Source organism: Moschus berezovskii, chromosome 16 (genome assembly GCF_049115385.1).
Source record: "Moschus berezovskii isolate FMDL1 chromosome 16, NW_MosBer_1.0, whole genome shotgun sequence".
Taxonomy (NCBI): domain Eukaryota; kingdom Metazoa; phylum Chordata; class Mammalia; order Artiodactyla; family Moschidae; genus Moschus; species Moschus berezovskii.
In genome coordinates, this window is record NC_142475.1 from 20,499,663 (window position 1) to 21,556,172 (window position 1,056,510).

General features: G+C 38.9%; 7 protein-coding genes and 3 pseudogenes across 49 annotated transcripts; 6 read left to right on the forward strand and 4 right to left on the reverse strand.

Annotated features, from left to right (window-relative positions):
* Nucleotides 1–12,396: 12,396 nt before the first annotated feature.
* FZD6 (frizzled class receptor 6) lies at nt 12,397–45,771 on the forward strand. Of its 2 annotated transcripts, none has more exons than XM_055432060.2 (7): nt 12,397–12,572; nt 13,709–14,039; nt 34,594–34,790; nt 37,590–38,607; nt 41,242–41,390; nt 42,792–43,226; nt 44,249–45,771. In XM_055432060.2, the coding sequence occupies exons 2-7, from the start codon at nt 13,863–13,865 to the stop codon at nt 44,415–44,417; spliced, it is 2,145 nt and encodes a 714-aa protein (XP_055288035.2). In that variant the 5' UTR covers nt 12,397–12,572; nt 13,709–13,862; the 3' UTR covers nt 44,418–45,771. The 2 variants fall into 2 exon arrangements, with proteins under 2 accessions (XP_055288035.2, XP_055288036.2); XM_055432061.2 differs by having other exon boundaries at nt 13,734–14,039.
* A 28,335-nt stretch (nt 45,772–74,106) lies between these two features.
* Nucleotides 74,107–89,148, forward strand: CTHRC1 (collagen triple helix repeat containing 1). The gene is made up of 4 exons (XM_055432085.2): nt 74,107–74,403; nt 79,520–79,741; nt 81,436–81,652; nt 88,511–89,148. Exons 1-4 carry the CDS (start codon nt 74,254–74,256, stop codon nt 88,651–88,653), a joined length of 732 nt encoding a protein of 243 aa, XP_055288060.1. The 5' UTR covers nt 74,107–74,253; the 3' UTR covers nt 88,654–89,148.
* Nucleotides 89,149–97,100: 7,952 nt separating this feature from the next.
* On the reverse strand, nt 97,101–98,125 carry LOC129560136 (cAMP-dependent protein kinase inhibitor beta pseudogene; annotated as a pseudogene).
* A 12,291-nt stretch (nt 98,126–110,416) lies between these two features.
* On the reverse strand, nt 110,417–138,919 carry SLC25A32 (solute carrier family 25 member 32). The gene is made up of 7 exons (XM_055431933.2): nt 138,383–138,919; nt 117,530–117,680; nt 115,391–115,476; nt 113,705–113,865; nt 113,240–113,353; nt 112,790–112,935; nt 110,417–111,821 (listed from the first exon to the last, which is right to left on the reverse strand). The coding sequence occupies exons 1-7, from the start codon at nt 138,537–138,539 to the stop codon at nt 111,683–111,685; spliced, it is 954 nt and encodes a 317-aa protein (XP_055287908.2). The 5' UTR covers nt 138,540–138,919; the 3' UTR covers nt 110,417–111,682.
* Nucleotides 138,920–138,965: 46 nt separating this feature from the next.
* DCAF13 (DDB1 and CUL4 associated factor 13) lies at nt 138,966–169,089 on the forward strand. Its single transcript, XM_055431934.2, has 11 exons — nt 138,966–139,139; nt 142,119–142,318; nt 143,510–143,617; nt 148,230–148,319; nt 150,713–150,868; nt 154,678–154,755; nt 156,392–156,474; nt 160,192–160,356; nt 165,117–165,252; nt 166,706–166,869; nt 167,846–169,089. Exons 1-11 carry the CDS (start codon nt 139,070–139,072, stop codon nt 167,931–167,933), a joined length of 1,338 nt encoding a protein of 445 aa, XP_055287909.1. The 5' UTR covers nt 138,966–139,069; the 3' UTR covers nt 167,934–169,089.
* A 75,552-nt stretch (nt 169,090–244,641) lies between these two features.
* Nucleotides 244,642–820,670, forward strand: RIMS2 (regulating synaptic membrane exocytosis 2). Of its 42 annotated transcripts, XM_088844709.1 has the most exons (35): nt 244,642–244,908; nt 349,190–349,222; nt 349,626–349,712; nt 367,017–367,227; nt 376,313–376,324; nt 427,356–427,666; nt 521,231–522,156; nt 541,580–541,788; nt 543,259–543,378; nt 545,471–545,570; nt 546,483–546,606; nt 548,842–548,888; nt 552,194–552,306; nt 558,375–558,422; nt 562,048–562,178; nt 565,876–566,047; nt 569,640–569,793; nt 585,401–585,427; nt 599,296–599,364; nt 601,964–602,120; nt 604,369–604,485; nt 614,922–614,987; nt 632,121–632,300; nt 633,203–633,312; nt 634,137–634,169; nt 657,134–657,166; nt 670,990–671,090; nt 693,177–693,349; nt 694,229–694,480; nt 735,439–735,680; nt 813,281–813,422; nt 817,629–817,741; nt 818,059–818,160; nt 819,533–819,672; nt 820,452–820,670. In XM_088844709.1, exons 1-35 carry the CDS (start codon nt 244,733–244,735, stop codon nt 820,668–820,670), a joined length of 5,250 nt encoding a protein of 1,749 aa, XP_088700835.1. In that variant the 5' UTR covers nt 244,642–244,732. The 42 variants fall into 42 exon arrangements, with proteins under 42 accessions (XP_088700835.1, XP_088700834.1, XP_088700840.1 ...); XM_088844708.1 differs by lacking the exons at nt 376,313–376,324; nt 585,401–585,427; nt 657,134–657,166; XM_088844714.1 differs by lacking the exons at nt 541,580–541,788; nt 558,375–558,422; nt 585,401–585,427; ... (1 more) ...; nt 634,137–634,169; nt 694,229–694,480 and adding an exon at nt 541,391–541,458.
* Nucleotides 820,671–887,066: 66,396 nt separating this feature from the next.
* On the forward strand, nt 887,067–932,411 carry DCSTAMP (dendrocyte expressed seven transmembrane protein). Its single transcript, XM_055432533.2, has 5 exons — nt 887,067–887,368; nt 909,681–910,722; nt 914,949–915,257; nt 916,308–916,544; nt 932,051–932,411. Exons 1-4 carry the CDS (start codon nt 887,343–887,345, stop codon nt 916,500–916,502), a joined length of 1,572 nt encoding a protein of 523 aa, XP_055288508.2. The 5' UTR covers nt 887,067–887,342; the 3' UTR covers nt 916,503–916,544; nt 932,051–932,411.
* LOC148775228 (large ribosomal subunit protein uL1 pseudogene) lies at nt 924,391–925,094 on the forward strand (annotated as a pseudogene).
* An 11,397-nt stretch (nt 932,412–943,808) lies between the features above and the next one.
* On the reverse strand, nt 943,809–1,032,473 carry DPYS (dihydropyrimidinase). The gene is made up of 9 exons (XM_055432009.2): nt 1,032,210–1,032,473; nt 1,013,742–1,013,900; nt 1,008,376–1,008,555; nt 1,006,665–1,006,854; nt 992,425–992,581; nt 991,468–991,609; nt 988,381–988,523; nt 954,993–955,200; nt 943,809–944,229 (listed from the first exon to the last, which is right to left on the reverse strand). Exons 1-9 carry the CDS (start codon nt 1,032,471–1,032,473, stop codon nt 944,134–944,136), a joined length of 1,539 nt encoding a protein of 512 aa, XP_055287984.1. The 3' UTR covers nt 943,809–944,133.
* LOC148775229 (ATP synthase F(0) complex subunit C2, mitochondrial-like) lies at nt 1,004,009–1,006,597 on the reverse strand (annotated as a pseudogene).
* Nucleotides 1,032,474–1,056,510: the final 24,037 nt, after the last annotated feature.

Here is a 1,056,510-nt window from a genome sequence, read left to right on the forward strand (position 1 = left end):
CCACCTCATGTGAAGAGTTGACTCATTGGGAAAGACTCTGATGCTGGGAGGGACTGGGGGCAGGAGAAGAAGGGGACGACAGAGAATGAGATGGCCGGATGGCATCACCGACTCGATGGACATGAGTTTGAGTGAACTCCAGGAGTTGGTGATGGACAGGGAGGCCTGGTGTGCTGTGATTCATGGGGTCGCAGAGAGTCAGACACGACTGAGCGACTGAACTGAACTGAATATATGCTCTATAGAAGTCCCCTTTGCACACCAGCCACTGCCTTAGACTTGACTATTAGCTAGCCACAAGGGACCCAACATCAACAATCTCCTATACCTTCTAGAAATACGTCTTTTTACCTCTCTTCTGAATCTCTATTCCTTCTGCCATGTCTTTTTTAAAAATAATTTTATCTATTATTTATTTTTGACTGTGCTAGGTCTTTGCTGCTGTGTGGGCTTTTTTCTAGTTGCGGCAATTGGGGGCTTCTCTCTAGTTGCAGTATGTGCGCTTCTCATTGCGGTAGCTGCTCTTGTGGAGCACGGGCTCTAGGGTGCTCGGGCTCAGTAGTTACAGTTAGGGCTCTAGAACACAGGCTCAATAGCTGTGACACAGAGGTTATGTTGCCCCATGGCATGTGGGATCTTCCTGGATCAGGGATTTAACCCGTATTGCCTGCATTAGCAGGCAGATTCTTCACCACTGAGCCACCAGGGAAGCCCCCTTCCACCATGTCTTCATCTCACCCAACTCAAGCCTAGATCTGTCAATGTGTTTTTGTGTTTAAATAATTTTATGTAGGAAAACGTTCTGAATTTATCTTCTAATTACAGTAAGCCCAGAGAATTGCTTTTATAATCTCTGATATCTCTGGTTGTTGAACTGCCCAGGTGATTCTCTTATCATTTTTGCAACAGTGGATTTATTTATCAATTAAAATAAAATATTTTATCCAGAATTTTTACTAAAATAGAAATATTTTATTCACAAAATTCCTGTTTAAAGCTTTCTCTTTTTAAGATAATCCATTCAATTTGAGCAAAAATATAGTCATTTAAGTAAAAAGTATGTGTTTAAATTAAAAGTGAAAGTGATCATCTGAAATTATATTTAAAAGAGACTGAAATCAACTCAAGTTTTTATTATGGTTTTGGATGTTCATTAGTAGGTTTTTTTGGAGGCTGAATCCACCTTGAGTGTGAATTCTACCCTCAGATAAGGCAATGTGGGAAAGAAAATCCAGCCAATGGAAGAGGGTAACAAAGACCACCCCCGCCCCCCACTCCACCGCCGTGGGAAGAAATTCTCATCACTAATGGAGAAGGTGAAGGGCCAGGCCAAGCAATGTGGGAGAAGAATTTCCTTTCCCATGAACTCTGCCTTTGGCAGCAAGGACTTCTAGATTGGAAGAAGGGCTGGAGGGCCAAAGACGGCCAGGGCTTTCCCTGGTTCAAAGATTTCTGCAACAAGAATAGACATGTATTGCTCAGTGCTCCATTTCTTCTCAAATAAAATAATTCAAGTTTTGAGTTTTGCCAAAGTTGTACAAACAAAACTTAACTAGTTCTACAAGTGGTGATGGTTCAGTCACTCAGTTGTGCACTGTAGCCTGCCACAGTCCTGTAGCCTCCTCTGTCCATGGAATTTTCCAGGCAAGAATACTGGGGATTGCCATTTCCTACTCCAGGGGATCTTCCTGACCCAGGGATCAAACCTGAGTCTCATGGCCTCCTGCATTGCAGGCAGATTCTTTACCACTAAGCCACCAGGGAAACCAGGTTTACTACTAATAAGAACATAGGTTGGTACAATCTCACCTCCCATCATTTCCCCTTACCTAGAGGAAATAAGTTAGACTCTTAATTGTTATTAACTTCCTGAAAATTGGGTTTCCCAGGTGGGCTAGTGGTTAAGAACCTGCCTGCCAATGCTAGAAGACATTAAGACACATTAGGTTTGATCCCTGGGATTCCCCAGAGAAGGCCATGGCAACCCACTCCAGTATTCTTGCCTGGAGAGTCCCATGGACAGAGGAATTTGGCAGGCTACTGTCCATAGGGTCACAAAAAGTCAAACATGACTGAAGCCTCGAAATCCACCTGAATTGCTCCATTTCTCTGGTCTCCACACTATTCTTTTTCTCCTTTCAAGAGGAGTGAACTCTGATTCTAAGTTTCTTGAAGTTTACAAGTTTTAGGGACTCTTTTTAAGAGAAAGTTGGATTTCAAATAAAAAATTAAATGGAACTCTAAGGCTTAAGCTTCATTAGCTTCATGGTAAATCTGCCTCTGCCTTCCAGTGAAAACACACAAGGTCTATTGTTTGAAATTACCCTGTCTCCCAATCCACATACCATGTCCGGAACAACAAATCTCTCAATAATTTATATTTAAGTTGTTTCCAAAAGTCGACCTCCTCTATAAAATCTTTTCTATTGAACAGCAAAAACAGTAATATTTCTTTCATTCCATTTTCTCTAAAATTTAATTTTGTATTTTCCTTCACTTATCACCCTATAACACATACTCATCCCACTTGGTTTGAGGCAATTTTAGAAAATGACATATAGTCATGAGCAGCCCATGAAGCACAATTAGGAATACAGTTGGCTTTTCATATCAAATGATATTAGTTATTATTTAAATCATTAAGTTTGAGGCAGAAGTCCTTTCCTAGGTGCAAAAAGCTTTAGGGAAAATATAATTTCTAATATTTGACTTAATATAGCTGCTTTGCTATAAAAAGTGGTAAAATACTAAATTCTAAAGATGACCAGATGGTAGGTAGTGAAGCCACTAAGAACAAAACCAAGTAGAGTAAAATCATAGGCACAAAATGTAACTTAAAGCAGTAGCAGAGCTGAAGCTATTTTTCTTTAGCATTATGAATCTCTTTCTTTGCAAATGACAATTCCAGAGCTCCAACGAGGCAATCTTATACATCAAACTGTCAGGAAAATATGTGGCTCTCTCCTGCAGTGTCATGTTACTACTGAAATTTTTATTTTCCAGTAATATGGGAGGTAATAATTAGAAGGTATGTTGTTTCTGGCCAACCATAATGGATACAACCACAGAAAAGGTTAATTGTTTTGCTACAAACACTGCAGTAATTAGCTTTTAAAGCAGGGCTTGACAGGCAATATACTTCAAGAGAAAGCTTTTAAATAAAGGTTATGCTCAATGTTGTGATCATGTACTGTGCTACGTCGCTCAGTCGTGTCCAACTCTTTGCGACCTCATGGACCATAGCCCGCCAGGCTCCTCTGTCCATGGGGATTCTCCAGGCAAGAGTACTGGAGTGGATTGCTCTGCCCTCCTCCAGGATGTTGTGCTTGTAGACTCCTCTAAATTAAGTTAATAAGCCATCAAATTCACACATATCACCTGTAGGGATTGGAGCCACGGGTAGCTCTTCCAAGGGTTAGAAAAAGAAGAGTTTAGGCAGAAACTTCAGGAGGGAAAGTCCGGTGCAGCCCAAGTTCCTCTCTTTCCCTCTGTTCTCTTCTACACCTCTGCTCAGCCCAGACTCCTCTCGCAGGAATCCCCCTAATGCTGTTTGCTCCCCAGTCCCTTAACATCTGGGGGGCGGTCACAAGCAGGCCTATCCACATGTCTGCAGGCCCCAGGCAAGAGTACAAAGGAGGGCCCCGTACTCTGTTTTTTATTGGAATACAGTTGGTGTACATGTTGTGTTAGTTTCTGCTGTACAGCAAAGTGACTCAGATATACATACTCTTTTTCATATTCTTTTCCATGATTGTTTAGTACAGGTTACTAATATGGTTCCCTGTGCTATACAGACTTTGTTATCTTTTATATACAGTAGTTGGTATCCACCAATCTCAAACTCCTAGTTTGTCACTCCCCAACCCCTTTTCCCTGCTGGTGACCGTGTAAGTTTGCTTTCTACGTCTGTGAGTATGTTTCCGTTTCATTAAGTTCATTTGTAGCATATTTCAGATTCCACATATATGTGACACCATACAGTATTTGTCCTCTTACTGACTAACTTAGTATAACAATCTAGGCTCACCCATGTTGCTGCAAATGGCATTATTCCATTCTTTTTTATGGCTGAGTAGTATTCCATTGTGTATATATATACTTCGTCTTCTTTATCCATTCATCCATTGATGGACATTTAGGTTGTTTCCATGTCTTGGCATTTGTAAATAGTGATGCTATGAAAACTGAAGCGCATGTATCTTTTCAAATTATAGTTTTCTCTCTTAACTATACATTCAGGAGTGGGATTGCTGGAACATATAGTAACTAGTTTTTTGGGAATCTGCATACTGTTTTCTATAGTGGTTGCACCTCTATGTTTACATAGTTAAAAGTTATAAATCAAGCTAACAAACTGTTAAATAAAACATGTTTTGTCTTTCTACATTTATCCTAAGATAAAATTTTTTATTATGTATAAAGCTATATTTTAATGAATATGGGCAGACTCATGGGCATTTTAATGAGTATGGGCAGTGATGAAAAGATTTAATTATTATTGTGAGTGCCTGCATAGCCTGATGATGGGCTGTAGATGTTTGGATACGTAATATTAACAAAATAAAAACTCATACAACTTACTCTATGAAATTTATTTTCTCCCCTTCATTTCAGCAAAATAACTTAATTGCTATAACTACACTTTTCATGTAGCTAGTGTTCTATTAACAATAATGCCAAACAACATAATATTGTAGCTTTGGAATTTTTAAATTTAATTTCAACTTTTGGAGAAACTTTTTTCTGCTCAGTAGCAGTTGAAATTGCCAATAAGATTCTTTAAAAAATACTTATTTTAGAAAATAAAGAATTGGGGTTTCTGTCCTGGCACGTAAAGAGTATAGAAGCCATCACTTCATCCTAACAAGTAAAAAGCTGAACAAACTGAAAATCAACAACTCTTCTTAGATTTTTCAGGGAATTGAGATCACAAAACAAACTGCTGCTCCTAAAATTGGATAGACAAATGGGTAGAAACAGAGAATCACATCTTACCGGAGCAGAAACCCATGGGCAGAAACCTCCAGGGGAACCAGGAAGGGGTATGGAAAACCTGAGCTGTCACAGATGAATTCCTGGAGACTCGGTGCCAATGACTCTGGGAGTTAAAAACATCATGGAGATCCAGTGTTTGCAGGATACCCACACTTCTGGGAGTTTTATCTTCTGAAGCTCTACCAGATTCTCATAGTGAATATTAGGAAAAAAACAAAAACAAAACCCTCACATTTCTGGTAGGATGGAAAGAAAAGGTAAAATTTTGAAACATGCTAGAAAATTCTGTTCTTAACAAGTCCTGCCCTCTAGAGAAATTATCTTACCAGAAACTAACCTTTGGGGTTTTTAGTTCAGTTCAGTCACTCAGTCATGTCCAACTCTTTGCAGCCCCATGGACTGCAGCATGCCAGGCTTCCCTGTCCATCACCAACTCCTGGAGCCTACTCAAACTCAAGTCCACTGAGTCAGTGATGCCACCCAACCATCTCATCTTCTGTCATTCCCTTCTCCTCCTGCCTTCCATCTTTCCCAGCATCAGGGTCTTTTCCAATGAGTCAGTTTTTTGCATTAGGTTGCCAAAGTATTGGAGTTTCAGCTTCAGCATCAGTCCTTCCAATGAATATTCAGGACTGATTTCCTTTAGGATGGACTGGTTGGATCACCTTGCAGTCCAAGGGACTCCCAAGAGTCTTCTCCAACACCACAGTTTAAAAGCATCAATTCTTTGGTGCTCAGCTTTCTTTATAATCCAACTCTCACATCCATACATGACTACTGGAAAAACCACAGCTTTGACTAGATGGACCTTTGTTGGTAAAGTTATATCTCTGGTTTTTAATATGCTGCCTAGGTTGGTCATAGCTTTTCTTCCAAGGAGCAAGCATCTTTTAATTTCATGGCTTTCTCAGAGCCTAACTGAAGTTTTTAATTGTTAAGAACAGAATTTTCTGGCATGTTTCAAAATTTTACCTTTTCTTTCCACCCTGCCAGAAATGTGAGGGTTTTTTTTTCTTCTAATATTCACTGTGAGAATCTGGTAGAGCTTCAGAAGATAAAACTCCCAGAAGTGTGGTATCCTGCAAACACTGGATCTCCGTGAAGTTTTTAACTGACCCAGGAAGTGAGAAACACTCCACGGCAGCCCAGTCTAGCTATACTATCCCACCTAATGGGAGTATTAACTGAGAAGTTCATAGATCAAGATCACAGGCACGCTAAAGACTGAGACCTAATCATAGATCTATAGGATGCTCCCCCCCACAACCACCTTAACATCACAGCACTAAAGCCTTGCTTACCCAAGTTCCTTTCACCCAGTACATCATGTCTGACTTTCAACAAAAAGTTATATGGCATACCATAAAGCAAAAAAGAACCCCAAAAAACAAACAAAAAAAAACCCACATTATGAAGAAACAGAGCAAGCATCAGAATCAGATAAGGCAGGAATGTTGGAATTATCAGACTAGAAATTTAAAATAACTATGATTAATATGCTAAGGGCTCTAAATGAAAAAAATAGACAACATGCAAGAACAGATGGATAATGTAAGCAGATAAATGGAAACCCTAAGAAAGAATCACAAAAACATGCTAGAAATAAAAAAAAACAAAAAACAGTGTAACAGAAATCAGCTCTTTAGTAGACTGGACACAGTTGAGGAAAGAACCTCTGAGCTTGAGGCTATATCAATACAAATTTCCAAAACTGGAAAGCAAAGAGAGACAAAAGATTGACCAAAAAATTGAATAGAATGTCCAGGGACTCTGGAATAGCTACAAAAGTATAACATACATGTTTTCAAAATACCAGAGGAGAAGAATGAGAAAAAGGAACAGAAGAAATATTTGAAGAAATAATGACTGAGAAACTACTCCCATATTAATGTCAGACACCAAACCACAGAGTCAGGAAGCTCAGAGAATACCAAGCAGGATAAATGTAGAAAACAACACATTACACCTAGGCATGGCAGATGCAAATAGCAGAAAATTAAAAACAAAGGAAAAATCTTGAAGCCACAGTGGGGGGAAAATCATACTTATGGAGGAGCAAAAATAAGAATTAAATTTTACTTCTCAGAATTCATGCAAGCAAGAAAAGACTGGAATGAAATATTTAGTGTTAAGAGAAAAAAGAAAACCCACCAACCTAGAATTCTGTATCCTGCAAAATCATCCTTCAAAAGCTAAGGAAAAATAAAGACTTTTTCAGCCAAACATTGAGGGAATTTGTTGCCTTGTAAGAAATGTTAAAATAAGTTCTTCAGAAAAAGGAAAATTATATCAGTCAGAAACCAGATCTAACAAAGGAAGGAAAAGCATTAGAGAAAGAATAAGTGAAGGCAAACTAAAACCTTTATTTTTCTTATTCTTAGTTGATCTAAGAGATAATAGTTTGTTCAAAATAGTAATAGCAATTACTCATTCAATGATTATAGCTTATGTATAAGTGAAATGAATGATAGCAATGATATAAAGGGTGGAAGAGAGGAATTAAGAATACTTTGTTATTATAAGGCATTTGCACAACTCCTGAAGCAGCATAGTGTTATTTGAAAGTGGACTTGAATGAGTTGTAAATATATATTGCAAACTCCAGGGCAACCATTGAAAAAATAGTAGGAAAAGAAGTTAAATTTATATGCTAAGAAGAGAAATGGAATTATAAAAAATGCTCAGTTAAAATTATAGAAGGCAGAAACAAAGTGGAAGGCAGCCAGAATAGCAACAAGACCAAGGTCAATCAATAGAAGACAGCATCAAATGTCAGATATTAATCCAACCATATCAATAATCAATTTAAACATCAATGGTAGAAATATACTAATTAAAAGGCAGAGGTTATGAGAATGATCAAAACTCAAGCCTCAACAATGTGTTGTCCACAAGAAATCCAGCTGAAAAATAAAGACACACATAGGTTAAAAGCAAAGGAATGGAGAAAGGTATGCCACACTAATCCTAATCAAAAGAAAGGCAGGGCTCCCCTGTGTCTCAGTGGTAAAGAATCCACCTGCCAGTGCAGAAGACATAGGTTCAATCCCTATGCCGCGGAGCAGCTAAGCCTGAGTCTGAGCCTGTGCTCTAGAACCCGCTGAGCCTGTGCTCTAGAACCCGCGGGCCGCAACTACGAGCCTACTGAAGCCCACCTGCTCTAAGAGCCCATGCTCTGCAACAAGAGAAGCTACCACAATGAGAAGCCCACGCACCACAACTAGAAAGTAGCCCCTGCTTGCCGCGACTAGAGAAAAGCCCTTGCAGCAACAAAGACCCAGCACAGCCAAAAATAACTAAAGAAATAAATAAAAAGAAAGCTAGAGTAGCTATTGGAGAAGGCAATGGCAAGCCACTCCAGTACTATTGCCTAGAAAATCCCATGGATGGAGGAGCCTGGTAGGCTGCAGTCCGTGGGGTCGCGAAGAGTCGGACGCGACTGAGCGACTTCACTTTCACTTTCACACATTGGAGAAGGAAATGGCAACCCACTCCAGTGTTCTTGCCTGGAGAATCCCAGGGACAGGGGGAGCCTGGTGGGCTTCCGTCTATGGGGTCACACAGAGTCGGACACGACTGAAGTGACTTAGCAGCAGCAGCAGCAGCAGCAGAGTAGCTATATTCATTTCAGCAGAGCAGACTTCAGATTTATTTCAGGTAGGAAAGACTGATTCAACATTTGAAAATTCATGCAATCCATCACATCAACAGGGTAAAGAAGAAAAATCATGTAATCCTATCAATATACGCAGAAAAAGCACTTGATGAAATCTACTACCCATTTAAGAGTTCTACTAAAGAACCTATAGCTAACATCATATTAAATGCTAAAAGCTTTCCTGCTACCATCAGGGACCAGGGAAGAATGTTCCTTCTCACTATTACTTATCAACATTATAGTGGAAGTCCCAGCTAATGCAATGAGACAAAAAAAACAAACAAAAAAAAGTAATGGGAAGAAATGAAACTGCTTCTGTTTACACATGACATGATTGTCTATGTAGAAAATCTGGAAAGATCTACTAAAAACACCTGTAACTAAGATTACAGGTAAGGTTTCAGGATACAAGTTTAACATAGATCCCATTCCCATCCTATGTACCAGCAATGAACAAGTGGATTTGAAATAAAAAATATAATACTGATTAAAAACAACTCCAATACCATTTATAATAACATATCTAAAAATGAAATACTTGAGCATAAACCTAACAAAGTGTAAATAAGATTGTTATGAGGAAAACCACAACACTGTGATTAAAGAAATCAAAAAAGAAATAAAGATACCTTATGCTCAGGGATAGGAAGACTCAATATTGGCAAGATGTTAGCACTCTCCAACTAGTGCTTCCCAAATCTCAGTTCTGTTCATTTCAGTCACTCAGTCGTGTCTGACTCTTTGCGACCCCATGGACTGCAGCACCCTAGGCCTCCTATCCATCACCAACTCCCAGAGTCTACTCAAACTCATGCCCATTGAGTCAGTGATGCCATCCAACCATCTCATCTTCTGTTGTCCCCTTCTTCTCTCGCCTTCAATCCCTCCCAGCATCAGGGTCTTTTCCAATGAGTCAGCTCTTTGCATCAAGTAGCCAAAGAATTGGAGTTTCAGCTTCAGCATCAGTCCTTCCAATGAATATTCAGGACTGATTTCCTTTAGGATGGACTGATTGGATCTCCTTGCAGTCCAAGGGACTGTCAAGAGTCTTAACCAACACCAGAGTTCAAAAGCATCAGTTCTTCGGTGCTCAGCTTTGTTTATAGTCCAACTCTCACATCCATACATGACTACTGGAAAAAAACCAAAGCTTTGACTAGACAGACCTATGTTGGCAAAGTAATGTCTCTGTTTTTTAATATGCTGTCTAGGTTGGTCATTTCATGGCTGCAGTCACCATTTGAAGTGATTTTGGAGCCCCCCAAAATAGAGTCAACCACTGTTTCCACTGTTTCCCCATTTATTTGCCATGAAGTGATGGGACCAGATGCCATGATCTTAGTTCCCAAATCTACTGAGATTCAATGAAATCCCAATAAAAATCCCAACAAGTTATTTTGTGGATATCGACAAAATGATTCTAAAGTTTATACAGAGAAGAAAAAGACCCAGAATAGCCAACACAGTATTGAGGAAGAACAAAGTTGGAAGCTGGTACTACCAACTTGGACTCACTACAAAGCTACAGTAATCAAACTAGTGTGGTTCAGTTCAGTTCAGTCACTCAGTCTTGTCCGATTCTTTGTGACCCCATGATTGCAGCACGCCAGGTCTCCCTGTCCATCACCAACTTCCCAAGTTTACCCAAACTCATGTCCATTGAGTTGGTGATGCCATCCAGCCATCTCATTCTCTGTCGTGCCCTTCTCCTCCTGCCCCCAATCCCTCCCAGCATCAGGGTCTTTTCCAGTGAGTCAACTCTTTGAATGAGGTGGCCAAAGTATTGGAGTTTCAGCTTTAGCATCAGTCCTTCCAATGAACACCCAGGATTGATCTCCTTTAGAATGGACTGGTTGGATCTCCTTGCAGTCCAAGGGACTCTCAAGAGTCTTCTCCAACACCACAGTTCAAAAGCATCAATTCTTTGGCGATCAGCTTTCTTCACAGTCCAACTCTCACATCATGTGGTACTGGTGAAAGAATAGACAAATGCATCAGTGGAACACAACAGAGGGCCCAGAAACAGACCCATGTAAGTAAAATCAACTCATCCTTGACAAAGTTGAAAAGAGCTTCTTTTCAACGAACAGTGCTGGAACAACTAGATGAGTACATGCAGAAAAAAGAAATCAATGTCACAAATCTTACAGCTTTCACAAAAATTAATTAAAAATGAATCACAGACCTAAATTTAAACACAAAACTATAAAACTCCTAGAAGATAACATATGAGAAAATGTAGAAGTCCTTGGGTTTGGTGACACCTTTTTAGATACAACACCAAAGGCACGATCCGTGAAAGAAATAATAAACTGTACTTCATTAAAATCAATTAACTTCTGCCCTATGAAAGATGAGGTCTAGAGAATTAGATGTTAAATCACAGACATGGAGAAAATATTCGCAAAAGATATAACTGATAAAGAACTGATATCCAAAATATACACAGGACTCTTTAAATTCAACCATAAGAAAACAAACAACCCAATTAAAAAATAGGCCAAAGACCTTAATAAACACCTCATCAAAGAAGGTATTCAAATGACAAAAAAGCACATGAAAAAATGTTCACATCATATTTCATCAGGGAAATGCAAATTAAAACAGAGCTATCACTAAATACCTATTAGAATAGCCAAAATCCAGAACACTAACAATAGCAAACGTTGGCAAGTCCTGAAAAAGCAGGAACTCTTCAAGCACTGCTGGTGTGAATGTAAAGTAGTATAGCCACTTTGGAAGACGGTTTGGCACTTTAAAAAAATATATAAAACTAAATATACTCTTACCACACAAGCTGGTTCCTTGGTATTTACTCAAAGGAATTGAAAGCTTACTTCCACACAAAAACCTGTGCACAGATGTTTATAACAGCTTTATTCATAAGAGTTCATACTTGGAATCAACCAAGATGTCTTTCACTAGGTGAATGGATAAATAACCTGTGGTCCATCCACACAATACATTATTATTTATCACTAAAATCAAGACACAAGAAGACACGAAGGAATATTACTCTGTGAAAGAGCCTGAGAGGCCAGTCTGAAAAGGCTACATACTGTTTGACTTCACTGGACAAAAAGAAGGGTATGACAGTCTGCAAAAGACCAAACTTGGTGACAGTAGGATCTGGTGAGTTTCAAATGTTAAGAAGGAAGGAGGGATGAATAGGGAAGCACCATGAGATGATGTGTGGCACAGCTGGTACCAAAAACTGGGTTGACTTCTAGAGCAGTTCAACTTTCTAATACGTTTCTGCATCAATAAACCACAGAACCTGCCAGGCCTGAAATCTCATTGCCACCTGTGCCTCCAGTTAGTGACCAGACACCCTGCATTAATAAAAGGGTTTCTATGTTTTTGTTTTTCTGTTTTTTTAGGACAGATACCCAGGAAATTACCCACCCTCCGTCTAAGGTCACTTGGGCAACTGACTTTACAGAGCAAACTGGCCCCGTTTAAGAATACTTGGCTCCTGAAATTCGAAATAAATTGGGTTTTTCTGAAAGAAGTTTTATCTGGGAATCAGTAAGAACTTCAAAAAAAACAAAAACCCTTCTAGGCTGCACCCCTGCGGAGGGCACATAAGAGACGGCGAGGTGGAGGCTGGAACTCGCCCCCGCGACACCGTTCGCCCCTGCCGGGTGGGGCGAGCCCAGAGCCAGACCCGGACGGCGCGGCGCGGGTGGGGCCCGGGCGGAGAGCCAGGTCCGCCGCCGCCGCCGCCGCGAGCCGGGACCTGCCCGTCCGACCTGGCGGCGCTGTCTCGCGGGATTGCTCAGCTCTCGCCCGGCCGTGCGACTCCCGGCTCCCGTGGTGGCCGGAGTCCCGGACGCTCCCTGGAGCCGTCGCTGGCCGCGGGGGGACGGTGGGCTGGACGGGGACGGGGAGGAACGGGCGCCTTCGACCGCCGCCCGAGGTGAGGTTCCTCGGACGCCAACCGGGCAGGAGGCCGCGGGCGGGCGGGCTGGCGGGCGCCAGGGCGAGCGGGGCGGGCCTCGAGGGGTGCGGGGTGGGCGCGGGGCGCGCGCTCCGAGCCGCAGGTGCGCGAAAGCCTGCGGCCGGACGGTCGGCGCCGGCCCGAGCTTCCTGGGAAGCTGCGGCGCTGCGAGGTTGGTCCCCGCGGGGCCGGGGACGCGGAGCACGGCGCTGGGCCTGGGGCAGGTGCCCGGGGCTGGGCGCGTTGCCCTGCCAGCGCTGCGTGTGTGTGTGTGTGTGTGTGTGTGTGTGTGTGTGTGTTGGGGGGATGGGGTGAGCGGGTGCGACGATTCGTGGCTGTGTGTGTGTTTTGGGGGGATGGGGTGAGGGGGTGAATTGCCCTGCCCGGTGCTGGAAGCCGGGACGTACGTGTGTGTGTGTGTGCGTGTGTGTGTGTGTTGGGGGGATGGGGTGACGGGTACGACGATTCGTGGCTCAGTGCCCACAGCTTCCCTCCCACCGAAACTCCGTCGGCCTCCCGGGACAGCTTTGCTCATTTTTCTTTTCTGTCAGATCGCTACTCCCCCCGCCAAACTCCCTCACAACCCCAGCCTTTTGAACACTCGTTTGGCTCCTCCGCAGTAGGAATCCTAGAAGTCTCCCTCTGGTTGGCCTTTTTAAAGACAAAAAAGTTCGTCTCCAGAAGAGTGCCACAAAAGCTGGCCCTTTAGAGTCTTTAAAGAATTTAAGAACTCGTGAGATCTTAAGGAATTTCCCTGCAACTCAGTTTTCTTGTGCGTAATCAGACACCCAACAGGGCCTTTTAGATTTTACAGTTGTGTTAATCCTCATTAACTTGTTCCCAACCCCACCATTTTCTCCATCTCACTCATCCAGGGCCCCGCTTTTACCCTGTGTTCCATACAGCGCTAACCGCCAGTCATCCGGTCCCTAGAGATGATATTTCCTCCGCAAGTCATAGATTCTGTGCCAAGGCAGGTGGAAGAGTAATTGATGGGACGAAATTTTCCGTCCTTTTCCCGGTGTTAATTACCTAGCATGAAACGGTGCACTTTGACGTTTGCATTTGAGTCGATAACAAAAGTTGCTGATACACCCTTTTGATTGTTTTTACAGTAATTGACCCAGAACTCATTTTCAGGAAAAAGAGCTTCCTTCAAAATGGTAAAATAATCAAATGAGGAATTTGAACATTTTATCTTTGGCTGGAAATCTGAGAATGAAGAGTGATTAATCCAAGCCATGTGGTAAAATTAGGAATTTGAAGAGAATGGAAACATTTACGTTTTTGTGGACATGTATTTTTCTACCCCTGGTAAGAGGGCACAGTCTTTTCACCTGTGAACCAATTACTGTTCCCAGATGTATGAAAATGGCCTACAACATGACGTTTTTCCCTAATCTGATGGGTCATTATGACCAGAGTATTGCTGCTGTGGAAATGGAGGTGAGTACTTCTTCATATCTGTATGGAAGAATAGTTTATGGTCTGTTCTGGAATAAGCTATAAATGCAACCTTTTTTGAAAAAGATAACAGTAAGGGATTTCTTCAAGTTGTAAATAAGTCCTACTTTGCATAAATGCCTTTGAAAATTAAATCTCCCTACTGGCTTATATTTTATGTACATTTCTGGCTTTGTTTAGTGGATAAGATAGGGTTCATTCTCTATGAATTATAGTTGTGAATGATTTTGAAATATCATGCACCTGGCAGATATTTTGCTCTCCTGAGTCAATTTGGTAATTCCTCATGGTAAAAAATGTGAATTCTGAATTTTTACTAATTCATTGAATATATAATCTTCTATTGCCTGGACTAAAGTGTTTGGACTACATATATTTTCATGAGTAGTTGTTATGTTCACTTGGGCCTGTTTGTCTGAAGCAAATCGGTGACTAGAAGATTTTGGGGATTTGGGGGCTGTAGATAGTGTTTTGCTAAGAAGTGACTTTTTAAAGTATAGTGCTTAAGTAGTCTTTGTAAAAAAAAAAGAAAGAAAGTGAAGCCGCTCAGTCATGTCCAACTCTTTGTGACCCCATGGACTGTGTAGCCCACCAGGCTCCTCTATCCGTGGAATTTCCTAGGCAGGAGTACTGGATGGGTTGCCATTTCCTTCTCCATGAGATCTTCCCAACCTTAAAAGAAACCACACGTCAGGGGAGGAACAGAGTGACAGTAAAGATTGCCCCAGGTGCCTCAGTTGCCTGCCTCTGGTTTAGAGATATGCAGATGGCTAGGGAGGTGTGGGAAGAAAGAGTTACCTGTAGAGACAGGAACCTGTCCTCTCCTACAGATCTGTTAGGATGATAAATTTTGTAAAGCAAAGAAGACAAATGTTTTTGTAGATTTTCTCCAGAAAAGCTGAGAAAGGTAAACGCTTATTTCCCTCAGATTGTTTCTAAGAGTTGAAGCCCCGGCAATTTTAATATAGACACAGCTTTAAACACGACTAGGCTTGATTTTGCAGTCTTCCCTTGTTATTTAGTTGAATAGTTGTCCGGCTACCTCACTGTCGACTCGTGTCTGAAATAGGAGGGCTTTTGATTACTGAGTAGAAGTACTTTTAAAAGATACGGCAAATTATCAATGTATTACTGTAATCTTTCAGTAGATTTCCAAGCCAGTGCAAAGTTGTCATTTTGAGCACTGAACAGATGAGATTCCATTGGCTAATCAGAACCATTTTGATTGTTTAATCTGATTAAATCAAGTAGTGGTAACTTCAAGGAATAATTATAACATTAATTCGCATTTTCTCTAATGTGTGTTTTATAACTCATTTCTTATAGCATTCTTAAAAATTTTTTTAATCTGGTTTCCTTTTTGTGTAATAGCTATATACATTTGAAGTTAGAATGCTGACATTGACCTTAAAATTCAGATTCTTTAGAGTTCCTTATCATAGAGAAGTACCATTATGAATATATAGAGAGATGCCTCCCTGCTATTAGATACTGTAGTTTTAAGATGACAAGAATGAGGGTTTTTTTTATGCATGTCTTTTTAAAACCAATTGTTTCTGACCCCCTGAAAGATTATTTTTTTATTTACCCAGGTTCTTTCCCAGGTAGTTTCTGGACATACCCAAGAAATGTCCTCCTTTACTTGTTTGGTGACAGTACTGATTTCTCCATTATATAATCTTTCTCATGCACTAAACTTTCTCCTACCCCTTAGTATTGAGTTTTATTCCATAAGTCACTTTTCAGTTGATTTAAGGATGTAAAAGAAAGATATCAAGCAGTCATTTAATGTTAGCATTAACCTAAGTCTACAAAAGAAGAAAGGGAAATGGAAAGGCAAAATAATATCAACCTAAATCAGTCTGTTTTACTTGTTCAGTCGCTAAGTCCTGTTCAACTCTTTGCAACCCCATAGACTGCAGCATGCCAGACTTCCCTGTACTCTGCTATCTCCTGGAGCTTGCTCAAACTCGTGTCCATTGAGTCAGTGAATTCATCTGATCACCTCATCCTCTGTCATCCCCTTCTCCTCCCACCTTCAATCTTTCCCAGCATCAGGGTCTTTTCCAGTGAGTCGGCTCTTCACATCAGGTGGCCAGAGTGTTGCAGCTTCAGCTCTAGCTTCCCTGGAGGAGGGAATGGCAAACCACTCCAGGATTCTTGCCTGGAGAATCCCCATAGACAGAGGAGCCTGGCGGGCTCTGTAGCCTCCATGGGGTCACAAAGAGTTGGACACAACTGACGCAACTTAGCATGCACGCAAGTGACTTAAATATCATGCAGAGTTTCTTATCCTCTTTTGTGCCATTGATGCATTCTCAGAATTTTAAATAAAATGTGTAGGATTACAAAGGAAACCAATTATATTGAAATATATATCTGTTTATAGCACAGGTTAGGAAGCTTTGAACCTGTAATTATATAGGTGAAAAACTGAAGCCCCAAGAAGTTGTGATTTGCTTGTGATTTGAGCACTATGAAGCTAGAAGTTGTGATTTGAGCACTGTGGTCTGATGCAGTCTTCTCTGTCACCATGGACCATAGTGTCATTTTTTTAAGTATTTTATGTATTTTTTTTACCCTTGACCTTATTATATAACAACAACAACAAAATACTTCCTAAGATTAGGATATCATGTGTTAATTTCAGTCTTTGCTGCTTCTTTATAAACTTCAACAAAAATTTAGCTGGGAGATTTTTTTTTTGACCTCTAATCAGTTTTACCTTTCTCTTTCTCATCCATTCCTTGATACAAAGTCTCATCAGAATTTTTAGATTGAAAATAAAATCTTTTGGCTTCAGTCTGTCCCCTCTGGTGGTGCCAAAGTCATTTAATTGATATGCAAATATGTGCAGTCCTCTCTGGGGTTAGAATTCTTTATTTCCCTAAAGCCAGAAGAATACAGACCTGACCAGAATGGCACCCAGCATTCTTTGTATGTGACCCAGCCTTCCTGTCCAGCTTCCCATCTCGCCCCTTTCCACATTACATGCTCTGCTTCAGCAGACTGACCTGTTTGTAGAACTCAGCTTCATATTATTCCCTCTCACTTCCATACCTTTGCATATATTGTATCCACTGCCTCAATACCTACCCTTCTTCAGCTGCTCAGTCTTTTCAGGTCTCAATTAAAGTAACTCTATGTCTAGTGAAGCCTTCCTTTCACTTTTCTCCCAAGCATATTTAATCAACTCACTGTACACTCTGATAGTACATAATATACCCAAGTGTCCTTGTACTTAACATGCTGTAGTACACTTACTTATGTAGCTCTCTCATGAGCTTGTGAGCTCACTGAGAGGAGGAATGTTTATTCTTTTGTATCTCTAGTGCCTAGTACAATGCCTCTGAGCCTGGGAGATGTTCAATAAAGGCTGACTAAAGGAAAAGGAGAAGTTTCCTATTGTAATAAATCAGCAAAGAGAATTTTCCCTCCACATCTTTACCTTCCACTGTATCTTCTGCAGAGTCTAAGTGAAAGGCACTGATGTCTTTCGGTAGCTTACATATCATCCACCTTTGATCTCTCTGAGCTAGTTCTAATAAAATTCATCTGTTGTATCATTTGTGTTCATTCACATACTAGCTTGACATGTATTTGTTTTTAAAGGATTAGATTTTTAACTAACCCTTTAACTAATTTAAATTTTATATTTATATGATGTGTAAGAATTAATCTTTTGATTGGACCATTGTATTATAAACCTTATGTGTCAGATTTCTTTTCAAATGTTGTCTTTGAGTATTTATAGTCCAGTCAAGTATTAAATTATAACTGAATATAAAGGGGCTTTTATTTTTAAAAAGTGTTTTATAACTTCTCTGAAGAACTGATGGGGTTTTACACCTCCAACCCAATTGCTTTGGATTCCTGCTGGTCCCTGTTGAATTTCCAGTGTTCACTGTGAATTAATGTTAGGATGCTTCCCTGGTGTAATGTTAGGGGCTTCCCTGGTGGCTCAGACAGTAAAGACTCTGCCTGCAATGCAGGAGACCCTGGTTCAATCCCTGGTTCAGAAAGATCTCCTAGAGAAGGGAATGGCAACCCACTACAGTATTCTTGCCTTGAGAATTCCATGGACAGAGGAGCCTGGCAAGCTCCAGTTCATGGGGTCGCAAAGAGTCAGACACGCTGACCTACCAACACTATCACTATCACTAATATTAGGATGAGGGGGTGAAGAATTATCTGTTGACTGTGGCAACCAATTGTGCCTTCATAGCTATTATGACTTTCGTGTAAGTCAGGAGCTCTATTTCCTTCCTCTTTTATGCCTTAGTTTCCATTATGTGTGATGACTATCCTGTTTTATAGAATTTGTGGTCATTGCTGATCTGTGATTATATGAGATGGTTTAGTGCAAAGTGGTTTCTCAAAGTTTAGTTCATAGACCAGCAGCTTGTGAGCTTCTTAGAAGTACAAGTTCATGGACCCCATCCCAACCTACTGAACCATAATCTGTGAAAGTAGAGCCCAGAAAACTGATAACAAGCTGTTCAGGTGTTTCTTATGAGCATTAAATTTTGAGACCCATTGGTTTAGAACAGGGGATGCAAACTTTTTCTGTAAGGGGCTAAATAGTAATTTTGGCTTTGAAAAACATTTGGTTTCTGCCACAGCTATTCAACTCCTCAGTTGTAGCAAATAACAAATGGGTGTGGATGTGCTTCAGTAAAACTTTATTTACAAAAACAGTGCATCATTTTTGGCCCACAGGTTATAATTTGCTGAACCCTGGTTTAAAGTACTTGAAAATCTTCTTCAGGATTACATACATACAGCATGTAATAAATAATCATTATTGTGCATTCTTATTAATGTGTTACTATATGTGCTATATGTTATTTACTTTCCAAATAAATTTTTTTAATCAAATTTATCACAAACCAAAGGATCTGACCAAGATATCCTGGTCCTTTAGTTTTGTTTCAGAGATCACCTGAAATAAAGGACTTTGATTTTTTTTCCCTTATTTTTTTATCTGAGGCTGAAGTAATTTGTATTACAAAGAGTTAATTTACAATTCTGAGTAGTTACTTGGCTTTATGATGAAAAGGATGTTGTACAGTGTAACTCTCCAAGTGTAAAAACAAATGGTTGCTGATTTTCCATTGTGTTGCTTTTTGTTTCACATCTAGAGCATTGTTTCTCAAATTGTGAGGTTGATGTCCCTTGAGAGACTGATTTCATCCAAAAAGAGCTGAGACTGATCTAGGGAAAATGGAAACCGGAATATTGTATTTTTCTTTTTGAATTGCCTACATGAAGGCCTAGGCAAAAGCTTAAGTCAAGTATTGTGTTTGGAACAGCATGTGGTTGTTCCACTTTTGAAAGGTCTAAAGGGAAGTGAGCCAAAAAAACCCTTTCCTTTCACCTGTTAATATGCACTATTAAAATGTCTCTATTCAATTAGAAATAAGGGGATGGAGAAAAACTGTATAAACAAACTTTTAAGAAAAAAGCTTCTTTTGAGCATTGGTTTTTAAACATGTTCATCTGCTTTTTGATGAGTCTAGTGGACCCCACTTCTATCCCATGCAAAAGGAAATGTTTAATATGACTAACCTCTGTATTTTTTTAGGGAAGACTTTCTGAAAATAAGTGTAACTATTCTGAAAGTCATGTATTGAGTCATTTAAAGTGAAATAGATATGGAAAAGTATTCCAGATCAGTTGTGTGTATAATGGCCACTGTTGCATTTTAAATGAAGATAAAAACTTGCGTTCCTTCCTGACGTTGTTCTGCATTAAAAGAGAGCACACCCTGACTACTTCTGAGTCGGCAGAATCAAGGTTAGACCTGTATGGAAACAGGGGACAGTATTTCTCCTGGGAGTCTCTGCTGATAGGCACAAGATTCGTAGGGCCATTCCTTGACAGTCCACAGTCTAGGATGTTAGTTATGATTTCAGGAGAGCCTTCCACAAAGGGATGTGGTTCTTTTAGACCATGGGAAGACTGTTGTATTGTGGTTATCACTTTTCCTTGAGAATACAGCATGTAGATATTAAATTTTTATTACTCTAGTTTGTATATTTGTTATGTATCATTCATTGGTGTTTGTTCAAAGTGTACCTGAATGTGAATTGTAGTCTTTCAAATTATAAGTTTTCTTCCAGTAAAGTCTCTGCCCCTTTATCTCTCTCCTCCTTCTGGGACCCTTATAACACAAATGTTCGTATGCTTGATGCTGTCCCAGAGGTCTCTTAAACTATCCTCGTTTTTAAAAATTCTTTTTCCTTTTTTCAGTTCAGTTTGGGTTATTTTTACTACTCTGTATTCCAGTTCACTGATCTGGTCCCCTGTATTATCTGATCTACTGTTTACTCCTTGGAGTATATTTTTTTCTTTCAGTTATTATATTCTTCAGTTCTGTTCAATTCTTCTCTATAATTTTAAGCTCTATTAAACTTCTCGCTGTGTTTATCCATTCTTCTGCATTCATCTGAGCATCTTGTGGTCATTATCTTGAACTCTATCTGGTAGATCGCGTATTTCCCCTGTACTTAGTTCTTATGAGGTTTTGTCTTGTTTCTTCATTTGGATCATATTCCTCTGTCTCTTCATTTTGCCAAATTCCTTGTGCTTATGTCTGTGTATTAAGTAGGTCAGTTATGTTTCCCAGTCTTGGAGAACTGGTCTTATGTAAGAGACATCCTGTGGGGCCTGGCAGAACACTCCTCTCTCATCACCAGGGCCATATGCTCTAAGGGTGTCCACTGTGTGGGTCCGCCTGATGTGACAGGGCTGACTACTGTGGGCACCCTGGTAGGTGGGTCTGGTCCCTGGCCCTAGTGGCTGCCACATTCCTGCCTTGTTTGGTGGCCACCAGTGGTAGTGGACCCCCCACCACTAATAGGCTAGAGGGAAGACTCAGTACCATTGCCAGTACCATTGTCCTCGTGGTAGAATGAGCTTCCCCAAATGGGTGCCGCCAGTGTCTGTTTCCCCAGGAGGAGTCCCTTGCCTTCTACCTCTCTGGGAGGCTCTCTAAGATCAGCATGGTGGTCTTACCCGATCACATTACTGCCTCTGCACTGGCACTTGGAGTGTGGGAAGTTTTGTATGTGCCCTTTGAGCGTGGAACGTCTCTTTCTTGCATCTCTCCAGCTCTCCTGTGTGCAGTGCTGCTGGCCTTTAAGGCTAGGCATACTGGGCTCTCATCTTCCCGTGTGAGACCCCCAGGTTAGGGAGCTGATGTTGGGCTAGGGCTCTCACTCCTTGGGGAAAACCTCTGCAGTTGTGATTATCCTGTTTGTGGGTTGCCTACCCTGGGGAGTCGATCTTGACTGTACTGTATCACTACCTCCCCTACCTGTCTCATTGCGGTTCCTTCTTTATGTCTTTAGTTGTGGAAAATCTTTTCTGCTAGTCTTCAGGTCGTGTTCATTAGTAGATGCTGTGTACTACTACCTGTAATTTTGGTGTGTCTGTGGGAGGAGGTGAGCTCAGAGTCTTCTTGCTCCACCATCTTGGCCACACTCTCTAAGTTATAAGTTTATTTATTTTTATTTATTTGTTTGGCTGTGTCGGATCTTAGTTTTGGCATGTAGAATCTAGTTCCGTGCTGCTGCTGCTGTCACTTCAGTTGTGTCCAACTCTGTGTGACCCCATAGACGGCAGCCCACCAGGCTCCCCCGTCCCTGGGATTCTCCAGGCAAGAACACTGGAGTGGGTTGCCATTTCCTTCTGCAATATGTGAAAGTGAAAAGTGAAAGTGATGTCGCTCAGTCGCGTCCGACTCGTCGCGTCTGACTCTTCGCGACCCCACAGACTGCAGCCTACCAGTCTCCTCCATCCATGGGATTTTCTAGGCAAGAGTACTGGAGTGGCTTGCCATTGCCTTCGCCCTGACCAGGGATCAAACTTGGACTCCTTGCATTGGGAGCACCAAGTGTTAGCTGCTGGACCACCAGGTAAGTTCCTCTAAGTAGGGGGGACTTAAGTAACAAAATTTGTTACTTAATTTTGCTTAATTTTGTTACTTAAATCCCCTTAAGTAACAAAGTTTAAATTTAAAAATTGACTCTTCAGTGGATAGATTATTTTGCAGTGCCAAGAACTTAATATCTATTTGTCTAATTTCCAAAGGAAAGCTCATTTGGAGAAATAGATTACAATTCATAGTGCTCACTGCTTGGTTGCTGTGGTTATGGTATACTCAGTCGTGTCCAACTCTTTATGGCCCCATGGACTATAGCCTGCCAGGCTCCTCTGTCCATGGGATTCTCCAGGCAAGAATACTGGAGGAGGCTGCCGTTTCCTACTCCAGGGGATTTTCCTGACCCAGGGATCAAACCCATGTCTCCCGTGGATTCTTTACCACTGAGCTACCTAAGTACCTTAAAATAATGCACATTTCTGCTCATTATTCTTTTCTTATATCCCAGGCCCTGCTTTGCATTTTTAAAAAAGAAGTTGACTTGCCTGAGATTGGTCACATTCTTGATAATAAGTGGCAAAGTTTGTGCCACTTGATTATATACTAGTCAGTCAATTAACATTCTCAAAAATTTACTCAAGACTCTTGTAACCACTTTGAAAGTATTTGCTCTGTGAAGTGTAAACAGTTGAGGACCCCTTTAACTCTTTAGTGAGTCTGTTTCCTAGCTATGGCGCACCACTTTTGTTTCAATCATTTTTAAAAACTTCTTCACTTTCTCTGTTTTCATTACTGTCACTGGAAATTGGATTTCTTTTTGGTGACATATTAAGGTAGGGAATAAAGCTCTTACTACTTCTTGAGTTACTGTGTATGTCACCAGAAGTAGAAAGCACAGATCCTAAGCTCAGAATCAGATGCTTGACAGTCACTTGGCCTTGGTCACTAGCAAAGTGGCTTCTTCCACGTACCAGGGGCTTCAGAAAAGTGTCAAATGTTCATTTAATCTGCAGTTTTAGTACAAAGAGGCAAGGTATAGACAAGACACTACCACAGGAGCACTCTGCAGAGGCTTAGCTCTATATATTTTTAAAAATAAAAATATTTTTCCTCTTTAGATTCCTCTCTATTAGCCTTCTAACCCAGAGTTTCTCTTCAGGATCTTACAGCAACAGCAAGCCCAGGTCCATGCTATGTTCTTTCCATTATCATGTCATTATAGCATGGGGAGCTAGCCAGTGTGTTTTAAAGAAAAGGTGTAGTATGGCGGAAGTAGGCATTCTGAGGGTATAAGCAGTAGCTTTTAAGTTCTACTCCAGCCACTTGAAGAAGGAATGCTATTGGCTACACCTGATGTCAAAAGTAGGTCACCAGATAACACCCAGTTCATGAGAGGTCTTGGGCTGATTATGTCCAGGTGTTCCATAGATGTGTCCAGTGTCTGCCAGGAACCGTTAGTAGAATCAAGGTGGAAGGTCCCTTTTATTTATGTAGGGTTAATATCCTTATTGGAATGTATCTATGGCCTCACCGGCTTTCTGTCCTAAATAAGATGGGCTAGTGTGATGTGCTATGAAACAGTAATATGCTTAGAGTCTCTAGTCTCTGGTCAAATGAAATTAAGGCACAGAGCTGAAGAGCTGATGTTACTCTAAGGTGGTGTTCCTCACCCTCTAGTGTGCATCAGAATCGTCTGTAGGGCTTGTTAAAACACAGATCACTGCCCCCACCTCCCGAATCAGTAGGTCTGATGTGGGATGGAGAATCTGCCTTTCTAACAGGTTTCCAGGGGCTGCTGCTGCTTCAGGGAGCACTCTGAGGCAAGTTGGTGAAGACCTGTTACTCTCCGTGCTAGGGTGAAAGGAAACTCCTTTTGGAGGAAAAAGCATTGGCCAGATTCAAGCTGCATATGTGTTGCCAAGGGTGTACTGATTTGTTGCATTAAAGAGACCACACCTTATACATTTGATTAAGGTTGCTCAGGACAATATATTAATAACATATCCAGTTAAAATGGACAGATGCCAAGAATTGCTACCCATGAATATGGGCATTACTTATCTCTGAAAGCCCCATCTGCAGTATTAGTTTTGATTTCCGGCCACGGTAGAGGGAGATCTCTATTTTACATTTGGCTACTTCAACCATAAAAATGTTTATCCAGGAAGCCAGTATGGTACTTGGGCAGACTATGAGTCTTGGGCAGCGTCTAGGGCTGGGAAAGCCAGTGAACATAACTTCCAAGGACAGGAGAGGGGATGAGAGACCTCCAGTTGCCAGGGTCCAGTTCATGGGTCATGTCCTCCCCGTTATCTCCTCCAACAAGATCCCACCAAGCCCCTGTCAAAAACCCACTGATCATCTGACCCGCAAAAGACCAGTCTCTGAAGCTACTACATTGAATCTAGAATCAATACATTTGTGTCAGTATATCTTAGCCCCGCCTAAAATTTCTTCCTTTCCTCCATAATCTAGCACCCTCAAACCAATGTAAATGTGTAGTGTCTTATAAACAATATATAATCCTTTTTCCAGATTTAAGTTTGACTTGACCTTTCCAGAGCATGGTGGGTAGAACTCTGCCTACAGATGAAGACATTGAAGAATGGTGGGAATGGGTATGAGGCTATTTATTTTCTTGTTACAAAGTATATCTTTCAGAGGAGTGCCCCAGCAGACAAGGGATGAGGGTCTGCCTTGAGAGCTGTGGGTTCAGAATCCTGTGTGGGTACTCTAAACCTTGTTGTGTACCCCCATGTCACATCTTGAGGTCCCACTCATCACAGTATCCCTCTTTATCACTATATCATTAGATCTCTTATACGAAAGGGAAGCAAATTTAACTGATGTAATTTGGCAACCTGCAGGATCAGTCCGTACCTTTGGTTTTCAACTTCAGCCTTGAGACAGTAAAGCAGTACTGAGGCCAGTGGATGGTCTGTGTGACTGAGCCCAGTTAAGACCTCTGTATAAACCTTTAAGATTTCTGGCGGGCAGGTGTGGAGATCTCGTCATCTTGTAACTGCCCAAGACAGGCCTCATGTGTATGTTTTCTTGCTTACTAAAGGTGGCACCCACCAGTCTGGAGTGGCCTTTAATCCTTCTGTTGCACCCCACACCTTGAACTGAGAATTCAGGGGTGCCAGTTTGTCACTTTCTTCCTAAGCCGAACAGTGCCCTTAGAAGCTCTCACTTCAGCCCACGGGCCTTTAATACATGATGCTCTTTATAGCTTTCTCGGCTTCTCTGGTAGCAGCCACTCAGCCTTGTCTCCACTGGGCACATCATTCTAAGAAGTTCTTTGAATCTGAGTGATTATAAGATAACACAGTTATTGCTTTTCTGCTATATACCATGGGCTTCCAGATTTCCATCTTTAAACACTGATAGAATGTTCACTCACTTTTGGCCCCAGTTAGGCTGGAAAACTAGTTCTAGAATTCTTCTCATTTCACTGAGGTTGTTTAAAACTCATTCTTTATATCATTGCCATGCTGGCTGGTCTTGGTTGCAAACCATAGAACCCCACTTTGACTAACTGAAGCAGAAAATGGATGGCTTGTTGGATCATTGGAGAGGCTGGAGAACCAGAGAGAAGCAAAGAGGAACAACACACACTTAAGATCATGCCACAAGATCACCCTGTCCCCAGTGCCAGTGGGCACTTCCTGAACCATTGTCCCTGCACACTTATTTTGGCCCCATGGATATTATTGATCCCACTGCAAATGCATCAAGTAATCTGACTGTTCTTTTGTACAAGAATCTCAACACCTGGAAGAATGGCCTAGCTTAGATTTCGTGTCTGTATTTTTGTTGTCAGGTTGCATCCATCCTTAAGTTTGTGCAGCATCCCACCTACTTTGGGATTCCCCAGAATCGTACTGCTGGGCAGATGGAAATGAACATGTTCACTCTAGAGCTTAGTACAGAGAGTTAGTTAACTGACAAGGAGAAATGTTCATCGTAGTACCAACAGTTGCTTTGAAATGTGTGTCCACCTCTGCTATTCACGTCTTTGTCAGCTTCTTCATAAACTTTTTGAGACACAAAGTATCCTTAGAGGCCATCCTGGAGTTCGTGACATTCATTTACCTGATGAATGTTCTGAGACTCAAAGACAGAAAGTTACCTGCCAAAGGTGACACCAATAGTTAATGGCAGAGCTGGGACCATAACTACAGCGCTGGCATTATTTCCAGCAAGGAATTAGATAAAATCCTGCCATGCTAAATACTAGTTAAATAACATGATGATATTCTGAGTACAAGATTAAAGACACAGGAAATGTCACAGTGAGTCATGCTAGTAGTCTTTCCGTCTCAGTCAAGGTTTGGTTTCTGAGACTGAAACCCAGGACATTTTATGGAAGAACATGGATGATTTCTATCAAGAATTTGATTTAAAAGATGAGGGAAATATGCTCCTTCTGTTTTTTCAGCCATTTGGGATGAGTTCAATAACAGGCTGACTACCCATTATTTAACGTGCTATTATGTGTTATAAAATTACCCATTCCAGAATTACCAGCTTCAAGAGGTGCATGTATCATCCAGAATATGATAAACATAGTTTAAGGTTTTGTTGTCTTTGAGTAATGTGTCCTGTGAACATTGGTTTGGTTTTATGTTAGACGACTCAGCCCTCTTTTGATATACTTCTTCGCCTCCACTCACATTGGCATTCCTGCCTGTGTCGTGCTTTGGGGAAGAGTAGTTTTCAGGGAGAGCTGGGTGGCAGCTTAGCATCAGGGTTACAGAGGACAAATCTGGAGTCATATGGACCCAGGTTCCTGTCCTGGTTGCTGCTTACTACTTATTGACTCTATAAAAGGTGCTTTTAGAGTCTCTCTTTCCCCATCTATGAGGTGGAAATAAGAATGTCCTTCTCACAGACTTGCTGTGAAAAGATCTGATATATGAAAAAGCACAGTGCCTAGTTTATGGCAGGTGCTGAATAAATCAAAGCTCTCATTTATTATCAGTAACATTAGCTCAGCGATGAGGCCCTTGAAGTCTGATTCAGACTAGTTGTGGGGATTGCAATAACAATTTCAATAAGAATTGGATTCCATGTTCTCACTTGTAGTCCGAGGGTTTGGATTAGGTCAGTGCTTTTCAGACGTGATCTCTGGAGGTGCTCTGAGGTTACTGGAGGGAAAGGGGAACAGTGAGAGGTGTCTCAGAGGGAGGGCTTCCTGTTCAGCCAGTGCAGCTGTGCTTTTATTTACTGAATGTATTATGCCTCTTTGTACCTCTTACTTAGACTATTCCTTGGCAGAATGCACACATACATACACACGTTTTCAAAACAAAGTCCCTCCCAAGTCTAAAATTCTAAACGGCTTGTAACAAGCTTCTATTAGCTTGTAACGGAGCGTCAACATTAGCAGTCCACACTGGACTGGATCTGGAGACGTGCTTTGTTTGTCCTGTACGTTATTTCACATGTTCACATTAAATTTTCTTTTCATCTGGAGACTTCTCATACAAATCCAGATTCTGTTTTCTTATAAAAACTTGAAATACCGGAGAGTTCTGTGTTCCCACTCCCTGATAACAGTCCACTAGAAGTGAGTAGCAGCTGCTACCCAACTACTCCTACCCTTCTGAATTTATCTGCCTGGCCACTAAAGGTGTCTTAAGTTGTCAACATCTGATTTATCCCTGTGGATTGCATGAACAACAGCATTATTGGATTAACCAATGTTGACACTGTAGAAGGATTAGACAGAGGATGTGACTTGCCTTGTTTGCCCCATAAGAAAATTGTTTTAGTATAGCAAAAGATACATGTGTGAGTTTCATTTTGTCCACCCAGGACAATAATAGTTGTAAAGCGCTGACCCTCAATTTATTTATAGCTGTTGGGTTAGAAGACTTAAACACAGTGTGTTTTAATTTTTTCCGTCATAATATTCAATTTCCAGAGACTCAGAATTTGTAGGAACTAGGCTTTCTTGGGACAGCAAAGAGGTAAATGCTACCAGTTGCTCATGCCTCCCCTGTTCCACCTCAGTCCCAGAGGAGGATACCCACACAAGCTGGGCGTTCTCCCCCCTCGGGACAGAAAAAATGGAAAAAATACTCTACTGTGTGCTCTCCAGCAAGCTCCTGTTAGGTGGTTTAGGCTTCAGCATCATTCAAATAAGTATCAAATCCAGCATCATTCAAGTAAGGGAGATGCAGTGTATCTCCCTTATTTCCCTTATAGCTCAGTTGGTAAAGAATCCGCCTGCAATGCAAAAGACCCCGGTTTGATTCCTGGGTCAGGAAGATCTTCTGGAGAAGGGATAGGCTACCCACTCCAATATTCTTGGGCTTTCCTTTTGTCTCAGCTGGTAAAGAATCAGCTTGCAATGCGGGATCCCTGGGTTGGGAAGATCCCCTTTAGAAGAGAAGGCTACCCACTCCAGTATTCTGGTCTGGAGATTTCCATGAACTATACTGTCCATGGGGTCGCAAAGGGTTGTACACGACTGAACAACTTTCACTTTCAGTGTATAATCATGGCAGCCCTCTCTTTGCTCAGTCACTTGCCCCATCAGGGCAAGATGAACTCTGCACTGGTCCAAAGTCCTCCACAGCTCTTGTCCTCTAATAGTTGGGCATGCCTTTAAACCAGACTTGTGAATTGCAGTGTTGTAATCACATCTCATATTTACTCACTTATTTTTTTGTCTGCTTGGTCTTTCATTTACTAAGAACTATGCATTGAAATTTCTCATTTTGATCATGGAATTATCCACTTCTCTTTGTAGATTTGTTGCTTTGTGTTTTATATATTTTGTGCCATTTTATTAGGTTAATTCAGTGCTCAGCAGTGTATTTTAAAGTTTGTCTGTTGCAGTTTGTCTGGAATTTGAATGTTTTGTGGCCGGAGATGTTTAATTGGTCACGGTGCTGAAAGTAGAAGTCTTCATTCTCCTTTTTATTTTTCAGAGCTGTCTCAGTGTTCATAGTTCAATGTTCATAGTTCACTGATGAGACCCTTTCGCTATTTTTTTGTGTAGCTATAGATTTTCTACAGATTTTCTTTTTTATCTTTAAACATTTTCTCACGTTTCAGTGGCATTTGGAAAGAAAGAATATGTTATGTAAGATCAGTGCATTCCCCCTTGAGTCAGATTTTTCATCTTACTCTACATGTTCTCTTTGGATAATTTCATTCAACCATTTTAGTTACCATTTTTATAATGATGACTTACAAATCTGTAGCCTTAACCTAATCTCTTACTGCAGAGGTCTACTTATTTAACTTCCTGTTAGTAGATACAGACACTCACACGTCCCATGAGCAGTTCTTACTGTCCATCAACAGGAGAATGGATAAGCAAATTTTGATATAGCCATGCAATAGAGTGTGTGTGTTAGTCTCTCAGTCGTGGCCAATTCTTTACAGTCCTTTGAACTGTAGCCTGCCAGGCTCCTCTGTCCATGGAACTTTCTAGACAAGAATACTGGAATAAGTTGACATTCCCTTCTTCAGGAAAACTTTCAGACCCAGGGATCAAACTCAGTTCTCCTGCATTGCAGGCAGATTCTTTACCATCAGGGAGTCACCAGGAAAGCCTAGTATAGTCGAGTACTACTCAGCAGTTGTAAAGAATGAGGTATTGATATACAGAACAACGTGGGTGAATCTCAAAATGATGCTGAGTGAAAGAAGCCAGACAAAAAAGAATATATACTGTATGATTCCCTTCATGTAAAATTCTAGAAAAATACCACTCTATGGTGATAGAAAACAGTTGAGTGATTGCCAAGGAAGGTTATGGTGGGAGAGGGGGTGTTGATGAGAGAGGGGATAGGAGGGAGGGATTACCAGTATGCAAGAGGAAACTTCTGGTAGTGATGGATACATTGGTATCTTGATTATGGCAATGATTTCAAAACCTATCAAAGAATGCACTTTATACATGTTCAGTTTATCATACATCAATTATAGCTGAATAAAGCTGGGAAAAACCCTCAGAATTAAGGACTTTAAACAGGAAAACAACAATCCTCGCCAACTGTTCGCTGTCTCTACCCAGTCCTCCTCCCTCGTGTCAGGTACTTTGAGCTCTTTTGGGTATCCCCTGCTACATAGGCCATATTCTACATAATATGCTTAGTTTGTTATTTATTGATTTATCAGTTTACAACTTCAGGCAGTATCTGTTCAGTCTTTCAGCCTTTCCTCCATTATGGTAGCTGATAATTTATTTATCTTATTCTTCCACTTTTATTTCTCTCAGCCTAATACAATGTGTTACAGTGCTGAATCAAGTGGTATACTTTGATTACATTTACTTCTGTAATATCTATGCCACCGCCCCCCCGCCTCCCCAGTTAATGCAGCATTTGCATCTTTCCCCTGTTTCCTGTGTACCTATGGCTAATTTTTTTCAGATATTCCAGAAGACTTGTTAGACATACAGCAGTAATCATCCCAGATGCTCAGAATATCTCGTAACCTGTCAGTCCCAGTCCCCCACTTCCAGCCCCTTGGAGATCTTCCTCCTTCAGCTGTCTGTCTGTCCTCTTATCAGTACGCTCTGGCTGCTTCGTTTAGATTCTCAGTTGTACTTTGGCTTCCTCTTGCCATTCTTAGTCTTGGGTCAACTATTTCCTGAGTCCCATGTCATTTTCCTTCCTGATTTATTCATATACTCCTTCAGTTGGTTTTAGGAATACTATATCCTCTAGTTGCTTCCTTAAAAAGGCATTTTTGAAAGTTAAAAATTTGCTTCCACACAGGGCACAGAAGGCCATTATTTTACTGTCACCTGAACGTTTGGTTGGGTGTAGAATTCTAGATTGAAAGTAATGCTCCTTCAGAATTTTATAAATTATTTCTGCATTGTCTTCCAGCATCTGATATTATCAAATATTCAGAATTTAATTCCTTTGCATGTGGGCTATTTTTTTTCCAGCTGGAAATATTTATGATCTTTTCTTCATCTTGATGGTTTGACATTTTTTGACATCCCTTGTCATTGTTCATTCATTACTCTGGATAGTTATCATTTATTCAATAAATATTTATAGATAAATCACTCTACACTCACACAAATGGTTCTAGGCACTATGGATACAGCGGTAAAAAAACAGACGAAATCCCTTCCCTTTGTGGAATTTACCTTCTGACAGTGAAGGCGTAAATAAACTAGAGAATATATCAGTTCAGTTCATTTCAGTTGCTCAGTCATGTCAAACTCTTTGCAATGCCATGGACTGCAGCACGCCAGGCCTCCCTGTCCATCACCAACTCTCGGAGCTTGTGCAACCTCATGTCCATTGAGTCAGTGATGCCATCCAACCATCGCATCCTCTTCTGTCCCCTTCTCCTCCTGCCTTCAATCTTTCCCAGCATCAGGATCTTTTCCAATGAGTCGGCTCTTCACATCAGGTGGCCAAAGTATTGGAGTTTCAGCTTCAGCATTAGTCCTTCCAAAGAATATTCAGGACTGATTTCCTTTAGGATTGACTGGTTTCATCTCCTTGCAGTCCAAGGAATTCTCAAGAGTCTTCTCCAGCACCACAGTTCAAAAGCATCAATTCTTTGGCGCTCAGCCTTCTTTATGGTCCAACTCTCACATCCATACATGACTACTGGAAAAGCCATAGCCTTGACTAGATGGACCTTTGTCAGCAAAATAATGTCTCTGCTTTTTAATATGCTGTCTAAGTTGATCATAGCTTTTTTTCCAGGGAGCAAGTGTCTTTTAATTTCATGGCTGCAATCACCATCTGCAGTGATTTTGGAGCCCTAAAAAATAAACTATAGAATATATGAAACTAGTAATATAATGAGATGTCTGATAACGATAAGGACTATAGGAAATACAAAACATAATAATGAACCAGAGAAAGACAGTGTAATTTTTATGTAGGGCTGGCAGGCTATGCCTCTCTGAGATAACAGTTGAGCCAAGACACAAGCTCTGTGACTACCTGGAGGAAGAGTGTTCCAGATGAAGGGAAAAGCAAATGCAGGATCCTGAAGCAGACATATACATGGAATGCTGAGAGGCAGAAAGCCAGTTTGGTGGCAGTGGAGTAAGAGAAAGAGTTAGAAAATGAAACTGGAGACAGAGCCAAGGGTCAGGGAACTTAAGGCCTTATAGGACTTAATAAGGACTTTGAAATTTTTTTCCCTTGGGATAAATTTGCATTTTAAAGAATCAGAGAATTGATTGTAAGATTAGCAAGAGTGGTAAGTAGTGAGACCTGTTGTTGTTTGGTTGCTCAACTCTTTTGCAACCCCATGGATTAGCACACCGGGGTCCTCTGTCCCTCAAATTTCCCAGGCAAGAATACTGGAGTGGGTAGCCATTCCCTTCCTTTTCGGGGGATCTTCATGATGCAGTGATCAAACCCTCCTCTCAAGCTGGTTCTTTACCGCTGAGCCACCGGGGAAGCCCATTGAGATCTGTTAGGTCTATTTCAGTAGTCTAGGTGAAATATATACTGGCTTAGATGTAGTAACTTAATAACAGTGCGTCCATATAGTCAAAGCTATGGTTTTTCCAGAAGTAATGTGAGAGCTGGACCATGAAGAAGGCTGAGCGCCAAAGAATTGATGCCTTCAAACTGTGATGCTGGAGAAGACTCTTGAGAGCCCCTTGGACTGCAAAGAGATGAAACCAGTCTATCCTAAAGGAAATCAGTCCTGAATATTCTTTGGAAGGACTAATGCTGAAGCTGAAACTCCAATATTTTGGCCACCTGATGCGAAGAGCCGACTCATTGGAAAAAAACCCTGATGCTGGGAAAGATTGAAGGCAGGAGGAGAAGGGGACAGAAGAAGATGCGATGGTTGGATGGCATCACTGACTCAATGGACATGAGTTTGAACAAACTCCAGGAGATGGTGAAGGACAGGGAGGCCTGGCGTGCTGCAGTCCATGGGGTTGCAAATAGTTGGATACAACTGAGCGACAAATGGTCACATTTGAGATATATTTTGAAGGGAGAACCAATGGATTTGCTGATGGATTGGCTATGGAGTGAGGAAAGGAGAGGGGCAGAGGATGAATCTTTAGATTCTTGGCCTGGGTAACCTGGCGAACGGTGGCACCAGCTCGCCGAGATGGGGAGACTAAGGCAGTGTTTGGCAGATAGGGTGCAGTGGGTTTGAGTTGTGTTTTCGATGTGTTAGGTTTGAGATGCATGTTGACAGCCAAGTAGAGTTGTCCAGAAGGCAAATGGTCATTCAAGTCTAGGATTCACAGGTGAGACAGAGGCCAGAAATTGTGAATCCTTCCTGGAGAGTTGGTGTTTAATACCGTGATTCTGGATTTGTTTCTCCTGAGGAGTTGGGTATACAGAGAGTAGACCGAGGTCTGAGGAGTGAGCCCTGGAGTGCTTCAATATTTCTAGTTGGGAAATGGAAGAAATCAGAAGAGGAATGGAAGAAATCAGAAAAGTGAGATACATAGAAATTCAGGAAGATTCATATTCTAGAAGTCAGTTGAAAGAAGTGTCTCAGGAGGAGGGCAGGGTCTACTGTGTCAAATGTTGAGTTGAGTAGAATGAGGACTCAGAATTGACCACTGGATTTGACAGTCTGAAGCTTGTTGGTAACTCTGACAAGCAGTTTCACTGAATTATGCAGACAAAACCAGATTGGAGAGTGGGCTCGAAAGGAAATGGAAGAGCAGAATTGAAGAAAGTGGGTAAGTTCAGTTCAGTTCAGTTCAGTCGCTCAGTCGTGTCTGACTCTTTGCGACCCCATGAATCACAGCACGCCAGGCCTCCCTGTCCATCACCAGCTCCCGGAGTTCACTCAAACTCATGTCCATCGAGTCGGTGATGCCATCCAGCCATCTCATTCTCGGTCGTCCCCGTCTCCTCCCGCCCCCAACCCTTCCCAGCATCAGAGTCTTTTCCAGTGAGTAAAGATGACTATTTTCAGGGTTTTTTTCCTATAAAGAGGAAGAAAAAAATGAAATGATACCTAAGTTGCTAAAATTCTCCTAGTATCCCACTCCTTCTTTTATCATCCAAGCAATTTAGCGTGTCATCTGTGCTCTCTGTGATCAGGTCAAGGAACCTCTTCAGTCTCATCTCTGTCTACTCCATCCTTGACTTCAAGTCTTTGACCTTGTATTCTAGTCATACTGAACTTCTTCCCCCGAATCCACCATATTCTTATGATCCTCATGCCTTTGTTCATGCTGTTCCCTCCACCCCAAACATTCCTTTACTCTCAGTATGCTCAGTGTACTGATAGGATATTTTAGTATGTTCTTGCATGCATGCCCAGTCATGTCAGACTCTTTGCAACCCCGTGGACTATCACCCACCAGGCTCCTCTGTGCATGCAATTTTCCAGTCAAGACTACTGGAGTAGGTTGCCATTTCCTCCTCCAGGGAGCATATACTTATAAATTGAATATTTGTATAATTTATTTCATCTAGCAATCAACTCATACTTCTGATTTAACCCTAATGTCTGCTTGAAAAATGCATAATTGTATAAATTAATGTTCCACTGTGTGTGAAGGGTTCTTATGTCTAGTTAAACACTTGTCTCCTCAGATTTGATTGTATTGAGAGTGAGATTTAAAATTCTTTTGGAGTCTAAGTGAAAAAGTATATGCTAAAAAGTTCACTTGTTGTAGTAAAATGTTTTCTAACCTTCTCTTATTGTTTTTTTTAATAGCTTTTTCTTCCTCTTGCAAATCTGGAATGTTCACCAAATGTTGAAACTTTCCTTTGCAAAGCTTTTGTGCCAACCTGCACTGAGCAAATTCATGTGGTTCCACCCTGTCGGAAATTTTGTGAGAAAGTGTATTCTGATTGCAAGAAATTAATGGACACTTTTGGGATCCGATGGCCTGAGGAACTTGAATGTGATAGGTAAATATGTTTTCAGCTGAAAGCTACTAATGATGTTTTCATATTGGTATTAATTTTCAATAATGTTAGTGACAAACTTTCATTATTTGTCAACAACTGTTTATTGCACACTTAGTATATATTAGGTACTTGTATATGAGCACTGTACACAGTGGTGAGCAAAACCAGACTTGGTTCTTGGTTTTAGAGAACTTACAGTGGGGTGGGAGGAATAGAGAGTAATCAAATAAGCATAAAATTAAGTGCACAATTACACCTGTGCTAATACAGTGAGTGAGGGTGCAAAGTTCTTTTAGAATGAATGAAGATACCTTTGCTCTAAACTGGGGGGAAACGGGCATTATTATCAACTCATGGACCTTTCTGCATATGTCTTGATTAATTACTTTTATCTGCTAATCTTTAGACTTGGAAACTTGTAATTTGAAATATTCTACTGACATAATGAGACCTCATGTAATCTGGGAACAATGGTGACGGTTCTCTTTTTGTTTCTTTATCCATAGACTAAAGAAACTTTAGAGCCTTTGTGGAACTCATACACTTCTGCTAGATGCATAATCACTTTCTAGAACAACTGATAATACATAGTAAAAGTGAAGGTGTTCTTACTTTACATCTTAGGAAATCCCCTTCTATGGCAACTTTCCCCCAAACAAGGAATCATGTGCAAGAATACTTATTGTAGCATTACTCATAATTTTTTTTAATGAGAAAAAGTCTAGGGGCTTCCCTGGTGGTCCACTAGTTAAGAATTTGCCTTGTAGTGCAAGGAACATTGGTCTGAGAAGATACTCTATGCCATAGAGCAGCTAAGTCCATGCACCACAATTACTGACCCAACACCCTAGAGCCCTTGAGCTGCAACTACTGGTGCCCATGTGCCCAGAGCCTCTGCTCTGCAGCAAGAGAAGCCATGCAATGAGAAGCCCCCACACCAACAAAGAGTAGCCCTCACTCACTGAAACTAGGGAAAGCCCTCGCGAGCAACGAAGAACCATCACAGCCAAAAAAAAAATAAAAGATTTTTTTAAATGAGAAAAAGTCTGAAAGTCCATTGTAACAATAAGTAAATTGTGATGTACTTACACACTAGAATACTGCCATACAGTTATGAGTGTGGTTGACCTACATCTGTCAATATAGATAAATCTAAAAGTTATAAGTGAAAAAAAAAGTATGATATATATAGCACTGTGTCAGAAAAGTTCAAAACCTATAAAACAATGCTGTATAACATAGCTGGGAAAAACACAGTAAGGGAGGAGAAATAAAAATCAAACTTGTAATGATGAATATTTTTGAAGAGAGAGAGAAAGGAGAATAGGACCAGAAAGGGGTTCCAACTGTATCTGTAATAAAGTAAAGCTGATATACTACCTTTTGAAAAAACTAGTAGAAACATCGATGTTTTTATATGGGCACACATTTTATTATTTTCTATTCTTTCTAAGGCATATTTAAAATGCTTTCTTCTTTAAAACCTCCACTAATTTCTTTTTTTTTAATTTTTAAATTTTTTGGCCATGTGGTATGAGGGATCTTTTTTCCCCGACCAGGGATCACATCCATGCCCCCTGTGTTGGAAACCTGAATCTTAACCACTGGCACACCAGGGAGGTCCTCCACTAATTTCTAAACCATGTAGCTCCTCCAAAATAATTCTGGTGTGTAGGAACTCAGTGATAAAGTTCTGCACAAAACAAAAATATCACTTGTATCTTTCTGGACTTCCCTGAACAAGGGAGGCAAACCACCATACCACAACAGAAGGGTGACGTGAGTTCAGCTGGTCCTCAGCCTCCCTCTTGGTGATCTTCTTGCCCTTCTTTATAAGCTTAGAGACTACTTGAACTTTGTCTTCTCCATATCTAATTTCATTCATTTTAATTGTCATTACCTTACTATGTGGCTGATCTACTTTGCTGATGGATGTTAGAAAATAAAAATTGATTTCCCCAAGACTTATATTTCAAAATATTTCAAACAGATAAGCCACCATCTTTTTGTCTAGAGACTACCAATCAAGATAAATTCTTTCTTAAACACTTAGCCTTGAAATCAGAATTTATTTAACAGTTATTAATTGATTGTTTTCCAAGTAAGGGAGTTTTCATGTTCACTTGCCTGATACTTAATATATATGTTAGTATATTGGGGCCTCATTAACAACTAAAGTTTTTAGTCAATTTCAAAACTTCCTCCCCAACTGTAAACCTGTATTTGCTTAAATTTGTATGTCTCCCCATCAGTTATGAATGCATAAGATACTTCCTTGGCAGCCCAGTAGTTAAGAGTCCATGCTGCTAATAAAGAAGGAAAAAGCAATGGCAAGCCAGTCCAGTACTCTTGCCTAGAAAATCCCATGGATGGAGGAGCCTGGTAGGCTGCAGTCCGTGGGGTCGCTAAGGGTCGGACACGACTGAGCGACTTCACTTTCACTTTTCACTTTCACACATTGGAGAAGGAAATGGCAACCCACTCCAGTGTTCTTGCCTGGAGAATCCCAGGGATGGGGCAGCCTGGTGGGCTTCCGTCTATGGGGTCACACAGAGTCGGACACGACTGAAGTGACTTAGCAGCAGCAGCAGCTGCCAATAAAGGGGGTGTGGGTTCAGTCCCTGGTCAGAGAACTAAGATTCCACTTGCCGTGTGACTGGGCCAAAAGATTTTAAAATGATAAGAATAAGAGAATTTTAAAATGAATGCATAAGGAATATTTTATAGTTGTGAAGTATGGCGTTAAAATAGTAACTCAAAAATGTTGGCTTCTTTTACTTTTTTAAAAAATCTTTACAGATTACAGTACTGTGATGAGTCTGTTCCTGCAACTTTTAACCCCCACACAGAGCTTCTTGATCCTCACAAGAAATCAGAACAAATCCGAAGAAACATTGGATTTTGGTGTCCAAGGCATCTTAAGACTTCTGGGGGACAAGGCTATAAGTTTCTGGGAATTGACCAATGTGCACCTCCATGCCCCAACATGTATTTTAAAAGTGATGAGCTAGAGTTTGCAAAAAGTTTTATTGGAATAGTTTCAATATTTTGTCTCTGTGCAACCCTTTTCACATTCCTTACTTTTTTAATCGATGTTAGAAGATTCAGATACCCAGAGCGACCTATTATATATTATTCTGTCTGTTACAGCATTGTCTCTCTTATGTACTTTATCGGGTTCTTGCTGGGCAATAGCACAGCGTGCAATAAGGCAGATGAGAAACTGGAACTTGGTGACACAGTTGTTCTAGGCTCTCAAAATAAGGCTTGCACCATTTTGTTCATGTTTTTGTATTTTTTCACCATGGCTGGCACTGTGTGGTGGGTGATGCTTACCATCACTTGGTTCTTAGCTGCTGGCAGAAAATGGAGTTGTGAGGCCATTGAACAAAAAGCAGTGTGGTTCCATGCTGTTGCGTGGGGAATACCAGGTTTTCTCACCATTCTGTTGCTTGCCATGAACAAAGTTGAAGGAGACAACATTAGTGGAGTCTGCTTTGTTGGCCTTTATGACCTGGATGCTTCTCGCTACTTCGTCCTCTTGCCACTGTGCCTTTGTGTGTTTGTTGGGCTGTCTCTTCTCTTAGCTGGCATTATTTCCTTAAATCATGTTCGACAAGTTATACAACATGATGGCCGGAACCAAGAGAAACTGAAGAAGTTTATGATTCGAATTGGAGTCTTCAGTGGCCTGTATCTTGTGCCATTAGTAACTCTTCTGGGATGCTACGTCTACGAGCAAGTGAACAGGATTACCTGGGAGATAACTTGGGTCTCTGACCACTGTCGTCAGTACCATATCCCATGTCCTTATCAGGTAAAGGCTATCATTTGTGTTATTTCACTATTTAATTTTAACATGGCATTCCCTGGAAATATCTTTGAATTCGTCATGAAGCTAAAATTAGATTTCAGGTGAGAAAATCCAATAGAGGGAAATGTTGCCTAGGCATCAGTTGAAACTGGGATGAGCGTCTTAAGAGTTGTTTCCTCAAGTTTTAGCTTTAGTTACAATGATAGTAAAGTGCTTCCTTTAGCTGTTCTTTTAAAAATAAAGTTTGCAAAGGCAGATGAATGGTAATGAAGAATAGAGTCAGAAGAACAGGTTCTTATCATATGGAGAAGAAAAGTAACTTTTGCTGAATTGGGAGTAGCTTTTAATTCTTTAGTTAGTTGAGAAAACCCTTATTTGGGTTTATAATAAGATGATATATAATATATCATTTTATATTTTACTCGTATATACTTTTAAAAACAGAATTTTTGCCTAACTATCCTATGATTTCTTATGACAAAAAGCACAATTGAAACAAAACATGATTCATGTGTTTCTTATACTTCAAATTAAAGTTGTGATTTTAAGATTTAAATGTATCTGAAAATAGAAAATCTCTTAGAGCAGTTTAGTTGAGTTTTTAAAATAAGCTTTGTGCTTTGTTTTAAATAGATTTTATAAATTTTTATTGAATATCTATATATAGTACTGACTAGTGTTGCTTGTGAGTGCTATATCATCACAGTGTATCAGATCAAGCAATGTATGGACTGAATTAATTTACGTAGTAATTTATATTCTAGAAAGTTACTGCACTGTAACAGTGAGACCTGTTTTACATACTGATATGTGGGGATAATGGTTTTACCTGCCTTACAGCCTGTCCATAATCTGTTATCCATCATCTGTTTTTACTATATAATCACTAAGGAAGTACTCTTAAAGCGATCCTGCAGTAAAAGCTAGGGGGGAAGGCAACCGTTACATACTGCTAAAAAATGTAAGATATATGATGTTTTAAGATTATATTTCATGTAAAGAAAAACTGTATTAGAAGATAAAGTGAGAAAATTCTAATCTTATAATGGGGAAGGACTTTATGATATAAAATTCAGGAGCTATGAAAGGAAAGATTGCTAAATCTGACTAAGGAAAATTTTTTTTTCAGATTCTGCATGGCAAAAAACCCCACCATAATCAAAGTCAGGAGACCAACTGGGAAATTTTATTCACACTTCACACCATAATTAAAGGGCTAATTTCCTTATTTATAAAGGGTTCCTGTAGATCAATAAGAAAAAAATCAACAATCTGGTATAAAAATGACAAAAGGATATGTCAAGAGGTCACAAAAAGGGAAAATAAAACAAGCTATTCTTAATAAGAAAAATGCAAATTAAAATTATAATAAAATCATATTTCTGCTTCAGTTCAGTTCAGTTGCTCAGTCATGACCGACTCTTTGCGACCCCATGAATCACAGCACGCCAGCCCTCCCTGTCCATCACCAACTCCTGGAGTTCACTCAAACTCATGTCCATCGAGTCGGTCATGCCATCCAGCCATCTCATTCTCTGTCGTCCCCGTCTCCTCCCGCCCCCAATCCTTCCCAGCATCAGACTCTTTTCCAGTGAGTCAACTCTTCACATGAGGTGGCCAAAGTATTGGAGTTTCATCTTTAGCATCAGTCCTTCCAATGCTTCTGCTTATGACATGGCAAACGTGGTTTTATAACCACTGTATTGATGAAACTGGCAGAATGCACATTCTAGACTTTGCTGCTCAATTAGTTCAACCTTCTGTGGAAAGAATTTTGATAATATCTGTTATTTAAAATGCATGTACTCTTTGATCCTGTCCTTCTGGGACTTTATCAACAGATCTGCTCACAGATGTGAGATATTACATACAAACAAAGATAGTCACTGTAACATTATTTGCAATGGCAATAGGAAATAACCTGAACATCTATTAGTAGGGGTAGTTGAATAAATTATAGTTCATTCACACAATGGAGTGGCCTTTAAAAAGAATGAAGTGTTCTACTTACACTGATACAGAATGGTCTCCAAGAAATATTAGTAAGTGTAAAAAGAAAGATATAATGCATAATGTATTTTGATATTGTATAACATTCTAAAAATATTTGAAAGTTTATGCTTGAAAGAAAAGTATGATTTAATTTTTACAAAATTTCCACATTTTTTTCATTTTACCGATGCTTACTTTGTTCTCACTAATCTAGTTTTTATAACATAAACATCAGTAGTGCCTAAAGACTCTGAAATAGTATGCTGTTAAAAATGAGTTTAAATGTATTTTTTTATAGAGTGTAGTTAAGGAAAATAGATAAATATTGAGAGGCACATATTTTGGGAATTATAAGAGGCTGCTATACTTACAGGGAAAAAAAATGCCAGCTATCAAGCCAGGATGTAAAGACATCCTTCCTAAATGTATTTAATGTGTCATTCCCTTTATAGTTATATATTGTAATAAAAGCTCTTTGTTCAGAACTTTTGTGAGGGATGTATTACTTTATATCACTATTCATTATGGCATATCAAACATTTCATAAGACCAACTGATTTATACTTTTGTTCAAGTTTTGCATTAACTGTATAGATTTCTCTTTACTATAAATTTATCACTGAAATTCTTCTTATCTTTTTGTAGGCAAATACAGAAACTCGACCAGAATTGGCTTTATTTATGATAAAATATCTGATGACATTAATTGTTGGCATCTCTGCTGTCTTCTGGGTTGGAAGCAAAAAGACATGCACAGAATGGGCTGGATTTTTTAAACGAAATCGCAAGAAAGAGTAAGCATCTATTGAATTATCTGACATTGTTTTAAAATAAATAGATCAAATACCAAGGAACTATTCAAATCATCACTGTACCGGAGTTTCATTATACTAACGGTTTTTTCAAAGTCTTTTGAAAGTCTTGAAGTCTTTTTCCATGGAGAGAGATGCTTTATGTTAGTATTTGTTATAGTAGTCTGTGACATATACTATTCTACTGAAATATAACTACAAAGTTTGTAAAATGTACATTTTCTTTCCATGACTTATAATATATCCAGTGTTATTACTGCTATCATTGAATTCATTGTTTTGGGTTCAGCATTGTAAATAATTTTATCCTTTTTTGTCAATAATAAAAGATGAAATGGGTCAAATATCAATACATATTAAGCAACATAGAATATGATTCAAATGTGGTATATGATCATTACCTTTAAATTTTATTACACATAGTACTGCTTAACATGTCACTTATTTGCCTTGTTTAAGATGGTAAAAATTTCAACTTATGGAATATTCCTTAACAGCATAGTAGACTTATATTTATGAGTAAATAGTTAACTTCATTATTTATATATGTTAATCATTGTGTACTATCAATGTAATATAGAGATTTTTAACTGTTTCCAAATGGTTTGATTAGTGAATATTTTTGTGGTAAAAATTTTAGAACCTTTTTACAAATTAATTTTTGAAGTCTGAAGAATTCATTTAACTGGACTTTAATTTCTTTGAACTATTATTATATCTCTATCCCTGGTGGCTCAGACGGTAAAGACTCCACCTGCAATGCGGGAGACCTGGATTGGATCCCTGGGTCAGGAAGATCCCCTGGAGGAGGGCATGGCAAGCCACTCCAGTATTCTTGCCTGGAAAATTCCATGAACAGAGGAGCCTGGCAGGCTACAGTACATGGAGTCAGACAAAACTGAGTGACTAAGCACATCCCATATTTATATGCCCACACTAACTTCAGAATAACTTGCTATAACTTGAATATTAGAAAGAAAGCAATTGTATTTAAACAAAGACCATTAATTATATTCTATATTCTCTCTCTGGTTTACTTTCATATTTTATATCTTTGTTTATGGTATACATACAGATAATCCCCTACTTTATGCCAGTTTGAGTTTTTTTGCCCTCATCTTTTGATTTTGCATATTTAATTTCTTTTACTATTTATGCTGACAAAAGCCACTGACAGTGTATGTACAAAAGATTTCACTTCATGGCAATCTACTTATATCTCATAGTATTTATAATCCTAGATTTTTATAAATAATGTAAATCATATAGAATCTAACTTGAATGAATAAGGATTTTTGGCACAAGATGTATGATATGCTTTATGGTTTCTATTATAACACTTAACCTTTATCTGGTAAACTCTCTTCTTGAATTTTCTTACAGTCCAATCAGTGAAAGTCGAAGAGTGTTACAGGAGTCATGTGAGTTTTTCTTAAAGCACAATTCTAAAGTTAAACACAAAAAGAAGCACTACAAGCCAAGTTCACATAAACTGAAGGTCATTTCCAAATCCATGGGAACCAGCACAGGAGCGACGGCAAATCATGGTACTTCTGCAGTAGCAATCACTAACCATGATTACTTAGGACAAGAAACTCTGACAGAAATACAAACTTCACCAGAAACATCAGTGAGAGAGGTGAGAGGGGATGGAGCGAGCACCCCCAAATTAAGAGAACGGGACTGTGAGGAGCCCGCCTCCCCAGCAGCACCCAGCTCCAAACTCTGTGGGGAACAGACGGACAGGAGAGGCCAAGGCCGGGCAGGCAACGTGAATGACAAGAGCAGTGTGTCTGAAAGTGCGCGGAGTGAAGGAAGGTGAGCTTGGACTTGCTTCTCTTAAATCATATGACTGTTTCAAATACTGCCTTACACATTTTTCATTAAAGCATAACATTTTCATGCTGGAAAGAACGCATTCTTTGAGATGACAGGTCTATACATTTTTAGTCCAAGTCAGTTTGAGATTAAGAAGTCTGGATTCTGCCTATAAATGCTGTTTTATAGTTTAATTCTTAGTATTGGGCAGAACCTTTCATGTATATTGTTCAAATAGAAAAGTAATGTTCATTTCTATGGTAATTGTTAAGAGTTGCTTATGAATTTAGGGAAATGTTTGATTCATGTAAAATATAGGCTATTAAGTTTCAATTAGCCCTACATTATAATACTAAAAGGTATTTGTCATTTTATATGAGTTTTATTATAAAATGTTTTTATTTTCTGAGCGTGAAAGGATATTGACATTACCTTTAATGAATTTTTCCAAATGATCATAAGTGATCCAAACACAGGTAAGTATTGAATTAGCCAAAATATTGACAGCTGACTACTTTAAGTTCTCAAGACTGTCTTACCTCATCCTCCCAAACTAGACCAAATGTACCTCCAACAGCTTTTGCACACTAGATTATGTATTATTAGATAAATGCCTTTATCGTCCCCTAGATCTGTAAACTCCTCAAAGGTGAAGCTGAGGTCATACTCATCTTTGTGCTCCCAGCCTCTTACACGGGGTCTGCTCCATGGGGGAGAATCAACAAAAGGTTTGCTAAACTAAGGGCAGGAATTCTGTCTTATTCCCCATGAGATACCATGTTTAGCCTGTATAGGGGTGATGCTTGATGAAGTTTCTGAAGTTAGCAAAAATTGTTTTTGAAAGTAAAGTATTTGTATTTTGAGGTGTTAAGAGTATACATAAACAGTTAATTATTTTCTGATAAAAGTGGTTACTGATTAGGAGTAAAACTCATGGAAAGAGAAATAGCAGCTGTAAGGACATGCAGCATCACGTCTATGCTTTGGTGTGTATGTACATCAGCTTTTGTTGTTTTACCTAGGGTAACCCCAAAGAGTGATGTCCCCGAAAGTGGCCCAGTGCAGAGCAACAGCATGCAGGCGTCCAGTTCTCCAGAGCCAAGCAGCCTCAAAGGCTCAACATCACTGCTTGTTCACTCGGCTTCAGGAGTTGGAAAAGAGCAGGGCACTGGCGGTCATTCAGATACTTGAAAACCAGGTCCTCGTGTTACTGAGAAGTGGATTCCTGCTACACTGGAGATGACAGTGCACTGTCTTACAAGAATCACTGTTACAGTCTTCTTTTGCACTTAAATCTACATCGCCTCTTGTTACACTGAAAACAATAGATTCTGAGAACATGATGCATTTCACACAGAGGTTAATGGCAGCAGTATACCCCCCCAAACGGGAATGTGCAGGTTAATAATATTTTTCAAGTTGTGTGGGAGGAGAGTCTGTTAGAGGAATCTTCCTTTTCTATTTATGAAGATTCTTCTGTGTCAAAAGTGTTTTAAGTTGTACAATGCTGTTTCATTTTTGTAGTATAAAGTCAAGATTTTTCTCTGCTGAAGTATTTAAAACTTATCTTTATATCATTTTTATATATTTGAAAATGAGTTTGTTTGAACTTTTTTTAGAAATCCTCAAGTCTGTTCAGATGTTTTTATTATGTTATTCCAATAGCTAATTTTAGCACTATTTTGGTAGCTTTTACATTGAATTTCAAAGAAAATAAGTATTCTTTTGTAGTATGAAAAATAGTTGATACACTGAAATTCATTTATCATGGAAATTCAACTTTAAAAATCTATTTACCTTATCTTCAGTGTGTGAATTTTATGAAGTCTAGTTGTTTTAGGAATTTCATAGATCTATTATGCAACTGAAATAAGGTGCTTACTGAGTGTCCAATGTTGATAATATGCTGCTGACTGATCCTTCTGATTTTTTAAAATGAAATGTTCTGAAGTATTAGTAGATGAATTGTTACTCTTTTATAAATTAAGCCAAGTGCAAGATGAATTGTTACTGTTTTATAAATTAAGCCAAGTGCAATTGATTTCCTTTTTTAATATATCATGACTACCCGAGATTGTGTTTCTGTGACCATTTACAATTGCTTATACATTTAACTTTTGTTTTTTTAACATTTAGAATACTACAGACTTTTTGCATTTTTGCAGTATCTTTCTCGGACATAATGTAGAATTCATCTGTGCGGCTACATAGGATTTTGCTGAATATTCAAACATGTGCTAGCAGTATTAGTGCCAAACAAATGGAAAATATATATATAGTCCTGATAAACAGAATAAAATGTATTTCATGTAACATACTTTGAAATATTAAAGAATTTTCTTAATCTTGTTTTCAATGAATATCTTTCCCTGAACGAAACTCTTATGCTTTGGTTTTTTTCTCTATTTAACATTCTGTTAAAGCTTAAAAAGAAAATCATCATGTACTGTATGAAAAATGTAAATATTAACTTTTCCACATTTTTTAAATTTGTATACAAAAATTTTGTGTGATCTTTTCCGTAATAAAATATTCTCTATATATGAGGTTATAGAGTAATCTATGGTTACGCACAGTGTTCCTGGCCCAAGAAATGGTATAGTTTTTCAGATTGGTGACTCCATGACTAATAAGCCAGAATAGGCTCTTTTTTACCTGGAGAATCAAAAGACAGTCAAGACTTGTGTTATTTCTTCTCAAAGTATATTTCCTGAGTCACATCCTACTCATTGCAACCCCACAGACTGCAGCATGCCAGGCCTCCCTGTCCTCCACCTCTCCCGGAGTTTGCTCAAGTTCACGTCTGTTGAGTTGGTAATGTATAGTATAATTATAGGAGAAGGCAGTGGCAACCCACTCCAGTACTCTTGCCTGGAAACTCCCATGGACGGAGGAGCCTGATAGGCTTCAGTCCATGGGGTCGCTAAGAGTCAGACACGACTGAGGGACTTCACTTTCACTTTTCACTTTTCATGCATTGGAGAAGGAAATGGCAACCCACTCCAGTGTTCTTGCCTGGAGAATCCTAGGGACTGGGGAGCCTGGTGGGCTGCCGTCTATGGGGTCGCACAGAGTTGGACACGACTGAAGTGACTTAGCAGCAGCAGCAGTATAATTATAGAACTGTTTCTGTCATAACTTTTTAAAGCCAAATGTAGACCTGGGATATGGGATAAAGCAAAGGGAACCCAGGACCCTGCTTTCACTCCTAACAATGAGAAATAAAACAAGATCATCCTGAAAACATTAGAAAAACCTAATAAGATCATGTGAAATTGCCAGGTTAAGATTTGGGAGAAGAGAAATTCACACTGCGAAACCCAACGTTTGGAGCTTCTTTTGCCTAGGAAGCATTTGACAATTCGGAAAACCTGGCTGAGACATTGAACGGTGCCGTTATCAGCCTCAAACTCTGGAGGACGAGGACGAGGAGAACGGAGTCAGAATTGTGACCTCAAAGGGATGCATCCAAAGGTAGGATGAACTATAAGGAAAGCAACTCTGCTGTTATCTGGGTGGACTAGAAAAGTCTCTAACCCTGAAATTAGAATAAGGTGGTTTTGGATAAGTGTGACCATCAGGCACCAGGCAGAAGCAAATGAAAGTTTTCTCTGGAGGAAGAAAATGTCATTTTACCTACTCTGTGGATACTTTTCAAATACAGTATCCATCATATACTCATAGTCAGATATGCAAAAACAATACATGAACAAGAATTGGTACAAGCATCAGACGAGAGAAAAATATTGAGAGATACTCCTAAATTGCCAGGCATAGGTTCACTAAACTAGTATAATTTAAAAATAAAAGAAAACAATAGTGAGATACCACTGCATACCTATTAGAATGGTTAAAATCCAAGAAATTGACAATTCCTGCTGAGGATGCTCTCATTTGTTGCTGATGGGATGCAAAATGGTGCAGGCACTTTAAAAACATTTGGGCAGTTTCTCACACAGCTAAATGTGTTCTTCCCATATGATCCAGCAAACACACTCCTAGGTGTTTAACTGATTTATAAAGATACACCACCCTTGACATGCAGTCCTGCACTCCTTCAGTCTCATCAGCACATGGTGACTTCCTCCCTTGACACACACTACCTCCACCAGGTAGAAAGTATCAACAGTGATAAGTCATACTGAGAGTATGTACCCTTCATATGATGTGCTGACCTCTGTGGTCTTCCTCCCCCAGATTTCTAACTTCACTCTAGTCATGACTTCTGTCACCTAAATCTAGGCAGATGGAGTTTTTACAAAATACCTGACCAGTAGAACTCCTCAAAACTCTCCAGTTCATCAAAACCAGTCTGAAAACCAGTCACAGCCAAGAAGAGCTAAGGAGACATGATGTAATGTAGTATCCTAGAAAAGAAAAGCTACATTAGGTAAAAACTAACAATCCGAGTAAAGCATGGACTTTAGTCATTCAATTCAGCGGAATATTCATTAGTTATATATGCAGTAAGTCCCTCCCCTCTGCTGGCTCTATGTCAGTGGCATTCCTTTTCATCAGTTGCTGGACATTGTAGATGGAGGCTCCGATTTTCTTGTTTTTCCTCTCCTTTTGTTCATGTCTGAGTTTTTGTTCTCTAAGAAACATTTGAAATATTTCTAAGAAAATGTTTCTCTGAGAAAACATTTCGAGCTTATCTTCTAAATTCCTGTTGAATTTTTATTTTGGCTATCATTTTTTAATTTCGCAGAGCATTTTGTAGTAACTTCCTGATTTCATGACTCTTTTTGAAATTATGTATGCCATTTTTGAAATTATGTATGCAATCTTCCTATATTGGAAGATACATAATTTGCTTTTTAAAGGTCATAGAAAATATATTAATGTTGAATTTTTATTTTGTAACAAATGACTCATTAAAGCTGCTGCTGCTGCTGCTAAGTCGCTTCAGTCATGTCCGACTCTGTGCGACCCCGTAGACGGAAACCCACCAGGCTCCCCCATCCCTGGGATTCTCCAGGCGAGAACACTGGAGTGGGTTGCCATTTCCCTCTCCAATGCGTGAAAGTGAAAAGTGAAAGTGAAATCGCTCAGTCGTGTCCGACTCTTAGTCCATGGATTGCAGCCTACCAGGCTCCTCCATCAATGGGATTTTCCAGGCAAGAGTACTGGAGTGGGGTATTAAAGTCCTTTAGGCCCTAATAATTTTGTAGTTGATTTTTCCTGGATTTTCTAGGTAAGTGAGCTTTTCGTCACAAATAATGATAATTTCATTTCTCACCTTTTAACTAACTTGATCTTGAAGCTATTAATCATTAATAGTGAATAGCAGCAGGTATTCTTGTTTATTTTAATGAAAATGCCTATAGATAACAATGTTGGCATTTGATATAAGGTAGAGAAGGAAATGGCAACCCACTCCAGTGTTCTTGCCTGGAGAATCCCAGGGATGGCGGAGACTGGTGGGCTATTGTCTATGGGATCGCAGAGTCGGACACGACTGAAGCAACTTAGCAGCAGCAGCAGGTATTTTTAACAATAAAAAAATCCTGTTCCATTTGACAATTTTTTTAACTGGTAGTAGGTGTTGAATTTTATCAAATGCCTTTTGCTACCAGTGTTGGTCAAGGGGGCTGCTGCTGCTGCTGCTAAGTCACTTCAGTTGTGTCCAAATCTGTGCGACACCATAGACAACAACCCACCAGGCTTCCCCGTCCCTGGGATTCTCCAGGCAAGAACACTGGAGTGGGTTGCCATTTCCTTCTCCAATGTGTGAAAGTGAAAAGTGAAAGTGAAGTCGCTCAGTCGTGTCCGACCCTTAGCGACCCCACAGACTGCAGCCCACCAGGCTCCTCCATCCATGGGATTTTCTAGGCAAGAGTACTGGAGTGGCTTGCCCTTGCCTTCTCCGTCAAGGGGGCTAAATGCTGTCAAACAATCCTCAAAATTTTAGTAGCTCATACATAGGAAATAGGTAAACAATAAGGACCTCCTTACAGCACAGGGAACTCTTACTCAATGCTCTGTAATGGCCTATATAGGAAAAGAATCTAAAAACTGAGTGCTGAGTCGCTTCAGTCGTGTCTGACTCTTTGTGACCCTGTGGACTGTGGCCCGCCAGGCTCCTCTGTCCATAGGGAGTGGATACATGTATAAATGATTCACTTGGCTGTACACCTGAAATGAACACACACTGTAAATCAACTATACTCCAATGATTTTTCTTTTAAATTTAGTATTCTAAAATCTGTTACCATACTTCCCTGGTGGCTCAGATGGTAAAGTGTCTGCCTGCAATGCCAGAGACCTGGTTTCGACTCCTGGGTTGGGAAGATCCCCTGGAGAAGGAGATGGCAACCCACTCCAGTATTCTTGCCTGGAAAAATCCCATGAATAGAGGAGCCTAGTAGGCTCTAGTCCATGCGATCGCATGGACAAGACTGAACGACTTCATTACTTCATTACCACTCACATGACAAATGCAAATGTTCTTGAGGTAGCCTGCCAAGTGAGTCCTCAAGCACCCATCACTTCTGTCTGGTGACTCTGATGTCTGTTAGGGCTTCAGATTCTCCTCCAGATTTCTCTGCACCCCGCCAGCAGGTGGAGGCAGAGAAAGAGCAACCACCTGCACGCAGGAAAATATGGCTTGAGTGGGGAATTGGCTTGCTTCACTTTCAGCTATATTCCATTTGACAGAACTCAGGCACAGATCCATACCTAACTCCAAAGGAGGCTGAAAAATGTGGTCTAGGTGTGTATCTGAGGGGGTGAAGAAACAGGCTCAATGAGCAACTCAACAGCAATGTTTTAGTCTACAATTGTGACATAGTCAGTACTTCCTCTAATACAAGATATCCTTTCATGCTTTGAATAACTGATCATAAACACTTTCTATATCCACCTATGTTCTAAATGATGTCTCAACTATGGCCATAGTGTTTGTAGTCAGTAGCTTGAATTTTTTTAAGTATTCATTTTTAATAACAAACTTTAAAACCATCTTCTTAATTCAAAAGAAAAACGCAGTTTCTCTTTTTCATGGGACCAGTGTCTCTGACGCAAAAAAAAAAGCCTGCTATTTCAGAGTCAGTGATATACATTTTTTTAAATCTTTATTGAATTTGTTACAATATTGCTTATGTTTTGGATTTTTTGGCTATAAGTCATATGGGATCTTAGTTCCCCAACCCAGGGATCAAACCCACACCCCCTGCCTTGGAAAGCGAAGTCTTAACCATTGGACCACCAGGGCAGTCCCAGTGATGTTAATTTTTATAAGAATTTACATAACCTTTTTTAACCAAGAAAGTTGACCTAAATTACATACTATATTTACGTTTACAGTAACAAAGTTGGCATGAGCCATGTGCAGCTAAATTCGACTACAGGCAAGATGTGATAAAGCAGCATTTATCACTAGGAAAATCAGCCACAAACCCTCAACAGAACTTGGTGGAATGCCATCTTTCAAAAAGACAGTACCCCGTTGGGATCCATCATGGCTATTCATGGTACTGAAAGAATCTTCCCTAGACTTTCCTCGAAAAACTAGACCAAAAACAGCTTGTAATTGCCACCCATGATCAAAATCACAGTTGTAGTGCCTCTTTACTTCTCAGAAGCATACCACTGGCGGGTGTTTCCCACCAGTTCTGCTGGAAAGTTTAAACATTGCCAAGGCAGTTAAACACCGGTACTCTCAGGAAATGAAAGATGTAATTTTTTAATAACCACAGGAGCCCTGCTGTTACTTTTCTGCCTGAATATTATCATCTTTAATACTTTACTGCTCACACGTCGAAGACTTAAAATTCCAGATGCTAAAGGTTTTAACAGTGACCACTGGAACTTACCACATGCAGAAGAATCACATTTTCATTAACTCACAATGGTAATGAATCAACAAAGAGAAAAGAGAAGAAAAGATTAAAGGGCTAATATAAGGAAAGATTCCTCAAAGTCCCTTGCACAGCAAGGAGATCAAACCAGTCCATCGTAAAGGAAATCAACTCTGAAAATTCATCAGAAGAACTGATGTTGAAGCTGAAACTCCAATACTTTGGCCACCTGATGTGAAGAGCCGACTTATTGGGAAAGACCCTGATGCTGGGAAATATTGAGTGCAGGAGGAGAAGGGGGTGACAGAGGATGCGATGGTTGGATGGCATCACTAATTCAATGGACATGAGTTTGAGTAAACTCCAGGAGATAGTGAAGGACAGGGGAGTCTGGCGTGCTGCAGTCCATGGGGTTGCAGAATCAGACACGACTTAGAAACAGAACAATAAACAGCTCATACAGCTCAGCATCAGGAAAACAAACAGCCCAACCAAAAAATGGGCAGAAGACCTAGACATTTCTCCAAAGAAGACATACTGAAGAGCAGCTTTGAAACATATACACTACCATATGTAAAATAATTAGCCAGTGGGAATTTGCTGTATGACACAGGGAGCTCAAATCTGGTGCTCTGTGACAACACAGGGGTGGGGGGGTGATGGGGTGGGAGGTGGGAGGGAAGTTCAGGAGGGAGGAAACATGTATGCCTATGGCTGATTCATGCGGATGTATGGCAGAAACCAACACAACATTGTAAAACAATTATCTTCCAATTAAAATAAAAAGAAAAGATTAAAGGGCTAATCCCAAAGTTCAGAAGACACAGGGACCCAGAGCTAAACAGTAATGAAAATGGCATAATAAGTTTGTCATGAACATAACCAGAGGAGCGGAAACCAACGGAAACAATATGAAAGAAAAGGAAGGCAGAGGAACTTCCCTGGCAGTCCAGGAGTCAGGTCAGACTTCGCCTTCCAGTGCAGGGGGTTCGGGTTTTATCCCTGATCAGGGAGCTAAGATCCCATATGCCTTGGGCCAAAAAACCGAAACGTAAAATGAAAACAATACTGGGACAAATTCAAAAAGACATTAAAAAAATATCTTTTTAAAGAAGATACAAAAAGAAGGCAGAACTGGAACTGGTAAACACCAGTTAGAAATGAAAATAAAAGAAAAAGTAGTTGCTAGATGAATACATTTAGCAGCCAAATCTGAGGTTTCTATTTTCCATCCCAAGAAGAAAAAAAGGGAAAATTAGGAAAGTGTTCTAAGAATATATTTTCTAATTCTCCATCACAAAAGGAGGAGGTGAGAAGGGGATGGAGCTGAGTTATTTCCTTGGGGGCCTATTCTAGGATCAAGTTAGTTTCACTGTCAGGACATGTATGAATCTGAATATACAGAGACTCCAGACTTTATCTGGGAAAAGTCACCAACAAAATACTAGCTCCCCTGGTGGCTCCAGTCTTTCTGAACAGCCGGTCCAGTGCCTGAATGAAAACTTTCGTAAAACAGGAAGCTCCAGAGCCTGTAAACCAAGCTGACCACTGGCAAAACCCCTTGCTGGCATTTTTAGCCTCTCAGCTGCCACCTCTGTCAGTGCAGAGTCCAAGTGAAAAAGAATAGCATGCTGTGTTTCTAGAGCTGACCTTGTTGGCAGGCTGTGAGCAAATAAAAAGTACAGTAAAACAAAACAGGAGGACTGTGTTTCCTCGACTGACAGTCATCACTGCCTCTTTGTCACTGGTTCTGAGACTGCAGGTAGGGCTTTCCAGGCTGGCCTTGCAGATGCTGAAAAGTCCACAGGTTTTATTTAGGAAAGCCAAGACCAGGAGAGGTGCATGCAGCGCACCCCAAAGCGAGGAGTTACCAGTCAGGGTTCTGAGTCCTTAATCAATAGAAATGGCTAAGAGGCAAGACGAGAAGTTCAGACAAGCCTTTATCAAGACACACCCTGCAGCACCAGCCAGGGGAAATCAAGCAACAGGTGCTCCTGCTTGCTCTCTGAGTGGGGTGAGAGTGGTGGCGGACTGGCGGGTTGGCCCAAAGGAATGGCTTAGGTGGTCTGGGTGGTGCTGTGTGCAGAGACCACAGTGCAGTCCTCTGCTTTTGTTCCCAACAGCTCAGAAGTAGCAGCTGAGTTTTGACACTTTGTATTTTATTGTTCATTATTTGCCCCATCTGCGCATGCACCGGGCTTCCCTGCTGGCTCAGTGGTAAAGAATCTGCCTGCAATGCAGGAGACCTGAGTTCAATCCCTGAGTCGGGAAGATCCCCTGGAGAAGGAAATGGCAACCCACTCTGGTATTCTGGCCTGGAAAATCCCACGGACAGAGGAGCCTACTCCCAGGTGACTGGGAGCGACAGTCTATCCGGGTCCCAAGGAGCTGAACACAACTTAGCGACTGACCACCATGCACGTGCACGTAGTCATTCGTAGTCCATTAGAACTTTGTGGGGCTTCCCAGGTGGCTCAGTGGATAAAGAACCTGCCTGCAGTGCAGGAGACAGGAGATACGGGTTCACTTCCTGGGTGGGGAAGGTCCCCTGGAGGAGAGGGCACAGCAACCCACTCCAGTATTCTTGCCTGAAGAATCACATGGACAGAGGAGCCTGGTGGCCTACAGCTCATGCGAGTGCAAAGAGCTGGAGATGACTGAAGCAACTGTGCACGCAGGCATAGCTTCTTCGTATTCCACTGCTCAAGGAGACATTCCTTCTGGTGCAACCATTGCAGCAAAGGGTCCTGGGTTTCAGCCTGTCTCAGGGGAGGGTACCTCAGGGACTGTGGAGGCAGGGCCCAGCCTGGCTACCCTGGACACCCTGAAGAGACTGCAGATGAAGCAAGCTCCTATCCTCTGATTCAGCAAGTGTATAGCCTGGAGGAAGAGGCTAACTCTGCACAGGCAAGAGGTAAGAACATTTAAGGAATTAGCAGTTAGTTACAAGGCATTAAATCTAAATACATTGATGTGGAAGTCTTCCAATAGATTGCTTAGCACACAAAAACAAGTGGCAAAACTATGCTTCCAGAATATCACCATGTATGCAAACAACTGCCGCCCCAAAGGACAGTGTATGTGTTCCTCTCGTTGTACTGACACGTATCTAAATGCATAGAGGTACCATGTACGTGAACAACCCTCACCTCAGAGAATGATGTTTTCTCCACTTACATACTCAGGGTCTCTGGAAAATGCCATAACATGGGTTACCTCTGTGGAGGGGATCAGCATCATAGGTGATGACCAAAGCAGACGTTAACCTGATCTGTAATGTTTCAGGGCTTCCCAGGTGTTGCTAGTGGTAAAAAGAACCCACTCGCCAATGCAGGAGACATAAGAGACCTGGGTTCGATCCCCTGGTCGGGAAGATCCCCTGGAGAATGCAATGGCAATCCACCCCAGTATTCTTGCTTGGAGAATCCCATGGACAGAGGAGCCTGGGGGCTACGGTCCATAGGATCACAAGGATGTGACTGAAGTGACTTAGCACGCATGTTAATGTTTACATTTTTACAAGGAGTACCCATTAATAGGTCACATGTTATAAGCATTAATTTTTTAATAGAAGATATGTCAAGCACATTTCTAGCTAATGGTGATACAGTGGGTCCAGCCACATCTGGCTGCAAGGGTCTTTGTGTCACTGATGTGCATGCCTGCGGGCAGGGGAGGGGCAGCCCACACCACCGAGACCTGGAAAGGCCACCAGATCATCTGGTTCTGATTCCGTTTGCTTCCTCCCTCCTGTGCTTCTCTGTGTCCCCCAAACAGTCTTCTCTTTGGCTGGCAATCAGTACATGGGCTTTGAGAGCGCCCATGCTTCAGTCCCTTCTCCAGACCCTGCTTGCATCCCCACAAATAAAGCTTAGGCCTGCTGACTTGACCCAGCACTGGGAGATGGAGGATGTCCAAGGACCCCAGCCACCCAGGATATGATAGAGGGGGACACGAGCAAAGGAGGAGAGGCTGCCATAGGCTGGATTCAGCTGAACGACCACGATGGCAAATCCTTTCTCTCCACCTCCCCTCCACGCCTCACCCCCAAACACAGACACTGCCGCCTCGAGGGCCCCAGCAGAGGGTAGTTCCACATACCGTTTGTTTCTGTGTTCATGAATTTCAGGTTGAGAGGCAGGTCAATAGTGAAAGCCAAAGTCTGGGATCTGAAGGTCCAGGCGAATCTGGGGTGTATGTGACTTTCTGATGAAGGCGGACCCCTGCTTTTCTCTAGCAACTCCACCCTGTGTGTTCACCCACCCCTTAGAGCCTGACGTGCTGCGGTCCATGGGGTCGCAAAGCGACTGAACAGCAGCAACACAGAGCCATGCAGTCGGCCCAGGCTCCTGAGGCAGAAAAGTGTTCTAAGCGACCAAGCGAGGGAAAGAGGCAAGGAGAGGGCCAGAGGTGGCCACCTCCCCGACATTCCCCTAGGCTCTGTTGCCTCATGGAAGGGATCTAGAAATGTCCAAGAGCTCCTAGTAGTAACAACAGATAATATTCACTGTCCTGGGTGCTAGTGATATAATGAGAAACAAGAGACAAACCCTTGCTTCATATCCCAGGGGTGTAAGGCTACACGCAAGTAACCGAATAAACAAGGTAAATTCAGACAGGGATAAGATTTATACTAGAATATCAGTTAATGGTGTTAATTGAAGTATCTTTTATAACAGAAAACTTCCCTCATAGCTCAGTTGGTAAAGAATCCGCCTGCAATGCAGGAGACCCCAGTTCGATTCCTGGGTCGGGAAGATTCACTGGAGAAGGGAAAGGCTACCCACTCCAGTATTCCTGGGCTTCCCTTGTGGCTCAGCTGGTAAAGAATCCACCTGCAATGCGGGAGAGCTGGGTTTGATCCCTGGGTTGGGAAGATCCCCTGGAGCAGGGAAAGGCTACCCACTCCAGTATTCTGGCCTGGAGAATTCTTTGCGAACTATACAGTCCATGGGTTCGCAAAGAGTCGGACACGGCTGAGCAACATTCACTTTCACTTCACTTATAACAGAAACTTCAGTTCAGTCAGTTTAGTTGCTCAGTCGTGTCCGACTCTTTGCGACCCCATGAATCACAGCACGCCAGGCCTCCCTGTCCATCACCAACTCCCGGAGTTCACTCAAACTCATGTCCATCGAGTCGGGGATGCCATCCAGCCATCTCATTCTCTGTTGTCCCCTTCTCCTCCTGCCCTCAATCCCTCCCAGCATCAGAGTCTTCTCCAGTGAGTCAACTCTTCACATGAGGTGGCCAAAGTATTGGAATTTCAACTTTAGCATCAGTCCTTCCAATGAACACCCAGGATTGATCTCCTTTAGAATGGACTGGTTGGATCTCCTTGCAGTCCAAGGGACTCTCAAGAGTCTTCTCCAACACCACAGTTCAAAAGCATCAATTCTTCAGCAATCTGCTTTCTTCACAGTCCAACTCTCACATCCATACATGAACACTGGAAAAACCATAGCCTTGACTAGATGGACCTTGCAGGTGTCTACAAATATGCAACTGGTTATATAATTCATTCCATTCAATGGAATATGTGAAAATATTATAAAGAACAAGGTGGAACTCTAAATATTCATAGGAAAAGAAGTCCAGGAAATATCACAGGTGAAGAAAACAGATTATAGGAAATATGTGTATATATTTTCAATACCACTAAGCAACTAATTTAATTCTGACACCATCTATTAGGAGATGGAAACAGGTTAGGGGTTCAGTCCCAGACGACGCCTCACACCTTCAGCTGCTAGTCAGAAGTCCAGGTGGTCACTTCCAATGTACCAGCTATAGATTGGAGGTTCCCCTGATCCTTCCTTGGGTTCAACTGATTTGCTGAAGTGGCTCAAGAACTCCAATAAACATTTACTTACATTTAAAATGTCCTCTGCAGAAGGAAATGGCAACCCACTCCAGTATTCTTGCCTGGGAAATCCCATGGACAGAGGAGCCTGGTGGACTACAAAGTCCATGGGGTTGCAAAAGAGTTGGACATGAGTTAGCAACTAAACAATGATAATATTAATATAATAATTTATATTATCATAAAGGATTCAGATGAGTGGCCACAGGAAGCAATACAATATATAGAGTGAGGTATGCGGGAAAGGTAGTGAGGCTTCCAGACTCTCTGAGCAACCATTCTTCCAGCATCTGCCTGTGTCCGCCAACCGGTAAGTTCTCTAAATCCCATTCTTTTGTGATTTTATGAAGGCTTTATTATGTAGTCAGGACTGATTAAATCACTGGTCACTGGTGTTTGATTCAACCTCCAGCTGCTCCCCTCTCCTCCAACGGAGGTCAGGGGATGGGACTAAAATGTCCAGCCCGCCAATCTTGTGGTTGGTTCCCTTGGCAACCAGCCCCTACACTTAGGTACTTTCTAAAAGTCCCCTCATTAGCGTAAACTCATGTGGTTGAAAGGAGTTTGTTATGAACATTAAGACACCTTTATTGCTCTTAACACTTTGGGAAATCCTAGGGTTTAGGGGCTCTGGGTCCGAAATAGGGACAAAGACCAAATATACACTTCTTAGTAAAAGTCACAATATCATATGTGTATACAATTATCCTATTTAGTTTATATTCTCATCTGTCGTGTGTGTTTAACGACTGATAGAACTAGGGCAACAGGTGGACACCCCTGAGGGAAGAAGGTGTCTCTGCTTAATGGCTCCCAGTGGCACCAGGGCTGAAGGTTCAAGTCTCCAGGGAGGTGCTGGCTGTGCAAGGCTGCTGGCTGGTAGGGCGGCCCCAGTGAAACGCCCCGCCTTTGGCTCCCTGACTCCTCCCTCCACTGGGGAGCAACCCTGTTCTCCGTTCCACACCTAGACTGAGCATCTTGAGGTCACCACTGTACCTCTGTCCATCTCACACATGTGGCCCCCACCCCGTACCTACCCAAGCTACCCACCACAGGGCAAGGACCAGGCCAGAGCCAGGATGAAGTCTCCAAGGCAACTGGGATGACAGACCATCCCTCCCCACCCAGACACCAGCAGCTGTTGCCTTGTGGTTGCAGAAAAAAAAGAAAAGTTATTTTAAAGGAGTGAGATTTGGGTGAGGGTTAATAACAGGGAAACTTTGACTTTCTGCTTCAGACACTGTATTGTCTGATTTCAAAATGAGCATATGCTATCTCCCACCCACCTGCAAGATTGGTGAGGGGGTCCTCCAGTTGGTAAGAAACAATAGCCAGTTTTGCTAACTTTTATTACCTGTTTAACTACTTTGGCATTTCAGGTAAATAAAGGTCTATTGTATTTTAAGATATGCATGAATACAAAAATAAGAAGCTTTATGAATTTTATTATCTCCAATATTATTCTAGTACTTTCCAAATTACTACTCACCATATATATGTTTATTTTTTTCCAATTTTGTAAAAGACACAATATGCTTGTTTCTACATGCATAAAAATTCCCAATAGTGTATAAATTTTCATGTATTCCATGTGTAATATTAATGTATAAAATATACAGTTGGTTGGTTTTACTTCCTACTGTAACTTATTTTAGAACTTGACTTGATGAGTGAACCCTGTCTCTGGATAGAGATTATTAGAAATAATTGACATGTTTTAGTCCTATCCTAAATTCAAAGTTAAATATTTCAAGATGGCTTTGGTCAGCCAAGCCTGATGGCTGGTATGCAGACATGAGCAAATCACTAAGAAAAACAATTAAAACCCTAACTTTGGATATTCAGCTTGGAGACCGGAGTATCTGTTGAATGTATTAACCATGACTCATAACCACATGAGTTAAATATATTGAGGAATTAAATGTTTAGCTCATAGTTCGGCTTGTGCTGAGGTCTAGAATTACTGTAACGCCAACAGAAAACTGGAATTGAAATAGATACACTGGACTTGACTCCTAACTTCAAGGCCAAGAGTTTGCTAACAATGCACCCTGTTGGGCTGACCCTGGAGGGGAGCCTCCCTGTCTCCCTGTGCCTCTGTTTCCCAGGATTCTGTCAGGCAGGAGGGGAAAAAGTTCTTTGCAGCAGCCCATGGTATAACTTGGATTCTTGCTCCTCACGCAAAGTCCAAAAACCTTAGCACAAAAGGAGCCCTGGTGACAAATTATAAGGAGAGGGAAATCTTTTACTTTCTCACCGTGTTAGGGAATCCCCAGGAGTCCCCCAGGGTGTGCGTTTGGGCCCCTTCACTGGTGGAGGCAGCTCACTGGCACACTTGTCGGCTGGCACACTGTCAGCTGCTCTCAGCACATTCCTGGCCTCTGCAGTGGGAACACCCCAGAGTTCCAGCCTCTAGGGCCAAATCCTGCTCTCTGGAAAGGAGCTGATACACTCACTCACTATTGTTGTTTAGTCACTAAGTCGTCTCTGACTCTGAGACCCCATGGACGGTAGCCCACCTGGCTTCTCTGTCCATGGGATTCTCCAGGCAAGAATACTGGAGTGGTTTGCCATTTCCTTCTCCAGGGGATCTTCCTGACCCAGGGATTGAACCCAGGTCTCCTGCATTGCTGCCAGATTCTTTACAGCTGAGCCACCAGGGAAGCCCCATACTCACTCAGCGTAAATTATAAATGTTTATGGGGAGTAATCTCTGATAAATGGATAAACAAACCATGCAATTTTGCTCAATGATAAGAAGAAGCAAACTACTGATTTTGTAATAATAGGTGGATCTCAAAAATATGCTCAGCAAAGGCAGCCAGAGCCATGAGTACACAAAGAGCGTGCTGTCTGAAGCGGTGAGTATGAGGCTAGGCCTGCTAAGGAGTCAAGTGTTGTGCTACAGCATTTCTAGCATCTCCCTGTAGACGTGTGGGGGTGTGCCCTCCACTCAGACTTTATCCAAAGTTCTGAGGAAAAGGGAAGAGTCATCTTTAACATCCTGTTTTACACAGCTGTAGGCTTCCCTGGTGGCTTAGATGGTAAAGAATCCGCCTGCAATGCAGGAGACCTGGGTTCAATTCCTGGGTTGGGAAGATCCCCTGGAGAAGAGACTGGCAATCCACTCCAGTATTCTTGCCTGGGAAATCCCATGGACAAAGGAGCTGGGTGGGCTACAGTCCATTGGGTCGCAAAGAGTCAAACACGACTTACCAACTAAATCACAACCACAACCACATACATACTTGCATCTCCAACCAGAAGCTGTTGACCACCAACTCAGCATTCATTCCTCCATCCATTTTCATTACCAACTACCCCTCCTTACTCACATAGCAATTCTATTCTACTTGGAGATTCTTCTTGAAGTGCTGAAGTCTGTGGTTATCAACTTCCCCTTGTTAAAGATTATTTTAAGGTTGAGTATGTAACACCCCAGTCTTCTGGTCAATGAGATGTAAAAGGGCTGGAAGCTACTGGAAAATATTTTCTTCCTCTTAAAGAGGGGATATCACAAGAATATGTCCTTTTCTTCCTCTTGACGTCATTGCATCCAGCAGGGATGCTTGGACCAGCTGTCTCCCCTTGGTGAGTAATGACATGAGAACAAAGCCAAAACCCTAAGAGCAGAACAGAAAGATGGAAAAAAAAACCTGAACCCTTGATGATGTGGTTGAGTCACATGAAACAGTCCTTGCAAAAGAAATTTCCTTATTAAGCCGCACAATTTTCTGTTACTTGCTGCTAAAAGCATCTTAACTGATGTAAGGGTCAGTTCCTTGGGGGTGATACATAGCCCCCAACATAGAGTGTTTGTCACACAAAAGATGTTCAATAAACGTTTATGGAAATATTATAAGACTACATATGTCAGACCTCTGACGATCTCCACTGGAGTTATGTCATTCCACCTAATACGACTCAATTTGAGCTTGTTTATACTGCAGAATGAGTTGTAAAGTAAGAGGCCGTGGCAGGGTTTATGCGGAGTGAGCACATCTGGGCATCACTGATGGTCAGGAGTCAGCGGGGAAGGCAGCAGTAACCAGCTGGCTGGGGGAACGTGGTTTACGTCTGCAGGGACTTCAAACTTCAGTACGAAATCCTGGGAAATTCTGCTATAAACATGGTGGGATGATGGCAGAGCAGAATAATTAGTGATGAAGCTGAAAGCTTATCCAAGTCTGAGGCCTGTGAGAACAAACAAGATAGATACAGAGCCTTGGATGAGAGATTTAAAGCTTTTGGCTCTGCCCTACGTTCCTGTGCTCTTTTCTGCATTCTTAGAGAAGAGCCACTCCATACAGATCTGCTTTGCCTATTGCTATAGTCAAAGTGATTTTTGCAGTGGAGGAAATGGCAAGTCTAGGAAGCCTTTGTTCAAACAATGACCTAGAGTCATAATTTCATGGGGACCTTAATCAACACTGTACTAGTCTACCCAATTAAAAAAAAACAAACAGACTTTTTAAAGGACAGTTTGAAATTCACAGCAAAGTTGAACAGAAAGTACAGAGGTTTCCTGTATACCACCTGTCCCACACATGTATAGGTTTTCCCATTGTCACCGTCATTCACCACAATGGTCTATTTGTTACAACTAGTGAACCTACATGGTTGCACCATTGTCACTCAAAACCCATACTTCTATTTAGGGTTCACTCTTGGTGTTGTGCATTTTATGGGTTTTAACAAATAGTGTCACGTAGCCACCATTTTAGTATTAAACAGAATAGTTTCACTGCCCCTGCTCAATCCTCTGTGCTCGGCCTATTCACCCTTCCCTGCTCTAACCCTACCATTCCTGGAAACCACAGATCTTTTTACTGTTTCTATAATTTTGCCTTTTCTGGAATGTCATTTACTTAGAATCACCCACTGAAGAGCATCATGGGTGCTTCCAAGTTTTGGAAATTATGAATAAAGCTGCTATAAGTATCTATGTGCAGGATTTTGTGTGGACATCAAGCTTCAACTCATTTAAATTTGTATAAATACCAAGGAGCATGATTGCTTGATCATATGCTAAGACTCCATTTAGTTTTCTAAGAAAAAACATTATCTTCCAAAATGACTGAACCGTTTTGCATTTCTATCAGTAATGCATGAGAGTACTAAGGCTCCACGTCCTCATCAACACTTGGTGTTGTCAGTGTTCTGGATTTTGACCATTTCAATAAGTATGTAGTGGTCTCTTACTGTTGTTTTAGTCTGCAGTTCTCTGATGACATAAGATGTGAGCATCTTTTCATACACTTATTTGTTACCTATACAGCTTTGGTGAGAATCTTTTGCCCATTTAAAATCTTCTCCCCAATTTAAAATTGGGATATTTGCTTTCTCATTGTTGGGCCAAATTTTAAACGTTACTTTGGTGACAGATTTCAAAACAAACTGATCCTCATCCATCTATTTTGCTTACTCTACAACTCATAGGACGGCAAAGTTAAAATTTCAGTTCGATATACTACACATTATTTAACATCTACTATGTGCCCTCACACAATGTTTTAAGTACTGTGGAAGATACAAATATATGTCAGATACAATCCTTGCCATCTTGGCAATCTTTAGGGAAACCAAAAATGTGGAAACTAAAATAACTAGACAACACTGAAGGGTATAAACTATTAATTGCCAAATGTGTGTTACCCCCTTTAAGTACTTACTGTGGAATTTTTGATCTAATTAAAAATCAAATTTTCTATCTACATACATTTAAAATACATTTTATGAAAGATGATGATCAGTTGGGATGGTATTTTACTGAGAACTATTACTCTATAAACTTGTAAACTGCATATACATATCATTTTTACTGGTGTAATGAACTACAAGAAAACAGAATAGAAGAAGGAACAAAGCAATAATTTGATACCTCTTTCAGACAGATAAATTGGTGGAGAAATTCTATAAAGTGGAAAAAAAATCACAAGGATTCATAGTTTCTTTTTGGGTTTGGAAATAAAAACCACATCATCAGTGGGGGGAAAAAAAGACTAGTGTGGAAATAATCAACCAGTGAGCCACAGTACAATGGTAATTATTATAGCAGAAGCATGATAACCATCTTTGATAGCAATTTGGAGACCAATGCCTCATAACTGAGTTTCTACCAGTGGACCAGCCCTTCCGGAACATGGAGACTGTAATGAGCCAAAGAAAGAATACAAGCATCAGGAAGGGGCCCAAGTTTCATCTGAGGCTTTATCAGGAGCCAGCAAAATCCCTGTGGAAGAAGAATCGACCAAAAAATTCTCACTCATTGGTGACATTTACCAGATTTAACAGGCTTTTTGGAAAGTGCCCCCCACCCCCACCGCCAATGCTCACACCAGGAAAAAAAGGCACATTCCATTGAGATTAGAATTGCTGCGGAGGCGGAAAGCAAATATTATAGACAAGACATTGAGTAACCAGACCAAGCTTCTTGGATTTTGCATAAAACACTCATAAAAATGGACCTTCTCAGGAACTTTCTATTGCAACCACATTCAGATAGTGCTATTTCCCTAAAACTTGAGCTGGTTTCCTGATTAGCCTTTGTATACTAGAAAAATTACCAGTTCAAGAAAAGAGTAGGTACCATGTATTAATATCTATGAATGAAACTTGGGGATACATCCTTTGAACTTAAGGGTTTACTTACTCTGGTGTTTTGTCCTAAGACTATGCACTTTCACTGCAAGGGGCACAAATTTGATCCCTGCCCAGGGAACTCAGATCCCAAATGCTATGCAGACAAAAAAGATAAAAACAAACAAGCAAAAAACCTGTAATCTAGAAATCGCCCATTTCCAAAAGGCATCCAGAAATGAAATGACTGATAGTAGCTTGGATAACTAAACCAAGGACTTTCCAAAGGTTGACAGGAAGGGGGAAATATTAACTGTGAGGATTTTATTTTATCTTATTTTATGGCAGATACTCTCAGGTCTACCCAAAAGTCAACCAACTATGCCTGCCACTCACCCTTCTTCCTTACTAATAGACCCCAAATATTGTTCCTTGTCCTCCAAGAAGCCATATTATTTAGGGGAGGCAGTCTCTTTCCAGCCCCAAGGAATTAATGTCTCTTGCCAAAGAGATTTGTTTTAGACAACATGCATGCGAAACAATCCTGGCCAATGAGACTGGAAGGAATTCTACGTGGAGGAGTCCAGAAAGCATGTTGTTACCCTTGAAAGGGAACACGTAACAGGGTCATTCCACATTTTTGCCTCTGTAAGAATGTTAATCTATATTTGGTTATTCAACTGATACATCTTCATTGCCCAGCATGTGTCCTGAAATCTAAAGTCTATCTGTCCTTGAACTGGAAAGGACCAGCTTTTAAAATGTAGGTGAGTTTCAAAACACAGTCTAATAAAGTCATGTACTTTAGAAATAGAGTGGGAATGTAAAGGAAATAGCAGACCAGCGGTAAGGACTGGGTCTCCAGTTAAGACAGTTCTGAAAGCCTAGTTCAGTGGAGAGGTTGGAGGCAGGGGAATTTCTATTTCTGGAATGTAGTCTTGATCTTCCATATCAACTGCAATTGCCCTACATGAACCAGCCCCAAAAGAAGGTCTCACAGAGGTACCACAGCACCTTCTATCAGCACTTCTTCTCCTGCCTACTCACAGCCAGGACACCCTGATGTCTCTTGCAATGCAAGCATCATCCTCAGCGATCACTTCCACTCTTAGCATTTCCTGGAACTTACTCTCAAAGAAGTTTACTCCACCCTCTTAGTACAATAGACCAAGGTTCTTCTCTCCCTTTTGTGACAGCCCTTCGTATTTTTACATCTTGTCTGCTCTTAGCCACAAAGCTCTGATTTTCAATTGTTCCTTCTTTGAGGTAGTTTCTAAATCCCCTTACAATCATGCTCACACTATATAAGAACATTCCTGTGCTGTATTTGCCAATATTCCTCTAAAAATACTGGGTTGGTCTAAAAGTTCATTTGCGTTTTTGCGTAACATCGTAGGAAAAACCAAACGAACCTTTTGGCCAACTCAATATGTTGCCTAGAAGAGAATACAGTACTCCAGCAAGTCTTTCACCATGCAGGACATGTATATCTGTCAATGAATTTGTTTCTTATTGTGGTTATAATGCCTGTAAGTTTAGCTCACCTGGTAAAGAATCTGCCTGCAATGTAGGAGACCCCAGTCCGATTCCTGGGTTGTGAAGATCCCCTGGAGAAGGGATAGGCTACTGATTACAGTATTCTTGGGCTTCTCTGGTGGTTCAGCTGGTAAAGAATCTGCCTATAATGAGGGAGACCTGGGTTCAATCCCTGGGTTGGGAAGATCCCCTGGAGAAGGGAACAACTACCCTCCAGTATTCTGACCTGGAGAATGCCAAGGACAGAGGAGTCTGGCAGGCTACAATCCATGGAGTCGCAAAGAGTCGGACACAACTGAGTGACTTTTACTTTCATTTTCAAGGTTACCTTGGTAGTTCAGTTGGTAAAGAACCTGCCTGTACTGCAGGAGACCCATGTTCAACCCCTGGGTTGGGAATATCCCCTGGAGAAGGGAATGGCAATCCACTCCAGTATCCTTGCCTGGAAAAATCCCATGGATGGAAGAGCCTGGCAGGCTATAGTCTATGGTGTCACGAGTGTTGGACATGACTTAGTGACTAAACCACCACTGTAGTAGCCATATCATCCTGGCCTTGGATAATTGTGAGATATGAAGCCATATAATTATAATCAGAGCAGAAATTCAGGACATCACCTTTGCCTGCATGCATGACTATGAGCTGGGGAAGCAAGGTAACTAGGAGACCGCCAGGAATCTAATATTCCAAACACAACTTTGACATGTCATAGGACACTTAATAAAGGATTACCAAGAAGTAGATGCTGAGATGTGACTTGGCTCTCAGAAGTCTACCTAAACAAAAGGAGTAGAAAAGTCTAGGGCACTAGTACAAATTTCCTGAGATACTCAAGGGAGCAATCACTTAAAAATTAAGGTCCATGCCAAAGACCCCAGTCACCTAATGAAGAGATTTCACAATGAAACCATGAGGGGGTCAAGCTTCCAGGCATTTCTTATCGCTTCTGGTATGGGGGTCACACACAGCTAGTGGCAGCATCTAATTGGTGGATTTAAGATCCAAAAGAAGGGATCAATAGACGTTTCTATCTGTTTAATGAGTAAGTGAGACTTTTTTCTTTGGCCACGCCACATGGCATGCAGGCTCTTACTTCCCCAACCAGGGATCAAACCCTCATCCCCTGCAGTAGAAACACAGCAGAACCGCTGGACCATTAGAAAAGTCCCTAAGTGAGACTTTTTATTCTCTCTTATTATTCAGTATCAGATGACTTTCTTCTGTACAGTTTTTTGGTTTTCACTTAGCATTAGTTGCTCAGTCATGTCTGACTCTTTGCAACATCATGGACTGTAGCCCGCCAGGCTCCTCTGCCCATGGAATTCTCTAAGCAAGAATACTAGAGTGGGTAGCCACTCCCTTTTCCAGGGGATCTTCCTGACCCTGGGATCAAATCTGGGTCCTCTGCATTGCAGGCAAGTTCTTTACTGTGTGACCCACCAGGGCAGGTACAACAGCTACTCTGCTCCCCTCACCCCTAGAACTAACTTCCCTGTTCTTTTTCTCAGAATCTGCTACAAGTCAGATCTTTCCCATCTGGCTTTAGTGCAAGCAGCTTCAGCTATCTTTTCTAGCTTTGGGTCATCTACACATTTCAAACATGCTTTCTACAGAATCCATGAATAAATGGGGTGTCCATAAAAATAGGAATCTACCTAAGAGTTAAAAGGAAACATGGTTAAGAGGATACTATTGACAATACTGAGAATTCTGTAGTTGTGGTGATTCTGCTAATACTGCCAAAGATTATCAACATTGCCAAAGGGTTATTTTCAAATCATGGTAAGAAGCGTGGGAAGAAAGTTTGCCTAGACTTAATTTTAAATTCTACACAGTGGGTAGTAAGTCTAATAACCACTAACTTCTATTAAATATGTCATAACTGACAATGAATTATTCCAACTTTTGTTTTTTCTTTGGACATTTGCGTTTTGTATCCAAACTTCTTGATCTCTTTCTCTCTCCTGTCACCAGTCAATTTCCATTTTATCACTGTTTAGCATCCTCTATTGGTAACTTTGGGGACAAGTCAAACTGTATTCAGCTTGCTTTGTCATTTGATAAAAACTCTGATAGTTAAGGAAAGAGATGAATATTAATGGCTTATTTCAATTTAATGACCGGCTATGGTCTGACTTTATATCAACAAAGCAATTATATCTGTAGTTGTCAGGAGACCTGGAGAAGAAAAAACAACCAGAAACCACATTTTATCTGATAGAGTTTGAGATCTATGGAGGGAGACAGGAGACCTGCATGTATTTTGTAAACCTAAATGTTTAAGTTGTAATTCCAAATATCCTGCTTACTTTGGCTTTCTTTTATCATAAAACAGGCAGTTCTTTGTGCCTTGAAAGAGACACAGGCTGCAGAGTCATCTGAACTGCCCAGAAATGTCTTTAATCTTGACCATTTTCAAACACAGATCTCCATGGTGAAGAATTTTCTGAGGAATTCGTACAATGCAGAGTCTGTTCGGAGGATGCTGATCTCAAAACCTCTGTACACAGCATAACGAAGAGGAAAAGAAAACGCATAACTTCCGGTAACTTAAGAAAAGGAAGAAAATTGGACGGGAATGAAAGACTACCCAAGTAGAAAGCTTGTAGCAGACTATGACTCAGAATAAATGAAATGTAACTCGAAACGTGATTTAACCTCGTCTGGTCTAACGCAGAGCAGTGCTTGCCCTCAAGCAGTGCAAAGGTGCCAGCTTCTAGTTATATATATACATTTGCACAAATAAAACAGGATGCATGTAAAATGTACTTGCCATGATCGCGGACAAGGGACTCTTACTCATCTTTCATCAGTGACTTTTAGGTTCTATAATTTTCCATCAACTTTTATTCTTTTAGAACTATAAAAATTCCAGTCACTCATGAGCTGGTAAAGGAAATGTGTATTCAATGTCTATCAGTGCAAGATGTGGGCAGATTAACCATTTAATACTAATCTGAACAGTTTGGTAATCGAGGGATTTAGGAATGCAGATGAAGCCACTGCATTGCTGGATTTTTTGCTGTGTTTGCACATGTGAACTTGAGCCAGTGGAGGGAGGAATTTAGCCCCCTAAATTAGACATCACTGCTGCTTGCCCTCTGTACCACTTTTTGTGCTTCCCCTGCCCTGGTCTATATCCCAGGAGGGTGGCCTCTGCAGGATGTTTCCAGGCTCCTCTCTGCTTCCCAGATAGCATGAATACCACTACTTACCGATACATTTCTCTTTCTTCCTTCCTTATCCCTACCTTTCTCTCTTTTTCTTCCTTCCTTTCTTTTTTCTCTAGCTGCATTTAGTCCATCAGAGATTGGAGGATGGCAAGAGGGAAGAAGCCAGGTACTGATCGTCTTTCCTCTCTGGTACTGGCTTTGTCTCTTTCTTGGCTCCAGCTTCCAATGGACAAGCCCAGTATAATCCCAGCTTTGACTGGGCACCTACGTCTCTCCAGCTTAGGGGTGGTAGCAGCTTACAGCTATGGCCAGTTTGGGCTTGCTTCACTGTCCCCTGTTGAGCTTCTAGACTTTGTGGTCAGTTTCCTACACTAAATTCCTTTTCTTTCAAATACTGAGAGTGGGTTTCTTTTTCCTAATTGGATCCTGAGTGGTAGAACTGTTTTGTAGGTTGTGTAATCTGTTAAATCATGATTTCCTTTAATTTTATACAGAATCTCCTACCTTCTTAAAAAAGATTTAGGAATTTATTTATTTTTTGGTTGCACTGGGTCTTCCTTGCTGCATTCAGCCTTTCTCTAGTTTCGGTGCGTGGGCTTCTCACGGCGGCAGCTTCTCTTGTTGGGGAGCACTGGCTCTAGCACACGAGCTTCAGCTTTTGCAGCCCGCAGGCTCCGGTAGTTGTGGCTGATGAGCCCTAAAGTGCTGACCCAGAGGTTGTGGCACACTGGCTTAGTGGCTCCGTGGCATGTGGGATCCTCCCAGACCAGAGATTGAACCCGTGTCTCTTGAACTGCAAGGCAGATTCTTAACCACTGAACTACCAGGGAAACTCCAGAATCTCCTACTTTTATAATAAAATAATAACAGCTAATGTGGGAGAAGGAGATGGCAACCCACTCCAGTATTCTTGCCTGGGAAATCCCATGGACAGAGAAGACTGGCGGGGGTTGGACACGACTTAACGACTAAACAATAATAACGATGGAAGTTCTAGTCAATATGTAAGGACAAAAAGTTGTAAGGAATTGGGGCTTGGGGCTGAAACAAAAATCCTATTGTTTACAGATGTGATTGTCTATTTAGAAAAACCAAAATAAACTGCAGGGGAACATTTAAAGAAAAATAATAGCTAAAGTGTATTGAGAACCTTATAAGTACCAGGTGAAATTACCTAGTAAGTAACTCAGCTGAGGATAGCTACAGTTTTAGCCTCCAGCTTTCCTTGACCATGCTACACTCCCTCAGAGGTACAAGCACCAGTTACCCATGACCTCCTTGGTGGTCCAAATACTATGAACTCAGTGTTCCAACCAGAAGTCCAAGAACCAGCCGTGCACCCCTGAGATGCGGTGGCCACTTCCTCTAAGCTCTAGCTTCTAGGACCTCCCCCAGAGACTTCTGTTTTGGATTACAGCCCTAGGGGTGGTAGCTGCTTCCTTCAGTCTGGTTTACCTCCACATCCTGGCTTTCCAACATCTAGGTGACCTGTATTAAACCTCCTCTGGTTGAAATATCTAGTATGGTTTATGCTATCCTGACTAGTCCTTGACTGATAACTAAGTTCTTCTACCTCAATTCCAGTAAATGTCCCATTGATTCTAAAAAATAGGCACTTTTAGACCATTTATTTCTATATTTATTTTGACTATACTATTTATGAATGCTTAATAATATCACTACTTTTCTTTTTTTCTGCTCTTTAGAAGAAAATACCAAAAAAAAAAAAAGTCAAATAATTGCACAAATAATGTTACAAAGATAGAAATGCTGCTGAAATGAAAACCTTGACTGGCAGGGAGTGATCATGTGATACTTTGAAATGCTTGTCATCAACTGATGCATCAAAGATACACCTGGCATGCAAAGAGTGATGGAGAGATATGTGAATGCTTAACCAATTTAAAAGCTGAGAATTGCCTGTATTTGTTTCCCTACAAAAGAAATATAGAACTCTGTTGGCTGACTCCAACCTCTAGTGTGATTAGAATACTCTTTTTTTTTTTTGAGATTTTTTTGATGTGGACCATTTTTAAAGTCTTTTTTGACATTGTTGCAACATTGCTTCTGTTTTATGTTTTGGTTTTTTGGTCATGAGGCATGTGGGATCCCAGCTCCCTGACCAGGGACTGAACCCTCACCCCGTGCATTGGAGGGAAAGTCCCAAGCACTGGTGCACCAGATACTTCCCTGGAATACTTTCATTGGCCTTTCTGACCTTGCCATCCACCAGGCTGGTTGCTTTCTATACTTCCCTGGAATACTTTCATTGGCCTTTCTGACCTTGCCATCCACCAGGCTGGTTGCTTTCTATAAGTGTAACTGAACAGGACCCTATCGGGCTTTCCCTAGGTGGGCCCTTCCCCTATATCCTCTGCTCTAGCTCCTCTTTGAAGTACCAGATAATAATATCTGATGCATATTTCCACTGTTTTTCAGGTGCTAAAACCCACCACCAAATAGAAGAAACTAACTACTTGATGATTACAAGTACATAGCCCCCAGACCTACTGGCACCTAAGAACTGATAATGTTCGTTAACCACTCTGTTACCTAAACATCAACCAATCAGGGAATTGTGCATGAGCTGACCACATACCCTGGAAAGCCCCTCCTCACCTGGCCTTTATAAAGGCTTTGCTGAAACCCTTCAGGGAGTTCAGGGGGGTTGGGGGCATGAGCTACCCTTCTCCCTGCTTAGCCCTGCAATAAACCTTTCTTCTCTCCAAACTCCACATTTCAGTATTGTCTGGCCTCACTGTGCATCAGGCACAAGAACTTGCTTTTGGTAGCATAAGGAGGCAAGTGATAAAAATCAAAAGCTTCCAGCTATAGCCAGTTGATACACGTGGTAGAGAGAAATAAAAAATGACCACTGAGATTTCTGTCCTATGGTCTATAATCCCCTCTGCTTGAGTATGAGCTAAACTGTGAATATGATGGATTTCACTCCCTTGTTACATTATATGGCAGAAGGGATTTTGCAGGTGGAATTAAATTCCCTCATCATTTCACTTTGACTTACTCAAAAGGGAGATTATCCTGGGCAAGGATGACTTAATTGTGTAAGCCGTTAAAAAAGACTATACCCTTCCTGAAGTCAGAGATTCAAAGCGTGACAGAGAATCTGTGAAAGGGGGCCATATGGCATAGACCTGAGAGTGGCCTCTAGAAGCTGAGAATGATCCCCAGATAACAGACAACAAGGAAGCAGGGACCTCAGTCCTATAACCACAAGGAAATAAATTCTGCCAACAACTTAAGGAAGCTTGGATGTGTATCTCTCCCCAGTCAAGCTTCCAGATAAGGACTCACTCAGCTGACACCTTGACTTCAGCTTTGTACGATGATTTCAGCTTTGTACGATGCTAACTTGTGCTGGACTCCTGACCCACAAAAATGGGAGGTAATAAAATTCGCGTTAAGTCACTAAGATTGTGGCAATTTGTTACATGGTAATATAACAATAATATAATCAGTGTGGAGGTGTAGATTCCCTTTGCAACAGCAGCAAAATACATAACAGCCAAAATGAGGAATATATAACACCTATATAAAGAAAAATTTTATCTATGCATAAATGAGGATTTGGAAAAACAGGGAGCTATATTATGTCTCTAAATGGGAAGATTAAACGTTTTAAAGATGTCACTCTTAAAGGAGTTTTTATGACAGATAAGAAATCCATTAATAGTTCAATAGAAAAATATTTGAACAGAAAATATGTAGAAATTTGGAAGTCTTTGGGAAGGATCACTCTGGAAATAGCACCTAGGACTCTGAACTAATCCATAATCCCCACCTGGAACTAAAACCTATTGAGTTAGAATGGGTCTAAGTTTTAAACCAAGGAAACTCAAATTTCAGAGATAGTAAGATAAATGACTTTGCAAACCCATGGAGTTATAGGATCTGGGAGATCAGACATGTGAGAGCTTTTTGTTTTCTGTAAGGCACTTATACATTATGATATATTATCTTTGAAAAACAGACAGTGATACCTGGTTTACTTGTCTTACAGTGTAACTTAATTAGCTATGTGAGTGTGTAGATTAAAAAAGCATAGATGTTGGGACTTCCCTGGTGGTCCAGCGGTTACGACTTCACCTTCCAATGCAAGGGATGTGGGTTTGGTCCCTAGTCAGGAAGCTAGGATCCACATGCATCATGGCCAAAAAAAAACCAAAACACAAAATAGAAGCAATATTGTAAGAAGTTCAATAAAGACTTTAAAAATGATCCTCATCCAAAAAAAGTCTTTAGAAAAAAATGCATGGATGTTAATACAGTATTAGCTAATTGCTGAAACCCCAAACTTGACCTCAGATTTACGTGGAGAGGGGCATCTGAAGTCACTGGGTGGTAGTAACTGCAGCAAGAATTGTGCTTGAATAGAAGCCAGATTCTATGGTGTGCTCATCTCTCCTCTCCCGCCTGTGGACTGCTGCCACCACACTGGTTTGGCTACATAACGGCCTCACCTTTACACAGGGCTGGTTTCATGGGTAAACAACCCATGTGGTTGCATTGAGAAGGATCCCATGCCTAATGGATTGCTCTGTTACCACTATCTTGAAATTCTTAATAATTTTTTAACAAAGGACCCTGCATTTTCAGTTTGTACTGGGCCCCACATAGGCAGCCAGTCCTGGCTTTAGAACCCATTTGGCTGTTTGCTTCTTCTGACAAACAGGAATGGAACTTACCTGAGATTAGTCACTGGCCCAAGATGAGCAATCCTAGAACTGCCCTGAACTGCTGCTCTGCTAGACTGTTCCTTCTCATTGATATTCATCTGTTGGGCCCACCATAACTTCCCAGAATCTGGCTGGGTATGCAAAGAGAACCCTGCTGCTGAATCTGACCTCAGTAGCATCACCATTCTGTTGGAAACTTCCACATTGTTATTATTGGTATAGCAACACTTCTGTCCTGCCTAACTCCAGCCAGAGGTGAGGAAAGTTGCTCATACTCCAGCCTGACCCTAGCTGGTGGGTGACCAGGGTATCTGAGGACGCTTTCTTCCAGAATGCACAAAGGAGGACAGAAGAGGTTAGAAAAAGATAATTATCAATGAGAAGTCAAGAGGGACTCCTACCACTGAATGTTGCTGAGCCTCCTGAACCTCAGTTTTCTCATCTGTGAAAGGGGCAAGCAGTTGTTGCTGTTCTGTTGCCAAGTTGTGTCCAGCTCTTTGTGACCTCAAGGACTGCAGCACGCCAGGCTTCTCTGTCCCTCACCATTTCCCTGAGCTTGCCCAACCAAGTTCATGTCCTTTGAATCAGTGATGTCATCCAACCATCTCATCCTCTGTCGCCCTCTTCTCCTGCCTTCAGTCTTTCCCAGCATCAGGGTCTTTCTATTTCCACAGGATTGCCAAGAGGACAGAGCGTGTGTGTGAAAGACTATTTGGCTCCTGGAGTTTTGCAAGTTTTACCACTCATTAGGAAGCAGGGGTTCTTAATTTTTGAGTCATGGGTCCCTGGGATGATGTATTCAGAGGTAGTAGGATAAATGCTTTGAATCCCATGATACCTATGATTCCTTCTCATCTCCCTTAACCCCCACCCCCAAATGTCATCTCCTAAAAAAGAACTTGTCCACGGTGCCAGGGTTTGATCCAGGTGTTTCTGGACCCAATGTCTCTACAATGTTCAGTTAAGTCGTGCCATCTCCACGCAGTCCTCAAAGCCTCCACCTGTGTGGTTCACTGACCTCGGCAACACCCTCCCCTCCCCACCTCCCCCGGCTCCGCGGGCGACTGATCCACGTGGTCTGCACAGCCCCGCGAGGGTCCCGGCGGGCGGGGCGGCCGCAGGACGGGGCGGGCTCGGCTGTCGGCCCGCCCCACTTTGGGATCGGGGTGGGGGCTCCGACCTATTACTGGATGGAAACTCTGGTGTCCGGAGGGGCGGGAGGGAGAAGGGGGAGAGAGAGGGAAGCGTGCGAGTGAAAGGCGCATTCATGCAACCGGCGGCGGCGGCCTCGGAGCGCGGCGGGGCCAGACTGTGATCACGTCGTCCGGGCTCCCGGGTCTCTCTTCTCCAGCTCCGTGCATCCCGGGGCCGCCGTGCGCCATGCGCCCCCAGGGCCCCGCCGCCTCCCCGCCTCGGTTCCTCGGCCTCCTGCTGCTCCTGCTGCTCCAGCTGCGGGCGCCGTCGAGCGCCTCCGAGACCCCCAAAGGGAAGCAAAAGGCTCTGCTCCGGCAGAGGGAGGTGGTGGACCTGGTGAGTCCGGTGGAGGGCACAGAGCCGCGGAGCAGGGCCAGGGAAGGGGGTGGGGGCCCTGCGTGACCCTGGGGGTCCCGCTTTGTCTGAGTCTGCGGGTAAGAAAGGACCTGGACTCTGCGGATGGTGGAGTCCTGGAACTCGCAAGGGAGAATGATCTGAGAGGGCCATCGTGGACCACAGATGCGCCTTGGGTTGGGTGGGACGCCGGGAGTACAAGGAGTCGCCCAATAATTTCTGACTTCTGTGCCGCCCCACCTCGTCCCCCGCCCCCAAGGACGGAGAGGGTTTGGGCTGCAGTGAGAGTAGAATAAGGAGCTTGGGAGGTTAGAACGTAGGCCAAGGAGCTGTCAGCGAGACCCTGGATTCGCTAATCCCCTGGGTGGGCCTGGGCCAGGGACTTGCAACGTGTCCTTTGTTGGGGCTGGTGGCCACATCTGCCAGCGGGATAGAATAACAACCCTCACCCAGGATCGGTCCAACTCTTTTTGTAACTTGATGATAGTGAGTCATGTTGGGTCATCTTCCTAGGGAGTATGTGCTGCAGTTTACTTTGTCACAGCTGGGCCAGGAATAGCTCAGAGGGTTTATGATCAGAAGAGAAAATGAAGGGGCCCAGCACCAAGCCTCCAAGGACCCATTTCGTTGTTTTATTTAGGCAGATGGGCAGTCAGTCCTTCCAGACAAGCTGGGTCTTCAGCCTGTGCCACCAGGTAGGAGCATGACAACTGAACTGAGGGATCAAACAGTTTCCAGGAGAGCAATAAATAGCCCAAGTTCTTTCTTTCTTTGGTGGCCCCCATGGCATGCAGTATCCTAGTTCCCTGACCAAGGATGAACTCATGTGCCCTGCATTGGAAGTGGGGAATCTTAACCACTGGACTGCCAGGGAAGTCACCCAAGTGATTTCTGAGGGGCTAATCTATAGGCAGGTCTGTTTGCTTAAAGCTCTTTCCTTCTAAAAGTCAGCAAACCCATTGGAGGGCAGAGTGGTTTTCTGCCCTTGTAGCAAGAATGATCCTTTCAAAACTATCACATTCCTTGGCATGTAATAAACTTCAGTCATTGAGCAAATATGGGTTATACAATCATTGCAGGACATAAAAGGGGCATTTAAACATTTTTTTTAAATAAAAACAAACTGTTTTGAATTTTTTAAGCTGCCATTGTAAACTGAGCTAATAAACCAAGCTCCCTGGCAGCTAGTTCTATGCCAAATTCAAAAGCTCAGGAAAAAAATTCCTGCCATTCCACACTGCACTTTTTGGTGATGTAGTATGTAATTTTCCTCCACAAAGCAGACTATGTGTTCAGGGCTATAGTTCTATTTTGAGTGTCTAAATTGTTTTAAACTGTACCAAATGAATGTGGTTCATGTACAGTCTGCATTTTAGGAGTCTGTAGTTATGATACACAAAATACCCTTTTTCCCTATAAAGCGAGCAATTTTTTCCCTTTCCCTCCAAGGATTTACAGAACCTGAGGTTTCCCACAACTCTAGCCCGACTTGGAAAAGTTTATTGTGCAGCCAGGCTCAGGTGCATCCTGTAGATTGGATTTGGTTTTGCTGGGGGAAAAGAATCCTCGCAGTCATTAAGGTTTCAACAGATTCTATAAAGCAGCCTCTTTGTACAGGGTCTTTCAAAGCCTTCCTTTCAAGCGTCCAGCAAGCTCTGCCCCCTGGTGGCCAGTGAAGGAAACAGGGGTTCATTCCGCAGACCTTAATGGAAGCCCTGCCTGGTACCGATCATGTGCTGGGTTAGCATTTCAAAGTGAAAGAAGACAGATTAATACCTGTGGAACCGAATTCAGTAAAATTATGCGGTCTCTCAATGCAGTTTTTTAGATTAAAAAGGTGAATAAAAATTCTCAACCATAGCACAGTTGACATTTGGAGCCAGATGATTCTTTGTTGTGGGGACAGTGCTGTGCATCTGGCATGCTTAGCAACATCCCTACCATCTTGGGCTTCCCTGAAAGCTCAGTTGATAAAGAATCCTCCTGCACTGCAGGAGAACCCGATTCGATTCCTGGGTCAGGAAGAGTCCCGGGAGAAGGGATAGGCTACCCACTCCAGTATTCTTGGGCTTCCCTGGTGGCTCAGCTGGTAAAGAATCCTCCTGCATTGCAGGAGACCTAGTTTCGATCCCTGGGTTGGGAAGATCCCCTGGAGAAGGGAAAGGCCACCCACTCCAGTATTCTGGCCTGGAGAATTCCATGGGCTACTGTATAGTTCATGGGGTCGAAAAGAGTCGGACACAACTGAGCGACTTTCACTACCATCTACCATGTGCCAACAGCAATCCCTCCTTCGCAAGTCGTGACAACTAAAAATGTCTTCAGACATTGCCAGGTAGCCTCTGTTATCCAGGTATACAATTTTGTCCCCTGTTGAGAATTTATACATAGAAAAATAAAACTTTGTGTAACATCTTGCTCTCAGGGAAACAATAGTGAAAAAAAAAGTTTTAATACCAGAAATGTTATTATTTCTCCCTTCCCACTTGAAATCTGTGTCTGAATATTGTATATATCTGCTACTGAAATTAACATATCTACTAAATGAAAATTAAGTATATCTACAAAATAAGATTAAAGTATATCTATGAAAAAAATGAAAATTAAGCATAAAAAAATCAAACTATAATGTTTTGTACTTTGGCATGTCTTCAGATACTTTTGCAATTTTGTTAAATACATTTCTTATATCTCTGGCAGCAAATACATAGAAGTGTCTCTTTTTTTTTCGCTTAAAGTCAGGAAAATATCAGTGGTTGAAGTCACAAAAATCATTTAGCAAAGTAAAATTCAAATTGGTGATGTGAGGAGATTGATCGGCAAACATTAGATAATAAGGACCTTTTCCAGGTAGTGTCATTACTGACTTTTTAAAAACATGTTTATTTATTTGGCTGTACTGGGTCTTAGTTGCCATATATGGGATCTTCTATCTTTGTTTTGGCATATGAGATCTTTTGTTTTGGCATATGGGATCTAATTCTCTGACCAGGAATCAAACCCAGGCCCCTTGCATTGGAAGCTCGGAGTCTTAGCCACTGGACCACCAGGGAAGTGCCTGAATTTTATAATATGACCATATCCAATCCTGGATGCTAAAATTCAAAAATAAGATTTGAAGTTATTTTAATATGTAAGGAATCTTGATTTTTTTGTTCTTGTTCTCACTGGACAATAGATTTATACAGAATGATAGTATCAGATCATTTATACAAATAGGGATTGTTAAAGTAAAATATTAAATAAACTGGGTTTGGGACTTGAAGGGTCTAATAAATGGACCGATTCAGGGATAGGCATAGGAATTAGGCAGATGGAGATCCAGTTTTACCACTGATGCATCTGTTTTGCTGTGTGTGGCTCATGGCTTATGTGTGTTAGCTGGCAAGTTTGCTAATGCTCTCTTCCCAGGTCTGTGCCCTGGGCAACTGCCTCACACAGTCTTGGGTGAATAATAAGAAAAATCATGGCTGCAAAATATAATATTTACTGTGTGCCAGGCACTGCTCTAGCACATTTTATGTATCATCTCACTGAAGTCTCCTACAAAGTAAGAATCTTTATTATTTTCCCCTGCATTTTAGATAAGGAAACAGGCGTTGAAGTGTTGAATGACTTGTCCTGTCTCACATAGCTTATAAGTGGTGGAGCCAAGATTAAAATCCAGAGACTATGACTCTGGAATCCATCGCTCAACCTCTACATCATATTACTGCACCACTCCCCAAGAGAAAGAGAGAGAATCATAGCATAAGAGTTTGATAGGGGCTTCCCTGGTGGCTCAGTGGTAAAGAATCCGCCTGCCAATGCAGGAGACACAGGTTCGATCCCTGATCAGAGAAGATCCCACATGCCTCGGAGCAACTAAGCCTCTGCACAACTTTAGAGTCTGTGTTCGAGAGCCTGGAACCCACAACCACTGAGCCTGTGAGCCACACATACTGAAGTCTGTGCACCTGGAGCCGGTGCTCTGCGACAAGAGAAGCCACTGCAATGAGAAACCTGTGCACTTAACTAGAGAGCAGTCCCCACTCGCTGCAACTAGAGAAAAGCTTGCACAGCACTGAAGACCCAACACAACCATAAATAAATAAATCAAGTTACCAAAAAGAATTTTTGATAGATTACTGTTCCCCTCTTAAAGACTCATGGACACTTGCAATGAAGTCACTTACTCCTACTCCTTGGCAGCGTGGGCTAGGTGGATTTGGAGGCCAGAAGTGTTCCCCTAGTGACACCTCCTCCACATGAAAATCAGAGGAGAAGAAGGTTTGCTTATCCAGCTATTTTATAATTATATCTCTAAGAATTTATGTTAGGGAAATAATTCCAAAAAAAGAATAAAGCTATGTAGATAAAGATTTTCATTATGATAGAACAAGTAGAAATAACTTGGCAATCCCAAACTAGTGCAATGTTTGCATAAAACTGTAGTTCTGAAATCTAAGTCCCTTTATAATATATAGGGTTAGAAGAATAAGCATTATATCAAATTATGTTCACTCTGGAATACAGCCATTTAAAAATTATGTATACTTTCAATGAGCAATTGGAGAAGGAAATGGTAACCCGATCCAGTATTCTTGTCTGGGAAATCCCATGGCCTGGTGGGGTACAGTCCATGCGGTCACAAAACAGTTGGCCACAACTTAGCAACTAAAACAAAAATGACAATGAGCAGTAGGAAAAAGCAGACAAATGAAAGCATTTTCTCTTCCTTGTTGTTTGGTGTGTGTGTGTGTGTGTGTGTAAAGTCTGTGCAAAAAAAAAAGAATAGGAAAGAAATTGCAGTATTTTAGGAATAACTTTAAAAATCAGTTCTTTATGTATATGGACTTCCCTGGTGGTCCTGTGGTTAAGACTCTGAGCTTCCAATGCTACAGGTGCAGGTTTGATCCCTGGTCAGAGAACTAAAACCCTATATATATATATATATATATATAATGTATATACATATTGACTTATCTGAACACTGGCAACTGGTTCCTGTTGAAGGGATTCTTGACTCCTAGGGCTCAAAATAAATGCAGTTCTAATCAGACTGAGTCTTTGAATCTTAGGTGGTGAGAGACTTTTCCCCTTTCTTTTTCTGCTGCAGTACAATGGCATGTGCTTACAAGGGCCCGCGGGGGTGCCTGGGCGAGACGGGAGCCCTGGGGCCAATGGCATCCCTGGTACCCCTGGGATCCCAGGTCGAGATGGATTCAAAGGAGAGAAGGGGGAATGCCTGAGGGAAGTCTTCGAGGAGTCCTGGACGCCTAACTACAAGCAGTGTTCATGGAGTTCCCTGAATTATGGCATAGATCTTGGAAAAATTGCTGTAAGTCTAGTCTGAATTATTTTAAAGTTGAAATAAAACTTAAAGGTTTTCATAGTTGAGTGATCATTTTAGGTGAGATTTTATTTTATTTTTCCGAAAAGATAAAAAATATTAAGGAATGGGTACCATGTCACTTTCAACTTAGAATTAATGAAAAAATTGATAACTTCAGAACTAATCGTATAAAGGTATTTCTGAGACAAATATGTCACTGAATTATTTCAACCCTAAGAACACTTAAAATAACTTACTCTTTTTTTTTTTTTTAATGGAAACTGTCTGTGTTGGACAGTAAGTAACTTTCCAATCTTGTCCTAAAGTGAATTTAAATTAATTCAAGAAATTCTGCTGTGGTTCCAGACATAAAGGTGGAAAGAAATCTCCAAGAAATTACTGCACGATTGGAATTATCTAAAGGTGGGAAGTCCAGTGGTATTTGTCCTTATTCTGGGTAGCAAACACAGCTTAAAATTCTTTGGCCTAATTGGAGTAGAATGGACCAGAGATGTAATACAGTGATCATTTAAAATTATTCAGCAATATTTAGGGAGAAAAATTACTTTGTTTAGTGTTTGCTTCCAAAGTAACTGGCAAGTCCCTTGGGTGGCGTAGAGTTGAACCTGGTGCCATTTCAGGCCTCTTTCTTCTTTTGTTGACCAACTCTATGCATGGTTCCATATCCACAATATATCGTTTCTTGATATTAACCACTACTACCACCAGGAAAATAGAAGAAATTTTATTTCTAAAAGCTCTCAGGTTCTAAGTCGCAGCCTGTATATTATCCTTGCTCCTCATCTCAGCTCTTTAATGTCTGCTCTGTTACTTATAAAATGTTTGAAATGGTCTTGATTTGACTTCTGTGTGACAGAATATCCATTTAACTTTCATAGTTTGGTGACTATGTCCAGTTAGACTTTCATAAATGATTTCCTAGAAAACATTTTGTTAAAGTGTTGCCTACTTCTTTAAACACTTGATATTATAGATTGGTTGCTTTTTTTTTTTTATAGTTCATCAAAATTAAAAACTTTCCCTATGGACTCTGAATTATTAATATGTTTCCAGTTTCCTTTTGGTGGTCAGACTGGGTTTGGGAGCCTTTTGCAAGTAAAAGATAATAGCACCATGAGTCAGCAGACAAATTTTGCAAAGACCAGTTAGAGGCAGAAACCCTGGGTCTTATCCTTGTTCATAGAGTTAAAGACTAAAAACCCCGCCTGCACTTTACTCCTGATACTGTTTTCTGGTGCTTGAAAAGAAACAGGTCAGAGTAATATCTATGGGCAGTGTAGTCTAGAATGTAAGTTCCATAATGGCAGGGATTCCATTTTCTTTACTGCTGTTATCTGTAGCATCCAAAGTATAGGAAATAATTTTGGAAGAAAAAGAAAAGTAAATATATAGATTGGTTTAGTCTAAAATTCTGAAACCTGGCTGTTTTTGTAAAACTGAGAAATACTCTCCATGGAGTGAATAATTCTAAGAAAGCCATCATTCAGTTTTCCTAGAGTTTCTAATTTCAGTGTCTCTTACCATCTTGCAAAGAACTGGTTTCCCTCTGTAAAAGCCAAACTTTTTAAATGTACTTTGGGGAAAAGAATAGTTGAATAAAATTCACGAAACAGTTTGAAAGCATCTTTTAAATTAAAAATGAAACTGCTAATTAAACCCTATTTCTGTGTTTGTGATAGGAATGTACATTCACAAAGATGCGTTCGAACAGTGCCCTAAGAGTTTTGTTCAGTGGCTCACTTCGGTTAAAATGCAGAAGTGCATGCTGTCAGCGTTGGTATTTCACATTCAATGGAGCTGAGTGTTCAGGACCTCTTCCTATTGAAGCCATAATTTATTTGGACCAAGGAAGCCCTGAACTGAATTCAACAATTAATATTCATCGCACTTCTTCAGGTACGTAGAATAGTGACGTTGCACAATGTGCCTCAGATCTTTAGAGAGCAAAGGTTAGTTTTGAGTCCACTATGATGGTAGGTCATCACAGATTTTCTATGTATAGTTCTCCACCCTGGTTGCACTTCAGAATTTTCTGTTCAGTTCAGTTGCTCAGTCGTGTCCGACTCTTTGCGACCCCATGAATCACAGCACGCCAGGCCTCCCTGTCCATCACCAACTCCCGAGGTTCACTCAAACTCATGTCCATCAAGTCGGTGATGCCATCCAGCCATCTCATTCTCTGTTGTCCCCTTCTCCTCCCACCCCCAATCCCTCCCAGCATCAGAGTCTTTTCCAGTGAGTCAACTCGTCGCATGAGGTGGCCAAAGTATTGGAGTTTCAGCTTTAGCATCAGTCCTTCCAATGAACACCCAGGACTGATCTCCTTTAGAATGGACTGGTTGGATCTCCTTGCAGTCCAAGGGACTCTCAAGAGTATTCTCCAGCACCACAGTTCAAAAGCATCAATTCTTTGGCGATCAGCTTTCTTCACAGTCCAACTCTCACATCCATACATGACCACGGGAAAAACCATAGCCTTGACTAGACGGACCTTGGTTGGTAAAGTAATGTCTCTGCTTTTTAATATGCTATCTAGGCTGGTCATAACTTTCCTTCCAAGGAGTAAGAGTCTTTTAATTTCATGGCTGCAATCAGCATCCACAGTGATTTTGGAGCCCAAAAAAAATAAAGTCTGACACTGCTTCCACTGTTTCCCCATCTATTTCCCATGAAGTGATGGGACCAGATGCCATGATCTTTGTTTTCTGAATGTTGAGCTTCAAGCCAACCTTTTCACTCTCCTCTTTCACTTTCATCAAGAGGCTTTTGAGTTCCTCTTCACTTCCTGCCATAAGGGTGGTGTCGTCTGCATATCTGAGGTTATTGATATTTCTCCCAGCAATCTTGATTCCAGCTTGTGCTTCTTCCAGCCCAGCGTTCCTCATAATGTACTCTGCATATAAGTTAAATAAGCAGGGTGACAATATACAACCTTGACATACTCCTTTTCCTATTTGGAACCAGTCTGTTTTTCCATGTCCAGTTCTAACTGTTGCTCCCTGACCTGCATATTTTTTAAAAATATGTGGATGCCTGAATCCCATCTCTGATCAACTGCATCAGAATCTCATAGTTAGAATCCAGCTGCTGTATTTTTTCTAAAAAGATCACAAAGTTGAAAATCACTGAGTTAGATGAAATGGCAAAATAGCCAGTATTGCCATAGAGCAGTGGTTTTCAACCTTGTCTCTACCTTGTGTTCAGCTGGGAAACTTTGAAAAATCGCCCTGCCTGGGTACCACTCTTCTATGGAGTCTGACTTAATAGGTCTGGTTGCATCCTAGGTGGCGGAACTTCCCAAGTCTCTCCTGGTTATCCTAATGTCCTCCAAGGTTGATTACCACTAGCATATATTGATAAGGAGGCTGATTTCTCTGCCTTGTTCTTTAAAATAATAGGTACAGTCTGCTGCATTTGTAAGAGAGAACTTTTCTATATTGTTTCTGTATTCTCTGCTTGCTTCTACTGGTATGAGAGAAGGGACATTCAATTAAACCAGTGGTTACTTAGGCTGTTAAAAAAGAAAACAAAAAACCTTGGACTTCACTGGTGGTCCAGTGGTTAAAATGCCATGCTTCCTCTGCAGAGGGCACAGGTTCCATCCTTGGTTAGGAAGATCCCATATGCCTCTCGGCACAACCAAATAAACCAAACAGATAAACAACAACAAAAAGAAAATGTAAAACTGTTGGGGTTTTATGTTTTTTTTGGGGGAAGGGTTGATTTGTTTCATTGTATTTTAAGGTTCATTGAAAGAGTTTAGAAGCTACGAAAAAGTAGAAGGGGAAAAATACCTATTAGGTTGGTGCAAACGTAATTGCAGTTTTGGCTTGTGAATTTTAAACCATTATACCTAGGCTCAAACACATCTTTATTAATCAAAATAGGGGCCATTATAATCAACACATTTTTGCCAATGAGAAATAAGTTTGTTTGTTCCTTTAGTGTAAAAATCTGTGCTTTGAGACTTGATGAACTCTTAGAAAGCATTTTTTGCTTCTTGCTGGTTGTGGAAGTGTTTACTTTGCAAAAATTCTGGATTCTTGAAGAAGTGGTAGTAGGTTGGCAAGAGGTAGGTAAATATGGCAGATGAGGCAAAACTTTGTAGGTTGTTGTGCAATGTGCAATCAGGCATTGTCGTGGAGAATTGTGCCCATTCTGTTGACCAGTGCCAGCTGCAGGCATTGTAGTTTGCAGTGCATCTCATCAATTCTCGGGCTTCCCAGGCAGCTCAAATGGTTAAGAATCTGCCTGCAATGCAGGAGACCCAGGTTTGATCCCTGGGTTCCAAAGATTCCCTGGAGAAGGGCATGGCAACCCACTCCAGTATTCTTGCCTGGAGAATTCCATGGCCAGGGGGGCCAGATGGGCTACAGTCCATGGGGTCGCAAAGAGTCAGACATGACTGAGTGACTAACACTTTCACTTTCATCAAACATACTTCTCGCATGTAATGGTTTCCCCAGGATTCAGAAAGCTGTAGTGGGTCAGACCAGCAGCAAACTACCAAACAGTGACCATGACCTTTTCTGTACTGCAAGTTTGGCTTTGTGAAGTGCTTTGGAGCTTTTTCTTGGTCCAACCACTGAGCTGGCCATTGCCAGTTGTCATATACAACTCACTTTTCGTCCCACGTCACAATCTGATTGAGAAATGGTTCATTGTTGGTGCCTAGAATAAGAGAAGATGACACTTCAAAAATGACAATTTTTAAAATTTTTGGTTAGCTCGTGAGGCACCCTCTTATCAACCTTTTTCACCCTTCCAATTTGCTTCAAATGCCAAACGACTATAGAGCAGTCAACATTGAGTTCTTCAGCAACTTCTTGAGAAGCTGTAAGAGGATCATTAATGCTGGTCATTGTCAACTTCGGATGGCTGGCCACTACACTTCTCATCTTCAAGGCTCTCATCTCCTTTGCAAAACTTCTTGAACCACCACTGCACTGTATGATCATTAACAGTTCCTGGGCAAAATGCATTGTTGATATTGCAAGTTGTCTCCGCTGCTTTATGACCCATTTTGAACTTTAATAAGAAAATCACTCGAACTTGATTTTTATCTAACATAATTTCCATATTCTAAAATATGTATAAAATACACTACATGTAATAAGTGATTACTCAACATTCAGAAAATTAAGATCATGGCATCCAGTCCCATCACCTCATAGCAAATAGATGGGAAAACAAGGGAAACAGTGAGAAGCTTTATTTTGGGGGGCTCCAAAATCACTGCAGATGGTGACTGCAGCCGTGAAATTAAAAGACACTTGCTCCTTGGAAGAAAAACTATGACCAACAAAGATAGCATATTAAAAAGCAGAGACATTACTTTGCCAACAAAAGTCTGTCTAGTCAAAGCTATGGTTTTTCCAGTAGTCATGTATGGATATGAGAGTTGGACTATAAAGAAAGCTGAGTGCTGAAGAATTGATGCTTTTGAACTGTGGTGTTGGAGAAAACTCTTGAGAGTCCTTTGGACTGCAAGGAGATCCAACCAGTCAATCCTAAAGGAAATCAGTCCTGAATATTCATTGCAAGAACTGATGCTGAAGCTGAAACTCCAGCACTTTGGCCACCTGATGCAAAGTGACTCACTGGAAAAGACCCTGATGCTGGGAAAGATTGAAGACAGGAGGAGAAGGGGATGACAAAAGTTGAGATGGTTGGATGGCATCACCAATTCAATGGACATATATTTGAGTAAACTCTGGGAGTTGGTGATGGACAGGAAAGCCTGGTGTGCTGCAGTCCATGGGGTTGCAAAGAGTCGGATACGATTGAGTGACTGAACTCAACTGAATGTCATTAGCAAAAAAGCTTAAAATGAGAAATGCACATTAAAATGATGTCTAACGTAACCACATTTATTTAAGAATGTATTCCAATATCTAATGGCAAAGTTCAACAATGCAAAACCCCAACTACTTTTGCATCAACCATGGACAGGGAGGCCTGGCGTGCTGTGATTCATGGGGTTGCAAAGAGTTGGACACGACTGAGCAACTGAGCTGAACAGAAATGAACTGAATATTAATGTCATCACCCAGATACACCACGATCAGTATTTGGCTGCCAGCTGTTTTGCTTTCTTGAGTTGTTTTTTTTGTGTGTGTGGCAGGTGAGCTGTGGGGGTGACCTACCTTAACAGCACATACCAGGAGAATCACAAGGTGTATATATCACTAGCTTCATTTCCCAGATTTCTTGAAAAAATTTCTCTCTGATCTTATACTTTACAATGGAGAGGGAAGAGGAGAGATACCCTCACTGCTAATCAGAAGAAATATTTCGTCATTCTTAGGGACCCAAGCCAGATACTGATCCCCAAAATTAAAATAGCACATTTATTGCTACGGAATCAAGGGCATTCCTTCCATTTTCTTCTTCAAATCCACACAATATCCTCAAGACATAAAGAAGATATTTTAACCTCTTCTCTTTGCACATAGAAAAGGCCCAGGGAAAGAAAGTACCCTGAATAGGAGAATCAGTGTCCTGGTGAACAGAAACCAAGCCATGCTCTCATCTCCCAAGACAAGGTTTGATCAGAATGAAAAGCCTCTTCACTAAGTTCTGTGCTGTAAAGGAAGACGTGCTTTCCATCTGAGAAGCAGTCACTAAAATTTAAAAATTTTGGTATAAAATCTAAAATTTGATTAGAAAGTGTTGTGTGTTTAAATAGTAGTCGAATGCATCTAGAGATTATCAGACTAAGTGAACTAAGTCAGAAAAAGACAAATACCATAAGATATCCCTAATATGTGAACTCTAAAACATGGCACAAATGAACCTATCTACAAAACAGAAACAGTCTCACCAACATAGAGAACGGACTTCTGGTTGCCAAGGGGGAGGAAAGGACTGGGAGTGTGGGAGTAGCGGCTGTAAACTATTATATATAGGATGGATAAACAACACGGTCCTACTGTATAGCACAGGGGACTATATTCAGTATCTTATGATAAACCGTAATGGAAAAGACTATGAAAAAAAGAATGTGTATAACCGAGTCACTTTGCTGTACTGCAGAGACTGGCGCAGCATTGTAATTTAACTATACCTAAATTTTAAAGATTTAACTATAAAGTTCAAAAGATATGTATTTTCATCTTCCAGTGCTCTTTTCTTCGGATGGAAAGGTCTTTCTTTAAAGCTTACATATCGCATCAACATCTTTTTTTTTTTTTTAAGAAAATACAACTTCCCTGGTGGCTCAGACGGAAAAGCATCTGCCTACAATGCAGGAGACCCGGGTTTGACCCCTGGGTTGGGAAGATCTCCTGGAGAAGGAAATGGCAACCCACTCCAGTACTCTTGTCTGGAAAATTCCATGGACGGAGGAGCCTGGTAGGCTACAGTCCATGGGGTCGAAAGAGTTGGACACAACTATGTGTTAAAAAACAACAACTTTATTTAATTATATATATATATATATTTGTTTTTGTTTTTTTTTGCTGAATTGAGTCTAGTTGTGGCACACAGGCTCTTCCTTGGCGTCATGTGAGATCTTCTGTTGAGGCGCACAGACTCTAGTCACGGCATGGGCTCCAGAGCATGCAGCTTCAGTAGCTGCGGTGCAGCAATTTACTTACCCTGGGGCGTGTGGGATCTTAGTTTCTTAGTGAAGGATCGAATCCACATCCCCTGCATTGCAAGATGGATTCTTAATCATTGGACCACCAGAAAGTTCCCTTGGTGCAGTGGTTCAGACTTGGTACTTTTACTCCTAGTGGCTAGGGCTCAGTCTCTGGTTGGAGAACTAAGATCCCGCAAGTCACATGGTGTGGCCAAAAGAAAAAAAAAAATGTAGGCTTTCTTTATTTAGTCATAAATAAATTGCCTTTTTTTGTTTTAGGTCATCTCTGTAAGTAAATAAATTCTACTTTTATGGCTGAAACCTCAAAGAAAATTTCCTGTGAGCTTATACCATAGAATGGATATGTATACATCTGTTTTTTTTAATTTTTAAAAATTTACTTATTATTTTGGCTATGCTGGGTCTTTGTTGCTGTGTGGACTTTTCTCTAGTGATAGTGCATGGGCTTCTCATTGTGGAGGCTTCTCTTGTTGCAGAACACAGGCTCTTGGGACATGGGCCTCAGCTGCACACGGGCTCACTAGTTGCGGCTTGTGAGCTTAGGTGCTCTGTGACACATGGGATCTTCCCAGACGAGGGATCATACCTGTGTCTCCTGCATTGGCAGGCAGATTCTTCACCATATATATATATATATATATATATAAAGCCAAAAAATAAATATTATTTTGGAAGAGAGATTGTTACAAAAAATTGGAAAACATTGTAAACATCACAAAATCTGGAGTTATAGCATAATATAGTTTTCATTAGGTAACTAACAATTAAACTTCTCTAATACATCTCCCCTTTATTTTTGACTATATAGTCTTTCATCATTACTTCAATTGTGATTGACATATAAAAATCAATTTCAGATATAGGTCATGATGATTTGATAGATATGTAGATACACACATTGAGACTTGATCACAACAATAAGTGAGACGCTTTCTCCACATTGATTGAGATGCCTGTATATATTTTTTTAATACTTATGAGCTAGGAAAATGAGAACTTATCTTTATGAGACCCTTATTAAATATTGGCATTTTAAATTTACTGTGCATTAACTTGATTTAATCGCTAGTATGTTAAAATGATAAAATGGAGCTGAAAGTTTTCGCCTCTTTATTCCAAAGAGGTTTGTAACTCTCATCTTTGTTTTGCAGTGGAAGGACTCTGCGAAGGCATTGGTGCTGGACTAGTGGACATTGCTATTTGGGTTGGTACTTGCTCAGATTACCCAAAAGGAGATGCCTCTACAGGGTGGAATTCAGTGTCTCGCATCATTATTGAAGAGCTCCCAAAATGAATCCCTTTGTTTTCGCTCCCTACCTCTTCTTTATTATACCTTTGAATGGTTCATTTTAGTGACACCTTATATAATTTTTATGTATACTTGGTTGTTGTTCAGTGGCTAAGTCACGTCCAACTCTTTGCCACCCCATGGACTGCAGCACTCCAGACTTCCCTGTTTTTTATTATCTCCTGGAGTTTGCTCAGCGTCATGTCCATTGAGTCGGTGATTCTAACCATCTCATCCTCTGCCTGTACTTTTCCTTTTGCTGTACTTCTGAGTGAAAGAACATGACTAAATGTGTTTACAGACCAAAGTGTGATTTCACACTGTTTTTAGATCCAGTATTATTTGTTTTCCTTCAATCAAAATTGTAGTTTTGAGATTTTGTAGTTGATTAAAATACTTTCTTCATTTTCCCATTCCTTGAACCTGTAATTTGAAATGTTATTATGGTCTTCATTTCTTTCCTGTTCTCTTAATATAACACTTTTTAAAATATAAACACTACCAGTCTTTGTACAAGTTGTAAATGTTCAGAATTGTTTTATATCTGTGAAATAAAACTTATTTCAAACAACCTTGCTATCTTTAATGTAATTGCTACTAAAAGGAGGGCTTCTGGTACTTTCTATCTGGAAAGTTGAAGATAAGCCCGACTTTCTATTTATCCATTTAACAATCTTATTTTCAATTTAGTACATGTATAGTACTATTCCATATTTTAAGAGATTCAAAGAGAAAGGAGCATTTATGTGCCAGGAAATATATTAGTACTAGCACCTTAGAAATCTTTATTTAACAAAGAGTAAAGGGCTCTGGCGATGACATCAATGACTGATAACATTCCAAAATAAGAAAAAGGCTATGTGCCCCCTAAGGAATGCACGTAGCACTATCCAGGAAGTTGTTTTGCAAAGAAAAAAATCAAGCCTGGACCTGATTTAGCCTCCAGATATAACCATTAAATTTTAGGAAATACAGGAGATAGAAGAATATGTTAATTGACATGTCACCAATCAGGCCTATGGAAAACTTGAAAGGCAACTGGGTTTCTTCAAGAAATGTATTGCAACAAAAGAGAAAAAGAAAAACATGGATTGAAAGAGATTTGAGCAATACTAACTCATTTCAATGTTTGGACTTTATTTGGCTACTTGGGATAGTAATTTTGTGGTGTAAAATAGTATTGTGATTATTTTAAAATAGTGTTTATCATTTAGAGATACTGAAATATTCAAGATAAAGTGATATGATGTCTGGAATTTGCTTCAGAATAACCTTGAAAGGAAGAGTGGGTGACAGGAGGTCTAGATGAAATAACGTTGAAGATAGGTAGAAGTTGACCAAGGTAGGTAAAAACTGTGACAAATGGAGGCTGGGATTAAGGACATTTTGAGTGGAGACCAGAACATCAGTTAAGATCTCTTTGAACTGGCACAGATTGTGAAGACATTTGTATCCCATGTGAATGCCCACCAAAGGATACCCACTGCAGAGGAGGCTCTTAGTGACAAGGTGGACACAATAACTTGCTGTGGATGTGAGTCAGCTTCTTTCCCCAGCACTCCATTGCTAGCTCAATAGACCCATAAACAGAGAAGCTGTGGAGGCAAGGATGGAGGTGATGTATGGATTCGACAACATGGAATTTCCCATATTAAGGCTGGCCTGGTTAGTGTCAGTGCTGGGTGCCTAATGGGGCAACAGCAGAGTCCAAAATGAGTCCCTAATATGGCATCATTCCCATGGGGGACAAGCCAGTCACCTAAGTGCGGGCAGATTACACTAGACTTCCATCATGGAGAGGCAGAGATTCATTCTCACGGAAATATATATTCTGGATACAGATTGACCTTCCCTGCTAGCACTACTATCCATGGACTCACAAGAATGCCTTATCTACCATCTTACATTCTGCACAGCATTGTTTCTGATCAAGAAACTTCATATCACAGCAAAGAAGTGCAGCGATGGGGCTTGCCGCATGGAATTAACCACATCCTCCCACTACCTGGAAGTGACTGGCCTAAGCAAAAGGAGGAGTGGCTTACTGAGGTCTCATTATGGTACCAGTTGGTAGACAGCATCCTGCAAGAATGGGGTTCTGTCTTATAGGTGCAGTGTATTCTTTGGATCAGAAAGGTATTCTTGCTCCTTCAGCCAGAATACAAGCAGCAGTAGTGGGAGTGGCTTCTCTCACTGTTATAGCTAATAGCCCATTTTCAGGCTTTTTGCTTCCTGACCTGACAACTTTGAGCTCTGCTGGTCTGGAGATCTTAGTATCCAATAAGGGAAAGCTTCCACAGGGGACACAACAACAGCTCTGCTGAATTAGAAGATGAGAAAGTGTTAGTCACTCAGTTGTGTCCGACTCTCTTAAGACCTGTAGCCTGCAGATCTCTTAAGGATCTGTAGCCTGCCAGACTCCTCTGTCCATGGAACTCTCCAGGCAAGAATACTGGAATGGGTTGCCATTCCCTTCTCCAGGGGATCTTCTGGACCCAGGGATCAAATTCAGGTCTCGTGCAGTGCAGACAGATTCTTTACCCTCTGAGCCACCAGGGAAGATGAGACTATGTATTTAAAATGACAGAAAATGTGTTTATCCCATGGCTTCTATTGATCGAGGACCTAGGTACAGGTTAGCTGAATCCTCTGCTCAGGGTGTCACCACTCTGAAATTAAATTGTTGACTGAGGCTGCAGTCTCATCTGGGACTCAGGGTCCTCTTCACAGCTCACGTGGCTGTTAGCAGAATTCAGGGCCTTGCAGCTGAGTAGTTAATGTCCCTGTGTTCTTGCTGCTGCCTGAGGACAGCTCTCAGCACCAGAGGTCACTCTCAGGGCCTTGCCATGTTCTACATTTCTGGGATTGTTATGTTTGCATTTGTCTCCAGGTATTATTTCCTCTTTGATGTCTTCAATGACCTGTTGGTTATTCAGTAGCAAATTGCTTAGCTTGCAGGTGTTTGTGTTTGGGGTTGTTTTTTCCCTTGTAGTTGATTTCCAGTCTCATAGCCTTGGGGTCAGAAAAGATGCTTGCTATGAAGTATGGTCAGGCCACTCAAGATGGCTGTTCTCTTGCTCTCTGTACGTTCTCTGCTCAACTGGTCCCTGCTTTACTTGTATGACTCTCCAACCCTCTTAATTATAGGGCTTAATTAGTAACTGCCCAGGTGCTTGCTCTCTGCCCCATTTGCTGGTTTCCTCGGTAATTGATGAGCCAATCTGACATCATTTCCCCCTATAACTAGTAGCCTCTTTCTCCCCGGAGTAGTGAGGATTGCTGCCAGCTAGCCGTCCTGTCTGGAGAAGGCAATGCAACCAACTCCAGTACTCTTGCCTGGAAAATCCCATGGATGGAGGAGCCTGGTAGGCTGCAGTCCATGGGGTCGCTAAGAGTCGGACACGACTGAGCGACTTCCCTTTCACTTTTCACTTTCATGCATTGGAGAAGGAAATGGCAACCCACTCCAGTACCCTTGCCTGGAGAATCCCAGGGACGGGGACGGGGGAGCCTGGTGGGCTGCCATCTATGGGGTCGCACAGAGTCGGACACGACTGAAGTGACTTAGCAGCAGCAGCAGTTCTGTCTGCCATACACAGTGGTGGTCTAGGACCTTCCTTCAGATTGTAAGTTGCTCTGTCCAGTAAGTCACCGATGTCTCTGTTGCCATCTCAGGACAAGGAAACCCCCGGAAGCTGAGATGTTAGGACACAAGGATGGGGGAAGAGAAAGCTGTGGGGGTGATTCCGAGGAGGCCATCCAGTAGCATGTGGGGCCCTGTGGCAGCTATGTACTATGAGAGATTTCTTTTTCTTCTATCATGTTGATAATATCCTATTAACCTCAGTCTTTTTCCAATTTGAAAGTAGCAGCCCTGTGCTCTTGGTTCATCTGACTGCACAGGGGTGGTTGGTGAATACGGACAAAATGCAAGGGCCTGGGTTATCAACAAAATTCAAGGACACTCCTGACCTACCACCCCTAAACAATTACAGATACAGGCTTTAGGGATTTTAATTCAGAGACAAATCTGTGAGTTGAACATGGCCAGTTACCCAGAAAAGTTTGGTTGGAGCCTATAGCAACAGCAAAATAGCAAGAGTGCCCTTGGGCTTCTGGTTCCAGGTGGAGTGTGATGGAACAACAGATATATGCCGTCTATGATGTATTACAACAGATGGGAGACATTACCAAAAAAACTACTTGATTCTTTGAGCGACGCAAAAAACCACTCTTCATTTATGTGCAACATATAGAGTCCCCATGGACATCAACAGTGACCAAGGACATCAATAGTGACCAAGGAATCTACTTAATTGCTGTGAAGTTCAGGAATGAAAGTGAAAGTGAAGTCGCTCAGTCATGTCCGACTCTTTGCAACCCCGTTGACTGTAACCCACGAGGCTCCTCCATCCATGGGATTCTCCAGGCAAGAATACTAGGATTCTCCAGGCAAGAAGTTCAGGAATGGGCCAATATAAAAGACATACATGGGCATTTCCACCTGCCTTGCAACTCCACTGCTGCTGGCCTTTGAATAGACTACTTAAACAATAGTTGAGATGGGCACATCCCAGCAGCAATCATCTCAGTGCCAAGGCTGCGCTAACCCAGAGACAGTCAACACCACTCAGGTTCAACTGTTGACAACTATAGGTCAGGGCAATAGCTCAGTTTCGCCTTTGCCACAGGATCTACCCCCAGAGGAACAGATTATAAATAGCCCTTGGGACTGGCAGATAAGTCCCCAGTGATTTGGGTTTACAACCTTGTTGGCATAGGATCAGAAAGCGACTTACACATTTCACCTGTCCTCTACCTGGTCCCACCTAATAAGGTAATTCCAGGCCCCTCCTGGAGAAAGGCACTATTACACTAACTCTGTGGTCTGGTCTGCTCAGTACAGTACTGCCTCTTCAGTATCTGACACTGGTTATTGGCACTAAATGTAGGCAGGTGGTCCAGTATTGCAGGCCAGGACAAAACCCTCAGGTAGGGGTGCCATTATCTCAGAATGATGTTACTGTTTTTATTTCCTTAGTAGTTAGTAGTCATGATCTTCCTGTATTGGGCCTGTTAAACATCTTGCAACTCATCCTACTTGGAGTGAAGGGAATCTGTTTGTGAACTGGGTGACAATGATGGCCTCACTACAAAATGAGGTGATCGGTGAGCCTACAGCAAAAGGAGTTATTGTCGACCTCTGAAGTTCCCCGAAAAATTGACTTGATAAGCACCTGACTCCAAAGCTTGCCCGCCTCTTGGATGGTCTGTATGGCATTTGTGGTATTTGGTTGCAATGCACCTCTATCTACCTGTCCTCAGGGATATTGCAGAAGAAGGATGGGCTGAGATTTTAAGGGTCATACAGGGTACGTATGGGTGGAATGTATGACTAGGCAATTCAGGATGGCTGTTTTGCTCTCCATACATCTCCTCCTCAACCAGTCCCTGCTTCACTCACATGACTATCCAATCCTCTTAATTATAGGGCTTAATAGTAATTGCCTACTTGCTTGCTCCCTGTCCCAGCTGCTGGTTTCCCTGGTAATTGATGAGCCAGCCTGACATTAATTCCCCCTATAAATGGTAGTCTCCTTCTTCCCCAAGTAGCAAAGACTGCTGCCACATCCTGCCTGCTGTCTGCCACACACAATGAGGTGCTGCTCCAGGACCTTGCCTCAGATATGTAAGATCCTCTGCCAAGTAAGACACTGATGACTCTGTGGCTATCTCAACGCTCTTTCTTCAGTCCTGAGACTGGGCAACTGCAAGACTTGCAGGCCTGCAGGGTACAGCCCAATGTATGATTTAAATCTTCAATTTAGTGGGGCTTGTTTTGTGGTCTAGCATGTGATATATCCTGGAGAATAGAACTTTTGTTTTTGGAAAACTTGCCTGGTTAGATAGGTTGGACTCACCCATGATAATATCCCTTTGGATTATAGTTGACTGATTAGGGACCCTAATTACACCTGCAAAATTCTTTTTGCTATATTGTTATATAATCATGGAGATGATATCTAACTGTATTTATAAGTCCCTACAATGTTCAAAAGGAAATTATACTGGTGTTTACCCTGGGGTCAGGAATTGTGGGGTCCATCTTAGAATTGTGCATACCACATATGGCCACCTGACCCTCTTACACTCCTTATACCATGAACCAAAAGGTGAAAAGGGCTAATTTAACTGTAATGATCCCAATTATTAAAGGGAATTGGTTGCTACTATCATGGAAGCAAGGAGGACTTTGGAACCCAGGAGATTTTCTGAGGTTCCTCTCAGTACTTCCATGCCCACAGTAAAGGTCAATGGAAAGCTACAGGAACTGAAAAAAAGAAAGGCGGGATAATTGAGGAGTCAGACCCTTCAGAAGGGAAGGATAGAATCATTCTACCTGGTAAAGAATCTAGAGCTGTGGGTTCTGGCTGAGGGCAAGAAAAACAGAATAAGCAGGTGAAGGTGGAAGCTGTAGACATCAACCCTTACCCCATGAACATTTACAGAAACCAGGAAGGCTAACTGCATATTTTCTGTTATTTGTATGTGTACATATATTCTAACCCTCTTCCCATTTTAATTTGATATAAAACTAGGTGGAGGTCAACTTTAAAATGTAGTCTTTAGTGGAACCAAGACTGAGATTGAAGCATAATTAATGTAGGCAGCAATGAATTCACTGACCATTAAGGTTTCGGGTCTTACTTGGGTGAAGGGCAGGAAGGGCAAGATTTTCACTTATTACAGGGTTAACTCTTTCTTGCTTCAAGTGTAGTTAATTGTTGTGCAGGTATTGAAACAGGTGTAGAATGGTGCATATGAAAGTTGAATAGTGGAAGGGGTCGACTGAACTGGTTATAAGCTTATGCTTCCTAGCTCTAAATTCATTCTCCAGTTGCACAACCAGAATGTTCTGTCCTTCACCTATCTTTCAGCCCCAGCCCAGGAGGCCTGGTGATCACCTTGCTAAGAGTCTTGTAAGAGGCACACCACATGCTTCTGGCCTCAGGCTGTAGCAACCTTCTGTCCCCCATCACACACACTCCCAAGCGTGACTCCTGACTTTCTTGCCCACTACAGGGTTGTTCCTGAGACCTTTAAGTTACATTGTTAGTGTCAGAAGAAAGAAGAAAAAATTGACCTTTAGGGTCAAGCAGGAACTCCTGTCTTTGAGTAGGTCTGGTTAACGTGTAATGAAGGCCTGAACAGGATTTTGGGTTTAATGTTTTTTGTCCTGCATTTAAATTTGATTTAAATTTGCCAGAGAGCTTCCAAGCTTGGAGCTCGTCAAGGACAAATGGATATGTTAAGTGTCTTTTCCATAAATATTAGTAAAAACTTCCTAACACCATACACAAAGATGAGCTCAAAATGGATTAAAGACCTGAATGTAAGACCAGAAACCATAAAACTCTTAGAGGAAAACATAGGAAGAACACTCAAAGACATAAATCAAACAAGATCCTCTATGACCCACCTCATCAGTTCAGTTCAGTCGCTCATTCGTGTCCAACTCTTTGCGACCCCATGAATCACAGCACGCCAGGCCTCCCTGTCCATCACCAACTCCTGGAGTTGACTCAAACTCATGTCCATCGAGTCGGTGATGCCATCCAGCCACCTCATTCTCTGTCGTCCCCGTCTCCTCCCACCCCCAATCCTTCCTAGCATCAAGACTCTTTTCCAGTGAGTCAACTCGTCGCAAGAGGTGGCCAAAGTATTGGAATTTCAGCTTCAGCATCAGTCCTTCCAATGAACACCCAGGACTGATCTCCTTTAGAATGGACTGGTTGGATCTCCTTGCAGTCCAAGGGACTCTCAAGAGTCTTCTCCAGCACCACAGTTCAAAAGCATCAATTCTTTGGTGATCAGCTTTCTTCACAGTCCAACTCTCACATCCATACATGACCACAGGAAAAACCATAGCCTTGACCAAACGGACCTTGGTTGGCAAAGTAATGTCTCTGCTTTTTAATATACTATCTAGGTTGGTCATAACTTTCCTTCCAAGGAGTAAGCGTCTTTTAATTTCATGGCTGCAGTCAGCATCCACAGTGATTTTGGAGCCCAAAAAAATAAAGTCTGACACTGTTTCCACTGTTTCCCCATCTATGTCCCATGAAGTGATGGGACCAGATGCCATGATCTTTGTTTTCTGAATGTTGAGCTTCAAGTCAACCTTTTCACTGTCCTCTTTCACTTTCATCAAGAGGCTTTTGAGTTCCTCTTCACTTTCTGCCTTAAGGGTGGTGTCATCTGCATATCTGAGGTTATTGATATTTCTCCCGGCAATCTTTTTTTTTGATAGTGAGATTCATTTAATAGGCATATTTCATATAAACTATTCATCACAAATTTTCCATTTTAAGAGTCCACATGAAAAATCACAGTATGCATAGACTAGAAGCAAAATACATTGGACAAAAACTTTCTAGAGATGTTTGACCCGTCAAACTTCTACTATTTTTCCAAATCTGTTTAAGGTTTGGGGGGAAAAGGTTCATTTTTGGATAAAAACATACTTTTATCTATCCTTTTTGACTAATCCATCACTTTTCTCACCAAAAAACACAATTTCTTACAAATCCCATACAGTTTTAAATTAATAGTGTTTGGTTTATATTTACCAAGAAATGGTTTACCTGTTACCATAAAAATGGAATTTAAAATATATCTGGCTTAAGAAATCCAAAAGAGAACAGTGGATTTAGCTGGGTTTATAGACAAAAGATATGTATTTAAATGATTATACATTCTTAACCTCTCTCTTGGGTGCAGTTTGGAAGCAATCTGCCTTTTAATAACCTACATTGGACATCATGGTTGTAATCCAAGTGAGTAGCATCACAACAAAATTATCTAATACACACACATTGCTTAGGGCTGCAATGTTACCATAGTTACTACCAGATCAAACATCTCAGGAAAGCAGGGCCACTAAGTCTTTCACTGTGCAGAAATTCAGCACTTTTGATAGGTAATGAACCTTCATTTTCCCTCATCTTTGGGCTTCTCCAACTGATCTTGTGCTGTTTCTTCATCTTTCTTTTTCACATCTTCCTTCACGGATAGGGCTTCCAGTTTGACGGGCAACTCCTCCGAGGTCCCGCCTGCAGCCGTTGAACCCTGGATGTCTGGGACAGCATTTCGGCGACCTGCCCGTGCTGATGACGCAAAACTGCTGACCACAGGCTCCACATCCGTCATTTTGGGTGAATCTGTCCTCATAGTAACATCTTGGTCCATTTCCAAACTCTCACTGGGCACCATCTTCCTTTCAGAGCCTGTGACTGATGCTGAGTGACCAGGATGTTAGGTTCCACCACAAGCCCAGCCACACAGGCTTTCTAGGTGAAGTCATCTGATTTTGGTGACTTATAGAGCACTGGGAAGAGCGTCTGAATACACAAGGTGGTTCTTAACTGGGCTCTTTTAATTCCCTGGTAAGTTTGTTGCAGCATTAGAAATAATCTCTTATGGTAGTAAGAATCCAAACCCTGGTTTAACTTGACTCCAAAGCTCAACTTCTTTACATTACACCACGCTGCTGGAGTAGATCAGGATGAGAGCTTGGGAAAGGCTGTCTCCCGGCAATCTTGATTCCAGCTTGTGCTTTTTCCAGCCCAGCATCCCTCACGATGTACTCTGCATATAAGTTAAATAAGCAGGGTGACAATATACAACCTTGACGTACTCCTTTTCCTATTTGGAACCAGTCTGTTGTTTCATGTCCAGTTCTAACTGGTGCTTCCTGACCTGCATACAGGTTTCTCAAGAGGCAGGTCAGGTGGTCTGGTATTCCCATCTCTTTCAGAATTTTCCAGGTTATTGTGATCCACACAGTCAAAGGCTTTGGCATAGTCAATGAAGCAGAAATAGATGTTTTTCTGGAACTCTCTTGCTTTCTCCATGATCCAGCGGATGTTGGCAATTTGATCTCTGGTGCCTCTGCCTTTTCTAAAGCCTGCTTGAGCATCTGGAAGTTCACGGTTCACATATTGCTGAAGCCTGGCTTGGAGAATTTTGAGCATTAGCCAACTCCAAATTCCCTCTCGCCAGAAGAAGGATTTCCCCAAAGAGAGATTGTAGCCACCCTGAGAACTCTCCAGCTTGTTCTTTGAAATCCTGTAGGATCTGAATGCTTTTCTTGAGGACTATGAGACTTTAACTTAGCTGGAGGTATTTACCCTTAAACAACACGTCTCATTCAAGATGGTTCAAGTCCCTCCTTGTTCAGGGATTAGGAGATCTATCTCCTAGCTATTTGGAGTATAACTCATGCCAAGCTGTGTTGCCTCTTTAGAGCTGTCCTGAGAAATCGTATCCCCAGAAACTTAATTTTGGGGTGTTCATTAGAATGGCACTCATTTGTAGTCCTGAGTAGGTACCCAAGATCTCCCAGGGGCTCACAGGTGTATTGAGTGTCCTCTTCTGTTTTCTTCCATGGCTTGACTCATGAGTAGTGAATCCAGGAGTTGTGTCCTAGGACCTTGACTGCTGTGGGGGTAGAAGGTATTACAGGGTAAGGGCCCTTCCATGTGGGCTGGAGTTGAGCCTTTTGACCCACCTTTCCAGACTTTAATTAGGACTTGAGTCCTTGGAGCATACAGTGGTGGCTCTTTATATTTTGGGTCCAGTTGACACCCCACAAGCATATACCTTGTTGGAATTGCCCAATGACCATGGTATAAGACCAGAGGGTCTGAACCTCTGGATCTAGGAAGAGGTCACTGACATAAACAAAGGTCTCCCATATAGCATCTCATAAGGACTAAGACCAACCTGTTCCTTAGAGGTGTGGAGGAGAGCTATTGGTAAAACCTCCTTTCATCCCAGTGAGGTCTCTGGGGTTATATTTTTTGTCACTGATTTTAAGAATTGGTTGGCTCTTTCTACTTTTCCTGAAGACTGAGGCCTCCAGGCACAATGGAGATAATAAGTAATGCCCAATGTTTTAGAGACCCCTTGGGTGACCTTAGAAGTAAATGATGTCCCATTGTCACTTTGTAATGACCTGGGCAGACCAAATCTCAGAGTGATTTCATGGAGCAGTTTTTTACCACCTCCTCAGCCTTCTCAGTCCAGGTGGGAAAGCCTTCAATCCATCCCGTGAGTGTATCTATCATGACTAATAGGTATTTATACCCTTGAGAAACTGGAATCAGGGTGAAGTCCATGTGCCAGACCTCTTCTGGGTAGGTCCCAAGTCATTGGATGGGCTGGGCCAGCTGGGGTCTTCAAGCTCCTTAGGGGTTAATTGGCAAGTGGGACAAGAGGAGACCACTTGCCTTATAGTCATTTGGAGGCCTGTTTCTCTGAAGGACCTTCCTAGTAATCTTTGGAGGGCCTTCTCCCCTAAATGAGTGGTGGCATGTAAGGAGTTAACCAACTTCCATTGGAGGTTCCAGGCAGAAAAAGAAGTCCTTCCTTTTGGAGCCACCCCATAGGATCTTCTTGAAAGCCCTCATTCTTAGCTTTAAGTCTCACCTTCAGTATATGAAGGAGTTTCTAGCAAATTAGTCTGTGGAACTAAGGTGGCAACACCTATTAGGTCACCATTCTGTAATGCTGCCCTCTTAGCTGCCTGATCAGCTGCTTGGTTCTCTTGTGCCACTTCCGTGCTCCCTTTTTGGTGTCCTTTATAATGGGAGACTGAAACCTCAGTTGGCAGATGGACTGCCTCCAAGAAACTAAGGATTTGATCACCATACTTGATTGGGGACCCTCAGGTGGTCAAGTGGCCTCTTTCTTTCCAAATAGCCGCATGTGAAGGTAGCACCAGAAAGGCATACTTGGAGTCAGTGTAAATGGTTACTCTTTCCTTTTCCCAGCTCTAAAGCTCGAGCCAGGGCTAAAAGCTCGGCTACACTCCAGTATTCTTGCCTGGAGAATCCCATGGACTGAGGAGCCTGGTGGGCTACAGTCCATGGGGTCGCAAAGAGTTGGACACGACTGAGTGACTTCACTTTCACCTGGTGGCAAAGGTTTAGCCTCTATGGTCTCAAAATTGGAGACTATTGCATATCCAGCTCTTCTTTTTCCACCCAAGATAAACCTGCTTCCATCAATGTACCGAATTTCCTCAGGATTAGTCAGATGATCTTCTGACAATCCCTTTCAGGGTTTTGTCCAGTGGTCCAAGGTTTCTAGGCAAGAGTGAAAGGAGAGAGAGACCTCGGGGGTAGGCAGGAGGGTAGCTGGGTTAAGAACCTCACAAGGGGATATGGTCAAGCCTGGATTTTCCATCAGCACTACTCGATATCTGAGGATTCTTTGATCATACATCCATAAATGGCCTCTCCCATTCAGGAGTTGTTTCACTTGATGGCTGGTAAAAATAGTTTGCCCCCAAGAGAGAGTTTTAAAGCATCTTCTATCAGGACTGCAATAGCTGCAAGATTTCAAAGGCAGAGAGAGATCCCTTCCCAATAAGCGAGTAGGACACTCAGGAACCACCAGAAACTGATGGGAAAATATTGGTCCATTGCAGCAATGAAGTGCTCAGGTGAATCTTTTTGTAATTGCTTTTCCTGTAGCACCCAAAATGGTACAGGTTTGGGGGGAGAAGGCTCTGGAGCAGGAGGTCAGGACAGAGTAGGTGTCAACAAAGAAATTCTCGGACTTACCTGCCACATCCAGTTGCATCCTTGGCTCCAGCCCTGTAATGGTTATTTGTGACAGATGGGCTGGCTGGAATGGGCCGCTTCAGTCCTGTTGAACCATCATGAGGGAAGACTTGGCACTTGACCTTGAGGTTCTTGGGTCCCTAGGGCAGAGTGCCGCCCAATGTCCCAACTGTTGGCATTTGTAGGAAGCTGTTTTAGGAGACTTGCCATGGTTTGGACACTCTTTGGCCCAATGTCCACCTGTCTACAGATCAGGCATTTGCCTCATGCCTGTCCTTCAAGAACTTGGTGTTTGCCATATGGCTTTCCTGGAGGGCGGCCAGCATCTGGCCATGGCTTGTCTCTCCTTTTCTCACTTCCCTGGGCCTTGGCTTTCTTCTCCTGTTCTCTGTTATAAAAGGTATTTGTGGCTATCTGGACCATTTCATTTAAAAAGGCAGCAGAGTCCTGCTACCATAGCTGTTGTAACTTTATCCTGATGGATAATACACACTGGGACAGGAATTTGTCCTTTAAAATCACTTGTCCCTTTTAAGAGTCTAAGTCCAGATTGGTTAATTTTTGGAGGGCCTCTTTTAGACTTTCCAGAAAGGCAACAGGGTTCTCCTTGCACTCCTAAGTTATTGCTGAGACCAGGCACAGTCCCACACTAATAGGCTTCTTTCTATTTCCATGGGTGGACTTCCTTAGTGGTGAGTGAGTCTTTCTGAAGCTTATCCTACCCAGAACTGTTGCAACCTGAGAGCCAGGCATCCCTGGGTCAGGATGGAGATCCCCATGAGGGCTGAGGCGTGACAACCTCCTGGAGATTGAATCCCCAGGCGGGTCGAGGCATGTCAGCCTCCTAAGAATTGGGTCCCTGGGCAGGTCGAGGCAGGTTGACCTCCTGGGATCCCCGGATTGGAGTTGGGCATCCCCAAGGTCTCCAGTGTGACCAGTGCTGGGTAGGATTAAGGGGTTGTAATCTTAACTCATTGCTGGCTTGTCCACCACGGATAGGAATAGATATCATGATGTAAAGCAATGTAAGTCTGTGCCTTGAGACTGGGAACCTGGTGAAACAGCCATAAGACTTATCCCCTTATTGCTCTGAGGGAATGTAAGTCACTGATTTCCTCCCCTAGTTTTTCTTAAGGGGAGCTTAGGGTGTCTCCAATGGTAAATATTTCATTGTCATAGACCCACTCTAGGTAACAACAGCAGTAATGACAAAGGAGTGGGTTATCTGATCCTGTTTGGGGCATTATGAGTATTTTAATAATAAGCAGGGTGGAACAATGTTGCCTACAAGGGGGCAGGGTCCTGGTTGTAGGAGTTAGTAAGTGGCTTAAGAACAAACAGCCATGAAATTAAAAGACGCTTGCTCCTTGGAAGGAAAGTTATGACCAACCTTGATAGTATATTAAAAAGCAGAGACATTACTTTGCCAACCAAGGTCGGTCTAGTCAAGGCTATGGTTTTTCCCGTGGTCATGTATGGATGTGAGAGTTGGACTGTAAAGAAAGCTGATCGCCGAAGAATTGATGCTTTTGAACTGTGGTGTTGGAGAAGACTCTTGAGAGTCCCTTATACTGCAAGGAGATCCAACCAGTCCATTCTAAAGGAGATCAATCCTGGATGTTCATTGGAGGGACTGATGCTGAGGCTGAAACTGCAATACTTTGGCCACCTCATGCGGCGAGTTGACTCACTGGAAAAGACTCTGATGCTGGGAAAGGTTGGGGGCGGGAGGAGAAGGGGACGACAGAGAATGAGATGGCTGGATGGCATCACCGACTCTGTGGACATGAGTTTGAGTGAACTCCGGGAATTGGTGAGGGACAGGGAGGCCTGGCGTGCTGTGATTCATGGGGTTGCGGAGAGTCAGACACGACTGAGCGACTGAACTGAACTGAACTGAACTAAGAACAAATTGATGAGGCAACAAACCAGATGTTCCACAAAAGTGGAGTGGAGATTTGATCTGGGGGTATGTTTGTAACTTTAGGAGAAGGGTGGTAATGGTTTGGGCCCAAACGGCCTGCAGGGCTATTCCCAAAGTGGCAAACATTATCCCCAGAAGCCCAACTGCCCTTGGAAGGGATGCCACCAACAGATGACTTCTAGCAGGTGCTGTGTGCCTGTCACCCACCCTGGTGGGTCCACGGAGAGGCGCTGTTGTCGCACATGTTGTAGGAAACATGGAAGATGAAGAACTGAATATCTGGAGAGATTGGATATTACATAGTATTTCTCTCACAAGGGCCAGCTATTTTCTGGTTGTCCCTCCAGAGGATTGTAGAGGCAACATTGTGGGCCTGGAGGGGGCTCAGGAAAAGATCCTGAAACAGGAGGGAAGGGGGCAGGGCACAACTTTTGAAAGAATGACATAGCCCAAGGGCATAGCATAACTGATTAAAATCAAATGGGTCCAAGATGACAAGTCACATTCAACTAAACCTTGATCCTCATTCTGCAAGCTAAATGACACACCCAGGGCTCCGGCGGCGCAGACGCGAGAGATGCCCGGCTCCGGCGGCACAGACGCGAGAGACGCCCGGCTCCGGCGCAACCGACCACGTGCAGAATCGTGGCTGAGAGGAGCTGCCCCGCACCCAGGGTTAGGGCGGTGGCCGAGAGGAGCTGTACCACGTCCAGGAGGCGGTGGCTGCTTGGGCACTAGAGGGCTGAGAGGAGCTGCTCCACATTCAAAGCAGGAGGGGCGGCCTTGAGGAGATACCCCCTCGTCCAAGGTAAGGTACAGCGGCTGCACCTTGCTGGAGCAGCTGGGAAGAGATACTCCACGACCAAGTGGAATATAAGAATCCAGTGTTCTGGGGAGGAAGGAACAAGATGGCGGAGGGATAAGACAGCGAGACCACTCTCTCCCCCACAAATTCATCAAAGGAACATTTGAACGCGGAGTCAAGTCCACAAAACAACTTCTGAATACTGGCAGAGGACATCAGGCTCCCAGAAAAGCAGCCCATTGTCTTCTAAAGGAGAGAGAAGAAATCCAGCTCCACCCACCAGAACACCGACACATGCTTCCCTAACCAGGGAACCCGGACAAGTCACCCGTCCAACCCCACACACAGCGAAGAAACTACATAATAAAGAGAACTCCACAAACTGCAAGAAGAGGGAAAGGCCACCCCAAGCAAAGCAATATAAGCAAGATGAAGAGGCAGAGAAATACCCAGCAAGTAAAGGAACAAGATAATTGCCCACCAACACAAACAAAAGAAGATGATATAGGGAATTTACCTGAAAGAATTTCGAATTTTGATGGTGAAAATGATTCAAAATCTTGAAAGCAAAATGGAGTTACAGATAAATAACCTGGAGAAAAGGATTGAGAAGATGGAAGAAAGATTTAATAAGGACTTAGAAGAAATAAAAAAGAGTCAATATACAATGAATAATGCAATAGATGAGATCAGAAACACTCTGGAGGGAACAAACAGTAGAATAACAGAGGCAGAAGACAGGATAAGCGAACTAGAAGATAGAATTGTAGAAATAAATGAAACAGAGAGGAAAAAAGAAAAACGAATTAAAAGAAATGAGGACAATATTAGAGACCTCTGGGACAATGTTAAATGCTCCAACATTCGAATCATAGGAGTCCCAGAAGAAGAAGACAAAAAGAAAGACCATGAGAGAATACTTGAAGAGATAATAGTTGAAAACTTCCCTAAAATAGGGAAAGAAATAATCACCCAAGTCCAAGAAACCCAGAGAGTCCCCAACAGGATAAACCCAAGGCAAAATACTCCAAGACACATATTAATCAAATTAACAAAGATCAAACACAAAGAACAAATATTAAAAGCAGCAAATAACACACAAGGGGATTCCCATAAGGATAACAGCTGATCTTTCAACAGAAACTCTTCAGGCCAGAAGGGAGTGGCAAGACATACTTAAAGTGATGAAAGAAAATACCCTACAGCCCAGATTACTATCCCCAGCAAGGATCTCATTCAAATATGAAGGAGAAATCAAAAGCTTTACAGACAAGCAAAAGCTGAAGGAATTCAGCATCACCAAACCAGTTCTCCAACAAATGCTAAAGGATCTTCTATAGACAGGAAACACAGAAAGAGTGTATAAACTTGAACCCAAAGCAATAAAGAAAATGGCTACGGGATCGTACTTATCAATAATTACCTTAAACGTAAATGGGTTGAAATTTTCAAAAGGGCTAGGAAACAATTCTCATAGCCATCAATAGTTAAGTGTTGAGTTCATGAATAGTTTTTAAAGTTTGGGACAAACTGTAGTATTTGCTATTTGAAGTACTATTTGTAATTGGCATATTACGATGTAACATTGGCCTTCATTTCCAACTTAAAACGCCTAAAAATGCCTAACAGGTTTTTAGATTTGTGAATTTTAGTTGAAATGTATTTTACGATGTTACTAAACCTGCAGAAATATTGAAATATTTCAGAGAACTTATTCAGTGTACATTTAATTTATTTTATTTATAAAAGTTATAAACTGTAGAAAGTTTTACTTGTTGGGTCAAATGCTTGTTGCATTTGAAGTGCTAGTTACAAGAAAATCAAATACCTTCAATGTATAAATGCTATTAAGTTTTTAAAGGACTCTGGAGTATAAGTAAGTTTGTTTAAAGAAATTTAGTCTGTTCAACTTGAATCAGCTCTGTCAAACATTAATTAAAAGCCTCATTTAAAAATAAATAAATAAATAAAGATTCAGAAAAAAAGAGTTGGACACAACTTAGCAACTAAACAACATTCAAATGTTAGTCATTATATTTTAAGTAAACAGTATCTGTTTCTTCAAAAAAAAAAAAAAAAGTGACACACCCAGAAGGGCCAGGACAATTCCAAGTCACTGTCAAAAGATGGAGGAGTGGGTGGTTCCTCAATGGAATGTTCCTCCCACTAATTAGCATATGAAATCACCCAGCCCTCAAAAACTAACATCATATTCCATGGCCCCTCCCCTCTGTAATGGCCCACACTCTTGGCCTGTACTTCTCTGAATTTGAACAAATCCACCTCTTACCTATTGCTGTCTCTCTCACTGAATTTTTTGCAATGAGACATCAAGAGTTTGAGCTTCGTTAGGTCCTGAAGCCAAGCATTTTGGGTTGTGGCCAGGCTCAGGTCCCAGTAGAGAGGAGCTGAAGGATGGGAGGAAAAAGCAGTGGGAAAACGTGCTGAGGAATCCCTTTCATAACCTGCTGCTAAGTCGCTTCAGTCGTGTCTGACTCTGTGTGACCCCACAGACGGCAGCCCAACAGGCTCCGCCATCCCTGGGATTCTCCAGGCAAGAACACTGGAGTGGGTTGCCATTTCCTTCTCCAATGAATGAAAGTGAAAAGTGAAAGTGAAGCCACTCAGTTGTGTCTGACTCTTCACAACCCTATGAACTGCAGCCCACCAGGCTCCTCCGTCCATGGGATTCTCCAGGCAAGAGTACTGGAGTGGGTTGCTATTGCCTTCTCTGTCATAACCTGCTGGAAAATCTGCTAAATACCTGACCTGTGCTCACAGTTTTCATTGGCCTGATCCTTGGCACAAAGAAGATTAAGGACAGAAGAACCCCCACCCTCTTGGGCAACAATTACTAAGGCACAGCAGATAGTAGAGCCTTTGGGACACCAGGGGGCACCCACTGCCACTCGCCTGTTCGCAGGGGGTTCAAGGAAACAAGGAATGAGATATTGTAAAGGAATTAAGATTTTGTTAGCCACATGACCTTCCAGCCATAGGGGCAAGAACTCCCTACCCTAACCGGAGGTCTCCTGGAAACTGAGACTGAGCCGTGTGAGCGTTCTGCCGAGTTTGTTTTTGCTGTCCTTGTTTCCAGGATGCTGGGCTTCTTGTCACTTCCCCTGTGCTGGGTTTTCTTCGCATTCATCTTCTACCACAGGAGCTTTCACCCCAAGTTGGGCTTCTGCTGCGCTTGGTCTCCGCCTTGTGGGGGTGGAGCTGAGATTGTTTCAGCCAGGTTAAATCCGAGTCACAGCACTATATATGACCGGGGAGTGTGTTATTTCCTTGGTTCTCTCACCGCAGCAAAAATTTGAAGCGATGGACGGACCAGTGTTACAGCTCCATGTTACAGATTAGTTTTACTTGGCAAACAAAGGAAAATATATCCTTGAGGCATGAGGGCGGGTTGACCCAAAAGATGCGAAGAGAAGCAACCCCCCGCCCCCCTCAATTTTGGCTCCTCTTTTTATATGTTTTTTCTCCTCCCCCTGAGCCCGCCCTATGTAAATTGGGCTAGCCAGGAGGGCTGTTTGTTTCACGGGAGGTCCTCACTCCGGCCCTTGGACCTTTATTTGTTCTATTTTCACAGGCTTTTCCCTTTGTCTTTTAGCCACCACCATTTTGGATTCCTTTTTCCTATTCTAACTACCTTACATTAATAGACATACTCTAGAAATCATATGGAATTCCTAAAATTCTGATAGGTCCTAGTAAATGACTCTCAGTCATTTTAGTAATTATCTTAAATTGTTGTATGTCACAGCAGTAACCAAGTTTTTCAATTGCATTATAATCAGATCTTTAACCTTGACTTTTAAAGTTTTTTGTCATTTATAGACAGTTATCGTTGTACTTTGCTTTTTGCAAAAAAATGTTTCATCCTTAAAGAAAATTCACATAGTACTTCTTGACAAGTACAGATTTCTGATTAATATTCAGATCATACTGCTGAACTGGGTAAGAAAGAATTCTAATAAAACTGGATGGCTTCATATAACTGTTAACAGAAAATAAAGGTCAAGGATTAGTCACATAGGACTGGGTGAACTGAGTATGGTTATAATTTTTGTCTGAAATATTTCTGCTGACACACCTTTGGAACGGCTTTCCTAACCTTGAGATTTTTAAAGCTCAGAGTCTTCATGAAAGGTTCCAGCATAGCCAATTTAGAAGTCTCCCTAGTCAATTAGCCAGACTTATTTTGTGAACAAGTTAGTTTCAATTTGGCTATATTTGGTAGAAATGAGGGTACCTTTAGAAAAAAAAGTTTCAGTGAACACTGAATTCTAGTTAATTGAGGTCTGTATTTACTAAGATTCACTTTCCAGATAACGCCTTGTAAAGTTTAGTCACTAAAAGACCCTGTTTCCAAAGTTTATCACAGTAATCTAACTTTGGAAGAAATCAATATTCACCATGACCTGCAACCAGGAGATTATGCATACTGGAAAAGACAAAGGACTTGGCCACTTTTGAAGGGACCTTATCAGGTCTCTGCTGAATGAACTGCAACTCCTGTTTCCAACACTTGACTTAGATTAAGACCAGCACTACCAGACCAGGTTGAGAAGATATCTGAAGTAGACGCTAACCCAAAATGTCAGAGCAGGCCTGTATACTGACTACTCTGACAATTGCTCACAATTTTGCTAATGAGCCAAATGTATTTCTTGGGCTCAACCACATGCAAATTTCAAATATCAATTCAAGTGCTGGGTTTGTGGAAAATTAACTACATCCAGTACTCCCAGGTTGCCTTGATGGATTTCTCTTCTTCAAGATGGTCCCTAAACATTTTAAAATTAATTCTAGCACTGTGCAACCTAAAGTTACCACCAATACCACTAAGTGATACCCTCTTGTTAACTCATCTTATGACCCATGAAGTGTCAAATTTTTGCTCTGAACAACCTTCTTACTTCAAGTTTAGGGAAAATACTAGGAAAATGATTTGATTCAGGAGGATTTTGGCTTAAATCTTTGCTAATGATATTGCTACCACTATCAATTTAGTTTCTGGAACTTATAAGTTGATATTTTCCTGACTTTCAAGCTGTGTCACCTACTTGTACTAAGATAATGCCTAAATAACTTGAAATTCTAGATCATGTCTGCAGTTCTCTATAAAATCATGGATATACATGACACACATGTGAGGAAAGTGGGCTTAAAAGTCTTACAGGACAACTTAGAATTGAATGTCAGTCCTTGCCAAACATCCTGCTAGTTCAGTTCCCTGGAAAGGAATTGGGCGATTAGAACTTGACATGGAAGGACATGATAGACCCTAGGACAAGCAAGCAGTGACCCTGGTTTTGAGTGACCAAACAGTTGATCACCTAATACTTTCTAGTGAAAGATTACTTCGCAGTTTCCCCCCACTGATCATTAAATTTCCTGTTTTATGACAAGACAAGAAAAATTTAAACAATTTTTTCTCTGCCCTTTGGTAGCCTCTGTTCCCACTACTGTGCATTATGTATGTGCATTATACATCCACCAAACTTCCTCATCAGCAGAAATACCTGCTCAACCATAAAGAGAAACATTCTCTTAGCATCAGCAAGACAGCTCCTTAAAAGATAACATTCCTTCTTGATCTTGTAAGGGGACATGATGATGTTTAGATCTGGATTGTATAAACTGTCAATAATACATCACTTAAGGAACATCTCTGTCTCAACAAGCTTCTAAAACTGTGCCTTTACTTTATTTCTCAGAGCTTTCTGATATGCTCCTCCTGAGTTTAATCCTCAAATTTGACTCAAATAACAGTTTCCATTTCTTAGATTGACTCATTTTCATACATTGACATATCACAGTGACTTGCTTCCTCACGTATGTCAATGTTTCAAATACTACCTCCTCAAACAGACTTTTCCCGACCTCAACCATCCTACGTGACATAGCAACACTATCCCACTATCCCTTAGTTACTTCTAGCATCTAATATCTGAAGTTACATTATGCAAATTTTGGTCATTCACAAAAATAAGAATTCCCTAAAGGCAGGAATGTTGTGTAGCTCATGGTAGCATACATGGATGGGACAGAGCAGTAAGGGGTGCAGTAACCATTGTTCGAGTGGAATGAATTCTCAGAACTCTTGCAGAGTTTGTAGAAATCTTCCATGTTCTTAATCTAGGGCTGTAGTTATTTAATGCTGATTCGTCCTGCAAGTCTGTATGCCCTTACAGAACAGGAATTATGCCTTATTAATTTAGGGGTACACAGGAGGCATTCAAATGACACTACCTCTAATAAAATTCTAAATGCCAACCCAACCTGTCTTTCCATATTGGGACTACTATCAGGATTTTATATGAATTATAGTTTAATTCAAAAGTAGGAAAATATATCACATTTATAATGCATTCCTCTGCATATAACAAAGTAAATACAACTAAATACTGATCATTTCATCTTTATTTTTAAAACAAAGCCATTTTTAAAATATAAAAAATAGACCTCTTTTCCAAGAACCATTTAAATATGGCTTTGAAAACCACAATATTTTATTTACAACAAGTAGATGGTAGTGCAAAAAAGCATTCAAATGTAAATAAAAATTACTTACTGGAATAGCTAATAGATCACCTTATATAGATACTAGATGATTGAGGGTATATTTGTTGACATTAGGATCATTCTGGCATCCTTTTGAGCCAGAAGACTTTATATTTATAGACAATTACAATAACTCAAAAGTAAAATCAAGAATGGCCTTTAGAGTAATCTGTATTTAAACCTGACTTTGAGCAACCAATGTAGATTGATCAATTATTGGGATCTGAAACCACATATTCTGAAATCTGAAGTGAAAAGTTAAAACTTTTCATTTTCAGTTTGTTAACAAATATATCCTCAGTCATCTAGTATCTATATAAGGTTACCTATTAGCTACTGATTATGGTCAGGAAGGCTAAATAAGGGCTGATACTGCTGGATTTTGTTTTTATAAATAAAAAAGACAGTAAGTATCTATGCCAAAAAATAATAGTGGGATCCAGGATTACATTTTAAATTATGAAACCAGCCTCTGGGAAAAAAGTAGTGATGGGATGACAACATATGTCCGATATATCTCAAAGTAAAAGAAGTATATAACTTCTTGAATTTTTCAAATTTCAATTGCATTCCAGCTGAATTAAAACTAAAGCACATTTATGGAGGATTTTTTTTTTCCCCACCAAACTTTCCCAATTCAAAAATGGTCAGGATTTGGGCAATATCTTTTCCAGTAAATCCTTAATGTTTAATTTACTCTTCAAATATCAATGACATCTTTTAAGAGGCCATTTTCTTGCTATTGCACAGAGCTTGATTTTTAAAGCCAATCCAGGCAAATGAGTTCAGAAAAAGCAGCGCATTCTTCAAATCCATCCAGCAAATGCTGCAAATCAGCTTCTACTTGGACAATGAAACGGAGAAAATTTGCGAAATTCTCCACTTGGTGTCAATTTTACTGTTGTGTTGCTGGCAGCCATTTCAGGGAGAGGTAGCCAAGTCCCATACCCATGGGGAAGGCAAAAGCAGAAAAACACGGTGAAGACTGAGCCGTTCTATGACTTCTAATGATTACAGACCAAGTCTGATTACGAGCCATGTTGCTGTGCAGGAATCTTCTGAGTTTTATGTTGCTGCTTTGGGCAGATGTACTGGAATTATCTTCTCTTAGTTTATGTCGTCTTTTCTAAGGCCAAGTAAAAAATGTGAGACATTTTCATATACCACAAAGGTAATACAGCAGGCTGGAGTCACTCTAATCAAATTGGGGGCAATCCCTTTGTAAAATCCACTGATGCCTTCTTTCCTTTAGAGAGAGAGAGAGAGAGAAAAAAAAAATATATATATATATACACACACACACACACACACGCTTAATTTCCTACAGAACTAGTCTGAAGACACAAAAGTTTAGCAGACAGGGCACAGAGCCAGCATTCAAACCTCACTGGGATCTGAGTTCATGTTTTCAATTTCCTAAAATAACAGTTTATGAATCATTCGTAGGGCTTACATGCCTTTTGTGGGAATAAGGAAGAGAGGGCAGGGACACCTCAAAATGAACTAAAAAGCACTTTAATCATAACCATCTTCCAGATGCCTTTAAATGTATGAACATGTAGGAGTATTAACTGATCTAACACAAGCATTAAACATTTCATAAATAAGTGCTAGACAATACTAAATATAGCACACACAAAAATAAAACTTTATTTCCTTCATGCCTAGAGCTGGAATACGGCCTTGAAACTTTTCACTTAGGTTCTCAATACAGATTTACTGAAGTGAACTGAATTGAAATGCTGAATATTCTGTTCTGACCTTTTAGAATCAAAAAGAAATATGGCGATATCTACCTATAACAGTTTAAGGATTCCCATACCAAAGAACAAGCATCTCTTCCACATACAGAAACAAGTTATTTGCAAAAGTCCTGATACCAGTAGAGATGTGGGGCCTTCTTAATTATACTAAATTAGGTTTTTTATGACTCCCTTTGCTCAATGCTATTCAAATAGTTTACAACACCTAAAATTTAATTTGTCAAAGCACTTTCACATATCTCATTTGATTTTTATAAACAACTCTGTCAACACAGAAATTCAAATTTTACAAACGAAGTCAAGTCTCATGCAGTAAATGGGATATATTCAGGAAGGAGCCATCAGCCATGTGTTCACCACAGACATGGTCCTTGCTATAAAACTAATGTCAGTTGGATTAAGATTTGTAAGGTACCTCCTAAGAGCCATTCTAACATACATGTGCTCTTACCTCCATGTCTTTGTCATTACATCCAATACACCATTGTAAAACATGTGCTGATCTTGCAGACGAGCTCTTATAACCTGGTAAGGGTATGTTGCTGCCACAGCAAATATTTTGGATAGTGCTGCAACCGATATATATTCCACTGTGCTCTAAAATGACAATATAAGACATTTTTTTTTAGATGGAATTTCTTTAAAAATAAAGATGGGAAAACACTGAAGTGGATCCATAAGTGAAAATCAGTTTCCTCTCTTCACACAAACTCTGTTTTTAACATTTATCTGTTCTATTAACATTTATGTGTCATTAGCCTATAAAGTGTTTAGCTATAAATTAAATTAGTGGCCGAGTTGGTACTCACCATCATAGCAATACTACTAAACATGATAAAATTTCCATCTATTAAATGCACATAAAAGTAAATATCAATTATTTTTTTCAAATTCATCTTACCAATTGTGCTTCTGGTAATCTATTGATATGTTGGTTGTATTTCAACTTTAATAATTCATATGCCATAAACTGAAGGGCACCATGTGATGTTCCAAACAGCCCAGGAATAAATCCCTAAAAAAGGTAAATAAAGAAAAAAAAGCTAAACTAAGCAAGTTCCCAAAGACCACAGCTTATGGGGAGGGGAGTAAGGAATGGGTGACCTCAATGTGTGACTTAGAGAAATGGTTATTCAAAATTTTAGACAGTGCTTCTCACCTACCAGTGTCATGATACTACTTTTGGTAATGAGGACAAATGGTTTAAAGTACAATTTCAATGCAGATTTCAGTTTTCATAAATTGTTCTTTGCCCAAATTTGGCTTCTTTTCAGGACTGACTACAGGTCATTCAGAACTCAGACAACAGAGCCAAGGGTAATTACAATTGTCAGCTATTAGAAATATGTTGATGATAATTTATTACCTTATACAATCCACGCACACCTTCATACTTATATATTTTCACAAGCGTATCAAACATTCCTTTATACTGCCGCTGAGAAGCATTAACAACACCATCGTACTGTAACATAAGGCGAGTTTTTGTTACCCATAGTGGGTTGGTGATGCAGAGGGTCATGGCTCCTGAAATCAGATTTAAATATTATTATTACTCAGCATACAGGTACTTTCTCACTTCTGACAATCTGAATTAAGAACAGTCTGTTTATATAAAGAATGGGGGGGTACTTGGGGGTGGTACCTACAACTAACTGTAAGATGTGGTCTCTGAAGCACAGACCCAGGATTAACGAATGGGTAGATACAGTTTTTGGTGGTCTTAAAAAGTCCTCCATGTGGTTAGTAAGAAGTAAATTTAAAAGGAGGCAAAATGTAAAACACTGCCTTTGAAAGGTGTGAGGACAGCAAGAAGTCCTGGCTCCTAAACAAGGTGTGGAGAACAGATGGAGGTCCTGGGAAGCAGATGCTGATGAAGAGATACAGACGCTTAAGAGGAGGACACAGTGCAAGCTAGAGGGACTGAAGACTGGGGAAAAGGACCAGGAAACCAACATCTCAGCTGACTGTGCATGTGACACATATACCCACCTCAACTTTATCACAGCCTTCCTCAAACCCACTCAAAGTAGCCACTATCCCGCAAAAATTAAATAACTACATAAAGACAAAAGGAATATTTACATTCTTTACAGAGAGTGACAAGTTTATAAATAAATAAATAATCTGGTTTAGTTTCTCATTTGATGCATTTCCTAAGTAGTCCTTTATTCAACAAATATTGAGTCCTATGTGAGTCAGGTCTCTGACAGCAGTTAGGTAGGTATTCAAAAATGAGCAAGATAATTCTTGCCTTCTAAAAACCAATCAGTAAACAAGGGAGGGAGGTTCAAGAGGGAGGGGACCTACGTATACCAATGGCTGATTCATGGTGAGGTTTGGCAGAAACCAACAAAATTCTGTAAAGCAATTATCCTTCAATTAAAAAATAAATCTAAAATTTTTAAAATTCAGGAAACATTAAGAAACCAGGGTGGGGAAATTTCCTGGTGGTCCAGTGATTAGGACTCAGCGCTTTTACACCTGGTGGGGGAACTAGGTGCTCACAAACTGTGTGGTGTGACATGATGTCCCCCCTCCCCGGCCAATGCCCCCCCAAAAGAACCAAGATAACAAGGTATCAAAGCAGGACTTATAAGTCCTACTTTGTTTTAAGACCACCAAAAACTATGCCTACCCATTCATTAACACTGTGCCTAAGGGACCACATCTTACAGTTGTAGATACAACCCCTGAGCACCACCATAAGTCTGAATATTATACATACATGAGGCAATTAAACAAGGCTACTAAATTGTTTAATTTGAAGACTGAAATCATACTTTAATTGAAGAACACTACCTCAAATCATCTTAAATCAGAGTCATAAGCACTCTAAATGTTATATCCTTTGTGATAAGTACAATTCTTGAAATCTACTCAGGGTAATCCATCAGTATACCCACCTTCTAAGAAATTTCATGTGATAACTGGTGAGCATAGTTAGAGGAGCATATTTAAACTGAGATGTTCACAGGAAAAAAGGCAAATAAAGAACAAAAGTGAAAACCAAGTTGGAAGCTGATGTTTTATATTTAACACACAGCCTTACCAGCTTCAGCAGCTGAGATGAGATACTCTGTTGCCTCTAACCGTTCAGCTCTGCCTTCTGTCTTATATGACTTGATGGCATTGTAACTGGAAGAATGAAACAAAAACACTTGGCTAAATATTTGAAAGGGGGTCACAAAGCAGGAAATGCTATTTTAAACTGTGGGTAATTTAACAATATCCCAAAAGTAGAAGTCAATGCATAATCCAACTACAAAATAAGACCTTTCTCAAATAATGGGTTTACTCTAACACTACACCATCTCCACCCCAAATATGGAAGGCTGGCAATACATATGTAAAATATTTTCATCACACACCCAACTGCTAATCATAACAAAAGATAACACAGATGATACCATGAGAGATTCAGAAATTACTACTGATCAGAGAAGGCTCTGTGGAGGAGGCAGCACTAAGCCAGGAATGGAGAAACAGGTGCAGCTTCAATAGGGAAACAGGAGCATGAGTACAGTGATGGGAAGTGGATGGGAGACCTGGTTAGTTGAGCCACACTTGAATGAAACACTGACATTTCTGCTTTACTTGGCAGAAGAGAGCCACAAAATACTTCTGAGTTAAGGGACTTATCAATCTCCCTTTTTCTCTAACTCCAATTTCCATCTTCTTCCAGGAAAACGACTTCAACTAAATAAATCTTTCCAAACCTGACCAATCCATTTCATCATAAAACCAGTATATTGCTTTATTATAACATGATTTCAACACATTAAACCTTACATAGCTTGCCCTTAGAAACTCTCTTTAAAGAATCCACACAACTCTAAAGTTATTAACACAATAAATTTTATACATACAGTGTCACCCATCTAAGCATTCCTTACAACTGAAAATAGGAAAAATATTTAAACAATATTAAGGCTGGTTTTTATTTTGCTTTCACTTACAAAACATTTTAAAGTTGGTTTGGATACTGCCATAAGATTATAAGAGATCAAGTAAACTACAGGACACAAAAGAGGAAAAGGCAAATGCACCAGGACAAACAGTGTCAGACTTTATTTAGAAAGCTGAGCACAGAAGAATTGATGCTTTTGAACTGTGGTTTTGGAGAAGACTTTAGAGAGACCCTTGGACAGCAAGGAGATCCAACCAGTCCATCCTAAAGGAGATCAGTCCTGAATGTTTACTGGAAGAACTGATGTTGAAGCTGAAACTCTAATACTTTGGCCACCTGACATGAAGAGCTGACTCATTTGAAAAGACCCTGATTCTGGGAAAGACTGGAGGCGAGAGGAGAAGGGGACAACAGAGGATGAGATGGTTGGATGGCATCACTGACTAAATGGACATGAGTCTAAGTAAACTCCAGGAGTGGTGATGGACCGGGAGGCCTGGCGTGCTGCAGTTCATGGGGTCACAAAGAGTCGGACACGACTGAGCGACTGAACTGAACTGATGTTTCCCTAAAATGCCATTTATTAAACAAAAGCGTCCCCATTCATGGATTGAGTTTCAAATGTCAGAGGCAAGCTCAGGGCAGCACACGCTCCTCCACCGCAGGGTGATAGCACTTTGTTTCCTCACCCACGAACACTCAGTAACTGGAACGCGGCTGCCACAGGTGCTGCCTGAGGCTCCTTCAGTAAGCATCGACGGGCAGGTATAACAGGTGGTGATGCCAGCAAAGGAGTGAGGGAACGAATGAGCTATGAAGATGAAGGAGCAGGTCAAACAGGAGATGAGAAGACACACGCCTCAGACTCTCAGCCATGCACGGGTTTTGACTTTCTTTTCCCAAAGGGCTGTCCTGTGACACACGTTCTTATCAGGGCTCCAAGATCTGTCCACTTCTGCTCTTTCAACTTCAGTATGAATCACATGTATTTTGGAAAGCCACCTTCCTGATTCATCTCACGGAAATGGCTTCTGGAAGAGTGTCCATCTCATCCTTTTACCTTCTTCCTATTAAGAACTTTTCCCCAAACCAAATGCCTCTGATAAATGATAAAAGCTTACAGAAAATGAGACTAATAAGGCATTCTACACTTCCTAACTCTTGAAGTCAGAGAAACTGCTTAAGTGATTCATTTTGCTTCACCAACTGATTTTTTTTAAAATCATTAAAAACAAAAATTCCTTTTTATTTACAACTGTAAAATCTCCCAGAGCTACTCACAAGAAAAAGTAGAGTCCCCAGGATAAACCTGCACCCCATACATTTGGGGTTACTCCTTGGTAAAGTCCCCGTAGTCCATCAAGTTTCCAAATGGTGGTCAAGCAATGCAAAATTCCTTTATATTTTGGTCTCAATTCCAATCCATCACTCACTGCAGTAAAGGATACACAGAGTTAGGTGGAAGCAAAGTTCTAGCTCTGAATTATAAACATATGTCACACAATCGGTCATATAAAGGAGGTAAATTCAAAAGAAAATAATTTTTTGTTGATAAAATTATTTTCCATGATTTGACATTTTAAAATTAATACATTCATATATTTATCCAAGTTTTAAGTGCTTCAGTTCAGTTCAGTCGCTCAGTCGTGTCGGACTCTTTGCGACCCCATGAATCACAGCACGCCAGGCCTCCCTGTCCATCACCAATTCCCAGAGTCCACCCAAACTCATGTCCATCGAGTCGGTGATGCCATCCAGCCATCTCATTCTCTGTCGTCCCCTTCTCCTCCCACCCCCAATCCCTCCCAGCATCAGAGTCTTTTCCAGTGAGTCAACTCGTAGCATGAGGTGGCCAAAGTATAGGGAGTTTAGCATCAGTCCTTCCAATGAACACCCAGGATTGATTTCCTTTAGTATTCTCTCAATAAAAACTTGGATAAAAATATGAGCAATGATAAAGAAAGAAAATATAGAGAACGGAATAAATGTTTCTGGAAATTCTCTTGCCACCATCCCCGCCAACACACACATCAACATCAGAATAGAAAGTAGAAAATCTCATCCATTCTTTTCTCTCAAAAGTTCTAAATTAATAAAACTTGATAGGGTAAAACAAAAACTAAGTGATACAATATATATTCTATGTTTTTTAAATAAGAATTCAAATCTGTTTTGGAAGTTTAAAAGATAACACTTATTTTAAGTAACTTCTGTTTTATGAAAGATTCCACAAACCAAGAAGAGATTGAAAAGAGTAATACAAACGTAATATATTTAATTTATAAAAAAGGATTCACAAATAAGAAAATGACAAACAGTCCCTAAAAATTTTATGGGCAAATTACATAAACTGCTGATTCACAGAAAATTACACACGGTCAAATGGAATAGAATGGAGAGGCCAGAAATAAACCCACCCGCTTACGGCCAATTAATCAGCGACAAAGGAGGCAAGAATGTACAATGGAGAAAAGACAGTCCCTTCTTAAGTGTGCTGGAAAAACTGGATAGCTACGTGCAAAAGAATGGAATTAGAACATTCGCTAACACCGTGTACAAAATAAACTGAAAATGGATTAAAGACCTAAATTTAAGAATGGGTACTATAAAACTCTTAGAGGGAAACAGAGGCAGAACAATCTTTGACATAAATTGCAGCAAAATCTTTTTGGATCCACCTCCTACAGTAATAAAAATAAAAACAAAAATAAACAAAGAGGACTAATTATACTTGAAAGTTTTTGGATCTAGCAATCCCATTCCTTGGCATATATCTGGAGAAAACTCTCATTCAAAAAGATAAATGCACCTCAATGTTCATTGCAGCACTATTTACAACAGTCAAGACACAGAAGCAACTTAAATGTCCGATGACAGATGAATGGATAATGATATATATATATATACATGCAAAGAGTCAGACATGACTGTGCAACCGAGCACACACAGATATACATACACACAATGGAATAATACAAAAGAACGAAATTATGCCATTTGCAGCAATATGGATGGACCTATCATACTAACTGAAGTCAAAGACAAATATCATATGATATTGCTCACATGTGGAATCTAGAAAAATGATACCAACCAACTTATTTACAAAACAGAAACAGACTCACAGACTTAGAAAACAAACTTGTGGTTACCAAAGGGGAAAGGTGAGGTAAGGGGTAAATTAGAAGAATGGGATTAACATACACATACTACCATATATAAAATAAATAATCAAGAAGGACCTAAGGGTGCAGCACAGGGAACTCTACTCAGTACTCTTTAATAACCTATATAGAAAAAGAATAGGTACATGCATACGTATACAACTAAATCACTTTACTGTACACTTGAAACTAACAGTGTTGTAAATGAACTATATTCAATATAAAATTAAAAAAAGAATGTCATACATACAACATGAGAAATTAAGCAAATATTTTATAAATGGAGTATAACCTCTAAAAACTGTGAATTACTATATTGCACACCTGTAATATATAATATTCAATAAAAAAAGAAGCACTGAAAGAGTTTTCAACCTCACCAATAAAATACAAATTAGACAAGGTAGCTTTTCCTCTTTTTTTGCCTTCAGAATTAAAAGAGCTTTATGATTTGTTATAGGGAAATTTTCATGGCCTTTTTGAGAGAAGTTGAACACTATCTAATAAGATGCTTACTCCTTGGAAGGAAAGTTATGACCAACCTAGATAGTATATTAAAAAGCAAAGACATTACTTTGTCAATAAAGGTCAAGGCTATGGTTTTTCCCGTGGTCATGTATGGATGTGAGAGTTGGACTATAAAGAAAGCTGAACGCAGAAGAATTGATGCTTTTGAACTGTGGCGTTGGAGAAGACTCTTGAGAGTCCCTTGGACAGCAAGGAGATCCAACCAGTCCATCCTAAAGGAGATCAGTCCTGGGTGTTCACTGGAAGTACTAATGTTGAAGCTGAAACTCCAACACTCTGGCCACCTGATGCGAAGAGCTGACTCCTTGGAAAAGACCCTGATTCTGGGAAAGATTGAAGGCGAGAGGAGAAGGGGATGACAGAGGATGAGATGGCTGGATGGCAGCACTGACTGAATGGACATGAGTTTGGGTAGACTCCAGCAGCTGGTGATGGACAGGGAGGCCTGGCATATTGAGGTTCATGGGGTTGCAAAGAGTCGGACACGACTGAGTTGGGTAGACTCCAGCAGCTGGTGATGGACAGGGAGGCCTGGCATATTGAGGTTCATGGGGTTGCAAAGAGTCGGACACGACTGAGCAACTAAACTGAACTGAATAAAAATTCAAATGCAATTATTCTTTGACTTAGAAGTTCCATTAAAAATAAATTCTATATAAATATGGCTCCAAATTTACAAAGATACACATACAATGAGGTTCACTGAAGCATCTTCTGTGATGGCAAAGTGAAAGTAATTTCAATATCCAAAAACAGGGAAATGTTTAGATAAATGATGATATATCTATACTGTGGACTACTCTAAATATTCAGAAGGATTGACAGCTATAAAAGGAATAGACTGAAACACTGCATATGGTTAATAGTAGCTATCTGCAGAGAATGAGACTGGCTATGAGTAGTTACAGGGGAAGAATGATAACGACAATTCAACAATACAAATTTGACGATGTAAAGTAAACAATGATGACGTACCTTTTGTAATGACATAAAGCAGGCCTAGGGAAAACTTTTTAACTTTTATTTCTGTTATTCTTCACCCAAGAACATTTTCAGATGTTTCACATCTCCAATAGAAGTACTTTTTAAAACCTTCTTCATGTAATAAATATTAAACTAGCATACAATTGGGCTTCTCTGATAGCTCAGTTGGTAAAGAATCCGCCTGCAATGCAGGAGACCCTGGTTCGATTCCTGGGTTGGGAAGAACCACTGGAGAAGGGATAGGCTACCCACTCCAGTATTCTTGGGCTTCCCTTGTGGCTCAGCTGGTAAGGAACCCGCCTGCAATGTGGGAGACCTGGGTTCGATCCCTGGGTCGGGAAGATTCCCTGGAGAAGGAAATGGCAACTCACTCTAGTATCCTTGCCTGGAGAATTCCATGAAGAGAGGGGCCAGATGGGCTACAGTCCACAGGGTTGCAAAGAGTCAGACACAACTGAGTAACTTCACTTTCACTTTCAGCATGCAGTCATTAAAAATGGTGTTTTAAAAAGCAAAACGTGTATGCTGCAGAACATTTACAAAATATAGGAAGGCATGTGCTCAGTCACGCAGTCGTGGTCAACTCTTCGCGAACCCATAGACTATAGCTTGCCAGACTCCTCTGTACATGGAATTTTCCAGGCAAGAACACTGGAGTGGGTTGCCATTTCCTTCTCCAATAGGAAGGCATAAAGAAAATAAAACCACGCACAATGCCAACACTCCAAGATGACTGCCCTTATTGTATTATATTTCCTCCCTTTCTTGTCTGTGAATATAAATGCCAGTCCTCTACCTCTAGACCAGACCCTTTTGTTGATCTTCAAATAACGCAACTAACAAACATTGGAGCTTGAACAAATCCAAAACTGAACTAGTTTTCTCCATCCCTTTTGAAGATGCTCTTATTCACTACTCTGTGTTGGTCAATAAACAGGGATTCTCTGGTAGCTCAAACGGTAAAGGATCTGCCCGCAGTGCAGGAGACCCTGGTTTGAACCCTGAGTCGGGAAGATCCCTTGGAGAAGAGAATGGTATTCTCCACTCCAGTATTCTTGCCTGGAGAATCCATGGATAGAGGAGTGTGGTAGGCTACAGTCCATGGGGTCTCAAGAGTCAGACCTGGCTTAGCAACTAATATATCATCTATACAGATACTCAAGACAGAAACCTTGACAGACAGCACTCCTCCTTTCACAACCTCTTAACAATTAAGACATCCTGTTGATTCTACATCCCAAGTCTTTCCTGGACCCATCCATGTCTCTCAGTTCACACTGCCATTGCCCATTAGAACACCATCACTCTTCACTAGCAACAAATTAAATTAGCTTTCTTATCTCCAGTTTTGCTGCCTCGCCCCACTAGTTGCACTGCAGGTTGAGAAATCTTTCTAAGAAATGTGCATTTCAATAAATCACTTATTTATTATACTTAAAACTATTCTACACCCCAAACAATAAAGAACATTATTCCTTGACACATTACATAAGACCCTCCATTACTCTTCTGCCACAAGCCCCAGTCTCCTCTTCATTCTCTCTTTTCAACAAAGCTGCCTTAGGGAACTTACTGCAAAGTACCTGGCTCACTGAAGCCTACACTTCAAAATATTTGATGAAAATTGCTAGAATGTTCAACAGTTCTCAGTTTGTACATAGTCTCAGACCTTCACACTTTGATGGTCCGCCACAAAAATTCTCTTCCTACCTATTCCTTCACACAGGTCACTCTGATTCCTCTTTCAGGTCTCAGTTTAATAATCATTTCCTTTGGGGATCCTTTCATACCCTCTAGATGTGGTTTTCCATGGCATACCATACATTCCCTACCATAATAAAATATTCTTCGTTGCAATAATTAGTGGGGTTGTTTGTTTTGTTCAATTATCCTGGCTTCTCATTGCTCTGTGAGAGCAGAGACTACTTTTTCATTGCAATATGTACACTCCCATCATAATGCTTTGTACATTGTAGGCTCTCAAAATATATGTGCTCAATTGATATAGCCTCATTATCTTCCATTTCCTTTCCAGAACCAGAGTCCACTCTTCTCTACCGTGTTCTGCCCTAGAAGTCTGATGTTGCCTTTAGCTTCTAGTTGAGTTGGGTTGGTGGTGAGCCCAGGCAGATGAAAGGGACAGAAGAGAGCAGATGCTGATATTAACATTTATTCTTGCAGAGACTGCCTTGGGTAGGCTGCATTCCTCTACTGAAGGTCACAGTTCGTCTCAAGGTGGGCCTCTCTCAATGACTCACCCTGTCCTGGGGTCCTTCAGGTGACAACAGCCCAAACTGTTTCTAGTCCCCAAATACTGCATTATTCCTTGTGGTTTTCCTATAATACGCATTGTTTTTGTTCAGTCCCTAAGTCATTCTGACTCTCTGTGACCCCAGGGTCGCAAGGTTTCCCTGTCCTCCACTACTTCCTGGACTTTGCTCAAATTTATGTCCATTGAGTTGGTGACACAATCCATCATCTCATCCTCTGCCGCCCTCGTCTCCTTTTGCCTTCAATCTTTCCCAGCATCAGGGTCTTTTCCAGTGAATCAGCTCTTCCCATCAGGTGGCCAAAGTATTGGAACTTCAGCATCAGTCCGTCCAATGAGTATTCAGGGTTGATTCCTTTAGGATTGACTTGTTTGATCTCCTTGCAGTCCAAGGGACTCTCAAGAGTCTTCTCCAGCACCACAATTTGAAGGCATCAATTCTTTGATGCTATCTTCTTTATGGTCCAACTTTCACATCTGTGTATCTACTGGAAAAACCATAGGTTTGACTACACAGACCTTTGTCAGCAAAGTGATGTCTCTGCTTTTTAATACACTGTCTAGGTTTGTCATAGTTTTTCTTTCAAGCAGCAAGCATCTTTTAATTTCATGGTTGCAGTCACCATCCACAGTGATTTTGGAGCCCAAGTTTGCCATGAAGTGATGGGACCAGATGCCACGATCTTAGTTTTATTAACGTTGAGTGTTAAGCCAGCCTTTTCACTTTCCTCTTTCACCTTCGTTAAGAGGCTCTGTCATTCCTTTTTGCTTTCTGCCATTAGGGTGGTGGTGTCTGCATATCTGAGGTTATTGATATTTCTCCCTGCAATTTTGATTCCAGCTTGTGATTCATCCAGTCTGGCATTTTGCATGATGTTCTCTCCATATAAGTTCAATAAACAGGGTGAGACTATACAGCCTTGTATTACTAACCTGCTTACATCTTTGTAAACAGTCCTTTTGCTGCACTCAATATGCTAGCAAATGTGGAAACTCAGCAGTGGCCACAGGACTGGAAAAGGTCAGTTTTCATTCCAATCCTAAAGAAGGGCAATGCTGAAGAATTTTCAAACTACCGGGCAATTGCACTCATTTCCCATGTTAGTAAGGTTATGCTCAAAATCCTTCAAGCCAGGCTTTAGCAGTATGTGTATCAAGAACTTCCAGATGTACAAGTTGGATTTAGAAAAGGCAGAGGAATCAAAGATCAAACTGCCAACATTCACTGGATCATAAAGAAAGCAAAGGAATTTCAGAAAAATATCAACTTCCACTTCACTAACTACACTAAAGCCTTTGACTGTGTGGATCACAGCAAACTGGAAAATTTATCGAGAGACGGGAATATCAGACCACCTTACCTGTCTCCTGAGAAACCTGTATTTGGGTCAAGAAGCAACAATTAGAACCTTACATAGAACAACTGACTGGTTCAAAACTGGGAAATGAGTACAAAAAGGCTGTATATTGTCACCCTGTTTATTTAAGTTATATGCAGAGTACATCATCCAAAATGCTGGGCTGGATGAATCACAAGCTGGGATCAAGATTGCTGGGAGAAATATCAACAACCTCAGATATACATATGATACCACTCTAATGGCAGAAAATGAAGAGGAACTAAAGAGCCTCTTGATGAGGGCAAAAGAGGAGAGTGAAAGGGTGGCTTAAAACTCAACGTTCAAAAAAGTAAGATTATGGCATCCAGTCCCATCACTTCGAGGAAAACATAGAAGCAGTGACAGATTTTCTTTTCTAGGGCTCCAAAGTCACTGTGGATGGTGACTATAGCCATGAAATTGGAAGATGCTTGCTTCTTGGAAGGAAAGCTATGACAAACCCAGACAGCATATTAAAAAGCAGAGACACCACTTTTCCAACAAAGGTCCATTTAATCAAACCTATGGTTTTCCCAGCAGTCATGTATGGATGTGAGAGTTGGACCATAAAGAAGGCTGAACACTGAAGAATTGATGCATTTCAATTGTGGTGTTGGAGAAGACTCTTGAGAGGCCCTTGGACTGCAAGGAGATCAACCAGTCAATCCTAAAGGAAATCAACTTTGAATATTCAAAGGACTCCAACACTTTGGCCACCTGATGCAAATAGCAGGTTCATTGGAAAAGACCCTGATGCTGGGAAAGAATGAAAGCAAAAGGAGAAGAGGGTTGCAAAGGATGGGACAGTTATAGGATTACTGACTCAATGGACATGGACTTGAGCAAACTTCGGGCAACAGTGAAGGACTGGGAAGCCTAGAGTGCTGCAGTCCATGGGGTCCCAGAGTCAGATATGACTCAGCCACTGAACAACAACAATGCTCCAGAGCTATCCTATTTTGAATGTGTCTTCTGTTTCCTACAGGGAAATGGAATGAAAGAGAATGCCAAATTTATAACACTGATTATGTGTTTATAAAATCAATATATGGTAAAATAGGATTTCCAAAAGATACCCCCTTCCCCACCAAAAAAGATTTCTAAAGGCTTTCAAAACTAAGATCTGAACAATATGATGGTGCTGCCTCTCACAGATATCCCATCATTCGTACAAACAGTCCTCTGGTTGACTGTTTTTTTCTTTTTGTTATTCTTTGTTTTTTTTCTTTGCTACAACAATTTACACAAATCCTTATATACTTAGAAGGGGAATTAGAAGGGGTTCAGTTCAGTTCAGTCGCTCAGTCATGTCTCTTTGCAACCCCATGAATCACAGCATGCCAGGCCTCCCTGTCCATCACCAACTCCCGGAGTTCACTCAAACTCATGTCCATCAAGTCGGTGATGCCATCCAGCCATCTCGTTCTCTGTCGTCCCCTTCTCCTCCCGCCACCAATCCCTCCCAGCATCAGAGTCTTTTCCAGTGAGTCAACTCGTCGCATGAGGTGGCCAAAGTATTGGAGCTTCAGCTTTAGCATCAGTCCTTCCAATATATACTCAGAATTGATCTCCTTTAGAATGGACTTGTTGGATCTCCTTGCAGTCCAAGGGACTCTCAAGAGTCTTCTCCAGCACCACAGTTCAAAAGCATCAATTCTTCGGCGCTCAGCTTTCTTCACAGTCCAACTCTCACATCCATACATGACCACGGGAAAAACCATAGCCTTGACTAGATGGACCTTGGTTGGCAAAGTAATGTCTCTGCTTTTTAATATGCTATCTACGTTGGTCATAACTTTCCTTCCAAAGAGTAAGAGTCTTTTAATTTCATGGCTGCAATCAGCATCCACAGTGATTTTGGAGCCCCAAAAAATAAAGTCTGACACTGTTTCCACTGTTTCCCCATCTATGTCCCATGAAGTGATGGGACCAGATGCCATGATCTTTGTTTTCTGAATGTTGAGCTTCAAGCCAACCTTGTCACTCTCCTCTTTCACTTTCATCAAGAGGCTTTTGAGTTCCTCTTCACTTTCTGCCATAAGGGTGGTGTCATATGCATATCTGAGGTTATTGATATTTCTCCCAGCAATCTTGATTCCAGCTTGTGCTTCTTCCAGCCCAGCGTTCCTCATGATGTACTCTGCATATAAGTTAAATAAGCAGGGTGACAATATACAACCCTGATGTACTCCTTTTCCTATTTGGAACCAGTCTGTTGTTCCATGTCCAGTTCTAACTGTTGCTTCCTGACCTGCATACAGGTTTCTCAAGAGGCAGGTCAGGTGGTCTGGTGTTCCCATCTCTTTCAGAATTTTCCACAGTTTGTTGTGATCCACACAGTCAAAGGCTTTGGCATAGTCAATAAAACAGAAATAGATGTTTTTCTGGAACTCTCTTGATTTCTCCATGATCCAGCGGATGTTGGCAATTTGATCTCTGGTGCCTCTGCCTTTTCTAAAACCTGCTTGAACATCTGGAAGTTCATGGTTCACATATTGCTGAAGCCTGGCTTGGAGAATTTTGAGCATGACTTTACTAGCATGTGAGATGAGTGCGTTAAAGGTTATAAATTTAAGGTTACAAATTTCACATCGAAACTGTCCCCCCAGAAAGTTTATACAAATTACAGTCCACGGACACGGCTGAAGTGACTTAGCAGCAGCAGCAGCCGCAGCCATATACAGGCATACCTAGTTCAGTGTACCCTTGCCACTACTTTATTGTGCATACTGCAACCTGGCAAAGAACCACTATTTACCAATGCCAGGCAAAGGGGGAAAGTCAGTTTCTTTCATCATCAACCTAACAATGTTACACCATGAAGTGAGATTAAAGTACACTAGGCTTTGTTAGAAGACCCGGTTTTTGATATTTAACTTCCCTCATTATCTACCTGGTGTTTTCTTCCTGAGCTTTAGCATCCTCTTTTATAAAGTGAGTATAAATACTCCCCAGCTCGCAGGTTGTTTTGAGTTTTATAAAAGGTAAGTTTAAAGGGATGTAGCTGAGTAACTGGTTCTCAAGAAATGTCTTGCTACTTTAGAATCTTTCTGGTGGTTCCCTTGGATTTCATGGCTCTCATTTTCCTGTATTAAATTTCTAAGTAAGTTTTCCTTTCAACAAGCTCACAGCACAATTTTTCTTTTGAGGTTAAAAAAAACAAAACGAAAAGAAATCACACAAAATCATTGATTCATATATGAACCAATGAGTCCTTTGTTTTGAGAAGTCATTTAGTCCTAGAAATAGAGTATGAAGTATCTCAGTAATAGGCAACATCATTCTGTACCCTATACTTCACTAATACTATAACCTTATCTACTTTATCATATATTTAGTAATATTGAAAAATATTCATTGGTTCACAGATAACTTCTTGTAAAAAAAAAAATTAAGAAAACAATGTATTGATTCCTTATCATTGCCAGGCAAAGGAGGAATATAAGCCTAAGTATGACACAAACTCTGACCCTGAGAAGGGTATAATTCTCCAGGCAAAATGGACAAACAATCTCATGGCAAAGTCATATGCACTGTGGTACACCCATGAAGAGCTACAGGAATAAGGAAGAAACATGACCCCCACTATATACAGGAGCACCGGGAGAGGCAGGGGGGTGACGGGGAAAGTGAGAGAGCAGAGAAAGGGCAGAGTCCTGAAGATGATTAGAAACTTCTCTTTGGGAAATGAGAGAAAATTTGTCTGCAGACAAGTGGACAGCTCGAACAAATACATGAAGCATCACAGCACCTGGCACTGCTGAGGAGAATCCTGGGGACATGGTACAGCTAAAGTGCACAGCTCTTAGAGGGAAAGCATGGTAGGAAATTAGGTTATGAAGAAAGACAAGGGCCTCTTTAAGGACAGAATTGCATCCTTCCTCTAGTTCATATATTGAAGCCCTAACACCCAATGTGAGTGTACTGGGGATAGGGCCTATAAGGAGGTAATTAAGATTAAATGGGGTCTTAAGGGCGGGACCCTAATTCAGTAGTACTGGTGTCCTTATAAAGAGGAAGACACAGCAGGAATGCACATGCACTGAGAAAAGGTCCTGTGAGGACACAGTGAGAAGGCAGTCATTGCAAGCCAAGGAGAAAGGCTCCACCTGGAAACGACCCCTGCTGGTCCCTTGATCCTGGACTTCAAGCCCCCAGAACTAGGAGAAAATCAATTTCTGTGGTTTAAGCCACCCTGCCTGTGGTATTTTGTTATGGTAGCCCTAGCAGACTAATATAGGATAATTGCAAACATTCCTGAAAATCACAAAAGAACATGTGCCTATGATCAAACCTATGATCAAAGTCCAATATCTGTCAAACTTGGGTTCAGGTGTGCCTATGACAATCAAATATGTGTTTAGAAAGGAGACCCTGGCACCCTGGGGGGAATGCATTTGAAGGAGGAAAACCTGGAAGCAAGAAAACAAGAGACTACTGTACAGTTACTGAGATGAAGAGGGTCTGAATTTGGGCCTCTCTAAAGTCGAATTACAATTGCTAGATAAATAAAATACACCGAATATTTTGGCTAATGGCCGCATAATTGTTTCAAAAACATGTGCCACTGAGAATGTGTAGTTACATCTAAATACTTCCTGCGTAACTGTTACAGTGGCCTGCTGCTGCTGCTGCTAAGTCACTTCAGTCGTGTCCGACTCTGTGTGACCCCATAGACGGAAGCCCACCAGGCTCCCCCGTCCCTGGGATTCTCCAGGCAAGAACACTGGAGTGGGTTGCCATTTCCTTCTCCAATGTGTGAAAGTGAAAAGTGAAAGTGAAGTCGCTCAGTCGTGTCCGACCTTTAGCGACCCCACGGACTGCAGCCTACCAGGCTCCTCCATCCATGGGATTTTCTAGGCAAGAGTACTGGAGTGGCTTGCCATTGCCTTCTCCGTACAGTGGCCTATGACGGTACTAAAAGATGCCGACAGACACAGCTGTGTGCATGTGCACTCAGTCACGTGGGCTTCCTTGAGACCCCATGGACTGGAGTCCACCAGGCTCCTCTGTCCATGGAATTTTCCAGGCAAGAAATACTAGACTGGGTTGCCATGTCCTACTCTAGGGGACCTTTCTGACCCAAGAATCAAACCCAGGTCTTCTGCATTGCAGGGGGATTCTTTACCAACTGTGTCACAAGGGAAGCCCAACAGACATAACTGGAAGACAGAAAAGTTTGCTGAGCAAGAGGGAGCCCAGAGAGGGGACACTAATTTTAACTACCCTATTACAGCCTGTTTCATTTGTTGCATGTCAGTTTTATCCCTCCTTTCCTCTGTCACACTGAAGAGCTGGTCCGTCTTAATAAATAAAACCAATCCCCTCTACCTGTACTCTAACTCAGCATTTTGAAAGCTGCAGATGGGTCCAGAAACTGATTGAGCAGATTGTTTAAAAAAAAAACAACAACAAACCAAACGAACAAAACAAACACCACCACCAACAACAGACTGGAGAAGAAGACAATATAAATGACATCACAAGCAGTAAGAGTAAGTATTTCTTTATGAAACTTGTTTCAGTAATATGTGTGTGCTCGCATCAGATAGCAAAGATTAAATGTATTTCCTAGAGAATCACAGACTTAGAAAATCAACTTATGGTTGCCAGGGGGGAAGGGATAGTTAGGGACTCTGGGAAGGTCACGTACACACTGCTATATTTCAAATGGATAACCAACAAGGACCTACTGTATAGCACATGGAACTCTGCTCAATGTTATGTGCCAGCCTGGATGGGAGAGGCATTTAGAGAATGGATACATGTGTAAGTATGGCTGAGTCCCTTCACTGTTCACCTGAACTACCACAACATTTTTAATCAGCTATACCCCAAAACAAAATAAAAAGTTTGGGGAAAAAAAAGAAAAAAAAATTTCCTACTGAGAGTTGTGGCCAGAAAAGTTTTAGAGAGACTGCTCTAGATTTTGTTTGCTTAGAACCCCTTAGAAATCTCATTATCTTCTTGCCTCCATCTCCAATCTCTTCCTCATTTTTAGTTTTTTCCCAACAAAATAAAAACTCAAATATCTCATGTCCTGAGTGTCTCCTTTCAGATCCCAGTGCCTCCCTGTCAGTCAAGCTTCTGGAAGAGAAAACTACAATCTCAGCTTGGATTTTCTCACCTCCATTACTTCTCAACCCACTGGAGGCTGGTTTGGTCTCCACCTGCTACTGCAGTTTAAAGACCTCCATGTGCACTTTGGGAGTCCTCTCTTTTCATCCCATGACCAGCATCTGACATAGTTTACCTCCTAAAACATACTTCTTTGGGCTAGTTCACTCTCTTCTGATTTTCCTCTTACTTCTTTGGCCATTAAATTTTCTTGCAGTTTCCTTGTCTTCTACCCATCCTTTAAAAGCTGGTTTTCAGGCACTCTTTCCACTCAACAGGGGTAGTCCCTCAATCACTAAGTAGTTTCAATTTCTATCCTCATGTTTTGGTTTCTACAACTCCAGTTCTGATCTCAAACTGTTTTTGAACTGTGGTGCTGAAGAATACTCTTGAGAATCCCTTGGAGAGCAAGGAGATCAAACCAGTTAATCCTAAAGGAAATCAGTCCTGAATATTCACTGGAAGGACTAATGCTGAGGCGGAAGCTCCAATACTTTGGCTACATGATGTGAGGAACTGACTCACTGGAAAAGACCCTGATGCTGGGAAAGATTGAAGGCAGGAGGAGAAGTGGGTGACAGAGGATGAGATGGTTGGATGGCATCACTGACTTGATGGACATAAGTTTGAGCAAACTCTGGGAGATAGCGAAGGGCAGGGAAACCTGGCGTGTTGCAATCCATGGGGTCGAAAAGAGTCAGACATAACTTAGCAACTGAACAACAGTCCTGATCTCATTCCTAACATCCAGACCTGGTTTCCATTTTTACATGGCATAAAAGATGTGTCAATCTGGAAGCTTAACTTTCCGGAATCATTTCCTTTCAACCTCTAGCATTTTACCCTTTAGATATATCAAACTATCCATTTAGGGTTTCAGTCTAACAGCAAAAGCTATGGAATCAGACTTCCTGGGTTTGAATCCCTATTTCAACCCTTTGTAACCCCAAGTAAGTTACTAGATTACTCTGTGCCTGAGTTTTCTCATGCACAAAATGGAGAAAATAATAGAAACTAACTCTCATAAAAGAGAATTAAGTGAGTTAATACATATAAAGCAAGTCTTAAAAGCATGCCTGGCACATAGTAAGTTATTATTTATGCTACCAGGTCCTGAAATACCATATACATACAAAACTTGACTGTATGCTATTCTTGTTAAAGGCGCTCTACATTTAGGTTCCTTAGATTAACCCACACATTATTAGGATTTCAGGTTATTTTAGAAAATTACTAAATTTTCTAAATTACTAAACAAAAATTCACATTCTTTGTTGAGGCGCCCACTCACCATTCTTGATGGCTTAAAATGATATCTTGAATAAGGGGCCTCAATAATCACCTCAAGTGACCTTTCCACCCAACACAAGAATGTCTTCTAGCCACTGTCATCCAACTGCTGAACCACTAGTATTCATCGCCAGTTTCACTTCTGAGCACCACCACTTTGCCAGGCCAAAGCCTGCTACTGCTAAGTCACTTCAGTCGTGTCCAACTCTGTGTGACCCCACTGACGGGTCCAACTCTGTGTGACCCCACTGTGTGACCCCACCAGGCTCCCCCGTCCCTGGGATTCTCCAGGCCAAAGCCTGCTTCCCTGTAATTTCCACCCAACCTCTGCCTTTCAGATTACCTGCAGTAAGGCAGCTCCCTTTCTCACATGGCAGTTCTCTAAATACCTTAAGTCCCTCCCATGTCCTAAGCTAAACTAGTTCCTTTAGTTATTTCTCACATGAAATGATTTCTACTCCTTCCACTATTGTGGACACCTCTGAATTCCGATTTGCACCTGAACTCATTGAAATATTGCAGGTTTGATTTAATGGTCAAAAAAAGGGAAAGATATAAGCATCTGAATGCAGAGTTCCAAAGAATAGCAAGGAGAGATAAGAAAGCCTTCCTCAGCGATCAATGCAAAGAAATAGAGGAAAACAACAGAATAGGAAAAACAAGAGATCTCTTCAAGAAAATTAGAGATACCAAGGGAACATTTCATGCAAAGATGGGCTCGATAAAGGACAGAAATGGTAGGGACCTAACAGAAGCAGAAGATATTAAGAAGAGGTGGCAAGAATACACAGAAGAACTGTACAAAAAAGATCTTCATGACCAAGTTAATCACGATGGCGTGATCACTCACCTAGAGACAGGCATCTTGGAATGTGAAGTCAAGTGGGCCTTAGAAAGCATCACTACGAACAAAGCTAGTGGAGGTGATGGGATTCCAGTTGAGCTATTTGAAATCCTGAAAGATGATGCTGTGAAAGTGCTACACTCAATATGCCAGCAAATTTGGAAAACTCAGCAGTGGCCACAGGACTGGAAAAGGTCAGTCTTCATTCCAATCCCAAAGAAAGGCAATGCCAAAGAAGGTTCAAACTACCACACAATTGCACTCATCTCACACACTAGTAAAGTCATGCGCAAAATTCTCCCAGCCAGGCTTCAGCAATATGTGAACCGTGAACTTTCAGATGTTCAAGCAGGTTTTAGAAAAGGCAGAGGCACCAGAGATCAAATTGCCAACATCCGCTGGATCATGGAGAAAGCAAGAGAGTTCCAGAAAAACATCTATTTCTGCTTCATTGACTACGCCAATAACTTTGACTGTGTGGATTACAACAAACTGTGGAAAATTCTGAAAGAGATGGGAACACCAGACCACCTGACCTGCCTCTTGAGAAACCTGTATGCAGGTCAGGAAGCAACAGTTAGAACTGGACATGGAACAACAGACTGGCTCCAAACAGGAAAAGGAGTATATCAAGGTTGTATATTGTCACCCTGCTTATTTAACTTATATGCAGAGTACATCATGAGGAACGCTGGGCTGGAAGAAGCACAAGCTGGAATCAAGACTGCCGGGAGAAATATCAATAACCTCAGATAGGCATGACACCATCCTTATGGCAGAAAGTGAAGAGGAACTCAAAAGCCTCTTGATGAAAGTGAAAGAGGAGAGTGAAAAGGTTGGCTTGAAGCTCAACATTCAGAAAACAAAGATCATGGCATCTGGTCCCATCACTTCATGGGACATAGATGGGGAAACAGCGGAAACAGTGTCAGACTTTATTTTTTGGGGCTCCAAAATCACTGTGGATGCTGATTGCAGCCATGAAATTAAAAGACTCTTACTCCTTGGAAGGAAAGTTATGACCAACGTAGATAGCATATTAAAAAGCAGAGACATTACTTTGCCAACCAAGGTCCATCTAGTCAAGGCTATGGTTTTTCCCGTGGTCATGTATGGATGTGAGAGTTGGATTGTGAAGAAAGCTGATCGCCAAAGAATTGATGCTTTTGAACTGTGATGCGAGAGAAGACTCTTGAGAGTCCCTTGGACTGCAAGGAGATTCAACCAGTCCATTCTAAAGGAGATCAGTCCTGGGTGTTCATTGGAAGGACTGATGCTAAAGATGAAACTGCAATACTTTGGCCACCTCATGTAACGAGTTGACTCACTGGAAAAGACTCTGATGCTGGGAGGGATTGGAGGCAGGAGGAGCAGGGGACGACAGAGAATGAGATGGCTGGATGGCATCACTGACTTGATGGACATGAGTTTGAGTGAACTCCGGGAGTTGGTGATGGACAGGGAGGCCTGGTGTGCTGTGATTCATGGGGTCGCAGAGAGTCGGACACGACTGAGTTCCTGAACTGAACTGAACATCCCCATCACCAGGTATTGTAATTTTATTATAAGGGCTTAATTTTATTTTATTTTATTTTTTGGTAATTAATTTATTTTTTATTGGAGGCAAATTATTTTACAATATTATATTGGTTGGTTTTGCCATACATTGATATGAATTCGCCCCGGGTTTACATAAGTTCCCCCTCCTGAGCCCCCCTCCCACCTCCCTCCTCCCTTTATCCTCCCTCTGGGTCATCCCCGCATGAATGCATTAAAAATCCTGGCACTAATGTTGGTGGCCAGTCAACTATATAATATTTTGATTTCAGTTCAGGTACCAAGAATCCCCTTTGCTCAGGCATAGTCTGCACCACAGCACTGTCTTAAACTCAGCAGGCCAAGCACACTAAAATGATCATCTCAATGATCATCTCAATCATCACCTCTTTTGCTCTTACATAAAAATGAGAAATACCAAGTCATATAAGTCTGCACCTGCAGCCAAATCCAGAATCCTTGCCTTCATGTTCAAGTCACAGTATACCAGGAATTACTGGGGTAAGGCTTAAGTGCCAGAGGGTTTTGAGTTAGACCTAACTCAGATCTAGATTCAAATCTCAGATAACTTATGACTCGGGCACATTAGTCAACTCCAATTATCCTCATCTGTGTATCGGAGAAGGCAATGGCAAGCCACTCCAGTACTCTTGCCTGGAAAATCCCATGGATGGAGGAGCCTGGTAGGCTGCAGTCCGTGGGGTCGCTAAGGGTCAGACACGACTGAGCGACTTCACTTTCACTTTCCACTTTCACACATTGGAGAAGGAAATGGCAACCCACTCCAGTGTTCTTGCCTGGAGAATCCCAGGGACGGGGGAGCCTGGTGGGCTTCCGTCTATGGGGTCACACAGAGTCGGACACGACTGAAGTGACTTAGCAGTTAGCAGTGTATCGGGAATAATAAACTCACAGTGTTGTTCAGAGTAGTAAATGATCTAAGGCAAGAAAAGTTCTTAGTTCATTGCTCTTATTGCAAGTAAACTCTCAAGGAATGTTCCCTGTTGTTGTAATTCTTATTTGTGCATGTATGGTAAACTCCATGGGAATTACATGTCTTTGTGGGTTCTCTTCTAGGGAGAACCTGCCATAATTTTCACTAATTTTCAATGGCTTCTTATCTCCTCTCCAGCTGTCAAAATTTTAGTCCTTCTCTGGCGAACCTCAAGACTAATCAGACTTTTACAGATACAGATATATATGGCCATCACCAACCTATAACTTTCTTAACAGTCTACGACTACTCCTGTTTTGGTATTTGGATTTATTTCATTTTGACCTTAATTTTATGTTATCTACAGTTACTTTTTATTTGAATGAGTCTCAAAACTAAAATTCGGAGAAGGCAAGGGCAACCCACTCCAGTACTCTTGCCTGGAAAATATCATAGATGGAAGAGCCTGGTAGGCTGCAGTCCCTGGGGTTGCAAAGAGTCGGACACAACTGAGCGACTTCACTTTCACTTTTCACTTTCATGCATTGGAGAAGGAAATGGCAAGCCACTCCAGTGTTCTTGCCTGGAGAATCCCAGGGACAGTGGAGCCTGGTGGGCTGCCGTCTATGGGGTCGCACAGAGTCAGACGTGACTGAAGCGATTTAGCAGCAGCAGCAGTAAGACTAAAATTACAATGTAAGTTTCCTGAGGGCAAGAACTTTATTTAGGTGCTTCTGTATGAGTTTGAGTGAACTCCGGGAGTTGGTGATGGACAGGGAGGCCTGGCGTGCTATGATTCATGGGGTCGCAAAGAGTCGGACACGACTGAGCAACTGAACTGAACTGAACTGATATCCTATGCAAACGTTAAAAGGCTAAGATACAAGTGAACAGAAGAGAATCTCCTAACTCTGAGATAAACCACTTATGCATATCTAATTCTCAAGGTAGACCTTAGAAGGAAGTAAGTAAAGTAGTTTTCAACTCTTTTCGATGCCATGGACTGTAGCCTACCAGGCTTCTCCGTCCATGGGATTTTCCAGGCAAGAATACTGGAGTGGGTTGCCATTTCCTTCTCCAGGAGGTCTTCCCAACCCAGGGATTGAACCCGGGTCTCCTGCATTGTAGGCAGACGCTTTACCGTCTAAGCCACCATGGAATTACAAGGTAGACCTTAACTTGTAGTAATTAAACAGAGCAGGACTGTCTAGTCCTTCCCTTCCTCCAACTTCATCCTCCACCAGCCTTCTGTCTGCAGAAAAACTTTAGTCAAATAAGTTTAATCGAAAAAGTGAGAAAATACAGAAGCAAAGGAAAACAGTCCAACAGGACCAAATACTAATAGTTTATCATTAAGCAAAGTCAAGGACGTCTTATTTTCTTCAAGGGCTATTAGATAATATTCTGAGCCATATCCTTTAAGCAATTTTATAGATACTGAAACACCCATCCGGTGGCAGAAGATAACTACATGATGACCAAAACTGTAGCCATGACATTACTGCCATAATTCTAAGAATTGGCCTCAAAGAAATGAGAACAAATGGACCCTCAAAGTGAAGACTCAGTTCAGTTCAGTCGCTCAGTCGTGTCCGACTCTTTGTGACCCCATGAAACTAAAGACTAGCTGTACTTAAAACGATCAAGATTATGCTGCATGAACAATTTCAAGATGACTGTCGGGCTGCCTGTGCTGTTTTTACATGTAACCCGCTTCCTCCACCTATAAACGTCCTTTACCACTGACTGGCAATTGCAGGGAGGGAATTCAGCCTTGGGATAGGAGTCTGCCCCTGCCTCCAGTTCCAACCTCCAAAATTAACCAAAGTTTCCTTTCTATCAACTTTGCCTCTTTATTTGCTTTTGAGCCGAGAGCAGCTGGACCCCACTTTCAGTAAGAGAAATGAAATGCCAGAAAACAGTTTCCAAATAAAGTTATGAAAGACATTTTTTGAAGCTATCTTTTTCAGAATTTTATGTTGAGTTTAACTTTTAAAGTATTTTCTTAATTTCCATACAGTTAATTCACTTAGTGCACTTATTTCAATAAAACTAAATAAAAACCTGTACTATTTGAATTCTAGCTATTTATTCCTTCACAAGGATCCGTACCACACTACAAACGACAACAATAAACTTTCAAGAGAATTCTGTACCAACCCCATTCCTAACAATGTGATTACTCCCTACTCCAGAATTTCCTTCTCAGCCCAGAGGGCAAACCCGTGTCTAAGGTTTCAAGTACAGGTTTCCCGGCTAAGATAAAGTAAAACATGAAAGCTTTAATATAGGCCCAAAGTGCATAAAGTGAAGAAGCAATTACCTTATCACGCATTTTGCTAAAGGATGCACAAAATAAATCCAGATAAAGCACAGATGCTCACAGAAACAGTTCAAAGCTATGACTGATTGACGCTGAGATGCTGAATGTAGTTTCCAGCATAGAAGCCGGTGGTGCCATTCACGCTGCTGGCGGAGCACGCTGCCTCTCAAGGGCTTGGTGCAAAACAAACGCTGAACTTGCTATTCTCGATTCTCGCCTTCTTTTTGTAATGGCGAAAATCCTCTTCGATTTTTTGCGATTTGGAGGTGAGCGGGAAAAGGCTTTCTAAGTGAAAGCCTTTCCTAAAAGCGAGGTGGTGTGAAGCGAACTTTCGAAAAGCTGGGGGTGGGGGTGGGGGTTGGCAGGTACTTGTACCTCCAAGGGTGAACGATTTGCATGTGTGAGGTTTAAGCCCTGAAATGTGAACAACCCTTTCTTACTTTATAAAGCAGGCTTTTGAGTTCCACGTTCTATACCAATGAGGACCTTTCTCAGACTTTTATATCCACTGTCCTCATCCCTCAGTAGCGGGGGAAAGGGGACGCCGGCAGCCCGACCACTTAAACCAAACTCCCTTTCCTCAAATCTGGCCCCACGGGAGCCCGGGCAAACAGTATTCCTCTTCAGCTCTCGCCTCGCCTGCAGTACGCAAGAGGCAGGTGAGGACGAAGCGCTGCCTCTGCGTCTTTATCACTCGGTTCGGGGTGACAGCAAGGAAAAGCCCAGGGTCTGACTGGTCTCTTACCGGCGAAGCGGATCTTCACGAGGTCAAGCGGGTGCAGCGCGAGGTTGGAAAGGACCCCGCCGCTCACGCCCGCCACCAGATTCTCGTAGCGGACGTGGCGGAATATTGTGCTGCTCCACGCCGACAAGCCGGACGCCGACTGGCCCTGGCCTGTCATGGGCTCAGGGTCCGCTGACACCGCGGGCGTGGGACGAGATGCAGTGGCCGCCACCGTGGCGACGGTCGCCGCGCTGGAGCAGAAACCGCAGGGCACGAGCCCACTTCCGGCACCGGCGCGTGGAGTCACACTCGCGGAGGCGAGGGCGAAGCCGAGGGACCCAGGCGCACGGGTGACTGACTAGAGAAGCGCCGCCGCTCGCCAAGCGGACAAGGGAGGGTGGGCAGCGGGGCGGGGCGACTCCGCCAAGGCCCCGCCCCGCCTCGCCCACCTCCGCGGCCGGGCTTGGGCAGAACGGCGTGGATCCGAGAAGACGGATGAAGCACCGCCCCCGGCCAACCTTTGTCCGCACGACTACGGAGCGCCGCAGAGCCCGCCTGAAGCCGGTTTCCGCTCCGCGGAAGTCACATGACAGGAAGTAGTCGGGAAAAAGCGGAAGTAGCATGTGTTGGTGGAGAAGGCGGCCGCGGCGGCGGTAACTGGGGCCGGGAGGGAAAGGGTCTTGAGATCCCGGGAGAACTGGCAGCAAGATGAAGGTGAAGATGCTGAGTCGGAACCCCGACCACTATGTCCGCGAAACCAAGTTGGACTTACAGCGAGGTGAGACCAGTTAGTTGGGAGTCCGCCAGCCTTGGATCCGGCCTCGGCTCCACCGAGTAAAGCTGGTCGGGGAGGCGAGATTGGTGTTCCACTCGTGGTATACCTGTTTTCTTTCGCTAGGGCTCTTGGTTTATAAAGCGCTTCTGGTCCTGGGTGGCAGAACACTTGTCTTCAAATCCCTTTCCTCATAACTTTTTCCTGGTGGTCAGTGGCAGTTAGTTATATGGGGAAATGATGCCGTCTGCACCGCTTTCAGCTGCTGCTCTCTGATTGTTCTCAGGGTCCTGTTGGGGGGAACGTGGACTTCAATGAGCCAAACTCGTGGGTTGAAGGAATTAACAATTAACAGACATCTTTAAACCTCTTCTGTTACTGTAACTTTCGACAACTTTGCTGCTTAAAATTATGTACTTCGGGAGTGGGAGCAGACAAAGGTGACACTTAAAGCCGTCAGTTTTTTCTTTAAAACTCCTGTGGAGAAGTTTAGTGGGGGAATGACTAAAATGAAATTAATGGGTTTATCTGTACTGGTCTGTTCCCCCATTAACCTGCTGACTACTTATGAATTATAGCTAAGTGACCAAGCATGTGTAAATAGGCTGTTCTGAGTGAAACAAATAACAGGTGCAAAGTTATTAAGGCAGGAATAAACTTAAGGCGTAAGAGAAGGGCCATGTTTTCGGAGTTTGATGTCGGAGTAAGCCATAGAAGGTGAGGCTGGAACAATATTTCCATGATTGAGTCATATAGCATATCAATTGGAGAAGGAAATGGCAACCCACTCCAGTGTTTTTGCCTGGAGAATCCCAGAGACGGGGGAAGCCTGGTGGGCTGAAGGAAATGGCAACCCACTCCAGTGTTTTTGCCTGGAGAATCCCAGAGACGGGGGAAGCCTGGTGGGCTGCCGTCTATGGGTCGCACAGAGTCGGACACGACTGAAGCGATTTAGCAGCAGCAGCAGCATATCAATATATATTGTGAGCAGTGATAACTAAATGGTCTCTGCCCACAAGATGTTTACAGGTTAAGTATCAAAACAGCAGTGTTCTTAAAATGCAAATTAGATTATATCGCTTGGACTTGACATCATCCCTACTCCTTGAACTTGGTCCCATCTTCCTCTCTCCTTTCGTGGGTGACTACTTTTCCCACAGCTAGTGTACATGTTCTCTTGTTAGTCTGTGTGCATTTCAGGCATTCTCTTTCAGGCTAGCCATGGCACACACACCTTTCCCCAGTTTCTCTCCCCTGCAGATTCCCCCCCCCATCCTGTACACATGCAGAAACCCTCCTATGCTTCTGTTTCATATTTTTACACTAATATCAGAGTGTTTATTACATTGTCTCATTATTATTGTGACTATCAGTCTCTTTTATCAGATTGAGCTTGCAGAGAGTGGCACAGTCATGTTTGTTTCTACGTCCCCTGTGTTTAGACAGTACCTGGCACCTAGTAGTTGCATTATTAATGTCTGAATGAAGGAATGGTTAACTGGTTGGTCATAGATTTTTTGTTAAAGTGTTCTTTGTAAATTTTGTGCAGTATTAAAATACTTACTTGAGTATTCTGACTCATAGACCTGGGGTGTGGGCATCAAGGAATCTGTATTTTTAAAGCTCTGTTGGTAATATAGCTGATGACATACAAATGTATGAGAACAACACACTTGAATATGTACCGTGAGTTTGTTTGCTCTGCTGTCCTCAGTGTTTGTGGCGTATGGGAGGTGCTCCGTATATCCTTGTTGAATGTTTATTGTTGACCGAATTGAAATTAGAAGTGGGCATAATTATGGGTATTTGAAAAACTTTATAGAAGATACAAGATTTAAGCTGAATTTTTTTTAGAGGATGTGTAGGGTTCAGATGGGCTTCCCAGGTGGCTTAGAGGGTAAAGAATCTGCCCGCAGTGTGGGAGACCCATGTTCAATTCCTGGGCCAGGAAGGTCCCCCGGAGAAGGGAATGGCAACCCACTCCAGCATTCTTGCCTGGAGAATTCCCTGAGCAGAGGAGCCTGACAGGCTCCAGTCCATGGGGTTGCCAAGAGTCGGACCCAACTGAGCGACTAACACACACACAAAAAATCAAACATTGAAAGTGCTGAATAAATAGTATAATCATAATCACAACATTGTATCCTTATCATCTGCCAGTGCAGGAGATGTAAGATATATGGGTTCGATCCCTGGATCAGGAGGATTCCCTGCCTAGAGAATCACATGGACAGAGGAGTCTGGCGGGCTATGTTCAATGGATTGCACAGAGTCAGACATGACTGAAGCAACTTCGCATGCATACACACACCCAGTAAGGAGGTTAAGAATTCAGTTGAGCAAACATTTATGATGCACTTGTTTTGTGCTCAGCATAAGAAATGTAATGAAGAATGTAGCGGAAGCCTTGCAGTTGAAGGCTTATAACCCAGTTGAAGATCATAGTTGCTGCTGCTGCTAAGTCACTTGAGTCGTGTCCGACTCTGTGTGACCCCATAGACGGAAGCCCACCAGGCTCCCCCGTCCCTGGGATTCTCCAGGCAAGAACACTGGAGTGGGTTGCCATTTCCTTCTCCAATGTGTGAAAGTGAAAAGTGAAAGTGAAGTTGCTCAGTCATGTCCGACCCTTAGCGACCCCATGGACTGCAGCCTACCAGGCTCCTCCATCCATGGGATTTTCTAGGCAATAGTACTGGAGTGGCTTGCCATTGCCTTCTCTGGAAGATCATAGTAGGACATAGAAAAGGAAAAGTTGTGTGTGTGTGTATAGAGTCTAGTTATTTTGCAACATGTATTGTGTTCCATCACTTTCTGGTCATTTTGGAAAGGTTCTGGATGAAAGGTCTTCAATGTTTTTAGTTTTAGTCCTCGGCACAGACAGTGTCCCTAATTAAGGCTTATTGAATATTGAATGATTAGCTGAGGAATACTACAGGACGCATTAAATGTGAATTATTTTATTAAGAGGAATCATTCTTATTTCAGTTCCAAGAAACTATGATCCTACCTTACATCCTTTTGAGGTCCCACGAGAATATATAAGAGCTTTAAATGCTACCAAACTGGAACGGGTATTTGCAAAACCATTCCTTGCCTCCCTTGATGGTCACCGAGATGGAGTCAATTGCTTGGCGAAGAATCCAAAGAGCCTGGCTACTGTCCTTTCTGGGGCATGTGATGGAGAGGCAAGTATCACTAAACACTGACATTTTAAAATAAAAATAGTTATGTTGCAAATATTCTTCCTTTAATTGTGAGTTACTGTGGGTTTTAATTGGTTTAAATTCGTTTTTCTATGTCCTGTTTTCTTTAAATTCTCAAGACTAAATTTTCTTTGAATCACTAACTTCAGAAGTTTCTTATCTAAACCTAAGAAATGGAAAATGTAGTCGCTTTTCGCTGTTTGACAGTAAGTAATAAGGCATGTTTACAATACAGATATTTAGCTGTGAGCTTTTTTCACAGAGTATGTTATTAACAATTCAACACTTAATTATTTCCTACTCTGCCAAGGAAAGAAAAGCTTTAAAGCACTTTTACTCTAGAATCAACAGAGTATTTAAGAGATTCAGTTTCTGCTTGTTGATGTTTGTATTCATAGACATTACATATTTTTTTCCAGTGTGCCCAACAGACATTCTTCTGTGAAATTAAAAATTTTTTAAATTTATTTATCTTATCTTTGGCTACCATGGGGCTTTGTTGCTGTGTGTGGGCTTTCTCTAGTTGCCAGGGGCGGGAAGCGGGGCTACTCTGTTGTGGTGCTGAGACTTTTATTGCAGTGGCTTCTCATGTTGCAGAGTGTAGGCTCTAGGGTGCACGGGCTTCAGTAGTTGCCCCATGCCATGTGGGATCCTCCCTGACTAGGACTGAACCCGTGTCCTCTGCATTGGTAGGCAGAACCCCAACCATTGGACCCCCAGGAAAGTTTGGCATTGCATTATTTTAATCTAGAGGATGTTTTTAGCCATCTGGTAGAGTGATTTATGTTGGAGAAGGCAATGGCAAGCCACTCCAGTACTCTTGCCTAGAAAATCCCATGGATGGAGGAGCCTAGTGGGCTGCAGTCCGTGGGGTCACTAAGGGTCGGACACGACTGAGCGACTTCACTTTCACTTTTCACTTTCACACATTGGAGAAGGAAATGGCAACCCACTCCAGTGTTCTTGCCTGGAGAATCCCAGGGATGGGGGAGCCTGGTGGGCTTCCGTCTATGGGGTCACACAGAGTCGGACACGACTGAAGTGACTTAGCAGCAGCAGAGTGATTTATAGCCTTTTCAGTGTTGAACTTATTTTTCTTGGAATGTAGCACTTCTGTGCCTGAACATTTTTTATTTATACCTCACTGAAATTTCCTACTATGTTTTATTATAGGTTAGAATTTGGAACTTGACCAAACGAAAATGTATTCGTACGATACAAGCACATGAAGGTTTTGTACGAGGAATATGTACTCGCTTTTGTGGGACGTCTTTTTTTACTGTAAGTATAATACAGTTAAGTCATTAACTGTTTTCAATATGTGTAGAACTAATCTAATTGAATATTTTCTGAGTTCATTTATGTGATCAAGGCCCTTTCTGATTTTCACGATGCAAAATAACATTAAAACTCAGGTAAGTCTTGGTTGTCTTTATGTAATCCAGCCTTTCCCACACTTTAAAATTTTTTATGCCATGGCATCTGATCCCATCACTTCATGGGAAATAGATGGGGTAACAGTGGAAACGGTGTCAGACTTTATTTTTGGGGGCTCCAAAATCACTGCAGATGCTGATTGCAGCCATGAAATTAAAAACGCTTACTCCTTGGAAGGACACTTATGACCAACCTAGATAGCATATTAAAAAGCAGAGACATTACTTTGCCAACCAAGGTCCATCTAGTCAAGGCTATGGTTTTTCCAGTGGTCATGTATTAATGTGAGTTGGACTGTGAAGAAAGCTGAGCGCCAAAGTACTGATGCTTTTGAACTGTGGTCTTGGAGAAGACTCTTGAGAGTCCCTTGGACTGCAAGGAGATCCAACCAGTCCATTCTAGAGGAGATCAATCCTGGGTTTTCATTGGAAGGACTGATGCTAAAGCTGAAGCTCCAATACTTTGGCCACCTCATGCGAAGAGTTGACTCATTGGAAAAGACTCTGATGCTGGGAGGGATTGGGGGCAGGAGGCAAAGGGGACAACAGAGAATGAGATGGGTGGATGGCATCACCGACTCGATGGACATGAGTTTGAGTGAACTCCGGGAGTTGGTGATGGACAGGGAGGCCTGGCGTGCTGTGATTCATGGGGTCACAAAGAGTCAGACACGACTGAGTGACTGAACTGAACTGAATTACATATTACATGTGTGCGTGCTAAAGTCGTTCCAGTCATTTCCGACTCTTTGCAACCCAGTGGATGGTAGCCAGCCAGGTTCCTCTGTCCATGGAATTCTCCAGGGATTGAACTCACGTGTCTTATGTCTCCTACATTGGCAGGCAGGCTCTTTACCACTAGTGTCACCTGGGAAGCCCAGATAAATATTACTGAACTAATATTCTATAGAACAGTTAGAAGTGGGATTAAAACACGATGAGTCATTTGTACTTCCTTTGTCAGTTAGCAATAAGTCGTTGAAAGATTTTTGTGTATGATAAAATATACTTAACATAAAATTTACCATTCTAGCCATTTTTAGGTGTACATTTCGGTGGCATTAAGTACCCTCACATCATTGTAAAACCATCACCGCTGTCCATCTCCAGGACATTTTCACCTTCCAAACTGATACAGTGTAGCTGTTAAACACTAACTCCACATCTCTCACCCCTACCTCCTACCCTTGAGTAATTTACCTGGTAATTACTGTTGTGCTTTATGTCCCTGTATGTCCCTGTGTGTCTGATAATTTCACTTCATATAATGTCCTTAAGGCTCATCCATTTTGTACCATGTATCAGAGTTTCTTTCCTTTTTAAGACTAATGCTCCGTTGTATGTATGTACCACATTTTGTTTATTCACTCATCCATCAATGGATGTTTTGGTTATTTCTACCTTTTGGCCTTTTCGAATAATGCTACTGTAGTGTGCAAATATTGAAAGTTCATTGAAAGTTTTTAATAGGAAAATGACGGAGTCTGAGTTGAGCTTTGAGAGGATTAATTTGACAGCTGTGAGTGATCAGTTTGGAGGCAGTTTTAATAGTCTGCATAAACAATAATAGAGTCAACTCTGGAGAGTGAAAATAATTGAAAGTAGTTGTTAGGTTTAAAAGCATTTTTATTTTTAGAATCAGAAACTGTTTTATTGTAGTATAACTGACATACAGCACTATATAAGTTTAAGGTGTATATCACAATGGTTCTATACATCATGAAGTGATTATCACAGTAAGCTTCTTGAACATTCATCATTTCCTATAGATACAAAACTAAAGAAACAGAAAGTTTTTTTCTTGTGATAGGAACTCTTAGGGTTTACTCTCAGCGGTTTTCCTATGTTACATACAATCACGTTAATTATACTTGTCAGGTCATACATCGCATCCCTGGTGCCTGTTTGTCTCACAACCAGACGTCTGTACCTTTGAGTTCCTTCTTCCCATACCCTCTGTCCCAGCCCCATGCCTACGGTATCCTCAAATACCATCTTTTTTTCTGTAACTTTGTTTTTTTGTTTTTGAAGTATAAGTGACCTACGATGCTAGGTTGGTTCTTTGTGCGCAACATAGTGATAATATTTCTGTGCATTTCAAAATGATCACCACAACAAGTCTAGTTGCGATATGTCACCATACGTAGATATCCATAGTTTCTGACTATATACCCTACTCTGTACACATACTTTGCAGCTAGAAGTTCATACCTTTTAATCTCCCTCACTTATTTCTCTCATCTCCCCACTCCTCTCCCTGCTGGAAACCACCTATTTGTTCTCTATATTGATAATTCTGTTTGTATTTTGTTATGTTTATTCATTTGTTTTTTAGAGTCCACATGTAAGTGAAATCATACAGAGTTTATCTTTTTCTGACTTATTTCACTTAGCATTATACCCTCTAGGACCATCAGTGTTCTTTCAAATGGTAAGATTTCATTCCTTTTTTTAAGGCTGAGTGATATTCCATTATGTTTATATAACACATTTTCTTATCCGTTCATATGTTGTTAAGCACTTAGGTTGCTTCCCTACCTTGGCTATTGTTACTAATGCTGCAATGAATATAGGGGTGCACATATCTTTATATCTATCTAATTAGTGCTTTTGTTTTCTTCCAATTAATACAGAGGAGTTGAATTGCTGGATCATATGGTAGTTCTGTTTTTAATTTTTTGAGGAACCTCCATACTGTTTTCCATAGTGGCTCTCCCAGTTTACATCCACCAGCAGTGCACAAAGTTTCCCTTATCTCCACATCCTCACTAACACTTGTTACTTGTTGGCTTTGATAATGTTAGCTTATGGTGAACAGTGTCAGATTCGTGATCTCCGAAGAAGATTTAGCTTCAGGACCAGGGATCAGGCTTGATCACTTTTGTATAGCAGAGTTTTACTAAAGTGAAAAAGGGACAGAGAAAGCTTCTGACACGGACACAGAAGGGGGCCGGAGAGCACCCTCGCTCACTAGTCTATGCAAGGCCTTATATACTTTTACCAGACCCCCTCCCACAACATACATCTTAAATTAACAAGATTAGAATTAACAATAGAAAGATGTTACCAGACCCACTCCCATAATATATATTTCAAGATGACAGGATTAGTCAGAAGATTCTTAAGGAGAAATATATCCTGGAGCAAGATACATCGTTATATTTACTAAAACAAAGCAATGTAGAAAAAAAAAAAACATTAGTCCTTTTCTCCTTGAGATCCCCAGACCCCTTTCTCCTCCTAAAGGACTCTAATCCCCTTCCTCCTCCTTGAGGACCCTGTACTTTCTTATCAACCTACCTAGGACTTGACTGTCTCAATAGTAACCATTCTCCATTCTGACAGGTATAAGGTGAAACCTCATTGTGGTTTTGATTTGCATTTTCCTGAGGAGCAGTAATGTTGGGCATCTTTTCATGTACCTATTTGGCATTTGTGTGTCCTTGAAAAAAGTGTTTATTCAGAGCCTCTGCCTGTTTTTTGAGTTTTTTTGATGTTGTTTGAGTTTTTTGTATACTTTGGATATTAATCCATTATTGGATACATTGTTTGCAGATATCTTGGTTTTTTACTTTGTTGATAGTTTTTTATGCTGTGCAAAGGCTTTTTAGTTTGATGGAATCCCATTTGTTTTCCTCGCCTGAGGAAACATTCAAAAAAATTTAGTAAAATTGATGCTCATGTGATATCTTGATCATATCTGCCATGTCCCAAAGTCTAAATTGCCATAGTTTGTTTCCTTAACTTTCATTTGGGCTAGGGTGCCAGTAGTTCTGCCCACCATTTCTTTCACTTTCTCTGTAACCGTCAGCTCCAGTGAAAAGGCAAGCAATGCCTATACTAACATTATGAAAATAATATTATCCTTATGGACTCCTGAAAAATTCTCAGCATCCTTCAGAAGTCTACATTTTACAGTTTGAAAACTTCTGCCTTAAAATTGATAGTTTCTGGAGTTTTGAGTCATACAAAGAAAGACTTTTCCCATGCCAAGATTATGAAAATGCCTTGTCTCTAGTATCTTTATGGATTTTGTTGCGTGTTTTACATTTAAAGTTATCTGGAATTATATTTTTATATCAGGTGTCACATTGGTTCATACTTTTTAAATGACGAACCTGATCTCACAATATTGTTTTATTGTAATTAATTTTTCTTCCTGATTTGAAATGTCATCCTTATTACAACATGCAGCTTTTACTGTCTTTATGATGTAATATTATTTCTACCTTTACTCTTGTTTTGCTCTATTCATCCTATTTTATTTAAAATTTTATGCGTTTTATATGTTTATCACAAATCTTCAACAAGGTGGGACATAAATGAATCAATAAATACAGTAGTGGAAGAATGTGGTATATGTTACTTTTTAAACTAAAAATGTTTATAATTTGATGTATGTGTTGGCAAGTTTACAGTTTATAACTGTTGTTCATTATCATCGTAAATATTTCTAGGTTGGTGATGACAAAACTGTGAAGCAATGGAAAATGGATGGACCAAGCAGTGGAGAAGAGGAGGAGCCATTGCATACAATATTAGGAAAGGTACAAAAATAAATTGACCCATACTTGGGCTACTAAAATTCTTCTCTTTTACCTACAATTATTTCATAATTTCAATTTCATAAAAGGGTATAAGAAATCAGACACTTTAGGCTGCAATACTTCACCTGTTTTAATCAATAGTTAATGCAATCAAAGGGCTTTTGCAGTTAAAGAATTTGAACAGTTCTTTGGTATTCGTCGCAATAGTGTTCTGTTTCTATTTTTAGTTGGAGGAGGCAGTGAAACATTTCCTATAGCAAGAACATGGGAGGAAATCTATAAGATAAAAGGTCAGAAAAAAATAGTGCTTCAGCTTCTCATTTATATAAAGGATCTTTCCCAAAGCTCAGCATTTACTTGAAAGTCTTCTTTAGGAAATTAATAAATTTAGTAGTGTGCTTTCTATATAAATCTTATTTACATTTTTTAACAGCATTCTGCAAATCAGTTGATATAGTTTAGTTAAGTTATAGCTTAATAATTTGGATCATTTGCTCTACCCATGTTTTTTAATCCTTATGTTTTGATACTAAGGGAAATTGTAAAATTAGAATTAATCTTTAAATATTAAAATAATTTTTTTTGTCATTTTAGTATTTAGTATATATTTAGGTTCTGCTCTTTAGGCTTCAAGAAGTTCTAAATGGTTTTTTTTAAATGAGAGGTTTGGCCCATCACTAGGACTTTGCTGAATTCTAAGACGCTTACTCCTTGGAAGGAAAGTTATGACCAACCTTGATAGTATATTAAAAAGCAGAGACATTACTTTGCCAACCAAGGTCCGTCTAGTCAAGGCTATGGTTTTTCCCGTGGTCATGTATGGATGTGAGAGTTGGACTGTGAAGAAAGCTGATCGCCGAAGAATTGATGCTTTTGAACTGTGGTGTTGGAGAAGACTCTTGAGAGTCCCTTGGACTGCAAAGAGATCCAACCAGTCCATTCTAAAGGAGATCAGTCCTGGGTGTTCATTGGAAGGACTGATGCTAAAGCTGAAACTGCAATACTTTGGCAACCTCATGGGACGAGTTGACTCACTGGAAAAGACTCTGATGCTGGGAAAGGTTGGGGGCGGGAGGAGAAGGGGACGGCAGAGAATGAGATGGCTGGATGGCATCACCGACTCTGTGGACATGAGTTTGAGTGAACTCAGGGAGTTGGTGTTGGACAGGGAGGCCTGGCGTGCTGTGATTCATGGGCTCGTGGAGAGTCGGACATGATTGAGCGACTAAACTGAACTTAACTGAATTGAATGGTCGATCTAAATGTTCTTGAAGGATGTGGAGGTGGTATATTAGTATGAAACAGAAATAGTTTGCACATGGTAAAAAATTAGTAATTCCTGAAGGAAAATTTGTTTTATTCTTGTAAAATGTCTTATCGCTAGGAGTTCCAAAGATTTTTGAAATATTTAGTGTTACCCCTTCTCTGCTGCTGCTGCTGCTAAGTCGCTTCAGTTGTGTCCGACTCTGTGCGACCCCATAGACGGCAGCCCACCAGCTCCCCCGTCTCTGGGATTCTCCAGGCAAGAACACTGGAGTGGGTTGCCATTTCCTTCTCCAATGCATGAAAGTGAAAAATGAAAGTGAAGTCGCTCAGTAGTGTCCAACCCTTAGCGACCCCATGGACTGCAGCTCACCCGGCTCCTCCGTCCATGGGAGTTTCCAGGCAAGAGTACTGGAGTGGGGTGCCATTGCCTTCTCCAACCCCTTCTCTACTGGGGGTTAATTCTTACTATGGAAAAGTTTGTAGAGACTTGAATAGAAATAATTCTAAATCTGCAGATGCTGATAAGAGTTCTTGAAAGCTTAAAGTATTGGCTAAATAGTTGCCTTTAATTTGCTTCGCAGACATTTTTTACTGTCTAGTACAAAGGTAGACTTTAATCTGGCCCCGAATAGATGAGTCACATATTTTAAGTAAGTAATACCAAATTCATGAGATTTTATTGCTTTTAACAACCTCAGCATCCACGCTTGCTGATTTTGTTTCTCTCTCTAAATTTTGATGCAGTTGTTTGTATCTGTTTTTCTTTCCTGGGAATCAGTATTTCATATGTTAAATGTGGAATTAAGTTTTTTAGAAATTACCTTTTGTGTTTCATTAGTTGATTCCAAGATCCTTCAATACCCAGTGACAATTTAAAAATTACTTCAGTGCTATGTATTCAAACTTAATTAAATATATCCCATGTTAACATTTTTCTTTATTCCCAGAATGTGTGATAAGGAACATCACTTCTTATGGTTGAATTTTCTCCTTTAAGTAAGGGCTTTAGTGAACAGGGATTTTCTTAAGCAGATGAAAGTGTAGAGAAATATATTTTAAGATATTATTCTGTAGATTTGAAGTACTAATGAAAAGACTCATCTGTAATAACCTCTCTTCTTTTAAAGACAGTGTATACAGGAATTGATCATCACTGGAAAGAAGCTGTTTTTGCCACATGTGGACAGCAAGTAGACATTTGGGATGAACAAAGAACCAATCCTATATGTTCAATGACTTGGGGATTTGACAGTATAAGCAGTGTTAAATTTAACCCAATTGAGGTAATGCTCCTTTTTGAAATATGTTCTGCTTATTGTTTCTTTATTATCATATAATTTCAACTCTATTCAGGAAAAACTTGAATGTGTGATCCAAGAGTTTTCTGAATTTTAGTGGTGGTCTCCCATTTGGTCATTTTTCCAGATTATGTCTGAGTTCCACTTTCTTTGGTTAGATCTCGACTGTATATCCACAGTTTAGTCCCAGACACCAGTGTTCAGCACTGTTAGAGGCAGTGTATGTGTGTGTTCGTAGGGGTAGAACTCAAGCACATACAATCCTAAGAAACTTTCAGTTTTATTTGTACCTTCAGCACTCATGTTCCATAAAATGAAAGTGAAAGTCGCTCAGTCCTGTCTGACTCTTTGCGACCCCATGACTATACAGTCCATGGAATTCTCCAGGCCAGAATACTGGAGTAGGTAGCCTTTACCTTCTCCAGGGGATCTTCCCAACCCAGGAATCGAACCCAGGTCTCCCGCATTGAAAGCGGATTTTTTTACCAGCTGAGCCACAAGGGAAGCCCCATGTTCCAAGGATTACCTTTAAAAAAAAAAGTTAATTCTTCTTAACTCTGTTGGAGGTCAGAAGAAGTGTTGAGCATTGTATTCTTTAATGATTTGTACCTCACAAGGACATCGGTGCTTCCAAACAATATGCATGGTTATTTTTCTACTACATGATAATTCGTTAAAATTCTATTTTTCTTCACTCAGAAGACTAAATTGTGATTCCTAATTCTTTCCAGATCTAAGGGAAGAGTTAGAGATTAGCCTACTTATTGTTATTTAGGTCCAAACTTGGTAGTGGAGGCTGCCCTGAAGGCTAAGCCAGCTCCTGGACTCCAGGTCTTTCCCTGAGCTTTTTCTGAGTGCATAACAACTGATAAACTCACTGTCCAGAAGACTCAGTCGACATGTCTTTTCCTGAAGGAAGAAGAGGAAATCACTGTGTATGAGCTGGTTTTAGAAGTTATCAGGAGATTATCTTGTTAGATGGTACCAGAGAAAATTCTCATCTGCAAGTTTTGCATTTAAGAGAGTCTAATTGACAAAAGGAGGAATAAAAGGTTGAGTCAAAGTAGCAGGGTATAAGGCTGAGTGAGGTGCTTCCTTAGTGGCTCAGTGGTAAAGAATCCGCCTGCCAGTGCAGGAGACATGGGTTCAATCCCTGATCCAGGAAGATCCCACATGCCAGAAAGTAACTATTGAGCCTGTGCTCTAGAGGCTGGGAGCCTCAACTGCTGAAGCCCATGTGCCTAGAGCCTGTGCTCACAACAAGCCACCACAATGAAAAGCCCCAGCTCACCACAACTAGAGAAAACCCTGCACAACAAAGAAGATCCAGCGCAGCCAAAAGTAAATAAAATTATAAAAATAAAAGTATTTTTAAAAAAGAGTGAGGTGCGGTAGTATGATGTGAACTTGGCTTTGAAGTCCTGCTGAGAAATCAGTCAGAGGATACCGCACCTTCCTTCAGCCCACACCGGTAAACACACTTCTGGGAGAGGCTGCAGGGTTAGAGCAGGGGTTAGCAAGATATAGTCTGTGAGGCCACTGCCTGTTTCTGGGTTTTTTTTGGAACACAGCTGTGCCCTTTTGCTCATGTATCGTTTGTAACTGAGTTTGCACTACAAAGTAGAGTTGAATAAACTGCAGAAACCATATGGCCCCACAAAGCCTAAACTATGTCCCCTATTGCCCTTTACAGAAAAAGTTTGCCGATCGCTGGGACAGAATATCTGTCCTTTTTGTCTGTATCTTCCTCACTCCATCCTCCATCTCCCTTCCCTGGGTTCCCCTTGGTTGTTGAAATGAGCTTTATAGACCAGGTCACAGTGACACTGGGCAGAAGCAGGCTACAAACACAAGTGACTTGTGAGAAAATTTAATGTCTTACCTTGCTGTGGACCTAGGCTGAACTATATTTCCTGCCAGTATACCTTTGCGTTGACCTTTCACAAGTCATAACTTTCCTCTGTATGTGTCTCTTTTTAAAATGAGATTAATTATGTCTTCCAGTGTACTACTTAGGTTTGTTGCAAGTATCAAATGTGATAATATATGTAAATATTTTTAAAAGGTGCTACCCAAGTTTAAGATGGTGATGTTATGCTGTTAAAAAAACAAACAAAAAAAAAACAGAAGGAACAGATACTGATTCCTACTTCCCTAATGGGTAAATGAGATCTTTTGTTTCTCTGTTTTGGTGAATGCCTGTGTCAGTAGAGCTGATGGCCAATCCTAAAATCAAAATTAATGATTAGTGATGACCAGGCAACCATGTTTCTCAAATTAGCCTATATAAAAACTCTTTATTTGTTCAGCTGTGTGTGTATGTGTGTTTTATTAACCTTATGACCTTGACTTGGTGGTAAAAGCAAATGGTGTGCATGTCTCTTACCCTGACCCTGTATTAAACTTAATGGGGGGGCATGTTGCTGTGAACAAATAGGGTATATTTGTCTCCTCTCATCATCACTACTTAATTTTCTGTTAAAATATTGCAGCTGAGGATTCTGATAAAGCCAAAAGTTTATGCTGAGAATTGCTGCATTTTACAGCATTTAAATCAGGTTTCCTTCTTGCTAGAATTTTTTGCTTTGCTCAAATTCAAGTCTTTACTTTTTGAAAGCAGTACCTGGTCAGACCTTAGAGTGAAATAATGAGAAACTAAGAAAGGTTGAGAGAAGTCGTTCAGTAGGGGAAAAGCTTAGAGAGAAAGCAGTTTAAAAAGAGTTTGGGGAAGAACTGAGATCCTGATGGTAGCTTTGGCTTTATGAGTTTTGTTTGAACTGTATACACAAATGTAGCAGGCTACACAGCAGTTTAGTAAATAACTCTTCTGGTTCCTCTTATGGTTGCAGTGGGAATAATATAAGCAGAAGACAGGAGTTAATATCAGGAACGATGGGTGAGGAGAAACGGTGCTACAAGGGGTGGGATTTGGGATTCCATTGGTAGGTGGAGAGCTTAATTTGCATTTCATACCAAGGATCATGTAACCACTTGGCACATTTATAACTGACTTACAAATAAATATTTGAAACATCTTGAAACCACAGTTGGACAAACGACAGGCCTAGTTTATACAGAGTTAATAACCATGAGGAAATGTCTAACTGTTAATAAAGCAATAATTTATACAGTTGGCCCTCCAAATCCACAGGTTCTGCGTCTGTGGTTACAGAAGGCCGAGTATTAGGGACTTGAGAATCCTTGGATTTTGGTATCTTGCACCCAGTCACCCACAGGTACCAAGGGATGACTGTATATTTAGGAAATACTACCATAGATATAATATTTTTAAATGATACTTGTTTTGCTGCCCAGTGTAGTAAAATTAATATATTTCCACATTGCACTGCTTACTGCTGTTACTCTTTGGAAAAACCATTACCTCTAAATAGCATAAGCCATAAAATTATTCATACTTTTTGATTAGAGTGATGCCACTACTAAAATCTTACCCTTAGGAAAAGAAGATCTAAATGTATTCAAATGTTTACTGAAGTGTTATTTATAATATGGAAGAACAGGAAACAGGTCTAAGTGAAGAAGGGGTAAGTAAAATATAAAATAGAATGCAGAATATCTTCAGTATCATCTCAGACATCTAAAATACACGCATGGGGATTTAATCATGAAAATCTTTGGTTGCCAAGATTATGAGTGATATGTTGTGTTCTCTTACAATGGACTTTAGTGTTACGACTTTGTATCTTAAAGGTAATTAAATCATTTGTTCAGGAATGGACATGGTTTGCTGCCAAACTTGGCTTTTAACTGATAATTGTTACACTTATTTTTAGACATTTCTCTTGGGAAGTTGTGCTTCTGACAGGAATATAGTACTGTATGATATGAGACAAGCTACTCCTCTGAAAAAGGTGAGTTTCAATTTGTCTTTTGCTTTATACAGTTGTTAATGCATCCTTTTGTGAATCGAGTGACTGAAAATACAGAGCGAATGTTTTTTCAGAATTAAAAAAAAATTCTTTTTAATAGAGATGTTCTTAGAACCCGAAGTGGTCATAATGGCATTCCCTCAATTCCCTGTTGCTTTTTAGAGACCCGTAAATTTTCATGAGGTACTATATTTTAGTCTTCTATTTTCCATAATGCCAGAATATTTTAGACATCCAGTTAGTACTTACTGAATTGAAAATTCTTGAGTATTGCATCCTCTTAGTCAGGCCCTGTGATTATCATAGTGACACACATGGTATTTTATTCCAGAAAGTTTTATAACTAATTCACATAATCACCTTTGTTTGTTTAGTTACTAACCAGTAGGTACCAGTTTGACGTTTTATTTAAACAGGCACTATCCTGTTCAAGGTGTCAGATTTCCCAGCAGTTCTGAAGCAGTCATTCCAGGACTTAGATATCAGAGTTAATGAAACCTTAAGCTGATTATAAAGAGGGAGGAAATATTATTAGTAAAGAGAGGAGTGCCATTATACAGTTGATTGCAAGTGCTGGAATTGAGAGAGTACCAGAAGAGCTATACCTTGTTAATGGACTTCAAGTCTGTTATCATAGACATCTCTGTGCCATAGGTAACAGAGATGCTTTTAATATTTTTGTTGTTACCAATCATTTTTATAATGTAAAAATTCAGAAGTATTAGAAGTAGAATATATTGATTGACGTTTGAGCTAGATAAATAGAATAATCTTTCCAGATTTCACTCATCCATGTCATATGTTGGGAATATCATGCATGAACTTTGGTGTTAAGACTTTAAGCAGGTAACTTAATCTGTGTTTCTTCTGTGAAATGGTGATATTAATAACTACCTTACAGCCCAGTGGCAAGAATAAAACATTAAGCATTTAGCAGAATGTTAACATGGAAGTACTAGTTTTTTATTTGGTTTTTGTCTTTTTTATTGGGGTATAGATGCTTTACAGTGTTGTGATGGTTTCTGCTATACAAGTGAATCAGCTGAATGTATACCTGTATCCTCTCCATCATGGACCTCCATCCGAATTCCTTTCATCCCACCCACCCAGGTCATCACAGAGCACCAAGCTGAGCTCCTTGCTCTATGCACCAGGCGTTCCCACTAGCTGTCTGTCTTACACATGGTAGTGCATGTATATATCCGTCTCCATCTCCTAATTGATTCCTCCCCTGCACCAAAGGACTAGTTAATAAATAGTAGTTTCTGCCCCTTTCAACCCTACCTTCTCAGTTGTTAATAAAAGTACTTTACTACTTTGGGGTTAAACTTTTCTTACATATATCTTATTTTCCCAACTACACTATAAGGTTTTTGAGGTCACGGGACCATTTATTAAGCATTTTTATATTTTTCAATATTTAGCACTCTGCTTGGGTGTTCAGGAAGCAAATTATTTTCTTTTCCTATTGCACTGAGCCAAATACTGTGCACATGATCGGTGTTTACTGAATTATTTGCTTAAATCAATGAAAAATGAAGAAAAGGAAATGAAGTAGGAATTTATCCATTTTAGAGGGACTTAATTTCATAGTAATGGGTTAGTGTATGTTTCTCAGGTCATCTTAGATATGAGAACAAATACAATTTGCTGGAACCCTATGGAAGCATTCATTTTTACTGCAGCAAACGAGGATTACAAGTAAGTTTCCCTTTTCTTATAACTTAATTTCTATCAGAAGTGACTCAACTGTATATGTTTTATTAATGAAATATATTTTCCTAGGTAGTATTCCTTCATATACATTAGAAAATTACCATTTGTTTTGCTTTTAATAAAAAAAAAATTTTCCCAAAATAGAGAAGAGCTTCTTAAAAAGTATTCTTAGTTTTCAAAATGATATGGATCAGGGACAGTAAACTTTGATCTATGGACTCAATGCTGCCTGCTACCTGTCTCTGTAAAGTTTTATTGGAATATAGTCACATTTATTTATTTTTCGCTTTTTAAACTTTATTTTGTATTGGCGTGTAGCGGATTGGCAGTATTGTGATAGTTTCAGGTGAGCAGCAAAGGGACTCAGCCATACATATACATGTATCCCTTCTCCCCCAAACTCCCCTCCCATCTAAGCTGCCACATAACATTGAGCAGAGTTCCATATGCTATACAGTAGTACATTTCTCTTTTTCTGACTCACTTCACTCAGTATGACAATCTCTAGGTCATCCGTAGACACATTTATTTATGTATGGAATATGGCTGCTTTTGTGCTATAATGCCTGAGTTGAGTAGTTGCAACAGAGCCCGTATGACCCACAAAGCCAAAAATGTTGATTATTCAGTCCTTTACAGAAAAAGTTGGTGAATCCCTGACATTAACCACATATCAGTAAATAATGACTGAATCATACATGTTTTAAGAACCTAAAAATGTCTGCCTGCAAAATGTGTAGGCAGGTGATTGTTATCCATGTTGTCATGTTACCAGCCACAAGTTACTTCAGTAAGACAAAAGGAAAAACTGAAGTTTCAGTCTTTACCTTAGTATTTACAGATACATGTATCTGTGACTCTCTGTAAAAGAGTAGCTTAGCAGCCGTATGTTCTTGACCTGGATGGAATTTTATGATTTCTTATATACTGATTTAAAACTTGCTAAAGCATTTGACATTAGCTCACTTTATCTTTTCAATATCCCTATAAGGTGAATAAGACAAGTATGTTATCCCCTTCTTATAGATGAGGGTATTGATGTAGGGAGTTTAATCTCCTAATGAGGAAAGAATATCTTATTCCTATTTTTTTATCCAAGCATTTAATGTAGTGTTATGCATATGTTTTTTTGCAGAAGGTGGAAATTTGTCATTGGATTGAACTTTAGATATTCTGTATTTAAATTCTTTGTTCTTTCCACTACTATTAGTTAAAAAAGCATAAATTAGCTCAGAAATAGGATTTATTACATGATGCTTTAGTGGTATTAAACTAAAAGCATCAATTATGACTTTTCTGTACTAAAATGAAGCGCTCATCAACTCAAACCACTTAATTGAAGTTCTTTTAGCCTTTATTAGTGTTTGAAATTAAATGCCCTTGTTCCAGTTAAAAGCAATAAAAAAAGTCCTGCAGACCAATCTTACTAACATTTCTAAAGTTTGCTCTAATTAGCTATTTGGGGAAAATAGAGAGTATCTTTAGAATTTCTCAGTTTTTGCCTTGGAAATAATTATATATGGAAGCTGAAACAAAGAGTACATCACTTGTAAGAAGTGACTGTTAGAGTACCGTAATTGCTCTTACTTGAAAGTGATTTTGCTGTGTAAAATATCTTTTAACATTTTATTTCTTTTCTTGCCCTTTAAATAATCCTGTTGTGATTTAGAAATCCAAGTTCAAGTCTAGACCCAACCAGTTACTATTGTAAAAATTTAGACAAGTCATGTAAACTAGTCTATAACATAGTTTTATCAGGTAATAGGGTTGAACTATATTATCCCTGAAGAATACTATGACTTGAAACTTTGTTTACAAAAACATTTTGCATCCAGATGGGTTGATTTGTGTGGAGTTCTAGTAAGTTCTTAACCTTTTTCTCATGTAGAAATTAAAACAATTTACTAGAAAAAAACCCCAAAATTTGCTAAAAACAATCCTGGTTGAAAACCACTGCTCTAGATAGGGAATATACAACAGTTGTCAGCTCAGAAATTTAATCTCAGTGATCAGTATGACCTTGACTGACAATCCTGTGTTATGTTTGAAGATCATAAAAGAAAGCAGTGACTCATCTCTTGATGAGAATTTCATGGTTATTTGAAAATTGTTACCTTTAGCATCAGTGACTTTTTCTAATATGGTATTAGAAAATAATCTTTATAAAGTTTTTTTTTTTTAATTTTTGTTTTGAAGTAATCTTAGGCTTACTGAAAAGTTACAAAGAAGGTACCTGTAAGACAGTTTCCCCAAATGTTAATGTCTTAGGTCACCATAGTTCAGTTAGCCAAACCACGAAATTCACGTTGGTATAGTATTGTAAACTGCAGACTAGATCCCATCACCTGTCTTTTCACTAGTGTTCTGTTACTGTTCTAGGAGCCAGTGCAGGATCCTCCATTGCATTTGCATTTGATTGCCATGTCTCCTTAGTCTGCTCACTGGCTTTCTCAGTTTTCCCTTTTCTGTTATGACCTTCGTACTTTTGAGAAGGACTTACTTGTCAGTTATGTTGTAGACTGCTCTTCACTTGGGTTTAACTGGTGTTTTCTCATTATCTCATTGAGATTATGCCTCTTTGGCAAGAATACCACAAAACTGATACCCCTTCTTGGTGCCTCAAAGCAGGAGTACCCCGTGTCGGTACATCTTACTACGAGTAACGTTAACCTTCCTCACCTACTTAAGGCGGCGCCTACCAGCTTGCCCCACTGTTTTCTTCTTTTGTAATTAATGTGTATCTGTGGGGAGATAGTTTGAAATGTTGTGGATATCATGTTTCTCCTTAAACTTTTCCCCCTGCTAATCTTTGCATCTGGAAGTATTTTGATGTTAGGAACTTGGTTACAGTAATTCTGTATTACTACTGTCCGTCATTTATGTTGGTTCATTTTAAGCACTGTTCTCCAGCTGTCAGTTAAAAAATTGTAAACCTCGAAAATCATGAAGTCATTGTTCTTGCCAATTGTGCACGAAGTTTAGTTTTCTAATTTTAGTACACCCTTTGAAAAGCTGTGCTTGCTCTCATGTATCACTGATTCAGTATAAATTAGTGTGATTTCATTGGAAGTGATTTATCAACTCAGAAACCTTAAAAATGCTCATGCCTTTGAACTTAATAATTCTAATTGTAGGAATTTGTCCCATTAAATATCAAAAGTTATAATAAAACATTGGAAACTTTACTAACAAACAGATTTAAATATAAATTTAAACGGATTATCAGATTAACAGATTAATTTATTTACGTATGAAAACATTAAAAATATGTTCAGAGATTGATAAATGCTCATAATATGCTACATGAAATATCAATATAGAGCTTTATACAGTAATATCTTAATTGTATTAAAAGGCACATAATTAAACAGCATGGTTAAAAGAAACATTTACACTGTGCTGACTTTCTCTGGGTAGTGAAATTAAATACAAGTTTTGTACTCCATGGTCTTGGAGTTTGCATATTTTCTACAATGAGATTTCTGTTTGTAAGGATTAAAGTGTGTAAGTATATAATCTTAAGGAATAATAAAACTGTTGATATTTTTCCCTATCCCTTATCTCCCGTGTGAAGAATTGAGCTATTTATTTAGATGTGCTTTATTTATTAGCTAGCCCTCTTAATTTCACTAATGTCTCTTAGTACTGCATGTGCATTTTTTAATAGAAACTTGTGTCAAATAATTAAAAACTCTTTTACAGCTTGTATACTTTCGATATGCGTGCCCTGGACACTCCTGTAATGGTACATATGGATCATGTATCTGCAGTGCTTGATGTGGATTACTCTCCCACTGGGAGAGAGTTTGTGTCAGCTAGTTTTGATAAATCTATTCGAATCTTTCCTGTGGACAAAAGTAGAAGCAGGTATGTTACTACCAGTAAACATTTGTTTCTATTTGACTTTTTTTCCCTGCCTAGATCATCATGTATCTTTTTCAAAAGGTTATTTGGTGGACAGAGAAGCCTGGTGGACTCCAGTTCATGGGGTCGTGAAGAGTCTGACACGACTAAGTGACTAACACACACTGGTTTTGTGTAAATGATGGGACTCACACTCCCGTGTTGTGATGTGGGGTGCCACCTTCTGCATCAGCTGTGAGCAAAAACATCAGCCTACTGGGCAGATTCTTCATTGAACAGGATATTAGCTTTATATAATTTATTGATGTGAAATCTTAGTGTTTGCCTTAGGGCAAAACTTTTTTGAGTGTTTTATACTAATTTTTTAAAATAAAGGCTTTATTTTTTTTAAGGGGAATTTTAGGTTTATAACAAAATTGAGAGGAAAGTAGAGAGCTGCTGCTGCTACGCATGCAGAGCCTGTTCCATTATCAACATTCCACATAGGGTGGTACTTTTGTTACCTCACCAAAATGTAGGATGGACCTACACTGACCCATCGTAATCACCCCAGATCCCTAGTTTACCTTAGAATTCACTCTTTGGATCATATATTCTATGAGTTTGGATAAATGTATAATGACATATATCCATCATGATAATATCATGCAGAGTATTTTCACTGCCATGAGACAGAGTCAACTTTAAAAAAGATTTTAATTTGATAAGGAAGAACTTAAAGTTTCCTCTAATACAGTTTAAGAGCAGTTAATAATACCTTATATTTGTTGTTTCGTGCTTATTTAAATTCAACTCTGATACACTAAGGCAAAAATGAAAAAGAGTAAAATTATGGTTTAAGTGGTCAGGACAAGTCTCCCTCCATCCTCAGAGCATAGATATATGCTCTGGAATGATCAGGAGATGGGAGATCTGAATCCTCAGCTGTCCTGTGCTGTGTGTGTGTCATTGTTTCTGTGCATTGACTATAACTAGTGTTTAAGATGTTTTGTTTCATACAGCTTGACCCTCTGCTACATACATTACTGAATGTAGAGTATATACTTGTACCACCATGTTATATTATTTCACATGTTATTATGTTGAGGTAGTTTATAGTAAACTGGCATTTAAAGGTTTTCAAGAATAATTTTTGACTGCATTTGATTTTTTGCTGACTTTAAAATTTAACTCCTATATGATACAACCCCTTATATTAGTATGCTGTGATTTACAGAGCATTTTATGCAAGTAAACTAGAAGATATCTTCCCATAAAAATGATAAAGGATTATGGTGGTGTCACTCACTCTTGAAGATACAACCACCTCCATTTTGATACAGTAAAAGTAGGAAAATTAGAATTTAAAAAGAACATATATTCAATCTAAAATACTATACATATATACACATATGTCATAACATATGACATATATATATGTCATATATATACATACGTCATGTCCATCTATTTTGCGACCCCATGTACTGTAGCCTGCCAGGCTTTTCTGTCCATGGAATTTGCCAGGCAAGAGTACTGGAGTGGGTTGCCATTTCCTTCTCCAGGGGATCTTCCCAACCAAGGAATCAAATCCACATCTCCTGCGTCTCCTGCATTATAGGTGAACTCTTTACTGCTGAGCCACCAGGGAAGCAAGTTTGGGAGAGCAACCACCCAACATACACAAGACATGTATGCATACACATTTATACGTATATTTGCTTGGGTGACCTCGTCTTGCTTCAGTGTTGGAGAAAATGCACATGGTGAAAGATAACAGAATGATTGGAAGCTGTAGCAAAGGAAAGGAGAAAACTAAGCAGAATCATGGAAAAGAAAGAACAAGAGAACCTGTATACTGAGGCTGGAAGGTGATGATCTGTGCTAGAGAACAGCAGTGTGGAGCTGGTGAAACAGTTTCCCCAGCTTTATAAAGGCTGATTAGCAGTCTTTACGGGTCCCTTCCTTCACTTAAAGCTAGAGAAAGAGCATTCAGTTTGGTGTTGTAACTGTAACAGGGTGGAGAAATTTCACCATTTAAGTGCAGTGATGAGAATTTTGATCATTACTCTTAATGATAACTAACTAGCTTCTACAGTGTTGAAGGGGGCTGATCTGCCTGAGCAAGTGATGTTTGTTTTCACAGGCACATCCTACTGACTCAGGAGTCTTGCAGGTGCCGAGCCTGTATCTGCATCACCCTGAAAGTGACAGCCTCCTTAGAGTTTACACTGTAGGCACCTCATTTGCCTCACCCTTGTCCCAGTCTTGTGTTCACAACCAGAAGATCTTGCCCACAGAGCCTCTTCAGGGTCATACAGCTCCATACGTTTTTTTGGTCATAGCCAATCTGCTTGTCTAACTCTTTGGTGTTTTTTCGTGTGATAGTTGTATCTTTCTCTTCTCTGACTTGAGGAAGCCATGTTAATTCCTAAACTTTTTCATATCATCATGAATTGGTAACAGATAACTGTCATCGTCATCATCATGTGTATGATTAAAAAGGTATTTGAATCAAAAGTATACTGAGCGGGTGTTCTGGTGACTTTGATCTTCATTTTGTCATTTTCTGTTTTGGACTCTGGGGTTGGTTCCTATGTGACTGTTGAAACTAACTTGATATTATTGTCATGAATGGTTTGTTGGTAATTGTTCAGTTAGGCCCAAGGCAAGGCTGATAGTTTCTATTCTTCTCACCTCTCTGGAAAAAGTATCAAGAGAGTGTGGCCCTCCATCATGTCTTGACACCAGGACCTCCAGAGGTATTAAGTAGGACAGTTCTAACATGATGCATAAGCAGACAGATCAAAGGAGGAGTACAAGAAATGGGAAGTTTAGGCACCTGTGATGCCAAGAGCCCCATAGCTGAGTTCAAACTGATTATTCTGAAACCAGCATGGGTAATTAAATGCAAGTCTAGTTAAAAGTTCAGATTATTCCAAAATTGTATGAAGTGAGTTCTTATATCCCACTTCTCGGAATTGTCTCCTGGTGTTTTTTGAAGATTTTGTAATCACAATTTAATACGTCTTACTTCCTGTTGGGTTTAGTTATAAACGATATAAACAATACTCTCTCCGTTACCATCATCTGATGGAAAGCTGCTTCTGGTTTGTTTCCATGGTCTGCTCTAGTTTCCTATCATTACAGAAACATCAAATAATATAGGCAGTGCTTTGAATGATCTGTATTTTTTTAATATTTTCCTTTCAAAGAACTTAAAGTCACTGAAATATATTTCTAAAGTAAATTTTCACCACAGCCAAAAAATAAAAATAAATCTTTTTTAAAAAAAATTTTGAGTAGGTTTTCAAAAACTACAGTTAAATCAATATTTGAAGGTAACTTCTATGGATTTCATTCAGTATTTACTTAGCAAACAAGTAAATTCAGTTGCATTCACATGGAACAATTCTTTTAGCTTGACTATGTATGTAAAGAATTTAAGTTTTTAAATTATTTATCTCCACAAATAGTATAATTTATAATGAACTTTATGTATCTGTTCTATGTACAAGCATAAACATATCAAGAAGTTAAAACTCTGTAGTTTACCATTAAGGAGGATTCTCAGTTGGCCAAGTATCTGTCCACTGGATTTGTCTGGTCTAATATCAATACATAAACTGATGTAACATATGCAGGTTATTTTTAGTGGTTACCAAAGCCTAACTGAATTTCCTGATATTTAAATTCAGTATATTGCTATGGGGAAATGGGGATCTTCAATAGGTAGAGGTTGTAAGAATTGAGTCTTGTAGAAGCAGAGCATTGAGAGAAGAAAAAGCAGTCTGTCTGATCTACTTTTTCTTATAATAGTATATTCTAACCATCCTCTTTTTTAGAATTGTGTCATATGGTTTATCTACATGTTCATTCAAGAGCTCAAAATGTATCCATTAGAAATAGCATAATAGACTACTTTTCTGAGTGTACTTCAGAAATGTTTTTATAGATAACAAAATCTATTGATTTCATCATCCTATGTGAGTTTTCTTTTACTGTGCAGAACTGGCTGAGCGTGTTTCCTTTGTAGTCTGCATTTGAATCACTTAATCCAGATAAGGAAGTTTTACTTCTCCAGGAGTCTCATGTTTTAATTTTTTCTGACCTTGTCTTTTACTTGCTTTTTAGTGCTCTGCTTAACACTTCCTAATATAGTATCTTCCTTGAATTCACTTAGCATGTTTCACACCTTTCCAAATCGGTGTGATATTTGACATCTCCATTTACTTAATGATCCTTACCTCAACTCATCACTTCTGTAGTCCTCTCTTTCTTTTCACATATGGAAGTCATCCGCTCTCACTTTAATTAATTAAACTTTTTCAACAATTTGACCAAAACAGAAATCAGACATTAAGATCAGCGTATCCGGATGTGTTCTTTGAATGCTGTTGAGTTTTTTTCCAGTGAAATGAAACCCAAAGAAGTGTGGTGGTTGACCTTATTGTTACTCCAGCCTCAGTGTATTTTATTTGTGTTATATGCCCACAGTTATTTTGTGGTCTTTTCTGGATATCTAGTTTTGCTTGGTTTGTTTATACTTATTTTTCTTACTGGATTATAACTTCTCTGGGGGCAAGGACTTTTTTATAAGTTCCGCAGCACTTAGCGTAGAATTTTAGCAGTATGGTCCAATAAAGATACATGAAATGAATTTTAATTTCTCTTCTGTACTCTTTCAGGACTCAAAAAATGTTATCCTGATACTTGATAGGTAGTTGGTTAAAGAAAATCTGTACCAGATTACTAAATGTTTTAACGTAGTTCCTCTTCTGTAGGGAAGTCTATCACACAAAGAGAATGCAGCATGTTATCTGTGTAAAATGGACTGCTGACAGCAAGTACATTATGTGTGGATCTGATGAAATGAACATTCGTCTATGGAAAGCTAATGCTTCTGAAAAGTTGGGTGTGGTAAGAGATCCTGTTTTCTTTCATTATCACGCAACTTGTTTCTAGTGTTATTGAATTATAAAGAATTTATTTCAAGTGCTTTAGTTGTGAGAAAAGAAAATAAGCTAGCTACGAAACAGACAAGGCTGTATTGAGGTTTACTTTTTTCATGTCAAAGGCATCTTCAGAGTTCTTTGTTTTTGTTTTTGCTGTTGGCCACACTGCATGACTTGTGGGCTCTTAGTTCCCCAACCAGGGGTTGAACCTGGACCGCTGGCAGTGCACATGCTGCGTCCTAACCACTGGACCACCAGGGAACTCCCCCAGAAGCCTTTGTTAATTCAAATGTTTGATCACATTTGAGCCTTCTTGTTTCTTTGTATTTTCCTTGAGGTAGGGAGAAAAGATGTATGGACTAGAGGCTTAGAACTTGGAATGTGTATTCTGTTAAAGAAATAGTAATCAGACAAATCAAAGACTGTAAGTCTCTGTGAGGTATTAATATTTTAATATCAAAGACATAGTGAAACACTTAGAAAAATACACAGCTTCAGACTAAAAAAGATTTGATTTGATGAAAATATAACAAATATTACTTTTGACTAGCAACCTCTGGGTTGTGATTTATGCTGCCTCCAATGCGGGAGACCCGGGTTCGATCCCTGGGTCGGGAAGATCCCCTGGAGAAGGAAACGGTAACCCACTCCAGTATTCTTACCTGGAGAATCCCATGGACGGAGAAGCCTGGTAGGCTACAGTCCACGGGGTCGCAAAGAGTTGGAAACGACTGAGCGACGGAACGGAACGGAATGTTTTTCTAAATGTCTCATGTTTTCTATAAGAAATATACAGGGTGTTTATATCTGAAGCAAATAGTAAGTTTAATAAGGAAAGATTAAGTGTGGTTTATTTTCTACCTAGCCCTGGAAGGAAAAGCACGATATGAAAATAATTAAAGATAAATTTATTTTAGGTTTAATGATTATTAAAGTACTACACTATGCCTAGGTTTATGTTCATCATTAAATATTCTGCTAAATCATATCATCCTTAACAATTGTTAAACAAAGGCTGGTTATTATGTCATCACTTTTGTTTCTGTTTCATAATTTTTACAGAAAATATTTTTGAGTGATTCATTAAGTGCTTTTTCTGTGTTATGTGGACCAACTCGGTGGTCCACAGAACCTAACTCCCTAGCCACTGCTCTTTGGCACTTGATGGCATCCATCCATCAATACGTTGTAGGCACCCTGACTAAAAGGAAATACAGAGCTTACAGAACTGGTATCAATAACATAACCTTGTAATGGGTACAGTTCAATGTAACTGTACAGTTACAGTTACATTAGTAATTTTGGTTGCATGTCATAAATGTTGATAGTTTTTTGGGGAAACGTTTCTTCCTAACTCTGTTGTACTGAAGCAAAACAAACACATCATTCATGAAAACATCAAAATGTATTTTTTTCAGCTTACATCACGAGAAAAAGCAGCCACAGATTATAACCAAAAGTTAAAGGAGAAATTTCAATATCATCCTCATATAAAACGTATCTCTCGTCACCGACATCTACCAAAATCTATCTACAGCCAGATTCAGGAACAGCGCATCATGAAAGAAGCTCGTCGACGAAAGTATGTTTTGGAGCATTTGCATCTTTTCTCAGTACCGTTTTCTAACTCTCCCCTCACATCCCACCAAAACCAAACAAAAAATGTGCCCATCAAAGGAATAGTTTATGTGCTGTTGTATATCAGAGGTGGTTTTGAATACTCCTCTGGGCTTTTTCCTGATAAAAGGGGAAGCTTTGATTATCTAACATGGTGAGAATTTTCATTACCTATCTTTGGGAATATGTTTAAAGGGCAAACAATGTCAAAGACATACATATCAAAGTTAGAAAAGGCTCTACTGATACTAAAAAAACTATTGTAAATAGAGAGTGTAAAAAAATGATTCCCGATGTAGCTGGAATTAAGTACTGTGTTTTTTCTAGCTTAAAGACTGGCAAGAATATTTGTTAGATAAGAATTTATTTAATATGCTTGCTTCATCATACATTTAGAATCTAGCATTTTGGCTCTGAAGCAAAAGTGTCCACCATCACCATCATTTCCCCTGTAGAATATTCTTCTCTTTGCAGTCCTTGAATTCATGTCATATATTACAGAAATCCTAAGAAAGAGTTTTTTTTCTTGATTAGGCAATACAAATTGTTTTTTTGTTTTGTTGGATAGATGTTGGGGTTGAGTCAATTTTAAATATTTTAATAACTCGCAGCAGGTTTTTAAACTTAGTAAAGGACACTGATGTAGTAAGAGAAGCCAATAAGTTTAAAAACGTTGATTTTTAAGTGAAAATCGCTCAGTTGTGTCCAACTCTTTGCAACCCCATGGACCATACAGTCCATGGAATTCTCCAGGCCAGAATACTGGAGTGGGTAGCCATTCCCTTCTCCAGAGCTACTTCTTACCTACTCTCGTGAAAACTTTTGTTCAGTGGGTAGTTTTCTAGTGAAAGAAAATGCCTTGTAATTTTTCTGAGAAAGTTTTCTTTAGTTAAGGTGATTTCTCATAAACTTAAAATTTGTGTCTTTTGTTTAATTTCTAGGGAACTGAATCGTATCAAACATAGCAAGCCTGGATCTGTGCAGAGGGTGTCAGAGAAGAAGAAACACATAGTGGCAGTTGTGAAATGATATTTGGTATTCTTACCGGATACTAATGTGTAATTATTTGTTACATGTTGATTTGTGAACTCTGTATCTAAAAGTTCAGTTCAGTTCAGTTCAGTCGCTCAGTCGTGTCCGACTCTCCGCGATAACAACAAATGTTTTAGTTATATGTGTAGAGCTTAATTGTTGCACATTTTTGCTGTCTCTAAAACTTATCTTTTGAGGTAACCTGGTTGATCAGACTATCCAACATGTTATCCTTGATCTTATTTCTTCACTGAAGAATACAGTATTTACAAACTAACTTATTTTTTGCTGTTAGAAATGATAGATATACTTTCACTTTGATCTGTTATTTTAGACACTCTATATTTGAATTTACATCTAAAACCAAACATCTCTTTTGTTACCTTTAATGTTACTTTGGATAATTATTACAATGATTCTTCCTAGGATTCCATATGACACAGAAGAATTTTGTCTGAACTTTTCTCCATTGAACTTATTTTCTCTGTTTTATTTATATTGGGCTTTTTGAGACTGTATAGATGATCAGCCTACATTTATAGAACTTTTATAAATAATAATTATAATTTACAGATAAGATTATAAAATATTCTTTTTCTTAGCATTATGACTTTGTTCCATTTCTGCTAAATAATTTCTTTTTAATCTCAGTAATCATAAATAGCTCTGTGTGACAGATTGAGTTTTCTTTTAATCATCAGCTTAGTATTATAAAACATATAAGCCTAAATTTTAGGAAATTATGTTAAAATGAGATTAAAAATCCAAAGGAAAAAATATGTTAAGAATATATGTATATTTGTAGTAAAAATATTTAAAATACAACAGCGATGATAAATATCAAAATCTGGAAAGTGAGAAAAGGATTCAATCAGGGTGAGATACACAGGAGATTTTAACTTTTGATAAGGTTTCTTTCTTCAGCTGTGTGTACATTCTATTATTTTTTATGCTTTCTTGGATATTTTAAATATTTCATTGTGTTTTTCTCAAAGTTGACAAAGACATCGGCCATCTACCTTTTAATCCTTTGGAGCTATTGTAGGACTCAAAATGCTTGATTTATAAGGTGAACCAAGTTCTCTTGTGCATCATAACACTGCTGTAAGTTTGAGTGTAGTTTCAAAGAAAATATACTGATCCATAAACATGAGTTTTGTGTCAGTTTGAATCCATCAAGAAGCAGGTGCCTGCGGAAGACATGTGAGAGATTTCCTGGAGGGGACTGTCTTTGAAGCATTAAGAGGAGGGGAGGAGGCAGGTAGAGCCATCTGTACTGTAGGCTTGACCTCTGGGGCCGGAGAGCAGGAAGACAGGAGGACTTCCCTGATGTAGGAAGAGCCTCAGACTATAAAGGTTGGACCAGGTTGTTGGGGTGTTCTTGAGCCCAAATTGCTTGTCAGAGGAGTCCCATGTGTCCCATGTTGTGCGAGACTGGGCCAGTGCTGCTGCCCTCTCTGTGCTCAGCCAATGGTAGGGAGCAGCTCCAGGGGAGCCTGGCCTTGCAGAAGATGCAGTGGTGAGTCCAGAGGGGTGGCAGCTAGGACCCCTCAGCTGGGACTCAATCAGCTGTGCTTCCTGCAACCAGTTCTCTCAAAGGAATTCCAAACAGAACATTTCTGCAGCTGTACCTCTTGCACCACACAGACCCACTTCTTGCAGGATTGGGGAGCAACTCCATGACTTCCATGTACATAATGAGGAATTGAATCGGATCATCAATATTCCCTGTCACTGAAGGGCAATGACTGGTATTCACCCTGTCTTCCATGATCCATTTTAAATATTTCTCATCCACAGGTATCGCTTTAGCAGGTTGTGGTGACTTACCTAATCTTGTGACCCAAATCTTCATTCCTGAGGGGTCCAACCTTTGTTGATCATACCTTTATCAGACTGGGGTTGTTACACATATCCATTCACAGTTGCAGTGGAGTGAGGGAATACCAGTAGGCATGAAATGGGTCACCTGTGTTCTGCACAAGTTCTCCCATCCCCCCCCCACCTCCTGCTGATCAAAGCCAGTGACCTCTGCCAGGAGGATGACTGCTTTTCTAGATTGTTGGCCCCTGGACATAAGTAAAAAGTACTTCTAGCTTGTTGGTTCCTGGACATAAGTACAAAGTACTTCGGTGACAATGGCATATAATTCAGTAGGACTTTTGCTGTGTGCCCTAATAAGAGCGTGCCCCCTTTTGGTGACCAGTACTTCTGACCCTGAAGAGCCCAGTTTCAGGAATGGTAACCAGAGTCCTCCAGTGAGTCACTGGAAGTGATGGTAATTGGAGCCATCACGTGTATCCTCTCATCTTGTGAGTTAATGCGTATACTGCATCTAGAAGGATGGTACCCTGTCCTTTCAGCATGTTGCCTCTGAGCTGGTACTCACGTGTCTTTAGCAGGCCACTCCAGTGATCTGTGAGACGGCGTATTTCTGGATTGCCTTTATGTGATACGATCAGTGGGTACTGTGGTTGGGCCCACTCTCACTTCTTTACTGAAATAGATCCCCTGATAAAAACTGTATTGGGGGGTGGGGGACTTCTCTGGTGGTCCAGTGGTTAAGAATCCATCTCTTAATGCAGAGGATATGGGTGCAATCCCTGGTCCACAAAGGTCCCACATGTCATGAGACAACTAAGCCTGTGCGCCACAACTACCGAGCCTGTGTTCTAGAGCCCACAAGCTGCAACTACCGAGCCTGTGTGCTGCAACTCCTGAAGCCTGCACACCCTAGAGAGTCTGTGTGCCACAAGAGAAGCCACCGCAATAAGAATCCCACACATCACAGGTAGAGAGTAGCCCTCACTCAGCAACTAAAGAAAAGCCCCTGTGCAGCAACAAAGCCCTTGTCCAGCATAGCCAAAGATAAATATATGAAAATTTAAACTTTAAGAAAAATCGTATTGGGGTGGGATTGATGCCTGAGAATTAGGCATTCCATTAATATCCAAATAGAGGTGCTGGCTGAGACATGTAGCTCCGGTATCTGGGGATATCAAAATAGATGTCCCTGTGAAACTGAGTTGCTGGCCCTTCTAGAATCAAAAGGATCCAGTGTAGTCAAGTTGATGCCAAGTGGCCTGTTGTTCTCTTAAAGGAATAGTGCCATACTGGGGGCATCGTATCTCTGTTGGTGACAGATTGGATAGAAACAATAGCTAGATCAGCTTTGGTGTAAGGGGGAGTTTATCTGTTGGGCTCATTCATGGCCTCTGTCTTTGCCACAGGCCATTCCATCCACATGCCCATTGTGCCTCTTCTAGGCTGGCCATTGTCAAGTGATGGAATCATTTTATCTACTTGGTGGTTTTGTGCCGCCTCTATGGTGGATGCTTTCTTGTGGACATTAACAGGTTATACAAACATTTATTCTTTATGCCCACATCCTCATCCATCCACATACTTGGACCCCAAACCATGTCTCTGATCTTCAAGCTGTTACTCTTCTACACCCTCACCAAAGGGCCAACCATAGACCACTGCCCAGGAATCTCCCCTAAGTCCACTTCTACATAAAACTACAACCAGGTGCTTGCTCCTAGACCTGCCCATTGGGAAGATTTTTCCCTCACTACTCTCTTTCAAGGCCCACCCCTTTATATGTCTCTAATGCAGCCACCTTCACTAACAAAGATCCATATGGTCAAAGCTCTGGTTTTTCCAGTAGTCATGTACAGATATGAAAGGAAGACCATAAAGAAGGCCAAGCCCTGAAGAATTGATGCTTTCAAACTGGTGCTGGAGAAGACTCTTGAGAATCCCTTGGACAGCAAGGAGATGAAACCAGTCAATCCTAAAGGAAATCAACTCTGAATATTCATTGGAAGGACTGACGCTGAAGCTCCAATACTTCAGCCACCTCGTGCGAAGAGCCAACTCATTGGAAAAGACCCTGAGGCTGGAAAAGGTTGAAGACAGGAGGAGAAGCAGACAGCAGAGGCTGAGATAGTTCGATGGCATCACCGACTCAATGGACATGAGTTTGAGCAAACTCTGGGAGATAGCCAAGGACAGGGAAGCCTGGCGTGCTGCAGTCCATGGGGTTGCAAAGAGCTGGACACGACTTAGAGACTGAATAACAAATGCAGCTACAGTACACTTGGGTTTCGTACCCACACTGTAAGCCAAGCCAATCTGTTAGTACTAGACATTGTTCTCCTTCAGCTGTTTGTACCCCACCTCCCCATGTGGCTGTAGATAAAATGTGGAAAATAGCATTAATGCAACTGTGATTGGTGATATGTGGGTCTGTGCTTCCTGCTTGTACATCTTATTTGTACCCTCTGGTCCTACTTTATGTATCTTGGTGGATCTGACTGAACTCAACGGGCAGTTCTGGATGACATGGTTACTGGGTGCTCGTGGTCAAGCATGCTATGTCTACTAGAACTCAGCAACATATTAGAAAAGGCTTAATGCACTGCAGATGGCATGACTTTGCTTTGGAGTCGTAGAATATTGTGATTCTGCCACCGAGGATTGCCATAAACTCCACACTGCATCTTTTCCCACCTCTGATGCTTCTAGGTCTGCTGGATCTTGTGGCCCGAGCTTTCAGGGCTGCTTCCACCACAGCCAGCTATGGTACTATATCCTGCTCTGGGTCCCTTGCAAAGCTGGTAGTCTTCTATATTACCAACATATGAGCCAGAGCATAAATATTCTTAGGTGTGAAATATGTTGCCTGCACTACTGAAAGAGGTCCACCATGCTTCCTTCCATTGAAATATTTTAGAAGAGATATCATGGCAGGCCCCTGATCACTAGACCTCTAAAAAGTCACTTAACTTACATGGCACATTGCTGAACTTTCAAAGGATTAATTTTTCACCCTCTTGACTATAGGTGTCTTACCAACGTTTCCAGTGTACTAGTCATCTCTGGCTCATCCTCTCCAGGAGCAGAATGTCATCAATGTAATGGGTACATGTATTGTTCTATGGGATGTCCTGTCAGTCCAGATTTCTTTGAACTATGAGAGAATTCAGAAGGGTTAACAGTTCATGGACAAAAGTAAACGAATATTATTCATTCCATGTGAATATGAACTGTTGCTGGTCCTCTTTTTAACTGAAATAGGAAATGCATCTGCCTGATCAGTAAACACATACCATGGACCTGAGGCTTAGCAATGTATCTGCTCTTAGCAACAATACTATGTCTATCACACCAATTGTGACTGGGGCTGCTGCTTTTGACTGCTTGCATTGACATTGCAGTTGTTCTCCAGAATCCATCTGGTTTGTGCAGAGGTCAGACTGACATACAGACACATGAAAGACACCACACCTGCTTCTCTCCTTCCCACCTCCATCTTTTAGGTCCTTAATGAAGGCACTAATCTCTATCTTACCCACTCCCAGTGCAATATTTTTTATTTGCAAGATTTTTCCAGTAGTCAAGTATAGATGTGAGAGCTGGACAATAAAGGCTGAGCACCAAAGAATTGATGCCTTCAAACTGGTGCTGGAGAAGACTTGAAGGTCCTTTGGACAGCAAGGAGATTAAACCAGTCAATCCTAAAGGAAATCAACCCTGAATATTCATTGGAAGGACTGACGCTGAAGCTCTAATACTTTGGCCACCTGATGTGAAGGGCTGACCCATTAGAAAAGACCATGATGCTGGGAAAGATTGAAGGCAGGAGGAGAAGGGGATGGCTGGATGTCATCGGCAACTCAAAAGACATGGGTTTGAGTGGACTCTGGGAGATGGTGAAGGACAGGGAAGCCTGGCATGCTGCAGTCCATGGGGTTGCAAAGAGTCAGACAGGATTCAGCAACTGAACAACAACAACAAGATTTACCTTGGTTGGGAGGATGGGGTGGAATTAAAGAAGTTTTTACTTTTTTTCCTTATTGTCATAGCTCTTACCTATAGGACAAGATTCAATGTGTTGCTTACTCAAGCTATATCATTCCCAATTATGCATTTTAGAACTGAGGAAATGACAACTGGGTAAGTCCATGGACTTAAAACTTACCCAGTCTATAACTTATACCCAGACTTATAACTTACCCAGATTTTAGATAGATCTCTGTTAAGTGGCCCTCATGAGCTGCCATGCTAACAGGGTCGTGATGATTCTAGGTCTTCGGGAATCAAACTCTGGATCCCATAGTCCTTGCAGTATCTCGGTATTCCCCCTTTCACAGTTTCATGAGTAAATGGTCAGAGGTCCTTTGGAGGAACCTTTGTTGCATACACTTGCTGTGGTTTTGCAAGGTCCTTCCTCTGATGGACTCAGCCACCTCTCCAGCCTCTGACGCCAGATGTGAAAATGAGCTCAGGTCTGGTAACAGCGAGAGCTTGCATTTCTTATTGTGACTCCTCCTGGGCCCCTACTGCACCCTACTCTTCCAGTCTTGCCCTTTTCTGGTTGTGGATGTCAAGGAGTACCCTCACTGGGTGCTCATCTGTTGTACCTAAAGGACACCATGCTTTGTTTTCACAGTTCCCTGCAGATTAAGACTCTTTGCCTGCCCCTCAGCTTTGCTGATCAGTATAGCTGCCTGGCTTCACCCCCTGACCTCTATTATTGGTAAATATTTGAGGACAAGGATTTGGATACCATAGAGTTTTTAAATTTTATTTAATTTATGTTTGCCTACACTGGGTCTTCACTGCTCCTTATGCACTTTCTCTAGTTGCGGCTAGTAGGGACTACTCTCTAGTTGTGGTGTTTGGGCTTCTCACTGCTGTGGCTGTCCTTGTTGTAGAGCATGGGCTCAGTAGTTGCAGCTCATGGGCTCTAGAGTGCAAGGTCAGTAGTTGTGGCTCACAGGCTTAGTTTCCCCCACAGCATGTGAAATCTTCCCGGACTAGGGATTGAACCTGTGTTCCCTGCATTGGCAGACAGGTTCTTAACCACTGGACCACCAAGGAAGTTCCAGCACCAAAGATTTTTAATGAGCTCAGTTCTGGCCTGAAGAGGAGAAATAGCTTTGGGCATTTTGGTGATGTTAGTACTCCTCTCACCAGCACATTGCTGTTGACCTTGGTGAATGGTGTGTCTTCTAGGCTTTCCCATGGTACATCAGGTCATCTTCTAGCCTAACATATCCATCCAGCATGCCAAGTTCCTTCAGCTCTTTGTTTCTTCCTTTAGGCTACCAAAACAACGTGTTTCCACTTTGCTCGACATAGGCGATCACTTTCTCTAGGCTTCTAAGAGTCATACCTGTTGGCTCCATCTCTTGCGTCCTTGCCAGGGTGCTAAATCCCATGACAAAAGAAAGTGCCCTCAGTTAAATGCATTATTCCTTTTCCAGTGTTATGTTCCTGTCCCCTTAATCAAGTATCTTCAGAATCCAATCCCAGCAGCACTTGCCTTGCTCCTGCCAGTGTACACTAGCTAATTCTCACAGCTCCTTTGGCTTGGAATCCCCAGAAAAGAAATGCTGGAATTTAACTCTAGTTATTGGGCTGGCAGCACGCAACGTAGATGGATAGATCTCCATACCTGCTGCATGGCAGGGGAGAAGCTTGTGCAATATCTTCCCAGATGGGGAAGTGCTAGCTCCAGATAGAGTGGACCACCACTCCAGGCTCTAGGGATTCAAGGAGGTTCAGTTCAGTTGCTCAGTCATGTCCGACTCTTTGCGACCCCATTCACTGCAGCACGCCAGGCTTCCCTATCTTTCACCAACTCCCAGAGCTTGCTCAAACTCATGTCCATTGAGTCAGTGATGCCATCCAACCATCTCATCCTCTGTTGTCCCCTTCTCCTCCCGCCTTCAATCTTTTCCAGTATCAGGGTCTTTTCCAGTAAGTCAGTTCTTTGCATCAGGTGGCCAAAGTATTGGAGTTTCAGCTTCAGCATCAGTTCTTCCAATGAATATTCAGAGTTGATTTCCTTTAGGATTGACTGGTTTGATCTCCTTGCAGTCCAAGGGACTCTCAAGAGTCTTCTCCAACACCACAGTTCAAAAGCATCAGGGAGGTTTGCAGTGGCCAAATCCTTGGGACATCATTAGAGCACATCATATTTCAAGGTCCTGTCTTTTTTTTCCCCCTCTACCTGAGTCTTGTCCTCAGCATAACAGACCTACATTGGTGGAGCATTTAAATGTCCCAGGGGCTCTACAACTCTCATTATCAAATCCTTTGTCTGCTTCTCTGCTTTGCCTACACTTTCACTGCAGAAGCTGAGGGCCTCTTTGGAAGCTAGCAAAGACTTGGGTCTCTGGCTCTCATATTTACATATAATTGTCAGTGGTCCTTATTATTGCCCTGCAGGGCACCAATACATCTTTCAGATTGCTTGAATCATCACACTTGCAATGGTAGTTTCTTCTATCAGGATATTTTTCTAGGTCATCACCACTGAAATCTTCAACAACTGGGCCACTCAGGATAGTTTTTATCAGCCAGGCAGTGAACCTACTTCCAAACTCCATCCTATTGACTATGTATTTTCTTGAATGGCTCCCAGTATCACCTGGTTCTGTTCAAGTTCTCTGAGAAACAGACGCCAGTCAAGGTTAAACAAGCAAGAGATCTATTGGAGGGAACTGTGTGTGAAGGCGAAGGAGCAGTAGGCAGTGAGAGCCTTCTACCTTTATGGAAGACTTGACACGTGTGACAGGAGACAGAAAGAAGGTCTGGGTTGGAAGAGCCTCGGACTGCAAGGCAGCTTTAGGAAGGCTTTAGCCAAGCCAGAGGAGAGTCCTTTAGCCAAAGGTGTCTTCAGAGAAGCCCTGAGTCAGAGAGGACAAGCTAAGACCCCTGCTATACTCGGTCACTGAAACAGTTCAAGAAAGTATAGCTTGACAGAAGCCTGGTGGTGGATACAGGGGGATTGCAGCTGGGGTTCTTAGAAAACTATGCTCCCCACTGCCAATTCTCTTGAAGGAAATCTGAGTGGTACATTTCCATGGCTGCCACAGCCACCCACTTTCATTTTCACTGTCATGATTTACTATCGACTTGTATTGCTATATAGGAGATATCAGATCATTGCTAAGTGCATATTTAATTTTTTTACTTATCCTGATATTAAGTGCAATTCATTAGCAAAATGCCATTTAAATATTGTTCTTAAGTGGTATTCACTTAAGTGATATTAATTTAATATTGACCTTAAGTGATATTACTGTTATGGGATTGGAAATGACTGTAGAGAAAGGAGCCAAGCTCAACACTTAGCACTTGGCACATAGTGGGTGCTCAGTAAGTGCTATGGACATAAAATAAACCCAGACTTCTGTTCCTGGTAGAATATTTGCTGATGATTTCAGTTTTATATTTTCATGACTTAACTCTTTTTCCTTAATGCCTTTGTCCTCCATAAGCCTGGGAATGCAAAATGTCCCTACTTAAGAAGAATGCTGCCTTAAAATATATTTTGTCCTAAAATGTTAAAAAATATTGTCCACAAGCATGAATAAAAAACATATTGCTCAAATTTTTGATGGTTTTTATATAAAAAATATATTTGATAAAAAGTTTATTAAATTCAAGCCACTGAACTATGCGTTGTGGCAGGGTTAGTCACTCAGTTGTGTCTGACTCTTTTCAACTCCATAAACTGTAGCCGCTTGGCTCCTCTGTCCATGGAATTCTCCAGGCAAGAATACTGGAGTGGGTAGCCATCCCCTTCTCCACAACTATGCATTGTAACTGGTTAAATTCATTTTAATGAAAATATTCAAGCTATTTTTCACCCATATCACACCTCAATTTGAATGAAATAATTGATTCAAATAATTGAAAATATATCCATGTATAAAAATGCAGTCAAATATTTAAAGTTAGCCCAAATAGATGTTCAGAAAGTACCTTTCTGATGTCATTGTTCTGGGGAAGAGTGATCACTGTAACTGAAACAGAACCCAACCATGATTCCTACTGGAGAAGGAAATGGCAACCCACTCCAGTATTCTTACCTGGAAAGTCCCATGGACAGAGGAGCCTGGCAGGTTACAGTCCATGACTTAGCGACTAAACCACCACCAGCATGATTCTTAAGGGATACGGGATGAGTGTCTATATCAGGTCACATAGTTAAGAAACAAAGTCCTAGTTTTCCCTTCTGTTTGATTTCTTTTTAACCACAATATATTTTTTCTTAAATTTTACAAAACATAAAGGAGGACTACAGATTTTTTTTTTTTTCTTTTTGGAAGGGATGTGCAAGGGTCTTCAATAGTGGAAAACTACTAGTGCAAGGTTCTGTCCTATTCACAAGCCATTTGACCACTTTTGAGTTTCCGTATTTGCCATCATTCTCTCTCATTTTTACTTTGGGGGAGTGTAAAGAGGGAGAAATATTAATAACCTCAGATATGCAGATGACACCACCCTTAAGGCAGAAAGTGAAGAGGAACTCAAAAGCCTCTTGATGAAAGTGAAAGAGGAGAGTGAAAAGGTTGGCTTGAAGCTCAACATTCAGAAAACAAAGATCATGGCATCTGGTCCCATCACTGGTCCCATGGGAAATAGATGGGGAAACAGTGGAAACAGTGTCAGACTTTATTTTTGGGGGCTCCAAAATCACTGCAGATGCTGATTGCAGCCATGAAATTAAAACACGCTTACTCCTTGGAAGGAAAGTTATGACCAACCTAGATAGCATATTAAAAAGCAGAGACATTACTTTGCCAACCAAGGTCCGTCTAGTCAAGGCTATAGTTTTTCCAGTGGTCATGTATGGATGTGAGAGTTGGACTGTGAAGAGAGCTGATCGCTGAAGAATTGATGCTTTTGAACTGTGGTGTTGGAGAAGATTCTTGAGAGTCCCTTGGACTGCAAGGAGATCCAACGAGTCCATTCTAAAGGAGATCAATCCTGGGTGTTCATTGGAAGGACTGATGCTAAAGCTGAAACTCCAATACTTTGGCCAGCTCATGCGACGAGTTGACTCACTGGAAAAGACTCTGATGCTGGGAAGGATTGGGGGCGGGAGGAGAAGGGGACGACCAAGAATGAGATGGCTGGATGGCATCACCGACTCTGTGGACATGAGTTTGAGTGAACTCCGGGAGTTGGTGATGGACAGGGAGGCCTGGCGTGCTGTGATTCATGGGGTCGCAAAGAGTCAGACACGACTGAGCGACTGAACTGAACTGAACTGAGGAAGGGAGAAAATTTATGAGTCTTATTCCTCTGGCACTGAAACTTAAGAGTTGTGTACAAAACTTACTTTTTTCCCTCAAAAATGTTAAAGGAGAGTCTGGATTCACAGCTCCCAGTCAGCTGGGAGCAAGACTTTTTAGTCTTGTCCTGTGGTTCTCAACTAGGGGCAGTTGTGTTGTCCTGGGGACATTTGAGAATGTCTGGAAACATTTTTTACTGTTACAACCAACTGGGTAGGGGTAGAAGGTTGTAATAGTAGCAGGTGCCCGGGGCAGAGGGAAGCAGTCTCGCTCATCCATTGGTCTGTGTCGCAGTGGGCCACGCCCCCAAGCAAGTGACCGTTGGGAGCAACTGTCAACCAGCAACCGTTAGTGGTCCTGTTCAGCCATTGGTTGGAATGGCAGTGGGCCCCGCCCCCTCCCCTTCATCTGCATAAAAGTAACTGAGAAATTCAGACTCGAGCGAAGACAGTTTTTTGAAATACTGGTCTGTCATCTTCTCCATCTGCTAATTTTCAGATTAAAGTTGTTATTCCTTACTCCAACAATTCATCTCCCACTTTACTGGCCTGTCATGTGGCGAGCGAGGGAGCTTGGGCTTGGTAACATTGTCACTGGCATCTGGTGAGTAGAAGCCTGAGAGGGAAGCTGCTAATATCCTACAATGCATAAGGCAGCATCACCACGAGGAAGAATTATCTGGTCCAAAATGTCAATAGTGCCACTGTCAAGAGACTCTGCTTCATTTAGCCAAGCTGCTACAGAAATTCCAAAGGAGATCCTTATTTTATATGTATAATTTTATTTATTTATCTATGGCTGTGCTGGGTCTTCGTTGCTGCATAGGCTTTTCTCTAGTTGTGGTGAACTGGCGGCTGCTCTCTAGACCCCAGTGGTGGTGCTTGGGCTTCTCATTGCCGTGGCTTCTCTTGTTGCGGAGCACAGACTCTAGGTGCGCAGGCTTCAGTAGTTGTGGTTCGCTGGCTCTAGAGAATGAGCTCAGTAGTTGTGGCACAGGCTTAGTTGCTCTGAGACATGTGGGATCTTTTCGAACCAGGAACTGAACCCGTGTCTCCTGCATTGGCAGGCAGATTCTTCACCAGGGAAGCCCAGATTCTTCTTCTTTTTTTAATAAAAATTTAAAACTGCAAATGTTTAACAGTTTATAATTCATTAAGGAAAAAAAATATTCCAGGCAGGAAAAAGCCTAACATGAAAGTGCATCCTTCCCTTACCACCTCCCCAGAGTAACTAGTTTCAGTCACTGAGGCCAACTTTCAAGTGATTTACCAAACTGAGTAGAAGGGTAGCTTGCTTAACTTTTTTTTCTGTTCTTGTTCACCACTGGATTAGGGTCTTTCTCTCTGTTGTTTTTTTGTCCTGCTTGTGTTTTGGCTGATCTAAAATCTGGTTGCATCTGAGCCCAGTGAACATCAGAGTACATACCACTGAAAAAATGCAACACCCATAGTGTGCTGTTTGTCTGGCATCTTGTCAGGGCACTAGGTACTATGACTTGAAGGTAAGCACCACCTGCTGAGTCACTGGCAAGACCATCTGATACAACCTATGGTTTCCATAGTGACATCTCAGGGAATAGCTCTTAAGAGAACCTGACTGGTTAAAGAGATGAGCAATTTCCTTTAATTTGAGCTTTTTACTAATCTAGAAATGGGAGCATGATTTTGACCATAATAACTTTTCCAGTCAAAATCTTTTGGAGTGAAATGCACAGAGATGTTTGAAAAGTGAGGTAATCCGGATAGAACAGTGAGGGAGAAAATAAGAATGGTGGTGATATGAAAGTGTTGCTTAAGAAGATAGAGAAATGTTAGTAAATACAAAGGATTTACAGTAGCCCATCAGGAAAGAGAAGTTGCATCAAATGCCTTGCTATTAATTCTTCTCACTTAGTCACTGGCAGGACAATTTTCTCTGATAGAGCCAGAGGACGCAGATTGTTCTTGAATGTATTTTTTTTTTTAATAATCTCCACTCATTATCTTATTTTCAGAAAAAAGAAAGGGAAAAGAACAATTTCCCTTACTTGCCACCCACTTAACAATGTGAACATAAAACAGTCTGTCTTTTCCTTCTTTCCTTCCTCCTCCCTCCTTTCTTTCTTCCACCTCCCCCATTTCCTCCTTCTCCTTCATTTTCTTCTACAGTTTTACAATTATGGAACAGATTAGGGAGTTTTTTAATAACTAGTGTGACATCTGCATACTAAGGAGACTTGAGGACTGGTTATGGTCAAGGGATAATCAAGAAATCAGGCATCTTAAGCCCTTAGAGAACATTCATGGTCAGTTTGGATATTTGAGTAATGAATCTAGAACTGATTGCTATCCAGTGAACACTGATGATTTATACAGGACTTTAAAGACCCATGTTAGAAGGTAATAAGTAAATATTTGATTATTTGGAGAAAAGAATTTGAGAATGTTTAATTGACCAGTGTTCAGTTTTTTGGTATTATAATATTTATAGTAATGCTAATGGTATATACATTTGAAAATAAACATTACATTTACTTTGATCCTGTCCCATAAAGTTACTGAACAGCTAGAGTTAAATCAGGGCCAAGAACTCATTCGTTGAACAAATGAAAGAGCATTCTTTCAGAGTCAGCATTTATTCCAGCAAAGGAAGTGTGTGTTTTTAAGTTGCTTCACACTTGGGTCTCCTCACAAGCACTGAAGCTAATGTCTCCAAATGAACTCATTATTTTACTCCACCTTCCAAATTTCACCTCCTTTTTTATTCCCTATTTTTGAATGGCACATCACCCACAGAGATACCCAGACAGAAACCTAGGTGAAAGGAAGCAAACTTTGTAATTAATAATAATTGTAAGAGTAACAATAGCTGCTAATGTTTATGGAACACTCACAACACTGCAAATGCTTTGCATGCTTTTAAATTAATTTACTTTCCATTCTCCTAAGAACCCCCCAGAAGAACGTCATAAGAAGGAGCGCAATCTTAAAGGACATGTACATGAAAACAAATCACTGCAGTACATTTTGATGCCTGTAGGATACCATGGCAGCTCCCAAGAGGAAGAGCCTAATTTCCTGCTGGAGATGAAGAAGCCTCCAGAGGTGAACAACGACCATCCAGTGCTGCTAGTTCTGGCATGTTGCCTAATGAGTAGAAACACAGCAGGGCTGTTTTCAAAATAAATCTGTGATTCCTCATTCAGACATATCACTATGAAGGAAAGAAACTGTTACAGCAATGCTATGTTATGAACAACTTATTACCTAGGTCTAATAATATATAAGGTTTGGGCTGATATTCTCCAGGAAGATAAGAGAGTTGAGGATAGGCATTTGACTAGGCACTAAAGATTAAGGATCAGAAAGCACAAAAATATATTGGGGGGGGGGGGGTCTTAGGACACACGGCAGAAAAGGCAAGTGGCAGGGAAAGATAAAGGTGGGTGTGAGCAATAGAGGTGCTGAGCCAGAACAGGGTGCTCTGCAGGTCTGCATGGATGGCCTGGGCAAGCTCAGCCAGTGGCAAGTGCCTGAACATGCAGCTGCGTGCTCAGAGGATGAAGAAGGTTGGCTGCAGGGAAAAGGGAAGATGTCTTCAGATCTTTATACCCATAATTCATGCAAACAAAGGAGGGTGTCAGTTTTACTTTTAGGGTCAGCTTTAAAAATAGGCCTAAATGATTTTGTGGTTCTCCCCCTCTGCCCCACTTAAAAAAAAAAACAAACCCTCTTTATTGTAATTTAACACAAAGACTGAAAATACAGGGATTGGCTAATACATCGATTAAACACACTGTAGTTTTGTTGTAGGTTGAGGGTAATGTTGTTACAAGAAACAGTATTTTCCCCAAGGCAGTTCAAGAAATTCATGGAGAGGAATCTTGCAGAAACCCAAGGACAAGACCCCAATACTGCTGAGTCAGATACCAAGGCTCTGGAGCTGGGCGCTGGAGAGCCACAAGGAAACGGGACACCTTCAGGATCTGCCCTGTCTGTTCTCTACCAGCTGCCTTCTTTCTCATTGCTTGTAATTTCTGCTCTTTTGTAACTTCAACTCTTGTATGGCTTCCCTGTCCTGATCCAACATGGCTTTTCAGTGACCCATCAGTTGGCTCCTTACCTCTATGTCTTTCAACTTCAGTTCTCAAGAGAGGAAAATGCCTTAGTTGGAATCACTTACTTGGGGCCAGAGTCCTTTGTGGCAGAGTCACACCAGAGACCCTGGTCAGCAGATTTTGCCTTTGACCACTCTTGTAGCATGGGTTAGAGGTGGGACAGCTTCAGAATAAGCTCTGGGGAGGTAAGTCCCTCAGATGCTTAAAACCATTCACTTCCTTACTTATTGAAACAAATAGCAATCAGTATTTTGCAATCATATCAGCAATCATATCAAAATAAACCATATCAGTATTTCAATATGGGTGAGGAGGTAAAGAAAATAGAAAGTGAAGAAAATAAGAAGGACTTGGGAGTGCGCAGGGTGGGACAGGTCACTCCTGAGTTGATATAAGGGCACAGAAAGAGGAGATTGATGTCTACCTCAACTGACTTTGACTGCCTCTGCTTTCTCAGCCCCTCGACTCCAGGTCTCCTGGTGCTCCCCTGAACACATCCCAGTCTTGCATTTGCTGCTTCTAACTGAGGTAGGAAATACAAGGAAGGCTTCAAAGTCGGTTAAACTCTCTAAGACCCTCAATGTCTCCCTGGGTTTGGGTATAGACCTCAGCCCTCCTCCTTGTGGTTTTACCCTGAGTCCCAGTGGTGAGTACTGCCATGGAACTCTAACTAGTTCCTATTAAATTGGCCTCCCACACGGCTGAATCCTGCAAGCTGGGCCCCATTCACTGGCAAAATAGACGTTGGTAGGTGTCCTCTCTGGCTCCTACATTGAACACCATTTGGAAACCCTCCCTCCGTGCTCTGATCAACTACGAAAGAGCCCCTGGATTCTTCTCAAGTTTGCTAAACCACAGCATCTCTGAGAGCACTGCAGCATTGCCAGCCCCTGGAGCCCCTGTGTTGTCAGGTCAGACCTTCTTCTTACTGCTCAGGTCCCAGCAGGCCCTGCACCCGAGAACGAACTTTGCTAACTTCAGAATTACCTCAAAGGGAATTTTATCTTCACCTTAACAGGGATAAAATAGAAACTCTGTACAGAGGTGTTGTTGTCCTGCTAACACATTCGGGAAACCTTGCTTTGCATGATTTCTGAAGCTTTTTGTTGGCTTTAACACCTTGAACTTCCTCATGAAGAAACAGTTCCCGAAGGATTCCTTAATCAAAAATCACATTAGTTTTGTGAAAAAGTTCCCTTCAACAATTAGAATTGGTAGAGAATTTAAACTGAAATATTGAGTTTGGTAATATACATTCCTCAAAGCTATTTTCCTCATCATCTGTAATTTTAATTAAAAAATTCATTTGGACTTACATGTGTTATCACTGTACATAGAATCCCAAATATGAAAGTTTCAAGCTCAAATATAACAACTAACTAGAGCAAACACATTTGAGTCATTTCAATTCTATAAGGAAATAGGTCAGAAATTAATTTATAAAAAGCACTCTTGTTAATTAGATTCCTTCCAGGTGAAATGTGAAGCTTTGAATAGCATTATCCATTCTGATTTATAATTAATGGGCTCAATTTCTATTGTAGAGAAGAAATTTCCTATTCATCCATCAGGGATTTTCAAATCACCGTCTAGTCAAGACTATGGATTTTCCAGTGGTCATGTATGGATGTGAGAGTTGGACTGTGAAGAAAGCTGATCGCTGAAGAATTGATGCTTTTGAACTGTGGTGCTGGAGGAGACTCTTGAGAGTCCCTTGGACTGCAAGGAGATCCAACCAGTCCATTCTAAAGGAGATCAATTCTGGGTGTTCATTGGAGGGACTGATGCTAAAGCTGAAACTCCAATACTTTGGCCACCTCATGCGACGAGTTGACTCACTGGAAAAGACTCTGATGCTGGGAAAGATTGGGGGCGGGAGGAGAAGGGGACAACAGAGAATGAGATGGCTGGATGGCATCACTGACTCGATGGACGTGAGTTTGAGTGAACTCCAGGAGTTGGTGATGGACAGGGAGGCCTGGCGTGCTGTGATTCATGGGGTCGCAAACAGTTGGACATGACTGAGCGACTAAACTGAACTATTCATTTTATGAAGAAAAAATGTGAAATGTTCCCTATAGATGAAATATATATTTGAAAATAATTTTATTAATCATGTTTTACTTAGAGTATATAGGGTAGAAGAATTAATTACACAAATCTGTTTATATTGCATAATACCAATTAGGCCTATAGTTTGTGATTATAGGCAAAATGCTTTATCCTCTTTGAGATTCTGTCGTATCATATGTAAAATGGGTATATAAAATGATATACTTACATCTTCAGAGTGCTGAGGGCTTCTAAGAAGACAATGCCACATGGAGGCAATGGCAGTCTTGACAAAGAATTGTGTTTTAAGATCTAAGAATCAAAGTCAAAGGTAAACATGGGTGGTGCTTTTTATTTGAGTCAGCCAGTGGCTGACCCTTAGGCAGAACTTCTTTGCTGCTCTTACAAAGACTTTTGAAATCCTTGGCTGAAATTCGACATCTTCATTAGAATAACACTTTAGTAAATTACCAGAAGCAGAGTACAGTGTGTCCTGTTTGTGGCTGCCTGGTATCTACTCTGACGAAATCCACACTGTGTGATTATTGAAAGTGATGGAGCCAGACATTTCCTCCTCTCCCCATTCCCTTATGGGAAAAGCCAATTGGATGCTCCTGCTCATTGCTTCGGAGAAGGCAATGGCAAGCCACTCCAGTACTATTGCCTAGAAAATCCCATGGATGGAGGAGCCTGGTAGGCTGCAGTCCGTGGGGTCGCTAAGGGTCGGACACGACTGAGCAACTTCACTTTCACTTTTCACTTTCCACTTTCACACATTGGAGAAGGAAATGGCAACCCACTCCAGTGTTCTTGCCTGGAGAATCCCAGGGATGGGGGAGCCTGGTGGGCTTCCGTCTATGGGGTCACACAGAGTTGGACACGACTGAAGTGACTTAGCAGCAGCAGCAGCTCATTGCTTTGAATCTGAGGCTAGTGAAGTTATTATACAGGGACAGTTTTGAATTCACACATGGAGGTGTATCTAGCAGCAGCCTAGGGCAAAAATGGCAGTCATGTCCACTGAGATATTACAAATAGACCTTTCTTGCAGTGGGACTTTGGCCTGGTTCCTGCTACCTGGCTTTTTCTGGCTCCTCTCAAATTTCCAAGCTTGGAGTCTAGCCCTCCCATCCAATCTGTAATCTATCCTCTATCTTTCCAACAAATTCCTTTTCTGCTGAAGTTAGCAATAGTGAGTTTCTGTTTGTTTTCAAGAACAAATATATAGCTTTTGGCTAATGAATAGGAGATTGCCTTTTGGTTGTTACATTAGGAATGATTCTAATTTTAGTTTTCCTTAAGTAAATCGTGCCTTTTGGAGAATTAATTTTCTTAAAAAAAAAACAATGACAACAACAAAACAGTTGAGTGAGAACCCTACAAAGAACGGGAAGCCCTGTGTTGATTTGGGGATATGTTGCATATGAACGGCCTCCTCTTCCGACTCTTTTTTTAAATTGTGCTGGATCTTCATTGACGATCAGGCTTTTCTCTAGTTGGAGAAAGCAGAGTTTACTCTAGTTGTGATGTGCAAGCTTCTCATTGCGGTAGCTGCTCTTGTTGAAGAGCACGGGCTCTAGAGTTCACCAGCTCAGTAGTTGCTTTTCCCAGGCTCAACAGTTGTGGTGCAAGGGCTTAGTTGCTCTGAGGCATGTGGGATCCTCCAGGACCAAGGAATGAACCCATGTCTCCTGCATCGGCAGGTGGATTCTTCACCACTGAGCCACCAGAGAAGCCCTCCTCTTCTGATTTCAATGGGGATTTTTCCCCCCTATTGGGGATGTATTTTTTCCTTTCTCTTTTCATTTGTAACTCTGCTTCCCTAGTGGCTCAGACAGTAAAGAATTCACCTGCAATGTGGGATACCTGGGTTTGATCCCTGGGTTGTGAAGAACCCCTAGATGAGGACTTTGCAACCCACCCCAGTATTCTTGCCTGGAGAAGCCCCATGGACAGAGGAGCCTGGTGGGCTACAGTCCATGGAGTCACAAAAGAGTTGGACATCAGTTAGTGACTAAACAATAATATTAATATAATAATTTATATTATCATAAAGGATTCAGATGAGTGGCCTCATGAATCAATACAATATATAGAGTGAGGTATATGGGAAGGGTAGTGAGCTTTCCAAACATGACTGAGCAACTAAGCACAGCACCTCTTGCTTTTGATGCCTTTGAACTGTGGTGCTGGAGAAGACTCTTGAGAGTCCCTTGGACAGCAAGGAGATCAAACCAGTCGATCCTAAAGGAAATCAACCCTGAATATTCATTGGAAGGACTGATGCTGAAGCTGAAGTTCCATTACTCTGGCCACCTGATGGGAACAGCCGACTCATTGGAAAAGACTGAAAGATTGAAGGCAGGAGCAGAAGGGGATGACAGAGGATGAGATGGTTGGATGGCATCACCAACTCAATGGACATGAGTTTAAGCAAACTCCAGAAGATGGCAAATGACAGAGTAGCCTGTCATGCTGCAGTCCATGGGGTTGCAAAGAGTCAGACATTACTGAGCAATTGAACAACAACTTACTTTTCTCAAGACTATTTTTTCTCATTGCTCAATCACTGCCCTACTCTGCATTCCTGCCACTAGGAAGAGAGATTCCATAGACAGAATGAGCATAAAGGAATTTCTGGCAGCATCTGGGAAGGGGAGAAGAGGCAGGAAGGAAAGTCTTATCACATTTACCCTTACTAAATTTCACTCTCTTACATTCCCTGGGCAGTTTCTGCTTTTCACTCTTGGGGCAGGGAAATGAGAAAGGGGTAAATGTAGTAGAGTAAAGAAAACCTTCTTGTTGTCATCACCTATTCTCAGTCCTTTATTTCCAACTAGACTGTGAAGACCTTTGTATTGTTTATTATTGATTTCTCAGTGCATAAATAGAATCTTAACAGATGCTTGATGGAGCTTGTTGAATAAATGTGATGGATCTCTTCGACATGATTCATATAGATTCTTATTCTAGCTGTAGCAAGCAAGCAGCAAGTGAAAGTCGCTCAGTCGTATCCAACTCTTTGTGACCCCATGGATTATACAAAGAGTCAGACATGACTGAGCGACTGAACTGATCTGGACTATACAATCCATGGAATTCTCCAGGCCAGAATACTGGAGTGGGTAGCCTTTCCCTCCTCCAGGGGATCTTCCCAACTTAGGGATTGAATTCAGGTCTCCCTCATTGCAGGTGGATTCTTTACCCACTGAGCCACAAGTGAAACCCAAGAATACTGGTGTGGGTAGCCTATCTCTTTATCCAGTGGATCTTCCCAACTCAGGAATCGAACCGGGGTCTCCTGCAATGCAGACAGATTGTTTACCAACTGAACTATCAGGGAAGCCCTGATATTCTATTCTAGTTGTATTAAGGCTTAAAATAACTTTTTACAAGTTGGTTTGGGAACTCATTCAGGATTTATAACTTGTTCTATTAGAAATTATTTTCCAAGGATCAAATAGTAGTCTTATAAATAAACTTTTGTAAGGGAATTTCAGGTAAAATAGACACAGCTCTTTCAGTGCCGATGTTGGCAGTGATGGTTTAGTAAGTAAAAGAGATTTCAGCTCAAAGTTTATATGTGTTGATAAATAAAATATTAACAGGATCTTAATATACGCGGCTAATGACTTCTCTCCACTTAAAAATATCTGCTCAAATTCTACTTTCATCAGTATATCTGCACCAGGGAGCTAAAGTGAATTTTAGTAAAATATTTAAGACGTATTTTTGAAAGTGGCCAGGGAGCTTTAGGAACCTCCCCACCCACACTCCTCTTCCTACTGTCATCCTAGGCATCAATCCTTGCCTTCTCCCCCACCTGTCATACCATCATCTACATGCAACTTCTGGCTTCTTCCGTCTGCTCTGCAACTTGTTAGCATTGCTCCACTAAAATTATTAATTACCCAAATGTTAGATTTCTACCTTTGGATGTCTCTGGCTCCTCCATCTTTTTTCATTAGTGATTAAGTCCTAAATACCTTCTAATTATCTTTGAGTCTTTCCTCTCCTCTCCATCTCCACTGTCAACATCCCAATCTAGCCTACCACCAAACTTCACTCAAAGTACAATTAGGAAGCAATGGCTCCCTAATAGGCCTTTTTACATAAATTTCTCTCTCTTTTAACTTGTTCTCTATTGTTTGGCCAAAGTAATCTTTTCAAAAAGCAAATTTCACCATGATTCTCCTACGTTTAAAAACCTTTCTGTAGCTGACTATTGCCATTAGAAGAAAGTCCAACATTCTCAGCATGGTCTGCTGTCTCAACCAACATCACATCGCCATCTCATGCCAAACTCCTCCATCTCTGTGTTCAGACAACTGATCTTCTCTCAGTTCTTTGATCAGTTCAGTTCAGTTAAGTCGCTCAGTCGTGTCCGACTCTCCGCGACCCCATGAATCACAGCACGCCAGGCCTCCCTGTCCATCACCAGCTCCCGGAGTTCACTCAAACTCATGTCCACAGAGTCGGTGATGCCATCCAGCCATCTCATTCTCCGTCGTCCCCTTCTCCTCCCGCCCCCAACCTTTCCCAGCATCAGAGTCTTTTCCAGTGAGTCAACTCGTCGCATGAGCTGGCCAAAGTATTGGAGTTTCAGCTTTAGCATCAGTCCCTCCAATGAACATCCAGGATTGATCTCCTTTAGAATGGACTGGTTGGATCTCCTTGCAGTATAAGGGACTCTCAAGAGTCTTCTCCAACACCACAGTTCAAAAGCATCGATTCTTCGGCGATCAGCTTTCTTCACAGTCCAACTCTCACATCCATACATGACCACGGGAAAAACCATTGCCTTGACTAGACGGACCTTGGTTGGCAAAGTAATGTCTCTGCTTTTTAATATACTATCAAGGTTGGTCATAACTTTCCTTCCAAGGAGCAAGCGTCTTTTAATTTCATGGCTGCAATCAGCATCTGCAGTGATTTTGGAGCCCAAAAAAATAAAGTCTGTTTCCACTGTTTTTCCATCTATTTCCCATGAAGTGATGGGACCAGATGCCATGATCTTTGTTTTCTGAATGTTGAGCTTCAAGCCAACCTTTTCACTCTCCTCTTTCACTTTCATCAAGAGGCTTTTGAGTTCCTCTTCACTTTCTGCCATAAGGGTAGTGTCATCTGCATATCTGAGGTTATTGATATTTCTCCCAGCAATCTTGATTCCAGCTTGTGCTTCTTCCAGCCCAGCGTTCCTCATGATGTACTCTGCATAAAAGTTAAATAAGCAAGGTGACAATATACAGCCTTGACATACACCTTTTCCTATTTGGAACCAGTCTGTTGTTCCATGTCCAGTTCTAACTGTTGCTTCCTGACCTGCATACAGGTTTCTCAAGAGGCAGGTTAGGTGGTCTGGGATTCCCATCTCTTTCAGAATGTTCCACAGTTTATTGTGATCCACACAGTCAAAGGCTTTGGCATAGTCAATTAAGCAGAAATAGATGTTTTTCTGGAACTCTCTTGCTTTCTCCATGATCCAGCGGATGTTGGCAATTTGATCTCTGGTGCCTCTGCCTTTTCGAAAACCTGCTTGAAGTTCTTTGATAACATTGAGCTTACTCCTGCCTCAAAATGTCCACAAACTTTTTCTTCTATCCTAAGGGCTTGTCCCAAATTCTTCAGATTTTCTCAAGCACCATTTCCTCAGAGAAAACTTTCTGGACCCCAAAAGACAGGAAGGCCTCTCATTATGAAATCTCTGAGAGCTTCTCTGAGTGCTCAGGAGTGAGGTAGACCATGCTTGTTTTATCCTCAGCTGTATTCTCAGCTCCCTGACTTCTCTACTTTGTCGTATCCCTCAAAACCCCCATCTTCCCTATATCCTGAGTAGATGTTATTTCTTCCATTCTTTTCGCATTAGGACTTTCTCTAAGTAAAATGTATCCAAAAGTTATCCAACAGTTCTGAGAGTCAATGAGAGAGGTCTCTAATTAACCTATTTCAACAAGCAATTTCTCAATAAGAGAAATAATAGTACAGTCCATTCTAAAGGAGATCAGTCCTGGGTGCTCATTGGAAGGACTGATGCTAAAGCTGAAACTCCAATACTTTGGCCACCTCATGTGATGAGTTGACTCACTGGAAAAGAGTCTGATGCTGGGAGGGATTGGGGGTGGGAGGAGACGGGGACAACAGAGAATGAGATGGCTGGATGGCATCACCGACTCGATGGACATGAGTTTGAGTGAACTCCGGGAGTTGGTGATGGACAGGGAGGCCTGGCGTGCTGTGATTCATGGGGTCGCAAAGAGTCGGACACGGCTGAGCGACTGAACTGAACTGAAGACTGTGGTCCCTCAAGTTAGAATGCTTGGGTTCAAATTCCTGACTTTGCCAATCACAAGGATTATAACCTTGGGTAAATTACTCAACCTCTAGCTCTGAATGAGTTTCTTCATCTGTAAAGTGGTTGGGATGTTGGGAGAATTAAATGAAATAACATCTGTCAAAAAAGTGCCTAGTATGTAACACATACTGCACATGTATTAGCTATTATCACTTCTTAAACATGGACTCTATACTACATTAGACTAACAAAGTTAACCCTTTGAAGGCAGGGTTTATATTGGTCTTTTTTTTTAAGGTTTATTTATTTTTGGCTAAATTGTTTTGGCGCACCAGCTTAGCTGCCTTGAGGCATGTGGTATCTTCCCAGACCAGGGATTGAACCCGTGTCCCCTGCATTGGCAGACAGATTCTTAACCACTGGACCACGAGGGAAACCCTTGGTCTTGTTTACTTTGGTTTTCCCAATCACTAGCATAGTACCTAGCACTAAGCAGTTGTCCATTAAATACTTACAGCATGAAATCAAGAATGACTGAATGAATGATTGTAATTTGTTAGACAATCATGGGCTTCCCAGGTGGCACAGTAGTAAAGAATATGCCTGCCAGTCTAGGAAATGCAGGACATGTGGTTTGATCCCTGGGTCAGGAAGATCTCCTGGAGAAGGAAATGGCAAACAACTCCAGTATTCTTGTCTGAGAAATTCCATGGACAGAGGAGCCTGGCGGGCTACAGTCCATGGGGTCACAAAAGAGAGACATGACTGAATGACTAAACAACAACAAAGTATGAAAAATACTTATCCCAGTGCCCAGCATTCTTAGCTCACCATTTACAGGCTAGCTATTATTAGTCTCCAAATCTGGAAGCTAGTGGGTCTAACTTTTTTTCCCTTGTTTCCAATATTTGAGTCTCACTTCTGCATCTTTGGCTGTCCTCCTTTATTATGGAATTTGCCACAAGATGATTTTCTGTCTTCTCAACTTCTGATTGTTGTAAAAAAAAAGGTCAGCAGACTCTTGTGCCTTCAATAGTAGCCAACGCTTCCCCTGTCTGGAGCTTACTCTATTCTTACGGATATTGGAAAGATAAATGGGGATGATTAGGATGTACTTTCCAAATATAAAGAATTGGACTATAAGAGTTTGTCAAAGGGAATTAATATAACCAGATATCTGGAGAAAAACTTTATGAAGACCCTGTGTATCTCTAACCTTAATATCTGAGATTGTAGATATGATAGAAATCTGTAAATAGCATGTAAAAGCGAATTTATTGAAGTCTGAGACAACTGCATTACCCAGCTGTACACAGCGTGTTCTTTCTTCAGACAATGAGATAAATGAAGAAAAATAAAAGGTTGCCACAGAGATAGTTAAAGTATGACCTTTGGCTAGCAGATTAGAAGTGCATTTCAGCCTAGGAGAAGAGAATGTATTTCCTTTAAGTGATATTTACAGATTATTTCTATCACAATTGCCACCCAAGTTATTAAAGCTCAAATGCAAAACATATAAACATTGCACTTTATGAAGACTTTTGTTCTTTTGCTAAAACTTATTTTAACATTTACATTCAAATCTTAAAGCTACTATCTTTTTGCCTCAGAAAATGTATTTTTTAAAGTTCCTCACCCTGAGATATTATTAAACTCTTCCTTGAAATCTATTCTACCACACAGTTGGCTTCATTTTCTTTGAGGCTCATATTTTATTTTTGAATCATTTGTCAGAGGCAATATGTAGTATCACAAAGGATGCACCAGCACAGGAAATGGTTATGAAACATGGAAAGCCCACTTAATGATAACTCATAGTAATCAGTTAGCAGAAAGATTTGTGGATGGTAATATTCAGATCCTTATGCAGCCATTTAATCTGTTCTTCAAAATTAAGAAAGTAATTACAATCCATAGCTGGGAAAATCTGCCAGTTAATGCAAGCATTTGCTGCAGGGAGACAATTCATCAAGGTTAAGCTTATTTTGCCTGGTTGGGTAAGATAGGTTCTGTGGATAACAAAGAGGAAGCTGAATTTTTTGTAAATTCAATGAATTTTATGTCATTGTAAATCTGACCACTGTTCCCTGAAATATTGCTGCATAAATCCATTTTTCAAGTGTGATAACTTAAAAGAGATTTGTATTCCCTAGGGAAATAATAATTTCCCTCTTTTCCTGGCATTAGGTATTCAGTCACGACCTTCTTTTGCTCAGGCCAAGGTTTAGGTAATTGCTTCTTCTTTCCCCTATGCTGGTGGTGACTATTTATAATCTGTGTGTATGTGTGTGCGTGTGTAAGTGTATGTGTTTAATTGGGCATTTACAGGGAGGAAAAATAGTAGAGACAAAATACTTTGCTAAAATACCCTGAATTCCAGTTCAGGACCTCTTAAATTTCTAAATTTGGTGAGTAAATTGTTTCTCATCTCCCCATCATCCCCAGTCTCCATTATCTTTTTCTTAAATGTAAGAAAACCAAATGAGTCAATATGAATGAAGATCTTTTATGACTTGAAAAGGAAGGCCACAAACTACTTAAGGTAGAATATCAGTTTTCTTTTTTTCTGAAATGAAGTGGAAATTTAAGCAACTTCACACCTTCCTAGATTGGAAGAGGAGTTGTACTGTGTCCACATTCTTGTTTATTACCCATAAAATCGGTTATTTCATTTCCTCATCTAAGAATCTTTTTAATGTTTGTACAAGAAAAAGTTTGGCAAACAGTAAAATACAACCAGCCTAAATCCCATTCCCCTCCTCTTTTTCATTCCCAACTCTCTACTGGAGAGGTTAGAAATACAAAATATTTTCTTTCTACTGAGCTTTTAGTTGCGGCTGGCCATGTGACCCCTTCTGGCCAACATGGCCTAAACAGGGATCTCCTGTGAGGCTTCCAGGAAAGCTTTTCTTTCCTAAAAAGAGAGAAATTTGGTTGATGCCACCTTCTTCCTTCCTACCCTCATCCATCTTTCTTTTATGTTTTAAATGTGACTATGGTATCTGTTACTGTGGTAGACATATTATGACCATGATATGTGAGTCCAAAGTGTGAGGCTAAGTATGAGGGAACAGAAAGAAAAGGCCAAGGTATCTGATGACATCATTCAGCAGGAGATCTGACCTCCTGTCTTCTAATTCTATGAGACAAATAAATCCCTACTGGTTTAAGCCACTGTTAGTTTGATTGTCTGAATACTTACAGCCAAGAAAACATATTAATTGATGCAAGACTTGGTTTGAGTTTCAATCTAAGCATCCCCTACCCTACACCAAAGGATAAACTAATATATTTATTTCCTGGCTAATTTGGGTGACATTGTTCCATTTATATTAATCATTATAAACTTTTTTTTTTTAATTTGGTAAGTAAACTAGCAGAGAAGGCAATGGCACCCCACTCCAGTACTCTTGCCTGGAGAATCCCATGGATGGAGGAGCCTGGTGGGCTGCAGTCCATGGGGTCTCTAGGAGTCAGATACGACTTCACTTTCACTTTTCACTTTCATGCGTTGGAGAAGGAAATGGCAACCCACTCCAGTGTTCTTGCCTGGAGAATCCTGGGGACGGCGGAACCTGGTGGGCTGCCGTCTATGGGGTCACACAGAGTCGGACACAACTGAAGCGACTTAGGAGCAGCAGCAAGTAAACTAGACTCTTACAAATGGTGGGAGAGAGGCAATAGTTTAGTGTTATGGAAACATTGTTATGTTATGAAACATTATTTTATGTTATGGCAAAAAGATAGGACACTGAAAGATAAACTCCCCAGGTTGATAGGTGCCCAATATACTGCTGGAGAACAGTGGAGAAATAACTCCAGAAAGAATGAAGAGACAGAGTCAAAGCAAAAACAACACCCAGTTGTGGATGTGACTTGTGATGGAAGTAAAGTCCAATGCTGTAAAGAGCAATATTTCATACAAACTTGAAATCAAAGTATTTGTATTGCATACAAATCCATGAATCAAGGTAAATTGAAAGTAGTCAAATAGGAGATGGCAAGAGTGAACATTGGCATTTTAGGAATCAGTGAACTAAAATGGACTGGAATGAGTGAATTTAATTCAGATGACCATTATATCTACTACTGTGGGCAAGAATCCCTTAGAAGAAATGGGGTAGCCCTCATTTCTTCTAAAAGTCAGAAATGCAGTACTTGGATGCAATCTCAAAAACGACAGAATGATCTCTGTTCGTTTCCAAGGCAAACCATTCAGTATCACAGTAATCCAAGTCTATGCCATGACCAGTAATGCTGAAGAAGCTGAAGTTGAATGGTTTTATGAAGACCTACAAGAGTTTCTAGAATTAACACCCAAAAAATATGTCCTTCTCATTATGCTGCTGCTGCTGCTAAGTCGCGTCCGTCGTGTCTGACTCTGTGTGACCCCATAGACAGCAGCCTAACAGGCTCCTCTGTCCCTGGGATTCTCCAGGCAAGAATACTGGAGTGGGTTGCCATTTCCTTCTCCAATTCATGAAAGTGAAAAGTGAAAGTGAAGTCACTTAGTCGTGTCCGACTCTTAGCGACCCCATGGACTGCAGCCCACCAGGCTCCTCCGACCATGGGATTCTCCAGGCAAGAGTACTGGAGTGGGTTGCCATTGCCTTCTCCGCCCTTTTCATTATAGGGGAATGCAAAAGTAGGAAGTCAAGAGATACCTGGAGTAACAGGCAAATTTGGCCTCTGAGTACAAAATGAAGCAGGGCAAAGGCTAACAGAGTTTTGCCAAGACAATGCATTGGTAATAGCAAACACACTCTTCCAACAACACAAGAGAAGACTCTACACATGGACATCACCAGATGGTCAATACTGAAATCAGATTGATTATGTTCTTTGTGGCTGAAGATGGAGAAGCTCTATACAGTCAAGAAAAACAAGACCAGGAGCTGACTGTGGCTCAGATCATGAACTCCTTATTGCCAAATTCAGATTTACATTGAAGAAAGTAGGGAAAACCACTAGACCTTTCAGGAATGACCTAAATCAAATACCTTACAATTATAGTGGAAGTAACAAATTCAAGGGATTAGATCTGATAGACAGAGTGCCTGAAGTAATAAACTATGGACGGAGGTTCAGGATACTGTACAGGAGGCAGTGATCAAGACCATCCCCAAGAAAAAGAAATGCAAAAAGGCAAAATGGTTGTCTGAGGAGGCCTTACAAATACCTGTGAAAAGAAGAGAAGCGAAAAGCAAAGGAGAAAAGGAAAGATATACCCATTTGAATGCAGAGTTCCAAAGAATAGCAGGGAGAGATAAGAAAGCCCTACTCGGTGATCAATGCAAAGAAATAGAGGAAAACAACAGAATGGGAAAGACTAGAGATCTCTTCAAAAAAATTTGAGATACCAAGGGAACATATCATGCAAAGACGGGCACAGTAAAGGACAGAAATGGTATGGACCTAACAGAAGCAGAAGGTATTAAGAAGAGGTGGTAAGAATACACAGAAGAACTGTACAAAAAAGATCTTCATGACCCAGATAATCACAATGGTGTGATCACACACCCAGAGCCAGACATCCTGGAATGAGAAGTCAAGTTGGCCTTAGGAAGCATCACTACGAACAAAGCTAGTAGAGGTGATGGAACTCCAGTTGAGCTATTTCAAATCCTAAAAGACGATGCTGTGAAAGTGCTGCACTCAACATGTCAGCAAATTTGGAAAACTCAGCAGTGGCCATAGGATTGGAAAAGGTCAGTTTTCATTCCAATCCAAAAGAAATGTAATACCAAAGAATGCTCAAACTACCACAAATTGCATTCATCTCACATGTTAGCAAAGTAATGCTCAAAAATCTCAAAGCCAGGCTTCAACAGTATGTGAACCATGAACTTCCAGATATTCAAGCTGGATTTAGAAAAGGCAGAGGAACCAGAGATCAAATTGCCAACATTTGTTGGATCATTGAAAAACAAGAGAGTTCCAGAAAAACATCTTCTGTTATGCCAAAGCTTATGTGTGGATCACAACTGGAAAATTCTTCAAGAAATGGAAATACCAGACCACCTTACTTGCCTCCTGAGAAATCTGTATGTAGGTCAAGAATCAACACTTAGAACTGGACATGGAACAACAGACTGGTTCCAAATTGGGAAAGGAGTACCATCAAGGCTGTATATTGTCACCCTGCTTATTTAACTTATATGCAGAATACATCATGTGAAATGCCAGGCTGGATGAAGCACAAGTTGGAATCAGGATTGCCGGGAGAAATGTCAATAACCTCAGATACACAGATGACACCACCCTTATGGCAGAAAGTGAAGAGGAGCTAAAGAGCCTCTTGATGAAAGTGAAAGAGGAGAGGGAAAAAGTTGGCTTGAAACTCAACATTCAAAAAATTAAGGTCATGGCATCCAGCCCCATCACTTCATGGCAAATAGATGGGGAAACAATGCAAATGGTGAGAGACTTTATTTTTGGGGCTCCAAAATCACTGCAGTCATGAAATTAAAAGACGCTTGCTCCTTGAAAGAAAGGTATGACCAACTAAGACAGCATATTAAAAAGGAGAGACATTACTTTACCAACAAAGGTCTGTCTAGTCAAAGCTATGGTTTTTTCAATAGTCATGTATGGATGTGAGAGTTGAACTATAAAGAAAGCTGAATGCCCAAGAATTGATGCTTTTGAACTGTGGTGTTGGAGAAGACTCTTGAGAGTCCCTTGGACTGCAAGGAGATCCAACCAGTCCATCCTAAAGGAAATCAGTCCTGAATATTCATTGGAAGGACTGATGTTGAAGCTGAAACTCCAATGCTTTGGCCACCAAAGAACTGCAAAGAACTGACTCATTTGAAAAGACTCTGATGCTAGGAAAGATTTAAGGTGGGAAGAGAAGGGGATGACAGAGGATGAGATGGTTGGATGGCATCACTGACTCAATGAACATGCGTTTGAGCAAGCTCCGGGAGTTGGTGATGGACAGGGAAGCCTGGCGTGCTGCAGTCCATGGGATCACAAAGAGTTGGATATGACTGAGCGACTGAACTGACTGATGGAAACATTAGCACGTTATCAAGATGTGCATGTAAAACAGTTCAAAAATCATCCGTAGGGTGACAATAACTTTTAACTAGTTTGGGAAATGAGGCCAGGTACAGAAAAGAGCAAATTTAAAGTTAATCCCTTTAAATCAGAGGTTCAGGTGGCTCATATTAAGGCATTCCTTGGGCTTCCCTGGTGGCTCAGAGGTTAAAGCGTCTGCCTCCAATGTGGGAGACCCGGGTTCGATCCCTGGGTTGGGAAGATCCCTGGAGAAGGAAATGGCAACCCACTCCAGTACTCTTGTCTGGAGAATCCCACGGACAGAGGAGCCTGGTAGCTACAGTCCACGGGGTCGCAAAGAGTCGGACATAACTGAGCCACTTCACTTCACTTTGTGTGTAAGTTAATGAAACTGACTTCACAGAATAGAAAGCACATCTTCCCTGTTAGGTTATTAGCTTTTCTACCCCAATTCTATATCCCTGTGAATAGAACCTGCTCTCTTGGCAGACTCACCTGTTTTCGGTAGAGTGATGTATATAACTCTTCTAAAGCACTCCTCTTGATTCTCCTTGGCTCTAATTAGCACTCCTCAGAATAGGAGATATACTTCTATAGTTTCTAAGCTGTCAGCTGCACTGCCACGGATCTATCAGCTTCATCACCTAACACTATCAATTTCCCCAGGATCTCCTAGTCACTTCAGTCAGCCAGTCATGTTCAAATTGATGTCACTTGTTCTGAATCAATTCTCCATCAGTTATGGGGAAACAACACTAAATAATTTATACTGCTATTTAACAGATATCAGCTAAACTTTGAGCATAAGTGAAGTGAAGTGAAGTCGCTCAGTCGTGTCCGACTCTTTGCGACCCCATGGACTGTAGCCCACCAGGCTCCTCCATCCATGGGATTCTCCAGGCAAGAATATTGGAGTGGGTTGCCATTTCCTTCTCCAAACTTTGAGCATACACACTCACAAAAAGGATTCCCCTGAAAAGATAGCTTTTTATGATACTTTGAAAAACTATTTCAATTCAATGAACTGTGTATGTAATCAGAAATTATGGATATAAGAATGCTGCATTCTGTTGATTCTGGCTTCAAATTTGCATGTTAGATCATTAAGTAATAATCATCAATGGCTTTTGATTTAAACTGAGGTTAAATCCACATAACATCAAAACAACCAGTTTGAAGTGTACAATTCTGGCATTTAGTATATTCACAATGTTGTGCAGTCACTACCTCTATCAAGTTCCAAAAGATTTTCATCACCCCAAAAGAAAAAGGGACTTCCCTGGTGGTCCAGTGGTTAAAAATCTGCCTGCCAGTGCAGGAGACATGGATTTGATGCTTCATCTCAGGAGATTTCACATGCTGTGGGACAACTAAGCCCATGTGCCACAACTACTGAAGCCTGTGAGCCCTAGAGCCTGTGCTGTGCAACTGGAGAGTAGCCCCTGCTCATGACAACTCGTGAAAGCCCATGCACAGCAATGAAGACCCAATGCAGAAATAAATAAACTTAAACAAAAATAAATTAATTTTTAAAAATCCTATTAAAAAAAAGAAAGAAAACCCATGCCCATTAATAGTCATTTACCATTACCTCTCTTCAGCCTGAGGTAAGCACCAATATGCTTTTTGTCTTTATGGATTTTCCTATTCTGGGTATTTAATATAAATGGAATCATACAACATGTGACCTTCTGTGTCTGGCTTCTTTCACCTAGCAACATGTTTCTGAAGTGTATTTACATCATAGCATGCACCAGTACTTTATTTCTCTTATGACTGAATAATATTTCATGTATTCATGTACTACATTCTGTTTATCCATTTTTTCATCAGTAACTTCCCTTGTCAGAGAAGGCAATGGCAACCCACTCCAGTACTCCTGCCTGAAGAATCCCATGGACAGAGGAGCCTGGTAGGCTACAGTCCATAAGGTCACTAAGAGTTGGACCTGACTAGGTGACTTCACTTTCACTCTTCACTTTCATGCATTGGAGAAGGAACTGGCAACCTACTCCAGTGTCCTTGCCTGGAGAATCCCAGGGATGGTGGAGCCTGTTGGGCTGCCGTCTATGGGGTCACACAGAGTCGGACACGACTGATGCAGTAGCAGCAGCAGCAGCAGCAGCAACTTCCCCTGTGGCTCAGCTGGTAAAGAATCTGCCTGCAATGTGGGAGACCTGGGTTTGATCCCTTGTTTGGGAAGATCCCTTGGAGAAGGGAAAGGCTACCCACTCCAGTATTCTGGCCTGGAGAATTCCATGGACTGTATAGTCCACGAGATCACAAAGAGTTGGCGATGACTGAGTGACTTTCACTTTCACCGCCACTTTCAGGCTATTGTGAATAGTACTGCCATAGACATTTATGTAAGAGCATCTATTTGGGTACCTGTATTAAATCCTTTTGACTACATACCTTGGAGTTGACCTGCTAGGGGCATATGATAATTTTACGTTTAGCTTTTTGAGGAGCTACCACATGATTTTCCACAGCAGCTGCCAATTTTAGAATTTATAGAATTTATATCTACCCAGATGTCAGCATTGGCTATTTGCTTCAACCTTTCTCTTAGTGGTAAATCCAATTGAGAGACAAAATGTTGGTGTGACATTTTGGCAGAAACAAAGTAATGATATGTGTTGTGGGTCCAGGTAAGAAGGATCTTTACCTGTTCCTCATAGTACAAGGGTGCATGCGTGCCTGCTAAGTCACTTCAGTCGTGTCCAACTCCTTGAGACCCTATGGACGGTAGTCCTCCATGCTCTTCTGTCCATGGGGATTCTCTAGGCAAGAACACTGGGGTGGGTTGCCATGCCTCCTCTAGGGGATCTTCCCCACCCAGGGATGGAACCTGCATCTCTTGCGTTTCCAGCTTTGACAGGAGAGTTCTCACCACTAGTGCCACCTGGAAGCCCACAAGGATACTTGAATATAAATATTTTCTCCAAAGAGAGTCTGTCTCTCAACAGGTACACTGTTCATTCCCATCCAGAGCTTTTCTTTTGGGTGGGTTGTAGCTTGAAAAAAGCATACTTAGTGTATTGAAGAGCAATAGCTCTATCTGCCTCTCAGCTGATGTACAGTTCCTTCCATACCAGGGGAGAGCTTTCTCTTCTTTCAACTTACAGCCCTCTTACAAATGGCTACCCCATGCCTTACACTTTGAGTAACCTGGTGGTCTCAATAACTTAAAAATAAACCCCTGAGCCACTCATTAACTGGAGGAAATTAATTACATTTTTCCTCCATTTTTTTTCCTCTCAAAAGGCAATGAACTTGAAGAAAAAGTGAGTCATAACTGCATTTAGTACTTCCTTTCTTACACATTAAACCACAATATCACTGTAGACAAGCAAAATATATATATATATATATTAGGGTTTCTCAGAATAGGATCTGTGATCACCAGTTGTACACAAGTTGATTTCAGCTGTTGCATGGATGAAGAACTTCTATTTTTAAGGTTATATGTTTATGCAAATGTATGTTAGAAAATGATACAACTAGCTTATCAAACTCATGGGGCTACAGATACTATTGCTTAGGATGAAGCTAAAGTGAGCAAAAACTGTTTTAAGAATTAAATGAAACAACATACAAATGGTATGAGGATATGGCAAAGATGATAAAGGTAGGGCCCAAAGGCTAAACTTTTGAGACCCTGAACTTATTGATTGTATTAAGTAACAAAGTTTTAGCAGCATTTATGCAATGTCTTGATATCTTATTTAATACATCAAACTAATCACGTGCTATTCCCTATCTTATATGTTGGTTCTCAGTTCAGTTCAGTTCAGTTCAGTCGCTCAGTCGTGTCCGACTCTCCGCGACCCCATGAATCACAGCACGCCAGGCCTCCCTGTCCATCACCAACTCCCGGAGTACACTCAAACTCATGTCCACAGAGTCGGTGATGCCATCCAGCCATCTCATTCTCCGTCGTCCCCTTCTCCTCCCGCCCCCAACCTTTCCCAGCATCAGAGTCTTTTCCAGTGAGTCAACTCGTCGCATGAGGTGGCCAAAGTAAATACCCTCAATTGCTTGACATCACAAAGTATCAATTTCATGGGAAAAAAATGCTTACTATGGCAAGTTCTACATGGGATGTCTTCTTCCAATTTTTCTCTTCATTCAGGCATTTAGATTCAGCTGTTATCTACAAATGCACTCCCTTGTGATTATGCCTCAGCCTTACTTTCTCTTATCAGTAGGTCAACCTTGCCTTTTTCCTAGTCTGTCTTTCTTTTCATCCACTCCTGAGCTGCCTGTCCCTTAAAACTTCCATTTAGCAATTTACTTTCCTATCTGGCACTAAATGTACATTAGTTTTCCCATTCATGACATTCTTATCCACTCCTCTTCCTAGTTCACTCTGCCTCCTGCAACACATGGTGAAAATAATAACAACAAAAATAGATGCAATTACTGCTATTTTTATAAAATTAAGTGTAGTGAGCCCCTGCTCTATTCTAGGTATATTCTAACTAAATAATTGACATTGGTCCCCTGATGTCAAGTGTCCTGCCATCAGGGGATCCTGGGTGAAACTAATATCAGCGTGCTCTCTGGCCTTCCTTTCCTGAGGTCTAAGGCAGACTTCCAATCCTCCTGTTATGACAGCACAACAGAAATCTGAGGCATTTGACAATATCACTGAGTGGACTACAAGTGTTTTTTTTTTTTTTTTGAGAAGTCCAGTGAATTTCTTAATTGAACTAAGAGACAATGGCTCCATTTGGGACATCGTATTAAATTAGTGAAAGTGTGTCATTTCTACAGATGCAATCCTATCCAACTTTTTTTCTTTGTTTATCAGAAGCTAACCTTCCTTGATCTCATCCCCAAATTTTGGAGCTGTATTCTATATGGAGACTTAATGAGTTACTATACTCTCCCTTGTGGTTCCTAAGTGTCTCTGCATCGTGATCCTAGTCCATGCCCAATGATAAGAGTGAGTCTTCCTGTCTTAATCAGATGCCCGAATGTAAAGCAATCTTGGCTTAACAGGTTTTCGATAATTAAAGTTGTGACTAAAAAAACATAACCCTTCCCCAGTGAATGTGTAGATTTAAGGATATGGTTCAGTTCAGTTCAGTTGCTCAGTCATGTCTGACTCTTTGTGACCCCATTCACTGCAGCATGCCAGGCTTCCCTGTCCATCACCAACTCCCGGAGTTTGCTCAAACTCGTGTCCATTGAGTTGGTGATGCCATCCAACCATCTCATCCTCTGTTGTCCCCTTCTCCTCCTGCCTTCAATCTTTCCCAGCATCAGGGTCCTTTCCAATAAGTCAGTTCTTTGCATTAAGTAGCCAAAGTACTGGAGTTTCAGCTTCAACATCAGTCCTTCCAGTGAACACCCAGGATTGATCTCCTTTAGGATGGACTGGTTGGATCTCCTTGCAGTCCAAGGGACTCTCAAGAGTCTTCTCCAACACCACAGTTCAAAAGCATCAATTCTTCGGCGCTCAGCTTTCTTTATAGTCCAATTTTCACATCCATGAACTACTACTGGAAAAACCATAGCTTTGACTAGATGGACTTTTGTAGACAAAGTAATGTCTCTGTTTTTTAATATGCTGTCTTAATTGGTCATAGCTTTTCTTCCAAGGAAGAAGAAATTTTAATTTCGTGGCTGCAGTCACCATCTGCAGTGATTTTGGAGCCCAAGAAAAGAGAATCTGTCACTGTTTTCACTGTTTTTCCATCTATTTGCCATGAAGTGATGGGACTGGATGCCATGATCTTAGTTTTCTGAATGTTGAGTTTCAAGCCAACTTTTTCACTCTCCTCTTTCACTTTCATCAAGGGGCTTTTGAATTCCTCTTCACTTTCTACCATAAGGGTGGTGTCATCTGCATATCTAAGTTTGTTGATATTTCTCCCAGCAATCTTGTGCTTCATCCAGCCTGGCATTTTGCATGATGTACTCTGCATATAAGTTAAATAAGCAGAGTGACAATATACAGCCTTGATGCACTCCTTTCCTGATTTGGAAACAGTATGTTGTTCCATGTCCAGTTCTAACTATTGCTTCTTGACCTACATACACATTTCTCAGGAGGTAGGTAAGGTGGTCTGGTACCATCTCTTGAAGAATTTTCCAGTTTGTTGTGATCCACACAGTCAAAGACTTTGGCGTACTCAATAAAGCAGAAGGAGATGTTTTAATGGAACTGGAGAAGGGAATGGAAAACCACTTCAGTATTCTTGCCTTGAGAACCCCATGAACAGTATGAAAAGAATATGGCACTCTTATCCATATGGGAGAAAGAATAATTGAAATGTAAATGGGTTTTATGTTTTATCAAGAAGGATAGGATGAAGATTCTGTTATAACTATGAGAGGAAAAGATGGAAAAATGAAAGGTAGAATTTACTTAGAGACACTTGGCGAAAGTTCTCACTTGGGGAAAGAAGCATGGGAAACCAAAGTGGAAATAGTAGGTTATAAGGCTGCCAGGAGAGTCCACTGGGAGAAAAATATTAGCTTTATACAGATACATTATATAGAAAAGGCTTGGAAAGATGAAGAAGCAGCTTCAATCACGTCACCTGAATAGGCCTAGGGCTCTTGAGATGAGAAATTTGATAAAGAGATTTAGGATAGACTCTAAAGAGAACTGTTCAAGTCATATCCTGAAATTGCAGAGGGAAAGCTATTTTCAGTTGTGACCAAGGGCAGTGCCTAGTGGCTGGAACAGAGCTGAATCACCAACTGACCTGGCAATGAATTTTGAATAACAGTTAAAACTGAATTTAATGAGTTAAGAAGTATAAAACTGGTTTAAGTAGCCAGACTGTACTCCGATCACTCTGGATAATTTATACACTGAAATTTCACTGCAGAAGCAAACCACGCTGAAATCTAAGCGACTGACTGCCCTGAGCGAACGAGACCCAGAAAGGCGGGGAAATTAGAGACAATTAATTAATTAAAGGAAAAGCCACTGTCCATATGACAGGTGGTGATGCCAAAACTTACCTGTCAAGGAATTCTAGGAAAATACTTTCCAGGGGTTATTCTGATATATTTTTGTCCCAAGAATAAAAAGGATTATTTGGGAGTATGAGATCTTTCTAGTTACCTTCAAAGCATGCTGTGTCTAGTCTTGAGAATGAACTGAATGGATCAAAATGCATCTTTTTCCCCCAATGCACACCAAAATCCAATGTGTAACTGCAGCATAAGTGAAAAGTTTTAAATATATTTTCCTTCAAATCAAATTTTCCCCACATCTGAGGTTAAACCAAAGAAACATACGTCCCAATTCTTTATTCTCTTTCTTTCTACCATAATTTTTCTGTTCTTCCCTACAGGTAGAGGTTCATGTAGCCATTTAGGTTTGGTGAGCAATGTTATATTTTTGATTGCTTATACTTCAAGTGACTTTTTTTAAAAAATTATTTTTAATTGGAGGAAAATTGCTTTACAATGTTGTGTTGGTTTCTGCCATACAACAGTATGAATCAGTCATAGGTATATGTATATGCCTTCCTCCTTGAGTCCCAACCACCTCTCTAGATTGTCACAGAGCACTTGATTGAGCTCCATGTGTTACACAGCAACTTCCCACTAGCTAGCTATCTTACATATGGTAATGTATATGTTTCAGTGCTATTCTCTCAATTCGTCCCACCCTCTCCTTCCCCATCTGTGTCCACAAGTGGGTTCTCTATGGTCTTCATGTGACTTTTAAACTGTTTTGTCAGGGGTGTGGTTAAACTCCAAATACATTTTTCTTTGAGTTCATCTTCCCCCAAGACCAATTCTATTTTAAAATACAGGTTTTGTTTGTTTTTAAAACAAAGCTGTTAATGGAAGCCAGTGGTTAATCTAGGCACAAAATTTTGATTTTAGAATGTAGAGAAGATTTGGAAGTGTATTATGACCAAGTGACTTGGGTGGTAGAAACAGCTCTCTAAGCGAACAAAAGAAAACAGGGCATATGACACTGTGCTATCTCAGAAATGGGAGACCGGTATCCGTGTCAAGTGTCAGTAAATGATGGCATCTGGTCCAGAGACAGCCATCAACCAGATAAAGCAAACCTGAGGACACTCTCCCGCACTCTTATTTAGTGCCCTGCCCCAACTCACTGCAGTGGGATGAAAACCCAGGGGGCAGTCAGAAAAGGGAGGAAGAGATGGTTCACATTGCAGGTAATAAGACAAGAATTTCATAAACATACACTTGGCACAAGAAGTGTAGGTAGAAATTGACATGTAAGTCTAAGGGAGCAAGTGGAGTGGGTAGGGGTGATGGATAAGGCTTTTGCTGAGAAGGGAACAGCTACACAGAAAAGCTGCCACACTTTGGTCTCAACTGTTTCTCAGTCGTGATTTCACACTGCTTCTTCTGCATCTTCCCATCGTGGTTTTAACAACCACCAACTTTCATTATAGAACATTATTGAAGAAAAAAAAAGTCACAGTATAGCTGATACCTAAAACTTTCATCTCCAAGGCAAACTGAGAATTCATGTCCCTCTCCTGCCTCCTCCAATTTCCTTCCCAAACACAAACACGTGTGTTCATGATGTTCAAGCTGTTTCGTCCTCTGTGACTTCTTTTTTCCCCCACCATGGTGTCACTGATGCTCATTTGTAAATGCTTCCTGTCCCTATAGAATGGCCCCATTCAGACACCATGTATTCTCCACTCCGTGTATATTGATACAATCAGTGGGTATTCATGGAGAAGGACCTGCAGGTGGCTGTGATCTGCCTTGGTGTCTTCAGCTTCGAGGGGTTCTAAATTCTGTCACTAGCCCACATTAGACTTTAGCAGTTCCCTAAAAAAAAAAAATGATCTGTAGCCTTCTTACCTGCTTGTGCTGCACCCGGAGTTACTTCCTTTGTGCTCTGCCACAAGCGAGCCAGTGTTCTCAGCTTCTCTATCCTCGAAAGTCTCTGTCTTTGGATTTCAGTGTACTTTTTTTTTGTCCTGTGATATCAGTCATTTGATGGGCTGAAGAATGATTATGTTTATTACCCTGTTTTCTCTTTTCTTTTTATTAAGGTGGAAATAATATTCTTTTCAGCTCTCTGTCCTAGATAGAAGTGGAATTATGTTTACTTTTAAATATAGCTTATTTGGGCTGATGGCAGGATAATATGCAGATATTCCTAAAAAGTAGTTACAAATGTTAGACACACAACATGAAAATTCAGATGTCACCTGTAGATGTGGTCATCAAAACTGATAGAATAGATGATATTTTAGGGGAAGAATAAACTGGTAAAAAAAAAAAAAAAGCTAATGGTTGTAGACAAAATGAAATAATTGAACTTACTGTAAAAAGAATGTGTATCTGTGTGTATTTCACAGGAAGTGGATGGTTGAACAGAATAATAATTATGTTTTCTTTATAGACTACTACCATTCCAGTTTTATATTTGATTTTCTGCTATCTGAGCCTTTTAGTTAAGTAGAACTATTCCTAGAAAATCATCTCCAAGTTTTTCCTCTCTTCTTTCTTAGCTAGTTTATATTGATACATCTTGGCTTTATCAGCAAAAAAGGAACTCAATAATTCTTTTATTTTTTTCATTCAAATTTCATTAATTATTTAAAGTGGTGCCAGTCCAAATAGCTATAGACTAACAAGAAAACTTAATGGTGATTCATTAATTTCCTCCACCAGAGTCACATCTCAGCCCAAGGGCTCATGATGGCAGCAGCATGAGGTTAATTCTGAAAACACAGGCTGCTTGTCCAAGAATTGTTAGTTTCACTGCTCTACTCTTCTGGGTGGGAAACTCCCACTGTTCACATATGCAGTATGATAGATAAGAATTAAGCTTTCTAATTGGGAATTAGGTATTTTGGGCAAAATTAAGGATGATGTAGTAGGGTGGATTAGGTTGAAATGACACCCCCTTTCCCAACACAGCCCTTAAAATATACACACATATACACACACACTATATAACAAAGCCAGTATCCACCCTCGAAAACAAGGTAAATCGCCAAATATCTGCAGTGTCCTACTATTTTTCCAGCAATAGTAACATCGTATGATAATTAAAGTAATTAAGGTCTGGACTCTGAGTCTGAATACTGGCTGCATCACTCACTAGCTATATAACCTTGAAAAGTTATTTGATCTCCTCAAGTTTCAGTTTCCGCTCACATTATATAGGAGTTAATAATTACAACAAACATATGTCAAATATGTGCTATATACAGAGTATTTACTCATTCATTCAGTTATTTTTTATTCTGAGAGTGCAAAGAGTTCTCTATTTAGACAAGAAAGTACCTGTAAATATTTATTTTTGTTTTAACGAATTGGAAGAAAGATCAGAAGAAAGTATTCTGACTTTAGTGCCAAGAGGGATGAAAAAGATAAATGGAACACAGAGAATAGGTTTAACTTGCGTGGCTGGAGCCCTAAGAGATAAGAGAGAGAGTTTATTATTGCCAGTCCCGGCTCGAAGTACTTTACAGACGTAACTAATTAAATCCTCATAAAAGCTGTTTAAGTTAGGTACTCTTCTGGCCACATTCATTTTACAGAGGAGGAAACTGAGGCAGCGGTAAGCTGGGTAACTTGTCCAGGGCCACTTAGCTCCTAGTAATGGAGCTGAGATGTAAACTGAAGTAGCCTGGCGTCAGAGTCCACGTTCGAAACCAGTCCAAATCTGAGGACATTATATGTATTAACTCATGAAATGCTCACCCAGAAACCGTGTGAGATAAGTACTATCATTATCCTCATTCTGTGGGTGAGAAAGTTTTAGGTAATTTGCCCATGATGACACAGCCAGCTAGGCTTCCCCGGGGGCTCAGCAGTAAAGAATCTGCCTGAAGTGCAGGAGATGTAGGAGACACAGGTTCTATCCCTGGGTTGGGAGGATCTCCTGGAGGAGGGCATGGCAACCCACTCCAGTATTCTTGCTGGGAAAATCCCATGGACAGAGGAGCCGGGTGGGCTACAGTCCATGGGGTTGTAATGTGTTGGATATGACTGAAGCAACTGAGCATGCACACAAGACACAGCCAGTCAATGAAGGGCCTGGATAAAATCCCAGGCCAGCCTGCCTCTGAAGGCCTCAGTCGAAATCATCATGCAACACCTCCTCTTGCAACAGTACCTACATCAGAGCATTCTTGTGAGAATTAAATGGTATATAATATTTAAAGCACTTAGCCCATTGCCTGGTACACAATAAGATGATGTTCCTACTACCAGTCCTATTTACTGGTTGTCCTCTGATGGCCTGTAGCACAGGGAAAACTGCAGTGAGCTAGGAATAGCAGGAATGTATAGAACCGTATCTGATATGATACCTTGGCTCTCTGGGTCTCACTGCATAAGAAGAGGGTCTTTGCTGGAGAATCTCTGTATTCCTCTTCATTTACCTCCAAGGCCTAACCACAACAGAACAGGTGACCTGATGCCAGATAAACTGCAGGAAAAGAGGAAGGCCCATAAATATTCTGCTGGGAGTTTTAAAATTTGATAGAATTCCAATCTATCTTAATTGACGGCAAGGTAAAATAGAATACCATGTCCCCCTTCCCAAATGATGCCAAGGTATTTATAACACTAAGAGGTTTTGTATAATCTTTACTCTGTGCCAACTACTTTTCTAAGTGAATATGTGTTAATTTACATATTCACTTAGAAAAGCTTTATGAATTAGCCTCCAATTAAAATAAATAAAAAAAAAGCCTTATGAGGTGAGTACTATTATTCTGTCCATTTTGTAGATGAGGAAAGTGAGGCCCAGTTCCCAAGACCACACAGTAAGTGATAGAGCTGAAATTTGAATCCAGTTTGGGTCTAAAATCCAGGCTCTTTTGTTCCTCTCACATCAGTACTAGATTTAACATTCTTTCCACATTGTTAACAAAGTGGAAATGAAAGGTTAAATATATGATTTAAAATATAAAGAGGGCATTTTTTATGAAGTTTTGGAATTCTCCCAAATTAAGGATGCTTTCCATCTTTTTCCATTAATTACATTCTAATTCTTTTACCTCGAAGGCTTTCGACCCTTCACCAAAGGTGAAACTCTTGATAAAATGTTCTGGATCCCTTTGGGAGGATTTGCTTGATTATGAGGTGCTTGGGTGTTGTCCTTTCTGTTTGTTTGTTTTTTTTTTTTTTTTTGGCCAAGCTGCACGGCTTTTGGGATCTTAGTTCCTTGACCAGGGACTGAACCTGGGCCATGGCAGTGAAAGCAGTGAGTGCTAACCAGTGGACTGCCAGGCAATTCCCCTACCTCCCACCTTTTATTACTTTTCCTAGGGTAGAAATTGTTGGCATATACTAGCAACCAATGACAACCTCATTTTACCTTATTTGGAATCCTAAGAGATCAATTTCTCCTAACTTATTTATGAAGAAATATATATAACATAATATATACTGTATATTATATATTGTAGGGCTCACATGTTTCTCTTCCTTGGTGCAGATATACAGCTTATTCTTTTCTTGGAAGCAACACAGAAAAATTTACTGTATGTTGCTAAATAGCAGTAGACAATCGTCATGGTCTGCTGATCCCATCTGCTTCTCATGAGAAGAACAAAGGTCTGTGAGGAATTTGCCCACTCCTGTAGGAGGTTTTCCTGAGGGTTTTATGTAACCACATGTTTTGCTTGTTGACTTCTCAGTGGTACTGGATTGAACAATCTAGGCTTGAAATGTAACACAGGGATTAATCCATTTTTCAAACTCATTGCCAGTTCAGAATATTTCTATAGATTAGATTTTATAATATAAACTAAAATATAAATGTATTCTATTTTGTAGAATTTTAAGAGATATTCATGAAGGACTTGAAAAATTAAGGACAGTATAATGCTAAAACTTTCTCTTTGGATAGTTGTGGTTATTTACTAATGTGAATTTGTTAATACTACGTCTGATACTAATGGTAAATTCTTTGAAGGCAAGGTTTTTATTTTGTAGCCCATAGTGAGCCTAATATAATAATTTGGATGTACTAGGTACTTCATTAATATTTGTTGAGCACATGATGATTAAATAAATATAAATATAGATAGATAGATAGATAGATCCTATTGCTTCTGCTTCTCTGGAGAACCCTAACTGATATACACCCTCATACTCAGGTCCAAGGTGGCATCTGTATTTCAGCAGCAGCATGCAGGAAGGCCTGTAGGAAGAGCCAAGAGCAAGCTTCAGGTTTCTCTTGAGAGGTTCCCAGAAACTGCCAACAAGGACATTCCCACTTACATTCCATTAGCCAGAGCTTAGCCACGCAAGCCACATGAACTATAAACAGGGCTGGAAAATGTCATCTTTATGTATGCCTAGCTAAATGTTCTAATACCAAGTAAGCAGGGAAAACGGACATGGGGTTCAATTAACAATCTCTCCTGTTACCAAACCAAACTTGGGTCCACTTGCCTGAGCACGGTGAAGTCAATCTACTGACATGGGGTTGTGAGGAAGGAAAGTACAGTGCTTACTGCAGGGCGCCAAGCAAGGAGTTCAGGACAACTAGTGCTCAAAAAGCCCAAACTCCCCAATAAGGTTCAGGAAAGCATTTTTAAAGCCCAGGTGAGGAAGGAGGTTTGCAGAGTGTGTAAACGGGTTGTGTACAATGTTCTGATCGGTCATTGGTGAGGTAACAGAGTAATGTCACAGGGGTTAACATTATCAGTCCTTTGGCTCTAGGAGGTCATCAGGTAGTTAATATCTTCCATTTGGTGTGGGTTTTCAGCCTGTAAAACAACTCAGGAAATGTGCATTAGATACTATCATGCAGGTATTTCAGAGACGAACTAAATTTGTTTTTAAAAATGAAATTTTACTTCTCTCAAAGTAATTTTTTAAAGAGTTAAATAATACTGAATTCTTGGGTGAGAGATTAAGTTTTGTAACAAAAATAATGCTGAATACAAAGGCTCAAGTAAAATAGAAATTTATTTTTCTCTCATTTAACAGTCCAAGAGGGTGGGTAGCTCTGTTTCAAAGAGTCATCCAGGGACCTTTCTACCATGTTACTCCCAAATCCTCCCAAAGTATTTTTCTTTTCTGCGTGGTTGAAACTGGCTCACCACCAAGTATGAAGGAAGAGGAAGCGAGGAACACCAAGGAGCTTCCTTTTAAGCATACAAATTCGAAGGAGCCTCCCTCTCTTTTCATATCCACTGGCCACGTTAGCTGAAAGGGGAGCTGGGAAACAGAGTTTAACTAAATATTCACGTGTCCAGCAAAAATTCAGGAGGTTCTATTACATAAGAAAAAGGAGAAGAATGAATATTAGCAACAATTGTCAGCTCTGTCTCAGGTACCTGAGACCTTTCTCCAGAGGCCTGATGGCTCTCAGCCATCCATTTCTAACAATGAGCCACTAGGACCTGATTGGAAGACTGATCTGTGGTAGTGAGCAGTACGTGGGGGGCTTAAGCTTCACTGTTGGTTCACCTGATAGTTTTTTCCTTGTATGCGCTAAACTTCTGTCAATATTTGTAAGGCTTTTCTCTGGGGCTGATCAGTTTTTCCAGAAAATAGTCTTCCAGTTCTGCCTAAGGACTGATGTATTGGTTTCCTTAGGGCTATGGTAACAAATTACCATAAAGTGGGTGGCTTAAAACTGTGGAAATCCGTTCTCTCACAGTTCTGGAAATTGAAAGTCAGAATTCAAGTGTCGGACTTCCTGGTGATCCAGTGATTAAGACTCCATGCTTCTACTGCAGGGGGCACAGGTTCAAACCCTGGTTGGAAAAGTTCTGCATGCCCTGCTGTGCAGTCAAAAAAAAAAAAAAAGGCAAGGTGCTGTCAGGGCCATGCTCCGAAGGCTCTAGGGAAGACTCCTTCCTTACCTCTTCTTGCTTTCCAAATAAACTTTTTTCCTCTATCAAAGTAAAGTACTAAATAGTACTGAATTAGTAGGTGAGAGGCTAAGTTATTTTAACAGATACCCCCCAATATAAGGCTTAAGGATTAGCCATTTGTGTTTGATGGCTCCCTTTGGAAGGACTTTATTTTTGGGGGCTCCAAAATCACTGCAGATGGTGACTGTGCCCATGAAATTAAAAGACACTTACTCCTTGGAAGAAAAGTTATGACCAACAAGATAGCATATTAAAAAAGAGAGACATTACTTTGCCAACAAAGGTCCATCCAGTCAAGGCTATGGTTTTTCCAGTAGTCATGTATGGATGTGACAGTTGGACTGTGAAGAAAGTTGAGTGTCAAAGAGTTGATGCTTTCGAACTGTGGTGTTGGAGAAGACTCTTGAGAGTCCCTTGGACTGCAAGGAGATCCAACCAGTCCATCCTAAAGGAAATCAGTCCTGAATATTCATTGGAAGGACTGATGCTGAAGCTGAAACTCCAATACTTTGGCCACTTAATGCAAAGAACTGACTTATTGGAAAGTACCCTGATGCTGGGAAAGATTGAAGGCAGGAGGAAAAGAGGACAACAGAGAATGAGATGATTGGATGGCATCACCAACTCAATGGACATGAGTTTGAAAATGCTCCAGGAGTTGGTGATGGACAGGGAAGCCTGGCATGCTGCAGTGAATGGGATTGCAAAGAGTTGGACACGACTGAGCAACTGAACTGATTGGAAGGACTGATGTTGAAGCTGAAACTCCAATGCTTTGGGCAACTGATGTGAAGACCTGACTCCTTGGAAAAGACCCTGAAGCTGGGAAAGATTCAAGGCGGGAGGAGAAGGGGATGACAGAGGATGAGATGGTTGGATGGCATTGCTGACTCTATGGACATGAGTTTGAGTAAACTCCGGGAGTTGGTGATGGACAGGGAAGCTGGGGTGCTGCAGTCCATGGGGTTGCAAAGAGTAGGACATGACTGAGTGACTGAACTGAACTGACTTGATGGCTCCCAGCAATCTTTGAATGATGGCTCCAGGCAATCTTTGAAATTCCTTGATTTGTAACTGTATCACTTCAGTCTCTGCCTCCATCTTCACTTGGTCTTCTTTTTAAAAAATACTTATTTATTCAACCATGTCAGGTCTTAGTTGTGGCATGTGAGATCTTTTGTTGTGGCCCATGGATTCTCTAGTTGTGGTGCGTGGGCTTAGTTGCTCTACGATATATGGGACTTTACTTCCCTGACTAGGGATCAAACTCAAGTTCACTGTATTGCAAGGCAGATTCTTAACCATTGGACCACCAGGAAAGTCCCTTTACTTGGTCTTCTGTCCATGTGTCCCTATGTGTCCTCTCCTCTTAAAAGGACAACAATCACTGAATTTAGAGCCCACCCTAATATAGTATGGCATCTTCTTAATTACATCTGCAAAGACCCTATTTCTAAATAAGGTCACATTTTAAGGTTCTGGGTATACACACATTTTTTTGAGGACACTTTTCAATTCAGTAGGTATGTGCCTGTTTTCCTGGAACCAGGGGAGGGGAAGGGGGTCCATTAGATTTGCTTAGCTGTTAGCCCTTTGTTTTCCTACTTCACCCCTAAGCCTGGACAAAAGTCAGAGCATCTTTGGTTCAGGGTCCCCATATAGCGGTGGTATCTTGATGGAAGTGTTTGGGAAAGTGGTATGGGTGGCGGATGCGGGACAGTGGATGTGGAGTCATAAACTACACGGGGTTGAAAAGGGAACCTAGGAAGTCTAATCATTTTCTGTCCAGGTTTTTTAACAATCCTCCTTTCAGGCCCAAACTTTACTCTGCTCTTTGTTATATCTTGGACAATCAAGGAGAAGCCTTTCCATGGTTCCAGGGTTGAATCTCCTTCATTCTCTTTAATACCCTCCCTTCCTGAAGCTCTTCCTCCACCAACTTCACCCCCAGCAAGCACTTAGGTTTTGGCCTAATCCACACTGCAAAGTCTGTTAACGCTTCTTTCTTCCCCATGGTTAGGCAGATGTTCAAATTATATTAAAAGACACAAGAAAGGTTGAGTTTGTATGGGCTCAAGAGAATAACATGAGATATTCTGTCTGAAAACACTAGGCATATGATTGTCATATAGAAAGAATTTGAAAGATATTACTTGAATCTGAATTTCTTATAAAAGTAATGTTTGCAGAACAAATTATCATGTTTTAATTATCTTTTCTGTAAATCTAGATGTTCACATGTTGAATTTGTATCAAGCAGGCTAATATTATAAATTTTTCCTCTTTTATTTAGAAATTTCTCATAAAAATGTATAAATATGTTTTAAGGAATCTTTAATTTAGAATTATAGGGTCAGATAAATTTTATAATATTAATTTGTTTTTAAATGAATAATTACTTTTAATGTGACATTTGATAAATATAACATTGGAAAAATATATTGCCTGAAAATTTTCATATGCAAGGGAGTGTTGGTCTAGTCACTAAGTCATGTCTCACTCTTGTGACCCCATGGATTGTAGCCTGCCAGGCTCCTCTATCCATGGGATTCTCTAAGCAAAAATACTGGAGTGGGTTGCTATTTCATTCTCCGGGGATCTTCCAAACCCCGTGATCAAACCCAGGTCTCCTGAATTGCAGGCAGATTCTTTATTGACTGAGCCACCAGGGAAGCTTTAGCACTAAAAAATTGTTCAGTATATTTAAGATTCTTAAGGAATCAACAGATTTATAATTCTAGTTATTATGGTTATACAAAATGTACTAATATTTAGAAGACAATACTACTGCTGCTGCTGCTGCTAAGTCACTTCAGTCGTGTCCGACTCTGTGTGACCCCACAGATGTCAGCCCACCAGGCTCCCCCGCCCCTAGGATTCTCCAGGCAAGAACACTGAAGTGGGTTGCCATTTCCTTCTCCAATGCATGAAGGTGAAAAGTGAAAGTGAAGTCGCTCAGTCATGTCCGACTCTTAGCGACCCCATGGACCGCAGCCTACCAGGCTCCTCCATCCATGGGATTTTCCAGGCAAGAGTACTGGAATGGGGTGCCATTGCCTTCTCCTACTAAAGGAGATCAATCCTGGGTGTTCATTGGAAGGACTGATGCTAAAGCTGAAACTCCAATACTTTGGCCACCTCATGCGACGAGTTGACTCACTGGAAAAGACTCTGATGCTGGGAAGGATTGGGGGCGGGAGGAGAAGGGGACGACAGAGAATGAGATGGCTGGATGGCATCACCGACTCTGTGGACATGAGTTTGAGTGAACTCCGGGAGTTGGTGATGGACAGGGAGGCCTGGTATGCTGTGATTCATGGGGTCGCGGAGAGTCGGACACGACTTAACGACTGGACTGAACTGAACTGAAATGAACTACTTTAAAACTTTTAAAATGAATTAATTAAAATCTCAGAATATGCTATTTAGGAAAGAAAGATATTAATAGTAATTAGTGTGGTCATTTGAAACTTTTCATCAAATTCTCAGTTTTACTTAAGGTAGTACACTGGTATGTTATTAAAGAAAAAAATTTACTTCATATAAATTACAAGCCAATTTAGCCTTTAATTAGGAAAATACTTGGTACTTAGACACTTGGTTTTCCTCTTTTGTACACAATTTAACATTTCTATTCACAACTTTTCTTTAAAGAAAAATTTTATAGCAAAATCATTTAACTTGGGGAGTGTAATTCACCTCATTCCCACTGCTCCCCCTACTTAGGTCAGAGAATACTGTCATTCAACCATATGATATAAATCTCAAAAAAGTCTGAGTGATTATGGGTTTGTTAATCACTAGACCATTCAGGTATGACCTAAATCAAATCCCTTATGATTATACAGTGGAAGTAAGAAATAGATATAAGGGACTAGATCTGATAGACAGGGTGTCTGATGAACTATGGACGGAGGTTCATGACATTGTACAGGAGACAGGGATCAAACCATCCCCAAGAAAAAGAAATGCAAAAAAGCAAAATGGCTTTCTGAGGAGGCCTTACAAATAGCTGTGAAAAGAAGAGACGTGAAAAACAAAGGAGAAAAGGAAAGATATACCCATTTGAATGCAGAGTTCCAAAGAATAGCAAGGAGAGGTAAGAAAGCCTTCCTCGGTGATCAATGCAAAGAAATAGAGGAAAGCAACAGAATGGGAAAGACTAGAGATCTTGTCAAGAAAATCTGAGATACCAAGGGAACATTTCATGCAAAGACGGGCTCAATAAAGGACAGAAATGGTATGGGCCTAACAGAAGCAGAAGATATTAAGAAGAGGTGGAAAGAATATACAGAAGAACTGTACAAAAAAGATGTTCACAACCCAGATAATCATGATGGTGTGATCACTCACACTCACCTAGAGCCAGACGTCCTGGGATGTGAAGTCAAGTGGGCCTTAGGAAGCATCACTACCAACAAAGCTAGTGGAGGTGATGGAATTCCAGTTGAGCTATTTCAAATCCTAAAAGATGATGCTGTGAAAGTGCTGCACTCAATATGCCAGCAAATTTGGAAAACAGCTGTGGCCACAGGACTGGAAAAGGTCAGTTTTCATTGCAATCCCAAAGAAAGGCAATGCCAAAGAATGTTCAAACTACTGCACAATTGGAATCATCTCACACACTCATAAAGTAATGCTTAAAATTCTCCAAGCCGGGCTTCAGCAATACATGAACCGTGAACATCCAGATGTTCAAGCTGGTTTTAGAAAAGGCAGAGGAACCAGAGATCAAATTGAAACATCTGCTGGATCATCGAAAAAGCAAGAGAGCTCCAGAAAAACATCTATTTCTGCTTCATTGACTATGCCAAAGCCTTTGACTGTGTGGATCACAATAAACTGTGGAAAATTCTGAAGAAGATCGGGATACTGTACCACCTGACCTGCCTCTTGAGAAACCTATATGCAGATCAGGAAGCAACAGTTAGAACTGGACATGGAACAACAGATTGATTCCAAATAGGAAAAGGAGTACGTCAAGGCTGTATATTGTCACCCTGCTTATTTAACTTATACGCAGAGTACATCATGAGAAACACTGGGCTGGAAGAAGCACAAGCTGGAATCAAGATTTCCGGGAGAAATATCATAACCTCAGATATGCAGATGACACCACCCTTATGGCAGAAAATTGAAGAAGAACTAAAGAGCCTCTTGAAGAAAGTGAAAGAGGAGAGCGAAAATGTTGGCTTAAAGCTCAATATTCAGAAAACTAAGATCATATATCCAGTCCCATCACTTCACGGCAAATAGATGGGGAAACAGTGGAAACAGTGGCTGACTTTATTTTTCTGGGCTCCAAAATCACTGCAGGTGGTGATCGCAGCCATGAAATTAAAAGACGCTTACTCCTTGGAAGGAAAGTTATGACCAGCCTAGACAGCAGAGACATTACTTTGCCAACAAAGGTCCGTATAGTCAAGGCTATGGTTTTTCCAGTACTCACGTGTGGATGTGAGAGTTGGACTATGAAGAAAGCTGAGCACTGAAGAATTGATGCTTTTGAACTGTGGTGTTGGAGAAGACTCTTGAGAGTCCCTTGGACTGCAAGGAGATCCAACCAGTCCATCCTAAAGGAGACCAGTCCTGGGTGTTCATTTGGAAGGACTGATGTTGAAGGTAAATACTTTGGTCACCTGATGTGATGGACTGACTTACTGAAAAAGACTCTGATGCTGGGAAAGATTGAAGGCAGGAAGAGAGGGGGATGACAGAGGATGAGATGGTTGGATGGAATCACCGCCTTCATGGACATGAGTTTGGGTAGACTCAGGGAGTTGGTGATGGACAGGGAGGCCTGGCATGCTGCAGTGAATGGGGTCACAAAGAGCTGGACGCAACTGAGCAACTGAACTGAACTGAACGGAATCCTCTATATTGGGGCTCCAGGTTTCATAAGACAACAGCAAGGATAGACTAGCTGCTGAGGGGATTTAGATCCATGCTGAGACCTGACAATCTTGCCTGTACCCACATAGGCCACACAAAACTGAACAAGATTGAACCTCAACAATCTTGGCAGAAGGCTTGTGATTTTCCCAGAACATAGGAGCATGGGAGGTTTGCGAATTTTTTCTATATGGCTATTTCTTATTCATCCCCTATTTCCAGGGAGAGTGTCATGAAACCATTTCCTGTCACCTCCTGGTTCTGATGAGGTATGAGGCTTTCTGCCTTATCCCACCCCCTACCCCCTACTTAAGGCACAGCCACAGCCTGTAAAACTGCTTGGTTGCAAGGTAGCATTGGCTTCTCAGCAACGCAGTGTCCCATCATTTGTGTGGCAGTCATCTGGCCTCTTATGTTTTGTTGTTGCCATGAAAAAGGTCCATGGGGAGCTGGCACCTTTATATACCCTTTATTTTTCAGTCTATGTAAGTCATAAATGGTCTGAATCTAATAAAAAGGCTTACTGTTTCTTTTCTGGCTGAATATGTTAGTCAGATCTTGTTTTGTGCTCGACAGTAATAAAATAGCTAATAACACAGTTTGCTAACCTGTATATATATATATATATGCTGCATCACTTCAGTCGTGTCCGACTCTGTGTGACCTCATAGACGGAAGCCCACTAGGCTCCCCCATCCCTGGGATTCTCCAGGCAAGAACACTGGAGTGGGTTGCCATTTCCTTCTCCAATATATATATACATACATATATATATGTATGTGTGTGTGTATATATATATACACACATCATAAATATGTCAGGAAAGATGGATTATCTAATAAATCATTTTTGAACAACTGGCTCTTTAGAGAAAAATGTATATTTCATTTCATACAGTGCCCCCTTCCCCAATTCATATAGATAAAATAGTTAACCAAAGAAAAGAGAAAGAAGTGAAACCATGATAATTCCAATGAGAAAATGGATAAGTTCTTGAAAATACTTCTAGAAATGAGAAGGCATTTACTATGGAACAAAGTACAGAGTACATAGCAAAAGAATGCTGATATAGTTGATAATATAAAAAATTGAAACAGTAATATGAGGAAAATACCATATTCAAAAGAAAAAAAGCAAACTGGAAAACACATTTGCAACACATAAGACAGAAAAAGACCAGTTTCCATCACATGCAAGAATGTTGAAAAATCAGTAAGAAAAAGACAAAAAGGGAGTGGCAAAGACATTTTGCAGTAACTCTCCACAAATGACCTATAAACACTTGTTATTCATAATTAAAGAAAAGCAGGTGGACATTATTTTTCAAATACTGGATTGGCAATGGTTACAATGCCCAGTACTGCTGAGGGTGTAGGAAATAAACACTCCTGCACAGTTGGTGGGAGCATAAGTTTGTGCAATCTTCTTTAGAAGACAGCATTGGCAATTATTAAAAAAGGTAGCAAGGAATTCTCTGGTGGTCCAGTGGTTAGGACTCTGTGCTTTAACTGCCTGGGCCTGAGTTTGATTCTTGGTTAGGGAACAAAGATCCAGCCAAAAAAAGAGAAAGTAACACAAGTTTATCATTTCACCTAGATACTTGCTTTCTAAGATATTCTTGCGTGAGTACACAAAAATGTGCCAAAAGAATGTTTATAGCATTGTTTAAACTATAACATTATTATAACAAGGTTTAAATAGTAGCACTGTTTATAATAGCAAGAAAACTAGAAATAACTTTAATACCCATCAGTAGGGCATTGGTTCAATAAATTATGGAGTTTTGATATAAATGGAAAACTGCAAAAATATTAAGAATGATGGAAACATAGAGTACCAATAAGGAAAGAGTTCCAAGATATACTTTTAAATAAAAATGTAAATTGGAAGAATAGTATGTAAATCGTGATCTCATTTGCCTTAAGTACATACTGTATATGCATAGATATATTCTGAATGATTTTGGAAGAAACTGTTAATAACGGCTACCTATGTAAAGTGAAATTGGGGACAGGATGGCTGGGGATAAAAAGGAAAACTTGAATTTTCTTTTTGCCATGAGTATAGCACAATAGCTTTTAAGAAACTTTTAAAAAACTTTGCTCCTTGGAAGAAAAGCTATGACCAACCTAGACAGCATATTAAAAAGCAGAGACACTACTTTGCTGACAAAAGTCCATCTAGTCAAAGTTATGGTTTTTCCAGTAATCATGTATGAATGTGAGAGTTGGACTATAAAGAGAGTTGAGCACTGAAGAACTGATGCTTTTGAACTGTGGTGTTGGAGAAGGCTCTTGAGAATCCCGTGGGCAGCAAAGAGATCAAACCAGTCCGTCCTAAAGGAAATCAGTCCTGAATATTCATTGGAAGAACTGATGTTGAAGCTGAAACTCCAATACTTTGGCCACTTTATGTGAAGAACTGACTCATTGGAAAAAACCCTGATGCTGGGAAAGATTGAAGGCAGGAGGAGAAGGGGACAACAGAGAATGAGATGGTTGGATGGCATCACCGACTCAATGGACATGAGTTTGAGCAAGCTCCGGGAGTTGGTGATGGACAGGGAAGCCTGGTGTGCTGCAGTCCATGGAATCACAGAGTTGGACACGACTGAGTGACTGAACTGAACTGAAATAGTTATTTAATGTAAATAGTAAAAACTTATACCACACAAATACTGAATACATTTCTGCTGCTGCTGCTGCTCAGTCACTTCAGTCGTGTCCGACTCTGTGCGACCCCATAGACGGCAGCCCACAAGGCTCCCCCGTCCCTGGGATTCTCCAGGCAAGAACACTGGAGTGGGTTGCCATTTCCTTCTCCAATGCATGAAAGTGAAAAGTGAAAGTGAAGTTGCTCAGTCATGTCCAACTCTTAGCAACCCCATGGACTGCAGCCTACCAGGCTCCTCTGCCCACAGGATTTTCCAGGCAAGAGTACTGGAGTGGGTGGCCATTGCCTTCTCCAGAATACATTTCTAAACTGATACAAATTCCTAAAAAATTTTTTCCTGAATTATAATCTTCAAACTTCAGTTTCAACTTTTCTGTGAGTCAAAGCATTAAGAAGAAACAAAGGCCCAACTCATTTTATACACTATTGGAGAAAAAAAGAATTAAAAACATGGCTTTAATTAGCTTACAATCTTCCTAGTAAAGCATTAAAAAAAAAAGAAATATTTATTTGCACTAACTCTAGGGATAGAATGATTTCAGGAATAGGATGAATCTGTGTTATAAGAGCCAGAGTACCTGAAAAAGGCCTCATTCTGGAAGTGGGATTTGAACTGAACTTCAAAAATGAGACAATTTAGTGAAGAGGGCAGTAGCAAGGTCATTTCAGCAATACACTGGCACTTGCACAGGCATTAAAGCAAGAATGGGCTTGGCATTGTGTGGGAAGTGCTTAGATAAATGTCCCTGTCTGAAATGAGTATATGTTTTAGGCAGTACTGGGAAGTAAAATTTATGCAAGCAGGGTGAATTTGGATTTTGGAGGGCTCTTTATTTCTCAGAAAGAGGAACGTGGCCCTGATATCCTAGGCAATGTAGATTCTTTCATCATGTAGAAACATGATGAAAATAATTAGGAATATTAATCTGCTGGCCTTATCTAACACAGATTGAAGCAGGGTGAAATGGCAGTGGAGAAAGAGAAAAAAGTAAAACTAGAGAAAATGGTTAAAGAAGAAGGATTCAGTGATAGTATAGATATAAGGGACCCAGTGGAGGAATCAAAGGTAGTTTTCATTTCTAGTCTGTAAAAGTCTAGGCTTGTGAGCCTAGAAAAATTTATTAAAATGCTCTAGATGACACTGTCAATTGATGTATTGAAACTAATGAGGACCATATTTCTCCATCCTTTTTGTACCGCCTGAATATAATTTCTTCCCTTCAAATTCAGGAATATATAGATAAAGATTTTTTTCCCCCAAACATTTCTTATGTCATTTCCCCCCTCAATTATATTTGTAAAGACCCAACCCACAATTCCTCATGATCTCAGTGTTTTTTTACTCTTCTTAACTTTCCTCTAACTGAATGTTATATCTTCTTTTTCTATCTCTCAATATTATTTCAACTCTGTAAAATCTCATAGTTCCAATCATCACTACATATTTGAAGCCATTAGGGACTTATTTTTGTACCAGCCTAGCACAGCATCATGTGGAGTGGAAAGCAATCATCAGGCACCATGGGGATCTATAATTAAATGATGGTGATGGTACTAGTCTTGTTTTGCTGAGATTTTCTTCACTATTTTTGCTACCTCCTCCTCTTAGAGAAATGTCATGAGTTAAGAGTACTTAACTCATGCTTAAGAATTATCTTATAAAATTATAAAAATATTGTATGTCGTGTCACAAGCATTTTCTTATAAAAGCTAAAACACAAAACCTGAAGTTCTTTCAGTGAAAATTCTGGAAGGAAAATCTCTAGGAGAAGCCAAGCAAATGACCCTAATTATTTCACCTCCATTTTCACCTTCCCTTGGGAAGATTTGTGCTGTCCCACTTTGGATTATGCTGGGTACCTAACTCGAGTCCAAATGTGAACAATATTTCCTTCCTTGGTTCTCCATCAGTTCAGTTCAGTCGCTCAGTTGTGTCTGACTCTTTGTGACCCCATGAATCACAGCACGCCAGGCCTCCCTGTCCATCACCAACTCCAGGACAGAAGAAATAAGTGGTCACGTTGAAAACTTCACTAAATATTAAGACAGAACAAAAAATTGAAAAAAAAGCAAAAAACAAAAAACTACCTCAAATGTAAAAGATGCTTTTTATTATGAGGTAATTATAACCATGGGCTTCCCTCATAGCTCAGTTGGTAAAGAATCCATCTGCATTGCAGGAGACCCTGGTTCGATTCCTGGGTGGGAAAGATCCTCTGGAGAAGGGATAGGCTACCCATTCCAGTATTCTTGGGCTTCCCTTGTGGCTCATCTGGTAAAGAATCTGCCTGCAATGCAGGAAACCTGGGTTCAATCCCTGGGTTGGGAGGATCCCCTAGAGAAGGGAAAGGCTACCCACTCCAGTATTCTGGCTTGGAGAATTCCATGGACTGTATAGGTAATTATAACCATACAGCAAGCTTAAAGGATTAGATCAATTTTGCAAGCACAGTTCCCTTCTTTCATCTCCCTGCCTCCATATGACAAGGCAACTCATTTACCCTCACAAGAGAGCTCTTCTCATGACATACTGACTCGTTCTTGGACTAAGGTTTAGGAGACTGGTTTAAAAGTCTCAGACTTATTAAGATCTTCTCACACAGTTCAGGTTTTTAGCCTGAGGTATATACCTTATCTGTAGGGGATTCTTGGAATTCATACAATACCTAAACCTTTATGGCTGAGGTTAATAGATCTGCCACCTTCTAGAGTATTCTGTGACGAGTGATCTAAAGGGTTATCATCATCACAATATGACTTTAATTATATCACTATGAAAATACACACTAACAAAAGAATAGTCCTTTCATAGAAACACATAGGGATGAAGAATAAAATAAATATCAGCAATCCTGTAGCAGAAAATTAAGACCTTCTATATTCAGTGTTAGAAAAGAGTTTAATCATTTTTCTTTTTCTAAAAAAATAAAATTAAATGAAAATAAAATTAAATGAAGGTGAGTTAAAATTTGATAATGTGGTTATCACTAACCAGATATATTGATACACTTTTTTTTTCAGTATTTATGTTGACAATAAAGACTAAAAGTAAAAGGAAAAAAATTCAGCTTCTTTTTTTTAACTTTTGGCCACACTGAGGATCTTTCGCTGGCCAGCAGGGACCTTAGTTTTCTGCTCAGGAGTAGAACCCTCACCTGCTGCAGTGGAAGCTCAGAGTCTTAACCATTGGACCACCAGGGAAGTCCAAAAATCTCAACGTTTTAAGTGAGGAAAACCACATTCTTATGCTTAGATATTTTTCTTTCAAGTGTCAATATTTTAAGTCAAAACACTGTCTATCTACTGTTGGTTTATTAGCAGAGCTTATTGATTTTTAATTAGATTTAATAAGCATTCAATGGTGTAGAAGGCACTATGCTAGAGAATTTGGTGAATAATAAGAATAAGGCATTTCACATACCTTCAGGCATTCAAAATTCAGTGGGGAAGATAGAACTTTGGAACTATTACCTAAAAATCAGTACTTATTTGCATACTTATTGCTTATTGAAACTGTTTTTAGAAATGAGTTTTTTCCTTCAACATGTTATTAATAATTCTTACCTCTATACTTTGCTATGTTGCTCTGGTGAATTTAACGTTATAAAGAACTTTTATTTTATTTAGCATTATTAGGAATATATTTAGTAGAAAGAAAGCATTAGGTGAGTACTAATGATCTCAATTTATAATAAAAGATTACATCATCATTAAACAGCTGGATTTGCTTTCTTCTTTTGAAATGCAATGATCCAAGGAGAATTTTTCTTAATATTTCAGATCAGCCATATTTAAATAAAAAAAATGTGAATTAAAAATTAAAATACCAGCCAGCTGCAGATCTACAAGCAACAGTTGTACTGTGAAGCCTTTATTATTAGAGACATTAGATACCCAAATTTCAAGTCATAACATTTCAATATAACATAATGTGTGGTTTCCATTAATAAAATATTTTGTATAGAAATATCAAAATATTTTTATACAAAGCAGTGGGTCTGTCATCAGTACCATCTGCAAAAGATGAAGATTATCAATAATAAGTCTTGTTTGCAAGTGCATCTTGGGTTCTAATGGTTAGGGAAGCAATAAAGAGTTCAAGGGAGCTGTTATGAAGTAAATGAATAGAATATGTTTTCTCAGATGCCATGTGAGGAGAAACACTTCACAAGATCCAAAGGGAATAAGAAACTTAAATTGAGATTGTCAAGACTAAGAAAGCACTTGTGGAAGCATAAATATAATCATCAAACACAGCTATTAGAAAATCTGAAAGTAGAAATGGGATTCTGTAGGCTCCTGTCTTGGGGAGTAAAACTGCCTGAGTTATTTTACCCCAGGATCCATTACCTAAGTTGTGCCTCTCCCCTAGAACAGTTCTAAGAGCTGTGATATTCTTTTTTACCCACTCCACTTCTTTCAATGACCCAGTTCCACTTTCCAAATATATAGCACTGACTCCCCACCATTCAACTGTGCTATCCTTTAGTCAGTGCTCTCTGTATGTGCTTAGTGCTTGAGTAGGGATATAATGTCCCTGACTTCAAGGAACTAATAATCCACTGCGGGCGGCAAGACATATACACAGTATAAAGCAAGTCAAAGCAGCGTTTATAAAAACTAACATTGTCAAAGATATAGTATTTTACTTTTCAGTTTACAAGATAATTTTTACTTAAATCATGGCATTTCAGCATTTTAAAAATTTTGTGAAGAAAGAACTATTACTTCTAGTTTAGAAACCAGGGGACTGAAACACAGAGAAGGCAATGCTTGTGTCTAGGGGAACACTGTGAATTCATACAAGAGACAGTCTTTAATTGGGCCTTAGGGAAGGTGGAATCGACATTCTTGGCTCCATACCAATCTTCATTACTAGCTTTCTCACTATTAAGAGCATTCAGACTTCAGCTTGGATAATCGCTTCTACCATAAACTCTAGTATTTGGGGGGAACCTGAGCCCACCTCAAGCTTCAGGAAGATCTATTGTTGGTTTAAGCTAATTGTTGGCAATTTCCATTTTTCCTGGTAACATTATTGTTCTGTTGGAGCTGAGTGTGGGGGAAGGGGGTGCGAAGAGACTATAAACCAATCTGGTTGAATTTTAGGACTCTTATTTGTAATTCTGGGAAGAATTTCTCTCTTCCACAAACAACAGGAATAAAATCTGAATATATCCCAATAATCCTTATGCCATCAATTCTTTCTGATTCTGTTTCCCCCACTTTTTGTGGCTGCAGTAAAAATTAAATTGACCTTCACGCCACTATTTTCTTCCTTATGCTTTCTCTAATGTGATTTTTTTTTTCTGTGAATCTGAAACGTCATTTGCCCACTTTCAAAGTTTTTTCTTATCAAGAAAAAAATGACTTGGAATGTAAGGATTTTAAAAATAAGTTGCTATAAATGAAAACCAAACAATAATCTTCTTTTTCTGGTGACATGGTAAACATTGTTTCTTTCCCCAACATTTATTTCTGTCTTCCTCTTTTATATGGCAGTCATGTGGTTTGAGTGGACCAAGCTTCTTGCTACAATGATGAATTCAGATTAGTCAGAACTAAGTCATCAGAGGAGTCGTGGACTGCCCTGGCCACAGGGATGAATGAGAATTGCTCTAATCAGTGCACAGTTTAGAACTTCTATTGAAAGGATATGGGAGCAGACTAGCTTAGAAATGAAAGTGAAAAAGTGAGAGTGTTAGTCTCTCAGTCGTGTCCGACTTTTCAACCCCATAGACTGTAGCCCTCCAGGCTCCTCTGTTCATGGAATTCTTCAGGCAAGAATACTGGAGTGGGTTGCCATTCCCTTCTACAGGGGATCTTCCCACCCAAGGATCAAACCGGGGCTCCCGCATTACAGGCAGGTTCTTTACTGTCTGAGCCACCAGGGAAGCCCCTGCTTAGATATAAAGAGGCCCTGATTATTTCTGTCAGCTATGTCAGTGACCATAATCATTGTTAAAAATGAGTCAACACCATGGAGAGATTCAGAATGAAACTGAGTCCTTGATAAAAAATAGCTAGACTGTTGGACCAATCAATTCTGAAATCGTATCCACTTGTGGCTTTTTTGGTTAAATGAGCCAATAAGTTTCCTGATTTATCAGTTTGTGTTGAATTTGTTTGTAAACATAACAGAAAGCATCTCTTGAGGTAAAGCGTGCTTTCTCTATTGATAAACTTATAGTTGTTATGGGGAAAAGTCCTGGAACTTTCCCAGTGACTCATGGGGTAAAGAATCCACTTGTAATGCAAGAGACACAGGAGACCCGGGTTTGATCCCTGGGTTGGACAGATTCTTTGGAAGAGGAAAATTGACAACTCACTCCAATATTTTTCCCTGGGAAATCCCATGGACAGAGGAGTCTGGTGGGCTACAGTTCAAAGGGTCGCAAAGAGTTGAATATGACTAAGTATATGTTAAGCACAGGCTCTATCTTTAAACATCAATACTCAGTTTTTTATTCTTGACTAAATTAATCATGGCAATTGCATAAGGTTTTGAAACTGAGTCTTAAACTTATTTACTGTTTATATATGGGGAATAATGTATTTGTTATCATTCTCACAGACTTATTTACAAATGAGCTCATTTTCTCAAGGGTGCTATGATCTTGAGACATCTTCTGGGAGTTCCAAACCTTGATGTTGCTTCTCAAAGGAAAACGATGTTGTTGAGTCTGCCAAGATCTCCTCACCTTCAATATGGTTTTTAAATGTTACCCTTTCTTAATTCATTGTCACATTTAAAAAGTATTGAACAATCTTTCAAGAAGGAGAGGATATATTCTAAAAGAAACACATGAAGAATAGAGATAATGGGAAGTTTTTCATAACGTTGACTCCTTATACTACAGATGCCTAGCTGAGCCTCTGTTAGTGCTGTGCAATAGAAATTTCTTCTGAGTTGAAAATGTTCTATATTGATGCTGTGCAAAATGGTAGCCATTAGCTATGTACAGCACTTGAAATGTGTTTAGTGTAATTAAAGAAATGAATTTTTTAAAAAGTTTTATTGAAATCTAGATGATTTACAATGTGTTCGTTTCAAGTGTACAGCAAAGTCATTCAGTTATATATATGTGTGTGTATATGTATGTATATACATATATCCTTTTAAAGATTCTTTCCCATTATAGGTTATTACAAGACAAAGAGTATAGTTCCCTGTGCCATATAGTAGATACTTGTTATTTATCTATTTTATATATAGTAGTGTATAAATTTTAATTCCAAATTTCTAATTTCTCTCTTCCTGCCTTTCCCCTTTGGTAACCATACATTTGTTTTGTCTGTGAATCTGTTTCTGTTTTATAAATCAGTTCATTTGTATAATTTTTTAGATTCCATATATAAGCAGATACATTTGCCTTTCTCTGTCTGACTTACTTGACTTAGTATGATAATCTCTAGGTCCATCCATGTTTTTGGAAATGGCTGAGTAACATTCCATTGTGTATATATACCACATCTTCTTTATTCACTCATCTGTTGACGGACATGTAGGTTGCTTCCATGTCTTAGCCATTATAAATAGTGGTGCTGTGAACACTGGGGTGCATGTATCTTTCTGAATTATACTTTTCTCCAGATATGCCTAGGAGTGGGATCACTGGATCATACGAAGAATTTAATTTTTTTTTGTCTGTGCTGTGCTGCATGTGGGATCTTAGTTCGACCAGGGATCCAGCCTTCACCCCCTGTATTGGGAGCTCAGGGTCTTAACCACTGGACTGTCAGGGAAGTCCCCAAGAACTGAATTTTTTATGTTACTTAAAGTAATATAACAATAAATTAATAAAAATTTAAATAGCCACCTGTGGGTAGTGTGGTTATGGCTGGTAACTGCCACATTGGAAAACATAGCTCTAGAGCAACCTTAGACAATTAAAACATTAAACAGGAAAATGGTAAAAGATTGTTGTAGCCAAGCAAGTATACTTTTTCTTTCTTTGGCAATTCCACATGGCTTGTGGGACCTCAGTTCCCATGCCTGACCAGGAATCAAACCCATGCCCCCTACAAAGGAATCCGAGTCCTAACCACTGGACCGCCTGGGGATTCCCAAAACAAGTGTACTTTTACAGCGTTTTCTTATCTTTGAGATGCAGTTCAACATTGATCTAATGAGATTTTATTCATTTAAATAAAATTAATTGATGAGAGTTAATAGTGTTAGGTAGGTAGACTAGGGAAAAGGAGTCCAAAATGGCGGTGGTCAAAAGACAAGGAAGGGAAAAACCCACAAAAATAGAACAAAGGACGGTCTGAGGACCGGAGTGAGGACCTCAGGTAAAGCAAACAACACTCCTAGCTGGCCCAATTTACATAGGACAGGCCCAGGGAAAAAAAAGCATATAAAAAGAGGAGCCAAAGCTAGCTCGCTCTCTCTCCCTCCCCCACGCGCTGGGGCGCTTTTCTCCTCTTTGCATCTTTGGATCAATGCCTTGAAGATGGATTTTCCTGCTATCTTCTAAATAAAATAGAGCTGTAACACTGAGCTGTAACACTGATTTGTCTAAGAGCTATAACATGGTCCATTTGAGACCTGAGTACTATAACACTGTCCAAGACCCGAGAGCTGTGACACGCCGAGGGGGCTTTAATGTCCGTCACTCCAAATCTTTGTTGTGACGAGACAAAAACCGAGGAGCATACACTCGCGTGACAATAGCTTCCCAATTTTTCTTTTGACTACCATGCTTGTTTTTCTTCATTTCATTTCCTACATTTTTACAGGGTGTGTCCTGCTCAGTTTCCCCCGGGGCATCTTCCTGACCCAGGGATCGATCCTGCATCTCCTGCATTGTAGGCAGATTTTTTATCGCGAGCCACCAGGGAAGACCTTTATAGAGTGACAGTTCTTAAAAACAACCTCACCACATCACATCTCTACTTTAGAATACTCTTCATGCTCAAAATGGATCAGCAGTATAGGAGGCATTGCTTGGAGCTCATTGGAAATGCAGAATCTCAGTCTCCACCCAAACTAACTGAATTAGAATCTGCATTTTAATGAAATATATAGAGGTGATTTATATGTACATTCAAGTTTGAGAACCACTGTTGCAGGATGAAGTCCAAACTCTTAGAGGTTCTGGTCTAGCTCCGTTTCCAGCATCATCTCCAGCAACTGCCCCTTCCCAATCTCTTAAAACCCAAATTCAATCTTGTACAAAATGATTTGCAATTCTGGGTATTCATCTTTGCTCTGCTGCCTAACTAACTTTCTTTCTGGTCTTCAATACCCATTAAAATTTTTCTTTCCATAGTTTCTCGTAAGAGTTAGGTATATCCGTACTTTGCAGAATTTTAATACCTTTCTTACAGCATGTATCAAATGGATTATAAATATTTGCATGTCTCTCATACTACACTGTGAACTTTTTGAGGTAGACATTTTATTTTTCATATCAATAGTTCCTGATCCATGCTTGCTGTTTGAATGATGTTCCAGCAGTGAGTATTAGATAATTCCAATATTTCATAGAATGACTACATTTGAAAGGCAGAAAAAAATCCTTGTAGAGAAATTTTATTTTACAAGAGAGAAACAGAGGCCCCAAAGTTGAATGACTTTCTTCAAGTTATTAGCATGGTGACATTTTTCTCTGTATATATTAATAGTAGCACGTGTGTGTACATGCTAAGTTGCTTCAGTCCTGTCTGACTCTTTGCAACCCTACGGACTGTAGCCTGCCAGGCTCCTCTGTCCATGGGATTCTCCAGGCAAGAATACTGGAGTGGGTTGCCATGCCCTCCTCTAGGGAATCTTCCCGACCCAGGGATAGAACCCGTGTCTCTTATGTCTCTTGCATTGGCAGGCGGGTTCTTTACCACTAGTGCCACTTGGGAAACCCATATATTAATAGTAGGCACTTCATAAAATATCCAGCCAATAAACACGATAAACTGATATTTCTCTCTCTGGGTTTTGGATGAACTAAATTTCCCTTGACTAAGGTAAAGACTCTAACAAACTTGGATTATTATGTATCTCTTCTGCTAATCTTTTCCTCACCTTTCCCTTGTGGGAAATGACAGGACTCTTTTCTATCTCTCTTTCAGTTTAGTGTTATATGACGCTAATCAGAAAGATAGTGAAGTAATTAGGGATGCAGTACCATTAGTACACAGCTGATAGTAAGCTTTGCATCTCCTTTCATCAGATCTAAGATGAGGTTTCTTGAATTTCAGTGTCTGGAGGAGTAAAGGACATGGACGAAAGCAGCTGGACCAGGTACCATCTAGATAAGACCAAAGCAATCCTCGTAGGCAGAGGGAGACATTTGAAGTATACAGCAGTCAGTTCATGTTGCAAAAGATAAACCCACCCTTTGTCTTTGAGAGCCACAATATTGTAGGAAATCTTGGGTTACAGGCTATTTCTACCTCATTAGATTTTGGCCAGACTTCTAGAGTCCCTTCTTACCTGCTCTCAAATAAAAACGATTATCTTTTTTTCTAGTTGGGAAGATTCCTAAAACTTATCTTCTTGTACAGTATTTCAGCCTATGTTGATGAATTCTGTGTCATTTATTTATTACGCTTGTCTTACAAATCCTAGGCAGTTTCATTCATTTTGTCATGATTCTTTGTTAAAAGAAGGGCTCCATTTTCCTGGTATTCCTTTTAGCTATTTCTGATTCCAGCTAGGGTTAAAAAAAACAAAACAAAAAACTTGTCTGAGGGGAGAGCATTAATATTAATATTAACCAGAGTGATTTACTTTTAAATAATTTACTCTTTTGTAATGGAGAACACAGTAACTCTACTTCAACCAAATTTATTAAATGTCTAGCATATACTACGGTAATCACAGGATGGTTATGACATGGATCTGGGGGATACTGTTTGAATTTTATTTACATATTGTCCAACTGAGATATTACACTAAATATAGCATGACCATAAAATTTGGGGTGAAAACTGGAATACTTTAAAATGAGTAGCAACAACTAAACAACATGGAAAAGAAATGCAAAAAAGCAAAATGGCTGTCTGAAGAGGCCTTACAAATAGCTGTGAAAAGAAGAGAAGTGAAAAGCAAAAGAGCAAAGGAAAGATATAAGCCTCTGAATGCAGAGTTCCAAAGAATAGCAAGGAGAGATAAGAAAGCCTTCCTCAGTGATCAATGCAAAGAATAGGGGAAAACAATAGAATGGGAAAGACTAGAAATCTCTTCAAGAAAATTAGAGATACCAAGGGAACATTTTATGCAAAGATGGGCTCGATAAAGAACAGAAATGGTATGGACCTAACAGAAGCAGAAGATATTAAGAAGAGGTGGCAAGAATACACAGAACTGTACAAAAAAGATCTTCACAACCCAGATAATCACGACGGTGTGATCACTCACCTTGAACCAGACATCCCGGAATGTGAAGTCAAGTGGACCTTAGAAAGCATCACTATGAACAAAGCTAGTGGAGGTGATGGAATTCCAGTTGAGCTATTTCAAATCCTGAAAGATGATGCTGTGAGAGTGCTGCACTCAATATGCCAGCAAATTTGGAAAACTCAGCAGTGGCCACAGGACTGGAAAAGGTCAGTCTTCATTCCAATCCCAAAGAAAGGCAATGCCAAAGAATGCTCAAACTACTGCACAATTGCACTCATCTCACACGCTAGTAAAGTCATGCTCAAAATTCTCCAAGCGAGGCTTCAGCAATACATGAACTGTGAACTTTCAGATGTTCAAGCTGGTTTTAGAAAAGGCAAAGGAACCAGAGATCAAATTGCCAACATCCACTGGATCATGGAAAAAGCAAGAGAGTGCTTCATTGACTATGCCAAAGCCTTTGACTGTGTGGATCACAATAAACTGTGAAACATTCTGAAAGAGATGGGAATCCCAGACCACCTGACCTGCCTCTTGAGAAACCTGTATGCAGGTCAGGAAGCAACAGTTAGAACTGGACATGGAACAAGGAACTGGTTCCAAATAGGAAAAAGAGTACGTCAAGGCTGTATATTGTCACCCTGCTTATTTAACTTATATGCAGAGTACATCATGAGAAATGCTGGGCTGGAAGAAGCACAAGCTGGAATCAAGATTTCCGGGAGAAATATCAATAACCTCAGATACACAGATGACACCACCCTTATGGCAGAAAGTGAAGAGAAACTGAAAAGCCTCTTGATGAAAGTGAAAGTGGAGAGTGAAAAAGTTGGCTTAAAGCTCAATATTCAGAAAACTAAGATCATGGCATCTGGTCCCATCACTTCATGGCAAATAGATGGGGAAACAGTGGAAACAGTGTCAGACTATTTTTTGGGGGCTCCAAAATCGCTGCAGATGCTGACTGCAGCCATGAAATTAAATGACACTTACTCCTTGGAAGGAAAGTTATGACCAACCTAGATAGCACATTAAAGAGCAGAGACATTACTTTGCCAACAAAGGTCCGTCTAGTCAGGCTATGGTTTTTCCCGTGGTCATGTATGGATGTGAGAGTTGGACTGTGAAGAAAGCTGATTGCCGAAGAATTTTGAACTGTGCTTTTGAACTGTGGTGTTGGAGAAGACTCTTGAGAGTCCCGTGGACTGCAAGGAGATCCAACCAGTCCATCCTAACTGAGATCAGTCCTGGGTGTTCATTGGAAGGACTGATGCTGAAACTCCAATACTTTGGCCACCTCATGAGACGAGTTGATTCATTGGAAAAGACCCTGATGCTGGGAGGGATTGGGGGCAGGAGGAGAAGGGGACGACAGAGGATGAGATGGCTGGATGGCATCACCAATTCGATGGAGCTGAGTTTGAATGAACTCCGGGAGTTGGTGATGGACAGGGAGGCCTGGCGTGCTGCGATTCATTGGGTCGCAAAGAGTCAGACATGACCGAGCGACTGAACTGAACTGAACTGAGCAACAACTGATAACTACATCTGATCAACAGATTAAACAAGGACTATCTGGGCAAACTGGAACATTAACAAAACACGAGTTTCTGTTATAAATTTTTTGGCATTTTAAATATTACAGTTACTAGGGACTAGTTTGGGTTAAATTTAACTATGCTTATTGTATGTCAGACACTATAGTAAAGTGTACTCAGATTTGGGGCTTTCCCTGGTAGTACAGCAGTAAAAAAATCCATCTGTCAATGCAGTTTCGCAAGATGCGGGTTTGATTCTTGGGTCAGGATGATCCCCTGGAAATCTTCCTGGAAATGGCAACTGACTCCACTATTCTTGCCTGGAGAATTCCATAGACAGGAGAGCCTGGCGGGCTACAGTCCATTGGGTCGCAAAGAGTCAGACACAGTTTAGCGTGCACTTGCGCACACACGCACGCACACATGCGCACACACACACACACGATTTTAGTCAGGGAAACAATATATACATACCGCTATATTAAACAGTTGTATATAGAGGCATAAATACTGGATAGAAAGTCAGGATACCTAGGCTGAAAATTTGCCTTAACATTCAATCTCTTCCTTTGAATCCCTAAACCTCTCAGACTGTTTCCTTACCTATAAAAGGTAATGATATTTATTCTTCATACGTTGGTATAAGGTGTTAAAAAAATGTGAAAGCAGCTAACACAGTATCTATTCATCAAATAACAAACGCTTGATAAAGGATTATCTGATTTTGTTGATTTTCTAGTTTAATGAAGGCAGCTAGAGTGGCAGATAGAGACTTCTTTAGAAAGAAAATATTTCGAAAAACGGTTATCGTAAAGAATTTTAGTTTTTACTATATTTCATGGTCAGTTTTGCCCCATTTGTGCCTCCATCCACATTATTTTGAAGCAAATCTCAGATATCACATAATTTTATCTATAGGTATTTTAGTATGTGTCACTAAGGATTCCTTACTTTTCTAACATCATCACATTGTCATTATTAACCAAATAAAGCAACAATAATTCTCCATTATTATCAGGTACCTCGTTACTGTGCAAATTGCAAGGTCTCTTATAAAAGTTTTCCATTCATTTTTTAAAAGATGAGGTCCATGCATCCTTGCACTTGGTTGATGTTTTTTAAGTTTCATTTAAAGTATAGATCCCCTCTTCATCTCTTTTTATTTTTATTTTTTCCTTGCAATTTATTTGCTGTAAAAAAAAAAACTTGGTTTTGGGGAATTCCTTGGTGGTCCAGTGGTTGGGACTCCACGTTTCCACTGCTGGGGACTGGGTTTGATTCCTGGTCTAGGAACTAGGATTCTGCAAGTCTCTAGATGTGGCCAAAAAAAAACAAACAAATCCAAAGCCTGGGTTTTGCCCTGTAAAATATTCTGTAGAGTATTCTACAGAGTGCAATCCCATGGTGCAGTTTACTCGCAGAATAAATTTTATTTGATTCTAATACAAGTCTTATTTAAGTAAGTTTTGTCATTAACATGCACATTTGTATGTCTTATATGGTAACTCATACATTGGGTCTACTTGCAATTTTCAAAGATTCCCATGGCATTGCTACAAGGTGCCTGAGTGGAATAGAAGTACCATGCTTGTGAGAGCAGAGATTAGAATTGAGATACTTCATTGTCAATTCTGGTTCCATTACTCACTACTTATCTGAAATGTACCTCCCTTTGTAGGTTTCTGAAATGGGGTTAATATCTGAGTTGGTCATTGTTAGGATTAGGTAAGTGAAGAGCTTAGCATGGTATCTGACACATGGGATGGCTCTTAAGTGCTATTAATATTGTTTACAATGAGGAAAGTAAAATTTGGCCTTGAATTTAAAATGAGGTTGGGGAGATGAGACAGATACCAAAACCTAAATAGGTATAAATAAATATAGTCAAAGGGATACAAAAACCTAAACAGGTATAAATAGTCAAAGGGATCATGGAAACTGAGATATGGAACTTGATGGAGAAATAGCTTTGAGAAAGGATTCACTCACTTTTATTGTATGTCTCCTATTCTGCATAATGCGCTCAGCCCACTTGTTCGGTCCACACAGCTACACTGTGAGGAGACACCTCTTACCAGGTCATGTGTGAGAAGACCAAGGCTCCAGATCACCAGTTAGTAGGGGACCTTGCTATAGTTTAATATGTTCCTCTGTTCTATTTCCTTTAAATTGGTTGATATATTTAGAAGGTGTTGTAAATTTAGGTTTGATTTTTTTTGGTAGGGGGCAAACAACTTCTACATATAGTTGTATAATTTTTCTATCAGGAAGCACATAATGCCTGGTTGATTATCTTTTATGACGTTAGCAGCTGTTGCTATTTAATTGATATTTAATGCTTAGCTATATTTGTTCATTAAGGGTTTTGTGTTTATTTCTGATCTCATAAAATTCACTTGTTTTTTCACTTCTGTAAGTGGTCAGAGTTGTAATTAAGAAAAATATTTACATTAGTTATGTCTATATGGCCCAACCTCCAATACTGTCCTATTTCACTTTAAAGATGTGCTCATTGATTGCTAGGAGGGAATAAAAATAGAAATAACTTTATAATGCTATAAATGAAAGATAATTAGAATATGATTTCCCCAGACCTTTTTAATATAAATGGCTCTATCGGTTTTATGACATAATAATTAAGAAATAACTTCCTATATTGCTAGATACACAAAAAAGTAATTAATAAGCTTATCTACACTAACATCCTCTAAATTTTTCATTACTTCTTGGCTTCAAATCCTAATCATTAAACTGTTCTAATCTCTAGCTTATTTTCTAGGAACAAACAATATATTCTTTCTCTGATGCTGTTCTCTTTTGTTATCAATAATATAATACTGTTATTTTGATTTAAAATGACAATATGGTCCTACAGTCATAGCTAAGCACTTTGAGTTATTTTTCCAATAATGCTGATTAACTTTTGATGAACCAGTCATATCCTTCCAGCCAGTTCCTGGTCAAGAAATAACATGTCACAACTGGCAAAGATTAACAGTCAGCTGTGGTCACTGCACTGACTGACTCACCCAGGGATTTAAACCACGACCTTGGCCTCATTATCATGCTGTTATAATCTACTGAGCAACATAGCCAGAAGAATGAATTCTGAAGACAGGAAGTAAAAATTTCTATTTGTGTCTCCAAGCTTAAATCACCGCACATCTGTGTCCTTTCAGTAATTCTATTAGCAGGTGTTTTGGATATGCATGAAGTGAAGGCAGGATATTCTGAAAATCAAAGCTGATCATGTCAGTTCTCTGACTAAAGAAACCTCCACTGCCTAGCTATGACTATAGGAGAAGTTCAAATCCTTCAGCAGAGCATGTAAGGTTGTAGCATAATGTTGCCACTGCCTATCTTCCCAGCTTTATCTCTTGCTGCAACTCCCTGCCTCATTCTCCAGCAACAGTGATTCTTCTCATTATCTTGTGACCGCTCATGTAATCGTGCGTATATTTATCAAGAGTTTGTAACATATGAGACAGTCTGATAGGCCCTGGGGAAACTGGAGTGAAAGGCATGTTCCTTGCCGTTAAGAATTCATGGCCTACTTGAGGAGCCAGACAGGGGGATCAATGGGTCCAGCTCTGCATGACGAGTGCCATCTGTGAGTAAGGCAGTAGAGAGCTAAGGGAGCCTGGGGCGAACATGAGGAGGACCAGAAAGGAAGGGATGAGCGCACGGTGGAGACAAGCTACTGACAGGCAGGAAGCTTACGGCAGGCGGAGCAGCAAGGGTGCTTCAAGTTGAGTGAGTGGAAGAGAAAGTCCTAAAGATGAGATATCTCATACATTCAATAAAGTACGAGGCGGTTGTCACGGCTGAAGAGGGGTGTGTGTTGTTGGGGTGAGTTGCAGATAAGGCTACAGAGGTAGGCAGTAGTGGAATCCTAAAGGAACCTCGGACAAAGAGTTTAGATCTTATTTCTTTCCACCTATGTTTCCTCCTTTCGAAGCTGCTTTTTCCTTTTCTTGGACTTCCCAGGTGACCCAGGGGTGAAGAATCCACCAGCCAATGCAGGAGACACAAGAGACATGGGTTCGATCCCTGGGTTGGGAAGATCCCCTTGAGTAGGAAATGGATAACCCAAAATCAGTATTCTTGCCTGGAGAATTCCGTGGACAGAGAAGGCTGGTGTGCTATAGCTCGTGTGGTCACTAAAAAGTCAGACATGGCTGAGCATGTACGAATTTCCTTTTCTCCCACACAGCTTAAACCAATCATGACAAGATTCTCTCCCCAGAAATTAACTCAAAGAGTATTTATTTGTTGGAATACCTACTACATGCAATGTACTGTTCTAGGTCCATACGACACATTAGTAAAAATCCTACTTTGTTCATGTGCTTAAATATTCTTGTGCGGGAAGTTAAAAATTAATGATAAACATAAAATTCTGGAATATTATTCAACTTGGAGTAAAAGTTGGAGAGTAGCAAGTGTCATGGAAAAATCAGGGTAAGATAAGGGAGACTAGAGTGACCAGGGAGCAGGTGAAGCAGGCTGGAGTATTAAACAGGATGGATAACTAAGCAGAAATGTGCAGAAGGGGAGTAGGCCATGTGAATATCGGGGTGAACAGTATTTTGGGCAGAAGGAACAGCTAGAGGAAAGCCTACAAGAGACTAGTGGATGAGGTCAGAGAGGTTATGTGGGACTTGCAGGCCATTTAAGGGGTTTAATTCTGACTGAGTCAAGTAGGGAGCCACCACAGGATTTTGACCAGTAGAGTGATATGATTTGACTAATGTTTTAGGAGGCTTTGTCTTTATGCTGTGTTGAGAAAAGACTGAAAGCCGCAAGGACAGAAGCAGGGAGATCTGTCAGGAGAAACTGAAGGCTGCAATGATTCTAAGCATTGTGAGGCAGCCAGATCTGTTAGCAGAGTACTGAGTCCTCAGTAAATTTTACCAATTATTACAGTTTTGATTTTAGTTTAGATATGCCTCCTGTAACTTATTTAGTAGATTACAAGTAATTAGCCCTTGTTGTTGTTGTTTTGTCACTAAGTTGTGTCCGAATTAGTGAACCATAGTTCGCCAGGCTCCTCTGTCCATGGGATTTTTCAGGCAAGAATACCGGAGTGGGTTGCCATTTCCTTTTCCAATGCATGAAAGTGAAAAGTGAAAGCGAAGTCGTTCAGTCGTGTCCAACTCTTAGTGGAATCTTTCTTACCCAGCGATCAAACTCGTGTCTGCTGCATTGGCAGGCAGATTCTTAACCACAGAGCCACCATGAAAGCCTTTGCCCTTCAGTTCAGTTCAGTTCAGTCGCTCAGTCGTGTCCGACTCTTTGCGACCCCATGAATCATAGCACGCCAGGCCTCCCTGTCCATCACCAACTCCCGGAGTTCACTCAAACTCAGGTCCATCGAGTCGGTGATGCCATCCAGCCATCTCATTCTCTGTCGTCCCCGTCTCCACCCGCCCCCAATCCTTCCCAGCATACTTTTCCAGTGAGTCAACTCATCGCATGAGGTGGCCAAAGTATTGGAGTTTCAGCTTTAGCATCAGTCCTTCCAATGAACACCCAGGTTTGATCTCCTTTAGAATGGACTGGTTGGATCTCCTTGCAGTCCCTTATGTAAAAATCAAAGTCCACAGGGTTACAGGCTTCACAAACTTATGCTCCTATAGGAACTGAAGAAAGGATTGCATTCCTGAGTTAGTTTGTGGCCTGTCAAGAAGACCTTGAGAACTCAATGAAGGATGAAGATGAAGATGGAGAGTTACTCCTAAAGAACAATTCACTTTCAACTCAACTTCAAATGTGTTAATATATTTGAGGGACTGCTGCTGCTGCCACTAAGTCACTTCAGTTGTGTCCGACTCTGCACGACCCCTCAGATGGCAGCCCATCAGGCTCCCCCGTCCCTGGGATTCTCCAGGTAAGAACACTGGAGTGGGTTGCCATTTCCTTCTCCAATGCATGAAAGTAAAAAGTGAAAGCGAAGTTGCTCAGTCGTGTCCGACCCCTAGCGACCCCATGGACTGCAGTCCACCAGGCTCCTCCATCCATGGGATTTTCCAGGCAAGAGTACTGGAGTGGGGTGCCATTGCCTTCTCTGATTTGAGGGACATGCCTAAGTGAAACATAATGCCTTACAAGATATAACGAGCTGTGATAAACATTTTAGGTTAAATACTAAACCAGAACAAACAAAACAGAGATCAAAAGACAAGAGATCTTTGGAAGGTGTTTCAGTTCTCAGCATACCAATCTTACTTTAAATTGGTTCTACTACTTTGAAAAGTAGCCCATTTCAAATTCTATGGGATTCTGTATATTATATAAATACTGACAAATTTTTATTTTGAAAAGGTGTATGAATCAGAGTGGAAGATGATTTTAAGATACTTCCACTGCTAAGCATTCCCTTTAATAGGAAAAACACATGTAGTTGTTTGCAGTAAAGAAATGTAAAAAGGAAATACACTTCTGCTTTATCCAATCCTATAAGAAATCAGGTGTCCCAGTGATACTAGCTTATGCACATTGAGTTTTATATGCTGGCATTATCTCTAGGCAGGAGAGAGGTAGAAGGGGTTCTGGGAGACACAACTGCAGGCACTCAGCATACTCTGTGACTGGTAGAAAACAGTGCTTAGCCCAGGGTGTGTCTCTACTATAAAATAAGCCAAAATTGTTCAGTTTGGACAACCTCTTTTAAGTTCACATTTTATGTACTGAAAATAACTAAGCTATTCTAGCCTCTGGGTAGTTTCCTCTTGGGTTGATCGCTGGCTGGGGAATGGAAGTGCTGGTGCTTCAAATCTGGCTCAGAAATAGTTGAATAAGGTAGAGTGTTCCACCCATCCTTTTTGTTTTTAGCTCTATTCTCCTTTCTTTTAAAGGAGCTTTTAGTGTATTTTAGTGGCAGTGAGGTAAAGGTCATAGATATGTGTATTTACTGTTACCTGTCATTGCATATTAGTGGAAAGGAAAGTGTGGATGTTATTTAAAAACTCAATATTCCAATTTTAGGTAAAAAAAGTCTCACTAGAAGTGTTCTTTTTGTTTTCCATTTCCCAGTTTCTCCTCCACTATCTTTTATTGTAATGCACTTAGTATAGTTTCCAACCTTTGCTATGTTTTAGTCACTTAGGAATTTTCAAAATATACTCTTGACCAGAGTCCTTACGCCAGAGACTGATTCGTTTTATCTAGGGTTAGACTCAGGCGATATTTTTTAAAAAAGCAGTTAGGGTTTAAAATTGCCATGGATTCAAACAGGAGTAAAAGTATCGAGGTTCTAGCTGCAGTGCTGCCATTTACGAGCTGGCTGACCTTAGTCCTCTAGTTCCCATAAAATGACGGGTTGGATTAGAGATATATAATAATCCCCTAACTCTACAACAGAATCACATAAATTTGGAGTCATATGATCTCATCAAACTAACTCCAAAGAGATGAAAACTGAATTACTTGGGGGTGTGAGAGCTTGATTTGAAGTAGGTGAGTAATATAAATAAATGAGTAAATAAATAAATAAAAGCACTTAAGTAAACTTTTCCCTTACAAGGGGTGGGAGAAAAGAAACAGAAGATTATTTATGCTTAGAATTCACAAGAGACTTCCAGGGCAGCTTCGTGTATCCCCAGGTCTCTTAAATTGGGAGCTAGTCAGATGCTACCCGGGGAATGGGGAGCGGGAGGAGGAGAGTTTGCTACACACCAAGAAGATAAATATAATACAACTCCCCAAGGCCTTACACTACTCATCAGACGATAATCTGGCCTGATACTAAACAAAGCTAGCGTGGAAGGCGGGGTAGGGGTGTGTACGTATACGTAGATACACACACGTACACGCACCCCACCTCAGTCATCCACTGCGCTTGCCAAGAGCAGGCAGAAGGGGTGATCCCTGGCAACGAGTCCCCCTGGCCTCAACTCTACCCCTCTTCACTAGCTCCCAGTCCCGTCCCACTCCACCCCACCCAGAGGGTTGTCAGGGCGGGGCTCAGCCCTACACAGGGCAGCGGCGGCCACTGCCATTCCCCAGGAGCTGGTTTTCTGTTCACTCTCAGCCTCTTTCATCTTACCCGTCCCTGTGCTTGGAAAACCAGACTCTCCCACTAACCCCATCCCCTGGCTTCTCTGCCACTACTCTCTAGATAAGGCCCGCCAAAGAGGACCAGATAGAACGAAGCCCTTGGCCGAAGCACCGGCTGACCCTCACTCTCTCACCGAGCCTTAGTCCTTTGCCTTCACATATACAGCCTCGGGTCTCCTCCTCATCCGCACACCTTTCCCAGACAAACCCTAACTCTCCCAATGTCACCTCCCACGTCTCCAGCCACTCCTGCGCCCTCAGTCAATACCTCTCCGAGCTTTCTTCGCCATCAGGATCCCCCGGGGAACCAACCCCCACCCCCGCCCCAACACTTACAGTCTCCCTCCTTCCAGGACTCCGCCCTTGGCAGCTCAAGAGCCCCTCCAAGCGCTCACACTTTTTCCCCTCCAGCCTGACACCTTGCGCGCCGCCCCCACCCCCACCCCGCCCCATTCCCGGTTCAAAACCCCTGCGAACCCTCACTCCCGGATCTCAGTCTCCGGAACCGACACACCCGCCGCCGGTCCCTGCCTCCTAGTTCTCTACCTCTCCAGCTGACCCACAGGGCTCTCCATCCACCTCGATTCTTAACTCTTCCCCTTCTCCCGACGCCGGCTCTCAAGCTCCCCTCTCCACACCCCCGCCCTTGAAACTCCCGCTCTCCTCTTCCGTCCAGCTCGCTCTCTTCTCTTCCTTCCCTCCCTCCGACCCCCCCACCCCCAACCTCTCCCCGCCCGGCCCCAGTCCACTGTTCGCCTTCTGGAGGGTGGGCGCCGCCCGCCGGGCATCCGCGGTGCTCGGGCCTCCACGGCCGGGAGGTGACGCGGCCCCCGCGGGAGGAGCCCGGGAGGCGGAGGGGCGGAGGAGGCGCGGGCGGCGGCATCGAGCGGCGGCAGCAGCGGCGGCGGCGGCGTAGGGAGCGGGCCCTCCGCACCCACTCCATGGACCACAGGGGCGGTGGCAGCTTGAGGGACTCCAGGCGGGCGCGTTGATGTGGCAGGACCCGCGCCCGACCCTGCTGCGCGTCGGAGGTCGCTGGGATCCGGACGCTGGCAGCCGCGAAGCCCCGGCCTCGGGACTGCCCGCCACTAGCCCTTGTCTTCCCTACTCCGCTTTGGCTTCCCCGCTCTAGCCCGGAGGGGTGGTCTTCAAGGCTACCCGCCCACCCACCCTCCGGCCCTCTCCGCGTCGTTTCTGTAGGGGGGTCCTCTCTCCGCGGAGCCGGGAGCCCAGTGACGCGTCGGCCGGCGGGACGGCTCGGCAGCTTCTCTGGGAAATTCGCCCCTGCTTCCTCACTCTCCTCTGCGCTCCCGCCTCGGCGCCCCTCTCGGCTCGCGGGACGCTGCCTCCCCGGCACTAGGAGCGAGTTCCCGGGACTCCCCCCAGGGGGCTGGGTCGCAGCCACCCCTGTCTTCGCTCCCGAGCGGCGCGCGCGGGGCCCCCCGCCTCCGCCGCGGCCGGACACCCTCGCGCCCCGGGCCGGCGCGCCGCCCTCCCGCCTGCTCCTTCCAGTCACCCCACCCTTATCCCCGCCGCCTTACTCCACCACCCTCCCCGCGCTGCTCCGAGCCCTCCGCGGCCCGGCCCGGTCTCCCGCTCCTCTTCTTGCTCCTACAGCTCACTTGCCAGCCCTTCTCCCCCCGGGGAAAAAGAAACATTTCTCCGAGCGCACTCGGCAGCCCTGCCTTCCCCCCACCCCGCCGCGCTCGCCCTCCCCTCCCCTTCCCCCCGCCTTTTCCATCTTGGGGGAGGGGGGCCGTCGCCTGGGATTGAAGGCCATTGATTTGTATGTGTTTGTCCCGGCGCCGGAGGCTGCCCCAGCCGCCCGCGCGGGTGCCGCCGCCGCCGCCGCCGCCGCCGGTGGAGTTGCCTCCCGGCTTCCCTAGGGTGGTTGGACTCCACCAAACATGTCGGCTCCTGTCGGGCCGCGGGGCCGCCCGGCTCCCACCCCGGCGGCCTCTCAGCCGCCTCTGCAGCCCGAGATGCCCGACCTCAGCCACCTCACGGAGGAGGAGAGGAAAATCATCCTGGCCGTCATGGATCGGCAGAAGAAAGAAGAGGAGAAGGAGCAGTCGGTGCTCAAGTAAGGACCTGACTCCATCTTCCCGCCTCCCTCCCTCCCTGCCCTCCGCCGTGCCCCCCACCTCGGTCGCTGCCCTGCGGCCGCCAGCGCGCCCGGGGATCGCCGCCCTCCCTTCCCGCCGGCGGCGCCTGGGCCACGAGGGCTGCGACCGCCGCCGGCCGCCCGGGCTGGCGTGCTGGGGCTGTCAGAGCGCAGGGGTGTGTGTGTCGGGGAGGGAGAGCGCCGAGGCCGGCCGCGGCGAGCCTGTGGGCGTTTCAATTCCCCCTCGGCGTCCTTCCGGCTGGCCCCGCCGGGCCAGTTCGGCTGCGGGCCCCGGCGGGGCTCGGGGCTGAACGCGGGCTCCGCGCGCTCCAGGTCGCTTCCCGCCGCCCCCGCGCGGAGGCAGTGGCTCGGACGAGGAATCCAATATGGCCGTGCACAGGTGCTCCCGGGCCGGGACCCGGGCGAGGCGCGCCGGAGGGGAGGAGGGCGCCGCCGGGGGGCCCCGGGCCCCGCCTCCGCGGGGCGCCTCTGCCCCCACAGCCTCCCCCACGGAGGGAAGAGCAGCGCTGCGCACTGTCGCCCCGGGCAGGAGGGCGGCGGGGCGGGCGAGGGGGGCCTGTAATAAGCGCTGTCGTGTCTCGGGTGGGTGTGCGGCCGCCGCCATCTTCCAGCCCCTCCCCCTCGGCGGGTGTGTAACACCCTGCACTCTGCCGCTCTTCCCGTTTGCAACTAGTAAATCTGCTTAATCTCGAAGAGGCTCCGAAGGGACTCCAGTTCCTCCCGCTACTGCAGCTTGGGATGCTCCCTACCTTGTGAAGTTCTGCCTCTCGTGCTCGTAGTCCAGGCAGCGGGATCTTGCGGAGGGTGGGACAGTGAAAGCAGCACCCAGGCACCCAACACAGTTTAGTGACGGTGTAACTTCAGCACCAGGGAACTGTCCAGAGAGCGAGCGAGATCTGTAGGCGTTTGAGATTCCTTTTCTTGTCAGTCTAGCAAAGAGATGTATTTCAGCAGATTTGCTTTTAAATGTTTTACGGTTCTTTGACTTCTCGGTTACTACGTGAAGGAGATTGTGCAGAACATGTGTAACCTTTTTTAAAAAATGTTTTTCCAGCTCAATTCTTTCCTTTTTTGCTAGAAATGCGTTATTCATTAAGATTAATTTGTACAGTTTATATACCAAATATGTGACAATTCTTTCGTGTCGCTTATTTCTAAATTATGCTTTTCCCATATTCTCCACAGAAACACATAGTTGAAAGTGTAGAGTTCCTTTGGGACGGAACTAACACACTGACCTCTAATCATGTAAATTCAAAAAAACAGGTTGTTGAATTCAGTATTCTTTAGCACTTAACAAAGAAACAATTCTCTCTACACATATATTTACATATTTTAATGAAAAATGCTACTTTAAATTATATAACAAACTTATCAAATATCTTTACATGTCCAAGAAAAATACTATTTCTCAAAAAATACTGAAGGACTAAGAGAGCAAATGTGCTTCTAACATACAAACTGAAATAAAGAATTGCTTCTTCAAAACTAATTTCTGGGTTTGAATAGTTGCTTGGCAATGTGATTTATTAGTAGGCTTGGGAAATGAAAAAATAGTAAGAGATTTAAGTAGCTTATTTCAACTAGTAAAAAGTAAAACAATTATTTTAAAGAGCTTTTTGAGCATACTTCTAACTTTTGTTTAACTTTACCAACAATGTCAAGCTTTTGATTACTTAGAGTTTGATATTTGGATATATGAATCTGTATTTTCTTATAATTGTTATAAATATTGCCAAAATGATCCTCAAATTAAATGTGGTTTTATTTGTTTGACTCATATTTAAATGTAGGAAGTGTTTTTATTTTTTTTATGGCATGCAGAATTATGATATTTATTGGCTAGTTCACTGTAGTTCCACATCTATTTATTGTTCCAATATATAGAAACTTAAATGAACTTTTGAGTACTAAATTAAGAATTATTTAAGGTGAACTGTATGTTATATTAGAAAAATGTGAGAGGGTTTTTTCAGATAGGTACGTGTGAGTATTTTACTTTCCTGTGTAAACCTACATACTGTGCAAATGCATATAAAGTTTGTGCATTCATATTTGCATAGTTTAGGTAGAAACAAGCATTCTCTGAGAACATAGTCATACAGTCTATGAAATTATATTGACGAAAAATCTGTTTGTGTTTATGTAAAAATGTCTATTTGCATATTTACCTAACTTAGACTTGGAATGAGTCATACCTCAAAATGATATACATGGTTTCAGAATTATTTTTGTATTCATTTTAACAAGAAACTATTTGGAGGTTAAATTATATTTAAAACTTTTAATTTTTAATATTCTTTAAAAATACTTTTGCAGAAACCAACATAATATTGTAAAGCAATTACCCTTCTATTAAAAGTAAATAAAAACTACTTTTTGGCTTTCATAATAAAATAAGATTAGACAAGGAAGATTAGGAAAAGAATAGACTTTATAATAGAATGATAAAAATGAGACAGATTGTTTTGAGGATTTTGACAATTTACTAATATTTTCAATATTGGCTATTAAGTTACAAATGCTATTTATAAGAAAAAAATAGTACTAATATTCTTCAGTGATTGCTATTTGCCATTTACTTTTAGGGACCATTTGCCTGGTCATGACTATACTTTGTTTCTCTTTAATGATGTCTGTTTAATTGCATGTTAACGTTTATTCTGAGAGAAGGTCATGGGCAGAAAGAAATAAACTGAAATTCAAATTCATGTCTGCTGCCTTTTAATAGCTATGTTAAAAAATGAGTTTGCTGTCTGAAAAATTGAAACCATTGGATGAAAATAATTTTGCATGATCTGTGAGTTTAAATATTCCTATTAAGTATTCATACAAAGTAGGGTGTGGATACCCAAGGGCATCATAAGATGATGTACTGGATTGATTACAAGAAGAAAATAATTAAAACTTATATTTATATTTCTGTCTGTGTTTGAAAATGAAAGAAATTAAGTTTTATTGATACTTAATATATAGATTGACAATGTGAAGATGCATATAAGTAAATATACATATTTTAAGAAGTTAATGCCTGACATATTTTTAGTGAGAAAGGTGAGCGATCAAAACTGATTGAGACCACTGCAGTAAATTCTCTTCTAAGGAGCGTGGATAATTAAAAACTATTTATATTTAATCATTAGCAGTTTCTTCACGGCCTAGCTGAATATTCACATATTCTGGAAGTCTTTGGTCATCATCAAATGTTACAGTTTTACATATGAGTGAGATATTAGGACTTTGGAAGCATTTTTATATCCAATAGATCCTTCAGTGGATCAACAATTACTTTTTATTAATCCTTACGTGAATGCCTTTAACAGTTTTAGTTTGGATAACTCAGTGTATCAGTAAAATCTATAATATTCTTTTATTGATTAAAGTTTTTAAGCCTTGTCTTTCAAGACTGTAAGCATCTTGAGGGCAGGAATAAAAATGTACTCTTCTTTGGAGTTTCTGTTTTGTAGTATCCTTAACGCCTGTACATGGTAGGTATCTAGTAAGCAATGTTGATTTAACTTCGAGTAACGAGTAGTTTGTTCATTAACAAGTGGCTTACCAAACTTGTTGGAAAATGCAATTTTTTGGACAAAGTGCATAATTTATTTAAAGTTTATATTTTCCAGTGAGTTTTTGTTCTTGTTACTATTTTTTGTTTGTTTTGGGTATGATGTGAAAAAATGTATAAAGTAAACCCACTGAAATCAATAGAAAAATATTTTCGGTAAGTATTTATTGAGCTTTCTGTTATCCTCGTATCATAGTCTTTTAGATGAGATGTTTTTGAAACAAATTAGAAATTTTGTGTTTCTTATGTAAATGATGTGTTTCTTATGTAAATTATCTTTTCATCCACAGTTTAGATTTTGTTAATGTCAAAGGGATAATTTGCTCCCCTTTCCCATAATAAAAGAAAATGATAAATAAAAATTTGCATGATCAAGGTAATGATTTAGATTATATTTAAAACATAGGTAAGAAGTTTTATATTTTTTAATATTTCAATTTTAAAGTACTTTCCAAACTCAGTTTATAAACTTCTTTACTTAATAGGTAATATATACATATGGTACAAAATTTCTTAGCTACCTATTTTCCCTTTCCAGAGGCAACTCCTGTTGCCAGCTTATTTTATACTCTTTCAGAAATATTCTATGCTTAAGAGCAGATATGTGTGTATATCAAATATTGTGTGTCTATTATGTATATATATGTGTGTACGCATGTGTGGACTTATGTGTGTAGACAGAAAAGGTACAAATATGTCCTGCAGTTTAATTTTTAGGAGATCAATTCCACATCCATGAATATATAACTCCCTAATTCATTTTAATGGCTGTATGTGTGCATGTGCGTACACGCTAAGTCGCTTCAGTCATGTCCCACTCTTTGCAACCCTATAGACTGTAGCCCGCCAGGCTCCTCTGTCCATGGGATTCTCCACGCAAGAATACTGGAGTGGGTTGCCATGCCCTCCTTTCTCCAGGGGATCTTCCCAACCAAGGGATCAAACCCAAGTCTCTTATATCTCTTGCATTTGTACATATATCATTTTCCATATGCATGAATTTGTCTCTGGAATAAATTCCTAGAAATGAGATTGTTTGATCAAAAGGTCATAAAGTGTAACCTTTATATTTTTATAATGTATAAAATTTAAAAATTAAATTTTAATATTGTCACATTTACTTTCATAAAGGAAGTATGCATAAGTGACATATGCTAGGGAGATTTTCATATATCCTTGCTAACTCAGTATGTGGTAGTCTTTGCCAATGTTTTGGTGGAAAATATGCCATTCTAAAATTTAATTGCAGTTTTCTTATTATCAGTGAGGTTGAGAGCCGTTTACATTTGTTTAGAGCCTTTTGTTATTTCTTTTTCTGTTGGTCATTTTCAGTGATTTGTGGAAGCTCTTTATTTATCATTTGTTTTATGACCTTGCTTATGCCTTTTTGTTACTAGTCAAGATTTTTTAAAATGTATTTAAATTTATTATTGTTATGATTGCCTTTGGGTTTTGCGATATGCTTAGAATGATCTTCCTCTTTCTAATATTTAAAATACCATATTTTTTTCTTACAGCTAAATAAAATTTTAAGTGTGGCATGTCATCTAAATTATGTAATTTAATCATGAAGACTTAAATAAAAATCATTATTGTACATGCAGTGACCATAGTCATTGCCAAAAATTGAAACTCCATAGTTCCTAAGGATTCAAAATGCATTTTAAAACATTGACATTTTATGAGAAAATACCTAATAAACTTTTCATATATACTCTATATTTTAAAGTAATTAGGACAATTAAATAGTATCTTCTTGTTGACAATATATATGATAAAAATTGATTGTACAGTGTGATGAAGAGGGAGGTAGTGGAGGCAAGTGTGATAGGCCAGATGAATTTTGACTTGAAACCTTACTTTACTAATTAATAACTGTGAGGTCTTGCTTACGTTAATAAGCTCTCTGAGGCCATGTTTCCTCATCTGTATTATTTGAGTAATAACACCTGTCCTGAAGGATTGTTGTAATCAATATATACCAGGTGTCCTGGCACAAGTAGGTGTGCAATAAATCATTGCTACTAACTGACTATAGATAGGGACCTCTAAACCTTAATTCTATAGCACTCTTGGACGAAATCTGTCCCTCCACCCTTTCTTTTGAGAGATTCTTTTTCCTGCCACTAGGAAGTCAAAATTTGCCTGGAGGACTTTTAGGTGACTTCATTCTTTGTCAAGGGCTTCTCTGGTAGCTCAGTTGGTAACGAATCCACCTGCAGTGCTGGAGACCCTGGTTTGATTTCTAGGTTGGGAAATCCCTTGGAGAAGGGATAGGCAACCCATTGGGGTATTCATGGGCTTCCCTTGTGGCTCAGATGGTAAAGAATCTGTCTGCAGGGTTTGATCCCTGGTTGGGAAGATCCCCTGGAGGAAGGCATGGCAACCCACTCCAGTATTCTTGCCTGGAGAATCCCCATGGACAGAGAAACCTGGTGGGCTACAGTCCATGGGGTCCAAAGAGTTGGACATGACTGAGAGACTTAAGTACACACATTCTTTGTCTGGAAAGCTAGGGACAAGGAGAGGGAAGGTGAATTGGAAGCAGTTTCTGTAGCAGAAAACATTATTAACGAGCCGGATAACTAAGGTGGTGGTGGTGTTCAGTCACGCAGTTGTGTCTGACTATTTGAGACCCCATGGACTGCAGCACACCAGGCTTCCCTATCCTTCACCATCTCCCGGAACTTGCTCAAACTAATGTCCATCAAGTTGATGATGCCATCCAACCATCTCATCCTCTGTCGTCCCCTTCTCCTCCTGCCTTCAATCTTTTCCAGCATCAAGGTATTTTCTAATCAGTTGACTCTTCACATCAGGTGGCCACAGTATTGGAGCTCCAGCTTCAGCATCGGTCTTTCCAATGAATATTCAGGATTGATTTCCTTTAGGATTGACTGGTTTCATCTCCTTGCAGTCCAAGCGACTCTCAAGAGTCTTCTCCAGCACCACAGTTCAAAAGCATCAATTCTTCAGTTCTCAGTGTTCTTTATGGTCCAACTCTCACATCCGTACATGACTACCGGAAAAACCATAGCTTTGACTAGATGGACCTTTGTTGGCAAAGTAATGTCTCTGCTTTTTAATATGCTATGTAGGTTAGTCTTAACTTTTCTTCTTTTTAACTCTTACACAATCTTTATTATATATGTTGGATTTAGCAAGAACAAATTTTCTTTTTTATATATCTTCGTATATCACTTCTAATGAAGAACACTGGAGTGGGTTGCCATTTCCTTCTCCAATGCTTGAAGGTGAAAAGTGAACATGAAGTCGCTCAGTTGTGTCCGACTCTTAGCGACCCCATGGACTGCAGCCCACCAGGCTCCTCCATCCATGGGATTTTCCAGGCAAGAATACTGGCGTGAGGTGCCATCCAGGTAGCAATATAACCACGATAGTGTTTATTGATATTTAGTACTTTGGTATTGTTCAGTTGACAGATGGAGATGATGCTAACAGCCCTCTTGTTTTGTTGGTGTATGAGGTGTCTATTATAATAATTGTTGTAGTGGTTTGCTTCTCAGGCACATACATGAAAAGTCTGTTTCATCGCATATCACTCACATATAATTCCTTGTGACCAAAAGGTGAAATAGTTAATGCTTTTATTAACACAATTTTTTTTTTTTTTTTTGGTCAAAGTGAATTTTGTTGTGGAGGTAGCTAGGTGTTCCTCAAAGATTTATGTTCCTTTTTCATAGAGTTTCTGGGCAGTAGCTGTCTAGTCCTGTCTTTTCCGTCTCCCCTTGTATCTCGATGAGTTCATGTAATTACGTTCTGGCTGATGACTCTTTGTGACACTATAATCTGTAGCCTCCCAGGCTCCTCTGTCCGTGGGATTCTTCTGGCAAGAATACTGGAGTGGGTTGCCATGCCCTTCTCCAGGGGATTTTCCCAACTCAGGGGTTGAAGTTGCATCTCCTGCATTGGTAGCCAGATTCTTTACCAGTAGTGCCACATGGGTACTGAATTTTATTATCACAAGTTGATCTCTCTTCAACGATTGTCTGCTCTAAGCTAACGAAAGTCTTAACACAGCCATTGATTCTTGAATGCAGAATTTATCAGGACATGTCTTTTCCATCCTCTTGGTGACAAGTTGCTGGCAGTACCCCAACTGAGAATTTGTTGTTGAAGGTTTGAGAAAATACTTACACTGTACCTTAACAGAGATAGTTGCTCAGGGAGTTAAAATAGCGTATAGACTTGAGACAGAAGAATTCACAAGCTAAGGATACATTTTAGAACAAATTGAAGCTTCATGTTAAAAGTTTTGCAGGTTGAAGGCTAATAATTAAACTCTTGTCTCCAAACTGAAGTGTAGGAATTGTTATAGAACTGGGAGGTCAGAGGGACTTATACAATTTGAATGTTGTTGAATTTTATCATTGCATGTTACATATTTTCCCATTCACCATTCCAGATCTACTCACTTTTCCCCACTTTGCTGTATACTATAGGAGCTCACCTCTATGGATTGCACCAGCAGGTCTCCTTGTTCTTAGACCTCCAGTTGGTTTCTATTGATGTGGGACATTGGCAGATTGTATGGAAGGAGAATGACGTCAGGTTATTTGTTCCCAAGTTTCCTCCACACCAGTCTGGCGGCCCTCTTAGTACAGCTGTTTTCTTCCAGTCCTGGAAATTGCTTTCCTCTGTTGCTAGCCATCATACTGCACCGTCTCTTGTTGGTTTCCTTAAACCCTGATCACCTCTTTGTAAAACGGCGCCTTTATTAAGCTCTCCTTAGTTACTCAGTTTAGCCAGGACCCAGACTGATACACTGTGGTTCAGTAAAAGTTCATTTGGATTATGAATGTGAATGAATCATAACTTTAGGTATTCACAGCCCACCTCCTATATAATCATAGTAATCTCTTTACAAATCCTCCTCTGTGTCATGTTCTTTGATTATGCACATCCTCTTGCTCTTTTCCCGATGTGCTGTTTTGTGTCCAGCTCCGCTGCTGTGAAGAGATACATCTCTTTGATGTATTTCCACGATTTGGGTGTCTCTCCTTTCAATTTTTGTATCATTCTGTAAATAATTTTTATAATGTTTCTGATATTCAATATTAGTTACTAATCTCTATGTTCTTCTTAGTATAACTGGTTTCTTTGATGTCAGGGACCAAGTTTTTTTTTTTTTTGTAATTAATTTTTTATTGGAGGCAAATTATTTTACAATATTATATTGGTTGGTTTTGCCATACATTGACATGAATTCGCCCCGGGTTTACATAAGTTCCCCCTCCTGAACCCCCCTCCCACCTCCCTCCTCCTTTTATCCTCCCTCTGGGTCATCCCCGCATGCCAGCCCCGAGCATCCTATAACATGCATTGACCCTGAACTAGTGATTCATTTCACATATGACAACATACGTGTTTCAATGCCATTCTCCCAAATCATCCCACCCTCACCCTCTCCCACAGAGTCCCAAAGACTGTTCTATACATCTGTGTCTCTTTTGCTGTCTCGTATACAGAGTTATCATTTGCATCTTTCTAAATTCCATATATATGCGTTAGTATGCTGTATTGGTGTTTTTCTTTCTGGCTTACTTCACTCTGTATAATAGGCTCCAGTTTCATCCACCTCATTAGAACTGATTCAAATGTATTCTTTTTAATGTTTTAATCATCTTTTTATGCCTAGTGTAGTACCAGGCAGAGAGGCAATGGCAAGCCACTCCAGTACTCTTGCCTAGAAAATCCTTGGATGGAGGAGCCTGGTAGGCTGCAGTCCGTGGGGTCGCTAAGGGTCGGACACGACTGAGCGACTTCACTTTCACTTTTCATTTTCACACACTGGAGAAGGAAATGGCAACCCACTCCAGTGTTCTTGCCTGGAGAATCCCAGGGACGGGGGAGCCTGGTGGGCTTCTGTCTGTGGGGTCACACAGAGTCGGACACGACTGAAGTGACTTAGCAGCAGCAGTACCAGGTGCACAGTTGTCAGTCAGTAAACATTTGTTAATAAAACATGGTGGTCACGGTAATCATTCTAACTTCCTCACCCTTCCTCAGCCCTCAAATACAATCAGTTACCAAATCCTATCTCTATTATCTCTGAAATATCTTTGAAATCTGTTTCTTTCATCTTCATTGTCAGTGCATTGTTTCATGCCTTCATTGTATTTTCCTTAATCATTTCTAAACAAGGATCTCGAGGCTCACTTCCTCTAGTCCAGCCTCTCTGTAATAGCACTACACTCTGACACACAGTTTATTTTAATATCTTTATATTCTTTAGTGCCTTCCCAAACTTCTATATATATCATGGAAGTCCCTTTGTAATGTTTTATCAGTGTTATATCCTGGTAATCTTTCATGAGCACTGTCTGTTTGAATTGTAGTGAAGTGAGTTCCCTTTTTTTTTTTCCATCTTCTGTTGTAGTTTGGCGTATACTATTCTCTTTGACTAGAAAGCCCTAACCACTTTTCTCTGGCTAAGTCCTATTGATTCTTAACTGAGATTCATCTCAGGCTTCCAACTTTTGGAAACTGAGTTAGATGACTCTTTGTGCTCATTTAACTCTTATTATATACTTTTACTATACTCTTACTACCTTAATACTCAATAGCCAGCATTTTTTGAATGCGTTCTGTGCTATTTTATATATTCATTATCTGATTCAGCCACTACAACCATCTGAGAGATAGTTATTACTTTTCCCAGTTTTACGGATGAAAAAAAAAAAAATGAAGACTTAAGTTGGATGCTCAGAGTTTTCAGTAGGGAGCTAGGATGTAAGCCCAAGCAGTCATATTCTGCCAGAATTTGTACTTAGAATCCACCTGCAATACAGGAGACTCGGGTTCGATCCCTGGGTCGGGAAAATCTCTTGGATAAGGGAATGGCTCCCCACTCCAGTATTCTTGCCTGCGAAACCCAACTACAGAGGAGCCTGGCGGGCTCCATGGAGTCGGTCTCAAAGAGTCGGACACAACTGAGGGACTAGGCACAGCACAGCATGATAGATTAAGCCACCTTTTGCTGATGTTCCAGTAGATACTTTTTTTTGCTATAGTGTCAAGTATGTCTTTATTTGAAATAGTAGTTAGCATTTTAGAAAATTCTACCTCCCTCAATAAAGATTTCTCTGGGCAATAATAATGGTGGTATTGCAGGGGTAGGCAGTCTTAAGGTCAAAGCATCTTTGTTAAGACCAGGTTCAATGTTTAGAATATGAGATGGTAAAGTTGATTACTAGATGATAACGAATATAGAGAATATTAGCATCAAGAGTATTAATATATGGCCAGTGACCACTCTTCAAACACGTTAACAAGAACAAGGTAACATGGTAACAAATTTGAGACAAAGTGAACCAGAAGGTGTGTGTAATAGCTGTTTCATTTCATTCTATGGCTAAGATTACCTTCAATTGAAAAGACTTTACGTATACCTCATGTTTAAATCTTTAAAAAATTTCCCCCTTTTTTTGTAATTTTGTTTTTATGGTAAAATTCCAATATATTTTTGTTGGTATGATAGTGAGAGCCTAGACTACCCCTAGAAATGTGTTGTTACACCATTGATTGTCTTAGCTGAGATCTGAAAAGTAGTCTATAAACCTGGGGAAAGAGAATGCACATTTGGGAGTTGAGATTAGTGTTCAGTTTTTTTCTTTGAATTTGAATGTATCTCTACACTGGAAGCAGGAGTTGAAGGAGGGAATGAACATTTTTTTAGTGTCCATTATGTGCTAGGATTCAGGTTACAAAGCTTATGAGTAGCAGAACACAGATGTGTGGCTAGATCTTTTTAACTACAAAACCCAATCTCTTTCTATCACATTGCTGTGAGTCTCCTATGGGAGATAGTTAGCCTAGTGCAGAAGCACTTGAATTCTGGAGTCAGTCAAGCTTCAGTTTGAACCCCAGCTCTGTTACTTGGTAGTTGTGTACCTTAGTGTCTTCATCTGTCAAATGGGGATAATAATGCCTACTTCATAAGCTGTTATGAGGACTGAGTTTACATTTGTAAAGTCCTTGGAAGAGTTCTTAGCACGTAGTAAACATCATGTGGGCTTCCCTGGTGGCTCAGAGGTTAAAAGCGTCTGCCTCCAATGCGGGAGACCCGGGTTCGATCCCTGGGTAGGGAAGATCCCCTGGCGAAGGAACCGGTAACCCACTCCAGTATTCTTGCCTGGAGAATCCCATGGGCGGAGAAGCCTGGTAGGCTACAGTCCACGGGGTCGCATAGAGTCGGACACGACTGAGCGACGGAACGGAACGGAAACATCATGTAAGTGTTTGTTAAAGAAATAATTTAGCTGAAAGAGGGAAGCATTGATAACTATAGAGACCAGCAATCTACTGTATCTTCAGTGAATACTTTTATGAAAGGGGCTCCCCTGGTGGCCCAGACGGTAAAGAATCGCCTGCAATACAGGAGACCTGGGTTCCATCCCTGGATTGGGAAGATCCCTTGGAGAAGGGAATGGCTACCCACTCCAGTATTCTTGCCTGGGAATCAACCTACCTTATTTTCAGTAAATACTTTTAGGAACGCCCAATATTTTAACACCTGTTGAAAAGACATTGCTACTTTCTTTAATAAGTGAAGTGAAGTGAAGTTGCTCAGTCGTGTCCGACTCTTTGCGACCCCATGGACTGTCACCTGCCAGGGTCCTCCATCCATGGGATTTTCCAGGCAAGAATACTGGAGTGGGTTGCCATTTCCTTCTCCTTCTTTAATAAAGTATGACCTAAATCTTCCAAGGTTATAAATAGTGTCCCTTGTGTTAGTTTTCCGCTACTAACAAACTTACTGGCTTAAAACAAGTTTATTTTCATACAGTTCTGTAAGTCAGAAGTCTGACATAGGTCTTACTGGATAGAATCAAAAGAACTGGCTGTATTTCCTTCTGGAAGCTACCTGGGTTGGGGGTGAGGGTGGCGGGGGGTAGGGTGGGGGGTGGTGGGGTGGTGGCGGTTCAGGGGTGAGGTGGGAGGGAATGTTTTCTTGCTCATTTGGGCTGTTGAAAGAATTCAGTTCCTTGAAGTTAAACGACTGAGGTTCCCATTTCCTTCAGCTATCAGCTGAATGCTGTTTTGGCCTCCTAGAGACCTCTTCTCTAGTCTCGCTCATAGCTTCCTACATCTCAGAACCAGTTATGGAGCACTGAATTTTTCTCATGATGCCATCTTTCTGATCCTCTTCTGTCACTGCCTCTCTCTCTGTCCACAGCTGGGAGAGATTTTTCTCTTTTAAGAATTCCTATGATTAGATTGGGCCCACCCAGATAGTCCAGAATAATCTTCCTATCTTAGTCACATCTCTGAAATCCCTTTTACCATGCAAGGATACATATATTCACCTTCCTGGGATTAGAAAATGAACTTTCTTTGGTGGTCATTATTCTCCTTATACCTCTTTAGTAAGTGCCACTAGATATAAGTTTGGATATATGTCTTTTATAAAGGAGACATTGAGCTACTCATTTAAAAAAAAAATGTATTTTGTATTAGAGACATACATTCTAGAATATCTCTAAAATAATATTTTATAGTTTTACTTTTCCGTAGGTTTATAATACTTTATTGCCCTCAAATTACTGCCAATGTGCTCTTCACTTTTCCTTTGTTTCCTCCTGAGTTAAAATACTGTTCTAACCGCAAGTGGTGTTGGGGGCAAGCAGTGAGAATTGTTTTTGGCTCTGCACATAAGAAACACTTCAATACCCTTCCTGAATAGTCTTTTTAGTTAATACTTGGATTTATTTTTATAGATTGAGGAATATGTAATTTTGCCATATGACTAACCTAGTGAAGAGTATTGAAATCTTTCCAAATGCAATATTTTCATTATCTGATTTTAAAAGACTCAGTATCAGTTCAGTTCAGTTGCTCAGTTGTGTCCAGCTCTTTGTGACCCCATGAATCACAGCACACCAGGCTTCCCTGTCCATCACCAACTCCCAGAGTTCACTCAAACTCACGTCCATCGAGTTGGTGATGCCATCCAGCCATCTCATTCTCTGTTGTCCCCTTCTCCTCCTGCCCCCAATCCCTCCCAGCATCAGAGTCTTTTCCAGTGAGTCAACTTGTCGCATGAGGTGGCCAAAGTATTGGAGTTTCAGCTTTAGCATCAGTCCTTCCAATGAACACCCAAGACTGATCTCCTTCAGAATGGACTGGTTGGATCTCCTTGCAGTCCAAGGAACTCTCAGGAGTCTTCTCCAGCACCACAGTTCAAAAGCATCAATTCTTTGGTGATCAGCTTTCTTCACAGTCCAACTCTCACATCCATACACGACCACTGGAAAAACCATAGCCTTGACTAGACGTACCTTTGTTGGCAATGTCTCTGCTTTTTAATATACTATCTAGGTTGGTCATAACTTTCCTTTCAAGGAGTAAGCGTCTTTTAATTTCATGGTTGCAGTCAGCATCCGCAATGATTTTGGAGCCCCCAAAATTAAAGTCTGACACTGTTTCCACTGTTTCCCCATCTGTTTCCCATGAAGTGATGGGACCAGATGCCGTGATCTTTGTTTTCTGAATGTTGAGCTTCAAGCCAACCTTTTCACTTTCCTCTTTCACTTTCATCAAGAGGCTTTTGAGTTCCTCTTCACTTTCTGCCATAAGGGTGGTGTCATCTGCATATCTGAGGTTATTGATATTTCTCCCGGCAATCTTGATTCCAGCCTGTGCTTCTTCCAGCCCAGCGTTCCTCATGATGTACTCTGCATATAAGTTAAATAAGTAGGGTGAAAATGTACAACCTTGACGTACTCCTTTTCCTATTTGGAACCAGTATAAATGGATTTAAAAAGACTCAGTATAAACTTTATATTGTAATATGAATGAATAAAGATTTGAATTTAATCTTTTGACGAAAATATAATTTTCATTGACATGTTTGGTTGAAGAACTATTTCTTACCCCACAATAAATGTGCTTTCATGTATTATTTTTATTTCTTATAATTTAGTCTGATTTAAAGAAAGCACATAGTATTTGAAAATGAAAGTGAAAGTAGCTCAGTTGTATCCAACTGTTTGCAACCCCAGGGACTATACAGAGTCCATGGAATTTTCCAGGCCAGAATACTGGAGTGGGTAGCCTTTCCCTTTTCCAGGGGATCTTCCCAACCCAGGGATTGAACCCAGGTCTCCTGAATTGCAGGTGGATTCTTTATCAGCTGAATCACAATGGAAGTATTTAGTATGATTTAAATTTTATGTCAGTGGTCAAAATACAATTAATTGCTTTAACTTTGATACATAAAATGTTAAAAATAGCTATGAAATAGCTAGAAGAAGAAAAGAACCAAAGTTATCCTTCAAAACTACTAATAGAAATTCATGTTGCAGCATGAGTTTTATATGTTGGGGTAGACTAGATATCACAGTCCAATCGGAAGACAGAAACTGCAGTAATAATTTGAATAGGGAAATTTTAATATAAAGGATTATTAACTTGTAGCAGAGAACAGCCACCTTCTTTAGGGCTGAGGCTGAGTACTCAAGAAGGAACAAACTTGGAAGAGGCCCTTTCCCCCATGGCTAAGGCTGAAATTCAGCCCTTGTTGGAAGGTTGACGATATCCCATTGAGCTGCCACCCACTGGGACAGGCAGGAAATTATCTGTGGGGGTGTCGGTGGGGCTGCTGAGAGGTTGGCTAATGTGCTTAGCCAAAGTCACTGGGAAGCCGCCTATAGGGTTGTCTGTGAGACTTATTGGGATACTGCCTGCTGGGATGCTGTTGAAATTTCTGGATCAGTTCCTGCTGGGTGCTGGTGAAACGTGTTGCGTGCTGGTGAGAGTGAGTGCCGAGAATGAGTGCCGCTGGGTATCCTGTAAGCTCCTGACTGCCAAGCATCGCAGGGAAAACAACAGAATTCCCACATCCAGAAAGAGAAGCCCCTTCTTCCTTTTGCTCCAGCTCCCTCTACCGATGAAGCTTAACATTGCGCCAACTGGTAAAGGAGAACCGGTTGTAGTGTCCGGATTCAGTATTACTAAGTAGGACTAAGAAAGATGGATTAGGAGCTAAGAGGCAATACATTGATAAATTAACAGTAGGCTCTGCTGTCCTAAAATTTCAAGTTTCTTTTTCATGTTGTATGTTTTCATCTGGGTTGCCTGGGGTCTTTACTCCGTGTCATTCTCATTCCGGAATACAAGCTGATGATGAAGATGTATGGAACATTGAGAGCAGATGAAGAGAGAAACTAGTGAACTGCAGATTGTCTCTTAAAGTTTCCTCTCAGAAGTATGTATATAACTGCTGTTCACATTTCATTGGCCATAGTAAGTTACATGATCATGCCTAACTTGGTAGAAAAATGCAGTCCTACCATGGTTAGAAGGAGAATCTGAAGTATTTGTTGAAAAATATAACTACCACAGAATTGACAGGATTGGTATTAGAAAGTTTGTCAATTCCTAGGATCAGTTCAGTTCAGTTCAGTCGCTCAGTCGTGTCTGACTCTTTGCGACCCCATGAATCACAGCACGCCAGGCCTCCCTGTCCATCACCAACTCCCGGAGTTCACTCAAACTCATATCCATCGAGTCGGTGATGCCATCCAGCCATCTCATTCTCTGTCGTCCCTTTCTCCTCCCACCCCCAATCCTAGGATAATTGTTTATAATTCTCTTTTAAAATTGTTTAATTTGTTTTGTAGTGTTTAGGAATTTTAGTGAAAAATAATATCAACATTAAAATTGATGGTGCTCTTAACTTCTGGAAGAGTGACCCCAAATCTGACAATGACTTTACTCATTTGTGCAAAATAGAGAGGGTGAAACATTAATATTTAAGCAGCAGTAAATATATTTTTTGAAGATTAAATACAGACTTTGTTTTTTAATTTTTGCATTAAACTTTTTATATTAATTTATGCTTACATGATATTATGTGAAATGTGAGATGTGTCTTTTTATTCAGAGAAAGGTTTCTTTTTTCATTTATGGTCTGTCTTGGATAGGGGATAAAACAAGACTTAGGTGTCTGGATTAGAGTCCTGGCTCCACCATTTACAAGCTGTGTTATCTTGATGAAGTCACTTCATCTCCTTAAACTCTGGACATGGAGATTGAAAACACACATCCGAAATTCCTTAACTGAATTTCATGGTGCCAGATGTGGTTTAGAATTCAGTTATTTTGAATTCTGTTTTGGGGCTTCCACTGTGGCTCAGCAGTAAAGAATCTGTGTGCAGTGCAGGAGATGCAGGTTTGATTCCTGGGTCCAAAAGAGTCCCTAGAGAAGGAAATGGCAACCCACTTCAGTATTCTTGCTTGGGAACTCCATGGACAGAGGAACCTGGTGGACTACAGTCCCTGGGGTCGCACAAGAGTAGGGCACGACTGAGCGACTAAATAATAACAACAACTCTTTTTTTGATTTTAGAAACATAAAGGTGCAACCACAGAAATATGTAACTCTCAGCGGATCAGGACAGCAGCCCCTAAGCAAATGCATTTATATTTCTCTAGTGAAACATGTGAACATTTATAAGTAGGTTAAATAGAGATTACATAAAGCCTCATGCTATTAATAATTCATTTAGATTGAGAATTTTGGCGCAAACTTGCAAAAAAAGTTCTGTTTTCAGAGCTTTTGGGTTTTGGAATCATGGGTAAGGAATTAGGGTTTGTGGTATCTTTCTGACAGGGTTACGGTGACACTGTAAATGAAAGTGCCCACAAGCCATAAATTGCTATAACATGTTAATTGTCATAACTACAGTGGCCACTGATGCTCTAACTGTCACCAGCCATTTAGAATATTCCTATATTCATAGGTGCATGGAAGCTAGTTGGCAGGGTCAGTTGTAAAGGACCTTGTATGAAGGAATGGTATTCAACTGATATGTACCAGTAACAGAGACACTAGTTATTAAAATATTGAATCACTTTCATGCATATTGGTGACTTTTATTGAGAGAATGTTACATTGTCCAGTGCAATCTGTAAGCATGGTGTGGATTAACATGGTCCTTGGAAGGCCCATAGTGACTGGAGCTGGAAATTTGGAGCCTGCCTAGTACTTCAGCATTTCCTGTTGCTGGAGGTGATGGAGCAGGCTGCAGTGCAGGTAGTTTTTGTGGCACCATATTTTTGGGGAGGGGTCCTGTGACACAGGGGTTCCATTGAGGGAAACACTAGCCTCTATATGCTATGTGACAGTGACATACAGGCAGCAGGCCCAGCTGCCTTAAAGCTTCAACAAAGTGCAGTAGCAGCGACTGCTGACAATCATTTTAATGAGAAGGATGTTGGGACAAGCTTAGTATGGTTCCCAATATCAAGTCATGGCCCCTTTAGAGAGATTAAATCAGCACTTCTGAAATTTAACAAATGATTCAGAAACTGTTAAAATGACTAATGTATAATGTTGCTATAGCTCTTATTACAGTAGTCCCCTTTAATCAGCTGTGGATATGTTCCACAGCCCCCAGTGGATGTCTGAAACTTGACAGTGCTGAACCCTATATATACTATGTTTTTTCCTGTATTATATAGTTTATATATTATAAAGTTCAATTTATAAATTAGGCACAATAAGAGATTAACAATAACTAATAATAAAATAGAACCTACAACATTATACTGTAATAAAGGTTATGTGAATGTGCTCTGTCAAAATACTGTATAAATTTAATGCCTTTTCCATATTAACTTATCATTCATATGGCCATAACTTTTGAAGTTTGAGGTGCGACAGCAAAACTAGCACGCAAATTTCTTTCTCCTTCTTCACAATTTCACAGAGAATTTGATCTCACAGTAGATCTTAGCAACTTCAACCTACTGTTTTTTCTTTTATTATTAAGTTAAGAACTTTCACCTTTTCACATAAAGAAACCCTTTATGGCTTCTCTTTGGCACTTACAAATTGCCAGTATCACTACTCTTGTGCTCTGGGGACATTATTAAGTAAAATTAGGGTTATTTTGAACAGAAGCACTGTGAGAGTTGATCTGATAACCATGCAGGCTACTAAGCGACAAATTGGCAGAGTGAGCTTGGCAAAGGGATGATTCACATCCTGGGCGGGACAGAGCAGGACAGTTTGAGATTTCATCATGCAGTTCAGAACAGTGCACAGTTTAAAACTTATGAATTGTTTGTTTTTGAAATAAACATTTTCCATTTAATGTTTTTGGACTGCTGTTGACCATGTGTCACTGAAACTGCAGTCAGCGAAACCACAGGTAAGGAGGGCCTGCCTTACCCAGCAGAATTCTGTACAGTTTATTTGGAAAAAAGAAATTTATTTTTAAAGTTAATTTATGTATTGACACATATTTTCTATGGTTGTGTCAGCTGTTAAATATTTAGAACCATCTATACTTTATGCCTTTTAAGAAATTTGAATTTGTCGCACTGGCACATTTGATTGCAGTTTAAGATTTAGAAATAAGAGCACGGTCGTGCTTGTATGTCTGTACATTCTATTGGTTTACTGACAGAAAATCTAGCTAGTGTGAGAATTCTCATCAGTGTATTTCCGCGGGCATTGCTATTGTCTTGTATTCTGGGATCTTATGGTTCTTTTTTTTTTGGATCTTATGATTCTATCCGGGATTTGTCCTCTGTATAGTTCCAGAGTACCATCTTAAAAATAAAATTTAAATCATTCATCCCCTAGTCTAAAGACTAGGATGAATTCTTTAGGCTTCCTCTTGCTTCGGATAAAATCTAGACCCCCTCCTTTTGTATATAAGTTCCTTCATCGTCTCTGCCTAAGCTATCTTTACAGCTCACTGTCCGCCTTTCCCTTTCATAGATCTTGTCTTTTAGCGATAAAATTTTCACTCTGGAACACTGAAGTAGGGAAAGGGGGACCCTGTTAAAAGGGGGACGAGTATGAAATATATAATTTAGTGAGTTAATATATATACTATGTATATTGAATATTTGAAATTGGGGACGATTCAGTGGTGCCTTCATTTAAAAAGTTATGCTAAAACCATCTCTTGAAGGGACCACTCAGATACCACTAAGGATGTAAAACTCTCATTACTCATTTTCTTCAACTTCAATAGAGATCTTATGGAATTATTTTGGAACACATGCTTCCAATCTGCCACCAGATTTTGCAGCAGGAATTTATATAACCATGCCATAGCTCAAACTGTCTCACAATTTACCATATGTTTCAATATTTCCAATGTTTTCAAACACTCTCCTCTTTCCCACCCTTTCTAGTTCACATTTCTCAGCTCTGTCCTGGCTTTACCCTGTAATTCTCATTCATTTCTGTGATTCATGAAAAATCTTTGTCTTATAGCCTTCCAGTTTAGAATCAGTTCTCTATTCCTCATTTCCTGGGCCCTTTTCTAGGCTATTAGCATAAGCGATGCTTTATCCTCAGAACTCTTGATTCTTGATCTATGTTCAGCAGTCTAATCTCAGTTCTTCAGAGCTTGCCACTTGTCTTTACTTCTTTTTAAAGTAATCAGAGTCAGAAACATTATGATTTAGAGCTGAGCTGGTTCCTTTAATAATATAAGATGGAATTCTAGTAAAAATTTCTCTTATGGATCCTCTTTTCATCTGTCTAGAATTTAGGGGAATTTATGTAGTCTAAGCCAATTCAGATATCTTATTTAAGTAGCTGGATTTTTATGACTGAAAATACTGATTTTTCTGCTTATTTTAATTCTGTGTTCCCTTAGTTGGTTTCAAGGAGTTGAGGCAGTACTGTATGTAAGCAGTGTAAAGAGGAGGCTTTGGCATTAGTCAGCTCTGGGTCATATCCTGGTTTGCCAGGTACTAGTTGTGTGACTAGTTTGCCAGTTACGAGTTGTTCAGCTGCACAACTACTTCACAACTCCATGGACTGCAGCATGTCAGGTCTCCCGTCCCTCACCATCTCCCCAGATTTTGGGAATTTGAGTTTGCCCAAATTCATGTCCATTGCATCAGTGATGCTTCTCGCCATCTAATCCTCTGACACCCTCTTCTCCTTCTGCCCTCAATCTTTTCCAGCATTAGGGTCTTTTCCAATGAGTTGGCTGTTCGCATCAGGTGACCAAAATACTGGAGCTTCAGCTTCAGCATCAGTCCTTCCAATGAGAGTATTCAGGGTTGACTTCCCTGAAGATTGACTGGTTTGATCTTGTTGCTGACCAGGTGACTCTCAAGAGTCTTCTCCAACACCACAGTTTGAAGGTATCAATTCTTTGGCAGTCTGCCTTCTTTATGGTTCAGCTCTCACAACCATATGTGACTGCTGGACAGACCATAGCCTTGACTGTATGGGCCTTTGTCGGCAAAGTGATGCCTTTCGCTTTTCAACACACTGTCTAGGTTTGTCATAGCTTTCCTGCCAAGAAGCAGTCGTCTTCTAGTTTCATGGCTGCTGTCACCATCCGCAGTGATTTTAGAGCCCAAGAAGAAGAAATCTGTCACTGCTTCCACCTTTTCCCCTTCTATTTGCCATGAAGTGATGATGTGGCTGGATGCCATGATCTTAGTTTTTTTAAATATTTAGTTTTAAGCTGGTTTTTCATTCTCCTCCCTCACCCTCATCAAGAGACTCTTTAGTTCCTCTTCACTTTGAGTCATTTAGAGTGGTATTATCCGCATATCTGAGGTTGTTGATGTTTCTCCTAACAATCTTGATTCCAGCTTGTAGCTCATCCAGCCTGGCATTTCTCATGATGTGCTCAGTGTGTAAGTTAAATAAACAGGGTGACAACAACCTTGTTATACTCCTTTCTCAATCCTGAACCAGTCAGATGTTCCATACAGGGTTCAAACTATTGCTTCTTGACCTGCATACAGTGTGACCTTAGGCAAGTCACTTAATCTCCTGGCCTCTCTGTTGCTTTAACTGTAAATTGGGGACAATAATGCCTGTTTAATAGGGTTGTGGTGAGATGCAAGTATAATGTACCTGGTACACTGAAAATTTATGATAAACAGTCAGTTCAGTTCAGTCGCTCAGTCGTGTCCGACTCTCCGCGACCCCATGAATCACAGCACGCCAGGCCTCCCTGTCCATCACCAACTCCCGGAGCTCACTCAAACTCATGTCCACAGAGTCGGTGATGCCATCCAGCCATCTCATTCTCCGTCGTCCCCTTCTCCTCCCGCCCCCAACCTTTCCCAGCATCAGAGTCTTTTCCAGTGAGTCAACTCGTCACATGAGGTGGCCAAAGTATTGCAGTTTCAGCTTTAGCATCAGTCCCTCCAATGAACATCCAGGATTGATCTCCTTCAGAATGGACTGGTTGGATCTCCTTGCAGTATAAGGGACTCTCAAGAGTCTTCTCCAACACCACAGTTCAAAAGCATCGATTCTTCGGCGATCAGCTTTCTTCACAGTCCAACTCTCACATCCATACATGACCACGGGAAAAACCATTGCCTTGACTAGACGAACCTTGGTTGGCAAAGTAATGTCTCTGCTTTTTAAGATACTATCAAGGTTGGTCATAACTTTCCTTCCAAGGAGCAAGCGTCTTTTAATTTCCTGGCTGCAATCAGCATCCACAGTGATTTTGGAGCACAAAAAAATAAAGTCTGACACTGTTTCCACTGTTTCCCCATCTATTTCCCATGAAGTGATGGGACCAGATGCCATGATCTTTGTTTTCTGAATGTTCAGCTTCAAGCCAACCTTTTCACTCTCCTCTTTCACTTTCATCAAGAGGCTTTTGAGTTCCTCTTCACTTTCTGCCATAAGGGTAGTGTCATCTGCATATCTGAGGTTATTGATATTTCTCCCAGCAATCTTGATTCCAGCTTGTGCTTCTTCCAGCCCAGCGTTCCTCATGATGTACTCTGCATATAAGTTAAATAAGCAAGGTGACAATATACAACCTTGACGTACACCTTTTCCTATTTGGAACCAGTCTGTTGTTCCATGTCCAGTTCTAACAGTTGCTTCCTGACCTGCATACAGGTTTCTCAAGAGGCAGGTCAGGTGGTCTGGGATTCCCATCTCTTTCAGAATGTTCCACAGTTTATTGTGATCGACACAGTCAAAGGCTTTGGCATAGTCAATGAAGCAGAAATAAGTGTTTTTCTGAAACTCTCTTGCTTTCTCCATGATCCAGCAGATGTTGGCAATTTGATCTCTGGTGCCTCTGCCTTTTCTAAAACCTGCTTGAACATCTGGAAGTTCACGGTTCACATATTGCTGAAGCCTGGCTTGGAGAATTTTGAGCATGACTTTACTGGCGTGTGAGATGAGTGCAATTGTGCGGTAGTTTGAGCATTCTTTGGCATTGCCTTTCTTTGGGTTTGGAATGAAGAGTGACCTTTTCCAGTCCTGTGGCCACTGCTGAGTTTTCCAAATTTGCTGGCATATTGAGTGCAGCACTTTCACAGCATCATCTTTCAAGACTTGAAATAGCTCAACTGGAGTTCCATCACCTCCACTAGCTTTGTTCGTAGTGATGCTTTCTAAGGCCCACTTGACTTCACATTCCAAGATGTCTGGCTCTAGGTCGTTATCGTGACTATCTTGGTCATGAAGATCTTTTTTGTACAGTTCTTCTGTGTATTCCTGCCACCTCTTCTTAGTATCTTCTGCTTCTGTTAGGTCCATACCATTTCTGTCCTTTATCGAGCCCATCTTTGCATGAAATGTTCCCTTGGAATCTCTAATTTTCTTGAAGAGGTCTCTTGTTTTTCCTATTCTGTTGTTTTTCTCTATTTCTTTGCATTGATCACTGAGGAAGGCTTTCTTATCTCTCCTTGCTATTCTTTGGAACTCTGCATTCAGATGCTTATGTCTTTCCTTTTCTCCTTTGCTTTTTGCCTCTCTTCTTTTCACAGCTATTTGTAAGGCCTCCTCAGACAGCCATTTCGCTCTTTTGCATTTCTTTTCCATGGGGATGGTCTTGGTCCCTGTCTCCTGTACAATGTCACGAACCTCCGTCCAGAGTTCATCAGGCACTCTATCTATCAGATCTAGTCCCTTAAATCTATTTCTCACTTCCACTGTATAATCATAAGGGATTTGATTGAGGTCATATCTGAATGGTCTAGTGGTTTTCCCTACTTTCTTCAATTTAAGTCTGAATTTCGCAATAAGGAGTTCATGATCTGAGCCACAGTCAGCTCCTGGTCTTGTTTTCGCTAACTGTATACAGCTTCTCCATCTTTGATTGCAAAGAATATAATCAATCTGATTTCGGTGTTGACCATCTGGTGATGTCCATGTGTAGAGTCTTCTCTTGTGTTGTTGGAAGAGGGTGTTTGCTATGACCAGTGCATTCTCTTGACAAAACTCTATTAGCCTTTGCCCTGCTTCATTCCGTGCTCCAAGGCCAAATTTGCCTGTTACTCCAGGTATTTCTTGACTTCCTACTTTTGCATTCCAGTCCCCTATAATGAAAAGGACATCTTTTTTGGGTGTTAGTTCTAAAAGGTCTTGTAGGTCTTCACAGAACCGATTAACTTCGGCTTCTTCAGCATTACTGGTTGGGGCATAGGCCTGGATAACTGTAATATTGAATGGTTTGCCTTGGAAACGAACAGAAATCATTCTGTCGTTTTTAAGATTGCATCCAAGTACTGCATTTCGGACTCTTTTGTTGACCTCTGGCTACTCCATTTCTTCTAAGGGATTCCTGCCCACAGTAGTAGATATAATGGTCATCTGAGTTAAATTCACCCATTCCAGTCCATTTTAATTCACTGATTCCTAGAATGTCGACGTTCACTCTTGCCATCTCCTGTTTGACCACTTCCAATTTGCCTTGATTCATGGCCCTAACATTCCAGGTTCCTATGCAATATTGCTCTTTATAGCACTGGACCTTGCTTCTATCACTGGTCACATCCACAACTGGGTATTGGTTTTGCTTTTGCTCCATCCCTTTACTCCTTCTAGAGTTATTTCTCCACTGAGCTCCAGTAGCATACTGGGCACCTACCGACCTGGGGAATTCCTCATTCAGTATCCTATCATTTTGCCCTTTGATACTGTTCATGGGGTTCTCAAGGCAAGTATACTGAAGTGGTTTGCCATTCGGCTGTGGTCCATGTGATCAGATCGGCTAGTTTCCTGTGATTATGAAATCAGTGTGTCTGCCCTCTGATGCCCCCTAGCAATACCTACCGTCTTATTTGGGTTTCTCTTACCTTGGTCGTGGAAAATCTCTTCACAGCTGCTCCAGCGAAGTGCAGCCGCAGTACCTTACCTTGGACGAGGGGTATCTCCTCAAGGCCGCCCCTCCTGACCTTGAACGCGGAGTAGCTCCTCTCGGCCCTCCTGCGCCCGGGCAACCACCGCCTGTTGGACGTGGGGCAGCTCCTCTCGGCTGCTGGGCCTGGCCTCAGGCGTGGGGTAGCTCCTCTCGGCTTCGCCTCTTTGCGTGGTTCGTTGCGCTGGGGCGGCGTCTCTCCCGTCGCGTCTGCGCCGCCTGGCCGGCGTCTCTCGCGTCGTGATAAACATTAATAGGGAAAAATAGGCACCATGCTCTTCAGATTACTTTTTCTGCTACCAATCTTGTGCTTGCCATTCCTGTATGAAATTATGTTTGTTTATATGAAGGTCAGTCTTGAGGTTAGAAGATGAGACTAGAGTGAGAGGAAGCGAGAAGAACATAGGTGAAATTCACCTGGGTATTTGTCCTTGAACATTTTCTTCACTAAAGGAATTTTAGATTGTTTGAGTATAACAAATTGCCTTTTTGAGTCCGAAAGGTGGTTTAAACATTTTTTAAAATACAAATTTATTTATTTTAATTGGAGGCTAATTACTTTACAATATTGTATTGGTTTCATCTACCTCATTAGAACTGATTCAAATGTATTCTTTTTAATGGCTGAGTAATACTCCATTGTGTATATGTACCACAGCTTTCTTATCCATTCATCTGCAGATGGACATCTAGATTACTTCCATGTCCTGGCGATTATAAACAGTGCTGCGATGAACATTGGGGTACATGTGTCTCTTTCAATTCTGGTTTCCTCAGTGTGTATGCCCAGGAGTGGGATTGCTGGGTCATATGGCAGTTCTATTTCCAGTTTTTAAGGACTCTCCACACTGTTCTCCATAGTGGCTGTACTAGTTTGTATTCCCACCAACAGTGTAAGAGGGGTCCCTTTTCTGTACACCCTCTCCAGCATTTATTGCTTGTAGACTTTTGGGTAGCAGCCATTCTGACTGGCGTGAAATGGTACCTCATTGTGGTTTTAATTTGCATTTCTCTCATAATGAGTGATGTTGAGCATCTTTTAAAAATGAGTAAGATGCTGAAAATAGTTAATCAGAGTCCTTAGCTTTTCTCTACTTGCCATTAGTAACCCAATATTTGTATCTTAAAATCTTTTTATAACTAACTAAAAAGTAATAGAATTTAAACAATTGCTTTTTAAATTCTGCAGTTTATCCAAATCTAAGCCCTCTATGGAATTAATTTGTGGTTTGACAAGTATGTATTTCAAAGCTGTTAATAACTTTTTCAAATTTATCAAAATAGTAGTATTCCTAAATTTATATTAGTTCTCTTTGACCATCCTAGGTGCTGAAATCACCATCTTTTAAATATATTCACCTAGAGCACTGAGTGACTAAATCTCTGTACTTCCAATGCAAGGGGCCTGGGTTCAATTTCTGGTCAGAGAAACTAGATCCCACATGCTGCAAGTAAAGATCTTACATGATGTAACTAAGACCCGGAGAAGCCAAATAAATAAATAAATATTTTAAAACTTTACAGACTATTTGTTTTATCTCAGTTTTAATTATAAAGTGTAATAACAATAAACATTTTTTAAAAAAGGCAAAATTCTGTCTGTTCTTACTGCCCTACACAATTGTTCATTTTTTATATATTCTTGTATCATCTTTTTCATTTATATGCATAATATGTTTTACATATATGCAGTTATGGTGAATGTGCAATTCCTTTACAAATTTACTTTTGGTTTCCCTGGGTCTTTGTTGCTGTGCTCGGGCCTTCCCTAGCCGCAGAGAGCTGGGGTTGTTCCTTGTTGTGGTGCGTGGACTTCTCGTTGCGGCAGGTTCACTTCTGGCAGAGCACAGGCTCCAGGTGTGTGGGCTTCAGTAACTGCAGCGTGTGGGCTCAGTAGTTGTGCTGTGTTGCTCGAGGCTGTGGTGTGGGCTTTAGTAGTTGTGGTGCTGGGGCTTAGTTGCTCTGAGGCAAGTGAAATCTTCCCAGACCAGGGATGGAACTCATGTCCCTTGGATTGGCAGGCAGATTCCTACCCACTGTGCCACCAGGGATGTCCTGCATGTATAATTTTATATTCTACTTAGTACTTTCTTATAAATGTCTTTTAACTTAATAGGGTATCATAAATGTTTCTCCACTTGGGAATGACTTCTTTGAAACAGAGTTTACTGCTGTTCTATTATTTAACCTTCTCCATCACTATTATGTAGAAAAAGAGTAATCAATCATATTTTCTCATATGGCAAATAATAAAAAAAACCTTAAAAATTCCAAATGGCTAATAATAAAGTTATAATCTTAAGCAGATACGTATTTATAGGTTAAGCCAGTTATTAGTAAATTATGTGTATGAGAAGACTGAGGGCAAGAATTTGTATGATAGATGACTCTATTCCTTTTTGAGGTTAGTTAGCTAATGCTGGGAAGGATTGGGGGTGGGAGGAGACGGGGACGACAGAGAATGAGATGGCTGGATGGCATCACCGACTCGATGGACATGAGTTTGAGTGAACTCCGGGAATTGGTGATGGACAGGGAGGCCTGGCATGCTGTGGTTCATGGGGTCGCAAAGAGTTGGACACGACTGAGCGACTGGACTGAACTGAACTGAGCATAGTACCACAACTGAGCGACTTCACTCTCACTTTTCACTTTCACACATTGGAGAAGGAAATGGCAACCCACTCCAGTGTTCTTGCCTGGAGAATCCCAGGGACGGGGGAGCCTGGTGGGCTGCCGTCTGTGGGGTCGCACAGAGTTGGACACGACTGAAGTGACTTACCAGCAGCAGCAGCAGCGTAGTACCTAGTGCATAGTAGGTGTTCAGTAATAAAGTAATGAAGGAACTAAAGATGCCTTGTTTAGTTTGGGGTTTCAAGGTACTGATAGAATGTATGAAGGGGTACAGTGACAGGGAATTTTATAGTAGTGTTAGAATACTCCAAAAGCTGACTCTGAAGGTAAACCAGAATTAATCATTTTGGTATAGCCAGAAATGAGGATGTTGGGGGTTTGTGTGTGTGTGAGTGTGTGTGTGGGAGAGACAGAGAGACAAACATATATACATAGATACATATGGGGGAATCTCATGAAAAATGGTTTACTCTTCACCATAGAGGAGTAAGTATGAATGTCATGAATCTTCAGTATCCATTCTATGTTAATGGATTTCTGCTGAACTATACAGGCGTGCTGTGATTCATGGGGTCGCGGAGAGTCGGACACGACTGAGCGACTGAACTGAACTGAACTGATACAGGTTCCACCATCAGTTTTGGATTGAGCATTAACTTACTTGCCACCTATTATTTGTCTAGAAAAGATGTGATTGACTTTGATTTCTATCCACTTTTCTGGATGAGGGGAACATAGGGTGCATAGGAGGGTCTCGCCTGAGGACTGAAAAGCATTTTGTGCATGCATGTGTATGTGGGTGTGATGAGTTAGGGTTGAGTCATTCTGTGGCTGTTCATTATTTTCCTTATCTCTGTGCTGAATAAGTTAAGTAGATAAGTTGAGGATGGACCAGTAGGCAGGAGCCAGGCAGAGATAAGACATGGCAAAGAGTTCAGTTGTATTCTAAATAGAATGACAATTTAAGTGGATAGAGTCGAGTGGTATGATGTGGGGGAAGTGGTAGTGGATGGGCAAGAGAAGTAGCCGACTCATTGGAAAACACCCGGATGCTGGGAAAGGTTAAAGGCAGGAGAAGGGGACAACAGAGGATGAGATGGTTGGATGGCATCACTGACTTCATGGACATGAGTTTGAGCAAACTCCAGGAGCTGGTGAAGAAAAGGGAAGCCTGGTGTGCTGCAGCCCATGGGGTCGCAAAGAGTCAGACACGACCCAGCGATTGAACAACAATAAGAGAAGTAACATACTTCTCTCTCAAGAGAGAACAAATGTAAAGTTTGATTGTGATCTCAACTGATTTTTTTTCAGCTTTTCAGATGAGTTAAAATATCAAATATTTTTTGATATATAAAATATTTGATATATCAAATATTTAAAATATCAAATATAAAATATTGCCTTATCTCTATCTTCTAAAACATATACTGAGTTTTCCTGGTTTATTATTTGATAAGGATGATACATTTGAAATGAAACATGAACCTAAAGCTATAAATCATAATTTCTGTTTTAATTACGGTTGTTACTTGGCTTAAGTTTTTTGGGCTAAGATGATGTTACTCAAGTGGTGAGTTGTGGTAGTGTTTATAGAAAATATTTTTTAGGTATTGACAATTGTAATTACAATAAAAATTGGATTCTAATAAAGAGTTATGGTTTCTAGGAAATTATTGTGTTTGTACTTGTACTGTTGATTATTTAAATTGAAAATGTTCCACCTTTTTTTTTGCCCTGAGTGTCATTATATTAATGACATAGATATTATTGATATACTTAAGGAATAGGTCCAGAAGAAAGAAAAAAAAAACAATGAAGACAGAGGATAGAGAAATGGAATGAATGAGTGAGAAAGAGAAAGCGTGGACAAAAAGACTAAAAAAATGGAGTAATAGAAAAAGAGGCCCATGCCACTGAAAATTGTACAACTAGGAAAACAAATCTGCTGTGGATATTTCAAATGAAAGGAATTTAATATAGAGAATTAATTACCAAAGTATTGGCAGGGTTGAAGAAACAAAAAATGAATGATGATTTTACGAAAAGATCAGCAACTACAGGAAGTCAATACCATTCCTAGGGCTAGGAGAGAAAAAAAAAAGAAAATGATGTTAGATAGAGATCATATGTACTGTAGTGCTCAGCTTGTTAAAGTACCATCGCTACCCTTGGGAGCTGCTGCTGCTTTGCAGGAAGCCCAGGAACTCGTGCTTCTAATGATGTTTGAAAACCTATAAAGTCTGTTGATGAGGCAGGACTCACCAAAGAGGATACTGGGGCCTGCAATCACCCACTATACCCTTACCAGAACTGCATTTCTGTTGTAGTAGCCAGTATTTGCATGCTAGTTATCTGGTGCTGCTACTGCTGCCGGAGCCAGAATGATCACACGTTTGCTGAGGATCCGGGACTACCGCTGATGCCTCTGAAGGAACTAGAAAACAGAAGGAAGAAAGTAAAATGGTTTATTTTCTCCTGCCATCTGCTTTTCACCAGTGTTTCCCAGTGGTAGAACTTGATTGGAAACCAGCTATCAAGGAAATATAGTCTGTAGTCTTCTAGCCCCTAGAAGTACAAAAGGGTATGGAAAAGCAGGAATGCAGCTGAGAACCAGCAAAGAACTGGCATAGAGAAGTTATAGGATATTGATTCTTCAGTCATAAGAGAAAATAATCCTTTTTGCAACTTTTCTGAGTAATGTCAAGATCCTTTTTTTCTAGTTGAACGAAGTTATAGGGATGGTAGAAAACCTTTGAAAGTAAGAGAGTTTTCCATTGAGGTTTCAATTAGGGTATTTTAAGAACAAAAAAAAAATGGATCCTGGTTAACTTAAGAAGTTCCTGGAAAAGATATAAATTGGGGTAGCTATGGATCTGGATAGAAGCTAATGGATGCCTCTTCAAGGTGTTACTTGCTGTTTGGATGGACTGGCTTTTTTTGCTTATGGTTCACATTACCAGTAGAGAAGCAGACTAGCCTACCTTTGGTTTGCTACCCACCATTGGTCAGAGGATGACATGATACCTTGACTGACAGCTACATCAGGATTATTTGATTATTGAAGAGTAGTTTATTAAAGGAATTTTGAGATGTTAGAGGAGAATGAATACTCAGCAGATAAAACCACAAGATAACTATTAACTGGGGCTTGTTTGCATTAGTCATAGGTAGTTTGAGACAGTAGTCAAAGTTCTTGAGCACTTAATATATAATAGGCACTCTGATCTCTTTTGATAATATATTTGAGGAAGTTGTCATTATTATCCTCATTTTACAGATGAGAGAAATTGAGAGGTGCACTTCTGGTGATGGTGGATTAGGCAATTTGGACTAACTCTCCCACTGAGAACAACTAGAAAAGCTGGATCAAATATAAAAAATCATCTGTTTGAAGGTATCAGAGAGCTAACACATCAGTGAAGACTGTGGGGACAAGATCCTGGAGAAGAAGGAAGTCCAAAGAGGTGAGCGAGGCATGTGAGACTTTTTCCCCTTAGGAGAAACTTATGTTTCAGGTAGAGGTGGCTGAACATCTGAGAAGCTGAGAAGAGTTTTCAACATATTCATAGGGTGGACTAAGGGAGCAACAGTTTGAGTCCAGGGTCCACCAAGAGGGGAGATTTCCTGCTAAATCATCCATGCTTTTGTTTGGGACCTTGAAGGGCCATTCCTTATGAGTAAGGGTGAGTCAGAAGTAGAATGATCTACTTATAAAATAAAATGTAATTTAGAATCATCCATGTTATTGATTAGATTAAAGATTTCCAGGATTATAAGTGATTCTAGCCATTTGTTATAACAAAAGTGAATCTTCTCTGAAGGAAGATAACATCATCCTAAGCCTCAAATAATTTCTGTAACTTGCATAAAATGTCTTGGCATGCATACAAAAAATAACTGGTCATACAGGAGACAGGATCATATGACTGCAACTCAGAGAGACAAAGATCATAGCAACAGACTCACAGGGATTCAGATAATGGAGTTCTCAGGCAATAGATCAAGCAGACAAAAAATTAATAGTAACCTAGAACATGTGAACAAGATGATTAATGTGCTATACCTTATGACATATTAGAATACTGCACCAACAGCTGTAGAGTGCATCCTCTTTTCAAATGCACATAGAATACCAAAATTGACTATATGCTGGATCATAAGGGCTTCCTTGGTGGCTCAGCGGGAAAGAATCCACCTGCCATGCAGGAGACCCTGGTTTGATTCCTGACTCTGGAAGATCTGGAGAAGGGATAGGCTACCCACTCCAGTATTCTTGGGCTTCCCTTGTGGCTCAGCTGATAAAGAATCTGCCTGCAATGTGGGAGACCTGGGTTTGATCCCTGGGTTGGGAAGATCCCCTGGAGAAAAGAGCAGCTACCCACTCCAGTGTTCTGGCCTGGAGAATTCCATGGACTGTATAGTCTATAGGGTTGCATAGAGTTGGACATGACTGAGCAACTTTCACTTTACTTTCAGTGGATCATAAAGCAATTCCAAACAAAAATCAGACAGTTTAAATATACAAGGTATGTTCTCTGATCACAATGCTGGAAATCCGTAACAAAAAAGATAATTAGAAAAATCCCATATATTAGAAATAAAGAAATCCACTTTCAGAAAATTCAAGGATTAGAGAAAAATCAAAATAAACATTTAAAGATGTTTTACCTGAATGATAATGAAAATACAACTTGTCAAAATTTGTATGATGCAGTGAGGGTACTTTGAAGGTAATTAATAGCTTTAAGGGCATATATTATGAAATAAGAATGTTTGAACATTTATCATCTAAGCATTTATCTCAAGAAAACAGAATCCCCAGCAAATTAAACCCAAAGAAAGCAAAATGAAGTAATTAATAAAGAAAGAAATCATTGAAAGGAAAAGGAAACCGAAAATAGAGAAGATCCACAAATAAAAGGTTAATAAAACTTTTAAAGAAAGTTTCATGGATATCACTGTTAAAAAAAGGAAAAAGAGAGAAGGCAGAACTAACCAATATCAGAAATGCAAAAGAGTTCATCGCTACAGACGCTATGGACATTAAGTAATGAAAGGACACTCTGATCAATCTTATGACAGTACAGTTCAAATTAATGCATATGGTCAAATTCTTAGATTAAAAACAATTGACCAAAAGCTTACTAAAATTACTAAAAGAAGAAACAGAAAACTTGAACTATCCTATAATTTTTAATGAAATTGAATATGTAATTAAGGACTTTCTCACAAAGAAAACTTCAAAATGAGATGACTTACTAGACATTTAAGAAGGAAATAATACTGAAAACTCAGAGAATAGAAAAAGTGAGAATAATTTAAAAATTCATTTTATGAGGTAAGCAAAACTTTGATACCCAAGCCTGACATTACTATAAAGGAGTATTATAAAATATTATAGTTATAACTTTTCTTAGGAGTGTAAGTCCATAAATTATATAAAAGTGAAATCTATCAAGAAATAAAAAAGATGATGGAACATGGTTAGATTGTATATGTTCTGGGAATATAAGGTTGAAAATCACAGTGATTCACAGCTTTAGCAGAATAAAGAAGAAAAATACTGATAATGTCACTAGATGTAAAAAATATATTTAATAAGATACATTATCCATTTTTGATAAGTCTTAGCAAATTAGTAATTGATAGGAACATTATTTTTTAGGAATATTATTAAAATGATAAAAATATTACAAAAATTCTGAAGCAGATATCCTACTTATGTTAATATGCTGCAACATTCTCTTTGAGATAGGGAATGGGAAAACGATGCCCACTCTTACCACTTCTACTGAGTCCTAACTAGTACAGTAAGGTAAGAAAAAGAAATACATTATACAGGGATGGGGAAGGAAAAAAAAACAACAACCCTGGAGTTGTTAGTATGGAGATAATTAAAAAAACAACTAAAAATATACTTTTAGAATTAATAAGGATTTTAGTAAGATTTCTGGATACAAAGTTAACAGGAATCAAGTATATTTCTATATAAAAATAGCACCAGAAAATAAATCTAAAATACGATGATTTATGGACTTCCCTGATAGCTCAGATGGTAAAGAGTCCTCCTGTAATGAAGGTGAACTGGGTTTGATCCCTGGGTTGGCAAGATCCCCTGAAGAAAGGAATGATAACCCACTCCAGTATTCTTGCCTGGAGAATTCAATGGACAGAAGATCTGGGCAGGCTCCAGTCCGTGGGATCAAAGAGTTGGACATGATCGAGTGACTAACACACACACACACACACACACACACACACACACACACACACACATGGTGCTAGATTGAGTGACTAACACACACACACACGGTGCTAGATTGAGTGACTAACACACACACACACACGGTGCTAGATTGAGTGACTAACACACACACACACACACACTCTCTCTGCTAGTGGTAAAGAACCCGCCCACCAATGCAGGAGACATAAGAGATACGGGCTCTATCCCTGGGTTGGTAAGATCCCCTGGAGAAGGGCATGGCAGTCCACTCCAGTATTCTTGCCTGGAGAATTCCATGGACAGAGGAGCCTGATGGAGCCCTCTGGGGTCCATGGGGTTGCAAAGAATCAGACAACGACTGAAGCAATTTAGCATAGATTACTGTATGATATGCAATATATCAGATACTTTATCTACTCACCTATTTTTTACATTCGTTAGTACAGTTGCTCAAATGGGATCTTAAGAAGTTCTTTTATTCTGATAAAGCACCTACTTTAAGTATTCTATTAAATAACAATATATTTAATCCAAGGTGATTGTGCATTTTAAAATTTCTACTTATGACACTATAATGAGTCTCAGCTACTTAAGATATTTGGTCTGATTTGTTTATTACGTGGGCTTTCCTTGTGGCTCAGCTGGTGAAGAATCTGCCTGCCATTCAGGAGACCTGGGTTGGATCCCTGGGTTGGGAAGATCCCCTAGAGAAAGGAAAGGCTACCCATTCCAGTATTCTGGCCTGGAGAATTCCATGGACTGTGTAGTCCATAGGGTTGCAAAGAGTCAGACACGACTGAGCGACTTCCACTTCACTTTGTTTATGATGTAGTTTTCTGTTTTATTTATTATGTAGTTTGAACTCATTATTGTTTGATAGATAAATGAATAATACCAACTTAGACTGGTAATGATACCACTAGTGGCAAACTGTAAGCATGATTATTGTAATGTTACAATTCAGGGCCATTTCTGGTTAGCCAAACTCAATTTACTTGCACACTGGAAAGACAGCTTTTGTGCCTTTATATAGAAAATAGTAAAGAGTTTACACAGTCTCCTTTGAGAATTATAGTTGTAAATAAAGAATACAAGTGAGCCTTGTGCTTTAGGAATCGGATCATCTGGGCTCTAGTCCCGCCTCTTCCATCCATTAGTTCTGTGGCCTTTTACAGCTTCATTTGTAAATTTAAGAGGCTGGGTCAGATTATGATGTTTTATTCACGTCTAATGTGCTATAATTCTATTAGTAGAAACTTGTTTAATTTTTACCTGCTTCTTGCATTATGAACCCAATGAATTTTACTTTAGATTTTTTATGATGATTGAAATGTAACTTTTAAGAGTACATGTCCAGTTTCTGTTAATTATTGGAGCGTTCTGTGTTCCATGGTTATGACTTTAAAAATTGTATCTGCTATAGAAGATATTTTCGTGTCACTACTTCATGTCATTTAAATTATTTAAAAACTCTAAGGAAAAAAATGATCATGCTTTGAACAGCAGGACATTTACTACAATGTTGATTTGCTTTATTGGATTCAGATAAACAACATTGGTTTTATTTACTTATTTTTAAAAAATATTACTTATTTGGCTGTGCTGGGCCTTCTACAGTTGCTGTGAGCTGGGACTACTTTCTAGTTGCAGTGCACAAGTATCTCTTTGCAGTGATTTCTCTTGTTGCAGAACACGGGCTCTAGGTGCATGGGCTTCAGTAGCTGTGGCCTGCAGGCTTAGTTGTCCCGCAGCATGTGGAATCTTCCTGGACATGGGATCGAACCTGTGTCCCCTGCATTGGGAGGTAAATTTTTTACCACTGAGCCACCAGGGAAGTCCCTGGTTTTAGAAGCAGACAAAGCTGGTATGGAATATTTCTTCTGCCATCTATTAGTTTGGCCTTTAATAAGTTATTTACCCTGAGGGACTGTAATTTAAAGTAAAAATATCTACCCAGGGCTGGAAGAATTAAGTGATAAACTCTATAAACTGCCAAATACAGTGTGTAGCCATAGTATTTACAGTTAATAATTGTTTAGTCTTCTGTCCTTTCTGCAGTGCCCTAGGGGCTCTCTACCTGAGGTTACGTAAAGACGAGAAATATTTAGAAATGACACACTATGCAATGTTCAATATTTAACTAAAGTTAATTTAGGTATAAATATATATATATATATATATATACACACACACATATACGTGTATATATATGGTCAAGCACAATAATGCACAGATATAACTATTATGTGCTTCTAGTGTTAATTTCCAATTATTCTTCATTGAGTTATGGAGAAATGCTCAGCCAGGTGTGGCTGAAGGAAATTGCTTTATTACGGTGCCAGTCAGATTGTCTTCTTTCATATTTTGGCTCTTTATTGTCAAGAAATATGGTCCTCTGTTTCGTTCAAATTACACCACAAACTTAATGATTCATTATGTCTAAAATGTGGTCCTAGGAGTGTAGGAAAAAGTTCTCTAGACTTGCTGATTTTCCAATCTGTCGCTCCATTGTTGGGTTTTGACTAGGGGTTAGCAAAGTACTGCCATAAGCCAAATCTGCTTCACTCATTTTGTTTGACCTATGAGTTAAGAATGCTTTTTACATTTTTCAGTGTTTAAAAAACCCAAAAGAAGAATATTTTATGGCTCATGGAAAACCGTGTATGGAATTCAGATTCCAGTCTTTATAATTAAAGTTCCTTTGGAACACAGTTGTGCTGATTTGTTTGTCTTGTTTAGGGACGTTTTGCACTGTAATGTCAAAATTAGGTAGTTGGGACAGTGATTAAATGAGTGCTGTGTGTCCTGCTATATTTTGATGTTTAGTTGTATTTATTTTTTACTTGACCAGTGCATACCCATCTTGTCAAAACAAGAAGAGATGAGAAATGTGGACTTCAAATGTTGTACTCTTAAAGCCCAGTAGAGTGTGGATTATTTTGTTATCAAGTTAGATGACAAAACATTGTGTTTATTAGGTATTGAATATATGTATGCTAAAATAATACAATATATTATAGACATTACCTTACTTAGCACCTATCACAATCATCTTATCTAGAGAAAATTAGAAAATTTAAAAAATGAAAATGAGTCTTGAATCAAAACCTTTCTGAATGACTAATTTGTCAGCCAATCCATTTACCATGGTGATTTAATTAGATAACATTTGATTGCAGCAACTGAAAAAAATGTACCCACAGAAAATAAACTTATTTAAGACTGTTAACCCTTTCCATGAGAACAGATTCTCAGAGTTGAGTGCATTAGGAGCAACATCTTATGGTCAATTGAAAAACAAGGCAAATGATTTGAGTCATTTTTCTTGGCCCTTGCCAAGTTGACAGGTGTTACTGGAACTGCTGTGCTGTTTATTTGAGAAGTCAGTACTGTTTGTGTTGCAGGAAGAGGTACTGCTTCTAGGGCCCAAGAGGGGCTCGTGCCTAACTCGGAAATGAATTGTCCAGGGAGGCCCGTGCTGACAGAGCAAGGGACTTGGGGAGGTGCACCCAAGCGGAGAGCAGCAGGGTAAGGAACCCAGGAGGACTGCTCTGCCACGGGCTCCCAGTCTTGGGTTTTATCGTAATAGGGTTAGTTTCTGGGTTGTCTTCGCATGCTAGCAAAGTAATGCTCAAAATTTTTCAAGCTAGACTTCAGCAGTACATGAACCAAGAGCTTCCAGGTGTACAAGCTGGATTTAGAAAAGGCAGAAGAACGAGAGATCAAATTGCCAACATCCACTGGATTGTAGAAAAAGCAAGGGAATTCCCAAAAAAATCTATTTCTGCTTCATTGACTGTGCTAAAGCCTGTGATTGCATGGATCACTGCAAACTGTGGAAAAATCTTAGAGATGGAAATACCACACCACTTTACCTGCCTTCTAAGACACCTGTATGCAGGTCAAGAAGCAACTGTTAGAAACGGGCTTGAACAACAAATGGTTCAAAATTGGGAAAGGAGTATGGCAAAGCTGTATATTGTCACCCTGTTAACTTATATGCAGAGTACATCATGAGAAATGCAGGGCTGGATGAATCACAAGCTGGAATCAAGATTTGCTGAGAAAAATATCAACAACCTCAGATATCCAGATGATACCATTAATGGCAGAAAGGGAAGAGGGACTAAAGAGCCTCTTGATGAGGGTGAAATAGGAGAGTGAAAAAGCTGGCTTAAAACTCAATAACATTCAAAAAACTAAGATCATGGCATCTGGTCCCATCACTTCATGGCAAATAGATGGGGAAACAGTGGAAACAGAGACAGACTTTGATTTTCTTGGGCTCCAAAATCACTGCAGGCAGTGACTGCAGCCACAAAATTGAAAGATGCTTGCTCCTTGGAAGAAAAGCTACGATAAACCTAGACAGCCTAAAAAGCAGAGACATTACTTTGCTGACAAGGGTCTGTATAATCAAAGCTATGGTTTTTCTGGTAGTCATGCATGGATGTGAGAGTTGGACCATAAAGAAGGCTGAGCACCAAAGAATTGATGCTTTTGAACTGTGGTTTTGGAAAAGACTCTGAGAGTCCCTTGGATTGCAAGGAGGTTAAACCAGTCAGTCCTAAAGGAATTGAACTCTGAATATTCATTGGAAGGAGTGATGCTGAAGCTGAAGTTCCAAAACTTTAGCCACCTGATGTGTAGAGCTGACTCATTGGAAAAGACCCTGATGCTGGGAAAGATTGAGGGCATGAGGAGAAGGGGATGACAGAGGATGAGATGGTTGGATGGCATGAATGACTCAGTGGACATGAGTTTGAGTAAACTCCAGGAGATAGTGATGCACAGGGAAACCTGGTGTGCTGCAGTCCATGAGGTTGCAAAGAGTTGGACATGACTTAGTGACTGAACAACAGCAACAACTGGATTGTCTCTGGCTAATCATTCTGACTCGGGATCTTTCCTGGTGTCCTGTGGATCTCTCAGCCAAAGTGAATTTCAATGAAAAAGATGCTGGGAGGTTTGTGGGATAATATGGATTGGTATCTCCTCTCTCCTTTTGACGTTTCATGAATTCTTCCAGTTGGTGGAAGCTTGTTATTTCCAAATTCCTTGCTAGGACCTCCTGTTGTAAGTCATGAGAGTGGCTACTGTCTTGCCTGGCCAGGATGGGCGGTTTCAGTTAGTGTCTAACATTTGAAGTGACTGAAGAATAAACCTATATGAACAGTCAATGTGGAACAGCAGGAGGCAACAACAGTTTAAAAAAAAAAAAGACAAAACATGAATTCAGTTGATCTGAAGTGAAATCTGCTAAAAATGTGTTAAAAATGATGATGAGAAAAATATGTATAGATAGAAAAAGGCTAAGTTGGACACATTTACAAAGACTGAAAATAGATGATGTTTAAAGCCCATGGTTAATTTACTGTATTATTTGTGAGTGGGTACTTGGCAGAAAATATTTGAATCATCATGGATTATTGAATCAGTAGTGTCAACAGTAAACTTTATTCTGTCTTGTGGATATAAACATTAGTTCTGTGCATTTTTGTCAGCAATAGAAACTGACTATCATGACTTACTCCATCACACAGAAGTTTAATGGCCAAGTGCTAACATTTTATTATGATTTTTTGAACTAGGGCTTCCACTTGAACTGTGTCTGCATGAGATAACACCCTTAACCACTGTTATTGAACACTGAATGGCTTTGGAAATTTGTTTTTGCTGCAGAATTGATAAAGTTTCTGAGTTCAGTCTATAATCACAAGGCAGAACTGTGCTTATGTGTGGAACTTATACTGTGGTAAAGTAATTTCAATGACAACTAATATTTATCACAAATAATTTCAGTTGCTTTATATGCTTCCAAAGTTAAGATAAGTATGTTGTCAAAAGTTAAAGCAAGTAGCAAACTCTTCATTCCCATAGAAGTTTTTTGGTGGATCTGTTTTCTCAGCTCAAACTTTGGTTCCAACAGTACTTTTCTGACTTTGATGCAAATGCAAAAAATTACATATTTAAAGCTTCTTTTTTTTTTGTTGTTGTTGTTCAATTGTTCAGTCCTGTTTGATTCTTTGCAACCCATGGACTGCAGCAAGACAGGCTTCCCTGTCCTTCACCATCTCCCAGAGCTGCTCAAACTCATGTCCACTGAGTTGGTGATGTCATCCAACCATCTCATCCTCTATCGTCCCCTTCTCCTCCTGCCCTCAATCTTTCCTAGCATCAGGGTCTTTTCCAATGAGTAGGCACTTCGCATTAGATGGCCAAAGTATTGGAGCTTCAGCCTTAGCATCAGTCCCTCCAATGAATATTCAGGATTGATTTCCTTTAGGACGGACTGGTTAGCTCTTGCAGTCCAAGGGGTTCTCAAGAGTCTTCTCCAACACCACATTTCAAAATCATCAGTTCTTCAGTGCTCAGACTTCTTTACGTTCTAACTCTCACATCCATACTGGACTACTGGAAAACTGCATTTAACTATACGATTGAAGAGCTACCACTCAACCTTAATCTGCAATGTAATGACATGCTAAATGGCAAATGTCAAAAGAAGAAGCTAATTCAGTTTTCTGTGTCCTTTTAGTGATGAATGTAGTCAATTAAGTCATATTCTCATGGATTGATGTCAGTACTTGATACTTCTTATCTGTGTGAAAGACATTTTTAAGATGAAATACTTAAAATTGTATTACAGATCTAACACACACACACACACATATTACAGATCAGCATTAGCAGAAGAACATTTTCTATTAATTTGGATGATTTGGAGTACTAACTCTGAATCCCAACTAAAGTGTTGTTGTTTAGTTTCGAATTGTGTTGGAATCTTTTGTGACTCCATGGACTTTGCTCCTCTGTCCAAGGGATTTCCCAGGCAAGAATACTGGAGTGTGTTGCCATTTCCTTCTCTAGGGGATCTTCCCAACCCAGGGATTGAACCTGCATCTCCTGCATTGGCAGGTGAATTCTTTACCACTGAGCCACCAGGGGAGCTCAAATTAAACTGTTACTCTCCCCTAGAAGAATTCCATATGTTCTCATTAATAGACCTGTATTTTTGCACTCAACTGTTTGAATTTTGTCAATAAGAATACTTGGAAATATGTTTATTCTTTTTTTATGTTTGTAGTATGTATGATCCCCAATTTTGTCTTTTGACCCCAGAGCCTAAAATATTTACTGTCTGGCCCTTTAAAGAAAGTTTGCTGACCTTTGATTTAGACTGATAAATATCAGTAGATGCTAATCTGAAATCTGTACATTGTGTTGGTTTTCTTCTTTGAGGAATCAAGAGGAATTTTAAGTTTGAAATACCCAGTTTACTGTTGCCTCTTTCCGGCTAAAAGAAATTTTTTTGAGGAAACTTTGTAAATTGTTAGTTACAAGTACAGAATATAATTATATATGGTTGGTTTCAACATTATCACATCCTTGTTTGTGTCTTTTACAAAGTGTGGACTAACCAGAAGCAACTGTAAACTATGGACAGAACTAGGACGGCTGTCTTCATCATCAGTTCTGAAAGTCAGAGCTCCTTTCTCCGAGTGACGTTTTATCCTCTCATTGGGAGAATTAGCTCTAGTAGAGATTAGGCTAGTGGGAGTAGAGTAGGTGTGGAGGAGTAGCATAAGTATTTTTCCTCCCTTGTTACACAACCTATCAGTTCACCTTCAATTACATATAAATAGTTTAGCAATGAGCTGCACTGCTAGAAGAGCTTTATCTACACCATATTCTAAGTTTTGACTCTGATATTGGAAACTACCAAGAGCCTTATCAGGCTCAGATATATCTCCAGCATTTCAATATTATGTTTAACATCATCATTGAGGTGATCACAGCCAAAAGAACTGCTTTGAATGCCTGCAGAGCTTTGCCAGAATTCTATATTAGCTTTTGACTAGTTTCCAGGAGCCAGTGGTGAACCTTCGCCATCTGGTCTGTTTCTGCATTTTCAGTTCTTGCCAAAAGGTGAGGCAAAAATTTGGTGCATTTTGATGGGTAATAGGGTTAGCAAGGGGTGATGAGTTAGGCTTTTTGGTAGTTAAATGTGACAGGATGACTAGGGTTCAACTTTGACAGTCTTTTTTTTTTCCTTTTTTTAAACTTTTAATTTTGTATCAGGGTATAGCTTATTAACAGTGTTGTGATAGTTTATGGTGAACAGTGAAGGGACTCAGCCATATGTATAGATGTATCCTTTCTCCCGTAAACTTCCCTCCCATCCAGGCTGCCACATAACATTGAGCAGACTTCCATGTGCTATACAGTAGGTCCTTGGTGATTATCCGTTTTAAATATAGTAGTGTGTACATGTCCATCCCCAACTCCCTAACTATCCCTTTCCCCCATTCTTCCCCCTGGCAACCATAAGTTCATTCTCTAAGTCTATGAGAACTTTGACAATCTTCTGCGTACTCTAATCTTAGAGTGAAAGAGAGAATATGAAAAGGCTTAAGAAGCAAAGTTAAGGAAGGACTGAAATTTATAAAGTGGCAGACACTGCTAGTGCTTTACATGTATCATTTTATTAAATTACAGCAAAAAATCTGGGAATGAGATACTACCATGTGAATTTTATAGATGAAACTCAGAGATCAAGTAATTTAAAGCGGTAGCTATTATTAGTAGATTAGAATTTAGTCCATCTGTCTTAAGTACTTGACTCTTATGATACAGTTGAGACAAGTAGATACTATAGCAGGAGAAACAGCCAGAAATCAAACAGCAGTTTGGTACATCTCTGACTTCAGCTTAATCACATATTGTTTCGCTGGGAAGTCCAGTTGTGTCTGATCCAAACTTTTTTCTTGGAAATGTAACTGCAGAGAATATTTTGACTCTATTTCGGTTGTTAAACTCTGGGAGGATGCGATGCTCTTTCGGCTTTGCCTTAGTAGAAACACATAAAGGCACTTATGTGGGTATGGGATTGAAGAGAGCTTTTACATAAGAAAAAATTTAAAGTTTGTTTATGTGTTTTTGTAGACATGCTATATGTATAGAGGAGGCTTCAGCAGTCTCCAGGCATCTGAGGAAAAGCAATAAGAAAGAATTAATGAGATAGTATTAATATAGTGTATAGAAATTGTGGAATAATGTCAAGATATGCACTGGTCAGACTGACTGTGTAATGTCTATTTTTGAACTGTAAATGTTAGAAAAGATAAGAGGAAATCAACCAAAGGAAAGTCTCAGATGTTAATAGGCTGTAAAACAAAAACAGTTGATTAATTAATTCACTGATCTATTCATCTTTTATCTCCACCATGCAACAGCATCTTTGTCAGGTGCTGGGGAATACAAAATGAACAAGACATGGCCTTTGTCATAATCTTACTCATGGTTTTTTCATTCTTGAAATTAGTTCATAATACTTAACTTTAAAAGATTTTTGTATGAGTTTTGCATAAGAGAATATATTAAAATTCTTATAAAGCACTTGGTCACGTAATAGTCAATTAATAACATAGTTCTAGCAAAGGAGATCAAGAAGTCAACAATGATTATAATTATGTGTTGATTTAATATCTTGGATTTGGATCCAATTACCAAATTCCAGTTACCTTCGAATTACTTAATTTCTTTAGCCTCAGCTTTGTCATATGAAATTGGGCTGATAGTCCTTAACTTAATAGGGTAGTATTTAACATGCCTGATCTGGTAGACAGTAAAGGGGCTGTCTAATTATAATTTTTAATACCTTAGTATCAATACTTGGTAGTAGCCTAATGGTCCCTAATTTCTGCTTGATTATAGCCTTTCCCCTGGTCTCTTTCTTTAACTTTTCAACTATGGTGACATTCAAGTGTTAGTCTTCTGTGGCATGTATTTTCCCATCAAATGGTGGGGATGGGAGATGTTTAGCTGTACAGAAGTAAGCCTGTGGCTGTCTGGTGGTATATTTTGGTCATTTGCCAAAAAAGAAAGATAACTGTAGAAGTTTATGGCCAATGAAGTCAATTTCTGTTTTACAGAGAACATGTGAAATTAGCCTTATTGTATTTCTTTAAAGCAGGAAAAATAGTTATTCTTATTTTACAGATGAAGAAACAGACTTAAATAAGCTAGGTGACATCCAGTGTCATTCTGGGAGAGCCAGGACTTGATCAAAGTTTTTTTTTGAGTTTATATATGCTTCTCCTTCATGGAAATTTATGTATTAGCTCAGCCAGCACATGCTATATCCAGATCAAGTTACTCATAAAACTCAATATTCTGCATATTATCTTATTTCCTTTATGTTGTTGACAATTCATTACCCAGCAGTTAGACATGTTCTCAATATTTCTGTGTTTGTTTCCTTCATACACCATTTATATGTATTTCTGAAGGAAAAAGATGTTATTGATAAAAGTTAGGTGAACACCAACAACAAAAAAACTTGCCTAATAAACAGTGAGACTTCTAAGCAGGATTTCCTGCTCTCATTCATCACAACCTTATAGTATTTAGCAGTAGTTTAGTTTTTGTGGGTAGGTCTAGGGACCAAAAGATACTTCTATGGGAATATGAATTCTAGTTACAAACAAGTTAACAAAGATAATTTTGGAGTATAATCCATTTGAAGGCTGGAGACTGTTTGTACAAATAGAGTTTGGATCAGTGATACAGGAAATACAAATTAAGATAGAAGCCTTACCTTTCCCTGGTGAGAATAAAATGAGATAATATGTAAAAAGTACCTAACATAGTGCTTGCCTCTGTCATTGTTAGTAGATTCTTAAAAAATGATAACACCTTTCTTCTTTTTACCCATAATACTGATCCTTAATGATTACCTCCACTACTTTTATATAATCTCCATTCTGTCTCCTGACTAGGACAGAATAACCGTATCTTTTTAATTTATTTATATAATATGTATATGTTTTATTTTTTCTTTTTAAAAAAATTTATTGGAGTAAAGTTGATTTGCAATGTTGTGTTTCAGGTGTAGATAGCTGATAAGGACCTCCTATATAGCACAAGAACAACCTTATCTTAATACCAGGCTGCTTGACAGTGGGTTGTCAAAAGTTTTTCAAGGCTGTTCTTAACTGCCAGCATTTAATGGTCCATTTGTTTTGACCATTTCCTTGTCTTTCTTGAGAAAAATGTCTGTAAGTATTCCTTCTGATTTTCTTATTCTTCCCCACCTTTAGGCAAAATAAAAATAGTAAACATAGTAATATATTGGTGTTAGATGTGATATTTTAAAGCATCATGGTTTGTATATAACTTAGCAAATATTTATGTTCTAGGTATTGTTCTAGAACCATGGGACACTGTAATGGATGAAGCCATCAAATAAACCCTTCAATAATTTCTCCCTTTGTGGACTTTACATCCTATACCAGTATTATTTCCTTAAGTAATGAAAGTACCAATTTTCTGACTATACATTTTTGTTTTTTTCAACACTCAGTTATAATTCAGGCCCAACAGGCCACAATTTTTAAAAGTATATATAAATCAAGCACAACAAAATAGTTTGTATTTGCATGTATAGTGTATTTATGTATTGCAGAAGGAGTACTGGAAGTGGGTAATCTGTGCTGTAGTTCTCTCTTCTGACTAAATGTGCAGTTTGGGCAGGTTATATAAACTCCTCCAACCACGTGTAAAATTGGATTGTCTCTAAGATTCCTTCAGCTCTAAAAAATTTCTGTGATTCTAAAATTTTAATAAAGGTATATATAAAGAACAGCTTCTCTTTAGAATGTGTTATTGTTCAAATGATACTGTCATCTCATTGAGGATCCAGGATTCCAATCGTACTCTTTGTAAGTTAAAACTGTATCAGCTCCACCAGCCATACTTAATGAGAAGCAAAGAGACCAGGTAAGAAGGCTACTGATAAACCAAAATCCTTGTATCATTGGAGTTTGTATACTTCAGCATCTCTACTCACAATTTTTCCATCCTGGTTATAGGTAAGGATTTAACCAAAGATATAATCATGGAACAGTCTCTTTTATGATAAATACCCAAGAACCTCAATATTGGTTAAATAAATTTGGTAAAAGCATATAGAGCGAGACATTTTTTGGTAGAGAAGCACAATTTTAAAATGATGTTACATTCTTTAGCTTTTAAGTTTAAAGAAATCCCTTTCTCTGTTGCTGGCCATTATTGCATGTTTTCAAGAATAGGTGAGTGTGAATAGAAATTTTTAAAAAAACAACCCCATATTACCCAGTATAGGACTAAGTACATAAAAGATAGTTGATAAATACTTACTGATATTGATTCATTGGATTGTCTATGAAAGGCCTGAGATTTTTCTCTATTTACAAGTTAGCCTGCTACAGTTTCACGGCTGCTGGTAGAAAATATGACACTCTGTGTCAGAGAGGAAGGACAGTTATTACTTACAGCAATAGCGGTAGCTAGACGGTGATCATTTGTGCCAGTCTCTGAACTCCTGTTCTCACAAGGTGGTATGAAGAGGGCCAGATAATATGTGAATTATAAGAGAGGAACTCTGAGCCTTGGAGCCTCCAGTTTTTTATTCTGTGGAGCAAGCTTGCTTTTCCTTTGCTCTGGAAGGAGACGTTCTTTTCTTCTCAGGCTGTTCCCGTATCTGCCCTTGTCTTTCGAGGCAGGTCTTATCTTGCAGTTCTGTTTTCTGTACGGACATCCTTGAGAAGCTAGTACAAGAGAATGAGAAGTCAGTGCCTCTGCTCATGAGACAGGCTGAAAAGAGGGTCTCATGGAGAACTGTCTCTCAACATAAATTCTATACTAGAATTATTGTTATATAAAAAGATGAAAAGGCACATTCAGATTTCATCTCTGTCTCTATTCACTGAAATACTAGAAACTGATAAACATGTGACCTTTATATAAAAATATACAGAAGAGAGTACACTCTGAAATTAGTATTTAAGTAAGTTCTTGAATGTTGTTGAATACACATATCAAACACTTGATTATATTTACATTTTGAATCAAGGGAGGTGGAAAGGTAGCTTATATAATAATTCAAATGGTTTACATATAAAGTAATGAGATTGCATGTCACTGGAGGTTTAGAGAGTGTTCAAAAACACAAGCTGAACATATTGTACAATCATGAAATTTAAGATGTTTTAAATTAAAAAAGTTATTCAAGACTTTCACTTTTTCAAATACCTTAATGAAACGAAACCCCAGATGATAAGTTTATGTTCTTTTGAGGTTCTGTTAATGAATATAGATGTAACCCTGTGAAACATTGGCATTGGTTAGCAGCTTGACTAGTATTGCTTGCAAACAAACCAATAAAAACAACAACAACAAAAACTCTGCATCCCAAAGACCAATGAAAACAAACCAGCAACCAAAATTACTGTCTGTATCTTTAAATTCTTAAATGTGTTTTGGAATTTGTTTGACAAAGTTAGGTTGGTTTTAAAATTTAGCACAGTGACTCAGTTGCAGCTGTTCCAAATAATTGGTCATGAGCTTTTTATACTATGTAGCTTAATTTAACAGAGCACAGCTTCCTGCTGTTTTTTCTTCTCTGTGATCCCGAATCTGAAACATACACATTTTAAGGGATTATATCAATTGTTCATATTTAAGAATAACAATCTAGAATGGGCTTTATGAAGAGTAGTTTTTATGCACTTTTAATTTTAGATACTTTCATCTAGATAGATAAAAAATAGGAATTTCAATATATTTTTAAAATAAGAAACCCGTGCTCATTGTGTCAATTTAGAAAAGTTAGGCATAAAAGATGTAATGATTACACTTAGAGAGAGCTACTTAAACATTTGGTATATGACCCAATCACTACATCTCTTTAAACAATTTTTTTCTTTCTGCTAAGTCACTTCAGTCGTGTCCGACTCTGTGTGACCCCATAGACGGCAGCCCATTTTTCTTTTTAAAAATTATTTATTTATTTTACTTTTTTGGCTGTGCAAGGTCTTAGTTGCAGCCTGTGAGATCTAGTTCCCTGACCAGGGATCGAACCCGGGCCCCCTGCATTGGGAGCTTGGAGTCTTATCCACTGGTCCACCAGGGAAGTCCCTAAGTTATTTTTTAATTGAAGGTTAATCGCTTTACAGAATTTTGTTGTTTTCTGTCAAACCTCAACATGAATCAGCCATAGGTATACATATATCCCCTCCCTCTTGAACCTCCCTCCCATCTCTTTCCCCATCCCACCCCTCTAGGTTCTTACAGAGCCCCTGTTTGAGTTTCCTGAGTCACACAGCAAATTCCCATTGACTGTTTTACATATGGTAGTGTAAATTTCCATGTTACTCCCTCCATGCATCTCACCCTCTCCTTCCCCCCCCGCCCCCGTGTCCATAGGTCTCTTCTCTATGTCTGTTTCTCCATTGCTGCCCTGCAAATAAATCCATCAGGACCATCTTTCTAGATTCCATACATATGCATTAGTATACAATATTTATCTTTGTCTTTCTGACTTACTTCACTCTGTATAATAGGCTCTACGTTCATCCACCTCATTAGAACTGACTGAAATGTGTTCCTTTATGGCTGAGTAGTATTCCACTGTGTATATGTACCACAGCTTCTTTATCCATTCATCTGTCGGTGGACATCTAGGCTGCCTCCATGTTCTAGCTATTGTAAATAGTGCTGCATGAACAATGGGATACATGTGTCTCTTTCAATTTTGGTTTCCTCAGGGTATATGCCTAGGAGTGGGATTGCTGGGTCATATAGTGGTTTTATTCCTAGTTTTTTAAGGAATCCCCATACTGTCTTCCATAGTGGCTGTATCAATTTACATTCCCATCAATAGTTCTAGAGTGTTCCCTTTTCTCCACATCCTCTCCAGCATTTATTGTTTGTAGACTTTTTGATGATGGCCATTCTGACTGGCAGTCACTACATCTTGACATCTGATTTATTACTTTTGTAATATATTATTGTCATGGAAGTCAATAAGTACATAAACAAAGTCCTGATCCAGTAAGAACCATCTTCCTTAAAAAAAAAAACCCAAACAATGTACTTCCTTCCTCACATTATCAGCAACAGAAATACAAGCACAGCAACCAAACAAAAAGGTGTGCCCCTAATATATCTTGACTTAATAAATATTAGCTATTTGACAGCCATAAAAATGAATTAGCACTGACTTGACTGGGTTACGCAGGATCTTTGTGTAGGCAGATCTTCGTGTCTTCCCCGGCACTGTTTTTGTGTCCTCAAAGCAGTGTTTATGTCTGTTGCACATTCTTGGTCCTAATTCTCCTGTATGGAGAAGGAACATAGCATTTGTAATACATGCACTAAAGTTAATCTCTCTGTTCAACTCTTAGCTCTTGTATATTTATTTGAAATATGATTATAGGAAAGAATGAACTGGTTTTAAATAAATATCAGATCCTATACCTTTGAATGAATATTTATTCCTTTAAAGTGACCATCTTGGGAGACTATAGGTTTATTCATTCTTAAGGGGTTAGACCTGGGCATCTTTCATAAAAGTGAAACCCAGAAGGACAGAGTGAAAGGACAGAAGAGTAAGAGTGACAGCAAGAGAGCCCACTGCTGTGCGATTAAGCACCACCTGCCGAGTTTCAGCCAAACTTTACAGAAGCTTCGTACTGGGCACGCTGATTGGGTCCTGTCTTTTGTATCTCAACTGAGACTTGATGGACATATGGACTAATGACGTGTATGTGTACAGAAGTTGATCATATCTGATCAAGATTTACACTTAGCATAGGAATACATAGACAGCATATTAAAAAGAAGAGATATTACTTTGCTGACAAAAGTCCGTCTACTCAAAGCTATGGTTTTTCCAGTAGTCTGCATGGATGTGAGAGTTGGACCATAAAGAAAGCTGAGCCATGAAGAATTGATGCTTTTGAACTGTGGTGTTGGAGAAGACTCTTGAGAGTCCCTTGGACTGCGAGGAAATCAAACCAGTCAATCTTAAAGGAAACCAATTCTGAATATTCATTGGAAGGACTGATGCTGAAGCTCCAATACTTTGGCCACCTGATGTGAAGAGCTGACTCCTTGGAAAAGACCCTGATGCTGGGAAAGATTGAAGCCAGGAGGATAAGGGGACGATAGAGGATGAGTTGGTTGCATGGCATCACTGACTTGATGGACATGAGTCTGAGTAAGCTCTGGGAATTGGTGATGGACGGGGAAGCCTGGTGTGCTGCAGTCCATGGGGTCGCAAAGAGTCGGACATGACTGAGCAACTGAACTGATAGGAATACATAGCATCAGTGCACTGATTAGGGACAGACTAGTTTAGGTACATTTTCACAAAGTTGTCTTCCAGCAACTCTCTTTAGTTCCAGGGAGTTTTGTTAGGAGTAGCGTGCTAAAGTGAAAGAGGGAGGGAGAAGGAAATCTTGATTCAGATTTTGTGATATTATTTAGTTTTTCAGCAAATATTTTGACACTTTACAATTGTATTAGTAAGATGGCATGCTAAGTCGCTTCAGTTGTGTCTGACTGTTTGCGACCCTGTTGACTGTAGCCTGCCAGGCTCCTCTGTCCGTGGGAATCTCCAGGCAAGAATACTGGAATGGGTTGTCATGCCCTCCTCCAAGGTATCTTCCCAACCCAGGGATGGAACCTGTGTGTCTTATGTCTCCTGCACTGGCAGTTTGCTAGCGCCACCTTGTGTGTATGCTCAGTCATGCCCAACTCTTTGCAGCCCTATGGACTGTAGTCCACCAGGCTCCTCTGTCTATGGGATTTTCCAGGCAATACTGGAGTAGGTTGACATTTTCTTCTCCGGCGGATCTTCCCGACCAAGGGATCGAACCTGTGTCTCTTGCATCTCCTGCATCAGCAGGTGGATTCTTTACCATTAGCACCACCTGGGAATTCCACTTTACTTAACTCTAAAAAATAAATAATTGAGAAGACTAAAATGTAGATTTTACTAAGGGTGAAAAAAGATCAAGATTGGTGCTGTAGTCTTTTAGAGTGTCAGAAAGCAAGAAGAGGGCTCTCTTTTCCAAATCTTTCAGGAACAAACACAGACTTTTATGATTCTCTTTACATTTTCACATCCCTTCCCATACTCTTCACTCTCAATTGGGACCTGATTTCGTACTTCACTGGGAGAATGGAGTTCATAACACACGAACTGTCTCATTTTTATAATTCTATTAAATGTTTGCTTGTATATATTTACCTATATTTATATTTTGTGGTGAACATTTGTTCATTGTTTCCCCTAGGATATATTCCTATTTCTCCTGTCTAACTACCCTATGTTTCCTAATCTTACATTTTAGGGGTGATTACTCTGGAATAAGATTTAGGGAATGTTCAAGAGCAGTGGTGATCTTGTTCTATATCCTTGTTCTGTATGTTCTTTTGATTATTCCTTTTTTATACTAACCCTTCATTTTTCGGGCTAATTCTTAGTTCTCTCTGTCTGCCCTTCTCTCTCCAGCTTTATTGCAATATAATGCACATATACAAATCATTCTTTCAAAGTGTACAATTCAGTATTTTTTAGTATATTCACAGTTGAGCTATCACCATGGTCTAATTATAGAACATTTTTGTTTTCCTAATAGAATCCCTGTACCTACTAGCCCTCATTCATCACTTACCCCTTCTTAAGGGGGCACTTGCTGTTTATGGATTTGCCTGTTCAGACATTTTGTATAAATAGAATAATACAATATGTTGTTTTTGTGACTGGTTTCTTTCACTTAGTGTAACTTTTTCAAGGGTCATCCATGCTGTAACATGTATCAATACGTCATTTCTCTTTTTCCCCTATTGGGGTAAAATACACATAACAAAATCTACCATTTTAATAATTTTAAAGTATACAATTCATTGGCAGGTAGTACAATCATGATGTCGTATAACTGTCACAATTATCTAGTTCCAGAACATTTTCATCACATAAAAAGAAAACCCTGTATCTGTTAAAGCCTCACCCCATCACCCCCTCCCCCAGCCACTAACTGAATTGAACTGAACTGAAACTGCTCTTTGGACTTGCCTTTTCTGGGTATTTCATATAAACTGAATCATATAAGATGAAGTCTTTTGTGTTTGATTTCGTTTTGTAAAATTAATTTTATTGAAGTGTATTTGAATTACAATGTGTCAATTTCTGCTGTACAGCCAAGTGATTCATGTATATATATATATATAATATATATATTCTTTTTCATATTCTTTTCCATTATGGCTTGTCACAGGGTATTGAATATAGTTCCCTGTTTGTATACAGTAGTAGCTTTTTGTTTATCCATTCTATATATAATAGTTTACATCTGCTAACCCCAAAATCCCAATCTATTCCTCCTACCTTGGCAACCACAAGTCTGTTCTTGAATGTGTGTGAGTCTGTGTTGCATAGATAAGTTCATTTGTGTCATATTTTAGATTCCACGTACAAGTGATATCATATGGTATTTGTCTTTCTCTTTATGATTTACTTTAATTAGTATGATCCTCTCTAGGTCTATCCATGTTGCTGCAAATGACATTATTTCATTCCTTTTTATGGCTGAGTAGTTGCACAGAGTCGGACACGACTAATGCGACTTTGCAGCAGCAGCGGCAGTGTTCCATTGGAAAAGACCCTGGTGCTGGGAAAGACTGAAGGCAAAAGGAGAAGAGGCAGCAGAGGATGAGTTGGTTAGATAGCATCACTGACGCAATGCACATGAATTGGAGCAAACTCTGAGAGATAGTGAAGGACAGGGAAGCCTGGTGTGCTGCAGTCCATGGGGTCACAAAGAGTCAGACACAACTTAGCGGCTGAACGGCAACAGTGTGCACACACACCACATCTTCTTTATCCGTTCATCTGTTGATGGACATTTAGATTGTTTTCATGTTGTGGCTAATGTAAATTGTGCTGCAATAAGCATTGGTATGCTTATATCTTTTCAAATTACCGTTTTCTCTGGATATGTGCCCAGGATTGGGATTTCAGGGTCATATGGCAACTCGTTTTAGTTTTTTGAGAATATTCTTTTCCACAGTGACTGCACCAACTTACATTTCCAACAACAGTGTAAGAGTGTTCCATTGTCTCCACATCCTCTCCAACATTTGTTATTTGTTGACTTTTTAATGATGACTGTTCTGTGTGTATGAGGTGGTACCTTATTGTAGTTTTGATTTGCACTTCTCTGATAATTTCCAGTAAGCATCTTTTCATGTGCTCTGTACAGAGCACAGAGGACTTCCCTGGTGGTGCAGTGGATATGAATCTGCCTGCCAAAGCAGGGGATACAGGTTGGATCCCTGGTCTGGAAAGATCCCACAAGCAGTGGAGCAACTAAACCCTTGCACCGTAACTACTGAATCCAGGCTCTGGAGACTTAGAGCCACAGCGACCAAGCCTGCATGCTGCCACTACTGAAGCCCACACACTCTCAGGCACACGTGCTGTCTTCTCTAGAGAAATGTCTATTTAGATCTGCCCGTTTTTAAATCAAGTTGTTTGTTTTCTTGTTAATGAGTTGTATGAGCTCTTTGTATATTTTGGAAATTAAGCCCTTGTTGGTGACATCATCTACAAATATTCTAGTGCATAGGTTGTCTTCTCATTTTGTTTATGGTTCCCTTTGCTGTACAAAATATGTCTGGCTTCTTTTATTTAGCATAATGTTTTCAAAATTCACCCATGTCATAACATTTATATTTTATTTTCTTTACATGCCTGGAGAATAGTCCAGTTAATGGGTATACTAAATTTTATTTATCCACTTCATTTTTTATTAACATTTAAAAAGTTCAAGTGTATTTGACTTAAAATATTATATATTAGTTTCAGATATATAACATGGTGATTAGTATTCTTATCCTTCACAAAATGATCACCATGATAAGTCTAGTTACTGTCACCATACAAAATTATTACAATGTTATTGACTATATTCACTATGCTGTATAATACATCTATGTGACTTATTTCTTTAATAACTAGAAGTTTGTACCTCTTAATCTCCCTTACCTATTTCATCCATCTCTTCCCACTCCCCTACCTCACCCCTCCACCCCCCTGTCCCTGGCAACTGCAAGTTTGACCTCATTTTCTGTAGGCAGCACTTTTCTATTTTTTTTAAGTTTGAATTTTTTAATTTTTCAAACAATTATTAAAATTTTTTCTATTGTTTCTCTTTCTTTAAAAAAATTATTTATTCATTTATTTTTGTCTGTGGTAGATCTTCATTGCTTTGAGCAGGATTTCTCCGGTTGCATAGAGCGGGGGCTACTCTTTGTTGCAGCGCATGGGCTTCTCATTGTTGTGGCAGCGCATGGGCTTCTCATTGTTGTGGCTTCTCCTGTTGCAGAGCCGGGGCTCTAGGTGTGTGGGCTTCCACAGGCCCAGGAGTGGCAGCACGTGTGCCTGAGAGTGTGTGGGCTTCAGTAGTTGCAGCATGCAGGCTTGGTCGCTGTGGCTCTGTCTCTAGAGCATGGGTTCAGTAGTTACGGTGCAAGGGTTTAGTTGCTCCACTGCTTGTGGGATCTTTCCAGACCAGGGATCCAACCTGTATCCCCTGCTTTGGCAGGCAGATTCATATCCACTGCACCACCAGGGAAGTCCTCTGTGCTCTGTACTCAGCTGTGTCCAACTCTTTGCGACCTCATGGACTGTAGCCCACCAGGGGCCTCTGTCCATGGGATTTTCCAGGCAAGAATACTGAAGTGGGTTGCCATTTCCTCCTTAAGGGGATGTTTCTGACCCAGGGATTGAACCCATGTGTCTGTCCTGCGTTGCAGGCAGGTGCTTTACCACTAGCACCACCTGGGAAACCCTAGGGATGTACTCTATTCTTTTTCAAATTCTTTCCTCCCTGCTTTTAAAAACCCATTCAGCCATTACTGGTCTTTTGATTGGTGTGTTTAGTCCATTTAAAGTAATTATTGGTAGGTATGTACTTACTGGAGGCTTCCCAGGTGGTGCTAGTGGTAAAGAACCTGCCTGCCAATGGAGGAGGTGCTGGAGACACCAGTTTGATCCCAGGGTTGGAGATCCCCTGAAATGGCAATCCACTCCAGTATTCGTGCCTGGAGAATCCCATGAACAGAGGAACGTAGCTGGCTATTGTCATAGGGTCTCAAAGAGTTGGACATGACTGAAGTGACTTAGCACGCATGCATGCATGTACTTATTGTCATTTTAGTGACTAATGATGATGAGTATCTTTTCATGTACTCATTGGCCATTTAAAATAATCTTTTTCATAAAAATACTTATTCAAAGATTTTGCTCAGGTTTAAATCAAGTTATCTTTTTATGATCAAGTTTTATTAATTAAAAAATGGTTGTATATTTTGCATACAAGTACCTTATTAGATTTGTTATTTGCAAATATTTTCTCCCAATCTGTGGATTGTTTATCCACTTTCTTGATGCTGTCCCACTGATACACAAAAGTCTTTAATGTTGATGTAGTTCAGTTTATCTTTTTTTTTAAAAAAATCTTTACTTTTAGTGAAGTATCCATGAAATGCTTCTTAACATAGGGTCATGAAAATTTGTGTCTTTTTTTTTCTTTCTGAGTTTTGTTGTTTTAGCTCTAACATTTAGATCTTTTTATCCATTTTGAGTTAATTTTATCATGTGAGGTAGGTGTCTTCCTCTTGCATGTGGATATACAGTTTCTCCAGCACCATTTGTACACCATGGGGATAAAGTGGAAACAGTGTTGAATTTCATTTTCTTGGGCTCCAAAATCAATGTGTACGGTGACCTCAGCCACGAAATTAAAAGACTCTTGCTCCTTGGAAGAAAAGCGATGACAAACCTGGACAGCGTATTAAAAAGCAGAGGCATGGCTTTGCTGACAAAGGTCTGGTAGTCAAAGCTATGTCTGACATATCCAGTAGTCAAGAGTTGGATCATAACAAAGGCTAAGCACTGAAGAAGATGCTTTTTAACTGTGCTGGAGAAGACTCTTGAGAGCCCCTTGGACAGCAAGAGGTCAAACCAGTCCATCCTAAAGGAAATCAACCCTGAATATTCATTGGAAGGACTGATGCTAAAGCTGAAGCTCCAGTATTGTGGCCACCTGATGTGAGGCGCCAACTCATTGGAAAAGACCCTGATGCTGGAAAAGATTGAAGGCTGGAAGAGAAGGGGGCGACAGGATGAGATGATTGGATGGCATCATTGACTCAATGGACATGAATTTGAGCAAACTCCAGGAGATCGGGAAGGATTGGGAAGCCTGGCATGCTTCAGCCCATGAGATCACAAAGAGTAGGAGACAACTTAGAGACTGAACAGCAGCAACAACAACATAAGGTAACAAATATCACCCCCCAGTTATATTCAGCTTTTTACCATCTGGGTATGTGGAATAGCGATACTTTCCTTTTGTGTGTTTCTTCCTGTGTGTGTATGTGTATATACCCTGTAGCAACAAATAATTAAAGCCCAACTATTTGATGTGTATGTTGGTGTACATTTTCATTCATTTTGTGATTTCTGACATAAAATGTTTTAATAGTCAGTACTTTTTTCTTTGAATTAGAAAAATTGTTAGTTTAAGGGAAAAAAATTATTGCAAGTCTAGGAAGTGGTTGGATCCATGGCTTCAAAGAAATGTGTTTTCTCTTCTCCTGTATTCTCTTGGTTCTGCTTCCTTTTTTTAGTTGGCTTCAAATTTTTTTTTTTTCCTATCTGTTCCACAGCTGGCAGGGACTGATTTCTGGCATATATAAGGCATATTGTCTACACTTAGCAATCTTACAATTTGTTTATAACACTGATAACAAAAGTAATAACAATAGTAATAATAATGTCATTAGTAGTTACTGTTAACATTTATTGAATTCTTTTTGTATGCCAGTTACTGTACTAAGTTCTTTATGTGTTTCACAGTATTTAGTCTTCATAATAGGTCTGTGTTATTGTTGTTTAGTTACTAAGTTGTGTCTGAAATCTTGTGACCCCCATGGGCTGTAGCCCACCAAGCTCCTCTGTCCATGGGGTTTCCCAGGCAAGAATACTGGAGGGGGTTACCATTTTTTCCTCCATTTTCTTCTCTCTTCCCTTCCCTACCTGGGATCAAACGTGCATCTTCTTCATTGGCAGGCTGATTCTATACCACTGAGCCACCAGGAAAGTCTAATAACTCTGTGAGGAAAGTATTATTTATAAATATGAGGAAATTAAGAGACAGACCAGTGTAGTAACTTGTTTAATCATTCAGCTAGTCAAGTGATAGAGCCATGAAATCCAGGCAGACTGTATGTGCTTACTACTATGTTATACTGTCTGCTCAGTATCAACTGATGGAAAAACTCATTGTCTTTGCGTTTGTAACATGCCCATTCTCAGACCAATTACTCTGCGTAAAGGAATAATGATCCCCTGTTTACTCAGAACGGCGTTATCTTCCTGGTCCATTGACAGCCTTATTAGAACCACATAGTGTGGGGGAGGGTGATTCACTAAGGAGAGGGATCTGGGACGTATTAAAAAAACACGTGTCCACTAAACAAATATTTTATTAACCGTGCTGCTTAGCAACAGAGTTCCATATTAAACATTGAAACTTGCAACTGCAACTGTCAGAGGCCAACAGTATTGCCAGTTTTGATTACAGACTTCTTAAATGTGTTATGTTATTTTGAGACTATTTGCTAGTGGTAGGTTATTTGCAGTTAAATTATGAAAATCTTAGACTAGTGAAATTTTTAAAATAAATCACTTCACAGTTTCAAAATACTTTATTTTGTATTTTGTACAGCTTTAAAATCTGTATTTTAAAATAAATTTGATTTATAATAACTTTGTTTTGGATGGAGAAAAGGAAAATGAAGCAGATAAAATATGGACAAAAGATACTTTTCAAAATATTATTTATACTTTAAAAATATTGAAATTCAGTCTAGATAAAATCAAGCTTGTTTAAGCAAGTGACTAGAAGAAGAAAATTGAGACAAGATTTGTCTTTTGCCTTTACACAGAGTTTTTCTTTGATATCTGTATTATTTTCAACTAGAACGTCAATATTGTGTTTATGTGTTTCAGGTTTCTGTATCTTTTCCATGAATTTCCTCAATTGGTCATTGATTCCAGTGGGCTGTTTTTTTTTTATTTTTTATTTTTTTCTTCCTTATGAAAGAAGAAAGAACTAACCTCTGGCTAGTATATGTAGACTTCATTCTTTTGTGAAGTCGACTGTTCACTTTTATTGTAATCTATTTGGAACTATTGAAGAGATAGCACCTTTGGATGCTAGTCAATGAAAAATTGCATATTTGTCCTAAGCTTCCCATGTTTATTAAGTATAAAGATACTTGAACCAAACGTATTTCTAAAAACCATAGTAATAATTCTGGTGTGGAATGCTTTTATTATTCTTACAGGAGTCAATCTTTAGACGGTGCATCCCTACACCAGTCTTTCCTTATATATTTTTCACTAAAACTTGTCTCATAAAAACAGGTATCACTTAGTTGTTCATAGCCTTATCCTGAATTTCTTGGCCCAGTTTATTATGATTGAATTGTTCCTATTTCCAGAGATTCATTTTCTTTTTTATTTCCTTACTTTACTCCTCTGATGTGTAACTACTTTGATAACATCGTTAATGTTTGTAGTCACTGCAATTTTATTCTCTTTTTATAAGATGTCTTTGATTACCCTATAAAAATATGTTTTTTGTTCCTGCCTGGTTCCTGGGATTTCCTGGTACTTGGCCTGGTATATACATTTACTGGAGCTTCAGTACTTAGCTGGTTACCAGGAAGTTCTTACTTTGGAATATAAGTGAATTGTTTGCCTTTGGAGACTCTTATTTTTATGCATACTTTGTTGTTGTTGTTTAGTTGCTCAGTCAAGTCCAAATCTTTTGTGACCCCATGGACTGTGACCTACCAGGCTCCTTTGTCTGTGGAATTTCCCAGGCAAGAATACTAGAATGGGTTGTCATTTCCTTATCCAGGGAATCTTCCTGACCCAGGGATCGAACCTGTATCTCCTGCACTGGCCAGTGGATTCTTTACCACTGAGCCACCGGGGAAGCCTGTATGTATACTCAGTGTACACTAAATGTACACTTAGTGTTTAGGATCTTCAGAGGAAACAAAGGAGATAGGAGAAATTTTTAGTCCCTGCTCCAAAGTACTTCTTAATCTAGGCTTTTAGCCATTTTACAGTGAATGCTTATGTAGCAAATCACGTCAGTATTGTAGCTTTTAAAGCATTTTATAAGGAAGGATCCCCACAGAGACATGAGGATGCTTCCTTTTTTACTCTCAAAAGGTCCTAATTTGATAATGGACTCATTCAGAATATATAAACAAATCACACAAATCAACAAAACAACAAACCTCCCAGTTAAAAAATGAGTGAGGTCCTCTTAAAAGTAACAGATAAAAGAGGTTATACAAGTGGCTAATAAACATTTGAAAGGTGCTTAACATTATAGTCACAATGGAAATACAGATTAAAACCACAACAAAACCTACTGCATACCCTTCAGAATGGCTGAAATAATAATAAAATATGTGACAATACCAAGTGTTGCAAAGATATCAAATAACAGCAGTTCAGACATAAATTTTGGAAGCTTAAATGAATTCAACTGCTTTGGAAAAATATAGAAAATATGTGCTAAACATGAACATGTGATATCCTATGACCTAGATATATATGGAACAGAAATGAGTATGTAAATATACTAAAAGAAAAGGCAAGAGCATCCATAGCAGCATTATATGTAATGTTCCTATGTTAGTTTCCTATTGCAGCTGTAACAAATTACCACCAACTTAGTGGCTTTTTAAAGGAACACAAATTTATTTTAGAGTTTTTGATGCCAGAAGTTCAGAATGGGCTTCTCTGAGCTAAAATCAAGGTGTTGTCAGGCTTCTTCTTTTTAGAGCTTCTAGAGAAGAATCCCTTTCCATTCCCTTTCTAGCTTTTACAGGCTATCCTCATTCCTTGGTTTGTAATCCCATATTGTATTGCCTTTTCTCCCTTTGCTCTTGTTGTCACATCATCTTCTCTGACTGTTTTGCATCTTTCTTATAAAGACCCTGCTGATTACATTTAGCCCACACAGATAGTATAGTATTATGTTCTCATCTCAAGACTCTTAACTTAAACAGACCATGAAAGTTCCTTTTCCCACATAAGATTATATATTCACAGAGTCTGAGAATTAGAATGTGGACATCTTGAAAGGCTTATTGCAGTCCTCAAACTGGAAACAACTTAAATGTTCATTGAGAATAGAATGGATAAATGCACAGTAGTATATTCATATAATTGTATGGCAAACAGTAATGCAGATGAAAGAACTAATACTAAACCCAAAAATGTGGCTAAATCTTTCACAAACATAGTGTTTATAAAAGAATCCAGATATAAAATATATATGTATATTTTGTGGGTCTCTTTATATAAAATTCAAAGGCAGGTGGAAAGAACCTATAGCTATGAAGTCAGCAAAGTGGTTAACTTTGGAAAGTGTTAATGACAGAGAGCACAAAGAGACTCTTTGGAGTGCTGGTAATAATCTACTTCATGATTTTTGTATATGTGCTGCCGAAGCGAGCACTACTTCATGATTTTCATTCTGATCACACGGGTGTAATCACTTTGCAAAACTTAATTGACTTGTACAAATATGATTTGTGCACTTTCATATTATATTCCAGTAAAGGAACTTTGCTATGACTACACTTTATAAGTGTTTGTTTAGGGGAATTACCGATTCTTTTTCAGTCAACTTTATAGAGTTAAATGTCACTGATGTGGGGGCAAGAGAAGTGAGTTATAGAGAGTAGGAAAATGAAATTAGTTGAAAATGATGTTTAGGAAGAGAACATAGTTATGATACAAGTAGAAAAACCAATTTTGGTGGCATTGTGGCAGAATAACTAGAGAAGGAATCTTGGGTTGGATTACTGGTGAAATAGATTCTGAGACAGAGATTTGTCTGCAGGAGTTTACTGGAGAGTGCTCTTGGTAATCCTGGAGAGGGAGTGAAAGAAGCAGAACTAAGCAGAGGAAGAATTTGAAATGTGATGTAGTTGTAACAAGGTCCTTAACTGGGTCCAAGGGTTGTTCTGGAGGTGAAATGGCCCTTCAGAGTTGCCCTGACTTGAGGCAAAGTTGCTGGACATCTGTATGTCCTTATCCGTGTGTCACTGGATGTGAGTTGCTCTTGGGTGACTTGGGTGAGGAAGTTCCCTTCAACTGAGGGAAGTTTCTGGGGAGGCATTTCATTGTAAGCTGTCAACAGACAATACTCTTGAATGTATTAGGGTATTGCATGCTGGGGAGGCATCTGAACAGTAGTACACCACAGCATCTACTACAAAGAGGTGCAGAATCTGCTTGATTAAAGGTTATGTTTGACAGTTCTCATGAAATATAAGCATTAAAAAAGCCAGATAACAATAAGAGGGAACAAGATAAATTATGTAATGAAAATAGACCTGGAATTGACTAAATTTCAAGAGTCAAGTATAGTGAAGAAATGGGCATATTGTGATTTGGATAGTGAAGGGAAAATTTGAATCCTAAAATTGTAAAAGGAGCACCTAAGTATCTAAAGCAAATGTAAAAAGACCTGAAGGGAGAAATAGACATCAATACAGTAATAGTAGGGGACTTTAGTTCCCCGCTTTTAATAATAGATCATCCAGACTGAAAATAAATAATGAAACTTTGGACTTAAATTACACATTGGACCAGATGAACCTAACAGACATTTACAGAACATTCTATCCAATAGCAGCAGAATACACAGTCTTTTCATGAGATAGTCTCCAGGATAGAGCATATGTTAGGCCACAAAACAAATCTTAATAAATTTAAGAAGATTAAAATCATATCGAGCATCTTTTCCAATCACAATAGTGTGAGACTAAAATCAGTTATCAGAAGAAAACTGGAAAGCATATGAAATGTAATGATTAAGCAATATGCTATTGAACAACAAATGGGTCAAAAAGAAATTAAAAGGAAAATTGAAAAATATCTTGAACAAAAGTAGAAATATGACATATAAAAACTTAAAGAATGTGCAAAAGCATTTCTAAGAGGGAAGTTCATTGTGATAAATGCCTATCTCAAGAAACAAGTCTCAAACAACTTAACATTACACCTCCAGGAATTTTAGAAAAACGGAGAGCAAATATAAACCAAAGTTCGTAGAAGGAAGGGAAATAGCAAAGATCAGAGAAGAACTAAAATAGAGATTAAGAGACAATAGAGAAGATCAATAAACCTGGGCTCTTGCTTAAGATTAAAAAAGACAATTCTTTGGCTGGATTCACCAATTAAAAAAGAGAAAAGACTCGAATAAATAAAATTAGAAATGAAAGTGAAGATGTTACAGCTGATACCACAGAAATACAATGGATCATAAGAGACTGCTATGAACAGTTATATTAGACAACCTACAAGAAATTTAAAAATTTTTAGAAAGTACAACTTTCTGAGACTGAATCATGAAGACAGAAAATTTGAATAGACTTATTACTAGGAAGGAGATTGAGTCAGTGGTCAAGCATCTCCCAGCAAACAAAAATCCAGGACCAGATGGCTTCACTGATGAATTATACCAAAATTTAAAGAATTAATACTAATCCTTCTCAAATTCTCTTAAAAATTGAAGAAACTTCCAAATTGAAAGTACTTAGAATCTCATTGTATGTGACCAGCGTTATTACCCTAGTACCAAAATCAGACAAGGACACTACAGGTAACACAGGTCATTATGAGTGATGAACACAGATGCAAAAATCCTCAACAGTGTTAGCACACCAAATTCAACAGTATATGATGTCATACACCGTGATGAAATGGGATTTATTCATGGAATGGGAGGATGGTTCAACACATGGAAGCCAATAAATGTGATTCACCACATTAACAAACTGAAAAATCATATTATCATCTCATTGTCTGTAAGGAAAGCATTTGATGACATTTAACATCCATTTGGACTGCAAGGAGATCCAACTAGTCCATTCTAGGGGAGATCAGTCCTGGGTGTTCATTGGAAGGACTGATGCTAAAGCTGAAGCTCCAATACTTTGGCCACCTCATGCGACGAGTTGACTCACTGGAAAAAACTCTGATGCTGGGAAGGATTGGGAACAGAAGGAGAAGGGGATGACAGAGAATGAGATGGCTGGATGGTATCGCCGACTCGATGGACATGAGTTTGAGTGAACTCTGGGAGTTGGTGATGGACAGGGAGGCCTGGCGTGCTGTGATTCATGGGGTCGCAAAGAGTCGGACACGACTGAGCGACTGAACTGAACTGAACTGAACATCCATTTATAATCAAAACTCTGTGCAAACTGTAGAGAGGTAGCATATCTTAATATAATCAAGGTCATATTTGACAAGCTTACAGCTAACATCATACTGTTGGTGAAAAACTAAAAGCTTTTCCTGTATGATCAGGAATAAGACATGGATGCTGTGCTCCTCCAGTGGTCTAGTGGTTGGGAATCTTCTTGCCAATGCGGGGGACGTGGGTTCGATCCCTGATCTGGGAGGACCCCAAATGCCATGGAGCAACTAGACCCGCATGCTGCAACTACTGAGCTCACACATCTAGAGCCTGTGCTCTGAAACAAGAGAAGCCACCACAGTGAGAAATCCTTGTACCACAATGAAGAGTAGCCCCTGCTCACCACAACGAGAGAAGCCCATGTGCAGCAGCGAAGACCCAGTGCAGCTAAAGCAAAACAGAATAAAATAAATCTTAAAAAAAAAGGGCGTGGGTGCACAGTACTAGAAGTCCTAGCCAGAGCAATTTGACAAACTAAAGGTATCCATGTCAGAAAGTAAGAAAGAAGTAAAATTGTTACTATCTGAATATGACATGATACTCTATATAGAAAACCATGAAAATCCACCAAAAAACTGTTAGAATTATTCAGTGAAATTGCTGGATACATTATCAATACACAAAAATCAGTTGTCTTTCTATACACTAATAATGAAATAGGAAAAAAAATTAAGAAAACAACCCCGCTTACAATTACCTCAAAAAGAATAAATTTGGATTACATTTAACTAAGCTGGTGAAATATCTGTATACTGAAAACGTTAAGATATTGATGAAAGAAGTGGAATACAAACACATATAATTAAGAGGATATTCTATGCTCATGGGCTGGAAAAATTAATGTTAAATGTCTGTACTACCCAGAGCCATCTATAGATTCACATCAAATATCAAATGACATTTTCCTCAGAAATATAACAATTCTAATATTTGTATGGAACCGTAAAAATACCCAAAGCAATACTGAGAAAGAACAAAGTTGGATGCATCACATGTCCTGATTTCAAACTGTATTACAAAGCTGTAGTAATCAAAAGAGTATGGTATTGGCATAAAAACAGACACATAGATCAATGAAACAGAAGAGAGAGCCCAGAATAAACCCATGCATATATATTGTCAATTAATTTATGACAAAGGAGCCAAAAATGTGTGATGGGGAAAGGATAGTCTGTTCAGTAAATGAGGTTGGAAAAATGGACAGCCACATGCAAAAGAAGGAAATTAGTCATCTCTCTTCTTCTGTTTACAGCAACTCAAAATGGCTTAAATTCTTAAATGTAAAATATGAAACCATAAAGCTCCAAGTAGAAAACATAGGAGGTAAGCTGCTTGACATTGGTCTTGACAATGATTTTTTGTTTGGATATGAAACCAAAAGCATAATGACAAATGCAAAAATAAACAAGTTGGGACTACGTCAAACTAAAAAGTTTCTGCACAGCAAAAGAAACAGTTAACAAGATGGAAAGTCAACCTATGAAACAGAAGAAAATATTTGAAATGACAGAATGGATAAAGTGTTAATATCCAAAATATTAAAGAACTCATACCACTCAATAACAAAAATACAAACAATCCAGTTTAATTATGGGCAGAAGAATTGAATAGACATTTTTCCCAAGAAGGCATACGAATGACCTACAGGTCCATGAAAAGATGTTCAACATTGCTAATCATCAGGGAAGTAACAAATGAAAGCCATAATGGGATATCAACTGATTATCTGTTAAAACAGCTATCATCAAAAAGACAAGAGATAACAGACATTGACATGAATATGTAGGAAAGGGAACTCCTGGCACTATTAGTGGGAGTGTAACTTGGTACAGCCACTATAGAAAACAGTATGGGGGTCCTTCAAAAACTAAAACTAGAACCATTTATGATTCAGCAATTCCATTCCTGGATATATAGGCAAAGGACATGAAAACAGGATATCAGTGAGCTATCTGCACTCACAATTTTAAAAAATTTTAGTTTTATTAGAGCATAGTTGGTTTATAGTGTTGTGTTAGTTTCAGGTGTACAGCAGAGTGATTCAGTTACACAAATACGTATATTCATTCTTTTTTAGATTCATTTCTCATATAGGTTATCCTAGAATATAAAGTAGAGTTTCCTGTGTTTTAAAGTAAGTCATTGCTGGTTATCTCTCTTATATATATAGTAGTGTGTGTATGTTCATCCAAATCTCCTGACTTATTTCTCCCCACTATTGCTTCCCCTTTGGTAACCATAAGTTTGTTTCTGATCTATAAATCTGATTTTGTTTTGTAAATAAGTTCATTCTTTTTTTTTTAAGTTTGAGTCCACATATGAGTGATATCATATGATACTTCTCTTTGCCTGTCTGACTTACTTCACTTAATATGATAATCTGTAGGTCCACCCATGTTGCTGCCAATGGCAGTATTTCATTCTTTTTTTTAAATTGTTGTTGTTATTCAGTTACTAAGTCATGTCTTACTCTTTGCGACCCCCTCAACTGCAGCGTGCTAGGCTCCTCTGTCCTCCACTATCTCTTGGAGTTTGCTCAAATTCATGTCCATTGAGTCAATCATGGTATCTAACCATCTCATCCTCTGCTGCCTCCTTCTCCTCCTGCCTTCAATCTTTCCCAGCATCAGGGTCTTTTCCAGTGAGCCAGTTCTTCGCATCAGATGGCCAAAGTATTGGAGTTTCAGCTTTAGCATCAGTCTGAATATTCAGGACTGATTTCCTTTAGGACTGGTTGGATCTCCTTGCAGTCCAAGGGATTCTCAAGAGTCTTCTCCAACACCATAGTTCAAAAGCATCAGTTCTTCGGCACTCAGCTTTCTTTATAATCCAACTCTCACACCCATACATGACCACTGGAAAAACCATAGCTTTGACTAGATGGACCTTTGTTGGAAAAGTAATGTCTCTGCTTTTTAATATGCTGTCTAGGTTTGTCATAGCTCTTCTTCTAAGGAGCAAGCATCTTTTAATTTCATGGCTGCAGTCACCATCTGTAGTGATTTTGGAGCCCAGGAAAATTAGTCTGTCACTGTTTCCACTGTTTCCCCATCTATTTGCCATGAAGTGATGGGACTGGATGCCATGATCTTAGTTTTTTGAATGTTGAGTTTCAAGCAAGTTTTTTCACTCTCCTCTTTTACCCTCACCAAGAGGCTCTTAGTTCCTCTTTACTTTCTGCCATCAGAATAGTAGGTATCATGTGCATATCTGAGGTTGTTGATATTTCTCCTGGCAATCTTGATTCCAGCTTGTGACTCCTGCAGGCCAGCATTTAGCTTGATGTACTCTGCATATAAGTTAAATAAGCAGGGTTACAATATGCAGCCCAATTTTGAACCAATCAGTTTTTCCATGTCCCATTGCAACTGTTGCTTCTTGAGCTGCATACAGATTTCCCAGGAGACAGGTAAGGTGGTCTAGTACTCCTTCAAGTATTCTTGATCTCTTGAAGAATTTTCCACAGTTTGAGCTGGCACCACACCCCTTCCCCTCCTTCCTCTCTTCCTCCTTCCCTTCCCTTCATCATGGATGACCAGTGTAGATGACTCCAGCAATAACTGGGTTCAAGTTGTGAAGAAGCCTTAGCCAATGATCACAAGGACGGTGAAACCTTGGAGCCCACAGGGCAGGGGGGAGGTCCAGGCCATGGCGATTAACTTTTACTTCTTTTGTTGAAAATTTTTCCTTTGGTAGTACTTGTATTATTGTGGTGTTATTTTTTTATACACCAATGTATCAAAGATCCTGAGAAGAGTGGATGTTCACAAGTGAGGGGAATTTTACTCTCCTGTGGGAATGCTGTCTTCAGAACTTTGATGGAGGTCAACTCTTTCAGGGGCAATGTTGTTCATGTTTAACTACATCACTATGGTTAATGTAAATGGATTTAAGGAAGTAAATGCAGGCCAGGGATGTTGTGATTAGAGGAGAGGGGTGGTGACATTAGCAGCAAATTCTTTGGGTATTCCCTTAAGAATGAAATAATCTTTCTTTTTTATGGCTGAGTAACATTCCAAGTATATATGTACCACATCTTCTTTATCCATTCCTCTGTTGATGGACATTCAGGTTGCATGACTTGGCTGTAGTAAATAGTGTTGTGATAAACATTGAGGTCTGCATTTCCAATTTCATTGCACGATTATGCACAGTGACCAAGATACGTAAACAACCTATGTTTCCGTCAGTGGATGGATGGATAAAGAAGATCGACTTGCACTCACACACACATACACACACGTAGTGGAGTGGGAAATCCTGCCTTTTGTGATGACGTGAATGGACCTTGAGAGCAGTATGCTAAGTGAAATAAGTCATACAGATAAGGCAGTTATTGTATGCTATCACTTATATATGAAATTTAAAAAGTCAGGCTCAAGTAGAAGGCCATTACCTGGGGGTGTACATATTGGGCAAATGTTCAAGGGCACAAATTTACAGCTAAAAGTCCATTGACAGATGAATGGGTAAAGAAATTGTGGTACATATACCCAGCAGAATATTATTCTGCCATGAAAAGGAACACATCTGAGTCAGTTCTAATGAGGTGGATGAACCTAGAGCCTATTATACAAAGTGAAATAAGTCAGAAAGACAGATATAAATATCGTATATTAACACATACATATGGAATTTAGAAAGATGGTACTGATAAATTTATTTGCAGGGCAAGTGAACTCCAGGAGTTGGTGATGGCCAGGGAGGCCTGGCGTGCTGTGATTCATGGGGTCGCAAAGAGTCGGACATGACTGGGTGACTGAACTGAACTGACTCAGTGGAGAAACAGACATGGAGAACAGATGAACAGAGAATGTCCATAGCGAATGGACATAGGTTGAGGGTGAGATGTGTGGAGAGAGTAACATGGAAACTTACATTGCCATATGTAAAATAGATAGCCAGTGGGAATTTGCTGTATGTCTCAGGGAACTCAAGCAGGGGCTCTGTATCAACATGGGCGGGGGATGGGGAGGGAGACGGGAAGGAGGTTCAGAAGGGAGGGGACATATGTGCACCTATGGCTGATTCATATTGATGTTTGACAGAAAATAACAAAATTCTGTAAAGCAATTATCCTTCAATAAAAAAATCATAAATAAATTATATTTATTATATTATAGATATAAATTATGTATTTTATATAAAAATTATATTTATAAAAATAAATTATAAAAAAAGATGAATAAGTTCTGGAGATCTAATGCACAACATAGTGATTACGGTCAACAATGCTATATCATATGCTTCAAAGTTGCTAAGAGACTGGATCTCAATTGTTCTCACCACACATACACATAAAAGATAATTATGTGATGTGATCAAGGTGTTAGCTGATGTTAAGTTTGTGCTCAGTATACAAATGCAGTATATAAATGTATCAAATCAGCATGTTTTATTTCTTAAACTTTCACAATGTTATATGTCAAATATATTTCAGTTAACAACCCAGACCAACAAATACAGGAATAAAAATGGTGAAGTGGTTATTTTTTGGTAACCTATTTCCTACTACATATTATTTTTAATATTTCTTTGTTATAAACCGTGTGGCAGTGCTCGTACATTCTTGGATTGTAGGGTATTTGCAACTTTTCCTCCTTTAAGTTTTTCTAAATTGCTCTTCTGACTTTTTTTAAAATTGAATTTATTTTTATGTCTTTCTTTGATAAAAAGTTTTTGCTTGTAGAAGTTTTTGTAACTTCCTGTATGTGTGTGTGTGCTCAGTCGTGTCTGACTCTGTGGCCCCATAGACTGTAGCCTGCTGGTCTCCTCTGTCCTTGGACTTTTCCAGGCAAGAATACTGGAGTGCGGTGCCATTTCCTACTCCAGGGGGTCTTCCCGACCCAGGGATCAGTCCTGCATCTCTTGTGACTCCTGCATTGACAGGCGGATTCTTTACCAATAGAGCCATCTGGGAAGTCCTTTTTATACCGTTCTGTTTAAATAATATCAGTTGATTAGGGACAGTTTCTAAATTTTAAAATTGTTAATATTTTTAGTGCTATATAAATTTTATTTTGTGAGTCTTTATCTAAATTTGGTATTTGTTTTTATTCTGTTAGCGTGTTACTGAAATTTGACTGTGAATTCTTTGCCAGTTAGTGTAAGTGAAAGTGTTAGTTACAGAGTGATTCTTTGTAACCTCATGGACTGTAGCCCACCAGGCTCCTCTTTGCATGGGTTTCTCCAGGCAAGAATGCTGGAGTGGGTAGCCATTCCCTTCTCTAGGGGATCTTCCCGACCCAGGGGTCGAGCCTGGATCTTCTGCATTGCAGGTAGATTTTTTTACTGTCTGAGGGATTTTATTTAGTTGTCCATCAGTTAATATGATAGCTAATACCACTTGGGCCTTTTATAAAATTTGTTTTTAGAACATTTGCCTAATGATAAACCTGAGTGAATAGATTTTGGTGAATTAGAAAACAAAGATCATGGCATCTGGTCCCATCACTTCATGGGAAATAGATGGAAAAACAGTGGAAACAATGTCAGACTTTGGGGCTCCAAAGTCACTGCAGATGGTGATTGCAACCATGAAATTAAAAGATGCTTACTCCTTGGAAGGAAAGTTATGACCAACCTAGATAGTATATTAAAAAGCAGAGACATTACTTTGCCAACCAAGGTCTGTCTAGTCAAGGCTATTGTTTTTCCCGTGGTCATGTATGGATGTGAGAGTTGGATTGTGAAGAAAGCTGATCACTGAAGAATTGATGCTTTTGAGCTGTGGTGTTGGAGAAGACTCTTGAGAGTCCCTTGTACCGCAAGGAGATCGAACCAGTCCATTCTAAAGGAGATCAATCCTGGGTGTTCATTGGAAGGACTGATGCTAAAGCTGAAACTGCAATACTTTGGCCACCTCATGCGACGAGTTGACTCACTGGAAAAGACTCTGATGCTGGGAAAGGTTGGGGGCGGGAGGAGAAGGGGACGACAGAGAATGAGATGGCTGGATGGCATCACCGACTCTGTGGACATGAGTTTGAGTGAACTCTGGGAGTTGGTGATGGCCAGGGAGGCCTGGCGTGCTGTGATTCATGGGGTCGTGGAGAGTCGGACATGACTGAGCGACTGAACTGAACTGAACTGAACTAGGTGGTGACTTAGTTTTTCTCATAGGTATAAATGTCTGATTGATTCTGGTGAAGTTAAATCTGACCTCAACTTAAACTTTCCTTTGATTTGTTGCTTAGTTACTGATTCTTATTCTTTTCTAAAAAGATAAAAAAATCCAGTTATTTATCAAAGATACAACTTAAGTATTGGCAAATAGTGATGTTTGTAGCAATTGCATCACTAATTTATTGAATTATCTTGCAAATAATTTTTTTTATTAGTAAAGACTAAGAATAAGATAAATAAAAATTAGCTCCTTGTCATATGAATCTTAGACCTTCCCTGTTGGCCCTGTGGTAAAGAATCTGCCTGCAATGCAGGAGACCAGGGTTCGATCCCTGGTTGGGAAGATCCCCTGGAGACGGGCATGGCAACCCACTCCAGTACTCTTGCCTAGAGAATTCCATGGACAAAGGAGCCTGGTATCTACCGTCTATAGGGTGGCACAGTGTCAGCCGTGATTGAAGCAACTAAGCAGCAGCAGCATATGAATCTTAATGTATTTTTCCAGTAAAACAGAATAGGTATTTTCATAGCATAGTTGTATGCATGAAGTATTAAAGAAACTAGGAAGCTGGGCCTGTAAGGAATTATAAAATAATGTGGCAGAAATTAAATTTGATTCTAAATCCTGGCAGTTGAAAATTATCATGTAGATAAAGAACATATGCTTATTTACTCGAGTAAGCATTTTAATTAAAATAGGTCAAAATTATTGGTAGGAAAGAAATGCTAATTAATAGAGCATAATAAACCAAGACCATATTTTTTTGACTACACTGAATTTTGGCTGCATGGAAAGTTCTAGTTCTCTGATAGCCTGAGAGAACACACATAAGAGCACAGTTCCGTGCTTTTCTGCTCTCATGCATGAGGCAGCCAAATGCCATCAGCCTTTTTTCCTTTCTGGCATAACACATTATTTTCTGTTGGCCTTGTTTCCACTTGTGTGCGTGATTTTGCTTTCCCTTCTGGCTCTGGCTCCATTTAGCCTCCTGCTTCAGGTTCTGCTTGTTTTCCTGGCTCTGGCTGTGTTTATCTTCCATTCTTTGCTTCCTTTGTCCACCCAGTGGGTCCCACACCTCCTGCCTCTCAGCCTACTTAATGTTTATTTCCTTTTTCTCTGCTTAAAGTTTATGCCTACCTTATGGCCCTCGTAAAGCCTCCTCTTGTGACTTACCCTCCTTTGCACTTCTTTACACATAGAATTGCAATGATTTCAACCTATAGGAGGACCCAACAACCTATCATATCTGCATGTATGAGAGGTGATTATAAAGGCACCTCATGTTATTTGGCTGTTTTTGAATCTTAACCTACTCTCCTAAACTCTGGGGATATTCTGAAGGTCATGAGGAACTCAGAAGATACGGATTTGGCCTGAAGTTATAAGATATAATCAACTGCAGTTGCTGTTGTTGTTTAGTTGCTAGGTCGTGTCTGACTCTGCAACCCCATGGACTATAGCCCGCCAGGCTCCTCTGTCCATGGGATTTCCTAGGCAAGAATACTGGAGTGGGTTGCCATTTTCTTCTCCAGGGGATCTTCCTGACCCAGGGATCAAAACTGAGCCACCAGGGCAGCTAGAAGAGTGATTTTCAAACTGTGGGTCATAAAATCAATTTATTGGAAGTACAACTAGCAATTAAATAGTAGGACTTCCCTGGTGGTCCAGTGGTTAAGCATCTGCCTGCCCAGTGCAGGGGACATGGGTTCCATCCATGGTCTGGGAGGGTTCCACGTGCTGTGGGGCAGCTAAGCCCGTGTGCCATGACTACTGAACCCGCATCCTAGAGCCCGTGAGCAGCAACTACTGAAGCCTGTGTGCCCTAGAGTCTGTGTTCTGCAAGAAGAGAAGCAACCGCCTTGAGAAACTTGCTCACTGCAACTTGAGAAAGCCCATGCACAGCAACGAAGACCCAGTGCAGCCAATAATAAAAATAAATAAAATAATAAAACAAATAGTAAATTGAAAAAAATAGACAATATAATTGTGTATTACACTTAGTAAACATTGTGTTAGGGAATTATCTGCACTTATAAAAGTGTATATGCTTTGCTGTGCTTAGTCACTCAGTTGTGTCTGACTCTTTGTGATCCCATGGAGTAGCCCGCCAGGCTCCTCTATCCATGGGCATTCTCCAGGCAAGAATACTGGACCAAGTTGCCATGCCCTCCTTCAGGGGATCTTCTCAACCCAGGGATCGAACCCAGGTCTTCTGCATTTCAGGTGGATTCTTTACCATCTGAGCTACCAGGAAAGCCCAAGAATACTGGAGTGGGTAGCCTATCCATTCTCCAGGGGATCTTCTTGACCCAGGAATTGAACAGGGGTCTCTTGCATTGCAGGTGGATTCTTTAACAGCTGAGCTATCAGGGAAGCCCCATAAATGTATATACCATATGTAAAATGTATTTTTATTGTCATGTTAGAATCTTTTTGAATGTCATTGAGTAGAAAGTTTACTTTGGTCTGGCTGCTTTCCGATTATACTTATTTAAAGAGGTCAATCCATATAGTTGTGGTCAACTTCACAAGAATATATAAAAAGATTTGAAAGAGTGGATTTGAACTAAATTAGTTTTACAGTAGAAGCCCTTGAATTCTATCACAAACTTCTGCTTGAGCCCCAGAACAACATTACCGTCTCTGAGATGCCTGACTCAGCATTTAATTTGGTGACACCACCATGGAAGCTGGGATTCCAAAGTAATTCAGTGGCATGTGGGTATTTGACGCTCTGTTGCAACTCCTTTGATCCTGTGCTACATTTGGAAGTGACTAGGTTAAGAAAAGTATGCTGAAAGATGTGCAGATATTGGAGTCCTATTCATCTTCCTATTCATAGCCTTACAAAATTAGATTCATTGAGGTAATGATTTTTTTTTGTCCTGTGTTAGGACCAGAAATTTGGCTGACTCAAGTGGCAGCAAATTTCCAACAAATAAGAACAAATAGTGTTAGAAACAAAACCTGATCCTCATACTCTGTCCTGGACCAGGATGTAATTTGTCACCTGCCTGAAAGGGGAGTGTTCTTTGACCCTTACGCTATCACATGAACGTGCTTTTCAGCTTCAAATCCTATTTTCAAAATATTTCAAATCAAGAGCATTGCTTCCATAGTTTAAGGTACAGAAATCTGGAGTTTCAGCTAAGAACTTGCTTAAAACCTTAAGATAGAGCTTCTTTTAAAAAGAGAAAACAGTCCTAACGCTGACCACAGGTAGTTCTGTGGCCTGCTTTTATACTGAAATAGGGTATCCAAGATGGAGCTCTTAGATGTGGAAAGATTTAAAGTAATTTATCTAGTATTACATTACATATGGTAGTTATATGTACATGTAATAATCAATATGGACTTCCCTGGTGGCTCATTGGTAAAGAATCTGCCTGCCAGTGCTGGAGATGTGGGTTCAGTGCCCCGGGTCTGGAAGATTCCCTGGAGAAGGAAATGGCAACCCACTCCAGTATTCGTGCCTGGGAAGTCCCTTGGATAGAGGAGTCTAACAGGGTTGCAAAGGAGTTGAAACAACGTAGTGACTAAGCAGCAACAACAGTCAATATATCTAGTATTTCAGTTGAGTGATTTTTGTGTGTGGGCCATACTTTCTTATTTCTTTGCATATCTCATATTTTTTTAATTAGTGTATAATTGCTTTATAATGTGTTAGTTTCTGCTGTACAACCAAGTGAATCAGCTGTATGTACACATAGATGCCCTCCCTCTTGGACCTCCCTCCCACCCCACCTCCCACCCTTTACCCTACCACTCTAGTCATCACAGAGCACCAAGGTGAGTTTCCTCTACTTTATAGCAAGTTCCCACCAGCTATCTATTTTACACAAGGTAATACATATATGTCAATCCTGATCTCTTAACTTGTCCCACCTTCCCCTTACTCTCCTGTGTTCTGATGTCCGTTCTGTACTTCTTCATCACTATTTCACAAGCTTTTGATGAAAACTGACCATAATATATTGTGGCAGATTCAGAAATCAGATTCTCCCTCTTCCTCAGGGTTTGTTTTTTCCTGTTTACTGTTGTTTGTTTGTTTGATGACTTTTCTGAACTAATTCTGTAAAGTCTGTTTTCTGTGTTATGGATGATTACTGACGTCCCTACTTGATTAACTTGTGTGTGCTGTGCTCAGTGATGTCTTAACTCTTTGCAATCCCATGGACTGTGGTCCACCAGGCTCCTCTGTCCATGGGATTTCCCAGGCAAGAACACTGGAGTGGATTGCCATTTCCTTCTCCAGGGGATCTTCCTGACCCAGGGATTGAACCTGTGTCTCTTTCATCTCCTACGTTGTCAGGCGGATTCTTTACCACTGTGTCACTTGGGAAGCCACTTGGTTAGCTTGGTGGTCAGCTAATGACTGGACAGAGATTTCCTTAAACGCCTGTGACAGAAAAATCCCCAGTGTTTGCTAAGGATCTCTATGTGGATGTTGAGGCATGCCGTTAACATTCAGTCAAGTAGGGTGGCAACTCTGCCTTTGCCTTTTCTTTCTGCTTGCGTTGTCCCAAAGATCAGCCAAAAATGAGAGCTTAGTGCTTTCTCCAGTCTTTCCTGAGCTCAAGCTCAGGCCTATGCACATGTATGGCCTTCTAGAGTCCCTGGAATATGTTAGAACTTTTGAAGCCCCTGTGAACATGTCATTCCTTTTGAACTTTTTGGTTAGCCTATTATTTGCTCTAGTTGTCATACATTGCTTCTAATTGATTTTGACAAAATCCTCCAGGGAAATGGTTTTTTTATTTTTTTGTATTGGGCCAGCTCCAAGTCAGGTACAATAAAGACAGCCGACAGGTCAAATAATGACACTTCTCTGGAAAGGAAGCTTTGAAGGCCTCCCAGCCCTATTCTGCCCCTTCTTCCATGTTGTTGTTTTCCTGTTTGTTTGTTTATTTTAGCATGTATTTAACCTGGTTAGGTTCAGTATATGTACATCCTGGCCCACTTTTTCTGGGTTATGGTTAAAATGTCAATTTAGTTTTTGAAACCTTTCCAGTGTTCTTCTGGTTTGCCTTACTAATATGCTATCCAGAGGTCAATGTGGAACTTGGGTGGTATTTTACAATGTAATTCTCAAAGTGTTTGCTGTGTTAATTTTGGTTAACTTTATGCACTGGCTGTACAAAGATCTGGCCAGGGCTTCCTATGCTGATTTAGAAAATCCCTTCCTCTTGACAGTCTTTCCTCCACTCTCCACTTGGGAGGGAATGGTGTTCTGCCTCCTCATTACATCAAAGATACGGAGGAGAGGGCTCTTACTTCTCTGCAACAGCCAGAGCAGGAAGAAAGGTGTACTGTTTCCCTGTTGCAAAGCAAGGATACAGGACAGGCTCTGCTCAGAGCCTGTCGCTGGAGAGGTCCTGTTTCATTATCATAGGATGAAGCTAGAAGACTGGCTCTTCTCACAATCCCCACAACTGGGGAGGGGGTACCGTGGAGATACCGGACATGATCTCAGCCATGGTAGTGCTTAGTAGAGGGTGGAGAGAAGTAGACTTTTTTTTTTTGGTGCTGCTTACCTGGAGTAGGCAGGTACTGTAAATGTTTGCTCTGCGGGACTGCTTTTCCCCTGGGCCTTTGACTGGAGGTATCAGACTTTTCTCGGGACTTTTTGTCACTGTTGTGCTTGCTGCTGGTGCTGGTTCTGAGTCTCTTTAGTGCTCATGTTAGGATATAAGGACACGAGTCCGGGGGGAAAGGCCTCAGATATCTTATTCCTAGAGAGGTTTCCTTGGATCTCAAGGTCCTTATCTAGTCCATGTTCTTTTCTTTGTCTCCTAGGGTCTTCTTCAGTTGCTTTTTCAATTTTATTGGGAGTTCACAAATTGTAATTAGTAGGAGAAATAGTATGGCGTGTGCTTATTCCATTTTGTCTGGAATTAGGCATAGTTTCTTTTTTGTTCTCTCTCTCTTTTTTTTTTAAAGCTTTATTTTATAATGGAGTATTGACTGAACTGAACTGAACTGAATAGTTCATTAACAATGTTATGATAGTTTCAGGTGAACAGCAAGAGGACTCAGCCACACATATATATGAATCCATTCTCTCCAAAACTCCGCTTCCATCCAGGCTGCCACATATTATTGAGCAGAGTTCCCTGAATTATATAGCAGGACCTCGTTGGTTATCCGTTTTAGATTCAGTGGTGTGTACATGTCGATTCCAATCTCCCAACTGTCTGTTTCCCCTCATCCTTACCCCCATTCTTCCTTCCCGGCAACCATAAGATTGTTCTCTAAGCCTGTGAGTCTGTTTCTGTTTTGTAAACAAGTTCATTTGTATCTTGTTTTTAGATTCCGCATGTCAGGGATATTTCTCCTTCTTTCTCTGACCTAATTCACTCAGTATGACAATCTAGGTCCATCTATGTTGCAGCAAGTGGCATTATTTCATTCTTTTTCATGGCTGAGTAATAGTCCTTTGTATATATGTATCACATCTTCTTTTTCCATTCCTCTGTTGATAGACATTTCGGTTGCTTCCATGTCCTGGCTATTGTAAACAGTGCTGCAATGAACATTGCAATGGATGTATCCTTTTGGACCATGTTTTTCTCTGGGTATATGCCCAGGAGTGTGATTGCAGGGTCATATGGTAACTCTATTTTTAGTTTTTAAAGGAACTTCCATACTGTTCTCCATAGTGTCTTTTTGTTCTTTTTATCTTTTGTTTTCTGACTATATTTGTTTTCCCTAGTGCATTTCCATTGCTAATGTAATTTGGCAATAATATTGGATTCATTACAAAGAAGTCACAGATAATACTGGATTGTGAAATTGTTAAATGGATCTAGTTAATATGTATCCAATCTCTCTTAGCTTTGGAGAGCCAGTACCCATGGAAAGAGTTGCAAATTGAGTACCCAGTTATATTAAAAAAGCAGGTGCATTTAGGTTTTTTCAAAGGCACTAGATTAGCATAAATTTAAAGCTTTATCTAAACTTAAAGCATAAAAAGTATAATTACTTTCTACTCTGAATAAAATGACCTTACCTCATTACTGTTTTCTATTTTGATTTGACTGTCTTTGTCTTACAGTAAAACAAGTCAGTTGTTCATCATTGTAAAATTGAGAACTTCCTTTTATTTTTTTTGATGAACTGCTGAAAGATATCAATATTTTTTATATTGTAGTGATATATACTTTCTTGAATATTATTCAATTGTGTCATCTTTATTTGAAACAACTATTTTGAATGTTTTTAAACTTGTTTGTATTTTTGTATATTGTGTGCATACTACATAATTGTAATAATTTTTAGCCGATGTTCACATTTTTGCAGTTGCACTCCTTTATTTGCTTTTATTTATAGACTACTTTGTTATTATTATCTTTCTTGTCTTCTGCTAGTGTATTCTTCAATGACTACCCTATTAAGTTTCTATACAGATCAAAGAAAAACTGGCAGGAATGAATGACTGTAATCAGTTGGTAACAGAAAAGGGTGACAGCTTTATAATCGTGCTTTATTATGAATTGATTATTCTCAGTCTATGAATCAAAATTCAAGTATTATACTTTAACAACTATCTTAATAAAAATATCTGAAAGAGATACCTCTTAGGGGTTAACCCATACATTTAAATCTATCCCCTTTCTGATAATGTACTACTTAAGTATTAAAATGTAGGGAAATTAATAATTCACTCATTCCTTTAATCTTTATTTAACACTTATTATATGCTAGACTTTGTGTTAGGTTTTAGAGTCACAAAATAACTAGGACATGGTCCCTATTATTTTTCTTTTTTCTTTTTAATATTTTTTTATTTTGGCTGTGCTGGGTCTTTTCTGCAGCACACAGGCTCTTCATTGCATCTCACAGGCTTCTATTCTTGTGGAGCATGGGCTTAGTTGCCCTGTGGCATGTGAGATCTTAGTTCTACCACCAGAGGTCAAACCTGTGTCCCTTGCATTGGAAGGTGGATTCTTAACTGCTGAAATGAATTCATACCCTATTGAGGAATATAAATATTTCAACAAGAAACTCTAGTAATGTGTATCCATATGTATATATATTGTTGTTTTTCAGTTGCTCAGTAATGTCTGACTCTTTGCGACTCCATGGACTGCAGCATGCCAGGCTTCCCTGTCCTTCACCATCTCCTGGAGTTTGCTTAAACGCATATTCATTGAATCAGTGATGGCATCCAACCATCTCATTCTCTGTCACCCCCTTCTCTTGCCTTCAATCTTTCCAATCATCAGAGTCTTTTCCAATGAGTCAGCTCTTCATATCAGGTGGCCAAAGTATTGAAACTTCAGCTTCATCATCAGTCCTTCCAATGAATGTTCAGGGTTGATTTTCTTCAGGATAGACTGGTTTCATCTCCTTGCTGTCCAAGGGACTTTGAAGAGTCTTCTCCAGCACAACAGTTTGAAAGCATCGTTTCTTTGGCACTAAGCCTTCTTTATTCGTCACCCTTATGATTATACAATGGAAATGATGAAAAATATATAAAATGATACTATTTTATAAATATATAAAATAGTATCACTGCAGATGCTGATTGCAGCCAGGAAATTAAAAGACGCTTACTCCTTGGAAGGAAAGTTATGACCAACCTAGATAGCTTATTAAAAAGCAGAGACATTACTTTGCCAACCAAGGTCCATCGTCTAGTCAAGGCTATGGTTTTTCCCGTGGTCATGTATGGATGTGAGAGTTGGACTGTGAAGAAAGCTGATCGCCGAAGAATTGATGCTTTCGAACTGTGGTGCTGGAGAAGACTCTTGAGGGTCCGTTGGACTGCAAGGAGATCCAACCAGTCCATTCTAAAGGAGATCAATCCTGGGTGTTCATTGGAAGGACTGATGCTAAAGCTAAAACTGCAATACTTTGGCCACCTCATGCAACGAGTTGACTCACTGGAAAAGAGTCTGATGCTAGGAAGGATTGGGGGTCGGAGGAGACAGGGACGACAGAGAATGAGATGGCTGGATGGCATCACCGACTCGATGGACATGAGTTTGAGTGAACTCTGGGAGTTGGTGATGGACGGGGGACCTGCCGTGCTGTGATTCATGGGGTCGCAAAGAGTCGGACACGACTGAGCGACTGAACTGAACTGAATACATAATATATAAAATGTATGTTTGTATGTACATACGTACATGTGTATGAATAGAGTAATTATACAAAGTCAGCAGATATATACAATGTATCTATATATTTTTATCAATGTACACCTATACATCTGACACCTATAAATATTAATGTCAGACCTGTGTACACACAATAAATACTTGAAATGTTAACTGAATTAGCATAGATAATATTTACTTATTTTGCCTTTTGTTAAAAATCATTATACCCATTAGTAAAACTGTGATCTTGAAGATACCATTTAAACTATATGATCGTTAGCTTTCAATATAAGTTGGGCTTTGTTAGAAAGAATTAAATTAAAGCATGGGAGAACATTTTAATAAACTTTAAGGTACTATGTTAGTTAATATAAAAAATCCTATCCTTTACCTTGTATTTGAATACAAAGGCAAAAAAGCAAAGTGTCCTATTTTAAATCCGTTTTCTCAGTTTTTGCCTTTGCAGTACTCTGATCTAGAATATAACTGTTAAACTAGAATTTGAGTTCTTTGAGTAGCATCTGTTTTAGTTCTAGACAGTAAGTCATCTCTTAGGCACTAAGGATAGAGTAGTAATCAAAACAGATGAAGACTCAGAATACATCATTATCTGTCATGGTTACTACTTTATCCTTACTGCCTAGAATTATGCTTGATATAACAGGTGCTTGAAAAATATTTGTTGATTGACAGCTTTGTTTTGTAGTTAGAAGGTTTCATTATGCTCTGAAACAAACAAAATCCCTCATCCCTTTATACACTGATCACCTTATCCCTCAAAACGTTTGCATATGTTTATAGCAGAAGGAACAGGAAAGGTAGCCAAGTTGGAAACAGAAAGCATGTTAATTATATACAAAGGTGTGATGAAGCACAGACTCAAGTCCTATAGGTGTGCATTAGAATCCTGTACTTCCCTTGGCCCCTTCACATTCTTCCCCCTAAGAGGACACAGTGTTTTTCTGTATACTATTTGATTTATTTCTGTGTGGATATGTAGGTATAAATGTGTATTGCTTAAAAGTTAGAACATAAAGATAAGTATAAAGACAAAAACCGCTCATAAGACTCATCTTCAAAATGAGGATAATGTACCTCTTTTAGAGTTAAGAGAGTAAATGAATTAGTATTTGTAAATTACTTAGAACAGTGCCTGGTACATATGAATCACTATGTAGTTGTTTGTGTGCTAAAATAGAATAAAATCCTACAAGTGGATGGCTTCCTCTGTTCAGATTACTTCCTCTATTATATTTCATACACATATACACCAGAGGCTAGATTATTCCTTTAAGAATTTTCACTGTAACATTAAGGAAAAGGAATTCTAATAATGAACTCTGTTAAATAATAAAGCAGAAAAATATTCGTACCCTTGTTATTCTGAGAGTACATGGGATCAATCAGTTTTCAAATACAATTGGGTTTCCCTTCTTTTTTTATTGATTTATGAGTTCTTTGAATATTCTAGACATGAATGCCTTTTTAATGTTGCAGATATTTTCCCCCAGTATGTTACCTTCCTGTTATGGTAGGTGTTCCATGATATCCTTTATTTGACAGATATCTTTAATTTTTATAATGTCAAATAAATAATTTTTTACTTTGTTGTCATGTTAAGAAATCTTTATTCACTGCAAGATGTTAATGAGATGTTTTTCTTTACTTTCTTATGTTAGTTTTATAGTTTTATCTCTCTCATTTAGTACTTTATAACCAATTTTTTTTTTTTTCTTTTTGGTGTGAAGCCGGACTTGTCAAGTTATGGTCCACTGGCTCAAATCTGACTGAATTTTTGTACAGCCCATAGATAAAGACTGGCTTTATATTTTTAACTGTTTTTTAAAAAATCAAAGAATAATAATACCTTGAGTTATGTGAACATTATATGAAATTCAGTTTCCACTATTTCAGAAGTAAAGCTTTATTGGAACACAGCCTTGTTCTTTCGTGTATGTATTGTCTGTGGCTGCTGAAATGGTAGCAGCCATTTTTGGCTAAAATGGCAGTGTTGGGTAGTTGCAACAGGGACTGTATAACCTGCAGAACATAAAATGTTGACTCTCTGGCCCTGTAGAATAATTTGCCCACCCCTGGTGTCAAGATATACATAATTTCACTTTTCCTCTCACAGTGAGTTAGTTTCTATGATATCATCAATGAAAATGTTTCATTTTTTTTTCTTCTATTCATTTGTGATGCTACCTATTCTATGGATTTTATTTTAATCAGTATGGCTTTTGTTAAGTTTTAGCCATTTAAACTGCAGGAGTCCTTAAAAATAGGTTCCTTTTTACAATCAGCATCAACTGTGTCTATTAAATTGGTAAATTAAATAGATTTAACTGATCAATATTTTCCTGTTTGTGATCTTTTTTTCATTGGCACTGAGAAAAGTTCCTCTTATACCCTGTGCTGAAAGTCATCAGATGATGTTTATTTAATGTGATAAATCAGCCTAGAGGTCTGAACTTAGTGACCTTCTTCTGTCCCTTCCTTTTTTTTTTTTTTTAAATAAAAATTCTTAGGTGTATAACAAGGAAGGGAGCCAGCATTTATTGAGAGTCCATTGTGGCACTCAATGTAATACATGCTTTTATAATATTCCAAATATATAGAAATGTTTAGAGAATAATAAGCATGCAATTTTGCCCATTGTTTTACTTAATCCTAACTACCACTCTATGAGGTTGTTTTGCTATTCAGTCACCAAGATGTGTCTAACTCTTTGCAACCCATGGGCTTTATTTAGCACACCAGGCTCTTCTGTCCTCCACTATCTGCTGGAGTTTGCTCAGATTCATGTCCATTGAGTTGGTTATGCCATCCAACCATCTCATCCTCTGTTGTCCCCTTTTCCTTTGCCTTCAATCTTTCCCAGCATCAGGGTCTTCTCCAGAGTTGGCTCTTCGCATCAGGTGGCCAAAGTATTGGAGTTTCAGTTCCATCATCAACCCTTCCAATGAATATTCAGGGTTGATTTCCTTGAGGACTGACTGGTTTGATCTCCTTGCAGTTCAAGGGGCTCTCAAGAGTCTTCTCCAGCATCACAATTCAAAAGCAGAAATTCTTCGGAGCTCAGCCTTCTTTATGGTCCAACTCTCACATGACTAATGGAAAATCGTAGCTCTGACTAAACAGACCTTTGTCAGCAAAGAGCTTTTTAGCATGCTACCTAGGTTTGTCATAGCTTTCCTTCTATGGAGCAAGTGTCTTAATTTCATGGCTACAATTACTGTCCTCAGTAATTTGGGAACCCAAGAAAATAAAATCTGTCACTATTTCTACTTTTTCCTCTTCTATTTGCTATGAAGTGTTGAGACTGGATGCCATGATCTTAATTTTTTGAATGTTGAGTTTCAAGCCAGCTTTTTCACTCTCCTCTTTCACCCTCATCAAGAGGCTCTTTAGATCCTCTTCGCTTTCTGCCTTTAGGGTGTTGTCATATGCATACCTAAGGTTGTTGATATTCCTCCTGGCAATCTTGATTCCAGCTTTTGCTTCATCCAGCTCAGCATTTTGCAGGATGTATTCTACATGTAAGTTAAATATATAGTGACTATATTTAGCCTTGTCTTACTCCTTTCCCAATTTTGGACCAGTCAGTTGCTCCATGTCCTGTTCTGTTGCTTCTTGACCTGCTTGCAGGTTTCTTAGGAGACAGGTAAGGGAGTCTGCTACTCCCATCTCTTCAGGAATTGACCACAGTTTGTTGTGATCCATGCAATCAAAGGCTTTAGTGTAGCCAGTGAAGCAGCAGTAGATGTTTTTATGGAACTCCCTTGCTTTCTCCATGATCCAGTGAATGTTGGCAATTTGGTCTCTGGTTCCTCTTCCTTTTCTAAACCCAGCTTTTACATCTGAAAGTTCTTGGTTCATATACTTCTGAGCTTGAAGCCTAGCTTGATTTTGAGCATAACCTTGCTAGCTTGTGAAATGAACACAGTTGTACAGTAGTTTGAATATTCTTAAGGTAGCTAGCTATTTAGTTCCCATTTCTACAAGTGGGCTTCCCTTGTGGCTCAGCTGATAAAGAATCCACCTGCAATGTGGGAGACCTGGGTTCAATCCCTGGGTTTGGAAGATCCCCTGGAGAAGGGAAAGGCTACCCACTCCAGTATACTGGCCTGGAGAATTCCGTGGACTGTATAGTCCGTGGAGTCACGAAGACTTGCACATGACGCAGTGACTTTCACTTTTTTTCTACAAGTAGATTATAAAATGGTTAAGTAACTTCCATGTAGTGAACATTGGAGCCGCTATTCAAACTTCAGTGTGCTTGACTCGAAAGCCCATACTGTTCTATATAAAAACTGAAAAATTAAATTGGGATATCATGTTATTAACCTCCAAAATGTCAAATCAATATCCTTATCATCTCATTGTCTTTGAGAGCATATTGTGAATGGGATCCGACACTTAGTGTCTTTCTTTATTCAAGTTTTTTTTTTTTAAGTTTCATTATTTTAAGTCCTCTCATATGTTGTAACAGCAGGTTCCTTTGTCAGCCATCCTGTTCAGAATAAATAAACTGTGCTATGCCAACATAATTTATTGCTCCTACTTCCTTTCTTTATGTTTTGGGTAATTTTATCATAAAAGGATATAAAGTGTTTTAGACGTGTGCCAATGCCTGAGTGACTAGAGCAGTTCACCTGGCTGCTTGGCTACCTGCCTGTGGACAGTGTTTCATTTGATAGCATAGAGGCTAGGAGAACAAATTAGGATTCTCTAATAGGACTAGTGTACTGAATCCTATCACCATTTCTCCTCTGACCATCTCCACAGAGAAGTTATGGAAGGTTTCAAGGGGTCACAGGACAAATACATATGATTTATTTATGTTCTTTGAGCAATCCAAGTCACTGTGATAAAGGCAGGAAGAGCTTGTTTAGCAAGTGTCCTTGCTGAACAGGTGGTGCTGATTGTACGTGCCTTTTCTTGGGTACTTTCAAACTGGATTATGTATCTATGTGTAAGACTGTTTAACTGTTAAACAACCTATAAACACAGGGTACACTGGATGATTTCTTTTTTAAACCAGGTAATATCTTAAAAATACCATATATATATTATTATGAGCTAATTACAAGAAAATTATTAATACATTAGAGGAAATTTGGGAAATAGAAGCAGGAAGAGTAAAATCACCCACCATCTTGCCGCTCTAATAAGAATATTGATATTTTGTGCTTTTCTTTAAAAAAAATCTTATGCATTAAAAACCAAAAAACTTAGAGCTAATCTTCCAGATAATATCTTAACATCTCTTTTGGACCCAAGGATATATGACTAGTCGTAACGATGCCAAGGATTTTCAAAACGTGTATGTTTGTGTCATGGACTAATTTATTGCCTTGTCCAGTCTGAATTATTAATTCTTGTAATTTGCTGTGGAAAAATAGTTTTCATTTTTTATGAATTACCTGGTTTTCTCAGTTACAGAAGTAATGACATTACTTGTGGGCAGTTTTTAGAGTTTTGAGAAGTGTATTTTTCTCTATAAATCTCAAATCTCTAAAAATTAATGGTAGTTTTAAAAAAATGTTTGATTTTTTACCATATATTTTATATTGTTTCTTTGTATACAGCTGTTAAATTATATCATTAGGGGATCAATTATTTTGGTTTCCTTGATAGCACCACTAATTAAGTTGTCCTCATATTCTGTTATGTAATTTAGGTAGCTAGAGAGCCATTTTCAGTTTCATTTTTGCTACCATATAAATATGACCATAATGTACGTAGAGGTCTCAAGTATGCATCTATTAATCCTGATATTTTTGAATATTTATTATGTACTTAACATTGTTTAAAATTCTTGGGTTCCAAAGATGAATAAAACATAATTTCTGCTTTCAAGTGTCTCACATAAAATTATTAGGACTTTATGTGCTACATTTATTCAATAGTTTTGAATATATTGGTTTGTTATTTAATTGATTTATTTTTAATACATATATATAATATAATACAATGCAATATAGTACAAAAGTTATAAAAATATACCATGAAAAGTTTCTTTTCCAAAACTTTTCCTCATTTATCTGTTGTTCTCTCCTAAGAGAATATATTCATAGAAATGAAATGTAAATATTTTAAAGGCAGAGATACTTTAAGATTTTTGAATTTAGTTTTGAAAAGGAAATTCAGTTTAAAAAAGTGTACTTTTGTTTATTGCATTACCAACTGTGTGCCAGACACTTTCCAAATATCTTATTTAATCCTTGATCTAGTCTTGTCACAGTTTTATTAATTAAAAATGGAGGGTCAATGAAATAAAATAAGCTGATCATGATCTCATCAATACCAGGTAATATAGCTAAGAAATAGGAGCTCCTTTCATCTAAATTCTCCTGACCCATTCTCTGTTCATCAGTTATCTTACACAAATTAATGCTTTGGAATTTCAATTGCGTTTACATTAAAAGATTATCATTGTTTTTCCCTCAGACATGGTTAAGAAATAGATTTTTACCCTAAACTGATAGTGATAAACTTGAGTAGTGAAAGAAATTTGGGAGAAGATGTATGAATAAAAGATCATAGTTTTTAAATGACTCACTATTTCATTGTTCATGTTAATATAAAAGAGGAAATAAAATCATTTTATCTTAAATTTACATTCTGTTATGGATTCATTGATATCTACATATTTAAATTAAAAAAAAATTTAAGTTTGCACTCCTTGAGCAAATACTCTGTGGCAGTGAGGGAACATCTTTTGGTGTCGGGGGAGAACAATTTGGCATTGAAAAGTTGTCACATATATAATCCAGACTGATTGTATAAACGTTTGTCCACTAAACTTAGTATGGAAAGGACTTCAGCATTCATTTACGATCACTCTTTTGACTAACAGCTTGACAAATGTTCTCTTCCATTATTCATAAGCAGAGTGGCTCATTCTTACAGACAAAGGTAGTAACAGCCATGGTTCTGGAACCATCATTTCTAAAACACTGATCTGCTTGCTGTAACATGCAAAAAAAAAAAAAAATTGGTCCATTTATAGAAGTATACAAATATTAAAATATTTGGCATTATATGGACAGTTATGTGGCTATTAATGGAAATATTCATATTTTCCCCCTGAATATGTCCAGATATTTACATAGATCTTGTGGCAGAAAGGTGCCTGACCTGTTTTGGGAACTGAAAGAAAGCCAAAGCGACTGAAGTATGAATTCAGTGGGATCCGGAACGGATGTGGGCAGGTGGTGTAGCAGCTTTAAATACTGATGGGAGAGGTAGAGGCAGAGGCAACCTCTAAGTTTTTGGTCTCTGTTCTGTCTTACTTCATTTTGTTTACATTTATGTTAGAGAGTAGAAGTCTTTTGTTATTTGGTTTCTTTTCTTTGATCCTTCTCCCTTTTTTGTAATTCTGATATTATAAATACTTAGTGGCTTAATTTTATTTCACTATCTTGTCATTAGATCCTTAGCCCCCTCTTTCTTTAGGCATTGGTTCCCTTCTAAGATGTGGGAAATAGCTGGACTGCTTCCTTGAACTAGATTTCCCAGAGCAGGATCTTCCAGACTTAATGCTAGAGGACATATGCTTGGCTGCTAGTGCCATGTTGGTAAGCTAGAGTTTTAACATTCGTTTTATAAGATTATATTGACCTTCTCTGAGTTCATTGTTTGTTCTTACCCTCATCTCTGCTTGGTACCCTCTCCAGAGAAGACGCTGCTAAACTTCTGAGGTTGGGGAGAGGCATGGGTTGAGTGAGGGAGTCTGGGTCCTGATCTTGTTCTTAAGAGACTTCATTTTATTCCCAGTTTTAACTCTGTACTTCTAGAGGTACCTGGTGCAGCCAATTTTTGTGACTAATCGGGTTCCATGATGTTAATTTGCTCCTTTGCTGTCTTCACTGCTGCCTTAAGTTTCAGCTTTTTGGGGCCTGCTGAAGATGCTAAAGCTGAAACTCCAATACTTTGGCCACCTCATGCGACGAGTTGACTCACTGGAAAAGACTCTGATGCTGGGAAGGATTGGGAGGCGGGAGGAGAAGGGGACGACAGAGAATGAGATGACTGGATGGCATCACCGACTGGGTGGACATGAGTTTGAGTGAACTCCGGGAGTTGGTGATGGTCAGGGAGGCCTGGCGTGCTGTGATTCATGGGGTCGCAAAGAGTCGGACACGACTGAGCGACTGAACTGAACTGAACTGAACTGAAGTCAGTTACCAGTTGTCTGCCTGCTTTGCAACTTAATGAATTTTGCTACTATTGGATCTGTTGGGGCCTAGGGCAGGCTGCCCCAAAATATGCCTCCAGGCGTATTGATTGTTATAAAGTGACTTGAGAGACAGCAGGTAAAAAATAAATGATATTAAAAAAATCCTCTGAGCTTCTCTTTTCGGCTCAAAGGAGGAAATAACGTCCCTTGAGAAGGTGTCTTTCCTATAGCAGGAGACTAGAAAGCATCTTTATCAGTGGTTAGGGAATTCAAGGCTAAGAGAGCTGTATAAACAAATTTGTTTACATCTTCATGAGCCTGCAACTCCAAACACAAGTCCTTTTGTTTTATTAAACCTTCACAAATAATTGTTTCTTTGTTTAAGAATGATAAATAGCTTGCTTTTGTTACTTCAGAACGACCATTTCTATGGGACTTCCATGCATATGCATTAAATAGTTTTTTCCTCCTATTAATCTGTTTTATATTTAATTATTAGAGCAACCCAAAGAACTTAAAAGGCGTACTGGGGAAATTTCCTCCTCCCTGAAAGATCTGAACTCATTCCATTGATAAACAAGCAAACAAACACTATTATTTTTTCTTTGGGGTAGTTTTTGGAACAGAACGAAACCAAGTGCGTTTGTTCATAGCTTCATTCTTGGCTAATCTAGTAACTTGAGCATAATAGCTCTGGTGTATTAGTTACGTTCTATCTATCTGTCATCACCTGTATTCCTCTCTCCCTCCTTTTTTCATTCCATCTCTCTATTGTGCATTTTTGTCTACTTGTTTTAGCAGTTTCTGAGATTACTGTGCTTACATTTTGTTATAATTGATGATTTTTCTGTTTATTCTTTGATGTATACGGATGGATACATATATGAGTAAGATGGCTATGTCTTTCTTTGTTGTTTCTTATGTGGATTAAGTAGTTTTTTGTACCCTTAACTGTTTGGTCAGCTATCAGTCAGGGTCCAGTTAGGAGATAACAGGGAAGTTTTCATTTAACAAGTGAACTTTATATAGGGAAAAGTGTTAAACAGAGATAAAAGAGAACAGCCTAGGATTGAAGGAGTGCTCAAGGAAAGGATAAACTTGGAAGCCAGGGTCTCTCCTCAAGGCTGGGATCCAGAGCTTGTTGGAGAGGGTGGAGTTGTAGCGAACTGGATAGTGGGAGAGGTTTATTAGATTGCCCGAGGCCAGAGCTGGTCCACTGTCAGTAGGGAAAATGGTGGAAGGAGAATCACAGCCTAGGGTTGGTGGGTTGAAAGCTTTCCACTGAGGTGTGGGCAGGATGGGAGGGGTGGGCAGGCTACCATGGGCCAGCACAGTTGTAGGAAGGAAACCCTCCATTGGAGGCTATTGGGAGTGAAATGCATGCTGGGGTATTGATGAAATTCACCAAAAATCTGCTTTACAGGGAGTTCTGTTGGACTTTCTCGAAAGGGGGCTGGGGTACTGACTGACTTCCTGGTTATGTTATACATCATTTTAATGCACCTTTCTTGCTCTATGTTTTTTGCTAATGACTTATTACTTGCTGTGTATTTTATGTTTATTTTAGACTAGGGAAATGATGTTAGACAAAAAGCCAATTTGAGTGATTTTCTTATTCAAGTTCAAAATGGGGTCATAAAGCAGCGTAGACAACTTGGAACATGAACAGTGCATTTGGCCCAGGAACTGCTAATGAATGTATGGCACAGTGTTGGCTCAAGAAGTTTTGCAAAGGAGATGAGAGCCTTGAAGATGAGGGGTGCAGTGGCCGGCCATTGGAAGTTGACAACAACCAGCTGAGAGGATCATTGAAGCTGATCCTCGTACAACTACACAAGAGGTTACCCAAGAACTCAGGGTCAGCCATTCTATGGTCATTTGGCATTTGAAGCAAATTGGAAGGGTGAAGAAGCTTGATAATGGGTGCCTCATGAGCTGACGGCAAATCAAAATAATTGTCGTTTTGAAGTGTTGTCTTCTCATTCTGTGCAACAACAAACCATTTCTTGATTGGATTGTGACCTGTGATGAAAAGTGGATTTTATATGACAACCAACAATGACCAGCTCAGTGACTGGACCGAGAAGAAGCTCCAGAGCACTTCCTAAAGCCAAAATTGCACCAAAAAAAGGGTCATGGTCACTGTCTGGTGGTCTGCTGCCCCTCTGATCCACTACTGCTCTCTGAATCCTGGCGAAACCATTACATCTGAAAATTAGGCTCAGCAGGTCGATGAGATACACGGAAGACTGCAACAGCTGCAGCAGCATCAGTCAGCAGTAAGCGCCCAATTCTCTTCCAGGACAACGTGCGGCTGCATGTCACATACCCAGTGCTTCAAAAGTGGAATGAATTGGGCTACGAAGATTCCTATTTTGACTAATAAAGATGTGTTTGAGCCTAGTTATAATGATTTAAAGTTCATGATCCGAAACCACAGTCACGTTTGTACCAACGTAATACAAATGAAGATCTGATGCTAGGTGTGCTAATTGCTGCTGGGGGGTCACTATTTTTAGGCCCTTTCAGTGGACATAACAAAGAAATATATGTATGTAATACTAACCCATGTAGACAACACTTACATGTATTTTTTTTTCTATATGTCTGTCCATTGACATATATCATTTTATTCTGCTTCACTTTACTGTGTTTGCAGGTAGTGAGTTTTTTACAAACTGAAGGTTTGTGGCAGCTCTACCTTGAGCAAGTCTATTGATACCAGTTTTTCCAACAGCATTTGCTCACTTCGTGCCTCCTTGTCAGATTTTGATAATTCATGCACTATTACAAGCTCTTCACTGGCAAAAAGGAGTATGACTAGGACTTTCTGAAAGCTCAGATGATGGTTAGCGTTGTTTGGAAATCAAGTATTTTTAAATTAACGTATGTACAATTTTTTTTTAGATATAATGCTATCACACACTTACTAGACTACAGGAAAGTATGAACGGATGTTTATATGCACTAGAAGACCAAAAATTTTGTGACTTGCTTTATTGGCATATTTGCTTTATTGTGGTGGTCTGGAACAAATCCAAAACCTCTCTTTCTTCCTTGTATCTACCTACCTATTATTTACCACTTTTACCTATAATACATAAATATGCATGACTTTAGAGTAATATCTTTGACTCTAAACCCAGCAGGGCTGACTCCAAGCCCAGCAGGGCAGGCAGGGTTCATTCTAGCCTCCTTTCTTTGCTTATTTGTAACTTCTTTCCCTGAGGGTGAAAAATCTGGTACTCATTGCTGCTGCTGCTGCTGCTAAGTCGCTTCAGTCATGTCTGACTCTGTGCGACCCCATAGATGGCAGCCCACTAGGCTCACCCATCCCTGGGATTCTCCAGGCAAGAACACTGGAGTGGGTTGCCATTTCCTTCTCCAATGTGTGAAAGTGAAAAGTGAAGTCACTCAGTCGTGCCTGACTCTTAGTGACCCCATGGACTGCAGCCTACCAGGCTCCTCTGTCCATGGGATTTTCTAGGCAAGAGTACTGGAGTGGCTTGCCATTGCCTTCTCATTAGCAACTATTTATTTACTTATTGTTCAACGCTGGCTTACGTGTACAATAGACTCAGAATTGCTAAACTGTGCAGTGTGAAACAAATTTGCCAGTTAGACTGCAGTATTTATGTATAGTTCTTTTTAGGCTTTAGTGTTGCAGTTTTCTAAACTTTTCTTTCCTCATGTTAATTAGGTCAGCAACTTTCCCCACCCATCCTTGTCAGTAAGGTTATGTTATACATTTTCCATGCAGAGATTCATTTGTCATATTCTTCATTCCATCCTAGGATTCTCCTGTCCTGGGTGACTTAAAAAATTTGTATACATTGAGATTTACTCTTTGTCATGTTTTTGTTGGCTTTGTGTTTTTTTCCCATGTGAGTTTTGACAACTATATATTGTCATGTATCCAGCCACATTGTATTATACAGAACAGTTTCAACAGTTATCCTAAAAATTCCCTTGTGTGACCTCTTTGTTGTTAACTCCTTCTGTATCTTAAGGGAAAAGCTTTTAATTTCTCATGATTCAGTCTGAAGTTAGCTGTAAGTTTTGTTGTTGTTGTTATCAAATTGAGGACATTTCCTCAATTTCTTGTGTGTTGAGAGTTTTATCATGGATGGTTCTTGAATTTTGTCAGATGCAGATGCCTTTTCTGTACCTCTTGATGTAGTCGTATGATTTTTCTTCTTTAGCCTGATGATGAAATTGATTACATGGACTGATTTTCAAATACTGAGCTAGCATACCTGGGTTAAATCCAGCCTGGTCATGCTATACAATTGTTTTTATACATTGTTGGATTCAGTTTGCTAATATATTGTTGAATATACATTCATTGGTGTTCATGAGAGATGTTCATCATAAATTTCGTTTCTTTTAATGTATTTGCCTGGTTTTCATAAGGAGGTGATGCTGCTATAGAGAGTAAGTTTAGAAGTGTTCCCTGGGCTTCCTTTTCTGGGAGAATGTAGGGGATTGGTACCATTTCCTCTTTAAATGTTTGGTAGAATTCACTGATGGAACTGTCTAGACCTTGGTGATTTCTGTTTCGTATTAGCTACTTGTTTCGGTTTCTTTAATAGATGTAGACCTATTCAGATTATCTGTTTCTCCTTGTGTGAACTCTTGTAGATTATACTTTCTAAGAAAATGGTCCAGTTCAGAAAGTTATTATATTTCTGGCATATAATTGTTCTTAATATTTTTAGATCAGTAATGATAGACTGCCTTTCATTTCTTATATTAGTAATTTGTGTCTTCTTTTTCTTGACTACTCTAGCTCTAGGAGTTTATAATTTTATTGGTCTTTGTAAACAGGCAACTTTTGGTTTTGTTGATTTTTGTCTGTTGATTTCCTATTTTAAATTTCACTGATCATTCCTCTAATTTTTATTTCTTTTCTTCTTATATTAGACTTAATTTGCTTTCCCCCTCTGGTTTCCTAAGGTGGAAGTTAGTTTTATGGAGTTCAGTTCAGTTCAGTTCAGTTCAGTTCAGTCGCTCAGTCGTGTCCGACTCTCCGCGACCCCATGAATCACAGCATGCCAGGCCTCCCTGTCCATCACCAACTCCTGGAGTTCACTCAAACTCATGTCCACAGAGTCGGTGATGCCATCCAGCCATCTCATTCTCCGTCGTCCCCTTCTCCTCCCGCCCCCAACCTTTCCCAGCATCAGAATCTTTTCCAGTGAGTCAACTCATAGCATGAGGTGGCCAAAGTATTGCAGTTTCAGCTTTAGCATCAGTCCTTCCAATGAACACCCAGGATCGATCTCCCTTAGAATGGACTGGTTGGATCTCCTTGCAGTCCAAGGGACTCTCAAGAGTCTTCTCCAACACCACAGTTCAAAAGCATCAATTCTTCGGCGATCAACTTTCTTCACAGTCCAACTCTCACATCCATACATGACCACGGGAAAAACCATAGCCTTGACTAGACGGACCTTGGTTGGCAAAGTAATGTCTCTGCTTTTTAATATATTATAAAGGTTGGTCATAACTTTCCTTCCAAGGAGTAAGCGTCTTTTAATTTCATGGCTGCAATCAGCATCTGCAGTGATTTTGGAGCCCAAAAAAATAAAGTCTGACACTGTTTCCACTGTTTTTCCATCTATGTCCCATGAAGTGATGGGACCAGATGCCATGATCTTTGTTTTCTGAATGTTGAGCTTCAAGCCAACCTTTTCACTCTCCTCTTTCACTTTCATCAAGAGGCTTTTGAGTTCCTCTTCACTTTCTGCCATAAGGGTAGTGTCATCTGCATATCTGAGATTATTGATATTTCTCCTAGCAACCTTGATTCCAGCTTGTGCTTCTTCCAGCCCAGCGTTCCTTATGATGTACTCTGCATGTAAGTTAAATAAGCAAGGTGACAATATACAACCTTGACGTACTCCTTTTCCTATTTGGAACCAGTCTGTTGTTCCATGTACAGTTCTGACTGTTGCTTCCTGACCTGCATACAGGTTTCTCAAGAGGCAGGTCAGGTGGTCTGGTATTCCCATCTCTTTCAGAATGTTCCACAGTTTATTGTGATCCACACAGTCAAAGGCTTTGGCATAGTCAATGAAGCAGAAATAGATGCTCTTCTGGAACTCTCTTGCTTTCTCCATGATCCAGCGGATGTTGGCAATTTGATCTCTGGTGCCTCTGCCTTTTCTAAAACCTGCTTGAACATCTGGGAGTTCACGGTTCACATATTGCTGATGCCTGGCTTGGAGAATTTTGAGCATGACTTTACTAGCGTGTGAGATGAGTGCAATTGTGTGGTAGTTTGAGCATTCTTTGGCATTGCCTTTCTTTGGGATTGGAATGAAGACTGACCTTTTCCAGTCCTGTGGCCACTGCTGAGTTTTCCAAATTTGCTGGCATATTGAGTGCAGCACTTTCACAGCATCATCTTTCAAGATTTGAAATAGCGCAACTGGAATTCCATCACCTCCACTAGCTTTGTTCATAGTGATGCTTTCTAAGATTTAGATCTTTCTTTTTTCCCTAGCATATGCATCCAGTACTAGGAATTTCCATCTAAGCACATATTTAGCTGCATCTTGCAAATCTTGATACATTTTCATTTTCACTTTAGTTCATAAAATTTCAAATTTCTCTTGATAATTCATTGACCTTTGCATTATTTAGAAGTGTGTTTCTAGACATTTTGATTTCCCACTACAGTTCTGTTATTTATTTCTAGTTTAATTTGATTGTGAACTCAGAGCATACTATGTATGACTTATGTTCTTTTAAGTTTGTTGAATAGTGTATTATTGTTATTATTGTTTAGTATGTGGTCTGTCTTGGCGAACATCCCACTGAGCTTGAGAATAATATGTATTCTGCTATTGGATGAAGTATTATAGAATATCAATTATATCTACTCTATTGATGATGCTCTTCAGTTCTGCTATATCCTTGCTCATTTTCTGCCTACTGGTTCTGTCAATTACTGATTGAAGTGTAACATCTTTAACTATAATAGTGGATTTGTGTATTTCTTGTGCCTCTTGTATTTTGACATTTTATGGTTAGGTTCTGCAAGTTAAGGGTAATTCTGTGTTCTTGGGAAACTCACTTCTTTATCATTATGGAGTGCCCCTCTTTATCTCTGATGATTTTCATTGCTCTGATGGTGACTTTATCTGAAATTAATGTATATTTTCCAGCTTTCTTTTTATTACTGTTAGCATGGTATATCTTTCTTCATTCCTTACTGTGTCTATTTCAAGTGGTTTTTTATAGAAAACACATTGTTGACACTCTTTTTTGGTTTTTGGTTAATCTACTTTGACAGTTTCTATCTTTTAATTAGTGAATTTAGATCATCCACATTTAAAATTGAAATGGCAACCCACTCCAGTATTCTTGCCTGGGAAATCCCATGGACAGAGGAGCCTGGCAGGCTGCAGTCCACGGGGTCGCAAAGAGTTGGGCACGACTGAGCGCGCGCACATATACACACACGCACACACATACTACTTTGACAATTTCTATTTTTTAATTGGTGAATTTAGATCATTCACAATTAAAATTATTATGGATATAATTGGGTTAATAGCTATCATATTTGTAATTGTTCCAATCATTGCCTTTGTTCTTTTATTTACCTTTTTTCTCTCCAGTCTCTGGTTTGAGTTCAGCATCTTATATGATTTGATTCCATTTTCTTTCCTCACTTAACATATGAATTATGCTTCTTTTTTAAAAAACAGTATTTTTTAATGGTTGTTGAAGAGCTTGCTGCTGCTGCTGCTAAGTCGCTTCAGTCATGTCCGACTCTGTGCGACCCGACAGCTTGTTACTGATTGATAAATTAACAACTAATCCAAGCCTACTTTCAGATAACACCATACCACGTCAGGGGTAGTACAAATACTTTATAAAAGTGTATTCTTGATTTTTCCCTCTTGTACCTTAAAAATTGGTATTAGTCATTTCACTTATCCTTAAGCTATAATCATCAAAAACTGTATTACTACTATTATTTTGGACAAACTTCTGTTAGATCAATTAAGAATAAGAAAAGTAAAAGATTTTTTTTTTGCCCTCATTTATTCCTTACTAATGCTCTTCCTATATCTTATATAGATGTTAGTTTCCAATTTATATCATTTTCTTCTCCCCTTTTTACATTCTCTGAAAGGCAGGTAAACTAATGACAAATTACCTAATTTTTTCCTTGTCTGAGTGGGTATATTTCTCGTTTTGAAGAATAATTTCACTGCACACAGAATTCTAGGTTAGTGGGTCATTTTTTTCTTTTGACTCTTCAAATATTTTATTCCATTTTCTTCTTTCTTGCTTGCTTTTTAAGAGAAGTCCAAAGTAATTCTTACGTTTATTTCTCTGTAGGTAAGATGTTTATTTTCCTTCCAGCTTCTCAGAATTTCCTCTTTGTCTTTGGTTTTCTGCAGTTTGAGTAGCATTTGCCTAGGTATAATTTTTTTTTTTTTTTTTACTGTATTCCTCATGCTTCCTAGGCTTGGAACCTGTCATTGATTTTGGAAAATTCTCAGTCTTTGTTACTTCAAGTATTTCTTCTGTTCCTTTCTTTCCTCTCCTTCTGACATTCCCATTACTTGTATAGTATACTTTTTTTTAATTATCCCATAGTTCGTGGACATTCTGTTCCATCTTTTTCTTTTCTTTCTTCGTCTTCAGTTTTAGAAGTTTTTATTGGCATATTTTCAAGCTCATTTATTCTCTTTCAGCCGAGTGTAGTCTACTGATGAGTCCATCACAAGCGTTCTTCATTCCCGTTACAGTGTTACTTATTTTTAGAAATTCCTTTTTATTCTTTCTTAAGCAGTTTATTTCTTTGCTCACACTACTCATCTGTTCTTTTTCTAAACTTTTTATTTATTTATTTTTAATTAGAGAATAATTGCTTTACAGTATTGTGCTGGCTTCTGTGACACAGCAGCGTGAATCAGGCATAAGTATACACATGTCCCGCCCTCTTGAACCTCTCCCCCACCCTCACCCCATTCTACCCCTCTCGGTTGTCATACAGTACCGTGTTGAGGATATATTTGCAAATGAAGAAACTGAAGAGGGATTAATCTCTAAAATATACAAACAGCTCATGTAGCTCAATTTCAGAAACAACCCAATCAAAAGATGGGTGGAAGACCTAAATAGACATTTCTCCAAAGAAGACATACAGATGGCTGAAAAATACATGAAAATATGCTCAGCATTGCTCATTATTAGAGAAATGCAAATCAAAACTATAATGACCTTCCACCTCAAATCAGTCAGAATGACCATCATCAAAAAATCTACAAACAATAAATGCTGGAGAGGGTGTGCATTATTGGTGGGAATGTGAAGTCATACAGCCCCTATGGAGAACATTATGGAGGGTCCTTAAAAAATAGAACTACCATATGACCCAGCAATCCCATGCCTGGGCATATATCTGGAGACAGTGAAAGTGAAAGTGAAAGTGTTAGTCACTCAGTCATGTCTGACTACTTGCGACCCCATGGACTGTAGCCTGCCAAGCTCCTCTGTCCATGGGATTCTCCAGGCAAGAATACTGGAGTGCACTACCATAGGAAATCTTACAAACCCAGGGATCGAACCTGGGTCTCCTGCATTGCAGGTGGATTCTTTACCATCTGAGCCACCAGAGAAGCCCCTTATCTTGAGAAAACCATATTTTGAAAAGACACATGCACCCCAATGTTCACTGAAGCACTGTTTCCAAAAGCCAGAACGTGGAAGCAACCTGCTGTTCATCAACAGATGAATGGATGAAGAAATTGTGATACCTATACACAATGGAATATTACTCAGCCATAAAAAGGAATGAAATTGTGCCATCTGCAGAGATGTGGATGGACCTAGATCATACAGGGTGAAGTCAGAAAGAGAAAAATATTATATGTTGCTTGTACTGGAATCTAGGTGAATGATATGGATGAACTTCTTTGCAAAGCAGAAATTGACACACAGATTAGAGAACAAGCTTAAGGAGGTTGTATTCTTGCCTGGAGAATCCCATGGAACATTATGGAGGGTCCTTAAAAATAGAACTACCATGTGACCCAGCAATCCCATGCTTGGGCATATATCTGGAGAGGTCTTTCTTTTTATTTTTTTTAATGTAATTGTTTGTAGCTAGAAATTTCTTGCTTAGCACTGCTTTAGCTGCATCTCATAAATTTTGGTACATTTGTTTTGTTTTCACTTGTCTCAGTATTTTTTAATTTTCCTTGTATTTTCTTTTACTTATTGTTTTAAAGTGTATGTTAATTAATTTCTAAAAATTTATGATTTCTCTAGGTTTCCTTTTGTTTTTAAGTTCTCACTTTATCCTCTTGTATTTTCAGGCAGTTCAGTTCAATTTCTCAGTCGTGTTCGACTCTTTGTGACCCCATGGACTGCAGCAACCAGGCTTCCCTGTCCGTCACCAACTCCCGGAGCTTACTTAAACTCATGTCCATGGAGTTGGTGATGCCATCCAACCATCTCATCCTCTGTTGTCCACTTCTCCTCCTGCCTTTAATCTTTTGCAACATCAGGGTCTTTTCCAGTGAGTAAGTTCTTCGCATCAGGTGGCCAAAGTATTGGAGTTTCAGTATCAGCATCAATCCTTCCAATGAATATTCAGGACTGATTTCCTTTAGAATGAACTGGTTGGATCTCCTTGCTGTCCAAGGGACTTGCACGAGTCTTCTCCAACACCACAGTTCAAAAGCATCAATTCTTCAGCACCCAGCTTTCTTTATAGTCCAACTCTCACATCCATACATGACTACTGGAAAAATCATAGCTCTGACTAGATGGACCTTTGTTGGCAAAGTAACATCTCTTTTTTAATATGCTGTCTAGGTTGGTCATAACTTTTCTTCCAAGGAGCAAGTGTCTTAATTTCATGGCTTTAATCACCATCTGCAGTGATTTTGGAACCCAATAAAATAAAGTCTGTCACTGTTTCCATTTCCATTGTTTCCACATCTATTTGCCATGAAGTGGTGGGACTGGATGCCATGATCTTAGTTTTCTGAATGTTGAGTTTTAAACCAAGTTTTTCACTCTCCTCTTTCACTTTCTTCAAGAGGCTCTTTAGTTCTTCTTCGCTTTTTGCCATAAGGGTGGTGTCATCTGCATATCTGAGGATATTTCTTGTATTTTAGAAGATACTTTATATGATTTCTCTGTTTTAAAGTCTACAGAGACTTAATATAGTGGCCTGACATGTGGTATTTCCTGGAAAATGCCCCATTTCCACTTGAGAAGAATGTGTTTGATTTTCTTTTGGGTGTAATAGTCTATATATGTTTGTTTGATTTAGTTGGTTTATTGTGTCTTGGTGTGGGTCTCTTTAATTTCATCTTATATGGAATTTGATGATCTTGAATGTTTATATTGATGTATTTTATCAAATATGGGAAACTTTTAGCCGTTATCTCAACAAATATTCTTTCTTTCTTCTTCTGGAATTCCCACAACAAACCTGTGTTGATCTACTTAATGGTACCCCGTAGTTCCCTTAGACTCTCTTTTCTTCAATCTGTTTTCTTTCTGTTCTTCAGATTCAGTGCATTTTATTGTTACATTGCTGATTATTTCTTTTCCCTCTTGAAATCTGCCTTTGCATTCTTCTAGTGAATTTTTCATGTCACTTTTTGTACTTTTTTTGGGAAGGGGGAAATTTGTCTGGTCTAAAAATTGATACAGGGCAGATTGACAGGAGAAAAAAATTAATTTGTTTGCACAGAGGTCGTATAGAAATGAAACCCTTAAAGTGACCAAGTCAGGCTGTTTATATATTAATTTTACACAAAGAGACAGTTATTTTTGACAAGTTAACAAAAGGGATTTACTTGTAGTAGCAGACCAATGAAGAAGTCACACAGATTTTTTTATACAGCTTTCTTTAGTCTTGGATTTCCTAATTCTGTTGATGAGGATGCTTTCTGTACTTTGGGTATGGGGGAATACCTTCATACTGGAGATTTCTTTCTTACTTTTTGGGGAAAGAGAAGGATCAGAGTATTATTTTCCTTTAAGTATCATTTTTTCCTCATTGTTTGTCAAGTAGCTTTAATTCAAAATAATCTATATGCCATTGTGCATGTCTTGGGGCAGCCTGCTCTCAGTCAGGAAACTGGTCATATTAATATAAATGTGTGGGAAGTCTGGAAATCATATTTCTCCCTTCACTAATTTTTGTTAGTTTCTGTTATTGTTTTTATTTAATTGTTTTTTGTTGTAGGCTGTGTCTTTCTGAGGATCAGGCTGTGTTGTAAACTTGAGATCTCAGTCTTTTCTGAATTTGCCCCTTTCACTGGGCAAGTGTAGTGACTTTCTGTTTTTTCTCATGAGAAGGAAATGGCAACCCACTCCAGTGTTCTTGCCTGGAGAATCCCAGGGACGGGGGAGCCTGGTGGGCTTCCGTCTATGGGGTCACACAGAGTCGGACACGACTGAAGTGACTTAGCAGCAGCAGCAGCAGCAGCATGCAGTTACTTTAAGTTTCAGTCTTTAAAGTCTGGCTCCCAAAGCAGGGAGGAATTGAAAAATGAAAGTTGTGGGGGAAATGCACTGGTCCTTTAAATATATCCTGGAAGTCACCTTCGCCAAAGGAGAAGGGATTTGCAACAATGAGGGGATTACAAAAACTTAACCTTTTTATATGCACCTGTGAGATGAGAAGTAATAACCAGTGATCAGAGCACAAATCTTATATTTGGGGGACAGGGTCATTTTTACTCACCCTGGCCCCTCCAAACTGAGGACAGGTTGCTGCAGGAACAGGTAAACAGCTATCTTACACGGAGCAGGGTGGTATGGAATGGGTAGCTGCTATCATGCTAAGAACTCAAATTGACTGAAATTAACAGCAATGTGTAGTTCTAGCATTCTTCTGAAGTTAAAAACCCTCATGGACTCCAGATTTCCAAAATAGTTACATCAGGGAGATTGTCTAGGTTTGGGGTGGGGGGCAGGTTTCTGTTGCTTTCTATTCTTCTTTATTTTTGTCTTCCTTCCTGTTTTGTGTTTCCCCAGAGACTTCTTACTCGGGTCTACAGCTTGCAGTTCTTTTAGTTGTAATCCCGTTGCTGTTCAGGAATTCTAATGACTGGTAAGGTATTGCTCCGGGACAGTCATTCAGTAGTCCTCGTTGCTGTTGTTTAGTCACTAAGTCGTGTCCAGCTCTTTGTGATCCGATGGACTGTAGCCTACTAGACTCCTCTGTCCATTCCCAGGCAAGAATACTGGAGCAGGTTGCCATTTCCTCCTCCAAGGGATCTTCCCGACCCAAGGATCAAACCCATGTTTCCTGCATTGGCAGGCAAATTCTTTAACACTGAGCCATCAGGGAAGCCCCAGTACTCCTAGAGGGAGCTGTAGTTTGGTATTGTCCTTCTCCCACATAAAAGGCTAGAGGGTTTTATAATAGATATTTACCTTCTTCAGGCTTGTTTGATTTTGGTAAAATTTCAGTCGCTTTGTTGTTGTTCAGTTGCTCATTTCATGTCCGACTCTTTGCGACCCCATGGTCTGCATGCAGCACATCAGGCTTCCCTGTCCTTCACCATCTTCCAGAGCTTGCTCAAACTCAGGTCCATTGAGTCAGTGATGCCATTCAACCATCTCATCCTCTGTCGTCCCCTTCTCTTCCTTCTTTCAATATTTTGCAGCATCAGTCTTTTCCAATGATTTGACTCTGCATCAAGTGGCCAAAGCTTCAGCTTCAGCATGGGTCCTTCCAATGAATATTCAGGGTTGATTTCCTTTAGGAAACCAGTCATGGTTTGATCTCTTTGCTGTCCTGGGGACTCTGTCTCCAAGACCACAGTTCAAAAGCATCACTTCTTTGGCACTCAGCTTTCTTTACAGTCCAACTCTAACATCCGTACGTGACTACTGGAAAAACCATAGCTTTGATTAGATGGACCTTTGTTGGCAAAATAATGTCTCTGCTTTTTAATATGCTGTCTAGGTTGGTTATAGCTTTCTTCCAAGGATCAAGCATCTTTTAATTTCATGGCTGAAATCACTGTCTGCAGTGATTTTCAGCCCAAGAAAATAAAGTCTGTCACTGTTTCCACTGTTTCTCCAACTGTTTGCCATGAAGTGATGGGACCCAATGCCATGATCTTCATTTTTTGAGTTGAGTTTTAAGCCTATCTTTTCTCTCTCCTCTTTCACCTTCATCAAGAGGCTCTTTAGTTCCTCTTTGCTTTCTGCCATAAGGGTGGTGTCATCTACATTTGTGAGTTTATTCATATTTCTCTCTGCAATCTTGATTCTAGCTTGTGCTTCATCCAGCCTGGCATTTCACATGATGTACTTTGTATATAAGTTAAATAAGCAGGATGACAATATACAGCCTCGACGTACTCCTTTCCCAATTTTGAACCAGTCTGTTTTTCCATGTCCAGTTCTAATTGTTGCTTCTTAACCTGCATGCAGGTTTCTCAGGAGGCAGGTAAGGTGATCTGGTGGTATTCCCATCTCTTGAAGAATCTTCCACAGTTTGCTGTGATCCACACAGTCAAAGGCTTTAGCGTAGTGAGTGAAGCAGAAGTAGATGTTCAGTTGCTTAGCCTCTCTTAAATTTTTTTTCCCCTGAATTTAAGATTCTTAAAAAGAGTAGAGAACTCTGGGAGTATTTAAAAAAAATATTTTTTGCCCCGCTCCTGCTGCTGGTTGCTGGAGGAAATTTTTCTCTGATTTTCACAGCGAGCAGCTGGTAGGGCTTTGTGGAAGTGTGGTGGTATGCCTAAAACTGGGACTCCTTGGAATTTTAAACTTTTTATTTAGTCCAAGGAGAGTCTCTAACGGTTGGTCAATTATGTCAAAAGTCTTCCAACAGACACTGGCCCCATGTGTGGGCTTCTGCTCCTGGGCTTGTACTATTGGTAAACTGTGATAGACTGTATCCATTTGTCTATTTCTCTAGTTTTCAGTTTGCCCACTCTATGACCTAAATTGTTAGATGACTGAGAAGGGTTGTTGATTTTCAGTCTGTTTAGCACTTTTACTTGTAAGGATGGGAGTGATGATTTCCAAGCTCTTTATATATTTTATTGGAAACTGGAAGTCCCTCATATAGTTTCTGGAATGAAGGAATGTAGAAGTTTATTGTTAATAATGTTAAGGTACTGTCCAAGAAATATATAATTACTTTTCCATATTACCAGTTCTTAAACTATTATCTTAGCATGAATTTTAAGTGTGATCAGATACTCTTGAGGTTTGATTTCATCTAATATATTGGACAAAAGAAGGATAATTGTATACTCTTGATTGTATTTAAAGATGACAAATGTTTATACTGTTATGCTTGTGATACATATTTTATTTGGGAAGCTGATGCAAATGTTCGTATATTTCACATATATTTCACAAAGCCCATAAACAATTTCTGAATTGGTAATTTACATTTTTATGTCTGTTAATTATTTCAACTTACGTTTTAAAATTAGAAACTGATTTATAATTAATATAAATTTGTTTATGATAAAAACATTTATCACTAATTAAGAGCAAATATGATTTCTTGTAGAGAATCACCTAGGATGTCTTCTGATATCTTCTCCTCTTTCATGAGTTTATTTTGTTTTAACATACATATTATTTGGTGAAGGATAATCTTGAATTGTTCTCCATTTTGATAAACTGGTTTGGTAAATTTCTTACATAGGACCTATTTTGTTCTAAAACATTAAGAGATTTTTATGTCTTATTCTCAAAGAAATACAATGATAAGTTTTCTAGGTAGATTGTCACTATAGTTTGCTTGTATTTGTTTGCTTATATATTTGGTGCTAAATATAACCCTTTATTAGTATTCCATCATATCTCTATTTAAATACTAAATGATGTCACCTTAGCTCTAGGCTAAAACTGTTGTACTTTTTGAAGTTTATGCAGAGAACAGAAGATATTCTTTTTAGTTAATATGCTGCTGCTGCTGCTGCTAAGTCACTTCAGTCGTGTCCGACTCTGTGTGACCCCACAGACGGAAGCCCACTAGGCTCCCCCATCCCTGGGATTCTCCAGGCAAGAACACTGGAGTGGGTTGCCATTTCCTTCTCCAATATAGAGATATATAAATACCAATTATATTCATTGAGACACAAAAATGTATAAGGGTATACCCTTTCATTAAATCATTCAGTTCAGTTCAGTTCAGTTAAAACACACTGGAAAAATCAGTTTAATTTTAAAAAGAATTTAATTTAAGTGTTAATATAGTTCCCTAATGAAAGTCCTAGATTCTGGGGATCCATGTTAGTTACCAATCTATAGTCTTTCTTTGGGAAAGTAAAAACTAATCAACTAATCACTTATCACAGGTTTATCTCTCAGGACCAGTCCCAGGCAAAGTGTGGGAAACCACATTTCAGAGGCATCACTATCCTTGTGTTTTAGCTTTCTCTACTTTTAAATATCCAGCTAAACAGTGAAGCACTGAGTTGATTATAGGGTAAATGCATTTTTAGTCTTTTATAGTTTTATGAATAATTTACTTTAGCTTATGAATATTTTAAATTTAATACACATAATTATCTTCGTAGCTATTTTTAGGTATATTGGATGCATAACTCCCCAACTTCTTTATCTGCTCCTTTGTGAAGTAAATAAGTCCATTTGGAAGGCTTTTAAAATACATTTATAAAACTTTACATTTTATTTAAAATATTTATACCTTTACTTCAATTATGTTAAAGAAGAAATTTTAAAATAAGGAGGAAATCGGTTCATCTTCAGTAGACCAAATGTAACTGTATTTAATGTAATACTTGATTTTAAATGCTTCAGTTTCAATATTAATACAAATATGCAGAAAACTTGAGGACAAATCATGGAATCATTAAGACAGCAGAAGAATTTTAATATTAGCCCTCTAATAAAACAAACGATTCAACTTTTCCTTTTTGTGTCATATTAATTCAAATGTATAACTCAAATATATGGCAAAGCATTAAGCTTTTCTGTGTAGCAGACCTCAGTTTTCATTTTTATATGACCACAGATCTGTAGATAGAAATTTCTTCCTAGTACAGTGCACTCAGTTGTGCAAACTTATCTTTTTAGGGTCAAAGAAGAACACAAACCACAGACGACACAGTAAGTAAATGTATTAAGAGTTCAGTAGGCTTGACTTCTGTACCTTTGCCACATTCTGCTTTCTGCACCTTGGATGGTATTAGCTCACACTAATACTGGATAGGCTGCAGCTAGTGTGTCTTCTGCTTTCTGACTCTCTGGCTTGTAAGAGAGCTGCCCGCAGCTTCTTACTTCATTCATACACTGACTAGATGTAGTTTTTTGCTGCCTGCTTGTGGACTGGTTAAGTGTTCAAACTTAATTTCCCTATATTCTGACTGCCTGGATGATAACTGAAGCTCATATTTCCATTGGCTGTAGCTTCTGTGCCTGTGTATTTTTATTAGTATGGATAAGAAAACATTTTCCTACAGTTGTTTTATTCATTTGGTTATTCAGTCACATTATTTGCTTATTTAAACAGGTGGTTTCCCTTTAGTGGGATCACTGAACTGGTAAATAACGTTCTTCAGCCCCAGCAAAAACAACAAAATGAAAAGGAGCCCCAGACGTAAGTAAGCTGATCTGTACAGACTAAATATTATCTCTGATAGCATAACATACTGAAGAGTAGGTATTAAAATACAGCCCTCGAAATAGCATTCCTCAGAAATGAACATTGTTAGATTATGAATATGATATTTTCACCTTTTATGCTTCATATCCCATGGAAATATTAAATGAAAACAAAGATAATTTATAGGGTAGTAAGAATAAAGAGGTAATTCTCTCCCCAACTTTAATATAAATTATATTATCTATATTTATCCAGTAAAATATTATCTCCAATAATGCAATATATTCCAAAGCATGTTTCTTTCAAAAGTAATTCCTGAAGACATAAGACGTATTTACCCACTCCGACCCGCCCCCCCCGATTCAATCTTTGTTCAAGTTTATATAGGTTTTTTTTTAAAAGGCTAGGAGAATTTCTTTATTGTAATACTTCTGAGTGTCTAAATATGCTCCAAAGGTGTCAGTTAGAATACATAATCTTAACTAAATTTATGTGACTGCTAAGTCCTGTTTTCACTGAACATTTCATTAGATTATGAAACATAATTTGGGAAATGCAGCAATGTATTCTCACATTGGTCCGAAACATTAAAATATGTCAATTCCATTTATTTCAGTTATTTCTAGGTTGAAACACATTCTTGAAAAAGTTGTTCATACTTGTATCTTTTTAACTCTGTGCAAGAAATATTATTTATGTTGTAAAGTGGAAGTTACTCGGAGAATGTGAGAAAGATTGCATAGATGTAAGTTTCACTCTCCCCGTGATAATTGCCATCTTACTCAGAAATGCTGTTACCAGTCAGCCTCTGTGCTTTCTAAAAATAGGAATTATGACATTACCTTCTAGTTTGGATTAAAGGCAAAAATACTGATGTTTTTCTGAATGTTTCATCTTAAGGTTCCTGATAGCTATTCTTGTTCTCTCCTAGACCTCACGTCAATTTTCAACCCGCCCATTCCTACAACCAAACATTGTTAGATTATGAATATGATATTTTCACCTTTTATGCTTCATATCCCATGGAAATATTAAAAGAATGTCATTTTGTTTTGCTATTATTGAGGGTACTCCCTCATCCATTTTATGTTATCTTGTATGCATTTTATTTTAAATTTTGTCAGTGTTTCAGTTTCAATTGAAGTAGAAAACTGTACTGTGATATGCTTCTCCTAATAGTTGATAATGTAGATAGATGTACAGTTGAAACTGTTGCTATATTTAAGCCAGTTGAAATCAAGACCTGTGTTTGTCTTGTCTACATTTTATCTTTGACATCTGGCAGAGTGTCTGATCCACAGTAAGAACTCTATAAATGTGTCTTCACAACTGGTTTTATATGTTTTATCCTCTTATAAAGAATACTGTATTCCGAGGGATAGAAATAATTTCTTTAATCAGCAAAAATTGTGTTAAAATTGCACAAAATATTATTGTTTTGCGGATTTTTCTCTAAGGCACTGAAGCATGGTAATATAGTAAAATCAGTAGCAATGTATAATTAGATGCAACTTTGTCTCAATTTAAAATGATGTCAGTTATGTATCTTCTTTGTATGTTTTAGAAAATAATCAAGATTAAATTACATTATTTATTAGATTACAGTAGATATTAAATAAAATAGATATTTTGTTAGTAACCTTGAAAAGTGATTTCTAATACTGAAACAAAATAACATTTGATTGGCATAGGCAAAGATCAAGGCATATTTGAAATGAAATAGCTTTATTTCAAAATAAAAATAATACAATTTGCTTTGATTTTTGGCTAGGAATATTGTAGGAGAAGAGACTAGTACTTTGTGATATTTTAAAAATTAATTCTATATTAATAAATATTATTTCCATTAAAGTTTCTTAGACAACTAATTCATTTTTCTTGTTCTGTGACCTATACAGTTTAAAAAAATCAGAACTAATAGGTTCTCTTAATAGTTACTTTCTTCATCTTACAGTCTTATGGTGCTAAAGATTTCTGATACATAAGTTTTTAGTAGCTTTCCTTTCACCTTTCTGATCTACAGATGAGGGTTTCTTCTGAATCTTCTTTAATTCATCTTCTTCTCAATCAGAGTCTAGGATTTCTTATTTCCAAATCATCTCAAGGTTTCTCTCTCTGACTACCATTTGAGTGGGATAACATCCAGTCTGCTTGTTCACTTATCTATTAAATTATTTTGGAGCATTGTGTTCTAGGTATTTATTTTAATTTATAAATGTCAGAAAGTACAACTTATGCTTTTCATATTTTGTATAAACATTTTCATAGTAGAATAAGTATTCTCTCAGTATTGAAAATCTAATATTTCCTGAATAGTAATTTCATTTTAATGAATTTCTATAAATCCCATGTTGTGATTATTTAAAAGTTTAATGATGTAAGTCTATAATTTTGAATTTTGTTTATTTCATAGGTGTTTTTAAAAATGTAACAGGAATGTAATTTTGGATTTTGAATGTAATATAATTTTGACTTGGGTATTTCATGTGAAAATGTAGGTATAAATAGAATAATGTATCCAACTTTGATTTTCCACAAATGTTGAAGTATAGAAAATGGATTGAGCTGATTTTCAGTTGTCAGTTCATTCAATCTTTGCAGAAAATGCCTAATATACAAATTAAATAATTTTAAATTCTTTTCTTTCTTTCACTACTTTTTTACTTTAATATCAAAATGTAATTGTCTGTAAGGCAATGTAGTATACATTATATGTAGAGTGTAAAACAAGTCTGAATAATTAAAAAGAATATATTCAGAAAAAATATAAATGATTTTTAATGAAACTGTTATTTTAACTTGGTGCTCCTAATATGTGACTTAGTATCAAAGATACAAATTAATTAAACTAACCAATTGGATTAATATGATTTTGAACATTCATGTTTTATTCAGGTTGTGACATGTTAAATAATCAATGTACTTTTGAAATAGTAGGAAAACCTAAAATGTGAATCAGAATGAGATGGCCACTTAAAATAGTGATCGATTCTCTTTGATAATGAGGTATTTTTTAAGCTGAGGGAACATCACAGGTGAAAGTTTTTATGTAGCGAAGGGTTTGAGAGACACAAAGAAGAATACTGGGGCTGGAATGTAGTAGACAAGAGGGAATGCGAGACCAGGTGTAGAACTCAGCCAGGGCAGTGCTTTTCTGGAGAGTGAGAAGGAGTTTAGATCTGAATCTCAGTATAAAGCGAACATATTGAACAATTTTAAACATGAGAGTGATATGATTTAATTTATGTATAAAAATCAATCTGGCTGTTCTACGGTAGCGTGCGTGAGGATGGAGGTTGAGAGAGTAGCGAGGAGGCTTTTGTGAAGGACTTGGCTAGAGATTATGATTGCTTGGACCAGGTTGATTACACTGAAGATGGAGGGAAGTGGACTGGGGATACATTTGGGGGTTGAAATGATGTAATTTGTTAGTGGAGTAGATTTAGAGGAAGTTAGTAAGGAAGATGAAAGAATCAAAGAGGACTGCCAGATTTCTGACTGGAAGAATTTATTGGGTGGTGATACCTTTTACTATGATCAAAAAACAGAAAGGATGAACAGGTTAGAAGTTTTAAAACTGAAGTTTTAAATTTTAAAAGTCTAAGATGCTAATAAGTCAACCAACTTTGAAGGAAGGATATGGATTAACTGGAGGCAAAACTTTTGGAGTTGTCAGTATGGTGTATAAAGCTAGAAGAGTAGAAAAGCTGACCCAGTGAGAGAGTGTGTGATGAAGAGCAGATAAGAATATCCAAGACTGAGCCCAGAACAATTCAGGTTACTAGGAATCCACGTATAAAAGGACTATGATTCCTGTTCTCAAAGGTTTGACATTCAAACATGCTGATAAGTAATTAAAAACAATGTTGTGGAGACTTCTGGTTTCCTCCTTGATATACAAAGAATTTGGAAGCTGTCACTTCTATCCTTACAAGAAAAGAGCTGGATTAAACTGAACAAACTGAAAAATTAACTCTTCTTTGATCCATCAGAAAAGTGAGGTCACGGGACAAGTCAGTGCCCTGAAAGGAGAGGTAAATAGGGAGAATTTCTAGGAGTAGAACACACTGGGGCCAAGAACTGGTAGGACATTGTTGAAATACGGAAAACTGAGTGTAGACTAACTTAGGAGTTAAAAATTCCTGGAAGTCCAGCCTTCAGGGAGCCCCTACCCTAGTTTTATGAGTTTTACTTCCATGAAAGTAAAAGGGAAAGTTGCTCAGTTGTGTCTGACTCTTCGCAAGTCCATCGACTATACAGTCCATGGAATTCTCCAGGCCAGAATACTTGAGTGGGTAGCCACTCCTCCTCCAGGGGATCTTCCCAACCTAGGAATGGAACCCAGGTCTTGCACATTGCAGGCGGATTCTTTACCAGCTGAGCCACCAGGGAAGCCCAAGAATACTGGAGTGGGTAGCCTATCCTTTCACCAGTGAATTGAACTTGGGTCTCCTGCATTGCAGGCAGATTCTTTACCAGCTGAGCTATCAGGGAAGCCCAAGAAAATGAAAGTTGCTCAGTTGTATCCCACTCTTTGCGAGTCCATGGACTGTATAGTCCATGGGATTCTCCAGGCCAGAATACTGGAGTGGGTAGCTGTTCCTTCTCCAGGGAATCTTCCCAACCCAGGGATCGAACCCAGCTCTCCTGCATTGCAGGTGGATTCTTTACCAGCTGAGCCACCATGGAAGCCCTCCATGAACTCTACCAAATTCTCAAGCTCAGTGAAAAATTCTCTCATACTTCCAGCAGTGGATGGGATAAGTAACCATTTTTGACATATTCCAAGAGATTTTCATTCTGAAAGGAAACTACTTAACCAGAGCCCAACCAACATGAGAGTAGAGAAATGCCTAATTACAGCCCTCTCTAACCTTCCTGTTTCTCCAAAAGGGGAAAAAAAAGCTGAGAAGCATTTGTGACACTCATTGCCCAGGGGCACTAGCCCATGAAAAGATTTAAGACTTACTTATGGGATTCTAGAATTATTCTCTTCCATGTGGCAGTTTAGCAATCCAGGTTGCTTCCGTCTTGTTGGCAAGCCAATTAGAACACATAGCTGTTAGGATTGCTGCATCTGAGCAAGAGAGAGAGACGGGAGAACTCACAGTCATTCTTAATTATGTAAGACAGGAAGTGAGGTAGGTTACCTTTATTCACAGTTCATTGCCCAAAGCTTGTCACAAGGCTCTTAACTAACTGCAAGGAACTCTAGAAGGTCCATGTCCTCATGAAGAGAGGCAACTCTATATATAGTGAGCACTGGTAACATCGACTGCTTCCCAGGTAGCTAAGTGGGTAAAGAATCCACCTGCAATGCAGGAGACACAGGTTCGATCCCTGAGTCGGGAAGATAACCCTGCAGGAAGAAATGCCAACCCACTCCAGTATTCTTGCCTGGAAAATCCCATGGACAGAGGAGTCTGGGGGACTATAGTCCATGGGGTTGCAAAAGAGTCAGCCACAACTGAAGTGATTGAACCCACACAGTAATATCAATTGCAGTTAGGTTTCGTTTGATTCTCATTTATTGCAATGAGGCGTTAATTTCTGGATGCTAAAAGATAAAAACTTGCCAAAAGAATGCTGTTGTAGCAAAGATAACTCTAGTCCCCACTCTTAGAACTCTTGGGTCTTCTGAAACTGCTGTAATGACTTGAGATCAAGGCCTAATTTGTACAGTACTGAAAGTTAAGGTTAATAATGTGAAGAAAATTCAAATACAGAAGTATCCTCTTACAGGAAGGAAATTAATGGTATATAGTGTTTCAGGGAGTACCCCTACAATTTTGTCAGTGGGATTACAAGGAAATTTTTTGCGTTCTCCTAGGTGGCAGGAGCCTGGCGGGCTACAGTCCCCGGGGTCGCAAAGAGCCAGACACAACTGAGGCTGCACACACACAGATGGCAGTGAAAGGAGATTAAAAATAGATCAACAGTGAAAGTGTATGAAAGCATACCGAGAAACGCTTATTGAACGTTAGAGATTCCAGGGAACAATAATAAATAAGATAGACAACAAAGTAACTTTTAAAAGGAGGAACAGAGATACTAGAAAATCATTTTTCTGTTCTTAGATCGAAACTGTCTAGTGTGGTGTGTTATCTGCTTGATCCAAGAGTTGGTTAGCTCTTTCTCTCCAAAGACTATTTCTGGGAGATTCTTAAGACTCTTTTATTTAAGGTCTCCTAACGACGAGTTGACTCACTGGAAAAGACTCTGATGCTGGGAAAGGTTGAGGGCGGGAGGAGAAGGGGACGACAGAGAATGAGATGGCTGGATGACTCTGTGGACATGAGTTTGAGTGAACTCCGGGAGTTGGTGATGGACAGGGAGGCCTGGCGTGCTGTGATTCATGGGGTTGCACAGAGTCGGACACGACTGAGCGACTGAACTGAACTGAACTGAATAGAGCAGATTTCCAACAGTTCATGCAAAATTGTTTGTATCTTTTTAGTTGTGAAACGTGAGTCTAAGGAGCAACATTTTTGAGGCTTTTGCTGAAGTGCTAATTGTTAATGTGACTTATTACAGTTTCCCATCATAACTCAGGCAGTTTTTCTCCCCTTTCTCTTCAGAAGACACAATTTGTAGATTTCATGTCATAGAGTGTCCCTTAGAAAGATGTTTTGGAAATCCTGCTTATACCTGTTGATAAGACAAAGTGTATAACCTGATCCCTTTGCTTAATCATATTAACTTGCAACAGGGCTGATTTTAGGGTCAAAAGTGAAATTTCTTAATGTGTGGGCAGCTTGTTATTAAGCTATAGAAGAAAGCTGATAGACCTGCCTCAAAATTGATTTTATTGTTTTGAAGGCTAATGACAATGAAAATTGAAGGGTCATTGAAAGTATTGTTAATTTTACTTAAAAACCTGGAGAGGGCAATGGCAACCCACTCCAGTACTCTTGCCTGGAGAATCTCATGGACGGGGGAGCCTGGTGGGCTACAGTCTGTGGGGTCCCAAAGAGTTGGACACGACTGAGTGACTTCACTTTCACTTACTTAAAAAATTGTACTTGTATTTTTCTGAAGATTGAGGATGATATGGACAAAGATGTTTTCTTGTAAGCTATTGGTGCTTGACTGATCAAAGCAGTTGACACGAACTTGTGACATAGTGAAAGCAGTTTCTACACATAAATATGTTTCCAGGTTCAGCATAGTCATTCTTCAACCTGAGTGGTCTAAAATTGACTACATCTGTCATGTACCTTAGGTTAGAACCACCTTAAATTCCTTTTGGCTCAAAAAAAAAAAAAAAAGGGATCAGTAAATAAAGAAAAATGATGATAGATCACTTGTTCAGACAGTGCATTTAGAAAAATTGATAAAAGTACCAAAGTGCTTATTGCCAAGTAAAGTTTTTATTAAAACATAGTATATGTAGTGATAAGCACACAGTTTGAAAATATATAGCTCACTGAATTGCCAGACAGTGAATATATCTGGAAGCCATCACTGAATGCAAAAAGCAGAACATTATCATACTTCCAGGATCTCTTTCTCATGCTCTCTTCCAGGGAGGGCTCTCTCCCACCCCTGGGAGTGACTTTTAACTTGAATTTTTTTTAACACCACATAATATTTTGCCTATTTATATTTAGACTTCAAACAAATAGAATCACATGGTATATTGTGTCTATAATATTTTGTTTAATGTGTTTGTGAGATCCATTCATATGATTGCATCTAGTTATATTTCATTCATTCTCATGACTGTATGGCACTCTAGTATTTGAATATATTGCAATTTATTTATGTTTTACTATTTCTGTGCACTGGGATTGTTTCCAGTTTTTGGCTATGAGTAGTGCTGTGGTATACATTCTGATGCCATTATTTCTCATATTATTTGGAAAATTTTGCAGTTATTTGGAACAATGAAGTACTTCAGTTATTTAAAAATATTTCAAACATTAAATCTAGTTACTATGTCCATGTCTCTAGTTTCCCACTTATTTATTTGATAATACTATAGGTACTGTTTCTTTCCGTGCCCTACTGTTTGATGTTTTAGTGCCTCTGCATCTGGCCAAGAAAGAGAGAAAGGCATTCCAGGCAGAGGAACAGGATGGTATGATCATATTTGTATTTTAGAAACACATTACATTTGTAATAGTCGCTTAGGCAGCTATTTAGAAATTCAGAGGAGAGACTTGGTATGTGGCTGGGATGGCCAGCTGTATGACATATGTTTTTATTCTTTTATTAGTCCTTTGTCTCAGCTGATTATTAAAGCAGTAACTTTCATACTTTTTTTAAAAAAAGATTCCATTCATAAAAAATATATTTTGCACTATAACCCAGTATACACATACCTACATACATATATGTGTAATAGAAATAAGATTTATAAGAAATTGTGCACTCTTTCCGACACTTTGATCTCGTTCATTAAACTGTGAGTCCTGGCTTGCTAAATTTATTTTATGTCCTTGTATTGGGTTGCACTCTGCTGTTTTAAAAACACTATGTAATGTGTGTGACTGCATTTAATGATTACATTCTATAACCGTATGCCATGAGCTTATAGAAAGCACAACTTAAAACTCATCATCTGACGAAAGTCAGTGTTAGGCAAATCATGAAAACCCCCCTAAAAGATGAATGGGAAAACAACAACAGCAACAAAAATCTATGTAACTGGGCATTAAATTACCAGGAACAGCAGGATTACTGGGAACTAACAGGTTGAATAATGTCTGTTTCTTAAAGAACTCAGAATGAAGAAATTACTTTTGAAAACACTGAATTCAATGAGCTGCTTTGTTGAGAATGGAGAAAATAGACATGAAAAATTTGGGTGAAATACCTTTTTGAATTAACAAAGTGGAAAAAAGTATTTCTAAATTGATATATTATTGCATATGTCTTTTAAATATTTGTAAGAAAAGTTTTAAATTAAATGTGAGTATTCTCTTTGACTCTTTATATCAGGGATCTACAAAATATGACCTGTAGGTCAAATCCTGCCCATTGCCTGTTTCTGTAAATAAACTTTTATTGGAACACAGTCAAGCTCATCTATTTGTTTGCTTTTCTGTGACTATTCTCACATCTCTTTGGCAAAGTTGAGTAGCTGTGACAGATCCACAAGGCTTACAATATCTACTATCTGGAAATTACATATTGACCATTATATTTATATTTATAAGCTTAAATATATGTTTATATTCTTAAGATCTTTTATACCTTTCATTATATTTGGAATTTGGATTCTAACAATGTTGTTTTGGAGTAGGAACAAACCAAAAACCAATGAAACAAAATATAGACTCTATAAATAGACCGTTGCACATGTAGGAACTAAGTATATGATAGACTGCTATTACAAATCAGTGGAAGAAAGGATGGGCTATTTAATGGTACTGGGAAAATAGACTGTCTATGTGAAAAAGATTGAAATTAAATTCTTGCATCACATTACATATAAAAATAAACTTTAGATCGATTAAAAGCCTAAATGCGAGAGGCAAAATTATAATGCTCCTAGAAGAAATTATAAAATTTTTTTGTGACTGACTTAGGGGTAAGTAAGAATTTTTTATAGCCGACCACCAAACCCACAAACCATACAGGGAGAAACTGATGTATTAGAATGCATCAAAATTAAAGAATTCTGCTTAACAAAGAATTAGCAGTTATTTGTCAGACTAGAACTTTTGCTATGCTCAATTTATAAAGAATTAGCATACAGGCTATACAAACTTCTTCAAACCAGCAAAACAAACAAACAAGGCCCCCAGGAAATCCAATAGAATTTTGGTAAAGGATGGCATGAGTAGGTAGTTTATAGGTGGGACAGTCCAACTGGCTGAACTTCATTAGGAGTCAGAAAAATATGAATTTAAATGATGTTGAATAATATCACATATTGGCAAGGATAAGAGAAAACTGGAACCGTCATACCCTGCTTGCAGGTATGCTGAGTTAAACCATTTGAGAAGGAAGTTTAGAAGTATTTACTGAACTTGAGTGTATCTATTATATTCTTGCATACATGTCTCAGAGAAAAACATGTATGTGTTTGTAAATATGTCATTACAGAAATATTATAACTTTATTGGAAATACTGGATTGGCCGAAAAGTTCATTCATCTGTGAGTTGTTATGGAAAAACGCAAACGAACTTTTTGGCTGACACAATATTACAGAGCAGCGGTCCCCATCATTTTTTGGTACTAGGGACTGGTTTTGTGAAAGACAGTTTTTCCATGGACTGGGAGGTGGGGGGGTGGTTTTGCAAGATTCAAGCACATTACATTTATTATGCATTTTATTTCTATTTTGTGGCAGTCTCATGATATTCTCCCTGGAGAAGGAAATGGCAATCCACTCCAGTCTTCTTGCCTGGAAAATCCCATGGATGGAGGAGCCTGGCGGGGTCTCAAAGAGTAGGACACGACTGAGCAACTTCACTTCACTCATGATTTTCTACCTTGACTTTCGGTTTCCAGCTGATGCTCCTATGAGAGTCTAATGCCACTTCTGATCTGATAGGAGGTGGAGTTCAGACAGTAATGTGACCGATGGGGATTGCTGTAAATTCATGTTTGTTTCAGGTGTACAGCACAGTGATTCAGTTATACATGTTAAGTCTATTCTTTTCCAGAATAAAGTGCTAACTTTTAAAAAACAAAGGGATGAATAAAATGTAAATAGGGAAAATTATATATCCATTCAAGTGTGAACTTCTAGGGGTTAGCACTCTGATTCTGCAGCTGAATTTGGATCTGGCTTTACTTACTAGCAGTGTGACTGTAAGTAAAAATAGCCTCTCTGTAGAATAGGAATAATAGTAGAATATTTATAATAATACCTATCTGATACAAAATAAGCCACAGACACATTGGCTATAGTCTATTTAGATTTTACTAGAAAAATTTAAAGACTTGTTCCTGAGGGAAGGGAAGTCACATTGGGGAAGGGGAAAACAATTAATTAAAATAGGAGCCAAGCATGAATCAGCGAAGCCAACCTCATGATCAACTCTATTTTGGATACCTAAGGTTTAAAAAGAGAGAAAGAAAAAAAAAGGCATGTGTTGCAGTCTATTCTGGGAGGAGGCAGGAGGATGTATGAAATACACCCTGTAATGAGATGCACCATAGTGAGTGTAAAGGATGAGTAGCTTTAGCAGAAAGAAGGGAAAGAAACAGGGCAAAAAATGAGGTTGAAGAGGTGAATGTGTGGGCGAACATTCAAGACTTTGTAAGACTTCATTAGAAGTTTTTTCTTTTTCTTGAGCAGTCGGAAGCCATTAGAGTATTTTAAGCAGTGAGATGACAAGATAATTTTTCTGTAGTATGCAGAAGGGGAGAAGTGTGAACGTGAGTAGCCTAGCCGGGAGGCTAGGTGGGCATTGATGATAACAACGCCTATGGTATTGACCATGGATATAGAGACAAGTGGAAGGATTTAGGACACATTTAAGAAGTAAAATTGAAAGGACTTCATGATAGATTAATTATGCATTTGAAGGAGAAAGGTATATCTAGAATAATTCTATATTTCAGGCCTGCGTGATTAAGTGGTGTCACAATTTATTGAAATAGAAAATACTGGAAGGGAATTTGGCTTAATAGGAAAATTATGAGTTCACTTTGATATGCACTGAAATGCAGGTGGCGTCGAGACTTCCCAATACAGATGTGAAGTAGGCAATTGAATATTGAAGCTCAGAGGAGAAGTCTGAGCTGAGGATTTACATTTATATGTAGGAGAAAAGTGAAGTCAGGCATGGGTAGCACTGCCTAAGAAGACACAGAATGAAAAGAGAAGAGAGGCCTGAATCTCGACCTTCAAAGGAAAAAGAGCATGAAAGGCTAGAGAAACAAGGAGAAGACCAAGAAAATATAATGAATGCCAATTATATTCACTGAATATAATTTCAGGTACTGTTGAGAACCCAGTAAGATGGAGACTAAACAAATTTGTCCATTAGTTTCAGGTACAGGGAGGCCATTGGTAAACTTTGTGAGGATCAAGAGGAAACCAGATTAGGTTGGTTGAAGAGTGACTGGGATGAGGACGCAGAGATAGAATTCGGCCTGTGTATAAATGGGAAGGGGAAAGATGATCTCTTTGGCAAGGAACACGATTGAGCTCTTGAATCTGCTTGTACACCATCACTTCTACATATGGTAGTTTCTCATCTTATAGGACTGGAAGGATGACTGCAAAAAAAAAAAAAAAAATCTCTGAAAGTCCTCTCTTACCTCTTCAAACTGTTGTAGATTAGTCCTATCTGAACTTTTCACTTCTCTCTCTCTCTGCTCCCTACAACAGGGAAGATTTGATCCTATCCCGTAGCCCCAATAATGCTACAGCCTCAGGGACTGCTACAGTTCTTATTTTAAGAGCTGGTTTCAATAGCTCTTAGCTCTAATCTAGCACTTTGGGATACATAATTACCGATTTCTCTATGTTACTGACCTTCTCCCTATGTGTGAAAATGGGGGTTTCTATTTCCCTGGAGGTCCTATGTAGCACAGTTTGCTTCTATTTTTGCTTCTACAAAAAGATTTCTACTTTTCCTTCCAGTGTAACTTGACTTGGTAACTTGCCTCATACTCCAGTGCTTCTAGAACTAAAATAAAGCATTTGCTCTAATTTTCTTCTCTTTCTCCCAGAGAGGTTCAGCCATATACTGAGAGATCATGCCAGAGATCATAAGTGTATAAACAGGTATACAGTAGAAATGTATAGTCACCTTATACATAGAAAGATGATTCTTCCAAATGGTGGGAGAAGCTCTGATGCAGAGCTCATTCATGGTCCACTTAAAATCATGCTTGTTCTTGTACACGTTTTATGAACTTAGGTCTCTTGTAGTGATGCTTATTTTGTGTTACTAGAGATTCACTTAAACCTGGTGAAAGACCATCAGGGAAAATTAGCATGTTACCTGAAGTTATAGGAAAAAAAAAACTGGCAGAGCTATTTGACTTGATTAATATTAGATATGAAAATGGAAATATGCTTTTGTGGTTGCAGAGATAAAAGGACTTACATGGCTCTATTTTTAATTTACCTACTGACTTTAGGTTGGGGGCTTCCCATGTTGTGCAGTGGTAAAGAATCCACCTGTCAATGCAAGAGGTGCAAGAGATATGGGTCCAATCCCTGGGTCGGGAAGATACCCTGGATTAGAAAATGGCAAGCTGCTACTGTATTCTTGCCTGGAAAATTCCATGGACAGAGAAGCCTGGCAGGCTACAGTCCATGGTGTTGCAAAGAGTCGGACATGACTGAGTTACTGAGCACACACATTGATTATAGGTTAGCACTTTGAAACTAACTGTTTGTTAAAAGTCAAACTTATTTGAGATTATATTTATTACCAGTAAAATTCACTCCTTTGAGGCGTACACTTCAGTAAATTCTAGAAGACATACACAGTAATATCTACCACCATAATCAAGACATAGGTCATTTTCCTCACCACCAAACGTTCCTTGCATCCATTTGTAGTCAGTTCCCTTGCTCTACTCCACTCCCTAGCAACCATTGATCTGATTTCTGTCCTTGTAATTTTGTCTTTTTCAGAATGTTACATAAATTAAATCCTATCATATAAAATTAGACAATCTGTGATCCACAGGCCACATCTGGCCCACTACTTGTTTTTGTATAACCAGTGAATTAAGAATGGCTTTTACATTTAAAAAATGTTGAGAAAAAATCATTTTTTAATAATAATATTTTGCGATTATAAAAATGACATGAAATTCAAGATTTATTTATTCATCCATAAACATAAATGATATTTTATTGGAGCATAGCTATATTCATTCATTTACATATTGTCATTGGCAGGTTTCTGGTTCATGCTTTTTAAATTATGCTGAAGGTCTAGAACCTATACCTTGTCTAATCTAGCTAAGAAGTCTTTGTTGAACCCAAGGCTACACTTTTCTTCAATGTTTTCATCTACAAGTTTTATACTTTTAGTCATTTTATTTAGTTCTATAATCTATTGTTTACAGTTTTGTAATACATTTAGTTAATTTTCATATAGGTATGAAGTATGGGTTGAGGTTTAGTTTTTTACACAATGGATTTCAAATTACTATTTTTACACAGGATTTTCTGTTGTTTTAAAGGACTATACTTTATTATTGAGTGACCTAGGCATCTTTTTAAAAAAGTAGTGACCGTTTAAGTATTGAACTGTTCTGGACTCTGTTTTATTGTTTGTGTGTTTATGCTTTACCAACATTTGATTACTTCTGTAGTTTTTATAGTAAGTCTTGAAATTAGGTAATGTGAGTTCTTCAGTCTTTTTCTTTTTCAAAGTATGTTACCTAATTGGAGAGTTTTGCTATTCCATACATATTTTAGATTTAGCTTGTCAATTTGTTTAAAGAATTCTTGCTGAGATTGTGATTTGAGATGACATTGAATCCATTTCTAGAGAATTGATATCTTAACAGTACTGAAGTATTTCTCCTATTAATTAGATCTCTTTTGATTCTTATTATTAGTATTTTATAGTTCTTAATAAAGAAAGTCTTCTCGTATTTTGCTAGATTAATACCTTAGTCTTTTCTTTCTTTTATTTTTGATGCCATTGCATACTACTTTAAAAATTTTTTATTTCCAACTGTCTATTGCTAGTATACAAAAATGCAGTTTTTTTTTGTATATCCAGCATGTATCTTGTGACCTTGCTAGACTCATCTATTATAGGAGTTTTTTTTATAGTTTCTTTGGGACTTTATACATAGACAATTATGCCATCTGCTCAGTTTAAAAATATTCCTTTCCAACCTCTATGGTTTAATTTTTATTGTTTTTCTTGCTTTAATGCATTAGCTAGGATTTCCAGTCTGGTGTTGATTAGTAGTGAGAGACAACACCTTGCTTTGTTCTTGATTTTAGGGGGAAAGCACTCAGTATTTCAAATACAGTATGATGTTAGCTGTAGACCCTTTTGTGGATACTGTTATTGAGTTAAGGAAGTTTCTGTCTATTCCTAGTTTGCTGATTCAGGCTCTTTCTCAGCATATTTTGACATAATCATGTTCTTTTCCTTTGGTGGTGTTGTTAGTTGCTAAGTCATATCTGACTCTTTGCAACCCTATGGACTGTGACCTGCCAGGCTCCTCTGTTTATGGGATTTACCAGGCAAGAATACTGGAGTGGGTTGCCATTTCCTTCAGAGAATCTTCCTGACCCAGGGATCAAACATGCGCGTCTGCACTGCAGGCATATGTTTTACCGCCGAGCCACTGGGGTGTGAAATCACTAGTCAAGTCAGGGGCTCAGATAGGTTTGGATTGTGTCGTCATCTTTAGGGCACTACTGTTTTCAGATTTCTCCTACAGAGAGCTCCTGTTGCTTTTTGCTTGGGGTGAATGCAGGAGTACTGTCAGTTTGTTGGTTGGTTTATCTTTCGCTGCCCCTTCAGCTATTCTTACCCACTTACGTCACAGAGGGAGAGGGCCTCTCTCCATGTTCTTGCCCATTCCCAGGCAGCAGAATACTGGTGCTTATTTCTTGATACTAGATTTGTGATAGGGTTGGGATGTTCTGTTGTGTGTTTTCCGTCTTCCATCTTTGACAGGCTCTGTCTACGAGGGCCTCAGGGATGAGGCCTGCTCAGAGTTCTTATTACCTTTTTCCCAGGTAAGGAAGTTGGCTTGGTGTCTCTGAATGGTTTAGGGCAGGAGTTTCTACCTCTCCCTTTGTGATAAAAGCCTTTGATCTGTGGGTAAGCTCTTGGCTGGAGTTGATTTCCTGTCCCTCCTTCATGAAAAGAGGGCTTTTCCCCTCCTAAACTTTTCCCTAGCTGCAGTAGATCTTTGCCTTTGTCCTGGGGGTGACAGAGTTTACTCCCTTTTCCTGTGGCTTACAGCTTTGGCTTTTTAAGAAGAAACAGTCTGGGGAATTCCGGTGTTCTAGCAATGGCAAGCCACTCCAGTACTCTTGCCTAGAAAATCCCATGGATGGAGCAGCCTGGTGGGCTGCAGTCCATGGGGTCGCTAAGGGTCAGACACGACTGAGCAACTTCACTTTCACTTTTCACTTGCATACATTGGAGAAGGAAATGGCAACCCACTCCAGTGTTCTTGCTTGGAGAATCCCAGGGACGGGGTAGCCTGGTGGGCTTCCATCTATGGGGTCACACAGAGTCGGACACGACTGAAGTGACTTAGCAGTAGCAGCAGCAGTAGCAGCTTCTAGTCAGTCATTTCTCTTATATTTGTACATACGCACCCCCAAAAGGTTCTTTTTGTTCTTATGTCCTGCTCTCATTGTTCCTCATGAATAACCAGTACAGGTATGTGGAAAAGTGCTTGTGATCCTGGGCCCATAGCTATTCCAAATTGCCATGTTAGCCCACACTTGATTTTTACAATTTGTTAAATAAAATTTTAATGAATTTCCTCTTAACTGTCTGGTGGCCACCTCTTTCTCCTGTGCTCTGCCAAAGGTGAAATAGCGTGTCCCATTGTTCTTTGGAAGGGTTTGTCTTGGAGTTCAGATTATTTGCCCGTCTTACAACCCTCAACTCTGATGGGATCAAGAGAAGTTATGCTTTTGTAGATTATTTAGCCTTTTGTCCTTTTTAGGGTGAGAGTGACATTATTTGCAGCTTTGTAAGTCCTAAACATTAGTTCTGACTAGGAACTTTGATTTGCAAATCAAAATTATAGATTTAATCATTTAAAATCATCTTTTATAAAGACAATAATAAAAGTTTTATCACTATTTTAAAGTAGAATCAGTAAAGGCCTTACTTTTATTTGTACTGTCTTATTTGGTAGACTCCTAATATTTCACAGTGTCTTTGCAGCCAACTAATGTCCAGGCTGTTGAATAGATTTGGATAGTTAGTGAGACCACTCATCCAATGTTTTCCTCTCTGTTTTGATTCTTAATTGCATTCCAGTTGAGATTCTGTCTTGGTGATTTGAAGTTGATAGGTTTTGGTTTCCCTGTGCAAGTCATATTGCTCAGTCTATTTCTGAAGTTAAACTCTTGAAAAATAACATTATAAATATTTCATGGTATATGATTGAAAACATATTGCAGATAGTTGGTAGAAATTTTACAATTACCTTTCAAAGAAGTATGTTAATTGTACTGTTTATCAAGTTAACATGTATATCAGAAGGTAGAAAGAAGCACCATAAAAGATATTATTATCAACAGAAAGTTAAATTTTTATTCTTTCTTCTCACATGGATTTTTCAGATATAAAATTGTGTCCACAGATTGTGGTAATTATTACTATCTTTTGAGACCATCAGGAAACCAAATTTTTCTTGTCTATGTTCTCTGCAGAAAACTTCATCAGCAGTTTGAAATGTATAAGGAGCAGGTAAAGAAGATGGGTGAAGAATCACAGCAGCAGCAAGAACAGAAGGGTGATGCTCCAACCTGTGGCATCTGCCACAAAACCAAGTTTGCTGACGGATGTGGCCATAACTGTTCATATTGCCAAACCAAGTTCTGTGCTCGTTGTGGAGGTCGAGTGTCATTACGCTCAAACAAGGTACAGGATTAAAGCTGAATTTCATAATTCTCTTATACTTAAGCTCCTTGTGAATAAAATAGACAACTGAAATTAACATTCAGGTTAATCAATGAACAGAAACCTTCCCTAGTGTCTTCAGTTCATATAAAAGAATAAAAAAAACTTTGCTCTGAATTAAAAAGGTATTTATCTCATTGTTTTTGTTCTTTAGCTTATGATCTTTTAGACTCATAGGACCTTAGACTTTCAAAGATGAAGAGAATTTAGAGATCAGTTGACCTAATTCCTTATTTTATAGATGTAGATAACTCAGATCCAGAAACACTAGAGTTCATTCTTAAAGTCACACAGCTGGTTAATGTTTGAGTTGTGTCACAGCTTTTTCAATTACCTCACATAATTTTATCAACTTGGTAGATCTGCTCTTCTTTTGGCCTATATTTCCTTTCTTTCTGAAGGAGGCTCTTTCTGGCTTTGAGATTCTATGTTTCATAATTTTATGGCTTTTGAGGCTATAATACCCTTTATTTTTGTTTCAACATTAATGAAAAAAACATTAGAATATAGAATTTAAAGAAGAAATGTTAAGGCTGTGTTTCACACCTGTTCTAGATTTTTGTAGTTTATCCATCCATCCATCAAGCTAACACTGAAATTAGCAAAAGCAGTGTTTTAAATTGTCTCAATTAGTTCATTATAATTTGCATTTATCTCCTTCTTAGTAGCAGATATTTATCACCCAGTTCTTAGGTAGCTTAAAAATATGAAGCTGATGTCTTTCCATACATTACTTAGACATAATGGGAATTTGTTACCCTTTATGATTTAATTTCTCCATTTTCTCATTGCTTTCCTTTTCTCATTCTTTTGTTTTCCCCAGAACTAATAACTTTTGTTTTTCCTTATCTTTCTCCCTGGTTACCTGATTATTTTTTATTTTCCTTGACTAGTTGTGTTGGCTAGAAACTTTAGTATAATTTTGAATGGAAGTGATGAGTAGAGACATTCCTGTTTTGTTCTCATCTTGTGGAGAAAGCATTCACTATTAAGTATTATGTTAGCTGTCAGCTCTTCATAAATGTTACTAAAAGTTTTTGTTTGTTTGTTTACCTGTTACTAAAAGTTTTTGTTTGTTTGTTTACCTTAAGAATAGATGTTGAATTTTGTCAAATACTTTTTCTCTTTCTATTGAGATTGATTATATGTTTTTGCTTTCTTTGTTAATGGTGAACTACCTTGATTGATTTTGAAGTGTTAAACCAACTCTGTATTCCTGGAATAAATCCATTTGGTTATGATGGATTATATCTTTTGCATGTTAATGAGTTGGATTAGATAAAATTTTGTTTACAGTTTTTGCTTTTGTGTTTATGAGGGTTAATATCTGTAGCTTTCTTTTCTTGTGATGTCTGTCTTTGAGTTTGGTATTAGAGTAATGCTGTCTGGATAAAATGAATTGGGGACTATTTCTTTCTCTCCAGTATTTTAGTAGAGTTTCTGTAGAGTTGGTATCATTTATCCTTTAATGTTTTATAGATTTTACCAGTGAAGCCATCTGGGCATATGGTTCTATTTTGGGGGGAAAGTTTTTAAGTACAGTTTCAATTTAATAGATATAGGGTTATTCAGATTATTTATTTATTTTTCTTGAATGAGCTTTGGTAATTTGCATCTTTCAAAGAATTTGTTTAGTTCCTCGTAACATGTTGAATTTATTAGTATCATAGTATTCCATTATCATTCTTTTAATATCTATGTCATTTGTAGTGAGGCTACCTCTTTCATTCCTGATATTGGCAATTTGTATCTTCTCTCTTTTCCCCTCTTCGGTCTGACAGATACCTATTTTATTGATATTATCAAAGAACCAGTTTTTCATTTTATTGATTTTTAAATTGTTGATTTCATCTTTGATCTTTATTACTTGTTTTCTGCTGCTTACTGTGGGTTTAATTGTTTCTTCTTTATTCTGGTTTCATAAGTTGGAAGCTCAGGTTATTGTTTTGAAATGTTCCTTCTTTTCTAATACAGGCCTCATGTGCTGTTAATTTCCCCTAAGTACTGCTTTAGTAGCATCTCTCAAATTCTAACGTGTTGTCTTTTCATTTTCACTCAGTTGAAACATTTTCTAATTTTACTTTTCTTTTTTAACTTATGAATATTACATCCTATTGGGATTATTACATCCTATTAAATAATTGGGATTATTCAGTTCAGTTCAGTTCAGTCGCTTAGTCGTGTCCGACTCTTTGCGACCCCATGAATCACAGCACGCCAGGCCTCCCTGGCCATCACCAACTCCCGGAGTTCACTCAAACTCATGTCCATCAAGTCGGTGATGCCATCCAGCCATCTCATTCTCTGTCGTCCCCGTATCCTCCCACCCCCAATCCCGCCCAGCATCAGACTCTTTTCCAGTGAGTCAACTCGTCGCATGAGATGGCCAAAGTATTGGAGCTTCAGCTTTAGCATCAGTCCTTTCAATGAACACCCAGGATCGATCTCCTTTAGAATGGACTGGTTGGATCTCCTTGCAGTCCAAGGGACTCTCAAGAGTCTTCTCCAGCACCACAGTTCAAAAGCATCAGTTCTTCGGCGATCAGCTTTCTTCACAGTCCAACTCTCACATCCATACATGACCACGGGAAAAACCATAGCCTTGACTAGACAGACCTTGGTTGGCAAAGTAATGTCTCTGCTTTTTAATATGCTATCTAGGTTGGTCATAACTTTCCTTCCAAGGAATAAGCGTCTTTTAATTTCCTGGCTGCAAGCCTTACTAGGCATCAAAAAATGCATACTGAAAACAGACATAAATCCAACACATGTGGCAGTGCTATTATTCAGAATTTGAACTTTGGGGATCATCTGACAATTCATAGTAGAAAGAAACCTTAAAATGTAATGCCTGACACAAAACTTGTGCAAGTATTCAAGCCATACTCAGGTTGAGAGACTCCATCATGGAGGAGGAGATATACAGATGGCCAATAGGTACATGACGATGCACAGCATCACTAATCATTGGGGAAATTCAAGTCAAAACCACAATGAGATGCCACCTCACACCTGTCAAAACAAGTCACAGTATTGGAGAATGAGGAGAAAAGGAAACCCTCAAGCACTTTTGGTAGGATTGTAAATTGGTAGCTACTGTGGCAAACTATCGGAGAAGGCAATGGCAACCCACTCCAGTACTCTTGCCTGGAAAATCCCATGGACAGAGGAGCCTGGTGGGCTGCAGTCCATGGGGTCGCTAGGAATTGGACACGACTGAGCGACTTCACTTTCACTTTTCACTTTCACACATTGGAGAAGGAAATGGCAACCCACTCCAGTGTTCTTGCCTGGAGAAGCCCAGCGATGGGGGAGCCTGGTGGGCTGCTGTCTATGGGGTCGCACAGAGTCGGACACGACTGAAGCGACTTAGCAGCAGCAGTTCTGTGACCTGGTTTAAGATGCTTAGTCTCTGCCTCTGCTTCCTCACCTGTCAGTGGAAGTAATAATAGTACCTACCTTACAAGGCTGTTGTGAGGACAGAACGAGGGAATATTTGTGCAACACTTAGACATGTACCTGGCATGCACACTGAGTGCTTTTAAAGTGCTTTGCAGTAATTTCTTTAGTATTACTTCTTACCTAACAGGGATGTCAGGTACCATGAAAGAACCTTTCACATATGTTTTCTTATTCAGTTAAATGATCATATTTTATATTGGGTTAGTGTGTTTCTTGTTGCATACCTAAACTGATTCCGTCTTTATGAATATATATGTAAAATATATAAGGTAATTCTAATCTTTAATCTTTGAATTGACCATTTAGTCTCTTTTTTTTTTTAACACAGACTAAGTGTAAAACTGAAGTAAATATTCAAATGATTAAATTGAATATTCATTTGTAGTCATTAAAAAATATCCAAATTTTCCATTTGTTTAAAATTAAACTACTGCTCCACAGCTGGTTATTTTTTATATTTCACATAAGATTTTAATGTGTTAAGGACCTTGATAATATTTCATATTTATACATTCAGATCAGTTCAGTTCAGTTCAGTCGCTCAGTCGTGTCCGACTCTTTGTGACCCCAAAAACCACAGCATGCCAGGCCTCCCTGTCCATCACCAACTCCCGGAGTTCACTCAAACTCATGTCCATCGAGTTGGTGATGCCATCCAGCCATCTCATTCTCTGTCGTCCCCGTCTCCTCCCGCCCCCAATCCCTCCCAGCATCAGACTCTTTTCCAGTGAGTCAACTCGTCGCATGAGGTGGCCAAAGTATTGCAGTTTCAGCTTCAGCATCAGTCCTTCCAATGAACACCCAGGATTGATCTCCTAAAGGAGATCAATGGACTGGTTGGATCTCCTTGCAGTCCAAGGGACTCTCAAGAGTCTTCTCCAGCACCACAGTTCAAAAGCATCAATTCTTTGGTGCTCAGCTTTCTTCACAGTCCAACTCTCACATCCATACATGACCACGGGAAAAACCATAGCCTTGACTAGACGGACCTTGGTTGGCAAAGTAATGTCTCTGCTTTTTAATATGCTATCTAGGGTGGTCATAACTTTCCTTCCAAGGAGCAAGCGTCTTTTAATTTCATGGCTGCAATCAGCATCTGCAGTGATTTTGGAGCCCAAAAAAATAAAGTCTGACACTGTTTCCACTGTTTCCCCATCTATTTCCCATGAAGTGATGGGACCAGATGCCATGATCTTTGTTTTCTGAATGTTGAGCTTCAAGCCAACCTTTTCACTCTCCTCTTTCACTTTCATCAAGAGGCCTTTGAGTTCCTCTTCATTTTCTGCCATAAGGGTGGTGTCATCTGCATATCTGAGGTTATTGATATTTCTCCCAGCAATCTTGATTCCAGCTTGTGCTTCTTCCAGCCCAGCGTTCCTCATGATGTACTCTGCATATAAGTTAAATAAGCAGGGTGACAATATACAACCTTGACGTACTCCTTTTCCTATTTGGAACCAGTCTGTTGTTCCATGTTCAGTTCTAACTGTTGCTTCCTGACCTGCATACAGGTTTCTCAAGAGGCAGGTCAGGTGGTCTGGTATTCCCATCTCTTTCAGAATTTTCTATAGTTTATTGTGATCCACACAGTCAAAGGCCTTGGCATAGTCAATGAAGCAGAAATAGATGTTTTTCTGGAACTCTCTTGCTTTTTCCATGATCCAGCAGATGTTGGCAATTTGATCTTTGGTGCCTCTGCCTTTTCTAAAACCTGCTTGAACATCTGGGAGTTCACGGTTCACATATTGCTGAAGCCTGGTTTGGAGAATTTTGAGCATGACTTTACTAGCGTGGGAGATGAGTGAAATTGTGCGGTAGTTTGAGCATTCTTTGGCATTGCCTTTCTTTGGGATTGGAATGAAGACTGACCTTTTCCAGTCCTGTGGCCATTGCTGAGTTTTCCAAATGTGTTGGCATATTGAGTGCAGCACTTTCACAGCATCATCTTTCAGGATTTGAAATAGCTCAATTGGAATTCCATCACCTCCACTAGCTTTGTTCGTCATGATGCTCTCTAAGGCCCACTTGACTTCACATTCCAAGATGTCTGGTTCCAGGTGAGTGATCACACCATCGTGATTTATACATTACCTTTGTTTTTCAAGCAACTCAATTCTAGTTTGATTAAAATCACTTTGGACAAATACAGTGAAACTTTATGTTATTAAAATCTGATAAGAAGAGATTGCTAGTCCTTTTGTTTTGAACTTCTTTTCCTTAGAGGCTTGCCAGTTCAAAGAGAAGAGGCATTTTGATTAAGTGTCATTATCCTTACTTTTCCTTTTTCCTTTAACAATTTTCTTGGGAGATTTTATTCACTTTCATAGCTTCAGATTCTGTTATATGCTGATGATTCACAGATGTGATTTCACTAGCCAGATTATTCTTTTGAGCTACGGGTCTATCTATGTAGCTGCCTGCTGAAAGTCTATGCTTAGATGAATTAATAGTCACCTCATATTCACCTTGTCTATACTTGAATTCATTATTTTCCACCAAATCTGCTTCATATATGTTTTTTTTCTTTCAAGGAATTGCCTTCTTATTCTCCTGGTTGCTCAAACCAAGCTCTGGGAGTGCTTCTCTCTTTCTTCCTCTTCCTCAATCATGTCTTAAGGGGCCATACTTCTCAGTATCTCCTAAATTAGTTTACTTCTTCTCTTGCTACTACTATAGTTCATACCACAATCACATATGTTTCTTACCTGAAGTACTGCAACAGCTTCCTAACTGTTCTTTCCGCTTCTAGACTTTTCTTCTTCCAGTCTGTCTTCACATTTTAGCAAAGTAAACACTTTATAAAATAGTAGCAATGTTGTGCCTTATTTATAAATTATATAGTAGATTTTGTGTTGACTTTTTATCCTTATTGGAAGATAATAAAGATACAATGGTAGAGTAATATTTCGTATGTGTATTATAGCTAAGTTTTTCATATATATGTTATAGCTAAAATTGAACCTGTATTACCTGTTAAGAGGGATTGAGTGTGTGCCAGTTTGCTTCAGTCGTGGCCAACTCTTTGCGACCCTGTGGACTGTAGCCCCCCAGGCTACTCTGTCCATGGAAATCTCTAGGCAAGAATACTGGAGAGGGTTGCCATGCCCTCCTCCAGGGGATCTTCCTGACCCAGAGATTGAACCTGCATCTCTTGTGTCTCTTGCATTGGCAGGTGGGTTCTTTACTACTAGTGCCACCCGGGAAGCCCTAAGAGGGATTAACTATTAGCAAATTCATTAGTTAGACTTCATGGTTTTTTTTCCTTTTTTAAAACAATTTCTGCAATGTGAGTTATTTTATGAAAGTATTATGCTTCTAAGCTTTTGCCAGATTATTAATATAGTTAACTGTGAGGACTTTAGTCCATACATGTCAGTTATAATTTAGTCATTCCCAGCTGTGCTGTGCTTAGTCTCCCAGTCATGTCTGACTCTTTGCAACCCCATGGGCTGTAGCCCCCTGCAGGCTCCTCTGTCCATGAGGATTCTCCAGGTAAGAATACTGGAGTGGGTTGCCATGCCCTCCTTCAGGGGTCTTCCCAACCCAGGGGTCATTCCCAGCTAACTTGTATCCAAATATGCCAGGCACGTTTGTGCTTTAGTGCTTTTTACATATTCCATGTTCTTTGCATAACATGTTCTCCCTCACTGGTCTTGCCAACATTTTCTTTATTACCTTAGAGGCCTACTTATATCTCAGAAGATTTCAATTTTTTTTTTTCCTAGTTCTGTTATCTCATCAGTCATTTGTGTTTCCATAGTGTCTTATTCTTCACTTGCTTTCAGGAATCTTTCTGTTCTGTAATGATTTGTTCAGTTCCCTCTCAATACATTTAGTTCCTTGATGGCAAGGACTGTCTTACTCACATTTTATGTTTCATAAATCTAGTATAGTACCTGATACATATATGCGAGTGCTCCATAAATGATTTTTGTTAAAGTAAATGGTCACCAGTAGTTTTCCTTGACTGCATACGTTTGCTTTTCTTTTTTATAATAGCTTTTATATGACCTGTAGTTTTAACATTTGTAACAAATGAATCAGTCAAGATCATAATATAGAGGATGCATCTTATCCCTTCTACACAATATCCTGTGTTTTAATCAGCTAGAATATCAGATATAGAACTGTGTGTCAGGCACTCTATATGGAGAGCTTTTCATATTGTTTAATTCTCAGGAATCTGTATAAAGTAAATATTAATTCCCTATTTTGCAGATAAGGAAGTAAAGGTCTAGAGAGCTTAAGAAAACTGCCTAAAGTATACATCTAGAAATGTTTCAGAGAAACAATGATGCCTAAAAAGACATGATTAATTTATATAACATTATATCAGGTCATTATTATTACATTATGAAGTATTATTATCATTACTTATGTTTAATTAAAGATAAATGTAGCAATTTTTAACTTGACCCTATTTAAATATGTTCTGTTGACCAAATCATGTATCTTATTTATTTAATATTCATTTCTATTATGGTTTATTACAGGATATTGGATATAGTCCCGTATGCTATACAGTAGGACCTTGTTGTTTATCCATTCTATATAAGTTTTCATCTGCTAATCCCAAACTCCCAATCCATCCCTCCTTCATCTCCCCTACCCCTTGGAAACCACAAATCTGTTCTCTATGTCTGAGTCTGTTTTTTGTATTGTAGATAAGTTCGTTGTGTCATATTTTAGATTCTACATGTAAGTGATATCATATGGTGTTTGTCTCTTTCTGGTTTACGTTACTTAGCATGATAATCCCTAGGTCCATGCTTGTTGCTGCAAGTGGCATTATTGCTTTTTTATGACTGAGTAGTATTTCATTGTATATATATACCACATTTTTTAAAATTTTCATTTTATTGGAGTATATTTATAATGTGGTATTAGTTTTAGGTGTACAGCTAAGGGGTTTAGTTATACATATATTCATTCTTTTTTATATTCTTTCCTTAGAACTCATGTATCTTATGTATTATTTTATTTTCTACATTTATAATGTTAGTAAACTATGACCCAAATTACCAATTGTGATCAATAATATTTTATCTTTTAATATTTTATCATGACAAAGTTATAAAGTTTAGAAGGGTTAAATTAATGGGACAAATGACTTTTAAGAAGTAATATAAATAATTCATGTAGAATTATATTTTGTCAGTTTTTGATAGTATATGATGAAATTAAACAGTGATTCTGTGTTTTATTATCTTTTTACATAAAAGCTTTTTTCCTTACCATTTTTTTAGTTTTTTTCTTTGAGTTAATTGAGTATTCAATTAAGATATTATTTGTGGAAAGAACATTCTCCTTTTTCTGATGTTTGGGTATTTACTTGCTTTTGTAGAAATTGTTCTCTTTATATGCCTTAATATATTAGTATATAGCATGCTGTTGCTTGAAATGTACGGAAAAGTTTTTCCTCTTATAATGTTTATATTTTGGTCAAAATGTAGTTTAAAATTTTCCAGAATTTTAATTTCATTGTCTTAAAAAATTTATTTGTTTTAAGAATGGAATTAATTATTTATTTTTTGTTTTGTCTTTTCTGTCCTTTCTAACTTGCTTTCGTGGATATTCACACCAGGAGGACAAAGTGGTTAGAGTCTTTTTTCTGTCTAATATTATTTTTTTCTTATTGTTATTAATGCTAATTTAATTTTATAGTTATATTTAATTTACTCAAGTGTTTTGTTACAGTTGTTCTGCATGATAATTGCTGAACAGTAAGATATATTTTAAGCATGCTATCTGAATTTACTGAAAGACATTTAATTTATATTATAGATGACAAATTATTTTACTTGATTCTTAAAGAAGCTTGCCTTTTAGAATTTAGTATTTTTTAAAGGAAATGTGTTTTTATAACATTTATAACATTTCACATTGTGGTAAGAATTCCTTTAATCTTATTATGTTCCCTAAACTAATCATTGTACTGGTCAGAATTTTTAAAATAAGTTCCTGAGTTAGTATAAAGATTCAATTTTTGTAATAATGAGTCACAGTAATATTGAACATGGCTTTTCTGAAGTGTATAATCATAGTTAAGTATTTAATATATTTTAATTTTTCTTAAAATATATTTTAGTTATTGGTAAAATGCCTATTTTTTATCCTCATTTTGAATATTATATATAACTATAATTTAAAAATTCTTAGAAATATAAAATTTGATAATACATTAGATTATAATAATCTGCTGATGTCTGTCTTTTAGAAGTCTGATTTGAATTTGGATCTGCTCTGGAGCCTGTTGACTTCCTGCAAAAACAGATAAACTCTTTCTGTTTTGATTCTTTTTGATGAATCAGACTAAAACTTGAAGTCTTTTCAAGTTTTCCAAATTCAAATTGGCATAAAACCCAAAGAGAATATCCTTTAGCTGAACAGTGCCTTCTTTTTTGTCATTTGGAGCCTCTTCATTCTCTTCGGTCTTCAGTTACTAGGTTGGAGATAAAGTAGACATTGGCAAATATTGATGTGAGTTTAGAATATGAACCCTCTGAGCAAAAGAAAAGATACTGTGACTACCCAGATGGTATATAGTCTTTAACCCAGAGCAGGTCCTCTAAAAAACTTGCCAGCTTTCTACCAGTCAACTGTATTATTTGACTCTATTTGACTCTCATGTAGTACAATTCAGGCAATTCAAAGCCTTTTAGAGTCTCTGCTGCAACTTTTGTGTCTAGAGTTAACACAGGGTACATAATGGTTTGATTATTGTCTGTAGTTTTTACAATGAATTCTGACACCTATTCCAGTAATGAGACATATAGTAGTAGTTCAGCTATAGAAATTATTTTCATGTACTGACACAATTTCATAATGTAACAGTCTATATTTTAAGCCATAGACTGGCTAACAGATAAAACAATACTAATTTTATGTGGATTTGGAGCATTGCAGTTAAAATGTAACAAGTCTTTCTGTGATATTCTTTATGTACCCATGTTCAATAGAACTTTCACCGGTGATGAAAATATTTTATGTCTTTACTGTAATGCTATAAGTGCTAGTCACATGCAGCCATTGAACACTTGATTTGTGGCCAGTGTGACTGAGGAATTGAATTTTCAATTTTATTTAATTTTAATCAAATTTGAATAGTTGTATGTGGCTAGTGGCTAGAGAAAGCCCAGTCTGGACAGCAAGCACTGTATGACTATTAAACCTCTAAGGCCATTTCCTGCACTCAGAGTAGCAGTATGATGTGTGTACTGTCAGTGGAGATGTAACTGGACAGAACGCAAGAAGGGTAACTGTCATTGCCAACCTCCTGTATAGTAGAAGGATAATGGACAAGGGACATCATCCCAAAGGGTGGAACCGGGGCATATGATGATAATAAATGTAATAGTCAATGGAGAACCTAGATACCAGGTAGAAGAACCAAGGAAATTAAGGTGTTGTTTTTGTAGAGATTACTGTGTGCTATGGACAATCAGCCATGGGTATATTTCTCATTCTTCCTGTTTTTAAACGAGAGTTTTTGTTGCAGTTATATCAGTTTGTATTGGGTGTGTTGAGAACAGATTACTTGGCTTTCATTGTATACAGTGATTTATAATATCAGTTGTTTATAATAATCTGCACTTGACTGTGTACAAAGATTTGTTCTGCTTCACAGATCCTGCGTTCAAAGCTAGGTTTTATAACTAATTGAGAGTTGGGCATTCTCTCCCTTGGGTGGGGGATATGTTACATGTAAAATATATGTATGGAAATTGTGAGTATTTGAAAGCAGACTGTTCTAGACCCTGTTCAATCACTATCCTAACAGACATTTTAAAAAATATATTTTAATTTCCCTTGAGACTTTAAAAAAACATGTTTATTTATTTGACTGCCTTGGGTCTTTGACTGCAGGAGTTCTGGCATGTGCCCTCTTCATTGCGGCGTGCAGGCTTCTCTTTAGTGGTGGCACGCAGGATCTGGTGTGTACAGGCTCAGTACTTGTGGCTTGTGGGCTTAGTTGCCCTGTGGCATATGGGATCTTAGTTCCCCAACCAGGGATTGAACTCGAATCTCCTGCATTGGCAGGCAGATTCTTAACTACTGGGTCACCAAGGACGTCCCCTAACAGACATTTTCAACTTCCTTCTCTCTTGCAAGCCTCAACAGTAGGACTTGAAAAATAACAAAATTATTTAGCTTTCCTTGCAACTGGGAATGGCTTTGTGACTCAGTTCTAGCAAATGAGTTGTAAGAAAATTTATGAGGGTTTCTAGGAAGTCATGAAAAAAAGAAAGGTAGAGGTGGCACTACCTTTTAATGAAAATGTGCTGTCTTGAGAGTCATCAGTAACTTGTGCAGATGAGGGAATGTGAAGAATATGTGAGTCATTAGTTAGGACATTGTTGAGCCACTGATTCAACATCGTTGGACACATTTCCCGAATGTGAGAAAAATTCCCATTCCCAGTTTGTTTCTGCCACCAATGGTCAAATTTTCTGTTACTGAAAACCAAAAGAATTTATAAGGAAACATTACTGTAGATGCAGTATGAACATCTAGGGTTGTTTTTCAGAAGTACAGTTCAGTTCAGTTCAGTCGCTCAGTCATGTCCGACTCTTTGCGACCCCATGAATCACAGCACGCCAGGCCTCCCTGTCCATCACCAACTCCCGGAGTTCACTCAAACTCATGTCCATCAAGTCGGTGATGCCATCCAGCCATCTCATTCTCTGTCGTCCCCGTCTCCTCCCACCCCCAATCCTTCCCAGCATCAGACTCTTCCAGTGAGTCAACTCGACGCATGAGGTGGCCAAAGTGTTGGAGTTTCAGCTTCAGCATCAGTCCTTCCAATGAACACCCAGGATTGATCTCTCTTAGAATGGACTGGTTGGATTTCCTTGCAGTCCAAGGGACTCTCAAGAGTCTTCTCTAGCACCACAGTTCAAAAGCATCAATTCTTCGGCGATCAGCTTTCTTCATAGTCCAACTCTCACATCCATACATGACCATGGGAAAAACCATAGCCTTGACTAGACAGACCTTGGTTGGCAAAGTAATGATCACTGCCCAGATCTACCTACTTCTGCATGTTTGAAGAATCAGCTCACTTAACATATCTGCTCATAGGTTAGATATTAATTGCCTCAGGTTGCAAACAGTAAATTAGTATGAGCATTTTGGTCTTAGATGTTGACTATTTCATTAAATATGAAAATACTTTTTATAGAATCAAAATGAAAGGAGTTGAATTCTTTAAAAAATGCAATTTAGATGTTTCTCAGACTTTTTAGGATGTGTGAAAATAAACTTTCATGGTGAATTACTTGTTGTAGATTAGAAGATATATCTAAGTGCTCATAATAAATATTGACCTACTCATGTGTAGAAAGAGCACAGAGTGAAATTATAGTTTTAGGAACAAAATGATGTTCATTGCACTGTTTAAAGACAATGTTATCTGTTTATATAAAGACCATTTTAATGAGGATCTTAAATAATTCTGTTTCTCTTTTTACGACAGTTATTAGTTTTCTTAAGATATAGGTGTCTCTTGAGACAAAATTATTGATGGATTATTAAGCTAATGATATTGTTATTGAAATGATAATATTTCAAAACAAAAGGGTATGAAAGAGAGATGTATGACCTGTAGTATTTCTCACAGTTCAAAAGCAATTCAGTTATCTCTTGAGTTGCAACTGCAACTATGATATTCAGAGCAAGTTGCTCTTTGTTTTCACTGCTGCTGCTGCTGCTGCTGCTAAGTCACTTCAGTCGTGTCCGACTCTGTGTGACCCCATAGACGGAAGCCCACCAGGCTCCCCCATCCCTGGGATTCTCCAGGCAAGAACACTGGAGTGGGTTGCCATTTCCTTCTCCAATGTGTGAGAGTGAAAAGTGAAAGTGAAGTCGCTCAGTCGTGTCCGACCCTTAGCGACCCCACGGACTGCAGCCTACCAGGCTCCTCCATCCATGGGATTTTCTAGGCAAGAGTACTGGAGTGGCTTGCCATTGCCTTCTCTTATTTAAGCACATTATTCTGTCTTCTGTACCGTACCTATGTGTTTATGTAGCTGCCCATTGTTATTCTCATATGGAGTTGCAGTTTAGTATATATTTAAAGGTACTTTTCAAATTATAGTATGTTTGATTGTTCCATTTTATTCTGGGCAATAGTTATGAAGCTGCATTCCAGTAAATACTGCCTTAACAGTGGTAGATTAATTTATTTGCTTTTGCATTTCTATTTAATTGCAACATAACATGTATATGACTTTAATAACATTGTTCTAGAAATTGAATACAACAACTCTGTCAGGGCCAACTCTTATAATAAAACCACAAGTTAAATACTACTACAGCTATTCTGTCTCTTTTATTATAAGCCTGACAAAGACCAGAATTCTTACATATATAAGTAAACTTTGAAAATCTATTTGTCTCTTATAAAAAGGGATTAAAAACTTAACAATGTGGAAATCCTGTGAACTAAAATGTCTGTAAATTAAAATATTACACAAGAAAATTATTAAAAATATATGATAAGTGAAAATGCTGATAAAGATAATATGCTGAAGTCATAGAAGTTGACATTACTAATAATAACTCATCTAGAGTGAATCTCAGTTTGGATCTTATCGAGTTCAGAGGATGTTGAGGAGACTACAAAGTATGTTTAAAACTGCAGCATAGATAACTTCTAGAGAGAGGGGATAGGTCATAAATTTTGATTATGTATTTTGCTGCTTTTCTATCTTTTAGATAACTTTTGCTTTGATCATATTAGTTATTCTCATCATATATACCATTTCATTCAATCTGTAACTGAAAATGAGGCTTATTTCTTTAACCTCTGTGGGATTCCCATCACTACTAAATGCTGCAAATGAGATTTTTGAACTCTTGAAATAGAAAAGTGTCAGTGGCTATGTGATACGATGGGTTTGAGTTAAAATTGAGAATCGGTAGTTGTATTAAGAGCCAGGTTGATAACCAAGTTTTCACACTGAATGAGGATATTTGTGCTGAAGCCAGCAAGTATGTGAAGGATGGAGGGCATATTTGGGGCAGAGAGGGAAGGCACATAGTTTTAACTAAGGAGATAGTGAATTTGCAAAGCTTTTATGAAACCAATATAGAGATGTTTATTGATAATAACAGCTAACATTTATTAGACAATCGTTATGTGTAAAGAATACTATAGTAAACTTTTTTTGTGTGTGGCCACACCTCACAGAATGTGGGATCTTAAGGTACCCAATCAGGGATCATACCCACGTCCCCTGTAGTGGAAGTGTGAAGTCTTCACCACTGGACCACTAGGAGGGTCCCTTTAATAAACCTTTTAACATGTATGATTTTATTTAATTCTCATGACAACTTTTATGTAACAGCCAGCTGTGGGAGATGGGCTAATAGGAGCTGAAGTGGGATACAACATAGTGAAGAACACAAACTCTAGCCTCAGGATTCCTGAGTTTAAAACCAGGCTCTGTCACTTTGCTAATACTACAGTATTTGGGCTGATTACTTTATTACTTTAAGCCTCACTTTCCTCATAATTCCCTAGTAGCTCAGCTGGTAAAGAATCTACCTGCAATGCAGGAGGCCCTGGTTTGATTCCTGGGTCAGGAAAATCTGCTGGAGAAGAGACAGGTCACCTGCTCCAGTATTCTTGGACTTCCCTGGTGGCTCTGCTGGTAAAAAATCCACTGTGTGAGAGACCTGGGTTTGATCCCTGGATTAGGAAGATCCACTGGAGAAGGAAACAGCTATCCATTCCAGTATTCTGGCCTGGAGAATTCCGTGGACCGTATAGTCCACGGGGTCAGCAAAGAGTAGGACATGACTGAGCGAGTTTCATTTTCACTTTTCCTCATAAAATGAAGGTGATTTAACAACTAATAGTGCCTAACTCCAGAGAAGGCAATGGCACCCCACTCCAGTACTCTTGCCTGGAAATCCCATGGATGGAGGAGCCTGGTAAGCTGCAGTCCGTGGGGTCGCTAAGAGTTGGACACGACTGAGTGTCTTTCACTTTTCACTTTCATGCATTGGAGAAGGAAATGGCAACCCACTCCAGTGTTCTTGCCTGGAGAATCCCAGGGACGGGGGAGCCTGGTGGGCTGCCGTCTCTGGGGTCGCACAGAGTCGGACACAACTGAAGCGACTTAGCAGCAGCAGCAGCAGCAGTGCCTAACTCATAGAGTAATCAGATCAGATCAGATCAGTCGCTCAGTCGTGTCCGACTCTCCGCGACCCCATGAATCACAGCACGCCAGGCCTCCCTGTCCATCACCAACTCCCGGAGTTCATTCAAACTCATGTCCACAGAGTCGGTGATGCCATCTCATTCTCCGTCGTCCCCTTCTCCTTCCGCCCCCAACCTTTCCCAGCATCAGAGTCTTTTCCAGTGAGTCAACTCGTCGCGTGAGGTGGCCAAAGTATTGCAGTTTCAGCTTTAGCATCAGTCCCTCCAATGAACATCCAGGACTGATCTCCTTTAGAATGGACTGGTTGGATCTCCTTGCCGTATAAGGGACTCTCAAAATAGTGTTTGATTATTATATTCTTCCCCAAGACTCTGAGGACCCTCTTTCCCAAGTGCTAAAAAGGAAAGTAAAACCCACCATCATGTTCCAAAAATAAATAAGATTTATTATATTTTAACAGAAAAGATGAAATAGAACAACATATGATACTGGCTTGGTGATTGTCCTGTGATATTCATAGTCATTGGGTCCAATGGCAATCTACCAGGTCCTGGAGGTATTCTTTTGCTCCAGGCTTTGCTTGGTTTCTCTAAGGATTTGATTTTAATTCCTCTGACCAGGAGAGCCAGGAGAGAATTTTGTATGGAGCTGCTTGTGAGTCCTCTTCTCTAGCAAAATAAACTCATTTCTTATTTTCATGATCTTCTCCATTTTCTTCTCTTTTTTGGCAATCTGTGCTCTCAGATACCTGACTAGCAGTTGCAGTTCCTTAATTCTTTCCTCTGGTCCCATCCTGTCCTCCAGTTCCTATGTCTCTCCAGAATCTAGTTCTTCATCACTGCTATATTAGAGTATTTACAAAATACTGATGCTTATTTTAAAGATGATTATTATGTACTTTGATAAATAATATAGGGATATGGTACAAAATTCAAAAGATACAAGCTATATATAGTGAAAACTTAGTTTCTTTTCCATCCCTGGTCTTCAAGCTCCCAGTTTCCCAGTCCCTCAGTTCTCTTCCCCATAGACAATCAGTTACCGCTTTTTTCTGTATGTTCTAACAGATACTATGTAGACATACAGTTTTCACACAACTGTTCTGTACCTTAATTTTATCTCTTACTTGTATATCTTCGATTTTTCTATATTACTGTATATAGAATTATCACATTTATATTAACAAGCTCATTATTACTTTGGTTATGTCATTAACCAAATTATAGATAATCTTTTGCTATTATAAACATAGTTTTGTACATGTCACATTGCATATGTGCAAGTGTACCTGTAGGATAAGTTCCTTCATATGTAATTGTAGAGCATTTCAAATTTTGTTCAGTATTCCACACTGCCCTCTCTAAAGTGGTATTAATTTCTGTTTCCTCTAACAGCCTGTGAGAATGCTTGTTCCCACATCCTTAACAATACAATGTATCCAGCTTTTTAATCTTCCCAGTTTTATTATAATTTTAATTTCCATTTACTATGAGTGATGTTGAGCATCTTTTCATGTTTAGAAAACATTTGTTTTCTTTTTACTGTCTGTTCATGCTTTCAAAGAAGAGCAAGTCTCTGTAATGTGTTTAGGTTCTGAAATCATCAAAAGGTAGTTTTATTATTATTTTATTATTATTATGTATTCATAATAAATACATAGCAAGTTGCTTTATAAAAACACTAGATGTTTCACTCTAGTTGAAAGGCCAAGGTTTCAAGGTTGAAGACCAAGGGGGCTAGAATAAGAGAAAAAAAGACAATTCCTCCCTGTTTTAAAATCATTCTATATAATTTTCCATGTTTATTTTTCCTCATGACTTTAAAAATAATTTGTCTAGCAAGCACTTTGTAAAAGTATCTTAAAGAAGTGCAATTTATGGACCATTACTGTTAGCCATTTTAACTGTTTTATGACTTCCTGCATTTATTTTTAAATTGTTTCAAATATTTCTAAAAACTTAAAGTGTATACAATGTATACAATATGGGATTTATATTTTTAAAGATTAAAGACACATTCAGTAGTACATCTGAAAGCTATTTTCTTCTTTGATGCTAAATGTCAGGAAAAATAAGGGAGGGTGAAACTCATGATGGGAAATAGGATATAGGAAAATCTCACTTGAATTGACACATTTGATTTTAGTCTAATTAGTTCAGATAATGGGTATTTATAACTAATAAGGCATTTACTAAGTCCCTTTAATCAAAATCCTATTCCTTTAGTAAAGGGAGACTTCAGTTCTGATTTCATATTTTTTCTAATCATGTTGGGGCTTGCATTGTTCTTATTCTTTACTGCTTCTTTGCTCATTTGTGTTAGTTTTTTTTTTTTAATGAGTCCTTTTTATGTTGCATAATGTAATTGCATATGACATGCCGCACATTTCAGTTATTCCTTTTTCTTTTGTTTATATGTTAGAATGTTTAATTACCTTGTAGTTAACTATATCTTGTTTTTTAGAATATATATTTTATGTCATACGTGCTGCTGCTGCTGCTGCTGCTAAGTCGCGTCAGTCGTGTCCGACTCTGTGTGACCCCATAGACGGCAGCCCACCAGGCTCCCCCATCGATGGGATTCTCCGGGCAAGAATACTGGAGTGGGTTGCCATTTCCTTCTCCAATGCATGGAAGTGAAAAGTGAAAGTAAAGTCGCTCAGTCGTGTCCGACTCTTAGCGACCCCATGGACTGTAGCCTACCAGGCTCCTCCATCGGATTTTCCAGGCAAGAGTACTGGAGTGGGGTGCCATTGCCTTCTGCATGTCATACATAGTTACATTTTAAATCCAAGATTCCAAAAGCAAATTTTCCCATATTCTATCATGGCTTTTCTTGTTGGGGGGAGGTATTCAGTTTTTTTTAAATATTGAGGACTTTGACTTTACTCAAAATTCATTTTGGTGTAGGTTATATGGTATGAATCAACTTTATTTCTTATTATGATTTATTTGTCATAATGATATTTATTGTGTGATTCATTTTTTATTCACTAATATGCACAACTACCTTTTTCACATATGGAATTCCCACAAACATTATGGTCCATTTCTAGTCTCTTTAATTTACATATTGATTTTTCTGTTCTTGAGCCAGTACCAAGTACACATAGTTTAACGACTGTACCTTTTAAAAATATGTTACTGGTAGCTTGTAGCACTGGTCCAGTGGCATATTGGTGAGTGGTGGGCATGGACCGCCCTGGCTACAGACAATATGAGGTGGGGGAAGTGTCTGCAGAGAATATTAAAAAAATAATAAAACTAACAATAATTGGCCTGCTTATTATTAACCTCCGTATTCAGGCAATTCTAAACCATTTGATAATAAAATGCTCCTTCCCTTTGGAGCAGATTACATCACATTCCTAACTCCCTTCCACTGGAGCTGGTTTCCTCACTTTGCTCTTCTTTTCTTTTTAAAAATTTCTTGGCTATTCTCTATTATCTCCTTTTTTTTTTTAAAGAAAGTAAGCATAACTTGCAATCAGATGCACAGGATTTAAGTATAGTTTGATGCATTTCAAGAAGTATGTATATTCCCATGTAACCATTGTGCTCACAAAGACGTATATTGTTCCTATTCTACCCCCCAACCCCCAGTAGGCAATCACCTTCCTGACCATATCTATTACCTTAGATAGCCTGGCTTGTTCTTGAACTTCGTATAAATAGAATCTTATAGCATATACTTCTTTTTCTCAACTCAGAGTCTAGAGATTAATGCATGTCATTGCCTGTAGCAACAGTTTAATTGTGTGAATTGTGTGGATATACCACAATATATCTATCCACTCTCCTGTTGAGGCCATGTGGATTTTCTCTTTTTCTTGGCTATAATAAATAAAGCTGCTATAAATTTTTGTGTTATGGGTCTTTTTCTGGGCATTTATTTTTATTCCTTTTTGATAAACACCTAGAAGTAGAATTTCTGGGACAGAATGTTAGATATTTGTTAAAACTTTATTACAGACAGTTTTCCAGAGTTAATGTGCAATTTTACACTTCTATCAGCAATATAAGAAAGTTCTAGTTTCTCTACAACCTTACCAGCATTTGCTGTTGTTGTCATTTCATTTAAGTTATTCTAGTGAATATGAAATGGTTTGGCTTTTATTTCCATTTCCCTAGTGTCTAATGATTGAGCATCATTAGTGTCTATTGGCCATTCATACTACTTCCCTTGTGAAATGTTTGTTTAACTGCCTGTTTGAAAAGTTCTTTTTTGTCTTTTTATTATTGATTTGCAGACATTCTCCTTATATATGTTCTGAATATAAGTATCATATATATATGTATTGAGAATTTCTGCAGTCTGTGGCTTGCCTTTTCATTTCCTAATATGAAAAGTATATTTTTGAGAATAGAAATTTTTTAAATCGAAGTATAGTTGATTGGGGCTTCCCAGGTGGCGCTAGTGGTAAACAATATGCCTGCCAATGCAGGAGATGCAAGAGATGCGAGTTTGATCCCTGGGTTGGTGAAGATCCCCTGCAGTAGGAAATGGCAATACCATTCCAGTATTCTTGCCTGGAAAATTCCATGGACAGAGGAGCCTGGCAGGCTTAGTCAGCTGGGCTGCAGATAGTCGGACACGGCTTAGTGACTAAGCATACACATAGTTGATTCACAGTGTCGTGTTAGTGTCAGGTATACAGCAAAGTGATTTCAGTTTCTGTACTTTCTCAGATTCTGTTCCATTCTAGATTGTTGTTTTGAACATAGTTTTTTCTGCTATATAGTAGGTTCTTGTTGTTTATCTCTTGTTTATATAGCAGTATATATCTAACATTCCCAAACTCTTAATCCATCCCCTCCCTTTTACCCCTTTCTGTAAGTTTATTTTTAATGTCTGCGAGTCTCTGTTTTGTAATTAAGTTCACTTGTATCAATTTTTAAGATCTCAAGAATAGCTGATATATTATGATAATTTGTCTCTGTCTGACTTATTTCTCATAGTATTATTATTTCTAGGTCCATCCATGTTGCTGCAAATGCCATTATTTTAATTTTTATGAAGTTGAATTTACTAACCTTCTTTTCATAGTTAGTGCTTTTTGCAGTCTAAGGTATCTTTGCCTACCCCAAAGTTGCAAAGGTATGCCCTTAACTATATTTGCTTATTTATTTTTCCATCTATATGTTAGAATTAATTTGTTTAGTCTTAAATAAATCATATAGTTTTTTTTTTACTGAGACCACGCCTAATTATGGAAAAATTAAGAAAGAACTGTAATTTTTATGTTATTGTACTCATATTCAAAATTAGAATATGATTTTTGATTTATCTCCTCATATATCTTTCAGTATCATTACTTATATTAATTTTGCATATTAATTTATTTTAGAATTATAAATGAAATATTTTAGTCCTTTCTAAACTTATTTTTACCCAGTAATATATTGATCTTTGTATGTATGCAGTCACCTTTCTAAATTATTTTTTATTATAATTTTTTAGTTGTTTCTTTTCAGTTTTAACATTGTAAAACCATGTGACCTGAAAATAATAAAACTTAACTCCTCTTTTCTCATTTATTTTTCTTTTTATAACTGTATTAACCAAAACCTTCAAAACAATCTTAAATAAAAATATATTCACATTTATAATTATAATAATCTATATAACTTGTCATTTGTTGTTATTTAAAATTGTATAATTACTTTCAAATTGCCCCCCTGCCCTCACTGCATGTTTTCCATTTCTGGTGGAGAGTTTTTCCAGTTTTGTTTGGAGGTTTCTTGATGTACTAGTTTCCTCCTTCGTGGTCTTTAAGGGTAATAAACCATCCAACTCTTTCTTATTTTTGCTACCTTTTGGCTAGCGTCAGTTCGAATAACAGCCAATGAGACATGCTAGTTATAAGATTTTTTGGCCACTTAATGAGGAAGTGGTTAAGATAGGGTTTAATGTATGAGGATAAAAAAGCAGAATTTTTTTTAACCTGATGTAAAATTTATACAAAGATCGAAGAGGACATTGAAAAGAAGTCATAAAATATCTTCATATTGATTTTGTTTCTATTTAGGATTTGTTTTCTTTGTATATTGATATGTTCCTATGATCTTCTCCTGTAATCTGTTATGTGCTAAGTTACTTCAGTGTGCTGCTCTTTGTGACGCTATGCACTGTAGCCTGCCAGGCTTCTGTGTTCATGGGATTCTCCAGGCAAGAAGACGAGTGGGTTGCCATTTCCTCCTGCAGGGGATCTTCCGGACCCAGGGATCAAACCCACATCCCTTAGTCTCCTGCATTGGCAGGTGGATTCTTTATCACTAGCACCACCTGGGAAGCCCTAATCTGTTATGTGGTAAACCAAAATTCTTGATTTTCATAAGAGCTTTGCGTCCTTAGGACAAAATTCACTTGGTTATGATATAATATTTTTTTAAAAAATTATATATTCTGCACTTTGATTTTATTTGCTAGTAGTTTGTTAAGGATTTCTCCTTCTATGTTTGTCGGGAATATTGGTGTATAATTTTCTGTTCTTCTATGTTCTTTTCTGGTTTTGGTTTTAAGGTTATGATGAGCTCATAAAATAAATAGTTTTATTTCTCCCTATTTTTCCAAAAGAGTTTGTATTATTTCTCTCCTGAACATATGATAGAATTCACCAATGAGGCCGACTAAGTGTAGAGTTCTCTGCAGAAGTTCTAAAATTATGTGTTCTATTTTTAAAAGATATATAGAGCTATTCAGATTATTTCTTGTGTGTTTCTGTTTCTGATGGAATTTGACCATCTTATCAAACTTGTTGAATTTATTGCCACTAAGCTATTTGTAGGGCTTCCCCAATGGCTCAGTGGATAAAGAATCTACATACAATGTAGGAGACACAGGAGACATGGGTTCGATTCCTGTGTCAGGTAGATCCCCTGGAGAAGGAAATAGCAACCCACTCCAGTATTCTTGCTTGAAAATTCCCACAGACGGAGCAACCTGATGGGCTACAGTCCAAAGGATCAAAAAGAGTCAGATACCACTGAGCAGCTAAGCCTAGCAAGCTGTTTGTTATATGTACTTGTTAACCATTAATGTTGATATGATCTTTAGAGATGTCACTTTTCATGCTTGATAGTTGATAATTTGTATTTTCTCTCTCAATGTTTCTGTTTGTTTCCACAATCAGCCACGTAGTGATGAATCAATTTTGGTTTTACTTATTTTTTGTTTTGTTTACTATTCATTCAGTTTTCTATTTTTATCTTCATTTCCTTTCTTGTACTTGCTTTGGGTTTGTTTTGTTTCCTTTTCTAGCATCTTAAAGTAGAAGCATACCTTATTAATTTTATACTGTTCTTTTCTAATACAGGCATTTAAACCATAAATCTCTTACTAAAAACTGCTTTAGCACCTACGTTTTGATATGCATGCTTACGTTTTGTCATCAGATAAAATATTAAATATTTTTTCCTTATTAATTTTTAATTGGATCTTTCAGTTCAGTTCAGTCACTCAGTTGTGTCCAACTCTGCGACCCCAAGCAATGCAGCACGCCAGGCCTCCCTGTCCATCACCAACTCCCAGAGTCCACCCAAACCCATGTCCATCGAGTCAGTGATGCCATCCAGCCATCTCATCTTCTGTCATCCCCTTCTCCTCCTGCTGCCAATCTTTCCCAGCATCAGGGTCTTTTCAAATGAGTCAGCTTTTCACATCAGGTGGCCAAAGTATTGGAGTTTCAGCTTCAACATCAGTCCTTCCAGTGAACACCCAGGACTGATTTCCTTTAGGATGGACTGGTTGGATCTCCTTTCAGTCCAAGGGACTCTCAAGAGTCTTCTCCAACACCACCGTTCAAAAGCATTAATTCTTTGGCGATCAGCTTTCTTTGTAGTCCAACTGTCAAATCCATACATGACTACTGGAAAAACTATAGCCTTGACTAGACAGACCTTTGTTGGCAAAGTAATGTCTCTGCTTTTTAATATGCTGTCTAGGTTGGTCATAACTTTCCTCCCAAGGAGTAAGCATCTTTAATTTCATGGCTGCAGTCACCATCTGCAGTGATTTTGGAGTCCCCAAAAATAAAGTCAGCCACTGTTTCCACTGTTTCCCCATCTATTTGCCAAGAAGTGATGGAACCGGATGCCATAGTCTTAGTTTTCTGAATGTTGAGCTTTAAGCCAACTTTTTCACTCTCCTCTTTCACTTTCATCAAGAGGCTCTTTAGTTCTTCTTCACTTTCTGCCATAAGGGTAGTGTCATTTGCTAATCTGAGGTTATTGATATTTCTCTCGGCAATCTTGATTCCAGCTTGTGCTTCATCCAGCCTGGAATTTTGCATGATGTACTCTGCATATAAGTTAAATAAGCAGGGTGACAACATACAGCCTTGATGTATTCCTTTTCCTTTTTGGAACCAGTCAGTTGTTCCATGTCCAGTTCTAACTGTTGCTTCCTGACCTGCATACAGGTTTCTCAAGAGGCAGGTCAGGTGGTCTGGTATTCCCATCTTCTTCAGAATTTTCCACAGTTTACTGTGATCCACACAGTCAAAGGCTTTGGCATAGTTAATAAAGCAGAAATAGATGCTTTTCTGGAACTCTCTTGCTTTTTCAATGATCCAGTGGATGTGGGCAAGTTGATCCCCGGTTCCTCTGCCTTTTCTAAAACCAGCTTGAACATCTGGAAGTTCACGGTTCATGTATTGCTGGGGTTATTTTAAAACATGTGGCTTTATTTTCAAGTATTTGAGTAATTTTTAGATACCTAATTGAGTTCTAATTTAGTGCCATTGTAGTGAGAGAACAGCTCTGTGAATTTTTGACCCTTTAGGATTTACTGAGACAATGTGTATCTCTTTTTGGTGAATGTTCCATGTTTACTGGAGAAGCATGTGATTTCAGAGGACCTCAATCTATGGGTATCTTTTGCAGTCATTGTTGGTGGTATATCTCTAAACCAGTTAATTTGGTTTTCTTCCAATTTGTAAAATTGGAATATTTTTGTAAAATTTCTGTCCTGGCATCAGTTTTCTTGATGATTTCTTGGTTTGTGAGTTCCTGGATCATGCTGCAGATTACAAACCTATGTGAGGTGCAGGCAATTTTTTTGAATTCTTCAGTTCAGTTCAGTTCAGTCGCTCAGTCGTGTCCGACTCTCCGCGACCCCATGAATCACAGCACGCCAGGCCTCCCTGTCCATCACCAACTCCCGGAGTACACTCAAACTCATGTCCACAGAGTCAGTGATGCCATCCAGCCATCTCATTCTCCGTCGTTCCCTTCTCCTCCCGCCCCCAACCTTTCCCAGCATCAGAGTCTTTTCCAGTGAGTCAGCTCGTCGCATGAGGTGGCCAAAGTATTGCAGTTTCAGCTTTAGCATCAGTCCCTCCAATGAACATCCAGGATTGATCTCCTTTAGAGGGAGACTTTTTTTGTTAGTCCATTGTATAAGCAGAGACTTCATACTTCCTTGTGTTTTCCCTTGTCAGTAGATGAACTATTTGTAATTTACTTTTTCACTGAAGATACAGTTTTCAATATCTTGGATTGTACATCATCATAAATTCAATTCTTTGGCCTATATAAGCCCAGGTTTTTATTCATTTTTTTTATCCTTGTGTTTTCCATGCATGGGCCTTAACATTTTAAACTGCAGAATGTCAGTTTTAAGCATACCACTCTGGTTTGTAAACCCATTGTCTTTTTTGGCATATTGGTTTTTCCTACTTTGTGAGCCTACCTTTGTGTGCTCAGTTGCTTCACTTGTCTGATTCTTTGAGACTCTGGACTGTAGGCTGCCAGGCTCCTCTGTCCGTGGAATTCTCCAGGCAAGAATACTGGCTTGGATTGCCACGTCCTCCTCCAGGGTATCGTCCTGACTCAGGGATTGAACCTGAGTCTTTTATGTCTCCTGTATTGGCAGGTGTGTTCTTTACCACTCGTACCACCTGAGAAGCCCAAGCTTACCTGTCGACCCTTTGTAACTCTTTGCAATCCCATGGACTGTAGCTTCCCAGGTTCCTCTGTCCATGGAATTTTCCAGGAAAGAGTACTGGAGTGGGTTTGCCATTTCCTTCTCCAGGAGAACTTCCCAAACAGGGGATCAAACCCAGGTCTCCCACATGGCAGGCAGATGCTTTACCCACTTGGCCACCAGGGAAGCCCAAGCTTACCTTTCCAGTTAAAATAATTTGTGTTTTTATTGTATATTATTTTCAGATTTTTTTCTGAATCACTTTCATATTTTTATGTCCATTGTGCTTGTTTTAAGTATGAATTTTGACTTGAGTTCCTTGTGGTGATTAGAATATTTTTAGTCTTAATATCTATTTTGTTTTAGTCAAGATGGAATTCTATAAACAATGGATAATATAGTTTTTTGTTTTTTTTACATCAAAGACTTGTTACTCATAAAACCACATTTAAAAGAAGAGAACATGTTACTAGATTCCATACATATCATGTGTAAAATAGATAGCTGCTGAGAAGTTGCTATAGAACACAGGGAGCCCAGTCTGGTGTTCTGTGGTAAACTAGAGGGGTAGGATATGAGGAGGGGAGGGAGGCTCTGAGGGAGGCGATATATGTATACGTATGGCTGACTCAAGCTGTTGTATGGCAGAAACCAACACAACATTGTAAAGCAGTTTTCCTCCTATTAAAAAACAAATTAAAAAAATAAAAGAAGAGACAGGCGAGAACCAGATAGCTTATTCCACTTTGTCACTGGCATTTAAAGATCTGGCCAGAACAGACCTAGCTTTGAAATTATCCTTGTTGTGAGTCTATTCATTGAGAAAAGTGATATATTCAAGTTCTTTAGCAATGCACAGAAACACAGAAGTCTATTCTGGTACTGAAGAGAATGTGGCTTTGATTTCTTTTAGCCTTTACCTTGGATTGATTTGGGCTTCCCTGGTGACTCAGCTGGTAATGTATCTGCGTGCAATGAGGAGACCTGGGTTCTATCCCTGGGTTGGGAAGATCCCCTGGAGAAGGTAATGGCTACCCACGCCAGTATTCTGACCTGGAGAATTCCATAGACTGTATAGTCCATGGGATCGTGAAGAGCTGGACAAGACTGAGTGACTTTCACTTTCACTTTTGGATTCATTTTGATTTATGATGAGCCACTATGGATTGACTGGAATAAATTTAAGAAACCTATTTTTCTTTAGTGTTGCTCAAGGTTTGGCTCAGTTTTCGTTCTTGATTGATTTTGATTTGAGAATTGGTTTTTTTATGGAAACATTTTGGTATACTTTTGGGAGAGCTTAGCAGATTCTTTGAAGCATAATACAATGGCCTAAAATTGAGTTTTATCACTAAAAAGGACTTCCCTTCTATGAAGGTTTTTTTCTTTTTCTTTGTGTTATACTTGGGGTGATATTTAACTAGAACAGAATCTTAGGAGCCTTTGTGAACAGGAGTGTATAATGAATTACCAGGTTTGTTTTCCTTAGATTACTCCCCCATTTTACCTCTAGGATTAGCTGAATGTAAACCGAATTCTAATGATAATAGAGTGGACTATGGGACACTCCAGTGGTTTTAAATATCATCTGTATTCTAATATCTTAGCCTAGCCTGGCTGCTATGACAAAATATCATAGATTAGGCTGCTTATAAGCAACAGGAGTTTGTTTCTCACAGTTTTGGAGGCTGGAAAGTCCAAGATCAAGGTGCTAGCAGATTCTGTGTCTGATGAGGGCCCACTTTCTGGTTGTTAGGTAGTGTCTTTTCTCTGTATACCATGTGATGGGAGAAATGACCAGTCCTTCTGGGACCTCTTTTAAGGGCACAAATTCCATCCCTGAGGACTCTCCCCTTAAGACTTGGTCACCTTCCAAAGGCCTCATGTCTTAATGCCATCACCTTGGGAGTGAGGATTTCAACTCACAAATTCTGAGGAAACACAGATATTCAGTCCATAGCAATTAATGTTTTCTGAATGTATATAGTCTAGTCCTGAGTGGACTCTTGAGTCATATATCCAGCTCTATTTGACAACTCTCTCTGCTTCCTTTCTCCAACCCAGTCTCCATCTATGTGCTAGGGTGATCTTTTTCAAAAAGTACAACCAGATTATGTCCTTATTCTGCTTAAATCCCTTAAGTGCTTTCTCACAGTTTCTTTCTGGGGCACACAGGGAAGGTAATTCATGATCTGGCTTCTGCCTGTCTCTTTAATATCTTAGCATACTATTTCTTCCCTCATTGCTTTTTATCCCAGGCATTTCTGTCCCTGAAATCACAAAGCTTTTTCCCACCTGTAGACATTTACATAGGTTGTTTCTTCTACCTGGAATGCACATTACCAGCTTTTCACATGAAAGGCTCACCTTATCAGTTCATTGTCATCACTTCAGAGAGGCCTTCTCTGACCTACCCTTTGGAGGGTTTTACTCCCATTCAAGACACTTTCTCTCTGTCATGCTGCTGCTGCTGCTGCTGCTAAGTCACTTCAGTTGTGTCCGACTCTATGTGACCCCACAGATGGCAGCCTACCAGGCTCCCCCGTCCCTGGGATTCTCCAGGCAAGAACACTGGGGTAGAGGTGTATAGTTACCTTGTTTATATGTTTGTTTAGTTGTTTATTGTTTTTATCCCCCAGTAAACTGTAAGCCCCATAAAAAAAGAACTTCTCTGACTTCTTTATCACTTTTTCTCTAGTAAGCAAAATAGGATGTGGCACATAGTAGGAGGTATTCAATAACTTTGTGAATCTATGAATAATTAAGTGATTGAATGAAATAGATATTTTCTGATACCACTAAATTTTCTCTTCCCTCAACCCAAAATTAGCAGATGAAATAATAAAAAAGACATAAAATGAGATAATTATTCTGTTATTTTAAAGAAATAACAGCATCATAAAGCCAGTTGAAGTGGACAGATTTTTAAATTTCAATTACTTTGATTTAAGCTCTAGTATTATTTCACATTTTAAAAAGTGGATCAGGCATATCAAGTGAGCCTAGAGGAAACTACTGGCTGCATCAGGCCCGTGACGATTCTTCTGTTAACATCAGTTTTTCAATTTTTGGTTCAGTCATTTGCTATTAAGAGAAATGAGCCAATAAAAGTGAACAGTTCAATTAGATATTGTGACTGTGAGCTCTTTATTGTGTTTATCTCACTCCTCAGCATTGTTCCAAAGGGATTTTTTATTTATTTATTTTTTATTATTTTTTTTCATTATTTATTTATTTATTTATTTTTTTAGGTAATTATTTTTTATTGGAGGCAAATTATTTTACAATATTATATTGGTTGGTTTTGCCATACATTGATATGAATTTGCCCCGGGTTTACATAAGTTCCCCCTCCTGAACCCCCCTCCCACCTCCCTCCTCCCTTTATCCTCCCTCTATTTTTTAAATCTTTGTCCTGGGGACTGGTAGTCTCCAGCAACAAAATACAGTGCTTTTCTTTCCTTAAGTCTAATCATAGATTAGGTCTCTAGGTTCCATTGTCGTGTATCTTAGGGTCTGTTCAGTTTTTGAGGGTTTCTCTTTTTATATTGCATGGAGACACTGGATTAAAATAGTCATCGAAGAGAAAGGTTTGTTCTGGTCTGGAGCCGTCTAGCCCACCAGAGTGTAATCAACCTGGGAGCTGACCAAATTGGATCTCTAAGAATAGCTCTGCGTTCACTCTAGGCAGCCACAGAGTAACTGAACGGGGCTTTGAGTGAATAGGTAGTGATTCCTCAGGGACTTGTGTCTGGGGATGTGCATTGGGTTATTTTTAGTTATTTACCATAAAAGAATTTGCTGAGTTGTTTGTGTGTGTGCCTTTTAAAAATGCCAGCACATTTTGCTTCTTGGAGTTGAGGGTATGCTTATTTAGTTGAAGATGGCACCAAGTGAGGCTAGTGTTAATCTAATAGTATAGAATTAGAATTTATTGTGATGTTGAAAAAGGCAGGGAAATGGCCAGCTAAAAGTTAGATAATGTTCACTAGGAATGCACCAAAAGTAACCCATACAAGAGCCAGACAGAGCCTATGAAAATCTAAGAACTATTGATTTGATTAAATATATTTAGTTTGAGGAGAGGGCAGGATCAAGAGAAAGCTAGTAATTGCTACTGGGATTTATCTGCAATGGTGAATAAGACCTTTCTTAAATAGAAATTTTTTTCCTGGTTCTGTCCCTCTTTTTTAAACAGCACTTTTTTTTTTTTTAACTGTGGTAAAACACACAAACAACATTTACCATCTTAACCATTTCAAAATGTACAGTTTAATAGTATTAAATACACTCATAATGTTGTACAATCATAGACATCATTCAACTCTTTTTACTTTTTAAAACAGTGATTCTGTATGTATTGAACAATAACTCCTCTCACCCTACAACCCTTGGAAATCACGATTCTGCTTTCTGTCTCTGATTTTGAGCACTCTAAGTACCTCATGTAAGTGGAATCATGTAGTATTTGTCTTTTCGTGATTGGCTTATTTCATTTAGCATAATGTCATCAAAGTTCAACTGTGTTATAGCATATGTCAGAATCTGCTTCCTTTTTAAGGCTATATAATATTCCCTTGTATACACCACATTTTGCTTATCCACTCATTTGTTAATGGACCCTTGAGTTGTATCACATTGTAGCTATTTGAGTAAAGCTGCTCTGAACCTGGGTGTACAAATATCTCCTCAGGCCTCGCTTTCCATTCTTTTGGGCATATCCCCAGAAGTGGAATTGCTGATCATCTGATAATTCTGTCTTTAATTTTTGTCGTAACTGTCATACTGTTTTGCATATGGTTTGTACCATTTTATATTTGAACCAACAGTGCACCAGCGTTCCAATTTCTCCACATCTGTATCAACTGTTGCCATTTTCTGTTTCTAATGAGTTTCAGTGGTATCATACAAGAGTTTTGATTTGCATTTCTCTAGTGATTATTGCAGAGAAGGCAGTGGCACCCCACTCCAGCACTCTTGCCTCGAAAATCCCATGGACGGAGGAGCCTGGTGGGCTGCAGGCCATGGGGTCGCCAAGAGTCGGACACGACTGAGTGACTTCACTTTCACTTTCATGCATTGGAGAAGGAAATGGCAACCCACTCCAGTATTCTTGCCTGGAGAATCCCAGGGATGGGGGAGCCTGGTGGGCTGCCGTCTATGGGGTCGCACAGAGTCGGACATGACTGAAGTGACTTAGCAGCAGCAGCAGTGATTAATGAGGTTGATCATGTTTTCCTGTGCTTGTTGGACATTTGTATATCTTCTTTGGAGAAATGTCTATTCAAGTCCTTTCCCTACTTTGAACTGGTTTTTGTTGTTGTTGAGTTTCAGGAGTCCTCTGTAGATTCTGTACGTTAATCACTTATCAGATAAATGATTTGCAAATGTTTTCTCCCGTTCTGGGATTCCCTTTTTACTCTGTTTTTTGATGGACAAAATCTTAAATTTTAGTGAAGTCCTATTTGTCTTTTTTTTCTTTCATAGCTTGTTTTTTGATGTCATATCCAGAAATCATTGTCAGGTCCAATGTTGTGCAGGTTTGCTCTATGTTGCAGTCTAAGAATTTTACAATTTTAGATCTTATATTCAGGTTTTTGGTTGATTTTACTTAATTTTTGCATGTGGTATTAACTAAGGGTCCAACATCGTTCTTTTGCATATGGATGTCCAATTTTCTTAGCACTGTTTGTTGAAAAGAATGTACTATCCTTGTGGCAGGGTCTTGGCACTCTTGTCAAAAACCATTCGACTATATATGTGAGAGTTTATTTCCGGGCTCTCTATTCTATTCATTGGTCTATGTCTGTCTTTATTGCCAATATTGCACTATTAGACTAATGTGCTATGTAGTAATGTTTGTAATCAGAAAGTATGAGTCCTCCAGTTTAGTTCTTTTGCAAGATTGTTCTGGCTATTCAGGGACCCTTGAGATTCTATAAGAATTTTAAGATGGGCTCTGTGTTTCCGCAAAAAAATGTCATCAGGATTTTGTTAGAAATTGCATTGACTCTGTAGTCTTCTTTGGGGAGTATTGGGATATTTATCTGTATTTTTCTTCTCTTTGTCTGACTTTGGCATCATGGTGCATGTGTGGTCAGTTGCTTCAGTCATGTCTGCCTCTTTGTGATCCTATGGACTATAGCCTGCCAAGCTCCTCTGTCCATGGGAGTCTCCAGGCAAGAATACTGGAGTGGGTTGCCATGCCTTCCTCCAAGGAACTTTCCAACCCAAGGATCGAACCTGGGTTTCCTGTGTCTTCTGCATCACAGGTGGATTCTTTACCACCGAGGCACCGGGGAAGCCCAGTATTGTGGTATTGGTAGCCTTAAAGATAGAGTCGGGATATGTTCTTTCTTCCTCAGGGAAGTTTGACATCTTAATAATATTTAAGTCTTCTAATCCATAAACATGGGATGTGTTCCATTTATTTATGTCTTATTTAATTTCTGTCAACAATATTCTGTAGTTTTCATTGTGTAAGACGTTCACACCATTGATTAGTTCCTAATAATAAAAATATTTTTGGGATAAAATCATTATATTGGAATTATTTTTGTAATTTTTTTCAACCATTCTTTGTTAATGCATGGGAATGGAACTAATTTTTGTCTGTTGACTTTGTATCCTGTTACTTTGCTGAAATCATTGATTCTCAGAGTTTTTTTTTGTGTGTGTGTGTGTGAAATCTTTAGCATTTTCCACATAAAAGATCACAGCACCTGTGAACAGAGAGAGTATTACTTTTTCCTTTCCAATTTGATTGCCTTTTATTTCTCTTTCTTGCTTAATTGCTCTGGATAGAACTTTCAGTACTATGTTGAATAGAAGTGATGAGAGTGAACATTATTGCCTTGTTCCTGGTCTTAGGAGAAAAGCTTTCAGTCTTTCACCGTTGGGTATAATGTTCACTGTGAATTTTTCACATATGACTTTTATTATGTTGAGGTAATTTCTTTCTATTCATTGTTCACTGTTTTTTTCTTTTTTTTTTAATCATGAAAGGATCTCATCATTTTGTCAAATGTTTTGCTCTGCATCGTTCTAGATAATCATATTTTTTTCCCTCATTTTGTTAATGTGTGTATTGCATTGATTGTTTTTCACATGTTGAATCATTCTTCTATTCCAGGAATAAACTCTTCTTAATTATAGTGTATAATCCTTTTAAAATGCTGTGGAATTCTGTTTGCTAGTATAATATTTTGCAGAGGATTTTTTTCATCAATGTTCATAAGAGGTATTGCTTTATAGGTTTTTTTCCTTACTAAGTCTTTGGTGTCAGGATAATGATGGCTTTAAGTAAAGTGAGTGAGAAAGTGTTCCCTCCTTTTAAATTTTTTGGAAAAGTTTGAAAAGAATTGACATTAATTTTTAAAGTATTTGATGGAATTCAGTATTGAAGCCATTCTGCTCCAGGCCTTTTATTTGTTGTGATATTTTTGATTACTGATTCAATCTCCTTACTCATTATAGGTCTATTAAGATTGTCTGCTTTTTCTTGATCCTTCATTTTGTTAGATATATTTTTAGGGACTTGAGTATTTTGTCTTTGTTGTCCAATTTGTTGGCATACAATTGTTCATATTACTCTCTCAATCATTTTTATTTCTGTAGAATCAGTAGTAATGTCCCTACTTTCATTTATTGTTTTAATAATTTGAGACCTCTCTCTTTAAAGAGATACTCTTTAATGTGTCTATTTTATACATTATTTTCTCTGTCTAGTGTCCCCTCCTCTATTTTGTCCATTTAAGAAATTCACCTAATTTCTTCCAAATCCAGCCTAGATATTTCTTCTTTCATTGGGAAAGACCCAGATGCTGGGAAAGATTGAGGGCAAGAGAAGAAGGGGGTGACAGAGGATGAGATGGTTGGATGGCATCACTGATGCACTGGGCATAAGTTCGAGCAAACTCAGGGAGATAGTGAAGGGCAGGGAAGCCTGGTGTGCTGCAGTTCATGGGGTCACAAAGCGTTGGACACAACTTAGTGACTGAACAACAGCAACAGGTTTTTTTTAAAGTCTTTGTTCAGTATCTTCTGAATGTTATTATTACTGTCCTTATCAGATTTTACTATAATTTATTCATTTACCTATATCTCTTGCTTGTTGGCTTCCTGAGGGCAAAGATTGCATTTTGTTAATTTCTTTATCATAAGCACTTAATATAATTACTAAGAGATAGGAAATCTTACACAGTTGATAGTCAAATTATTTTACAATTAGCAGGCCTTTTGGCATGAATGAGTCAGACTATATAACTTCCTAATCAAAATAGATCATGACTTTTATTCCGCATTTTCATATACTGGCTGTGCATTCATCCTGGGTGCTTAGTCAGTGCCCACAGAGTGAATGAATGATGGACAGACGAAACCTTTTCCCTTTTCCTCCCCTTTTATGTCGTCATTCTCTACGATTGTCGTTCCTCCTGTATTATTAGGTGACATTGTTAATCTTCCCTAATACTGTTTTAAAATTAATAGAAGAAAGAAGCTAAGAGAAATAATTTTCTTTACTTCTATGGAAAACATTATAATTTCTCAATTTCTTTTTTTTCTTTGCATGTATTTTTTTTTTTTAATTATTGTGCTCTATAGTAACTGTGAACACAACTTGGCAACTAAATACCAACAGGATCATAGGAGCTGTGAGGGAAAGAGCTTTAATGTTTTCATCCTTATTTTGACTCAAATATGATTAAGGTTTTCTTACACAATTAAGGAACAGAATAAATATATAATTGCTTCATCAAGCCTAATGGATAGCCAACTCTGTGGGTGAGAGAATGGCCTCACTTGAGCTTGAGACTTTTCTAAGAACTGGGAGATGTCAGGAATGAAAGGTAATTTTAGGAAGCTAAGTTATTTTCTGGTTTATACATAAACTTGTTATTTTGTCTCTGCATTAAATATTACCACCAACATTCATTTTATATGGATTCAGTTTGATTTTTTATATATTTTTATGATAACAAATTCTTCCTTTCTAGAGGCAATTTTTTTTAAGTGTATTCTGTATTATATTAAAAATGGTGTTAATACCAAGTCTATTTTTTCAAATTGCACACCATGTGTACATCTTAAAAGATAAAAAAAGAATATGGTCTTGAAAAACTGTCTCTAAAGATAATTATATGTATTGAATAATTTTCCAGTGGTTTTCATTAAAAATTCAAGATGTATGTCCATTCTTAGAGTTCCTAAATATTATAGCTGTTGTAGTCTATACTAGCACAGCCATTCTGCCTATGTTAATACATACAAGTGCCAGTTGATAAGCATTGGTAGGTGAGAGCATTAGAGAAACAGTTTTTCTTTAATTGAGAATTTTTTGCTCTGCATTTAAAACACACTCCATGAATTTAAAATTCCCAAACAGTATGCCGGTATTCCTTAATAGAAAGAGTAGACTGAATTTTCTTGTATTTAAGGATACCTAAATATGCAGTATATCAACAGTACTTAAACTCCAATACTTTGGCCACCTCATGAGAAGAGTTGACTCACTGGAAAAGACTCTGATGCTGGGAAGGATTGGGGGCGGGAGGAGAAGGGGACGACAGAGAATGAGATGGCTGGATGGCATCACCGACTCGATGGACATGAGTTGGAGTGAACTCCGGGAGTTGGTGATGGACAGGGAGGCCTGGCGTGCTGTGATTCATGCGGTCGTAAAGAGTCGTATACGACTGAACTGAACTGAAGTGAACTGAATGACCAGGTTCTGTGCTCAGGATTATACATCTGGGTAAGACTCAGTCTTTCTTCCTCATGAGCTCAATTATCTGTGTATGAAAGTGAAAGTGAAGTTGCTCAGTCGTGTCCGACTCTTTGCCAGCTCGTGGACTGTAGCCTATCAGACTCCTCAGTCCATGGAATTTTCCAGGCAAGAGTACTGGAGTGGGTTGCCATTTCCTTCTCCACGGGATCTTCCCGACCCAGGGATCAAACCCGGTCTCCCGCATTGCGGGCAGATGCTTTACCATTTCAAATATAAAACAGAGCTTCAAATAGATTAAATAATTTGCCCAGAATCCCCCTACCAAGATAAGGGCCAGATTCAGGAGTTCCCTAATGCTTATCCTTTTATTGGATCTGGGGAAGCTTTAAAATAAAATTACACACTTCTGTGCACACTGGACTGACCGAATCAGAATATCTGAGTAATCTCCAGGATATTTATTTTTATAATATTACTCAGATGATTCTAATGCATAATCAAGATTCAGTTCAGTTCAGTTCAGTCGCTCAGTCGTGTCCGACTCTCCGCGACCCCATGAATCACAGCACGCCAGGCCTCCCTGTCCATCACCAACTCCCGGAGTTCACTCAAACTCATGTCCACAGAGTCGGTGATGCCATCCAGCCATCTCATTCTCTGTTCCCCTTCTCCTCCTGCCCTCAACCTTTCCTAGCATCAGAGTCTTTTCCAGTGAGTCAACTCGTCGCATGAGGTGGCCAAAGTATTGGAGTTTCAACTTCAGCATCAGTCCTTCCAATGAACACCCAGGATTGATCTCCTAAAGGAGATCAATGGACTGGTTGGATCTCCTTGCAGTCCAAGGGACTCTCAAGAGTCTTCTCCAACACCACAGTTCAAAAGCATCAGTTCTTCGGCGATCAGCTTTCTTCACCGTCCAACTCTCACATCCATACATGACCACGGGAAAAACCATAGCCTTGACTAGACGGACCTTTGTTGGCAAAGTGATGTCTCTGCTTTTTAATATACTATCAAGGTTGGTCATAACTTTCCTTCCAAGGAGTAAGTGTCTTTTAATTTCAAGATTAGACACCACTAATTTATGAGATTCTAAATGACCTCAGATATGCAGATGATACTTCACTAATGTCAGAAAGTGAAGAGGAACTAAAGAGCCTCTTGATAAGAGTGAAAAAACTGGCTTGAAACTCAACTTTAAAGAAACTAAGATCATGGCAGTTAGTCCCATCACTTCATGGCAAATACAAGGGGAAAAAACGGAAGCACTAACAGATTTTATTTTCTTGGGCTCCCAAATCACTGCAGATGGTGACTGCGTGAAATTAAAAGACACTTGCTCCTTGGAAGTAAAACTATGTCAAACCTAGACAGGCTATTAAAAAGCAGAGAACGTCACTCTGCCAACAAAGGTCAAAGCTATAATTTTTCTAGTAGTCATGTACGGATGAGAGAGTTGGATCATAAAGAAGACTGAGTGCCAAAGAACTGATGCTTTAGAAAGGTGGTGCTGGAGAAGACTCTTGAGAGTCCCTTGGACAGCAAGGAAATCAAAACAGTCAATCCTAAAGGAAGTCAACCCTGAATATTCATTGGAAGGACTGTTGCTGAAGTCAAAGCTCCAATACTTTGGCTAACTGATGCGAGGAGCCGACTCACTGGAAAATACCATGACGCTGGAAAAGATTGAAGGCAAGTAGAGAAGGGGTTTCAAAGGATGAGATGATTAGATAGCATCACCGATTCAATGGACATGAGCTTGAACAAACTGCAGGAGATGGTGGAGTATTAAGGAGCCTGGTGTGCTACAGTCCATGGTGGTTGCCAAGAGCTGGACGTGACTCAGCAGCCGAACAACAACAAACATCATGCCTTTTAAAACTTGAAGCACTGCCTTCCTTTCAGTGTTAATGTACTCAGAAATCAGTATGTCATGAATTCTAGATTTTCAAAGATAGAATATATGTGAAGAATAAAATTGTGTACAGATAGCCTGTGGATTGATTAAACCTTTAAGCAAAGATGATTTATAATTATGAACCTTGTTTCTGGCTCAGAGAGCCTGTATACTCTTTGTACGTTAATTCAGAATGGTTGGGAAATGATTGAATTAGATACCGATTTTTTTTTTGTTGTTGTTGTTAAACCTCTCAAGTTTACATTCTGCTAGTGTTCAGGAATATGTAGCTTTTCATTTCTTGTCCTAATAATCACTACTCAAATTTGGGGACAGTGAAAGGAAGGAGGGGAAGAATATATATTCTTTACATGCCAAGTTGGAACTCAAAATATATTTTGTTGAAGAAGCAATTTTATAAGTGGTGATTAAATAGAATCTTAGTGGGCATTACTGCATAAATCAAACTGACTTAACCTAGATCCCTGCTGGCTTCTTGGCAGTCAGCTGGTGGGGAAGGTAAAAAGGCCTCAACTAGCAAGGCCTGGCTTATAAGGGTTTGTTGTAGAGTATGATCACCTGCAGCCTACAGGACTCTGCTCAGAAAATATTGTGCGCCTTAGCTTGATATAAGATGACTATGATCACTATGGATTGGAGAATTGATTAGTCTGAAGTTTGGGAGAGGAGGAGGTTGAATATTATAAGCAGTAGTTGAAATTGTAGTTCAGACATTGATCTTGAAATGTGTTTATTTCAAGTCTCCAACTTAATTTTTAAAAACTTTTTACCTCATCACATGTATTTTAAGATGACATCTAACATTTTCATTATGTGTTTAAATGGTTGCGGAGTATAGTTTCTAGCGTGTTATTGATACTAATACCTATACTTTATAGTAAAGCTGTTATAGCTTCTTAAAAAATACATGTAATACTTTTAAAAATAGTGCATGTTTGACAACTTCCATTATTCTTAAAATCAAACAATGAATAAACTCATTTTCAAGAGTAGAAAGTTTTTCTTTCTTGTTTATCCTTGAAAATGTATTTACATTCCACCTCACTCAAAATAGTTTATCCTCATGTAATATATTTTCACTAGAAATCCTTAATAAAACCTTTACTTTGTTCTAATAAAAAATATATATTAAATAAATATTTAAAATACTTCAGTGACCATAAGGCTTAAAGTTTTGAAAATTTTTTGATAAAATTTAATTATAATAATTATTAATAGAAATATAATAAACTTATAAAATGATTTTAAATTGTATATCAGGTGACCACTTATTTAGTCTATTATTAAGCTATTTAAATATTTCAATATTCTTGAATTTATTGAATATTCAATAAGTAATTGACTATTATTATTACTTTTTTACTTAGAGACATCTTGTTTAAACCAGTATACTAAAAATAATTTGGAAAATATTAATTTTAGTACCTACCAATTTTAATTTATAGTGATAAAATTATTTTGCCTTTCCATGTGTTTTAAATTATTTTTATAAATATCTTAGAACCGCATATTTAGCTTCACTTCAGTTCAATCACTTAGTCGTGTCCCGACTCTTTGTGACCCCATGGACTGCAGCATGCCAGGCCTTCCTGTCCATCACCAACTCCTGGAGCTTGCTCAAACTCATGTCCATCAAGTTTAGCTTAGTTTATAGAAAACATGGAACATGTGAACTAATAGGTATAGCTAGTCCTTATCATCAAATCAGTTAGGCAAAAGAAATTTTCTGAAAAAGTCTCACATTATTTTTCAGTTAAAAATGTTAATACACATTCTTGAATAATACTAAGGTGTTTTCTTAAATGTGACAAAAGCTGTTTATGTTGTTGTTCAGTTGCTAAGTCATGTCCGACTCATTGTGACCCCATGGACTGCAACACGCCAGGCTCTCTGCCCTCCCACTCTCTCCCAGAGTTTTCTCAAATTCAGGTCTGGGCCACATTTATTTGTGCCACTTTAAAAAGATGTGAATGTTGTATATTAATATAGTAATAATATTTCCCATTTTAATGATAGCATCTGATACACAAAGACTCAGCTTTTGGGAACAGATTCTTTATGAATAGATTGTTCTCAATAAAGAGTTTAAAGTACAGGTGTTATCCATAAAGCTATTTCTTGGGGTTGCCCACTGAATCAACTCTATTCATAGAGATCCTACAATGCTAACAAAGTCCATACAACCTGAATGTTGGTACTCACAGTTTTGAAATCTCTTCACCAGCTGATTCCTGGGCAAGTTGCTGTGTGTTTTAATTTCTTCAGTTATGTTGTTTTCAGTAAAACTGTAAATGATTAGAAACATCTATAAATTAATCAGCATGTAAGTAATATCTTCTGTCTACCACAGTTATTGTCACAATCTGCTGAACAATGCCCCCTGCAATTTTATGACATCTACGATGTATGGTGATGTCTATAAAGGTCTAATGAAATTGTGCTGATGGACTTACCAGCTATCATCTTTTTAGCCATTTACTTGTAGAGCACAATAGCAACTTCTGTTGTCATATAGGATCTTCTAGTTTTAATATTATTGCTTCTGTGAGGAATGTTAATTTGTAAAAGTTTTCCAAAGTCAGTCTTGATTTCTGCTTGTAAATTGCTAATACCTTGAGTATTTTTCTAATATTAATAGCTTTCTTTAAGGTTTGAATGTTTTGCAAGTAAAAAGGATGTGTAGCAAGAGTGATGGTTTCATACTGTTGCTTTATAGTAATGTCTCAAGAGCAGAGTCTTTCTTTGTCTTTCTGGAGCATGCATCCTTTTACATTTTGGAGTCACTTTCCCAGAAGGGGTATATTAATATATCCGAGAGCATCTTTTTTGAATATTCCCATACCTCCTTTCTCAACTCTGTATGGATTTTAACAAATTGCAAGTTATTAAATGGCATTAGTTTATTGTTGGGTGGTTTATCACTAACAGGCTTTATAAGGAATGGTCTGCTTTATTAGCAATTAAAATATTTTTATAAAGAATATTGCTATTTAAAAATGATAGTGTAGTTGCTTCTTACCCTTAAATTATATTTTTTAGTATTATTGCAATAAGAATTAGATTCTTTCTGTGGCTTTTTTTGAAGTTCAGCCAGTACCTTCTTTAGTCATAGTTCTGTAACTGTAGCGTCCCTAATGTTCTCTGAACATAGAAGAAAACTCTGCACATGTCAGCTAGTATAGGCATTAGCTGTTGACACATCTCCGTTTATATCAGTATCTCTTCTGCATGTATATTACTTGTGTCCTGCCTGCATTTATTACAGGAAGTAGTCACATATTTCTTTCTTCTCAAGCTATTTGTCAGTTATCTACAATAAATACTTTACAGATTTACTGAGAAACTAGATTAAGAAAATCATGATTTCATGAAGAAAAAGATTTGCTCATCTGAAGTTTTTTTTCCATTGAGGTGATGCTAGTGTTGATGTGAAAATTTTCTCTTAAAATTGGTAACTCCAGATTATTGGCATGACAAAAAAAATCACATTACAGTATAGTTTACTTACAACTTATTCACTTAACAAGATCAGTAACAATGTGACATAACTGAACTGAGTCTCATTTCTTTCATCCTCTGTAAACAATCAGGATCTATACTTCTGGATTGTTTTGTCTTTTGGTTCTGTTGATATTTCAGAGTCTTCTGCATACTTTTATATTGCAAATGTATACTACTTTATACCCTAAGGAAGTATTGAAGAAAGCCCAGTTTTATTTGGTCAGAGGTATCTAAAACTTTTCCATTAAGTATAACCTTTGCTGAGGGTTTTTGATATATGACTTTTACCAACCTAAGGAAATGCCTGGCTCTAGGTCAGTGATCACGTTATCGTGACTATCTTGCTCGTGAAGATCTTTTTTGTACAATTCTTCTGTGTATTCGTGCCACCTCTTCTTAATATCTTCTGCTTCTGTTAGGTCCATAACATTTCTGTCCTTTATCGAGCCCATCTTTGCATGAAATGTTCCCTTGGAATCTCTAATTTTCTTGAAGAGATCTCTTGTTTTTCCTATTCTGTTGTTTTCCTCTATTTCTTTGCATTGATCACTGAGGAAGGCTTTCTTATCTCTCCTTGCCATTCTTTGGAACTTTGCATTCAGATGCTTATATCTTTCCTTTTCTCCTTTGCTTTTCACTTCTCTTCTTTTCACAGCTATTTGTAAGGCCTCCTCAGACAGCCATTTTGCTTTTTTGCATTTCTTTTCCATAGGGATGGTCTTGGTCCCTGTCTCCTGTACAATGTCACGAACCTCCGTCCAGAGTTCATCAGGCACTCTATCTATCAGATCTAGTCACTTAAATCTATTCCTCACTTCCACTGTATAATCATAAGGGATTTGATTTAGGTCATACCTGAATGGTCTAGTGGTTTTCCCTACTTTCTAGAGCCAGACATCTTGGAATGTGAGGTCAAGTGGGCCTTAGAAAACATCACTACGAACAAAGCTAGTGGTGGTGATGGAATTCCAGTTGAGCTATTTCAAATCTTGAAAGATGATGCTGTGAAAGTGCTGCACTCAATATGCCAGCAAATTTGGAAAACTCAGCAGTGGCCACAGGACTGGAAAAGGTCAGTCTTCATTCCAATCCCAAAGAAAGGCAATGCCAAAGAATGCCCAAACTACCGCACAATTGCACTCATCTCACACGCTAGTAAAGTCATGCTCAAAATTCTCCAAGCCAGGCTTCAGCAGTATGTGAACCGTGAACTCCCAGATGTTCAAGCAGGTTTTAGGAAAGGCAGAGGCACCAGAGATCAAATTGCCACATCCGCTGGATCATGGAGAAAGCAAGAGAGTTCCAGAAGAGCATCTATTTCTGCTTCATTGACTATGCCAAAGCCTTTGACTGTGTGGATCACAATAAACTGTGGAACATTCTGAAAGAGATGGGAATACCAGACCACCTGATCTGCCTCTTGAGAAACCTGTATGCAGGTCAGGAAGCAACTGTTAGAACTGTACATGGAACAACTGACTGGTTCCAAATAGGAAAAGGAGTGCGTCAAGGCTGTATATTGTCACCTTGCTTATTTAACTTATATGCAGAGTACATCATGAGGAACGTTGGGCTGGAAGAAGCACAAGCTGGAATCAAGATTGCTGGGAGAAATATCAATAATCTCAGATATGCAGATGACACTACCCTTATGGCAGAAAGTGAAGAGGAACTCAAAAGCCTCTTGATGAAAGTGAAAGAGGAGAGTGAAAAGGTTGGCTTGAAGCTCAACATTCAGAAAACAAAGATCATGGCATCTGGTCCCATCACTTCATGGGAAATAGATGGGGAAACAGTGGAAACAGTGTCAGACTTTATTTTCTGGGGCTCCAAAATCACTGCAGATGCTGATTGCAGCCATGAAATTAAAAGACGCTTCCTCCTTGGAAGGAAAGTTAAGACCAACCTTGATAATATATTAAAAAGCAGAGACATTACTTTGCCAACAAAGGTCCGTCTAGTCAAGGCTATGGTTTTTCCCGTGGTCATGTATGGATGTGAGAGTTGGGCTGTGAAGAAAGCTGATCGCCGAAGAATTGATGCTTTTGAACTGTGGTGTTGGAGAAGACTTTTGAGAGTCCCTTGTACCGCAAGGAGATCCAACCAGTCCATTCTAAGGGAGATCGATCCTGGGTGTTCATTGGAAGGACTGATGCTAAAGCTGAAACTGCCATACTTTGGCCACCTCATGCGACGAGTTGACTCACTGGAAAAGACTCTGATGCTGGGAGGGATTGGGGGCGGGAGGAGAAGGGGACGACCGAGAATGAGATGGCTGGATGGCATCACCGACTCTGTGGACATGGGTTTGAGTGAACTCCGGGAGTTGGTGATGGATAGGGAGGCCTGGCGTGCTGTGATTCATGGGGTCGCGGAGAGTCGGACATGACTGAGCGACTGAGCTGAACTGAACTGAACTGAAGGAAATGCCGTTTTATTCCTAGTTTGACTATCAAGTTAAAGGAATACTAGTTTTTCTAGGAGTTAATTTAATATTCCTGATTTTCCAATAAACAGGTGTTGAATTATTAAATGCTTTTCTTCATTGATTGAGATATGATTTTTCTTCTCTACTTTTTTTTTATTGATTGCATAACTAGATTTTCTGGTATTGCACTATCCTTATATCCCTGGAATTAAATTGTGGTTGATAGTGATATAACATGTTTTTGGCTTAGATTTTGTTTTTTAAGTTTTAGTTTATGTTTTGACTCTATATATATGTGAAGAAGTTTACCTGTGGTTTTCTTGTTTTTTGTCATAATTACATTTGCTTCAGAAAATGAGCTATATGACTTTAGTTTTTTTCTAAAATTAATTCTATGAAATAATTTATATCATAAACTGTAGAATTAAATTAATGGTCCTTTAAAAGTTTGGTGGAACTCACCTGTAAAATTGTAGCAGTTGCTCTAGGTACCCTATTCAAAAGCCTTGAGTCACGCCAGATGACACCTACAAATGGTACCTGAACAAACCAATAGCTTCCTGCATCTCTCTGCCTCAGGGCATTTCATGACCAAAGAAATAGGCTTAACATGAAGGAGAGGCAGAGAAGTGCCAGTGAGCTGACTGATAAATACGCCAGGCTCCTTGCCCTTAGTGGGATGATTTTAAGAGAGTTCCATCAAGACCAAGCTCCGTTTGCCTCCAGAAATAGCCTACTCTTTAATTGACTGTTTATTGGCTATTTTTCCATGTTGCACTTCCCCTCTCTTTCACTGTACTTCCTGGTATCACTTTTCAAGTAAACAAACTACTTTACATTCAGATCTTTGGCTTGGGATCTGATTGTGGAGAAACCCCAAACAGGAAACACCGTCTTAGCCTGAGACTTTCTGTAGAAGATGTTTTAACAATTTTTTAATGGCGATATAATTCATGTAACATTCACCACTTTCAAGTGGCTTTTAGTATCTCCACAGTGTTTTGCAATGTCACCATTACCTAATTCCAGAACATTTTCCTCACCCTGAAAAGAAACCTTGTGTCCATGAGCAATCATTTCCATCTCACTGTACACCCAGGCACCCAGTAATCCACCATTTTTTCCCCTCTAGAAATTTGCCTGTTTTGGACATTGTGTATAAATGGATTTAGACAATATGTGGCCTTTTGTGTCTGGCTTCTTTCACTTAGTATAATGCTTTTAAGGCATCTTTGCTATAGCAGGAATCAGTACTTCATTCCTCTTATGGCTTAATAACATTCCAGTGTTTGGCTATATCACGTATTTGCTCACCAACTGAAGAACATCTAAGTTGTTTATACCTTTTGACTATTGTGAATAATGTTGTTAGGTCCATATGCTTTCAAGTTACATGAACATATATTTCCAATTCTTGGGAATTGCTTAGTAGTGGAATTGCTAGGTCATATGGTAATTCTCAGAGAAGGCAATGGCAAGCCACTCCAGTACTATTGCCTAGAAAATCCCATGGATGGAGGAGCCTGGTAGGCTGCAGTCTGTGGGGTCGCTAAGGGTCGGACACAACTGAGCGACTTCACTTTCACTTTTCACTTTCACACATTGGAGAAGGAAATGGCAACCCACTCCAGTGTTCTTGCCTGGAGAATCCCAGGGACGGGGGAGCCTGGTGGGCTTCCGTCTATGGGGTCACACAGAGTCAGACACGACTGAAGTGACTTAGCAGCAGTAGCAGCAGCATGGTAATTCAATTTTTTAATTTTTAAAGAACTGCAAAACTGTTTTCCACAGTGACTTTATATGACACTTTATATGTGTACCAAGAATGTACAAAGGTTAAAATATCTCTATCTCTTCACCAGCACTTACTATTTTCTTTTTTTTTAAAAAACATTGTATCTATCCTAGGGAGTGTGAAGTTCTTTTGTGTTGATTTGCTGCCACCACTGTCTACTGTAGATGTGGCTGAAATCAGATGTGAGCCAAGGAGTATCAAAACCATCTGCAACGTGAGACTTAGGATGGACTTCATACAAAAAATCGAGTGTCCTGAGTCATAAGAGACCAGGGGTTTAAATTCTGGTTATATTCCTTACCGGCTATAAGACCTTGTCTGTGTGACTTAACTTTTTCAGTCTTCAGTTTCTTCATCCATTACTGAAGTGTAGATTAAATGAGGTAATCGCAAGAATTAACATAGGGAGAACTCAGGAAGTTCTATTTGCTGTTGCTATTGTTGCTGTCAGCAGCAGTGACATTGGTGGTGGGACTGGTTGTGGTGGTGGTATTAGTAGTAGTAGTACCAGGGGATTAGCCAAAGCCTAGAGTTTGACTCAAAGTCCAGTCTGTGCAAAGTGTGGTCAGCGGATCAGCACAAACAACATCACCTGGGAGGCTGTTGAAAATTCAGAATCCCTGCCTCTCTGCCCCCAGACTTACAAATTGGAATCTGCCTTTTAACAAGATCCTAGGTGATTGGAATGCACATTACAGTTTGAGAAGCATTGGTCTATTACATCATTTTGCCATTCTCAAGTTAACCACTGCAGTTCCCACAATTTTGTTTTTAATTTTTATAACAGCTTTTTTGCAGAACAGTTGTACAAAAACTGTACGTGTTTAATGTATACAGTTTGATGGCTTTGAACTTATGCATATAGCCATGTAATCATCACCACAATCAAGGTGATAAATATATCCGTCACCTCCAAAATGAACAGATGCATGCACATCATTCAATGTGATCTCTCCCTCATCCCCGATAAAAAACCTAGTAATATTCTGAAATCTGTTGGGTTAGATCTAAAGGAGGACATTGATTTAACAAGTCTGAATCCCCTAAGGTAAGCTATACATATTTTACTTTCATTTAAATATCTAAGAAATTTTAATACATATAAAAATATTCTTAACATACTTTGTACATTTTGACTTAAGAAAATATAAATTTCATAATAGTACTCATATTTGGAAAATTCTTAAATGTTATATAATTTTTTCTTGAGATTCATGGTATTTGGATTATAGAAATTTTTTAGGCAAACAGATTTTAAAGAAAGTAAGGTATATCTATTATACCCTTACCATTAATATATTAATTCACTCACTCATTGAATATCTCTTGGTGTTTTACAGGTAATTGGGACATAGCAGTAAACTAAAATAGACAAACATCTCTTACCTTTCTGGGGAGTATATTCTAATTAGGAGATGTACATAACAAGATAAATATTAGAAGGCGTACGTGCCCTGGAGAAAATGAAAATCTAGTTACTTAATTTTGGATGATGTTGGAATATTGATTTGAATAGCCTTTGACAAATGACAGTTGAGCAGCAACTTAAAAAACTTGAAAAAGATGATGGAGCTAGCATTGCAGGTATTTAGGGGAAAAGCAGTTTAGACTTAGGTAACAGTGGATACAGAGGTCCTGTGGTAGGGGCACGCTTGACATGTTGGATGAATAGGAGGGAAGTTCGTGTGGCTGAACAGAGCAAGTGGGTGAGAACAGTGAGACACAAAAACTCAAGTGGGTGACAGTGAGACTGCAGCGGACCTTCTGGCTCAGTGTAAGGACTGGCATTTATTCTGAGCAAAACGGGGAGTATGAAAAGGTTCCAACAAAAAAGTGACATGACATGCTCTTTGATGGTTTTGTTGGGATAGGTTAATGAGAGTGAGAAAAGAATAGCATCTAGGAGACCAGTTTTGAGGATATTTAAGTAATCTAGGCCTCTGGAGAAGGAAATGGCAACTCACTCCAGTATTCTTGCTTGGAGAATTCCCTGGGCAGAGGAGCCTGACGCAATTGCAAAGTTCATGGGTTCTCAAAGATTCAGACACAGCTGAGCGACTAACACTAGCAAAAATAATTTAGGCGGGCAATGGTGGTGACTTAGAGTGGTTGTGGTGAAGATGACGAGATGTCATCTCTGCAGATATATTTTAAAAGAAGAATTTAAAAGATTTTATGGTGGACTGTATGTGGGGTATGAAAGAAAAAGATTATTCCAGGGTTTTTGGCCCCAGGCAAACCAGGAGGATGGGGAATTGCCATTAACCACTCTGAGTAAAACTGTGAATGCAGTAGTTTGGAGGTAAAGGTCTGGAATTCACTTGTGACCTTTGAGATGGATCCAGATACAGATGCACTAAAGCTAGATAAAAGACAGTGCTTTTAATTTTGTACTGTGATAGTGTCATGATACAGTTTAGCTTTCATAGAATAGTAAATCTCCCTTGGGTGGGCTGAGTTGAACTTGCCTCATACTGAACTGTGCTTTGAAGTAGATCAGATGACTGTATGATTAGTGATGCTGTTGCCTTTTAGCAGTTACAGGAGCAAGGAGAACAGTTTGCAAAAGGAAGTCCATATAGCAGTGCGTGGCTTCTGGCAGTTTACTTGCAAGGATCTCAAATTGTTTTATCCATTAAAATTTTAAAGAATTATTAGTGAGAATCTGAGAAACTAGTAAATGAAACTTTATACTTTGAACTCTTTTCTCTGAATTAATGCCTCTTTCTTAAAAATGTCTGTTTTGCTAGAGTGTTCTAGTGATTTCTATATCACCATATTTTGTTAGTGTTTTGTTACTGTTTCCTCTAGTTTTAGACCTCCAATTCTTTTCAGTTTAGATAAAGCATCATTTTGTAATCTTCATATAATTATGTTCTGGCCTCTCCCTTTTATAATATATTCTCTTCAGAAGTAGTTCTATTCTTCATTTTAAGTGAAACCTATGCTTTCTATTTTAAGAAAAATTAAGCTTGCTTTCCATCAATTTAAGCCATAATTTGGGGCTTCCCAAGTAGCTCAGGGGGTAAGAGTCTGCCAGCAATGAAGGAGATTTAGAAGACTTGGGTTCAATCCCTGGGTGAAGAAGATCCACTGGAGGAGGGCATGGCAACCCACTCCAGTATTCTTGCTTGGAGAATCCCATGGACAGAGGAACCTGGCAGGTTCCATGGTTGCAAAGAGTTGGACACTACTGAAGTGACTGAGCTCACGTGCAAGTCATAATTTTACTTTAAATTTATTGAAATGATTTTATAGTTCTGTAATTTATGCAGCATAACTTTTAAGTTCTGCATGTTGGAAAAGAAAGCTGTCAACTGATAGATGTTTATATTTCCTCTTGAATTTTTGAGTAAGTTACCATGCAGTGGAAAATAATGATTCTAATTAATACCATCACATTTTATAATGTAGAATAATGATACTCTTTCAACCTACTTTTAATTTTATGAAAGTTACTATATTTTTAAGTGAAACTTAGTTTATTTTTAGGATAAAATTAGATTAGCAGTGTAGTGATAATATAAAACTAGTAGTTCAGATTGAACAAAGTGCTATAGCGCAGACTAGTGGGAAAACTTAATAATTGCAGAAATGTTCACTTCCCTTAAACTTGCTGGATATGCCTACTGTTTTAAGAGTTATCTTTTCTTTAAAAAAAAAAAAAAAAAAAACCACTTAGAGAATTTCAAGCTTAAAATGTGATTATGAATTAAGGTAAGATTTAAAGGTCGAATATTTATTATGAAGGAAGTAGCTACCTATTCTGATAATAATCACTATGCAATTAAATTCTCCTCAATGACTAGTTTACTTTGAAATCACTTTTCTAGTTTTTTGATAAACTTTAATTTAGAACAGAGAGTTTATAAAGTGAATCAGGTGCTTTTATGGAAAGAAAATAAAAACAACACTACAAAATATGTAATTTTGTTTATATATTTGGCTAATTGGTACCTTTTTACATAAACCTGACTTCTTTATTCACATCACTCCATAAAAAACAAAACACAACCCACTGTGTTTTAAAAACTGTATTTGTATGAAAACTCAATGATTAGTTCTCAGTTAACTAATATATTTATTTTAACCTTAATTGGTTGCTAGTCTGACACCTGGTTACATACTCCTCTATCTCCTACCACATTTTCTTTTCTCTCTCTTTTCAGTTTGAAATATTTCGAACACGTTAAGAAGTTTAGAGACTACCAAGCAAGTTATACAGATCTTAAAATGTTCCCACATTTTGTATTTTTTTTCTGAGATAGCACAATTATCTTGAGTACTTATTATTCTATAAGTTTTTATTTGTATAGTTTATAAACACTGCTTATACCTAAACACTGCTAAACCATATAAAGCATTGTTTTACAAGGTTTTAAACTTTATATTATGGATCGTACTGTATATATTTTTCTGAAACATTTCTTTATCTATTTTGAGATTTAGAGCCACCTACATCTTCTAATTCATTCATTTTGATTGCTGAATATAATTCTTCTGCATGAATATGCTAGGTTCGATCCCTGGATTGGGAAGATCCCCTGGAGCAGGAAATGTCAACCTGCTCAAGTATTCTTGCCTGGAAAATCCCATGGTCAGAGGAGCCTGGTGGGCTACAGTCCATGGGGTCAGTCAGACATGATTGAGTGACTGAACACACGCACACATCCTTATAAGAGGAGGAGTACACACATAGAGAGAAGGTGATGTGAGGATGCAGCAGAGAGAGATCTGAAGGTGCTGTCCTTACAGACTGGATTGATGTGACCACAAGCCAAAGAATGCTGATAGCCATCAGAAGCTGAATGCCAGAAAAGGCAAAGCATTGATTTTCCCTGGAGTCTCTTGAATGAGCAAGGCCCTGTTGATACCTTGATGTTGGTCCATTGATGCTGAATTTGAATTCAGACTTCTGGTTCTTCAGAACTGTGAGAGAATGTATTTCTAGTTTGTGGTAATTTGTGACAGCAGCCATAGGAGGCTAATTTACTGCTCTTTTCTGATTTTGCCGTTAAAATCTTTTTAGTCTTATAAATTGCATTGGGGAAGTTACCTTTTTTCTCCTTTCTGTAATAGTTCAAAAAAGTTTGTGATCACTTTTTCAGTGTTTGGTGGGCATCTAGATCCCGTTTCTTCTTTGGTGAGATGATTTTTTTAAGTTTTCAGTGTAGTTTTTCCCTTTGCCCTGTCTCTTCCTCTCCCCCCTCCCTTTCGCCTTTCCCCTGAGATTGTGTTTTCCTTATTAACAGTTTTGTGATTGCCTTCATTCAGTGTCTGGCCTTTCCAGTGCACAGGTCTTTAGAAGTGAGCTGGGATCTTGTTTCCATCTTGATATTTAGTGATACTGCAAATTAACATATTAGTGGTATTTTTAATTAGTGATCTTGCAAAGTCATACAGACAAACCAAAGTCACGGTTGGCTTTGTTCAGGGTCTCGTTCCAAGACTGCGTCCCATTTATCCGAGCCCACAGCTATGTGTAATCTGTAGGTTGAGGCAGTTTTCTATAGTGTTTTCCAGCTTCTTTTCTTAATGAATGCCCTGGGCATCAAGAAGTGAATCTTGACTCCCAAGTTTTCATTTTACAAGGAGCACATTTAGTTCTTTAATCCCAAAGAGCTCTGTTCTCAACCATTGGTGCCTGCTTTTTGGCTGGGGGCACAGTGGCCCTAAGGCTTCAGCTCTGCTTCTACCTTCATTTTGTTTTAATTTTACTTAGTTTATTTCTACTTTTTATAAGCTAAAGTTCTGGGTGCAGAAACAAAAATCTTTCTATACAAGTAATATCTATTTTAGCAGAAAAATGTTAAAAGTTAAGATTTATATCATGCCATGAAACAAAGTAATATATAAAAATAAGAGTTTAAGGAAAGTAGAAAGAGGCTTAAAGGTTTAAGTTAAGGCAGAGTGGTAGAGGTCACTATAGTTTTTAGTTCTCTATAATAATTTCCCTGAGGTTTTAGGGATAAGTTAAAATTGCATTTTTTCAGCAATTGGGTGTTTTGATAAAAGTACAGATACCTAAAATGTTTAATAATATTGACTGCATGACAATATAATAAATGACTACAGTTTCAACTTAATTGTCTTTCATTTTCACTTCATTTCCTCTCTTTTAAAAGAGTAGATTCCTTTTCCGTGCTCTGCAGCCTCCCACCCTGCCCAGAGTAGAGGAGCCAGCCATTTTATCAGAAACTAAAAGTTCCCAGTTTTTCCTCCTCTAGGTGTGGTTCTGGTTCATACTTTGCACTTTGGCAAATATTAATCTTTGACCATAACTGACAGTATTCAGATCGCAGAGAAATAGGTATAGTATATTCGAAGTGCCTCTTGGTTTAGATTATTTTATCAGTAAGCTGGCTTCTTTTGGGAAGCTTTGGAATGATGAAGGGGACGCCATAGTCCTAAGTCCAAGCCTGAGGGTTCTTGGGGAGAGTGTCAGGTACACAGAAAAGGTACACAGTCAAGGAAGAGTCTGCCACTTCTATCCCTGTATATGGTGAGGAAGAAGAAAGACAGTAGGAAGGCACAAATGATCAGAGTAATGTTCTAGTCTGTTCTTTCTGGTCTTTGACTCAGGATGAGGATGCTTCTTAGTTAAGTCAAAGGGCAGCTCTTACCCTTATTAACATTCAAGATTCTTGGAAGAGAGATCTTTCTGGATGCCCTTCCAGCATTAGCTTTCCAGAACTATCTTCAGTTCCAGGGTGGTATGGAGGACACAGAAGTAGCTGCATGTCCTTGCTGTGACACTCCCCCAATGGTGAGGGATGAGGGATGTGGCCACTTTGCAGTAGAGAATGCAGTACAGCCACCTTGGGCCACAACTGAATGGAGAATTGTTCAGAGACTAGGAGGAGTCAAAGAGCCTTGGGAGCTGAAGTGAGATCAAGTCAACAATGGAGCACAGTCCTGTCTGAATAGAGTAGAACCAGACTGAGTTAGATGAGCTGCAGATTTTAGCAACAGAAGCTCCACGGGACACCCAGATACTTTCTTGGAAACAGCAGGGGAAGGGGTAGAAATGTAAAACATAGAGAATTTATCCAAAGGAGCTATTTATCAGGCTAAAATTTAGTACGTAGTTTTAAAAGAAATCTGGCTAATCTGCTGTTGAGGAAAATCAGATAAATACTTAGAGAAATAAACAAGCTATGTTTCTTTGTGAGTAATTTTTCGAAGCCATTATCAATAGCCAACTAAGACTTGGAGATGTTCCAAGTAAAAATTTCTTCTGTACTGCTGCTGTCTCCTGAGGGACTTAATGAAGACACCGCTGAACTCTCCTGTATCAGCTGACAAATAGGATTGTATGTTAGCTAGAGATGCCATGCTTGTGGTTCATGGGGAATTTGGCAAAGTCTGGCTGCTTGTCTTGGGGTATCAGATGGAAGAAACTTTCTGATACTTGTTTTGTAATCTATAAGCCCATTACATTGAAATTACTTTGATCTCTTAATTCCTTAAGGAACATGTTTGAAAACCTTTAATCCTCTTAAAATATGGTCTGGTACTTCCTTGCCAGTTGTACCATGACAGTACCAGGGAAGGGGCATGTAGGTTAGTAGCCTGCAGTGCCACTGAACTCTACCTTTTGAGGGACAGAAACACCATAGATCTAATGATGGGAATAGTAGGGTAATGTTGTAATTGACTTTTCTGGATTTCCAGGCCCCTTGCAGATCTCTGCATTCTTTTTTTCTTTTTTTTTTCCAAATGCTGCCTGGGCCTGGGGAGAAGAAGCATCAGGGATTTATGGTGTGATTGTATTCCTTTTGTGGCATTTCTCATAATAGTAATCTAAAGAATATTTTTGCGGTCATTTGCAATTATTTATCTTCCATACTATACTTTAAACTCCACAGAAAAATCTATGTCTGCTGAGCTGTATTTGCCAGCTCTTAGCATAGTGTCTGGAGAAGGAAATGGCAACCCACTCCAGTGTTCTTGCCTGGAGAATCTCAGGGACGGGGGAGCCTGGTGGGCTGCCGTCTCTGGGGTCACACAGAGTCGGACACGACTGAAGTGACTTAGCAGCAGCAGCAGCATAGTGTCTGGCATACACTAGGCATTTAGTGAATACTGAGTGAATGAATAAATAATGAATGAGTTAGTGTTAATAGTTACTTGCACATCTGTAAATAAATTAGAATTTTATGGTCTGAATTAATTTTAGTAATGCATTGTTCTTCACATATAAAGAGTATGCTGGTGATGCATTCAGTAGAACATGTGCTTTAGAAAGATTTTGAATTAGTTAATTATAAACGATAAACTTAGAAAGTTTCTGCAGCTCAACATAATAGAATTTTATTTCTCACAGTGTGAAGTCCACACTGCTGTCTGTGGCTGATCATCAGGGATTCCCTTCCAAGTAGTCATTCAGATTCCAAGGCTCCTTCTTTTTTTTAATGGATCCTTTATCCCCCAGGGTCTTGAATGAAGAGCTTGATCATAGCATATGAGAGTTTTGAATGGTCATGAAATGGCACACATCATTTCGCCTGTAATCCATTGGCCAGAACATAATAATGGTCATCTCTACAAGGGTGGTTGGGAAATGTAATTTTCTAAGAGACAAAGGAAATAAATTTAATAGCTAGCTAGCATCTTCCACAGTTTTCTAGTCATGTGATAGGGTTAAACCAATCAATTTAACACTTTTTTCCTGACAAATGCACACTTGTTGATAAGCATTATAGATTAGTGGTAGAGCCTTGTCTGATTAGACTGGAGTTTAGTAAATTCTTTTATTTTGTGCAAAGTTAGCTGGTTTTATCAACTTTGCCTTGGTCTCATTAGCACCAGTCTCTAAGCAGTAATCCTTCATTTCTCTGAAATACTCTATTATAGTTTTCAGAGGTTTACATTCCTGTAAGTTATTGTATGCAGTTAACATAGTTTTGTTTGTGACTAAGAAGTTTAGCTATTACATTTACCATTTTTATGGTTTTGAAAAGATATTTCTATTTTCCTTAGTTTTTTTCCCCTTTTTAACCCTAACAAGGATGTTTGTGGAATGGAACATATGGTAATAAAGGACAAATTTGGGTCACTAGTATTTCACCTCTTATATTGCTATATTACTTTGAAAATAATGGCATATTTAGAACTGAAAGTAATAATACCTTATAATTTTGAATCTTCTGTGTCTTTATATTCTTAGAGCCTAGCTTTTTTTTTTTTTTATAAGTGATGACCAGCCAAACTAATAGGCTTTAACCTTGGTGATTATATATTTCTAAGATGTTTTAAAAGTATTTATCAAAAGGTACATTTGTTGGTTAACTTAACTGGCTAAAGGATTCCATTAACAAAAGTCCTGCTATTTTATCCCAAATTAGTTAATTTTTTCCCACAGATACAGAATTCAGCTCTAATAGACATCGTTTCATAGCCAGTTAGTGAAAATTCACTTCACAGCACATGTATGTGTTTGTAAGACATTGTTCAGTATCAGCAATTGATAAGTTGCAGTGTATGTGAAGGGATTCAAGTGAAATTGTCAGTTTCTGTATTAATTCAAGTGAGTGGGTTTAGGCTTTCTGATCCTTAAAGATTAATAGATTCTTACTCTGAAAGTAGGAGGAGATAATGAGAGAAGGGTAATTGGGTGTTAGGATGTGAGGATTACTAGAGGCCAGCAGTTTAGGAAGGAACATAGGATCTAGTCAGAACCCCCTGGTGGCTCAGACGGTAAGGAATCCACCTGTGAAGGTGGGAAACCTGGGTTTGATCCCTGGGTTTGGAAGATTCCCTGGGGAGGGGATGGCAACCCACTCTAATATTCTTGCCTGGAGAATCCCGTGGACAGAGGAGCCTGGTGGGCTATAGTCTATGGAGTTGCAAAGAGTCGGACACAACTAAGCAACTAAGCACAGCACAATGTGGATAGCCCAGTAATACATAGTGTCTTTAATAAGAATCAGACAGCATCCTTCACACCTTGCAGTCATTTATTTTATACATTAATATCCACTGAGTGTTAACAGATAAAGAAAACTAAGCTCATAGTGCTTCTAGTTCTTTTTCTTTTTTTCATTTTGCGCTACTTGGAAATGATACTGTTCGTACAATGAGTTAATTTACATTTATAAATTTGTACAAATAGTATCATACATTTACCTAGTTTACACTGAGGTGAATTGGTAGGGCTGGTTATGGCCTTCTCTAGGCTAGCCTAGTCACTCTGAAGAACACACTTGTAACTCACTGAACACAGTGAGTTGGGAATTGCTGCCCTGGTGGCTCTCTTAACTTTACCAAACATCAGAATCACCTGTAGGATTTGGCAAATAAAAGAAAATAACAGATTTCTGCGTTCTTTCCCAATTTCTGATTCAGTAGCCTGAAAAGGTGCACTTCAAAAGTTTCCAGGTGATAACTTACGCTGCTCTTCTAGGGACACTCTTGAGACTCTCTGGAAGAGTTTAAGTAACCTGCTTACCTTGTGACAAATAATGAAGCAGAAGTAAGTTGTTTCTGTAGATGATCATGACTGGATAGTTGTCTATCTCACAAAGTCTCATTTCTGTTTCATTATCAATTACAAGATGCAAAAGGATGTTATTCTTCAATATTCTGAGTGTGACTTAGTCCAGATAACTTCATATCATAAAATCATATAGATGTATTATCACTGTTAACATGAATCATAATTTTTTTTAAAAAAAGCAGAAAAGTTAAAATTTAATTTTTAACATTATTTTCTGGTTCTATATTTAGTTGCTTTCACTTTTAAAATATCTGCAGTACCTACATTTGTCACAAGATGGCATTTAAAGGCTGAAGATTTTGGTTGAACTTTGATTTTTGAGACTATTGATGAGTTAGATGTATTTATGTTTCATATGTATTCAAACCAAAAGAAATTTGAACTAAGATGTATTTTAAATTTGAATGAGATTTTGATATTTTATATCAAAATGCTTTCTTATTATAAAAATAAGATAGTAACAAAAATTAATGTTATTGATGACTAATTCTTTTGAAAATGGATGAAACATGAATCTTAGTGTAATAGCATAAAAATTTTATTATATTACATCCCCCAGAAAGATTTCAGATGCTTTCAAGTTAGCAAACATTTAGAAGGTCTTACTGTTCTATAATGTATAAAGTCTTACTATGCAAATTGGGTTTCCCAGGTGACTCAGTGGTACTCCTTCTGCCAATGCAAGGAGCGCAGGAGAACGGGTTTGATCCCTGGGTTGGGAAGATCCCCTGGAGTAGGAAATGGCAACCCACTCCAGTATTTTTGCCTGGAGAATCTCATGGACAGAGGAACCTGGTGGGCTTCACTCCATAGGGTCACAAGAATTGACACGACGGAGCGACTGACTGAGCAAATAGATTCAAGGGACTAGATCTGACAGACAGAGTGCCTGATGAGCTCTGGACAGAGGTTCGTGACATTGTACAGGAGGCAGGGACCAAGACCATCCCCAAGGAAAAGAAATGCAAAAGGCAAAATGGTTGTCTGAGGAGGCCTTATAAGTAGCTGAGAAAATAAGAGAAGCAAAAGGCAAAGGAGAAAAGGAAAGATAAACCCATTTGAATGCAGAGTTCCAAAGAATAGCAAGGAGAGATAAGAAAGCCTTCCTCAGCAATCAATGCAAAGAAATAGAGGAAAACAGTACAATGGGAAAGACTAGAGATCTCCTCAAGAAAATTAGATATACCAAGGGAACATTTCATGCAAAGATGGGCACAATAAAGGACAGATATGGTAGGGACCTAACAGAAGCAGAAGATATTAAGAAGAGGTGGCAAGAATACACAGAAGAACTATACAAAAAGATCCTCATGACCCAGATAATTACGATGGTGTGATCATTCACCTAAAGCCAGATATCCTAGAATGCGAAGTCAAGTGGGCCTTAGGAAGCATCACTACAAACAAAGCTAGTAGAGGTAATGGAATTCCAGTTGACTATTTCAAATCCTCAGAGATGATGCTGTGAAAGTGCTGCACTCAATATGCCAGCAAATCTGGAAAACTCAGCAGTGGCCACAGGACTGGAAAAGGCCAGTTTTCATTCCAATCCCAAAGAAAGGCAATGCCAAAGAATGCTCTAACTACTGCACAATTGTATTCATCTCACACGCTAGTAAAGTAATGCTCACAATTCTCCAAGCCAGACTTCAACAGTATGTGAACTGTGAACTTTCAGATGTTCAAGCTGGATTTAGAAAAAGCAGAGGAACCAGAGATCAAATTGCCAACATCTGCTGGATCGTTGAAAAAGCAAGAGAGTTCCAGAAAAACATCTATTTCTGCTTTATTGACAATGTCAAGGCCTTTGACTGTGTAGACCACAACAAACTGTGGAAAATTCTTAAAGAGATGGAATACCAGACCATCTGACCTCTTGAGAAATCTGTATGTCGGTCAGAAAGCAACAGTTAGAACTGTACATGGAACAACAGTCTGGTTCCAAATAGGGAGAGGAGTATGTTAAGGCTGTATGTTGTCACCATGCTTATTTAACTTATATGCAGAGTACATCATGAGAAACGCTGCGCTCGATGAATCACAAGCTGGAATCAAGATTGCTGGGAGAAACATCAATAACCTGAGATATGCAGATGATACGACCCCTATGGCAGAAAGTGAAGAGTAACTAAAAAGCCTCTTGATGAAAGTGAAAGAGGAGAGTGAAAAAGTTGGCTTAAAACTCAACATTCAGAAAACTAAGATTATGGCATCCGGTTCCATCACTTCATGGCAAATAGATAGGGAAACAGTGGAAACAGTGGCAGACTTTATTTTCTTAGGCTCCAAAATCACTGTAGATGGTGACTGCAGCTATGAAATTAAAAGACGCTTACTCCTTGGGAGAAAAGTTATGACCAATCTAGACAGCATGTTAAAAAGTAGAGACTTTAGTTTGTCAACAAAGGTCCGTCTAGTCAATGCTATGGTTTTTCCAGTAGTCATGTATGAATGTGAGAGCTGGACTATAAAGAAAGCTGAGCGCTGAAGAATTGATGCTTTTGAACTGTGGTGCTGGAGAAGACTCTTGAGAGTCCCTTGGACTGCAAGGAGATCCAACCAGTCCATCCTAAAGGAAATCAGTCCTGAATATTCATTGGAAGGACTGATGCTAAAGCTGAAACTCCAATTCTTTGGCCACCTGATGCAAAGAACTGACTCATTTGAAAAGACCTGATGCTGGGAAAGATTGAAGGCAGGAGGAGAAGGGGACGACAGAGGATGAGATGGTTGGATGGCATCACCAACTCAATGGACATGAGTTTGAGTAAACTCCGGGAGTTGGTGATGGACAGGGATGTTGGCATGCTGCAGTCCAAGGGGTCACAAAGAGTCGGACACAACTGAGCAACTGAACTGAACTGATCAACTGAGCATGCAACCATGCGCATTATGCAAATAGGAGATATAGATGTTGCCTCCAGTGAGCTTTGAGTTTAGTTGGAGAAACATGAAGAGTAATGTATATCCAATTTGAAGAGAGAACAAAATAAAAATAATCAAGTACAGTGTTGTTTGATATAGACTGTACAAACAATGTGAACTGAAATAATGGGCAATGAAGCAAAATTTTTTAATTGCATTTTACAAAAGCATCCTTGTATCAGTTGAAAATAGCATGTTGAATTATCTATATTATTATAATTGATTCAAACCAAGGAGAAATGTTTAGCCATCTGGAGAACTGTGCACTTCAGTTCACTTCAGTTCAGTCGCTCAGTCGTGTCTGACTCTCCGCAACCCCATGAATCACAGCACGCCAGGCCTTCCTGTCCATCACCAACTCCCGGAGTTCACTCAAACTCATATCCACAGAGTCGGTGATGCCATCCAGCCATCTCATTCTCGGTCGTCCCCTTCTCCTCCCGCCCCCAACCTTAAAAAGCAGAGACATTACTTTGCCAACCAAGGTCCGTCTAGTCAAGGCTATGGTTTTTCCCGTGGTCATGTATGGATGTGAGGGTTGGACTGTGAAGAAAGCTGATCACCGAAGAATTGATGCTTTTGAACTGTGGTGTTGGAGAAGACTCTTGAGAGTCCCTTGGACTGCAAGGAGATCCAACCAGTCCATTCTAAAGGAGATCAATCCTGGGTGTTCATTGGAAGGACTGATGCTAAAGCTGAAACTGCAATACTGTGCACTTAGAAATGGTTAAATTGTGCATTTTATGTGAAGTGTCCTAGTAAAATTATGAAATTGTTAGGTTTCTATTAATCAGCAATATTCCTAGCTTTATTTTAGCCATTAAGAGCTATTCAAAAGAAATAAAAGCCCCTCAAGAAGCTGTAATATATTTGGTGATAAAAGATTAACCTATTATTGGTAGGTAACCTACTGAAAGTCCAACATAAACCAGGCGTGCCACTATGCCAGACATTTTATATAAATTATTTCAATCCTAAAAACAGTAATAGGAAAATGAATATTACTATACCTATTTCTTATTTTATCATTCAGTTCAGTTCAGTCGCTCAGTCGTGTCTGACCCTTTGCGACCCCATGAATCACAACACGCCAGGCCTCCCTCCCTGTCCATCACCAACTCCCGGAGTTCACTCAAACTCATGTCCATTGAGTCGGTGATGCCATCCAGCCATCTCATTCTCTGTCGTCCCCTTCTCCTCCTGCCCCCAATCCTTCCCAGCATCAGAGTCTTTTCCAGTGAGTCAACTCGTCGCATGAGAGGGAACTAAGTTTTATAAACATGAAGGTTCAGTACCTTGTTGAACTTTGAATTTAGTTGGAGAAACATGAAGCGTAATGTATATCCAATTTGAAGAGAGAACAAAATAAAAATGGTTGCCAAGGTTCCTTGGAGTTGGTATTAAATCCAATTTTTTCTAGCCTCAAAATCCATTTTCTGTGTATTTTGCTGTGCCTCTAATTTAAATAAAAAGCAATTAGAGAATACAAAGAAGCAACTAGTAATTATACATTCTAGTTTGGTATTTCTACTGCCAGTAAATATTGTCTATTTCATTATAGTTATTTTGACAGAGTTAAAAGATACGTGATTTAATTAACAATAGTAGTTAGTCTGGCTTCCGTTTTAACTTCAGAAAGAATGACCATGCATATATATATAGTTAGTTTGAGTTGTTGTCTCTCTTTTTACTTGCTTTTAACTTTGGAAACGCTAATTTCTTTTCCCTGTATATTCACATGCAGGTTATGTGGGTATGTAATTTGTGCCGAAAACAACAAGAAATCCTCACTAAGTCGGGAGCATGGTTTTATAACAGTGGCTCTAACACAGCACAGCAACCTGATCAAAAGGTTCTCAGAGGACTGCGGAATGAGGACGCACCTCAGGAGAAGAAAGCAAAACTGCATGAGCAGGCCCAGTTCCAAGGACCCTCAGGTGACTTATCTGTACCTGCAGTGGAGAAAAGTCGATCTCATGGGCTCACAAGACAGGATTCTATTAAAAATGGGTCAGGAGTGAAGCACCAAATTGCCAGTGACGTAGCTTCAGACAGGTAAACATTTTGCTTAATCTTTAGGTAAATATTATTTTTAAACTTCATTCCAAACAGAAATAAAAATACACGACACGTTTAGGCAACAAATGAGTTGTCTAAATATAATGTAAATGTCCATATGTTTTATAGAAATGCTGAAAGTGATGTTAGGACTTGAGCTCTTATATGTTTGAACAGTCTTAGATTTGATGAGGGAGTGTCAGATTGTTCTAGAATAAAGAAGTGAAATGAAACAGGGAGCCAAGATAGGAGGTTATGATCCCAGGAAGGACAAATGGGCATAAGAGCAATGGGAATGAAGAAGAGATGGTTTTTTAAGACACTTTGGAGAGGCTGGATTGATGGGACCAACTGGAAGATGAATTGAGAGAATGGGGAAGATTAATCACATTTCCAAAGGTTCTACCTCAGGTTGAAGCATGAAGTGGTTTTCCAACTGATGAAAGGGTTTCATAGTTTGATTTTTCCATTGAGTAACTCGGTTATTTACTCTTTGGCTCAGTTCTGTGGGCTTCTCCATGTTCAAAGTGTTAGACTTTTAAAAATAGTTTATGGGTCTTAGATTTCCTAATTTTGGAAGGGGGAGAATGAAAAATTTCGTTGGGAAGATTATTTTTCTATACCATATTCCTCTGTTTGAACTGACAGTTTTAAAAAGATCTAGTTTACACTATGTTTGTTATCTGGAAATGGCAGGTGCATTTACATGTGAACAACTATAAAGTCATACATTTGATGAAACACAAATCTAAGTTGTGCTTACAGGATGGTCGGTTCTGAGTGTTACTAAAATGCCAGTCTGTGTGCCCCACGCACAGTGAGGCCAAATGGTACCAAAGCTTCGGAGTCTGGAACAGAGAAAGATATATTGCGATGCCATGAGAGGAGACGGGTGGCTCACGTCCTCAGAACCCCAAAAGCTTTCAGCAGAGCCCTTTATAGGAAAGGTGAGGGAGGGGTGTAGTTAGCATCAGATCCTTTGTTCTTGAGGTCAGGTCATGGTTGGGTAAGAATATTCCTGCAAACCTCCACCAAAACAAATGATATTCTCTGTTCTGACAAGAAAAGGCAAGGTCCTGAGACTCAACTTTTGCTCTCTGAGGTCCAGGCCCTGGCTGAGAGAAAGGAGCTGGTAACCCTGCCCAGGAGTGTTCACATCCAGCACCCAATCTGAGTCTTCCAACTGGGGTTTGGGCCTGGCAGAGGAGGCTGGCAGTGTTCTCAGGACTGCGTCCCCAGACCCTGTGCGGCCGTCATCACTGAGGGAACTTGGTGCCCAGGACTGCAGGCTTTTCATTTAAACTGGAGAGAATCATTGGTGACAAATACCAGTCAGATTAATTCCCAGCTCACAACAATTGCCCTTCTTTGAGAATAGCCCCAACCACAGAGGTGGACCTGAAGGAATGGTGTACAATGTTCTTGCAACTTAACCCCGACCTCTGGCCACCTCCTAGGGGTGGACAACTACCAGTTTTTGAAACTTGAATGGACAGACTGAAGCTGTTACCTTAATGACAGTATCCACATACTCAGGTGCTGAGGCCTCCATGGACTGTGCCTCATGGAGACTGCCCCCGCCATTTGGTAAAGGCCTGGGCCCAGCCACTGGGCAGACTTGGCTGGGGCTCTGGAACTTTGCAGGGCACAGCCCTTAGCCTGTCCCAGGCCACCTCAGCTCACCTGCTGGTCCCCAGGCCGGAGGCCCAGGAGGACCTGGGGCAGAGGGCACAACCCACCTGTCACTGCACTTTCTGCCTGGAGGATCGCTGGGAGTCTGACTGTTGGCAGAGGGGGACCTCGAGCCACTGCTCTAAGGGTCTTGTGCTACTGGCCACATGCTGGGCAGGTAAGAGTGGCATGCTAAGGGCTGCCTGCCCACACTGCAAGGAACAAATCTCTCCTTTAAAGTTAACAACAGATTCTGCTCAGTAGGAGTTTCTTAGTAACAAAATTTGAGTTACATTTTGTGATGTAGATCCCCCTCCAACTTGAGGGCACCTGCTGCTGCTGCTTAGTCACTTCAGTAGTGTCTGACTCTGTAGGACCCAATGGACTGTAGCCCACCAGGCTTCTCCACCCGTGGGATTCTCCAGGCAAGGATACTGGAGTGGGTTGTCATTTCTGTCTCCAGGGGATCTTGCTGACCCAGGGATTGGACAGCTGACCCCTGCCCATTTTCACAGTGACAGCTCTTAATTGTCTTTCTGCAGAGCCTGAACTTTGGCCGCTGGTCTGAGGTCTGACCCTAGGTAGGATGGTGATGCCCTCCAACCTCTGTCTGCCACCCGGTCAGTCTTCTCTGGCTGGACACCCCGCCAGGTGCCAGGAATGGAAAAGCTCAGATTGGAAATCCAAAAGAGGGGAGCGTTGGCTGAGAACTGGAGGGTTGTGATCCTCCAGTTTGTGGGGGTGGGGAAGGTGCTCAGCTGAGGCAGAAGAAGCCAAGCCAGGCTGGCTACCAGCTAGACCTGTCCCCTGGTGTCCATGACCCTCCAGGCTCATGGCTGGTTGGAGTCTGGCCGTCTCGACTCCTCTGCTAGCTCTCGGAGCCTTGCCTGCTGCTAGCAGACACGCCCTTGGAGGCGCACCCGCAGCCCCATCACCCACGCCCTCCTGTGTCCAGCTCAGCTGAGGCATGCCTCCCTGCTACATGAGCACTCAGTTATAACAGGTAAGGTCACCAGGAGTCACTTTGTTGTTGTTTTCCAGTCACTAAGTCATGTCTAACTCTTTGTGAGCTCAGGGACTATAGCCCACCAGGCTCCTCTGTCCATGGGATTTCCTAGGCAGGAATACTGGAATGGGTTGCCGTTTCCTTCTCCAGGGTGAGTCACTTTAGAAGATGCCTAAAGCCATCACCCTGGTGTATTGCTACATCTTAGGAAAGTAATGAAATGATGGCTGTGCTGGTTGTATGAAAACTAGCAAAAGTGAAACAGACAGTGTAAATCCTATCTTGGGCAAAACAGTGGTGACTTCATGGCTGGTATGCTGTGAACACGTCTCAGTGCAAAATCTCAGGAACTGAGGAATTCTAAGGTTATAGGACCATCTTAGATTGAGGACCACGGGAGCCTGGTGGGCTGCCGTCTATGGGGTCACACAGAGTCGGACACGACTAAAGTGACTTAGCAGCAGCAGCACCAGCAGCAGTTTTATATGTAAGACAATCCAAGGCATTGCCTTTAGGGAGGTAGGAAATGATCTAGTTAAGGAAGCAATACAATACTGGATGCATTCAAGACCTTAACCTCTTAGCAATTGTGTCTCAATCTTACTGGTACTTTTGGGAGACAAAGTATCATTTCCTCAGAGTTATCCCATGCAATGGGCAAGGAGGCTGGGGATATTTATCCATAACTTTCCTTTGCTATTGGATTAAGACTATTTCTTATGGGTATTAACTCTCTGGAACTCATTGCTCAAGCATATTCCTGTGCCAGAGAAAACAGTCAGGCAGAATATTACAAATACAGCAAGAAAGCATCACTGTGTAGGGAGCAGTGAAGGAATAAGGCAATGTGGGTTGAGACAGCAGCAGTGTCTGCTACACAAGGACTTCACAAATCAGGAAAAATTGTGAAATGGCAAGTATAATGGTCAAAGTATATGAACTTCGATGAAAAAAATAGATGATAGCCAATGGATAGGATTCTAAATGAATAAATGGCAAAAAAATGGATAATGGAAGCATACTCCTTCAAAAACTAGGTAGCTGAATGAGATAGTTTCCTTTGGACTCTAGAAAGTTAGGTTTAGGAAGAAAAAAGGAAACACTGGGACCCTGGATCTCATAATAGATTATTAAGTTTTGGAGTGCATATTGTTAAGAGGTTATGGATGTTAAAAATAAATCCAACAAATTTATGAGTAATTACTTCACCATTGTAGGGAAATTAGAAGCATATCTCTAATCTTTGAAGAAGGTGGTAAAAATAAATATATTTCTTTCAATATTATCCCTTGATGCTTCTTTCGCTGACAAAGTACTAGCCCAAATGAACAGTAGAATTCTGACACATTATGAGGAAGCAAGATGTAGTTGTTCTTTTTTTAATTTTTTCTTTTGCCTGGTGCCTTTGACATTTGTAACTAGTAAATGCATACTTTACTGACTCAATGTATCCTGTAATTATATCCTTGCTTTCTGAACCTCATACAGGTCAAACCAATAGCCCCTTTTGTTAATAACAATTACTTTTAGTTAGGGAAGAAGTCGAGAGTTTAACATCAGATTTGGTAATTATACCTAGAAAATGGAATTGGTTATAATTTGTATAAACTTTTACTTGGAAAGTACTTTCTCTTCAAGAACAATTCCTCTTATCAGAAGCAAGAAAGAGTGTTTATTTTTTTAATGCAGGTTCTATATTAATTTATTAGGCATAAAAGTGTGGACCTTTTGAATTTTTTTCCTAGAGCAAGGGATCAGCAAACTCTGTCGCTGGCATCAAATCTGTGCCGTTATGTCTTGTAAATAGTTTTGTTGGAACACAGACACATCTGTTAGTTTACTTATTGTATGTGGCTACTTTCAGCTAAAACTCCAGAGTTGAGCAGTTAGAAGAAACCAGTTATATGGCCTTCCTAGCCTATAATAGCTATGCTGCTGCTGCTGCTGCTGCTGCTAAGTCGCTTCAGTCGTGTCTGACTCTATGTGACCCCATAGACGGAAGCCCACCAGGCTCCCCTGTCCCTGGGATTCTCCAGGCAAGAACGCTGGAGTGGGTTGCCATTTCCTTCTCCAATGTGTGAAAGGGAAAAGTGAAAGTGAAGTTGCTCAGTCCTGTCCGACTCTTCGTGACCCCATGGACCGCAGCCCACCAGGCTCCTCCGTCCATGGGATTTTCCAGGCAAGAGTGCTGGAGTGGGTGCCATTGCCTTCTCCGATAATATCTATGACCCTTTACAAAAACAGTTTGCCTAGCGAGAGAGTGGCCAGCTCTCTTAGCAGTGTTGGGCTTCTCCGCTCTTTGCACGCTTTCTTCTGTTTCTGTTGAAGTTACTCCAGGTGAGCCTATTTCCTTGCTCCCTTTACCTCCCTCTCCTCTCTCACTGCCGTGTCTCCCTCCCCGCGTCTCTCTCCTGTCTGACTGGAATGGGTCTTCTAGCAATATTTGACTTGGACAGTAAAATGGATTTTCTCAAAGACTATAACTCCAGTAAAGTACATTTTTATTAGTACTTTGTTCTTTAATATCATTCAGAAACCAGCAGCCTCAAAAAGAGAAACTTTGGTTTAATTAATTTAAATCTATGGCATTGATGCTTTTGAACTGTGGTGCTGGAGAAGACTGTTGAGAGTCCCTTGGACTGCAAGGAGATCCAACCAGTCCATTTTAAAGGAGATCAACCCTGGGTGTTCATTGGAAGGACTGATGCTAAAGCTGAAACTCCAATCCTTTGGCCACCTCATGCAAAGAGTTGACTCACTGGAAAAGACTCTGATGCTGGGAGGGATTGGGGGCAGGAGGAGAAGAGGACCACAGAGAATGAGATGGCTGGATGGCATCACCGACTCGATGGAGGTGGGTTTGAGTGAACTCCGGGAGTTGGTGATGGACAAGGAGGCCTGGCATGCTGAGATTCATGGGGTCACAAAGAGTCAGACACGATTGAGTGACTGAACTGAACTGAACTGAACTGATGGACCTAGAACTATGCTTGCCGGAAAATTATATTTTCTTCCTTTTAGGAGCTTTAGTTTACTTTTTAACTCTATACTGTAGTGGTTTTGACCTATTTTATGACTTTTTATTTTAGCACAGATCTTAGCACAGTGCTTTACATATAGACCTTTAGTATTTACTGAATGACGAATACCAAGTTGGCTCTAGAACTTAACTAAGTTATTAATAATGAGTATTTACTTAATTTACTTATTTACAAAAATAGCAAATGTTTGTTATCAACTTAGATACAAAATATTGTTAGAGATTTTCAAAGGTTTACTTCAAAGTAAGTTTTGAAATAACCACTTTTTCTGTTATGCGCACTTTGCTTACCCTCTTCCTTCCTGTGTCCCCCAGGAGTTCCCAGTGGTTTCTCAACCTTTAATTTACATCCATATAACCTGACAATTTTATTAAAATAAAGATTTGAATTTAATAGGCTTGAGGGAGCATCAGAGAATCTGTATTTCTAACAAGCTCCCAAGAGATGCCAGTACTACTAGTGGAGACCAGTGGCAAAGCACAAAGGCCTTTAGAGACACGTCCGCGGGGGAAACACCAATGTTCTTTACTAGTTCGGCAGCAGTCGTCCTCTGTAGCTCTGTCACTAAGAGGCATACCACTTAGTGGACTTTTGTGTTTCTTAAAGGCATATTTGAGTATACTGTTCTGATACATTCATTGAGTGGGGCACATGTTGACCACGTTCATGTAGCTGTAAGTATCTGACTCCTTTATTATAACATATTGGGATGTTGTGCTTCAGCGTTTGCTTATTTAAATATATTTTATTTTTTATAAATTATTTATTTTCTCTTTATTATAGGGTTAGCAATATATATGTCTTAAAAATTATGTAATTTATCAGGACAATTTTTTCCTCTGAATTTCCTTTTCTGGGTAGTAAAGAGGATGTTACAAAGTGTTTTATAAAGAGGCTTTGGGATGGAAGAGGGTTGTGAACCACCAGGTTAGAGGATCTAAGATGGGATGTAGAGGAAATTGGGCGAAATAACTATTCTTAAAACTCTATGTTTTCTTAAAAAACTACAGGAAAACCAAAGTAAAACTGTTTTAAAATAGTTGATGTTTTTATACATTTGAGATTATTGAAAAGTTGAATGCTTCATACTTTTCATAGTTGAAAGTTAATGAAATTTAAGAATATCTAATTGTTTTTTTTTCTTTTATTATTATTTATTTGGCTGCGCTGGGTCTTAGTTGCAGCATGTGGAATCTAGTCCCTGACCAGGGATCAAACCCATGCCCTCTGCATCGGGAGCATGAAGTCTTAGCCACTGGACCACCAGGGAAGAGCCTGTTTTTTCTTTTGTGTAAAATTTTACTATTTTTTTTTTTTTTTTTAGCACTTTCTAGAACATTGGGAGAAGTTAAAAAACAAGAAATAGTGTGACTAATTTGTATGGTGAAAGAGGTACAGAAACTGGAAGTTAGATGTAGGTCCTGTTCTCACTTCTCTTTGCTGTCAGCATCTGTAGGTATATGTCTTTTTTCTGTGTTCACTTTTCTCATTTCTGAAATAGGAAAGGCACTCCCCAAGATCTTAAAAAACCCTCCAGCTCTAAAATTCTTTGTTATGTTATATTTTAAGGTCTTCTGCCATGGTATAAATTTGGAAGCATTTTCTTCCATTTATTCCCCCTCTCCTGTAATTTACAGTTTTGTGTTAAATTAGTTGAAGATTGTATTCATTCATATTATAATAACTTATTATAATAATTCATTTATTCAACAAATATTTACTGAAATTCAGTATAGATATTACTTTTTACCACATGGCTCAAATAACTTCAGCATGATTCATATTTAAAATTGAATATATTGAGAATATTAGGTTAAATCTTCAATAAGAAATTTTGACTCTGATCTTGTAATTGTCTTATTATGTAATATTTCTTTTGTTTTTCCTACTTCCTTATTTTATTGTGAAACAAAAATTTAAAAATAATAGGAAACAGTAACAGTTACCTGTTTCTAATGGACTATGAAGCATTTTAAGAAGCATAGCACAAAGAATATTTTATAGGCATTATAGATTCTTAAGTATTTATTTCTGTGTTTTACTGATTAAATAATGACACAAAGTACTGAAAGACTACATTGTGATTGGGTCTGGGATTTTAATTAGACATGAGTGGAAAACAAAAAGTCATATGACTAAATTACATTTCAGTGCATTTTGTTAGATGGTGAAAAATGCTACCAGGTGTGATGACAAGAACATAACAAAATACAAATTGATTATCTTGGATCTAAAGTGTGAAGTTTTAAAGCAAGTTAGAACTTGTATAATGAATAGTTAACAGTTTGGTAATAACCATCATTTCTTTACTGGCTCTTACTTGTGACCGTCCAAGTATTTTTGTGAGTGTTTGATTATTTTAGAGTAGTAGTAATAATTAAAATGTATGCTTAAGACTTCTGCTGTATGTGTGGATGGAGTAATAAGGCATAGATTTACACTTTTGCCTGGAGCATCTGAAAAAAATAGACATATTTGAAACAATGGTTTTTAAGAAATTAGGCATCAGATGACAAAGGAGAATCCTGAAAGGAAATAAGTGCACCCCGTGATTGTCTTAGCATATTGCTTTGAGTGTTTCTAGGATGTTGCAAAGGGCTTCCAGGTGGTGCTAGTGGTAAAGTACCCCCATGCCAGTGCAGGGGACATAAGAGACGCAGGTTTGATCCCTGGGTTGGGAAGATCCCTTGGAGGAGGGCATAGCCACCCACTCTAGTATTCTTGCCTAGAGAATCCCTATGGACAGAGGAATCTGGTGGGCTACAGTGCATAGGGTCACAAAGAGTTGAACATGATCGAAATGACTTAGCACACATGCAGGATGTTGCAAAGGAGAGGAGTATAGGCAGAGCCCAGAGGTCTTCTTGAGTTGAGGAGACAGTTCTGAGGGTTTGGGGAGACCAAGGCCACTGGAGGTCGCTAGACAAAGTACCTGAGAGTAGTGAACTGAACAGCAAGATATCCTAGAGATCTAAGGATGGTAATCCTGTGTTTTCAGTGGGGGGATGGTTGGGATATGCATGTGAAGAAGCTACTCAAGGTCAGGTAAAGAACCATCCAAAATGATCAGAGGAACACTGACCTGCATTCACACAGCATCGAGAACAGTATCTGTTCTCAGCAGCCAGACAAGAAGACCTCAAGATTCCTGGAACATTGAGTAGAGTATTTTGAAAAGTCTTGCCTCAGCAGTGGGGAATAATTAATGCTAAACTGACCATTGCTTTCAGACAGAATAACAAATCATAAAAACAAGACCTGAAAGGATCAGCCTGTTCCAAGTAATTTAACTGCTTCCCAGAACAAACTTAAAGAAGATTTATAGGAATACAAAAATACCCAGCAGCCACCAAGATAAAATTTGTAATATTTGGCATTCAGTCAAAGATAACCAAGCATACACAGCAGCAGGAAAACACAGTCAATAGAGAGAATAACCGGATGCTGGACACCAATCCAGAAGCAACGCAGGTATTAGAATGAGCAGGCAAGAACGTTAAAATTATTACTACAGTTGTATTTCATATAATTTTAAAAGTTAAGATATGTAGTATGTGAAAATAAATGCTAAAATGATCTAATGCTAAAATGAGATGAGAATGAGAATATTAGAAATGAAAAGTGCACTTGATGGGGATAATGGAAGATTAGATATTGAAGAAGAAAAGATCAGTGAATTTGAAATCAAACCAATAGGAATTTTCCAAAATGGAACACAAAATTTAAAAAATGAAGAAAGTAATTTTAAAAGTGAAAGAGTATCACAAACTGTGGGACAATATCAAGAAGTTAAATACATATCTTTGAAGGGGGAGGAGAGATGGAAAGTACAAAGGAAAATTTAGAGAAATGATTGCCAGACTTGTTTCAGATTTCACTAAAACTACAAATCTGTAACTTTAAGTAGCTCTCCAAGTATAAGCTCAGTCGTGTCCGACTCTTTGTGACCCCATGGACTATACAATATATGGAATTCTCCAGGCCAGAATACTGGAGTGGGTAGCCTTTCCCTTCTCCAGGGGATCTTTCCAACCCAGGGATTGAACCCAGGTCTCCTGCATTGCAGGTGGATTCTTTACCAGCTGAGACACAAGGGAAGCCCTTAAGAAACCTCTGTAAGATCCAAACACAAGAAACATGAAGAAACGACATTAAGGCATATCTTAATCCATTTGCAAAAAGCTAGTAATAAAGAAGCAATCTTAAAATCAGCCAAAGGAAAAAGACATGTTTATATACATACATGTTTACAAAGAAAAAGATGACAAAAGATTTCTTGTTGAAAACAATGTAAGAGAGATGACAATGTAGCAAATGTCGAAAGTACTAAAAGACTTAAAAAGAAAATAAAAGAGCCATCAAGCTGTTTTCTATTCCCAGGGAAAATATCTTTAAAAACTGAAGGCAAAAATACCTTTTCAGACATACAAATTCATCGCAATCATAACTAGATTGTAGGAAATAAACAGGGTTCTCCAGGCAGAAGGAAAATTATACCAAATAGATATATGTATCTACACAAGAAATGAACAGCAATGACAGTGATAAATACATGGGTAAATATATATTCCTTTTTTATTATTATTTAAAAATCTTTAGAAGATAATTGACTAATTAAAAATGATAATAATATTTTATTATGGGATTCATGCCATATGTGAAATAAAATATATGACAACAATGGCATAACATTTGAGATGGGAGGTATGGAAGTCAATTATTGCAAAGTCCTTTCATTATATTTGAAGTGGTATAGCACTCTTTGAAGAGAGACTATGAAAAGTTAAAAATGTGCATTATAAACCCTAAAATAACAAAACAGAGAGTTGTAACAGATCAACAAAGAAGATAAAGTGGAATACAAAACATAATCAAAAGACGACAGAAGGAACGGGGGATAGGAAACACATCAGACAAATAGAAAATAGAAATACATCAGACAAATAGAAAATAAAGAGGAAATTGATAAACAAACTTAACTATATTGATAATCATGTTATTGTTTGTCTAGCCTCAAGGCACAGATTTTTCAGATTGGTAGTAACTGAAGACCTAACAATACAGTGTCTATCAGAAACAGGCTTTAAATATAAAGACAAGCTTAGTTATAGTAAGAGAATGGAAAAGATATGCTGTGTTAAGCCTACTCATAAGCTAGCTATGTTCACATCAAAGTAGATTTCACAGCAAGCGATGTTGTTAGGAGTGAAGAATGTTATTTCATAATAATGAAGTTAGTTACTCAAGAGAACATAAAAATCCTAAATGTCTATGTCTATATTCAGTTCAGTTCAGTTCAGTTCAGTCGCTCAGTCATGTCCTACTCTGCGACCCCATGAATCACAGCACGCCAGGCCTCCCTGTCCATCACCAACTCCCGGAGTTCACTCAGACTCATGTCCATCGAGTCGGTGATGCCATCCAGCCATCTCATTCTCTGTCGTCCCCGTCTCCTCCCACCCCCAATCCCTCCCAGCATCAGAGTCTTTTCCAGTGAGTCAACTCGTCGCATGAGGTGGCCGAAGTATTGGAGTTTCAGCTTCAGCATCAGTCCTTCCAATGAACACCCAGGACTGATCTCCTTTAGAATGGACTGGTTGGATCTCCTTGCAGTCCAAGGGACTCTCAAGAGTCTTCTCCAACACCACAGTTCAAAAGCATCAATTCTTCGGCGATCAGCTTTCTTCACAGTCCAACTCTCACATCCATACATGACCACTGGAAAAACCATAGCCTTGACTAGACAGACCTTTGTTGGCAAAGTAATGTCTCTGCTTTTTAATATACTATCTAGGTTGGTCATATCTTTCCTTCCAAGGAGTAAGCGTCTTTTAATTTCATGGCTGTAATCAATAGAACTTAAAAATACATGAAGGGAAAACTGATAAAACTACAGGGAGAAATCAACAAATCCACAGTTGTGATTGGAGTGATTGGAGTTGTAACTTCAATAACTGATAGAACCAGTAGGCAGAAAATCATCAAAGATATAGTAGACTTGAAAAACAGTATCAATCAACCTGACCTAATTGATATTTACAGAACAATCCACCAAACAACAATAGAATATTCATTCTTATTAGTGGTACACAGAATAGTAAGAAGATAGACCATATTCTGGACTTTAAACAAGTCTCATTGTGCTGAAACAGTGAATACCCATTTAAAAAAGAAATTTGAAGCTTGCCTTTTTTTTTACCATAAAAATAACCAAAAATAGATCATAGCTATAATAATAAAAATTAGAAGTATAAAACTTAGAGAAGAAAATGTAGAAGAAAATCATTGTGACCTTGCTTTGGGCTAAAATTATAAAGCTTCTAGGAAGAACCAGAGGTGGCTATCTTCATGATGTAGGCAAAGATTCTATAGATAAACACAGAAAGTGCTAACCATAAAAGACAAAAAAATGACAAACTAGACATCATCAAAATAAAAACTTTGTTCATCAAAAGATACTAAGAAAATGTATAACCAAATTAAACTTTAAGAAATTTCCGGAGAAAATATTTGCAATACATGTAGCTTAAAAAGAAATATAAAGAACACTTACCTTTAAATAATATAAATAAGGGACTTCCTTGCTAGTCCAGTGGCTGAGACTCCAATCCCCCAATGCAGGTGATCTGGGTTCAATCCCAGGTTGGGGAACTAGATCCCACATGCTGCAATTAAGAGTTCACATGCTACAACTAAGAGACCAGGCACAGCCTAATTAAAAAAAAAAAAACAACACCCTAAAAGTGCAAAAAGTATTTTCTTCACAACAGAAATACACAAATGGCTGCTAACCTGATAAAACTACAAGGAGAATGTCTTATGTCTTTAGTTGTTTGAAAGATGCAAAGCAAGGTGACAATGAGACACTTTTGATGCACTCACTTGGAAAGCTACAATTTTAAAACAAAAACGAAAATCGTGATATCATTTAACATCTGTGAGGATTTAGAGCAATTGAATCTCTAATACTTTGCTGGTGAGAGTATACTTCCTATACTTCATTTACTCTGCTGGTGAGAGTAAATGCTTCCTGTTTTCAGTCGAATTAAACTTGAACCATTGTCAAGTTTCCTTCATTTAAGAGACCTATAAATAGAATTGCAATATATGCCAGTTTGCCCAGGACAGTCCAGTTTGCACCTGCTTTCCTGGCAGCCTGCATAGGTTGGCTTTTGTCCTGGATTTTTTTATATGAAATATTTCATTGAGTTGCATTATAAACTGGCTTGAGTTCGATAGGTCTCCACCTTATACTTTTAGCTTCTGACATGATTGAATTCTGTGTGGAACACATGTGCAGTTGACAAAGTTCTCATCTGAAATACAGCCAGCAACAGTCTATCTTTTCCCCAACTTTTCAGACATAAGATAGTTAACATTCCTCTTTTAAGGACAGGATGTAAAGCTCTCGTGGACAAAATGAAGTGTGGTTGAAAGATGGTGGTGGGAGAAGTATTTAATATCACTGTCCCACTTACCCTGTGGTTATAAACCAACTTTGTCATGGCTCATTCTTTAGCATTTGAGATGCAGAAATCAAAGTTTGCGTAGGCTTTGGAAAATTTACATTATAGTCTGGTTGTTTTTTATACAGTAGTGTTGTCATTTATTGTAGACTGTAAACGTGCAAATATTTATATATGTTATTATTTGGTAATTTAAAAAACTTTTGCAATGAGTATTTCATCAGCAAGGTGCTGAAAATTGAAAATGTGTTTGACTGTATAACCTGCACAAAATTTTTGCTTCACTTGCCATCCATCAGGGGCTCATAGTCACTGAATACATCACTGCAGAAAACAAAATATCTGGTGAAAAAGCAATATCTATTTCAAAAGTTAGTATAGCTATTTTAAGAAGAACCAAAAATCACAGAATAATATATATATAGAAGGTATATTTCACATGTCATTCTGAGAAACATTTCTTTCACATGAAATGACTGTGCTTTAAAATTAATTTTACTTATTTTGAATTCCAAGTTTCTTTGTGCTCAAAAAGTAAGTTACTGGCTTCATTAACATAAGAACGCCATTACACTGGTAAGTGTTGACCTTTTAAAAAAGAATTTTGAAAGTGGTGGTTATCAACTGTAAGACACTGAAATTTTTCTCTACAAAAAGTAAGGGAAGAAATGAACAAATTAAACAGATTTCATGATGTAAGAGTCATATATCTTCTTCATCAATGTAATCCTAGAGCCTTACACAGTAACTGATACAGTGTGGTTAGTGAAGGGCTTCTCTGGTGGCTCAGTGGTAAAGAATCCACCTGTCTTGCTTGAGATGGGAGTTGGATCCCTGGGATGGGAAGATCCCCTGGAGAAGGAAATGGTAACCCACTCCAGTATGCTGCTACTGCTGCTAAGTCACTTCAGTCGTGTCCGACTCTGTGCGACCCCATAGACGGAAGCCCACCAGGCTCCCCCATCCCTGGGATTCTCCAGGCAAGAATACTGGAGTGGGTTGTCATTTCCTTCTCCAATGTGTGAAAGTGAAGTCGCTCAGTCGTGTCCGACCCTTAGCGACCCCACGGACTGCAGCCTACCAGGCTCATCCATCCATGGGATTTTCTAGGCAATAGTACTGGAGTGGCTTGCCATTGCCTTCTCCCACTCCAGTATACTTGCCTGGAAATCCCCACGAACGGAGAAGCCTGGTGAGCTACAGTCAATGGGGTTGCAGAGTCGTACACGACTTAGCGACTGAACAATGCATATCAATGTGCTCAGGGAACAGTTACTGAAAACCTGAATGAATGGAATAATAAAATAGCTTAAGGAAAAAGAAAGCTGATCTATAAGAGCATGGGGATGTCTGACAGAACCCCAGGAAAAGAATGAGGATAACCTTTATGAACAATTGGAGTTATGGATTCAAATTCTACAAACTCTTATCTCAGTGTCTTTTCTCTATTTCTCATCCTAACTATTCTTTCTGTTCATTTCTCCAAAATGGTTTTTACTATCCAGCTGTTCTGTGTGGTAGGAAAGATGACCATCAATAGAAATTTGTTGAACAAATGAATGAAAGGAGTATCGTAGTAGCCTTCATATTCAAAACCAGTATATTATCATCATTTTACATAATGCTTGGGGATGTATATGGTAAGTTAACTTAAAGAAAAGTGATGTAGAGAGGTTAAGTAGTTAGGAAACAAAACTTTGCTATGAAAATGCAGTTACAAAGTCCAACGTAACACATAGTTGAACTGGGATTTATGTTGCTTAGGGTTGAGATAGAGCATGAAGTATAAAAATTCTTGCCATTTGAAACCTGTTAAAATGCCTCAACATTTAACTATATAGTGGTACATATATAAGAGTATTTTAGGAGGGGCTGCATGCATTTTGTTCTGACATTCAGTATCAAAATTGATCTTGCCAGTGGCCCATAAAAATATTACCCGGTCTTAAAGGATATAAACAGCATTTTATGTTTCAGGTCTCTTAAACTGGGTGCAAAATCAAGAGCAACTTCTGAACTCATTCATAGCATATACTTGTTAGTGAAATTAGATTAAATTTGCTTTTAATTTATCAGCAAGTGTTAGCAGTTATTTTCTCCTAAATGACCTAGTATTATTCTAGATTCATCGAATTATTCTATAGAGATAGCTTTGATAGCTATTTGAAAAATATTTATGCTAATTAAAATACAGTTTATGTGCTAATTGAAATACAGTTTATAATTAGCCACATTTTTTATTTGAATCTTGTTTTGGACTCTTGATTTTTGAGTAAATATTAACACTTCTGAGGTCATAGGGAAAGACTGTCTTATGCGTCAAAATGTGTTTCTTCTCTGTATTATGTCCCAGTTCCATACACCTACTCCATATCCTAGCCACTTAGTCTCTTTTTCTTCTACAAACACTGGTGCTATTTTCGTATGCATTTCTATACTTATTCTCTGCAAATACAAGAATATATTCTTCATATATAAATACATACATACATTATTTTACATATAAAATATATATGTGTATATCTGGTGACTCAGTGGTTAAAAGAATCTGCCTACCAATGCAGGAGATATGGCTTCAATCCCTGATTCGGGAAGATCTCCTGGAGAAGGAAATTATGACCCACTCCAGTATTCTTGCCTGGGAAATCCCATGGACAGAGTAACCTGGTCGGGTTCAGTCCACAGAGTCACAAAGAGTTGGATTCACTAAACAACAACAATAATATATGTTTTTTCCTTTAAAATGATAGCATATGTATAGTATTCTATTTCTCTTTTTTCATTCAATAACATATGTTTACCAATACATAAATGACTGTGCTTCATTATTATGTTTTTGGCTTTGCCACATGGCTTGCAGGGTCTTAATTCCTCAACCAGGGACTGAACCTGGACCCTGGCATTGTAAGCATGGAGTCCTAATCACTGGACTGACAGGGAATTCCCATTTCACCATTATTTTTAATGGATGTGTCAAAATTATTCAGTTCCTAATGATGGAAACTTAGGTTATTGCCAAAATTTTTTACTTTACAAACACTGTTGTAATAAATAATCTTATAAATACATGCATACACATATATGTGTATATATAAAATCTTGTATAAGAGTAAATCTGTAAGGTAAATTCCCAAGTGGAATCACTTGGTCAAAAAATACGTGCAGATTAAATTTTTTTTTTGTTGGCATTGGCAAATTGTTTACTATAGAGAATGTACCAATTTATACTTTGGTTCACAATTATTAGGAATCTTATTTTCTAATTCTTTAGCCAGTACAGTGTTATAAAACTTTTGACCTTTACCAGTCTGACTTATGAAAAATGATAGTGCATTATAAAGGAATCTAAATGTTCTTAAACATATGCAGAAATGCTCAACTTGATCAGGGTATAGGTTATTCTGGATCTTTGGCTCAGAGTCTCACTAGGCTGAAAGTAAAGTGTTGACTGGGGTTGTAGTCTCATCTGATGCTCAGGGACCTTTTCCAGTATCACTAACTGTTGGCAGAATTCAGTGCTTGCAGTTAGTTGTTAGACTGAAGCCCTCAACTTTTAAAGGCTACCCATTGTTTCCCTTGGTGGCTGAGATGGTTAAGAATCTGCCTTCAGTGTGGGAGACTCAGGTTCGATCCCTGGATTGGGAAGAGCCCCTGGAATACTCCAGTATTCTGGCCTGGAGAATCTCATGGACAGGAGCCTGGTGGGCTGTGGTCCATGGACTTGTCAGCAAGGAGGCTGACATGACTGAGTGGCTAACACTTTGACTCTTCCCTGCCATTTGTCCTTCCCTGTAGCATGACAGTTTTTCTTTACACCGACAGAAAGTCTATGCTGCTCTGAATCTCTCTGACTTCTCTCTCTGACCTCTGTAAACTCTCTTTTAATCTATTCATTCAGGCCCACCTTCCATACTTTCCCTTTTGATTAACTTAGAGTAGGCTGAGTAGGTACTTTATATACAAAGAATCACCTTCCTTTTGTCATATGATGTACCCTGATCACTGGAGTAAAATCCCATCATGTTCACAGGTTCTGTCTGCTCTCAAGGGCAGGGGATAACGTACCCTGGGTTGTGGGAATCTCAGGGGTTATTTTAGAATTCTGCTTACCTTGCTAAGTCACTTCAGTCGTGTCCAACTCTGTGCGACCCCATAGACGGCAGCCCACCAGGCTCCCCCGTCCCTGGGATTCTCCAGGCAAGAACACTGGAGTGGGTTGCCATTTCCTTCTCCAATGTGTGAAAGTGAAAAGTGAAAGTGAAGTCGCTCAGTCATGTCTGACTTGTAGCGACCCCATGTACTGCAGCCTACCAGGCTCCTCCATCCATGAGATTTTCTAGGCAAGAGTACTGGAGTGGCTTGCCATTGCCTTCTCCACTGCTTACCTTAGATAACAAATTCTCCCAATTTGTTATCTTATGATTATGCCTATGTTTCCCTTTTTCCAGTGTATAAACATAAATGCATCTTATACTGAAGTAGAGTATTTTTCTTATATGAGTCTCTAAACAAACGGAGATATAATTCACTTGTAAAAAATTCACCCCTTCAAAGTATAAAACTCAGTGGATTTTAATATATTTGTGAATTTGTGCAACCTTTCAGTTCAGTTCAGTTCAGTTCAGTCGCTCAGTCGTGTCCGACTCTTTGTGACCCCATGAATCACAGCACACCAGGCCTCCCTGTCCATCACCAACTCCCGGAATTCACTCAAACTCATGTCCATCGAGTCGGTGATGCCATCCAACCATCTCATTCTCTGTCGTCCCTGTCTCCTCCCGCCTCCAATCCCTCCCAGCATCAGAGTCTTTTCCAGTGACTCAACTCATCGCATGAGGTGGCCAAAGTATTGGAGTGCAACCTTTAATGCTGTCTAACTCCAGAACATTTCCATCATCCTCAAAAGAAACTCTGTACCCATGAGCAGTCAATCCCATTCTCCCCTGCCATCAGCTCCCTGACACCACTGATCTACTTTAGATCTCTATGGTTTTGCCTGTTCTGGACATTTCATAAAAAAGAATCAATATGTGGCCTTTCGTGTGTGGCTTCTTTTACTTAGCATAATGTTTTCAAGATGCATATTGTAGCATGCATCAGTAGTTTGTTCATTTTATGACTGGGTGTGGATATACCATATTTTGCTTTTCCCTTCATCAGTTGATGGACATTTGAATTATTTCCACTCTTTTGTCTATTATGAAAAATACTGTAATGCAAGTTTTTGTGTGGTCATACGTTTCAATTCTTGTGTTTGTCTTTTTGATTATAGTCATCCTAGTGAGTGTGAAGTTTTGTCTCATTGTGGTTTTGATTTGCATTTCCCGATTCATGATGTTGATCATCTTTCCTTGTGCTTATTGGCTATTTATTTATTTTTAATGGAGAAGTGTCTAAAACTTTGTTGTGACCCTCTCCTCACTAAGATTAAAAATTATCAGTATGATTTCCTCTAAAACTATTATTTTATTTTTACACTGTGAAACAGTGACCTGTCTGAAATTTATTAAAGTATGATGTGAGATGCAGATCCAACCTGACTTTTTTTCACATGATTTCTCCTTTGACTTCTATATTTATTTTAAACAATTTGTCCTTTCCACTGATTTGAGATGCCATTTTATCATATATTTAATTATATCTTAGAGTGTAGATATTCTGTACTGTTCTATTGATAAGTCTGTTCAAAGCATATATCTAGTTTTAGAAAGCCATTTTATTCCTTAAACAATTCACACTATTAGTTGTTGAAAGCAACATGAGCTTTAGTAATACTATTAATTTCATAGTTACTTAACTGTCTTATGGAATATTTAGACTATGGAGTGACTGAATTATGAAGTGGTGAAGTCCTGGAGAATTGGAAGGTTATGTTTTTGCCAATAATACGTCTTCCAGTTATATAATTTGAATGCATTAGTGGCCATGCTAAAACATGAGGAGAGAAATAGTAGTTATGATAGAAATGAATAATGAAAGATCCTTTCCCTGGAAATGCTATTGCTGGAAATGCTATTGATAAACCACATCACAAGTAATTTGAATGTTTACAAATTAATCTGTTTTTATTATTTTTGCCACCAGATGGCGCAGGTACTTCTCAAAAGCAAATCTAATTCTGTGATCCCTCCACCTGAACTAGATAAATAGCTGGTTATAGACTAATTCTGGGCTTCCCCAGTTGCTCCGTTGGTAAAGAATCCGTCTGTAATGCGGGAGACCTGGGTTTGATCCCTGGGTTGGGATGATTCTGGAGGAGGGCATGGCAACCCTCTCCAGTATCCTTACCTGGAGAATCCCCATGGACAGAGGAGCCTGGGGGCTACAGTCCATGTGGTCGTAAAGAGTCGCATAGGACTGAGCAACTTTCACTTTGGACACTTTGGACTTTTGGTAGACTAATATGAGGATTAAGTTGACATTTGAGATTGTGAGATATAAGACTTCTTGCATATCATTGCCTTTCATATTCGAATATGATGTTTATTTCCAGAATCTTTATCTTCTGTTCTGAGGTCTTCATCTACCAGACTTGTATTTTCAGCTGCAGGTTGTACAGTCTTACCTTTTGTTCCACAAATACTTTCACAATCAGTGTTTTCAATCTGTGTCTATTCCCTCCCAAAGTAGCAGCTTCTTTGTCATTCCCTTATCCTGTTGGTTTTACCACCAGGCATCCTCTGACCGAGTTAAGATACTTAGATATTACTTCCTAATCCTCTCCCTGTTGATTTTCATATTCAATGAATATTTATAAAGGTTTTGGTCAATTCCACCTTTGTTACTGCTCTATTTAGGTATTACCTGTGTCTTGCTTTCTTTCTGACTTCCTGCTTCTCAGTTTATTTGCTTTTTTACATATTCTACTTTGTTTTCAGAATTGTGTTTTTGAAGTATATATGTGATAAAGTCATTCATTTGCTCACTGTTAGTGCCTTCCATTTTGTACTTAGAGCTTCAATCCTTAGTTTTCTAAAGGAAATCAGCATTTATTGAGTACCTGCTCTGTTCTGTGCTGTGTGAAAAAATTTAAGGTGTTGAATCCTAATTTCCATGATGATGTTGTAAGGTGGGGTTTAAGAGATCCCCTTTTTTACTGCAATTATTTCTCAAGATTACAAAATTAGAAGTAAAATTTCAATTGAAACATTGATTTTTTTCTTCTGACTAAAAACCCTGTCATTCTGCTTTCTGAGGCTCACTATCACCTGTCTTTTTTAACCTCATCTCTCACCGCTTTTTTCTCTCCCCCCACAACCTACAGCTGCAGTAGATAAATAATGAATTTTTAAAAATCCTTCATTATTAAAATTCTAAGTATTTGCTCATGCTATTCCTCTTTACCTAGAATTCTGTTCCCATTGGGTTTACAGTAATTCAACAGATATTTATTGAATGTTCATTATGTGAGATACAGATTTCTAGGTGCTGAGGGTATAGCACTGAACAAAATAAAATCTTTCATGGAGATTGCTTTTCAGCTGGGGAAGACAAAGGAATAAAAAATAACTAATATCAATATATTTTATAGCAATATAGCTTGAGGCCTGTTCATTCGACTTCATGGGCTGTGCGGAGAAGAACAGTAGAGGGCGCCATTCACTTATTTGTGAGTGGCACAACCTGTAGCTGGCACCTCCCAGGCCCGGACAAGTGCTGTGGAGAAAATTAACTGGGGAGGAAGGAAGGGTTTTTTTGCGGGGGACGGGGGAGGTGGATGGGGAGAAGGTTAAAAATTTTTAATTAAAAGTGAGGGAATGCCCTGTATTGAGTTAAGACTTGAGGGAGATGACTAAGTAAGTCATGTGGATATCTAGGGGAAGAAGACTCCAGGCAGGAAGATACCCTGGAGAAGGGATAGGCTACCCACTCCAGCATCCTGGCCTAGAGAATCCCACGGACTATACAGTCACAAAGAGTTTGACACGACTGAACGACTTTCACTTTCAAAATGGTTAATTTAAGTAAGGGTGTGCCTTGGTTTATCTGCCTAAATGTTACTTTTTCTTCAAATTTCAACCCCTGTCTCTACTTACATGAGTGTGCGTGCGTACTCAGCTGCTTAGTCATGTCCAACTTTTTGCGACCCCATGGGCTGTAGCCCGCCAGGCTCCCCAGGACATGGGATTTTCCAGGCAAGAATACTGGAGTGGGTTGCCATTTACTTCCGCAGGGAATCTTCCCCATTCAGGGATCAAACTCAGTTTTCCTGCGTCTTCTATTTTGGCAGGTGGGTTCTTTACCACTGAGCCAGCTGGGAGACCCTACTTACATGAAGCCTTCTCTTATTATTTTTTTCCAGTGAGAATTATATTTTTTCTTGTACCTTTATATATATGTTGCATATTTGGTAGCTTTATATGTGTGTGTATACATATACACATATATGTATACACATATATACATCTATTCTTAATATTTGTATATTTGAGCTCTTGCCACTGTCTGATCTTCAGTGTACTTATTATCAATGTTTCCTTCCCTCTTACCTAACTTTGAACACTTTGAGGGCATATTTTCTTTTATACCTTTGTGTCCATACATGCCTAGTTTAGGTTCTAGAAATCATAGGCATTCATTGAATATTAGTTGAATAGGAATGAAGTGAAATAAATTGAATCACTAAAATGACAAGCAAATATCTATCTTTTCCATAACATTTATGTGCTGCAATTATCCTGTGTTTACAAAATTAAATTTACTGACAGAATCCAGTACTGTATTTTTCTCTGTCTCTTAGATCCCCCTGTTTTTGGTAATGTTTCTGTAAAGGCATGTTAATATGTGTAAGAGAACTAACTCTTGGTTTGACATGTAATATTGATCTCCAGAATTTTGTTGTTTTCTAGATATCTGCAATGGTGATAGGGAATTTGAAGTGCTTTAATATATTTTAAAAGAAGTTCTATGTCTGTTTGCTTTGATCTGTCACATTTTAGCTTCACTTTAGAGAATTTGATTTAATATATTGCTGTTTTCCGTGTTCTTCAATATAATTTTGAGTAGGGTGACCTATGTCCCAGTTTATCAGGGCCTATCCTGGCTTATACCTTTTATTCCAGCATAATTATTAAGAATATCCATTTCACTCTCAAAAGTATCCATGTGTGGAGGATAAATTACACGATCTCCTATTCTTGGAGGATTTCTATGTGATAACTATTGAAAATACTGTGTAGTACTTAGATTTATGGAAAGTTCCCCGTGGACCTGTATTGCAGCAAATACTACTTTGAGAGCTTAGCCTACAGTATTTATTGAGTATATACTTTATTCATAGCACTAGTTTATATTGAGAAATGCAAAGATAGTAGAAGATGCACTGTGCCATAAGAATATATTATCTAATATGTACATTAGAATTCATGATGTAGTCATATAAACATAACCATTTGAAACTGGTAAAAACAAAATATAACTTAGAAAAATATGGAAATAGTTAAGTGAACAAATCTAAATGATGGAACCAAATATGGCAGCTTAGGGGAGGTTTTGTAGATTTGTTAGAACTTCCAATAGAATTTTCATGAAGGAATTTTAAAGACAAGATAACAGCATGATGTAAAAATAGTGGGAAAACAGTTTTGTGTAATGTGTGTATTCCTAGGTCATCAGTGTCTCTTCTGCTACTCTGTTTTATTTGGTCCTCAGATGTAGTGAGTTTTGTTCATCATTTTTATCAGTTTATGGCACTCAGTCATCTGTGTAAAGCTTCTGTTGTGTATTTCTACATAAATATGTATCTTTGAATAATAAAAAAATTGTTGCGTTGTGTATGTATGTGTTTTAAATTCCATAAATGAAACTGTGCTTTCGATCTTGCATTTTAAAAGATGCTCTGTACTGATCTATGTCTTAGAATTTTATTTTATTCAAATTTCAACTCAGTTTTGTGTCTGCTGGTATCTTTGGGATAATTTCAGTCACCATTCATTCCTCTGTGTCTCTGGATGGATTTGGTGGCTTTTTACTTTTTTGTGTAGTGACGTTCAATCGTAATTACTTTGCCTTATAAAAGTTTTGCTTTTTAGTGTACTTGTTTCATTCTTCTTATTCAAAGTCTAGGGAGGTTGTTATTCACTTCCTTTAGAGTATGACTTGACTATATTGGTCACTTTTGAAATAGCTACTCTTCAGTCATACTTCAAATATTATAAATGAATATCCATTCTCCTTATCAGTGACATTTAATTAACTGAGACTCTATACTTATTACTTACTATTTCTTGAAAGTGTCGATAAATTTATTTAACAAGTTTCTTTTGAGTGCCTTTTATTCATTTGTAAAATATAGTTCTGTTTTGGTTTTTATAATATCAAGGAAAATGCTTTAGTAGAAAAATTAGAAGGAGAGGAAAGCTAAGAAGGCATTAAGATGGGGGTTATTTCTTAGCTATTGGTGGTAGTTTTGGTAGCCAGCAGCACTTTTTTTTAATGCTCTTGCTGAGAAAACAGTCGGTTAAAACCAAAATGACAATTTTTGAGACTTTTAATTCCAACAATAATATGCATCTTGAATACTTGGGTCACTCATGCATTAAACATATAAAATTTAATACATTTTAATAGAAATTTAATTATTATTAGCATAAGTGTTCATATAACAGTTTTACAGATGAATTGGCAGTCGAAGTGTGTGTGTAGTCTCCACAATCGACTGTGGAGGTATATTGCTTCTAGTCTGACTTTTAAGGCAACATTAATGTCATATACTTATTTGCTTCTAGGGAATCTCACCATCTCCCCCCTTGCCCTTTGGCTCTCCTGATACATACAAGTGAAGTTGTTCTGATGTTGGTCAAGGATGTGATAGATATGGGCTACAAAATTGTACTGCGATATTGAGGTGGGCTAGTGTGACGATTGGTAAATGTACAAGTGTCTCTTAGATCTTCTAGTAAAGTGAGTACAAAGTGGTAATCAATGAAAGTGCCTTGAGGTATGAATAAGTGCCTACTTTAATTTTTTCCCACTATTTTCATCTCTTATAGCTGATGTGATAAGACAGGCCTGAGATGAAACAATTGGGAAGTACCCTTTGCTAGATCAAAGGAGAAGAAAAGGGTGAGAATAAGGAGCCAGTCACTAGGTTTGTCTTATCTAGTACTGCTTATCTAGGTTTGTCTTATCTACTAGTGCTTCAGGAGCACGAGTAGTCTTTTTAAGGCTTATATAAAGTTTAGCATCTCACTAGAATTAAAAAATAGGGATTTGGAGTCCAAGCTTTAAATGAAGATAAAGATACATCTTCCTATTTGATATATTTAATTGTTCAAGGATACGGGCATCTAAATTCATCAGTCCATAATAACATGAATAATAGTAGTCAGCCTCCTGGTGGGGCCTTTGAATTTTTTTATACTCATTTACATTGAAATATATGTGCTCATGTTGTTTACCTTCCTGCATTTTATTATAGATAAATGGTCCCTGTTCCAGTTATACGTAGGACCCACCTATTTTTATCTACTCAAGAAGGTTGCTCCTACAGTTCCCTGAAATGTGAAAGTATGGGATTGGATGGAGAATAAACATTTATAAAAATAAATGATTATAGTTCAAAATTTCAAGCTAAATGATATGGAAAGCTAAATATCTTGAATTATTTACTCAATGATTTACTCAAAAATTTCATTTTATATTGGGATCATAGGTACTGCCTATTTGTTTTAAAATTAAAACACTGCTTGCAGAGAGTAAGTTTTCTTATCTTTGTGTTGAATATAAGAGGCAGCAAATACAAGAGGCAGCTTAGATTAAAGCAGTGGTTCTCAAACATTTTGATATTGAGATCTCGTTACAATCTTGAACATGGTTGAGGACCTCAGAGAGCTTGTTTATATGGATTATATTTATTGATATTTATCATTGGAAATAAAAACAAAAAATTAGAATATACCTTTATTAAATAATTTAAAAATAAGCCCACTGCACGTTGACTAACCATATCGAGTAAATAGAATTCTAAGTTGAGCTGTAGTGAGTTTTACCCTTCCTTTGGGTATGTATGGAACTTGTGACTTGTTTCTATCTGGTAGAGTATGACAAGAATGATGATAGTCACTTCTGTGTTACATTACATTGTGTGAGACTCTGTCTTAGACTGAAGTCAGAGATTCTTCTGCTTGCTTTAAAGAGTAAGGTGCCGTGTTGTGAAAGGGCTGTGAGAGGATCACATGGCAGGGATCTGTGGAGGAGTCTCTGGGAGCCGAGAGGATCCTGTCTGATGCATGTGTGTGTTCAGCCGCTCAGTTGTGTCTGACTATTTGCGACCCTATGGACTGTAGCCCGCCAGGCTTCTCTGTCCGTGGGATTTTCCTGGCAAGAATTCTGGAGCGCGTAGTCATTTCCTTCTCCAGGGGGTCTTCCCAATCCAGGGATTGAACCCATACCTCCTGCATTGCAGGCGAATTCTTTACCGATAAGCCACCAGGGAAATCCTCCTATCTGATAGCCAGCAGGAAAATGGGGCCTCATTCTTAGAGCCACAAAGAACTTAACTCTGCCAACAATCATATGAACCTGGAAAGGGACCCTGAGCTTCAGAAAGAAACGTGGCCTGGCCATCACCTTGAGTATACCCTTTAAATCATGCTGGGCTTCCCTGGTGGCTCAGCTGGTAAAGAATCCACTTGCAATGTGGGAGACCTGGGTTCAATCCCCATCACCTTGAGTATACCCTTTAAATCATGCTGGGCTTCCCTGGTGGCTCAGCTGGTAAAGAATCCGCTTGCAATGTGGGAGACCTGGGTTCAATCCCTGGGTTGGGAAGATCCCTTGGAGAAGGGAAAGGCTACCCACTCCAGTATTCTATCCTAGAGAATTCCATGGACTGTATAGTCCATGGGGTTGCAAAGAGTCGGATACGACTGAGCGACTTTCACTTAAATCATGCTGGAACTCCTGGCCTAAAACAAAGTGTGAGATAATAAATATGTGTTTTGTTAATAAGCCACCACCAAGATTGTGATGATGTATTTGGCAGCAATATGCAGCAACTATTTCTATGTTTTAAATGAACGTATAAATAAAAGCTAGTGTGTCAAGTATTGCGAAAAGAAAAATTTAGTGAGAAAATTGGTGTTATTTTGCATTTTCTCATATCCCTTTAATGTCTGATTTAGTGGAAGACAACCGGACACTTTTATCTCCTCGTGTATTCATTATCTTTAGATATCACATATAATGTAGCCTCTGGAAAACCACACTGTACACCCATGAGAGAATGGAAGTCCAAAAGGCAAATAATATTTTAGTATTATTATGAATATAGTTTGGCTCTGCCGATTCTCTGAAGGAGTCTTGGGGACACCCCCTGAGGTCACTAGAGCACTACAATTTTGAAAATTGCTGGACTATAATTGCTAGATTAAAGGTTAAATTTTTAGTAGTCTCCCACCTTATCACCAACAGAGTATTTAATGTGTATTGACAGGATTGTAGAAGATAAACTCTCAGTTACCTTGCCTATTATTTGATTTCTGATTTTGTCCTTGAGTTTGTCTATGCTCTGATGGTCATGATAAGCAAATGCAAAAGATTTTTGTTGAGTTTACTTTCTAAGAGGAATGGTGGGACTAAGTTTAATACACAGTGAGTTGGGATAGAGGTTTTTCTTGAAATAATTCTGGTATCTTTTGACCATAGCATTTATTTGCCGAGTTCCTGCAGCCATTGAGAAATTTAGTTTAAAACTCAAGAACAGTTTTTAAAATGTATTTTTTAATTTGTAAGAAGTTTATAGAAATTTTTATCTTTAATTATGCATATTCATTTTTGTATGCATGCTGTATTTAATAATGGCACTAATGTGTATTTCTCTTAAGTGTTTTTGTTTTAATTTTGTGCGATCTCTTTTATCCAAATAATGAATTAGTCTCACGTATCTCAAGATAGCTCAACACATGATAAATTTGCTGTTGTCCTAAGATTTGAAATACAGTTTGCTGTTAGGAGCATTAATGTAGAATCGTGTGGATTTCTTCGTTAGTAATCTGTGGCTACTCTAGTTTTTTTAAACTAATAATGCAACAAAAATAGATAATGTAGAGAGTCAAAATTGTTACTACCTATAACCAGCTTTTTCTGTTTCTGTGATATAGACCCAAGAGATGCTTGTGTATATTATTTGACACAGTTGGAAGTCTTGTGGTATGAGTCGGAGCTCTTTGTCTGGAAAGGCCTTTCAAGGTTGATTTGAAGGTTATTGGTGGAACAGTTCTCACTGTGCTTGCCTAATTACACAGTGCTTGAACTGGAAAATTAAACTTAAGGGTGACCTCCCCTCTCTACAGATGCAGCCCTCATCCATTTCTTTCTTTTATTATGTTTCCACCCGAACATTTTTGTTTGTTCATCTGTCTTTCTTAACTTGTTTTTCTCAGTAATATTTTCAAATTCTTATTGAGTTTTCTATTTATCTAATCTTTAAAACTATTTTAGTCTTCCTTTTCTCTGTATGAGAGTTGGTTTGTGTTCATAGAGCAGGATTGACAAATTTTAGTTACATCCATCTGGAAAAGTGTAGTATTTTTTCATACAGCCAAGACTGCAAGGCTGCAGAATATATGAACTCAAGATTGCTGTGATGTAAAATAACTTTTTCACTTTAGTGGTATTGATCTGAAATTCATTTGTATAAATTATTTGACATGGTTGAAAGTTTTGAGGTTCATTTATTATTTCTGTCTGGAGTAAGACTCCCATTTCTTCTGGTTGACTTCGCTTAGTAAGAATTAAGAGTCGTGTGAATAGGGAGACTTATGAAAATTTGATTTTTTTTCATTGTGTATTTCCCCCTCTGCCTAAATATATTTTGATTCAGTGCTTCAGTGCACCTTAGTGTTTTCTTCTCTCAAAAAAATATGAGGTTTGAGGGTTATGTTTATGTCTAAGGCCTAAATTGGTCTTTTACTTGTATTTTCATATTATCTTTTCTTTTTTGCATCCTGGGAACACTTATAAATTATAAAAGTAGCTTACATTTTGAATGAGAGCATCCATTGGAGTTTCTGAATAACAATGACATGGTGGTAAGTGAGAGGTGATTGCTCATCTGTCACCAACCACTAGGACCAAAAAAAAAAAAAGCATCTCCCTTTCTGTCAAGTGAGGAAGTTTAGATCTTATTTTAAATGTAATAGGATACCATTGTAAGCTTTAAATATGGGGGTAACATGATATTATTTATATTTTCATAGGGTCATTTTGTTATGTAAGAATGGTTTCTAGGAGACGACAGGTATTAATACAGAGAGAAATTAGGCTATTGAGGTAGTCTAGGAGAGAGATGTTGGTGACTCGAGCTAGAATTGTAGTAACAAGATAGATGTTGTTGGACTTGTGTTCCATTTTGAAGATGGAGTTGACACAATCTACTACTGATAGATTGAATGTATGTGGCGGAGTGTGAAAGAGAAAGATTAAGGAAAACTCCTTGGTGTTGTTCCAAGAGGGTTAGAAAAACAGGAATTCTGTTTGGCCATGTTATGTTTGAGATGACTTTCTGACTTCCATTTGTTGATGTCAGGTTGATGGACGTATGAATTTGGAGTTTTAGGACATATGAGTTTAAAGTTCTCAGGAAAGGTAAAGGCAAATGTATAATGTGTAGAAGATATTTAAAAGCCATGGGATCTAAGCCACTTAGGAAGAGCAATTACATTAAAGAACAGAAGCAACCTACAACGTAGTCACAATAGAGCCTTGGACAGTTCCAGCATTTAGAGATTGAAGGAGAGTAGTAAGAGTCAGCAAAAAAGGCTGAGGAAAAATAAAATGCCACCAAGAAGAGGAAAATAAGGAGAATATGTCTCAGGAACAAAGAGTGAAGAGTTTAAGAACTATGGATGGCATGGCATCAGTGTCAAATGCTAGAGTGAAGTTGTGTTAAGAAAAGAACAGAGAATCGTTTTGGAATATGGCAACGTGGAAGTCACTGATGAGAGCCATCTCAGTGGCAGATTAGTGATCGAAACTCTATTGTTATAGATGAGAAGAGAATGTGAAATGAGGAGGTAGACATAGCAACTGTTGACAACTTTTTCAAAACACTTTGCTGAGAAGAGGAGCATAAAAATGCTGCAGTGCCTAGAACAGAATATGACATCAAGGGAGGTCCTTTCCAGATAGGAAGTAATATATTAATCCAATCCCCGGTGACTTACTTCACACATAAAGTAATTATTATTCATTGTCATTACAAGTATTATTCAAGGAGAGTGAAAAAACTAGTTTGAAACTCAACATTAAAAAAACCTAAGATCACGGCATCCAGTTCCATCATTTCAGGGCATATAGAAGGGGAAAAAGTGGAAGCAGTGAAAGATTTTTTTCTCCCCCCTTGCGCTCCAAAATCACTGCGGACTGTGACTGTAGCCATGAAATTGAAAGACACTTGCTCCTTGGAAGGAAAGCTATGACAAACCTCCAGAGCATATTAAAAACTAGAGACATCACTTTGCTGACAAAAGTCTGTATAGTGAAAGCTATGATTTTTCAAGTAGTCATGTATGAATGTGAGAGTTGTACCATAAAGAAGGTTGAGCACCTAAGAACTGATACCTTCAAATTGTGGTGCTGGAGAAGACTCTTGAGTGTCTTAGACTGCAAGGAGATCAAACCAGTCAATCCTAAAAGAAATTAACTTTGGATATTCATTGAATATTCAGCTGAAGCTCCAATACTTTGGCTACCTGATGTGAAGAGCTGACTCATTGGAAAAGACCCTGATGCTGGGAAAGATTGAAGGCAACAGGAGAAGGGAGTGTAAGAGGATGAGATGGTTAGATAGCATTACCTACTCACCAACTCAATGGACATGAATTTGAGCAAACTCCAGGATATAGTGGAGGACAGAGGAGATTGTTGCAGTCCATGGGGTTGCAAAGGGTCGATACAACTTAGCTACTGAACAAAAGCAACAAAAATTACTAGAGCAAGAGGGTTCTAAAATAGAGTTAATAATAAGTAAGCTAGATAGTTTAGGAAGGAGTTAGTAAGAAAAAAGGAAGCTAGGTGGAAAATTGCTAGAACAGCTCTTTGTTATATTTTAGTTTCTTTTCTACTTTCAAATTTGGTGCTTAAACAGATTCACTCATCAGTAGCTCTAGGTTCTCTGATTAGTATTGATTTCTGTCCATTTCTAAGGACCAGGGATTAATCTAACTAGATTTTTTAGCTGGTAGAATTGGATCAAAATACATGTAAATTTGCGTTTATTTGCATAGTCTCCTGCTTTGGCTGAACGAAGACTAAAAATTTTGTTTGCTTACCTCTTCCAAGGGAGGAAAGAGGGCTTATGAAGGAAGCTTAAGGATGTCTGCTCTCAGTCCATTTTCACAAGCTAGGTCTGGGTCCTATAGAGCAAATGATTTCAGGTAAAAGAGCTGTTTTCCATAGAACTGTTCTGAAGCACAGCATTACAAGGGGTGAATCTTCCAATTCCAGATGACAGAATATATAATACAGAGCCAGTCATATCATTCTTTTTAAAATGTTGTCTTTTATTGACTTAGAGGCCACCATACTCTCCTGATTTCCTCCCGCCTCTGTGGCTTCTCTTCATCTTTATCCTTTGCGCTTCTTCCGTATCTGATGACAGTGTGGAAGTTAGTTTCCTGGTGCACCGTCTTATGCTTTTTTTTTTTTTTAACACCATTTGGAACTTTCTCTGGGTGATCTCATCTGCTTGCTTGGTTGAAATCATTGCTAACATGCTGATGCTTCCTGAATTTATATCTTTGGCTGAGAACTCTTTTCTGAACTCTGGAGTGACATATCCAATTGCTTACTTATTTGTCTTTCTAGCTATCTTACATGCTCCTTAAATTCAGCAACTCATCATCTTCCCCTTTCCTTTCCCTCAATCTGCTCCTCCTTCAGCATTCTCTGTCTTAGGAAATGTTAAGACTCTGTGCTTGATTACTTAAGAAAGACTTCTGAGAGTCATTTTTGATGCTTCTCTTGACCTTCATACACCCCCTCCCACCCTTGTGGCAAATCGTCATTGTGTCTTGTTGATTTAACATCTACTTTTTGTCGTCCTGTGTCTCCATTTTACTGCTATATTTAATTCAAGCCAACTATTATCTTGCTTTGGCTACTTTATTAGCTTTCTAATTGATGTTTTTGCATCCACATGTGGTGAGATAATTTTTTGGTGTATTTATGCTCCTCCTTTATTTCATGAAATAATGAGTAGAAGGAAATTGTGTGAAAGAAATGAAGTGTGTATATTCAGTATCAATATCTTATCTTCCATCATGATGGAAAAGAATAAAAAAAGAAAGAAAGGGATTGTGGATGGGAACTCTTGGAGGCCAGTATTATTGCACAGTATTTCATTGTCCCCCTTATTTTGCTAAAACACGTTTATAGTTGTGTCAATGATTATAATTTTTCCTTTTCATATAATGACGATATGCAGTAAGCATTTCTTTCATGAAGAATCTATGGATACTTGAAATTTACTAGGTAGCAGAGTGCCTTATGGAGGCAGTTTGCAAGATTAGGTTGAGTGCTTGGATTCCCAAGGCTATCATCATTTCTGCACTGTGGTTCCCAGACAGTGGAGCTATTAGAAGTGGAGTTGGACCTTATTCATATGGATCTTGCTCCCTGAAGTTGTAGTGTTGCTTCCAGTTATCCTCTTGATGGTTATCAAGGGAATATTTATTCAGAATGAACAGTCCTAAAACTGGAGGGACTTACCAGATTGTATTTTCTGAGATCTTGGTTCTCTTTCCTCTAACAGATAGACCTTTTGGGTGTCAGAGCAGACAATCACTCTGGATGTTTTCATCCTGGAGTTTAAATCTAGAATTGGTACCCTGTAGCCTAATTCTTGAATCTGATAGGAAAGGTATTCCTGCTGTTGCCAGCTTGTAAGTGTGGAGACTGCTCTGGTAAGCACTGCTTTGGACTATTGAAGCGGCCCTGAAGTCCTTCTCCTAGCTCTGCAACTTGGTTACGGCGCAGTGGCGTTAGCCCTTATAGATTTGGCCTAGACAGAGGGCTCAGGGAGATGAGAATGATGGTGGGACTTCATACATTTGTGGATGCTTTCACTGTTTTTCCTTTCCTTTCTGAATTAGATGGTAGAAACTGTTGAGTCTGTTCTGCTGCAGTGATCAAAACTAGGGTGATTGGATAGAGTTTAAGCTCTGGAAAGTATTACAGAATTTTTTTTTTTTTTTTTGTATGTCAGAAAACAACTGAAAACAACACTATCAACACATTTTAAAAAGCTGATTTTGAAAACTGCTGTAGGTATTTTGAACTAAACTCCTTTCTGATTTTTATATGAAATCTTCAGACTTTTGAACTTATTTAGATCTGGGCTACTCTTCCTCTGTTTCTTTCCTGGATGTACTATATGGTCCACCCTAAGTTGAAGCACAAGCCAGTTTACATTTATTGAACGTCTTTTCTTTCCTTTTTTTGTTAGAAATTTCATCTTCTTCCTATTTCTTTGCTTATTTGTTCTCCCTTAGGTAAATGGTTTCATGGTCTTGCCTCAGGGACATATTTACAATGCAAGACTTTTATTTGCAAAGCATATAAAGACACCTTGTTCTCTGGACCATCTTCTTATAAGCCTTAGATTTTTATCAGATGCTTCAGAAAGTCAATGGAACAAGAATATTACAATAGAAGAGATGGTGCAGTTGTTATAATTATATAGATAGAACTACAGATCTATATTTTAAGAGAGTGAAAGATTCTTTTAATGTTTCAGGGATTTTTCTTATGGATTATACATACTATATAACATAATTTCACTAATTATTAGTACTATTTAGATGTTTTCATGTGTGTAGCATTTTAATAGAAATACTTTGGTACTCTTAAACATTAAAAATAAATCCAGACATGTTTGGAACTAGACATCTTCAGAACATACAATTTAAATATGCCATAATTGTTTGTGCTTAGAAACATGTACTGTTAAGAGTATAATTTCCTAATTTTTACTTATTCATCTAATTTTTGAGTTTGCATTAAACTTCTTAAGATATCTCACTTATTGACACTAGAAATTTGTAAACCAGGATTCTTAAATATTAGTAATTTTAATTTAAGACTTCAAATATTTTTGAAGATAATGTAAAGAAGTTAGTGCTAAATTTTGTTTTCTCATTCATTTGGATTTTCATAGTAATTAAGCAGTTTTACTGATTACAGAATTTTAAGAACTTACTGATAAAGAAGAAAACAGATACCACTGCTAATTTGTTGTTGTTTAATCATTAAGTTGTGTCTGACTCTGTGAACTCATGGTCTGTAGCCTGCCAGGCTCCTCTGTCCATAGGATTTCCCAGACAGAATAATGGAGTGGGTTGCCATTTCCTTCTCCAGGGAATCTTCCTGACCTAGAGGTGGATATAGCCAATCATGTGAAAACTAATAAGCTAGTTTTTTATTTACTTGAGCATTACTAAGCAAAAGTTTATGGGCTAGCATCATAATATATTATGGTTAAAGATTTCACTGTAATTATAGAATTCTCCACATTACATAGTTTACATTTTGGTCTTTCTTGTGGATAGTGTACCAAAAGCTACAGAATAATGGAAAACAATTCTGTGATATTTTCACCCAGAAGTAGTCAGTATCAGCATTTCATTGTTTATTCTCCTAGTGTTCTCTCAGAGTTTGAGCATTTCAAAAGTTTTTGCCACATACTACTTAATATTTCTCAAAAGGTTCTATCAGTATACAGTCCTGACAATAAATGCAGTTTATTTACGTGGCCATCCTCTGACATTCTAGCCAACACTTTGCCAATTTAATAGGCAAAATGAATTATGTTATTTTTATTTGAAAATTTGAGATTGCTTTAAAAAGGTTTAACTTTTTAGTGTTGATTGACTTTTTTCCTGTCATCTTTAATGAAATTGCCTGTGCTGCTTAAAGTTTCTTAACATCTTCTATGGGTACTCTAGTTAACACTGTTATTTCCATTGAGGAGCTAAATTTTCTAATAGAATAGCCACAGAGAAAACAGTTGCTACCAACTATACCATTTGTGAGTGTTAATGCCTCTGCAGGACTAGATGTAAGTATGGAACTGACCTTACTTGAAGGACATTCTGAATTTATCTCATTTTTTGCAGAAAAGGGTAAGCATAAGCATTTTATCCCTTCAACATCTAATGAACAGAGATATAGAACTTTGCACAAAGAAATCCTATAAATATTTGTTGCATAAATAAATATGATGAATAAAAGATACTTAATGCTATTGTTGGGCTTCCCTGGTGGCTCAGTGGTAAAGAATCTGCCTGCAATGCAGGAGACCCTGAGCTGGTTTGATCCCTGAGCTAGGAAGATCCCCTGAAGGAGGGCATGGCAACCCACTCCAGTACTCTTTACCTGGCGAATTCCGTGGACAGAAGAACCTGGCGGGCTACAGTCCATAGAGTTGCACAGAGTCAGACACGACTGAAGTGACTAAGCAGCAGCAGCAGGAACGTTATTGTTAGAATCTTGGTTCCAATAATTTGATTCCTTAGTTCACAGTGAGGTTACTCCCACATACAGCATACTTTACAGTTTATAAAATACATTTGTTTTGATATAATAGTACCCTAAGTAAGTTATGTAGTTTATTTTACATTTGAAGAAACATAGCTCAGATATATAAAGTGAACATCCTGAGGTTTTATGGCTAGGTAGAGTTGAAATCAGTACTTAAACCCAGGCCATTTGACTTCAAGTGCTATGTTATTCTGTCCTTGTAGAGGCTTCTGATATTTATATTACTTGTGAGCCTTCAGTATATAGAAAATTTAAAACAAATATTAGCTATAAACATTCTTTATAATATTTAGGATATTTATAACAAATTACAAGGTCCATCCAATGCACAGTGCTTTTGGTTGCAAATATTGGTTGTTCTTGTATTTATGAACCTTATCACATGATATGGCAGGACAAAAGAAAAAACAAACACAGAAACTAACAACCAAATTAAGCCCTGAGCAGTTTCCTGTACTACTTTGTGATGTTACTAAAACATAAAATTTATAAAATTTCATAAAATTTAGGCTTCTTATTTATTAAACATCTCCTGTCTATTAGGCATTGTGGTAGACAGATAAAACAAACATGCGTCTTAATCTCATGGAACTGAGAGTGAAAGGCAGACTTTATTCAAGTAAATATATAGTTATGCTTTTATCAAACGCTGTGAAGAAAAAGTATAGGGTACCATGAAAGTGGATAATGGGGGAAAGAGTCGGACACGACTGAGCGACTGAACTGAACTAGGTTAAAAAAAGTTTCTTGAGAAAGTGACATTTGAGCCCTCAGGATGATACTAGTATGCGAAGGTGAAAGGTAGGGAAGTAGGAGAAATCTCTTCTGGAATGTTGAAGAAACCGTGAGGAAGCTGACCCGTACTGTGTGTAATGTAGTGACAGCTGGAAAATAAGGCTCCAAGGAAGGCAGCTGCTATATTATTTACTCTGAAGAAGCCATTTTGAGACTCATTCCAGTAGTCTTTCTATTGCTTAGACCATTTTTGAAACACAAAGCACAGATTTCTTTAACGACAGATTATTTTGCAGTTTAATCACCTTCTTATTTAACAGACTTGCTTTAAAATGGCTTTGGATTATTTATAAGAATTTTAAAAATATATTTAATTTACTTTTGCTTACGCTAGGTCTTCATTTTTGCATACGGGCTTTCAATAGTTGTGGTGGGCGAGCTTCTCGTTGCTGGGGCTTCTTTGGCTCCAGGCCCCTGGGCTTCAGTATTTGCAGGACACAGGCTCAGTAGCTGTGGTGCCTGGGCTTAGTTGCTCCATGGCATGTGGAATATTCCTGGAAGAGGGAATGAACCTGTGTTCCCTGAAGTGGTAGATGGATTCTCATCCACTGTACCACCAGGGAAGTCTCTTATTTATAAAAATTGAATCTACCCACAAGGCATTGGGTATATATATGTGTATATATACACACACACGCACACACACACACATATATATATGTGTGTGTGTATGGATGGATATATCACAGATACTATAAGTTTTGGAAATTAAGAACTTAAAAATGTATATTTCCACTTATAGAAACTGACCTTTCATAGATGTAAAAGTCAACTTGTAATCAAAGGCTTAACAATTTGAAGCACATCAGGTTGCTTCTGTCTGAGTTAAATGGAAGAAACCCACTTAAAATTGTGAATTTAAAAAATTTGACATGTTTACTTTGAAATGTACTTGATTGCATCACTAGGAAATAGGTTTCTTATTCATGTATTGAGGCTGATTTATTTACAAATGGGCTTCCCTGGTGGCTCAGATGGTAAAGAATCTGCCTGCAATGCAGGAAACTTGGGTTTGATGCCTGGATTGGGAAGATTACTGGAGGAGGGCATAGCTACCCACTCCAGTATTTTTGCCTGGAGAATCGCCATAGACAGAGGAGCCTGGTGGTCTGTGGTCTTTGGGGTTGCAAAGAGTCATAGCTGACTGAATGACTAACACTTTCACTTATTTTTTATTTACAAATATGTGTGTGTATGTGTGTGTATGTGTGGGTACCCATGTGTGCATGTGTATAGAAGATAGAATAATAGGCAAGAAGCATGTGAGATGGAGCCCAAAGTAAAGACCTTTATTCAAATACTCTTTTACAAGCTGTGTAATCTTTAATCCCTTAATACCTTAGTTTCTTTCCATCTATAAAATAGTAGCAATGATCACTGTTTCATAATGTTTTCTAAATATTAAAAAATTTAGAAGTATTAATACTTAATAAGCCAAAAATAGTTTATGATTATTATGTGTGTATATATTTCATAACATATTAGTATATACCTATTAAAATCTAAAATAATAAGCAAAATAGGAACACTCTTAAAGTGAAGTCGCTCAGTTGTGTCCGACTCTTTGCGACCCCATGGACAGTAGCCTACCAGGCTCCTTCGTCCATGGGATTTTCCAGGCAAGAATACTGGAGTGGGTTGCCATTTCCTTCTCCAGGAAATCTTCCCGACCCAGGGATTGAACCCGGGTCTTCCACATTGTAGGCAGACACTTTACCATCTGAGCCACCAGAGAAGTCCTCATATGAGAACTCTCTTAGTTGAGGACAAACCCATTATTGAATATCTTAATTTATTAAAAAAGTAAATTAGTTGTTTAAAAATTTATATTATTACATGTTTACTTTTTATCTTTAAAAATTTTAGTATTGTTTCTTTTATGTTGTTATTTTGTGACATGTTTATTCGCATCAAAAAGAATTCATTAGTTTATAAAAAAGTTTTAGTGTATTTAAATAGGTACTTCAGTTCAGTTCAGTTCAGTCGCTCAGTCGTGTCTGACTCTTTGCAACCCCATGAATCACAGCACGCCAGGCCTCCCTGTCCATCACCAACTCCCGGAGTTCACTCAAACTCATGTCCATCGAGTGAGTCGGTGATGCCATCCAGCCATCTCATTCTCTGTCGTCCCCTTCTCCTCCCACCCCCAACCTTTCCCAGCATCAGAGTCTTTTCCAGTGAGTCAACTCGTCGCATGAGGTGGCCAAAGTATTGCAGTTTCAGCTTTAGCATCAGTCCTTCCAGTGAACACCCAGGACTGATCTCCTTTAGAATGGACTGGTTGGATCTCCTTGCAGTCCAAGGGACTCTCAAGAGTCTTCTCCAGCACCACAGTTCAAAAGCATCAATTCTTCGGCGCTCAGCTTTCTTCACAGTCCAACTCTCACAATTGATAGTGGTATATGTGTGGCAGGGGATAGAAGTTAAGGCTAAAAGTTGAGAGAAAAAGGGCTAAAAGAGATGTATTTGTTAAAGAAATGTCATGATTTAGGAGCAGTTAAAGATCAATAAATATATTGATCATCCTATAAGTGAGTTGATTTTTAAAATTTGGTTTACACACTACTTTTAGAGCATCTTTTGTAGAAAGATGGATGATCCTGGGTTTAGAGTAACTTAAGATTTTAGTTAAACCAGGGTTACTCATTTAGAATGGATGGTGATCTGGTACTCTAAGACCATTGTCACATTCAGGAAATATCCTTCTAAAAAATACTGTGACTGTCATTATTGGAATAAATAATAGTTGATAAAGTCTCTCTAGCCTTAGTTGTATTTTTCTGATTTGTGGGAAAGTTCATATTTTACGTGTGCTGTTTCAATTTTAATTGATAAGGTACACTTTTTTTCTAGCATTACTTGAATAATCATGTAGATCATACTATGTTTGGGCTTCCCTGGTGGCTCAGATGGTAAAGAATCTGTCTGCAATGCAAGAGACCCAGGTTTAATTCTTGGATTGGTAAGATGCCCTGGAGAAGGGAATGGCAACCCACTCCAGTTTTTCTTGCCTGTAGAATCCACATGGACAGAGGAGCCTGGTGGGCTATACAGTCCATGGGGGTCACAAAGAATTGGAAATGACTGAGTGACTAACACTTTCATACTATATATGGCCTTTAAAAAGGGCCCAGCTAAACATTATTCACTTTCCTTTAAAAATAAGTAGATGAAGACATTTTAAAATTAAATAGGAAATTAAGACAGCTAAGTACATGTTTTCCAAATGTCTCTTTCGAAGTATGGCATTACAAATGCAGGCAATAAAGACCCTATTGTCTGTTGTATTTTTATTGTTTCGTGATATCAAAAGAAGGATCAGCTGCTTGTTTTTTTAATGTTTTGGCCCTATGCAGTAGCCTATACACTAATGAGACCTATATACTCTGTTGCTGGAGTTATTCATTTTTCAGGGAAAGAGAAAAGAGTTGGGGAATGTATAATTTCTTCCCCTCTAACCCAGTAGTAACATTGGGAAGATACCTTGGCCCATTTTTATTACTTCTGAGATTTTATTGCTGGCAGCCAGATGTGCTGAAACTCCTGACGACAGCATCTATTCATTGCGTGTTTTTAATAGGCTTAGAGAAATATGAGTAGAGTACATGAAAGCAGCTCAGCTTCACACTTCAGCTGGGAATGCCCAAAAAGCTTACTGCTGTTTAGAATTCTTGCTACAGTCAGGAGAAAGCCGAAAGCCGCACGGGTACTGAATCTTCTACGACTGAATTAGAAGAATAATGACTGTACAATTAACTATCAACCACTGCTCATTTAAGCACAGTTTTTACAGAGCTCAGGAGAAATATGGAACTTGATTGGCATGTTTTTATTTGATGGTGTCTGCAAATAGATGACTTTAAAGACAGGTGGTAAGGAAAAATAAGAGAAGGGAAAAAAAAAAGGAAAATGCAATTTGAGACATTGCGCCAGGTCTGCAATTCTGTTTTATCTCATTTTCATGGGGTTTTTTCATCCCCACCAAATATTTTACAAAATGAGCTTTTTGGACAAACGCTGAACAATGCAAGGTGAGTAAAGCTAAACTGTTTTCTTTTAGAATTGATATTTTTAGAATAAGAATCTTAAGTCTGTAAAATTGTTCTGTATTGAAATGTTAGTATTATAAGGGTGTCGTCTTTTTAATCTTAAACATAAAATTTTGTGTAGTTCTTGATTTTAAAAAGGAAAATGAGCTTACTTCAAAGCACAAAAGCATCTGAAATTTAACTAGCTTGACCTGAAATATAATACAGGCTGTTTCGTGATTTCATTTTCTAATGAATAAAATGATTAATTTAATTATCTGATAGGTTTTTTCCTTTCTGATCACGGCAGTGATTGCATTGCATATGTAAGGATGGGGCTATATAATCATATGTGATTTGTTGGAAAATGTGAATTAGCAGTCATGCATGCTTTTTGTAAAACATGCAGAAGACGTTTTCTAGGTCCAAGACATTTCTCTATGCAGGGTAGATCAATAATCACTTTAAAACAAGCTATGTTATGGAACTGCTAATAATGCTTTGTATGAGATCGGCTAGTTTGGAAGGATGCTTTGTTATAAATTCCTATTGCTTTTTCAACTTGCTCTTTTTTCGGTGTGTGTGTATGTGTGTATGGTGAAGGTTGTTAAATCACGGACATATGTTTTAGATGGTTTCTCTGGCTTTCACTGTAACAGTTAGCTTATTAAAGAATGCTTTTGAAATGCAGTTTTATCACGCAGTTTTCCCCTCATTTAAGTTGTTTGCCTTTTGAGTATTTCTGATGTTACATACCTTGTTTAAGAAAGACTCCATTTTAACTAAATATCTGTAGAGAAAGATTGAGAAAGAAATACTGTGAACATGATATTGTACTGAAACCTTCTGGAAATTGAGGGGGAACTAAGAGTGCATAGAATAGTGAATGATTTTTGCTGGTCTCTTCTAGGATCTCTGAACAGTGGGAGGCAGGCTATTTTAGGATTAAAAAAATACCTATTACCCAGTATTTGTTTTAACTTAGCAAGTGAAAAGGAAGCTTTTAGAATTTATTGAAAATTAAAATGTTTACTCATGATAAATTTATCTATGACCTTTTCATGAAATATGGAATTACATCCGTTTTTTGTAAAATTTCACTTCTTTCCTCCTACAGTTCTGTTCAATTAACTAATTTGATTTTTTTTTTACATTTAGTTTTTGGACTAATTAAAAATATATGAGTTATGAAATTCTGTGATATTCTAAAAGAGGCTTTCTATATTTTAAGATACTTTTTTTTTTAGTTTAGAAATACATTGCTTGAGTTTCTGTAATGATAAAAATAATCTGTATTGCATTTTACATTTATGTAAAAGAGGCAACATGGCTTTCTTAAAATTTCCATTATCTGAAGCTATCAGACTTTTAGGATGGGTACTTATCCTTTATACATCTTTACTTTGTATGATTTCTGTTTCTTTTTTTGTAATGCCAAGAACTTATGTGTTTATTAATGTTAGGGCTGAGTGCACATTCACTTTAGAAGTTGTGCTATTAACAGCATGGTATGGAATTTGTTTTAAAGTAAATGCTAGTTTTAAAATTTGAAAAAAATCTATTTCTTGAGGGACTTTTGTGTATCCTTACTAAGATTCTTTTGCTTGGCTTCAAGTTTCTATTATAATGGGCATGCTCATAATTGCAATGCTTTCATTATTAAAAACCTGGAGTTTTAGGTTGCTGCAGTTAAACATCAAATTGTGAAGTTTCTAATGCTTCTGTGAGATCAGCCTTATTTAACTTAAAAAATTTTTTATCTAAAATTATCTGAAACTACCAGTAGTAAATGAAGAATTTATTCTGTCTTAGGAGGAATAAATCCCCTGTCTTTTTATCTTTAACTTGTTAGTCTTAAGAAAACATGACATTTTTTACCTTTCAATCCATTGATTTTCATAAATAAACTACTTGATTTACTTTTAATAAGCAAAACCAGTTATGCAAATAGTTATTATTTAAGAAATATGATAGATGAAAATGAGTTTATATGAGCTTGTAATTAGTACCTCCACATATTTTAATGTTTTGGTTTCTTTGTGTTTGAATCAGATACAGTAGTCTTTTAAAATTGTTACTTTGCTTAGACATTAAATCAGAAAGTAAGATGTAGAATAAAAAATCATCCTTGAAGAAAAATTTAAAGAACAAAGATGATCTGAGTATGTCATCAGACATTGTACTCTTATAACAACTTTAAAAATGTGTCTAAATAATAGGCCTTTCAGCTTTGTGGACTGGACATAATAATGGTCTTAAAGTTGAAGCATCAATTCTATAAGTGTCACTCTGGAAAGAATAGTGTTGGTTGTTATTACATAAATAATTATTGTTTAATGGTATTAATTGAAATGGAATATTCAGTTATTGTGTTGTGACATTAAGTATGATCCTTAAGGTGACAGAAACATAACATCATAGGTATGGACAATCACATTATATTTTATTCTGAATTACTTACTAGGAGAAATTACTAGAATAGTACAACACGTCAATTGTAGACAATCTATTATTAAAAGAGGGCTCTTTCAGATAGTTTTCTTGATACTTTTTCTAGGTAACTAATCTTGTCCCTAAATCTGCAGCTCAACTTTCATCAGATTTTCAGGTGCTAGGGCAGATTACCTCTATAACATATAAGCAATAAAAGGTTAAAAAATTAAAATATTCCATAATAATTACTCCAAAGCATTTTCAGATTCAGCTTGTCACAGAAGTGAAGATTTTCAATACACAATAATATTTGATGTATCGTAAGTCACTAAACCAGAGCTATGTATAGATTATTAAAATATTTTATCATCTAATGAATAATTGAAATTTCTTTTGTTTGAAAATAATAAAAATATTTTAGATGGACTTTTTATTGGAAATGATATAATATAGCTCTTACATTTTAAACTGAAAGTTCTTAGGCAACTCTCCTATCTTGTGCTTCTTAAGTACCATTTCTGTATGTAAAAGAGGTGGCAGAGTACCATCTTCTTTTATAATTAAAATACAAAACCAAAGGTCTAACAAGAAAAATAAAAATCTGTGTCTGCATCCGATGTAAATCGACTTGATAGGTTTTGATGAAATGACACTTTCATTTATATTCTTATTATCAAAATTTCTTACCCTAAACTCATTTTCCCCCAAATTAAATGACTTGATCAGGATACAAAGGTAATTCCTTTTGTTACTAACAGCAAAATTCTGAAGTACTAAGTTCATTATGGAATCTAAATTTGTGATCTTATCTTTGGAAGCAAACAAAAGCGTTGGGATGCTAGAAGGTATATTTTTAACAGTGTTCAGTGCCTTGAGTAATCATTTGCTTTGAGCAGTATTTAAATAACATGATAATGATGATTATCTTTTGTAATAAAATTTGCAAAGAAAATGTACTTAATATTTTCTAAGTTTTGCTTTTTCTGGTTTTTAGTAATATTTCTTGTTCTTTTCCTCCAAACCACGTAATTATTTCTCTGTCACTTAATGTATGTCAGTGAGTTTGCTGTGCCGGCTGGCCACACAGGGGCATAATAGGGCTGTAATTTATTTAGAGTGGATATTAAAGACACACACTCTCTCTCTCCTTTCCATCTGTATATAATGAGCTATGCACAGGCTTTAATATTTAAAAGTAAAATTTAAAAAACCTAGTAGATCAAAGAAGATTTGGATTTGTTGACATTTTCAATTACAAGTAAATTTCCCATATGATCAGATTTGGCTGGGCTGGCCTCCGTTTATGCTTGTTGTCTCCCACTGATTATTGTCACTACTGCTTTTCCTCTCAAAAGTGTTGTCATTTGACAATAAATTACAGATCCACTCTAATTATAAAACTGAAATGTAAAGCTTGAATTCACCTAGTGTAAATGGGCTCTTTTCCTCTAAAACATTCAGTTCAGTTGCTCAGTCATGTCTGACTCTTTGAGACCCCATGTACTGCAGCACGCCAGGCTTCCCTGTCCATCACCAACTCCCAAAGCTTGCTCAAACTCATGTCCATTAGTTGGTGATGCCATCCAACCATCTCATCCTCTGTTGACCCCTTCTCCTGCCTTCAATCTTTCCCAGCATCAGGGTCTTTTCCAGTGAGTCAGTTCTTTGCATCAGGTGGCCAAAGTATTGGAGTTTCAGCTTCAGCATCAGTCCCTCCAATGAATATTCAGGACTGATTTCCTTTAGGATGGACTGGTTGGATCTCCTTGGAGTTCAAGGGACTCTCAAGAGTCTTCCCCAGATCCCCCCAAAATAAAGTTTCTCGCTGTTTCCGTTTCTCCATCTATTGCTTTGAACTGATGGGACCGGATGCCATGATCTTAGTTTTCTGAAAGTTGAGTTTTAAGCCAACTTTTTCACTTTCCTCTTTCACTTTCATCAAAAGGCTCTTGAGTTCTTCTTCGCTTTCTGCCATAAGAGTGGTGTCATCTGCGTATCTGAGGTTATTGATATTTCACCTGGCAATCTTGATTCCAGCTTGTGCTTCATCCAGCCCGGCATTTTTGCATGATGTACTCTGCATGTAGCCCGCCAGGCTGCCCTGTCCATGGGGATTCCCCAGGCAAGAATACTGAAGTGGATTGCCATGCCCTCTTCCAGGGGATCTTCCCAAACCAGGGATTGGACCTGGGTCTCTTAGGTCTCCTGCACTGGGAGGAGAGTTCTTTACCACTAGCACTACTTGGGAAGCCCTCTAAAACATTAATATTATCTTAAATAAAATTTGATTTTGCAAAGTAAATATTTAACTGTTTCATCTAGTAGTATTTTTGGTTAGAAGTATTTAGACCTTTATATAGCTTTTTACCATTGCTTTGGTTTGTAATGAAGCCATCAATTTGTGCTCAGAATTTTTGGCATGGACACCTGTTATTCATCATATCTCATTAATGACTACTTTGACATCGAAAGAACAGCATTCTTAGTTTTCATAGTTCTGGGAGTACAGTGTGCTCAGCTTGCATTGTTTTTAGTTGGTATGATCACAGCACATCAGTTTTTCATGACAGGAAGAATGTTTCATGAAGTTAATATTCTGAAAGATAAAGCACCCACGACAGAGAATGAGATGGCTGGATGGCATCACCAACTCGATGGAGGTGGGTTTGAGTGAACTCCGGGAGTTGGTGATGGACAGGGAGGCCTGGCGTGTTGTGATTCATGGGGTCGCAAAGAGTCGGACACGACTGAGCGACTGAACTGAATTGAACTGAACTGAAAGCACCCAAGAGGTGGATACGAATATACACATGTGCATACACGAACATACACACATATTTATATCTATGCTATTGCTGTTCAGTTGCTAAGTCATGTCCAACTCTTTTGTACCCCATGGACTGTAGCCCACCAGGCTCCTTTGTCCATGGGATTTCCTCGGCAAGAATACTGTCAGTTCAGTTCAGTTCTGTCTCTCAGTCGTGTCCGACTCTTTGAGACCCCATGAATTGCAGCACGCCAGGCATCCCTGTCCATCACCAACTCCCGGAGTTCACCCAAACTCATATGCATTGAGTCAGTGACGCCATCCAGCCATCTCATCCTCTGTCGTTCCCTTCTCCTCCTGCCTCTAATCCCTCCCAGCATCAGAGTCTTTTCCAAAGAGTCAACTCTTCGCATGAGGTGGCCAAAGTATTGGAGTTTCAGCTTTAGCATCAGTCCTTCCAATGAACACCCAGGAGTGATCTCCTTTAGGATGGACTGGTTGGATCTCCTTGCAGTCCAAGAGACTCTCAAGAGTCTTCTCTAACACCGCAGTTCAAAAGCATCATTCTTTGGCGCTCAGCTTTCTTCACAGTCCAACTCTCACATCCATACATGACCACTGGAAAAACCATAGCCTTGACTAGACAGACCTTGGTTGGCAAAGTAATGTCTCTGCTTTTTAATATGCTATCTAGGTTGGTTATAACTTTCCTTCCAAGGATAAGCGTCTTTTAATTTCATGGCTGCAATCAGCATCTGCAGTGATTTAGGAGCCCAGAAAAATAAAGTCTGCCACTGTTTCCACTGTTTCCCCATCTATTTCCCATGAAGTGATGGGACCAGATGCCATGATCTTTGTTTTCTGAATGTTGACCTTTAAGCCAATTTTTTCACTCCCCTTTTTCATTTTCATTAAGAGGCTTTTTAGTTCCTCTTCACTTTCTGCCATAAGGGTGGTGTCATCTGCATATCTGAGGTTATGTTATATCTCCCGGCAATATTGATTCCAGCTTGTGCTTCTTCCAGCCCAGCATTCCTCATGATGTACTCTGCATATAAGTTAAATAAGCAGGATGACAATATACAGCCTTGACATACTCCTTTTCCTATTTGGAACCAGTCTGTTGTTCCATGTCCAGTTCTAACTGTTGCTTCCTGACCTGCATATAGCTTTCTCAAGAGGCAGGTCAGGTGGTCTGGTATTCCCATTTCTTTCAGAATGTTCCACAGTTTATTGTGATCCACACAGTCAAAGGCTTTGGCATAGTCAATGAAGCAGAAATAGATGTTTTTCTGAAACTCTCTTGCTTTCTCCATGATCCAGCGGATGTTGGCAATTTGATCTCTGGTTCCTCTGCCTCTTCTAAAACCAGCTTAAGCATCTGGAAGTTCACGGTTCACATATTGCTGAAGCCTGGCTTGGAGAATTTTGAGCATTACTTTATGGGTTGCAATTTCCTTCTTCAGGGTATCTTCCTGACCCAGGGATCAAACCGATCTCTCCTGCTTTGCAGATAGATTCTTTACTGCTGAGCCACCAGGAAAGCTCCAGAGTGTATCTATAAACCTTGTAAAATATATAATAATTATTATAATGCTAATAGTTATATTACAGAAATAAATCTTATCTTAAAAACTCTCTATATTTCTAATCAGAATGGCTTTTGATTTCTAGATGTGTATCATTAACACTTTTACTGGAATGTTTACTGTTAATCAAAGCCATATACCAAAATTATTACTATACATACTTAATCTGATATTGATATACAGTCACTAAGTACTATTTTGTCTATTCAAAGAACTTTTATTTATAATGTTACTGCTTTTGTTGATGACTGACAAGTAAAAGTTCAGTTCAGTTCAGTCGCTCAGTCGTGTCCGACTCTTTGCGACCCCATGAATCACAGCACGCCAGGCCTCCCTGTCCATCACCAACTCCCGGAGTTCACTCAAACTCATGTCCACAGAGTCGGTGATGCCATCCAGCCATCTCATTCTCCGTCGTCCCCTTCTCCTCCCGCCCCCAACCTTTCCCAGCATCAGAGTCTTTTCCAGTGAGTCAACTCGTCGCATGAGGTGGCCAAAGTATTGCAGTTTCAGCTTTAGCATCAGTCCCTCCAATGAACATCCTGGATTGATCTCCTTTAGAATGGTCTGGTTGGATCTCCTTAGCTATACTTTTTTGTTATCACCTTTTATATGATTGTGAGGAATCATAAAACTCGAAGAAGATAATTACTGGTACACTCACTTTGTTTAATTCACTGACTAGCAAAATGAATTCATTTTGTATATGCTATGGACCCTTCACATCCATTTATGAATTACTGACAAAGATTCATGTCCCCAAGAAAAGAATTCCTAAGACTGACCTAGGAATTTAGCTTCTGCATTTGAGAAGTTTTAAGGATCTCAGAGGGCTTCCCTGTGGCTCAGTTGATAAAGAATCTGCCTGCAATGTAGGAGACCTGGGATTGATCCCTGGGTTGAAATGTTTGTGAGCAGTTCTTTTGGGGCAAAATTTAAAAAAACCAAATAAGTTAAAATTGTGGTATCGTCAACTATGAGGGTTCTTTGTCTAGTGTTTTTCAAATCATGATTTTTGTTTGTCTTTTGATTTTAGCTGAGAACATTTACTTTAACATCTAACTCAGTATGTAAAATAGTTAAAAGTAGAGCAGCTCTGGTTTAGAAAGTGGGACATGGGACCCAAATTAGGCTCTAGGAAATATAGTTTCAGCTGCTTACTTAAACTCAGGACTTCTCATTTAAGTTCCTTTAAACTTTCCATTTCATTGCATGACCTTTGAAATGTGAGATATAGAGATAAAGGAAATTGGCAAGGAGAGCTGCCCTGTTTAGTCAGCAGGTGATTTGTGCCTGACTGTTCTACATATATTGTGGTAGCTTTATGTTGTGTAGTGTTGAACACAGGGATTGTGTTCATATCTTGGGTCTGCACTTACTGACCATGTGATATTGGGGTAGTCACTATATGGTGAGCCTCTTGAATTGGAGACTATATATTTATTAACCTCTGAATTCCCACACTTATATCTCCCATGATTCTTAACAGTCAATACTGACTCCCCTCAGCCTCCAGAACCAAGTATTGTTCTGATTATTTTTAAATTTTTTTTAGTATAGATTGTTCTAGAACTTCATGTAATTGAAACCATGTAGGTGATACACTTTTTTGAAAGACTTTTGATCAGCATAATTTTAAAAATTCATTCATGTGCATATATGATTAGTTTTCCCTTTCCTTATGAGTAATTTTCTATTTTATGAATATTTTATACTCATATTAATCCTCTTGTGGACATACATTTTTATTTCTGTTGGATGAATATCTAGAAGAGAAATTCTTGGGTCTTTGGAGAGGTGTGTATTTAGTTTTATCATGCCAGATCATTTTTTAAAAATAATTAAACTATCACCAAATATGTTTGAGAGTTTTGGTGGTTCCTCACACTTTCTGACATTTGTTGTTATATGTCTTTTAATTGTTTGTCATTGTGATGAATTTATAATAGCAACTCCTTTTGGTAGTATTTGCCTGGTGACTAACAATGTCACGTTTTCATATAACCATTGTACATTTGTATATCTTCCTTTGTGAAGTGTCTGTTCAATTTTTTAAAAATTAGGATGTTTTTATTTTTATTAATGAGTTTCAAAAATTCTATATCTATTCTAGGTATCAGTCATTCGTCAGATATATGCTTTGTGAATATGTTTCCCAATCTATGGTTTGCCTGTTTATTTTCTTAATAATCCCTTTAGATGAGCAGAAGTTTTAATTTTGATAAAAATCTAATTTATCAGTTTTTTTACTTACGGTTTTTGTTTTCTTTGTGCTAACGATTTGCCAGTCCCTAAGTTGTCAGACTATCCTCCTATATATCTTCCAGAATGTTTAAAGTTTTAGCTTTCAGTTTAGGTATACAATCCATTGCACATTATTTTTTGTGTGAATGGGGGAGGTAGGGGTCAAGATTCATAATTTTCCTGGTTGTTATTCAGTGTTTTACCACGATTTGCAAAAAATACTTAAAGATTTTATACTCTCTGTTGGATTGCTTTGTCACCTTTGTAGATATTGGATATTCTAGGCCCTTTGCATTTTCATATATATTTTATAAACAATTTGTTAATTTTGATTTAAAAGTTTGCTAAGATTGAGTCTGAGATTGCATTGTATTTCTGTACATTGATTAGGGAGAATTAACATCTAAAAACATTAATTTTTCCTATTGGATGTTTCTTCATTTATTTAGATCTTCTAAGAATGTTTTGTAGTTTTAAGGGTAGTGGTCTTGAATGACTATTTTTTTCATAAGCATGTAAAGTATTTGATCATACTATAAATAGAATTATTTTAAAAGTTTCAGTTTCTAGTTGTTTTCTTTTTTTAATTGAAAACATTCTTTATTGAAGTATAGTTGATTTACAATGTTGTGTTAGTTTCAAAGTGTTTCACTTATTAATATATATATTACACACATATAATATTTATATATATATTCTTTTCCATTATAGGTTTTTGTTGTTCAGTTGCTAAATCATGTCTGACTCTTTGCCACCCCCATGAACTTTGGCACCCCAGGTTTCCCTGTCCTTCACAATCTCCTGGAGTTTGCTCAGACTCGTGTCTGCTGAGTTGGTGATGCCATCCAACCATCTCATCCTCTGTTGCCCCTTTCATTACAGGTTATTCAGTTCAGTTCAGTTCAGTTCATTTCAGTCGCTCAGTCTAGGTTTATTACAATATCCTATGTAAACATTCATGTCATCTGCAGATAGATATAGTCCTACTTCATATCCAGTATTTATGCTTTTGTTTCTTTTTCTTTTTTTATTAGGACAGATAGTACAGTGTTAAATAGAAGCTGTGATAGCCCATTTGTTTATTAACAGTCTTTAGAAAGGTGTAAATTTTATATTTTTCCTTTACTGTTTTTAATATCTTTGGGATTGACACTGATGACCTCTCTTTTTGATACTGATATTTTAATTCATGAACACCCTCTTGTTTGCTTGATCGGCTTATTTTTAAATTTTAGGCTCTGTTCATTTCTCTCCTGTTTGTGTCGGTTGTTTCACAAAGTGGTATTTTTATCTTAATTTTCTTTTCATTCAATTGTTTGTATTTTAAACTATTTAGAAATTATCCCAGATGTTGTATAATTAAAATTTTCCTCTCTTTTTCAGATTATGTAATTATCGAGTTCATGGGATCTTTCTTTCATAATCTCTATCTGATTAAATGCTCATCTAGCATGGAGAAGGAAATGGCAACCCACTCCAGTGTTCTTGCCTGGAGAATCCCTGGGACAGGGGAGCCTGGTGGGCTTCCGTCTATGGGGTCACACAGAGTCGGACACGACTGAAGTGACTTAGCAGCAGCAGCAGCAGCATGGACAGAGGAGCCTGGTGGGCTGCAGTCCGTGGGGTCGCTACTAGTCGGACACGACTGAGCGACTTCACTTTCACTTTTCACTTTCACACATTGGAGAACATTGGAAGGCAACCCATTCCAGTGTTCTTGCCTGGAGAATCCCAGGGACGGTGGAGCCTGGTGGGCTGCCGTCTATGGGGTCGCACAGAGTCGGACACGACTGAAGTGACTTAGCAGCAGCAGCAGCAGTGAATTTTTAATTTCAGAAATTTTATTTTTCATTCTAAAATTTCCATTTGGTTGTTTTGAATCGTCATCATTTCTCTGTTGAGATCTCCTATCTTTTCACTTATTGTGAGCATATTATCTTTACTTCTTTAATACAGTTATTGTGGTAGCTTTCAGATCCTTTTCTGCTAACTGTAACATCTTGGTTAGCTCTCAGTCTCTCTTGATGGTTTTTTTCTCTTGAGTAAGAATCATGATTTTCTATTCCTTAATTTATCGAATAAATGTTAATTGTATCTTGGACATGTTTAACAATACTTTCTAGATAGAGACTCTGAAATCTGTTCTGAATGCTAATTATTTTTAAAGCAAGTTAACTTGGCAGATCTTGAGCTACAAACTTTATTTCCCCTGAGGTACAACAGCTGAAATTTTGGCTTAATTATTTTAATTTTAACTGAACTGTTTGAATTCTTCCTGTGCACACATGAGATTTGGACAGTGTTTAATATACGTGGAATTTAATTTTTTCTTTTTGTAGCTTTCTTTTTGTCATTCTTTCCTCACTTTCTACATGCTCTATTTGCTCAAACTCTTCTCAATTTTCAAGGTAAAACTGAGTTTTCTAATATGGATTTAGCCCTTAGGTATTGATTAGATTTGACTAAAAGCCATGGGAAACTGGAAACTCATCCAGTGTCATTCTCTCCTTCCAAATGTCAGTTGCACCCCAGTATCTGTCTTTTTTTTGTTACTGTCTAGGGCCTTCAAGTAGTTTTTGTTCGAATTTGCCCAGAACACATTATCTTTGGGATGGTTCATTGATGGGAACTGTTTGGCCATTATCAAAAGAGGTATCTGTTCTTTAGTATTTTTAATTGCATTTGTTAAGTGCTATCTTGGCAGAAATTATATCTGTAGATTCTTCCATAACCTCGTTTTCATGCTCTATAATTTGTTGTGGTTTTCCAAATATCATTGGTTAGTGACTGATTAAGAATCTCATATTTTAGTAAAATTATCATAAGAATATATAGAGAATATATAACTTTAAAATTTTCCAAAACTAATTTTTTTAAAAAATTATTTTCATTGGAGTAGAGTTGATTTATAGTGTTATGTTAGTTTCTGCTGTACTGCAAAGTGAATCAATTACGCATATACATACATCCACTCTTCTTTAGGTTCTATTCCCATATAGGTCATTACAGAGTATTGAGTGGAGTTCCCTGGAAAATAATTTTAATAATATATTTTATTTAACTCAGTCTATCCAAAAACAAAAGGAGAAGGGGACAGCAGAGGGTGAGATGGTTAGACAGCATCACACACTCAGTGGACATGAATTAAACTCTAGGAGATAATGGAGGACAGAGGAGCCTGGTGTGCTGCAGTCCATGGGCTCACAAAGAGTTGGACACAACTTAGCAACTGAACAACAACAATCCACAGTATTGCCATTTCAACACATAATGGATATAAAACAATAAATGAACTATTTTAGATTATGGCTTTTTTGGTAAAAGGTCTTCAAAATCTGGTGTGTATGTCATACTTGCGGAGCAGCTTGATTATACCAGCTATGTTTCAGAGCTTGGCAGCTATGGCTGGTGGCTTAGTCTTTTTTTTACTACTGTCCAGGCATGTGTGCTCAGCCCTATCTGCGTCTTTGTGACCCCATGGACTGCAGCCTGCCAGGCTCCTCTGTCCATGGGATTATCCCCGCAAGAATATTGGAGTGGATTGCCATTTTCTCCTCCACAGGATCTTCCCCACCCAGGGATCCAACCTACAACTCCTGCATCTCCTGCATTGGCAGGCAGATTCTTTACCACTGAGCCACCTGGGAAGCCCACTTTACTGCTGGGAAAGTGAAAGTGTTATTTGCTCAGTTGTAGCCCTCTCTTTGTGACCCCATGGACTGTAGCCCATCAGGCTCCTCTGTGGAATTCTCCAGGCGAGATTACTGGAGTGGGGAGCCAGTCCCTTCTCCAGGGGATCTTTCTGACCCAGGGAATGAACCTGAGTCTCCTTCATTGCAGGCATTTTCCTCACTGTCTGAGCCACCAGGGAATCCCTTCTTTACTACTGTACTTGATCCATAAGAGCAGTGTATGCATAGGCTTTATTGGTGGAAAACATAAGATTGATATAACTGGTCTAACAGACCAGAAAGAAAATTGAGAAACTGTCTGATTGGATGACACAAAAATCATCATATTTATTCTGTTTCTTTTAGTTGGATGAGCATCCATTTCAAAGATATTTTCCATAGGGAATTTTTAAAGGAAATTTGATAATGTTTGTGATGACAATAAGTAGGCTAAAGATGAAGTTCATCTTTGTGAGAGTAGTCACCAATCGATTCTTCAACTGATGTCAGTCACAATATAGAAAATAAAAACTATGTGATGAAAATTTGATAGTGATTTGTAATTATGGCCTATTTTTTAAATTGATAATTTTCCAATGTCACCATGCATTTTTTTACGTTGAACATTTTTCTGAACATTACTTCTTTGGATCTGCTGAGTTATAGCTTAACTTTGAAACAACTTGGTGAACATAATTGTGGCATACATAACCTTTTCTCAAGAAATTGAACAGTTTTTTTATTATTAAACTATTTGCAAAAAATGTAAATCTGACACTGAAATATGCTTAGAGCAATATGTATTTCAAAGAAAATTACCATATTTTCCATGAAGTTCACAGAGCTTGAAAATGGTCATTATATCCTTTGCCATTGGCATTGCAACAAATATGTAGATGAGCAATTTTAATGAAAAATGCTACCACAATTTGATTATACTATCCAAAGATTATATGGAATTCTTCACTTGCATGAGCATATGAATCTTTTTTTCTCTCATTAGTTATTAGTTATTTTTATTCATGTTGGCTTATGTAAAGAAAGTTCATTACTATATAAAACACTTAATATCAATATTAATTTTATATTGCCACAAGCTTAGTAAGTTAAAACAATACCCATTTATTAACTGCAGCTCTGTATGTTGGAAATCTGGGTGAGTTCTGGCTTCTCTACTTAGGATTTCACAAGGTTGACTGAAGATATTGGCTAGCCTAGGCTCTTATCTGGAAGATCATGGGAAGGATCTACTTCCAAGTTCATTAAGTTTGTTGGCAGAACCCAGTTCTTTGTGTTTGTGGACTTGAGATCATTATTTCCTTGCTGGCTGTCAGCTGGGAGCTACTCTCAGCTTGTAGAGGCATTTTATGTTCCTTGGTTAGTAGTTCTGTCCATTTCTATTTTTAAATTTTTGTTATTTAATAATAATTCTTTAAAAATTGAGACATAATTGAAAAAATATTGTATTAGTTGTAATACACAATACAATGATTGAATATATTTATGTATTGCAAAATGATTACCAAATAAGTTTTTTAGCATCCATCACAACAGTTGTAATTTTTTAAATCGTGTGATAAGATTTACTTTCTTAGCAACTCTTAAATATAAAATACAGTTTTGTTAATTATAGTTTTCATGCTGTACATTACATCCTCAGGACTTATTTATTTTGTAACAGGAGCTTGATATCTTTTGAATCCCTTGCGTTCTCTCCCCTGTGCCCACAGACCTCAACTGGCACCGACCCATTTCCTCTCGTATCTATGAATTTGTTTTTAGATTCCACACGTGAGATACACAGCATTTGTATTTCTCTATCTGAATATTTCATTTAGCATAATGCCCACAAGGTCCATCCCTGTTGTTGCCAATGGCAGAATTTCCTTCTTTAAAGGCTAAATAATATTCCATTGTGTATATATTGCACATTTTCCTTATCTATCCATCCATGGATACTTAGGTTGTTTCTGTGTCTTGGCTGTTGTGAATAATGCTGCAGTGAATGTGGGGTTGCATATATATCCTTTCAAGTTGGTATTTTCATTTACTTTGCCTAAGTACTTGGAAGTGGAATTGCTGATTCATATAGTAGTTCTATTTTTAGTTTTTTGAGGCTCCTTTATGTTGTTTTCCACAGTGGCTGAAACAATTTACATTCCCACCAACAATACAGAAAAAGATTTCTTCTTTTCCAAATTCATGTCACCACTTGTTATTTCCTGTCTTTTAGATAATAGGTATTCTGATAGGTGTGATGTAATATCTCATTGTGGTTTTAATTTGCATTTCCTGATGACTGGTCATGTTGGGCACCTTTTCATGGACCTGTTGGTCACTTGTCATCTTTGAAAAATGTCTGTTTAGATCTTCTGTCCATTTTTTTAATTGGATTTTTTTCCATTGAATAGTATGAGTTCTTTGTATACTTTGGATATTGACCTCTTTTCAGACATATGATTTGCAAGTATTTTCTTTCACTACCTTCTCATTTTCTTGATGATTACCTTTGCTGTACAGAAGGTTTTTATTTTTATGTAATCCCACTTGTTTACTTTTGCTTTTTTCCCCTTTGCTTTTGTTGTCAAATTCAAAAAAATCATTGTCAAAATTGATGTCAAGGAGCTTATTCCCTGTGATTTTTTTCTATTAGTTTTATGGTTTCATGTCCTACATTCATGTCATCAGTCCATTTGGAGTTGGTTTTTGTATATCATGTAAGAGAGTGGTTCAGTTTCATTCTTTTGAATGTGGCTGTCTACTCTTTCTAGCACCATTTATCATTTTCCCATTGTATAGCAGACTCCTTTGCCATAAATTTATTGACCACATATGTGTGGGTTTATTTCTGGGCTTTCTATTCTGTTCCTTTGAATTAAATGTCTGGTTCATGCCAGTATTATACTGTTTGGACTACCATAGCTTTATAATATAATTTGAAATTGGAGTGTGATGCCTCCAGCTTTATTCTTGCTCAAGTTTGCTTTGGGTGTTTGAGGTCTTTTGTGGTTCCATACCAATTTTAGGAATGTTTCTTCTTCTTCTGTGAGAAGTGCCATTGGAATTTTGATATAAATTGCATTGAATCTGTAGATTGCTATAGGTAATATGGAATTTTAGCTATATTAATGCTTCTATCCCATAAGCATCAACTATCTTTCCATTTATTTGTGTATGCTTTAGTTTTTTTCTTTGTTATTCAGTTTCTTTCATTATTGTTTTATTTTTGTTAATTTATTTTTTAATCATTAAGAATATTTATTTATTGAAATGAATACATATTTATTAATGTAAAACATACTTGTGATTAAAAGTATTAAACAGAACCAATAGTCTCAAGATAAAAATAATAGACCCCTTGGTCACCTTCTCTGTACCCCAGCCCCATTCTTCAGAGGTCAGTCACTTTTAAACTTCTATTTAGCTGTTTCTTCTGGCCCTCATCTCCATGCTTGTAGACAATATACTTATACCATTATATCTTTTATTTAAAAAAATTTTTACATTTTATTTATTTGGCTTCTTTGAGTCTCAGTTGCAGCACACAAATGCCTTGTGGCCTCTGAGATCTTTCGGTGTAGTGCATGGGCTCTAGATCACACGCTCAGTAGTTAGTGTGCAAGCTTAGTTGCCCAGTGGCCTGTGGGATCTTAGTTCCCCTACCAGGGATCGAACCACATCCCCTATATTGGAAGGCAGATTCTTAATCACTGGACCAGCAGGGAAGTCCCTCATTGTTTCTTTCTTTTTTTTTAATTGGAGGCTAATTATTTACAATATTGTAGTGGTTTTTGCCATACACTGACATGAATCAGCCATGGGTTTACATGTGTTCACCGTTGTTTTATAGTTTTCACTGTATAAGCCTTTCATCTTCTTGATCAGATTTTTTTCCTAGGTATTTTGTTTTTGGATGCAGTTGTGAATGGAGTTGTTCTCTTAATTACTCTTCCTTATATTAATAGTTTGTTTGTGTAGACAAGTGTTGCTGATTTTTGTATATTGATTTTCTTTCCTGCAACTTTACTGAATTTATTAGTTCTAACAATATTTTTGATAGAGTTTTATATATATATATGTATATACATACCTATACATTTGTAGCCTACCAGGCTCCTTTGTCCATGGGATTCTCCAGGCAAGAATACTGGAGTGGGTTGCCATTCCCTTCTCCAGAGGATCTTACTAACCCAGAAAGAAGTCAGCTGTGATTTCAATTCTTTTTTTTTTTTCTTATAGGTATTGTGTCCTTTTTCTCTGGTTGCTTTTAAGATAGCTCTTTGTCTTTTGTTTTTAGTAGTTTGAAGTATTTAGATGTGTTTTTCTTTGTGACCCCATGGACTGCAGCGTGCCAGGCCCCTGTGTCCATCACTAACTCCTGGAGCTTGCTCAAACTCATGTCCATCAAGTCGATGATGCCATCCAACCATCTCATCCTCTGTCTTCCCCTTCTCCTCCTGCCTTCACTCTTTTCCAGCATCAGGGTCTTTTCCAATGAGTCAGTTCTTCGACCAGGTAGCCAGAGTATTGGAGCTTCAGCTTCAGGATTAGTCCTTCCAATGAATGTTCAGGACTAGTTTCCTTTAGGATGGACTGGTTTGATTTCTTTGCAGTCCAAGGGACTCTCAAGAGTCTTTTCCAAAACCACAGTTCAAAAGCATCAATTCTTCGGCACCCAGCTTTCTTTATGGTCCAACTCTCACATCCATACATGACCACTGGAAAAACCATAGCTTTGACTAGACAGACCTTTGTTGGCAAAGTAATATCTCTGCTTTTTAATATGCTGTCTAGGTTGGTCATAGCTTTTCTTCCAGGGAGCAAGCATTTTTTAATTTAATGGCTGCAGTCATCATCTGCAGTGATTTTAGAGCCTAAGAAAAGAAAAAGTCTGTCACTGTTTCCATTGTTTCTCCATCTATTTGCCATGAAGTGATGGGACTGGGTGCCATGATCTTAGTTTTCTGAATGTTGAGTTTTAAGCATGCTATTTCATTTTCCTCTTTCACTTTCATCAAGAGGCTCTTTAGTTCCTCTTCACTCTCTGCCATAAGGGTGGTGTCATCTGCATATCTGAGGTTATTGATATTTCTTCTGGCAATCTTGATTCCAGCTTGTGCTTTATCCAGCCGGCGTTTCGCCTGATATACTCAGCATATAAGTTAAACAAACAGGGTGACAATATACAGCCTTGACATACTCCTTTCCCAATTTGGGTAGGAATCTGAGTGAAAACTGTATTTCTGGAGTTTTTGTTCTTAGCTCTCTTCTCTGTAATAACCTATATCACAAGTTGCCACTGCATTAGCAAACCTGAGTTCCCTACTTTTAACACCAGATTGTTTCATATGCCTAGTAAATCTTGTGCTCTCTGCCTGGGCTTCCAATTCTTCATGCTATCAGTTCAGTTCAGTTCAGTTGCTCAGTCGTGTCCGACTCTTAGCGACCCCATGAACCACAGCACGCCAGGCCTCCTTGTCCATCACCAACTCCCGGAGTTCACTCAAACTCATGTCCATCGAGTCGGTGATGCCATCCAGCCACCTCATTCTCTGTCGTCCCCATCTCCTCCTACCCCCAATCGCTGCCAGCATCAGAGTCTTTTCCAGTGAGTCAACTCGTTACATGAGGTGGCCAAAGTATTGGAGTTTCAGCTTCGGCATAAGTCCTTCCAATGAACACCCAGGATTGATCTCCTTTAAAATAGACTGGTTGGATCTCCTTGCAGTCCAAGGGACCCTCAAGAGTCTTCTCCAGCACCACAGTTCAAAAGCATCAATTCTTTGGCGATCAGCTTTCTTCACAGTCCAACTCTCACATCCATACATGACCACGGGAAAAACCATAGCCTTGACTAGTCGGAGCTTGGTTGGCAAAGTAATGTCTCTGCTCTTTAATGTGCTATCTAGGCTGGTCATAACTTTCCTTCCAAGGAGCAAGCGTCTTTTAATTTCATGGCTGCAATCAGCATCCGCAGTGATTTTGGAGCCCAAAGAAATAAAGTCTGACACGGTTTCCACTGTTTCCCCATCTATTTCCCAAGAAGTGATGGGACCAGATGCCATGATCTTCGTTTTCTGAATGTTGAGCTTCAAGCCAACCTTTTCACTCTCCTCTTTCAATTTCATCAAGAGGCCTTTGAGTTCCTCTTCACTTTCTGCCGTAAGGGTGGTGTCATCTGCATATCTGAGGTTATTGATATTTCTCCCAGCAATCTTGATTCCAGCTTGTGCTTCTTCCAGCCCAGCGTTCCTCATGATGTACTCTGCACATATATTAAATAAGCAGGGTGACAATATACAACCTCGACGTACTCCTTTTCCTATTTGGAACCAGTCGGTTGTTCCATGTCCAGTTCTAACTGTTGCTTCCTGACCTGCATACAGGTTTCTCAAGAGGCAGGTCAGGTGGTCTGGTATTCCCATCTCTTTCAGAATTTTCCACAGTTTATTGTGATCCACACAGTCAAAGGCCTTGGCATAGTCAATGAAGCAGAAATAGATGTTTTTCTGGAACTCTCTTGCTTTCTCCATAATCCAGCGGATGTTGGCAATTTGATCTTTGGTGCCTCTGCCTTTTCTAAAACCTGCTTGAACATCTGGAAGTTCACGATTCACATATTGCTGAAGCCAAGCCTGGAGAATTTTGAGCATGACTTTACTAGTGTGTGAGATGAGTGCAATTGTGCGGTAGTTTGAGCATTCTTTGGCATTCCCTTTCTTTGGGATTGGAATATGGCCATTGCTGAGTTTTCCAAATTTGCTGGCATATTGAGTGCAGCACTTTCACAGCATCATCTTTCAGGATTTGAAATAGCTCAATTGGAATTCCATCACCTCCACTAGCTTTGTCCGTCGTGATGCTCTCTAAGGCCCACTTGACTTCACATTCCAAGATGTCTGGTTCCAGGTGAGTGATCACGCCATCGTGATTATCTTCGTCGTGAAGATCTTTTTTGTACAGTTCTTCTGTGTATTCTTGCCACCTCTTCTTAATATCTTTTGCTTCTGTTAGGTCCATACCATTTCTGTCCTTTATCGAGCCCATCTTTGCATGAAATGTTCCCTTGATATCTCTAATTTTCTTGAAAAGATCTCTTGTTTTTCCCATTCTGTTGTTTTCCTCTATTTCTTTGCATTGATTGCTGAGGAAGGCTTTCTTATCTCTCCTTGCTATTCTTTGGAACTCTGCATTCAGATGCTTATATCTTTCCTTTCCTCCTTTACTTTTCGCTTCTCTTCTTTTCACAGCTATTTGTAAGGCCTCCTCAGAGAGCCATTTTGCATTTTTGCATTTCTTTTCCATGGGGATGGTTGGTCCCTGTCTCCTGTACAATGTCACGAACCTCCGTCTAGAGTTCATCAGGCACTCTATCTATCAGATCTAGACCCTTAAATCTATTTCTTACTTCCACTGTGTAATCATAAGGGACTTGATTTAGGTCATATCTATAGTTATGAAATTGTTTCCAGGCAGAAATCTAGAGTGAAGCTTATGTTAAATGGTTGCTGTTTCTTAAGAATTTCAATCTGTGTCATGCCCTAAAGTGATTGTGTCATCCCTTCTGCTCAGTTTTGCAGTTTATGGCAAGAAGGAAAACTTTATACTTGCTACTTGGGGATCTTTTAATTATTTTATAATAATTTAATAAGGACCTGTGAACCTTCCATGTCAAGCAAGATATGGAACCTTGGCAATAATTTAAATCTAATTATTTCTTTATCTCATCCCATTTCCTTGACTCCTTCAGTTTGAGGCAGTTGTTATACTGAACTCACGTTCATCATTCCTTAGGTTTCTTTTTTATATACGTTTCATAAATATCCATAGATAGATAAATATGTACATGTTCTTAAACAGCACTAGTGTCCTTATCTTTATATAAAATTCTTCTGTTTTATTCATGTGATTTTACATTTCATCATAATTCTATGTGTTGTGGTAGTTCATTTACTTTGCCTACTGTATGATAGTCCATAGTATTAGTATATCGCAGTTTTTAATTCACTCTTCCACTGATGTGTATTTGGATTGTTTCTAAATTTTTACTATTGTGAAAAGTGATGCTGTGAGCATCTCTTGTTTTATGTATGTAGGAATTTCTCTTAGATATATTCTATTTTTATGTTCAACTTTAAGACATAATACCAAAGTGTTTTCTAACAAGTTTTTTAGACAGTAATAGTTCAATGAATTCATAAGTGGAAATGAAACAATTCAAGAGTAAAAGCTTAATAGAAAAAACTGAACATTTTTTAAACATAGCTATCTCCAGGAGGTGTGCTTGTTAATTAGAGGAAAATAATAATAGAATTAATATATTTCAAATGAGTGCTCACACCAGAAGTTTTCTTCCTCCTTTTCTCTAATCCATCCTTCCTATCCCCCTCCCTTCCTTCTTCCTTCCCCTTCTTTCTTTTTTCTCACAAAAGCAAGGTATAAGAGTTCCCTACATCAGTGAGGTAGGACATTTGAAATAGGCAGGAGTAGCTGGCGTAGAGCAGGCCTTAAAGAACACCAGGTCTAGCATTTTTATAGAGAAAGGTTTCCAGATTGCTGAGAAAAACTGTATTGTCAATAGTGATATTAAATTAGGCTATTGGGCATACGTAGGTCTTTAATGCTGTCATCTGGGAATTATTTGTTTATTCTCAGTTAATTAGTTATCTCAGTTTCCCTCTCTCTATACACGTCTATCGGAAAATGAATTTCATCCGGATTTTTATCTTATTTTTATATGAAACAATAAATGATAAATCTCTAAAGGTTGTTTCCACATTTGAAACTGTTATTTTATTATTTCCTCTGGAAAATGTTTTTTTTTCCCCTAAATTTTTTCTCTCTTGTACCTGATGTTACTTTAGAATTATCTTTTTTATTTGGATATTTATTGCGAATCACTGAAAAAGCTAGACCTGTTAGTTTTCAGTCAGTGTGCATCTCCATCATTAGCAGTAAGATGTAAGGAAGTGAATCGGTGGAAAATTTTCAGTCCTCCCAGCCTGGTGGTACACTGTCTCATTGCCTCTAGTGTAGAAATGCAGGTGAGCCTTGTTAAGCCATCTTCTTCCATCCAATCTTACAGATGGTTTAAATGTTTCTTAGCATCTGTTTAAAATTCTCAAACTGCTTTCTCCAAATTTGTTTGAATCCTATTTGTGGTTACACTTGATTATACATTTGTAGACATTTGCGGATTGGCATTAAGAAATAACTTTGTCTTATCCAATACTTACTTCTAGTGTAGCTATAATTGAACTGAAAAATAAACAAAAACAAACCTAAAAATGTATGAGATCAGAGAATTCACAGAAAGAGCTTAACTTCATTTTGTGTGGGTTCGTAAAATCTTGCACATAAAGCAAAATCCTAGTTTTCTATTTATTTCCTTTATACTTTCAGTGATTTATTAATAGAATAATACTTTCTGACTTCCTTCATACATGTCAAGTGAAAAAAGAACATTTATGTGCTTTTTGTTTTTGTTATACAAATAAGAAAAATATCAGAGAAAAAGCAAATGATGAAAAGATACCAAAATGTTAGCAGCAAATACTTTGGGTTTTATAATTTAAATTTGAACTTAAAAATAATCAAGGTTTCAATGAATTTTATGAAAATTGAATGAGCTAAAATATGGAAACATTTAGAACATGGCCTGGCAAATAATAAACACTACATAAATAATAATGGTGCCTGCCTGCTAAGTCGCTTCAGTTGTGTTCGACTTTTGCCACTCTATGGACTGTAGCCCACCAGGCTCCTCTGTCCATGGGATTCTCCAGGCAAGAGTACTGGAGTGAGTTGCCATTTCCTTCTCTAGGGATGTTTGCAACCCAGGCATCGAACCTGATCTCTTAGGTCTCCTGCATTGGCAGATGAGTTCTTTATCACTAGCGCCACCTGGAAAGCCCAATGATAATGGTAATTAACTGCTATTAATTACACCTTTTTCTGTATGCAGGATTTCACTCCGAAAGATTGCCTGAAGTCCGGTTACTAGGTCAAACTCTATCATCTTTTCTAAAACTCCCATTACTGACAAATTACTTTCCTAAAAAAGGTTAAACTAAGTACATTTCCACAATGAACACATAAAATTGCTTTTCATAATTGGCATTGGCTGCTTTCATATTATCTTATTTTTAACTTTGTTAGTTATTAAATTTTGAAATACGAAAGAAAAAAATAACCTCATGTACAATCTGTATTAGTTTCCTAGGGTAGCCATAACAAAGTACCGCAGACAGTACCAAGTGGCTTAAACAACAGACATTTTTTTTCTCATACTTCTGGAGGCTAGAAGTCCAAGATCAAGGTGTCTGTAGGTTTGGTTTCTTCTGAGGGCTCCGTGCTTGGCTTGCAGATGGGTCACTTTCCTTCTGTGACCTCATATGGTCTTTCTTCTGTGAGCATGCATCCCTAGTGTCTCTTGCTGTGTCCAGATTTCTTTGAAAAGAACTCCGGCTAGATTAGATTAGGATAACTATTCCTGATTCACATGATTATTCTGTGGCATGCACTCATTGCTGCTAGCCTGTTGGTAGCAGAAGGAAACATAATGGTTGGTTAAATAAAAGAGGAGTAAGTAGATAATTTGGATCTGAATATACAGACTGCAACATAAAACAAATGCAGGAAGAAGCAGGAGAGGTCATAGTTGGAAAGAAATTCATAGTCTTTGCAAGGATATTTGATAGTCACTTATGCCACAACTTAGAATTTATGCTACGAGTTAGAAAAAGAGGAGTTATCTTGGCGCAAGTTGTCTAGGAGCGGAGCCTGACAGGAATGCAGGTTATATACACTTTTCTGAGTGACTGCTCTTCAGGAGAGAACTATAAGGGAACGAGTGAAACAGGATGGGGCAGAGCTAGTCCGGGACGTGGTTTCAGGTTAAGTCTGTCCATTGGGGTGGGGGTCTCCTGAGCATGAGTCATTCCTCAGCATTGCTCCTCCAGGCTGTGTACTCTTCTCCTGGTCCCTCACTGGTTTAGTGCTGTCTCTTGGAAGAGGGTACACTCCTGGATGAGATGGCTGTCATCATCTGGGGACATTTCTTCCATTAAAAAAGGCAGCTGTGAGCAATTAGCAGCCAACACTCAAAGCAGCTGGAAGATGGGTGTCCTGGCCTGACAAAGGGCATTTGGGCAGGCCACCAACAACGTGTACTCTATTGTAACCCTTGCGCCATCTGGAGACAGTCACCTCTGATAATTAAGTTTGCTCCATTCAGGTACAGGTCCACCAGGGTTCTGTGTTCACGATTTCTGTAATAGTTTATAGGAGGACTCATTCTCTCTCCTACCACTGCGGTTGACTCTGTGACCATAAACGACACTTACCAAATCCCCTTCCCACCACCCCTGCCCCCTTTCTTTTAGTCTAAGTGACCTGTCTGGTATGTAGACTGACCCTCGTAGTATAGTGGTACTTGCTGTGGCACTTGGACAGGAAAGGCAAACCCATACCTGAATGCATGTCTATGCCTTTTTCAACAAATTATAGGCCCTTATAGGGTGTAACGGAGAAGGCAATGGCAAGCCACTCCAGTACTGTTGCCTAGAAAATCCCATGGATGGAGGAGCCTGGTGGGCTGCAGTCCGTGGGGTTGCTAAGGGTTGGACACGACTGAGCGACTTCACTTTCACTTTTCACTTTCACACATTGGAGAAGGAAATGGCAACCCACTCCAGTGTTCTTGCCTGGAGAATCCCAGGGACGGGGGAGCATGGTGGGCTGCCGTCTATGGGGTCACACAGAGTTGGACACGACTGAAGTGACTTAGCAGCAGCAGCAGCAGCATAGGGTGTAAAGGATCCAGTGTAGCCAATTTATTACCAAATGTCCAGGCATTCTCTTTGAAGAATGGAATCATATCGAAGGTGTTCTGTCCTTGACAGGTCAGACATTTAGCAGGTAGAGTGGTTTTATCAATCATGGTAAAAACAGAGCACATGTATAGCTTACAAATCTGCCACCATGGTTTTATTTCACTTATGGAGGTAGGTGGGGTTGGTGAGAATGGAGGCTGGCCAATTCATTGGTCTACTTAAAAAAATTTTTTTTACTTTAGTTTTGGTTGTGCTGGGTCTTTGTTGCTGCACGGGCTTTCCTCTAGTTGTGCTGAGTGGGGGCTACTGTCTAGTTGCAGTGCACGGGCTTCTTGTTGCGGTGGCTTCTCTTGTGGCGGAGCACAGGCTCTGGGGTGTGTGGGCTTCAGCATTTGCAATGCGTGGCCTCAGTGAGGCTCCTGAGCTCTAGAGCACAGAATCGCAGTTGTGGTGGGCTTAGTTGCTCTGTGTCATGCGGTATCTTCCCGGATCTGGGATCAAACCCTGTCTCCTGCATTAATAGGTGATTTCTTTTTGTCACTGAGCCACCAGGGAAGCCCTCTCCTTGGTTACTTAATGCCTCTTTTGCAGCAGATGTTCTCTGGTACATGCAGTGTACAATACAAAGGTCCACCTACCTTTCATGCCCTCTCATAGTTCTATCCACACATTTCTTTATTGGAACTCCTTGTCTCACGTTTCAGTCTTGCTTCTATTCTGGCCCCTAACCTATCAGCTAAGCTATTCACCACTATCCATCAGTCCATATGTTTTTTTCTCATCGCACAAAGTGGATAAGGTCTGCCTGTTGAGAGGATTTCCCCTTATCAATGCCTTTCAGGGCCAACCTTGAATCTGGGGCCCAGCAGCCGTTACCCAGTGCCAGCCTTATGCTTTCCTCTTCAGCTGATTGTTGGTGAACATGAACTTCAGAGGAAGCATTGATGAAAGAGTGTGACTTGGTGGGCTGGGCCACCTCTCTGGGCCGCTTACGCATGCCCTCCGCACCTGCTCAACCCTAATCCCAGGTGAATTGCTTTCATCTTATTATGGGATGCTGCTGAGCCTGTCTGACCTTATGGTTTGCTAGTCTCTTAACGGGCTCTTCTGGATGTATGGTCATTTGATATCCCAAGGTCAGATGTTCTGTCTCCTCCAGGACCCGGTAGTATGACAGAAGCAGTCTTTTTAACTCTGCTTTGATAGCCTGGGCTTGTTCTAGAATCCTGTGGGTTTGTGTTGCAGTTCTCCTTTTGGGACTTTCCAGAGACTCCACGTGGCTTCTTTTTCTACTGCGGATATCTCTCTACCATGCGCTGTATGGGGTGGTATAGCAGCCTGGATCCACTGCACGTCTCTTTTTTTGCTCTTGGCCTACTCACAATAAGCAGCCCCCTTTTTTCTCAGGGAAGAGCAGTATTCTCAAGTACAGAATATGCTACCTTCAAAACTGATAGGTTTTTGGACTTTAACAAATTTTGGACTTTTTTTCTTAGTGTTCAGAGGTCTAAGGTGCAATCAACATTCCTTTATGTTAGAGATGTTCTGGAGTGTTCCATAACCATGAAATCCTAAAAACGTAAGCTTTTGAGGTTTCTCTCTTGCTTCCTCTTCTGGAATGCATGTGAATTACTATCAGGTTGCTCTTCTGGTGCACTTAACAGTCTATTATCAAAATCGTTGGCCAAAGTGATTCTGTGAAACATTTATTTAGTTAGTAAGTTTCCTTCTGACTATATTGTATCCGAGAACAGGAAAATTAACATTTACTTGGGGTAAGTCTGAATATATACAGTGGTTTGGCCTATGTGAATATGTAAACTGCTTCAAATCTTCCTTTCTGATGGTGGAATATTACTTTCACCAAGTGAATAACAGCACATCACTTATTCAATACTATGTTAATCAATTCTAGTAAAGATACGATGGCTGGCACAGCAGTTGAATCTGGGGGTTACTGCTTGGTTATGTTTAGAGTAGTATATCATCATCTCCCATGGTCTGTTTGGATTGGCAAAGGCCAGACTGGTGAATTAAGTGGGCGTGTTATAGGAGTCATAATATGCCACCATTTAAGTCTTTGAGAATTGTCCTAGTCACTGACATTTCCCTCAAAATGCAAAGTGGTTCTCATTTACCATCTTGACGGTGGCTCTGAGGTAACAGGAGCTCTCCAGGTTAAAAAAAAAAATCAATGTTATGTTTCTGCCAACTGCTGAGTATGTCATCCATTCTGATTTTTATACATTTGAAAATCAGGTAAATAACCCGTGGGTCCACTGTGAGATAGACATGGGCTGGGACTCCATTTATTATTGACACTACTCACCCTTTCTCTAACTGGTGGTGGAGGGGTTACGATGGTGCTTTAGATCCCTAGATGTTAGCATCCATATGGATCATTCCCATCCTTTCCATTGACACTGGGAAGCCTGGTTTTCCAATAGCGTCTTCTGCTTTTAGCCTAGGCCTGTAGACAACAGTTGTCTCACCAGTGTATTTTTGTACCAACTTGGTGAGTCCTCTGAGTTCTCCTGAGGGACATAGCCAATACATTTTTCAGTCTTCTGTAGCTAAACTAGTCCATCATATACACTTCGCTAAGTTTTTTGATACCTCCTTTAACAATTTTCTAGGGCAGTGCTGGCATCTCTATTTCATTTAATGCAGATCATCACTTTTAAGCTTTCAGGAGCAATCTAGTTGCATATTAATAGCATCTGCTTGGCCATTGCCAGAGTTAAAAATCCTGTCTTACCTAAATTCTCTTATCTAGCTTTATATTTTTTGCCCTCTTTGACCTAGCACTTTTAGGATTCGCTGCCAGTCATACTCTCCCAATTCCTGTTGGTATGTGTCGGCTAGGTTCTGTTTGGGGGTGTAATCTCTTTTTATCCTTCACAAAGCCAGTACTTTCTCAATTGGGTTTTATTAAGATTTGACCCTTTTTGATCAGGTGGCAGATCTTGAAGAAAACCAGCACAGTGTTGGGAGGCCTGTACATCACTTGAGCCTTCTGCATAGTCTTCAATCAGGGGGGTCCTCTGTCTTTCAATAAGTTGAGGTGGGGAGGGTGGGTCACTTTCATAGGTCTAAAGGATTCAGGGAATCTGAGTTTCAGTGATCTCTTGTTTATCTCCTTGGGGAGTCCCATCTCAAGTCTCATGTTTCTGTTGCTCCTCACTTTGACATGGAAAAGCCTGAGATTTTAGCTTTTCCTGAAATTCTTTCACTCCTATAATTAAATTCTGAACTAGTCTTTGGCTCTTTCATCTGGCTTTAAGAGAAGAGGACCCTTTAAATGAGGGTAGGGAGGCCCTTTGACTCTAACACTTTGCTTTATATTGGTGACTGGCTGCCCTGAGCTTGTCATTTTCAAATTTTCAATGCATCTGTCTGGCATTCAGTAACAGCCATCCAATTTCAGTCTTTATAGTTAGTTTTTCTCGTATTTCTCAAATGACTGAGATATTACACGATTGAATGTATCCCTTTCTACCTATAATCCAATGCAGTTTACTGAAGATGAAAATCTTTACAACTTCATCACCACTGCATGTCAAGGACCATCAGTGTTCCACTTACACCAGTAAGAGGTTACTTATTTCCAGTTAGCTAGTGAGTGAGTCCAGAGAAGGCAATGGCACCCCACTCCAGTACTGTTGCCTAGAAAATCCCATGGATGGAGGAGCCTGGTGGGCTGCAGTCCGTGGGGTCGCTAAGGGTCGGACACGACTGAGCGACTTCACTTTCACTTTTCACTTTCACACATTGGAGAAGGAAATGGCAACCCACTCCAGTGTTCTTGCCTGGAAAAGCCCAGGGACGGGGGAGCCTGGTGGGCTTCCATCTATGGGGTCGCACAGAGTCGGACACGACTGAGGTGACTTAGCAGCAGCAGCAGTGAGTGAGTCAAGTCCAGATCTTTCTTAGAGTCTGTCGCCTAGACTGACCTGTGGTGTTTATTGTCCTGTGTATGTTAGTTGCTCAGTCATGTCTGACTCTTTGCAACTCCATGGATGGTAGCCTGCCAGGATCCTCTGTCCATGGAATTCTCCAGGCAAGAATACTGCAGTGGGTTGCCATTTCCTTCTCCAGGGGATCTTTCTGACCCAGGGATCAAACCGGGGTCTCCCGCATTGCAGGCAGATTCTTTACTGTTTGAGCCACCAGGGAAGCCCATTTATTATTTAGGTCAAGTTCATTAGAAGCAGAGCCTGAGACAGGGATTTCTGTGTGCATGATTTGTTGAAGATCTGTTCTTCAGGAACAACCTTTAAGGAAGCGATAGAAGCAGGCTGCTGCTGCTGCTAAGTCGCTTCAGTCGTGTCCGACTCTGTGCGACCCCATAGACGGCAGCCCACCAGGCTCCCCCATCCCTGGGATTCTCCAGGCAAGAACACTGGAGTGGGTTGCCATTTCCTTCTCCAATGTGTGAAAGTGAAAAGTGAAAGTGAAGTCGCTCAGTTGTGTCCGACCCTTAGCGACCCCACGGACTGCAGCCTACCAGGCTGCTCCATCCATGGGATTTTCTAGGCAAGAGTACTGGAGTGGCTTGTCATTGCCTTCTCCGAGAAGCAGGCTAGGGAAGGGAAAACAGCTGAAGATGGCTGGTCAGCTGAAGTGGTCTCTAGTAAAGCCTCACCTTGGCCGAGTGTAGCCTAGCTTGGGTATGTGTATGTATGGGAAGGTGCATGTTCGGGGGTTAAATCTTGAGTTAATCATAAGACAGTGTTTTCTCCCTTGAGGTAAGAGTGGTAGACTTTGGCATCCCCATCTCAGTAGGGCATTGGCTCTCGGCCATACCTGGGATGGAAATGTCAGCACTATGTTCCAGAGAAGGTGACTCCTGTTAGTTGAGGAGGATAGTCTGCTGAAGTGGGGAATCCATGTCATTATAGCAGCCATCACACACAGCTCTGGGGAAAGGATTCATCAGCCTGGTGAAGGGGAGCTGGGAAGGACAGTAACACTCAGTGTCTGCCATAAGGAAAAAGAAAAGTTACATGCACTTCTTGGAATAAAGAGACTTAAGGACCGATGTCAGTGTTTTATCCTTTGACATAGAATTGGCTGTTTTGGCTGTTTTATATGTATATATCATAGAGTTGCTGCTACTGCTGCTAAGTCACTTCAGTCGTGTCCGACTCTGTGTGACCCCATAGACGGAAACCCACCAGGCTCCCCCGTCCCTGGGATTCTCCAGGCAAGAACACTGGAGTGGGTTGCCATTTCCTTCTCCAATGTGTGAAAGTGAAAAGTGAAAGTAAAGTCGCTCAGTCGTGTCTGACCCTTAGCGATCCCATGGACTGCAGCCTACCAGTCTCCTCCATCCATGGGATTTTCTAGGCAAGAGTCCTGGAGTGGCTTGCCATTGCCTTCTCCGGTATCATAGAGTAGCTAGTGAGAAAAAGTGTTGAAAACAAAAATGATCTAAATATGTGTTTACATATAACTTGAGTAGAGAGAATGAATGTAGAAAAAGTTAAATATTGAATGGATTTCATACTGCAAGGATAGCAGTATTTTTAAATTGGGAAATTTTTTAATATCTTAACTAGTAAGTTGCTAATATTTTTTTCTTTTCACTCACTTTTCCAGAAATTTTTCTTATACTTGAAGATACCATTAGTGATGGGATACTCACTATTTAAGTGTAGTTATTTTAGCACATCATTACATATGAAAAGTCTCCAAGATGTGCATTGTAACTTATTTGTAAAGGAAGAGAATAAAATACGATCCCATTTTAATAAAGCATTTTAATGAACTGGGTATTGGTATTTATTTTTTATATGTGATATAAACTTGGCATTGATAATAAGTTGACAACCAAATTCTCCTTCCCTGACACTCCAAAGTCCCTAAGTCACTGACAGCTAAGTAATTTCCTCCGGTGCGTGTGCCATTTGGAGTCCTGTTACAGAGGCTTCTATCTTGGAGGAAGGATCATCTTCCTGGGTAGCTCCCTGGTGCCTCTTTAGTTCTCCAGTGAATGGCAGAGACCAAATGCTTTGGATTTTGGTTGAGGGTTAAGAAACTGGAGGCACCCTCATTCTGATATTTTTATATTTAATAGCCACATATTTTTTCTGCATGTCTATGACATACTAATTTTACTTTGCACTTGTAGCTCCTGTTAACGGCTCTAAAGGGATCAGAGCTAAGAAAAGTAGGCTTGGGGTTTAGTAGGTAAGTCATGTATTTTTAATATAAATGATTGAAACATATTGGATCTGCCCTGTTGCACATGATCTTCTTATCTGTAAGTATATTTAGAATCCTGTGTTTTTTTCTTACTCAGTATCTACTACTGAATAAGATAACTAATTCTTGAGCATAAAGTATATCAATTATATAATTTTCTATATTAAATCTGTGATGTCTTTGAGTGGGGCAAGGTACTTGCAACTTTTAGATAAATGTTAAGGAACATCCTAGGTATTTATCCACTTTGTCAGAGTTTTAGAAAATCAATGTTAAACTCTCATTGTACTTTATAGTTTCATATCTAAATTGTTTATTGTCACACCTGATGTGAATTTTTACATTCAGACCTGAAGGGCACAGTGCTTAGTGAATAACTCTTTTGATGTCATTTAAAGTTTTCTTCTTTATGAAGCAATATGATAGATCAAAAGGAAGATAAAAAGTGCAGTCACAGTCAAATAGTTGCATATCAATTTTCTTATTATTTTTTTGAACCAGGGAAGTTGTTAAAATGCTTGTGAATTTTCTACTGGTATATTCTCAGTAAGAATTATGGGCTATTTGTTATTATGTTTTTCTAGTTATCTGTAAAGTTTCCCTGTAATTTTGATAATTTAAAAATATTTCTAATATCCATAAAATCTGAAAAGTCTGATAATGTTATGAGAAAGAATCCTTGAAATGAGTGGAATAAAAAAAAATCAAAGAAAAAGAATGTAAAAAAAAGTTGTTTTCTACATAGATGAGCTTTCAAATATGTGACTAACCATTGTGTATATATTTTTTCTTTTTCTTCATATTTGGAAAATAGTTTAACTTCACTCTTCTTACAGTTGCTACCTACAGGCCAACTGTATATGTATATGTGTGTATGTGATACATATAACACACATAAATGCATGTGTCCAGCCCAAAAGCTGAAGATTAAAAAGATGGCATAGCTTGATCTTAAATAAATAAAGCCAAAGAGATTATTTATAGTAATGTAAAAAATGGGATTGAATATATGTTATGATTTCATTTTCTGTTTGTATTATTGATTGTATTACAAGGGTAAATAACACATGAAAATGTAATTATACTTTTAGAAAAATAACTAAATATTTTATTATTCAGCACTGCAAAGAGCCAATGAAAGGTCAGAGACATCTGGGTTGTACTGGAGCTCCCTGTCTTTTCCTGTATAGATGCTGCGAGTGATATTCAGGCAGATGGATATTTAGAGCAATCTTCCACTGCAGTTTCTATACCCTTACTCTAAGTTAGGATAGATACTATTGACTGTTTCCCCCTGAATTATTGGAGAATGAAGAGGCTACTTTGACAGTAAGACTGTGGTTGCAAGTGGCAGCAAGACCAGGGTCTGTTTTTGTGTTTTTTTTTCTTATATAATAGCAGCTAGTTTGCATGAAGGGAATCAGCAACAATAGAATTAAGAAACAAAACTAGTGACAAACAGAATACAGTATGGATGTAATAGCCCTGGACTCATAGAGAATTGGACTAATTTAGCAGTTTAGTTATCAATGAAATAAACACATAAAAAGTTTTTCTTTGTCTGAATTTATTGGGAACAAGTTTGCCTGGCAATTTGTAAAGAAGGAATGAAACTGGACACAAGAAAGGAGAAAGTTGAAGACCTTTTATAGTTTTGAGGGTGTATCTAAAAACATTCATTTTTATTTTTTAAAATATTTTAATTTTATTGGAATATATTTGATTTGCAATGTTATGTTAGTTTCAGGTACAGCAAAGTGATTCATTTATACATATATTCATTCCTTTTAAGATTTTTTTCTCATACAGGTTATCACAGAATATTGAGTAGAATTTCCTATGCTATACAGTAGGTCCTTATTAGTTGTCTACCTTATACATAGACTGAAATATTCATTTTTAAATGACCAAAACACCAATTGTTCTCATGATAAATATAGCTTATATCTAATACTAGCTACAATAAACATCAATTAAGTATTTACACTAATTAAGTTACCAGCTTTAAGTTGGTAGCAAACTATAGGTCACTCAGATTTCTGTAAAAAACTTTCCAAAGAAGTATGAGCTGAGGTTCTTTTCCCCTTTAGATATTCATGTAATAGGTAGCGACATTCAGTATTGTTACACTAAACTTTGAGGTTTTTCCCCTCTAAATCTGCAGAATCTTTTCTTAGAAAATTTGATAATAGTTCACAGACTACTTTATACTTTTATATAAAATTTTGCTCAGGGAAATTCATGATTCTGTTACCAAACTTGAATAGAAAAGAAATCAAGTAAGGAGTTATTAGTAGCCAAATTCAAGTTTTCAAATATATGCTGCATTTAATGAAGACTCTGAGGACATGTCTAGTGCCTCAGTGTCTTTCACTGAGCCATTTTCTTATTTTAAAATAAAGAGAAATGTACACTTCTGGTTTGTTGAAATGCTTCTTCCAATCACTGATGTATAACCATGCTCACTTTTTTTCATATTTGTGATTACTGTTAAGCAACTTCTTGCTCATATGTATTATAATAAAATCCTTTTTTAAACATTTAACTCAGTATTTAATATCATGCTTATTTTAAAGGTCTTCATGTAACAGTTTTTTGAGCTATGAAGGGATCTGTGGTTTGGGATAGTTTGGTTTTATTTTAAAATGTATGTTTATATGAGATTGTGTATTTTGATCTTTAGTTTCATCTCACAGTGTTTAATGATCATCAGTTTCCCACCTACATATGAATATTTACTATTTCATTTTTTACTATAATATGATTATTATTGTACTCTATTCAATTTATTATTTTTAGAATTACACTTAATTGGGAAATCAAAGTAATAGTCAATAGATCATGAGCATAAAGATACTCTTGGTGATCTTACTAAGTGTCCACTGTAGCTCTTTAGTTACTCCGTTCCTCTGCTATATATTCCTTTCTACTATAGAACCTACGAAATGAAAAGCTCGTCTTTTCGTTGTAGCTTTGGACAGCCATGACTCAGTTCTAGACAAAGAGAGCCTAGTCTGCTGGTGCAGCCACTCTGGCTTCTCGCTCTTTTGTTCCTGGCATATGAAAAAAGTGCCTGAGGTGCAGGATCCAAAGTCCAGGAATGTAGACAATACGCATGGAGAGTTTGGTGCTTTGTCGGCATCATTTAGTGCTGTGCCAGCTGGACTGGCTTCTTGTGCCAGAAAGATAAATACCTCTCCTGTTAAAAATGCTGCCTGATGGATTTTTGGTAATTTGTAGCCAAATGTAAACTTAACTGATTATTAGATTAACTTTTAGAGATGAGTTTCAAAAAAATGTATGTTGCTGCTAAAAAAGGCATGAGATATTGTCATGGGATAGACCTGTGTAACCTTTTTATGTATAACCTCAGAAAACATTGTGATACAGTGAACACTATTTTATTAACATTTTTAATTCCAGTCATGTCTAGTACAATGCTTGGTGGCAGTAATTAATTGTGTATAAAGGAATAAAACTTTGAGTGAAACAATACATAAATTGGGTATTGCTTACAATAAATTTTATTAATATGTTATTTCCGATATTAATTTTTAACATTAAGAATATATTTGCCTTAAAAGTTTTTATACATATTAGACTCTACACTAATTTATTGAATGAAATTATTTTATACGCTAAAAAACTGGTGTTAATAAAGTGACTTTACAGGCTTTCTAATGAAATTACTAAAATATTCCTGCTTTAAGATAGAAGGCTTATTTTATTACACTGGTATTTTATCAGAAGAAGTACAGCTGAAAATTTTTAATATTTGTTGATGGTCTGTATTGAGAAAAAGAAGGCCCTGTTGAATGATTAAGATCTGTTACCATCACAAAATCTACCAATTTCTGCAAAAGAGTCTTTTGTTGAACTCTACCAATTTCAAAAAAAAGAGTCCAAAATGTTAGTACTTGGGTGCAATCTCAAAAACGACAGAATAATCTCTGTTCATTTCCAAGGCAAACCATTCAATATCATAGTAATCCAAGTCTATGCCCCAGCCACTAATGATGAAGAAGCTAAAGTTGAATGGTTCTATGAGGACCTACAAGACTTTCTAGAACTAACGCTCAAAAAAGATGTCCTTTTCATCACAGGGGACTGGAATGCAAAAGTAGGAAGTTAAGAGATATCTGGAGTAACAGGCAAATTTGAACTTGGAATACAAAATGAAGCAGAGCAAAGTCTAACGGAGTTTTGCCAAGAGAACGCCCTGGTCATAGCAAACACCCGCTTCCAACAACACCAGAGAAGACTCTACGCATGGACACCACCAGATGGTCAACACTGAAATCAGATTGATTATATTCTTGGCAGCCAAAGATGGAGAAGCTCTCTATACAGTCAGCAAAAACAAGACCAGGAGCTGACTGTGGCTCAGATATGAACTCCTTATTGCCAAATTCAGACTTAAATTGAAGACAGTAGGGAAGACCACTAGACCATTCAGGTATGACCTAAATCAAATCCCTTAAATTATACAGTGGAAGCGAGAAATAGATTCAAGGGATTAGATCTGATAGAGTGCCTGATGAACTCTGGACAGAGGTTCGTGACATTGTACAGGAGACAGGGATCAAGATGATCCCCAAGAAAAAAAAAAGACAAAAAGCAAAATGGCTGTCTGAGGAGGCCTTACAGATAGCTGTGAAAAGAAGAGAAGTGAAAAGGAAAGGAGAAAAAGAAAGAAAGCCTTCCTCAGCGATCAATGCAAAGAAATAGAGGAAAACAACAGAATGGGAAAGACTAGAGATCTCTTCAAGAAAATTAGAGATACCAAGGGAACATCTTATGCAAAGATGAGCACAATAAAAGACAGAAATGGTATGGACCTAACAGAAGCATAAGATATTAAGAAGACGTGGCAAGAATACACAGAAAAATGATACTAAAAAGATCTTCATGACCCAGATTACCATGATGCCGTGATCACTCAGCTAGAGCCAGACATCCTGGAATGTGATGTCAAGTGGGGCTTAGGAAGCATCACTACAAACAAAGCTAGTGGATGGAGGTGGTGGAATTCCAGCTGAGCTATTTCATGTCCTAAAAGACGATTTTGTGAAAGTGCTGCACTCAATATGCCAGCAAATTTGGAAAACTCAGCAGTAACCACAGGACTGGAAAAGGTCAGTTTTCATTCCAATCCCAAAGAAAGGCAATGCCAAACAATGCTCAAACTACCACACAATTGCACTCATCCCACACGGTAGCAAAGTAATGGTCAAAATTCTCCAAGTCAGGCTTCAATAGTATGTGAACTGTGAACTTTCAGACGTTCAAGCTGGATTTAGAAAAGACAGAGTAACCAGAGATCAAATTTCCAACATTTGCTGGATCATCAAAAAAGCAAGGGAGTTCCAGAAAAACATCTACTTTTCCTTTATCGACAATTCCAAAACCTTTAACTGTGTGGATCACATCAAATTGTGGAAAATTCTTAAAGAGTATTTCATTTAGATTTCAGGAAATCTTGAGAGTCCCTTGGACAGCAAGGAGATCCAACCAGTCCATCCTAAAGGAAATCAATCCTGAATATTCATTGAAAGGACTGATGCTGAAGCCAAAACTCCAATACTTTGGCCACCTGATACAAAGAACTGACTCATTTGAAAAGACCCTAATGCTGGGAAAGATTGAAGGCAGGAGGAGAAGAGGACAACAGAGGATGAGATGGTTGGATGGCATCACCGACTCATTGGACATAAGTTTGGGTAGGCTCCAGGAGTTGGTGATGAACAGGGAAGCCTGGAGTTCTGCAGTTCATGGGGTCGCAGAGTCGGACACGAGTGAGCGACTGAACGGAATTGAGTCAATGCAGAAAAACTAAGAAGGAAAATCTCTGAGGATTTATTCAGTTCAGTTCAGTTCAGTTTTGTCACTCAGTCGTGTCCGACTCTTTGCGACTCCATGAATCACAGCACGCCTCCCTGTCCATCACCAACTCCCGGAGTTCACTCAAACCCATGTCCATCGAGTCAGTGATGCCATCCAGCCATCTCATCCTCTATTGTCTCCTTCTCCTCCTGCCTTCAATCTTTCCCAGCATCAGGGTCTTTTCAAATGAGTCAACTCTTTGCATGAGGTGGCCAAAGTATTGGAGTTTCAGCTTCAAAATCAGTCCTTCCAGTGAATACCCAGGACTGATCTCCTTTAGGATGGACTGGTTGGATCTCCTTGCAGTCCAAGGGACTCTCAAGAGTCTTCTCCAATACCACAGTTCAAAAGCATCAATTCTTTGGTGCTCAGCTTTCTTTATAGTCCAACTCTCACATCCATACATGACTACTGGAAAAACCATAGCTTTGACTGGACAGACCTTTGTTGGCAAAGTAATGTCTCTGCTTTTTAATATGGTGTCTAGGTTGGTCTTAGCTTTCCTTCCAAGGAACAAGTGTCGTTTAATTTCAAGGCTGCAGTCACCATCTGCAGTGATTTTGGAGCCCTCCAAAATAAAGTCAGCCACTGTTTCCACTGTTTCCCCATCTATGTGCCATGAAGTGATGGGACTCGATGCCATGATCTTTGTTTTTTGAATGTTGATTTTTGGTATGGTTTTAGTATAGTATGGCACAGTGTGGTACTATGGGTAAGGGTAATTTTCCAGAGGAGTTTCTTCACATGTGGTTCAGGCATACCAGTTCTGTTATCCTGCAGCTGTATTATCTAGTATATGTGGGCAGAGGGAGAGATGCTGGAGAATTGTGCATGAACTTTTTTTTTTTGAACCACCGCAGCCCAGAAATGGTACACATTCTCTCAGTGCTCACTGGATTGGATCAATCACTTGGCCACTCCCATTGGATAAGGGACATGAGAAGTCTTCTGTGTAGTCAGAAGGGAAGAATACTTCGGTATCACAGGACTCTGGTAGTATGTACCACAATGAATTTCGCGTAGGTCAAATCAACGTCATTAAAGGTGACTTTCCTTGAGCTATTCTAGATGTCATTACGGAATGAGAAAGGTAGATTCAACAGAACAGGGTTGAATGCAGAGATTGGAGAAAAATATTAACGTTTTCATATTTATACCGTGGCACTGAGACAGCTCACTAAATTGCACATGCGAGGAAATGGAGTGTCTTAAGAGTACAGGTTCTAGAGTGAAATAAACTGGGTTCAAATTCAGACTTTATTGATCCTTCATTGTTTTCTTTTACTTAATCTCTCTGAGTTTCACTTTCCTTATTTGTACCAGATTATTGTAATATAAATTTTTTCATAGAGTTGTTATAAGTAAATGGGAGGGTATAATAAATTCCTGTACCATTTAGTATGTAAGTATTCAATAAATGTTAATGGCCATCATGGTTTTTAGATCTTTAGGGGCTAAAGGAAAGGGTAACCAAGTATAGATTAGGTATAGAGTAAAAGATGTCAGAAAATATGTTTCACAAATTTTAAAAGATTCAACATTTCTTTTAGGTTCAAGTATAGATAGAAAATTTGTTTTTTATTCTATGTGATCTCTGCATTCCCAGTAAACAGAAACATCCCAAAATAATGCCTTTCATATACTGTGTGCCAAGTATTGTGTTAATAACTGAATACATTTTATCTCATGTAATCTTTTTTGTATTTCTTATTCCCATCAGTAGATCAGGAAACTGCTAATACAGAGCTAGATTTAAAACAGATATTGCCTCTTCTTTTGTTAAAATGTGATCAGATTTTCATTCTTTATAAGTAGTTATGAATGTAGTTTGTAGTTCTAATGTGGAATAAGACATTAAAAAAATCTAGCATGTAACATTTCATGCATCATTAGTATTAATTAGGCCTATATGTTAAACATTTAACTGCAAGTGCTTAAATTTTTAAATGAAATCCACTAGTTTTTAGTTTTATTTGTTACTTTCCCCAGCTATTTAGTTGACTGTAAGATTGGCAATTTCCCTCATACCTTTCATGTGTTCACATACAGCATAGTGTTTAAGGCAGAAACCCTGGAGCCTGAATTGTTATCCATTAACCAAACACAACCAGGAAAACGTCTTTAGTCAAGCAAAGTTGAGTCTTATTATTTGCTGCAGCAGGGAAAACCACATGCCTTGTGAAACTGTGGGGTATGTTTGCCAGAAGGGGTTAAGGGAAGCTTGTTACAGGATTTGCACTTGTATTAGGTGGTTTGGGAGAGGAGGTGGCATGAACAGAACATTACTTAGTGCTGCTACTGGAAAAGAAACAGGGTCATTTTGCATTTAGGGGAGGGGAATGTTTGCTCATTTTCATTACACAGTGTGTTTGCTTTTATCTGTGTTCAGACCTGATTATGGAGTGGTATTGTTTTTGCTTTGTTCCATAATAGTAACAGAAAGCTCTTATCTGATGGTAATATTCTATGAAATTGTTTTCATTTACTGGGAGCATACAAGAGCCTAACCAATAGTACCTAGGCCAGCTACAAGCTCATAGCTCTAAGGGTAGCCTTTTCTTTTACTAGTTTTAAATTCTTCCTGTACCCTTTCCTAGCTGTGTGATTTTCAGTTCAGTTCAGTTCAGTCACTCAGTCATGTCCAACTCTGCAACCCCATGAATCGCAGCATGCCAGGCCTCCCTGTCCATCACCAACTCCGGAGTTCACTCAAACTCATGTCTATCGAGTTGGTGATGCCATCCAGCCATCTCATCCTCTGTCGTCCCCTTCTCCTCCTGCCTGCAATCCCTCCCAGCATCAGGGTCTTTTTCAATGAGTCAAGTCTTCGCATGAGGTGGCCAAAGTATTGCAGTTTCAACTTTAGCATCAGTCCTTCCAATGAACACCCAGGACTGATCTCCTTTAGGATGGACTGGTTAGACCTCCTTGCAGTCCACGGGACTCTCAAGAGTCTTCTCCAACACCACAGTTGTGTGATTTTAGGCAAAGTTAAATTACTTTGTGCTTATTAGTTAACATATCAGAAAAATGGAGTAATGATAAGAGTGCTTTCTTCACAGGATTATTTTGAAAGTGGATACATGTAAAATTATCTGGTACAGTCAATGCTCAGTTTACCTAAGCAGCCACCACCACCACATAATGATAAAATCAGTAATTTATAATACGCTCCAGGCTTCCCTGGTGGTTCAGATGGTAAAGAATCCACCTGCAATGCAGGAGACCTGGGTTCGATCACTGGGTTGGGAAAATTCCTTGGAGGAGGGCATGGCAACCCACTGCAGTATTCTTGCTTGGAGAATCCCTATGGAACAGAGGAGCCTGGCTGGCTACAGTCTATGATGTTGCAAAGACTAAGCACATAATACTCTCCACCACACACATTAAGTTATGGCATAACATATTCAAGCACTCATATATGCACTATAAAAATATTGTCTACCAGTAGACAAAAATGCTCATGTTGGATAGTTAGGATATCTTCTTTTTTGTTCAGTGATGAAGGAACACTGCCAGATTCATTTATGAAACACATTTATTCATTGGACAATATATATTTTCCTACAAACTTTTTCCTTTTCCTGGTCTCTAAATCTGATTTATTCAATCCCTAAAGGAATAAAATTGATAGCTTTTGTTTCTCTTTTTTTTTTACTTCCTGTATTGAATCTGTCAAAAACTTTCACAATTTAACCTCCTAAATATATTTTTTCATTTCCTTCCACTACTTTATTAAGAGCCCCATAATTTCTTGCCAGAATCAGTGGGATAATGCTGTTTATCTCCCTACTGCTAGACTTACTCCTATCCCTTGGTTTAACAAGAATATTGCTTGAGTTAACTCACTAAGAGAAAACATCTGATGACCTCTTCTTTGCCTAGTATGGTACATGAGCCTTCTAAATCTTCACCCAGCTTTTATTTCTGGCCCCCTGTGTCACTGCCAAGTTTGATTCCAGCTTTCTGTTTCTATGTAATTTTCTGTATTTTAGTTTTTGTACCATCTAAAATTATTAGTGCCAAGAATTAAGCATAAATAATTCAAATAAATAAAATGATGTAAAGGGATTTTACATATTATTCAAATCTAGAATAATGAAAACAACGAGCATACTTCTTTATTTTGGGTATCTCAAGATGTAGATTCTATTGTATAATATAGTGCCATCTGATGATAACCACTTTCAGTTTTCTCTGTATAACTCATGAATTGAAAGTCTCTCAGTCATGTCTGATTCTTTGTCACTCCATGGACTGTAGCCCACAAGGCTCCTCTGTCCACGGGATTCTGCAGGCAAGAATCCTGGACTAGGTTGCCATGCCCTCCTTCAGAGGATCTTCCCAATTCAGGGATCAATAACTCAGGCAACTTTAAATGCTCCTTGACACCCTCTTTCCCTGTCTCTGTCATTATGCTGATGATTGGAATTTTGGAATCATGCTTGCTAAGGTTTTCTAAAGCTCTAACATGTTTTGATTTTATAAAGACACTTAAACTCTGTCACAACATGCAACTCAATGAGAATAGTGTAGGATCAGGAGTGGAATGCACTTTCAAAGAATTGCAAAGATTTTCAGGTATCATTAAGTTAAAACCTGAGGAATTTGTTACCCTATTTTCAGTTCTTTTGAAACCTAAAATTAGCTCTATAATAATCTATAACCAAGAGAGAATTGTTTTCTTCTCCTTTCTTCTCTTACTTTCCCAAACAGTGACTGAACTCCTGCTAAATGTCAGGCTCTCTATTAGCTATTTTTTGCACTAATGAAGTCTCGTATGAATAGTGATAGCTCTTTGGCTAACTATTGCACTTTTTTCTAGGTTCTTGTTTAGCTGAGCAGTAGGGTATAACCAGTGGTGTGCTGGTAAATATTGGACAATCAGCTTTCCAGAGGAAAAAATAAAGAAATCCTGATTTGCAGCATTTGCTAATTTTCATGATGTAAACATTGCCAGCATGGCTGATTTTAAATTGCCAGTGTGACATCACTGAAGAGTGGGGTGGAGATGCTTACAGTGGGCTCTTGGCTCCAGTGCTGTGCTGGATGATGAATTAACATCCGCACTGTACTGGTTTGCCTCTTTCATTTGAAATCACCCTCCCCTTGGCTTATATGCATTACATAACCTGCACCTATTTTTTTTTCCTAGACCTTCTCGTCTCTGGGAGCCTCTGATTTACTTTATTTCCTACTGAAATATCAGCCAGGTTGCTAATGACTCCAGTTACCTTAGACTTCTCTCTAGAAGCAAATCTTTCTCTGACCTCTGCGTTGTATTTAGCTATATGTAACACTTGTATCATAACTACAACATTTAAATAAAGGAGTTTATGTTTTTCTCATGTAAAAACAAATCTGGAAATAGACTGCTCAAGGAAATCAAAAGAGACCTATGCATTTATTTTTTCAATTCGTTTCCCTTTTCTTGCTCATTGAGCCCTACTACCTGCAGTGTGTGGCTCTCAAACTTATGATTAAAGAGGACTGTTGAATTATAGGAAGTAGGACCACATTCCAGTCATATTGGAGGAAAGACAAAGTATTAATATGAAAGGTGCATGCCAATTGGGTCTGTTTCTTACTTAGGAATAAATAGCTTTGATAGAAACTGTACTTAGTAAACTTCTATCTAAATATTATTTGCCTGAATTATGTCATATAACCACCTCTAGCCATAAAAGCCCCTGAAAAATAATTTTTTTATCCTAAGCACACTGTTGATCTGAATAAAATTTTGGTTCTATTTGTAGGAAAGAAAAGACACAACCAACTTTGTCTGTCATATTGTCTTTTGCCTTTAGTCCTGGTTCACCGCTATGAACTTTGTAAAGCTAATCCTCTACTGCTGTCTCATTGACTTATAGTTCAAGCAAAGTGTCTTTTGAACCCTACATCATGAAGTCCTATGTTCAGTAGAGCTGCTTTAAAGTAACACAGTTCTAGACTTAATGTTCTAGGGTTTTGTTAGGTCACTTTTCCAGTTTCAGCTTTATCAGTAATAGAAGTAATATGTCATTTGCTGTCTACTACCTCTTTTATGTATTTCTGAATTAGCTTTAAAGTTGGGTGGGAGATAGTTTCATGTGAACTACCTTAAACAAAAGTAGTTTGTAACCATCACTTGAGACATGTGGAATGTAATTTGTTTTTATTGCTTTCTAGCCTTAAATAGAATCAGTCTACTGTTATAATTATCAAGTGAAATTTAATATCAAACATCCAGTCTTGTGATTTTTGATTCCAGTAAAGATTCTGATCTCATTAGATGACTGTTTTTAGTGTAAAACTACTTTAAAGAAACAACATGACTATAGAATACAAGTCCCAGTGTGCTTGCTTTTCACAAAGGAAAAACCAATTTCCATAGAAACAGAGTTCATAAGCATCATGACAGCTGATGAGAAAGTAATAAACAGATTTTAGAGTCTGTATTCGGAGAAGGCAATGGCAACCCACTCCCTGAAAAAAATCCTGAAAAATCCCATGAACGGAGGAGCCTGGTGGGCTGCAGTCCATGGGGTCACAGAGTCGGACACGACTGTAGTGACTTAGCAGCAGCAGCAGCAGCAGCAGCAGAGTCTGTATTAGAGATTGTGTGCCAACCAAGAAGATTTCAGTTGCAAGTAATAGAAAACTCAACTGTGACTGGCTTAAAAAATAAAAAAGAGTTTATTGGTTTACCAGAATCAAAACTCCAGAGGTACATGTTGCTTCAGGTGAGGATTGATCCTGAATCTCATAGAATGTGACTTAGGTTGTAATTTCCTTCTTCTTGTTTTTAATTTTTTTCTTCTATTTTATTAAGATATAACTGACATACAGTTTAAGGTGTACAACAATAGTGATTTCATTTACATACATCATGAAATGATTATCACAGTACATTTAGTGACCATTCATCATCTCATAAATACAAAATTAAAGAAGTATAAAAATATTTTTCCTTGTGTGAGAACTCTTCGGATGTATTCTCTTAACAACTTTCACATATTCAGCAGTGTTATTTATCATTTTGTTCATTACATACCTGGTACTTATTTATCTTACAACATGACATTGATAACTTTTTTTAAGGCACGTAACTCATTTTTATTATTAAATTTTTTTTTAAGTACCTATGCAAAGCTTGACTACATCTTCAAATCTCTATGATCTTTCATCTTCTACCAGAATCAGGTCCAGACTTGTGGGGCCTGAAGCTACCAAATTTGTGTGACCGTATTGAGAATGAGATGGCTGGATGGCATCACCGACTCGATGGACATGAGTTTGAGTGAACTCCCGGAGTTGGTGATGGACAGGGAGGCCTGGCGTGCTGTGATTCATGGGGTCGCAAAGAGTCAGACACGACTGAGCGACTGAACTGAACTGAACTGAACTGAATTGAAGAAAAGAAATCAAAATCACAAATTCAAAATTAAATGCAAATGTCAATATTTACTTAGAAAGGGAAAATAAATCATAGAAATCACAAATTTGAAAGGCTGACAAATACCATAGACACCATAAAATCCAGAAAAATTAGCACATTTTAAATAATTGACATTTTCTTTAATCATTGAAGTTTTTACTTTTTGACTTGCCTTCTTCCAATCCCACATCCCTCATTTCTGGTAACCGCAAGTCTTATCTTTTTTTCTCTGAGTTTCTTCTTTTGTTTTTGAAGTATAATTGGTCTACAACATTGTGTTAGTTCTTTCTATTTTTAATTGTCCCTGGGTAGATACTGACTCCATTTTGGGAAGACTTCCCCAACTGATGACCCCAAGTTAACTTTTGTAGCTCTGAGAGTTATGTGACTTCTCAATCACAAAACAGGAAATCTGTGTCACCACTGACAGTGAAATTTCCTTAAGAATCATGGCAATTGGTCCAGCTTAGGTCATTGTGCTGATCATTATAGCAGGAATAGTGCATGCAGGGATGGTCTTTGCTAACCATGGCTCATCCCTAGGGCATGTGAGGCTGGTTCAGTCCAAACCAGACTACAAAGTTGAGAATGGAGGAGACATTTCTTCCTTTCCCAAGAAAGAAGAGAAATAGATGACAGAGGGCCAGCGACAGTTATCATCACAGTTGTTAGCAGAGTGCATTTTCTATTCATTCAGAAGAATTTAAGTGACCTAAAAATTCACCTATTTTTAACTTGTTACCTAACATTTTTAGAGACAAGACATAAATAAAAGGTTATGCAACTAATTTCACTGTGTGGTATTATTTTCTACCAGTTACTTTTAACATTGCTAAAGAAACTTTGCTATAAAAGTGGTAAAATGATTTATCTGGAGGGATTTATATTACAAAACATTCCTGCATTCAAAAGGAAGGCCTAACTCCAGTGTCTGCTCTGGTGACTCATCATTCCCATGGTCTATCTCTCTATGAATGTGGTATTTAAAAGAGGATATCAGTTGTGCAGTAGTTTGAGCACTCTTTGGCATTGCCTTTCTTTGGGATTGGAATGAAAACTGACCTTTTCCAGTCCTGTGGCCACTGCTGAGTTTTCCAGATTTGCTGGCATATTGAGTGCATCATTTTCACAGCATCATCTGATTTGAAATAGCTCAACTGGAATTCCATCACCTCCACTAACTTTGTTCGTAGTGATGCTTCCTAAGGCCCTCTTGACTTCACATTCCAGGATGTCTGTCTCTAGGTGAGTGATCACACCATCGTGGTTATCTGGGTCATGAAGATCTTTTTGGTATAGTTCTTCTCTGTATTCTTGCTACCTCTTCTTACTATCTTCTGCTTCTCTTAGGTCGATACCATTTCTCTCCTTTATTGTACCTATCTTTGCATGAAATGTTCCCTTGGTATCTCTTATTTTCTTGAAGAGAAAATTACTACTGATTTAAATTATCTTCTAGTATAGAATGGTGCTTAGTCTTCGAGTATTTTTTGACATGGTCATTTTGGGAAAGATAGCGGAGTGGGGCATGGCCCAAATATGTAACTATTAGGTTGCATCATTTTCTAGAGATTTACATACTAGGTCTTCTTTTCAAATATAAGTTGAAAATATTGTTATGAATAAAATAAAATTAAGCTGGTATCTAATTTATAGAGACTTTTTCTTATTTTGTACTTCTGAAGTGGTCAATGGGTACTAAAATTGTAATAGTCCCATGAAACCTGTTGAAACCCCAAATTGGACCTTCATAAATTTGAATGTATGGGTATTTACCTAGGGAATAATTGAGAAAAAACAGTCAAAGTAAAGAGTTAAAAAGGACAATATCACTCTCAAAGGGTGGGGAAAAAGAAATTGGAGACCTGGAACATTCTTTAGAGAGTAAAGGGAAAGCAGCAGTGATGTTAGAAATGGTACAAATGACAGTCTGAGATGGATAAATGAGAGAAGCAGGATTGATGGGAGAGAAGGGGAAGGGCAGCAGACTGTGTGTTACAGCTGGAAAAATACTACCAAGAGATCCCGGAAGGGTTAAAGTGAATGGAAGGAAAAGGAAAGAAGAGGGTTTGCTATCCATCAGCTGTGGTGTTGTTTCTGAAATCTTCTGGACTTAACTGCTTGGAACAGTCAAATACTGTGTGTAATTATTTTTCAGTTTGATATGAACTGTAGGGTTTAAGTGGTTGAATCTTTGTTATTGGTTAATATTCCTGTGGAAATGAATTAACTTGAATTTTTATTTTCTTTCTGTTTGATAATCTACAAATCTTTATTAGGAATCTTGGGGGGTAAAAATGACTGTCTCTGCTCCTCCCCTCCCCTGCACCCCGTGTCTCACATAAGTAATTGAATGGTGTTATGACATATTCCTAAACCCTCATTTAAACTTGAAATACTGGAGACGAAAACAAGGCACACTCCCTACTCTACAAATGCTGACTTTTTCTCAGTTTTATGTTTATTTGAAATCACTTAAACATAATTCTCAAAAGGATAATATTAACATCTAGGTTTTTGGCTTTTGGTAGAAAGAAATCCATGGTGTTATCTTTTTTATTCTTTCTAATTGTTAGTTTTTTGAATAACTAAATAGAGGCATTGAAGTGATAAAAGTGAGCAAAGCTTGATTTAAACTCAGTGTCTAATCAAATTCTTAGCTCATGGAGCACATTTCTTAAATTAAATTTTTATAGGAACTGCTACCTCCTCTTTCATTACACCTTTAGGGGATCACTCTCTTTTTGTAAAGATGAAGAAATTTCTTATTGAATAATTGAAAAGAAATGACAGAGTAGTCCTGTTAAACCATCACCATCTTTTACTATCCCTCTACATTTTATCGTGAAAGCAGTGTGGTAGACTTATCAATAGCAAACACAATGAATCCTGTTATTTTAGAAATACTGTAACTCCTAAAGGAGAAAGTGGTTTATAATTTTTGAATCTGTCTGTTTTCAATATAGTGCCCAAAAATGCCTTGGATGTAGGATGCATTTAGTTTTCAGTATTGTGAGGCACTAATCAGCTAAGTACCATAATCCTTCTTACAGGGTACATTCTTACTTGACCTGAGCTATATACAGCCACATAGTAACAACATTAAAGAATAACCTTTTTCTTAACAGGCCTATCACTGGAGGATTTTATGACTCCATCCCCGAATGAGTTTTGTTTTATGTGTAACTTTTTAGTAATTGAGTTTTGAAATATAATGATTGTAAGCAAATAGAGACTTTCAAATCATCTGATTAAGGATGGCTCCAATGATTTTGCCCGAGCTAGAAGGATTAAATGAAAGCACTCCCTGGAACAGTGTTGATGTATTTTTGTCAACATGATGCTTCATGCTCGACAGATGTGCTTTGGTTGAGCGAAAGGTAAAACTATAAAAAATGTGTTGAATACTGTGAAATGTAAAAAAACATTGTTTTTTTTCTTGTTTTATGATGAATATAAATTGTTTGATTTGTTAAAATTCCTTTTAGGTAGGAATTATAGGGATAGAATCTACATATTTTGTGTTTTACAGGATTGTATGCATCTGTTAAATCCTTGATTTAATGTGCCTTAACAGCTTCAAATTTTGGAATTTGATTACAGTGTTATATTTAAACTGTATGGTTAGCATTGTGTAATTGAATTAAGGAAGTATCATTTCAATTTATTTAGCAATATTTATGCTGTATTTAGCTTCTAAAGAGTTGGAGATTTCTTCAGATTATTGATTCTTCAAATATAATTTCTATTCTTATACTAATATAGTGATAATTATTCAGTAATCTCTACTAAAAACATGAGTAAGAGATTTTCATATAGGTAGAGTTAATTGTAATAATACAGATTTGCATTTAGAGAAATTAGTAGTCTTCAAGTTCTTCATTCTTCTCTCAATGTCCCTATGATTCTTAAAAATTCCATAGGTTTTCAGAATTAAAAATTTATGAATATTAAAGGTTAAATTTTTTGTGTAATCTTTCATTGTTCTTGTAAATGTTTTCAAATGTTTACTGGATTACATTTTCAGTCACTTGATGATTTTATATATAGTAAGTATATAGGTAGTATAGTAACACAAACCACATAGGATGCTAAAGGATGTAAATATTAAAATGGAAACTAATGTTAAAAACATCATGAAAATTAATATACAGTATATAAATTGAGCTACCTTTGGGATCTTCTTGAAAGTGGCTTTAATTGAGGAAAAATCTTTTTATTTGGAGTTTCACTATCAGTCAATATGATTTTTAGATATGGAATTTTAAAGAGACTAATTAGTAGAGTTTCTTGCTCATACTATTATGCGTAACATTTATAATGAAGTATCAGGTGTGAATGTATAGCTCGAATATTTAGAGATAGATTGACTAGTTAGTTCAGATGACAAAAAATTATAAGCAGTGGACAAAGAATGCTGCTGATTAAAGTAGATTTGGGATATTTCTGCACATGATTTTCTATAAATTAGTTACAGTTAAATTGCTTGTGTGCTCGGTCATGTCTGGCTCTTTGCCACCCTGTGAACTGTAGCCCACCAGGCTCCTCTATCCATGGAATTTTCTGTAAGAATACTGGAGTGGGTTGCCATTTCCTTCTCCGAGTTCTAATTAAGACCACTATAATATGGTGAAAGAGAAAGTAATTATATCAACTGAAGTTTTAATTAACAGAAGTAAGATGAATAGATATTAGGTAAATACGGAGTAATATAAGTAGATATTGGTATTGTTATATATTAAAAATAGAGATTGATGCATAGTAGTGAAAATTAAAACACTGCATGGTGTCACATATTTTATTCTGAGAAGTCATAATACTGGTTTGTGCCTTTTAATTTCTCAGGGCCTTTGAAGGAATAAGTGAAATATAACATCTTAGATGAATTGTTCCATTCTTCTGAATTAAAATTTATGGGTTAAATACTGTTAAATGCTTTATGATAGTTTAGAGAAGTGTACAAGTTACCACTATGTTCTTTTTCCTATTAAATGTTTGCCACCTGATAATAATAAATGCTAAGGCCTGCTTACAAAGACCAGTAGTGAAGGCAGAGTTTAGAGGTACAGTAGTTACATTTTCATGGATTTTCTTCAGTTCCTGAAAAAATATAGTGTCTGAGAAATATAGCAATTTTAATTTAAAGAAAGTATATATGAAATAATTCTAATGATATAATTGGTAAAAATTGTTTTGACAGAGTATTTGAATATTTTGGAATATCTGATAGCAGATTCATTGATAAGAATATTCTTAGAGTGTCTTGCCCTGCTTCGAGCATGGCTTTAATACTCTCAGGTACTCTACCTCACAGCGTGTTTTTAAAAACCCAATTCCATATTAAGTAACTGTGACAATAGTCATCCCAGTTTCAGAAATCATGACCAGTGTTCAAGTTTTACTTAAATAGTATGAAAATCAACATCCACAGTGTAATTCACATGCTTCAGGCAAATTTCATAATCTCTGCTGCTGCTGCTGCTAAGTCGCTTCAGTCGCGTCCGACTCTGTGTGACCCCATAGATGGCAGCCCACCAGGCTCCCCGTCCCTGGGATTCTCCAGGCAAGAACACTGGAGTGGGTTGCCATTTCCTTCTCCAATGCATAATCTCTAGAACAAAGTAATTGTTGGCTTTAATACTGAATTCAGTTTTCCTAAGGTACGATTTTTAAAAAGCACTTAAATAGCTGGCTAAGTGACTTAGCAGCAGAAGCAGCAAGGTCTAATTAATAATATACTTTCTTTTAGAATTGAATTCTGTAATGAATAAGTATTCTTATTTATCAATACAACAGAATATATATTTTCTGGATTATAAAGTTTCACTGTATTCACTGTATACCCTTCTTACTTTCAGAAATTTAAGTTAACTCCTCAAGGGAATAAAGTATTCCTTTTTCCTTCCTGTCTCTGTCCCATAATAACCATAATGATGTTAAATATATTACCAGAAATCCCTCATTTCCAGAGAGATCTTGTTCTAAATGTTTAAATCGAAAGGGACTGGCACTCAAAATACATTTTTGCCAAAGAAGTCATTTTATAGACAGTAGTCTGAAGTCCAACAACAAAAGCCAAATTAACATATAATAATTAACATATAATTACTGCCTTGAGAGTAGTAGGGGAAAAATAAGAACTAGACTGTTTTAGCATATCAGTGGGTTTGTGTACTGAACAAGAGAGCAAGCCATGAAAAGCAGAGATAACCTAAGGGAGAAGTATTCAATCAGTTCTTTCCTTCAGCAGATTGAGCACCTATTATGTCCCACCCTCCTTAGATCCAGGGTGCCTGTCTTCTTGAAATTTAGCATTTAAGCAGTGTTATAGATATTTCTGGATAGAAATGGGTAAGATTACCTAGAGGAGTGCAGTGAGGATAAAGACCATCACTAAATTTATTTTCCTTCAGAATATCCAATTTTCTGTGAACAGTTTCTGCAACTTTTTACTTCATTTACTTGTAGTCTTAAATTCCACATTTGAGAGATTAATTTGTATTAGTAATCTTAGGCATGAAAGTATTTTGATAATATTGTAAAACCAATATCCATTCATTCTGATTTAGTCTGCTTGTTTTTCTTTTGACTTCCAACTGAGATGAGACAAAATATAATGAGGTATTTACCAAGTATAGTAAGTTCCAATTTACTCAGTTTGGAAGCCTAAAATTTTTTGAAAAGGGAAGAGCATGTGAAAAAGGCTTAGTGGCCTGATTTTAGATGGATTCTAGAGATGAACTATCCTGGAAAATCCTTGATTTAATAAAATAACAGTGAAGAATTCAGTACATTTATATTTCATAAAACTGCTTCAAGTTTTAAAAAAAAATGGGAAAGAGTAGCAACTAAATGAGAATACCCAAGACATTTCCAGCAAAACTATATGTTTTACATAATGGGCTCTACATAGTGTAACTATGTTATTCAGGTCTTAGTTCAAATGTACTTTTTTAGAAAGAACTTCTTTCTTGAAAGCTTTCCTCAGTCACTTTTGTAATTTTACCTTGTTCCAATTTTCTTCCATAGGTCTTCTTACTATGTGAATTTAGCTTAATTTATTTAAGTGCTTAGTGTCTTCCCCACTAGAGGAACTTCTTGAGGGCAGACACATTATATGCCTTTTCTCTGTTGTATTTCCAGCAATCAGATCTTAACTGGCCCATAGTCAGCACTAAATAAATATTTATTGAGTGATTGAACAAATTCTGGAGATTTAAAAGTATGTTAAAATTTAAGGTTTAGTGGACAGTACTTAAAATGAGGTAGGTAATTTAAAGTAGAATGAGTAGTATTATGCTGGGGAAATATGGTCAGTATGAATGCTAATTAATTATTAATGGAATGAATAGTATTTTGTGCTGGGGAAATACAAATTTCTATTCAGTACACAATTGTAAGAAAATTAAAACTTAGTTAAGCACTCTTTAAATGAAACTTAAAAAAGTCTTTTCTTATTTTTAGAGACAGATATATTTGTTAACTTAGGTTGAAACAATTTGTTATTTAAACACTGAAATGTATTTGAATTCCATAAAGTCTGCATTTAATGGAGGTCAGATGGTCAGTTTGAGAAAGAGCTTATTTAATTGCTTATTCTTTAGAGTTCCCTAGAGAAATTTTCATTTATCTCAGTATATATATTTGTAGTGTAGTAAGTTGATAAGTAGCTAGATAATGAGATGTGAATATTTTAAAAATTGGCACTAGTAAGTTAATTACATCTTGATAAGACTATCATTATTTTTTGCAATGTTTTAAACTTTCATTTAGGCATATTAACTTGATGAAGTTGTGGTACTGATATTATAAGATCATAATCTGTAAGAAATGGAAGAGGATTTTAGAATCACTCAGCTTGTAACAAAGGGTCATCTCTTAACCATTTCTGTATTCCTAATTTATATTATAGTACATGGCATTAAGTTTTTATCTAATACATACTTGTTAAAATAATATTTGAGTTAATGTGTATAATCTATATCTCTTACTTTAAAGTACATGCTCAAAGATTAAATGTCTGTAAAGGTTTGAGTAACTGGTTAATAGTAGCAGCAGGACTAAGAAACCCAGATCCTTTAACTCCAGTGTTCTTTTCGTGATATATTGCTCCCATACTACAATATTTTTTCTTTATTCATATGTATAAAAATAATGACAAAAAGTAAAATGAATTATGCATAATAGACATATAAATAGTATATTGTGTAAGTTAATGCTGTATAATTTGAGTGCTCTGTTTTGATTGTATGTTTTAAACTGTTGGAGTCTGGTTAAGTCCTAAATGTTTTATATGTAAATATGTAAGTGAATGTCCTTTTTTTTTAAAGTACATACAATTGCTTAATCATAAAACATTTAAGGGAACAGTCCAGCTCCTTCCTTTACTGTAGTACTTTTCCCTTTATGGCTCTAGGTTAGAGTCAACCCTAGCAATGCACATGTATGAGGTTTGAAAGGTAGAAGAGATGATAGAAACCATTACTATCAAGCAGAGTTGCTGGCAGGCAGATGGCCAGATGTGAAAATTTTAGTGGCTCCTGGATTAAGCTTCTGTTAGTTGACCACCCTAATGTGGTAATCAGCTGAGATAATTGGTGGCAAATTCCCGAAGACTTTTGGAATTCACTGAAGTTTCCTAAGGGCCGTTTTGAAAACCCTGTCCTTGGTTCTCCAGGCTGAGAACAACATTAAAGCCTCTGACCTTCATTACTTAACAGGATCAGCAATTGTATAGTTTTGATTTCTATATTGAAACCCTGACTCTCTGGAAAACCTAGAGTGACTTTTGTTTTTATTAACAGACTACAACTGATACATTAACAGGCTGCATTCCTGATATGGGGGGTTGGTGATAGAAAAGAGATTTTTAGAGGAGAATGATAATTTTGTTGCGTTGGGTCATTCCACATGTATCCTTTCTCTGCTGAGCTCTCTAATCTTTCTCTCTTTACCTTCAATTGACCCCACCCTTTCATGTGTCCTGGCACAATTTCTGTAACAGTTATTCTAAACCTTTTCTGACATCTTCACGATTCCAGTTCCATTGCTTGCTTCTTATGTCTAGTGAGTGCCGTTATTTGAGTTTGTGCCAGAGAAGAGGAAAGTTTGAACGTTTTGTTGACAAAGACTTATTTGTGTGATTGCAAGGTCTACCAGCTTGAATGGCGTTAGAGGGGCAGGTTGAAAACTTAATGAAGAACTGTTTCTCTGAGGCTGTAAGGACATATTAGATACAGAAGACAAGTGTCATGGAGCCGGCCTTAATTTAATGAAGATGGAATAAACGTAGCAAATCTTTCTGATTTCTTTTTGAAATGAATAAATTATCATAGTTGTTATTTATATATATTGCTTATCTCAAGTTAGGGCAGTAAAGTGTTGGAAATATAATGATAAGATGAAGATTTAGATGAACCAGTACTAGCTTGATCTAGGTAGATAATGAGTGAAAAATGACGTTTAAGAGCCAACTTTTTAGTAAAAAAACGTTGACTAAACTATTGACCAAACAACTAGAGATCAATCAGTTTAGCTTCATCATGTTTTCAAGTAACTATGAAATCAAAGTATCAGGAATAGAGAGAAAGGAAGGTAAATTTTTCTAAGCTTCTGAGTAACAGTTGGGAGATGACGTAAGGGTTTTGAGCCAAGCAAAAATGTTGGAATAAAGGTTATTTTGCAGCAGCAAGATGAAATGTTGATGATTTGATTTGGGGGCATATGTATATTCCATACGGGGTATGTCTTTGAAGAAGCATATTAAAAGTACCCTTTACATTTCCTATTTGAGCTGAATAAAATGAGTATCAGTAACACTTTTGTTATGGCATGGCTTCAAAATTAAAAAAAAAAAAAAGAAGCAAAATAACTATTTGAATTTACCCACCCAGCCTTCCAGTGAATCAGTAAAATGTGAAATTGCTTAAATTCTGCTCTTTTTATCATTCTTTTTCTTTGGTTATTTAGGAAAAGAAGTCCATCGGTGTCCAGAGATCAGAATAGAAGATACGACCAAAGGGAAGAAAGAGAAGAATATTCACAGTATGCTACTTCGGACAGCGCAATGCCTAGATCTCCATCAGATTATGCTGATAGGAGGTCTCAACGTGAACCTCAGTTTTATGAAGAGTCTGATCATATAAATTATAGGGACTCCAACAGGAGAAGTCATAGACATTCCAAAGAATATATTGTAGATGACGAGGATGTGGAAAGCAGAGATGAATATGAAAGACAGAGGAGAGAGGAGGAATACCAGGCACGCTATCGAAGTGATCCGAATTTGGCCCGTTATCCAGTCAAGCCACAACCCTATGAAGAACAAATGCGTATCCATGCTGAAGTGTCACGAGCCAGGCATGAGAGAAGGCACAGTGATGTTTCTTTGGCAAATGCTGAACTGGAAGACTCCAGGATTTCTATGCTAAGGATGGAACGACCATCAAGGCAAAGATCTATATCTGAACGTAGAGCTGCCATGGAAAATCAGCGATCTTATTCAATGGAAAGAACTCGAGAGGCTCAGGGACCAAGTTCTTATCCACAAAGGACCACAAACCATAGTCCTCCTACCCCCCGGAGGAGTCCAATACCCATTGATAGACCAGACGTGAGACGTACTGACTCACTAAGGAAGCAACACCACTTGGATCCTAGTTCTGCTGTAAGGAAAACGAAACGGGAAAAAATGGAAACAATGTTAAGGAATGATTCTCTCAGCTCTGACCAGTCAGAGTCAGTGAGACCTCCACCACCAAAGCCTCATAAATCAAAGAAAGGGGGTAAAATGCGCCAGGTTTCATTGAGCAGTTCAGAGGAGGAATTAGCTTCTACACCTGAATATACGAGTTGCGATGATGTTGAGCTTGAAAGTGAGAGTGTAAGTGAGAAAGGTAAGCACTCTATTCTAATCATACATTTGCTATAGTTACTGAGTTTTCCTTTTAGGCTGTACTTCTGAGTAATCGTTTAATAGGTATTACAACCTTTGTTTTTAAGTTCTTTAGTGGTGCTCACTATGTGAAGAAAATTTGAAGTTATAAAAAGTGAATATCTTTGGTAATTAATTTTCATAGAAGAAAAGTCTTGATTTTTTAAAATTAGTTTTGTTTCTGAAAATGTTCTTCCATCACTTGATGGCAAATTTAAAAATGCCTGTTAGCTATAGTTGTAAAAATAACATCTTTTGTGTTTCCTTTTGAAAGGAACAGTATGTTTACTACAGAACATCTGGAGAATTGCTCAGTATAAAGAATTAAATACAAGCTATCCTTAGTCCTTTCTGCTACATATAGCTATTGCTAACATTTTGTTGTATTCCCTCTTCTAGTTCATATATATTTTGCATATTTACAAAATTGGTATCATACTATATAATTTTGTATTCTGATTTTTTTCAGTTGATATCGTATCATTAGCTTTTCTCTAAGCCTTCAGATGTTCTTCAGAAATGTTTTAAATGACTGCATTAGTGTTCTATCATAAGGATGTACCACAAACTAACTATTCATCTGCTTGGGGTCGTTGCAGTTGCTTCCAGTTGCTAGTGTAAATGATATTATAATGGCTATCTTTGTACATATTTTTTTGCCTATTTTCTGAGCATTTCACAAATACCTATTTGTGCTTTGAATCTTTTAAGCTTTTAATTCAGATTACCAGCCTGCTCTCCAGAAAGATTATAACACTCCGTTCTCCTGTCAGATGTGCTTGAGTTTTCAGTCTTGATGCACCAAATTTTTGCCATTTGAATAGACCACAAAAAATACTATCTCTTTGTCATTTCATTTTGATTGTGAAGATGAATGTTTTATGTGTTTATTGGTGTTTACTATATTGTTCTATGAATTGTCTGTTCTTTCCTTTTATTTCTTCTGCCTGAGATCCTATTGGTGTTAATTGGTTTTGCTTTTATTGATTGATGAGATGTTTTTAAATGGTTAGAATTTTACTCATTTAGCTGTCATCTATTCCAAATATATTTCCCATTTTGATGTTGAGCTAGTAATTTTCTTTGGTCATTTGGAAATACTGAATTTAGTATAGCTAACTCTGCATATTTCATGATTTTTTTTTCCCATCCTTTTATCCCTAGAAACTCTTTATTCATTGCCAAATCAGTTAAACATTTAACTGTATACTCCTCATGTTTTTATTATTTCTTTTTTTTTTTTAAACTTCGACTTTCTAATCTTTCTGAAATTTGTTTTAAAGAAAATGAAAGAAAGTGTTACTCAGTCGGGTCTGACTCTGTGAGTCCATGGACTGTAACCCACCAGGTTACTCTGTCCATGGAATTTTCCAGGCAAGAATACTGGAGTGGGTTGCCATTCCCTTCTGCAGGTTGTCTTCCCGACCCCGGAATCGAACCCGGGTCTCCTGCTTTGCAGGCCTATTCTTTACCATCTGAGCCACTTAGATGGTAAAATAATTGCTTAAATTGCTTAACATAATTACTAATAATAACTTAAAATAGTTACTTAGAAATATAAATGAAAGGTGGTTTCCAATCTGACCTAAAAACAGAAAATGTGAGAAATGTGAGAGGCCTGCCTGAAGAAAGCTGTTCGACTTCACTGAGCACCGTAAAGGAAGATGTGAGTAGGGATTCATTGTACGTCCCTTACTGGGAAGTCTAAATACTGCAAAGATGCACGTTCTTTCCAAAGAGTCGCTGGGGGTAGTAACATTCTAGTCATAACCCAGTTGGTTGCTTGGAGTATCCTATTTCTAAAGTCAATCTGAAAGTTGTAGAGGAGGAAAAAAACAGCTCTTTTTGTTATTGTCTGTGTGTCTTAGTTTCTTGTGTAAATTAGGCTGATAAAAGATTAATAAGAGAAAAACAAGTTTATTAATCATCATGTGCATTTTGCATACATATGCACACTCAGCTCTAAGAAACTCAAAGACATGTTTAGAATTTAGGTTCGTATAGCATCTTAACAGAGAACAATACAGTTTTTAGAGAGATGACAGAAGAAAGGCAAGAGACTTCTTGAGTTTCTAGAGCTGCCAATCGTGGGAAGGTAAATTTGGAGGGGAATCCAATGGAAGATAAGGGTTAGCTAGTAAACTTTGTTACACATATTCCTCTGGAGCCATATCTGGGCTGATACAGAGTAATTAATGTTCTTTCTGGTATAGAGGGCATAGGGGAACATCTTTACAAATTTCAGTTCAGTTCAGTTGCTCAGTCGTGTCCGACTCTCCGCGACCCCATGAATCATAGCATGCCAGGCCGCCTCCCTGTGCATACAAATTTACGTAGGGCTTTTAGGCCTATGTGGGGAGGACCTGGAGCTTTCCTCATATCTGCTTCTTCTCAATTACCTTCAGCTCAAAATAATCCTTATGCCAGGGTTGGCATGTGAATGTATGGCAAAACCCACCACAATATTGTAAAGTAATTAGCCTCCAATTAAAATAAAAAAGAAACAAAAAACAAATGAGAGATGCAGAAAGCATTACAAACTGAAGGGGAAGATATAAGTTATCTCTTGAGGAAAGTGAATATACAGTGAAAAAAAAATCAAGTTAGAGCTTTATTTCATAGAAGTTGCATTTAAGTGATAAATGATAGGAAAATTGTGTTTTTTAAAATATGAAAGTCTATAAGGAGAAGTTGCATATCTTAATTTTATCATAGATCATTTCGAAAATTTATTTCCCAGAAAATATATTACTTCCTTCAGTTCAGTTGAGTTCAGTTCAGTCGCTTAGGTATATTTAATTATCATTAGTTTGGTCACATTCCCTATTTGCCTGAATGTATCATAATGCCTAAGAAAAATAAGTTTTGTTATCGATAGTAGTTTGGTTTAGATTCTGTTATTTACTTATATTACTTTTTGCTAACTCAGTGCCTTTACTTTTACCACATAAAGATGGAAAAAGCAAAACAAATGCACCAGTCCAATTCTTGAAAGCTTTTTATATGTAATATTATTCTAAGGGCTTATGCTTTGTTTCAGGATTTTGAAGTATACACTTATAAATATCTCACATAAATATAAAGCTATGTATGAGTAAACTAAAATCCTATGTAATACTGCTTAAGCATGAGAAGAAACTATACTCATTCATATTGCTATTTTCTCCTAACTTGAACTAGTAGAATACTGTTAGATAGCCTTTCTCATCTACCTAATAATTTGTTTCAGAGTATGATTTCTGCCAACATGTTCTTCCAGTGGGCAATCATAATTTAATTCAGCTTTGGAGGAAGAAATCTAAATAAAATAACCTTTTTCCATTTGATATTATCTCCAATATGAGGAGGAATTGTAGCTGTTGAGAAACTGGAATAATATGGGAAAGATTAAATTGTGTTGTATCTTGACTTTTCATCATTAGCCTTTTTTATTATTTTTGGAAAAAGTGTCAATGAGGCCAGTATCATTCCCATACCCAAATGTGACCCAAAATATCTCCAGACATTGCCAGTTATTCCTTGTGGGATATTTGTGGGATACCCTCCAAGCCTTCCTGTTGTTCTCCTTCCCTTCTTACTTTCAGAATCCACTGAGAGAGTCATGACTGGTATTAAAAAAGGAAACCAGAATAGGGCAGAGTAGAAAATATCAAAGTGAATTGCACAGAGGAAAGGTAATTGATCTGTAAAGTATTATTTTAGTGTTGCACGTGTTCTTTAGGCTCACAGTATAAAGTACATATTTTTACTGTGGATCATGGCCAAGAATGTTTTAAAGCTACTTCTTTTATTAGGATTTTGTGACTCACTTAATCATAGTATTTCCTGCCTCTCCCATCTCTTCTACCAGACCTACCTGGGAAAAGGTCTAAGAATAGAGTTCAGTGGCTAATCGATGTATTGTAGATGTAATACATTTCCTTATTTGATATATTTTGGTGTTCATTGGAAGGACTGATGCTAAAGCTGAAACTGCAATACTTTGGCCACCTCATGCGACGAGTTGACTCACTGGAAAAGACTCTGATACTGGGAAAGGTTGGGGGCGGGAGGAGAAGGGGACAACAGAGAATGAGATGGCTGGATGGCATCACCGACTCTATGGACATGAGTTTGAGTGAACTCCGGGAGTTGGTGATGGACAGGGAGGCCTGGCGTGCTGTGTTTCATGGGGTCGCAGAGTCGGACACAACTGAGTGACTGAACTGAACTGAACTGAACTGAATCTTAATATTGTAATGTAATATTAAAATGTTTAATAATAAAAGATGTTTATCAGTTTTCATAATCAGTAACCAGACAAAAAATATAATTACCATTGCAAGCCATAATGGGAATATGATTAACCTAACAAAACAAAATAATTACATACAATCTGAGGGGCCAAGCAGAGTGCTGTGGTAAGTGGAAGTGGGTGGATGCACACGTTTTCATTTCCTCAGCCAGTCTGTCTGTGTCTTTTGATTGGTGCATCTAATCTATTTGCATTTAAGGTAATTATCAATATATGTGATCCTACTACTGTTTTCTTAATTGTTTTAGATTTATTTTCTGTAGGTAGAGCTTTTCCTTCTCTTCTTTTCTGCCTAGAGAAGTTCCGTTAGCATTTATTGTAAAGCTGGTTTGTTGATGCTGATTTCTTTTAGCTTTTGCTTGTCTGGAAAGCTTTGAATTTCACCATCAAATCTGAAGAAGAATCTTGCTATGTAGAGTATTCTTGGTTATAGGTTTTTCTCTTTCATCACTTTAAATGTGTTATGCTATTCCCTTCTGGCTTATAGAGTTTCTGTTGAGAAATCAGCTGATAGCCTGATGGGAGTTCCCTTGTATGTTATTTGTCATTTTTCCCTTGTTACTTTTAATATTTTACCTCTGTCTTTAATTTTTATCAGCTTGATTACTGTGTGTCTTGGTATATTCCTCCTTGGGTTTATCCTGCCTGGGACTCTGTGCTTCCTGGACTTGGTTGATTATTTCCTTTCCTATTTTACTGAAGTTTTCAGCTATCTCTTCAAATGTTTTCTCAGGTCCTCTCTCTCTCTCTTCTCCTTCTGGGAAGGAGAAGAGAGAGAGAATGAATACAAATATTCATGCGTTTAATGCTGTCCCAGAGGTCTCTTAGGCTGTCTTCATTTCTTTTCATTCTTTTTTCTATATTCTGTTCTGGGGCAGTGATTTCTACCATTCTGTCTTCCAGGTCGTTTATCTGTGCTTTTCCCTTGGTTATTCTGCTATGGATTCCTTCTAGTGTAGTATTCATCACTGTTTCTTCTTTAGTTCTTGTAGATCTTTGGTAAACATTTCTTGTATCTTCTCAAGCTTTGCCTCCATTTTTTTTCTGAGATCCTGAATCATTTTCACTATCATTATTCTGAGTTCTTTGTATGGAAGGTTGACTCAATTCAGTTTAGTCACTCAGTTGTGTCTGACTCTTTGCGACCCCATGGACTGTAGCATGCCAGGCTTTCCTGTCCATCACCAACTCCTGGAGCTTGCTCAAACTCATGTCCATTGAGTTGGTCATGTCATCCAACTATATCATCCTCTGTTGCCTTCTCCTTCTGCTTTCAATCTTTCCCAGCATCAGGATTTTTTCTAATGAGTCAGTTCTTCGCATCAGGTGGCCAAAGTATTGGAGTTTCAGCTTCAGCATCAGTCCTTCTGATGAATATACAGGATTGATTTCTTTCAGGATGGACTGGTTGGATCTTCCTGCAGTCCAGGGGACTCTCCAGAGTCTTTTCCAATACCACAGTTCAGAAGCATCACTTCTTTGTGCTCAGCTTTCTTTATGGTCCAACTCTTAACATCCATACATGACTACTGGAAGAACCATAGCTTTGACTATACAGACCTTTGTTGCTAAAGTAATGTCTTGGAAGGTTGCCTATCTCCACTTCATTTAGTTGTTTTTCTGGGGTTTTATCTTGTCCCTTCATTTGGGTCATAACTTTCTGCTTTCATCCCAATTAACTTTCTGTAATGTGGTTTCATTTTAGTCGCTGTGGGATTGTGGTTCTTTTTGCTTCTTCTGTCTGCCCTCTGATGAAGGAGGCTAAGAGGCTTGTGTAAGCTTCCTGATGGAAGGGACTGGTGGTGGGGAAAACTGGGTTCTACTCTGGTGGGCAGGGCCTTGCTCAGTAAAGCTTTAATCTAATTATCTGCTGATGGGTGGAGTTGTGCTCCCTCCTTAGTAGTTTTATGTCCTGAGGCAAGCCAGCCCTTGGCTCTACGGTCAGGTTAATGGCAATCTCCAAGGGTGTTTACACCAAACGGGACCTTTCTAGACAGTTGCTGCCAGTCCTGTCATCCCTGCAGTGAGCCCCTGCTGGCCCACACCATCACAGGCGACCCTCCAACACTAGCAGGTAGTTTTGGTTCAGTTTCCTGTGGAGTCACTGCTCCTTCTCTCTAAGACTTGGTGCGTACAAGGTTTTGTTTGTGCCCTCCAAGTCTGGAGTCTCTGTTTCCCCTGGTCCTGTGGAAGTGTTGTAATCCTGCTGGGCTTGAAGGTCAGATTCCCTGGAGATTCCCAGTCCCTTTGTCAGGTCCCTGGTTGGGAAGCCTCATGTGGATTTCCAAACCTTCACAGCAGTGAAGTGAAGTGAAGTTGCTCAGTCGTGTCCGACTCTTTGTGACCCCATGGACAGTAGCCAACCAGGCTCCTCCATCCATGGGATTTTCCAGGCAAGAATACTGGAGTGGGTTGCCATTTCCTTCTCCAGGGAATCTTCCCGACCCAGGGATCGAACCTGGGTCTCCCGTATATGTACGCAGATGCTTTACCATCTGAGCCACCAGGGAAGTCCAGCAGTAGGAGAACTAATTAGGTATTATTGTTCTCCAGTTTATGGGTCAGCCAGTCGGCGGGTACGGGATTTGATTGTTTTTAAATTACATGTTGTCAACCATTTGTCCAGTTGCACAGAAGATGTGCAGTTTGATCTTTTTTTTAAGATCAGTTGTGGAGGGTTTAGTTTTCCCTGTCTTCCAGGTCCTTATCTGACTGATTTTATTTGACTGTTGTAGGTCTCTTGTTTCTGTGTAAATTCTTCAGAGACTGGGGTAGTAAATGCAAAAAAAAAATGCATATCACAGTCTCCTGAGCTATAAATTGTGAAGTATTTAATGTCGTTAGAATCTTTAAGGTGACACAAATGCTTCCTTTTATTTATTTTTGGGAGAGAGTGTATATAGATGTGAAGGTGGGGTAATTTACAGAACAGACCAGAATAGGAGGAAGGGAAGACAGACTGTAAACCTCCAGATAGAAACATGTGTTTTAAAATATTAAAGGCAAACCTTCAAAGATACCAACTTTATATATTTGTATCTGAGTTTAGATGTCAGTATCCATAGTGAAATTTATCCCCCTGTAATACCCCAAGTTTCTTACAATTTTTAAGTAATTAATTTATTGTATGTCTTTATAACGAAAAGAGACGATTGAAATGACAGGCAATACACATTAGGAATTTGAGGAAAATCTTGACTTATGGTGTTTGAGACTAATTAAACATGAAGGGAATTGTTAACTATGTGAACTAAATTTTTCTTTTTAATAAATTCTAGTAATGGGGAGATTTTAAAATCTTCAGTTAGCTGTTTATTACTAACACTTTCACAAGTAAAAATTTTTTAGATTTGTTACTTTGTTTTATATTCACTCAATCTATTGGTAAAATAATTTTATGCTAAGTAATTATTCCAATTGTAACATGAGTCTTAGAGCTTCACTATGGAATTAAAAAAAACTCAATTACATCAAAAATATAAGTGTATAATTATTCTGTTATATTGTGCAGCATTATACAGTTGTTTCATTGTCTTTTCTCAAAGTATACTTTTTATGAGCTGGTGAAATAAAGTTGCAAATACATATTATGAAGGTGATTTCAGACTTGAAATTATGTAACATAAATATAAGCAGTGTAAGAGGCTAAACTGACTCAAAGTTAATTTGTGAAGTGAATAGCCAGAAGGTAGATTTGTTTCTTGATAAATTGCAACATATACAATGTTTAAGATAATAATTCCTTCTAGTTGCAAAAATATTTTCTTGTTAATTATGGATAAAATAATATATTAAGCATTTGCCTAAAGAAAAAGAATTATGTTTAATGGAAAACTTAGTATCCAAGAAATATATCAAGTAAATATATTAAGGGAAAATTTTCTTCAAATTTCAGTTTGTGGGATATTTAAGAGGGTGCTTAGCTAGTTGAATGAAAAATTAAAAGCAAATTAAATTATTGACTAGTTGTTGAAATTAGTTTGGTAAATAGGAAAGGGTAACCTTTAATTTATAATGAAGTCTATGTTAAATTGAACTAGAATATAGTAGGTAGTGCCTAGATATTTCTATTTAGTATAACTTTAACATTTTAATAATGAAATTCATTCAAAGGATAGAAAAATATGAAATTTTGGAAAAGATGTTGCTCTTAACTGGTAAGAGAATATCAGAGCAAATACCCTAATAGTGTTACAAATGCTGTACAAACCAATTTTACTTGACTTACAAAGCGTTGAAATAGCAGAAGAGTTGCATCGATTTCAGTATTTTAAGTATACAGTAGATTCATTCATTCATTCTTTTTATCATTAAACCAAAATATATTAAATGGAAATAATTTAGAGTATTAGAGTATGAAACATGAACTATGAAAGCATTGTTTTATCACCCTAAAATTGCAGCTTTGTGGAACAGGAGTAAGAACTTGTGCTCCAAACGACTGCATTTATGCTAACTGACTCATCTAAGAAAATTGTACGTTGGATTGGCTTTTGTTTTTGTTAGTGTGTGCTTGAAACTGTCTGTTTTCCTTTGTAGGATTTATCTATAAGAAGGGCTTCTTGGGAAATTATTTGGGATATGAGAAGTTGTGTTCCAGAGCAAAAGGACAACTCTAATTATTGCCATTCTTAACCCCATTCTTCCTTGTACTGACTCTCTATCTCATTTTGTAAAGCTTAGTGTGATTAAGATATCTTTCAGGAGCAAATAGAGTGAGCCTGACACAATAAGCACGGAATCCTAGAGTACAAGACTGTTGTTTTCTTTCAGCAGAGGATCTAATGAAATATAAGGAAAAGTTTCATTACATAGGAATCTAAGATGCTCCTGATACTTATCTTTTGTTCAAATCTTGAAAAATATATTTATCTTAATTAATTCATGGAATAGATTGTTGAATTAAATAGTAAGACCAATGAAAATTGTGAACTTTAATGAATGACCAAAATGACAAGAACAAGTTGTGATGTATAAGATGATATGTATGTTATGATGTGTAAAATGAAAAGCATCAAAAAAAGAAAATAGAAAGAGAATAAAAGACTGTTAAAACTCTAGGTTTAGAATAAATGAATATGAATGGAATATATTTCAGTCTCTTCAAACCAAATGCATTTTAAATATTATGATTATATTTTACAAAGTAAACATTCAGAAATAAGTGTGTGCATGTGTGAATGTGCACACAGTGTCGGAAGAGTCAGCAGTTCAGTCGAGTTTCTTACAGATTATTGTAAAAGCCACTTTATTTCAGCACATCCTATCCTATCCATGGTGAGAGTTTTTTAAAGAAAAAAGTTATTTCCCATGGGACCATTTCACTTTGCTTTTTTATTAAGGATATTTAGGTTTTGACCTGACATTTGTGCCTTGTATCCTATTCTTTGAGATAATGAAAGGGACCTGACTCTGTCAATTTTACTGAGGAAACAGGAAATAAGTGTTTATAATTGTAAACTTTATGTATTTTCTCAAAGAAGTAATGTTATTCAGTTCAGTTCGGTTCGGTTCAGTCGCTCAGTCATGTCTGACTCGGCGACCCTGTGAACCGCAGCACACCAGGCCTCCCTGTCTTATCACCAACTCCTGGTGTTTACCCAAATTCATATCCATTGAATCAGTGATGCCATCCAATCATCTCATCCTCTGTCATCTCCTTCTCCTCCTGCCCTCAATCTTTCCCAGCATCAGGGTCTTTTCCAATGAGTCAGTTCTTTGTATGAGGTGGCCAAAGTATTGGAGTTTCAGCTTCAACATCAGTCCTTCCAATGAACACCCAGGACTGATCTCCTTTAGGATGGACTGGTTGGATCTCCTTGCAGTCCAAGGGACTCTCCAGAGTCTTCTCCAACACCACAGTTCAAAAGCATCAATTCTTCAGCGCTCAGCTTTCTTTATAGTCAACTCTCACATCCATACATGTCTATTGGAAAAACCATAGCCTTGACTAGACGGACCTTTGTTGACAAAGTAATGTCTCTGCTTCTTAATATGCTGTCTAGGTTGGTCATAACTTTCTTTCCAATGAGTAAGCATCTTTTAATTTCATGGCTGCAATCACCATCTGCAGTGATTTTTGAGCCCCCCAAAATAAAGTCATCCACTGTTTCCACTGTTTCCCCATCTATTTCCCATGAAGTGATGGGACCAGATGCCATGATCTTTGTTTTCTGAATGTTGAGCTTTAAGACAACTTTTTCACTCTCCTCTTTCACTTTCATCAAGAGGCTCTTTAGTTCCTCTTCACTTTCTGCCAGAAGGGTGGTGTCATCTGCATATCCAAGGTTATTGGTATTTCTCCTTGTAGCCTTGATTCCAGCTTGTGCTTCATCCAGCCTGGCAAAATTTCATGTGATGTATTCTGCGTATGAGTTAAATAAGCAGGATGAAAATACACTGCCTTGTAATATATATATAGCCTTGTAATAACTTGGGCTATTTGTTTCCCTTAATAAAGACAATTTTGCTTGAAGGACTTAAGTCTTATCAGTTTTAATGGGTATCTTGGGAAAAATGACCCTCCAGGATGGTTTCAGCATTATGGATCAAAATATAGTTCTTGTAACACGTCCTGTGAGAAAAGTTACTGTTCCAATTAAGTCTGTGGAAGCTGTATGTTAACATAATTCTTGTAAAGAAGCATATTGTCATTACTATAGGGGAAAATTCTGCACTCAAAACATCTACTTAATTACATTTGACCAGAGTTTTCTAAGCTTATTTGACTAAAAGACCTGTATATCACTCAAGCCTATTAACATTTACGGAGGCAGTATTTCTTTTTGGAAAATGCCAACACAGCCTGAAAAGCTGAGGAAGAAAGTAAAATAACAAGAAGAAAAATGAGAGGAAAAATAAAAGGGCAACAGATAAATTTCCCTTTCTATTTAAAACGAAAGTAATGGTTATTTTACTTTTATAATGATGAAGATGGCTATGATATCATCAACACTGGGATGACTCTATAATTTGCCAGGCATTTTCTCAGTCATTATCTTACTTAAGCCTTTCAACAATCTGTAAGATGTCACAATTAATCTCTTTTTATACAAATGAGTAAATGAGACCTAATGTATTATGTAACTTGCCCAAGTCATAAAATTAATGAGTGGAGCCAATAGTTTAATGTAGGTTTTGTGGCTCCAGCTGCAAAACTCTTTCTGTTACAACATGCTGTGATTTTATAAACATGATTAAGTTAAAATGAAGATGTTGAAGACTACCTTTGTATAGTATGTGATTTAATTGAAAACATTTATTAAGCAAATGAAAAATTGTGACATAAAACAGTTTATAAACTCTTGTATTCATTTAATGACTGTAGGAAAAATATTACAAATAGGATATCTGAACTGTTTTTCCTCTGTGCATCAAACACACACAGAACACAAACATGTAGTATTGAGTTAGTTTATGTTTTGCAGTAGAGATATTTGAAGGAGAAAATCTTAGCATGCAATGTGAATCTTTGGATTAGTTTTCACCAGGTTTTAAAAGTCATGCTCAAAATTCTCCAAGCCAGGCTTCAGCAATACATGAACCGTGAACTTCCAGATGTTCAAGCTGGTTTTACAAAAGGCAAAGGCACCAGAGATCAAATTGCCAACATCTGCTGGATCATGGAAAAAGCAAGAGAGTTCCAGAAAAACATCTATTTCTGTTTCATTGATTATGCCAAAGCCTTTGACTGTGTGGATCACAATACACTGTGGAAAATTCTGAAAGAGATGGGAATCCTAGACCACCTGACCTGCATCTTGAGAAACCTGTATGCAGGTCAGGAAACAACAGTGAGAACTGGACATGGAACAACAGATTGGTTCCAAATAGGAAAAGGAGTACGTCAAGGTTGTATATTGTCACCCTGCTTATTTAACTTATATGTAGAGTACATCATGAGGAACGCTGGGCTGGAAGAAGCACAGCTGGAATCAAGATTGCCGGGAGAAATATCAATAACCTCAGATATGCAGATGACACCACACTTATGGCAGAAAGTAAAGAGGACTAAAAAACCTCTTGATGAAAGTGAAAGAGGAGAGTGAAAAAGTTGGCTTGAAGCTCAACATTCAGAAAACTAAGATCATGGCATTTGGTCCCATCACTTCATGGCAAATAGATGGGGAAACAGTAGAAAGAGTGTCAGACTTTATTGTTTTGGGCTCCAAAATCACTGCGGATGCTGATTGCAGCCATGAAATTTAAAGACGCTTACTCCTTGGAAGGAATGTTATGACCAAGCTAGATAGCATATTAAAAAGCAGAGACATTACTTTGCCAACCAAGGTCCGCCTAGTCAAGGCTATGGTTTTTCCTGTGGTCATGTATGGATGTGGGAGTTGGACTGTGTAGAAAGCTGATCGCCGAAGAATTGATGCTTTTGAACTGTGGTGCTGGAGAAGACTCTTGAGAGTCCCTTGGACTGCAAGGAGATCCAACCAGTCCATTCTAAAGGATATCAATCCTGGGTGTTCATTGGAAGGACTGATGCTGAAGCTGAAACTCCAATACTTTGGCCACCTCATGCGAAGAGTTGACTCATTGGAAAAGACTCTGATGCTGGGAGGGATTGGGGGTAGGAGGAGACGGGGACGACAGAGAATGAGATGGCTGGATGGCATCACCATCTCGATGGACATGAGTTTGAGTGAACTCCGGGAGTTGGTGATGGACAGGGAGGCCTGGTGTGCTGTGATTCATGGGGTCGCAAAGAGTTGGACATGACTGAGTGACTGAACTGAACAGATGTTTAATTCAAACTAATAAAATCATTGAATATTAGAGTTCAGTAGGCGTTAGTTCTCTTTTTAAATTTTTATTTATTATTTTATTGCACTAGGTCTTTGTTGCTACACGTGGTCTTTCTCTAGTTAAGGCCACTGGGGGCTACTCTAGTGGTTGTGTGCGGGCTGCTCATTGCCGTGGCTTCTCTTGTTGAGGAGCGCTGACCCTAAGGCACGTGGTCTTCAGTAGTTGCAGCTCGTGGGCTCTAAAGTGCAGGCCCACTAGTTGTGGCACCTGTGCTTTGTCGCTCTGGGTCATGTGTAATCTTCCTGGATCGAGCCCATGTTCCCTGCATTGGCAGGTGAATTCTTATCCTCTGTACCACCAGGCAAGTCCTAGTGCTCTTTTAATGTAACTTTCTAAAGCACTGGTTCCTCTTCTGCATCATGCTGACATGTGGTACTCCAGCTTTTCTTTAAATTCTGCCGGTGATAGAATTATCAATACCTATGAAGGCAGCAGCACATTATTTTTAACTTTTAATTGTGAAATAATTATAGATATGCAGAAAGTTGCAAAAGTAGTGCATAGAGATCCCATGTGCCCTTTACCTAGTTTTCCCCAAAGGTTATGTTTTATATAATGATATTGTGCATAGAATATCAAAAGCAGGAAATTGATATTGGAACAATGTGTTTGCATAGGTTTGTGACATCTTATCACATACGTGGATTCATGTGAGCACTACCGTTATAAAGATGCAGAGCTAGTATACCATCACGGAGATCTTCCTTATGCTGCCCCTTCACAGTAACACCTTCCTCCCGCCCCATCCTAGCCCTACCCTGTGCTGACCAGTAGTTCATTCTCCAGTTTTATTATTTATATTATATAAGTGAAATCATGTGGTATGTGATTGTTTTTCACTCAGCATATTGCTCTTGAGGTGCATCTGTGTTGTATGCATGAATAGTTTTTTCCTTTTTATTACTGAGTAAAATTCCATGGCATGGTTATACAACAAATTTTTTTAAAAATGTAAATGTATTTATTTTAATTGAAGGCTAATTACATCACAATATTGTAGTGGTTCCGCCATACATTGTCATGGCCATTTGCCTATTAAAGGACATTTTGCTTGTTTCCACTTTTTCACTATTACAAATAGAGATATTCTTTTTCATGAAATTTCTCTTTATATAAAGCACTTTGCCTTTTGCCTTTAAGTACAATATGATCTTAGCTGTAAGTTTTCGGTTGATATCCTTTATTTACTTGAGCAAGTTCTCCTCATTTCTTGTTTTCTGTTGTTCTTATTGTGATTTTTTTTTCCTTCATCAATTAATAGGATCATGATTTTTTTTTAAACGTATATGACCGCTTACACTGATTTTTAATATTCAACCAGCCTTGCATGTCAGCAATAAGTCCCATTTGGTCAGAGTGTATAAATATTTTTATATATTGCTGAATTACATTTGCTAATATTCTATTAAGGATTTATGTGTCTATATTCATGAGGGGATTGGTCTGCATTTTTCTTTTTTTTTTTTTTCTGTTTCTTCTGTTTTTTATTTTTGTTTTCTTTTTCTTGCTATCTATAGGTTATTTGAACTTTTTAAAAAAATTGCATTTTAATTCATCTGTAGTGTTTTTCAGTGTATTTCTTTTTTTTATTTTTTTTTATCAGTGTATTTCTTTGCAAAGAATTTTATTTAGTTGTTGCTGTAGGTACTATGGAGAAGGAAATGGCAACCCACTCCAGTGTTCTTGCCTGGAGAATCCCAGGGACGGGGGAGCCTGGTGGGCTGCCGTCTATGGGGTCGCACAGAGTTGGACACGACTGAAGTGACTTAGCAGCAGTAGGTACTATGGGGCTTCCGTGGTGGCTCAGCTGGTAAAGAATCTGTGTATTACATCCTACTGGTGTCGACATTTTACTCGTCAGAAAGGTGGAAGTCTTACATACTTTAATTTCTTTTACCTTTCCCTTCTTATAATGTAATTATCTTACCTTTTCCTTCTATGTATGTTGAAATGCATATCAGATGATGTATACTTCTTGTTTCAAACATCAACATAATTTGGAAAACTAAAGAGGAGGGTAGCCTATTATATTTACCTATAGTTTTGCTTACCGTTTTCTTTATTCCTTCTTGATATTGTCAGGTTCCTTCTTTTTGTTTTTAGTTTCCACAACTTCCTTTATCCATTCTTTTCGGGTAAGTTTGCTGGTGACACATTCTCTTCATTTTCTTTTGTCTGAGGATATCTTTATTTCTCATTCATTTCTGAAAGATATTTTCACCATGTTTTGTATTCAGAGTTGACAATTCTTTTATCTCAACAATTGAAAAATGCTGTGCCATTTCTTTCTGGCCTTCAAGGTTTCTGATGAGAAAATTTATCACTGTCTTTGGAATTGTTTTTCCCCTTTAGATAAGGTGTTGTTTCTTTCTTTCTGGTTTCAAAAAAAAAAAAAAAAAAAAAAACAGTTTGTTTTTAGTTTCTAGTTTGTTTATGATGTATCTCTGCACAAATTTCTTTGCATATTTCTTGTTTGGGGATTTATGGAGTTTCTTGAATTAGTAGGTTTACATGTTTTGCAAATTTGGGAAATTTTCATTCATTATTTCTTCAAATACTTTCCAACTCCATCTTTCTCCTCCCCTGGAACTACAATGGCATGAATCTTTCATTATTTTAATTATGTGATTATAAACCCTGAAGTCCCTGAGGCTCTGTTTATTTTATTTTTTACTCTACTACTTTTTCTCTGTTTTTCAGATTGTGTAATTCCTGTTCTGTTTTCAAGTTCATTGTTGTTCCTCTGTCCTTTCCATTCTGCTGTTGAATCCATCCATTTGCTTTTTAAATTTCAGTCATTTTTCAAAACACTCTAAAATTTCCACTTGGTCCTCTTGTCTTCCATGTCTTGTTCTAGAGCTAGAAATTTAAACAATACATTTTTGTACTGCTGCTAAAGGAAGGGCATTTTATTATCTTAGTTCTGCCCTTTGAAACTAAATCAAATAAGAATATTAAGTGATAAGTTTATTATCTAAATACTAGCAGTCCTGAGGATTATTTTGTATATATTTTGCACTGATAACCTTCTTTAATTCTTAAAGTAACACTAATATTTGCTCATGTAAGAAATGTTTACTGATGGCTTACCATTTGTGACTATTTTGGGTTTTTTTAGTCACGTATTTTCAGTTTATCTTCAAATGGTTACATGACTGATTTCTTGGAAAAACTATTTCTGCAATTTCGGTAGTTTGCAGGCACAGGGAAAGAAGTGAGACTGCAAGCTGAATTCTCACATCTTCACATAAACCAGTCAAAAATGTTTATTTATGGTTTCCATCTTTATTCCAATTCAGAGATTTATCAGTGCTTTATTGTGGAACAATAATGTATTTTGAAAGAGTTACAAGTTTTCTGAGATTCAGATATGCTCAGGGTTTTGGGTAGCTGTAAACTCTTTAATTATCTATTTGTGCCATGAAAAGGATTGGGAAGCACTTTTCTAGTTTACAGGTTGAAGAGTGGGTTCTTTTTCTGTACCAGTTGAACTTTGGGCATGTTAGAAAGTACAGCTTTATCATTCTTTACAAATAAACTTCTCAAAAGAATTGTCTCCTGTTGTTCTCCAACAGTGAGATCATAATCACCTAGTGGACTGTTAAAGGCTACAGAATTTCTTACTAAAACACCTACAGAATTTCTGATTAAATCTAGGTAGTACCCAAGAATGTGCATTTTTAACAAGTCCCTGGGCAACGTTGATTATGTTATTTTAAGGATATTGTGAACCAGTCATCTACACAGAATTTTTCTACTTCGTCTTTTCTTTGATTCTTCACTTACTTCAGTTTGGCTTCAGTTTCATCCTTCTATCCAGAGTGCTTTTTCTAACATCCTTCCTGCTATTAATGTTGCCAAATCAAATGCATAATTTTCAGTTCCTTATCTTCTCTGACACGTGGAAATCATTTTATGTTGTTTTCTCCTCCTGTTTAAGCAACTCAGTCTTTGTTTGGTCTGGAGACCTCTGTCGCTGCCTTCCTCCTTTTTTCTATCTCTGCGTGGTCTTTCTCAGTCTCTCTCTTTCCTTTATCTCGAATCAAGCTCTTAGAATTCATTCTGGGTCCTCCTCATATCTTATTTTACCCTCTCTTCCTAAATGATCTAGTTATTCCTAGATCAAATGATCTAATAATTCCCAATTTATATCTCCATATCAGATTTTCCTTTTAAGTTTTATTATAATTTAACTAATTGAGTTCCTGAATAACTTATAGGTGTTTGGAATAGTAACTAAGATTCATATTTTATCATTTTAATGTGTATGAATCTTACAGATTCCATGAAATAAAGTTAACTCTCTCTCCCTTCACTAAAAAGTGCTTCTCCCTCTCATAAATGGTCTTTGCTTCCATTTAGTTATTAATGTCAGAAACCTGAGGGTTATCCTTGATGCTTGTCTTGCTTAACACTCTCATTTATACCCCTAAAGCATCTCTCAGTTTCCTCTTTACTTACCATGTCTGATGCCATCACCTATGTTCAAGTCATAATCACCTGTTGTGAGTTATTACAACTGTCTTTTAACTCATGGTTTTGGAGCCCAAATAAATCAAGTCTAACACTGTTTCCACTGTTTCCCCATCTATTTCCCATGAAGTGATGGGACCAGATGCCATGATCTTCGTTTTCTGAATGTTGAGCTTCAAGCCAACCTTTTCTCTCTCCTCTTTCACTTTCATCAAGAGGCTTTTGAGGTCCTCTTCACTTTCTGCCATAAGGGTGGTGTCATCTGCATATCTTAGATTCATCTTTTAAAAATGTAAATCAGATTATGTCACCATCTTGCTTAAAATCCTTCAGTGAATGAAATTCATAATCTTTAATATGGTGTAAGAAGGCCTCTCTAAGCTGATTTGTGTTGCCTCTCCAGTGTCAATTAGCACCATATTCTTCCTCATTCTTTTTGGTTCAGACACACTGGTGTTCCATCAGTGTTTTGTACAGTACCATCTTGTTACTTCTTCCTGGAATGTTTTCCTCTGCTTTCCATCTGCATGTATCTTTATCTGTCCTTTATAGGTCACATATTTCAGTTCTCAAACATCACTTCTTTAGAGGTGTTTGCTGACCCCCAAATTTAAATTAACTGTTATTATACTCTTTCAGTGTTTTGCACATCCTATATGACACCGATGATTTATTCATGTTTATCTCCATTCTGCGAAATGTCTCATTGTTTTACCCCTTACCTTAAGGTTTAGCACAATGCACAGCATTATGAAGATGTTTAGTAAATATTTTTAAATAAGTGAAAATGTGAATAGAGCTTAACAAGATGTGCATATATAGATGAAAAAGTTCTTTTCCAAAGGTAAGACAAATAAGCAGCACATAAGTTTGAGAAATGGATATTTATTGTGAGTTGCCAATTACATAAATTATCTGAAAAATTATTTGAGTAGAAAATTTATTTTTAGGAGAATGCAATTTCTGAAGAAAACTTGAAAAATTCCTTCAAAATAATATCAAGTAATTCATGACATTTAAGGGAAGTTTATATTTACTAACAGAAGTTGAGTGAACCTGTTTTGTCATTTTCATATAGATTTAATCTTTTGTGTAACCAATTCTTTTTTTAATCACTCAAAATTTTTAGGAGGTTTCAGAATTAAAGAATATCATTCTATATTCCAGAAACATTTAATTACTTCATTTTTCATTATAGTGATTATTAGCAATCCACTGTTTAATTTTTAAAATGCTTCTTAATCTTTGGAGAACAAACTCATGTCTGTAGGCCAGCATCAAAAAATAGCATGAGTAACAGACATTGCTGAAGGTCTTTTTCTTTTTTTCAGAATATATATTATTTTTCCTTTATATTCCTGTTTATTAGTAGCTGTTTCTCTTCTTGCAGCAGTTTTGTTCTGTAGGATTTGTCTAGCGTACATAAGTATTCTGCATTCTATAAGTTTACTCACTTGAAATCTTAGCTTTCTCTTGGTATATATAGTGAGTGCTTACAGATGAAGTACTTCAAACTAGAGGGGATCACACAGTTTAAAATGTTGATTATGTCTTTGTCTGCCCTTTCTTTCGCCGTCTCCTTTACTTCCCTCTTTTGTCTGTCTGACTCTCACAGGAGACATGGATCACAACTGGTTGGACCATACGTCTTGGCATAGCAGTGAGGCATCCCCAATGTCTTTGGTGAGACATGTGGGGCCTTACTATCTAATTTCTTTGTTATCATTTCACTTTTCCTTTTGGATTTACACCTTTGCATGTTTTCTTTTTATATCTTTTTTTTTTTTTTATCCCACACCTGTAGGGGACAGTCAAAAGGGAAAAAGAAAAACTAGTGAGCAGGCAGTTTTGTCGGACTCTAACACCAGGTCTGAGAGACAAAAGAAAATGATGTACTTTGGTGGCCACTCTTTGGAAGAGGATTTGGAATGGTCTGAGCCTCAGATTAAGGACTCTGGGGTAGATACGTGTAGTAGCACAACCCTTAATGAGGAGCATAGCCATAGTGATAAGGTACTGAGACTGTGGAGCCTGCCTTTTAACCTGCTCATTTGGTCTTCGTTTGCTCTCTGTCACTCATTCAAACAGAACATAATAAAAGGACAGGGCATTTCAAGGGTCAATATAGCATTTCGTAAGGTGCAGAAAAGAAAAACAAAACCAAAACAAACCAATCAGCCAAAATACTTCTTGCTTGCTTTGCTGTTTTTGTTGTTTGACGGCATACCAAAAAATAAGTAAAAGAAAATAAAAATTAGGAACAATGGAATGTTTTGTTTACGGTCGTATGAAAGAACTTGGTAAAGTTATTATAAACCACAAATACAAAGAATTTTTTTTTTGGATTGGCTTATTTGACTGCTTGCATATATTTTCCTTGGGATGAAAATTAAATTATTAACAGTTTGAATCCCGGGTAAAAGGGAGATAATTGGGTCTGTTTGGACAGAAAAAGTTGTTTTTCTTTTTTCCCTTTCACTGTCACTTTGCTCTTTTGTTTTATTGTCATAGCATTTTAATGTAGTGTCAATTAGTATTAGAGTCTTTGCCATCTGCTTTGGTATTTATTGTTTGCTTTTAGTATAGTGAGACTTTTGAAATCTTTTTATCATATAGATGTGATTTACTGGAACTTGTCTTTTGCCTGCTAAATTTTGCATGAAGATGTGCATGTTAACTTTTAGAAAACTGTGGAACTGTGATTACACAAATCATTTACTTTGTTATTTGACATATAATACATAATGGAATTGTGTCATGATTTAGAAAAGGCTTGAGAAAAACTAATATTTTCAAGGTTGTTAAACAGCATTTAACAATACCATTGAATTATCAAATAAATAGATCAGAAACCTGAAAGAGTCAAGAAATCTCCAAAAAATGAGCAATGTAATATATCCTCATGTTTGAATTGGACCTGTTTCTCCCATGCACATTCGTTTGGAAAGTTACCTAGCCTTGTGTATTTTTAATAATTTTTATCTGGAAACCTATTTCAAGAAAACCCTCTTCAGTTTTCATATTTTAATTTAGCTTGACCTTTTAATTTTTACTGTAATAAAGTCTTTAAGTCTTCCAGAAGTGTTCGAAGATTAAGTTCTCATTTTTAAATGAGTTCAGTTGCATAGAATTACAGTCTCTTTTCTGCCTATTGTTTTTTAATCTTCAGTATGTAGATAATTAAACTAGAGTCTGCATATATTTTTAAGATTTATCAGTTTTTGTAGAACTATATAACTTCAGTATTGTGTCAGAGCATGTTAAAATTTGAAGTAACTGATTTTTTGAAAAAACTTGAGATATTAAAATAAGATTATAAGCATACTCTTATCATCTTATTAAATTTTTGACCAGTGTTTTGACTGAAAGCTGATTTGTGTAATCATAACACTTTGGAAATTCAAGTTTGGCTAGATTGTACAATAAAGGGTCATTTGTCATAAAAGAACATTAATTTTTGTGTTTGTTGATGCAATATGTCAGCACCCTGTGACGTGGCAGCCATCTAAAGATGGAGATCGTTTAATTGGTCGCATTTTATTAAATAAGCGTTTAAAAGATGGAAGTGTACCTCGAGATTCAGGAGCAATGCTTGGCTTGAAGGTACGTGATGAAATATGTGAGATGCTCTATAGTCCTTTATAGATTTATCAGAAAAGCAAAAGATATAATAACTCTATACCAACTTAGTGTTTTTTTTCCATTTTCAAGAATTCCTAAATATTTGCACTCATTTTTTGAAAACTTTTCATTTCCAAGTATTATTTAAGAAGTTGACATTATTTTGCAATAATACATATTTATTTAATTTTGGAAAATAGAACTTGAGTTATATACTTGAATTCTAAATACAGTGCTCAAGCTTATTTTACCTATAGTTGTCCTTCAAGTCTATGTATGTGTTCATATTCTATTAAAATGATAGCTTTGTTCAATTATTAAATGTGCAAATGTGGGAAATATATGTATTACATAGGAATATAATTTGTATTAGCATAGCAAAATATGTATGTGTTTGTATGTATGTGAGAGAGAGAGAGAAAGAGAATAATGTTTGAAGTCTAAAAACTCAGAAATACTTATGTTCAGAGATTTAATGTAAATACTGATTTGTATTTTACTGTAAAATACCGGACAATTATTTGTTAAGTACACCAAAGAAGGCTCTGTTGATTTTTTGTGTATCTGTAAGCTGAATTAAAAACTGAAATATCAAAGAGAGTTTTAGAATTGAGTCATTGCTACAGAAGTAGTTGTATAGAATCCAGGAAGAGATATTTGAAAATTTTGATTATAAATAAAATTGTGCATTATTTATTGGGTGGTTGCCATCATCTGAGCACTTTATCATTTTACTGACTCTCAGATAAGAAATAAGCTTAACAAGGTGTTGTAACTTGCCCATAGTCTCAAAATGGTAATGAATGTGAGAATTAAATCCAGATCTGCCCAGTGTAGAGTTAGAACTGCAGTATAGTACAGAGGTGGGGCGCCTTGGCTTGACTTCTATTTATAGCAGTTACTAGCTATATGACATTAGGTAACTAAACTCCTCAGCCTCAGACCCTTCATCTGTACAACAGAGATAATAATACTGAGAATTATTACCTAGTAAGATAAATAAAGCAATATACAAACATTTCGTACTGTGCCTGGCACTCTGAGATTTCAATAATAATAATTATAGTCAGTATAATTATTATTAAAATTTATCCAGTCGAGAAAATTTTAATATATTAACATAGGGATTTCAGCCCATATTATCTATACATGTAATTTTCAGAACCAAACATTTGAATAATTAGTTAATATTAACTGAACTGCTGCTGAGTGTTATTCACTGCAGTTGGGGAATAAATACATGGAGTAAGAAAAATCAATAAATTTTAAATTCTGTATCATTCAGTCAACTGAGAAGAGGGAAAAAAATCTATCCTAGTCAATGAAATTAGTTACTATTTTTTGCGTAACTTGCTACAAAGTTGATATATTGATTGATTGGCAGTTCTGAGAATCAAAGCATTAATTTTTAAGAGACTAGTCTTATAGCTACACATATGATTCCACCACGTTAATGGTAACCTTTGTTTTTTTACTTTTTCTGAAACATAAGTGTTAATAGATACAGAAAAATTGGGAGGCAGATAGTCTAAAGTTTACATTAATTTGGATGAGATTAAGTAAATTTTGTAATTTTCTCAGGAAAAGCCCATCATCATCATGTACGTTATCAATGTGCCCCAAAGATTACCAACTAATAAAATTTTTAGAAGATATCATAATTATAATAAAAGTAACAAATATGTAGTATGATACTTGACATCTATAACTAGAAATTTATAATTAGAAGTGTTAATGTAATTATATGTAATTATGTAGTATTGTGTAGTAGCATACTTTTGGAAATGGCAAAAGTAAGAATTCTGTAATAAAGGCAGAAATTATAAAGTTTCTAAGGTATGCAACATTTTCAACAAATAATTGCTTAAGTTGTAAAATATTTGGAGTATGTAAAGAGTCTGCCCTTGACATATACTCAGTTCCTAATAATAACCCTATATTATTTAAAAATTATTTTTAACATATTAAATTATAGTTTAAAAACTTGCAAATTATCTAGTTATTTTTTACTTGAATCTTCAACTGTGTTCAATTGAACAATATGCCTGTTTTAACATATTCTTCTTTTAAACAGGTTGTAGGAGGAAAGATGACTGAATCAGGTCGGCTCTGTGCATTTATAACCAAAGTTAAAAAAGGAAGTTTAGCTGATACTGTAGGACATCTTAGACCAGGTAGGTTTCAGTTGTTGATTATTTACACTTAAACTGTTAAACTTAGTAGTTATGAAAAAGTTGTCCTCATTTAGAAGTGACTTCACTGGTAACCAAACGTTCATTTAAGTATTAATTTTTATTCATCAAGGAAAAGTTGTAACTATTAGTTCTTGAGTCACAGTAGATAAAAAGATTTTTATATTTACTTATCTTATTTTTTTGTTGTTGGATATTCCTAGTCTGTATCTCAGATTAGCATAATTTATTTCCCATAAGCCTTATTTCTTTTGAAGAACTTCCTGTATAGTTTAGAAAGCAAATTTCATGGATAAATATGTTTTTCCTAAAATGTGTCACTCCTTATGTCTTTGATAATGGATACTATTGAAGAGATCCTTGAAAGCCTTGGAGAGGATTCAGTGAATAGTCACTGTTAAACTTTTCATAAAAGAGATTAGACAAGTGCTCAACTACATATATATTGAGAATCCTAGAATACAGAGTTATATATTTTTCAAAGAGGCAACTGATCTTGATAGTTTCTAGAATTGCAATTTCTATTAAGAAATTGCAGACAAGAGTGATGTCACCAAGTTGGAGACATAGGTTGTTCCCAACTTGCTTCCCCTTGCAGGAACAACTAACAACTATTCAGGGACAGGACACTATTGAAAACAGTTCTAGAAATCCCAGAGATGACTTTTACGTAATTTTTTCCTCTGGCCTTTCCTTGTCCTTTTGTGTGAAATTTACTAATCATCCCAGTCATCATATTTTATGCCATTGGAGCTGTTCTCAGTATGTTTCTTATTCCATAATGGTGCTTGTGTTCTACAAAATTGATTGCAGTTTGAGATTACATTTGTTTCGAGTGCGTTTTGTGAAGTTAGATTTTCTTTCTAAGATTATCATTGCTGACACACACCACAGGTGATGAAGTATTAGAATGGAATGGAAGGCTATTGCAAGGAGCCACATTTGAAGAAGTATATAACATCATCCTGGAATCCAAACCTGAACCACAGGTGGAACTTGTTGTTTCAAGGCCTATTGGGTGAGCTGATCTGAATACTTTGCACATGTATAAACTTGACTGTGTGTGCACGCTCAGTCATTAGGTTGTGTCTGACTCTTGTGACCCTAAGAAGTGTAGCTCACCAGGCTCGTCTGTCCATGGGATTTTCCAGGCAAGAATACTAGAGTAGGTTGCCATTTTCTCCTCCAGGGTATCTTCTCTACCCAGAGATCAAACTCCTATCTCTTGCACTGGCAAGTGAATTCTTTACTACTGCACCAACTGGGAAGTCATAAAATTGACTACTGTTAAACAATGTGTAATATGCAATTCAATAATATCTGATTGCTTTATAAAACTAAATTGTTGAGGACAGTGACTTTTTCTCCTTTACTAAAAACACCTTATCAAAAATGACATCTTTTTATCTGATCATGCTAGAATATATAGTTAATTACAAAGGAAGAAAATTTAGGTGTTTATAATTTTTCTTAGGGCTTCCCTGATAGCTCAGTTGGTAAAGAATCCACCTGCAATGTAGGAGACCCCAGTTCGATTCCTGGGTTGGGAAGATCCCCTGGAGAGGGGATAGGCTACCCACTCCAGTATTCTTGGGCTTCCCTTGTTACTCAGCTGGTTAAAAAATCTGCCTGCAATGAGGGAGACCTGGGTTCAATTCCTAGGTCAGGAACATCCCCGAGAAGGAAAAGGCTACCCATTTCAGTATTCTAGCCTAGAGAATTCCGTGGACTGTATTTTTTTTTAAGATAATTTTTATTATCTTAGTAACTCAGTAGATAGCTGAAGGATTAGCAGAAGGGGACTATAGTAACAGTTATTCTCAAAAGAAGTTTCATAATCTGTGGTTCTGTACATTGCATGAGAATCAGCTATATTCTATGAATTTTATCTGTTTTTTCCAAAATGGAGATTTAATATTATAAAAAGAGGTTAAGGGCACACTATTTCTAGATGGAGGCAACCACTTAAGGAAAAATGAGCATCTTTAAGTTAACAGATAAAAAGTAAGCAAACGTCAGTTACTCTTTGACTTTTTAAATTGGCAATAAATATAATCCTTTTAAATAATTATTTTATTATTATTAATCATTTTATTATTTTTATTATTATTTTAAATATAATCCTTTTTAATCTAGTGAATAATTATGTTTACTTTTTAATTATATTGTTAAAATTACTCATGAAATACCGCAGCAGTATTTCCTTTACAGAAACTTGTATTCTAAGCCAATGTAAAAGAGAAACCTATAACTTAAAAAAGCATTAGAAAAATATATAAACTGACAGTGAATTATTAAAGGCATGTCTGGTGTAAAAGTATTCCAGGGTAGAAACTGGAAATTTTTCCTTCTTATAGAATACTAATGCCTAGTTTTAAGTCATTTAGGATGAGTTTTTCATGATGAAATTGCTTCATGAAGGAAATTTTCATGAAGGAAATTACTTCAATTGGTAACTTAATTTTCGAAATGTTCCTTTCAAAAGTAATGAAGCTATCACATGAAATTATATCTATTTTTTATTTTGTCTTTTCATAGTTTTGCTATATGGATAAACTATTACCTTAGGGTATTAATCAAATGTTTCTTGGTATTAAGGAATTCTCCAATCACATTTTTGTTTAATATTTAAGTATTATTGATGCAATTTTTTGAGTGAGCTTAGCCATTAATATATATCATCCTTGGCAAATCTCAAACAAAAATGTACATACTTTAGGTGTAAATGCAGTACAGAGTAATTATGTCAAGTCCAATAAAAACATGTTTACTTTTTTCTTAATAGAATTATTATGTTTTAAAAAATTTGTCACAATCCAAATATTTTAATTTTTATTTTGGTGATATTTTATTTGAATTTCAATGTTACTGATTTGAACAGCAGGTACAATGTAAAGAGTAGAGTATAATTTAAATATATCTCTAAAACTTACCTTGTTTTGAGTATAGAAATTTTTTGAATGGAAAATTGTATAGTAAACACATAGCAAATGAATTGTTTATTTTCATGAATCTGCTCCAAATGCATGTAATTTTTCATGTTTTTAAGTAGTAGGAGTCAGTCTCGAGAACTTTGATTAGCAATAAAGTGCTACGATTTTTTTCTCCTTATTTATATAACGCTTCTATCATACACAGTTTTGTTCATTTTGCATTGTCCTGTTATAATATAGATTGATAACTGTCATAATAGTAGTTCCTACTACTTTTTAAAGCAATTTCTTGTTTTTTTTTTCTTTTTCTGTCATTTCAGAGATATACCTAGAATACCTGATAGCACACACACACAACTGGAGTCCAGTAAGTTTCATTTATTTTAGGAGAAAATGTCATTAATAAAGTCATTCATCATCTGAGTCAAATGAACTCTTTATTAATACAAAGTAAGAAATATAATAGTACTGTTATCAAGTATGCAGTTGTATAAAGATGGAAGATTTAGTATTATTTCATGTTTTTGTGGAAAAAAGTACAACAGTCTATATCTTAAGATGATTTTTTAAAACTACACTGTCTTAACTACCATGTATTTTTTAGATAGCTGTATTAAGGTATATTACTATAAACTGAACATATTTAAGATGCACAGTTAGGTAAGTTCACTACTCAAAATTTCACCCTCTCCCCAAATTTTACCTAATTTTAAAACTTACTACTTTGTAACCTAATTCTTAGTAAATGTGGGGAATCCTGAGGACAATGTAGTGAATAATTACATATATATTCTTATTTATATTTTTAGAAAATGGGTAATAGTTCTGATTTAACAAAGTAGTAATGGAACAATAGACATTTAAGTTGAAATAACATTAAATATATAGACATTTTAAATTACTTGTGTTTGAGTGCTACTTCAGATATTAAGCAAATATCTAAAGCAAACATGAATTAAAATTATTACAATTTTATATATTATATAGACATTTAAAAATTATATATACATTTTAAATTACTTGTGTTTGAGTGCTACTTTCAGATATTAAGCAAATGAATTTTTTCCAATGAATTAAGTTCGTTGACTGATTAATAGAAAGGCATGTTTTGAAGGAAGAGAGGAGGGTTGCAGTTTGAAATATGTTGATCAGGATAGATCACATTGAGACGGAAGAATTGGAGCAGAGTGGGCAGAGTGGCAATCTGAGGAAAAAGCTTTTTGGGTACAGAGGGCAGAGGTTCAATGGTGCTACGCCAGGAAAGCTAAGATGCATTTAAGAAAAAGCAAAAAGACTGTTGTGGCTGCAAGAGTGGGCAAAGGGAAGAATGGCAGGAGGGAGGACAGGGAGGTCATGGGCAGCCAAACTGCGGAGAGTTTACGAGGCCCTGTAAAGAATCTGGCTTTTACTCTAAGGGAAATTAGGAGCTTCACAGGATGTTTTTGGGGAGAAACATGTTTTACAATCTGGGTGCTGTGCTGAAAATAGGCTGAATGGAGTGCAAGCAGAGAGACGAGTGAGAAGGCTATTTCAGTATTTGAGTGGTGAGCCAGTGGCAACTTAGACCATGGTGGTTGCAATGAAGGTGGTGAGAAGTGACTGGATTCTTTATATACGTGTCAGTTAACAGTATATTATTAAAATAGATAGGATTTTTTACATTTATATTATAATTATGAGTATAAATTTTTAAAAAAAGAAAAACTTTACCAGAGAGGTCAAGTCATTTTGGAATGGCTTAGCTCTAGATTTTAAAATTTGATTATATGATATATTTGCTTTAGTACCTTTGGCTGGTTGCTAAATTATTTTATCCAAAATAATATTATGATCACATAAAATTATAAATACTAGCATAATGATAATAATTATCATTATATATAATAATATAATCATCATCACTCCTATTTTGGATGCCTGGAACTGTGCTAGATATTGTTACTTATACTAATTTTCACAGCAGTCTAGATGTAGGTAAAATTTTTATTCACCCAGATATTATATAAGCAGTATGGAATCCTTTATCTTATTGTAGCTGTTTGAAAAGCCCCTAGGCTACAGTTCCAAAATTGTTTCTGTTAGGGCAGGGGTCCTTTCTCAAATAAGATTGAATGCTTTTTGCTTTAGAAGCTAAAGAGTAGCTTTCTCCAAGGCCTATTTCTTAACGTCTATTTTTAGTTCCTCAGTAAGTTTTTCTCTTCATATAATTTTAATTGCCACATGACTCCTGAGTTACATTATCAGAATGATCTATCATTGTCCCTTCAGCCCTGGATATTTAAAGAATATGAAAGAATATGTTCTAAGTGTCTTTCTGTTACTTGAAGCTTAGCTTATTTCTTAATATAAAGGCAGTATTCTTTCCACTTCTAAATGCTATGAAAGTATCACCATTACTTCTGATTCCAAGGCTTACCATTTCCCCCTACATTTTACACTGTATTCTCTCTGGAAGTGAATGCTCTCCACTTAGGACCCCAATTAGGGTGACGCTTTACATTTTAATTTCTAACACTAATATCTACTTGACATTTGGTCCCATCTGCATGTCTGTTACCTGCTTTACATTTCCCCTTGGATGTCTTTGTGTGTCGCAGGGTCACTGTGACAGGTTCCAAATTAACTTCTCCAACCATTCCTTTACACACAGAACTTCTCCAGAGTTCTGCATCCAGGGAATATCCGCTCTGTCCTGTGCAGAGAACAAGACAGAGGGGACCGTATCTAGTTATAACCCTTGAAATCTTAATGTCCTCCCCTTTTCCTTAATCTTGCATATTTAATTAGTCCTCATTTTCTAATTTTGTGATATTGCCTCAATTCTTTCTTTTCAGTCCATTTTCCAGTCATTCCTATTCTTTTTATATTTCATTGAATTCCACTTATTCATAACTATTTTTCATCTTGCTCAATTCAGACACTTTAAATGAACAGTAAAGACATCTTCCTCAAATGCAGTTTTTATTACCTAACTCATAAAAATTTAGAATGGATATTTTATTAGTGCCAAATTTTGTAGCCCAGAATTCCAGGCATTTAATTCTGTCAGTATCTCATTAGCCCCATTTTATTCACTTTGCAATTTGTTCATTCCTCTCCATACAAATAAATTCATGCATATATCTTCTGGGTACTGAGGTTCTGCTTTTTCTGCTCACCTATATCTTTTTTTTTCATAGCTCCTCACTTTCTTTTTACCCATCTAATTTATTATATTCTTCCAGATATGGTTAAAAACCACTGCTGAAAACTTTTCACAGTTAACGTTCTAGTAATTATGTTTTTAGCATTACAAGTTTAGACCATGTTTGAGTTGCTTTATTGATTTAGGTTTTGGCTTGGGTTTTTCCTTCTTAAGTTTCTATTTTTAAAATTTCCTAGTATATTATTGTAAGATATGAGTTTAGAACACACAACAGATGAAGTCACTAGGTTCTGAGGTCTGTCTCTACTATAATTGGCACAGAAAATGGTTCACCCTTGGTCTTTCAAGAGTCCCTAAGCTGCACTTACGCTTTTATTATTTTTTTATTTAGAACATTGTGGCTAAGAAAAAGGTCTATATAATGGAATTTTTTAGGTATTAAAAATAACTTAAGATATATGGTAAAGATTATTAAATACTAATGAAGAGTCATTGTTGTTATTCTTTATGTAAAATTGCCATTTCAGGTTCTAGCTCATTCGAATCTCAAAAAATGGATCGTCCTTCTATTTCCGTTACATCTCCCATGAGTCCTGGCATGTTGAGGGATGTTCCACAGTTCTTATCTGGACAACTTTCAGTATGTAATCACTAGATTAATTTCTTTTTTTGGGACATCAAGTATTATTTTTACTGTATGATGCCATTTTTTTGTGAACCAAGTCCTATTTAGAATATAATTGTGCTTTTCACCATCAATGTCATTTAGTAATTTTAATTAATTTAAATTCAAGTATAATCATCTAACAGAATGCTTTCTTTATTAGAGCTAGATTTTTCTGGAATTTGGTGGGAATTAGAATTTGTGATGCTATCTAAAACCTTTTTCAGTAAGTAATATTATTCCAAAATTCAAGGTCATGATTTTTGCTCAGCTAAGAAAATGAGGAAATATATAATAGATTACTGAGTATATCATGTGGATTTCATATTAAGTGACCCCTAATTTGAACATTGGAGAAGGGAAAGGCTACCCACTCCAGTATTCTGGCCTGGAGAATTCCATGGACTGTATAGTCCATGGGGTCTCAAAGAGTCGGACACGACTGAGCGAAAAAAAAAAAAAAATTGAACATTTTATAATAAAAGTTAAAAATTAAGTTATCCATCATATACCCATATTAGAAGAGCTTTGCAAATTCAGGCCCTCACATTTTATTAATTTCTAAAGTTGTTATTCTGTTTTAAACCATTTAGAAATATTAAGATTTATCCACTTATATTTTAGAAACAAGCAGATTAATATTGATACTAATTCTGATGAGTTACTAACCTGAAATTTTATGAGTATTAAGAACTCTTTAGATTCTCAAAATTCAGACATTGAATTTTGGATAATTGTTACTATTATAGTTAAAAGCAAAACTATTCTTGGTCTAATTTAAAAGCAATTTCTAGCTTTGTTAAATTAGGTACAGATTTTGTCCTTTTATTTTCTGGGGGAAGGAGAAGTATTTGATTTTTCTTAAGAGTTTCCATTAATTAGATGAAGATACAGGAAGTATAAGCAGAAATACCATAGTAAAAGTCATTAGGCACATGTGTTCTGTGACTACCTTGATCACAAAAATGAGAATAACAGAATATGAAATACTATTAGGAGATTGTAAATGTCTTACTAAAATGGATTTCTTCTCTTTATTATTTTCTTTTCCTTTCTCTTTCATAAACAGAGTGAACTTTTTCATTTGAGGACAGTGGTGTTTTTTCCATTTTCCGCAATAAGTAGCATCTTTCTACTTATTCTCTTACAAACATTGACAGCACAGATGTTGACATTTATGGTTACAAGTATATGTGTATTTTCTTCCACCATTTTAGAAAGTGTTAGTAAATGTTAGCTTTTAATTTTTAATCATGGCTTCCCTTAGTTTCACCTATAAGTTAAGCACTGGGTGGGTGATGATGCCGGTATATACTAAATCTGTGTGTGTGCATATGTGTGTACTTAGTTAGCTTCAGTTGGTGAATGAGGGAGTGGAAGTTAGACTCCCATAATAAGTAAGTGCCACTTTGTTGCTGCCTCTTTTGAAATCTCAAGGTTATATTAGAAATTGAACTAAGAACAGAGGGTTCATAGCGCAGGCATTTAGACAGATTTCAAATTCAACTACTTTTCCTCATGATTCAAAGTGAATTTGGTAGAAAGGTAAGACTGTTAAATATTTGGGGAAAACGTAAACTTAAATGTATATAGTACTTGTGTTTGTAAGTGATGGTTTAAAATCTATATAATTGTAATTTAACACGTGTTCCATTTTTATCACTTTTTATGACCTAGAAGAAGTGTGTTCCAGAAAGATAACGTTTATAAATATGATATATATTTATTTTGGTAAATCGAGAAAGCACAGATAAATAAAAAAATCACCTATATTCTTGTCACTAAAGTATAATCATTCACATACATATAAATTTTTAAGCAGAACTATAATAAATCTGTGTATACTATTTTAAAACTTGCTTTTTTTACTCAATGTATCATATACATTTTCCTTTAATTAAAAAAAAATTCATCTTAAAGTGATTTTAATTCCTATTTAATACTCCATTTTAACTTAATTTGCTATTATAGGATATCTTGCTTGTTTCTAATTTATAGTATTTTAAATAATGATGCCATGGAAATCCTTGAATATAAATCTTGAATATTTTGTTAGGACAAAATTTTTTTGTCGGCATAATTTTTATCTGGATATAAAATTACAATGTGAAAGAAAAAATGTTTAAGATTCTTAAAATCTTTTGCCAAAACTTTCCTCCAACATATTTTTGCCAAATTAAACTACAATTATCAATTCAAGTAAAATATGTTAAGATTATCCCCTCCTCAGTTATAATACTAGTAGCTGAGAGAATACAGCAATGAGCAGAGGATTTGACCTTCATGAAACTTAATTTTGCCTTCATTCTATTCATGCAGCAATACTAAACAAGATACCCTTTTGGATATAGTATTTTCCTTTATATTTAACCCCATTTCTGCCAACTGGAGACAATTTTTGGTTTGCTCTAGTGATGCGGAGGTTGGGAAAACATTTGTCCACTTATATCATCCTTCAGGGAAACACCCAGGAACTCATAAGGCAACAGTATGTTTCCTAAATCCTTCTGTTCTTGGGTATTTTTGATACCCAAGATTTTTTTTTTGATACCTACCACTTGGGTATTTTTGATTTTCGATGAGATTTTACCTGGGTCCTTCACTCACTTATAAAATTATGACATTGTTAATGTCTGCTAATAAAATGTCTGACAAGATAATTTGTATATTATGTGAGCTCTCCTTCCTAATATATTTGTGTCGATTCATGGAGTGGTATTTTCTCAAATATATTATATATATATATATATATAACACATTATTTAAACTTTCATGCACAAGGCTGTTGTTGATGAATTTAATATTATTCCATTTATTTCTTCATGCTTGAACTGTGCTGCTAGCTTGTTATTATTCTCAAGCATAACTATGAAAATGCCATTAATGTGTTTGGTGAGAAAATCTGTATGAGCTTAGGTTTATGACACCTGGACTGTATGTTAGTCTTTTTGGTGTGTCATCAATCCCTTTATTTTGATTCTTTTTTAAATTTGTGGTCTTCCATAATTTAGCAGTTTCCTTGTTTGAAGGATTGCTTCTATAATTCTCTCAATATTCTAAAATTAATTTCAGCCTTTGACTAGTTTTTTGATAGAGTGTTAAATTAACTATTTCAAAAGTGAGAAGTGACTCAGAATTTTGTCTCTAGGAACACATTAATTCTTATTGACAATCATTATTTTACTTCAGAGTCTGTGGCTAACTAATAGCTGCAATGTTTTTCCCTAAGTGACTTTGTTTTAATATTTTTCTGACTCCATTTTTAGTGATGAGCTTGTAAATATTGTACATATCCATTTTATGCCCATTTAAAGGGACTAAGTAGCTGAAGAATAGGTATGTATTCTTTATATCTACTTAGAAATTCGATAACCGATTTCAAACTTTCTATAAATGTAAATTTTTTCTTTGAGCTTTTATCTTTTATATTTCTTTGTTACAACCTTGTTATTTTAGAAGTATTATGTAAGAAGAATGTCCTGAAGTTGGTAGTGCAGGATGAAGTATGAAGGGACATTAAAAATGCAAAATAAATCATAGTGTGCAAATTCAAATTCTTCATTTGTATGAAACTGAATTGTTACAGATATTATCAGACATTTCATGCTTAAAATAAATTAATTCATATCAATCAGAAATTGCAATGAGATGCATAATACTTCACCATTTTTTGATGAAATATCCAGAATCTATAGAGATAGAAAGCAGCTTAGTAGTTGCCAGAAACTGGGGCAATGGGAAAACGGTGAGCGATTACTTAATAGATACAGAATGTGATGAATCATGACTCTTCTCATGTGATGAAAAAGTTTTGAAACTAGAAGGAGGTGGTGGTGACACAGCACTGTGGATTGTCTATATGCCACTGAATTGTATACTTTAAAATGGTTAATGGCATGTTATTTTAATCTCATCTCAATTTAAAATATCTGACAAAACAAAATATGTTTACATGGCCAAGTTTAATGTATAAGCTTATGGGTAAAGGTTAAGTTTAAATTGGCATAGATTTTAGGTAGTTGATTTCAAAAATCTGTGAGTTGCTCATTCGAGGTCATTTTGGATGATGGAAAAATGTTGACCTTAAAGGATTACTTTATTTCAAAGCACTATTTCTTTGAAAGTAAATGTTTTAGTTTTGAAGTAATATTTTCTTGCAAAAATCTTTCAGTACCTTGATATTTTTGGTCAACAACAGGTAGGACAGTTGGGAAGGCAAGAAAAGTAAGATATATTTCTAAATTAAGTGCATTATTAGTCCTTTTCTTCAGCATGCCTAGCTAATCTCTGTGAATTTCAAACATCCCTTACCCTTTGGCTAGAGAATTATCCACTTAGGGTTATGCAGACAGATACCAGGAACATACTCCATATCTAAACGTTCCTTTCTTCCTTTGGAAATGTCTTCTCATGAAAGGGGAGACAACTGAGATTTGAGACTGTCTTGGTTTTCGGAGATAAAGATGACTTATGTGGCTGAATGATAGTCTGCTTTAAAGATTCACTTTCCTTTGGGTTTTTTACTTCCCTGGTGGCTCAGACAGTAAAGCATCTGCCTACAATGTGGGAGTCCTGGGTTCAGTCCCTGGGTCAGGAAGATCTTCTGGAGAAGGAAATGGCAACCCACTTCAGTGTTCTTGCCTGGAAAATCCCACGGATGGAAGAGCCTGGTAGGCTACAGTCCATGGGGTCGCAAAGAGTCGGACATGACTGAGTGACTTAACTTTCACTTTCCTTTGGGTTTTAGATTATGTTTTAACTATCATCAGGTTTTGTCTGATGATGGCTACATTGGACAGCAATCCTCCTAGTACTTATTATCTATTTCTGTATAACAGTGGAAACATCTGAAACCTTTAACTGTTAATAACTGTTAATTAAACAAGAGAGACATGCATGAAAAATGTGAGAGATGGGATGGAATCTTGGTGAAAGAACAAAAAATAAATGCCCTGATATCCATTCCCAAACCCAGAAACTTGAATCTGATTTTGTTCCTCTTGTAACTGTTGGCATGTCTTAATAAAGGCACAATGTTCCAATGGTTGTGGTATCTTTGGGAAGCTGTTTCAAAATGGAAAAAAAAAAAGTTAGAAGAGAAAAGAAATTTGATTTTATTCTACGAATTTGAAATAGAGTGTTTTAACTGGAATTGCCCTTTATTATTTACCTTTAAAACTGTCTTACTTTTTGAGATTGGACAAGTCTGTCTAGGCGTTTTTTTTACTGTCTGTGTTTCCTCATCTACCTACTGGAGATAACAGCAACTACTTCCTAGCATTGTTCTAGGCAATAAACTTGCAATAAATTGTTATTGAAAGCTTGAAAATATATAAAGAAGTTTATAAATAAAAAGAAAAATATTATCATTAATAAGTGTGATTAGCTCTACATAGTGTTATCTCAGGTGGTACACAGTAAATGTCTGAAAATGATGGTTAAATACTAGTTCCTAGTATAGATTCTTAAAGTATGAAGCAACGAATTAATCCAGTGTGTTCCAGCACACTTTTATCTTTCGGTGTTTATTCTTTTAAGAAATGATAAAGCTGACTTGGCTAATATTTTTTAGACTTTTGTTAGCCATATTCCTTCGGAAAGTTATATAATTACTTCTATAGATGACTTTACACTAATTATTTGTTAATGTATTTTTATCTAACTTCTTGGGCTGTTTTTTTCTATGTAGTGTGTTTCAGGATGATATCTGAAATATCTTGACTCTCATATTTTATGTTTACATTCATTCTTTCAGAACATATGAGCCCGATTATATTGTTTTACATTCAGTCTTAATTCCTGTAATGTTGATACCTTTAAAAATCTAATTTAAAACTTCTCAGATTTTATATAGTTCTTAATCTGTTTTATAATTTGGGGAAAATTATTCATTATGTTGAAGTACTTAATTTAGATATATATTGTCATGGAAAAATGTATTTAAGGGATAGTTGTATGTGTTTTTTACTTTTGGTCTTTTAGTTCCAGTGTGTTGTCCTTTTTGGTTTTGTTTTATTGCTTTTTTCTTTAATTTTGCTTACCAGAGCCAAAGCCTTAGTAGAAGAACAACGCCTTTTGTTCCTAGGGTTCAGGTAAAGGCCTTGTCTGCCTGATAGAATCTAAAATTGTGTTTTAACCCTTATTTGTATGTTTTTGGAAAATGCGTAGTAGGAAAACTTTATTTGGTATGTTGCTCCAAATCATATTATTGACTTTAAAATCATTTAATAAGCCAGCTTGTAAAATTCTGCATGGGGATTAAAATACAATAAAAATTTAAAGAGACAATCTTTGTTAGTGATTTTATATGATAGACTGAATACTAAAACTCATAAGTTTCAGGTTGGCATTTACTGTAGATTCCACGTATATCTGTAATATTGACACAAATAGCTGATTTTATACTGTTGATATTTTTATTACACTAAGGTTACTGTCTCTTTAAATCATTCATTATATCACTTAACATCTACATTCTCTTGCATTTTCCAAGCAATTACTCCTTGAGGAGACTGGCAAATAAATTTGTACCTTATCTAAAATATAAATTTTCTGCATATTATATATAAAGTTCAACTTTTGAAAACTATATGACTTTGATAGAGCAAAACCACAATCCAAATAAAATGTGTTGGGTTTATTTTGTTTACATTATGTAATTATAATTCCATTTGTTTTTACTGCAATACTTGGGTACAAGTTCTTTGCCTCTTTTCATTAGGAAACCCCTATACAGAAAAGTAATGTCAATATAGTGTTTTTTAAAAAGTAGTATTATGCTTTCCTTGCTTTGCTGCATGGTTTTATTTTTTTTGTTATTGTTGTTGGTTTTCAATAATGCTAATTTAATTTAAATTAAAAAAAATTGAAGTTGTTCTAGTTAACACTATCTAGTGTGAAATATTTACTTAGACTGCTCAGAGTCTGCTTGGGAAACTTAAAAGTGGCACATGAAAATTGTATTAAAGCAAGTAAAATGATATCAATATTTTTATTAATGAAAATGATGTAAAATAAGTATATCATATTTAGAACTATGGAAATATATTTGTTTTATTTTGAGAAATCAACAGATATATTCCAACAATTTAAAAAGCACATTTAGGAATATGACTAATAATCTAGCAAATAAAATAATTTTATTTTGATACTGTGAGCTGGATATCTATTAAAAACTTCAATGCAAGTCCCGTAATATAAAATGAAAATTAGGGCTATTGATCAAATGCCTAGTTTTTCAGTTTATTAAAACATATAGTTTTCATCAAAAAATCAGTACAAAGTGTGCCTGTTTCATATCTATATTATTTTAATATGTATATATTTGTAAAGTATAACTTAATAAACTGTAAAGTATTAATGTGAAAATATGAAAGTTAGTACCTAATATCTGTTTGTGTGAATAATGAATATTATTAATAAATGATACTTTTGGTTTTCCATGGCATAAGAAAATCTAAAAATAATACTATTTATCAAGCATTTGAAATATATATCTTAAGATTTAGCTGTAACGATTTTAAAAGAGCAAAAATACTGCCTGTGGAGATGACAACAAAAGGTTTAGTGTCAAAACCTAAAAAAATACTCACAGAAATCAGTAATTTGCTCCAATAATTAATTATGAACTTAGTCTAACAATACTTATTATTTTTCTTTGTTATTTAAACAATTTTGTAGCCTTTCAGAAGTTTTTTCTTTTTTGAAATGTCTAATATTGATGTCATGATGCTCCGAGAAGGACTTTTAACCTCATGGAAAATAAAGCTATAGCTCTTATTGCTATAGAAAGTAAAGAATATAGAAATAGTGTGATTTGGTCACAAACTTAGAGGAACTTCCAATCTTTCTGACATCTGTTTCATCTCATGTATGAAACACTCTTGTATTTCTTACTTTTTTCTTCCCACTCATACCTTTTGCCTGAATGTCTCTTTTTTCCATCTATTCTCATCTATACTTTTGTTTTAATTTTGTCGGGCAAGAAATACTTGAACTTTTTTCTTTTTTTAATAGTAATTTCTAAAAATTGTATATTGGAGTATAGTTTATAATGTTGCAGTTAGTTTCAGGCGCTGAATTTTTTTTTTTTTTTTCACTTAAATATCAGGTGCTTTTTTCCAGGTTGTTGCTTTCCTAGTCTTAGGAAGTGGTTCTCAAGCTTTGGAAATGAGAATCACCTGAGGATTTGTTTAAATGCAAATTTTCTGGGCCCCATTCTGGTTCTGTAGCTGAAAGGTGGGCCACAGGAATTTGTAACTTTTAAACAGATTGAGTCAGATAATACTGTTGCAGGAGTTTTATGAACCACAGTTTGAAAACCACTTGACTAGGGTCTGTACTTAACAAGTCAGTTCAAAAAACTTTTTATTATAGAGCCTCAAGATAATACCTGCATTAAACATAAGGACTTAATATAAAGAGTAATATTACCATTTGTAAAATTTAAACATTTCTAATAATTTTTCTTATAAGAGGACTCATATTATTTAACCAAAAAAAATTGTATATGTAATTTTATATACTTTTCTGGGCCATTAGTCTTCTGACACAAAATTCTTGCTTGGCCTCTTATCCTCTTAGGATATGAAGTGAGGGACTCAACAACACCATGTTAAAATTGGAACTGAACTACTAACATATCATATATGCATTTATCTGTATATATTTTTTATGTGGATGGTCTATATGTATACAGCCGAGAGCTTGGCCCAGCCCTGACTGTCTGCTTTGGAGTGGAGAGAAAAGGACTGACATGAGATATATGTTTTCCAAGCTGCTGCAAACGTTTGCATCCAAATTAAAAGAAAAAAATCAAACCATTGAAAATAAAACATGCATATTACGTAAACAAAACTTTTCCCCAAGCTCCAAATTTCCAATTCAATTTCCGTTTGAACATAGTGGCCAGGGATGTGCTAAATTCTGAACCAAATGTGAATCAGAATCATAATCCTCATAACTAGGTGTGGGAGTGTGAGATGTGTGTGGGAGGTGACAGTTGTTAAGTCTAATGGATTCAACAGCTGGATGTGAAGATCTAATCCTTAATTATGACATAGGCAAATTATTCTAATTTTTTCATCTTGAATTATAAAGTATACCCTTTTATTCTAAGGATGAATACATTTACTTCACAAATGAAAAAGAGACTGTATAAAAAACTTTAAAAGATGAATTTATTATAGTTTTAAATACAAATTTAAGCAGTCTGTTTACTAAATCTTCTAGTAATTCCTAGTTACTTAAAATCTTTGAAAGATCTTTGCTGTGATATAGCATAAAACATTTGCTGAAAATATTCCCATGAATGCCATATGAGCAACTTATCTGTTCAGTACATTTTGAGCACTTATTCTGAACTCAGTATTGTAGGGGAACCAAAATGAACTACAGTGATACCTGCATAAATGTAGACACAGAACAATCCATATAAAGTCCTTATTATGGCAGTGTAATTATTATATGCCTGTTAATAAGCTATCAAATTAGATTATAAAACTTTCAAGAGATTTGTCAAGCTAAAATATCTGAATTAAATTCTCCATTCATTGAAGTTATTATAGCATATCCTTTTAAGTTAACTGCAATTTACTAAGTGAAGTTTATATTCTGTGCTAATATCAGGATAAGAGAATGGGGCAAAGATTGGGAATGTAAGCATTCTGTTATATTAGTAAATGGTTAAGCTGATAAATAAATATTTTTGCTTTTCAGATAAAACTGTGGTTTGACAAGGTTGGTCACCAATTAATAGTTACAATTTTGGGAGCAAAGGACCTCCCTTCCAGGGAAGATGGGAGGCCAAGGAATCCTTATGTTAAAATTTACTTTCTTCCAGACAGAAGGTAAGGATATGAAACAAAAGGAAATATTCTTGAAAACAGATGAGAAATGTTAGTAGCAGGGAGTGTTTTGATTTTGCATCATTTATTTTTAAATATCATACCAGTTAGATGCTTATAAAGTTTAACATAAGCACAATGATTCCTGGGAATCAAAATAGTGACAGTAAATGCTTTGAGATTGTTTTAAAACCCATTTCAAATGTTTATAATATAGATGATTTTACTCTATATCAATTCTATATTGTGTGGATTGCGTCTTAAATAAAGTATGTTTTTACTTATAAAACTCATTAAAAATTGTGCACCTTTAAATCAAATACATTTTAAACATAAACTACACAGACATAAAGCTGGAAATGGTGCTAAAGGATATTCATTGTGTTCCTCTACAATTTCTACTTTCTCTTACTAATATATTATTTCTCTACATTCTGTAAAATTAATGAGCATAGTTTATATTCAATTTCCCATATCATCAAGGAATCTCTACCACTGGGCCAAGAGTTAGCTCCCTAAAGTGTCATTTACTTTGTGTCCATGCTGATCAGTATTCATTTTATTAATCTATCCTGATTTAAGTAGAGAAATCAGGATAGGAGAAATAGCTTATCAAAAATCATCTAATCATTCTTAATTTCAAACACATGCAAAGTAAAATAAATTATTCAATAAAAATCATGAAAAAGGAAAAAAGTAGTGCACTAATTTCCCTTCCCTAGTTCTTCTGCATCCCTGGTTTCTAGGGCTGGTCTGGTCATTTTTCTCAGGATGGAAGTAGCCGGTTACAGATGCGATTTTAAACATATTTATATACTTCTGCACACTCTCTTATTTGGTTTAAGTTAAAGTCATCAGTATTGAATGCCACAGTATCATCTGAAGAATAGCCTCAACAAAGACAGTAACAAGTAGGCAGTTAACAAAGGCCTTATACTTTGATACATATTTCAGAAAAAAATTTAGTAAAACAAATTATTCAGAAAATATATGAGGTTGCCACAGCTTCCTAAACTATTAGAAACTATCTGCTGTATGATTTTATCTTATAAACTTTACTTAGAGAAGATTGTTCTCTAACAACTTAGATTGTCTTTCGGGGAGGGATACACTTTGAACTGCAAGGGAAGATGAGGACATGCAATAACTAAAATGGTAAATCCAGCTTAAAACTTCAGTTAGATGACAGATGTCACAGCCATATTATCTACCATCTCAGGGGGAGGCCAAGTCACTTCGCTTCTCAGAGTGCAGCGAGTTTACTAGTTTAAGCATCCTTAGATTGCCATCATAAAACGTTGCAGAAAATCGTGCAGTCCCACATATGCTTTTATGCAAGCATATAACAAGTCATAGCTCAGCTGGTTAAGAATCCGCCTGTGATACGGGAGACCTGGGTTTGATCCCTGGGTTGGGAAGATCCCCTGAAGAAGGGAAAGGCCACCCACTCTAGTATTCTGGCCTGGAGAATTCCATGGACATAGTCCGTGAGGTTGCAAGAGTCAGACACGACTTTCACTTCACTTCAACAAGTTTCTGTTTATTCAGAGCTCTGAAGAAAAATTCTTGTTTTTGAAGATGATAAAAGTCTCTCAGATTATTTGTTTTTTTGTTGACTGTTTAGTTTTAGTTTATTTTTCATGCCTCTTCCCACTTTCTGAACAGACAGAGCTCAGATGGATGAGAAAGTCCCTTTAAAGACTCCTTTGTATTCCCCAATATAGAATTTTTATCTTTTCTCAACAGCAAAAAATTGAGAAAGTTTTGAATTTTTTTTTTCTCAGATTATCTCTCAGCTGAGTTTTCTTGTCAATTATCAGGAATTTGAAGAATATTTAGGCAAGTTTGTTGCTCACTTTATTAATAGAGTTGTGTCAGGATTTTATCCGTAGTAGAAAACAGAATTCTCTGGTTAGCTCACATAGCTACTTTATCACCTTAACCTTTTTAATTCTGTTGACATAAGTTTCTACACATGAATAAAGGACTGTGCTTTTAGTTTGAATTATTTGTTTTTTGGAAGAAAAGCCACAGGTCGTAGGAAGCAGTATAAACCATTCTTGGATTAGATGGCAAGGTTCCATCTAAATATTTTATTTCTGATGTTGGTGGAAGAAATTTTTTTCTCTGACAGGGTGTCATAATTCATTCTTTTATGGATAGAATATAAGTAGATGCTTTATAAATATTTGTTAAAGTTTTGGAAGGAAGAAGTGACAGTCATAAATCAGTCCTTGTCATTATTTCTCTATTATTTGGTTGTTCTAATTTACAGTGCCACCTCTTTATCATAAATTTGAATGGAGATAAGATTTCCTACATGGGTTTCCAAAGTTATTTTCCTAGGGAAACCATAAAAATTAATAAAGGTACATTGCTTTTAAATGGCCACATTAAGTACATGCTTTTGATTCATTAAGTCAAATCTCTTGCATCTCCTGCATTGGCGGGAGGATTCTTTACCACTCATACCCTGGGAAGCCCTTGTATTAAACAGCAAGCTCTGCTTTCACCTAGGAGAAGTCACATAGACTCCCTCATTTAGAGGTACTCTATCCCTTCTTAGTTCAAACTGCTTCCTGTTTCCCAATACTCTTAGAACTATGCTGTGCTGAGAGAATTTGAAGAAGTTAATACAGTTCCACTTTCTGTTCATTGGCACTTCTCCTTCAAATAGCCTCTTCTGTTAGCTTAACATTGCCTTCCTTGATGATTTTCTTTGTTCCTATTCAGCCATTGATCCTCTCTAATAAGCTAGAGTAGTGATCTCTAAAAAGAATGGATGTACCCAGGGAATGTATAAACAATTCATTGGAGTTCAGAAAGAAATATTTGTATTTTTGTTTTCATCTATTTTTGGTGCCTATTTTTGTATATTTACCAATGAATGCAATATATTAGTATAACAGTATAGTAATACATGCATATAATTTATAAATATATGTGTATATAATAGAATGCATAATCAAAAACATTCATTTGATAGAAATATGCAGCAGAAAAAGTATGAAAGCCTCTGAACTGGAAGTTCTGTCCATCAGGATGGCCAACTTGCATTTCCAGCCCAGACTATAGTGGCTGCCTCACACAGAAATAATTTGACTATGTTTATAAAGACCTATAAAGTCAAATGAGCAAGTGTATATATATATATAAGAAAATAATTTGAGAATATGTAATTGCAATTGCTCATTAGCTTAACTGCATGGATGTAAAGACGTGAACATAACAATTTATTAGACTTATTGTACAAAGAATTTCTGTAGTTTAAGTGAATAATATATTGGTTGCAAATACTGTGTATACAATTTGCATATGTACAGATACTCAAAGTAATAGTGTATGTAGCCAATAGGTTGATTTCCATTTTAAAGGTTTCCAGTAGGGCACTGTGTTAAAAAAAAAGAGAGTTAAAGATTCTTTAGTCTAGTTTTATTTAGAATTTGTGAAAGACTGTTTTTAATTATCTATCATGGAAAATTTTCATATTTATTGTAACATTCTGTTATTAAATCAAAGTTACATAATGATGTGCCTTATACATTTCAATAGTAATTTTGAAGATTGCAATGTTTTTAATATATGACAAATTTATGGGAAAACTTCATTTCTTTCCTGCGAAATTTTAAATTAATACATTTTAGGGCAAAAGTTAAAATGCAGGTTTATATAAGTTGATATATTCTTGTTTTCTTCATAGTGACAAAAACAAGAGAAGAACTAAAACAGTGAAGAAAACTTTGGAACCCAAATGGAACCAAACATTCATTTATTCTCCAGTCCACCGAAGAGAATTTCGGGAACGAATGCTGGAGATCACCCTTTGGGATCAAGCTCGAGTTCGAGAGGAAGAAAGTGAATTTTTAGGAGAGGTATCTGGAACTATTTTAAAGCTTAGACTGTTCATGTTATCCCGAATACTTTTGTTTATATGACTATCAGTAAAATATTATATTTTGAATACCTGAGAAAGCAAACATAGTTTAACAGAATGAATTTAGCTGTTTTTTTAAATTTTTATTTAATAAATGGTACAAAGCACAATGCCATAAACATTAACAGTTAAAATTTCACCAAATGAAAAAAATACTATAGAATACACAGTTGCAAAAAGCTACTTTAAGTTATTTTACAACTGCCTCAAGCTGCAAAAAGAAAAAAAACCCAATGCCATACCTAAGTTATCCCTCTCTCAAAATAATGCCATTTATATCATAAACCATGAGCTCCGCATCAAAAGACGGGAACTGCTTTTGTTAATTCATATATATATATATGACTGTATCACTTTGCTATACACCTGAAACAACAACACTGTAAATAAAATATAGTACAATATAAAATAAAAATAAGTAACAGATCTTTGGGGCTTTACACTGAGTTAGAGTTCCTATCAGAGGGACAACAGCACCACAGCCGCACTGGATCCTCATGAAGGAGGCACACGAATGACTGGGTTACGAGTTACAGGAATGAGAGCTGCTCACTGCCCAGAAACCACAGCTCACAGAAGCCAACAAAGGCACGAGATACAGACCATTCACTTATGATTGTGTAAAACTCAAGAAAGTCCACATCACTCCTACAACATATTACATTTAACCAGAACCATTAGCTGCTGTTTTAAGGAAAAAACTTATTGATGCTTTTATAGTATGTGTATATCATGTGAGAGTTGGACTGTGAAGAAAGCTGATGCTGAAGAATTGATGCTTTTGAACTGTGGTGCTGGAGAAGACTCTTGAGAGTCTCTTGAACTGTAAGGAGATCCAACCAGTCCATTCTAAAGGAGATCAATCCTGGGTGTTCATTGGAAGGACTGATGCTAAAGCTGAAACTCCAATACTTTGGCCACCTCGTGTGACGAGTTGACTCACTGGAAAAGACTCTGATGCTGGGAAGGATTGGGGGTGGGAGGAGACGGGGACAACAGAGGATGAGATGTCTGGATGGCATCACCCACTCGATGGACATGAGTTTGAGTGAACTCCGGGAGTTGGTGATGGACAGGGAGGCTTGGCGTGCCGTGATTCATGGGGTCGCAAAGAGTCGGACATGACTGAGCGACTGAACTGATCCTTTAGTTTACTCAACCAGTTGTACCACTAGTAATTCAATCGTTTATCCATGGATAAATGGATAAATTTAGCGACTGAGGTTTTAAAGGCAGACAAGGTATATTCCTCTCTTTAAAGAATTTGTAATCCACTGGAATACATATAAGTGAATGAGCAATTATAACATAGCATGACAGATGTTCTGTGGGAAAGTGCAGTAGGAATACAAAATTGCTGTGCAGGGAAGGGGAAGTAAGTGGTCCAGGGAAGGCTCCACAAAGAAACTAGAATTTAGCAAAGTCAGAGGGAGTAAAGTACCTGCAGAGGGAATACAAGATACTAGAGTTATGGGGGTCTTGGACCACTGCATTGAAATTTGAAAGGTACGTGGTAAGAAATGAGACTTGAAAGTTAAACTTTCATGATACATCTGTTCATGTATCATATTAAGAGGCTGGATTTTATCATGTAGCTAATGGGAGCAAATGACAGGTTGGAAAGAGCATGACTTGATTTCATTTATACTTGAGAAAATATTTCTGTCTGAAAGGTAGAGGATGAATTGAAGGGAACAGAAAAGAGGCAGTTCTCCCACCATTAACATACTAAGATAACTGCTTTCAGCTTTTTTTCAGCATGGTTGATTTTCCTGAATGAATTAAATGGTAATATCACGGGTAAAACAACAATCCATAGAAATAGTGAACTGAATGTTGTTAGCTAAGGAATCAAAGAGTTGGAAAGAAGGGGAACATTACTGCTAAAATCAGACACTAGCTTCTGTTGCCTGGTTGTGCATTCCTGACACTGCTGCTGCTGCTGCTGCGTCACTTCAGTCGTGTCCGACTCTGTGTGACCCCATAGACGGAAGCCTACCAGGCTCCCCCGTCCCTGGGATTCTCCAGGCAAGAACACTGGAGTGGGTTGCCATTTCCTTCTCCAGTGTGTGAAAGTGAAAAGTGAAAGTGAAGTCGCACAGTCGTGTCCGACCCTCAGCGACCCCATGGACTGCAGCCTACCAGGCTCCTCCTGATTTTGGTACTTGAGCAAGTTATTTAATATATTTGCGCTTTAGTTTCCTCTTCAGTAGCGTGAGAAGGGCTAGAGTGAGGATTACATGTGTGTGTGTGTGTATGTAACTATTTAAAACACATGCCTATAATTTTGAAAATGACTGGGGACAATTTAGGAAGAATGAAGAGTACCTTAGTTGTTATACTTTTTTACCTCCCATAGCTATATAGTGATTTATCATTATATAACAGTTCTCGTATCCTTAAACACAGACCTTATCATATTTGCATGACTTTGAAAGATGATAAATAGAATCATTTATTTCTATGGACTGATTTCCTTTTCAAATTTATTATATATTCATGTTATAATATGTGATGATGTGATGTGTTTGTGTGCTCAGTCGTATCTGACTCTTTGCAACTCCATAGATTGTAGCCTGCCAGGCTCCTCTGCTCATGGAATTTTCTAGGCAAGGATTCTGGAGTGGGTTACATTTCCTATTCCAAGGAAATCTTCCCAACCAAGGGATTGAACCCATGTCTCATGCATCTCCTGCATTCCAGGCAGATTCTTTACTGCTGAGCCACTTAAAAACCCATTCTTTTTTTCTTTCCTGTTTTGAATCCTTTGTATCATGATACATTAAACCGAGTTTTAAGTAAGACAGCCTTTGATTTATATTGCATCTCTTTCACTTACCAGCAATTCAGGCTTAAACAAGTTTTTTAATCTTTTTCAACCTTGGTATGCTTATCTGTAAAAAGTTGACTAACTAGTCAACCTAGTAGTTTTTACCCAAGAATTAAGATAATGTATGACATGGTTCTTAACACACAGTAAGCATTTCTAATTTGTTTTTATATCCCTGTTTCAGAATTTGTAAAGGTTAAGCTAATGAATGTAAGTGAAATGCTTTTTAAACCGTAAAACAGTATCCATATATTAGTTATAATTACTGACATTTAGTAATAAGTTCTCTTTCAGTTCAGTTCAGTCGCTCAGTCGTGTCCTACTCTGCAACTCCATGGACTGCAGCATGTCAGGCCACCCTGTCCATCACCAACTCCCGGAATTTACCCAAACTCATGTCCATTGAGTTGGTGATGCCATCCAAACATCTCATCAATGTCATATTTAACAGCCTCTGGTAGAGGGTCTGCTACAGCCTCCAGTAGTTTGAAGATCTACAAAATAAATGTCTTAGGTTTTTGAAGCTATTAAATCAATAAGAAGTTATAAATATTTATATATTTAACTAGTGTCAAGCATACGGGCAATTCTACTGCATAACCTTGCTTTTGACCTAACACCATTACTATTATAATGAAACCATTTAAGAGAATTTCTATATTATTGTCTTATGACAATTCTTTGTCTCTTGGCTTTGTAGATTTTAATTGAATTAGAAACAGCATTATTAGATGATGAGCCACATTGGTACAAACTTCAGACTCATGATGTTTCTTCATTGCCACTTCCCCATCCTTCGCCATATATGCCACGACGACAACTCCATGGAGAGAGCCCAACACGGAGGTTGCAAAGTAAGTTTTCAGTAAAATTTTTTATAAATTTATTGAAACATTTTGAATGATATATATGACACAGAATTTAAGGATACCATTATGGGTATTAACAGGTATCTGTTAGTATTTTTGTCGCTATTCTTAAAGCTCTTAAATTGATACACTTAACTGAATGCATGTTGTATTCACTTATCACAGTTGACACACTATGCTTCACTGTGTTAAAACTTCAGTGTTTTACCTTTACCTCCTAGAATCTAAAATATAGAAATGAAATAGTTGATGTAGTAGAATTTGGTCATGTAGTTGTAGATACCTGAAATTATGATTTCTACCTTCATTAAGCCAAATATTTTTTTAATATATAGGATAAAAGTATAGCATAGTGGTTGAAACCATGTCTATGAACATTATTCAGATAAACTTTAAGTTTTAATTCTCTCATTTAACAATTGTATGACTTGAGGTAGGTCATCTCTGTTTCACTTTCTTCATTTAGAAAATGGAAATAATACGTCACAGGATGGTTCTAAGAGTTAATCTCAGGAGCATAAACTAATACTATTGTTGTTGTTATCATTGTTTGCATTTTATCCTGAATTATGCACAGTCCAAACTATAAAATAGATTATTCAGAGAATCTTATAGGAAACTCAGAAATATTTTTCACATTGAAAATGGAAACTGACATTATTGGTTTGTTGATCTTGCAGCTCAAGTTTATTTGATTTTTTCTGATGAATCTTTGTGATAGGTGAAGTGGATGCTTTTTGCTTTGGATAGTTATCATGGAGCCATCATGTTTCAGGTTTAGCAACTTTTTTGTCAAATAAGGAAAATTGATTGAGATTAACTAAATTTCAGAAGTACAAATTTATAAGCATAAATGCTGTGTCATCATGACATCAATCATGGTAAAGATACTTGACCATATGAAAAATAACTCTTGTATAAATGGATCACAGTCTTTCTGATGAATAGAGGGCTAAATTACATATCAGAAGGTTGTCTGTTGAATAGAGAATTAGAGCAAAGCATTGACTTAATGGAATAATTAGTCATAGGAAAGCATAGAGATGTGTATTAACATCTTTTTAAAATAATCTAATTACTGGAATTTTATTTCCATTAGATACAACCTTTTACCCTTGGAGGGGATTAATTTAACACTAATTTTACAGCACTCACTTTTTTCAGTTCCCTCCAGAGTGAACACCCACACACCTTTATTTGCAGTTGCCATCACAACATTGTTTGTTGTAACTACATTATCATGAAATTTATGTTGACTAAATTTAGAGTGTCTGCTCTTTCTGACCCTGTAATCTACTCAGTACATTGTCTCTAAATCACAATGTGGGATGATGAGTTACTACATGAAGATTCCTTGTATAATTCATTTTCTACTAATTCCTGTAGATTAGGTTTATAGGCTATTAATGCTAGCTTCTATTGCCCTTTCTTGCAGCACTGTCCTCTTCTCTATTTACTCTAGTTGTTATTGCAATAAAGAGTAGGTTTGATGACTCTTAGTATCTGAAACTCTTAAATCTACCAATAATTTTCATTTTTTCCCTCCCTAGCTAAGAATAGTGTATGTGAAGTATGATGAGCATAGAGTATGTTCTAGTTATCTGTATAAATCATGGATATTCTTGAAATTAATTTAATCAATTTTGTAGATATTAATATTTTCCGTCCTTACAATGGCTCCTCTGTTAAGTAATCATTAATAATATTAAATTAACCCCTGGGTGACATAATAACTCCATGTTGTACTGTATGAGTCTCACTACTATCAATTAACTTCTAATAAAATTAATTTTCAATATTTGAATGTATGACTGAATTTGGTGTTTTACATTAAAATTTTATTATAATTTATTAGCAATGTGTAGGCATGAAGATAGGTAAAAATGATGTGATAAAGGAAGATTAGGAGTTAACACTCAGGGGTAGTCAGAAAGTTAAAGATATTACCATTGGCTAAGTGTATGTTGCTTATCAACGACAGGTCCAAGTTAGGGTGTTAGTAAGTATATTAATTATTTTAAGATTTTATTGATGAAAAGAACCTCCTTTCAGTTTTTTTCTCTATGGAAAGGTTTATATGGAATTTATTTACAAGTATGTTTAAATTGTCAAACATCATATGATTAACTTGTCTGAGGGAACATACATGTTTGAATGGGCTTCCCAAGTGACTCAGTGGATAAAGAATCTGCCTATAATGCAGGAGACACAGGAGATATGGGTTCGATTCTTGGGTTGGGAAGATGCTCTGGAGGAGGGCATGGCAACTTGCTCCAGTATTCTTGCCTGGAGAATCATATGGACAGAGGAGCCTGGCAGGCTATAGTCCATAAGGTCACATGGTGTCCAACACAACTGAAGTGACTGAGCACGCAGCACATATGTATGAACAATTAGCCATCAAAAATGTATAATAACCCCTTATTTATTCCTTATATCCACATAATAAAAGTTTTGGTAATTCAATCTCTGAAGCTTATGAATTGCATTCTGAAGCTATGAATTTATTAAATGTACCTGGACATTTGTTGTTATTTAAAGTGAATAAATGGTAGTGTTGGGACTCTGTTCTTTCCTCTGATGATTTTCTATTTTAAATTTGTAGATTCAGATTATTCAAAGCAGTATTTCATTAAGAAGATATTAGTAACTTATCATTTAATAATATATTTAAAAATATCTAAAAGCTCTTCTAAAAATAATTGTTTCATGCATTTGTAGTTAAATATTCTGAAAAAATGTTTTTGAGATTCAGTCCAGACAACTTTGATTGTAAGCTTTAAGTGATTTCACAAATGTTTAGTGAAAGTATTTGAAATAGATGACCTTTTATACCAGTATCCCTGCATGTTGCAAAATAAGAATGTTGTGTTTTAGAAGATTTATAGCAATGGTTACATGCTTATTGTTCAAAAGTCTAATGAAATTAGACTGTGAGGAGTCAAAACTTTAGTGATGAGGAATTAACATTTCTTACAACACTTTTTCTTCAGGCTACTGTTGCCCACTCCTTTCACAGACATTGTTGTTTTGATAACACCACAGAATGGGGAGAAGAGCAGTACATATTTCAAGGAGTGATTAATTAAGCGTCTTTAAAAATGTGTCAGCAAGACTGAAACTACGAGTTCCAATAATTAAAATGCTTCAATAGAGAAATGAGGTTGGCAAAATAGCTCACATATTCACATCATTTTATTTTTGATTCATTGATGAGAAACTATTCATAACTTTCTTGAAACATAAAGACATTGTTTTGAAAAATATATTTTGATATTTACGTTTTATTGTTATATTCTTTACTCTTATTTATTTAAAGTTGTATAGTGTCTTAAAACGAGAATCTTCCTTTACATATTTATATCTTGAGATATCTTATTAACATCTTATTCTCATCAAAATTTGAACCATAAAGATCCAATCAGAGTTTTCTTTAATTTGATAGTTCATTCTTATTTTCTCTTGTTAAAACTAGATTCTTCTCTGATGTCTCAAATGTTAAACCCTTTCACTCTTTAAAAAAGAAAGTATTGTATTTACTATAGTTTCATTCACCTTCATGACTGCAAGTCTTCATGGAAAAGTGAATGCAAAGAAATCATAGAGCTAGAACTAAAATAGTACTGTTGAAAGGTGTAAGATAAAAGAGACATGACTTTATAATTAAAGTTTTTCAGGATTTCAACTATTTTGGGGGCATGGTGGTCAAAATTTCTTTCAGTTCTCTACCCAATTGCCTCCCTGCTCTCCTTTTTGAATGGGAATTACATATATAAAGATATTTTGACATTTTTTCCTAGGTTACTGAGTCTGTGTTGTTGTTGTTTTATGATTTTTTCCTCTCTCCCTCAGTTTTATTTTTATTTACTTGTTTTCAAGTTGACTGATATTTTGTTCTACAATGTTCAATTTTTCAGAAAAAAAATTTGTGAATTATCTTATTAAATACATTATATTTTTCATTTAAAATTTTATATTTGGTTTTCTTGCTGCTGCTGCTGCTAAGTCACTTCAGTCGTGTCCGACTCTGTGTGACCCCATAGACGGAAGCCCACCAGGCTCCCCTGTCCCTGGGATTCTCCAGGCAAGAACACTGGAGTGGGTTGCCATCTCCTTCTCCAATGTGTGAAAGTGAAAAGTGAAAGTGAAGTCGCTCAGTCGCGTCTGACCTTTAGCGACCCCACGGACTGTAGCCTACCAGGTTCCTCCATCCATGGGATTTTCTAGGCAAGAGTACTGGAGTGGCTTGCCATTGCCTTCAAGTTACTATATCTTTCCTGTTCCCCTTGTTTTATTACATGTGTGTATGTATATAAAAACAAATGTGTGTGGGCAGATGTGTGCTTGCTTAGTCTCTAAGTCATGTCAGACTCTTTGCAGACCCTTGGACTGTAGTCGACCAGGCTCCTCTGTCCATGGGATTTCCCAGGCAAGGCTATGGGAGCAAGTTGCCCTTTCCTTCTCCAGGGGATCTTTCCCACCCAGGGATGGAACATGCATCTCCTGCATTGGCAGGCGGAATCTTTACCACTGAGCCACCTGTGAAGCCCATGTGTAGGTGTATGTAGATATATTAAAGAATTTATAGGATTATATTATATATACACATATGTGGATATAAAGACATATGTGACATATATATAATATATAATTTATATCTGTATGTATCCGTTCCGTTCCATTCCGGTCAGTCGCTCAGTCGTGTCCGACTCTTTGCGACCCCATGAATCACAGCACGCCAGGCCTCCCTGTCCATCACCAACTCCCGGAGTTCACCCAAACTCATGTCCATCGAGGCGGTGATGCCATCCAGCTGTCTCATTCTCTGTCGTCCCTGTCTCCTCCTGCCCCCAATCACTCCCAGCATCAATTCTTTAAGCTATCTATATTATTTATTTTAAAGTATACTAATTCAGTCTTTTGTGGGCTTATTAGGATTTTTCTTTCTTTCTTTGCCTAGGGATCACATTCTGTATGTTTTATATATCTACTAATGTTTTGTGTACTGGACATTGTGTTTAATATAGAGACTGAATTTTGAAGAATATTGTGTTTTATTTTAGCAGACAGTGAAATTACTGAAGGATCACTTAAAATCAATAGAAGATGTGTTTCATTTTTATTTTTGTTCTATTTTTATACTTTGCATAGTTCTAAGTTATAATCCTTAGTCTGATTTGTGGTTCTTATGTCTAAGTTTTTTTTTTAATTAGAAAACTGAAATATACAATGTGTTTATATCACTCACTGAGTACATGGCATTTAAAAACAACATCATTACAGAAATATAACAAAAATACAATGCCTTATGTCTAAGTTTTGAACTCTAGACAGAGTTCAAGATTTTGGCCAAAACCTATAATTAATAGGATTTAAACTCCAAACTCTGTATCCTGTACATCAGGAAGTTGCTGAAATCTTGCAGACCATTTAGCCTTTCGACTGTGGCTTTCTGCTGGGTTTCTTCTTGTTTTTCTCTCTGCAGTTTATAATTTTAGGCAAGAATTTTGGGGACCATTAAGTGTAAGTTTTTGGTCTCCTCCTACTCTGGCTCCCTCCATTCCAGAATTTCTATACAATTACAGCTGCTCTCACAATTCTGAAATCTGATCTCTGGTCTTGAGCTCAGCCTTGTCAGACTGAGGTTTTTTGCTGAGCTGTAATTTTTCTGCAGTGAACCATATAGGGAAGGCCATTAAGAAAACACTGGTTAAATAGGTCCTTTTCTTGGGCTTCCCTGTAGCTCAACTGGTAAAGAATCCTCCTGCAATGCAGAAGACCCCAGTTCGATCCCTGGGTTGGGAAGATCCCCTGGAGAAGGGATAGGCTGCCCACTCAAGTATTCTGGCCTAGAGAATTCCATGGACTATACTCCATGGGGTCACAAAGAGCTGGACACAACTGAGTGACTTTCACTTTCTTTATTTCAAGGGTCTTATTGCCAATTTCTGCCTGAGTTTGTTCTCTGGTATCTTTGAATAGTTTTATATTAAATTATTTTTCCAGAATTTAGAATTATTACTGACAGGGGAATTAGTTTGATATAAGCTACCCTATTATTCTCAGAGGCAGAACTCTACATTTTTATTTTTAATTCAAGGATAATTGCTTTAAAATGTTGTGTTGGTTTGTGCCATACATAAACATGAATCAGCTATAGGTATACATGTGTCCCCTCCTTCTTGAACCTCCCTCCCATCTCCCACCCCATCCCACCGCTATAGGTTGTCACAGAGCTCCGGGCTAAGCTCCCTGCATTGTATAGCAACTTTCCGTTAGCTATCTATTTTATACATGGTAATATATATGTGCTGCTCATATATATTCAGTGCTGCTCTCTCAATTTGTCCCACCCTCCCCTTCCTCCGCTGTGTCCATAAGTCTAGAACTCTACATCTTTATGTAGACTTTTTACTGATGTATAGAATTCATATAGAAATATGTGTAAATTGTAAATATACTCATGGATCAAGTTTAAGAAATCACATGTAACTAGCACCCACATCAAGAAATAAAACATCATCTGCATCTTTCCAGCCTCTCTCCTGCTCTCTTCCAATAATTATTCCCACTGTCAAGATAACATATGATAGAATACTTTCACTTATTTTTAATTTCATATAAATGTAATACACATATATGAATTTTGTAGAAATGAGATTATACAATAATACATATATGTGACCTTTTCCCTTACCACTATGTTGTATGACTCATAAATATTGTTGCATATAATTGAAATTGTTTATCATTTTCATTGCCATATACAATTTATTTCTATCAATATACACCAATATATCTTATTTTTAGGTTGGTTATGAAAGCTATTTGTCTAAGTGAATTCTTATGCTTTGGTCAGAGGTAATAACTATACAAAGGAATTGCTTATCTTGACTTTAAAGTGTGATTTAAGCTATTGACAAATTTTGATATACTGTTATTTATTAGCAGCCTTCTAAGAAGGTTATAATGTGAAGGTATTTAGTTAAAATCACTAGTTTAGGGAATTGAATTGTTTATTTAATTAAAAAAGCCTACAGTTGATTGACAGTTTGCTTTCAGAGTTTGACTATTCCTGAGAGTCATGCCTTTTGGTAATCACATGTGTTCATTTTTGCTATGGATATACCTAGTAATAGAGTAGGTAGGTAATAGGCTTTACATATATCCAATTGCTATAGATATTGTGTTACAGTTTACCTGAACTATCCAAATGTATCCTTCTTACAGCAGTGAATGAGGGTTTGAGTTTTCCTATATGCTTACTTTATATTTGGTATTTTTGTTTCTTTTCATTCACTCATTCAGGTGGGTGTGTAGTATTACCTCACTGTGGCTTTAATTTACATTTCTCTAATAGCCTCTTCTTTGCTTAATTGACTATTTAGATATCCTCTTTTATGGAGAACCTAGTCAAATTTCTTGCCAATTTTCTTTGGGATTATTTATATTTATATTACATTTATATTTCTTGATATTTTCATAAGATTTTTGTGCTACTTTCGGAGATTCCAGAATTTCTATTTAATTATTGGTTAAATGAAAAGTTTTAATCATGAATGGATTTGAATTAAATTAGTTTTTTTTCTGTGTATGTGGATATAAATATATGATATATAGTCTTGTTCTACTAATTGGTAAATTGTATTGATTTTAAATGTTAAAGTTATCTTGCATTCCTTTAATAAACCCAAGTATCTCATGATGTGTTATCATTTTATCTGTCTCTGGATTCAGTTTGTTAATATGTGTAGAATTTTTGCATCTGTATTCCTGAGAGAGAGAAGAAGGGAGAAAAATTTCCTGTCTTTTTGTAGCAACTTATTTGCTTTTGTTATCCATATTCTGCTGCTGACTTCATAATTAGGAAATTTTGCTTCTTTTTTTATTTGACGTCTTTTATTTTCCTTTTTTTGTAATATCCTTGTTGAGCTTTTATTTCAGTGCTTCTCTGTCTTCAAAAATTGTTCCTCATTTTCTGTTGCTTGAAAGAATGTGTATATTATTGATATTTTCTTCCTGTACATGTTTATAAGTATTCACCCTTTATGTTACCAGGGTTGGCAATTTCTTTGTAGGTGCTGAATTACATTTTCAGTTTCTGTACTAGATTTAAAACTATTCCAAATTTTATGTTTTCTTGTGTCAGGTTTGTTAGGTTGGATTCTTCTTGGAATTTGAATATTTCTGCAATTTTGAAAAAAAATTTGCACTAAATTTGTTCATAGTGCCATCTTGTTGTCTATTTAATGTCTATTGATGTGTAGTCATGTCCTCTTTCCCCTTATCTTGGTAATTTGTTCCTTTTCCTTTTATTGTTCTTGGTCAGATTTGCTGATGAGCTGTCAATTCAACTAGTCTTTCAAACAGTAAACTTTTTGTTTGTTTACTTTTTAGGCTGTGTATTTCTTTTCTTTTCCATTATTATTATTTTTTTTTCCTATTTAAGTTTTCCTTAATAGGAAACTTTTGCTTTAAGTTTCATTTGTTTCTCGTCATCTCTTCAGAAGGATACATAGATAATTTTTAATGTGGTGTGATAATATATTATTGTACTTTCATTTACCTGTGGATTTTTTAGGAATATATTGTTGAATTTTCTAAATTTAGGGATTTTCCAGGATTTTGTAAAACATTGAAATTGAGCATAATAACCATCTTGTAGGAGTATTCACTTTGAATAATTTCAGTCTTTAAAATGAACTGTTTGCTTTATGGTGTAGTATGTAATCAGTTTTGATAATTGTTCTTTAAAAGAATGTTTATCTTGTCATAGTTTGGTGTGTGTTCAGCATATGTTGTTTATTGGGGTATTAACTTCATTTTTCAAATATTCTGGGGTTTTTTTTCTTGATTTTTTGCTGATTATTTCACTAGTTATTGAGAGAGGTACATTAAAATCTCTACCCGTGATTTGTCACTATTTGTTATGTATATTTTTAGGATGTGTTATTTGTTGTTGTCGTTGCTGTTAGTCACTCAATCGTGCCCGGCTCTTTGTGACCCCATCGACTGCAGCCCACCAGGCACCCTTGTCCATGAGATTTTCCAGGCAAGGATACTGGAGTGGGTTGCTATTTCCTTCTCCAGGATATGTTATTAGGTGCATACAAAACTAGAATTGTTATCTTTTTTTCCTAATGGACTGATAATTGTATCATTACATAATGCCTCTCTTAGGAATACTATTTCCTTAAGACATGCTTTGTTTGATGTTACTCTTGCTGCAGCTGCTTTCTTTTTTTGGTACGGTATATGTTTCTCAATCCTTTTATTTTCAGCTCTCTGTGTACTTGTATTTAAGATTTGTCTATTGAAAACAACGTAAACTTTAATTTCTAAAATCCATCTGGAAAATCGTTTATCTTTTATTGGGATAATTTATAAATTAACATGTAATTTCTTATAAATTTTGCTTAATATTTTATACATCATTTAATATTGATTTGTCTTTTTTTCCCTTCTTACTTTCTTTCAAGATCCACATTATTTTAATGACATCAACAAATAGTTAGTCACCTGTTATGCTTATGGTGCTTGACATTGTGATTGATACAAAGGTACATAAGTAGCAAGCAAAACCATTATTTACAAGCTTGTCTGTGAAATACACTTTTTAAAAAATTTTATTTAATCTGACTCTTAGGTTCCCATTTTTGTAGTCAAATAGCAGTCATTCCTTCTTACGTACTCTCAACTCTCAACCGAGGTTCTAGAAAACCCTAAAAAAGGACAACATTCAGGAAAAACCTACTAATTTTTATTCCTTTGAGCTTCACTGGTATGTCCCAGTGTGCACTGGTTTCTGAAAGGAGGTCTGCAGATAGAAATTGTTACTAATGCTGGTTGCTGTTACTAATGCTGGATGCTTAGTATCCAACTTCTGAGGTACTTCATGTAGCTACTATCCTGGAATCCTAAAATATCACTGGACTCTGGATAAGTTCTAGAGCCTAGGTTCCTATTATTTACAAGGCTTTTTAACCACTGTCTCCTTACAGATTCTGCCAAATCTTGTCATTTAGCAGGGTTTGCCTTCTTTTTAGCCATCTACACTCCTCTTCTTTTCTGTCTTTTAGCATAATCTCATTAGTAAGCCTGTAGTATCTCCATCTCTCATAGCTTTCCATCCTGAAAGATATATGTCCCTAATTCAAAGAAACACAAAAGTCTATAATAAAACATAATTTCTATCCCTGTATGTAGTCATGCAATAATTAATTTCTAGCTTTGTATAATTTTTAAAATCATATTTAAGAAGGATTGTAAAATTAAAATTGTAGGCTTTTGTGGAGTGCTGTAGTAATTTAGAAATATGAGAGAATAGTGCAAGTTGTGATGAGCATTTTAGCTAGATCTGAAAAGATTAAGTAGAATTTTAATAAATGGAGGTGAGGGAAGTGAACTGTAAGTTTGGGTAGGTAGAGACATAAGGGAATTTATTATGATGAGACTCACTGCAGAAAGCATTGTGTGCCAGGCTAAGGATTAGGAGATTTTAATTTTTAAATAGAACCTGAGGGTAGAAGAATGAAAGGAATAGCATCTTAACATGATTTATTACTTCTCCTGATGTGCTACAAGGGAGAAACATGCTTTGAGAGGAGGGAATTCTCTTCATTGTATCGGATAAACAAATGTCTATCTTGCTTATAAATGTAGACGTGTATTTTGGAATTGGAGGAAGTTAAATGTAGTAAATCGGAGAAGGCAATGGCAAGCCACTCCAGTACTCTTGCCTAGAAAATCTCATGGATGGAAGAGCCTGGTAGGCTGCAGTCCATGGGGTCGCTAAGGGTCGGACATGACTGAGCGACTTCGCTTTCACTTTTCACTTTCCACTTTCACACATTGGAGAAGGAAATGGCAACCCACTCCAGTGTTCTTGCCTGGAGAATCCCAGGGACAGGGGAGCCTGGTGGGCTTCCGTCTATGGGGTCACACAGAGTCGGACACTACTGAAGTGACTTAGCAGCAGCAGCAGCAAATGTAGTAAATATTAGAGAAAATTGTAAATTGCAATGAAAAAATTAGGGGGAAATGGCTTTCCTCTATTTGCCTATTTTTTATGAAAATATCTGCAATAAATATGTAAGGTTTAATTAGTATCTTGCAATATTTTTATATCTAATCTGTTTTCCTTATTTGAAAGCTTTTTTATAAATTGTGATTCTTAAAATAGTCAACATAAATTTTAATTTTAAAAAGACAGAGGAGCTATATCCTTGACAGAAAACACTCATATTCACTCTCTGAAATCATTTAAAATATTAGGTATTTTATAATATTTGTGAAGAAAGAGCTGGAGTTTGAAAACTTTAGTGGCTTTTGTTCTGCATTGATTATAGTAATGCCCTTTATACAGTTTAAAGAAATAGTATAATCCTTTGATTATTTTTCTTAAATCTGTAAAATGTTTCGTTCTAAATACTGACAGTGAAAACTTACATTGAACACTTCCAAACTCTTTCTATGAGGCCGCTATCACCCTAACACCAAAACCAGACAAAGACAACATAAAAGAGGAAAACTACAGGCTAGTATCACTGATGAACGTAGATGCAAAAATCCTCAACAAAATTTTAACAAACAGAATTCAGCAGCACGTCAAAAAGTTCATACACCATGATCAAGTTGGGTTTATTCCAGGGTGCAAGGATTCTTCAATACATGCAAATCAATCAATGTGATACACCATATTAACAAATTGAAAGACAAAAACCATATGATGATCTCAATAGTTGCAGAAAAAGCCTTTGACAAAATTCAGCACCCATTTTTTATTAAAACTCTTCAAAAAATGGGCATAGAAGGAAACTACCTCAACATAGTAAAGGCCCTATGTGATAAGCCTACAGCAAACATTATTCTCAATGGTGAAAAACTGAAAGCATTCCCCCTAAGATCAGGAACAAGACAAGGGTGTCCACTTTAACCATTATTATTCAATGTAGTTCTGAAAGTCCTAGCTACAGCAATCAGAGAAGAAAAAGAAATAAAAGGAATCCAGATCAGAAAAGAAGTAGAGCTCTCACTGTTTGCAGATGATGTGATACTGTACACAGAAAACCATAAAGGCAGTATCAGAAAATTACTAGAGCTCATCAGTGAATTTATCAAAGTTGCAGGATACAAAATCAGTACACAGAAATCACTTGCATTTCTATAAACTAAAAATGAATTAAACCTTATACTTCTTGGTAGGTGGACTGATTATTTCATTGTTCCTTTCTTCCCAAGAGCATATTTATTAGACCAATAGTAATAAAAAGAGAAAATCACATAAGATCATCTCTGAGTGGTATATAATTGAAGTAATGATATAAATGACTTAACAAACTATATGAGGGGTCCTCTTAACAACAGAGTACTTTACAGCAAATTCTCAAATACCTTTGAAATAGAGAAGGGCATAGTAAACCAGGTGGCTAGACTGTAAAGAATCTGCCTGCAAAGCAGGTGACCCGGGTTCAATCCCTGGGTCTGGAAGGTCTGCTGGAGAAGGGAATAGCAACCCACTCCAGTATTCTTGCCTGGAGAATTCCATGGACAGAGGAGCCTGGTGGGCTACAGTCCACCAGGTTGCAAAGAGTTTGACAAGACTGAGCAATTTTCACTTTTATTTTAGTAAACTTAGATCATTTAAATCTGTCATTAATCCATAATGTCCAGATCATTCGCGATGCAGGAAGGATATGAAATTATACTTTCATCATAATGTTCATGAGAAAAAAGGCATTATATATTATCAATGCACATACTTTCAGTTTTATCAAGGATGCATTGTTACATCTGGACACTGTTCCCAGGAACAAAGTTTTCTGATTCAAAGTTACCTTTGAAGAACACAGACAGCAGAATGACATGAAGACGGAGAACATTCCAAAAATATATTTTTATTTTTTACTAAACATTCCAAAAATATTTTTTACTAAATATATATCCATTAATACTAGTATCCGTAAATACTAGGGTTTGGATGTATTAATATGGTTTTGCATATGGCAAATCATTATGGTTATGAATATCATCATTCTAAATATTTAATAAACAGTATTTGATATGATACAAAGATATCTACAGAGAATTTTAAAACCAGTGAAAATGTTAATTGTATCAGCATGTAAAATATTTTTTGATGTAGATATTTAGATAGATTTACAATTATGTTCAATATTTTAAGGAAATATAACAATTCATATTACAATTTAAAATTTTATTTGTGTTGTTATTCATTTGCTGAGTCATGTCCAACTCTGCGACCCCATCGACTGCAGAACACTAGGCATACACTGTAGCAATTAAATCTTTTATGAAGTAGTATTTTATTTTTATTTATTAACTCTTATGATTTTCCTGCAATTTTTTGCTGCATGCTTTGTGATTACCTCTTTATATGACAATTTTGAAATATCAGCTATTTACTTGTGATATGTTTTTGTACAGTTTTTAAAATATTGCTTTTTCTTCTGCCTTTTTTCTTTTTAGAAAATTGTAATTTTATCTCTTCTTATTTTCTTTGTCTTTCTTTTTTGGGTAAAAATTGCTGTTACTGTCAGAGTTGTCTTTTTCCTGTGTGGTACAATAAGAATTTTAAACATCTTAAAGAATCATATGTCTTTTTACTTTGTTTACCATAGTAATGTCCTCTGGGATTTTTTCTTCCAATTATATTTTAATTCAGTATGGTCAACAATTCTTTTCCGGTAGTATGCTGGAGATAGAGCCAATTGTATATTCATCTCCTCCCTTCACATACAGTGACTTTGGTAGCTTGAAACTGGCTGTACAGCAGTTTTTACATTATGGAAACGTGTTACAAATCAAGGCTTTTTTTCCATCAGAGAAATAGTTGTCAAACCTTTACCAGCACACCACTGCCTTATATTGTATACTAAAATTAATTTCAGAATTAACAAAATTTGAAATGTTAAGGGACTGGAAAACATAAATATTTAACCAAGCTGATATATGAAAGTAATGGAAGGAAACTGAGAGGTTATCATAAACTAGGATTTTTTAAAAAACCAACAGAAACTTTAATTCATTTGAGAAACACTATTAATCTATCTGGTTTCAAACTTACCTTACATCATTTATGATGAATATAGCCTTAAAAGAAAGGCTATATTCATCATAAATCCTCCTGTGATTTATTGCCTTTTGGCTAACACCGTAGATGTGTTAGGATAAATATTTATTTTTTTCCAGATAATATGGCATTTTTTCACTACTTAGTATTTTTTTGACTTGATAGTTCATCAGTCAGTTCAGTTCAGTTCAGTAGCTCAGTCATGTCCGACTCTTTGCGACCCCATGAATCACAGCACGCCAGGCCTTCCTGTCCATCACCAACTCCCGGAGTTCACTCAAACTCACCTCCATCGAGTCGGTGATGCCATCCAGCCATCTCATTCTCTGTCTTCCCCTTCTCCTCCTGCCCCCAATCCCTCCCAGAATCAGAGTCTTTTCCAATGAGTCAACTCTTCACATGAGGTGGCCATAGTATTGGAGCTTCAGCTTCAGCATCAGTCCTTCCAGTGAACACCCAGGACTGCTCTCCTTTAGAACGGACTGATTGATAGTCATAGACTCCTTTACATTTCTGATGTATATTTAGATGATAATTTACTCTTCTTTTAAACGTAAAAACAATTTGCTAATATTGTGCTACCTTTTGGAACTTGGTAAATATTTAGAAATAGATGAATCTAACTAATTTGTATTCTGCTAACTTAGTTATGAGAAGGCAATGGCAACCCACTCCAGTACTCTTGCCTGGAAAATCCCATGGACGGAGGAACCTGGTAGGCTGCATTACATGGGGTTGCGAAGAGTCGGAAACGACTCAGATATTTCACTTTCACTTTTCACTTTCATGCATTGGAGAAGGAAATGGCAACCCACTCCAGTACTCTTGCCTGGAGAATCCCAGGGGTGGGGGAGCCTGGTGGGCTGCCATCTCTGGGATCGCACAGAGTCGGACACGACTGAAGCAACTTAGCAGCAGCAGCAGCAACTTAACTGTGATGATTTCTACGAATTATATTTTTTATTGAATGAGAATGTCAAAATAGCTTGTTTTTTATGAATTTTCAGTTTTCTTTGTACAAAAAGAAATCAGTTTTAAGATATACTTTTTCTAAAATCAGAAATTCCAAAATTAATAATGTTTCTCTATCTCTTCAAGTTTATTAGTTCTTCTTTTGTGCCAAATTTCCATGTGTAAGCGTTATGTCTTACATTTAATGGTATTTTATATGGCCATATAAAATAGAATTGATAATCATTAGTATGCAGGGCAGGCCTAGTATGAATTTTTTATTTTATGTACCTTCTCTAATTTGTGCTTCTCTCTTAGCCTCTAATTGTTTCATGTATTCAAAGTTCCTACTAAAATTTATAATTCAAATTTTTACTAATTTGATATAGTGTGTCTTCTTTCAATTAGTTTATTCTGATTAGTATGGCCTTGTAAATTTTTAAATGAAAATGTTAAATGACTGTAGTGTGAAGCAGAAATTAGACTTTAATATCCCTTTTGCATATAAAGAGTTTTAAATTTATTTTGACATTTTAATTTTTTTTCCAGATAAAGCCTTATGTTCATATAATTCAGGTAAATTTTAGCATGCACAGTGTTTAATGCATGAATTCGTATGCACAGTTTAATTGGTTTGTTGTTTTGTGCTTTGTCTGACTATTGTGCATATGTAAAATTACTAAACAAAATGTCACTAGCTTTCTTTTTCTACCTATAGAGCTTTTCCAGTATCCCCCATTTTGACAACTTTATTATTTTGGTATTAAAAACCTGTTGTTGAAATATAGTGATTTGTGATTTTAGTGTGTCTACTCTTGACTCATTTAGTATGGTATTATTTCATCAATGAAGGATGTTTTAGTGTATTATTGTGTTATCAAGTGCACTGTTTCAGAACTTTTGAATATGTATGGATGCAATTTGCTATATTTTTGACTTATGAAGGAATAGTGTTAAATGTTCTAAGTATGTTAAAATATAAATAAAACTGCCGTGTTTGCTGTAGTTTCCATCATTTTAGCTATTTTTCATATCTTAAGGAAAACTTAATAGATTTAGGTTTTTATGACTTTTAAATTCATACATGCACAGAGTGTATGCCAAGCTATTTAAACTGATGGTAAGTTTTTTAACTGGTTACTGAGATTTTTCTTGTTTTTAACAATTTTAATAAGGTTAACATTTTCAATTTATTCTAATGAACTTGTGTATTTAAAAAATTAACTTCTTAAGTAAGATTAGGAAAAAGTTATTTTAAAACTTCAGGAATAGTGGACTGAATTTTCAGTCCCTAAATGAAAATGAGGTAAATGAAGCATTTACTGTTTACAACCAGAATCGAGTAAAAGGGGTTGAACTTTCCTTCCCACCTTAAAACAACAACAAAAGTGAACAAGTACAAGAAACAACTGTTTGAATAAACACTGGGCATCAGGCTAAGAGAACCCTAAGAGCTACAGAGAGAACTGAGAGGAGTTGAACCCTATAATTGCCTAATTCTGTTTAAGAGGATTTCCTGCACATGGCATAGTTGAGGAGCCCAGATGGAACCTACAGATTCCCTGAGTTGGGGAGATGGAGCTGAATTCAGGGAGGCAGACCTCTGGAAAGGAGAGAACTATGCAGAGAGGGAAAACAAAGATCCACAGAAGATCCCTCTCAAGTGTTCAGAAGAGTTTGATGAATTAATGAATGGAGGAATCTACCCAATGCTGGGGAAAGAACCACCCAACAGGATTAGCAATAACAATACCTGAGAACAGGGTCTTTTTTTTTTCAGTGAGTCTGGAAAAATCAAGTGTCACAGGACATTATGTTGAGTATGGAGAAATGTCTGACTTCAGGAGTGAAGAAGAGTTAGCCGTAGAACACGGTATAACATTTAAAAACTTTTTAAAGCGTGAACTGAAAGGAACGAAGTGTTTCTATGAAAACTCCATGTAGAAGAAATCTTAAGAATATTTAAAGGAATATAAAAGCATCCAACACACAACTTAAAATTCACAATGGCTGGCATCCAGTTAAAAATTACCAGGCATGTAGAAAAGGAAAAAAAGAATCATTAAAAGGACATAAATGAACCAAAATTAAATAAGAGCTATAACAATTCAGTTAAGTCACTCAGTTGTGTCTGACTCTTTGCAACCCCATGAACTGCAGCACACCAGGCTTCCCTGTCCATCATCAACTCCTGGAGCTTGCTCAGACTCATATCCATCGAATCAGTGATGCCATCCGACCATCTCATCCTCTGTCATTCCCTTTTCCTCCTGCCTTCAGTCTTTCCCAGCATCAAGGTCTTTTCCAATGAGTCAGTTCTTCACATGAGGTGGCCAAAGTATTGGAGTTTCAGCTTTAGCATCAGTCCTTCCAATGACTATTCAGGACTGATTTCCTTTAGGATGGACTGGTTGAATCTCCTTGCAGTCCAAGGGACTCTCAAGAGTCTTCCCCAGCACCACAGTTCAAAAGCTTCAGTTCTTCGGCACTCAGCTTTCTTTATGGTCCAGCTCTCACATCTGTACATGACTACTGGAAACACTATAGCTTTGATAATATGGACCTTTGAAGCTATCTAATACACAGGTAATTTAAGTCCCTAAGTCCCTACAGGAGAGGAGAGGGGGAAGCACAAAGATATCTGAAGAAATAATGGGTGATCAATTGCCCAATTTGATGGAAACCCATAAACCAACAAATCCAGGAATGTCACTGAACTCCAAGCACAAGAAACACAAATAATATACCTGGGCACCTTAAAATTATATTCTTTAAGACTAATTACAAATAGAAAATCTTATAGCATTGAGAGAAAATAAACTCAACACATAAATGAGAAATAAAGGTAAAGATGACTGCAGATTTTGCATAGGAAACAGTGTGAATACTCAAAGAAAAAATATCAATCTAGAATTCATGCCCATTCATATTTCCACAAAAATGAAAGCAAAATAAAATCTTTTCAAATGCACAACTGCTGAAAGAGCTCATCACCAGAAGACTTGCACCATAACAAATGTTAAAGAAAGTCCTTTAATCCTTCTGCAGTCAAAAAGAATAATAATAATATCAGACAGAGATATAGAATATGAATGTATATAAAAGAAAGGAATATCAGAAATGGTAACTTCATGGATAAATATATAAGATTTTTTTCTTGTTTAAATATGTTTAATTGACTACTTAAACAAATAACAATACAGTATGGGGTTTGCAGTACGTGTAAAATATATGACAATAGAAGCAGAAAGGTAAAGAGAGGAGAAATAGAAGTGTATGGCTGTAGTGTTTTTATGGATTACTGAGTGTATGTATTGAATGTAGATTGTAATAAGTTAAATATGTGTGCTGTAAGCCCTCAGAGCACAAAATAAAGTGTTAGTGCTAATAAGCCAGGAGAAGAGAGAAAATGAAGCCAGAAAATTAACCTTTTCATCCAAAAGAATACAGAAAAAGAGGGAAAATGGAATAAAGGGACAAATAGAAAATAAATAGTAAGTTGATAATATAAAACAATAAAATCAATGATCACATTAAGTGTAAATAGTAAAAATACCCCAGTAAAAAGGCAGAGATTGGATTTTTTTTTTAAGACCCAGCCATATGCTGCCTACAAGAAACCCATTATAAATATAAAACACAAGGAGTTTTAATGAAAAGGATAAGAAAGATATAACATGCTAATATAAATTAAAAGAAATATGAATTACCTATATTAGACAAATTAGATTTTAGAGCAAATATATTACCAGGGACAATGTTTATTTTATAATAAAAAAGAGTAAATTGATCAAGAGATAAAACCAATTCTCAACATTTAAACATGTAATAATAAAGCTTCAAGTTAGAGAAAATTTATAGAGATTGTTAGCTTAGATTAATTTTTAAAAAATAAAAAAGGAATTAACTATGGTTTTTGAATAGCACACCAAAATTGACCAAGAAAAACGACACAGATTACTTAAATGCTTTGGAAATCACTACTAATTTAACTGAATTTAAAGGGAATACTCTGGAGAATCACATAGGAATATAATGAACACTTTTATGCTATGAAATTAAACAACCTAGATGAAATGGGAAAATTTCTAGATTCATAAATTACAGAAACAGATAAAAAATATCTGAATAAATGTATAACATATAAAGAAGTTGAATCAGTAATGAAGATTTCCCCACAAATAAAAGCCTAGGCTTGGTGGCTTTACCAGTGATGAGCCTGATGAATTCTATGGTATGTGTAAAAATAAATACCAATATGTCTCAAATTCTTTGAGAAAAATAGAAAAGGAATTATTTTCCAATTAACTCCATTAGGTCAATATTATCCTGATACCAAAGTCAGACAAACATGTCACAGGAAATCTAGAAGTCAAGATCCATGAACATAGCAAGAAATCTTCAACAAAATATTAGTAAATCAAATCCAGCAATATGTTATACACTAACCGAGAAGGATTTATCCTAGTAATGTAAAGTTGGTTTACTAACTAAAAATCAATTCACCATATTAATAGAAAAAAGGACAAAAACCATATAATCTTATGAAAAGATGAAATAGCTATGACAAAATCCAACACCTACTCATGAAAAAAGCTATCAATGAAGTTGGAATAGAGGAGAACTTCCTCAATTTGATATAGAGAACCTACAAAAACCTACAGCTGACACCATTTTTAATTGTAAAAGACTGAATGCTTTCCCCCTACCTAGGGATAAAGCAAGGATGTCTCCTCTTAGCATTTCTATTCAGCAATGGATTGGAGACTCTAGCTAAAGTAGTGAAGCAAGAAAAATAAAAGGCATTCAGAATGGAATGGAAGAAGTGAAATTGTTTTTATTCACAAATGACATGATGCTGTATATAGAAAATTGTAAAGAATCCATAGAAAGCTACTACTGAAGCTAATAAACAATGTCAGCAAGGTTCCTAGATAATTGGACAATATCTTAATTGTTTCTTTAATACTAGCCATTAACATTTTGAAAAGGAAATTTAGCATATTTTTATTCATTTTAAAATAAATAGATTAAAATACTTGTGAATATATTTCAAAAATAAGTGCAAACTTGCATACTAAAGAAGTCACAGAAATTGTTGAAAAATTAATGGATAATTTACATAAATTGAGAGATATTTCACATTCATGGATTGTAAGACTCAATATTATTAAGATGGCAGTTCTTCTTGAGTTTGAGTTTTAGATTCAATGTAATCCATATCAAAATCTAAGCAGGATATTTTTTGCTGAAATTAGCAAGCTGATCTTAAAATTTATATAGACATGCAAAAGATCCTGAACAGCCAAAACAAAAATAAATTTGGAAATCTTATATTTCCTGATTTCAAAACATATAAGACTGCAGTAATCATAATAGGGTGGTGCTGGCCAAATGATAAACTACAAATAAATGTGATCTAATTTAGAATTTAAAAATAAGCCCTTATATTTATGGTCAACTGATTTTCAACGAAGTGCAAAGGAAGCCCAGTGAGAAAAGTATTATCTTTATAACTAATAGTGCAGGAACAATCAGATATCCATATGTTAAAAGATTATTTTAGAACCTATCTCACACCATCCACAAAAATCAGCTTAAAAATGTATCAAAGACCTGACTATAAGCTAAGATTATAAAACTCTTAATAAAAGCATAGGAGAGATCTATATTACCTTAGGCTAGTCAGAGGTGTCTTTAATACAATACCAAAAACAAAATCAGTAGAAGAATGAGGAAATAAATTTGACTTCATAAAATTTTAAAATGTTTTGTTTTAAGACACCATTGCTGTTACTGTTAAGTCGCTTCAGTCGTGTCCGACTCTGTGCGACCCCATAGACGGCAGCCCATCAGGCTCCCCTGTCCCTGGGATTCTCCAGGCAAGAACACTGGAGTGGGTTGCCATTTTAAGAAGGTAAAAAAGATGAGCCACTCCAAAGTATTTTGGAGAAAACACTTGCAAAGCATATATTCGGCAAAGGACTTGCACCCACAATATATAAACAAAACTTAAAATTCGATAACAAGACAAATAATGCAATCAAAAAGTGGGCAAAAAAATTTGTATTGTGTTTTCATGGAATAAGATGTACAGATGACAAATAAGCACATGAAAAGATGCCCCAAATCATTATTTGCTAGTGAAATATAATTTTAACCACATGAAATTATCAATTCATACCCACTAGGATCAATAATTAGAGAAGGAAATGGCAGCCCGCTCTGGTGTTCTTGCCTGGAGAATCCCAGGGATGGGGGAGCCTGGTGGGCTTCCGTCTATGGGGTCACACAGAGTCGGACACGACTGAAGTGACTTAGCAGCAGCAGCAGCAGCAGGATCAATAAAATAAGAAGAATAATAACAAATTTTGGCAAGGATATTGAGAAGTTGAAACCCTAATATATTTACTGCTAGAAATATGAATTGGTATAGTTCTTTGGAAAAGAGTTTGATGGTTTACTTTAAAAAAAAAATTACCATATAACTTAGCACCTCACTGACAGGCAGGTGACATGAAAATGAATATCCACTCAAAGATTTGTACTTGAATGTATAGCATTAGTCATAATGGACAAAATGTAGTATTCATACAGCAGATTACTATAAATAACAAGGGAAAAAGTACTAATACATACAACAATGTGGTTGAATTTGAAAAATAATTATGCTAAATCAAGTGCCAGAAACAAAAGGTCAAGTGATTTTAAAAATGAACCTCCATCTACATTTCACACCATTTTAAGGTTTACTCAGAAGAGATCAACATAAACCTGAGAATTATGAAACTCCCAGGTAGCTCAATGGTAAAGAATCTGCTTGCCAATGCAGGATCCCAGGGTCAAGAAGATCCCCTGGAGAAGAAAATGGCGACCCACTCCAGTACTCTTGCCTGGAAAATTCCACGGACAGAGGAGCCTAGTGGGCTACAGTCTATGGGGTCAAAAAGTGTCAGACACGACTGAGCATATACACACACACACACACCTTAAAATTATAAAACTCCTATGAAAAACCTTTGTCACCTTTGGTTAGTCAAAGATATCTTAAGACCCCAAAATTGTGTTCCATTAAGTAAAAAACTAATGAATTGGATTTCCTCAAAGTAAAAAATGTTTTTGTCTTTTTTCTTTAAAGGACACTCTTAAGATAATGAAGTATTTGCAAATTATATAATTGAAGAATCTGAGTAGAACCATTTGCCAGAGACCACAAAGTTGAGCTAGTGACAAGTAGAGAAGTTCACCCAGTAGGGGGTCCCAAAGTTTACAGTTGGTCATAGGTCAGGTTGGAAAGAAAGCATGCATGAAAACCAGGTTAATCAAAGAAAGCTAGAACCTATGAGGACAAATTAGAACCAGTGTGTCTCCAACTATGATCTTGTGGGTGACAGACTGAAGAAGCCGGAGTCTTTCGTGTGCAACGGCGCTTGAGACAGGACTAGAGGAAGCGGCAGAAGCCAGAGGAGCCAAAGAAGCCATAGGAGCCAAAGGAGCTGACTTGGTTATGTCACACCTATTATAAAAATTAGAAAAAATTGAAATGAGAAGTTAAAAAACCAAAGTGATAGTAACAACCTCCCAGAAATTTGAACTACACAGTTAACCAACTTGATTAATAAAACATATTCTCAACAAATAGAGCATATAAATGCTTTTCATCTATAGATTAAACATGTAAAATTTTGCTACTGATTTTAATTAATATATTCATAGGGTATAAATTCAAAAGTGTGTATAGTGAAAAAAAATCTATTGCCCTTATTTTTTCAAATATCTAGTTCTCTTTTCCTGAATGAACCAGTTACCAGTATCTATATTTTTGCAGAGACATTCTATGCATACACAAACAAATACATATATAAGTATTTTTTCTAACATATTCTGTGCACTCTGCTTTTTTATTTTTAATCTTTATCCTTTTAGTATTGCTATTGAAATCATAACATGTGCCCTTAACAAAGTAATACTAACATTGCTACCTTTTTTCCTAACCAATCAAAACTTGAAAAATCAATCTGATCACAACCACACTCCTACCATTTAAAACATTACTGCCAGGATTTTACCTCTGCTTCTAAATTAGTAATTATTATAATTACTGACATTTTGTTAGTTCAGAGTTTATTTCTATTTATCTGAATTTTTAAAACTCTCTCTGCCATCCTTTTTTTCATCCCTTTCTTCTGGGATTAATTTCTCTATTTTTAGGTACACATGTTTTAAGAAGTTCTTTCAGTGAAGAACTGAAAACAGGCTTTGATTCTCTGCATGTATTTTTGTTTATTCATTCCTGGTGGAAAGATTAGCTTTATATAAAATTTGAGAATGATTTTTGTTTTCTCTTAGCCCTCTGAGAATGTTAGTCTAACAACTTCTGGTTTCCAACTTTACAGAAAAACCTCCCCATTTATTTAAATTTTCTTTAGTTTTCAGCAGTTGTTACGAGTTGAATTATGTTCCCCAAATATGTTCTTAAAGTCCTAACCAGTACCTTCAGCTGTAACTTTATGTGGAAATAGAGTCTTTACGGAGGTAATCAAGTTTTCTTGAGGCCACAAGGGCAAACCCTAAGCAAATATAGCTGGTGACCCTATAAAAAGAGGAAATTTGGACATGGAGACAGACATGCACGGAGGAAGACAATCTGAAGACATTCAGGGAGAAAATGACTGTGTGACTGGAGTGATGCACCTACAAGTGAAAGAATGCCAAAGCTTGTGGGCAAACACTAGAAGCCAGAAGAAACAGGAAGTATTCCTCCCTAGGAAGAGAATAAGCACATCAGAATGAGCATGGCACTGCTGACACCCTGATTTTGGACTTCTACCCTCCAGAACTGTGAGACAATAAATTTCTGTTGTTTCAAACTTCACAGTGTTTGGTACTGTGTTACAGCAGCCATATGAAACTCATACAGTGGTATGTTGAGGTTTGGGCCATACAGGTTTCATATATTCCATGTTAAATGTATTCCTAAATACTTCATGTGTTTGGATCTTTTTATAAATGATAGTGGTTTTGAAAACAAGTTTCTAATTTTTCATTGTTCTTTTTTGTATGTTGACTATGTATCCTAGAGTTCTGCTAAATTCATTGATTAGTCAGTCTTAATAACTTTTTTATAGTTTCCTTAAGATTTTTAATTTACATGATCATGTTACATCTTGCTTTCTAGTTTGCATGCCTTTCATTTATTTTCCTTGTATTTCACTAGTACAATATTGAATCGAAGAGGGTTGTAGTGGACATCACTGACTTGTTCTTTCTTTTAGGGGGAATGCATTCTGTATTTAATAATTAAGAGTTATGTTAGCTGTAGGTTTTTTGTAAACACCTCTTATCAGTTTGAAGAAATTTCCTTCTTACTAGTTTCCTGAGACATTTTGTCATAATGGAGGTTAAACATTTCAAATGATTATTTATGTCTATTAAAATAATTTAAAACTTGCATATATAAATGAAACAGCTTCAGTAACCATTAAATAGAACTAGAGAGAAAAATCAACAAATTTACAAACATTAAAAGAAAGTGCAATATAATTCTCTCTCAACCATTTATTGGTCAAGCAAACAAAAATTTAGGGACAATACAAAATAAACCACAGAATTAACAAATTTATCTCATGGTTAAAGAACTCTGAACCTAACGTTTAATGAATTCATATTCCTCTCTTATATGCAAGAAACATTTTAAAGAATTATTAATATACTATTCAATAATTCATTTTCTGACAGATTTCAAAGAATTGATATGATTTAGGCTAATCAACTATTCAATTTTTAAAGAGAGAAATATACCCATACCCTTGATAAATTTTAAAAATAGACACATATTATAAAGAACATTTTTTTCAAAATCTATTATATCTGCATCTATCATGGATTAGTCAATAGTGTCTTAAATTTAATCAAGTATGGAAATATCTTCTAGACCCATGAAGAAAATTTAATGCATATTTGCATACAAATATTTCATAAGGCAAATATGTACTCAGGGGGAATGCTTACATTAACAAAGTGTTCAAAGCTTGAAAATTATAATGTACTTGTCCAGTTTTTTTCAGAAAAAGGATCAGTTCAGTTCAGTCTCTCAGTCTTGTCCGACTCTTTGCAACCACATGGACTGCAGCACTCCAGGCTTCCCTGTCCATCACCAATTTCTGGAGCTTACTCAAACTCATGTTCATCAAGTCGGTGATGCCGTCCAACCATCTTGTCCTCTGTCATAAAAATCCAAGGAAAGAAAGTCTTAAAGTAAGAGCAAAAATCAATAGAACAAGAAACAAATTTCTAGTTAGGATTATGAAGCCCAAAATTTAATCCTTTAAGTGAATTACAAAATAAACCTGTGATGAAATTTATGGCAGAATAAAAAGAAGGTACAGTTAGTATTCAAATGGTAATATGATTGATATATCAGAAAATACATTAAAAATATAAAATTAGAAATGTTGTGGCAAAGAGTTTGAAAACAAAGTGAGGAAATTCTTTTAAAATATATGATTTACTAAACCTTGAATTAATACATCATTCTACATCTACCACAAAATGGAATTAGTAATTTAAAATATTCCCACAAAGGAATGGTAATTTTATAGATAAGTTCTATCAAAATTTCAAAGAACAGAATTTTTTAATCTACAGATTAATCTCCCAGAGAATAAAATAGGACTAGTTTTCCATATTTATTTGGGCTAGTGTAACTTTGATTTTAAGCCGAAAGGTTAGTAAAGGAAGTAAACAGGCCAGAATCAATTGTAAATAAAAATTGAAAATCGTTTATGAAATATCACTATACTTACAAGATTTTCCTCAATCTGATAGGATGTAAATTCAGCAGATATCACTTTTAATGGAGAAATATTAGAAAAATTCTATTTAAAATCAGAATTAGAAAGGAATGTACAAGTTCTTTTTCTTTCCAGTATTGAACTTACTAGCATAGAAAGACAAGAAAAAGGAAAAAGGCTTTAGGACTGGAAAGAAAGATTGTCTCCATAGGAAACTACTAACGAAACCATTAAAAATAAAGGGGGAGGGATATCCCAGGTGGCTCAGTGGTAAAGAATCTGCTTGCCCATGCAGGAGATGCGTGTTTGACCCATGGGTTGGGAAGATCCCCTGGAGGAGGAAATGGCAATCTACTCCTATTCTTGCTGGAAAAATCTCATGGACAGAGGAGCCTGGTGGGCTGCAGTTCATGTGATCACAGAATCAGACATGACTTAGACACTGAGCATGCACGCATGGTTAGTGCACTACTACTACAAGGAAAGAGACTTTAACAAGTTGGCTGATTATCATTGTTTTACAATAAAACTGCATTTCTGTTTATGAGCAACTAGGTTTGAAAACATCATTTTAACAGTATTTCTAAAAACAATAGAAATGATAAGATACAAAGGATAAATCCAACAAATAAAGAAAATTTGAGTGACCAAAGTTAAAAAATTTCAGAGAGATCCTAAAGACAACTTGAATGAAGAGAATGCCATATTCAGTGCTTGTAAAACAATGCTGTAAAATGTGTCATTTCTCCCTGATTGATGTTTTGATTTAATGTATTTATCAAGTCAAAATCCCAATAGAATGCTTTTTGTGCAGTTTGATAACCTGAATCTAAAATTTAAATGGAAGAGCAAAGAGTGAAGGAGAAAAATCAAAGATATGAATAATTAGGTGAATTATTTGCATTTCAATATATAACACTGTAATAACAAAGACAGTGAGTTACTGGTTTATAGATAATCAGCTTGTACAAGGAAAACAAGTAGAGGACCAAACAAGTCCTAGCAGATAGAATACATTTATTTATAACAGAAGAAGTAACATTGCAGAACCTTGTGGAAAGAGGATGATTAAATAAACAATGCTGAGATACATGTTATCCATATTGAAAAAGTGAATTTGCATCCATATCCCCTTGTCATTCACAAACTCATTTCAAGATGGACAAGGATATAAATGCACAAAGCAACATTTTTAAACTTTCAGAAGGAAATAAGAGTATCTCTGTACTTGTATATAAGCTCAGGAAATTTCTTAAAGGAGACCCTGAAAACAGTTTTAGAAGAAAAGATTGATATATTCAGTGCCATTAAACTTAAGTACTTGAATTCATCAGAATATGAAAAGACAAGATCTGCAGAGAGAGAACATAACTGCAATATATTTAACTTCTGTAGGGCTAATATCAAAATAAATCAAGACTTCCTTCAGGAAAGTGATCAAGCATTGAAAGGAAGTAGCATTTACAAGCCACATGTATGTTCTACCTCCTACTCCAACCCCTACTGTCTCACAGACACAGGACAACACACAAAGGCTAATCAAATGAGCTTCATTCTTACATTGGTGTCATCTTACATTAGAGGCAGCTCTGATCCTTGACCAAGACAAAAATCATTTAATCTTTATGCTCTATGCTGAACCAGTAGCACTAAAATAATCGTTGCTTTTTCCTTGATCATTTACATGGTGAAATCGTATTACCAGCTGAGGAATTCTTAACTCTCTCCTCCACAGCCTCATCTGTGTTATCCTTCCTTTCTCATAAGTTTATTTACAATGTCTGTCCTAATTCTGTAAATCCTTTTGTGACCATTCTGTTGAGATGTTGTCAGATAACTGTGGTTTCCATATTAACCAGTGCTATAAGACCCTCTGGAGAAGGACATGGCAACCCACTCCAGTGTTCTTGCCTGGGAAGTCCCATGGAAGGAGCCTAGTGGGCTACAGTCCATGGGGTCACAAAAGAGTCGGACATGACTTAGCGACAAAGCGACAATAAGAGCCTCAGATTCAGTTGGGTCTAAAACGTTATGACATATGGATTTGGAAGGAAAATAGTGGTGAGTTAATTCAGTGGGACCACATGACCAAAAAAGATAGGTATCTTCTGCTGCTGCTAAGTCACTTCAGTCGTGTCCGACTCTGTGTGACCCCATAGACGGAAGCCCACCAGGCTCCCCCAGCCCTGGGATTCTCCAGGCAAGAACACTGGAGTGGGTTGCCATTTCCTTCTCCAATGTGTGAAAGTGAAAAGTGAAAGTGAAGTCGCTCAGTCGTCTCCGACCCTTAGTGACCCCACGGACTGCAGCCCACCAGGCTCCTCCATCCATGGGGTTTTCTAGGCAAGAGTACTGGAGTGGCTTGCCATTGCCTTCTACCTAACCATTAAAAGGAGAAAAACAAGAACTGCCATTCCTTTCATAAAAAGACTCTTCCTCTCCCAAGAGGGCAGGGATTACAACAAACAAGCAAAATATAGAGAGAGCGTATTTCTAGGGGGCGGTTGCAGATGTTGGAAGACATTCCTTGAAAGGAATTGCATCAGTGACTGAACATTTTAATTATTGCTATTTTACACAACATGAGCTTTCAGTGTTTTATAACCCTTACAGGAAAGCATTTATTTTCTGATAAGAGTTTTGTCTATGTAATGAGTAATGTGTAACTAGACAGACAAAACAAGTCCTCTTGAAATAGAAACACTGTCTTCATTTATCGTTAAATATTTTCTGATACCAAGAAAAAAAGAAGTGCTTTAGTAAAAGATTCTCTTATGTATGGTATACCTATTCCTCAGACACACGTAGGAGAAAAGATTACAAAATTATAATGTGTTTATTTGTATATGTGATATATGTCATAGTTAAGTGTGAGGGCAATCTGCTTTAGCCATTTAGCCAATCAAACTCTACTTAATTCAGTTTAATGTGATTTTTGCCATAGCATGATTAACTTTTAAAGTTTTGTTACAGATTTGTAAGGAAAACACACACAGTACTATTTATAATAATTATTATTATTCTGTCTTAGGTTGTTTCTTAGAAAATATAACACAGTTCACAATGCATGAGTTAGTTTGTGGATGATTTATTTCTCATGTCTTTCTTAAAGCAACAGAGAAACAACTAAAGTAATAGTAAAGGAAGGATGTTTGAGATGTCTTAAATTATTCTTCCTCTCCATAAACGTGAAAAATAAAGAATTGGGTATATTTAATTCATTAGTCATGCATATTAGAAAAAGACACATGAATGTCTTTGAATATAGCATTGTTTGTATTTAGAAATTTGCCTAGATTTAAGTGCATTTGTCTAAAAGCATCTAAAACTGATGGAGCTATTTTTGACTTGGCTTTTGTTCAATAGATTTTATCAACTAGCCTGAAATCACTGACATATTATTTAATGTTTAATAGTATTTCAAGCTTTAATCCTTTTAGGAACTTTATCTTATACATTTAAAAATAATATCCTCACATAATGAAATATATGTGAAAATGAGTGTTTGTGAGTTTATGATGACTTTTCTTCTTGTTTTTTATTCTCAAGTGTTCCCCTGAAAATCCTCTCATTTGCTTTTTAAGTTGGTGAGGATTTTTCTTTTCCTTAAATGATCAGCGATTCTAATTATTGCTATTGTTTGCTTCATAGGATCAAAGAGAATAAGTGATAGTGAGGTCTCTGATTATGACTGTGATGATGGAATTGGTGTAGTATCAGGTAAGAATTTTATAGTAATGAGAAGGAAGTATAATCATTATTTACCAATGAACATGTAAATAGATAGATAAATATAATGAGTTACAGAGGACTACCCTGTTTATCTCCCACCCCAAAACAGCCTTACAGCAGTTTAAACTGAATAATTCCAGTTGCTGGAATACCTGTATGGATTGTTAGATTGAGTATGCTTACTGAAAGATGTCTCATAAGTACTTACCAATTTTCTATTTTTAAATTACTAAATAATAAGGATTTCATTATAAGTTTGAGAAGTTACTGTATAACTAAAGCTTCTTTATATTTCACTAACAGTGTGGAAAAAATCTTTTTACTATCACAAACAGCCACATGTATCAAATATTTGAATGCATTTTTAAAAAATTTTGTTCGTTGTTATGTTAAGTATTAGGTATAGCTGCATTTTGAAATTGTGATATTGTAGTTTTAAAATATTGCCTCACTTATGGCTAGAAATTTGTCTGATGATTTAATAATTTAGCTAAGTAGCTATTTTTAATAAATTTTGGAAATGTTTAAATATAATATACTCTATTATAAAAATGTTTGATTCTCTTCTGCTTGAATGTTAATTAACCTAGCAAATTTCATAAGCATAACCAATTTTATCATAAACAAAATATTTATGTTCTGTTGTTCGTAAGACGTGCTACAGTTGTATCAGTGACTGATAATTTTTGTTGGACAAATTTTGATAGAGTATGAGTCAGTTTGCTTGCTGTCAGTGTACTACATTTAAAAAAACTCAATACTATCCTTTTAGCCTTTATTTTTTGCACTAAGGTGAATAATATATTAATTCACTAAGACTACAAAGGGCTTCCCTGGTGGCTCAGAGGTTAAAGCGTCTGCCTCCGATGCGGGAGACCCGGGTTAGATCCCTGGGTTGGGAAGATCCCCTGGAGAAGGAAACGGTAAACCACTCCAGTATTCTTGCCTGGAGAATCCCATGGACTTAGAAGCCTGGTGGGCTACAGCCCACGGGGTCGCAAAGAGTCGGACACGACTGAGCGACGGAACTGAACTGAACTGAACTGGAACTGAAGACTACAAAAATATTTTTCATGTTTTATCATTTGTGAATTGAATCTTAATAAAGTCATATTTCTCATGATATCTTGCTTGGAGATTGTTAGCATTTTCCCCTACTTGTATTCTATTCTTTTATTAATTGACTTTTCAAATTCTTCTCTTTATTAAATATCTAGCCACATCATATTTTTTGCCCAGAATATTTTTCTTCAGGTCATTAAAGCTCTTTGTCTTGATATCATTTGGGGCATATCGCAGTTCTTTTATTTTCTATTTCCAGGATGACAAAAAAATGATTGTTTTTTTTTTTCCATTTTATTAAAGAATATATCTTTTGAAAAAACTTTTTTCAGGAATCATTCATTATTTGGGTTACTACTTTCTGGAATAATCTTTGCTATTGCAGAGTATTGTTTAGCAAGCCTCCACAATACAAAGTATTTATCCTGCGCTCATTATTATTTGCCACCATAAAACATAATTGTTTCTTGTCTCAGTATTATTAATTTTTTTTCTGTATAGTGATTCATTCAATAATCCATTGAGGGAAAAAATACTGCTGTATAATATCCTCTGTGTTGCTATTTTGAAATCAAGTGTAATTTTTGAGATAACTTCAGATACTTGGAATCAAAGTTTAAATGTTTACTTCAAATGATATTCAGAATGCTTTCTAATATTGTTTATTTCTTAAAGAAATATCTATATAGACTATAGAAATTGGGCTTCCCAGGTTGCTCAGTGGGTAAAAAACCAACTTGCCAATGCAGGAGGCACAGGAGATTCAGGTTTGATCCCTGGTTTGGGAAGATCACCTGGAGGAAGGCCTGGCAACCCACTCCAGTATTCTTGCCTGAAAGTGAAAGTTAGTCACACAGTCATGTCCAACTCTTTGCAGTCCCATGGACTGTATCCTGCCCAGCTCCTCTGTCCATGGACTTCTCCAGGCAAGAATACTGGAGTGGGTTGCCATTTCCTTATCCAGGTTATCTTCCCGAACCAGGGATCGAACGTGGGTCTCTGGCATTACAGGCAGATTCTTTACCAACTGAGCCAACTTTACCATTCTTGCCTGGAAAATCCCATAGACAGAGGAGCCTGGCAGGCTGCAGTACATGGGGTTGCAAAGAGTTGAACACGACTTAAGCAACTGAACATGCATGCACTATAGAAAGTAGAACTTTTATAGAACTTTTTGTCAGGTTAATTATTCTAAATATTTATAGTTGTTGAGAACTATTTGAAGCTCTTCTGGTCAATGAAGAGATGAAAATGTTTTTAGAATAAGCTTAATTCTTTTAATGAAGATTACTAACTGTGTAAAAAAGTGAGCATAGTAGCTGTCTAAATATTTGAATATTTGTCATTCCTTCTCAAGTGTTTATAAAATATTATTTTATGTTAGCATTGTGCTTTATTCCTTATGCTTTACATTTACTATATTTAAAGCCTTTCACTAACTAACATTTTATGTTTTTCAGTAAATTACAAAATACTAAAAATCTTAGTGTGTGGATAACTGTAATCTTAATATTTCCACCTTTAGATTATCGACACAATGGTCGAGATCTTCAAAGCTCAACATTGTCAGTGCCAGAACAAGTAATGTCATCAAACCACTGTTCACCATCAGGGTCTCCACACCGAGTAGATGTTATAGGAAGGACTAGATCTTGGTCACCCAGTGTCCCTCCTCCACAGAGGTAAGACAGCATAACATTTTATAGGATGATATTAAAAGCTTATTTATCTTAAAATGTTATTAGAAATTTATAAAGATAGGTTCTTATAGAAAAAAGTTATTTAGGGAAAAACATATGTGCTAGTCAATAGCCTATATAATGAGAGTAATATGAAATATGGGCTACTTTGTAACTTTGGATGAACTAAATATGATTTTATTATAAGTTCATAGTCATAAAGAGGATACAAATTCCAGTCTCATATATATATTGAGCAGATCTAGTTAGACCCAACTAATTGTACTCATGAATGATATTGGCATTTTAAGAAACAGGAAAGAATAAACATTTGTTGGAGCAATAGAATTAAGAACAATCATGAGAAGACTAAAAGGAAATGCATGAACAGTGGGAAGAATTGCATGGAAATCTGCAATTCCAGGTCTTACATTTAGAGGAAAACTAATCAATCCAGCTAAGTTATAGAAATGCTTATTGGAGTAAGAACCATGGAAATAATGTTCCAAATCAATCCAGTTAAGTTATAGAAAGGCTTACTAGAGTAAGAACTAAGGAAATAATATTTCTGAACAGGAAATATGTGCATAATTTCACATTTTATATACTTGCAATGTTTAAGGCAATTTGAACCCTTAGAATAACAATCTGAGAATACTTATTTTAAATGGGTAATTGAGTTAGTTTTAGACATTTAGACTTAGGATTTTAGGTTGTCATCTTAATTTTATACACGGCATTAGACTAAGAGAACAAGATTTATTATATTAATAAATTTAACTTATTTAATTATAAGGATATTAAGTACTTAAATGTTTATTTAGACAATTAATTAAAGAGAAAATTTAATAAATTTATAAACATAGTTTAAAACATTTGAATATTTAGGTAAGTTTGTAAATGGGACTAAAATTATTAAAAGTCTTCTGAAAAGTAACTGTTTAAATGTGGTAGACTTACCAGTAGAATAATAAGACTTGTCATCTGAAATTTAAAGTGCAAGAGAGAATAAGATTTTAAATTTGTAGTTTTAGTAAATTAAGCCCTTCCTCGTAAAAATAGAGAATTCTTGACTTATCAAAGAATGAATATTTGAACACACCAGTAGAAAATAGGCATGGATTTTACCTGCACTTAACAGAAAGCCTGTAGCATCAGGAGCTTGTGTAAAAGGTTTATTCCATCACGAAAAAGAATGTGCTTAGTCACTCAGTCATGTCCAACTCTTGGGACCCCATAGAATGTAGTCTGCCAGGCTCCTCTGTCCATGGGATTCTCCAGGCAAGAATACTAGAGTGGGTTGCCATTCCCTCCTCCAGGGGATCTTCCCAACCCAGGAATCGAACCCAGGTCTCCTGCGTTGCAGGGAGATTCTTTACTGGCTGAGCTATGAGGGAAGCCTGTAAGATTAGTGAACAACCCAGGCCAAGAATGGTAGCTTACAAAAATAGTCATTGATCGGTTATAAAAACATCAGTTTAGATTAAAAAAATAAACAATTATTATCCCTAAAATAAGATGGCCAATATATTGTCTATAAGCAACATGCTGAACTCATATTCTCCACACAAATCTATACTTCTTGTGGGCTGCTGCTGCTAAGTCGCTTCAGTCATGTCCAACTCTGTGCGACCCCATAGACGGCAGCCTACCAGGCTCCTCTGTCCATGGGATTTTCCAGGCAAGAGTACTGGAGTGGGTTGCCATTGCCTTCTCCCATACACCTGGAAGTCATCCATTAGTAGTTTTCATAATCCTTATCTTCATTCCCATTGATATTACCTTAATTTTATGTCGTACGTCTGTTATGGCTTCCTGTGTGGCACTAGTGGGTACTGCCTACCAATGTAGGAGACGTAGGAGAGGCAAGAGATCTGGTTTCCATCTCTGGCTCTGGAAGATCCCCTGAAGGAAGAAATGGCAACCCACTCCAGTATTTTTGCTTGGAAAAATCCCATGGACAGAGGAGCCTGGAGGGCTACAGTCCATGGGATCACAAAGAGTTGGATGTGACTGAAGCAATTTAGCAGACACACACCTGTTTCAGCAGCAATCTCCTAATTTTATTGTCAATCTCCAGGTGAAATTTATAGATTTAGCCAGAAATGCAATTAGTTAAAACAAAGTGAAAATCTTGAGGTTGACATTACAGTGATCTTTTGTCTTTTTCTACTGTCTTTATTAAAAAACTGTATTTATTATAATTATGATTATGGTTTATTAAGATATTTAATGGATCTTGCTATTTCAGTCGAAATGTGGAACAGGGACTTCGAGGGACACGCTCTGCTGTAGGACATTATAATACAATTAGCCGAATGGATAGACATCGTGTCATGGATGACCATTATTCTCCAGACAGAGACAGGTAAATTTAATCAAATACTGTGAGACCGTATTATAATTGCTGCCTACAGGAAGAAAGATTACCATAAAATGTTTTCATCCTGAACTTGGGTATTTCTTATCTTAGTTTTTGAAACCATGTGCTTCGTTTACAATATCTGCATTAATTCTTATGACTGTCACATCATTTTAAAAAATTAAAGAAACAAAAAACAACCTTTTCTTTGCTAAGAAAAAGCTTCATTTTGCTCTTGCAGTTTTGGTATTTTGTTGAATCAAGCCAGTTAAGTTAGTGAACTTATATGAAATTATAATGATAATCATAAGGAAAACAGGACGTTTTATTATTTTTACTTTATTATAACAAGTCATTATATTGAAAAATACTTTCATGAGACAGTAGATTTAAAGTATTTTATGTTCATCTGGTAAATCAGTGTGACTTTTTATAGTCATTTTGAGACAAGTCTGGTTTGTTTAAACAGACAGAAAAACTGATTCATGAAGAGGTTTTTCCTCATGGCTTTCAGTAAACCTTTCAAACAGCTTAAAGAATTATACTTGTTGACTGCTGTGCTTGGAAGACTTCTCTGAATTTTCTCTATTAAATGTGATATACTTAGGCATGTTTCAGTATATACATTAATTACTAATTTTTTTAACAAGCTAATTGATTAATCCTCTAGTACATGATTTGATTATATATGAAATGAAAAATGCTATGGTATTTCCCCAAAACTACCAAGTGGGTTTAAGATAAGGATTAAAATAGAAAGCTTAATTTGCTGTTCAGAGAATATTATGATGAAATAACAAGGGAAGTCAGAAATCTCTTTATATGCATCCTAAACTAATTTTAGTAAAAACACTGGGGGGAAGGGTGGAGATTCAATCAGTGGATATGAAATTTTTTTGTCAATACTTATAAGTTTAATTGTTTTATCCAAATCTAGTTTAATCTAACTCAGTTCATGCTTATAACATTGTGTTGGAGTACACTTTTCCAAAGGAGATATAGGGAATATCTTAGTCTTCAGTAGTGTCAATCAGCTATTGGCTTTTGTGTCTGATATCTAAGAAGAAATAGGAAGTGAATAAATTAATGTCTTAGTGTCAAATGAAAGTTAGTGTAGTGTTTTTATTTTTAATTTGACTTTTTCATAGGGGTTTGTGTCTTTAAAGTAATTATAGGCATGTTACCTACAGAAATGGATACTTATCAAGCACAATAATAGTGAAAGGTAACTATATTAGAATGATTAGGAATGCATCATATTAGGATGGATAAATGAGTTTTTCATTACCTAGTAGAATTTTTTAAAATTTATAATATCTTGAAATTTTTCATGTCGTGACTCATAAACTCCTTGTTCACATCGAAGGCGTGTTAAGCAGATGATGAGGGAGGAAAGTCTGAAATGACTTTAAATCCTCCAAGTTTATGTAAAATGAACTAGATATGTTCTCTGAAGGCAATATGGTCTGGGCTAAATCTTGCAGGGAAGAACAGAATAAAATTGACCTCCAGAATTATAAACAAAAATATTCACTGTCATGATAAACACATAATATTTTATTGATATTTTGAGACAAAGAGCCCCAAGATTAATGACCCGAAAAGTGCTATTCAGTCCTTGGTATTAGTTAATATTTAAATTAGTCATAATTGAAATGTCATATTTTATTGTTTACTTTATAACATTATGAATCTTTTAATTTGGCAAAAACATTCAAGTAATTCAGAGATTTTGTGAGGAAATTGATCCACATGATTTCAGTACTGTTTTAGAGTCTTGTACATTACCAGATCATAATTACTCTTCATTGTGAGCTGTTTTAAATCCTTTTAGAAATAAATAAAATAGAATTTCATTTAAATAGGCCTATAAAACCATTCTATATTAATTTTGAGTATTTTTGCAATCATTATTCATTAACATGAGGAATCAAAAATGAAAAACACAGTATTATCCATGTAAATAGTCTATCACATTATTAAACAATGGGTTCTTAATTTCTGTTTTATCCTAATATTCTAAAAGATTTTACATAATAGAATGCATATGAGGGCATGAAGGCATTGTTATTTTTATGTTCTATTTATAATAGATGGGAAGAATAATCCTCCTACAGTGAATTTTCATGAACTGCATTTTATCGAGTTGATAAATAATACTGTTGATTTAAAAGCCTAAAAAATAATTTCCTTTGAGATGATAAGTAAAATTTAGTTATTTTGAGTAGTACGTTAATCTTGCTTGTCAGTAAGAATTGACACACTGGACTAGAATATTTCATGAAGTGTATTCCTTTTCATGAGATTTGGAACTAAATGGCAATGGGCTTGAATTTAGATTTTTTTACCACTTGATTGCTGTGTATCTTTGATTTGACTTCCTTATCTACTTGATTTCCTTTTATATAAAATTAGAATATTAATAACAACTTTATAGGGTTGTTGGGTAGATTAAGTGAAACAGTGCCACCAATTGAATGGTATGTACTCAAAAAAAGTACCTCTTAACATTTTAAAAGGATCTTTTAGCTTATAAATAATTTACATTTTAATGTGCTCATCAATTAAGCAGGGAAAAGAGAATCAGTCAGTTCAGTTGTTTTTTAAAAGTGGTTTGTAGTGGATGTAGGATATGTGTTGGACCTTGAAAAATGAGCATGTTTACTTAGGCAACAACAAACGATACAGAAGCAGAATATACATATACTATCAGAAAGACCCAGTAAGAAGGATGAAGGACTAGGGGACATACTAGAAAATTGTGAATAAAGATAATAGCTTAAAAAAAAAAAGATAATGGCTTTTACATCAGCCATGTTGGATGATAAATGATACAACCCCATGGACTGTGGCTTGCCAGGCTCCTCTCTCCATGAAATTCTCCAGGCTCGAATATGGTATGGGTAGCCATTCCCTTCTCCATAGGATATTCCTGACCCAAGGATGGAACCCCAGTCTCCCACATTGTGGCGGATTCTTTATTGTCTGAGCCACCAGGGAAGCCCCAATAAATGATACTATATGACATTAATTTATACTACCTGGTTGGGCTTCCCAGGTGGTGCTAGTAGTAGAAAACCCGCCTGCCAATGCAGGAGACATAAGAGACACGTTCGATCCCTGCCTTAGGAAGATCTCCTAAAGGAGGATATGGCAACCCACTCCTATATTCTTGCCTGGAGAACCCCATGGACAGAAGAGCCTGTTGGACTACAGTCCCCAGCATCACAAAGAGTCAGACATGACTGAAGCGACTTAAGCATACACATACACACTTGCTTAAACTTAACGTGGTGTAAGAAAGAGATATCCTTTTCTTATAGACGATATAAGAAGAATTATACATAGAATTTTGATTTGATCTTTATTTCTCTGCACATCTCATTTTATTAGTACTAGTCAAATTCCCTTTCTCTTTTGAAAAGAAAGAAGGTTTATTACAAGTAATTCAGAAACTTCCGTACAGCGATATTAAATAAAATGATTAATAGTCATCTTCCTCTTCATTCCTCCTACTTTTTTGTATCATTATTTCTCTGGTAAATTCTGGTAACTACTGCAACTAGGAACATCATTTTCTGGAGCAAACTATGTGACTTTAGTATTAGAAATCATTTCAAGAGCTTATTTATTATAGGAGTTAATTTACTTCTAGAATAAGTATAGAGTACTAGGTGCTATTTCTATAATATGTCATAGATATCTTACAGTACACATTTTTTATGTCTATCATAGAGACTGAAATATATTGGTTGCATTTAATTCCATAGAGTATACTTTCATCATAATAAAGAAGAAAAATAATACTGGCAGAAGATATATTACTTCATAAACTTTTTTCTTCTGTTCATTCAATTAATGCATTTATATTCTATAATATTTTATAGAATATATTTGCCCTATTATATGAATTTCTGAAATACTTCAAATACATGCTATTTCTCTATTCTTTAACAGGCTGTCAGCTAACAGAAATTACCAAAGCATTTCAGTTATCAACTATGAGAGAAATACATCTCTGAAAGTTTGAAAACATAGAGAAAGTAAATGAAAAAGAAAACTCATCCTACAAATTAATGCAACTTTTTATTTATTTTATTTCAGGATTATATATATATTTTTAAATCATAGTGTATTTTAGAAACTATAAAGTATCAAAACAGTGACAATGTCAAAGACAGAGTGGAAAGTTTGGTATTAAATTGAGATTGTTGGAAATTTAGTTTTCAAAATCTGCAGATTACTTAAGAGTGAGATTTTTATCTCTTCTTTTTTACAGTCCATTTTGTGTATCTGGTAGTTCCTAAGAGGGAACATGGGGTCGCAACGCATTGGACACGACTGAGTGACTGAACTGAACTAAACTGAAAAGGGAACATTCAGGCTAATAAAATACAATGGAAGGATAATTCATTGTAAATACAGTTTTCTTTTATCTTCAAAAATTAAATTTCTTCGCAAGAATCAAAGTGTGTCAGGAATTTAGATCGGTAATCTTTTTTAGATCTTGAGATAGTCACATTTTTTATTAGGATTTGAGAATCTGTAAGTTCCTTTTTTAATCTTTTTTTAAAATTTAGTCACATTTTATGACAATGGATTAATTTCCAAAATATACAAGCAGCTCATACAACTTAATACCAGAAAAACAAACAACCCAATCAAAAAGTGGACAAAAATCCTAAACAGACATTTCTTCAAAGATGACAGACAGATGGCTGGTAAACACATGAAAAGATGCTCAACATTGCTCATTACGAGAGAAATGCAAATCCAAACTACAATGAGATATCACCTCACACCAGTCAGAATGGCCATCATCAAAATGTCTACAAACAGTAAATGCTGGAGAGGGTGTGGAGAAAAGATAACCTTCTTGCACTGTTGGGGCTAATGTAAATTGATGCAGTCACTATGGAAAACAGTATGGAGATTCCTTAAAAAACTAGGAATAAAACCAATGCAATTTCTGCATTTACCCACTAATCCCACCCCTAGGCATATACCCTGCTGCTGCTGCTGCTGCTAAGTCACATCAGTTGTGTCCAACTCTGTGCGACCCCATAGATGGCAGCTTACCAGGCTCCCCCATCCCTGGGATTCTCCAGACAAGAACACTGGAGTGGGTTGCCATTTCCTTCTCCAATGTGTGAAAGTGAAAAGTGAAAGTGAAGTGGCTCAGTCATGTCCGACCCTCAGCGACCCCATGGACTGCAGCCTTCCAGGCTCATCTGTCCATGAGATTTTCCAGGCAAGAGTACTGGAGTGGGGTGCCATTGCCTTCTCCGAGGCATATACCCTGAGGAAACCAAAATTGAAAAAGACACATGTACCCCAATATTCATTGCAGCACTGTTTACAGTAGCTAGAACATGGAAGCAACCTAGATGTCCATCGACAGATGAATGGATAAAGAAGCTGTGGTACATATACAATGGAAAAAAAGAACACATTTCAGTTAGTTCTAATGAGGTGGATGAACCTAGAGCCTATTATACAGAGTGAAGTAAGTCAGAAAGAGAAAAACACATATTATACATCAGTGCATATATATTGAATCTAGAAGGACAGTACTGTTTAACCTATTTGCAGAACAGCAGTGGGGACACAGATATAGAGAACAGACTCATGGACACGGGGGTGGTGGGAGGAAGGAGAGGATGGAGTGTATGAAGAACGTAACGTGGAAACATGCATTACTATATGTAAAATGTATAGCCAATGGAAATTTGCTGTGTGACTCAGGTAACTCAAACTGGGCTCTATAACAACCTAGAGGGGTGGGAGGAAGGCTCAAAGTGAGGGGACATAGGTATACCTATGGTTGGTTCATATTGATGTTTGGCAGAAACCAACACAATATTGTAGAGCAATTATCCTTCAATTAAAAATAAATAAATGTAATTTCTTTTAAAGAAGTAAAGGGGATTAGACCAAAAAAAAAAAATTGAGTCATGTTTTGGTTTCCTGTTTTATTCTTTTGCAATGAGTTAAAGTTCTGCTCAATTTTTTAAAAATTTCAAACAAACTGGATTAAATGCAATATTTAAAATAACTTACTTTAACTCCTTATGTATATTTAGGACAGTATTTATTGCATAGATTTTGTACTGTCCATTAATTTGGGGAGAAAAGTAAGCATACTTTAATGGAGAAGTGTAAATAAAATGTTTTTAAATTTCTCTAAGTGGATGCAGCAAATGATTAGGTGAATTTTAGGGGACTTACTAAAATAGTATGGTTAATTTCTGCAGTATTCACAGAAGCATTTTTATACTTTTACTCCAAGGAGAATCATGACCAGATTAGGTTAAGAGGTATAACATGTTTATGGAAAAGTATATAGTCACTGTTCTCCTGAGAAACAGAATTGTTAGGCTGGATAGAGAGAGATTGATAATAGATAGATAGACAAATATATAGATAGGTGATAGATAGATTTGTTATGAGGAATTGGCTCACATGATGATACAAGCTGAAAAGGTCTACCGTCTGCTCTCTGCATGCTGGAGACTTGTGAAATGGTGGTATAATTCAGTCAGAGTACAAAGGCCTGAGAACCGGGTGAGCCAGCGGAGTATTAATCAATCTCAGTCAGAGGGCCAGAGAGCTATGAGATCTCAAGCTCATGCCTGATATCCACCTACACTGGAGTGGGCAATGTACTGATTCCACTGAGTCAAATGAGGGAGAATCTCATCCTGAGATACCTTTACATACATTCCCAGAAATAATGTTTAAGGTGAGCACCCCTTGGCCAGTTACATAAAATTGACCATCACAAAAAGGGAAATCAAACAAACTGTTGCGTGATGATGATGATTCCTGAATAGTGTTCTCTTTGGTTTTACAGAGATGAAATTAATTATAAGGCTTCTCAAGGGAAATATTAAAAGTTGGGTGATTATATATATATGCTTTGTGAATATGAAAATTTTAACGGATTTGAATTTTACACATTTTTGTTACACTTAAGTAATTTTCAGGGACAGTCTATTCCTTTTTAATGTAGTAAATCCCAACATCACTACTGTTGGGTATTCTTTCTACTCTTTGTAAAGCCAGAAAAATCTTTTTGATATTGTTTTCCTTTTTCTTCTACTGCATAGATTTTTAATCTTTTGTTTACAGTTCTAGAGTGTTTCTGGGATTATATGAATGACTGCTCTCTTTAAACAGTAGGTTCCACATGAAAAGATCATTATTCTGCTTTACTTTCGATTCCAACTCAAAATATATTTATTGAGTGGGTTAGGCATTATGCACAAAGATTTAGAGTAGGCATTATCCTGGTCTAGATAAGCATGTGATCCAGTTGATTATGCCATGTAATTATACAATATAGTAACTAGTTATAAAATGTAAAAGACCATGAGGCCTAAGCGTAATAGTATTAGAACAGATTGAGGAGGAAATTACTTGCTTGAATCTATTGAAAAGAGCTTCTAAGAGAAGTTGGACTTTAAAAATTAGTAGAATTTTGAAAGGCAATGAAGTGGAGACAGAGAGGGAATGATGGATAGGACATTCTTGGCAGAGTGTGGAGCATGAGTGTTGAGCATGAACTTAGTCTGAAAGTCATGAAAGTATGGAATATATTTAGACAATCTTAGTCTGCTGTACCTAGATAAAAAGTGATGTTATGGGAAAAGAGAAGTAATAGGAGATGAAGATTGAATGTAGCTTAGAAATTAGTTTGTTTACCATTTTAAAGAATATGTACTTGTTTTTTGAGATGGATATTAATTGAAGGATTTGGAGCAATGTACCTACATGATCAGAATCATAATTTATATAGTTCTGTAGGCAGGGTGGATTGGGAGAGGGTTGGGTTCTGAAGGGAGACTTAATAGATTATTTCAGTGGACATGTTAAGCCTGATTTATAGTGGCAGTAAAAAAGGAAAACAGGGATAAATCTGAGTTATTTAGGCATTAGAATGAGCAATGGTTATAAATCAATTGAATGTAGAAAATAAGGAAAATGAATAAGTTAAATTCTGAGAATTTATAGCTTGGTTTATTAAATATTTAAATTCTCAGTTGTAACTGAGATTACAAGAAAACAAATAGCTGAAGTATTATATTAAATTCCAAAGAGGATTAAAGAATTTTAATTAACTACTAGGAGGCCCTTTAAAATGATAGACTTCTAGATTCTAAAGATACGTGAAGGACTGCTGTTGTAGGTAAGGATGAAGCCAAATGGGTAGGATCTAGGCTTCTTACTCCCTCTGTAGACAGTGCCATTCTGATTTTATTGGATTCCTAAATATTGGTTTGACATAAATTTTGTTTGAAAAAACAAATGGTCTTCTGCTTAAAAAGAACGTTGGAAAGCTACTGCTCCAGCTCTCCTACTTACAGTTGCAGCCCCAGATGTTCAGATTGGCCAGTGCCTTACATGTCTCACGATTAGCATGTTTTTCTGAAATGCTTACATGACACTCAAGCAGCCATGTGGAGATCTCAGGAAGCTGCTGGAAATGTGAAACCCAAAAGAAAATCAAGGTTAAACCAAAGTGAGAATTTACACTATAGAAACAAATAGTATTATCCAGAAAGAACGTGTTTGAGTATGAAGAAAGTCAAGGAAAAATCTTGGGAAACCACTGCCTCTGAGGAATAAAAGAAAGGAAATCAGTAAGTGAAATGTATAACGAAGCAGTTAGCAGGCGGGAGACCAGGCCACTGTGTACATGTTACGAGCCTGAGTTTTGGCTGAAGGAAGCCCTGAGTTTAAAAGCCAGTTGTGCTCCTTACTTGACAGCTGTGTGCAAGCACTCACAACCAGTTTTCTCTGTCTGTGGGAATCCTAGACCCTGTCTCGAAGGGTTGTTATCATAGTAAGGGAGACATAGGCAAAACGTTAATGAAGTATATGGCACATAGTGCTATTAAAGAATCCGCCTGCCAGTGGAAGAGACTCAAGAGACAAGGGTTCGATCCCTGGGTTGGGAAGATCCCCTGGAATAGGAAATGCAACCCACTCCAGTATTCTTGCCTGGAAAGTTCCATGGACAGAGCAGCCTGGCGGGCTACAGTCCATAGGGTAGCAAAGAGTCAGACAGGACTGAGCTCACACACAGATTTGTAATAGCCTGAGAGAATAATGTTTCAAAAACCAAGAGAGTGTCAAGAAACAGAGGTTGAAAATCAGTGTCTAAAGCCATAGGTAAATGGAGCATAATGAAGATCAAGAAGAAATTAAAGGATTTTTTAGAATTTCACAGATAAAACTCACAGAATACCTTGAAGAGAATAGTAGAGGCAGAAGTCAAATTACAGTAAACTTTAAGCATGACTGAAAAGTGAGAAAGTGATAGCAAGAATTGTAGATATATCTAAAAGACATTTTATGATGAAAAAAGACAGAGAGGAAGGCAAAGTTACTGAAGTTTTATTTTGAGAATTAAATGTGATTGTGGGAGGAAAAGCATGAGACAAAAATGAATGAAGCAAGGTCATATGGGAAGTAGGATTACAAGTAGAGGAATTTCTTCCTTTGTTGGAGAAGAATAGGACAAGTGAAGGTACAAATGTATATGTCCTCTTTAGAGATGCTGAGAGAGATCAAGGTGGGTTTCCATTTTTTAATGAAGCATAATGATAATCTGCCAAAATTAAGTATTTTGACATGAAAGATTAAAGAAAATTTTTTAAAATTAGCGCTATGGAAATAAGAGGATCAGCTACAGAGGGGTAAAAATGAAAATGTACTACTTTGGTAGTACATTTGGCTTATGGTAAGTCATGAGTCATGACGTGCAGCAGAATCAATAGCATGTAATAAACAGCGACTGGAAAATGGAATAGCATCCAATACATTTAAAAAATAAAATTAATAAAGTTAATTTCAAATAATTAATATTCAAAATAAAGTAATAGTAAAATAAAGCTATATTCAAATGAAGTATTCAATTTATTCCCTACTAAATGAAATTTTATAAACTCTTTTAGTTATTTTAATTAGTAATGATTATAAAAGAAATAATTGCCTTATGAAATCCCCTAAGTGTGATAAGTATTCGGAATTATCTCTTTTAATATTTTCTTCTCAAACTTTCTGGTTATTTTATTTTCTTTTCCTACCTTTTCTCCCCCAAAATGAGGAAGCATCTGTATTATAATATATTTTATAGATGGTGCTGAAGATCTTTGTGATAATTGATAAGATTTTATTTTTAAATATTATTTGTTTAAATCTCAATTCGTTACATTTTGTTGTGTTTTGTTTTAGACTATTTAGACTAGTTTAACCTTTAGCACTGCCGTATTACAATGGACATTGGGAAGAAGGAGCAAACTTTCCAGTAACGATTTTCATTTGCTTTGCTTGCTCTCTGCTTATCTTTTTTGAATCTCACTTTTAAAAATTAAACTATACCGTCTTCATTTCTTTCCTGAGTCTCATTTATATTCTTGTTTCTGCCATGCTTGCAGTCATTTTCTTACTCTACCTCGCTCCAGATACAGTCAGAGCATTGAACATCATCACAGGGATGGCAGGTATTTTTTTCTTACAATTGAGTCTGTTCGTAGAATTGCATGTGCCTGTCTATTGAGATTAACTCACTTCTATTTTATATATATATATATATGTTTGTGGTTATTAATGAAATATAGAAATATTATCCTTGTAAAAAAGTAGAAAATAAAGTATATATAAAAAATTTAATTGTATTGCGCTGGGATCATCTCTGTGATGATTCTAAAAATATAATTCACCAGAAATTACTTTTGAATCATTACATGGAAAAGTAGAATAACAATATTTTTAAAGATTAATACAGTTGACAGCTCATCTTCCTCTGGAGAGTTCACAATCAGGTATTCAGACAGCACTAGTTGATAACAACCCACTTCTACCTCCCTCCAAATCAGCCTTTGAAAAGTGCTTAAATTGAATGGAGGTTTATGAGGCTGAACTCAAGTTTATGGTTACTTTATCAAGGGTGATGGCTGTGATCTACTCACGGGTTATGGTAGATGAATCTGGATCCCTGGAGCATACTGTGTTTGTGGGAAAATCCTTGTTCATTTCTACTCTACCACCATTCTCCTTGTATTGAAGAGAAATATAAATTATCTGACATTTAACAGAAAAGAGGATTACCTCTCTAGTTATTCCTAGAAGGAAGTCTAGCAGGGAAAGAAGGTCTCTAACACTTGCAGTTTCTCAAGGCTAAACATAGCTATAGGGATTTGACCCAGTTCAGTGACAACATTTTGAGGCCCTGTAGGCAGAGAAAAGAACAGCAAGGATAATGTGGTTGTGGGTTCAGCTGTACAGATAGGGAATTAATGTGCTGTACTCTGACTATAGTTTCAGAGTGATTTGGGTTCTTTGTGGCCACTTTGATCTTATTAGTTTAGTTAATTGAGAGTTGATAATGAAAGAGCTTAGAAAAAATAACTGAAACTAGTGGGTAAATACCTAAGTTGAATTCATTTAGACAAATATGGAAGGAAACATAAGAGATAGTATCAATAATAAATTCTTAATAATTCAAGTTTTGTGATGTCTTTCTGTACGTGTATCTGAAATTTAGTGCCTTCAGTTTACTATACGGTAGTGGTTGTTGCTATGTTTTATTTTCTTTTACATTTCTCAGTCTCTTTTTCTATTATTTTGCTTCAATACTAAATAATTTTCGTTTTTTTATTGTTAGTGTTTGTCATCTTTATTATTGCTGTATATTACTTTCAAACTCTTTTTTGGTTGCAATGATTATACATTTATCTTACAAAAATGTGGAAAATATTTATATACCTATCCTTGTAACACCTTTTTTAAAGTGGGTGGCATGAATTAGATATTATTGATTATAGAATTCTTATGCTGGTATCTTTCCACTTAAACATAAATTAAAATCATGCATCACATTAGTTTTTTATGCCCTGTATTTTTCGTAGTTATCAATAAGTAGATTGCTTCATATTATTTATTCTTTCAGTGAACCAACATTGATAGAGCCAGTCCTTGAACAGCTCTAGGTTGATTATCAATTTCATATTCTTACTCAGTTTCTCAACCTCAGCCTAGCTGGCCTATTTTGAAAGAGAGATTTCTGAATTGTCTTTTGTACCATAATTTAGTTTGTGGTCAGGGCACACAATATCACTGATGTTTATATTAAAGGAAAACACAGGAAAATCAGTTTTAGAAAACAAATTATCAAATAACTTACTCTAAGATTTGTTGTCATTTAAATGATTCAAATTTGTGAGTCTACAGTATACTTACTCTGAAAAATTGGATAGATATTGCAAGAATGCAGTTCTTTAGTTGCTTTCAGTAATATTATCTTTTATTATTATTAGTTTGATTCATACAAAAGCATGTCTGCGTGGTTCAAAGCATAGTAGTAAAATAAACATTTAGGAATCTATTGCCCATACCAAGAACCAGAATATATAGTTAATATTCCTTCATCTACCTCTAGGCTTCTTGCCTATTGCATTCCTATTGTATTCTACAGAAGTAGTAAATACTATATTGAATTTTCAGCTTAACATTTCCATCATTTGTTTGTTTTTTTTAAGTGATCGTTTATTTACTTTGATCATTTTACATTGATCATTTATTTACTTTGATCATTTATTTCTCTTTGCCAACTTTCTGAGTTACTTAGTTCTTCTGACTCCCACTTCAGTCCACTATGAGATTCTGGGGATTATTGAAGATACAAAGACTTATCTAGTCAGCTATCCCTTCTCCTTTATTTGTTACCATAATGTTTAATGCATCTTGTTTAACCCCTGTACCTTTGTACATATTGCAGCTGAACACAACCATACATCCCTTACATGTTGATGTCATCTGTTTACTTCTTGGATATACTATTTTATACTGAAGATTTTAGCATGTGGCTTTAGTCTTCCTCTTTATCATAATTCCTGCCATGTACCTGAATGATGTTGTGTGTGTGTGTACGCTCAGTCATGTCCAACTCTTCTCGACCCCATGGACTGTAGTCCGCCAGACTTCTCTGTCCTTGGGATTCTCCAGGCAAGAATACTGGAGTAGCTTTCCATTTCTTTCTCCTGGCAATGTTAGCATTCACCTGAATGATCTATCTAGCACCCACTCACTTCCTTGAATATCTCAAATTGGAGGTAGTGAGCTTTACTCTCAGTTCTGCTTTAGTTACTCACTCCCATGGCCATGCTCTGAATATTATCATCACTTGAAACTGTTCTACCTTTGAAATTTTGTTTAATTAATTTTTAATATAACTTTTAAAGATTGCTTTCCATTTCTAGTTATTACAAATGCTTCACTCATGGACAATAACTACACATGGTTCTTTCTTACTCTTTCATTGAGTTACTTTTAACTCACTGATTCTTTTATCCACTCTGTTTACCCCTTTACCTTTCCCGATTTGACTCCACTTTACTTACATATCTGGAGGTTGAATCCATTCTTGGAAACATCCTCAGTTCAGTTCCCTTGCTTCATTGTTCTTCTTTTACATTTTTGATGAAGTCCAAGTCTGGAGCAATCTCTTTCTCTTGACAAATGGTTTTGATTTAAATTATCCAAGTTCTCTCTAATTACCTACTGGAGAAAAAAAATTACTAAACATTCAAAGGAAAAGTGACCTGTTTATTGAGGATTGTGAAAAGAATAAAAGGAAATTGGCACCAACTTTCTAAGCATTCAGTTTCCCAGTCTATATTTCAGGGTGGCATTTACTGTCATGGTCTGGGAATTCCCCTTCTGTGAATAAATATGTGTTAATAGTTCCAAGTGGACCATAGTTTGGCTGTATAAAATCTGGAATTTTATGAATGGAATAAATGTATAATAGTTAACTCAACATGGCATCCTCAATATGTGAAGAATCAGAGCCATTGGCCTCTCTACTTCACATTTGTAAAATAAAATACTATGTATGCTGTCTCTTTGGAACAGATGAATAGAAGCTTAATGTTTTCTAAACTTTTTTAATATTACTTCAGGAAACAAATATTTAACTAATATTAGGGATCAAGACTTTTATCCTCTGGACAAGTTACACTGACCAGGGCAAAATTATCTTTGATCATTGCATATTTTAAAACACATTCAAAATTTAAACAAACATATTTGGAATGGATATCATGTTACCTTTTATTGATATCCCTCTAAGATATATCCTTTATTTCAATTAACATATCTTTTATATTTTAAAATTTATCCTCATATCTTGCTTTCCCCCTAAGTATTTATCTTTACTTAAAGCTATACATGGGGCTTCCTAGGTGGTGCAAGTGGTAAAGAACCCACTTGCTAATGCAGGAGATGTAAGCGATGCAAGTTCAATCCCTGGACTGGGAAGATCCCCTGGAGGAGGGCATGGCAATGCACTCCAGTATTCTTGCCTAGAGACTCCCATGGACAGAAGAAGCTGGTGGGCTACAGTCCATGGAGTCAGAGTCAGACACGACTGAAGTGACTTAGCATGCACACATGCGAAGCTATACATAGCATTTATTAAGGAATCACTAACATTGATGGTGGACATGGCAACTTTTGCATAAAGATGTGATGGAGGAGATAACAGGTGGGCTATATCTTAAAGGGAAAATTAGAAATATTTAGGTAGAGTAAGGTAGGGTCCTGGTGAAATTTTAAAGAAATGTATGAGCAAAGTTGGGCTTCCCAGGTGATGCTAGTGGTAAAGAACCTGCCTGCCAGTGCAGGAGACAAAAGAGACATGGATTTGATCCCTGGGTTGGGAAGATCCCCTGGAGGAGGGCATGGAAACCCACTCCAGTATTCTTGCCTGGAGAAACCCATGGACAGAGGAGCCTGGCGGGCTACAGTCCATAGAGTTGCAAAGGGTCGGACACGACTGAAGTGACTTAGTATGCATGCATGCATAAGCAAAGTTACTGGCGTAATAAACACTGTGTTTTAGTGTTGTTGGAGTGTTCGTTGCAAGGCAGGGAATAGCAAGGGATGAATCTGTAATGATAGAGATAGTCCCGATTATGAATAACCTTGTGTCCTCTGTTACGGAACTTAAATCTAAGACTGTATGTGATAGAGGTACTTTAAAGAGTTTTAGTTTCGGGATGGCTGTAGTACATTTATTCAGTTTAGAGACTATGGGGATGCTTGATGACAGAAAAGTGTATGAAAAAGAAAAACACATACTGAGGTATTTGCCTTGGTCTAGGACAACAAGAGCTCTTTGAGGGGCTGAACTAAGTAAGGTAGTGGATTGAGAGATAAATGATGAGAGCTAATCAATTAAATTCAATATTAACTGGTAAATAATCAGATTTGGATGTTGTAGGGAAACCAAGAGTCAAGAAACATTCCAGTTTTATTGGCTGAGTAACTGGGTGCATGTGGTACCTTAACAGAGATGGGGGAATTGTTAGGAGAGGAATCAGTTTAGGTGAGAGACAAGTTCGGTTTTAGAATTATTGAGAAGGCTGGGGGAAGCTTCTAGCAAGAAGTAAATTAAATAATTTTAAAGCTTAAAGAAGTCTGGGCTATGTATAATCATTTAGGAGTAAATTTACTACTCATGGATGTAGCTACAAAAATGAAAGTGAAATCAGCCAGAGATACTACCCATCAAATGAAGGCCAAGGAGTTTTCCTCTGCCATGGAAAATTGACAGACAGAGAAAGAGAAGCTTCTGAAGGATATAGTGAAGGAAGAATAGAAAAGTAAGAAGAATAGAGCTTAAAAAAATAATTTGAAGAAGGAAGAAATAATGTCAACAGTCAAAATAAATGAAAGTAAAGGTATATGAAAAATGCCCATTAGATTTGTCATGGAAGAAGTCATTGATAATTCCAACTCAGGCAATTTTGGAAAGATGGTGAGAGGAGAAAAGCAGATTGCAGGGCCTGAGGCGTGATTGGAAGATAATAAGTACATCAAAGGAGTGTGGAGAAATATTGGATAGGGGCATATGATATCAGATTAGGTTTCTTTCTTTCAGAGTAAGAAATACATCCTATGTTTATAGACTTGGAAGAAAAAATCCTTTAGGGGAAAAAAGAATAGGTTGAAGAAAGGATGACTAGAAGAAAAGTCTTAGAGCAGTGGGTGGGGCTAACCACACAGATGGAGTTTCTAAATGTAAAAAGTTCTTATTTACCATTGAGACAGGAGGGAAATAGTTGACAGAGTTGGAACTAAGTAAATTTTTAAAGGATGTTAATCGAAGGTAATTATATTTAATAACCTCAATTTTGTTGTTGCTATAATTAAGATTATATGGTTATTTTTGAGACAAATTCCTGAGGATTCCCGAAGGTTGAATATGATGTTTAATTGAAAATGAGAAAGTTTAAATAGTCATTGTGTAAAAACTGATGGGAACTGATTAAATATAAGTAGAAAGATTGTTAATGATACCACCACAGCAGATGTTAGAAACTATGAATTTGCAAAGTGCTAGCTTGTATGAATGCATGCTTTGCTTAAGAAATATCCAGTTGCCTAAATGTAAAAAATCATTATGGCATTGAACCAATTTTAGGGTTTTGATGAATAATTGTAAGATTTTGGATAGAAGGGAATCTGTTGTTACAGAAGTGATTCAGATGATCAATCATAGAGTCTAAGATGGATAAGGAAGGAAGAAAAGTAAAGAGGTACTATATTCTGACAGAAATTGGTAGGTCCATGGAATGAAAAGTGTCAAATTGAGATCAAGTAAAGTGGAAGTGAGATTATAAAACACCGGAAACAGTTAATGATTGTCATCAGTTTGATATTAGAATTTAGTATTTTAGAGTTTGAATAGTTTCACTGGATTCTAAGATTCACCGTATTTCCCCAGAAAGGAGTGCTGATGCAGGGGAAAAGTGAGGATTATTGACGTTTCAAAGATCCAAGAATTACAGTTCAAGATTATTGAACAATTTCCTGCATGTACATTGAAATCTCCTGGAATCACCATAGAATTTATCTAAAGAAAATGGCTGATAAAAATTCCCCAAATAATCAATGACTAAGGGATATTGACTGGAAGTTGATAGTTATTAGCAACCTGAGTTAATAATGGACCTTACAGCCAAGTGGCAGCTTGATAGAAATAAGAGCATGTATGTTACAGTGGAAGAACAATGGCCAGAGTGTCTCTAGGGAGCCAATCTCTCCTGAATCCATGGACTATGAAATGTGAAAGAATAAGTAGCTTCTGCAGATGAGAGTTACACTGGAAGGAGAGTCTGCAGGGTTGAGCTAAGTGCTATTTAAAATAGGGATATGCAGAAACTATTCTGCAGGAAAGTTGATGACATAAGGAAGTTAGTTAACAATAGATGAAGATTCTTGAAAATACAGCTAAGAGAATAAAGAAAATTAAAATGTACCATTTTAATAGAATAGAATACAGGAAATGAAAAATTTAAAGAGAAGACGCTGTCAAGGGACAACTGGGCTTTCTCTCTACTTGATACTAAGAATTATACAAATAAGATGCTTACATAGAAGTGATAAACCTGAAACATCTAAATGTATCCTAAGTTGTTTTGGTGCCAGAATTGAGTAAGGTTCTGGGAAGGGTCTGACCTGGGGCTAGAGTAGTACTGTGAGATGCCATCATGTTTGAAGAGAGGCAGCAAGTGGTCTTAAGGTATTTGGGGTCATGATGAGGACCCAAGTAAGAGAAAGGATTCTCAAAAAGCTCAAAAAAGGGCTTCCCTGGTGGCTCAGAAAGTAAAGAATCTGCCTGCAGTGCAAGAGACCCGTGTTGAATCCCTAGATTGGGAAGATCCCCTGGATAAGAGAATGGCTACCCACTCCAGTTTTCTTGGCTGGAGAATTACATGAACAGAGGAGATTGGTGGACTATAGTCCATGAGGTCACAGAGAGTCAAACATGACTGAACGACTAACACTTTCACACCTGTTTCTCATAAAACTAGTGGAGTCACAGGAGGATGAGATTCTTGTGTGAAATCAGAGTGTCTTCTCATAGATGCCCTGAGAAGTAGTAATGAGAGCCCTTAGTGAATGTGATCAAATCCAAGTAATTCACACTTCCTGAGCTACCTCTTTATCTTTTTGCCAAAATTTCTTTGCATTGTTACCAACTTTCTCCTTTTCTCTTAGAAGCCTTGTCTAAGAGGAAAGTGATCTTCTATTACATCACAAGTAATCTCCTATTTGTGTTTCTATAATTATTCTTAATTTCTCTGAAATTTCCCTCTGTTAATTATGTCTTGTTTCTCTTACATTTCGGTCTTTCTTACTTTACTAATTTTGTTTTTCCTCAAATTGTTGTTAAAGAGACCTGTTGATATCTCCTTAGTAGTATCTTCTTTCTAATCTGCCACACCTTCAAGCTCCCTGGAGAATGGTTGATTTCTCTCTCTTACTTAGGTCATGTTTCTTGACTCTCTATTTTTACATATGCTTTCACCGCTTCTTCATCAGCTACTGCTTCTAAGTCGCTTCAGTTGTGTCCGACTCTGTGCGACCCCAGAGACCGCAGCCCACCAGGCTCCCCTGTCCCTGGGATTCTCCAGGCAAGAACACTGGAGTGGGTTGCCATTTCCTTCTCCAATGCATGAAAGTGAAAAGTGAAAGTGAAGTCGCTCAGTCGTATCCGACTCTTAGCGACCCCATGGACTGCAGCCCACCAGGCTCCTCCGCCCATGGAATTTTCCAGGTGAAAGTACTGCAGTGGGTTGCCGTCGCCTTCTCTGCTTCATTAGCTACGAAGTTTTAACCCTTTAACAGTTTGACATCTATTTCCAGCAATTTGTTTTAAATTATTTTCTCCACGGTTATTATTTGCTGTATCTTTTTACACTTTTTATCCTTGTTTTGTCCTTGTATCTGCCAGTATCTTTTAAGCCTAATACAGGAGCTCTCTTGATTCTCGTTCTACCCCTTGACTGCTCTTCTGTTTCCTTCGCTTTATTCCTACTTCTCATGTTCTTGACCATATGTTATCCTATATTCTGTCATCTTTATGACTTTGTACAAAACTTGTAATACCTAGTATAATGCCTGGCCCAAGACATGCATACAATAAATACCTTTAAAAGAATTAGTGAATCAATGAACAGTGAAGTATTAATATAATACAGTGACTTCTCAAACTATCAGATTTCTTTATCTGACATATCTATAGAAGAGTATTGTTGCAACACTTCACAAATTTAGGTCCAAACCTAAAGTTAGGCTCCTTCTTCTCAAGAATTCTTCTATTTCTGTTAATATATCATCATTTCATTTTAGAAGCTGGGAATATCAGCTTCTTTCTTTAGTTTATTCCTTTCTTTCACTTAATTCACATGGTGATTTGCCAACCATTATATGTAGGGAAAACCCTATCCTTGCTGTCAAAGAAGTTAACAGGCTTTAGAACCAAGAAAGTGCAATTCAAATTCCATCTCAAAAAATAACAAATTGTGTGACTTTGATCAAGTTTCTGAGAGCTTTAGTTTGCTTATTTTGAAAATGTGAGAGATTGGCCCACTGTCAAGAAACAAAGCAATCAACAGAATCAAACTCAGAGATGCACAGATGTTGGGACTATCAGGCAGGGAATTTAAAATAATAATTTCTGGGATTTCTTCTATCCCTAAAATTATGTTTGTATAATTCCATATATTGTATATTGTGATCCATGCCTTCTTCTCTGTTTCCAACCTTTTTCTACAAGTCAGCCTCTTCCTACTCTAATTTATTCCATATGTTACTCCTGAAGACATCTTCTTAATTCATTACTTAAACATTACCTTTGTTCAGAACTTTTTGTTCACTCATTGAAAATTAAACCGTATCTTAACCTCTTACCTAGGCACTTAGGATCTCTGTAACCTTACTTCAGACTTTCCAACATTTTGCCACATTCTAATTTCTATAATTTCTGACTTTTCCATTTGATTAGTTTTTCCCATCCAACCAGATTTATTGACCATAAGAAAACTCTATACACAGAGTGATCTAGACCCTTTGCTTCAAAGCAGAATCTTTTTTGTACTAATATTTTGGTAGGTCATCCCATAAGATGTTGAAAGGTGCTTACTCTAAAGCTAATAGAAAAATGTTCAATGCATACTAAATGAAAGGCCTAACTACTGAACTTTAAAAACTCTTTAGGATAATTAACAAAGGCAGTCTGTAGTCCTATGACAGGTTTCTGGAGAACTGATTGATACAAAACATCAGGAGGTCATTTTGTACAGCACCATCGTGACGCTGATGTTTTCTGGATAATAATACTCCCATTGTATGATTCTAGACACACCACAGGAATACCAGTGGGGTCAGAGGTTAGCTTAGCTGCTTGCTGGGCTAGGCTGCTTATCTGACCAGGTCTCACAGCAACTCAGGTTAAATCTTTGTCAGTCTGTGAGCAGGACTCCATCAATGGATGGATTCTTCACTGTGCCCTCCAAGTGCTACTCCAAAGTCATCTCCAACTGCCCACTGTCTGCCAGGCCCAGGGCCCCCCATATCACATCCTTCTTCACCACAGGCCTACCATTTGATTTCTTACAGTCTTCATCTATCTGCTGATATTTCTCTAGTTTTTCATGCAAATATATTCTCCATCTTTTCTAAGGTAGTCTTTAATATACCAGTCATACAATATTTTAAATTCCCTGCCTGATAGTCCCAACATCTGTGCATCTCTGAGCTTGACTCTGTTGATTGCTTTATTTCTTGACAGTGGGCCTTGTTTTTCTTGCTTGCTGGTGTCTCCAGTAATTTTTTTTTTTGACTGTTAAACATCATATCATCATTCATGACTGAGGAAGAGGATTACGCTTGAAAATGTGCACACCTCTTGTTCTGTGTGTGTGTCTGTGTATTTGGGAGGGGTTGAATCTGTCCTCTAATCACTACCTCTGTGTGATTTGAACTAACATTATGAAGTGGCAGTGAAGGGCAGCAAGCACCAGTGTATGTGAGGAACTTCCACTATCCACATAAAACTAGCAAAAAAAAGGAATGCTAGTAAATTGTTCAAACCTGACCAATGAATCTGTTGAACACGGCACTCAGATATTCTCGAGTAAGGACTATGCCTTATCAGTTACTCATATCAAACAATATCACTTCATAATTTGGTTCTTCAGAGATGCAACTTCAGTTCAGTTGCTCAGTTGTGTCCGACTCTTTGTGACCCCTATGGACTGCAGCACACCTCGTGTCCAACTCCTTGTGACCCCCATGGACCACAGCACACCAGGCCTCCCTGTCCATCATCAACTCCTAGAGCCTATTCAAACTCGTGTCCATTGAGTTGGTGATGCCATCCAACCATCTCATCCTCTGCTGTCCCCTTCTCCTCCCACCTTCAATCTTTCCAAGCATCAGGGTCTTTTCAAATGAGTCAGTTCTTCACGTCAGGTGGTTAAAGTATTGGAGTTTCAGCTTTAGCATCAGTCCTTCCAATGAATATTCAGGACTGATTTCCTTTAGGATGGACTGGTTGGGTATCCTTGCAGTCCAAGGGAGTCTTCTCCACAGTTCAAAAGCATCAATTCTTCAGCACTCAGCTTTCTTTATAGTCCAACTCTCAAGACCCAGTTTCCCCTCAGTCAGTCTATCCCATCAGGAAGCTTCCATAAGCCTGTTATCCTTCTCCGTCAGAGGGCAAACAGACTGAAAACCACAATCCCAGAAAACTAACCAGTCTTATCACATGGACCACAGCCTTGTCTAGCTCAGTGAAGATATTGAGCCATGCCGTGTAGGGCCACCCAAGATGGACATGTCATGGTGGAGAGTTCTGGCAAAACGTGGTCCACTGGAGAAGGGAATGGTAAACCACTTCAATATTCTTGCCTTGAGAACCCCATGAACAGTATGAAAAGTGAAAAAGATAGGACACTGAAAGATGAACTCCCCAGGTCAGTAGGTGCCCAGTATGCTTCTGGAGATCAGTGGAGAAATAATTCCAGAAAGAATGAAGAGACAGAGCCAAAGCAAAAACAACATCCAGTTGTGGATGTGACCGGTGATGGAAGTAAAGTCCAATGCTATAAAGAGCAATATTGCTTGGGAACGTGGAATGTTAGGTCCATGAAGTAAGGCAAATTGGAAGTAGTCAAACAGGAGATGGCAAGAGTGGACATCAACATTTTAGGAATCCGTTAACTAAAATGGACTGGAATGGGTGAGTTTAACTCAGATGACCATTATACATCTTTAAGAAGTTTCTTATTTTATGGAATCTTTGAGGACCTGGGAAAGGAAAACATAGGGCTAATACCTTGACAGAATAGCTTGAATTTCTTACAGTTGACAAAACATTTTTATACTTCACCATCCACTGAAAATAAAATTATTTAGTAAAATAAGAATATTGTAGATAGAAGGTGATAATCTCTCAAGACTTTAAAAATACATATTTTAAAGATGTATTAATTCACTGTATGTTTAATTGTTCCTGAGTAAATAATCCTGCTTATTTGTGGTTTTGTTTCTGTTATTTTTTAAAGTAAAAATTAAGTAACAGTGAGAATTACAACTATTAATACTTATTTAAATACTCAAAATATCCTCAAACATTTATATTTTACATGTTTTTGCGTGTGCATGTTTACTAATATATCTTTATTGTTCAGTATTGTATTTGTCCCTAATTTTCTTAAGAAAATCACGGTAATCTTTTCTTCTTGCTATTTACAATAATGACTTTTATGATAATACTTCTGTAGATAAAGGACCATTTTATTTTGATGATCAAAATAAGTTTATGAGTAATAGTAACATGTTTTTCTACATTAAAAGTGTCTTGTTTTTTCCCCATCAATATGTGTATTATTACCATTTTTACATGTTAGATTGTTATTAAGTTGACTGACTCTAGATATTACTGTTATTTTTGATAACCTCATCTACTTTTAACTAACATACAAATTTAATGTTTAATTGAACAGAAATGTTCTGGTATAAAAAAATCTGTCATGTCTAAGGAAAATTAATCTTACACCAAAATAATAAAATATTCCTATTTGTACACATAGTACAAACATTCAGAAATACTCATTTATTACCATGGTATTTTGTGTCTTCCAATTCTCTTAACTCTGGGAACAATGCTAAAATATATAAACTGGGGTTTTAAAAGGTTAAACTTATACCTTGCACAATATGATGAACAAGAAAATTATAGAGTTTAATTATATAATTGCTTTAAATTACTTGATATGTTATACAGCAACATATCAATTACCCTATATCTCATTTTAAAATTCTATAATGTGCTTGTTTCTTCCTTCAATTATGTAGTTAATGCTTAGAACATCTCTACACATTGAAGGTATTTTATGAAAAGTATAATGCTACTGCTGTTAATCAGCTTGCTATATTACATAATACAGATTTATGGAAGTCATTTCTTGCTCCAAATCTGAGATTATACTTTTTGTCCTTCAGAGATAGCTCCAAGTTTTTTTTTAATTTAGGATTTCAACCTTATAAAGAAATTATTTCCTTATAAAGAAGAAAAATAATTCCTAAATAGCTTTACTTTGTGCAAGTCTATGAGAAAGAAACCCTATTACATTTACTTACCACATCTTTACAATATAAATATAAAATAAATCTGTATAATTTAACATAGATTCTAAGGCCTGAGTTATGTCCTAGGACAGTTTTCATTGATATCTGAACAATACTTTGAAGCATTGTGCAGTTTGTTTTTCATTGTTTTAGTAATCTTGGTATTTTTTTTATCGTACATAAAGAGTCTACATCGAGTTTATGTTGATGTGGAGTTGCATCATTGCAATCGTTGAATATAAATGAAAGAAAATGCTTACTGGCCTATGCTTCTCTGCGACACTACATAACTCCATATATTTGGAGACTGGGTGAAATAAGTAGACAGCTGTGCCAAATACTTGGAAATTTAAAAAATTTTTCAAGAGCAACTATATGAGTGGAAAAATTATTGAACACAAGCAACTTTGCTAGATAATTATAAAATTATTTTCCCCTTAGAAGTAGAAATCGACACATACTATTAAATGATTTTAAAGCTGGCTTGATACAATACGGGGTCTTGTTACAATATTGTCAGTCAACATGAATTAGCTCTAATTGTGGAGGATCCTGTGCAAGTGCTTGCAGTTTAGAATAGTAGTCATTAAATAAGCGGAACTGTATCCGTATCTATCCAGATAAATGGCACATAGAAATTCTAAACTATTTTAAGCATATATACAGAAAATGTAAACTAAAAATAGAGTTATGACAGATCCTAAACCACTTTTATAAGAAAATCAAATTATTAACCTAAGAAAAATTTAAATTTACGGGTGAGAGTTTCCTGGTGTTTTATATGGCTTGCTTTCGGGCAATCTTGTAAAATCTATGTCTACCCTTTTTCAAATAATATTTTGAAATGCAGAAAGTACAATAAATAGGTAGGGTTACAAAGGAAACTTTTTATATTGAAATACAGACCCCAAAATCAGAAACCCAGCAGGCACTAAAATACTTTATGCCTTGCAAATGGTTATTATATTCAACATGATGATAAAGCATCTGCCTACAATGCAGGAGACCTGGGTTTGATATCTGGGTCAGGAAGATCCTCTGGAGAAGGAAATGGCAACCCACTCCGGTACTGTTGCCTGGAGAATCCTGTGGACAGAGGACCCTGGTGGGCTACAGTCTGTGGGGTCACAAAGAGTTGGGCATGACTGAGTGACTTCACTTTCACTTTCACCCTGAAATGAAAACCCACTTAGAATTTAGGTGAAAATTGTCAAGTTTTATATCTCAATCCCTTAGAAAACCTACTACAAAACTGGGTATTATGTATGAGACTTAAGCATTGCTGCTTTCAATTTTCTCAGCAACAATCTTAGTTCTCACCTAGTAAAATGTATTTTTTAACCATTTGTGGAAATAGAAGCCTATCTTGACCTTCTACTGTGTTTTCAAAGTTTAAAATATGATAACTTTCCCCTTCTCTTAATTGTGGTGGAGCATTTCAATACATTTCTAACTTCTACCATGGTTCTTTTCATGTTTCACTTATTAAACATTTTTATTTATATGGAAATCATAATTCATACTTTTGATGAATATGGTGAGAAAAATATAAGTAAAATTTAAAACATTGACTATAGCTTCAAACAACTTTTTACTAATGAGATTTTTTTTAAAGGCATATTTCCTAAAGAGTGACTTCTTTATTAATACTTTAAAGATAATAGTATTCTTTTAAGGACATGAAATATAGCAAAACATTTGAAATAATTCTCTAGATTTCACTTACAATTATATATTTAAATTATTAAAATATGGTGTCAAAGAAGTGAAATTGTATATTCTAATATTTCACTTTCCACTTGGAAAAATTACTTAATGGAATCAGAATAAATCAGATTTTGCATAAACAAGTGAAATGTTAGCTTAGTTTTCTATTGGGATAGTCATAGATATTCCAGAAGGTTGTGTTATTATTAATGTTATTTAATGAAATAAATTATTGTTATTTTAAGATAAGAAATATGAAAATAATGTAAAGATTGGTGTCTTCAAAACTAGGTTTAAGAAATCTAAGATATATATTAATATATATTTAGGCTTCCAAGGTGGCACTAGTGATAAAGAACCCACCTGCCAGTGCAGAAGACATAAGAACCATGAGTTCGATCCCTGGATCAGGAAGATCCCAAGGAGGAGGGCTTGGCAACCCACTCCAGTATTCTTGCCTGGAGAATCCTATGGACAGAGGAGCCTGGAGGGCCGAAGTCCAAGGGTCACAAAGAGTCGGACATGACTGAAGCGGATTAGCACGCATACAGTATATAAATATATTGTGTTGAAGATATACAAAGATATGTACACTAACAACATTTAACAGACATTGAGCATTTTTATTTCTAAAGAGAAGTATTCTCTCTAAAATAGTCTTTCAGGAAGAAAAAATAGAATTATGATTTCTCACCCTGTCAAATTGCCTTTTCATTTCTGTCTTTGATAAATAATGGAATATTGTGTATGTATTTACACAGCTTTTTTGACATATTTGGATACACTTATAAAAAATGCTAAACTTATCTTAAGAAATCAATCATATTATAGTACATGAACATAAAAATAGTTTAAAAATCTTTTGCCTTCATTTTACCATATGAATATAAAGTGTAAGATAATCATAAAATATGTTGTAGAGTAAATCTGGTATTCAGTTCGTAAAGTCATCTAAGTCTAAATATCTAAGTGAAAGTTGCTCAATCATGTCCGACTCTTTGTGACCCTATGGACTATATAGTCCATGGAATTCTCCAGGCCAGAATACTGGAGTGGGTAACCTTTCTCTTCTCCAGGAGATCTTCCCAACCCAGGGATTGAGCCCAGGTCTCCTGCATTGCAGGTGAATTCTTTACCAGCTGAGCCACAAAGGAAGCCCAAGAATACTGGAGTGGGTAACCTATCCCTTCTCCAGCAGATCTTCCCGACCCAGGAATCAAACTGGGGTCTCCTGCATTGCAGGCAGATTCTTTACCAACTGAGCTGTCAGGGAAGCCTAATCTAATATTTACTGGTCCAAAATTGTATGCCGTGTAATGAATTACATTTAGAAAATTGTATCCTTTATATTATTTTTCTTCAAGCACTTGCAGTTTTCATTATCAAAAATAAGATTGAGAGAATTTGTAGGTAAAGTGGAAGTCCTTAGTACATTAGTCTTGAGGGATACTAAAGCTTTCTTTGGTGTTTATAATATATGAGTATTTCCAGTACTATTGTTACAACTATGTGGGGAAGTAATAGTTTCTTTGAGGTATAATGTGGAGTTCTAGAATCAGAACTAGTGTTTTGGGGGCTGTTCTGCAGATAGTGGGGTGATCTTAGAAAACATTTACAAATTGCATGTTAGATGTAAAAGCATTATGCTAGACTTCAGGGATACAAAAATTAGTATTGATAGCTTGCTTAAGTATACTTCTTTAAAGAAGGATTAAATTTTGATGTTGGATTTATTTCTCATCAAAGAAATGACATTGTTTCAGACCGTTATTATTTCAGTCAATTAGAGCTCATTCTGAATTGCGTTGGTTGGCATTGTTAAAGTGTGATGAGATAAACGACATAGAATGGTTGATTTACCAGTTTCCTGAAGAATGATCTTTCTTGTGGAGCATGTTTAAATATGGCTACAGACTGCAAAGTTGCACTGTTTTCTCATAACATTTGTATTCAGTCATTTGAACGTTCAGGTGTATCAGTATACTGCAGTTGTGCTGAAAGCCTTTTTTAATTTTAGTTGGTATACTGTTTATTAGTATAAACATTAGCATTAGCAGCTTGAGAGTTAGTGCCTTTATGGTTTTCTTTACTCTTTTACAAATGTTGGGAAGTCATTGAATTCTTTCCGAATAGAATACTTCACATATTTCACGTGTTCCATTTGGGGAATTCATTTTGGAAAACAGATAATTTTGTTTTGACTATAACGGAGCAACTCCTATTATCTTCACTGGGAATTGCTATTAAAGGCAGATGTTGGTTCCTTAGGAATTCTTATGGAGTTTAGTGAGAATTAACGCAGCATATGTTGGGGAAGAGAACATTTTTTTCCATACTCAATAATCTTAAACAATTACCTTTTTCAAAATCAGTTTGATGCATCATAACAAAATAGCAGAAAGGCACTAAAGATCAACTGAGCTGCTTTTTGACTAATGTTTCAGGGATTGTGAAGCAGCAGATAGACAGCCATATCACAGATCCAGATCAACAGAACAGCGGCCTCTCCTAGAGCGGACCACCACCCGCTCCAGATCCACTGAACGTCCTGATACAAACCTCATGAGGTCGATGCCTTCATTAATGACTGGAAGATCTGCCCCTCCTTCACCTGCCTTATCGAGGTGAAAGATAAATCAATCAGACTAACTTCCCCTTTGCCCCACCAGCACACCATTTTATTTTCCCAGCAGCTAAATGGTCTCTTCTGTCATCCTTGGCTGATCACTAATAACAATCAACACTAACCTTTCAGTGTAAGCACACTATTTATATTCCGTGGATATAATAGTGTGTGGCTACCATTGTAATTTGTTTATTAACTGTCCTGACCACATTTGTTTTGTGATTTCTCATTTATCAGGAGTCCTGGGTATTCCCCACATAACACACCTCATGGCTATCATGTTCTTCTCCTACAGAATGAGAAATTGTTTGTGTCCATTAGACATCACTTTGGATAATCATCCTAATGACAACAGTTAAAACTAGATTTTTAGTTTCTTTCTATCACTACTAATATGTATTAACCAATATCTTCTTTAGCTGAATTTTGAATTATTCAGGGTTTTATTTGTAGTTTCATGAGATAATTTCTCTTAAAGGGATATCTAATGTAAGCCTGAGTAAAAATCTCTTAGGATCAAGGGAGGGAGGTTAGTGTTAAAGAGTTTGAAATCTGGTAGAAAGAAATGTGAAGCATTATCTTTCATTTTTTGAGCTGCAGACTTCTCTCCTTGCTTTCATATGGATAGAATTTCAGTTTACATTAATAATTCCATGGATTTTACTGTAAGACTTTGTGTGCATGTATCTGTGTATGTATGCATATTACATAACAGTAGAAACATCTTCTGCTATTTAGATAATCATTCAAATATCCATATTTTGTCCTACTTTTCCTAACCTTTTAATCAGCAGCTAAACCTCCTTTAAAATTGCACCATACAGCTATCATATGAACCAAATATATTAAAAATATTTAACTCATTCTATTGAAAATGAATATTAATGATGTATCTTGTAGGTCTCATCCTCGTACTGGGTCTGTCCAAACAAGCCCATCAAGTACTCCAGTGGCAGGACGAAGGGGCCGACAACTCCCACAGCTTCCACCAAAGGGAACATTGGAGAGAAGTAAGTTTTATTTCTAACTGTGTCATATAGGATATACACATGGAAGCTAAGGTGAATCAAGTTTTTTTTTTTTACTTCCTTTGTATTAGCTTTCTTCTTTTGTTAATCGAATACCTTAGCTGCATTTTTAGTAGTTATATTTGGAAATAAATTTATAAATATTCTATATTGTGCATTTAAAATCTATAATATTTGGAGGCAAATAACCTATCATCATTGCTCTTGCACATTTTTCAAATTTTAATAAATGCATTTTAAGAAGTAAATTTAATGATCTTAAATAAGCAGTTGGATGATATTTCTTTGCTACAACTAAGTTTATGTAATTGTTGATAGTTAAGTAAAGTTTATTAGTAACTAGCCAAATCAATTTTCACACACTGCAAAGGACTGGTTAGCTGATGCACAACAATGGTGATCCTTCTCAAAACTGGAGTGCCAGAAAAAGGTAATCATGAATATACAAAGAAAGATGCATGTTGTACTGATATTTTTAATACTTTCAAATTTTTGCATAAGAAAACCCTATTTGCTTATACACAGATGAACATACTCCCCAAAGGTCTATAAAGTCTTGGATAAAGGACCTCTAAAAGCATGGCTGATAGAATATAATGATTTTTAATGTCATTTTTTTAAATGGTCCCTTTATTTGGTAATGGGATGTGCATTGCCAAAACCAACATACCAACAAACATATTTAAGTCACCATTTAACTTTTCTTTAATAGATGATACATTTTGTGCCTTTGGAAATTTCTGTTGTTTTTAACCCCTGTGCTTTGGTTCCCTTTTTTTGTTTTGTTTTTATTTTGTTTTTCCTAGACAATGGAGTCAAGGAGATAGAACCTTATGAAGGTCTGTACATAAAGGAGGGTTTGTTTTGTGCTGATAGCCTTTTTGGGGGGCTATATGAGCAAAAATAAACCCAACTGCAATTGATGTTCCTTCACTATATAGACTTTTATTACAGTAAAATTATTTTGTTTTGTGATTCTGATAAAGTGTTCAATTTCTGTTTTACTTCAAAAATATACAAAGAAGTTAAATTTCTTTGATTCAGTCATGTAAGAATACAAAGAATTTAGCTTCTTTTCAATCACAAGGTAAAATTTGCTTTATTTTTTAAATTTGCTTTGACATAAAATTTTATGTTTTGTGGAAGACTTTAACCAAAGATGTCAATTGCAGTCTGTGTTTATGTCATTGAGGATATACACTTAGTCTAGTTATAATTATCATCATATATTTTATTTTGTGTTTATGATGATTTTTTAATTATTCAATTTGGCTTTCTAGAAAAGGAAGTTTTTTTAATTAGATAGTGATTGTGCTTCTTATTTCCTGCATCATTTTTTATTTTATAGCAAGACTGTTTATAGTATAATAAAGTTAAATGTGTACAGTTTTGTTATCAATGTTACATTATGACTCAAGAGGAAAAATATTGAGTCTTGCTATATAGAATGTCATACATTTACCAAGGCAATAAAAATTCCTATGCTGATTATAGAATTCTGCAGATGATGTTGTAACTTTGAAGAACTGTCAGCTATTTTATTTACTGGTGAATCTCCAGCACATAGAATAATGCCTGGCACATTATAGGCACTCAATAAATATTTGTTGAATGAATGCATGTAATATTTATTTACAAATTGAAAAGCTACTTCAAATAGTATAGAAAGTACTGTTAAAATAAACTTGTCATTCTATATATGTTTATAGTAAAATTCATATCTCTATAACCTATCTGTAACACATTTTTCAGTGTATTGCATTTGGGCAGCAGTAATTTTATTGCCTTACATAATTCAAAACAAGCTGTATTCTTGTTAGTTGCAGTTGAATGATTTATCAACTCCTATTTTGTGGTCCTTTTTATTTGCTATGTCCTATGAACTATAATGTTAAACAACTCAGCACTATTGTGATGGTTATACAGCCTGATAAAAAGATTTTAGCAGCATTACTATATTTCTCTATTATTTACATAAAAATAGGAGTATGTAGTTTTTCCATAAGGGAAGTTCTATAATACATATGGAATTTTTTGTCTCCTCTCCCCACAAATTTTAAAGATAGAGTTTTGGCATCATCTGTTGTCATATGAAGTCAGAAACACAGTTTATGCCATAATTTTTTCTAAATTCAATTTTTGTATCTTCAGTAGCAATATTCTATTGAGATATGAGTACTCCATCATTTGTAATAATAAATATACCAGAAAACTAACATTAGAGCTGATACTTGACATTTTTAATGAGCTTGTCAACAAACATTCTATTTACTGTCTGACTTTTACTCTATAAGATGTATTAAAACTACAGTTTTCCTTTAATGTCGCTAATTGTGACTTTTCCATTTTTATAAATGAGAGAGAGCAAAAAAACTTCTTTTATTCTTTCCAGTATAAATTAAAATTATTTGGAGGGGGGTTGGTTTTTTGTTTTGCTTAAGAGTGTGGATGATTGTAGTAGTGTTTTCATAAATATTAATATGAAGATTCCAGCAAATACATCATTGTATCATTTAGTTTAGCTTTAATGGCTATATATATTCTACCTTTCTAACCGAAGTTAAAGGTATAATGCAAAATTGTCTATTGGTTAATGGTCTAAATTAAATTATATTTGGATTATCTCTTTACAAGTGGTTAGACATTATAATTCAGTGACTAGTTTAGAATCAAAGTAATGGCATGTTTATCTTCTGATTCTGTTCAATAGCTGAAAAATGAGAATGTCCTAGTTTAATTCTTTTTGACTTGGAATATATTTGTCTATTAATTAAATTAATTAAAAGCCTTATATGTGTTGGTCTTGACAGTAGTACAATATTAGTCAAAATCTGAGAATCAGAGAAAATGGAAACAATATAAAGAAAGTACAATGTACTAAATACCTGTAAGACGTTATTATTTTTAATTTCCCCCAACTTTGATGTATTGCAATTTATAAAAATAGGAATGAGTTTATAATTTTTTTTGTTTCTCTAGAAGAAAAGTTATACTATTTTTCTAAGAAATATATCATTTACAGATGAAGTATTTTGCCTTTCTTACAGTTGTTATATATTACAGATGTTTATGGGCCGCAATTTCTTTTACAAATCGAAGTTATCATAAAAGGAGACAGTGTGATAACTTATTCACCGTATACTTACTTGTTTCCCTAACATGTCAGAAACTTGTTAAAAAATAATCTATTCAATTCCTTATAATCACTCATTGTATCATGAATAATTTGAAAGTTTTTGTCTTATTTTATTGAGGAGTAACAAATGTACATGTCTGGTCTTATCCTTTTCTTTACTTGTGCATGTACAGAAGTTAATGAAGAAACTAGACATGTGGAAGAGCAGTGGGGAGAAAAGCAGGGTGAAGGGGTCAAAGCAGGTCTGTCTGTGTGTTTAAATAATAGAACGTTTTGAAAGCATGACTTTTCTGTTTCTTGTAAGATTTATAATCTGGAATAGAGAACAGATTATTCAGTCCTAATTTTAAAATAATTACTTAATTTTATTGATGGAGAGAATTATTGATTACATGAGCTATCTAGGTGACTTATCAGAATATTTAATTTACCTGCTTGAACATCCTCCTCGTTGTTTAAATCAGAGTGAAATCATAGACAATACATCTGACCCAGGTTTATACTTACCCTTTACTCCAGCTTTATATTCGGTTCGTGCAGTGTCTATTGAAACACTGTGTTTTGCCACGTGTTTCATTGAGTGCAGATACATTGAAGTCCCAGATTCTCCTCTCAACAAGTTTGATTTTTTAGAGGTAAATTACAAGTAAATATAGGGAAGACTGTAAAATCCAAAAGTTTAGTTCTTGAAACTTTTAGAAACCATCATAATTTATCCATAAAATTTTCTCTACAATAAGATCAGGGACTCCCCTGGTGATCCAGTCGTTAAGAATCTGCCTTGCAATGTAGGGGATATGGGTTTGATCTCTGCTTGGGGAACTAAGATCCCACATGCCATGGGGCAGCTAAGCCAAATGAAAAAGAAAAAAGAAAGAACAATTATCTGTGGGTTCCTCTTCATCCCAGCTCAGTATTGCTCTAATATTTATTGACAATCCTAATTTCTCTTCAAAGAGTCCTCCTTCTAAATGGAATGAAAACACTTCATGTTGGTATTTTTAAGCCCCAGTTATGTTTACATATCATAATTTTTGCTTTATCAAAATGTTTATGAAAGGATTTAACTCATCAGTATCTTGTGTTCCTGAATAGTAGTGTGCACTTTATGTGCCTTTTGTTCTCTCCTTTATCTTGTGTGAAAGCAGTGCCACTCTGCACATTGTGCATAAGATATGTTTTCATGGATGCATTCTTGCAGTAGTGATGGTAGTCTAAGACAGAAAACCTCTTAAGCTGCAACTGCTAATTTTTAGTGATGATTTTTAATGTTATAAAGATAAGAAAAATTATCAGTGTAGATCTGGTCATGGAAACAAAGGCAAGTTTAGCTTCATAGATATAGAAAAGGGTAAGTATGTCTGTTCTGAACATATCAGATACTAACTACTAGAATGTAACACATCTTCCATTTTCCTGAAGTGCTTTAGGAATAACTTTTTTAGGGAATACTGTAAGAATGAGCTTCATTTAAATTTAGCTGTATAGTTAATGCTTCCCTGCTTGCCCATTCCTATATTTCTGAAACTAGTCCATACAAATACTGAAAGTCTTTCAATACTGTTCAAGAATTAGCTTTTGCAGTAAAGTCATTGTGTAGGATATCGTTAGGTTGGAGACGTCAGCAGTAGTTCATTTTACTTTTATTTATTTTCAACTTCATTGTAAAGAAACCCATTCATTGAGACAGTTTGTCACCTATGCTTGATTCTCAAAATCAATTCAATTAATAAATTATATTCGTTCTTAAATTAGAATAAACCATAACTATAATCTTCCTAACTTATAAAATGACTTGTTATTCTTCATTTTGTTTTTATTATTTTTATTATAGTCTAGGAAGAGTATACTTTTTAGTTCAGTACTGTGAGGTGTCATATTTAGTGCATGGGTTTGTTTCTCTACTGTGTGATATCATCTTTTGTGGTGTGCTTGATTTTATTTGGGTTGTTAATGACCTTAATTATTCACTGTTGTCTGTTTTCAATGTTGTAAAGACAATGAGGGAGAAACACCAAATCCACCTAATAATGGAAAAAAAGGCAAGTCTAATGTGAAGTTAATAGTGCGTTAATGTATATTAAATATCCTGTATTGACATTTGTGATGTGCATGAATGTGCTTTCTTTACTTAAATAAGTATAAATACAACTGTAGTCCCAGTTTAAGTTATCCAACATTTTCTGCTCTTTTAAAAATACATATCTGAATATAAAATTTGTTTTTGAAGTACCTACCTTTTTGTTGGATCCTAGTACAATCCTATTCTATTAAAGTATGGCATTAAAAAGTTTTAGTTTATTGGTCATAGTAAGGAATGAGATTCTGAGAAAAATAGTGATGGTTGTATTATTATGCATTTAGAAAAACACAGCATACGTAGTTTTCAATCCAGAAATATTTTTTAAATTGAACTATTTAAAAAAAGTAAAAATGAACTTAATTATAAGTTCAACAATATTAAACAAATTTATAATATTTGTAGATTTTTCACAGTTTTAAAACTAATATTTGTAGCTTTTCAATCTTACATGTAAAGGTTCTAGTGACAATGGTTATTGGGACCTCAGTCACTCACATTCATTATTTTTATAATTTATATAAAAGTCCTCTTGACTGCAAAACATCATTATTGTTATGTAGACCAATCCTACTCATGATATAGCTGGATCTATAAAGAGTTATTGATAAAAATTTGAAAAAGGAAAACTCTGTATATTTTACTTAAGACTAACTCTCAGTTTTATTTAGTTTAATCTTTTCATGTTCTACTTATGATTAAGGTCTACGTGTCTAATAATTTCTTATTGGCATTTCTTTTGGGAGAGACAAATTTAGTGTTTATTTTGAATCTCATATTAAAGTTCACGAGTAATGTTAAGGTAGGAGGTTGTTTTTTTAATTGGCTAAAGCATGTTTGTGGGTCAGCGAAATTTATAGAAATTAAAGTGATGTTACTTTGTTCCTTTACTTATATAGAAAGAAAAAACAGTGAATTTTAACTAATGAAGTACTTTCACCAGGCTTTTTTGTTTGTTTCCTGACCTCTAATTGACCATGAATATTGTTTGTTTTTATGTATTAATTTTTATTTTATGTTGGAATATAGTTGATTCTAGGTATAGTGAATTCCAGCTGTAACTGTGTGTTAGAAATGCTCAAGCATTGAGTTCCTCATTGATGGACTTTCACCATCCTCTCTTCCGAAAGAGAGAAAGGGAAGAAATAATGAAGCTAACTTTATTCTATCTCTTGGTGTGAAGGGCCCACATATCATTTTGGAATAGACGTAGTGTACATTGCCCTCCAATTATCGAGATATATGATCAACCAGAGCTTCTCCATTAACCCTATATTAAAATCAAATTCTTTGGTTCATGAAATTGGTTTCAATTTTCTCAAATAATTATTTACCTAACAGCAATCCTTTTTAATATATTGCTCTTCATACCTCCAATGAGTTAAAATGAGACAGCTTAATCCATAGCATCATACTACAAAACTCAAAGAACAAAATAATTGATGAGTTTCTAGTTTTTTTCATTATTCATTCTTCCTGCAAAGAATTTTATGCATTCTTTATATAAATAATAAAACTATTATATTCCAGTCTCCTTTTGGGAGTGCTGGAGATATACTAGTGTACACATAAAATAGTGTACCTGCCTCATTGTCCTTATTAGGGGAAGCAAATGATAAAATAATGTATCATATAATTTCAGATACTGGCATTTACAAAGAAAAAATAAATCAGGATAATGGAATAGATAGTGTTCAAGAGAGTAGGGTAAATGATTCCTGATAATTTTTTCTGAGAAGTATGTAATATTTGAGCAGAGACTTGAATTACCACGTGAAGGTCTAGGGAAGAAAAGTGTACCTGGCAGAGGGAACAGCAAGCATGAAGGCTCTGTAATGGGAGCAAGTTTGACTTGTTCGAGGAACAGTAAAGAGGTCAGTTGAGTGCTCCAGAGTGAGAAAGGTGGAGAATGATAGTAGGTGTGGTCAGAAAGTCTGGGGAGGTGAACCATATATGACCTATTGATCAGTGTTAGGACTCTGCTTTTCACCGAATGAAAAAGAAAGATTTAAACTGTTTCTTTTTTTAAAAAACATCAGTTTGATTGTTAGGTTGAAAATAACCTGAAAGAATCAAGATTAGAAACAAGGAGAGCTACTAGGAGGCATTCCTAATAACCCAGGAAAGAGGTAATGGTAGCTAACTTAGACCAGAGTAATAGAAGTCGTTGCATTCTGGATAGGTATGCAAAGATAGAACCAACAGAGTTACCTGACAGGGTAAGAGAGATGCAGTGGTAACATTCAAGTGTTGGCCCTGAGTAATTGGAAGGATATGGAGTTTCTATTAACGGGTAGAGGGAAAAAACTTGAGAAAAGTAGATTTGGTGGGAATGTCAGGTGCTCAGTTTTAGATATAAGATAGAGATGTTGTTAGACATGTAAGATATGTCAAATAGGCAGTTTGAAATATGTTCTGGATTTAGTTGAGAGATTTGGACTATAGTTATAAATTTAGGAGTTATCCTTGTAAAGAGAGACTTAAAACCACGAGGCCTATTGAGATCATGAGAGATCACAAGTGTAGATAGCTAAAAGAAGTCTGAGGACTATGAACTGAACTATTCTTACTTAGAAGTTGGAAGGATGAGGAAGCAAGAAACTAAGAGTCAGAGGAGAGGTGGTGGGAAAGCCATGGATTATAGTGTCCTAAGTGCAAATAAAGTACTTGAAGCAAAGAGAATTATCAAGAAGGTAAAATCACTAGATTTAGCAAATAGGAGACCATTGTGTTAACCTTTTTTTAGAGAAGTTTTGGTGGAGTTGTAAGGGGTAAACGGCCAATTGTTGTTGTTTAGTTGCTAGGTCATGTCCAACCCTTTTGCGATCCCATGGTCTGTAGCCCTCCCCACCTCTGTCCATAGGATTCTCCAGGCAAGAATACTGGAGTAGGTTGCCGTACCCTCCTCCAGGGAATCTTCCCAACCCAGGGATCAAACCCGCCTTTCTTATGTCTCCTGCATTGGCAAGCGGGTTCTTTACCGTTAGTACCACCTGCGAAGCTCCCCACATTGGCAGGTGGAATCTTTACCTCTGAGCCAAAAGACCGATTAGAGTGGATTAAAAGAAAGAAATGGAGGTTGTTTGCCTGGGAAATCCCATGGACAGAAGAGCCTGATGGGCTACAGTATATGGGATTGCAAGAGTCAGACCTGATTTTGCAACTAAACCACCACCACATAGATACCTCTGGCTATGAAAGGAAGAAAGGAAATAAAAATCTGGACTAACAGGAAAGGTCAGGGGAGCAAGCAAGAATACTTGAAGGATATGTGGGAAACTTTGTGCTCATTCTTTGACTTGTAAATCTAGATCGGCCAATTTGTTGTCTAGAGTCATCTGCCTGTAGTTTGCCAAGATATGTATCAGTGTTCTGTAGCTTTGTTCCTAGATCTAGAATCAAGACTTAGATTCGGAAGGAACCGTATAAATCTTCTGATAAAACAGCTTTGCTTCACTGATAAAAGAGCAGAATCTAGAGGATTAGCTTTCTTCAGTCCACATAGGAGCAGATTTCTAGTCTTGGCTCCCTGAGTTATACATATACATACCATGCCTTTTCAGATGAATGGCATTTTCCTTGCACGTGTTTCAACCGTGTGTTTGTGTTTTAGATATTAGTTAAGTTCAACTCAGCCAATAGCTGCTATTTCCAACTTGTAGTCATTGAGGATGCAATGATCAGTAAGATACATTTCCTGCTTTGGGGAGCTCCCAATTAAAAAAAATAGTAATACAGTAATAATTTAATGATAAGAACAAATAAGACATTATTGGTAAATTTATAACATATTACTTACATAGAGTCTCTTAAGATTGTGATACATATAGAGGAAGTAAGTTTTGAAGTGTTCTGGGCGTGTTTTCAGGCCAAAATATTTATCCCACTGCTTGTGATAGTACTTCATATTCTGATGTTCTTTAATGACTTAATTATTTTAATAATATAAAACAGAATTTCTAGAACACCGAAATGTCAATTTTCCTGAGGGGACTGATCTGAGTTATTACTGTGTAGAAATTTCAAAGTAAACAAGTTAGAGCCTGTGAATGGAGAAAGTCAGGTATGGGGGCGGAGCTGCTGGAAAATGTGGATGAGTATTTGGTACCTTGGGAGGGTGATAATGGTAAACTGCCTTGAACTAGCCCCTTGTGAATGGGCTTCCCTCACAGCTCAGTTGGTAAAGAATCTGCCTGCAATGCAGGAGACCCTGGTTCGATTCCTAGGTTGGGAAGATTCGCTGGAGAAGAGGTGGGCTAACCACTCCAGTATTCTTGGGTTCCCCTTGTGGCTTAGCTGGTAAAGAATCCGCCTGCAATGCAGGAGACCTGGGTTTAATCCCTTGGTTGGGAAGACCTCCTGGAGAAGGGAAAGGCTACCTACTCCAGTATTCTGGCCTGGAGAATGCCATGGACTATACAGTCCATGGGGTCGAAAAGAGTCGGACATGACTGAGCAACTTTCACTTTCACTTTCCAAACATTCTTTGCTATGTAAATATGCTATAAATTAACTTCTCAAATAATTTATTTAATTTGCTTACAGTAATACTTGTCACATAGTAAGTACTATTATTTCTTGCTATAATCTTGTGTTTTCAGCAAGAATCTGAAAATTTGGATTTAAGGTGAAACTAAACCCGATTATGATCACTCTGAACCAATTATTTCATATATATTATTTAGTAGTTTTGAGGAAAATAGTAACCCTGATGCTGTTCTTGGTCACATAATTTGCATCAGCAACAGTACAAGGAGGAAAGAAACTACCTGAATTGCAGTATGAATCAGTGCATATTGTGCAGCATTTGTACATGTTCCAATCCACATGTAAAGCTCAGCATGCAAATATCTAGAAAACTTTTCTCTAAGTTAAAATTGCTTAAACCATTTGGACTTTTCCAGTTTCATAATGTTTAGAGATCTCCACTGGAAGTCAATACATCAGGTTTTAAACTCATTTCTACTCTTAAGCGTATGACCTCTGACAAGGCTTTTGTTGTAGTTTCTCTGAACCTCAGTTTCCTCTTCTGTAAAATAAACTAACCTGTAAGGATCTTTAACAGAAACTAAGTGTTTTGGAGATGTGGCTAAAAAATTGTTAGTCTCAAATAGTTTTTATCTAATTTACTGTTTATGGTGTTATTAGTGTTCGTTAATGGTGTTATTAGTGTTCGTTAATCTGTTTGGGGAAACTTAATGGCCATATCCTACTATTGTCTATTAGTGAGCCATTCACTGTGGGATTATAAACTAAACTCTACCATACTGCCTTCACAAGTCAGGTTCCTAAAGATACACAATGAGATGTAAGGAAAAATATTTTGTTCCTTTGAGTCTCAATGTATAGTTGCGTACATTATTTCATATATAGAGAACCATATAAATAAGAAAGGAAGACAGGAAGGAAGGATGGGAAGAAGAGGGGAAAAATACAGGTTTCAAAGGAATCAAAAATAATAAAATAACTTTTACTTTCTTCATAATGGATGCTTGCTTCTATAAGTATTCAAGGTATCAGATAGCATTTAGGGTGATAGGGTGTGGACAGGCTTCGTTTTGCTGCCTCTCTGTATTCTCACAAATGCTTCTAGAGCAAAGAGAGTACCAATACCCATGTCTTAATTTCCAAATTTGCATAATATCTAGATAGGAATAGATTTTATAGACAACATTCCCTGCTAACCTAGATGAATAACACTTTGACAAAAAATAAACTGGGAGAGACTGAGGGATACTTTAAAATAGCAAGGAATTTATCATATATTTCACTCAATTACATCTGTTTTATAGAATAATAGCTTGGTGACGGTGAACAAGATGGATTTGAAAGACTGAGGACTTGTGACTGTTTAGGGTATTTCAGTAGGCAACTATATGGTGACCTCTATTACTTAACTTGTAAACAAATATGTTCTAATTTCTTTTGCTAATCTTTCCTTTCCTTCACTGTAGCCATTCTTCCTTATTTTTCTTTGCTTCCCCTTTTGCTCATTTTATTTCTTTTAGACTACCAAAACCTCAATTGATTAATATGGGAGAGAACCCCTCCTACCTCACACCTTTCTGCAAACTTCAGCCATTTTTCAAAACATACCATTGTTGGCTTACTAAATACAAACAGCCATCTTTTGTTTGTTTTTGAAAATAGCATAATCTTAGGAAGGTGATACAGTGCTACAGAAAGATCACAGGTTTTGGAACCTTGGTTCAAAAAGGGCCTTGGTTCAGGGCCTGCCTTTACAGTGGGCCAACTTTGTGACTCTAGGTCCTTAAGTCAAGTTAGTTCATCTGAGAAAAGCAAATCTTAGTGTATCTCTTTTATCCCCCATATGCTATTTTGAGAATCAAATGAGGTAATACCTGTGAAATTGTTTGTGAACCTGGGCAACTATTTAGTTCTTATCCTTATTAATCAGTTCTTTGTTTTCTTACCTGTAGAAAACACCTGATAGATGGTCCTTTCTGTGGTTTATAAGATCAGATATGATGCTGTATGTAAAAGTACATTGAAACACATAGTATCATACAAATACAACCTTTTAACATAGGAATGTGTGCTCTTTAAATTGTCTTGATATAGGATTGTACTAACTGGAATATAGGTATTCTGTAGACATGTAGGTTTTTAAAATATCGCTTAAAAATATCTCATAGTTTAATTTTCATGAGTAAATTATTTCTTCAAATTATCTAATAGTTATTAAGTCAGTCTTTAGGCTTCCCCATCTACAAATTAAATTCATAACTGAATGTTTACTTGATGCAATTATCCCCCTAGAAAAAAATGTTTTCTCTATTTGATTGGGTTTCTAGTTTGCAGCTGAGCAATGAGACATTCTTTTGAACTCATATGTATCAACTAAGTTGTACTATGCATCTCTGATTTTTCACTTCTACTCTTTGGTAGTAGATGTACAATATCATGGATTACTACCTTGTACTTAAATCTTAAGATCTTTATTATGTAACATTAAGAAGACTATTTTTTAAATTACCACAATAATCCTTCAGTAGAAAAGACTATCTTTGAGGGACTGCATGCTTAGCACTTTTTTGCTATTTGTCTTTAATGTCACTAAAACATTTTTCTAACAATTTGAACATTTTCCTGAAATTTTCCATAGTTTATTCTTAATAACATTGTTTCATTTTAATTATATGACCAATAAATTCAAAGAAGGCTAGGTATGGTTAATACTTAGCATTGTTTCTGGAGTGATGAATTAATCATTTGGTAGTCAGTTCTGTGCTTTTATGACTAGTTCTGTTTTAAATGGACATTTGAGTTTCAACATAGGGTTTGATAATAGTCACATTTAGAACTTTTAGAAAATCTTCTAGATTCAGTGTCTTAATTTTATTGTCTCTGGTGTAAGTACTTCACACAAAATCTTGACTAATCAGTAGTAAGAAGCCAGAGAAACTCTATAAATTTAGAGCTGGCATTAACCTTAGAACTTTCAAGACCAGCTTCCTTACTGCAAAGGTAACAGATTAGAGGCAGAGGGGCTATAAAACTTGTCTAAGGTTATATACAGCTAATTAATGGCAGAAATGTTCCTAAAAGTCACCTTAGTCCAGTTACGTATCTGTTACCTCCTTTATCAATCATTGATAGCCTTGATCTAAGACTTCTTTCATTGTTGTATTGTCTGGTATTTATAAATGGATGGTTATGAGATTTTTTTTTTTGTTACTGCCATGTAATAGATTTTCTTCAACTAAAATGTTTGTCAACTTAAAAAAGTCTTTAAAAACTAATTATGTTTTGTGTTAGGATATTTTCCTCCACACTTCAGAATATGTTTTCCACCAATATATAGAAAGGTTGAACCATTTTCAAAACAAGCTATTTCTACTTCTACACACTCAGTCTTACTTCAGAAGGTAGCATTTGGAACATCACAAACTCTATCAAATGGTGAAATTTGAAATAGCTTTTTAAATAACAAATGTATAGGATTTTAGACAATTTGATTTTAGAACCAACTCTTTATTGCTTGTGAAATCTTATATGTTGATAGATAACCAAAAGTGCTGGTCATTCAAAATCAAGAAATATTGTATTATAAATGAGTTTATTATTTTCCCCAACATAGGGAAATTAGTCTGTTGTTTTTGTGTTACCACAGATTAATTTTGACTAAGGAGAGATCATTTTGTTCTTTTAACTAAAGAGGATTTAACTAGAGTCTTGAAATTTATCAGAAAATTTATTCGTTAAAGCTTTTAAGATTTCTCTTTCCCCTAACAGTTGATTCAAACATGGCATCTTTATCCAGATTGTTTACCATTTGGGAATGCTATTTTGCATCTTTATCAGATTATTTATCAGTTAGAAAATCAGGGGGGTCAACTACATGCCAAAGTGCAAATTAAATACTCTCAAAGAAAGAAGTTTATTTACTTGCTGATTTATGTTGGACTAGAATAAAATGCCTTTATTAAATAGCATTTACATATTTCAGCTCTAGGAACTGAAAAACCCTTATGCTTAATGCAGTCAATTCAAGCAATCTAAGTAAACAAAGATAGTAGTGTATCCAAAATCATCCATATTTGATGTTGCAATATAGCATATTTTTTCTTTTTTGGCAGTACTTTTTATCTTCCTGGTTATATTTTGCTTAGCTTTATATTATAAAATAGGTTAGTATTTCATTCCAGTATCCCATTATTTGTGGCCAAAGGTGAATAAGTACCAGAGGATCATTTATGGCATGGTGAAACTTCCTGGGGATTAAAATATCCTTAGATGGTAACTGTCTGCTTGACTTATAGCTTTAGAAACATGTGAATAAATAGAGAAGCAAGTGTATACTTAAGTGTTTGTGAACGCTGCTATGAGATTAAGATCAAAGAGTGACCAGTGAATCTTTTGAAACATGATCTACAAGGCCCAACATGATCTGTACTCCCTCCACTTCCCTTTTCATCACCTCTTTAACCTCACCTTCTGTGATTTTCCATTATCTCTTTACTGTACTCCAGCCAGGAGACTTTTGTGCTTTCCTAGAACATATCAGACATTCTTCTACCTCAGGACATTTGCATGTGCTGTTCTTCTACCTGTAATGCCCTCCCTTAATAATCATAGGCATAACTCCCTTACTTCCTTAAGTTCCTCATGCAAAACCTTCCTTCTTAATCAGAATTTCCATGACTAACTCTATTCAAATTTGCATCACACCTTGCACTGTTCCTTTATTTCTTACCTACTTCATGTTTGTCTTCTTAGCACTTACCAGTATCTAAGTCACAACATATTTTACTCATTTATCTTGTTTATAATTTATTTCTCCCACAAGAATATAAGCTTTATGAGGCCATGGATTTTTGTCTTTTGTTGTTGTTGTTATATCACCAATGGCTAAACGTGCCTGGATTATAGTAGGTTGTGAATAAATATTTTTTGAATGAATGAATATTATATTATACTACAAATAATTCCAAATGATTTTAGATAAGCCAGATAATGCATATTCAATGATACCAAACTAATATTTATTTTTTATTAAGATACTAATTTTTATTAAGATAATATTCCATAGCACATGTATTTTTCTGTTGTTTAATGAAAGTACTAAATATGGGAGTAAATAAATCACCATTTTATCTTATTGTATATTAAATGTAACAGATTTTCTCTTGATTTATATGAAAATCTCTGTATTTTAGTTCCATATAAACATTTCGTTTCACCACACTAAAGTAATGTTTAGCAAAATGTTTATTTATAACATAAATTAATATTATTCAGTATTGATTAAAAAAAGCTTTATTTGATGTATCACTGAAATCATTTTCTTCATACATTCAATAATCTTTTATTGAAAATAAAGTTTAGAATTTCCTGAAAGTAAACTTAATTGCATTGGATTTTGAAATCTATGAAACAATTTTAAATGGCATATTTCTATATTTAAACCATTGACTGCATACTACTGAGAGTTTATGGAAGAATTTAGAGGAAAAATAAGTTTTTAAAATTAGATCCCTGAAGTATTTTTAGGTTTTTAGTACACAGATTATCTAACGTGTCTGGCAAACTCTGATTATATTTTTTGATTTATATTAGAAGTTACATGGGAAGACCAGCAGAAAAAGGTGAATGGTACAATAAGTGATGACAAACCATTGCCGACAAAGAAACACCAATCTGAGCCAGGTTTGTCAGGATTTGGAAAACACCTGAAAGCATGAGGCTATAAGCATTGCATTCCATGCTTTTTAAACATGTGTGTGCTGTTGTACCTCATTTTTCTCACTTTGGTGTGAACTTTAGAGTGTGTAGAGCTTGTTTAGATTAGAATGGTGAAAACAATTCAGGGTTTATTTAGAAAACTAGTTACACGTTTTTTGAAAAAAGTAATTATTTTATTATTAAGATTATTTCTTTAGGGAAAAGGTGACTAACTTAAGCACAAAAAATAACATATATTTGGTTGTTTAGACCCAAATTAAATGAAAAGTGCTTACATCCCTTTAAAAATTCTCTAGAAAGCTCAATATATATTCTTTTAAGTTTGTCTTTGTAGGCCATTCCTTATATTTAATTGCAAATGCTATTGAGGTATTATATCAATTGGTAATGATTTACTTACAACTTCTGGAGCTAAAATTATTGCAACCAAAACAAGACAGAATGATAGCATAGTATGTGAATTCAATAGTCTCTTCAAGCCATTAATTCTACCAGTGTATTGAGATGAAGTGATTTTATTTTCTTCTTTCTTTCTTCTCTTTTTTTGGGGAGATATGAGTAAGTAGTAGAGGTCAAAAACTTGAACCAGAAGCAAAAGGAAGAGATGCGAAGTGCAGAGACAAGTCAACTGAATAATCAGTACTACTTTTAATCAGTAATTGGATGAGAGTACAATGAAAATTTCACTCAAAATTTAAGAATGCTAGTGGTTTTTTATAATACTATCATCTTTAAAAATTGTGTTTATAGTAGCAAGGTTAATGTATTTTTATGCAGAAATTCAGTTCGTGTTAAATCTCTGAAACCTATAGTTTAAAATATGTCAATATAGAGACTTCCCTGGCAGCCCAGTGTTTAGGACTCCGCACTTTCACTTTCACTCACTCCGCAGGGCGTCTGAGTTCCATCCCTGTTAGGGAACTAAGATCCTGCAAACCACAAGATGTGGCTGAAAATAAAATATCAACATATAAATTATTAATATTTTATTAATTAAATTAATTAATTGTTAATTAATTTATTAACAAGTATTCATTGCTATGCTGTTGTATGCCTGCCATTATGGTAAGCACCGAGTTCCTGGGGTAGACAAGAGAGATGCAGCAATTGCCCTCATAGAGCTTACATTCTGGCAATAATACATAAGTTAAAAATAATTATACTAAAGATTTAGTTGTTATAATTGTGATAGTGCTATTAAAGAGAATAGGATGTTTTGAGTAGAAGTATTGTGTTACATAAGTCTGGCGAGCAAGGGAAAAAATGTGTGCTGTGTGCTCACTCAGTTGTGTCTGACTTTTTGTGACTGCATGGATTGTAGCCCACCAAACTCCTCTGTCCATGGAATTTTTTAGGCAAGAATAATCAAGTGAGTTGCCATTTCCTCCTCCAGGGGATCTTCCCAACCCAGGGATGGAATCCTTGTCTCTTGCGTTTCTACATTGGCAGGCAGGTACTTTACCACTGAGCCACCCGGAAGGCCCATAAGGAAAAAATGCCATTGTGCAAAAGGCTTAATCTGTGAATTCTCTGTTAGTGAAACAATTAAATTCTAAAAATTAAAAAAAAAAAGCCAACTGAAATCATATTGGGAATTTAAATATATTCATAAAGTTGTAAGAAAAATATCTTACAGTGTTTTTCAAATCTTCAATTAAGAATCACTTGTTTCATCTAAGAATCACCAAAATGTTGATATAAGGCAGAAACTAACACAATATTGTAAATCATTATCTTTCAATTAAAAATAAATATGTAAATAATCAGTTTATTTGGAAAATAACAAGTAGCTTAATATATTTCAGAAGACTTTAAAAAATAAAGTATAAAATTGGTTTTATGTTATGATTTATATAACAAAAATTAGTAGTGTAAAAATATCTCCTTGTGTTGTGTAATATGATTATCCTTGGTCATAAACTATTATTTATTTCTCTTGCTTGCCATCATGTCTGATGATATGAATACCCTTGTGGCCATATATTATCTATGTAAATAAATTACATTGAATATTAAAATCATGAAAAGATGCAGTATTTGGCCAAATATGTTTTTAAGCCTCACAAATGAAATTTCTTAAAATTCCTTTAGATATTTTTAATTTGTGTATTCTCATATATTGCATATATTTTTATTACTTAAACCTTCTAATTAAATATAAGCTATGTATGCAGTAGAGAAAAATTAATGTAGTTAGAGTGCCTTAATGTCATGGTTTAAAATGTTTATAGATTTTTCTACCTTGGCAATTGTGCATTTTCCTATATACTGGGAAATCCTAGGAATTCAAACCCTAAATGTCATGAGTAAGTATGCAATATGCTAAGGCAGTAAATGCTATGTTAAATTCTATTGTTCATAAATATTTTTGTTTCTAAAAGAAAGGTAGAATATGTTGAGAATATTTTTAATTTTTGAAACTTTGGAGTGATAGAATGGGTGGAAAACAGTGGGCTATCAGGTGGGCCTAATTGCATTTCAATAGCCTGTTTATGAGTTGGACTTCACAGAAGACCTCTTTGGATTCATTCTTTATGTTATATTTCAATATATCTACCATGTTAATTATCAGTAATTATAATCAGTGTTTAATATATAATTTTTATTCACTAAAATCTAAGAGATCATCTTCCATTAATAGTCAAAGTTTTTTAATCAAGGAATTATTGTAGTAAACTTGTGGCATTAGAAAAAATTTGTAAGGGCTTGAACCCAAACCTGAGATGCATTGTTGGCTATGTATCGATCACATTTATTGTTATCTTTTCCTTTTGCTGTCTTACGAAAATTTATACAAGAACAACACTAGGAATTTTGCATTTTAAGGATGTATACTAACAATTAAAACACTGCTTGAAATTTTTATTTTAAATATGACTATGGAACTGGAGTGCTAAATGGCATGATATAGGCTAGAAAATGGGTTAACAAAAACTTAGATGAACTTTAATATGGATTAGTATCTGCTTCTTTAAAAAAAAAATACATTTCTGAACTAGATTGTTCTGAGAGAATTATCAGCAAATGGGTGATTTATTTTCAGTATTTCTAACTGAACTGACAGTAATATAGATGAAAATCCCTGGGAAAGATAATGATATTTATTGATTGATCATAAAATACAAGAATTTTATAAATGATCTTAAAACCCAGGTTTTATGTTTAATCTTCAGAGTAATCATTAAATATCTTCTTCATGTAGAATGTGTTGTAGATTTTGGGTAGGCCATAAAGTTAACGAAACATTCTTGTAAAATCTGTTGCTTATTTTCTCAATAAACAATCCGATTCTAGACTAGAATACTATGCCTACAATAATGTACTGTTTTTAAATGATGAAAACAAAGTTAATCTGTTGAAATTTATTATTTTCACTTTGTGAGTTATCTGTTCTTCTAGTAATTAGCGTAGTATATGGGAAAAGAGCATAGTTTTACATAAAATATTTTATCTCATATTTTACTTAAACTCAAAAGTAGTCTGGTGCAAAAGCTAATTTCAGTTATACTAAATGACTGTTTTAGACTGAGAAAATTTCTCTTTCTCAAGAATAAAAAACTCTTGGACCTAAATAGTTCAGAATCTATAATACTTTGAGATGTAATTATAAATGATTTCTGATATATGTGATGATTAATTGATAACTATCTATAAAAAAAGATTGTCCACCTTGATTTGTCTTTTTCTAAGTGGAAGGTAATGCTGCAGCTAGGAAAATCTACAACTGACTTAGCTACTTTTTATTTAATTACCCTGAAACATGACAGTACTACTTACCTTGCTGTATCTTATCTGGAAATAAGTGCTTATGATTTTCTGGAAAAGTGGGGGCAATGAAGCACTTTCCTGGGTGACTGTATGGTTATACAGTTTTTTGGAAATTGAGAATATTCAAAGTAACAAGTTATGTTTTACTACTTGCTGTAACATTTTCTATGCAAAAGCCCCTAGTTTTAGCATTGTATGATTTAATGTATTAACCTTTAATTTTTTCCAAAATAGAGTTTCCATATTGTGTTTTTTATAGATCTGCAACTATGGTGAAGGCAGGGATTTTTTTTTTACTCAATTCAACCTTTGGAGTTATGCTTTATAAAATTTATCGTGAGGCAAACTAAGTATTCAAAAGTGTGTTATGTTAGTAAATTTCATACTTAAAATTTTTCCTTGATTATTTTGATATTTGTGCTTTTGTTTTCTTTCATTCTTGAATACTCTAACCTTTCTTAAGAGTAGAAACAATTTATTTCAGACTAAATATTTCAATTTAATCTTTAATTAGATGCTAGCTTAAGCCATCTTATCTGGGAAAAAGAATCAAGGTTATATTCTTGGTTAGTATTAACAGGTTGGTAATTTCTAATTATTTCTGGATTGTTTTAGCATGAATATACTTTATTTTGGCAGAAGAACTTGATATAAAACAAACTAAGTAGATATTTTATAAAACGCAAATCAACTGATGGGAATTTTAGAATTAAGTACTGCTGATACCTTCAGATGTGAATACAGCATTGTTAACAAAGATATTCTCCTGGAATAATGTGAGATTTCATGATTTATGAGTTTACCTGCTCATTTAAAGTTGGTTCCATTTTCATTAAACATACAGATAAATTTATAAGGCCAACCCTGTACTTAAATGACTTTCTTTTTTATGATAAGTAGCATGCTATAGTTTGGAAATCAATTATTTTAAACTCCTTCAATAAGTACTCTAAGCATGTTTTTCTTCTGCATTTAAAATTGCATTACAAGTAATACTCTAGGGATAGGATCAGAAAAAAACTGGCACAGCTAGGAATAAGAAACAAGACATTTAAAAGGTAAATATTTTCGTTAACTTTAAAAATATGTTAATATTTCAAAAGATCATGCTTCACTTATTCCAATAAGTAGGTAGAAACTTTTGTAAATATTCAATAATCTTAAGGTTGTTGCAAAATTATGGTAAGTAATAACTAGTTTAGAAAATAAATTTGAATCACTTAGATTGAGGAGTTTTTCAACAAGATTTTTATCACAATAGGGAAATTTTAATTTGAAATCTGTAAACTTTGATAAACATTTTGATTTTTTATTCTAGATCTTTCCTGATCTTTATATCATTGAGATATCTACTAAGTAGATGTTTTGCTTAGGCTTTATTTTGAAAAATATCTCTCCTTCCCTTAAAGGAAACACTCTAAGGTTCCTATGACCTTTAAAAACCCTCATGTGTGCATGCTTTGTCACTTCTGACTCTTTGCAACCCCATGGGCTATAGCCCCCCAGGCTCTGCTATTCATAGAATTTTCCAGCAAAAATACTGGAGTGGGTTGCCATTTCCTCCTCCAGGAAAAAAGCCCTCATACTTATTATTAACTTTTAATTACATGCAAGTTCTACTATACACTTAAAATCTTAAGGCGGTAAGTGCATATTTTATCTGTATCTATATCTATATAGATCTATCTATCTAATCACAACCAGCTATAGTGTGACAGTAATAGATCCTTAAGAGAGGGTATACTTTTACTGTCTTTAATCTCTCTAACTGGTTATTGGTTAAATGAAGTGTTAGAAAGATTTCTGATTAGAATTGCTGTTAACAGGTAACGGCATTCTACTGAAGTTAGAATGTTTGTCACAAAGTAAGGATTAAAGGAAAAGTAGAGAGATAGGAAAAGTGAAGGGCGTACTTTTAGCTTCTTCAAAGTTCACGAAAGCCTGTAATTTATTATAATAATATATGTGAAATAAGTTTTTATAGCTATTACCATTGAAATATGACACAGCTGTTTAAAGAATATAGAGTATAAGCTTCTCTTTTCAAAAGTGGACGTTCTAATACAAACAGTATATAATAAAAGCTATAACCACAAAGAAGACAGGAAAGCCAAACATTTAAAAAATATATTTGGTATAACTGAAAGCTATTCATTGAAATTTTATGCTTTAAATTAATATTCTGTCTGCTAATTAAAGTTAAGTGATTTTTATGTAAGATTAAGGTCTATTTATTAAGTGATCATGTTGACATAAATAATGGAAAAATGATTTAATAGGCACTTTCAGTTCATAGTGAGGTCATTGTTAAAATCTTTCATTTTCATCCTTTTCTATAGTATAAATTTTGTATTATTTTCTCAAAACAATTAAATTGTTGGTGCTAACTATTACCATATTCTTCACAAGAGTAAAAAGCATTGGTGAATTACTTGCATAGTTAGTTTTACCATGTACCTCTTTTTAAAAGCATCTAGTTAATACTATATAATAAAATATCCAGTTCAGGTGTTACCGTGAAAAAAATTTACTCTTAACTGACTTTTTATTTCACGTTTTTATTGGGTCATATGGCATCTAGTAGAAAGAAAATTGATCTGTAATCAGGAGACGTGTGTTCTATTTCTGGTTCTGGTCTTGAGGTTATTTTATGACCTTGGGTAAGTCACTCAAAGTCTGTGTGCTTCAGTTATTCTCTATAATAAATTAATAAATGTGTTAGAAAGCATTTTGAATGTTTTGAATCCATACAACATGAGAAATATTGCCTTAATGCCATTATAAAATACTCAAAATACAGGAAAATGCTAGGTAGCAAAAAGGGTCCACTTATTTATGTTGCTTTTATGTTTTCTGCAAAAAATAAAATATTTTCTTAGAGGTGGAATATACTTAGGCGGTTATTTTGTCCAATTCATACTAATTTCATTTTAACGTGTGTGAAAGCTGCTTTAGTAGTGTGGTAAATATGTATGTAGGGAAGTTTTTACTATAGGAAATGATGCAAAATATGATATTAATATATCTCAGCATTAACCTATTGTATTAATATAGATCATATTTTCCTATTTTATCTACTTTGAGAAATGGGTGGACTGGGATGCAAAAAAAAATATGGTATATAGCATGTTAATTTGTGAGTGTATTTCAGAGGATAATACTTTTCTAGTGGTCGATCCTATTGGCAAAGTCTATTTTGTATTATAATTGTGATGAGATTTACTGTCTACTTTTGAATGGGTGAAAAGTGTGCTTGTATAGTAATCAAAATGACATTAAGTTTCAAAATGTAATTTTTTTTCAGATCTCTAGAATTCATACCAGGATTTTTCTTCTCTCTTAAAACATAAAGCTTTGGTTACCTCAGTACTTCTTTCCTAGTGGAAAATTTTCATTTTCTCACTATTCAGAAAGATAAATTTGTTATAGGAATGATTTCTCTCAAGAGTTATAATTTCAGTATATCAATATTCCAAATATATTTTGATAAAACACATTTTTCTATAAATCACTCAAAAACCATGATACAAGTATTGCAGAAATGAGTGTGGTGTTTTGATTTAAGAATTTGTATCACCTGATTTGAAGCTAAGAAAGTAATGAAAATAGGCCATTTTGATTTTGTGTTATAATGTTTATCTGTATCAGTCATACTAACTCTTTAATATCTTTGGAAAAAAATTTCTTAGAATGCTCAGTTTACCATACATTTCCTGCTTCAACACTGTATAAAATGTCTTCTGAACTTTTCCACTATCAATGGATAAAGAAGTGTTTCCTAAACACGTGCTATATTTGCTATAGGAGGTGTTGGATTTGAATGGGCAAATTTCTATGCAAATATCAATGATCTGTTCTGTCATGTCTGTAAGAATTTTCTGAATAAATCAGCCTTATAAGGGAATATGATCAAAGAAAATTTATCTTAATTGAACATTAACTTGAATTATTAATATTTAAATAAAGCCTTTTATTTCAGCTAGTCTTTTATAATGAGTTTTATTATATTTGTTACTCTAGGATATTTTTATAATAATATGTTGTTGTAATGAAGTATTGTGAATTATTGGCTTAATGGTCATACTTTATTTTCATATATGTACAGACAAATTTAGGAAAGTTGAAGGGCATAGAAATAAACTATTTTTATTGCTCTTTTTGAAGATTATTCAAGTAAATCTTTTCCTTTCAGTGATAACTAAAAATTCTAAAAGCATTTTCACAGATCTGAAATGGACTTAGTAATGTCTTAAACAGTGTGGTCTTACAAGTACTGTTGTTTTTACTAATGATATCTTTCTTCAGCATCACTGTTCAGGATTGGCTGTCCATAAATAATTGTAAACATTTGAATCCTCTTTATTTCTATACTAACTTTAATTTTCTGATTCTGCTAATCCATAGTAGCTTAACCAGTTCACCATCAGTTCTTCTGTATTTTTTTCTTTTAATATGGTATGTATTTGATTATATCTTCCCTACAACTGTGCACAGGATTCTTTCTCAAAATAATCTGAGGCCCTTTCCTTCAGTGTCACTTTTTACCTTTTGAGTACATCCACTCACACCCATCTCCTTTGTCTATGTCTGTCCATTACACGATGTGATCACAGAAGAAGTGGACGCCACAAGGAGAAGACATGCAGGTCTGTCTCTTCTACTGTTTTCTTTGTTATTTTTCATTTATCTAACTTGTCTTAGAAATTTTTTTTTTGCTATATCTTACTTATTTTCTAATTTTTCATTCTTTTCTTATATTAACAACATGTTAAATCTGCAGGCATTTTTATTTTAGGTAGTTGTATATTCAACTTTTAGCAACAACTGCTGCAATAGATGAATAAAAATAAAATGATTAATTATATGTCATAGAAGTATATATATATACATTTTTTCCGTAACTGGGTAACTAACTACAGATTCAAATATATGTATGTTTATGTACAGTCAGGTAGGTTAAATTAATAAATTAATCATACTTCAATTTGTTTTAGGCTTAAAACTTATTTTTAACTTTTTAATACATAATTCTAAAAGTATTTTATTTCTATTTTGAGTTAAGCAGTGTGTTAGAACATGGAAAATATTAAAGACCTAATACATGCCCTAAACAAGCTATCAGTATCACAGAGGAGTTAAAATATATGGGTAACATGCTATGTTGATGTGCTAAATGGATGACTCAACAATATGTTCTACAAAAGTATAAAGTCAAATAAAATTTGATTTGAACAGATGGCTAGACAAGGTTTCATGAAAGAAGTCACACGAACTAAAACCTGAACATTTATTCAACACTCATTTATTGAATACTTGCTGTGTGGTACTGATCTAGGTGCTAGAAATCACAGAGCATACAAAATAGCCCCTTTCCTTGTGGGCTTTTTCTAGTATGAGTCTAACAAATAAGCACAATAATATTATAGGTACTATGAGAAATATATACATATAATTTGTATGTATATGTAGACTACAGTGGAATCACAAAGGATAGTGTTATCATTTCCCCCTGAGAAGTGTGGGTATTAGTTCAAGAAAGACTTCATGGAAGCAATGATCCTTGAGTTGAATATTGAAAGCTAGAAATATGTTGACCTTATGTGTACAGAATATATCAGGCAGAGGAAACAATATGGTGGAATGGCTTCAGATTTGTTTAAACAAAAGTAGGCAGGGGAGGGTTTCTGAAGTTTGTGTAAGTTATTGAAGCATATAAAGCAAGAGAGGGACACAATCAGATATTTGCTTCTAGAAAGACTACCTGGAAGCTTGGTAAAAAATGGACTGGAACTATATAAGCAGAAATACCATTTATGAGGATATTGCATGAATCAGTTGAGAGATCAAAATTGGCTGAATTAAGGTATCAATAGAGGCAGTTGATTCATGAGAAGTTATTTAAAGATGTAGAACCTATAAGACTTAGTTATCAACTGGACATTAGTGTTGCAAGGAAAAGAAAAAATAAGATAATAATCTTGGGAGACTGAAATGTTTGGATAGGTGATGATATAGTTTATCTTACAGGGAATATGAATTGAACAGAAATTTAGGGTGCAAAATAAAGAGTTTGGTTTGGGGATGGGTTAGTTTGAGGTTTCTCTGGAATATTCATCTAATATCTGTGTTTGTATATATGGGTCTGGAGCTCTGGAGAGTCTGAGCTAAATTATTTCAATTATAGTATTCTTAGCATGAAAATGGTTCCTTGTTTTGTTTATCTGATTATTCTGAATATTGTTCATTGGTATGTATTATTTCAAATTTGCTCTTCAATTCTTATTATGTTTGCTTGGCATATGTACCATATTTTGAGTGCTATGAGCTTACATTTGACATTTTGTTCTATTTGTGTTGTATCCTAAAATGGTAAGAGAAGTGACATTCATTGTAGGGGAAGTTTGACATAAGTGTATATGTGTTTACATCTAAATGTACATATAAACTGTTTTTGAAATTTCCCCAAGTTTTCAATGTATTACCAATCATTTTATTTACATATTTTATCCATTTTATACATATTTTCTGTTCTTGGTTACATTCTGTATTTAATGGACATAATATTATTAACAAAAATCTAAGACACAGGCACTCAAGATTGCTCAATCATGGGGAGTTCCCTGGCAGTCCAGTAGTTAAGACTCTGCACTTTGACGGACAAGGGCATGAGTTCAGTCCCTAGTGGAGGACCTAAGATCATGAAAGCCACGTGGCACGGGAAAAAAATTTTTTTTACAAGATTGATTAGTCATGGAAAAATGTAATTCTACTTACTACAGTGAAATTTTACAGAAAATGCAAATCACTCAGTTCATAATCAGGCACAGGATGTCAACTCTGTTTCAGTACTGTGTTAGATAGCTCAGATGTTATGAAAGACACAGTAACTTTGAGAAATATTTTATGTAAGTTTAAGCTTAACATTTTATTAAGTAATATTGTGATTTTTAACCAAAAGGTCTCGAATGAAATATATGTATATGGACATATATAAAAACATCGCATCATCATGTATGAAAACTACTACTGATAGAGTATAATGCTTAAACTTAGTTCTTTAAAGCCTATAAATACTCAACTATAAGGTAATAGAGTTAGGAAATTTCTTGGAGCTTGAAACAAAAATACCCAAACATGGGATAAACATGATCTTGAGCATTTCTTCCTTGTGTGGGTAGTGTGGAAGAAACTGGAAAGATTATTAGATAGAAGTCAAGAGATCTAGTTTTAGTCCTATTGTTGCTAGTAAGCTGTGATTACAGACACATAATTTAATGTCTTTGGGTTTCAGCTGTTTCATATTTAAAATGGGGGGTTAGAAAGCATTGTTTTTAAGTTTAGAACTTAATCCTGATTGTAAGATGCTACTGCTAAATTTTCAAAATAGTTTTCATGCACTATTGATACTATGACACTCAATTTTGCCTAGACCAGTTGCTCAGTTTAATTCTCTTTCATAAAAATATTGATATTGGGGGAAACAATGTTCCGTAAGAAATAGTCTGAGAAGCAGTATTAGAGCAAAGACTGTGGTACTAGACTGCCTGATCAGTTTCACCATTTATTTGATGTGTGATCCTGAGAAATTTGCTATCAGATACCTCACCTATAAAATGGAGATAATAACAGTACGATGTCCTAGTGCTTTCATAATGATGAAATTAGTTAATGTATACTATGTAAAGCACCTAAAAACTGTCTATTACATGGTAAGTACTATATCAGTGAAACCATTATTTTATTATTATATAACATATTAAAAAGCAATTTTTATTTTAGCTCAACTGTATTGAAGCCCGTGCATTTTGATGTGTAGACATTCTTTCTATGATATGATAGAATGATACCATTAATTCTTTTTGTGATGTTCATTGCAAATGTCTTATTTGTTTGTGGCTACCAGTTTAGGAGCTTGCTGTCATATGAACTTGCACATCAGGACTGCTAAACCAGAAGTGAACTTTATCATTTCTGAGGCAAGAGAGTTGGATTGAAACAGCAAGAACATTGAACCCATATAGGTCTGAATTCTAACCCGTCTGTCACTCACTAGAGATGTGACTTTGGACTGCTTGCTTATACTTCCTATTAAGCAAAATGAACTCCTTGTGATTAAGGAGTTAGTTATGTTTGATGAAAGCATAAAGAGTTTCTCTCTGGAGGGAGAATGCCTTTCTAAGAATAAAATGAAAAAATTTAAAAAGAGAGATCTGACTAAAATGTGTCAGGTATTAACTTCAAAATATCAAAATCAGCATAAACAAATTAAAAGGCAGACAACAAATTGTGAAACATATTTGCAGCAACTCAGTATTAAGAGCCTTAATATCTGAATCACTTTGAAACAAATAGTATCAATTTTAATATAAATTGTATATTCCAAAAAGCTCTAATAGAAAAATGGGCAAAAGACATATACAGAAATTTTACTAAATAGGAAATTCATTGATCAATAAATATATAAAAATATTTTATTTCTTTCATAACCACTAGGGAGAGTATGGTAAAAGAGTGGTAGCATAGTTTAATATAATCTTCCTAAAAAGCAATTTTTTCCAGTATAAACCAAGAGCCTTAAAATTTTCATAGATTTGACCTGGCGGAAATAGATTCAGAAAAAAGGGATATATTCGATAACTTTCTTCTTCTTTGCTTATTTAAAGTTGTATGTTTAATATCTATAAAAATATTGTAATATAAATGGATTGGTATGAGCAGTAAATGGGTTTCATATAAAAGAGAATAAGTTAGCATGAATATATTAAGAGATAATTTCCAAGGGAATGTAAATTAGGTTATAGTTTAACTGGAGAGAATAATGCTTCTTGACAAATAATAGTTTCTTGTATCAGTCTGCTGGCAGTGTTGAGGGCTGGAGGATGGGAAATGAGGGGAGGGATAAGGAAGGGAACTGATAATGGGAAAGCCAAAGTTTAATGGACAGCAAAATGACAAAAATAGAAATATTGGAGATGGTTAGATAGCATCACCAACTCAATGGGCCTGAATTTGAGCACACTCCGGGAGTTGGTGATGGGCAGGGAAGCCTGGTGTGCTGCAGTTCAAGGTGTCTCAAAGAGTCACACGTGACTTAACAACTGAACAGCAACAACAATTGGATTAATCAATTATGTGACACAACTGACAGGAAGATCCTAGTCATAGGTTATAATGTCATGCTGAATGTAAAGGAAGTTGATAGGCCAATTCAAAGTATAGGAAAGAGAACCAGAAGGAATCTCTAAAAAGATTACAGATTAAAAATTACCATATCGCAGTCTAAGGTTGGCTCATAGGGAAATAGCGTGAAGAAACATTGCCAAAAAAGGAAATTAGCCAAGAGGAGATGTAGCTAGAAAAGAAAAAGGAGACATTTTTAAAGGGAGAACATTGGGAAAAGAGAAAAAAATTAAACAACAGCTGAGAGTGGTGTGTTGAAAGAGAGAGAGACTCATTTCATGACTAAATATTTCAGATTATACGTTTTAGAAAACAGACCAATATCAGTCACCTTACAAATTTTTTAATTTAAAAAAAAAGTCCTACCACAAACTGCCGTGCTGATTGTTGTGCAGTTGCTAAGTCATGTCCGACTCTTTGAGACACTGTTCACTGCAGCACACCAGGCCTCCCTGCCTTTCACCATCTCCCTGAGTTTACTCAAACTCATGCCCACTGAGTCGGTGATGCCATCCAACCATCTCACCCTCTTGTCACCCTCTTCTCCTCCTGCCTTCATTCTTTCCCAGCATCAAGGTCTTTTCCAGTGAATTAGCTGTTCACATCAGGTGGCCAGAGTATTGGAGCTTCAGCTTTAACATCAGTCCTTCCAGTGAATATTCAGGGTTGCTTTCCTTTAGAATTGACTGGTTCAGTCTACTTGCTGTACATGATTAAAACACATGTAAAGCTGTCAGCACAATTCCTAGAATGTACACAGTATTCCTATCATTGTTAAGAACTTAATTGTGCCAGAACGTTAGTATCAAGTTCTAGAACACACAATTTTAACTGTTATTTTTAAAAGCATTGTTATATTTCATTTTCTGTGCCTTGATCAAATGAAATTTTAGTCTAAAAACTATTGGAGAAAAATTATAAGCTTAGTCTAAAATTATAAGCTTAGTCTGAAATCTGATCAGTGGTTATCTGGGCTGGCAGGGGGAGGACTGATGACACAGCAGTGCCAGGGAACTTTTTGTGGTAACAGATACACTCTGTAGCTTGATTGTGGCAAGGCTGCATGACTATATACATGTATCAAATGTCATACACTTTTGTACCTACATAGTGTGAATATTAATTTTTGTAAATTATGCCTCCATACATCTGACTTTTAAAATTATTTAAAATATACAAAATTAAAATGCATCTTAATATATTACTCAAATACTACCAAATATATGCTAATAGAAAATTTTACTTTATCTAACACATCTGAAGCAATTAAGAGCCAAGTTCCCTCCCAAAACAGGGCATGTTAATGGACAAGGTTGACCTATGACTTCAGAGAGAAGAGATGACTACACTGGGTGAGCTGGGAAACAGAGAAAGGACTAAAGCTTTGTGTCTAAAACAGTAATCAGTTAACCAAGAAAGATGAAGAATAAGCAAGGCAGTTAGCAAATAGAGTCTGGACATTTATTGATAACTAAAGGAAGAGCAGACATGAGAAGTAACTTTAACTTGTTTTGGACAAACTGTGTTTTAGGTGTTGAAGGGGATTTTAGGTATATTTAGAAAACACCAAAAATGTGAGCCTTAGGGTTACGGGGAAGGTAGGAATGAAAGGGAGGAATACTCATCATTGAAGTGATGGTTGAGACTATGGATTTAGACAAAATCACTCAAGTATGAATAAGAAAGAAAGTTATAATAATACTTTAGGAAATGCATTTATGTCAATGATGGGCTGAAAAAGATGAGCTAACAAAGTCATCTGAGAAAGAGTGAACAAGAGGAGTATCAGAAAAATGTGGAGCCAAACTGTTGGAGAGAATATCAAGAATAGTGTAGTGTAGTGTAACACCAAGTGCTGCAGTGAGCCCAGTAGAATGGTGCTAAGGAATGACCACTGGATTTGGCAAACATGACCTTTGAGGGAACTTTTGAGACCTAAGTTTGACAATATCAGACTTACCTTAGCTACAGTATTCAATGAAGTTTTTCTTTGAGTAAAGTCATCATGAAATAAGAGGAAACAAGCAGTAACCAAATAATGTTGCACTTGACTCAGTATTGGAGACAGTAAGAGACTCTATATTTGGGTAGTCTAACTTAACAGCTCAAATATATAAGGCTCACTTGTACAAGCACAAATGCTCACATTGTGTAAAAATCCATTGTTTTTATACTAGATACGGTGGGTCCCATGGTGATGAATAACTGATGACTAGGAAGTTAATTCCACATAGTTCAGATTTTACTCTTGGGAGACCCAGTATAAGAACTAGCTCAGACAAGGGGATTGGGAGGGTTTGGACTTGGCATAGTTGCAAAAGTAGGACTCAGTGATCAGTCTCTGTGGTATAAATTATTTTAATCCGTAATTGAGTTTCCCACACTTCGTAGGTACTATTTTTATTTCTAGTATAGAAACTGATGGGCTTCCCTGGTGGCTCAGAGGTTAAAGCGTCTGCCTCCAATGCGGGAGACCCGGGTTCGATCCCTGGGTCGGGAAGATCCCCTGGAGAAGGAAATGGTAACCCACTCCAGTACTCTTGCCTGGAGAATCCCATGGACGGAGAAGCCTGGTAGGCTACAGTCCACGGGGTCGCATAGAGTCGCACACGACTGAGCGATGGAACGGAACGGATAGAAACTGAAAATTTCAGGTATAAATCTATTAAATAACTTACTCTTAATCATTTGAATCTGGACTTTAAGCTGAAGCATTCAGATTTGGTGCCAGAGTCCATGTCTTCAACCTCAGGAAATGGGGGCTTTATTGGTGATAAGGCAGAGAATGAAGGGAGGTAGAGTGGGGGATACTGTACAGAGAACATGAAAGAATAAGGCTAGAGGTCTGGGAGGAAGAGAGCAGGAAGAGAGTTCAGGAAGGGAAGTCTAATGTCAGTGGAGACCAACTAAATCCCGTTTGCGGTTTTATTTAGGATCCTCAGTGCAACTGACACTCCCATGTGTAATTTGGAAAGTTGAATGAAATTCAGTTTAGTCTCTAACATAGGTTAATCTCTACTGGTGCCTTTTTCACAGTATTTATTTCCAAATCTTTTCTCAGTTTAATTTGTTCCAGTATTTCTTAATTCTCTGCATAACATTCATTTTAATAAATAATTTGGCTAATAAAAGGGTACTTTTTGTGAGGCTCTAGTATAAATGTTTTAATCTAAAAATATGAGAAAATTCATTACAGACAAGTGATTATGAAGAAATCATTTTAAAGTGAACTTAAGTTTTTGTTGCACAGTTTCTTAGGTCCTCCACTTGAAAAAAACATGGAAAATTTAAGAACATGCCAAATCGCTTTTTGTATTATACATAAATATTGGAAAGATATGCACTTTATAACATTTGGAAGTATTTCTTATTTTGTACCACTTTTAATCAGTACACCCACATACTTTTACTTAACAAGAGTGTATGTCCCTAAGATAAATAATTAATGATTGCACATTTGCATTTTAAAAATTATTTAAGATTTATTTCCAAAACACTTTATCAAATCATGACAAAATATTTTCAAACTGGATAATTTGTCTTTGTTCACATAAACATTATATTTTGTGTGTTTTTTAATAATTTTTTTCCTGTATATTGTATGATCATTGTGGACACTTTATAAACTATATATTAACTAAGCCAAAACCACTTATACTAACTTCTGGTAACCAATGATAACTGATAACTACTCTGATGTGTAAATCTTAAATCTTTTTCACTCCATCTCTTTGTCTTTTGTATCAGTTATGTGCATATATATTTTTATATGTTTTTTAAATTACTAACTATAGTACAATATCCATCATTTAATATTTTATAGTATCTTTTATATCATTTATATAGGTGAATGCATGTACACACTATTCACATAATTTTTTGTGAATGTATAATATTCTGTAGACATGCCATAAATGCATGTAATTATTCCCTTATTTTGAACATATGGAGTTTTTTTTCCCCAGTCTTTAAAATTATCAAACAATAGTGCAATGAATATGTATGTATATCTTTGTATATTGATTTATTTCTTTAAGAAAGATCCTGGGAAGTGAAATTTCAGGTTCAAAAATTTAAGGAGCTTGCTTTTAATATTTATATATTAGGTACTTTGGAAAACACTCATATAAATGACCATGAATTTTTTGTCAATAGCTAGTTTATTACTATCAATCTGAAAAGGATTTTTTCTGTTACTAGATTATTGAAAAAGTACTTAAAATATTCAATAAAAATCAAAGAGAATGCTTTCTTTTAGAATTGCACTTCCTTTGAAAATAAAATTATAACATGACAAAATATTACATATTCTTATTTATCTCGTGAGTCATTTTAACAATTTCTATTCTTACTCCTCTGACTTTTGAAAAACATCAGTAAGTTGTTTTTATAGTCTACCTACTGAATCTAGAAAATAAATACGCAAATAGCTATGCTTTTGCTTGTGTCATTGTTACCTCAGAGTGAGAAAACAGCTGCATGCACTGATTATATCTTTTTTTATTGCTCTTAATTTGGTGCATGCCTAAATGGTAATTGCAGCATTGAGAGAGTCCATGAATTTGGCCTTTTTAACTTTGTTCATTTGAAATATGTTATTTCTATCACTGTCATCATTGTTGTCTGTAACTTCCTTTTGTTTTGCTGTTCCTCTTCCACACTGTTGTTATTTAAATGGTCTTTGACTTCCATGGGGTTTTCCAGGTGGAGCTAGTGGTAAAGAACCTGCCTGCCTTTATTTGTTTCTGTTTGTATTTCATTTTTTTGCTTCCCTTCTTCCTTGTTGATTTCATTTATTCCTAAGCAGATTTTAATGCCTCATAATAAAATATGAATTGAAAATCGAAAAAAAAGAAAAAGAACCTGCCTGCCAATGCAGGAGACGTAAGAGATGCACGTTCAATCCCTGGGTCAGAAGATCTCCTGGAGGAGGACATGGCAACCCACTCCAGTATTCTTGCCTGGAGAATCCCATGGGCAGAGGGGCTTGGCGGGCTATAGCTCATAGGGTCACAAAGAGTCAGACATCACTGAAGTGACAGCACAGGCTTCCATGATGTTGTAATCATACGTTCTCTAATTTATTTTCTTGGTTTTTCCTTCTTTGAGCTTCGCTGTTGGACTTAAGAGTTTTCCCTCTTAAGATCCCCAGATTTAAGTATTTCATTTAAGAATATATGATAGGTCCCTAAGTCAGCAGTCCTGCAATATTCTGACCACTACTTAGCTTAATTATGAATTGCATTATTGCCAGACTTGTGTCCTTACTTCAAAGAAGTATGATGTGTGAGGCTGCTTTGGGACACCAACAGCTCTGTGTGTGTGTGTGTGTGCGCGCGCACATGCACACTTGGAAAAGCAAACTTGAAACTATTGTTTGCACTGCACTACAGAAATCACTGAAGAGATTCTATAAATGGAGAAACCTAAGCAGCCACTGTCTTGCTGCCGGTTAATCTGGATATTCAATACATCTCTGATTACAAAATCCACCTATAACTTTAACTTTTTAAACTTAATTTTGGGCAAATGCAATCTTTTTAAGTTAAAAGTAACCACAACAATTAGTTTATTGGTTTAAGAATAAGTACACTTCTTAGATGGCTTATATTTTTAAGCCATTGAAATAAGAAGTATTTTCTTAGTGTACTTAATAATTTATACCAAGAATTTGAGACAATTTGAATATTACAGTATAATATCTTTAATAATTTTTAATAAATAGAAACATATGCAAACTTTTGTTGAATTGGGTTTGTCCAGGTAGACTGATAGTATTATTAACCTTTTAATCTACTTTTGTTATAATTTGAAAATATATTGATATTTGCTTTGATATTGAACATTATAATGACTGAGTGTTTTAGTGTACTCAAAGTACAAAATCATATCAAACCACTAAGATGTCTTCTGTAAATAAGCATAGTGTCATCACATATAAGAATATGACTCAATGATTACTAGATAAATTTACCTTCTAAACTTATGAACCAGCCTTCCCAAAATGTATTTTTGAGACCATTTCAGCGAGATATTACTCGATAATAGATGGGGAGTGAGATATCTGCGATCAAATGATTAGTCATTATTACAGAATATTCAGGACCTTGTATATGCAAATTTTAGGGTAGATTTGAAGGAGAAAAAGGAAATGGAGAAAAGTCTGCCTTATCACTTTAATTTACTTTCCTTTGGAGAGTACAGCCTTGGACATTAAAGTTGAGAAATTACATATTCTATTCCCTAACCGGATAGTAAGCAACTCTTCTACTTGCATGTGCTAAGTCGCTTCAGTCATGTCTGACTCTTTGCAGTCCCATGGCAAGATTCCTCTGTATGTGGGATTCTCCAGGGAAGAATACTGGAGTGGGTCTTTCCAGGGCATCTTCCCTACCCAGAGATCAAACCAATGACTCTTATGTCCCCTGCATTGGCAAATGGATTTTTTACCACTAGCACCAGCTGAAAATTCCTCTACTTGCATAGATTCCTCCATATGGTTTTTCATTTATGGAAAAAGAAAAAATACTGAGTTTAATTGAAAAAAATACAGGTATTGAAATATAATTTCTGAATTATTTTCTATAGCGAAAATGAACAACAACAAAAAATTATCTTGCAGATGAAGAATCCCTTATAGTAGTTCTGTTTATTCAGGATACTTTCTTCTCTAAGGATATTATTATCTGTGGCGTGTTTTCTTTGAGAAAATAGCTTAATAAAAAATGTAGAAAAGAAGTGGAAGACTTCAAATACTATTGGAGAGAGGCACTGTTTTTCTTACAGATTAGGTTCCTGGGAGAATTTTAAGTTAAAAGTATATTTACCCAAGTTTGTTTCCTGTATATTCACTAAGATGGCCCTTGAGATTTCATTGGTTAAGACTCTAACAAAGTAAAAATAAACAAATTATGTAAATAAATAGATACCAGAGCCTAGCCGAAAAAACAAAAGGAATAAAAGGAAAAAGACTCTAATGAACTTTTCCAATTTAAGGACTATATAGATGATGATTGAGCTTGGAAAGATTTGTTTGAGATTAGAATTTAGTTGATATATTTAAATGTTTGTATTACTCTATTTGCATCTTTGTTTTCTTTTAGCAAAAACATTAATATCCTTAGATTCCCTCAATGATCTGTTCAATGTATATGATGTTCCTTAAACCTGATTCTACAAAATCTTCAAACCATTACTAAGGAAAAAAGTTCTTCATTGCAAAATTACCAAAATGCTTCAATGCAGGATTCATCAAGCTGTGGCCATGCACCAAATTCAGCCCATTGCCTATTTTGTAAATAAGTTTTTATTGGAATACACACATATATTTTGTGTATATAAAATATATATGTTGTCTAAATCTGCATTCATATTACAATGGCAGAAGTGCAACAGAGACTGCATGGTCTGCAAAGTCTAAGATGTTTACTGTTGAGCTCTTTACAGAAAAAGCTTCCCAAAACCTGTCAGTATATATCCCATAATTATCCAGTAATCAGGAAGAATTTAATGTAGTGTCATAGGCTGATGTCCAGAAAATAGTATTGATATTAGAAAATGCATATATGTATATGTGTATGTGTATATGTGTGTATATATATTTATATATATGTGTATTAAATGTGTTTAAACCTTTTCTGTTGTTGCTATTTGTATTTAAAATACTATTTTGCCACTATAATGTCAAAAAACTTCAAAGAACCTTCCCAAATACTTACTTTAACTAGTAATTTTTTAGCACGCAATTTTTTGAAGCTTGGATGGCTTTTTCATTCCCTTGACCTTGGAGAAATAAACATGTTTATCTGAGAATATCTCTGGAGGTACAAACAATTCCAGTATTGTATTTTAATAAATAATAGACATTTATACCCAACCATATTTAACACATATCATGGAAGCACTCACTTCATTTTGTGTATCATTCAATTTATATTATATTTCTATTCCCCATTTTATAATTTGACACAAAATAACTCAGATCATTATTAAAATTTGACAAACTGATTAGATGATTTCAATTTGCACTTTTACTTAGAGATCATGTAATCTAAACTCTGTACATTCTTTTAGTCAAGATTTTCTTAATCCTTTTTGAAACATTTTCTTCCCTTTGTATGTTAGTTATCAATTTTTACTTAAAAATTTTGCTTGCAATTATCAAATATATGGTGAGGTTTTTTTCCAGGATGAGTATTAAAATGTCTATTTTTGAATAGTCACACTATGGTCCATATGTCTTTACTACAGTTTTAAATTTATGATCTTAAGCAAGGAGTACATGTGTGTGTGTGTGTTTACAATCTTACCTAGAGTCAGTGTTTGTGAATTTACCTGACAACATTATATTGTAGAAAACCACTTGAACCTACTAAACTATGATTATTTTTCCCAGTTTGCAGATTTGTAGTATACAATTGAGATTTTGTTTTTCCATTATGCATATTAATGAGAAATGTTTTTTCATTTCTCATGTTTGCTTTTTCATGTTTGCTAAGATTTGTTCACTGAATTTAGTTCTTATTCTAACCAAAGTTTTTAAAAACCCTCTTGATATCTATAGTTGATGTGTTTTAAGGAAGCACCTTTTACAGACAGCATTAGTCTCATCTTGTAATAAGCTTACCATCTCAATTTTTCTCCTCACATTCTTTTATCCCCTGAAATGATTTCAGTAATACTTTGTGCTTTTAATGGCATGGTTTGTTTTCAAGAGTATTACTCCAAGTGCCTCTTTCTTGATCCTAGTTCTAGAAAATCCATGTTCAAAAGATCTTGATAACTATATTCACATGGATGCTGGAACAACCTGCTTTGATACATGGGCTGATTTTTTGATAACTTAAAATGCAGTTGTATAGTTGCGTTTGAAACTATTAGACTTGCAACCTGTTTCCAGTAAATTATTTCAATCTTGATGCATTAATTACAGACCAAAATTCTTATAATATTACGGTTGTCATGTTTATGTGCTATCAAATATATTCTCCTGGACATACATTTACCAGAAAGTATTATCTATCTAATGAAGATACATTCTCTTTTGTTTAAAATTTTTTACACTTTATTCAGATTTAATTATTTTACATATTTAATAATCATGCTTTTATTCACCAAATTGCATACTTAATTAAATCTTAAAAATAATATGACATTTAATTTGTACTACTACCTTGAGTGAAAGTAGTATATCAGCCTACCATTTTTTTTTTTTTTTGGTACATCCTGTAAGTAGGGCTCAGAAATAAGAACTGAACATTAATTTTATGGGTTTTTTTCTACTCGATAGGTGCTATGGATATAGAGGAGAGAAATCGCCAAATGAAAATTAACAAATACAAACAGGTAGCCGGATCAGATCCCAGACTGGAACAAGATTACCATGCAAAGGCAAGACATTTTTCTTTTTAAAAGTTGTGAAATAATCAATCATATGAAACCGTTAGATTCTCAAACTGCTGAAGGCAGATTAGTCAGAAACGAACATATAGTGCAATGGCCCCATGACATTATTAAATGCTAAAATTTATAATGTGTTTGTATACCAACTTTTAGGTAAAGATTTGCCTTAATTTTTGAAAAAAATCATTGTATATTATAGGAGGTTAAGGAAATGAACTCTTAAATGATCTGAAGAACAAATCTTTTAGAAGTTTTCATTTTATAAAACCTACAAAGGCCCTAACACCCTCTAAAATGTATAGGAAGAACTTCTATTTTCATCTTATGGTTTTCCTACATATAGAGTTTTTTATTTTAGTATTTTAATTCGATCTGATTTTTAATAAGTTTTTGAAACAAAATACATACTCATGAGATGTTGTAAGGAATTCAGCAAGTTTTTTAGTGAGAATCTTTTTGAACCACTTTTTGGTAATAAATTGAGGTGTGAAGTCTTCCAAGATAGGAAAAAAGTATTCTTTTTATTGTTCGTGATCTTCTTTGCCTTTATGTTTTCAAAACATTTTTAGGTTTATCATATTATTCATTCCCAAAGTCATGAAAAGACTTTGCTCTAATGTACCTATTTAAGATTTTACAAAAAGATGAAACTAGCAAAGCTTATTCATAACATTTAGTTGTTATGTACTCATAATTACAGTCATGTAATATTTGTGGTCTGTTTATCTGTGTACTAGAGAAAAGCAGTTTGGATTTTTCTATACTTGGGTCTATTTTATCCTTACCTTCTGAAACTTCACTTTCTCTCAATTATACCCCATTCTTCAGTAAAAATAAGATTTATTAAGTAAAGCATAACTGGATATGTGTATTTGGTAGGCAGCATACATTTTTAGTTTCTCTTTTATATAATCTAGAGGAGACAGGTAGTCTTACATCAGCATCATGTTCCAAACCAGCGATCTCTTTTCCAAATTACATGAATATTGACCAATGTGGTGAATACAGGATTGTTCATCACAGCGTTCTGTTGTCCTGGAAATGGCACGGGCTTAAAGCCATGAGAAAGGTAAATTAAGACCAACAAAAAATAGCCTTGCCTTTGCTTTGCAGGCCCTAAACTTCTAGAAATTTTCCTCTAAAATGAAAATATGAATAACTTCAAATAGGTTTGGTGAATTTTATAGAAAATAGATTTGTAATGATACATGTCAGATACATCTCTAACCTTTTGAACTTGATATCAGAACTGATTTCTATGCCTTTCCAGGTACTTTTAAAAATATATCTGTCTAGGGCTAAATAGGCATAATCTTTTGTGGCATCTGCTATGCCTAATCTCTCATTTATTCATTTTGTATAATCCAAAAATCAAGGCATGAAGTCCTGATAAAATAGGATATTAAAGCTTCCATAAACATAGCATAACACATTTGTTTCATTTGTTTGTTTATATCCCACTGTACTTCAGGAAGGAATGTAGGTGATTTTTAAAACACATATAATACTATTGTCAATGAAGAAATGAGTATCAAGGGAAAATGAAGTCAAGACATAACAAGGTAATACCAGAAGTAAAGCTTATGAACAAAATGTATAGTGTGAGATCCTATATGCCTGCTACATGTGGGGCTTATATTCTGACTGTGAGCTTCCTCAGAAGCCTCAAAGGCAGAAACAGAAACTGGATCACTCATATGATTTACATTGTTCATACAATAAAAATAAATTCCTGAGAAGCAATGCCAATGATTCTTATTATGGATGCCTGACAAATTTATTATGAGAGAACGAACCAAAGGAATACTATAAGTATGGCTCAAAATTTATTTTTAGAAAAACAAATTTTGATTACATTCCAGTCCATAAATTAATGCTTGAGACCTCAAAGTTTTATAATTGACACCAATTATTTTAGGTTAGAGAAGATTTAAGTCTTGGCAAAGGACTAATTATGCTAAGCAACATAATTTCCTATGCATTTGCTAACGCAGTGGTTTTCAAACTGTAGTTCCAGACCAGTAGCATCAACGTCACTTCAGAATTTTTAGAAATGCAGTTATCTGGCCTGCTCCAGAACTACTTAAACAAAACTCTAGGAGTGAGGTTCTTGTGTTTTAGCAAACCTCCCAAGTGATTCTGATGTGAACTATAGTTTGAGCACCACTGCTCTAAGACAGGCTGCTTATAGAATTTACTTCTAGGTAACTGAGTTGACTCCCTCTTTTAGGGTCTTATTCAGAAGACAATGATGAATGATGTCACTTAAAAATGGAGACTTCCTTTGAGAATAAGTGATCTGATCTTTACAAGCCCTCTCCTAGTTTTTAACAAATCCTACCTGCTGCTGCTGCTAAGTCACTTCAGTCGTGTCCGACTCTGTGCGACCCCATAGACGGAAGCCCACCAGGCTCCCCCGTCCCTGGGATTCTCCCGGCAAGAACACTGGAGTGGGTTGCCATTTCCTTCTCCAATGTGTGACAGTGAAAAGTGAAAGTGAAGTCGCTCAGTTGTGTCCGACCCTTAGCGACCCCACGGACTGCAGCCTACCAGACTCCTCCATCCATGGGATTTTCTAGGCAAGAGTACTGGAGTGGCTTGCCATTGCCTTCTCCAAAATCCTACCTATTGAATGTCAAATACTTAGAAATCTGTTTTCAATTGCTGGAGTTATGCACTCAGCCTAACCAAAAAGGCAATCAGGTCATTAAGATTTTAAAAGAATCCAAAACACAACTCTATTTTGTTCGACTCTGAATTTCCTGATGTGGAACTGTCTTTGCTGGATCATCTGTCTGCCTATCATCCCTACTTTGGGCTACCTCCCTCATGGATGAAAGAGAAAATTGGGGAGGATTCTTTTTCAGTCAAGTGCATGTATAGACTTAGTTATTATTCGTTTCCATACTAACAATTCTTTATATTAAAATTTTCAACAGCATCCCTCTCTTTTAAACTAGGGATATTTACCCTATATTCCCATTCTTTTCTTCCTTGTTTGATTAAATATTTGCTGTTGACCTGTGTGCTTCAATATATTGGGATTCCCTGATAGCTCAGCTGGTAAAGAATCCACCTGCAATGCAGGAGACCCTAGTTCAATTTTTAGGTTGGGAAGATCCCCTGGAGAAGGGATAGGTTACCCACTCCAGTATTCTTTTCAATATATTAACTCATTCTTGAAAAAATCATGTAATAAGGAAGGGAACTAAGCCATAGATAGAAAGATTAAGTAATCTACACCAATTCACATTAAATCATGCTGCTACTGCTGCTGCTGCTAAGTCACTTCAGTCGTGTCCGACTCTGTGTGACCCCATAGACGGAAACCCACCAGGCTCCCCCGTCCCTGGGATTCTGCAGGCAAGAACACTGGAGTGGGTTGCCATTTCCTTCTCCAGTGTGTGAAAGTGGAAAGTGAAAGTGAAGTCGCTCAGTCGTGTCCGACCCTTAGCGACCCCACGGACTGCAGCCTACCAGGCTCCTCCATCCATGGGATTTTCTAGGCAAGAGTACTGGAGTGGCTTGCCATTGCCTTCTCCGCACATTAAATCATGAAAAGTATTATTTGTAGCTAATCTGGTTTTCAATTTTGAGATAACTGAGATTAAGTTCAAAAGCCATGGAGCATGTGCTGTACTTCTGATCTATATTCCTGAAATTCTAGTGAAGCTAAGAAGTTTTGATGGGATATATTTGTTAGCGAAGTTTTTTAAAAAACTATATATTTCAAGTTTTAAGTGGCATTGCCTTCCTGAATTTATCAAGTGTCCTGCACTGATAGTTGTAAACAAGTGTTACTAATTTATAAAATATCTCCTTAGTAATTCACTTTGAAAGTATCTGTAGGACAGTGCCTTTAAAGTTACTGTCTTTCTAAGTATATTTTAAATGTTAGGAAATTTGTAAGCAGACATCCTATATTTAATAAGTGCTAATTAATTAATTAAATATTTAATCAAATCCAGGTGCAGACATGATTCCTATTTAATCAGTGGATGAATTCTCAGGGCTTTCCCCCTCAAAAGAGAATTTAACTATGTAGCCAGCCTGTGCACCCTTTCATGCCTATTACATTCTCTTTATCCCAGCTTAAATGTGATTCACCTATTCTACTCTCAAAGAAATTTAAGGATCAACTTAAAACCAATATTCTCTGCTCCCCATTGGTTTAGAAGAATGTGATTTATTAGATTTAACAATGTGAGTTATACTTCAGGATAAGCCAACTACCTTTCCATGAATAATATGATTACAATAATTAGCAATAATTGATAAACTGTATATATATATATCTGAAAATTGATATGGAGAATTTGATAATATTTATTTAAGTATATGATGTTTGCTTTTTAAATTATCCATATTTGTGTTTTTAAATGAACTCAGAGGATTTTATTTAAAGGGTAGTCTATAAGACTTCAACAGGGAAACTATAGTTTACTGATACTGTGTTTATTTGGAAATCAAAGTTTATTTTCCTATAGAAAAAAAATGCTCTCTTTTGGTGCTAATGTTCCCAAGAAATTATCACAAAAATATCTTATCCCTATTTTAGCACCTGAAATTTTCTGTTTTTGTGTTTGCTGCTGCTGCTGCTGCTAAGTCGCTTCAGTCGTGTCTGACTCTGTGTGACCCCATAGATAGCAGCCCACCAGATTCCCCCATCCCTGGGATTCTCCAGGCAAGAACACTGGAGTGGGTTTCCATTTCCTTCTCCAATGCATGAAAGTGAAAAGTGAAGTCTCTCAGTCGTGTCCGACCCTTCGCGACCCCATGGACTGCAGCCTACCAGGCTTCTCTGTCCATGGGATTCTCCAGGCAAAAGTACTGGAGTGGGTTGCTATTTTCGTGTTTATCTCTCTAAAATTAAGTAATATAGTCAATAAATTTCCCAGAATTTTTCAGTTGCAAACCAGAAGTTCATATTAATCCATTTAGTGTTCTGGGATCAGGGTACAATGAAGCAAAAGAAAGGAAAAGAGTTTTTAATCCTTCTTTGTACGGACCTAATGGCGTGCTGTGATTCATGGGGTCACAAAGAGTCCGTCACGACTGAGCGACTGAACTGAACTGAACTGAATGGGGCCTTTGACACCTCTTCTCCCAGGCTTCTTGTCTTTTAAAGATCATTTCACTAATTTCAGGTCTTCCCTGGTGGCTCAGTCGGTAAAGCGTCTGCCTGCAGTGTGGGAGACCTGGGTTCAATCTCTCAGTCGGAAAGATTCCCTGGAGAAGGGACTGGCTATCCACTCCAGTATTCTTGCCTGGAGAATTCCGTGGACAGAGGAGCCTTGTGGGCTATAGTCCATGGAGTCACAAAGAGTTGAACACAACTGAGTGTCTAACTAACACTTTCACTGGTTTCAAAGAGGCATATTAGGAAGAAAGCAAGCCCACTAAAGTAATTTACATTACAATATGAACTACATAGCACAGAGATAGTTGTTTGTTTTTTTTTTTTTAAAAAAAGAAAAGCTCTATAAATACAAATAAACCTCACAAGATGAAGTTGTGCTGCTGCTGCTGCTAAGTCACTTCAGTCGTGTCCGACTCTGTGTGACCCCATAGACAGAAGCCCACCAGGCTCCCCCGTCCCTGGGATTCTCCAGGCAAGAACACTGGAGTGGGTTGCCATTTCCTTCTCCAATGTGGGAAAGTGAAAAGTGAAAGTGAAGTCGCTCAGTCATGTCTGACTTGTAGCGACCCCACGGACTGCAGCCTACCAGGCTCCTCCATCCATGGGATTTTCTAGGCAAGAGTACTGGAGTGGCTTGCCATTGCCTTCTCCGAACATAAACCTCACAAGATGAAGTTGTAGGCAGTATCAATATAAAAAATTCAGACAGTTCAAGGCAAAATATTTTTGGCAAATAAATCGCCATTGTCAACTAAGCTGTTCCCTTTATTAGAGCTTATTCTCTTCTCAACACTGAAAATACACATTCAAGGCCAGCCTTAAATGTTTTAATTTGACATTCAACGCACAAACAGTTGGGGCTCCAGAGGAGGGGATAGGTCGGAGCTGGTAAGGAGCGGCACATATGTGATTCTTGTATGTTAGTTGGTTGTGAGTCAGGAGTACTTCAAGACTCTAATATCAAAATGAGGTCAGTGTACAAGATGAGAACCCAGCCTGGAGTTAAGCAAACTCCACCTGGGTGACTTTGGGTAGTTTAACCTCCTCTTCTCCGTTTCTTTATTAAATAGGCTTTGAGATCTATTTCTTATCTATTTTATATGTTGATGATTAGGAGGAAATAAGATAAGGTATATATTTGGTTAGCTTTTAGTAAACTGCTTAATAAATGGTAAAGATATTTGTTATTATTATTTTATAAGGATTTTAGTGTAACTCATATCATTGAATGTTCCCTTTATTCTCAAATAGATTAAAGCAGCAGAGATTCCCCCAAAAAATCAAATTTAAGGAGAAATAATTTATGAATCTTCAAAGGATATATAGATAAAAAGAGCACAGAACATATGATGAGAAATTACAGACTAAATTACTGAAATTCAGAAATGATGTTATCAAGGTTGATTTTGTATGAGCCTGGCTGGTTCTTGAAAAGTTGATTAATGGATAAAATATGGCTATAGGTATTTTAAAAGAAATACTCTATAACAGCAGTAACATAAATGGATCTGAAAACTGAAAAACCAAATTTATAAAAAGTAAATTTTAAAATGTAGATTAGGTAGCCTTATACAAATCCCTAAGTTTATATATCAAAATACATATATTTATTGAAGGTGAAGAAATGAAAGATGTAATTTTATAGCTTTGATTAAAATAAAATGATAGGGAAATTTTCTTTATGGATAAACAGAAAAGTTGAGTTTCTGGTAGCACACAACACCGCCCAACAATAGTAGAATTGATCTTGGCTGGGTGCCCACTGGAAGAAGAGCTGCTGCATCACTGATTCTTAAACTACCGGGAGAATCTGATATTTACATGAAACAGACACCATTGTACTAGCATTAGATGGAATCATCTGATACATAGAGCAAGATAATTCTAATTAGGAGTGATTTTAGTAACCCAATCTCTACTCTGTGAGGTCCTGAAGGAGTAGGTTAAAGGTGTCTTACAGGAAGTAATGAAGTATCCTTTCTTGGAATAAGCTGTACAACCATTTTATAAATGGAAGTAAGATTCGCATTAAAAAAAAAAACAAAACCCTGCTAGGTTTAGTCTAGCCAGATGTCCAGCAAAATGGTTTCTCCATCCCAAACTAGGTCAAGATATCTTATCACTTACTGATGAAGATGTCAGGGAGAATGCCAGTGGCTGTACATGGATTTCTTCAGTAAAACATACCGTTTCTCTAAATGTCTATTCTACTTTGTCAGTTTTCTCTAGTTGTGCTCATTTCTGCATAACCTTGCAATAAGTTAGCTTCATACTCTTTAGCAAAATTAGCACAGGATGCTACTAATAATACCTACCTCAAAGGATTGTTTTCAAGATTAAATCTGTATGTATAACTCTTAAACCTTTCCCTTCTCCAGGGGATCTTCCCAACCCAGGGACCGAACCCAGGTCTCCTGTATTATAGGCAGATTCTTTACCAGCTGAGTCACAAGGGAAGCCCTAAGGAAAGGAAATGTTCGCTATAGTATGATGATGGTGGGATGATGATGATGGGGAAGAAAGAGAAAAAAATAAATCATTTTCAACAGATACCTTGCTCTTACCAGGTCTATATTTATTGCCATCAACAATATACTAGATAGAGATTAGTATATCTTTAAAATAATCCTAAAAAATATGGGAGTGGGAAGGAAGGAAAAGTGTAAAAATTAATGATAATCTAAAAAGCATAAAAAGTGATTTGGGTTCTCTCATTCTTATCAGGTTAGTTAACTTTTGATCTGCCTCAAATTATTATTCTTGTCATGTCTACTCTTTAGCCAGCTGGAATGTACTTCAACTTTAAAAATAGAGAGATAAAATTACATTTATAGATAATTTGATTCTGTATATATGTCTATACATACACACCCATCCTTAAAGCTCTGAGCCAAAGGAAAATTTCTCTCCTCCATGTTTTAACTGATGGAAGTAACAACTATTTATTTCTTCCTCATCTCACAGGTACCAATATACCTCACTTTATGTAACAGACCTACAGTTAAAAACTTAATAGTAGAATTTTAGAAGTTTTATATTTTTATTTGTGAATAATCTTTGAATGTAAAAGTTTCTAAGTTTAAGTTTCTTTTTTCTTTACATCTGATATTAATTTGCTAGGGCTGCCATAATAAAATGTTACAGACTAGGTTGTTTAAACAACAGAAATTAATTTTCTCACAGTCTGGAGACTAGACGTCCAAGATTAAAGTATTGGCAGGTTTGATTTCTTTCAAGATATTTCTCTTTGGCTTGGGGATGGCCACCCTCTTGCTATGTCCTCATGGGATCATCCCTCTGTTGTGTCTATGTTCCAGTCACATTGGATTAAGGCCTACCAGTGTGACCTCATTTTACCTTAATCACTTCTTTAAAGGCTTTATCTCCAAAATAGTCGCATTCTGAGATACTAGAAGTTAGCACTACAACATATGAATTTTGAGGATATGCAGTTTAGTCACACTATATCTCTACAAAGTATTTAATAATTAATTACCTTAATGCGTTATGAAAGCATATTTCATTGTAATGTAAATATGGGTTTTTAGGCAACAAACTATAGCTATTTTGTTTCAGACTTTTTGATTTCTTAAAATTGTGTTCACTGTTCTCTGTTTTTCCAACCACCTTCTCACATCCTAGGATATGAAATATTCTGTGTTTGCAAGTTCATTTTAAAAATTATTTTCCTTAGTTATAAGACCACATTTAAATTTTAGATGTTTTCTGAGGCAGACATTTAAACATGTGTCCTCTTTCTTTGCATTTTATTTGTGAATTGCTACCCCATACTGTATAATCACATATCAGGTCAAGAAATATAAAATAGATTTTTTTTTTTTAATTATGAAGAAGTCATTTGAGATGAGTAGAACCAACTTATCTGTTAAAGAACACTACAGGATTACAGAAGGAATTGTAATTTATTTCTCCCTTTCTTAGTAAATATAGAAAGAATTTTAAATAAATTGCATCTGGCTCCTTGCTGGTAAAAGGGTAAACCTGTGGACAATAGCTGCTGTTGCCAAGAGCATAATTTCTTTCAGTATATTTCCAAAGAACACAAGAGGGAAACATTTTTCTTTTACCTTCAGCAAAAATAGAAATGTATGCATTCACCTTTGCTTTCATAAGACCTCCAGGGTTGCTGGCTTGCTAACAACTAGGACGCCCTACAGGGGATACAGGGATGGAAGAGACAGGTCACCAAGGGGTGAGAGATCTTGCTTTATAGAATCAAGGAAGGTAAGAGAAATAAGGAAAAAAGGAAATGTGATAAATAGGGCAAAAACATTCTTTCCAACTCGAATTTCATATAATTTAAAAGGGTTAAGTATAGTCATATAAAAATTACAAGTAGAAGAATATTCAAAACAACAGAGATATGAAAGCATATAAACCTTATGAACCAACCATGGCATTTATCACTTCCTAAAACATATATCCTGTCTTATATGGTGCTTTTTTCGCACCTTTTTATTAAACTATACACTTCTTGAGAATGGATATATAGTTTATTCATCTTTGTAGACTCTCCATGGACAAGTAGGGACAAGAAAAAAATTTCTGAAGAGAGTGTGGGTAGGTTATTACCTAAGAGTCACAAACAAATTTTCTAATCGATATATGATTATTGATTTCTGTCTAGAGTTAATCAGAGTAAAAAGAATACTCAGAAAAATTTGGAAGACTAGGGTTCTAATTTTGATTCTACCACTTATGTGCTAAGATGTTGGGTAAATTGCCCAAAAGTTCTTCACAACCCAGCTTTTTCCTCTGTACAAATTGAGGGAACCTTGTTATCTGTAAGTGCTACACAATGCATGGTATTTTGGAGGCTGCATAGAAAAAAAATCATTAGGTATTAACACATGGGTTTTAGGCAACTTCCTCACTAAGTAAGTAAATCATTTAATCTCATAGCCTAATCTTCAAAATTAGATGTGGACTAGATTTTTTTTGTATGTCATTTTCTTTATCTATTCTTGTCTCCTTTATTGATTCAGATTGGAAAAGACTCTGATGCTGGGAAGGATTGGGGGCGGGAGGAGAAGGGGACGACAGAGAATGAGATGGCTGGATGGCATCACCGACTCGATGGACATGAGTTTGGGTGAACTCTGGGAGTTGGTGATGGACAGGGAGGCCTGGCGTGCTGTGATTCATGGGGTCGCGGAGAGTCGGACACGACTGAGCGACTGAACTGAACTGAATCTCTGATCAGTGTCAGGATCTTTACTTAATGTATTCTCACAAATGATTGAAATTTTTAACTAACTTACGGTGTAATAATTATGATTTAGAGATTAAATTTATGTGTGTAATGTTTTTATCTCATACTTCACATGAAATAAATTATAACTAAGTTTGAAGTGAGACTTAAAACATTTGCCCAGTTAAGGCACTCAGTCAGCTAGAGCAGCATGTAGTCCTCCATGTCTCTAATATCAGTTTAATTTGGCTAATTATAATTTGAACATATCTATAATTTTATTATATAAAAACTTTCTTCATGAGCACAAAAATTAGTTGTAATTTTTCATCAGTTGTGAGGATTACAGATATTATTTATTAGCAAAATTTTACTAATGTCTTCCTAAGCATGGAATTTTGATAATTTCTATTTCATCAGTTTTGAAGATTATAAAATAATACTCCAGTCTGAAAATAATGTAGCTAACCTTGGAATGTAACTGATAATGAGAGAAGGAAGTTTTAGCTGGTGATAATTTTATGAGATAGAAATGTTATATATAAAAGTATACAGAATTCATCCTGGCATGTGGGAATGCCCATAATGGTAGCTATTCTTATTATTTATTATAACAAATGAGATGGGAGTAATAACAAAAACCTGACAGTTGAACTCCATTCTGATGAATAAAACATTACCCACCAGTTTAATATAACTTTTGTACTAACAAAGAAAATGTCTGTGATTTTATGATTGGCCCTTTTCAGGTCATTTTCATGACTAGGCATATTCACCTCAAGGTTAACAGTCTTCAGGGTCCAATCACATAAGAACAAGTTATTTCTTAAGCCCATTTTCAGTTTTTGCCTAAAAAAAACAAAATTATCTGGATTTTCAATGGAATGTGAAGGTGTTATTTCAATATGACATAAAATATATTTGTGTGATTTTTTTATTTTTTAAAAGTTTACTTGTTTAAAATTCATCCAAATATAGTATAAGTAGTTGTAGTATTTCCATGCTGGCTTTGTATTCTGATTTTACATGTCAATTTATATAGTTTTCAAAATTTCAGAAAAGAAAATCTTTATTTTAAAGTATATGCTTAAAGAAGAAAACAGGATGTGAATTTTTTTAAGTGGTTCAATTCTGAATATGCTTGCCTTGTATCCTATTAAATATGAAATTGTACCTCACAAAATTTTTTTTTAAATGAAAATAGAAAGTCTAATGCTAACAAGTTTTATGAGCTTAGTCAATTCATTTAACTTCTTGGTCTCTAAATTTTCTCATCTATGAAATGAGGAAAGTACATTACGTCTTCTCTGAGGTCACTTTCAGCTTTAAAATAGTTATTTTTTGAATGAATCAGTGATAAGTGAATAACTAAAAGTATGTTTTTAATACCAAATACCTTCTTGGGCTTTTTTTTTTCTTAAAGTATGGTTGTGTGAGTCCTCTTTTTTATGTCTGAACATATTTTGTGATCTCAAAGGACATTTAGTAACTTTCTCTTTCCTGTTACTGAACTGCATACCTGGGGTGTTTCTAAAGCTGGTCATCTATAAGTCTGAATTCTGGTTTTGCAACATTAAAAGAAAAAATTATCAGAGAAACAAGTAAATAATAATTTTTTAAAAATGGAGGACCAAGTGAAGGAGGAAGGAATAATGGAAGGAAGGGAAAAAGGAAGGAAAAAATGAAAAACAGAAGAAAGAGGATGAAACAAATAGAGGGTGGGAGAAAAGGCAGAGGCATGTGTGCATGCTCAGTCGCGTCTGACCCTTTGTGACCCCATGGACTATAGCCCTCCAAGTTCCTCTGTCCATGGGATTTTCCAGGCAAGGATGATACTGGAGTGGGTTGCCATTTTCTTCTCCAAAGGCAAAGGCAGGCAGGGGTAGTCCTTCCCATCTAAGAGTTCATAATCAAATTAGGGAAACACATGTACAGAAGTATTACTGATACAAAATAGGTTATATTAAGTAATATAATAAAAGTAAACCATGCAAAAGAAGAATAAAAAGAGAAATATTCATTTGGCTTAAAGAAATCTGGGAATACATTACAGAATAATATATGAGGTGAAGAACAGACATGTCCTTAAGCAAAGTTATAACATAAAAGCATATGAACACAAGCTATGTTTAAGGATCAGCTAGTAGTTCTTTAGAATAGAAATATTAAACAAAATGGGATACGTATTAGAAGGTAAGAATGGAAAAATTGTCTGAGACCAGATTGTGGAGAGCTTTAAATCTCTCAGTTAAAAATCTAGAAAGTTCTCCTTTACAATTATGGTCTTTGAAGATTTTTGAAAAAGTCACAAATATGAACAAATTTGTGTTGTTTGCATATGAATCTGATGTTATAATTAACGACAGATTTGAAAAGGATCCATTGAAGTCCTTGTTAAAGATAAGGAGTCCCAGTCAGAGGCTATTGGTATAGTCCAAGAGAGACATAATTGTTATTCCTTCCCATGTTTGATTGTTGAATCCATCCAAAATGATCTTCAACAAAACCCAAGTGATCCTTCACTATCTTCTCACAGAAAGAAATATGGGTAGTGGGCCTCTTCCATATTTTCAACAGAATGCAATTATATCTGCCCTATGCCTAAATTTGATGAGTCAAGGCAATTATCAAGCCCTTTTAGGTTTTCAGTACTATTCAGGCTATTACTTAGTCTGATTCTCTTAAAATGCAAATACCTTGAATTACTTTATTACTTTTTTTTTCTTTTATAGTTGATTTACACTGTTATGTTAGTTTCTGCTGTGTAGCAAAGTGAGTTATATATACACATATATACATTAAGATTCTGTTCCTATATAGATCATTTAGTTCAGTTCAGTTCAGTCGCTCAGTCGTGTCTGACTCTTTGCGACCCCATGAATCACAGCACACCAGGCCTCCCTGTCCATCACCAATTCCCAGAGTTCACTCAGACTCATATCCATCGAGTTGGTGATGCCATCCAGCCATCTCATCCTCTGTCGTCCCCTTCTCCTCCTGCCCCCAATCCCTCCCAGCATCAGGGTATTTTCCAATGAGTCAACTTGTCGCATGAGGTGGCCAAAGTATTGCAGTTTCAGCTTCAACATCAGTCCTTCCAATGAACACCCAGGACTGATCTCCTTTAGAATGGACTGGTTGGATCTCCTTGCAGTCCAAGGGACTCTCAAGAGTCTTCTCCAGCACCACAGTTCAAAAGCATCAATTCTTTGGCGATCAGCTTTCTTCACAGTCCAACTATCACATCTATATATGACCACTGGAAAAACCATAGCCTTGACTAGACGGACCTTTGTTGGCAAAGTAATATCTCTACTTTTTAAGATGCTGTCTAGGTTGGTCATAACTTTCCTTCCAAGGAGTAAGCGTCTTTTAATTTCATGGTTGCAATCAGCATCTGCAGTGATTTTGGAGCCCAAAAAAATAAAATCTGACACTGTTTCCACTGTTGCCCCATCTATTTCCCATGAAGTGATGGGACCAGATGCCATGATCTTCGTTTTCTGAATGTTGAGCTTCAAGCCAACTTTTTCACTCTCCTCTTTCACTTTCATCAAGAGGCTTTTTAGTTCCTCTTCACTTTCTGAGCATTAAATAGAGTTTCTTATATTATTCAATAGGCTATAAATTATATATTCTATATAGTTGTGTTTATATGTGTATCCCAGTTTCCCAATTTATGCCTCCCACTTCCCTCCCTGATAGGACCTAATCAATATTTGAAAGGGAGCCTTGCTTCATATATGCAATCCATTACTTTAAAAAAATTTTTCTTCCTGTTACAGATTCCCAGGATCTTTATCCTACTGCTAAATTCTCATGTCTTATTTCTGTTACAACTTTTGGTATTTCAGATGGCAGTATCTGTAATATCTTCATCCTGTGTCCTAATAAAATACATAAATATTCTGCAAAAAATTATATAATGAGTCACATAATATTTAAAGATATTTACAAAAGACAGATATCAGAAATTCTGATGACTAAGAAGAGTTTCCTTATGATTATTTATTAATTCTAGCTAGATCTTACTAGCGTCTAATCTGAGGACTTGGAGAAGCATTTAGTCAGATACATTACCATATGTAAAATGGATAGCCAGTAGGAATTTGCTGTTGATGCAGGGAGCGCAAACCTGGTGCTGTGACAACCTAGAGGAGTTGAAGGTGGGAGGGAGGTTCAAGGCGTGGGAGGAGACATATGTATACCTATGGCTGATTTATTGTGGCAGAAACCAATTCAACATTATAAAACAATTATCCTCCAATTAAAAATAAACAAATTTTTAAAAAAAGACAAGGATCCATTCATAAGCCCCAAGTAGCTAAATATCAAGACATTCATTTGCATTAAATGGCTGGTATTTCTTGTTTTATTAGAATGGGGAATTTTGGAAAAAGAGAAGTCAAAGATAACTCAAAAGATTTCTAGGTTTAAGATGGTTGTTGAGCCTATTAAATAATGGAGGGAATATAAAAGATACAAGAAAAACTGATTAGGGGTGAAAGGGAATAAATTTGGTTTTGGCCACATTGAATTTGATGTACCTACAAAACAACATATGGGAAATGTCCTGTTAGCATCTGGAAATACAGGTCTGAAGCCTGGGAGAGAAGTGAAAGGTAAAAGATAAAGATTTTTAGTCATTACATGAGTATATAATAGATTATATCATTCTGTGGGAATATATATAGTGAAAAGAAAAGATTGACATTTTTGGGAAAGTGTAATTTAAAATCAAGAGAAAGTGAAGCCAGCAAAAGAGATTAAGAATGAATAGAGAGATGGGGAGAAGCCATGAGTGACATTATTTGAGAAGCCATTATGGAAAAGCTTCAGGAAGAGAGAGGACTGGACTTTTAACAGCATTAGTTGTAATAGCAAAATCAAAACAAAACTAAAGAGACAGGACTGGTTGGTCATTAGGATATTTTTGATATCTGTTTGTTTTTGAGAACAGTTCTAATAAATAATAGGTTAGAATGGGGGAAGAGTTACGGATCCTGAGAAAGAAAATGTTGAATGCATTTGTTAAAGGCAAAAACACAAGCTCTACAGCCACATAAGATTTCTAAACATGGATTTCATCGCAGAACTAGCATTTCCGTCTCTGAAAATCGTGAGGAATCAATGAAAGTAAATACAGGATGAGATTTCTCGAGGAAACACTGATTCCTAACAAATACAGAATTCTCACAGAGCCAAGTCTTTGGGAAAGTCGTCATGACTGCTAGTGTTAATTATTGCTCTACAGATTCTCCAAGAAACTTATCAGTTTCCTTCAGACCAGGAGTAGTGGCTCTTTAGTGAGTCTTGGCCTCCAAGCTGATGGCTACTCTGTCCACAGCTGTGTTTCTTTACCTTAAGCTATTCTTATTCTACCTTTCACAAGATAAGTAATTTGCAGATATGGTATATTTTTGTCCTCTACTTCTTGTCTCCTAACACGCCTTTGAGAGTCCTGCAAACTGCGTTTATTTCTAAACCCCCACCCCTGGTGGTGTGCACCAACCTCTCATTCAGAGACCACTTGGTTCGTAATTTGAAATCAGTCATGCCTGCTAAGTCACTCCAGTCCCGTCTGACTCTGTGACCCCATGGACTGTCGTCCTCCAGGCTCCTCTGTCATAGGATTCTCCAGGCAAGAATACTGAAGTGGGTTGCCGGGCCCTTCTCCAGGGGATCTGCCCGACCCAGGGGTCAAACACGTGGTTCTTAAGTCTACTGCATCGCCAGGCAGGTTCTTAACCACTAGCGCCACCTGGAGAAATCAGCCATAGTGGGAGTATTTGTTCTTCAGAACTCTGTAAATCAGAATTTTTCCCTTTTGGATAGCTGATTGTTAAACATGTATCAGCACACCACTTCCTATCCATACCCATTACAGAGAATGAAAGGATTAACTGCCTAAACTCTATTCAGCTCTCATTAAAGTAGTTTATACTCTAACTTGGGCTTCCCTGGTGACTCAGATGGTAAAGAATCTGCCTGCAATACAGAAGACCTGGGTTTGATCCCTGGGTCAGGAAGATCCCCTGGAGAAGAGAATAGCAACCCACTCCAGTATTCTTGCCTAGAGAATCCCATGGACAAAGGAGTCTGGTGGGCTACAGTATATGGGGATGCAAAGAGTCGGACATGACTAAGCAACTAACAATTTGACTTTTTCACTGTATGCTCCAATTTGATACTTTATACTGGAGACAATACCTCAGGATATAGCCCAGATAAAACAACCATTCCACTCACTTCTATTCATTAAAAATTCATTGAGTTCCTAGTTAGGCATTGCTGATCTAGACAATGAGAATACTAAAATAAATATGACAATAATTATCCTCAAGGAATTTATAATCTAGCAAGAAAAAATGATAGGTAGAAGGTAGATAGATAGGAAAGAGAGACATGGAGAAACAGAGACGTGATAAAAGTATAAGAAAGGCATGAATAAAGTAGTTTAGGAGTACTCAACGCAATGATCAATTCTCTTGGAAGAAATTAAGAGTTTTCTAGCTGGGATTTCATTTGCAGGATACTGTTTACAGAGCTAAATCTTAAATTATTGCTCATTTTTCTCTGGCCCTTCCTCATTGTCTTCTCCCTCCAAAGCATAAGATTTATCACACATACCTTCTTTAGGAGTCCTATCTAAACAAAATGATCTATTGACTGATTTTTGCATAGTGCAGCATTCAGATCCGACAATGATAAGAACTTTGGTTAGAGATAAGAACTTTGGACAGAGGAAAGAACATCTGGAAATAGTTCCTTAAAAAGAGGGTACCTCCAGGTGTGGTACTAACAAAAGACAGCATCCACTCTGAATTATTATATGAAATGAAAATAAGGTGATGCAAATAAGAGTGTCTTCTTGCTCTTGTGCTTGTTTAATTTACCACAGTACCAAGAGTTCCTCTACTCTGTTCTTGTGTCCTCTAGATCCCTCGGCCAGTATCAAGAGCCCTGCCTAGAACTTCGGCCTCTCTCTTCTTTTTCAAAGATTTTGTTTACCCCAAATTTTCCCTACCAGTTGACCTATTCATGTTTTATCTCTGAATATGACATGAATATTCCCCCAAATACTTCTTGATGGCCTAAAATATTTTTCTTCAAGCTTGGACTTTATTGCTTCCCAGTATTTTGCCATAACCAATTCTCAGACTAGCATTTTAGACAATAGATTATAGTTTTATGGTGAGATTCAATAAATTGAAGACAAGCAATGCTTCAGGAACTCCCATAGAAGTTCGTATACAAAGCTCAAATGACATGAGTTCTGAGATGCTGCAAAGAAATCAAACATGGAAATTACTAATTTAAGAACTTGAATATACTGGAGATAATGAAAATTTTATCTTAGAAATTTGAGGTTTTTTCCTCAGGAATATTACTATAAAAATTTGATAATAACTTTCCTTGCAGTAGAGCTCTGCTCATATTCTGTTACTTTCCACTGATTTAGATAAATAGCGAGAACATTAACTTTTCCAGGCCACTTAAGAACTCGAGAGTCTGGAACATCCTGGAGAATAATAATTTCCTGTAAATTTTTCTAGTTTATGATCTTAATAGTACTGTACAAAACATCAAAATGTTGTCGGGAAAAGCTTCTTCACTGTAGTCCAAGACTTTAATGAACTCTAGTCAGCACAGTTTCAGCTGAGATCCTGTAATCCTATGCAGTAGACCTTCTTTGTTTTTGTTCCATTAAAGATAATGATGAGCGTGTCATCTATTTTTCATCTGTCAGCTGTAAACTAATACATGCTAATAAAACATTATTTATTGTACAGTGCCAAAGCAATACCAACCATTTCCTAAAGGAACTTATTGACATTCATAACTCATTACCTTGGTGTAATAATTTGGCTGCTTCTATCTCACTTTGAAATTATATAAATTATATAACTTTCATTTATCATACTTTTGGAAAAGCAAAAAGATTGAATGACTTTAAAAGTAAACTCCTGTGGTAGGTCAATTATGACTTTGATTTGGGTGTTTTGGGGAATTGTATACATGAAGATGTTATATTCTAAATGTATTCAAAATATGTCCTACTGAAGTTTTACTTATAAATTTTTTTCTATTATTTCTTACTTTCCAGATTTCTTATTCTGTTTATCATGTGTCTATTTGTAATAGAAACCTGAGCTATATCCCAAAGGTAAACATGCTCAGTTGCTAGAAACAGAGAAATGCATTTGGTGCAAGCCTTGTTAAGGCAGCAAAGTCATCATCAAACTAGAGCTCTTAGCTAATTTGTAGTCTTTCTTTACTTAAACTAATCCATTCAGTGTCTTTTCATTTAGACCTGCTGCTTTAGGTGCAGGAAGTGAACAACTGCTGTGTGCTAAGCATGCTATTGGGTATTTTGATTATTTTATTTCTCTTACCCCTCACAAGAACTCCTAAAATGAGATTTATCCTTATTTTACTGGTGAAAAAAACTAAACCTTAGATTTTAAATGAAATCTTTGACTCTTAGGTGCTAAGAGAGTTACAGAGATAAGGAGGATATTATTCTGGTGGTTTCAGAGCTCATATTCTAATAGAAGGTTTGAAAATTAAATATGAATAGACACATATACCTATAACAAAAGGTAGCTTGTGATGAATTATATAAAGGCATAAAACTGTAGTATGTGGAATCTTATCTTTAAATTTTGCTTATCCAAAATTTAAGCTCAGCAAACTAGATTATCTGAGAGGTCTTAGCCAAAGATATGTGTTGTGTATACCATATGTGTTTAAAAAAAATTCTCAAGCCTTTGGCTGGCCTGTCTGTACATCAGGATCAAAAGCCTTGATGACCTAAAGAGACAAAGGCTAGAAGATGCAAAGTCAGAATCCTAACTAATAAAATACAAAAGTCAAATAAGTCGTCAGGATTCATATCCTGAGATTGAGAATCAGTAGTTCCCTGTGAGGTGATGGGATATAAGTGGACCTAGCCAAATGGGAAAGATGAGGCCTGAGGACATACCAAGAGTCAGTCAGAACGTTTGGTTTAGTATTTCATCTGCTATATAAATATGTTTTCTGAAATGAATCTCTTATACATAGAAATAGTTATATTTCTGTTGTAGCTTAGAGAAGTTTTAAAATAATAAACTTTCTGTTGTAGCTTAGAGAAGTTTTAAAATAATAATAAAAAAAATATATATTTTACCTGATAATTCTTTTGGTAAATATATTCCTGGAATTGATACTAAGCCAGTATTCAGCTGCTATGTAATCATCATCGTCATCATCTGTCATTTATTAAACACTTCTTAGTGTTCAATGTTGTGCTAAGTGCTTTATGTGCATTATCTTATTTCATCCTTGCAGCGAACCTGGGAACTGGGTATGACTGTTCTCCATATTTTAACAGATAAAAAACTGGAACTCATAGATGCAGTTGGCCCAAGATCACAAACCTAATCATTTATGTAACCAGGATTCATACCAGTGATTCAGTGTCATTGCAGAGCATGTGCTTTTAATGGTTACATTTACCCTTAGTACTTCCTGAGTTAAAAGTTATGACTTTTCATTTGAATTTAGATAATATAATAATCCCATAAGTAAAAACAAAGAAATTGCTTTGTTCTATTCAATGGTAAATTATTTTTAAAGATATAAATAACAATATGCTCCTCTTTTTTTATTATAAATTATAAGAATGAGAAAGTAAAGTTCCACCAACACAATATAGTGTCTATTGAACAATTTAATAATATTGAAAAGTTTCTTTGTCCATTTTTAATATATATGAAGTATCCCCAAAATATATAAATAAAATGAAATACTTCCATTTGAGATCAAATTTACTTTTAATAAATTTTGTGGAAAAAAAATCCATTTATCTGTGTATCCAGCGTTATCTATGCTAGCCAGTATATACTGGTTATTTGTGTGTGGGTGTGTGTGTATATATATATATATATTTATTTATTTATGTTTAATACGCTGGCTTACATAGATAATGTTGGATCCATCCATTGAAATGCTATTCTGGGCAATGATGAAAACATTGTTATTTAAAGTAAATTGTTTTCATTATTTTAAAATGACTTTAGTTTGAAAAAAGAATATCATGGACTGAATGTTCTCTAAATAAATGCATTGTAAATAAATAGTCTTTCTTTTAAAATCAAACATAATAGTTCTATTTACATAGATATTTCCTGGGGAAAAGGCAATGATTTTTTAAAGAATTTTACTGTCTTTTTTTATAATCAAGAATTTCAACAAAGTCAAAAGTTAGAGTGGATTTAGAAAGGCCATATTTCACCTAATTTATATATTTCAGATAAAGGATTTGATTATAACATGTTATGGACCTTTGGAATAATTCTTATATTTTACATTTAGAAATGGATCAGTTATTAGCTCAAAAATATATAACAGAATACTGGGAGAGATGGGGGTGTTGAGGGGGAGCAACAGATCATTTGAATTGATCTAATTAATGTTTATGCTATACACTATTGCCATTCAACTTGCTTTACCAAAATACTTTTATCTAGCTAATATTTTCAGTGAATTGTTACTCATATAGGATTATTTATTAGGTAATGATTATTCAAGTCACAGTAAATGGTTTGCACAAGGTAATCATCGTTATAATGATTTGTTAAATTTGCCAGTATCTATGGTTTAAAAAATCTCCATTATGGAATTCACCAGGTAAGAATTTTTACCATTATGTTTAAGTGGATATTAACAAAGAAAAATCCATTAGCAGATAGTCTCTTAGCCCAATAATAGCCATCAGGTAGTAATGGTACAGTAATAATACTGGCTGCATTATTTTATATTATGCCATATACCAGGCATGTATTATTTCTGATTTTCAAAACAATGCCGCAAGGAACAAAACAATGCTGCAAGGAAGATATTATTTTCCCTATTATTTTATAAACAGGATTTTAAAGGTGGAATAGTTTGCTCAAGTTTACCCAGCTAGTAATAGTTTTCCTTACTCCAGGTTTTCAAGACTTCAAAATATCCTTTTTTTACATTCCATATGTCATTAACATAAAGCCTCTATGATGGTTTTCAGTTTACCAGAATATTTGAACACCCTGTACCCTGGCTGTGCCAGATAATCATCTGATTATTTCAATTCCAGGAAGTTTGAATTATCATAAATAATAATGACTTTTTCTAGCATTTCTAGGATTCATCAAAATTCCAGCAACCACTCAGAAATTAAACTTTCTCTTTTCTCTTGGCCTTTCTTTAAAAAGTTAGTGTTTTAATAATTAGATTTTGTATTACCTCTAGGTTTTCACTGAAGCATAATGGATTTAAGAGAAAATTTATACTACTAAAATTGGTTTTCATAAGTTACAGTGGCAGCTTCATCATGCTTCTTAAAAAATTTTTATTCAAAAATTTTTAAAAATTTGCTTCCTAATATTAAGCCAAATATTTATTTCCCAGATTTTACCTAAATGTTCTTCCCTGAGGCCATTGCTCTTGTGAAACTGTTTTAATGGCCTTCATTGGGGTGTGGTGAAAATGCTCTAATTGACTTTGCTGAAAACAAGGGTTTCATATAAATTGAATTTTTCTTTTAGGATAATTGCCATTCACTTTTGTTTTATATGCAACTGAGTGGGGTTTGCAGTATACCCTGTGGACAATTAAAGTGCTGAAATAGGAGAAGCGAATAATTGCTTTGTGTGGTAATACTGACAACTTCTGCGTGTTTGTCAATCTGTGTTAACAGTATCGATCAGGATGGGATCCTCATAGAGGGGCAGATAATATTTCCACTAAATCTTCGGACAGTGACGTAAGTGATATATCTGCGGTTTCCAGGACTAGTAGTGCTTCTCGTTTCAGCAGCACAAGCTACATGTCTGTCCAATCAGAACGGCCAAGAGGAAACAAGAAAATCAGGTGAGTAGGGGGACTTTAAGAAGGAAATTCTAAATATGGTTTAGAATATCTTCATTTTTCTTTGGATAAATGTAAAATCCTCTCCTTCTAAACGGTTAATATATATCATGAAGACAATAAACGACTTCTGTGATTACTTTTTATTATATTTTGGTCTACATTTCATACTTTTTTTGCACAGAAAGGTTTTATAGAACTTACAATAATTTTCTTGCTAGATTATTTGAAATAGTATCATTAGCTATTTTTCATGTTTGTTATTGAAAAAGTAATTCTGTTGTATTTTTACTGAGGTTAAAGGGATGGTTAAATGAAGACTTGAATGTTTTTAATACTCTAAGGAATATGAAAACTCATATTTGAAGGTGTTTTATCCTAGATTAATACATTTCAATGATTAAGAAAACACAACATTACTTTTTTAGTAGGATGTTCTCTTGTCCTCCTGAAACTTTTATAAATGCATGGAAGTTTCTCCAAAAAGTTTATAAATGTATGTTAGTATAATTTTCATTTATCACCTCATCTATAGACTTTATGGGCATCTAAGCTAAATTAGTTGTTTGTTTTTTTTTAAATTCCTATTATGTCAAAACAAAACAAAAATCAGTAATGGAGAGACCACAACTTTTTTCCAGGCACCTTTGTAACAGGAAAACACATCTTAAGAAAGCAATTTTGATTTAACTGTTGCTTACACAGTGCTTCTCTGTTATACACTGGAAAAAAAGTTCTCAGTGCTTAAAAGATGTAATTTTTATCTATGTTTTACTAATTTTTAGTACTTTTCTATTTAATTTTGTATGTATTTTTTTCCTTAACATTTTCTTTCTTTTTTGTGTTTATTTGCATGCCTTCAATTTGTGTTGCTTTCAAAAGGCCAAAGGGACTAGAAGAGGGAGGGAAAGAAGGGGATAAGCATGAAGAGATAGTTCAAGCGGAGGAAGAGGTAAAGGAAGAAAGAACTAATGAGAATGAGAAAGGGAAAGACGTTACAAACATGTGTAATAAGGAGAAAAACAGAGAATCAGGAGATGAGGAAAAAACACCAGATATACCTGAGCAAGGGAAAGAAAAAGAACAGTGGAATAAAGAGGATTTGCAAAAGCAATTCTCACAAGATGATGACAGGTAAAATTTGCTTATTTTTGTAGACATTTCCCATTAGTTATGTCCTTTCTCCTACTCCTATTTTGCCATTTGAATTTGGTTTATTTTCTTGCATTTTATCTATTTAGCTTCTAATATAACTAATTAATGTGTTGACAAGTTACTATCAAACAGATTGATTAACCAGTCTTCAATTTGTATACACTAGCTCTGGGTATGATTTAATTGGGTTTTTTAATTCTTTTTGACTAGGTAAATCTAAAGTAAATTTCCCTTTCCATTTTTTTTTTAGCATGAATTACTGTATATCTTCCCAATTTGTAGAGTCAAAAATCTTTAAAATGAGGTTCTGAAGGGACTGGGAAAGTGTAGCCTGCTCTACAAGAAATATTATACACCAGAAATGAACTTTTAAAACAAGTGGCAAAATAGGTAGCAAAAAGTAACCTTTATTCCGTCCTCGAATAAAGAAAAAAGCAAGTCCTTTGTCTTATAGTTTTCTGGTGGGTTCTAGTGCAGTTTTAATTACTAAGGAAGATTGTGAAGAACGGTGTTCTCTGATGCTTTTAAAAGAAAGGATAGAGGCCTCAGGGCTTGTTAGAAGGCAAACATGTTGGGTTAGAAATTCATTTAGCTAGAAAACTGCCAGAGAAGGAACTTTGAACAGGGGGGGAATGAAAAAAAGCATAACAGTAAGGCATAAAACCAAGTATGTTTTCATTTTCATGATGCAATGCATTAGTAAGTATGAATCCATCTTCACAGTGCTGTGCTGAAAGTTGCATCAGCACAAGTACACAGTAGCCTTCATCTTTCTGCCTGAGGAGATGAGATTTCTCCAGCTATATTTCTCTGAGACTGAGAGTGGCAAAGCATGTACGATTTGGAGGAATTTGGTTTTCTAGTAGCCAATTCAGAATTTGATTTTTGTTTTCTTATGAAGTTGGCATAATAAGCATACCCAATTACAGGCCAAATTTTGCTTTATTATATACAAATTCAATTTCAATTTATGCTTTACTCAAAATTAATGAGAAGATAATCATAATAAATGTTTACCCCCTTGGTGTACAATTCAGTGGTCTAATTCTATGACACTTCACTTTTTGTCTCAGTTTGCTATATTTAACTATCTTTGGTCTATGAAGGTTTCTGTGTAACAGATACAAAACCTAAAAGTTAATTTTAAGTTAGGCATATTTTGTGATTCCAACCTAAACTAGCAATTTCAAGTCTATTTTCTTTGTTTACATTGCTTTATTAATGAAGACTATTTTTCTGACTTATCTGGCATAGGGTCATTTTAATCATTAATTCACAGAGAATAGTTTCCCAAAATTTCCTTAGAAAGAGACATAGAGTTTCCTTTCTTTAAAAAGCAGAGCAAAATGCGGGCCTCTAATGTGTTTTCCTTTCTTTAAATTGTGTAAAGGAGAACATATGAGCTCCTTGGTGTGTGCCTGTTGCTGAAGTCTCTGTTAGCATATCTGGCTTGGTGGGTCAAAGTTTGGAGGTTATATTTTTAAGTTCTTGATTTTTAATATTAATTTCTTTACCATTTTCTTCTTGATAAAAGCACATTATTTTATACAGGAAAGAAAAGGATGGTATATTCCTAGCAATTAGTCTTTTAAGGCACTGTACTCTGCTTAAATATAACTATGTAATACTTGCAGAAGAGGAAACTACACAGGGCCAGGCTGATGTCTTTAGGGAACATATATTCTATAAGATGGCAAAAAGTATCAACTGCAATTATGTGTGAGAAAATGTTGGTGCCACTAATTAATTTTTGCAACGTGAGATCCTGAATTAGCTTTCACATCTCAGAATAAAATGAGCAATCTTTATTCCAAGAGAAAATATGTCTGAGTACTGCTAGTAACATTTTGTTTTGGTCGTTGATGAACATAATCATGGATTATTTAAATGACAAAAACAACTTAATATGCTTGTGCAACATTATTGGAAGTACTCTTATTCTATAGTACACCATTGATATTTACTTGTAATCCAAGTTTTGTAAAAGAAAAATTCTTTTCTGACTTCAGAGTTTAATATCTATAGCAGTGCTGGTATATTTAAAATTAGCACAATAACTGCAATGAACCAAATCCATTATAGTTGCTATTTTCATTATAGTGATTGGATCTCATTGTGTGATACAAAATTATATTGTTTGTGTTATAGTAACCGTATTAAAGTCTTTTGAATGTACAAGTAGAAAATGAATAGCAAAAAGTAAATTTTTTAAAAAGTCCATTAAATATTTGAATATAATATTTTTCAAAGTAGCTTAGTAAATAATACATTCATATTTAGCTATTTGTATTTCCACACAGGTATATTGGTCTGGTTAAATATCCATCTATCATTAATGATTGTCTAGTAATCATTTCTAGAAAATCTGATTTATCATTTAAGATATTTTTCTCAGTCTGTGTACCTACATATGCTTTAAATTTTATAGCTATCTACATTTGCTGGTTATATACCATACATATATGTGGTAGGCTATCCCAGAAAAACAGTTTCCAGAGGTAATGAAAAATCATTCAATGAACCAGTGTTTATTTAGAAAATTTCTCAGGCAATGTACTTTGAACTGGGGATAAAAGTGAAATCAGGCAGTTCTAAATTTCTAAGTCTGAAGGTCAAGCAATTTCTTAGCCTTGTGTGGATGGATATTTAAGGATAGCTCTGTATCCAAAATAAATTCATCAAGAAATGTAAATAAATTCACAAGGATATTTGATGAAAGAATTTGGCATAAGAAGTAAATCTGCAGTGGAAGATAGAAAAATAAATATTGAAAAGTACAGTATTGTCAAAACTAACAGCACTGATTGCTTTGTGATCAAATTACTCATCCATTCCTCCAGATTCTGTTCTGGGCATATAAGACCAAAGAAAAAATAATTCAAGAAACTCGTTTATCTACAAATTTGTGTAGATAGCCAAATAAGATATCCTGAACCTCAACAGATTGCCTGCTCCTCAGATCTTCTCATATTTTTTTATTACTCAGCTTTCTTTTAATAGAAATGATATAGTTTATAGTTGTGTAAAAACTTTATGGCTTCAATATTTTACATTATTGTAAAATGTATTCAAGGTCTTAGGTAAAAATGAACCATTCACACAAAAATTCACATTAATGAAGACTGTACAGAAAACCTTGAGAGTTTGTGTTTATCTGATATTTAGCAAGTTTTTATGCTTTACATTCTTACAGAAGAATCAATTTAAATGATCATTTGTAAGACCGAAATATAAATTAAAAGTTTCAAATATAAAGAAAATGAGTTCTCAGGCATGCCTATAAGTGGTATGTATATTTCCTCTTTCTGAAGAAAATATTCTTGAGGTAGGAAAAGTTTTCAAAGGAAAAAGATGGCATCAGTTCAAAATTTTCATGAATAACTGTTAAGACTCTTAAACCATCTAAATTATCTAGCAAAAAAAGTTCTTATAGTCTTTAAAAGGGCAAGCAGAATAATTGTTAATGAAATATTTACTATGGCTAACTTGTAGATAGAGTTACAGATCAGAGTTAAAATGTGATAACACATTTTCCTGACTGTGTGATATAACTTAATGTTACCACATATTTACTCATATTACAGACTTTAAGGGGGAAACAGTATGTCTTATGAAGATAATTATGGATGAGGAATTTATAATACCTGTTTTCTCATTGTGATTCTGTTACGTGTCCCTAGCCACTTTGCCTGGCTTTTTTCACTTGTCAAATAAATGAGTGAATGATTCACACTCCTTCTCATCATTTAGATGAATGTAATACATAGCAAAGGAAAAGTAAGCATCTTCTGTTATACCAATGATTTGTCTTTGTCATGAATTCAAGAAATAATTGGGTCTGTCTCTAACCACCAGTAAAACAAACAGCTCAACATACGTTTCTCTCATCTAGCAGATAATTCCAAAATTTAGGTGACTTTTGTAATACTTCATTGATCAGGTTGAGTTTTTGTTGTCTTCTGGAAGTTTGTCTCACTGCTAACTCTCCCAGAGGGCATACTGATGGATTATGCTGTTCGGCTGATGGATTATTGATGGCTTGTGTTTTTCCCTTCTCATTGAAGCTATCTTCTAGTTAATACCACTGAAAATCTTACACACCCAAGCAACATCTATTCTGTTTTATGGTTGTGCACGAAGAGGGAACTTTAAAAAAAAAACAAAAACGCTTGACTATGACTTTTAGAATTTTGATCCTGTAAAGGCCCAGGAATTTGCATTTTAAAAACAAACAACTCCCCACACGTGATTATGATGTTATCCTTCCTCTCTTTTGGGTTGCTTAAATTTCCTAATGAATGCTGAGATAAGCTTGTCAATTTCAAAGGGGAAAAAAGCAGCTAGGATTTTGACTAGAATTGTTTAATTAGAGCAATTTGGGGATTATTGCCATCTTAAAAAATGTTGTCTTCTAATCCATGAGCACAAAGATGTTCCCTTTATGTTACTTTCTTTCAGTGATGTTTCATCGTTTTCAGGATACATACCTTGTTCTGCTTTTGTTAAACTTATTCCAAATATTTTATTTTTGAAGTGGAATTGTTATTAAATTCATTTTGTGCCTAATCATTGCTAGTATATAGAAACACGATTTATTTTTATAACTTGATCTTGAAACCTACAACTATGCTATATTCATTTATTAGCTCTAAAAGTTTTTAGTTAATACCTTAGGATGTTCTATATGAGGTATGTCATCTATGACTAAAGATAATTTTACTTCTTCCTTTCTGATCTGAATGCCTTTTGTTTCTTTGTCTTGTCAAATTGACCTGGCTGAAACCATCACTGCAATATTAAATAGAAATGCTCATGCAATGTTTTTAAAAGAAACAGCCACGCAGAATTACGCATTAGCTCTAAAAGCATTTCTGAGGGCATTGTCTCCTGTGCCACTCTTCCATTTTAGAATAGTCCATGTAAAACTTTATTTTAAAATTTTGAGTAGCTGTCTTTAAGAATAGATGTATCTGTTTCACTGAAAAATAATATAGCCCATTGTATGTTTTCTTTATCTAGTCTGTCAGGAAGTTCAAGTTCATGGCCAAAACATGATAGTTCTAATCAGTTTCTTGAACTGCATTGTACTAAAATCATTACCTATAATAACTGACGTTTTTACTTTTCCTCTTTTTTGAGACTCTGCTTCCTTATACCTCTTTTATTAAAATTGTGTTATATAACTTTGTTCTAAAAAGCTGTCTCAGATTGTATATGGTGCTAAATCATTAGAGCTTTCATATTGCATCTAACCTTTCAACCTTTAGAATTCAACCCCATTACATTCTCTTCTTGAAATGTTTTTTCCTCTGCACTCTTGTGACTGTACTCTCCTTTAGGTTTCTGTCCATCTTTCTGATCACTTCTGTCTTCTTTGTGAGCATTCTCTTTGCCCCTTGATAATTTCCACACTCCCATACTAGGCTATCCTTCCTTTGTGTGTTCTATCTTGACGGTGCTTTCTATTCTGTGACTTTCAGTAGCATCTATGTTGATGGCTTTTAAATCTGTATTTCCAACCCAGTTCTTTCTTATTCATCTGTCAGATCTGTTGAGTCCTTTTCTGGCCATCTTCTTATCTGTCCTGGGGATGTACCAAAGTCAGCATGTATAATTACACTCAACATACCTCTCACAGAACAGGCGACCACATTTAGTAACCCACTCCCCATTTTGTACTCTCTCGGTATGTGACAGCAGCATCCTCACAGCTGCCCCAACCAGAAACCTGAGCATCACCCTTTACTAGTCCTTCCCCTGAGCACAATTCCCTCCCTCTAGTCACCATGTCTTATTGATCCTAAAACTTAATTATCTCTGAAGTATTCCATTTCTCCCTAACTCTATATCTGCTTCCATGATCTACACTACAATGTCTTATGAAGATTAGTTTAGTAATTAGTTTAATAGGAAAATCTTATCTTTTAAAAATATTAGCCTTTAAATCTGAGCTTGTTATGCTAATAGTATAAAAAATGAGTAGTCAAATTCTTTGAAGTTGTTTATTTGTGAATTGTATACCTTTAAAGGATGAATTTTATGGTAAGTAAAAATATACTTTAAAAATGGTCAGAAGGCTTCTGAAAAAAAAAGAGATCTGTGGTCCTTCTTCAGTAAATATTATGAGTATAGTGGTGTTAATATGCAGGTGATACTTTGGGTTAAGTTTGTCGAGCATGTCTTGTTTTCTATTCCAATACTCCTTAAAAGCTACTTTGCAATAAAATCTTCATCTCTCTCTTTTTTAAATTCTTATATACATTTTTAATATCACCAGTGTGCTGAAGATGAATGAAATACAGGTTTATTATCAAGAAAAGGTGATAATTTTCTTTTTCCTCTATTTTTTTTTACAGCCTCAAATGTATCCTTTTCACATAAATTTAGTTGTTAGCCTAAAACTCTGAAATAATTCTCTCCTCTCTGTGTCTGTCTGTCTCTGTCTCTGTATCTATCTCTAGATAGATACATAGATAGATTCCTCCGTTAATAAGTAAATAAGCTATTCTCATAAAAATTTAGGAAAATTTCCATGTGTGGGAATCTGAGCATGTTATGACTTCCCAGTCTCTGTTTTGGGTCACTAAAAGAGAGAAATCTGAGATGTGAACATGTATGTGGTCTGAAGAGAAAGGGCATTTGAAGATAGGAAAGGCACTGGTACTAGAGTAAGAACCTGGAGGTGAAGGAGGGGTTTGGTTCAGAAGCAGAGGTGGACTCTGGGTTGGCTCAAACAAGAAAAAAAGATAATAAAATAGATCAGTTATTAGACAGGGAGTTGGGAAGTTGGTTGTCACTGCCTGTTGGCCCCAATATTCTCAAACATAAGAAGTAAGAGTATAAGGGTTTGAAAGTTGAATTTGAGATTTAATTTGAAGATTTGGAATAATCACTGTAGAAAAGTAACTTACCAAAGACGAATTTAAAAGTTGATGAATAGTTCTGCAGATCTAGAGGGTTGGAGACCAGCAATTGCAAGACACACCAGCGTGGGAGAGTAGTCTGATCTTTTCTATCAGCACTGAGCCCATCCAAGTGTGGAAACACAATTCAGATTGTAACATTTGTGGAGGAGTGTGAGTTTTGATGGATGGAATTGCTGGGAGAATAGCAGTGGAAAGCAACTGAGGGTGCTTGTGTAAATGTCAGTGTTAGACAAGGAGGAGGAAAAGTCCATATGGGAACTTAGAGACAAGGAAAATATAGAGAAAATCCAAGAATTAGAAAGCTAGGTCTTGTAGTCAAAAAGGAAGTTTAGGGTGTTGGGCAGGTAGAGAATGCTGTTGAAACTTAAGATCTTGTGATGGAGCTATTTTCACTAGTTGACAGACTCTAAGACATAAGCATTTGAAGTGAGTAGGAGAGTGGGTGAAAAGAATAGAAGTGAAGGTAACGAGATATATGAGTTTTGGAATTACAAAGCAATTTGATAGGTCTTCTTAATGAATACTTCTATTTGATATGGTTATGAGAATTTGGGATTTGAAAAGAAAACTAAGCCAGCTCAAAAACTTCAGTGAATGAGTCGGTGACCACGAGGTCATCAGATGACAGAAAGGGGAAAAAACGGATGGTATATGTCAGCATGGCCAGAAGTCAAAGAAAAGAAAGTTTAACTTTAAAGTAGAAGAGAAATATATGTTTTAAGTAGCCAGTAGATAGAAATATGACAACCTATGAGGAAGGGTAAGTATTTTTCACTAGAGAAGATTTCAGCAGAAGCAGAGTGCTCCAGAAAGCACCAGGTTTTCGTTAAGATGGTAATGAAAAGGGTCAGGAACAAGTGGTAAGGGTGTAGTTTTGTAAAAGCTGGCTTTTGCTTTGTTTCTGGGGTCACCGTATATTCAGAGTGGTCTTCACAGCTGACTCATAAGAGTTATATTCAATATCACATCTCAGTACTTTGATATGAAATTGGAGATCTGTGTTCATTAAAATTTACTCCCATATCTTACATAAATTTTAAGAGGTACACAATTTAATTGACTTTGTAGCATATAATCATTTTTAGCAATTTATGTTAATTTGTATTTCTGTGGTGACTAGTTACTCTATCCTATTATCACATGGGAAATTTTATTCAGAGATACTTACCCAGATTCATTTTTACTGATGAATTAATTTCATTCTGGTTAGAATAGCAATTTAGGGTTCTATTTAAAATAATCATTGGCATCATTTACATATTAAACTTTTGTTTTCTGGCATCACCACTATTGATTATAGGTAAATAATGTTTATATAGACTTGTCTGCTGTAATGGATTCAACTCATTTTTATTTCTAACATTTTTAACTTTATTTCTAAAATATTATCCCCACAGGCTGTATGTTAGTAAAATAAATTTAGTGTGAAAGTAGAGAAATAATTAAATTGAAATGATTTGTACCACACAAAATAATATCATTAGAAAAGACTGCTGCAGTAATTTCTGTCATATTCAATATTTATTTTTACAAGCCAAAATGACAATTAATCCACAACTGTTGTTCTAAGCTAAATGCAACATTCAAACCAATGACTCCTAATAGAACCACAGATATACCTCAGGATGAACAGTTTTAACATATAGAAGTTTGATTTTTATAGAAATAACAAAAATAAGATCAAGTTTGAAGTCGAAGGATTCCCACGTTGAGTGTTACTATTAGATGTCAGTTTATCAGTATGGGGTGGAACTGTATAGTAAGACTTCATTTCAGATTCTGATTCTCCATATAGAAAGGATGAATCTAATCTTAAGGAAGCAAAATTCAAAAACAGAAAATCCACAAACACCTGGCCTGAGACCTTAGAACCTTAATGGCAAAATTTGAATCTTTAATGTTTAGTGTGATCTTGACTTCAGCTTTTCACTCTTACTCTTATCCTTCTCTTTAAAGGCTCTTGCTTTAATTCCTTTGTGTGTATGCTCATATTGCTTCTGATGTCTGAAGCGCAGTTTCTTTCTCTTTCTGAGTAAATTACCTGCTTATCCTTTAACACCCAAGTCAAGTACAGATTCACCCAAGAGATACCATCTCTCCTCTTCCTTCATGATTTATCTAATATTCTTTTACAGTAACAGTTTCTCTTGGGTGCTCATTTTCCTGCCCTGTTATATAGGTAATTATGTATCCACTTAATGGAGAAGGAAATGGTAACCCACTCCAGTATTCTTGCCTGGAGAATCCCATGGACAGAGAAGCCTGGTAGGCTACAGTCCACGGGGTCGCAAAGAGTCGGACACAACTGAGCGACTGAACGGAACGGAATCTACAATTGTTGACCATTAGTTAGCCATTTAAATATATGTATTTATTATTCTTATCTTTTTGCTGTCTTACTTCTCAAAATCTACAATCCCTCACACATAGTAAGTATGTTTGTATGTATGTTAGTGGCTCAGTTGTGCCTGACTCTTTGCAACCCCATGGACTGCAGCCCACCAGGCTTCTCTGTCCACACATAGTAGGCACTCAAAAAAGTTTGAGGATGAATGTATGGATAAGTGAGATCGTAATAAAGCAGTGACAGTTTTGAGGTGTGAAGAGCTGCTATCACATTGCTTCTGGCATGTTCAGTATCCGACATGCTCATCTCTCTCTTTGACAAAAATGACCAAGAAGTCACTTTTTTTCCTCAGTGGAAAGAAACTTACTTCTTTCAGAAATCAGTGGAGTTTTTTACCTCGGAGGAGTTTGTTTTATGACACGTGTATTCTAGTGTGAAAAGATTTAGTTGGTGGGTTGGTTTACTGATTTGATATATGATAAATGAGAATCATTATTTTATATATATGGTTCAGTTCAGTTCAGTCTCTTCGTCATATTCGACTCTTTGCAACCCCGTGGACTGCAGCATGCCAGGCTTACCAGCTCCTGGAGCTTACTCAAACTCATGCCCATAGAGTCGGTGATGCCATCCAACCGTCTCATCCTCTGTCATCCTCTCTCCTCCCACCCTCAATCTTTCCCAGAATCAGGGTCTTTTCAAATGAATCAGTTCTTCACATCAGGTGGCCGAAGCATTGAAGTTTCAGCTTCAGAATCAGTCCTTCAAATGAATATTCAGGACTGATTTCCTTTAGGATGGACTGGTTGAATCTCTTTGCAGTCCAAGGGACTCTCAAGAGTCTTCAACAACACAGTTCAAAAGCATCAATTCTTCGGTGCTCAGCTTTCTTTATAGTCCAACTCTCAAATCCATACATGACTACTGGAAAAACCATAACTTTGACTAGATGGATCTTTGTCAGCAAAGTAATGTCTTTGCTTTTTAATATGCTGTCTAGGTTGGTCATAGCTTTTCTTCCAAGGAGCAGGCGTCTTTTAATTTCATGGCTGCATTCACCATCTGCAGTGATTTTGGAGCCCAAGAAAATAGAGTCTCTCGCTGTTTCCATTGTTTCCCCATCTATTTGCCATGAAGTGATGGGACTGGATGCCATGATCTTAGTTTTCTGAATGTTGAGTTTTAAGTCAGATTTTTCACCCTCCTCTTTCACTTTCATCAAGAGGCTCTTTAGTTCTTCTTCGCTTTCTGCTATAAGGTTGGTGTCATCTGCATATCTGAAGTTATTGATATTTCTCCAGGCAATCTTGATTCCAGCTTGTGCTTCATCCAGCCCGGGTAGCCTTTCCCTTCGCCAGGGGATCTTCCCAACCCAGGACTCAAACTCAGGTCTCTTACATTGTAGGCAGATCCTTTACCAGCTGAGCCACCAGGGAAGCCCTTTTATATATACAAATCCTGTATAAAGTCTAACAAGAATGGGGGAATACAGACATGAAAAGAAAATTAAAGCATTCATTAGATAGTATTTAAAGATTAGAAAAACTTATATGAATTTAATGTGTCCCAAAAACTAGTGTAAAGTGAATTCTAAAATCCTACTGAAAGGTTCAAAGATGAGAGAAATGACTATCATCTGGGGATCGCAAAAATAAGAAACTTGTAAATTAGTCTTCTGAGGCTTTCTATCAAAATAATTTCAATGAATGATATGTAGCACTTAATACTAAAGTATTTAAAGGCAACTACATATTTTCAGGACACTAAGAGTTAACCAACTTCAGTTCAGTTCAGTTCAGTCGCTCAGTTGTACCCAACTCTCTGCGACCCCATGAACCGCAGCACGCCAGGCCTCCCTGTCCATCACCAAATCCCGGAGTCCACCCAAACCCATGTCCATTGAGTCATTGATGCCATCCAACCATCCCATCCTCTGTCGTCCCCTTCTCCTCCTGCCCTCAATCTTTCCCAGCATCAGGGTCTTTTCCAGTGAGTCAGCTCTTCGCATCAGGTGGCCAAAGTATTGGAGTTTCAGCTTCAACATCAGTCCTACCAATGAACACTCAAGACTGATCTCCTTTAGGATGGACTAGTTAGATCTCTCTACAGTCCAAGGGACTCTCAAGAGTCTTCTCCAACACCACAGTTCAAAAGCGTCAATTCTTCTGTGCTCAGCTTTCCTTACAGTCCAACTCTCACATCCATACATGACCACTGGAAAAACCATAGCCTTGACTAGACGGACCTTTGTTGACAAAGTAATGTCTCTGCTTTTTAATATGCTATCTAGGTTGGTCATAACTTTCCTTCCAAGGAGTAACCGTCTTTTAATTTTATGGCTGCAATCACCATCTGCAATGATTTTGGAGTCCAGAAAAATAAAGTCAGCCACTGTTTCCCCATTTATTTGCTGTGAAGTGATGGGACCAGATGCCATAATCTTAGTTTTCTGAATGTTGAGCTTTAAGCCTACTTTTTCAAATTAATTTATCCAACTGAAATTACTATTTCTGTTCATCATGGAGTATGAGGGCACATTCCATGGTGCGCCTGTCATGTGTAGAGACTTAGCCTTCCAGTCTGGCACATTGGGGATTCAGATGGCTTGCTTTCCAAAGTTGTGAATAAGAACTTGATGCCATGTTGCACTGACTCACAGTAAGAGTAATATCACTTATCATCATCCAGAATTTATTTCTGGTATTATAATAAGTAATAATAAAGTCCTCCAAAAATATACATGAGAGATAATATAGAATGATGGTTAAAACTTAGCTCTTTATTCAGACAAAACTGTATTGAATCCTAGTTCTGCCAGTTCCTAACAATGCAAACTTGGGCAAGAAAAAAACACTTTCTTCACCCATATACTGGGGATAATAATAATAATATTTTTGCAGGGTTGCTATCAGAATTCAATGGTATTATGTCCTTAAAGCTTTTGACACTGTTCCTGGCACATGACAAGAAGTTGTTATATAATGGGTTGAAAAAGAAAAGGATAGGAGATGAAAAGTAAGTTTCACTTTTTTTTAGCTTTTAGATCTGCATATTTCATAGCAGTTTTTCTATAACACTTTGCCAGATGACAGTTCAAAATAAGGTAGATCCTTCTTATGCTCTGCACAAGAGAAAATAATTTCTGAAATAAAAAAAGATTTTATTAAATTTCACAAAGTAATGTAGTAGAGATTCTAGAAAATTTTTATGAGATATGTTTCATAGTTTGACCTTTAATGGTCTTGGAATTTAAATTATTTTATTCCTTAAATTGTCTTCGTTTATTCAGCACATATTTCTGAACACCTTCTGTATGTCAGTTGTTGTTCAGTCCCTAAGTCGTGTCTGACTCTTTGTGACCCCAGGGACTGCAACACACCAGGCTCCCCTGTCCTTCATCATCTCCCAGAGTTTGCTCAGATTCATGTCCATTGGGTCAGTGATACTGTCTAACCATCTCATCCTCTGCTGCCCCCTTCTCTTCCTGCCTTCAATCTTTCCCACCATCAGGGTCTTTTCCAATGAGTCTTCACATCAAGAGGCCAAAGTATTGGAGCTTTAGCTTCAGCATCAGTCCTTCCAATGAATATTCTGGGTTGATTTCCTTTAAGATCGACTGGAATTTGATCTCCTTGCTGTCCAAGACACTAAAGAGTCTTCTCCACCACCACAATTCAAAAGTATCAATTCTTTGGCACTCAGCCTTCTTTATGGTCCAACTCTCACATCCATACATGACTACTGAAAAAACCACAGCTTTAACTGTACAGATGTTTGTCAGCAAAATGATGTCTCTGCTTTTTAATATGCTGTGTAGGTTTGTCATAGCTTTCCTTCCAAGGAGTAAGTATTTTTTAATTTCATGACTGCAGTCACCATCTGCAGTGATTTTGGAGACCAAGAAAAGAAAATCTATCACTGCTTCTACTTTTCCCCCTTCTATTTTCCATGAAGTGAAGGGACTGGAGGCCATGATCTTAATTTTTTTTCATGTTGAAAATCACACCAGCTTTTTCACTCTCCTTTTTCACCCTCATCAAGAGACTCTTTAGTTCCTCTTCGTTTTCTGCCCTTAGAGTGGTATCATCTGCATCTCTATCTTGGATTCTGTGGTAAAATACTTAATAACAAGACCTGATTCCTTCCCTCAAAGAGATGGAGGAATAAAATAAGTGATTACAATATAGAGTAAAAGCATAAAAAGTAATTTTAATATGTGGTTTGTTAATACTTCCCTTTAGGAAAATATTTAGAATAAATGAACTGAGGCAGGAAGTGACGAGTGACTCTTTTCAACATTATCCAAGATGAGGAAACAGTCTCAGGAGAAAATCCACAGTTTCTTTTTTTAAGCTAATTAATTAATTTTTATTTTATTTTTAATTTTTATTGGAAGATAATTGCTTTACACTCTGTGCTGGTTTCTGCCATACATCATGAGTCAGCCATAGGTATACATATATCCCCTCCATCTTGAACCTCCCTCCCTTCTCCTCCCCACCCCATCCCACCTCTATAGGTTTTCACAGAGCAGTGGGTTGAGCTCCCTGCAGATTCCAGCAGATTCCCTTGGCTGTCTGTTTTACATATGATAATGCATATGTTTCCATGCTGCTCTCTCAATGCATCCCAGCTATCCCTCCCGTGCCGTGTCCACAAGTCTGTTCTCTATGTCTGTGTCTCCGCTGCTGCCCTGCAAATAGGTTCATCCGAACCATCTTTCTAGATTCCATACACATGCGTTCATATGCAATATTTGTCTTTCTCTTGTGACTTACTTCACTCTGTATAATAGGCTCTAGGCTCATACACCTCATTAGAACTGATTCAAATGAGTTCTTTTTTTTTTTAATGCGTTCTTTTTTAAAGCTGAGTAACATCCCATTGTACATATGTACCACAATTTCCCTATCTACTCATCTGTCTATGGACATCTAGTTGATAAGCAAAATAATAGCATGTTATGTGGACTTGTTGTCTATAATACTATAAAGCCCATAACTGATACAAAAGGAAGTTCTGTAATAGATTTTAAGTGTGCAAGTGGAGCTAATTATAGAATGCTAAATAAGTATAAATAAATGATGTTGCCAGTGTGAAAAACTGTATTTTGTATATTTTATAAATGACTAGATTAAGGGGAAAGTAAATTAAGCTTTATTGCAATTGTTAGAAATTGAAAAGAGTTAAATTCTAAAAATGATTTTTAATAAAAGAAGCTCTTTAAAATGCGGTCTTTCTCAAAATAAAACGATTGGTGACTGAAAAATTACAGTGCCTTAGAGTCCACTTAAGTGGCACATTGGTATCTTTTGCTTAAACAGCAAAAGCCAATGCATATATGGACAGACATTTTGATTGAGACTGATATTCTGTCATGTTTAATGAAAGACTAGTTTGGGACTCATTTTTACTTAAACATAGTAAAGCACTTCTATTTTTAACAAATGTGAAGCTCATTGTGATAAGCAGAGTTAGTGAGATTAATCTGGATACTGGGGGCGAGACCGTTTGCTGCGGTTGGGGTTTCTAACCAGGAGCACATGGAGTTCCAGGGTCCACTTCCCTGAAGCCTGTGGTGATGGAGGGGTGATCTTACACCCCAGTGTAGGGAGCAAAGGGAAAGGCAAAAGGAGAAACCTCAGTATTCACATATTTAGTAACTATCACTGTTGAAAGCAAAGTTGGGAAGTTTAAAGGGTTTGTATTTTTTAACAGATGGAGAGTAAAAGATTTTCAAACTTTTGAATTATTAAAAGTAAGGCGTGAAATTGGCTTGAAGCTAATTGGAGAGTGGATTTGCATATTTCTGTTTGGATTCACACATATAGTCTGTCAAAAGAAAACAAGAAACAATTCAGTTATTGTCGCTGAAATAAATATTAACTTCATGTTTAACTTTAGTTTTTAAAGCTATAGTAATAAAAATAAGGCATTAAGTATACCACTTTCAGATTATTTTAACCTATTTCCTCTGCAGACATTTAAATTTCCTGTGGTCTCAGACAGTAAATTTCCTATTACCCTGTATAATTCCTGAATAGTGTAGTTAACGATCAAAAAATTACCCTTTTCCTTTCAGGATGCCAAGAAACATGAGTCTAAAGAAAGTTTCTTGTACTGCTGAGTAAAGAAAAGAAAATATTATTTACCAAATGACACTATATTTTGATTTCTTTTCAATTTGTTAAGGCCTTTGCATTGTTGTCATATTATTTTTGTATAATGTTATCTCACAAAAATGTTCAATAAATTAGAGTGAATTAGAATGACATTTTTAAGCAAAGAAAATTTTGTATTTTGAATAGAGGAGTGACTAGATTCTTGCCATCTGAAAAAATACATTTAATTACCTTTTATAAAATGTTTATTTTATAATGCTAGCCTTCATCCAACTGCGTATTTCTTTTATAAAAATTTTATTTATTTTTATTTATTTATTTCTGGCTGTGCTGGGTCTTTGTTGCTGCATGGAGGCTTTCTTTAGTTGTGGTGAGCAGTGGCTCCTGTTGGTTGCAGTGTGCGGGCTTCTTATTGCAGTGGCTTCTCTTGCTGTGGAGCACGGGCTCTAGGTGCCTGGGCTTCAGTAGTTGCAGCACATGGGCTCAGTAGTTGGAATGCGCGGGCTTAGTTGCCCCATGGCACATAGGGTCTTCTCAGACCAGGGATCGAACCTGTGTCTCCTGCATTGGCAGACGATTCTCAACCACTGGACCACCAGGGAAGCGCCTGTGTATTTCTTGATTTTACTTAATGTAGGATCATAGGAAATGAAGGGGCCTTATGATGTTTCGATAACTCTAAAAAGTTTTTATTCTAATAATTATAAGCAATAACTTTGAAAAATCTGAGTCACAAAAAAATTATCTCTGTCCTACAGATTAGTGAGGAATGCCACCCAGATCATTCTACTTGGGCAACATTTCTCCTATTTAAAAAATAAAAACCTCTAGAAATAAAACTTTAATTTTTAAATAGTGCTTTAGAATTGAAGAGTATGATAGGTATTATTTACACTAAATTTCTTATTATAGAAATGAAAGAGGACAGTAAACTGAGACATAATAGTAATTTTTTAAAAAATAGCATTTGCTATGCAAACTAGATCTTTCTGTTATTTCTTAAATACATTTCATATAGGAATAGAATATAGCCAAATGTAAAACACTGGTAGATTACAAAAAATAATTGCATATGATGGTTAACTTTTTAAAAAAAATATATGGGTCTAAGGTTTCTTCATAGTAACTTAAAATTATTTTCAAAGCTCAAAATATAAATGGTCAAATATTAAAAACTTTCTGTGGTTAAAATTATTTTAACTCCAGGAAAATAAGAAAATAGTAAGGTCAAAAATTTAATAAGACACAGAATACATAAAGTAAAATTAGCTAATTTTCAAATAAAGTATATATACATAAATACATGAAAAAAAACCTCCAAAGTTGATTTTTCTTTCTGCGTGGAATTATCAACCAAATTGGTCGCCTTGGCGGCTCAGTCAGTGAAGAATTCGCTAGCAGTGTAGAAGACCGCCTACTATGCAGGAGACCAGGGTTTGATCCCTGTGTCAGGAAGATCCCCTGAGGAAGGAAATGGCAAACCACTCCAGTATTCATGTCTGAGAAATCCCATGGAGGGAGGTGCCTAGAGGGCTATAGTCCATGGGGTGGCAAAGAATCAGACATGACTTAGTGATTAAACCACCACCATCAGCCAAATTAGGCTTGTACAATCATACCAACTGCTATACCAAAAATACTGTTTTACTTTTCTCAAAATTTAAAATCAACCAGAGTAAAAATATTTAATGATATACAATCATTTCCATACATGAAAGAAAAACAAGCATTTCAAACCAAAATGATTCTTAAGTGTGTGCTAATTTAACTCAAAGAGGCATCTAACATGACTCCAGGCATATGAAGAACTGATTAAAGATAAGGAAGATGTCCTTTAGTTACATGGCTCCAAAAATGTGAGTAACTTGAGCTGGAGAAATCCAGTAATCCAGTCTGCTTGCTGATAGACTTAGGAATTTAACGTAACATTCTATCTAATCTAAAAGGCAAAACTACCTGAATAGGATATTTTATAAGATTACTTTTTGTTAGCCTACACCAGAGTTTCATTGTGGTTTTTATATGGTCACTGCATTAGAATCACCAGAGAAACTTTAAAATGCTAGTTTCTGGTTCTCTTGCTAGAAATAGTATATTAAAATCTCCGGGACTAGACTGCAGATTGTATTCCTGAAAAGCTCTTTCAGGTGGTTCTGGCAAAAACTAAAATATAAGAACTACTCATCTAATTCATCTGGAAATTGTGTACTTCATATGCTTTTTCCATTGAACAGTATCATTCAAGAACAAAATTTACTGCTTGGCTTATTGTTTGGCTCTCTCGAAGGATCTTCAGGTTTCTGGAATTATCCCCAAAAGCCTTGCCAAAAGAGAAGCAGATTGTCCAAACTGCAGAAAAAGAAATTGAAAAGATTACAAAGATTACAGTCAGCCTTCTGTGATTTGTCAGCTTGCCCCTCGGAGAACAAGGAACACTTTGACTGACTGGTCATGGCTATAAATGCTTTGTCATTGAATATGAAAACCAAGAAGTGACAGGAAAAGAGATTGAATTAAAGATAGTGGTGAGTAGCTGCAGGCGCAGTGCAGAGGCAGTGGGAGACCGACAGCCGCAGACACCCAGAGGGGAGAATTGGCAGCAAAGACTGAAATTCAAACATTCCTTAAAATTGGTTTGTACTCCCCTGGATAAAGGACCTGTTATGCACATATATAAATCAAGACAAGGAGACCAATCACCTCTGAGTGATTAAGTTGAAAACAAAGTGTCTCTACTTCTGGTCAAGTGGAAAATCGAAATAGTTTTCAATGCCAATTGACTGAGCCGTGTGTATTTTAAGAAGGTGAGCTTCATCTCTTCAAGAGAGGCAGCACAAGCTCTAGGGTTATACTGCCTTTATTTGAGCTGTGATTCCTCATCTTCCTCAAGGTTTATGACTTCTCAGTTTTCTCTTCTTTAATTGGGATAATAATAGTACTTACATCGTAGATCCTTTAAGAGGTTTAAATTACTTGATATGTATAAAACAGTGCATAGCACATACGTGGTTGTTGTTATCATTATTCAAACTAAGAGACAGAATTATGTAAATTGAATAAAATGTCAGCAGTCAAAGCTTTCAAAGGATGTTGCGGCATTGCAAATAATGCATCTATTAACACAGGAAATCTCCTGAACAGTCTTAGAGAATAAAGATATTATTATAATATATAATTATGGCCAACTTCCACCATGACAGTAAACCAAGTGTCTCCAGTTAGAAAACAAATAAGAATTTATTATCTTTTTTAAATATACGTTAATCCCCGTGTCAGAAAATTATAATCCTAGACCTTCCAAAATGTCACAGATTTAACCACTGAAAAATGCAAGCAAAATCTTTCATATCTGTGAGGTAAAGCAGTCACAGCTCCAAAATATTTGATGAATAAATGAATGGCTGTTGATCTTGAGGATCTCTTCCAATTTTGTGAGAAATGAAATTATAATAGACTAATTTTTGCTGGCCCTCTTTGTATTAAAAATTTCTTTTCCTCAGAAGCAAAGTTTAGTGTTTCTGTGCTTAAAATTAGGAAGTAGCCTAGTGAAATTATTTCAGAGTTGTAAAACTAGTATTTTCCTAATAAAAACCAACTTCTAGGGAGTTCCCTGCTGGTCCAGTGGTTAGGACTTGTCACATTCACTGTTGTAGCCTAGTTCCAATCCTTGGTCAGGGAACTAAGATCCCACAAGCTGTGTGTCACAGCCAGAAAAAAAAAAAAGCCAACTTTTGTATTCTCTTGACACCTGCAGATTCAGATACTCCCTTCTCCCTAGTAGGGAGAAATTGGAATTTTTTTTTTTTGGTCAATTTTATTATTTTCCTTATGTCTTAACTGTAAATGGTAAACTGCAAGTCCACTCTAAATTTTACTTACTGAAAAATAATAGAAGTATGGAAGCTGAGAAATTACTGTCAAAACGTAAAATAAAAGACTGACCAAACCAAAAAATAAATAAGTTAATGCATAAGTGGAAAATAATGTTTGACTGGTTCTTCTACATTTTTGAAACTTCAGTGAAACATAATTTCCAAACTCACTTGTGTGTTTCCACTCTTTGATGGCTAGAAATTGTGCCAGTCAATCAATTCAAGTGATGGGTATGAACTGATTTTAGAAGAACCTCTGAGGCTTTATGGGTGGGTACATCAGACCTGCAATAGAATATAGTTCTGAAGCACATGGTCTCTAGAACCAGGTGAGCCTGGGTTTAAATTAAAGCTACTCATCAACTTGTCAGCACGAGCAAGTTGCTTCCCAAATAACCAAGTTTCTTTATCAGCAACATGAGGATAATTTCCTACCTAAAAGTTCAATATGAATGTGAAATGAGATAAAATATACATGAGGTGCTTAACACAATGGCTAACGTGGAGCAAGCATTGAATATATTAAATGTTAGAAGCTGTTGTTTTTGAAGTAGTATGAGAAGGATATTTTGAATGGAACTAAAAATCCAAAACGCTTTGATGATATTAGTGAAAATATGATTTTTTAAAAGCAATAAATATCCTGTGATAAAGTTGCTTTCATCTTTGATTTTATATACCAACACTTCCTCCAGAGATAAGGGATCAAAGAAAAAGTACAAATTTTCAAGTCTGTTTTCATCACTGGGAAGCTAGGGCCTATTCATCCTAAATTCCAAATTATCTGAAACATAGAATAATAAATTATATTTATAATTATTATCCCAGTCATCAAGAACAAGTTAAATTATTTCAGTGGCTTTTGTAAAAGGTAGGAAAATAGATGGTTAGTCCTAAGTCTTGTCCAGCTCTTTTGTGACCCCATGGATTGTAGCCCACCAAGCTCCTCTGTCCATGGGATTCTCCAAGCAAGAATACTGGAATGTGTTGCCATTTCCTTCTCCAGGGAATCTTCCCGACCCAGGGATAGAACCCACATCTCCTGCATTGAAGTCAGATTCTTTACCCATGAGCCACCTGGGAGGCCCCATATAATGTCATATATACATATATATATATAATTTTAGTTGTGTTATCTCTTTGTAACATTCACTTCTTTCAGATTAATTTTTTCTATAAATATGTCTGTTCTTGGCTAATATTGCCAAAATATTGCCTCTTAAGGTTGTACTTGTTTTCATTTAAATTATAGTTACTTCAGAAGTCACCTAAGGATTTCTAAAAGTGGAATAAACTTGAGGTAAAACCATTAATTCAATACAGATCTTCTGAGTATCCTACTCAGTGCCCAGTGCTTGTAAGTTCTCACTGAATGTTAGAAAGAATGGATAAATGAGTGAAAGAATAATGTGTGTGGGATACAGTATAATGTGTAAGAGTGAAGGTTGTGGAATCAGACAGTTGGATGGGAATCCTTGTTCCACTACTCACTATCTTGCCCGTGGATAGACCTTGAACAACTTACTTAGCCTCTCAGTGCCCAGTTTTCTCATCTATAAAATTGTAATAATAACAGTTTCCTCATTGGATTGTTTGAAGATCAAGTAAATGAAACAGGGAAGACAGAAGGAGAAAAGTATTTGCAGGAAAAAAAAAAAGATTAAGTTCAGTTTGCATGTGCCTGCGTGCTGAGTCACCTCAGTCATGTCCGACTCTTTGCAACCCCGTGGACTGTGGCCTCCAGGCTCCTCTGTCCATGGGATTCTCCAGGCAAGAATACTGGAGTATTGGGATGCTGGGATGCCATGCCCTCCAGGGGATCTTTCCAACTCAGGGATCAAACCTGCATCTCTTATGTCTCCTGCCTTAGCAGGCAGGCTCTTTACCACTAGCGCAACCTGGGAAGCCCTAAGTTCAGGTTGGGGCACATCAAATTTGTGATATTCTGTGCAAAAAGTAGGTGAGTAGGTAAGTAATTCAGAAGTTCAGAAAAGTAGCTTAGTTAGCTAACTTATTTAGAGATGAGTGGAATATATATGTGTATATGTATATGTATATGGAATATATACACATATATGGAATATATATGTGTATATGTATATGTATGTATGTATGTGAGTGAGTGAGTGACAGTCACTCAGTCGTGTCTGACTCTTTGCGACCCATGGACTGTAACTGCCAGGCTCCTCTGTCCATGGAATGCTCCAGGCAAGAATATTGGAGTGGGTTGCCATGCCCTTCTCCAGGGGACTTTCCCAACACAGGGATCAAACATGTGTCTCCTGCATTGCAGGCAGACTCTTTACCATCTGAGACACCAGGGAAGCCCATATATGTATGTGTATAATATATATATACACATATATATTCATATATATATAAATATATATATGGATAAATCTTGGTGTGTATTATTTTTAAGGTAAGATAATTTCTTCTGATGGTTCTGTTTCCTTTGTGAAGTTTAAGGAAAAATTATCTGCTGAGAGGAAAGCAAAAGGAGGGAGATTTGAGTAGCAGAAGGGCTACTAAGATTCTGCTGGAATCTGTCTGCGCCATTTTAAACCAGTCATCTAGAGCAGCAGCATCTAATAAAAACGTGGCTATTGTGGAGAGTGGGGAGCTGGTGTGTAGAGTAACTTGAGGCTGGTGACTGTGGATTATAGTAGAACCAATGTGTCCTACTGAATTTTGGTTTGTTTCAACAGTGCTCAACTGTTGAGAGGTAGGCATGTGGTAGGGCACAGCAGAAGGTTCTGCCAGTCGGATGCTACTTGAGGAGGGATACTAGAAATGTTGAGAGTATTTGCAAAAGAGTGATTGAAATGATGGGCTATAGTATCTAAGTTAAATGTAAGTAAAGATGAGGGGGTTGATAACTGGAGAAAAAAATGAAGAAATCAAAGGTCTGACATTATTAAAAAATGAGGATAGCTGATGAAATAAGCTGGAAAGAAAGTAGATAAAAAAAACTTCTTTGCAACTTTCTGAATATGGTTGGGGTAATATTTTCCCCATTTTACATAATAGGGCAACTGAGGCACAAACTGTTTTGACAACTCAGTTACAGTATGAGTAGTGCACTGCATCTTGAATATGAGTCTCCTAATAAACTAAATTGACTTCCCAGTAGATAGTTACTTTTCTTACTAGATATGCAGACCATAGATATTGTTTTTTCAAGGAAAGGAATCATTATACTTAACAGAGTTGAAATACACATGTCCAAATAAGTATCAAAATAGAAAAATAGATTGTTCATTTTAGAGCATGTGTCTGCTTCATCTTTTTAATATTTACTTGTTAAATATTCACTTACTGCTTTATATTTTCACTTTCAAATGTATTTTGAGTGTTGTTATATTATAGTTGGGGCTTCCCAGGTGGCTCCAGTGCAGATGTAAGAGATGAGGGTTTGATCCCTGGGTTGGGAAGATCCCCTGAAGAAGGGAAAGGCCACCCACTCCAATATTCTTGCCTGGAGAATCCCTTGGACAGAGGAGTCTGGCAGGCTGCGGTCCATAGGGTCGCAAAGAGTTGGACACAACTTGAAGCCATTTAGTATTCACACATATTATATTTATTAATTTTAGTATTAAGCTTAATATTTTGTATATGATAGCATTTAATTACCTTTATAAAGTTTTTGCATTAGTTCACTCTATTCACAGCACAACAGTAATTAATAGCAAAAGGAAATAATGCTTTACATAGGAAACTGCATCTTATATCAAATATTTTTGCTGGAATCTGTATATGCCATTTAAATCAGTCATCTAGACCAGCAGCATCTAAGAAAACTATAATGTGAGCCAAATTTCTAAGTTTAAATATTTGCATAGACATTAAAAAACTAAAAGGAGCAGGTAAAATTAATCATATATTTTATTTAATCCAGTATGTCCAAAATATTCTTATATCAAATTTTAACCTATATAAAAAGATTAATGGGCTTCCCTGGTGACTCAGTTGTTAAAGAATCTACCTGCAATGCAGGAAACCTGGGTAGGGAAGATCCCCTGGAGGAGGGCATGGCAACCCATTCCAGTATTCTTGCCTGGAGAATCCCCATAGACAGAAGAACCTGTCAGGCTACAGTGCATGGGCTGGCAAAGAGACAAACACAACTGAGCGACTAAGCACACACAAAAAGATTAATACGTATTTTATTCTTTTGGAGAGTGTACTAAGACGTCTAAACCTTGTGTACATTACAGTGTGTAATGTATCTAAACAGCGTGTGTATGACACACTGCATCACAATCTGGAGGAGGCACATTTCAAGTGTTCATGAGCTACATGTGTTAGTGCCAACAGTACTGGGCAGTGCAGATCTAGAGACTTCAAAAAGTATAGTTCAACAAAATAACACAAAGTTAAGCTCTTTGTTTCTCCTAAGAGTAGTTTAAGAAATCTTGGTAAGGATAAATACTTATTTGTTAGAAAAATAGTTTTTTAAAAAGTAAATAGAAATCTTGGTAAGGAAAAAATACTTATTTGTTAGAAAAATAGTTTTTTAAAAATTAAATAAGCTCAAACTGCTACAAAGTTCTGGTCTCTTTTAGTATCAACAATCCTTTTACCATAGTCTTATTTACCATAATTTTTTTCACTAAACTTTTTATATGTGCCTATTTGTAAATATATACATACATATGGCATAATTGTGTTTATTTATATAAATTTGACTTTAAAGGACTAATGATAAATCTTGGGCAATTTAATAGTTTCATTGTGTATTACTGTATAGCATAATCATGCAAAAATTCTGAAGATTTATAATTTCTATTTGTGGAACGTAAGAATTTTTAAGTGTAAAGATTTAATCCTATAGTAGCACTGAAAGTCACTCAGCCATGTCCAACTCTGTGACGCCATGGACTCCCTCCAGGCTCCTCTGTCCAGGGGATTCTCCAGGCAAGAGTACTGGAGTGGGCAGCTATTCCCTTCTCCAGGAGATCTTCCCAACCCAGGGATCGAACCCGGGTCTCCTGCATTGCAGGTAGATTCTTTACCATCTGAACCCCAGGGAAGCCTTTAATTCTATAGAATGAAATAAATGTTGCATTTTAAATTTACATTTTTACGTTTAAAATTTAGTTTCCACTTAATGGCAATTAACAACATTATTGGTTTCAATATTTAAAATCAAAATCGTATTACAAATATTCAGTACAATATAAAACAATAAATCAGCTCTTTATATGCTTCTATTGAATAAGAAATGTTCAGTTCAGTTCACTTCAGTTCAGTTCAGTCGCTCACTTGTGTCCGACTCTCCGCGACCCCATGAATCACAGCACGCCAGGCCTCCCTGTCTATCACCAATTCCTGGAGTTCACTCAAACTCATGTCCATCGAGTCGATGATGCCATCCAGCCATCTCATTCTCTGTCGTCCCCGTCTCCTCCCGCCCCCGATCCTTCCCAGCATCAGAGTCTTTTCCAGTGAGTCAACTCGTCGCATGAGGTGGCCAAAGTATTGGAGTTTCAGCTTCAGCATCAGTCCTTCCAATGAACACCCAGGATTGATCTCCTTTAGAATGGACTGGTTGGATCTCCTTGCAGTCCAAGGGACTCTCAAAAGTCTTCTCCAGCACCACAGTTCAAAAGCATCAATTCTTTGGCGATCAGCTTTCTTCACAGTCCAACTCTCACATCCATACATGACCACGGGAAAAACCATAGCCATGACAAGACGGACCTTGGTTGGCAAAGTAATGTCTCTGCTTTTTAATATGCTGTCTAGGTTGGTCATAACTTTCCTTCCAAGGAGTAAGCATCTTTTAGTCTCATGACTGCAGTCACCATCTGCAGTGATTTTGGAGCCCAAAAAAATAAAGTCTGACACTGTTTCCACTGTTTCCCCATCTATTTCCCATGAAATGATGGGACCAGATGCCATGATCTTTGTTTTCTGAATGTTGAGCTTCAAGCCAACCTTTTCACTCTCCTCTTTCACTTTCTTCAAGAGGCTTTTGAGTTCCTCTTCACTTTCTGCCATAAGGGTGGTGTCATCTGCATATCTGAGGTTTTTGATATTTCTCCTGGCAATCTTGATTCCAGCTTGTGCTTCTTCCAGCCCAGCGTTCCTCATGATGTACTCTGCATATAAGTTAAATAAGCAGGGTGACAATATACAACCTTGACGTACTCCTTTTCCTATTTGGAACCAGTCTGTTGTTCCATGTACAGTTCTGACTATTGCTTCCTGACCTGCATACAGGTTTCTCAAGAGGCAGGTCAAGTGGTCTGGTATTCCCATCTCTTTCAGAATGTTCCACAGTTTATTGTGATCCACACAGTCAAAGGCTTTGACATAGTCAATGAAGCAGAAATAGATATTTTTCTGGAACTCTCTTGCTTTCTCCATGATCCAGCGGATGTTGGCAATTTGATCTCTGGTTCCTCTGCCTTTTCTAAAACCTGCTTGAACATCTGGAAGTTCACGGTTCACATATTGCTGAAGCCTGGCTTGGAGAATTTTGAGCATGACTTTAATAGCGTGTGAGATGAGTGCAATTGTGCGGTAGTTTGAGCATTCTTTGGCATTGCCTTTCTTTGGAATTGGAATGAAGACTGACCTTTTCCAGTCCTGTGGCCATGGCTGAGTTTTCCAAATTTGTTGGCATATTGAGTGCAGCACTTTCACAACATCATCTTTCAAGATTTGAAATAGCTCAACTGGAATTCCATCACCTCCACTAGCTTTGTTCGTAGTGATGCTCTCTAAGGCCCACTTGACTTCATATTCCAAGATGTCTGGCTCTAGGTCAGTGATCACGTTATCGTGACTATCTTGGTCGTGAAGATCTTTTTTGTACAGTTCTTCTGTGTATTCTTGCCACCTCTTCTTAATATCTTCTGCTTCTGTTAGGTCCATACCATTTCTGTCTTTTATCGAGCTCATCTTTGCATGAAATGTTCCCTTGGAATCTCCAATTTTCTTGAAGAGATCTCTTGTTTTTCCTATTCTTGTTTTCCTCTATTCTTTTGCATTGATCACTGAGGAAGTCTTTCTTATCTCTCCTTGCTGTTCTTTGGAACTCTGCATTCAGATGCTTATATCTTTCCTTTTCTCCTTTGCTTTTTGCTTCCCTTCTTTTCACAGCTATTTGTAAGGCCTCCTCAGACAGCCATTTTGCTTTTTTGCATTTCTTTTCCATGGGGATGGTCTTGGTCCCTGTCTCCTGTACAATGTCACGAACCTCCGTCCAGAGTTCATCAGGCACTCTATCTATCAGATCTAGTCCCTTAAATCTATTTCTCACTTCCACTGTATAATCATAAGGGATTTGATTGAGGTCATACCTGAATGGTCTAGTGGTTTTCCCTACTTTCTTCAATTTAAGTCTGAATTTGGCAATAAGGAGTTCATGATCTGAGCCGCAGTCAGCTCCTGGTCTTGTTTTTGCTAACTGTATACAGCTTCTCCATCTTGGGCTGCAAAGAATATAATCAATCTGATTTCGGTGTTGACCATCTGGTGATGTCCATGTGTAGAGTCTTCTCTTGTGTTGTTGGAAGAGGGTGTTTGCTATGACCAGTGCATTCTCTTGCCAAAAATGTTAAGGATAAAAAAATACTTTGTATTTGCATTTGTATGTGCAATTCATTATTCACCATCCAAACGTGATTTTGAGAGAAGTAGCAGGTTATGTTCATTAAAGAAAAAGAACTTATACTAGATAAATAGCCATGAAAGCAGAAACAGCCTATAAATACACTGCAGGAGAAGTATATTTGAGACAACATAAACAACTTGCTTAAATTCTATTCACATTTATTATTTCATTATGGTGAATAGATATTTATTATCTAAGTTATTTTCTAGCCTTTGGCGTCTCAAAATCATTAGGAAATGGGAATATATTAGTTTCATAAAGTAGCTATCCACAGTGGAAGTAGTAATATCCTTATATTAATTTTCGTTGTCAGTTTTCAACACAAACCTGAGAAGATAATAGTCTAATGTTTCATGTGAGCACTTTTGGCACAAATGTGCCCAGGTTACAGTGTAGATTCTTGGACATTATTTTAAAACCTGAGCTTTAGCAGTGAAGAAAAGAAATAAAGTTCTTGCCCCATGTAGCTTCAAGTGGAAGGGTATATAATAAAAAGAAGAGAAAAAGCTCAGAACAGGTTAAGAAGTAAACTCAAGGTCATGAACTATTAAATGATAGAAATAAGACAGAAATCTTTGTCTGACTTTGAACCTGAATGTATGTTTCACCTCTTCAGTTTTACCAGATTTTTATCAGATTTTGTTGCCTTGAATAAATCACTAATATTGTTGAAGTACAAGTACCTAAGAATCAAGTATAAAACTTTTCCTATGAGAGACCATGACCTAAGCTTAAGAGAATCTGAGTAGAACTCCCTCATTACCCCAGTATGAAGAATTAGGCCTATTTTAAATATAATTTGCTTTTATTTGGGGCTTGTTGAACAGTAACACTTAAAAATACCTTATTTTTGGCAAAAAAAAATGTAGAAAAACCGAAAAAATCATTTTGTTGATTAGTCCAACTAAAGGAAATTTATAAAATACTGATACTTAGAGAACCATAGATTTATTTTTTATACTCTCACTGTATATTTTAGTTTGTTTGTTCATTGGGACCAAAGATGCAATACTTAATACCTCACATTTATGTTAGATATCCTGAACATTAAAGCATACTTTAGCTCAGGAAAATTTAGCTTCTTTTTAAAAATAATACTTCATGGTTTCATCATGTTTGTCTTTCAAATTGATCATAATAGAAGGAAAACTTTAAAAACCACGCACTAGGCTAAAAAATGATGACAGCCTTAAAAGACTAGCATTGTGTGTACCGAGACATCTTTCCAGAACAGAAATTCACAATCTTTGTAGAACTAACTGACTTGAAATCTGAGAAGAAAAGATGAGTTTAGATTTCTAAGAAGCTGAAGGCTTTCCTCTAAATGGTTCCAAGGAAGATTCAGTATATATGACCCAGGGCATTTTGTCGAAATATTACTGTCATTATAATCACTGAAGCAGGCTACAGTCTTTCGTTCTTCATGAGTTCTGAGTGAAATGTGAAAAGCAAGCTTATACTTGGGTAATGATGACTGGAACATTGTCTGCATGCACAAACACAAGCTAAGCAAATATACTAAATTAACTCATGTATTTGCACATTTTTACATGAAAATTTTCTGTAGGATGAACAAAGGGATAATCTCCCTTTGTTACATTAGATGTATTAACACTGCTTTTATTCAAAGGGAAATTACCAGTATTCATTTAATGAGGCAACAAAAGTATATTTTAATGACAAATAAAGAATTCTCTATTATAAAAAGTATTTTGCTTTCTACATGAAATGCCTAAATTCGATTTTAAAAATGCAAGTTAAGTCTTAACCTAGATTCCATGCTATACTTACAAAGTCATTTACACATTAAAGCTTCTGAGAGTTTTGCTTCATATCCCCTCTATTAGTTTTTCTAAATTTATTAAATAGGGCTATAAATCATGGTCCTTGACAAGAAGTGTGATTATTTTATATACATACACATACATATTGTTCTTTGTTCTGTGTGGTGGTCAGTCAGGTATGGCCACAAGAGGGGACGCAGGAGGGACTCAGGAAAACAAAGTTTGTAATAAATTTTGTCCCATGAAAAAGGAGGCAGGCATACTACACCACGCACAGCAACAGGGTAGGTCAGGAGGCAGAAGGGGCAGGAGTGAGAGAAAAGTCAAGGCCAGACCTTGACTGGGGCAAGAAAGATAAGAAAGGGCAGAATAAAGTTTAAGATTGGCTAATCTGAATAATTTCTGCAAGCTGGGCTTTGGGTTATAGGGGTGGTCTCTAGTTGCCTGGTACAGGCTGTGGGATAGTTCGGGTCAAAGAGCCTCTTGATGAAGATGAAAAGAATGAAAAAGCTATCTTAAAGCTCAACATTCAAAAAACTAAGATCATGGAATCCGGTCCCGTCACATCATGGCAAATAGATGGGGAAACAATGGAAACAGTGACAGACTATTTTCTTGGGCTCCTAACTCACTGCAGATGGTGACTGCAGCCATGAAATTAAAAGACGCTTACTCCTTGGAAGAAAAACTATGACAAACCTAGACAGCATATTAAAAAGCAGAGACATTACTTTGTTGACAAAGGTCTGTCTAGTCAAAGCTATGGTTTTTTCCAGTAGTCATGTCTGGATGTGAGAGTTGGACCATAAAGAAGGCTCAGTGCCAAAGAATTGATGCTTTCGAACTGTGGTGCTGGAGAAGACTCTTGAGAGTCCCTTAGACAGCAAGATCAAACCAGTCAATCCTAAAGGAAATCAACCCTGAATATTCTTTGGAAGGACTGATGCTGAAGCTGAAACTCCAATACTTTGGCCACCTGATGTGAAGAGCTGACTCATTGGAAAAGACCCTTATGCTGAGAAAGATTGAAAGCAGGAAGAGAAGGGGACAACAGAGGATGAGATGGTTGGATAGCATCACCGACTCAATGGACATGGGTTTGGGTGGACTCTGGGAGTTGGTGATTGATAGAAAGGCCTGGCATGCTGCGGTTCATGGGGTCGCAAAGAGTCAGACAGAACTGAGCGACTGAACTGAACTGAACATAATCAATACACTTAGGCACACACACACTCCCTTTAGACCTTAATTGTTTAATACCCACTAAAACTGAACTAAGAAATACAAAAAATTTTCACCTGGAACTTTGCTATTTAGATATTTTTAAATATCTGTGATCATTGGCTTTTTGGTACATTCTATTGATGAACAAGCTCCTCGTTTTTTTGATCTCTAAGCCCAGAACCCTAGGGCTTCCCTGGTGGCTTAGCGGTAAAAGAATCCACCTGTAATGCAGGAGACCTGGGTTCAATTCCTGGGTTGGAAAGATCCCCTGGAGGTAACCCACTCCATTATTGCCTGGAGAATCCCGTGGACAGAGGAGCCTGGCAGGTTAGAGTATAGTCCATAGAGTTGCAAAGAATCGGACACGACTGATGCAACTGAACAGACTCTCACCAGAACCCTAATTTTGTTGCAGGCAAGCAAATCTGATAAGTAATAACAGCACTGTCTCAGGAAGCACATGTGCTCCTCCTCTTCACTGACTTTTCCACATCCAATGGCCCAGTCTCCTGAGCCCTGCTCTCTGTTAAAAAGGCTAACTTTTCTGAGAAGAAAGCCTTTACTACAGCAACAAGGCAAAGCTCACTAGGAGAATAATGTAATATATGTTGCTGTTGTTAAGTCGTACAAACGTATATATATTATATATATATATAATACGTATATATATATAAAACGTATATATATATATAATACGTAATATATATAAAACGTATATATATTATATATATATATAATATATATATAATGCCACGGATTCCAAGAACTTAGAACATGGAAGTTATTTCTGGTTCTCTACAAATCTTTTTACCTGACTCCCACACATGCTCAGAAAGATAAAAGGGCAAGAAATAACTTCTTTTTCTCAGTTATTGTCAGACAAGTATAAGAAAAATGTAGACAATTTTCAGCAAGGCATCCTTGTTTCTAAATATAAAGGTATAATGTATAGGTAATGTATATTTTGGGCTTCCCTGGTGGATCAGAAGTAAAGAATCCACCTGCGCTGGAGACCTGGGTTTGATTTCTGGATTGGGAAGATCCCTTAGAAGAGGCCATGGCAACCCACTCTAATATTCTTGTCTGGAGAATCCCCATAGACAGAGGAGCCTGGTGGGCTGTAGTCCATGAGGTCACAAAGAGTTGGAGATGACTGAGTAACTAAGCATGATGCATATAAGACCTCTTGAAAATAATTCTAGAATGAGTTTATTTCTTTTTTTTTTAATCCTTTGGGACTAAGTTCTTCTATCTTCTACTAGAAAATCTGGTAGATTCTTCTTGAAACATTAATTTTAATTAGATATAAGAATTTATAGATAGTAATTAAATTTTATCAAGATATATAAGTTTTAAGTATGTTCTCAGTATCTGAAATGTTGCAATATGTAAAGTAGATTTTTTTAACTTGAATTTGATTTGCAATCAAGTTTTCAAAAGAAAAAAATAGAGTACTGTTTTTCAAAATATGAAACTAATGTCTTTTGTACTTTAAAGTCTGAGGAATTAATATCCTTAATTTATAACCATTTATATATTCTGGCCTGGAGAATTCTATGGACTACATAGTCCATGGAGTCGCAAAGAGTCGGACATAACTGAGCGACTTTCACTTCACTTCATACATTTTTATACATTTTGAAACTCAATATTTAGTGATTTTATATAGGTTAGTTATAGTCCAAGAATGTTTTCATATTATAGTTTAGCTTTCAGTGTTATTTTTAGCTGCATAATATGAATTATTATGTACTGGAATCATTTCAGTAGTGCAGCATATTCGTCATTTGTTAAATACAAAACTTGATACTAGAGCTGGATGATTACCAAGAATAAATCAAGTTCTCACTTTTTTTCACAAAATTTTAACTCTTAGTGTTCCTTTGACATTAGTAAGAATGGTGAAAAATGTAAATTTATCCTTGAAGTAATAGGTCAGTGAGTGTCCCTTCTGATAATTTATCATGGAGCTTTTCTTTTTCCTGTTACTGAGAAGTACTATGTAATCATGTGGTTAAAAAAATACTAATAATAATAACATGAAAATAAGCCAGAGGGAAGTCTGCTGCTGCTGCTGCTAAGTCACTTCAGTCGTGTCCGACTCTGTGTGACACCATAGACGGAAGCCCACCAGGGTCCCCTGTCCCCAGGATTCTCTAGGCAAGAACACTGGAGTGGGTTGCCATTTCCTTCTCCAATGTGTGAAAATGAAAAGTGAAAGTGAAGTCGCTCAGTCGTGTCCGACCCTTAGCGACACCACGGACTGCAACTTACCAGGCTCCTCCTTCCATGGGATTTTCTGCCTAAAAGATTTATATATAGAAATAATGAGGTTAGCTGAAAAGTGTAGATGAAATAATAGAAAAGTTCTTTACCAACTGAGCTATGAGGGAAGCCCAATAGAAAAAGGAGATTTTATATATATGGTGAGTTGATGGATTAGAATTATGAAATTTATTCTGAGAATTTGTGAAGAGAAATGTTTTTGCTTTAAAAATATATATCAAGGAAGATTGTTGGGAACAAAATAACTAAGCCAATATAAAGATTCTTTACTAACTGAGCTATCAGGGAAGCCCAATAGAAAAATTAAAGGAGATTTTATATATATGGTGGATTGATGGATTGGAATTATGAAATTTATTCTGAAAACTTGTGAAGTGAGACACGTTTTTGCTTAAAATATATGTATCAAGGAAAACTGTGGAAAACAATAGGCAAAGCTGAATTTAAAAAGTAAAGAACCATGAAAATTTGAAAGAGATTAATTTTAAAAACCACTTCAATGGAGGTATTATGGTCATAAAAATCCCGAGTTTAAAAGTACTTTAACAATGATCTTTAACCACATTTGCTAAGTTAGGAAAAAGAGGACCAATGAGGAAAAGAAACATTTCTGGTGAACTATTAGCCATGTAGTTTTGGCTAGAAATTGTGGTAAGACAGTTTTATTTAACAGATACACAGATGAATTCCTTTTATTCCCCTTTAGTAAAATTCCTCACAGCATAAGAATTTAATGTTCTAAATCAAACATTTGTGTTTTTAAACTCATGTATTTCTCCGTTTTGAAGGCATTTCAGTAGCTGCTTTCTAAGGGTCATTTGTGTCCTCCACACCTCTAAATCTGTAGCTTTTCTTACATGTTCCTGGTAATAAACTCCATATCATTTGACCACCACAACTTTCTTGAACCTCATTCTTGTCTTCTGTGAAATTTGACTCTATACTATTTTTCTTATTTCTGAGAATGCATCTCTATTCACCTCAGTCACTCTTCTTTTCCTAATCTTATATATAAGTGTATATAATCCTAATCTTAAATATAAGTAATCCTTGGACTATCTTTTCAATATTTTTCATTTCTCCCTCTCTACCCTCTTAGCCTGCCTTCCTTCTTGCGTGTCTCAGTTGTTCTGTCATGTCTTACTCTTTGCAACCCCGTGGACTGCAGCACATCAGGCTCCTCTGTCCATGGAATTTTCCAGTCAAGGATACTGGAGTGGGTTTTCATTTCCTCCTCCAAGAAGGATGGAAAGTCGACACGACTGAGCGACTTCACTTTCACTTTCAAGAATGGAAAGACCATTTCCATCCTTTTTAGGCCATCCTAATTTCATCTGTCCTCTCCTGTTCAGCAAATACTTGTTGGTTCTCTCTGTTTAGCCCTGACTGTTCCCTTGAGCACTTGGCCTGAGTGTACAGTCTGCTCCTACTGAACCTCAGTTCAGTTCAGTTCAGTCGCTCAGTTGTGTCCAACTCTTTGTGACCCCATGGACTACAGCACACCAGGCCTCCCTGTCCATCACCCACTCCCGGAGTCCACTCAAACTCATGTCCATTAGGTCAGTGGTGTCTTCCAACCACCTCATCCTCTGTCGTCCCCTTCTCCTCTTGCCTTCAATCTTTCCCAGTATCAGGGTCTTTTCAAATGAGTCAGCTCTTCATGTCAGGTGGACAGCGCATTGGAGTTTCAGCTTCAGCATCAGTCCTTCCAATGAACATTCAGGACTGATTTCCTTTAGGATGGACTGGTTTGATCTCCTTGAAGTCCAAGGGATTCTCAATAGTCTTCTCTAACACCACAGTTCAAAAGCATCAGTTCTTTGGTGCTCAGCTTTCTTTATAGTCCAACTCTCATGTTCAGACATGACTACTGGAAAAACCATAGCCTTGACTAGACAGACATTTGTTGGCAAAGTAATGCCTCTGCTTTTAATATGCTGTCTAGGTTGGTCATAACTTTTCTTCCAAGGAGTAAGCATCTTTTAATTTCATGGCTGCAGTCACCATCTGCAGTGATTTTGGAGCCCAAAAAAATAAAGTCTGCCACTGTTTGCACTGTTTCTCCATCTATTTGCCATGAAGTGATGGGACTGGATGCCATGATCTTTGTTCTCTGAATGTTGAGCTTTAAGCCAACTTTTTCACTCTCCTCTTTCACTTTCATCAAGAGGCTCTTTAGTTCTTTCACTGAACCTCTCCATCAGGAAATTCCACTGGTCCAGTGTTGATTGTTTCCTAAATCAGTACCACTTGGCAAACACTATACTCAATAAGGGCCTCCATTTTCTCTTCTTTAAGAGAATTGAAAGTGAAAATGTTAGTCTCTCAGTTATGCCTGAGTCTTTGCAACCCCATGGACTGTACCTCTGTCTATGGAATTTCCCAGGCAAGAATACTGGAATGGGTTGCCATTGCTTTCTCCAGGGGATCTTCCTGACCCAGAGATCAAACCTGAATCTCCTGCATTGCTGGCAGATTCTTTACCTCCTGAGCCACCACGGAAGTCCTCTTTAAGAGAATTACATAAGTTAATTCATAGAAAGCCCTTGGACAAGCATTTGGGATATCAGAAATGCTTACCAATTTGAGCTATGATTATATCTTATTCTTAGGTCCAGATGCTAAACTGTATAGATGGTTCCTTCTAGATAACTTTTACATTAGCTTTGTTTTCTATTAGTAGTAGCTATGGAGTAGACTAAGTTCTTATTTCTTTTCCCAGAGCTATTGCTATAAAGTCCCAATTGATTTTTTCATAGGCAGTCTCTCCTGACTTTGCTATTGAAGACATTTTAAATTGTGCTGCTGTTATAAACAACCCTGAATTCTTAGTTCCATAATCAACAAAAATTCACTTATAGTCCCTCAGGGGCTCAGTCCGATAAAGGCTCTGTCTTTCACAGTCCCGGCAGCAGAGGGAAAGAAAAGTTGGAGTTGAACACCACCAATCAAATGCTTCTGCCCAAAAGTGATAGGACTCGTTACAATTCATTCCAAATGAGCAAGGATCTGCTCTTTAATCAGCAATGCACTGCTTCCTATCTTGAGATCCAAGACTTAGGAACATTAAACACAGTTTCGTTACTAATGATATAGTCAAGGATGATGTGTTGATTAGCTAAATATTCCTCCCTAACTCTATCAATTTTGTGGCATAGACAAATACACACACTCAAGTACACTTAGATAATATGCTAATACATTATAGTGTATTGATAGAATGCATTTATATACAGTACCTGAAGTATTGTTAAAAATACCAAATATTCAAATTCTGGTCATCTCCAGGAATCAAAGAATGAGGTGGATGAAACTGGAGCCTTTTATACAGAGTGAAGTAAGCCAGAAAGAAAAACACCAATACAGTATACTAATGCATATATATGGAATTTAGAAAGATGATAACGATAACCCTGTATACGGGACAGCAAAAGAGACACAGATGTATAGAACAGTCTTTTGGACTCTGTGGGAGAGGGCGAGGGTGGGATGATTTGGCAGAATGGCATTGAAACATGTATATTATCATGTGTAAACAAATCGCCAGTCCAGGTTCAATGCATGATACAGGGTGCTCAGGGCTGGTGTGGGATGAACCAGAGGGATGGGATGGGGAGGGAGGTGGGAGGGGGTTCAAGATGGGGAGCACATATTCACCCGGGGCAGATTCGTGTCAATGTATGGCAAAAGCAATACAATAATGTAAAGTAATTAGCCTCCAATTAAAATAAATAAATTAAAAAAAGAAGAAAAAATATAAATTTGAAAGCAAAAAAAAAAGAATTATCATGAAGAACTCAGTTTTTTATACTCTTCAGAGAGAGATCTTTTCTTGATCATCTAACTTAATTAAGGCTTAATGACATTAGAACTGGTCCTTGGACTCTTAATTCTGAACATTCTCATGCATATTTGCATTTTACATGCTGATATATTTACCAGTACATTAATTAAAAGAGCCTAGGTCATACCATTCTTTTATCCCTGCATTTGTGGGGATATATATGCAATAAACATTTGAATAAATGATTACTATTTTACTAACGTAAAATTGTAGATGTCATTTGAGTAAATGAAATATAGTTTATTAAATTATAATGTAGGATCATAATCATTTTGAGTTCCACATTTTAGGAAGGAAATAATATTTAATACAGAAAAAATATTTGATGAGGTAAAGAGCAGGGTGTTAGCAGGGTTTGTTATCCTCCTTTCCCGCTCCCCACAAGGTATATGCCAGAATCAAGAAATGGCATTCCAAAGCCAGATTTCCACTCAGTGACTCATGATGGGTGCAGTCGAGTCTGAGTTATAGTGATGGGTATTCCGTTAGTTCTTGGCACATGCCTCCAAGAATATAGGAATGGGAAGGAAAGAGAATTAAGGCTTTCAAGGTGGCATAATGTTTGGGATTTTGGCTCATCTCTGTGGGTTTTTTTTTTTCCTACTCTATCATTATTCCTGTTGTCTTCTAACTTTTACGTCCTCCTAGCCTTAGACTAAGATGTTATGAATAGTTCCATTCAAGTGTCTTTTCTGCCCCTGTGCTGCAGTTCTCATACTCCATTCTGGGAGCTGGTAGGCCTTCTCTACTTCATTCGTAACAATTCTGAGTCACTCCAGTCTCTAATTCCTTGGGCAGGTTCTCTCCTGATCACTCTCCCACCTCTCAATCTGATGAAACATTCTTTCATGACTGTGTATTTTATTTACAGTGTTACTCTTATGTTTGTACTCTCACAAACTCAGGAGTTTATCTTTGTCCTGTGTTTTCTGGTTATCTTAAAGCCACCCCACTTAGTTGTATTCATTTAAACCTATTAATGAATAGTTGTGGTCTATAAACATTTTGTTTAAATAGTAACTGCTCTAATCCCTCAAATATGCTAATTAAGTCTTTGGAGACTATTTATAAGTATTTCACGACCTTTCGTTCCTTACCTTTCTCCTAATGATAGGAGATACGAGATTTGCCCTTTAAAACATCTTTCAGGATACAAGTTTAAACAACTACAGTTATGTCATAAAATAAATTGCTTGTACTGACAATTTTTCGTATTTCATGACTACTACATATATAGACTTTTTCATTATTTTCCAATGCCAAAAATCAGAAACATGCATAAAACCATATTCAGAATGTGGAAACACTGTTTCTTTCTGAAATTGAGCATCTTGTATCAGTGCCCAATATTAGTGTGTAGTAATCTCATGGAATTAGCTTGAAAGCCATGCTATACCTTTAGCCTGTGGAATGAACTATGCAAATTGAATTGTTCTAGTCCTTCATTGCTTTTTTCATTTGTCCGATTGTTTTAGTTTTTTTTTCTGGTTACTGATAACTTTTATTTTCATTTTGGCAAAAACAAAATAGAAAAAGAAGAACATTTTTAAAAACATAATACCAACCAGAGAAAATTAAAACCAGTTTACACTGTCCACAGAACATCCTTTAGATTTCTTTCTGTATACACTTGTACTTCTTTTCCCAAGGACATAAACATCCGAAACATATTTTATTTTTCTTTACATTCCCTTTACTCCTCTAGTGCAGGTAGCTAGGAGTCATCTGTGAATCTAGGCTTCCTGAACTACCCAGTTTAGCAAGAGATGTTTATTTCTATTTATAGGAATTTCTTTTCTGTTTGTGACACTGTGTCACTCTGGGATTTGAATCTGCTTGTGTGCCCTAGGGGTAGAGTGACTCCATATTTGGTATGTGTGCCAGCCAAAGCCAAACTGCAGATACCTGCTTTCTCACCCTTTCTCCCATATCAAGAACATATTTTATGGTAATAAATATTTATTTACAACAGCATTTTCAAAGGTATATTCTATTTTATTGATGAACATGACTTATTTAAAGATCCTCTCCCATTGGACATTTCTGGGGGTTTTGCCTTTGTGTGTGTATATGTGTTTTACTATTACAATCAATTCTGCAATAAATATTATTCTTGCTAAACCTATGATCATTGCTGTTTTCCCTTAGGGTAAATCCTGAAAGTAATATTGATAGGTTAAAGGATAGGCATGTTTTCTAAACGCTTTTGATATATTTTGTCATAGTGCCTTTCAGAAATATATCGCTGATACTCCCACCAGCAACACTGGTAATTTACCTTGTTACCAGACAGAGAGGCCTGGCGTGCTGTGATTCATGGGGTCGCAAAGAGTCGGACACGACTGAGCGACTGAACTGAACTGAACTGAACTGAACCAGACCCTTACAGATGTTCTCTTTCAAAGTAATATAATGATAGGGTCTGTGTTTTCTTAACCATTAAGTATTCCACATGATCACCCATGTTTACAGATTCTTTACTACAAAATATTCTATAAGTAAAGAGTCACAAGACTTTTAATATGTTGGTTGATAGCTTGTTTGCTTGCAGTATTGTTTCCATATAGTTTAAAGTGATGGGCAAGTGAGGAAAGTAAAAGAAACCAATAGTGATACCCTAGAGTCAGTCATCCTCCCTTCAAAACATGGCACTACGCAAACCCATCCTGATGATCTCTGTTTTAAGGAGATGAGAAGTAGATCCGTCTTACAAAACTTTTAATAACCCTTCTTGTAGATAATGCATTATCAAAGGTGTTAGAATGAAGAGAAGTACATTACTTTAAAACCAAATAGTCAGTAAAACATTTATCTATAAACTTATTTATCTTTTCAGTTAGTATTTTATTATATCCTGATTGGTTTTGGCTAAGTTCTTTATGCCCTAATATCCAACCATGAGAATTAAAATGCAAAAGTCACAAGGTATAATATTTTGAGAGTGTATCTTTAACTTAGGTGGTTCTTTTAGAAAAGTATGCTTGGGGTAAAAGTTCCTACAAAACAAGAGTACTAGTTATTGTGACTATGGAACATACATTATTTTGAAAGCCTTAGTCTTGACTGAACTTTGACTTTTCTAGACTATGCCATGCCTTTTCTGATGATAGCATACCATAAAAACCATGTTGTATTTCCATGTCCATTTGCCCAGAATCCATGAAACAAGATATACTCTGGAAGCGAAGTGTTTCATCATTAAAGGGGACCTTATAGATATTCCAGTTCAACATGTTTAATTGATGCTTAATGGATGATGATGGTGGTAGTGGTGGTGAAGATAATAATAAGAAGGAGGAAAAGAATAATTTTTGGAGCTCTTATGTGTCTCCTACTCTGCTTAGTGCTTTACTTAAGTTTTCAAATTTATTAAATGAGAAAGTTAAGTTCCAGAAAGGGAAACAACTCTCCTAAGATTAGTCAGTAAAGCCAAAATTCAAATCCAGATTTCCTGACTCCCAGTGTAGTCCACCCTGCATATAGCCACATAAAGCCACATTTGAATCTCAGAAGTCTTAAAATTTATAATTGTAAAGATGATTTTTTTTTATGCTTTTAAGTATTTACATATATATGTTGAAGGGCTTTGGCCTTATTTTATGTATTGTCTATATTCCCTAATTGCTGTCATTTCTATTTATTGAATTTTTATTTTAATCTTATTATGTCTATTCTTCAAAATAAGAAGCTACAGTGAAATATTCTCTTATAAATGAGGACCCTGAGGATCAAGTAGAAGCAATAAACTTTCTGAAGGAAGTCAGTTAAGTAGCAGTAAAGCTGGGAATGAAGCCCCCATCTGTTACCTCCAAACTTTTTCTACTTTATTCTTTAGTTGCTTATTGAAAAATAGCAAAATCAAACAAACTTGAAAATGATTAATTTGTGTCACCGTAGAAGTATATACACTGTCTCCTCTCTTGCTATCTCTTGGTCTGTTTATGCTTCATTTCTTCTTGAAACTAATATAAATGATAAAATAGTACACTTTGCTGTCTTTTTAAAAAATTCACACTGAGTCTTTTCCCTCTTAAATACTTGGAGAGAATGAACATAGGTTAATGAAACTAACATGTTAGGTATTCCCTGGCAGTCCAATGGTTAGGACTCCGTGCCAGGAGAGCCGGGTTTGATTCCTAGTCCTCACTTTTTAGTAAACTCTGGATAGAGGGAAAAAAGTATTTAAAAATTATTGCCTTCTGACCATATTGTATAGAAAACTGCTAATGACTTTTCTTTCTTTCAAATGAATACAAGAGGAAAATCTTTCCTTCATTTTTGGAATATAGATATGTCAATAAATATGAAAATGTAAAGTGAAATGAATTATTTTTAATTCAAAGCTCATGAAAACACCAATCCTTGTTAGAAAATTTAACAAAGTTTAGAAAAATCTTATTAATGAAATGAGAAAATTAAACAGCTACTCAGCAGTAGATGCTGTCATTTTTGCCATTTTTTTGTAAAATTTCCCCAGTCATCGAATTTCTCTTTGATGGCTATAGTAAAGCAAATTATAGAAGAATGGTTTGGAAACTTCTTTTTTTGTTTTGTTTTTTGTTATATGATTACCTTGAAGCATATTGTACTCGTAAGACAACATATTCTCTTAAATGAGCCCACTTATTTTTCACAAATCTTTTTTTTCTCCCCACTGTGGCCATGCAAACCAGTGTCTTCTTTGAAAGCAGAAATGAAAACATGTCTAATTTTGGATACTTATGTTAAGGTTGGCCCTGAATAGTAAAACCCATTCAAGACCATGGTGTTTGAAAAATTTTAAATCCTAAAAACATGCCCCATTAATGATATAACTGAATTATACTCCAGATATTTCATCTAAAATACCTTTTTCTGTCTTTTCCTTTTTGCTCTTGCCATCACTTTTAACAATCCATGGGCCTCCAGTGTCTTTACATCCAAAATGCAAAGCAGACAAATGGGCATCTCAGCAAAGAACATGACCAAAAGCACCAGCATCAGCGGAGACATGTGCTCGCTGGAGAAGAATGATGGCAGCCAGTCGGACACCGCGGTGGGTGCCCTGGGCACCAGCAGCAAAAAGCGACGCTCTAGCATTGGGGCCAAAATGGTAGCTATCGTTGGTCTTTCCCGGAAGAGCCGCAGTGCTTCTCAGCTCAGCCAAACGGGTAGGCGTTTTTATGTTACTGTTGACTTCCTAATTGAGTTGTAATTAAAACACATAATCTTTTCTCTTATTCATTCTCCCTCAGTAATGTGTGGATGATGACAAGGACCAGAAGGAAAGGAGCATTTTAAACTAGCGGTCCTTTCTGAAAATATAACCATGACTTTGTTTTTCAGTGATGAGCAAACCTGCTTGGAAGTGAACCTTGGTTACTGTTCTTGACATGCACTTCACATCTTTTCTCCTCAAGGAGCTCAGCTGTGGTCCCCCTGATTTCAGTTTCTGGTCCTTTGCAAAGGTGCTCTGATCTATGAGATGTTTGCTTTTCTTTAGGTTCCTCAAGTTGGAACCCACCAAGTTAATTTCCACTCCCAGCAAGTTACCACGATGAAGATGACACCACATATTTTGTGTGAATAATATACTTCTTTTATTGCTGACAACCTAACTTCTTTTTCAGTTTGTAAGCAGCATTTACCAGTTGTATCAATTTCCTCACTGCAGTTTTTACTTTCCTGGTTAACACTTCAAGCAGCAATATTCTCCAGCTGCAGGGGTGGAGGAATTTTCTGCTGACAGGGAAGATATTCAAAGCTTTGCTATTTGAAAATTCAGTCTCTAAATCACATCTGCAAAAATAAATTAGATACCACCCTCCTAACTCAGAACAGTCACTGTTAGCAATTAAGAATTTATTTGTGAGTCAAAGCAATGTCTTTTTTTCAAATGGGTGTTGATAATTAAACATTCAGTCCCTGGTATCAGGGAAATAATAGCATATCTTCTACTTAACACACAAACAAAAGCATGTAATATGGTGTTTCTTTTACAGCAAATAAATTATAGGCAAATGGATTAAATCTCATTTATGTCTGAATACTGTGGTTCTGGTACAGAGAAGTCAGGGCATAAATCTGCAACACAGAAGAATTTAAGGGTATGTTAGTTCCTGGACCCGCCTAATCTTGTTTTTACAAACTATACCAGTGATTCTGGAAATTTGAGCCTTGTATATTGAAATAAGATTTTGATGGCTTTCCTATATCCTGGTTGTAACTTACTATATTTACTGTGATTATGAGTTTTTTTTTTAATGTTTAATTTTTAATTTATGTTTAATGTTAATTTAGAGTTTAATTTTTTACTTAGTATTTTAAAATGTTATTTTGTGTTTTAATATAGAATTAGGGATTTAATGTATGGACATAGATCATATCTAAATGATTTTTTAATTGCTAATATTTATACTTACATAATTAACTGTGTTGTGCTAAAATGATAGATGTTGGCCTTTTGAAGTTGAGAGGTTTTTTTTCTCTAGCAGTTAGAACTTTATTGCATTTTTCTATTTAAAACTTACATTTGTAAACCTAAAACTGCTCTAAAAATAAAGTCTATTAACTTTTTTAAATGAAGAACCTAAAATAGACACTAATAAGACTACAAGCTATAGAATATGTGGTGTTAAACTAAATAATCAATTCTGTTCATTTGGGGGTTTTGGATAAATATTGAACACTTGTTGTGTGCCAGGCAAATTGAGAACACAGATGAGTCAGAAATCATTTATATTCTGAGTTGCTTATACTCTAGTAGAAGATATATACTTAAACAGATTATTTCAAGATCCTATGTCAGGGACTTCCCTGTGGTCCAGTGGTTAAGATTGTCTTCCCATACAGAATGTCCAATGTTAATCCCTGGTCAAGGAACTAAGATCCCACATGCCTCGAGGCCAGTCAGTCACACAATTTAATGATGGGTTTGATGTGGGGAGATGAAGGAGAGAAGATTCTAAGGTGATCCTCAAGTTTCTGGCTTACATCCATGGATGGATGGTTGCAGTGCTATTAATGGATATTGGAAGCATAAAAGAAGGAGTAGGTTGGGAAAAGAATGGTGAATCCTTCAATTTAGGACATTTTGAATCTGAGATATCTGTGTAATACCCAAGTAGAAATGTCTAGAACATATTTAAATACATACTTCTAAGGCTCATGTCAAAACCAGAGAAATAAATCTGGGAATCATAAAATTTATAGCTTGCTTGAAACCATGAACATGGGTGAGATTGCCCAAAAAAAACCACTACAGATAAAAGAGCAGTAGATGAAGACACTACTTTGTGGAAGATTAGCTTTTTAGAATTGGACGGAGGAAGAGGAGCCAGTGAAGACCAAGGAGATATTATCATGAAGAAAGAGCAAATACTATAAGAGTATTTATACTATACTATAAGAGTATTTTAGTGTCACAGAAACTAAGAATGTAGACGATTTGAAGAAGAAAATGGTCAGTATTTCTCAATGATCCATTTCATTCTTCATAGTTTTGGCATTAATATCCCATATATCTTTCCTTGAAAGTGTTTTTATTTAATGATAGAGCTCTGTTGACCATACACTGATTTTGTTTTTATCTTCAGAAACCCTGTGATATTGGCAGATTTTAAAAATGTAATTTTTCCTTGTTGTATCCTATAGCCCCTTCTTACATATATAGCATAGCAGAAAATATCGTGCTTCTTTTTGCTATTGTCTTCATTGGTATTCAGTGACATTATAATGGTTAAAATTTTTATCATCTTAAAATGTGTAATTATTCCTGTCTGCACACTGTATAGCTTTGACCTGTATTGACAATAAAATTCAGAATATCTCACTTTAAAGCTCAAGTTTAACTGTAGAATAGCCCACGGAGACAGTTTCGTAATTATTGAACTGCAAACTTTCATTGGGTTTCTAAATTCTGTATTTATATGTACATGTTTCAATTAAGATTTTTATGTTTTCTTTTCTTTAAAAATGCAGTAATAAGCTCTAACAGTGTTTAAAACTGAAATCTTCAAATTTATTACCTAAACTTTGATCATATGATAGCATTATCTAAAACAATGAATGGATTTGTGATGCTGGATCTTACATTAGATCCTTTGTTTTGATTTTCCTGGGCTCGGCGTGGAAATCTGCATGTACTTAAGTTGTAGAGTTATCACTTAATGAATGATATATCATACATAATGTCTTCAGCTTCTTAAAATGATATTTACCATCATAAAAGTAAATATCATTTTTCCAGTATGAATTTTCAAGGTGAGATAAAGACTGCTTGCTTGACTTCTGAAGAGTAGAAAGCTCAGCAAAATAGTATCTTTCTAAAGAATGTTGAAGTTATTCTGATTTATATCAGTAATCATACATAAATAATAATTGGTGAAGGGGAAACCATTTATAAAGATATGTTGGTTAATACACATAGTAGCTAAGTCATACCTCTCTTCTATCCCCATGCTATTTTGTATCCTTTGACTGCTAAATGGAAACTTGACATTTTTAAAGCTTAAATATATCTTGCTAAACATCACAACCTTGTAGAAAGTGCATGGAGTGAATACGGAGACTTGGATGCTATTGCTTACCCTGGGTTATATAAGATATCAAATATGGCCTCTTAAGAAAACCTACCCAACATATCTGAGTCATAGAATGTTCATCTGACATATGGAATTAACACCTGCTGTCCTAACAGGGTTTTTATAAGATCATACTTTAAATGTATAAGTGCTTTCAGCACTTAAAAATCACTTTGCAGATGTAAGCTATCAGTAGCAAATTCAGCCTCATATGGGAAATCATGAATTCTATTTTAGACATGTTGATTTTGAGATGCCCATTAAACATCTAAGTACAGTTATATGTTTAATTAGATATGCAACTGTAGTCTAGTAGGTCAAGCTAAACATGTAATTTGGGAGTAATCAGCAGGTAATATTTAAAGCTTTGGCACTAGATAATATTACTTAGTGTAATTTGAATCAAGAAGAAAACTGTAATAAAAACAGAACCATGTTATATACCAACATTTAGAAGTCAGGAAGAGAATCCATTAAAGGAAACTAAAGAGAGAGCAGTCATTAAAGAAAATGAAAAAGAAGAATATGGTGTCTTAGAAACCAAAGGAAGGAAATATTTTAAGGAAGATGATCATCTCTGTTAAATGCTTCTGGTAATTCAGCTAAGGTGAAGACTGGGAGTTGACCATTGGATTTCACATAATGGAGGAATTTGGCAAACCTTGCAGTGGTGGACAAACCCTGATTGAAGCAGGTTAACAAAAATAGGAGAGGAGGTAGAGACTGTGAGAATAATTTCAAGAGTAAAAGTTATAACATGTGGACCTCCCTGACCTGCCAATGGGTTCAGGAGGATTCCACATGCCACAGGCACCTGAGCCTGTGTGCAGCAACTGCTGAGCCTTTGCTCCACAACAAGAGAACCCACCTCAGTGAGAAGCTCACACACCTTGACAAAGAGTAGGCCCTGCTCTCAGCAGCTAGAGGATGCCTGCACACAGCAACAGAGACAGTGCAGCCAAAAATAAAATGCGTGAATAAAATCAATTAAAAATAAACAAACGTGATGGACCCTTTAAAGCAATTTTTAACACCTAATACTTACGGAGCACTTTCACGTGCTAGGCAGTTTTTGGGGGCACTTTACATGTAAATCATCTAAGTCACACAACAATGTTATGAAGGAAGAATTAATTACTATTATCCTCACTTTACAGACGAGGAAACTAATGTAGGCAAAAAAGAGTAAGTTCCCCAAGTTTACTCAACTAGTGAGGGTCAAATTTGGGATTGAAATGCAGGCAGTATATTCATTCTTCATTCTTAATTATTCTGTTATAGTCTAGACTAGCACTGTTCAATAGAACTGTGAGCATTGTTGGCAAGTTCTGCATCTGCTTTATCCAATACAATGTGTGGCTGTTGAGCACTTGCTATGTGGCTTCTGTGACTAACTAAATTTTTTACATTTTAAATTTTTATGCTTTTAAGTAGACACATATGATGGAGAAGGCAATGGCAAGCCACTCCAGAACTCTTGCCTAGAAAATCCCATGGATGGAGGAGCCTGGTGGGCTGCAGTCCGTGGGGTCACTAAGGATCGGACACGACTGAGCGACTTCACTTTCACTTTTCACTTTCATACATTGGGGAAGGAAATGGCAACCCACTCCAGTGTTCTTGCCTGGAGAATCCCAGGGACGGGGGAGCCTGGTGGGCTTCCGTCTATGGGGTCACTCAGAGTCGGACACGACTGAAGTGACTTAGCAGCAGCAGCAGGCACATATGACTGATGACTACTGTGTTGATGCAAGTAAAAACAATTTCTAGAATTTTGATTTAGAAAATAAAATAAAAAATAGGACTATAGCTTGGAAGAAATACAGTCAAAGAAGAGTTTTGTTTTTTTTAATAACAGAGGGGATGCTTCTGGGGAATACTGAGTAGGCGAGAGAGTTTCAGATCCAGAGCTGAAGCAGAGATCGGCTGTTAACACCTGTGGCTACTCAGGGATCTCGACTCTTTTCATCTTTAGTAATTTCTAAGCTCACGTAGTACTTTTTATTTCCTCTAATTGTAACATTTAGTAATTGTAATCATTTGTATATTTGTTTATCTCTTGGCTAGACCTTTTTTTTTTCTTATTTTGTACCTCCTTCTCAGTGTCTGCTCATATCAAGTAAACTGATCTCCAAGGAAAGGCCCATATACTTCTTTGGAGTTCATGATGAAGTTCTCTGGAGAATGGAATGAAAATGATATAACTTATTTTTGTCTTTTACCCTAAAAGACAGAAAAAGAAACTAAGCACTACCATATTTAATATATGGCTTTACCCTAGTTTTCCAGTTGGTCTGAGTGTCAGTGAGGTGTCATATGCCTTTTTGGAGGTGTTAGTTTCATTATCCCTGAGAAAGAGGGCAAGAGGCTTACAGAGATTGCAAGAGGCTTGCAATGAAACTGAATTGAATGTAATACCAATGCTGCAGCTACACAAAAAAGGTAGACCTGAAAATTCTACCCTTAGTCAAGCTTTTCGTTAGGTGCGGCTGAAGTAAATACAGTGACACTCTAAGATCTGACAAGCCCCTAAAAATTCTAAGTTCTCAAGAAAATTAATAAAATACAGATTTGTAGCCACTATTATTAATGATGAACTTTACATTTATACTTTATATGATCTACGGTGTTTCTTTGTGAAGTTTCTTTTTCAACCATGACATCATTAAAACTAAGTATGAGCAAACTGAATTCGGAGCCGGACCTTTGAATTGCTCTGTTTATTAGCTAACATAAGGCCAGCTGCTTTAAAATATAAACTATGAAAATTTAATACAAAAGAAGTTTATTCATTGAGCAGATATCAGTCCAAATATCGGTTATTCCCAGTGGGCAGTGGCCTGCCCTGTGGTCATTCAGAGTTTGAGGCTGTTTTCATCTCGTGGCTCTGCTCACTTGGAGGGCCTTGGAGCCCTGTGTATTCAGCCAGCACGTGGGAAAGTGTTTATAAGCAAGAATTGGAAATAGTGAAATCACTTCTGCTTGTATTTCATTGGCTGCAACTCAGTCACAAGATATTGAAAAATGGGAGGTTAGGAAATATAGTCCAGGGAGTACTCAGGAAAAAGAGGAAACAGTTTTGTAAGCAAACAAGTATTTTTAAAAACTAAAATGAATATTATTTCAAACATTTTTCTTGAGAGCATAAAGTATTAATTTTCCATTTAAATAATGATTTACAAACATTTATTGCATTGTGTTTTAAAATATTTTATATTATTTTATGTATTCAAACAGTAAATATATTTGTTTATAATTTTTTACTGAAATGGATGTAATATTTTAAAAGATTTTAAACAACTTGTCTAGTATGTAATTCCAAAAGGCTTAAAACCACTGTTTTCAGTTCAGTTCAGTTGCTCAGTCCTGTCCGACTCCTTGAGACTCCATGAACCGCAGCATGCCAGGCCTCCCTGTCCATCACCAACTCCTGGAGTCCACCCAAACCCATGTCCATCGAGTCGGTGATGCCATCCAACCATCTCATCCTCTGTCATCCTCTTCTCCTCCTGCCCTCAATCTTTCCAGCATCAGGGTCTTTTCAAATGAGTCAGCTCTTCGCATCAGGTGGTCAAAGTATTGGAGTTTCAGCTTCAACATCGGTCCCTCCAATGAACACCCAGGACTGATCTCCTTTAGGATGGACGGGTTAGATCTCCTTGCAGTCCAAGGAACTCTCAAGAGTCTTCTCCAACACCACAGTTAAAAGCATCAATTCTTCGGTGCTCAGCCTTCTTTATAGTCCAACTCTCACATCCATACGTGACCACTGGAAAAACCATAGCCTTGACTAGACAGACCTTTGTTGGCAAAGTATTGCCTCTGCTTTTTAATATGCTGTCTAGGTTGGTCATAACTCTCCTTCTAAGGAGCAAGCATCTTTTAATTTCATGGCTGCAATCACCATCTGCAGTGATTTTGGAGCCCCCAAAAATAAAGTCAGCCACTGTGTCCCCATCTATTTGCCATGAAGTGATGGGACCAGATGCCATGATCTTAGTTTTCTGAATGTTGAGCTTTAAGCCAACTTTTTCACTCTCGTCTTTCACTTTCATCAAGAGGCTCTTTAGTTCTTCTTCACTTTCTGCGTAAAGGTGGTGTTATCTGCATATCTGAGGTTATTGATATTTCTCCCGGCAATCTTGATTCCAGCTTGTGCTTCCTCCAGCCCAGCGTATCTCTTGATGTACTCTGTTCTAGTATATAATGATTCTAAGTGAATGTTTGCTAAATTCACAAGTCTATTAAGAGATAACTTTGTAGTAATGAAGAAGAATATAGATGTTAAATAGTAGTACTGTCCCCTTATGTCATTAGAAATCCCAAACTAACACTAAAGGATACATAACATGTTAAGTTAACAAAGACTGTGACTTTAGCACTAAATTTAGGCATATTTCTGAAATTATAATAATGCTTAGCACTTATAATTCTATGAGCCATTATTAATTAAAAGTCATGTCACTATTTGTCATTTGCTAATAAGCTTAAGTGGTTCAAATGTTACAGATGAGGCAAACAAAGTATTTCTTATAAGTGAAAGCTGTTATTAGCATAATTTATGTTAAAGTACTTCTGTAGCAAACTAGGATCAACAAGTGGCTGAGAAAGAGCAATTTTACTGTTACTGAAATTAATTTAACATATCTTAAATTTAAACCGAATTTCATATCTTTTTAAAATTTGTTTTTAATTGAAAAATATTTGCTTTACAATGTTGTGTTGGTTTCTGCCGTACAACATTGTGCATCAGCCATAAGTATATGTATGTCCCCTCCCCGTAAGCCTCCCTCTAGGTTGTCACAGAGCACAGGATTGAGCTCTCTGTTAGACAGCCACTTCCCACTAGCTATCTGTTTCACATATGGTAATGCATATGTGTAAATGCTGCTATCCCAATTCGTCCCAGCCTCTCCCCTCACTGTGTCCACAAGTCTGTCCTCTATGTCTGTGTCTCTATCCCTGCCCTGCAGGTAGGTTCATCAGTACCATTTGTTCTACAAAATTTAATTTTCAACTTTTTTGCTGGCTTAATTGCTCAGTCATTATCTGACTCTTTGCAACTCCATGGACTGTAGCCTACCTGCAAGGCTTCTCTGTCCGTGGGGCTTCTCTAGGCAAGAATGCCGGAGTGGGTTGCCTTGCCCTCCACCAGGGGATCTTCCAAACCCAGATATCAAACCCAGGTCTCCCACATTGCATGTGGATTCTTTACCATCTGAGCCACCAGGGAAGCCCAAGAATACTGGGTAGATAGCCTGTTCCTTCTGCAGGGGATCTTCCTGACCCAGGATTCGAACCAGGGTCTCCTGCATTGCAGGAGGATTCTTTACCAGCTGAGCTACCGGGGAAGCCCAATGGTGGTAAAATATACATAACATAGAATTTACCATTGACCACTTAACCATTTTTAAGTGGCATTAAATTCAGTGACATTAATACCTTCATTCTGCTGTTCCACCATTATCACCATCCATCTCCAGAACTCTTTTCATCTTGTAAAATTGAAATAATTCCCCACTTGCTTTTTCCCCCAGCTTCTGACAATCACCATTCTATTTTCTGTCTCTGTGAATTTGATGACTTTAGGTACATAATATAAGTGGAATTGTATAATCTTTGTCCTTTTGTGACTGGCTTATTTCACTTTGCTTAATGTCCTTCAAGGTCACCCATGTTGTAGCATATGTCAGAATCACCTTCCTTTTTAAGGCTGGATGATATTCCATTGTATGTGTGTATACCACATTTTGTTTATCCAGTCACTGTCAAAGGACATTCGAGTTGTTTCTCCCTTTTAGCCATTGTGTGAACGTGGGGATGCAAATATGTATTCCAGACCCTGCTTTCAGTTCTTCTGGCCTGTGCCCAGAAATGGAATGGCTGGATCATATGCTAAATCTATTTTTAATTTTTTAAGGAACCGTCATATTGTTTTCCATAGCAACTACACCTTTTATATCACCACCATTGATATACAAGGGTTCCATTTTCCCTACATCCTCACCAACACTTGTTATTTTTTGATAATAGCCATTCTAATGGGTGTGAAGTAGTCTCTCACTGTAGTTTAAGTTTCTGTTTCCCTAATAATTAGTGATATTGAGCATCTTTTCATGAGCTTATTGGCTACTTGTGTATCTTCTTTATAGAAATGTCCATTTGCATCCTTTGCCCATTTTCTTTTTTTTAAATCAAAGAATAATTGATATGTAACATTATATTAGTTTCAAGTGCACAACATGAAAATCAGTCTTTTTATATGTTGTGGGATTATCACTATAATAAGTCTAGTTAATATCTATCATCTTATGTAGTTACAGAATTTTTTTCCTGGAATGAGAACTTTTAAGAGTTAATCTCTTCCAAAACTATGTTAAATAATAGTGGTGAGAGTGGGCACCCTTTTCTTGTTCCTGATTATAAAGGAAATCCTTTCAGTTTTTCACCATTAAGAATGTTTTCTATGGGTTTGTTGTATATGGCTTTTATTATATTGGGGTATAGTCCTTCTATGCCTACTTTCTGAAGAGTTTTTATCATAAATGGGTGTTGAATTTTGTCAAAAGTTTTCTCTGTATTTATTGAAATGATCATATGGTTTTTATCTTTCAGTTTGTTAATATGGTGTATCACATTGATTGATTTGTGTATGTTGAAGAATCCTTGCATCCCTGGGATAAAGCCCATTTGATCATGATATATGATCCTTTTAATTTGTTGTTGGATTCTGTTTGCTAGCAGTTTGTTGAGGATTTTTGCATCTGTGTTCATCAGTGATAGAGATATTGATGTGTAATTTTCTTATTTTGTGGTATCCTTGTCATAGAATGAATTTGGGAGTTTTCCTTCCTCTGTAAGTTACTGAAAGAGTTTGAGCAGGATATATGTTAACTCTTCTCTAAACTTTTATTAGAATTTGCATGTGAAGCCATCTGGCCCTGAAATTTTGTTTGTTGGAAGATTTTTGATTACTGTTTCAATTTCCATGTTTGTGATTGGTCTGTTCATGTTTTCTATTTCTTTCTGGTTCCATTTTGGAAGGTTATACTTTCATAAGAGTTTGTCCATTTCTTCCAGATTGTCCATTTTATTGACGTATAGTTGCTCATAGTAGTCCTTATGATCCTTTGTATTTCTGTGTTGTCTGTTGTAACTTCTTCTTTTTCATTTCTTATTTTATTGATTTGAATCTTCTCCCTTTTTTCTTGATGAATCTAGCTAACAGTTTGTCAATTTCTTTTCTCTTCTCAAAGAATCAGCTTTTAGTTTTATTGATCTCTACTATTGTCTCCTTCACTTCTTTTTCATTTATTTCTGCTCTGATCACTCATTATTAGAGAAATGCAAATCAAAGTTACAATGATGTATCATCTCATACCAGTCAGAATGGCTATTATCAAAAAATCCACAAACAATAAATGCTGGAGAGGGTCTGCAGAAAAGGGAACGCTCTTACACTGTTGGTGGGAATGCAAATTGATACAATCACTATGGAAATTCCTTAAAAAGCTAGGAATAAAGCTACCATATGGCCCACAATCCCACTAGTGGGCCTATACCCTGAGGAAACAATAACTGAAAAAGACACATGTACCCTAATGTTCATTGAAGCTAGGACATGGAAGCAACCTAGATGTCCTTTGACAGATAAATGGATAAAGGTGTGGTACATGTACACAGTGGGATAATTCTCACCTATAAAAAGGAATGCATTTGAGTCAGTTCTAATGAGGTGGTCTAACCTAGAACCTATTATGCAAAGTGAAGTAAGTCAGAAAGAGAAAGACAAACATCATATATTAATGCATATATATGGAATCTAGAAAGATGGTGTTGATGAACCTATCTATAGGGCAGAGATAGAGATGCAGACAGAACAGACTTTTGGTTACAGTCCAAAAGAGAGGTGGAATGATTTAAGAGAGTAGCATAGAAACATATACATTACCATATGTAGCCAGGCAGTGGGAATTTGCTATATGACACAGGGAACCCAGTCTCTAATTGGACTATTTTTTTCTTAATGGCAGAAAAATATAAGCCTGTTTTTAGATTCTTAAGTCACTTGTGTATTAATAAGATTTTGTATATAACTTATTTAAATTTGTCGGAATCCCATTGGATTGTAAATCCTTGATGGTAGGCACCCATCTCATTCATTTTTATATCTATGGTACTAAGATAACAGTTGATATCTACTAACTACTCAGTACATGTTTGAATGAATGAATGAATGAATGATTTAGTACATCTTTGTTATAGATATTAATAAAATAACTTAAAACTATGCGACGAGTTGACTCACTGGAAAAGACTCTGATGCTGGGAGGGATTGGGGACGGGAGGAGATGGGGACGACAGAGAATGAGATGGATGGATGGCATCACCGACTCAATGGACATGAGTTTGAGTGAGCTCCGGGAGTTGGTGATGGACAGGGAGGCCTGGCATGCTGTGATTCATGGGGTCGCAAAGAGTCGGACACGACTGAGCGACTGAACTGAACTGAAATGAATGTTGCTACACATGTTTTAAAGCTACAAATAATCATTAAATATATGTGAAATATTTCTCATCTCACATTCTAGTGTTTTGTTATTATTTATGGAAAGAATAGCAGAATTTGTGAAAGATATTAGGGAACTATCCATTTATATCTACAAATGAAAATTATCTTGCATTATCCCTTTCCAAGCATAAATATTACACTCTTAATCAAATTATTAAAAATTTGCTAATGAATTCTTATGGTATTTTAATAATTTCCTTAAACCACAGACATTACCGTACATTTATTATGCTACTTAATGTTCCCATTAAGTAAACATTTTTATCACTCTTTGCAAGGAAGGAATCTTAGTGGGCACTGTGAAAGATAAAACTTCACAAAGTGGAGTCCCTATTCTCTCATAACTTTTTTATTTGTTCTTAAAATCTATTGAAAAAATGAGTTGTAAACTTGAATAAATATAAAACAAGTCGGAACATGATAAGGACAAGCAAGAGGTACAAAGAATATTCCATAAGGGAGTGTAGCAGAATGGAGAAAAAGATTTTAGAGTTTTAGATAACTGGATCCCATCTCTGCTACTTGGGCATGTCACTTACCCTCTTTAGACTTCTACTTCCTCAGCTGTATGTATAGTGGAATTTATCTTCCTACCTCATGAAGTTGTTATGAGCCCTTATGAAAGCACTTAAAATGTTGTCCAACAAGTTCTCAATAAGTGGAGGCTGCAACTGTTTAAATTATTAACATTAGTTTAGCTGTTATTGTTAATATTATTATCATTAGTGTAACCATGGAAACAATTACTTTCAACATTGATGCCAAATAACAGTTGATCTGAGCCTTGAATTTTTTAACGTTGTTTAAACTTGTGAAGATGCCTAAATAAACAGGTACATTTCAGACATGGTCAATATTAGACCCAGAGCTGTGAAAATGAAGTTTAGGTATGAGCAGAACAAATAGTTGATATAGTGGGAGATTACATGAGCAATATAGATTGGGGCAAGATTACAAAAAACTTAAAGTCAGGCCAAAGAGTTTAAACCATAGAGTTGGCAATAGGGAGCTATTGCAGGGTTTGAACCAGGGTCATGACAATCAGGGACTTCCCTGGTAGCTCAGCTGGTAAAGAATCCGCCTGCAATGTAGAAGACCCCCGTTCAATTCCTGGGTCAGGAAGAACCCCTGGAGAAGGGATAGGCTACCCACTCCAGTATTCCCTGGTAGCTCAGATGGTAAAGAATCCACATGCAATGTGGGAGACCTGGGTTCGATCCCTGGGTTGGGAAAATCCTGTGGAGGAGGACATGGCAACTCCGTATGTTCTTGCCTAGAGAATCCCCATGGTCAGAGATGCCTGGAGGGCTACAGTCCATGGGATCACAAAGAGTCAGACACGACTGAGCAACTAAGCACAGCAAAGCATGACCATCAGAGCTGAAAACATTTTTGTCAATAAATACTCGAGATAAAAAATTAGAGACAGTGTTATTAGTTTAGAGCAGAAATGATTCAGGCCTAATCCGTGGTGTATTAGTTTCTGTTGCTTCTTTGAGAAATTAACACAAATGAATGTAGCTACCTAAAACAGTGGAAATTTACCATTCTGTCAGAAGGCTAGGTTAGCTGGGCTGGTTTTTTTGTTGTGTGTCTTACAAGACCAAAATCAAGATATCACCAATATTGGGCTTTCATTTAAAGGCTCAGGAGAAGATTGGTTTTCTAAGTTCATTCAGGTTGTTGGCAGAATTCAGTTCCTTTCCATTGTAGGACTAAGGTTTCCATTTTCTTTGTCACCTGACCCCCTTCCTCGCTGAGACAGCAATGTACACTGACTCTTTCCTGTGCCTCTAATCTCTCTGCGTACCCATTCAGCTGCATCTGCTGCCAGATGAAGTTCTCTGCTTTTAAAAGCTAATGTAATTAGACTGAGCCTACATTACTTTGCCAACAAAGGTCCGTCTAGTCAAGGCTATGGTTTTTCCCGTGGTCATGTATGGATGTGAGAGTTGGACTGTGAAGAAAACTGATCGCCAAAGAATTGATGCTTTTGAACTGTGGTGCTGGAGAAGGCTCTTGAGAGTCCCTTGTACTGCAAGGAGATCCAACCAGTCCATTCTAAAGGAGATCAATCCTGGGTGTTCATTGGAAGGACTGATGCTGAAGCTGAAACTGCAATACTTTGGCCACCTCATGCGACGAGTTGACTCACTGGAAAAGACTCTGATGCTGGGAAAGGTTGGGGGCGGGAGGAGAAGGGGATGACAGAGAATGAGATGGCTGGATGGCATCACCGACTCTGTGGACATGAGTTTGAGTGAACTCTGGGAGTTGGTGATGGACAGGGAGGCCTGGCGTGCTGTGATTCATGGGGTCGCAGAGAGTTGGATGTGACTGAGCGACTGAACTGACTGACTGACTGAACTGACTTAGATGATCCAGGACATCTCTCTGTTTTAAGTTCCTTAACCTTAATTACATCCTCAGGGTGCCTTTTGCAGTATAATGTGACGTGTTTCTAGGTTCCAGAGTACAGTGCATGGATATCTTTAGGGGTGATTTTTCCTATGATGATAGTGGATGGAGACAAATAAGTGGGAAGATTCAAGAAATACTGCAAATATTTAAAAATTATTATTTACATCCTATGTGCTTCCTGGGAGTTGATGCAAAGTGGAAATAGAAGTTAATTTTCACAATTTATACTATCTGACCAAAGAACACATACCAGTTATTAAAGATGTCAGCCTTTTTCCCAATAGAAAATTAAGAAAAGTCTATCATTTAAAAAATGTAATTAGCAATAGCATAGTTTGATCATGTTAATTTTCACAATGTGGGATGTTTAATTTATCATCTCATTTCACATACGAGAAAACTGAGACTAACGATTTGCATGGTGAACAGATATGGTCCAAAGCTGGCGCTCTTATGTGGCCCCACTGCTGCTAAATAATGTTTTTATAAGTAGTTCTTTTCATATCATTAGGGGGAGGGAAAAGTTCTCTTCAGAATAAAGGTTTCTCAAGGAACTACTTTAATATAGGTTTTATTTAATGTAATTGGACATAATTTTAAGATGTAAATAACCAAATGATTAGATTGTACATCCTAGTAATCAGTAAAGGCCTAGTAAATAGCTAAACCATAATGAGTCTAATTGTAAGCTGAGCAGCACATATTAAGGAAGAGAAATCTTTTAATTTTATTAAAATTAGGTGCTTCACAGTTTCTGAACACAGAGTATAAGCAGTATTAAAATGTAAAGTAAAGGCCATTTTTAATGAAATTCCCACACACCCTGAATAGATCAGTGGAGCTACAATATGCTTTTCCTTCAGTGGGTCCTGTTCCTGTTACCCACCAGGAAGACTTTGAAAGAGACAGTTGCAGCAGTTATTTGTTAGAAACGTAATACAGCCCTAAGCTAAGCAGTGTAAAATTCTACTAGGCATAAGGATCATTTGTTTTTCCAACATGTGAAAGAAGGTAGGAGTGTTGACTAATTGTCCCCTTGGACTTTTAAAGCTCTTTGCTGTAACAGACATTATAGAATGAAAACACTAAGACAGAATCCATATTTCCTCTGATGCTGCTCTAAGACAAATCCTTCTAACTTTTTATTGTATGACTTTCCTTAAAACTGACACTCCTATTTCACTACCTTATAGTATCTTAACATATTGTTATTTAATAAATATGCATTAAAATTCTTTTCCATGGCAGACAGCAGTTCAGTTCAGTTCAGTTCAGTCGCTCAGTCATGTCCGACTCTCCGCGACCCCATGAATCACAGCACTCCAGGCCCCCTGTCCATCACCAACTCCCGGAGTTCACTCAAACTCATGTCCACAGAGTCGGTGATGTCATCCAGCCATCTCATTCTTTGTCGTCCCCTTCTCCTCCCGCCCCCAACCTTCCCCAGCATCAGAGTCTTTTCCAGTGAGTCAAGCAGAGTTTATATTAATAACTGGGATCCTCCTCACATGGTATTCATGTTCCAGTGGGAAAGACAAGACTTAACAAAATAATAATTAGTCAAAATTGCAAAGTTTCCTTGATGGAAAAGTACCATGTAACATGAAAGTGTATCATGGGAGATGTTAACTTAATCTGGCTCATCTTTACCTCCGCCCTGGCTCTTGCACATAGTAGGGTTTCAACAAATGCCTATTGAATGACATTGCACATATGAACAGGGCCCTTCTGTCTTTGTGTATGGTTTATTCAGCAGTCTCTGCATCTATAAATATGGTCCACAAATAATCTCCGTATGGCAAAGAAGGCGAGGGCGGGACGATTAGAGAGAATAGCACTGAAACATGTATATTACCTTATGTGAAATAGACGACCAGTCCAAGTTCGATGCATGAAACAGGGCACTCGAAGCTGGTGCACTGGGACGACCCAGAGGGATGAGATGGGGAGGGAGGCGGGAGGGGGGCTTCGGGACGGGGAGACACATGTACACCCGTGACTGATTCATGTCAATGTGTGGCAAAAACCACCACAATATTGTGAGGTAATTAGTCTCCAATGAAAATAATTTTTTTAAAAAATTGAAAGCCAAATGACCAAAGCCAAATTGAAAAGTGATATGAATTCAACTGTATAAGATCTGAATTTGTATCTGTGTATATTCTGAGGGAGAGAGGCAATAGATCCCAGTTTAACCTAGATATATGATTGGACTTGAAACAGTGGATAAATGGGTCCAGTATAACTCTCTTATGCATTAAAGTTTGGTACTGACATAAGAATGTAAATTCTGTATTTTTTAGTCCAAAGAGTGATTTGGTTTGGGTTTGAGTTTTTATTTTGTTCTAATATGTGAGAAACTCATTGCTTTTTACTTCAGGCTTCTTGATGGCTTACAGAATGAGATTGGGACATAGATAATAATGGAGTATGAGATGAGGGAGGAAATATACTGATGAGGAAATTGATGGTGAGGCAGCAAAAAAGTAAGAAAAAGGAGAGATGTGTAGAGACACGGAAATAATCGCAGAAAACCATAGAAAACCTGCAGTGGGATGTGCTCATCACTGAGTCATTCTGCTTCAGCACTTTTCATCCAAACTTTCCTTTCTAAGGGTAGAACGGTAGAACAGCAGCCACAAGCCTCCCTGTGTGTCTTCCTCCTCCCTCTGCCAGTGGTCATTTATCCTGAAATTAGAGCACTCTGTGTCAAAGGGAAGCTGTGTGACCAGAGGTTTCTGACTTGGTGTCAACCAGGCTGACTTCTTCACTTAACTGGTCAGTTGTAAAATTATCTTATAGGAAATAACAATTTGCTAGTTTTACATCAATACGCTGAAATAGATTCCCTTAAAAAATACAAATAGTATTTAAGAATCTGTGTTCATTTGACTTCTTTCATTTTGAAAATTTCTTCGCCCAAAATAAGGACAGTGAAATCCTTTTGCACAGATGAAAATACCTGTGTTTTAGAAACAAAATAATAGATGTACTGAACAGTGAGAGAGATGGCATACCATATAACTAAATAGCTATAACTCTCTGTTTAAAAGTCCATTTCTTATTTCCAACTGAAATGGAAAGCTGAGGTTTATTTCCTTCATCAAGGAATTATAATATTTCTTCAAAATCATGCAGTACAGTGTACAATTTTAAACCTACTTAGGGCTCTTTCTTTGAATCATGTTCTGGAATTTTATCCCACTTACAATCAAATCTTTTTTTATTCTATATTTTATAGTGATGAAGACCAAGTGTTTCGCATTCTCTATATAGCTGAATAATATTTCATGCATTTAGATATGATTTAACCTTCTTATTCTCAGTTATACACTCTTAACTTCAGTAAAATTTCTTCACTGACTTTGAGTAATGGACTATTTGTCTTTTTAATCCTTTCAAGCATATTTAATATGCTTGAATAATACACCTGGAGGTGTATTTATTCTGCATTTATCTTAATGACTAGAAACTTAAGCTGGAAAAAGTTATACAGATATTATATAAAAATACTGCTTTTTTGGTTTTATTATGGAATATTTTTGTGACTCTAAAATCCATCATGACTATTCATTTTGAATAAGAGAATTGTAAGAGTTCATTTAATTTTAATCTGCTTTATCTTTTTGGTCTTTTATGGTTGCTAATCCTTTCTTTATCTGTTCTTAGTATAATTTGATTTTTGTTCTTATCAGAGTCCCCATTAAGTTTCATTGTTTCCAATGAGACATTTTAGTATCCTAAGGTCAGTTAAAATTTCATGGCATTTATCTATTGCCTAAAATTTTAAATAGACTATTAAACTAGCGCTAAACTTTGACTTTTTTAAAGTATTACACATTTAAAATATTCAGTCAGTATGATTAACTGTGTTTCTAATAAGAGTGTTGTGCAGGTATTATGAACAACTAAATATAACACAAAGTATAAAAATTATATGAATCACAGCTGTATCTTCAAAAAGCTTTAGATGTATTAGGGAAGATGTGTTATATAACATTTCAGTAGCAGAAAATACTGTAAGATTTCAGAAAGATCACTTCTAACTGGAGTGAAATTTTGGATGACTTCTTGGAAGATTTATAATTTGAGCCAGAATTTAAAGATGAATGAAATGATATAGGAGTGCATATCAAGCCTAGAAACATTTAGTAGTATAAGTTCAGGAAAACAGAGTATGCATCTGAGAAAGATCAGTGATCTAATTAGATGAAAGCATTGGTTTCTAAACTTTTTTCTAAGCAGTTGGAGCCCTTTAATATTTGGAAGAGTCAGGCAATGTAATCTGTAAGGGTGTTCAGAGACGAATATGACATGCTCAAGGAACTAAACTATGTTCAGGGCGCCTAAAGCATAGAGTAAAAGAGATAGAGTTGAGATGTGAGGATGGAGAGTTGAGCAGAGGACAGATCATGGAATATCTTAAAAGTCATGATCAGGAACTTGAATTTTATCCTAAACCTATTGACAGTTTTGCTAAAGGGAGACTAGAGGTGGGGAGAAGCTGCTGGAGAACTTTACAGTGACTTTTCAGGGCAGGTAATGGCCTGGACCACCAGGGAGTAATGTGGAGGGAGGATGTGAATGGATATGACTAGAGCTCCAATACTTTGGCCACAGGATACAAAGAGCAGACTCATTGGAAAAGACTTTGATGCGGGGAAAGATTGAGGACAGGAGGAGAAGGGGGAGACAGAGGACAGGTGGATGGCATCACCAACTCGATGGACATGAGTTTAGTAAACTCCAGGAGATAGTGAAGGACAGGGAAGCCTGAGGTGTTGCAGTTCATAGAGTTGCAGAGATGGACATGACTTTAGTGACTGAACAATAGGATTAGATGGTAGAGGTGAAGATGTAAGAACAATCAAAGCGAATATCTGAAAATCTGATGTAAGCAACTGGATAGACAGCTGTTTTGCTATTTATTGAGATAGGCAATCAGAACCATGAGGTTACTTTGACAAATATAATTCTGTAATAGTACTTACTATTTGCCAGGCACTGTGCTAAGAGCTTCATGGGCTTCCCTAGTGATTCAGATGGTAAAGAATCTGCCTGCAACACAGGAGACCAGGATTCAATCCCTAGGTTGGGAAGATCCCTTGGAGAAGAGAATGGCAACCCATTCCAGTATTCTTGCCTGGAGAATCCCATGGACAAAGGAGACTGGTGGGGTACAGTCCACGGGGTCGCAAAGAGTCAGACATGACTGAACAACTAAGAATGCATGCATGCACGTGCTAAGAGCTTCATACACACTGTCTTCAATGCATTATCTATTAATCATCTTTAATACATTACCTAATTTCATCCTCAATAACTATTAGCTTTTAAAGAAAGCCAGATCATCAGGACTTTAAAGAGGAAATGAGTGGTAAAATCTGGAGGTACCAGCTATAAAGAAGCAAAGGGGGAAAAGTTCTAGTTCAGGGGCTGGCAAACTATAGACCACAGGTCAAGTTTGGCCATGCTGCTTTTTTCTTGATAATTTTTTTCATTCAATATAAAGTTTTTTTGGAATGCAACCAAGTTCACTTATTTATGTATTATCCATGGTTACTTTGTGCTATAGCCACTCAGCTGAGTGGTTGCCAGAGAAAATCATATGATCCAAAAAGCCATCTGGCCCTTTACTGGGAAAGTTGACTAAGCCCTTTTCTAGTTTTGTTACAGGTGGGGATCCAAGTATAATTTTACCCTCCAAGATGAGAAAACTCTTTATGTTTGGACATAAAGGGAAGGCTGGAGAAGGAAATGGAAACCCACTCCAGTATTCTTGCCTGGGAAATTCCATGGACAGAGGAGCCTGGCAGGCTACAGGGTTGCAAAGTGTCGGACACGACTGCACACACACACCCAAAACATAAGGGGAAGGGAGTCATTGAAGACAAAAGAGGAAATGACTAAGTGTAGAAAGAGACTCCCCAACATTTTTATTGGATAGTTTTAGAATCTCAAATATAAAAAAACTTTAAAATTTAACAGTTGAGCCAGTTTTCTTTTTCCTGCTTCATTTTTAGTTCTTTTGAACTTCGAAAAGAGTTCTCTACTCTAGCAAAGCTGATCACTTCAGGATTATCCAGTCAAGAAACAGTGCTCCATTGTAATGAGAGAAAGGGGTTTTCCGCTAAAATAGCCTCAAAATATTATCACTGTCAGTACATTTACCATCCAGCATATTTACTGTGCGCTCTGCATATCATGTGCTCTGCGTATTGAGCTTCCCAGGTGGTGCTAGTGGTAAAGAATCTGCCTGCCAATGCAGGACACATAGGAGATGCTGGTTCAATCCCTGGGTTGGGAAGATCCCATGGAGCAGGAAATGGCAACCCACCACTCCAGTATTCTTGCCTGGAAAATCCTGTGGACAGAGGGGCCTGGCAGGCTACAGTCCATAGGGTCACAAGGAGTCAGACCTGACTGAAGCGACTTAGCAACGTGAGAAGTTGGCAACAACTGCATAAATCAACAACTGTGCTGCTTACCACCTCTGCCTCTGGTTCACTGAACAGTACTTTCTTTCACTTCTGATCTTCTCATTTTGTTTTTTGGATTAATACAACATATGCATTTACTATTGTGAAACAAGTATAACAAACTCATTACTCACATGTTAAAAGAAAAATTCTTTGCAGTGTTTGTTATCATTTCTTCACTTTGTCCAGAATGCTGTTTGGAAGATCCTTGTTTTTACCCTGTAACCTAGAATTATTCCCTGTGGATTTTGGCAGTGTTTGAGAAAAATGACATGATCATAGCAGTTAACTATGCCTTTTCCAGATATGTGCAGTTTGGGAAGTTCTGTTCTTTGTGGATAATTGTAGGTTAATGTTGACCACTATTGTTTATCTTAATGAACATCGAATTATGAAAATGAAGTAATAGTGTGCTTTACTATGAATTTGATCATGAGTTTATGTATTGTGGTGAAACAAAATTCTGGTTTATACAGAAAATAAGTACAAGCTCTTGCTTTCTTAAAATCTTTATTGCTATAGCTTCTGTGAATTTTTAAAAATTGAATCTGATTCTAGGACTCTTAAATTATGCATTATCTATTACAGATAATGGGTAACATCAAAGGAATATTTTAGCCATTACAAAAATGTTTGACAAAAAGGGATTGACTATGTGAAATTTAAAGCAGGCCTTGTGATGGTTGATAATAGGTTCCTGAAATCTTTTTGTGGGGATGAAGGTTAAATGGCAAGTTGAAAGACTTTGGGCTTAAAAAGGCACATAGGGCTATAAAAAAAAAGTTTAGGAATAATGTGAATACATCATCCTTTTGATATCTGTTTGTTTACTGTCAAATTCATTGAAGAGAAAATGCTTTTCTTCTTAAGCCAAGTGAAACAGAGCTAGGAGAAACAGCAAGAGAGTAACAGACATTTACTGGAATCCCAACCGTTTTCTAACATTAACTCTTTTGATCCCCATATTTACTTTTTGCAGTGGGGATTATAATCCCTACCTCTCAATTTTTATATGAGGAAACTGAAAGAGGCAATAAAAACAATGGTGATGGAGACAGTGGGGGAAGGAGAGGAACAATGCCTTGTCCAAATCATATTCAAAATTGTGAAGCAGGAGAATTTTCACTGATGGTCTCTACTTTTTATTCTCTTTGAATGGACTCCCTTCCTTTCTCTAGCTGAACCCCCCCTTAATCATTTACAGGTTCTTTAACTTTTTTCTTTTTTTCAGGAAATAGTTGAGTACTCATTTTAATTAGGATATAAAATAATAGTTCAGAATGCTTAAAAGCCCTTTACAAGTATTTGTATATTCAGAATTGGAAAGTCTTAAACCAAAATAGTGAAGCTGTGATGGTGACAGTTCAGGCATCAACAAGCAGAGAGAAAGGTTTGAGGTGGCAAAGAGTCACCCTTTGTCTCCAAAATCACCCCTAAGATGATTATACAACCTTCTTTCTTTTCCATACCCAAGTTCACCTTTGAAGAGCTGCCATTGTTGTTAAGCAGGAGATATCTTATCTGCTGTGGTTTTACCATAGCAACTTTTCAGTAACTTTTAAGTTGCAGTATACAAACACAGAGACTTCTCTAGCCACATTATCAGAAATTGAATCTCTCCGAGGTATGATAAACTTACTGTTTTTCAGTATGGGTATTGAAGAACAGAGTACGAGGAAAAAGAACAAGCAGAGAATAGTGTGCCATCGTTAGTCGTGTAAAGCTTTCACACCTTGGAGAAGCCTGTCCATAAAGCTTGAAGAAACAGCTGCGTCTGAAGCATCACTGAGCAGACCCAGTAATCTCTATAGATCCAGGTTCTGACACAGTTTCTAGAGGCGACCAGTCACTAACGTATGTTCTCTTCTTTTACTTTCCTTTCCCCTGAAAGGGAAATAGAACTGAGCCAAGCTGCACATTCCTCTTTGTCGCGGGACAGGCGTAAAATCCATAGCTCTGTTCCAAAACCAGTTCAGCTTCTCAGGATGACGAATTCATTCTCACTCTCACCTTGTCTGAAACAAGAAATGTATCAGCGTCACGAGTCCTCGGCCCCACAGGTTCACATCTGTTACTCTAACTTGCTTACAGCTGTCCTGTCTGCATGTGCTCCCTCCCTTCTGGCTTCTTGACGGGTTGATTCATGTCCTTACCTGTATCTCCAGCTCTGGCTCCTTTTCCTGTCTTGCATTCTAAACTCTTTGAAAGAACTAAGGTAGTAGGTAGATACCTTAAGCATTTTTCTTCTGATTGTAATAACATGCCAGATCAAGAACAATTTAGAAATTTTCTCTGATTAGACTATAACACTAACCACCTACCACCACCATCATCATCATCCTTGCCAACTATTCCATTATACCAGTCCTGGCCTGGCTTTGTAACATAATGGGAACTTAATTCTGGCTTTAATTCTGCTGCTTCAAGCTATTGGTTTATTTATTCTCTCCTCTTTGATGTAAAAGTTTAGAAACTATTTTCATAGTGAAAGTAATAGTAGCACCATAGCTGTGGAGAAGCAAGGTAAGGCATAATGAAGTGATACATAAGCATTATATGATAATTTTATTTTTAAACAAATAAATTTATCAGATTATTAAGTGATAGTCATATTACATCCACCATACTTTCTCAATATTTCTGAACCATATAGAAGTTATGTATACTTTTGAACTAGTAAATAAAGGGCAGAAAGCATGTGGCTTTATGTATTCCTCTTATTTTATCATTAGTAACCTTTACAAATATTTGCTTAACTACAAGCAGTATGGTTATTTAGTGTATGTAAGAAATGTCACAAATTCAACAAGTGAATTTGTATTGATATCTGAAAGGCCAGTATGTTGAGGCTGAAATTCCAATGATGCGAAGAGCTGACTCATTGGAAAAGACCCTGATCCTGGGAAAGATTGAGGGCAGGAGGAGAAGGGGATGATAGAGGATGAGATGGTTGGATGACTTGATGGATATGGGTTTGGGTGGACTCCGGGAGTTCGTGATGGATAGGGAGGACTGACGTGCTGCAGTTCATGGGGTCACAAAGAGTCGGACACTACTGAGCAACTGAACTGAACTGAATATCCACATGTGCATAGAAAAATTTTATGAGTTAGTCAACTATAATATGTTTATTGATGAGATTGTTTCATGATTATGAAACTAAAGCTAAAAAAGGTTATTTTCTCAAGGTTGCATAATGATATTAATAACAAAACAAAGATCAAAACTAGTTCTTTAATAATGTGATCGTGTTGACTTTTTTGCTAGGAAAATTTCTATTTAAATCCGTAGCTATTGTCTATATAGTAGCTATTTTCTGAAGGAGTATGTTGAAATGGCATATTTATATAACATATGTACTATCTTTACTTTTTTCAGAACTAAATTGACACCTTGTTTAATATCACAAGTTTATGCTCAGTTTATAGCTTTTACATGTCAATCAAGATGAAGTGCTTCTGAAAACTTTTCCTAACATAAATGATTGTAAAGGTAAAATAACAATGCTTAAAGGAGATCTCTTCGAATTAGTTACCAGGCAAAGAAGGAAGAACCACACACTGAATACACATATCAGGTTGTAACAGACCGAGGCAAAGCAGTGTTTGGTAATTGTGTCTCCATAATGCGTTTCTCTCTGGGCCTCACTTTCTTGGTTCCAGACTTAAAGGAAGATACAAAAACTATAGATTAGGAACTCTAGTGATGGATGGGATCTACCACATGGAAGCAGGCAAGAAGCTGAGATGGTCTAGAATCTGGAAGATTATATTAGTTTTGTGTTGCTACTATAACAAATTACCATGGATTTAGAGGCTTAAAACAACACAAATTTATTATCAAATGTGTTCTTTCGTTAGGGTCCAGGTACAGTGTGGCTCAACTGGTTACCTGCTTTAGAGCCTGACAAGACCAAAATCAAGGTGTTCCCAGGACTGTTTCTTTCTGGTGGCTCTGGGAGTGAATCCTCTTTCAGCCTCATTTCTTTCATGGTTCTTTAGTTGTTGGCAAAATTTCATTCCAAGCAGTTGTGGGACCAAAGTCCCCATTTCTTTGCTAGCTGTCAGATGGGGTCATTCTCAACTTCTGAGGCAGTCAGCATTCCTTGGTTGGTGGGGACCTTCTTCCATTGTCAAAGCCAGCAACAGCTGGTCAAGTTCCTATCAGGTTCCCAGTCTCTCTGACCTCTCCTTCTGCCTCGTCTCTCCTTCACTTCCTTCCTTTAATATAATTCTATAAATGACTCTTCTGCCTTTTTCTTCTTCTTTTAAGGAGTCACTTAATTCCACTGGGTTCATGCGGGTAATCCAGGACAATCTCCTAGTTTTAACATCAGCACCTAGGCTAGAATTTGATTAAAAAACCACAGGGTAGGAATTTTAGTGGGACATCTTTAAAATTCTGCTTACCACAGAACCCTGGAAACAGTGAGCCATATTTTATAAAGGCTATTATCTAGTTCCATGTTAAAATCTACATTTAGTTGTTGATATTACAAGCATCTGCGAAGTCATATTTAACTGTTCCAGTCATCTCTACTATGTCTCAGAGTTAAGAAAAAGCTGGACACTTAATCATACATACTTGAAACAGGGTTGGCAGAGGTTCAGTGTGGTGGTGGGCAATAGCAGTTAGCAGGAAAATCTCAAAGATGCTCTTCAGTACTAAGAGAAACTATGCTCAAAATGTGCCTCTCCCTGCCTGTGGAAATTCTTACAATATTTCTGGTTTGGGAAAACTGGGGTTTTATTTTACTAAGGACACTAGTGTCTTTGCAGGGAATACCATGATAAATGGTGTGATAATTATTAGACATTTACCTGAATAGGCTTTCTTGGTTGTTGAACCATAGTCCTGATATGACTAATGGCCTTCCTATTTTTGCTGTTGTGTCATTAGACCTAGGGAGGCTGGGCATAACAATAAAAACAGCTCAGGATAATCTATACAAAAAGCAAAGTAGATGTCTCCTACTAATTAAGAATCAGAATCTTCTTGGTTATCTTTTTATTTCAAAGACAACAGACCTACATTTTAATAGTTTGGTGATACCGAGTGTATATACAACCTCAATGTGATGAGATAATTGGATTTTTGTTATATAATGGTAAGCTTCTGGCAATTACTTAGTTCATGCTTGTGTTTAATATTTATTGAAGTGGATTCTAAGAAGATGTTTTCTAGATTTGTACTGATAAATTTCTCCTATAATCTGACTAGCCTTTATTAATAAAAATGTAAAGAGAGTCAATTTTCACTCTATAAAATAAAATATAGTATTATATTCAGAATTTTTTGTAACCAATAATTACTTATTACAGAAAGTTTTCTATTTTGTTGTTAAGTAAACTGAGCCATTGAAGTAAGTGGATAGGCTAGGAAAATGTGATAAATAATATTATTTATAATAATAATAAAATAATAGCAAATTATCTTCAAATTGTAAATCTTTGATGAATATACATCTACTAAGTATAATCATCACCTTGTCTGTCCAGGAAAACATGCATCAAAGGTATTTACTTTTCTGTTTGTTTTTTTTTTTAATACTTTTCCTTTTTAAGAAACAAAATAATAAAAACACCTATAACAAAGTGAAAGTTGCTTCCTCACTTAACCACATCCTTCCCTTTGATCTCGAAAGATAAACACTGTTAATAATTTGTTGCATAATCTAATCATCTGAACTTCCACCTATTCATACTTCAGTATACATTCTCCAGGTTCTATTGCAATTTGCTTTGGGTTATTCACTTAAAAATGTATTTTGGAATCTTCACACATCATTGTGTATAGATTTATCTTTCAGGGAGTTCTATTAAATACTCTTTTACCTCATAGATTTAACATCATGACCTACTGAGGGACATTTAGGCTTTTTCTATACTGTGCTACAGAGAACATCCTTATACAGATCCAGCCTATGTCTAACTTCAGTTCAGTTCAGTTCAGTCACTCAGTCATGTCCAACTCTTTGTGACCCCATGAGCCACAGCACACCAGGTCTCCTTATCCATCACCAGCTCTTGGAGTCTACCCAAACCCTTGTCCATTGAGTTGGTAATGCCGTCCAACCATCTCATCCTCTGTCGTTCCCTCAATCTTTCCCAGCATCAGTGTCTTTTCAAATGAGTCAGCTCTTCTCATTAGGTGGACAGAGTATTGGAGTTTCAGCTTCAACATCAGTTCTTCCAGTGAATACCCAGGACTGATCTCCTTTAGGATGGACTGGTTGGATCTCCTTGCAGTCCAAGGGACTCTCAAGAGTCTTTTCCAACACCACAGTTCGAAAGCATCAATTCTTCAGCGCTCGGCTTTCTTTATAGTCCAACTCTCACATCCATACATGACCACTGGAAAAACCATAGCCTTGACTAGATGGACCTTTGTTGACAAAGTAATGTCTCTGCTTTTTAATATTCTGTCTAACTTATCTGTAGGGTAATTCCTGCAAGTAGAATAACTTGCTGAAAGGGTGTGCTCATTTTTAATTTTGGAAATTACTTGCCATAAGAACTGCACTATTTATATCCCGTCCAAGACAATATAGGAGAGCTCATTTTTGCCTATTCTTGGTCATACTAGTGTTTATTTTTTTAATCTTTGCTACTTTAGCATAAATTTTCATTTTTATTTTATTCAGTACTCAATAAACACTGAATGCATTCTTTGACTATTGGTGATATAACAAATATTTCAGTGCACTTATTGGTTTCTTTACCATTTTTATTTCTTTTTTCCTATGAAATATTTGTTCATAGTTTTTTTGCCCATTTTCCTAGTTCTGTGCCATCATATTTAGTAAATCCTTTTCCTCTCCAATACTGTAAAAATATCATTATATTTTTATTCTCAGATGTTTGTATAAAGTTTTTATGAATTTAAATCTTTTGATACATCTGGAATTTCTTTTGTAGACAGTAGAAAATTAGAAATCTACATTTTTTTTTCCCAAATAGCTGGACCTAGGTAATTCATTGAATAATCCAAATTTATTTCTGTTAAATCCTTCCCCCACCCCCCTTTTCCTTTATATGTATCAAATTGTCCTTTTTTATTTTTCCTGGATTATTTTCTACTCTGTTCTATCAATGTTAGTAGTTAAAATAGTACCGTAATGTTTTCAATACTATTATAGCTTTTTAATTCATTTCACTAACACTTTCACATATTGGAGAAGGAAATGGCAACCCACTCCAGTGTTCTTGCCTGGAGAATCCCAGGGACAGGGGAGCCTGGTGGGCTTCCATCTATGGGGTCACACAGAGTCGGACACGACTGAAGTGACTTAGCAGCAGCAGCAGTAGGGCAAGACTTCAATTATTATTCATTTTCAATATTCTCTTGTCTAAACTCCCATGTTTTCTGTACTTGTTAAACTGTCAAGTTAAAGTTGCATCAAAATTTAGGCTAATTTGGGGCAAACTGACACATTTATAATGTTGATTCTTCCTATTTGGACTCATAAGATGTCCTTCCATTGATTCAGGGCTTCTTTTTAAGTCCTTCAGTAACATTACATAATTTTCATCATTTAGCTTCTGGACATAACTTTTTAATATTATTCATAGGTATTTTGTAGCTTATATTACTGTTGTAAATACCATGGCTTTTTTCTATTACATTTCCTAACTGGTTATTTTTGGTATTCTTCTGTTAAAATTGGTTTAAATAGTGCTTTAAATCTTGTATCAGGCCACCCAATGAACTCTGCTTAATTTTAATTCTTTTTTCTCATGTATTTAATTCTTAGTTAATACTTAATTCTACTAGTTTTTTCTTCTGGTTTCCTAAATACAACCTCAGATCTTCTGAAAATAGTCGTCTCCTCCAGGTGCACTTTCAAGGTGCATCTGCTTAGGTCTATCACAGATTAATTGGAGCATTGACTTAAGATATGTTCGGAAATTATTTTGCATTTGTTCCCTGCTACTCTAGAAAATAGACCAATATGACTATCTGCTGTTTTTAAAAGAGGAGGGAATAGAAAAAGCAGTATTTTTTCCTTCCCAATCCCAAGCTTACATAACTCATGTTGTCAAAAAAATAAGCAAAATTCAGTTTTCCTTTGTACTGTATCCTGTGTAACTCTTTGAAGCATAAACTTTTATCTATGATTCACTGCTTTTTAAGGTCATCACACTGTTTAATGTATTGATATGACATTGGGTCTTTTGCCAATATAAGATCTATTTCCAGCTATTAATATTTTCAGAGACATGAAAAAGTAAATTTTAATAGTGAATTAACAAAGTGACAGGAACAAGGGAAAAAGTAATCAGAAGCATATTTAATAAAGGTTTCTATGCCTGTGGCATTCTAACTTTGTTTATTTAAATGTGTTACTGGTTAAAAATGGACAATATCAGGTATGAAAATGGAAAATGTTTTCACCCAAAGTAGCATTTCCTGAATTGTATACCACAGAGCATTCGGTCTCTGGATGCCAAGAGATGTTAAGCAGAAAAATAGGGCTTGGTGGTAAAATAAGTTTAGAAAATGTGGGTTAAACAGTTTTAATATGTTTTTTCCCTTTGCTATGTTTATGTACTTTGTGACTTTTATAAAGAAAGGATATGTTAACTTCTCTCTGCCTCACTTTGACCAACCCTTTGTCTATGAAGCATTATCTTGGAGTTAACTGCTTGGAATACTGAGGAAACTACCTGAACATCCCCAAATTTAAATTGCAACATATGTTTCTAGAAAACATAGAGATGGAAGAAGTAGAGGACAAACTTTTCTTTGATTATCTAGTTGTAGATCTCTGGTTACGTTTTCATTAAGTTGATTGACTAAGGACTAAAACAGCCTTCTTAGCTGTTTTATGTGTCTCTCCTCCATTCTTGCACTGAACCATGAAGAGACCACAGGCAACTAGCTGCGTTGATAAGTGAGAGGAGAGGTATAGTAAGAGGAAGAAAGATGCAGTGAATGATAGAGAAAAAGGATTGTATGAAGTACAGGTACAGTGATCTAACTGGAAATGATTTGGTCTAATCTAAAGTGGCACCTATTCTAATGGGTTTCCCAGGTGGCACTAGTGTAAAGAACCCTCCTGCCAATGCAGGAGACGTAGGAGACATGGGTTCAATCCCTGGGTTGGAAAGATCCACTAGAGGAGGGCATGGCAACCCATTCCTGTATTCTTGCCTGGAGAATCCCATAGACAGTGGAGCCTGGCAGGCTACGGTCCATAGGGTCACAAGGAGTTGAACACGACTGAAGCAATGCAGCATGCATGCAAACACCACCACTCTTAGAATAACTAAGTTTAATGATGTGTAGGAGAGTTAAATCTACAGCCTGTATTTGATAGTCTCATTAATTATATGTATTTTTACCATTGGAGGACTTTTGGGGAAAGCAGTAAGCAGTCTAAGTTGTGTAGGTACAGATACCTCCTGAAGTCTGGAGTAGAGCTAAAAACTATGAAAACAGCATTTTTTTTTAAAGCTTCCTGTAACACTCAATAGAAGTCTTACATTATGGGAATCTTTAAGGAGAAATATATTGTTTCTTTTATTTTTGTTTTTTATTTTTTTACTTTTAATGTATTTATTTTTTAATTGAAGGATAATTGCTTTACAGAATTTTGTTATTTTCTGTCAAACCTCAACATGAATTAGCCATAGGTATACATAAGTCCCCTCCCTCTTGATCCTCCCTCCCACCTCCCTCCCAATCCCACCCCTCTAGGTTGATCCAGAGCCCCTGTCTGAGTTCCCTGAGACCTACAGCAAATTCCCGTTGGCTCTCTGTTTTGCATAATGTATGTTTCCGTGTTACTCTCTTCACACATGTCACCCTCTCCTCCCCTCTTCCCATGTCCATAAATCTGTTCTCTACATCTGTTTCTCCCTTGTTGCCCTGCAAATAGATTCTTCGGTACCATCTTCCTGGATTCCATATATATGCATTATATACGATATTTATCTTTCTCTTTTTGACTTCACTCTGTGTAATAGACTTCAGGTTCACCCACCTCGTTAGAACTGTCTCAAAGGCAATCCTTTTTATGGCTGAGTAATATTCCGTTGTGTATATGTACCACAACTTCTTTATCCATTCATCTATTGATGGACATCTAAGTTGCTTACATGTTCTAGCTATTGTAAATAGTACTGCAGTGAACAATGGGATACATGTGTCTTTTTCAGTTTTGGTTTCCTCAGGGTTTAGTTAGGATTAAAGTATCTTGCTTTTGGTATGGGCTCATCTAAGATTATGAAAACATGGAAAGTTTCCCAAAGGGAGGGATAGAAGGAAGGAAGGAAAGGGAAAAGAGAAATTTTTTAAATGTGCTGTTTATGTCATAACCTCTATTCTACCTCAGTATATGATGTGATTTTTTTTAAAACAGGTTCTCTCTGTACCATGGACAAAAAAGGTAACAGTGCTATGACATGAAATTTAGATAGACAGTATTTCTGATGGCCTGTGTTTTCTCAAGGTTATCACGTCTACACTATCCTTAGATTGCTTGTACTGAATTAGGTTATATCTTCTCATGTGCAAAGATTTTACCGTCTTTAGAAACTATTATTCTTAAAGCATCTATACTCAACCTTATTTGTAATTATTTTTTATATAATTTGAGTAACTCATCACCCAGCAAGAAAACTGCCAGAAATAAAACACCATTTATTATAATTTTTTACCTATCTCATGATATCTAAGCTGGTATTTTTTTTGATAGTATGACAAATATGTCTTACTTGATTAGTCATAAATGCTATTTCTGATAGTATCAGTATGAAAGTGCACACTGACTGTGGGCCTAAGCCTCTATGATTTCTCTTCAATATCTATGTTTGGAACTGTTTCCAAATTTTCAATATTTTTGTAGTTGCTACTCAATGACTTTTTTTATTTTATTTTGGTTAATCCTAAAAGGTTCAGTAAAAATTAAGATAAAGTGCTATACTTCCTAGAAATTTTTAGCAAATCAAAGATAGATTTTGGAAGTAATCAAGAATCAGTCGGTTGAGACTCATCTACCTCTTTTGAAAAGTACTGGCAACCCACTCCAGTGTTCTTGCCTGGAGAGTCCCAGGGACGGGGGAGCCTGGTGGGCTGCCGTCTATGGGGTCACACAGAGTTGGACACGACTGAAGTGACTTAGCAGCAGTAGCAGCAGCATGTTTAAGAAACTTTTTAGTTGAGAGGCATGTACATACATAGCATGGTAAGAAGTCAGATTCTCACAAAAGTTTATAATAGAGAAGAAAAAAAGAAAATTCATGAGCTGTGGTCAAATAGTTTTTTGTTTTACTTCTGCCATTTTGTGTGTACCAAAAGTACTGGTTAGCATCTGTTCTGAGTGATAAGTTGTAAAGTATTTTTAGCTTTAACCCTGGTTTGTGGAAAGTGTGATTACCTTATGTATTTCTTTTTATGCATATGAATACATGAAATTTTATTTATTTTTATGCATATTGATAAATAGAGTATTTCTTTTAATGCATATTAATAAGTGAAAATATGTTTAAATTTCTCCAGTTAACATTTACATTTCATACTGGGAACTTAATTTCAACTCAGTAACCCCTGAGAATAAAGCATAAAATCTTTCTTAAGCTGGTAGTTAATTATATTTCATTGTAAACAAAAATAATTCATTAAAATTTTATGTTTTTCCTTCCTGCTAGTAATGGGTTATACATAAATTTTTTAGTATCCCTGATCTCTGTAACCTTTCAAGGCTGTCATTTTAAGTTTTTTTAAGTTTTCTGATTAGAGTTAGAATGTCTAAATAATATATAGGTGTTATTTCCAGAGGACCGTCTTTCTTTCTGTGTTTGCTTAGATTAGTGTTATCTGTAGCCCAAAATCCTGACCAAATGCACTAATGCAAATAGTGCATTATTTGCATTATTATACATTATACTTACAGAGAGCCTTCAGCTATGAGATATAAATAGACGTTAAAGCGATTTATCATTAATTCCCTAAATGTAATCAACATCTAAAAGTTAAACATAAGGACATGGTTTTCTCCCTTACTAAAGATCTCCTTAGTTATATTTCTACTACTCTTTACCCTCAGGGATCTAATTTCTAGCATTTCCAGGGTTGAAAGTAGAAGAGGAAGAAAAAGTTGGGGTAGTAATAATTCTCTTTGTCTATAGGACTGACTACCGATGTTTCTCTAGCCTCAGAACTCTAAGGGCTCTTTGTGGCCCTTCATGTTAATAGTCGAACTTCTGGCCCTCTATGTTAATACTTTCCATCAGCTACATATTTTTGTTCTTTAGGCCTCACCTACTCATAGTTTGCTGAGTTGTAGTGCAGGAAGCTTCTCCACATAAGGCCAGATAGTTTTCATTGTCTGTATTAGAGAATATTTGATAGCCCATCTCCTTGTCATTTTACTTATTGTACGATCAAGTCAGGGTCAAAAAAGAAAGGTCTTGTAGCCTTAGAAGGCCATACACTTAGGATGACTCCAGCAATCAACTAGTTTTTCCAAAGTGCAGGAAAGAATATGATTAAAAAGAAAATATATCTTGAAGGAAAATAGAGGGAAGAACTATTTTCACAAAAGGTCTGAGAGAAAGAAAGGGTGAGAAGACAATAGTACAGACTGAGAAATAGAACAAAGCCATAACTAGTCTCAAGTCTTAATTTATATGATTTTAACGTGCTTTCTCTTACAAGAAGTCAAATGGTTGCCTTTGGAGAAAGGATAATCCATGCAAAAGTCATTATATGACTCTTGCCTTTTCAAACCTCATAGATTTCATGAGGTCAACTCTGCATAAATTTAAGTGTGGAAAATATATGTTCTTGTAAATTCCAAAAAATTCAAACTGTAGACACATGGTACTGTGGTTTGTTATTCCTCTCCACTGTGAGAATTTCTATTCATTGCTTATAATATGAACACTATAATGATGATAATCTATAGTGTGTTTAAGAATAAATCTCAAAGAACATAGTGATGTGACAGGAAAATAGTTTCCTGCTGCTAGTGAAATATCAATGCAGAGTTAAAATAGTCTTAGAAAATAAAGCTGTAGGTGAAACTGAAACTTTTCAAAGCTAGAGTCTTTTGTTCTATCACTATGTTCAAATCGAGCATAGAGGATTAACTATTATTTCCCTAGAGGCCCAAAAGAAAGAAATCATAGCATTCTTTGATTTCTAGCATAAACTCTGGAAAGTCCTGGCTAAATGTCAACATGAAAAGCAAGAAATACATGCTCTACATGTATCAGTTCAGTTCAGTTCAGTCACTCAGTCGTGTCTGACTCTTTGCAACCCCATGAATCACAGCACGCCAGGCCTCCCTGTCCATCACCAACTCCCAGAGTTCACTCAAACTCATATCCATCGAGTCAGTGACGCCATCCAGCCATCTCATTCTCTGTTGTCCCCTTCTCCTCCTGACCCAATCCCTCCCAGCATCAGAGTCTTTTCCAGTGAGTCAACTCTTCACATGAGGTGGCCAAAGTATTGGAGTTTCAGCTTCAGCATCAGTCCACATATATAATTAATACTAAGTAATAGGTGCAAAATTATAATTCAAGGTAGTATATTTTTATTAAATTATGAAACAAGCCATTTAAAAGTAATTTATTTTAATTGGAGAATAATTGTTTTACAATATTATGATGTTTTTTGTCATATGTCAACATGAATCGGCCACAGGTATACATGTGTGTCCCCCATCCTGAACTCCCCTCCCCACCCTATCCCTCTGGGTTGTTCCAGAGCACCTCCTTTGGGTCCCTGCTTCGTAACAAGCCAGTTTTTAATATGAATCTCCCTTTGAAGACAAATAAAAGACTCATTCATCACTTTGCTTTAGAGATTGTACAATGCCAGAACTGGAAGGTACCATCTAATCCAACTACCCATTTGTTGCCTGAATCTTCTCTTATCAGTTTCCTGGGTCATTGTACTATGCTAACCACATCCGGGGACAGGGAATTCACTGCTTAAAGTTAAGGATACTTACTTCGTCTTTCCAAGAGCTTTGGTTATGATTTGTTTTTTACTTGCCGTAGCTTCCAACCATTGGTCTAGTTCTACTCGTCAGACTCATGTAACTCTCATATGATGGTTTTCCATATTTTCAAAGACAGTTCTGATATCCTACCTAAGTTTCCTTTTTAGTCTTTCTCCTTTTTGCCTTTACTATTCAAGTCTCCAAATACTTTGATTCTACTCCTCCAAGTGAATTTCAAGTTGGCCTATATTTCTCAAGTTTAGCACTGAAAAGTGAGTAATTTTCTGAGTGTGCAGTGACTACACTGATGCACAATGACAGTGATGTCATCATCATCTCTATACATTTGAGAGTACGCAGGTATTTTGGCAGCCTAATAGCACACTGACTTTTGGGGTATCTAGTTAACAGCCCTACCATTCACAGATAATTTCAAACCACCAAAAATGCATCAAGAAAGAAGCAGTTGCTATTATCAGATTTTCTGTTGTTCTAGAGAGTTGCAGTGATTTTAGAAGCCTATACCTCAGGTATCTCACTTTCTGAAATATTTGAGAAATGTTACATTTAATCTTTCTTTTTCGTGCTTGTGAGCATGTTTTAATCTCTTTTCTGGGATGCAAAAGAGTAGGAAAGGTGGTAGAATATAGGATCAAGCAGAAGATATGATATCAATTCTTAATTATCACTTCTAAAAACCAGAGTAGACAGAGTTTGTTACCTAAAACATTCTTCTTTTTTTGGAGTCTCTCTTTTAGCAGGATCTAATATTCATTATTTGATACTAAAAAAATTAATATGTAAAGTGAAATGTAGTCTGTATTCCTGTAGGATTTGTGGTGGCCTTCTCAAGACAGTGGCCGTCAATCCTATCATTTCAAGTCTTACTTTTGTAAGACTTGGCTTCTGCCTTTGCAATGACTAGGCTTCTGCACAGAATAGACCTGTTTGTAAATTTCCATTATTATGAATCAACACACTCTACCTAACAGATATTTTTGTGGTGAAATAGTCCTCTTCTAATTGCCTATTTCATGTGTATAAGTCTCATGTGTGCTGCTCAGTGGCGGAGTCATGTCTGACTCTCTGCCAACCTGTGCTGCTACTCCTTGCCAGCCTAAGACAGACTCTTCTGTCCATGGGATTTTCCAGGGAAGAATACTGGAGTGGGTTGCTATTTCCTCCTCCAGGGAATCTTCCCAGCCCAGGAATCGAACCCACATCTCCTTTGGCAGGTGGATTCTTTACCACTGAGCCACCTGGGAATCCCATATATCAATCTCAGGACCCTGGCTTTTCAGATCAGTAAAGAGCTGAACTAGTAAAGTAAGGCACTATGCATACTCGAGTGAGTTCTGTGCTTTTCCAAGAAAGAATTGAGCTTCAGACCACAATATAGAGATATTTGGAAGGAAGCGTATGAAAGTAACACATGACTTAAAAGCCAAAAGAGATTATTTAGATGCTTTAGCAGTTCTGAAGAAACTATTATCTAAGTACAAATTATCTTGCATTAATTAGTATTTAACCTATAATAATTGACTCTTTTTAATCAGTTTATAAGCAATCAAATGGTACATTGCAGTCTTGTTACTTGAGAGCTGATCAGCATAGCCCTGTGAGAGACTTCTATTTAAGTGAATTATCTTACATCTTAGAAAAGAAAAATGTGTTCATTTTCCAAGAAGAGTAGTTATCCTAGAAAAATGTTTGTTCCCAGAAGAATTAAGCCTAATGAAAATTTTCACTATAATGTCTATGAGCCAAAAAATACAGTTTTACTGTAAAAGAGAAGCTAGGATATTGAAGAAGTTAAAAGATTGTTTGGAAAGTTTATTCATAGATAAAACTTACTTCAATTGCAGGTAGTGGTGAATGGGCATTTATGAATTCTGGTGGAAAAATCAAGGATCAGCAAAACCTGCACTGAAAGGATAGGGCCATTTGTTCTGTCCTTTATAATATCTCTTTGGCAGTACAGTATTTGGTTCTGAGTGAAATACATTGTGAATACATACTTGTACGTCAAATGTGATTCTAAATCCGGTTATAATGTTATATTACAGGCTCAAGGAAAACTCACTGAGAAATTCCAATATAAAAGAACATAAAAACCCTGTTTTGATAGGAAAATTATAACATGCATGCTTTAAATTTTAAAAGAGAAAGGCATGCATTTCTTACCATTTGAACAGTAGTATCTCTTTACCTTGCTGACATTAAAAAAAAAGCTGAAGATAAAAATCTTTATTCTCTCCATTTTCAATGGGTTACCTAATATGAAAGTGGTTCAGCCAGTGCCACATATGAGTATCACTGAAAATAAAACTGCTACTCTATCCACTTCACCTGAATGAAATCTAAGAACTTTTCTTTCTTGACATGAAGCCTGGAATTTAACACTGGAAAGATCGATGTGAAAATTTTTTTCAAGATCATAAGTTCAGCTTTTGGCTTTCTTTCTGTTATTACAGCATGGGTCAGCCAACATAAAATTATTCATTCATTCATTCCTTCAACAAATATTCCTTGAATACCTACTGTGTGCAAGCATAGTACTGGGTACTAAGCAGGAATGAGACACACACATGGCACCAGCCATCATGTGGATTAAGACCTGGCTATAAAGACATGTCGGAGAAGGCAATGGCAAGCCACTCCAGTACTCTTGCCTAGAAAATCCCATGGATGGAAGCGCCTGGTAGGCTGCAGTCCATGGGGTCGCTAAGGGTCGGACACGACTGAGCGACTTCGCTTTCACTTTTCACTTTCCACTTTCACACATTGGAGAAGGAAATGGCAACCCACTCCAGTGTTCTTGCCTGGAGAATCCCAGGGACAGGGGAGCCTGGTGGGCTTCCGTCTGTGGGGTCACACAGAGTCGGACACGACTGAAGTGACTTAGCAGCAGCAGCAGCAGCATAAAAACATGTAACCTATTCTCATACTGTGGCCTAGTTGAAAGGAGGCAACACAAGGAAACACCGAGAAACGGTGTGGAGAAGGGTCATACACGTCCACACTGAGAGAGCAGTTTCTCTCTCCTCGCTCGCGCTCTACTGAATGCCCTCTAACCCCTGGTTTCCTTCCTCCGTCTGTTAGAATGGTTACTTTAATGTGGACCTTCAATGTGTGTATGTGCTTTTATAAAATGTGCATTATTGTCTTATAAACACATATATGTGTTTGTGCGTTTTAAATTTGCATCCCCTCTTTACTTTTCTCATTGAGCATTATGGTTTTCAGAGCACCTGTGTGTACATTTATTCCTATATTTCTAATTGCTGTGTAGTACTTCATGGTATGCATTTACCACGTTTTTCCTCTGTTCTTCCAATGCTGGACATCCAGATAGACTCCAACTCCTGCCACCACAAATAACATGAGATGAATATCCTCATATATGTCTCCTTATGAGCCTGGGTGAGAATTTCTTTTACATATATCTATATATACCCAGAACTAGATTTATCAAATTATTCAGTGTGTGTTTAATTAACTTGGCCAGGTTCTGCCGCCTTTTTCACCAGATCTCCTGCCCTAGTCTACTTTCCAAACAGTAGTGAATAAAAGTCTCTATATCCCAACATTCATGCCAACAATTGGCATTACTTCCTAATTTTTAATACGCTAATACAAGTACTTCTGATATTAGTGTGAGTGATGATTAGCATTAGTGATATTAGCAATGAGTGATTTCTCATTGTTGTGTTAACTTGCTTTTCTCTCGTAACTAATGAGTCTGAAAATCTCTTTATGCATATCAATCTTTTTGTTTGCTCTTAGAATTGTCTGTTTCTAACTCATGCTCTTTTTTTTTGGTTGGGATTGCAATCTTTATCATTTTGGTTTTCAAGAGTTTCTGATATTAATTCCATTTTTAGTGTAAGATATTACAAAATTTTTCTCCCAATCTATCATCTGGAAGATTTTTTTTCATTATGAATATCACAGGGTAAAATCTGGAAGATTCTAGAACCCCTCAAATCTAGACTCTTAACCATTAGGTAGTGTAGGCATAGGGCCTAAAGTCTGTGAGGATGTTTAAATTGTCTTTTTCAATAGCTACAGTATTTTTCAGACTGCTTAGATTAAATTCCCATGACAGATAGCAATATTTTAAGAACTTTCTTTTTTCATATTACCAAAATGCTCCTGTATTCCACCTTTGTATTTATTTGTTACATATGATTCCCTGTAATCTTCAGATACTGTGGTTCCAAAATTCACATTTTGGAGCAAGCAAGATTTCTGCAAAAATTTGCCATAGTTTACCAAAATTATGAGCAGTTAATATTTCACAAATGTTATTCTGTGTTATGTATACTTGTATGATTATATACTTTTTCAAAATCTTCATGGTGTTTTGTAATCAGTGATACTTTTTTCTCAAAAACATTTTTATGTTAAGACTGGATGTAAAAATAAATGTAAAAAAGTGTTTCTTAAGCTATTGCTATATATAAAATACTATGATAGACATAGAGTAAGGATATGAGGGTAAGTGGAAATAAACTCAAATACATAAAACATAACAGTGTTCCTCTTAAAGTTCAGCTGGGCAAATTCACTCATTCATTAGCAAAAATCAGTTATTGAATACCTATTACACAGCACAAAAAGTGTCTGACCCATCATAGGTATTCAATAAGTACTTGAATGAGTGAATGAACATAATTATTGTTTTTAATATTGAGATAGATTCCAGATACTGTGGAATCTCAGAGGAACATTTGCTTCCTCAGAAGATTAGAACTTGTTCCCTGGGAAATACCTGAACATATAAGTAGAAAATGTCTAGGTAAAGAGAAAAGGTAGGAGGAAGATATTTCAGGCATCCTACCTTCATATATCCCAGGGACGGGGGAACCTGGTGAGCTTCCGTCTGTGGGGTCACACAGAGTCGGACACGACTGAAGTGACTTAGCAGCAGCAGCAGCAACCTTCATATACACGGGGGAGGTAAGAAGTAGCCTGGAGTGTGCAGGGCAGGTCACCCAGTCCAGTACTGCTGGAGCTGGGAGTGAGAGGCAGGAAGAAGCAAGAGATACAGAAGGATAGTAGGTGTGCCATTTAGGCCAAGGGAAGGGAACGCACTGAAAAGTTTTTCAGCTAAGCATTGACATGGACTAAGTTGCTGTTTAAATAAGATCATCTGGCTTCATAAAAAATAGATTCAAAAGTACTTCGAGTGAAGAGAGAACAACAAATTGTGTGCACGCATGCTCAGTCATGTCCAACTCTTTGTGACCCCAGGGACTGTAGCCCACCAGGCTCTTCTGTCCATGGGATTCTCCAGGCAAGAATACTGGAGTTGGTAGCCATTTCCTTCTCCAGGGGATCCTCCTGACCCAGGGGTCGAACCCGCATCTCCTGTGGCTCTTGAACTGGCAGGCAGACTCTTTTACCACTGAGCTACCCGGCAAGTCCAGAACAACAAATTAGGAGTCTTTTATATATAACAGAAGTGAGAGGGTGTGAGACTGCAAGCTTGGGATGAAGAAGAATCTGTTACACATTATAGATATTCAGGTCTGAAATAGGACTTGATGACTGGTTGGAGATGGATGGGGGTGTGAAGAAAAGGGAGAAGTCAAAGTTGATCCCACTTTTCTGCCTGAGGGACTGAGTGAGTGAATGGTCCTTTCATTCATTGATAGGACCTCTCTAAGAGAGGGAACACAGAATTAGCAAGTTAGGCAGAGGAGAGGTGTTTGGGGATATGTAGTAGGCGGTTGAAAAAGAAAAAAATTCAATAATAATGCGGGTAGACAGTGATAAGCACCCAAAGAATGAATGAGATAAAGGGATTTCAGAATAGGAAGGCATTACTATGGACCAGGGGATTCAGAGAGCTGGTGGAATAAACCTGAATCCTGACGGATTGGCAGATAAGCAGAGAGGCAGGAGAGCATTCTGACCAGCACACAGTAGTGGCTCTAACAGGCGCTGACTTTACAAGGCTGCTGGAACCTGGGAGGAAAGAGACTTGAACTGGCTGGTGCTGGAGATGCTGAAGAGCTGGATCCTCCTCCTGAGCACCCTGACTCACAGTCCAAAGAGTGCTAAAAGAGGGAAGTGAACCTGGGACTCACTTGGCAAAGGCAACGGGGAGGGGCATGACAGGAGAAATTGCCAGGAGATTGCAACGTTCAGAGTTGGATTAGAAGCTCTGTCATGATGGTGAGCGTCTAGAGGCTAAGGGAATAAGGAATCCAGTAGCTTCCAGGTCTGAGATAAAGGAAGTCAGAGGAGCATTTAGCTCTGGCACAGCATACAGGAGGCTTTGGATTAGCAGATGAATTCCACACACTACCATCAATCCCACAGGAAAGGAAATAAGAAGTGAGAAGCAGAGGTATGCTGGGGGCGCAGTGAATAGAGTAGCAATGTTTGATAAACTGTATGTATCTGGAAAATGAGAGTAAAATTAGAACGTTCTTTTGGTTGGAAGCCCTGAATTTCAAGATTGGTGGAATACATTTTGTCCTATCGACTCACTGAGGGTTGGTTTGTTATTTTTCTTAATAAGATACTTGTTAATAAATCTATTCTAGGAAAATCAGCCTGGCAAAAGTGTTCAGAATGGATTAAAAGAGAGGGACTGGAAGCAGGAATGCCAATGAATGGATTATGAAAGATCCAGACACAAGTAAGAAGGGCTGGGGCCAGGGCTTGGCAACAGAAAGCTGAAAAGAAGAAATACTCACTGTATCTGCTTTTAAATCTGAGTTGGTACCAGCATTAATAGTTGATTTATCTTAGCCAATGTGCACTGAAAGAAAGTTTTAATCCTAGCATAAGAACTGATTTTTTAGATGATTTCAAGAACATAATTAGATATATTTTCTTTGCCCATATATATAGATATAGATATATTCATGATATAGACTGAGGATCATAAATATATACTTAAATTTATGAGAATTTCAAAACAGATGGATAGATCAGTACATTCCAACTCTAGTTTGGTAATAACACTCAGGGTTTCTGTATTTTTTTAGAACTATCACAAAATTTTCAAAATAGTCTCAAAATAAACTTTAACACACTTCAATTTGATATGTGTCATTAATGACGTCTAGGAGAAAGAGATGACTGTGAAAGCAAGCGAACAACTTAGGGGTATAAAGAATTCGACATCACGGGTGTAAGTGATGATACTGAATTAAGGCATTGTAGAAATGCAAGATTTTACATTTCTATTATATTTAATTAACTAGGTAGAAATGACACAGTTAATTTTTAATGTATTCAGTGCTTAAAAAATTACCTTGGCTTCTAGTACTGAATACCTTAGATGATGAAAGTAAGAAAAGTATGTTCACTTTTGATTTGCTTCCTAATAAAAGATGTGTTCAGGGCATCCATTTACTTTGGTGAATTGGATAAGTTATAATTGCATTTGGTAGAGCATTTTAAATTAAAAATGTAATTTGTAAGTAATAATTTGGCTTGCTAATGAAAAAAAATCAATTTCAAGAGCCACATCCACAGTAATAGTTGTCAGATGATTCATTCACATTCACCACAGGAGTTGGTATTAGCAGTTTTAATTTTAACCCTTTGCTTTAACATAAGGAAATAAGAATTAAAGTGTGTCCGTTGGTAATGAACAGCTTCTTTATCAGAATTTATGTAAATAGTGTCCTTAGAAGCAAATCAGTGTACTGGGCCTTGATCGTTGTGGTAGGAATTCAAAAACTATCATCAATAAAGTACAGTTTCTGCCCTTAAGAAACTTAAAAGTCTTATGTGTATAAAAATTGTAGTGACAAGTGTGGGAGTTTTTTGGCAAGTGTGTTTTTTTAAAGAGACTGTGTAAATAATTTACCTTTGTTTAAACTGAGCAAAGTATACAATTGTTAAAACAGCAGGAGTATTTAGAAAATACCATTTGATCTATGGAAATTCACTTTACAGTTAAACTTTTAAGATACAAAGAGACCTGGCTCAGTGGGACATCAAAATTGTACAAAGTGTTTAAAAAATTTAGAATAGATCTAAATAATATTAAGTAAAACTTAACTTTTTAGAAAACAAATGAAAGCTTTTGAAAGCACTGCAAAGCTAAAGATTATAGGGAACATAATTTATCTCAAGGGATATATTACTTTGCTAGGACTGCCATAATAAAATACTATGGATGACATGACTTAAACAACAGACTTTTACTTTCTCATAGTTCCGAAGACTGGAAGTGCTTTCTTCTTGACTTGCAGAGGGCACCCTCTTGCTGCCTGTTCACATGGTCCTTTCTCAGTGCACACACATCCCTGTGTCAATGTGTGTGTCCAAATTTCTTCTTATAAGAACACCAGTCATACTGGATTAGGTTTGACCACTTCATTACAGCCTCATTTTAACATAATCACCTCTCTAAAGACCTTATCTCCAAATGCAATTACATGCTGACCTACTAGGGGCAGGATGTCAACATATGAATTTTTTGGGAACACAGTTCAGCTGTAACACCTGTATAGTGCTATTATGTATAAGAGATATGAATCACAATACTTTTTCTTCAATTTACTAGGACCAAGGTTGGTAGAAACGTAAGTGTCTCTAAGACTTCCACGACCCTGGAGGTATAGGAGATTGGGAAGCATCTTTTCAAATATTTAGAAATATAATTGATGTAGAGAAATAAAAAGACGCTTGCTCCTTGGAAGAAAAACTATGACAAACCTAGACAGTGTATTAAAAAGCAGACATCACTTTGCCAACAAAAGTCTGTATAGTCAAAGCTATGGTTTTTCCAGTAGTCATGTACGGATGTGAGAGTTGGACTATAAAGAAGGCTGAGTGACAAAGAATTGATGCTTTTGAACTGTGGTCTGGAGAAGACTCTTTGAGAGTCCCTTGAATAAGTAAGGAGATCAAACCAATATATCCTAAAGGAAATCAGTACTGAATATTCATTGGAAGGGCTGATGATGAAGCTCCAGTCAACTGAGGCAAAGAACCAACTCATTAGAAAAGACCGTGATGCTGGGAAAGACTGAGGACAGGAGGAGAAGGGGGCAGCAGAGGATGAGATGGATGGCATCACCGACTCAATGAACATGAGTTTGAGCAAGCTCCCAGAGTTGGTGATGGACAGGGAAGCCTGGCATGCTGTAGTCCGTGGGGTCGCAAAGAGTCGGACACAACTTAAGCAACTGAACAACAGCAACAAAATAATTGATTGCCTTCATATCAAGTTGTACTTACAGACAGAAATTATACAAGAACCTTCTGAAGATATTTTCAGATCTTAAAGTTAACTGTCATTCTTCTCAGTCCCCTAAATACAAAATTATTTATCAGGTCTGCTGCTGCTGCTGCTGCTAAGTCACTTCAGTCGTGTCCGACTCTGTGTGACCCTACAGATGGAAGCCCACCAGGCTCCCCAGTCCCTGGGATTCTCCAGGCAAGAACACTGGAGTGGGTTGTCATTTCCTTCTCCAATTTATCAGGTCTAGAAACTATTAAAAAAATTGTGGTAGTAACACACAATATTATTATCCAGCTCTTTTGCCAGAAACAAATTAATTTTGAGAATGGAAGTTTACACAGTTTTAATAGCACAAAATTTCATTATGTAATGTATATCTGTTGTTATATTCAAAACAATAATATTAGAAAAGGTGTGTGAGAGGGTTTTTAAACAGTAAATTTCTTTAACTGTTACCATGTCTTATAAATATATTGTGACCCAAAGGCAGAAACCTATTTAAATGATCAGATGGGTTCTAAGTTAAGAGAGCAACTTTTGACCATGCAGTATCAATTGAATTTTCAATACAAGTTGTACAAGTTTTTTTCATGCAACTAGGAGCTATACTTTTAATTACACTAAATAAATGATCGAAAGAATTTATCTGTTAGGAACTACTTCTGAAGCATTCAGTTCAGACTTCCCCTTTTTGCTTTGGTGATTTATAATAGAGAATAGCTATCACTGCTTCTCACTGAGTAAGTGAAGACACAAAACCAATAGTTTGAATCTTTTGAATTGCCACTTCCCACATCTTTGAGGTTCTTCCATAGTCAGTACAGCAGGAGTAGTTGATGCGTAAGACCCTCTGCCTTTCACTCCACCCACGTGAAAATGCTAGATAAAACACAGGAAAATCATTTGGGAACATAAATTTATCCTGAATCCATCTGGCCACTTGAATAAAATAAAATCTGAGCAGTTTACACAAATGGACTTACATTAAAATATAAATGTATGTACTGTACAGTGTTCCATATTGTGGACCTGTCTCTGTATTTATACAATGTTACGGAGAAATTATGAATTTCTGTAAATGCTTGTGACACTTTAATAATCTTTGTGATGTTCACATCATAGTCATGTGGTAATACAAACTACATGATACACTTATATCCTGAAAGTGGAATGAATCACGTTGAGATGACTGCTTTGTCAGGCTTGGTTGAATCAAAAACTTGTCTTGTCTGCAATAATGCTGTTAGGTTAATGTGTTATTTTTCTGTGTGGCATTCTCCCTCTGCCTCAGAGGAGTGTGTCACAGAGGTTGGCAGTATTAATGAAATTTGAATATATTGAAAAATAAAGGCACAGATAGTTCTTTAACATAAAAATGCCAGTCTGAAAAACAAGCCTAAACCTCCACTGGTAGAACGCTTCTAGAACTCCTGATGTTTTTTAAAAAATTATTTGACCTTTGTTCATTTTTGGGGGGAAGAAAAAAGCTGTAACAAAGCTGGTACTCAAGAGAACTGTGCCCAGAGAAAAAGCTCAGGAGAGGCTTGTTTATCTGTGAGAAAACATACCAGTTCTTTCCTGGGTTTGCCTAGGTATTTTTAAAAATCACTTACAGCACTGTCTGAAGTTTCACCAATCAGTTAAGCATTTGTTTGAAAATGAAAATATCTCTGAAAAGCAAATATGTTTCACCAGTTCCTTTTAATCTTAAAACCAGCCTGAAGGTTGCAGTGCTTCAGGAATAGAAGTCTTAATTGGAAGAGCAGAAATATGGAGCTGACGATTTGGAATTTATGAACTTCGTTGTCGTTTTTTTTCAGTCGCTAAGTTGTGTCCAACTCTTTGCAACCCCAGGGACTGCAGCACGCCAGGCTTCCCTGTCGAGTGTGCTCAAATTCACGTCCATGGAGTTAGTGATGCTATCTAACCATCCCATCCTCTGCTTCACGCTCACTGTTAATTGAGATGATTCTCAGAACAACCTACAAGGACATTATTATTATATCTCATTTACAGATGAGAAAACTGAAGCATAGAGAGTTTAAGTGATTCTCCGTGGTCATACAGCTAGGAACTGGAAGAGCTAGGATATATACCCAAGCCTGTCTAATTCCAGAGTTCACACCATTAACCACTGTGCCTTCACGTCTCCTAAGTAAGGAGTAGATGTAGAGTGCAAAGGTGGGAGGAGGGTGGAGACTCAGTGTTCTATGGAACAAAGCAGAAAGTACAATGTCAAATTATTACAGCTGGAGGTGGGGGGGCTCTGTGACCATCTCTATTAAAGAGTGTAAAGAAGTATATGAAAGTATTTAGACATTATCTAACCTCTTTTTAGGAAAGAAATTAAGGGACAGAGAGATTCAATGACTTGCCTAACATTACACATTTCTTAAAGAGATACTTAATTTTAGTTTCAGAATAAAAATCAGACTGCATTTTGACATGAGACTTGAAATGTCTGCCAAGCGCCTAAAAGAAGGGATGACGACTCTCCGTTGCAGAGTTTCAATAGCTGGGCCTGCATGGCCCTTAGTGCTAGACCAAACCATCTTTCCCTCCTGGATAACCTTCCTCTTCATCCAGCTGCAGCGCTAACACAGAGGGACTGGCAAGTTTTATTGGAGGGGACAAGAGAGGTGAAATTTAAAAATTTGTAATATTAAGATTCATTCTAATAAATTCCTAATAGCTATGTAGATGGGATCAAATAATATAACTATATTATTAAAGTATGAAATGTTAAGTATTAATATGCAATATTTGATGGCCTATATCATGGTCCTGAGATTCTTAGCCTACTGCCACTGTTTTTTATTGTAAGAATGGGGTACTTTCTCATCAGTAATAGCAATTCACTGCATAAATGAGTCACAGGTTCTTCAGGGAGGCAGGTGCAAATTTCAAAATCCTCTTCCAACAAGTTATTGTTGTGTTAAATAATCACCAAGCTGAGATATAGCTGTGAAGGATTCCTGGCCAGAGACACAGTGCATTTCATGAGACCTGGGGAAATGTTTGGTAGGAATTGACTAACCTTTCCATAGCTCCCTTTAAACTGAAGTATAAGAAGCAAGGAGGAAAAGGTCTATTTTAAATTGCAGAATACTTTCTGTAGTGGATGTCACTATAACAAAACAAGAAAAATCACTATAGGGAAAGATATTCAGTGATTTTTGGAATGAATAACAGAAACCAGACACCACATGGATGTCTTACTGGGTAATAAATAAAACCATTTGATATGAAGAAGTTAATAGAATCCTAGAGGGAGGTCAGGCTATATGTTTGTGTTTTATGTAATTGCAATGAAAAGACGTTGATGTGTTTTTAGAAGGGTAGTGACGTGACCCAACATAATTTTAAAAAGATAATCCTGGCTGCTTTATGAATGATATCTGGAAGGTAAGAGTGAAAGTGGCTTGCAATAGGATTAGAGAAATGGGTGGATATGAGATCGATTTTAAAGACAGAATCAATAGAATTTGGTGATAATTGGATGAGAGAGACATACAGTATGGGAAAGTAAGGAATAAAACAGGATGTCCAAATTTCTGGTTTGAGCAACCATTTGGCTGATGATATAAATTTATTTAGAGAGGGATGATAAGAAAGGAAGCAAGTATAATGAGAGAAGGTGGCCCAGGATGTGTTAAAGATGTTAAAGGTAGAAACTTGACGGAAAAGATAAAGTCAGCCATGAGGGTTAAGGAGGAGATGCACGGGAAATGAGAGTAAAACTCTAAATAAGAGTGTTACGGAATCCAAAAGAAGACAATGCTTTCAGACCAGAAGAGTGGTAGAGTGCTGCTCTTAGATTTATTTTCGATTCATTATGTTTTTGTTAGTTTATTCTTTCTGAGTCATTTGTGCCTCCGCAGTTTAATGCCTGTGTTTGTGTGTGCGCGTGTATATGTGTAATAACCAAAGTAATTTATTCTCAGATTTCCCCTTTGGTTCTGTGTTCTTGTGCTGTGTGCTATGCTTTGTTGCTCAGTCATGTCTGACTCTTTGCGACCCCATAGACAGTAGCCCTCCGGGTTCCTCTGTCCGTGGGATTCTCCAGGCAAGAATACCAGAGTGGGTTGCCATGCCCTCCTCTAGGGGATCTTCCCAACTCAGGGATCGAACCCAGGTCTCCCACATTGCAGGCAGATTCTTTACCATCTGAGCCACCAGGGAAGCCCATGTTCTTGTTGAATACTGTGCTTTTCCAAACTTGTATTTTAGAATGTGGTAGTACTATAATTTTTAAAATTAATGACTTATGATCTTGAAAGTGTAGCATGACTCTAGTCAAAACAGGAGTACTTAAGCTGTCTTTGTTTTGCTTCGGTGCTCATATGTTAAAAGCTTTTGCGCTGCATACACATGTTCCAAATACATGCTAGTCTATGATGTTAGTCTTTATTTTTAATTGTATAGCATTACTTGACCTGTTTCCTTAGTGTTTCTATATTTATCTGTTGAAAAACAATAAATGAGTGAAATGAGTAGCTTTAATCAATAGTTAGTAAATGATACTGTTTACTACTTTAAATGCTTAGCACTGTGCATGCATGTGGTGGCAGTCAATAGATATTTGTTTAATACTGTTTAACATCGAATGGTTGAGTGGTCAATTAGTTCTACTAAGCTACCAATCAGTTGTCTTTGTTAAACTTTTTCTATAGATTATCTTTTAATAGGAACATATTCATTAACCCTTGACATATATTTTTGTGAGCAATTATTCATGTGCAGAAATGTACAAAAAGTTTTAAACCTATAGTTGAACTGCCCAGGTTTCACCAGATCCTATCACTAATGGATTTGTAACCTTGTATCTTCCTTATGCTTTAGCACATATGAAATGGGGACTAGCACTGACAAGTTACATAGATATGTTTTAGACGTGAATGTATAGATTTTGGAAAACAATACTGAAGAGAAAGTCACTGTATGAAAGAAAAGTATTATGCATTAGACAAACATAATATGGAAAACTTGGGGAAAACTATACCGTGGGGAATTAATGTCAGAAGCTGAGCATTTGGAACTGCATATGGAGGCGACTTCACTTTCATTTTTCACTTTCATGCATTGGAGAAGGAAATGGCAACCCACTCCATTGTTCTTGCCTGGAGAATCCCAGGGATGGGGGAGCCTGGTGGGCTGCCGTCTGTGGGGTCACACAGAGTCAAGCACGACTGAAGTGACATAGCAGCAGCAGCAGCATGGAGTTTTCAGTAAACTAAAGTAATTATTCTGTTTCTTGAATTGTCCCTTAAAAATTGGAACAAATTATTTTCTTTTATACTAGATGATGTTAGTAAACTTAAGGAGTATATAGGGGCTTGCTCCCTCTAAAATGACTCTGAAAAAATGAGTTCTAATAAGTGTTTAACATGAAACTTAAAATTCTAAGCAGTAATCTACAAATGAAACATAAACAATGAATGGAGGCCAGTACAAGTAAGACATTTACAGGAAAAGTTTTTATAGAGATTCTTATAGTAGTTTTGACACACCATCAACAATTGTTTCATTGTCCTTAATTTCTTAAACTGGCGCACACTCAGAACATTACAGAAAACATAATTTAGAGAATTTCTCTTATAATTATCATGATTATTATAGTGAGAAATACATGTTGATAATAGATTCTCATAGAGCTGTTTAGTCTCCAATGTTGTTTAACATTTTTCTCAACATACTCCACTATGGAAAAAAACTATGATCTTTCTCTTTCATGAGACCTTGTATCAAATGGAGCACTGTAATGTATGGAGGCCACAGGGACCTTCATTTATAGGGGGACATTACCATCCTGTCATTTATGTCAGAAGTGCATCCGCAGAGAGGTGTAAGCAAAGGAGACACAGTGTGTTAAGTCTGGGGTAATCACAGGATCAGAGTAATAATGAGAGAAGTTGAAGTGTACAGCTGGGAGAAGACTATGGCTGGAGGTGGGCCTCAGACCTAAGAGTAAGGGGGTGACTGGAGCTCTGGCTCTGCAAGGTGCAGGAGCAGACTGTGTCTTACAGTGTTGACAAAGGGCTGTTCACTCATGCTGTGACTTTCTATTTACTTCCCAGTACTAGAGTTCTATTGACAAGCACCTTCTAAGTGGTTATAGAAGCCAGAAAACGTACCCTTTGTCAGCTGATCTTAACCTGTAATCTGAGATTGAGGACAGAAATGAATCATTTTTAATAAATGAAATTAGAAATAGTACCCAAAATGTTACATGTGTTTAAAATTGCAGTTAACCTTGCATTGTGATAAAATATGTAATAATTACATTTTTTAAGATCACTGTCCTTGAAAATGTATCTTTTGGTGTTTATTCAGATGCAGTACAAGATTTATTAAGATGTAAAGTTTGTATTTTTGCCTCATCCAGAGAACTCATAAAATGCTGCCTTCATAGTGTGAAATACAGTATTACTTGAAATGAAATTAATAGTTTATAACAGTGAATTATGAAGCAATGCCTTTTTTCTAGATGTGAGATCAAATGACAGATAATCACACACAAAAAGTAATGCAGAACAGAAAATAAAGGAACTCAGAAATGCTACACCACTTTTTCTATGTTCAAATGCTGATAAATGGTGGCTAGACTACAAATAAACATTTTTGGAAAGGCTTTTTGAATGGTGTTGCCAATTTAAATATATATGTGTATTTATGTATGCGTGCGTGCTAAGTGGCTTCAGTGGTGCCCAACTCTTTGTGACCTTATGAACCACAGCCCGCTGGGTGCCTCTGTGCATGGGATTCTCCAGGCAAGAATACTGGAGTGGGTTGCCATGCCCTCCTCCAGGTGATCTTCCCAACCCAGGAATCAAACCCTGCATCTCTTACTTCTCCTGCCTTGGCTGTTGGGTTCTTTACAACTGGCACCACCTGGGAAACCCCATATGTGTGTGTATATATATGCATATTTAGTTGTTGTTTAGGCTGTTAATCGAGACTTTTGGGTCCTCTCTGGAAGTCTTTTCTCAATTTGGTGTCAAGTATGGGAAAGGAGGTTGAGATCTGAAACAGTACTCCATTAGGTTTAGTTACAGAAAGAGTTGCCAAGCAGAAGAATCCAAGCTATAAAGCAGTGGTCAAGGAATCACAGAATATTCCTGTAACTAGAACACATACTGATTTGCCTCTTTATAATTACTTGTATCTCAGAGAATTTCTGTATGACACCACATATTCACCTCTTCCTGAGGCCTCTGTCTTGTTAGATCTGAGCTTCTCACCTTATTTTGGGAGTATAACTAAAGCATATTAGATAGAAGCATTTTGAATTGGATTTTAGGAGGAAAACATGTTTTATCTGTATTGTTACTTCCTATTATGAATTTTCATGTCAACAAGACAGACTAACTGTTACTTTCAAAGTGTCTGTAACACTGAGTGTCTTAAATGGAAGTCAGCTGATGATGAGTTGCTTGGTTTGGTTCCCAGGTTGGCCACTTTGCACACAGTCTGAACTGTTTACCTAATGTACTAGAGCTCTGAATAGAACTTCCTTCCGGCAGCAATTCACTTATGCCCAATCTAGGTGATGTTTGACCTGGATCTGTATACCATGAATGTTTTTCACAGGCTTTCTTTTTTTTTTTTTTTGCAATATACTATTTAAAATCCTACAATTTTTATTGCTTTAAGATAATCTTCATCTTCTTTACTGCCTTTGATTTTTAAGAACTTTAAGTAACTTTGTTATAAATTTTATGCCTTAATATATAATGAAAAACAAAATGCCTATTTAAAAGTCAACCAGACAGTTAAGCCAAATTTCTATGAAAGATGTTCCATTTTCCATTTTTATGTCAGCATGGTATCACCAGTTTAAATAGTGTATAACCGCTGATATACAATCAATGTACAATTCAGTTAAACTGAATGGTAATCAGAAGCCTTTTCTCTTATGTATGTTGAAGTAAATAAGTGAAGCTTTTGCCAATAAAAAAAAAGAAGAAACATGAACAAATAGGAATTAGACTTCATTGTGATTAAGAGACTCCCTCTATTTTCCATGCATACCTAATATTCTCATCACACTGTGGTTAAGAAACGAATGAGTAATGAGGAAGTGAATAGTGAATGAATAAATAATAAAGGAATAAAGCAGTTTAAATGCACACAGTTTATAAATATTGTATAGTTATTGGCACTGGACCTGAAATGTACATAAAAGTCTTAAATCTTGCTGTGTATTTGTGCAGAATGTTTCTACTCACAAAATCTCGATGCTGTTGATCTCATAACGTTATGAGAAGTAGCTAAATAATGTCCATCTAGAATTTCAAGGGGTTTATAAGAAATCTTTCTTCTTTTCTCTCAAGTGTTTGAGAATATTACTATGAAGACTGTTTAAATTTATCACAAAGCCAGAGCATAGGTTGGAATCATGAAGAGAATACTGGCACAGGAAGTTTCTCAAACTTGGAAACCATCCTTGCCATGACCACTCTCTTAAAGGACTGTGTGCACACATGCACACGCACACACACATATATGTATGGACTCTGAGAACTGGGGGGTTTTAATTTAATTTTTATTTTATATTGGAATGTAGTTGATTTACAATGTTGTATTAGTTTCAGGTGTATGGCGAAGTGATTCAGGTATACCTGTATCTATTCTTTTTCAGATTCATGTCCCATGTAGGTTATTACATAGTACTGAGTAGAGTTCCCTGTGCTGTAGACTAGGTCCTTGTTGGTTATCTACTTTATATATAGTAGTGTGTCTATGCAGAGAAGGCAATGGCACCCCACTCCAGTACTCTTGCCTGGAAAATCCCATGGACGGAGGAGCCTGGTAGGCTGCAGTCCATGGAGTCACGAAGAGTCAGACATGACTGAGCACCTTTACTTTCACTTTTCACTTTCATGCATTGGAGAAGGAAATGGCAGCCCACTCCAGTGTTCTTGCCTGGAGAATCCCAGGGACGGGGAGCCTGGTGGGCTTCCGTCTATGGGGTCGCACAGAGTCGGACACAACTGAAGCAACTTAGCAGCAGCAGCAGCAGCAGTGTGTCTATGTTAATCCCAAACTCCTAATTTTGGGAAACTCCCTCTTCCTTTCCCTTTGGTAATACTGTTTGATTTCTAAGTCTGTGAGTCTGTTTCTGTTTTGTAAATAAGTTCATTTGTATAATTTTTTAGATTTCACATGTCAGTGATATCATATGATATTGTCTTACTCTCTTTGACTTAATTCACTCGGTATGTTGATTTCTAGGTTTATCCATGTTGCTTCAAGTGGCATTACTTCATTCTTTTATGTCTGAGTATTATTCCGTTGTATGTATACACTACTATCCATTCCCCCCTGTCAGTGGACATTTAGGTTGTTTCCATGTCTTAGATATTGTAAACAGTGCTGCAGTGAACATTGGGGTGCATGTATCTTTTTTAATTATGGTTTTCTCCAAATATATGCCCAAGAGTAGGATTGCTGGTTCATATGTTAGTTTTTTAAGGAACCTCTATATTATTCTCCATACTGGCTGTACTGATTTGCATTCTCATCAATAGTGTCATTGGGTTCCCTTCTCTCCACACCCTTTCCGGCATTTGTTGTTTGTAGACTTTTTGATGATGGCCATTCTGACTGGTTGGAGAAGGAAATAGGAACCCACTCCGGTATTCTTGCCTAGAGAGTCCCGTGGACAGAGGGGCCTGCTGGGCTGCTTTCCATAGGGTCGCACAGAGTCGGGCACAACTGAAGCAACTAAGCAGCAGCAGCAGCAGCATTCTGACCGGTATGAGGTGATACCTCATTGTAGTTTTGATTTGCATTTCTCTAATACTTAGTGATGTTAAACATCTTTTCATGTGCTTTTTGGCCATCTATATGTCTTCTTTGGAGAAATGTCTATTTAGATCTTCTATTTTTTCATTTTATTGTTTGTTTTCTTGATATTGGAGCTGCATGAGCTGTTTGTGTATTTTGGAGATTAATCCCTTGTCAGTCACATTGTTTGCAAATATTTTGAGAGTTAGTTTTGAATAAAACAAAACAAAATATATCCACAAATATTCCTATTTAGTATAGGATTATTTGCTGTCATGGAGCAGAATGGTCCAATGTGGCAAAGGTAACTGAAATCTATTGTGAAGACTGAGGTAGAGATGAATTCCTATATTATCAAGAGCAAAGGTGTATCAAGAAGAAAAAGGTTAGTGCAGTCTGCAATGTGGCTTTACACCTATTCTGAGCAATTCCTATCTCTTTTAACAACCAGCCATTTCTGGGATGACTGAATACACCAAACAGTGATGGAGTTCTATTTCCATGTCTTTTTAGCATATGCATTTCTGGGCCTTAGTACGTGTTTTTTCCCCTACTTTCCAGAATGACTTACTTCGTCTTTCCTATCCTTTATTAGTAGTTTGCATTCTCATCATCATTGCCTACATCATTTCTAGCGTAGAAAAGAGCAAGGCTGCCAACGGCACAACTATGTTCCCAGTTGAACTAATCCATGGTCTAGACACTATGTAACTACTTCACATAATAACCTCTTTATGCATTCACTTCAGTGACCAAGCTTCTGTTTCAGGAATAAGCTAATTTAACGCTCTTTAAAATTTTGGTGATTTTTTGGAGAAACTATTATAAAAAATGATACATATAATAAACGTATACAATAATAAATATATAAAGTAAATGACATGTAAATTTCTGGTCCTGTTAGAATTGAGTGGAAATACATATGTTGTTGTTGTTGTTGTCTTTGTAGCTCCGTGGTGTCCAACTCTTTGCAACCCCATGCAGTGTAGCACACCAGGGTCCTCTGTCCTCCACTGTCTCCTGGACTTTGCTCAAATTCATGTCCATTGAGTTTATACAACCATCTCATTCTCTGCTGCCCTTTTTTTTGCCTTCAGTCTTTCTGAGCATCGGGGTCTTTTCCATTGACTTGGCTCTTTGCATCAGGTGACCGAAGTATTGGAGCTCCCATTTCAGCAACAGTTCTTTCAGTGAATATTCAGGGTTGATATGGCTATGTAATATTAATATGTTTTTATTAAAAGAGCAAATATGGATTTAATATTAGTATATCATTAGAAGAAACATTATAGCTTTAAATATATTTTTCAGTATTTATTTTGAACCAAGTAATTTACTACATAGTTCATATTGTATCTATCATCTCTGTTCTGTATGTTTCATCTGTATTTATGTATATGTGAGACACCTGTGATATAGTATACAGGACATTGAACCTCAATATTATTGAGCATTAACTCATCTATAAAAAAGAAATAATGATGACACTCAGGATTAATGTAAGAAGTGGCATAATCGGTGTGATAGTTCATAATCATTAAATAGAATGCTATTACATGCAAGCTATATCAATCTATATATCTTTTATTCAAAAATATCATTTTCATATATAATGGTGGTATTTTTTTCAAGGCCAGAATTTGCTTTTGAAAGTGATTAGTATATAAATTTGTGACTCACTTTTTCTCTGATTATCTTTGGATGAGTAAGAAAGTTATAAATATAGTATAAATAATTTGAATACTAGATTATAATGATTCTGAAATTAGGTTTAGTTTACATAATGAAACAATATAGTAGCCCACCATTTGAAAACTACATCCAAAGCCATTTGAATGTCCTTTCTGGTATGGAGGAAATGACATTTCCAATCTTTTGTGAATAGTTTATTTTTTATGTAAATTTTAAATTCCTTTGGGGTTGGTAGTGCATATTGTCAGAATGGAATAAGGAATAGTAAATCAACTTTTAAAAACATATAAACCAGAAATATTATTTGTATATTTATTGTATACAAACACATTTACGCGTAGGACCAGAAAAGAAGAATTGTAAGTTTTCTCAATAAGTTCCATATATTCCACGTCATCATTCAAGACTAGAGGCCCCTGGCCATTATTGTCTCTCTCTCTGATACTTGCGTGCCAATGGTCTTCTTTCTCCTTAATGCTCCCTTCCCTGAAATAAGGTGGTTTCCTTCTTTCTTCTTTATACTTCCTGTTTCTCCTTGTGTCATTCTTCTATCACTTATTTATATCTTTCAACTCCCAACTATAGGAAAAATTATCAAAAAGCTTCCTAGGACAATTTTGTTCTGAATCTGCAAGACAGAAGTGGTGCTCATGAAGAAACAGATGCATCTGGGCTATTCCAGACTAAACTCTTCTTGGCCCACTCGTTGTTCAGTCGCTCAGTCCTGTCTGACTCTTTGCAACCCCATGGACTGTTACACCAGGCTTTCCTATCCTTTACTATCTTCCGGAGTTTCCTCAGACTCATGTGCATCGGGTCGATGATACCATCCAGCCATCTCTCCTCTGTGGTCCCCTTCTCCTCCTACCTTCTATCTTTCCTAGCATCAGAGTCTTTTCCAATGAATCAGCTCTTTGCATCAGGTGGCCTAAGAATTGGAGCTTCAGCATCTTGGAGCATAAAGCCAGGTTATTAATGTAGAGAAGGCAGGACCCAAGCAACTCTGGTGTGAATACTGATCCAGGTCTTAGGTTTCCTATCACTGTGGTGTCACTGGTAGGAACCCAAGATAACCCCCTTCCTAAATGACTTTCAACTCTCATTATGATGTCCTGGATACCAAAATAAAGCTTTTCCACCATTGGCCAATTTATTTTCCTAGGATTTCCCTACTTAGTCCCTCTTTCTTGAAACTTTTCTCTTGATCACAACTTAGTACACACATGTAAACACACAAGCACACAGAAATGCACACATATGCATGACCTAATACTGCCTTTGTTACAAAAACTGCATTATATTAGTTACTGCACTCTGATTTTATTTTTTAGAATGTGGCTCATTCTAATAGTAAGGTATTTTTGTGATTCACCCAAAATCTGTGACCCATGGTTTTAAAAAACGCATTAGATGACTTCCAGTAGTCTTTTCAGTTTTCAAAATGCTATGACTCATTATTTTTCTAATGAAATTTTCATTTATTAAAAACATTTCTATCTCTGAATAAAAGAAATATGGTGTGAGAAAATACTCATAGAGTTCCTAGTTCAATCGGTGTTCTGTTGAAACACTGGTATTTTAGGAAGGTGAATGATGAATAATAGGAAATTGAACTAAGAGAGTAGCAGGAAGGACAAAAAATGTCTATCAGAAAAACAGAAGCAAGAAACCTGGATGATCCTACATCTGTGTGCTGTGCTTAGTCGCTCAGCTGTGTCTGACTCTGCGACCCCATGGACTGTAGCCTGCCAGGCTCCTCTGTCCATGGGGCTTCTCCAGGCAAGAATGCTGGATTGCCAGGTCCTCCTGCAGGGGATCTTCCCAGCCCAGGGATCAAACCCAGGTCTCCCACATTGCAGGTGGGTTCTTTACCATGTGAGCCACCAGGGAAGCCCGATCCTAAGTCTAAGCAACAGAAAGTTGTTATTAGGTGGTAGCACTCTTGGTTGCCCTGGAAGCTTCCTAATTTTTAGAAAGATTTGAGAGGGGTGTTATATGAGTGCATTGTTTTGTGCTCTCTAGACTGTGGTGCGCTATAGCCAGTTGTCCGCATACCCCTGTGTACTCTGTCCTTTCTCTGTCTCATCTCCCTGACCTCCGTTCCTTCCTGCTCACCCCACTCCAGCCACCCTGGCCTCTTTGCTCTTCTGTGGACACACGAGGACATCATGTCTTAGGGTGCTTGTCCTGGAGGCTCTCTTTGCCTCAAACTAACCCTCTCCCTCACATATCCAAATGGCTTACTTTCTCAGCTTCTTTATACCTCTATTCAGATGTCACTTTGTCAATGATATCCACCCTGACAACTATTTTTTGAATTGCAGGCTGTCCTATACCCCTTATTTTTTGCCATTTTCACTTATCCCCCCTTAAACACTATATAATTTACTGATTTGTGTGTGTCTTTTCCCCCCTACTCGATTATAAGCTTTATGAGAGCAAGGATTTCTATCTGCTTGGATCACCATATGCCCTAAGTATTTACAAAGGTTACCTGACATACACTAGGAGCTCAATTGCTATTAATTGAATGAGTGTTTGTATTTCCCAGTATATCAAGCAAAGAACTTGTACATATGTAGTAATCAGGAAATACTTATGGTATGAAAGAACCATTTTAGATTGCATAATTTACATTTTACAAACACTTTTGAAATGCCCTAAAACACACAGCCAGCAATCAAGCTGTGACATGGTTAGCTCTGGAATTATTGTTCCCTGACTTCCCACCTGCCTAGACCGGGGAACTGAGAGGTCAAGGGGCTTGTCTAAGGTTACAGAAAGTAGGACAGTCTTTTGCCTTCTCCAACTGAGCCACTTCACTTTCACTTTTCCCTTTCATGCTTTGGAGAAGGAAATGGCAACCCACTCCAGTAGTCTTGCCTGGAGAATCCCAGGGAAAGGGGAGCCTGGTGGGCTGCCGTCTGTCTATGGGGTCACACAGAGTTGGCCACAACTGAAGTGACTTAGCAGCAGCAGCAGCAAAGTGGAATTACGGTTGCTCTATATTCTGGACTAGAGATCTGCGATTTGCAGAATGGGATGTTATTTCACTTACAAACTGTTGTGTTTCTGGTATGTCTGTGTTGCTTCCAGATTTATGTTAAGAGGATGTTACCTTTGAAAGCCTAACAATGCTCATTGTCATTCTTAGCAACAATAGGTAGCAGATTAATTTGGAGGGAAAAAGCATTAAAAACTCCTAAAATTAAAGCAAAAGTGATAAACATCACAGTCCATTTTTAGTGTTGATGCTTTTTCAGGCTTTTGACTTTTTTAAAAACCTTTTTTAGCTTCTGTTGACTTTTTATCTTTTTAATAAAGAAAAGGTAAAGGAGAAAGCTAATTGTAGGCTTTTATGGAACCTGTTGAAAATTGGGGAGCCTTTGTTTTATGATTTGGAGACAATTTCAGTATTCCCTGCCTATGCCTGAGGAGCGTTAATAAATTTTAAGTGAGACCGAGGAGAGGGAAAGTGACTACCAAAAATTTGAGGTAATACCCATCTGCGATGCCTAACCTATTGTCTTTAATTAACGACCCTTCTCTGGCGTTCATCGCGCGGTCGGGGGCGGCGGAGAGAGAAGCGGAAACTGCTGGAGCTACTGGGGGTCGCGATTGTCCTGAACCTGAGGTGCGCGCTCCAAGCCGCCAGCCCTCCGAGGTGCTGCAGCCGCCGCCGCCGCCTCCCCCTCCGGCTGCTGATTGGCGGGGACCTCAGCATCAGCAGCATCTCCGGGAGAGGGGAGGGCGCCAAGCCTGAGTCGCAGCCACAGCCTCCGGGAACCTCAGCTCCCTCCTGGCGAGCCCTCGGACTTTCCCATCGAGCATCCGCGTCCCCGCTCGCCGCCGCCTGGATCCCTTCCTTTTACCCTCCCCACCCCCCAAAAAAGTGGAGACCCCGGGCAGCCAAGAAAGCCACGTCTGGCCCGGACCAGGTCAGGGAGGCAGGGGCCGGTTCCCCGGGGTCCCGCGGCACCGTCGCGGCCCTCGAAGCGCTGCGGTCGCCGCGCCCCAGCCGCCAAGACGCCTCGTATCTTGTACCGCGGGAAGAGCGGGTCTTCGTCCAAGATGGGCCGGCAGGGCTTAGCGGGCGCCGGCGCCGCGGGGCGCTCCATGCAGCGCTCGCAGAGCCGGAGCAGCCTCTCCGCCTCCTTCGAGGCGCTGGCCGGCTACTTTCCCTGTATGAACTCCCTGGAGGAAGAAGGTGAGGCTGTCGTTTGGGTTTCAGCCTGGACATCTCCCGTCTCGGGAAGTGTCGGTGGTTGGAGGGTTGGAGAACTCCACGGAGCAGTGTTCCTACCCTCTCCTCTCGGGTCTGTGAATGGGGCCAGAGACCCCCCAGAGCACCGGCTGGCCGAGGAGTTCTGTTGATTTGGTGGTTTGCAGAGCTCCACAGGCGCTGACTTGGGAAGCGGTTTTCCTAATGAAGTTGACTTCAACTGTGCTTGAGAGTTGGATGAGGATGGGGTGGGTGGCAGGGTGGCCCTATTGGGTGCACCCCACTTGATCTTGTTTCCGTTTCCTCCCGCCGGCTTGGTATTCGTATTTGATTTTTAGTACAGAAATAATCAAAAAGTAAAGGGAAAAGCAGTAGCAGAGCTTTGAAACATGATCCGAATGAGGAGAGGGGGTAATACAATGGACAGGGCAAAGGTTGACAGTACAAAAGGCTGGTTTTTCTGTGGGCACTTGGAACTTTGTTGGCAGGCACAGTACTATGAATCTGACCATTGGTTGTCAATCTCTGGTGTTTGAGTGATGTCATTTTAATTAAGGTAATGAGAAAAACAGCTGAAGGGGACTCAACTTTTAAACTTCACCAAGTGACTTGAAGTCCTTCATAAAGTTTTCAATAACACAACATACGTTTTCTTTGTGAAAAACTTTCCTATAAGATTTAACAACTAATACTGGAAACATAATTTGTAAATCAAAGTTAAGAATTGGCTGCTAATAATAGTGTCCCAACATTTGAAATGCCCTTTATCAATTTATTGATAAGCTAGTTGTAAACTGTTCATCTTTGCACATATACCAGGGTAGATCTGTTATCATCATCATATTACCTCTATTTTAGGATTTACTTTGCTTTTATTCTGTGACAATCAATGACTTCTTATTTGTAAATCTGTAGTGAGCCCTGATTTGAAATAAATTACCTGCTCTGAGAACAGGTAGAAATAATATTTTTCCCAGTGGAGGACAGGAGGTGGAAAATGGCTGATTAAAAATACATCTGAAAAGTGTTTTTCAGAATAATTTGCTAGTTATTGCTGTCTAGGTTTCTTCTAGCTTATTGTTGTATCAGTTTTCATTAGATTAATACAGGTTTAATGGTAGGGTACTACTTCCCTATATAAATGTAACTTTTAATTTTCATTAAAATTTACTAATCTTTTACTGTTCTTGTACATTTATGTTTTACTTGTTTTCTGTTATTAAATGATTAACATTTCAGGAGATATAAACAAGTCAAGAAATTAGAAAATCAAATTGGGTAAAGGAATGATCATAATTGTAGCTAAAACTTTCAGTATTTGTTACTAGCCAGGCACTATTCCAGAAACCTGACATTCACGTACTCTTTTAGGCCCACAGCAGTCTTATGAGACAGTGCTTTTATAATCCCCAGTTAACAAATGAGGAAACCTAGGCAGAGAGATTCAGAAACTTGCCCAGGGTCACCCAGATGGTAGGTAATAGTCAGCATATAAACCCAGACAGTCGATCACACAACCTGTTTACACAAACCAAGCTATACGAGTTTATTATTTGCATACACTTGGCCACAATCACATACCTAGTAAGTGTTGAAACTAGAACTCAAATCTAGGTGTATGTAAAGATACATAATTAAATAAGACACACTGTTATAAACTCATTTCTCAATTTGAATTTTTACACCAAATCTTTAGTCTTAACTTTGCTTCAGGTAAGCTATCATCATTCTTTCTTAAGTAGTAGCTAGAATTATTGGATTAACAAAATACCATCCTAAAAGCTTTTTGGAGACAAAAAATAAACTTATGTAAATGAAAGTTTTTCTAAATTTTAAGTACCTTGACTTAACCTTGACTCTCGCAGACTAATCCCAAAGGAAATTCCTACATCTACACATGGGAAATTGGAACAGATTTCCGTCCTATAATATGGTTTCTTGAGTTGCCAAGACAAAATGTTCCATAAGGAAGCCAGCATTTTTAAAATGAAACATATAGTTCTGTACAAGTAACCAGAGAGAAGGCACTCCCCATAAATTAGAGGTCTTTCCACTGGGTTATAGTCATTTTACTGCCAAGAGAAGAAATCCTAACTTTATTCTTTGATTCTGCTATACTCCTACCACCCTTGAAAGTGCTGAGATTGTTGAGGGTTTTTCAATATGCCCTGAAGAGTTATAAAAGTTAGAAATCACTGGCCTGGAGTGGTGCTTCTCTGCAATTTTTTACTCTTGAGACACCCCCACAGGATACATAAAATTCATGTGGATAACATACTCTCATAAGCTTACTCAGAACCAAGTTATAGTCATAACTGTGAAACCATACTAATTTATAAAGAAAATCCATCACAACAGATGATTTTCCAAAAGACAGCAGTGGTCTACCAGCCAGTGTGATTTAACTAAAGTAATCATCTCTGGGTTGGAAAGATCCCCTGGAGGAGGGAATGTCTACCCACTCCTGTATTATTACCTGGAGAATTCCATGGGCAGAGGAGCCTGGCGGGCTACAGTCCTTGAGATCACAAAGAGTCAGATACGACTGAGTGACTAACATTTTCACTTCTTTCAGTTGATCAGTTCAGTTGTCAGTCTGATTTTAAAGCTAGTCTCTCTCTCTTTTTTTTTTTTTTGGTCTTTTCAGAAATAGTGCAATAGCTAACTAATCTCAAATGTACTCTGCCTTTGAATTCCATATTCTCATTTCTCTCTTGGACAGCACATCCAGGCATTATCATTTTACACAAGAAGTGCTGAGATGTTTAGTGAGAGACTATATTCTATTTACTCATTCATTCATTCAGAAATATTTACTGAGGCTCTGAGATGTGTTAGACGCTGTGGTAGTCCCTAATTAGCTGAAGATGCTTCCTGCCTCCTTAGAACTCAGTCTACTGGAGATAGATATTAACAGGAAATAGCTAAGTAACTAAAACTGTGACAGGGCTTAACAAGGTGACGTACAGAGTGCAATAAGAAGCTGGTAAGGAAGCCTAACAGGACTCACAGAAAGGGTATCCTGAGAAATGAGGGTTAAACATGGGTTCAGGTGTCAGTGATAGTTCTCAGTGCCTCTTACATACCTTTGAGTGCAGTTTGCCCAGAGTCCACAGCCAGTAAGTGGAGCTGGGATCAAAACCCATAATCTGGCTCTGAAGTTTATAATCCCAACTATTCTTCATTATTTTACTGCATTTCCTTGCAACGTGCTATGTTTTGAAAATCAAGTACAATAATTATGGTGGTTACCATTTATTGAGCACCTTCTCCTTTGCCACATTCCTTTGATTTCATGATAATTCTTCAAGGAACTTATTATTATTATCAATTTACACATGTGAAAACTGAGATTGAGTAGTTAAGGAACTTGGCCACAGATTATAAATCTCAATAGGGCTAACTTGAGTGAGGAGGAAAGGGTCATTAGTATAAGCAAAATAAAATAAGATTGTCGACTGGTCTTTGTAACTACTTTTTTTGTATGCTTACCTTTTTTTTTGCTTCTTTGTCCCTGAATATATTCCAGATAACTATTCTCCAAATCTCTGAATAGTTAGTAATGATAATAGCATCTACTTATTTAACTATTTATAAATTAGGTTTATTTATCATTGAACACTCTGAGTTAAGTATTAGCTTCATTATGTAAACCACTTGGCCCTAACATTGAATCTACCACCCCAATATAGAATATTACTGTTTGTAATTTTTAAACATTATAATAACTCTGAGAAAGAAGAAGCCATTGAAATGGTATCCAATATGAATAGGAGAAGCAAGTCTCCCACCCATAGATCCAGGGGCAATGGTTATGGTCATATAATGTAGGGAAATGGCATGTATCCTAATATTTTTAGATCTGGTTTTTCAAGATATCTTAAAGTTACTTGTTTCTGGGCTAGTGATTTTTGTTCAGTTACGTACATTTAGTATGTGATGAATTTGATTTGCTTGATTTTTGTGGCCTTCCTTCTTTGTTTAAAATTTGACTTGGCAATCCTACAGAAGGAGAGATCCTATCAATTTAATACTATTTAACAGAATAAATTAATTTATTAAATTTCTTTTACATGCCATTGGTTTGAAAGTTAAGTTACAGGAAAACCATCTAAGAAATAAGAATAGTTTAAAAATCACCAGAACAACTGAGGAAAGTGTCTTTGCATGTGATAGTGAAGCTATGAGGAATTAATATAAAAGGGACTAAATAGACTGTGTTCAGAAGACCTGTTTAATTATTCTCCACTCTTAAAGAGGCTGTACAATAAGGAAAAGACATTATCTTATTCTAATCCTTAAGTAATATATTTATTTTTTCATTTTATTTTTTATTAACGTATAGTTGATTTACAGTGTTGTGTTAATTTCTGCTGTACAACAAAGTGATTCAGTTATGCATATATACATTCTTTTTAAGAGTCTTTTCTATTATGGTTTAATCACAGGATGTTGAATATAGTTCCCTGTGTACTTAATTCTTAATAAGTAGTCCCATTTGATTAAAATGGAGCTTAGCATTTTGCTCATGCTCCCCTGGAGTAAAAAATTATCCATGCACTTAAATATAATACTCCTAAATACAAACATCATGTCTAGCACTGTAGGTATTCCACTATTAATAGCAACAGTTTATAGTTCTACCATTCTTTTCAAGCTGAATATCAGTGTAACTGACTGCTAGCCACTGTATTTACACTGTTTTAAAATTATAATGTGTGATCTAGACTTATTAAAATTCACTGTTCATTGTTTTTGTATATTTTCACAAAGCCAGTGTTGGGGACAGGACATGGATAGACGGTACTAGTCCTGATATTTTCTTAGGGGATACTATATATATAATATCTCCTAGATTGTGATTGGTTCTATATAATAAATCACTTCTTACATGAGTCCACATCATATTCAACAACAGCACAGTTTTTATATTAGATTTACGTTTAGGCTTATTGTTACTGTTGTAGTTGCTAAGTTGTGTCTGACTCTTTGTGACCCCATGGACTAAAGTGAGGCAAAAGATTTTGGAATTTAAAAAAGGTAAATCAAAGAACAGTTCCACTCAAAATGCTTATCAAATATTGCATTTTAATCAAAAATTTAAAATCTTTCACTGCCAAGTGTCCAAATAATACCCTTAAAGTAATTTAAATTTAATATAAAAGTGAAGTTAAACCCCAATTTGCTATGATTCTTCAGCAGTTTCACTAAATTCAAAGCTAGAAAATGGGGATAAGCTTCCCTATTGAGACATCTTGTGTGTTATGACTTATAAAAAGAAACCCACTAGAAAGTCGTAGTGGCAGCTTCCCAATGCTGCCAAGGATGATGGTTAAGTGCTCTCTGCTGGTCTTCATAGGTCCATATTTTTGATCAGAGAAGATCGTTCTGTATATTCTATCACATATGATAATGATGTTTATTTGGGGAGGAGGGGATTTACCTATATATATATATTCATATATACTATATATATATGTCACCTTGATATATATATATATACACACACACACTATTTGACCAGTTGAAAAAGCTAACACAAAAGTGATAATACCAGTTCTAATTTTGAAGAATCATTTAAGGTTTAGATTATGCCTAATTAGACTAAAATGAAAGGGCCATTTATTTTAGATATTTCAGTGATCATTTGTTCTCTTATTCCTGTAAGTCAAAGGACAGGAAGGTAACATACATCAGTGAAGTAGGCCAGATACTATACAAAAGGGAAAATGCAGGGACTCTGAAAAGCTGAAGAAAGCTTTATCCATCCAAAAACGAATGGTGAATACTCAGTTCTAGCTAATTGATGCCAAGTTGAAAATCAGCCCAGGGTTGGCAATTTATTCTTCTCTTTTCCCGAAGAGAAGCTATAAATCTTAGAGTTTATTTAAAGCCTTTACATTTTAAAATGCTGATGCCTAAGTGAAAAAATTTAAACATTAATTGAGCCAACATACCTATTGACCATGTGTAACTTAACTGTGTGCCACCAGTTGGCACCTTCTACAAAGGAAATGCTGCCTTCTCAGCTTTCCTCGGTTTTTTCTTCTTTCACATTTTCATTGTCACCTTGATAGTTTAGGACTGTATTAGTCCATCTTTGAAATCATCTGAATCTCCCAACCTGCTCTCTTTCATTTCTTGATCTCCCCACTCCAATCTAACTTCATTGTCCCCAGTTTTCTTAAACATCATCTTAATCTTGACACAAATAAAACCTTTAGCCTGACATTCAGAATCTTTCACAATCTGGTTCTTACATACAGTTTAGCTCCCCTACCTTCCAAAGTCCTATAGTAGCCCAGTGATTTGGTAAAACTAAGCTTTTTGGCTCTTCCTTTCCAAATTCAGTAAGTTTGGAGCAATGATATCTGATCAGCAGAACCTTGGCCATTCGCTCATGTCCCCATTGGCAGGCAGGTTGAGAAAGTGACAGGTGACAGTATTAGCTTCTACAGTTAAAGGCTGGGTTGTTTCTCATACAGAGGAAGAAGGTTCAAATGCTGGTGAGCACAAAACACTAACAAATATCCACCTATGATTACCAGTAGGGGACAAAAACTATTAAGCCCAGCCTAATTACCTATTTTTATTTTTTTTAAATACTAACCTGTTATTTGGTAATTTTCCTCTTTGTTCAATAAGATAAACAGGAATGGTAAAGAAATCTATGGAAGAAACCTAAGATGAACTGTATGACTCTCTTCATTTTAACTTTTCCAGCAGAGTGAGCCACCAGATATCTGTGGACATTCTTCTTATTTTGCATATAGAACATAGACAATCTGTCAGAAAGACGATCTTCAACTGTCATCCACTTACCTGCAGGTTGAAGTCTAGGATCTTTGAGTGATGTGTAGTCCTCTACCTCATAAACACATATGACTTTTCATGTTATAATGACCTGTAAACTGTAAGACGTATTATCTGCCTCCAGTACATCCTGTTTAAATGGTAGCAACAGGATAGCCAAAATAAACATTTTCATTTCTAAAGGAGAAAATAGGAAACACAAAGCAATGTCATCCACAGGAATTTTCAAATCCCATTTGGAGGGAATGGCGAAGATTGAGAGTAGAATACATTTCTTGGTTTATATATCTGGGACCGTGGTTTCTGTTTTCGGAAAGTGTTTCTTTGTCCTTTATTCTTTATGGCCACAAAGGTTTACATTAGAGGGAAGGTTTAGCCCACTTCTCTCTAGTACAGATTAGGAAAAAAGTAGTTACCTTTTGTATTATAAATGGACTGGTAATTATTTTTTTCTATACAGATCCTTCAGAAATTCAGAAGGCTGTTTGATTCCAGTCAGTTTCAAGTGTAAGTGACTCTAACCAAATACCTCATTGGACAAAGATTTTAAGCCTCAAGATCCTGTTATAGTTTCCAGCCTCTGTGCCCTGCCCACTTCTTTTATTCTCAACTTAATGGCAACTGCCTTGGTATCATTTGAAAACAGTGGGTTTGCATGGAGAAAGCAAGCCCTAAATCCAGTTTGGCCAGCAGGCTCTCCTTCCTATGGCAGGACTCCACTTACTTATATATAGTTTTCTCCCTTTAAGTTTAGGATAATTTCACATTATTCCAGTCATTTTTCAAAGAAGGATTTGTATAACATTTTACAGTTTTCAAAACGCTTTCACATAGATCACAGTATCCAATCCTTATTTATCACTATTCATTAAATACCACTGCATTTCATTTATTCTGTGACATAGGCTAAATCTGATCTCAAGTTTGCATATGATCAAGTAAAAACTTGAACACATATCATCTAATTCTAAAATGGCACACTCTTCTCACCACAAAATGCTGCCTCAAAATAGCTAACTTGAAAGTTAAGACGAGGTTAGTGATATTTCCTGTCCATTCTTCAGAGAGAAACAGGCACAAATATCAGTGGACTGATGTGTGACCAAGGACAGACCTGTCAGCTAAAAAAAGCAAGGGGAGCAATTTTCTAAATAAATTTCATTTGTCATAGTAGCAGTATCAGATAGTAGGAAGAAGAAGGTACCATAGAAATGACAACTCCCAAAAGAGTAAGAGTGAGAGCTATAATTTCTTAAATGTGTTAAGAATACCAAAGTGGTAAGCCTCAACTTTTACAGAGTAAAAATAGAATGATCTTACTGCAAAAGAGTCATAAGCTTGGTTTTATTTCTTGCTAAAATCAGGATTAATAATTATTAACAATATTAACAAGTAATGACAGTGGGAGCTGAGTGTTCTGATTCTCTGAGGTTATCTCTTTGTTTTGTAAGAAAGCATAAACTGTCTTCCAAAGTGTCTGTTCCAGTTTGCAGTGAATGAGAGTTCCTGTTGCTCCATTTCTTCAGCAGCATTTGCTGTTGTCAGTCTTCTAAATTTGAGCCATTCTAATCCTAGTGGCTCAGATGGTAAAGAATCCACCTGCAATGCATGAGATGTAGGTTCAATCCTTGGGTCAGGAAGATCCCCTGAAGAAGGGAATGGCTACACACTCCAACATTCATGCTGGGAAAATCCCATGGACAGAGGAGCTTGGCAGACTACAGTCCAAGTGGTCGCAAAGAGTCAAACACAACTGAGCGATTAACATACACACAATAGGTGTATCCTGGTATCCCGTTGTTGTTTTAATGTACATTTCCCTGATGACATGATCTGGAGTACATTTTCATATGATTATTTGCCATCTGTACCCTGTCCTCTTTGGTGAGGTGTCAGGCTGTTTGGCCCGTCTTATAATCAGCTTGTATGTGTTCTTATTGTTGTGTTTTAAGAGTTCTCTCTATACTTTGGATAATAGTCCATTATTAGATATGTCTTTTGCAACTATTTCTTTCAGCCTGTGGCTTATCTTCTCATTCTCCTGGCAGAGTGTTTTGCAAGGCAAAACTTTTTAATTTTAATGAAATCCAACTTATCAATTCTTTATTTTGTGGATCATGCTATTGTTGTTGTATCTAAAAAGTCATCACCATACCCAAAGTCATCTAGGCTTTCTCCCATGTTATCTTCTAGGAGATTTATAGTTTTGCACTTTACATTTATGTTTGTGATTCATTTGAGTTAGTTTTTGTAAAGGGTTTAAGGTCTGTATCTAGTTTTGTTTTTTTGCGTGTGGACATCCAGTTGTACTTCTAGCAGCATCGTTGACGAGACTGTCTCTGCTCCATTGTATTTCCTTTGCTCCTTTGTTGATATCAGTTGCCTATATTTATGTGGCTCTGTTTTGGGGCTGTATATTCGGTTCTATTGATCTATTACTGTAACACTATAGTAAGTCTTGAAGTTGGATAGTGTCAGTCCTCCAACTTTATTCTTTGAGTCTTTTGTCTCTCCATGTAAACTTTATAGTCAGTTTGTCAGGATCTCAAAATAACTTGCTAGGATTTTGATTGGGATTTAATTCAGTCTGCCGATCAAGTTGCGAAGACCTGACATTTCAACAATATTGCATCTTCCTACCCAGGAATCAGAGAAAGCAATGGCACCCCACTCCAATACTCCTGCCTGGAAAATCCCATGGATGGAGGAGCCTGGTAGGCTGCAGTCCATGGGGTCACTGAGGGTCAGACACGACTGAGCGACTTCACTTTCACTTTTCACTTTCATGCATTGGAGAAGGAAATGGCAACCCACTCCAGTGTTCTTGCCTGGAGAATCCCAGGGACGGGGGAGCTTGGTGGGCTGCCGTCTGTCGGGTCGCACAGAGTCGGACACGACTAAAGTGACTTAGCAGCAGCAGCAGCAGCAACAACCCAGAAATATGAAATATCCCTCCATTTATTTAGTTGTTGCTTGATGTTATCCATCAGAGTTTTGTAGTTTTCCTCATATGGATCTTGGTACGTATTTTGTTAGCTATTATACCTAAGTATTCCATTTCTTAGATGTTAATGTAAATGTTTGTTTATGTTTTTTATGTTTGGTATGGTATATGTTTTTATATAATATGTATGGTATTATGTTTTTATTTTCAAATTCCATTTGTTCATTGCTGGTATATAGGGAAGCAGTTGACTTAAATACTAAGCTTGTATTTGGCACCCTTACTAGTTCCAGGAGTTTTTATGTCAGTTCTTTACAGGTTTTGTACATAGACAATCATGCCATCTGTGAACAAAAAGAGTTTTATTTCTTCCTTCTCAATCTATATACCTTTTATTTCCTTTTATTCTTTTACTGTATTAGCTACAGCTTCCAGTATGATGTTGAAAGGAGTGGTAAGAAGGAAAATTCTTGCTTTGTATCTGATCTTGATATGGAAGGCTTCAAGTTTCTCATTGTTAAGTAAGATGTTAGTTGTAAGCTTTTTGTAGATATTCATTATCAAGTTGAGGAAGCTCTCTGCTATTTCTAGTTATTGAGAGTTTTTTATGATGAATAGGTGTTGGATATTGTTGAGTCATTTTTTGACACCTGTTGATATCATGTGATTTTTATTCTAACCTGTTGATATGATGGATTACCTTAACTGATTTTTGAAAATTGAACCAGCATTGCATAATTGACATAAATCCCTCTTCATCATGGTGTATGTTCTTTTCACACATTGTTGGATTTGAAGCTTCTGTTGGCCCTAAAGTTACATGGGCCAGTTTTGCTCACATTTCATTGGCCAAGCAAGTCACATGACCACACTGAACTTCATAAGTGGGAGAAAATACATTTTAATGTATTTTAACAGCCCTAATGTCTACCATAACTGTGACCTCTACTTGTAGCTTACTGTATTGTAGCTATTAATATTTAACTCTCATAATAGTTGTGACAAAGCTGATGAAATGAATGGATTTCTGTTAAACTCTGAAACAATTTTGAAAATCAATGGTTAATTTCTATTTATTTTTGTTGTTAAGACAAATCCTGGATTAGCCCAAAAGAAATTGTCAGATATTTGTTCCTATTTTTTTAGGCTTTCAGAGACTTGAATTGTGTTTATTATAGTAAGAAGCCCTAACAAACATAAATATAAGTGCACAAGCTTTTATATACCATATAGTAATCTACTTATGAATATCCATATATTGAGGTCTTGCTGGGCCAAGTGGGTAAATAAACCAACCTCTTTCACATCCTGATATAATACCTACCAATGTGAAGTTACTAAACAGTAGCCAGTCAGAATGCTGGAGGCAACTCTCTTACACTTGAAATTTTGAGAAATTAGAGAAGTTATTAATAAAAGACAGCTAAAGTGCAATTTGAAATCATTACTGGTTTTTAAAGATAAAAATCTTTTATTAAAGAGAAAGTAGCTACTGTGAACCTCAACTTGCTCACTGCTATAGAAAGGGAGTACATAAAATACAAAGATACACTGGATCCCTATCATTGCTTTTGAAATTCTATAAATCAGTAATTTTAGAAATTCTCATGTTTTAATGCATTTTCAAAATCGCTAGATGAAATGCAAATGGATTCTCTAAATTATACTTGCAAAATACTTGAATAAAATATGTAAATAGGGCTTATTAACTCAAAGTACATAAATTGTGGTCAAAACCAAAAATTACAGTCATTTTTCAGAATATACCAATCTATCTTCAACCTGTTTCCGTAAATCATTTTCCATATTAACATCAAGAAAATACTGACTCTAAGTCTGTCTGCCAAAAGGGGTGAGATTTTCCAGGTAAGAGCAAGCAGGAATGGGTTCTGTGGACACAGGATTTGGAAAGAAGTCACTCTGAGATTGTTAGGCATTTGACTGTAGGCCTCCTTTTGGGGCTTGGGAGAGTTTTAAAATCTGCAGCAGAAAGGACTTTTTTATTTTTGTTGTCAAGTCACCAGGAAAGGGTTTCCTGGTTTTCAGCTATATAAGGGGAAACTGACACTTTGGTTGTTTATTTAACCAAGTGGCTTTCTTTTAATTCAGAGGGTACCAAGCAATTGAGTCATCAGACTACATGAAGAATAACAAGGCCATCTCCTGTGTTGCTTTCTGCTTGTGATGTTTTGTATTTCAAGAACTTGATTTTTACCTACAGGCACCTTCTCCAAATACACTTTGTTTTAAAATACCCAACAATAGAGTGAATAGTTTAAGAGCTCTGCAGCAACATAATCTGGACCTTAGTTTTATAGTTTTCTACCTGAGTATTTTTAAACATCTTTTCACCCCCACACACATATCATATATGTGTATATGGTAGCTGTGCAGTTTATATATGTATATATACATATGAACGCGTGCTCAGTCGTGTCCAGCTCTTTGCGACCCAATGAACTATAACTCCTGGCCCCTCTGTCCCTGGAATTCTCCAGGCAAGAATACTGGAGTGGGTAGCCATTCCCTTCTTCAGAGGATAATATTATTAATACTGGGGCTTCCCTGGTGGCTCACAGGGCAAAGAATCTGCCTGCAGTGCAGGAGACCAGGGTTCAATCCCAAGGTCAGGAAGACCCCCTAGAGAAGCAAGTGGCTATCCACTCCAATATCTTGCCTGGAGAATTCCAGGGACAGAGGGGTCAGGCAGGCTACGGTCCACGGGATTGCAAACAGATGAACATGACAGAGTACACATTTGTATATATTTATACATATGTTTTAAAATATATACTTTTTCTTATTATGGCTGTTGAGTTCTTAGAAATAATTTCCATTGGTCTACTCCTATGTTCATAAGAGGTTATTTTTATACATATCCCATTAAAAAAAATAATCTAAAGAACTACATTTTGTTTCTTAACAATTATTACAAATTTAGCAGCTTAAAACAGCACCCATTGGTTAGTTTACTGTTCTATAGGACACGTGTCTGGCCTGGCCGGGTTCCTGCCTAGGGCACCACATGGCTGATATCAGGGTGTTGGCTGGGCTGAGTATTGGCAGAGAACAGACTCTTGCAGGTGTTGGCCTGAGGTATCCATTTTCTTTCTGCCTTTCAGCTAGACTTTGCTGAAGCCCGCTCTCAGGTCCTTCCCACATGGTCCCCTCCATCTTCGAGACTCAAAGATACACTGAATCCTTCTTGTGTTTCAGATCTCCCTGATCGACTCTTCTGGAACCAGCCAGAGAAAGCACTCTGCTTTCAAAATGTTCATGTGGATATGTTAGGCCCACTGAGATAAGCTCCTTATATTTAGGTCAACTGGTTAGTAACCTTACGTACTTTTGCAAAATCCCTTTGCCATGTAAGGTAGCATAATCATGGGAGTCATCTTAGAATTCTGCCTAATATACTTTATACGGGCATTCTTTGTTATATAGATTTTTAGGTTGAATAACATGATAAAGCATTTGAAACATTAAAAGTGATTCATTCTAATGAATTGTATTTAGGTTAAATTACTTTTGTTGTGAATGTGATGTAAAGGATTTGCAGTATTGAAAAATACATTTACTTTTTAAATAAGTCTATGAATGTATCAGATAAAAGTACATTTAGAAGACATATTTTAAAAAGCTATTATAAATGCATAGCATATGCCTAGAGTTCTTTGATTCCATCAAATGACAATGAGTAGCCTTCTCTCTTCAGTGTATGCTGTTAATCATAGTCTTGGTCATACATGAGTGACAGAAACTCAGACTTTAGAGCTAAGAGATCAGAGATCGTCTGTCACCCTCCCCCTCCTCCTTTTTTCATAAATGAGGAAACTGAGACTCAGAAAGGAGATAATAACTCAGAAAAGACCATAGAGCTGGCTAGTCAGTGGTAGAGATTGGCCTGGAATACATGTTTCCTGATTTCCTGTCTAGAAGCCCATTTATATATTTATGAAAAGTTAAACTGTTAGTTGCTCAATTGTGTTCAACTCTTTGTGATCCCGTGGACTGTAACCTGCCAAGCTCTTCTGTCCATGGAATTCTCTAAGCAAGAATACTGGAGTGGGTAGTCACTCCCTTCTCCAGGTGATCTTCCCAACCCAGGGATCGAACCTGGGTTTCCTGCATTGTAGGCAGATTCTTTACCCTCTGAGCCACCAGGGAAGCCTCAGTATTAATGACAGTATCGTTAATTGAAGATTTTCTATATAGTAGGCACTATTCTAAGCATTTTAAATATATTTTTCTTAACCCTTACAAATTCTGTGAGGTAGGCGTTATTATCATCATTGCCATTTACAGTTTAAGAAAGCTGAGTCGCAGAGAAGGTAGATGCTTCATGTCAGCCTGCTGGTACATGATTCTAAGGGATTCAAAGAGAAGCAGTTGTATACCGGGGCCCGACCTCTTCACCGTGCTCTGCTCTTTCCATCTCAGCAGTTGCTTCTAGTAGGCCCTTCCATGTATGCTTACAGCTCAGTATCCTCTCCTTGAACAGCTGTACAGGCTACTCATCAGTTAGATTCTGACAACAAATCAGGGAACAGCAGGGAACTGGGAGTCAGGAAACTGTGTATAAACTCTGGTTCCCTGGTGGCTCAGAGATTAAAGCGTCTGCCTGCAATGCGGGAGACCTGGGTTCGATCCCTGGGTCAGGAAGATCCCCTGGAGAAGAAAATGGCACCCCACTCCAGCATTCTTGCCTGGAGAATCCCATGGACGGAGGAGCCTGGTGGGCTACAGTCTACGGGGTCGCAAAGAGTCGGACAGGACTGAGCGACTTCACTTTCAGTTTCTTTCACTTTCAGTCATTCTCTGTATGGGAATTGTGTCGCAACTGGGACCTTTGGATACTGTTATCTGTAAAATGGGGATTGTGAGAATTCTAAAGAGAACACGTTAAAAGCAATCTGTAAACAAGAGGATTACATGTTTATTGCACTGTTATTTTTTGTCAAATGGTGGCTAGTTCTCTTTACCCTATAATAGCAGGTTTTCTGTCACTTTTGCTGTGATGAGTCAGACATTAAATGAAAAATAGTAGATTTTTGACACTGCAAAGGCTGTGTTCTGAGGCCTTTAGGAAGTCATGATTTCTGTGCATACCCTCATTCTGAATTTTCAGATGTCACTGAAGTTGTGTGTCTCAGTTGGTGGTGATCTTTCATTCAGGCATTCTTCGGAAGCGAACAGTGCAGCTTCCACAGAGGGGCCAGGACTCCCTCACACCAGCCCAGCACCTTTCATGATTCCAGTTCATACCTATACAAAATTTTACTACATTTTTGATTAATTTGTGTTGAAATCAGTTATATATACTATAAATCAGTTATATATATTATCAGTTATATTCACTATAAAGTGAATCAGTTATATATACTATACATATATCCACTCTTTTTTAGATTCTTTTCCCTGTAATAGATCATTACAGAGTATTGAGTAGAATTCCCTGTGCTATACAGTAGGTCCTTATTAATTATCTATTTCATATATAATAGTGTGTATATGTCAATCCCAGTCTCCCAATTTATCCCTCCCCCTCTTCCTCCTTGGTAATGACTCTATTTCTGTTTGTAATAAGTGCGTTTGTACCATTTTTTTAGATTCCACATATAAATGATTTGATATTTCTCTTTGACTTAACTTCACTCAATTTAATGTGGACATCTGAGAATCACTCTCAAATAAAATCATAAATATTGAGTGTATGACTGTCAAGATCTACTCTTCATGCCCATCCTTGTTGTTAACATTTCATTCTTTGTTGTATGAATATGCATATTTTTTGCAATAGTGTTTGAAAGTAAGTTGCAAACAATGTAAGACTTGAGATCTAAATACTTCAGTATGTATCTCCTAATGATAAGGAAATTTTATATAATATCATGCCATTATCTACCTAGCAAAATTAACAATTTTCTTATCCTATCTAATATCCAATTCATATTCGTATTTCCCCTACTTATCCTAAAATTCCTTTTAGTATTTTGCTTTTAGGGTTTGTTTTTTTTTTTTTTTTTAAAGAAACCAAAGGATACTCATAGCATTTAATGGTTACATCCTGTGATATTTTAAAATCTGGGACAATTTTCCCACCTTGTTAGTTTTCGTGATATTAAGTGATTCTTGAACAAAATCCCCTGTTCTGGGTTTATCTGGTTTTGTGTGTATGTATCATTTATCTTTTTATTGTATCCTATTTCTGAAAACGTAGAAGATCATTACAAAGACCTAGTTAGAAGCAGGTTGTATATTTTTGTCCAGATCAACCTGAACTACAGTGATTGCCACACTATCAATGCTTCTAAGTTCGCTCCCATGATTAAGATGGCAATAGCCAGGTTTCCCAGTATTAAAATATGTATTCTCCTTTAGTGATTAGAACTCATTTGTAGGATGATTTTTTTTGGCTTATGTTAATATTCTTTTATTTAATGGCATTAGCATCCATTGATATGTCTTATTTGAATTATTCCATTAGAGGTTGCAAATGAGTAATTTTAACATTTTATCATTTTGTGCATGTATTAACTAATCATTTCTCTGGAAGGATGTGCTTCCCCTCATCTATGGACGGTGATGTATCTCCTCTTAATAGTTCATATCAGTACAACATGTTTTACTATCAGTTATCTAAAATATCAGCCATATTTTATATGTACTTATTAAAGCATTTTGATGTACATTAAAGTTGGAAGTGGAGAACAGATGACATTTAAAGCAGTGTTTCAAAATGGTGAACATATATTTCAAGAGGTTTGATGGAAAGGATTTCCACAAGTCGTTGGCAATATCACCAAATATTTATTGATCTCAAAGGAAGTTATTAATACCAGGCAATAAAAAAGCTTACCATTTCCCAAAATACTGATGATATGTATGGTCTATGTGGGTAAATAGTTAGGCCTGACAGGGAGTAAATTAATATAAGTATTTTGAGCCATCCCCCTGTTGCTGCAGCTTTAGTTGTCTCTCAGCTCCACATTCAAAACTGTAAGGTCTCTGATAATTGGGGCTGTTTCTTGGATCATAATCTGCCCAATTTTTAAGCCCATCTCAAATCCCACCCCCTCTGTCAGCAGCAGCGCCTTCCTCCTGTCCTCTGCAGATGGCAGTTTGTATCTTTGTCACATCTGTGGCCTTGACTCCGTTTCTTCCCTATTTGGCCTCCTACTGGGCTTCCATAAGCAAACCTCCTAGTCAGACTGTTAAACATCCTTAAGAACATGACTTGGTGGTGATTGTACTTTAGTTGCTAGGTTGTGTCCGGCTCTTTTGCGATGCCTTGAACTGTAGCCCACCAGGCTCTTCTGTCCATGGGACTCTCCAGGCCAGAATACTGGAGTGGGTAGCCATTTCCTCCCCCAGGGGATCTTCCCAACCCAGGGATCAAACCTGGGTCTCTCTGAATTCTTTACCAACTGAGCCACCTGGGAAGCTCTAAGAACATGATTATCCATGACTAAAAGCTTAAAAGCTGTTTTTCACTTGGGAGTGCTGAGTTTTGTATTCCCTATGAGAATCTCTCTGAAAACTGCCAACAGATGTGAAAAGTGTTTTCAGGCAGAGCTGTCTCCTTAGTGTAGCTTTCTTTATACTTTCTAATATTGATCACCCCACAAAAACAGGTTTTTGTATGAAAGTTGAAGGTAGAATTGAGGATTACTCACCACCTATTCTTTGGAAATAATGTGAAGGCCTACTTCTTTGACTATGACAAAAAGGAAGAAAAAAGAAAAAGACAGGCATAAATTAAATCTTGATTTAAATATTACAATGAAAACAAAGCTTATTTTATTTTACGTAGTTTGAACCTTTTGTTCCTTTTGTTACCTATTTGAACACTGTTTTAAATGGAAATAAAACAATGGTATTTTGTGTTTCTTGACAATCTTTTAAGAAAATTTTCATCCCACTCAAACAAGACAAGATTTGAAATACTTTTTCTGTCTCCTTCATAAAAGCCCTTTAGATTTACGCAGTTTTTTTTTTTTCATCTGAGAACCTCAGTGCATTGGCTGATACACTTGTTACCTGATGGTGATGACAAAACTATCACCTTTGTTTTCTGTCTTTGCAGAAACCGGAGGTAAAAAGCTACGCAGCACTGTCCAGAGAAGTACAGAAACAGGCCTGGCTGTGGAAATGAGGAACTGGATGACTCGACAAGCAAGTCGAGAATCTACCGACGGCAGCATGAACAGCTACAGCTCAGAAGGAAAGTGAGTGATGCTGGCTGAGTGGTCTCCTCCACGCCTCGCTGGAGTCTTCCTTCTCTCCGCCTCTCTTTGTGCTTTCACAAAAGCTAACTTGCATTCTCTGTGGCACTGTTTTAACTTTCACTGGCTGATTTGCTGTGAAGAAAACTTTTGCTTACCTGCCACTGAGAAATGTGACATACCTGGCTTTTTATATCAATGGAAATAGGTTTGGGGATAAAGTGTTTCACTTTAAAGGCAAGATGCTAAAATATAACTGTGACAAATGGAAGTTTGCCCTACCTTGAAATAATACATAAAAACACAGCAGCACTTTAAGTACCTATGCCCATGCCATGTGTACAATGCTAATTTTGAGAATCTTTGCTCTAACAGTTATTACTAAAAAATACAGAAAACTGATACATATTTAGTTCCATCCAGTAACAAACAGTTTGGATAAAAAACAACCAGAAAGAAATGCCACAAAGTTTGTGAGCCTTTTCTTTATGTAATTATCATGTAGCTTTCCCTTGACTCCACTGTGTCTGAGATATTTTTAAGGCATCCGCAAAGATTGTACAGCCCTGTCACCCACGAATTTACAGTAATTAGCAACTGCAGAGCTGTAGATGGATATGTAAAGGACATTAATAGAGGAAAGGGGGCTTTACTGACCTCATCTGTCATCACTATGGAAGCAGCAGATGCTTAGGCAACATGAGTGTAGTCAGTTCACAAATGTGAGGCCATGGGAGCGGATTGCAGCGTGTTGCTGATATTGCCTTAGGAATCATCTGCGTAGCACAGTTATGTAAATACAAGAGATGTATATGGTTTACGTACATCTATAAATAAGGTTATGTGTGATATTTATGGAAGCATTAAAAATGTTCAGATTAATTATATATTTGGGAATTAAGCTTGGGGGAAGAAACAGATTTGACATTAATAAAGGAAGTCTTAAAAGAGATGGAGAATCAAGGGAAAAAGAAATGTGCATGAGCACTCATCACTGCAAAGTGCTGGGTTAGATCCTGTTAGGGATTTTAAATGTTTGAACTATGACCCTTGCCCTCCAGATTCTTACAGTCTTATTGGAGAAATGGGGTTAATACGCATAAATTCACTCAACAGGTATTTCCATACCTTCTGACGTTCTAGGTGCTTCACTATGAGTTGGGGATATAAATCACAAGGGAGCAAAACTCAGTTGCTGGTTTGACATAGGCTTTAGAATCATATAGGCTTAAACGCTAATCTGTTTTTGGTGCTATACAAATTTGGGTAAGCTATGTAATTTTTTAAGGTTCACTTATTTGATTTTTTATCATTCGTTTCTTTTATTCATTAATTGAGTTTAATAAGTACATACAGCATTGCAGGCATGGTCCTAGTGCTGGAGCTATAGCAGTAAACACAGAAGAAAAAACCCTACCCTCATCAAACGTAGTCTAACAGATAAGAGACAAGAAACTAGAAAATGTATTTAAGTGCATATATAAGAAAATCTAGTAAAATATATAATAGACTGGGTGGTATAAGTGCTAAGGAGAAAGGGTAGGAAGAGAGATTTTAGAGGTTAAGGGTGGGGTTTTATGAAGGACAGACGGGGAAAGGGGCACATCTGAGTAAAAATCCGAAGGGAGTTAGTGAGCGTGTGGATATATGAAGAACATTTCAGGCTGAAGCAGTGCTGAGGCTGGAGCTTGCCTAGCATCCACAATGGGAAGGGCATCCTGGGGTAGTGAGACAGATGTTGTAAGAAACTAGAAATTAAGATATGGTAGGCAGAGGTGGCGGAGAAGGCAATGGCAAGCCACTCCAGTACTCTTGCCTAGAAAATCCCATGGACGGAGGAGCCTGGTGGGCTGCAGTCCATGGGGTCACTACAAGTCAGACATGACTGAGCGACTTCACTTTCACACATTGGAGAAGGAAATGGCAACCCACTCCAGTGTTCTTGCCTGGAGAATCCCAGGGATGGGGGAGCCTGGTGGGCTTCCGTCTATGGGGTCACACAGAGTCGGACACGACTGAAGTGACTTAGCAGCACCAGCAGCAGCAGGCAGAGGTGGATGGCTGGTGTTGCCTTTACATATCATTGCAAGGACTTTGCTTTCCTCAGATTGGGATGAGAAGCCAATGCAGGATAGTGAGCGGAGCCGTGACATTATCTGACTCTAGCTTTAACAGATCAGTCTGGTTGCTGTCGTAGTGGAGGGTAAAAGTGGCAACAGGGGGATCATTCAGAAGGCGGTTGTGGCAACACCGAAGGAGAAAATGATGGCTGGGACCTGAAGGGTAGCATTAGTGAGGTCAGATTCTGGATGTATTTTGACAGGAGAACCAGTAAGATTCAATAATGCATTTGATGTGAATGTGAAAGAGTGCGTATTGGTTCATTGTGCTGTGCTCAATCGTGTCCAACTCTTTGCAACCCTATGGACAGTGCTAGGCTCCTCTGTCCACGGGATTCTCCAGGCAAGAATACTGGAGTGAGTTGCCATGCCCTTCTCCAGAGGATCTTCCGACTCAAGGATCGAACCTGTGTCTCTTGAGACTCCTGCATTGCAGGCAGATTCTTTACCCACTGAGCTGTCTGGGAAGTTTGTTAGGGCTATTATTAAAAAAATAAATAAAAAGAAACAAAACAAAGAAACAATACCACTTAAACAACAGAAATTTATTTTCTCATAGTTTTGGAGGATGAAAGTCTAAGATCAAGATGTTACCAAGTTTAGCTTCTCCTGAGACCTCTCCTCTTCTTGGCCCCCAAATGGCCACCTTTTCACAAGGTCCTCACATGATATTTCCCCTCTGCATATGTACCCCTATCGTTTCTTCTAAGGACACCATCATATTAGCTTAGGGCCCCACCGTTATCTCATTTAACCTTAACTATCCCTTTAAAGTTTCTACCTCCAAATATAGTCATACTGGAATTACAGCTTTAGCAGTCCGTCCAAAGGAAAGACAACTTCAAGGCTGAGCAATTGAAAGAATGAAGTTGGCATTTAAGATAAGAATCCTCTGAGAAGAACAGAATTTGGTTTTCTGTTTGTTTGGGTGTTGAGAGTTAGTGTGGGACAAGTTGAGTTTTGATTGCCTGTTAGACATTCAAGCAGGTAAGTAGAGCAGTTAGAATACAGGTCTGGGACCCAAGGGAGAAACCCAAGCTGGAGATGTCAGTCAAGGTAATGTCACTGTAGACTGTGTTTAAAACCTTGAGATGAGATTGCCAAGGGAATTGGGACATACAGCGAAGAGGTCAAAGGATCAAGTGGCCATATTTAGTGGTAGAACTAGCAAAGGAAACAGTTAAACAGCTACAGAGGAAAACTAGAAGACTGGAGGGTTCAGGAAGCAGTGTTTCAAGTAAGAGGGAGTGATCATTTGGATCAGATGAGACCAATATGTTCAATTAGATGATGATGGAGTATTAACAGTCAGGATTTACCACTGTGGTTATTAGGTAACCTGATCAAAAAAGTTTTGGTGGAGTAGAGAAAAACAAAGCTTGGAAGAGAGCAAGGGAAAACTGATTACAGTTTCACTAGAGAATGAGAGGAAGGAAATTGAATATAGGGACTTCCTTGGCAGCCCGGTGGTTGACACTGAGCTTCCAAAGCAGAAGGCACGGGTTTGATCTCTGGTCGGGAACTAAGATCCCACATGCCTGTGCAGTGCAGCAGAAAAAAAAAAAGTTAAAGTGAAAAGATTGTACATAGAGACAGCTCTTTCAAGAAATTCCAGGGAGAGAAATGAGATCTTAGCTAAAGAGGAAAGGGTGTTGGGAAAGGGATTTTTTATTTCTTTAAGGTGGAAGAAATAACAGTGTGTTTGGGTATTGATGGCAGTAATCTGAAGGCTTTCTTCATTGATAAAATGGATTAAATAACAGACCGTCTCATTATTCAGCTAAGAGATTCAGTACGCTCATGCCAGTCACAGAGTAAGTGCTCAGCGTGTAGGAGTGCTATATGTAGAACTCAGTTCGTGCCCTCCAGACAAGGAAGAGAAAGGCACGCAGACAGAAGCGTGCATGCAGTACAGGGGGAGGGCTGCTGGAGGAGAAGGAAGGAGGGCCGTGGAGGTGCAGGGGGTGCTTGGGACCCAATTAATATGTGACAAAATGGCGATACCAACTCCTCCTGCCACAGGCAGGGGGCTAGATGGAAACAGGAGTTGAGGGTAACACAAAATAATCCTGTGTTATTTTGCTTTTAGTCTGATCTTCCCTGGTGTCCGCTTGGCCTCGGATAGCCAATTCAGTGATTTTCTGGATGGCCTTGGCCCTGCCCAGCTAGTGGGGCGCCAAACTCTGGCCACACCCGCAATGGGTAAGAATTTCTGTCATGTGATTCACTGTTTTCCTTTTAGCTTATTGAAAGTCACATTCCCTAATTTCATAAGATCTTGAAGAGTATTATCCAGAATGAGTATCTTAAATTTTAACTATATAAACTTCAACCTTTTCCATTTTAATTTATATGCTTTATAAAGTAAGATATCATTGATATATTTTAAAGTATATTTGAATTTAGGAAAATACATGGGAAATGATCCAACAAGGTTAAACCAAGATCTTTGATACGAGCAATTTTTTATCTGCTTTTGTATGTTAAGGCCTGTTTGTTTCTTCCTCACTCGCTATTAGGTGACATTCAGGTAGGAATGATGGACAAAAAGGGACAGCTGGAGGTGGAAATAATTCGGGCTCGTGGCCTTGTTGTAAAACCAGGTTCCAAGACACTGCCAGGTAAGAACAAAAGAGATTTCTTCTGTTACTATTCATAATCCACACTTTTCAATTCAGAGACTTTGTTTTTGAAGAGATGCTGAAAACTTTGTTTTTAGATAATCAAGGGTACTGATAAATGAGTCGGTTATCTGTAGTAGTTTGCATTTCTCCTGAGTGAGCACCCAGTGAGGGTGATCTGGTGGGGAGAAGTCATTAACTAATAAGCACATACATGGTAGAAACCCCACAAAATAAAAACTATCACACTTATGTACATGTTGCACAAAAGGAACTACCTAAGAAGTTCTTGTTAGCTGGTATTTTGTGTTATTCTTCAGTTTTTCTGAGCTTCAGAATTCTCCTTAGAGTTCTGAAATTAGAATAAATATAGATAGATATAGGTCCCCAAAGTAGCATAAACCCATAGATGAAGGACATTCTAGTTAGAAGACTCTTACTTCCTGGAGTATAGAGAGAGGCACCATTATAAGTGTTTATTGCAATGTCACATTTTGTTCCAAAATATTATGATCTAAGGTGCTTAGAGCCATAGGGAATGGCAAAGTCCAGATGCCTTGTGCAGAGATGCAAACAACTTCAGACCTGATGTACAGAACAATTCTGAAACTTGGCTTCTCACCTCAGCACCTCCACTGAATGAACTCTAATTTTGAGTCTCTAACCTAGAAAGTTCACGTTGTTACCCAGTGTCAATTATTGTACAGCCTTGCAGTGGTGATTAAGACAGTTGTGTTCATGAAGGTCTCAGAGTTTAGTCAACTGATGGCTAGAAAGAATACCGCAATTTGCACGTGCATGAAAATGCTTCTGTAAAGAGTCTGTCAGAAAAATATCAATCGATGGTATTTATAATTAGTTGCCTCTTTCCAGCTAATTTGAACATATTACATCAAACCCCACCCTTGTCTTGTACCCACACCATCAATAAATAAGCCCTTTTGAGTGATAAATGCTGCATGGGGATGGGTGAAACAGTATGATTTTGAGCACATTTAACTGGATTTATGAACTGACATAAATATTTATGACTGAAAACCCGAGGGAGACCTCTTTCTTGGATATTGTTAGGGACTAGAAGGGTTTCTTTTTTAAAAGCAGTATGTAAAACCAGTTGATGGCAAAATAGTAATCAACTCAGAGGCGATGTTAACTGCCTAAAACTATCTGAATGACTGATAGCTAATCTATTGTTATCTAATAATTTATCTATTGTTTACCTAATAATTTTGACATAATGTGGAAAGGCCAGTGATTTTTGACTGCTGGCTCTTTTATCCTAACACTAAGCTGTGGCAGGTGTCATCCATAAGTTGGGTGTTCTGTAACCATAGTCCATCACTTAACTCTCCTGTGTGTTTTCTTTCCCAAGCACCATATGTAAAGGTGTATCTATTAGATAATGGAGTCTGCATAGCCAAAAAGAAAACAAAAGTGGCAAGAAAAACGCTGGAACCGCTTTACCAGCAACTATTATCTTTTGAAGAAAGTCCCCAAGGAAAGGTTTTACAGGTATTTACTGAATTATATATTCCTTACCTAAGAAGGTGTCTTCATGAAGTCAAACTTTGTATCACATTCTCTTCTATTACTCCCCCCAGCTGATATTCTTGGGAAACTTCCAAGCAGTGGCCAGTGCTATAAATCTATACACACTAGGGAACTATGTTGAATATCCTATAATAAACCATAATGGAAAAAAAATTTAAAAAGCCATACACACTGTTTCCTTTAAAGTGAACTATAGACTTGTAAACCCCCCATCACACATCAGCTCTCATCTTTCTTAACGGCTTATGAACCTAACGCTCCTGTAGAGTTTTAAGACTATACCTTTGAATTCCAGTAAAGGTAACTATCCCAGTAATTAAATACAACTACATAACTTGATGCTTGATGTCAGCACATTGTGTGAAAGTTGCTCAGTCGTGTCCAACTCTTTGCAACCCCATGGACTGACTATACAGTCTGTGGAATTCTCTAGACCAGAATACGGGAGTGGGTAGCCTTTCCCTTCTCCAGGGGATCTTCCCAACTCAGGGATCAAATCCAGGTCCCCTGCATTGCAGGCAGATTCTTTATCAGCTGAGCCACCAGGAAGCCCAAGAGTACTGGAGTGGGTAGCCTATCCATTCTCCAGAGGATCTTCCCAACCCAGAAATCGAACTGGGGTCTCCTGCATTGCAGGTGGATTTTTTGTCAACTGAGCTATCATTAATTGATTGTATTTTGCTTTACAAGCTCTTACACACACGATTGTACTGACATTGCTCTTTTAATTTTGCCAACAGATCATTGTATGGGGAGACTATGGCCGCATGGATCACAAATCCTTTATGGGAGTGGCCCAGATACTTTTAGATGAACTGGAGCTATCCAACATGGTGATTGGCTGGTTCAAACTCTTCCCCCCTTCTTCCCTAGTAGATCCAACCTTGGCCCCTCTGACAAGAAGAGCTTCGCAATCATCTCTGGAAAGTTCAACTGGACCTTCTTATTCTCGTTCATAGCAGCTGTAAAACTGTTGTCATAGCAACCAGCGTTACAAAAAAAAAAATCACAGGTCGCAAACCCTGGTAACACTGCATGCTTAATGTTGTGTCTTCTGAGCCTGTTCCTAGGGATACAAAGCGATCCTGTGTTCTCAGAGGAAGTTGCACACATTGTGCCCTAAAGGAGGCCCTCAGGTGAAGGAACGGAGCTATGAAGAACTATCAGGTTTGGAGTTCAGTAACACTCGAGTTTTGGTCCAATCTGAAGCCATGGATTAATATCAAAGAATCAGTCAGTTTCATGCAACAAAAGCCCTTTTCAATGGCACCTTTATATTTTTACTGTTCCTTTTTCTTCATTTCTCTGACCCCAAAGTCCTGTGATGCCACAGAAATGGAGCTATCCAGCCATTAAGCCATGTTACAAGTGAAGGACTGAAGTCCTGGGAAGCATCAGGTGAAAAGCAAGAGACCAAAGACGAGGTCTAGGACAGAACGTCAGCCCTGCCCTGGAAGGGACAGGAGCAGCTGATCCAAAGTGACGACGTGAGCTATAGCAGACCTTGGAGCTCCGACAGGCATGTCATGCACTCATGCCAAGTTGTGTTGGACTCTGAAAAAAATTCTGTGGCTACACTGTACTGAATGAAATTAAACTTTTTTTTGCATGGACAGATTAGCTGAATATTTAAATTATTTTCTTGGGGCTGCAACTTGCAAAAAAAAATAAAAATCCAGCCATTTTCAACAATTTATATTATTTTTAAAAATAAATTTCACTAGTGCATGGTTTTAAAAAAGGGAGAGAATGCAGCAGGGTGATACAAAGACACACCATGTTTATTATTTAATCATAGTCTGTGTTTTGGCAGACGTTACAGAAGAAAATTCTTTCTAGAAAATACTTAAAATTCTCTTTATGTGACAAATAAGCATAATATATTCAATTTATTTCCATGGTAAATATACAGATCTTACAAAGTTCAACATGTGCAAATTGTTCACATCTTTCTTCCTTTCTCTCACTTTTCCTCTTCTCCCTCTTTTAATCTTTTTATTTTCTTTCTCCCAACTAGAGTGAACATTATGCTAAAAAAAAAAAAAATGACAAGTTTTTGACCTGATACTCTCTTATACCCCATATTTGATTCAGAGCTATAGATACTTCTGAATTTCTCAAGGGGGGAAAAACTATTTAAGAGCTTTCTTTATTTCAAGCATGTTGAAAAGGATTTTGCAACATGACTTGGGAGTACATTAAAGTAAGTCAGCATGTGTTTGATAAAGAAGATATTTGAACTTTTGCAATTTATTGTACAGTGCATGGTAATTTTATTTTCACCTTCCAAGTTCAGTTTACAGGAAAATCCTAAAATCATGTGGCCATTGTAATGTCTATAAATTTGTTTTTAGCACCAGCATTATTCATACAGGGGTTAAAGTATTATTTCTAGAAAGTTTTAGGTTTTGTTTTTAATTAATTAAAAGCAATTTCTTTAGCCAATTTCCATTTACTATGTGAATAGAAACACTGCTAAAAATTTGGAGCCCTGAAATACAGGGCAATTTATTAATTCATTTTTCTGTAGTAAAACTCAATTTTTCACAAATTATATTTCTAAAGAAACATAGCAAACATAAATTTGCAACAGATAATTTTAAAGCTCCAATTTTTAGGTAACTCAAAGAAAGTCAATCTGCCTATTAACAGTTCTTTGATGCCATCACCGAAAGTCTACACACAAATGCCCTAAAGTCAAACCCCTGCCTTTGGTTTTACAGACAGTTATTACCATTGGGTGGTGCTGCAAGGTCAAATTTCTCTGAAGTTCCCCTATTTAGAGGAAAAATCACCGAGTAATGTAATAAGCCACCCATAGTTTCTGTTTCTTTCTGTACCCTTAGATAACATGTTCTTATAGATTGATTTTAACTTCAAGCAGCCACTTTTGAAATCTACATACATACCATTTGTTTAAGTTAATGCCATGCACAAAAATCGCTCTTTTGTGTTCCTTTTAAATTCAGTGCTGACCATTAAAAACTATCATGCTTGATATGGTGCAAAAGTTAAAAATGAGTATCACTAAAAATGCCTTCTCTTTATGTGGTGCAATATGAAATACACCGAGACTGTGTCTTGACATTCTGAGACCTGCGATGGACCCAGGTAAAGTTGCGAAATAAACGAATAAAACTGTTGAAATAATTTAGACACTTGTGTACCAGCAACAATTGATTTAATAGACCTATAGCGTCTATACTATCCCTTAGAATAAACGTTTAACATTTTCCTGATACTAAGATGCAGTCACATTATCTTTTGTGCATATTCCTATATAAATTATTTCTAATTTTAATAAGAAGGACATGACTGTATGGAATATTTGTACATACCTGTCATTATGCAGTATTTATTTTAAAGTTGGTGTTTTTGTTTTTTTTTTAATTTTCACATGTCTGCACCTCAACTTGTGACCTAGTCATGTAAATAGCACTATGCCAGTGACCATTGCTGCCCTGTACATAGTATGTTTTAAAAGTAAAGGGAATTCCAGTTGGAAAAAACTAAAAAGGGCAGATTAGTCCTGTGATGAACACCAACTAATGTAAAACTCAAATTCATTCTGGTGATGGTATTTAACACTTTAAATAAAACATTTTCTTTACAGACGTTGTATGCATGGCCTTCTGACTTCTCTTCTCCCCACACATTCCCAAACCTGCTGCAGCTCATTTCCTGACCCCCACACATCACTTAGAGACACTGAAATCATCTTCTTCTGCCTCTCCATAACAGAAGCAGACCGCTGGTCTTAGCAGGTAGCCCTCAGCAGAGCACTTCTTTTAAACGCCAAAGGATTTCAGCTCACATTATTAAACTTGTTGCTTTTCAAAAGGTCATTCCACATTGAGGTGCTTTCTGATGAAGTGACTTGGCAACTCCCAAATTTAAATGAATGAGATTTCTGAGTCAGTGTGGCTTCCCACTGACAGCAGACTCAGAATCATGTACAAGCTCTGCCATTCGCTGGGTGGAGATGACAAGGGTGACAGTTGGCTCTATGCTGTGTTTCCACTGATGTCAGTCCAGCTTTGTGGGAGACCAGGGTGGGGTGCATTGTCAGTTGGGGAATTATACGTTGTAACCTGACATATGGTGGTTTAGTTGCTAAGTCATGTCTGACTCTTGCGAACCCATGGACTGTTGACCACCAGCCTCCTCTGTCCATGGGATGTCCCAGGCAAGAATACTGGAGTGGGCTGCCATTTTCTTCTCCAGGGGATCTTCCAGACCCCAGAATCAACCCAGGTCTCCTGCATTGCAGGTGGATTCTTTACCGACTGAGCTATGACTGACATATAACAACCAGTCCAGAGACTGACTTCTGTCATATATGAATGGAAGAGAGGGTCTCTCCATACCTTCTAGGGCAGTTCTGCAAAATGAGTTCAATTAATTAGAATGGGCTTCCGTGGGGGCTCAGACGGTAAAGAATTCAGGAGACCTGGGTTCAGTCTCTGAGTTGGGAAGATCCCCCTGAGAAGGGACTAGTAACCCACTCCAGTGTTGTTGCCTGGAGAATCCCATGGATGGAGGAGCCTTGGCAGGCTACAGTCCATGGGGTCGCTAACAGTCGACTATGACTGAGCAGCTCACGCTTTCACTTGATAAATTAGAAACCCAGCTGAGATCCAAACTTAGTCCTCTCTCCATTCCCTGAACCAGCCATTTCTTCTATTTCCAAGGAACCGCAGTCCCCCATGCCTAGCCCATATTATCTTTTCATTAACATATACTCTCTGCTCTAGTGAGCTATTTCTTTGCTGTTCAAACACTCCTATTCTAAAACTCTCCTTGCCTCTTCTACATGCCCTCTCCTGAAAAGCCCTTCTACTTTCTCAAAAGTGATCCATGTTAGTCCCTTCCTGCAATTCCCAGCTGAAGACTGAGTTCTATAGCAGTTCTAAACTGAACTCTAAAGAAATGGATGTCTTTGGTGCCAACACCTTCATTTTCCCAGGAACTCTAGACACCAATTGTTCAAAAGCAATAATAAAGGACTTCATGATCACCATCACAAGGGCTTTGGGAGAACTGACCAAGAAATCACCAAGCTGTCTGCCTGTGCCAACTTAACCTTTGACATAAAAACACATTCTCTGAGTGTCTGTCTCCACTCATACAGTTCCATGCTGCCTCCTCAGCAGTCTCTAACATCCATGCACGAATGAATAGAAGCTCGCACACCCACCTTTGGTTTGTGAAATGTGTATTGAGATGCAGTGTGTAAGAGGGAACAATCTGTGACACTCAAATTTTTTGTATGATGTGATTTACGTCACTCTCTCTGGCAATCAGTTCTTTATCTGGGAAAGAGGAAGGCGTGGCAACCCACTCCAGTATTTATGGGCTTGAATGGACAGGGAGGCCTGGCGTGCTGTGATTCATGGGGTCGCGGAGAGTCGGACACGACTGAGCGACTGAACTGAACTGAACTGAACTGATGCCTCAGATGGTAAAGAATCTGCCTGCAACATGGGAGACCTGGACTCAGTCCCTGGTTGGACACAACTGAGTGACTTTCACAAGGAGTTTGAGTTAGACATTCTTCCATCATTAAATCTACACTTTGACTATCTTATAAGCTCCTTCAAGAAAGAGACCATACCTATTTTCTCCCCTGTTTTATATACTCAGTGCCAAAAACAATGCTATACACAAAGATGCTTCATAAATATCTGCCAAAAATGACTATTTAGTCCTGTTATTTTGAGACACGATTTTAGGCGTTATAGTAAACAAAAAGCATGGCCCTGTCCTCATGAAACTTTCATTCTAATAAAGAAGACACACATTGGGTGAAAAATTACAAATTGGATAACTTTCCCAGGGCAAAAATGCTATGGGTATATACAGCAGTGTTTTAACAAGCTGAGAGAGTCAAGGAAGGCTAGTATGTATAAAAATGGACAAGAGTTAAACACGAGGTAATGGTGGCAATGGGAGATGGGAGTTAGATGAAGAATATTCCAGGCAGAGAGCAGCAGCTAAGAAATTTGAGAGAAGGAACTGCAGTTCTACCGTTTTCATTACTCTATGTAGAGTGTATAAAGCAAAGGTGAGTTCATAAGACATGAACATGAGTGAACAAATGAATAATGAGTGAATGCAGCTTCCTGCAGCCTAAGCTATTTCTGAACCACTGAGAGCTTTGTTGAGAAGAATGTTTTAACTTAAATTTGATGTGAGTGAGAACTATTTGTAAATGACATCGTCAATAAGGGCTTTTCCTCTTATTTGTGTGCATGCATGCTTAGTCACGTCTGACTCTGAAATCCCATGGACTGCAGCCTGCCAGGTTCCTCTGTCCATGGAATTTTCCAGGCAAGAATACTGGAGTGGGTTGCCATTTCCTACCTAGGAATCCTCTATTTAATTGTATTTAAGATGGTTCTCAGAATGCACGGTCCTAATCCCATTCAGTTGTTAAACCTTTGAATATAGGAACCATAGCCTATAGTTCCGGAGAAGGCAATGGCAAGCCACTCCAGTACTCTTGCCTAGAAAATCCCATGGATGGAGGAGCCTGGTAGGCTGCAGTCCGTGGGGTCACTAAGGGTCGGACACGACTGAGCGACTTCACTTTCACACATTGGAGAAGGAAATGGCAACCCACTCCGGTGTTCTTGCCTGGAGAATCCCAGGGATGGGGGACCCTGGTGGGCTTCTGTCTATGGGGTCACACAGAGTCGGACACGACTGAAGTGACGCAGCAGCAGCAGCAGCAACAGCAGCAGCCTATAGTTCTGTACCCAGCACAGGACCTAACTCAGCACTAAGCGATTACAGGTCTCAAGTACTCAGCCTTAACAGTGAATATCCCTTTCAGATATTCTTGGATTGCTGTTATCAATATGGATAATTCCCGAGTCCTTAAATTTCTGTTCATAGTCTGCATATGGTTGAATCAGAAAGACTAAACCTGTCATGTTCTTAATGCCTGAGCACCAGCTTCCTGTAATTGTGCTTTTGGAGTAGGGTGTCATTTAGTTCAGTATGCCTCCTTTTCTGATCCATCCACAGTGTTTCCAAGAGATCTGCCATTTTCTAACTAATCCCATTCTTCTGGTTTCAACTGATGGTGGTATAGAGGGTGCAGACTCCTGAAATGGGTCAGTCTATACCCTTGCCTGTTTTGCCTTGACACCAAAGAGGCAGCTCATCTCCCATGACAGAAATTTCATGGAAAAAAAGACCAAGAGCTATCAGTGGCTATGTTTTCTGTTATATGATGGAAATTGCATTGATAGAAAAGAAAGTCAGCAAAGCTAAGTGGAGGCATGAATTGAAGAGAGTCCTGCAGGTTCCATGTTCCTGGTTCCATTATGATTGAAGACTGGCTGCATCTTTGCTCTTCCAAGAAAGCCCATCCATTCTAGCTGTTGATTAGTTGGGTGTCTGCTATTTGAAGTCACTAGTCCTAATTAATGCATTTGGCCAAGGACAAGGCTGATGGAATCACAGAATCTTGAAGGAGTCTTCTAGAACAATCTCATATCATTAAGAAAAACCCTAAGAGGTGGCCATCCAACCTCTGCTTGGCAAGTGGCTGGAGAGAGAAACTCGGCAAAGCAACCCATTCCATAGCCTCTGTCAGACTTTCCCTCCTAAACACCCAGCCTAAATCTCCCTTTTGGAATTTTACACTTCCTGGGCTCACTGTTAGCAAGTTCAAGCTCCTACTGCTCATCACACGACAGGCCAATAAATAGACAAGTTGTTGGGGCAAGGATTAGTGACTTTATTCAAAACCAAGTAGACTGAGAAGGTGGTGGGCTTGTTTTCTGAAGAACCATCTTCCTGAGTTAGGACTCAGGTTTCTTTTACAGTAAAAGGGGAGAGAGTAAAGTCAAACACTTCCTAGTTCCCATCAACCTTCAAAAGGGATGCGTAGCTTTCTTCCTCTCTGCAGTCGTCCACAGGTGGGAGGATGTTTCCTGAGAGCTAAACAAAGGTTTTTTAGCTTAACGTTCATTACCTGAGAGATAAGGTTCCTAGAGTTGGGCCATTATGTATAATTTAAACTTATAGGCAATGTCCTTTTATCAATTAACTTGTAATAGAATATAAAGTTTCTCTCCTATCACAACTGTCGGTGTCCACTCCACCATCTTGTGGGAAAAGGACAAATATTGCTCTGGCTACTTCCAGAGGTAAAGAATATTCCTTAAAATCTTTAATCAGTCCTCTTTTTAATACAGCTATCTGAACCTCATGAAACCCCTTAGTACTTTGTTGTCTGATTTGTAATTGAACTTAGGAGTTTTGATTCCAGTTCCCAATATATGTACTAAATTCCTGTGCTATTTATAATTGAGTGAAATTAAATTGGTTGACCCTTCTCCAGCGACAATGATATCACTCCAGTTGGAGGCAGAATCATAAACAGAGATTCGTATAGTGCCCAAAGATTTAGCATAATTGGCAACTGCTGCTGCTGCTAAGTCACTTCAGTCATGTCTGACTCTTCGAGACCCCATGGACTGCAGCCTACCAGGCTCCTCCATCCATGGGATTTTCCAGGCAAGAGTACTGGAGTGGGGTGCCATTGCCTTCTCCGTGGCAAGTGCTAGGTCTTTTAAATCATCTATAGATTCTCTCGCCTGGGCAGACACCTGGAATGGCCAACAATTCAACATTTCAAAGAGGCTTAATTTAAGCCTGCTTCTGGGAACCACCCAGAAGGCACTGATCTATAGCAGGGCAACTGGCAAGGCCTTCAGTTCAGTTCAGTCACACAGTTGTGTCCAACTCTGCAACCCCACGGACTGCAGCACGCCAGGCTTCCCTGTCAATCACCAACTCCCGGAGCTTACTCAAACTCATGTCCATCTTACATCTAATTAGTATTCATTTTCTCAGTTTTTCCTGGTGATTGTGGTCTCCAGGATGAATATAATTCCAATACCTTAATCCAAATAAGGGGAGAATTGTCTTAAAGAGGGCTTCAACTAATCAAAAGATACTGATTTTTAAAACTAATAACTTAAAATTGCTACACACAAAATAGTCCACAAAACAGTCTCCTTTTTCTGACAGTTTTACAATCCATTGTTGTTATTAACCAGTCCTTTACTATGAAACTCAAATGACCAATTGAGACCAACAGTTCTGAGACTGTTCTTCCAGCACTGATTAAGCCTAGGGTGGCAGGTATAGTGTTAATTTAGCCTTCTGAACTTTCTGGGCAGACTTGGTGCCCTTGCCAGCTCCACTCACCTTCTTGTCCAAGGCTTAAATGATACCCACAGCCACCATCTGCCTCATGTCACCACCAGCAAAGTGGTCCAAGAAGAAGAGGGTAGTCAGAGAAGTTCTCAGCTCACATGGGCTTGGCCAGGAACCGTATCAATCATAGCAGCATCACCAGATTTCAAGAAGTTTGTGCCGTCTTCGAGCTTTTTCCCAGGATGATGATCTACCTTCTACTTCAGCCCAGCAAACTTGCAGCTGATTTCCCACTGTCAAGTTTACCTGAGACTCTGGGTGTGGGGAATTAGGCACCTTAAGTTCAGCGAAGAGGCCCTGGGCCTCTGCATTCATCAAATGTTCCTCTCTTTCTAGGAGGTGAGAGGCTCTCATCTTTTACTATCTTTCTTATGTTTCAGCCTAGGGCAATTTGTTTGCCAAAGGTCTTCCTCCTTATAATAAGCACATTGTTCCTTGCCCAATCATGGCTTACCTCTCTTCAGGTTACTCTCCTTCAGGAAATTCCCATATCACTGCCAAAAACAGGTGTTTTGTTTGCATCATCTTTCTTCCATTGTTGTTCCCTATTGAACACTTTAAAGGCAACATCTCAATTAGGAATGGTTCATTCCAAATATATCATCTAGTGTTTGCAGCATTTGAGACACTTTGCCCCAAGTGAAAAAAAGAAGTCAAACTTAGCATTATAATATTTTCAGGGGCTTTGGGATCTACATTAGTATGATGTCTGTAGGCCTGATACATCCTTTACAAAAATTCAGAGAAGTCTTCATTTGTTTGGCTAAATGTCTTGTTCTGTTTAAACTCTTTTGCTTTCCTTGCCCTGCCTTGCCAAGATGTACTAAAGTAGTACTCCAGGAGGGTACTACTGATGGTGCAGACGGTAAAGAATCTGCCTGCAATGCAGGACACCCAGGTTTGATCCCTGGGTCAGGAAAATCCCCTGGAGAAGGGAGTGGCAGCCTACTCCAGTACGCTTGCCTGGAGAATCCCATGGACAGAGGATCCGGGCAGGCTACAGTCCATGGGGTTGCAAAGAGTCAGAAACGACTGACAGACCAACACTTTCATTTTTCAAGGGCATTCTTTCCTCATTGAGGTCCCAATTTGTTTCAGATGTGAGTACTGCCCAGTGGGCTTCAGGTGTGAAAGATCCTCTCTCTAAAGGATGGTTGTGATCTTTCCAGTTAAAGATGTCTGAGAAAGCTAGCTGGCTGGTCATTTGCATTTAGCCCCCTTTGAGACAACAGCAGTGAAAGTTTCCTTGCTCTGGAAGTGGCTCCTGACTCAAATTGAATGCCATGTCCTGTCTTAGATGGTATCACCATACCAGAAAAAGTCCCTGTACCCCAGAAACTAACCCAGGGTTTTCTCATTGGTCCCCAGAAGGAGGGGAAGTCCTGAGCCCCAGTGTCAGCATTTGGGCCTAAAAAAGAATGGAAAATGGGAGAAGGAACGTATAGATTGGCCTAATGGCCAGAGCAGCTGGGCGGGTAACTCAGCAGGAGTTGAAGTCTGAAGAAGCATATCTTCACTGTCATTTCCTCCCTTTTCTTATTTTCCCTGAAGTACTTATTTTCCCACAAGTGCTTGCACATGAAGGATTTTATCATTCTTCCCTACTTCTTCACAAAAGAGCTACAGAGTCATCAAAAGACACTCAGTTCAGTTCAGTTCAGTCGCTCAGTCGTGTCCATCTCTTTGCGACCCCATGAATCACAGCACACCAGGCCTCCCTGTCCATCACCAAATCCTGGAGTTCACTCAAACTCATGTCCATCGAGCTGGTGATGCCATCCAGCCATCTCATTCTCTGTCGTCCCCATCTCCTCCCCCCCCCAATCCCTCCCAGCATCAGAGTCTTTTCCAGTGAGTCAACTCATCGCATGAGGTGGCCAAAGTATTGGAGTTTCAGTTTTAGCATCAGTCCTTCCAATGAACACCCAGGATTGATCTCCTCTAGAATGGACTGGTTGGATCTCCTTGCACTCCAAGGGACTCTCAAGAGTCTTCTCCAGCACCACAGTTCAAAAGCATCAATTCTTTGGCGCTCAGCTTTCTTCACAGTCCAACTCTCACATCCATACATGACCATGGGAAAAACTATTGCCTTGACTAGACGGACCTTGGTTGGCAAAGTAATGTCTCTGCTTTTTAATATGCTATCTAGGTTGGTCATGACTCCTTCCAAGGAGTAAGCGTCCTTTAATTTCATGGCTGCAATCAAAATCTACAGTGATTTTGGAGCCCAAAAAATAAAGTCTGACACTGCCTCCACTGTTTCCCCATCTATTTCCCATGAAGTGATGGGACAAGATGCCATGATCTTCGTTTTCTGAATGTTGAGCTTCAAGCCAACCTTTTCATTCTCCTCTTTCACTTTCTTCAAGAGGCTTTTTTGTTCCTCTTCACTTTCTGCCATAAGGAGGGTGTCATCTGCATATCTGAGGTTATTGATATTTCTCCTGGCAATCTTGATTCCAGCTTGTGCTTCTTCCAGCCCAACGTTCCTCATGATGTACTCTGCATATAAGTTAAATAAGCAGGGTGACAATATACAACCTTGACGTACTCCTTTTCCTATTTGGAACCAGTCTGTTGTTCCATGTCCAGTTCTAACTGTTGCTTCCTGACCTGCATACAGGTTTCTCAAGAGGCAGGTCAGGTGGTCTGGTATTCCCATCTCTTTCAGAATCTTCCACAGTTTATTGTGATCCACACAGTCAAAGGCTTTGGCATAGTCAATGAAGCGGAAATAGATGTTTTTCTGGAACTCTCTTGCTTTCTCCATGATCCAACGGATGTTGGCAATTTGATCTCTGTTGCCTCTGCCTTTTCTAAAACCTGCTTGAACATCTGGAAGTTCATGGTTCACATATTGCTGAAGCCTGGCTTGAAGAATTTTCAGCATGACTTTACTAGCGTGTGAGATGAGTGCAATTGTGCGGTAGTTTGAGCATTCTTTGGCATTGCCTTTCTTTGGGATTGGAATGAAGACTGACCTTTTCCAGTCTTGTGGCCACTGCTGAGTTTTCCAAATTTGCTGGCATATTGAGTGCAACACTTTCACAGCATCAAAAGCCACTGTTAGGCCATAAAGAGTAACTGATCATCTCTAACCATTAGCAGGATGCTTTTTTATCCCAACCAAGATTACAGTACAATTGAAAAGAAATTTGGTTACTGTTGTGATGTACAAAATCCAAGAGAATTACTAAAATTATGAATGATACCATTTATGAGGATACACCAGAATTTTAGGAGTTATAATTTCTAGAATACATACATTAATAATGTTTACCCATATGATACAATCTGAGAAGTTTTATCACCACTTACTTGACAATGCTTCCCACTCAATTTAACATAATAAAAAAGCCTAAGTAGTTTAATGTTCCTCTCTCTGAGAGAGAAAAGAAATAATTTGAGGTGTTCCAGGGGCCCTTTGGAAAAATCTCAAAGTTAGCTAAAGGTCAAATAAACTTTATTTATAATTTAATTTGGGGGAAGTTTGTCAAAATATCAAAAGTTTTAACCAATGGTAATAAAAGATCTCTAACAAATGCAGGTAAGTTAAACAAAGAAACTCACCATTACCAAAAGCAGTTCAGTATTTTAAGAAGACTGTCCTCTTAGAGAACCAGATTCAGGAGGAGCTTCAATCAAAATGGTAGATAAGGACATGGAACCTACAAATACATCAAAAATAATCTACCAACGGAACAATTCTCACAGAGCACCTACAGAACACTAGCAGAAGACCTCAAATACCTGAAAGGACAAGAAAGATCCCACAGAACTGAGAAGGACAAAAGGAAAAAAAAGAGGAAGTGAGATAGGACCCGTGCCCCTGGAGGGAACTGAAAAAGCAGAAATGTCCCTGCTCCCTGGGAAGCCCCTTCACTGGCAGGGAGATCAGTCGGGACAGAGAAAGGAGGCTTCAGAGGCTCAGAGAAGAGTGCGATGATTGGTTTGTGGCAGGCAGAACAGAGGGTGACCTGCATAGACAGCTGGTCATGCCACTGCCCTTGGCATCCCAGCCTGAGATACACGTTTGCTGGGGTGAGCGGAGGCTGGAACTGGGGGTTTACAGGACAGACCTGTGGGGAGGACTGGGGTTGGTGGCACAGAGACAGCCTGAAGGAGAGGGAGCGTGGTATGGCCACAACCAGAGTGTTCGTGGAAGAAGCCCAGGCCCACCATAAAAGCAAAGCACCATTAAGTGGTGAGTGGAGGGAGGGTCAGGAGCCCCCCAGCAGCCTCTTTCTCTACCTGCCAGCCTCCATGGCCTCCAGGAGGATGCATGCCTGCCACAGCCTGCGCCAGTTCCCCTGCCCTAGCCACCACCTGGGTGGGCCCCGGATGCTAGCAGGCTGTCCATGCACAGAGGTGGGGCTGGAATCACACCTGAGACCCACGGCCAGATGACTTAGGAAGTAGGGCTGAAATCTCTCCCCAGGACTGCATGAGCCATTGTTTTACACTTTTGCCATTGGCTTTGTAAATTCAGTGTCTGCATGACATCCAAATGGACAACAGGTGCTGCCACAGCTGGGATGGATCTGGCCTCAGCTGCTGTGGGCCACATCGGGGTGGGGCCAGGTTTGGGTTTAAACTGCCTCCATAGATCCCACAGAAGGTCAAAGTGCATGACTACTGTGGTCCTGAAATTGGACTTCAGTGCATCTGTGCTGGTGGCCTCATGAAAACACTGCCTGAGGGACACCAGGGCCAATTGCCGGCATTCCTAAGGCTGAGGCAGGGTTGAGGGCAGTGCAACCACCAGTGTACTTTGTGAGTCCATACAATGATGAAAGGTGACACAACAGAGCACACCCACTGGTGAATGGCTTGGTAGAGGCCTACTCAGCGGCTTCTTTCTCAGTGGGAGCATTCCAATCCTACCTACCTATCACTACAGATCAGAAACGCAACTCAGAAATGGATCTTAAAAGACTACTGCAAGCAACTATATGTCAATAAAGTGGACAATCTCTAGGAAAGGAACAAATTCTTAGAAAGTTACAATCTCCCAAGACTGAACCAGGAAGAAATAGAAAATAGGAACAGATCAAGCACAAGTACTGAAATTGAAACTGTGATTTTAAAACTCCCTCCCAACAAACTAAAGTCCAGGACCAGAAGACTTCATAAGTGAATTCTAGCAAACATTTAGAGAAGAGTTAGCACCTAAACTTTTCAAGCTATTTCATAAATTTGCAGAGGAAGGAATACTCCCAAACTCATTCTATGAAGCCACCAACGCTCTGACACTAAAACCAGAAAAAAAATTCCACAAAAAAAGAAAATTACAGGCCAATATCACCGATGAACATATATATGCAAAAAATCCTCAACACAATATAGCAAACCAAATCCAACATTCCATTAAAAGGATCATACACCATGATCAAGTGGAATTTATCCCAAGGATGCAAGGATTTTTCAGTATCTACAAGTCAATCAGTATAGGACACCATATTGACAAATTGAAGAATAAAACCAAATGGTCATCTCAATAGATGCAGAAAAAGCTTTTGACAAAATTCAAAATCCATTTATGATAAAAACTCTCCATAAAGCAAGCATAGAGGTAACATACCTCAATATAATAAAGGCCATATATGGCAAACCCATAGCAAACATCATACTCAACAGTGAAAAACTAAAAGACTTCCTCTAAAATCAGGAATAAGGACTTTCCTGGTGGTCCAGTGGTTAAGACTCCATGTTTCCAATGCAAGGGGAATGGGTTTGATCTTTGGTCAGGGAGTCCCACAAGCCATGTGGGGAGGCCAAAAAATAAAATCAGAAAAGGGACAAAAGTGCCCACTCTTGCCATTTTTATTCAATAGAGTCCTAGCAATCAGAAAAGAAAAAGAAATAAAAGAAATCCAAATTGGAAAAGAAGTAAAACTGTCACTGTAGATGACATGATACTATAGTCAGACAATCCTAATGAAGGTACCAGAAAACTACTAGAGCTCATCAAAGCATTTGGTAAAGTTGCAGGATGCAAAATTAATATACAGAAATTTGTTGCACTTCTTTATGCTAATAATGAAAGAGAAATTAAGGGAAAAATCTCACTTACTATTGCATTAAAAATGATAAAATACCTAGGAATTAGTTCAGTTCAGTCACTCAGTTGTGTCTGACTCTTTGTGACCCCATGCATCACAGCACGCCAGGCCTCCCTGTCCATCACCAACTCCTGGAGTTCACTCAAACTCACGTCCATCAAGTCGGTGATGCCATCCAGCCATCTCATCCTCTGTCGTCCCCTTCTCCTCCCGTCCTCAATCCCTCCCAGCATCAGAGTCTTTTCCAGTGAGTCAACTCGTTACATGAGGTGGCCAAAGTATTGGAGTTTCAGCTTCGGCATAAGTCCTTCCAATGAACACCCAGGATTGATCTCCTTTAAAATAGACTGGTTGGATCTCCTTGCAGTCCAAGGGACCCTCAAGAGTCTTCTCCAGCACCACAGTTCAAAAGCATCAATTCTTCGGCGATCAACTTTCTTCACAGTCCAACTCTCACATCCATACATGACCACTGGGAAAACCATAGCCTTGACTAGACTACTTGGTTGGCAAAGCAACGTTTCTGCTTTTTAATATGCTATCTAGGTTGGTCATAACTTTCCTTCCAAGGAGCAAGCGTCTTTTAATTTCATGGCTACAATCAGTATCTGCAGTGATACCTACGAATAAACCTACCTAAATAGGCAAAAGACCCATACTCCAAAAACTTTAAGATTCTGATGAAAAAAACGAAGAACATATAAATAAATGGAAAGAAAGATATATCAAGTTATTAGATTGGAAGAATTAATATTGTCAAAATGACTATACTACCCAAGGCAATCTACAGATTCAATGCAATCCCTATCAAATTACCAATAGCATTTTTCACAGAACTAGAACAAAATAAAATCTTTAAAAAATTCAGGTTCATTTTTTTAAGACCTTAAAATTTGTATGGAAACACAAAAGACCCCTAATAGCCAAAGCAATCTTGAGGAAGAAAAATGAAGCAGGAGGAATCAGGTTCCCTAACTTCGGACTACACTAAAAGCTTCAGCCATCAAAACAGTATGGTACTGGCACAAAGACAGAAATCTAGGTCAATGGAACAGGGTAGAAAGTCCTGAAATAAACCCACACCTATAATCAATTAATCTTGACAAAAGAGGCAAGAATATATAATGGAGAAAAGACAGTCTCTTCAATAAGTCATGATGGGAAAACTTAACAGCTACACAAAAAAGAATTAAATTAGAACATTCTCTAAATCCATAAACAAAAATAAACTCAAAATGGATTGAAGACTTAAATCTAAGACTGGATACTATAAAACTCTTAAAGAGAAAAAGAAAGAAAGTGAAGTCGCTCAGTCGTGTCCGACTCTTTGCAACTCCATGGATTGTAGCCTACCAGGCTCCTACATCCATAGGATTTTCCAGGCAAGAGTGCTGGAGTGGGTTGCCATTTCCTTCTCCAGGGGATCTTCCCAACCCAGGGATTGAACCCAGGTCTCCTGCATTGAAGGCAGATGCTTTACAGTCTGAGCCACCAGGGAAGCTCTTAAGAGGAAAACATAAGCAGAACACCCTTTGACATAAATCGGAGCAATCTCTCTTTGGACCTAGTTCCTAGAGTAAAGTAAATAAACACAAAAATAATCCAACAGGACCTAATTAAACTTTTTGCACAAAAGAAACCATAAAAGAGGAAAAGATAACTCATAGTGGGAGAAAATGTTTTCAAACGATGCAAACAAGGAATTAATATCCAAAATATACAAACAGCTCATGCAACTCAGTGCCAAAAAAAAAAAAAAGAAACCAAAAACCCATTTAAAAAAAAAATGGGCAGAAAATCTAAACAGACATTTCTCCAAAGATGCAAACAGATGGTCAAAAGCACATAAAAAAAAAATGATCAACATTGTTAAATATTAGAGAAATGCAAACCCAAATTATAATGAGGCATCACCTCACACCAGTCAAAATGGCCATCATTAAAAAGTCTACAAACAATAAATGCTGGAGAGGGTGTGGAGAGAAGGGAACCCTCCTACACTGTTGGTGGGAATGTAAATCAATAGAGCCACTAAGGAGAACAGTATGAAGTTTCCTTTAAAAACTAAAAATAGAGCTACCATATGATCCAGCAATCCTACTCCTGAGCACACATCCAGAAAAAAAAAATCATAATTCAAAATGAATACATGCACCCCAATGTTCACTGCAGCACTATTTACAATAGTCATGACACAGAAGCAACCTAAATGTCCACCGACAGTGGAGTGGATACAGAATACAGAAGATGTGGCACAAATGCACAATGAAATGCCACTCAGACATGAACAATGAAATGATGCCATTTCAGCGACGTGTACCTAGAGATTATCATACTAAATCCAACAGAGAAAGACAAATATCACGTGACATCACTTATATGTGGAATCTTAAAAATGATACAAATGAACTTATTTATAAAACAGAAACAGACTCAGACTTTAAATGCAGACTTTGGTTACCAAAGGGGAAAGGTGGGGGAAAGGGATCAATTAGGAGATTGGGATTAACATATTCACACTGCTGCTGCTGCTGCTGCTGCTGCTAAGTCACTTCAGTCGTGTCTGACTCTGTGTGACCCCTTGGACAGCAGCCCACCAGGCTCCCCCATCCCTGGGATTCTCCAGGCAAGAACACTGGAGTGGGTTGCCATTTCCTTCTCCAATGTGTGAAAGTGAAAAGTGAAAGTGAAGTCGCTCAGTCATGTCTGACTAGTAGCGACCCCACGGACTGCAGCCTACCAGGCTCCTCCGTCCATGGGATTTTCTAGGCAAGAGTACTGGAGTGGGGTGCCATTGCCTTCTCCGCATATTCACACTGCTATATATAAAATAGACAATCAACAAGGACCTATTGCACAGCACAAGGAACTCTACTCAATACTCTGTAATAACCTAAATGGGACAAGAATCTGAAAAAGAAGAGATATATGTATAACTGAATCACTTCGCTGTACATCTGAAACACAACATTGTAAATCAACTCCATTCCAATATAAAATAAAAAAAAACTTTTAAGCTAACTGCAATTACTGCCAAGGCAGTGAAAACCAAGCAACCAAACAAAAAAAAACCCCAACCCTACAAAGAGTAGAGTCCAAATTGCTGCAATGAAGAACAAAAAAATTCATCTATTCATAGATGAATAGATCAGAAGTTGTAAAACAGGTATAATTTATACTTCTCCTCCTTCTTTCCCAAATCCACATATTTGACTCTTGAAAAAAATGTCACTATAGGTTTTTATTGATGCAGATCATTTAAGATTGTCTCCCAAAAGTTACCAAAATTTGAGCATTTCGGAAGTATGATATAAATTAGTAGTAAATATATAAACATGAGTTGATTGCCCCAAGTGTTTTGCAACAAAATGAGTTTATAAATTGCATTAGGTTCTTTCCCATATTTTTCTTTTATGCATATGTGTACTTGATAGGGGTTTCCCAGGTGGCTCAGCAGTAAAGAATCCACCTGCAATGCAGGAGACACAGGTTCGATCTCTAAGGCGAGAAGATTCCCTGGAGGAGGAAATGGCAACCCACTCCAGTATTCTTGCCAGGAGAATCCCCATGGACAGAGGAGCCTTGCGGGCCACCGTCCATGGGGTCACAAAAGTGTTGGACATGACTGAGCGACTGAGGACATGTTCTTGACAGAGTCAATGAAACATGCCTTTTCCTAGCAGCAAGGGAGTTGGGAATGAGTTTATGGAATCCTCTTTGGGCGTGCTCATCTGTTAATGAGCATCTTTGTCTAAAGATGTTGGCTGCAGAGAGAGAATTAATGAGAGGAAGAAAGATAAGCAGAGGGACAGATCTATAACCTTTCATTTTACAGATGACAAAGTATAGATAAGGACTCTCACTGAAATACAGGTTTTCTGCTGTACTAGTGCACTAGAATCACTGACAGTATGATTACTCTTTTTGCTGTGTATTGGAGAGTTCTCATAGTATTTTTGTATGAATATGAAAGTAAACAGATCTGGACTTCATGAAAAGGGCTAATGTTGACTATTTTCATTTTAAGCATATTTACATTGAAAAAATGTATTTATGCATCCTCTAGATGTGAAGGGAAAACCTAAAATGAGATCAGAAACACAATCTCTTGGGTCAACACCAGTGCACAAAATGCACCACAGGAAACCAGGATTCTGATGATTCTTCAATCAAAATGCTGGGGAGGAGGCCAAAGGGGAAATACTGACTACATTTTCATAACGCAGAACATATAGAGACTCTGTCAATATGTTAAAGAATTTCCCATTAGCTAGGGAAAATCTTTTTCCCATTTCTACTGGAAAAAAAATGGAGTTCAAGCAAAGTTTGGATTGTAAAAAGTGAGATATAAGATTGATATACATTAATAGCATTTAAAAAATTTATACAACTAACTTTATACCAAATAAAAGATAATATTGTATACCATATAAGCATTATATATCATATAAATATTGTATATCATATAAATATATATTCATGTGTTATTTTTATATTTTATTGTTTGTCATTAATATATGTTTCATAAAACATAGACATTTTAATAGCTATTTTGTTATACAAGGGGGCAAAGTCATCTTAAAAGAGGTTCATTTATGATTTGACATTGAATGTCAAAGGAAATGCAAGGCATGAAACACTGATGCTGAGATGCTTATTAATCTATTTTTGAAAATGAACTAGCTTTGTGTTTACATTTTATAAACTAAAATAAATATATATAAAGTAATCAATAAAAACAAACAAAAAAAAACAACACAGGACATCATAGTTTCCATTCCAAAGTTTAACTCTGATTCAAATACAACAATGAAAAACCTATCCGTTACTAAAGAAGTGGGATTAAAATTGGGTTTCTGACAGATGGGATAAATCAAAGTCACCTTTCTGAATGACTAAACCCTTTTTAGTAATATCTATGGAAAAGACATTTCTATTTCTATTTGTAGCTTTTGGTGATTTTAAGAACCAAGTGGAACCTTTCTCTTCTTCCTGGGAGTGTCCCACTCTTGGACAAGAGCAGCCAGGTTTATTTTTTTTTTTTCTGTTCCTTTCCTTCATTTGACATTAGTAAAAGTTTTAAATATCACAACGGATTTGGCTGTAAGTGAAGAAACAATAAAGGACAAACAGACAATCCTAAATCAAACCTCAAGTTTGGTCTTGGGATTTTACACATACCAACTCCACAGGAGACCATAAACAACATAATTAACATAGCAAGCTCAGCAGCACATGGTGCAAAGGGTCCCAAGATAACCCTGCCTAAACCCCTCATGGAAATCCTCTTACCCATGGGTTCGCAGCTGTAAATCAGATCACTTATCCAAAAAGTGCCCCAGAGGACTTTAGGTAGAGCTGAAACATTCCCCATTTTTAAAGATGGAAATTCAAGATACACAAAACACAAACCTCATACGTAAAATGCTAGCATCCAAAGAGAGAAATGAATCGGTTCACAAATCCAATAACCATTTCCTCTCTCCAACAGGACACCCCACTCAAATGTAAAACAAATTGGCTTATTCTAGCAAAAAAAAAAAACACCCCAAACATATAGTTTCCAGCTGTACACACTGGAGTGACTGATCCTACTGAATGGAGCTCGTCAGCAACCAAAAGTTGATTCCTTGCTCCAAGTGTCAAGCACTGGGGTAGTCACTGCTACTTTGGGGAATTTTGAGGCAAATATCCTTACGACAAGTGGTCCCAGCAGCAGCTAGGGCCTTACCTGAAAATTTTCCAATCCCTGCTGGCCATCCAGCCTCTGCTTGACAAGTGGCTGGAGAGAGCAACTCGGCAATGCAGCCCCATCTCATAACTCCCCTTCCTACCACCTAGCCTAAACCTCTCTTCTGGAATTTTAAACTTGCTGGGCTTCAGTGTTACCAAGTCCAAGCTTATACTGCCAGCCATATGACAGACCGAGCTGTTGGGGCAAGGAATAGTGACTTGATTCAGAAAGTCAGCAGACCAACAAGATAGTGAACTTATGCCCCGAAGAACCATCTTGCCTGAGTTAGGCTTCTTTTATTGAGGCTAGTGGTAAAGAACCCACCTCCCAAGACAGGAGACATAAAAAGACTCGGGTTTGATCCCTGGGTCTAAAAGATCCCCTGGAGGAGGGCACATCAACCTCCTCTGGTATTCTTGCCTGGAGAATCCCATGGACAGAGAAGTCTGGCGAGCTACAGTCCATAGGGTCGCAAAGAGTTGGAAACGATGACACCACCCTTATGGCAGAAAGTGAAGAGGAACTGAAAAGCCTTTTGAGGAAAGTGAAAGAGGAGAGTGAAAAAGTTGGCTTGAAGCTCAACATTCAGAAAATTAAGATCGTGGCATCTGCTCCCATCACTTCATGGGAAATAGATGGGGAAACAGTGGAAACAGTGTCAGACTTTATTTATTTGGGCTCCAAAATCACTGTGGATGCTGATTGCAGCCATGAAATTAAAAGACGCTTACTCCTTGGAAGGAAAGTTATGACCAACCTAGATAGCATATTAAAAAGCAGAGACATTGCTTTGCCAACCAAGGTCCGTCTAGTCAAGGCTATGGTTTTTCCAGTGGTCATGTATATGTGAGAGTTGGACTGTGAAGAAAGCTCATTGCCGAAGAATTGATGCTTTTGAACTGTGGTGCTGGAGAAGACTCTTGAGAGTCCCTTGGAGTGCAAGGAGATCCAACCAGTCCATTCTAAAGGAGATCAGTCCTGGGTGTTCTTTGGAAGGACTGATGCTAAAGCTGAAACTCCAATACTTTGGCCACCTCATGCAAAGAGTTGACTCACTGGAAAAGACTCTGATGCTGGGAGGGATTGGGGGCGGGAGGAGAAGGGGACGACAGAGAACGAGATGGCTGGATGGCATCACCGACTCGATGGACATGAGTTTGAGTGAACTCCGGGAGTTGGTGATGGACAGGGAGTCCTGGCGTGCTGTGATTCATGGGGTCGCAAAGAGCTGGACACGACTGAGCGACTGAACTGAGCTGAACTGAAAGCAACTTAGCACAGGGACACACTAAACGGGGAGGGTGTAAAGTCAAGCACTTCCTAGTTTCCACTAGCCTCTGGAAGGAATGTGCTAATTTCTTCCTCCCTGCAGTCATTCACAGGTGGGCCTGGTCCAGATGTTTCTTTTAAGTTAAACAAAGCTTTTTAGCTTAAAGCTTATTACCTGGGAGGCAGAGTTCCCAGAGATGGGTCATTATGTATAATTAAGCTTATAGGCAACATCCTTTTAGTGATTAACCTGTGATAGAATACAAGGTTTTTCTATTGTATTAGCATTATCTTCCAGAACTACAGGCTTCCCTGGTGGCTCAGCGGTAAAGAATTTGCCTGCAAGGCAGGAACCCCAGGAGTGGGTTCTATTTCTGGGTCATAAAGATCCCCTGGAGGAAGGCATACAACCTACTGCAGTATTCTGGCCTGGAGAATCCCAAGGACATAGGAGCCAGGCAGGCTACAGTCCATGAGGTCACGAAGAGTTGGACACAATTGAAGTGACTTAGCATGCATGCAGGAGAAGGCAATGGCAATCAACTCCAGTACTCTTGCCTGGAAAATCCCATGGACGGAGAAGCCTGGTAGGCTGCAGTCCATGGGATCGCCTAGAGTCACAACTGAGCAACTTCACTTTCACTTTTCACTTTCATGCACTGGAGAAGGAAATGGCAACCCACTCCAGTGTTCTTGCCTGGAGAATCCCAGGGACGGGGGAGCCTGGTGGGCTGCCGTCTATGGGGTCGCACAGAGTCGGACACGACTGAAGCGACTTAGCAGCAGCAGCAGCATGCATGAATGCTAGAACTATATAACCAAGGACTGACCTCTATTCCACGCGATAGAATATTTTAAGTTAGCTATTGTAATTTTCCCCAGCTCTTAGAAAGCCGCATAACAAGTTGGCTAAAAGTACACATTCTAGATAAGAATTTTGTTGTTCTTAAGTTGCTGAGTCATGTCCGACTCTTTTGCAACCCCATGGACTGAAACCCACCAGGCTCCTCTGTCTAAGGGATTTCTCAGGCAAGAATACTGCGGTGGGTTGCCATGTCTTTCTCCAGGGGATCTTTCCAGACCATATCTCCTGCATTGCAGGTGGATTCTTTACCACTCAGCCACTAGGGAAGCCGCTGTAGATAAGAATGCTTGGATTCAAATATATGCTCCTTCACTTCCAGCTATATAACCTCGAGTGAGCTGCTAGCCTCTCAAGTCTGCTTTATCAGCTAATAAATGGGGAAACATGGATAATGGTACCCAACTCCCAAACTATTTGAGAGGATTAAATGAGATAACAGATATCAATTCTACACAGGACAGGGAGGCCTGGCGTGCTGTGATTCACGGGGTCGCGCAGAGTCAGACACGACTGAGCGACTGAACTGAACTGAAGTATTAACCATTCTGTGGTGATGGTGATTATAATTATCACTACCACTATTGACTCCTCTCTCCCAGGCACCTCTAATCCTTTCAACCATTTCTCATTGACTAGAAATCAATGCTTGTCCTTTAAAATGGTCTCTAGAATTAAACAGAGGCTCCCAAATGGATACTGGCCCAACAACTGGATGGATACTATACTATGGCCTCTACTTGTATAAGCACAGCTTATAATTCTCTTGCTTTTTTATGCGACCACCTCACATAGCTCTTTCAGGCTGGGCTCGAGGTCCACCAACTCTCCCAGGCCGTCTTTCAGTGAACAGCTTCCTCATTCTGTCCTCGTGAAATTTTGTTTTTGGCCAACCACAGAAGCCATGTTCTCTATTTATTTATCACTGTGCTGAGTCTTCATTGCTGTGCCTGAGCTTTCTCTAGTTGCGGCAAGTGGAGGTGATGGGACCAGATGCTATAATCTTTCTTCCCTACCCAGAGATTGAACCCTGTCACCTGCATTGGCAGGGAGATTCTTAACCACTGGACCACCAAGGAAGTCCCTAAAAGTCCCGATGAGCTATTTTTTCTTATTGGATTTGTTGAATATTCCAGCCTAACTTTAGCATAAACTCTGAATTATGAAGAATATCAAATGTATCTGCTTTCATTGCCTGCTCTGGGTTACCTGAAAATTTGATAAAGGTGTTTCCTCTCTTTTCTTCCATTATTAAATGTTGCTTAAATAGGGTCAAGATCAAAGCTTTGACCCTCCACTGATAATACTGCTGGATATTAATAGTTATTAACATGTAATATGTTATAGTTTATGAAAGTGAACGTGTTAGTCACTCAATCATGTCCAATTCTTTGTGACACCGTGGACTGTAGCCTGTCAGACTCTGTCCATGGAATTTTCCAGGCAAGAATACTGGGGTGGAATATCCCTTTTCCAGGGGATCTTCCTGATCCAGGGATCGAACTGGGGACTTCTGCATTACAGGTGGATTCTTTACCAGATGAGCTACCAGGAAAGCTCTGCTAAACGGTATATCCAGATGCAAAACTCTGGGGTCCTCTAACAGCAGAGTTGTTCAATCAATTATGAGACCTCTTCACCTTACCATCATCCACCATGCATCTTCCTTCTTTATCCACAGGCAATCCACAGAGCCATTCTCAAATGACTTGCTGACATACAGATTTACTACTTTTGTTATATGTGCCTCCTGCTGCAAGGTGCTAACAAAGCACAGGGGTGGGAGGAGAGATTGGGAAGGAGGAAGGAGTTGCTGGTTATAGTACCTGCTTCTCTGAGTTATTACTTGAGTCTGATGAGAACATGGATAAGGGCTTGGCATGAACTAGGCACTCACCAATGGCAGATCTTTTCCTTATCATGGGCATCGGCTCCTGTTCTTCAGCTGTTTTTGTTTTTCTCTTCTGTCCTGCCATTTCCCATTAAAGACTCTTCTCCCAGTCTCAGACAAAAGAAACAAGAGAGAATTAGAAAATGCTTTCATATTTTCCCACCATTACCTCTGAACAGTGGGTCTTTGAAAACTCCTTGCCCCCAAAGCCCTAAAAGAGCCATTTTTATTACTGTCAGCATTTTTCCCGGTTCACTATATTCCAGCCTCTGCCACCCTTCCCATAGATACTCGCCCAGATGCCTCTTGCCCCACTGATGGATGCCTGCCTCTTCCTTTTCTCATCAGAGCTCATCAGTGGAACCTCTCTGTAATTAGATTTTTCACTTATATGTTTGGTTTATATATTTCTGTTTTGACTGCCTTTCCCTTTTTTCTTCTTGGAATATTAGGATGATTTGCTTTTCCTTGGTTTTTGCATGCTTCTTTGACCATTACCACACCTGCCAGGGAATTATCCTTATATCCTCTGAATCTTTCAACACATCAATTAAAAGCTCTAGGGCACTGTCTGATCATGACCAGTATCTTCCTTCCTCACTGTGATAACTATGAAATGAAATAGTGGCTTACTCCCAAGAGTGTAAATGACTAGCTTCTACTCAACAAACTAGTTTTGGTTTTTTTGTTTGTTTCTGTGTTTTAGAATTGCATTCTATTTGCTGGTTCCCAGTTCTGCCACTTACTTAATGTTCGTCCTTGTTGATATCATTTATATTCTGAGCCTCAGCACCCACCGCTGCAAAATAGAAATAGTAAAACTCTCCAATGCTTTGGGTTGTCATAAGGATTAAATGAGAGTATGTATGTAGAACACACAGCACCATGAAAGTGTAAAATACGGGCTTGCAAATTTCAACTATTATCAGTTCAATTCAGTCACTCAGTCGTGTCCAGCTCTTTGCGACCCCATGGACTGCAGCACGCCAGGATTCCCTGTCCATCACCAACTTAACTATTATGAGTGTAAGCAATTAATTAAAATGTCTTGAAAATTGTTTCATTCTTAGCTGGTCTGTCTCACTGAAGTTACAAGTGCTCCCAAGGAAACAAATAGGTCTGTCTGGAAATTCAGGGCACTAACTGCTGGATTTGGAGGTGGTTCTGCTGAGCTAACAGCAGACTTTGTCTAATTCCCCAAGAAATGAAGGTTCTCCCAATGGATTCAGCAGCCCACTGTCAGGGCTGCATGCAAGAAAGATGACAGTGAGAAATCTCAAACAGGAAGGTAGCTCAGGGCCTTCTCAGATGGGAGCAGCTGGGCAGGCAGAGCTGGGCAGTCATCCAAAAGCTAGGACTTTAAAAATACCCTGGGAGAGTTCACTCCATATGGGCTGGCTCTGTGTGTCCCGGAGCATCGGCAGTGGGAAGCGAAGTCCTGGCTCCTGGAAGATAACTCTAGATGGGAGCAGGGCGACCTCAGGATCCCCGTAGGCAGATCCTCATTTTCCTGCTCATGTAGCTTATCTGGATGCTTCCTAAGCAAGAAATAGGTCAGGCTCTTTTCTGGGTCTCACCTCCAGAGTCTGGGCTCCCCTCTGTCATAGTCTGGCTGATGAGCTGTCAGGGACTAAAGACTTGGCTTGGGTGCCCACTCAAGAACATCAGGATCCCTGAAGACTACAGGAGGGACCCTGATGATAACAGCCAGGAAGCTTATGTAAGTTGCTTGTGACGTAGTAAACGAAACTAACCAAACAGAAATCAAAGCAGCCCCTCAAATCCGCAATGATGTGGTGACATGGGGGCCAGAGGAAGGGCTGGTTGATCCTGAATGTTCTGAGCTGTGTCAGGTGCTGAGCACTCAAGGTTGACCATGCAGTCAACCTTTAGGTACAAACTTGGTGGCTCAAGACTGTTAGAGAAATAATTCCAAACTCACAAAACCAAAGATCTAGTTCTTCAGGAGGAGTAAAGGCCATAGTCAGGTGGGGAAATACAGGCATCCTCTACTTGGTACCACTTCACCTTTAGGAAAAACCTCCATTAGTACACTTTTCACTTTTAGTGAAAGCAAAAATAGTGTTCAGCGTTTGTTTGCAGTGCCCTTATACAGTCCGTGGGCTTCCCTGATAGCTCAGTTTGGTAAAGAATCTGCCTGCAATGCAGGAGACCCTAGTTCGATTCCTGGGTTGAGAAGATCCGCTGGAGAAGGGATAGGCTACCCACTCTAGTGTTCTTGGGCTTCCCTTGTGGCCCAAGGGAAGACCTGGGTTCAATTCCTGGGTTGGGAAGATCCTGTGTAGAAGGGAAGGGCTACCCACTCCAGTATTCTGGCCTTGAGAAGTCCATGGTACAGTCCATGGTGTTGAAAAGAGTCAGACACGACTGAGCTACTTTCACTTTCACTTCTAGAGTCAGTGAGCACACCAAACAGCAAGAGCAACCCTGCCAAGCTCCTTCCCCAGGAATTGCAGTCACCATCTCAGCATCAAGCTGCCGCAGCTTTGAACTGTGTCTGTGAGCACCTTGCTTTACCTCCATTTATTCTGTGCATCCCTTAGCAAGACGGGTCCTAAGGTGACTAACTGCTTCTTTGTTTTAAGTCATCTTACAGCTTATAAGGTTTCATAGGAATGCTCTACTTTGGGATGGTGGCAGAAACTTATATTTTGAAAGCTTTCCTGGAAGTCCTGGGGTAAGTATTCAATATTTACCCATTAAGTGCTATGTTAGTTGTAGGGTTGTTGCACATGCTCTTTATCATATTGAGGATGATTCCCTTTATCCTTAATTTGCTGAGGGTTTTTGTCGTGAATGGACGTTAAATTTTGTCAGATGCCTTTTTGCTTCAACTGAGATAGGTCTGTGCTTTTTTTTTCTCCTACGTTCTGTTAATATAATGAATTACACTGGTCGAAACAGAATAGAACTCAAGGGTCTAAGAAGCATTGAGACATCAGCGAGCAGTGGTCCAGATGGGAGACTGATTGTAAAAACTTGTAAAAACTTCTCAGTTCTTGGTTTCCCAGTGGTAAAACTTTCCCCTGATTGCCACTGGTTCTTGTCTCCACTATACAACTTGGTCTTCTTAACAATGACAACTCTAGAGAATATACTACAAGACAGTGTATTCTCTTGATTTTACTTTTAAAAAATATACATTAAATTCTGTTCAGGCACCTGCAACGCCACAGTGAATCAGATACCATTCCAGGCTGCAAAGCGATACTCTGATATGCCCCAGATGTCTTCTTCTATGTCTGTATGTCAGTTGCGAGATAAGATATATACTAGACAGGTGCATATAGAGAAAGAACTAGTTAATTTTCTTTAGGAAGGCTGCGTAAATGAGATGAGCTTTTCTGTTTACTGTTCATTTTTCTGTTTCAGTTTACTCATCTTTAAACAGAGGCATAGAAAGCCCACTTCTGGGCTTTGGGGCTTAAATGACAAAATAAATGACCACATCCAACATCAGTTCAGTTCAGTCGCTCAGTCGTGTCCGACTCTCCGCGACCCCATGAATCACAGCACGCCAGGCCTCCCTGTCCATCACCAACTCCCGGAGTACACTCAAACTCATGTCCACAGAGTTGGTGATGCCATCCAGCCATCTCATTCTCCGTCGTCCCCTTCTCCCGCCCCCAATCTCTCCCAGCATCAGAGTCTTTTCCAGTGAGTCAACTCGTCGCATGAGGTGGCCAAAGTATTGCAGTTTCAGCTTTAGCATCAGTCCCTCCAATGAACACCCAGGATTGATCTCCTCTAGAATGGACTGGTTGGATCTCCTTGCAGTATAAGGGACTCCCAAGAGTCTTCTCCAACACCACAGTTCAAAAGCATCGATTCTTCAGCGATCAGCTTTCTTCACAGTCCAACTCTCACATCCATACATGACCACGGGAAAAACCATTGCCTTGACTAGACGGACCTTGGTTGGCAAAGTAATGTCTCTGCTTTTTAATATACTATCAAGGTTGGTCATAACTTTCCTTCCAAGGAGCATGCGTCTTTTAATTTCATGGCTGCAATCACCATCTGCAGTGATTCTGGAGCCCAAAAAAATAAAGTCTGACACTGTTTCCACTTTTTTTCCATCTATTTCCCATGAAGTGATGGGAGCAGATGCCATGATCTTTGTTTTCTGAATGTTGAGCTTCAAGCCAACCTTTTCACTCTCCTCTTTCACTTTCATCAAGAGGCTTTTGAGTTCCTCTTCACTTTCTGCCATAAGGGTAGTGTCATCTGCATATCTGAGGTTATTGATATTTCTCCCAGCAATCTTGATTCCAGCTTGTGCTTCTTCCAGCCCAGCGTTTCTCATGATGTACTCTGCATATCTTGTAACGTGAAGTCAAGTGGGCCTTAGAAAGCATCACTACTAACAAAGCTAGTGGAGGTGATGGAATTCCAGTTGAGCTATTTCAAGTCTTGAAAGATGATGCTGTGAAAGTGCTGCACTCAATATGCCAGCAGATTTGGAAAACTCAGCAGTGGCCACAGGACTGGAAAAGGTCAGTCTTCATTCCAATCCCAAAGAAAGGCAATGCCAAAGAATGCTCAAACTACCGCACAATTGCACTTATCTCACACGCTAGTAAAGTCATGCTCAAAATTCTCCAAGCCAGGCTTCAGCAGTATGTAAACCGTGAACTCCCAGATGTTCAAGCAGGTTTTAGAAAAGGCAGAGGCAACAGAGATCAAATTGCCAACACCTGCTTGGTCATGGAGAAAGCAAGAGAGTTTCAGAAAAACATCTATTTCTGCTTCATTGACTATGCCAAAGCCTTTGACTGTGTGGATCACAATAAACTGTGGAACATTCTGAAAGAGATGGTAATCCCAGACCACCTGACCTGCCTCTTGAGAAACCTGTATGCAGGTTAGGAAGCAACAGTCAGAACTGAACAACAGACTGGTTCCAAATAGGAAAAGGTGTACGTTAAGGTTGTATATTGTCACCTTCCTTATTTAACTTATATGCAGAGTACATCCAACATAGCTTAGTATATAATAAGTGCTCAACCACAGTTATTTCCTATATTAATTAGAGACTGTGTTCAGTCATAGGTAACAGAGTCCCCAGTAAAAGGAGCCTTAAAATACAGGCCTATTTTTTCTTCAAGGTTACTTCCAGGTTACAAAATGGTAGCTACAACTCCTGCCATCACAGCCACATTGTAGGAATTCTGTGTTTTGTTTTGGACAACTTTAAGATATTATTCCATTGTCTTCTGGCCTCCATTATCTGTGGTGAGAAGTCAGCCATTATTTGTACTCTTCCTTTCTGATTTTTAAACAAATTTTTAAAAATATGACTGCTTTAAAGATTTTCTCTTCACTTGTGATTTTCAGTGGTTTGATTACATTCTACTGAGGTGTGCTTTTTTTATATTTAAATTACTGTTAAGTTATTGGTAAAGTCTTTGGGTCACATCAGACTTGTCTCATTCTATGGTAGGCAGGTCTGTTTCAGATTTGAGTTTAGTCTTAGAGCATGACTCTCAAGTCATGATTTTTCTGGAATAACAACTGAATGTGCGAATTACTCAAGGAGAAGTCTCCACTCTGGCTGATCTACAATTCAGCATCTCCCAGCATCAGTTCAGTTCAGTCGCTCAGTCGTGTCCAACTCTTTACGACCCCATGAATCACAGCACGCCAGGCCTCCCTGTCCATCACCAACTCCCAGAGTTCACTCAAACTCATGTCCATCGAGTTGGTGATGCCATCCATCCATCTCATTCTCTGTCGTCCCCGTCTCCTCCCGCCCCCAATCCCTCCCAGCATCAGAGTCTTTTCCAGTGAGTCAACTCGTCGCAATCTCTCAGCTAATCTCCTCAAAATATTTGATCTCTAAAATCTAGGCTTTTTGTACACAGTAGTGTCCTCAGCCAAGGAGCTGAGTGAATTAACATGCTGACTTCTAAGGTCACCTCTCTGTACAGCTTCCTTTTCTCAGGTATCCTGTCCAAAAATTCCAGCTGCTTCAGCAGCCCAGAATGCTGCTCTTTGACTCGTTGGCTCAGCAGGATGACAACTGTGCTTGGTCTGCACCTCCTTAGGCTGAACCAGGAAAGTGTCCCCAGATAGAAATCCAGAATGCCATGAATTTCTTCCTCTCAAGCTCACAGTTCTACACTGAGTATTGTTTCATACCTGGAAAGCATTGCTTCATATATATTGTTCAGTTTTATAGTTGTTTTTAGAAGGGAGTTAAGTCCAACATTACTTTTACGACTAGAAGCAGAAATCTGCAGCTAATATGTTATTTATTTATTTTAATGGTAGTGTTACTAATAATAGCCCAATAACATCAACTCTTTTTGGAACTCCCTGGTGGCACAGTGGATAAGAAGTTGCCTGCCAATGCAGGGGACACAGGTTCAATCCCTGGTCCGGGAAGAGTACATATGCTGTGGAGCAACGAAGCTTGTGCAACTGAGAAGCCTATGTACCTCAAGAAAGAGGAGCCTCCACTCTTTGCAACTAGAGAAAGTCTGTGCAAAGCAACCAAGATCCAGTGCAGCCAAAAATCAAATTTAAATTTAAAAACTCAACTCTTTTGTGTTTTATAAGGATAAGTATGTAAACTAATTTTAAATGTATAGCATATAAAGAATTACATTAGCTGATTGAACCTTTTTCTAACTCTTTCTTATACCTTGAGAAGAAACTACAATCCTGTATTTCTGCCTTTATGTATGTCTTTGTACCTTTTCTATTCATTACCATATCCTCAAACAGAAGAATGGATAAGTGACTGGAATACTTAAACGCTGCAACAGAGGGATGCTTTGGAGAGAATATAGAAGTTGTATCAGAGAGAAAGGTTCTAGAGATAGGAAGATGAACTAGAAGGTTGTTGAAATGGTCCATGAGATGTTGGTGAGGCAGGGGTTAGGGCAAGAGGAATAGATAAGCAGATTCAAGGGCCAGTTTTAAGAAAGGGACAAAATATTAAACTCAGAGCTTGAATTTTAAGTTCAGGTATTATTTAAATATTTAGAAGCACCAGTCTCTGTTCAGTCGCTCAGTCGTGTCCAACTCTTTGCGACTGCATGAACCGCAGCACACCACGCCTCCCTGTCCATCACCAACTCCCGGAGTCCACCCAAACCCATGTCCATTGAGTCAGTGATGCCATCCAGCCATCTCATCCTCTGTCGTCCCTTTCTCCTCCTGCCCTCAATCTTTCCCAGCATCAGAGTCTTTTCAAATGAGTCAGCTCTTCTCATCAGGTCGCCAAAGTATTGGAGTTTCGGCTTCAACATCTAATGAGTGTCTACTATGTGCCAGGCACTGTGCTGAGTTCTGTGCTTATGCTATTGAGCAATAAAATCCCTATAATTTCTGCTTATATTGATCCTTTTGCTCTACCCAAAGTCCATTCGAAAGGGACAGATCTAAGCAGCTCTTTTTCAGCCTGATATTCAGCAGGTATGCTGTGGTATGGCCATGCCAGGTGTTTACAGTCAGTGCTCATTCTAATTGGTTGGCATCTTTTCTAATATGTTGATTCTCCATTTTGATTGGTTTAGGTCTGCACAGTATCAGTTATCAAGTAAGTATTTGACTCTCACCAAAAACGACCAATAATGCGGGACAAGTTGATCCTGTCAAATTCTTTCTCTCAAAAGAAAAACACTGAAAGAATTAATCCTACAACCCAAAACTGTGGAGCACAAAAGACCTGATTAAACAGAGGAAGTTGATAGTAGGATTTTTAAAAAGCAAACATATGAGACTGCAGTTGCATCACAGTCATGGTGTGGTATTGCAGCTCTTCCAGGATACTTTGACCAAACTTAAACTCAGAACCATCAGCCAGCTACAGTTGCGTGAGGCTCCACCCTGTTCTAGATCTCCTCTTCTGAGATATCCAAAGGATCTCCTGCTCACTTTACCTGATTGCTCACAGTAATTCCCTCCCCTTAATTTAAGCTGCTTTGAGTCTCTATTTAACCCAGGAGACAAGCTAAAACTGTGACATAATGTACAATTCAGAATATCTGTTAGGCTGTGAGGTCAATATTTTCATCAAAAATGTTCATACGAATACTTTCATTAAGCACACACATACACACAAACTGTGTCAATGCAGCAAAAGGCCTAATATGTTAAGAACAGATAAACAATCTAAAACCCAGAGACATCGTTTACCCCCTAGTAATGAACTTTACTCAGTTCTCTTGACTTGAGATCTTAACACAACAGTACAGAGCAGTGGTTCTTGAACTTGAGTGTCCATCTAACAGGAAGACTGTTAAAATACAAATGTCTAGAGCCCATTGACAGAGTTCCTGACTTGGTAGGTCTGAGAATGGGCTCAAGAATCTGCATTTCCAACAAGGATCCATGTGCTGCTGGTGCTACTGGTCTGGGGACTACACTTTAAAGAGCCACTGATGAGGAGAGTTCGCAGAGCTCAGTTCATGTTCACAGTTGTCTGTATTTGTGTTTCTCACCTTTAGAGACTCACGAGCTCTGTGGTCACTCATTACTTTACAATGTAAGTCACCCATATTCCCAGGGTTAGATGGGTATGGTGAAAAGCTGATATCCAAGAGCGAGGAGAAGGTTATAAAGGCATTTTCAGTAATAAGATTTTTTTTTCCTGTAAACAAGTGACAGCAGGGATATTTGAGGGTTTCCAGTTACTTCGCTAGTACTTACTGTGCTATAAATAAACAGACTTAAGTATACAGTTGGGATCTGACAGTATTTCTTTAATAAACCACACTGGGAAAAGCTAATGATGGTGAGCCACTGATGTTTCTAATATTTAGGTGGTCATTACCACCAGCAATACTTCTCTAATTTACATCAAATGAAATTTCATAGCCCAGTGATGGCCCATTTTTATATTAGATGCAGACCCAAAGAGACAACAGTAATAACACTGATTATTGCTTAGACTTGATACAGCTCTCCATTTTGTCGAATTGTGAAATCCCCACATGCATTCACTTCCCTTAGTCACACAACTTTTCTGCGAATTGAGGTCACGTCCTGGAGTTTCTTCACTCAACTAGTGTTTATGGAAAAACAACAAAAGTTAGGAACTGTGCTCTGTGGGGAAGTCAAAGGTGTTCAGGATATGGTGAGTTCAAAGAGGAAAGGTTACTGGAGGTGAGATGAGAATCCTGTAGAAATTACTGTGACAGTAGGAAGTTGAGCAAAGCAAGTACCTGAGGGTTCAGAAGAGAGTAGAGTCACTATTGGTTGGAGTGATCAGAGAAGATTCTGTGAAGAAAATGGCATCTCAGCAGGATTTTGAAGGTGGATTTGGGTTTCAACAGACATGTGGAAAGAAAAGCAAGGACAGGGAATTAATTCTAAGTGTATCAGAGGCAAAGTAGCTCAGAGTATATTTCATTTGTAGTTAGTTAAGGGCTTCCCTGGTGGCTCAGAGGTTAAAACGTCTGCCTCCAATGCGGGAGACCCGGGTTCGATCCCTGGGTCAGGAAGATCCCCTGGAGAAGGAAACGGTAACCCACTCCAGTATTCTTGCTTGGAGAATCCCATGGACGGAGAAGCCTGGTAGGCTACAGTCCACGGGGTCGCATAGAGTTGGACACGACTGAGCGACGGAACAGAACAGAACAGAAGTGGTTTATTGCTAATGAAAGGAGATCCAACCAGTCCATTCTAAAGGAGATCAATCCTGGGTGTTCATTGGTAGGACTGATGCTAAAGCTGAAACTCCAATACTTTAACCACCTCATGTGACTAGTTGACTCACTGGAAAAGACTCTGATGCTGGGAAGGATTGGGGGCGGGAGGAGACGGGGACGACAGAGAATGAGATGGCTGGATGGCATCACCGACTCGATGGACATGAATTTGAGTGAATTCCGGGAGTTGGTGATGGCCAGGGAGGCCTGGCGTGCTGTGATTCATGGGGTCGCAAAGAGTCGGACATGACTGAGTGATTGAACTGAACTGAAGATCCATGCAAAGGAGTAGTCAGAGAGCAGATTAGAGGTGAGGAAAAAAGGGGGTCTAAATGCTAGACCAAGGGCTGAGAGTTGATTCAGTAGACAGTGGTAGCACATTGAAGTTTTCGAACAAAGGAATAATACAATCTGGATGTTTCCTTTTATCATATTCATGAATAGCCAGTGACAAAGGGAAAAGAGTTGATTATAAAGTAAAGAGAATGGAAACAGTGAGATGACTCAAGAGGTGTGCTAGTCTAGGATTGATCCAGTAGAGTACCTGTCTGGGGTGGACCCTGCAGTGTACTAGCCAAGGTTAAGACCTGGGAGGGACTAATGGGAACAACACAACAGGGTGTAAATAAAAGATGGACAACATGTGGTAACTGACCGTATAAGCTTGTTTTGAGAAGTGTGCTGGGGCCATTCGCCAAAAAAGAAAAGTCAGGGAAGAAGGATGTTTCAGAGTTGGGGAAGAAAACGATGAATATAAATACAGATATTTTAGGCTTATACTTCTCTAAGTAAAGCAGATAGAAATCTTGAAGGCAGTTGGAGAAGTGGGCATTGAGCTTCCGAAAAAAGTCAGAATGAGTTGTTGTATTAGTCAGGATAGGCCAGGTTATGTTGCTATAAGAAGCAGCATTAAAAATCCCAGTGACTTGAAACAACAGTACTTATTTATAACTCACACTCCATGGCCGCTGCAATTCTGCAGGGAGGCTCTGTTCACCCTGATTACTCAGGGATGTAGTTTCATGGTGGCTTTATTTTAGGCTGTTCTCAGTGATCACAGAGCCTGAGCAAGGGAAACATGGACATTCAGGAGCCAGTTCATAACACTGCTGCCTGGAAGTGACACACGCCTTTTTTACCTTCACATTTCATCAGCAAAAGTGAGTCACATGATCATCCTTGGGCTCAGGAGAATGGAGAAAAACAACCATACATATGCTAGAGTAAAAGAAATGCCATCTGTGAACTGCTATTCTGACTCCCGTATGTATTATCCACGACTGAGACCTGTGATGAAGACAGAGTAGTGGACACCACCTACGATGTAAAGAGGAAAGAGAGTGGGAAACAAAGCCGTGAGGACAGAAGGTAAAGGAGCACTCAGGAAGAACACATACACAGCAGGCAAAATAAAAATCCAGGGAAGAGCAAGGGCTCAGTTTACTAGGGTTACATTCATGAGAAGCATCACAAGTAGGGTGTGCGTGCATGCTCACTCACTTGTGTCTGCCTCTTTGTGACTCTATGGACGGTAGCCCACCAGGCGCCTCTGTCCATGGGGATTCTCCAGGCAAGAATACTGGAGTGAGTTGCCATGTCCTCCTCCAGGGGATCTTCCTGACCAGGGGATCGAACCCGAGTCTGCCTGCATCTCCTGCATTGCAGGCAGATTCTTTATCCACTAAGCCACCTGGGAAACCCTCGCAAGAAATGTCCCCACTGCCAATCTGAAGATTAGTCAAATAAGCAGAGGCCAACGAAAGGCTGCTGAGTCTGACCATGAAGGAGACACAGGTGACCTTCAAGAGATCTGCTTTACAGAGGCAGTAGGGCCAGATATGAAGCCAGACTGAGGAAGGAGTTATCAAAAGTGGAGACAAAGCATTGGGCTGTGGAAAAAAAAAAGAAGGGAAATAAGATGTTCGCTTGAGGTAGCAGCAAAATCAAAGCTGCTTTGCTAAATGGAGTCTGACAGGTTTTCATTTGTTCATTCAGCAAATGTTTATTGAACGTTTACTCTTGCCAAACACTGTTTTAGGAGCTGGGGAGAGAGTGAGCAAGATAAGTTCTCTGTTCCCACGAAGCTTATCTTCTAGTGGAGGCAGACGTCCGATAAACAAGTGAGCAGAGGAATGAATGAGTGAAAGAGATAACTTCCAGTTATATTTAGTTCTGATAAAACAAAATAAATTATATCTAGTTCTTCCTTTCCTTCAAAAGGAAGTCACAGCGTGGGTGGGGAGTCTGGGCTGAAGGGTATGTCCTAGACTAGATAGGAAAGGACTCTCAGAAGGGGGTGACATATAAGCTGAGTTTTCCAGGCAAGAATTCTGGAGTGGGTTGCCATGTCCTTCTCCAGGGGATCTTCCTAACCCAGGAATCAAACTCGAGTCACCCACATTGCAGGTACATTCATTACCATCTGAGCTACCAGGGAATCTCCAAAGGACAAGAAGGAAAGATTTGGAGCCAGAGTGTTCCGTGGCAAGCAGAATCTCTGAAAGAGGGGCTTCCCTGGTGGCCCAGTGGTTAAGAATCCATCTTGCAGGAGACCTTGGTTCGATCCCTGGTCAGGGAACTAAGATCCACATGCCTCAAAGCAACTAAGCCCATGTGCCACAACTGGAGAGTCCATGCAACACAACGAAAGATCCCACATGATGCAAGGAAGATCCTGTGTGCCACAACTGAGGCCAGACTCAACCAAATAAATAAATAAACAGCCATTTAAATAAAAAAAAGAATCTCTGAAGCTGAGATCAATTTCTCATTAAAAAAAATAGGTATTAGAAGAAACATTTTAAGTAGCTGGCTATGTGTGCATGTGTGTGTGTGTGTGTTTGCATGGAAGTGTCTCTAGCAAATGAAGGTCTAATATTTGTATAAAGTCAGTCTTTCTTGCATGTGACCATGGGCAGAGGGCAGATTTTCCTGGGCCTGCTCTGGGTTTTTTTTTTTTTAAAAGAGACCCTTAAACGATACTGTAGAACAGTATGACCAGCCCCAGTGGTCTTAGGAGAGCAGCCATCATGGCCGTGATGATCTGAATTATGGCAAGGAGGATATCCAATTTTCCACCTTCTTGCTCCAGCAGGCTGGGCGCAGGGTCCTCATTAGCAGAGAAGGATGCCGCTTGGTCTGAATGGGCCTGTATTCTCCCGGTTTAGACCACAGCCACGCTCCTCCTGTCCCAGAGTCCTGCTGTCCCAGGAAATGTCCCAGGCAAATTCAGGGGGCTCTGACCTAGGGCATGAGGTCCATTCTGTTGTCTTCAGCACCTTTCTCTTCCTCCCCTCAGAGCTGACATGCAGGGTCAGCATCTTCAGGGCCAGCTGTGTTACTTCTGTGCTTGGGCAGAAAGCCTGCTGCTGTTTGGTGGCTGACACTAGAACTGACTCTGAGAGGAGAGGTCAGGCTCAGGCTTGTGCCGAGATGGCCGAGGGTGTTTTGTATCTCTGCTCAGTGAGCACGGTGTGTACTCACAGCGCTAATGCTCTGTGACAGATGGAGTCCTGTGTGAGCCTCATGCTTGGCTGGTCACTCCTGCAGAGAGGAGAGTCAGTGGGGAAGTTGCTCCCAGAGAATTTATTTCCATGGGTCTGAAAAGCTACAGGGCTCTGGGAGCATTTGATGATTGAGGGAGATCAACATCATGTTCACAGTTTTTCAGCTCCCTCCCAGACAACATGAACTAATACGTGAGAACAGTGAAAATTGGTTTCAAGGGAGACAGTTCAGTTCAGTTCAGTTGCTCGGTCTTGTCTGACCCTTTGCAACCCCCTGGACTGCAGCAAGCCAAGTCTCCCTGTCCATCACCGACTCCTGGAGCTTGCTCAATCTCATGTCCATCAAGTCTGTGATGCCATCCAACCATTTCATCCTCTATCATCCCCTTCTCCTTCCACCTTCAATCTTTCCCAGCATCAGGGTCCTTGCCAATGAGTCAGTTCTTCACATCAGGTGGCCAAAGTATTGGAGTTTCAGCTTCAGCATTAGTCCTTCCAATGAATATTCAGGACTGATTTCCTTTAGGAGGGACTGGTTGGATCTCCTTGCAGTCCAACGGACTCTGAAGAGTCTTCTCCAACATTACAGTTCAAAAGCATCAATTCTTTGGCATGCGGCTTTCTTTATGGTCCAACTCTCACATCCATACATGACTACTGGAATACTCAGGGTCAGATGGCCTTGACAGTCCCTCCTTCCTCTTTTCCATCTTCCTGGATCCGTAAGGCCAGCAAAGCATTGCCTCTAGGAAGCATCTTCTGACCTTTATTAACTATGAAGTTCTCTCTTGTCTCAGATCTGATGCTACCTACTATTTCAATTCCATTCAACCTAAAGTTACTTACCGACTACTTTGTTCCAGGCAAATGAAAATGACAGTGACACCATCCTACCCTCTTAAGGACTTGGAGGGGATACAGGAATTCATTAGATCACTCATAGTGCATTAATATATACTGCTTTAGAGTGCTTATTGAACTCAGCTGCATGTGTATATATTTATATTGCATAGATACAGATATTGATATACAATTGGTTTTTCCATAACACTAAGCATTTTGAGCAGAGGGGCTGTTATCTTGTACGATCACTCACAATGTTCAGGGTATAAAGCAAATGTATAATAATTCTTTAGAAACTGAAAGGAAATGAATTTGAAGCAGTAGAGTCCTATAGTCAGAGTATCTTTTGGAAGAAAAACAGCAAGTTATTCATGTTTGTTACAACTAAACATCCATGATTGGTTTTACCTGCACTTTTTCTACTTGAAAATAACGCCACCACTTATGCAGCGAGGACAGAATGGATTCTTGCTGCTGACCTCAGGAATATACTGTAGACTGATCATTCCCAGGCTTATCTTTTCAAGGCAGCCAAACAGCCCAGTAAGGAGCAATGAGGGATATTCATAAAGGGAAAAAAATTAAGCTGGATCCTTATACCATCCACAAAAATAAATTCCAGATAGATTAAAGATCAAGGTGTAAAAAGAAAACCTAGATAATTAGAATATCTCTTTGTAATCCTGAGATAAGAAAGGCCTTTCCAAACAAGAAAAGCCAAAACCCAAAAAACTCTGGAGGCATAAAGAAAACGATCAACAGATTTAAGTTTATAAAATTAAAAACCTTTCTAGTAAAAGAATAAAAAGGTCTTTAAAAAAAAAGTCACCAAGTTGGAGAATATTATCCAAATAGATGGAAATCAGTAAGAGAGGTGAATTTTTAAAAAGATAACCTAACATGGGTTTGGGTGGACTCCGGGAGTTGGTGATGGACAGGGAGGCCTGGCGTGCTGTGGTTCGTGAGGTCACAAAGAGTCGGACACGACTGAGCGACTGAACTGAACCTAAAATAAAAAAGATTTAAAAATGACATAGGAACTTCCCTGATGATCCAGGGGCGCCAACTCCGTGTTCCCATTGCAGGGAGCCACGGTTCAATCCCTGAGCAGGGAACTACTAATAGATTCCATAAGCCACAAATAAAAAGATCCCCCACACGCAGGAAAATTGAACAGTGAAAAGGAAAAAAAAGAGGAATGAGTTGTTTTTTTTTTTCTTTTCCTGAGAACAAAGAAGATAAAGAGAACAAGAAGCAGGCCTGAATATTTCTTTTTCTTTCTTTCTTTCTTTTTACTTTTAACTGCTCCTAACATGTATGTCACTAAGTTTGCTTTTCTGCCCCCTAACTCTGCAGGAGTTCCACTTCGCACCTATCTTCCTTTGGCTCTCTGCTAAATACATCCCCTATCTGGCGTTTACCCTTACAACACCCTTCCTCTCATAGGCAGTAGTTATACATCAGAAAGAAGACCACAGAGCCACCAAACTGCCAGACCCAATTACTGGGCTACTGACGCCAGTCTATGACTGTCTTTGAAACAATCCTAGAAGAAGAAATCAAAACGCTAACACTTTTGTTCCTCATCAGAGACTCCTGACTACAAGCCCTTATCTTATGTAAGTCCCTAGACTCCTCATGGAGGCGGGGCACAGTTCTTGAGGCAGAAGTCTATTATGTTCCCCTCTCCACTGGTTGAGAATTAAAGCCACCTTTCTACTTCCTCCAAACTCTGTCTCTGTACTCTTTCTTCAGCTTCAGTGGGCAGAGAAAGCCAAGATTTTGGCCAAGAACAAACCAACTGCCATAACCAAGACCCACCGCAGCCAAATAAATAAAAATTTGTAAAAGTAAAATAAAAATGACATAAACAGAGAATTTAGAGAAGTTTACAAATGGCCAGTAAGGTTTATCTTTTTGTCTTTCAAGGTAAGCCTGTGTTTTATTGCTGTTAGTCTGTTTGTGTCTCCATTGTAGCAAAATTCATTTTGTAATATGATTTCACAAAATACAGCACCATTCATTGATTAAAATATTTCAGAAAGAATTTTATTTTTTTGAGGTATTTTACTTCTTCTCAGTCATCTAGAAACCAGGTTTCCTCTTTATGACCTAGAAAAAGAGAGGAAAAGTTCACTGGGGTTTCAGCTTTGAGAAGCCACAAATGGAAGATAAAAGTCCTGAACCATCATCACATAACAGAACCTCCTATTCATTGCCAACAGTGAAGGCTCTTTGATTGTCACAGGAACACAGTCTTCTCAACAGAGATGAGCTGAATGTGTGTTCCTTTGGGCTCAGAGTAAACAAAGGGTTTGTTTCAGCACCAGCGATGGTTCAGACCTGTCTCATTCAAAGGCAAGCTGACTTCAAATCGCACATAAAGATAGGATGTCATTGTATCCCTAGGCACTAGAGGCCTTAACACACTCCCTTTCTCATCATCTGACCCCATTTCAGGGGCAGCCAATTCTACAGCCATGTGCTGCCTTGGTCACTTGGGCACACAGATCCAAGGAAGAACCCAGAGAAATATATCTATATATCTGTGAAAAGGACTGTCAGGAGAGTTGAGAAGAGAGATTCTGAGAACTGGAGACCAACTTTGAGAGAAACAGGAACAATGGCAGCTCAGATAATGAACCGTAAAGGTAAATGTGCACCTTTTCCTAAGTGTGATTGAAAACAGAGCTAAGAAGTGAATTAAGAAGTGTTGGGTTAAGAAGTCACCTGAGGTTGCCTGAGGTTGCTAACATCACCTTTCTTTTAGTTTCAGGACTCATTTGCTGGCAAAGTCAGGAGTGGTGAGGGGCGGTGGGTAGGGGGTTGGGGGAGAAACTGCCCTGCCATCCTTCCAGCCTTTCTCTCCCCTCCCTTGAGTGAAAATCATGACATCCAAAAATTATTGCTGGCATGTTTGGAATTTTTAATGAAAGTTCTCTCTTCTTATTTACCTTAAAACGTGCCAAATGCTAAAACAGGTATCCCACTCGTGTTCCTACGTCATGAGTGTAAATATATGGGGCAAATTATTGTTTCTCTTATTTTACTGTTGCTGCCCTAGTATGAAGAGACCCATCCTTTTTCCCTTCTCCTTCCGTACCCTCTTCAGCATAACATTAATAACCGCTCAATTGTATTCATTCATAAACAGGTACATATGCTATATGTTATTCAAACATGTACGTGTAAAATAAATAACTGATACTATAAATGATAAATATACTTTAGGGGCTGTTTTATAATAAATATGAGGTATATACATTATGTATGGTTTAGAGAGTATTGTGGTGGTGGCCAGGTACAAAACAGCAGGAATTCAGGAAGGTAAGTCAGCACAATAGAGAATCAAGAACACCTTAGGGGCACAGGTCTAGAACAAGAGTCCCCAACCTCTAGGATCTAATGCCTGATGATCTAAGGTGGAACCAATGTAATAATAATAGAAATAAAGTACACAATAAATGTACTGCACTTGAACCATCCCAAAACAATCCCCTGCCCCACCTCCCCCAATCTATGGAAAAACTGTCTTCCATGGAACCTGTCCCTGGAGCCAAAAGTTGGGGACCACCAATCTAGAACATCACTGCTCAGAGGGATGGAATTCAAAGCCAGGAGGCAGATCAAAGGCCATCACAGGTATTTACAGGTTTTTAAAAGAGTTACACCCACTGATTTTGGAGCCCAAAAAATAAAGTCTGACCCTGTTTCCACTGTTTCCCCATCTATTTCCCTTGAAGTGAGGGGACCAGATGCCACGATCTTAGTTTTCTGAATGTTGGCCTTCAAGCCAACTTTTTCACTCTCCTCTTTCATTTTCATCAAGAGGCTTTTTAGTTCCTCTTCACTTTCTGCCATAAGGGTGGTGTCATCTACATATCTGAGGTTATTGATATTTCTCCCGGCAATCTTGATTCCAACTTGTGCTTCTTCCAGCCCAGCGTTCCTCATGATGTACTCTGCATATAAGTAAAATAAGCAGGGTGACAATATACAACCTTGACGTACTCCTTTTCCTATTTGGAACCAGTATGTTGTTCCATGTCCAGTTCTAACTGTTGCTTCCTGACCTGCATACAGGTTTCTCAAGAGGCAGGTCAGGTGGTCTGGGATTCCCATCTCTTTCAGAATTTTCCACAGTTTGTTGTGATCCACACAGTCAAAGGCTTTGGCATGATCACCAAAGAATTGATGCTTTTGAACTGTGGTGTTGGAGAAGACTCTTGAGAGTCCCTTGGACTGCAAGGAGATCCAACCAGTCCATTCTAAAGGAGATCAATCCTGGGTGTTCATTGGAAGGACTGATGCTAAAGCTGAAACTGCAATACTTTGGCCACCTCATGCGACGAGTTGACTCACTGGAAAAGACTCTGATGCTGGGAAAGGTTGGGGGCGGGAGGAGAAGGGGACGACAGAGAATGAGATGGCTGGATGGCATCACTGACTCGATGGACATTCAGTTCAGTTCAGTTCAGTCGCTCAGTCATGTCCGACTCTTAGTGACCCCATGAACCACAGCACACCAGGCCTCCCTGTCCATCACCAACTCCCAGAGTTCACTCAAACTCATGTCCATCGAGTCGGTGATGCCATCCAGCCACCTCATTCTCTGTTGTCCCCGTCTCCTCCTACCCCCAATCCCTCCCAGCATCAGACTCTTTTCCAGTGAGTCAACTCGTCGCATGAGGTGGCCAAAGTATTGCAGTTTCAGCTTTAGCATAAGTCCTTCCAATGAACACCCATGATTGATCTCCTCTAGAATGGACTGGTTGGATCTCCTTGCAGTCCAAGGGACTCTCAAGAGTCTTCTCCAGCACCACAGTTCAAAAGCATCAATTCTTTGGTGATCAGCTTTCTTCACAGTCCAACTCTCACATCCATACATGACCACGGGAAAAACCATAGCCTTGACTAGACGGACCTTGGTTGGCAAAGTAATGTCTCTGCTTTTTAATATGCTATCTAGGCTGGTCATAACTTTCCTTCCAAGGAGTAAGCGTCTTTTAATTTCATGGTTGCAATCAGCATCTGCAGTGATTTTGGAGCCCAAAAAAATAAAGTCTGACACTGTTTCCACTGTTTCCCCATCTATTTCCCAAGAAGTGATGGGACCAGATGCCATGATCTTCGTTTTCTGAATGTTAAGCTTCAAGCCAACCTTTTCACTCTCCTCTTTCACTTTCATCAATAGGTCTTTGAGTTCCTCTTCACTTTCTGCCATAAGGGTGGTGTCATCTGCATATCTGAGGTTATTGATATTTCTCCCAGCAATCTTGATTCCAGCTTGTGCTTCTTCCAGCCCAGCGTTCCTCATGATGTACTCTGCATATAAGTTAAATAAGCAGGGTGACAATATACAACCTTGACATACTCCTTTTCCTATTTGGAACCAGTCTGTTGTTCCATGTCCAGTTCTAACTGTTGCTTCCTGACCTGCATACAGGTTTCTCAAGAGGCAGGTCAGGTGGTCTGGGATTCCCATCTCTTTCAGAATTTTCCACAGTTTATTGTGATCCACAGAGTCAAAGGCCTTGGGATAGTCAATGAAGCAGAAATAGATGTTTTTCTGGAACTCTCTTGCTTTCTCCATGATCCAGTGGATGTTGGCAATTTGATCTCTGGTGCCTCTGTCTTTTCTAAAACCTGCCTGAACATCTGGAAGTTCACGATTCACATATTGCTGAAGCCTAGCTTGGAGAATTTTGAGCATGACTTTACTAGCGTGTGAGATGAGTGCAATTGTGTGGTAGTTTGAGCATTCTTTGGCATTGCCTTTCTTTGGGATTGGAATGAAGACTGACCTTTTCCAGTCCTGTGGCCATTGCTGAGTTTTCCAAATTTGCTGGCATATTGAGTGCAGCACTTTCACAGCATCATCTTTTAGGATTTGAAATAGCTCAATTGGAATTCCATCACCTCCACTAGCTTTGTTTGTAGTGATGCTCTCTAAGGCCCACTTGACTTCACATTCCAAGATATCTGGTTCCAGGTGAGTGACCACGCCATCGTGATTATCTTGGTCATGAAGATCTTTTTTGTACAGTTCTTCTGTGTATTCTTGCCACCTCTTCTTAATATCTTCTGCTTCTGTTAGGTCCATACCATTTCTGTCCTTTATCGAGCCCATCTTTGCATGAAATGTTCCCTTAGTTTGAGTGAACTCCAGGAGCTGGTGATGGACAGGGAGGCCTGGCATGCTGCGATTCATGGGGTCCCAAATAGTTGGAAACGACTGAGTGACTTGAACTGAACTGAACTGAACTGAACACCCACTGAGGAAGAGGAAATTAGAAAAACAAAACCCTTCATGGCACTCAGAGAAAGACAACAGGGACAATTGTCTATCTCAGACCGAGACAAGTAATCTCCTCTCCCAATCCAAGTATTGTCACTTAAGGTGATTCTTGTCTGTAGTCCCTCCATTTGGCATAAGTGAACATTAGTTCCACTCTCAACTCCCTTGTCATTGATAGAGTTGTAGCAAATACATATTTTTACAAAGGAAAAAAATCACAAAACAGAAAATGAAATAATATTTTATGAATAAATCAGTATTAAAAATAAAGACAAGAATGACAAAGACTTCAGATAATTGGATTATCAAATGTAGAATACAATATGTTTAAAGAAACAAAGTAGGAGTTAAAAATACTAATCAAGACAGCAGTGAATCAGTGATAATATTCAGACAAAATTTGAAAAATATCCAAATAGAACTTATAGAAGTAAAGACTATTATAAATGAAATATAAAATTCTAATCAATGGGCTAAACAGCAGTATGGACATAGCTAAAGAGAGAATTGGTGAGTTGGAAGATAGGTCTAAGTAAATTACATGGTAGGACAGGTGTCAAAAGAGACAGAAACTATGAAATAATGGTTAAGAGCATTTAAGATAGAGTAAAATGACAATGTACATCTCATGAGAGCTATAGGAGAAGAGGACAAAAAGAACTGATGAGAAGCAGATTTTTAAAGCAAATGAGAATTCACCTCACCAATGTAAAATGTTAATAATAGAGGAAACCGGGTGTGGGGTATATGTACCACTTTCTATCTTTACATTATCTATGTGCTTCTATAAACCTAAAACTGTTTTAAAATAAAAAATTTATTAGCATGGTTTTGTTGCTCAGTTGCTCAGCTACGTCCAACTCTTTGTGACCCCATGGACTGCAGCACAACAGGCTTCCCTATCCGTTACCATTTTCCAGAGTTTGCTCAAACTCATGTATATTGAGGTGATGATGCCATCCAACCATTTCATCATCTGTCATCCCCTTCTCCTGCCTTCAGTCTTTCCCAGCATCAGGCTCTTTTCCAATGATTTGACTCTTCACATCAGGTAGCCAAAGTATTGGAGCTTCAGCTTCAGCATCAGTCCTTCCAAGGAATATTCAGGGTTGATTTCCTCTAGGATTGACTGGTTGGATCTCCTTGCTGTCCAAGGGACTCTCAAGAGTATTCTCAAGCACCACAGTTCAAAAGCATCAATTCTTCAGTGTTCAGTCTTGCTTACGGTTTAGCTCTCACATCCATATATGACTACTGGAAAAACCATAGCTTTGAGCAGATGGACCTTTGCTGGCAAAGTGATGTCTCTGTTTTTTAATATGCTGTCTAGGTTTGTCATAGCTTTTCTTCCAAAGAGCAAGCATGTTTTAATCTCATAGCTGCAGTCACCATCTGCAGTAATTTTGGAGCCTAAGAAAATAAAGTCTGTCACTGCTTCCATTTCTTCTCCATCTATTTGCCATGAAGTGATGGGACCAGATGCCATGATCTTAGTTTTTTGCTTAGATTAGCACATTTCCTCCCCCATAAAAAAGAGAGAGAGACAAAGTCATTTTCCAAATACTATGAAAGACACAAATCCTCAGATTCAGGAATTAATTCCTATGACTTCCAAGCAGAATAACTAAAAAGAAGGTAGACAAAAGACGGGGCTTAGACACATCATAGCAAAACTGCAGAAATCAGAGGCAATGATGTCCTTAGGACAGCCACAGTGAGAAAGGAAAGATAACCACAAATAAGTGATAATTAGAGTGACAGCTGACTTAGCAGCGATGGAAGTTAGAAAATAGTAAGGATCTTCAAAATGCTAAGATAAGACAGCTGTCATGCTGGATAGATATACGTTGCAGAACTAATTCCCGAGAACAAGGGCAAAATAAAGACATTTTTAGATAAACACTGAGGAAGTTGACCTCCAAACTCTTACTAACTGAAATTCTAAAGTCTATACTATAAAAAGAGAGAGAAAGAATCCTCGATAGGTCTGAGATACAAGAAAAAAGGGGAAGTAAACATTTTTTTAAATTCCAAATTTGGAAAAATCTAACCTTGATGCTATGAAAAATAATATCTAAATTGTGAAGGCAAAAAACAAGCTAATGCTCCCTCTGAAAACTATAAGGGAATCCTTCTGTGTTCTTCCCAGCTTCTGGTAGTTTACTGATAATCTTTGGCATTCTTTAGCTCATAGATTGGATTCCCAGGTGGCACAGTGGTAAAGAACCTGCCTGCCACTGCAGGAGACTCAGGTTCAATCCCTGGGTCAAGAAGATCCCCTGGAGGAGGAAATGGCAACCCACTCCAGTATTCTTGCCCTGAAAATCCCATGGACAGAGGAGTCTGGCAGGTAATAGTCCATGGGGTCACAGAGTTGCTCACAACTGAGTGACTCAGTACACTCATAGATCACTCCCTCTAATCCTCCATAGTTCCATCGTTTTCCTTCTCTGTGTATCTCTGTTCAAATTTACCCTTTTATAAGGACACCAGTCAAATTTGATTAGGACCCATCCTAACAGCTTCACTTTAACTTGATTACCAAATAAGGTCACATTCTGGAGTTGTACAGGATAGGACTTCAAGATATTTAGTTGTGGGGGCAGGGGCAGTAGGAACAAATCAACCCATAAAATAATCCCAGTTCTAACTGGTGTTTTTAAACGCCAGACCTCACCCTTGATTCTAATTGCTACTGTATCTTTCCTTTCCACCTCCCATCCTCTCACACCTCCCAGGCCAGTGGTGCCCAGCATGGTTTCATGTTCCTACACTGCTTATTATGGGCTAAAGTGTGTCCTCACTAAGTTCATATGTTGAATCCTAACCCTCAGTACTCTTGAAGATGACTGCATTTAGAGAAGCCTTGAGAGAGGTGATTAAGTTAAAATGAAGTCAATAGTGAGGTAGGAAATTGCTGCACAGTCAGTGTAGGACTCTGAGACCTTGGTCTGTTTTCAATTAACCTAAAACTATACCCTTTGTCCCAAATTCCTAGGGTGTGCCCTTGGTCCCATAAATTATTAGCACTCAGATCTAGGGAAGGGCAGTAATTAACTTTTGTTCCATATGCCTGAGGGCGATCATTAATCTTAAACCCATACTTCTGGTCCACTGAAACATGGCCAGGGGGCATAAAAAATGGGTGGTGACTTAATCTGAGGAGCAAAAGAAGTCAAAAAGACATTAAGCATCTTGACCTTTAAACTGATTGGTTAAATATGACATATTTTAAGGACAGGAGCCAAGCAAAATTGTACGGATTAATAGTGGTAAAGATATAAAGCTGCTGTAATTCCCACCTTTGGGGGGACTGTTTACCCCCTCTCAGTGTCTATGCTGAGAAGTTTGTACTTTCCTTCTCTTTAATAAATCCTATTCATTTGCTACTGTGAGTGTTTGTGTGTTCTTGAAGTTCATTCTTTGGCTCCGAGAACAAGAACTCAGATTCCCATTTCAATAGGATGGGTTACAAACCACTGTGACTGGTGTCTTTAGGAAATGAGGAAGATTGGACACACAGAGAAGCACCAGAGAGGTGCACACACAGGTGTCCTTGTGCGGACACCGTGAGAAGGTGGCCATCTGCGAGCCACGGACAGAGACCTCAGAAGAAACCAACCTGTTGCTACCTTGATCCTCAACTTCTGGTTTCCCGAACTGGAAAAATAAATTTCTGTTGTTAAACCCATGGAGCTGTGGTGTATTGTTATGCAGCCTGAGCTGACCGATCCACTGCTCAAAGTCCCTTCTGTCTGTATCTGGCAGTACCCTTCACGCCTCACCCCCTCCTGCCCTCTATGGGCTGTTTCTTGACTTATAGCTCTAAAAATCATGTGAAGTCCATGTTGCTGTCTTCTCAGTTTAGGTAGCAGGCATGGGCAACCATGAAGTTTGTTATGCTCCCAACACTGCCTAGCATAGCCACAGGACCTGTGGCTGCGATGTGGGGCGACGGGAACAGAAGGGAAGATGAATTCCAGTAGCTGGTCTGAGACTGTGGGAGCGAAAGAGGATCACATGAACATCAAGCAGCTTGCAGAAGGAAAAGCTTGATTAAAGCGTTCCACTGAGACTTGAAACTACTATTTATTTTTGTAGGTCCAGCGATGGAGAAAGGAGGAAGCCAGCTCTCCTAGCCTCTTCTACCTCCACATGGTCATCAGGCTCTGGACCTTTCCCTCCTGGGATTTCCCCTGGAAGCAGCTTCCTTTACTTTGTAGATATCCAGATTTTCCCGTACCCTGTGGGGCTCTCCTTCCTCTTCTGGTTCTCCACTTGTTTCCTGGTCTCTCTTGCATAACAGGAGTTAACGCAGCAAAGAGCCTTCAGTATTGAACAACTCACCATTCTGGGCTCTGTGGACACAACTCTGTGGACACAGCTGTGGTTGAGGTTGACATCCTGTGCTCTGGAGACCGAAGATAAGCAAACAAGAAAACTATCAGGGAATTATGTGCTGAGAAATAAGATGGGAAAATGTGACTGCAGTTGATCAGGGATGGCTTTAGATAGGGTGGCCTTGAGTGCAACTCTTGGGATTCAGGAGCAATTGACAATTTATGATTGACAACACTTTTACTTAGGCTCTGAAAGCTCAAGATACACCACAGAGTTTTGCCCTCTTGTCTCTAAGTTACAAAAAAGTAAATAAGTTTGCTTATCTATATCAGACAGAAGGTATAACCAGACCTGGTTAAAAAATGAATAAAAGGTTCTCCCAGGTCCCATTTACTTTGTCTATTTAAAGAGGATTTCTAGCCATCTGGAAATTTTCTTATCAGACCTTTGATAAGGAAAGGGGAGGTTCTAAAAGGTTGTTCAGTTCAGTTCAGTTGCTCAATCATGTCAGACTCTTTGTGACACCATGGACTGCATCATGCCAGGCCTCCCTGTCCATCACCAACTCCCAGAGTTTACCCAAAACCATGTCCATTGAGTCAGTGATGCCATCAAACCACTCATCCTCTGTCATCCCCTTCTCTTTCCACCTTCAATCTTTCCCAGCATCAGGGTCTTTTCAAATGAGTCAGCTCTTTGCATCAGGTGGCCTAGGTATTGGAGTTTCAGCTTCAACATCAGTCCTTTCAATAAACACTCAGGACTGATCTCCTTTAGGATGGACTGGTTGGATCTCCTTGCAGTCCAAGGGACTCTCAAGAGTCTTCTCCAACACCACAGTTCAAAAGGATTAATTCTTTGGCGATCAGCTTTATTCACAGTCCAACTCTCACATCCATACATGACTACTGGAAAAACCATAGCCTTGGCTAGACAGACCTTTTTTGACAAAGTAATGTCTCTGCATTTTAATGTGCTGTCTAGGTTGCTCATAACTTTCCTTCCAAGGAGTAAGCATCTTTTAATTTCATGGTTGTAGTCACCATCTGCAGTGATTTTGGAGCCCCCAAAAATAAAGTCTGTCACTGTTTCCACTGTTTCCCTATCTATTTGCCATGAGGTGGTGGGACCAGATGCCATGATCTTTGTTTTCTGAATGTTGAGCTTTAAGCCAACTTTTTCACTCTCCTCTTCCACTTTCATCGAGAGACTCTTTAGTTCTTCTTCACTTTCTGCCATAAGGGTGGTGTCATCTGCATATCTGAGGTTACTGATATTTTTCCCGGCAATCTTGATTCTGGCTTGTGCTTCCTCCAGCCCAGTGTTTCTCATGATGTACTCTGCATATAAGTTAAATAAGCAGGGTGATAATATACAGCCTTGATGTACTCCTTTTCCTATTTGGAAAAAGTCTGTTGTTCCATGTCCAGTTCTAAATGTTGCTTCCTGAAGTGCATACAGATTTCTCATGAGGCAGATCAGATGATCTCTCGAAGAATTTTCCACAGTTTTTTGTGATCCACACAGTCAAAGGCTTTGGCATAGTCAGTAAAACAGAAATACATGTTTTTTTGTAACTCTCTTGATTTTTCGATGATCCAGCGGATGTGGGCAATTTGATCTCTAGTTCCTCTGTCTTTTCTAAAACCTACTTGAATATCTGGAAGTTCACAGTTCACATATTGCTGAAGCCTGGCTTGGAGAATTTTGAGCATGACTTTACTAGCGAGTGAGATGAGTGCAATTGTGTGGTAGTTTGAGCATTCTTTGGCATTGCCTTTCTTTGGGATTGGAATGAAAACTGACCTTTTCCAGTCCTGTGGCCACTGCTGAGTTTTCCAAATTTGCTGGCATATTGAGTGCAGCACTTTCACAGCATCATCTTTCAGGATTTGAAATAGCTCAACTGGAATTCCATCACCTCCACTAGCTTTGTTGGTAGTGATGTTTCCTAAGGCCCACTTGACTTCACATTCCAGGATGTCTGGCTCTAGCTGAGTGATCACACCATTGTGATCATCTGGGTCGTGAAGATCTTTTTCGTACAGTTCTTCTGTGTATTCTTGCCACCTCTTCTTAATCTCTTCTGCTTCTGTTAGATCCATACCATTTCTGTCCTTTATTGAGACCATCTTTGCATGAAATATTCCCTTGGTATCTCTGATTTCTCTTGAAGAGATCTCTAGTCTTTCCCATTCTATTGTTTTCCTCTATTTCTTTGCACTGATCATTGAAAGAAGGCTTTCTTATCTCTCCTTGCTATTCTTTGGAACTCTGCATTCAAATGATTATATCTTTCCTTTTCTCCTTTGTTTTTCACTTCTCTTCTTTTCGCAGCTATTTGCAAGACCTCCTCAGACAGCCATTTTGCTTTTTTGCATTTCTTTTTCTTGGGGATGGTCTTGATCCCTGTCTCCTGTACAATGTCATGAACCTCCGTCCAGAGTTCATCAGGCACTCTGTCTATGAGATCTAGTCCCTTAAATCTATTTCCCACTTCCATTGTATAATCATAAGGGATTTGATACCTAAGAACATAAACCAGGAGATACATATTTAACCTATGCTGGTACCTTCTTGAATTCCCAGACATCCAAAGACATTTAAAAGTGATTTGGGCTAGGGAGCACTTCTCTGGTGGTTCAATAGCTAAGACTGAGCTCCCAGTGTAGGGAGCCTGGGTCTAATTTATTAATTAACTAATTAATTTTTTAAAGTCACTTGGGATCCCCAAGCCGGGTACTGTCCCTTAGGCCCCAGCACTAAGTCCGGGGAACCCTTTCAGATGGGTACACCTTTGTCAAGGGACCAAGGGCAAGGGAATGGAGCATCCCAAGTCTTAGAGGTGTACCCCATGGGGCTCTGTGGTAGCACTTTGTGGGAAGAGCTAGCGGACCAGATGGGGAGCCTATGTGGTGCCAGGAGCAGCTGGAGCCTCAAGACCTTCACCCAACCCCCATCCCAAAATGGCAGGAAAGAGGGTTTGGCTCCTACCATTGATGTGTTGATATTCATTGACCTTCAGCTCTGCAAGTGGCTTCTTGGTCAATTGCTGCTTTGGAGGACCCTGCCAGAATTTGAAATGAAGCAGCAGTTCTTGTAACATCCAGCCATAAATCTAAATCCTTTTTTTTTTTAAACTGAAACAAAATAGTGAGATAACTTGACATTTTGCATGATTAAATTTAGAACAGATTACAGAAATTGAATACCCACGTCATAAGCTGCTTCATTTAAGCACAACACACATACCCGGGCTCAGCTTCATGCAATTTGAATTTCAAGAGTGCTTTTTCTCTGGCCAAAATTTTTACATCTTAAGGTGATTAATGAATTTCAGCCTGAGGATGAAGCTGTCTGATTGCCACTTCTGGCCTCATTTGGCCAAGTAAAGGTGTCCCTCTAGACCTCAGGGAACTCCTGTCTGAGATCTCACAGTATGGTGTGTACACACGATATAGTGTGTACATATGGTGTGGTGTACAATACCCAGTTCTTGTGCCCACAGGTAATAATCCCCAAACCCACTATCTGTCTTTGGGATGATGTAAAGACATCTATGAGATTATGTTATGAATCTATGGCTAATAATGGCTACTAATAATAGATACCACTCACTGAGTACTTCCCACATGCTGGCCACTGTTGGAAGCATGCTTTGTTTGTCTTAATTGATCTGATTCTCATTCCTTATTTTACCAACTAGGCAACTGAAGCCCAGAGAGGTTAAGTAACTTGCCTAAGCTCACACAGCTCTAAGCGGGGAGCCAGGATACAAACCCAGGCATCGGTGTGCGCCCCATGCCTTCCACCCTTTAGGTATCAGCCCTGAGACCTCTCCACCATCACTGACAAGGAGAGATGAGATTGAGACGGTGCTAGGGAGGGATGCTAACCAGATGGCTCCTCATGGGGGTGGTTGTCTCTGGGCCTGTCCCAGAGCTGGGCGGAGAGAGAGAGGTGTCTGGAGGCAAGAGGGATGAATATAATCCAAAATGGTTGATCCAATTTAGAAAAAAAAAAAAGTCCTTGACCCATGGCCTCAAGTAAGGTGCAGTGTTTTAAAAATTCACTTTCAATAAAATTGCTGCAGACCTTAGGAAAATGAATCTAATAGAAGGAGAAGTTGGGGGACAGGGAATACAATGGAAGTCCAGTGGTTGAGCATGAATATTCAGGGTTAAAACATCTTTTCCCCTTGAAACACAACCTCCTATTCACCTTGGTGGAAGTTCCTGTTACGTTAGGTGTGTCTCAACTCTCACTCCAAAGGCTGGCAGGGCTTTTCAGGCAGGACCATCTGTGTCAATGAGATTTCTTCCAAAGACCTGATTATGATTTTCCAGGAGATACACCCTTAAAGAGGAATGCCTTCACTTCTGCTTGCTGTCTCCCTGCCTGCCTAAATACATGCCTGCCTGATACTCTATAGACAGAACAGCGGGAGGTGGGTTATTGGGTTGTCAGATAAACCATTTCCTTTTCATAGGACACAGCTGTAGAATCCAGGGAGTACAGAGATTTAGCCAGAAATGTTTGCAGGCTTTGCCTGAGGGCAAGACTTGCAGACCAAAGTAAAGTTCAGTTCAGTTCAGTTCAGTCGCTCAGTCGTGTCCGACTCTCCGCGACCCCATGAATCACAGCACGCCAGGCCTCCCTGTCCATCACCAACTCCCGGAGTTCACTCAAACTCATGTCCACAGAATCGGTGATGCCATCCAGCCATCTCATTCTCCGTCGTCCCCTTCTCCTCCCGCCCCCAACCTTTCCCAGCATCAGAGTCTTTTCCAGTGAGTCAACTCGTCTCATGAGGTGGCCAAAGTATTGGAGTTTCAGCTTTAGCATCAGTCCCTCCAATGAACATCCAGGATTGATCTCCTTTAGAATGGACTGGTTGGATCTCCTTGCAGTATAAGGGACTCTCAAGAGTCTTCTCCAACACCACAGTTCAAAAGCATCGATTCTTCGGCGATCAGCTTTCTTCACAGTCCAACTCTCACATCCATACATGACCACGGGAAAAACCATTGCCTTGACTAGACGGACCTTGGTCGGCAAAGTAATGTCTCTGCTTTTTAATATACTATCAAGGTTGGTCATAACTTTCCTTCCAAGGAGCAAGCGTCTTTTAATTTCATGGCTGCAATCAGCATCTGCAGTGATTTTGGAGCCCAAAAAAACAAAGTCTGACACTGTTTCCACTGTTTTTCCATCTATTTCCCATGAAGTGATGGGACCAGATGCCATGATCTTTGTTTTCTGAATGTTGAGCTTCAAGCCAACCTTTTCACTCTCCTCTTTCACTTTCATCAAGAGGCTTTTGAGTTCCTCTTCACTTTCTGCCATAAGGGTAGTGTCATCTGCATATCTGAGGTTATTGATATTTCTCCCAGCAATCTTGATTCCAGCTTGTGCTTCTTCCAGCCCAGCGTTCCTCATGATGTACTCTGCATATAAGTTAAATAAGCAAGGTGACAATATACAACCTTGACGCACTCCTTTTCCTATTTGGAACCAGTCTGTTGTTCCATGACTGGTTCTAACAGTTGCTTCCTGACCTGCATACAGGTTTCTCAAGAGGCAGATCAGGTGGTCTGGGATTCCCATCTCTTTCAGAATGTTCCACAGTTTATTGTGATCCACACAGTCAAAGGCTTTGGCATAGTCAATGAAGCAGAAATAGATGTTTTTCTGAAACTCTCTTGCTTTCTCCATGATCCAGCGGATGTTGGCAATTTGATCTCTGGTGCCTCTGCCTTTTCTAAAACCTGCTTGAACATCTGGGAGTTCACGGTTTACATACTGCTGAAGCCTGGCTTGGAGAATTTTGAGCATGACTTTACTAGCGTGTGAGATGAGTGCAATTGTGCGGTAGTTTGAGCATTCTTTGGCATTCCCTTTCTTTGGGATTGGAATGAAGACTGACCTCTTCCAGTCCTGTGGCCACTGCTGAGTTTTCCAAATCTGCTGGCATATTGAGTGCAGCACTTTCACAGCATCATCTTTCAAGACTTGAAATAGCTCAACTGGAATTCCATCACCTCCACTAGCTTTGTTCCTAGTGATGCTTTCTAAGGCCCACTTGACTTCACATTCCAAGATGTCTGGCTCTAGGTCAGTGATCACATTATCGTGACTATCTTGGTCGTGAAGATCTTTTTTGTACAGTTCTTCTGTGTATTCCTGCCACCTCTTCTTAATATCTTCTGCTTCTGTTAGGTCCATACCATTTCTGTCCTTTATCGAGCCCATCTTTGCATGAAATGTTCCCTTGGAATCTCTAATTTTCTTGAAGAGGTCTCTTGTTTTTCCTATTCTGTTGTTTTCCTCTATTTCTTTGCATTGATCACTGAGGAAGGCTTTCTTATCTCTCCTTGCTATTCTTTGGAACTCTGCATTCAGATGCTTATATCTTTCCTTTTCTCCTTTGCTTTTCGCCTCTCTTCTTTTTACAGCTATTTGTAAGGCCTCCTCAGACAGCCATTTCGCTCTTTTGCATTTCTTTTCCATGGGGATGGTCTTGGTTCCTGTCTCCTGTACAATGTCACGAACCTCCGTCCAGAGTTCATCAGGCACTCGATCAATCAGATCTAGTCCCTTAAATCTATTTCTCACTTCCACTGCATAATCATAAGGGATTTGATTGAGGTCATATCTGAATGGTCTAGTGGTTTTCCCTACTTTCTTCAATTTAAGTCTGAACTTCGCAATAAGGAGTTCATGATCTGAGCCACAGTCAGCTCCTGGTCTTGTTTTCGCTAACTGTATACAGCTTCTCCATCTTTGGTTGCAAAGAATATAATCAATCTGATTTCGGTGTTGACCATCTGGTGATGTCCATGTGTAGAGTCTTCTCTTGTGTTGTTGGAAGAGGGTGTTTGCTATGACCAGTGCATTCTCTTGACAAAACTCTATTAGCCTTTGCCCTGCTTCATTCCGTTTTCCAAGGCCAAATTTGCCAGTTACTCCAGGTGTTTCTTGACTTCCTACTTTTGCATTCCAGACGCCGGCCCCGGCGGCGCAGACGCGACGCGAGAGACGCCGGCCCCGGCGGCGCAGACGCGACGCGAGAGACGCCGGCCCGGGCGCAACGAACCACGCAAAGAGGTGCGGCCGTGAGGAGCTACCCCACGCCTGAGGCCAGGGCCGGCGGCCGAGAGGAGGTACCCCACGTCCAACAGGCGGTGGCTGCGCGGGCGCAGGAGGGCCGAGAGGAGCTACTCCGCGTTCAAGGTCAGGAGGGGCGGCCTTGAGGAGATACCCCTCGTCCAAGGTAAGGTACAGCGGCTGCACTTTGCTGGAGCGGCTGTGAAGAGATCTTCCACGACCGAGGTAAGAGAAACCCAAATAAGACGGTAGGTATTGCTAGGGGGCACCAGAGGGCAGACAAACTGAAATCATAATCACAGGAAACTAGCTGATCTAATCACATGGACCACAGCCGAATGTGGTCCCCTGGAGAAGGGAATGGCAAACCACTTCAGTATACTTGCCTTGTGAACCCCATGAACAGTAACAAAGGGCAAAATGATAGGATACTGAATGAGGAATTCCCCAGGTCAGTAGGTGACCAGTATGCTACTGGAGCTCAGTGGAGAAATAACTATAGAAGGAATAAAGGGATGGAGCAAAAGCAAAACCAATACCCAGTTGTGGATGTGACCAATGATAGAAACAAGGTCCGGTGCTGTAAAGAGCAATATTGCATAGGAACCTGGAATGTTAGGTCCATGAATCAAGGCAAATTGGAAGTGGTCAAACAGGAGATGGCAAGAGTGAACGTCGACATTCTAGGAATCAGTGAATTAAAATGGACTGGAATGGGTGAATTTAACTCGGATAACCATTATATCTACTACTGTGGGCAGGAATCCCTTAGAAGAAATGGAGTAGCCATCATGGTCAACAAAAGAGTCCGAAATGCAGTACTTGGATGCAATCTTAAAAATGACAGGATGATTTCTGTTCGTTTCCAAGGCAAACCATTCAATATTACAGTAATCCAGGCCTATGCCCCAACCAGTAATGCTGAAGAAGCCGAAGTTAATCGGTTCTATGAAGATCTACAAGACCTTTTAGAACTAACACCCAAAAAAAAAAAAAGAAAAAGACCAAAGTAAAAGGCTTTATCAAAACCACTGGGTCCTTTCCAACCTGGTCTTTTTTTTCTTTTCCTACTCAGAAGTGGTTAGAATGAATTCACCTTGCTTTTGGTGGGCTTTCTTGTGGATATTTGTTTGGACTGACTGCATTCATACATATGCTTCTCAGTAGTTTCAACTCTCTGTGACCTAAGTTAGATCAAATTGATAAATATGTAAAAGACAGGTGCTGTGAAGGTAAGGAAATGGGAGAGGGTGGGCTTCAAAGAGAATTATGAGAATCTCTGACTTCAGAGGCTTCCATTCAAATGAAGTCATCATCTACTGTTTAAATAGATTCATTTAAATAAATGAATAAAGTACAACACTGTCATTCCTGTTGTTGGAGATGGACAGTTAAGTAAGACTGAATTAGAGATATTATTATTGAGCTTCCCGGATAGCTCAGTTGGTAAAGAATCCACCTGCAATGCAGGAGACCCCGGGGCGATTCCTGGGTCAGGAAGATCTGCTGGAGAAGGGATAGGCTACCCACTCCAGTATTCTTTGGCTTCCCTTGTGGCTCAGCTGGTAAAGAATCTGCCTGCAATGTGGGAGACCTGGGTTTGATCCCTGGGTTGGGAAGATCCCCTGGAGAAAAGAGCAGCTACCCACTCCAGTGTTCTGGCCTGGAGAATTCCATGGACTCTACGGTCCATGGGGTTGCAAATAGTCAGATACGACTGAGCGACTTTCACTTTCCAGAGATATTATTATTATTAATAATGTATTATTTCTGTCATGTAATTGATGGGTTAGTCACCGAGTTGTATATGACTCTTATGACACCATGGACTGTAGTCCATGAGACTCCTCTGCCCATGGGTCCAGACGCTTTACCAACTGAGCCAACAGGGAAGCCCACAATAATGGTGAATGACACCATTTATTGAGCACCTATTATGTGCTTGGTGACATTATCCTATGGGAGGTACGGTCCCTATTTGGATGACAGAAAGCAGGCCCTGTGAGGCACCAAGGCCGCAAAGTAGTGGCAGGCCCCTCACAGGTCTGAGTCTGGAATCTGTGTTTGTGAGGCCCCAGGTGAAGACTAAGCACGCACAGGTGACAAATCGTGACTTACTCATGCGCGGGTGCAAAACTTGCTAGTGAATAAATCAAAATGGTAAAGGAGCTGGTCTGAGGACTTAGGTTTGAGCTGTTTCTTCAATTTCCTCTCTTGACTTTAGGAATATTCTATAATAATTATTTGCACCCCACTTTCTTCACTTCTTCCAATTTTCATACTACCAACCAGTCCATGGGCATGTTGGATGGAAAATAAATGTGGAAGGCCTTTGTTAACTCCTCCTAGCTTGTATAAACACCACAGACACTAATGATGTCCATTTTAACTGCTGGTAAAGCAAGGCATAACAATGGGTGAGTTGAGAAACATTGCTTCTAGGAGGTGGTATAAAACCATCAGATTCAACCTTTATATCCTGCAAACAAAACCTGTATCTCGTTCCTTGGACTGGTGGCTCCTTGGGTCCTCCAATGCCCTGTCCTGGCAGCAAGAGTCATCCCATGAACTCTCAGGAGGAATCACTGAGCCCCAGGAATAAAACTGCTGTTTCTGGCTAAATAGTGCAAAGCTCTATTTTCCCCCATCGCATCCTCCTTTAAATCACAGGGAATGACAGTGAGACTTACCTGACCCACAGTACAAAATTCATCTGTGTGCAGAAAGAGATTCAGAGAGAAACCATCTTGCTTGCCTGCCTCCGCTTACTGACAGGGGGCCCAAATCACAGTGGGAAGATTTATTAAGTGTAATGCTGGAGCTTCAGAGCCAGCGTGGCTGCCAATGACCCCTGACACTCTCAGCCTCACTTCCCAGCATGGGCCCCTGAGGGCCTGGCTGGTGTGACCACCCGAATCCATTCCTCTCTGCTTAACTGGCCCACAACCGTGGCTGAGCCCCAGGGCCTGTGGTGTTGTCCCATTTCATAAGGCATGCACCTTGTCAAAGAATTCCAAAGAAATCTCTCAGCTGTCTTTCTGAAGAGATATTAAGTACCTCTGTGCCTCAAGCCATGCACATCACAACCTGGCAGCCCTGATGAATGTGCCAGGGGTACAAAGTCCAGAGGGTATTGAGTACTTCCTCTGCACCTGGCTCTGTGCTTGGTGCTTTTCCAGTCCCCCCTCCTGTTCCCCCAGGTAGCCAGCAACCGAAGCTATATCCTTATCTTGCAGGGAAACAATTTCAGGCTCAAAGAGGTAAAGGGCAGGCCAAGTGGACAGAGCTGGGATTCAAACCCATGCCTACTTTTCTGTTGACCTTTGTTCCAGATCAGCAAGGTCAAGGCTGGGATTGATCAACCATCTGGCAACCTTGTCAGAAAGGCCAAGAGCAGCTGAACCTGACATCATTGAATCAGTGGATCAACTTGATCAGCTACCTTGCCAAAGACTTCTTGGTATGTGCAACAAATATATATTTCTTTGTATAAGTCTAATTTTCTGTCCCTTGCAGCCCAGCATACTCTTGGCTGATGCAGGTCCTAATAGGCAAGAATGAAGCAGTAGCATACCTTGTGATGAAGTACCAAAATATGGATTCATGCATTTGCCAGGAATTAAGCTCTTAGATGTGACTATGAAACTCTTGGAAATGACTACTAGACTCAGATAAATATGGTGTTTCATTTCCCAAACTAAAATGTGTGAAGAGCAGATCAAGGAAAAATGGATGGACCTCCAGGAAGTACAGTTGTCAGGGGCTGTGGTTCCTTGCTGTGATCCCAAGAGATATTTCCCAGGGGGTGCCAAGAGATGTGAGAAGGTGGCCCTCACACCTCCTTGCTCCTCCACCCTTTTGTTTAACAGTTGGGTGTATAACTGGCAATTCAACGCAGGGGCCAAGAGTGTAGCCTTCATATTGTCTGGGTTCACATCTGAGTTATGAATATAATTCCAATCATGAAACTGACTCTCCATATGACTCTGGATGAGTTATTTAAACCCTCTGAACCTCTACTTCATCTCTAAACTGAGCTAATAATGCTTCATTCATGACATTGTGATGAAGCTTAAATGAGATGCCCAGGTTATGAGCTTAACTCAGCACCTAGCATATGGCATATAATTGCTGATGTTGGTTATTATCTGAGTCTTCAGTGAGAGCAGGTGACTATTTGTCCAGGGTGCTTTTCTTGACCTTTTAGCATCATGCCTCCCAGCTCCACTGCTCCCTTCAGGAGTCTGGCAGCGTTGGCCATTAGGCTTCTAGCTGTTAACTCCCCTTGAGATCAGAGAAGCAGGTGGTTGGGGATGGAAGGAGGTCAGAACCTTGGCCAACTTGCCAGTTGAAGGTTCTGGCCAATGGCCTTGACTTTGGCAGCACTAACTCTTTTATACCTGACAAGGCAAGTTACCAAGTATCAGGTCAAGACAAGAACAGGGGTGCAAGGAGAGAGCCAGTCCATGAAATAGGAATGAGGGGGTTAGGTCAGAGACACCTTGGGGGTCCCTTTCAGCCTATATTTTGATTTTGGCATAAAACTGCTTGCAATAAATTTAAGTCTTAAGTGAGACAACGTGGTTTCCCACCCCCAGCTGACCTAAGTCTGGGCAATCTTCCTGTTAGTCAGGAGAACAAGCCATACATCTCCCCGTGGACGTGAGTGCTGGGCACGCAATACACTCGGCTGTCATCCTTGTGCTCAGAAAGAGTTGATGGATCCTTCCCCTCACATTTATTTCAGCGCAGTAGAATTTCAACTAGACAGAAATAGAAGACAGAAAGGTTGGTCCTGTCAAAAGCCCTTAATATAATTATGAGAGTCCAACCTCTGCATCCCCACCTCCAGGAATAATTCGGGTGCAAGAAGCCGGGAACTGCATGGAGGCAGGGAGGGCCGCGGGCTGGGGATGGTGATTAGTGTGATGGCTGCGGCTTCTCGGCAGGAGGACGCTGGGATGCTGCAGGTTCATAAAAGCCCCACTTAGAGCTCGGCTCATCCCAGGCAGCCATTAGTGGCTCTAATAGCTTCAGCTGACGTGTTATGGCCGTCCCACCCCCCGCTCCCTTCACTGAGGGCTGGTTCTGTAGAGCTATGCCCTCCTCACCCCGCCACGCCCATAGTTGTCTGCAGAAGGTGGCCGGGGCACGAAGGCAGGCCGGCCCCAAGCATCCTGTGACCAACCAGAGAACAGAGTCCCTTTTCCCTTGAACATTTGCTTTGTGTTTAATTTTCTCTCTGAAAGGCAATCTGGGATGGAAAAAAAAAAAAAAAGGAAAACCAACAGTTCCCAAAGTCCATTAGAGCTTTCTCTTCTCCAACTTAATTTCCATTCTAATGCTTATGGAGTGAGGCATCTGTTATTCTAACTCTGCTGCTATTCTTCCCCAGGCCTTGCGGTTTGTCAGGAGCCTGTGCACCTCCATTGAGGGGTTTGGAGCAGAATAGCAGTGCTCAGGGTCGATGTAAGGGCACAGGAGGGGCCCAACATCCGGGAGAAGGTGCATTCCACGGATGCTTTCCTCCCAGCCCCAGAAGCAGTCTTCCTTTAGCTCTGCTGCCTGCCACCTGGGCTCCGGAGCGGCCTTTCTACACTGGTACAGAGCCCTGTGCTCTGTCCACAGAACAGACTTGGGTCCCCAAGACGAGTTCCTCCATGAATCTGCACTTGGCCTCTGTTGACCATGCTGCTCACTGCATCTTTAAGAGGCACCTCAGTTTAGTCCTTAAAAGCACCTTCTCAAGCCAAGCTGATTGCTTGGGTTTGAATCTCAGAATTGCCACTTACCAGCTGTGTGACCTTGGGCAAATTCTTTAACTTCTCTGTTAACTTCTCAGTTTTATCATCTATAGATCTAGTACCAATGGTACAAGGCTATTGTTGGCCTTAAATGAATTTGTTGTTGTTCAGTTGCTAAGTGTGTCCGCCTCTTTGCTTGGGGCCGACCCCATGAACTGCCTGCAGCATGCCAGGCTTCCCTGTCCTTCACTATCTCCCAGAGTGTGATCAAACTCATGTCCATTGAGTCAGTGATGCCATTCAATCATCTTATCTCCTACCGCCCCATTCTCCTTCTGCCCTCAATCTTGGGTCTTTTCCAATGAGTCGGTTCTCCGCATCAAGTGACCAAAATATTGGAGCTTCAGCTTCAGCATCAGTCCTTCCAATGAATATTCAGAGTTGATGTACTTTAGGATTGATGGATTTGATCTCCTTGCTGTCCGGGGACTCTCAAGAGTCTTCTCCAAAAATGAGTTTATAATAGATACAAATTGCTTGCAAGAGTGTGGGGTGCAGAGTCTGTCAGCAGTGGTGTCTATAATCATTACTAATGTTACTAGTCTCTCCTGGGGCTTGTCTGGATGCATAGGCTGTAGCTGCAGTTCTGAGAATGCCCAGCAGGGTGTGCCCTGCATCTCAGCAGCACAGCGTGTGAGGCGGGCAGCCATCACTGCTGCCCACTGGATGCTTTGTACCCAAACACTGGATTCTCTTGGACCAATGGGTGCTTCCATTCCTTCACAGGTTCCAGCCTTATCCCTCCAAACCACTTGGCCTGGTGACTCCTGGAATATGACTTATTTGAGCAGGGCAGGCAGGCAGGGAGGAAATCACAGGAATTTTCTCATCCTCAGAGGGTTTCAGTTGCTGGGACAAGGCCATTCCACAAGCCACTGGCATTTCAGGGGCTCACATGGACATTGGCTTGACTTACCAGGGACACACTTCCCTTTGGGGTGATGACCCTTTTACCAGGGGGCTACTCTGTGCCATTCCAGGCTGTGGAGTGTTGAGTGATGCCGTTAATTCCACTGAAAACAGAAGTAAGGCTGTTTCATAACCTCCAGAGTTTGGAGACGCTCCAGGAGCTAGAAGCTGGCCTACTTTAAAGGTCTCAGAGAAGGAAGCACCCGACTGCTCCAGACACAGAGTCAGCTGCCACCTTCAGGCCAACCGTGGAGGACAGAGCCTCTTCCTGAAACGCCTGGCCACCAGTTCCGCCTTTATGGAATCAGATGCCTCACCGATTTGTGCCCCTGCCCAATGGCCAGGGCCAGCAGCCTCACCCCAGAGCCTGCACCCTGGGACTGCCCAAGTGGCCTCGCTTGTGGGCGTGTGTGGATCAATCCTCTGTCCCCAGCACATGAGGTCCCAGGCAGGAGGATGTGCAGCTGTCCCTGTCAGCCCCTTCCCCTGCCCCCACCGGCATTTTCCTAACTTGTTTCGTGGCACATTGCCATCTGCCCAAGTTGGCTGCTCTATGGTGTAGAAATGCCAACTGAAATCTGCGGGCATATCAGTGCTCCAGGCTGCACTTGGCTTCTGGCAAGCTGAGGTGGGTCTGGTGAACCCCAGGAGTGTGGGTCTCCTGAGGGCTCTGCTCAGCCTTGGTGTCATCTGAATTCCACGTCTGCAACGTGACTCCCAGCCCCACATAGGGCCTCTCATGGCCTGGACTCCTCCATCAGAGAGGCCAGGCCCTGTGTCTGCCTGAGTCTCTCCCCGGTCAGTCTCTGGTTGTATCGCCTGGAGAATGGCTGTTTTAGGTTGTCTTTCCCTCCATCAGGAGTTTACTAGTGCTGCTCCGGGCAGGCCAGACAGCTCCAGATTGATCTAAGGAATTGCTGAAGCTTTGGTGTTGCTCACTTCCCAGCTACAACCTCCTCAGGTCCTGGCTTTCCTGAGAGTCTTACTTGCCATTATCAGCAAAGGTCAAGGATCTGGGCCCCAAAGTCATGGGCCTGCCCTTCTGGAGCCTTCTTTGCCCCTGTTAAGAAACTGATCTTGCTGAGGCCCCTGAGGAAGGGTGAGGTAAGAGGATAGAGCCTGACTTTGGGGCCTGATCTGGGCTCCAGAACTGGGATGCTGAGCAGCCCTGTGCAGTGGATAATTCTAGCCCTCAGAAGGCTCCCCACACAGTAAGGAGAGTGACAGCTACATGTGAGCGGGTGATGACCCAGGAGCCCCCAGTCCAGGCCACTGCATACACTCGGTGCTCCTCTGATGCCTGTGAAATGATTTCCTATTATGCCTGTGATAACTAGGCTGCTGGTGAGCTTGTGCTTCTGCTGAAAGGAGGCTGGACTTGTTTGAATTTGGGAGAAAGGGAAGGTAATGGCCTTGAACCTGGATGCCTCCTGAAAAAGCAAAGAAAATAAAATTATCCAGAGCTCCCTGGAGCAGAAAAGCAAGACATTGAAGAACATTGGCAAAAGAAAGTGAAGTGGAGATAGCAAGAGAGCCACACATAACTTAATGATATATATTTATATTTTTGCCCAAAGATGGCTTACCTCCAGGCAACTTCTGGATGGTAGAGTCTCCTGGCCACCCACCTTCTGTAGCCCTGACCCCTCACTTTGCACCTTGTGGCCTTGCTCTTTGCAGGGACAGCTGATTCCCTGTGCTGATTCTTGAGACTGCAAGCACTTCCATGTGTTGGGAGGGTGGTTGGCAGAAAGATGTGGTTTGTTCAAAGCATTCTGGAGCTTCTAAAGAAAGAGAATTCTATGGAAGAATTGGAGAAGGGGCAGGCAGGACTTTCAGCTAACAAGGCTTCTGGGGCACCTTGGAATCCCACCATTGGCCTTTCTGCTGGCCCACTTGGTGACCAGGGAAAAAAAAGTGAGAAGATGATCAAAGATGTGTGTGACTGAAAGATTGCGCTGTTGAATGCATGGATTCATCCTCTTGGATCTTGGGAGGAGGTGTGCTGGCTGGAAGAGAGGTTAGTCCCACAGAGAAGCCTGGTCTACCACACATCTGTCCTATTGTAGGTAGGGGCTGTAGTGCCTCTCCCAGGGCTGCAGAAAGGCAGGGAAGTCTCAAGGAAGAAGATATATGAGCTGGACAGGCATGCAGAGCAGCAGGCAGGGCTGCAGGGGACGCTGAGCCAGTGGCACGCCCTGGCTCCTTCCTGTTCTGGGGAAGCCTCCCAAAGATCAAGCACTCCCTACCCCAGTTCTGTCCCCTAAGAATATCCCAAATCAAATCAAAGAAGAGGATGCTGGTGCATTTCCCATGCTACACTCATAAAGTAGGCAATTTCCCTGAAATCTGAACTTCCCTCCCCCCCTCATGATATTTAATTATTCATAACCTCCATCAGTAACTACTGATCTCCAAGGCAATGAATGAAGATACCCAAGGCTCTGCTGAAGAAGGTGGGGCATGCATTGAGCCCAGCCAGAGAGGTGCTGAGCCACCAGGCACCACTTCCCTGCTTAGTACTCAGAGCACAAGTTCCTTCCATCAGTTATTTCTGGCCTTATCTTATCGATCCTTTTAATAGCAGGCAGTAACAATTTATTAGCAATTTTCCAGAGTCTCTGCCTCCTGGCTAGATTTTTTTCCATCCCAAGAGCTGAAGTAGTATTTCTTCTAAATCTAGCTCTCTTCGGGGCACTCAGGGAGGCCAGTCTGAGTGAGTCAGGGATGCTACAGAGAAGGGAAAATTAAGACATTTCCATCTTCCTACTGCTTATTGATAAATAGCTTGGTGGTTTCAATTGAACAACTGTATTGGGGAAGAGGTTGGGAGGGGGAGGCCCGGGGGAGGATACAGAGACCAGATGAGAATGAGCCATCTTTGATTTCCTTTTACTTAATTTTGTTTGCACTTTTTTAATTTTTTAAATTTAACAGTTTTAAAAGGTAACTTTCCACTTCCAGTTATTACAAAATATTGGCTGTATTCTTGGTGTTGTACAGCGCATCCTTGAGCCTATCTGATACCCACTGTCCACCCCTATGTTGCCTCACCTCCCCTGGTAACCTCTGGTCTGTTCTTTCTATCTGTGAGCAGTTTGATTTTTTTCAGATGGGTTAGGGGCTAGAAGGACAGCGCAGGTCGAGGTAGGCGGGAGTTCCTGCAGCCTAGCCTCCCTGTCCTGCTCTTGTGACTCAGACTTTGGGTGTCTCAGTTTTATCCACGACCAAACCTAAAGAAAGAAGAAGCCACTTCCCTAACTCACAACCCACGAGTTGATTCATGACCCCTCTCCTTCCAGGGAATGCAGAACTAACTGCTGGGAAGGCACAGGCAGCCTTGCGCCCGAGGGAGGGTCCAACTGGGAAAAGAAGGAGCCCATACTACTGTAGGAAGAAGGAGAAATTCGGCCATGGGGAGGGGGCCTGAGCAACTCTTCTGGCTTCTCAATTTCCCGCCCACCCACCCCAGCCAGAAATCAGTCAGGACTGGATTGACAGGCGCCTGAGTGAGCGAGTGAGTGAAGTCGCTCAGTCATGTCAGACTCTTTGTGACCCCGTGGACTGTGGTCCACCAGGCTCCTCTATCCATGGGATTCTCCAGGCAAGAGTACTGGAGTGGGTTGCCATTTCCTTCTCCAGGGGATCTTCCTGACCCAGGGATTGAACCCAGGTCTCCGGCATTGCAGGCATATGAGCCACGCCTAAGGGCATGTAAATTTCACGTGTTTATCCTGTTGATGGCTGGCAGGAACAAGACAGAGAGAAGGCCAGGTACTAAGAAGTTCCCAGAGTTGGACCTATGCTGAAGCATTTGGGCCAGAGCTGCCTTTGAAACCAGAAGGACTGCTTCCCAGAGTAGGGAAACTGGTCAGAGATGCTTTACTTGCCCCAGGAGGGCTGTGTTCTGTTACCCTCTGGTCCTCTGCCCATCACCCCATAGAAAGTAGGTCCCGGGGCTGATTCACATCCCAGCTCCCAGCTCCCCGTGCGTTCCCAGTGCCAGCCCTTGCACCAACTGTCCACTAGATTCTCTAATTTGCACAATAATAGACATCACTGTGCTCAAAGCAAAACAGAGGCTCAGAATGGGTGATTTGTCCAAGAGCATGCAGTGAGTAATTGGCTTCAAATGCAAGTCAATCTGCTTTATTGTTTACTTATTTTTACAGTGTATTTAGTGTTATTGATGTATACTTATTTAAATATATTTCTATAATTAACAGCTTTATTTGTAAAATTGTGTAAGATATTAAATGATTTTATGGTTAATGACTTTCATTATTATTGAGGTTTTGTGTTCTGGATGACCCAGAGGGAGGATAAAGGGAGGAGGGAGGTGGGAGGGGGGTTCAGGAAGGGGAACTCATGTACACCCAGGGCGGATTCATGTCAATGTATGGCAAAACCAACCAATATAATATCGTAAAACAATTAGCCTCCAATAAAAAAAAATAGTAGTGCATTTGACTCAAAACTCAAAATATACCAAAGGAATACAGTAAAAAGTCCCCACACCTCAATCTTTGTCCTTCAGCCACCCAGATTCCTTCTCTCTTCAGGAGCAATCATGGCTAATGTGTTCCTTGTGTATCTTTTCAGAGACAGCGGGATAGATGAAAATAATATGCCTATTCTTTTTACCCCTATTTATACAAATGGTGCATACCATATCATTCTGCTCCTCATTTTTTTTTCCAATCAGTATTTCTTGGAGATCATTCCACTTCAGTGCATAAAAAGAGGTGGCACATTTTCTATTTATGGATCCATGATATGAAGATGACATATTAAATTCAACTATGTTTTAATCTCAAGAGGCAAGTGCTTCTCCACTCTATTTTATGTATTTATGTTAAAAGTTCCTCTTCTGTCTAAGTGAACTTTCCATTTTGAGCCCAGATCTTCTGGGTCTAGGGTAAATTTCCAGTTTTGAAGAGCTGGTTGGTTCTTGCTGGAGAATAACCAGCAGTGAGGTGATGGATGCCAGGGTTGACCCGGCATGAGTGCTGTTTGCAGAGTCTCTGCCCAGCTTCAGTCTGGCTTGCTCTACGGACTGTAGTCCTGACCTTCTGCAGTGAAGGCTCCTCAGCTCCTCCCATGGGACTGGGTTCATTGCTGTCTCCATCTGGGACTTATCCTGCTATATGCAGAAACCAGGTTTTCAGAAGTCAGTGAGCTTCAAGACTGAAAGTCTTATGAGTTCAGGGAAAAGATGTTGGGAAATAACCATAACATTCTATGTCACTCAGAGCCATTTATTTCATGATTTCTCAGTAATAGATATTATGAAATAATAGAATTTTTAAAAATAAGTTTTATGTATTTAGAATGGTTTTAAAGTTTACAGCAAAACTATTTACCATCTTTTGAATGGAAAATACAGAGTTTCCCTATACTCTCTGCCTTCAAATGTGCACAGCCTCCCCCACTAACAACATTCTCCACCAGAGGAGAAAATTTGTTATAATCAATAATGAACCTACATTCATACATCATGATCACTCAAAGTCCGTAGTTTCCGTTATAAATTACTCTTGATGCTGTACGTTCAACGGGTTTGAACATATTGACATACATCTACCATTGCAGTATCATATGGCTTCATTGCCCTAAAGATTCTTTGTGCTCCACCTACTCATGCCTCCCTCCTCTTTAACCCCTGGCAGTCACTGATCTTTCACTGTCTCCATAGTTTTGCCTTTTCCAGAATGTCATATAGTTGGCATCATACAGTATGTAGCCTTTTCAGAGTGCCTTCTTCCACTTAGTAGTGTGTATTTAAGCTTCCCTCATGCCTTTTCATGGCTAAATAGTTTATTTCTTTTTAACACTGAATATCCTATTGTCCAGATGTACCACGGTTTTTTTATCTATTCACCTACTGAAGGACATCTTGGTTGACTCCAGGTTTTTGGCAATTATGAATTAAGCTGCCACAAACATCCTTGTGCAAGTGTTTGTGTGGACTTAGGTTTTTAACATCTTTGGGTAAATACCAAGGATTGTGTTTGCTGGATTATATTTCTAAAAGTATGTCTAATTTTGTAAAAAAAAACTGCCAAGCTGCTCTCTAATGTAGCTTTACCATTTTGCGCTCCCATCAGCAATAAATGAGAGTTGGTAGAATAGAATTTTAAAGCTGAAAATGACACTAGAGATCATCTGGTTTTATCCTGCCACATTGCAAATGAAAAACAGAAGCACAGAGTGTCTTGCTTGGCAGTCAATGGCAGAGGTATCTGCAATGACTAGAACAGTGATCATAGCGTTTCTTACCCTGGCTGTTGGACATTATGCCACCAGGCAGCTTATGTGGCTGAGGAAGCAAATACCGGGCAGCTTCTCAATGTGAGCTCAGGGCATTCATTAGTAATTCTACCAATGACCATTGTAAGACATCATTACAGCCAAATGTTAGTAAAAACACTGTGATTTTGACAGATTCTGCTATTTGACAAAATGAGTAGCATGGTGGTTCTTAATAAATGATAGCATAACGGAAACATAAAAAAAAATAAACGAGTATGCAATCCTGGTGGGTGAGCTGTTTTCCTCGTGAGAGCTTTCTCTCTGTACTAAAATTCTCATTTCATGTGTTTGAGCTTTCCACCAGATTGGGAATGCCTTGAAGTCAAAGATGATAGCTTATTCCTTTTATAGCAGGGTCCCCAACCCTAGGGCCATGGACCGATCTGTGGCCTGTTAGGAACTAGACCACATAACAGGAGGTGAGTGGTGGAAGGCGGGGGGCACCAAAAGCATCCCCTCCTCCCATCTGTGGAAGAAGGTCTTCCATGAAACCGGTCCCTGGTGTCAAAAAAGTTGGGGACCAGGGATCAAACCCCTGTCTGCTGCATTGCCAGGCAGATTCTTTACCACTGTACCAACAGGGAAGTCCAAAACATAAAAATATAATTCATTACTTTTCACACAGTGTGAGGTGGCATTCCATCATTACACATCTTATACATCTTGTATTTTCACTTTGGTGTCCCTTTACAAGGCGGTACTCTTATACAGTTGTATCACCTATAGGATAGACAGGTCACCATGTTACTAGGCTCCCCTGGCTGTGGCTGGAGCCCAGGTCGGCAATGAGGCTGAGAAGAGGGACAGAAGTGGGCTGTGGAGATCCCTAGAGTTGTGAGAGGAGTTTGAAATGTGACCTGTACCAATGGGGACCATGTACCCATGTTAGAAAAAATGTGTTCTAATGACCAGAGGAACAGAATAGAAAGTTCTGAAATAAATATATGTCTTCTCCTATGAATTTATTATATGATGAAGTTGACATTTCTAATCAGTAGAGAATTATTGATTGATTATTTAGTAAACAATATTGGGCTAACTGGTGAACCATTTGGATAAGAAGCAGTATTAGATCCTGTGATAGAATAATGCCTCCCGCCCCCGAGTTGTGTGTCCTAATTCCTGGAGGCTGTGTGTGGTCTGCTTTATAATGGCAAACAGATATGATTGAATCATGGATTTTTAAACTGGAGGATTATACTGGTTTATCCAGGAGGGGCCAGTGTAGTCACAAGGGTTGTGAAGGGAGGCAGAAGGCTCAAAATGAAAGAACGAATGTAAGGATGGGGGCAGAGTTTGGCATGATGTGATTGCTGGCTTTGCAGATCAAGGTAAATACTGGCCAAAGAATGTGGGCGGACTCTAGAAGCTTGAAAAGCAAGAACACAGATTCTTCCCTGGGACCTCTAGAAAGAAAAACAGCACTGCTGACACCTTGATTTTAATCCCCGAAAACCCATTTCAGACTTCTGACCTCCAGGATTATACAGGAATAAATTTCTATTGTTTTAAGCCACTAGGTTTGTGGCCATTTGCTACATCTGTAGAAAACTAGTATGAGTATCCAGTTTATAACTTATCAAATAATATTAGATCGATTGAATATTTAAATAAGCAAACCATACAAACAAACCTTGTGGGAAAAGTAGAATTTTATAATTATGGCCTCAGTGACAAAGAGTGGTAGCATTTTAAAAATCTCTATATATTAAAAAATAAACCTGTAAATGAAATTAACAGGCAAATTGAAAACTGGAAAAATATTTGAAACATATAAAATAAACAGACAATTACTTTGAATGGTAAAGTTAAGGGTGATTTTCTATAATGAATGTGCCTATTTTTTAAAGAAGAGTCATATTTTAACAGAAAGAAACTGTTATTGTGGCAGCTGTATTAAAAATAAATTAGAGACAGGCATGGGTACTTCACCAAAGAAGATATAGGAATGGCAAACAAGTTCATGAAAAGATGCTCCACATCATGAGTCACTCAGTTCAGTTCAGTTCAGTTCAGTCGCTCAGTCGTGTCCGACTCTCCGCGACCCCATGAATCACAGCACACCAGGCCTCCCTGTCCATCACCAACTCCCGGAGTACACTCAAACTCATGCAAATTAAAAATACAGTGATACACCACTACACACCTATTGAAAGTGAAAGTGAAGTCGCTCAGTCGTGTCCAACTCTTTGCGATCCCATGGACTGTAGCCTACAGGATGGCTCCTCCATCCGTGGGATTCTCCAGGCAAGAGTACTGGAGTGGGTTGCCGTTTCCTTCTCCAGGAGATCTTCCCAACCCAGGGATCAAACCCAGGTTTCCCGCATTGGAGGCAGATGCTTTACCATCTGAGCCACCAGGGAAGCTCATTAGAGTGGGTTAAATGAAAAAGACTGACCATACCAAATGCTAGTGAGGCCATGAAGCCACCGGACCCCTCATGCTTTGCTGGAGAGGGTGTAAAATGGTGCAACCACTTTAGAAAACTTAAAAGATAAACACACACCTACCATATGATCCAGCCTTACCACTCCTAGGTATCTTCCCAAAAGAAATGAAAGCATATGTCCATCCAAAGACTTATTTTCACAAGTTCATAGCAGTTTTATTTTTAATAGCCTCAAAGTGGAAACTGCCTATGTGTCCATCAATCAGTTTATGGATAAACAAACTGTAGTGTGTCCATTCAGTGGAGTACTACTCAGCAATAAAAAGGAATGAACTATTGGCATCTGCAAGAACATGGCGAAATCTCAGAGTAATTACACTGCATGAAAAAAGACAAAAAAAAGTAAAGACTACATACTGTGTAGTTCCATCTATAAAATTATAGAAAACATAAACTAATCTATAGTGATAGAAAGCAGATCAGTGGTGGCCTATGAATGGGGTGGAGTTGGGAGGGGAAGGTGGGAGGGTTCACAGGGCTGCACCAGGAAACTTCCGAGGGAGTGGGTGTGTTCACTATCCTGACTGTGATGATGGTTTCATAGGTGTCCCCATACATCAGAACTAACCGAATTATACAGTTTAAATATGTGCAGTTTGTTATATGTCCATTATACCTCAATAAAGTAGTACTTAAAAGTGAATTGACCTCGGAAAGTGATGGAAAAAACTTAAGTATATAATACTAAGTGAAGAAAAAACCCAATCTGAAAAATTACGTATTATGTGATTATAGCTAATGACGTTGTGGAAAGGCAAAACGTTATGGAGACAGTAGAAAGAACAGTGGTTGCCAAAGGTCGGCAGGGAGAGAGGGATTAGCAGGTAGAACACAGAATTTTTAGGGCAGTGAAACTATTCTGTCTGACTGTTCACTGTTATTGCGGACACATGTGTCCAAACCTGTTGAATATGGAACCCAAGAGTGATTTATGATATGCCCTACAGGCTCCGGGCAGTTATGACGTGTCAGTGTAATTCATCAGTTGTAACACATTTTCCATTCTGGTGTGGGATGTTGACGGTGGGGGCTGTCAGGGGTATGCGGCACTCTCTGCACTGTCTGCTCAGCTTTGCTGTAAACCTACAACTGCCCTAAAAAGTAAAGTTTACTTTTTTAAAACTGGCTTGAACAACTGGGATATATTTGGGCTCTCATATCAGGGCTCGGGGAGCAGAGGGGGTCGAGGGTTTGTTCAGGGGCTGCAGATGCTATTGACGACGCAGATTCCTCCTATCTTTGGCTCTGTCTCCCCTTGTGTTATGAAAATGGATGCAGCTTTTCAAGATGTCACATGCAGGCCCAGCCAGGTCTAGTAAAGATGAACTTATTTCTTCTTTCATACATCTTTTTAAGAGACAGGAAAACTCCTGTGAGCTCCTCATAGATTTCTCCTAGGGTCCCACTGGCTGAGGTGGGCCCCATATCCAGGGTCTGACTGCGGAGTCAGGGAGTGTTTCCCCGGGGGCATCCACCTGGGCTCCGCTGGCACCTCCAGGGCACTGTGGCTCTGCTTGTTCCCTTCCCACTTCTCCAGTTGCAGCACTCAGCCTCATCCTCCTCTTGCTGGCTCTCTCTTACTCCACCCTCTACCCCTGAGAGGGTTGCTCATCCAGGTTCCCGCAGGACAACATCGTTGTCCTTCTGTCTAGACTGCCTGATGCCTGCATCTGTCTTAACGGCCAGATGTGAGCTTTTAGCATCATGTCTCTTTCATCAGGGGAGACCCAGGTCCGAGTCCAGTTACGCTTGAAAAAGTGAACTTGAATAGAAGAAAAAGCGGATGGAGCCAGAAAAGGTCCTGGAGAGGACACAGAAGGCAAAGGTGGGGGTGGGAAGTAGGGGTAAGGAACAGTGTCCTTGCAGAAACGAGTAATAAACACTGAAAGATTCCAGGATTGAAACAGCAGAGGTGATCCAGATCTGGAATTAGAAAGGACATCACTGGGATAAGCGCAGTAAAAATAGACCTGGGAATATCACTCTGAAATGAAAAGGAGAGAGTTTTAGAGCCGAGATAGTACAGCTGGCCTCGTGGGACAGAATTCTGTTTATTCAACATATGGAACTTATTACCTCAATAGGTTGTTCAGGAGAGACTGCTACAATTTTTAAGAGGTTAAAAGCTACTAAACAGACAAAATGACTGCACTTGTCCATGCCAGACCCTGCAGCCTCACCAAACACCCTCTTTCTGCAGAAGGATCCCTGGGCTGGATGACTCACATGGGGACCCTTAAGCGAACCCTGGAGTATCCGTGCTTCATGACTCATCCAAACAAAAATCACCTCTGTGGGGCAGACATTCCTGATGCAGGAGAAAAAACAGGAGATGCTCCTGACTCTAGGACTGTACAGTCATTTCAGCAGTGACTGAGTTCCATCCCAACCAGAATTCTAGAGATGCCCTGGAAGTTCAGGCCCCAGTCTTAGTTGGCTGGTGGCCAGCAGGCCCTAGCATTGAAATCAGATGGTTTCTGCATATCAGTGCCATTGCTGTTCTAAAGCCATTTATCTGAGGAGTACAGACACTCTCGAAGAGTCCAGCCCACTAACTGCAGACTCAAAGCCACTGAGGAACATCGGAGCTGAATCTGGTTGAACTACCTAGCCAAGCATAGCTTTCCTATTCTCTAAGTTCAATGGATGTACCAGGAAGAAATTTTGCAGCAACAGCTGAATCTTATCCACCTGCATTCCAGCACCCAACCTCAAGTTGCACCCAGTTTTAGGAGTCTCTAAGGCCTAAACCCAGATGGCCGTTTTCTCCCACTCCTAGCTTGGGCATTGCCAGCAGCTCTCCAAATTATGCTCCCGGGCTCCCTGTGATGGCCCCTGGGGGCTGGGGTCCTCCCCCTCCTCCCAGGGCTTTTTCCAGCACCTGCTCCCACATTTGCTCTGCTCAAGCCAGCAACGTCTGTTTCTTCCCCTCCTCCTTGAGCAGAAGGCCCCCTCTTCTCCTTCCCCAAGAGTGCTGAGACCACCCTCATCAGCTTTCTTCCTTTTCCCCCCATCTGATCTCCTTGACGAGCTTGATATGCTGAATTTTCTCTGTTCTTCCAAAAACCAAAATCATTACCAATCTACTACTGCCCTCACCTCTCTTTCCATCCTTAACGCTATGTGATACCCTTCGGCTTGCCTCTCCCCCCTTCACCTCTGGCTCCTGCCCCCACCTCTTCTACTGAAGGGCCATTTCTGGGACCTCAAGGTCTTCCTACCCTCAGAGTCTCCAGCCAGCTCCCGATTCTCCCTTCCCTGACCCTTCCCTGTCTTGGAGCCCCTGCATCACATCTGGATTACCCAATCAGGCATTTGCGCTGCTGTCTGGACCTCTTGTTTGAATGAAAACATCTTGCCTCGATGGCTCTCGTTTCCTTCAGGAATAAGTCGGCCCCCTGACATGATGGGCTGTCAAGGATGTGGCCCTAGCGGGCTTGCCTGCATCATTTGTGGCTGCTTGTCCCTAGCTCCTTTTACCTCGGTCACATCCAGAGTTTGGGCAATCCTCTCATTGGCCTCCCTGCATTTGCGGGCGCCATCTCCTCTGTCTGGAATGCCTCCCTTCGCACTGCACTCAACTCTCTTCCTTGATGCAGGCAGCCACGTTCCCAAAGTTTTCCCTAGTGTATTCTGTGAGCTTAATGACTCAGCAGCAGCCCCAGCCCCTTGAGTACCAGGAAGGTTCCAAGTAACCCAACACACAACAGAGATCCTCACTCCGCTTCCATATGCTTGGATGCTACCCTGAAAGCGTGTGTGTGTGCACTCACGTGCATGCACACACACACACACATGCTCGGTTGCTCAGTTGTGTCCAACTTTTGTGACCCCACGGACTGTAGCTCGCCAGGCTCCTTTGTCCATGGGATTTCCCAGGCATGAATACCGGAGTGAGCTGCCATTTCCTTCTCCAGGGGATCCTTCCAACCCAGGGATCAAACCCACATCTCTTGAATCTCCTGCATTGGCAAGTGGATTCTTTATCACTGTGGCACTTGAGAAGCCCACCTACCCCGCAAGCATATGTCTGGCTAACTCTCAGCTCTGTCTTTCTACCTCATGTCCCCTCCTACGCCCAGCTCCACATTCTTGCCTGTTCAGAGGATGGATATTTCCACCTGGTCGTCTGTCCGGGACCTTGTTTCTCCAGCCATATTCCTTAGGAACCAGTGCTTCCATGCTCTTCCTGGCTCAGGTGGAAAGCTCTGATCATCACTGATTCCTTTTTTTTTCTCTCCCCCAGCTACCAAATTCTGTCCATTCTCCTTTTACAATCTAAACAAGTGAACAAGCAAAGCCCCATGTTTTTGTCTTTCCTTACTATTATTCAATCTGGTTGTGATAATTCATTTTCTGTTTCAACTTGGCTAGGCCACAGTACCCAGATATTGGGTCAAACATGAATCTAGACATTACTCTGAAGATGTTTTTTTAAGACTAGATGGACAATGAAGTCAGTAGACTGTGAATAAAGCAGATTATCCTCTTGGATGTGGGTGGGCCTTGTCCAATCAGTTGAAGGTCTTAGGAGAGAAAAGACTGAGGTCCTCCAAGGAAGAGGGAATTCAGCCTGCAACCCACCTTTGGACCCCAGCTGCAACATTACTCTTCCTTGGGTCTCCAGCCTGCTGGCCCACCCTGCTGACTTTAGAGGTGCCAGCTCCACAATCATGTGAGCCAATTCCTCAAAATAAACCTTTCTCTTTCCACACGCACAGCCTATTGGTTCAGTTTTTCTGGAGAACCCTGACTAATACACTGTCCTACCTCCTAACTCAACTCCCTGATCCTGCGTTCACTCCCCTCCAACCCTCTCCAGTGAGGATCAGTGGCTTTTTGTAATGTTAATTTACTCACAAAATTTGCTGAATCCTTGTTTCTTATTGATGGACAGCTGTGTTTCCCAAACATCAGATGTTTGCGTATCTTCACTGAACTTGACATGAATTTTCAATGTCCCAGCTATACAGTTACTTGTTTTAGATTTTCCTTTGCATTGACCCTTCTCAGGAATGCTTGCATTTGGGCCGGAATGTGTGCGTTTTTAAGATAAAAGTTCTTACAGGTATATTGTGGGTTTCAGTGAATAGGAGAAGAGCACTTTTGTGGAAGGGTTTTGGGCTTTGCTAATTCCTTGCAACTCCACAAACTGGTCCTCTTGAATTGAAGCTAAATGTCTAAGATGGGAAGTCCCAGCAAGATGGAGATATATGACACAGATTTCTACAGCTGTCTTGGGTCATCAGAACAGAGGCGGCTCCTTCTTACTTCTTCACCTGTGGATGGGAGTGGGGATAGTGAATGTTTGGTCTCCTTTCTGGGGTAAGGATGGAGGTAGGGAGTATGAGTAGTGAAAGAAGAGGAAGAAGGCAAGAGGTCATCCCAGTTTCGTAACTCACTCCCTGATGTTCGAAAATATCCTATTTTATTATTTTCTAGAATTGATTTCTGCAACATCTATTATGAGGAAAACACTAGAAACAACTATGTAGTTCCTTTGCATCAGTTAACCCCTTTGTTAACATTAAATGACTTAGTCACTTCTGTGGGGAATTAAAGAGGTTGATTCATGGCGATGTGACTCTCCTGTTACTTCCGCTTCCTTTTTCCCTCTTGTATATCAAGACTCAGAGCCCTTGGGAAGGGCCTTGCTGCACTCAGAGAAGAACCTGAGAGGAACCTGTAAGTAAACTTTCAGAATAATCTTGATTTTGAAATTGCTTTATTTTTTTAAGAAAAAATTAAGTATTAGTAAATTGGAATAAATAGATGAGACCAGAGGAAACATGAAGTCCCTGTTTCTATCCCCGACAGTTTACCCATAAACAGAAATAGCAGAAAGAAAGCTCTTGTTAACAATGGTCTGAGGGATCTGAATCCCTCATCTCAGGGAGGACAGCAGCTTGAACATCTTAACAGAACAGCTGCGTGGACTTGCGCCGCCCAGGGCTTTTGAAAAATTGATTTGTTAGCCAAGCCTCCGGTCGGGGAGAGGAACAGGACTGGCTGAGAAAGGGCTGCCAGGCCTCACAGACAATGTTGAGCCGGACTGAATTGTTGTGTAGATGCTGCTCGGTTTACCCCGATAGCTTTCATTAATCTTTCCTTTCTTGTGTGAAGGTTGCTTTCAGAGAGAAAGGCGTTCTCTGGCTTTCCCAAGGCAAGAGCGATGAAAACAAAATGATGAGGAACTCATTCCACCTCTCGGCGCTGCTCGAGCTATTTTGGCAGGCTCAGAGAACAGTGCGTTCCCAACCAATTTATGAAGTTTGCAAGAGTTTGAAAAAAAAGAAAAAAAGAAAGGACAAGAAACACTATTCTCCTCATGTCCCCCTCTGGGGGCTCCTGGGCGGCTGCAGAATGCCAGCGCCCAGGGCGGGCTCGGTCGCTCTCCTTGGCCTTCCTTCCCGAGACTGGGCTAGAGGACCCTTAGAACTGAGCTTCTCAGCCAGCCCACGCCACCTCTGCGGTCCCCAGAGAGGTCAGGGGAGCAGGCCAGGCCTGCTCTGCCCTTTCTCCAGATTGCCTCTAGAATGAGATTCCCACCGAGCCCTGAAGTCAGTGAGAGGCTGACCGGTACAGATAAGGGTTCTGCAGGGGATTAGCAGAACGGGCTGGAGGAGCAGAGAAGGTGCGTCGGCAGCGGGCCTGGTGGGCAGCACCATTGGAGCTGGTCTCCCTCATTGGAGATCTTGTGATGTCAGGCCAGGCGAGTGCTCCCCACGCGGGGAAGGAGGGGAGAAACAGGACAACACTGAGGTGCTCGTCCTCTGGATCTTTCCCCAAAGAAGGCTGCTGTGGTTTCTCTAGCACTTGCAAAAAAAGAGAGCCTGTGCGTTTCTGTCTGTCAGCCCCAGAACGGCCCTGGTGACGTGTATACATCTTCAATACCCTTCCAGCCAGAAGGCTCTTAGGGTGGGCCACTTCAGAGGCTTTAATGGTTTCTGTCATGGCTGTTGATTGGGCCTCGTATCTGAAGCAATGATGCATACTTTGCACCTTGTGAGTTAATCTGGGCCCAAAAGAATCACAGGACAACACTGGAATGTTCATCTCCCTGACACCCCAACAAAGTGGGTAAACAGAGCTCTGGGGCTAGCGGCTGGGAGCTGGAAGCCCATGCCCTCCATGCCAGGGCTTTTGCTGTGACCCCTGACATTTAATACCCCCTGGGAAAGACCATCGAATCCACTGTGAATGCACCTCCCCGCTAGTGGTTGCTGGCATGTGCAGGTTGATGCAGGAGCCTGGCTGCTTCTGTTTCCCATGGCAACAGTTCAGCTCTGCATGGAGGCAGATAAGTGTGGGCTCAGGCTGTGTACACAGACCGCACATTCTGCATGGCTCCCTGCTTGGACCAAGTGCTTCTCATCACTACCCCTGCTTCTTAACTTGTTCCCTCCTACCTGGTGGCTCAGACAGTAAAGAATCTGCCTATAATGTGGGAGACCTGGGCTTGATCCCTGGAGGAGGGAATGGTAACCCACTCCAGTATTCTTGGCTGGAGAATCCCCGTTGACAGAGGAGCCTGGTGGGCTATAGTCCATAACGTCGCAAAGGGTCAGACCCGACTGAGCGACGACTAAGCACAGCAACCCAGCCACACAAAAATGACTTTCATCCTGTGAAAGAGAGATGGTTCCTCAGTGATAGTCTCCTGTGGACTACAGCTATGGGTTCCTGGCCCCAGGGTGTGGTGAAACTGGAGTTTAGGAGTAAAGTCAGAAATGTGGTCATTGCTGATGCTGCGTCACTTCAGTCGTGTCCGATTCTGTGTGACCCCATAGACAGAAGCCCACCAGGGTCCCCCGTCCCTGGGATTCTCCAGGCAAGAACACTGGAGTGGGTTGCCATTTCCTTCTCCAATGCGTGAAAGTGAAAAGTGAAAGTGGTCGCTCAGTCGTGTCCGACCCTTAGCGACCCCACGGACTGCAGCCTACCAGGCTCCTCCATCCATGGAATTTTCTAGGCAAGAGTACTGGAGTGGCTTGCCATTGCCTTCTCCGGCAATTCATTATTCTTGGGATATTGCTGTTGGTAAAAGGAAAGAACAGGTACATGGTCCTGGGGAGAGACTGACGCTGAGGAGATAAACATGGTTGCTAATGGAGGCATGATACAGGGGAGCCACAGGTTAAAGAGATTGGGTGGGACTTTCAGGTGCTGCTGAAGAAGCAGTGGAGGCGGTGGGGCTCAATCCAGTAGCACAAGAGAAGGGAATAAAATAGAGCTGGAGATCTTTGGGCAGAAATAAATATTCCCAAGGCGTAAAGAAAAACCTTTATGCATGAGACTGGAATCTGGCCTACAGCATGATTTTTAAAAACGTCTCAGGGGATAAAAAGAGAGAAAGGCAATTCAGATGACGGGAGAACAAGCAGGATAAGATGAGGAGGAAGGCAGAGCAGAGAGAGGAGGAGGAAGTCAGGTGTGGATTCCCCACAGGCCAAGGATTGCAAACTGATGACCAGTGTCCAAAAGCATTGTCAGACTATTTAAAAATAAATTGAGCTAACTTAAAAAAAGAAAAATCAGGAGATGTTGCCCAAAGAAAATGAGATTTCGGGCTTCTCTTGAAAAAAATCAGAAAATCTGGCTACACGGGGTCTGTGTACAACCTTGAAGAAAACCTGCTGGGGTGGGGCTGCTGCTCTGGCAACTTCAACTGGGGCGTGGGCTTCATAACCCCCCAAGACCCACTGCCCCATACCCCTGCCTGCCCCAAGAAGTCTCTATCTCCTGATTGCCTTCAGTCTTTATGGTGTCTGTCTGACCCCGGAGGCATTTGAAAACCTCAGTGCTGCCCACGCTGCCCTAATGCCCTAACTCAAGGAAAACCCCGACCTTGACCTCCAGCCCAACAGAGAAGGCGGAGACCAACCCTGAATGCAGGTCTCATCCCCTGACCCTGAGAGAACAAGTGCCTTGCAGCCTGGACCTCAGACCAGGATGGGCCTGACCCCTGGCTGGAAATCCATTGTCAGCTCTGGAGGATTCAGCTAGCCTGTGCTGGCAGAGAAGGTGGAGGACACCCAATGTGGATGACAAGGCAAGAAGAGCATATACCTGTGTTGTTGAATACGCATTTCATGATGCGTGAGTGATTGGGGTTTTGGGAATATGGTTCAACCAGTCTTAGAAACTACTCTTTGAGGATCGTGTGAAAGAGAATCTGAGAAGCTTGCCTATTCTGAATCCTCAGTACCACTTAAACATGAGATAGAATTTGTTTCTTCTGCTTATTCGCTGTGTGACTTTGGGCAAGTTATTCAGCCTCTCTGAGCCTGAGTTGTCTCATTGAAACTGTATCAATATAATCATACAGAGCTGCTGTGAAGATTGGGAATTATGTATTTCAGATGCCATAACAGTGGCCAGACTCTCGGTAACAACCTGATCACTATTAATATTATCTATTATTATTACTATTTTGCTTGTTCCTCTTTTCTAATGATTTATTTCATAATAGCTGAAGGTAAATTTGGTATGTGGGAAATGTGATACTCTGTTGCTTAGGATCTCTGATAGGGATTTTAAAATGGGCTTCACGAAGAGTCAGAATTGAGACATTGATGGAGTGGGAAATGTGTCACCCTGTGGCAGCAAACTGGGGTCTGCCTCCCACCTCTGCCTCCAGTTTGGAATAGCCTTGGCAAATCCAGCAGCCTCTCTGGATTTTCATTTGCTCATCTGTGGAAACCAGCTGGCCAGGGGTTAGTCATCTAGAGCTGTGTTGTTCAGTACCCAGACACCAGCCACGTGAGACTATTTAAATTTAAATGAATTAAAACTAAAGTTGGGAATGTAACTTCTCAACTGCATTAGTTCTATGTCAAGTGCTCAGCCGTCACATGGGGCCTGTGCTGACCACGTCAGACAGCTCAGATGAGGAATGTCTCCATCATCACTCAAGGTGCTGTCAGACAATGCTGAATTCTAGAAACTGAGACCCAATGTCTGGTCCTCAGATCAGCAGCATCAGCACCACCCAAGACTTGTTAGGAATGTGGACTCTCAGGTGCCATTCAAGACGTTTGGGATCAAAATCTGCATTTTGACATAACTCCCTCAGTGATAACATACTCAAGTTTAAGAAACTCTGACCTACAAGATTTCTTCCAGCTCTAAAAATAAAATAAAAAAATCTGGCATCTGCCTGAAAAAGTCTTTGAGAAAAAATAAGCAACTGGCTTGTCCAAATCCTGATTCCCTGTTTTTCGTTTTTTTTCTAAAAAGAAAGGATTGGGGCCATTGGAAGAAAGATGAGCAAAATGACTGCACCTCTGCAGGACCAGAGGATAGAAATCAACAGACATCTATTAATAAAGGCACCATGTCAAATGTCAGTACTGGGAAGGTGGAGCAGTCCTGCCTCTGAGCCTCCCATCCTTAGGGCATTCAAGCCTTGCCTAAAGAGCTTCAGAGAACAGAGGTTCAATTCTCTGTGGCTGCAAAGAAACAAGAAGAAACGGGTTGCATTTACTGGGTACCTTATCTCCAGGGCATCTTAACTTGCTTGTGAAAGCTCCTCTCTTTAAACCTCACCAGGAAGGAGCTCAGGCATGTCTTCTATTCAAGTAAGGATAATGAGGAAGAGAGATTGGTGGAGAAATCAAGGCCACATTCAACAGTGATGGAAAGGGCAGAGTGGAAGACCAGTCTTGAACTCGTGGTCCAAAGCTCTCCCCTGTGGCTTCAGATATTAATATAAAATTGGAGGAAAGGCATATGGTCTCTTGATGCAGAAAGCTTTGGTGTCTCTTTTGGTGACATGCTGTTTTCAACCCCAAAACAAATGGGAATAATATTAGATCTGTTGCTTGTTAAGAAAACATGTGTCTCTTACAAGACAAAATTGCAGGCATATATCTTTATATAATTGTTATTAGATTTTATTGGCAAATGTTAAAATTTTAATGGATCCATAAATCTGTTTCTCACTTGCAGAGAAATCTCTTTATTAAGAACACACTGTACAAGGATAAAGGCAAGAGAAGGGGAAAACAAATCTAAAATATGCATTATTAATTTTTTAGGAAGCAAGCAACATGGTACCTCATAAAGGATATTAGAAAACATAAAACAGCTGGGATTTGTGATTTGCCGTAGAGAAAAATCTGCTGATTTGAGAAACACGCTTACAGGGACAACTGTGCTGTGCTGTGCTTAATCGCTCAGTCATGTCCGACTCTTTGCCACCCCATGGACTGCAGCCTGCCAGGCTCCTCTGTCCATGGTGATTCTCCAGGCAAGAATACTGAGTGGGTTGCTTTACCCTCCTCCAGGAGATCTTCCCAACCCAGGGATGGAACCCAGGTCATCTGCATTGCAGGCAGATTCTTTATTGTCTGAGCCACCAGGGAAGCCCACAGGGTCAACTATTTTGATGCCAAAAAAAAAAAAAAATCAGCAGTTAGAAATGGGTTTGTGATATACAAACAGTGTCTTAAAGAGTCACTGACAGGAAGTGTGATGAGTTTGCAGCAGATAGAGTGAACTGAGCACCCTGTCGCACACTGAGCCCAGAGCCGGGGAATCCGGGCATGGTTCGGGGGGTCAGGGAGACCTGGCCTGAACCCCGCTGTGCCACCTGCTCTGTGTGGCCGCTGACACATTTCAGCAAGCACTCTGGGCTTCAGCGCCCATGATGTGAAATGCAAAGAACATCTGTCCCCAGAGGCTTCAGAGAGGACTCAGAGAGGCACTTTGTAAAGTGCCCCCAGGACACAAAAGGCAATCAATACCCACTAGCGCACCAATGACTCACATCATGATCTGAGTTTAAATCCAAAGCCCGAACAAAGAAAGCAGTGGGGCCAGGCTTAGGTAGAGAGGGGGCACCTCCCAGCGGCACTGGGGCTGGGCGTTGTGTGAACTTCCCACCTGCTCGCTGCTGGCCAGTCAAGTCCTCCCACCCAGCAGGGAGGCAGGGCTGACTCATTGGCAAGTCTGGGGACAGTTCAGGAGCACAGGGGTCATACATGATTTCTGAGGGTCGGAGAGGTGTGGTGTGGAGTCGGTGCACGGGAGCACTCAAAGTGTGTGTGTTAGTCATTCAGTTGTCCGACTATTTGTGACCCCATGGACTGCCACCTGCCAGGCTCTTCTGAAGTCCATGGGATTCTCCAGGCAAGAATAATGGAGTGGGTTGTCATTCCCTTCTCCAGGTCATCTTCCTGACCCAGTGATCAAACCCAGGTCTCCTGCATTGCAGATGGATTCTTTACCATCTGAGCCACCAGGGAAGCATGGGATCACTCAGTTCAGTTCAGTTCAGTTGCTCAGTCGTGTCCAACTCTTTGAGACCCCATGGACTCCAGCACACCAGGCCTCCCTGTCCATCACCAGCTGCCAGAGTTTACTCAAACTCATGTCCATTGAGTCGATGATGCCATCCAACCATCTCATCCTCTGTCGCCCCCTTCTCCTCCCAGCTTCAATCTTTCCCAGCATCAGGGTCTTTTCAAATGAGTCGGTTCTTCTCATCAGGTGGCCAAAGTATTGGAGCTTCAGCTTCAGCATCAGTCCTCCAGCCTCCAAACTGGGATGAACTGAGCAACCTGAAATGAGGAAATGACTCTCTTTCTGGGTTCAGGCAGAATGGGGTTAATGTAGGGCAGAAATGAGGTGGGGAAATAGGCAGGTTAGGAAATCTGAATGGGAAAGTTCACTGCCAGCCTCCAAACCAACCCCCAGTTCTGAAAGGAAGCAAGCTTAGGGGAAAAAAGAACTGTTCTTTTGGTGGTTACGCTTCTAATGACCATCCCATCCCCTTTCCTCCAGATGGAGTTAGAAAACCATCATGGGGAGGATCTTGAATCTCCCCTAAGGCCACCCCATATGGTAAGGCCCCTTCTTCAACACAATGTCTTCCCGTTTCTCTTCTCTGCGTAGAACTTTCCCATTCAGATTACACGCCAAGAGCTGCAAGCCTTCTATATTATTGCTGGAGAAATTTCCACAGGTTTGTTCCTAACCTGCCTATTTCCCCATCTCATTTCTGCCCTACATTAACCTCATTCTGCCTGAACCCAGAAAGAAAGTCATTTCCTCATTTCAGGTCATGCCCTCCAGCCAATGCCCGGACACTTTTCTCACATCACGAGTGTAATTCACTGGCTGGAACGACATTAAGCTACTCCATAAATCCAGCCCCACAATATTTGATGTGAGAAGGGATTTATTTGAGAGGGTTTAATAATTGATCAATGTCTTCATTAAAATTCCATACATACGGTATAATGTTCATTAGAAATTTTCATGTCAATCAAGAGAGCTCGAATTTATTTTATACTGTTCCAAGTGAACCCAAGGCTCTCTGAGTGCATCATGGACTTAAATCTGCATGACTGTGAGGGCAGTACCCCTTAGCACCTTCATTTTATTATGCCAGATTTGGGAAAAAAGAAAAGATGATTAACTCAGTGACAAATTATTCTTGTTTTCCTTATAAGATTCTCAGGAGAGAACTGCACTTGGAGGGTCAGAGCTACGGAGGGAAGGCACAGTATCACAGAGACGACTACATCGGTCTCAGTCCAATGCCACGTTTGAATCTGGATGCCTTAAGTTTGCTTTCTTTTTTGTAAAATTAGAGCACAAGAAAATAGATCATTATCTGAAAGTGATCTTACTTCAAGCAGTTTGTGGAAACTGCAGCCTGTCCATCAACCTAAGGTTGGTTTCGATTAATAAGACCCACGGCACAGTCCCACTGCTCTAATCAGTGAACAATCACTGCCTATCAAAGCAGCACAGAATTCGGGGCCTGCGAGTAAACAAGCATTTCTTATTATTGTTCACGTATCTGTGATCAGCTGGTGGCTGAGGACTGGCTATGTGATATGTGATGTGTGGTATGTGATATGTGATGCCCTGCTTCACGTATCAGGCAGTGGACTGGCTATTGGCTGAGTTGAAGGAATAGACTGGTCATGTGCCTCTTGTCATTCAGCAGTCCAACCTGTGTAACAGGCAGAATGACCCCCCACTCCGAGCCCCAACCAAAGATGTCCGTGTCCTAATGCCCAGAACCTGTGGCTATGTTATCTTTCATGGCAAAAGACATTCTACATGTGTGCTTGAGTTAACCATCTTGAGATGGAGGGATTATCCTGAATTATCAGGGTGGCCCCAGTATAGTCACAGGGGTTCTTACAAAAGGAAGGCAAGAGGATCAGAGTCCTGAGAGAAGATATAAGGATGTAAAGCAGAGGTCTGAGAGAAAAGAGGATGAATCATTCCTCTCTCTGAGATAGAGTCCATGAGCCAAGGCATATAGGCAGCATTAACTGTGGAACATTCTGAAAGAGATGGGAATCCCAGACCATCTGACCTGCCTCTTGAGAAACCTGTATGCAGGTCAGGAAGCAACAGTTAGAACTGGACATGGAACAATAGACTGGTTCCAAATAGGAAAAGGTGTATGTCAAGGTTGTATATTGTCACCTTGCTTATTTAACTTATATGCAGAGTACATCATGAGGAACGCTGGGCTGGAAGAAGCACAAGCTGGAATCAAGATTGCTGGGAGAAATATCAATAACCTCAGATATGCAGATGACACTACCCTTATGGCAGAAAGTGAAGAGGAACTCAAGAGCCTCTTGATGAAAGTGAAAGAGGAGAGTGAAAAGGTTGGCTTGAAGCTCAACATTCAGAAAACAAAGATCATGGCATCTGGTCCCATCACTTCATGGGAAATAGATGGAAAAACAGTGGAAACAGTGTCAGACTTTGTTTTTTTGGGCTCCAAAATCACTGCAGATGCTGATTGCAGCCATGAAATTAAAAGACGCTTGCTCCTTGGAAGGAAAGTTATGACCAACCTTGATAGTATATTAAAAAGCAGAGACATTACTTTGCCAACCAAGGTCCGTCTAGTCAAGGCAATGGTTTCTCCCGTGGTCATGTCTGGATGTGAGAGTTGGACTGTGAAGAAGGCTGATCGCCGAAGAATCGATGCTTTTGAATTGTGGTGTTGGAGAAGACTCTTGAGAGTCCCTTATACTGCAAGGAGATCCAACCAGTCCATTCTAAAGGGGATCAATCCTGGATGTTCATTGGAGGGACTGATGCTAAAGCTGAAACTGCAATACTTTGGCCACCTCATGCGACGAGTTGACTCACTGGAAAAGACTCTGATGCTGGGAAAGGTTGGGGGCGGGAGGAGAAGGGGACGACGGAGAATGAGATGGCTGGATGGCATCACCGACTCTGTGGACATGAGTTTGAGTGTACTCCGGGAGTTGGTGATGGACAGGGAGGCCTGGCGTGCTGTGTTTCATGGGGTCGCGGAGAGTCGGACACGACTGAGCGACTGAACTGAACTGATAAATTGGAAAAGGCAGTGGAATGGATTTTCCCCTGGAAACTCCAACCTTCTGGACCAGTTTTAGACATTTAGAACTCTATGAGAATAAATATGTGTTGCTATAAGCCATTAAGTCTATGGAAATTTGCTATAGCAGTAATAGAGGCAAATACACCTGGACTTGTTAACAAGGGCTTCCCTGGTGGCTCAGACAGTGAAGAATCTGCCTGCAATGCAGGAGACCCATGTTCAATCCCTGGGTTGGGAAGATCCCCTGGAGAAGGGAATGGCAACCCATTCACTCCAGTATTCTTGCCTGGAGAATTCCATGGACAGAGGAGCCTGGCGGCTACAGTCCATGGAGTCACAAAGAATCAGACATGACTAAGCGACTGACACTTTCACACTTTCATAAGCCACTAGCTTTGGAAATTTGCTTTAGCAATAACAGAGGCTAATACACTTGGACTTGTTAACAAGCTCGTAGCAGGGTTCCAAGAGAGGCAGGAGGGAATCATAAACTCAGATGAGACACACTGTCACTTCTGCCACATTCTGCTGGCCTGTGGTGTCACAAGGCCATCCAGAATTCAAGGGCTAGAGAAATAAACCCTACCACCGGATTGTCTCTCTCTCACCACTTGATGGGAGAAGCAGTAAAGTCACCTTGCAAGGAGGCATTGAAACTGAGCAGTACTCTGCAGGGCCTTCCCAGGAACCAACCCCATGTGCCCCAACTCTTGTTTGTAGAAGAGCTTCACCCTTGTAGGCCTTCTCCAAGTCCAAAGAGCAAATTTAATCAGAAAAGTGAGAAACTACAGAAACAATGGAAAACAGTCAAGCAAAACAAAATAATGAGTTTAGCCATAGAACAAATTCAGGGCCCTTTAGTTCCTCCTCACAGGCTATAGATAATATTCAGCACCATATCCTGGAGTTGTTTTGCAGACATTAAAATCTCCATCAGGTGAAAGAAGTTAACTGCAGGCTGACCACAGCAGGTGGACCTCAGACTGTTTGGAACAAGGTTGATGATGCTAATTCCCAGAATGTCACACTCACCGCCGAGCAATCAAGAGCTACATGAGCTGATCAGGCACCTGCAAGCCTCTCCCCCATCTTGTCTTTAACAGCCTTTCCCCAAAAGCCACTGGGGAGTTGTGGCCTTTTTTTTTTAACCATGTTTTTTATTGAGGTTCAGCAAAGCGTCGGACACGACTGAGCAACTGACAGTTCAGTCACTCAGTCACGTCTGACTCTTTTTGACCCCATGGACTGTAGCACGCCAGGCCTCCCTGTCCATCACCAACTCCTGGAGTTCACCCAAACTCATGTCCATTGAGTCAGTGATGCCATCCAGCCATCTCATCCTCTGTCATCCCCTTCTCCTCCTGCCTTCAATCTTTCCCAGCATCAGGGTCTTTTCCAATGAGTCAGCTCTTCGAATCAGGTGGTCAAAGTACTGGAGTTTCAGCTTCAACATCAGTCCTTCCAATGAATATTCAGGACTGACTTCCTTTAGGATGGACTGGTTGGATCTCCTTGCAGTCCAAGGGACTCTCAAGAGTCTTCTTCAACTGACTGACTGACACTTAATTTATAATGTGTGTTAGTTTCAGGTATATAGCAAAGTGATTAAGTTATATATATACAAGTTAAGTTATATATATATATATGGATGTATATACATAACTTAATGACAACCCACTCCAGTATTCTTGCCTGGGAAATCCTATGGACAGAGGAGCCTGGCAGGATAGGGTTCTTGGGGTCACAAAGAGTCAGACACAACTGAAAACACACACACACACACACACACATATATATATATTCTGTTTCAGATTCTTTTCCCTAGGGTATTACAAAGATATTGAATACAGTTAATTGTGCTATACAGTGGGTCTGTATTTTTTATCTATTTTACACATGAAGTGTGTATATGTTAATCATAAGCTATTGATTTATCTTTCCCTTACCCTCACCCCATGGTCCCATTTGGTAACCATGTTTGTCTTCTGTGTCTGTGAGTCTATTTCTGTTTCATAAATAAGCTCATTTATATCAAGTTTGGGTCTTTTGAACACAAGCTGCCCATTCTGCTGCGTGGCCCCACACTGAGGACCTTGGGATAAAGTCTGTACTTCCTTTCCACACAATCCGGTGCTAGTAGCGTAGCTTTATTGCTTTCAGGCGAGTGGACCCAATTTAAGTTCGATAATAGTGTGGAGACTGAGAAGGGTAAAAAATCATGGCCATTCGTTTTGCAATCAATCTATCACCATGCCCTTTGCAAAGTGACAGAGGACATTCAAAAGCAGCATCTGACCCTCGTCTGCTTTTCATTTCCAGGGACACAGGGAACATGGGTGTCTGGACGTCAGGCACTGACATCTTCTTAAGCCTCTGGGGCACGTATGTGTCTCCAAGAAGCCCCGGATGGGTGGCCCTCGCCCAACACGTGGGCGTTTGCTGTTTTGTCGCTCTCATTTCCGTGGGCCTCCTCTCTGGGGCCTTCTACTGGTTTCTGTCCTCTTTCATCGTCTTCGTCGCCTCCTGGATGGCCACGTGTGTTCTGCTGTGCTGCTCCAAGCACGCCCGGTGTTTCATCCTGCTGTTCTTCCTCTCCTGCGGCCTGCGTGAAGGCAGGAACGCTTTGATCGCTGCGGGCACAGGCGTGGTCATCTTCGGACATGTGGAAAATATCTTTCACAACTTTAAAGGGCTCCTGGACAGTATGACTTGCAACCTGAAGGCAAAGAGCTTTTCCATCCATTTCCCACTTTTGAAAAAATATATCGAAGCAATTCGGTGGATATATGGCCTTGTCACTCACCTGAATCTATTTGATGATCTTGTGTCTTGGAATCAGACCCTGGAGGTCTCTCTTTTCAGTCCCAGTCAAGCCCTGGAGGCTCAGCTCAACGACACCACGGACAAAGCCCTGGGTGTCTTGTACCAGATGGTGACGGCGACGGAGGTGCTGTGCTCCCTGGGGCGGCAGCTCCTTGCCCTCATGGGGCTGCTGCTGGTGCTGCTTGGCACTGGCCTCTTCATGAAGCGATTCTTGGCCCCTTGTGGCTGGAAGTTTGAGAACATCTACCTCACCAGACAATTTGTTCAGCTGGACGAAAGGGAGAGGCGTGAACAGAGGCCCTGTGTCCTCCCGCTGAATAAGCAGGAAAGAAAGAAGTATGTCGTTATCCCGTCTTTCTGGCTGACTCCTAAAGACAGGAGGAACCTGGGGCTCTTCTTTCTCCCGGTTCTTACCCACCTCTATATCTGGCTGCTGTTTGCCGCCATAGATTATCTGCTCTACTCACTCATTTTCTCCATGAGCAAACATTTCCAAAGCTTGCCAGGGCTCGAGGTGCACTTGAAACTGCACAGACAGGTAAGTGCTCATGGGCCCGTCTCACCTGGTGTCCTAGCTTTTTGCTGTCTCTTTGCAAAAGATCCTGAACATCCCAAGGAAGGGCAGTGTTTTATTTCCTTCCTGGGTCCCCCGTGCCTGGCATGGAGCCTGGAATGTAGGAAGAGCCCCAGACAAGTTGGTTAAATTGAGTTGAAACCCCAGTGTTATATGATAACTTTGTGAACATCTTTGATCACTGCATTAGTTTCCTGGGGCAACCGTGTCCCAACAGAAAAGACCATGGTTTTTGTTCATCCCATCTCTCCTCTTTTCCATTTTCTCCCTGTGGCAGTTTATGATTACGTGGACATTTCAGGGGGCTTTCCTTGCCACTTGCCAGGTGCAGTGGTAAAGAATCCACCTACCAATGCAGGAGATGCAAGAGACTTGGGTTCAATCTCTGGGTTGGGAAGATTCCCTAAGGTAGGAAATGGCAACCCACTCCGGTATGCTTGGTTGGAATATTTGCCACGGACAGAGGAGCATGGAGGGCTACAGTCCACAGGGTCACACAGAGTCAGACACGACTGAGCCCATTTGGGAATTTCAGAGGATCTGCATGCTGTCAGATACTTGCCTTACTTGTTTTAAAACCAGTCACTGTGGAGCTGAGCTAGGTGGGATGTGCACCTGTGTGTCTAGTGTATGTGTCTGTGGGCATGTGCACACACAATGTGTGTAGCTGTATGTGTTTGCACATGTGTGTGTATGTGTGTGTGTAGGAATGTCATGCACGCGGGGTGGTGTGCACTAGCCTGGGCTGGTGAAAACACCATCCACAGATGCCATGCATCAGACTTTGCTTCTTCTTCATGGAGCTACAGGAGGTTGTGCCTCCGCTGGGGGAAATCTCGGAGGGGAAGGGCAGAAGCGGGCCTGGAAACCCTCCTCTGAAACCCCACTTGCTCCTGCGGTGTCTGCACTCTCCCTCCCTTTTCTCCTGGTCAGCAGGTGCTGTCTGGCCCCTGTCCCTCCCACTCCTGGGCTGCTTCACAGGGTTGATTACTCTGAGCATTCCCTTCCCCTGAAGACTTCAGTTAATTACAAGAACCCCCTGTTGCTCAAGATATCTGGAGCAGAGTGGATAATGGAAGCAGTGTCTCAGATGGAAGCCAAACAAGATTTTTCAGGCTGGCTGGATCCTGGGGGGCAGCTGGTAAAAGGACCCCCCTTCCCTCCCTCACAGCCCACCCCCTCCCATAGTTCCTTTTTTTAACCAGTTCCTTTCTTTCTTTCTCTTTTTGCTCCTCTCTCATCTGTTTCTCTCTCAGCCAAAACCCATGCCTGGTTTGTGAATTCTCACTGTTTTAGACAGGGGTAGGGTGGGGAGACAGGGGTGGGAGAGGGAAGTGATCTCTGCCTTTCGAAAAAGGCCCAGAAACTTCCCAGTGACAATGTCCTGACAAATACATTTTTGGGTGTTGTTGCGGGGGTCCTGGGGATGCAAAGATGTCTCAAGCGTGAGGGCTGCCGTGGAGCAGCTCACGATCTGGCGGCGGGAGGCCGCCTCGGACACTCACAAGGACAGCAGGGCAGTGGGCGCTGGGACAGATGTGAGTATGCGACTGCTGTTCCTACTCTCAGACTCTGCTGCGGAGCCTGGGAGACCGTGCCTCCAGCGGCAGGCTTCCACGTGACTGGCCGTGCCTCTCTTATTCCTGGATGTCCTTGGAGATTCCTGGTCTCTCCGTTGGGGCAGATTTGCAAAGCAGTCAAGCAAGAGGAGAAACACTGGCTCAAGTTTCCTCCCACTTTCATGTGATTTTAAATAAAGAAGGAAGATGGGAGATGATGTGACTAGACCTGGCTGGATGGCTGGGCACTGTAAGAAAAAAATAGCTACTAGGTCGTTACTTATTGAGCACCTACTGTGTGCCCAGCACCAGTCTGCATTAACTTTTCAGGACTGTCTGCTACCTGAGTGAATCTTTTCATTTGTGACTCGATGCCATTCTGGCAAATTGTTTACTTGGGAGAGGCAAACACATTTTAAAACATTGGGATACCATTTAATACATCACTCTGTATTTTGAGAGTTTGTCTTCCACACTGCCCTCTATCAGGCCCTTACAAAAGTGTTGACTCAATCCTGACTCCCAACTGCAAAATCCCTGGTTAGATTCCTAAACTAAATAACTTCTTTCCAGACCGGACACCCGCTGCTTTTTTATTGCAGGATTTCTCATCACCGACTCAATCGATGTGTTTGTTTCTTCAACAGTATTAAAAAGAGTGCGTGCCTTTGCTCTGGGGACTGAAAACTCTCTATTTAATCACAGGCAAACTGTCTTTTTTTTTAATAAGAGAAAAGGAGAGGCAACAAGAAGTCTTTCTCCTTCCTAGCCACAGTGCTGGGGAGATTGCAGATTGGACTTGACATTTGTGTTAAAGTCCCAGGATTGGGGTTTCCAGATTTTTCATTGATATTGGGGTGAATCCAAGGTGCACGGTGTTCTCCGGGTGTGGTTGGGTTCTTTCCAGAAGTCATTTCTGGCTTTTGGGCCCCAGGGCTCCGGGGCGCTGGGGTGATAATAACTTACTAAGTATTCCAGTCTGTAAGGTTAATGCTCCATCCCCAAGGTGCTTAATTTACACTGGGAGTAGTTTATTCGTGGGCAGGATCTGGTCCATTAATTCCTGTTTTACCAAATTGGAAAACAGATCCACTGAGAGATGATGTGACTTTCTCAGGTCAGGGAAAAGTAAGAGCTGAATCAGCACACACGTCTCCTGCTGGTGGCTTGTCTGGTTGGCCCAATGTCATCTGCCCTCTGGGTCAGCTTGATGAGGGCAGCTGGTTTATTCTGTTTCCTTCAAACAGGAAGGAATGCACCCCTCCTAGCATCCAAGAGAGATGAGAAATTGTCCTATTTTGAGACCTCTATAAATAGGATTTGAGAGCCACTTTCAGTAAATATACTCTTTTTAGTATCTTTGCATCAAGAATAATTCCACCCCATCCCCGCCACTTCAAGCTCTAGGAGGGTGACTGAGAACATAATTTAACGCCTCCACATCTTTATGACCTTGTGGTCTGCTGATGGGGTGTTTGTCAAGATGCAGAGGCTATAACTGGGTCTTGATGGGCTCTGCTACAAAAAATCTCCTGAAACCATCTTTCATGAATCCTACATCCCCTGAAGTATAGAAACAGGTGTTCCATACGTGGGTTATGTGGTCAAAATTATTAGAAGAGGACTTCCCTGGTGGTCTGGGCTTCCTTCATGGCTCAGATGGAGAAGAATCTGCCTGCAGTGCAGGAGACCTGGGTTTGATCCCTGGTTTGGTAAGATCCCCTGGAGAAGGGAATGACTATACACTCCAGTGTTCTGGCCTGGAGAATTCCATGGACAGAGGAGCCTGGCAGGCTACACAGTCCAAGGGACGCAAAGAGTCAGACATGACTGAGTGACTTTCACTTTTTTCTTTTCCCTGGTGGTCCAGTGGTTAAGAATTTGCCTGCCAGTGCAGGGGACAGGGGTTTGATCCCTGGTCTGGAAGATCCCACATGCGGCAGAGCAATTAAGCCCATGGGTGTGCCACAGCTACTGAAACCTCAGTGCCCTAAAGCCTGTGCTCTGCAACAAGAGAAGCCACCACAAGGAGAAGCCCAGGCATCGCAACTAGAGAGTAGCCCCGATTTGCCACAACTAGAGAAAGCCAGTGTGCAGCGATAAAAACCCAGTGCAGCCAAAAATAAAGGAAATAAATAATTTTAAAATCCTTTCAAACATTATTAGGAGAAGGATTTGCTGAAGCAAACAAATTTCTCTGCTTTCTTCTCAGAGCCTTCAAAAGTCTCGTGGGCATCATTTCTCTCTAAAGAAGAGACAGAGCAAACAAACTTACCTGATACTTTGGAAAACACTGCAGTAGCTACAACTAAAACTCCTCCCTTCTTTACTTCAATCATTGCACATAAAAGGAGTTGGAATAGCTCCTTCCACCAAAGCTCCCTGCATGTTTTAAGATAAATGCTACCTGCTGCAGAGCAGTATAGAGAAAGACTAGGGCAGGGTATTGGAGAAGGCAGTGGCACCCCACTCCAGTACTCTTGCCTGGAAAAATCCCATAGACAGAGCAGCCTGGTGCGCTGCAGTCCATGGGGTCGCTAAGAGTCAGACACGACTGAGCGACTTAGCAGCAGTAGCAGCAGGGCAGGCTATGAAAATGGCATGAATCTTGATTTTATTCTTTCATTTTAGGACCAAGGGACTCAAGACATCATCCATGATTCTTCCTTTAATATATCTCTGTTTGAACCGACCTGCATCCCTAAACCGAAACTTCTTCTGTCTAAGACCTGGATTCCTCTCAGCATCATTCTTGTGATACTAGTGACGCTAGGACTGTTGTCCTCCATCCTGATGCAACTTAAAATCCTGGTGTCAGCATCCTTCTACCCAAGCGTGCAGAGGGAGCGCATGCAATACCTCCACGCGAAGATACTGAAGAAAAGATCAAAGCAGCCAGTGGAAGAAGTAAAAGGGAAACTGAGTCTGTACTTTACAAAGGTAAAGCTGAAATGGGGGTGTAACCTGTAGCTAGGGAAAATTTGAGCTTCAAGGGCAAATGGAATTTCAAAGCACTCTTTCAAGTTTACGTTAAGGCTTATATCCCCAGCAACAGATGCGGAGACCCTGGGGGTGAGGGGGTGAGGATGGGGAACAGACACACATGGCTAAGTCCAGAAGATTCTACAATAATGCTGGTCAGTCCAGAAGATTCTGCAAGAATAATCCTTCAAAACACTGATTCCAAGTGAGTTTTTCAGTCTTATCGAAGAGAAGCTACTGGGAATGCCTCCTCTAATGGCTGCTAAAGGACAATGCCCAGAGAGAGTTATTTTACCAGAGTAAATAAAGAACAGAAGGGAAGTATCTGCTACAACTTGGTAAACTCCAAAGAATGTGCTCATTGTCCAGCATTAAAAGACATAGGGACTGTTCTTGTAGTCCAGTGGCTAAGACTCCAAGCTTCCAATGCAGGGAACCTGAGTTCAATTCCTGGTTAGGGACCTATATCTTACATGCAGCCTGGTGTAGCCACGTAAATAAACATTAAAGCTTTTTAAAAATATATGATGATATTTATATGATATATGTATATTTACACATATATAACATAATGACTTTCACACACATATAAAATGAACACTTGTCAAAGACTTTATTCAACTTATTAATTAAAAAGGGAACAGTAAGAAATTCCAACTAGTTCAAGAGCAATTTAAATCACACACGTATATACAAACCACTGAGAAGACCAAAATTAATTTGCTTAATAGAAGCAAAACTGACTTGTTCCAACAGGGTGGATGGGAGGATGAGTTGTATTCCACTGGGTGAAATTCATTTGCATGCCTATGGACAAGAATCATTTGCATTGTTGCCGTCAGCCATCTACATTTTACAGAATCTGAAAATATTTCATAGACAATGAAAGACCAAGACAATCCTTAAGGATAAGCTTTTCTGGCCTTTTTCAAAGTCTTTTGAAAAGTTAATGTCAGTGGCAGCTGAAGTAATTCTAATGCTCATTCATCCAACTTTGTGTCTTTTCAGATTCATTTCTGGCTTCCAGTCTTGGAAGTGATTGGGAAGAAACAAATGGACAGTGCCAGTGAAGACAACCTAGAAGAGACCCCACACAACTCTTCATCCACCCTGCGCCAGCAATTCTTCTCAAGTCTACTGATGGTGGCCCTTCCTCATCCCCGGCAGGGGAGAACTGCACAGCAAGATCCTTCAGCGGCTTGAGTTTGCCGGGTCAAGCTACTTTTTTCCTTCAAGGGCTCCCAGGTAAATGGTTAAGCTGTCTGTCTCACAGACCAGGCACGTGGTCTGGACTGTGTGTCAGTGTAACAGGACTATAACTCAGACCCTTCAAGGACGAGTCTCAGCATAGATTAATATTCAAAGAAAAAAATTAGAAAAAATAAAAATCTCGACTATAGACTCACAAGAGAATATCAAGGAGAACATGTATGATGCCAGCAAAATATCTTTCGGTGCTTCTGTCCCTTCTCTGCCCTCCTTAATATCCTTCATGGCTATTTCCTATTCTCACAACTGTCTGTCTGCCTCCTGCACCCTTATTCAAGAATTTCCAAAACCCATCTCCAGCAGCTCCCAATTTCTTCCTACCACCTCCTCTCTCCTGCCCTCTACTTTCCTCGATCTCTTTGGTTTTTCCTCTTCTACCAAATCTTCTAGCCACATTTATTTAGAGAACACATTTATTAAAATCATATGAAAGGCTGGTTACAGTGTTCACCTTGGGCCTCTTTTTCACGATACTCAATATATACTGTACAGCACAGAGACATATTTCCCCTACAATACCTAAGGAAAAAAAAATACTGATTCTGTTTTCTCTATAGTGTCCAATAGGAAAGAAATAAACATTACATTTTTTAAACTTTTCATTTTGAAAAATTTTCAGACTTACAAAAAAAGCTGCAAAATAGTACCGCATTCCATCTACCCATCACCCCTCATCTCTGAATGTTACCATCATATATAACTGCAGCACAACTGTCAAAACCAGGTAATAGCATTTGGAAAATGCAGAATCTACAAAACTCACTGGATTTTCACCAGTTGTCCCGCTAATGTCCCACTAATGTCCCAAGGACTGGTCCTTGATCCAGTCCAGGCTCACGCATTGCATTTTTTTGTCATAGTCCCTTACTCTCCTCTGATCAGGGACTGTTCCTTAGTGTGTCTTTCTTTTCCTTTCATGACCTTGACACTTCTGAAGAGTGCTGCCAGTTATTTTGTAAAATGTCCTTTGATTTGGGTTTGTCCGATGTTTCCTAGTAAGGAAACCCAGGAGACGTATTTTTTGGCACTGGTACTGCAGAAGTGCTCTTCTCAATGCACGAGATCAGGGGTAGGTCATGCTGACGTGCCTCGTTACTGGTGAGGCAACCTTTCTTCACTTAGTTAAGATGGGGTGCGCAGAGTCTTCCACTGTTGAAGTCACTATTTTCCCTTTGTAATGAATAAGTATATTGTGAGGAAATACTTTGAGACTATGCAAACATCCTGTTTCTCATCATACATTCACCCTTTAGTTTTTGCATCCAAGGATGCAAAAGAGTGCCGGCCAAATGATGATTTTCTATTTTCATAATATCTTCTACATTTTTAAATTGAAATTCTACACTAGCCCCAGAAAAAAACTTTTTTTTTCCCCAAAGACAATTTTCGTTTTGGGCACTAGAGTAGGTATTTTACACATGTGGTCTCATTTATGTTTCATGACAATCCTGTGAAGTTGGTAGTATTATTTCTATCTTCTAGATGGGAAAAGTTACATTCAGAAACTCTGACTTATCTTGCTTGGGATGGGGTCTTGGCTTCTGTATGTTTAAACTTCCCAGATGATTCTAACAGTCAGCCAGCACTGAGAACAGCTTTACATCGCAGTTGTTTCAATACAGGTCATCAACGGTGAAATTTCTCTAGCAGGAGGAGCCTACATTAGAATTCTGTCTGAGTCAGCATTTCCCCAAGTGTGTTCCTCAAACCACGAATCCCTTAGTTGTTTCATGAAAGAGATAAAGGATGTTAATAAATCCATATCAGCTGCCTTCCAACCTTGAAGATCCATAAAGCATGTTGGCATAATTTTTAAGAATTAAAAGAAACTCTATAATAATAGATCTTTGAGAAATCCTATAATAAAGGAATATCATATAATTTTGTTTCACCCCAAATTTTCTCAAATTATTAAATTTTGGTACAATTTTAATTGTAATACTATTAATAGCACATAGGACCAGCTCTAGAGCCCAAACTCTGATAAGCGCTGATTTAATTAGCATAACTTTTTGACCAAAAAAGACCTGTGGTGAAGATAAATTTGTAGTTTCGGATTTTATAAATATTCTAATGATTTTATGCTTTACTGTATTTTCTAAACATATATATTAATAAATTGATACAATATGTGATTTTTTTTTTACTCATTTGGAACTTATTTCTCCTAGAGAAGGGATCTGCCCCACATTAACTAAGGCAAAAGATCGATTGCTAAAGTTAGAATACACTCATACACAGAATAAACTCTAAATGGCCTAAACATAAGACATGATACCATAAAATTCTTAGAAGAGATCATAGGCAAAGCATTCTTTGACATAAATTGTACCAATGTTTTCTTAGGTCAGTCACCCAAGGCAATAGAAATAAAAACAAAAATAAACGAATGAGACCTAATCAAATTTACAAGCTTTTGCATGGCAAAGGAAACGATAAACAAAACAAAAAGCCTATAGAATGAGAAAAAATATTTGTAAATGACAAGGACTTCATTTCCAAACAGTTCACACAACTCAACAACAACAGAAAACCAAACAACACAGTGAAAAATGGGCAGAAGACCTGAATAGACATTTTTGCAAAGAAGAAATACAGATGCCCAGTAGACACATGAAAATATGCTCAATATTGTTGATTCAGTCCAATTCAGTTCAGTCGCTCAGTCATGTCCAACTCTTTGCGACCCCGTGAATCACAGCACGCCAGGCCTCCCTGTCCATCACCAATTCCGGAGTTCACTCAAACTCATGTCCATCGAGTCGGTGATGCCATCCAGCCATCTCATTCTCTGTCGTCCCCTTCTCCTCCCGCCCCCAATCCTTCCCAGCATCAGACTCTTTTCCAGTGAGTCAACTCGTCACATGAGGTGGCCAAAGTATTGGAGTTTCAGCTTTAGCATCAGTCCTTCCAATGAACACCCAGGACTGATCTCCTTTAGAATGGACTGGTTGGATCTCCTTGCAGTCCAAGGGACTCTCAAGAGTCTTCTCCAACACCACAGTTCAAAAGCATCAATTCTTCGGCGCTCAGCGTTCTTCACAGTCCAACTCTCACATCCATACATGACCACGGGAAAAACCATAGCCTTGACTAGACGGACCTTTGTTGGCAAAGTAATGTCTCTGCTTTTTAATATACTATCTAGGTTGGTCATAACTTTCCTTCCAAGGAGTAAGCATCTTTTAATTTCATGGCTGCAATCAGCATCCGCAGTGATTTTGGAGCCCAATAAAGTAAAGTCTGACACTGTTTCCACTGTTTCCCCATCTATTTCCCATGAAGTGATGGGAGATGTTGATTAGAGAAATGCAAATCAGAACTACAATAAGGTACCACCTCACACAGTTCAGAATAGCCATCATTAAAAAGTCTACAAATAGCAAATGCTGGAGAGGGTGTGGAGAAAAGGTAACCCTCCTACACTGTTGCTGGAAATGTAAGTTGATGCTGCTGCTATGGAAAATAGTATGGAGGGTCCTCAGAAAACTAAAAATAGAATTACCACATGATCTAGCAATCCCACTCCTGGGCATATATACAGACAAAACCATAATTCAAGATATATGCACCCCTATGTTCATAGCAGCACTGTTTACAATAACCAAGACATGGAAACAACCTAAATGTCCATCAACAGATGAATGGATAAAGAAGATGTGGTACCTATATATCAGCACAATGGAATAATACTCAGCCATCTGTTCTGTTCTGTTCTGTTCAGTCGCTCAGTCGTGTCCGACTCTTTGCGACCCCGTGGACTGTAGCCTACCAGGCTTCTCCATCCGTGGGATTCTCCAGGCAAGAATACTGGAGTGGGTTACCATTTCCTTCTCCAGGGGATCTTCCCGACCCAGGGATCGAACCCGGGTCTCCTGCATTGGAGGCAGACTCATTAACCTCTGAGCCACCAGGGAAGCCCCAATACTCAGCCATAAAAAGAACAAAATAATGCCATCTGCAGTAATGTGATGCAATCAGAGATTATCATACTGTTTGAAGTAAGTCAGAAAGAGAAAGACAAATAGAATATGATATTACTCTTATGTAGAATCTAAAATATGACTCAAATGAACTTATCTAAAACAGAAGCAGACTCAAGGACAAATAGAACAGATTTGTGGTTGCCAAGGGAGAAGGGGTTGGGGAGGGGTGGAGTGGGAGATGGGGGTGACAGATGTAAGCTCTTCTATATAGAATGGATAAGCAAGGTCCTGCTGTACAGCACAGGCTTCCCAGGTGGCCAAGTGCTAAAGAACCCTCCTGCCATTGCAGCTTAGACGTAAGAGACGCGGGTTTGATCTCTGAATCAGGAAGATCCCCTGGAGGAGGACATGGCAACCTACTCCAGTATTCTTGCCTGGAGAATCTCATAGACAGAGGAGCCTGGCAGGCTGCAGTCCAAAGGATTGCACAGAGTTGGACATGACTGAAGAGACTTAGCACACTCGCACTGTATGGCAAAGAGAAGTATATTCGATATTCTATGCTGAACCATAGTGGGAAAGAATATTTTAAAAAGAATGTGCATATATAACAGAATCACTTTGCTCTATGGCAGAAATTAACACATTATAAATCAATTATACTTTAATAAAAAATTAAAAATACTACTACTCAATTTTTAGAGAAAATTGGATCCTCAGCTTTTCTAAATTCTATTAATGAACTAGTTTACTTATTTACCTAAAAATATCACCTTTATCCACAGCAAAAATTTGAACAGGGCACATAGAAGGTGCTGGGGATGCCCAGATAACTCACCTTTGTACCTGCCTCTGGGATGCTTTCAGTCTAGTCAGGAAGACAGATGGATGCTTAGACAATAAATAATAATATGTGGTAGCTTTTGCTAAGTCCCAAGGGCATGGAGCAGGCAGTGCCTTCAGGGAACAATGGCCTGTTTCTCTGTCCTCATCTGAATGCTCTAAGATGAATGCTGTCTTTACCCCTCTTCTCTGTGAGAAGGGCACTAGAGGGGTTGGTAAAGGGGTCTTAGTTTCCTTGAAACCAAATACCTTTCTGAAGTAGCAAAATCCCTGTTGTTTCTAATAGACGATGACTTTGGACAGTTCGCCAAATACCTGGAGAACGTCCTGCTGTTATCTGTTAGGCATGCTTGCCCTTATTCTGAAGCGTGTGTCCCTACTGGAAGGACAGACAGGCAAAGAGGTGCTGGTCACCAAAGGCAATTTTGATCTTGCAAACAAGATTCAGACTCGCTTATTAGGGCCAATCTAATGTAGGACATAAAATGCTTATTAAATTTCAGCTTATCCACTTTAGATTTAAATGAATGGTCAGTTAAATTTCTGAAGACATCTATTGTGAAGTGTGCTCTCTTAATCTTGTAGAGTCAGAAAGATATTGCCCTAAGTAATTTAATACAACTTCCTTTCACCTCTAATTTTAATGGCTTATAAAACTGTATCACATGGTCTAAATCACTCTTTCTCATCTCATGAATCTGCACTTGGTGGCCGTATTCTGCTGTAAGTGTCATTACGATGCCCTCATTGACTCCATATTTGTTGTCAATTGTGTTTCTCTTTGACAGTGAGATACAATAATTCTAAAAATCTTCTTACTGATACATTCTTTTACTGTTATACTGAGGATGTTAAATATCGTCTTTCCTCTTAGATTCTATATCTGCTGCTTTTTCTGTTAGAACCTAATTATAATACGGGGTATGTTTACATATTCACATATCATACATTTTTGTCTTAATTCACCTAAGAGAAAGAAATATCTGCAACACCTAAGGAAGTAAGAACTAAAACTTTTTCACCCAATCAGTAGTACTGACAAAAACCACTGAGGTCAATTATTATTATTATTATTATTGCATTTAAGGCAAAATAAGTTTTAATGATGTGGTTAACTCATTTACTTTAATTAATCTGATAAAAATGATTAGAGTCACCAACACTGCCTCCAAGTAAAGAAAGTTAAATGTTCTCTTAAAGATGTTGGGTACTACTTAAAAGAAACCTTTCATGTTACCCTAAGACCATAATCATTAAGCCTTATGATAACATAAGATATAGTGGTGTGCATTTATACAAGTTCATACACCATATATAAATTTAGCAAAGTTCATACACCAGAGAGTTTATTAGGTCAGCTTTTTAAATCATTGCTTTCAAGAATGCCCAGTATCTTTCTATATTTATCATATTGTTTACAAAAATTAAACTTTTCTTAAAATCTAAGCAAATTTGTTTAAAAATAATTATTGTAAAGATTTATTAATACTATCAATGTATTTGGCAAAGTTAGACAGGGAAACTCAAAAGATTAAAAAGCAGCTTTGAAAAGATTCTCATATAATTATGGTAAATGCATGCAGAAATTTTGAAATTAGAACTTTATACTTTTAAATAAAATGACAAGCTAATTGCTTGTTCTTAATAATATATCAAGGTTAGGAACCACTATATCTGTGAAGTTTAGTAAGCTTGAATTGAAGAGGTGATTATAAAATATCTATTTTGACAAGCACCAGTTAGCAAAGTCAGTCCAGGAATTATTGCAGGAAAGCACAAGAAAAAAAGAAGGAGAGTAATCCAGGATATTTGTAAATTTATCACTGACATACACATTAGAAACTAACGCTGTGTTTAGTAAGCACACGCATAACATTTTAAGAGAGGTTTTTTTTGACTGAACAAGTATAGTATTTTTAAATCACCATATAAGAAAACAAAAGTCATTACAGATTCTGAAAATAAACTGGACAGATTAGAGAGTGGCACGAATGAAAAAGTCAATGATTTCTGGTGAGATTGTGGAAGATTCTTTTTCATATTTAGAGTTTTCATTTCATGCAAAGATGGGCACAATAAAGACAGAAGTGGCAAGGATCTAACAGAAGCAGAAGAGGTTAAGAAGAGGTGGCAAGAGTACACAGAAGAACTATATAAAAAAGGTCTTGGTAATCTGGATAACCTTGATGATGTGGTCACTCACCTAAAATCAGATATCCTGGAGTGTGAAGTCAAGTGGGCAGTAGGAAGCATTCTGCAAACAAAGCTAGTGGAGGTGATGGAATTCCAGCTGAGCTATTTCAAATCCTAAAAGATGATGCTGTTAAAGTGCTGCACTCAATATGCCAGCAAATTTGGAAAACTCAGAGTGGCCACTGGACCAAAAAGGTCAGTTTTAATTCCAATCCCAAAGAAAGGCAATGCCAAAGAATGTTCAAATTACCATCCAATTGTACTCGTTTCACATATTAGCAAAATTATGCTTAAAATTCTCCCAGCTAAGCTTCAGCAGAACCAAGAACTTCCAGATGAATAAGCTGGATTTAGAAAAGGCAGAAGAACTGAAGATCAAATTGCCAACATTTGCTGGATCATAGGAAAAGCAAGGGAATTCAATAAAAACGTCTACTTCTGCTTCATTGACTAAGGTAAAGCCTTTGACTGAGTGGATCACAGAAAACTGTGGAAATTTCTTAGAGATTGGAATACCAGACCACGTTACCTGCCTCCTGAGAAACCTGTATGCAGAGCAAGAAGCAATAGTTAGAATTGGACATGGAACAATGGACCTGTTCAAAAGTGGGAAAGGAGTACATCAAGGCTGTATATTGTCACCCTGCTAATCTAACTAGTATGCAGGGTACCTCACGTGAAATGCTGGGTTGGATGACTCACAGGATGGAATCAAGATTGCCAGGAGAAATATCAACAACCTCAGATATGCAGATGATATCACTTTGATGGCAGAAAGTGAAGAGGAACTAAAGAGCCTCTTGATGAAGGTGAAAGAGGAGAGTGAAAAAGCTGGCTTAAAACGCAACATTCAGCTTTTCCGGTTATCACGGTCTAGGGAACAATGAGCAGCAAAGTCTCCCGCGACACCCTCTACGAGGCGGTGCAGGAAGTCCTGCACGGGAACCAGCGCAAGCGCAGAAAGTTTTTGGAGACAGTGGAGCTTCAGATCAGCCTGAAGAACTATGACCCTCAGAAAGACAAACGCTTCTCGGGCACCGTCAGGCTTAAGTCCACTCCCCGCCCCAAGTTCTCCGTGTGTGTCTTGGGGGACCAGCAGCATTGTGATGAGGCCAAGGCTGTGGATATCCCCCACATGGACATCGAGGCGCTGAAGAAACTCAACAAGAATAAGAAACTGGTCAAGAAGCTTGCCAAGAAATACGATGCCTTTTTGGCTTCGGAGTCTTTGATCAAGCAGATCCCCCGAATCCTGGGCCCAGGCCTGAACAAGGCTGGCAAGTTCCCTTCCTTGCTTACCCACAATGAGAACATGGTGGCCAAAGTTGATGAAGTGAAGTCCACTATCAAGTTCCAGATGAAGAAGGTGCTATGTCTAGCCGTGGCTGTTGGCCACGTGAAGATGACAGATGATGAGCTTGTGTACAACATCCACTTAGCTGTCAACTTCCTGGTGTCATTGCTCAAGAAAAATTGGCAGAACGTCAGGGCCTTGTACATTAAGAGCACCATGGGCAAGCCACAGCATCTGTACTAAGGCACAGAGTAATAAACCATACTAAACCAAAAAAAATAAAATAAAACGCAACATTCATAAACGAAGATCATGGCATCCAGTCCCATCATTTCATGGCAAATAGATGGGGAAAAAGTGAAAACAGTGTGAGGTTTCACTTTCTTTGGCTCCAAAATCACTGCAGTTGGTGGCTGCAGCCACAAAATTGACAGATGCTGCTCTTTGGAAGAAAAGCTATGACAAATATAGATGGTATATTAAAAAGCAGAGACATCACTTTGCTGACAAAGGTCTGTATAGTCAAAGCTATGGTTTTTCCAGCAGTCATGTATGGATGTGAGAGTTGGACTGTAAAGAAAGCTGAGTGCCAAAGAATTGATGATTTCAAACGGTCATGCAGGAGAAGACTCTTGAATGGCCCTTGCACAGCACGGAAATCAAACCAGTTAATCCCAAAGGAAATCAACCTTGAATATTCATTGGAAGGACTGATGCTAAAGCTGAAGCTCCAATACTTTGGCCACCTGATGCGAAGAGCTGATTCATTGGAAAAGACCCCAATGCTGGGAAAGATTGAAGGCAAGAGGAGAAAGGAGTGACAGAGGATGAGAAGTCTGGATGGCATCACTGACTAATGGAGATGAATTTGAGCAAACTCGGAGATAATGAAGGACAGGGAGGCCTGGTGTGCTGCAGTTCATGGGGTTACAAAGAGTAGGACACAACTTAGTGACTGAAAAACAATAACAACGTTCTCTATGGTGGTATGTGATTAAGAAGCCAGACTCTCAGGCAGCAACTTTAACACATGTAAGTCTATAACTAGTGCTGCTGCTGCTGCTAAGTCACTTCAGTTGTGTCTGACTCTGTGCGACCCCATAGATGGCAGCCCAGCTGCAAAGGTATGTCTCCCTGGCCATCATCTTGAGGTGTCCCCTGGGCAGCAACCCCCCAAACTGGGGTTCCAGATGAGCATATGCGCTTCCATCTGGGAGATACCCACAAGCTACAGTGAGGCAGTGGGAGGGCGCAGAGATGCTTTGCACTAGCCTACCTGCGTTGAGAGCACATCCGCGTCCACAGGGCCTTACAGGTGGCCCTGTCCTTCCAGTCAAAGCTCCAGAACCAGCAAAGAGGCCACCCGGACAGAGCCTCATGCGGGACTGGGGGGAGCACCTCAGATCACCACCTGTGCACTGCCTCAGGTGGCTACCAACCAAGAATCATCTCGCAGACTGCCACATTGCCCTGGGACCCAGGCATGCAAGCCTGGCTGCCTGTCAGAGCCAGGCAATCAAGGAGTGGCCCCTGGACAGCAGCTGCAAAGACTGGGAGACAGATGCCTATAAAAGTTCCACTGGGGGAATCCCAGGGTCCAGAGGTGGTGGGCAGAGAGCCAAGACAGTGGCCACCAGACCCCTAACTTCCCCCCTCAGAGTGCCAGCAGGCCCCCAAATGCCTGTCAGATCAGATACCTGCCCCCAGGCCACTCCAAGACCAGCACATGGGCCTCTCTCTCACAAAGTCCAAGCACCCTGTCCCTGCCCTACACCCTGAGCTTTCAGGCTGGTGCATCCCAGGACAGGAACCCTTTAAGAGCCCACCTCCCTAAAGCCTCCTGGGGCTTGTGGACAGAGCCCTATTGGTTTTCAAAGCTAAATGTCTTGGCAGCCCATCTCTTAGATGCAGATCTTAAAAGTGGAGGCTTCCCACTGTGCAGTTTAAACCTTTTGTTCCTCAGTGAGAAGCCATCTCTTCAGGTCTATGATTCTTTCAGTTCAGTTCAGTTCAGTTCAGTTGCTCAGTTGTGTCCAACTCTTTGCGACCGCATGAGTCACAGCACGCCAGGCCTCCCTGTCCATCAGCAACTCCCGGAGTTCACTCAAACTCACGCCCATCGAGTCAGTGATGCCATCCAGCCATCTCATTCTCTGTCTTCCCCTTCTCCTCCTGCCCCCAATCCCTCCCAGCATCAGAGTCTTTTCCAGGGAGTTGAGACTGCAGTCTCCTGGAGAGAATCACCGATAACCTATCACCCAAGTTTCAGCATCTGATGTGTTTGTTCTTTCATGGTTGATCAATGAATCATAAAGAACAACAGATGCACTTGGGTCATAAGTATGATTCATTTGATGAAAGAGGGAAAAGATAGCATTTGGTCAAAATAAATATTTTCTCCACAGACACAAAGAAACAATCAAAATAGTTATTATATTCTAAATGTCATAATTTCATAAGGTTTAAAGTAAGGCTGCAATGTCAGTTGACTGAAAATGGAAAGTCTGGCTTTTTCAAAGCAGTGTACTCACTCTAAATGTGATATATTAATTAGAGAATGAAAGAAATTGATTAAAATTCTTCTTATGAAAGGAAACCATTGTAGTGACTGCCCACAAAGAGTAAAAGCACTATGCCTTGCAAGTAGAAATGCTAATGCATATCAGAAATAAATAATCGTATCAAAAAATAAATAATCCGCTGTTTTAAAATATGATATAATGAAAGAAAAAGAATGTTGAATTAGAAATTATAGGATCTGTCTTCTAATTCTGGCTCTGCTACGAGCTAGCTCAGCCAAGGCACTTCCATCTCTAGAGTTGACTCAGTCCTCAGAAATCATGTGTGCATGCTAAGTCGCTTCAGTTGTGGCCAACTTTGAATGACCCTAGGGACTATAGCCCACCAGGCTTCTCTGTCCATGGGATTCTCCAGGCAAAAATACTGGAGTGGGTTGCCATGCCCTCCTCCAAGGGATCTTCCCAACCCAGGGCTCGAACTCACTTCTCTTATGTCCTCTGCATTGGCAGGCAGGTTCTTTACCACCAGGTCCACCTGGGAAGCCCCTCAGAGATCATAGTAGCTATTATTTACTGAGTCCTGACTAGATACCAGACAATTGTTTTGGGTGTATAATTTCCATTAATGCTTACCAAAATCTCAAGAGGGAAGTTCTGATGCTGTTGCTGTTTTATAGATGAAAAGGCTAAGGCACAGACAGGCTAAGTAAATTGTGTGTTCATGAAGCAATATTTGATCACAGTTACTTTCTACCATGCTGCATTCTACAGCCTGGTTTTGATCTGTCAATTCCGAGCTCAGAGATTTGGATCACAAATCCTGGGGAGTTAACATTCTCCTCACCAAGCAGTGGGAAGATCCCCAGGAGAAGGGAATGGCTACCCACTCCAGTATTCTTGCCTGGAGAATTCTGTGGACAGAGGAGCTTGGCAGGCTACAGTCTATGGGATCTCAAAGAATCAATACAACTAAGCAACTTACACACACCAGGCATTTGTTGTTTGTTGTTTAGTCGCTCAGTTGTGTCTGACTCTTTGTGATCCCATGGACTGCAGCACACCAGGCTCCCCTGTCCTTCTCTATCTCGCAGAGTGTGCTCAAATTTTTTCATGTCCATTGAGTCGGTGATACCATTTAACCATCTCATCCTCTGCTGCCCTCTTCTTTTGCCTTCAGTATTCCCTAGCATCAGGGTCTTTTCCAGCGAGTCGGCTCCAGGCATCTGAGCTCCCCTCAAGTCTGATGCTAGCCCATTTCCTCACCTTATTTCTCCCTCCCCTTCTGCCCCAACCCTCCCTTCAGTCAAAAAGCTCTTCCCACCTGGCTTGGGAAGAGTCACCTGCACTCCGCCTTCACTTCTTTGAGCTCTTGGACCTCCCCACCTGTAAAGCACTCTCCAGCCTTCTCTGCTCTTTCACTTCCTCCTATCCTTCAATTCCCACTACCTCAGGAAGTGAGCACAGTGGGAAGAGCATGGGAGAGAGTTACAAGAATGCGGCCCACTCTGCCTTTGTCACAATCTCTGTGTGGGAACTAGGAAATGTCATCTAATCTCTCTGGGCTCCAATTTCTTGCTCAACTGAGTGCTGGACTCATGAAATTTGCAAATGTATCAACTAATATTCCTTTAAGCAGTAAACCTCCCTTCCTCGAATTCATTCTTTTTTTAAAAAAAAAGTTATATTTTTGTATTGTGGCAAAATATATATAACATAAAATTTGCCATTTTAACAGTTTTTAGATGTACAATTCAATGCCAACATTGGATTTTTTAAACTGAAGTATAGTTGATTTATGATATTGTGTTAGTCTCATGTATACAACAAAATGATTCAGGTATTTTTCAGATTAAAACACTGGAGTGGGTTGTCATCTCCTTCTCCAATGCATGAAAGTGAAAAGTGAAGTCGCTCAGTCGCGTCGGACCCTTAGCGACCCCACGGACTGCAGCCTACCAGGCTCCTCCATCCATGGGATTTTCTAGGCAAGAGTACTGGAGTGGCTTGCCATTGCCTTCTCCGATATTCCATTATAGGTTATTATAATGGAATGTTGAATATAATTCTGTTGTTGGATATAATTCAGATATTGCATATAATTCTATAATTCTGTGCTACACAGTAAGTCCTTTCTGTTTATCTATTTTATATCTAGCAGCTTGTATTTATAATTCACTCTTTAAATCACTGATTCCCAGCCCAGCAAACTCAGAGTTGCCCTGCTTGAAACTGAGGCAAGTGACCCGAAGCCAGCTTTCCTTTCTCTCCGCAGCTTCTGCAGCACCAGAGGGATCTGAGGCAGAAGACACCAGACTAATCTCAGTCATTCATGCACAGCCTTCCCCATTGTTTATCATATTAGCATAATTCATGTTCTGTCATGTACTCACATGTGCTTTAAATCAACCCAGCATTTTTTCGTAAATGAGTTTAAAGGGAAACTGTAACACTGCAAACAGAAAAACAGCATCACCTTCTGTAAATAGAAGGTAACATACATAAACATCATATATAATATTTATTGTATATATATACTTACATATATATTAATACACTCAGTATATCTATACATATATGTGTAGATATATATATACATACCCCATACAGATATACACAGAGACTCATATACATACTTTGAAAGCAAACCAACATTATTACATTAACTTCTAGCCAACATCCACCCACCACAGCCTGTATCCCATTTTCTCTCTGTGTTAGCAGCTTGGAGCCCCCATACCTAGGGGTTATCCCACTGAGGAGTGAGGGCCTGGGGTATTTATACACCAAGTCCTGCCAGTAAGGTGGCAGGTTGTGAGCTGGTGCTGTTTCTGGGTGGCATGTATTCCCTGGCACATCTGACTTTCCTCAGTTATGAAAAAAGCTCCCAGGCAAAGAGATGCAGAGACTGGCTGCTGGGGTTCTGCTTGAGCATGAGGAAGTGGTGAGTCCGGGGAGGTAGGAGGAACCTGGTCCCCACCACATCGGCAGCAGCGCCATCTCCCCCCTCAGTGCAATGGAGAGGGGCTGCCTTCCGTGATGGCTCAGGTTTCTGCTGATGTTCAAGGGCCACCATTGTCATGACGTGGTTCTCATCCATAAAGCACTGAGAACCCTTTGCTTTCGTTCCTGACTCCTTTTCTAGAATAAAATATCTGTTCCTGGTGTGGGGATATTTATACCACAAGATAATAGTTTTTCTGAAAAACCAGCATTCTTCTCCAGGTAATCTACTGAAAAACAGTCGTTTCTGTACTTTGGAATGTGAGAAAGTCATGGGACCATTAAATCAGCTTAAGTAAATGAATGATTTCTCTTTGACTGTCCACCTCTTTCAGTGATGAAATCCTAGACAACTCCCAGAAAGCTGAGGCCCAGAACACTTCAGTCCCACTCAGAAGACTATAAGGATGCCAGTGCGCAGTGGTCTTTAACAGTATTTCCCTCCTTCTCGAATGTTCTCTAGCATAGGTGGCATTTATGCAATTCAGAGAAAGGCGTCTCAACAGGATTAGTCAGCAGCCAGTCCTCTGACGCAGCTTCTGTGATCTAGTTAAAAATAGGAAAAGAGGATGTTTTGCATAAGTCATCACCTTTGTGCAGTATGGGAGAACTGACCACTTTTTTTTTTTGGTTTCCACATCCTGTTACTTCATCTAAAAATAGGTGAAAAGTCTGTCCCTGAATCTTTGGACAAGACCTTAGCTTCTGTGACCTAGGTTCTCTGGTCCTCCCCATTCCTCGGTTCCTTTATAGGCTTCCCTTCACCCCTGCCATTAACAATCCCAGCTCTGGCCTCCAGCTTGGGCTCGGGCTCAGGGCCCCTGTCTTTCCTTCCCTCCTAGGGCTGGCAGACTCCATGGTGGGCAGGGACCAGGTGGAGAATATGTAGGGAAGCCTACCAGGTGGAGGGGCACACCAGTGTGCGCCCACCTCATTCAAACAGAGGGCAGCTCTTCCTTCTTTATCCCAGGCCAGCTGACTTGCTCAGATCTGCTAGACACACAGAGCTTTAGGGAAGCTCACTATTCTTTTAAAGCCTTTAAAAACGTTTAAATTAATTTTTATTGGAGTATAGTTGCTTTACAGTGTTGTGTTCAGTTCTCCTGTTCAGTAAAATGAATCAACTATACATATACATACATTCCCTCTGTTTATGATATCTTTCCCATTTAGGGAATCACCCCTTGTATGGTATGTACAGTATGCAGAACCAACACTTTTAAAGATATCTCTTACTGGGTCGTAGCTTAGGTGCACATTTAGGATAAACTTTACATTGTCCTCTGATGCACTCTACTGCTAAATTCAGATATGAAGAGGTTAGGAGAAATCAGAATCGAAATTGTTTTTCTTTTTTTAATTGAAGTATAGCTGATTTATAATGCTGTGCTAATTTTGGGCATAAAACAAAGTGATTCACACACACACATATATATATATATTCTTTTCCCATGTCAGTTATTACAAAATATTGAGTTCCTTGTGCTATACAGTAGGTCCTTCAGAATTGAATTTTTGATGTAGAGCCAGAGGAAAGTTGCTCTATGGAACTGGGAATTGTATCTTAGCCACAATAAATGGTCTGCTCCATAGAGGCTCATTGGGAGTTGAGGAAAAGCTCTAGATGAAAGATCCCAGCAAACCATTGAGCTGAGGGACCTTATAAGCGAAAGACCCAAGGGTCGCAATCTATCTAATGTCTTACAGGAAGGCAAGGAGTGGTGAAAGTCCCCAAATGAGGAACAGGACGAGCTGCTGGACCAAGGACAAGCCCACCCACATTGGCAACGTGTGGCAGGTGTGTAGCAGACAGTTCTCCTCGCAGATGTAAAAATCCACCTTGGAAAAGAAAAGATCATGTGATCCTGAACCCCCCTTAGTGGGCCTCCTCTGAGTGCTTCTTAATATAGATGACAGCTGAGAAAGAGACTGAGGTCGTAACACACGCTGTGAGGGGACCAAGATGGATTCTAAGAACAGATTGGCTAGATCCATCTTCATTAAAGTGATGAAGCCATGTCGGGAGCCTTAAGACACAAATGGACAAGTCTAATAAAAATGACACAATAAAGCGAAATCAACTGTGCACTGTGAGTGGATAAGAATCCGCCTGCCAGTGCAGGGGACATGGGTTCAATCCCTGGTCCGGGAAGATTCCACATGCTGGGGTGGGGGTGGGGAGGGAACTAAGCCCCTGAGCTTCAACTCTTGAAGCCCACGCTCTTAGAACCCCTGCTCCACAAGGAGAGAAGCCAATGAAATGAGAAGCTGGAGCACTGCAACTAGAGAAGGCCTGCACACAGCAACACAGACCCAGCATGGCCAAAAATAAATAGAAGAAGTGGTCTTACACTCAAAAAATATATACATAATTTTTTTTTAATGAACCTTCTCAGATACAAAAGGAAAAAAACATTATGTGCACTGTGACTTGTGTACCTCCTTCTTCTTGGAACGACGTTCAGATTTTCATCAGTGCCAAGGGTGAGATCGTTGTGGTCTGACCATGGCAGTGACCAGCAGGAGGTAGAGTCTGCCGATGTAGGTGAGAGTTTGAGAGCCATATGTTACTTCAGGAGCCAAATGCTTTTCCTGGAGACTCTTTCCAGGGCTTTACAATACACATGGAGAAAAAAAGTTTTGAAAGGAATCAATGAAAATGGCTGGCTGACAAGGGAACTTGTTTCCTGGCAAAGAAGTTGTCGAGAAAATTTTTATTTCTAGTTGCAAGAAAGAAATCATGCCATAATGTGTTTAAATGCAATTTTCAAAATTAATTTTCTGGGAAGACAATGTTCCCTTAATGTAAGACATTCTATATCAGGACAGGATGTAAACACACTGGGAACTGCCAGAGTTAGACATCTGAAAAAGATACGGCAATGCTTGGTAATGAGAGGCAGGGTGAGTGTGGCATAATGAAGGAGCAAGTTGCCATAGAAACAAGCCACTAAATGGAACGTGGACATCTTGGGCGCACACACCGTGTGAAGGGAAGGGAAGGAGACATGCTAGATGGTCAGGAGTTCTCAGGAGGGATCACGAGGGTGGTCCCACATGAACTATGTAGCACTAGAAGGAAAGCCAGAGGCTGTCCAAAGCCACCAGAAAGGGGAATAAAATTCATGGCTTCTTGGGTATTTTGAACTTGGCTTTACTCATGTATCTTTCATTTGTTGGTTCATTACAACAGACATTGATCAAGTGCCTTCTGAACACCAGACAATATGCTAGGCGGGTGAGGTTACAGAGAGGAAGGAGAGGTGCTTCCAGGTCACAAGGAGCCTGCGGTCTCTGGATGATCAAGACCTAAACACTGTCCTCATGTCCTGTTCCTGGGAATCCAGCCTTTCTGTGCCTGGCAGCTCTGGTCCTAATCCAAGGTGTCTGCCAAGCTTCCTTCCAGATCCAGTAGCAGCCTTGCCATCCTGCCTAGGATTCCAGCTCCTCCTGAACTGATCTTGGCTTCGAATTCCATCCTTACGTCAGATCTTTGTACTTCCTGGCAGCCTTTTGGGCTCAGATATCCATGTGCTTGTCCTAACCTCTTCCCTCCCATGGCCTCCTGTTGAGCTTTCTCAGAACTTGCCTGCAGCGTCCAACTCATTTCACTGTCCTGATCCTCCCAGCTCAGTGCATCTTCTCCATGATTTCTCGAATGTCGTCCTAGCCTCCACTTGGCATACCTCTTTTGGGATCTGGCTTTTACATGTGGCACTCAATAGGGATGGTATAATGACTCATAGTAAATGTTCACATTATAAGCTCTTCCCTAACTCCAAATCCTCTGCATATCAGTGAACGATACCTCCAGCTTCCTCCAGTGGGACCCAGCAACACCTCCTCCTTCTCTGTGCCCTGTTAAACTTGTTCAGTTCTCAGTTATTTTCTCCCTTTCTTAGCACCCTCCCCTCAAAAGTGCCCTTCTGTTATTACAGTGATCTCACCAGTTTATTTTTAAGACTCCCATGGCCTTTACAATCTCTCTCACTCTGAGTCTTTTTTTTTTTTTAAACTACAAATCAACTTTCAGAATTGGTTTGTAGCTCAGATGGTAAAGAATACGCCTGTAATACAGAGGACCGGGTTCATTCCCTGGTTGGGAAGATCCTCTGGAGAAGGAAAAGGTAACCCACTCCGGTATTCTTGCCTAGAGAATCTCTGTGAACAGAGAAGCCTGGCCAGATACAGTCCACGGGGTCACAAAGAATCAGACATGACTGAGGGACTAACACTTTCATTTTTCAAATTCTAGAATAACTGAGTTTTTGGTCCTGAAATTGAGTTTATAATCATACTCATTACATTCATACTGTTTTATTGTCCGCAAGCTTCACTCAGATCAACACAATAAAGTAAGCAGGGCAGATATTGCCATTTCCATTTTATGGATGAAGAAATTGAGATTCAAAGAGACTTGCCCCAGACCACACACTGAGATGAAAGCTGTCCTTTCTCCCCAAATCCTGGGTTCCTTGTCCATGTCATGTGTCCTCTGGTGCATGAGGCACAATTTTTGGGGCTCTGAGTCTTTGCCTTCACCACCCCAACCCCCCACAAATTATCCTAAGAATCTTTCCTTCTCAGTGTTAAACCATTGTCCTCCAATGAATTTCAATAAAGAGAAATACCTTTAATTTTTACTCTTTAATTAGATCCATGGCATAAAGGTAGATTCTAGGATTCAGAAACTTTCATTTTTCTTTTGTTGCCTGTAAGAAGGTAGAGGAGGAGGAGAAAAGCGAGGAGAAAAAAACTAAAAACACAACAAGAAAATCCTTTTTTTTTGACAACTCCCTCAGAATCCCAGCACTACTGGCATAGTATCTACTCCTAAGAATCTTAGTAACTTTTTGATTCCTTTCCCCATAACATTTTCATTATAAGCTCCCTGAGGGCTGTGTCTACATCTTCTTAATGCACTGTAAACCTCTCTCCCTCTCAGCAGACCTACACCCAGTAAATATTGATTGGAGGGGGCGCAGCGTGTTCTTTTAGAAAAGAGAAAGCTAGAGGTCTTGTTACTAAAATTCCCCAGACGAGAGAATGCTTTATGGCGAGTTGACGGCGAGTTGGCCATAAGGTGTAAAGCAACTCAGAGAATTGTAAAGCACTTAAAAAAGAACACAGGCCCTGAGAGAAGGGGGAGTGGAGAATAAATAATTCCCAAATGTCTGTCTGCAAAGCTGTGAGTGGAGCTTGGACAGCTCCCAGTGTGCTGATGGGAGGAAACGCCCCTGGACGGGGTGGGGTGGGCACTCACTTAGCCCTGTGGGGGCTGTACCTGGTCAAGATGGTGACTTGACCATCAGAGTCTCACTAGGTGATGAATAGGACGGGCACATACACGAGGTGTGGGGGAGTTCCAGTGATGGTCTAGACACCTAACAGTGATGCTGAAAACCCTTTGTCTGTGAACCTGTACCTAATCAAATCTTAGAAAGTATTACTGCTATTGTTGGCCAGGCAAAGGGGAACACTGCCTGTCTCATGCCTCAAAAACCGTTTCTCAATCCAGGAGGATTTGGTGCGGAGTTTTATAGCAGTGGTTCAAGGGTGGAGTTGCTAATAAGGATCAGGGTGTGTGCAGGGCCCACACTCCTTTAATCTGGCTCGGGTGGTCTCCTTCCTTGTCTCTGCATCCCCTCCCTTCCCTGATCAGCAACAGTTCCAGTCTGCCCTTTTCAACTCAAGGAAGGTCATGGGGGCTGGAATCTATTCCCTATAAACAAGAAATGGGGAGCACAGAAAGGCTTCTATGGCCCAGGAGCCCCAGAGGGTCCTGCACGGTTTCAATAAGGGCGTAATAAATATTACAGTAATGATCAATCGACCACGTTTATAGAAATCATTAAAGAAAATGCCAATGATTCTGTGTTCTTGTGAAGACTACATCCTATTCTAAGGTGAAGAGCAATGTTTGAAAAAGCCCCGTTAATGCTTCCTAACTCCAACAGCTGTTATGGAAACATCTGTTGGCCCATAGAGCCTCAGTGGCCTGTCCCCAGTGAACCTCCATGGCTGATGGCCCTGGATGAGCTGACCTCTGATCTTGCCATACTGTTCCTTTTCCTAGAACGTACTTCTTTCTCTCCTCTGCCAAGTGTGACTGTCTTCATCAACAGGATTTAAAATCCTTTTCTTTCAGCAAATCTTTCCAGATTCAGACATTTTCCATTTTCCTTCATCTCAGCCATGGTACTTTAATTTTTGTTCACCAAGCCCATTGTGAAGGTCTGCCTTGTGGAAATCATTGTGCTGGTGTTGTTTGGAGGCACGAGCTGTTAAGAAACCATCCCTGCCCTTGAGGAATTTACAATTACATTGCAGTTGCAAATACTTTGAACAATAAATATAGTTATTTTATCATGCTAGATTATTGTATCGGCTGAGTTCAAAAGTGGGCAAATATATTTCACAACTGGTCATTTTTATTTTTACAAACTTCCCTGACACCCTACGGATAGTTCCTGAGATAAATGCCTTCCTGACCCCTGAACACAAATAATGGTTTGCTATACTGTTCATCTTCATTTGTGAATTATTTCTCTTTCCTTCCGCCATCACCATCATCTTCTTTGTCTTCTTTTCCCGAGACGAGTTCATTGAGCACTTCATTGTGCTACTCACTGTACATTTGAGGGACAGTGGCAGCCAAAACTGAGGAATTTGGGGGGACTTCCCTGGTGGTCCCAGTAGCTTGGACTCTGAGTTCCCAATGCAGGGGGCCCACATGTTACAACTGAAGATCACACAAGCTGCAACTAAGACAGGCTCAGCCAAATAGATAAATATTAAAAAAAAACAACAAACAAAAAACTGAGGGGTTTGGTTTGTGTTCTGTAAGCTGTAGGTGTTTAATAGTAAATGATAGACCCACTGACTTTTTCTTTCTTTAAACTTGTCCACAGATACTGTCCAAAAAGAGAAAGGCAGAAAGTGGGCTTGATACAAAGAAATCTAATTAATCTGTTTGTGCTTTCAGGGGGTTCAACAGCAGGTAAATGAGAAATAAGGCAAATAAAAGTAAAAACAGGTGTGGGGGAGGGGCGATGAGGACAACGTCACCTTCCATATCATCTCAATTAGTCGCTTCAAAAGCTCCCCAAGCGAGGAAGTATAGTGACTGTTCCCACTTTACCAATGGGAAGCAGACTCGGGAAGGTGGTTCAAATCCAGCTCTGTGACTTTAAAGCCTGTGACAGGCCCACCATCTCTCCCCCACAGGATGCCGCCTCCTCTACGCTCCTCTTGTAGCTCTGCTGATTTCTCAGCGGGTCCAGGCCTCAGGACTGCACGCCCACTGACCTCAGAGTTCCCTCCAGGCCCGCGCTATTCCCTCACCCTGTACCCACTCACTCCGCCCTTCCAGTCTTGGCTTCCATGCTCCTCCAGCTGCCAAAGGATCTGGCACTCCTGAGCCTGGTGAGCTTCCCCACAGAAAGGGAACAGTCAAGACTGGCAGTCTCTGGGCAGTAGTGCTGTTTATCAATTCATCATGTTCCTATTAGCAGTAGTCCTAGCTAGCCTGTGCTGACCGCACAGTATGGGCTTTGTGACCCTCACAGCATCCATGTGCATTAGGAAGATGCTATTATTCTCATCTTATAAATGAAGGAACTGATGCTTAGTAAGATCAATTAAACTGCATGATGAAAAGGAGCTCGACCTCATTAGCACTCAAGAAAATGCAAATTAAATCTCCAATAAGATAACTTTGACAAGATAAGATAACTTTGTTGATTAGCAAAGCTGGTAAGTTGGACAATATCTAATGTTGGTGAGAATCTGGAGGAACAGAAACCCTTAGCCTGTTATGGAGGGCATAAGTTTTCACGTTGAAGAAGAATTTGCCAGTATCGAACTAGCAGTCTTGCTCAAGGCATTCACCCCAGAGAAGTGTCCAGTGAACACAAGGAAACCGTTACAAAAATGCTTAAAGCAGTGTTGTTTGTGATAGCAAGGTTATGGAAACAACCTAAATGTCTATCAGTAGAAATGTGGGTAAGTAGACTGTGGGTGTATACTAGAAAATACTGGATAGCAATAAAATGGATAACAACTAGCGCTAGACCTACCAGAACAAATAACTTCCAAATATGTGAACCAAACAATACATACAAAAAAAAAAAAAAGGCTAGAAAAAACCTATACATCCTATATAATGTTTTTTTAAAATTTTTGGCTGAGCAACATGTGTGATCTTATTCCCTAATCAGGAACTGAACTCACACCCCCTGCACTGGCAGCACAGAGTCTTCACCACTGGACCACCAGGGAAGTACCTATAACGCTTTTATGAAATTTACCTACATACAAGACAATGCTTAGAGAGATGTACATATATAGCAAAGATATAAAAGTTGTATATGGGACTAAGACACCAGATTCAGGACATTGGTTACCTTCGGGGAGGAAGGGGAAATGAACAGAGAGGCACACGGGGCTCTTCAGCTGTAAACTTTTCTTTTTTAAACAGGATAATTGGTAAATAGATATAATTATGTCAATTGTTTCTTTGGTTTTGTATGTTTTAATAAATTAATATTGCATTTTAATTTTAAAAACTGCTTAAGTCCTCAAACTAGGAAACAGAAATTTAGATCCCATACTTTTGCGTCCCAGTATATCACGCTGCTTATCAGAGGAAATAGTGAATATTAACAAAAAAAAAGCTATTAATTCCATCTAGTCTTTGGACAAGACTTGAGAATGTAATTTTTTAGTGACTAAGGGACCCTTATTTTGTATACCCGAAGCAATCCTGAAAAACATGGTGTTATGTTTTTCCATTGCCTTATGTCATTATTTAGAACTATGTTTCTACAAACATTATCCTGACAAAACCTAATGAGAGCAGCAAAGGGATCCTGACATTCATTTCAAATGATTTTGTTGATGCAGATCCTATGGTTATTTCATTCTCCCAAAGAAATCCATCAAATAATAGTAATGAATCAGTATTCTTCATTTAAAGCCCTCCCTGGTCCCTCAGGTGGTAAAGAATCAGCCTGCCATTGCAGGAGATGCAAGAGACTCAAGTTTGATCCCTGGGTCGGGAAGATCCCCTGGAGGAAGAAACAAAACCCACTCCAGTATTCTTGCCTGGAAATCGCATGAACAGAGGAACTTGGAGGGCTACAGTCCATGGGATTGCAAAGAGTCAGACATGACAGCGGCTAAATCAACCACCACCACCACACTAAAATACTCCACAAAATTTATCCTTATTTTTGCTGAAAGTTCACACTAACTTCATCAGTATCAATCTAGGAACTTAGCAGGAACTCCTTCATGTCCTCCAATAATGATCCATCAAATGCCCAATAGTTGACACTCTGATAGATGCTGGGGAAGTAACAGTGGACCAGACGGTCCTTCCCTGAACAAGTTTTCAGTTTCCTGGAGGAGGCTGACAAGTAAAACAGGTAGCTATGGTACTATGGGATCAGGTACATGGTGGCCCTGATATGGAGGGTCAGAAAGTGGACCTAACCCTACCATGTTGGGTCTGGGGAAGCCTCTGAGTGAGGGTGCTATTTAAGCTGAGTTCTAAAGAATGAGTAAAAACTGGCTTCTAGATGAGAAAGTAACAATACTTTCTTTTCAGAGAATTTGGTCATCATATTGTCCAGTTTTTTATTGTCAACCAACGTGGAGAAGAAAAGTAGTAAGGTATTTTAAGGTATCTCTCACCCAAGGGAAAAAACCCCTGTGATTCTTCTGTAGATGTATTGCTGCTGTTGTTCAGTCACTAAGTCATGTCTTGTCTATTTGCAACCCCACGGATTGCAGCACACCAGGCTCCTCTGTCCTCCACTATTTCCCAAAGTTTGCTCAAATTCATGTCCACTGAGTCAGTGATGCTATCTAACCACCTCATCCTCTGCCACCCGCCTTCGTCTTTTGCCTTCAATCTTTCCCAGCATCAGTATTTTTTCCAATGAGTACATTCTTCGCATTAAGTGGCCAGAGTATTGGAGCCTCAGCTTCAGCATCAGTCCTTCCAATGAATGTTCAGGGTTGATTTCCTTTAGGATTGACTGGTTTGATCTCCTTGCAGTCCAGGGGACTCTCAAGAGTCTTCTCCAGTACTCCAGATCAAAAGTATCCATTCTTACTGGTTTGGCCAAAAAGTTCATTCAACTTTGGCTGTAAGATTTTACTAACAAACCTTAGCAAACTTTTTGGCCAACCCAATAGTTCATCATCCTTTTTGTTGTGTTCAGTTCAGTTCAGTCGCTCAGTTGTGTCTGACTCTTGCGACCCCATGAATCACAGCATGCCGGGCCTCCCTGTCCATCACCAACTCCCGGAGTTCACTCAAACTCATGTCCATCGAGTCGGTGATGCCATCCAGCCATCTCATTCTCTGTGGTCCCCTTCCCCTCCTGCTCCCAATCCCTCCCAGCATCAGAGTCTTTTCCAGTGAGTCAACTCTTCACATGAGGTGGCCAAAGTATATCAGCTTTAGCATCAGTCCTTCCAATGAACACCCAGGACTGATCTTTTGCTGTGTAGTCAAGATAAAACAGAGTTTGAGTAAACTGGATTCCCCACTTCATGGGTCACAGCCTGCTGTGGAGAAGGGGCTTGTATAACTCAATGAGGCTATGAGCAATGCCAAGCAGGGTCACCCAAGACTGAACAGGTCATAGGGAAGAGTTCTGAGGAACCAGAGATCAATTGCTAATGTTTGTTGGATCATGGAGAAAGAAAGGGAATTCCAGAAAAACATCTACTTCTGCTTCACTGACTATGCTAAAGCCTTCGACTGTGTGGATCACAACAAACTGTGGAAAATTCTTAAAGAGCTGGGAGTACCAGACCACCTTACCTGTCTCCTGAGAAACCTGTACTCAGATCAAAAAGAAACAGAAACTTACATGGAACAACTGCTTAGTTCAAAATTGGGAAAGGAGTCCATCAAGGCTGTATATTTAACTTACACGCAGAGTACATCATGCAAAATGTGGGCCTGGATGAATCCCAAGGTGAAATCAAGATTGGTGAGAAAACTATCAACAACCTTAGATATGCAGGTGATACCATTTTAATGACAGAAAGTGAAGAGAAACTAAAAGAGCCTTTTGAGGGTGAAAGAAAAGAGTGAAAAAGCTGGCTTAAAACTCAACATTCAAAACACTAAGATCGTGGCATGCAGTCCCGACAGGAAATCAATCCTGAATATTCATTGGAAGGACTGATGCTGAAGCTGAAGCTCCAGTACTTTGGCCACCTGATGCAAAGAGTTGACTCATTTGAAAAGACACTAATGCTGGGGAATATTGAAGGCAAAAGGACAAGGGGCAGCAGAGGATGAGATGATTCTCTGGGTTAGATAGCATCACCAACTCAATGGACACGATTTTGAGCAAACTCTGGGAGATAGTGAAGGACAGAGGAGCCTGGTATGCTGCAGTCCATGGGATTGCAAAGAATTGCACATGACTTAGCAACTGAACAACAGCACAAAACTGGATTTCTACCACCCTTTATCAAAAGTGTGAATACATCCCACATCTAAGTGAGTAAGTTGGGGCAGATTTGCCTGCTGTGAGAACATAAGTGCCTGGATTTTACCACATGTTTTTAAACTCCCTCTTGGCCTAGTTGCCCAGGGGAAGAAATATAAGCTCAGCTTCCTGCAAACATGAAGGATCACAGCATAGACCAGGAAGCAAGGGGAGGGAAGCTTTCATTGTAGCATCTTTCAGCCACACCGATTCCATTTAATGCCCTCAAATCCTGTGTTCATTGGTGTGATTGGATAATTTGCCTTGGAGGTATTCTAAGGTTGAGTATTCAATTTGATTACATGGGATTTGCTGAGAGATCTGATTTCCAAGAGTTGGGAAGCAGATGTCTCTCAGGAAATTATGCTTTCGAATCAAAACCAACCTCCCAGACTCCCAATCCCATTAGTTAGGAGAAGACACACAAAACTGGATAACAGGATATAAAATGAAGATCTAAATGTTTATTAATTATAATAAAGATCTAAATGCTTATGAATTACAATAGAATGTAAAATCACAGAGTTAGCTATTTGTAAATAAATGTAGTCATTATAAAACTTTAAACGGGAAAGTGATTTTTAAAAGTTCAGAGTAAGAAATCTGGTACAAGTAAAGATGACATTTTAAAGTACCATCAATGAATTTTCACCCAGACTTTTTCTCTCACAATAATATTCATTTATATCTTCGATCTTACACAGCAACAAAGTCACAGTAAGAAAGACAGCAATTGCTTCTGAAAGGAAATCAAAGAAATCTAGAGAGATTATTTTTTCAAAAGGATCTTAGGGAGTTGAAATAAGGCTTGCTTCTCCATGGGCTGACAGCATTTAACTGGGATGGGAACAGCGGCATCCTTTTCTCTGATTTTACCTTTGAACAGAATAAAAGGAACTGAGGGTAACATTCTCCCTTACAAAGAGATGCAGAACCGAAGCCTAACCCCCAAGAAATGTTATAATCAAAGTAAACACTAATCTTGCTCCTACAAATGCTGGTAATAGCATGTTATGGCATTCAATAGAATATCTTCCTCTTGCTAATCTTCCTCTGAATTTTTAACACAGTTTTCCTGGATTGGAAGAATAATTCCAATTGTCAGGAAATGACAACAAAGCCGGAACTGTTGGTTGTACAGCATTATTAAAGACTTAACAACATTCAAATGAAAGAGAATACGGTTGGGAGTACACAGCACCCTGGCACAGTCTCAGGGTTTATGTCAGGAAGCATAGGTTAGCACAATGTGAAAACAAGCAACGCCTAACTGGATTTGTATGTAAAATGAGTCCTTTGACAGTGTCCCTAATTAACACAAACATCTCTCCCTGTCCATCATGTCCACCTCTTCTGTAATCTTTTGCTGATGTGATGTGTTGCAAATCTGAAAATATATCACACAATAAAAAGAAAAAAAAAACATGGAGGCTAGTGAAGTTGCAAAACAAAACATGTAGATTTCATGAAGTCAATAGAAATGATGTTAGAGAAATGTTTAAATCACAGCAAAGCCCAACCAAATAGGCACCTGGCAGAGCAGGACCAGAAAACAACTGAAAAAATAATAATAATAATTAAAAAAAAAAGAAAATTGACAAAGATGATGATCATAGGTGCTTGAAGAGGACAGATTTGAATGTGAAAAGAGAAAACTGGTGAAGCACTCAAAATTTTTTTTTTTAAAAAATGACCATATCTGTAATGTTACTATAAAACTAAGTGTGAAATAAAGCTTATCATATACTATCAAGTAATTTTCCTGAAAAATTACACCCAAAGCAACATTTGATTCATTTTTCACTCATTCTAACTTCTAGAACATGGTTGCCTTTACAATATGAAGATTCATTACTTTCAGATAAAGTCCTAACAGTTCATACATTTTGACTATAAACTTGCACTCTTGGTATTAAGTAGCAGCAACCTTCCTCAACAGCAGGCCCCTCTGTGTTACCAGCCTCTTGCTTATATCTGGTTTTCCAAGCCTCTGTGCAATGTTTCCTAAACATCTCAGAGAATAAACCTCCAGCTAGCTCAAGGCCTTCTTCAACTTGGGAGGCTCACCCAGGCACTCTGCGTCAAGAGGTCTTTTATCAGTCTGCCCTTTGGCCAAACTATCCTTGAATCTTAAGTCACTTGGAAGTCTTTGACCTTGATCTTGGACTCTTCAACTGTTCAGGAAAGAGATAGGCTAAGGTGATATGTTGTGCTGCAGGAAACCTTGCTCCGCCCACCATCCATTACCGACAGCGCGGTGGCTCAGGGCTGGGCCTACTTCCTGGTCCCATGTGTGGAGTCTTCTCCGGATTTCAATGTGACGACTTCTCCTTTATAGGGTTCACGCTTCACAGGGGTAGGTGTGCAAGTCTGAAAGAGAGCGTTTCATTTTTCTCTTGTGGTTTATTTTGACTTTTTGAATTCAAAGCTAAGTTCTGCTATCTGAATGAATTGTGAGATCAAAAATGAGGCAGTGAATTTATCACGTGCTTCGTACTCTTTACCCTTTCACAGAAATTTCCAGCGACCTCAGGTACCTGTGTCACCCCACTTTCTCTTGCTGGGATTAAACTGCATCAGACAAAGGCCCAGGGAACACTTCCTAACACCATTCTTTCCACCACAACTTTCTCTGGGATCTCTACCATATCCTCACACAATGGGTTCTATAACCACCTTATAGGCTTATCAAACATTCTTTTTCCCGTGCCTTGAATCCTAGGTGTCTGTGTTCCCAGAGTTCTTTGTTGTACATGTCTTAAGAGTTTCAGCATTTTGCTGCAGATTCTAGCAATCTGTGTGTATGTTTCCTCATTTTCCTGATCAGCTCTGCTTGTAACAGGCCTTCCACAGAATTCCCCACCTGGGAATACACCTCTCTGCTGGCCAGCTGGGTAGTGGGTCCCTGGATTCAGCCAGAATTAATCTAGTGTTTGACCAGAGTTGAGTTTTGAAATCAGGACTATCTAAACAAAGGGATTCATAAGAAGTAAATTATATTCTTCTTCAGTGTGGAAACAAATTCCCTGACAGGTCAGGTGAATTGTAAACCACCGTCATTAAGGGCATGGGCTCTGGAGCCAGCTTGCCTTCAGGTGTAAACTGAGGATGGTAACAGCGCTTAATTTATAAGCTGGTTATGAGAATTACATGTTGAGAGGATTAAATATATGTAAAGCATTTAGAATAATGCCAAGTGTATAATAAGCTCTTAAATAAATACATGTATGTGTGTACGTTTGTCTTATTTTTACCATCAAAACTGATATCTTATAGTGATCGACAGTGTGGGCTTTAGAGAAAGGCAGGTCTAAGTCTGAATACTAGCTTTGCCACTTACTGGCTATAGGAAACCAGCAAGTTAATAAGCCCCTCTGAGCCTACTTAGACACCTATGAAATGGAGGGAGTAAAACCCACGTCCCAGGCACATGAGATTTCCCAGATACAAAGCATTTTCTTCATTCATTCAATAGATGTTTATAGAGCACACATGAGCCCCAGGCACAGAGGATAAAGCAGAGAACAGGATGGAGACCGTCCCTACAGCTGCAGAATTTGAAGCAAGCTCATCACCCAGTGAACAGGAAGACCCCTGCCCTCTGCACACAAGTCCAAGCCTCTGTCCATTTCCTGTGTCCGATGGGATGCTTTGCTGAACCTCCATTTCTGCTCACTGTCAGTAAGTCCCTTCCTTCACTCTGGATCCTGCCATCACATTGAACATCAACATGGAGAAATGAAACACCAACCTCTCATGACTGCCACCCAGTCCCTGGACATCGTGGCTACTTGGAGCCCATCAACACCTGAAACTTTAAACTCACGTAATTCCCCACTCTCTGATCACAATCTCCCTTTCAGGTCTTAAGTCTCCAGGTTTTTCCTTCTCCTGGTTTACTTTCCAAGCCCAGCTGTACGAATATGCTTAAACCTAAGACATGCAACGCAGCCTGCAACATGCTCGTGCTCGGTCCTGTCCGACTCTTGGCTCCTCTCTCCATGGGATTCTCCAGGCAAGAATACTGGAGTGGATTGCCATTTCCTTCTCCAGGGGATCTTCCTGACCCAGGGATTGAACTCGAGTGTCCTGTGTCTCCTGCATTGCAGGCAGGTTCTTTACCCCGAGTCATTGGGGAAGCACACTTGAAACTAAAGTGACCATAAATTTACCATCCAAACTGGGACACTTCTGAGAGTGTAAAGGGTACTAAACATAATGAACAGGCATAATCCAGGATCGTCCAAGCAAACCAGGATTTGTTTCCACTTTCCTTCAACCTTTCTCTTACCGACAATCTAAAGTCTTACGTCTTTCTCATTTCCAGTCGTTATTTGCACTTGGCAAAACCCGTGGCATATTTCAGTTCATTCATCAGCTTTTTCACAGCCCTTGGAGAAAATGACATCAGTGGGCAGATAATCTGTGTCACCTGCCTTTGTGCTGTGTATTCCTCTTCAGCTCCCCCTCCCAGCTCCCTGTTCCCACAACAGTTCCTTTAAAATTCTGTCTGTGGTTTTCATCTGTACTTTTTGGTCTCTCCTGGACTCCTTCGGGACAACACTGGTGATTTAAACGGGGCTGTCAAGCCTGGGCCCTACCCTCCTCATTCAGGAGAGGGTTTGTTCCACAAGGGGCTGGTCCCTTGAAGGATCCTTTCCCTGGACCCAACTACAGGGATGACTCAAACCAGGTGAATCAGTGTCCTTCCTAGCATCTTTCTGCTGAGGCCATGTGTTCTCCTACTGTGGCATGCCCACCCTCTTTTTTACCTAAATATCTGCATTGGGTCTTCAGTAAGAGCCCAGGCAATCGTCAGTCCAGGAAGCTTTAACTCTCCTACCGCATCAGGATATCTTGCTTGCCATTTTCTGTTTTTGTGTAATAGTCTGCCTCTTCCAGCAGACTCGGGGACAGTGTATTGCTCTGTTTCTCCAGTAAATAGTTGACAAGTCCCTACCGAGGGTGGAGGGTGTTGGTGGGGAAGAGATCCCGCATCTGAGCTTCTCTCTTCTTTGCGTCTGTTGTCCTGGCCAGAGCTGACTCAGTTTCCCTCATCTTCTTCTGTTCTGCTTCACCATTGAGCTGTTCCCCAGGTCGCACTTGCCCTTTGCACTTAAGACCGTTTCCAGCTACTCAGTCACTGTACTAGCAATGCCATGAGGACCCTCTCAGCCTGGCTTGTCACTCTGGTCACTCTGACCATCCCACAACTCTGACCCGACTGGGCCAGGTGTCACCTGCACATAGCTTCCCTCTGCATCTGCCGTTGAGGCTCGGGACGGGCAGGGACTGGTTTCCCACCAGAATGGCCATGGCCAACGGCCACCTCGGGCACAGACTGACCCTCTTTGGGGAGTTTTCTGCCACCCCACACTTCACAGCCTTCCCCTTTATAGACAAGTGGGCAGGAATCAAAGACAATACAAGTTCTGGTCTCAAGCCTTGCAGTCCTTTCAACCTTTTCATCCTTTCTTATCCTCGGACACAGTTACATAATCTCTTTTAATGCTAGACCCAGATCTTGTTCATCTTTGTACTGTTCATCACCCGGGGCACTGTACACTGTGTACCTTTTAGAACCTCAGTGATGCTCACTGTGATGAAATGGAAAGGTGACGGTCCTGGTGCTGCAGAATGTGAGGCTGTCCCTGCATTAATCCAGAGTTCAGTTGCCCATTTGTTTTCTAAGTAGACTGACACTGCAGCTCTCAGGAAAAGCAGTCATGTGGCTTCTCTCTGGTGACAAATGGCAAATCTCCATCTCAGTCTAGACATGGGCACCAGCATCTGGCAAGCCCTCAGAGGCTGTCCTAGGGGTGTCTTAGAGACTATCCTAGGGGCACCAGCGTCTGGCATAATTTCAGAGGCTGTCCTAGGAGTGGGAATCAAAATCAAGCAGGTTTCTTTCCCAGGTATCCAGGATGAGTCCAGTAATGACAGGGACTCCAGCCCAAGACTCCCAACTAAGTGCAAACCTATTCCTTAGAGGATGTTAATGCAGCATAAAGCTCACGGAAAGGCCAGGATGAAGCATCAGAGGGTTCTGGGTTGAATAAAGTAAGTAGGTCTCTTCTCTTCTTGTGTTCTCCTGGGTTTCTTCCAGCCTCACCCATCAGCTTTCTTTGGCTCCCTTGCTGGCTCTTAGCCTCCTCTCCTCAACCTCTGAAGGTTGACAGCCCCAGAGCTCTTTCTCAAGCTCCCTTTCTTCTCTGGTGGCCTCAGACTTGTGGCTTTAAATCTTATATATGCCAGGATTTCTAAATCTTATGTCCAGACCCAATCTCTCCCAAATCCCAGACTCCTTTATCCAAGTGGCTAATGACCTCCTCACAAGGAGGCGTAACTAGCATCTCAAACAGAACGAGGACTTAAGCAGCAACAAACTGTAGCTGAAACTGAAGTAGGATTACAGTTCTTTGAGCCCAGGAACTCCTGTCTTAGTCGCACCTGTATCCCCAGCATATGGAAGATAAAATAGCACCTGGGGCTTGATAAACATTTGTTAAGTGACAGATTTCTTGACTGCAAGACATTTTTTTTAGAACTTTGTATATGATATCGGGTGATAGAATCACCTGAGGTAGCATTATCTACAATCATTTGACAGCTTTCTCAAGGAACACCTCAAGAAATTAGGGTTCTGAACATACACCTTTGGGAGACTGACCTGTGTGGTGGCATCTTTCCCCCCTAGTACAGGCTGATCAAAATTAGATGATCAGCCCAGGCCAGCAGTTCTTCCTGTCTTGATGTGTTCACAACCAAATAGAATGGCTTGAGAGTAAAACAGTGTGAAAGGCTATGCTAAGTAATATAGGAAACACAGATGGCACCTCACCCAGCAGGGTGCTGGTGGTTTATTCACATAGATGAGAGCTCAATTTGAGTTCACAGTATTTAACGATGATTGTTACTATGATGAGTTAATAGAAAGAATTATATCACAATATGCAGTGCTATGAATAAATATTAATTGTAATCATTATACCTGCATAATTGCATAACTGCATTTTGGTTAGCTGATCAGGGGAAAGAGGAAACTTAAAGTTGATAGAAAATTTAAGTGTATTGTCTGCAGAGAGTGGAATGCTAAGATGCTAGATTTTCTGATGAGCAAGACCATAGAAAAGAATCTTGAATTCCGTGGAGTTCCTTATACGATGCTGACCACGGAGGCTAAGATATTAAAATAGTAATAAAGACAACAGAACTTCCAAATACCAAAAGCAGACACTGACCTAACACCAAGAAGTTCCTTTGTTCCTTTGGAACAGCGACTCTCTGAGGATAAAATCCACGCCTGGCTGGTGAATTTAGATAGGTACTCAGTACCTCGTGAACATCGAGGTTCTCAGAGGTCCTTATGGAACTGAGCTCACCAAGGGATGGTTGAATCACTAGATTCAATAGAGGTGATCTATAACAATGAAAATTCACATTTTGATAATGTTTTATAATTGACCAAATGTTTCTGTTTAATGTTCAAAATACGCTGTGAGTTCTTTCTCCAGAACAACATGAGCACCTAATTGGTTTTCAGCAAATATTTACTGAGTGTTGAATGGTTAGATGAAATATGAAAAGACAGCATTTAGAAAGTCCCTGTATACAATGATGTGCTGGTAAATGCTAACAACCCACCTTCCCTTTCTCTCATCACTCCTAAAGTCCTGAGTTCATGCATGTGCCTCTTTCTCTCATGTAAATGCTCCCCCGTGGCTGATTTCAAGCTACCAAACTGACATTGCTGAATAAGGAGCTGGGATGGGATACATACATGTGGCTCCAACATACAGCTCACCTTTTGTAAGTGTAAGTAAGAAGAGACCTACTTACTTTATTCATTACTAGCCGTCCATCTAGGAAAATTAGAATTATATGGCAGTTAATGTGACTTCAATTATTAATATTTTCCTTGAGCTACCACATTGAGAATGACATGGAAAAACTGTTATTTAAGAAATGGAGGACACCCATTTCAAAGATTAGATCAGCCATTCACTCAGTTTTATTGTATCTAAACGGCAAATTATGTGTATAGATGCAAAGGTACAGCCAGTTTAAAAGCTTGGGCATCAGTATTCTGAAACCATGCATGACTCCATGCAGCTATTCCTGCTTCTTCAGAAAATGCAACATGACCCTTATTTTACAGGAGAGATTGGGTTGCTTACTACTGAGAAAAAAGAAAAGGGGATGATTGGAAGAATGTCTATACTTTCAAGTTTTGGTAAAAAAATTAACACCCTAAACACACAAAAAGCCAAGAAATAATAAACCATTTGAGTTTAAAGAGCTAGCTTTTGGAGGGGGATGAAGAATGAATTACACGTAAATTGATTTTGTTCTTTCAAAATGTTCTTGAACATCTCAGTTGCTGTTACAGAGGCCTCCATATGCGTTGTTGGTTGAATGCACAGATAGAAAGGGACAACAGTATAAGGAACTAGAAAATCTGTGGATTTTGGTTTCTGCTGATATTGAGAACAAAACCCCTACAGAGACCAGGGGACAATGTACTTTTTTCTTCCTCTTTTATTTTTGTTTTTCTGAATCCCCCAGGACTCTTCTATAAGTGACTTTTTATACTGAATTGAGATACGTATTTTATTATTATGTTTATCAAATAAAGTTTGATATTTCATCTCCTGATCTAAATTTTTTCCCTTAAGGATCCGCTGTTTAAATGTTAAAGTGACAATTTCCTGAAGCTGTAAAACTACATTAAAATGTCATTTCTCTCCTTTGGAATTCCTCATAATATCTGTTAACAGTGACAGCTGCACAGCATGATACTAAGTTTTTTATTAAGTAATAAAATCATCGACAGGAATCAAGTTTACAAATAACCCCACTGTTTGGGACAAGACAGGGGACAATCTTCTGTGTAAATTTATCTAAATTCCTTTCCACGACCTCTGAAACTATAGTCTTTGTTCCTTCCATTTAAATTTGTCTATTTATCAAACACCTACTAGATAGCAAGTACTGGGCATAAAAAAGTAAGTTCTTCAAAGAACTAACATTCTAGCCAGGAGACCAGCTGAGTTCTGGGAATGAGAAACCCTGGTATTTCTCTACAATCTGTGCTTTGGAGTCCAGAGTGGCAAGTGATTAATGTTCTCGGGAAGGATAACAGGTGAGCAGGAGAAGTGGTGTGGGCACTTCCTGCTTGCCTTCAAACTCTTATCCTCACTCACAAAGAAGTCTGAATATTTTAAATGAAAACCAAGGGAAGAGCTCTCATTACCTCATGTCAATATAAAATATAGGATTCTTAACAGCTCTTTTTCTCAACTTCAATGTGATATGCTTCTTCTATAAAATTATCTTTGCCTAATGGAGATTTAAAAAAAAGATCTGAAACATCTCCACACAATCTTCAAACCTCATTTTATCCACTTTATTTGATACTTTTCCCACATTAACACTTTTTAAAATAATGGATTCCCCATGATTTGAGTTTCACAATTATGTACTTTTTTCTTGTTCTATTGAAATCCCATGGTATAGTGAGAATCTGGAAGGCATTACCACAAACCCTGGCTCTTATGATTCCTCACTGTTTAGCCCAGGGAAATTTTACCTAATTTTGCTGAGAGTCAGTTTTCTATTCTGTAAAACAGGGATGATACTATCTCTCACATGGCTTGCTGTGCAGATTAAGTAAAATAAAAACTATTAATTACACCAAGTACAGTGCCTGACAGATCATAAGTGCTCAGAACAACATATTATAATGACAACTATTGCTTATTGTTATTGTAAAAGCAATCATGGACTAAAATACCCTCAAAGTTGAGATCAGAAGAAAATATTAAGAAACTAACTCACAAAACTGATGGTGAACTCTGAAAAAAATGACGTTGACATTAATTTTGCCAACAAAACACCCAACAACAATTTGAAATAGAGAATTGATGAAGCCAATAGTGTGGTGATCTTGGCTGCCTCAAACATTTTCCCAACAGGAGGAAGAATTAGGCAAAGTCAGTCTTTTAAATACAGTCTATCAGGAAACCTGGGTTCGCTCTCTGGGTCAGGAAGATTCCCTGGAGAAGGAAATGGCAACCCACTCCAGTATTCTTGCCTGGAACATTCTATGGAGAGGAGCCTGGTGAGCTACAGTCCATGGGGTCGCAGAGTCCGACATGACTGAGAGAGTCTAATATGAGGTGTTCTCAGTTTAGTCTAACACCCTTGCTGGTGAGCAGCATGTACTGACAGCCAGGAACTGCCTCACCCTGTATTTGAGTGTCACATAACTTACCACCAAGTGTGGCTCAGAAGGTAAAGAATCTGCCTGCAATACAGGAGACCTGGGTTTGATCCCTGGGTCGGGAAGATCCCCTGGAAAAGGAAATGGCTACCCACTCTAGTATTCTTGCCTGGAAAATTCTATGGACAGAGGAGCCTGGCAGGCTATAGTCTATGGGGTTGCAAAGAGTCCAACACGACTGAGAGACTAACCCTTTCACTTTTTCTGTTGGATCTACCACTTCTAAGTTTACATCTTTCTGTTTATTCCTTGTATTACTACTATGAGTGTCATAAATGAACTAGCTTCCATCAATGTCTCTAATTATTTTTTTCCCAAACCTAGTACAGAATAATTTACCTCCCATTAACTCACTTAAAGGGCTTCCCTTGTAGCTCAGTCGGTAAAAAATCTGCCTATGGTGCAGGAGACCCAGGTTCGATCCCTGGGTTGGGAAGATCCCCTGGTGAAGGAAATGGCAACCCACTCCAGTATCCTTGCCTGAAAAATCTCAGGGACAGAGGAGCCTGGTGGGCTACAGTCCATGGGGTCGCAAAGAGTCGGGCATGACTGAGCGACTAACACTTACTTACTTAACTCACTTAAGTCAACCTTTATGTTTTACAATATGTGGTTTATTTCTTAAGTATATAGCTTTTGGAGTCAGATAAACAGAGTTTATGTTTTGGTCCTGCCATATATGACCTGTATGACATGACCAACTTTATTTCCTGAAGCTTGGGTTTCCTAATATTTAAAGTGGGGAAAATAATAAATACTCCCTCACTCACAGGGTTGTTACAGTGACAGGATCCCCTAGCACTGTGCTTTGCCTCAGTAAGAGCTCAGTAAATGTTAGTATTGCTGTAATTTACCATATGATATTTAGAAATACATGGAAATCTTATAGCTTCTACCTACCTGTCACTGGTCAGTGTCAACATTTACAAATTAACCCCAGCAAAATAAATGGCAACCTTAAATATTTTGACTGAAATACAGTAGATGAAGAATTGTAACATTCTGAGAATTTACAGCATTCCAGAGTACTTGTTTACTAAATCAAAGCTTTAGGAAGTGATTTTTTTAAAAAAAAGAAGAAAGGATGAATCTTTTATAACAAAGTCTGAGAATCCACAAGCAAAAAATTTTCACAAGACATTAGGGAAGAAATCAAAGAGACTACAAGATCCAAATGAAATGAATCAGAAAACAGCTAGAGAACTTTGGAAAAAGAGAAATATATTTTAAAATGAAAAAAGACAAGGAAGCCTTAGAACTAATCCAAGTGTTATAAACTGTAATGGTTATGTGGTCAGGTTGGGAACATTAATGAGTGAAGCCTGCAGATGAAAGTCATAAAGGCTGCCTCTGCAGGGCTCCGTCACCCAGCTCTAGCTGGCCTATTCTTACCATATGAGATTGAGGGCACTAGTTGCCTTCCATCACTCCCAAACCAGCAGTTTAGATGATTTTAATCTGAAATTTTTAATATGTTAGTGTATTCAGTGAAGTCAATTTTTAGAATTGTTGAAAACACTGCATGAACTAAATAAACGTGAAAATGCAAGACATAGTAAAAGAACATACCTTTTAATACCTCTCTTATAACAACAGGATTATTACAAAGACTTTATTATAAATTCGGTCATCAAAGGCGGAAAACAAAGAGACCGAAAACTGATATTTATAGACCTCCCACTAGTGCCTTATATTTTAAAATCTCACTTGACTCTTAGAATCTCCTGGGGAGAAAACATTATCCTCGTTTTCGAGATGAGGAAGCAGCGCAGGGACAACAGAGAAGCTTGCTTTCGGCTACACAGCGAGGAAATGTTAAGTCAAGGTAGAATTCATATTTACTTAACCCCAAACCCTGCCATGAACGCACCTTGAACACAAAAGTGAAAGTCACTCAGTCGTGTCCGACTTTTTGTGACCCCATGGACTATACAGTCCATGGAATTCTCCAGGCCAGAACACTGGAGTGGATAACCTTTCCCTTCTCAAGGGGATCTTCCCAACCCAGGGATCGAACCCAGGTCTGCCACATTGCAAGTGGATTCTTTACCAGCTTAGCCACAAGGGAAACCCAAGAATACTGGAGTGGGTAGCCTATCCCCTCTCCAGCAGATCTTCCTGACCCAGAAATCAAACCGGGGTCTCCTGCATTGCAGCCTGATTCTTTACCAACTGAGCTATCGGGGAAGCCAGGATGCACCTTGCAGACCTTCAACTACAGGGAGCAAAGTTTCTCAAGGGGCAGTTGTTGAGCTTGAACGTCACATTTTTGTTCGTTGGGGAGGCCACGCCTCCCACTGCTGCTCCCAGCCAATGACAGCACGCCACGTGGCTGGACGCAGGAACTGGCTCAAGGGCTGTCTGCAGGTTGCTCAACCTTTGTTTGTCTGCATGAGATGGTATTCTAAGATGCTCCTCACGCTTTATTTTTTCTCCCTCTCTCATTCCTTGGGGCTGGGCTTGAGTTGCAGTCGGATGGCTCTCCACAGTCTTTCCCACTTTCCCTCCCATTTTTTCTCTCAAGTGTAAAACGGTGGCACTTTGATCATTCTGGATGGCTACTTGTGAGGCGAGCCTGACTAACAGCAATTGCCAAAAGGCCCACAGGGGCCCTGAACTTGCCTAGGAAAACCCAACTTGGTCCATTAGGAAACCCCGAATAGGCACTAATCTGCAAAGGAAAATGCATCCATCCAGTAATGATTTTTTCTTTGAAAGTTCTATTTGTCCGTAACCTTTTCTGACATCCCAGGTATATGTTACCCCATTGTATGTGATAATACCAGCACCAACATCCAGGAGCACGTGACAGTCCAGCCCGTGGTAACAGCCCCTGCAGCCCCAAACTCACCTGGTCCCGTTGCTTGATCCGTTTGTAAATATATTCAGCAAACGGTTTACGAGGAATAAACTTCCCGTCTCCTGCTGAGACACTGAAAACTCCAGCTTCGTATACCACTTTGCCTCTTGAAATAGTCACCAGGGGCACCCCGTGGCAAACCATGCCCTCAAAGATGTTGAAGTTGACAGCCTGATGATGAGTTTTTGCCGAAATGGTCCTGATGTAAAAACAAAGATGCTCCTGATCATGCCTGGCTCACTTGACAAGTATGAAATATTAAAAGAATGGCTTAGGAGGAAATTTAGCAACTCTATTAAGCCATAGCTTTATTACTGGAACAAGTGACTTTAAGAATAGAACATAGCATTAACATTTCATTACAAAGTAATTATATTTTCTGAGAGAAAAACCCAATAGATCACTCTTTATGGTGATTAAAGAGGTGGAGTGGGTGGAAGAAGGGCACTGTCTCTCATGTTTATGATTTTAAGTTATTTTTATGTATATGTTTAAAGAACAAAATATTAATTATAAAATATTTCAAATAGATGAGTCTGATGAACATGCTGACCCAGTACCCATCTCTACAGAATTTTAACTTTTTGCAGACACAGTTGAGGCTTCCTCAATACCTCTCCCCAAATTCCATTCCCATTCCCAGAGGCAATAGTTAATGTGTAGCTTTCAAGGAAAATCATATCTTGAATTTCTTTCCCTTGTCTGTGGCAAAACTGGAAATTTGAGCACAATATAAGTAACAAAATATGTTAGCATGTAATCCCTTAGCATATTTTGTCACTTGTTTGCTTATTCATCAGCTGTCTCCATAGTTTATCAATACTTCTCAATCATATACAATATGACTAATGACTTCCAGGCTGGATATTTGAAAATGCTGGGTGTCTCCTTTCCCTAAATCACATTAAATGGAAAACGAAAAAGAAAATCTGGCAGCAGTGGACCATACAAGCATAACCTGAAGTTTCTATAAGTGCTTGCTCTCAGGAATGGATTAAAGAAAAGTGACTCTTTAAAAAAAAAGTCCCAAGGTTAGGTCGAAGGAATAGCAGTTAACAGCTCCCCTGCAGCCTTAATCTGGAGGGTCAGAGCTGGGAAACTTCACAGAGCCACCTTCAGTGGAAATGAACGGGATCACACTGGCCTGGTCCTGGTTTCCAGAACCCCATACCCACCTACCTGTTGGGTTTCCACTCCTTAATGCATCCAAACAAATTCTTGATTTTCCAGGATGCCTACAGTCCACACACTTGAATTTGCTCCTCTCTTGCGTTTCTCATCTCAATAAACGATGCCTCCAATCATGTTTCCTCGATCCTTAACCACCATCAAACCTACTGATTCCACCTCTTCCCCCCAAAATCCCAAACCTGCCCACTTCTCTCCCACTCTGTTGTCCCACCAAGTCATCTCGGTGACACCACAACCATCTCTCATCTGGACAACCTCAACACCTCTCCACGTTTCCACTCTATTTTTTTTTTTTTCAGCATTTTGTCTGTACTGTGCTGCATGTGGGATGGTTCCCTGACCAGGGGTAGAATCCAGGGCCTCTGCAGTGAAACCACCAAATCCTAACCTCTTGGCCACCAGGGGGCTCCCTCCCTGTTTCCACTCCTACCCTTCTGCACTCCTCACCACTCCCCACAAAGCTGCTCAAATGATTTTTTTTTTTTTTTTTGAGTATCAGATCAGGTCACATTTCTGCTTGAAACACTCACTAGCTCCAGTCTGTTCCCCAAAAGCCAACTAACTGTTCAAAAAGTCCAGATGATAATAACCACACACACAAAAATCTGCTCCCAATGAGAAATATCAGCATGGAAAAAAAAAAAGAGGAGCTTCCTTATGCCAGGTAGATACTTTATGACATCCTATTTCATCTTTATAGCACTGCTTCAAGATAGAGAGTATTTTCTACACTTGACAAGTAAATAAATTGAGATTTAGAGAGATTAAATAACTTGTCAAAAGACCTAGGACTACTTTGATGAAACTGCAACCTTTTATATTTTTTAAATTAACTACAATAAATTTACTTTTTTAGTGGTGGTTCTGTGAATTTTGACACCTGGATAGAAGTCTTATCCTCACAACACTCTGGACACAAAACAGTCCCGTCACCTCCTAAAACTCATACCGTCCCTGTGTAGTCACAACTTCCCCTCACCCGTAACTCTTGGGAAACCCTGATCTGTTCTCTGTTACTGTAGCTGTCTCTTTTCAAGAATGTCACATAAATGGAATCATTGGGTAGGTAACCTTTTGACTCTGACTTCTTTCATTTGGCATAACTGTTCTGAGATTTACCCAAGTTGTCGCGTGTATCGGGAATTCATTTCTTTTTAATTGCTAGGTAGTATTCCTTTGCATGGGTTTCCCAGGTGGCACGAGTGGTAAAGAAACCCCTCCCAATGAAGAAATGGGGGTTTGATCCCTGGGTCAGGAAGATTCCCTGGAAGAGGGCATGGCAACCCACTCCAGTATTCTTGCCTGGAGAATCCCATGGACAGAGGAGCCTGGCAGACTATGGTCCACAGGGTAGCAAAGAGTCAGACACGACTGAAGCAACTTATCATGCACACATTCCATTGCACAGATGCACTACTGAGTGTTTTTCCATTCACCTTCTGAAGGTCATTTTGGTTGTTTCCAATTCTTGATGATTATGAATACAGACGTTATAAAGATTCACGTACATGTTTGTTGTGAACGCTTCTCTACTATATATTCCCATGAGTGGCATTGCTGGGTCATATGGCCAGCGTATGTTGCCAAAAAAATGGCTTTCAGTATCCTTAGGAATCAACTTACTGATATAGAGAAACATTAAAAGATCACTAATGATTGGGAGGTGGGTACAAATACAACAATAATTTCAAACACTAAGGAGGCGGGAAGAGTAGTGATCAAATAGCAAGTGATGTCATTAACATAAGGAAATGAATAAAATAGTTAAAGGGTTAGTAGGTATAGAATGAGTTATGAATAAGTTATGAGTCGGTGATAAAAGACACAGACTTAAAGAAAATAAATCTAGGAAACAATATAAAGGAGATTTAGACCTTCAGGCCACAGTGACTTTTTTATGACCATCACAATCTCTCTGTGATAGCTCCATAGTCTGGTACTGCGTTCCTGCTTTTCACAGTTACACTGATGGCAGAAGCTCTTGGGCTTATATTATAGTACGTTACATAAGCATGGACTGATGCATTAGTAAGGCTGCTGCATAGAGAAAATAAAATGCATAGTAATTCATGCTGAAATGGTTATTTACATACAAGATTGGGAGGCAAGAAAGAGAAAATCCTAAATTATAAAACTTTATTTCTCTAAGCAGAAAATTAAGAGTTACAGATGCTGTTAGGAAAATAATCTAACAGAAGAAATAAGTTCTATACACCAAAATTGCCATTACAGTATCTAAACTATTGAAAAACTGAAGCATAACTATTTTCCAATGATTACTCAATAGAATATTGCATATCTATGGTGGCTCAGAGGTTAATGCGTCTGCCTCCAATGCGGGAGACCCGGGTTCGATCCCTGGGTCAGGAAGATTCCCCTGGAGAAGGAAACGGTAACCCACTCCAGTATTCTTGCCTTGAGAATCCCATGGACAGAGAAGCTTGGTTAGGCTACAGTCCACGGGGTCGCAAAGAGTCGGACACGACTGAGCGACGGAATGGAACGGATGAAAGACTAGAATTAAGAATACACTGGGAAAGCAAAGAAAATGATAATTATATAATTTAAATGGAAAAAAAAGTTGGGTTTTCCTAACTTCCCAGAAAGCGTGAGTGAACACATATGCATGTGGACAAATGCAAAGGAAATACACAAAGCAAAGTGCTTGTGTGGCCTAGGAAAAACAAATATTCAAAAAACAAGTAAATATGAAAGCCAAAGATCTGTGGCAGCAAAATAGCAAATCAGATTTCTCTGCCTCAGCCAAAATAAAGATCATGTTTTTGACTTTCTCAGTGTTGGGGTTAGCAAGAGAAAGAGGGCAATTAGGCAACATCTAAGTGATTCGCTATAAGGCATTATGTAAATGAGGTCAAATTAACACAAAATGGAAATTCTTGGCATTATCACCAGCAGCAAAAAAGTATGTGCTTCCACTCTCACATTGGAAGGTGTCTGACAGGGTGTCATTCCCCACCCAACTTTTCCTTCCAGCTGAGCCGCGAGTCTCCAGTTCTTTAAGTGCGTTCACACTTCTGAATCTTCTCTTTCCCTGGGTGCCCTTCTCACTGCTCACATCTGCCCTCTCCCTGCCCCTGCCATGCCAACTTCTTTTACCTTCCACTACACTCTGCTCAAAAATCCTGGTCCCATGTCAATTATGTCTCAAAAAAGCTGAACAAGAAAAGAAGAGAAATGAAAAGAAAACAAAAAGAAAGGAAAAAAAAAAGAATACCGGTCCCTCTAGAAGCTAACCCTGATGACCCATGGTAAAGCTGTGCATTTTCCTTTGTGGTTTACCATTATCTAAATCAGTTACTATGTTTTGTATGTTTTGGAAATAGAATACTGACTTAAATGGAATGTAAACATCCAGTCCTACATTTCTGGTGAACTGTATAAGCTCATTAGTAATAAATAAATAAACATTGTTACAACTATCATTCTTAGTTGTATTGTATCCAGTTATGTGAAACATTTGTTTATCAATACCTAACAGTACTTAGAAATACCAACGCTGTCAACATGATCAAGTCCATAGATACGTATTATCACCCCATGTCCTGGATAACAAGGCTGAAATACAGCTGTGTAAGAGCTTGCCCACCTCATGCGACGAGTTGACTCACTGGAAAAGACTCTGATGCTGGGAAAGGTTGGGGGCGGGAGGAGAAGGGGACGACAGAGAATGAGATGGCTGGATGGCATCACCGACTCTGTGGACATGAGTTTGAGTGTACTCCGGGAGTTTGTGATGGAGAGGGAGGCCTGGCGTGCTGTGATTCATGGGGTCGCGGAGAGTCGGACACGACTGAGCGACTGAACTGAACTGAACTGAAGAGCTTGCCCAGTTTGATATTGAAGCAACCTCTGAGAGGTTGTAATCACTGTCTCTTTTTGAGTAAACTGATATATCTGTAACCCCATCGTAAGAAGATTTTAAAACTTGTGGTACATTTTCAATATTTGTTTTAAACAAACAAAAAAAAAATACAACACAGTATCATCACAAGGTTTATAAAATTATTACAAAATGTATTTAAAATCTACTTATTACCAGTGCAGTATGGGAGATGCTTCCCTCACAGCTCAGTTGGTAAAGAATCTGCCTGCAATGCAGGAGACCCAGGTTCAATTCCTGAGTTGGAAAGATCCCCTGGAGAAGGAAATGGCAACCCACTCCAGTATTCTTGACTCATGGACAGAGGAGCCTGGCAGGCTACAGTTCATGGAGTTGCAAGGGTAGGACACAACTTAACAACTAAACTACCACCATGAAAGATGTGGTCCACTGATGGAGTAAGCGCAAGTTCAAAGTCACACAATTGCTTTTGTAAGGATGCTTGTCCCTTTGAACATGCTTCCTCCAAGGCAGAGGCCTTCCACTCTAAGGCAGAAGCCACAACACACTTCTCAGATGCCTTTGCAGCTGACCCCGTCAGGTGACCTGGCCTCCTCCAAAATGGTGCCCTCGCACCAGTCTTTGCATGGCAAGCTGGTGACTCGGGAAGCAGGTGCCACAGAATCCATGTTGGTGAAGGTAGAGATGGGTCACTCTTGATTTTCAGGCCAGCTCTGACAGAAGTTTAGCACTAGGGTTCAAGCCCTGCTTCAGTCAAACCATCCATGGTAACTGAGCCCAGGGACAGCCCTGGGGCTCTCCAGTATCCTGTGGTAGACCTGGGGCATCGGTCTCAGCTACACATCCTCTCAGCCAGGTCTTCTGGCCCTCCTGCAGATTCTCTGAGCCACCAGTTCTTTTTAATACATTCCTCTTTTGTTTAACCACCTAGCATAGAGTTCTTTTGCTTGCAGATGAAGAACCCTGCCTGATACACTTTTTTCTTTCAGCCATCTTAGAAGAAAGCAAGAACAACATGCCCAGGCTCTGACTAAAAGGGATTTAGTCATTGGACTAACATGTCCCCATCCTAAGGTTCAGCAACACGGGGAGACAAATTGGAGCAGGTGACAAATTGGAGCTTTGCAGTGTGTTTCAGCCACACATGTGGTCCTACTCCGAGAGAGGCAGTGTTGCAAGCACTGTAGCTCCAACCCTTGACATTCACTCTCCCTTCCTCTGGTTTCAGCCACCCCCGATTTTTCTTCAAGAACACTCTCTCAGGAATTCTCTGGTGGTTCAGTGGTTAGGACTCCATGCAGGGGTGGTGGGTTCAATCCCTGGTCAGAGAACTGAGATTCTGCATGCTGTGGCCAAATGAAAAAAAAAGAAATGTCTTTCCCCCATTGGAGTTAATCTGGCAAGATGGTTACACATGGTACCCTCTTTTTCCCTGGCTGAGAGATGGGAAACTGCAATGTTTCCCAAGAATTTGAATCTTTAGCAGGATGACAAAATAAATAAATAAACTAAAAGTTATTGGAGGGTACATCCCTGAACACAGATCAACCTCTGGTACAGTCTGTCCAGAGTTGCCCTGGGCTTTGCTCTTTCAAAGAGCAGAGCCCATAGACTATTGAGCCCGTAGTCTAATGGCCCAGAGACTATTCCTTTGATATGTGAGCTCCCCATGACCTTCCCATAGACATTTTTACTCACCTGAGTGTAAGTTACTTGCTCTGGTTTGCAGCCAAAGACCCTGACTGATAAAGACTTTGGCCTTTGGAGAGTAATTCCTGTAATGAAAAGCTCACGATGTCTGAGGCACAGTTCAAAAGTCTGTTACTCAAAAAGAAATCAGAAGCTACTTTCCACCACATCTGTCCATAGATGCGAATGTGGGGTGATGCTCTGATTCCATTCATAAGTCAAACCAAAGAGCTGTGAAATTCATCATCAAACATTTTTTTTCAATTTAATGATATGCAAGCCAGCTCAGGAGAGGAGTAATTATAAGAAATACCTTCTTTTTGATTACCAATTGGATGGCTAGGCTCTTGGTCTGTCCTGGTGGTGACAGGAAAGATAAGAATGATTAAAGTCTTCCCATCTGGGAAGTGAGGCTGGGGTTCCTGGACCATTGACTCTTCATTAGCAGATTCTCCGTGGTCACCCTGCCCCAAGGGAAAAGCTGCTTTCTGTCAAACGAGCTTTGAGCCTGTATCAAAGAGGCACGTCTCTCTGCAGAGGGGTGTCAAGGTTGTCTTAGCGAGTCCCAATTATACACATCTCCAAGGCTTGAGCTGACAGGAAAGCAGAAGCCCTGAAGATAACATTAAGCTGTTTTTCAACTGAGTCAATAACTTTGATACCACTGACATCACAGCCACAGGAAAACATTCTGTCCCTTTGCAAACAGCTTCCTATCAAAGAGCTGCGTGCTCCTACAGATGAGAAAATCACTGAAGCAAAGCCTGTGGGAGATGGCAACTGTCCATGTGCTTTCAGAGAGAACACTGGGGAGAGGACGAGATTTCTGAGAATAATTGTGGGTCTTCCTGACCCCAGAGAAGTCACTTCTGTAGGTATTTTCTTATAGTTTCTCCAACTCAGCTACTTCGTCCATGGCATGATAGATTCTTACCACAAGAACCAAAAGTAAGTTAAAAGAATCGTATCAGGTCTATTAGTGTCTTCTTCAAAAATATATTTATCTCAAAAAAAGGGAGGGGTGGGAGGAATTGGGAGTTTGGGACTGACACATATATACTATTGACCCTACGTACAAAGCAGGTAACGAATGAGAACATACTGCAGAGCACAGGGAACTCTACTTAATGCACTGTGGTGACCTGAATGGGAAGGAAGTCCAAAAGGGAGATGATATGGGATACATGTATGGCTGATTCACTTTGCTGTACAGTAGAAACTAACACAACATTGTAATCAACTATACTCCAATAAAAATTAATTAAAAATATATATATACCTCATCTGTCTACACTTTGTTCTGACACCTTCTATATTGAACATGAAGGGATATTAACCATTTAAAGCTTCCCAAGAAGAACCAAAAAGCCTCTTGATGAAAGTGAAAGAGGAGAGTGAAAAAGTTGGCTTAAAGCTCAACATTCAGAAAACTCAGATCATGGCATCTGGCCCCATCACTTCATGGCAAATAGGTGGGGAAACAGTGGAAACAGTGGCAGACTTTATTTTGGGGGGCTCCAAAATCACTACAGATGGTGACTGCAGCCATGAAATTAAAAGATGCTTGCTCCTTGGATGAAAAGTTATGACCAACCTAGACAGCATATTAAAAGGCAGAGACATTACTTTGCCAACAAAGATCCATCTAGTCAAAGCTATGGTTTTTCCAGTGGTCATGTATGGATGTGAGAGTTGAACTATAAAGAAAGCTGAGCGCCCAAGAATTGATGCTTTTGAACTGTGGTGCTGGAGAAGACTCTTGAGAGTCCTTTGGACTGTAAGGAGATCCAATCAGTCCATCCTAAAGGAAATCAGTTCTGAATATTCATTGGAAGGACTGATGCTGAAGCTGAAACTCCAATACTTTGGCCACCTGATGTGAAGAGCTGACTCATTTGAAGAGACCCTGATGCTGGGAAAGATTGAAGGCAGGAGGAGAAGGGGACAACAGAGGGTGAGATGGTTGGATGGCATCACCAACGCAATGGACATGAGTTTGAGTCAGCTCTGGGATTTGGTGAAGGACAGGGAGGGCTGGCGTGCTGCAGTCCATGAGGTCGCAAGGAGTTGGACACGACTGAGCGACTGAACTGACTGACTGAACAACACTATGAGGCAGATACTATTTTTTCTCCCATGCAACAGACGAGGACGATGACACAAAAAGGTGAATAACTCACGCTCTGTTACACAGCTTGTAAGTTCATGTAGCTCACATGAGATAAGGAGTTGGACTCTTAACCACTGGACAATGTAGCCCCTTGAAAGTTCTATGAGAAGTTACTTGCAAAGCATGCAATCAGTGAAAACATTCTTCCTCCACCAGGAAACAAATGGGAAGCATCTCGTCCCATACTTCCCGGTGTTTCTTAAGTCTGTTTTCTGTTTAGCCTCAAGAGATTTAGGATGCTATTAAAAATTCCTTAAACTGAGATTGGTCATTCTCCAGGTGATCACGATGGAAGATTTTTTTTTTTTGACGTGTGTTCCAACTGTCCATTTCAAACTCCTTCTCTGTCAATTTCTTGGATGTGACAAGTTATATAAATGGGGAGCAAAGCAGTCACTTTTCTGGAAATGCTAAATGGTGCTGCTTCAAGTGCATTCTCATTATTAAGCAAAGTTGCTGCTCACTGCACCCATCAATCTTCCATCCTCTCTGCAGACTTCTGCACTGCCTCCCACAGAAGAGAAAATGGGAATTGCTTCAGCCACGTTATTAAATCTAAATTGGACAATCACTTGGAACTCTATTGGTGCTCCATGGATGACAAAACATTCAATGCAGATTCATAAAAATGCTGCCCAAACATTGACTTACAGAAATAAACTGATCAGGTAAGCCAGCTATTTTGTCCTTGGAGTTATATTCTACAGGTCATGGATAGTGGTATAGACTGCAGCTAGATACACTGGATTTAGACCCTAGAAAGTTGACCTTGGGCTTCCCTGGTGAGTCAGATGGTAAAGAGTCTGCCTATAATGCGAGAGAGATCTGAGTTTGATCACTGGGCTGGGAAGATCCCCTGGAGAAGGAAATGGCAACCCACACCAGTGTTCTTGCCTAGAGAATCCCATGGACAGAGGAGTCTGGCGGGCTACAGTCCACGGGGTCGCAAAGAGTCGGACATGACTGAGTGACTAACACAAGTTGACCTTGGAAGGAGGAGCTACATCTTTCACCCCTTATGCCCCTCACAGCACTGAGCAAACAGAAGGCACTTTGCATGCCTATTTGTTTATCTGAAAATAAGTTATTAGCTAATTTTGACATTACTACTTAACATAAATATTTCATGTTTTATATAGTAGTTTTCAGAAAGTGGGGAACTAAAAATAATTTAGTGTCTCAAAGGAACAGGAGCTGAATGTGAATGAGCAGAAGTTTAGCATGATTCTAGAATGCATGTCCTATGAATGTTAAACAGGTAAGTGCTTATTGCTGAGGTTTGATAGCTTTCAGAAGGTGAGGCTGTGGGCTCAACATACTGGTTCTGAGTTAGAAATAACTTTCTGGGGTGGGGGGTGGACTTGGCCTTGCAATTACATTGCTCCCCTTCCTGGGAAGCTGCCACTTCCTGGGAAGATGACACTGATACCCTATCTATGGGTGCAACTTGGGCAGAAAAAGACGTGGGTTTTCTGCACAGCAACGCATGCTCTCTCAGTCACTTCAGCCATGCCCGACTCTTTGTGACCCTATGGACTATAGCCTTCCAGGCTCCTCAGTCCGTGGGGTTCTCCAAGCAAGAGTACTGCAGTAGGTTGTCATGCTCTCCTCCACGGGATCGTCCCCACCCAGGGATCGAACCTGCATCTCCTGCATTACAGGTGGACTCTTTATAGCTGAGTCACCGGGGAAGCTGTGTAGGTTTTCCACACAGCAATCCACTAGGTCAAATTCACATAATATCCTTCCTGAAAATCAGAATAGGCCAGGTCCTTAAGATTATGTTCAGCTCTAATAACATATTTTAGGAATTAAAAAAAAGGCTTACTGGAGTATAAAGGGAAGACAGTAGGGTTCTCAATAAAGGGATGGAAAAAGAGAACACTGGATAACAGAAATGTCAGAGGGACTTCTCAACTTTATTTTTTTGGAAAGAAAAAGATGACCTATTTTCCCACCATCCCTGCTGAAGGGAATAAAAAGAGGTAGTAAGCAGAAATGCTGGCAGATGAAATGTGGTACGACACTGGAAGATCACTTCTTGACAACCAGAGTGAGATGTATTAGCGAAGAAGAGCAAAGTCCATGGCCGGGAAAGAGATCCATGGGTGTGGCTGCCAGTGAACTGTGTGAAGAGGTCAGAGGGAATTTCCAGCTCCACAAACCTAAGAATGGATCCCTGGCTGCCAGCATTCCTGAGGCAAATAGAATGTCGTGTGATTCCTTTTCCATGTCACTTCAAACAGTGGCCCTCAGAAACTCCAAAACTGACATTTGCTTATAGTAACCATAACCAAAATACTTAGGATTTACTCTGTCATAGGCATTGAAAGCATTATCTTATTTAATCCTTGCAGTAAGCCTATGATATTGATGTATTATCATTATGCCATTTTATGGATGAGAAAACTGAGGTCAAAAGAGGTTAAATTCTCCAGGACAGAGCTAGCATGTGGCAAAGCTAGACCCTGAACTTCAGTCTGTGAAGTAAAAAGACTTCCGTGTAATGATGAAAAGCAGCTTGATTTAATGGCAATGCAGGTTCTACACACTCTTTCAGAAGTAGCCCGAGACAATCGGTCGTTAACTATGCAAAGTGCTATGCCTGTGTATTTCCGCCATGGCTGGCAAGTCTTCCCTCATGCTGACTGCTCAAACACCGTCAGTCAGTTTTGAATGGATGGAGTCACTGATGATCCAACTATCTAAAGGGAATTTCCTTAGAATTTTTTAGACATGAATGGTGAATAACAAAGTAACATTTCCCTATCACTTTTTTGATTCTGTCTAAAGGCTGTGCTGTCGAATAATACCCCACAAGAGCCACTCAGATACCAGAGGCTTCCCCGGTATCATGGTGTGAACCAGAGTCCCAGGTGTCCAGAGAAGGTGCTGACCTTGCATGTTCAAGAAGAGCCTGTACTCTCCAAAAACCCTAAATCAGGGCTTGGAAAACTATCAGAGGTTGCAGGTCAAATCAGGCCCACAACCTGATTTTGTAGATAAAGCTTTACTAGCATTGGAGAAGGAAATGGCAACCCACTCCAGTGTTCTTGCCTGGAGAATCCCAGGGACGGCGGAGCCTGGTGGACTGCCGTCTTTGGGGTCGCACAGAGTCGGACACGACTGAAGCGACTTAGCAGCAGCAGCAGCAGCAGCACACAGGCATGTTCATTCAGTTCTGTGTTACTTGTGGCTGCTTTTGCATCACAATGGCAGAGCTGAACAGTAGCAACAGAGGTAACAACAGTAGTAGTGACCACAAAACAGCAGGTTTTATGGCCCATAAAACCTGAAATATTTTCTCTCTGGCCCTTTACAAAAGGAGGGTTCACTGACCTCTGCTCTAAATACTGCTGCTGCTGCTGCTAAGTCGCTTCAGTCGTGTCCGACTCTGTGCGACCCCATAGACGGCAGCCCACCAGGCTCCCCCGTCCCTGGGAGTCTCCAGGCAAGAATGCGGGAGTGGGTTGCCATTTCCTTCTCCAATGCATGAAAGCGAAAAGTGAAAGTGAAGTTGCTTAGTCGTGTCGGACTCTTCGCGACCCCATGGACTGTAGCCTACCAGGCTCCTCCATCCATGGGATTTTCCAGGCAAGAGTACTGGAGTGGGGTGCCATTGCTTTCTCCAGTTCGAAATGCATCCAGTAGCAAAAAGAAAGAAACAAACAAAAAAAGACCTAAAATCTTGACAAGGCAGAGAGACACAGAAGGAAAAAATGGAAGGGCATGGGAGAAAAAGAGGAAGGAAGAGGGGTACAGAAAATAATAATAATTTTTAAAGTGCAAAGGAGGACAAGAAGGGTGACCAAATCCTTGTGGGCAGAGGGGGACACACCTGTGACCGTCCAGCAAATTCCAGGTGTGATCAGTGTCCATTAAACTACATTCCAGGTTCCTCCATGTGCACTGCCTCACCTAATCTCGCAACAGCCCAGATTATTCTCTCTGTTGAACAGCTGAGAGAGGTTGAGAAACTTGCTTGAGTCACACAGGAAGTACATGTGGCAGGGCAGGAAATAAACACCGGCAAATTGACCCCCCCCCACCGACTCCACCCTCCATCATCACACCCCACCATTCATGAGCACCCCCTGCCCCAAGGATGAGAGCATCACAATCTTCACTCATTGACAAGGTTACTAGAACGCCTGGACTTTTAACAGTGAGTATCTGCTTTCTCCATCTGGGCAGGAACGCTGGTGACAGCTAATCATCTATTTCCGTCCGGGTGCACCGGAGCGTTTCATCGGCCCTCTGAAAATAGAGCATTTTGGAGGAGGGAGCACAACCCCAAAGTCCCAATTAGTAACATGGAAGTCTAGTTCCCACTTGACCGGACCCAAAAGGCAGCTGCTTCGAGGAAGCACTGTCGGGTCAAAGGAGCAGGCGCTGGGGCTGATGGTGGTCATTGCAGCATCACCTCTGTCCTCCTCGAGCAGGTGCAAGGGTCAGAATCCAAGGCGGTGACGCTGAAAAGCTGTGCAGAGTGCAGCGAGTGAAGCTGACTGCGCTCTGCCACCGAGCCCGCCTCAGGGCAGCTCATCCATAATGAAGCAGGGAAGGCAGCGGTACGGGAGGAAGGCCCGACAAGCCCGCTGCCACTGCAGACAGGCAGAAACCCGCTGACTTGAGCAAACTGGTGTAACAACTGCCAACCCTCAGGGGTGCTTACGGCCCTGGGCACTGTTGCAGAGAATGCATCTGTATTAATGCCCTGACTCGACATACAGTCTTTGACTTCGGGATTGTAATCAGGCCCATTTGACGAGGAGGAAATTGAAGCAAACCAAGGTTAGGTAGCTCACCCCAGGTTTCACCATCTGTAAGTGGAGAAGCCAAATTATAAACCTGAGAGGTCTGAGTCCAGGGAGGTCTGAATCCAGAGACCACGTCTTAACTTCTATGCTGCAGGCGCGCCTTCCTTCCCTGCCCTCTGGGGAGGCTGTCACTTTGCAATGTCTAAGAGATGAGGCACAAGCCAACCAGGCCTGCTCTGAATCCCAGCTGTGCCCTTTTCAGCAATGTGATCTGAAGCTAATGAATAACGTCTCTGAAACTCTCAGTGTTTTTACCTTAAAACAGATATCTGCATTGCTCATGGTATCTAGGCTTAAAACAGACACCGGCATTGATTATGGCATCTAGGCTTTAGAGGGTGGAAGTGAAGCAGCAGCCAATTTGCAGGTCAAATGATCTACCGCCTCATCTCCTGGGGTGAGAAGCCCCCCTGGGTTCTCCTGCTCTGTCTTCATCCGCCTCCATCAGATACTCTGACTCCAGGCTCCTCTGTCCACAGGATTTTTCAGGCAAGAATACTCAAGTGGGTTGCCACATCCTTCTCCAGGGAATCTTCCCAACCCAGGGGTCGAATGCATATCTCCTGCATTGCAGGCAGCTTCTCTACCACTGAGCCACCAGGGAAGTCCATGTATGTATAAATACATGTGATCTTATATCTATTGCTCATACACATGTATGTATGCATGTGTGTATACATCTGTATCTGTATTTCTGGGTGATTCCACTTCTCTGTTTGAACCCTGACTGATATACCCTAGACGGGCTACTTCTGGGGTCTTTCCTCACAGGGGTCTCTCTTTCTTCCCTTGTCTTTTGCTTTGACATTTTCACTTGATTTTCTTACAGTCACTAATAGCACCTCAGTGGCTTAGGAGCCATGGCCGAGCCATGTATGATGAACATGTCAATGATAAATAACATTCCATTGCAGCTTCTATTTACTGCTTGTTTATATTTGTCAAACCCTATGCTAGCATCTTTACATGCATTATTTTATTTAATCCTCACTATCCAACGGGAGCAGGGTTTTTTAAATACTTATCTTGTAAATGAATACACTAAGGCTCAGGGAAGCTGAGTGACTCACCTAAGATCATAAATAAGAGTCTATGTGACTCAAACACAAAGCACTTAACCACCATGTATTGCCTCCCGCTGTAAGTGATCCATCCAGAAAACTAGTCTGGAGCAAAACGCACATTTATAGGAAATTTTACCCCATGGTCTTCCATAAACACTAAAGCACCTTAAAAAGAAAACATAATATGAGGTAGGATAATTATAGATTAAAAACAGAACAGAGAAACTTGAGAAAAGAAGATGGTCCCAGGCACCTGTGGGTAGTTGAATTTAGGTCTACACAGGAGATTAAACTCATTAGCATAAACTTCTATGCAAAACCTTTCCCCCAAACTAGGCAACCAAAGAATGAATCAAATTTAAGGCATCCTGTCATGTTTTCTTTTAGACCTTGTGAACAATTTATTCTCATTATTGCCAGAAAACAAGTGAAGCATGGAAAGACTAGGAGGCTTGTCATATATTTAGGAATTAGAAATGCTCTTATATAAAAACAAAGCAACAACTTGAGTCTTTTATCATATTGCTGAAAGCCATGCTTGGGTCATTAAACTTTTCTTGTCTCTGGTTTATCACTTAAATAAATGAGGTAGAAGTACTAATTAGGCTTACAATGTTACCATAAAGAAAGTTAGGTTCTAAGAAATGAGTTTCCTAAGTCCAGAATGATAAGAATACTATTTCACAGTTCTGACCTGCCAGCAACTCCATTTGCTTCCAGCTTGAGGCGAAAAAGAAAATGAAGTCATCGTGGTGGAGCACTGTAGAAAATCTCTATCCATCTGTGTGTTTATCTCATATTCATTTAACATATATTTATTGATCACTACTCCATGCCATGGACTGTTATAGGCACTGGGGATACAGTAGTGAATAAAACAGACAAAAATTCCAACCTGAATAAAGCTCACACTCTGCTCAAGCCTATTTCTGAATTTGTAAGGACCTCTTTGTTATAAGTATGACTCTAACATATGAACAAGGCCAATCTTTCAATAATAGTAATGTACATATAGGGCTTTACAGTTTATGCAAAGCACTTTCATGTAACTATAGCTTTTATTTCTCAAAAGAAACGTGGGGAGTTTTGAAAAAATAAGACAGACCATTTAAATGAAGAGACAAACAATGATATGTTACCAAATGAAAAATATACAAAGCGTATGAATGCATATCTCTTTATAAGGAAGAAAAAAAAACCAATGGCTAACAAACATGAAAAAATATTCAACTTCCTTAGTGCTCAAACATATGCAATTTGTAGCTGAAAGGTAACAATTTTTATCCGAAGAAGCAGCAAAAATCAAAGAAAATAAAAGATTGTGCTTTTATCTTGAGTTGGTCAGGAACAATGAGGAGGTAACCACATATGCAGAGAACCCTTAAATTCATGTATTCTTTGATGTAGTGATTCTGCTGTTAGTAATTCAGCCAATAGAAATAATAAGAAATTTGGATTTAAAACAAAAAAAAAAAGAGAGAGAGAAAGACTTAAAAACTGTAAAAGTATTCCAAGTTATAACTAACATAAAGAAATTATACAGACAGCCTTCTCTGGAGACACCACCCCACATGGTCAGACATCCATTGCTGCTTAATACTGCTTTGCAATGTGACATCTAAGGGGTTTTTTAACGTAAAAACCACAGGAACAACTGCACCCCAGTGACACGCCAACCACAAACTAAATGTGCAGAAGAGGATTTGTAAACAGGATCGAAACTATATTGACAAAACAAACTGGAATTCTGAAACTATTGTTGATTCTTCTAAGCTTTTTTTATTTCCTGTAGGTTCTCAAATCATAAAAGTCATTTACTTTGATACTTCTCTGCTAGTTGAGAAATCTCTTATCACTTTGTATGTGATAATGATCACGTTATTGCTGTGTTGTGCTTAAGTTGCTCAGTCGTGTCCAACTCTTTGTGACTCCATAGACTGTAGCCACCAGGCTCCTCTGTCCCTGAGGATTCTCTATGTAAGAATACTGGAGTGGATTGCCATGCCCTCCTCCAGGGTATCTCCCCAACCCAGGGATTGAATCCAGGTCTCCCGCATTGCAGGCAGATTCTTTACCATCTGCGCTACCAAGGAAGCCTGATAAAGCTACTAATGTGCTTAAAGTTTTACCTATGCCACACATCATGTGAAAGGTATTATCTCCTTCTCCAATAAGCCCCAGAGCTTGGTACTATGATTAGCACATCTACATTAGTGTGTCCGAGAGGAAACTGAGACCTGAAGAGGTGAGTAACTCATCCAAGGTCATGTAGCTAGTATCTGAGATTTGAATCTAGTGACCCAGTTCTGCTGAATCTCATGACCCTTAACTACTGTGAAACACACCCTTACCTTTTACCTTATAGTAAACATGAAGAGATTTGTTTCAATCTGTCCAATTAGGTTCTAAGCTCCTCAGGGGATCACATTTCTCACTCAGCTTTGAGTATGATGCCTTACACCCAGATGGCACTCAATAAATGCTTGGGTCATAAATGAACAAAGCTGCAGTTGTTCTGAAGTCATTTCTACTTCATTCAATTTTCAGTCTTTCTCCAAGTTGTCAGGAGACTTTTATGTCCCCCAGGGAAAAATATCTTAATTCCCTTTCCCCCATTTTCTTTGCCATTACCTTGTTTGAGGCCTGATTCACTCAAGCCAGACTCCACCAATAGCCTTCTGACTGTTCTCCCAGACTCCAACCCAACCTGTACACTCATGACCCTAAAATGCCATTTAATCAAGGTTTGCCAACTGATGAGCCCAGATGCAAGATTGGAACTCTGAGATCCCAGGGTGACCAAGTGTGGGCAGAGCTACTAAGCTAGTCACCTCTGACCAAAAGCATTCTCCCAAGTGACAAGCAGTACTGGTGCAGGCTCAGGCTGAGGATTTTGTCTGGATGTGAGACTTTCAGTGTTACCGGAAAACTGGCAAGGTTCCGGGCAAACCAGGACAAGTTGACTTTGCTATATTCTCCTTCCAGTCTCCAAATCCCCTTCTCTTTACTGCCATGTACTCTACAAATAACCATTTTCTACTTATGCCATGTAAAAATAGGGAGGCACAGATTTAGATCAATTTAGATCCTCACACAAAGACATTCAATAGTCCGTGCTGCCTAAGAGAAAATCTGCTGGACTTAACTACCACTCAAAGCCCTTGGCAGTTTGGCCAGGACTAATCTTGTCTCCAGCTGCTTCTGTCTCTTGATTGCCTATTGACTTATCTTTTCCATTTTCCCTCATTTCTCCCAAACTTCTTCATCTGGAGGGCTTTACTGCCCCCTGTCTACTCATCCAGATCCTCCCCCCAAGGATTCAGTTCTACGCCCTTTCCCAAACCCATCTCAATCTTCCGTCCTCAACTCAGGACAATTATTTGAGCCATCCATTAGTAGGAATCAAGTGCACGAGACCCTGCCCTCTTCTTGAACTGATGTGTTGACAGGTTATAACTTTCCCCTTCCAAGAGTTCCCTTATCCTTTCCCATGTTTATATCTTGTCTATCCAACCAGAATGCAGCTTTAGATGGCAGGTGTTATACCTTATATTTATGTCCCCCACAGTGTTTAGAAATGCCATTTCTTATATTGAGTGAGCATATAATACACGAATATTTATAGATAACTGGTCAATACCGTCTTTCTCTCCCACCTCCACTGCATAAAGAATTCAGCAACCCTTCTACACAGATGAATGCTCCAATTTTGTGTATGTGGCTAAACTGCCTTCTCATTTTTCTGCCTCCAGACTCTTAGCTTTTCTTAAATACCTGGTAGGAGAAATGAACCAAAAGTGTAGTATAAACACTTCCTTCCCTGGTGACCGAAAAAAAAAAAAGGATAGAATCACATTGGAGGTGGGGTTAGGAAGGGAGACAAGAAGAAAATATTATCACAGAAATGTAAAGAAACAACCTTTAAGAAATTTTGGAGAGGCGAAGAGGATTCCAAATATAGGGAAAGAGAGAAAAGGTAGAGGGGAAAAGGGCTTCACAGAAAAGAAAAAAATAAAATAAGCTGTCTGTGTTAGCCTATGGCCAGAGAACGTGCAGACAGGCCTGGCCCAAACACCAAGCTCTGCCTGGAGGCGCTGCTCCTGTGACCCCCCAGAAGGCCGCCCTCGGTGGGCACCATGCAGATGGTGGGACTTGTGTCCATGCCCAGCGGGGGCTCAGATGCCTGGTCAGCATGCAGCCCCAATTACAGGACCCAAGGCAGGCACAGGGAACTGATGGGAAAATTTCCTTCAGGCAACATAATCTCAACATAAAAAACAATATTGATCCATTTGCCTTCCAGCCAAAGAGAAATCAAGTTAGACAAAGGAAATTAGGCAGTAGGTTTAATGTGACTCCAACTGCAGCTGCAAAATAAACCTAATGTACCCTGACTCTCCTTCCCCAGCTCACTCTGCTTTGCACTGGCCACTCTTCTGGGAGGGCGCAGAGTTTCTGCAGGCGCAGGAAACCTTTTAAATGGAAAACGTCAACTGTCCTCTGGTGTTCAGAGAATCCCCCAGCCACCAGGATGTGCTGGGAAGTGCGATCCTGGAGCACTGGCAGATTTGCAGGGACCTATGTCACTCGCTGGCCAAGCACACACTTGTCACTGAGGACATTACAGGCAATCTGCTTCTCTACAGCCCAACGAGAAAGCTGTGATCTTGAAGTCTGGGGCAGCCTGCTCTTCATCAACCTATACATATACATGTGTGTATATATATGAATATAAATTTAATCTCAGTTTATATGTGATGAGAGTGGGGAAATCCGGACCAACATTTATGTTTGCATAAAGTTGTGAGGTTATAACCAGAGTCCTGATGAATAGGAAACAGTTCTATGTCTATGTGCATGTGTACTGGGTCAATGCTAAGAGTCTATATTTCAAGGATGAGGGATGCAGTTAGAAAACAAAATAGGTACAGGGCCAGGTCTAAAGGTGGATATTTGCTGCATCATCTCAAGGGACAGGAAATGATCCTGAGCCCAAATTGTCTAACTCCACTTCCTCCCACCCACACCCCAGCTCCACATTCTGTCCCACTCTGCTAGTGAGGGCTGACCCCTGGAATGTCACACTTGTAGTTCAGAAAACAATAACTGCAGCAAAAAAAAGCAAAAGCCACCACCTCTCCACTAACCTTGCCTCTGCTCCCCTTACTCCCAAGTAAAGAGTGGGATTATGCCTTACTTTTGTCTTCAGCTACCTACTGTGGTCTTTGACACATGACTCATTGGAAAAGACCCTGATTCTGGGAAAGATTGAGGGCAGGCGGGGAAAGAAGTGGCAGAGGATGAGATGGTTGGGTGGCATCACCAACTCAATGGACATGAGTTTGAGCAAACTCTGGGAAACAGTGAAGGACAGGGAAGCCTGGCGTGCTGCAGTCTATGGGGTCGCAAGGAGTCAGACAGGACTTAGCAAAGGACAGGACTTAACAAAAACAAAGGGGTCCAATATACCATTCTTAATGACTGAATAAATGAATGGGGGACAAGATAAAATGCACTACAGACACATGGAAAGTGCTGCATTTACTTACAAAGAATCATGCAATTTTATGTATTTCTACTGGCAAAAATCTGACAGCATTTGATATAAAACAAATGGATGTCCTATAGAAACTCTCCCAGTGTACCAAGGATGGACACGGTGTCTGAAATAGTGAAAGACTGGAAACAACCTAAACATCCACCAGCATTGGAACATATATACTCAATCATGCTATATTCATAAAATAGAAGATGATACAGCAGTGGAAATGAGTGAAGCGCCTACACATTTCAACACAGATGAGTGCCATAAACATAATCCTGAGAAAGTGGCACGATGATATATGTGGTACAATTCAAATAAAGCCAAAAATACACCAAATACATATACTGTGTATATACTGTGTTTGGGAATGCACTTACGTATTGCACAGATAGAAAGAAGTGCGGGGAAGCAATAAACATCAAATCCAGGATTCAAGGTCTTTACTGGGGGAGGGGAGAGATGGGTTTGGAAAGGTTAATATGCAAGTGTTCATTGCATTGTTCTTTGTACTTTTTGTTTATGTTAAACATTGTGTCTTTGAAGGATTATGGACATTGTAAATTACTATCTGCTCAAGTGGACATAAGAATATGATACCAAAAACAACCATTCAGTATAATCCTATCATCTTAACATAAATATTAATACCAGAGAAGGTCCTACATAAGTTTCTATATTATTGACTGAGTAAATGTGATAAGATATTAAAACTCCATACAATTGCTCATATTTCACGTTTTTCATCTACAAACGGCAATTTCATAAGGTATTGGGTCAGCCAAAAGATTAGTTTGGCTTTTACTGTAGAATGTTATGGCAAAAATCGAATGAAAACCTTTTGGCCACTCCAATATATCCTAGAAAAATGTCATAAAGATAATGAAGAGTTGTTAGTTATAAAACCAGTCATCTTCACAAGTTCCTGCTCTGGTGGTATTACGAGCAGAGTCGGATCCAGTTCTGGGACTTGCATCCTTGTAGGATATGGACAGGTATCTGTCAAGAGAAGGGTGAGCAGAGGTGTGCCCAGGATGTTGGGATTCTGCTAATTATGGTCCTCAGGATCCACTGAGGGATCTGAGGATGCTTATCTGGTGATGGGATGACTTATTGGAGCCAATGTCTTTCTTCAAATGTTTGACTGAATGACTGAATGAATGGACTGTTATCTGAGAGTGTAGACACATTCCTTGTAGCTTCAGAGGCCAAACATGTTAGGAGCTGGAAGGAGGTAATTTTTAATGCAACCAAAGGAAGAACATCCTAACAATTAAAACCATCCCAGGAAAGACTAAGCAGTTTGGTTAGGTAGTAAGTTCCCTAAAATGAGTAATAATCAAATGGGGCTATAAAGAACTCTGGGGAGTTAATTGGATTTTGAGTTCCAAAATCTTCTCATACACTATGAGAACCTATGCTGCTCAAACCTAAGCATCAGAAGTCCCTGGAGGGCTTGTGAAAACATAGGTTTCTGAGACAGTAGGCCCAGGAGAATCTACATTTCTAATAAATTCCCAGATGATTCTGATGCTGCTGGTCCAGGGACCGCACTTTGAGGACCCCAGCTCTTAAAAAAAAAAAGGTAAATCAGCTTCCATTAAGGTTTGTGTCGGGGGAGGGGGGGGCGGTGGGCGGTGAGTTTTGTTAAGGTCATTAAAAAAGACTGCCTTCCTAAATGACTCACTGCCTCCAAATAGACTTCTACTGCGATCATCTTCCACAGAGAACAATGCATTGTTACCGATCCTTTCTCTAAAGGTCTTTGTAGGAAGCTATGGCTCTTTGCTGTGCTTTAAGAACACAAGGACCCTGGGATTCTTTGCAGGTACTGATATTAAATTTCCTTCCATCCATTTTCACTCTGTCTCCTGATCCCTCCATAACCAAGGGCCCATGTTTTTAAGATAACTAACCAGAATTAGGGGTGAGTCTGTGATCAAAACACAGAATCATTTAACCCACAAAAGAATCCAATCTGGCTTAAGCCACATTCATGGCCAGGCTAGGTCTGGCCATGCTACTGGCCCCTGACTCTGGAATGTATCCTTGTCAAGCACTGCCTTGGGGAAGGAGAAGACAGAAGTGCCAAGGATCTTTCTCTTTTTTTCCAACTCAGATGGGAAAATGTAAAACCTGGATCTTGAACCTGTTTCAGGAGCAGATAAACAAGTCCCAATCAAAAATTTAAAGACACATTTATTCACTGGCCCAAGACAATTAATATCTGGTTTAGTCACTCAGCAAATAACTACTGAACTTCTGTGTATTCCTGGCACTGTTTTGGTACCTAGGGATATAGCTGTAAATAAGACAGGCAAATGCCAAAGACAGAAAAATGTATGATATATGTGTGATAGGAAGAAAAATATAGCAGGTGCTTAGTTAGAAAAGACTATGCCTTTCATACAACCACCGCCCCTTGGTGCTTATTTTTTGCCCAAATCCTAATGCTTAAAATAAACTGTGCTTACTCTGGCAACGGCAAACCATCAGTGATAGAATGGGCTACTGTGATCTGTTTCTAAGCTGCTTTTCTTTTATAATTTGAAAAAATTTCAGTTATTAGTAGTGAAGTCCTTGAAAATCATTTCTAGTTCACTCGAAAGGTTCAGTTGCATAAGAACGTGTTTAAATAAACAACCTGGAATAAATAGTGGAGAAAATTTTATCCATATGTAATCAGCAAGCTAGCTTTTCTCACGCATAGTCTAAAACTTTTTTAAAAGCAAATATCTCCTGAAGGTCACAAAGTGGATCTTAGTGGTTTGTTGAAACTGTTTCACTGCAAATAATCTCTTAAAGGAGTCAGCTCTAGGGGCACATGAGTTCTGATTTAATCAGGTTATCTTAGCCAAAAGAATCCATCTAAGCATCTTCATTTTAGTCCTTTTTGCTGCAAGTTGCAGGTGTGTAAGAAACACAAGAGATTGAGCTTTCACATGATTTTAGTATAATTTCACATAATTTTAGTACTGTATGGTATATGATCTCATATAATTTTAGTACTGTTTGGTCTGCTTTTGAGTCACAATTATAGTGAACAATAGCTCTCACTTATTTAATCAGTTGACCATCTACTGCCAGTGACTACCTACAACTACTGACCGCCTACTGCATGCCAGGCATACTGAACATTAATTATGTGCAGAGCATTTCAAATAGTTTGTTTTTTATTTGGTTTATTATACCAAGCATTTCATGTACACTATCTTAAACACAATGCTGTGAGATTAGACATCGTCATCATCCTTATTTTACAAATAAAGAGAATGAAATTCAGAAAAACTAAATAACACTCCCAAGGTCATACCCAGTGAGTATGTGGCAGACAGAGAAGGAACCGAACAGCCAAGGCTTTCTCTTTACAACCTTGTTCTGCTCCTGTCCCAGCAGGTAGGCTAGATTTTGTGTAGATTAGCAAAAGTCATTTATTCCTCAAGATACTTTGCTATCATTTGCCAGAGAATTGTCATAATTGCTCTATAAATCTATGGTAAATCTACTACGTAGTGGGTGCTTGGATAGCTGTGCAAAAGCAGAGGCTGGCCGACCTTCACCGGATGCCATGCTGTCCCCATGAACATCTGCAAGGCAACACGGTGAAAAATCATGGTGTAAATCATCCTCGTTTCCCATCTCCCATCTGGTACAAGGCTTGGCTCTCTCTTCCCTCCTCCCACAGGATGTGTGCTGCGATAGTGTGGGTTTGGGGACTAGAGGAGGCGTGAGTTATAAACAGTCTTAGAAACAGGCATTAAAAGCAGAGCCTTCAGGCTGACCAGCATTTACAAGCAGAGACACGGTAGCTGTGTTTGTGTGTCTGTGAGTGTATGCTGGTATGTGGGCGTGCTGACACTTCTTTTGAGAAGGAAGATCATAGTGTACAAATTAGTTAAATGGTACACAGTGTGCAACTTCAAGGGGAAATGCCCAGTAGCTTCCATGAAATAGTCACTGACAACACAGCTGTAATAATCAACCACAGTCATCACCACCCTTTACCAAAGGGCACCTTACTCCCTATTTCTTGTTTTTCCCCGAGTCCCACAATCCCCACTGCCCAAGGATGAAACCATCATTCTTATCCTGCTTTCTTTCACACACAAGGCCCTCTCTAGATCTAGGAGGGCACTTTCATAAGCTGCAGTCATTACTCTTCTCTGAATATAGTTAAATTCATTTATCTCCATCTTCAACGAGAAAGGGAAAGAAATTAAGCAGGAAAGACAGCACAATGCCTGCAAGAATGGCATATTCAAGGTCAAAACCTGCAATAATTGAGTTAAAAAAATAATACACACAAATAACTGTGAGCAAAGTATGCCTGCTTTGCAAAACACAGTCCAGCCTAGGAGTCTTCACGAAATGTTCCAGTGTACACAATGTGTTAGCTGTGTGTTTGTGTGCTTGAGATTCTGTGAGATACCCTGCAGCTCATAAATACTGAAAAGGGACAGTTGCCATAGCAACTAAGTGCTATTTAACGAATACAGAAGAAAGGAAGCTCATAGGATCGTTTTAAATTGCCAGAACGTGAGTTATTGCTGCTGCTATGGGCTTGCAAGTAACTTACATGCCATCTTCACTAATATGGTTTTTAACAAGTCGGCCAATTTGACTGGTCTCTATCTTTCCCACGCGATACTGAAAGATTTTGTCTTGACATCACATGGAAATCGTACTCTGGATTTCATCCTCCTGATTCTGAGTTCCAAGATATCCTACAGAAATGGGCCAAATATTTAGATTGGCAATGTGTCCTTAAATTTGAAGCTCTGACTCAAGTTGTGATGTGTTAGGACACATACCTCTGTCACAAGCAATAGACCCTGGCTCCGTGGGCCATCACGCTGCATACAGCAGACTCTTTTTACCTTCCAAAAAAGGTGAATGCTCCATATGCACGAAATGCAGTTTGTTTTGATTGTGCAATGACACAGAAGAGCTATTGCACTTGATTTTTGCAGAAATTTTTACAGACTAGCAACATCTTAGGTAATCTTTCATCAGGATGTCCAAACCTTCTCTACAGACTCCCACTGCCAACCCTGTCTCACCATCCATCACCACATGTCAGATTCCTCACTCTGGAATCATCTGGCTTTTTACAGGTTTAAAAGAAAAAAAAAAAAAAATAGCTTGGTGTACGGCTTTCTTTCTCCTCATCTCCCTCAGTCACTTTAATGCAACCCATTTTTAAGGTTACGGATTGTGTTGCAAGCATACTTACCTCACATGCCATTAAAAAGTAATGAGAATTAAAAAAAAAAAAAAGAAAGAAAGGAAAACATCTATGTACCATGAAGCCAAAAATCATTAGCAAGTGCATCCATCCTCCAGGGGCTGGCTTGTTCTTGCATAACCAGCAGCTAGATTGGCCTCGTTGGGGCCCCTCGCTCAGGGTGGGCTGTGCGCGCCCCCTTCAGGCTCTTGGGTGAAATGCACATTGCTCTTATTGGACATTGTTGGGCGATTGCTTTTGCTAAAACCTTTCGGGAAATTTGGAAGGAAAATTCTGTCCAATCTCTAATAGTGTGGTCAGACAGAAAGCTTTCCCATCACCAGCCTTCATATAATAATAAAATCATATAAAATAAAAAGGGATATGTTGAAAAGAAAAAAACCTATAGACACATCTATTTGCTCATTTAATTAAATAATGCTTCCCCACTAGATGAGCTCTAAAAATGGCAGCCCACTCCTGCGTTCTTGCCTGGAGAATCCCAGGGACGGGGGAGCTTGGTGGGCTTCCATCTATGGGGTCGCACAGAGTCGGACACGACTGAAGTGACTTAGCAGCAGCAGCAGCTATCTGTAATAAACAAAATTAAAACTGGAAGAGAGGCATCCCACAGCCTCCTCATCCTTCTGCTCCCTTCCACATCTTTAACCTGTTCTTTCTGCTTTGTAACCCCAAACCTTAACTGCCTCCACCCAGACAGACCCTCCTATCCATGCCTCGGTTTATCTGACCTCCATGTTTAGTCTTGACTCTAAGATCAGGGGCTTCCCTGGTGGCTCAGACAGTAAAGAATCTGCCTGCCATACGGGAGACTAGAGTTCGATCCCTGGGTCAGGAAGATCAGGTCAAAAAGGAAATGGCAACCCACTCCAGTATTCTTGCCTGGAGAATTCCAAGGACAGAGGAGCCTGGCAGGCTACAGTCCATGGGGTCACAAAGAGTTGGACATGACTGAGTGATTAACACACACTCAGGATTAGAAGTCTCATTTCCTCTCCTCTCTTAACGGTGGGCCTATAGGTCTTTTGCCAATGACTGCACTAATACAGGAAGGATCTTTCTTTCTCTGAACTTCAGCGGTGCCTAGCATGAGATGTTCTTAACACATTCCTAGCCTGTCAGCTTCCCAAAGGCAGGGCCTGGCTCTTGTATAACTTTGACCCTCACACCCATCTCTCAGTTCTACTCCTTGCTGAGTGAATGCATGAGTTAACTTCATTTTCTTTTCCTATTAAAGAATTGCTTAAAAAGCTAATTGCTTCCCAACCTCAAAATAAAGGGGACATAAGGAAAAGAAGACCTGGAAAGCAGTTCCTCCTTTGCTCAGAAAATCCTTTATTCATCTTCATTCATTCATTCCTTCAACAATTATTTATTGAAAACTTGCAGTGAGTTAAAAGTGTGAGGAAACAACGTTCTCCTCACTTTTCCTCTCCTTTAAATCTTTGCTGAAGAAAATCTTTCCCATTTTCCTCACCAACCCTGGGATCAAACAGGGTCTCCTGAATTGCAGGCACATTGTTTACCGTCTAGCCACCAGGGAAGCCCCTCAAAGACAAGAGAGAAATGAAAGCACTCAGAGTGTTGACTGTCCTGTCTAATTCCAAGCCATGTGGACAGCCATAGGCAGGCCAGTCCCTGTGGATCTTCTCTTTAACCCTTCCCCTGGATATCTCCCATGGTACCAGCCTTAGGAGTCTCCTTGGTTCTTATAATGTCTGAGAACAACATCAGCTCAGGTGTAAAAGCATTGTCTTCCTTAGACAACTGGACAAAGAAAAATGACCTGAACTCAAGGTTGTGAATAATTCGCTTCCTTTACTTACACATATATTGTTGCTTGGAAGATATTTATAGGCTGTGATTATGTCTCTTTGAGTCATGTTTTTAGACTATATAAATTTAGACCACTCTCTCACCAGTGTTAGCTACTGATTTCTATAGCATTCTTTGTCCTTCCTTTCCTATTCACTTGTTTCAGAATAATAGCCTGTAATGATCCAGATGTTAAGTTCTTATTCTTCTTAAAGATCTATATATTACTTGCTTAATTTCCTTAATTTCTAGCCTAAAATAACTAACTTAAGGTCAAGCCAGAAAGCCTCTGTGCTTTTAAGTTTCTCTCTAACACTTTTTTCCATCAGTTCTCTAGTATTTCTTATATAATACCTGTCCTTCACTTTATAACAGTAATGATAACAGAAAATTAAATATTTATGTGTTTATATATGTGTCTTTTGGGGAAAGGTTACATATTGGCCTGTGATTACTAGTTCTGAGTCTTCTCTCTTGATGGCTGCTTATTGTATATAACTAAGGGCTAAGCATAATGAAAACCAGCACAGCCTGAGAGCCTGCTGTGTAGGTCTGGTCCTAGGTCATCAATGCTAAGCTGCAGGACCCAGGCATATCATTTAAGGTCTCTGAATGTCCACTCTCTCATCTGTAAATGAGATATTAATAATAATTATTATGCCTACTTCAGGTGTTGTTTTTTTTTAGAATCACATCAGAAATGTGAAAACGTTTTATAAACTAAGAAAATGTTACACAAAAATAAGATATGTATTCAGTTCAGTTCAGTCACTCAGTCGTGTCCGACTCTCCATGACCCCATGAATCACAGCACGCCAGGCCTCCCTGTCCATCACCAATTTCCAGAGTTCACTCAAACTCATGTCCATCAAGTCGGTGATGCCATCCATCCATTCATTCTCTGTCGTCCCCTTCTCCTCCCGCCCCAACCTTTCCCAGCATCAGAGTCTTTTCCAGTGAGTCAACTTGTCGCATGAGGTGGCCAAAGTATTGCAGTTTCAGCTTTAGCATCAGTATGGTTATTTTACATTTATCTAGTTTGGCTGGTGTCATTCTTTGCAATACTTTTTTATTTTTAGGTGTTCTCAGTTATTTTGCCTGTGGTGACCAGGGAGGCAGATGAACTATTGGGTTCTATTTCTCTGACTCTCAGAGTCTTTAAAAAAAAAAACAAAAACTTTCTTATTTTAATGTCCTTTTGAAACATAGAGAAATGTTATCTTTACTTGGCAGGATGTACTGAAATGATCTAGCTCTCTTTGGATTTCTTTGACTTATATCTTACTTCTCCAACCCTTTAAGAATTTTCTCTAATCCATAGTCAGAATTTTTTGCACTATCATTATTCATCTTTTTCAATGTGAAAACTGCAGAACGTGAGAAATGGGGTTGAATAGGTGGTTGGTTGAAGAGGAGACTCCATGAATAATGAATCTGGAAGAATATAGGCATATCTTGGAGAGAGGGCAGGTTTGGTTCCAGAGCACTGGAATAAAGCAATTATCACAATGAAGCAAGTCACATGAATTTTTTGGTTTCCCAGGGCAAATAAAAGTCATGATCATACTGTATTGTAGTCTATTAAGTGTGCAATAGCATTATGTCTAAAGAAACACTATGCATACCTTAACGAAAAATTATTTTATTGCTAAAAATGGCTAACCATCATCTGAGCCTTTAGCAAAGTCCTAATCTTTTGGGTGATGGAGGGTCTTGCTTGGATGTTGATGGTTGCAGGCTGATCAGGATGGTGGTTGCTGAAGGCTTCGGCGGTTGTGGCAATTTCTTCTTCTTATTTATTTGTCTTTGGTTGTGTTGGATCTTCACTGCTCTGCACAGACTTTCTCTAGGCAAGCTGTTGTGGTGGCTTCTCTTGTTGCAGAGCGTGGGTTCTAGGGCGCGCAGGCTTCAGTAGCTGTGGAGCATGGGCTTAGCGGCCCCACAGCATGTGGAATCTTCCCTGACCAGGTATGGAACCCGTGTCCCCTGCGTTGGATTCTTAACCACTGGACCACAAGAGAATTCTGGAAATTGTCTTAAAATAAGGCAACAATAAAGTTGGCTGCAATGATTGGCTCTTCCTTTCATGAAAAAAAATCTCTGCAGCATGCAATACTATTTGGTTGCATTTTACCTACAGCAGAACTTTTTTCAAAATTGGGGTCGATCCTCTCAAACCCAGCCTCTGCTTTATCAACTAAGTCTACAGAATATTCTAAATCCTTTGCTGTCATTTCAACACCTTCATAGTAACTTCATCTCAAGAAACTACTCTCTTTGCTTGCTCATGAGAAACTATGAAATTTTATCACGAGATTGCAACAATTAATTCATAACCTCAGGCATCTAATTCTAGTTCTCTTGCTATTTCCACCACATGAACAGTTAATTTCTCCTCTGAAGTCTTGGCTCCCTCAAAGTTATCGATGAGGGTTGGAATCAACTTCTTCCCAACTCCTGTGAATGTTGATACTTTGACCACTTCCCATGAATCACCAATGTTCTTAACAGCATCTAGAATGGTGAATCCTTTCCAAAAGGTTTTCAACTGACTTCCCGGATCCATCAGAGGAATCACTATCTAGGGCAACTATAGTCTTACCAAATGTATTTCTTAAACAATAAGACTTGAAAGTTGGAGTTATTCCTGATCCATGGGCTGCAGAATGGATGTTGAATTAGCAGGCATGAAAACAACATGAGTGTCCATCAGAGTTTTTGGGTCACCAGGTGCGGTCATATTTCAAAAGGAATTTTTTTTTTTTTTTCTGAGAAGCAGGTCTCATCAGTGGACTTAAAATACTCAGCAAACAGATGTACTGTCATCCAGACTTTGCTGGTCCATTTATAGAGTAGAAGCAGAGTAGGTTTAGCATAATTTTTAAGGGCCCTAGGATTTTCAGAATGGTAAGTGAGCACTGGCTTCTACTTAAAGTCACCAGCTGCATTAGCCCCTAGTAAGAGTCAACCTGTCCTTTGTAGCTTTGAAGTCAGGCATTAACTTCTCACTAGCTATGAAAGTCCTAGGCGGTATCTTCTTCTGATATTAGGAATATATAATGCATTTTCATTTACATCGACAATCTGCTGTGGGGTGTAGCCACCTTCATGAAATATTTTTGCTAGATTCTCTGGATAACTTGCTGAGGTTTCTACAACAGCACTTGCTGCCTCACCCTGCACTTTTATGTGATGGAGACGACTTCTTTCCTGAAACCTCATGAACAAATCGTTGCTAACTTCAAACTATGAATATTCTTCTGCAGTTTCCTCACATCTCTCAGATTTCACAGAATTGAAGAGAGATCAAATTGCCAACATCTGCTGGATCATGGAAAAAGCAAGAGAGTTTCAGAAAAACATCTATTTCTGCTTTATTGACTATTCCAAAGCCTTTGACTGTGTGGATCACAATAAACTGTGGAAAATTCTGAAAGAGATGGGAATATCAGACCATCTGACCTGCCTCTTGAGAAACCTGTATGCAGGTCAGGAAGCAACAGTTAGAACTGGACATGGAACAACAGACTGGTTCCAAATAGGAAAAGGAGTATGTCAAGGTTATATATTGTCACCCTGCTTATTTTACTTATATGTAGAGTACATCATGAGGAACGCTGGGCTGGAAGAAGCACAAGCTGGAATCAAGATCGCCGGGAGAAATATCAATAACCTCAGATATGCAGATGACACCACCCTTATGGCAGAAAGTGAAGAGGAACTAAAAAGCCTCTTGATGAAAGTGAAAGAGGAGAGTGAAAAAGTTGGCTTAAAGCTCAACATTCAGAAAACAAAGATCATGGCATCTGGTCCCATCACTTTATGGGAAATAGATGGGGAAACAGTGGAAACAGTGTCAGACTTTATTTTTCTGGGCTCCAAAATCACTGCAGATGGTGACTGCAGTCATGAGACTAAAAGATGCTTACTCCTTGGAAGGAAAGTTATGACCAACCTAGATAGCATATTAAAAAGCAGAGACATTACTTTGCCAACCAAGGTCCGTCTAGTCAAGGCTATGGTTTTTCCAGTGGTCATGTATGGATGTGAAACTTGGGCTATAAAGAAAGCTGATCGCCAAAGAATTGATGCTTTTGAACTGTGGTGTTGGAGAAGACTCTTGAGAGTCCTTTGGACTGCAAGGAGATCCAACCAGTCCATTCTAAAGGAGATCAGTCCTGGGTGTTCATTGGAAGGACTGCTGCTAAAGCTGAAACTCCAATACTTTGGCCACCTCATTCAAAGAGTTGACTCACTGGAAAAGACTCTGATGCTGGGAGGGATTGGGGGCGGGAGGAGAAGGGGACGACAGAGAATGAGATGGCTGGATGGCATCACCGACTCTGTGGACATGAGTTTGAGTGAATTCCGGGAGTTGGTGATGGACAGGGAGGCCTGGCATGCTGTGATTCATGGGGTCACAAAGAGTCGGACACGACTGAGCGACTGAACTGAACTGAACTGAAAGCTCTGGATTAGGCTTTGGTTTAAGGGACTCTTATGGCTGGTCTGATCATCTATCCAGACTACTAAAATTTTCTTCATATCAGCAACAAGGCTGTTTCACTTTCTCATCATTCATGTGTTCACTGGAGGAGCACGCTTAATTTCCTTCAGGAACTTTTTCTTTGCATTCACCACTTGGCTAGCTGTTTGATGCATGAGGCCTATCTTTCAGCCTATCTCAGCTTTCAGCGTGCCTCCCTCACTAAGCTTAATCATGTTGAGCTTCTGATTTAACGTGAGAGACCTGAGACTGTTCCCTTTCCTTGACCACTTGGAGGCTGCTATAGGGTTATTAACTGGCTTCATTTCAATGCCATTGACAGGGAATGGGAGGTGCAAGGAGAGGGGGAGATACAAGCGAATGACCATCTAGTAGAGTAGTGAGAGCACACACAGCGTGAATCAAGCTCACTGTCTTACACGGGCTCAGTTCATCCCCAAACAACTACAACAGTAATATCAAAGATCACTGATCACCATAACCGATATAATAATAATGGAAAAGTTTGAAATATTGCCAGAATCACCAAAATACGATGCAGAGACACAAACTGAGCGTATACTGTTGGGAAAATGGAGCCAACAGACTTGCTCCAAGCAGGTTTGCCACAATCCCTCAATTAGTTAAAAACATGGTGTCTGAAGCCCAATAAAACAGGGTCTGTTCACATAGACTTGTTTACCACAACGTAAAACCTTTAACCAAATGTCTCTTTGGTAATAGTAGACGGTCTCACCCATCCCCATTTACACATGCACACGTGCATCGACACTCACTTGTGCACACACACATGCAATGTTTAAAGTACGTGGGGTTTTCTCTGTTAACAGCTGCAGAGTTTATGAAAAACACAACCAGGATGCAGATGTCGTCTGCATCAACATCATATCAGGAGAAATTAACAAAACTTCAGCCTCTACCGGATGCTTTTCTGAGTTGGTAGAATTGGCCAAACCTGCAATACTAACATAGAATTATGGAAATTGGAGACAAAAAGCCGGAGTCTACTGGGAATGACAGGCTCAAGATGAACTCAGCTGGAAAATTTGGCTAACTAAAAGTGACATCCTTTGTGCTGGAATTTTTCTATCTGAAAGCTTGAAAAAGGCTATAATTATTTCGGGTTTTCAATGCAACCCTTTTTAAACTAAGCTTTCCTTTTCTTCATTGCTCTGTACCTTTCCTCCCTATGAACTCAGGCGCTTGCCAAGCACCGAATTGGGAAATTCGTATTGGTTTTATACACATATGCATTTCCACAGAAGGTAAGCAACACAGCTTTTGCATCTTCTATGTCAAGGAGAACAGAAGACTGTTTGCACAGTCAAATCTGTACCCTGTGCTTATAAAACCTGAGCCTGCCTAAATAAATCACCTAAGAAGAGATGGCTGATTAAGGCCAATGAATAATTTCTTTGCAAGTTAGTGCTTTTTCTCCGTGGAGAAGCCAAGTAATACAAAAACTTAGGCTTACCTTGTGGCTTTTGGGTCCCAAATCACAATGTCAGCATCTGAGCCCACAGCTATTCTTCCTTTTCTTGGATAGAGGTTAAAGATTTTTGCTGCATTTGTGCTGGTAACTGCCACAAACCGGTTTTCATCCATTTTGCCACTGTGCTGTAAAAGAATTCAAGGGATAAAATATGTTTCTTTTTCTGATAAATCCTAAAACACTAAAAACCTCCTATCAATAAAAGTAGGAGACTTGTATCTCTTAGAACCAAATAGAACCACACCTAATTTTGTATACTGTGAGGCCAGATACATCTGTGAATACTGATAATCTCAAACAATCATAGTGATAATGATGGGAGGAATGGGGTTAAATATGGAAGCCTGAAAGTAACTTTTCAGAAACCTGTCAGCTTAACAAGACACCTGCACAAATTTTTCCCATCCTTCCCAGAATCACAGAGAAAAGAGCTAAATGTTGGTAACAGTTCTTCCAATGCTTTTTACTTCCACCAGCTACTATATTTACGATCTGGATTATTTATTGCAGACCTAAGATTTACAGATAACATTTATAAGATAATCATGTAGATATTATATAGAATACTATAGAATTAAAATAAGATAGGCCCATAAATCAGGTGATAACACTTTTAAAAAAGAAGAAAAATCAACCAAGAGGTTCAGTTTTTGCTCTACTAAAATCTACATGAACCAACAGTCTTGGACAGTCTGCTGCAAGAGATTTTAATATGGACACACTTCAGTGGGATGTGATCCCTCTAAAATGATTTTTTTTTATGTTGAGAGTTTATCCCTATACACACTTATATGGCAAGAGCATCCTTAAGGTCTATTTAATTATCAAAGGGTCTTTGCCTCAAAAAAAAATAATAAAACTTTAGGAACCACACCCTGAAAGTAACATTCCCATAAATACATCATCCTAAAATTTCAGAAAATAACATAGATTCCTGTAAGTTATGAAGAAATCTCCGATCACTTTAGATCCACTTATACACTTTAAGATCATGGCATCTGGTCCCATCACTTCATGGCAAATAGATGGGGAAACAGTGGAAACAGTGGCTGACTTTATTTTTTTGGGCTCCAAAATCACTGCAGATGGTGATTTCAGCCATGAAATTAAAAGATGTTTACTCATTGGAAGGAAAGTTATGACCAACCTAGACAGCATATTAAAAAGCAGAGACATTACTTTGTCAACAAAGGTCCATCTAGTCAAGGCTATGGCTTTTCCAGTAGTCATGTATGGATGTGAGAGTTGGACTATAAAGAAGGCTGAGCACAGAATTGATGCTTTTGAACTGTGGTGCTGGAGAAGACTCTTGAGAGTCCCTTGGACTGCAAGGAGATCCAACCAGTCCATCCTAAAGGAGATCAGTTCTTGGGTGTTCTTTGGAAGGACTGATGTTGAAGCTGAAACTCCAATACTTTGGCCACCTGATGCGAAGAGCTGACTCATTGGAAAAGACCCTGATGCTGGGAAAGATTGAGGGCGGGAAGAGAAGGGGACGACAGAGGATGAGATGGTTGGATGGTATCACCGATTCAATGGACATGGGTTTGGGTAAAGTCCGGGAGTTGGTGATGGACAGGGAGGCCTGGTGTGCTGTGGTTCATGGGGTCGCAAAGAGTCGGACACGACTGAGCGATTGAACTGACTAACTAATACACTTTATATATTATGAAAATCTGCTATAATAAAGTTACTCATTGTAGTTAACACAAGTTCAAAATGAAAGGTTGGACTGTTGTTATCAAGAAAGTCTAAGCAAAGAGAAAGAGAAAGAAAGCCATCTGGGATGATTAGAGCTAAGGGAGAGGTCAAAGGGGGTGGAGAGGATAAAGGGCAGAAGATAGGGCCACAGAGATGCTTTGAAGATCCTTCCATGTGAATGAATTGTTCAAATGTCATCCAAGAAGTAATGCAGACAATGAAAGGATTTTAGGGAAGAAAGTAGCGTGAGTACACCCTGGTGTCTGAAACGCAATGGTGGTCCTAGAGTATAGGACAGATTGTAGCCAGCCAGAGAGTGGAGGCAGGGACACCAGCTATGAGGCTACCACAATGGTCCAAACAAGACATGGGACTCCAAGGAGAATGGGAGAGATGCAGGTGGAAGTAAGGAGGCATTTGGAAATAAAATGGACAAGACCTGGTTAAAAAAAAAAAAATTAGAGCTGGCAGTGAGTGGTATGTGCAAGGGATTCTGGGTGTAGATGGATTATTCCTTTTCTTTTATTTTAATTTTTTTTTGCTGTATCATACTGCACGTGGAATCTTAGTTCCCTGACCATGGGTTGAACCCATACCCCCTATATCAGAAGCTCAGAGTCTTAACAACTACATCACCAAGGAAGTCCAGAGATGTGATTACTACATCATTGAAGGGAGGGGTTCTGAGAGACGGAGGAGAATGGCATGACAACCTCAGGTCCTACCCAGCAAGTCTTCACTGCTCATCTTTACAACCACACTCGTCAGCTGCCTGGACAGGCTCATGTATGAACATTTAGCCATTTGATTATTCTTCATCCTCAGGTAAAAACTTTTAAACTGTGAAATTAAAAGAAAATCTCTGTGCTTTGGATTTATAATTTATGTGACCTCATACAGTAGCTTTTTAACCATAATATTCAAAAGTTCTTTAAAAGGGACATCTACAGTTTTACATGAAAAAGGGGTTCAAATGTAATAAAAACCCTTCATGTCTTTTCAATCATTACAAGTGTTTATATCAGTGACACATGAGGAACTTGGATTCACAAACATGGAAATCAGATAGAAGGGCTATTACATTTCAAAGACTTCAAGAATAATCCTCTTGGTACCCAATCTAAACTTATACTCTGATGTCTGCATCATGGCACAAAGCATCCTCTAAACTATGCAGAGAAGAAAAGTATTTTTCCTTGTTATCTTGGGAGACGGCATGGTGGTGGTGATATGGCAGTATTCCCAGTGGCCACTTCTGTGAAAACAATCCAGAAGCTTCTCATGAAGGCTTCTAGAACTTTGCTCCTAAAATAGACCGGATCCTCATTGAAGAATTCAGCAAAACAAACTGAATTCTGTGACACTCACCACGCCTTTTTCCCATATTATCGACATCCGGTCCTCAACGCCATTCACTCCATTGGGAATCTTTGTGAAATCATCCTTCCCAAGAGCTTTCTGGCAGCTGTTGAAAGTACAGTTGTCAGACCCTGTTGTGGTTAGGTCATCGCTGTCAAAGAGATGCACACGAGAGCAGAGGTGGGTGAGGAGATAGAAAACATCAGGAGGAAACTACCATACCTTTCCCTGGTCTCCTGACCCCATTCTCAACTGAAACTCAGAAAACCACAATGGAGAATGAGCAGCTTTTCAAGGCTGGAAGGAAGTGGCAAGCGCAGTCTCTTGTGAAAAGCTCTTTGTTAACTTGGATCTGAGTATCTGTGAATGGGGAATGTCAAAATGTCCACGAATGGTGTATTCATCAACAAAAATGAGTGTAATGCACCCCCCGCCCCCATGCCAAAAAGCATCTGTAAATGGTCTGAATGGTCTTTCATGGGGATAACCTGCTCTGAGGGCAGGATTTTGCCTTTTACCTGTGGCTCTTCCTTAGATCATCATCTTTTGTATCCCTACCACCGGCATATCCGGTTCCTGGATTATATCAGCATGGAAAATATTCAAGAATATTCTGTCTGATAAAAATAGGGCATACGGAAGAGACCCAGCCCTAAGCAACAAGAGATAGAAAAGACAAAAAAGAAAAATCAAAGCAGCGGAAAACTTCAGGAAAAACGATCTGATTTCACTGTGGTCAGGAGAGATTTTGATACCACATCATAATGTAATTAAGCCAATGCTTTTTGGTCCCCAGGTGCAGGACTCCCCAGGGCCTGTCAGGTCAAGTAGAACAGAAGACTGGGAAGTCAATGGAAGGTCCAGGTGGTATCACATGATCTCCTACATGCAAATCCTTCACGTTTTGAGACTTGAAAAACATCTTAATTTGGCAAAACACTTCACAGTCATCTGCTAATTGATTACTTAGCCAACAGATTCATGAGGAAGTCAGGAGTTGAAGGGTCTGGTCGCAGGGGTGGACCCATAACGTGATGGGCAGCATGGAGCCATTCTCTATCCCAGTGGTGGGTGCCATCCGTGCCGAGACCTGCTGCGATGGGTTCTCCATAGACCACCTTCCCTGGAAAGTTCAAAGGAAGTGATCAGCACCCCCATTTGCTCTTAAGGGAGCTGATTGACAAGCAGCTAAGTATTAGTCTCTCTGTCCTGGCTAAACTATTATTTACCTTTGTCTTTCACCTCTCCAGTGGCTCTAGATTGAAAAGTAAAATCTCCTATTTACTGAGCCTTTGCTATGGTCCAGCCAATGTGAATTGCAGCTTGTGGTAGATGACTGCACCCACTCACTGATACTAGGCTTGGCCTCATGACTTCCTTTGGCCAATTAAATATGAACAGAAGTGACACGTGCTACTTCCGGGCAGAAGCTACTAAAGCCACAATGAGTCTTGCCTCTGTCAAGAGACCAGTGGAAGCTGATTCTTCAGGTGTGTCTCAGAATGAAGAGAATATGGAGCAGAGGCCGAGCCATGATGATGGATGAATAAAAAACAGATCTCTGCTGCTGTGAGCTATTGATATTTTAGGTTAATTTGTTACTGGAGCATAACCTAGCAAAAGCTGGCTGATACATATGCCATTTTAATGGAATCTTCTCAAAAACCCTATCTGGAAAATGCTATTATTATCTCCATTAAAGGAAGAGTCTTGGGTATGTATTTAGAGAAAACTATAATTTAGAAGGATACATGCATTCCAATGTTCACTGCAGTGATATTAAAGACAACCAAAGCATAGTAGCAATATAAATGCCCACCGACAAACGAAAGAAGAAAGAAGATGTGGTACATGCATACAATGGAACATTACTCAGCCATAGAAAAAAACGAAATAATGCCATTTGGAGCAACATGGATGGACCTAGAGATGATCATACTTAGTGAAGTAAGCCAGACGGAGAAAGACAGATACCACATGATATTGCTTCTGTGCAGACTCTTAAGAAAAAAGATACAAATGAACTTATTTAAAAAACAGAAATAGATCCACAGACAGAAAACTTATGGGTTACCAAAGGAGAAGTTGGGGGAGGGATACATTAAGAGTTTTCAGTTCAGTTCAGTTCAGTCGCTCAGTCGTGTCTGACTCTTAACGACCCCATGAATCACAGCACGCCAGGCCTCCCTGTCCATCACCAACTCCCGGAATTCACTCAAACTCATGTCCATCGAGTCGGTGATGCCATCCAGCCACCTCACTCTCCGTCGTCCCCGTCTCCTCCTACCCCCAATCGCTCCCAGCATCAGAGTCTTTTCCAGTGAGTCAACTCGTCGCATGAGGTGGCCAAAGTATTGGAGTTTCAGCTGTAGTATAAGTCCTTCCAATGAACACTCAGGATTGATCTCCTATAGAATGGACTGGTTGGATCTCCTTGCGGTCCAAGGGACTCTCAAGAGTCTTCTCCAACACCACAGTTCAAAAGCATCAATTCTTCGGTGATCAGCTTTCTTCACAGTCCAACTCTCACATCCATACATGACCACTGGAAAAACCATAGCCTTGACTAGATGGACCTTGGTTGGCAAAGTAATGTCTCTGCTTTTTAATATGCTATCTAGGCTGGTCATAACTCTCCTTCCAAGGAGCAACCGTCTTTTAATTTCATGGCTGCAATCAGCATCTGCAGTGATTTTGGAGCCCAAAAAAATAAAATCTGACACTGTTTCCACTGTTTCCCCATCTATTTCCCAAGAAGTGATGGGACCAGATGCCATGATCTTCGTTTTCTGAATGTTGAGCTTCAAGCCAACCTTTTCACTCTCCTCTTTCACTTTCATCAAGAGGCCATTGAGTTCCTCTTCACTTTCTGCCACAAGGGTGGTGTCATCTGCCTGTCTGAGGTTATTGATATTTCTCCCGGCAATCTTGATTCCAGCTTGTGCTTAGGATTAACAAATGCACAGTACCATTGGGTTGGCCAAAAGATTCATTCAGGTTTTGAACCTTTTGGCCAACCCAATATATATAAAAACTACGTAAATATCAAGGACCTACTGTATAACACAGGGAACTATATTTAATATTTTATAATAACCTAGAAGGGAAAAGAATCTGAAAAAAATATACATACATATTATGTATGACTAAATTACGTTTCTGTACACTTGAAACTAACACAACATTGTAAATCAACTATATTTCAATAAATAAATAAATTTTAAAAGGCAAGGCTAAGGCGTGTAGGGTTAAACAACCTCCAGTTAAATTACAAACTCAACACAAGCGAGGTGAGGAAGTAGGATCTGAATTCAGGCATTTTTATTCCATCAATCCTAATCTCTGCACTATACCACTCTGATGATAATGACAACATAGAGCCCAACCACAAATAGATCAATCATCTTCCACACTCTAAGGTAAAAAACCTCCTCTAAAAACTTACATTAAATAAAAGAACACTCAGATAATAAAATTGTAGCCAGAAATGCATATTTATAAAATCATGCAAATGAGACTATCAAAAGCACACAATGTTAGAAAAGTTAATAGCGTGTAGTGAATTTAAATTTAAAATCAGGAGCCTATCTCTGATTAGCGTTTGTCAGCACAATAATAGATTCGCTGGCATCCACCTGATCACATCCAAGCTGTCTTGAAGGAGCATACACAGAAGAGAGAGGCTGGCATCCCAGTTACTTCACTCTGGTTAACCGGATGCCAGACCTTAGTTAAAATCCTGATACACAACTGAAATCCACTGATTTCCGCAGAGAGTTCTGACAGTGGATGGCCACCAGCTGCCCGAGTCGTGCTGAATTGGAACATAACATCCTATTATCACACAGATCATTTTTCCCCCAATCAAGCCATCTTCCTCCAGTGAGCCTAGGAATTTGAAAAACCCTGAAAGCAAAGCTGCTTGAAGCCTAACCAACTTTGCCTCTTAACTAACCCAGTATCAAACCATGGACAATGAAATTTATCCTCTGAGAACTTTCTATTTTTTAGTCACTAAGTCGTGTCCGACTCTTTTGCAACCCCCATGGACTGTAGCCTGCCAGGTTCCTCTGTACATGGGATTCTCCAGGCAAATAATACTGGAGTGGGTTGCCATTCCCTTCTCCAGGAGAACTTCCTGAACCAGGGATCGAACCCAAATCCCCTGTGTCTCCTGCACTGCACTGCAGGCAGATTCTTTACTGCTGAGCCACTGGGAAAGCACCAAACTAGAGGTAATGCACTATTTATTGCAGAGATAACAGGACAGACACGATATTTTATTTGCAGGTACAAAGAGACCTTCCTAGTCCAAGAGAACTCTTAACGGATAGTTTAGACAATGAGAAACTCAGATACTTGATCTGCAATAACTTTACAAGTTGCCAACTCAGGAGTTTTCATGGTGCTTCATCACAGAGGAAAGATTCTTATCACATGTTCTATTCAATCATTTGGCCCATCAAGGTGGTATGGGAATATAGTTCCAAAAGTTCTACAATTTTAATAGCTCTCTGGAAAAATTAAAAGTGTCAGCATCTACCAGGAGTCTGCCAGGGTTGTTTTGAAACCAGATGACAGGCAATTTCCTTTAAAGGGCTTAGCACCTTTAAAATGTGATATGCCATTTAACAAACTTTCCATTAATAGGGCTATTTTCAACTGACTCCCCACTAAGTATCTTCAAATAATTTAAAAAAGTAAAAATTCCCAATAACTTTTCCCTGTATTTCACAATGGTTCTAAGACACTTTCAAAAGACTAAACAGCAGGAAAGCAGTGAAAAGAAAACAAGGGGCCTAGGTAATGTATAAATTGAAAAATTAAACTAGATAACTCAGCATAATGGTGGGTTCTGTTATTTGGGGGCTAAAAATAAAGTCGTAATAAAAAATATAACATGTATAGCTCTCTGGTTTGCAGTTGTAGCTTCAGGATCATATATATTATTTGACTTTCATGGAAACCCAAACACTGGTTTGACAGATAAAGAAACACGTTCAGGACTTTGCTGGCTGCCCAGTGGTTAAGGCTTTGCTTTCCAAAGCAGGGGATACAGGTTCAATCCTTGGTCAGGAAGCTAAGATCCCATATGAGTCATGGCCAAAAACCCAAAACATAAAGCAGAAGCAATATTGTAACAAATTTAATAAAGACTTTAAAAATAGACCACATAAAAATTGAAAGAAACAAAAAAATCTGACCTCCAATAAGACGAATTGGTCCATGACGCAGGAGTAAGTGGTACATGAGAATTATAGAACCCTGGTACACTAATAACACACCACACGTGGGCACTGTGTGAGTAGGGAAAAGTACTATTTTTCATTTCTTGGTAAAGAGCATATATTTTCAAAAGTCAACCATAAGATCTGTGGACTTGGTTAAGTGATTTTCCAATTTCACTTACTGGTTTGATTTACTATACTTAACAGGTTGGTAATGAAAAATCTTAGATCTGTTCTCTCTTGATTTTATTCGAGACCAGATGGTTTCAACAACCCTTGGGAGACAGTACATCTCCATCATTAATGTCCTCCCACTGTCTCAGCAAGTCTCACAGTATGTGTACCCTGCCTCCCCATGCATGTTCTCTCCTACTTTCTCCATCCTTTGGCTCAAAACCAACAAAGAATCTGTACTTATGGTGCAATCTCCCAGTTGAAGTTCTGCTCTCTGAGAGATTCTTAAGATTTCTAAACAATGAAACATGTCAAATAACCCCCAAACTGTCCCCATCCCTGACCAGACAACCCTAATAAAATAACTGTTTATTAAATGAAAGTGAGAAAGCAGATGTTAACATCTTGTCTGCATTTGGGAGCTGCATTTAATCAAGTCACGGCATCTTTTAGAAAAGGTTGAAAGATGCGGAAAAGCTGGCATAAGTGCCCAAGAGTGGAAGCATTGGTTACCAAACAGAAGACCAAACACTTTCATGTAAAAAGTTTTTCCCAGCTTGAAAGACAGAGTAGAACCTTACTGGACTTTAGATTCAAAACATTACACTTACAAAGAAAAAAAAAATATTGAGAAGGAAAATACATAGAAGGGGCATAATAAAGTAGATCACACAGATTTATAATCAAATTCTGATTTTGTTCATTTTCATTGGTGACCTTGTGCGAGATGAGTCATTGCTCTCAGCCTCAGTGTTGCTCATCTGCAAAATGGGGTTGTAGTGTCCCTCTAGTGTGGCAGTTTGGTGAGGATCAAACAAATTAACATCCACGGAAGTACTTAGCATCTTCCTGGGGTCCTGGAATCACTTCATGTTATGAGCTGAATTGTGTCCCTTGTTGAAATCCATGTGTTAAAGTCCTAACCCCCAGGATCTCAGAATGGGATTGTATTTGGAGACAGTGATGCTTTAAAGAGCTAATTAGGTTAAAATGAGGTCATTAGAAGCGAGCACTCATTTACTAAGACTGGGGTTTTTGTGAGAAGAGGAAATATGAACACAGACACACACTCAGGGAGCTCAGTGTGAAGGCACAGGGAAGAGACAAGCATTACAAGCCAGGGGAGCACACCCTTCCTTCAGTGGCCGCAGAAAGGCCTAACACTGCCAACACGTAGGTCTTAAACTTCTAGCCTCCAGAACTGTAAGGAAATTAATTTCTGTTGTTTAAGCCACCCAGTCTGTGGTACTTTACTGCAGCAGCAAACATTAGTTTTCTTATGGTCAATTCTCTCTCTCTCTCTCTTTTTTTAGTGTTTTAAACTGGGCAGTCTTGAATTGGTTTGCAATTAGACATAAGGTAAATCACTATGTTCTAAATTTAAAGGACAAAGAGGGTTCAGATGTTCATGCACAGGAAAGAATAAAGGAAGTCTGGGATTCAAATCCACCTTGACTCAGGCACACATCCATCTTTTCTTAGGAAAAGCACCGGTTACCAAGCATCAGCTCATTGTATTTGTGTGAGATTTGGTTCACTCTGCTGCTGCTGCTGCTAAGTCGCTTCAGTCGTATCTGACTCTGTGCGGCCCCATAGACAGCAGCCCACCAGGCTCCCCCGTCCCTGGGATTCTCCAGGCCAGAACACTGGAGTGGGTTGCCATTTCCTTCTCCAATGCATGAAAGTGAAAAGTGAACGTGAAGTCGCTCAGTCGCGTCCAACTCTTTGTGACCCCATGGACTGCAGCCTACCAGGCTCCTCCAGCCATGGGATTCTCCAGGCAAGAGTACTGGAGTGGGGTGCCATTGCCTTCTCCACAGCACCAAAAAGCAGGAGGCAGCATGAACACACGGGCAGAGAGAGGCCTCTGTGTGGCCCATTTTCCCTCTTAGTCCCAAACACAAGAGGAATACGTGAGGAGGGGAAGGTAGAGTTTAAATAAAATGGAAAATAGGACATCTAAACCTCCCTGAAAGAGAAGTTTATATTTTACAGCAATAAGCCTGAACAATAAAGATTTCTACAAATGTCAAACCAAAATCAAATCAAACGACAACAAAAAAACTCAACCATAATGTAGCCCCTTTCATTGTAAGCTGCTTGAGAATCAAAATTATCTTAATCATCTTTGCAAATTCAATGCCAAGAGCAGTGTCAAGCATATATTAGGCATCCGATAACTTCCTTTTTTATGAAGTATAAACAAAACATTTTATTAAAAAGTTCAAGTGAGAATCATATTTATTTCCGAAAGACATGAATATGGATGTAAAACAAAATTAAGCTTTATTAAGACAAATTAAAACGTTATATAGAGAAATTAGTATTTAAAATTTCAGTCATTAATTGGTAAACAAATTATAACAGATAAACACCAAAAGGAACATCAGGTAAGTTGCAGAGAGAAATCACCACCATTCTAAGCAAAGCCCCAGAAAAATAATGAATTCATGCGCATCCACGTTCTACTGGGAGGTGGGAAGGAGAGGTGAACAATAATTTTTAAACACTATTAAGAATCCCATATGTCAATATGTGGCAAAAAAAGGAACATGGATAATCAAAGCTACTCAAACCAAAGTAAAAAGTACCTCTGTCACTGAAGCAAATGACATATACTGACATATGTACCATTTGGACAAAGAGTGAACGAAAGGGATCTGAGAATAGGCAGATGGGAACTTCTGTACGAGGTACAATTTCAGCTGGCTCACCCAACTTTTTACTGGAGGTATGGAGCAACGGAGGGGGAATTCTACTTCTGGAAAAAAAGGATAACACTCTAGGGACAGCTTTCTGACCCCCTTGGTTCATTTTTGCACTAGTGGATGGGAACTAACCTAGATCTAGTTGCTCAACTTGGATTAACTGCGACTTGAAATAAACACAAAATTGAAATTCCTTGCAAACTGTCAAAGGCAACTCAAGCTTTCAATGGCTTGCATAGGGAAGCTTTATTCTTTTTCTGTAACCTGCTTTTCACTTTTTATTGCAGGTGCTGAACCCTAAAAGGAACTATCAAGGTATGAACAAAGGGAAACGGCAGGCTTTGAATGAAAGCTGATTCACTGAACATGTATTCCCCTCTCTTCCTTTCCAGCTCACATCAAACGCTGGTGAAGATGTACAACAGATGAACAAAATCCAGGGCTGTGCTGAGAACAACAGAGGGACCATGGCTGACCAGAGGTTATGACAGACTGTAGGAAGGCAGAAACAGACGGGATTGCAGTGCTTATAACGGGAAGTAGTGGCAGCAACAGCCTGAACTCAAAGGGGCAGAAGGGTCATGACGCACATTCTTCCTGGGGTGGGGAGGGCAGTGAGCGTGGGGAAGGGGATGAGATGGGGCAGTTGGCCCCCGTCCCCACCTCTGCCCGGGGAACTAAGCTTCCTAAGGTAGTGCTGATGCTGCAGAGTGAAGCCCCAACACCTGAAACCGAAGCTCACCAGTGACCATGCCCCATTGACACTCACAAAGCTCACAGTCTCATTGCCGGCATTCTCATCTGGGGGCAGAGTCTGCTCAACAGCGGAGGAAGTCCACACCAGCTCCCTGCTCTATCACCTGAACTGTCCAGTCATGAACATGGACCGCACAGGATCACCAGACACTTGAAGAAAAAACAAACAACATAAAAAGAAGGCCAAGATGTTTAAAAAAAAAAACACGCACACAGACTGAAAAATTGACTCAGTAAGAAACAGAAATAATCCAGGAAAAAGTGTTAAGTTGCTCAGTCTTGTCTGGCTCTTAGCGACCCCATGGCCTGTAGCCCGCCAGGCTCCTTTGTCCATGGGGATTCTCCAGGCAAGAATACTGGAGCGGGTTGCCATGCCCTCCTCCAGGGGATCTTTCTGACCCAGGGATCGAACCCATGTCTCTCACGTCTCCAGCCCTGGCAGGTGGCTCCTTTACCACTAGCCCCACCTGGGAAGCCGAATTATAGAGCCAATTACAAATGCTGGAACTCCCGACCACGTAAAGATAATAACGGAACTGATAGAAGTCAGGGGGAGGCAGAGAGGGTAACACTGGGCCTCTCAGTTTCCTTTCAGCCTAGTGGATAATAAAGAGATCCCACACAAAAGATTGGCCAAAACACATAAATTTAAGAAATATTACTTGAAGTAACATTTACTACTAACCAAACTCAGGAGGTGAGAGGTAAGATTTATGTAAGTTAGACTGCTCTTTTTTCACCACTCAGAATCAAGTGATACTGTCAAAAAAGTTTAAGTCACTACTTACATATTTAGGGTTTAGGATTTTGGAGGAAACCAACAACAACAAAAATAGATATGGTTAAAAAGTTCGAGTTCCAAGACTGAGCTGAGAGAGAGAATGCTTACTTCTTACTTAATACAGTCTTCATCATTAACATTTCTGGCATTTTTTTCTTTTAACAATGATAAATAACAGAATGATAATAATATTTTAAATATGTTTTTAAAAAATGTAAGGCCAATAAGTAAAATCAATTAAATATAAACTTGACATCTGCATTTCCCGACACTGTAACCCAATTTCTTCTTGAACAGAGTAAAGAGTAATAAAAAATGTGGACTTTGGGGTTGAACAGACTTGAATCCTAGCTTTAGCACTGACTAGTAAAGTGAACTTGGGCTTAATTTACCAAACTGTCCCAATCCTCAATTTCATCAATCACAAAACAGTGATAAAATTTTGCCTGAAGCATTGCTATGACAATTTGAAAAGATAACATATGTTACAGTGTATTAATGAGATAATATATAATAAAACTTAGAAACAAGATACATTGAAATATGTGCCAAGCGCATATTAAGCACTAAACAAACAAAGTTGGTTGTTATAATCGTTAACCCTCAGGTTGCAATCTTCTGGGTATATAGTTGGCAATATAACAATAAAATTCAACATAATGAGAGTGTTGTATTTCTAGGCAACTACAATAGAGACGATTAATAACTGGATCTCTTTTGTGCCTCTGGGAGCAATGATTCTCACATTTAATATGCATATGAATCACCTGGGGTTCTAGTTATAAGGGCACATTCCAACTCAGTGCATCTGGCATGAGGTCCAAGGATCTGCATCTCTAACGAGCTCTCAGGGGATGTCAGTGCTGTGTTCCAGGGACCACACTGAGTGGCAGGGCCCTGGATGACAGAATGGGCTGGCAAAAGGATTTCCTGATAGGAAATCTTCATGTTACACATCTGTAAGGCTGAATCGTTCCTTTTTTAAACAAGATAATGCTGAATAGATGTGTATTGCTCGTTTACATTCAGAAATTATGTGAGATGATGAGGACGGAGTAAATGAATCTGCTGTAAAAGGTCACTGTGCCCACCGGCTCTTGTCACTCTGTACTCCCGTGGATCTGCCCTCGGACTGGCTGACGCGGTCACCGTGTGAATGGTTTGACACTGCTTGGTTACCTGTGAGAGGTCACATGCCAGCAACGGAATAATCTCTTATGCTAGTTTATTCTGGCCCTCTGCTGTCCCTGACAGTTGCATGTTGGAATACCTTCACAAGTGTTATTATAGTACGTCTGACTCAACTAGAGCATTTGGGTTGCGATTTTAAGTATTTCATACTTATAACCACCTTGCAAAGGGATTTAGCAATGTCCAAAAATTATTTGAACTAGCAGACCCTCACTAGCCTTCTAGTGAGGCTACCCTTTTGTGAGAGATAGAATAATGATGCCCCAAAAATGTCCGTGACCTAATACAATCTGTGAGTATGTTACCTACATAGCAGAGAGACTTCATAGATCTTAAAGATGTTCATATAGGGAGATTATCCTGGATTAAACAGGTGGATTCAATATAATCCAAGGATTCTTAAAGAGAGATAGGAACAAAGGAATGTTCTCCACCCACCCCAGCTGGCTGTGAAGAAGTGGAAGGGAGATAGGAACCAAGGAATGTAGGTGGTCTCTAGAAGCTAGAGGAGGAAGGGCATTCCCCCTGGAGCCTCCAGAAGGAACACAGCCCTCTGACACCGTGGTTTCAGCCCAGTGTTACCTATTTCAGACTTCCAACCTCCAGAACTATATGATAATAAATTCGCATTGTTGTAGCCCATTACATTTGCTATAATGCGTTACAGCAGTAATAGAAGACTACTATACTTTCCACATATACGAAATAACATATGCATAAGGCCATCACTGTGGTTTTATCTGTAACAGCTGAAAATCGGAAACAACTCAAATATCCGTCATTAGAGACTAGTTGAAAAATATAGTGGCATGCTTTGCACCTGTAAAAAAGAATGAGGAAGCTCTCTATAACATGAGCTTTAGGACATATTTTCAAATAGGAAAAAACAAGATAGAGAACACTATGTATTTTACCTTTCAAGTAGGAGAGAAAGAAAAATAAGACACATATATTCTTTTTTCAAAAAAAAAAAAAAAACACTACAAGGGTAGCCTAGAAATAAAATGAAATAATTAACTATGGGATGTGGGATGAAGCAGCTAGGAAGGAAGCAAGACATCTCTGAGAATACATCTTTTAATGTATCACTTTGACTTTTGGACCAGGTAAATGTTTTACATATTCAAAATATAAAATTATATTTAAAATACTATTAAGATATTCATAATTAATTTTAATAATTTTCTACCTATGATTTACATTCTAAAATATTTCCTAGACTTATTTTGCTGCTAATGGAATTCTGTCCCAAATCAAAACAAATACTCAGGATCCAGAAACTGTTTCCTGACAGAACGATCAAAATCATAGATTGCTTGTAGGTTAAGATTGACCATTTCTGCTGATTTTGCTGTTTCTTAAATCATATTCTTACATTACAGACCTCGTTGACAAGCTATAGGACCTGGTACATCACTTACCAGAAAATAAAGAAAACCAATTTCATAGAGCTGGCAACAGCGCCACCTGGTGGCAAAATCTAAAGCTATAACTATTAATAAAATCGAAGTTTCTTTTTGAAGTGCTGTGTTCTTTAATACTGAAATTATATATGGCAGAAAAAAGCAACCAGAAATGGCTGGTACTAAGATCTTCTTTTCTTATGAATACAGTATTTATTTTTATGGTTGGCCATTTTCCCCAGGCTGCCTGGAGAAGTACAGGAAAAGGAGACGTGGGAGAAAGAACTATGGGAGGTGGAAATGGCCCCTTCACATGGCGAAGACGATGACAAAGGCCCCCATCAGGCAAAAAGAGCCTCATGGCCTCAGAGAGGGCAAGGCCCAGAATGGCGCAGAAGAGCTGCTGCTTTAGAGAAGGGTTCCTCCCATAACCAATGATGAGGCTCCCATAGGAAAGTGGAGTGGAGACAAACTTGGCACAAGTGTACACTTTCAGGGAATGAAGGGTTGTTTCAGGAGAGCTGCTCCCAGTGCAGAGAAGACAGAGAGGGGTGGGCTGGTAGTGAGATCTTATCAACTCCTGTGTGAAACTGAAAGTGTTAGTTGCTCAGTTGTGTCTGACTCTTTGCAACCCTATGGACTGCAGCCCACCGGGCTCCTCTGTCCGTAGAATTCTCCAGCCAAGAATACTGGAGTGGGTTCCTACTCCCTTCTCCAGCGGATCTTCCTGACCTAGGGATCGAACCCGGGTCTCCTGCATTGCAGGCAGATTCTTTACCATCTGAGCCCCGAGAGAAGCCCAAGACTCCCAAATACAGTCCTAATTCCAGTCCTGGAGCCAGCCACCCCTACTGGGACAGCCCCAGCTGCAATGAACTTGACCACTGTGTCAATGTCCCTTGAAATGGCACTGGTCTGGAAGCTGTGTCTAGGAATAAGTGGAGTGGTCAGGGAACATGGGGCTGCCGAGCCACTGTGGCCTTCAGCTGTCAGCGTCGCCGGTCTTTTTAGTACCACTGCAGACAGTGCTCGGCTCAATAGTGGAGAGGTTCTCCTGATCAAGGAGGGCATGCCTGCGTGCTAAGTCACTTCAGTCGTGTCCAACTCTTTGCAAGCTTATGGACTGTAGCCACCGGGCTCCTCTGTCCACATCCACGGGATTCTCCAGGTAAGCATACTGGAGCAGGTTGCCATTTCCTCCTCCAGGGAATCTTCCCGACCCAGGGATCGAACCCCCGTCTCCTGTGTCTCCTGCACTAGCAGGTGGGTTCTTTACCACTAGTGCTACCTGGGAAGCTGATCAAGGAGGGAGTGGAGACAAACTTGGCACAAGTGTACACTTTCAGGGAATGAAGGGTTGTTTCAGGAGAGCTGCTCCCAGTGCAGAGAAGACCGAGAGGGGTAGGCTGGTATCAACTCCTGTGTGAAACTGAGGTTACTCTTAATTTGATATATTACATTTAAAAATGCATTTAGCTTGCCCAAAATTCTTAGTGAAATTCAAGTAACAAGGAGTAATGTTGAAAAAATTTATCCTAGTGTCAATTATGGACATGCCAAATCTATTTTCATGGTTTTAAAAATCTATATTGTAAAAATGCAGCCAGGGTGAGTTATACAATTCTTTCTGGTTATCTGGTTTCCTAAAAGTGAGAGAAACCACAATCATCTCCCAGGAGTGTCTAAAGTGTTGAATAAAATATACCTTATTTGTTTTTTATCCTTCCTTTCCCAGTACTGGCCAATGAATGAAATTATTTCCTTCCTTAAGTCTTACCAAAAGCAGATTTTCTCTTTCTTTTTAAATGATTACATAAGACCTGGGTTCGATTCCTGAGTTGGGAAGATCCCCTGGAGAAGGAAATGGCTACCCACTCCAGTATTCTTGCCTGGAGAATCCCATGGACAGAGGAGCCTGAACAGCTACAGTCCATGGGATCATAAGAGTCGGACACAATTTACAACTGAACCAGCACCACCACCACATATTAAATTATAGATGAGGCAATTAAACAATTTGGAGTAAAAATACCTTTGTATTAAAAATCTTAAAATAATTGTCATAAAAACACTATTTGGATGACTATTTCCATTGTGCCAATGCCCAAGTTGCTATGAGACTAATTTGGTTCAAAAGAAATGTGTTGAGCACCTACTGTGTGCCTTGCACGACCCTGATTCAGGTATTCGAAGTGGTAATGGAGGTGCCTAAGAGACAGGAGAGCTTCTTTGAAGTTCACTAGAGAACTGGTCCGGAGAAGGCAATGGCAAGCCACTCCAGTACTCTTGCCTAGAAAATCCCATGGATGGAGGAGCCTGGTAGGCTGCAATCCGTGGGGTCGCTAAGGGTCGGACACGACTGAACGACTTCACTTTCACTTTTCACTTTCACACATTGGAGAAGGAAATGGCAACCCACTCCAGTGTTCTTGCCTGGAGAATCCCAGGGACGGGGAGCCTGGTGGGCTGCCGTCTATGGGGTCGCACAGAGTTGGACACGACTGAAGTGACTTAGCAGCAGCAGCAGCAGAAGCAGCAGCAGAGAACCAGTCTGACTCTGTGCAGTCCTATAGGCTGCAGCCCACCAGGCTCCTCTGTCCGTGGGATTCTCCAGGCAAGAAGACTGGAGTGGGCTGCCATGTCCTCCTCCAGGGGATCTTCCCCGCCCAGGGATGGAACCCACATCTCTTATGTCTCCTGCATTGGCAGGTGGGTTCTTTACCACTAGCGCCACCTGGAAAGCTCTAGAGAACTGGTAGGTAGTGGTGTGAAGGTTGGGGCTTGTGACTGAAGGAGGGCAAAAACCGACAGACCTGTGTAAGACTGGGGGAAAACACAAAGGATGCGAATAAAACGGCAGGAAGAAAAATTACGGAAATGCATGGACAGCTTTCTCATCGTTATCTCACCTTACTCTTCAGCTAACAGTACTGAGTTGTAAGGGAGGGTACAGTTCAGGAATTACCATCTCTCCGGGCATCTGCCACCACCTTTGCCGCAGACTTGCTCATCACATGCACAACGTAGAGAGGGCAGTTCACGGCGCTGGCTATGGTGATGGCCCTCAGCGTGGCTTCTGCCTCTACCGCTTCTGGACGGCACAGCTCATGGCCCTCGGGACCCGTTATCCCCAACGCCAACATCTTCTTTGCTCCCTAAAAAGGCAGCAGGAACGCACATGGGCGAAAGCTTTGCTAATGACAAATTCCATCATTATGTGAAATAAATACACTGCCAGGTTTTTATTTTAGATCTGTTTGGCATAGGTGTGTGTGTACAGTGTGCGTTTTTGGTAAAAAATAATCTACTTCTCTGATTTGTTGCTGTTTAGTCGCTAAGTTGTGTCTGAGTCTTTGTGACCCCATGGATGTAGCCCGCTAGGCTCCTCTGTTCATGGGATTTCCCAGGCAAGAATACTAAAGTGGGTTGCCATTTCCTTCTCCAGGGGATCTTCCCGACCAAGGGATGGAAGACACGTTTCCTGCTTGGCAAGTGGGCTCTTTACTGAGCCATGTGAGGACGCCACTACTCTGAGAGCATGTTGTTAACTTTTCACATACATATTTCACAATTCAATTATTTTGGTTGAAAAGGTGAAGAAGATCTGAGATCTGCTCTAATCACATTCTTTGAAAAGACCCAGGAATTGAACTGGGGTCTCCTGCATTCCAGGTGGATTCTTTACCAGCTGAGCTACCAGGGAAGCCCCTTTGAAAAGAAGTAGTGTCCGTATTTAAGACATTGGTTCAGAACAAACAAAACAAAGTATTCCAGTCCCCTATATTAGATTCTTGTTGAAATGACTCATGCTATTATGTAGTTAGTTCTATTCTTTACCGATTCATACCCTTCACTGCCTTCTCCTCTAACCCACAGAATGATATTAGATCAATATTTCTCCTCTCCAAAAGTGTTATTTCTTCCTTACAAGAAAGACAGGAAGTCAAGACAGAGTGTCAGAATGACTTGCCTGGTGTCATACAGCTAGGACGTGGAAGAGTCCCGTTTACACCCCGGTCTGTTTGAGCTTACAGCTTGTGCTTTGCTCGTATCATCCCCCTGCCTTCTGGCCATGTGGCCACCCTCTCACTGACTTTACTGGGAACTGAGCCCAGGGAGAGAGAAAGATCAACCAATAGAAAGAGTAAGAGACAGCTCTTTAATCTTACAGATGGTGTACTGTTCGGGCATTAACGATGGAGCTAATATGAGAAATAAATATCATCTAGATTTCTCCAGAGCACATTTTAATACCCAATTTCTGAAAAGAGTGGGGCTTAAAACAGCTACCTAATGCTCTGCCTAAATCATCAGATTACACTGATGCCCACACTTTGGCATTCTGAACCAGCAGCTTGAGCATACTTTAAATGGAAAAAAAAAAAGTGGTGGGGACAGAAAGAAAAATATCTGTGCTTTTAGAATAAACCTTGTTTGAGATCTAATGGCTGCTCTGAAAAAGGGAACTCCTTTCGAGCGCATATACCACCGGCAAAAAACTCAGAGCAAGGACAGCAAGTAACTAGAGTCAAGTGTTTCCAAGTTGCAGAAAATTAGTTGGTGAATTTCCTTTCTTCCAGTCCTTTAAATGAATTTACCTACTTGGGGGCAGTCATCTTCACCTTAACTCATGGGCAGTTTCCCTTCTGTGGAAGCTCTGAATGGTAATTACCTACCTCTGCGATTAGGTCTCCGTTTTCGGCATGAACTTGAGCAATGGCTCCGATCTCCTTGCACCGAGAGAAGGCCTCGTACAGCTCCACATCCCTCACCATGTACACATCTTTATAAGCCATAAACATCTTGAAGGAGTTCACACCTTTATCCTGGGTAAGGATTTTCATTTCTTCTTTAACCTAAAAGGGTGCCACAATCACAGCAAAATGTCACCCTTTAAAGATAATACCAGCATTCTCCAAAATGCTGCATTCAGAAGAAAATAAAGTAGAAGGAGGACATCAGTTGAACTCCAGAAAAATGTCATTAAGGAATCGATCGTCCCCTAGGTCAGACTTCGTCATCTGATGAACTGCTGTGGCTATGATGCTTTTAAATCATGAAAGAGTTAATAGTACTCCTCCTCCCCCCAATACTTCACTTTTACACTTAGATATGAAATTCTCAGTGTCTAGAGAGACAGATACTGAGATGGGAAGAAATTATTCTAGAACATGAAAAGACAACCATTTGGCAGCAACAGAAGCAGTCATGTCTCTGGAAGGAATCAGAGCTAATGTGAAGTAAGGTTTGGGGTCAAATCTGAACCCACAGGATGAGTTAGAAGACGGAGATGGTGTAAGATGTGAACTGACTCACTGGCAGCACCTGGAGGTGAAAGATTCTGAACCAGTGGGAAGCCCCAGGAGCCTTCTGGGTTGCCAACTCAAAGGTTCTGATCACCAATTCCAGTGTGTGAGTGGGGAGATTGGGGGTTCCTTCACACCACCAAGTTCTCCAGACATCAGCCAGGAGGCATCTTACAATTCAAGTCAATTTTAACTCGACCTGGAGAATGCACCATGTTCCACCGTTTAAGAGTTCAGTCTTATGGGGTGTCCAGGTTGTCACCTGCACTTCTGACCAACCAGCTATAAATCAGGGGTTCCCACAGCCCCATCCTCAGGTTCAATTAATCTGCTGGAGTGGTTCGCAGAGCTCAGAGAAACATTGTACTTACTGGATCACCAGTTTTACTATAAAAGGACGTGATAACGGATACAGAAAACATCAGATGGAAGAGGTACTTCATAGGTGAAGGAATGGGGGCGGGCACAGGGCTTGGGTGTCCTCTGAGAGCACCACTCTTCTCAAACCTCCACTCGGTCACCATCTTTGAAGCTCTCCAAATCCTGTCCTTTTAGGTTTCATGGAAGCTTCATTACGCGGGCATGATTAAAGCACTGGCCACAGGCAACTGACCCAGCCTCCAGCCCTTCTCCCCACCTCAAAGGTCAGTTGGGTGGGACTGAAATTTTCAACCATCTAATCACACAGTTGGCGCCTGGGTCAGTCAGCCCCTGTCCTTAGGTGGTGTCTAAAAATCACCTCTTTAATTCCTTGTAGCTCAGATGGTAAAGAATCCACCTGCAATGCGGGAGACCTGGGTTTGACCCCTGAGTTGGGAAGATCCCGTGGAGAAGGGAAAGGCTACCCACTCCAGTATTCTGGCCTGGAGAATTCGATGGACTGTGTAGTCCATGGGGTTGAAAAGAGTCGGACTCGACTGATTGAGACTTTCACTTCACTTAACATAATAGAGACTTGCATTGCCCTCATCATGTAGGAAATTCCAAGGGTTTTAGGAGCTCTGTGCCAGAAATGGGGACAAAGATCAGAAGTGAATTTCTTCTTATGAATCATAATATCTTACCAATGATAAGAGAAAAGATAGGATCAAAACTAGTTTCGTAATTGCCTTTGCAGGGCATTTCCAGTCTCAGCAATGACTAATAACTTCAAAGAAAAAGTAAGAAGATTTGACCAAATAAAACTGCTTGAATTTCTACAAGTTGAAAAACACACACATACACATAAACAATATACACATATAAAACAAAAATATATAATAAAACATAAAAATATGTAACAAGGATAGGATTATTGCTTAGTTAATAAAAATGTTAGACTTATTGCTGCTTCTACTTGATAAGAAAAAGCCTAACATTCTAGATGAAAAATGTTATTTACAGTTCAAACAGTAAATTCAAATGACTAATAAACATGGAAAAAATGTTAACCTTCCTACTCATTAAAAAGTGCAAAATAAAGCAATCGTTTCCTCCTGTATCAGCAAAGTTTTAAAAATGACAATATCACAAGTTACTCACTCCCATCACTGTTTACTCTTTTACTAATTTCTCTCACTTTTCTCCATGGCACTTTATCAGCTGGCATATAATATATTTACTTGTTGATGACCTGCCTCCTCCTCTAGAATTGCCACCCCATTTGAGGGAAGGGGCTTTGTACAGTTTGGGCTTCCCAGGTGGCTCTGGGGTGAAGAATCTGTCTTTACCCCAGCAGGAGATACATGAGACGTGGGTTCAGTCCCAGGGTTGGGAAGATCCCCTGGAGAAGGAAATGGCAACCCGCTCCAGTACTCTTGCCTGAAAAACCCCATGGACAGAGGAGCCTGGCAGGCTACAGTCCATGGGGTCGCAAAGAGTCAGACACAACTGAGCATGCACGTAAGCTAAGCTTGTATAGTTTATCTGTTGCTATATCCTAGAACAGTGCCTGGTCCATAGTGCCCACTCAAAAACTTTCTGTTGGATGAATAATGAATGAAAAGGAGCAGAAAACACCAAAATGTTGAGCATGAACATCACTGAAATGATGGAATGAGTTTCAAGACGCATTAAGTGACAACAGCAAAGGTAGAACTTGGTATAATGGCCTCATTTTTAAAAGTTTTTTATAAGTTCTAATTTTCTACTGTGAGTCTATTATTTTTATAGTGGGGGAAAAATGTTTTAGACTGTTACAAAATTCACACTACTGGCTCCCCAATTACAACCCACGTTGCTCAAGTGAAATACCTATGACTCTCAGAGTAGAAGAGCCTTTCTGCAGATGACCTTGTTAAATATCCCCGTCACCCATATCCAAATCCGTGGGTGAGTCCCACTATACGACGGTCAGGCATAGTAGTTTAAGCCTTGCTATTCCAAAAGTGTGGTACCTGAACAGCAACAGCAACATCACCTGGGAGGTTACTAGAAATTCAGAATCTCAGGCTCTGCCCCAGACCTACTGCTATGGGTTGACTGTGTGCCCCTAAATTCACAGGTTGAAATCCTAGCCCCCAGTACCAAATGTGACCCTGTGCATGCATGCTAAGTTACTTCAGTCACATCCAACTCTTTGGAACCGTATGGACTCCTACCAGGCTCCTCTGTCCATGGGATTCTCCAGACAAGGACACTAGAGTGGGTTGCCATGCCCTTCTCCTGGGAGTCTTCCCGACTCAGGGATCTCTTAAGTGGCCTACCTTGGCAGGCAAGTTCTTTACCACTAGCATTACCTGGGAAGCCCAGCACCACCTCAGACTTATATGAAAAAATTAATAAATAGAAGGTTGTTCGATATCTGGGTTGGGAAGATCCTCTGGAGAAGGGAATGGCTACCCACTCCAGTATTCTGGCCTGGGGAATTCCCTGGACAGAGGACCCTGGCAGTCCATGGGTTGCAAAAAGTCAGATACAGCTGAGTGATTTTCACTCACTCAATTAAGTAGAGTCAAGAGACCAGAAGGGGGAGCTCTCATACCTGCATGTCGACGGAGAAGAAAGGGTCCTCTTCTTTCTTGGCAAGGACCAGAACAATGAAAAGTCATGGACTCTTTTTACTGGAGCCCTCCCAACTTCCTTCTCCCCTTTATGAAAGCCTGCGCCTTCCCTTGCCCTGTGGGGACTTGCACGTGGCTCAACATGTTTGTAGACCCTGAACTGCAATTCTTCTGTTGATCTCAAATATGCCCATCTTTGCTGGAGAAATATCAGGCAGTCTCCTTGTTTCAGGTCAACATTTGGAAATAGGGCATTTACCAAAGTAATCAATTAAAATGAGGTCACGAAGGTGGACTATAATTCAATATGATTGGTGTCTTTATAAAAAGGGGTAATTTAGCCACACACACACACAGAGAACATCATGGGAAGACAAAGGCAGAGATTCAGGTGATGTTCCTACAAATCAAAGAATACCAGAGATTGCCAGCAAACCACCAGAAGTTGGTGAGAGGCTTTAAAGAGATTATTCCTGACAGCTCTCAGAAGGACCAATCGCACAAACACCTCGATCTCAGGCTGTGAGTCTCCTGAAGTGTGAGACAGTACACTTCTGTTGTTTCAGCCACCCAATTTGTAGGTCTTTTTTAAAGCAGTCCCAGCAAACCAATACACTCACTGAACATAATCTGTACTTTACCAGTATTCACCAGGAGAATCATCTACATATTAAAATGCGAGAAACACTGGTACGAGCAAGCATCTTCACCTTTGCTCTATCTTTTAAAACAAGAGTGAGAGGAAAGGAGAAAGGGAGAAGGGAAAGAAGGAGGGGCTGGAGAGAAGGAAGGCAGGAAGGCCTTAAACGCCCGCAGGAGGTCAGATGCCTCACTGAGAATGCCGTTTCTGGAAAAAATTAACTTTTTCTCTGGACTCTAAACCTTGCTACTAAGTTTGCTGAACTATCTGATTACTTGTTTTATATTAACTTAGTGTCTACAACCCATATTTTGGGAGGAAATAGGGACATAAGTTACAGTGACTTCAAATAGTCACCCCATGAGCCCTTTCTAGCACAAAGACTTCTGAATTAAGTCCAAAGTGGAAAATATGCTATTGATTTAAATCACAAATAAAAGTTTCTTCCAAAGTACACATACATGTTTTCATGGGGAAAATAAGCATATTTTAACATCTCACAAAACTTTCTTTTCTGTCTGAGTCATGTTATCATTTCTGCCATGGTCTAAATAATGAGCAGATACAGAAGACTGTGGAAACTCTATTTTGAAATAATCTGACAAGGAGTTGATATTAACAGAGTACCAGCTTAGTGCACAGCTGGGAGAAGGCCTTGAACATATTCCTGGTCTATCCCTTCCTTAGTTTTTTCCCAGATATTAAAAACATTTATCTATCTGAAGTCTAATCTGTGGGAAAAGACTGCTTAAAAGTGCCCAGAGATGGTGAAGTTGAAAAGTCCAATACTTTTAAAAATTGCATTTAAGTATTTACAATTCATGACTTAAATATTAGGAAAGACTATTGTGAATCAGTATAAGGGATTTATCCTATTATCTTCATATGCTTTTTTTTTTTTTTTTTAGTTTTCTCAATTGATAATACTTCACAGGATTCAAATCTCAAATGGTACAAAAGAATATGCAATGAAAACTCTTCCTTCCAATTGTGAGTCCCAAGAAGCAACCAACATCACTGGTTTCTTATGTTTTGATGTTGCCCGTCCCTTGATCTTTGCACAGAGCAATGACTAAAGGACTAACTAGAAGCAACTGGACCCCTCCGTGGTTCACCTGGTCACTCCACCACGTCACCGCCACATGAAGGCTGTAGTCGCAGCAGACTTTGGGATCAGCCCAGCTTCGCCAGGTGTCAAAGGCCTCAATGAGGGAGTGGCCTTTGTGTGGAATAGCAAAATCAATGATCATGGTGGTGCCTCCTGCCAGGGCAGCCTGAAATCACAAAGAGAGTTTCAACAGGTTAGCCATCGGTTTTCTAGTTGAGTCATTTATCTCCTTGAACAGTATGCATTTATAAGCATTTGGGCAAATTTGACGGGTCCAGGAATTTGCACAAAGATGCTGCCTGTGTAAAAGATCTAGAGAGAAATGAATAGATGTTCCATAAATTAAAGTCTGAAGCATTAAAAGAGCTGGAATGGCTTCCGCAAAAAGAATGACATGTCTGGTGAAATGAAAATGGCTTTGATCCAAAGAAAACAGAGTGAAGGCTGTAAAGAAAAGCCAAAATGGAAAAACGGAGACGATTCAAACATTTTTCTTCTCAACAGAACTATATTCATCACTGTAAAATCCACTTCATTAGAATCAGTCTCGGAGAACTGTATCTCTAACAACACTGGGTTCCATAGAGACTCTCAGAAGACTCACGTGATTTCCAGCTGGTCTTCTTCAGGCAACTCCTGAATCGTTCCTTAATCCTCAGCTGTCTCCTCTAATCCACCTCCAGTGCTTGGGCCTTAGTGTCACCCCTCGGCTTGCTCCTTATGCCCCCAGTTTTGCTATTACTTCCTCCAATACAAACCCCTTTATTGCAATTAGAAGCACATTTCATAGCACAAGTGTGACCTCTTGACTCCAAGACTTAAAACTGAATGCTTCTCACTGCCCCTGGCATAGCCTTTAAACCTTACCATGGTCTGCAAGGCCCTGCATGATCTGCCTTGAGACTTTTAGTCTCTTTGGCATATTATACTACGTTACATTATGACTGGATTAAAAACTATTAGGCTATTAAATCAAATGTCTTTGACTAATTATTGACACTGATTTTATTACAAGATGGTTAAGTATGTTTTTAACTGTTGCATTCAAACAGTGGTTGAATACTCACGTGTAGTTGTGAGAGCCAGACCATAAGAAAGGCAGAATGCAAAGAAAGGATGCCTTCGAACTGTGGTGCTGGAAAAGACTCCTGAAAGTCCCTTGGACAGCAAGGAGATGAAACCAGTCAATCTTAAGGGAGATCAACCCTGAATATTCACTGGAAGGACTGATGCTGAAGCTGAAGCTCCAGTATTTTGGTCATCTGATTCGAACAGATGACTCATTGGAAAAGTCCCTGGTGCTGGGAAAGAGAGGGCAGAAGAAGAAGAGGGTGTCAGAGGATGAGATGGTTGGACAGCATCACCGATGCAATGAACGTGAACTTGGGCAAACTTCGGGAAATGGTGAGGGACAGGGAGACCCGGCGTGCTGCAGTCCATGGGGTTGCAAAGAGTCAGACACGACTGGGCAACTGAACAACAACCACAGTTCAAATGATGCAGGTGAAGAAAAACACACAGGCAGAGATATACTAGCGCATGGGTTAAGAGCACTGACCACACAGGCTTACTGGTTCCAAGGTACAGCTCAGCTTCAACATTACACTCCGAGTAATTCCTTCACTTCCTCACGCCTTCCTTCCTTCCTTTTTAAAATTAAATTTATTTATTATTTATTTTTGGCTGCTCTGGGTCTTCATTGCTGCAAGCGGGCTTTCTCTAGCTTTGGATGGACGGAGAAGCCTGGTAGGTACAGTCCATGGGGTCGCATAGAGTCGGACACGACTGAGCGACGGAACGGAATGGAACGGAATGGAGCTGCACTCCAGCTGTGATGCACAGGCTTTTCATTGCGATGGTTTCTCTCCTTGCAGAGCCCAGGCTCTAGGTGTGCATGGGCTTCAGTCGTTGGTGGCTCGTGGGCTTAGTGGCCTCTCAGCATGTGTACTCTTCCCAGACCAAGGATCAAGCCCGTATTCCCTGTATTGGCAGGCGGAGTCTTTACCACTGGACCAGTAGGGAAGTTCTCTTTCCTTTGTTAGTTCTTTTGTACCTCCCTTCCTTGTACAGGACGGCTCCGTATATCAGGTCCTCAGAACTTACACATCTTGTAACTGAAGTCTGTGTCTTTTGATCAACAGTTCCCCTTTCCACCCTGCACCCTCATCTCAGCCCCTGATAACCACAATTCTACTCTCGGATTCTCTGAGTTTGGCTTTTTTAGATTCCACATTTAAGCGAATTCATATTACTTCACTCAGCACGATGTCCTTAAGGGCCGTCTCTGTTGTCACAAATGGCAGGATTTCCCTCTTTCTAAATGATATTCCATTGTATATACACAGGTTTCCTTTATCCACTCATTCACAGATGGACACATAAATTTATTTATATCTTGACTTGTGAATAATCCTGCAATGAACAGGGGAAAGTAGACAGCAACTTCTTAACCTCTAGGTGCCTCTGATTCCTAACCCATGAAGTGAGGACAATAATGGTACCTAAACCATAGAGTCGCTGGGAAGATTAAATTGAGGTGATGTATATAAAGTGCTTAATATGGTGTTTGGTTCATGGTAAGTGCTTCATAAGCTTCAACTCACAGTGAGCCTTTGTGAATTAGGCATTTTCCCACTTTTCGTATGTCAGTTTATCTCACCACCAGGAAACAAAGTTACGTGTTGTCATGTTACAACAAAGAAGGGAGTTCCACCAGCTTCTCTCCCAGGTTTGCCCACATGTCACCTTCCCCGACCCCCAACCCCACAGTCTCCCTCCCCAGACAGAGTGCTCCCAGGTTCCAGCAGGTACACCAGCTGTATTCCATCTCTTTTTTCGTGCTTACTTCAGTGGATTTTTATTTTTTCCTTAAGTCATTTGGTCCCACTCCCAACTCTTTCTGCTCTCAAAAATCTCACTATTTATACAGGATTCTGTACTTTTATCTCTATCTTTAGATAACAATTGCCTTATGCATGGTGAAACAATACATATTTGCCTTTCTTAAGAAATCCCTATGGGTATAATGAGAGTACCAGAAAAAATTCCTTAGGCTCTGTATTTTTATTTGAATGCAGATTAATCTTCTCACCTTCTTCCTTCTAAAATGTCTTCTCACAGATATCCCTTGAGGATGAAGGGCATTTTTCTAACCGAAAGTGCTGTTAATTAAAGTGTTGAAAGAAAATACCTTTTTCGGGTCTATTGAACTAGAAAATCAAGCTTAAAGAACAATTCTTTCCATATTAAAAGTCTCATCACATGCAGGATGTGGGAAACTAGATACAGTGCTGGTGGGAATATAAATAAAATGATGCAGTCACTTTGGACAATAGTTTGTCAGTTCCTCATAGAGTTATCATACGACTTAGCAATTCCACTTCTAGGTATATACCCGAGAGAAATGAAAACATGTCCACACAAAAACTTGCACACAGATAATCAGAGCAGCATTATTCATAATAATAAAAAAGTGGAAACAACTCAAATGCCCATCTACTATTGAATGAATAAAGAAAAGGTGGTGTGTTCATACAATGAAATATTTGACCATAAAAAGGAATGAGATTCTGATACATCTGCTACAACTTGGATGAACCTTGAAAACATGACGCTAACTGAAAGAAGCCAGTCACAAAAGGTTACGTATCCTATGATTCCATTTACATGAAATGTCCGAAAGGGATAAATCAGAGTGACAATAGGAAGACTAGTGGTTTCTTGGGGTTAAGGGGGTTGGGGAAAGTTGGTGTTAGGAGCCCTAACATCTGAGTAGCCAGGATAGGCCTGAGACCTTGCTTAGGCCTAAGTTTCAATTTCCTGGAGACAGGGTGGAGGCTAAATTCACAGAAACTCCTCCGTAAGAAGATCCCGCCGGCGCCAAAATTAAGAAACTCCTCCCTAGAAAAATCCCACCGGCGCCAAAATTGGGCCAATCAGAAGAAAAAGGGAAATCCCCCAGAGAAAACCCCGCGCGCGTATTAACTGGCCAATGAGCCTCGTACGCTCATGAACTGGCCAATGAACTTCTGTCAGCTTGATTTTTTGAACAGAAATAGGTGCTTATGTAACCTGAGATTATAAAAACCGCTGTGACCTGGGCTCGGGGCTCTTGTGCCACTCCACTGCGCTGGAGGAGGCATGAGCCCTAGCTCGAGCTAGAAATAAACCCCATTCTTGCTTTTGCATTGCTGCGAGTGTCTTATTCTACCAGTATGGGGGGGACCGGACTCAGGGCATAACATTGGGAGGCGAGCCAAAGGGTACTGGGCTTCTTTTGAAAGAGATAAAAATGTTCTAAAATTGTGGTGATGCTTGCACAGCTCTGTGAATGTACTAAAAAACATTAAACTGCACACTCCAAATGAGTAAATATCATTATATATGAATTACATCTTAATAAAACTATTACCCCCCAAAAGTCTGCCCTATGTAAGCTATTACATGGAGTGAAAGGGGTGGTTACACACAATGCAATGAAAAATCTTCCCTCCAATTCTGAGTTCCAGGAAGCAACACACATCACCAGTTTCTTGTGTTTAGACACTGCCCATTCCTTGATCTTACACAGAGCACAGACTAAACAACCAAACAGAAGAAACTAAACCCCTAGTGGCTCACTGTTCACTCTACCATGTGATACACAAATGATCAGACACACAAATAGTCAAACAGTCTGGAGGGGGAGACAGAAATAGGAACAAACAGTTATAAAATAATCAGATGGTAATAACAGGTAGCAAGTACACTTCCATAATAAGCACAGTATAGGGATTGCGAAAAGGCAGTTAACATCGCTAAGCTCCTAGAAGAGATGGGCTTCCCAGGTGGTGTTAAGTGGTAAAGAACCCACCTGCCGATGTAAGAGACATAAGAGACGCAGGTTCAATCCCTGGGTCGGGAAGATTTCCCTAGAGAAGGGCATGGCAACCCACTCCAGTGTTCTTGCCTGGAGAATCCTATAGACAGAGGAACCTGGTGGGCTACAGTCCACGGGGTCACAAAGAGTCGGACACAACTGAAATGACTTTGTATGCATGCTAGAAGAGGTAGAGGGGAAAGACTGATGGAAAATTCAAAGGGAAACAATCAGAGGAGGCTGGGATTTGAATTAGTATCAGGACATACACTTGAAGCTGCCACTAATGGTAATAAAATCTAACTGGTAAAGAGCACTTATGTTCCAGAAACTATTCTGATGTTCTAAGTGTTTAAACCATCTCAGCAGCAGGTCATATTATTAACCCCGTTTTAGAGTTGAGGAAACCAAGAACAGCACCATGAAATAACTCCCTAGTTCTCACAGCTAGAGAATGACAAAGGCTAGCCTGGACCCAGGTCATTGGGTTCCAGAGCCTGTGCTCTCGGGAACAACCAAGAGCAGGCAGAAGTTCCGAGGAAAGGGTCCACCAGAAAGAATCAGCAGAAACGTGGCAAAGGGCAGAATGTATCTACAGAACAGAAACCGACTCACAGAGAACACAAACTAGTGGTTATCTAAGGAGAGCAGGACTCAGGGAGGGACAATTAGGATTGAGAGATACAAACAACCATGCATAAAAGAGAGCAACAACAAGGATCTCCTGCACAGTCCGGAAAATGACTGCCATTATCCTGTAATAACCTATAATGGAGCATCATCTGCAAAAGCATTGACTCACTATGCTGGACACCTGTAACTGACATAATATTGTAAATCAATTAACTCCCCCCTTCAAACACAAGGGGAGGTGGGAGGGAGGTCCAAGAGGGAAGGAACACATGTATACCAATGACCGATTCACATTGATGTGTGGCAGAAACCAACACAATACTGCAAAGCAATTATCCTCCAGTTAAAAATAAATACATTTGAAAAGATGACCAAGACGTGTGAGGCAGTGATTCCAGAGGAAGGCAGGGCACTGGTGGCCGCAAGGGTGATGGGAGTCTGTGAGCTGCTTTTGACTGGGATGACAGGCGGTAGATGAGGGGACAGAGAAGGGCAGCACACCAGGGGAGCCTGGGCTCCGGAGAGCAGCCTGACTGTGGGATGCTCGGGCACATGTCTACTCTGCAGACAGAGAGAGACACAGCCCTGATACTGTGCAACACTCAGGAGGAAGAAAGGAGGAAGATGTGGCAGTGACCTTGGAGAGGGTGCTAGAGGGGTCCTGAGGTCGGTGGAAATACCCAGAGAGAGAGAGAGAGAAGCCACAGCAACACGCTCCAGAACATGCCAGCCCTTAGCAAGAAAACAAAATAGGACAGAGTCAGGACGAAACATTTTCAGTGGCTGTCTCTGGATGGCGTGCTTACGGGTCTTCTTCATTTTCCTCCAGTTAACTTTTATTTTCCATAGTTGCTATATTTTCTACAAAAAAGCCTAACTTTCCAAAGATGAAAAAATAGATTTTACATGGTTTTAGTGTGAGTCAAAGTTGTTGACTTGTGTCCGACTCTTTGTGATTCCATGGACTATAGCCCACCAGGCTCCTCTGTCCATGGAATTCACCAGGCCAGAATACTGGAGTGGGTAGCCGTTCCCTTCTCCAGGGGATCTTCCTAGCCAAGGATCGAACCCAGGTCTCCCGCATTGCAGGAGGATTCTTTGCCGTCTGAGACACCAGGGAAGCCTGGTGTATTACATTAAGTATAGGTTTTACATAATATGATACAAACTTACATATGCATATATGCCATATAAATTAAGTAATGATGAGTCTCTTCCGAAACTGAAGATGTGATGGTCAAACAGCCACTTCTATTAAAACCACAGCAAATTAAAATTCCTGGGGCTAGCTATAATTTAATCATGAATAAATATTTATCACAAATGCTTCACATCCCTAATGGACTGAAAAGGAGCAGACATTTGTCTTTTTTTCATTTCTTCTTGTTCTCTTTCCCACTTTCCTCCATTTCCTCAAATCTCAAAATGGGAACAAAGTGCCTGGGAGAGGACAGCCCGGGCCAGAGTGGGCAATGGATGGAAAATGGAATCTTTTTCCAAACCACTAGGGCATCATCCATCCATCTGCCACAAGGATCCTGGCTGCTACCCTGGGACCTGGCGAACAGTGGTCGGGCACCGTCAGTGTCCCTCCCTGTGTCCCTCGAGCCTCTTTTTTGGTCTCTCTAGTCACCTAGGGTCCTTTGGGAGCCCAAAGTTATCTCAAATCCCTGAACATGATTTCAAGAGCTGAAATACTCCCTTCTTTCCACTGGATCCAGGGAGCCATGTGTCACAACGGCAATTCTGTAATCTCAATTAAAGGGGACACTCAGACGTAGGAAGGAAACCTGTACCTCCCACTAAGTATTTGACTCTCAAGGAAGAGCTTGTTCAAACACTCAGTCCTGCATTAAGTAATTTGTTTTTGTTTGTTTTTTTGTCTTCTAAATACCTTTCAGAAATTCGGTCCCATCACTTCATGGCAAATAGATGGGGAAACAGTGGAAAACAGTGGCTGACTTTATTCTTCTGGGCTCCAAAATCACTGCAGATGGTGATTGCAGTCATGAAATTAAAAGACGCTTACTCCTTAAAGTTATGACCAACCTAGACAGCATATTAAAAAGCAGAGACATTATTTTGCCAACAAAGGTCTGTAGTCAAGGCTATGGTTTTTCCAGTGGTCATGTATGGATGTGAGAGTTGGACTGTGAAGAAAGCTAATCGTCGAAGAATTGATGCTTTTGAACTGTGGTGCTGGAGAAGACTCTTGAGAGTCCCTTGGACTAAAAGGAGATCCAATCAGTCTATCCTAAAGGAGATCACTCCTTTGTTCATTGGAAGGATTGATGTTGAAGCTGAAACTCCACCTGATGCGAAGAGCTGACTTATTTGAAAAGACCCTGATGCTGGGAAAGATTGAGGGCAGGAGGAGAAGGGGACGATAGAGGATGAGAAGGTTGGATGGCATCACTGACTCAATGGACATGAGTTTGAGCAAGTTCTAGGAGCTACTGATGGACAGGTAAACCTGGTGTGCTGCAGCCCATGGGGTCAAAGAGCTGGACACGACTGAGCAACTGAACTGAATTGAACTGGTCTGGGGTCCTTCTCTGTTGTTTGGTGTGTTAGGCACATATAGAGGCCCCCCTGGCTGGGGTCCTACTCTCTAGATCAGCTCTTCAGGCACTTAAAGGGGCACCCTGGGTGGGGTCCTACTCTGTAGTTCAGTGTGTCAGGCATTTGATGGGCCAGCCTCCCTATTGTTCAGCTGCTGATGCTGGCCTGTGGGAAGAGAGAGGCTATGGTGGTGGCTCCACCCCTGAAGCATGACTCAGCAGTATCGCCTTGCTTACATGGCTGCCTGGCTTTCCTCCACTGGCATTTCCCACCACGGTCTCCTCCCTCACATCCCCTCAACCTGTCTCTCTGCAGTCAACGGCAGCCCTCACCCTGGGATTGTTCCACAATCCCTCATCTCCAGCTCCCAGCTGCTGCACCTTCCGGGAGACCAGTGTTCCTGTCTGGGGTATGTATGGCTGTGGCAGGAGCAGTCTGATTCTCATTCCATTTAGGCTGCCACAGATCAGCTACTTCACTCTCAGCCTTAAATGTTTCTCCTCTGACTCAGACAATTGCCTCGCTGTAGGGCTCAGACCCCTGCTTTGGTTCCCCCACCTGCTGAGGGCAGGGCCACTCATACTATTGATTTCCCCCTAGTTCCTTCATTCTGCTGAGATTTGTGTGGTCCTCTATCTTCTTTTCAGCTGGTCAGGCACCCCTGTCTGCTCTCAGCTGGTGTTCTGCATGCACTTCTGTATCTGAAGTTGTATCCCTGATGTATCAGTGGTGAGAGATGTACTCCACGTCCACCTACTCCTCCGCCATCTTGTTCTCTGTGTGTTAAGCATCTTATATACAGTAACTCATTGAATGATGCTTTACTACAGCCCTGAGAGATAGAAATTGCTTTTCTTATTTTACACTTGAGGATACTGAGGCTCAGAGGTGTCAAATGGCTCTCCAGGGTCACACAGTTGGCAGTTCTCATTGGGAACATGGAGAAGGCTGCAGCTTTGAGCAGGAGGTCTTACATTCTGCCTACTCTGGGCCTCAACCCCATGCAGGCCTTTCCCCCTTACCCAGTCTTCAATTTAGTATGACGGTTTCCAGTCTGTTGTCCCAGTTCATCAGTGAATCCTTACTTGGAGAAATGCATAGGTTGGTAAAATAAATCAACCATTTAGGAAACCCAAGACCATACCAAAACAAAACAAATCTCATTGAACTGTGAATTGTAAATTCACAAAGGAAATGAAATTTTATTAAGCTCATGTCATGTTCATCATTTTGAGAAATGCCACTGAAATAATGTACTTCTAGAAGAGTTACAAGGAAAAGTCCTATCTTGAGGCTTTTTCCTCCACACAGCTACTATTCACAGGATAATTAACTTTATCCAGCAAATGAACTCATCAGAACATCACATTCCTAGCTCACCTTGCATATTTTCAGTATTCACTGAATTGCTCTTAACATCAGATGCTTTACATTCATTTCACAACATATTCACCAGGATCAACATTTGAAGAATAAAGAGAGTTTAGGGGAGGGAGAACCAGGAAAGAGGGAAAATTCCTTTCATACTTTCATATAAAACCTAATTGTTTCCTTTGTATTTACTGCCTATTGACTTCACCTTTATTTGTCAGTTAGCCAAACAAAACGCATTTACCTCTTCTAATCTTGGCTCATAAATCAATTCTTCCAGCTCCTAATTACTTTGGCTGTTCTCCCTTGAAAACCTTCTAAGTTGTCTAAAACCTTCTCCTAGGGAGAGAAGAGCATGTCCTCGCCGTCTTACGTGCAAACCTTGCTGTTCAGTCTGTGAGTCGTGTCAGACTCTTTGCGGCCCCAGGGACTGCAGCACGCCAGGCTCCTCTGTCCCTCACCGCCTCCCGGAGTTTGCTCAGACTCATGTCCATTGAGTCAGCGATACTACCCGTATCATTGTCTGCCTCTCCTCTGTCTGCATTCAGTCTTTCCAGCATCAGGGTCTCTTCCAAAGCGTTGGCTCGTCACATTAGCTAGCCAAAGTATTGGAGCTTCAGCTTCAGCATCTGTCCTTCCAGTGAATATTCAGGGTTGATTTCCTTTAGGATTGACTGGTTTGATCTCCTTTCCGTGACCAAACATAAATTGGGATAAACTCTAACCAACAGTAGGGTTATAATATTACATAACACAAGATTTTACTTAAGACTGTATTAGACTGTAAACAATTATTGAAAGCATCTCAAGTGTCTACCTCTCTTCTTCCCTGGTATCACCAAGTCTAATCCACCAGCAAATGTATCCCCTCCCCGACAAACACCCTGAGTCACCATACTTCCAGCACTGCTCCATGTGCTACCTGCATCTCCTGACCAGACTAGAGCAGTTAGCCTCTGTACTGTCACCTTGTCCCCAGCCACGCTAGCCGCTTTCCACCTTTTATTGACTTCCCTATGCTGTTAGGAGGAAAGAAAACAGCTATCACACAGCTTCATAAAGCTCTGCATGATCTGAGTTCCTTTCCATATCAGAGAGTCAAGTCACCCACATTCTTCTCTCCTTGTCCCTTCTCTAATCCAGTGACTCTTTTTTTCTTAAGTTTTTTTTTTTTTTTGGATGTGGACAATTTTTAAAGTCTTTACTGAATTTGTTACAATATTGCTTCTATTTTATGTTTTGGTTTTTTGACTGTGAGGCATGTGGAATCTTAGCTCCCTGATTAGGGATCAAATCTGCACCCCCTGCATTGAAAGGTGAAGTCTTAACCACTGGATTGTCAGGGAAGTCCCCAGTTCAGTGACTCTTAGTCCTGGCTGCCTACTGGCCTGCTTTAGGGAACTTTCATCCCATCCTCCAGAGATTATTTTTATTTAGTTGATATAGTTTCATTGCCATATGCCTCATGCCTGTTACAGTACATAAATATTCTTTAAATGTTTAAGGGAGAAAGGAAGAGAGACCAGTGAATTTCTCCCAGAAATTATGAGGTAGAATAATCAGGATGGTTCGCTTCTCCAATAGCAAAGTGGGAAAGCTGTGCAGATTGTATATTCGTGTGCAATTCCGTTTCTCAAAAAAAATTGCTAGCCCTGGCTGTGTTGTTTCCAAGATCCTTCTATGAAAATGTTAACATGGAATGCAGACTCTAAGCACATTTGAAAGCTGAATGCTCAGTTTTGTCCCAAGCCTATTACTTAATCAGTGTCAAATAGGACTTTTTACAAAACAGAATTACAGTCCATTTTTATATCTATGCCTCCAATAATTTCCTGTTTGTTTTTTTCAAGATTATGATTTGCTTTATTTTATTTTAAGCATTTATGGGTAAAGAGATCCTCAGGGCTCAGGAACTCATGACTACTATCACTGTAACACACAATTTCTCTATTAGAGGCAATGAAATGTAACAGAAAAAGTGAGGTGTCCTTCCTCAATTGTTACTTGGCATCTGAAAAGAAGAGGACAAAGCAGTGTTGAGGGGAAGGCTCTGGGCAGGTGCTGAAGCTCACTTACCAGAAATGTAGCCCAGTGATGTCAGCAATTATGACTGGTTACTAAGCACAAGGGAAAATGCCAGATTGCAAGTGTTCACTCAAAAACAGTCACACAAATTTCAAGTTAAGCCTACACATCCAAAAGTTCACTGCGGATAATTTATTACCAAAGCCAAGGAAAATTAGAGCCCCATATACCTTCTGTCTGTCTGCCATTGAGAACAAAGATCATGGTTTCATCTCTATAACCCCAACCACAATGCCTGGCACTTAAGGGGTTTCCAAGAACTGTTTGTTGCCTGAATTCATGGAACCTTATTATGAACTTTAAAAACCCATCACTTAAGGTTATTCCATATTAAATGGCAGTGATGAGGTCCAGAATATGCCATTGTGGCATAAAAATCATTTTGAGCTCAAGACATCTGAGAATAGATGCCTTCCCCCTCCCCCCGACCCCAAACTCCTTTACCTACCTGAAAGCAGAGCCTTTCAAAAAAGAATTGAATTGTCATAAATCCCTTTCCAAGAAGATGACTCTTACTACCCGAGACTAGAAGCTTGCACCACACCTAAATAGATCTTGTCATGAAATATCATATCTCCATTTATTCTCCTAAGAGCACACTGGTCTCTCCTAATAGCCATTTGCTTTCCCATAAGTGCCCTTCCCATGTTAAGGTGATAGGTGTGCTTGTGCTCAGTCATATCTGACTCTTTGCGACCTTTTGGACTATAGCTTTCCAGGCTCCTCTGTCTATGGAGTTTTTCAGGCTAGAATACGAGTGGGTTGCTACTTCCTCTTCCAGGTGATCTTTCCGACCCAGGGATTGAACCCGCATCTCCTGTGTCTCCTGCACTGGAAGATGGATTCTTCACCACTGAGCCATGGGGAAGCCCCTAGGTGATATCAATTCAGTTCAGTTCAGTTCAGTTGCTCAGTCGTGTCCGACTCTGCGGGACCCCATGAATCACAGCACACCAGGCCTCCCTGTCCATCACCAACTCCCGGTGATATAGAAGCCCCTAATTCTAACTTGCCTTCTTGAATCACATTTTTCTGTGAACTTGGACTGAATGTACATGAATTTTAAAAATCTATCTTTTTCGAATCTGTCTTTTGTCAGTTCATGTCGTGGGGTGGTTTTAGTCACTAAGTCATGTCTGACTCTTGCGAGTCCATGGACTGCAGCCCACCAGGCTCCTCTGTCCATGAGATTTTCCAGGCAGGAATACTGGAGTGGTTTGCCTTGGTTTCCTTCTCCAGGTGATCGTCCCAACCCAGGGATCAAACTTGGGTCTCCTGCACTGCTGGCAGATTCTTTACGGACTGAGCTACCCACCACACTAAACATAAGTGGTTAGAGGAAAAGTTTTCCTTCCTGATAGCAATATCAAGGAAACTGTGATTCCCGACTACCTCTGCCAGACCCTGAAGACATGCAGTCCAGATAAATGAAGGAGAAAACAAGTGGAAGTGAAGAGCATGCAAAACACAAATATGCAAACTGAAAGAAGGCAAGTCCCAGATTCTGTAAAATTCAATGAAAGGCTTTCTAACACACAACACCCTCAATAGAGCCAAAGCCCTACTTCATACCGAGTGGCTTCAAATTAATCTTTGAGATGGCTTTATTTTTGTCTTCTGATTAGTACAAAGATTAAATTTGTAATCAGTAAATAGCCACTGATGGAAATCATAGAATTATACACTTTTACAGCTGGAACATGGGAGCTACTAACACAAGAATGTTCAAAGCTCAGGCTTACCAGCAATTAAAGAAATGCTTGTTTAAAAACAGTAAGAAATTCTACGCTTTTCCTATTAAATTAGCATCAGTTTTTTAAAAGTCAACATCCACAATTAGCTAGGATACAGTGAGATGGGAATTAGGATGTATTGCTGCAGAGGTGGGTGGGGATTGGGGCATAAACTGAAAGGTAATCTGGATGTATGTCTTAGACTCTTTTAAGATGGATCCAATGCTGGCCCAGGCATTTCACCCTGAGGGGTGATTTCCACGTCAATTATCAAGCATCTGAGTGATGAATTATGTTACATTGTTATACACAAACCAAAAAAAACTGGATACCACGAAAATGTCCAGCATGAACCAGGTGAGAGTGGAGTTGTTAAAAGTAGGGGGAACAGAGAAAGACAAATGGGTCAAGCCCTAGAAGAGAAGGATAAATTTGAGGACTTGAAGCCTGAGGCACTTATGGGACATATTCAGATGGGCAGAAATGGAAGCCTGATGCAGAAGAGATATAAGACCAGAGAGAAAGATCTGGGACTCAGTCCTGGACAAAACAACAGGACACAGAAATCATGTTCTCTGACAACAGTGAAGATCCTGGGGAGAGGTTTCATGAATAAGGCTGATTCCAAAGCACACGCACAATTTAGTACAAGGAAAAAAGTTTATATGTCCCCCCCCAAAAAGAAAAATCTGAAAGGAAAATGTTAAAAGCAAAATGTTGAAACTGTAGGCAATCACGCTATTATTTTCTTTATACTTCTCTGTATTTTTCTTTCATTTTTTTAAAAAGAGCAGTTTCTTCATTCAACTCGTATATATTCAGTTCAGTTCAGTTCAGTCACTCAGTCGTGTCCGACTCTTTGCGACCCCATGAATCACAGCACGCCAGGCCTCCCTGTCCATCACCAACTCCTGGAGTTCACTCAGACTCATGTCCATCAAGTCGGTGATACCATCCATCCATCTCATTCTCTGTCGTCCCCTTCTCCTCCCGCCCCCAATCCCTCCCAGCATTAGAGTCTTTTCCAGTGAGTCAACTCAAGCGACTATAATTTCCAGCCTTTTCCTGAATGATGAATATATATTTTTCATTACTTAAATTTTTTTTTACTCGAAGATGTTCTCACTATTATTGCCTTGTTTTACAGATAAGGAAACATTGACAGCACCAAGAAAGGAACTGACTTGCCCAAGGTCACAAAGTCAGGCTGCACAGCTTCTGAAACCCATCCTGGAGCTCCAAAAAAGAGGCATCAGAAAAGAGGTTTGGTTTGCAACCAAACTCTGAATCACAGCTCTTCTACAAGGTGAGGAAGCTCTATAAATACAACCGTAAATGTGCACTTAATCATATACTTTCCACTCCCTTATTATAAGTAATCACCATCATGGCATTTTACCAAAAAGTTTCAGAGCAAAGTATAATTTTCTCTCTTGATAATTTTGAGGACTTTTTGTCCTTCACATAAAAGGTATTCTGCATTCTCTCAATTTAAAAAAAAAATGATTTTTTTGCCAGCTACTGATGCTGCCAGGTTTTTAATGTGAGTCCACCCACTCCAAGCTGTGTCTATGTCTGAATACAAATATATATATATATATTTGAAAACTGACTGAGTTCTTTTAATTCACTTTCTTATCACAGGATGTTGTAAAAGCAGTCATAATTCCTTCAAGTTTATCTAATTTACAATACCCATTTGAATAAAGAATTCCATTGTCTTTCACAACAGATATTAAATTATTGGAAGACTACTGTATATCTAGTACAGAATAACAAAATGAAATGTGGTTTCTTTAAAGCAGAATGCTATTACCATTAGTTATATCAGATGGAAGGCTTTTACCTGTAATTAAGTAAATCAATTATAAGCTTTAATCCTACCTCTGACATGAATTAGATTTCCAACATATGTAACCTCTGGTTGACCTATATTTCAGTTTTTAAATTTGGCTCCATCACAACCTAGTGAACAATACAACACCACAAACAGTATCCCTTCTGTTTGTCAGATATTATAAATGATCAGGCTGGTGCTTGCAGGAAGCACACATTGGTCTAACCTTTTGGGGCCCATCTCCTGAAAGCATGATATATCATTCTTACTTTATGGCTTTCTGTACTTAAGGTACCCATTTCTGTACCCTTAGAGATGAGGTGGCTATAAATGCAGGTACAAATGTCTCACAAACCCACTGCCTGCGGTGTATATTTATTTTGACAACCTTAACTGCCTCTAGCACTGGGAAGGTGAAGGGCTACTGTATATCTTAAGGTTGACTTTGCTCTGTCTTTGACAAAAGACATCTCACAGTAACATACCCCTTACTGATATAGGTTTTTCACCTATCTACTGCCGCTTTGGTGAATCTAAACATTCGATTTTTTTTTAAGTCATCATTTTGGAAAGGAAGAGACCCTAGTATAGAAGGCAGGCGGTCCTGAATTTGAAGAACTTACTCTGCCACTTACTAGGTATGCAACCATGTAAGCCACGTGAGTTACATTTCAGCTTCTCTGATTGCCAAGGGTAGACAGTGGCACCTGGGATTGTTGGAAGTCAAAGCACAGCTTAGCACGGTGCCTAAAACACAGCACAGACTTAAAGAAGCAAAGGCTGCTCAACAGTACTCATGTCTTTCAAGTTTAGTACAAAATATGACCAGCATTTACAAAAGACTTCTTTGTCCCTACTTCTCCAAACCCAAAACCACCAACCCTGCATTCGGAATTATTATAAAGACTCTAGAAAAGAGGAAAAAATAACTTCATAATGGCCTTCTTTCAGCACTCAGGCCAATACTTTAATGCTCATGTTTATCTATATCTACCTGTCTGGTTCCCTGTTATGGAGTCTCATCTGTTTAGGGAGTGGAGGTGGGAGGGTGGGTATCCCCTGGGATCCAACCAACTGATTTCGAAGTAAACTTTTGCAACTTTGCCCTTTTGTGAGTACTGTTTAATGTTCAACATGCATTTAGTCTTTGCTCAATATTTGACCTTATCTCTGACCATATCGTTTTCTGCTCGCAATTCTAAGCTCATGAAAAACACGTTTTTCCTTTCATGTTTTGACAGCCTCAAGTGAGAAATGCCTAGGGAATCAACCAGCAAGTTCTTTGAATAATATGCTACAAAAAGCTGTCTTTTAAGTATGGAAGCATGAAGTGAAGTGAAAGTGCAAGTCGCTCAGTCGCGTCTGACTCTTTGTGACCCCATGGACAGTCCATGGAATTCTCCAGGCCAGAATACTGGATTGGGTAGCCTTTCCCTTCTCCAGGGGATCTTTCGAACTCAGGTCTCCCACACTGCAGGCGGATTCTTTACTGTAATGAAATTGTAAACCTCTCCAAACTGGAATCCCAGAATGGACAAGAACATGTAGAAAACTGAGAACCACCTCTCTGGATCTTCGGGCATGCACCAATCATCTTGTGAGAGAGAAGGAACGTCCCTTCCCCGCAGCATTCTAACCCTTCTTGGCTGCTTCATCTGGGATGAGAGAAAGGGGAATGATGCTAGTGGGACTGGTGATCAGCAACAGCAGCTCCCTATTTGGTAAATGGAGGTGTCAGTGAAATGCCCTGCCATCAGCAATGCACCGGGTGAATGGTGAGTCCGTGACAACAGAAAGTGCATGTGTGATAACTGAATACAATAGAGTGCATGATTTCTATATACAGGTACACACACTTATACACACATGCACAATACCACCTCAGTTACGTAAAATAAAGCATATGAAAACCATGAAGACATTAAACCAAAACTTTGTCACTGAGAGATTACGGGTAATACTGTTCCTCTTTCTACTTTCCTATTTCTTTCCCCCAACTTTCTACAACTGTGTATTGCTCGGATAGCTGAAAAAATGTGTTTTACATGTCATAAATAAAGTTGTTGAAATTTAGCAAATTTCACGTTTTAGCAAAAGAGAAAAGTGAATATTCTTCAACAGATACTGATCTTTCCTATAAAAGACCTTGACCATTATTCTGATAATTAGTAACTAGGAGGAAGCTTTGCAAATCTTGGCGACAGAAGCCTGCCCCAGACCTTCCCTCTGGGTCAGATAGTTCTTTTTTTCTTAAACATTTTGGTCAATCATGGAGGATTGGGAATGTGGAGGAAGAGAGGTGTAGAGAGAGTAAAGCTGTTCGAACCGGTAGGGTAATGGATAAATCCTCAAAACTGCTTCGAAACTGCACAGCCTGTACTTGGACTAAACGCCCGATTTTCTTTATACACATCAGAGCACGGTCAACGAGAAAAAACCCTCACAGAGAGCTCAGACCTTCAGGATATCACTACTTGCATTTTGCAAGGAGGCGGCTCTCCCACCACAGCCCCACCAGGACCCTCGAGGAGGGTGTAGGTCAGGCTCCAGCCAAAGTGGCTGTGTGTAGTTTTAACTCCAGGTTCCTATAAACTACCCTCTTCATCTTCTGATGTTTTTTTTTTTTTTTTTTTTCTTCCTGGAGCTTTGGAGATTCGTTTCAGTTCTTTTCACAGGCTGAGTCTTTAGGCCTTGGTGTCTAGAGAAACCCAGGCCTCCCTCACCGGGGGAGATCTGTAATCTGATCCTTCGACCCCGCGGTGAAAACCGCTGGTGCTCAATCAGCAAGAATCGGGGTCAGAATTTGATGTCCCCAGGCAAGCAGGTCGGAGAAGAGGTGGGGTCAAGTCGAGAGCTAGCGCTCGGAGACCTTTTCTGCAACAGCGCTCTTGGAAACCCTTCTCGGCCTTGCATGAATACTTTCTCTGCTGGCGGGTGGCAGCAACGATTGTGGATGTGGTGGGCTCATCACCATCACCCGCCGTGCGCTGCTAACTTTTGAGTCAAGGCGGTAACTACTGGGTGAATGGATTTTTCATGTGGTTTTGGCTGAGAGCGTCGACTACAAAGAGTCTAGACATTAAGGAGGACTTTCGGAGTTTCACAGATCACCCAGCGAAAAGGAGGGGTTTGGGGGAGAGGGCTCGAGAAACGAGGGTGAGCGAATAGGGTGCTTTAAACGAGTCAGATTACCCAAAGAGAGGATCGGAGGGTGTCTGGCTCGGCCGAAGCTGATGCCCCCCGCCCCGAGGATGACCACCCAGAAGGGAGCTCAGCTTGGGGGCCGGCATCCTGCGGGGTCGCCCCCGCTAGCTCCTCGGCGTCTGGGGACCGCCGGAGAGGCGGCCGAGAGCTGGGCGGGCGTCCAGGGTGTAAGGGCGCGCCGGGGCCGGGTACCTTGGTGCCCAGATGGAAGTCGTCCACGGAGCGCGAGCCCATGAAGGGGAACTGCATGTGTGTGTGCGTGTCGATGCCGCCGGGCAGGACCAGCTTGCCGGCGGCGTCCAGCACCCGCAGCCCGGCTGGCGCGTCCCCGGGCGGCAGCAGGCGGCGCCCCACCGCCCGCACCACGCCGTCCTCCACCAGCACGTCGGCCTCCTGCGAGCAGTCGTCGTTGACCACGCGCCCCCCGCGGATCAGGAGAAGCGGCCGCGCAGCCATGGCGAGGGGCGCGCTCCTTCTCGGTGCCTGGGGACAGCCCCAGGGCCCCGCGACCGGGTTTATCAACTCGGCCGCCGGGCGGGGTGGGGCGGGGAGAAGGGGTGCATCCACCTCCAACCACAGTCCCGCCAACCCGGGGCCGGGCCTGCACCCAAAGCGTGGGGGTGCAACCAAAGGTCAGTGCAACTCAGACTCTGCTGCTCTGAATCCTGGTGTATGGGTAGGTCTTGGTCATTAGAAGGGAAACATCTTGAGGGTAGTTTTATTAATTTATTTTAAAAACTTGATTTATATGAACTTTTATTGGATAAACTTTTAATATAAAAGTTATTTATCTTAACTTATATTTATATGAACTTTTATTGGAGTGTAAGATATTTACAATGTTGTGTTATTTTCTGCTCTACAGTGAAGTGGATACATGTATCCACACTTTAAGCTTTAAGATTCTGTTCCCATGTAGGTTATTACACAGTACTGAGTAGAGTTCCCTGTGCTGTACAGTAGGTTCTTCTTGGTTGTCTGTTTTATATATAATAGTGGGCATATGTTAATCCCAGTCTTCTGCTCCTCCCTCCCTACTTTGGTAACTCTGTTTATTTTCTAAGTCTGTGAATCCCTTTCTGTTTTGTTAATAAGTTCATTTGCATCATTTTTTTTTAGATCCCACATATTAGTGATGTCCTATGTTTGTCTTTCTCTGACTTCACTCAGTATGGCAGTCTCTAGATCCATCCATATCGCTGCATTATTTTTTATGGCTGAGTAATATTCCATTGTATTGGGAAATAGATGGAAAAACAGTGGAAACAGTGTCAGACTATTTTTTGGGCTCCAAAATCACTGCAGATGCTGATTGCAGCCATGAAATTAAAAGACGCTTACTCCTTGGAAGGAAAGTTATGACCCACCTTGATAGTATATTGAAAAGCAGAGACATTACTTTGCCAACCAAGGTCCGTCTAGTCAAGGCTATGGTTTTTCCCGTGGTCATGTATGGATGTGAGAGTTGGACTGTGAAGAAAGCTGATCGCCAAAGAATTGATGCTTTTGAACTGTGGTGTTGGAGAAGACTCTTGAGAGTCCCTTGGACTGCAAGGAGATCCAACCAGTCCATTCTAAAGGAGATCAATCCTGGGTGTTCATTGGAAGGACTGATGCTAAAGCTGAAACTGCAATACTTTGGCCACCTCATGCAACGAGACGAGTTGACTCACTGGAAAAGACTCTGATGCTGGGAATGGTTGGGGGTGGGAGGAGAAGGGGACAACAGAGAATGAGATGGCTGGATGGCATCACCGACTCTGTGGACATGAGTTTGAGTGAACTCCGGGAGTTGGTGATGGACAGGGAGGCCTGGCGTGCTGTGATTCATGGGGTTGCGGAGAGTCGGACATGACTGAGCGACTGAACTGAACTGAACTGAATATTCCATTGTGTATATGTATATACCACATCTTCTTTATCCATTCTTCTGTTGGTGGACATTTAGGTGGCTTCCATGCCCTGGCTGTTGTAAATAGTGTTGCAATGAATTGGGGTACATCTGTCTTTTTGAATTATGGTTTTCTCTGGCTGTATGCCCAGGAGTGGGCTTGCTGGATCATATGGTAGCTCTCTTTTTAGTTTTTCAAGGAACCGCCATACTGTTCCCCATAGTGACAGTACCAATTTACATTCCTACCAAGTGTTGAAATGTAAGGAGGGTTTCCTTTTCATCGAGTGTAGGAGGGTTTCCTTTTCATGGAGGTAGTTTTAAAGGTGAGGGATATTTGTTTTCCTTTATAAGAAAAGGCACTTTTGGGAAAAAATTCACCTCATATCTTCATGAAAAATGTGTCTGTACCAAAACACAGACATAGGCAGAAGGAGGGAAGAAGGGAGACAGACAGACAGACATCTCTGCAACAGTGAAAATACCCATGCCCAGAAGACCCACTTGATCTGGATTTCGTTTGAAATATTCTTAATTATGTGAGGAACAATAATAAATGACATCCTCACCCTCAGGGAACTAAAAGAGAACAGTAACACACATACATATTTCAATTTATAACGACATAAAGCAGGAGTTTCTACTTTTGAGAAAGGGTAAGTATATGAGTGTAGAGGAAAGGGAGAGTTTATTTCTGCCTTGAAAATTAGAGATGGAAGATTCACAAAGAGAATTTGACTTCGGGCATGTGCTGTGCTGTGCTTAGTCGCTCAGTCATGTCCGACTCTTTGTGACCCCATGGGCTGTAGCCCACCAGGTTCCTCTGTCCATGGGGATTCTCCAGTTAAGAATACTAGAGTGGGTCGCCATGCCTTCCTCCAGGGGCTCTTCCCAACCTAGGGATCAAACCCGGGTCTCCCATGTCTCAGGCGGATTCTTTACCATCTGAGCCACCAGGAAAGCCCAAGAATACTAGAGTGGGTAGCCTATTCCTTCTCCAAGGGATCTTCCTGACCCAGGAATCGAACTGGGGTCTCCTGCATTGCAAGCAGACTCTTTACCAGCTGAGCTACCAGGGAAGCCTGAACTCTAGCGTAGAGGCCATGACTGTGGAGGGGGAGGGGTGGGGAGAGGATTGCTTTCGAGGTAAAGGAAGAAGCTGGGCAAAGGCACAGAGCAGATGATGGCACATTGAGTCTGACCTCCACGTGGTTAAGCTGAGGGGTTAGGGCTGGACAATCGTGGACCAGCCCTTTCTTCTCAAGGAAAGAGCAGAAAGAGGGGACCAAAGAGGGACAGTCAGAGAGAAGGGAGTTCAGGGAGCCCTGTGTGAGGGAAGGCAGCAACGCGGGGCTTTCAAGGGCACCAAGATCAAGTGCCCTTGTAAAGGAAGTGGTGGAGAGTGGCGGACGCACGCTGTGCCAGCGTCTGTTCTCACCCTCCTTCTGCCGGTAGTCAGTGGAGCTTCTTTGGCAGGAAACCCTCCACGTGCATTCTCAGAACACTTGCCTTGGTGGAACTGGTGGCGCCTCGGGCTCTGGGACTGATCTGCTTGCTTCAGCACTCCCGATCACGGCAGGAAGTCGTCACAGCCACAGTTTTGTGCTCAGAGATGACGTGGGTCCCAAGAAGACCTACTAATCTGCTCAGTGAGAGCAGATTCTAACTTGTTTTTGTTGAGCAGAGGGGAAGATTTTCTTTCCTGTTGGACTTGAATCCTGGAGGGAGTACACTACAACAGGGAATAGTCCCATGAAGAAAAGCAGCACAGACAGCAGGGAGGAGGGAGGGACAAGGGACCGCGTTCTCATTACGCGCTGGCACTCCTGAAACAAACGCCCGACGACCCCTCTTCAGACCCTCCAGTGTTTGCTTCAGCGGGTTTCCTTTGGATCTTTTGTCATTTTCAAACATCGGCTGACAGAGAAAGGGAAGACCCTTCAAGTTTGCTGACTAAGTAGTCACATGTGAGCTCGGAGATGGCATTTTTAATAATGGAATGCAAGTATTATTATTATTTTTTTTGCAAGATATTATTAACACCAAATTTCCTCAAGTCTCAGATTACACAGACCTCAAAATGATTAAAAATTAGGAAACATCAATAAGTGACATAGATTTGGCAGTCAAGCCAGGAACAAGAAACCCAAGAAGGTAATGCGATTTTTATCAGAAGGCCCTTGTGGAAAGGTGAAAAGAATGATTATAAGTATAATGAAACTCCACCAAGCTACACACAGAACAACACTCTCGGAAGATAAGATTGGTTGGTGTCAGGGTGGTTGTGACATCCTTTATGAAACTACTCAGATGAATGACTTCAAAGGCTTCTTTATCTCAGACACTTGATATCACAAAGCGCCCTGTAACACAACCCAGCGCAAACGCTCCACATTTAATTAACTCAAACTTGTATCAAAAAGGGGGTTTGTAGAATGTCACTGAAGCAGGAGGAAGTAGCTCACAGAGAGCCACTGACCGCACAGAAGGGAGGGTGAGTTTCAGGAGAAAAGCCAGCTCGCAGAGGGGTCTTGCCCCTTTCTGCTCCCTGCTGTCCAGATGCCGGGCCGTATCCGCCATCTTGCCTGGTGGAGGCTGAGTCTGGACAGGTGTCCTCAAAAGGGAAGCTTGTCCTCAGAGAGCCCTTACCTCCCTTTTCTCTGCCCTACTCAGCCACCTCCGCACCCAGACCTGCGGGCCCCCAGTGGACAGGAAACAGCAACCCCAGACTTGATGGCGTTGTCACTGGAGAATGGCGGGAAGCAAGATTCCTGCTGTTTTGCCTTCTTCTTGCTGGAGAATCAGTCTGACTGACTAATATACCAAAGTGTGTCCGAGGAACCATTACTCCTCAGAAGACTCACTTTAAAGGAGGGTTACAAGGATTATGGATGTTTAACCCACAGAAACACGTTATTCGGTCACTCAGCTGTGTCCGACTCTTTGCGACCCCATGGATGGCAGCATGCCAGGCCTCCCTGTCTCTCACCATCGCCTGGAGTTTGCAAGTTCAAGTCCATTGAGTCGGTGAGGCCGTCCAGCCACCTCATCCTCTCTTGTCTCCTTCTCTCGCCCTCAGTCTTTCCAACATCAGGATCTTCTCCAGTGTGCAGGTGAGAGCAGTCGGAAAGAAAGGCCCTTCCAGTTCTGACTGATGGTCTCAAGGGACAGAAAGGCTGAGCAGCAAAGAGTGACTTCCTTCTCTGAGCAGCTCAGGTTTTGGGGGAAACAAACCCTCCAGGTCCAGGCATATTTAGGTCCTCCACAACCCTGGAGTCACTGAGTTTGCTTTCCCTGCTCTCCTAAGCCATCCTCACTCCTGCTCCAGGCCCCTGTGGCTATGAGGGTCTTTCAGGGTGTTGTTTCCAGCTCCAGGAAAAGTTGTCCGTTGGGCAGAAAGAGGAGACAATGAGGGTGTGTAAGCCAGAGTGAACCAGAAGTGTGAGCCAGAAGGAGAGCATGGGGCAGAGCTGGGTGTCTCCAGTATGCCCCAGCTGGGAGATGTGGGCAGCTCTGGTCACCTGGCCCTCACTGGTATCAAAGTCCCTGGCAGGGGAATGAGGTTAAACCTGAATCAGAGATAGAAAGGCGGGTAGGTGGCATGGAAGGGAATCAGGAGTCTAGTCCAGCTCTGATGCCAGCTTCTGGTGTGAGTCTGGGCAAGTCACTCTCAGGCTCCTCAACTGAAAAATGAGGAGCTAGGTTGACAAGAGCTTGTAAGGCTTCCCTGGTGACTCAAACAGTAAAGAATCTGCCTGCAAAGCAGGAGACACAGGAGACTCGGGTTCAATCCCTGGGTCAGGAAGATCCTCTGGAGAAGGAAATGGCAACCCACTCCAGTAATCTTGCCTGCAGAATCCCACAAAAAGAGGAGCCTGGCAGGGTACAGTCCAGGGGGTCGCAGAGAGTTGGACATGACTGAGCAACCAAGCACACATACAATTTACTCATTATGGGAGACAAAACTAATGCCAAGTTCAAATCCTGTCCACACTTGGTCTTCAGGTTACACAAATAGATGAGCATTGAATCTTACAATCACAAAATTCCTACATCCATCACTCTTTTCACCTCTAGCACTTCTGAGTGGGGGCTGCAAAGCTCATTGAGACTGTTAGCTAAATATCTGGGAGTCATCCGTTTTTCCTCAGATAGCTAATGGCATGAGCTTGAATGAAAAGCTCCTTCCTCTAACAAGAAATTTTGGGGGTCTGGGTCCAACACACCAAGATTGACCTGCCCTGGGGGGAAACTTGCAGGACGTGCCACTGAGATAATCCAGGATAATCTCTCCATTTCAGTAAGTCCTTCACTTTGCCACCTCTGCAAAGTCCCTTTTGCCATAGAAAGCAACATTCCAGGGACTAGAAGGACATCCAGGTATCTCTGGGGCCCATAATTCAGCCAATGACAGTGCCTATCATAGTCCCCCATGAACAAAAAGATGCCTCAGCTCAGAGGTTTGTTCTGCCCTTTTGCCAGCAACACTAATATGTACATCCAGAGACTCCTGCCTTTTGACCTCACTTACACTGTGCTAGCGGAGAAGGCAACGGCAAGCCACTCCAGTACTCTTGCCTAGAAAATCCCATGGATGGAGGAGCCTGGTTGGCTGTAGTCTGTGGGGTCGCTAAGGGTCGGACATGACTGAGCGACTTCACTTTCACTTTTCACTTTCACACATTGGAGAAGGAAATGGCAACCCACTCCAGTGTTCTTGCCTGGAGAATCCCAGGGATGGGGGAGCCTGGTGGGCTTCCGTCTATGGGGTCGCACAGAGTTGAACACAACTGAAGTGACTTAGCAGCAGCAGCAGCAGCAGCATACTGTGCTAGAGTTACTTCTCCACTGATCTCCAGTAGCATACTGGGCACCTACCGACCTGGGGAATTCCTCATTCAGTAGCCTATCATTTTGCCCTTTGTTACTGTTCATGGGGTTCTCAAGGCAAGTACACTGAAGTGGTTTGCCATTCCCTTCTCCAGTGGACCACATTCAGCTGTGGTCCATGTGATCAGATCGGCTAGTTTCCTGTGATTATGATTTCAGTGTGTCTGCCCTCTGATGCCCCCTAGCAATACCTACCGTCTTATTTGGGTTTCTCTTACCTTGGGCGTGGGATATCTCTTCACAGCTGCTCCAGCAAAGTGCAGCCGCTGCACCTTACCTTGGATGAGGGGTATCTCCTCAAGGCCGCCCCCCTGACCTTGAACGTGGAGTAGCTCCTCTCGGCCCTCCAGTGCCCGCGCAGCCACCGCCTATTGGACATGGGGTAGGTCCTCTCGGCCGCCGGCCCTGGCCTCAGGCGTGGGGTAGCTCCCCACGGCCGCATGCGACGAGTTGACTCACTGGAAAAGACTCTGATGCTGGGAAAGGTTGGGGGCGGGAGGAGAAGGGGACGACAGAGAATGAGATGGCTGGATGGCATCACCGACTCTGTGGACATGAGTTTGAGTGAACTCCGGGAGTTGTTGATGGACAGGGAGGCCTGGGGTTCTGTGATTCATGGGGTCGCGAAGAGTCGGACATGACTGAGCGACTGAACTGAACTGACTGATACTGTGCTATGGCTTCCAAGTTATTTTAAGCTTTCTTAGCAAAATATTTTTCAGCAATATAATAATACTTAAGGAAATAAAGGAAGTACCCCCTTGATTAGAAAGAATATGAGTGTGTGTTAGTTGCTCAGTCGTGTCTGACTCTTTGTGACCCCATGGATTGTAGCCCGCCAGGCTGCTCTGTCCATGGGATTCTCCAGGCAAGAACACTGGAGTGGGTTGCCATTTCCTTCTTCAGAGGATCTTCCTGACCCAGGGATCGAAGCCGGTTCTCCTGCATTGCAGGAAGATTCTTTACCGTCTGAGCCACCTCTAAAGAATATAATAAAATTAAATTAAAAAGCTTGTACTTTGGAGCCACACTGCTCTAAATTTGAGTTTCTGGCTTTATCATCTGTCATCTGTGGATTCTTGGTTAACTTTCTTAATAGTTCTATGCCTCTTGATTTTTTTTTTGAATAGTGGTAGCAACCCATAAGGGCTGTACACTTTAAATTAAGTAGAGACAGTAGTCAGGTGCAGCTCCTGCACATGTCCCACCCAGGAGAAGAGGTGACAGAGGATGAGATGGGTGGATGGTATCACTGACTCAATGGACATGGGTTTGAGCCAACTCCAGGAGATGGTGAAGGACAGGGAAGCCTAGCATGCTGCAGTCCATGGGGTTGCAGAGTTGGACATGACTTAGTGACTGAACAACAGCAGCAGTCCCACCCAGGCCCACACCCTCTGAAATAGAACCTTTCTGTGTCTGTACATCTGTGCCATCTTGTTTTATACTTTTTTTCTCTGATGTAACTAGAAGGGAAATTATGTTGTATGGTGAAATCTCCCTTCTGTATTAAAACTTTTATTCATCTTAAAGACATCTCAGGAGAAAAGTTACTGTTTTTCTGTGATAGACAGTGAGCATCAGACAAGGCAAACACAGTGAAAATGTGGTTTAAGGTCAAGGATAATACCAACTACTCATCTGTTACATAACTGTGTACCTAAGGGCACTGATCTGTGAGTTTCTGGAAATTGAAAACTGCATGGTATTTGTCTTTGTATTCCAAGACCTATCACAGACCACAGCAGTGCATTAGGAGTTCACTAACTTCATTTTCACCTTGTCAACATCACATGCAAGACTCTATGCAGGGACTTTTTAGCACTTGGTTTGTATCAATAAGAATTCAAAGTTCATTTGAGTGTTATGAAAACATGTATCATCTGTTGCAAAATAAATAACTGTAATCCTGAAATAAACCACTAAGGTGGTTTCTTGTAAAGATCAACTATTTCTTTGGTCTGCTCAGCAATTTGCTATAAATAACAGTAAGCCACGCCTTCCCAGGTGACTCAGATGAGAAAGAATACACCTGCAGTGTGGGAGATCCATGTTCAATCCCTGGGTTGGGAAGGTCTCCTAGAGATGGGAATGGCAACCCACTCCAGTATTCCTGCCTGGAGAATTCATGGACAGAGGAGACTGGTGAGCTATAGTCCATGGGGTCACAAAGAGTCGGACACAACTGAGTGCCTAACACTTTCACTTCTTTCAAGCCATTCCTGGTGATATTTTACCTCTGTGATAGACAGCTGTTATCCTTTAAAGTTGGAAAGGCAAATAGCTTGTTACTTTGTTCTCTTGAATATGACTAATGCGTCCTTGGTGGACATCTGTAATGTAAAATTTCACATTACAAAATGATGACTTTCTAGAGTTATCAAATATAGTCTTCACATTAAACCAAGTTTTCACGTTATGATTTAAAGAGCATATAGCTTGAGCATGATTACTGAGCGTACAATACTCTCTCCATAAATATTTATGGGCTGTTTGTTGAATTTTAATACACTGGGCACTGGGCTAAGCAAGGCCCTTGTACATGACATCTCATCTCTACAGAACTCCGTGAGGTAGGAAATATTACTGCTGTTTTACAGATGTAAAACCTACGGCTCGGAGAGATTCATTACCAGAGTAACATAGTTAGTTACTCAGATCTCAAAGCCAATGGTGCCCCCAACCACTTCATTATACTGCTAAGTAGATGAAGATGATACGCTCTGTCTTTGATTTAATAGAACAACTACTTTTCTGAAAAATAAGGAAGATTATTTGTAGAGTAATAGCTTGTGAGTGTTAAGTCGCTTCAGTTAAGTCTGACTCTTTGTTACCCTATGGACTGTAGCCCACCAGGCTCTTCTGTCCATGGGATTCTCCTGGCAAGAATACTGGAGTGGGTTGCCATACCCTCCTCCAGGAGCTCTTCCTGACCTAGGGATCAAACGATACCTGGGTCAGGAAGATTCCCTAGAGAAGGAAATGGTAACCCACTCTGGTATTCTTGCCTGGAGAATTCCATGGACAGAGGTGCCTGGCAAGCTACAGTTCATGGGTTCACAAAGAGTTGGACACAACTGAGTGACTAACACTTTCAGAGCTTGGAAAACTAAATCTAAAAGCCAAATTAGATACAGGATTTCTACGTTCCTTGGAATCAGAACTCAGTTTATGAGAGAAATATAAATATTCAAGTAAAATTTGATACTGTAGTGAAATGGAGAAAAGTTTTTGAAAATTGCTTAATATGTTACCATAATTTTTGAATAGAAATAGCTTCTTTGTATTTCTTTTATTTATATTTGCTCAACACATGTTCTAAGTCCATAGCATGCAACCATATATTTCTTGGCCTGGGTTCTACGGAAGTTCATAATTTTGGCCTTTTTTTATAATAAAATAAAGAGGTCTGTGCTAAAATGTCACTTTTTTGTTTGGTGAATCTACTTTTCATTGAGATATAGCCATGTAATTAAGAAAAACAGGACATATTTCTTACTATAAGAAATATGCTCTTAAAACTCTACTAATATACAAAATGTGTAACACTCAGTGGAGGGGAGTTTGGGAATAAAGATCATTTTAATTTGGATAATGAGTCTGTAATAATGACAAAATTTATTTCAACCTCTTCTTTCATTTAATCCTTCAGCATGTATGTTATCCCACTTTCCAGATGACACAATAAGATTTAGTGAGATCAAGTGATTCATTCAGTTCCAAAACATCTAAAGTAGCAGAGCCAAGATTCAAACTGTAATGTGTGTGACTCCAAAGCCCATGCTTTCCCATTACACTCTATTATTTTTCCTTAGTTAAGCTTACATGTTCCTTTCTGGGAGGATATTAAGCTTCTTTGGGTTTTAGCCTCTCTTGAGCACATGGGAATATTCCTTCCAAGGCACATATGCAGGTTAAGAAGCAACAGGTAGAACTGAACACAGAACAATGGACTGGTTCAAAATTGGGAAAGGAGTACATCAAGGCTGTATATTTTCACCCTGCTTATTTAACTTATATGCAGAGCACATCATGAGAAACGCTGGGCTAGATGAAGCACAAGCTGGAATCAAGATTGCCGGGAGAAATATCAATAACCTCAGATATGCAGATGTTTAGTTCAGTTCAGTCGCTCAGTTGTGTCTGACTCTCCACGACCCCATGAATCACAGCACGCCAGGCCTCCCTGTCCATCACCAACTCCCGGAGTACACTCAAACTCATGTCCACAGAGTCGGTGATGCCATCCAGCCATCTCATTCTCGGTCGTCCCCTTCGCCTCCCAACCCCAACCTTTCCCAGCATCAGAGTCTTTTCCAGTGAGTCAACTCATCGCATGAGGTGGCCAAGGTATTGGAGTTTCAGCTTTAGCATCAGTCCCTCCAATGAACATCCAGGATCGATCTCCCTTAGAATGGACTGGTTGGATCTCCTTGCAGTACAAGGGACTCTCAAGAGTCTTCTCCAACACCACAGTTCAAAAGCATCAATTCTTTGGCGATCGCTTTCTTCACAGTCCAACTCTCACATCCATACATGACCACGGGAAAAAACAGCCTTGACTAGACGGACCTTTGTTGGCAGAGTAATGTCTCTGCTTTTTAATATACTATCAAGGTTGGTCATAACTTTCCTTCTAAGGAGTAAGAGCCTTTAAATTTCATGGCTGCAATCAGCATCTGCAGTGATTTTGGAGCCCAAAAAAATAAAGTCTGACACTGTTTCCACTGTTTTTCCATCTATTTCCCATGAAGTGATGGGACCAGATGCCATGATCTTCGTTTTCTGAATGTTGAGCTTCAAGCCAACCTTTTCACTCTCCTCTTTCACTTTCATCAAGAGGCTTTTGAGTTCCTCTTCACTTTCTGCCATAAGGGTGGTGTCATCTGCATATCTGAGGTTATTGATATTTCTCCCAGCAATCTTGATTCCAGCTTATGCTTCTTCCAGCCCAGCGTTCCTCATGATGTACTCTGCATATAAGGTAAATAAGCAAGGTGACAATATACAGCCTTGACGTACTCCTTTTCCTATTTGGAACCAGTCTGTTGTTCCATGTACAGTTCTGACTGTTGCTTCTTGATCTGCATACAGGTTTCTCAAGAGGCAGGTCAGGTGGTCTGGGATTCCCTTCTCTTTCAGAATGTTCCACAGTTTATTGTGATCCACACGGTCAAAGGCTTTGGCGTAGTCAATGAAGCAGAAATAGATATTTTTCTGGAACTTTCTTGCTTTCTCCATGATCCATCGGATGTTGGCAATTTGATCTCTGGTGCCTCTGTCTTTTCTAAAACCTGCTTGAACATCTGGGAGTTCACGGTTCACATATTGCTGAAGCCTGTCTTGGAGAATTTTGAGCATGACTTTACTAGCGTGTGAGATGAGTGCAATTGTGTGGTAGTTTGAGCATTCTTTGGCATTGCCTTTCTTTGGGATTGGAATGAAGACTGAACTTTTCCAGTCCTGTGGCCACTGCTGAGTTTTCCAAATTTGCTGGCATATTGAGTGCAGCACTTTCACAGCATCATTTTTCAAGTTTTGAAATAGCTCAACTGGAATTCCATCACCTCCACTAGCTTTGTTCATAGTGATGCTTTCTAAGGCCCACATGACTTCACATTCCAAGATGTCTGCTCTAGGTCAGTGATCACATTAGCGTGACTATCCTGGTCTTGAAGATCTTTTTTGTATAGTTCTTCTATGTATTCTTGCCACCTCTTCTTAATATCTTCTGCTTCTGTTAGGTCCATACCATTTCTGTCCTTTATCGAGCCCATCTTTGCATGAAATGTTCCCTTGGAATCTCTAATTTTCTTGAAGAGATCTCTTGTTTTTCCTATTCTGTTGTTTTCCTCTATTTCTTTGCATTGATCACTAAGGAAGTCTTTCTTATCTCTCCTTGCTATTCTTTGGAACTCTGCATTCAGTTGCTTATATCTTTCCTTTTCTCCTTTGCTTTTCGCTTCTCTTCTTTTCACAGCTATTTGTAAGGCCTCCTCAGAGAGCCATTTTGCTTTTTTGCATTTCTTTTCCATGGGGATGGTCTTGGTCCCTGTCTCCTGTACAATGTCATGAACCTCTGTCCAGAGTTCATCAGGCACTCTATCTATCAGATCTAGTCCCTTAAATCTATTTCTCACTTCCACTGTATAATCATAAGGGATTTGATTTAGGTCATATCTGAATGGTCTAGTGGTTTTCCCTACTTTCTTCAATTTAAGTCTGAATTTGGCAATAAGGAGTTCATGATCTGAGCCACAGTCAGCTCCTGGTCTTGTTTTTGCTCACTGTATAGAGCTTCTCCATCTTTGGCTGCAAAGAATGTAATCAATCTGATTTCGGTGTTGACCATCTGGTGATGTCCATGTGTAGAGTCTTCTCTTGTGTTGTTGGAAGAGGGTGTTTGCTATGACCAGTGCATTCTCTTGACAAAACTCTATTAGCCTTTGCCCTGCTTCATTCTGTGTTCCAAGGCCAAATTTGCCTGTTACTCGAGGTGTTTCTTGACTTCCTACTTTTGCATTCCAGTCCCCTAGAATGAAAAGGACATCTTTTTTGGGTGTTAGTTCTAAAAGGTCTTGTAGGTCTACATAGAACCATTCAACTTCGGCTTCTTCAGTGTTACTGGTTGGGGCATAGGCCTGGATTACTGTAATATTGAATGGTTTGCCTTGGAAACGAACAGAAATCATTCTGTCATTTTTAAGATTGCATCCAAGTACTGCATTTCGGACTCTTGTTGACCATGATTGCTACTCCATTTCTTCTAAGGGATTCCTGCCCACAGTAGTAGATATAATGGTCATCTGAGTTAAATTCATCCATTCCAGTCCATTTTAATTCACTGATTCCTAGAACGTCTATGTTCACTCTTACCATCTCCTGTTTGACCACTTCCAATTTGCCTTGATTCATGGATCTAACATTCCAGGTTCCTATGCAATATTGCTCTTTACAGCACCGGACCTTGCTTCTATCACCGGTCACATCCACAACTGGGTATTGGTTTTGCTTTTGCTCCATCCTTTCATTCCTTCTAGAGCTGTTTCTCCACTGATCTCCAGTAGCATACTGGGCACCTACCGACCTAGGGAATCACCGGCCCGGCGGCGCAGACGCGGGAGACGCTGGCCCCGGCGCAACCAACCACGCAAAGAGGCACGGCCGAGATGAGCTACCCTACGCCTGAGGCCAGGGCCGGCGGCCGAGAGGACTTACCCCAGGTCCAACAGGCAGTGGCTGTGCGGGTGCAGGAGGGCCGAGAGGAGCTACTCCACGTTCAAGGTCAGGAGGGGCGGCCTTGAGGAGATACCCCTCATCCAAGGTAAGGTGCAGCGGCTGCGCTTTCTTGGAGCAGCTGTGAAGAGATATCCCACGCCCAAGGTAAGAGAAATCCAAATAAGATGGTAGGTATTGCGAGGGGGCATCAGAGGGCAGACACACTGAAATCATAAACACAGGAAACTAGTCGATCTGATCACATGGACCACAGCCGAATGTGGTCCACTGGAGAAGGGAATGGCAAACCACTTCAGTATACTTGCCTTGAGAACCCCGTGAACAGTATTAAAGGGCAAAATGATAGGATACTGAATGATATGCAGATGACACCGCTCTAATGTCAGAAAGCAAAGAGGAACTAAAGAGTCTCTTGATGAAAGTGAACGAGAAGAGTGAAAAAGCTGGCTTGAAACTCAACATTCAAAAACTAAGATCATGGCATCTGGTCCTGTCATTTCATGGCAAACAGATGGAGAAAAACTAGAAGCAGCAACAGACTTTCTTTTCTTGGATTCCAATATCACTGTGGACAGTGACTGCAGCCATTAAATTAAAAGACACTTGCTTCTTGGAAGAAAAGCAATGACAAACCTAGACAGTGTATTAAAAAGCAGAAACATTACTTTGCTGACAAAGGTCCTATAGTCAAAACTGTGGTTTTTCTAATAGTCATGTACAGATGTGAGAGTTGGACCACAAAAAAGGCTGAGTGCCAAAGAACTGATGCTTTTGAATTGTGGTGTTGGAGAAGACTCTTGAGATTCCCTTGGACAGCAAGCAGATCAAACCAGACAGTCCTAAAGGAAATCAACCCTGAATATTCATTGGAAGGACTGATGCTGAAGTTGAAGCTCCAATACCTTGGCCACCTGATGTAAAGAGCCAACTCTCTGGAAAAGACCCTGATGCTGGGAAAGATTGAAGGCAAAAGCAGAAGGGGGTGGCAGAGGATGAGGTGTTAGATATCATCAGAAACTCAGTGGACATGAATCTGAGTAAACTCTGGGAGACAGTGAAGGATAGGGAAGCCTGGTGTGTTGTAGTCCATGGGGTCTCAAAGAGTCGGGGACGACTTAGTGACTGAAAAACAAACCATGCGTGCCCTAATTTAGGGCAACTTAGTCTTGTCATGTTCTAGCACTGGTTTCCAAAATTTATTAATTCTCAAAACGCTTTTTTCAAACGAAACCTTATAGGAAAGTCCAAGATATAAACGGTGCTGGAAGACAGCAGGGTGAGCAGTGCATTGATAACATGATCATGTAGCCTCCTTCACTGTTTACGGAGCACTCACACTGCACTTCAGAGTCACTCTTCTAACTGGCTTTTACATATATTGTCTTGTTTAATCCTCACAACCACTGTTGTTACTCCCAACTTAAGAACCTGTGGAGGAGTCCACACTTGCTTCAGGGAACAGGAAGTCAAAGGAGTCAGGCCAGGGCTGGTGCAGTTGCTTAGAGACAAGAGGCCTGCTTTATTCTTTCCCCAAACCCTCAGAAGGAGGCTTCTCTCCTTCTGGATGTTGAGTACACACATTTGTTCCAGTGAAGGGACTGAAAGTGAGGTGAAAGAGTTAGTCGCTCAGTCATGTCTGATTCTCTGCGACCCCCATGGACTGTAGCCCGCCATGCTCCTCTGTCCATGGGATTCTCCAGGCAAGAATACTGAAGTGGGTTGCCATGACTTCCTCCAGGGAGAAGGGACCCCGGGATCAAACCTGGGTCTCCTGCATTGCAGATTCTCTACCACCTGAGCCATCAGGGAAGCCATTAATGATCCTTCCACAGGGGACTAAGTGATCTAAAAATTACTGCTGTTGTAGGAGACCCGTGAAGACCCTTCTCCAGATTCAGTCACGACGGCAATTTCCTCAGATCCCAGGCTCAGCAAGGTCCTGTCCCTTGAACTCATCACAAATGGGCTGCTACTGCTTCTTTTCCCGTTTTCTTGCTCCCATTCTGACGTTTTTTTTGGGTTGCTGGTTCACATCCATGATGATCCCAGGGGAAGCGGTTGCCCTCAGAAGCGGTTGCCCTCAGGAAGCACATCTTCATGATCTTCAGAAACCATGAATATTTCTGGACTTTTCACATACAAGATCTCATCTAATTCAAGCTTCAGAGATGTTTTCTGTTTAATATTCAATGACAGTAATAGCAAAGATGTAGTTATGATGAGCCAGGCACTGCTTCAAGAGCTTTACATACAGTAATCTTCCATGAGGCCCGTCATCCCCACTGATAGATGAAGATCTAAAGTGCAGAGTGCTTAAGGGACTTACTGAAGATTGCATGATAGGAAGGAGTAGGACAGGCAGTGTGGCTCTGTTTTTATCCACGACATTGCCTCTAAAAATTTAAAAATATTTTATAGACTCTTCCGAGTCCATAGACTGTAGCCTGCCAGGCTCCTCTGTTTATGGAATTCTCCAGGCAAGAATACTGGAGTAGGTTGCCATTTCCTTCTCCAGGGGATCTTCCCAACACAGAAATTGAACCGGGTCTCCTGCATTGCAGGTGGAATCTTTACCAACTGAGCTATGAAGGAAGCCCATAGGTTACAATAACAAATATAAAAACAAACTTAGTTGAAAAATATTAATAACCTTAACATTCATACTGCCTAAATATGCTTATCTAAATTTGCATCAATGCTCTGATTTCTCATCCAAATATACTAAGGCTAATTGTCACTGTTGTATTTCTAATAACCAAGATATTCACAATTAATGTACTTGACATATGACAGAGGAGCTGAGTTAATGTGATATCCTTTTAGCAAATGAGTTTCTTTTTTATTTATTTTATTGAAGGCAAATTACCTTACATTAATATATTGGTTGGTTTTGCCACACATTGACACGAATCCGCCCCGGGTGTACATGTGTTCCCTTTCTTGAACCCCCCTCCCACCTCCCTCTTCCCCATATCCTCCCTCCAGGTCATCCCCGTGCACCAGCCCCAAGCATCCTGTATCATGCGTCGAACCTGGACTGGTCACATATGATAATATACATGCTACAATGCCGTTCTCCCCAATCATCCCACCTTCACCCTCTCCCACAGAGTCCCAAAGACTGTTCTATATGCCTATGTCTCTTTTGCAGTCTCGTATACAGGGTTAAAGTTACCATCTTTCTAAATTCCATATATATGCGTTAGTATACTGTATTGATGTTTTTCTTTCTGGCTTACTTCACTCTGTATAATAGGCTCCAATTTCATCCACCTCATTAAAACTGATTCAAATGCATTCTTTTTGATGGCTGAAAAATACTCCATTGTGTATATGTACCAAAGCTTTCTTATCCATTCGTCTGCAGATGGACATCTAGGTTGCTTCCATGTCCTGGCTATTATAAACAATGCTGCAATGAACATTGGAGTACATGTGTGTCTTTCAATTCTGGTTTCCTCAGTGTGTATGCCCAGGAGTGCGATTGCTGGGTCATATGGCACTTCTATTTCCAGTTTTTTGAGGAATCTCCACACTGTTCTCCATAGTGGCTGTACTAGTTTGCATTCCCACCAACAGTGTAAGAGGGTTCCCTTTTCTCCACACCCTCTCCAGCATTTATTGCATGTAGACTTTTGGATAGCAGCCATTCTGACTGGTGTGAAATGGTATCTCATTGTGGTTTTGATTTGCATTTCTCTGATTATGAGGGATGTTGAGCATTTTTTCATGTGTTTGTTAGCCATCTTTATGTCTTCTTTGGAGAAATGTCTGTTTAGTTCTTTGGCCCATTTTTTTGATTGGGTCCCTTATTTTTCTGGAATTGAGCTGCAGGAGCTGCTTGTATATTTTGGAGATTAATCCTTTATCAGTTGCTTCATTTGCTATTATTTTCTCCCATTCTGAAGGCTGTCTTTTCACCTTGCTTATAGTTTCCTTTGCTGTGAAGAAGCTTTTGATTTTAATTAGGTCCCATTTGTTTATTTTTGCTTTTATTTCCAATATTCTGGGAGGTGGGTCTTGGAGGATCCTGCTGTGATTTATGTCGGAGAGTGTTTTGCCTACGTTTTCCTCTAGGAGTTTTATAGAATCTGGTCTTACATTTAGCTCTCTAAACCATTTTGAGTTTATTTTGGTGTATGGTGTTAGGAAGTGTTCTAGTTTCATTCTTTTACAAGTGGCTGACCAGTTTTCCCAGCACCACTTGTTAAAGAGACTGTCTTTTCTCCATTTTATATTCTTGCCTCCTTTGTCGAAGATAAGGTGTCCATAGGTACATGGATTTATCTCTGGGCTTTCTATTTTGTTCCATTGATCTATATTTCTGTCTTTATGCCAGTACCATACTGTCTTGATGACTGTGGCTTTGTAGTAGAACCTGAAGTCTGGCAGGTTAATTCCTCCAGTTCTATTCTTCTTCTTCAAGATTGCTTTGGCTATTCGAGGTTTTTTGTATTTCCATACAAATTGTGAGATTATTTGTTCTAGTTCTGTGAAAAATATCGTTGGTAGCTTGATAAGGATTGCATTGAATGTATAAATTACTTTGGGTAGTATACTCATTTTCACAATATTCATTCTTCCAATCCACAAACACAGTATATTTCTCCATCTATTAGTGTCCTCTGATTACTTTCACTAGTGTTTTATAGTTTTCTATGTACAAGTCTTTTGTTTCCTTAGGTAGATATATTCCTAAGTATTTAATTCTTTTCGTTGCAACAGTGAATGGAATAGTTTCCTTAATTTCTCTATTTTCTCATTATTAGTGTATAGGAATGCAAGGGATTTCTGTGTGTTGATTTGATATCCTGCAACTTTACTGTATTCATTGATTAGCTCTAGTAGTTTTCTGGTAGAGTCTTTAGGGTTTTCTGTGTAGAGGATCATGTCATCAGCGAACAGTGAAAGTTTTACTTCTTCTTTTCCAATTTGTATTCCTTTTATGTCTTTTTCTGCTCTGATTGCTGTAGCCAAAACTTCCAGAACTATGTTGAATAGTAGTGGTGAGAGTGGGCACCCTTGTCTTGTTCTTGACTTTAGGGGAAATGCTTTCAGTTTTTCACCATTGAGGATAATGTTTGCTGTGGATTTGTCATATATAGCTTTTATTATGTTGAGATATGTCCCTTCTATTCCCACTTTCTGGAGAGTTTTTATCATAAATGGATGTTGTATTTTGTCAAAGGCTTTCTCTGCATCTATTGAGATAATCATATGATTTTTATTTTTCAGTTTATTAGTGTGGTGTATTACATTGATTGATTTGCGGATATTGAAGAATCCTTGCATTCCTGGGATAAAGCCCACTTGGTCATGATGTATGATCTTCTTAATGTGTTGTTGGATTCTGATTGCTAGAATTTTGTTAAGGATTTTTGCATCTATGTTCATCAGTGATATTGGCCTGTAGTTTTCTTTTTTTGTGGGATCTTTACCAGGTTTTGGGATTAGGGTGATGGTGGCCTCATAGAATGAGCTTGGAAGTTTTCCTTCCTCAGCAATTTTCTGGAAGAGTTTGAGTAGAATAGGTGTTAGCTCTTCTCTAAATTTTTGGTAGAATTCAGCTGTGAAGCCGTCTGGATCTGGGCTTTTGTTTGCTGGAAGATTTCCGATTACTTCCTCTAGTTCCATGCTTGTGATGGGTCTGTTCAGATTTTCTATTTCTTCCTGGTTCAGTTTTGGCAAGGTGTACTTTTCTAGGAATTTGTCCATTTCTTCCAAGTTATTCATTTTATTGCCATATAATTGCTGATAGTATTCTCTAATAATCCTTTGTATTTCTGTGTTGTCAGTTGTGATCTCTCCATTTTCATTTCTAATTTTATTGATTTGGTTCTTCTCCCTTTGTTTCTTGATGAGTTTGGCTAGTGGTTTGTCAATTTTATTTACCGTCTCAAAGAACCAGCTTTTGGCTTTGTTGATTTTTGCTATGGTCTCTTTTGTTTCTTTTGCATTTATCTCTGCCCTAATTTTTACGATTTCTTTCCTTCCTTCTACTAACCCTGGGGTTCTTCATTTCTTCCTTTTCTAGTTTCTTTAGATGTAGAGTTAGGTTATTTAGTTGACTTTTTTCTTGTTTCTTGAGGTGTGCCTGTATTGCTATAAACTTCCCCCTTAGCACTGCTTTTACAGTGTCCCAGAGGTTTTGGGTTGTTGTGTTTTCATTTTCATGCATTTCTATGCATATTTTTATTTCTCTTTTGATTTCTTCTATGATTTGTTCATTATTCAGCAGCGTGTTGTTCAGCCTCCATATGTTGGCATTTTTAATCGTTTTTCTCTTGTAATTGAGATCTAATCTTACTGCATTGTGGTCAGAAAAGATGCTTGGAATGATTTCAATTTTTTTGAATTTACCAAGGCTAGATTTATGGCCCAGGATGTGATCTATCCTGGAAAAGGTTCCGTGTGCGCTTGAGAAAAAGGTGAAATTCATTGTTTTGGGGTGAAATGTCCTATAGAGATCTATTAGGTCTAACTGGTCTATTGTATCATTTAAAGTTTGTGTTTCCTTGTTAATTTTCTGTTTAGTTGATCTATCCATAGATGTAAGTGGGGTATTAAAGTCTCCCACTATTATTGTGTTATTGTTAATTTCCCCTTTCATACTTGTTAGTAATTGTCTTACATATTGCGGTGCTCCTATGTTGGGTGCATAAATATTTATAATTGTTATATCTTCTTCTTGGATTGATCCTTTGATCATTATGTAGTTTCCTTCTTTGTCTCTTTTCACAGCCTTTGTTTTAAAGTCTATTTTATCTGATATGAATATTACTACTCCTGCTTTCTTTTGGTCTCTATTTGTGTGGAATATCTTTTTCCAGCCCTTCACTTTCAGTCTGTATGTGTCCCTCGATTTGAGGTGGGTCTCTTGCAGACAACATATATGGGGGTCTTGTTTTTGTATCCATTCAGCCAGCCTTTGTCTTTTGGTTGGGGCATTCAACCCATTTACGTTTAAGGTGATTATTGATAAGTATGATCCCATTGCCATTTTCTTTATTGTTTTGGGTTCGAGTTTATATACCCTTTCTGTGTTTCCAGTCTAGAGAAGATCCTTTAGTATTTGTTGGAGAGCTGGTTTGGTGATGCTGAATTCTCTCAGCTTTTGCTTGTCTGTAAAGCTTTTGATTTCTCCTTCATATTTGAATGAGATCCTTGCTGGGTACAGTAATCTAGGTTGTAGGTTATTTTCTTTCATCACTTTAAGTATGTCTTGCCATTCCCTCCTGGCCTGAAGAGTTTCTGCTGAAAGATCAGCTGTTATCCTTATGGGGATCCCCTTGTGTGTTATTTGTTGTTTTTCCCTTGCTGCTTTTAATATTTGTTCTTTGTGTTTGATCTTTGTTAATCTGATTAATATATGCCTTGGAGTATTTCACCTTGGGTTTATCCTGTTAGGGACTCTCTGTGTTTCTTGGACTTGGGTGATTATTTCCTTCCCCATTTTAGGGAAATTTTCAACTATTATCTCCTCAAGTAATCTCTCATGGTCTTTCTTTTTGTCTTCTTCTTCGGACTCCTATGATTTGAATGTTGGAGCATTTAACATTGTCCCATAGGTCTCTAATATTGTCCTCATTTCTTTTAATTCTTTTTTCTTTTTCCGTCTCTGTTTCATTTATTTCTACAATTCTATCTTCTAGTTCGCTTATCCTGTCTTCTGCCTCCGTTATTCTACTGTTTGTTCCCTCCAGAGTGTTTCTGATCTCATCTATTGCATTATTCATTGTATATTGACTCTTTTTTATTTCCTCTAATTCCTTATTGAACATTTCTTGCATCTTCTCAATCCTTTTCTCCAGTTTATTTATCTGTATTTTATCTGTATATTTATCTCCATTTTGCTTTCCAGATTTTGAATCATTTTCACAATTAAAATTCGAAATTCTTTATCAGGTAGGTTCCCTGTATCTTCCTCCTTTGTTTGTGTTGGTTGGCATTTATCCTGTTCCTTTACTTGTTGGGTATTTCTCTGCCTCTTCATCTTGCTTATATTGCTGTGTTCGGGGTGGCCTTTCCGTCTTCTGGCAGTTTGTGGAGTTCTCTTTATTATGTAGTTACCTCGTTGTGTGTGGGGTTGGATGGGTAACTTGTCAAGGTTCCCTGGTTAGGGAAGCTTGTGTCGATGTTCTGGTGGGTGGAGCTGGATTTCTTCTCTCTGGACTGCAGTGAAGTGTCCAGTAATGAGTTTGAGATGTCAGTGGGTTTGGAGTGACTTTGGGCAGCCTGTATATTGAAGCTCAGTGTTATTCTCCTGTGTTGCTGGATAGTTTGCGTAGTATGTCTTTCACTGAAACTTGTTGACCCTTGGGTGGTGCCTGGTTTCGGTGTATGTATGGAGGCATTTGATGAGTACCTATCAATTAATGTTCTCTGGCACAGGAGATCTCTGGTGTTCTCAGGATTTGGCCTTAATCCTCTGCCTCTGCTTTTCAGTCTTATTCTTGCAGTAGGCTTAAGGCTTCTCCCTCTGTTACTGTCAAGGCAGTTCCTTCTGCTGAAAAAATCTCTTCTGTTTTCTGGTCTCCTCAGTGTCTAATTCCTATCCTGACACCAGGATGTGGTGGTGGACAATTTTTTTTTTTTTCTTCCCGGCTCACCTATTCAATCCTGCTATGGGGAGGGAGGAACAGCTAACAAATATCCCTGGCGTCTGTGGGGAGTGCGTGGGGAGTGCTCGCAGTGTCTCAGCTATACTGGGAATGCTCCCGCTCGAGGCGTGTATGCTTTCCCTGTTTATGCTGCTTAGGCTTTAGGTTGCTCTGCTGGGAGCTGTCCGCGGCTGGCGCTGGGTTGCATGCACTTCCCAGGTCTGAGCGGTTCAGGTTCCGGTCCTCGGGTACTCGACAAAGGCGCAGACTTGGCTGGGCCTGCATTTTGTGCCTTTCCCGGTTGGAGCAGTTCAGGTGACCAGGCATTTGGCGAGTGTGGTAGCTGCGACTTATCGCCTTCCTGGTCCCTGCCGCTGGGAGTACAACTGGCGCACTTTCTCAGGTGGATATCGACCAGCCCGAACCCAAGAAGTCCTGGCCAGCAAGGAAGCCTGGCTGCAGCTTGGCACGGGAAGCCTCTCTGGGGCCGCGACTGCCCCTGCCCCGTGCTGGCCGCCCTCCCCGCCCCCGGCTGGGGGATTCTCCAGGCAACAATACTGGAGTGGGTTATCATCTCCTTCTCCAGGGGAATCTTCCCGACCCAGGGATTGAACCCGGGTCTCCCGCATCGCATTGGAGGCAGATGCTTTAACCTCTGAGCCACCAGGGAAGCCCATCTCAAGTTCGCTTTTTGGTATCTTAAGCTGGAGCCCTCAGTTTGCCCTGGGGCGTTCAAGCCTGGTTCTCCCTCTAAGCGCAGCCGCCTGCGCCTCCCTGCCCAGCCCCCGCCTGCTAGTGGGGGATGCGGGCGTCTGCGCTGCTTCTCCGCTGCGAGTTTCCTCTGGGCACTTAGTCTGTGAGTTTTAATTATTTATGTCTTTTGTCGCCCAGTTATGCGGCCCTCTGAGATTCCACTCGCCAGTGTTTCCAGGTGTTTAGAAGCTTCTTTTTTTTTTAAAGCCTTCCTTCCGGGGACGGAGCTCCGTCCCTCCCTCTTTTATCTCTCTTTTTATCTATTTCCTACCTCCTTTCCACAACCATGGGCTGCTTTTCTGAGTGCCTGATGTCCTCTGCCGGTATTCAGAAGTTGTTTTGTGGGATTTACTCAGCGTTCAAACGTTCTTTTGTTGATTTTGTCGGGGAGAAAGTGGTCGCCCCTTCCTATTCCTCCACCATCTTCTGGTCTCAAGTTTCTTTTTTTAAAAAAATGATTTATTCTTGGCTGCCCTGGGTGTTCCTTGCTGCACATGGGCTTCCTCTAGTTGGAGTGAGCGGAGGCTACTCTGGGTTTCGGAGTGTGGGCTTCTCACTGCAGTGGCTTGTTTTGAAGCACCGGATTGTTTTGAAGCACCAGCTTTAGGGAGCACTGGATGCAGTAGTGGCAGTGTGTGGGCTCAGTACTTGTGGTGAGCGAGCTTAGTTGCCCTGCAGCATGTGGGATCTTCCCGGACCAGGGATCAGACACGTGTCCCTGGCACTGGCAGACTCCCAACCACTGGACCACCAGGGAAGTTCACAAGTGACCCTCTTACTGGGACTGAAGCACTGTTTTTCTGCTTAAGATATTAATTCTGGCAATTTGGTGTTTCTTACACATCAGGTACTCTCTTGAGATGGATTATAGATGTCACAAATTCTTTGCTACGGCTACTACGGAGTGGAGTCTATTTGTCTTTCTGTGGAATCTGGGTTGGCTTTAGAGGTTTGTTTGACCAACAGAATACGGTAGAAGTGATATTTTGGCCCTTCTGAGACTAGGTCCTAAGAAGCTTGTGCAGATATCCATCAGTTTTTAAACAGGAGCCCACTTGAGTAAAATGGGTCAAGTTGCGGTCCTTTTCTCCCTCGAATTCAGGAGGAAGGGTGAAGGAAT

Coding starts and splice junctions, on each gene's coding strand:
- DCSTAMP (XM_055432533.2), top strand. CDS start 887,343: ATGGGTGATTTGTCCAAGAGCATGCA. Junction 910,723..914,948: donor ACTTGAAACTGCACAGACAG/GTAAGTGCTCAT, acceptor CTTTCATTTTAG/GACCAAGGGACTCAAGACAT. Junction 915,258..916,307: donor TGAGTCTGTACTTTACAAAG/GTAAAGCTGAAA, acceptor GTGTCTTTTCAG/ATTCATTTCTGGCTTCCAGT.
- SLC25A32 (XM_055431933.2), bottom strand. CDS start 138,539: ATGACAGGCCAGGGCCAGTCGGCGTCCGGCTTGTCGGCGTGGAGCAGC. Junction 115,477..117,529: donor TGGGGACTCTACTTTTTCTT/GTGAGTAGCTCT, acceptor TCATTCTTCCAG/TTACAATGCCATCAAGTCAT. Junction 113,866..115,390: donor CATCTCAGCTGCTGAAGCTG/GTAAGGCTGTGT, acceptor ATCTGATTTCAG/GAGCCATGACCCTCTGCATC.
- FZD6 (XM_055432060.2), top strand. CDS start 13,863: ATGGAAACATTTACGTTTTTGTGGACATGTATTTTTCTACCCCTGGTA. Junction 14,040..34,593: donor TTGCTGCTGTGGAAATGGAG/GTGAGTACTTCT, acceptor TTTTTTTAATAG/CTTTTTCTTCCTCTTGCAAA. Junction 34,791..37,589: donor GAGGAACTTGAATGTGATAG/GTAAATATGTTT, acceptor AAATCTTTACAG/ATTACAGTACTGTGATGAGT.
- DCAF13 (XM_055431934.2), top strand. CDS start 139,070: ATGAAGGTGAAGATGCTGAGTCGGAACCCCGACCACTATGTCCGCGAA. Junction 154,756..156,391: donor AAGCTACTCCTCTGAAAAAG/GTGAGTTTCAAT, acceptor TATGTTTCTCAG/GTCATCTTAGATATGAGAAC. Junction 166,870..167,845: donor AAAGAAGCTCGTCGACGAAA/GTATGTTTTGGA, acceptor TTTAATTTCTAG/GGAACTGAATCGTATCAAAC.
- RIMS2 (XM_088844709.1), top strand. CDS start 244,733: ATGTCGGCTCCTGTCGGGCCGCGGGGCCGCCCGGCTCCCACCCCGGCG. Junction 602,121..604,368: donor AGTGTCCCTCCTCCACAGAG/GTAAGACAGCAT, acceptor TTGCTATTTCAG/TCGAAATGTGGAACAGGGAC. Junction 735,681..813,280: donor TTCTCAGCTCAGCCAAACGG/GTAGGCGTTTTT, acceptor CTGTCTTTGCAG/AAACCGGAGGTAAAAAGCTA.
- CTHRC1 (XM_055432085.2), top strand. CDS start 74,254: ATGCGCCCCCAGGGCCCCGCCGCCTCCCCGCCTCGGTTCCTCGGCCTC. Junction 79,742..81,435: donor TAGATCTTGGAAAAATTGCT/GTAAGTCTAGTC, acceptor TGTTTGTGATAG/GAATGTACATTCACAAAGAT. Junction 81,653..88,510: donor TATTCATCGCACTTCTTCAG/GTACGTAGAATA, acceptor TTTGTTTTGCAG/TGGAAGGACTCTGCGAAGGC.
- DPYS (XM_055432009.2), bottom strand. CDS start 1,032,473: ATGGCTGCGCGGCCGCTTCTCCTGATCCGCGGGGGGCGCGTGGTCAAC. Junction 1,006,855..1,008,375: donor ACGGAGACCTAATCGCAGAG/GTAGGTAATTAC, acceptor CTGCCTTTTTAG/GGAGCAAAGAAGATGTTGGC. Junction 991,610..992,424: donor CTCATGAATCTGTTGGCTAA/GTAATCAATTAG, acceptor TCTCTTTGACAG/CGATGACCTAACCACAACAG.